At 42.6% G+C, this 1,153,433-nt stretch overlaps 13 protein-coding genes, 3 long non-coding RNA genes and 3 pseudogenes across 27 annotated transcripts in view; 8 read left to right on the top strand and 11 right to left on the bottom strand.

The window, feature by feature from the left end:
• Window positions 1-5,236, bottom strand: part of LOC143842642 (uncharacterized) — a 13,603-nt gene extending 8,367 nt beyond the window's left edge. Inside the window, exons 1-2 of the long non-coding RNA XR_013233246.1 lie at window positions 4,934-5,236; window positions 4,395-4,607 (exon numbers count right to left, since the gene is read on the bottom strand). This is a non-coding gene — a long non-coding RNA (uncharacterized LOC143842642). The remainder of the gene's footprint in view (window positions 1-4,394; window positions 4,608-4,933) is intronic.
• A 23,443-nt stretch (window positions 5,237-28,679) lies between these two features.
• LOC143843574 (uncharacterized) lies at window positions 28,680-44,316 on the bottom strand. Its single transcript, XR_013233600.1, has 3 exons — window positions 43,926-44,316; window positions 36,791-36,889; window positions 28,680-35,484 (listed from the first exon to the last, which is right to left on the bottom strand). It is a non-coding gene; the product is annotated as an uncharacterized LOC143843574 (long non-coding RNA).
• A 10,045-nt stretch (window positions 44,317-54,361) lies between these two features.
• On the bottom strand, window positions 54,362-64,320 carry EMX2 (empty spiracles homeobox 2). 2 transcript variants are annotated; one of them, XM_077349894.1, is made up of 3 exons: window positions 63,720-64,320; window positions 60,720-60,904; window positions 54,362-55,786 (listed from the first exon to the last, which is right to left on the bottom strand). In XM_077349894.1, exons 1-3 carry the CDS (start codon window positions 64,114-64,116, stop codon window positions 55,619-55,621), a joined length of 750 nt encoding a protein of 249 aa, XP_077206009.1. In that variant the 5' UTR covers window positions 64,117-64,320; the 3' UTR covers window positions 54,362-55,618. The 2 variants fall into 2 exon arrangements, with proteins under 2 accessions (XP_077206009.1, XP_077206010.1); XM_077349895.1 differs by lacking the exon at window positions 60,720-60,904.
• Window positions 64,321-64,705: 385 nt separating this feature from the next.
• Window positions 64,706-83,522, top strand: LOC143843573 (uncharacterized). Its single transcript, XR_013233599.1, has 2 exons — window positions 64,706-64,843; window positions 83,064-83,522. It is a non-coding gene; the product is annotated as an uncharacterized LOC143843573 (long non-coding RNA).
• A 99,459-nt stretch (window positions 83,523-182,981) lies between these two features.
• On the top strand, window positions 182,982-239,505 carry PDZD8 (PDZ domain containing 8). Of its 2 annotated transcripts, XM_077349889.1 has the most exons (6): window positions 182,982-184,181; window positions 200,287-200,409; window positions 206,064-206,166; window positions 228,947-229,109; window positions 233,223-235,436; window positions 239,131-239,505. In XM_077349889.1, the coding sequence occupies exons 1-5, from the start codon at window positions 183,328-183,330 to the stop codon at window positions 235,403-235,405; spliced, it is 3,426 nt and encodes a 1,141-aa protein (XP_077206004.1). In that variant the 5' UTR covers window positions 182,982-183,327; the 3' UTR covers window positions 235,406-235,436; window positions 239,131-239,505. The 2 variants fall into 2 exon arrangements, with proteins under 2 accessions (XP_077206004.1, XP_077206003.1); XM_077349888.1 differs by lacking the exon at window positions 239,131-239,505 and having other exon boundaries at window positions 233,223-237,459.
• LOC143844092 (U2 spliceosomal RNA) lies at window positions 238,742-238,913 on the top strand (annotated as a pseudogene).
• A 709-nt stretch (window positions 239,506-240,214) lies between the features above and the next one.
• SLC18A2 (solute carrier family 18 member A2) lies at window positions 240,215-280,604 on the bottom strand. 2 transcript variants are annotated; one of them, XM_077349893.1, is made up of 16 exons: window positions 280,276-280,604; window positions 277,394-277,544; window positions 273,029-273,380; window positions 263,290-263,348; window positions 261,429-261,512; window positions 260,540-260,632; window positions 259,526-259,615; window positions 259,395-259,438; window positions 259,251-259,311; window positions 252,801-252,896; window positions 250,783-250,861; window positions 250,533-250,584; window positions 248,082-248,145; window positions 247,514-247,633; window positions 246,999-247,132; window positions 240,215-242,009 (listed from the first exon to the last, which is right to left on the bottom strand). In XM_077349893.1, the coding sequence occupies exons 2-16, from the start codon at window positions 277,512-277,514 to the stop codon at window positions 241,899-241,901; spliced, it is 1,560 nt and encodes a 519-aa protein (XP_077206008.1). In that variant the 5' UTR covers window positions 277,515-277,544; window positions 280,276-280,604; the 3' UTR covers window positions 240,215-241,898. The 2 variants fall into 2 exon arrangements, with proteins under 2 accessions (XP_077206008.1, XP_077206007.1); XM_077349892.1 differs by lacking the exon at window positions 280,276-280,604 and adding an exon at window positions 280,161-280,267.
• A 31,179-nt stretch (window positions 280,605-311,783) lies between these two features.
• Window positions 311,784-342,711, bottom strand: KCNK18 (potassium two pore domain channel subfamily K member 18). 3 transcript variants are annotated; one of them, XM_077349885.1, is made up of 4 exons: window positions 341,996-342,711; window positions 341,721-341,845; window positions 321,002-321,145; window positions 311,784-315,346 (listed from the first exon to the last, which is right to left on the bottom strand). In XM_077349885.1, exons 2-4 carry the CDS (start codon window positions 341,812-341,814, stop codon window positions 314,541-314,543), a joined length of 1,044 nt encoding a protein of 347 aa, XP_077206000.1. In that variant the 5' UTR covers window positions 341,815-341,845; window positions 341,996-342,711; the 3' UTR covers window positions 311,784-314,540. The 3 variants fall into 3 exon arrangements, with proteins under 3 accessions (XP_077206000.1, XP_077206001.1, XP_077206002.1); XM_077349886.1 differs by lacking the exon at window positions 341,996-342,711 and adding an exon at window positions 321,726-321,849 and having other exon boundaries at window positions 341,721-341,838; XM_077349887.1 differs by lacking the exons at window positions 341,721-341,845; window positions 341,996-342,711 and adding exons at window positions 321,726-321,849; window positions 337,660-337,870.
• A 28,629-nt stretch (window positions 342,712-371,340) lies between these two features.
• On the top strand, window positions 371,341-380,794 carry VAX1 (ventral anterior homeobox 1). Its single transcript, XM_077349884.1, has 3 exons — window positions 371,341-371,683; window positions 373,171-373,358; window positions 376,612-380,794. The coding sequence occupies exons 1-3, from the start codon at window positions 371,446-371,448 to the stop codon at window positions 377,125-377,127; spliced, it is 942 nt and encodes a 313-aa protein (XP_077205999.1). The 5' UTR covers window positions 371,341-371,445; the 3' UTR covers window positions 377,128-380,794.
• Window positions 380,795-439,982: 59,188 nt separating this feature from the next.
• Window positions 439,983-544,122, top strand: SHTN1 (shootin 1). Of its 3 annotated transcripts, none has more exons than XR_013233598.1 (18): window positions 439,983-440,175; window positions 452,534-452,586; window positions 464,524-464,584; window positions 471,369-471,463; window positions 475,765-475,933; window positions 477,878-477,975; window positions 480,211-480,292; window positions 482,653-482,747; window positions 489,968-490,114; window positions 492,993-493,146; window positions 495,154-495,262; window positions 502,171-502,247; window positions 509,402-509,508; window positions 510,888-510,941; window positions 513,511-513,631; window positions 514,407-514,584; window positions 534,920-535,199; window positions 542,688-544,122. XR_013233598.1 is itself a non-coding variant. In XM_077349880.1 (18 exons), exons 1-17 carry the CDS (start codon window positions 440,118-440,120, stop codon window positions 535,122-535,124), a joined length of 1,863 nt encoding a protein of 620 aa, XP_077205995.1. In that variant the 5' UTR covers window positions 439,983-440,117; the 3' UTR covers window positions 535,125-535,165; window positions 542,688-544,122. The 3 variants fall into 3 exon arrangements, 2 of the variants coding, with proteins under 2 accessions (XP_077205995.1, XP_077205994.1); XM_077349880.1 differs by having other exon boundaries at window positions 534,920-535,165; XM_077349879.1 differs by having other exon boundaries at window positions 534,920-544,122.
• Window positions 544,123-545,517: 1,395 nt separating this feature from the next.
• ENO4 (enolase 4) lies at window positions 545,518-577,330 on the bottom strand. 2 transcript variants are annotated; one of them, XM_077349882.1, is made up of 14 exons: window positions 576,995-577,328; window positions 573,554-573,682; window positions 571,425-571,615; window positions 568,910-569,052; window positions 563,422-563,591; window positions 561,768-561,887; window positions 559,759-559,824; window positions 559,192-559,251; window positions 556,547-556,714; window positions 556,160-556,285; window positions 553,245-553,440; window positions 552,430-552,497; window positions 551,387-551,504; window positions 545,518-545,909 (listed from the first exon to the last, which is right to left on the bottom strand). In XM_077349882.1, the coding sequence occupies exons 1-14, from the start codon at window positions 577,166-577,168 to the stop codon at window positions 545,803-545,805; spliced, it is 1,836 nt and encodes a 611-aa protein (XP_077205997.1). In that variant the 5' UTR covers window positions 577,169-577,328; the 3' UTR covers window positions 545,518-545,802. The 2 variants fall into 2 exon arrangements, with proteins under 2 accessions (XP_077205997.1, XP_077205998.1); XM_077349883.1 differs by lacking the exon at window positions 545,518-545,909 and adding an exon at window positions 547,593-550,330 and having other exon boundaries at window positions 576,995-577,330.
• A 53,723-nt stretch (window positions 577,331-631,053) lies between these two features.
• On the top strand, window positions 631,054-689,873 carry HSPA12A (heat shock protein family A (Hsp70) member 12A). The gene is made up of 12 exons (XM_077349878.1): window positions 631,054-631,330; window positions 645,981-646,066; window positions 647,775-647,902; window positions 653,713-653,899; window positions 656,196-656,300; window positions 660,452-660,568; window positions 673,841-674,012; window positions 676,779-676,865; window positions 677,766-677,870; window positions 678,780-679,038; window positions 681,506-681,609; window positions 683,362-689,873. Exons 1-12 carry the CDS (start codon window positions 631,303-631,305, stop codon window positions 683,994-683,996), a joined length of 2,013 nt encoding a protein of 670 aa, XP_077205993.1. The 5' UTR covers window positions 631,054-631,302; the 3' UTR covers window positions 683,997-689,873.
• Window positions 689,874-691,323: 1,450 nt separating this feature from the next.
• SPMIP5 (sperm microtubule inner protein 5) lies at window positions 691,324-700,387 on the top strand. Of its 2 annotated transcripts, none has more exons than XM_077347854.1 (6): window positions 691,324-691,391; window positions 692,674-692,742; window positions 694,023-694,244; window positions 695,196-695,382; window positions 698,047-698,147; window positions 700,191-700,387. In XM_077347854.1, exons 2-6 carry the CDS (start codon window positions 692,685-692,687, stop codon window positions 700,334-700,336), a joined length of 714 nt encoding a protein of 237 aa, XP_077203969.1. In that variant the 5' UTR covers window positions 691,324-691,391; window positions 692,674-692,684; the 3' UTR covers window positions 700,337-700,387. The 2 variants fall into 2 exon arrangements, with proteins under 2 accessions (XP_077203969.1, XP_077203968.1); XM_077347853.1 differs by having other exon boundaries at window positions 691,363-691,496.
• Window positions 700,388-706,547: 6,160 nt separating this feature from the next.
• GFRA1 (GDNF family receptor alpha 1) lies at window positions 706,548-1,151,953 on the top strand. Of its 3 annotated transcripts, XM_077349873.1 has the most exons (12): window positions 706,548-706,613; window positions 706,855-706,952; window positions 785,074-785,112; window positions 842,895-842,935; window positions 913,658-913,960; window positions 915,671-915,754; window positions 1,074,038-1,074,377; window positions 1,106,292-1,106,401; window positions 1,114,542-1,114,676; window positions 1,117,256-1,117,431; window positions 1,148,152-1,148,205; window positions 1,150,502-1,151,953. In XM_077349873.1, the coding sequence occupies exons 2-12, from the start codon at window positions 706,900-706,902 to the stop codon at window positions 1,150,661-1,150,663; spliced, it is 1,497 nt and encodes a 498-aa protein (XP_077205988.1). In that variant the 5' UTR covers window positions 706,548-706,613; window positions 706,855-706,899; the 3' UTR covers window positions 1,150,664-1,151,953. The 3 variants fall into 3 exon arrangements, with proteins under 3 accessions (XP_077205988.1, XP_077205990.1, XP_077205991.1); XM_077349875.1 differs by lacking the exon at window positions 785,074-785,112 and having other exon boundaries at window positions 706,550-706,613; XM_077349876.1 differs by lacking the exons at window positions 706,548-706,613; window positions 706,855-706,952; window positions 785,074-785,112; window positions 842,895-842,935 and adding an exon at window positions 911,412-912,466.
• Window positions 707,743-727,568, bottom strand: LOC143842640 (inactive pancreatic lipase-related protein 1-like). The gene is made up of 12 exons (XM_077347852.1): window positions 727,520-727,568; window positions 725,977-726,131; window positions 725,537-725,662; window positions 724,295-724,429; window positions 722,393-722,501; window positions 719,399-719,518; window positions 718,268-718,387; window positions 715,360-715,478; window positions 713,686-713,815; window positions 712,338-712,449; window positions 709,498-709,665; window positions 707,743-707,829 (listed from the first exon to the last, which is right to left on the bottom strand). The coding sequence occupies exons 1-12, from the start codon at window positions 727,566-727,568 to the stop codon at window positions 707,766-707,768; spliced, it is 1,407 nt and encodes a 468-aa protein (XP_077203967.1). The 3' UTR covers window positions 707,743-707,765.
• LOC143842638 (pancreatic lipase-related protein 2-like) lies at window positions 733,425-760,836 on the bottom strand. Its single transcript, XM_077347850.1, has 11 exons — window positions 760,728-760,836; window positions 759,508-759,633; window positions 758,949-759,083; window positions 755,989-756,106; window positions 755,256-755,372; window positions 755,058-755,171; window positions 745,559-745,677; window positions 742,884-743,013; window positions 738,725-738,830; window positions 734,835-735,002; window positions 733,425-733,780 (listed from the first exon to the last, which is right to left on the bottom strand). Exons 1-11 carry the CDS (start codon window positions 760,776-760,778, stop codon window positions 733,717-733,719), a joined length of 1,248 nt encoding a protein of 415 aa, XP_077203965.1. The 5' UTR covers window positions 760,779-760,836; the 3' UTR covers window positions 733,425-733,716.
• CCDC172 (coiled-coil domain containing 172) lies at window positions 825,448-862,655 on the bottom strand. The gene is made up of 8 exons (XM_077349877.1): window positions 862,464-862,655; window positions 857,666-857,751; window positions 850,020-850,136; window positions 847,976-848,141; window positions 845,732-845,833; window positions 844,278-844,380; window positions 827,275-827,362; window positions 825,448-826,125 (listed from the first exon to the last, which is right to left on the bottom strand). The coding sequence occupies exons 1-8, from the start codon at window positions 862,540-862,542 to the stop codon at window positions 826,093-826,095; spliced, it is 774 nt and encodes a 257-aa protein (XP_077205992.1). The 5' UTR covers window positions 862,543-862,655; the 3' UTR covers window positions 825,448-826,092.
• Window positions 869,406-869,518, bottom strand: LOC143844102 (U6 spliceosomal RNA; annotated as a pseudogene).
• On the bottom strand, window positions 1,092,326-1,092,775 carry LOC143843564 (SUMO-conjugating enzyme UBC9 pseudogene; annotated as a pseudogene).
• Window positions 1,151,954-1,153,433: the final 1,480 nt, after the last annotated feature.

Below are 1,153,433 nucleotides of genomic sequence, written 5' to 3'. Positions count from 1 at the left end.
AGGACAGAGACTTGGCTAAGCCCCATTCTGGTATACATGACATCATCTACTTACACCTGTTGATTCCAAACCTGGCCAAATAAGCTTGCATTTATTTATTTAGTGAGTTGGGAGGGAGGGAGATTTATACTATGCCTTTCTACCAGTGGTCTCCAAGGTAATTTATATGCAAATGTAAAACAAGGCAAGAATAAATAGAATACAAGGATAGCAATGTAGTAGTTGAACATATGAGGTTGTCTTATACCATATCAGACCATTGATCAGTATGGGATAGTATTGTCTACTGCAGGAGTGGGCAAACTGTGGCCCTCCAGATATCCATGGACATCTGGAGGGCCATATTGCCCACCCTGGGTCTACTGTGACTGGCAGCAGTTTCTCAGGTCATCGGTCAAAAACTTCACCCATTTCTTTTAAGAGAGGGAAGAAGAGCTGTTTTTTGTACCCCACTTTTTACATCCCGAAAGAGTCTCAAAGCAGCTTACAATTGCCTACCCTTCATCTCCCCACAACAGACTCCCTGTGAGGTAGATGAGACTGAGAGAACTGTGACTGACCAAGGTCACTCAGCTGGCTACATGTGGAGGAGGAATGGGGAATCAAACCCAGCTCCCTAATCTGGACTCTCGCTGCTCTCTTGAGATCTAGTTTGGGCTAGTGCTTAAGAGCAGCGGTCCAAACCAACATGTGGAACAGTGCCAGAAAATGCACAAGATGCTTTGGAAGGCCAGCAAAATGTTATTGATATGACATTCCCAGTTGTCTGGCTGCTGCGTTCTGAGCCAGTTTGAACATTTCGTATAGATTACCCACAATATATGGTGATACTGTAATCTAACCTGGACACAGTGAAGGCATAGATAAATGGCAACATAAGAGCCCTAGTCACAAGCTACAGTGAATGCAATACAACCTCTGTACAGCAGGAGCTTGATTTTTCCTTATAAAAATGTTTAGTAATTTTCACATTACTTTCAGTTTAAAACGCAGCCAGGAATTACCCCAGCCAATCATTGACGCAGTAGAGGGCTAGCTGGAAGGAAGACAGGACTGGTCCAGAAGCCCACTACATGTGCAGGCTGCAGGAACACAGCATGCACAGCATTAGAGGCAAAGCAGGACCCGTAGCGCTTAGATAAGACGCCACATGCATGGGTTCCACCCTCTTCACTGTGGGAGCAGCTTCCCTCCCACCCTCCCTATGTTGATGTGTATACAGCTTTGTTCAAAGTTGAGGTGGATGTTTTTCAGCAATATTTTGTCACAGCTGCAGGTTTGCAGCCTGTTGACTGGGTGTCTGGTATGAGACTAGACTCCCTGGGGTTCGGGGCCTCCCTAAGGGGTGGCGTGTATACGAGCATGGCCTATCCAGCTGAGAGGCCAGGGGCTTGTTTTGCCAAGCAGCCTGGGAACAGTCAAATGAGGTTGGTGCCCATTGGCTCCCCTGCAGGGGTCTCTTCGTTTAGTGGCAGACTTCAGTAGGCAAGGGGACCTGCACTATTCCCAGCTGGGCACCTCTGGACTCTGTGGGATTGTGGTGCAGCCCGCTGACTGCTAGGTCAGGCTCCCTCTCCCATTCTGCACCAGCCCTCCCATGGGGAGGTAATGAACCTGTGGCCTTGTTTATACACAACATTGGTGTGTCACATCTTGTTCCAGCACAGAATGTCCTCCTGCTAATCAAATGCACAGCTGAATGTGTTAATTGAAAATGCACTTAGATGGCTCCCTGTTTTCATTTGTATATTAAAGGAACCTTGGCAAGATATACCTGTATTGACTATGCCATGAGAACAGGAATAATGCTAAGGAGACAGAGTTCTATAAGAAGCCACAGTTGGCTCCAACTGAAGTTCATACACTGAATTGGACCATTGAATCCAGCTCGATGTCATCCATTGTGACTGGCAAAGTCTCTCCTGCCTTGAGCTGCTTTCTTTCCTGCAGCCTGCTGAGACCCTTCTAACAAGAGAAGCCAGGGATTGAGCCTGGTATTTTCTGCACACTTAGCATGTGCTGTAGCACTGCTGTTGATTGGTCATACTGGTGCAAAGTTTCCCTCTGACCCTGGCTGATGCAGGAAATCAACTACTGCTTAAGCCTGTTACATTTATTTTGTGTCTGCTGTTATGTTTATGGATGCCGTGGGAGAGAGTAAATGTGGACTGAATCACGTATTTATTTTGGAATTGGTATTGTCGGGCGCATAGTGACATTACCACCTCCACTTCACAAACACCTCCGTAGAAAAAGGAGGTGGCAAAATTGCTGTGTGCAAACTTTGCCACCTGAATGTCTAATTAGGTCTATGACAGGATTGCCATGGGCAAATGTATCACACTGTTATGGCCCCGTTTTTATTGTTCAGAGGGAACTACTGGGAAGCAAGAAGCAGAGCTGTGCTTCCAACTCCTTTTTTAAAGGAACAGAGTCACAAACTAGCTGCTGCTGTTTCCTTGGGATTTCCTAGTATTCTCTTCTCTGACAGTAGTTCAAATTGAGTCATCTATTTATGAATCAGCATAAAAATATTTGCATATGTCCAAAAACAAGACAATACTCTCCACAACAACCGGTTCCTGTTAAAGCACTCCACTGAGTATCTCATAAAGCATCCCATAAAGAGCCACTTAGCTTCCCTGCCCCATGTGCATATTAATTCCAAGTGTTCTTCCCAAAAACATGCTTTCAGTGTTTGCTGTACTGTAGAGTGTGCTTGAGATTCACTTGACTGGCAGGCAGGCAGAGAGGAGTAAGACTCTAAAGTACAATCAGCTTGATTCTTAACAGAATACTTAAGGGTTTTTTAGTTTGGAATTCAACTCTGTTTATGTTCGCTTTGCCATCAGGCAAAAAGCCAAATGCCCATGAACTTCTGCATTAATTTCAGGGGTATCATTGTGAATACAGAATTAATATTGAATTGGTTAATGCTCAAATAGCTTTGTTTTTTGGGGGAAATGGCAATCCACTTCCAGAACTTTGTCAAGTTCATAAATGAGCTTTTGAATTAAGAAATTGCTACGGAGCTTGAATCCTACCCAAATATTGCATGCTTAAATACTTAGATGTTTTAAGCACAGAAATCAAAGGCATCATGTTCATTCTAGCTTTTAAGGACTTCTCCATGGCTGATCATTATATCTTTTACATTATTATTGTGGATTTTCCTGTGTTAGGAACTGGGACTTTGCCTAACATAACAAGTACAAAGCCAGTCTAAACACTATACCTTTTCTGTTCAATGCTCCACCCAGGCTGTCTTGTCCAGTGCACCCCCAGAGAGACTGCTCCAGGGGCAGAAGGGAATAATTCATTTTCAATGGCCATCAAAATCCTCAGCCTCTCTGGCTAGTAGGAGCTGCCAATAGGGGTACCAATTAATGTCAGCTTGGGTGATGGCTTGGGTGTTTTGGAGGCTGTGATTTGTGGGTGCAAAATAGAACCCATAAATTTACTGTATGCCAAGAATGCTTGCAGTATTGCAAAAGAACTGCACCTGAAACACCAACACTAATCCAGAAATTACTTGCAGGAGAAGAAGCCACAAAGCCTATGTTGAATTTTTTTTCTTTACTCTAATGCCCTTCCCATTCATTTCAATGGAAGAAACAGTTCTGTGTGAGCTTTCCTGTATGGATGCAGGGAATGAACAGTGCAGCCTCAGGCACAGAAGCTCGGTGTGCATAGTCGAGTGCTTGCAGATTGGGCTGACTTTGTCCATTATGCGGCAACAAACTATTTTAAGTGCTCCAAGATGACAGGGACTTCATCACAAGTTTTCCTTCTTATGCATTGCCCAGCTTCTTTAACCTTCCTTTACAGGAGAGCTAAGAGTTTTATTCTTTAAAAGAATGCTACAGCTGTACCTGTGCCGTATTTCATTTTGTGGGTCAGTAGGCACCAGCTACAATCCGTGGGACAACCCAAGAAAGAATCCAAGTTCTTGACCAGTTTGCCAAAAAAATGTTTGGCTATTTGCCTTGAATATATGAGTACTCTGTGGTGTCAGAGGGCAGTTTGTTCAGGTGGGAATTCCTTTAAGTACAGCCAAATGCCAAAAAGGCTGTCTCATTAATTTTTTTTTGAAACACATACTTACATACAATGACCAATTACCTGCCCTGGGCTATGCAGATTTTCTGAGCCAAGATCTACATGTGGATAATGGCTGCAAAAGACTATGAGAGGGCTGAGATACTAGGGAAAAGTCCGATCATCTTTAGATGAAACATCCTAGAAATCAGAATAGAGGCTCAGATAAGAGGAACAGGACATTGGTGATGGGATGCTCAGTGCCTTTTTCCTAAAGTCTTCCTTACCTTAAGACTGTCGGCAGTGACCACAGAGTAAACAAAATATCTATACAACATTAACAAAATTTCACTTACCTTCAGGGCATTCACAGCAAATATCACTTTGCCATGTGTCCTTCAGGTTCTTGGTCATCATTGACAGAATACTATGGTAGATGACAAACTTTGTTTACTTTTTAGACTTCCAAAATAATTGTTTAGAAGTAGACAGAACCTTTAGCTATTTTCAGTACTTCCTTTGTGATCCCACTGAAATATTTGGTATACCCTGGGATATCATCAAAGAATCTACATGGTGACAGAAATACACATGAAAGCAAAACTTTACAAAATCAATTTAGGAAAAAGGAAAATCTGAATGCATGCATAAATAAATCCCATAACTGGATTAAATGTGATCTTTGAAAGCCCCTGAATCAGGGTATTCAAGATCAAGACAAAAAAAATTAACTTAATTTTTCATTTAATCGATTTTACTTCACCTTCAGACAGACTCTCAAGGCAGTTAATTAACACAGCCCTCTTCCCAGTATTCTTCATGGCAGACTCTCTTACCTGCAAACAAATATCGACAGCCACAGGAATTCATTTCAGATTTGCTGAGGCTTTCTTACCTGACCAGCACTAAGTGCAAAAATGTTTCCTTTCTGTTGTTCTAGCTAGTAGATAGCAGTATTCATGGAACAATGAGAGAAAAGTGAAACCCCTTCCATCCAAGCCCAGAGGGCATAGTCGCTTCCGTGCTATCAGCATCTCTAGCTGCTGTTACCATCCATCAGAAAGCAAGATGCAAATCTCATCTGCTTCAATAAATCAGGGACTGGAGCACAAATCAACTGTGAGTCTAGCTAGAAACTTCTACCAGTTTCACTCCAATTTAACACCCCAGAATCCTGATCTTTCATTTGTTGGGGTAATGAGAATTCTGTCTTAGAATTTAGCCCTCTCCACCCCCTCTCTGAAACAACGGATCCCTCTGGCAAGGGAAGGACTCTTAAATCAGTCAAAGTCCACAGTACAGACAAATCCTATGAGTTTTGTGTAGACAAGCCGAGCAATGTCTCTTGGTTCTTGCAGGAATGTCCACTTACAGACCTTTTTGCTTGTCAGCTTTATTTGCCTTGGCATCTGACACAAGGAGCTTTGACTCTTGAAAGTTCATCCCCCCCAAAAGTGTTGATTTCTAAGGTGCTTACCGGACTTGAATCTAGCTAAACTTATTCGCATAGACGATGTAAAAGTGTTTGAATGTATTTGCAAATGAGGACACTTGAAATTAGATTCTAATCTGTCTACTTTTACTCCATCCAGGCAATTAGCCTCTAGTTCCGAGGCTTTAGCAGGATGGCACCTGATCATCTGCCGTGCATCTGTCTGTTTATTTGTCTGCCATGTAAGAATATTACCAAACAGCAGTACAAATATGTCATGGAGTGTGTGGTGTAATTATTGCATTTCCTACACTCTGAGTAATGACTTTATGCCACTCTGCTAAGATAATTATAAAGGTGCTGATGAGTTGGGCATCTGTGGGAATGAGATTGTGTTTGGCAAGAAGCTTCAGTGAAACATCAAAGACTTTCAAGGTTGAAATGGGGGGTGGGAAAGACCCTCATTTAAAATGAAGGTTAGTTAATACACAGACCCAAACACACCTACATACAAGGGACTGGAGTGAAAAACAAGTAAGATTTGTGTCTCTTTTGGATTGTAAGCACCTCAGGGCCATGACCCTGTCTTCTTAAAGAGGCATATGTTGCTGTGCTGCGACACTGAAGAGCATAAATAACAATGAAATTGGCTTAATGATGTGCTGGACTCCCAGACAGAACCACTCCAAATGATAAGGCAACTGCTTTTCACTTTTAAAGATGAGCCGATATGTTGATCGAATGCTACCATGTAGATTTCACAAATAAAAAAAACAAACAGGTATAGTGTTTAAAGAGACAACAAAATAAGGAGCTAAGATATTTCTTGGAATCCCCTCACTCTCCCCTAAGCATCCCAAATGCTTAAAAAATACAAGGACTAGTATCCTACTATGACATGGAATTGTACAGAATGTTGTAAAAGACAACAAAATAATGTTCTAATGCTCACTGTATTGTGGTAAAAGGCAGAAATATTGGACAAAATGTAGGCTTCCTTCTGTATTCTTAATTGCATATCTGCATTTTCTCCTCATTGCATTGTTTAAGCAATTCCCTGTAGTTTGGTGTAGTGGTTAGGCCAGTTTGGTGTAGTGGTTAGGAGTGCGGACTTCTAATCTGGCATGCCAGGTTCGATTCTGCGCTCCCCCACATGCAACCGGCTGGGTGACCTTGGGCTCACCACGGCACTGATAAAACTGTTCTGACCAGGCAGTGATATCAGCGCTCTCTCAGCCTCACCCACCCCACAGGGTGTCTGTTGTGGGGAGAGGAATGGGAAGGCGACTGTAAGCCGCTTTGAGCCTCCTTCGGGTAGGGAAAAGCGGCATATAAGAACCAACTCTTCTTCTTCTTCTAGTCTTGTGGTGGGTGCCTTATTTCCTGGCAACCAGCATGGGATGGGGTATCAAGAGCAAGAGGGGGGCCCAGGCAACATAGCAGACAATGTATCTACATCACTTCTGGCATACACTGAAAATGATGTCACCATGGTGACCCATTATGCACGGGGGTTTTAGCGCACATTCGGGGTGGAATGGCGGCGACTAAAATCACGGATAACGCATGGAGCCGGCTGCAACCGGCTGCAGCTTCGGTGCATGCCGCCGAAAAAGCCGCGTCAGTGAAACGCGGAAGAAAGCGCAGCTTCCGGGTGAGCGGGGCGCAACCAGAAGCGGCGCCCGGATCGGCGCGTGCATAATCGGTTACTCTGGGTTTTGCCGCCGTCGCGCCCCGCCCCGTGCATAACCGGTATGCGTCGCGTCTTCCCCCTCCGCGTTTTCCACGTGACCCGAAATCGCCGTTTCGGCGGCCGTGCATAATGGGCCGGTGTGCTGTCCTGGTGACACTCTGGTATTTGGGCAAAATGGTGAAAATGGCTTCTACAAAGGAGAAGCCTTTGCACACATGCCAGAACATTGCCTGGATATTACTGACATGATGCCATCAGTTCCTATGTGCCCTGGAAGGGCACATATCATGTTGCTGGCAATGAAGTGTTGCTGGCTTCCTTCTCCCTGTTAAGTCCTCTTGCCAACCAGCTGATTGGTGGAGAGGTGTGGGACCTGGCAGCAGAGAACCTCTGCCTCCACTGAAAGGGTCTGGCAACCCTACCTTAAACTGCATTTCAGACAGAAAAGCAATTTGCAAGAGGAACACAAAGTCATCCAGGGTCTGTCTGATAAATGACTGGATCAAGCTTGGGGGATTGAGCTTGTTTGAAACAGATTCTGGCCTCAATGAACCATCAGCCTGATCCAGCATGGTTGCTCTTATGTTGAGAGTTTCACTATAATCATGTGCTTTTTGCTAATCTCCAAAATCTGGAACTCCATACTTCAGTTTCAGGAGCATTATTCACCAAGACAAGAATGGAGGGGGGGGGGAGCTAGCTGTGTAAACAACGATCATATCTCAGCCATTAGGTCAAATCAATAGTCAACTGCAAGTTTTTAAAGTCCTTGCTAAAATAAATTCTATATCATAGAATTCCGTTTCCAGTGACACATAATGGCCAGTCTTTCCCTTGCACTATTCATTCTGAGCCATCATACATAAATCTTTTGTCTGTGCTGTCTTAACTCAAATGCTATCATAAACATCACCGCCACTGGGAAACTCTTGCCACTTAGCAAGTGTTTTAATGTTTCTGTTGCTTAGACATTTGCTGATCATTCCTAGGAAGAATTATGCTGAAGGCAAAACATTGACTTTATTGCTGTCTGTAATAGCCAGATATTTCTTGCAAGGGATTTCCTGCAATAAATACCTGTGTCATTCTGACTATAAAAAGTTGTTGCCTTGAAACACCTTGCAGTTGAAATACAGTCTTTGTACAAGTAATGATTGAGTAAGTACTACCACTCTTGAACTGGCAGTGCAGAAAAGATAATGAAGAGGGATGTTTGTTGTTTTACATCACAGTGAAAGGAAAATAGCTCCTGGCTGCAATACAGCTAACTGGATGTAACTGCTGGGCACCTGTCAGGGGGAAAGAAAGAATACTCAACATTTTGACTGATCCATATTATATTATATTGTTTTCATTAAAAAAGGAAACAGTGTAGAAAATATCAGACGAGTTGGAATAGGTAGGCCTAGTATTATATTTTCAGGCTTCCGAAAATGAACAACTATATTGCTGCAGATGCTAGCTGATTGTTCCTCTATTTGGTCAATAGTTTAGATAGTGTTTCATCCGTGGTTGCTACCTGCTGCGAGTCAGCACCCTCATCCCTCTGCTAAGTATCCATGAGAGCTTGGAGGAAGTAGGCATGTCTGTGGGAAAGACAGAGAGAGAAGAGCAACATAAAACAGTTCTTTTCAGAGATGCCAAGCAAGAATCAAGTCACTATTATCTACCATGTTTTTCTGGCAGTAGAAAGTACTTCTTCAAAAAGAAAATGGGAAGATTTCTCTATCCTTTAGTTAATCCCCACAGACATCACCTGTCCATATTGTTCATATAGGTCCACTAGCATCTGTGGATATTTTCAGGGGACTGCAGAAGGCTGGAGAAGCAGAAAAGTGGGCTTCTGTTATAGCTGCTCTGCAGTGCCAGGTAGGGTCTAAATCAATGGCATCTGGGACTTGTTTATAATGATGCAACATTTTATAAGAAATACTCCTGGCAATTAATTGCTTCTCTGAATTAGCAGTTAGTGACTGGACCACTAAGTGCAAAACTTGGGTGAAGCATCTTAGGGTGTACGATCTTTCTCTCTCTCCCTTTCTGTTTGATATATTGCCTTGTAAGTATTGCCCCTTTATTTCCACCTGAGACCTATCTGCATGTTTGTAAATAAATATGTCATGGATATCATGCGTCTCCAGTGCTTCATTACCCAGGTCATAGTATCCTGATGTTTCTTGCTATACTTCCTAGTGGCTCAAAGGGCAAAGTCATATTTTGTACACAGCTCCTCATAGATGTCAAGATGGAAGGAAGTCAATGCTGCCTACTAGTCAGTCTCACAGAATAATAAATTGTCCAAATGAAGCCGATTAGAAAACTGCTAAAGCAGTCTTTTGCCTTTCCAGTACATACATAATATTGCACTATAATAACATTTAGTGGGAATTTCACCTGATATTTCATTGCTTCTTGGAGTAAACAAGCAATTAGGACATATAAAAGAGATTAATAGATGTTTTATCTCTAACACTTGAAACTTTTGAAAGCAATTTTTGTTCCTCTGTAAATAAAACTGTGAGGCAGAATTGTTCAGTGTTAACACACTTTGATTGAAATTCGATATGGTCAGTGGGGTAGTCCTATTAAAGTCAGTGGGATGCTTCTAAAGTAAATAAGCTTTGAACTGTATAATAATTAAAGTCACAATTTTAATGACTGTTTCCCCTTGATTTGTATAAAATGATGATATAATAATCCTGGCTATTTATTTCCCAGACTGATTAATCTCTCACTGTTTTCTCTATTTATGCCCTCTTAATATCTAAAGGTTATACAACACATCTGATATGGAGATGCTATTGAAAAGCTCCTCTCATAACCTGTATGTTAAATTCCCCTTTTCTGGTGCCATGGTCAAACCCCAGATTAAGTGTTCTTTCCCACTGTTTTGGGGAGATGGACACATCTAGAGCAAATCACAAAACTCCAGCCCTACATATTGAGAAAGGCTGGCATATGCAGGGCCGGATTTTCGAATAGGCTAACTAGGCTTCAGCCTAGGGCCTCAAGATCAAGAGGGGCCTATATTCCATATTTTTTATAAAGATTAGTACTAATCACAACATGTTTCATTTAACATGTTGATATATATCACAGTAATGATGTATTTTATTATCTCTCATGTAATTTACAAACTTAAAAATGGGAGGTGAAAGGGCAACATAAGTGGAATAGCCTAGGGCCTCTTTTCATGTAAATCTGGCCCTGGATATATTTGAATAATCATTCAATTGCTATGCGATGTGTATCTTCACACTGGGGGGTGTCCACTGTAGGGGTTTGTTCATTAGCAGTTACTGACATTACTATTTAAGGAATTAAGTAATAGAATCATAGAATCATGGAGTTGGAAGGGACCTCTTGGGCTATCTAGTTCAGCCCTCTGCACTATGCAGGACACTCACAACTGTATTGCTCATCCACTCTAACCTGCCACCCCCTTGAACCTTCACAGAATCAGCCTCTCCATCAGATGGCTATCCAGCCTCTGTTTAAAAATGTCCAAAGATGGAGAACCCACCACTTCCTGAGGAAGCCTGTTCCACTGAGAAACAACTCTGTCAGGAGCTTCTTCCGGATGCTGATGATAATGACAGTAAAAGCCTGAACACAAAAAACAACACAAGTTTTTCAGATGGTGTTTTTGGTAATCCACAGGATTTGTGCTACTGTTTCAAAAATCATGATAACAACCTGAAACAGAGATTTTTATATATATGGCTTCAGAATTACAGAATGTGCATGGCTACCAGTGCATGTTATGGGGAAGAGGGAATGAGTGTGTCCTGGGGATGCTATTTTTTGCTAGCAATTTTGACTACAGTAATTAGTGGTTTTGCCTTACACTTGTATTTTCCAGGCTCCTAATCAGTTATGGCAGGCATACTCTTTCTTAAATTAAAATTAGAGGTCTACTTTACTCTTGTGGCCAAAGATGTTTACTAATTATGCATATTAGAACACCTTCAGAAATAGCACACTATCTGTAATTATTGGAAGGAGTCATACCCAAATTCATACAGAGATGCAAAAAGCAATCCCTGAAATAAGAAAAATAGTCACATCTGTGCATTAGCAAAGTCTGAATACATGCCTGAATGGAAAGGTAGAAGAGTGATCCTGGCTCAGCAGATGCTAGATCGAAATCCAAATTCAAAGCAATATTTATATTGAGTATCAAGGAGACACTCTCCTTTTTTGGTGTGTATTTTGATTTCACAAGAGCCATTTATTAATTAACTTCTCATGGCACACTGGCCCTTTTTTCATAACCCAATGGAATGCTGAAGCAAAAATTAGTTAGAGATGGGTCAGTATTTCAGGCCAACTCTGATGCAGTTGGATAGTTCAAGAGTTATTGTTTGTTTGTTTGTTTGTTTGTTTGTAGTTCCTCCCTTTTCTTGCTGAAATTGTGGCCATCCCTTTTCCCAGACTGTGTTCATGAAATTCAACAGAAACATTGCTGTTAATTTTTTTTCTGTTTTAACCTAAACTGCATATAAATAGCATTAAACAAAAGCAGCACATAGTGTATAAATGGTATAAAGTAACCAAACAAAAGGGGGAAAATGGGAAATGGACAAAGAAACCAGGCAGAATAAAAGTTATCTTCCCAACCATGCATGGAAATGAAGAAAAATGAAAGTGTACATCCATATATCCCTAAACAATAATATTAGTAAAAGCTGAGGAAGAAACCATGCCTCTGGGCTATGATGGACATTGAGTTTTGGCCCTCAGTATTGAACACATTCTCTTTGACAGATCTAATGCTATGGATTGAAATAAGATGTTGATGACATGACATAAATATTAGCATGTTCTCTGTTTTGAAAAACAGCTTCATTTTTACTTCTGGCTAGCAAGTTAGATCCCAAATAGACAAAACAGCTCATGAAACATCCCAAACAAAAGATACCGGGTTGCTCCTATTCTCAGAACATTTCCATACCCTTTAAATGTAATGAAATGCTTACCTTAGGCAGTTATTATATTCTGGCCCCTCCATACGTCGCCAACATGCAGCATATGGGCAGTAACCAGCCAGCTACATCCTCCATTTTAAAGTGCTAGTTGGTGAATCCCAAAAAGTAGATTCACCAACCTATGTAGCACTATCTAATGGAGAGCAACCAGCAGGGAACCAGCAGAGGGAAGTTATGGAGGCTAAAACACACTAAAGGCACCTGCCTCATCCTGCCCTCACACCAGCCTCCCTCTCCCTTGTTCCCAGGGATGGGAATGTCTTTTTAAAATGCCTAATATCCTGGAGCAACTAATAGGCAGACAAGAGCAGGCAATGCCAGAAATACTTTTCCCCCAATGTTATAGCACATAGCATGCCTCTCTAAAGCTCTCCCCACCCCAAAATTGAGAACAAGATTATTTTTTTTAATTATCAAGACTCGTGATTCCATAAGGGGTCACATTCAAAAAGCGCTATGAATCTATGATTAGATGCATAAGCATAGCAACAGAGAAGTATGCATTTTTTAAAAAATTAGGGGGCATTGTGGGACTTTTAAAGCATGAAGAAAGGGGATTGGCTGCCTAGCTTGATTGCCAGGCAGAAGATAGTCACGTATAAATCACGTTGCTCTTTTCCACCATTTCCAGCAGTTCTTGTGGAGGGTGAGAAGCGTGAAAAGGCAGCGGAGAAGAGCAAGACCTCACACACACTGATTCCTCAGTTCCAACTATCCCTCTTTGCAAATGAAATCTTTAATTTGCTTGGTTAGTAAAATTGTCTCAGTGCTGTTTGAAGTGTTCTTAAAAGAGAGATGGCTGTACACCTTCTCAAAGGATTCCAGGGCACAATAAAACAACAAAGCTCTAACAGAGAAAGGATGGGACGCTCTACCAGGCTAGCTCAATCTCTGAGGGAAATATCACTTTTTTTTTAGGGAAAATTTACCTCACAGTGAAGTGTGTAGAGGCAATCGCCATACCACATGATAAACTGATACCCCTCTACTAATTTACAACATCAAAAGTGTGAATTGCACACTAATTGAAGAATATTTCCTTTCAAACAAAGCCCTTAACGCACACACAATCCTGCTATATTTAGATCTTAAAGTTAATGTCTAAGCATCTGAAAAAGTAAAAAGTTGTATTCATTTCTGCTGTCCTAATTTTGACACTTGTTCATATTTGTTCAATAAAAATCAAATTTTGTTTTCCATGTAAGTTCTCTGCCTTGTTCACTACACCAGACGGAGCCACAAGAAGTCAGTATTAAAACTGTACAAGAGCCATAAATTAAGTATTTGCAAACATTTGAGGAACAGGCTTTAATAATGTTCTTTTCACATAGCTTTTCTGCATGTAATATATATTTCGCACCCAGGCTATTTCAGTGATTTATACGCCTAAATCCACATATAAAGCTTCGGCTTTATCTTTGATTTGGAAACAGTGTAAAGTAACTCTTTACACCAAAGTTGCACAGTTAGGCTAATTTAGCTTTGCATGTTCGAAGGCTCTTTTACTTGCAGTCATAACATGTATGTTTCTCACACACAGCAGAGCACAGGAGCCACTTTTGGGCTCTCCAGGCCAAACTATATATCTTTAAACAGCCCCGTGGCGCGGAGCGCCACGGACTGAATAAAGGAGTAAGGGCACTGTGGGAGGAGTTAGGGCGGGCCCTGTCCATCTCTGGGTATGAATTTACTGGTTGTCCTGGGCCACCGGGATGTTCTCCTGGCCTCAATCCAGGCCAGGGCCTTTTTGGTCCTGGCCCCAACCTAGTGGAATGAGCTCCTGGAAGAGCTGAGGGCCCTGCCGGAGTTGTCAGCTTTCCACAGGGCCTGCAAGACGGAGCTCTTTCACCAGGCATATGGTTGAGGCCAGGGCAGAGTCCCAGTATTCTAACTAAGGATCCCCCCCCAAGGTCCATCGGACCTGCACCCAGTGTACAGTGGAAAATGACTTGGCTGAACAAGGTGAGATAAGATTGATCAGTTAGAAGAATATCTGGCCGCTTGCTGCCTTTGCTGTAAATTGGGGTTTTTACAGGGTTTTTATTGTATTTTAATATTTTATTCCTGTGAACTGCCATGAGTCCATTGGAAGAGCGGCGGTATACAAATTGAAAAATAACTTAAAATAAAAAAATCCAACTTTGTGTGATAGGAGGAAGGGAGAAGAATGTTGTGCACAGGAATGCCAATCAGGAATGGCATTAGCCATCTTCCCATTACATACCTGGATAGAGGCCAGTAAGTATAGAGCTTATTGCCCCCTCTCCCTAGCCTGGAGAAATGGAACCTTAAGGGCAGTGTGGGAAATAGAAGGCAAAAGCAGTGTAGCCTCAGAAAATGCATCACAATAAAAGCTGGAGAATGTTTCATTTGACTTAGTCCCCCTTTTGAGGGCAATGGACAACGTGTCCTCTGACTCTGCTCCACTGAAGTGTGCAGGGATGCAAGGCAGAATATATCTTACTGTAGTTATTTGGATATTGGTTTATTATTGTTGTATTTTATTGAACTCTTTGTGTAGTGGCATTTGGCACTGGGAAAAGTTAGATCATAAATATTATAAAAATATTTTGAAGACAAGAAAAAATTTCTCTTCTGAAACTGCTAATGTTGAAACCTCTCACACTGTAGAACTGTTGAATATTTAGTCATAGAAAAAATATCTTGTCTATGGGAACAAATTCAGATATTGCAGCGAATAGACACCTCACCTACAAATGATTTCTGTTAAAAACAGCATCTTGGGGAAAGAACTGTTCGAAATAACACACTGCTAATTTTCGGAGGCTAGCTTAACATAGAGTTCCCAGACGAACACAGAATATAGACTCAGTTTATCCAGGCAACTTTTAGCCTGCCTGGTAATGGCAATGACATTTATCAGTGGTGGATTGCCAGTGGAACAAGAGCATTACACAGAATGGCGTTGGCTGCTGGACTCATCATGTCAAACTAACCTGGTGTTCATAATTATTCTAATAAATTTAAAATTCTCATTTCCCCCCATTAAAATGAGGTAGGGGCTGATATGGAAATCTGGAAGAAAAATGCACACATTTTAATCCTTCCTCTTCATTAGCTTCTGATAAATCACCTTGTATAATCTACAAACTCTTTCTGCACCATCAGTATTCTACCACCTAGTGATCTGGGGGCATTTTTTAAAAACCTAATTTCATAGTGGTCCACTTCTCCTCTCTGATGCTGATGTCTGTTTGTAGTCCTGCAAAAGGAAACTATCTTCCATCTTTGAACAAGGGAAATTTGTTGGTATTCTCTAACTGGAACACAGTCAGTAGGTCCCAGGAACAGCAATCATTAGCCGGGAAAATCTGAGACCACAGGAATATAGTTGGTGGCATGGATTATCAAGGTCTTCCTTCAACTGCGCTTGTGCTCAAAACATCGGAACTGGTCTACAGAAGTCTCTGAGTATATACATCCTACAGTTGGTATATGTGTGTTCATGAACATAGCTTGGGTTTGCACCTTCTTTGCACAACATGTAGCCTGAACTGGGGCTAATCCATGAGGAAGTAAGCTCTTATCAATGTTTATTTATTCCCCTTCCCTCTCAGTGGCTTTCCAGTTCCATCCACGAGGCCAAAGGAACAGAGTCCTCACATCCTTTTCCACATGGGGAGAAAGCACCCTGGAGGGCAATGGAAAAGCTGAGCAGAAAAACAACAGGCAAAAAAAGAGTTAAACTTCCTCTTCACTGCACCCCCTTCTGGTTGTCATTTCCACCACCAGCTGCTTTGCATTAAACAAAAGCATCTTATAGGAGGAAAAAAACTGATCATGGAATTATATATTATATATATACTAGTAAAAAAGCCCATTGTATCCTAAATACAATGGGCGCTAGGAGGCAGTGGGAGAGTAAAAGAGGGCTTACCCGTTGCGGCATCTTCTGGCTGAGGGCCATTTTCTGCATAGACGCGGGCGGGCAGGGAGCCCCCGGCAGCCGCGCTTTGCGAAGGGCGAGAAAAGGGCGGCTCCTGCCCCCCCTCCCCAAATGGCGAACAGCGTTCTCTCGCCCTCCGGAGCGCATTCGCTGCAGCGAGGGCGCTCCGGAGGGCGAGAAAAGGCCGGCTCCAGCCCCAACCACCCTCCCCAAATGGCGAACGGCGTTCTCTCGCCCTCCAGAGCGCCTTCACTGCAGCGAGGCCGCTCCAGAGGGCGAGAGAACGCCGTTCGCCATTTGGGGAGGGGGGGGCGGGAGCCGGCCTTTTCTCGGCCAAGAAGGCTTCCAGGCCCACCCGCCCCCCGAGGCTCTCTCGAGCCTTCTCCCAGCTGGCGGAGCGGCCTCGCTGCGTCTACGACGCAGCGAGGCCGCTCCGCCAGCCGGGAGAAGGCAGCGCGGCTCACCACTCACCCGTGGCTGTCTGTGCAGGTGAAGAAGCAGGGAATGGGGAGCCGCACTTCGCGCGGCTCCCCATTGCCTGCTTGGGCCGGGATGGACACTTGGACACTTGTTTTGGTCCCTTATGATTTTGTTGATATAACTTGGTCTGATGATGTTGATGTCATCTGTTCAGTCGTGTCTGACCCTCTGCGATTCTATAGGAAAGTCTTTGCCATGCGCCCGTCTCTGACTGCTTCTTTCAGTTGGTTCATGGACATCCCTGTATCAGCTTTGATCGTGGCAAGCCAGCGGATCCTTTGGCGACCATGTTTCCTTTTGCTGCTGACCATGCCGAGCATTAATGATTTTTCTAGCAAGTTTAATCCCATGATGTATCCAAACTAAGTGAGCTTTAGCAGTAATATCTTCCCTTCTAATGACATAATTGGTTTGCTCCTCTCTAAAACTATCTTGTTGGTAACTTTGGCTGTCCATGGTATTCACAGCATTCGTCTTCATAATTTGAAAACATCTGTTCTCCTCCTGTCTTCCTTCTTCAGGGTCCAGCTTTCACATGCATAGGTTGTTATGGGGAAGACAGAACAACTGTAATAATAAACTTTGACTTTGACCTTTTCCGTGGTGAAGAAGCCACAGGTCTTATACCCACTCAAAAGCAAGAAGAAGAAAAATGAAAAAAACATGCTCAGGTGCAAGATGCAAGAAGAGAAGGATCAGGTTTCTATTTGCCTAAAAGCAGCCCTGTGGGACCGATGCAAGACCCTATAGATTGGTGCTCCATGGGGTTGCCACCTTCCAAATGGGGCCAGGAAATCTGGAATTAGAACTGATCTCTAGACTACAAAGATCTTGCTCCCTGTGTGCTACATGCCAACAGAGGTAAGGTAGGAGGCCTTACCATCAAAGCCAGAACTTTGGGGATGGTGACCCATGACCTTTGGAATTCACCTGGCATCTACTTTCCTTTCCTGTAGGGGGCAGACCAAACATTTCTATTTACCCAGGCTATTACAAGGTTCCATTATTTTATCTCAATATCATTTTAGATAGCTTTATTTCTTAAATGTCTTTTACACTTTTATTGGTATGTTTGCAGTGCCTTTCTCTTAATTTTTTTAATTGACATTGACATGATTTGTTTTTATTGACTTTTATTCCTTGCTGGATTTTGCACTAGTGCTTTTGTTGTGAGCTGGTTTGAACAAGTCTAAACAATGGAGGAAAGAAAGGAGCAATGCCATGTTTTGCCCCACTCTTCAAGAAATAACTTTAATGGCTTGTAAAACTAAACCTGCTTTTCTGATACCTGCCTAAATTGTGGGAAAGATGTTACTGCAGATGAGGGTTACTACCCTAGGGAATTCACCTTAATCCCCCAAGGGAAAGCCACAGATCAGAATGGATTAGTTGCTGAAACTTGTATAAATGTCATCTGCAAACAATAATAATCCTGAGCATGTGACATAAAGATATAAAAATATCAAACAGGCTTTTAATGAGCTGAACCTGAATAAAAAACACAACAAGAATAAATGAAAAGGCCAAGAACTTTTTCATAGAATCACTATGTTACACAGCATGTGGGTTGCAGTCAAAAAGTTCTTTTGAAGAAGGAATTCTCTAAATCAGAGTTCTCTCATAACAGACCCTCACACATTTTTCTTGTACTCAGGTCTGTGTAAGAATTCAAAGTCAGATCCCAGAGATCAGATCATATAAATCAGGGATGATTATCGGTGAGTGGTGAAATGAATATTTTTGTGTAATGAAATAGACACATTTGGCTTTTGGAGTTTTTGTAGTTACACTCATTTCAAGCTGTTAAACTCAAAACAGATGCCAAAACCAAGCAGTAAAGTTTACTAAGACAGATTTTCACATTTCTTTGGTGAGTGTTTTTAACGATAATACACATGAAAAGGATCTGAGAATCTTTATTGTATTAATTTTACTGCCATAAATCAACAGACAATGAAAGTTCATTAAAATTAACCACATTTTGAAATAACACAAAAACAATAGAATTGTATACATCCTTTCAATGCAATGGATGAGATTCCATTTGTGTTTGAGATTTAATATAATGCTCATAAAACATCAGAACTGGATTCTACTAAGATATTATTGCTTGCTTTATTTATGGAACTGCATATTAAATCAGACAGCTATAGCCCAGTGGAGAACAAAATTATGTCTGATCTAGTACAAAATAATATTGAGACCGCTTCTTGAATGTTTTACTTTTGCAGATGTATACCCAAAACATCTCTACAGAAAGCAAATGTAATAGTAGACAAAATGTCAGCAGGGTTATGGATTCCAATGCCTATGTGACCAAAAAGCCTCATACAAGTCACTGTATCTCAGCCAAACCTCCATTGCATCATTCTTGTGAAGACAAAATGGTGCACTTCCTTCAGCTCTTTCAAGGGCAGTATACAAAAATGGTCAATGAATGCAGAGGTACAGGAGAAACTCATGCCAGTTCAGAAATATATCAGGCACTATGGCAAAATGGCTAGAATTTTTAGTTTGGGCTATGTTAATCCTGATTCGAATCCTTGCCCATCCAGTTCTATATCTGACCTTGCCAAAGTATTGCCTCTTACACATCCCAGAGGGCTGTTATGAGACTAAAATCTTTTTCTTTGGGAGAAGTGGGAGGACACAGGGATTGGTATGCATAGGTCTACTACTATACACAAAGGTCGTGTGAGTTTCTTTTACTATGCAAAGCTAGCTCAATGTTTTTTTTGCATTCTAAAGGCAAAATGTGCAGTGGAGTCCCAACCTTGTGACCCATGAAGTTCAACCTCATGGGTTTTTCAAAGCAACAGATTTGAATAGGTGGGTTGCTATTGCCTTTCTCTATATAGCAACCCCAGTCTTCCTAGGTGGTCATTCATCCAAGTATTCACCATGGTTCAACCTTCGTAGCTTCTGAACTCTGACAAGATCACATTCATCTGGGCTATTGGACCAGCTAATTTCGTGTTCAAGGTGAATTATATTCGTAGCCTCTTCCATATAGAAAATAATAAGGGAACACATTAATGTTGTTAATAGAGAAATAAATTCAGTTTGGTATCCCTGGAAGGATTTCCTGAATGGGTGGGAAGTAATTAATTTTTAGTGTGTGTGTGTGTGTGTGTATACACATACTAGTAAATAAGCCTGCTGCAGGCTTAATGCAGTGGGCGCTAGTGGGGCTGGGGAGGTGCAGTGGGGCAGCTTGGGCTGTGGGGCGTGTCCCGGCAGCACAGCCTACCTTGCGTTCCACGGAGCTGTTCTGTGTGCGGGTGGGTCGGTGGATCCCCGAAGGCGACTAATCCAATGGGCGGGGAATGAAGAGGAGACGCGGCCGCGACGCAGCGGGCGGTAGGCATGGGAGCCCCCGGCAGTCGTGCAGAGCGCGGCTGCCGGGGGCTCCCTTGGGGGGTGGCCTGACGCGGCGAGAGGCGCTTTGCGCCTCTCACCACGTCAGGCCGCCGGCAAAGGAGCAACTGTGATTGGAGGGACCAATCGGCAGGCGCAAAGCGCCTGCCGATTTGTCCCTCCAAGAGTCTGTCTGGAGGAAGGGGCCAATCAGCACCCTTCCTCATCACGGACACATCCCGCCTTCCAAGGCCTTACCCTTTTATTTATTCCGTGGCGCCCTTGGCGCCGCGGGCTGTGTTAAGATATATATATATAAAACTAAACATGTATTGGGTGATATATGTTGTCATGTCAACCCCCCCCCAAAAAAAAGCCCACCAATGATGGTCCTGGAGGGAGTGGGAAGGGAAGTGGCTTCAGGTGGGCTTGTATGCAGCTATGCTTCATGCCACTTCTGGGGTTTCTCAAAGTCTGAAGAATATTTCAGGGGGTTCTTAATGTTAAAAATGTGATAAAAGCTTCCCTAAAGCCCAGATGCCCTAGATGACCACCTAGTTTGCCTATATAGTCAAGCCAGTTCTGGTACCATGTGATTAGATGTTAGGAACTTAACTGCCTTTGCAGTTGAATAGACAAGCACATGGTTTTTAAATGTCATTTCACTGTGTGCTATTTATCAGTAAAGTATCCTAATCAAAACAGCCATTTGAACAGGACTAGTCTTTTCTGTATTGGTCGGAACAGATGTAATTCTAAGGGGGCTAAAAAGGAACTGGGAATCCAACATGGTGCCTCACCCTTCATATACTTTTTCCTGTCTCTCCAATGGTCAGACTTGCACTACTTCCTGCCCTTGTACTGATGAACAAAGAAGACCTCAAACAGTATAATAGGGCTAGCTGGCTATCCCCAGGAGAGGTCCATTAAAAGTCCATGGAAAATTAATTTGCCAACTTACCACTCCAAAATAATGTTTAAAATATACTGTGCTGGATTCAGGCTCCTTGGGGTAGTAAAAAGTGGCTTACGAAAAACCCAGCTCTTCTTCTTCTTACCAGTTCTTTGGGTCTCTTCACTTTCCATTCTCTGAGCTGTTACTAGCAAATGCTTTCTAGTCATCTAGACAAACCTGCCAAACTAAAGTATTATTATTATTATTATTATTATTATTATTATTATTATTATTATTATTATTAGATTTATTTCCCGCCTCTCCCAATAGGCTCGAGGCGGGTCACAACAACTAATCCCATTAAAATTCCCATTAAAACATCAATCTACTAACATGGCGGCTAAAAATCCCATCCCTCCCCCAATTATTAAGAGGTGAAGAGGAAAGGATAAGGGAGTAGCGTACACTCCAACTCCTAGGGGGGGAGCGATGTCCCTGAAGTAGGTCATACCAGCAGCACCACAATAAGCAAGCATATAAAAAGAGAGAATAAGAAAAACAGAATGACAGGAGACATTGTTCCTTGACACTGAACAGCTATGCAGGAGTGAATTTCAGCATGTGCACCTTTGCTAGGTTCTGCTGTACCTGATGTAGTGACATGACACCTCTCACCACAAATAACTTGCACAATAGTCACCTTTTTGGCAAAGAATATTTAATTTACACTCAGAGAAGAGATTTGCCTAAATCTGCTTCTTCAGGCAGAATAAGAAGCTGTGAAGTTTGATTCAGCTAGAATCTAGTTGCATGAAAAGAAAATGTCTCAAGATGTAGATTGCTGTCCTAGGTGACTGTTGGAATACACAGGTCATGAACTGCTGAACTGGCCAATAAAAAAAAATCAGCCCCCTGGTTATAAACAGCAAGAATTTTAACCAAATCATCAGGTGCTCCCTGCTCCAGAGATCCCTGCTCCAGAGACTTCAGGAAACAGAGGCCATTGGAATCTCTTTGAAAATTCTACAAGGGAGGAGGTCTGGGAATAAAATGAGGTAGAATCTGGCAGTAAGAGGAGAAGCAATTTTTTTAACAAAAAAAGCTATGAGGGGCTGTATGATGAAAGAAGGTTAGAGACTATGAGAAAGAGAAGCGCCTTCTACCTTAAAAACCAATGGAACTTCAAGTTTGGATGCATACTTTTGATTTTTCCAACTGTATGAATCAGTTAAAATTTAGGGAAGGAAGATGTTTTTTCATGGTCAATATGTCTCCCTTTGAGCAGTTGTAAACAAACATTATTTGGAGGGACAGGCTTCTAGCCCAGGCTTGGAACAGACACTGCTTTGGTTGCCTTGGCTGATGACCTCTACCAAAATCTGTACAGGGGGGGTATGGCCCTGCTTATCCTGCTGCATCTATCAACAGCCTTTCATATAACAGCATTTGTCTCCTCTGTAAACTGTACTCATTGTGGCCAGAGAGATGCAGCAGGCAGGAGATCATCAAATCCTTCTTTAATGTGCAGAACAGCAAAGCAGGGAACAACTTAGAACAGCTGAAATTCTAACTTGGGATATGCACAAGCCAGAAAATCCTAATTCAGTTTGGAGTTTGGTATGTTCCTGAACCAAAATCCCAAACCAAAAGCCCAGAAATGAACTAAATGTTCAGGTCAGTTGAATTTCACACCTTTCTGGGGAGCCTTCTTCAGGACTTGTTCAAGGATCCGATAACATTTTGCTTCCATAGAGGTCGTAATGGTTACATCATCTGTGATGATGTGCATACCTATCCCAGAAGCATTCATGATCCTTTTGCTGGAAACTTCACTGGCTTACTTGATGCTGAAAGGTATCCTATTGAAATGGTAGCTACCTCATGAAATGTTGAAAGTACATAGTTCAGCAGGTTCCTGTTGAGGTCCATTCTGCACAGCGTTAATGTGGCTGAAGTGTTACCATTGTGTAACGCTATTTATTCTTCATTATTCACGACGTCGTACACAATCTGCAACACTCCCACAAAAATCGCTTTGTTGTAGCGATTTTCGGGGGATCCACAAAAGTCCACAAAAGTGGATTCCCTGAAAATCGCTACAATGAAGCGATTTTTGTTGGAGTGTTGAAGGAGTGTTGCAGATTGTGTACGACGTCGTGAATAATGAAGAATAAATAGTCGTGAATAACGAAGAATAAATAAAGAAGAATCCACAAAAGTGGATTCCCCCTTAAAAAAACACTAGACTCTTGAGAACAACCTACAACACATCCGAAAAAGACATGTGCGTTCTCAGTATAGCGGTAGCAAGCATGTCCCTCCCTAATCTCTCGCACCCAAACTTTCGGCGTCGCGATCGCCATTTTTCCCTTTTAAACTGGCCAAAGCAACGAATAAGCGATGCTTCTTTGCCTGAAATCCCTCCACAAGCAATTGTCCGTAAAGTTTCCAAGCAAAATACAGCCCCCTGTTCGACACTGCCCGTAATTTCAGCCAGAAGTAGCATGGGGGGGATTTTTTTTACTTTCAGAGCATGTAAACGAGTACGCGCCAGCTCCTAAGCCAGTGAAAAAGGACTTTCTGATACATCGAATGAACTAATATGCGTTGCTACTGGTGTTTTTGTGTTTTTAAAAAACAGTTTTTAAAGGGAAACATGAACACAACAGTTAATTGGCTGCTCTCTTTGGTTGACGGCCAGGGGAGGGAGGAAGAACGGAAAAATATCGCCTCCTTTGTTTCAATTTCGGTGAGATCGGAAACTTGTGCGTTACGAGAGCAGCGCTAGTGGGAGAGCCTTTTCTTTGATTGAACCGGCTGTGTGCGTTACCAAGACCTGCCGCTTTTGCTTCCAGCGCTTTTCAATAGTGCTCAGACTTAGCGGAATTGCCTGTTGTGCGGAATTGCCCTGAGTCTGACCTGCCATTTTTTTTCTTCCAAGATTGTGAAGAAATTTTGGGCAGCCAGGCTTTGTTGCACATCCTCAATTGCAAGGATAGAAAAGTGCTCCCTCTGAATGGCCTTGATTAGGGTTCAGGGGGTCTGAGTAATGACAAGGCAGCACCAGTCTTCTTCTGGGTAATGAGAAGACAAGCCAAGCAGTTGGCTTCATCGCCCTAAGGATGACTTTGGTCTTTTCCAGATGGTCAAGGGTTTCTTTGAGTGCAGGTGGTGTAGCATAGGGAATTTTGCAACAACCACATGTCACATGTGGTATCTCACTGTCTACATGGAATGTGTCAAGGAACTGTCCAAGTCCTTGAAAGATGACTATGTACATTTGCAAAATATATTTAGAAGTCAAGGTTGACAGTGATATACTATGGATTTTCCAAAGAAGACCAATGGCCATGCATTCTACTTTTCCAAACAAAGATGCTTCATCATCTTCTGTGACATCTGAGGTCAACATGGCTATTTGTAAGTCAACCATGCAGGGTGCTGTGATTGTTGCTTTAGGTCTGACTGTGGACCCTACAAAAGTGATCAGAATGGCATTTATATCCTCCATGGTCACTGGCAAAGTGTTGAGCATTATTCAACTTGCAAGATACAGGAACACCAGTTGTACTATGGACAGAAGACCATGGCTCAGAACTGGTAGGTTTTCCCCTAGGCTGAGGTGCTGTAATCTCTCCCGCAAACAAGAACTCTCTCTGCATAAGGACATATTTGCACCTTTGCAAAATAATTCTGTGCCCCACATTTATAGCAAGAAGTTCCAAAAGCAGGGCAGGCTTGGAGCTTGTGACTGTAGCCACACCTCTTTCAATAAGATCACTTTGAGGATGAGCTATCTCTTGAGGCTGGAGTATTATCAGTAATGCTAAAGAAGGGTTCCCATATGTCCTCTTTAAAGGAACATGTCCTATTTTCAGGTGTCCGTTCTCTTTGGGGCTCTTTTTGGAAAGAAAAAAAAACTAATGAAAATGTCTTCTTTGGGGGTTGGGAGAGTAAGGCTCTTTTGCCCCATAGACCCCCGGTGGAGGCAAGCTTCATCTTAAACTAGGAGGTCTATTTAAAAAGAGATTTACCATAGTGATCATTTGTTTGAAGTAGTCAGTGGGGAAATATGTACATCCTCTACTTTGCTTTTCAAAATATGTTAACCCTAGCTAAAGACAATTTTGTCTCTAATCATGATATCCTCTGCTTCTCCAAATTCACAATCCTGCGCTTTGCACTTCACTTGTGCAGCTAAACTCTCCATGCCCTCTGCATCATTGAACCTGAGTGCAGTAGGACTGCAGTCTTATTCGCTCTGATTTCTTTATTGCGCTGGGTCCTGTGAGGTAAAGATCAAGCTTCTGCTCCCATCTCCTGAAATTTTTCTCCAAATTGCCAGTCAAGACCAAATCAAATGGAGGCTTGAAAGGCTGCCACATATGAATTTGAACTAGGGGTGTACAAAAAAAAAAGTATTTTTCCCACTTGGGTATATATAACCAAGAATATTGGTATTTCCCAATATCCCCAAATCCCTATACTAGTATGGTATTCAGATGCAATAAATATTCTGGTTTGCCAGATTTTTTCCCACCTCCATGTGTCTGAGGCAATTAAAGGAACAGGATCCCTTTAAATGCATCAGAGCTGGGACTTCACGCCTTTCAGTGAAGAAGGCATTTAAAAGGATCTCCAAATTGTGCAGTTGAAGCTTAGAGTGAACTTTGGTATTTAAAGAGATCTCAGTCTTTTTAAATGTCTTAACTCCAGCTATCTGGTAGACGTGAAAAATCCAGAATATTTTCAGGATTTTCTGGGCTTGGCCATTTTGGTAGTCAGAAAAATAACCACCAAAGAAAGAAAGAAAGAAAGAAAGAAAGAAAGAAAGAAAGAAAGAAAGAAAGAAAGAAAGAAAGAAAGAAAGAAAGAAAGAAAGAAAGAAAGAAAGAAAGAAAGAAAGAAAGAAAGAAAGAAAGAAAGAAAGAAAGAAAGAAAGAAAGAAAGAAAGAAAGAAAGAAAGAAAGAAAGAAAGAAAGAAAGAAATTCAGCTGAATTAATACCCAAATTGTGGGGGTGGGGGGTTGTTGGATTAGCTGCATGCACCCGCCTAGTTCAGACAGAAGCTATAGGCCCAGGGAGAGCTGCATTAGGCTTCATGCAGCAGCAGAGTCATCATGTGGTATTTGGCTTCTCTGGAAAGTACACTCACTGTGGAGGTGAGTAATTGGCCTTCCCTAAGGCCAGAAACACACAGAAGAAGAAAAGAACAGCTGATTTTTTTTATAGCCCCCACTTTTCACTACCCAAAGCAGTGCCAAACTGTTTTACAAATACCTTTCCCTTCCTCTCCCCACAGCAGACACCTGGTGAGATAGGTGGGGCTGAGATGGCTCCCACTCTCCTGGTTTTCTGCAAGCTATGTAAAACTGAATTATTCAAGACAGTTTTTTTACACAGTTTATTAGGGCTGTATTGTAACAAAATGTTTTAGAGAGATGCTTTGATAAAAGGATAAGGACTGTAGACTATACTACTATAAATAATATGTACTATCTATTAGTGGAAGTATGATCTTACAATGTAATTTCTCCATCATTTATTTATTAATATTTATTAAAACATTTCTTCTTGGAACAAGGAGGCTTACAATAACAATTAAAACATCCCTGACTAAAACCAAAGATAAAATAGGTAAAGGTAAAGGTATCCCCTGTGCAAGCACCGGGTCATGTCTGACCCTTGGGGTGACGCCCTCTAGCGTTTTCATGGCAGACTCAATACGGGGTGGTTTGCCAGTGCCTTCCCCAGTCATGACCGTTTACCCCCCAGCAAGCTGGGTACTCATTTTACCGACCTCGAAAGGATGGAAGGCTGAGTCAACCTTGAGCCGGCTGCTGGGATTGAACTCCCAGCCTCATGGGCAAAGCTTTCAGACAGCTGCCTTACCACTCTGCGCCACAAGAGGCTCTAAAGATAAAATAGCAAACCCCAAATCTTTCCCCTCTCTACCTTTTAAAAGGTGCTGGCTATTTATGCCACCTCCGAAACCCTGGCAAACAGTTCCTGAAGATCTCTGGGTGGGGGGAAATGGCTTCACCTCTTCAGGGAGCCCATTTCCCAGAGCCCAAGCCACAATAGATAAAGCCTGGGCTCTGGTTGATGCCAGAAGGGCCACCCAACACGGTGGGATAGCCAGCAGATGACTGCCTGATGGCCACTGTTGGCACACAACATCCATTTGCCATGTCCTGCCAGCTCCTTTTTCAGCTCCGTGGTCAGTTTTCAGCTTGGTTTCCAGTCTCCGCAATCTAGACTTTATTGCTTTGCTTCTTGGGTGTCCCATTCTGTTGATTATGTGGACCATAAATGAAGTACATAAGCAAATAAATTTACAACATTTCTTAGAAAACAATTTCTTATTGGGTGAGGGTGTTAATTTCTGCCTCACTGGTGGTGAGGTAAACAGGTGTAGTGCTAGCTGACATCGTACGAGTGCACCTGCTACTCCTCTCTCTGGGGCCAAGTCTAAACGCAATCGCTTTCCTTACTCCCAGTTGGGTGGGCACAACTACTTGCTATGGATGTTGATTGCTGCAGATGTCAACCAGCACTGTGCTCTTAAGGTTTAAATAAAAAACCCTTTGCCACAAGGATGCACCACCACATTTGTAAGTTACAGTGAGATTTTTAAAGGAAGCTGAAGATGGCCCTGAATTAAAGAGGAAATCACAGACACAGATAACTAGATAGTCTCCATTCTCTCAGGCAGATTAGAATCAGAACTCTGTAGTGGGAGAGACCAAAAAGATAATTCAATGCCCTGTGAGCATTATGCAAACATTCCAAATGCTACAAGCTAAAAATATCACAGAATTCTTTCGGTGGGCTACTGAGGTGACAAACTACCAACTCGACATCCTGAACATGCATGAGAACTCTTCTAAACAAACAAGTGTGTCATGCTGAAAATAGAAATCTCCCATGTATATATTATATCATTATGTAGCAGTGGTGCTAACTCTGGATTACTGCATTCTCTCCATCCGTAATACGTAATTCAGTATATGACTTGGACTAACCCACGAGCACAGCTTTTCAAGGACCAAGAACCCAGCAGTAATAAAAAGACTGGTAATCCCATCTTCCATGAAGCGGTTACACCTTATTTCACAACTGATCCTGTTCAATAAAAGTTGTGACTGCTTCAGCTGCCTGTGTCCCTAGCAGACGCAGGACTAGCATTGCCTTTTCTACAATAGTTGCCTCTAGGATGCAGCAGACGCACTGAAAAAAGGGACCAGTGAGTTTTTCATAACACTGAAATGGTGAAGGAATGAAGAGGAAGCAACCCAAGGTTCTTCTGATTCTCTCCATCCATAATGGCTTCTAGCTTGATGACAGAGCCAGCAATTGGGCTACCTGAAGTGGAAGAAGAAGACGAGTTGGTTTTTATATGCCACTTTTCACTACCCAAAGACCTCTCAAAGTCCTAACAGCAGCCTGCTCTTTTTTTTCCTCCTTCAGGGAGCAAAGGTATGGAACAGGGGGTGGATCCATGGGACCTGGGGCAGCTGCCCTTGTTGTTCATGTGCTAAGACTTCCCCGGCAGTAACCTCAGCTATAACATGGAATAAACTCTGAGTCCGATAGCACCTTTAAGACCAACAAAGATTTATTCAAGGCATAAGCTTTCAAGTGCCTGAGGAAGAGTGCATGCACTCAAAAGCTCATGCCTTGAATAAAACTTTGCTGGTCCTTTGAGGTGCCATTGGACTCAAATTTTGTTCCGCTACTTTAGACCAACACAGCTACTCACTTGAATCTTTCTTTATGGAATAAACTCACCAGCCTATCTGTTTGGAAAAGTTTTCCCTATAACGGTCATGATTAAGAAATGCTGTGTTGAATCCAGGGATGCACGAGCAGAAAGGAAAATTGACGCAGCACAGTTCAGCTTGCCCAAGCAATAGTGCAATGGCTGCATCAAGTTGCAACATAGAGCATTGCATTTCAATATAATTTTTAATGAAATAACATGCCAGGGTTAGTGCTGAAATTCAGAAACCAAAATTCTGGGCTCAGAGTTTACAAACTACGTTTTGCTGACTGGCTGGGCCCATAGATGAGCTGACTTCCAAGCAGAGGGCCATTCAGTGCTAAGAAACACCAGAAGAAGGATGAGAGGCAGCCAAGATTCCACTTACAGTTATAGTCACACCTGTGTGACAGAGCTTCAGGAGGACAAGGGGCAGAGAAGAGATAAACGAAAGCAGGAGAAGATAGATGGACTACTAGTGTACAGCCCCTGATCACACCAAGGAAGCTCTTTTCACTCTTGCGCTCTTAGCTTTGGGATTTCTTGGAAACCCTTAGCCATTCTTACACTTGGGCTACATCTTAATTCCAAAAAGTAACTATGAGCACATGATACCAAACTCACGAGGAGATGACATCTAAATACTCAAACCAAGGTAATAAATGATTTTTAATTGCTGGTATCCTCAAGAATTATATTTTAATTACTATCTGAAAGGATAGGTTAAGTATTAGAGTGAGAGGATCCCATTTCCATTGTTTTTTTCTTTTCATCCTTGCTCAGTCCGTTGTGTTTCCATAAACTTTTCATAAAGAAAGAACACTTTCTTATTCAGTGTCTTCATGTTTTAACACAGCTAGATTGTTCTCCGTGACCCAGCTCAAAGCCCCTGTTCAGCCCACAAGTACCAACAGCAGAAGAGGGAGGGGCAGTGATTAGCCCTGCCCACCTAGAGTGTTCCACTAAGCAGGAATCTCCTCAGCAGAAAGGGCAAAAAGAGAAGGAGACCAAACGCAGAGTGAAGGCTTTGACAGCAAAGTGTCCTGAGTTCAAGCACACAGGAGGCAGAGACCCTAATAATTAGCTTGATTGTTGCCATGATATCCAGAGTGACACAGAGAGAGAAAATATCAGGGGCTAAAGAAAGTGAAGACCCACTGAACAGACAACCTGAGATGGCTGCGTGATTTTCTCATGCCCACATGGGAAGGATGTATTAATTTATTATTTAACAAATGGTGTGTGTAGTCAGGAGACCCGAAGACTGCCTGGCAGCCAGGCAAGGGACAATCAGATGTGGTTTTACCATTGCCTGCCTCTGTGTCATGATCCCTAGTGTTTCATAGAGGAAACTCCATCCAAATTCTTGAAGGCCTCCCATCCAAATACTAGAAAGGGTCAGCCCTGCTAGTTATCAAAGTGCCAGGCAGGGCAGGAGTAAGCATTTGTGAGACTATTTCCCCATGTTGATTTCATTTACTTTTGCCATTGTATCAAAGGGGTATCTTGTGCCATATCTTATGTATGCAGAAAAGATAAGGGAGATGCAATTGCTTTTTCATGGCACAAACTATCAGTAAGGAGCAACTGTAGTGCCTCTTTTTGCACAAGGATTGTTACACATGCAGAAATCTTCCATGCGATCCAACCCACTGAGAGCCTGGGGTGAACACATTTTAGTCCTTTTTTCAGAAGAAAGTTGATTGCCTTCAGATTCCAGGGACCAAGATATAGAAATCAAAACGCTGATTTGCATCCCAGCTGGAAAGTGAATTATTGGTTTTTATTTATTTATTTATTTGATGTACAATTACATGTCTGTCGAATGCATAAAGGGGACTGAATTGTCATTGCTGAGAATCTTGGAGACATATTCTCAAGTCTGGCTACATTCCACAGAGGAAGGAAAAGCTGGCTTCAAAGTTCTAACAGCCCTAAACAACAACATCTTAAAGATGATGACTCAGTGTTTTGACAAGGTTTTTAAAATATTTTACACATGAGCATATGAACAAATTTCAATCTGGGCTTCATACGGAAATAAGCTTGTTCTTCTCAGACATACGTCTGCCATTCTTTGCCTTCTGGGGCCTATTAATATAATGTTTATGCATTTCATAGCAAAGCAAAAGAAAATACTTTTGAGCCTGGCCTGAAAATTTGGGTGTAACTTCAAATAAACACAAACAAGAGTGCAATGAGACTGGGAATAAATCATAGAAGAATGGCTTAATGAAATGATGAGAGTATGACATTATCTTCCCTCCATCATCCTATTACCTCTTTCTCCTTCTTCAGCTCCACTTTAATGACATCTTTATAGTACTTGTTGGAATTCAAAAAATCTAGAATAAATGATTTTTAGACGAATGCAAGCTGGGGAGATAGCCTTTTCTGTTAGGCTTTCGCTTAGTTAACCAATGAAGATGCTTCCTCAGTGGTCATTGTGGAAGCATGGATGGCTGGTGACTGCCAGAATCCAGAAAGATTGTAGCCAGAGAAAGAGGCCCAAATACGGTTTTGTATAGCTGGCAGCCAGGGAGGAGCCATGGGTCCTAGGGGAATGCTGACAAAGAATGCTGTTTTTAGAGACAGTCTCTCCACTGTTGTATCGGTGTTAATCAGTAGATATGAAAACATCATTGGCCTCTAGTGGTCTCCTCACAAGAGAGCCCAGGCAAGCCCAATCCTGTCAAATCACAGGAGCTAAGCAGGACTCACCCAGGCTAGTATTTGAAAGGAAGACCTCCAAGGATTTAGGTCGTAGTTCCTCCAAGGTCATGGCACAAAGTCAGGCAATGGCAAATTACCTCCAAACATCCCCTTCCAGGCTGCCAGACAATCCTCGGATCTCCTATGCTACACACATCATATGATGATTAAATAAATTCATCCTCAAAAGAAAACTCAGTGTAAAAGACTTCAAAAAATTTCCCACAGTTTGAAGGAAATGAAGAGTATGAAACTATAGGAATGCAATGAAATTAGATTAAATGTTACTAATTCAGTTATCCAACAAGCACCTATTTTATTGACAACTTCCACAATAGATTAGGAAATAAGGACCTACATCTAAGAACCATGAATCAAGGGGACGGGGTGTCTTAGAGCAATGGAGCACATTTTCTATCATTTGGATACCTTTTTCCACACTAATTTGCCTGGTCAAAAACTCTGCAGCATTAGCTCCAATATCCCTACCTCCTGTAGAGGATTCTGGGATAAGATCTAAAGTGCAGCCCCAGTTTGTGTTGAACCGAGCTGTCTTTTAGGCAGCTTGTCCACCATTAGTGGTTCCTTATCAAGTAACCCTAGGATATTTAGGAATACAGTCTGAAAACCACCACTATACAGTACCATACTCTGCAAACTGAATAGTTGATCTACTCCCTTTAAGACAAACGGCAGTCAATTCTTCCTCGGAATCTCAACGGGAACCTAATCCCTGACAGCCCCTATTGTTGCCCTGGGCCCTATAACCTTTCCATTAGGAGCAGGAGTGTTCCAGGTTCTCTCTTTTCAGAAACTCATTCTTTTCTGAATGCACAACAGCTAGAGTGCTTTTAATACAGATATCTAGCCAACAAAAAGGTCAGATGCGTAGGTGATAGGTAAAGCGGTATGAGTTACATATTAACTCCAAGGGAGTTTGCCTGGGTGTAATTTATACTCACAAAACAACCAAAGTGTGATCAGCGCAGAGTGTTCTATCTAGCCGCCATCGCCAGGACTCACGTTGTGTGTTGTGTTATTCCCTCGGATTGTTCTGTTGTGTAATACTATCCCACAAACATCTGCACATTGGCAACAATGATCTGTGTTAGAGCTAGAGGGGAGGTTGTAATTCGTGGTGCTTCACCATCTGTCCTTGCAGTCTTGACTTGCCCGATCTGCTTGGGAATCATTACACACAAGCAAAACACATTCTAGTTTAACCACAGCTAGAATCCAGCTTCATGGCCACTTCTTTGGAAGAGTTTCCAGGAAATAGAGACTATATTAATGTCCATACAGGTAACAGCTCCAGGTAGAAATTAACAAGTACAATTTAAAAGAAAAAAATCAAGGTAATTATGAAACCCTTGGTTTTAGAAGTAGAAGGTTTGTGGGCATGGACCAGGCCTGTAGCCAGAAATTTTTCATTGGAGAGGATTTTTTGGTTAAGGAGACACACTATAATACACTGGAGAGCAGTCTATTACACGTGCATACAGAACGGTTCTGCACCTGAAATCTAGAGCTTGTTTTTGTCCACTTCGAATTATGAACCTATCCGTTTTCTGACAAGAAAATATAGACATTGCTGAACTGTTGCCAAATGAGAACCCAATGATGCAAACCAGAGTTATACATTTTAAAAACACATTTCACATATTTACAGAAAGAAAGGAGAATCCATGGAAATTACACACATGCACAATTCTAATGTATTTCCTTTAATGTTGTGGTCCCCACTTTTTAAAAGCCTCTTTAGCAATCTGTTTTAACCTCTCGCTCTGATGGAGGGCTGCCAAAATAGGGGAAAGAGAGTCCAGTCCTCTTTTCTATATTTAACAGCAGCCTGATCTGAAGACATCACAAACCAAGAAGAAAAGACCTATCCTTATGGCATTAAACAATAATGAAGAATGATTTTAAACAATGCCCTTACTTGTGTTAACTTTCAGTTTATTTCATTCCAAGGACATCAGCCAGAATGGTTTTTCTAGATAAACTCTGTTGGTGGCAGGGCAATACAAATGTATTGCCCATACATCCTAAACATCAAGTTGCTGCTACACAGAAGCAAGGCCAAGAACTAGAGGTATGCACCTCCGGAAAAACCCCTGTAGAAGTAAAGCAATCCCAGCCTGAATACACATGAAATACCAGATGATATTATTTTCAGGAATACCATGAAAAACTTCCATTGTCCCTTTTAATTAGTTAAACCTCTGTTACAAGGCGGGACTTACTTACTTACTTACTTACTTACTTACTTACTTACTTACTTACTTATGCTGGCCAGCTAACAACCTCAGGCATATTCAAGGCAAACCAAAAGCACCCTAACTCCCATGGATGACAGGAAAGGAGACACTTGCCTCCGAAACTCAATAGGAAGGTGGTGTGCATAACTCTGCAGCTGGGTCAGTCTCACTGAGGCCATGATCTAACAAGAGTTTCTGGAGAGGAAGCCCCATTGAATAAAATGGCTTACTGCCCAGTAGACCTCCAAGTAGGCATATTTGGCACAGCATTGTTTATCTTTATGTCTCATAAGAGAAGAAGGGCAAGTCTTCTTCTTTAAAAGTTACAGGTAATTAAGATATAAGAGGGGAGAAAATGAGCTGACATCAGCTGCCGGCACCAACAAGCAGGCTGCATTCCATAGCCTTGCTAGGTTGCATGCAGAATTCCTTCCTCAAGTGGAAGAAGGCAGGTCATTCAGGGATTGCTGGAATGTCCCATTTGAATCAGAGCCTGAGACAATGCCACGTTGCCACCCCCGGGATGAGTGAAGACAATGGTAGGAGTTGCAGTAAGTTACTGTTCTCTTCATAGCTGTGACGTCTTCATGCAGCAGCTGCTGGAGGCCAAATGTAGTGAGTGAGTGTTTCCAGCTGGGAGAGTTTGGTGTCTGTTAGGCAGCACCCAGGGTAGGCTGGACTTGAGGCACTAAAACATCTCGAACAGTGCACGTGAGTGCCAGGCTCATTTGCTCATGCGAGCATCTTGGCTCAGTTGTGTGTGTTTGTGTTCCTCTGCAGCTGGCCAGCCAGCACCTGTCTGTTGTTTTGCAGCCACCATTGCTTTTCCCAGCACAGGGTGCTCCTGGATCCCAGCCCAACTGTTCTAATTATTTCAATCTGCCGTTGGTATCATGGATAAGGGGACCACTTTCAGTGTTTGGTGAGGGGGCAAGACCCATTTGAGATGGGGCGTTGTCCTTGTGAGCCACCTCTCCCATGGCCATGGGTCTGTTATGAACACAACTGTTTACTTTCTTGTCTGCTGAAAAAATACTAATTAAATTGAGCACCCTGGCAAACTGAACCCTTCTTCCTGCAAATCTATAAATCAGACATTCCCGTTTGCTTAGTACAAGACTTTGCTATTCTGGTTGCTCTGGTGTATCGTCTATCTGTGTTGACAAAAACATCAATGATGGTCACAGAGGTACTATTAATGGATGATTGTTCTACCAAAACCGCTGGATGATTGCCCCCTGTTTTTATTCTATTATTTTAATTGCTAAACATAGGCTGTCATCTGGACCAATTCCAACAGCTAAATGTGTGGGGAGGAGTTTTAATTGTGCACCACCATTTTATTATAGAGTTGGGGATTTTTTTTTAGGATCATTATTAAGCATTATGTGGTTTTAGATTGGATATCTGTTTTGTGTTATTTCTTGTGAACCTCCACAAGCCAACTCGCTGGGAGTGGAGGTCTACAAATCCTAACATAAACAAACAAATAAATAAATAAAATCCTAGAAACTTGGAGGATCGTGATTAATTGGATATTTATTTATTTATTTATTTATTTATTTATTTATTTATTTATGTATTTATGTATTTATGTATTTATGTATTTATGTATTTTATATTTATAAATAAATGTATTTATTTATATTTCTATACCGCCCATTTCTTTGCAGCTCTGGGCAGTTTACTTTGAACATTCTATAACTTACAAGGAACCTTATACAGACTGTAACATCAAAGCAACTTTCAGTAAAACATCAAAAGATTACAATACCACATTTATAATATAAATAACAATTAACAGTAACATTGGAAGATTAATTATTTCATTATTATAATTATTATTTGTGGTGACAAAGTGAAAATTCAGGGGACTGACATACTTGGTGGGCAATGTAACTTGTGAATGGGTCTGTTTCTGATATTCTTCAGGATTTCAGGCTTGCCATTTCTTGGTTCCATCTACAATCAAAAATGTTCCAGAAGCTGCATAAATGTTGGAAATGTCTTTGAAAATTCACAAGCCTGGTCTGTCACACAAAGACTCTAAACTTACTATGGTTCCCCATTCTCATCAAATTGTCAGAGTTCTCTTATTAGAATCATAGAATAATAGAGTTGGAAGGGACCTCATAGGTCATCTAATCCAACCCACTGCACTATGCAGGATACTCACATCCCAATCGCTCATCTACTGTAACCTGCCACCTCCTTGAACCTTCTCAGAATCCGTCAGATGGCTATCCAGCCTCTGTTTAAAAATCTCCAAAGATGGAGAACTCACCACCTCCCAAGGAAGCCTGCTCTACTGAGAAACCACTCTAACTGTCGGGAACTTCTTCCTGATGTTTAGACAGAATTTCTTTTGAATTAATTCCATTCCATTGGTTCTGGTCCGTCCCTCTGGGGCAAGAGAGAACAACTGTGCTCCATCCTCTATATCAGGGGTAGTCAACCTGTGGTCCTCCAGATGTTCATGGATTACAATCCCCATGAGCCCCTGCCAGCAAATGCTCATGGGAATTGTAGTCCATGAACATCTGGAGGACCACAGATTGACTATCCCTGCTCTAAGTGAGGCCGAACCACAGCAGAGCAGACAAAAAGCAATCACTTTCTCTAGCACAAACATTCAGAGTGAATAAGTGCCACCCAAGGCTCATCAAATGAAACAGGAAATAAAAGAAGAAGAAAAGTTGATTCTTATATGCCTACAGGAAATACTCTGAAGTCCAACAGTTCCAAAGAATGTTTTACAGTTCCTATATGGGGAAATCCTGTACAGGATAAATAAATCCTGTAAAAAATAAATACCCCCCCCCCAAATAAAGATCCTGTATGGGATGCAGCAAAAGTGCTCATTTTCCCACCCTGGTTTCCTATGCATTGACTACCTGACCCCTGTACTTGCTGCAACAGTCATAGCATACTTTGTAAATGATAGTTGTTTCCTACTTGGAGATTGTTTCTGTTCAATACAAAGGTCATCAGTGAGTATAAAGTAGTCTAAAGGGATCCAGATTGAAATTCAAGGACAGGCAAAGAAACAGGTATAAAACTAGTAGACTCAACAAAATTGTGAATAGAAACAAAACTCTATACAAATCAGTAGCCTATTCATGGAAAAAAGACCAGTGCAGTATAATTTCTTGGAATGAGAACAGTCCTCTATGATCCCAAGGGTGGGGTAACCAACGAGATATGTTTTAGAATGTTCTGTGGGGAAAACCTTGATCCAAAATCCACCAGGCCTCAACAGGCCTCTTACCTTCTTTCTTTGTATCCTTGGCCTGTAATTGTTTTCTTAACTCCATTTCACAACACCTTTGGCTTCACCTCTGTGAAGTGCCATTTCCTAAGGTTCTGCCTATGTAAAAATGGGAGAGGCTGGTTTGTCAGTATGTCAGTTATTTCATGACCAGATTTAGACTGTTTAGAAGTCTACTATGGCACATAGTGTAGAAAGCTGTGTTGTACTGCAAATCTGTCAGAATCATCAGAATGTTACCTTTTAATTATTTTAATGCCCTTTTTAGCTTCTTGCAGTTTGCGGGGAAAAAAAGCCTTGAAAGCCTTCAAGAAATAATTACTAAGGGTTCTGAAAACAGTCTGGAGGGCAGAGTTTTCAGTTGTAGGGTATCCTCATTTTTAGGTATGGGATTTATTAGCCTACCCTAACAGTGCATCCTGAACAGAGTTATACCATTCTAAATCCATTGACATCAGTGGGCTTAGAAGGGTGCAACTCTGCTTCTAACTGCTTCTAGCTGCTCCAAACCCACAGCTAGAGCAATATGTATTTAAGATTCCACCATCACAACCGACAAGACAGTAATGAGCACATCTCACTTACAACCTCATTATTTTAACTGTGGCTGTCATGGATTGGGCCTGGGATCTTCTGCAGGCAAACATATTCTCTAACACTGAGGCATAACCCATGGACCTGAGTGAAGAATCTATGCTGAGAATCTCCGTTTCCTTTTTCTTTTTTAAGTTTCTAGTCCTGATAATGTATACATGTTTAGGCAGTGTTTAGTGCAATCTCAGTTACAGAGTGGTGTCTGAGAACAACTTACAATGATCTGGAGGAGGTATTTTCAATGCCGTGGATGGACCATGCCTAAAACTAGCAGAATTAAAAAGGGTAAAATCAGTAAGTGACTTGATGCTGTGGGGTTGTGGTATAGAAGCCAATTTGAGCACATTTTGGTCCTGTGTCACATTTTAAAGACATGGCCACTCTCTTAGGAGCCACTGCAATATCTTGAAACTGAAAGTGAAAGGTCAAGATCATAGCATAATGTTATAGTGTTATAACATTACTACATTTGCTAAGAAAAGGAGTTCTGTTGCTGACAAAGTAGCCAATAACACCTTTATTGTGCTTCATAATTATTGAATAACAGTTTGATGAATTGATGTATCCTGTTCAACAACCATCAGCTGTTTTCTCAGCCGCCAACTAAGGAGGAGTGGGAGATCTTAGAAAGGGCAGTAACCATGTTGTACCTTATGATACATTCAGGCTTTTTTACAATGTTATGATGTTACTGCATATGCGCAAAAACAAAGGAGGTTTGAAATGCCAAAGGACATGACATAACACAGTTGCATAAGCCCCTTTAAAAGGAAGTGTGGAACACATGGGGAAGGCTGAAGCCAATTTTTTTTAAACCTCCCAGAATTAAACGCCTTTTTGCAGAATCAGTGCTGCAAAGTCGAAGTATCAGCTAGCAATTCAACTTGCTTTTAAAAATATGTACAGCCCGTCATAGTGATAACATTTTAACAGTAGTGTGTCAGATTTCCAAAGGACAAAGCTGGCATTCAAGGTTGCCTAACTGATTCCCATTAATGTTATGGAATGGCTCTATTCTCCATTTGTTTCCTGCATGTTGTACTTTCCCCATGACATTACTAAAGGCAATTTTCAAGGCTCATTGCTGTTAGGCCCAAGATCATTCATTTGGGGGGAGGAACTTCTGACCTGTTCTTCCCGGAGTGACACTGACTCCTCCCCTTTCCATCTTAAAGAACACAATCTAGTTATTCTTCAGTTGTATGCAACAAGTATGGAAACAATGAAACCCATATGTGCAATTTGTTCATGAATTTGGCCTTTAATTCAAAGAAGCCTGCTGAGAACCATTTCCTATGAGCAAGAGAAACAGAGAAAGAACTCTTTGGGGGAAAGAAAGGAGTTTTTTTTTAAGCCATGAGAGCACTTACAAAATCATTAGACCCCCACATAAAGTCACAAGAAAGAGCAGAAGAGGTTCATTATGATGATAGATTATTAGAAATTCATAAATTAAATGCCTGAAACTTCTCACAATGCAGAGTATGTTCGTCTTGAGTCACACACCCTACACAGCTGCACTGATTATTTGTTTGCAATTTCAAATGAGCCGTATGAGGAGTAGTTTTGCATTCAGCCGTGTGGCTGGTTGGGTACCCACTGCCGATGCATCGATCAGTTTGCTGATTTTCTTTGATTATATGCCATTCTGGACATACAACAACACCAGCTTTAATATCCCTCTGTGCCTATGTGGAGCTGCTGTCCCTACACAGCTGGTCATATTAGTCAGTCCACATTGTTCATTTCGTTGGCATATGCTCCAGACTTACTGGATGAAATTTCAGTTCCCAGGCAGCAGCATGAGAACACACAAAGTATTTGTGGTCCAGTCTAGAACACTTGGTTAACATGCACACTTTTGGCTTTGTACGTCAGGCAAACAATAAGAAGACATCTGGAATACTGTCAAGAAGCCCTGAAGCTTCTCCACCACCATCACAGTGTAGGGGAGGAGGGAGAGCCAAGCACTTCTAATCTAATATATATATATATTAGTTCAGTTCAGTTTAGTTTAGTTTGCTGAGCAGAATTTGCAGATCATACAGGATGATGAAGATAATCATGGGGAAGCACAACGTGAACAGCATGCACAAAATATGTTGTAATAGTGTTTAGAATAATTTTTAGAGTGAACTTTTTTAAAGACAAAGAGTTGGGTTTTATACCCCACTTTTATTTACCTTAAATAGTCTCCAAGTGGCCCACAATCATCTTCCCTTCCTCTCCCCCAACAGGCACTGTGTGAAGTAAGTGGGGCTGAGAGAGTTCTGAGAAAACTGTGACTGGCCCAGGGTCACCCAGCTGGCTGCATGTGGGAGAGCAGAGAATCACACGCAGTTCTCCAGCCTAGAGTTCACCATTCTTAATGACTATACTATGCTAGCTCTCATTATATATTTTTATTATTATTATTATTATTATTATTGTTATTATTATTATTATTATTATTATTATTATTATTATTATTATTCAATTTATTCCCGCCACTCCCTAAGCGGCTCGTGGTGGGTCACAATGTCTTAAAACCCCATTAAAAACTCCCATTAAAAGACTTAAAATCCATCACAACATGGCGGAAACAAAAAGATCCCTTTCCTACCCCCATTGCTGGGGGGGGGGGTGGAGAAGAAGGAGGTCAACAATGTTCAAAAAGCCCATCAGTGTACCTCGCTGACCCCAGCCTCAACCATGGACCTGGCGGAAGAGATCAGTTTTGCAGGCCCTGTGGAATACCGAAAGATCCCGCAGGGCCCGCAGCTCACCCGGGAGCTCATTCCACTAGGTGAGGGCCAGGACTGAAAAGGCCCTGGCCCTGGTAGAGGCTAGGTACGCTTCCCTAGGGCCAGGAACGACCAGTAGATTTTCACCCGCAGAGCACAGGGCCCTGAGGGGGGCATAGGGCAATAGGCGGTCCCTCAGGTATGTGGGTCCCAGCCCGCATAAAGCCTTAAAGGTTAAGACCAAAATCTTGAACCTGGTTTTAATTATGACCAGTCTCAAATATGAGGAATTTTAACAGTAATCATCAGTAGGTTTTGGTTCAGTGATGCATAGTTGTCGATACTTCCTCATATGCTGCAAATCAATGCACTGATTTGATAACGGGGTTATCCCCACTCCCAGCTATATAGGCGCCTAAGGATCCTGGGTTTAGTGGTTATGAGTACTGACTTCTAATCTGGTGAGCTGGGTTTGATTCTGCACTCCCCCACATGCAGCCAGCTGGGTGACCTTAGGCTCACCACAGCACTGAGAAAGCTGTTCCGACCGAGCAGTAATATCAGGGCTCTCTCAGCCTCACCCACCTCACAGGGTGTCTGTTGTGAGGAGAAGAAAGGGAAGGCAATGGTAAGCCTCTCTGAGATGCCTTTGGGTAGAGAAAAGCAGCATATAAGTACCAACCCTTTTTTTCTTGCTGGATGATTTTTCTTTGGTGTATGATGCAGAATAACTTGAACATCCATCTTGGGGAGAGTTCCGGACCACTCGGAGGTTTGTATGCCATTTCTCTTGCTTTAGAACCTGTTTGTGTCAACTCTTCAGAGACCTCCTGAAGTTGGCTCACAACTAAAACAATTCAATAAAACCATACAGCCAAACCAGCCAGAATGTTTAAAACATCTGTTCAGTCTTAGACCGAGGTATTACCTTGCCTTGACTGGGAGTGGGACACAGACTGGCACAGCTACCTCTGCCACACTTGGAAGAGAGCTAGCTTGTACCAGCAGCAACCTATCTCACCATGGAAGCATTTTACATGTCTCAGTTTCTCCATTCAATTCAATGGAGAAGCAACTTGGTGAATGCAAAGGAATGATGGCCATGGAGATGCTCCCTCTATTGGAATGAACAGAGAGCTCCGGTAAGAAAATACAGACTCCCTGGTGCTCGTTAGAGCAGTGGTAGTCAACCTGTGGTCCTCCAGATGTCTATGGACTACAGTTCCCATGAGAACTGTACAATTCATGGGAATTGTAGTCCATGGACATCTGGAGGACCACAGGTTGACTACCCCTGCGTTAGAGAGCAGTGAACTGGGATGTGATGTTGAAATGACATAAGTTTTCATGGGCATTTTTCTCCTTGTTCATCAAAAGCATGATGTGGATGAAAGAAGCGGAGGCAATGTGTATGCACATGGTTAGTATAAGCAAGAAGCTGGCTTCAGAACACTTGTGCCCTAAGAAATCTGAAATTCTTCTGAGTATTTCTATGTATTTCTGTTATTGCTGTCTGTAAAATTTCTTGGATATGGTCTTTACACTAAAATAAACCAGAATATTGAGACTCATGTTTCGAACTATTGACTTTGAATAAAAACTAGATGGCAGTAATGGTCTTTTAGGCTTCACTTGACCTTTTAACCTTAAAAGAAAAGTTTCCAAATACGTTGTGGTGCGATCTTCCAAATGCATCATTGAGATTGCCTCCATCGTGGTGTGCTTAAGGGGCTGTTTTCCCTTTCAAACAAAAAGTAATCCTATGAAGTTATTTTTAAAAACAAAGAAGGTGATGGCCATTTTTCCATTTACACCTTGCAGACTTTACAACAAGAAGCCTTGTGACACCCTGAAGACTAACCAATTGATTGTGGACATCACACCATTGTGCAGGCTTTTTTTTTACCCAGTCCATCTTTTCCCTTGTGTAACTGTAACCCCAGGCACTTGTTAGCAGAGTAAATAAGTCAAAGATATGCACACACTGTATTTTAGGATAAGGGAGGTGAAGGATTTATTTATGGGATGAAATCTGTGTTAGTGCAGGGAGAGATGGGGACAGCCCTATGAAGATAGGTTGAGGGACTTGGGAATGTTCAGCCTGGAGAAAAGGAGGTTGAGAGGGGACATGATAGCCCTCTTTAAGTATTTGAAAGGTTGTCACTTGGAGGAGGGCAGGATGCTGTATTAAAGGCTCCTGTGTGGTAGCGGAAAACATAGCAGCCACCAGGCACAGATCAAATACCAGGCGGCAGCATGGCTTAACAACCCTCGTGTGGAAAAGGTCCTAGCAATCCAGAAATTCAGCATAGTATTTCTAAGCATAGCGGTTCCCTTTAGCCATCATGATGGACATCTGTTGGCAGATCTGTCGTCCATGAATGAGCTTAATTTCCTGTTCAAGCCATCTAAGCCAATAGCCATTATCAGACCTCTTGGCAGTGAATTCCCTCAGTTAAGTACATTTCAGATGCAGTACCTCTCTACTGCCAATCCGTGTCATTATGTAATCACAATACAATGACAGAATGAGGAAAGAGACTGCATCATTTTGCCTGATGGTTTCTCTCCATACATTTTTTGATTGAAAAGAGGGGTGAATGTGCATGTTACTGTAGCATACATATCATGGTGTCATGGGGGTGTCCTTTCTCCCCAGGCCCAGAATAGTGTTGTGATCAGGCTTGTAGGAAGACTATTTGTTCAGGATTCACCAGAACTTCATCATCAGACTTTCAACCTGTTCAAACAGTGAATTGAGTCAGATCAGTTTGGAACCAGTGGTACAGAACTGCTTTTCTCTCTCTCTCTCTCCTCCTCTCTCTCTTTATCCCATCCCCACTTTTTGGCACAGGTCCCCTCTATTGCCTAAGCCCAGTTGAAATGAAATGTGCCTCCTCCTCTCCCTCATCTTCACCCTGTTCCAATAAATCAACCCCAAATCACCATCTCCTCCTAAGCCTCCGGGACTGGCTGGGGTATAGCCTGCAAGTTTTCCCTCCAGACAACAATTATGGGGAGAAACATCTGAATAAACACAGGATCATTTACTTAAGGAATTGACAGACCTTCCACTTGAGCTGCTTTAAATTATTTGATGCCACTTCTCTCCCCCCCCCTCGCTCGCTCTTTTCATAAAACGCATAATTATAGTCATTTAGCAAACCAAAGCAAGAATGACTGAGCAAGAGGAAGGAAAGTGGTGGTAATCAGATGCTGGGAGCCATACTCACAAACACAGAGAGCCCCCTCCCCCCTCCCATCTTGCTTGCCCTGGCATTACTGGGAATGCAGAAGGATAAGCTTTTGGCTGCTGTGAGCTGTTTCACTGACAACGGAGCAAGATTTGTGAGAAGGAACAAGCACCTGTCCAGGACTGGTAGGAGGTGGTCTTTGGGATGGCGCTGAGTCCCGGTTTACAGCCCAGGCCTACCCATGCTTGTCAGAAGAGAGTCCACCCAGGCCTCATTTGAAATGACTTTGAATTTCTGTGTCGCTTTTCCCAGGGTCAGCATATATAAGCGGGGGGGGGGGGGGGTCGCAACTTTTCCGAGCCATGAGCAGCAGAATCACAACCCCAAGAAATCCAAGTGCAGGAAGAGGAGCGGGACAGAGGAGAGAGAGAGAGAGAATAAAACCAATACTGCGGTGGCAGCTGCCGCCAAAGCAATGTTACTTTGATCTGCACAGCCACTCTGATCTCCAGTGGCCAATCAGAAGCTGTTCCAGACAAGAAGCTCTTCCCGCCCACTTTTTGCAAGCTCTTAGCAGCGGCAGGTAAGGAGCGGGCCACCCCCGCGGCGCCCACAGGAACTCACCTCACAGCAACAGGCTGGGAGCGAATACAGTGGGACAGGGGTACCATTTCTCGGTGCAAATGGCCGGCATGAGACGCTTCATACCCCAAGTCTTTAGGAAGAATCGGGCAGAGGCAGGACATCAGAGACATCCATTTTTGAACGCCCCCAAATCTGCGTCTCTCTCTCACACATGCACACATGCACAAACACGGTGTGATTGGACCACAGATTGTTTTGTCTTTGGCACCTGGAAAGCAGCGCTGCGCAAGCACCGTCCGGATCCCCGCCCAGGGCTCTTCGCCAGCCTTCCTCCTCCTCGGCCCGCATGTCAGCCGCAGCAGCTTCCTTGCATTTGCCTGAGGGTCGAGGCTAGCAAGACGGAGAGGCGGCCCTTCCGCTCCACTCTGCAAATTCACCCCCCCCCCCCCGCTTTTCAAAGTGCTTCCCCCCCCCCAAGATTCGGGAGGCGGGAGGCGGGAGATAAGAAGGCAAACTGCTGTGCCCGAATCACCCGGTGGAGCCTCCAGGCTGCCCCAGGGAACAGGGAGCCGTCTGAACAGGCTTGGTATAATTCGTGCAGCCAAATTCTGTGGCTGTTGACGCGAGATCAATTCACTGGTGTAAACGGCTGCCCTGCCCAAAGCACAGCCCCGAGCCTATTTAGCTGGGAGTCAGTCCACTGAGACTCATCAGACTTCTCCCCCCCACCACCACCACCACCCCCACCCCCACCCCCGGCCATGAGATCATCGACGCCCCACCCCCCAGCACCAAGGCAAAGAACTTGCAGTCTGATTCCACTCCGCGCCCCCCCCCCTACAAAAACAAAAGAAAAGAAAGCCTGACCAAAGATTTCCTCTTCTGTAAACGAGTGTTGCAGCCGGGTGGGACCACCTCAACCTGATCACGAGCATTATTCAGAAGTAAATACAAGATGAACGCTTCCCGCGCAAGCACGCTTTTTCGGCTACATGCTTGCCCAGGCCAGCATCCATCTTACAGAACACTTTGTTGGTCTCCCGGGCTCAGACTTTATCCTGCGGTTTCAGACCAACCCGGCCATCCACCTGACTCTATCAGAAGTAAATACAACAGCAATCCTGCGAGGTAGGCCGCCAGGTTGAGAGAGTGGCTTGCCAAGGTGGCCTGCCCAGTTTCTTTAAGAGGTCTCCCAGACACTAGCGAGATATTCTCTCCACGATCCTCCGCTCTCCACCTAAATCTATCTTGAAATATATCTCACTTTATTCCATTAAGGATCCCGCTTGCTTTTTCCCCGTTGCATTAAGCAAGATCTGTTGTCACGATTCCTGGGAAGACCCGCTGCCTTGCGCTGGATTCCTCCCCAAATGAGAAATGCGGTTACTCTTGGGGAAAGATCCCCGCCTTTCTAAAAACAAACCAAAAACACTCCAGAGGTTAGTATTCACATTTACTGGCAGAAGCCCCATTGATCGAGGCAGGGCTCACTTCTGAGGAAACCCTCACAGGATCGCCCCTACGAGAAAGGGATGGATCTTTTAGACATATTCCTGAGGGAGAAAAAGGTGTGTGGGATTTGGAGGGTCAGCCCAAACCACCTTTGTGGGGATGCCTTCCTCCACAAGACTCAAAGTGGCAAGCGAGGCTAGGAACCCAGGATCCTTGATCAGATCACCTCTCGCTCTCCTGGAGTCCACCGCCTTCCCTCTGGCGCGCTTGGATCCCAAATGCCCCGAAGCCCCAGCAGAGCCATCTCCTAGGATGAGAGCCCGGCCTTCTGGGGGCCACGTCCTGCTTAGAACCCCCTCCCCAGACAACACGGGAGGGGGAGAGGGAGAGTTTCCACAAATAGTGATCAAGCTAGGAAGGAAATGGCGATACCCGGGACTACATACCGAATCCTGGGTCCAGAGATGCAGGCACCTCCCCTACACACACCGTCTGCTCTCGAGGCTGGGGGTAGGGCAGCACCTGTTGGAAAGTTAGCCCGAAGTGGGTGACGCTTCCGAGGGCGCCTCCTCTGCCATTCGCTGGGTTAGGCGAGCTCGACCCACGCACGGATTCCAACCACGAGCTTCGTTGATTTTGGAGGGGGGGTGTGGGGGGGTCGCTTGGCATCTCCTCAGCAGTGTGTGTGTGGGGGGGGGGGGGTCACTTTCACAGATTTCCAGGGAAGGGACTTTCACAAGAGGCTGGGATTTCCCCCGGGAGCCAGCCCCATCGACCTTCAGTGGGATTGGCCGTTGAGCGAAGGATGGCATTTTCGGGAATAAAAGCAAGGGCTGCCTGACTTTCCGACCCAACCGCCGGGAAATGGCCGGATGCGGAGTCACCCCAGAGGTGGCCTCGGGGTCACTTCCCAGTAGGTTTGATCCCAGACTTCAAAAGAAGTCTGGCTCAAGGGATGCCAAGACCAAGTTGGCCAGCCAGTGCACAGGGCCAGGCCACCCTCGGTCCTTTTGCCTCCTGCCGGCGCCTGCTGTGGCTGCTTGCAGGTTTTCAGGCTGGGCTGCAGAAGCCACCTTTTGGAGGCGTTTGCCAGCCCTCCTTCGGACTGGTGCAGCAAGGGCGTTGGTCAGGTTCTGGGCTCCCTGTTAGGCAAGGACCCCGCGGGAACGATTTGTTAGCAAGTCTGAATTCCTCGCGCGCCAACTAATGGAAACCGCCCAACAGTTGTCTGGATCGTTTGACAGCCAGGCGGTCAACTCTTGACGAGGGGAGAGGCTTCTTTGGCCCTCCACTGACAAACTGGGACCACGTGAAGGGCTGGTCCGAGCAAACCATTTAGGGCTCGCCTGGTCCCTGGCAGAGAGACCCTCAACACCTGGAAAGAAAGCTCCACCCGACCGAAGCCAAGCTCCTCCTACTCCAGCGGGAGCCCGTGGAACCTCTCTCACGGAAATACACTGGACCTTAAGCGTGATTCACTTTCGCTGGATCGGGCCCATTTCTTTCCCTAGGAAAGAGTGTAGAGTGCCCGATCCTATGCCTGTTGAGCAGGCCCTACTGTAGTCACTGAGACTTACTCCCAGGTAAACTCGCACAAGGCTGTTCTGCCTGCCGGTCCCAGCCCAGCCTTTCCTAGTGCCCTCCTCCAGAGAACCCCTTCCTGAAGGGAGCCCCACTGAACAGACCAGAGCCAGATTCGAGGAAGACCTGCCTAGGATTGCACGGTCAGAGTCTTCGCTCTGGCTCAGACCCTGGGACTAAAACTGTTCTCTAAGAACTTCGGGGCCCTAGAGATTTCATCCCGGGGGGGGGGGGTTAAAACAACGACATGGAGCGTGCAAGACTCCCACAACAACTCCCCAAATGGCGTCGGTGTCCGGTTCTGTTTGGCTCCTAGATCTCAGCCTAGAGAAACTGGTTAGGACCTATATAAGTATTCCCAGAGAGAGAGAGCCCAGCCTGGCCTCCTGCCTCCCTTCTACTAAAGGCTGTGTTGGAGAGGAGACTGTTCTGCGTGAGTGCAAGAGACAGAGCGAAGGGAGGTGGAACAGAAGAGCCCCTAATCCTTTCTCTTTCCCAGGTTTCCGAGCGGATTAATGGCTGGCCACTAGACTCTTGCCACCTGACTCCCCGTGCTTCGGCAGAGGGGCAACTGGCCCCGCAGAACAAGCCATTCACGCTTCCCCGGCAGTCCTTGAGAAGTTCTTTCTTCCTTCCCGTTTCAAAGCAACTCGGCCGATCCTTCATTGTGCTGATGGAAAACACACACTCTCTCTCTCACACACACACACACACACACACACACATTCCAAGGGGAAGGTCCCTGTACCTCCGGACTTTGATGTGGAGTAATGCTTTTCAGCAAAATAAATAATAGTGTCTGGGCGGGGGTGGGATGGGCAAGAGATAGTTGGCTCTCCACTCATTCGCAATTTCTTTTCCCCATTACAGTGAATGGAAAGCTTCTGGTGGGTTATGCCTGACGGCATGGAAGACTCCCTGGGTTTTGTTTGCTTTTCTTTAAATGAAAGCATCCAAAGCTACAGCCGGAAGGATGGACGGCCAATACCTTCTCATGGACTTCCCTGGGCTAGTCATAAGGACATCCAGCAAATAATTATTTTTTAAAACCCCAATAAGGACCTGGTATGAATGTATAATCACTAAAATGGGGGACTAGGGGGGGGCTATCTCATGTGATATTTGGTGCTAGGCAGAAGCTAGCCGTCGTAAATAATATACAAAGTAAGAAACCTAATCCAGCCGGCTAGAATGTTTAATTCATCATTATGCGAACTAATTGGAAGGTGATTATATGGTAATTGCTCATTAGTGGTGTATATTTATCGCTGTACCTTATGTCAAGGCCATGGGAATTGTGTAGAGTCTGTTCTCTCATTTCAAGATCAGTTTCAGAAGCCGGCTGGATCAAGTGGTTCTTTCTTGACGTCAGGTCCAGCCGAGTGCAATGGAGAGCGCAGCTATAAATATTAGCTGGCTTCCCCCTTCATGGAGGCAGGCAGGCAGGGAGGGGCAAGGAGACAGGCGGGTGGGGGTCCACTTCAAACGGGTTTCTAAGAGTTACCGCCTGCTCCGAACGGCATTGCGATGGAGCCCAATGCAGGAGCTGTTCATGGGGATATTTTCTGGGGGAGGGGGCACAGAAGGAAAAGCTGGAGAGTGGGGTGGCAACTCCGGGTGGCAGTGAGGGGGAATTGTCCTTCCCGGACAGGCAAAGTGCAGGAAAAAGGACCCCGATGGCGAAATCCTAAACTAAACTTTTTTGTTTGCGTTTGCATGAATGAAAGTCCCATTGATATTAACGAGGCTTCTAATGGACAGGTGAGAAAGGGGAGCAGAGGGCAGAGAACAAGATCCGGGGGAAGATCTTGACTTTGCAAGGGAACAGCCCTCTCTGGCAGGGTCTTCCTGACTGTGCTTCAAGTTGGAAGGATGCGGGAGGATCAGATGCGTGAGTGGGTGCGACAGATCCTATAAGATGTAGTCCACCTGCGTCCTCGAGATCCCGGTGAATGCCCATATGCTTCCCAGATTGCCTTTCCAACCTGCCACCAGGGCTTTAAGGCGGCCTGAGCCCTTTGGATGGTGGACCTAGAGGCCAAGGCCAGGTGGGAGCCCCGCCTGGACGAGAGTATTGTCTGAGCCGTGTTGATTTGGAACAGAGAAGGCTTTTGAGAGCTCGCCGGTCGCCCCGGCACCTGCCAGCCGGGGCGGATTGAATTCAGGCAAGGCGTCAAGTAACAGCTGCCTCTCTGACACTCTCTCCTCCATGCCGAAGGTTAGAATTTTCCAGGGTGGATGCAGCACCCAGGTAAGGCGACAAGCTTCGATGTGAGACTTGGCGACCCCGAACACACCTGTTCAGATAGCAGTCTGCAGGGCTTCGCTGCCACGCACTTCCCCATCACACGTGCAGGAAGACCCTTGCCTATACCTCAAGCCTAAACATGCTTAGGGGGAAGTCAAAAGGACGCTCTTGTCCACTACGAGCCTATGCAGAAATCTGCTTGGAAGGAAGTCGTGAGGAAATCAAAATGTCCTCACTGCCGCTGCACTTCGTGGCTCAAGAGGAACTTCCACGCTCCTTCCAACACCTCCATGCAAATTAAAAACAGTGAGAGCTGGAATCAAGCTGTGGGTCTACTATAAGAGTAGCAAGCCAGCCACAACCGATGGGTTGATCCAACTTGAAGCGTCTGACCTGAGGCCTTTTGGGAATAATGTCTTTCGTGAGCAAACACTGCTGTGGGTTTCACCGAAGAAGTATATATTCTTTGAACTGTGGGGAGGGGAGATGTCTGCAATTTCCACGATGTGGATCAAAGGCGCCCCAATCCGAAATGCTCAGGGTTCGGGGAACTGGGAAAGGCAGAAGGGTGTCGAGCGAATCCCAAACCAGAGAAAAACAGAATTAGTTGATCCGTGCACTCTGTACCGAGGGATGCTGTTCACAGCCTGACTTCCAAAGTTCTGGTCTGGCGCGAACTGCAAAAAGGCGCATCAAAAGCCAAGCGGCTCTGATTCCTACACCCGGACGCTCTCGAGGGCTGCTCTCTCTCCCCTCCCTCCCCCCCCCCCCATGATGGCTAGCACCCTCCCAGGACAAGGCCAGGCAAGGAGCAAGGTGACTGCGAAGGGTCAGGAGGTTCCCTAAACTGCCGCTCCCATGGCGCAGCGGGGGCTATTTGGAGAAGTAAATCAATTGTTATATTAGGAGCTCTAAGTAGTCCTCTCCCCCCACCTAGGTGGTTCCTCGCCTAATCGGGGTCACTCCTTTCCGGAGGGCTCCAGACAGAGGGAGCAAGTGCTAGGGGTATTCCGGAGCAAGCCCTTCCTATACCTCGAGTAGGATAACGGAAGAAACGCAGCTCTTCCACCGCCAGGAGTGACAATCCCGAGTCAGGCCACTTTCAAACGCTTCCCCACCCCCCAACCCCCCGCGCGCGCACACACACACACACAGAGGGAAGCTGAAAACCCATCATGTACCCTTGATCTGAGTGCAGACAAGCTTTTTACACCGGAACCCAAACACGTTTTCCCAGGAGTTTCAAGACACACTGCGCGTCCTCGGAAGTAAGTGCCATTCAATCTAATAAGGCTTGCTCAGAGGTAAGTGTGCACAGGATTGTAGTCCTTGTATCAAACAAAAGGGCTTGGGGCGCCAGATCCGGGCACCGGCAGGCACCCCTCAGGAATCTGAATCTCTCCTCCTTCCGGCATGGGTGGGGGTGGGGAGCGGGTGCGTTGCCGCAAAACTTCTCTCTCAGATTTACAATTCAACTTCAAAGAAGGCAATGACAGCGATCGCCTGAGAGCGAGGGCAAACCTACACAACAACCCTTGGTCGGAAACAGTGAGCCATGTGCGACTAGATGCTGTGCAAGTTGCCTGGAAAGTCAGTGGGGATGAATTCATTCAGAAGATCGCAGCATCCCTGTTTACAACCGCAGCCGGCCCAGAGGAGAGCAACGCGAGGCACCTGGATGACCCACCTGAGCGACCCTCGAGTCTGGGCACCAGCAAATGCCTGCCGGAGCTCTGCGTAGGCGCGCATCCCGGGAGGGGGCTGCTGCCTGGGCTTCCTAGTCTTTGTTGGAGGCAGTCTCTTCAGACATCAGCAGTCCCAGCAAATAGCGGGGCAATAACTGGAGAAGAGGAAGTGACGGTCAGGTGCAGGGATCCAGTTAGCGTCAGGGGGCTGGGAAAGGTCCCGTTACAGCTCCTCGCTCCCGACTGCTAAATCTATGCCTGTAGTACAGGTGAGACTAAGGTCTCTGGACAGAAGGCTCTGACTCTCAAAAAGAGCTCCAGAGGACAGAAAACTAGACCAGAGGGAGAAGGTTACCTTCGCCCTGAGGTGCTAGTTTTCTACATGAAGCGTGCTGCTTCCTTTTTTGTTTGTGGCCCCTACTCTCGCGTCAGGTGAACGCCCATAAACATATCTAGCCTGGTTATGCCTGACACAAGCCCCTTCCTTGGAGGACAGGAGGAAGGCAAGCCTGTCTGGGCGACCTGACCCATCAAGCCCAGCTTGCCTTCTGAGCAGAAGTCCCCCTCGGGAGAGCGATCTGGTCCTGTTCGACCGGAGAAGGAAAGCCCCTCGGGAGCAAGCCGCAGGCGCAAGAGGTTCCCAGCCGCTTGCTCCTTTCGGACGAGTCCTGCTAGCCCTGGCAGGCACTCAGAAGGGCCGGGCCACACAAAACCAGCGCTGAGCGTGTCTTGCCCGGCAGCCAGGCGATCTTAGGATCGCCTGGCTCCATTGCACACATGCACCACACGATATCCAAACCAATGCTCCTTCCAGAGACGAAGTTAACGGCAAGGCAGCGAGGGAAGGAGCAGGCTGTCTGCGGAAGTGACGGCGCGTCTTCCTGCCCCCGCAAGCCTGCCCGCCTCAGGCTCCGCCGCCTCCGTGCACGGTAGAAGCTCCGCAGAAGGACAAGGCGGGGAGAGGCGCGCCCGGGGCGGTTTCTCCAGAGGAGCCAGGCCTCCAACTGGGGCAGGGGCAGGGGCCGGGGGAGCAAAGCCACTCCGAAATGCCAACTCCCCTGCCACGGCTTCCTCCCAGCCCCGGGACAAGCCCCCCCCCCTTTCCCTTGTCCCTTTCAAGTCTTCCCACCGGTCTTGGACCAAACTGTGGCCCGGATGCGGAGGCGGGGGGGGGGGGAAGCAAAGTTCGCTGCTGTCCCGCCTGCCAGTGCCAGCAGCCTCGGTAATCCGGGGCCACTTTAAAGAGATGAATTAATAAAGCAAATGAGGACTTAATAATTCCGAACGTCCTGCCTATGGTGAGGGGGGGGGGGGGGAGCGAGCGAGAGGAGAAAGTGCGCCCAAATTGTTTGCAGTGGATCAAGGCAAGCCGCCTTTTGCTTCACTTTCTTTATCTTAATTCCGACTTGAAAAGATATAATTATCTAGTTTGAACAGAGCTGCTATCAAATCCTTCTTTCGGCAGGGAAGGGGGAAGCTGGAGTGGGCTGCGGTGTTCTGAGCCGCTTGGTGGAGCCGGAGATAGCGAGTAATGAAGTTGTGGAGTCCTCAGATACAAAGGGCATTAACCTCATTAGCATGAAACCTTTTCTTCTCGCCATTGTGGGACTCTTTCAGACTCCTAATCCCCCCTATTTTCAAAGCTGGGTTTGTAATAAAGCTTTTAGGGCCTCCCCCCCCCCCCCAAAGCTAATAGCATTCTCTGAAGATTTTATTGCTGTTACGCTACATAGGACGCTTAATTCCCCCCCCCTTCCGTCTCCTTTTTTCCATCCTTTGCGGTTTAAAGGGGGGGGGGGTAATAATAATAAGAGAGAGAGAGAGCGCTGCTGCATCCTGCAAGGGAAAGAAAAAGCTTAAAATCAAGATGGGGAAGAATTTCTTGTAAAGAAGCCCCAGCCTAGGAACTGGATAATGTGGGACTTTTTTTTTTTTTAAGTGAGACTGGGAGGAGATTCTAAGGTGCCCAAACAAATCCTCTGCTTGATTTATTTCCAGCAACATTTTCAGAGGGAAGGAGGGGCAAGATGAAGGAACAAGGGGGGGAGAGGAGAGAAAGTTTACCTAAGGAGAAAGACTGGTAGATCTGAAGTGGAAAGAGGCGGAGAGGGGAGGGGGGAGGCGCGGTTCGGGCAACCGGCGCCTCCATGCCGTTTCTACACTGAGTAGAAAGTCATTCATTAGGATCGAAAGGAGAGGAGAGGGATAAAAATAAAAAATAATAAAAAGAAAGGATCCGATCGGACCTTTTAAACCGAATTTCCATAGAGCCCTATAGCGGCAGCACGTGCGTGGAATGCTTAAGATGAACTTTTCAACTACGGATGTTTAACAAAGCTGGTATTTTCGCGACGGCATTGTAACTTCGCCTTATCACAGTGTAAAGGGTAGTCAGATTGTCCTAAATTATGTCCAACGAGCCCCCCTGGATCCACGGATTAAGAGATTAAAGGAGACCACTGGGCAATGGCTCCTCTTTCCCCTTCATATTCCTGGTATGATAATTGCCTAAACTGATTTGCACTTCCACAAAAAGTCTTTGTAGCTGGAACACTGCAGACGAGGCTTGTGCTGTCAATGGGAAGAAAACTGATTAATGCAGCCTATCAGGCTAAGGAGCAAATGAAGCATGAGTTTAGGGGGGAGCGGGGGAACCCGACCTGGGGTACCCCCAGAAAGCCAGCTAGGGTTCTCGAGGATTAGAGACAACTCCCCCCCCCCCCCCCCCGCTTAGCTATTAAAGCCGGAGCCCCTCCCTTCGCCTAAGGAAGGCTCCCCTCTTGCAAAGCATAAGCCAGGATGCTGGGGAAATGCAACCCTGGATGCTGTTTCTGTTATCCCGCCCCAAAGCAACGAGTTCGTCAGCTGCTGTCCGTCTTGCACCCCGAACCAAAGTCCTTTCCCCACCAGTGGGGCTTGACTTCCAAGTCAAGACATTATAGGAGATGCCCGACTAAAAAGAGCACCGGATATGTTTAAACCATTTGACTTGGAAGCCAAGGCTTGAGGGTTCCTCTTGGGCTTAATTTCGAGATTGGCAGCCTTACTTCGATTTCAACCGGAAATGTCTACCGCACTCAACGGGACTTGGATTGGAAAGGTGCTTGTCCTTCAACTGGTCCCCAAGGGCCAAACGCACAGGACCAGGTGGCATGACTTCTGTCGTTTCATTCTCATTTAGATCTCCCACAGATCGAAGCCACCGCTTCTGCCAAGGCCCAGCCGCAAACCCACGTTTGCCACCCTCTGCAAGGAAGGGCAGCCACGCTCCTGTCTCCAAAGAGCAGAACTTGTATCATAAAACACACCTGCTTGCCAAACCCTGTTTAGGCCTACACTTTAAAAGTGCATGCTTCGATGGCAGGATGGCAGGAAGGCGCCGATTAGGCCTGGGGAAAATGACAGGTGATCCTCCCGGGCTAAAATTTCACCCCCCCCCCATCAGAGGTCATGCCAGCCCCATGCCAGAGGGACAGGGGATGGGATGGGTGGAACGTTGCTTAAAATCCTTAGGCCATAATGATAAATCTTTATTGACAAAATATTGACATTGAGATACTTCTTGGAAGTATATAGTGTGTTAGAATTCTAACAAATTAAAACACAAAACACAAAAATATTTACATTCTGGTAAAGAAGACATTAAGGAAACCTTTGTCAAATTTTTTTAGTAGCTCTATTATCTGGAATATCACAATCAGTGCTTGAAATTTGTTGTCCCCCCCCCCCCATGAGAACGGCCGGGATTGCGGTCCTTGCCAAAAAAGAGATCTTCAAGATCCCTGATCCTTCTGAGATCCTGCCTGGGAAGAGCAGGGGGGAGGGGGGAAGCAAGTCCCGAAACGTTAGGATGAGGACTAGTCTCTTTCAATGCCTCTCTCTCTTTGCAGCAAAGTGATCAGGGTTCCCGCCCCCACCCTAACCCAGTCCCTTCCCCTCAAAGGCTCTCCATTTGGGGAAGCAACAAATATCTGGATATAGACTTTTGTCACCGCTACTTCATTGAATGTTCACAACCACGTTGACGCCAGAAGTTATCATTAAAAGGTTTACAGACTGCACAGTTTCTCATCAAATAAATTTAAAAAGCACACCGAACCTGTCTCAGAGAAGAAACTCGGGGGTGAGGTGGAGAGGGAGGAATTCGACTTATCCCTGCCTGCCTTTAGCAATCTGGGTGTTCTTTTAAATTTTTTTTAAACCTCCCCCCTTCTTCCCCCTTCCACAAGTTCTTTCAAAAAGCATGCAGTTCAAGTTTCTGAAACAGGTGTGTAGATTTTGGCTGGGGGTGGGACTTTCTCTCCTAACGAGGAGAGAAAATGAGAACAAATCTGAGTCGGAATAAATCCCCTTTATGAGATACAAAATGTCCTGTTCAGGTAGTCTGTGTGAATGCGGGTGTGTGCCTGCCAGTGTCCTTTCTCTCCCCCCCCCTTCCTTTTAAAATTCGGAGTGAATTGATTTTGAGCCTGTCAGTCATCTCCTCCCTGTGGCTTGGCCTTGATTGACAGATCCCCCTCCCTCCCCCCTTCCCTCCCCCCTCATGTACCAGCGCTGGACCCGCAAGGCTGCCTTCGGGCTGGCCCTCTCGCCAGGAGAGCCGAGCCGGGTCTGTCCCTCGCCCTGCCACGCCACTCACTTTCCGGGGGGAGGGGCGCCAGGAGCCCGGGGACTCTTGTGGTCGTCGGCGGGGAAAGTCTCGAAGCGCCACCCGCTTGCGGGTCGGCCTGCTGCTGCTGCTGCTCGCGGGTCGCCAAGGACAGGGCTTAATCGTCGGACGTGACGTCGATCTCTTCCGGGCTGGCCTGCTTGGTGGCAATTCTCCACCGGTTAATGTGATGAGTCCCCTTTTTCTTCTGTTGCGAGTCCGAGCCTTCTTCTTCCAGCTTCTGCCGCTTGAACTTTGTCCGTCGGTTCTGAAACCAAACTTTTACCTGGAAGGGTGGGGAGAGGCTGCTGTTAGCCCCACGCAGGCATGCCCAGGATAGGTCCCGGCCCCGCATCCCACCCCCAACAGACAGCTTGAGCGTTTGTAAGGGGGCCCTTTGTGGGGGAGGCGGTGATCTATAAGCGGCCTCAGCCCAGAGGTCGCTTCCTGAGGTGGGATTGGGTCATCCCCCCCCCCCATAGGATGTGTTCTGCAAGGCATCTGGATTGCAGGGAGAAAGAGAGGCGCAAAGAAACCTCACGAAGAAGTGCCTATGCTGGGCATCTACCCAGGCCTCCTGTTTTTACCGTGGCTGCAATCCTTAAAAAGCTGACGTGATGAAAGTCAGCAGAGCCCAATCTTATGCCTACTTAATGCGGAGAGTAAATCACAATGGAGGCTTCAGAACCTTTAAAAGTGAAAGTACAGGATATCAGCACGTGGAAATAAATGGGATACTTTTTTGCGCAGGGTTGCGGGGGGGGGGGTGTCCGAGATATTTAGAGGTGGTTATTGATCATGAACTTCCCTTCTTTCCAATCTATACCTTTGCATACATTCACTTGGAAGCTTACTGTCAAGTTTCCCTTCTTCCCAGTCTATTCCTTTGCACACATTCACTTTGGTTACTTTCAAGTAGCCCGACCATGCTTACTCAAGAGTTGCCCCAGAGTTCAATACTTTCACGTGCAACATAGAACAGAAGTCTTAGAATCACATTCTTTGAGCGGTGTGTGTGTGAGAGAGAGAGAGGAGGGCGGGAGAGAGAAAGAGAATGAGAGGGAGGGAGGACAAACTTGAGTTCATGGTAATTAGGTTTAGGATGGCCTGCACGCTCATGTGGAAGCAAATTCTATAAAAATCAATGAGATTTCCAGTTCTCTGGGGAAACAATACCAAGATCAAAGACTGCCTCATTGACTTTAGGGGGGGGGGTCCTAACTGCCTGGCTAGTCTCCGGCTCAGTTAAATCACAGTTAACTTGGCGTTTAAGGCTAATTCTCAATTTTAAGCACGGTCCTTGAAAACATGCCCCCATTGATTTCCGCTTATGATCTACGGCAAACGCTCGGCTCTAATCAGTGGCCCGAGATTCCATATGAAATCAATGCAGTCCAATGTAAATGCAAGCACCTAGTTCTGGATCCATGTGTTTAAACACAAGCATCTAGCCTCAGAGCCACTGTGAACTGGGGGGGGGGGGAGCAGATTTTAAAATTTCAAACACGTGAAAACTGGTGGGGATTTTACTCTGCAACCTGGCAGCCATGCCCCCATATAGAAGTGACAGACACATCCCGTTTACTCTAGAGTAGTCCTATTAACGTCGGCACCTGTGTCTGAGAGGAAATGGCTGTGCCTCTAGCCAGTTTTGGAAAGTACCCAGTCCTAAACACCCAAGTCCTGTTGAATCCCATTGAACTCACTCCCAGGGAAGTCCGCTTAGCATCGCGGCTTTTCCTCCTGATCTTGGACGCCTTTTCTTGAGACTCCTTCTCCATTATACCCCATCGGGATATAGGACTATTCTCCTACAGGGACGCAAGGTATCACCGTTTCAGGATGTCCATGTACACCTTGGGATGTCTTTTGAAAGAAAGAGGCTGAAACCCACCCCCACCCCCACCCCCTCCAAAAGCCCAGGCATATTGTATGTGTGGTTTGTCTATGTCTCACACAGGATTATTCTGGGGCAAACATGTCCACACAATTAATATGTATAATCAGGCGTGACAACATGTACTGCCTGTATTCCACCATGAAAGTGAATAGGCACAAGTGCCTGGAGGTTCTATAGGCTCCGTGGTCATGCTGTCGCCCTGCATCTCATGCACGTCTCAAGCGTTTGTGCCACTCTGTTCCTTCACAGCTGTAGCAGTCTGTTCACTAGCGTTGAATCCCATGTAGTGTCTTGTGCCAGCAGGCGTACATAGCTATCTTTCCCTACCTCTCTGACTTTTGTGCTAATTATAACCTATGAGGGGAGGGGGGTGGGGGGGAAACCACTGGCTTCCGCATATATATGAGGAGCCCTGTTATGTATTCTAGACATCCATTTCACTTTTCCCTATCTGTCCCATATCGGTCATGCTTATTCTTTAAAATAAAAGCAACCACCCCAGAATCCAAACATTGCATATTTAATTCCGATTCATTTCCACAGGACCGATGCAATGTAATTTGGCGTCTGGATTGTTGGTATTCCAGCTACAAAATGGTTAGTCCACACTCAAGCCTTCTGAATCGATTTTTTAAAGATGCTTAAACAATTCAGAAGGGTGAGGGGGAGTCCGAAACTTCCCTAAAGAGCTCTTCTGAGTCCAGTTTAACTTAAAAAAATGTTTTTCAGGGTGCAGGAAGGAGCCATTCATACTTAATTAAAATAATCAAAGACTAAAAAGCGCTCTAAAATGGTCCGTGTGTGTTTGGGGGGGGGGGGAGTTCATTCCGTTAATTAAGTAGCAGGTTCGAATTCTGCCTGCTGTCAACTTTTCTGTACCCCGCACCTCTTTCTTACCAAAGGAATCCGAAAGGACATTTTCCCAGTGAAGGTTTGGGGACGGTGGCCCGACAATTCCAAACCGGGAAAATCTTCAAGTGCTTTCCGCCAGTGAAAGGGAGAAGTAGTAGTCCCGGTGGATTTGCTTTAGGTCGCCTAAATCTGAATTAAACATCACCAGCTGACCCTGTCAGTCATTTAATTACAGATCTTATTGATCCCGAAATTATCTCCAAAGAGAGACCCCCGCGCACACACTCCTTGTTGTGACCAAAGGAAAATACGATTTTTTTAAAAAGCAGGTTCTGCTCTGATTCGGCCTGAAAATGCCTGATAAAGGCCTTGCACCGAAAAGGGGAGGGGAGGGGGTTGCAAATCCGAAAACGGGACTGGTTTAATCAGCTCCTTTAACCCGCTTCGCTGCCTCTTCAGAAGCCGTTCGCTGCCAAACGCCCCTTTCCCCCCATCTCCACGGCATTTTCATATTCACCCCCAGTCGCCCATTTAAAGCGCTGAGCAGGGAACAAGGGGGGAGTTTAATTCGCTTTTCAGCTTGCTAATTGAGGGGGAGGATGGTTCACTTCTCCCCGCCGATCTCCAAAGGGGAGCCAGGGGCCTGACACCGCCACAATAGACCCCGACCAGCTTCGGAATCAAAACGGCACAAAGACCACCTTAAATAGTGCTTTTGCCGGTGGAAATCGGCCTGTGACCAGCCCCTTGTTCCGCCAACCTCATCAAAGCAGCGATCCATTGACTGGGTTTTTGTTCGGGGAGACATTTAAAACAAAAGGCCCAACCTCTTTCATGCGCCCCCCTCCCCCCACCCCAAAGAAGGGCAGGGAATGAGGGGGGCTTGGGGGGAAAGTGTTACAACTTAATCCGGCCGAGGAACGTTACTGTTTACTGGGAACTTTGAACTAAGCCGTGCCTACCGCCCCACCCCACCCCCCAAAAGACAGAGCCGCGTCCTGAAGCGGCCCATCCCTAAGTCCTCTGCAGCTTCCTGGAAACAGACCCGTGCGTTTACAGACATTTGAAAATCGGGAGATGCGAGCAAGAAGCCCCAAGAAGAACAACAATCTTAAAATCTACAGCCAAACCAACCATCTGGTTCTAAACTGGCGGGGCCCGCAGACAGCAGCTGGACAACCGAGTATACGTCGCTTGAAGACAAATTTGATTCATCCCGCTCTCTCTCTCTCGCTCTCTCTCTCATACACACGCAGGCACACTCTTCAAGAGTAGACACCAGGCACACTCTCTCCCCTCTGGACAATCGTCAAGCGAGGCCATTCTCCCCCCCCCCCCCTTTGCCTTCCTCACCATGTTTTTTGATGCAGCCCCTCCCTTCTCCACTTCCTCATCCTTATCATTGTATCCCACCAGCGCGATTTGCTGGGGGTCAGTGGGACACACGGCGTTTGCCATCCACAGAACTTCCCAGAGAGCAAGAGTTTGCGCTCTTCTCGGAAGTAATACAAGCAAACTGATTCCCCCAGTCAAACCGGATTAAAGGCGGTTTCTAGTCTGATGCCATACTTCTCGAGCAGTCGGGGACTCCGCGTTCAGAGAGGCACATTTAGACTACCCCCCCCCCCCGCACGAAACTTGACTGCAGCTTTGGAAAGGCTTTTGCTGAGGAAGCCTCGGAGCTCCCGCCCAAGCAAGTACAGCGCTGAGCAGGCTGTGGGAAAAGACTTCAGGCCAGCCACTTGGTCTATGGATGGGGCGAGGGATGGACCTGTGTGTAGACTGAGAGGGAGAGGATACAAATCTCTCTCTAAAAAAAAAAAGGGGGGGGGGACCTCCCGGCTTTCCTGCTTGGATTCCGGCCGCCGTCCCTTTCCCTTTCCCCGCCTGCGGTGCGGGTGCCCAGCAAAAGCCGTCCCAGCGGCCCCTTCCTTTGCCAGGCGGGATTGGGCCTCATGTAAAAGCAAAGAGCTCTTTTCCTCGTCCCCTTTCGAAACGGGCGGCCGACACAGTTCAGAAACAGACCGAAATCACTTCATGGCTAAAAAGCAGCCTTTTCTTTTGGAACACATCAAATAAAAACAGAGCTTGTCGTTAGCACCCAAAATGAAAACAAAATTCAAATCCGGCTGGTTTTCCTTGCCTCTGTCTTTGGCCCGCGCGAAAGCAGCCCTCTGCAGGGGGCGGGGGGGGAGATGCCGCACTTTGAGGTGCCCTGACTGGAGGGACAGAGATCGCCCAGATTGGAGGGCAGACTCTTGGGGGAGGAAGGGCATGGGGGGAGGGAGGGATCTTTTTAAATCGACTGGCAGGGCTGTGGCTCAGATACTTTGGGGCCTTTCCTTCGAGAGGCCAGCCTTTGGGGCGAGGGGCTTTGGGAAATGAAGCCACCTGAGGGAGGTCCCCACTTGGAGTTCCTCCACACAGAGGGCCCGCGGAGCCCCACACCCTCCCCGGCTGGCCTTACCTGAGTTTCGGTGAGGCTGAGGCTGTGCGCCAGCTGCTTCCTCTCGGCCCCGACGACGTAGTGATTCTTCTCGAAGGCGTGCTCCAGCCGCAGCAGCTGCGACGGGGAGAAGGCGGTGCGGATCCGCTTCGGTTTCCTGGCCAGTGCATTGTGCAAGAGGAAGCTCTCCGGACTGGTTTCGTTGCCTGGATGGCGGGACGGAAGACATAGACACGAGCGTCAGGGCCTCTGCCAAGGGGGGGTGGAGGGTAAAGGGACTTCCCCGCTGGACCTGACCACTGCTTAGGCACCTTAAACTGGGGGATCAGACCCAGAGAGTTCGACGGGGGACTTTGTTTCTCCCGAGAGGCAGGGGGGAAAGCAAGTACAAAAACAAAACCAATAAGGTTTATTTCGCATAAAGTCGTCCCGGTAAAAGAAAGAGCCACATTCCTTTTCAATTGCTACCAGTGTGTGTAAATACGGTTGTGTAAGGGTGTAAAATTAAGTTTAGGGGTGCACTGAATGAAGCTGGCCCCAGATTACTTGAAGGGGGGGCACCTTTCAATAACGAAAGCAATGCATTAATTCACCAGGAACCCGGGCAGCTTAATCCCCTCCCTATTGAGCCGGGCACACCGGGGAATCGGCCCCAGTTGCGGAGAGGAGGGCTGAGGCCCGTGGCTTTGGCACAAGACAACCCTCCCGATCTACTGCTAGCTTCCCTCCCTCCCCCCCCCCCTCCCGCCATGCCATGCACTACCCGGGCCCTACTCTTGCGAGGAGACCAAAACGAACCAGCTAGAATACGGAAAAAATAATAACACCACCAACGCAAGACTGTGGCTACTTTGCAATTGAAGCTATGCTTGGAGTGGCAGCAATGTCGAAAGAAAGAAAGAAAGAAAGAAAGAAAGAAAGAAAGAAAGAAAGAAAGAAAGAAAGAAAGAAAGAAAGAAAGAAAGAAAGAAAGAAAGAAAGAAAGAAAGAAAGAAAGAAAGAGTTTGTGGACCAGAAGGAAGCCTTCTCCAATAAATTGGAGTTTGAACTTGAGAGAGAGACTCTCCAAGTCATGCACACACCAACAGCGAGAGAGAGCCCTCCGCGGCTCTGATCATTCCTCAATGACGGAGACGTTGCAGTCAGGAGGACCTTCCAAACGTGCCTCTTCTCCACCACTAGTCCCCTCCCCCCCTCCCAATTCCCCAGAATCGCTCTGCCTATTTTCGTGCTCTAGTTCTTCCTCCGGGAAGCTGCTATTTCGATCCTGCATGGCTAAGTGCAGCACACAGAGCCCTTCTTCGCTGCCGGTGCCCTCCAACAAGCGGCGCTTGGCAGGGAGCAACCGAGAGAACGAAACCCGTCATTTCCCACCGAGAGCCCGATTAGGATCATAACAACGCCGACAATCGCCAGTCACCCGCCGCCCCTGCCTCCTTTCTTGGAAAGCTTTCCCAGGGTCCGAAGGGAAAGAAACGAAGAGGAGCGACAGTGCGGGTGAGGGGCACAGGGCATGTGGTTCTTGAAACGTTTAATAATAATAAAAATAGGAGGAGAAGAAGAAGGAAGGCTCCCCTCGACTTTTAAATGCTGGCGACCGAAACATCCAGGCGTTTCTCTCTCGGTCGCTCTAGTACACACACGGAAGGACAAATGTTCTCCGATTGATTGGCAGGGAGGAGATCCCCTGGATGGATCGCCGCTGCCGGCCGGCCGTATTTTTCTCTCATCCTTCAAACGGCTGCGTAGCCTTTGGCCTCCCAAAGGCAGTGAGTGAGTGAGTAAAGGCGCCTTCGCCAAATTGCTTCCTGTCCCACCTGTGCTGGAAGAGGGCGAGCGGTCAACGCGCCGGCGCCACCGCGGTTAGTTCCTCTCTTCCTGGGCTCTTTCGCCCGTTTCATGGACGGAGAAAGTGAAACGGAGAAAGTGTTTCTTTTTGGGGGGAGGGATCCTCGTTCCCCTTAAGAAATTGTTTCCAAAATATTTCCAATGTTTTTCTGGAGATCTTCCAGACCTGGGGGTGGGTGGGGAGGAAGAACATGAGGAGGGATCGCACCTCGGACCATCATCTGCCTAGCGATCCCAGCAGCCAATTCCGTCCTCTCCAATGCGATTGCTCCGCAGTCACTCCCACTGATCCGAAAGAGGACCTCCACTTTCGAATCTTACATCAAACGAATGCCCAAGTTTCCCCCCTCCGTAGCAGAGCGTGCCAAAAATGTAATATTTTTTTAAACGGAAAATGTTAGCGTGCCCTTCAGTCTCCTGGCCTGAGCTAATTCATATCTGCCCTGGGAGTGTAGGGATCTTGGCTTGTACATTTCTCCCAGTCTAGAAAAAATTAAACTCCAAACGGTTGTGGAGATTTTAAAGACGAAACTCACCCGAGAGACTTAATGTTGTTTTAATTAGGGCAAAAAAAATTGCAGCAAAACCAAGCCATCCGTACCTCTGCCCTCCCCGAGGGGGGCAGCGCTTTAAAAATTATTTGTTTGTTTGAACTGTCCCCAGCAAGAGATTTGGCTGCCAGTTGCCTGAAGTGGGCTGGCGCTGACATCCCGGTGAACCCGCCGTCGGGACAGAGGACTTGGCTTCCTCGCAAGGGAAGACCTGGAATTCAGCGGCTCCGAATGCCAGTTAGTGGCCGGAGGAGCAGGGGGATGACAACGCGAATGATCCAAAACCTTTCAAACAAGAACTTTGTCCACGCACACCCTTCCTCCTACTGAGAGGAGTGAACACATGGGGAACCCTCCCCCCCACACACACACACATAAGACAAGCTAAGATTCCCTTACTCAGGAGTAGCTCTGTCGATTGAGACCAGGGCGGACTCTGTGGAGGTAAGAGGCTTGGCCAGCGTGTGAAGACAGCTGCCCCCTCCCTCCACGCCCTGTCTCACTGCCATTTCCGACCCCCCCTCCCTCCCTCCACAAAATGGCTTTTCTGGGGTTGGGTCCCCAAAGGGGGGAGGGGAGTTCGGCTGCCCAAACGTGAAGCTTCCCGCCGCCGCGGCCTTACCTTGGAAGCGGTGGCCCAGGTAGCGGTAGCGGTGGATGAGCCAGGGGTAGAAGGTGGAGGGGTCCCTTTGTTGCGAGGCGAAGAGCGGGTGTGGGGAGTGGGCGGCGGGCAGCGGGTGGGCGGCCAGGGCATGGGGCGGGGGCACGGGGTGGACGGGCACGGCGGCCGGGTTGGGCGGGTGCGAGACAGCCTCAGCGAAGACCAAGTCCGGGTTGGAGTAGACCCCGCGGCCGCCGGCGTGGAAGCCGTTGAGGAAGGGGTTCATGGGGTTGGAGTTGGCGTAGCTGAGCGCCGCCGGCCGGATGGGCTCCTCGGCACGGGAGGCGGGCAAGGCAGGGCTGTCCTTGGCCACCAGCGACTCGATGGTGAAGCAGCGCTTCGGGGCGGGCTGGAACATCCTGGCGGTCGGCGCCCGCCCGGCCCGGCCGCTGCAACTTGTCCGCTGCCTTCTCCTCGGGGTCCGCCGGCAGGCACAGCCGAGGCGCTCCGCCCGCCACGATCCGCGGGGCAGAGCCGGGCCGGGGGGTGAGCGGCGGCAGCAGGCGAGCTGGCCGGCCACATAAAGGGCCCCGCGCCTGAGAAGGAGGCACGCTCCGCAGCAGCAGCAGCCCCGCACGGCGCCTTGGCCGCCGCTTCTGCTGCCTGCCTGCCTGCCTGCCTGCGAAGTTGTGCCGCAAAGTTGCGCCTGGGCCGCCTCTCTCCTGGCCGGCTAAGTCTTGCGGCAATCCATGGCGGCGGCGGCGGCGGCGGCGGCGGCTGGCTGCACCCCGAGTGCGGCGACCGACTCGTTAGTTCCTGCGCCTAATTAGTGCGAGGATCCCATCGACAGCTTCCTCCGGAGCCTGGCAAATGGCTCGATGATTGGCCGCTATTACGCGCCCGGAGCGGGAAGGGGGGGACTCTTTAAAGTGCGTCAGAGGGGAGAGGCAAACTTCTGGCCGGCGCGATCCTGGAGGGATGGATCCAGGCCCGCCCTGGAATGGACTCTCCCGCCGCCGCCGCTGCCGCCCACGCGCCCAGGCACAGGCTGGCAACTCCGAGGCAGACAGAGAAAGTCACAACAGCCGCCACAGCAGCCGCCACAGTTGCCGAGAGCCGCCGCAACGAGTCCCTCCAGGAGTCAGGTAGGAGGGGGAGGAGCTGCGAAGGGGAGACTCGGGTTGGGGCTGGCGGGGGAGAGAGAGAGAAACACACACACACACAGCCCCTTGCTCGCCCGGGTTGCAGAGGAAATCTGGCTCTGCGCGTAAAGTTGTCGTGATGGATTCCCCCTTGCAAGGGGGCCGTGCGAGTTCATGCCGCCCCCACCAGACGCCTCTCTCAACCCCCCCCCCCCCCACGGGCGCTGCCATCGCCCGAAACGATCCCCAGTCATGCGGCAGAGTCCTTGGTTTGTCCCGAAGACTTTTCTCAGCAGGACGGCCGTGGTGGTGGTGGTGGAGGTGGAGGTGGAGGTGGAGGTGGAGGTGGGGGGGGGGTTGGGTTTTCAATGCCTTCTCGCGCTGTTCTGAGGAGCACAAATGGGGGGGGGGGGCTCGCAGCAGTGATACAATTTGCGCACCGCTCAGGCTCTTGCGAGGGGACGGGCGACTCGTCCGCGGATCCGGACTTGTCCGCGTTTTCGAGATTGCAATGGAGTTTGGGGACGAGTTTTCGGGACGAGTTCTTCAGCTCCCATTGGCTGCCGCTGTCGAATAATTATGATCACATCCTAATACTCCTGGCTGCTGCTTACTGTTTATTGGTAGTTAAGGATCTATTATCTATTCATCAGCCTCCTATTTTTACCAATTACACGCTTCTAAAGTGAAGTACCAGCAGGTATTTTTCACGTTTACAATTAATGATTTAAAAAAAAAACACAACCTGGTGTATTTTAAATCTATTACGCTGCGGTGTGATTTATTCTGAAAGAACTGCTCCTGTCAATGTAGATGAACTTGATACAATGGAGAATGGTGGACTTTAATTCAAAATATTTTAACTTTCCCCCTTCTTGGTCTGTCCCCCTGTCTCCTTTTTTCTCTTTTACAAAACGTAAAGAATTCCAGTCTAATGGGGCACATGCCTATAAAACATAACTATTTTCTGTAGCAGCAAATAGGGCCTCTACTGTTTACTTGAAATTATCGAGCCGGCCAAAAGAGGAAGGTGAAAACTCGGGCTTTACCGGGCTCACTGAAAACTATCATTTTCCCCCTCCTATGCTGAAAATCTAACTGTTGTGCTTTTGAACTCTTAATCATATTACACATACATGCTGCAACTAGATGCCTGCTCACACTTACTCACAAGCCTAGAATGTGCATCGCAGTTAAATTTGAATTAGGCTTGATATTAATGCTGATTTCCCCCTGAAATCTATAAAGAGGTAAGTACAGGGACAGATAAGGAAAGCTTTCCGATCTCTCGAGGGATGTGTGTGTGCTTGGAAAGACAGGTGTGAGCGTGTGTGCCCCTTTGCACAATTGTCTTCTTAACCCTGTCTCGATTCCTGCCTTCTGTCGTCCCAGATTGCCATTATTCTTACTATCACAATCTCGTGCAAGAAAAAAAACGGCCCCTCCCTCCCGCACTAAGCTACAAGGTTCAGCGCTGTTGGCCATAAGGAAGCTTTAGTTTTGCTTTGAACTGAATATTTAATTTAATTGAGTATTAGAAAGAAAAAAACTGTCCCCTTCTCTGCAGCCCAATAATATTTTTTTTGGTTCACTAACTGAATTCCTCCCCACCAAAGAATCTTTACGCCCCTCTTAACTGGGACATAAAACAGTGGATTTGTTCAGTCTGCCCTCCTAAGTCTTCTGGAAAATGAATGGAAATTGTCAGCAAGGGGGGAGAGCGATGCTTCGGAGTATAAAATGGTTGGGCAATAGGAATAGCTCAGTTAAAGCGGGGTCACGGCTGGGCCCTCCAGGCCGGCTCATTGGGTTTCTTCACACTGTGGATTCCCTCTTGCCCGGCATCCTCAACAGGCATGTGGCCGAGGCTGCTGGTGCGCGAGAGTCCCATTGAGAATCGGGGGCTTTCCAGCCACGGCGGCGGCCAGCGAGCGAAGCAGGCTGCCCTTGGGTACAGGTCTCGAGCGGAAGCAAGGGCGGATGAATGCGGTGCTCTCGGGCGCGGGGTTAGACCCGGCGAACTCTTCGTGGCCGGTACAGGTTCCCCCCTGGCAGGGACCTTCGGGAAGTACGTGGGCAGGCCAGCCTCATTTGCGGAAGGCCACCTTCTTCGCCGGCCTCCTTCAACTCGCTCTCAAGGCCGGGGCAACCGGGGAGAAACAAAGGGGTGGGAGTCTGGACTCTCCCCCAGCTGAACCGTTTCTCATTCTGTCCCCAGCCCCACCCCGCAAACCTGTTTGGTAGGCTCCCAATGGTCGGTCATTTTTTAAAGCAAGGGTCTGGGTGGGGGGAGCCACTCTGGATTGATTCCCCCCCCCCCCGCGCATTGAGTGGCTCCAGATTGTTGGCTGGGTGGAACCTGCTTGGGGGGGGGGGGATAATGAAGCGGCTGGAATGCGCAGGCGAACGCCCGCAATCTCGCCAAATAGATTTAGGCGTGCTCCAAGCCCCTTTCCAAACAGCTTTGGCGGCCTAAGCGAGAGGGGTTGGTGCAGCCGGGCCGGGCCTTTCCACGGGGCCCCGAAGGCAGATCCGACGCCAGCCAAGCCTAGGCCGTGTCGGCGAATACAAGGGACGGGTTACTGATTAGGGGAAGGCTGAAAAGCCGGGTGGCCTGCTTCAAAGCAAGTCACTTTCTCCAGCCACGCAGCACCGATGGAGTTATGCCCCCAGTCCCTGCTCAAGTGCCTTGGGAGCACGCGCCCGGACTTCCCCAACCCGATCCGCAGCACTTTAGGCAAGAAGGAAGGCCCTTGCCTCCCACGGAAAGGACTCCTTCTCTCAGTGTTAGGAAGAGGAGCGCCGGCATTAACATTCCAGAGTCACCGGGGTTTTGCACCTCATTAACTGACCAGTGTAAATGAACCCCACCCAGTCTAGATCCAACGGTTCAGGGATTCCCTGCTCTCGATCCAGGGCACATCACAAAGCTCCTCTCCGCCCCCCCCCCCCAGGATGCAGGCCGTCAGACATCCCCAGTCAGGCCCCTGTTTAGGCTTGGGGGGGGGGGTTACCTCCCCCAATGCTTGGAGGGCAGCATAGCTGGTAGGCAGCCAGTCCTGCAGCGCGGAGAAGGGGGCCCCCTCCCGAATAAAAAAGAGAAAATCTCCGGGATTCCCTTGTGAGTGTGTGTTTGGGGGGGGGGTGTAGGGTTGAGGGAGAAGGTGACAGACTAAATATTTTGTCTGAGGAAGAGTGCCTGCACTGGAAAGCTCACTCCTTGAATGAAACTTTGTTGGTCTTAAAGGTGCCGCTGGACTCTTATTTTTGTTTTGCAACTTCAGACCAACACAGCTACCCACTGGAGACCAAACTCTGGGCTTTGTGCACATCCTGGTTGCCGCCCTTGCCGAGTAATTTAGAAGAGCCTCACTCTACTTAGAGGTGCCCCCTATTGAAGCCAAGAACTAGGGGTTCACCCAAATTTGGCTCCTATTACCATCCATGAGATGTGAAAGGGCCCAGGAAATGACCGACATACTCGCTTCAGACAAGGGCATTAAAGGGGGGGGGTGTCAATCCTGGACATATCCTGGCTGCGGATTTCGACCAGGTCTGAGGGCTCTTCCACTCTCTGGGAGTCCAGCCACAAGCACTAGAATCGGCTTGGGCACCCTGTCTTCCGCAGGTCTGCCCACCCCGTCTTTCCACCGTTTGGAAGCAGGTTATTTCAGTCCTCGTGTGGACCGTCGCCCAAACAGGGCCGTCAATTGCACCAAACCGCAGGGCTCATAGGCCGGAGGGCTCATGGGGCAGCTTGGATTCCTCTGCCTTGTGCTTTCCCCTCTCACAACCACATCCTCGACAGGGAAATTCAGACAGAGGCTGAACAGTAGACTGGCCGAACCCCAAACTCGGCAAGGCTTTAATCAGCCCTTTGCTGAAACTCCAACTGGGCTTGGCTCTACAATGAGGATCGTTTGGGCCTATCTGCTCAGGGCATTTCAGATGGTTCAACCTACCTTCCGAATTTAGCTGGGGCCTCAGTATTGTTTTGATCCAGAATCACAAATGTGGCTTAAACCTCCTTGAGAACAGAGGCCTCTACTTATAAATCATCTCCCTCAAATTTTGTACAGAAAATCTTCATTCACATCATTTTGAGAGAGAGAAAAAACACCCTAAATATTAATATATCCCGTTTTGACAGATTGGAGAAAAGATCCCTTTTGTGGAGTTCATTATATTTAAAAAAACCTTATACCATCGCTCATTCGTATGCGTTTATCGATGAACTTGGACGTTCCATATTTCCAACACGTGTGTTCATTAGGAAATGTTTTATTTTTAATGGTGCAACGCTAAGTAGGAGGCTGTTAAAAAAGTGTTTTCTGACCAGTTACGTCTTTCAGCCTGGAACAAAATGCATGTGTATGCAGTGCCGCCTAGTGGAAAACGTCTGGAAAACTGACCATAAATCTCTTTAATTGCCGTAGACAGGAGATTTAGAAAAAACAAAACAGCCAATTTTTTTCCTGTGTATTTGGTTCCTTGCATCGACTTTCCCCTCCTAACATGTACACCAATCTAAAGCCTTCCATTATATATTTTTGAGATGTTATTAATAGACCCGAGATGTCGAAATAGAGAATCCTGAGGGAAATTACAAACTTCATTTGACAAAGATGCCATTTTGGAAAAATCACCTTAGTCCTTATTATATGTGTTCGGTCCATAGGTCTCAGCGCAGAGTCCTCAGTTTTTGAATAGCGGACAGATATTTAATACCCCTATTCCAAAAGGCAACCGTGACTGATTTCCAATGGAAACTATTTCCAAATAACTGTGAGGGATGTCATGGGCACAACTAAAAATAAGCACCAGAAGTAGAAAATCCAGCCAGCTCCCACAAGGATTACCAAAATCGTCGCCAGTATGAATTCGTACTCCTTGTTCTCGATTTTATTTATAAATTAGGGTTATTTAAAATAACAGAGTTATGTTTTAAAATGCATAGGAGAGGGGGAGGGGAGAAATACTTTCAGTATCTTTCCATTTCCTGGATTCAAGAGATGATGCAAAAGACTCTGGCCTTTTAAACTGTGCCTGAAAACTTTCCCCTGACAACAAGGTCAAAATCCCACCCGGGATGTTTTCTTCGAATTAAGGCCTTGCAAAGGGCGCCAGCCCACGAAGTTGCCACCAGTCCCTGGGCAAAGCAAGGCATCCCGAGGAAGCCTTATCCAGATGAAGTATCTGCTTCCCCGGTCAGGGTAATAGCGTGATCCACAGCCCTTCCCCTGGGAATAAAACCTGCGCAGGGTCAGGTCCATGAGGAAGTGCTGCCGCAGGCGTCGGGGCGAATCAGACGGCCATGACTGCCACCTGCTGCAGGCTGGGGGTCACATCCTCCTGCCCCTCGCCTCCTCCGAGAAGCCGCCCTGTCGACCCTTCGAAAAGCAGCCGCGGCTCAAGGACCTTACGTCTCTAACGCAGTCCCGCAGGCAACGGTCCGGTCTTGCCCGAAATCCTGTGGCCACCCCGACGCCAGACGATGCCCCAGACGGGCCCGGGACGAACTCCATGAACTCCTGTCTCTGGAGGGGCAGTCCGAGCCTGAGGAACGGCTTTCGGGGTGCAGAAGGACGGCCGCTGCCCAGGCCCCAATCCTTGCGTGCCGCTAAGCCCTCCCAGCCCCCGTTCCCGCGTCTCCGTCTCAAGTCTTCCTGCCGCCTGCCGGTTCTTGCTGGGCCTCGCGCGGCCCGAATGCTTTCGGGACTGACTCCCCCCTCCGCTTTTGTTCCTTTTCACTTTGCCTTTGGAAGCCAGCCCCTTCGCTTCCGTCCCGGTTTCCAGCCTTCCAGGAACTTTCCGAGGCTCGCTTGTGGGCGGCTGGTTCTTTGCTGTGGAAATGCGCTAGGAAGCGGGTGCCTAGCGGCGGGGTGGGCGCCTGCTACAATCGCATTTCGGAATCTTATGATAATTAGAAGCTTCGTAATGGATTCAAAGAGAATTTAGTCCTTGTATCTATTCTGTTGAGATTCTTCATCCTGGAGATTGCCGTTTAAATTCTCATTTAAAGTTTCCAGTCCTCATGGTTTGAGAAGAACTTCCGGAAGATGTGGTAGCCCAGAATAACTGGGGTCAGCCTGGTTTATGATGTGACATTATCTCGCAGTGGGACATGGATCGAACCCATTTGTCACATGGAAAACTCATCGGCCTCCTAAATGCTACCAGAGTTTTCTAGCTTCAAGACCACCATATTGCCAAATTATATTTCATCCCTGCCCCTGAAAGGGGGGGGGGGATCTCAGTATTATCTGGAGGGCTGGCATTTCATAATTATACTAGACCAGGCATGTGAGGATGTCTCCTTTCTAAAACGTATCCCCCTTGCAGAATGTGGAGTCTGCTTGCTTGTGGTTTTGTTATGTGTCTGCTTTTATATGTCTTGTCTATTTCTCCTCTCAGCCCCTACCCCCCCCCCCGACGTGCAGTTCGAAAGTACCATTTGCCCACCTTGCCGGGTTGTTGTGATAATCCCCGAGCGAGTGGCTGGGAGGCTTTGTATGCGGGATGTCTGTCTCCTTGGAACCTGTAGAGCCCTGGTCGGAGTCAGTGGCACAAATCCCTTTGATTTAAGGAATCCTCCTGGCTGCCGTCCTGGCTTATTCCTGACAGTTCTGCCTGCAAAGGACTTGAAAAGCTCTCCCAGCGTCCAGGCCTATTGAGACAAGGGCGGAAGCTGAGGCCAAGACCCCTCTGCAGGTATGCCAGTCCGGTATACCCTAAACCTGTGGGACTGTTCCCAGCCCAGCCCAGGGGGGAATCTGAAGACCTGCAAAGGGGCAAGGGATGGCCAGCAATAACAGTGCTTTTTTAAAAATTAAGTGTTCCCTGAGGAAAGCCATGGAAATCAAACTAGCTTTAAATTGTTAGTGGGTAAATTTGTGTTCATCCAGGACAGAGCAGGGAGGGGAAGTCTCTTGCGCAGCTGGGCAAATCCCTGTACTGTTTTCTGATATTTGAGTAGGTCAGAGTAAAAAGATATTACACAACTTAAAAACAACAACAACAACTATGCACCAACAAGACTGCCTGCTACCGCTCTTACAGGCAGACAGATCATGGGTGGCAGAATTTCCAGCATTTTTTTAAATTCCTCATTTCATAAATGCAATGAAGTAACCTGAGGAGACTCAACAGCACAATCCTAAACAGAGGGACACTCTTCGCAACCCATTGACTTTGGTGGATTTAGAGGAAAAGGAACTCTGTTTCGAATTGTACTGCAAACCCCAGTTGTTTTGGACACGGTCTCCCTCCTTCCAAATCCGATTCAGGATTCTGAAAGAGCAGCGCCATCCTGCAGGCCGCCCTAAAGCCACTGAAGTCAAAGCACCCTGCCGTTCCCCATATGCAGTCTAGTGGGGTGCCTCGATTTGGCTCGGGCTGTGGTCTGGAAATCGCTCCCGCAGGGGTCCAAGTTGGCCAAGCGCGCGGCCTCCAGGATGGGCCTGCCTTTCCCCTCTTTCATTGTGGGGCTGCCCCCCCCCCCGCCCCCTCCAGTGCCTGGAACACAGGAGACGAGGGGGGCCGTGCAGCCAAGGAGGAAGAACGCCGTGGAAGTAGAAGTCAACCCGCTTCTAAAGCAGAGATTCAATATTAGCACATTAAAGTGTCATTTAGGAGACTAATTAATATGTATTTCGTTTTAAATCGTGCATTTTTCAAGGACTTCAAGTGCGTAATTGCTTGCAGTGGCGTCTCCCGCCTCGACGCAGGAGTCCGCAGGTCTGAAGAGGGACGCTTCGCGGACGGCCTGCTGCTCGCCCCAGTCCCGCGCCCGACTGCGCTGCCCCGGCTGAGGAGCCGCCCAGCCCTCGGGAGCCTCGCAGGGCTTCTGGCTGCCTGGCTGGTGGTGGGGCTGTGGGCCGGGCCCTGGCCGACCCGGGAGCCCTGGAGTTTCCCAGCCTTCTTCGAGTGCAGAAGGGGCCGAGGAGGAAGGTGGGGAAAGAAAAGGGCACACGAACTTTGCAGACCCTTCCCTCCGCTTTTCAATACTACTACTCACAAGTAAATGGTCTTGGTCTGCGAGCTTGGGGTCCACTAAGACCTTCGAGGCCAGGTGTGCTGCCGTTCTAGCCTACAAAACTGACCTCGGTCTCCCCAAAATGCCCTTGGTCCAGTGCATGCTAGGAAAGACATTTTTAGAACCGTGGCCCTATGTTCGCCCCAGGGATCTTCCAGCCCACTTATCTGGGGGCAAGTCCCATGAAGAAGCCGCTCTTGTGTCCCGCTTCCCGATGTGGCGTGGGGCATTGAAATGACAGCCCCTGGGTCTGGATGGCAGCGGCTCGGAGCGCTGATCGCCTCGACGGAGCCCCTTCCTTTCAGGGGAGTTGGCATCCCAGGAGCAGATGATGTTTTGAAGCTGGTTCTAGTAGGGATTGACCCAACAGGGCAGGGCAGTTGTGAGCAGCTGGAGCCCCTCCCCCCTCCCCCTGTTATGGCAGCTTGTCCAGGCAATATCCTGATGCTAAATATGCCGGGAAATATTTGTGAGGAGTGCTAAAGCGGGCCCGATGCTGTGGGCTGCCCTTCGCGTTTATGGACCCTTTCCCGGTAAACATCCTTTTTTTCTTTTTAAGTGGAAGGCAGCAATGCCGCAGGCAGCAATTTTAAACTTTGGGGGAGGGGATCACGAAAAACAAGGCAGGAAAGTTTGGAAATGAAAAGTATGATCCCGATGATATTGCTTCCTTCTATTTTCTTGGTTGCCCACGGGTTTTATTTATGGGCTTCTTTGCGCTTTGGCCGGCACACTCGGCACTCCCCATGCTGGATTCCAGGAAGCCTGTTTCGTGGGTCTCAGACGCCGCATCCCCCCCCCCCCAGCATCAAAGTATGCTCAGGCTCCCCGCGAATGGGAGCAACCCCGGAACCCTCTCCCTGGCTCCACAGTTGGGCTCTGAAGAGCTCCGAGCCCGAAAATGTGGTTTCTCTCTCTCTCTCTCTCTCTCTTCCGCCGCAGACCAGCCCGGTAGATGTCGGTGGGTCGCCGGGTGGGTCGGAAGCAGCAGGACCGAGCGTGAGCCCAGCGGGCTGGAAAGGCTGGTTCCCCTCCCCGGCAGGAGCCTCAGCAGGGCGGTGGCATCGCCCAGCTATTGCCCCCTTCCCCACGCTCAGAATAACGCAGCATTTTGCCCTTCCCCTCCCAGCGCAGTTACTCAGCCGAGTTCAAGCTCCCTTCCCCCGAGGAGTCAGTCCATCTGAGCTCAGTTCGCCACGTCTGCTCAGTCCCCTGGCCGCCTCTGCAAGAAAAGGGGCTGGTTTGGCTGATACAGAGAACACCCGCGGGCCTGGGTGGTGGGCCGAGTTCACTGTAGTTTTCCCTAGTCCTCTTGTCATTGGAAGACGGTCGGAAAGCTTGACCTTTCCACGCATTGGCCAAGCGCACCGACGGGGCAATCCTAAACAGAGTCCAATCCCTCCTAACTCCATTCCAGCCTGTTTAGGATTGCCCTCATTTAGGGTGCAGAAAAAAACACAGTTTTAAAACTGAACCCGGTGGATGTAAGGCCCGGGTGGATGCCAGAGATGCGGCCGACACGACGGGTGCGTCCTCTGCGGCTCCCTCCCCGGCGCCCATTCACGCGCAGCTGAAGACGAGGGAGCGCTCGCTCATCGGCGGGGACCACATCCTCCCCTTCTCCGTCCCCAGCCGCACTCTGTCGGCCCTGCCAGGAGTCCCGGGGAAAGCTGAGCCCTCCGCCTGGCCGTGCCGTCGATTGGCAGCCCGACATGTCGGGACTCCAAGGGGAGAGACAAGCAGCGCACCCGGGATCATCATGTCGATACCGCTTATCGGTACGTGAAAGCCGGGCGGGGGCGGGGGAGCATTCCGTGCCACTCCAGGCAGACACTTTGGGGTCCGAGGCTTGGGAAACTGCACGAGAGGCCTTTTTTGTTCTTGCCCTTTTCTTCTTTGTGCTTAGAAAGGAAAAGGGCGCTGGGGGCGGCTATTGCGCGGCTGCGGTCCCGGGACGGGGGACGGGGGGCGGGGGGGGGGAAGAGGCCCGTCGTTCTCCCGAATTGTCTCCGGGGTTCTCTGCTGAGCGCCTCCGCCCCACCCTGCTTGTAAACCGAAAATGAGTCAATCTCGGCTGGAACGATAGATTCCAGCCCCAGGCGGGGTGCCCAGCAAAGGCGGGAAATGCTTGGGGGTTTGGGCGAGGCGAGATTGCGGGCAGACTCCAGATCCCAGCTACTCTGGGAGGAGGTCTCAGACTCACTCCCCAGCAAGCGCCCAAGCAGCAGGCGAGAGCTAAACCGGTGGAGCGACCTCCAGCACAAAAAGTCTCCCCCGCCCCCCACCCCCCACCCCCCACCCCCCACCCCCGCCCCCCGGCCGTGGAACTGCCTGGAAGAGGGAGCGAAGAGGAGGCTGATGCTTCGGTTCATGGGGTGTGGAGTGGGAGTGGGAAACCAACCTAGAGGGAGAAAGAAAACACCCCCCCCCACACACACACACACACAGTACCCGGGTTCCCTTGCGGAGGGTGACTTGCAGGAGTCTTTGATCCTGAATGTAGAGCAACAGGTTCTGTGCAGTAGTAAGAGCCAAAGGAGAACTGAGCAGCTTGTTTATCCTGGTGCCACAGAGGTGTGTGTGCCTCCCTGTGCCTGCCTGCCTTAAACTACCAGAAACTGATTCAGCTTGTCTGCAGCTATAAAGCATGTGTGTGTGTTTGTGTTTGTGTGTGTGTGGGGGGGGGGTCGAGTCCCACAAATTCCCCTGGCCATTGCTGAGCCTTGAGCATTTCTCCTGTTTTTCAGGGCTGCTTCTTGAATCCAAACACGTTGTTGTTGTTGTTTTAAACCTCTCTTGCTCTTTCTGGTTCTTCTTTGTGGGTATCCCCTCTCCTTTTCTTCTTTTCCTTTGTATTTCCCTAGCAGATCCAAAGGGCACCCGTGTGTTCAGAGGACATAATGAAGGTGGACTTTTGATGAAGAAGAGCTGAGGGCTGGAAGTTATCTGGAAGCCCAGGCTTTTCAGAATGCAGGGATGTGCTAGAGAAATATTACTGTTTGGTATGCTCTGTGACCTATGCTTGACCATTCTCCTTGAGAACTCTGAATCCACAGTGCAATACTGAACTAACTGCCTGTTAGACTCACCTTGGAAGAACTGAAATGAACCCAGCTCCACTGGCTACAGGGTTGTGGTTACACGGAACTATCCAAAATAAACATTTCATGGCCCCCTTGCATCAAGAGCCAGGGAAAATGATCTCCTCGATTGTTTACATGACACACTGGCTTCATTTCAGGCAGGGCAAATAGACAGTGGTCATGAAAAAGGGAGTGACATTCTATAGTTTTCACTGGCTTGAATGATGGGTTATTCCCATTAAAAATGCATTAAAATCAGGACAGATGATCAGGAGATGTTCAATAAAGGTTTCTTGACATCATCAGTGACTGTACACAGGAACCGTTGGTCACAGAGCCAACCAGAGGGGTAGGGGTCTTGGTTCTGAGCAAGTCTCAAGCCCTGGCAAGAGATGTAGTGGTTGTCACTCCAGTGACGGAAATGCAATTAAGTTTCTCATTTGCTTTCAGACATGCACAGAAGCTCCTGACGCACACCAGTCCTTCTGAGCAGCTTTGGAGAAGGAGAGTTACATGATAGATGGATCTCTTCTGTCAGTCCCATTGTGACTGATCTTGTTATTCATAGATAATAAATTGAAATTAAAAAAAATCTTACTGGCTGCTATCTGCATTCTCTACTGTATCACATGTGTGTTCAAGATTAGGCCTTGAAGATGAACCATTTTGAGGTTGAGACATGTTAGAACTTCGTATGGTACATATTATGTGATTTCAATGATTAACCTATGGGCTTGGTCTGTGTTTTTAACTTTATAAGTTGTACACAATAAATGTTCATATAATTTAACTATTTATATTTTGTCGACTCCTAACCTTTTGGGCGCTAACTGCTTGTTGGCTAGGTTTGTTGGCTTTTGTTTTGTAACACTATCCCCTTTTGGGTTTTCTTTTTTGATGTGGGACACATCTTGTGTGGCCCCTGGGACATAAATGGTTATGGATGTGACATCCATAGCCCTGCCCCAGGGAGTGCTCCAGAAGAAGCTGGGGCATCTATGGGGCATTGTGGCAGGCAGCTGGCTGGGGCAGTGCAGGTTGTTGCTGGAGGAAGCTGGACCACCACTGCACTGCCCGGGGAGGTGTGGGCAGTCATGGGGTAGGGCAATGCCACCCTACCCAAGGCCAGGGAACACAATGAGAGGAAGCAAGGAGTCTGGATGGTAGGGAGGCTTTCAGGGGCTGGGGCAGAGGCTGCACAGTTTGGGGGGGGCAGCTGCCTTCCAGGCTGGAGGAGGCCAGGGCCTTCCTGGAAGAAGAGGTAAAGAGGGAGGGGGAGAATTCTTTGTGTGCGTGTTTGTTTGTGTATGTTTTGTGGGGAAAGAACGGGGGAGTAGGTTGGGAAAGGAACAGGGAGGGAGAGAAAGGTGAGGGGTAAGTGGGAAGGAAAGGGGTTTGTGTGTGTGTATGTGTTTGTGAGAGAGCGTGGAGGGAGGGTGATGGATTAAAGAGCTCTGGATCAGCTGTGTGTCCCACATACCAATGAGAGCCTTGATGTCACTGCTTTTATTTCCAATGGGAAGTTATCCCTAAAGTACAAAACTGTAACATTTTATTTCAAAAGAGGACACTTTACAAAAATGAGGGGAATAGTAAAAGAAGCTGAAGGGGAAACCCAAGGGGGTCAAATCCCTAAAGGGTGATATTTAAAACCACATTAATTGAAGCCCAGATAGAATGCATTCCACAGGTTAGGAAAGGCACTGCCATGTCTAAAAGAAAGCCTGTGTGCTTAATAAAGCTAGTTAAGGAAGCTGTAAAAAGTAAAGAGGTTTCTTTTTAAATGGGGAAGGTCTATTCCAATGATTTGAACAAGAGGGGATGCAGGATCTAGCAAAAAAAAATAGTCAAGTCAATAATTAGCCATGTAAAAGAAATTTTGAGGAGTGGTTTGTTAAAAGCATTGAGGCAAAACCTGAACATATTAAAAATATATTCAGAGCACTATTCCTACACCAGTCAGAAGAGCAGTGGGGCTTTGGGATGAGAAAAAGAATAAAGGGATTGCTAAAGGAAGATGGGGGAAGATGGCAGGGAAACTCAATTACAGTTTTGCTTCTGTGTTCACTGTGGAAAGTGGGGGGCAAATGCCCATGCTACCAGCCCTCTTTTCAGCAAAGGGGGCTAAAGAACTGAGCCAAATAGAGATGATCAGAGATGAAGTTCTAGACCTACTGGGAAAGTTTAAAATTGTTAAGTCTCCAGGTTTCATTGCACACATTTGAGAATTCTTAAGGATCTCAGACCTAAGATTGTTGATTTACTAACCCGTATATGTAATCTACTACTAAATTCAGCCACTGGACCAGATAACCGAAGAGTACCATTTTAAAAAAAAGCAATACAGAAGGAAACAAGGAAATTATAGTCAGCCTAAAGTCAGGAAAATTAATCAAAATTATGATCAAAGATAGAAATGTTAGGCACATAGAGGGACAAAACCTGATAAGGGAAAATCAGCATGGCTTCTGTAAAGGGAAGCACTGCCTCACCAACCTTTCACAGTTCTTCAATAAAGTGATCAGGCATGGCCTGGTAGATATTATATACCTGGGGATTCAAAAGACTTTTGATGAGATATCTCACCAAAGACTCCTGAGTAAATTCAGCAGTCATGAAATAAGAGATGGGTTCTCTTATGAATTAAAAATTGGTTAAAATACAGGAAGCAAAGGAATCAATGGAAAGTTTTCACAATGCAAAACTTAAAACTGTTCTACTTGCAGAACTCAATGGATTAAATTTGTGTCTAAGTTTGTCTACATTTGTTTAGGAGTGCCCCATAAAAACAATCATTCTAAGAGAGAACACAGTTGTCATATGTGATTTTATGGTACAAGCCCCCTCTCCCCTTGCTGGTTGCTAAGAGCACTGTTCTCCTAGCAACACCCTCACAACTTCAGATCAGAATTGAGCTGCATGGAGTTTCTCCACAGCTGCTGTCTTCCACCCCACTCACCCTTTCTCCTGGGGCTGACGCTGAATAGGTTTTATAGCTAAAGTCTGCTTTGAAGATGTTATCAAATTCCTGTGCAGCAGGTACTTCCATCTAGAAATTATCCTGCAGCCCACAGGATAGCTAGCTAAGATGTTCAGGGGAAAGGGCCATGATTAAATTGATGTTCTCTTTGGAGTCTCTCATTTAGAATACAAAACAGAAATGACATGTCTGAATGCTTTCCTACGTCCAAAACTCTCTGCAAGTGGAAAGAGACGGTCCCTTATATGTAAGATTTCTGTTTGGGGGGGTGGGGGGGCAAGATGTCTGGTAAAGGCTACCGATGAAAGACAAAGGGCTTTGCAGCAGGAAGGGTGAATCAGTGGAAATTGCCAGTTTAATCTGGATCTAACCCTGAATCATGTACTTGTGCTGAAAACTTGCAACAGGGCTGTATAATTGGCTGAGGATAAGGGAATGTGTGCCTGTTCTCATCCTGAGTTGTGTGAGATGACTGTGATGAATGACAGTCTGCACGCTGTCTTCATTCCAGGATGGAATTGTCTTCTGCGTAGGAACTTTTTAACGAGAGCTTCAGGATCTTCCAGAGTTCTCTAGCTGTAGCAACTCCCTTCAAACTCTTTGGCGGAATTATCATGCAGCTGCAAAGCGCCAAGGCATTTGTAACTCCCCTTTCTCCTATCTGCTTTCAGTAGGAAAACAGAAAACAGGACAGTGCATGTTGACTGATCAACAAAACTTGCCTACAAGAACCAGCCCTTGGTTAAATATTTTGAGATGTGTTAAATAAAATGCCTTTGAAATTAAGTTTATAGTAAAAGTCAAGACAACAGCAGTACCACTTATGAACTCAAGCACATACTGAAAGGTTACTTGAGCTACTAGGCCTATCAATTCTCTTCATGAATGTAGGAGGCTGCCTTATGCTGCATGACCCTTTGGGCCCTCAAGATGACTGCCGTCTCCTTAGACTGGCAGTGGCTCCCCAGGATTTCAGGCAGAATCTTTCATCTCACCACTGGACTGGAGTTGTTGGGGATGGAACCTGGACCAGGCAGATGCCTGGCACCCAGCCCCGGCCTCCCCTCAAGTCCTCTGGAAGTGCCAGTGCAATAATCTCTCTCTCTCCTCCCCCCCCCCCCCCAGTATCCAGAAGCTCAGAATCAACTCTGCCTATATCTATGAAACCCAACTGGTATTGTCTCGAAAGGGGCAAAATAAAAATTGAACTTCTACCTCCTGTTTTTATGGTTTGTTTAAAACAATGAAATCTGATTGTTCTAGTTGTTTATTTTGATGTGGGAGCAGGGGATTTATCCTAAGCTTTAGCTGTCATAATGGATTTTCTTCTCTATCGAGGCCTAAAAGATTTTCTAAAACTTTTATAAAGGCCTCATCTTTCACTGTCTATACTGAATGTTGTTGAATTCCTGGAAAGGAAGCTGCTTTTAATAATGCTGGATTCCCCCCTGACACTTGGGCTCACATAGCAGACAAAGATTGCTCTAACACACCACTAGCAACACCCCCTTTTTGCGCAGGTTTAATGTTCTGGCTTTTGGTGAACTGACTTCTGATTTATACACCCCTAGTACCCAAGGAAAATGAATATATTTGGTGGAGTTATTTTCAAATGTGCGGTTCACTGAGAAGGCACGATGTCAGGGGCCTTGATCACCTTGGGGGCCCAGGGGGGCTGTAATTTGTTTTCCTATGATGCTTATGTTGGATGGGGGCACAGAGAATCTTAGTCTGCTGGGCTATAGTATCTTTTGGTAGTGCTGTACAGAGCAATACAGGATAGGTGAATGGTTCATTTATGCTTGTATACCAACGCACATGAATATAGACCTTGAAAAAAAATTCTTTAGGCCCTGAAAAAAAAAACAAATTGATTAAAATGAACATATATTGTGGAACACATTGCTAAGAGTACAAGATTATCCCTGACATTTGTCTTTTGCCCTCTTAAATTCCTCTTAAATTGGCCATCTAGGTGGCAACCGACTTTGTTCAACAGAAGAGACAAACGGAGTAAGCCGCCGTCACCATCATCATTAGGAATGGCAAATGATTACCAGATTTTACACACACTCCAGTGCCATTACAGTCACTGGCAGCTTGTGAGACATGAATAGAAACCTGCATTCGGCATAAGGAGCTTCTCATACTAAAGTTGCATGTAGAAACTCAGCAGAAAGAGCCTGAGGGCTTCCTATCATTGCTTTGAGACTCCTTAGGGCAGTGAAAAGCTGGGTATAAAAACTGACTCTTCTTCTGCTCCTGCTTTTTTTTTAATTATTATTATTTGGAAGTAGCTGATGAGAGGCAGAAGGAAACTCATCTCTGTGACTAATTCTTGATAACTGATAATTAAAATACCAGACAAGCCTCAATTCTATGCTGGAAAAGGCTAAAATCAAACTTGCCACTTCTCTAGGAAATATGCTGTCAATTTTCAAATCAGAGGATGATATATGTGCATTTATATCCCAAATGACACAGAATAACAGGGACTCCCTCAAATGCCTCATTCTTATTGGTTTGTCCCCCAAGAATCCAGCCTTGACCTTGCTTCTCCATTGTGCAAATTGAAATTATGCTTTGAGGTTATCTTCTTTATCCTCATACCAAAATTTCTCCATAAAAGGCATGCTTTTCCCAACACAACTATGCATCCATGAGTCAGAATAATTGCTGTATAAATGAGGTACATTATGTATCTGAAAATGTACAGTATGCATATAAGATACAAATACATTGATAAAACCTCAGCAAAAAGCAGAGGGCCTAAAGCTATTGGTAAAACCTAAATGAATAGAAGGCAAAAGAAAATAAGGAACATTTGGCCTTCCCTTGGGAAGAAAGCAAAGACAAAAATTTCCAGCACATGTTTTGTAGACATTCTTCACAACCAGAACAATATTGTAAAACATTCACTATGTTTCAAGACTTTTCATTGGAATTATTATTTTTTAAAATCAATACTGGTGCAAAATAGCACTGTTCACTTGTATTTTTTTTGAAAAAGAGATTATATACATTTGTATAAAAACTCCCCCAATAAAAAACCCCAAGACACATCAGGAATTTTATAATGCACATCTTTCTGCAAGCAGAAACTTTCACGTTAAACTTTTTACTGCTCCTCATGCCTTCTTTCCTATCTGTTCAAAAGTGAACCCTGGGAACTTGATAACAGAAGCAGTTGTCTTTTTCTTTATGAGCAAAATTGTTTAATTAATTATTATTTATATATTATTATATTTTAGGTCACCCCTCTTTAGCAGCAGTCTTGGGGGGGGTTGACAATAGTTAAAGCTCCATAAAATATCATATAAATCATAATCCCACACATATTTACTCATGCCCTGCTGAAATTTAATCCCCCCCCCATTCTATTAGCATTTGCGAACTTCCATGATTTGAAATATCAAATGGTAAAATTACTTTCAGGGAGCAGGACGTTCCCTTTCAAGGGAACTATTTCAGCTTGTATCAAGAGAGTATAAAGTGTATGCGGTTTTGAATGTAAGCAATGCAAAGAGGCGGAGACAACGTAGGTTCAAAACAGCAGTGCAAAAGCAGTGGTGGATATGTAGAAAACAAGAACTCTACAACATCTCTTTGTCCAAAGAAGGTCCACAATGATTGGACAACCAGCATTCATGAAACCTGGAAAGTTTGTAAAAGATTAGAGTGACGCAGACTTACACAAAAAGGTACCACCGATTGGCTTATTCTTCTGCCCAAACACCGTGGAAAGGAACGGAAGCTGTGCAAAGAGACCGTGTCCTAAATGGTGAAGCTGTCTGTTTGTCTAAGAGCTGATTTTCAGGATGAGAGTTTATTTTCACCATTGCTAATCAATCCAACTTGCCAAAGTAATCTAGGAGCATGCATACAAATACAAAACAAGAGACACTTTGGGCAGGGTTGCGTGCAGGGAATCTGCTTTGTTTCCTGACAGCTTTCTCTTTACGTCAAACATCTGAGGCAATAATCAGTGAAAGCTACAGAAAGAAATAATGAAAGCCCATAAGAAAATTCAGATTTAATTTTCAGAGAAATATTTTCAGAGAGAAATATTAGCGTTTCAGAGAGAGACATTAACACTTCTTCTCTTCCTTTCCCCCACTTTTTCAGGCATGCTGCTGATAAAACTGATATGAAGCTAAACATCAAGAGTCAGCTTCCAGTCATTACACGAGAGCTGCAAAATCTCTTCATCCTCATGAGCAATGTTATAGATTATGCCTGGTTGTTTCCTTTGTCCACCCAAACCTAAAGTTACGTTGAGCAACTGTAGTTTAGAACAGAACTGGGACCAAGCACCATGACCAGCATACCGAGGCTTCTGCCCATGTAAGGGCACCTACTTGGGCTCCCGTGTGAACCATCCACTAAGCATATGGCTGAACAGGCTTGAAACTGAATACTATCTAGTAGTCCACGCTGTTACTGCTTTTTTTCTTTTCGCATACTGTAATTGTCGGTGGGCATAACATTAGAAGTTCTTCCTAAGCATTTTCTTTTTAAAACTGAAATAATCCAATAAAAATGCAATATTGGTAGGCTGCATTGTTACCAAACTACAACAAGAAATGGCTATGGTCTCCAAAATACTTTTTGTGAGTTTGGAGCATAAAATGTGTGTTACTCTTGTGTGTGTGTGTGTGTGTGTGTGTGTGTGTGTGTGTGTGTGTGGAATGTGCAGGCCAACTCATGAAGGTCCTGATCCAGCAAAAACAAAAACAAAAACAAAAAAACAAAACCCAGAGACTGGTGAGAAAGTAGGCTGCATTGATGCAAAATGATGAGTTAAAGTTCTGTTGAGAAAACTTGTCTCAGTAAAAAGGAATAGATTCAAATAAAGGGATTAACAGACACTGTTGGTGCAATCCATCCTTAAAAAAAAAAAACACCTAGACATTTAGGCATAATTTGCTACTATCAAACATCAATTCTTGTAGCAGATGTCAGTGCTAGAATGGCCCAAAATTTTGCCCATTTCTCACTGATAAAGGAGCAACGTAGAAGGAAGTAGCCTCTCTTGTCATGAGCCACTATCCTGTTGGTTTCAGGGCAGTGCCATCCACACAATCCCATTTCACACAACAGCTTCAGCAGCAACAGAAGTGCCCGATGGGGGGAAGCATCACATTGGACAAATACCAAACTGTGATTTGAATGCTGGGTTTCTTGCAACCAAGGTGACTGTTCAACATTTGCCTGCTACAAACAAGGGATTAGGGAAGAACTTTTAATTTAAAACAAAATATTGTACAGATTGCACCAGATTTTAATATAATTTGCTCTGACATGCAGTTGCTATTTAAAATCTTAAGTGGAGGATGGTCTAGCCCTTCAAGGGAATCTCCAAAGACTGGATTTTGTATTGTCTGTAATTGAAATATATCCCCTACCACCATATTAATGGCAGGGGCCATGGCTTAGGGATAGAGCATCTGCTTTGGATGCAGAAGCTCTCAAGTTCAATCTCTGACATTTCCAACCCTTGTTTTTAAAAGGATCTGGTAAGAAGTGATCTAAAATGGGATGCCCTGAGATCCTGAAGAACTGCTACCAGGCAGAGCAGATAATACCGATTGTGGCAGACCAGTGGTTGAGGATAAGGCAGCTTCATGTCTTCATGAACTACTTGAAAGCCAGCTTTGTATTGCAGTTAAGAGCGGCAGTATCTCATTTGGAGAATACCCCACTCCTTCACCTGAAGCCAGCTGGATGACTTTGAGCCAGTTACAGTTCTCTCAGAGCTCTCTCAGGCTCATTTACCCCACAAGGTATCTATTATAGTAAGGTGACCAGATTGTCCCACTTTTGGAGGGACATCTGGGGGTACCTGGCAAATTGTATTTATGTTGAAAATTAAAAATGTATATTACAATACTATTTTTGCGTTCTATGCATTCTATGATTATAGACCAAATTTTTAATCAAGAACCCCCCCAGTCAATGGTGTCCCGCTTTACCAATGTTAAAATCTGGTCACCTTATATTATAGGGAGAGGAAAGGAAGGCAATTGTAAACTGCTTTGAGAGTCCTTAAAGTAGAGGAAAGTGGGGTATGAAAAACAACTCTTCTAGGTTATCTTGAATCCTTCTCAGGTCTCCATGTGCTTAATCTGAACAATATTGTCTAGATAGTCACTTGTCCCCAAACAATATGGAAATAGGCAGAAGCCTTTCATTGTACAGGGACTTTTTTCAAAGCATGTAGCATTCTTCCAGCTACAAGGAATCTTTTGACTGTGTGAACAGAGACTGGAGTAAGATAAAGAGTTGCCAGAGCAGAATTTGCTTAGTTGGATCAAAAGTACTGTCCTCTTTCATATATATGTTTGATTTGGCTTTACAAACATCTGTGTTTTTGGAAAACTTTAAAAGAACACCCATGCCTTTTATCGTTGCAAAAGTGTTAACTTGCACAAAACCCACGATTTGTCAATTTCCTTTTAGCTTCCTGTGAACTGAGAAGGCAACATTGTTTCTCCTTCTTCCTCCCTGTTTGGGTGAGGGAAAGAGAAACTTCCAACAGACAAGTGATCCATACTGGCCCATGCAAGGCAAGGGAGACAGCAGGGCCTGTCCTAGCTGAGTCAGGTGGCATCACTTGTCCCAGCCCTGTGCGAAGAGAGGCAGCCTCATGTGGGAGGACAGAGGGCAGCACCTGGCCCAGCAGAGCCCCTCCCGAGGCAAGGAAGGTGGCAGTGCTCGTCCTGGCTGAGCCCTGTGCCCAGCCCAGTTGAGCCCCCTGTGAGGTGAGGCAGCTGACCCAGCCAAGCTCCCTCTTGGGCCACACAGAGATCCCCCACAAGGTCTGGCAGATGGTAGCTTGGTCTAGCTGAGCCCTGAGTGACGTAACGGAGGGACCCGATCAGTGCCTGACCCAATCAAGATGAGGGATTCAGCCCCTGGCCCACCTGAGACCTACCTGAGGTGAAGGAAGCAGCAACTGACCAACTGGTTAGACAAGCTGCCTCTACCTCCTTCTTTCCATCCCCCTTTGGAAGGGAGGGTCAGGTCAGACAGACTGCTTCTTCCTCTCTCCCTCCCTCCCTCCCTCCTTGGGGAAGGGCCAGGGCAGGCTAGGAGAGGACATCCTCCCGGGGGGTGGGTTTGTTCCCAGCTTGCCCCTGGTCACACAGTTGTTCTGAGGATAAAGTGAAGGAGAGGAGAATGATGTAAGGCACACTGTGTTTCTGTTGTGAAGAAAGGTGGGCTGTAAAAGAAGTAAATAAATAATGAATATAGCCGAAGATAAAAGGTTGATGCACGGGTAGGAAGGAAGGAAGGTATCTTGAGGATGTGGGGGTGGCCAGGTGGAGAGGCATGAGATATATGAGAAATAATGTGGGGGGAAAGTGATGCAGGTGAAATGGCTGCCCTTTATAAGTCCTTGCAGGTTCCTTGCTGTGCAGCTGGGCCTGCCCCAGATCCCAGCACTGCACAGCTGAGTCATAGTTTTCTTGAGCAGCGGTGCCAGGGCAGAACGGGGCAAAACGCTAAAGATGGAGAGGAGATAAAAGCAGGGTGGCTAGTGGTTTTGGCAGGTGAGCAGGCAGGAGGGAGAAAGCTATGGGGGCTTTCTAGGAAGGGGAAGACAAAAACAGCGTGTGAGAGAGGAATTCACCCCACGAGTCCTTGCAGGTTCCTGTCTGTATTTGGTATGTTTGTACCTCCACCCTGTTCTTCAAAGGAACTCAGAGTGGCAGACATAATTTCCCTTTCCTCCAGTTTACCTTCACAAACAGTCCTGTGCTGAAGCTGAGAGAGAATGGCTGGCCCAAAGGCACCCAACATCTTCCAGGGCAAAATGAACCTCAGGTCCTCGTCTGACATTCTAATAATCCCAGTCGGCTGGTAGCAATAACTATATTACAAGCACATTGGCTGTCCCTGTAATATAGTCATTGCTACCAGCTGACTGCATATGGATCTCACGCCACTAGAGAGGACAATACAGACAGGCTTTTGCGCACAATGTCTCCGCCAGTCACAGTACTATGAGAGACCTGCTGGTGTTTACATCTCCACTGGTGCTATTGCTTTGCATTGCTATCCAAATCTGTTCCCACTGCATGTAGAAGAAGAGGAGTTGGTTTTTATACCCCACTTTTCATCACCCTGCCTCAAAGTGGCTTACAATCGCCTTCCCTTCCTCTCCCCAAAACAGAAAACCTGAGGGCTAGGTGGGGCTTTGAGAGTTCTGGCAGAACTACTATGTGAGAACAGCTCTAAAGGACTGTGACTAGCCAAAGGTCACCCAGCTGACTGCATGTGGAGGAGCAGGGAATCAAATCTGGCTCTCGAGACTAGAGGCTGCCCTTCTTAATTGCTACATTGAACTGGCTCTCTTCTTGAGGTGCTGCATGACTCTGCACATAAAAATGTGCTTTCTCTGCACATAAAAATCTTACCTATGTATAAAATTAGGCACTATCTGCCTGAAATCTGACAGTGAAGATTTTGTGGATGATGAGAGGCAAAATTCCAGTTTAGTCCTCCAAATCCTGTGTCTAAGGAAGACGGATTTGTTTCATCTGGGTACTTTGAAGTCGCTTCTTGCTGGCACAGGGGGATTTTAGAAGGCTTCCTCTGAGATCAGCTGCCCTTGCTAGTCACCCTATCCCTGCTGAATTTAGGTGTGGGGAGTGGAGCTCCGAGAATGTATGACATAGTGATCCAGCAGGAGAGGACAAGTGTTACATACATTGTTTCAGTGGTGACAACCTTCATTCATTGACTTTGCGCAGGGGGGGGGGGGAGATCTGGAAAGTAGCATCGCATAGGGATTTTCCAGTCCCACTATTCTTCTGCAAGGGTTTCCTGAGTGTTTACAGGCCAACCCCATGACCTGGATAGCCAAGGCACACCTGATCTCAGAAGCAAAGCAAAGTTGGCCTTAGTTAGTATTTGGATGGGAGACCTCCAAGAAAAATGACAGGCATGGTGCAGAGGCAGGCAATGGCCAACCACCACTGAACATCTCTGGCCTGCTGGCTGCCAGACAATCCTACAATCAAAGGATCTCCTGGCTGTACTACACACGGGCCACATGACAGATAAATAAATACACACCAAAATCCTTTAGAAATAGACATATAGGCTAGTAAATATAGGCTGTGAGGACACTATGGACTCCATTTGTTTATTCTGTGGTTACAGCAGCTGCATTTTATTGACAACAATGCCCCAGGGTTTGATAGAGGAATATAGACAATTAATCCAGATGTCTAGCGGCCAATGTCTGGGTAATGTCTCTGCTTTTTAGGTCTCTAGGTAAAAACAGTTTTAAAGAAATAACTGATAAATATCCATAAATTGTGCTACATCCATTCCATGCCTCTCATTTCCTGCCAGGAGAGGTACCTGGTTGGGAAGAAATAGTCTCCTGCCCATTCAGGAGAGAGCTTATGAACATTACAGTGGTGGATACATGTACTCTACAGCAGGGTGGTCAACCTGTGGTCCTCCAGATGTCCATGGACTACCATTCCCATGAGCCCCTGCCAGCGTTTGCCAGTGTTCGCTGGCAGGGGCTCATGGGAATTATAGTCCATGAACATCTGGAGGACCACAGGTTGACTACCACTGGTCTACAGGATACCAGTTGCCCATCCCTGGTTTAGAGAGAGACCAGTGGCTGGAGAACCTGAGACCAGTGGCACCTTTAAGACCAACAAAGATTTATTCAAGGCATGAGCTTTCATGTGCATGCCCACTTCCTCAGACAATGGAACAGGGCTGGAGAATTTGTATCTGTTTACTGAAATGCAAGCCTGCATGAGAAAAACAGCAAGAGGTGTAACACAAAAGAGCCATTGAGTATGACTGGACATTATCAGACTCTACGTACAATGTTGAGTAGAAGACTACTCAAACTACCCCAGTTTGGACACACCTTACTGATGCTTGTATAGTCTGATGTATTGTAAGGGTGTTTATACTGTGCTAGTCTTCTACTATACCAGCTCAGGACCTTAGGAAATTCCACACAAAAACTACACTGGTAAATCTGAAGACTGAAACTGGAAACAACAAAGTTAAGATTACTGTCTAGTACAGTATCTAATTACGAGATCACATATGTCTGATGAAAGAACGGCACTGTGCAGTCAGGATGAATGAATTATAGTGAACTGAAGAGCTCTGCCTGATTAACTGCAGAGGATGGATGGTATGTAATGTATGGGGTACGTGGCCATACGTCTAGCAAAGAGGATAAAAATAAATACTGAACAGCTGCCGCTTTCATCAAGCTAGGACTGTCTTGCACCCACCATGAGCGTGGGATCTTACTGGAGAATGTAGTATATGGTCAAGTTGGGCAGATACATGCAAAACACATTAATGAATCAATGGGAATTGATTTATATGGGAAGGACACATTTTGGATTCCAGAACAGATTTTACACACATGCACAAAGTTGCATTTCCAGCCAGATACATTAGCTAGCAAGAAATCTTCATGGTGAAAACAACATGAATGGTTTAAATATTTTAAAGGAACTGCAGCACCTGTGGAATAACAACAAATTCTCTACTGCATGTTTTAAGGTTTTATAGATGAGTAACTTACAGTGACAGGAGGTTTTCACAAGATCAGGACAGCAGAACACCTGTTCACTTTCTAGTTTACATTTGAACCCACAAGATTTTGATGACAATCTCAGTTTCATTGATTCCCCTTACCCCTTGCTGTGTGCCAACCTAGGACAACATTTCAGAATTCGTTACACTTGAAACACAAGGGGGTCCTTGAATACTTAAGCAGGGCTATTAAGGTAGAGATGTGCCATATTATCATTTCTGCCATTTTAAAGAGTCAAAATCTTCTGGAAAATAACTTAATGGTCCAGAATATCAACACTCTAAATTTCATTAAGGATTTTTGTTGTTGTTGAGAATCACTTTGGAATAAATCTCAGCACATTCCTAGCAAGATAATAATTATTCTAAACTCTTGTGCCGCAACCTCCCTTGAGTAATATGATTTAGAATAAATTGCCACAAATTCGGGATTGCTAAAGAATTTCAGTTATCCTGCTAGTAATGGGAATTGTAGCAGCGTAAGCTAGAGAATGCTATTTCAAGCCAAAGGATGCTGGTTTTATTATTACAGCAACAATTAAGGACACTTCAGGCACCAATATGCCAGAATACCACATGAAAGCACATGGACGGTTTAAAATATGATCACATTTGTTCTGGCTAGCAATACACAAGAGGGATAAAAAAAGAACCATTCCAAGTTGGATGTTCCAGCGAACTTAGACAGATGAAGGAGCTCTTCTGGCTTCTTGCCACACAGATGTTTATGAATGAATCTTCCAAAATGTGGGATTTGGCTTTAAATGGCAAGTCTGTAAAATGAAATAACCCCAAATCAGTCTGTGCTGGAGAGATACCATGGAAAATAAAAAAGGTTTTCCCACTGTCTAGTATTTGCAACAGCACATGTGATGTTGTGATCATTTGCTCTTCTGGAGTCAAAACACTGGCCTTGTGCTCTTATCTTGATGCTTTCCTGACCTGCTTGTTGCCTCCTGCAGCTTTTGCTGGAAGAGGATCCATGTTGCCTAATGGGTGGGGTATAAAGTGCGGCAGAATATCTCCCTAATCCCACACAATGCAAAAATTCACCAGCTGTATCAAATCTGATGCCCCATAGGATGGTCTTCATATCCTTTTGAATCTTGCACACTACAGATCCAGCAAAAAGTCCAAGTAAAGAGGTTTCTGGAGGTGCAGTCCTAATTACCTCATTAAACTGGGAGTTTCAGAGGAAATTCCAACTAATAAGTATCGGGTCAGTGTGAATGGAGAAACCTTTAATCAAGGATACTAGGTGTTAGTTAGAAAACTGTCAATGTAGTGGGATCATTTGGGTCTTGATTAATTACTGAGATGTTCTGGTTAGCATCTGAAGTGAGGCAAAGGAAGAGGCTAGTTTCTCTCTTTTCCTGGCACTCAGCCTCCATGGGCTTCATGTGACTGGCAGAGAAGAGGCCACCCAATATAGGACTGATAGCAACAGGGTGCGATTTGGCTATCCTATAGAGCAGTGGGCCCCAACCTCCGGTCCGGGGACCGGTACCAGTTCACGGATCAGTCGGTACCGGTCCGCGGCTCTATTCCAGCTGCTGCCTCAGGGGCTGCCCTGCCACTCTGCCGCCAGCTCACCTTTCGTGTTCTCCAGCGGCCGCCATGGCTGGGGCTCCCCCTCGGCATGGCACTGCGCAGCTGCTGCTGGCAGCGCCCCCCAATGGGCAACAGGAAGTCAGGGGCACCGGTGAGAAAGCAAGTGGAGCAGAGGCTCAGGTGGCAGCGGCAACGTCCCTCGGCAAAAGACTATCTCCCCCCCCCCCCCCCCGGGCCTCAGTAAAATTGTCAAGCATTGACCGGTCCCTGGTGATAAAAAGATTGGGGACCACTGCTATAGAGTACCAATCCAGTCAAAAACCCTGCAAGAATTTCTAGCCTGGCAAGTTCTCAGCGTGAATGACACCTGGAACTAGAACAAACCATCTGTTCCTGAGTTGGGTCAGCTGATGCCACCAAGGGTCTTCTATCTCATTAGGCAGACACAGTCCTTTTTAAACTGTAGCAGATGCATCTTGTTCCTGCTTCTGGTAATTTCTGAAGAGGGATGAGAGCTGACTCTTGTTGTTTCCTTTCCTGGTCGCTTTGGGCTCGAATGACTCCAGTTTCAATTGCTTCCCCTTTTTTGCCCTCCTGATCTTGAGTATGTTCGCTCGAATGAATCTTCTCCTTCACATGGTGCATAGGAGTATTTAACACAAATTAATTTCACACTTTATTTTCATAATTAAAGTAAGATAAAACACTGTGACCTTAATTAGGGCAACTTCCTCCTGACAAACAAGAAACATCTGGAAGAATGCTGAAGGTTGTGGTGGCGATCTGGTTGAGATACAGATGGCTAGAACCAAAAAAAGAATTCCCCTCCCTCCTGGGCACATTTTTTCTCTCTCAAGGTGAACTAGAAAGAAAATCATAGATAGGATTTTTGCTGCAGAGTTCAAACAGGTTTATTTCCTGTGTTAGAACACCCAAAACCTTGCAAATTGTGCTTATATTTCATTAAGCAGCAGACACATTTGTTTTGCTTTGTTTTTTGCCCTGCCTGACTTTGCATGGAGTGAAATTAATTTTGTATAGCAGGATAATGTTTTCAAAATAAATAAGCTATTGAGATAGCATTGATTATAACACTTGGATGAAACAGGCTAGCTTAATACATTTCTGGGTATGTGTTTTGATTGAACAAGTCTATGAGGCCCTTCTAGAAAACAACACAAATCAGATTTTTTAAAATTTTGTGCTGCAGTAGTTCAAGGCCAAATATCTCTCTATACATGTAATATAGGCCTATTCGCCTTTTAAAAAAGAATATAGCTTTTATTGGTTGCCACCAGACATTCCCACCTTCCCAGTTTTAAAAACCTCGATGAGCACTTTCACAGTGATAGTTTATTGAAATGCGAAGTCATTGGGTCAGTATGTAGAGGTCTATGAGTGGACATAGTTGCTGGGAATGGGACTGGTGCATTTGAACATGATGGAGCAGTCTGGAAGGAGCTGTGAAGGGGGAAGTAGGTCAGAAGTTAGAGCTTCCTAAGTGAAGCCAGGATGAAGCCTGGGGGACTGATAGGTAACACTGGGTAGAATCCAAAGGGCCATGAGAGGAGCTTTGGGCAGTCGAAGAGTGGCTCTTTAATTCCCAATACAGATTACCTGACAGAGTATTTATTGGTTGCCTGAACCTAAAAAGCAGGTTAAGTATTCAGTTTTACTGCCTAAAACTTAAAACTACAGTTGTTTGGATCTGTCTGCTAGCTGCGTATGAGGTCTTTGAAAATCCAAAGAGTGTGCCTCATGGTTAAAATAAAAGTTTATTCTTGTTCAGAAACTCTGAGCCTGTCTCCTCACTGACAAGATTCTTCAGCTGTATTTGGGAGAGATTTTGAAATTCATATGTAAGAACAAACTACCATTAATACAGACCACAGCTAACAAACCAAGTAAAAATGGTGGTTTACAGTGCTATCCTAAGCAGCATTATACCTTCTAAGTGCATTGAAGTCCACTGATTCGGCTTAGGCTGGCAGGTTTAGAATCCCAATATAGTCCCTACCTGCAAGTCATATTTGGATGGCCTTTTGTCAGCAATCCTGATAAAAAATAAGTCTGATCAAACCACGGCTTTGACTGATCATGATGTCTAAATCAAATCATTATCTGGTGCCTCACTACCACTTTGTATTTCCTCTTTATGCTTTGACCTGAAAGCTGGGTTCAGAAATGGAAGTAGGGGAATACAAAATGGCTTTTCAGATTCTAGTAGTAGAATAATGCATTTTCCAAGTATCTCACTCATGTCACACCTTAGCTAGCATACAACGTTGGTTCCAGTATTGCCTGATTCAAATATATACCAAAGCAGCCGATCTTCACATTGTGGAGGAGCTGACACATCTCCCTCTATCATGTATATAATGTATGCTATGTATAATGTATGCGTTCCACACAGATGCCCAATCACATGGACATTCTAGGGCAGAGTCTGCACTTACTTTGTTTATTCCATTGTCAATCCTCTTGAATTCAGATTGCTTTGAACTCGGATCTTCCTCTTCCTCCCCCCTCCCCATTGAAACAGGAAAGTCTTCTGCACATGGATAGGGTAGTTCAGAAGGGGGAGGGGAGCCAAGCCCCTTTCTTTCTTTTCTTGAATGGGGGGGAGCCAAGTAGGGAGCCTCTTTCTTTTCTTGGAGGGGGGTGGGTGGGAGAGGATCAAAAAAGGCAGAGAAGGGAGAAAAAATCCAGGACCGACAGAAGTTGAGAGAAATTAGGGGCTTCTCCTTTAAGGCAAGTTTGTCACATGACCACCTGTGGCCAATCATGGATCCTCTACCACAGAAGAGAGCCCAGATTCAAAACAGCCTTTAAATATTGAGGGTTAAAAGCACTCTACGATATCGCACAATAAAGGTAGGGTCACTCCGGATCAATCCTTCTTGCTGCAGAAGGAAATTTTAAATCGCCCCAAATCCAAACGGAAATCGCATTCTGTGTAGAGGGCAGGGACTGAATCGATCTGGGGTTGGAATAAAAGCTCCGTGCAGTTTACACCCTGGTGAACAACTGAGGGAAAAGAATCACATTTTTCAGATACTCACACCTTTAGGACTTTGTATAAAATACATACATGATACCTGATGCTATCTGCATGGTAGAGGAGACAGGTTTGGGTTCCCCAGTGGTTTTCCAAGAGTGGAAGGATTTCAGGCTAGAGCATGACATTCTTTCATTCCTCTTCTGTTGTAGCCCAATATGTCTTCTGAAATGCTGCTCCTGTGTGTAAGGGACCCTCAAGAACAGCACTTTGATGGTGGTATTTGGTTTGCAGGGGAAGCTGAGAAAGCTACACTTCATGGGTGGAAATCCTTCTACCCATGGAAAACCTCCTGTGGATCCAGGCCAGAGTTTGCTCTCATTCCTCCATCTCATAAGGTTCTCATTGCATGGGACTATGAATTGGATTATATATGGCAATATCTGATAGGGCAAAAGTGGGAGCTTATTAACTTTTCTCACTATGTGGTGACTCATGAAGGACAGATAAAATATATCTAAGGATCAGGATGGAGGGATGTATTTTGAAGACTCATCAAGATAGCTGGTGTGGTGGTAAGATGGTTGTGCCAGGACTGTGGTAACCAAGGCTCAAAACCCCACTTTCTTTAAAAGAAAGATTCACCCAAGGGACAATCATCCACTGAGGTCAGTGGAGTTTGCCTTGGAACCAGAGAAACTCAGCAACATTTTTAATGTCTGCACATTTCTTAATGATTTTTCCACATCTGTAGAAGACACATTTGCATAGATGCACAAATTACCTCTGTATGCAAACCAAGCAATACCAACATCACCATTAAATGCACCTTCTTTGTCACGCCAGACAATCAAGCTTTCCCCCTACAGCACAGCTGAATATTATGGAGATTAAGATTTGTTTTTTTCTTTTAAACCTACATATGTGTTACTTCCCATTTCAAGGAATCTCCTGGAATTTCAAAATGGGCAACCAAAAGGCAGGAGGAGCAAACATCTGAACTGCTCAAGCCACTTCCTTTGGTTTTATCTATTTTCTTCCAAAGAGAAATCTTGTCCAGCTGCAAAGTATGTGGAGTTAGAGTGACAGCCTGTGGCAAAACAGAAGAATTTCAATACCTTAATCCAATTGATTTTCATTTGCTTTTGATCTCCATTCTTCTTGCTTGTCAAGGCAAGATAAAGGCAGTGGAGTTTGGAACTAACGCCACTCATTGCTGCACAGAAAGCTCTTCTTAAGCAGTGGAAAATATTACTTCCATTCCCCTCATACCATTCCTCCAGGAAACATAATGTATCTCAGATTCCAGCTTGACAATGGGGACCTGAGCCTGGGGTCTGTCAAGCAGAGATTCAGAGTCCTAGTAAAAGAGAAGTAAAATGCCCAGTTGGACCTCTAAGAAATCTGAGGCCCTGATTTTTAATGAAATGGTCACTGTGAAATTGATTAAGGAGTGAATCTGGTTGCTAATGGTGAAGTCTGTGGGGCTATTTGCCATGGGAATAAAGGGCTGCCCCACCTACATCCACATTACTGCACTTGTCCAAAGGTGGTTGTGAGCTCAGTACCAGAAATGCATACCATAAGTTATTTTAGTTCTTTTTAAGTTAGGCCAGAAAGGGTCTTGTGACAAAACCACCACTATTGTTTCCTCTTATAAATGGTTCCAGAATCCAGATCAGGTCTTCAATGCCATCTGTCTTAGACCTATTCACAGTCTCAGTTTACTCCACTCTGACCTTTTCCACACGAAGATTAAAGGCTGGGCTGGTGGTCTTCTGGTAGCAGATGTTAAGTTGCACCCCAGCCAGTGTGGGTAGACGTGCTTCCTGATCAGTTGCCTTCTTCTTGGAGGGGTTGAGTTTCATGTGACTCTGCTCTAACCATCTAGTGATGGCTTCCAAACATCTGACAAATATATCCAGGAGGGAGTCTGGACAGCCATCCATGAGGAGATAGAGCTAAGTGTTATCTGTACCTTGGTTACAAGCCAGTCCATAGCTCCAGACCAGCTGGGCCAGGTGCATAATGATGTTAAAAAGTGTATGGGAGAGCACCGCTCTCTGTGGAACCCCACAAGGAAGTTGGTAGGGATGTGACAGCTCCTCCTCCACTGCCACCCTCTGTGCCTGGTTCTAGAGAAAGGCATGCAGCCACTGAAGGGCTGTCCCCTGAATCCCAGGCCCAGCGAAATGGCAGGCTTGCATCTCATGGTTGACCATGTCGAGTGCGGCTGACAGATCAAGCATCACGAGGATAGCTGAACTGCTCTGATCCAACTGGTGCCAGAGATCATCCATCAAGGTGACCAACACTGTCTCCACCCCAGAAGCCTGACTGTTATGGGTTGAGCACTGAAGCGTCCACCAAGAATATCAGAAGTTGTTCTGTGATGGCCACCTTACCCAGAAATGTAAGGTGCGAGACTGGGCAGTAGTTGGCCAGGTCCCACAGGTCCAGCAATGGTTTCTTCAGCAAGGGTCAGGCCACCCCCCCTTCATCAACTATGGGAACTCCCCAGTAGGCAGGAAGAGGTTGACAATATCCCCCAGAGGTTCTCCTATCTACCTGTCACTTGTCTTGAGCAGCCGAGAGGAACAGGGATCAAGGGGGCAAGTGGTTGCCCTCACTGATCCCAGCAATTTGTCCACTTCAGTTTCCAAGAGTTATCTGAAGCCATCAAACATATTCCCCAAGTTGGACAAGGAGCCTTCAGTTCCCTTTCTATTTCAAACACAGCACAAAGTTCCCAGAGGTACAACAAGACTTTATCCGCAAAAAAGCTCACTAATGCCTCACAGCTTAATTCCAATTGACTTAAGTGCTCTTTCTCAAGGGTAGTAAGAGATCAAACTACCCTAAATAATTGGGCTGAGAGCTCATGGAAGCAATAGAGGTGGCATAAAAATCTTCTTTATCTGCTTTCACTGCCATCTCATATGCCTTCATAAGTGTACAATAAGATGTTCTTGCCACCTCATTGTGAGTCCTCCTCCACACTTACTCTAGCCATCTCACTTTTTTCTTCCTCCCCTGCAGCTTCACCGTATACCATGGAGACAGTTTGAAGTGAGGGTGGAGAGTGCATCTAGGAGCAATTTCATGATTGCCAGTCCTCTACCAATGAGTAATCGGGAGGCATTGGGCCCTGCAGAGCATTCAGAAATCCAATCAGATCCATAAGTCTCTGGTTGGGCTATATCCGCCACCCAAGCAGGGAAGGGGTGGGTCTTCAGGGCATAGTGGTCTGACCTTGGGATGATGATAATGGTCGCCACCAGGTCCATTTCTACCAATGGACCAATAACAAACAGGGAGAACCCCAGTGTCACCATGGCCAACACCAGGTCCAAAACAGACCAAAAAGTCAGTGAATTAGCATGGATGTTGAAATCACCCAAGATAATAATTGTCTGTAAACCACCGTGAGCCCAGTTGGGAATGGCAGTATATAAATTTAAGAAATAAATAATAAATAAATAAGTCTCAGGTACTGCAATGCTCAGGCAGTCACTGCCTCCAGGAGGCTTTACTAGACCACTGGTGATGTGATAGGCACCAACCAGATGACCATGCTCTCTACTGAACCCAACTCAATGCTGACACACTCCACTCCTGAGATTGATGGCACTGGAAGAGCCCTGTAGGAGAAAGCCTCCTGAATAAGCATCACCACCCTCCCCTTTCCCCTCCCCCTTACCATGGAGCTGACACTGGTGAAGTACCAAAAACCCAAACTTCTCGCACCCAGGTTTCGGTGATGCACACCAGGACTACCTCCTGCCCTGAAAAGTAGTCTTGCAGGGTGGAGGACTTGTTGTTAATCAACTTGAGGTTGCACAACATCAGTGTCAGTTCTTCCCTAGCCTCCATCCTCATATGTCTATGGATAGGACAGAGATTAGAAAGGCAGCAAGTATGTCTAGGGATCCCGATGCCTAGGGCCTTAATGGACCTTCATAGCTTCCTGCCCTTCTGTTGTCAAATCTTCTCCCCAAGTGATATCTGCCTTGGCCTAGAATGGTTGGAATCCCCAATCCAGATAGAGCCCCTTCACTGGCTCTTCCCATCCCCAGCATGCACTCCAAGAAGCTCGAACTACTCCAACTAACTAATTAACTAGCACCAGATACTACCTGTACTAACCGAAAACTCACCCACCTCCCTAACCACTCCACCCACAGCCCACCCAACCCTCTCCCACCCACTCCCTTACCACTCTAACCACAGCCTAATCCCTAATCCCTAGGTGGTTGTCCTCCAGATTCCCCTTGGCTGCCAGTAGCAGTCACCATGCTTGCCCTTATTTGTTCTAGAGACAATATGGAAATAGAATATTATTTTTCACCATATCTATATAATTCTCAAGTAACCCAGTCTATGGATACTTAAATCTTGAAACTGTGATCATGAACAGACAATGCAGATATATTTAAAACCTGAGAAAACCCCAACTTTGAAAGAAAAAAATGAAATAAAAAATTATTGGGGAAGGTTAAACCCCCTCTATTTATAGGAGCAGTACTTGTAGTTTTAAGAAAATAAATATCTCAATGGCTGTTGTGTGGATTGTTAGGCAAAACACATCAATATTTCCAGCCCTCAAGCCATGGTTGCTGTCAGTAAAAGGCAAGGGGAGGGGATAAGGCCCTTTCCAAGGCAGTTTTGAACTCTGGGAGAGGACTTGTTGGGCCCATCACCACCACCCACCAACTTGTTACCATGCATCTTGTGGGATCTGCTGCTTGCTATTGTTCAGCAACCACCCCATGAAAGCAAGTATAATATACTGGTAAAATTTTCAGATTACATTCTGGGAGACCCACTTTGCTATGGTGCTCATTAAGTTACCATGGCTCAGTTACACACTCACAGCCTAATGTAACTCATAAGGTTGTCATGAAGGTAGAATGGAGGAGAAGAGAATGCAGTAAGCCACTGTTGGAGAGAAATGCAGGGCCTGTTAGAATCATAGAATCGTAGAGTTGGAAGGGGCCATACGGGCCATCTCGTACAACCCCCTGCTCAACGCAAGATCAGCCCTAAGCATCCTAAAGCATCCAAGAAAAGTGTGTATCCAACCTTTTCTTGAAGACTGCCAGTGAGGGGGAGCTCACCACCTCCTTAGGCAGCCTATTCCACTGCTTGAACTACTGTTACTGTGAAATTCCTGATATCTAGCCTATATCGTTGTACTTATAGTTTAAACCCATTACTGCGCATCCTTTTCTCTGCAGCCAACAGGAACAGCATCCTGCCCTCCTCCAAGTCACAACCTTTCAAATACTTAAAGAGGGCTATCATGTCCCCTCTCAACCTCCTTTTCTCCAGGTTGAACATTCCCAAGTCCCTCAACCTATCTTCATAGGGCTTGGTCCCTTGGCCCTAGATCATCCTAGTCGCTCTCCTCTGTACCCTTTCAATATTATCTACGTTCTTCTTGAAGTGAGGCCTCCAAAACTGCACACAGTACTCCAGGTGTGGTCTGACCAGTGCCGTATACAATGGGACTATGACATCTTGTGATTTTGATGTGATGCCCCTGTTGATACAGCCCAACATGGCATTTGCCTTTTTTACCGCTGCATCACACTGCATGCTCATGTTTAGCTTACAATCCACAAGTACCCCAAGGTCTCATTCACACACAGTGTTGAAATAAATAAATATTAAATATAGCTGAAGATGGGGGTGCAGATAAAAGGCCAGTTAGTTGACAGGTGGGAAGGAGAAAAGGAAACAAGGAAAGGTGAGGATATAGGGTTGCCAGGAGGAGGAACATGGGAAATCGTGTGGGATGTGGCATACACTGGAAAGTGAGATGCCTCTACAGGTCTGTTGGTCTTGCACTGAACACATAGGGGGAGGAGGACAAAACCCTTTAACATGCTTTAACCATCCCAGTCCTGTGACTAAAAGGAAATTAAAGTTAGTGTGAAACATATCTTACTTGTATTCAATAAATACATAAAATGGGGAGGCAGATCATTTTGTAATCCTCATTAGTGCTTCTGAAAACAGAACAGGGCATGCTATTTATTTCAGAAGATTTAATCTAAGGTAAAGAGTTGTGATTTTCAAAATGCCCCTTCCTCCATTTGCTCCTTTACAACATAGGGTCATTGCCCAGCTGTTGCAGCCCATTTTTGTGGTTCTCATGTGCCTTCTGTGCTTTCTAGTGGCGCAGGGCCTGTAGGATATTAAAGCCATTCCTGAGTGGAATTCTTCCAGTTGGCCGGGCAACAATCCACTATCTCACCATCAAGGCAGGAAAAAAATCTCTGCTCTTATAGCAAATATGCTGGCAATTTTTCATTCTTGAAATGTCTGCTAGGTTGTATTTTCTTTTTTTGTCCACTCCTGGGCAGTAGGACTAAAAAGAAGGGGGGGAGGGGTTGCACCTATACTCTCTCGATATTCTGCCTGAATTAATCAAATAAATCTTCTTTAAAGCAATGCTAAATGAGTCACAGATGGGCTTGCCCTTTTGCAGGTTGCAGAAATCACCCTTTACAGTTCTTTTAATTTATCAGAGGCACAGGAGAAAAATAAGATGCCCTCTTGCTCCTTTGCGGTAATAATCAGAACCAGTCCATTTGGCAGTCTAATTTACTCCAAATACGTAATGATAGTTGTAGTGAAGAATATGTGACCTATCTGAGAGTCACTAGCAGAGAGTGGTGGATAGCTTTTATAAAACCAGGTTTAATAAAAAAGAGTGTTATATTAAGTATGGTTGTCTGGTGCATTTAAGCATATGGTTTCCATATCAGGAGCCAAGATGGCAAACACATGGCTTGCCTTTGGACTAACCTTTCTTATAATCTCTGCTCCTTGCTATGGGGGGTTACTCTTTTCTGGTTATATTTTTCAAAAGTGATGAAGAAGCTTCCCAAAGGATGTCAAGCCTACAAAATTCTTCTACATGAAAAGAGAAAAGCTCACACCACAGTTTACTCTGCATTATTTTCTACTTATTCAAAAAGGCGATTCAGGTTATGCCTCATTTCAGTCCTCACTGAATGATTTTACCCTAAAGCAGAAGCAGGAGCCAGTCACATTATGTAAAGAAAGGCACACAGATGGCAAGATTTATGCCATAGGATGTTTCACAACAGTGTGTTATACCCACGTTGTCATTATTTGTCTCTGCAACACAACACGTGGACAACGTGATCAACACTCTACCTATGTGTGAGAAGGGGGCTCTGTTCTAGTGCTTTCACATCCACAAGGGCTCCTTGGAAAACATGGATCCTGAGCATGCGAACGAGGCCAAAGAGAAGCATGAAGGCAGCAATGTCACGTTACCTGAGCCTTTCCATGTTTTTACTGTGGCAAATATGAGATACGTACACTAAAGCCGCTGTTTTCAGGAAGGGTATCTGCAGAACTGGGCCAAACTGAGGTGACAAATGATGTCGTTCTAGGCCTACTAGAAGCTATCAAAAAATAATAAGTCTCCAGGTCCAGATGGAATGCATCTAAATGTGAAAATTTTATTTATTTACCAATATATGTAACTTGCCACTAAAACTGATCTCCTTGCACATTGTACCAGTTTAGAAAAGGTATCCTTTCTAGACCAGAGGAGGTCTAAGGAATTATACATCATTCAATCATATATCTGCTCCAAGTAAATTGGTAGACACTATTATTTAAGAATTATTAAGCACATCAAGGCACAAAACCTGCTGAGGAAAAATCAGCATGGCTTCTGCAAAGAAAAGTCATGCTTCACCAAACTGTTTGAGTTCTTTGAGCAGATTAACAAGCATGTGGATAAATGTGATCCAGTTGGTATTACAATACTTGGACTTCCTAAAGGCTGGGGACAAGGGGCCTCACCACAGGCTTCCAAGTATTATTTGGGATGTTGAAAACCAAGGTGGATTGTGAAGAGCTCCAGGATGATTTATCTAAGCTGGGTGTGTGGGCAACTATGCAGCAAATGAATTTCAGTGTTGGTAAGTGTAATCTGATGCATAAAGAGTACAAAAAAACCCCTACCTTTAAATATATACTGATCAGGTTTAAACTTTCTGAGACAAAGACTGACTGAAAGGCATCTCAGGATTGTAGTGGATAGCTCAATTACATTTTTAATTGGTAGCAGCAAACTCCATTTTGTGGATTATTAGTAAAACTAGAAAATAAGCCCGCTGTTGTTTAAATACAGCGGGCGCTAGGTGTTAGTCAGGGCCCCCCCCATGGCGCAGCCTACCTCACCTAGCGGAGTCTGAGGCAGGCGCTAGCGGCTCTGGCAGCAATCACAGCTGCGCCGCCGCCAATCGCGGCTCTTCCCCCACCGCCAATCACAGTTCCATCGGCGCCGGTGGTGCCGGTGGCTCCACCGGCGATCACAGCTGCGACTCCACCTCCGAGTGTGGCCCTGCCGCCTCCAATTGTGGCTCCATCGGCGCTGGCGGATCTGCTGCCGCTGGCGGCTCCGCTGCTACTGGCGGGTCAGTCGCTGGGCCTGGGCAGGCCGCCATGTCCCGCGTGCTGGTGGCCTTACGCGTCGGGAGGCTCTCAGTTGCTCCCTTGGCGGTGCGGCGGCCATCGGAGAGGCCAATCGGCAGGCACGAAGCACCTGCCGATTGGCCCCACCGATGGTCTGCCTGGAGGAAGGGGCCAATTGGCAACCTTCCTCATCCCGGACAGAGCCCGCCCTAACTCCTCCCCCCAAGCCCTTACGGCTTTATTTAGGGCGCCGCCGGCAGGGTTAATATAATCATATATAAAATGGCAAGTGTTGTGATGCCTTAAATAAAGCTGTAATAAGGCAGTGTGTACAGTTCTGACCATTGTATCTCAAAGAAGATATTGCAAAAAAAAGTACACAAGAAAGCAAACACAATGACGAATGGGTGGGGGCACCTTACCTGTGAAGAAAGGCTGATGGCTAAATAAGATGACAGAGACTTATAAAATTATGCAAATGGTGAATAGAAAGAGCTTTTTCTCCCTGTCTCATAATATAAGAACTTGGGGGCACCCAATTAAGTTGATGGGAAATAGGTTCAGTACTGACAAAAGGAGCAATCTTTAATCATTGAGTAATTAATTTTCTTAACTCAGTGACTAATCAAATTGTTGGGTTAACTGTCAGTGGTGATAGTGATGTATACAAGCAGAAATGACTTTAAAAGAGGACTAGACATTCATGGAAGATAGGTCCATCAATTGCTAATATCCACTGTGATCACAGGGTTCTCCAAGGATGGAGACTGGACACCCCTGAATATCAGTGCTAGGCAGCCGCAGCAGGGGAAGGCTCTGGCTTCTAAGCCCTCTTTGTTGGTCCTCCACGTTAACTGGCTGGTTGTTGTGAGAAGCAGGATGCTGGACTAAGTGGATCACTGTCTGACCCTGCAGTACTCTTCTTAAATCTTTGATACATAAATGCTATCAAGTTGTAACTGACCTATAGTAATCCCGGCAAGGGGCTTCCAAGGCAAATGAGAAGCACAGGTGGTTTGCTGTGACCTTCCTCTGAAGAGCTGTCCATGGTGGTCTCTCATCTGATGTGATTGTGCTGTGCCATACCCCCTTCCTTGCATGTCCTTTGTAGTAGCTATCAGTGCAGAAGGAACCTGGCCTTGATCTGCTCTTTGTTGTGGTATTGTGTGAGTGAGGTTATGCTTGTTTTTTTTGGGGGGGGGGGAGGGAGATTAACAATGGACTGAATTACATTATTGTGATTAGTTTTAAAAACCGGGAAATGTCGCTGGCATCTTGTGGACAAGCCAATTCCAAACCAATTTGGTAATGTGGTTATGTATACTGTGTGCATCAGAAAGCTGTTTTCATGCCCTGGAATTATAATTGAGTTCTTACCCTGACGTTCTCCACTGACCAACCTTTCCTTAGATGCATGAATGAAAGCCTTCATTATTAAGATTTTTTTTTAAAAAGCCCATGGTGCAGTATTACAGGCTTCCATAGCAGACATAACAGGCATCACTTGTATCAACAGTATGATTTTAAGAAGTTAAATTATACTACAAAACAGCCCAACTGCCGACGTTGGAAGATTAGTGGTGTCCACAATACTCACCAAAGATTAGGAGATGGGCCATTTGTGTCTATTGGGAAATGGAATACAGTAGGCTTTGTTTTGATAAATGATGGAATTCTTTCAACTTCATTGTATAATGTTCAGAGCATTTGGTTATTGGTTTGCAAGTTCGACATGGGAAGACCATGAGTGATGACACCCCTAGTGCGAACTTTACAGGAAGAAGAAGTAAATGCTGACACTTGTTACACTCGCCTTGGTCGTTGCTGGTCTGCAGCAGTGAGTTATAAATCTATTGGTCCCATTGCTTTTTCGTCACTTGCCTGATCTGGTGCCCTCCTTTTCATGTGTTGTAATTACTAACATCTGCTTTCTGATCCCAGGCCGTGTGGAATTTGCAAAGGCACTTTCTATCCAGAACAATGGCAACAGCTGTTTCATTTAGCCTTGGGCCAGCACTTCCTGTTCAGTCTACAGCTGTCCTCCTGTGTCCAATTTATGTTGCAGGGGTTTCTTTCTTTCTTTTATTACTACATTACACTGGCCGCACTCTGCATTTGAAACATGGCCGAAAACAAAAATACGCAGGGACATGCTGGTGTGACTGACTTTTGCAGGGCATCACAACAGATGTGGAATAGCAGCCTCAGTACTATGGATAGGAATGGTCTAAAAGTTAGCATGTCTGGCCTTTTAAGAACATATTCCCCAGCACCGACTACTTAACCAGCAGTTTGCCTTCCGTTCTTATGTCAGGCTGTTGGGAACTTGATAAAAGGAGGTGGCTTCCACTCATTTAAACACAGATGGGTGAAGGCGAGGGATTCCTGCTAACACTGCAAGTTAAACTAAATAATTCTCAAGGTGTTTTCCTATCAATGCCATTATACCATGCAAGACTCTGCAGGTTCGTTAATCAGGATTAAAACACACAGGTTGGTGGGGGGAGTCTGAAAACATTCCAGAGTGCAGATGACACCCCCCCCACACACACACACAAACACACTTTATATTTACTTCCCAATAAAATCAGAGTCCAGTAGCACCTTTAAGACCAACAAAGATTTATTCAAGGCATGAGCTTTCGAGTGCAAGCTACTTCAGACCAACACAGCTACTCATTTGAATCTATTTACATCCCAGAGAGTGAATTTTTTTTAAAGGTGTTAAAACATGTTACAGGTTAATTAATCCTTGCTAAATGGGATTGAAGACGTGCCCCAGAGAATTGGCACAGGCGTATGGGCCTGAGTTTTTGATTGTGAGAACAGTCAGAAGATTTCCTATTCAGACGCTGCATTCAGATGAAAAGAGTGATTTTGAAGGTATAATTTAGAGCATTTCAATGATAGCCTTGTAATAGAAGATTAATGTAAGGTAGGGGATAAATGCGTCTTTCCTATGGCCTGGAAAACCTCAGGGATCAAAGCCGCAACTTCAACATGTGTTGTGAATCGTAGACTTTGGGCAGGTAGCACATTACCAAGTGGAAGGTTGACTGGTGCGATGCCCCAATGCATTTGCAATTACACAGGATAATTCTAGTTGCGTGAACGTGGCAACGGCTAGGCTTAAATGAGATCACGTATTCAACACTATGAAAAAGGTAACTTTCCCAGGAAAGTAGGACCGAGGGGTTGTATGTCTTTTGGTTTTTATAAAAGATGAAAACTGAGGACCCAGAGTTATTCAGCAAAAAATAAAGACAAGCTATTTATGGGGAAACTCCTGACAAGGCCAGTTTTGCTGATTCCTTCCAGCAGGAGAGACAAAAAAGGCAACTGGAGTACAGACAAATGGAGGCTGTTGGCTTTGCTCAGCTTGCGCTGATTGGAGGGAGCAGCTGGGAGCTTTTCATAGCACATGGAATTCTCGTGGTTAATGACAGAAATTAGTCCCACTTCTTTAATGTTTCAGTGTGTATTGAACTGAGAAATTGAGGCTTATTCCTAAACTAATTCCTACTGGTGATGGATCAGATCTTCCTTTACCACTTTAAAAGGTTTGCTCCCTTCTTAAGCCTTTGCTCTGGCTTTCCTTCATTAAGATGAGGAACAAGGTTTCTAAGGTCTGGGGGTACACTTGAATTATTGGGAGGGGACAGGAGAGGGAGGCCGATTACCAACCTCAAAGTGTCCTTCCTTCTGCTTCCCACCCCCAACTCTCATCCATTCTGCTACATTAAGTTTTCAGACCAATGGCTACAATGTAGAGAAGTGAAATGGTCAGAGATCTGCTCTGTGGAGTAAAGTGCAGTGTTTGTTAGCTATGTGGGACTCAGACGGAAATTCCTAACCAATGAGAATAAAGATGGTAGCTACTTTCAGCCTCTCCCACAGGGCTGTTATAAGTGCCATAAATGCAAATGCTAATATTAACAACATTTCTAAAAATCTGTGCATATGTACTTGGATAGTAGCTGATGAAGATTTCATTCATTATTGTAACTAACCATAATCACAGCAATAATTAAAACATAGGAGAACATAAAAGCAGCATGCATTTTGATCTGCTTTTGGTCAAAGCCATTGAGCTTCCAACTCTGACATGGGTAGCTCAGGCTAGGCCAGTCTTGTCAGATCTCAGGGGATAAACAAGCTTGGCCCTGGCTAGCATTTGGATGCAAAAGTTGGCTTGAAACTCAACATCAAGAAAACAAAGATCATGGCATCCGGCCCTCTCAATTCCTGGCAAATAGATGGGGAAGAAATGGAGATAGTGACAGATTTTATTTTCCTGGGCTCCAAGATCACTGTAGATGGGGACTGCAGCAAAGAAATTAAAAGACGCTTGCTCCTGGGGAGGAAAGCTATGGCAAATCTAGACAGCATCCTAAAAAGCAGAGGCATCACCCTGCCAACAAAAGTGTGTTTAGTCAAGGCTATGGTCTTCCCAGTTGCAATGTATGGCTGTGAAAGTTGGACCATAAGGAAGGCCGAGCGTCAAAGAATTGAGGCTTTTGAACTCTGGTGCTGGAGAAGACTCTTGCGAGTCCCTTGGACTGCAAGGCGAACAAACCGGTCAGTCCTAGAGGAGATCAGCCCTGACTGCTCCTTAGAAGGCCAGATCCTGAAGATTAAACTCAAATACTTTGGCCACCTCATGAGAAGGAAGGACTCCCTGGAGAAGAGCCTAATGCTGGGAGCGATCGAGGGCAAAAGAAGAAGGGGACAACAGAGAATGAGGTGGCTGGATGGAGTCACTGAAGCAGTAGGTGCAAATTTAAATGGACTCCGGGGAATGGTAGAGGACAGGAAGGCCTGGAGGATCATTGTCCATGGGGTTGCGATGGATCGGACACCTAACAACAATAACAAGCATTTGGATGGAAGACCTCCAAGGAATACCAGGGCCATGGCACCTAGGCAGGCAATGGCATGCCTCCTCTAAGTTTCTCTTGCCTTTAAAACCTTACAGGGCCACCATCAGTTGCCTGTGACTCCCCCACGACAAACAGCAGCCATAACACCAAGCCTCAGGCACATCACCAGCTTTGGGTGTTCATGGAGCAGTGTTGATTGCCAAAAACAGTGAAGCCATCTCAGCATGGCAAGAGAAATATATGTCCGCATAACTGCTCAGTCTTCAGGGACTGATGAGAACAGGTCACAGAAGCACAAAGTTGGAAGAGGCCACACAGGCCATCTAGTCCAACCCCCTGCTCAATGCAGGTTACCCTCAATACTAATAGCGGTATGGGAAAGTAGGAAGGTAAGATCCTTTGAATCACACCTACAGGAACAGACCAAATTCCACCTGAGGGGTAAATAAATAGTACCACTTCATAATCTTCCTTATCTTCCTTATGGCTTTGAGTCTTAATATCTTAATTTATTGTTTTTTGCCTCTGGAAACTTGTCCTTCTGGAATAGTTACATTTTTATTCAACCTTATTTTTAAAAGCAGCAGCAATCCCTCCCCTCAACTTTATCCTAACACTACCTCTCAACACAGGTGAAGTTGGGAGCAAGTGATTGCCCAAGGTCACCCAGAGGAAACTGGAGTTCTCAACTCAGGAGCAACATGGATTGAAGACATGCTGATAGACCCCAATGCCCCCATAGCCATTCAAAAGCTTCATTTTGAACATCACTAGCTTATCAAGTGCTGCAATGTCTGAGCTGCAGCACAGGGCCATGCCTGCCTCCCTCCCTTCCTTCCATTTTTATACTGCCCTCCCATGTGACTCAGGGCAGTCAACAGCATAGTATATTAAATCAAGGGATTAAGATCAAGCAAATACTGCTGCAAAAAGAAATAGGAAGGGTCCTGTGGGAGCCCTAAATTGCACTGTTCAATGGGCCCATTCTGTGCCCTTCTGAGGATTACTAATTTTTAGCAATAAGTAATGATTGAGGATGTGCAAGATAACAACATATCCTTTTGGGCTACTCAGGAATCTCTCTTATTATTATGAAGCTTCCTCCAGAAACTCATCTCCTGGCTCATTAGCACCTCCCTGCTTCCCTTACAATGCAGATTCCTCCATAAATCTATTTCTTACCCATCCTATAGCTCATTATCTAGAAATTAAGTCAAGTGCTTAATTTGGATCATCTACCCATCTCTAGGCTTATTAGCAGCTATCAGATGACTGGATTAATTCCACTAGACCTCTCATTAACATCTTGCAAAGCAAAAAGTTCAATTATTTGTATGAGACTCTTATGCTGATGTTTCTTCCAATGGGAAAATGGATTCTAATACTGCTGCAGTCACAGAGCAACCCCAAATTTACCAACAGCAACAAGGATCCTAAAATTTAGCCCAATAGCAAAGATAATCCAAAACTATTTACTTTTGACCTCATTAGTAATTATTAGCCCCAGAATAAAACTGTAAAATGGCCAAAAGTTGATTCAGTTTAATTCCCAAGTTTGCTTCTCCACTGCCAGTACTTGAGGAAACCAGTTGTCTGCATTCCTCTTTTTGTTCTATATACTTCAGAAAAAACAATCCATTCCCCAGTATGAATTCTTCTCTTGCTGCTTTGGATATTTCTGCAACAGATAATGCATACAGGTAATGTATAATGTTTTCTGCTTTGTTTCTTTAGCCTGCTCTCCTTTCCTGATTCTAGACCTCCTTGCTTCCTGAACTTCTCCCTTCCCCTAGCCCACTGTTAGTGCTTGTCAGAGAGAAACCTTAGCGATCCATCATCTCAGCCTCCCCTCCTCTCCCTCTCTGGGGACACTGTACAACTAACAAAACAAAGGGTGAGTTCCAACTTTAGACTAGACTCAAAGATCTCTCATCCATGGACTCAGAAATAGGACTCAGAGGACTCCAAGGACTCAGAGAGAGGATCTCTCATCCAAGGACTCAGAAAGGCCAAAATGGGGGCAGCCCCCCTGCTTTCCAGGTACACCTCTGCACCATCAAATATGCCTCTCTGGGTTGCTTTAAACCTCATTAAAGAAGAAAGATAGGACTCCATATTATGCAAATCTTTTCCTCTACCACATGTTATCCAGTTAACATTTTAGTGAGAGGCCATGAAGAGGGCTCTCCCTCCCCAGCCCTGTTTCATATTAGGTTCCCCTTTGGCAGATTTTTAGGTCCAAATAACATGTTTGTAGGTCCATGGAGCTCCACTAACAGATACAGATTGTCCCTAAGACCGTTTATGCACTGGAGGTTTCATGCTGGGCTGCAGGCTGGCATTTTAGTCATGGCAGGTTGCCCTACCTCTTTCTGCACCCACATGGGGGAGCATTTGGTCCAGAGCACCTCATCCACCCCTGATTTGTGTTCCTGCACAGGAGCTGGGGCAGTGAAGTTCCCAGTGTGTAAATGGTCTATGTGAGGATTTGAATCCAGATCTTCCCAGTCCTAGACTGACATCCTGGCCTTTATATCATGATGCCTGTCTGAAGGCTGTCCTTCCTCTGGCTGAGGCAGGATGTCGGCATGGGCTGTTCCCTTCCTTCATTGCTGTTTTCAGTTGAAAGTATTTATTACTGTTCCTAATGACCGTTAAAACCATGCAGGCCGCTGGCTTTACATCCCCAAGATGATTTCCTTTAGCAGATTCATGTCCATTCCAACACTGTGAGAAGCATCTGTTGAAAGCAAGTTTCTATTTCCCAATGAAAAGAAAAATAGCAGAGCCTTTGCAGGAGGAATGCTTCTTTCTGTTGTCTCCAGTTTTCTTGGGAATTTTCATAGAATGTGCAATGGGACTGGAAGAAAGGTGTTTTCAGTTCAAAAAGATGTGACCATTACAATTAAAGGTAAAGGTATCCCCTGTGCAAGCACCGAGTCATGTCTGACCCTTGGGGTGACGCCCTCTAGCGTTTTCATGGCAGACTCAATACGGGGTGGTTTGCCAGTGCCTTCCCCAGTCATTACCGTTTACCCCCCAGCAAGCTGGGTACTCATTTTTCCGACCTCGGAAGGATGGAAGGCTGAGTCAACCTTGAGCCGGCTGCTGGGATCGAACTCCCAGCCTCATGGGCAGAGCTTCAGACTGCATTTCTGCTGCTTTACCACTCTGCGCCGCAAGAGGTTCTTCATTACAATTAAGAATGGCAAATAGAAGATACATTTCACTGAGACTGTCAGGCACTAATCTGACCTTGACTTTTGCTACCCCCCCTCTAGTTAATGAGACACCAGCATGAAAAAAGGACATCTCTACATATTTTTGTTATGACTGTTATATTCCTGTGAGTGTCTCTCAGGCTTTGATTTCTTTACTGGGACTCAAAAAAGTGGAAAAGAAATTAAGTGGTTAAAAAAAGGTAAAAACTAAAATCTCCAATGATTTCCTTCCAAACAGGTATAGAAGTTTTGACTTTTCAGACTACACTGACCTGAGCTTCTTATCTGAAGAAGTATGCATGTACACACAAGCTTGTACTCAGAATAAAACTTTCCTGGTCTTAAAGGTTTCATTGGACTCCAACTTTGTTCAGTTTCTTAAGCATAATACATCTTTCTGATGAGCAATCCTTGCTCAGATCAGGCTGCATGATATTTATTGACAAGGCTCGCATGCAAAGGCTCATATCCATCAGAATAACTAGGTACCAAGTGCATTTCCAAGGAGGTACATCTGTCCAAGGGGATTTTTAAAGCTGGCCACTTATGAACCCATGTACAACATTGTGGAGAAATTGGCAATTCATTCTCTGCAAAGTCCACAAATATAAACTGTTTACTTGGTAGAAAGAAAAAAGATTGTGGCAGACTCTGCAAGACAAAATGGGGGGGGGGGGGGGAGAGGGAGGGAATTTGAATCGAAAGCAAATGAGGACTGTAGTAATCTAAAGAAGATGACCACAGGACCTGCATCAAATTATAGCAACCTTCTTTCTTTCCTTAGCTAAAAATAATCATATCCAGCAAAATCAGAATAAGGACATCACCAAGATGGCTGTCTCTGAACAGATGACCAACCAGATAACCAAACAGAGGGAGGAATGTAAGGAGATTAAAGATGGGGGAAAGACAAAAAGCAGTCACTGATACTGTCATCTAAGAAATGTGTGTCATTAATATCATGCATTTCAATACTTAATTGCACAAAAGCCAGGGTTTTAAAAAGGATATCCCAAGACCCAAATTTATGTTCCATGCTCTTGGCTTATACCAATCTTGACACTCAAAAGTCTTCTCTAGTTTTTCTTTCTTCTGAAACAATTATGGACTAATGAAATTTAGTAGGAATTGTGGCCTGTATAGAAGATCATTAAGGGTCCCCAGTGGGCTATCCAACTGGTGCAGCTGGCTGGGAAAAAACTCTCCAGGGCACCATTTTCCATATTCTCAAATTATCTGAAACCTTTCCCATCATTCAACCATTTTCAGGTTTTAATCAAGGATTAATCAGTTAAATTGCCATTTAAAATTAATACTAACATCATAATGCTTAACGATATTTCAATAATATATAATTACGATCAACATTATCTTCACTGGAAACAAAAATGGTATGTGTTGCTGGGGAGGGAAGAATCACTCTAAAATGTATTTTCTGTCTTACATGTGGACAACTTTTGGTATGATTATGGATGCAATTAAAAACACTGAGTGGAATCCAACAGAAATCAATGGGATTTACCTCTGAATAAACATGTTTTGCATGGTATGTTAGATTTCATCTTTGCAATCAGTGGATTAACTGATTCATAGTAAGAAATAAGTGTTCAGGAGCAGAAGACCGTTTAACAAAGTTCCATTGACTCTCATAGGATTTGTGTGTGAGGTTCAGAATTGCATCCTTAATTCTTCCAATCTCATGACCTGTCGTGTTTCTTCTCTGAAACAGTCTACAGTGTCTAAAACAAATGAACTTCTTAATCCCTGTATCATAAACATATTTCATATATCTGGTTTCTTATAGGCTATCAATATATCTAATCCTCTTTATGGGCAAATCCATGGATATTTAATTCTGGAGACTGGAGCCATGAATAGAAAAGACAGATCTTTCCACAAGCACAAAAAAAGCTTAGGTTTACAGAAAATCTGGAATCTAAAGCAAAAACAAGAAACCAAGGAGAGGTTAATTCACCTCAAATAATAGAAAAACTACCTGTAGTTTAAAGAAAAATGTCATCTGTGGCTGTTTCTGGGCAACTACTTCTACTAAGATTTTATTTACAGCCCACCCTTTCCCTGGGGGCTCATGGCGTGTAACAGAATTTTAAAAACAATAAAATAATTCATTATAACATTAAAACCCTTAGTAGATCCCTTAATTAATTCCATAACTGCCTCCTTCTTATGGCAGGCGGGTTGATATAGGTCTAACTTTCAAACTCTGATGGAAATTTGGCTACCACAGTGCTGCCAGCTGAAGCCTTCATTTCTGTCAGTGAAGGCAGATGAGGGCACTTTCCAGAGCTGTTCTAACACTTCAGGGAAAACACATCAGAGTAAGGCCCAGCGGCAACCACCAGGTAACTTGCTACCACTGGGCTTGCATAGCTCACCCAGACCTTCCTGCTTGCTATAGTTCAAGAGTAGCCACCCTAAAAAAGCCAGCTTGGCATAGTGGTTCGAGTGTCATACTAGAACCTGAGAGACTTGGGTTCAAATCTCTATTCTGCCATGGAAGCTTGTTGGGTAATATTGGACTCATCACACACAGACTAATCTACCTCATGGGGTTATTGTGATGGTAATGGTTCCCCATTGTGTAGAAATGACAAACATAAAGATTGCTACAGGGGGGCAAAAAAGCTGGAGGAAGAAGCAGTGAAAGCTGAGGATATGCTGGGAGGTGGGAAAGAGGAGTGGGAAGCAAGATATTGGGGAATATCATGTGCAGTACAGAAATGCTTGTGGGCCTGGCCTGGTGGCTAGCATGTTACAACTCAGTCAGACTCTTCCCTGGGAAATGATGCTGGTGCCGGGAAGGAGGGGAACCTGAAACAGAGGTGAGTCAAAGGCAGGTTGGATGGTGTCTGGGAAGGAAAGAAAGAGGCAGACAAAAGAGAGTAAGTGAATGATAACTGACGCCTGGGATGGATAAGAGGTAGGTGAGAAAAAGAGAAGGAAGGCCGAGGAGATGGGGGCTGCCAGAAGGAGGGAAGCAGCAGCAGTGCAGGGAGGCAGTTCAGGGGAAAAGTTCTTGCAGATGGGCCTTGCCTTGCCACCACCACACCGCTGGACCTAGCTCAGCTATCATCATACAACTGACCTTGGTGTAGTGACCGGCACCACAGAACTCAGCCAGAGTTTTCCTGGGGGGGGGGGAGGAAAGGAGGGAAAGCTGAAGACAGAGGGAGAAAGGAGAGTAGGAAGAAAGTATAAGGGAGAATCTGTGAGGAAAGAAAAAGAGAAAACAGTGGAGGAGAGGAAATGATATGCTCACTGCAAGTCCTTTCAGGTCCCCCACTTGTTCTAAACGGGTCCTGCTCCCAGTTCCGCTTCAGTTTCTTTTCTAGTTGCTTATGGGTAGTTAGATATGCATTGAATACAATATTCCCACAGAGCAAAGTGTAGCAGCCATGAAATAAAATATCATTATCAAAATACTGGTGTGGTTATAACAGAAAGGCATTTTGTATGTGCGACTCTGGTGTGTCTATTCAACATGTCCACATTCCAAATTTCCACATACTGATCATATTCAGCACTTCTTTCAGCTGCTGTTTAAAAAGCCTCTACTTTAGCATATTAAAAGTGATCAATCTCAGGCTCTCTGGTTAGAGACAATCTTTCATTATAATCACTCTGTGATCCATAAAAAGGTCAAGGGTTTTGTCATATGCAGAAAAACACTCTCTGCACAAAATTATCAAACCATTAGTGGTAGGCACTGAAGAAATAGTTACACCAGACTAGAATTTTCTAGGAACACAAGTAGTTTGTAAAAATTGACTAGGTTTCTCTTTCATTGAATGGCTCTATTGCAATTCCCTCCCCCTTGACAACCCCCATTATTACTCTCGCATTCCGTAGCAAGCAACTTTCCCCCATTCTAGTGTTAGCTGATGGAGCTAATGATTTAACATTTGCTAAGAAGGCCAAACATATCACCGTATCATAACTTTAAGCATTTGGGGAATGGATTAGGAAGCAGCACAAATTTGTGAACCCCAAAAGACCTCTAAAAGGCAGATAAAATGAGGCACTTAAGTATGAATACCATCTGCTTTCCATGAAACATTGAGCTGTGCCCCCCTCCCTCAAAGTACCCTGCCAGTTCTATTCCCTATGTGGCACTGTCCTAGTCAAAAAAAAAGCTTCCTTAAGTGGCCCTGCAGCTTACTGTATGGCCATGGCTTCCCTGTCATATGAAAAATCCTTTTTGCTAGTCTCAGTTCAGATGCATTTAGAAATGTGCACCTAAAAATTAAAAATATCAGTAATTCTTGGTTTCTGGGAGGGTATTAATAATGGTATTCCTGCTTACTCAGTTCCCCAAAACTGGGATCCCCAACCTTTTTGAGCCTTCATTCATCTTTGGTGTTTTGAAAGAAGGTGGGTGTACCACCACGAAATGGCTGTTGAAAAAGGCAGAGCCAAAACTGAAGAAGAACATAACAAAAACAGGCCCAGGCACCTTAAAATGGCAGCCTCAGATATACCTGGATATACTCAGATATTTCTGGGACTTGACTGATCGGTATCCTGAAAAATCCTGGATATCTTACAGATACTTGAAGATTTCCCCAAAATATTGGTAAGGGGTTTTTCGGGTATATATTTGGATATATCCAAGAGTACATCCCTAGAGTCATGATAGTTTTCCAACCACCAGGATGGAAAAACCCATACGCTCAAGCCACTATGTCCTTCCCTTCAAGATCATCCTCAATTTCTCTCTCTGCATTGTCATAGCTTGTTGGGCTAGTGGTGAGATAACTCTTCCCACCCTGTGCATCTTCATGTATCACCAGGGAACAGATTGGACACTATGCCCAGGATCTTGCCTGGGAGAATTCCAAGTTCACGACAAGATTCTTCCCTGAAGTAAGGTCACTCTCTTTGGGGGAACTTTGGTGCAATCAAGACTTCATTTCATGCCTTTGTAAAGCAAATTCTTCCCTTCCTGATGAAACTATCTTTTTTTTCAAAGCTAATTGTATCTTTTCTGTGCCCTGAGTCAGATAAGCCATATCTCATTAGAGAAGGAAAGAGAAAGATTTAACATAAATTCAAAGCCTTCTTCTGAGCATTAAAGAAAAAGAATCCCTAATCAGCACAGTATATATTTTGTATAATTGCACCTTGGCAAGCCTTTTCTTGCTCATTAAACTGAAATATACAAATGGTGTGTTTTTATAAGGCAAGAAAACTCTGAGTCTGTTATTGTTTATACATATAAAGTCTGTCTGGGCTGTGTAGAATCATCTAGTTTCAGCAATATAACAGCTAAAATATTACCATTATAGTATCATCTATCTGGAAGTGACTGGGAGGAACCCGGTTTTCAGCCAATGTAAACTGACCCAGCTTTCCCAAAGTCAATAAGTTCAAAGCACTTTCTTTTTGCAGCAGCCAAAATCTATGAAGCTACAGTGAGTTTGCCAACTGACAACATAGTCCCAGGACACAAAGGCAATCAGGACTTGAGCTTTCTGACTCTATTAAGGGTGAATTATTCAGTAAGATTCTTAAAGATGAATTTATGAGAAATTATGGACAGGCAACCAATCTGCAAAGAACACCTTCTACCCTGGGGTGAGCTTGTTCACTTAGCATTAGGATTTCTCTACACATCAGGCTCAGGCAGGTGATACAACATGTTATATAATCAATAGTCAAATGGTTCTCAGGATTGACTCTGTTAAATAACATCTCTCAGTTTATAATGCTTCCACTGAAAATAAAATGTTGGTTTTCTGTGGCTGACTTCAGATCTCATTTTAAAAGCTGCTTTTATGCCAAGTTCCTTCCAGGACTTTTCCTGACAATTGCCGCCTGAGACCCTTCAGCTGGAGATGCAGGGGGTTGAACCTGGATGCATGGCAGTCGTGTGATCTGTCACTCAGCCACAGGTCCTTCCTAAAATCCCCTGAACACTAAGGGGCTTTTTGCACGCCTTCAAAATAGCACAATGGTTGCCAATTGAAAACGCTACTGATTTGCTGTTATGCACAACGTCGTCGACAATCTGCCACACACCTGAAACCAATCTGCAAAAAGCGCTTCCTTGTAGCGCTTTCAGGGAAATCCCCAAAAGTGGATTCACCCTCCGGAAAGCGATACACTCCTGCAACCAATCTGCAACACTAGCGAAAAAGACCTGTGCATTAACATTGTTGCGGTTTCTACAAAGTCCCTCCCCCTGGCTCTCTTCTCTGATCTTCCGGCGAAGCGATCGCCATTTTTTTTTCTCCGAGCGAGCGGGGATAAACGCACCAGCGAGCCTCTTTCAGTTTAGAGGCTTCCCCGGCTTCAGTCCCTCCCCTTCAGTCACTAAGCACAAAGAACAGAGAAGCCCGTTTGCTGATGTATTTTCCCTTTATTTTTTACACATTCATTCAGCCGAAAATCGGGCCCGTGAGAGGGGGGGGGGATTTTTTTTTTTCACTCGGAGGGAGCATGGCAACGATCAAACGACAGCTCAAACACACTAGGCAGCTGGATGGGTCTCTCCGTTGCAACGAATTAACACAGATTCGTTGCAATGGGTCTGTTTTTTTTTTTTAAAAACCCTTTCTTAAAGGGAAAGGGGCTGTTTGGGAGCATGCTAACGGCTGCCCATTGGCTGCTTGACGGCCAGGGGTGGGACGAGCTTGGCAATAGCGCTTCCTTTCTAGCGATTTCTGCCGAGACTGGAAGCCTGTGGGAAACGCTACAAAACGCAACTGGATTCCACTACAAAGGCAGGTATGCATAACGATGAATTCCACTATTTTAAATGGCGATTTTTCATTCAGTGACCAATTTGCTACAAAGATCCCGGTGCGTAAAGCCCCTAATTCATGGAGGATGTATGAGGCCCTGCCACCCTGGGACTGTTTGCACCCTACCATCTTGCCAACCACTCTGTGGAAAGTTGCCCAAGCCTCAGAATGGGAGGGGACTGCATCACCTTGTTCCTCTTCCTCCCAACTGGACATGACCCCCTCACAGTCTTGGGTTGCTTGTCCTTCCCTGGCCTGTTTCATAGGATCTCCTTTAAAACTCCAGCTGGTCCCACCCGCTCCCTTTCCTTCCATTCCCAGTCCCTTCCTCCCTGGATTACTGGCCATCTTCCTTGCCATTCCCCACAGCTCCTTTCCTATCGGCTCTCTGTTCGACAAGCTTTTCTCTTCCAGTCTCCCTTCACTTTAGTCACCCTCGCCCTGCAGCCTCGGACTGAGGTAGAAGGTTGTTCTTGACGAGGGGGCTGAAATTGCTGGATGCACACACTCATCTAGGCCGTGTTTTTATCCCAGACCTCATGTGTACAGAGATGTTGGGGGTTGTGGCTTCCCAGGGCCTCAGTTGCTTGGGCGTCTGGCTCTCTGCACATGTTCCCACTCCAGGGTGACTTGTGCCTTTTCCACAATGACTTGTGTAACCTTGGCCCCGTCCTCTGGTTTCACAGAAGCCTAGGCAATAGCTGCCACACTCTCTGGATTTCCTCCTGGCTCTTCTCCCCTCATCACTGCCTGGAATGCTGTTTCTATGGCCACTGGACCTCTTACCACTCCTGAGTAAGTTCTGGGTGGCCAGTGGCAGCTTGGAAAACTGGAAGGTGTGTGTGAGAAGCCCCAGTAGCTCCCTGGACACTCCAGGCCCATGCTGGCTGCTGCTTCGGAGTTAGATGTTGCCCCCAACCCCAGACAACATACTTACCAGAGATGGGTGATACTATATACTAATAGTGATGTTGGATCAATTTAGTGACTGGAGCTGTGAACAGGCAAGACAGATATTTTTACAAATCTGAAAAGAATTCTAGATTTGCAGGAAATATGCAGAATCTTTTTTTTTCTTTTTAAGTTGGAGGATTTAAAGCCCCCAAAAGTTAAAAGGGGCATCTGTAGCTTTAAGCAATGGATTCTTTTGGTGGCTGTTGCAAGGCAATGGCAGATTCCATGGCTTTTATTGGCAGAACCAAAAGGCAGAGGGAGGGGGCTGGGTCCCTTCAGGCCTATTTGGGTTGTGAGGGAAAACTCATTAGGGCCAGGCCAGGCTGCTGGGAGGTTAATGGAGATTTTGTGGGAGAGGGCAGGGTTGGGGAGGGGAGAGGCTTCAGCCAAATAGAATGCCATTGAGTACACCCCTCAAAGCAGCCATTTTCTCCAGGGAGACAAATCTGTTGTCTCGATTTCAGTGGTAATTCTGGGCGATATCTAGGTCCAGCCTGGAGGGGGCAACTCCAGGTTTGGCAGAAATCTTCAGGTTACTCAATGGCACCTGACTTTCAGGACTCATGTATGTCCTGGCTGCTTGCTATTGTTCAACAGCCATCACCCTATGAAAGCCAGTGTGGTATTGTGGTTAGACCTTCAGAGTAGGGCCTAGAAGACTGAGGTTCAAATTTCCATTCTGCTGCAAAAGCTATGGGGTGATTTGGAACCAGTCATATACTTTCAGACTGGCTTACCTCACACAGTTGTCATGCAGATAAAAAGGAGAGAAGAACAGTGTAAGCTGCTTTGGTCCCCACTGTGAAGAAAGATGGGGTATAAATGTGTATGGAAGCAGAGACAGAAGAAAGTGAGGCTCCTTCTCACAAGTCCTGGAGGATTCCCTACCATGAATTGGTCCTGGCCCAGCAGCTAGCACTGCACAACTGGGGCATAGTTTTTCTAGGCAGAGGCTCCTGGGGTGGGAGGAAGCTGAAGACTGACAGGCAGCTAGGTAGGGCGTTTGTTGAGGAGGAAGGAGAAGAGGAAATGGGAAGAGAGGCTATGGGGCATTCAGGGAAAGAAAGGCAAAAACAGCAGGGAATGAGGGAGTGAGATGCCCCCCCCCCCACACACACACACCCTTGCAGGTTTATGCTTGTTCAATAAATTTACAAAAAATGGGTGATATTACTTGGGATAATCCCATGGAATAGTTTGTACCCAAGTTCTGAAGTCGGGGAAGCTGAGTAATTACAAAAAAGGGTATGTTTTATCAGATGTTGTGGGACTCTACAGAACCCCTGGGTCCACAAGGCCTACCTGGCAGTTTCTAGACACATCAATATTGGTGCACACCAGATCCACAAAGCTGCAAAGCTGCTATGTAGGTTTTATGCCTTCTGGGAGGATTGTGAGGGGATTCCAGAAATAACTCAGAGGGAGTCCTTTGCATTCCTGGGGAAATGCTGCCCCCCCCCCTCTGCATCTGCAACTGAATTCTAGACCCCCCCCCGCCAAAATTTGTCAGAAACTGTTATCGCAATATAAACTTTTAACTAAACTACTGAGTAAGTTCCAGTAAATTGACAATGATTTCAATTCTACTCCATCCCCAATCCTTGATACTGGTAACTGTAAACACCTTATTGTTTATTGTTCTCTTTCTCTGTAATCTGAAATAATGATCATATAGATACATGATACAGTATTTGTATTTAATAATAAGATGGGGATGGGGAAGGACTATTAAAACTATTTAATTACAATTAAAATACAGTTGCTGCATACTTTCCCTTCAATTGCTTTGCCAATGACCTTGGTCTTGACCTTGAAGAATGCCTGATTCCGGTGGAGAGAGAGCCCTTTATTTGTTCACACCAGCCAAGTGTCTTTTTTCTTCAACTGGAGTGTTTACAAACAGTATCTGAACAAACCAGTTCCATTTCATTGTTGTCAGATCTTGAGCACTTGTGTACAAAGTCAAATAACACATGCAAATCTACAGGCCTCCTAAGGGAATTAAGATAAGATTTTTCTGTTTTCAGATTTAGACTGAGATGTGCCCAAGCACTTCTATATTTTTCAGGGCTTGGCTCATAAACATGCAACTAAAGCAGGGATTCTTTTAGAATCAAAAAATACATAATAAGAAATTAATCAAGAACTAGACATCTGACTCTTCTGGAAAGAAGGTTCTTCCAGAACCCAGAACTTTCGCCTTTCTTCAGTTTCAAATCTTGAATGCTGGAGATCTTTGCATACCAGGAGCCCAGCCATTTCCTTTGACATCTCTGTTTGGGGTGGTGATGGGGAAATGCCTGCACTCCTAAATACAGAATCTTCTGGGGCTGGAAGAGGCAGATCACTAAGTATGAGCCACAGGCTGGATGAAGCCGACAGCAGAGGGGGAAAAGAGTGGTTTAACAATGGCTGCAGGGGCTGGTGATGTGTTGCTACCAGGCACCCCATCTCCTTCACTCGAGGATGGTCAGTGGGCCAACCAAGCCTCATTTCAGAGCAAGCCACTGATCTTAAAATACAAATACCCAGACTTCGTAGTAGTCACAGATGGAGCATTTAAACATGAAAAAAATCCTTTCATTTCTGCTGGTCCATTCCCCATTTTTCCTTTATTTTCTTAAAAACCCTAATTTTTCTATCAAGTTTTAAGATTTTCATACATTTGCCGATTTTTGTGTCACACAGAAGCTGTCAAATTGTCTACAGTTGAAATTTCTCTCTGCAGCATTTCTCTCTGCAGCATTCTGAAATGTCAGGACAGACAGGCTGACATGGCCTTCTCAAAGAGCCTTTTGCTTATCTATGTCATTGATACCCTGCTATTTTTCCCACTGGGAACCCAAAGCAACACAACATCACTCTTCTCCAGTTTATCCCCACAACAACCTGTGAGGAGTGTGAGGCTGAGATGATGTAACTAGCTCAATGTCACCCAGCAAGCTTCCATTGCATCTTGGGGGTCTGAATCATCATCTCCCAGATCCTACGCTAACACTCCCCACTAATAACCTTAAATAGGACATTCTCTGGCAACTGCCGGACAGTTAAACACTGAGCACATAAAGCTTTCCCAATCCCTTGATACGCATACCAGGAAAAAAATTCACCTCCTACATTTCTTTTTAGCGTCCAAAAAGCAAAAGTACAGAAGCCCTGGTCAATACCCGAGCAATAATAAGCTTTGCCAACCCTTCTTGCAGGCTCCTGGGATGAATCCTAGCTAAAATAATGCTGAGCATTCAGACCTAACTGAAGTCCCATGAAAAAAGTAAGGCTGTTTCCGTCTATGCAGCTTGCCACAAGATAAGCTTCCCCAAAGGCTGTCTCCATATAAAGTGAATTAAAGCAGAAGTGGAAAACACAACAGAGCAAGTCTCCAGGTTTTTGGTGTCTGCTAGAATTTGTTGGCAGTATTCACCGACGGCCTGTGTGCGTAAAGCATTCCTAGTCACTGTGAGGTTTCCAGATTTGATGTTTAGTTGCATGATCTATAATAACTCAGCCATACTCAGATCACTCTGGTGCAGCAGCTAACTGGGCCTGACTCCCCCACAAGTTGCTACTTTATCACTGGCTCCATTCAAGAGCAGCCATTTTATAGTTGGCTCCAGCTGATAGACTCTGGGGCTCTTGTTTTTAAAAAGGCAGATGCCACAGACTTGATATTGGTCCACCCCTGCTCTAGAAGAATAAGAGAGGCTTCCAACCTATTATTCCTTGTGGTTGTGATCATCAGTCTGAAAGCACACTTAGTTTATTTGTTCATATGGCTATTGCTGTGTAGTTTGGTAATTTCATATGTTTTATCAGACTATCTATTCATCCTCCCTTTATCCTGTCAGACCCAAGTATGCTCACTCCAAATGCGTTCCATATTCCAACCCGTGGCTTTTTCAATTGGCAGCTCCCTTCTAGCCTACAGTTTTTCCTGTTTGCATACTGCCATCTTCTGGGAGCCAAAGAAGTTGCAAGCACATTAATCGCAAGGGAAAGGCTGCAGATAAACGCTACTGCTGAAGATAAGCATGGAAGCTGCCTGTGTGGGAGACCACCTGGGAACCAAGGCTAAGCTGTTCAAAGGCCCTTAGAGAAAGACTGGGGAGGTAACATGAGTATGATAAATAAATAATAAAATAAAATAATCCCATCTCTCAAGAACAGGGTTTTTTCCCTCACAAATTCCCCCTGATTTAGGTATTCCTCCTAGACCCTGTAAACACAGCTTTCCCTTCAGGGAAGGACTGTTTAAATCTTCACTGCTCAAGACATCTGAAGGCCAAGGCATGTTGATCTTGGACAGGATTCCAAATGCCAAAGAAACTCAAAAGCAGTCAGCATATTTGAAATGAAAATACGTCAAATAATAGTCCAAACTGGGGTTTTTTTGCAGGCCTTATCCATATAGTTCTCAAAACCTATTTTGGATACCTTCAAATATAATTTTGTAAGTCAATTGCAAATCTGAAAATCTCCCTGTAATTTGGTGCATGAATAATTGAGAGATGTAACGTTCCAGAAAATGTTCATTCAATCCAGTTAGATAGCAAATACAAATTTCCAGTTTTACTATGTTTATAACTAAGTAAGTGAAATGTACAGTTTCTCCCCCTTTTTCAATGAACATCAGGCATCAATCTACAGGCTGTCTGACTATTCAAATAATTCAAATAGAACAGTGAGGATAAAACTCCCTTACCAAGGCATCCAAGAGGAAATGGTGGGATCAGATAACAAAATCAGGAAGCAGAGAAAAGGAGCAAACCAGTAAATGACAATGAAAGTAATCAAAGATGCAAGTTCCCAGAAAGGTTCCCACTTTGAAATCAGTGAAGCAGTTGGTGATACAGAAGGTTAAGCAGCCTCCGTTCAATTCTAGTGTGGGTATCTCTTGAAACACTGAAATCTCAAAACACTCCAAAACTTTTTGCTTGCTTGTTTCTTTCTGATACATTTTATTTGAACGGTTTAATTTTTCTTGTTGTCTTGTTGTTTCTTGTTGTCTTCAATTCCCATATTCGGGCAAGTGATCATTGGGTGAGAATTAATTCTAAAAAACTGAATTGACATTTTATTTTCATTGTTTATAATTCCAAGTTCTGTCACCACTCATGTTCAAGAAGTACATTTTCATTTCTTTCAGGAGGTGCTCTTTCAGACTCCTCCCATTTAATTATTTCCAGTAATTAAAATATGCCCCCCTGTACCTCTATCAGAATTACAACAGAGGGAGGCCAGAAGCTGGAACAAGGGGCAAAATGGAGCCATTAATCTAGTACATGTCAGCTTCTATCCCAAATCAACGGGAGCCACACTCGGTCTGCCCCCCCCCCCCAATTTTCATTTCCAAACATTGTATTAAAGTATTTATACAAATGCTTACAGGCTAACCGAAAAGATAATATATTTAATCTAGAAAACAGAAAGAATAATTCATATTAGAAATAATGGAGAAGCCTTCTACTCAAAACGGCTCTCTGCTGTGCTCAAGATACCTTCCAGGACTATGTTCTAGTGAGTGCCATGCAGGGCTTGATCAGAGGGGTTTCATACATGTGAGCTTATGCCATCTCTCCTGCTTGGTATATATGACTGGTTTTAACACTGGGTTCATTGTGTCTTTCCCCTGTGTTGGCTGTGGGGCTAGAGGAATTTGCTGCACTGTGTGAAAATTCCTCCTCCTTCTGTTTTGCTGCTGGCCAAAAGTTGTGCTTTGCCTTCGTTTTCTGTTTGGTGAGATTTGAGCTCCTCTCCCTCTTGTTTCCCACCTTATTGCTTTTCTCCCTTCCCTTGCCTAAAGTAACTTATTTATTTACTTATTGGCTTTTGTACTTCTATTCCACCCATTCCCCAGAGGCTCAGGGCAGATTGCAACATTTTAAAAACATACAAATGTAAAACTAATTCCCCCAGCATCACGTAATTGACAAGCAGGCACCATGATAAACTCAAGAGACATAAATTGGGTTAAATGAAGTCCAGTAGGGTTTGATCGGGTAGCCAGTAAATTTTATAGATGTTATTCAGAGACCTTAATTGTAGGCCCTGCTTTGCATGCCCTGCAGAATCATTTGAGTTCCCACAGGGTCCTGATCTCACTAGGCGGAGTGTTCGACCAGGCCAGGACTGGAGCTGGAAAAGCCCTGGCTGTGGTAGGCCAATTAAATTTTCTTGAGGCTGGTGACCCTGAGCAAGCTTTGCTCACTTGATGTTAAACTTCTTTGCAGGACATACTGGAAGACGCCGTCCCACAGATAAGATGATCCCAGACTGTTTAGTGCTTTGAAGGTCAAAATCAAGTCTTTGAACCTGATTTGGTCCTCAATCTAGAGTCAGTGCAGCTGGTCATAAATGTGCTGTCCATTGTGTTCCAGTAAGGACCCATGCTGCTGAATTCTGGACCAGTCAAAGTGCCAGGAAAACTTTAAGGGCAGCCCTGTGTAGAACAAGTTACAGAAGTCCAACCTGGAGGTGACAGTTGCATGGATCACCGGGAGCTGACAGATAGGGTGCTAGCCTGGTGAAGATGGTAAAAATCCTGGTGAGCAACATTACTGACCTAGAGCTCCATAGATGAGGCATCCAGAGTCACATCTAGTTTCCTGATAACTATCAATGTTGTTAATTGGACTCCATCAAGAGTTGGGAGCTTCACTGTTCCACCTGGGACACACCGACCAACCCAGAGGACTTCCATCTTGGCTGGATTTAACTTTGGCTGACTCTGTTTGAGCCAGTCCACCACAGCCTCCAGACACCTGGCCAAGGAATCTGGGGGTTCAGATGGCTGGCCATCCATCAATGATACAGATGAGTGTCATCAGCACGTTGCTCATATCCCAAACTCCAAATCAGTTGGGAGAGGGGTGCATATTAAACAGCATCAGAGAGAAAGTAGCTTCACATACTAGGGCATGGTGTTGAGAGATTCTCTTCCCTGATGCCTCCCTCTGCCCCTGACCTTGGGAAAAGGATAGCAACCGTATAAGGGCTGTACCTTGAATCCCCACATCAGCTAAGTAGTGGACTAATAGCCCATGATCAATGATGTTGAACACTGCTGTTAAATCCAACAAAATGACATGGATAGGTGGGAGAGGTTCATAGACTGTTTTTTTTTACCACCATTTATATTTTGCATTTCATTGTCTTCATTGTGTAGGGATTTAAAGATTTTTCTCTGTAAACCGCCACGAGCCGGCTGTGTCCAAGAGTGGCAATATATAAATGTGAATATAAATAGATAAATAGAAGCAGTGCCTGCCTGCCTAGGTCCAGCTGTCTCTGAGGGTGACCAGCCCACCCCATGACGGGAATGGATCAGCCAACAATGTTTCATCCAAGAAACTCTGTAGCTGCTCTGTGATCATATGCTCAACCCCTTACCCAGAAACAACAAATGTGAGACTGGGGAGTAATTGGCTGAGTCAAAACTAGCCTGACCACAGTCTCCTTCAGTCTCTCCAGGAAAGTCCCTGAAGCTAAGAACAAGTTAATACTCTCCCCGAGAGTGGCCTGGATCTGCCCATTGCCATCTTTCACTAGTCATGAGGGACATGGGTCAAGGGGGGGGGGGAAAGGTAGGTTGCACAGCTGTCAGAGTCCTGTCCATATCGGCTAAAGAAAGCAGACTGTAGTAGTCCAAAATAGGGCCTAGGGACCTCCAGTTCCCTAATTGTATGAAAATCAGCAGATGTCATGGTGAAGCAACAAGATTTTCTCCATAGAAAAGCTCACAAAAGCCTTACATCCAATCATTTAGTTTCAGATGGTTCTGTAACTAAGGCTGTCAGAAACTGAATTGTTTTAAATAATTGTGCTGGGCATGAGCTAGTGCCGGCAATGGAGGTCACCAAGTATTCCCTCTTTGTGTCCTTCACTGCCATCTCATAAACCTTTTATAAAACAATCATTGTAAAGTATATAAAGTTTATTTGAATAATTTTCAGAAATAGTTTCAGCTCAAGGCAATACGCCACTCTAACTTCATACAGCGAAGGAAAGAAGAAAATCTAGCTTAACTATCCAACATCTTTAAAAGTCTGCATTAGATGACACAACTGACAGGCAGAAGAGAGTCACATATAAAGCATGTTGCTCTCTTCCACAATTTCCAGCAGCATGTGTGGAGGGGGAGAGTGCGAAATGGTGGCAGAGAAGAGCAAGACAGCAAAAAGGTGAGGAGGGGACAAGAGGCACAATTATTTAGTGTTACACCATTCAGCTGGCGTAACGCTATTTTTAACGATGTGCAGAAATGCCCTGGTGTTCAGCAGAGGGGGGAAGCATGGCCTCCAGGTGTCCCATGATTAAGTGTTGGAAGCACCCAGCAGATAATCCCTGTCAAAGTATCCTAAGGTTTATGGGTTTGTTGAATTAAGCCAATGGAGGAAATGTATTCCTGTTTAGTTGTCACTGTGGAAAGGCTGGGTTATATCAGCAAGGAATTTGTGGAAATAGTCATGGAACTAATCCAATGAATGAATGATCACCACTTTATTTTGTTTACAAGCAACAGGTAAAACAGGAGTGAGTTACTGTGGAATTTGCAAGGAATTCACTCACACCAGTATTATTTATATTTCAGAAAATGATGCTGATTACTATTATTGATGTCAACATTAACAAAAACAGTGTGTTTATTGTGCAAGCCTCCCCCCCACACACACACAAAATCCAAATCACTATAATCTGTAGTACAACAGGGGGAAGGTTATAGGGAGAGGAGGGGTGGAAAAAGCACAACGCATAACAAGAGTGTAACAATCTTAACAAATGCCACCAAACATACTTAGTCTTATTATTGTGGCTAGAGATACAGCACTATCAGATGTACCTCTATGACATCTGCTTGCTGTCTATATCGCAACCTTTAAGAAGCATTATTACTTTTTGACAGATGATATGAACCAACAGACAGCTTCTATCCCAGCCAAAACCTCAACTAAAGGCAACTGCCTTCTGGATTTTCACTGGAATTGTATATAGGAGTTACTGCCAAAAATGGAAGGCAAACCAACTGATGGTGTTTTCAATCCATCATCCCTGGAAGGGGATGCTGCTTGACTGCTACTTTACATACAAGTATCTGTTCCACATAATATATTTCTGGTAAGGGCTTGGAGAAGGAGCGTGTCTCATGGCTTAAGTGCCACTCAGTGCTTAACCTTAACACCCAACACAGGGAAGCTGTTCCGCCCCTGAGTGCCTTCTCCTCCAACTGGCTTGCCTGTCTGTCCAGCGGTCAGCCAACTGCCTTCCGTCCCCCACCTCTAACCACCCCCTCTTCCTTCCACTTCCCTATGAGGTTTGGAGGCTGCAGATTCCTGCCATGTGAGAGTTGTACCTGCCTGTGAGTTCCCTATCAGCCTTTCCAGGTCCTGGGGGGAGGGGGAGGACATCCGCAGAGTTCTTCCACTCCACCCCCCTAATCTAGTGCCCATTGTATTCCTTGGCCCCTAGTGATTATATAAAATTCTGCTTCACTCCAGAAAACAGTTTGATTTTAGTGTCATCTTTAAGAGCAACAAAGTTTAATTCTGGGCCCAAACGTTCAGGTGCAGCCACACTTTCTCAGATACCGTGTTTAACTCCAGGCATTGTTAGTACAAAATCCAGCTACAGAACCCATATGAAGGACATCATTCAAATTGAAGTGCAGATGGCACCATCTGTTCCCAGTGGCCTATATCCAACTATCCATTCACGGGATGCAGAGTTTTCTCATAGCTTTTCCCATTCCCAGAAATATTATTCTCATGTCAAAGATCAGCAGAGGCTAGATCTTCAGATAGGAGGGCAAGTGTGAGGATGGACAAGGGGAGAGGAAAAAATTCAATCCTCCTCCCTCTTCCACAGGTGCCACAAAGGAGAATGTGAGCCAAAGAGAATGACGGCCACTGCACTAGAGATGCCCATCCATCAACCAGCATGAGACATGCCTTAAGAGACCAGAAAAGAAGAGTCACAGGGTCCTTCATTTGGTAGACAGATGGCAACCTGAATTGATCTTGACTTTATCAGTTCATCCAGGGTCACCCCCCCCCCAAGCCAAAAATAAAGGTGAATGGAAGCAACAAAACTGCCAGGTGGGCTGAGTTTGTGGGACAGATCACACATCACCACCACTCTCCCAGTGGCCCAGGTGGAACCACTTGACTTAGTGTAATGTAGCTGTCTCTGTTCATATGACCTGCTGACTGAAGCCAAGCCTGCCCCTTTTGTGCATGGGTCCAATGGTGTGCATATACACTTCCTTGGAGTCCAAGGGGGAGGGACCATCTCCTCATAGGCTGCATGTGTGCTTCGGGCTTCTGTTCACAAAAGAAAAACATAAACTCTTCCTGTTCCTTTCTGTGGTAAAGTAATCCCTCATTTGGCAACTGGCCAGAAGAGGGGGGGGGAGTCAAATAATTTTAAGTGATTTGAACATTTGAAATGGGCTATTTTATATATATGTTATTTTTAGTCATCTGAAATACAATTTGGAATGAATGCATAATAATTGTATAGGGAATGTTTGGAAGATCTGCCTTATTGATATATTTACTTAGATGTGTTGCATTTCTAAAATGATATTCTTTTTAATGGACAAAAGTTCAAAAATGTAGGACTGCAGTCACTGAACTGGACATGAGATGCTGCAGTCTTAATTACATTTCCTGTTATTTATTGATTCGAAGCTGGCCTCAAAGCCTGGGATGATGTGGGAGGAATCAAAATAAGTAACTGATCAGTAAACAGTGTATATGTACATATGCATTCAAGGGGAACACGGTGGGTAGGTATCGTTCACTGCTGAGACTTCTGCAATATGAGGGTGCAGATGATGGGGGAACTGGCCATGTACTAAAGACACAAACCTGCACTCTCCTGTATTTTGTTGATGCCAGGACAGAAGAGACCCCAGGTGTCAGAAGCTACCAGATGCTTTCCCTTAATGATACACTATTGCTCTTTAATACAGTCCCAGAAGACACCTCTAACAGCATGATGAAGTATTATGCATTAGGCCAAACACAAGGTCTCTACCCTAAGGAGCTTCCAGTCCAAATTACACAGATAATCTAATGAGACCTTGCACAACATCACCATGAAAGAGTATAAGAGGCAGAACGAAGAATATACCATAAAATGAGGAACGGACTCTTGAGGATACATGAATTACAGAGAACAGAGACTGGGTAATTAGGTCTGTTCTGTTTCTTAAGTATGAGAGAGTGAAAAAGAAAGGGAGAGAGAGAGATTCTGAACAGAGCCCTTACCCTTGCTGCCAAAAGGAAACTGGAACCTCACGTGTTGCTCATGGGCTAAGAAGGCTACAGAATCCTGCCACGGCAATACACAGGTGTATATCAATCCCACTAATATAATAAAATGTTAAGAGAAACGTTTGACTTAAATTATGAACACTCCTATTTTTTCTCCATCCATGCATAAAACTAGATTGCTTTCTACTGAGAACAGCTTCATTGCAAAGAAAAACAACTTCCTTTTAAAATAACCTTGTAACCAATACCTGTGATCAGCTTGGCCCATGATAAATACATGCATGGTGGCGTCTTCTGCAAATATGCATTAAGAGTGGTAGCTGGAGAACTCCTTGGGTAACAACTGATTGCCAGGCAACAGGGATCAGTTCACCTGAAGAACATGGCTGCTTTGGAAGGTGGTATTTGTGGCATTATAGACCCTCTCCTGCCCAAATCTCACCCTCCTCAGGCTCTACTCTCCAAATCTCCAGGAATTTCCGAACCTGAAGCTGGCAACCCTGACTCAAATGTTGTACTACGGGTGGCTGCGGCTGGCATCCCCCCCCCTGCCGCCTTGTATATGCCTGTTGTTGCACTGACCTTAATTATTGATCTATGTGGCACAGGGTGGTAAGACAGCCGACATGCTGTCTGAAGCTCTGACCATGAGGATGGGAGTTCGATCCCAGCAGCCAGCTCAAGTTTGACTCAGCCTTCCATCCTTCCGAGGTCGGTAAAATGAGTACCCAGCTCGCTGGGGGGTAAAACGGTAATGACTGGGGAAGGCACTTGCAAACCACCCCGTATTGAGTCTGCCAAGAAAATGGCAGAGGGCGTCACCCCAAGGGTCAGATATGACTCGGTGCTTGCACAAGGGATACCTTTACCTTTATGTTACTGCACAGGGAATTTGTTTGCTCTGTATATCCCACAATACATTGCTTCAATGATTTGCCTCTATTTACTGGTATTTTATTTACAGAAGTGAATTGTTCAGCATGTTGCTGTAACATAAAAGACAGCTTTTGGTGCTTATAAAACAATATATGCATTGGTTTCAAAATAGATATTTCATGTTTCTAATAAAGCTTTTTTGTATTTTGCTTTTCTGGAGACTGTGATTTGATGTAGCTTTTTCATTATTCCAGCTAATTTGTCATTTTGGTTAATAATTCCTGGTTTTATATGCATAAATACACATTGTTATCATGCTTTTTCTCTCAAATGTCCTTTAAATTAGTGAAGACATTTGGTAAATTGTACTGTAGGAAGACAGCTGGATGTATACCACAGGGCATCAGCTTCTTACATTAACCACACTCTAGTTTTATTTTTAACTGTTGGTTAGGTATTTATGTGTACTTCTATGGCATTTTAAAATAAGGGGCTATAACTATGACCACTAAAAATCGCTACATGACATTCCACACACCTCCATCAAACAATTTTGGCCATACATCTTTGCCATTGCCCAAAATAACCACAGGTACAGAAATCTTTTCAAAGAATGCTAATATTAGAAAATATAAAAACTGACAGCCAGACTAATAAGAGATGCAGAAAAGACCATTTATACTTGAGGAATGTCTGTACACACACATCTCCAGCCGCTGGGCTGTAATTTGGAGTAATCCCATTATTACTTGCTATCACTAACTGTGGTTTATTAACACATACCAACCATTCCACATTATGGCACATGTGGGAAACCCTTACTACTTCCTTTCTGGGAAGTTTGGAAAGAACATTATGACCTCACTAAAGAACATTATGACCTCACTATTTATTTTAGGAAACACCATAGTAACTTTCAGTGCAATCCTACATAGACTTACTTCAGTCTGTATAGTCTATATAGCTTTCTTTCACTGGGCCCATGAATCCAGCAGAAGTGCAGCACAAGGATGGAAGCTACCTTTGTGGGAGCGTCCCAACTGACTGCTTCCTTGTTTGAATGCAGTATGATTTACATTTTTGGAACTGCATGGAATAGCTGTAATCTATTTCAGATTGTGAAAGAGACACAAACAGACTTTGTGGTGAATTGGCTAAGGTACTTGGGGAATGCAGGATCTCCCTGGGGATCTGGTGTGGGTAGCATATCTGATACCCTGTAGGAGTACCTCTTTGTCTCAAATTATGCTCTACTTATATTTTATATATTTGTAAATTAAGCAAAAGCTACAAAAATATCATGTCTACTATGGTCTCCCCCTCCCCCAAGAGAACCAACCCAAGTAAGCATTATCCTTGGAAATTTTCACCAGTCATGGAAATGTGGTATATGAGACAATATTTTATTGGTACGTATTATCATTTTGAATTGATTGAAGGCAATAATACAAAAAGTGCTGGCTGAGAAGCATGGATTTGCTTGGTTCATTCAATTATGCTCATTAGGTAGATCATTTGCTATATTTTACAGGGATTTCTGCTTTCTTTTTGAGAAGTAATTAAAAGTACACAAATTTGGTTCCACCAGATAGTTTGGCATTTTATCTTTATTCATTTCCTTTAATATCTGGTAGGTAGGTGAGAAGTAAAAGTAACTCAGATTCCTTGCAGGTACTGTCTTTGTAAGGGAGCTTTGAGTAGAAAATGGGAGGGACCTCTCCAGCCACTGTCTTACTAGTACTTCATACTGATCCAAATTAGCTTACCCCTGACAAGCTAATGCAGAGTCAAAGCATTCAACAAGAAAATATTCCTGATGGAATTAGACTGCCAGCAGTCTGAACTATTTTTTAAAAAAATCATGAACTTTATGGTCATCTTCACCACATTGAAATATAGGGAGTGGAGGCGATCACAGGGAGTCAGGGCGGTATATAAATGTGAATAAATAAAATATTCTTTTCTTATTTTGGTATATCTGGTGTTGCATATTACAATCTCTTTTATTCTTCCACTTCCTCTCTACTTTGCTTTTTCTTCTGTGCTATTACTTCCAACTTTGAACTTTTCTTTTGGATGTTTTCGCCTATATTCAGCTGCAAATAGCAGGCAGGATTTTTGTTTAACTAAAAACATGCTTCTTTGGCCTTTCTCTCAGTAGGTTTCACTTGCCTTCTGGTTTTGCTCTGTAGATGTTTCTTTCTGATCTAAATTCAATATGCTGTTTTGTCTTAAGTTTTTGTTTCACTGTAGTGTGGATTCTCCAACTTTTTCTAGAGTCGTTATTAAGGCAGTTTGGAGGGGGTCATAAACAAAGAGGGAAATCTGAAGAATTTAATTTTTTTCTACTTATTTCTGTGAAGATAGTTCCAGATTTTATCAATGTGGCTGGTTTCCATTACGTTTTACAGCATAAAGACATTAAAGAATAGTTAAAGCTATGTCTTCCAAACTGAGAGTTTTCACTTATTTTTCATATTTTTACTACATAAATAGCAGTCTGTATTTCTTCCTCAACTATAGGCAGTACCACACCTTTTCTATGCTGCAAAAAAGCTGTGACATTAGGTTACTAAGAGGCTGAAGCTTCAGTCTATCAATCACTGGGGGACAAAAATAATGAATGAAAAATAAAATATTAATTACTGACTTTCCCTCTAGTGATTATTGGACAATTACAAAATAACTACATTATTTTACACATCAGTTAATATTGAGGGTTTAATCATCTGAAACATATACTTATAAACTTAAGGGAATGACTGGTTAAAATGTAGACGATTGATGAATTAATGGCTTTATCAGTTGACAGTCATGCTGTTTGGCAACAAAAGACTGTTTCTTAGCAGCTGACATCTCGAGCCTTTTGCTAAGGATCTGAAAAGTATTTGGCCTTTTCATGAGCTTATGATAGTTTGGTGGTGCTGCTGTAATTCCAGTTTGGGGCATCAGGTACATGAACGGAGAACTGCCGAGTTCTTCGTAACAAACTATACTTTCTTTACAATTTTCAAATGGCTGTATGTTATTTTAGTATATGTGCTAAACATGGACACTAAGGAGAGTGCATGATAAATAATTCCTACCCCCTTTTCAAGAGAATAATCTTGAAAAATCTAATCTGAGCCGGGGGGAATCTTGGCTGGATAGATCTGGAGGTATCAGGATAGCAAATGGAAGAAGTACCACTGGGGGGGGGGGTGTTAGGGCACCCCCTACATAGGTTTGTTTGTTGAATATTTGTTTCTGTTCTGAAAATAAGCTTTCTTGCTTTTCTTAAAATGAAAGCTATCATCACAACCATAGCAGCAAACCCTAACAAATTGCCCTTCCCCCCCCCCAAAAAAAATATAGGTGCAACAGATTGATGCTTCAGGTGGGGCAGTACACTCGCTTGTATGCCATACCCCCATCTCTAGCACAGAAATGGTTTATTTTTTTAAGCTATTAGATTACTATTTCCAATATGGTGATAGGCTGATGCTGTCTCTAGGGTGTGTGTATTTGAATTCTTTCCCAAGGGTATACAACAGTGAGGACACACACAAGAGCTGCCTTATACTGAGTCAGACCATCAGTCTATCAAAGTTAACTTTGTCTGCTTTGATTGACAGCATCTCTCCAAGGTCTCAAGTAGAGGTCTTTGTCTTTCACATCACAAACTACATGATCCTTTTAATTGGAGAAGCTGGGACTGAACCGGGACATTCTGCATGCAAAGTTTATTGTTCACCTCAGATCCCTGGTACATTCTTCAAATAATCAAGACATGCAAGAAGTATACATTTCTATAGAGACTTTCCATGCCAGCTCCTAAATATATTTAAGGCAATAGCACACCAGTCCCAAAATTCTACTTCTGCATTATAATCTGAGGGAACATCCTAGAGGGACTCAGTGGCAGAACACATGCTTTTTCTGAAGAAGGTCCCAAGTTCAGTCCTTGACACCTCCAGTTGGAGTATTTCCATATTGTAGGTGTTTGGAAAGCTACTTAATAGTTTTATGATTAAGAGAAACAAACTTTGTATAGAAAGAACAGGGAGAGGGACCTAACTAACTGTTCTGTTGTCTTCATTCAGTCTATTCTGGAGGCAAGCAGTGAGGAAGTGTGCTCAAAAGAGCAGGAAGTCTCCACTGAACTAATAAGAACATAGGAGAAGACTATTAGAAAAAATATCAAGCACATTTTATTCAAACTAGACAGATCTCCTCCAATGCCTCCTGTTGGAGAATCTTCACATCCTTTTAGATCATGCACGCTACAGATCTTGCATAGTCAACACCTCTGACCTTGGGAAGTTTCTGCCCCAGGATAGACTACACAGAGTCAGTTGAGTCTGTTATGAGACAGCTTCATATGTTCAGACACCTTGGTGCATGAATGCTTTTGCTTTTGATCAGAATTATCAGCAGACTCAATACCCCCATTTGTTTTCCTGCAGAGTCCTGTCAGCCAGCCTCTGACAAGCTGTAAAACAGCAGTTTTTCTTCCTTCCATTCCTCTGCACCAGGATTTTCTGGAGGCAGAGGTTCATTGCCGTGAGCATGTACTGCTTTTAGCTGCTCCAGCACATGGAAGAGAAATCATGGGCAACCCAGCCTCAGTTTCCACGTGAAACATTTACCTCTGGAATGTACAGCCCAAACATATGAACAGCCCAAACATCCATAGGGAGTGAGGTGGGCCCTGCAGTAGGAGAGCAGAGGCTGGCTGTGAATCTGAAGCTTGGAAAGTAGAAGTGGGTTCTATTCTTCTGGTGGAAACCAAAGTAATTGCTTTCTCTGGAATCAGGATGAGGGCCACTGCCTTACATGGCTTTTTTAATGAATCAGAGAAGTAGATTTATCGACCAACTATTAGTCAGGGTAGGTACAGTAAATAAAACCCTGGGATTTAAGAGGCTCTATATGTCTGAACAGGAATAGGAAAAGCCCATTTCCTTCCTGCCTTCTCTACAAGCTTCCAATCTTTAGTTAAAAGCAATGAATGACACCATTCAGGATGATCTCAGCATCACGTTGGCGGCATCCTGCAAACTGGCACAGCCATGCTCTTAACAAGGCCTGATGCCAGTCTTTGGAGATAAATCAGATGGGGGGAGCAACAGGGTGCTCTCTGTGAATATTCCAATTTAATCCATTACTTGTAGTAAAAATAAAAGTAGTCCCCATCAACTATCAATTATATGTTCAGTGGAGATTTCTTAAAGTCAAGTACCTTTGAGGAAATGAAGGTGATTGTCCTGAACAATGAGCAGGATTCCCTGGCTTCCTCCTCCCTCCTCTTACCTTCCTAAGTGCTTTCGTAGCACACGAAGGAAGGTTTCACACTTGACCAACAAAGACACATCAGACAGTTTTTGTACTACATGTCTAAATATATTTGGCAACATAGATCAGCTCCAGTAGGAATGAAAGTGAAGCTTTACAGTTGGTTCAACTGGTCCCATTGATATCAATGGAATCCTCTCTTTGTAAAAGAAAAATATTAATTCCCTTCCCCATCAATCTTCTACCCACGGTTACACAGTGGGTATACCAGAGTCAGTCTAAGAAAAACTCTGCCCTTAACAACAAGCTATTTATTAATAACGAGTTTAAGGATTCAGATCAGACTGATTCAATCAGATAAACAGCCTCACATATTCCACTTCATTTTTTTGGACTTTAAGCCCCCTTTACAGGAAAGCAGTATGTATCTTGCTGTATCAGAAAGCTGAAAAATGATTTTAAAGGTGCTTGAAGTCAGTGGAGCGGGCAGGAAGCAGTCGACTATCAGGCACAACTTACTCCTGCAAACTGAAGAAGACAACAGGAAGCTGTCCCAACATTTTGCTCATTAGAACAACATTAACCTGTTTAAAGTTGTTCAGCTTTAAGTCACCCCAGTGAGCAACTTCCTAGCAGACTGCATTTGAATATATACGTTGCAAACATTAACTTCATGCAGCCAAGATTCAAAGAGAACCCCTAAGGTAAAGTTTTTCATTAAGTTACTAACAGAAACTTATCCAAGGAGGGTAAGCGTTCAAACCCACTAAAGGAGATGAGCGGTGTTTTCAGACGGCCAGTGATGTTCTTAAGAAGAAAAGCTGGGGGAGTAAGAGGGGGGTGTACCCCCCTTTGCTACTACCTGAAGGAGTCTCAAAGCAACTTACTTGCTTTGTGGCCTTCCCTTCCTCTCTCGGTAATCATCTGTCCTTCGCAAGTCATGCATTTTCATGGATAAGTTCAAAGTTTTTTGTCATATGTATAGAGAGGTCTCACGAAAGATGAGTGAGAGAAATAAGAAGGGGCAGAGAGATGAGTTAAGGGAAGTTGAATTCTGAAATCCTCTATGGATCATGAATGGTGAATTTGAATTAGGGTTAATAGTAAGTAAGAAGTGAAAAGAGAGAGTTATGTTTATTATTCTGTAAATACACCCCGAAACAGGAAGGGAAGAATGGCAAAAGTAATGCCTCACCACATTGCTATTGACTGTGTATCCTCGCCAGTTCCCCCAAACATGGCACTTCTGAAGTCTTTCCCTAGATGGAAGGATTTTCTGTTAGATCAATGTGGAATTTACATTCTCTGGTACTATCCCCTCCCTGAAAAGCCGTTCAGAGATGAAAATACGCCAGAAGCAGCCCAGGGGCCAAGAAAAGGTCCACAAAACATTTGCCCTGGAGGCTTCATTGATGGCATTTGGAAGGTGGAGGTGTCAGGGATGCTCCATTGCAACTGGATACAGAATTGAAGAAAAGAGGTTATGCCTGCGTTTTTTCAGTGTCTGCATCCAGCTGCAGCCCAGGGGCCAAGAAAAGGCCCACAAAACATTTGCCCTGGAGGCTTCATTGATGGCATTTGGAAGGTGGAGGTGACAGGGATGCTCCATTGCAACTGGATACAGAATTGAAGAAAAGAGGTTATGCCTGCGTTTTTTCAGTGTCTGCATCCAGCTGCGACACAGTATCCCTGTCACCTCCTGCTTCTGGGTGCCATCAATGAAATCTCCAAAGGAAGGGCAGAAAAAGTAACCCCTCTGCCATCATACCTGAAACCAGCTGAAGTGGGAATCAGAGATATTCACAGAAATTTGATTTGGCTCAACTTGTTTGGTAAAAACTGTATTTGCATTCTTTCCTCTTGCTATGTCACACAGTTGAAGTTTAAAAAAAAAACAATTTGGCAGTCATTTGAATGGGAAAACCTGTAACACCCCTCCCTCAATGAAATGCTCAGGGATTGGCTCTCACCCAAAGCAGTCTCCAGCCAAATTTCAGTTAGTGAGAGAAAGCCATTCTGTCCCAGAAGCAATAAGATACATGATATATTTCCAGCACCAAATTCCCCACCTCATGCAATGGAAATTTATCCATCAATAATACCAGCAGGTAGATTTGCTGAGGGGGGTGAGGAATAAAATAGCCTTACACAACAAAATTTGGTGCATGCGGTGTAAAATAAGGATATCAAATTCACCTTCCTCCTTCTGCATGTTCCATTTTTGTAAAAATTATTCATCATCCCAGTCACTGTTTTGCATGTGGACAAGTCGGTGTGCATGTGTATTCTCTCTCCACCACCACCACCACCACTATTGTTTTTGAAAAGGAGATCGGATCCTCTCTCATCTCATATTGCCCATGGGATTTGTCCTTTCCCTCTAATGTTTGAGTGTGGAAATAGCTTGCAAAGAAGGAAGGCTGCCTTCCTTCAATGCATTTCACAGGGCGAGACACAGCACAGGATAACTGGCCTCTGGCTCGTTGGTTGCCTTCTGCAAGCATCATTGTAGTCCTTCCTACAGAGCAAACAAGCAAAGTATCTCAATCTTGTTCCATAAAAGCTTCCTGAAAAGGAATTAGCTTTGAGCAAAGCACAGCAAAAGAGAAGCCTCCCTTTCTTCTCCTCCTCCCCCCTCTGCCACGCTGCCATTGGCTGCCATCAAAGCATTAGCCCCTCCTACCATCAGTGCTTAGACGGAAAAGAGTCCTCTTCAGGTCAACAATGTCACCCACCAATATGATTGAGGCGTCAGTGAGCATAAAATAGGCCAATAAGAATAACATCATGCAGCCTGAACATACGTTAAGGGTCCTGATCGGACCCCATATCTGTCAGGCATGTATCTGCTGAGTCTCTGTCTCTTATCACTGTCCCCTCCCTTTTCCTCATCACCCCAAGGAACAGCAAATCAAAAACGTGTTAGTGAATGGGAAGCAGCCACTGAAAGCACTGCCACTGATGTTACAGCACTGCCATAAAAAAATGGCCAGGATCGGTCTAGTTGGTACATCTTTTTAATGCAGATCATTTTTTTTCTCCTAGTTACATTGCTATACATGGTTCATGTGTTTCCAGTTGTGTAGTGGTTAGCACTGACTTCTAATCTGGTGAGCCAGGTTTGATTCCTCACTCCTCCCCCACATGCAGCCAGCTGGGTGACCTTGGGCTCACCACAGCACTGATAAAACTGTTCTGACCGAGCAGTGATATCAGGGCTCTCTCAGCCTCACCCACCTCACAGGGTGTCTGTTGTGGGGAGAGGAAAGGGAAGGCGACTATAAGTCGCTTTGAGACTCCTTCAGGTAGAGAAAAGCAGCATATAAGAACCAACTCTTCTTTTTCTATTCTGAGTTTATATCTTTGCTGAAAAAGCTGTCCTCTTATCTGTTTCCTTTTTGATTGGGATCAACCAAAATATCCTAAAATGGGGTATGCAAGTTTTCTAGTTCTCCAAGGAAAGATTCCAGGATAAAGAAAAACATGCAAGTGGAGAGAAAAAGATTATTTAGGGCATGACAAGGAAGTCTTAAATGTGGAGCACATGAAGCATTGCAGACTTACAGGTACAGAAAAGGTCTCACGATGGACCTTGCATCACAGCAGCGCAAAATGGCCACGCTCACTTTGAAAATCAGTGAATCAGAGTTTGATCCTGGTCTACTTCAGGGAAAGAAACATCAATTTGTCTTGTCAGAAAAAAAACCTAATTTCTTTTTTTCTGCCTTGAAGACTTAATGCCAATCATCAGAGCACATAATGCACCAATGGCCTGAATTTGTATACCCTGCTTGTAGTCTGAGACACTGATGACTATGACAGAATGCATGAGAAGTTTGATATGGTGATAACAATGCCATCTATTTCTGGCATAAATTCAAGTGGGTAGCCATGTTGGTCTGAAGCAGCTCAATAAAACAAAATTGGAGTCCAGTGGCACCTTTAAGACCATCAGTCATGATGCTTGGTTCATTGTCTGAGGAAGAGTGCTTGCACTCAAAAGCTCACGTCTTGTTGGTCTTAAAGGTCCCACTGACTTTGTTTTATTTCTGGCATGTTAACTGATGGCCTCTTCTGTTTCTTTCTCTCTTTTTAACATGGGGGGGGGGCAGCCTGAATGGATGCATGAGAAGAGCAATATTAATACCTGATAGATATGAAACTCTTGATGGCACTGCCATAAGATTATTTTTAGTTGTTCATCAGAATCCACCTTAAAACTGCTGCTTTCTCAGGTCAGTAGTGGAGGATACCAGAAACATCTTACTTAAAGTCAAAATGGAGTTTATGCACCCTGTTTTAAAGTACATGAAAATATGTTTTTGTTAGTCTTGAGGGCAAACAGTTCAACAGATGTGCCCATGCAGTTTACTTACATTTGCACATATTTCTTGACTATTTATGCTTGATTGACTTATTGTATGGCATGTTTAGTGTAGCTGGAGAACTGAGGATTGTCTGGTAACCCTTGCCTGGGATGTTCAGAGGTGGTTGGCAATTGCCTGCTTCTGCACCTTGAGCCCTAATGTTCCTTGGAGAAACTCCATCCAAATCCTTGGAGGCCTCCCATCCAAATACTAGCTAGTGTCAGCCTCTGTTCTGGAGAACTGGGTTGGATTCCCAGCTCCTCCTCCACATGCAGCCAGCTGGATGTTCTTGGGTTAGTCACAGTTCTCTCAGAGCTCTCTCAGCCCCAGCTACTTCACAGGATGCCTATTGTGGGGAGAAGAAAGGAAGGCAATTGTAAGCTGCTTTGAGACTCCTTCGGATACTGAAAAGCAGAGTAGAAAAACCAACTCTAAGTGGCAAGAAAAGGGGGCGTGAAATGAGAACAGAAGTGTGAACAACAAAAGCACTGTTTCCACTGAAAAAAAATTAATTAGGATGTTATGCCTGTAAGGGGGGAACGGTGTCTTTCCTTGCACAAAAACTCCCTTAGGCCAAGGGTTCCATGGAAAGCACTCTGGAAGCCAGTCACCATCACTTAGTACCTCCTGAGAAAATCTAGACCGACCCACTAAGAAAGTATTCTGAAAAGGAAAATACCCTATAACAGGAGTTCCTTGAAGTAACAAAAAGTTGGAGGAGCCACTAACCCCTATCTAATCTCCTAGAGACTCAATTTTTACTGCAAACTGAAAGAAGCGAGAATCCCCAATCTCAAATTTCTAAGACTGACAAGCTGCTTTAGCAAATCCCATGCAAAATGCCATATAGGGAGGGGCACGAACCAGGAAAATGTGGTTTTAGGCATCAAACAAACTGGTTCCATTAATTATGTTCATGACCTGGTAAAACTCCCCTCTCCCAGCATTCTAGAGATTCCAACCTTGTAGGGGAGCTCAAGCTTATTCTCTTCTACCTGCCCTCCAAGTTTGATGAGGATTAGATTTATAGGATCAATTATGCCCCCCCCCCAAGAAGGTGCTTCCAGGAAAGTGCCCCTCTAGCTTTGATTTTCTGTGAAAGTGTGCTTTGAGATTGGCCAATCCTTTTAGGCTTGCATTACCTCAGTGGTACTGGATCCTGCTGAGCATTATGTCTGCACACTGGACTTGGTTGAACTGGGCTTGAAACAAGAATGTTCTGAAGACCCTTTCCAAGGACAGGTCAATGTGGACATGAAACTCAAACACTGATTGTTCGAGGAATTATTTTGCTGGATTCCAACACGTCTGTGTTAGCGAACACATATGATGGCAATTATGCCTTTGGCACATTTGAAGTCAGCTGCTTGCTGATCTAGAACTTTGATAGGAGCAGAGATCTTTGGTCCGAGTTGAGAGAGAACATCTTGAATCGGTTTCTGAGCATATGAAAAATTAATTGAATCTCTATGGGCCGAAATCTTCTCAAATGCTAAAGTATCCGATGGTTTATGGTGCCCTGCATGAAAAGGGATAACCTGCTCAGCCTTTCAAGTCAGAATAATTTTGTCTGCAGGGTTATTGGGAGACGTGTAATGAAAAGTTGCCACAGTAAAGGAGCCTGGAGCTGAAGGGTTTATGGATTATATATTAACAGCACTGTGAGAGGGACTAAATACCTCAGGGTTTCTTTCATCTATTTGGTGCTGAAATGCAGTTGCATCAAATTACTGAAGCAGAGTGTACAGAAAATCCTATTACAGGGCTCATTTGATGTTCCTAAAGCCCTGATTTCAAGCTTAACCAAAGAGGTCCAGCTGATATTGGGATGTACATCTCAGATATGTTCTGTGACTTCCAGGTCAAAGCATGAGGTTAGAAAGAAGACCAAGCAGGGCTTGCAAGGAAGGTCATGTTTACATTTGTCTACTGGCAAGGAACTGGGGACCTCATCCTTCTTTTATTTTGTGCTATACGAGGGGGTTTATTTATAATACCAGTAAGAACCTTCCCACACACAAATCATGAGCCACAATTAGATCCCAAAATCTAACAACTCAAGAAATTGTAAGGAAAAATTCAATTTATAATATCTCATCAGAAATGTCTAGGCCTCCAGCAAAGCCCATTTCCTGCTCAGGCAGTAGAAGCACCATGCTGTGCCATCTGCAAGTTGTAGTATTACAGATAAGAGGCTGTTACAGCATAATCTTTAGGTAAGCTGTCCCTGGTCTTGCCTTCTCCCTGCCCATTGTCAAGTTATATGGTAGATGAACATTTCTCTGGTATCCCTTCTAAAGGGAAGACCCATGCCTTAATTTCCCTTGGTAGTAAGTACCTACAACCACCCAAAGACCTCAGTATGGTGGGCTTGCATCATCAGAGTTAGCTAGGAGCAGCCATCCAATCCATCCTTATGACACCCTTCATCAGCATAGGTGGCTGTCTCCATTTCCCTTTTACCCACCCAAACAACATTTTGAGGCAGGTCAGGCTGAGAGAGAGCTATTTCATTACTTTCTTCAGCAGCATTAACTGGAAGAATAAGAATAACAACATAAAGGATATGAGGCATATCATACAACTTTATTATGCATAAAGTATACACATACATGAAACTCACCCAATCAGGACACAAGTTTACAAGGGGACCTGGCTCACAAGCCATTTTGAGCCAGGTGCAATTGTGAGCTTATGGATGACCTATTATTTCATTTTTGTGTACTCCTGATGTTTGAAGCCAATAAGAAGAGAGCATTCTGCCAATGAGGGCAAATCAGTTCAAATTGCATGCAGACAACTCATTCCTACCTGATTGGCCCTTCCTGGGGTTGTGCTGCCAATAGGGAGAGAGCAGTCTTCAAATGAGAGTCAATTATGGGACTTATCTGCCCTCTTCTTCCTCTTTCTGCTGTTTGCTGGGTGGACTGGCCTCTCTGAAAGGCCATACTACTGGTAAGTTGCTCCATCCTCAGCCTCTTCCCATCCTCCATCTCCCCAAGGCAAGGGAGAGAAACCAGCTGCTTCCTTTGCCTCCTGTGTTGGTCTCAGGTTTCAGCTCTTTGTTGGAAGGAAGCACAGGAAAACTACCAAGCAGGCAGAGAGAATCAATATTTCAAAAACAGAATGCCAGGGGACAGACATAATGTCTCGGCAGCCTCTCAATCCTCACTCTGTTATGATTCACAATCTTCTGCAGTCAGCAACTGTCTTGCTAACATCATGTGGTGCCTTTTGGACTAGAGCTGTCTTGATCATAGCTGACATTGTTTAATTGGCTCAGGTGAGCCAGGTGGGCTGACAAGGCAGGGAACTGCAGCTGGAGGCTGGGCAGAGGAATAAAGCACTCCTGCAACAACTTTGGGATCAAAGCCATTTGGAGTTCTGTTGATTTAGATTCACTGTTGGATTGTTGTTGATGAGTTATTTTATATGTTATATGTTCATACTATATATGTATTACTCTTGCAATGTTGTATGTGAATTGCCCTGAGCTGTATGGGAAGGTGGTATAAAATCTAATAATAAATAAATAAATTAGCCCTGGTTTGTCTGCAGCTTTATTCTATCCTGCTGGTCAGAGCTTCCTGCCAGTTGAACATCTGGCTAGGCTAAACTCTCAGGACCTGTGCTCATAACACTTCCTCCATGGCCCTGCAGCTGGCTATTGGAGCACTTTTTGCTTTCCCTCACCCTCCTCCTCAGAGAGATTAGGGGGCTCCAGCAGCATTCCCCACCCAGCCTAGCCCTTGGGAGATGTGGGGGGTGGGAAAGAGCCAGCCCCTCTGTGGCCTTCCCAGCCTATGGGAAATGAGGGGCAGGAAGGTGACATCTCACCCTCTCTCCCAGCAGCCTTCCTGGCCCAGCCTAAGATGCGAACTGCTTAGAACATTTGAATGGAATCACAATTTTTGCTTTTGTCCTGGAAAACACAGAAAGGTGTTACTGAAGATTCTGAGTCATCCTCCTGGGATTTGTTACATGGTATATTGGGGGTGGGGGCTGCTAGTGCCAAGGTTATTTGACATTTATGTGAAACCACTGAGTGAGATCCTCTTTGTGTTGGATGTCATCAATCTGCTCCAGCTCCATAACCTTAACTAAGCACCTGATAGTGACTGTGTGTCCTGGACTGATTACTAGAAGCTGTAATAAACCAGATAAGAGAAAACAGACACTTGAAGCACTGCACAGCCCTCTGTCCAGTTTTTGTTCCCTTCATAACCTCATTATCTTTGTATGTGCCTTCCTAGTAAGGAGCCAAAAAAGGCAAAGATCCTTGATTCTCAAAAGTACATTACCAAACATTCCCATGCAAGTTGCTGCCATCATTGGAATGATCTGATTGATAAACAAGAAGAATGTAATGCTGGCAGACTATTTCCTATTTATCATATGGTGTGTGTGTAGCATAGCCCAGAAATTCTATAATAGGATTGTCTGGCAGCCAGGCAAAAAATGTTTGGAAGTGTTTTGCCCTTGCTTGTCCCTGTGTCATGACCTGGTGTTCCTTGGTGGTCTCCATCCAAATACTAACAAAGGCTAACCCTGCTTAGCTTTCAAGATCTGATGAGATCCAGTGTACCTGGGCCTTTGATGACAGGGCTGGTAGTCTACCAGTGATTAATATGAAAAGATAAAAATGTGACTCTTTCCTAATTCTAACCCACTTTTCTCAAGTCAATGTGGACTCAAAGCATCTTACAATATAAAAACAACAGTGGGCTATAAAAAATTAAGTTGCTGTTATTGTTGTTATTACTATTACTACCAGTAGTAAGACCAGGTTATTTAACTCTGAATAAGCTACCTATTACTGCTATCACTATCTGAATATGGTGGTCAAGTGGCTGAGGGGAGAGCAAAGTAAGCTGACCCCATATCCCATAGAAGTGATGATGGTTGGAGGGGGCTGCTTCTTTAAAGGGTATTTCACATCCATGGTTTTTTCTGAGAGCCTCTTTTAAGTACCTGGAATCTTGCTGGTTCCTGATCTTCTGTTGGAGGAACTGATATCCATGACAATTGTTTTCCAGCTTCATCTACAGATGCCTAGGCTGGCCCCACTGATCCATGCATTGGAAAACTTGAGGCTAGATTACTGTAGCACACTCTTGTGAGGCTGCTCTTGGTGTACAGCTTGGCATAGTAGTTAGGAGTGCTGACTTCTGATCTGGTGAGCCAGGTTTGATTCCCCGCTCCTCCACATGCAACCAGCTGGGTGACCTTGGGCTTGCCACAGCACTGACAAAGCTGTTCTGACTGAGCAGTATTGTCAGGGCTCTCTCAGCCTCACCCAACTCACAGGGTGTCTGTTGTGGGGAGATGAAAGGGAAGGCAATTGTAAACTGCTTTGAGACTCATGCAGGTAGAGAAAAGCAGCATATAAGAACCAACACTACTTCTCCTCTCGAAGGCAATCTGGAAACTGCATTTGGTATGCAATACTGCAGTCTGGTTAGTTATCTCAGGTTAGCTGGTAGGACCAGGTTACTTCTGTTCTGAGGTCCCTTCATTGGCTGTTGATTCATTTCCAGGTCCCAACCAAGGTGCAAGTGCTAATCTTAAGCCATCCAAGATCTGGGGCCCAGGTACTTGAAGGGCCACCTCATCCTGCCTGTTCCCATGCCACAACTTCATTCTTCCCATCAGGGTTTACTAGCAGGACCTACCCTGTCCAAGGCACAGTTGGCAACTTCCCAAGCTCAGTCATTTTCTCTGGACAGCTCATACCTGTGGAATAGCCTTCCAAAGGATGTTATGGGGCACCTGCCCTCCTGGCTTTCCACAGAGGCTGCAGAAGAGAGCTGTTCTGGAGAGATCTGAGCAGGGTCTGAGCCTCAGCAGAGTTGAGAAGGCCAGCGGCTGGTTTGAATGTCGCTGAATCTCTTACTGTTAATGCTTTTTGTAAATTTGTTATTGCATCATTGTTAGCAGACTTGGTTCCTAGAAATGATCAGGAGAAAGATAGGCACACAAATACTTTTAATTAGTCAATTAAATTAAATTACCAGTCTATCTCCTGTCAGCAAGCCACAGGGGCAGAGCAGAGAGTGAGGAGAGTGAGAGCCTCTCCTCAGACAGACATTTACGATTTTAATTCCAGGAGCCAACCTCCATTTATGCTTCCAGGGGCTGAAGGGAAGGGGAACCCTGTCTCCTAGATAGCCGGGCAGCCTGGCCCCTGACAAGGCTGTGGACAGAACAAGAAGAAATCATAATCAGCCATTCACAGAACTGTGACTTCTGCGTGGATTTGCTGGAAGCACAGCAAGTGAAGTTTTGTTGAGTGTTAAATCAAAATTCTGGCTTCCTGTCCACCTACTTTGTGTTATGTATCTTGTATTCTGACCTCATGTACTGATGGCTCTATATGCCAATAAAATTTACTATCTGACTGACTGGAAATACAGCATTTATGGGATATCTGAAACACCAATTGGATTCTACAGAAGTTTCAGAACTGTGTTGTAAGGAAACCTATTGCAAAATACTAGCTGTGGGTGAACTGGCTGTTAAACTTGCTGGGAAACTTCCCAGCTGGCCACTAACCCGGAAACCAGGAGCAAGCGAACTCTGCCAGGACTGTGCAGGTTACTGTACAGACCCATCAGTGGCAGCAATGGCCTATGAGAGGCAGCTTGGTGGAGGAGTTAACAGCAGGCGAGCTGGGTTTAATTCCCCACTCTTCCACATGTAGCTAGCTGGGTGACCTTGGGCTCCTCACAGCCCTGATAGTGCTCACAAAGCAGTCCTGTCAGAAGCTCTCTCAGCTTCACCTGCCTCACAGGGTGCCTGTTGTGGGGAGAGGAGGAAAGACGATTGTAAGCCACTTTGAGAGTCCTTGAGGCTGGTAGCTGAGTTGTTGAGATAGATTGTTATTACTTCTGCCATATGGATATGTGTTTTTTGGAATTTTTATGATGCTTTAATAGGGGTTTTAATTGGGGATTGTGTCTTATAGTATTGTGCAACCTGCCACAAGTCTAAATTTAATATAATAATGATGATGATAATTATTCTGATAATAATAATAATCATAAAAGAAGAAGAATTGGTTCTTATATGCCGCTTTTCTCGACCCAAAGGAGTCTCAAAGCGGCTTACAGTCGCCTTCCCATTCCTCTCCCCACAACAGACACCCTGTGGAGTGGGTGAGGCTGAGAGAGCCCTAATATTACTGCTCAGTCAGAACAGCTTTATCAGTGCCATGGTGAGCCCAAGGTTACCCAGCTGGCTGCATGTGGGGGAGTGCAGAATCGAACCTGGCTCTCCAGATTAGAAGTCCGTGCTCCTAAGCACTATACCAATAGGTAGAGAAAAGTTGAGTATAAAAACCAATTATTATTCTTCCTCCTCCTCCTCTTCTTCTTCTTCTTCTTCATCATCATCCATTCTCCAGCGGTCTCTTCTTGAAGCCCTGCTGACTGGCTGCACTGGGGGGAGGAGGAGGAGGCAATGGGGAAGCCTCCGTCTTTATCAGAGCTTCCTGCTGGATCGGAGCAGAGTGGTTCCTGCAGTCCTGTTTTTTCGGCCTGCCCTCTAATTGGCTTGCTCCTGGGCTGTTTTAACTTCCCTGGTTGTTTAAACTTGGATCCCTGTTGCAGCCCATCACTGCTCATCTTCTCAGCAGACAACTTTCTTTTTATCAACATGACTTTTATCTGTAAGTGATGATCTCTCTCCCTGGCGAAATGAAATTTTGTCTAACACAAAACTGTTCCTGAGCATCAGTGACCTGACACCACTGATTAAATATTTGTCCATATAACTAAACAGAAATTTCCCATTATTAAAGAGGTGGAAGACAAGGGCTTGAAACAAGCACTGCCAATATCCTAGGAACAATGTCATTAATAGGCAACTTGACTGCAGTTCCCAACAACCCAGAAGAAAAACAACCCGGCTTAATGTGCAGGACTGTGCAGGTGATGTTTTCCATGCCTTGAAGATAAATAACATCACTTGGTAAATAACCTCCCATTAAGCCATTAAAAGGCTCCCATTAAAAGGCTAGCACATTTCCCCCAGGTTGATGACAACCTTAAGTCTGTCTGCATTACATGAGTCAACAGTGACACCTTGTGGTAATAAAGGTAACATGACTGTTGGTCCAGTTTAGCAAGACTAATGTGCTCCCTTCTACAATGGACTGTAATTTCTTTTATATTTATCTACTATTCTTATAACACCACTGGCTGCAATGTGTTCTTGAGAAAGAATTGAAATAATAATAATATCAACATTTTAAACCTTAAGGAAATCTAATCTTAATTTGTAGCAAATATTTTCATTCATGGGCCAGAGGAGTCTTGCTTCTGAAATACAAATGATTTGATCCAGAGTCCAGGTGTATATGGAGCTTTGTGCATAAGATTGCCAACTCCAGGTGGGGGCTGAAGATCCCCCAGGATGACAACTGCTTTCCAGGTGACAGAGATCAGTTCCCTGGAGAAAATGCTGTCTTGGGAGGGTGGGCTCTATAAGAGTCTCCCTTGCAGAGGTCGTTTCCTTCCCCCCCACCCCCCCACCCCCAAAGGGAGAGGAGAGGGCCAGACTAGGAAGCACACCTGCCCTGCCTGGACGGAGTGCAATGGACACCTGCACATAGAGCCAGGAACCTGGCAATATTTGCAATGCCTCCTTATCAATGGAGATTCAAATTACAAGAGTAGCAAAGCTGACTTTCTTCCATCTTCACCATCCTAAGCTACCAGCCTCCTATCTGGCCCCTAAACACCTGGCCATAGTGATCCATGTGGCAGTTACCTCTAGGCTGGATTACTGTAACTCACTTTATGTGGGCCTACCTTTGACCCTAATCCAGAAATTACAACTGGTCCAAAATGTTGTGTTGTGGGTCATCAACAGAATACTATGGAGGGCCCACATTAGACCAGTACTGCGGCTGCTACATTGACTTTCAGTACAGTTTTGGGTTCACCTCAACATTTTGCTTTTAACATTTCAGGCCATACACAGTCTGGGCCCAGCCTATTTAAGGAACTGTCGATCTGAATGCATCTTCTGGAAGGCACTTCACTCAGCAACTATGAATCATCTGGTAGATCCTTGTCCCCAGTGTGGTCTGACTGATCTTGACCAGGGCCAGGGCTTTCTCTGCCTTGGCCCCTGCCTGGAGGAATGAGCTCCCAGAGAACATCAGGGCCCTAATGAAACTAGCACAGGGCCTGCAAGATGGAGCTCTTCCGCCAGACTTATGGTTGAGGCCAGTTCAGACAAACAAATAAACCAAATCAGTGGGCCTCCCCTGCTGCAACAGAGCCAGCTCTCCACTCTCACTCGCCTTCCTTCATATGAGAAGGATAATAAACATCTAGAACCAAGTCCACCAAATGGTCTAGCCCAGTGGTCCCCAACCTTTTTATCACTCAGGACCGGTCAACGCTTGACAATTTTACTGAGGCCCGGGGGGGTAGTCTTTTGCCGAGGGCCTCTGCCTGAGCCCCTGCTCCACTTGCTTTCCCACCGGCGCCCCTGACTTTCTGCTGCCCATTTGGGGGCGCTGCCAGCAGCAGCTGTGCAGTGCCACACTGAGGGGGAGCTCCAGCCATGGCAGCCACTGGAGAGCACCAAAGGTGAGCCGGCGACAGAGTGGCAGGGCAGCCCCCAAGGCAGCAGCTGGGGAGGACGATGAGGAGGAGCCGCAGCCCAGTACCGACTGATCTACAGACCGGTACCGGTCCCCGGACCGGGGGTTGGGGACCACTGGTCTAGCCTATGAGACCTGGCATATAGTTTATGGTGCCATTAATAATGTGCAGTTGATTTTAATTGTTTTAACTGTGTTAATTGTATTTTATGAATGCCATAAACCACCTTGAGATGACAGGCTCAATAGGGGCAGTTTATAAGTGTAAACAATAACTAAAATGTCCACTGAAATGCTGCTTCTGGAACTGTTGAGAACAGCAGTAAGAGTGCAGAGATCACCCCATGTGTATGCAGAAATTCTCTGGTGGATCCAAGCCAAAGATTTAAGGCATGCCTCCTCTTCACTCCTCCTGGACTGCTGCATTGCCTTCGGACCACCACCAGCCTCAATGGTATATGTAGGATATGTAGGACACTTGTCAGACTGAGGCCTTGCTTTTAAAAAGAATTTAGAACCTCAGAGAATAGACATGGAATGTTGCCCTAGATAACCCACGAGAGCTCCAGCAGAATCTTTGGATTGCCATGGAAGTTTATAGAGGAAAATGCACCTGTACAAAATCCACAAAGCACATAAAGACCTCCTTAAACTGGACATACTGAAATAAGATCAGACTTGTAACTAAAATGTCATGAGAATGTAATTTTTTTTTACTGTCTGTGCTGAACAGAAGAAGGGTGGGGTGTGAAAATAAGAACCTTTGCCATAAAGAGAGGAAGAGCCCTTGGAGAAATAGGGAGGCAGAATAACCTATTGACCTGGTGCCTCTGACAGCCACCTGATGGGATAATGAGAACTCCAGTGACATGTTCTAGCAAATACTGCACATTGGGTAACTTTTCCTTCCTAAACATACATAAAGAGTTCATTTCCTCAAGGGTAGAGTGTTCAGCTGTCAGGATCCTTGAGCCATTATGAAGGTTGTGGAATGTGATACTACTGGAACCACAACAGTCACCTCAGCTGACTTAAGTTAAATAAAGAGAAAGCAAAACAGCCTAAGCCCCTACAAAAATATAGGTAGTCCTTCGCATGATTTAGGTCTGTAGGAAAAAATTTTCACTCACATGCTGAGGGCCACTTATTTGCCATTTACTATGGAGCAGTATCTTTAAGGGCGCTACCCTGCAGTAAATTAATTGAAAGTTAAAGTTCTATTACTTGCTTGTTCCGAAATAAATGTTTTCCTCTCTCATTCTGACTAATATATTTTTACTTCACCTCTCCACCAAAAAAGAACTAGAGTTGGTTTTTATCCTGTTTTTCCCTATCAGGGAATCATCTTCCCTTCCTCTCCACATGACATGCACCTTGCGAAGTAGGTGGGGCTGAGTTCTGGGAGAACTGCTCTGGGAGAATGGCTCTAACAGGGACCAAACCCTTTGAAGATAGGTTAAGGGACTTGGGAATGTTCAGCCTGGAGAAAAGGAGGTTGAGAGGGGACATGATAGCCCTCTTTAAGTATTTGAAAGGTTGTCACTTGGAGGAGGGCAGGATGCTGTTTCTGCTGGCTGCAGAGGAGAGGACACACAGTAATGGGTTTAAACTTCAAGTACAACGATATAGGCTAGATATCAGGAAAAAGTTTTTCACAGTCAGAGTAGTTCAGTAGTGGAATAGGCTGCCTAAGGAGGTGGTGAGCTCCCCCTCACTGGCAGTCTTCAAGCAAAGGTTGGATACACACTTTTCTTGGATGCTTTAGGATGCTTAGGGCTGATCCTGCGTTGAGCAGGGAGTTGGACTAGATGGCCTTTATGGCCCCTTCCAACTCTATGATTCTGTGATTCTATGATTCTATGACTGTGACTAGTCCATGATCACCGTGCATGTGGGAAAGTGGGAGATTAAACCCAGCTCTGCAGATTAGAGGCTTCCACTTCACTACACTGCAGCTCAGCATGTAGGGATGTCAGTGCCCAGGTGGGACCTGGGGATCTCCTGGAATTAGAACTCATCTCCAGGTGACATATCAGTTCCCTTGGATAAAATGGCTACTTTGGGGGGTGAACTCCATAGCAGTATACTCCACTGAGGTCTCCCCGACCCCAAATCCTGCCTACTCCTGCCTCCACCCCGAAGTCATCAAATATTTCCCAACCCACAGCTGGCAATCCTACCGGCATGACATGTGTGGTTCTCCCTTCCTTAGTTTTAACTTACAACAGTCCTTTTAAGCTCAGTGAATGCGACCAGCCCTGAATCACCTAAGCAATTTCATGGGAGAACTTGAATCCAGAACCAAACTGAACAGACTATCCCAAGCAACACTGTTTGTCATTACTCACCCCAGGACTGATAAATTAACTTCCTCTTTGTCACCATTGTTTTTTCTCATTGGTAAAAGAATTCTATTCAACATGCTTTGCAGCACTTACCTGTATGTACATTCCAGTGTTCAGGGCTCTCTTTCACATCCTTGCTTACAACATTTATATGGACCCTCAGACTGGATAGCTTCTTGTACATGCCATCCTAAAACCCATAGAGTTTGACCATTTCCACATGGAGGGGTAAAACGCAAGTGGCTTCCTGCATGCAAATGTGGAGTGGTAAACCTTGCCTTTGCAGCCTTCCTCAAGGGAGACCCCATCCCACATTTTCCCTCTGCCCCATTGAGGCTTTTTGCCTCCTGACCAGGCTGCAAGGGAAAGCAAAACAAACTTCTCCCCCCTCCCCCTCTACTTGGCTTGTCAATCACAGCAAGCCACCAATCACAGCACAGCAGTTCGGTTGTGGACTGAAACTTTCTCCCCTCCAGACCCAAAATGAATTTGTTTTTTAAAAAGGCACTTCAACATTGCTACGCGGTAATGCCACAACACAGATCCATTTTTTATAAAAATCAACACTGCCGTATTACTATGGAGAAATGCCAGAACAATACAACATTACTCCCTCCTCCCCCTCCATATTTGGGATTCCTGGTCTTTTAGGCTTTATTTCTGTCTGGGTGGATTTCTGAGACTGAACATAGTCCCTGGAGCTCAAAAAGTCATTTTGTATAAATGGTTGGCTTAAAAACAAGGTGCTCAGACCCCTGTATGATGGGGAGAAGGATGCTTGATCACCCTCCTCCCCCTTTTCCAGCTCATACACCACCTCCAGATAATAAAGCTTTTATTTTATATTTGACAATGTAGGTTTATGGTCACGCTCCAATGTGGACTATGCTATTTAAAAAAAAATTACTTGGAGCAGGAAATGGTGAGGGGAGAGTGGGTGCGAGGGTGGGACAATACTAGAGAGACTATTGTGCCTTTCCCCCTCCATACGGGCTTGCCCCTGGTTGTTCACCAATGGAATGTGCAATTGAGGATGGCAAATCCAGTTTTGGCGATTTCCCTCATTGCGAGTTAAAAATGGCCAAAACTTGACTCAGCTGTGACAGCCTTGGGATGCATGCAACATCATGTGGAGGGGGCTCTAAAAGCTGCCAATTTTCAAACGCTGTCCAGGGGCAGATTTCTAGTGCAGAAATGGTCTTTGTATTCACAGTGTGGTGACATATGAACAAACAAACTCATGTGAGATGTGTCAGTTTAATTAACCACAAAGCCCCCATACCTCCAAAAAGCAGCTAACTTGGTTTTAGTAGTATGACATGCATGAGACCTGCAAAGACTTGTGGGAGGACATTTCATTCCTCCTCACTATTTCTTCCTCCTTATCCCTACAAGCTCCCATAGCATCTTTCCTTCACTTGCTTCATCTTCTCTTTCCTCATCCATCAGCCTACCTTCTATTTACCTCATCTTCAGTTTTCCCTCCTCCTGGCAGCCTCAGCACAGAAAAAACTATGGCTAAGTTGCCCAGTCCTAGCTCTCAGGCCCAGTTGTATGGTGGGAAACCTACAAAGACTTGTGGGAGGCACCTCCCTTTCTTCTGTATTAACCTCTCAATACTCCATCCGGCACCAATATCTTTATCTTTACATCCTTAGGTCTCTTTCTTCCCACCTTTTATGTATCCCCATCATCAGCTACATGTATTAATTTTTTACCTTATTTATACCCCAATGTTCTACACAATGAGGATCTAAGCAGCCTATATAATTTGCCTCTGCTACATTCTGTTGTCAAAAGAATCCTGTGATGTAGGTCAAGCTGAGAACATGTGACTAGCACAAGGTTACCCAAAGAGCATTCAAGGTAGGATGGGAGTTCTGACCTAGGTCTCCTAGACTCCTGTTTGAAATGGTCATCATTATACCACGCTAACTTTCATAGGATGGTTGCTATTAAACAGTAGCAAGCAGACAGTCCTGGCAAAGACCCATTATGCACGGGGGTTTTAGCGCACATTCGGGGTGGAATGGCGGTGACTAAAATCACGGATAACGCACGGAGCCGGCTGCAACCGGCTGCAGCTTCGGTGCATGCCGCCGAAAAAGCCGCATCAGTGAAACGCGGAAGAAAGCGCAGCTTCCGGGTGAGCGGGGCGCAACCAGAAGCGGCGCCCGGATCGGCGCATGCATAATCGGTTACTCTGGGTTTTGCCGCCGTCGCGCCCTGCCCCGTACATAACCGGTATGCGTCGCGTCTTCCCCCTCCGCTTTTTCGATGTGACCCAAATTCGCCGTTTCGGCGGCCGTGCATAATGGGCCAAAGTGATACAGGTTGTGTCGTACCAAGAAGCCTGCTGCTTGCTGCCAAGCCTGGCCCAGATTAATCCTCTCTCAAAAGTCAAAATAGCCCTGGAAAGGGTCCTGCCCCCTTACCTTGCCTTTTACTAACAGAAACCAAGGTTTTAAATCTGGCAATACTGGTGTGGTTACCTAACAATAGCCACAACGGCTGCTCGCAAGGCATGTGTTTCTTAAAGGTGCTGCTTCTGTTACTGAGATAGGAGAGGGTTAACCCCCCTACACGTTAACAAAAGTTTTTTCTGCAAACTGGAGCCTTTTCCATTTTGGAGAAAAATCTGTCTCATCTGTTCATGGCTCCAGTCTCTACATATCAATATCCACAGATTTGGCCAAATTGAGAATTAGATATGTTGAGAGAATCATGTATGTTACTGGGGGGTCATCACATCCCACATATCTTAAAAATAAAATCAGACTTTGCCTTGATAGGGAGATGTTCAGATTTCTCAAAATTTTAGCACATTCAAAACTGCTTCTCCGCAGGTTAAAGCAAAGAATTTTGGGCCCAAGAACAAATATGATTTCACCTCACAGATTTGGAAACTGTATTGTTCTTTGCTTAATCAACACATCCCCTGATTATTGAGGCATTAACTGTTTTATTACTGGGCTTTGGAACTGGCACATTACAGGGCCTGTCTCTGCCCGAGGACAGTTGGCACAGCTTCTTCCCAGTTCCCCAGGCTCATGTCTAGTAGCCAGCCTTGTAATATTTCCAGCTTCAGATCTTTTGGCTGAGCTACATGGTTGGCCTGATGAAAGGTTCTCTCTTGGCTCTTGCTCACATGCTCCTTCATTCCACTCCTGGCTCAGCCTACAGTTTGTATTTAATTCTATGGAGGGAGTTTAACAGTCAAGGACTCTCGTTATGCTTGGCTCAGCTTCGTAATCTATAGACAAACATTTATAAAGTTTGATGGGCAATAAAAGCTGAGTTTTGTCTTTCTTGAATAGACTCATTTCCAAAGGGTTAAATTACAAGGTCAGGGAGCTTATCGTTAATGATAATCTATTTGTGGGTGATTACACAAAACAAAGGACGGCACTTATTTTGACATTCCTACATTGAGACACATTAATTGTCTGGTACCCAAAGAACCATGTAAACTAGCAAGACTTTGAAGTCCTCTCTTCTTGCAGCAACACACACACAGGCTACACAATCCAATCAACTTTGCCTGAAATTTGAGTCATCTCCATTTGTGACATCTATTATAGTGCACAATGCATAATTGTGGGGAAGGAAGAAAAAGGGAGAAGCCTTTTAGCATGCCTAAAATGAGTCATTAATACCCGTCTCATTCTGCAGATATAAATCCTAATTCCAATGGGTCCAACCCAGGACCCATTTGGATGTTGTATGGTTAGCAGGCATTGCTGACATGTGCTTAGACCTTTGCATTCCTGTGCCACCCAGATTCCAGCATGTGGATCTTACTCAGATTTCAGTAGGGGAACATCTCCACTACTGCACCATTCAGTAGCAACATCTCCAGAAACTTCTGTTTGCCACGAATTCTAATGGTAATTTTATGAGGGAAGATACACAGTTGTAAGTCAGTCTTGCATTCAGTCTCATCAGAGCTCAGATGTTAAACAGGGTGCTTGAAGGGGAAGAGGACCTTGCAGAGGAAAGCCATGGAAAGCTATCACAGCTTGAAAGCCCAAGGGGGTGCCATAAGTCAGTTGTGACTTGATAGCACTGTCCACACAGAGACACTAATAGTGTAGTACTAGGATTAGCATTCATTGAAAATGATGTGTTTAAAACCCAGTTTCAGTTTTGTGCTAGGTAGGTTCCAATGCCCAGCATCAACTTCAAGCTGGTTTCCCAGCTAGATTGTCAGCCTCTGAAAAAAATGAAGCTTGGATGTGTAATACATGGCAATGGTATATGAATGGCTGGACCTCAGCAAGGAGATAAAGTGTTCGCTTCAAGAGACGAGGGACAGACAACTATGCAGCATTTGCAAAACCTTAGAGAGCAACTGTAAAGCATTCCATCCTCTTCTGTTAGACTAATCCCAGCAAACTATGCTGAAGATTTTGAAAAATGCATGTCATGGCCCTTGGCTCCGTGCAATAAATGCTACTTGGCCTGGAAAATGGGTAATTATCTACTTGCATTGCTCAACAGGAGATGTATGTTTCCCCTCATGATTCTTTATTTTCCCAAGATACGTTTTTACCCCAGACTTCCCCAAGAAATCTGACATAATTGATTCTGAATTGATTCTGAATTGATAGATACTGAATAAAAGCTACGGGGAGTTGTCCTCAACTAGTCTCCTGCACCAGATTTGTGGAACTACTCAGTGTACTATTTAATTCATTGTTGTTGCTGCTGCTTTATTGTTAATATTATTATTATTAAGAGCCTTTTGTAGCGCAGAGTGGTAAGGCAGCAGACATGCAGTCTGAAAGCTATGCCCATGAGGCTGGGAGCTCAATCCAAGCAGCTGGCTCAAGGTTGACTCATCCTTACGAGGTTGATAAAATGAGTACCCAGCTTGCTGGGGGGTAAATGGTAATGACTGGGGAAGGCACTAGCAAACCACCCCATATGAGTCTGCCATGAAAACGCTAGAGGGCATCACCCCAAGGGTTAGGCATGACCCAGTGCTTGTACAGGGAATACCTTTACCTATTGTTGTTGTTGTTGTTGTTGTTGTTGTTGTTGTTGTTGTTATAGTTCACTGTATATGTATGTTTTTTTTTCACTTCAGGCCACCAAAATGTTTTTATGCCAGTCCTGCTATTTTACCCCTGAGTAGGGAGAGAAGACCTCTGTTTACCATGGCCGTCCTTTGGTTTTGCGGCATGTTCGTTTCAAAGTATTGTGCGCTGTAGGGGGGGAAAGGCAGCATACCACAAAGAGCACACTGATCATCATATCCCTCTGCAGCTTTGAAGACGTTGGTTCAAATTGAGTTTACAGTGACAACAAAAAATGCCATTGTTTGTGTCTCAGTTTCCCCATGGCTATCACATCACTGACTCTGGGCTGCCATTTCTAGCATAGTATATTGACTACAGAGATGCCTCAGTATCTAGCCAAAAGCTTATCACATGGTGTTTTCCATCTCATGCAGAAGACACCATCTCCTTTGACTTACTAAATATAGGCTGGAATCAACATTTCAGAAGCAAACCAAAACAGATATAGATAATTGGGGGAGGGTGGGCCTTCAGTACTCAAGATGCTGGGCCAGGGCCAATCTCAAGCTCCTCCAGAGTTTAAAAAGTAATTGGCTGGGAATTAAAATTATACGCACAGTAGTATAAGCTTTCATGAGCCAGAAGTCTGGCTCAATGAACTTAAAAGGGTATCACTGTGTTGAGGACTGCACTGTTATGGTATAATTCTAAGTAATTCTGCTCATAATGCTACTGGAACTTACTCCCAGGAATGTGGTCTCAGGACTGCACTGCACCTCAGCCAGCTCACTGAAATATGGTTGTTTTGACTCCTGTCACTTGTCTATCCCCTCTTTCTCCAAGGAGTCCAGGGCAGATTGTAAAAGCAAGGATCCCTATGGTAATCTGAGGCAGTTACATATATGTGTGTGTGTGGATTCTCATCAGCAATGAAGGGGTTTTGTCCTCCATTAGAAGGATCAGACTTAATACTATTTATTTAATTTAAACATTTTTATTTCACCTTAGGTTTGGGCCCCCAAGGTAACAAACCATCAAAAACCTTTTTAAAGCACAAATAGAAGAAGAAGAAGAAGAAGAAGAAGAAGAAGAAGAAGAAGAAGAAGAAGAAGAAGAAGAAGAAGAAGAAGAAGAAGAAGAAGAAGAAGAAGAAGAAGAAGAAGAAGAAGAAGAAGAAGAAGAAGAAGAGCAGCTGGTTCTTATAAGCAATGATTCAACAGAGCATGTATGCAATCTATAGTGAACCAACAAGGCAACTTGGAATAAGGCAGGGGAAGTAGCGTTTTTTCCAGATGCAACAAATTAGGTCTGAAATAGCCAGACTTGGCCATTTTGTTCCCTACCAATGAATCTTCCCAGCTGAGCTATTCAAGGAGAACCACAGCTTGCCAGTGAATTTTCATTCACCCCTCTCTTCTTAATCCTATTCCAGCAATGGTATCTTGCTTACCACAGATGAGGAACCTGGTGGGTGGCTTTGAAACAGTGATCTATATAGTTTATGTGCAAATGAGCTTACCATCCTTTGCAACATGCCTGATCTGGTTCTTCTTTAGTGGCAGGAAAAATCATGTAGAACACGAATAGAAAAATTGCTGAATAGATTAATACAATAATGAATTGGATGCAATAATGACCTTTAAGGTCCAACAGGAAACTGGGTTGCTAAGGATTGCTTGCTGTTATTGAAACTGTAAGGCACCCCCTCTCAACCTTTTTACTGTTAAGAATCCCCCAAAACATTCTTCAGTCTTTGAGAAACCCCAGAAGCAGCACAGTTGTGCAAAACGTGATTGGGAAGTGTAACTGTGTGCAAGCCCACCTGGGCCCCCCCCCTTTCTGCCCCCTCCAGACTCATTATTGGACATTTTGGGAGGGGGCAGGTTGATGACCATATATGGTCATATCACATGATAAATGTTTACCCAATTAAAAATATATACTAAAATTAATTAATTTCTACTCTTGGGAAACTCTTCCAGCGCTGTTAAGAAACTCCAGGGTTTCATGAAACCCTGGTTGAGAATCATAGAATCATAGCGTTGGAAGGGACTTCTAGGGTCGTCTAGTCCAGTGGTCCCCAACCTGCGGGCCATGGCGCCGGGCCGCGGCTCCCTCTCCTCGCCCCTCCCCCCCCTGCAGTAAAAAACTTCCCAGGCCGCAAGCTTGCGGCCCGGGAAGCTTCTTACTGCGGGAGGGCAGGGAGAGGGAATCGGGGCCGGGCCACGGCCCGATGTGCGGGCGCGGCTCGCGGGCGTGGCCCGATGTGCGGGCATGGCCCGCAGCTGCGGCCGATGAGTGGGCTTGGCCCACGCGGGCAGCGGGCCGCACCCCAATGCCCTGCCTCAGAAAGGTTGGGGACCACTGGTCTAGTCCAACCCCCTGGACAGTACAGGAACTCATAACTACATGTTCACCAACAGTGACCCGAATTTCATACCCAAGTGATCGCCCTACCAAAAAATCTCCAGAATCCAGCTTGGTCTGGAGGAAATTCACCTATCATCCCACTGGAGTAGTAGCCCATTCATTTATTTCCTATTAAAGATGCCTGCAAACCAAATACTGATTTGACCTGATTTAAGGACAGAGGATAAGGTGGTTCCTGTCATTCCATCTGTTTTTCCTCCCATTCTGCCTAGCTCATTAATACCTCATCTGAACAGTATGCTGAAGGCCTTTGCCCATCATAAATATCATCTAAGAAGACTTTTCCATCCAGGTAATGAGCAATGGAGCCAACTGGTCCAAAATTCTTTATATGAATCTGTAATTATACTGCTCATCTTCACATGTGTTTGCTATATTATGTGGCATATTAAATTAGTATTAAATTCACCCACTCTGGCACAGTCAATTTTTGGCTATGTTGAAATATTTTGATACTTCCACTGTGCCTGTAAAAAGAAAAAGTCAATTGGAGAATGCACTTTTTGTCAGAATTGTTAGTCTGTGGCTATTAATGTTATTGACACCATAATAACAGGAAGCTTTGTGCTGGAACTATAATATTCTGTGGTTAAATATGGAGGTACATTGAAATGACTTAGAGCATTTTTCCAGGCTTACTAGAAACCTGAAGACAAAGCAAACTAGCAGAATCAATATGACATTTATTTTAAGACCGGAGGGTGGGGTACTCTTCCATCTTCTGGAGTGAAATGCATTTCCTTTAATATTGTTCACCCTGATACCATTGCTTTCTGGTAATCAATGTAGGCATTTTGTATTTATTTTTGAACTCTGTGGCCCAGCCTTGCATTGGCAGATGAACTCATTAATATACTTGTGCAGAATTTGTAATGCATTGCCAAATCAAGAAAACAGCTTAGTATGTGAAGGTTTCTTCCCCTTCTGAACTTGATGCTTTAAATCCTGAGAACCTACTGACAAAATATATGTATATATTTTATTAATGGTTTTTGGATGATTGACATATTGGCAAGCAAACTCTTGAAAATAATGCCAGTTGGGCAGCATGAAAGAAGACATATTACCTATTCCACACCCGTGCTGCCGTGCCAGGCTGACACCAGGTATTTGGGATAGGTTGCTCTGCCTCTTCCCAAGCCCAGATTGGGGGAGCATTTTCCCTGCTGTACCTGGTCCACCCTGGATTTATGCCTCTGGATGAGGCAGCTGGAGTGGTGAGGTTCTGCTGCACTGTGGGGCAGTGAAGGGGCTTTTTTTGTTTGTTTGAAGAACATGGTATTGTGTAACAATGCCCACACGGCTCCACCATGCTGTGCAGTGGTTTGGGGTATTTTTTGTCCCTTCCAGAATTCCATGGTCATGGCCATGGGTGGAGAGGAGCCAGGCCATGATGGCCCAACTCTTCCCTTCCTGGTGGCCCAGGCCCATCATAGGTGTTTCCTGCTGGCAGGAGATGGTAACTGTGCCAAAAACTAATCTCTGTTTTTGTATGTAGCTGAGAACCCACAGTTATAGCTTGACAACTGCCTGAGTCCACCACCACCTTCTGTTGCAGCCTGCCACAACCATTCATCCCTTGCCTGTGACCATCAGGAGCCAAGGCACCCAATGTATCTTCTCTCCTCATTAGTCTGGCACTTTTAAATACAATGTGACAAACTGCGCATTCCCAATAAAGTTTTCACTCCCACAGGGGTGATGATGATGATGGTATTAGATTTTAGAGGGAGGGAAGAGGTAAGATGGATACTCATACCTGGATACTCGTACCTGGAGGGGGGGCGTGGATCCATTTTACAAGCCTTGTGGAACACAGGCCCTGTGTTACAATGCTGTTTCTAAGGGGTTTTTTTATAATAGTCTTACACAGCAGTGTTACGGTGTTAAAATTATAACAGGTTTTTTTAAATTACATTTGGGACATTTGGCGGGAAGTGGAAGAGGAGATCAAAAAAAACATATTTTTTATAAAGCAGGAAGGAACAAAGCGTGATGGAAAGCTGCCTCCATCGGACTCAGTGCGGAATTTCAGCCTGGGAAATAAGGGGAGGAAAGCCCAAATGCAGAAAGGCAAGAGTTGACTTCCAAAGGAAATCCAAAGCAAGGCTAAAACAAGATATGTCTCCTAATGTGGAAATGGCCTGGGAGTAACTACTGTTTATAAGGGATGTGCTTTTGGAAGTCAACCAGCATGCTTGAACCTCTTTCCCCAAATGTAAGAAGTCACAAGACTTGAGTAATGAACTGAGAACAAAGGACTAATTGTAAATAAACTTTCATACATAATTAGAGATATATCTGACCATGCAGAAATGTTTGAATTCCTGGGGGGGGGGGAGATTTTTAAAAATTATTTTCTTCAATCTTCTGCCTTTTTGAAATATCATTTTAAAAATTTCTTTTCTGTAATACCTGTTACTGTTTTGAGTATAAACATGTGACTTTTCTCTTGGCTGGCCTACTTGTGTGATACTTTGATTATGTCTGCCATGTAATTGATCTTTTCATGCTGGAGTTGGTCGATTCTTGGATAAAGATTGTAGCAGCTTCTCAAAATTAGAGACCTGAAGTCTTCAGTGTCCTCAGGTTGTTTAAAAATCTAGTCTCTTGACTGAGTGCAAAGGAATGGTCTAACTATGAGTGCAGGCACCAGTGGCTGAAAAACATTCAGCATGGCCCCAGAGCCTGGCTCTCTGAGATAGGAGAATTTTTCAATGTAGAGAGGCCACTGTTACAGAAGCCCTACTCCCAAGGCCCGGCTGCTTCTCTTCTGATAATGCAGTCTTATGACAAGACACCATCAACCAACCACAAGCTTCCTGCAACACTTTTGTTTAGAAGCATATATCCTGCGGCACTGAGAATCACACAGGCAAATCACATTGGTCTAAAGCAACACCCTAAGTCCTTAAATTCTGACACTGTGTTCAGGATCACTGAGATGAGAGGAGATAAAAGGTTGAAATACCTGTCCCAATGAGTTAGGTGGTGAACACATAGGCATTACTGAAAAGGACTCCTACAATGAATCTGCACAGAGCTTTTATTCCAATCCCAGGTTGATTCAGACCTTGCCATCTACACAGAATGCAATTTCCATATTGATTTTGGGTGATTTAAATTTTTCATCTGCAATAAGCATTATATCCTAGAGTGGATATAACCCTCGATATTTGAAAAATCGGCATGAATAAAGGTGCAACTCTCTGCTTTTCCCAAACTAACTTGCTACCAACCCTCCAATGCTGTATGAAAGCACTGATTGGCCAGGGCATCAGTTCAAAGGCTTCATCATTCCCAGGTTGCAAGGATTCCCTTAAAGGGGAAGCCCTAACTTCTCTCAGCAGAGGCTCCAGAAGCCCTAACTTCTCTAGGCAGAGATTTTCCTCTTGGATTTATTTCCCTTCCTCTGCTGTCTCCAATCCTCTTCCCCCCCCCACCCCCTTCAAGAAAAGAAAGAAAGAGGCTCCTGCTGCATTTGACTCCTCCCCCCTTCTGAGCTTCCCTAATCATGTACAGAACACTTTTCTATTTCAATGGGGGGGGGGAGATAGAGGAAGACCTGAGTTCAAATTGATCTGAAATCAGCAGGATCCACAATGGAATAAACAAAGTAAGTGCAGAATCAGCCCTACTAAGTCTTGGATCTGGCTGCCTAAACCACACAAGGGGAATCCCCTGGAATTACAGCTCATCCCCAGAATAAAGAGATCAGTTCCCCTGGAGAAAATGACTGCTTTGGAGGGTGGACTCCATAGTAGTATACCCTACTGAGGCACTTCCCCTCTCCAAATCCCACCCACTCTTGGCTCCACCCCATAGTCTCCAAGTAGAAGAAGAGCTGGGTTTTATACTCCCCTTTTCACTACCCAAAGTCTCAGAGCAGCTTCTAATCACCTTCCCTTCCTCTCCCCACAACAGACACTCTGTGAGGTATAGAACTGGAAGGTGCCTCCAGGGTCATCTAGACCAACCCCCTGCAGAATGCAAATAACTGGAAGAACGGTTCTGTGAGAACAGCTCTAACAGGACTTTGACTAGCCCACAGTCACCCAGCTGGCTACATGTGAAGAGGCGGGGAGTCAAACCCAGCTCCTCAGATTAGAAGCTGTCATTTTTAACCCTTATACCAAGTTGCTCTTTCCCAACCCAGAGCTGGTATATCACACACACACACACACTTCCCCCAAAGTTCCCCCTCTCGTGCACAGATAGCAGGCAGATGAACTTTAAAAAAATATACAAGATTTTAAACTCATTTTCCTTTTTCCCTCCCCCCCCCCCAGCTATCTTAACGATAAGAGCAAGGCATTGTAAATTCAGCCAAAAAACAGACATGTTTCCAGATAGGTACCCGGAATACTGAGGGGCTTTACGCACCGGGATCTTTGTTGCAAATTGGTCACTGAATGAAAAATCGCCATTTAAAATAGTGGAATTCGTCGTTATGCATACCTGCCTTTGTAGTGGAATCCAGTTGCGTTTTGTAGCGTTTCCCACAGCTTCCGGTCTCGGCAGAAATCGCTAGAAAGAAAGCGCTATTGCCAAGCTCGTCCCGCCCCTGGCCGTCAAGCAGCCAATGGGCAGCCGTTAGCATGCTCCCAAACAGCCCCTTTCCCTTTAAGAAAGGTGTTTTTTAAAAAAAAAACAGACCCATTGTAACGAATCTGTGTAGATTCGTTGCAACGGAGAGACCCATCCAGCTGCCTAATGTGTTTGAGCTGTCGTTTGATCGTATGATCGTTGCCACGCTGCCTCGAGTGAAACCCCCCCCCCCTCTCACGGGCCCGATTTTCGGCTGAATGAATGTGTAAAAATTAATGGGAAAATACATCTGCAAACGGGCTTTTCTGTGGTTTGTGCTTAGTGACTAAAGGTGAAGGACTGAAGCCAGGGAAGCCTCTAAACAGAAAGAGGCTCGCTGGTGCGTTTATCCCCACTCGCTCGGAGAAAAAAAAATGGCGATCGCTTCGCCGGAAGTTTGGAGGACAGGCTCAGGAGGAGGGACTTTGAAGAAACCGCAACAATGTTAACGCACAGGTCTTTTTCGCTAGTGTTGCAGATTGGTTGCAAGAGTGTAGCGCTTTCCGGAGGGTGAATCCACTTTTTGGGATTCCCCTGAAAGCGCTACAAGGAAGCGCTTTTTGCAGATTGGTTTCAGGTGTGTGGCAGATTGTCTACGACGTCGTGCGTTATGGCAAATCAATAGCGTTTCCAATTGGCAACCATTGTGCGATTTTGAAGGCGTGCAAAAAGCCCCTGATATTCACTGAGCAAAACAGAGTCTAGAAGTGGAGAGACCAGAAGGCACTGGAGATCAGCTATGGAGCTATCACTTGATGGGTCTATAACACTCATACACAGTGCCTGTCACAAAAGACATGAATGGGGGCCCTCATTCTTCAGGCAAGAAGTAGCCGGGCAGGCCGCACTCCTCTGCCTGGGTCCAAGAGCCCCATACCTGTGTCCACAAGGGGGAGCAAAGGCATCACCAGCCACCTCTCCATGGTACCTGAGCCCCTCATCTTCCGTTCCCAGCTGCCTTCAGTGGGGCTATGGGAGGGAAGGCTGGAGTCAGGCTCAGCAGAGAATTTCTACCCCAAGCTGCATCACTGTTAAATGCTGTCTGGATTACTGTGAGGTACTTCAGAAGCTAATTTGGGTTGAGAGGTAGCATAAAAGTGTAATAAATATATACTCTCCCAGTTTTAAAAAAATACTGCAGTCTGAAAAAATATCCTTCAAGAAACATGATATTCTCACAATGGAAATGTTCTGTCGAGGGGATTTATGTAGATTGAATCACCACAAATGCGCACTTGTATAAAAATGGATTGTGCCAAAAAGAAGAAAGAAAGAAAGAAAGAAAGAAAGAAAGAAAGAAAGAAAGAAAGAAAGCCCTCTAGTTGTGGAATGTGTCGCTCCTCCTCTTCTACCCAGGATTCCAAATGCTGTGGATATACAGTTTTGAAAGTGTTTTAGAAGAAGAGTTGGTTTTAATTCCTCATTTTTCACCTCCCCCCAAAAAAGACTATCAAAGAAACTTACAATCACCTCCCCTTCCTCTCCCTACAATAGACACACTATGAGGTAGGTGGGGCTGAGGGAGCTTTGAGAGAACTGTGACTAGCCCAAGGTCACCCAGCTGGCTGCATGTGGAGGAGGAGTGGGGAATCAAACCTGGTTGTCCAGATTAGAGACTGCTGCTCTTAACCACTACACCAAGCTGGTTCAAGAAAGCTGGAAATACAATCTAAGTAGAGTTTTTAATTATTTCTGGATGCAAAACTGGGAATTTAGTAACTAGGCTGGATACATTTCTAGCTGTTAGTCAGAAGAACAAAGCGAAGGAATTGTTGTGGTGAGCTGGATGCATGGTTCACTGAAGAGGGTAACCTTACCTCTCTAAATGGAGAGAGAATATTAGCAGAGGACTCCCGAGAGCACCCATCCCCCACTGGTGGATGGCATGACAGCAGCAAATAAAGATACATGTTCACCTTCCCTTGGCCTTGTAAAAAGATATACCCAGCAGGACAGATCAAGCAAATTCCCCTTAGGATGTGAGGATGCCCCTCCCTGCTGCCAGGCCTGGAGTACTCCTTACAATAGCTGGCTGTGCAAGCAGCTAATGTTGGGCAATTTTAGCACATCAGTAAAAATAGTGTTATACCAGCTGAATGGCAAAGTGCTAAATTTATTGCGCTTCCCAGCCCGTCCCCACCTTTTCTGCTATCTTGCCTTTTTGCATGCCTCACCCTCCACATCTGCTGTTGGAAATGGCAGAAGAGAACAACACACCTTATATGCATCAGTCTTCTACCTGTCAATCAATCCAGGCAACCAGTTCCCTTTCTCTATATTTTAAAGGTCCCACAATGCCTGCTAATTTTAAAAAATCATACTTCTCCATTGAAATGCCTATGCATAGATCATAGATGCATAGTACTCTTTGAACTTATGGAATCACGAGTCCCTTGATAGTTTTAAAAATTAATCTTGTTCCTGGTTTTTTGGAGTCAGGGGGGAGAAAAATTTAAAGAGGCACGCTTTGTGGTTACAACTTTGAAAAAATATTTTATTCCTGGCATTGCCTGCATGCTTGTCTGCCTATTCATTGCTCCAGGAAGTTAGCCATTTTTAAAAAGAAATTCCCATCCCCAGAAATAAGGGAGAGGCAGGCGGGTGCCTTTAGCGCATTTGAGCCTCCATAACTTCCCTCTGTTGGTGGCCTGCTGGTTGCTCTCTGGTAGCTAGCACTAAATAAGTTGGTGAATCCACTTTATGCAATTCCCAAACTCACATTTTAAAATGGAGGATGTAGCCAGCCGGTTATTGCCCAGATGCTGGATGTTGGCAATATCATATGGGGGGGCTGGACTATAGTGACTTTTTTTTGGCAACCATTACACTACATTTAATGGGTGCAGAAATGCCCTTAGTTTTCCAGGCTGTAGGACCATTTTAGTCCCTGGCATTTTGCTAGTAACTGTGGCTGGCATATTCTGAGGGAAGACACAATAAGATGAGAATCTCTCAATGGCAAAGTATGGAGTCCATGAACAGTTGCTGGGCATTTTTTGTTTGGGGGGGGGGTGGAGAGAGACTGGTTCCTGTACCACAAAATGCTTTGAAAAGTGTTGGAACTGGAAATGCCATGAAACCAAATGAGAAGTGATTCACCCTCCTGATTCTTTTTATAATCCTCTTTATTGAATGTGAACATATGAACCGCCATGTATAATACAGTCAGTACAATGGTCTATGTAACTCAGTATTTCCCACTCATACTGGCAGAGAAAGGTCTTTCCTAATGCCTTCTATGTAAGATTACTTTAACGGAGGTGCTAGAGACTGAACATGTGACTTGCTGTGTGAAAATGAGGTATGGTACCATGGGGTCTGTCGCTTTTGCAAATGAAATAACCAGGTTAACAGTTCAATCCCTCTTCTCACTGCCTAGTTTCACAGGGCAGTATGATATCTCATTTACAAAAGTAACTATTACTGGGCCAGTTTTGGGGAATATTTAAGTAAAAGTGGAGGTGTGACTGAGATATATAAGAGAATGAATTTAGGGAACAGGAAGTTTTTGCAACTTTAGGTTGGCCATGCTTATTATTATTATTATTATTATTATTATTATTATTATTATTATTATTATTATTATTATTATTAATTAGATTTATTTCCCGCCTCTCCCGATAGGCTCGAGGCGGGTCACAACAACTAATCCCATTAAAATATCAATCTACTAACTAACATGGCAGCTAAAAATCCCATCCCTCCCCCAATTATTAAGAGGTGAAGAGGAAAGGATAGGGGAGTAGCGTACACTCCAACTCCTAGGGGGGGAGTGATGTCCCTGATTTGCTGACCCCAGCCTCAACCATAGACCTGGTGGAAGAGCTCCGTTTTACAGGCCCTGCGGAAAGCTGACAAATCCCGCAGGGCCCGCAGATCACCCGGGAGCTCATTCCACCAGGTAGGGGCCAGGACTGAAAAAGCCCTGGCCCTGGTCGAAGCTAGGCGTGCTTCCTTCGGGCCGGGAATGACCAACAGGTTCTCACCCGCAGAGCGTAAGGCCCATTTTATTGGTGAGGGGAAGCAAATCTATTAAAATATTACTCTGTTATTTTGGAATGGTGAATCCAGGCTCTGGACTTGTATGGTTACAAGAAGCCCTGAAATTCTTCAAGGAAACCACAAAGACAGGAAATATGTCAGTAAACCATTTCCTCTGATCCTTCCACATTCATGCATTGCAAAACATTCTATTTCAAAACTACAGGCAGAAATACGTTATTTCACAATGTGTAGATAGACTTAAATGTTAAAATGATAGGTCTAATTTCTAAGTGTTCCAACATCTGTGATAAGTATTTTTTTTGCATTTGAATTTTGTCAGCTGAGAGCACACTTCAGCATCAGAGCACTCTGATACCATCTTTTAACCACAGGCTGACACCCCGTGGTATGTCACAAGGCACAGGCTTCTTAATTGTTTGGGAAGGATATAGAACAGATCATCCTTTCAAAGATAATCTTGCTGTGATGGCTCTCCAGCAGCCCCCGAGCTAGGCAATGCCCTGAAACTGGTACAAGGGAATCTCACGGCCTCTGTATCTGAGTCCAGTTCTTTGAAGCAGCAGGCAGATGTTCTTGATCCATCACCACTATGAAACACGTGGATCCATCGGCTAGTCAGTAATTTTTACATTACACAAACAAGGTTCTTAAATTACCAGCTTTTAAACAAATATCCCTTAGAAATCAGGTGATAACAAAACATGTGAATTTAGGAAAGAGGTTATAGCAGATATTGCTCCAAGGGAGTAAGCAAAAAGAGGGGCACCAAGACCAAAATTATAACAAGACATGTAGCCATGTTAGTCTGTCTATAGCAGTAAAAATGAGCAGGAGTCCTGTAGCACCTTAAAGAATAACAAAATTTGTGACTGTTTCAGAAACAGCAAGAATGTTAGTCCATCTGACCTCTATATTGGAAATTGGAGTTAATTCAGATGTCACATGATATTAGCAGGGGGATGGCAATAGCACTTGTGATTGGATTAGGTATGATATGCAGAGGAGGAGTAGGCATGGAGAAATGTTGAATGCTGATGAGGTTTGTGTTTAGCCCAGTAGTTTATCTTGAGAGTAGTTTATCATGGATGGAGATCTGGGAAGGTTGGCAGGAGGAGTGGGTAGACTAGTGAAAACCCGCATTCAGGCCAGAAAAGGGGATAGATCACCTAGTGAGAGAAGAAATTCTCTACCCAGTTAAAAAAGGGAGACAGCTCATAGAGTGGAGTGTTCCTGGTTTGGTATATTTGGAAACTGCCTTCTGAAAACAGAAAAGTCATATAATTCAATAAAGTATACTGGTGTGTTTAATGAAGGAATTTGGGAACTGGATAATGTATCTCTGCCTTCTGGAAACCGAAAGAGACAGTTCAGTTAAAGAAAGTATACTAGAACATTTAGGAAATATTGAAACAAAAGCCTGTCATCTTAAAGATTCTAAGACTTCATGAAAACCATAAGAAACTCTCAGTTGCTTCAAGCATACGAGCTGTAGTCTGTGTCTATACTGATTTACCTATACTTATTTACCTTTACTTATTTCACCTTACCTTTTTCCTTCAACATGAAACAAAACTTTTTGTTATTTTTGAACTTTTAAAAGCCTCTCATGTACTGTTCCAACAGCTTGACTTAAAGGAGTGATTTTGTCCCTTCCTGTCTGCATGTGTAGGATAATGCTCTTTCAATGTACTTTTGCAACTGGATTTTCCTGTGCAGGACAGGAAAATCTATATCTAAAGTGCATTGAAAGTTCATTAATTAATGTGTGAGGAATGGGCCCACTAGTCTGAGCCAGCAGCAAAATATCATGCTGTAACAGAGTAGGACAGCCGTAAATTTTCAGAGAAAAAGAAACAAGATTAAAAGGGCTGGTCAGAAAGGGAGAGAATAATGAAGGGAAAATTCTGCCCTGGGGAAGGGAAATAGGAGAGGTCATCATAGAGGGGAATGGAAGTTCTATGATGTAATTTTGTGTTTTCTTCTCCTAGGGTTGTAAGCTCGGAGTTGGGAAATACTTTAAGATTTTGGGGGTGGAGAGCCTTCAATGGGATATAATGCTACAGAGTCCATTTTTCCAGGTAAACAGAACTTTGTTGCTTGGGGATCTGTTGTAAGCCTAGGAGATCTCCAGCCACCACCTGGAGGTTGACAATCCTATTCTCAAATCTTTTCAAGTGACACTTCATACACAAAAGCAGAACTACAACTTCAGGCAAAAGAAACAATACCAGAATTTGATGAGATGCTGGCAAAGGGCAGAGTTCCTACATTTCCAAAAACGGTACAGAAGTCTGAGTTTGGGCCGTTGTCATGCATCAAAACCTCATAGTGGCATTTCTTTCCACTCATTCCAAACATGGGAAATGCTGTGGGAACTGTACAGGTTATTTCAGTTAATATGGCAGGATGGTTCATAGGAGTAATAACTTGGTATTATTGGGGCTTGCTTGTGTGGAAATAGCATAGATGCTGTTGTTGATGTGGTGACTCTGACTCCGGTACATAAGATGCCACAGACGTGGTGGTGGAAAGCCAAGTTATGGAGACCCCTTAGGGTGGTGGTCCCCAACCACCGGTCTGCAGCCTGGTGCTGGGCCGTGATGGCCCTGGCACCGGGCCGCAGCTCCCTCTCCTCACCCCACCCCCCGTAGTAAGAAACTTCCCAGGCCACAAGCAAATCGGCCGCAAAAGCGGCCAATTAGCTTGCAGCCCAGCAAGCTTCTTTTTTTGGGAGGGGGGGAGGCAATGCACATGCGTAAGAGAGCCCTGATATCACTGTTCAGTCAAAACAGTTTTACCAGTGCTGTGGCAAGGCCAAGGTCATGCAGCTGGCTGCATGTGGGGGAGGGCAGATTCAAACCCAGCATGCCAGATTAGAAGTCCACACTCCTAACCACTACACCAAACTGGCTCTCCTACCCCTTATTGCCTTAATCTCAGACCCCCAATCTGCAATTTGGGATTAGGAGTACTGTCCTACCTTACAAGACCATTTCAGGAATCTATAAGAAGTTGTCTGATTTCTCAACATGCACCAGTATTAGTGAAGCCAATTTTTTCAAGGGGGGGGGGGAGTATAAAGTTCACCTTGCTGATAGAATAGGATGAACTTCTGAGATTACTTCCTGTATTTCATGGAGGTCAGTCAGAAAGTTCACATTATTGTGTCAGATGCACTGAACAGCTGGTGAGGAGATGGTATTAAGGCTTTACGAATCCCTAGCATATTAAATTAAACAGACAATTATTATAAGATTAGCAACAACCTATAGCATATGGGGGAGGATGGAGAGACAGCTGTCTACCTTCTTAGTTGCCTCCCATGCTCTTTCCAGGATTCCAGATTTGCTGCAGAGGAGATTGAAATGATACTAAACTAAATGTGGCTCCTTTTATTTTGTTTTTCTCCATTTGGAAGCATCTGTACATTATCGCTGTGAAGCATTACACAGCAGCTTATGGCTGTCTTCTGAGCTGACGCAGAAATGGTTTTCAGCCAAACTGATGCTGACGGTGCGAGTGAGTCAGGGAACAAGCTTTAAAGGGAGGCATGTACACCGGCAGAAATGGATTAGCTTAGCTCATGACAACTCTGGTCCCCCTAAAGGATTTCCCTGTACACTGTGTAAGTAATAAACTGGGTGGAGGCAACTGGAGCAGGGAGAAAGTTAAGTGAAGCGAGGGGGGGGGGGATTGCAGCCATCAGGAAAGCAATGCTAGACTGCCTTCTCAGTAGCTACTCTACTGCAGAACTGTTCATGTGGTAATGCCAGCTGTTGTCCTCGGTGACCTTTGGGCTGGCTGGTGCATGTCCTCTGTTAGCTTTACAGTTAAGGAAAACTATTGTACTCCTCTGGCTGCTTCTTGTACACAGTGTAAGAAGACAGCTGGATTATCCTGGTATTCCTGAGCATAAAACAGCAACCATGTACATGTTATATCGGTTATGATGATTGCATGCATGTTTCCAGTGCAAGTTTCCCCTTTAAGGAAAACAGTTCCAAGGTAGGTATTTCTAAAGAGAACAAGCAAGTCTTAAACACATCACTGACCTTCACTGCAATATGTGTCATTTTATAGCCAGTCACACATCCATGATTCTATATATTTCATAAGTAGTGCTCCTAAATTACCATATATCTGTAGCAGGATGAATACTGTGAAGGCCACAGGAATGACTTTTAGACCATTTATGCACTGGGAACTTCACTGCCCCAGTTCCCATGCAGGAGCAAAAATCAGGAGTGGATAAGGTACACAGGGCCAAATGCTCCCCTGTGTGGGTGCAGGAATTGGCGGGGCAACCTGATACAACTAAAACTCCAGCCTACAGCCCGGCATGAAACCACTAGTGCATAAACGGTCTTAGTCAGGCCTTTTTTTATTTATCACATTAAGCACTAGAGTTTTAAACTGGAAGGTTGCAGCAACTCTAAGTTCATAAGCCCATGAGTAACATCCTCAGCCCTCTGACTTACTATTTGGAGATATAGTAATAACATTTAGTTACCCCACCCCGCCATTTTTTTTGTGCGTTCCAAGTTAAGAACATAAGAAGAGCCTCCCATCATGTCTCACAGTGGCCAACCAATTCCTTTAGATGGCCAACAATGGGGCATAAAAACCTCCTGGTTCTGGGTTCAGAAGATTAGTATCTCTGAATGCAGAATTTCCCCTCGGTCATCATGGTTAGTAACCATTGATAGACTGATCCTCTATAACCATCTAATTTATCCCCCATAAACATCTAATTATTAGATGTTAAACATATAATTATGTTTCTTTCAGAGACTTGCCTAATACTGAAGCCCCTTAACAATAATTACCCAGACTGCCCTCAAACAAAGTGAGGAAAGATTTCTGAAGTTGGATCAATCTGTAATTTACATTTTGTGGATGGCTTTTCTTCCCCACCCATCTGGTCATCTGAAACTGTTTTGTCTACTTGCTTTTTTACCCAAATGAGGAAGGGCAGTTCTTAGTCAATTGCTGTGGTCACCACTTCCTAACTGACGGTGATGCAAGTGAAGGTAATATTGATTGGGAGTAGACAAAGGGAAGAAACAGGTTTAGAGGTTGTTCGTTGGGAGGGATACCTACTGAAAAAGTGGAAAGTGTCTGATTAGAAGTGCAACAAACACAGCACAATATGAAAATAAAGAGGAAAAAGGACTTGTGAAGTTCTGCAATATACGAAAGGCCTAATTTTCACTGGACTGGTAAACCTGTGTCTGACCTTTATCTCCTCAGGACTATCCCAGGATACTGGAATTCTGAGATTCAAGATGTGTCATTTAATCTCTACCCCCAAAGTATCTCCAGGTCAGCCTAGTACAGCTCAATGCCTTAGTGCAGAAAAGGGAGGGGCTTAGCTTTTCCATCATCAAAATGCTCACCCCATGCTGCTTTTACACATGGTGGAAATGTGTAGATGGAAACTCACATGACTGAATACCTTCCAAACAGAAAAGGGCTTCCTGAATCTAGAAAAATAGTTTGTCTCAGAAGGGATCGGTTTGTATGTAGCAGCATTTTATGGTGTGATTCCTACTGCAGTCTGCAGTGAGGTCTGGGTCTTTGTACTCTAGAGGCTGCTTTTTTACTGTAGACACAGAATGGGCCTCGGGCATCAATTCCGCCTCTTTCCTTTGGTGCCAGCTCCCTTCCTCTCCAGCCTCTTGTTATGCATGTTTATCTACAAGGCTCTCTTCCTTTGCCTTTAATCACCCTGCTTCTCTAAACTCTCTGGAGAACAAATAAAGGGGTGTGTATATTTATAGAGTGAATAATGGATGAACACAGTGCTGCATTTACTGAGCTGTGAACCCAGCCAAAGTAAATTATTTTTACATGGCACAGCATTGCTAGACCTATGTTTAAAGCTATTGAGCCACAGATTAGCATCTCGGTAAGTCAAGTGATACCACTGTCTTTTCCTCCTCTCATTAACTTGTATTCATATATTATTAATACAGAGGGATACCCGGTTGCCTCGAGTAGTACATATGCCCATGCTTCTCCTGAGCACTGTACAAATGTGAATCATGTTAATGGCCTTGAACATTAATCTCATTCAACTGTAACATCTAAAGCTTGTATGTTTCTTCTAGTAAATCATCAAATTGTGGCTGCCACAGTAAACATGTCTGTTTACTTAGTTAACTTCTGTAAACTGCTGAGCTGGATTTTACATGTTGCCTTTCTTCATGGGGCCTTACCTTGTGTTGCGTGAGTACGATCAAAGGAACAGTAATGAAAAGAAAGTCCGTTTGCCTGGATATACATGACTAGCATCTCTCAGACAGGATGGTATGAAAAGGAGTTGCATATTTGGATAATAAGAGCTACCTAATTCATCAAGTATTGGGAATTAGATTTAGCAGCCAGTGTCTAGTATTCAGGAGAAGTCTGAATAGCCTGAGCTTTTAGGAGCCTGAAACCTAAGCAGAACTGGCCATTTTTAGGACTTGAATGGAATACCACCTAGGGAAGTGCCGGGTTGCTCTGCAGAGGAAAGCAATGGCATACGATCTCTGTTCACCTATTGCCCTGGAAACCCCAGGAGTGGTTGTCAAGTGTCACTGACAACTTCACGGCACTTAATTATCTTAACAGAACAAATTAGCACCAAAGATCCAGCTGCAGTATGCCTTGCCTATCTGGACAGCATGGATCCATTCATGTCTCTCAACCTCTATGTCTGTGCCATGTTTCATGATGGCCATTGTATCCAGTTGTTTCATGTGGTTCCAAAAAGATCAAATATTTGTACAAGTCAGCTCCTTACTTATAGTGATTGGCAAAAGTCTGTTTGCCAGTTCCCATTTTAATTTTCCCCCATCCCTTGCCCTTTGAAATAAAAAATAAACGCAATGTTACATTGGCATGTGATGCTGTGAATGTAGAGGCAATCTTTGCAAATGTGTGTATGTGTAAAGTGCCATCAAGTGGCAGCCAACCCATGGTGACCCCATCAAGGGGCTTTCAGTGCAAGTAAGAAGCAGTGGAAGTTTGCCATTCTCTGCAGAATCTTCCATTCCAAGTATTGACCCTGCTTAGCTTCTGAGATCTGATGAGAACGGGCTATACCATGTTGTCTTCTCTCCAATCCTTGCAAATAGAGAAGGTTATTTACAGGTTTTGGTAATTACATGAAAAGACATTCCTTAACATAGAGCACATCTGGCATTCCCAAACAAAATTAAAGATATGGATGGCTGCAGCCATCGGTTTAAGATAGTTCTGAAGGACCAGAGGTCTATTAGTAGTAATTAACATTGATAGCAAAACAGAACCATGAAGCTACTTTTTGACTAATATCTGGGAGACCCAGGCTCAAATCCCTGCACTGCCACGAAAGCTTGCTGGTGATCTTGGGTCAGTCACACACTTTCAATCTAACCTCTCTCACAAGATTGTTGTGAGAATAACCTGGAGGACAAGAGAATAATGTAAATCATTTTGGGTCCTCACTGTGGATAGAGATGGGAAATAAATAAAGTAAATAATAAAACCTGCCATATTCAGAAGTTGAATACCAGCTTCTGGGGATATTCAACAGAATAGGGTTAATTGCTTTCATGTCCTGCACATGACTTCCCATTAAGTTTTTGGATGGCGGGAAGTGAGATTGGATTCATAAATAAGCAACAAATACATTTATTTAATTTTTATACAATTATTATGCACTTGTAAAATTAGATCTAGAACTCAGCTTATGAAATAATTCTTCTTTTTTGATTATCATCAAATAATTCATGAGAAAGTCCAGGCACTGAACTACATACATAGTTACTATAAGTAATTACAGGTATGGCAAATAATTTACAAAGTATGTGCTGTGATTTCTACCAGTTTTTAAGAAGGGTGCTCTGATGTACATGGCATTTGGCAGACAACAGAAGCAATGCTGATTAAATCAGCAGGAACAAGGGGATTAGTAAGCGTTAACAGCACAAACAGATATGGATTTTTTTTATAACGGGGATGGCTGGTTCATGTAATAGCAAGGCAGAACAATAGAAATGAATTGTGTCTCCACTGGACTTCTGAACTCTTTATTCATATTGTCTGAGATCATTAAATGATTGAATTAATATCACTGGATTTTTTTCCCAGAAAAGTACCTTCAAAAAACTTTTATGGCCAGTATGAAAGGCATTGTATGAATTTCTCCTGGATGAGTGTGAGACAGCTTCATGGCAGACATCTTGACTTATACTAATACTTGCAGAACACCACCTTATGCTTGTCAATGTTGTAATCATCAAAGGGAATCACTCAAATGAGAAACTCCAAGCTATGCCTGTGGCTACATTTCAGCAACTGCTCTTGCACAAAAGTGGAATAGAGCATTGAGAAATTAATGTGATTATCTCAGAATGTAAAGATAAGCATGAAAGCCCAGGAACAATTCTTGATTAAATGTCAGATATTTTATAGTATGAATATTAATGATATGATAGAGGTTTCGAACAGATATAGACTTGCCCCTGTCAATTCTCCATTAGCATCTGCTATTAGAGATAGCAGAACTTAGGGATAGGGAACTTACTCAAAATATTGCCCCCCCCAAAAAAAAAAGATTCAAGAATTGGGGAAATGTCAACTTTGGAAGATACCTAGCCAGTTCCACAGGGCCCTGATCCCCCTGGGGAGCTCATTCCACCAGGCAGGGACCAGGGCTAAAAAGAACTTATATAAGACCCATGCTGTGGCAGCTGCATTGGCTTGTTGGTTGGCATTACTGGAACCAATCAAGTGCTCTCTGGGGAACGTATTCAGAGAGGCAGTCCCTCTCCCCTCCCCCTTTACTGGCTTCCAATATGTTTGTGCTCTAGGACAGACCTACCATACATGGTACCAAACTGTTACATTTTTTTGAAAAATGAAACCAGCATTCTTCAGAAAGCTCCAGGTAGCTCTTGCCACTGTGAGATGTGGGAAAGGCATGGTACAAATGTTTTAATAAATGCAATAAAATACATTTTGATTTACCCATTTTAATGAGCCCTGAAATGTTTTTCCTGGAGCTTATTTTAATTCTGTGTTAAATGCCATAATTTGCCCTTGTATGGAAAAAAAGATTTGTTTGAGGGAAATCTAGTGATGAAAAAGCAGTTTTCATTTACGTGTTTGTGTTTAGTTTACAGGACAACTTAAGTCAGAGGCTGTTCAACACCATGCCAGGAAGTAAGCCAAACATGGAAAACACATCTGAGGATATGAAACATCTAAGAAACATCTAATCACAGTATAATTACACTTTACAAGCATTACAGGAAAAACAATTTTGACTCAAAGAAAGGAGATCTAGGGAAATGCCCTTAGGGTAACTTACATTTAGTGTATCTATTCCAGAAAAGATTAGAAACCATCCAGGATAGAACTGAGTAGACTTTGATACCTTGTTTAATTTAGAATGAAGTGGCATTTTAAAAAGGAGGAAAATGCATTTTAAAAGAATTATAGGATATATATTTGCGTTGGAGATCAGTCTGTGAAACAAAGCCAGTGTGGTGTAGAAGCTAGAGTGCCAGATCAGGATCTGGGACACCCAAGTTTGGATCCCCACTTTGCCATGAAAACTCGCTAGGTAACTTTAGGCCAGTCACACAGCTTAACCTTCCTCCTTGTGTTATAAAGCAGAGAATGATGTCAGCTTCTTTGTGTGCCTATAGTCTTTTCATGCATTCATTACATACTCATTCAATTTATAGAACAACTAGTAAAAAAGCCCATTGTATAAAGAATGGATGGATGGCTACCTGAAAGAGACGGCGGACAGTGGCTCCTCGGCGGGTTGGGCTGCGGGTTGGGCGGGTTGGCCTCCTCGACGCGCTGGGCTGCGGCGTCTCCAGGGCGAATTGCTGCTTCAGCTGAGCGCGGCCTCAGCGACGCGGCAAAGCATGGCCCCTCTGCCGATCGCGGCCCGGGCACCGCCGTTCGCTGGGCGGGCACCGCCGACGATCGTGGCGCTGCTTCCTCAACTGATGGCGGCTCTTCCGCATCTCAGCTGGGTCAGCCGACTTGCCGGCGGTCTTTCGGCGGCCCCGGCAGTTGCTGGGGCTGGGAATCAGAGGGACCAATTGTCTGTCATGACATGTCCCGGACACATCCCGCCCCAGAACGCCTTACTCTTTTATTTAGTCCGTGGCGCCCATGGCGCCACGGGCGGTGTACAGATATTTGAGTCTAATGGCATCTTTAACACCAACAAAGTTTAATTCTGGGTATAAGCTTTTGAATGCACATATACATTTCTTCAGATATGCACATGAAAGCTTATATGTAGAATTAAACTTTCTAGATCTTAAACGTGCCATTGGATCCAAACTTTGTTCTGTTGCTTCAGATCAACACAGCCATGCACCTGAACATATTTTCATTCATTCAATCTATATTTGCAGTATATGTATAGACTGCATATGCACAGAATCATTCGTGTCACACTATGCATGTTTATTCAATATGCTGATATCAGTAAGCAGAGATAGACAAAATCAGAATTAATATTTCAGATATTCCCATAAACAACTGTACACATACACAACACGAATGTGCAGATGTCCAATGCAACATGTGAAAGCCTTGTTTGTTGGAGATATGTGTTGAGGAGGAAGAAGTTCAACAGCGATGGCTGCTACAAGCAGCATTTTGTCCTATCTAGTGTGTGCAGATTCTTAAAGATTCTATCCTGTACATGTAGATTCTAAAAACTGGAAATTGCCTTTCCCTCACCATGGTCTTGGATAAGCTATCCCTGGAGCACTAGGTAGGAGTTTTGTCATACCCAATGGGGTCACACAGAATATTATGAAATGGATATGTTCATATGAGCAAACTGTTGATCCCACAATTCCATGTAAGTGATGTTCCTGGATGTTTCTCATTAGGTACTGTGCATTTCCCTTAGCCTCTTCCCTTTTGGAGATGAGACATATTCTTACTTCTTATATGTTAAGATTAAAGAGTTTATAATTTAAATAGTATTGTAAGAAGAAGAAGAAGAAGAGTTGGTTCTTATATGTCGCTTTTCCCTACCCGAAGGAGGCTCAAAGCGGCTTACAGTCGCCTTCCCTTTCCTCTCCCCACAACATCCTGTGAGGTGGGTGAGGCTGAGAGAGCCCTGATATCACTGCTCGGTCAGAACAGTTTTATTAGAGCCGTGACGAGTCCAAGGTCACCCAGCTGGTTGCATGTGGGGGAGTGCAGAATTGAACCCGGCGTGCCAGATTAGAAGTCCGCACTCCTAACCACTACACCAAACAAATTATCTGTACCTCATCTATGTGGTTCAGGGCTATGAAGGAAAGTATATTACACAATATACATTAAGACGGTTTGGATCCTTTATAGCAGGGGTCATCAACCCCCGGTCCGTGGCCCGGTGGCGGGCTGTAAAGGCCATGGTACCGGGCCGCCGCCAGCCACGCCTGCCTTCCCCCGCCGGCAGCAAGAAGGAAGGGAAGAGTCAGGCGCAGCCGCCGGCATGGCGGTGACGCAAACGCGCATGTTGCTGCGCATGCGCATTAGTGCCCCCTAGTGGCGAAAATGCGTACGTGCAGTTGCTGCACATGCACGTTAGTGCACCTGGTGGCGAAAACACGCATGCACGGCAATTGTGCATGCGCGTTTTCGCAGCACCTGGGTCGTCGGCTCTTCCCTCACTCCGGAGGCGGTCCCTGACCTGAGAAAGGTTGGGGACCGCTACTTTATAGCAAGATTATATTGTTGAGGCCTTTTCAAAACTTCCATGGATTTATGTGTTTTTAATAAAATATTTTAAAAGAAAAACTGGAATTTAGCTAAATTGGGGGAAATACTTCCAAGTACATGAATGCAGTAGCAGGAGACAAGATTCAGGTCTCATACTCTTTTGTTTAAAAATTAACCCATCACACATTCTTTAGACATGGCTAGAAAACCTCCTGTCCTTCTTCCTGAGTGGTGGTAGTACTGTGTGAAGGTGAATTACATCATGGCGAAATGTAACTGCTTTTACGGAAATATATTGCACAGAAATAACTTCTATTAGACCTCCTTGTTCTATGTGTTTTGTTTTAATTATTTTTATATTTTTACATTTTAAATACTGCTCTTAATTTTTGAAATGCTTTGACATCTTTGTTTGCTGCCTTGGGGGCCATGAGTTGGGTCAAAACGTATAGGAAAATTCTCCTTCTTCCCTGATCTTTCAAGTGATTTGGGTTTTTTTGGGGGGGAGGGGATTTAATTTGGGGGGAAGATGCCTTGTTACTACTTCTAAATGTCCTCCCTAGAGTCTCCACAAGCTGTCTGCCAGCTATCCAAGTAAAGTGTTTGTCTCTGTTCTCCTTTTGCAAAGCAAGCACAGTATATATTGTGAGGAATCAGAAGCACAGCAAGGGCCTTTGTCATTGTTCTTCAATATTCTTGGTACCAGTAGCCTAACAAAAACTTTTGCACCCCCTTCCACTTAGATGTAACCTACAAATTATCTGAAAGGGCTGCCTAACACAGAGACTATTTCCAGAATTCTAGCTCCAGAGAAGCTCCATAAACATGGCTGGGCCTAGAGACTGTCAACCCCATAATTGTCCTGGATTCTATACCAAATCCTGAGTCCCATTCTGCAGGCGTACAGCTATGTTGGTTATACCCTGCGGCTTACCGCTGTAAGCTATATTTAGAAAGTGGAATCACACACACACAGACACAGCCTTTTCTCTACTGTTGCCATTCTTTATAACAGAAGTCATGCAATTAAAAAATATACAAATCCAATGCCCAAGCCCATGTTGTTACCTGTTTTTATAATTCAGTTCAAACTTTATTACAGTCGTCCAGACCAAGTTATATGAATTTAATACATAAAAGATCAAAATAATATGTTCATTTAATATAATACAATTTAAAACAGATCATAAAATAGAACTTAAAATTATGCTACTTTAGAGCATTGGATTTTTATGGCGGCGGAACAAAACTTAGCCAGCTGAGTTGTCATCTGGGGGGCCTCATCACTTAGCAGCCTCTTTGTTCAATCTACATCATGATGTTCTGGCAACTTTTTAAGGAGTGGTTCAATCATTGCTACGAATGTCTACATAAGCAGGGCAGTGGAACCATATATGCTCTCTTGTATGAACATATCATCCTATACATTATGCTTTTATAATTTATATGATGATATGTTGAATACTCTTTCACTGCTGTACTTTTGTTGAACTATTTCTTTTCCTGTTACAGCCAATGGCTAATGGGAATAAGCTGCAACTTCAGGTAAATGTAGCAAGTAGTCCATAACTTGGTTCCAGCTTCTCAGACTTGCATATTAGAAAATCTTATGGAACCTCTGAAAAATACTCTTATGTTCTCCCAAAGTATGTCCCACTGGTTTAAATGAGGCCTAAGTAGACGTTGATGTTTGCATCTTTAAACCATTAATTAATGAAAATATAATTGTTTTATACCAGCCAATAATTATTTTAAAGAAATATTGTACCTGTGACTTTGAATAATTTATATTCCCATTTAGCTTCAGAAGCCACTGTATAGTATTAATAGAATAACAAAATCCAACTATTTCCTGCTGTTTCTATCAGTAAAACATTTTTTCTTGCCAGTTCTGCATTTTGAACTACATGCCCCTTATGGTTTCAAAAGATATATGCCTATTTTTTTACATTCACAGAACTCCGATTAGGCATTTTCAGTTGCCCTCAATAGCCTACAGACATGCCCAATAAATCATTCCTTCTATTTTTTGAATTTGTTATCATTAAAAAAAGGTTGTCACTTTCAGTTTGCTGGGTCCTTGTATTAGACAGAAACCTTATCCCTTCTGTTGATTAGACACATGCCCTTCCAGGTCCAGCTATCATTTTGCTGGCAGTAACTACTTCCAGTGAAGTATTCTCCCACCCCCGCCCCCGCCTTTGTTCTTATTATAACACATCCAGTTCGACCAAGCCTTCTGGAGAACTCAAAAGCTTGCACGGAACTTTGTGGTGCTATCCTTGGTCCTGATAAAAGCTATCACGTGGCATTTCTTGTTGTTTTTGTGTCCATTTTTAATTATACGCATGCGTAAAACTTTTCAATTTATCTTCTTGGCAGTAACCACGGTCAGCCAACGGCGTAATCCATAATAGCTGAAAAGGCAATCTGACTACTGGGGGAAGGGCAATCGTCAATGCGGTGGGAGAGTAATGCAGGCAAGAAACCCAGAGCACAACGACCGATGGTTCTTGCAATTGGAGTGGTTTGCTATGGAGAATCTATGGCACAAAGAAACACGATGGTGTATTTTGGAATGCGCGCAGTTGTTTCTATGCGCCTTCTGCATTTCATGATGTTGAAGAAAAGTCTAAACCGACCCCAACCCCCAAAGAAGCGAGTACAACAGTGCAACCCATAAAAAAAAAATCACACAATTTACAGTTCCAAAGTTCTGGAAAGCTGTAACTGTTTAGGGATGCAGTGTAGACTGCGTACTTTGGTGAGGAAAAGGGACTCTCCTTGTTCTGCAGACGGAACGCAACAAAAGTTAGCTTTGCAAAACATGACGCGTTTGAAACCGGGATCCTCTCCATCCACCTTTGAGCCCGTCATTGCGTTCCAAATCCAGGCCAGCGTGTCCCCCGCTGAGCGCGAGTCGAACCCTCCTCCGCACAGTTTACGAGACGCGCACAAAACAAGGCAGGAAAAGCCCACAGACCGGCCGAGCGAGACGCGCACGCGCACCTCCGCCTCTCCTAACTCCCCCCCCCGCCCTTTCCCTCCGCAGTATTATGAGGTCAGCGCGCGGGAGGACGTGCTTTGTGACGTCACTCTCCGGGCCGCTCCGGTTTCCTCCAATCTAGGCGTGAGGGGAGGGGGGAGCGGCCAGGGAGAGAACTGGCAGTTGGTTTCTCCTGTCCGGAGGAGGAGAAAAAGGAAGGAGAAAGGAGGAAGGACCCGGATGCCGCTGCTGTGGGAGGCGGAGCGGGCCAAGGGGGGAAGGAGTTCTCTCGCCCCGCGGCGGCGGCGGAGGCTGACTGGGACGGTTTGAGACGGCGCCAGAGAGCTCCGGGTCCCCTCAGGTCGCCGCCCGCAAGAGAAAGCTGGAGGGGTTGTCGGGGGCGGCGGCGGCAGCGGCAGGAGCCGGCGTGTCTGCCTGAGGCGGCGGGAAGCACTGAGGCGAGGCGAGGCGCGATGATGTCGGTGTACGGGGTGCTGCTGTCGGCTCTGCTGGGCTCCTGCCTCACGCTGCTGCTCCAGCTCCTGTTGCTGTATCGGAAGAAGCCCGAACCTCCCGAGGGGCCGTCGCAGCCGCCCGCCTCCAGCCCCTTCACCACCAGGGTGCTCCCCGACTCCAGCCTCAAGGAGTATTTCGCCGGCAGTCCCGGGCACGGGCCCGAGGGCCCCTCGACGGGGAGCTCGACTCCCAACCAGTCCCCGTCCCGGACCGAGCAGGGTCCCCGGCAGGAGCCCTTGGTGGAATCCACGGAGGAGACCCTCTACTGGCTCAACGCCGTCTGCCTCTTTCTCTTCCGAGAGCTCAGGGACACCTCCCTGGTTAGGCACTGGGTCACCAGGAAGATCAAGGTGGAATTTGAAGAGCTGCTGCAGACCAAAATGACAGGCAAGGTGCTGGAAGGACTCAGCCTGCGGGATGTCTCTCTGGGTGATGTGGTGCCCCTCTTCAAGAACATCAAGCTCCTGCGGCCGGTGGTCTGTAATGAGGAAGGCTGCCCAGAGGAGCTGGACTTCGAGGTTGATATCGAGTACAGCGGTGGCTTCCACTTGGCCATTGATGCCGACCTGGTCTTTGGCAAGTCAGCCTATCTCTTTGTCAAGATCTCCAAAATAGTGGGTCGGTTAAGACTGGTCTTTACGCGTTTGCCTTTCACTCACTGGTCCTTCACCTTTGTGGATGAACCTGTCATCGGCTTCGATGTCAAGTCCCAATTTGAAGGGCGGCCCCTGCCTCAGCTTACTTCCATCATTGTCAATCAGTTCAAGAAGGTTATTAGGCGTAAGCATACTTTGCCGCACTATAAAATCAGGTGAGGTGTTTGGGGCTTAAGCTGCAAATGCGCTTATTTTACTTAAGAAGTATTGTAGGGACATTTGAAGTAGGCACCAAAAATTCCTCTGGGAAGTGTTAAGATAGAAAGGCCATCAGGATTTTGCTTGCCTGGCTAATTTGGTTTCAGTCACTACTGACCCTTCCCCCATGTAGCATGTGCAAAGAAGGAGAGAGATTTTTCCCCCTGTTGTTAGGGTGGGCTTTGAAAGAAAGTAGAAGCAGCACACTCCTGTTTTCCTGTGAATGCCAAGTGAAAAACAGAAAAAACACTTATTTTTTTCTCCTGTAAATTCTCTGCAGAAAAAAAGAAGTGGAATTTTCTTGGGTTTTGCCAGACATACCAAGAGCATCTCACTGCTATTGCTGCCTCTTGGAAAAACTGATGGGAAGAGAAGCTTTCTGTTATCTCAAGTTCATTGTGAACTGCAGATGCATGTGTGGGTGCCCCTCTCCCCTGGTATTGGTGGTGAGCACTGTCTTTGCCTTTGTGAGGGCTTCCCTGAGATCTCTTTTTTGTGGAGAACTCTGAAGAGATTGGATGGTCTCTTTATTTGTGTGGACTAGGAGTGCCAGCTGCAGGAATGCAAGCAATCTTCAAGTACAAACTGTCAGGATCTAATATTCTTTGTAAATCTTAGGAGCTAACTAGAATTTCCAGCAGAAAAGATTGTGATACTGTTTTGATACTGCCTTTATACAGTGCTTTTTGATGTATTTAGTTCTTTATAGGAGTGGTGTTCTATCTTTTGGGGCCTGGGTGTCAGGACAGAAAATCGGAACACTCACTTGTGAGGATGGAGGGGGGGGGAGGTCTGAGAGGACAATATTTCACGCAATGCATATACTGTATATTAATTTGTGAGAATGGTATGGGAGTAAGGGACTAACATACGAATGTTTTAGAAATGTCAGTATATCCCAACTTGACTATATCACTGCTTTGGGGCTTAGGTAAGGATGCTGCTATGACAAAGAATTGTCTTTGCTGTTTTTGACACCTGCTGCAGGTTGCCTATCCCTGCTTTATGATAGCTAAAGAAAAGCTCAAGTTCTTGGACATACAGTATTCAGAATTACTGGTGCCTTTTCATAGTACAATCTGTTAAACTGGAGGCAGACACTATTCTTTGGTGAGATGAAGACATTCTGAACAAGATATTGTTCTTAGTAGGATGTACACTAATCCTACTGTTGCCTCTGATAAAGCCGAGGCAACAGTAGGATTGTAGCAAGTATTTATATTGTTTCTGTGCAGATTATTGTGCAGATTAATTTATAAATTTCAAAATATAACATGTCTTAATTATGAAATCAAACAATGCAATTCTGTATTTGTACATTATGAATTTGTGTTCTTAAGATACATTTTAGTCGTTTTCCTAAAGTTTGTTTTGTCTTCCCACCTCTGGGGGGAAAACCTGTTGTACTCAAATATGGGAGAAATGCTATGTCTTGGGCTTCATCATATTTTCCAAAATCTAGCATTCTCTAGTTGTTAAGCTATTTTTTTAAATGTACATTCTTGTACTCTGCATTAGTATTCAGTTTTGATCACCTGTCTTGCTCCTGTTTTGTATTCAGAATTTCTAGCACAGGCTACCATGCTGTGTAATCTTGTGTTGAAAAGGCTTAATGTTTCTTCTAGCTCTGATCCCCAAGACATTTAGTAGTATAGGTCTTTTTGCATCAACATATTTGTTTGACTTTTAAGTATGCAGCTGTAAGTTTTTTAAGTATGCAGCTGTAAGTTTGGATTTTTTTGAAGTGTTAATGTATTAACACAAAACAAAGTTTGAGTTCACTAGCAACTTTAAGACCAACAATTTTTTATTCAAGGTATAAGCTTTTGTGTGCATGCATACATGCTCAGATTCATCAGACTAACATGGCCACCCACCTGATTCTTATCTTAATGCAAGACAGCAAGTGATCTTCAATAGTTGATTCAATTTCTGTGTATAATAGGGATCATACAGAGAGCTGCAAGGAGAAATCTTCTTTCCATAGCTTTGGTCAGTTGTAATTGGCTTGAAGTGAAGAGTTGCTTGTCTTGTAGTGTGTGGTCCTGAGCCCTGGAAGAATTGGCTTTCAGTAGCCTGAGCCTCTGAAGAGGAAACTAAGAATAGCAGACTCCTCAGGTCAATTAATATTCCTATTCTGGCAGTCAACGCAAACTCTTGCTCAGTGGGGAGAATGCCTTATACTGTATAACTAGGCACAGAAGAGATTATGCTGTGCTTAAAGTGTGCTTTCTTTGCATTTTGACTGTGTACTTAATGGCTGAATCTGTACATCTTTGGCATAAACAGTGTCATCTCCTAGGAGGTCCCTGGAAAATTTGCTATTCTCAAGAGGAGAGAATGAGGATAGTAATCTGTTCCCAAGCTTACAAGCATGCTGAAAAAAAGAACAGAGTGGCTTGGTTATATGAGGAGAACTGTACCTCCTCCTTTTGGTGACTTTGGGTTTAGTTGTTTTTTAAAATCCCCTCCTAGCTTTCTGTGCTGGCTCAGGAAAGCTGAGACGAGAAAGAGATTAGAGAGCATGTGAAATAATGTTTTCTTTTTGTTCAGGTTGATTTAGTCTCAGATTTAAACCTTTCCAGTTTCTTCCCTGTGACTAGAATGAGTAGACATTCTCCGTCTCATTGATTACTCCAGTTTCTTCACTTCCTTTATTAAACATATATGGCAAAGGTGCAGTATCACAAGGAGTAGGGGGTGATTGCTAGACTCAGTTGAGCCTGCAGTGAAATGTGGAGTAGCCTGAATTATAAAAGTTAATGTCTTCAGGCAGTATGGGTGAAAATGAGGAGATAAAAACCAATTACCTTTCTAATGCCTTGTTTTAAAAAAACTTTCTCTGCAAGGCCAGATTCATGCCATAGAATTGTTGAGATCCCACTAAAATCATGGTATACTTATTTTTCTGGAGAATTTTAGAATAAACATATTCTGATATCCTCAGAGTGTATTTAGCTTGATTAATTTGGTGAATCCTATTCAAATTTAGAAGATATTCACATTACTGTTCTAAACCAGATGTTATTAATTGTTGGCCCGATTTTAAGTAAAGCAATAAAGGGATGGCTTTTTTAATGGTAAATTTCATTCTGTTAATGAGCTGTCTCTGAAGCACTATGGTAATTTCAAATAATGACACTTCGCCCCATCTTTGTTGCTGCACAATCTTTCTTAGAGGTTTTTTTTTAATGTGCTAGGTTGAGCGCTATGATGCTAAATCAGTATAGCACTGAAACACTCCATTGAGTCACTGGAGCTAAGTAGTGCTGCTATAGCGCTGAAACGTGATATTGGTTTAGTGCTATAGCACTGCACTTAGAATGTTAAAAAAAAACCTCCAACGAAAATTGCACATTGAAAATGGGTAGAGGGAAAAGTAGCATTGTAGAAAGCACTAGGGGCATTTTAAAAAGCATACCACAGAGATTCAGAAGCACAATGGCAGAAAACAGAAGAACGCAGTTTCCCTCAGAAGAGTATCAACCACACTTTGGTAACCTAATGCAAATGAGCTTGTTGGAACAAGTGAATAGATTCTGTTGGCAACTGTTAACTAAAACAGATCTGTCTGAAATAACAAAAATCTGTTGTTGATGATGATGATGTTAGCCATTCAGCTGAGTCTGACTCTTGCCAATCCAAAAATCTATTAGCAACCAATTACTAAAAGTAAATTAATCAGTCAAGACGGTGATTATTTTATTCTGCGTAAATTCCTATTGATATTGGTTGGGAATCCAAAGTTCATACAAGCTTTTCAGGTTTCCTTCCTGGTGGCAGCTCCTTGCTTCCCCCAAAATGGTTCCTGTAGGTTAGGAACCCTGTGGAAAGTCCTATGGGATTTGTTAGAAGTAAAAAAAAAAATCATTTTCCCATATGCATGTATGAAAATACTTGGCGCACACAAGCCTATTTATGTTCTTAATACCGTAAGCACGTACTGTGGATGTGAAAAGGACTTTCGAATTCTAAGCATCATTTAAAATATTTTGCATATTCTTGGGAGCCTGCCAGTGTTGTGCTAGCACTTATTACTCTGTCTATTAGAGACGTAAAATTTTCAGAAGTTTTAAAACTGGGGGGGGAGACTTTTTGGGGGGAAATATAACAATTACAAATACTTACTGTCCTATCAAACCTAAACTAATTTTACTATTTTAACAACATAAAACATATTATTTATAACTTAGTGTAAAAACTTGCAATATTTGACTTATTATTATTATTATTATTAAAGTTATAAATGCTTAGTTTTCTACAATCAAAATTTCAAATACACTCACTGCAAGCAGATGCACCCTGTGCTATAAATTAGAGCACATGTAGTTTAGTTCCATCTAGATGTTACTTTCTTCCTTCTGTGGCTACTGGTTAGAAAGAGCTCAGTTCTCAATGGAACATGCAAATATTTCTTCTGGAGTTTTTGCTTTACTTCCTGATTTTTTTTCGTTCCAGCAAGGTAGGGCAATAAGCTACTTGTTACCCAATTTGCTGGTATATGTGTCATAATTGTTTCAGGGAGTTGAAAAGGTCAGCTACAAGGAAGAGTCAGGAGAAAAGGAAGCATGCAGCTGCTGATAAACAATGAAAGCTGTTTCCCTATGATGAGTAGGTGTCCTTCTGGCTGCATGAATGCATCATATACAAGAATTATATATGTCTACATAATGCTTACCTTTTTATTAAAAGCACTTCACTCACTGTAAAACAGAAAATATGTCTAAGAGCAGGGTTCTTTGGTGCTCTGTTGGGAAAATAGAAAAAATGCCAAAAAAGAAAGTGTCTGTGTGTGTGTGTGTGGGGGAACTCCCCCCAAACAAGTTTTCTGAGTGCCCCCACACAAACACTGCCACTGATTCCAAGGGTGTGGTAGAAAATGCAGCTAGATGGCCCTGGCCTGGCCACAGCAGCATTGGTTCCCTGGCCTCTAACAAATGCTGACATGGAATCTATTCGGTTCCCATCTGTAGGGGACCAAATGGAGTTCCTCTCTCCTCCAGTCCTAGAGATGGCTTACATCTGTCTCCTTGGTGGATACACTAGAGCAGTGGTCCCAAACCTTTTTATCACTGGGGATCAGTCAACGTTTGATAATTTTACTGAGGCCCGGGGGGGGGGGTAGTCTTTTGCTGAGGGACGTCGCCACCACTGCCGGAGCCCCTGCTCCACTTGCTTTCCCGTCTGTGCCCCTGACTTCCTGCCACCTGCTGGGGGGCATCACCAGCAGCAGCTGCGCAGTGTCACGCTGAGGGGGATCCCCAGCCATGGTGGCCACTGGAGAGCACCAAAAGTGAGCCAGCGGCAGAGTGGCAGGGCAGCACCCGCGACAGCAGCTAGGGAGAAGGACGAGGAGGAGCCGCAGCCCGGTACAGATTGATTCACAGACCGGTCCCGGTCCCCGGACTGAGGGTTGGGGACCACTGCACTAGAGGATTTGTCTCTCTCTTCTGGGGTTAAAGAGATTTTACTCCAGTTCAGGAAGCCCTCAACATGTTATGCCTATGGCTTAAAATGGTCATAATTCTAGAGATGTGCCATTGACAGGGATCTTTTCCCCTTCTCATGTCTTCTCTCTGACTATCTGTTTTTGCTTGCTAGGTCAGGCCTCTCAGTGGCTTTTATTTTAATCCACCTGGCAGCTGTGGCTGCACTCTATAGGGAGGTCCAAGGAATATCTATTTCTGCACACAAGTTATCACAATTTCCTTAAAGGTTTGACCAACAGATTTCCCTCTAGACTCAGGATGTTACTTCCATGGTCCTGGTCGTTAGTGTTGTCTGCCATGATGGCCCTGCCCTTGAGCCATTGGCCTCAGTGACTCTGGGCCTTTATCTATGAAAGTTGCCTTCCTGGTATCTGGTATGTCAGCCAGGCATGTTGGCGAATTGGCATCCTTTAGGATAAGTTCATATTTGCAATTTTTCCCCTGGGAGTGTGGTTCCAAGGTCAGATATGGCTTTCTTACTCAAGATAGTTTCTACCTTTCACTTAGCCTTGACATGTTATGCCTATACTCCCTTTGTTGTTCTCATCTGATTTGGCGAAGCGCTTACATTCTCTAGATGTGAAGAGGGCATTATATTGCTAGAGGCAAAGTCTGTTGTACCCAGGAATACAATGGGCACTAGCACATGCACCTGCATTGTTATCTTCCTGGCTTCAGGCCCTCCCACTCAATCTTGAGTTCCAGTGTAGTGAAGTGGTTAAAGAGTACCTTATAATCTCAAGACCTGGGTTTGATTCCTGACTTCTCCATATGCAGCCAGCTTCTCCATATGCAGCCAGCTTGGGGGGGGGGGGAGGAGGGGAGAGAGAATCAGTTCTCCTCAGGCTTATGATATTTGCTCAGATCCTCCTTCTAAGACTTCATGCATAGTGCCCACTAAGTGCCAGATGTTTTCCAGATATTTAAAAATAGTACTTGATACAAATGTGCGGTCTAAAAGCAGATGTCCACCAGTATAGATGTCAGTAGGACTGAAGAGGAGCCATGTGACCATGCTTCAAAATTTATGGGGTTTTATATTGCAATTTAATGTAAACCGCCATGAGATGACCGGTCATGGGTGTTGGTGGTCATGGTATTTATTTATTTATTTGGATTTATATAACCGCTGCTCTCAGCGAACTGGCTCATGCAGTTTGTTGTTAGGTATGAAGTCGTGTTTGACTCATCGTGACCCCATGAACAATGATCCTCCAGGACTTCCTGTACTCTACCATTCCTCGAAGTCCATTTAAGCTTGCACTGATAGGTATGTAAAATACAGATCCAATCCATAAAGCAACAATGTCAACAGTATAAAACAATCCCCCCATTAAAATATCTCTAAAACTTTACAATATTACAGGTGGCAGTAAATTAACAACCAAACTCATTCCCCTTACGGAACGATTGGGCCAGTCTGAAATCAGGCAGATCACAAAAAATGGAGGTATCAGAAGGGGTTGATCACCTCATGGCTCAGGCATACCAGCCCAAAACCCCTAAGGGGAGGGGGGAACCCTATCTTAGCCCCAGGATCACCACCCAGCCTTAACCAAATGGAAGAGCTTGTGGAAGAGCTCTGTCTTACAGGCCCTGTGGAACTCAGAGAGCTCTGTCAAGGCCCGCAGCTCTTCAGGGAGCTCATTCCACCAGGCAGGGGCCAGGACAGAAAAGGCCCTGGTCCAGGCTAGATCTGGGGTCCAAGAACTGTCAGCAGATTCCTACCCACAGAGCGAAATGCCCTGCAGGGGCCATTGGGAGGTAAGTGGTCCCTTAAGTATGTAGGGCCCAATCCACGTATAGCCTTGAAGGTTAAAACCAAAACCTTAAATTTAATCTAGAAACAGGTTGCAGTTGCCTCAGCAGACACTGGAAACTCATCCTCCAAGATGACCTGGTGAGAACCCGTGCAGCCGCATTTTGTACCAGGTGTAACTTCCGGATTAAGGACAAGGGTAGGCTCATATAGAGCAAGTTACTGAAGTCTAACTTAGAAGTGACCATTGCATGGATCACAGTGGCCAGGTGCTTTGAGGACAGGTAGGGCGCTATTAGCCATGCTTGGCACAGATGGAAAAATACCGTCTGGGCTACTTTAGTGATCTGAGCCTCCATAGAGAGTGAGGCATCCAGGTAATATCTGTTTTCAGTGAGATTCCTTCATCAGTGAGAAGTCCTGAACATTAAATAAGAATTATTATTACAATATCAAAAGAAATTATAACAATAAATACAATAAGTAAAGAAAGCTCCCTACCTCTTAATCTTCAGTATATTTATCAATAAGTATTGAGAATTTAAACATGCAAGTATACTACAAGTAGTATATTAATCATTATTAACCTTAAGTTTAAAATATATTGTACTGTTGATTCATATCATACTTTGTTGTTGTTGTTGTTGTTGTTGTTGTTGTTATGTGCGAAGTCATGTCCGACCCATTGCGACCCCATGGACAATGATCCTCCAGGCCTTCCTGTCCTTTACCATTCCCTGGAGTCCTTTTAAGTTTGCACCTACTGCTTCAGTGACTCCATCCATCCACCTCATTCTCTGTCGTCCCCTTCTTCTTTTGCCCTCGATCACTCCCAGCATTAGGCTCTTCTCCAGGGAGTCCTTCCTTCTCATGAGGTGGCCAAAGTATTTGAGTTTCATCTTCAGGATCTGGCCTTCTAAAGAGCAGTCAGGGCTGATCTCCTCTAGGACTGACCGGTTTGTTCGCCTTGCAGTCCAAGGGACTCGCAAGAGTCTTCTCCAGCACCAGAGTTCAAAAGCCTCAATTCTCGGCCTTCCTTATGGTCCAACTTTCACAGCCATACATTGCAACTGGGAATACCATAGCCTTGACTAAACGCACTTTTGTTGGCAGGGTGATGTCTCTGCTTTTTAGGATGCTGTCTAGATTTGCCATAGCTTTCCTCCCTAGGAGCAAGCGTCTTTTAATTTCTTTGCTGCAGTCCCCATCTACAGTGATCTTGGAGCCGAGGAAAATAAAATCTGTCACTATCTCCATTTCTTCCCCATCTATTTGCCAGGAATTGAGAGGGCCGGCTGCCATGATCTTTGTTTTCTTGATGCTGAATTTCAAGCCAACTTTTGCACTCTCCTCCTTCACCCACATCAACAGGTTCTTTAGGTCCTCTTCACTTTCTGCCCTTAGAGTGGTATCATTTGCATATCTGAGGTTGTTGATATTTCTCCCTGCAATCTTGATCCCAGTTTGTGACTCCTCTAATCCCGCCTTTCTCATGATGTGCTCCACATACAAGTTAAATAGGCAAGGCGACAGTATACAGCCTTGCCGAACTCCTTTCTCAATTTTGAACCAATCCGTAATTCCATGTTCAGTTCTCACTGTTGCTTCTTGACCTGCATATAAATTTCTCAAGAGACAAATAAGATGCTCTGGTATTCCCATCTCTTTAAGAACTTGCCACAGTCTGTTGTGCTCCACACAATCAAAGGCTTTAGCATAGTCAATGAAGCAGAAGTAGATGTTCTTCTGGAACTCCCTAGCTTTTTCCATGATCCAGCGTATGTTGGCAATTTGATCTCTAGTTCCTCTGCCTCTTCGAAATCCTGCCTGTACTTCTGGAAGTTCTCGGTCCACATATTGCTGGAACCTAGCTTGTAGGATTTTGAGCATAACTTTGCTAGCAGGAGAAATGAGTGCAATGGTGCGGTAGTTTGAACATTCTTTGGCATTGCCCTTTTTTTGGATTGGAATGTAAACTGACCTTTTCCAATCCTGTGGCCATTGCTGAGTTTTCCAAATTTGCTGGCATATTGAATGTAGCACTTTTACTGCATCGTCCTTTAAGATTTTGAATAGTTCAACTGGAATGCTGTCACCACCACTAGCTTTATTGTTGCTCAGACTTCCTAAGGCCCATTTGACTTCACATTCCAGGATGTCTGGCTCCAAGTCAGTAACTACCCCATTGTGGTCATCAGGGATGTTAAGCTCGCTCTTGTATAGTTCTTCTGTATAATTTTGCCACCTTTGCTTAATCTCTTCTGCTTCTGTGAGGTCCCTACCATTTTGGTCCCTTATCATACCCATCTTTGCATGAAACGTTCTCTTCATATCTCCAATTTTCTTGAAAAGATCTCTGGTCCTCCCCATTCTATTGTTTTCTTCTATTTGTTTGCACTGTTCATTTAAGAAGGCATTCTTATCTCTTCTAGCTTTTCTCTGGAATTCTGCATTCAATTGGGTGTATCTTTCTCTTTCTCCCTTGTCTTTCACTTCCCTTCTCTCCTTAGCTATTTGTAAAGCTTCCTCAGACAGCCATTTTGATTTCTTGCATTTGTTTTTCTTTGGGATGGTTTGCTACCTCTTGTACAATGTCGCGAACCTCCGTCCATAGTTCTTCAGGCACTCTGTCTATCAGATCTAATTCCTTAAATCTATTTGTCACCTCTACTGTGTATTCGTCGGGGATATGATTTAGTTCGTACCTGAGTGGCCTAGTGCTTTTCCCTACTTTCTTCAATTTAAGCCTAAATTTTGCAACAAGAAGCTCATGATCTGAACCACAATCAGCTCCTGGTCTTGTTTTTATTGCCTGTATAGAACTTTTCCATCTTTGGCTGCAGAGCACATAGTCAATCTGATTTCAGTGTTGACCGTCTGGTGATGTCCATGTGTAGAGTCGTCTCTTGGGTTGTTGGAAGAGAGTGTTTGCTATGACCATTGTTATCCTGTTATCCCGGTTATCTTTTGGCTTCCTACTTTAGCATTCCAATCCCCCATGATGATAAGCACATCATTTTTGGGTGTTGCTTCTAGAAGGTGTTGTAGGGCTTCATAGAACTGATCAATTTCATCCTCTTCAGCAGCAGTGGTTGGGGCATAGACCTGGATCACTGTGATGTTGAATGGTTTGCCTTGGATTCGAACTGAGATCATTCTGTCATTTTGGGGATTGTATCCCAAGACCGCTTTTCCTACTCTCTTATGGATTATGAAGGCTACTCCATTTCTTCTGTGAGATTCTTGTCCACAGTAGTATACCTGATGGTAATCTGAATTAAATTCACCCATTCCTGTCCATTTTAGTTCACTGATTCCTAAAATGTCGATGTTCAGTCTTGTCATTTCTTGTTTAACCACGTCCAGCTTGCCTTGATTCATGGATCTGACGTTCCAGGTTCCTATGGAATAAAAATCTTTACAGCATCGGACTGTCTTTTCGCCACCAGTTACTTCCACAACTGAGTGTCCTTTCGGCTTTGGCCCAGCCGCTTCATTCATTCTGGCGCTACTCGTACTAGCCGTCTGCTCATCCCCAGTAGCATATTGGACACCTTCCGACCTGAGGGGCTCATCTTCCGGTGTCATATCGTTTTGCCTTTTGGAACTGTCCATAGAGTTTTCATGGCAAAGATACTGGAGTGGTTTGCCATTTCCTTCTCCAGTGGATCACCTTTTGTCAGAGCTCTCAGCTATGACCTGTCCGTCTTGGGTGGCCCTGCACGGCATAGCTCATAGCTTCACTGAGCTACGCAAGCCCCCTTGCCACAACAAGGCAGCGATCCTTGAAGGGGGTATCATACTTTACCTTATATATATTAATAGTATAATACTAGTTTAAACACAGCACTAGAACTGGCATGCTTCTTATAGTAGTTTCAGGATGATTATCCAAGAAACTTGTTAACAAGATCCACACCTGGAATAATTTAGTTTGTATAAATTTTGGTAGCAATTTAGTCAGTTGTGAACGTGTCAATACAGCCCGGTATCCCCATACCTATGTGAGCCTGTAGCCAGTATTATGGACCAAGAACCCAGGCGGACTGATGTAGGACCGAGAACCCAGGTGGCGCCAGATCTTTCTCAGTCAGGCATGCCAGGTCTACCCTGTGCACTAGGAAGTAGTCCCGCAGGCTCAAGCATTTGTTCTTTATTGACCTGACATTGCAAAGCATCAACACTGGCTCCGCCCTAGCGCTCTCAGCTACAAACTTAGGGATAGGATGGAAGTTTGAATGGCAGTGAGTTTATCGACTAGCCTGATGACCATGCTTCCACAGTCGGGGCCTTTCTGGGCCTACTGCCCCCCTATTATCGAACCTTCTCCCACCGCTATACCTTGTGTGGCCCAGAGGTGCTGCAATTATCATCCCGGGTAGGGCCTTAACCCCATCCCCCCTCACTGCTGTTACCCCTGCATGGCAGTCATTGCCATGTACATGAATAGAAACATAAATAAATAAACTAAGACAGTGAAAGGAAGCTGTGGAGAGAATAGTTAACAGTCATTGATAAAGCAAAACAAGCAAACATGAATTTAAGAGGTCAGAGTTTAGTAATTTCTGAGTTGGAAGTTCTGAAAAGGGGGGTCTGAATGTGAAACTAGCAGAAAGGTATTTGTACATTTGCCTTTCCTGAAGAGGAAAAATGAGGGGGAATTAACAGACATTAGAGGATAAGTAAGATAAATTGTTTCAGTGTAAAATGAATGTAAAGGTTGAGGGAAATATTGCAGGCAAATGATGATTTCCTAAAAAAAAAAGAAATCCAAGATAAAGGTTAGAATTGCATAAACCACAATGCTCGAAGGAAGTCAACTTTGTTCTAACTGAAGTCAACAAGTTGCAAAATAGTGAATGTGGAACCATACGTTTTTTATTGTGTGTTTAATTCTGCATTTTGCTTCTTTGAACTGATAAGTACATTTTTTCAATGCTGCTCTTACATGTATAACATGTAGTCTCCTAAAGTTTGTACCCTGCTACCAGATGTTCTGCTAAAAGTTACTGGATTAATATGGGTTATATTTAAGTATGTGTTCAATTAATGTCTAATGCCCTAAATATAAATTAAATGATCCTTATAACTACTGATTGGAATAGACAATAGTTTTCCATACTGAAGATGAGGAGAGCTGAGAATGAAAGAAGTGGCCACAGTTTGGGCAAGATTAAACAAATGTCTTCTTAGTTTGTTTTATTTTACATAATTTACACCCTGCCTTTCTTACCACATAAGGACCAGCATTGTGGCTAGCAAATTACAAACATAATAAAATCACAACTTTACTATTCAAACAAAACAACCAAAAAAGACATTAAAACCAGAGCTAAAATCAACATATAAAAATAACAATTAAAACTTTAGACAGGAAGAAGGGATCGTGGTGAGAATGCCAAAGGAAACAAAAAAGTCTGCTCCTGTTTATGGAAGATGGCAACAGAAGAGGACAGATAGTTTCAGAGTTTTGTTGCCATGACCAAGAAGTCCCTCTCCTCCTAGGGTTGCCACCTGCATAATCTTAGAGCTCAGGAGTGCACAAAGTAGGGCCTTGGCAGATAACAGAATTGGTTGGGTAAATTCATCAGGGAGTAGGCAGTGCTTCATGTATGTTGGTCCAAGCCATAGGTTAATGCCAGCGTGGTGTAGTGGTTAAGAGCAGCAACTTCTAATCTGGCAAGCTGGGTTTGATTCCCCACTCTTCCACATGCAGCAGGTGGGTGACCTTGGGCCACCCACACCCCTAATAGAGTTCTTCTCACAGACCAGTTCTGTCAGAACTCTCTCAGCCCCCACAGGGTGTCTGTTGTGGAGAGAGGATGGGAAGGCGATTGTGAGATTCCTTTGGGTAGTGAAAAGTGGGTATAAAAACCAACCCTTCTTCTTCTCTAGTACCTTGAATTGTATCAAAAAACAAATTGGGAGTCAGCCTACATGGAGCAGAACTGGAGTGATATCTTCCCTACAACTCACTCATTCTGGTTGATGCACACTGCACCACAATAAGTTTCTTTGTTGTCTCTGCTATACTAAACTACATTACATGATTTTAATCATGCATTTTTGATAAAACTAAAGATTACATGTAGTCCTAGATTTTTGTGTCAATTATCACAAATTCTTCTTTTTATAATATGGGAGGTGTATATAGACATCTCCCATTATGATAAGAGGCAAGGTCTACTTGCAACTTTCTGTCTCTGTTGCTTTGAGCACTTTCCTTCAGTTTTCTGCCTGAGACAGGGGAATATAATAATTATAAACTGTTATTTAAAATTGAAGAGGAATTGATTCACTGCAGATGCATGCCTTCATAGGTTAGTGTCTAATGCTCAGGAATCCATAAAAAGTTGGCTTGTGGCATAAGGAATCTACTTAATTAGGCCTTTGGTGTCAGAATAAGTTTTCAGCCTTCAGGATTCTGTATATTAGTGACCATACCTTCAAAGTATTGCTGCTATAAATCCTAACATTTTTACAGTTTATTGTAACTTAAAGCTTTCATAAGAAAAGTGTTGAAGTATATAAATAAACATATGGGGGAAGTCTCACAAGGGGAAATCTCATATTCCCACTCCACTTTGCTTTTCCTCTTTAGCCCCCCCCCCCAGCAGTTCTTGCAGCCTCTGTCCCTATTCACTGATAGCTAGCAGGCCAGCTTCTCCCCCCCCCCTCCCTGACTGGGACCTCTTTTCCCGGGGGTCTGGGTCGTGACCTGGGGAGTTCTCCCGGTCGTGGGCTGGCCTGCCGTGGCCGGGAGAAGGCGGGGAGGTCCCACCCCACCCCTAGGTCTTCTCCCAGCCACAAGAACGGGCTCGCCGCGTCAAGGACGCAGCGAGGCTGCTCCTGCGGCCGGGAGAAGGCGGCGACCCACCTGCCCACCCCGGAGCATGGCTGTGTCTTCTCCCGGCCGCAGGAGTGGCCTCGCCATGTCAACAGCCTCGCTGCCCTTCAAAAATGGCCAATAGGCCTGGAGGGGGTGGGAAGGGGAGTGCCCACAAGTGGGTGTGTACACAGCTATGCTTACCAACCATATTCTGCATGATCATGTAACTTCTGGGGCTTCTTGAAGCCTGAAGAATGTTTCAGAGGTTTCTCAATGGTAAAAAAGTTGAGAAAGGCTGCTTTAGAATCAGGATACTATATTCTCCTGCTTTTATTGTCAATGATACCCCAGCTAGACTTACTGCTAGCCAGTCCCCTTTCCTGCAGTATATGGCCATTGCTGGATTTCTGACAGTCAGGGCTGCCAATTGCTCCCATCCTGAGGTAGCCTCTTCCTCCTCAGCCTTGCCTCAAGCTGTCAGGAGCCATCTTGGCTGGAGCATTCCCAGACAGCTGCCTATTTTTTTGCCTGTTGTGTTGAATGTCACCATGTCTTTGACTGAGTGCAAGGGGGGGGGGAGATCCTGCTTGCCATTGGGGCTTTTGTCATAGCATTCCCAACAGGGCAGAGTTTGGTCTTCTGGGTGAGCAGGGGAAGAAGGAAAGGGGACAGAGCAATAAGCTTGAATATCTGGCCCATTTGATTAACCAGCAACCCCCATGCTGTACAATAACAAAGCCTATAGTGAATTTAAAATAGGGGGAAATCATTTGCTAATATTGTCTAAGTTAGAAGTTTCATATGAATTGCATGAATTATTTCAGAGTGGAAGATTAATTTTCACAATACTGAAACATATTTTTACATTTGATATTAATAACACAGTTTTACACTTTGAAAACAATATTTCTTGGATGAAGGATAGTGATAATGAGATCCAGTAAATCTAATTGTTGATTTAGTCAGTGGGATTCCTAATTAAATGCTGGCATGAAATTGTTATATGAGTTTTATGTAACAAAAAGTCAGTGACCCACACAGCCAAAATAGATTGAAATCCAGACTGTTGATGCTTGTTACTGAATGTTAAATGTGACAGAAATTCTTAATTTTGAGTTGGGTGGAGATTGGGGCTGGGTAAGGTGGCATGTGCGTGGGCCAGTGGCTTTGGGTGACAGGAGCTTTGAAGGTGGTGAGCCAAGACAGGTGGTGGAGCGGGTGGTGTCAAGGTAGGCCATAGCCATGTGCAGGCAGGCAGCCACACACACAACAGGGATGGGTGGCCTCACAGCTGTTGCAGACACCCCCCGAAGGATGCGAGGGTGGCTGGCAGTGCAGATGCGGGGTCTCCTTGGCCAGCAACTCCCTACACGGCCCCCCTCTCCCCCCAGGACCTTGAAAGGTGGCTGGTAGGATGGCAAGGTTAGCCATGTCCTATTCCCAAGACCACGGCTAGCTGGCTCTGCCATCTTGAAGCCAAGCGCCGTCCTGCGGAGCCCCAACCCCTAGGGGCTGCAGCCTCCTGGTCAGGAAACTCACAGGCAGGCACAACTCTCACAAGGCAGGAACCTGGAACCTCAGAGCCTCTGTGGGAAGTGCAAGGAGGAGGCAGTGGTCGGGGTGGTGGAAAGACAGGCAGTCCAGTTGGAGGAGAGGGTATGCATGGGCAGGACAGCCACCTTGAGTGGCAGTTAAGTGATGAGACAAAACTCCTCCCACCACCATGAGACAAAACCACCTCCCATTTACCAGAAATATTAATGGTACAGATATTCCTTAGACTCATTTTACAACCAGTTATAGGACAAAAAGGAACAAAAGTTGGAAAAGCATCCTTATTTTTCTCTCTCTCTGCCCTGCTCACTACTGTGAATTATTATATGTCTTTACTTGAATTTTTAATTGTTCCCCCTCAACTGCAGCTGCATATTGAATACTAACAGAAATACAGTTCTAACAAAGTGATTTGTACTTCTTTTGACTAGGTTCAAGCCATTCTTTCCATTTCAAGTTGTGCCACCGGAAGAGTATAGAGACCGTAATCTCAATATACAAAATTTCTCACTAACGGAAGGCCGGCTGAAAGTTTCCTTAATAGAATGTTCAAGGTATGTCTGCACTTCTGGTTTTGTTTGAATGTCCTAACTTCAGGTACTTGGATTCAACAGGATTAAAAACTGGGGCTATTGTCTTTTTCTCCAGTAAACATTTTGCATGTTTCTCTCTCTCTTCCTTAATTGCTGTGGCTTCCTACTTTCCTTCCTGGTTAGCTGAACACGTTTGCCATTTCATTGGAATTTGTGCACCAAGGCTTGGACTTGACTTCCAATCCATAATTGCACATTTCTGATTGATCTTGGTTACCTCACAGGAGACTGTTACCTGGATGTAGTTGGCACATGTCATGTCCATTTTCATTAAATAAGATACAATATTGTGGTCGAGAGGAAAAAGATTTTAGTCCAGGGTCTTTTATTACAAAGAATTGCTGTTACATCTGGTAAAGATTTAGGACCTCTGTTGGTCTCATTTTTGTCTTAATCTCAACGGAACCTTTTTATTTATTTATTATTTATTTTTAGATTTATATATACCGCCCTCCCCTGAGGCTCAGGGCGGTTTACATCAAACAGGGAATAATACAGATAATTCACCTCTAGATTGGACTTCTGCAACTCGCTGTATGAGGGCTTACACTTATCCTTGATCCAGAAACTACAGCTGGTCCAGAATGCAGCATCCATGGTTCTTACGGGAACACCTTGGAGGGCCCACATCTGGCCTGTGCTTCGACAGCTGCAATGGTTACCAGCTGAATACCAAATCAAACTTAAGGTTCTAGTAATCACCTTTAAGGCCATACATAGTTTTGGTCCAGTGTATCTGAGAAACCACTTCTCTGCCCATGTGCTCCAAAGAGCACTACGGTCAGCTAACACCAATGGGCTAATGGCCCCAAAAAAGCATGTTTGGACTCAACTGGCCTAGGTCGTTCTATGTCCTGGCCCCCACCTGGTGGAATGAGCTCCCAGAAGAGACCCGGGCCCCATTGAAGCTACCATAGTTCTGCAAGGACTGTAAAATGGAGCTCTTCCGGTAAGGCATTTGGTTGAGGTTAATAACAACAGTTATTGGGCCTCCAGAACCCCCTCTCATCACTTTACGGGATTGTTGCTGTAACGTTACTGTGATTAAACATTCTGTGAAATAAATGTTATCCATGTTATGTTATGATTATGTTGACGATACCGCATTAATGACACTATTATTGTACTGTGTTGCACTGTATCACGCAATTTGTTATTTGTGTACACACACACACACACACAAACCCGTTCACTGCTGTAAGAAAAGGCATTCCAGTAATTTCATTTCTGAAGAATGTGGCAAGTTTATATATTTCCCCCCAGAGGAGTAACTAGGAAGACCCTTCCTCTGGACAAAATGTAATGACCTTCAAGATCCCAAGTAGTGAATAAGAGCAAAGGGAGAAGTATGCCCGATGCAAAAGCAAAGCATTGTCATCATGTCCAGCCACAGAAGAATTTTGAGAGAGAACCCTGCGATAGTTGCTTGGGCTTGGAAGCTGCTTTGGACTGGTCCATTAAGGACCCCAAGGTGCCATAGGCACACATAGGCTTGACCCAACAACTCCATGGCATTGTGCCTAAGTTCTGCTTGAAGTACCCACACAATTGAAAAGTACAGTGGCTGAAGAATGTATACTTTTGCAAGATAACAGCTTTTTCCAGCCACCAAGGAAAGTGATTATATGAGAATTGCTCATCTGTTGTTCATGCTACATCCAGGCCCTCAGTACAATTCAGATGGGAAACCCCAGTGCCACCCCCCCCTCAAGAGAAGTGTCAGGAACAAAAATGGGCCAGCTCATATAAGATAGTGCTGCAAGTGCAACAAGAGAGGGGAACAGCTACCAACAAGACAGCTTCTGAAACTGGAGACCTTTCATCCCCATCAAATAAAGAAAATAAGGAAATTTCTGAGGAGGAAACTCTGAAACCTGAATATAAAAAATGGAAAATAAAGTGATAAATAACAAGCAAGAATCCAGGCAAACATATTTATTAAACAAGTAGTAAAATTATTTATATTGGATGAGCCAATCCATATGGGATTAGATCAGGGAACCCCAACCTTTTTGAGCCTGTGGGCAACTTTGGGATTGCAACATGGGGTGGTAGGCACAAGCACAGAATAGCTGCCAGAAGAAGCGGAGTGAACCCCAAGCTACTTAGTCTCTTTTCCTATCAGGCACTGCTGCTCAGAAGGAAAAGAAGCTGACTGACTAGAAGTGCTTCCCTCCCTCCTTCCAAGATCGTTAGACTCCTTTTCTCCTGGGCCCTGCTGTTTGAGAGAAAAGGAACTCTACCCCGCCACACACAGGTGGGAAGGAGGATAATGGCCAGGATAGATTACATGCATCAGAGAAGATACTTGTGTTATGGTTGCCTCAGCCATTGATAAAACAAGCTTCAGCTAGACCTGCCTACTTCTGAAAATGCTCAGCAGGCACCAGAAAAGGCATCGGTGGGCATTTTAGCATCCATGAGCTATGTATTGGAGACCCTTGGATTAGATAATCTAAACTGCCCTGCTTTAGAATATAGCACTTTATACAGAAAGATTAAAATTAAAATGTGGAATTCACTGCCAGAGGATGTAGTGATGGCCACAGGAATAAACAGCCGCAAACGAGGATTAGATAGATTCTTGGAGGGGGTAAGTCTATCAGTGGCTACTACTAGGGATAGGCATGAATTCAAAAACTCGATGAAATAGCCCTGGCTCGAGCAAAAAAATCAACGAAATTGCCCTGGTTTGTGTGCCACACACAAGCCTTTCATGCACTTTTTTCCGGTCGTTTGGGGTTTGCCTGGCAGCCAATTTAAGCTAACCAGAGATGGGCATGAATGCCCTTTTGTCAACCTAAAATGGCTGCCAGGGGGCAGCTCAGCAGACCCCAAGCCACTTGTGTACGTAGCTCATTCTCTTCATGATCAGCTACTTGTTGGGGTGTGCCTTGCTGCCAGGCCTGCTCTGGGTAGCCCAGCACACGCAGAGCCACTTGTGTAGGGAGCTTACTCTCTACATGATCAGCTGTTTGACTATAAGCCATTTTAACCTGCTCATTTAAAGTGATATTAAGTGAGGAGAAGCGAAATGTACAGGCACAAACTGGATTGGTTCATTCTGTATCGGTTCATTTTCTGGTCCATGCCCACTCCTAGCCGTGGTAACTGAGGGGAACCTCCGTATTCAGGGGCACTGAGCCTCTGAATCCCAGAGCTAGGAGGTGTCATGAGGGCCTCTATGCCTTATTGTTGGCAATCCAGAGGAACTGGTTGGCCACTATGTGAAACTGGATGCTGAACTAGATGGACCATTGTTCTGTTCCAGCAGGGCTTTTATAATATTATATATTTGTATGTGGCTTTATACGTATGTATGTTATGTATACAAAGTGGCTTTGTATGTATGCATGTTATGTGAATATGTATATGTGAACCTCAATATCCTGCTTCCAATTATGTAATCTATATGGGCTGTCTGGTGAGGTTCATGTATACAATTTCTGTTTGCCTGAAATGTGTTTCAATGAGCAGCTTATTGTTTTCACAAAAATCTGCCACTCCCCTGCTTCAAATTTTCCAGAAATATTTGATTTTACTTTGTTTTTCATTTTTGCGTTCCAGTCCGCTGTGATTATCAGCATATCCGGTTTAGGTGTGTGATCAATTTCTTCCTGGACCCGGGCATAAAAGCTTTACATTCCTTCGCCTTCAGTATCAGGCTTCAGGATATAAACATGAATGATGGTTATGCTGTCTGTCAGTCTTTGTGTTGCTTTTGCTACAATATTGGGTCAACTTTGTATTTGTCATTTCCTGAGTAAAAAACCCACAATTTTCTGATTGAAAATGTCCTAAACCTCACTTCAGTTCACTTGCTTCCAGGAGTGCAATGCTTAAATGTTCCATTTCTCAATTTACAATTTTGAGCATATCTTGACTCATACTTCTCTCATTATATGTTCCTATTATGTGTCAAACTTTTATATCTATTAGCATCAACTGGGAAAGTGCTGTCTGGGACTCCTATCTGTGGATTTTGTTTGTTTCATTTTGGATTGTGTCAAAGGGTTTTCAAGGTAAGGGGTAATCCAAAGTGGTTTACCGTAACTATGTTCTGCACAGTACTAACAAGAATTAGCTGAACTTCCACTGCCATTGTCTATGATAGATCCTCCACCAGTATCACCTTCTACTGCTGCTGCTGCCTATTCTGCAAGGATTCCTCTGACCCCATCATCATTGAAACTGGCTATTCTCTTCTGCTCATGTGGTTATTGATTCCAAATGCAATAAATAAACAACAAAGAAATGGAAGCGGGGTGCATCTTAGTCTGGTGTCTCTACTGTGACTATTCTGCCTTCAGTGACTTTGGTAGGAGTTTAGCCTAGACTCCTTGGTATTACTCTCAGCTTCATTGACAAATAGAAGAAGAGTTGATTCTTATATGCCGCTTTTCTCTACCCGAAGGAGGCGCAAAGCAGCTTACAGTGGCCTTCCCTTTCCTCTCTCCACAACAGACACCCTGTGAGGTAGGTGAGGCTGAGAGACCCCTGATATCACTGCTTGGTCAGAACAGTTTTATCAGAGTTGTGGCGAGCCCAAGGTCACCCAGCTGGCTGCATGTGAGGGAGTGCAAAATTGAACCCGGCATGCCAGATTAGAAGTCCGCACTCCTAACCACTACACCAAACTGGCTACAGACCCCCCCCCCCCACATTAAGGTGTGTGTCCAATTAAAACTGCTATCCAGTTATATATACTATGTTATTCACACCCTGCTGTTTTTTCACCATTTTCAGTATGGGAAGGGGAAGGATATATGAAGATGATCTGGGGCCAAGGGACCAAGCCCTATGAAGATAGGTTGAGCGACTTGGGAATGTTCAGCCTGGAGAAAAGGAGGTTGAGAGGGGACATGATAGCCCTCTTTAAGTATTTGAAAGGTTGTCACTTGGAGGAGGGCAGGATGCTGTTTCTGTTGGCTGCAGAGAAGAGGACATGCAGTAATGGGTTTAAACTACAAGTACAACAATACAGGCTAGATAGATATCAGGAAAAAAATTTTCACAGTCAGAGTAGTTCAGCAATGGAATAGGCTGCCTAAGGAGGTGTTTAACTCCCCTCACTAGCAGTCTTCAAGCAAAGGTTGGATACACACTTTTCTTGGATGCTTTAGGATAGCGGTCTCCAACCTTCTTGTAGTCGGGGACTGCCTCCAAGGGTGGGAGAGAGCCGGCGGCCCGGCCACAGCAGCTGCACGTAAATGCGCACACACAGTTGCCGCGCATGCGCATTTTCGCCACTAGGTGGCGCTAATGCACATTGCAGAACAGCCGCACGTGTGCGTTTGTGTCGCTGGCGTGCCAGCGGCCACGCTGCCTCTTCCCCCCCTCTCGCTGCGGGGGCGGGAAGGCAGGCGCGGCCGCTGGCGGCCCGGTACCATGGCCTTAACGGCCCGGTACCAGGCTGCGGAACGGGGGTTGAAGACCCCTGCTTTAGGATGCTTAGGGCTGATCCTGCATTGAGCAGGGGGTTGGACTACATGGCCTGTATGGCCCCTTCCAACTCTATGATTTTATGATTCTATGATTCTATGTAATAATGATGGTAATTTTATATTCAGTATGCCTTATTTTATCTTAATGCTAGCCATATTTCTGTGTTTCAGATTGCTTATTTTTGGATCTTATGAAAGGGAAACAACAGTTCATTGCACACTTGAACTGAGCAGCAATGTCTGGGAAGAAAAACAAAGAACTTCCATCAAGATGGTAAATTGCATGTACTATTTGAATCACTCTTATTTGCTGGACTTGTTTTCTTTTTCTCTACAGCTTAACCTCCTCTGCATATTTACTTTTTTAAAAAGGTACACAATTTGGATTGTAGGGTATATTTTCATCCAAAGTCAAATTTCACTGTCCCACAATTCTTTTTGTGGTAGCAGTAGCTTCACAGAATCCAAACACCCAGAGCCTGAAATCATGCTTTCAGATGTGCTAGAATTTGTCTGTTGAGTAGATTCACTGTTCCCCCCTTGAATTATATGAGTTCATATTCAAGGTACCTGTGCAGTTCTACATGGGTTCTGCAAGTGTACTGGCCAACTATACACAGACCTTACAAACTGTTAGAGGGTACTCCTCAACCATGCTGAGAGGATAGCACTAGGAGGACAACTTCTGGGGGACTTTGGTTGTTCTTCACAAGGCACTGTTAGTAGGTTGTTTAGTACCCCTTTATGAGGGAGAAAAACTCCAAGAGTGTCACCTCCAAGAGTGTCACTATTCAGTAGTGTCTTTTTCTATGCTTCCCACCCCTCTGCTTTCCAAAAGCTGCTGATCAGGGTGAGGTAGCGTAGCGATCCCCACCCAACCTGTGGGCCGCGGACCATATGTGGTCCTTCAACTAATTGGAGGTGGGCCCCGAAGGATGCCTTCTTCCCCCCCCCCCCGTCATGAGTTAAACTGTCAGTTTAACTGTCATGAGTTAAAATTTCCATGAAAATAAAATGTTCCTTATGTTCATTGTTGTGGCGTGTCTGTATCTTATTTTGAAGGGATGTTTAAACATTACCATAGCGATCAGAGAGCGTTAGGGCAGTGTTAGGTTGAGAGTAGAGGAGTAAACTACCCCCCCACCGGGCCTCAGTAAAAGGCGTTGAGTGGTCCCTGGCGTTGAGTGGTCCCCGGTGATAAAAAGGTTGGGGACCGTATGTACAGATACTTCCTCTACTTATTATCAATATGTAAATGACCTGGTGATCATGGGAAAATGGAACTGGAGTACTCGCACATGCTTTTCTTATTTCTGGTGTGAGTATGCAAGGCTACTGTGCTTAAGTAACAGATTGAATCCAACAAATATTTCTGCTGGTTTTTTTAAGGGGGATGGGCTAGCCTTGACCACCCAAAGCAGCTGTGCTGAGAATCATGGGACATACATATACAAAATCCACATATGATGGGGGCTGTAGTAAGTGGGAAATTGGGCAACCTTGTACAATAAACCTGGTTGATTCAGTCCATAGACTGTAGTCTCTTGACTGAGGGAGAGCAACTAGTGAAGGGTGATCTTGGGCCTGTCAGTATCTTTCAGTCTCACTTATCTTGCACATCTTGTTGTGAGGGTGAAATGGTAAAATGAGGGTAAAATGAGGGTAAAAAGTGGTGCCGCATGTATAAAATTCTGAGTTTCTTGGAAGAAGGGTAGGCTATAATGTGAGGAATGGAATAGGAAAGATGCATGATACACAAAGACACAATCAATGATCTTGTTCAGACTAATGGCAAGTGATCTGTCGTCATGTATTGTTTGGTTTGCATCAGAGTGATATACCTTAGGGGCCCATGATGGCACTTGGCAGCCCTAGTAGATTCTAGTGTACTTTATATGGATGTCTGTTCATATGTGTGTTTTTTTTCTCAAGCCCAGTTTGGTGTAGTGGTTAGGAGTGCGGACTTCTAATCTGGCATGCCAGGTTCGATTCTGCGCTCCTCCACATGCAGCCAGCTGGGTGACCTTGGACTTGCCACGGCACTGATAAAACTGTTCTGACCAGGCAGTGATATCAGGGCTCTCTCAGCCTCACCCACCCCACAGGGTGTCTGTTGTGGGGAGAGGAATGGGAAGGCGACTGTAAGCCGCTTTGAGCCTCCTCTGGGTAGGGAAAAGCGGCATATAAGAACCAACTCTTCTTCTTCTTCTTCTTCTTCTTCTTCTTCTTCTTCTCTGAACTGACAATAGGCAGAATTATGTTCTTTTACAGAAATTTTGGTGAAATTTCAGTCACTTTTTGACATTTGACATAATAAAGTGTTACTTTATTAGTTAGCTCTTGTTTGAAAGAATAATCCAATGAAATTTAACAGTTTGAACATGGGAAGCCAATGTGCTATAATGGTTAAGAGCAGTGGACTCTAATCTAGAGAACCAGATTTAATTTCCAACTCCTCTACGTGAAGCCTGCTGATAACCTTGGGCTAGTCACCATTCTCTCAGAACTCTGTCAGGCCCACCTTAGTTTACAAGATGACTATTGTGGGGAGATGAAGGGACGGTGATTGTAAGCTGATTTGAGACTCCTTGGGTAGAGAAAAGCAGGGTATAAAATCAACTTTTCTGCTTTGTTTTCCCATTCTGGATAGTTACATATTTTAACAGCAGGTGGCAGTATTGCTGTTCATGTACATTGATTTGGTGATTTACTAACATCAGTGTGTTAGTAGTGGACTGCAGAAAATAAATGAATCTGCTTTTAAACAAGTTAGTTTTTATTCAGAATCTTTTTCTTTGATCACTGTACTGGTGCATCTACTATTTTCTCCAGTCTTGAATGAACAGAATACTTAATATAGAAAACAATTCTAGTTTCTTTTTCACAGCAGGATGACAGAGTAGCCTATTTGCTCCCTCTGGATTAACAAAAGGTAGGATTAAGACTGATTTCTGCTGTTTCTTGTCTCTAAGAGGAAAGCATGAGCTAAAAGAAAGACACAAGATAATTGCATTTTTTACTCCATTTGACTCCTCCTTAACATATATAGATGTGACAGATGGAGCTGAATAGCTCCTCTGTGAGGAGTGATGGGCTGACATGAGGAGATCATTAATGGGTTGCTCCTCTCCTCTATAGGAGGAAGGAAATAAAACTTCCAGAGGACCTCATCATTTTGCCCCACCCACCTAACCACACCTTCCGGTGGTACCTAGACTCAGAATATAAAGATGCTATGTTAGGGCCAACATCGTGATGTCTAGTAGTTAGACTAGGATCTAGGAGATCCATGTTTGAATTCACACTCTTGTTATAGAATCTCAAGGAATGACTTTACCTTATCCTAACATACCTCATTGTTGTGAGGATGAAAGGAACAGAGGGTGATGTAAACCACTGTGGGTTCCCAATGGGAAGAAAACTGGGGTATAAGAAAGCATTAATGAAGTAACTAAGTCCTGCCGAATTCCTAACTGTTGCACTTTCCTGAAATGACCCATAGCCCCTTGGCCAAGAGGCTGGATGACTGCAGTTATAAGTATCACTGTGTTATGTAAAAAAACAGATTTACCTCAGCAGTAATGTTCATGTAATTAAGTCTGTTCAGCAGTTCTCTAATAGTCATTTCTTCTACTTGGAATTTAAGTCCTTTCCAAAGGTATACATTAGGCCTTCTTTGAAACATATTATTCAGAGATGCCAGAAGTGGCTGGTACAAGACATGGAGATATCTGAATACTGGAAAGGAAGTAGCGGAGCTGTACTGGTTTCTGGTAAAGGCTTCCTGCCCGCTTCCAGCAAGATCTTCTTACTATTGAGCAGTCCTGCCCAGAAGCTAAGACAGAAATTCATCTTTATGGACTTCTTAGTTCCTCTGTTAGGCAGGATTTGGGATTCTCTTTTGGTAGCCATCATAGTAATGTTTGACGAGCAGTCTAGGTCATGGCTGAGGAACCTAGGCAGTGCTTCTTTAACTAAAACAATTTTATTGCCTAAAGTCATGAACTCAGTAGTAAATACAGTACAGTTCTATCATGCAAACTAAGAAGGTAAAAGAATATGAGGAAAGTTACTAAACTGGATGAGATTTATAGTTCTTAAGCAAGTGCCTTCCCCCAATTTCTAGAGGTTGACTGATAGGTACATACATATGCCAGGCATGAAGCATACAAAGGGACAGCTTCTTGACAACCTCCCGAAACTTGACATCAGGACTTGAACCCTAAAACCCATAAGAATCTGCTTGCTTAGTAATGAACAAGTCAAAGAGATATTTTCCTTCCCAGTTGTAAAATCAAGTATGGCCAAATGAAGCTGTTCCCTGGCTGTGTGGCTCTATCCCGCTAGTCTGTCTTCATAAACTGAAGCTCTGTCTGCCTGCCTGTATTTGTAACAGGAACAATTTAGGTCTGAAAGAAAAACCTGAACAGGGATTACAAGCTAGACATTTTCTCCTTGTCCTTTTAGTAGACTTCTAAGAGAAAGGGCAAGTGGCTGTTTCTCAGGTCAAGGAGCTGGACCTATTTCAGTGTGCCTTTAGATCAGGATTTGGAACAGAGACTGCTTTGGTCACCTTGGTTGATTAACTTTACCAAGAACTTGATTGGTAATGAGATCCTGCTATTCCTGCCAGATCTCTCATCAGCCTTTGATACTATCAACCTTAATATTGTACTAAGTAGCCTCTTGGCACTAGACTGGGGGGCACCATGTTATGGTGATTTTTGAGTCCTAACTTGGGGGGGGGGGATCTCAGAAGATGCTACTGCTCTGTTCCATGGCTGTTGATCTGTAAAGTTCCATTTTATCCCCATGTTGTTTAATATCTTCATGAAGCCACTGGGATAGGTCAGGGAGTTTGAGCTGTGTGGTCACTAATATGCAAATGACATCCAACACTACCTCTCTTTTACACTTAATTCCAAGTATGCTGCTGATGTTCTAAAATGGTGGTTGGAGTAAGTAATGGGCTAGACAAGACTGAATAAGCAGAAATTCCTGACAAGGCAGAGGTTCTCTAGGTTTTCCTGACAAGGCAGAGGTTCTCTCTCTTGGTAAGACAGACCAAGGACTCCTGCCTTGGATGGGGCTATACTCCTCTTGATGAGCCCGATTCTCAACTTGGGTGATACTTGAACTAGCAGTCACCTTAGAAAACCGTGGCTGTGGTGGAGTGCTTTTGTCGGCTTTTACTGATGCATCAGTGTCCTTTCCTGGGTTAGCTAGACCTAGTTACAAAGATCTATGCTTTAGTTACATCTAGACTGGATTATTGTAATGCACTGTACTTGAGGCTATCCTTGAAGAGTGTTTGGAAGCATAAGCTAGTGCTAATCACTGCAGTTAAACCGCTGGTGGAGGCCAGTTATTGGGAATATGTGGCCCTGATATTACTGCAATTACATTCATTGGCTACTGATCTGCTTCTGAGTCTCATGCAAGGTATTAGTTTTTACCTTAAAAACCCTGCATGGCTTGAGACTCTGAAGGACCATCTTCTCCCATATGTTCCTGCCTGGGAATTAAAATCATAGGGAAAGGCCCTCCCAACTGCCCCATCCTTGTTTGGTGGGTAGACGAGAGAGGGCCTTTTCAGTGGTATCTCCACTGACAAACTCCCAGGGGGGTCACTTTGGCCTCCTTATTTTAGATCTTTAGCTCTCTGGACTTAAAAGCTGATGTTTCAGTTAGTCTTACCATATTGTTTTCAGGACTCGAGAACATCTAATACTGGGTGCTTTATCCAACTGGAAATCTACATTAACATGACGACTGTGGAAAAAACTGTTGGCTGCAGTATGTTGTTGTTTGAGTTACATTTTTTTCACCTCCAGATAACATTGATCTTAAAGAGAAACTGGATTATGTGAGCCAATAGAAATTTTTGAATTTGTCATAACTAAGAATTCAGCCCATTATGTTGTACATTAAATAAAATGTTGCACTTGAGAACAGTATTGGCATTTGGAGCAAGATTCGTTCCCCATCTTTAACTTTGCAGAAATTAGAAGTGATTGGACCTAACCCTGACCTAACTAGCTTTCCTAGTGTTCCAGTGCAATCTTAAAAAAAAAAAAACTTTTTCTGGGAATTAGCCTTTTTGAATAGGCCTGTGTAGGTCTTAAACTTGCTTAGGATTGCTCTTGTGGAATTCTCCCCCCCCACACACACACACCCTATGGAAGAGTATGCAACATGAGCTTTCCTCGGGATTTAGTACAGTCAAGACATAACATTGCCATATCATTTGCTGTTTCCAAGAACTAGACCATTGTCATAGCAATTTGAGTTCAGCAACTTGTCAACACATAAATGTGTGCATCGTTTTCCTGGGCAGCTCTCCACATAAAAAGTCAAGGTCATTAGTTTTTTTAAGGCTAGCACGATTCTCCTGCATATACTGAATATTAGCATAAGAAAAAGAAATATCTTCTAATGCATAAATAATATTTTTGTTTTTTTACTGAAGCTACCCATGTTTAGAAATCACTGTGTTAGTAGTTCCTTGATAAATAGTAATTATGTACTTGAACTTCCAAAAGACTTTTGATTAAGTCCCCCTCACCAGAAGCTCCTAACAATCCTGGGATAAAAGGATTGGATCTGTCACAGATGTGTAACTGGTTAAATAACAGGAATCGGAGTGTACATGGGTTGTCACAAAGAAAGTGTTTTGAAGTAATGTTTGAAGACTAGTGATGCCATTTAAGTTGTTCAAAGGAGTCTGGTGTTAGCAGTAAAATAATGAGTCCTGCAAATTATTTGTGATGGTGAAAACCCAAGTGAATAGGGAAAAACTCCAGAAGCCTTATATCCCTTCTTCTGCCCAGCCATTCATTTGAAATAGGAGGATGTCCACTATCTGTTCCACATAATATATTTCTGGTAAGGCCTTGGAGGAGGAGCATGTCTCATAGCTTAAATGCCACACCCACTCAAAGCGGCTGTCCTGCCCCTGAGAACCTCCTCCTCCAACCAGCTTTCCTGTCCGTCCAGCAGCCAGCCAATCACCTTCCGTCCCCCACCCCTGATCACCCCCTCCACCTTCCACTTCCCTCGAAGGCTCAGAGGCTGCAGATCCGTGCTGTGTGAGAGCTGCCCATGCCAGTCAGTTCCCTGCCCAAGGGTCTCCAACCTACAGCCTTTCCAGGTCCTGGCAGAAGGGAGAGGCCATCTACAGAGTTCTTCCATCCCCCCCCCCCCAATCTAGCGCCTGTTGTATTCCTGTGCAACGGACTTGGCCCCTAGTATTCCTAATATTACACATACTCTATAACTTGTGCTTGGTATCATGACAGGATCTTGGGTGCTGTAAAGAAGGTGGCTCATTGATCTGTTTTGCTAATGGCAAAGATTTCTGGCACAAAAAGTCTTTACTCTGAGAGAGGAGTTATTTCTGCCAACAGAAGAATGTGTCAGCAGAAGGCTCCTTGTATTAAAGAAAGCACCTTTGTTAGTAGAAGAGATTCCTAAATTCAAACCATTAATTTTGCTATGAATTAAAATGGCTTGGCTTGTATGTTTTTATTTATGATTTTAAATTAAATTTCAAAGCCTTTTGTTCTTTTTCGTGTGTAGTCAAAGGAAAAAACCATGCCCTATCATATTAGCTAATACTGTTTTTGTTTTGATAAACAATGACATTTTCAAAAAGGCTTTTTGCTGTAATCTTCCTTCTCTTCTTTAACAGGATTAAAAGCTGAAATGGCAGACTTCAGTAAGTCCATTATAATGCTAAATGTGAGATATTTGACTGAATATATGTAAAATTTATTTCACCATTACTTCAGATTTGTTATCTTTTCAGTCATGATGGTTATTTTCGTTATTGACTGGACAGAACAGGTTGCTTACCTACAACTGTTGTTCTCTGAGTGGCCATCTATGTAGTCACAATGATAGAACTCAAGCATGTATAGAGTACAGCTTGAGAAACTTAGAGGTTAGCAGGAAAAAAACCTCTTTAGTGTTCTCAAGTACCCGGTAGCAACATACATGCTCACAAAGGACAGAGCTGTGCTTTGCTCTCGGTTCTTCTTTCCAAGATGCAGAAGAAGAAAAAAACACGTTGCAGGGAGGATGGGCAGGTTGTGTTATTGCACACATTACCAAAGTACATCAGTTATAGGCAAACAAGCTATTCATCTGCTTTGTCTCTGTGGATCATACTAATGGGATAAGACTAACAAGTTGACCTACCTGGCAATGGAATCAGGTGTGGAACAAGCCCAACTATACATCCTTCCTAGCTTGAAGAGCTAAGGCATAATATCATAAGACAGTAAAGGTTTGTTACCAGGTTGTTGCTCTGCAAACACCTGGAATGAGTTTGCCATGAGCAAAGGCTGTGGAGCTCGACTGTGGACAACTACATTAAAAAAGCAAGTTAGGGGAGGATATCCATTTGCTTTATCGTTGAGGAGATCCTTTGAGCCCATGGCATAAAAACAGATGAGGAAAACATCTAGAGTGGGAAGCACTCCCTCTATTTTCAAGGAATGATTTTTGACGGCCAAAAAGATTGTCTTGATTAAAGTGGAAGGAGGTTAGCTTCTTTGGAAGAAAGGTGGGATACTGAAGGGTCGTCCCCCGTCCCCCCGCCTCACTGACATGTCCTTCGTTCAAGAGGTTATGAGTTTATCATCCAAGCAACAGGTCCATTCTGGAGATCCCTGGTTGACTTGACACCATCATTCATTGCAGCAGAAAAATTGCCATGAGTGTAGAATGCTCATAGCTTGCAGGTCTCTGAATATCTTATCCATACACATCATATATTTTTTGTGCTAAATACATCATTGCCTCTTTTCCCTAGATCAACAAAAATGTACTTCATTATAGTATATTATTAAGATGTCTTATGAGGTATTTCTAAGGCCGATTCCGCACAGGCAGAAAAAGCGAAGAGGGCACTCATATGGAAGTGGGGCTAATCCCCTCTTTCACATGACACAGCTGCTGTCCTGCCCCCCCCCCTGGGCTTGGTGCATGTTAGGCCACCGTTGCCCTGCTTTAAGGGAACATGGATATTTTCCACGTTCCCTTAGCGTTCTGGTGGCCAACAGCCTGGCAGAGACCAATGTGGATGGGAAAAGCCAGGCCGAGGAGGGGGGCACAAAATGCCCCACTTGGCTTTGCAGCACTTTGCAGAACTGCAAGGCCAAATGGGACATTTTGGGGGTTTTATGCAGGAAGGTGGGATTGTGTTCTCGCGCAATCCCACCTCCCTACACAAAAGAAATCCCCATTGCCCCCCCCCCCGCCTGCACAGCAGAACCATTCCACTGCGGCTGTGTTCCTCTTGGGGGCACATTTCAATGGCAGACCGGGTGTCCTGTTGAAATTAGCTCCCTGTAGGGACACATAAAGCAACAGACCAGCTCTGCTGCTGAAAGGTGTACCCCATTGGGATGCAAAAAATGGCGGAGTATGCTTCCCCACTGCAACACACCGGCAGTGCCCTAGAGCAGTGGTCCCCAACCTTTCTGAGGCTGGGGACCGGCAGGGCATCGGGCCGCGCCCGCGCAGACCGTGCCCGCTCATCGGGCCCTGCCCGCGGGCCGCACCCCCGCGGGCCATGCCCGCGCATCGGGCCGCGGGCCGCGCCCACACGGCTGCGCGGCCTGGCCCTGATTCCCTCTCCCCGCCCTCCCGCAGTAAGAAGCTTCCCGGGCCGCAAGCTTGCGGCCTGGGAAGTTTTTTACTGCGGGGGGGCGGGAAGAGGGAGCCGCGGCCCGGCGCCATGGCCTTCACAGCCCGCCAGCGGGCCGTGGCCCGCAGGTTGGGGACCACTGCCCTAGAGCAGTGCTGCTGGTGCAGAATCTACCTGATTGTTCAACATATTTTAAGGAGTGTTCTGTAACAAAATAAGGTGCCTTAGGAGATAAATTGTGTTTGGTTTCTTCTAGTAAAACAGTTGTAAATCCTTTAAAAACCAGAAGTAGTATTTATTTTTCACAGATGTACTATACTGACAATTTTGTTTTATTCTCATGGTAATAATTATCTGTTGCTTGTATAAATATTGGAAAGAAGATAGCTTTAAACATTATTTGCAGACAGCTGTGTTTCCCATTTTCAAAGAAGTTGATTTAGAGTGACAACTGCTTTTGAATATATAGGTGGCCTCAGCATGAAAGCTAATTATTTATGTAAACAACATGCCTTGTTTGGAAGAGAGATAACTGTTTTTCCTGATCCAAGTAAACATGGTGGTTTCTAGGTTATGAATGAGTTACTAAAACATGCATGGTGGCTGTAAAGTGTTGCAGCCTAGTTACAACGTTCTAATCATAGGCTGATTCTAATCATGTTGAAGGTAAATAGGAGGATGGGTATTAATTACATACTCTTCTTTATTGTACTAGAGAGTCATGCTTGTATTGAAATAATGTTATAGTGTGAAATATAGTAGGTTATAGTGTGAAATATAGTAGGTAGGTATTATGGAAGATATTATGCTTGCTGGAGTAAACTTGTCTTTTCCAGACTCCATGAAAAATTTAGGTGTTGTATTAGACCCTTCTCTGACACAAGTTCACATGGTTTCAGAAGTGTCTTTTTAAAGCTTCATGTGGCACATAGGACCACAACAGTGATGGTGAATCTAGACATACGTTTCCATAAACAATTTCCAGATACTCAAAAATAAGGCCTTATCTATAATTGCTCTATATGTACCATGTGTTCAAATGCTTGCATTCTAAAGTTCTCAAATTTCAAAGGGTATTTTTCTGTGGCCTCAGAATTTCTTACCGTATAACAGTTGACTTTAAGACTGGTCTGTTATAATGCACTGTTCCACAGGGTAGGTGCCCTTTTGTCCTCACTGGTGGTTTACAGATTTCGGGCTTATAATTTTTATTTAGTTCTCCAGGCTTTCATCAAACCTACTTTGAAACCACTAAATTCAGTATTCTATTACTTTCTGAACTTACAAGATTATCTAGTAGCCATCAGCTGGAAGTATCTATAAATACCCTGTTTTGTCGATTAAAGTTTTTTTTTTAATTATGCAACTGGAGTACTTTCCTTCACTGTCTCATGCAAGTAGTGGGTGGTCAAAACAGGGAGTAGTTCAGCATGGCATCTGGCAGTCTCTGTGACTGGAAACCTAGTAGCAGGTGTCATGCCTATACCGCCAGAGACCGTGACTGCACCAGGAGCTCTGCCGCCGCTGCTTTCAGAGCCCGAGGATGAGGGAGAGGTGGGGCAGAGCAGTGAGATGCTGCTGGATGATCAAAGTCTTGACAGGGACGCACAGTGAGGTCCCAGCCAGGTGGGCATGATGCCCTCTGCCCCAGCATCACACCAGTCAGTTTGAATTGGCAGCATCTTTGTGTGTGTACATTTTTGGAAAAATCTGCATATTGGTTCAGTGGTCATTCCTGGCTGCTCAGCACAAATTGAACAGGCAAGATCAATTCACATCTTTATTTTTTATTTAATTTATTTAGATTTTTATTTCATACTCCCGGAACTCCCAGAACCATCTCATGGTGGGCTACAAGTTACAAGATGATGGCATCTTTGAACATGTTAAGTTTGACAGTTAAAATTAATTACAATTTCTATTTTTTGTGAACCACAGAGAAGCCTGAGTGACTTACTATTACACAGCATTGCAACTTGTACAAACATTTCATAAGGACAGGTTACCAAGAGGATGCATAGGGGGAAAACATGCCGTATTGGTTAGAGTATCAGTCTAGGAGCTAAGAGACCCAGATTTAGTTCCCTGTCGTTCCCTGAAGCTTGCTAGGTAACCTTGGGCCACTCGGTCTCAGCATTGTCTACCTTACAGGTTAATTATTATGAGAATAAAATGGAGAAGAGGGAAATTATATGCTGCTGGGAAATAGTTAAAATTTGGTGGCTGGGTGGGAAGGAAAGAGAAAAATGGGGAAAGGGAAAGGCTGGATTTGGTCAGGAAAAGGGAAAGAGGAAACAGTGTATGGAGGAGTATATAGGAGAAATGAGGCAGTCCTTTGTGCATCCCCCCACTTTTCAACATCTACTGTCATTGTCATCAGACTGGTTTCTACCAAGAGCAAGATTTTGTTGAGTGTTGCTCCCCATTTATGGAATAGCTAGCTTGAAGGTGGCATCTGAAGCCTTTCTCTTCTGGTCTATTGAAGGATTGTAAGACGTACCTGATCCAGAAAGTTTTTTGTTAATTCTGAAATTCGTCTGGTCATTACTTTGCATGACCATTTTCTATATGCATGGACTGGCAATATAACACAGCAGATACCTTGTCTTTTGTAAGAGGATGGAGTAGCATTTTTAATTTTAAGGAATATATTTTCAGTTTAATATTACTTTAATGTTTTGTTAGTCATTCTGAGACTCTAGAAAGACATAAATATATACTTTGAAATAAATATATACTTTTATTTAAAACTAGATATTAAGCCCGCTATGGGCAAAATACAGCGGGCCCTAGCATGATGGGTGGGTGGAGGGATGGGGCGAAGGAAGGAGGAAAAGGAGAGAGACAGAAAGACAGAAGAAGAGGGAGAGAAACAGGTAGCCAGAAAGAGGCAGATGGAAGAGAGGGAGGAAGGGAGAAAGGGAAAAACAAAGGGAATGCTGGGAGGAAGGGAAGGAAAGGACAAAGGGAATGCTGGGAGGAAGGAAAGGGCAAAGGGAATGCTGGGAGGAAGGGAGGAACAGAGGAAGGTAGGTGGCCTTGGGACCTTCTGCTGCCCCAGGGACCGGCAGAAGGCTCGGGACGGGGGCGGTGGGCTCCGCGGCCTACTGCCAGGACTAGGAGCAGGCTCGGCTGCCCCAGGGCCTGGCAGAAGGCTCGGGACGGGGGCGGTGGGCTCCGCGGCCTACTGCCAGGACTAGGAGCAGGCTCGGCTGCCCCAGGGCCTGGCAGAAGGCTCGGGACGGGGGCGGTGGGCTCCGCGGCCTACTGCCAGGACTAGGAGCAGGCTCGGCTGCCCCAGGGCCCGGCAGAAGGCTCCCTGGGCGAGGGGAAGCCGGCCGGAGGACTTACCGCTGGGGAAGGCTTCTTCCTCTGAGCGGCAACTCCCCGGCCGGCCCAGGCAAGGCTGGGCCAACCAGCCAATGGGGAACCGCGCTTTGCGCGGCTCCCCATTAGCTGCTTGGCCCTCGAGTGACACTCGGAGGGCCCAATCAGGAGCCGCTTCGCGGCTCCTGATTGGGCCCTCCAAGTTTTTATCCTGGACAGGGCCCGCCCTAACTCCTCCCCACTTGCCCTTACTCCTTTATTCCTCCCGCTCCTCCGGAGCGGGGGGGAGGGTTAAAGATATTGTAGGCAACCTTTTCTTAGATCACTGAAGGTTGCTTACAACCCACTAGACCAATATTAAAAGGCCTATTAACTACACGCTAAATAATATACTGGCATATTATCACAACTTCAAGTAGCAAAAGTTAAAATACCAGCTGAGTAAAATTTCTTTACTGTTAAAAGGTCTTTGAAATCAGACAGACAATCCAAAAAGAACTGTGCTTCAGGGTTTTTTCTTTTTGTGAAAAACAGAAACAGGAAATCCTGTTTAGTTCTATGTGGAGTCTCTTCCATAATGTTGGAATATGATGAAACACTCACAAGAGTGAGTAGCAATACTCTCCACCACTCATACAACTGGATTTACTGAAAGGAGCATAATTGGCACCCATGTTCTTACAGGGACAGGTCTTCAAGTATGTGGTCCCCAAGTTGTGAAGGACTTTTGAAGTGAGAGTCAGCACTTTGAATTGAATTTGAAATCATAAAAGCAACTGTTTTAAAATCCGTAAAAGGCCTACATAAGAAAGTAGGTAAACTGACATTTTATAACTGCTGAAGTAGAGAATGTGACAATAAGCTAACCTAAAGGTTACAGAAGAGTAGTGATCCCCAACCTGTGGGCAACGGACCACATGTGGTCCTTCAACTAATTGGAGGTGGGCCCCGAAGGACGCCTTCTCTCCCCCCCGGCCCTTTATTTCATCCCCCCCCCAGCCCTTTACAACACACTTCATTGTTGTGGCGTGTCTGTATGTTATTTTGAAGGGATGTTTAAACATTACCATAGCGATCAGAGAGTGCTAGGGCAGTGGTTGAGAGTAGAGGAGCAAACTACCCCCCCACCGGTCCTCAGTAAAAGGCGTTGAGTGGTCCCCAGTGAGTGGTCCCCAGCGTTGAGTGGTCCCCGGTGATAAAAAGGTTGGGGACCACTGCAGAAGAGCCTTGCAGCAGAAGCAGAGGGGAGGTGGAAGTGTCTGGAGGGGACAGTGTGCCAGCAGCAACAACAAGCTGCACAGTAGCCAAGGCATGTGGTGGGCTGAGGGCAGCTGCTGCAAGCAAAGGAAAGGATTGCCCAAGCAGTCAGGAAAGGGAGCAGCTGTGAGCATGTGAGGCAGAACTGGTCAGCACTGAGGCTGACAATAAGGACCCTCGGGCTGCTGAGGAATCTCTACTGGAGGAGGAAGGGGAGGATAAGGAGGCTTGCTACTCTTAACCACTAAACCATGCTGATTCTCACCAAGTTACCTCACCAAATCTCCACCATTAGATGGAATGGGTTCACACTTCTATCATTATTGATGCTGCAGTCTTTTTGAAAAACATAATAGAAAAACAGTGCTTATAACATGTATATTACCATCCTTTCCAAAGTTGTTCTTCCTTTCCCCTCTCCAATTTGTTGTTGTTGTTATGTGCGAAGTCGTGTCCGACCCATCGCGACCCCATGGACAATGATCCTCCAGGCCTTCCTGTCCTCTACCATTCCCCGGAGTCCATTTAAGTTTGCACCTACTGCTTCAGTGACTCCATCCATCCACCTCATTCTCTGTCGTCCCCTTCTTCTTTTGCCCTCGATCTCTCCCAGCATTAGGCTCTTCTCCAGGGAGTCCTTCCTTCTCATGAGGTGGCCAAAATATTTGAGTTTCATCTTCAGGATCTGGCCTTCTAAAGAGCAGTCAGGGCTGATCTCCTCTAGGACTGACTGGTTTGTTCGCCTTGCAGTCCAAGGGACTCGCAAGAGTCTTCTCCAGCACCAGAGTTCAAAAGCCTCAATTCTTTGACGCTCGGCCTTCCTTATGGTCCAACTTTCGCAGCCATACATTGCAACTGGGAAGACCATAGCCTTGACTAAACGCACTTTTGTTGGCAGGGTGATGTCTCTGCTTTTTAGGATGCTGTCTAGATTTGCCATAGCTTTCCTCCCCAGGAGCAAGCGTCTTTTAATTTCTTTGCTGCAGTCCCCATCTGCAGTGATCTTGGAGCCCAGGAAAATAAAATCTGTCACTATCTCCATTTCTTCCCCTTCTATTTGCCAGGAATTGAGAGGGCCGGATGCCATGATCTTTGTTTTCTTGATGTTGAGTTTCAAGCCAACTTTGGCACTCTCCTCCTTCACCCGCATCAACAGGCTCTTTAGTTCCTCTTCACTTTCTGCCATTAGAGTGGTATCATCTGCATATCTGAGGTTGTTGATATTTCTCCCTGCAATCTTGATCCCAATTTGTGACTCCTCTAATCCCGCATTTCTCATGATGTGCTCTGCATACAAGTTAAATAGGCAAGGTGACAGTATACAGCCTTGCCGAACTCCTTTCTCAATTTTGAACCAGTCAGTGATTCCATGTTCAGTTCTCACTGTTGCTTCTTGACCTGCATATAAATTTCTCAAGAGACAAATAAGATGCTCTGGTATTCCCATCTCTTTAAGAACTTGCCACAATTTGTTGTGCTCCACACAATCAAAGGCTTTAGCATAGTCAATGAAGCAGAAGTAGACGTTCTTCTGGTACTCCCTAGCTTTCTCCATGATCCAGCGTATGTTGGCAATTTGATCTCTAGTTCCTCTGCCTCTTCGAAATCCTGCCTGTACTTCTGGAAGTTCTCGGTCCACATATTGCTGGAGCCTAGCTTGTAGGATTTTGAGCATAACTTTGCTAGCATGAGAAATTAGTGCGATGGTGCGGTAGTTTGAACATTCTTTGGCATTGCCCTTCTTTGGGATTGGAATGTAAACTGACCTTTTCCAATCCTGTGGCCATTGTTGAGTTTTCCAAATTTGCTGGCATATTGAGTGTAGCACTTTTACTGCATCGTCCTTTAAGATTTTGAATAGTTCAACTGGAATGCTGTCACTACCACTAGCTTTATTGTTGCTCAGACTTCCTAAGGCCCATTTGACTTCACATTCCAGGATGTCTGGCTCCAGGTCAGTAACTACCCCATTGTGGTCATCAGGGATGTTAAGCTCGCTCTTGTATAGTTCTTCTGTATAATTTTGCCACCTTTGTTTGATCTCTTCTGCTTCTGTGAGGTCCCTACCATTTTGGTCCCTTATCATACCCATCTTTGCATGAAACGTTCTCTTCATATCTCCAATTTTCTTGAAAAGATCTCTGGTCCTCCCCATTCTATTGTTTTCTTCTATTTGTTTGCACTGTTCATTTAAGAAGGCATTCTTATCTCTTCTAGCTTTTCTCTGGAATTCTGCATTCAATTGGGTGTATCTTTCTCTTTCTCCCTTGCCTTTCACTTCCCTTCTCTCCTTAGCTATTTGTAAAGCTTCCTCAGACAGCCATTTTGATTTCTTGCATTTCTTTTTCTTTGGGATGGTTTTAGTTGCTACCTCTTGTACAATGTTGCGAACCTCCGTCCATAGTTCTTCAGGCACTCTGTCTATCAGATCTAATTCCTTAAATCTATTTGTCACCTCCACTGTGTATTCGTCAGGGATATGATTTAGTTCATACCTGAGTGGCCTAGTGCTTTTCCCTACTTTCTTCAATTTAAGCCTAAATTTTGCAACAAAAAGCTCATGATCTGAACCACAATCAGCTCCTGGTCTTGTTTTTATTGACTGGATAGAACTTTTCCATCTTTGGCTGCAGAGCACATAGTCAATCTGATTTCTGTGTTGACCGTCTGGTGATGTCCATGTGTAGAGTCGTCTCTTGGGTTGCTGGAAAAGAGTGTTTGCTATGACCATTGTATTCTCTTGACAAAATTCTACCAGCCTGTGCCCTGCTTCATTTTGTACTCCAAGGCCAAACTTGCCTGTTATCCCGGTTATCTTTTGGCTTCCTACTTTAGCATTCCAATCCCCCATGATGATAAGCACATCATTTTTGGGCGTTGCTTCTAGAAGGTGTTGTAGGGCTTCATAGAACTGATCAACTTCATCCTCTTCAGCAGCAGTGGTTGGGGTGTAGACCTGGATCACTGTGATGTTGAATGGTTTGCCTTGGATTCGAACTGAGATCATTCTGTCATTTTGGGGATTGTATCCCAAGACTGCTTTTCCTACTCTCTTATTGATTATGAATGCTACTCCATTTCTTCTGCGAGATTCTTGTCCACAGTAGTATACCTGATGGTCATCTGAATTAAATTCACCCATTCCTGTCCATTTTAGTTCGCTGATTCCTAAAATGTCGATGTTCAGTCTTGTCATTTCTTGTTTAACCACGTCCAGCTTGCCTTGATTCATGGATCTGACGTTCCAGGTTCCTATGGAATAAAAATCTTTACAGCATCGGACTGTCTTTTCGCCACCAGTTACTTCCACAACTGAGCGTCCTTTCGGCTTTGGCCCAGCCGCTTCATTCATTCTGGCGCTACTCGTACTAGCCGTCTGCTCATCCCCAGTAGCATATTGGACACCTTCCGACCTGAGGGGCTCATCTTCCGGCGTCATATCGTTTTGCCTTTTGGAACTGTCCATAGAGTTTTCATGGCAAAGATACTGGAGTGGTTTGCCATTTCCTTCTCCAGTGGATCACCTTTTGTCAGAGCTCTCAGCTATGACCTGTCCGTCTTGGGTGGCCCTGCACGGCATAGCTCATAGCTTCACTGAGCTACGCAAGCCCCCTTGCCACAACAAGGCAGCGATCCTTGAAGGGGGTATCATACTTTACCTTATATATATTAATAGTATAATACTAGTTTAAACACAGCACTAGAACTGGCATGCTTCTTATAGTAGTTTCAGGATGATTATCCAAGAAACTTGTTAACAAGATCCACACCTGGAATAATTTAGTTTGTATAAATTTTGGTAGCAATTTAGTCAGTTGTGAACGTGTCAATACAGCCCGGTATCCCCATACCTATGTGAGCCTGTAGCCAGTATTATGGACCAAGAACCCAGGCGGACTGATGTAGGACCGAGAACCCAGGTGGCGCCAGATCTTTCTCAGTCAGGCATGCCAGGTCTACCCTGTGCACTAGGAAGTAGTCCCGCAGGCTCAAGCATTTGTTCTTTATTGACCTGACATTGCAAAGCATCAACACTGGCTCCGCCCTAGCGCTCTCAGCTACAAACTTAGGGATAGGATGGAAGTTTGAATGGCAGTGAGTTTATCGACTAGCCTGATGACCATGCTTCCACAGTCGGGGCCTTTCTGGGCCTACTGCCCCCCTATTATCGAACCTTCTCCCACCGCTATACCTTGTGTGGCCCAGAGGTGCTGCAATTATCATCCCGGGTAGGGCCTTAACCCCATCCCCCCTCACTGCTGTTACCCCTGCATGGCAGTCATTGCCATGTACATGAATAGAAACATAAATAAATAAACTAAGACAGTGAAAGGAAGCTGTGGAGAGAATAGTTAACAGTCATTGATAAAGCAAAACAAGCAAACATGAATTTAAGAGGTCAGAGTTTAGTAATTTCTGAGTTGGAAGTTCTGAAAAGGGGGGTCTGAATGTGAAACTAGCAGAAAGCTATTTGTACATTTGCCTTTCCTGAAGAGGAAAAATGAGGGGGAATTAACAGACATTAGAGGATAAGTAAGATAAATTGTTTCAGTGTAAAATGAATGTAAAGGTTGAGGGAAATATTGCAGGCAAATGATGATTTCCTAAAAAAAAAGAAATCCAAGATAAAGGTTAGAATTGCATAAACCACAATGCTCGAAGGAAGTCAACTTTGTTCTAACTGAAGTCAACAAGTTGCAAAATAGTGAATGTGGAACCATACGTTTTTTATTGTGTGTTTAATTCTGCATTTTGCTTCTTTGAACTGATAAGTACATTTTTTCAATGCTGCTCTTACATGTATAACATGTAGTCTCCTAAAGTTTGTACCCTGCTACCAGATGTTCTGCTAAAAGTTACTGGATTAATATGTAACCTTTTGTCAGAGCTCTCAGCTATGACCTGTCCGTCTTGGGTGGCCCTGCACGGCATAGCTCATAGCTTCACTGAACTACGCAAGCCCCCTTGCCACAACAAGGCAGCGATCCTTGAAGGGGGCCCCTCTCCAATAACAGAATCTAATTAATGTCTTATGTGAGATTTGGTATGTATTTATTGTTTGGCGTGTGTGTGTGTGTGTGGTGTAGCCAGGAGATCCTATGTAGGGTTGTCTGCCAAGAGATGTTTGGAAATGGGTTACCATTGCCTGCCTCCATGTCATGATCCTAGTTTTCCTTGGAAGTCTTGCATCCAAATGCTAACCAAGGCCAACCATGTTTAGCTTCAGATTGGGCATTTTTGATGCTATGAAACTTCCAATTATTGGTCCATGTTCAAGTCCCATATTAAAGGAATATTTTCTATCAAGTACTCACCAGAATTGAAAGGTACAAATCAATATTTTTCATTTTTTCAGAGCTGAGAGAACATCACATAAGAACTAATAAGAACTAAAATTGAGTGAATAGCAAGAATTCAAAGAGCCACACTGGTGTTTCTGCTAAATAGTTTTCTTTGGAAGAGTCACATATAAACCTAATGGCCTCTTTTAGTGTGATGTAAACATTCTACTAAATGCTGACTGCCTTGTGTTGCAGTTGTTTGTATCTTCTGTGTTCTGCTCTTTTAATTGCCATTTACTTGGAATACCTGGGCAATTTGCTTTAATTGCTGAAGAGTTTCCTTCTTGCATGTCACAGAAACTGGTTATTTCTTTGTGTTCCAAAAAACTACTGCTTTTTAGTCTTAACATAAGTAAAGTTAATTAAACATGTTCAAAATAGTGACAAAATAAAAGGATGCTTCTTGCTTAATTAAGTTCTGTCATTATATTAGCTTGAATTGTTGCTTGTATGTACCATCATGGAAATACTGAATCTGCTTCAGAGTGGGATTTTTTTCCTTATATAAATGACATTTGTTTAGTTGAAAAGCCTGCCCCCGTTCCAAGCAGTCAGTACACAGTTTTAATGTTTTTCAGGAATGCCTTTAACTGGAATGCTGGGCAGATCACAAAAAGATGTTCCACAAGGAAAGTGAAAAATGGACAGGAAATTGCTTTCCATTTTGGATCAACACAAAAGTTTAAAAGATTTCAGAAGCCTGTATCAGGAGTATGTGTATGTTAGAACAGAAATTATGTGAAGAACACAAAATCAGTAAAATAACCTATTCTTGAATATTTGCCAAACATTTCAGCCTTCTGAGCTATATATCATGATGTAGCTAGCAGCCAATATCTGATAAAAGAAAAACGGAAAAATCTAATATCTTCTGCCCTTGAGGGGAGGCCATCCTGCTGGGACATCTTGCAGGAAGAACTTTGCTTGCCGAAGTCACCACCTTACACACTTGCTCCACTAAAGTCCTCTTTGAGAAGGCTGCATTGGCTGAAGCACTCCACACAGATTGTGCAGTAATCCCTTGTGGAATGGTCTTTCCCTGATGTCTATATGCCTTGTTTATACAAACTTGAAGGCACTTGGCTATTGTTGTTTTAGATAGGACCCTTCCTATTTTGGGTTGTGCACAAGACCCAAATAGAACATCTGACTTTCTAAATGGCTCTATTCTAACTATATAGGCCTTCAGTGCCCGCCTCACATCCAAATTGTGTCACAACCTCTCACTTGGGTGTTTTTTTAGTAAGTTAAATTCAGTAGCTGAACCACTCCGTGAAATACCGTGTTCCACAGACACAGTGAATGTTGCTGGAATCTCACGGTGCTTTAAAAATAATTGAGTTCAGTGGTACCTTTAAGACCAACAAGAACCCTGTCATCTGCCAGGCTCCTTTGTACTCTGCCTCCCTGAACAGTTTGTGTTTATTTTCTTGCACCTCTCTTGTTTTCATTATGAAGTAATGCCTGAGTGTCTATGTTTGGCTCCTATGTTTGATGCAGGTTCACCATTTCTTGTTAACTTCATCTGGCTATGTGTGTGTTTTCTGTATTCTTCTACATGTAAAAAGGATAGTAAATTCTGTGTGAAAGTGGGGTGTGCAGTTAAAGCAAGTATTATGGAGATATGCAGTTCTGCTTTCTCATCATGTGTTAACAAAGGTGACAACTATGACAGATGGCTTCTAGTTCCACCCTCCATGTGTCACAACCAATCACTGATTCCCTGTTATATATGCAAATCTCTAGAGTTTCCAACCAATGGGACTCAGTGGATTATCAGAGTGAGAAGGGAGAAGTGAGTGAACAACAGCAGAAAAAATTCTCAGAGTTCAAGCATTGATAAAACTTGGTAGAGAGGCAAGATTTGGTTTTCTGTAATTAGGCAAGTTAGGGTAACTCAGAGAAACAGCATATTAGTGGCTTGTAAGAGGGCGGAGGGGAAAAACCTGGAAAAAATGCTGTGTCTAGTGAACCACTGCAAGTAAAAAAAACATTAATCTCTTTCTCCAACAAAAACAGTCCGTCATAACCTTGAGAGTGTGATATTGTAACCCTTCTAAAGCAGAGTTATAAATAGCAACTATATTGGTGCATCCCTTTAGTTACCCACTACGCTTGCCAGCATCAGTGCTGCCAGCAGTGGATGGGAGGGGTTCTCCAACATACAGTCCTTACCTGGAAGTGATGTTGGCATGTTGGAGACATTGGGAGGTGTCACTCTGCCTTTGAGGCAAAACTCCATGGTAGAATTTGCTTCAAGCTATAGAATTTTCCTCCCAAACCAGATCCTAACCCCCCTCTTAATTACCCCCCCCCGTTTGTTCTCCATCTGTAGCTGTCGCATAGTATCCAGCAGTTATTTATGTATTTAGCCCTAATGACCACTTACAGACAGTCCGAAACCAAAACTGCTTGGTCATTGCTTCTAGGAGTATGAGAGATGGGGGGGCTGATAAAGAACCCTGCCATCACAACATAAGATGGTATTTTGCAACTGAGAATCTTTGCAGATCCTTGATAATTTAATGTTGTTTTCAGTGATGCTTTAAACATCTTATTGATTAAAATATCTTGTTTTTACAGACTGTTAGCCACCTTGATTATTTTATGAACAGAATGGTGGCATACAAATGTGATAAATCAATGAATAAGCAGCAAATACATGTATTTTCTTCCTACCTCAGTCTCTGGTCAACCTAATCTTATTGGGGTTTTCAATAAAGGTTAATTTGTACTTGGAAAAACCCAACCCTTACTCTATTGCCTATCATGTAATTACAACAAGCAGTACATTTTTCTTCTCACTGCACTCAGCCTCAGAAGTACTTCAGTTTTTTTATAAGATAAAAGATTGAATGCATTCAACAAGTACATAAGGGGTTCTTTGAAAAGAAATAGGGAGATATAGTGTAAGCTTGCTCATACTGCAGTTTTTAGTAGTTGTATATAGTTCTTAGCATGTCCTTCAGTTTGAGATACTCCCTCTAGTTGAGCCGTATTGCCAGTCAAGGCTGAGAATTGGAGTAGAAAAGAAGAGGAAGAGTTGGTTTTTATACCCGGCTTTTCGCTGCCTTGAGGAAGTCTCAAAGTGGTTTACAATCACCTTCCCTTCCTCTCCCCACAACAGACACCCTGTGAGGTAGGTGGGACATGACAGAACTGCTCTGTGAGAACAGCTCTAATAGCACTGTGACTAGGCCCAGGTCACCCAGCTGGCTATATGTGGAGGAGCGAGGAATCAAACCCAGCTTGCCAGATTAGAGGCCACCGCTCTTAATTATTACACCAAACTGGCTCTTTTAGAATATCACATGAAATCTATAGAAATAATTTCAGTTTGTTAAAGACATGGATTACCTAGTCTTGTACAAAGTTGGTACATTTTATGTGATGTGCTTACTTGTGTAAACTATATAAACATATGTTATAATTATATTCTAATACATCATATATAAGTATATTACTTATCTTCTCAGGCAGAACTCATGAAAGGAAATATGCCAAGTGTTGGACTTACTCTCCGCCAAGTACATGCTAAGGAAGGAGAAGCAGGACATGTTGTTATTGAGAGTGTAACTCCAAACTCACCTGCAGCAGCTGCTGATCTACAAAGAGGAGATAGGCTTATATCTATAGGAGGTAAGCAGCAAAACTATTTACATTTCCTGATGTGACCCACCAGCCTACCTCTACCTGCCCATTTCCCTATTGCATGTCTTCAGTACATTTTCCTGTTTTCCCCTTTTCTTCAGTTCTCTGCTTCTGCCACCTACTTCCATTTCCTGCCTATTTTGCTCCATAACTTTTAGCTGTCCTATGTCAACCTACCTGCTTAGTAGTCATCTGTCCTCCAACTTAAGTGCTGTCAGATGTCCTCAGAGCCCCCTTTTCCAGCCTTTTATTGTCTTTATTTCCTTTGTTTTGTTGCCCTTTACCTCATGCCTCATTTATCATTCACTGTTCCTTCAGACTAGTGTTTTTTATATGAAAATTCATTAGTAGCACCGTAGGGATGGGAATGCAACGGAGGCCCAGCATGGAAATGATGTGGTGCAGCAAGGAGAGAAATGAAGGACGGAGCATCTCCACCTCTTCTTGCAATCGCCATCGCTTCAGGGTACTAACCAACTACTGCCACCTCCCCCATTGCAGGAGCCTCCTTGCTCTGGGGTCTGGTTGAGTGCCTGGCAAGGCAGATGGCTTTCTTGGCCACCATTTTAATTCCTGATAGTAGGGATATAGACTGTCCTGCCAGGCAGCAGCAAGCAGCCTGGTGGAGCCTCTACAGCTGATACCTGGGCAGCCAGGAAAAGGAGTGTACAGCTGTTTGGCAATAATCTCTCTTCCTTTATTTCCCATCCCCCCGCCTTGCTCCACCACATCCCCTTTTGCTCTGTCATAGCAACTCTTCTTTGCAGCACCACTGTTCCTACCACTGCCACCTCCTCTGCTGCTCACTTGCTGCATCAGTGGGTCTCTGTGCATCCTCTTGCCACTGCAGCTGCTGCCCTCACAGGCCATGACAGGGCACATAGACAACCACCACAGCAGCAACCTGCAATCCGTGGTGGCCAGCCCAACTTGGATTTGGCAACCCTTCCCTGTTCTATCCTCCTAAAGGAGCTTTCATGGCACAAGTGGAGATTCAAACTTGAGTTTTCCATATACTAGCCTGACCATGGCACCACACTGGCTGTCCAGAACTCAGCTCAAATTCTGGGAGATCTCCAGGCCCTACTTAGAGGTTGGCAGCCCTACAGACCCCACCTTCCCCAATTCTCAGGCTAAGGTGCTGTAAGGCAGCTGGAGAAGCTTGGCAGAAAATTCTGACTGCATCTGGCCAGGTGCCCTAGAGCTCGTGGGAGCCGTTTGAAAATGGGGAAGAGGGAGACCCTGGGGCATTTGTATTCACCACCACTACCCCCAGCCATAGGGGGTTTTTGTCTTTACTCTGCATCCTTCCTTTAATCTTCTTGTGTCTGGATTCCTGCCTCTTCACTTTGCCACTTTCCCTCTCGTCAAAGAAATTATAGTGCAGCCACTTACATTCCTGAGTAACAGTCTGTGATAACACCTCAGCTCAGGTGGCCTAAGTGTAATACAGCATGTCTTTCTAAAGATGTATGTAATCTTCTCCCTTTCTCCCTTCCTCCCCTGTCCTCCCCTTTCCCTTTCCTTTCCTTTCCTTTCCTTTCCTTTGGACACCAAGTTGCAGCTGACATAGCAATCTTGTAGTTTTCAAGGCAAGAGACATTCAGAGGTGGTTTGACATTACCTACCTCTGTATTTATTTATTGTCTCCCATCCAAATACCAACTAGGGATAGCTCTACTTAGCTTTCAGAACTGACAAGATCATGCTAACTTGGGAGGGGTTTTTTTATTACTGCCACTTTAAAGTAGTATTATTTTCCTGTTATTTTATTTGGGCTCTTTAGCCTTTTTTACATTTTAAGTCTTATGTACATACTAGGAATAAAGCCCGCTGCAGCCAAAATGCAGCGGGCGCTAGCGGGGTGGGTGGCTATAGGGGCAGAAGGAAGGGAGGAAGATGGGCAGAAAGAAAGATAGGAAGGAAGGAAGAAAGGGAGGCACAGAGAAAGAGATGAAGGAAGAGGGATAGAAATGCAGAAAGGAAGGCAGAAAGGAAGGAGGAAGGGATGGAGGACGAAGGGAGCGTTGGGAGGAAGGAAGCGGCGTGGGGAGGTAGAATGCGGGGCGTGGAAGCGGCAGCAGAAGGGGTGGGTGGGGGTGTGGGAGAGGTGGCAGAGGGTCGTGCAGGCAGGGCGGAGAAGTGTTAGTGGAGGTGGGTGCAGATGGGGAGGGTGTGGGAGTAGGGGGGAGTATGCGAAAGTGCGCGGGGACGCGGAGGGATTGGGAGGGGGAGTACGCATTGTGGGAAACGGCGGTGGAGGTGTGTGTAGGTGGGTCGTTAGTGGGCCGGCTGGGAACGAGCTCTACGGGCAGGATGTGAAGTCAGCGCGTGTCAGGGCCGTCGCTCCCCGGGCGGCAGTGGAGGTTAGGGTGGACGGGGACGTGGCTGGCCGGCGTGAAGGCTGTAAAGTGTCAGCGGAAGGCGAAGGCAGGCTCGGCTGGAGGGTGTGTGTGTGTGTGGGGAGGTGTGGGCCGGGTAGGCGTGCTGTCGGGTCGGAGGCGAAGTCAGGCAGCGGCGTGTTAGGGCGGGCGGCGACGTGCCTCACCGGCTGCCAGGCTTGAAATGGCGACCGGCAGGCGAAGGCAGGCTCCGGTGGAGGGTGGGTGGTCTGGGAGGCGAGCTGTCAAGCGGAGGGCCAGAGCCCAATCGGTGGGCTTATACATCACGGACGGACTCCTCCCACAGAGGGCTTACTCTTTCATTAATACCGCGGAGCAGTTACAGATGCTTTAAGACTATAAGAAGAGATCAAACTGACAATTCATCTAGTCCAACATCCCGTTTCCTACAGGTTCCTCTAGAAATTCCACAAGTAATGTCCTTCCCTGCCATTGTACCCTAGCAACAGTTGTACAGAGCTGTACAGTTCTTGAATATAGGTTCCATTTAGATATAACTAATAGACATTGCTAACCTACCCTCCAGAGAATTTCTGTAGTTTTCGTTTAAAGGAGCTTTAATCATATCTTCAGAAAATAAATTCCATGAAACAATAAAGCATTGTGTGAAGAATTTTCTGCTGTTTGTCCCCTTTCTAAAGCTATGGCCTTGTTTTCACTCATCAGCACTGATTTAAACTTCCAGTACATCCCATGACCCCAAGTTCCTTTTTCCTGTTTGCTTGCTGACAGTACAGACCTCATCAAGTGTATGTATGGTTAGGATTTTTTGCCCTGATGTGCATAACTTGATAGTTATATTAAATATCATTTCCCATGTGTTGCCCATACACACAGAAAAAATTCCATCAAACAATTTTGTGTTGATTTCTACTTTCATAAATAATATTTTATTTATACCTTGTCCTTTCCCATGGACTCGGAACATGTAATAACATATTTAAAACAATAAAATAATACATTATAACATGAAAATCCATAAGAGATCCCTTTAAAAATTCCAAACCACATCTGCCTCAATACTGGGAGGGTTGATATGGGTCTAGGTTTCTGGTGTAAATTTGTCTGGTGTTTTTTATAGGGAGGCCAGGATTTCAACACCGTTTTAGGCCTCAACCATAAGCCTGGTGGAATAGCTGTTGTCTTGTGGAACTATCCAAGGTCCTGCAGGGCCCTTATCTCACCAGGGAGAGCATTCCACCAGGCCAGAGCTAGGGCTTAAAATGCCCTGGCCCTGGTTGATGCCAGTTTGATATCTTTGGGTCTGGGGTTCTTTTGTATTAATAGTTGAGGTTTATTTCAAGAAGAATAATCCATTGACTAAGCATAATAGCATTGAACCTGAGATGCATGCCCCAATATAGTTCTTGAAGAAGCAGTCTGCACTAGCCACTTGCTTTGAGGGTTAAGGAATTGTATTCAGGCTTTTCTTACAGTGAAAGGGGCTTCAATTCAGTCTCCCACATCTTTCAAAATAAGTTCTGTCAAAGATGATTGTCATCATTTTGTTCTGAATTGGTCCAGTTTCCAGAGGTAAAAGCTGTAAGCAGAGAACTGTTACTAGGATCCTGACATGTGGCAGTCTTCTATGCTCTGTTTTGCTGACATAGGATATGAATTTAGATGCTTACATTACTTTTTACAATTTTTGGAGTTATTTCATGATTGTTGATTCTTGGTTTGTTTGCTTTTTTAACAGGAGTTAAAATTGCATCATCGATTCAAGTGCTAAAACTTATCAAACAAGCTGGTGAGAAAGTAGTAATATGTTATGAAAGGCCTGTTGGCTATAGTCAGCAGAATTCATTAGGACAAGATAATTTTGTACAGTTGGAAGATACAACATTTGCAGATGAAGACCAAAGTTGTGCGTCAACAGAATCTGAGATTGCAGAGTTGGATTTACAGTATGAGGAGCTGGCAATTGTGCTAAGATCTCACGAATCCAAAGATGATTCTTCAACAAGCCCCAAACATACATCAGTATCAGCTACTGCTAAATCTTCTGGAACTGTATCTCCAATACTAAATCGAAAGTTATGTTCCGGAAACCAATCTTCTGCAAAAGCAGTTTTCAAAGATGGAACCAAACAAGTGGCATCCAAGAATGTTGACGATGTAAGCCCGCAAACAAGTAGAAATACTCAGTCAGGAACAGCAAAACCACCTGTACCACCAAGACCACAGATGAAAACAATACTTCCAACTGAAAATCAAAGTACACTAGAAACTGGTGATTTATCTTCTGAAAAACCTGAGAGGCCACCACCTCCTGCAAATAATGGAGACAAATTCTCAGAAAAGCTAACAAAAAATACTGATGTAGCAGAGGAAGCTACAGGAGCCAAACTAGCTACAAGCAAACAAGATGTAGTACGGGACCCCTCAGATGAGTTACAGAGTCCTAAGGAAAACACAGAAAACCATAATTCTTGGGAATCATCAGAAATTCCTTATCGCAATCGATTAGGTAAATGGGCAAGGACAAAGGCCTCTTCTTGCATATTTGAAGTTGAAAAACATCATAAATATCTAAATGTTGCCATTTGGTGTAGAGACCCCTTCAAATTAGGCGGACTTCTCTGTCTAGGACATGAAAGCCTAAAACTTGAAGAAATAGCTTTGGATTGTATAGCTACATCCTCTATGGAATTCATTAGGACAATTAGATTTAATCCTCCTGCACCTAAAGCCACAGTGAGTAGAACTGCATTGCGTAATTTGACCTCGCACAAAGGTTTTAATGAGAAGTTTTGTTATGGTGATATTACTGTGCATTTTAAATATTTAAGAGAGGGTGAACCAGAAGACTCAAGTTTTCTAATGGAGAAAGAAAGGGAATATATTTCAGAAATAGCAGCTGCTCCTGTTCTCCCAAAAGAGGATCCTTATTTGGGGCACATAATGTACATTGAAAACAGGCATCAGTTTCAAGATACGCAGTTTCAGAATCCAACTTGGTGCGACTACTGTAAAAAGAAAGTTTGGACAAAAGCAGCATCGCAATGCAGAATTTGTGCATATGTATGCCACAAAAAATGTCAAGAAAAATGTCTAACTGACACACCAAATTGTTTAGGACCTTCTAGACGACTTGAAGGACGTTCGTATAAACCTGAAAGTTTAGATTCTCAGTCCACACCATCATCATCACGTACTGATACAGAACTGAAATCTGCAAACAAACCAACAGGCTTAACAAGACACATCATCAATACGAGCACACGTTTGTTAAATCTTCGTCAGGTTCCTAAAACACGAGTTACAGAGCCAGGTTTAGATACAATTGAACCTTCACCAAAACACACACCACATACTTCTGATAATGAAGGTAGTGACACAGAAACTGGTGGTCCAAGTAGCCCTTCCAAACAAGCATCTGGTACCGGGATAAAGTTAGCAAGAAAAGAAGGAGGATTAGATGATAGTGTTTTCATTGCTGTTAAAGAAATTGGCCGAGACCTCTATAGAAGTTTACCCACTGAAGAAAGAATTCAAAAACTAGAAGTTATGTTGGAAAAACTGCAAAATGAAATAGACCAGGAACTGGAGAACAATAATTCTCTCATTAGAGAAGAGAAAGAAACAACAGATGCAAGGAAAAAAATGCTGTTTTCTGCTGCATTGGCTAAGTCTGGTGAACGACTACAAGCCCTAACTCTCCTTATGATTCACTACAGAGCTGGCATTGAAGATATAGAAGCTTTGGAAAATACCAGTTTAGATCTGGAATCAAGCAAAGCTGACAAGTATGAAAATGACAATATTTTAACAGAAGAAATAGATCAAGAAGATGATAACAGTGAAGTGATGTCACCAATACTTGAAACCATGTTAGAAGTCCAAGAAACAGTTGATGCACCTCATGAATCTGTAGACTGAAAATTGCACATTTGACATTGGAAATGATAAGGTGGGAAAATACTTTGCACTTAATCAAAATCACATCAAATTCATCAAAATATAATTAAAATCTTGGTATAATGTATACAGACTATTTCTCCACCATTTTTTTAACCTGTGTAAGAGTATGGTCAAGAGTGTTATTTTGAACTGCAGAACCACTGTTACTTTTGGTCTATTAGTTGGTTCAAATTGTGTTAAGCAAACATAGAAATTTATACTGGGAGATTATTTTTAACTTACTTGAACTTTTTCTAGTTACTATTCCTAACATTTCATGCTGTCATGGAACTGGGTTTTTTTTTTTTTTTGTTATTTTTGGTCCTGTTATGTCATCATAAAGTAAAAGAATTTGAACATTTGCTGTCTGCCTAAATGAATCCCCCCTCCCAAAAAAAGCAGCAACTGAGTAACCAAGTTCTACTTTGACAGCATTTTATTATTTGGCTGTTAGGGGTAGTGGTAAAAGTTTTGTTTGTTCTTTTGCCAATCACACAATATGGAAACAATACACCTTCATTTTCCATTGTTTAGTAGAGTTATTATCACATCATGATGCTTGCTTTCTATCCTTTTATTTTCAGTCACACATTTTGAAAACTTAAGAACAATGCTCAAACAACTTTCCCTTTTTATGGGTAGTAGGGTAATGATGCAGGATGGACTAATGCAATCTAGTTCAACATTCTTGAAATAGCCCTTTGGTTTTTTCTTACAGTCCATGGATTTTTGTTTTTCCTAAGTGTAATTTATACCAATGTTGCTCAGCAGTTTATTCGGAATATGCCAGCAAAAGATTTCTCTAGATGTAAAACAGATGGAAGCCTTACACTAGAACATATCAAACTTGTTAATGCTTATATATCATTTATAGAAATTGCAACTGAGTTGCACTTAAGCATTGAGTTTGCCACATAATCTATGATTTTCAAAAGTATAATATTTTAAACACAATTGTTTAATTAAACACGTTCCAACAGCTGTGATGCCATCATGCACAGGAAAAACTGTGGTGAAGTGCTCAGTATTTTTATACAGCATGCTGAACAGAAATTAAAAATTTTGCCAGCTTAATTTGAATAAGACCCAGCTTGAGGATGCAAAATAGTTTTGGGTTTGCAATCTATGTCTTAAGTCTTCATCTTCAAGTGCATATTTGCTGTTTTAAGTACTATACAATATTACTGAATGAAGCAGAAATGCCCATGTAAAAATGGGTAATGCTAGCACAATTAAATCAGTCTTCAATTTGGCAAGCCCATTTTATTGTATTAAATCTGGTTTTCATTTAAAATAGGATACAAAAAATTGTTTTTAAACTTAGAAATAACCTCCTCTCACTTTTTACATAATCTAGCAGAATAATAGCTAAATGTGGAATATAATCCATGCTAAAAATGTTAATAGGTCTACACCTTTTAAAATTCCTGCTTTGTGACTTAATATTTTCCAACATCGTGGTAAATCAATGCAATGCTTAGTTATTCTGCATCTCAGAATTTATTTTCTAAGTTGCTTACCAGCAGAAGTGATCTGGGATAAATCTCCATCAGTGTTTACCCCTGTTCCCAGACCTTCAAACACTTCTTGATGTGAAGAAGCAACTGCAAAAATAATGTAGGTATTAGGCTTTCCAAAATCACATCTTATAGCTTATAAATTAATGAAATGGGCAAGAAAGGTTGAGTATGGAGCTCTATTATGATTGTATAATAAATAAATGTAGTGCAATATTCTAAATGTTGCGTGGGAATGGGGGCAAAATAATTGTATGGTAGCATTAAGGTAAATACATACAAATAATAACACTGATCTTGAGAGGCAAGCTATATTAACACATTCCTAGTATATTCTTTGCTTCTGTGCTTTACTGTACATAGCTAAAAATAAGAATACCACTGAGAGCAAGAATATCTTGATCTGGTGTATAACTATTTGACAGTTGCACATATTTATGGGAAGCCTGCTGAGATGATTGTCAGATATGATTTTATCATGAAAACAAGCTTTAATAAAAACATTTTTATAAATTCTCAGTTTCTCTGTTGCAAGGTATTAATACAGCATATTCCCCCTACATACCTGGAGATGTGATCTTGTCATTCTGTACAATCAAAGAAGTACCTAGAACATGCTCTAAAGAACTGCTTTTCAAACTTTTCGGGGAACACTTTCCATTCATCAATCTGTTGAGAAATCTCTGTATGTTTTTTTCAGAGTAATTGTGTATTACAAAAGATTTGGGAAATAGTTCTAGGGAGCACCCTAATTTCATTGATTTAGAACAGTGGTTCTCAACCTGGGGGTCGAGACCCCTTTGGGGATAGAATGACCCTTTCACAGGGGTTGCGGCAGGACGAGCAGCTTGGCCAGGGGAGTGCTACCACTGTTGCCGCTCCTCCTCCAGGCCCCTACCAATTTATATACAATTTATAACCAATTTATATATAATCATGAACAATGGATCTTCATGCCATTGGTAAGTTTCACCTTAATTTCTTGAAAGGACTTGCATAAATTTATGGTTGGGGGAACTGTATTAAAGGGTTGCAGCATTAGGAAGGTTGAGAACCACTGATCTAGAATTATGTCTCTTAGTTAATATCAGGATTGTCTTGCCCAGTAGTACCAATGGGTTAATTCTAGTATGAATTCTAGTATGAAGATACATGTATTTTCTAATGTGAGAATGACCAAGCAAGTGTCATTCTATTAGCAGAAACCAAGCTTTTGTACATAATTGTACAGATACACACATAGAGACAAAATACTTATATGTAGTCCTCAGTATAGAAAATAAATGGCAATCGGTATGTAAGATTCAAACACTGAACTTACAAGTTTATCTTCCAGTTGAAGGTAAGCATTGAATCAAGAGTCTGACCTACCTTCTTGTCTCTTCCCATAGAAGGACACTGTCGTTCAGTTCAAGATTTCAAAAGTTGAGGAATTCCACATTTTCTGCCTCATTTTTATATCACTATTCTTCTAGGTCACCCTTTCTCATTTTTTTTACTGTTGAGAAACCCCTGAAACATTCTTCAGATTTCAAGAAACCCCAGAAGTGGCATGATCATCCAGAATATGGTCGGGAAGCATAGCTGTGTACATGCCCACATGGAGCCCTATCCAACCTAGCATTGGCCATTTTTTAGGAGGGTTGACATGACCACATATGGTCATATCACTCAATAAATGTTTAACAAATTTTTAAAAATATTAAAATATATTTAAAAACTCCCACCCATTCTGAAAATTATTCCAGTGACATCAAGAAACCCCAGGGTTTCACAAAACCCTGGTTGAGAAAGCCTGTTCTCAAGGCTAAGATCAAGTGTAGTATCTGTTCTTATCAGTTTAATATCTGATACGTCCTCTATCTGAGGACTATATATTAAATGGATTTTTGGAAGGAGAGCCAGTTTGGTGTAGTGGTTAGGAGTGCGGACTTCTAATCTGGCATGCCAGGTTCGATTCTGCACTCCCCCACATGCAGCCAGCTGGGTGACCTTGGGCTCGCCACAGCACTGATAAAACTGTTCTGACCGGGCAGTGATATCAGCGCTCTCTCAGCCTCACCCACCCCACAGGGTGTCTGTTGTGGGGAGAGGAATGGGAAGGCGACTGTAAGCAAGCTTGGAGTCTCCTTCGGGTAGGGAAAAGCCAACTCTTCTAAGAACCAACTCTTCTTCTTCTTCTTCTAGGACGTTCCAGGTGTTGTACATCTTGCTTCCTCAGTTTAAAAACCCTAAGAGAAAGATTGCATTGTGAGTGAGTAATCAGCCCACTGAGTTGATGACTTGCCTGGAGATTTGAACCTTGTGTGCTGGCTTGTGTGAAAGTGATCCAACATATCAAAGAACAAGTCAGTTCTGATCGCTTTTAAGTGTGAAGGGTATGGCTCCAACTCTCAAGCCTCAGGAAGGCAGCAAGCATACATTTATAGGAGCTTCTCCTCATGTAGTGGTACCAACAGCTGCTGCTTGGCACCACTTCAAGACAATTATTATCATCTTCCCCACCAGAAAATATTCCTACTAACAAAAACTGCATCAAAGCATTAAATTATTACCTTTTTATTTTTTTCAGGAAATGACATTTTAGTTCTTATCTTTCTATATATTGAGTGCATAATTATCAACAAAACACAATTGATCTACATCATTTTAGACTTTTGACCAAAATATATATGTATATATGTACACACTTTACAAAACTATGTATTAACGGCATCTGCTGTAAGACACAAACCATCTAATGATACATATGAGAGAAGGCACAGAGATTATGTTTTACATACGTGGAATGTATACAGACACCAAATGCAGATTTGATATTTATAAAGGGGTTGGCATTTGTTGAATGTTTGTGGTCTTAACTAGGGCCATAATCCAGCTGACTTTGAGCTCAACTCCACATGTGGTTAGAGGATTGCCATAGCAGTAAATGGATTGACATTTGCTGGCCATTATTCACATGGAAGGGGGAATATGCACCTACTATACAGCATTCTGTCTCCTCAGATATTTAACGTGCAAGTTACTCCTTTTTGGAGAAGAAGAAAGGAAGGCAGATGCATTTGATCTCTCTAGGTATCTTCTCCCTGCTTGGAGCTGTGCTCATGCAAGAATCAGGAATGAATGGCATCTTACATTGCAGAGTGAAAAAATACTTAGTTCTACAAGTGATATTAAACATTACAAGACTGTACAGCAGGGGTAGTCAACCTGTGGTCCTCCAGATGTTCATGGACTACAATTCCCATGAGCCCCTGACAGCAAAGGCTGGCAAGGGCTCATGGAAATTGTAGTCCATGGACATCTGGAGGACCACAGGTTGACTACCCCTGCTGTACAGTCTTGTAATTAAAAATATGTTTTAGCTATTTCAAAAATCTAAATGTAAAATGTACAAATATCAGACCTGCTTCCTTCCAATTCTGCCTGAAATGTAGCATTTGTTAGATGGGGTTCATTTGTTCAGATGGGGTTCATTTGTTAGAACCCTCAGGCAACCTTAAATGCACTTGCAAAGAAAGGAGGCAATATTGTAATGAAAATGGTCAATCTTCAGGTGTAGATAAGAACACATTTGTCTGAATTGTCTCAACTCTGAACAGGTAAAGTCCATCTCCCAAAAACATCCATCTATTCCTTTATAATCTGAATGTGCTTCCCACTGGTAAACAGGATGATGGACCATTTACTATATCCTAAGATTGTTCGGCAGCCAGACGAGATATTCAGAGGTGACTGCTCCCATGTCACAACCCTGGTATTCTGTGAAGGTCATCCTTCCATTTTCAAGTCAGGACTGAAACCTGCTTAGCTTCTGAGGTTGGATTGTATAAGCCTTACCTGGGCTAACTAAGGTGGGTGATGCTGGACTAGAAGGACCTGAACCAGTAAAGTTTATATGATTCTCCCTATATAATGTGGAGTTTAATGTATGACATGCAGCCATTTTAACGTGCTTAAAACTATCATTCCATGATGTACTGTGCTTAAGTGTAAAAAACACTGAAGTATAAATGAGAGCCAGTGTGGTGTAGTGGTTAGGAGTGTGGACTTCTAATCTGGTGAACCGGGTTTGATTCCACGCTCCCCCACATGCAGCCTGCTGGGTGACTTTGGGCTTGTCACAGCACTGATAAAGCTGTTCTGACCGAGCAGTAATATCAAGGCTCTCTCAGCCTCACCCACCCCACAGGGTGTCTGTTGTGGGGAGAGGAAAGGGAAGGGGATTGTAAGCCACTTTGAGGCTCCTTTGGGTAGTGAAAAGCAGGGTATATAACCAGCTCTTGAATTATTATGGATTAATAAATATGGTAATAGCAACTTATGTGAATAATGCTGTTATCCTTCTATAAGCAGGACTACTACCAATTACAAATGAACTAGTAAGTTTTGGTCATCTTTCAAATACCATGTTCAGTTATACAATGTGGTTTTCTCTCTACAAACCTCAGGCAGCTGTTTTTCACTGCAAGGTGCTTCTAAATTTAGGAAGAGGACTCATGTTAAAGTTTATATTGCCAAGCAATACAGTCTAACCACAAATACCGGATCTTATTTTAACATGCAATCAGTTTATAGCTGCTAGTTTCAGGCACTCATAGCTGCTTTGCAAGTCAAATACAAATGTGGAACAAGGGAATCGTTCATGAATGAACATTTTTAAAGGCATGGATTTTGATTTAAGTATTTAGAGATTTCCACAAGTCATTTAATCAAAAATATAGCATATATTAAAAGTAAATGAACAATTTTGAACTCTATACAAAGTCCTTAAAAAGCTTATTTTCCTTTATAAGGCAGTGGGCATTCTGCTTCATAATCATGGACAACAGATACGCTACCTTTGGTTTAGTTTTGTTACTATTTCACAATTCTACAGTACAACTAAAATTTGATGAGATGTTCCACAGAAAACACTGTTGTATACACCAAAGTAGTTGTATGGCTTTTGGATATTACTCATCACTTTCTGATTCTTCATCATCATCACCTATTGGATACGACTGAATATTGTTCTGTGTATACATTTTGGTTTTAAAGTGACAGTTGTGGTCCATGAGTATTGCCTGTAAAAAAAACCCAGAATGGCCCATTAATTTATCTTCTATTTTATTACTATCTGCAACAACAGAAGACACTTCCAGGTTTCTGCCAGGATCACAGAGCTTCTGTTTCTGTGAAGCTCCCCATACAACATCAGGTGCCTCTTCAGTAATTACCTCACGTTTTGGAAGCATGTACTAAGTAGCATGGGGGAGCATTTTTTGATGAAGAGATTTATAATTTTTTGGATCTGCCCCTTTAAATAATGGTAAAATGCCCATGAACCAAAAGAAAATTAGGATGACAAACATGTATTTGAAACACACCCAAAACATGGTCAAAATAATTTGTGCTGGACTTAAAGGTTAATTCATCCTTCTTCATATTCTTTCCTTAGTTAAAAAATTCTGATCCCAATTTAGGTACAGTATTTGGATCTTTTTTTATTTTTTGGAAATCATAAAGGTTCTTGGGTCCAACAGCCCCCCCCCCCCCAAAAATAACGGTTCTTTAAAAGCTGGTCCAAAGGTAGTCTTGGCTTCTCCTGCAGCACAGTGTGGTGTAGTGGTTAGGAGTGTGGACTTCTAATCTGGTTAGCCGGGTTTGATTCTCCACTCCCCCACATGCAACCAGCTGGGTGACTTTGGGCTTGTCACAGCACTGATAAAGCTGTTCTGACCCAACAGTAATATCAGCGCTCTCTCAGCCTCAGCCACCCCATAGGGTGTCTGTTGTGGGGAGAGGAATGGGAAGGCGACTGTAAGCCGCTTTGAGCCTCCGGGTAGGGAAAAGCGGCATATAAGAACCAACTCTTCTTCTTCTAAACTGATCTAACCATTGTGATCCATGCAACAGTCACCCCCCCCCCAGACTAGACTACTACAACTAGCTCAACACAGGGCTACCCTTGAAACTGATTTGGAAGCTTCAACTGGTCCAGGATGTGGCAACCCAGGTCCTCACAGGACCCAGCAGGAAACACATATTTGCCCAGTAGTCACTGGCTCCAGACTGAAGACCAAATTCACAGTTTGGGCTCTCACTTTTGAGGCCCTAAATGTTCTGGGACCTCCACTTTTGTGGGACAACTCCTCCACTAGTCCCACTAAGAAACTCAAGATCCAGCACACAGAATTTGCTCAAGATCCTCAGCCCCAGAGATGTTAAGGTGGCTTCAACCAGAGCCAGGGCTTTTTCAGCCCTGACCTGGCCTGGTGAGATGTGCCTCCAAGCAAGATCAGGGCCCTGTTGGAACTTAACAGTTCCACAGGTCTTGTGAAAGACAGCCATTCACCATGCCTGTGACTGAAGCCTAAAATTATCTCTGACAATATCTGGCTTTCCTACCTACTATTATTAAAATGTCTGCCAATTTAATACTGAGAGTGCACTTTCTGTTACCCTCCCACCAGAGCAAAGGTGGCAACGATACAGCACCTAACTTAATTAAGTGTACTGGTCTGAAAATGTTTTAATGTATTTATATTCACACATTTAATATTATGTATTTTATATAATGTGGTAAGCTGTACTGAGCCTTCAGGGAAGGGTGACATAAAAATCTGCATATAAATAAATAAAGCTAGCACAAAGCTGAGCTGGTGGAGAACAATCTGCTCCCTGTGGGCACAGCCAGTCCTGGCTGGACTCGCTTCTCCTGCTGTCTGGCTTAAACCAGGTCACAGGAGAAACCAAGGCAAAGCCCAGCCTGCCATCTGCTCACAACAGCACAACGAATTCTGGGGTTGGTTTAAACTGGGCTGCATGAGAGGCTAGCACCAAGCAATGCCTGCAGGAATGATCTCCCCACACAGCTGGTCCTCAGGCTATTCTGCCCTCTTTTAAAAGAGACTAGAGCAAAAGCTCAACGAACAGCTGAAAGATGGGAACAATTGTTACACGATTTTCCATTTCCATTCAAAACAGGTATTCCATTCATATTTTATGAAACATTTCTCAAAGAATTTTCTAACTCAAGTTTCCCAAAAATAATTCTACAAATCATTTGTTCTTAGGAGGTAACAAACCATATAAGCCATATTAATACTAAGTGCATGTATACTCTCACATTGTGATCCTACAGTTTTTCTGCAGGAAAACTTGGGAATAATTTCCCTATATACTGAACATACAATGACCAATATCAAGATGCATGGGTGCTGGTTGTTTTGCTTTGTTTTGTTTTAATTGCATGTGTTCTCTTGTTACAGTTATCAGTAGTACAATCCTAAACAGAGTTAATGGGTTTAGAAAGCTGTAACTCCGATTCGGGTTGTACTGTGTGGTCCTTACTAGGATTTCACAGATCTCTTGATAGGGATGGGCTGCTGGAAGAATAAGAAGTACTGAAACATCAAGACAATTCAGCACACATTCTGGTGGACTTTAGGCCATTGTCATGCAATACCCTTCTCAGCATTAGTTATGGCTGGGGAAGAGAGTGCAGCTGAAAAGGGCAACGATTGGCTTGTCTTCCCTGAAGTCCCAGACATGGTTTCTGAGGTTAGTACAACTTACATGTTGGAATTTGGTTTATTAATCCCTTGTATTTTACTGGCAACATTTACTACTGATGGCAAAAGACTTCTTAAACCCTAACAGTTTGGTATTTGTTAGACACTAGCTAGTAAGAAGCAATGGGATAACATGAATCAAATATTACACGTTTATTAATTAATTGTGGAAAGTATATGGATCGTGTGGTTATTTAAAAGGCAACCTCTGTGATAATCCATTCCTCAAATTCAGATAGCCAATTTCCCTCCATCTAGTTCCCACCCCATGCTAGCACAAAGAGCTTTTTTTCTGTTCAGCCTCTTTTTTGGCCATCCTTGATGCTGATGCCCACTACCCCTTCTGAATCCAGTGATTTCCTCCCCATCAGGACTGCCCTCTGAAGACACCAGGCCTCCAAAGCACAGCTCCTGCAAGTCTCCACAGCTTTCTCTACAGATCTTGAGGTTCCTGTCCCCGCCAGTTTTGTCTTTAAGTCAGTTCTTCATGCACAACCCTTTTCTGCATTCTTTGACTCTTTTTGCTACTCATTCACATCCCAAACTATCATCCACATACCCCTGTAAGCAACCTGCTATCAACCCTGGTTCCACTCCTTCAGAAATTAAAGTTCCAAAATTAAAGTTCTCCACATCTCAGCCCACCAGTTAATTGACTCTAAGTTACATACCAGTGAGATGGAACATTTACTAACTGGCTAACAACTTATGACCAATTTGGATTTCTATGTAACCTGCATATAAGAGATGGACTGCCATTAACCACACATAAGTTCCCATTGTTAAAGTAACCATAAAATAACCTTAGTACTTGATCCAAGTCCTATATATGCATAGCCTTGAAAATTGCTTCTGGAAGTAACATCACACTATCTTTACTGCACAATTATTCTTAAGCTTTACTATCCCTGGACAGAAACACTATTTATGCATTTCATGTACATTTAGTAAATTTTACACAAGGTATTTATTTTTCTCTACACTCATCAATCTAGTTCAGCTATTTGAAAAACTGCAGTTTTCTCACAATGGAAGAACATGCTAGCATGCCACCTGGATCAGGGATACCTGCACAGTTTCTAGGTGGGGGGGGAACCATGACATCCAGTCAGGTTATTAGTTTAAACACATATAATAGTGAAAATCTAATACATAGATGGTTGCAGGGCATGTGCTGGAGTCCTGGACATCTAGGAGTGATCAACTACTGCCAGAAGACCTACTGCAATGGAGACCCCCTCTCTCCTGAAAATGTTGTTTTCAAGGAATCGGGTACTTTATAAGCCAGAACCAAGGGAGAAGTTGTTCATTTACTATTTTTTTTCCAATGCCTAGAGCAGCAAGATAAACTGTTATCAGAGAAGACAGTGGGGATGAGGGATGTGTGGGAGCAAGGCAATTTGCCCTGATTCAGATTCCTGCTGGAGATGCAGGACTCAGATATGTATGAGAAGGGTAGAGTATATTTAGTATGGAACATGCAATGTTTTTGCTCTTCTGAGTTAATAATTAGGAAGGGAAGGCACTATCTTCCTCCACTCCAATACCACAGTTTCAATCCAGATCTCTCTCATACAGCCAGAAGGCTGTTTTTAAACAAATAAAATTATTAGGAAATTTGATTACAGCTCTTGCAGTTCATCTAGTTGAACCACAAGATGGCATTTTATATGGTTTCCAAATGCTACCATTGCCTGGCTTCAATGGTATTGATCATTTTACCTTCCACAAAAAAAAATCTCCTAAAGAAAAACAAATAGTAGAATGGGCACAAATGTTTAACGGGGAAGGCCAAACCATAGCTTTCCCTAATTGATAATTTTTCTGGGGTTAATTAGGATGATGGCTCCAATACTTCAAGGGCTTTCTTCCACAATGCTGCTTTAAATTTTGACACTCTATCCTCCTGAGATTTTGGAGTGAAGCATTGGAAGGCCTTACTATGGGGACATTGTCCCCCTCACCCAAACAAAGCAGACGCAGGTCATATTCATTGGTTTGGGTCATCTTCACCCCACAACAGGTACATTTTTTGAAAAGAGCTTTCTGAGCCCCCATACAAACTCAGATGTCAGAACAACCCCAGTGAATCAGGGAAGCAATTCGTCACCAATGTGAAAGACTGGATACTCCAAAAAGATAACCTCCTTTGGCAGCAGCAGCAGAACTGAGGGTGGGGGTGCAGTGCCCCCTGGAAGCTTTTAAGCTTTAAGAACCTCTCTGATTGCTTCTGTGCAGTTCCCATGAGGGACTGCACAGAAACACCATGATGAATGTTTGTAGGAATGCCATGACAGCTGAACATTCTTTCTGTGCTGCTTATGTATAATAGAAATGGGGTGATACTCGACAACAGAACACTAGAAGGAGATAATGGAGGAGGAGAATGTAAACTATAAAAAAGAGGGTAGAGAACCAATTTTCTAGAAGTTTTGCTATATGAAAAACAAATGGAAGGCGCCTTAGCTGAGATATCCAGAAGAAATAACTTGTGCTTACCATTTTTTCTTCTCTGGCAGGTGGACTACGTAGGAAGAAACATAAAGGAGCAAAGAGGATGTCAATAATTCCTATTATGGTCATGAGCCATGGGAACCCAATTGCTTTTACAACAGCACCACCAACAGAAGGACCTTTGGGAAACAGAGGTTATTCTTAAAAGAGCAGAAAGCACCCACAAAACAAAGTGCTTTCCCCAAACTCTGTATGATCAGAAATAATACACACTTGGAAAAATGCATATTGTCATAAATTATGGATGAAAATAATGCCTTAAGTCATGCATGCAAAATGGTTGTATGATTTTAGGCTTGGTGTAGGACAGCCCATTCAGGAAGTAGAGTCGAATTACTGTAAGTATTTCTTCCTTTCTTCTCCCATCTTATTGCTTAGCTAGTGTTGTTTACTGCATTTACTCAGAGGTCTACTAGATTATATTGTAAATGCTTTTGACCTAACTTTCCTTTTGAGTAGGGTTACAAGTATTTAGTCTAAGAACAAAATGATTCAATTACCTAACGCAAACCCCATGCAAAATGCAACATCTGCTATTGCATAAACACTCCCATATACTGATACGTGCCGCAGATCAACGAGGTAACCCATAATAGGCATCATTGAAGAATCCACCATCCCTAATAGCAAGAAAAAAAGAAAAAAATAATTAAAAATAATCCCCGCCTTTCCACTCCTTAGTCTTCACCTCTACAGAGTGATTCCCAGCTCCAACTGGTGGCAAAAGGTGATAAGGATGGAGCCAGGCCATGGGTTTAGCTAGTCCAGTGTGTCTGGGTCTGGGAAGACATCCAGTGAGACAGCCCTTGTCAATTTAGATAGTTGCCGTAGTATTTTGGTTTGGCCAAAATCAGTAACCTCCATACGAGCAAAACCACTGACTTGACATCTCAATGAAGCAGTTCTTTAAAAAAAACACACACCATATACCATACACATATCCCCCCCCCCCCGCAGCTTTACCACTCATGAATTGAAGTGGTGGTTCTGAATAGCCCAATCAATAAAACTATTGAAGGCAATTTGCGATTATACTTTCCCCAGCTAAACAGAATGCACTTTCCTTACCAATAGCAAAACCAACTCCAAAATTTGGTGCGATGAGTCCATATATGTTTTTTGCAAGTGGTACCTAGTAAAAAATTAAATACCAAAATTATTAAAATTATTACTCTACATACTAATATTTAGCTTAACTAATACACTGACTGACTTCCTACATGAGGCAAAATGAGTCAGAAAGTACATAAATAGTTTTACTAGCACATATTATACAACTCAAAGCTAACATTTTATGCCTTAATCTTGCTTTATTTCTTAACAATCACATCTAAGAAGTCTTCAAATACAGATAAGGATTTTAATTTCATAAGCCAATGTTTTTTTTTATTATTTAAGAAATGTTCTTGTTGCTTCATCAGTTTTGCTCATGGTGCCTTACAATCAAATTACATTACATGAGTCTATGAAAATGAGTTCAAACATGAGTCCAATATTGATTTACAAGCCTGTTATTGAAAGCATTACTGTACTGTCGTACTCCATGAAATCATGGGTGTCAAAAAAGGAGATAATCCAAGGCCCATTAAATTTGCCTTACAGAGTTATATGAAGCAGTTTTGAAATTACAGGTATCATGATCTCTCCTGTTCTATAACAGATTATTTTCACATAAGGCTTAAATCACTCTTGCATTGGTTGGATTGTACATTTGTAACTTCTTTGAATGCATCTGAATTTTGCATGAACATTTATTCATATCTAGCATAATTATGGAGGACAACCTGCATGCTACAGTGATCAGGATTTTGAACTAAGATATGTGCAACTCAGGTTCAAATCCCCACTATGCCATAAAGCTTGCTGGGTGATGTTGGGACAGCATTTATATCCCACTTCTCTCCCTGATCAGGGACCTCAAACAGGTCTCTGCTTTCTCCTCTCATCCACAGTCCTCACAATTACAACCTTGTAAGAGTAGATTAAACTGAGAACCTGTGATGGGCACAAGGTAATCTGGCTTCCATGGTTGAATCAGAGATTCTGACCCACTTATCCCAGATTGTAGTCCTACATTCTAACCACAACTCCATGCCAGCCATTTGTGTAACAGAGAGAGAGATTCAAAGATCACTGATAAGCTCAAAGGTGCTTTGGAAGCCTGATCTCAAACATAATGGATTGGAACCAGCCAGATTTTTGGTCACACTTATTTCCTTACTAGGGTCCCCATTCCACATGGCTTTTGTTCATGAACATACCATGATCCTCAGTTCAGCATTTATGGTGATCTGAAGGTACCGCTTCCTCCCTTTTTTTTCACCAGTGGAAAGACTGGTTGGATCCAATGCATTTATTTGGAAGTGATTTCCAATTTCTTACTCCCTTGCAGAAGTTAATGGACTTAGAATGCTGGAGATGCACTTTCAATGCCCGATAAGAAAAAGTTAATGATCCGTTAAAAGTTGATTTGTAGAATTCCAATGGACAGATGGAGAAACATTAATGCTTAGTATAAGGGAAGTACAGTGGTTCTGTGACATACTTTTGTGTATAAAATCCAGATAATACACTTTCAGAGTTATATCTAGATGAAGACATTTCTGGTTCAAGGCCAAGACTAGGCAGAGACTTTATCTCTCCTCAGATAAATGTTGTGAGGACTGCCCTGGAAACTCCCAGCATGGCATGGGAAATACCAGCCTCTTACTTGGACCCAACAGAAGCCCTCCAACAGCAAACAAAGACAGGGGGAGCTGGACAGGCAGAGGAAATGCCACGGGACATCCCCAATTGAGAAGGGAAGACATGCCACCCATGGCCTTGCTAATGACAGCATTGGTGGCAGGCAGCAGCTGGGGGAAGATTCCAGCAACAAGAAACAGGCCTCAGCTCTCCACGTGGCTATCAGAGAGGCTGACACTATCCTGGGAGATCCACACAATCTCTCCCTCACAGCCCCAACACAGCAGGAGTGAAAGGCATGGACAGATCAGGCCACCTTGCCATCAGCCAGGAAGATGAGGGAAAAGAACCAGGGTGGGAGGCATAGTTAGGACAGGGGCATGCCAATTAGCCAGTGGGTGGCCACTTTGACCAGGCATCTGGTTCCAGGGCAGAGGAATTGGTTCCAGGGCAGAGGGAGGCTGACCAGGTCCTTACAAGAAAGGCTTCTCAGCCAGGCTGGGAAAGAAGCAGGTAAAAGTCACTTCCTGAAGGAATGGCTATCCCAGGAATGGGAGAGATTGGACAGAGTACCTCCTACCCTTTCTCTTTCTGAGGCCTGGAGAAGTCTGTCCCACTTGAAGACTAGACCATTGATGGTGAAGTTGCAGGAACTATGGGGGAGAAATGTCATGTTTCTCTTCTATCTTAAAATGTGTGGCCTGACTTAACTCCAAATACGATATCATTTGATCACTACATGAGAACAGTCAGCAGAAACACACATATATATATAATGAAGAAGGAAGACATAACTTGCTTTTCAAATCAGAGAAGTGTCATTTTTTTACTCACACACAGAATGCTTATTCCCACTACTACCATCCCAATTAGAGCAGAAAGCCACCTGTCAAAGATTAGACAACAAACAGTAGGCATTAGACATGGGCTTGTAATTAATCACTAGAGTAATAATATGACTCATTTTATAGTAGCTTAATTTCTGTTTTCATGAAAGTATTTTTTCATTAACTCACTTAAAGAGTATTGAAAAACTAGGAAATACAAAACTGTGTCAAATTAGATGTGCTTAAATTCATCATACCGTCCCATTTTGTGCGCAAGGACCCCAAAAATATTAGTTCCAATCAGATAAGAGACGCTGGCTGGAATGAAAGCAACGCCTGAAAAATATGAATGGGAGATTTTATCAATAAAGGTTTCAGTAAAGCATCAGAAAAACTAATAATTTCAGACACAGCAGTTTTCATTAGAACATGCCTAATAGACATTTGCAGCCTGAACCAGAAATGTAATATCCGGTTTGTTCTGTGGGATCTAACGAGATTATCCATCAAATTTAAACCACTGTTATGTTTGAAAGAGAATGTTTACTATCAGATACAAGAATGTGAGAGTGTGAAGAAGTCAGAATGTATGTCTGTATGAAACAAAGAGAAAAATATTACAGATTAAATATAATAATCATCATGGCACAGTAGACAAAATTAAGTCGGAAACTAGACAATAATTTAATGACTAAAAGTACTCATGATTTTGTAATGTGGTCATGTTTTCATATCCCTGAAAAATCCAATTAATCATTCACAGTGATTCACAGTGTAATTCTCCAAGTTAACACTGACCATCAAAAAATGTTGCTAGGGAATGGGGGCATCCAAGCCAAACTTGTCTATATGGTTGATTTGAACTTTGTGACATGATTACATCAGAACAAGTACACGGACACCCTAACTGAAAAATAGTCAACCTTCACATTGCCGTCATTCTATGTGCAGGGCCAGTTAGACAGGCACAGATCAGAGGCATCAACACATGGATTTTAAAACAGAATGCAGTGTTTGGGGTGTTTTTAAAGCATGTTATCAATTTCTAGCTGTATTTCTATTATTCCTGTTGGGAGGAATGGAAGGAGGATTTTTTTAAAGAGTGCTGCTTCCTGAAATATTTATTTATTTTGCAATTTATATACCACCCCCCTCAGTGGCCCACCTCAGCATGGCTTACATAGTCTAAAAACTTAAACAATGATTGACATAGATGAAACCAGGTTAAGAGTGATATTTAAAAGCCCACAATTTAACACTCTCTTAATTACTGAGATCAGTTTGTAGCCAGCAAGATGTTAGCTTGTTGGGATAATAATTGAATTCTTTGAACAGCCTTTCCCCGTCATTATGCAAGAACTAACATGGATATTCTGCAGTTCAGAAGACAGAGAGCAAGTTTGATTGGCTCGGAAACCCTCTGCATACACATGGAAGTCAGTGGACTGATATGCAAACTGCTCCAATTTGCCTCATAGAAGAATATGCCTCATATGAAGGATATATTGTTTTATTGTTTATCGTGTACTGTTTTTGAAATGTTAATTCTCCTGAGCTAACAAGGATAGCATGGTATAGAAAGAAACTATTTATTATTTAGAACCAAGAAATGGCTACTGCGGACAGAAACATGTTTTCTCCCATATATCTAGAATTTATCACATCCATTTTTTGAGCAAGAAGAGGGAAAGGGAGAAGACCAGGAAAGTAAAAAGGAGTCTACTCCATCTCTTGCTGTAAAGCCCCCTGCTGAGCCCTGCTCTTATACAGGTGCAATAGGAAGGTGTGCACATGCTGGTCTTGATTATGCATCATTAAAAGAGCATGAAGGCATGCCAGCAGGTTAAACTAACATGTGTATAAACTGGGTTGGATCCAATCAGTTTTTCTGCTGGTGCAAAGGAAAGGAAGATCCCCTTTTGCCTACCCAGAAAAGCTGTGCTGAGAATCTGGAGTCCTGCAGGTACAAAAGTCATGTGGAGCAGGCACGGTAAAGGAGGAGAATTGGCAAGACAGAATGAAACAGAGCCAAATTTTATTCACGACTAGCAAAAGTAATAGAACGAAGTTTGACTCCTATGGCATCGCTAAGACCAACGAAGTCTGATTCTACATGCAAGCATCCGTGTGCATGCACGCTTCTTAAGAGGCAGCCAGAAACCAAGTTTTGGAAACAAACTGTTACAAGCAGCACTAAAAGTTCCTACTTAAGCATTAAAAAATTCTCCATATCAAAAATACAAGAATCAAACAAAAACAATTTGTTTCTCCTTACCAAGTTGCCATTTTCTTGAGCACATTGTCTCCATCATCCAGATGGGTAATGCCGGTTCCAGCATAGCAATAGCCATATTTGAAAAACATATTGATCCTTGAGGAGAGATGGAAAATAGATTGCTGGAATTATTTCACTTAACTTCTAATCAACAGGTGGAAAGGACAGCATTGACAGAAATAATATGCGCTTCAAAGACTTGCTTGTCAAATATATATCGATTATTTTTAAGACTAGGAGAAAAGGAAAGTCATTTAATCCTTATAACCCAATTGTCCAAGCATGCAGCACAAGTCAGTGGAAACAAGACAGTTTCATTGCGATGATATTCAAAAAGCATACTAAAATCTAATGCGGACAAGACACAGCTTTTCCTGAACAAAAAGAGCCACAGAAGGGGCCATATTTGTCCCTCATGACTGTTTCAGATTTCAAAATTGGTGGGGAGGAACAGTAGCCCTCCTCCCCCCGGTGTCATGCTCCTGAGTCAAATTGGGCCTCGGTATGCTTGGGGATGCTTGTTCCATGATGTCACATCTGTCTGCAAAAGTGGTGTTACACACTGTCAATCAGCAGTTTTATTCCACGTCAGAACCTCCAATGTAGAAGGGAGACGCTGAAGAACCCATGACAGTACAATATTCATTTTTTTTGATCCCACTTTCTTTTTGCTGCTCCTGTAGAACATATACCTATTCTAGGTTTTTTTCAGGCTGTCATCCAACAAGGAGAGAAGTCATTATGAACTCCTTCTGCATCACAGTACTAGCCTTCTGCCAAGTTTACAATATGACCAAGGGCTACAGTGACTAGTATGCTTCTGTGCTGTGGAGTTATCAAATGTTCAAGGATCATCTCCTGCACCATTGCATGGTTTCTAACAATTATAATCAATGCCTTGTCCTGGAAGATGCCAGGCACAGGGCAGGGCAGCCAGGTTGGACTTTGAGTGAGATAAAGTGTGGGCACAGCTGGTGCAGCATGACCAGAGACTAGCTCCCAGATTGAATGCAGGATAGGTAATCTGGCAGCAGTAATAGGCTCATGGACAAACCCAGAAATCAGAGTCAAACCATAGTCCAAAGGTTCAGGGTCCTGAGTCAGCAGCAGGGGCAGTGGCAGCAAGATTGGGAGTAAAGCGAAGCATTGTTTCTACAGCCCGTCTCCCCCTTCCTCCACCCTTCATAACAGATACGTCACAGCTGGACTGTATCGTGGCAGTGCCCATGCAGTCATCCTCACAGTCTGGATCCAGGTGTCACAGAGCTGCTAATGACACACTCTGACATCTTTCCAGCTTCTGATGTAGAGCCCTGCTTTGTGTGTGCTCTGGTGGTTCTGGAGCCAGGGGTGGGGTAGGGTGGGAGTTCAGGTGAATGATGGAATCCTCCCTGATACTGAACCATGGGCCTGTGCTGCTAGGATACTGCTGCCAGGCTGCAAATCACTGGGTGGCAGTGCAGAAATAGCCTTTTCTAGTAGACTTTCTGCAACCAGCTGCAGGTTGGGACCTTCTTCACACTCTTCTGAAGAGCCCTCTGCCCCTTCCGGGCTCACCTTGCCCTGCTGACCTATGACAGGCATGCAGTTATAGGAGCAGCGGTACCTGTTGCCCCAGGGTTTGACAGTGCAGCTTGCAAAGGTACAGGTATCTCACTGAGACAAGGAAGTTAGCAGCCCCATTCATTGGGACTGCTGCCAGCATGCCTGATGCTCAAAACCTGTGTGGGCTGCTTTATAGCTGTATCTGTGTGACAGTTTCAGGACCCAACTCAGGGTATGGGTGCTATCCTTTAAAAGCTCTGTACCCTCTGCAGACAGCTTACTTTAAAGCTCACCCCTTCTCATAGAAACGTATCCAACTATTACAGTCATTTAGTGAGGCCATGCTCTGGCCACCCCTACATTTTGAGAATGACCCAAAATCAGATATTTTTGTCATGGCACCAAAATTATGGGGTCCCCCACCACCAGTACCTCCAGAAATATTAGTCTGTTCCCTTCTATCACTGTATTCCACCAGCGGATGAAATATTTTTTGTTCTGTATGGCATTCCCTCAATCACTCCTCTCTGTCCTATGTTTTTAACCAATATCTAGGTTTCCATTCAATGTCTGTATTTTAGTTCTGGTTTTTAATTTGTTTTATGATATGTTTAATAAGAAGATGAAGAAGATGAAGATGGAGGAAGAGGAGGAGTTGGTTTTTATATCCCGCTTTTCTCTACCCAAAGGAGTCTCAAAGTGGCTTCCCTTTCCTCTCACTACAACAGACACCCTGAGAGGCAGGTGAGGCTGAGAGAGCCCTGATATCACTTCTCAGTCAGAACAGCCTTATCAGTGCTGTGGCCAGCCCAAGGTCACCCAGCTGGCTGCATGTGGGGGAGCGCAGAATCAAACCTGGCTCACTGGATTAGAAGCCCGCACTCCTAACCACTACACCAAGCTGGCTCTCTGTTTTTACTTGGTGGCCTTGATTGGGCTGAAAGACAAACACAAATCTACATCAATAAATATGGTCATATAGATCAGAAGTGCATGGATGTATACACCACGGGAATCTTGTATGATGGTCTGTACACTGTATAGGTGTAGGTTTCTAGTATGGAATGTGTTTTTGTATGAATTTTGTTGTACTTGAAGAAGCCCTAAGTCTGTAACTGCTGCTATAATTAGTCTTCTAACATAAGGCTGAATGTGCTTTAAAAGTGTTTTTATATCCATGCAACAGAACAGAACCAGGCTGCAGCTGTTTACAGCTTAAGGATCGTTTTATTAAAAAAAATCAAATATATTTTGCCTGAATTCCAAGACAAAATATTTACCAAGGAAAAATCTTCTCATCTTCATACACTTCATCACAAAATGAGCACTGCTGTCATTCTTTGTCCAAACATGCCAAGACATATTAGACTCAGTTATGTAGGATCCCTAGAACAATCTTGTGGTCTTGTTAACACTGTGGTCTTGGGGGCAAATACCAGGGGGCAAAAGATCCAACAAAGGCAAAAATGAAATGAAAATTTTCCACTATGGCCTGCACATAAAGTACTCATACGTCTATAAGAACAATGCATTAGATAATAAAGCCCTGTCCAAAGCTTACAAGAAACTGAAGCACACACACACACACAAAAGAAAACCCAAACCCTGAAAAAGAAACACTGTTCTAAATTAGCTATAGATATGAGGATACAACCTGGAGCTTCACATTTTATTTAATTAACAACAAAGGACGCAGAAGTGTCAGAAAGCATTGTTTTGACACCACGTGCTCAATGCCAGCTGTGAGTCACGCAATTACATGGCTTCATTATGGTCCATTATGCAGAAAGAGGAAGGTCCGCATCCTGGGTGGAATGGCATCGCCTAAAATAACCAATAATACACAGCGTCGGCTACAACCAACCGCAGTTTCGGTGCATACTGCTGAAAAAGCCGCATTAGCAAAATGTGGAAGAAAGCGCAGCTTCCGGGCGACCGGAGCACAACCAGAAGCAGCACCAGGGTGCATAATCGGTTACTCTGGGTTTTGCCGCCATTGTGTCCTGTCCCGTGCATAAGCGGTTTGCTTCGTGTCTTCCCCCTCCACGTTTTCCATGTGACCCAAAATCGCCATTTCTGCGGCCGTGCATGGCCTATATGGTTTTAATGCACAAATTGGGATTCCTCATACGATAGGCTTTTAACTTGTTACTTTGTTAACTCATTTCTAGACTAACTAACTCAGGCCAGTGAGTTCCACAATTTTAAATGGAAAAAAGGCATTGTATAAACACATTGTAAAAATCAGAACTAGTGAAATCCTTTTGCCAGTGGCAGACTTCAATAGGACTAACATCTTCTTATGAGTTACAAGAAGGAATGCCATAGGTGAAACTGTTCCCAGCAAGGAGATACACAGTTGGGAAAAGGTGCACTTGTATCGTTTCTGCATGTCTTTGGAAGCACAGAACCCCCATGTATTTAAATGTTGTCTAGTGCCATGCAAAGAGCCTCTTGTGGCGCAGAGTGGTAAGGCAGCCGTCTGAAAGATTTGCCCATAAGGCTGGGAGTTCAATCCCAGCAGCCAGCTCAAGGTTGACTCAGCCTTCCATCCTCCCGAGGTCGGTAAAATGAGTACCCAGCTTGCTGGGGGGTAAACGGTCATGACTGGGGAAGGCACTGGCAAACCACCCCGTATTGAGTCTGCCATGAAAACGCTAGAGGGCGTCACCCCAAGGGTCAGACATGACTCGGTGCTTGCACAGGGGATACCTTTACCTTTACCTTTAGTGCCATGCAAAGCAGAATACTAATATTTATCGATTTGTTAAAAGCCAAGGTAACTATGAAAAATATATTGGCCCCAGGGCTGCAGCTGCTGCCCTCTGTGGGAACGGTGCTACTGAATGGATAGCAGAATGCCTCCTAGGTGGTGACCACTCTCCATTCAGTCAGTGTGTGCCTGCATGTTGCTGCAGCCCCACACTGCCACTGCCACCGCGCCACCTGATGCCCTCCACTAAGGGAACCACACCCCCTTCCTCCTTTAGCAGCACTTAGTGGTGACTGCAGCCCACCATGTAAACCAACTGCTGCTACTGGTCCCATAACACAGTGGTCCCCAACCTTTCCGAGGCTGGGGACCGGCAGGGCATCGGGCCGCGCCCCCGCGGACCGCGCCCGTGCGGGCCACGCCCGCGGATCGGGCCGCACCCGAGCCGCGCCCGCGAGCCGCGCCCGGGCCGCGCCCACGGATCGGGCCGCGCCCGCGGATCGGGCCGAGCGGGCGTGGCCCGCACAGGCGCGGCCCGGCCCTGATTCCCTCTCCCCGCCTCCCGCAGTAAGAAGCTTCCCGGGCCGCAAGCTTGCGGCCTGGGAAGTTTTTTACTGCGGGGGCGGGGCGGGGAGAGGGAGCCGCGGCCCGGTGCCATGGCCTTTGCGGCCCGGCACCGGGCCGCGGCCCGCAGGTTGGGGACCACTGCCATAACAGATACAATAGAATATCATAGTAATAAATTATATCTTGACCTTTCTTCTCATATTCAATTTCACTACAAACAACAATAAAGGTTTACCAGACACCAGGCAAACCTACCCTGCTCCCCACTGTGACAGCCCCTGCAGACAAAGATGTGGCTTCAATTAATCTGGTGAAGATCCACCTGCAGCCTGGACCATTCATATTGAACAATGCAGAATGACTACAGGAAGTAGTCTGATGAGGGGCCAAAATTGATGCTGTTTTTATTTCTACTTCAATCAGCTCTATAGATGTTTCTTAAGAACTGTTATTTTATCTTCAAAGTATCTTACATCTCCTAAAGTGGGTGCAATGATTCAGGTTTGTGACACAATAAATGTGTTAGTGTTTAAGACGTCAAAAGACTAATTAATTTCAATGGCACTTTAAAGTGAATATATTCCTTTAAATTGGACATTCTTTTCAGAGTATGACAGTTTCCACTCTCGGAATTGTTCATTTCAATGTTCCTCCAGTCTCAAACAATCAGTACCTGTGAATCAATATTTGGTGTTAGTCATTTAAATTCTCCAAGGGATCTGGCAAATGCCAAAAGGCATCTCTACTTCCAACACATCTCTTTATTACTATCCACATTACTACACTATGAAAAGATAATCTATTTTGTATTGTGTTTGTAGCAGTGAAGCCTTTCACACTGATTAACTGAGCTAGTGTGATCACTTGGAACACTCAGATGCTCAAGGAACAAGGCAGTGTAGTGTCCATCTATTGTGAGGGAATGGGACATAGTTTAGCTGGAAATAAAACTCTGCATAGTTTCCCAGGCTGAGAATGAGGAATAAACTTGAAGACACAAAGAACCTAGTAAACAGAAAGCTCAGACATAAGGAGACTGCAGTGCAGGCAACAGAATGAGAAAGAGGAATCTGACAAAAGGTTAAACAATATTTATCTTGTGCCATGTGTAGTATTAGCCAGGAGATCTGAGGATTGTCTGGCATCCAGGCAAGGGACATTTGGAGGAGGTTTGCCATTGCATGCCTCCATGATATGACCCCTAGTGTTCCTAGGAGAAACTCCAAATCTTGGTGGACTTCCATACAAATACTAGCCAGGGTCAGCCCTTCTTGGCTTCCAATATCAGATGAGATTGGGCTTGGCTGGGTTATCCAGGTAAGGTTAGTTATGTGACAGTGAAGCCTGAAAGAAAGGGACATCCTGTACCTGAGAGGGCAAGGAATCACAGTGGAGACTTTGAAGAGATCTCTACTGCACTTAAGATTTGTACAACGTACTTCAGAATTCATGCAAGACTGAACATTGCACAGTCTTTCAGGGAATTATGCATGAATTCATGAACTGTGCTATACAGCTTCTCTTTTAACTTCCTACTATGCATGCCTGACAAATACTTACTCCTAACCAAATACAGAACAAAAATGGCCACTGTTAAAAATAATAAGCTATATAATTGCTGTTACCTGCAGCAATAATGATGTACGGATCCCTCAAGAGTGTCAGTAGTGATGCTCCTTTTTGGCTCTACCAACAGACAAAGGAGGTACAGAGTCAGGGGGAAAAAGATGATATAAGCAATTTTGGAAATGTTTTGTAGAAGTTCTTACTTCTGGCTGTATCCTGGATGGTTGTAGAATTAACAACTGTATCGCTGAAAGAGAAGAAATTAAAATGATACAGTTTCTAATTTTAGAATTCAAATTATTTGTACACTCATGAATACAGTTACTCTCCTTACCTCCATCAAGAAGAGCTAATGCTGCTAACACCAGGAAAGGTGCTGCTTTCCCAACAAATTCGTACATCACACTCCCAAAAGGTGGGCCCACTATGAGTGGAAATAATTCAGAATCAGTTGGATGCCCAACTAATATTAGGAGCACAAGAACTTTTTAAACTGTAACTTTCCATCAAATTCTAACCTTGTAAGGCTACACATCTCTACACACTCACTGGACAGTCACTGATCTCAGTGGGACTTTCCTCTTAGTAAAAACACATAGGTTGGCCTTACGTTTGCCCGGCAGGTAACAGGCACCTCGTATGCTGTCCAGGAAAAATGTTAGTGTTAAAGTGAAAAAGATCTTGAAGTTGCTGCAAAAATTATTGAGATGGATATTTGCTGCAATTAATAATAAGATTTGTTTAAATAAAGATATGGGTATGTTTAAATCTAGAGAAGCCTCGTTTTATTTCTTAATTTTACAGAGAAAAAGCTGATCCACTTCGGGAATGATAACAAGGTGGAAATATGAACAGGAAAAAGAAAACCTTGTGTGGCTCCATAAATCCTGTCTTCCTATTAGAGGTAAACATTAAGCACGAAGAGAAGTTCTTGTCTTCCGAAACTGTAATATCCTCAGACTAGAGTCCCAGGTCTATTCTGTCTATTCAGACCTTGCACTCCGTTTGCATTTTTGGTCACATACAATTATTACAAAGCTGAAGTAGTTTCACAACAAAAACAGAGATTGCTTGGTAATCTAATCTGATGATAATAAAGATTCTGCCACTCCACATACCTTGTCCAAAATATATCTAAAAACATAATTTGTCTTTACTAAAAACTTGAATTAAAATTATTTTTATGCCCACATTTCTCCTGAGCACCTTAGAACCAAATATGCATTAGGATCTTTAAACCAGACATTAATGAAATTGAACACACTTGAAGCTTATCTTCATATGAAAAAGGCATCCAGAACATTTTGTAAAACTGTCCATTTTGTCCTAGTAAATTTACCATACTGACCTAATACTCCCAAAGCCATTCCTCCTAAGGCGATTCCCATTGCATTGCCCCTTTCTTCATCGTCAGTATACACACTGGCCAGCATACCCATCCCTGGATGAAAAATCATAACACAGAAGGCTGATAGTATCACCCTTTCAAGGTAGAAGTGACAAAGACCAAAGAGGCAGGAAATTATAGAAATGTCAACAGTTAGGCACATATTAATGTGCTTCATGACTGCACAGTGCCAATACACTGAGCTTTACAAAAGTCTTGAACTTGGAACTCACAATGGATATGAGAGGGATCCCATGTATTTGGATAGATAATAAGATTCTGTACACCTACCACTGCATAGCAGTTCCACCTACCTACACAATTGATCAAATAACTTTTAAAAGCAAAAATAAAATAATGTGCTAGTTTTCAAAAAGGGGTGGAGAGGGATTATTTTACAGAAGTTTTAAAATTGTTTAAATATGAAGGAATACATAAGAGCTACCCGTATTTGCCGGCGTATAAGACGACTGGGCGTATAAGACGACCCCCCAACATTTCCACTTAAAATATAGAGTTTGTTACATTACATTATAGTACTATGGGCCACTATGGGCAGCTATGTCTATCCCAACTGAAGTGCACCTGGCGTATAGGACGACCCCCCCACTTGGAGGCATGTTTTTCAGGGGGGGAAAGTAGTCTTATACGCCAGCAAATACTGTAGTTAGTTATCTAGCTAGCTATCTGACAATAAAGAACATGTTGATAAAAAAATCATATTGATTCTAAATGAATGATTCATGATGAAAAATGACAGTGAAAATAAAGTTAGGAATATGATTGCTGAAAATAGGTTTTGATAATTCGTATTAGTAATATATATGAAAATGTACTTTTTAATACTTGCCAGCAACTGAAGAACAAGAGGAACCTACTCCTTGAAGGGATCTTGCTATGAACAGTAATTTGTAGCTTTCTGAAAAGGCAAACACTGTGGAAAAACCAAAATGTTTTTTAAAAGTCCAGATAAAATCTAACTAGATTCAAAGATTGAAGGCATTTTCAATAATATCAGAATTAACTAAATTTAAACAAGATTATTCTGTCAGAGCCACGGCACTTTCAGTGCTGACTAGAAATGTAGAGTCCTGGAATAACTGGAAATATTCAGCAGTGGGGAGGGACATCATTTTTATTTCCTGAGGACTGTTTTTTAGTTCCTTCTAATGGAAAAACTGGAATTTTGGCAACATTTAAAATAACCTAATGAAATGTTTTCTTTTAGGAATGAGTGAAAGCTTAATACAAGGTTTCACTCAATCAACACATTCAATATGAAGGCTTTTATATGATAATGTATATCTTTCATGAATTTCTGTGTATATTGCAAACAAAATATTTCCCAAAGTTTGCATTATTTTTCCAAAATACAGGAAAGAATACCCCCACATGGCTTCAGAATTGTTTTGCCCTTGTCATATTCCTGCTAATGCAACTATACAGAAAATAAAGTATTAGATGACCTCTTTATTGAGGTTGCATCTGTGCAGACATATTACAACACATTTATCATGAAAAATCAAGACAATTCAAATTCCACAAAGGAAACTGTTGAAAATAAAAAGGAAAAGCCGAGCTAGTTTGAAGGGCTTCTCCCACCCGCCAGAGACTCTATACGCAATATGCATGTCACAATCCAAGAAGACATTCCGAGGGATGACAAGGGGTGCCAGTCTCCAGGTGGTGGCTGGAAATCTCCTGGGATTACAACTGATCTCCAGGCGACAGTATCAGTTTACCTGGAGAAAATGGCAGCTTTGGATGGTGGACTCTATGACATTATATTTCACTGCAGTCCCAACCCTCCCCAAATCCCACCCCCCAAATGTCCAGTTATTTTCCAACTTGGAGTTGGCAATCCTAGGAATGACAGAGAAGCACGCCATTTGTATCCCTCCTTGCCATTTTACATATGTATCAAATTATTAAATAGAAGGAAATGCCCCCCCCCACACACACACACACACACACTTATCCTACTTATAGTGCTGCAAGTCCAACGTTTGGAACTAGATGAAAAGAGAAAACATTTCAAGCTCCAAGCATGCCAAAAGGTGCATGGGTGAATCCTACAATCCATGGGTGCAAGGACACAGGATTTTCTCCAACTCTGCCTCCCAAAGCCCTTTCCAGTCCAGGATTGTTCCCAAGGTGGAGGGGCTTTCTAGTAACTGTGCAGGTCTGGCATCTACCATGAGGAGGGAGGAAGCCAAAGTTGCTCCTTTCTTTGTCTTCTGTGAGCACGGCTTTGCCCTTGCACAATGCAAAAATGGCAGCCTTGTTTTGTCCCCCTCCCTACTGCGGCAGCCCATAAGCACATGCAGCTTTCTAGAACTCAGGAATAAATTTTCCAGTAACTGGGAAGGGCTCGGGGGGGGGGGGAGGGGAGGGCATGGAAGTTCTTGGATCATCAGCATCTCCCACTGGCTGTTTACAGGACTCTAACCATTAAGTATCTAGTTCTATACATTTATATGGACCAGTTGGATCTTACCCAATGGAACCTATTTCTAAACTAATTGACTTTTTTTTCTTGCTAAAGGTCTTTTTTTTCTTGCTAAAGGTCTATGAAAGTTTGAAGTATCCATACAGCAAAGGAATATCCAATATATTTAAAACTGCAAATGGAAGGAAACTTTCTATTTTCTTTCTATTTTTCTCTTCTTCTGCAGTATTTGGGATAGAGAAAGCAGAAAAACAGTACTTACTAATTGTTGAGACAAACATGATGCAGAAGCCAGCAAATATGGGAATCTGATAGCCTATTCTGGAAAACAAAACAGAGCCAATATTTACTTTTACTGTTGGCTTTTAGATATACAAATATTAAAAATAAATTGTGTCTTCATTCAGCAAATTCAGACCAGTTTACTTGGACCTCTTAGTGGCTTTCCCTCCAAGCCTGAAGAACTTCATTATCTAACTTTGAACACATGAGGTTGCCTTGTTCAGATTCAGAGATTCATACTGGGGGTTTACACACAGTGTTATGTGGGTTTAGGCGCCATACCGCTTCAACTTCTCCCCTGCTTCCACATGTCCTTTTGAGCCGTGTTAGTGTGTGAAATGTCTCCTGGGATTTTATTGATCCCAGCCATGCCCTGGCCTGCCCGTTCTCTACTGACTGTGGGAGAATCCCACCTTGTGTGTTCCCCCCCCCTACCTTGGTAATAAGGAATTTGTATCTCTTGTTTGGGCAAACTTTCAAGTTGGTTTTTTTTTAATCCTCACCTGACTAGATAGATCACTGTAAGTAGGTACAGGAGCAATCACAGCAGCAACTGGTACTTGTTTTATTTCTTTGTCAAGGCCATTTGCTTCCTTGCCCTTTCAGGAGCACAGAAGGGCTCATTGCTTCCTCCAGCCATTCAGCCTTTGCACTTGAGCCTGGCTCTCCTCATATTCCCCCATGGAAAGAAGGGCTCTTTTCTTTGTCTAGGCAAGTCTTTGATCTTTCTATTTCTTTTTTAAAATCCTCTGTATTCAGCTTTCACTCTTTGCCTTTGAGCCTCGCTTCCTGATATTCCCAGATGGAAAGGATTAGTTTCCTTGCAAAGACAAGTGTTGTTTTTTTTTAAACCACTCCCTGGTAGCAATGTATCTCTATAGCACACGTCCATGTCTTGATATTCAACAACCCCCAATGTGTTTATTTTTCATGGTAACTCAATATTTTTATGAATTGAGAGGTATTTGTTATCACTCTTCATTCTGAAAAGGACTATCACAGAGACGTCACATTGGCCTGCTTCATTATTCAGGGCCTGCTAGAGACATCTATATAGCTAAACATTTAAGTTCCAGCCAATTAAAAGCAAGTGATTAGATTAGGCTTTCTCAAGCAGGGTTTTGTGAAACCCTGGGGTTTCTTGACAGCCCTGGAAGGTTTCCTCATATATTTTTAAAATTTGGTAAACATTTATTGGGCGATATGACCATGTTGAGAAAGGCTGGATTAGATAAGTGAGCAATTGATTCCTCTACAATCTAATGTACCAGCTGGGGAGGCAGTCATGTACAGCAGTCCTGTCATGTCCACAATGTCTAATGTTATGTATGCAGACAGGCACGCCATATTGCCCATGCATGTTGTACTACAGAACAGCCAGACCCCCATAAATGACCAACACATGCAGATGGCTCCCTGTGGTACCCACTGCTGAACACCATCCATGGGAAAGCAGCTCCATCCACAATGACAATCCAAAGTGTGCAATATTCTATCCAAAAGAAAATCAAGGTCACTGTGACCTATTAGGTTGCATATCAGTACAGACATTCCTTCCATTGGCAGCACTGACCTGACACAACCGCTACTTCACCAGCTCTCACTGTCAACCTGGCATCAAAGCCACCATCAACAGAGGCGGCTAATGCATGGAACAGTGCAACTGCTCTGCTGCCAACAGTCGAGGAGCAACCCCTCCCCCCCCATAGAACTCTATATGTCGGTTGATATGTTCATACTAAAGGGGGATGTTGTATCTGTGGACTCCAAGAAACTATGACTCCAAGGAACTATGTGAATTGATTTGGAGTTTGGACCTCAGGCTGAGATCCTGAGCCCCTGCTTGGGATTTATTGGTCCTGGGCTCTTAGCCAATCATGAAACAAACTTATGGACCAATCACGAGCTTCCATTAACAGTCAATGGCGTGTCTTAGTGGGAGGTTTGAAAATGTCTACAAATTCAACAGTTTTTCTTATCTGTATTCAGTTCAGTGTTTTCTAGTTCAAGTGAATTTATTGGTTGATGGAGCCGAGTATTAACTCAGAAATTTCAAGGTAAATACAAGTTTTGCTCTCTCTGCAATAGGAGAATGAAAGGATGAACTATACAATTGGTTTCATGATTAGAGTCCTGGTGAAGATATGAAGGTTTCATATGTCACAGGCAAGAATTCAGGGAAATAAAGAGGCAGAATAACTGATCAGACTCTCCTTCAGTAACTCAAAAGCTGCCTAATGCTCTGGCCCCAAGTAATGTTCCAGCTAACAAAGAACAGAGGTGTGCTCCACTCTGACCGTTTGCGCACTGGAGGTTTCATGTTGGGCTGCAGGCTGGAGTTTTAGTTGTGGCAGGTTGCCCCACCTCTTCCTGCACCCACACGGGGGAGTATTTGGCCTGGTGAACCTCAACCACCCCTGATTTGTGTTCCTGGATGGGAGCTGGGGCAGTGAAGTCTCTGAGACACAAATCTTCTGTAGAAACCAGAGAACATGAGGAATCTTTGTAACTCATCCACAGTTAGTAGCATCTTCCAGTTTTTCTGTTTGTTAATTACATCTAGTTTTGGAGGCTATGGCTCCAGACCATTCTAACTGACAATATTTCCAGGAATGTGATGAAATTACTTGCAAACTGACACATTCCCTGCCAGTTTACACCCAGACTCTCATAATAGTCCCAAAATCCTGTCCAGGCAAAACAAAAGGTTTCCTTCCATGTTGTATGATAACAGCTGAAGTCATCTGCCTGGGTGAGGAAGTCTTCAGTCTTCAACACCCTAATACTATCATCATGAAAGGTACTGGAACCATTCAAAATCTGAAAGGGCATTCTGCCATACTGAAAAATTCCACAGAGTATCACAAAGGCAATTTGTTCCTGTCTCTTGGAATGCCTAAATTTGATTATATACATATACCAAATCAAAACTACTTTTTAAAAACCTTTGCTACAGGATTTTTATCCAGTGTATCTGCCATGTTTAGAAATGGGTAACAATTTTGAACAGGTACATTTGATTCCAGGTGCACCTTAAAGACACAAGATTTTTTAAGTATGAGCTTTCAAGAATTAAAATGCCCTTCATAAGATTTCTTTCTGTATTTCAAAAGGGCATGGCCACCCTCACAATGACCTTTCAAGTGCTTGCAGAGCTGTCTGTAGGAACCATGATATGCAACAGGAAGCTGAAATTAAATGTGGGAGAGAAAGAAGAAACAGTGGTGGGAGGGAGAAGAAATAATACCCCCACATGCAATTCTTTCCAGAAAATTATTTAAAACTCAGAAAGCTCAAAGTAGGTGAAGGATTATTTACTTTAAATCCCACTTTTCTCCCAAATTGGGACTCAAAGCCTCTTACACCTTCTCCATTTTATCCTCACAACAACCTTGTAAAACATACATGAAACAGTCTATTACAAAAGGCAGTAGGTAACAAATGAAACTTTTAAATAATATTAAAATGAACACAGATTAGATAATTTTTTTATCTGCATATACTAAAATTGTGACCTTACACCCCAATGACATGCCAGCCCTCTGATTGGTCCTGAGGGGGAGGGCCTGCTCTCTGACTGGCCTTAGGAGGAGGACCCTCCCCCCAGGGGCCACTCAGAGGAGTTGGCACACTGTCAGGAAGTACCAGGGTGCCTCCAATTGGCCTTCACTGGGAGGGTATTCCCCCACTGAGGGTCGATCAGAGGCTCTTCGCCACCCCTCTCTCTGACTCTTTTAGTTTCCAGAAAGCTGGTACACTCTTTTCAATACCTAACCCCCTTTTCTTGAAACACCAGTACACAAGTTTAACTGACTCTTAAGTTCCCTACAGGCAGTTTCTAACCAGACCAGGGATTTCTTCAGAGCTAACTCCCTGTTTGACTGGATATGGAAATTCTCCTCTCATTAGAAGATCTATTCCCTTCTTTCCCCTGAATGGGGGTCACCTCCTAACTTGCCAAACTTTCTTGCCAATATCCCCCCAGTTCTTGATCTGTCTCAGACTGCTGTCAACTACAGGCTGAAATTAAACTCACCTCAGTCAGGGCAGAAATCTGTCTCCTCAGCAAGCATCTCTCAAATCTTTCTCTGCTCCAATTAGATTTCTTAAAGCAGCCACAAGGCTCTCTATTTCTGTGAAGAATTAACCCTTCACAGTCCTTTACTCTGTACAGGACTCCTAAGCTTTTATAAAGTGCAGCAGGGAAGAAAGGTGGAGAAATGGGGTGGGGGGGGAGGCAGTCATGTGTCAGCAAAAGAAAGTGGGAGTCAGCCAAGATGGGGATGCTGTCAGGCAGGTTGTGGCAATGCTGCAGCAGAGAGGGTGGCTGCTGAGCAAGACAGTGAATGGGCAACTGGGGCCATAGAGAAGAGGAGAAATGAAATGGTCAGGTAAGCCCCAAAAGAGAAGGAGGCATCAGTGGCTACAGCTGGGGTGGAGAAAGGGAATGGGGAGGGACTGAAAGAGGGAGGGAAAGGGTTGGCAAGGAAGGGCAAGGGAGGCTGGGGGCAAAAGGAGAAGTCCCAGGGAGAAAAGCAAGAGATAGTGGAGGATAAAAAATGGAGGACGACAGCTGCTTGATGGAAAGAGGATCGAGATTAAAGGATGGAATCTTATTTACTTCACCCTGACCATTTCCTCACTAGCAATATTGTTCAGATATGCATTTTAAAGGCAAACTTTTCTGTACATTTCTGCATTAAAATCTACTCTTCCGGGTACAGACCTGGATTGCCATTGTCGTTAAGGAATTCCCAGTTACAGGAATTTCATTTGTTAAGGAGGAATCTAATTTGGAGCTGCCCAATGCTTGCATTTGGGTTTTTTCCCCATGGCCACCATTTTGAGTCATTTGTGCATGCCCCTTTCTTCATCAACATCCTTCCTCACCCTCCTATCCTCCCTCTCCCACCCCCCAAATCTGACTTTTTTTAAAGGGGTGATTGCATTATAACATTGTTTCTAACTATTAAAAAATATCAGCAGTCTTGCTTGTTATACAGTGCTGCAAGGTGATACTTAAAAAAAAATCACATCCAGCATAACTGGGGAGGGGGGGAATAAAAGGCGATTGAGGACACAGATTGATGGAATTACGGAGCACAATGAAAAGAAAGTTCACAAGTCAGCCATGACTCGACAGCACTTTTCCACCAACACTATGCAAAACTACTCTATAAATCTAAGCAACAATAAACAGGTGTGGTCTGGAGATTTTCTAGAATTACAACTAATCAGACTACAGAGATCAGTAGAAATTAGCCACTTTGGATGGTAAACTCTATGCAGGGCTGCCTTAACAGATGGACCCGACAGGCACTTGCCCAGGGGCCCCACAAGCATGGGGCCCCATGCTAATCTGGGTATGTTAAGTGACTTGCCATAAATAAATACAACTACGCAGTAGTCTAGACTATATTAAACTATAAAATAATATTTGCCGCAATGTTATTGTGTTACAAATGGGCATTGTGGCTTCCTGAGTATTATTTTCAAGCTTTCTGTATTGTTCAGATGTTTTCATCTTGATTAGTTGCTGCTGAATAGCATGTTTTAAATGTCTGAACACCACTTTTGTTGAAGTGCCAATAAAATAAACATATGTTTAATATTATCGACCATTTACTTTTTATTCCTGTGAGTGGTTGCCATGGGGGCCCCAGCACACCAGTTTGCCCAGGGGCCCATAATGCTGTTTAGACAGCCCTGCCCCTGCTGTAATTCCTCCCTTCCCCCAAATCCACATTCCACAGACTCCATCCCCAAATCTCCAGGAATTTCCCAGTCAGGAAGTGGCAGCCCTAAGGGGGAGAAGATGCCAGTGAGAAAGTACAATTATTTATGAATATTCTCCATCTCCCCCCTCTCCCAAGTGCCAAGAGTACACTATATTGTTGTTTGCTTGATAAATTCAAATTTTGGTGAGCTCCCTACACTAAGAAAAGGAATGGGGAGCTCAACCACTGTCCTTAGTGAATACTATGCATTCCAATCTAATTATGCTAACCAAATATTTCCTTGCAAAACCTGAACCAAATCAGACTCATTACATATGATCAGAATAAACAGTAAGCAGTAAACTGCAGACAATTCGAATTAAATTCCCTAAAGTAGGACAGTTGAATGCCCAGAACCTGCAATATTGAAAGTCAAGTCATTTTTGTTTTGCTTTGTGGATTGTGTAAGAATTGATATGGGTATTGCTATGCCTTTGTTTTCACTGATATCCTCCACATGCAGCCAGCCAACTGGGTGACCTTGGACCAGACACAGTTCTCAGAGCTCACTCAGCCCCACCTACCTCACATGGTGTCTGTTGTTTGGAGAGGAAGGGAAGAATCCTTCAAGTGGTGAACGAGATATAAAAGCCCTCTTGTTTGCTTAGCTTTGTTGATTTAGGGTAGCCAACTTGCCTGGAGAAAAAGATCCTACCTTCTTAATAAAGGCTTAATGGGATGTTATCTGCTCGGTAAAGTTATTTACTTCCATACTATTAATAGCTTCCGCTGCCCATTTCCCACACAATAAGTCTTTATTAAATGACAGGACACTCCCCCCCCCCAGGCCAGTTAGCAACCCTGCATATTAAAAAAAAAATGCAATGACAGCTCATGTAGCCATATAGGCGTTTCCTGCCAGCTTTGATGGAATTTTTCCAAATGGAGTCAATTGCATTTTCATAGACACCCAGTGTGAACGAAGCCTGTGATGGACACATCACCTGTACACTGCCAACAGACACTTCCCCTGTTTGGATCAACTCATGAAGCAAATTCCATGCTCTGGCCCAAAGTCAATACTGCCAATCCTATCACAGAGGCTTCCTTCATCAAAGATTAAATCATCACCACTACACAAGCCTCTTAACATATCTCAGCAGCATTCAATTAGACAATTGTGATGTGAATGTCCTGCATAGTGCAGGGGGTTGGACTAGATGACCCATGAGGTCCCTTCCAACTCTATTATTCTATGGGTCTATGATTCTATGAATTGTCCAGTTAATGGATCGGCACTCGATCCATACCAGTCTGGCTTCCGCCCTGGTCATGGGGTGGAGACTGTGTTGGTCTCCTTGTTGGATGACCTCCGTCGCCAGCTTGACCGAGGTGGCTCTGCTGTGCTAGTTCTTTTAGATCTGTCGGCCGCGTTTGACGTGGTTGATCACGAGCTGCTAGTGAGCCGCCTCGCCGGTACGGGGATAAGGGGTACAGCGTTACGCTGGATACGTTCCTTCCTCCAAAACCGGACTCAGAGGGTAGCCATGGGAGAGGAAGTATCGGGCCCTTACCGGCTCCCTTGTGGGGTCCCACAGGGCTCGGTGCTCTCTCCTACATTATTTAACATCTTTATGCGCCCTCTGGCTCAACTGGTACGGAGCTATGGGCTGGGTTGCCACCAGTACGCTGATGACACCCAGCTCTTTCTCCTCATGGATGGCCACCCGGACTCCCCCCCAGATCCATTTGCCAGATGTTTGGAAGCCGTAGCTGGATGGCTCGAGCAGAGTTGCCTGAAACTCAACCCCTCCAAGACGGAGGTTCTGTGGTTGGGCCATAGGGGGGCAGATCAGGAAGCACACTTACCCCTTCTGGCCAGGACGCAACTTAATATCGCATCTCAGGCCAGGAATTTAGGGGTGACCATTGATGCCTCACTAACACTCGAGGCACAGGTTAAACAGGTAGCTAGCCAGGCATTTTTCCATCTTCGCCAGGCTCGGCTACTAGCGCCCTAGCTGTCCTCCGAACACCTGGCCACAGTGATCCATGCGACGATCACCTCTAGACTAGATTTCTGTAACTCGCTCTACACCGGCCTGCCTCTGGGCTTGATCTGGAAACTGCAACTCGTCCAAAATGCAGCTGCTAGAGTCCTCACAGCTACACCATGGAGGGCTCACATCCAGCCAGTTCTGAAGCAGCTGCATTGGTTACCGGTCGCCTTCCGGATCAGGTTCAAGTTTTTGGTTTTGACCTTCAAGGCCATCCGTGGTCTAGGCCCAGCATATATGAGGGACCGCCTTTTGCCCTATATCCCCCACAGGGCTTTACGCTCTGCGGGGGCTAACCTACTGGTCGTTCCCGGCCCCAAGGAAGCCCGCCTGGCCTCGACTAGGGCCAGGGCCTTTTCGGTCCTGGCCCCAACCTGGTGGAATGAGCTCCCGGAAGAGCTGAGGGCCCTGCGGGAATTAACAGCATTCCGCAGGGCCTGTAATACGGAGCTCTTCTGCCAGGCTTATAACTGAGGCCGGGCGGAAAGAAGATCAGCCCCCCCCTCACAAACTGGCGGTAGAGAGCGACACCCCCCTCCTGTAGTTGAGGATGCGGAGAGCAATGAGTAGATTACGCCATTGCTGTTGCCATTACTGTAAATTATCGGATTTTATTGTCATTTTATGGGTTATGTAAGCCGCCTCGAGCCTTCGGGGGGAGGCGGGGTATAAATATAATAATAATAATAATAATAATAATAATAATAATAATAATAATAATAATAATAATAATAATAATAATACGTTTGTTCCTAATTCATAGCAAGACTCAGATTTGTTTGAATACAAGAAAGGCAGATGCCCCTAGTGTCTGATGTCACATCCAGAGACTCTACAATACTATGATGATATATTAATATATACATTTCACCAGTATTTCATTTTTATATATTTCATTTCTTGTTTGCAACTTTTCATGTTATCAGTTCTCAAAAGGTGGTCATATTTTTTTGACAAATAGATCAATTCACGTAGAGAAGGAATCAAGCTGGACATTTAAAAAGGAAAGGAAAGCTACTTCTTCAAAGCTTTAGAAAAGAGCACATGATATTAGAGATGTCATACATGGGTTACCATGTTTTGAAAACCCAGACAGATGACATATTTCCCAACTGACTACTTCAAATAAGTTATCACTATGACAAATCTCATTTTAAATACCCTTACTATCTAAACCAACCTTTCTCAACTTTTTGACCATTGAGAAACCACTGAAACATGCCTCAGGCTTCAAGAAATCCCAGAAGTGGCATGATCATGCAGAATATGGTTGGGAAGCATAGCTGTGTATACACCCACCTGGGGCCCTTCCCCTTCCCACCCCCTCCAGGCCCATCATTGGCCATTTATATTTTGGGGGGGGGGGTTGACATGTCCGTATATAGTCATGTTGTTGTTGTTAGTTGCAAAGTCATGTCCAACCCATTGCGACCCTATGGACAATGATCCTCCAGGCCTTCCTGTTCTCTACCATTCCCCGGAGTCCATTTAAGCTCACACTGACACTGATATACTCATATCAACTGATAAAACTTTAGATTTTTTTAAAGGAAAAATAACCCCACCCATTCAGGAAACCCTTCAGGGTCATCAAGAAAGCACAGGGTTTCATGAAACCCTAGTTGAGAAAGCCTGATCTAAACTGTGATAATTGCTATTAACTAGGAATATTCCTAATCTTCCAACCCAAAAACAGAACATGTTCATCAGTATTTTTAAAACAGTCAAAAAGAGGGCAGACACCATAAAAAGAAGGGGCATCTGGTATACCGAGTTCAATATGCAATACAGTGAAAGCTGTCTGCTAAGTCCATGGGGAACATACATGCAATGAGAATTGCAGAATAATTAGAGGAAGACGACAAACCTATGGTTGGAAATGCAGATATATTAAACGCCACAGCAGAATTAAGTGCAACGTTTCTTTGCAACACAAGAAGCATACCTATTTGTCATGGGCCCTATGAAAGGGTTCGTGAAGAGCTGCACTGTCGCTTTAGAGGCAAACAACAAGCCGACTTGAACGTTTTCATTCAGCAAGTCTTTGTCTTCCTTGGGGCAGTCAGAGGATGTCTTAGTCATATTTATTGCCATCTGCTGTGTCTGAGCATGATAAAAATCTCCCAGCCTTGTGCCTTCGGAATGATTTCCGGTAACCATTGTCGAGTTGTCATAATAGGAGAAGATACTCTGAAAACTGTCCAACCTCAATGAAGCTGTCTCCGGTCTAATGGTTTGGACTTCTGTTGCATTTTCCTGGTGTTCAATGCTATACAAATAACTGGGAATAATTGGCACTGGGGGAAAAAATCAACCAAACAAACATGTGACTATCATTGACAGGGGACATACCAATGGCATTTTCTGTTACCAATGTAAATACAATGTGATATTTTACTGTATCAGACAAAATACATTCAACATTATGGAGACTTTCCAATAACTGTGAGGAACGGTAGCTAAACTACAACTATTTCATAAACTGGCCTGCTTATATTTTATGTGTCATCTAAATAGGGTTCAATTTGTGCCAGGAGTTTCCAGATTTCAGCCACCATCTTTCAGTGCAAAGGTGCTGAAGCCAACAAAACATTAAAAATAACCTTACATGTCCATTGCCATTGAGGAAACAGGGAGAGTCCTCCCATCAGGAATTATGAGAAGTGCTTCCAAAGCAGTAAGCCTAGCTGCAAACAAGCATGAGCCCTTTTGTAAAAATAAGTAGTCAGCAGGGGATACAATCAGGGTTGCCAGCTCTGGGTTGGGAAATACCTGGAGACTTTGGGGGTGGAGCCAGTGAAGTATAATGCTATGGAGGCTACTCTTCAAAGCAGCTATTTTCTCTAAGCGAACAGAACTCTTTAGCCTAGAGATGAGCTATAATTCCAGGAGATCCCCATATCCCACCTGGGGACTGGTATCCCTCCATACAATTAGAACTATCCTGCCACATATTCAGAGGATAGTCAGGGACTAAGTAGATTTATATCAGAACTTTGCATGTTAAACAGTTGTGCATGCAAAGAACAAGATTTCAGTAACACCTCAAGAACTAACAAAATTTGTGGCAGCTTTCACGAGTCACTGCTCACTTCTTCAAATATACCTTGATAGGACTTGCAAAAATTACTTTTCCCCCTAAATCATCTGATTCATCATGTTGGGCTGTCTGTAGCCATAGAAAAGAGCAAGACTTCAGTAGCACCTTAGACTAACAGAATCTGTGACAGGGTCTGAGTTTTCCTGAGTCACCACTAACTTCTTCAAAAAGCTCACAGAAGCTCATACTCAGCCACAGATTTTGATAACCTTTAAGATGCTACTGGATTCTTGCTCTTATCAGCTTTCTGTTCATTTTCATAGCCTATGAAATGTTCTACATAGTATTTTAAAGGAAAAATACATTAAATGTTTACATAATTTTACTACACTGGTTATAGTACATTTATTGCTTATAAATACAAAAGTTATAAGTGCAAAGGAAGGTGTGTTAACAAATTCTGTTTTATGAAATAAATTAGTGAGCAAAGCCTAACTATTGATTTCATTTCAATTATCATGAGAGCAAAGACTGATGCTCAAGCTATTCATAATGTTAAGAGTCAACTGAGCATGTGTTTGGCACTGCAATCCTAAACAAGGGGACAACCTTGGCCTAGAAATGGTGTAAATCTTTTTGCCTGGTTAAAATGTTAAATGCATCCTAAGTATTAGAGTACATAAAGAAGAAAGTAATAATGTCTAAAATACTAAAAACAACTGAGGTAACAGTTTATCATCAAGGAATATAAGATGAACAGCCATTCTTGCATGTCATATCCTGGGAAAGATGTCTGTTTACCAAGGTTAAAGTTCTATTTAGTCAGAAAACTGATATATATTGATAAAACATGATGTAGTGATACATTAACCAAGAAATACTAGTTGCTAACTTTTGGAACAATAATTCAGAAACTCTTGTTAAGAAACCACTCCTATTCCATATTAATTTAAAGTTTTACTTTGAAATATGTTATATTCTAGATTTCCCTAAATGGCAGATTGCATGATTTGTTTCAATAAAGTTTTGCAATAATATAAAGTGACCAGATTTTAACATTGGTAAAGCACCATTGACCGGGGTGGTGGTTCTTGATTAAAAATTTGGTCTATATGGAGCAACAAATATTTTCATAGAACGCATAGAATGCAAAACTAGCATTGCAATATATATATTTTTAATTTCAACATAAGTACAATTGGCCAGGTACTCCCAGATGTCCCTCCAAAAGTGGGACAATCTTGTCACCTTACAATAATATTAATTATAAATATGACATGATAGGAAAATGCATCCTGAATTGTCATTCACATTTGCGTGAGTGTATGTGAAGTATAGCCTTATAACAGCCACAATTTAATGGACTTCAATTTCACACTAAAAACTGTATGCTGCATTGGGAATCAGCAATTAATCCACAGCATTTTGAAACCCGGAATAAATAGAATTTAGAGCACAACAGGCCAATTTAAATTGCCAAGGTAAACATTTCCGTTTTTTCATTCTTATATTTTTTGGATAAGCAAACATACTAATTAAATAGGCACAACAATATAGGTGTACTGCTAAGTAGAAGGTTTATACTCCTAAGGGAAATAATTGAAGACCCCTGGGCACACAGCCCACATGCCCTTTGTACCACAAGAAGATTAGGGAGTAATTAAGGATTTTAGATAGTGATGCCTTGCAAATCTATTTCAAACCATGGTTTTAGATTCAGGTGTACTTGTCATGGTTTTGCCAATCTCAAGTCACAACAAACCAGTCAAGCTTTCCTAACTACGGCTTGGCTACAGTTCTAAACTGAGACAATGTCTTCAATTTAATGCTCAGGATTTTTCACACAGCACTGAGTTTTTCCATGAGCTGGAAAGAAAATGCTCGTGCTCTTTTCTTGTTTGTTTACTTATAATGTTTCTAGTTTTCCTTTATCTGAGAGAGATGTAAAGTAGATAATAAATCACTTAAACACCCACTAAGTTATATACAATGGTCATAAAAATGACAATATTAATAGCTGAAATATTCATCATTCTCACAATAATAATACAAGAACAGACTAACTGAGCGCTGTTTAGAATGTTAGACCTCATACTTTCTGCAATCACGCTTTATTTTACAGAGACTGTGTCTGATATTGAATCACAGCTTCAGTTTTAAAATAAGTATGTAGAAGAAATCTTAATGTAATACAAATCACAATTTAATACAATACTTAATTAAGCATCTTGCTTAACTATTTCAGCCACTATTTAAACATATATACATATGTGGGAGGGGGCACGTAAGCTTAATAGTTTGTTTGATCAACATGTAATTTGCTATTTATTGAATATTGTAGTTTTATTGTATGGGGATTTCATTGTTAGGATTGTGTTGTTTTATCTGTTATCGTAAACCACTGTGAGCCAGCTTGCTGGGCGCAACAGTATATAAGTTTAATCAATAAATAATAATAAATAAATATAGCAGACCTGAGGATATCAAGTTCAGCAATGCTACATGTTAACAGTTTCCTTTTTCTTACATGTCTTCATGGTTACTCATTTATTATACTGTGTAAGCATCCTCATTTTTGCATCCTCAAGAAGTAGTAATGGCTTCATGAGCAACTACTTAAAGCAGTTAATTAGCCTCAGCTCAGTTAGAGCAGGACTGTCATTATCCCAAATTGTTAACACATGTTTCAACCATACTTTTATGACTACTAATCAAATACAGAGGAATATTGATTTAAGGTGGTATCACCAAGGATAACAGCATGGAACGGCAAGCCCTAAATGTTTATATTTTGATACTGATCATACTGCTCTAAAGTCAATGTCTCCCATTCTGTATTAGCAGAATTTATTTCACTTACTGAGAGAGGATGAAAAAATGAGCACTTGTACAAGTTAATGAAACGTCGACGGAATACTACAGCTTTGCAAACTCATGTTCATAAAACCAAAAAAAAGAAAGAGAACTATCAAGAGGAAGCATACATTTCACATTTTATCTTCCCTGTCATTTTGGTTTGTAAGACTAAAAAGGAAATAAAATGTGGTAGAGATAAAAATGGGGCCAGTATTATTTTGGGCTTATAAATAACTTTAACCAAAAAAAACCCAGTAACGTTTGCAAACAGAAATAAAAGCAAAATAGCACAAGTGTTGCAGAAAACAGTTTATACCTTTTAGGAATATGGCTTTCAATACTAGAGCAATTCAATTTAATGTAATATGAATGTTAAATAAATAGGACATAAAATTTAAAAAAGATTCTACATACCAACTACAGTAAGCAACATGTTGTCCAAGAGCAATGCAATGAACACAATCAACAAGATTAGTTTCCGAGATTGCCGACTCTCTCTGAGCCAGCTGAGGACACTGAATTCTCTCCAAGCCATGCTTTATCTTCCCTTGAGTAATGGCTTAGACTGCAAACAGAAAAGGATATTTAATGCAAATGCAAAACTAAAAAAGCATAATCTCTTGCTGCTTTGATAGCATTTTCAAGGGGAAACATAATTCCTGATCTAACGCCACAAAAGTTACCGCGTCTACTCCATTCAAGCATAATAAGACATCAGGCTGCTTTCACGTTTGAGAGCTGCTCATAAATCTCTGACAAGAGTAGTCTTTTTCTGTGATCAGCAATGAAAATCAAATGTTTAAGCTCTCAGTGATACTCCTCCGTATAACCCTCCCAGTTTACCTCACAAAAGCAGCCATTTGCCCTCCTCGTGAAAGCAGTAAGTCTAATTCTGTAGGATTTAAAAACAAAAAATAGAACTAGAAGGGACAGGAGTCTGCTACTTATCTAAACGTACTAAAATAGAGGAAGAATAGATACACAGATAAATGTTCCTTGAACTGATGCAAGTGCCAGATACCTCTTGCTTGTACAGTTTGCCATTTCCCTTCTGTGTTAATTAATCACTCGGTATATATTCCCCTGGGCAAAGAACACTGAGCACTCAGCACCAAATTTTTAAAACGTCTCCAGTATGGACTGTGGTCAGTAGATATCAAACTTAAATGGATTGTTTCCGCTTTCTCAAAACCAAATCCCTTTTCATTCCTCATCACAAATATTCAGCATCCCAAATTCTACAAATTAATTTTACAGCATGCAGGAAGTTCCTCTTGATTAGGGATGAGTACACCCAATACTCCCCCAAACCTCTTGCTGTAATTTCTTACAGATCAATCTTTCTAGCAATTGTTCACGACAACAGACAGCTAAGGAAGGTCAGATTATTAAGACATTTCTCATCAGAACCCCTTACCTAAAGAACCCCAGGAACAAATAATCCAGCCCAAGAATTGTAATTCCACTGCTGGAAGTTGAGCAGCTAAGAAAGGCACGGCATGGGGGGGGGGCAGGAAGACCATACCTCAAAGCAGGAGCAACCATGACCTCCATAGAAGATGCTCCAAGGACATACTAAGCCAAGGACTACAGTGGATTCCTCCTGTTATACTAAGAATAGGATAAGCTGTGTCCTGGTTTAATAACCCTTTCCTACTCAAGATGTAGGATACAAAGGACACAGTTAGTATGCTGTTGGCCACATATTCCCAAATGCAGGTCAGCATGGTTGATTTTCCCACATATATTAATTTTTCTGCAATTGCTTCATGGCAGAGATATAAGTTTGCCTTGATACCAAGTTAGCTAGCACTGTGAGCTTATCCAGAATATGGCAGAGGAACAGCAGGCAAGTGGTGCTCCCTTTCATAAGAAATGGCCCTGCCAGGGACTAAAATGCATCACATTTCATAATGGAAGATGAGGCCCCCACATGTAAACTAACTCATACCATTCCTTGCTTGTAGCTCAGTAGCCTTTTTGGTTTTGATTTCCTCCTGCTGCTGCCCCTGTCTGTTGGTTACAGGAGGGGGACTGAAAATCAGGCTTCCTTAAAAGCCATGTACTCTGCCCTGCAAGTTCTATCTCCTAAATCCTATTTATGTTGTTTGATCAACAGTCAACTAAAAGCACTCTGCATATGTTCACAGCAACTCTTGTCTTATTCCACACATCTCCAGTCTCAAGCTCGGCACCTAAAACAGACCCCAAATTTGTACCCTTGCTCAAATTGAATCAAACACTACTTTGGCTCCACAAGCATGTTTCCATGAATGGACAGTTTCCTGCCCATGGCGTGCTACTTTCCCACCTCCCTCCCTCCTTCAACTGCAGACCACAAGGCCCCTGAAATGCTGCCCTTATCTCCCTTTTGCACTACAGGGGAACTGCACAGCCATGGGAGTCCACCTGCCCACACAAATGCTGCAGAGCATCCAAGGTATTCATTTGCACTCATACTTTTCTTTCACATCCATCATCCTACATTCAATCATTGCCATTCATGATAACCCCCTCTTCAGGAAAATATTTTCAATTTTATGCAGGGACAAAAATCTGTATCCCCTCCCCAGGGGTCAAAGGTTAAAGGCCAGTGTCTGGCCCAAGGTCATCCATCTGCTGAGCTCCATGACTGGGGAGGGGGGGGGCATCTCAGGCTTCTCCCTCTCTTGGTGGGGCACTCTTCACTACTCCGGCTCTTGGCTTTATGACTCTTCACTTGCTTCTTACTCTGGCCAGTCTCCGGCAATATTCCCATCCGAGGCTCCCCAGCCCTCTTTCTGCGGCTTCTCCCTCCCCAACGCACCAACCTCTGCTGCCCTGTAATGCTTTGGGCTCCCGCTCAAGCCTTGGAGTCCTCCGGATTCCTTCTTCAGCCGAAATCCCCCCTCGCCCATCTTCAGGGTGGGGATGAAAAGTGGCACCAGAACTCACAAGGTGGCACCACTCTGGAGGTGCTTCCCCTCGGTCCTAAGAAAAGGGAGCCCCTGACTGGAGGTTTGGGACACTGCCTCGCACCCCGGCGGCCCCTTGAAGGCTCTGGCCCCTTGAATGCTCATGCCCTTGCCCCCTGCCGCCCGTTCGCCCCTCGCCCTCCACTTTTCCCGCGCCGCCTCCCACCGACGGGGCGCCCCGCTGGCTGGCCGGCCAACCCCCGCCCGCCGCCCCAGTCGCCACTCGCCTTCCTGGCTTCGGCCCCGGCGCTGCTCCTGCGCACGTCCGCCGCTGCCTGGCTGCCAGCCTCCCCGAGCGAGCCGGACTCGAGCGCGGGCAGCGCTCTGGGCGCCTCCACTTACCAGACTCCTCCTTGACGTCACGCCTGATCCTTATCGCTCCCCGCGACTCCGGCAGGACACGCTTTGCCCCAGGCCAGCCGGCCGGCCAGCCCACCGGGGCGCTCTCTCCGGGCTCCTGCCCAGCCCTCGCCGCCTCCGGACCCAGCGCAACCCCCCCGCCCCCTGCGCAACAAGTCCAGCCAAGTGGCCGCGAAGGCTCCGCGCGGGATGCGAAGTCGCTGGGCAGAGCGCCGGCTGGGGAGGGCAGATGGCGTCGCCGCTGCAGCTGTGCGAGGGATAAGTGCCAGGCGGGCGACATGTGAAGAGCTCGTCGAAGCCAGCTGCCCGTTGCCGCCGCGTCCATCTGCGGCTCACGCTGACCCTCGCCGCCTCCGTCACTCGGCGGTGAAGAGCGGCGCCCCCTCTACGATCCCCGCCGGGCGCAGCTTGTGCAAATACTTCGCGGCGGCGTCAAGGCACAAGTTCGTTGGCGTGCAAGAGCAAGCGTTGGTCTTTATGCAAAGTTAACATCTGCTCCCCCCCCCCCCCAATCCAGGTGGTGTGCTTAGATATCACCCTTTTACCTCCAGTATGAGCTGAACTTCTTTGCATGGTTTGGGCGAGGGTCCCAAATATTTTTGACCAAAAACGAAGCCACATATATCGGTGAGATGATCCATGCCATCCTAAACAGCTCTGCCAGAACCTGACTCAGTAGTGCATTTAGGATTGTTTAGGGACAGGTACCAAACTAACCAGGAAGAACAGTGGTAAAACACGACTTATTTGAAAGGCAATACATTCACCTTGAGAATAATTTGGGGAGAGAAGGCAGAAAGTGAGAAAATAAAATTCTGAGTTCAATTCACAGTTATCTTCACAGTTATCTTTTCACAGTCAGAGTAGTTCAGTAGTGGAATAGGCTGCCTAAGGAGGTGGTGAGCTCCCCCTCACTGGCAGTCTTCAAGCAAAGGTTGGATACACACTTTTCTTGGATGCTTTAGGATGCTTTGGGCTGATCCTGCGTTGAGCAGGGGGTTGGACTAGATGGCCTGAATGGCCCCTTCCAACTCTATGATTCTATGATTAACCTACTTCCTGAAACTATTCTATTGCTGAGTTAATTTACTTTCATAATTTCTACATGAAACAGGGATTTTTGGAAACTTCCACAGAGGAAGATAGCCTTTTCTGTTTTGTGTTCTTTCATGATCTCTGAAAGCAACTGGTTGAGGCTCTGGGCTTCCATGCCCCTGCTTGTGTGGACCTTCCTGAGCCTCTGGTGGGGCACAGGAGTAATGAAAAACAGAAGAGCAAAGGCCCATCGAGTCCAGTATTCTGCTCACACAGAGGCCAACCAGCTGCCTCTGCAAAGTTCACAAAGCAGGATGGATGCAACAGCATCTTTCTGCTCATGTTTTCCACCACTTGATACAAAGAGGTCTCCTGCCTTTGTCCTGAAGGGAGAGGACAGCCATCATGAATCATAGCCATTGATAGCCCTGTCCTACATGGATTTGTCCATAGTGGATAGTAGTCTAGATGGTCCCAAATTCAGTCCCAGAGTCTCTGGTGAAAAGATGATATGAAAGACCTTTGGCCAAGACCTACTTCCAGTCTGAGTAGACAATACTGACTTTGATGGATCAAGGCGCCAGTTAAGTATAAGGCAGCTCCATGCGTTCATGTGGGAGATGGTTCTGTAACCATGGGGTTGGCATAAAAAATGCTGTCTCTCATCATCCTTTGATCAGGGCTCTCTTATGCCCTTGATTGGTGGAACAGTCAGGAGGGCCCTTTATAATACGTTATCGAAAAAATTGGCTATCCAAAGAACTAAACTCTTCTACAAATCTTAGCCATGAAGTACAAAGATTTAAAAGTTCATTTTGCATGGGAATTCAATAAATGAAATCTGTTGACAATATACAACTGATGTGATAAGGAGTACAAGGGAGCAGTTGCTGGTTTTAACTAAAAAGAACACGGAGGATGCTTTTGCAGTCCAGAATCAGGGCTGGCTATGTCTCTTAACTAAAAACTAGTAAAACAAAAACCCCAGAGTAGAAGAATATTAGGGATGGACAAAAGAGCTGCAAGAAAATATGGCTTGTTGTTAATTAGAATCAGTCTTCATTCATATTAAGTCATAGATATGAGAGCTCAGGTGCAAGAAGTACCCTGAAGGGGCACAAAACCCAAGGTAAGATCAGAAGTGAAGATACAGTTCAAAGATGAGGTATATTGGCTGTGGCCAATCGTTAATCATATGTACAAATGGGGAACTGTGAGAAGACATGGGGTAGGGGTGCAAGTCTCTAGGTGGAGCCTGGGGATCCCCCAGAATTACAGGTCATCTCCAAACTACAGTTCTTCTCCGACCTGGTGGAATGAGCTTTTGGAGGAGCTGCAGGCCCTGCAGGAGCTTCTGGCATTCCACAGGGCTTGCAAGATGGAGTTCTTCTGCCAGGTCTATGGTTGAGGCCAGCATGGTGAGGAAGATCTGTTGCCCCCCCCCCCCATGCTAAGAGGGCAAGCGATAGAATCATCTTCTATGCTCCCTCTTCCCACACCTCTATATAGATTATTTTGGGGGCGGGGGGTAGGGGATTGAAGACTGCCATGGTTTTCAGGAATCTGATTTTATTGTATGTTATGTCTGAATGGTTTTATTAGGTTTTAATAGGGTTTATTGGGTTTTTATACAGGCAAATTGTTACCTGCTATGAGCTAGTTTGGGAGTGGCACATAATAAGCATAATAAATAAATAAATAATACAGAGATCAGTTATCCTGGAGAAAATGGCAGCTTTACACTCCACTGAGGTCCTGCCCAGCCTCAAATCCCACCCACTCCCAGCTCCAGCCCCAAAGTCTCCAGGTATTTCCTGACCAAGAGCTGGCAACCCTACATGGGGTCTCATATCCCCACTCTTTCTCTCCCTCTTGTTGTCCTCTTTTTCTCTCCTGTCAGTGCCAGCAGTCTTTCCTCTCGCCCCCACATTCAGATCCCCATCAGTGCCTCCCCTTTCCTTTTCTCCCCATCCACCTATCTAAATCCTTTGGTCAGTCTCTCCCACACCGTGCACACACCCATACACAGCTATTTGAATACATGGGACTTATTTATACTGTCATACTGTTGGTTTATCACCTGTCTAATCTGACAGCAGCCCTTTGGAGTCTTGGGGGAGATGTGTTTCTCATCGCCTACTACCTGATCCTTTTAATTGATTAGTTGGAGATGCCAGGGATTGAACATGGGACCTTCTGCATGTAGAGCAGATGTTGTTCCCCAAGCCATAAACACACCTTTTCCCTCAGGATTTGTAGAAATCTTTAGTTCAACTCTAACATTTTGGAAGTTAATCTACTAATTCCTAGCATATTCCTAGTAATTTTCTTGTTCCACTCCTTGTCTTCAGTGTTCCCTTTCCCTAATTACTATTCTGCCATGGAAGCTCACGGGGGGGGGGGGGATCTTTGGCCAGTTACACCTTCTCAGTCTTGGTTATCTCAGAGGGTTGCGGTGATGACGAAATGGAAGGTAGGAGAATTCCATAGGCTGCCTTGGGTCCCATTGTGGAGAAAGGTGGAATATACCTGAAGGAAGTAAATAATCAATATACCTGAAGATAAGTGGCAGGTAAAAGAATGGAAGGAGAAAAGAAAGTAGGGAAAGGTGAGGACACAGGTTGTCAGCAAAAGGAAACAGGAAACAGTGCCAGGAGGGGGACAGGGAGGAAAGTGAAGTGCTACACAGATCTTTCAGGGCTCCCCAGCTTGCAACTGGGCCACAGGCAGCATCACACAACTCCCCACCCCCACAGCCAAGCACCTGGAACCACACAGCATCTTCCTTCAAGAAGCTGCCAGGAGTAGGGGGGAGGGGCAGGTAAAGATAGGCTGAACAGTCAGTGGGCTGGAGGAAAGGAAACAGGAAAAGGGACTTTCAAAGGAGGCAACCATGCCTCCCTGCAAGTTCCCCACTTGTTATACATGTAAATATCTCATGAAACTCTCTTATGCATACAATAGACTAGAAGGAATACTCACATATATTTCAGAATAAAAAATGGAAAGTGTATATTTTATAGACATGTAAGTATTTTATACACATGTAAGTACATTTATCTTTGAAGTTCTACTCTGCAAGGGGGGAAAAGTTATTTAAGTAATGCTTCAACAACAGAAAATAATATTACCGATAAATAGTGCATTAATGAAACATCAATAGGCATTCTGCATCAGAAAAAATTATTGTGTCTTTATGAAACATCAAAGGAGAAATAGCCTTTAGTTATATTGCAACCTATTTCCATTAAAAAATACTACATGCTTCGTGCACAGAATGGAGAGGTACAGGGAATACTGTATAGTAAACATCTTGGCATGAAAGACCTTTTTTTGTTCAGTGAGTTATTCTTTCCTCTGACCCTTCTCCTGTCTTTTCCTCAACTCGCTTCATGTTGACAATGGCTATTTAGAAGCGCTCAAGTTTAAATCATTGTTTTTTTTTAGTCTTTTAGGCTCCTTCTGCCTCCTAGGAGCTGACATTTTCACTGCCAGATACAAAAAGCCAATATATATTAAAAGGGATCTTGTCAGCACCTTTGGTATAAATGGTTGTAATTGTTTCTGAGAGTACTTATTTGTGCACAGATATATTATTAATAATAGTTGCCATGTGGTAGTTTCTAAAGGTCAGTGTGGTCAGGTTTCTACTAGATACAGCAGTCCATGGAAGTACATTCAATGTCCTGTGTTTTTTAAATAAGTGTCCATATGTATTAAGAGCAGTTAAAATATCAGTACAAAATCAAACAAAAGAAGGATAGCGTCAATGAAATATCATTACTAGTGGAAATTACAAGGCTGTGTTCTAAACAGCTGTTTTCATGACCTCACCAACCCCGATGTTAATAATAAGATAATTATCTTGGGGAACAAGGGAGAAATACAGTGTTACAAAATTCTTCAGACTGAAGTGAAAAAGTAACACACAAAAACATAACTTATTAACGTTGATTATTATAGAACTATCCAGTTGTGTCAAGAGATGCTGAGTTGCAGCCGATTTATAAAGGCCCCACAGGGTTCTAGAGGTAGTTTGTGATGGCCATCCTTTGTATAGCTAGCCTGGAATTTCTTAGTGGCCTCCCATCCAAACACTAGCCAGGGCCGATCCTAATTGGCTTCCAACATCTGACAAGATCAGGCTACTGAGAAAAGACTACTGAGAAAAAAGATACTCAGGCAGAGCACAAAGTTCCACACCCTTTTTCAGCACCAGCATTTGATGCAAGGAAATGTACCAATACACACATTTATTTATTTGTCTTCCGTTCTCCAAGTACAGCATCACAAGAAATCTCTACATCAGAAGGTAACTGAAACGAACTATGGTTTGGATTTTGAAACAATGTTCTAAAAAGATGTGCAGGCTTGTAATGCAATGTGGTTGCCTAGCAATGGCCACAGAGGGCATTCATTTCTTAAAGCTACAGGTGCTGTTTCTATGATTTTTAGGGGGGATAACCCCCAGGGTTGTTGGTGTTGTTTTTAAGATTTCATATTTTTCTTCAAACTTGAGGCCTCTTTCAGGTTTGTAGAAAGATCTGTCTTATTGTTCATGGCTTCAGACTCTGGATTTAAATATAAACAGATCTGGCCAATTTGAATATTAGATATAATGATTATAGTTAATCCTGTTTATCTGAGAAATCAACAATATAGGCATGGATAAATCTGGACATGGAAAGACATTATTTTGTTGAAACTTGTTGCTTGGGAATAGAGCTGGGAACAAACCTCTTCCTAGGTGGTTCAAATATTCCTAGCATGTCTAATGCTTTACTAGAATTCAGTGAAGTTAATAGTGGAATCCTAAACAGAGTTATGGTCTAAGTTAAACTCATGGACACAGGTGCTCTTAGAAAGTTGTAACTCTTTTTAAGATTGTACTGCTCAAGTAGAATAGTTCAGTGATAACAAATCGCATAGGAGTGCACAAACTATTGTATATGCTATGATGAACTGGCTATTATATGGCCCTATTAAAATGGCATAGATAAAACAAAAATTTCACATACACATGAGACCTCTGAGGGACAGCATTTAAAAAAAAAATGTTTTCCAACAAAATATACACCTGAACCAATGCTAATTTTCCTTTCCAGGAAGTCACACAACATATTAGAGAGAATGATTGAGCACAGCATTTTCACAGAGGCATTGGCTTACTGCAAGGATATAAATTTGTACACATGGAAACGTAACAAAGATATGACCCACAACTGCCTTGCAAAGTAGGACAGCCAAAGATGTGACTCATTCTATGTTATAGGTTAGATCCAGCACAGCATTTCTGCAAGCACAAGGACAGTAGAATATGCTATTCTTGTCCCACTTCCTAAAGCAGCCAGAGATCCCCCCCCCCCACACACACACCAATTCTGTTCCAGATAGGATTGCCAGGTCTCCTGTGGCCACCAGCAGGAGATTGGGGGGGGGGGGTGGAGTGGCCAGATCCAAATTCCCCACAGTAGCCTGATATAGCGCTGCCACTGTGGAATAGGTCCAGACATAGTCTTCCATCTATACCATGTGGCTAGTAGCCATTGATGAACCTCCATATGCTATCCAGTCACAATTTCCTGTGGCAGTGGGGAAACATTTTAACCTTCTAGGACATTCAATTGGTGATCTAAGAGTAGCAGTTCTCTCACAAAGGAATTTCAAAGGGAGATTAGAAAGAGAGGCTGCTGAATTGCAATTAATTATGAAGTCCAAGACAAAGCATCTTCCTGGACTGAACTGAGACCTAGGTTTCCTGTCCCATTACCAGTGCTTCATGCCTACTACCCTTCTACATATCACATCTAATCCAATCACACTTACTATTGTCATTTGCCTGCTGATGTCATTTGGTATCTGGAATCACTCCACTTTCCAATATAGATCAGTAGTTCTCAACCTTCCTAATGTCGTGAACCTTTAATGCAGTTCTTCATGTTGTGGTGACCCCCAACCATAAAATTATGCAAGTGTTCTTTCACAGAAATTAAACCAAAACTGACAAATGGCATGAAGATCCATTGTTCATGATTGTATATAAATTGTTTTCCCCCCCGGGATTTCTCAGTTCAGTTCTGTCTCTTGTCTTACCATGCTGATCTTACTCTTTTCCGCTGCTCCAGACAGACCAACGTTCCATCTCGATCTACCCCGCAAGGCTGTTGTGTGGATGGCAACCCCCGGCTAAGCTGCTTGCCCTGCTGCAACCCCTGTGAAAGTGTCATTCGACCCCCAAAGGAGTCCTGACCTCTAGGTTAAGAACCACTGAATATAGATGGACTGACATTCTAGCTGTGTCTGAAGAAATAAGTCATGACTTACAAAAGCTCATATCCTGCCACATATTTAGTTAGTCTCTAAGGTGCTTCTGGACTACTGCTCTTACTCTGTGCAGAGTTCCACTAAACCAGTTGGTTTGTTTTCCATGCTGTGTCTGAATTCCCCTTCCTGCTTTTTTCTTAAATTCTTCCTTACCCAACTTACCTTCAGATTTTCCATTATATTCTCATGATACCCTAAACTGTTTATCCTGCGGAGTGAGAGTATCAAGCACTAGCAGCAGGGCCCATGGTTTTAAACATAGATAACATGTCATCTTTGTCAGATGAAATTAGAAGGCCAGATAAAGAAAGGAAGAGAGCCACTCTGTGGGCTCAAAAGGGAAAAAGGAATATCGACATGGTGTGTTACTCTAACCAGACGAGAGGTTCTGTCAAGCACAATAAAAGCTGGCTAATGACCAGGCTAAATCACACATTGTTTTATCTGTCTTTTCAAACCCGGTATTCTTTTAGCACTTGACACAGCCTTGAGGGTAACTTGGCTTTAGCTCCCTGATCAATAAGGAGACACACTGACTGCAGTGTTATAAACCTAATTATTTTTTTTCTAGAAATTTGTCCCCAACTAAAAGGCATCTGACAAATTATCTTCCTCATCCCTTGAGGTTAGAGGAATCCAGTCATTACATGCAAATTGTATTTATATTGACTATTTGCACTGCTCTTTGCAACATTTTTGGCATTTAACCGACTAAGCACCAAGCAGTAAATGCCACCTTGTAGGCATAGTGGAAGTTCAGGTGGATGCAACCAAAGCCCTATGTTTCAAATATGATTACAATCAGGTCTGCCTGATGACCTGTGTTTGAACATACACATTAAGAAAGATAATGATAAAAGCTGCATCAGAGTTAGGTATCAGCTGTATCCGTGAGCACCCCTTTAGATACCTTTATGATGCATGTGGCTCAACTGTGTATTGGGCAAGACTAGGAAGGGAAAACCGTCATCTGTACTCCTCTGGGGGATGAACTTTGAAAGGAAAATGTCATCTCCTGCCTTTAGCCAATAAATGTTTCTCAAAAGGAGACAGAAACGTACAAAGTAAACTTTCCCTGAGCATAAAAAAAGGCAGAATGTGCTGTGGCAACTTTAAAATGAACTGATTTATCTTGGCGTGAGTTTCTGCGGGCAAGAGAGTAGTTGATCAGAGGCATTAAACACACTGAGAAGGCAGTGCTCGTACATAGAGTGAGGAACTGTAAAAGAGTGACCACATAAGAACATAGGAAGGCACCCATCATGCCCCCTCTCTTGCTTCCACCGCATTAGTTGGGAAAGATACTACCCTTTGTGATAATACCACACACACCTGTAGCCCCCACCGCGAAGTGCGGCAGAACCTCTCCAGCTGCCTCATGTGGAGGCAATAATCTGGAGTGGATATAGGGTCCAGTGGGAAAAATCTTCCCACATGAGGACCCAGGAAGTGGCAGGACAAAGTGCCCCATTGCAAACACCTGGCACCAGCTTGGCCCAAGCACCACCATGCAGAACAGGTCAGAGAGAATGTTCTTTTGAGACCTAGAAGGGGAGAATAAATATATGTAAAGGCGAGTCTTTAATGAAGAACTGTCACCACCGTAAAGAAACTATAGGTCCCTATAGCCTTTATAGGAACTATATTGCTTAAAATGTATAAAAGAAATCTATTATGCCTGTTAGAAATAACATTGATTTGTTGGGGGAAGGGCAGTAGTTTTGCAACACCCTAAACAAAGATGTACTTAGAAACTCAGGAAAAGGTTAGTTACTCATTCAGCTCCCTACCTTTGAAGAACTGTGGATTAGGCCAGTCATGAAAATACTTGCATATATGCCGTATTAAAGGCAAGTCTTGTACTTTCTCATTTATGGTAATTTCTGCACATTAAGAGAGGTACTAGCAGAATGGGATCTTTTTCTCCCTTCCAGGGGTTCTGTGAATTCTAAACAGACTTCAGAAATGTAAGGATCTCTCCAGGAATAAAAGGAACAATCTGATGCTGATTCATGATGAGCAAATGCAAGGTGATCTGACAACTGACTGGAAATGTCTGTGTTTTGTTGTATCAATAAAAGTTCCTATGAAGCTCTTAAGGACAATAAATTACTGCAAATGGAACACTGTCCCCAGCACGTACAAGTCATTTTCCTCTTCCAGACATTCTCAGATTAGGTTTGAATTGCTATCAGAAAATCCTAAATGTTTATTTGGAATGGGTAAAGTTTCTAAGCCAGTTGTTTAGGACGCGTATATAGTACTCCTGTAGTTTACACAGGTACACGCCAAGAGCACAAACACATTCCACATGGTGTAATTTTTGAAAAGATGATAGAGCTTTTTACTGCCAGGAATATTAACTGGACCTATATCATGTACATCCTTAACCGCTGTTGCTCTTAAATAAAACAGAAAGGCCAGAACAGGCGGCACCTGTCCAGACGTGTCCGGATTTCACTTCCAGTCTGCAGCCCAATCAGGACGTCCGCAGTAGTTCAGAGATGAGTTGTCATTCAGGGAGCTGTCTCCAGGTCCATATTGGAGTTTAACAACCCGGACATTTAGCTGGGAAATTATACCTAATTATTTATTTTCAGCCTGATTCCTGTACAATTTAGGACCAAACAAGATGGGAACTGTGAAATACATGACTGGGTCTCCTGAGCAGTCATATTGGTAAATAGCGATGGGGTGAAATTTCAGACTAGAGTTACAATACAGAGGAAGTACTTTCTCTTATGTTATTTTTTCCAGTGCAAAATGGCCCTCGGGATTTCTATCTATATCCCTGGGCTGGCATGTCTATAGAGAATGATTTGATTAAGCAATTAATAGCTGAAAGTCTATGTACACACATGTCTTGGTGGAAACTGATTGAATCTGTTTCAGAAACAACACCCAACCTGGACAGCCCAGGCAAGCCTGATCCCGTCAGATCTCAGAAGCTAGTCAGAGTCAGTCCCGGCTAACACTTAGAAAAGCGAACTCCAAGATATAGCAGGGATGTGACACAGGGGCAGACAATGGCAAACCACTTCCAAACATCTCTTGCCTGGTCTGGCTGCCAGACAATTTGAGGATCTCCCGACTCTTATTACACACATGCCATATAATAAATACATATTTCAAAACCATATAGATCCCAGATAAAATAATCATTCTTTAATAGATTTAAAACATACTATCAACAAGAAAGCAGTCTCATGAAAATTCATAAAAGATCAAATGTGTTTTGATTGAACTTTTCCATTGTCTCTAATACATAAATACTCTATTACTTCATATGAATACCCATAAAGATACAATAAGAATACAAAGGGAAATATCCTTATCCATTGTTCCTCTTAATATTTGTGAAACAGCCTGGAGGGTGGAATGTGTCTGGGGTGTCCGAGTTGGAATAGGGCCAATCAGGGTGCAGCCAGCAAAGCTGGCCACTCCCCAATTGGCCCTGCACCTACACCTCCCACCCTCCCTCTCTGGACGCTAGCCACTTTTCTCTCAGACGCTGCCGGACCCAGCACAAGAGAGAGACACAGAGAGCCCTGCCAAACTGCTAATTAGCCTTGATTCCCTGCTAGGGCTCCTGCGAGGGAGAGAGAGAGAGAGTCAGAGAAAGCTGCCACAAATGAGCCCTGCTTACCTCCTATGGCTCCTGCTGCGAGGAGGGGAGAGATCTGCTCCTGTCGGTGTCCCCTGGGTCCTAATGCCCACTGTATTCCTGGTTGCAATGGGCTTTCTTGCTAGTCATACCATAAACCAAGCGTCAGTATCGCACTGAATTCTACCCTTTCAATTATTTTTACAGGCCTTTCTGGAGACCATCACATATTGTTTCCACTGAGAAAAAAAACAGCTGACTTGTTAAGAGGCTTGTACCAATGGATTCCAGTGGGTTGACAAAAAGTTACGGATAATACATCTAATTCTTTTTAAGCATTGAAATTAATAGGAGTGGGGGGAAATAATTCCATGAGCACTTGAACTTCATGTATATACTTTAAGAGCTACAAATCCAAAAAGGCCTGCATCCAAAAAGAAAATGAAGCCAATCTAAATGGATATAATCCCTGAAAGATCTTCATGCTGAAGAAGAATTTTTTCAGTGGGGGTTCAATTTAGAGAACTTTCTTGCTGCAGAGCACTGAAAGAGACAACACATCACTTGTTTGTTACCTTTTGGAGTCTGTGATTCAACCTTTTTCGAAGCAGGCACTTACGCCTGGAGAACAATTGCATTTTCCAGCTACTCAGTATGAATAATCCAGCTCCAGGCATCTGTTTTGTACTTACAAAGGACAATTCCCTTTTACTTACATGGGTCTCTCAAAAGGGCATCCTACGTGATAGTTCATTGATTGTGACATGCTGATCTGCTAGTCTGATGATGTCACTTATCATGACTCCATACTTTTGAAGCATTTTTTCCGATACAAAATCAAAATCATAGAATAATCTAAACCAAACACCTTGTCCTGGTGCAATCTATCCCCAATAGAAACAGGAGAATCCGCTTCTATGAATGGGCACGTAGATGACTAATTGGGAACTCAATTTAGGATGGAGAAGATATTCAAAATATAAAAATAGGCATGCAGAGCAGGAGGTGGGCAAAGTGCAATGGGGGAAAATGTACAATGTTTTGAAATATCAAATAGATTTATTTGGTGTTCTCACATTACTTTAGTTTTTAAAGCGATGGATAAGAAAGGATTAAAAACCAACCACAAACAATGTTTTGTCTAAGAGCTGCTCAGCACCTCTTAACATGCCTGTATACCTAAGAAGTCCAGTGCTGTGTAGTGGCTAGGGTGATGCAAGGACTCTAGCAGGGGTGTCTAACTCATTTGTCATGAGGGCAGGATCTGACTGAAGTGTTACTTTATTGGGCTGGGCCACACGTGCCATAAAATGCAATGCCAGGTATCTCAGATATAAACTTTATAAATGATATGGGCAAGCCCAATATTATTTTTACTCAAAATACAAACCAAATTAATTACTATGATTTCTAGGAGTGAAAGCTATTGATTTACTCGGGGACCCACAAAATCCCTAATAAATATATTGAATCGTATGCAAGATTAGTTTTTCCCCAAGGAATACCATAAAAGTGGGGTGTATCTTACAGTTTCATACAATTAGTTACATTTTGTACATATAGCACCTTTAGAAGAAAAGTTATCTTTCACCACTGCTCCATATACCCAGCCTTAGCAGGCAAGCATGGCTATGATCCATCTCCCACTCCTTGTTCCCTCTCTTCCCTCATCCTACCTCTGAGAATCTTGAGGAGGTACATCAGACTTCCCTCTCCAACACCCCTTTCCCAGCAACAACAACACCCCTGTATGTTGGTCCAGGCTGAGCGACCACCCCTAGGTGACCCAAATGGTAGTGTCGTGGGGTCTGAATGTGGTTCTGTATGATCCCCCCATTCCCAGTTCTAATCCCTCCTGCACTTTCTAAAGAATTGGTGAGGCTGAGGAGAAGGCCTGACAGAGAGGCTGTTTCCCAAACCTACTCAGGAGTGTTTTTTGAGTCCTCCTGCAACATCTTTTCCTTCATGGGAGGTGGAGGGGGGAAGGTTGCCATCCCCACTCACCCTGACATTCAATCTGCCTCCCAGCTCACCACAGTGGTGCCCCCTTTCTCCTTCACTCCACTTGCTTCAGAGGCTGGGATGTCTTTCCCCTCAGAGTGGCATGCACAAGACAACCCCATTGTCTTCCAATCTATGCACCCTCCTTTTCCTCTCCCCTCTGCTGGACTGGTCACTTTATCAGCAACTCTGTTGCCTTTATGATATCTGGCTCATTACATTCATATGTATTACAAATATGTTTCCTGCATTCTGCAGCGGGTTGGACTAGATGACACTTGATATCCCTTCCAACTCTATGATACTATGATTCTACATTGATGCTTTCTGTGCTGATAAGTAGTGATAATTTTAAATATTCTGCTCCTAGGATCCCTGAACTGGGTTAAAGACTTGCTATATATTTTTAAAATAAAGAAGTAACCCTCAAAAGTCCTCTTGAACACATAATATCAGTATGAATCCCCTCCTTGTAAATGAAAAGGAGAAAGGGTAGATAATAAAAGGCAAATTAGAGATAAAAGATGACTTTGCAAGCAGTGCATACTCACTTTGCTCATGGTCCACTTTGTTCTCTTGGCAGGCAGCAAGCTTCAAAGAGTGAACCTGAACAGTGGATCATTTCAACATCCATAGCAACTAAATCAAATAACCTAGAGCTCTTCAAAAGCCAAAGAGGATCCAGATGAAATCACACTCACAGGCCCAGGTTTATTTCATGCTAACATCACTGACAGGAGCTCTGCCATGACCAGATGGAATCCCAATTCAGGTAAAATCACTGGTGCATGTTGGTAGAATTTTACAAATACAACATAATACAAATCACTGCGCATATTAAAAAATGTGGGCAGATTCCCGCCTGTGAATAATCCTTCCCTATCCTAATTATTTAAGGATTAATTTTGAGGAACTGGCAATCAGAGAATAGTGGATCAGATAGTTCAGAAGTCTGTAACATACAACTCTAAGGCCAGATGTGGCTACTATGAAACAAAATAAATTTCTTCAAAAGAAAACCAAATATAAATTAAGCTGCATTGGAAGGATAGGTGAAAAGCTAAAATAAGCAGTACATGAAGGGAACGGCAGGCATATATATATGAAATATATTTTTGAATATAGAAGACGAAGAAGAAGAGTTGGTTCTTATATGCTGCTTTTCTCTACCCGAAAGAGGCTCAAAGCGGCTTACAGTTCCCATTCCTCTCCCCACAACAGACACCCTGTGGGGTGGGTGAGGCTGAGAGAGCACTGAGATCACTGCTCAGTCAGAACAGTTTTATCAGTGCCGTGGCGAGCCCAAGGTCACCCAGCTGGTTGCATGTGGGGGAGCGCAGAATCGAACCTGGCATGCCAGATTAGAAGTCCGCACTCCTAACCACTACACCAAACTGGCTCTACATTGAATAAATATATGAAATATATTTTTGTAAATATATTTTAATATATTTATATATATTTGGAATATATATTTTTTAATTATATATATTTGGATTAAAGGTCTTCTTGCCCGGACCTGGATGGTCAGGTCAATCTTGGTTGCCAAGCAGAGTTAGCCCTGGTTAGAATTTGTAAGGCCACTAAGAAAGTCCAGGGTTGTTATGAAGAATAGGGATGAGCATGAACTAAAGCTCATCATGAATTTCAACCAGTTTGTTGTACACAAGGAAAAGTTTGAAAACTGAAGAACCACCATGAACTTCCACAAATTTTGGCACAGTTCTTGGTTGTTCTTCATGAAAAACAGCTGTTGGATTTCAATGACTCTGAACCATTTAAACCCTATTTTCCACTCCCAGCCATTTAAACCCCTGCTTTCTGCTCTCTGTGATTTAGATTTAGATTTATTTTGATAAATACAAGCCAGCTACAAAACCCAAACAACTTTCAAAATCATAAACTAGCAAAACATGACAATGTACAAATGTCCACCAATAAAAACAATAAATATATCAGGATTATCCAAGGCAAATTTCCAATAACACATTTTTTGTACTTTGCATGCTGTGGCACAGTATTTGGCTATTTGTTTGGTAACCTCAGTATTGCTCTTAATTTTCCCTTCCTCGAGTCACTGGGAATCTGGCACAGGAGGGGGGTGCTATGTTTAGGAATGTCTGCAAGACACTTCCATTCCAAATAGCATTTGGTGGAGAGTAAATTGTTTCAGCAGATTTGGCTGTGTTTGTTCTTATTCTATGTGTTGTTCTTTATTTAATTTGTGCATTCTAATCTCGCTAAGTGGACTGGTATATTTTGTGTCCTCATAACTTTTAATAAAGGGTTTTTTCTCACCAGCTTTGTGATGGTGTGCCCCTGTTTTATACATTCAGATTGCCAACCTACAAGTGGGGCCTGGAGGTCTCCTGCTATTACAATAGGTCTCCAGACACTGCCAATAAGTTCCCCTGGAGAAAATGGCTGCTTTGGAGGGCCAAGGCACCTTCCCTAAAATCTGCTGTCTCCAGGCTCCACCACACTCAGATCTGGCAGCCTTATTTATGAATAGTTCTTATGCTGTTTACACCCAGTGGCTTGTTTTTAACAGCCAATGACCTTTTTTTTTACGTTGTTATGTGGTTTAAATGTGAGCTACCTCAAGCCAGACTCTGGGGAGGAGACATAGAAACAACCTAAGTAAATAATGCGGTTGTTGCACTGTTAGCTATCTTCAGTCTGAAGAGGCAGATAGAAATTTTTGATTAAATAAAAATTATATACCTGTTCTGGCTGGCAAGAGATTCATAAAAGAATCAGACTGCAAATGTTTCATGCCTTAAATATTGTTCTCAAGCGTCTCTATCATATCTCAGTGCTTCTGCAGCTGCTTTATTTATTTACTAGCCGCTGAACAGCTGCAGCACAGGACAGGCCATCAGCCTCGTGGATGAGAAAAAATGAAGCAACAACTCAGCCTGGCTGTACTGTGACTGTCAGGAGGTGGCAGCTGAACTCTCTCTCCCTCAAAGAGAAACTCCTCCTGGGACCAAGCTCCAATTTGACCAATGAATGAATGGGTGTAGAAATGAGAAGCTGTTCACAAGTCGTGTGTGATTGCTGAGACTGACCTGCTGTTGTTCAATAAAGGGGTGCTGGTAGAAGGAAGCAGGCAGCCCCCGATCCAAGTTGCTTTCCCACAGATACTCCACTGTGCATTCATTGGCCTTTGCCCTTGCAACAGAGCATCCACACGGGAGGCCCTTTTGTTTTAGGGTTTTTGCATATTGTCCTCCATCCCTTTTTATTTCCCCTGAATTGTCCCCCACCATGCTCACTGGAAGGCATTTTCTCTCAATCACTACTTGCTATAGCATTATGGCGTTACAGCATTTACTGGTGTTATAAAGAAGCCTTCTGGTGGTGCAGCAGGGGTAATGGTGACCACAAGAGACTGGTGGAAAGAAAACGATGCTGATGTTCCTTCCAAAAGGTAATGCACTTTGACTTTGTTCTTTCAGAAAAGACCATGGTAAAGCAGGTTTGATGAAGCATGCCAAGGTTAGGGCCATACTGGAAAGTGAACAATTAAAGGCTGATAAGGTGCTCGTGCTCCGAAAGATGGCACTCTGGTTTGAAAGCAAAGATGGAGAAAAGCATCCCTGTGGAAGAGAGAGTGAGAGATCTGTGTTGCCCATGTAACCAGATACCAACCACATAGAAAGGCACATTTAATATCTGGCCCCCAAAGACACAAGAAAGCTTAGCTGGAGTTCTGCTCTTCAAAACCCAATTCTTCTAGTTAAGTTATGAGCAATGCAAACTGGTTTATCATAGTTAAGAGTATGTCCACAGAAACATTTATTTCCCCAGTTAAATGATTTCCACAGAAAGTGCTTCGTTTTCCCCCGCAGGGGAATGATGACTAGGATGTGCTCGTAACAGGTGCAAAATAGCTGCTGCTTAGATTTTCTTGGAGAATTCAGGGCAGGAAGAGTTCCATGGTCACAGTACTACTTAAGGGGGAGGGAAGGCAATTGTCACTCAGCAATTAGACCTTTGTGCAACAGCTGACATTTTACATGTGCAGTCTAAAAATGCCTGGTGCAGTTAAAATCAGCAGTCCTGCCAGGACAATAGAACATATTACCGAAAGAGACAAAACATGGACCAATTCAAGCCAGTGTGGAGCTTAAACCCCAGGAAACTAGCCCCAAATGCATTCAGAGACTCATTGCTGCAAGGAAATGTAAATCCTTTATTGCCTGTTCAGTGCAGATGAGAGATACAGTGAAAAACCTGAAAAGAATCTCTGTTTAGTCCAGCACAGCTGGATAATAATATATATTAAGAGATGGCAATTTTAGTATTGGAAAGACTTCTCACGTGAAAAGCACATTCTCTTCTTTTTGTGCCATGTATGAACGTTGCAATGCAGGCTGGAATAAAAAATGAGGGAGAGCCATTTTCAAAATGGCATGGGTTTGTTTCAAAATATTTATACCCTGCCTCGCCTCCTAAAGGTCCAAGGCAGATAATAATACAACATTAAAATGTTTTACATAAGCCCATCAGGTCACAAAATGCACAAAAACCAAATGGTATTCACAGGCTCTACAGAAATATGCACTGACATGACCTCCCTTAGCCGCCCTTCCAAACACCAATGACAGTGATCTCCAACAGCTCTACAGAGGTCTTCTACAGCAGGGGTAGTCAACCTGTGGTCCTCCAGATGTTCATGGACTACAATTCTCATGAGCCTCTGCCAGCGTTAGTGACCAAATGTGCCACTCTCAGGGAAGATAGAAAGGAACAACCAGGACTGCAGGTAAGATGCAGGCTGATCCTTCAGGTCATGAGGGCCTTCAAAGGAAGCAAATGGTAAGTTAATAAAGATGCTTTAAAAGTTGTGATGTGATAGAAACAGTTCTTACCTGTTAACAAATGAAGCTTCCAGATGGTCTTCAAAGGCAGCCCAACACAGAGTGCCTTGTACAAGTCCAGTTCAGAGATTACAGCAGGGCTTCCCAACCACAGAATTACAGTACCAAATGGTACCACAAGGGAACCTGAGTGTTTTCAAACTGGCGATTGGGAAGGGCTCTCCCGCCCTATGCCTGCTGTTTCCAGTCTTAGGAAAGGAATTTTTTTTTAAATCTCTTAAAATTCCTTCCCTTATTTGGACAAATCAAGCCACCCCCTCCCAAAGTGCCCAATGTTGAGCCTGGAAGTGGTGGGAAGGGGAGAGGCCTGGCCATTCAAACCTTTGCTGCTGCCTGAGACTCCTCTCTTCCCAGTTGTTCCTGTGTCATTTGCCTACTCCATCCTCAGACTCCTGGCTCTCCATCAAGGCTTGTTCTTGGGTTGCCAGCTCTAAGTTGAGAAATTCCTGGGGATTTGGAAGAATAGCCTTGGAAGGTGAAGGGAATTCTTAAAGGGAAAGTCTTCAGGGCCTAGGGGAGAGTACCAGGCTTATTAGCATCTGTGGAAAGGAAGGGCAACAAGTGCTGCAAGTGACTGGAGATCCAAAGAGCAGTTGCAGGTCAGAGGTCGGTCTGGACAGGTCCATCTGTTATGGGAACAGTTCAATTGATTACAATGTAGTTTGCTTTCAAGTAAATACACTTAGGATATCACCTTGTTCAGAGGCCCTTAGAAACAATATTTCTTCCATATTTAGCATCAAGAGAAGAGCCTATTTAGCATACTGCCCACACAAATGAAACTAACTTTTCATGTATTTTAGTTTATTAGAGATGCCATACACACTGTGAATGTGACAGTTCTTTTTTTACAGAGTAAACTCTGTAAAAGTCCATATAAGTCCACCAGTATCCTGGTATCTCGAAGTCTGAAAAATATTTCAGTGGTACCTCAACAGTCAAAAGGTTTTAAAAGACTACAGAAATATGGATTTGCAATGCTAAGCCAGCTGGGTCTATGTCGATTGGCAACTTATAGATTTAATCATTTAGAAAATTTCCCTGCCCCCTCTTCAGAACTGCTTTAGGTAGCTTAAGAATAAAACAAAATCAGACGTACAATAAATACTCTATAAACAAATCTTAATGGTAAAAACATGAAGAAACAATCCATGTCAATAACAAAACCAATAAAAAACACAAGCAAAGGTATATAGCAGATCAAAAAACATATGTGACTTTACATTTACAATAGAGAACCTAAAAGTGTAAAGAGAATTTCACTTTCAAAAAGGACTATCCCCAAACATTTCAACCGAGCAGCATGATTCATGGATATTACAGTAATTTTCCTCATAAAGTAAGGAAGATGCAGAATTGAACCACATAAGCTGTACTGAAAATATGCTTAACTGCTGTGTGCTTATGATTGCCATTTGATGAAGTTGTTGCATTATGCTTCCTTTAATACATGCACTATAGTTTATCATCTAAAGATAACTTACCAAAATATAACACACATTACATTGGGTCAGATGTTCACATGCAACCCAAAGCAAGGCTTGAGGAAAGGAGCACTTTCTTATAACTCTCTTGCTAAATTTCATGGAACTTTCAACCTGCAGTCCTCAAATGCAAGAAGAAAATCCCACTGATTCAGTGGACTTCACTTCTGAGTCAATGATACGGGGGATTGCACCGCAGAAATAGTTAATTTCCCCTGGAGGTTGTGCACTCAAAAAAATTCAGCTTGACTGAATTCTCATATTTTGACCCCGACCCTCTGTCCTTAATGTCAATTTATATTGCAGGCTGTTTGGGACTGTTCTAACACATGGGCATGCTGGGTAATTGCCCACGGGTCCCACAAGTATAGGGGGGGCATGCTAATCTATGTATGTATTGATAGTGATATGTGGGTGGACAAGCTGTTTATATAAGATGTGCAAATTGTAGAATGTAGATCTTTTGCCAACACTGATTTTGTTGGAGGTACCGATAAAAATAAGTTTAATTTTAACAATAATTTACAGTTTTATTTCTGTGAGGGGTTGTGTAGGTAGGTGCTCTGCTTTGGCCAGGGCCCTGCAATGCTGTGAAGACAGCCCTGTGGCTGTTATTGTGGAACGTGCATTTTGCATGTGTTTGGAAGCACTGCCTCATTATGTATTTCAAAAAAGCAGTACATCAATGTGTGACTAATCATTTTGCTTATGAGATGCAAAAAGGTAAATCAGTACTTCATTTACTACAGGAAATAAGCCTCATATCTTAATTGCTTGGTGTTTACATATGTCAGTAAAGAGATTCCACTTCTTTTTTGGAGGGGGGACCATTTTGCACATTTTTTTAAATTTGCATTCACATAATCTTATGTCCTTAATGATGTCCCAGACTCTCTAAACACATATTCTTGACCTGGCATCTTTTTGGCTTCTCCATGATTTAGTAATGACAACAGATTCCACAATTTAATAATATTGATTGGTATAGCAAACTAATGCAGCAGTGGATTACAATTCCTGAAACTGGAGGATTGTGTTATCATTTGGGGGTGGAGGGGGGAAACTTCTCTAAACAAAGGACAGAGTTTTCCTTTAGATCCTGTTATATCCCTTTCATCCTACGTGATGAGAAATTGCCGTCCTCTAGAAGGATCCCCAAGAGCCAAACCTGCACAATATGCTTTTTGGCAAGTAGAGTGAAGGGGTCCTGAGCCTGTTCAGGCTCCTGTGGATTTACAAAATTGCTTTCCCCACTGCTGCTATGTGACTGCTTGGAAAGCAAGTTGGGTCCCAGACCGAACTCATCAAAAAACATAATGTATCATTCGTCAGTGAGACTTCAGTGATTAGTGGTGCTACAGGGGGGAAAGTTCCTTTGTTCTGCCGACTCTCTCTTGTCCTCCAATGAACTGGCATCCAGATAATCTGACTGATTGAAGGCTAGCTAGAAAAACTATGTACAATCTTTTGGGTACCTCATACCACATTAGCACAGTGACAGACATTTACACATTTATCATCAAAAGTTGTAATTTTTACACAGATACTTCTGCGTGACTTTAACCACACCAGCTCATGCACAATACAAATCTTTGCATGACCTTCTATGCCTAGTAAAAAAAAAAAAAAGCAAACAAAGCTAATGTCCAAGAATTGTCATGATTTGTGTTTGCAAGCACAGGGTTCCTTGTTGCCATCTGGTGGCAGCTGCTGTTGCAAACAAACTAAGTCCAACCTTGCCATCTGGTGGTTGCATTGGGGAATTCTTACAGAACTGTACATAGCAGCTGTTCTTCTAATACACAGCAGCCATGAAGAACCCAACAATATAACTTTAACAGCAGAAACAGTAGGATTCAGCAAATGCACACTATGTAAACATTAAATGTAGGATGCAAATGAAATTCGGCGGGGTCATTTTGAAGTCCCATCTTTGTTTCAGCATGTTCTTTATATATATATATATATATATATATATATATATATATAAGTTTTTTTATTTTCATAAAGATAGAAATATAGAATGCAATACAAGTTATTAATACAAAGAACAGTAAAATATAGAATATAATCATCATTTGAAAATGTATGACCCCACATTAACTACACAATGATATAAACTTTTGCCCAAAACTGAGTCTAAGAGCCATCCACATTTCCACTACATTTAAAAAAGAAGGCCTATTTAGATATACAAAAGAGAAGTTGTTAATAATCAACCTACTTGAGAGATCGTAGGCCTCACGTTAACTGCTTGATGCAATCTAAGAGCTATCCTGACAGATATTTCTAGGTTTAAGTTAGATGCTTAACATTAAACATTTCTTGTAGAACAGTATGAGTTTTGGCCCTGTATCAATACTCTAATGAAAGGAAAAGAAAGTAGGGCTTTGCCTTAAAGATGTACAAAAAAGAAAAAAATTACAAGAGGATTTCATAGCTTCTCCTTATCCTTAATACAGATACATCTACAAAACAATTTATACTTGACCCATTCTGAGAGCCATCCTGACAGGTCTATTTTCAGATTTAAGTTGAGAGCTTAACATTAAACGTTTTCTACAGATCAGTGTGAGCTTTGGCCCTATAACTATACACTAATAAAGAAAAAAGAAAAAAATAAGGGGGGAAAACCCCGTTTTATATTTCCAACACTAACGATTATATTACCTATATGCCTACAAAAGAAAAGAAACAAGAGAGAAAAGAAACACTGCTTCCCCTTTTTCATAAAAATAGAATATAGAATACAGTATATGTTATTAATACAGAGAATAGTAAATTTCCAGGTTTATATTAAATGCTTAACATTAAACATGGAACAATAAGAGCTTTCGGTCTTCTTAAGGGGGTCTCATCTCGAGGCTTGCTACATCTTGTCGTTCCCGTAAACTTATATTCTGTCCCATTGGCCTTTGGAGAAAGTGCAGTTGTACTCTTTCCCGCAGAGTATGCATCGATAAATCTTGAGGCTGTTGCACCTCCTGGACTCCAGTATCAATACAATTTTTTTCCCAAAGAGCTCCTTTAAATCGATTACTTTCAGCATGTTTCAGCATGTTCTTGATGGGAAGGAGCATCTAATCCCAAATAAATCAAGGGAGCGCAAAGTAAATGGAAACAAAGCATTCAGATTATAGACTTAAACTTGAGGTATGTCATTATTATCAAGGCTATATTATGTATGAGAATGGAACAGCATATAAATGCATCTATAATTCTACCTCTGTTTAAGGTGTTGCTTATCTCACACAAAGCCCCTCATGGTCTTGGACTTCCCTAAGAGCATGGATGCCTTTCTCCCCATGCTCTGCCACAACAGCTGCATGCATTGGAGCAGTGGTCCCCAACCCCCGGGCCGTGGCCCGTTGCCGGGCCGCGAAGGCCTTGGCGCTGGGCCGTGGCTCCCTCTTCCCGCCCCCCACCACAGCGAGAAGCTCGCCAGGCTGCAAGCAAATCGGCTGCCAAAGCGGCCGATCAGCTTGCGGCCCGGCAAGCTTCTTGCTTTGGGAGGGGGCGGGAAGAGAAGCTTGCCGGGCTGCAAGCTAATCGGCCACTTCGGCGGCTGATTTCCTTGCGGCCTGGAGGGGCGGGGAGAGGGAGCCACGGCCGCCGGCATGCCGGCGGCGCAAACGCGCATGTGCAGACTTGCCACGCATGCACGTTTGCGTCTGGCGGGGGCGCAAACACGCACGCATGGCAAGTCTGCACATGCGCGTTTGCGCTGGGGCTGCCGCGCATGCACGGGGCCACGGGTCGCCTTCTCCCCGCACCCCAGCGCAGCGGTCCACAGCCTGGCAAAGGTTGCGGACCACTGCTCCATTTGATAAAGCCCAAAATCCCATTTGCCTTTTTAGCCACCAAGTCACACTGCTGATTCACATTAAATGTATGGTCTACTAAGACTCCTAGATCCTTTTCACACATGCTACTGCCAAGACAAGTATCCCCCATCTTATATTGGTGTATTTGGTTTTCCCTATCTAAATGCAGAACTTTATCTTTGTCCCTATTGACTTTCATTTTATTTAGTTTAGCCCATTTCTCAAGCCTATCAAGATCATCCTGTATTCTGATTCTGTCTTCTGTTGTGTTTGCTACCCCTCCCAGTTTAGTATTGCCCTCCAAGCAGGCCCAGGGGAAGCCATCCCCAGCCCCCTTCCCCGGCAGCGAGGCTAGCGGCTGTACTGACTGCCTACTCACGGCAGTCGGTGCGGCTTCTGGCCAGAGCTCTGGCTTGTGCTCGTGGGGGCCCAATCGGAAGGCGCTTTGTGCCTTCCTATTGGACCCTCACCTGACTGGCTAGAACTCCGTCTGGGTGAGGGGCCAATCGGAAATCACTTCGTGCCTTCCGATTGGTCACTCACCCGGACCAGCCCCGCCCAATCTCCGCCCACTTACCCCTTAACGAAATATGATGCCGCTCACCAAGCGGTTCCAGATGCCCATGTACAATCAAAAATGTAGAATCTGTACAGTGGGGGGGAGAGCTTAAGTCTGATTTATTTTGAAAATTTTCTGGTTGATATCACAACTATCTAAAAAATGAAAGCTATCTGTGTGAATTCACCATGTTGAAAGTCCAGCAAAGATTCTCTGAAGTAAGTGCTGAACAAGCAGATTTGAGTCCAGTAACATCTTAAAGGCAACAAGATTTGAAGGGTGTAAAGTTCTGAGAGTCAAAGTTCACTTCAGGCCTTCTTATTCCAGTGAGAAGGGTGTGGGTGTTGTAAAGAATGTTTGCAAAAGAAGCACAGGTCCAATGCACGGTGTAATCAGCTTGACTAGAGAAAAGAGGAAACGTTTGGGAGCAGAGCAATCTAAATTGTGTGGGGCCAAGCCTTCTCTCAGTGCTGAGGCACCAAACAAAGTGTCCTTGTGGGCTGCTTTGGACTTTAAAACATCTGGCAAGCCCATCATAATTCTCAAAAGTATCACCTAGTTCAATCTGCAATGTCCCCTATTACTTTGACCTGGGAAAGGGAGAAATACATTTTTTTTATTTATTTATTTATTTATTTATTTATTTATTTATTTATTTATTTATTTATTTATTTATTTATTTATTTATTTATTTATTTATATCGCCCATTTCTTTGAAGCTCTGGGCGGTTTACACAGAACATTATAACTTACATGGAACATTACATAACATCAAAACAACTTTTAAAAACATCAAAAGATTACAAAACCACAATTATAATATAATAACAATTAACAGTAACTTCGGGAGAGTCATGGGCAGGCGTCTGGGGAGGGGGGGGGACCAGCTGATGTTCTGAGTCGGTCAGCCTCATGCAAATGCCTGGTGGAAGAGCTCCCTCTTGCAGGCCCTGCGGAACTGTGGAAGTTCAGGCAGGGCTCTGATCTCCTCAGGGAGCTCGTTCCACCAGGTGGGGGCCAGGACTGAGAATGCTGTGGCCCTTGTTGAGGTCCAACGTGCTTCCCTGGGGCCAGGGATCCGCAGCCAGTTGGAGGTGGCAGAGCGTAAGACTCTTTTGGGGGTATAGGCAGGAAGGCGGTCTCTCAGATACACTGGGCCCAAACCGCATATGGCCATAAAGGTGATTACCAGTACCTTAAGCTTAATCCGGAATTCAACTGGGAGCCAGCCAAGTTGTTGGAGTGCCAGCCGGATGTGGGATCTCCATGATGTTTTAGTGAGAATCCTGGCCGCAGAATTCTGTACCAGTTGTAGTTTCCGGATCTAGGATGAGGGTAGGCCTGCGTAGAGCGAGTTGCAGAAGTCCAGCCTAGAGGTGACCGTCACATGGATCACTGTGGCTAGGTGTTCTGGGTCCAAGTAGGGCGCTAGTAGCTTGGCTTGGCAGAGGTGGTAGAAGGCCAGCCGCGCTACCTTTGTGACCTGGGCTTCCATTGTAAGGGAAGCATCCAGGATCATGCCCAGGTTCCTGGCAGAGTGCGTTGGTAAGAGCTGCACACCATCCAGGGTGGGCAGATGCGCTTCCTCCCATGGTCCCTTCCTACCCAACCATAGGACCTCCGTCTTTGTGGGGTTGAGCTTCAGGCGACTCTGCTTGATCTATTTTATCACTGCTTCCAGACATCTGGCTAAGGATTCTGGGGGGGAGTCAGACATTCTGGGGGATGTTCCTACATAACATTTGTAGGAATGTCCAGCAGTTTTGACTACTTTTGGCTTCTCTTACCTCTGCTAATGTAATCTATAATTCACACAGGAAGAGATCAAAATGTGGCTCGTTATTATGAGTGAAGTCTGATCTATTACCTCCTTTCTCCTTGATGTTTTCAATCTTTATTGAGCCACTGGAACCTTAAGTGGTTTCTTAATGGATTGAATGCTTCTTATTTCTGTCATTCCGTAGGTACCGTGTAGGCACATTAATTTGATCCATTAACACATACCATCTAGGCACATCTGTTAAATGGGATTGTATGGCACATTTCAGTTCTTGTATGCAGTGTTGTTTTAGAAACATTTTAACTTCTTCCAGGCGGTATTAAGTTTTATCTTTATCTTCCCATTCATGTAGTGCTGAGGTTTTGTACAAGCAGCAACGCTTTCTGATAGCTTCTTTATAGGGCAGGTGAAGTACCGATAACTGGAGGTATGGATACTGGAAAAACCGATTCTTCTTCTCTTTCCCCAGAAAACTGTCCCAATAGGGGAGGAGAAAAAACATGGAAGTACTTAAGTTTTTTCCCCTTTCATGGTAAAAACAAGCTTGGAGGAAGCCAGTTTCAGTCAGGAAAATAATGAAATGATCTTTCCTGAGTATTATGGCCTGATTCATATATCCCCCAGCTGCTTTTGAGGTTATATTGTTCTTAAACTGAACAGGAATCTATCAATGTCAGGTATAGCTTGTTCCTGTTTTTCACTCCTTAAGTGTGAAAATGTAAGAATATCTGCTGTAAACTTGTAAAGGCTAGAATGTATGAAGCATGCATATCAAATCGTGTAGCAAAGGTTTTAAACTTCTTTAAAAGTATGCATTTGAAAATATCCTTACAAATCTAATTTGTATGCATATGCTATAAAGCATATTATATGGGAAATTAGATTCATTAGGGCCATTCAATCATTCCTTTCTGTATAAAACAAATACATATGTACCATAAACCAAGCCAGAGAGGGATGGTAGGAGGCGTTGGGACTCATCACCTAACTAATTGAGCCCCCAGGGAGTCATTTACCCCAGAGCAACAATCAGGCAGGAGATGGCCTACCCCAAACTGCCTCCACCCCCTGATGGGCCCTTGGGGACTGCCTACCCCTTCACCTTCCAGCCGCATGAAAAGGCAGCAGTCAGGTAAGGTGGCCCCAGCCTGAGCAGCCCCACTACAGCCTTGCCAGGCCTTGGCAGAAATGCCCAGGTGGGTGGGTTAGGTGGGTGAGGGAGGCAAGGAGCACCCACCTGAGCTCACCCCCACCCTGGCCAGTCTTGCTGCAGCCTTGTGAAGCCTCAGCAGGGCTGCCAGGGTGGGTGAGCGTGGGAGGCAGGGAGTGCCCACCACAGTTTGTCCCCACTCCAGCCAGCCTTGCCACAGCCTGGTAAGCCCCCCCCCCCGGCTGCTGGGGTGGGAAGGGGAACAATAGAGCCTGTTGTATTTTTATACAATGGGCTTTTTTTTGCAAGTAGTCCATAAAATGTAAGGATATTCTGAGTTCTTACACTTCTTAAATAACCCACCTGACTTCCTGGCAGTGACCAAGACAGCTGGTTCATAATGGAAATCTTTGCATTCTCTTCCATAGTGCTTACCAAAATGTTCCAGTATATTTGCACACATAAAGGTCACAATGTGTATTTATCAATGGATGGGCATCCAAATGTATGCTCTGATAAAACCTTGGCCTCTGCGTCAATCAGGTCAAATGGCTATGCTCCAAGATGTTATTTGAGGCACACAGGCAATACAGCAGAAACACTTTCCATTTGGACAACTGCAAGCTGGGCATCCTGTATTTGCAGTGCTTTACAATTGCATAGTTTGAGCCTGAACAGAAAGCCATGCCCATTTCACTTGACTCTTTCATCTAAGAACTGACACAGGCATGGCTGAAAAGCCAAAGTCCACAATATTTACGATATATTAGTTTAATATGATATAGATTTTACAAATAATGTAGTAGCAGCACTAGAAGACTTATGAATAGGCTAAATGATGCTTGCACAAGTTGTTAGGGAAAGATTGTTCTGCAATGGGGAGGGGGTGGAGGAGGACAAGGAAATTTTGGAATAGTACTAGCCCACCCTTGCCCTGTGTAATACCATCTAGATTGTGCTACCATTTATTAAATACAAATAAGGAACATTTTATAGGAGTCGCAAAGGCATAATGATGAAAGGTGAAAGGAGGGGGGATGCATTTCAAATACATAGTGTTGCCCATATGAACAAAACTCCATCAATTGTATGTTATACGTCTTTTGATTAATGTTATCTCTTTGATGCTGCATATCCTGTATTGTATCTTCAAGTTTTACAGCTGAAATTGGTGGGGGAAGAACTATGCTTTAGCTCATTGTTTGAGATTTGAAAAGACAACAATCTGTGTGTGTGAGAGAGAGATACTTTCACAAAGAGTTCTATTATCTTATTAAGCACATATTTTGTTTCCTTTCTGGTGATGGGGGAGGGGAACCTTCTCTATAAATGGTTTGGCAGGACCTCAGTCCCCCCCCCCCCTTGTGCAGCTTTGTTACTCTGAGTATTTATGCAATTGTACTGCTCATTCACAGACAGACAGCTATGCATGAAAACCAATCATGTGCTTCTTTTTAACTTAAGCACAATGAATACATTATTTAGAAAGGAAAAATAACTCACATTTGGCCATAATAATAATAAAATTCTGCGTGCCAGATTGGACATAAAAAGATGGTGGTACTTATCTACATTTTCCCAGCATGAGACATCACAAAATAAGTGTCACAACGATTGATTCAAAATATACGCTTGATATCGTAACCGGTAGAGACCAAATGAACTTTATATTCCACAAAACTGAATTTTGATGTAAGATTTTTAGTTTAATTCTTTTAATCACCAGGATCTCCTCCTGACCTCCATGCTTGGGCCATAAAGCAAATGTTATTCAAAGGACAGGGCTACTGATCCCAAGGTTGCAACTTTCAGTTCTTATTTTGGAATCCCAGTTACTTAATGGCATTTCTATCCTGCCTGTTTTTCATCACAGAACTCAAGGTGACCTGCATAGGATTCCCAGGGAGGTTCTTATCCTCAGGGGCTCTGATTAGATTCGACTGAGACCTCTGGAGTCTGGGCATGGGTATGCTGCATCCTTGTCCTCCCACCATCCCCTGGGATCAACAGAGACTCATGACTCAGAGTCTCCCAGGAAAGACCCCAGCTCCCATGAACAGACATTGCTGAGGGGGCAAGCAGCTGCTGCAACCCGGAGAGAATAGATTTCACATAATCAGGGGATTATTACAATTTTAGCCTCAGTTTATTAAATTTTGCAAAAGAAATCACACTCTTATTTATTGCTTAAGTAAATAGTTTAGTGGGGGAGGGGGGCTTATGTTTGCTTACATACAGTTTATTGAAGTAATGTGGTGATCTTGTCCCAAATGGAGTCCTCATTTGGGAAGATGTTTCGCATGAAAGCAAATACAATGTATACAGCAAATCAAGATATTTTGCGATATCGGGAAGGCTCTGCAGTACTGAAATGTCCCCATGACCTTTTTTAACTGCAGAAAACAAACTGTGTAAGTGTGAAAGCCTCCAGCTGAAGGAACATGATGCCTTGCTTATGCTTTAGTTCCAGAGTTCTTGACCCATCGTTAAAAATGAAGAGTACCATGTGCTGCCTGTAAGTGCAGCCCTCCAAAACTGCAATTGTTTCTTAAGTCTTTGCATTGCATGTTACAAGAAGCAGCAGTATCAACACTCACTCACTTATGTCAGTCAATGGGTTGCTCCTTCAGAGCACTCAACATGGAGCCTGCAAGCACCCAGTATTGTATAAAAGCCCAAGTATTTCAAGCATCGAATAGAATCAAGTGCACTGGCTTTTAGAGGGTGGCTTGTGCTACTGCTTTCTGAGTTGTCTTGTTTCCATGGGATTGTGAAGGAATTCAAATGACCCCCACAGCACACAATTTGTTCAGTGCATTATGCTCTTACTATACAGTGACTTTTATGGCAAACCTTGGTCATTCCCTTCCTACTTAGGGTTTCCAATTCTGGGTTGGGAAATACCTGGAGGTTAGAAGGGGTAGAGCCTGTGGGGGGGGGGGGGAGAGAAGGGACTTCATCAGGGTACAATGCCAGAGAGCTCACACTCCAAAGTAGCCATTTTCTTCAGGGGAACTGATCTTCTGGAGATCAAGTGTTACTAACAGGAGACCTACAGGTGCCTCCTGGAGGTTGACAACCCTTCTCCTACTAGACAACTGGATGGCTTCTTTCTCCAGTCACCCTTCGTCTTGCTTCCCCCTGCCTAATGCTTATGCCAGGGACTTAGCTGTCAGCCCTCAAACCCTGCCCCTACTTTCTCCTAGACCGAGAACTTTGAACTTAAGCTGCTATTGAGCCTTTCCAGCCCTGCCATGGCTTCTGCTGTAGAAGCAGAGATGACTGTCAGCCGAAGATGAGTAGACAAGAAAAGATAATTTTCAAGCTGAAAATGGCAAAAACTTTATTCAAACAACAGAATGAGTTCCTAGGTACAATTAGCCTCATTTTCATTTTACTACATGAGTGAACTTATTATAGTGTAGTATTTCTTAATATTGCTACACTCCATATGCCAGGAAATTTAGAAAACTCAACAATGGCCACAGGATTGGAAAAGGTCAGTTTACATTCCAATCCCAAAGAAGGGCAGTGCCAAAGAATGTTCAAACTACCGCACCATTGCACTCATTTCTCATGCTAGCAAAGTTATGCTCAAAATCCTACAAGCTAGGCTCCAGCAATATGTGGACCAAGAACTTCCAGAAGTACAGGCAGGATTTCAAAGAGGCAGAGGAACTAGAGATCAAATTGCCAACATACTCTGGATCATGGAGAAAGCTAGGGAGTTCCAGAAGAACATCTACTTCTGCTTCATTGACTATGCTAAAGCTGATTGTGTGGACCACAACAAATTGTGGCAAGTTCTTAAAGAGATAGGAATACCAGAGCATCTCATTTGTCTCTTGAGAAACTAATATGCAGGTCAAGAAGCAACAGTGAGAACTGAGCATGGAATCACTGATTGGTTCAAAATTGAGAAAGGAGTTCGGCAAGGCTGTATACTGTCCCCTTGCCTATTTAACTTGTATGCGGAGCACATCATGAGAAAGGCGGGGTTAGAGGAGTCACAAATTGGGATCAAGATTGCAGGGAGAAATATCAACAACCTCAGATATGCAGATGATACCACTCTAATGGCAGAAAGTGAAGAGGAACTAAAGAGCCAATTAAGAACTAAAGAGCCAATTAAGAACAAATTTCTTAATTGGTTTTTCCAAGGATACTAACAAAGTTAGTCTTCAACACACTACCTTATATTTTATACAATATATTTAAAGACATATATCTGGGGTCTACTAATATTAAAGGTCCACCAAGGTAACCATCCTCTAGGGGTCACTTATATGATTCATCTGTTCTACAATCAGTGCATTTTCCAATCCTGAGCCTTTTTTCCATGGATTACTCTGCAGGGCCATCAGCTATTTAATGCTGTTCTTTTGTAATGTTTCTGGCAAGTGCAGAGCCACTATGGCTGCTTTTATTGTCACTCACAACTAGAACTTCCATGCATGACAATGTGCATGTGTGAAACACTGCCAATTGTGCAACACTGTACTACTCATGAAAAATAACAGAGTAAGCAGGGACGAACCCTACATGAACCTCTATGTTAATGACCAGCAAGTTAGCTGAACTTCTAGCATGCCTAGGGGGTTGATGAACATCTTTAAGTACTAGCCAGTCTGAAAGGACTTCATCACTTATACTGAAGAATACTATGTGTACTATGTCTTTCGTACAATACATAAGAATAACAACTGTTGTCCGAGACTAAAAACTAAATAGCCAGAATGCCATGATGTGGAAATATACTTTATTAGTATTATTAAGTGTCATGCATAATACATCATCAATGTTTAATTCATTCATTGCAACTAATCATAACTGTTGGAATGACTGAATGTCCACTGTCCATGAACAATATCCACAGAGGCACTGTTTCTTCCTCATGATTCTTTGTTCAGTACCTGAATTATGGACACCATCTGTCTTCACTGAATATCATGTTCTTCTCTTATAGTGTATAAGATTACAAAACCATCAAAGGTGAGCAACAGATAGTAAGTGCAGTCCAAACCAGAGTCACTCTTCTAAGTTGTCTAAGATTCCAGTGGACATATTGATGTATAACTCTGCCTTTGATGGTACTGTACACACACTTGGCACATGTCCCACAGCAGAATAAAAGACTATATATCACTGTTTCCCCTCATAACAGTTCTTCAAAGTATATCCAATGGTTTAAAAGTTGTTAATAGCAGATATAACAATAACTAATAATTGGTTTTACTCTCCCATCTCAATCCACACAGGTTAGGTAATGCACATTCAATGCACTTGAAAAGTCGATTTTCCTGTTTTGCACAAGAAAATCCAGCTGCAAAAGCACAATGTAAGTGCATTTTCCTACCAGGTGTGAGGGGATAAGCTCACACCAATGCAGCCAGTATTCAGAGGCATTCAGAGCAATTAATGCAGCCAGTGTCTAATGCTGAGGTTAGGGTCTCTAAAAACAAACCAACAGCAAATTGGCTTTAAAATAGGGAATTGACCTGGCCTGAAATACCTCAATGGACCTGAGATGTATTTTGGTTTTGCAGAAGTGAATGAAAATATCCTTTTTATACAGGATTTGTATAAATAACGAATAAAATACGTTTGAAAACCAAAGAAAAATGACAGACATTATTATTTGAAGGATATGAATGCATTGCATTACAATGATTTCGTGTTCAAAGGTACACAGGTACTAAATCTTCTAACATCTTGGTGAGAGAGGTGGCATTTCCTATAAAATAAGCAACAGAGGTATGTGGCAAGAGGCCAGACCATTCAACTAAGACATTACTGGTAAAAGGCAGAGATTTTTTAATACTCTGAATTCTGGTTTGCATGCAAACATGGACTGAGTGTGGGTGAAATACTGTCTCCAAAGCTATTCTAGCAATTGCAGTGATTGCATACCCAGCTGTAGCTGCCTATCTAGACAAAAATAGAAATTTACTTGTTTGCAAATACATGATTAGGCATTATTATGTAACATATAGCTAGCTATATCACTAAGAAACAAACTTTCTAATGAGAGCTGCACACCATTCAATGGTACTGCAGATAACAAAAGAAATGCATTTATTGTCATTAGTAAATAAACTTAAAACAGTCCTTATTCAAAAATCATAGAAAGAAGAATTGTTTTGGGCTCCCAGCCTTGCTTCATTTCATTTTTTCAGTTCTGTGGAAGATGAGAACTTTATTTTCCATGGCATAAAATGTGCTAGTCACACAAAAAGCACTCAACCCATCTCTTAGCCGCAGCATCATATAATGTGCAGGGAGGCCAAGCCCACTATACCAGCATCTAGACAGAATCAGAGCACTAAGAGCATGATTATCCTCTGTCCAGGTTTTCCCTTCACAAAAAACAACCCCACTGTCCCATTGGTTTGGGATAACCAATCAGACTCATGAATAGTTCACAAATGTGGTGCAAGAATTGACATCTTTCTGCATGCCCAAACCAGGATAATTGCAGAATATAATAGCAAAGTTCAGAGAGTTTAAAGAACAGTGTTGGTGTTCTTGTTTTACATCAAACTGCTCAAAGGCAGTTCTAAATGGGGGGAAACCCTATTTCACTGTTCCTTTTTGCTTTTATTTTACTCTATTATCTGCAAGAACAACATCTATATGCACCAGTTGTTTTCACTTGCACTTTTCTCAGTGGCAAAGAGTGAAGGAAAATAAATGACAAACCACTTCAAACTTTTACACTTGTAATCCTAATTCTTTTAAATGTCTACAACTCAACACTTCCTCTTAAGACTTTGTTTCCAAACACTTCACTTTTCACTTATATACAATCAGAACTATAAAAAACTATATAAAAATTAAACGTCTAACAGTAGGAGTATCTCCAAACAACTTCGAAATGCACAAACAGTATCATACATTGAAAAACATCCTCAGCATAAAACGCAAATAGTTTAGCTACATATATCCACTGTGCCCTTGGGGGACCAAGTCTTCATGATGGCAACACCTATTTTGATGTAGAAGGTCCTCCAAAAGAGACTCACACTCTAGTCTTGTTATGGGAGATTGCTTCCCATCAGTTACTAAATCTTTAAAAGTATGAGGATGTTTCTGAATTTTTAGGAGGGGGGGGTTGGATATTATCCCTTCGTCAAAAGTTAATTTTTTTCAGTTGTAGAGTTTCCATTACCTGAAAGGGGAAGTGATTAGAAACAAAGTCCTAAAAGGGAGTGTCTGAGTTATGAACACCTCCTGGAGGTTGGCAAGCTTCCATGAAAAGATTAGGTTGTAAGTCCCTCATGGGCTCTTTAAAATCTAGCAACTTCTGATAAGCAACCTTCTATACAGATTTTAGAGTGTGAGTCCCTTTTGGAGGACCTTATGCATCAAAATATGTGTTCCCCCGAAGAAATAGGAGATATATCTAACTAAACTATTTTATTCTGTGTTTCTTAAGGGAGTCTCAGCATAGGCATTCTGTTAGTTTACAAAATCCCCCCCCCATCCCATTAGTATTTTGCTTTGTCAGAAAAGCAAGATGCAGTTCAAACAGATGAAGATAACCATGACGCTGACTCTGAAACTGATGTGCCCTTCAGCCCTTTGGTAAGATGGATTTTCTTCACACAACTTTGTATGCAACTTTTTTCCATCCAAAGTAGAAGATCATCTTTTTATACAAACTAATGAGCCTGTCTTGGCCCAGCTTGAAAGCAATGATAACAATTTCAATGCCAATCACAATATAAAGCGAAAAAAACAAGAAGAAGTTGGGATGCTCCAGTGCGATGTCACCAAAGCCAATGGTTGTTAAAGTGATGAAGCAGAAGTAGAAAGCTTCCTCAAAATTCAAGTGCCGTTCCCAGTGTGGAAGAATAGCAGCCGCACAGGAAATGTACGCAAAGACAATGAGAGTCATCAACAGAAAGGGCACATCCAGCTTCTCTACTTCCTTCCCAATGTTGTCAATATTGTCGATAATCTCATCCATTGTTTTTCCGGTGTCTAGTTGAGGACATGAACTACATCGTTCCATCGGTTTAGGTGGGGCAAGAAACTGGTTTTCCCAGGCAATTATTTTTTCAAATATTTCAGTGTTCCGATATTGCCCAGGCTTACTTTTCAGGGAAGACTGGCTTCTTAACACTTGCGCAATATTTAAAGGTTCGTGAAGGACAATTTTGCTTTGCTTAAGTGATAATGTCGCTGGTTTTGATTCTTTGTTGGTCTTACAAAAGGATGCAAGGCATTGTCTGGGTACTAGTTTTGATGGTAGTTGTCTAATTTTATTGTAAGATGCAGATAATATAGCTGCCAGAATGTCACCCATGTCAGTAAGAACCAAGAACATCAGAGGTATGCCAAATAAAGCATACAGCATGCACAGGTATTTCCCAAGCCTTGTCACAGGGTATGTGTGACCATAACCTGCAATCAAATAAAACCAGAGAATTAAAAATTAAGTTTAATTTGACCTATTTGCCTTCCAGGGCATTCTACTCAAAGTTATGCAGGTGAAATATATGCAACATTCCTTGCCTTAAGCTATCTTGATGCTTTTTTCATGCTGTAAAGTCTAAGCCAGGGATAGATAACCTTTGGGTCCCAATCCCCTTCCCCTGAAAAACCTCTCAGCCTGTGACGATGTTAGCCTGTCAGCAAAGAAGAGGGAGGAGAGTGTTGGAACATGTGAGATCTGTAGTGTGCATGATTCAAAAGGATATGAAGGGGGCATCAAAAGTGATGTATAGTTAGCAGAGCTATTAGGAACTTCCTGATTTTTCAAATAATCTCCTCCAACATCCTGATTGGCTCGGTTGGAGACTTCCTGCTCCTTTGAGCATACTTCCTCCCTGCTTGCCTCCAGGTCCCGCAGACAGAATGCTAGGTAGTGACAGTTAGACTGTTGGACTCCGTCTCTTCTTCCTTTCTATACAGAGTTGTTTCTCTTCATGAAAAAAAACCTTTTAATCCTTTTAAGCAGCCTGATGCTCTCCTCCTCTTTGCATATCAAAACACTGCCAACAGAGAGGAACTTGCCCAAACATTTCATATGATGCATAGAAATCTAATTTTAATTTCATTACGTGAGTAACATACAATAAGAATGCTTTAGAAATAGTATAACACGATCAGTGGCAGAAAACAATACCTGCCTGGTGTTTGGTCCTCAAAGGTGATCTCTGAACAGAGGCCAACTGGCACATGAGGTCTCCGGGTGGGGTGGAGGGCTACATTCAAACTTCCATTCTCAGAACCACTATACTCCCAACTCTAATGGTAAAGAATTATGGGTATACAAGAAGGAAGCCCTCTCTGGGATCCTGCTGCCTTCCAGCAGGAATTTCCCCTCTTCCTCCCAGCCATGACTTGAGCCTGTCACTGCTCAACTTCATCCTTGTGCTTTTTGTCACAGAAAAGTGGCATGGTTCTTAGCAAAATAGTCTCAAAGGGTGCCCCTAGGGCAAGTGTCCTGAAAACTGCCTACCTGAACTGATATCGCTACATTCACACAAGGCAAGTAAGTGGCCAGATTTATGTGACACATTTATGTTCTCTTTTTATGCGAAAATACTTTATCTTTTTGGAAATGTTAGATATCTTTGAAATTTATCTTTAGTCTCTCTTGCATCCAAAGTTGACATTCTTTTATGACATTCTTACCATATCCCAAAACAAAAGCAGTGCAATACCACTACTAGGAGCAACCAAAATGACACCAAACAATGTGCCACCTGGTCAGTTTTCCAGTCCTCTTCATCAGGCTAGATGCTAAAAAGAAGAGTGTGGTGGGAAGAGTAGAGACTCTGAGCAGGATCTTGATGTCTTGTCAGCCAGCACCCTTTGAACAATGCTGAGCACAAGGGCAAATTTAAAACAGTGCTAATGTTAGGTTGTATATTGGTCTTCTAGGAAGAAGTAGGCATAGAATGTAGGAAGTGTTTTATACCATTTAATTGGATCTAGCAAAAAAAAGTATTACATGGCTTGTTATTTTGTTTTATGATTTTACTTTGCAGCAATATGATTGCCCTCACATTTCTTATTCCTACCACTGTTCATTCCCTGGTCATTTTTTGATTTTTCCGTACCAGTGGGTGATTTAACTCTCATTAGAGGCAAGCATACTTTCCCTCTTGAGGTGGTTAAGCAAATGATACATCGCCTGACAGCCACTTCACTAATTGCACTGTCTACCCATCACACAATGCTCTGTTTCTTCTTCCCTCAGATGCTGCTCGTTGCATTAGAAAATTGGTTTGAGGAAAGAGTTTCACTCTACAGTGTGTACAAAGCATGATGTGAGGACAAGAGTTTGATGTGAGATTTGCCATGAGGCATGTCAGTCATCTGGTCAAGCAGAGTGATTGCCCAGCCATTGCACATTGTTTCCTCCAGCCCAAAGGATGTGTGCAGTCTTGCCATGAAGTTTATCTAAAGTCTTTAGATTCCATTCCCAACCTCAACTTGGTGTGTGGCTCTTAAGCTCCTAATTCTTTCCCTTGCTCTTCTTTTCACACCTGGAAGAAGAGCCCGATAATGCCGGCTTCAGAGATAAAGAAAAGGGAGAAGTTAATTGCGATAATTTGAAATGTATGGAATCCAAAGGACTCTGCATCCATGTAAAAGACCTTAGTAATGAAGTCCACCCAAATACGAGCAATTCTGCCCGAGGCCATAGACATCAATAAAAATAGGACACATCTTCCTTTTCTCTTTCATATACTTTTGTTTCTCCCAAGAACCCTAAACAAACAGTCTTCCAGATGGATATAAACCAGATATGTCAGCCAGAAAAAATGAACAAAAATGTTTAACATAAACCAAATTAAAAACACAAAGATCTATGAGACAATGCAATTTTTTTCTGAAAACATAGTATTCAGAAAAGGAAGAAGGGAAGAGACAGTGCATTTATGAACAAAGATATCCCCTTCTAAGCCCAATGACTACAATAAACTTAGAGGGGTGCATCTCTGGTCAAGCTTGTACAGTTAGACTTAGTGTTGAAGTCAAGGTGGCAAAAATGTTACTTTTCTGCTACTACTGTGTCAGCTAGTTCACAATCACCCCAGTTGTTTAAGGTAGCTCAGCCCCTGCTGGCATCAGTCTGAACCTGTATTGTCCCAGGCACAGACAAAATTTTTCCCAAATTTTCTGGTGATAAAATATTGTGTATACATCTTGCTCTGGATGTCATAGAATCATAGACTCATAGAGTTGGAAGGGGCCACACAGGCCATCTAGTCCAACCCCCTGTTCAACGCAGGATTAGCCCTAAGCATCCTAAAGCATCCTAAAGCATATAACAGGCCCACTGAAAGAAAGGCCTAATACACCTCCTGGTTTGTTTATAACCATTTTGGCCTGGTTTCTGTGATGGGTGTTGACACAATCTTCATTGTCCCCTGGGTCCTTACCCACTCTGGCTGCTAAAACCATGTAAGAACCACATCAACAAACCCCTCAGTATTTATTATAAATCAATCATTGAATCAGGACACCTTCCTTCTGCCACTCAAAGAAGTGGTTAGCCATTCCCTACTTTAAAAACATCTCTACCAAAAAATGATGTCATCAGTTATCGCCCAGTCACTAATCTGCCCTCTCTGGGCAGTGACTGAGAGAACAGGAGCAAACCAACCCCAGCACTTCTTGGCTAGCTCATTGGCTCTAAACCCTTTTCAGTCTGGCTTCAAGCCAGGCTAGGGGACAGAGACAGCTCTGCTAGTTTTAACTGATGACCTATCTCAGTCAAGACAAGCCCATGCCTCAGTGTTGCACTTACTAGAGTTATGTGCGGCCTTCAATACAGTAGGATCGAGCCATCTGGTTGAGGCCTTGGGACGCAGACGTAGGTATTAGAGGATGTACATTGAACTGGTTCAAATCATTCCTCATGGATCAAGCTGCTATTGGAAACCAGGAATCAGCAGCATGGGACTTGTGCTGTGGACAGGGTACAACTCTATCCCCCGTGCTTTTCAATCCCTAATTAAAGCCTGTAGCATAAATCATGTGTAGTTTTGAGGTTGGTTGTCATCAATATGCTGATGATACCTGGCTGTCTAGAGCCTTATCCAAATCTGGTGACACAGTAAAAGTCCTAATAATTGCCTGACTGCTGTGATGAAGTGGCTAAGGGTGAATGACTTGAAACTAAACCCTGAAAAAACAGAGGTAATTCCACAGTCTGCCAATCAGTTAGCAGGCTCAATTTAAAATACAGTACAAAGCCCTTCATGGTCTTGGATCCTCATATCTGCAAGACTCCACCATGACCATTTCACTCATCTGAGCAGGGCCTTCTGCAGGTACCAACCTGCAAGAGAGCAAAATCAACAACTGTCCATATGTGTGCTTTCTCTGTTGTGCCCCCCACCCTGTGGAACAGCCTGCCTGAGGAGATCAGGAAGGTTCCCACTCTTCTGGCTTTCTGCAGACTCTGCAAAACTGAATTATTCACATGAATCTACACAGGCAGGGTTACGCTACACAGAATGACTCAGAGTTAATTGGATAACTGATTAGGGACTATACTACAGAGTTTGCGGTAAGTAAGATCCTGTTCTGTAATTCTGCATCATTTAACATGTCATGTTAATACTTATGCTTTGCTTCAACGCTCTTTTTGGACATCTGGATGGTTCTACAATCCTAATCATGTGGCATTTTTATTGAACGTCTTATTGTATTGACTCATATGCCTTGAGTCCCAATGAAAAAGGACTATAAATAATGTAAAATCTATGTAGTTGTGAATCTCACTCCTAATTTTAAAAGCCTCCTTACACATTTTAACAATAATCAGCTTAATTTTTCCAAATGTACTGCAATGTCCACTTTAGTTCATTAGTTCTTCTAGTTGCATTTCCCATTCATTTGTGACCTTAAAGAAATTTAGGCTGTAATTTTAAAAAATGTAACCTAGAATCCATATTTAACAAAGCCAATGCAAAGTGACTGGGGGCATATACAAAAACCAACACTTTCTGAATTGATTTGGCCCCTGCTTCACATTCTAATGTGTTAAGTGAAATACTGCTAGGTCTCATGCTGTGTTTGCTGCCCAACTGATTATCTGCTGTTCTGATTGTTTCAATTTTCCATATAAAGTTTAATTTGTAAGTGATAAGCAATGAAGTTCAAATCCCTCTAAAAGATCTCACATCTAATCCCAAATGTGTGAGTAAGTATTACCAGTGCCGAAGACAAGACAATACGCACATGCACATGCATACTCTGTATGATTTCTTCATGTTCAAGGACTGATATTTGGCATTGCAAACTGGTTACCTGGCCAAACTAGATAAATTGTCATTCAGACTGAGCTTTCCATTCATCCACTTCCAAAAGAGTGAATGAGAAGTAATGAAAGAGGATGCCAATCATTATTTGGCGGGTGTGGGTTCCCTCTAAGGTCACTCCTTGGTTGAAGTACAGTATCATACACACTTACATGGGAGTAAGTCCTGTTGAACTCAGTGGGATTTGCTTCTTAGTAGACCCGCTTAGTCTCTTCCAAAAAGGAGCTTTTTCAACCAACTATTATTGGAAGAAAAGCTCATTCTTTACAGTAGGGCTTACTCTCAAGGAAATATTTTTAGGATTGTAGTGTAAGTTTAATCAGTCTAGAAGAAACAGAGGTGTGCTGTGCAATCCCCACCTCACACAGAAGAACACTTTGAGTTCATGGGCTGGAACCACCAGCTCTGAACCAGTGTGATTCTGTTTTCCTAGCTGTCCACTGTCAAATAGAAACTGTACATTCTTAAACGTTAACATTCTTAAATGTTCTCTGAGAAGTCCTTGGTGTTTACTCAGAAGTAAATCCTGCTGAGTTCCATTGGGTTTACTCACAAGGAAATGTACATAGATACATGGAATTGCAGCCAGATCCCATATATATTTACACCGCAGTAATGCTCACTAAAGTTCAGCATGAGAGTGCTAAATCCACACAAATATGTGAATAACTTGGAGGGTTTGCAAGTCTTTAATGTACCAGAGAGCCTTTGGGGTTTGTTTTCAAATCCAAATGAGATCGAGCATCTAATCTAAGCAAATAATAATCATACTTACCAACAGTTGTGAATACTGTGCAGCAGAAAAACAGAGAACCCAAAAAGGACCATTTATCTGTGGAGTCAGGAAACCACTCTAGTTTAACTTCACGGATCAGCTTTCGTACATTTTTCTCAAATGTCTCATATGAGATCTCATTTTCTGTTCATAAAAAAAGGAGTAATAATTTAAATATTTGCCTTAGTGTAATTCTACATTCCCTTGCAGGAGATTTCAGTGAAGCTCTTCCAGGTTAAGGCAACTGTAAATGTGCACTTTATTTTACTTAATTAAAACAAACCACATTTGCAAACACCTTTGAGTGCTTCATTTCAAGGTGGAACAATGAGGCTGGCAAATTGGAGTGTAAAACTCATCTGTGACAGGCATTCCTTCACCCTAGCCACCCTGTTAATGTTTGTAGAAACTGAGAAAAACAGTGTATCCTGGCTCAGGGACACTTTCATATATTCTTATATTGTTAGGTTGATCCCTAGCACTGAAGCTATATACTGGGGCTGACACTATCACCGCATCCTTTCCAAAACACCACATGAAAACATATTGGTTGAACAAATACAATAGAATACAGGATGTTTTCAATTAAAAGAGAAAATCTTGTTTAAAATATGAGAAGTAAATCTGTCTGTTTAACAACAGGTTTCTGAAGATGGTGTCTTTCTGTTTAAGAAACCACAATTGCATTATTAACACAAAGGCAGATAATCCTAAAATATCACACCTTGGAATAATCCCATTTCCTCAGCAGGTGGACTGTAGGTTGGTACTTTTCTGCTTTCAGCTTTGCAGTGTTATGTTAAGCAGCACTTTGACGGCTGTGATTCATCCCCAGTGGGTGGAAAGCCCTGTTTAAAGGAAGCCTCAGAATCAAGGACTTACCAGAAGCATGGAGAATCCCTCCACAAGTCAGCATTTTCATTCATGACAACGTTCCACACTACCGTGACAAAAATCAAAAGATCTGAAGGACCAGTGCTCACCTTTCTCTTTCTAAATCAAGCCAAGACCTGTTCAGGAATCTAGGAGCAGAGATTCCTCCAAGTAGAAGAAATGTCATTGTGGTAAAGAACAGCTAAAGCAGAAAGATGGCAGCCTCCTACAGCGCGGGAAGGGGGGGGGGGAGGAAAGGAAAAAATGGCAACCCTTCTATGAAAATAACATGATACCAAACGTACCTGAGAAGCTCTTTGCAAGGTCTGAAAGATTCCACAGAAAAGTCCTGTATTCCTCACTTTGGTTCCTGTTATTGTTGCCTTCCACATGAGAGAACATCAGAGCCCCCAATAAAGCATAGATCACTAAGGTGCAGATGAAGCAGGCATGAGGAAAGACAGTCCAGAAGACCTGGGCAAAAGTCCTTTTCTGTTGTCGGGGAGTAGCTGACTTGGGTGGCATTTGGGCTTGAAACTTTGTCATCCACAGTGCCAGAAAAAGCCTTCAGGAGTTAAAAGATTCCAATATAGGATGGGGGGGGGAAACCTTCAGTCTGAAAGAGCGCTTGATTTTATAACTAAAGGCTTTCTTGCAGACCCAATGGAGTTTAGATGCAGCTTGCAACTAATTGTGGCTTACGATATGTCTATCTGATGGTAATCATGCTGAGTATTGATCCCCTCCAATGCTGTAAGGCTTGCCGAGGACCAGCCGCTGTATGCATCTCGGGGAGGACGGGGCTCTTTGGGTGCCGTTTCAGCCTTCTATGCCCCACCCTTTGGCAACAGTGAAAACAAATTTTCCAGTAACGGAAAGCAAACAACGAAGTATAGATAATGGAACTTTTAAAAACTATAATGGATTGGCATATAATAAAGGGTCATTCCCCAAGGAGTGAAGTAGTAATTTCTAAGTTCTGCAAGCAAGCTACTGTGCCTCTGCCACTGTATGGATTCATAACTGTTCCAGTTGATTGATTGATTGATTGATTGATTGATTGATTGATTGATTGATTGATTGATATACCACACTCTCCTAAGACTCAGAGTGGTTCACATGGAACGAAAACAAGAACAATACAACAATTCCTCAGGAGTTTCAAAACACCTCACACACACACACTATCCCTCTGGACTTTATCTGGACATTTATATTATGAACATCCTTTGAGAACTTATGTGGAGCCCAGTGTGAGTAAAACACAGCCCCACTTCACTCCTAGGCATTGTTGTGAGTTGCTGCTTAGTCATTTTGAATGGCCTTGGCTTGAGGGAACTGGAGCTGGGGCCAAGTAATCATCAGACTACTTTTCAGGGGCAAACAATCCTTCTAGCTCAGTGGTTCTCAACCTTCCTAATGCCATGACTCTTTAATACAGCTCCTCATATTGTGGTGACCCCCAACCATAAGTGGGTGACAGGTGGGTGGAGGCGCTGCTGGAGTGGCTGGCAGCCAAGCGCAGACACCTATAGGAGGAGTGCCAAAAGTGGCAACACCCCCCCCCCCCGGCCAAGCTGCTTGCTCTGCTGCAACCCCAGTGAAAGGCTCATTTGGCCCCCAAAGGGTTCCCGACCCTCCAGGTTGAGAACCACTGTTCCAGCTGAAGGGAGAGGACAGGTGAGTGTTTGTGTGGGGGGTGAAGACAGTTAAATGTGGAAATATCCGTGTTATGTACTTATTTGCTTAAAAATGTTAATAGGTATGTTTCTAATTTCTAAAGTTGTAGAATTTGATAAAATTCAACACCCCCTCAAGTATCCTAGGATAGGAAGTCTAATAATAAACTAACATATAAAAGATGGTGTGGGAGTTCTGCACGTTAGCTATACAGAACTCTGAATGTATAATCCTCCAAAGAATGTGAACTTCTACCAGACAGGGGTAAAACAGAGGTCCCTGGAGCTACTGATCACTTTGTCCTACAGGACACTTTCCTGCTGCTGCTGCTGCTGCTGCTGTCCATACAGCCTTCTTCAGACCCATTGTTCATAAGGCATGAAGCTGATGCAGGCTGGCAATGAAAGCAGCCTGCCTCTCCTCCACATCAAGGCAGTGAAGTTTTGCACTTGGCTGAAAATTATGGCCAGCCTACCTTCTGGCCCTGCAGGGTAAGTGTATGGAATTCTCTGTTCCTCCAAATTCAAATTCAAACATTCCATCACAAAAGTCAGCAAGGTGCAGTGCTTAAAATGTTGGACTAGGTTTGAGGAAATCTACATTTGAATTCCCACTCGTCTAATGGAAGCTTGCTCTGTGACCATGGGCCAGTCGCATTAGCCAAGCCCCAGGATAACCTGATCTCATTTGATCTCAGAAGCTAAAAAGGGCTGATGTGCAGGCAGGCAATGGCAAACCACCTCCAAATTTCTCTTGCCCTGAAAACGCTACAAGCTTGCTATAAATCAGCCATGACTTGACAGGAAAAAAAATCCATCATAGCACACATTTTCTGAGAAGGGAGTTGGGGGGAGGGCTTCTGTGCTCCATTTTGAAGCCCAAGAGTTGACCATCCCAAACATCTACAAGGTATTTTTGGGAGCTAGGAATCTGCCTTTGTACTAATGTTTTACTAATTAACACTAGCCAAAGCATCAAAAAAATAGTGATTGCAAGTTTCACCTGACTAACTGTTAATAAACATAATATCTCCCAAAGAAATTGCCCCCCCCTTCCTCCATTGTTTCCAAAGGACTAAAGTCAAATCAGAGAATCTCTGCAATGGAAACTGAAGGAGGGCATTTTTGCAAGCCCAGAAGAACTAACACAATGTACAGAGTGCCTGGCTGTACCTGTGCAATCACAGAGTGCCCAGCAAAACCCAGTGTCATTGTAGCAATGCCAGCTGTTGTCAAATACTGAGTCATAGTCTAAGCAAGGGTGGATGGAAGCCCAACAGAACCAGTGTAATGTACAGTGCCCAGCAAACCCAGTGCCTTTTGTTTAGAATATCAACAATGGTTTGCTACTATGTTGTTAGGGGTGAATTTGTGTCTGACCCATCACAACCCCATGGACAATGATCCTCCAGGCCTTCCTGTCCTGCTACTATACTTCTTTTAAATTCATTTGATAACCTTGCAGGATAGGGATGAGAAGGCCTTGAGCCCAAGAAGTGAAAATAAGGGAGGGACATGGAAAAGTTAGGTGAAAGTAGACAGAAATGAATCAGAAACCTGTAGAAAAAGAGAGAGAAATTGAGAGAGGTGCTACAACACCTTATCTACTGCTTTGCAAGATCTAGCTGAGCTGGTTGCCAGGAAAGGGAGAGAAAGTCTAAATTATTGGAGAAAATGACCCACAGGCAGTGGCAATCGCTATCAACACAATCTGTTAAGCAAGGTTGCTTTCATCTTGGAGAAAAGGAAGTACGGCCAATCCTAGAATGCCTTTTGCTATGTTCCGACTTCCCTGCACCTCTAGTGGCTGTAAGGAGAACTGCATTTTTTTTAAAGGAAAGATATTCATCTGGGTGTATCAAGTCACTGAGTTTGAGAGGCCCCTTCAAGGGCCTTCCTCAAATTGTACCTGGGGTGGACTGTACACCCCTGCCCCACCTTTAGCACACTACTGGTTCTGATAATATAATTTGAAACTGTGAAAATATTGCAGACTAAGTAAATCAATTAATTCTGCAAGCAGGGCCCTTATCTGAATTACTTAAGAAAATAATCTAAAAGGGAACTGAAATGGGGAATTAAGTGTATCAAATGAAGAGTATAACCTATTTTTTCTGTATTAATAATGTAGATTATTTGTACTGTATCATCTTTAATTTTGGAAAATAAAATAATAATTATGCGGGGGGGGAAATTAATTCTGCAAGCAGGCGCAGACTAGAATGTGTGCACTTCTAATTTTCTTGACTCTCACAAGATCAAATTATAAAGCACTTTCTTTGTAGGCTGAAGCATTTTTATGTAATCAATAGTAACTCTCCTTGAATTATTTTATCAGTGGTCTGCTGTTTGGGGGCTCTTATGCCAGTGTCCATTATAGTCAGCTGCTGCTCAAATTTCAAGGCTATTTGGTTCCATGCATAACCATTTATTTTATTTTCTCTTTCCAGTCAGCACCATACAACATTGAGAAGGACTGTTCTGACTACAGCCTTCACAGCAAACAGGCTCTAAGCTGAGCAGACTATGTCATAATCATGATTGCTCATAAACTAAGCAACAGATCTTTTTGCTTCAAAGTTGTCTGCCTCGAGCAGTTGAAAGAATGACATTGCAACTGCACAACAAATAGTCTTTTGCCGTTTTGCCTGCAAATTAAGTGGTAAATTGAACACAGGGCCTTTGTGTGGTCAGAGTCTAAATGGCCAGATTTGAATTCATTAATGGCTAATGGACTAGGTTTGAGGAAGATACAGCAGCCCAAAACATCAGTTGTATTGGTGGGTTTTCATTTCCTTCTGTTTTGCAAGCCTCTATTCTGCCTTGTGACATCAGTTTTACCCAAGAATCATGGATGGTCATATCAAGTCATAAATGGTGCTTTTCCTCACTTCAATTTGTTAATAAATTGTTATAAAAGGCTCTTCAAACAAAGCAATATTTAACAGAAAGCAATAGAAAAGTCAGTGGAATACCTGAGTCTGGCAGAAAACAGATGAAGCATTTATAATAACTAGCCGACACCTGTGCAGGATGGGGAAAAGATTGCCAAACATACTATAGTCGAGCACAGTTCAGATTTGAAGGAAGAAGAGACAGCTGGCATATGATGAAGACGACCTTTCAGATCACTGCTAAAAATGAATTTGATTATGAATCATTTGCGCTTTCTTCAGCAGAAAGATAATTTTCCTACTGCAAACAGTGATATTCCCTATAGGGGCGCATTTTAAAACATTAACTTTGATCATTCAGGTAAATCTGGAAGTGAAGCAAAATTAGTTCATAGATAAAAGACCTAGAAATAATGGAAGAGCTCATTGTTTTTATATTGTCATGCAAATGTTTATGGCAGGCCTATGTATGTAGATATGATGTTTTTGGTGCTCCGATATAGTCTTTGTCACACATACTGGAATCGCCCATTCTTACCAATTCATGGAGGATATTGATATTAAAAATTAGAACTATTAAAGAAAGAAAAGTCTGTATGAAGGTTCCTCAAGTGTATCTTGCCAGAGCATTAAGACAAAGTGTAAGCTTTCCCTTCCCTCCATTGCCAACTATTCACTAAGCAAAGGAGTGAGTAGGAAGGCAGAATGATTCCTGCATGTCGTATTGTGTACCAAATTATACATTTGGGTGGAACTTCAGGAGTTCTGCTTCCTCTAATGTTCTCTTCAGTACAGTTCCAGGTTTTGGTGTGTGTGTGGATTTTTCTGACTAACGTTTACTTCTAACATACAGTCTAAATTGAATGTTTTATTGGGATCACCTGAGAAGATCAATTGCTTCCCCCATTGAAGCCCTCACTGTATGGGGCTGCCACTGTTCGGAAAACGGTTCAGAAGTACAGTGCACAAAGCGATGTCAAGAATTCTGATGGACATTAATTACATCTCTCAAATTCTGAAAGGACTACACTGGCTGATTCTGGGCACAAAGGGCAGATTACAACTTTTAAAGCCATGAATGGGCTGAGACAAAAGTATTTAAGTATCCATAGCTTGTGTATGAGCATGTCAATAAAGATCTTCCCTGAAAGCTTTCATCTGGTCCTTGGCTACCAAAGAGAGGACCTCTGAGAGGTGAATTACCTCACCATGGCTACCTACTATACGTCTAATCTTTTTATTTTGTTTTAGGTGCTTGGTTAAGACCTTTTCACCTATTCAGGCTTTTTTGGAAAAATTGGGTTGTGCTTCTGAGTGTTTTTGCTATGTGCTGGCTTTGGCAGTTTGATGTGTACACTGCTGTTTATTGGTTTTGTTACTGGTTATTTACTGATTTTTTAAAAGTTGTTGAGTTTATGAGGAAACTGCATTGGGAACCTTTGGTTGAGAGGCCAATTACAAAATCAAACAAATTTGGAATGCATTCCAGATGCAAGGATTCAGTGTCCAGACAATTATAATTGTAAATAGTGCGGGGATTTCAGCATGGCACCAATGCACAGAGTCCCACATTTCAGAATGTCATATAATAACTATTAACTTGATTATTGTTGTTCTTACCCGTGTGCACAGTGCTTACTGTGATTGTATGGCCGGATATGACAGGAAAAGCCAATATAACAGCATTTCATCTATATATGGACATTGATTTCCATCTCATAATTTGGTCTTCCTTGTTTGCTCTGCTCCTGAAATATTAATAGGTGGGCTATTGTTTCTTCCATTAGTCATTTCAAGACCAAGATAATAGCTCTTTAAGGTATTCCGGAGACCACAATCCATCACGCAGTTCTGCCTGCTTAAGTCCCATTGAAATCGGTGGCATTTGAACAGATACAATTCTGTGCTGAGTTATGGCAACACAGTTTATTCTTTCATACTTCTACTTGCATCCTTTATTTATTTATATTTTAATTTATATACCGCCATTCATGGTGACAGCTGTCTCATGGTGGTTTACAATATAAAAGTAATAAAAATCAATCCCCCAATAAAAATTACAGAAAAAACAGAGCAATAAATGGCAGCATAACTAAAAAAGAGAATCCCTCAGTCCCAGCTCTACTATTCCAGCCTTGGGGAACTAGGCAATAACCTAGAAGGTATAAGCCCAGGGGTTGATCTCAACACATAGCCAGGGAGGACCCACAGCTAACAATCTCAACCAGCCTCAACCAAACACCTGGCAGAAGAGCTCCATTTTGCAGGCCGTGCAGAACCTAGCTAGTTCTGTCAGGGCCCTCAGCTCTTCTGGGCACTCATTCCACCAGGCTGATATGTGAAAGTTTTCCTCTGCTTATAATATAAGAACATGTCTTAAGCACGGTGCTCTATGTGAACTATTATAGGGTTAGTAGTACATGGATGGTCACAGAGAAGAAACCAATCAAGCAACTGCCTGCTGCAGCTTCATATTGCGAAGCATGTGGATAAGGCAAAGTGGTCACATGAAAAGTCTTTCTTTAGGAAGAAAAGTGTGATATCAGTGAAGCATATAAATAAACTGATCTGTCCAGACTCCCATGCCATAACTACACTTTCCTTCAAAGCCTTTTAATTGAGTAGCAGGACCACAAATTCTTCAGGCTGTGCCAATGAGATGTCAGCTTCCAGAGCTCATCTTTCTTGCATCAGGGAAAATGCCTCTACTTTTCTATCTCCCTGGCTTCGGGGAGATCTTTGCATTCCCTATAGTACCTTTGATTAATTTAATTCCTCCACAAAGATTATCCTTAGGTTAATTATTGATGCCTCTTATCAACAAATGCTATTCAAATGCATTGCTCACTCTGAAAAAAGTAAAGCTAGATAGTCTAGGCTGGGTTTGGTAAAGGGCAGGGAGGAATTGGGGGTTGTATACGCTTACAACACAGGGAACTGCTCTGACTTCTTGAGAATGTCCCCAGTCCCCTCTAAGACAAGTACCAAAACAAATGACTTCATATTATCACAAACATTTGAAGCACAGAAGCATAGAGCTGAAAGGGATCTCAAGGGTTATCTAGTCCAACCCTCTGCACAGTGCAGGAAATTTCCAACCCTCTCACACACACCCAAGTGACTGTTGCTCTATGTCTAGCAGAAGGCAAAAAAGCCTCCAGGATCCCTGGGCCAATGTAGCCTGAAGAAAATTCGTTCTTGACCCCAAAGTGGCAGTTGGTATTATAATGAAGGGCCACAAGAGCCAAGCACTGGCTCATGCCTTCCTGCCCTTCCTCTCACGATCTGTCTAAATTCACAGAATCAGCATTACTGTCAGATGAGCCTCTGCTTAAAATCCTCTGAAGAGGAGAGTCAGCCAACCTCCTCCTGAGGAAGTCTGTTCCACTGAGGAACACCACTTTCCACCACTTTGTTGCCCTCCTCTGGACATGCTTCACCTTGACAACATCCTTCCTCAACTGCAGTGCCCAACACTGAACTCAATGCTCCTAGTGAGGTCTAGCCAGAGCAGGGTAAATTGATACCATCAATTATCTTTCTGTTGATGCAGCCCAAAATCATATTGTCTTTTTAGCTGCTGACTGAGGCTCAGTGTAAGGTCTACTAAGGCCCTTAGATCCCTTCTTCATGCACTACTATCAAGAGAAGTCTCTCCATTCCTATAATTTATGCATTTCTTCTATCTAACTGCAGAATTTAACATTTATCTCTGTTGAAATTCATTTTGTCAGTTTTAGCCCAGTTTTCCAGCCTGTCAAGATGATCCTGTACTTTTCTACTGTGTTTGGTGTCCCTCCCAATTTAGTGTCATCTGCACATTTAATGAGCATGCCCTCTGCTCCATCAACTCAAGCATTGGTAAAGATGTGGAGCAACAAAGGGCCCAGGACAGATCCCAGGGACACTCCACTTGTCACTCCTCTCCAAGAGGATGAGGAACCTCCAACAAGCAGTCTCTGGGTGAGATCTGTCAACCATTTACAGTAGCAGGATCCAAGCCACATTTTGCTAACTTATCAACAAGAATAATTATACAGAACCTTATTGAAAGCCTTACTGAGATCAAATCGAATGAGTAGTTCTACTGCATGAACCACTATTGCATGCATGAAGCCCTCAAATTGCAGTTTGACATAACCATAAACTCAGAGTTCATTCATTCCATCTGTAAACATTTTAACTCTGAAGCCAAAAGACAAAATTAAGTTTATCTTTGCTCTGACCTCCAGCTTGTGTGTAAAACCAGATGGGATTCTGTTGCAGGAAACTGGTGCCATCTTTGCACAGGACTGGCAGAAACTCAGAAGGGGAAAAAATGTCTTGCCTATTTAACAGGGCTGAAGTTAAGCAAGGGCTACACTTCCACAGGGCTGCAGGCAGGGGCTCATGGGAATTGTAGTCTATGGACATCTGGAAGGCCGCAGTTTGACTACCCCTGCTGTAGAGGATGCTTTAGGGAGAGTCACAAGAAGTTGTGGAGGCTCCTGCCCATCTGCTTCATATGTAATTATGATCCATACGAGGTTCTGCATTGTTTGCCCCCTGGGAGGACAATCAGCCTTGTTTGCAGTTTCATCCGAAGCATTTCTTTGCTCCGCTAAAATACATCTCTCAGTATCATCAAATGTTTATATGAATGCAAGTGATTAGCTCAGCAGGCCCTTCCATTAGAGAACTCTTCTGTCCACCTGATTGCTTCATCATCCTTCTGGTCAATATTTTGAGACTAAGAAGTTTCTCTGTAGCAGACCACCAAGGCGAGGGACCCAGGAGCCCTTTGAAGGCCAGTTTTCCTACTGGACATCTCCTTCTGGAGAATTAGGGCCAGCTTCTGCTCTTGTTTGCATCCAGGCAGCCTTTGTCCCAAGGAAAACAAGGATGACTTATGGGTAATATATCGTTCCAAGTATGATTCAGCATTTTTCTCTCATTGACAGTTTTCTTCTAAGCTATTATGTGCAGAAATGATGGTAGTCAAATAATATTATAAGGATTTTTATCAGGGCTGAATAATTGATCATGCTAAACACTCTGAAGAACAAGGAAGCATTCCTTTTGAGAATCCTGAGGTACTATAATTACTTTGAGTTGTGTGATGTGAAAAACAACATCCTTTCCGCTTCCTACACAGAGATGCCTTTTAAAAATTCCTTGTTCTGAGCATCATAACAGCCTGCTGCCCTGATACAACAGATAGTGAATCTTCTTAGATAACAGTTTGCTAAGAAGGATGTTCCCCACTCATCTTCTTACATGGTCCTGCCAAGTTGCTCTATCAGTGGGGGGGGGGGGGGATGACATTATTATAAATCAACCCCCAGATACAAAAGTTAATTAAAAATGGCCACAAGAGGGCACTCACAGAACACAATTTATTAAAACGGGCGAGGGAAACTTAAAATTCTCTCTGCACAAAAGTTGTGGATTGTGGCAGGAATTGGATATGTTCCTCTACATCCACCTCTACTGGATGGGCCCAGACAGACAGACAGCAGCAAGCCTCTCCCTGCCCTGCCCTTATCACTGTAAGGCAGAGCAGGTTGCACGAGCTTGCCTCAGGTCCTGTCAGGCCACTGGTCCCTCGACTCTGCATTTTGTGCCTTGACTAGTCACAGCTCCTGGGTGGAGAAGAGCCTTTCCTGATGCTCTGTGTCCTCAATCCCTTTAGTTGGAGATGCCAGGGACAAACTTCCAACGTACACACATTCCAGCATAGATGCTTTTTGCAATCAGCATAAGCCTCCTCTGCTTTGGTTGGATGGCACTCCAAAGGTAATGGGCTCATTTCTGTCCAGATGCAGATATTGTGCATCTTGCTCATTGATCCTCTAACTGAGATCCCTTCTGTAGTACACTTACCCAGCAGTGCCTTGTGAGTATGTATCTGCATCTCCTTTTGTTTCCAGTTTGGTGTAGTGGTTAGGAGTGCGGACTTCTAATCTGGCATGCCGGGTTCGATTCTGCACTCCCCTACATGCAGCCAGCTGGGTGACCTTGGGCTCACCATGGCACTGATAAAGCTGTTCAGACCAAGCAGTGATATCAGGGCTCTCTCAGCCTCACCTCCCTCACAGGGTGTCTGTCTGTTGTGGGGACGGGAAAGGGAAGGCAACTGTAAGCCGCTTTGAGGCTCCTTCTGGTAGGGGAAAGCAGCATATAAAAAACAAGTTTCCTTCTAATACAAATGTGACGTAGATGATCATTTTGCAAAAAGAAGGGATCCAATGGGATCAACCTTGCCTGTGCTATCCAGGTCAGATCTCTGAAAGCAGCAGAAAGTAATGCAAGGCCACCTCTGTCAACCTTCCAGGATGGTGAAGCTCATGCATGACAAAGTGCTTCCACAGATATCTGCTATTTACTGCTTTAAAGGTAATAATCAGCACATTGAATTGGACTTGGAAAATAACTGGCAGCCAGTGCAGGTGAGAAAGGGGAGGCTCTTATTTTCCCTTTGGCTTGTCCTAAACAATAGTCAGGGTACAGGCACAGGTCTGTACCTATAGTGCTGGCATGCCACCTTCAAGGGCAGTCCCCTGGAGGCCACATTAACATAGTCAAAACTGGGGGAGGGTGCCTAAGCATGGATGGCAGTCTCTGGATCCGAGCCTGAGACAAGAGGCTGCCAGCTGCTCATCAGGAGAGTGATGACCCCCCCCCCCACTGGGCCCCTGCTGCCACTTGAGAATCTTACCCCAAAGCAAGGCTCAGAAGAGCACTAGGCCATAAACGGGATCTTCTGAGGGGAGTCCCCTTGGATTTGGGCTGACTTCACTGTCACTTGAGCACCCAGCAGCACTTTTGCACTTTCATTGCTTCCAATTCCTCTTTCGGCTGAGTAAATCCATTTGTGTGCTGAGAGGCTGCCCAAAAGCATTCATGTCTATCGTGAGATAATGGTTGGTACCATAAATCAACCAGGCCAGGGGAAAGAGCTAGCCAAACCACTTGGCAAATGTTCTCCGTTAGGCTGGAAGGAAAATTATCAGCATCCATCCCCTCCCTCCTGCCTTGATGGAGGTACTCTGCCCCTGTAATCTGCACCCTGATCAGATAATCAGATGTTTCTCTGGGACCAGTGACAAGCAGGATACAAAACCGGTAGTTCCAAATATTTTGCAGACCGCAGTGGCCCTCCCCCACCAGCTAACACTGAGTATCCTCCTGGAACCAGTTGGACTGAGAGAGTCCTCCCCAACTCATTCAGAAAACAAGCCAGGTCAGTCAGCATTTTGTTACCAAAGACCTGTTTAGCCATACTAAATGAATGACAGAAAAATAACAGATGAGGGGCATTGGACTATGACATAGGAGTTTACACAACACAGTGCTGTCAGACTTCCATTTGTTTCCCTCTCTTTCATAGACCCAAGTCTTGTGTTATTCAAGGCCCTCTCTCCCCCATCTAAGTCAAGCAGCCTAGTCCATGAAAATCCACATGCACAGCCATTGCAGCCCAGTGCAGCAACCTCAGTTGAACTTACCTCACAGGGCAAAGTTTGAGTCCAGGGGCTGCTTTGAGACAAACAACATTTAATCTCCATAGAAGCTTTCGTGAGCATGCAGAATAAAACTCTGTTGATCTTAAAGGTGCCCCTTGTTCTCTTGCTTCAGGCCAACATGACTACTCACCTGAATTTACCTCACAGAGTTGTTGCGAGGGTAAAATGGAGGAGCGGAGCTGTTTAGGATCACCGTCAGGAAGAAAGGTGGGATATAAGTGAACATAAATAAAGACATGACATTCTGCCACACTGCAATTCCCATCCCTAGCCCCTGCATCAGCTAAGGTCCATATTTTCACGGGAATGGAGATTAGGAGGCCCAGCCCTATCCGGGCCACGGATCTTTGTGTACAACTGGAGATTCATGCATGTGGTCACAATGTATGGAAAAACTGGGCATACTGCCAACTTCCATAAATTGCAAGGCAGACAAGATAGACAGACCAGACAGACAGACAGACAGACAGACAGACAAGATGGACAGACGGACAGATAGATAGATGGATAGATATCCTTGTCTTCTCTCAGCTGACCAAGCAATAAGTTGCAAGCATAGAAAACACAACTTAATAGTTGATTGAAACGATAAAAGCAACACAGCCTGATTTCCCAGGTGACAATTTACCCTCCACCAAATGCCTTTACAATGGGAGGAAAAGCATTCTTAGCACCCACTCTGGGACATCTTTCTAAAGGAAAAAGCCTGCCACAGGGCGGGGAAAAGCCACACCCTGACTATTGCCAAAGTCTGTCTGGATAGTACAGTTGGCGAGGGACAGCTGGATGAGGTTAGATCATTAACAAGACCTGGGAGAGCCAGCTCTGAATCTTCACTCTGCCCTGGAAATCTGCCAGGTGACTTTGGACCAGTCATGGTTCTCTCAGAGCTGTCTCGCAGAGCAGTTTTCTTAGAGCCTACCTTGCAGGGTTTCTGTTGTGGGGAGCGGAAATGGAAAGGTGTATGTCAGCTGCTCTGGGACTCCTTCAGGTAGTGAAAAGTGGCGGATTTAAAAAGCAGCTCTTCTCCTTCCATGGGTAGCCACCCCCAAAACAGGTGGCATCAACAGGAGCAATTTGTACGCTTGAAGACTGAAGGACATCACATTTCAGAAGCGGCACAAGTTAGGAAGTTCATATAAGGGTCCTTGCAAAGATAGGGCTGCTGTTGAACAAAGATCAGTTGTGGCAAGGGGAAAGCATGGTCCCAGCACTCCCTCCCCTCTGAACTTTGATGACGACACCACTCTTCCAAAGCTGCCTTCCTTCTTAAACTGGAAAAACCATAACAATAATCTGTGGGGTACTGCAGTGGCTCCTACCCAGACTGATTAGCAGGAAAGCACCCATAAGAGAATATCATTTAATAGCTGAATTACACTAACAAATTATGGATCATTATGAAGAGTCTGGTTGCAGTGATGAGTAAACTCATGTAGATTGAAATAGGCATGTGTTGATTACTAAGTCAGAGCAACTTAATGAAGCAAAGGCAAGTCTTCTAATGGTGCCTTGTTCACCACGTTCCTCATTCCAGGTGTCTCTTTGCTTGCTTAGGTGACTATTGTCCATAGTTTTAGACAGAAGCCAGCGTGTGCTGCCTCAAGAAAGGGCTAGAATGTACCAAGGAGGGGATCATCATATCTTTTCCCAGAGTCTGGGGGACAGGGAGTTCGCTCGCTCCTTCATGAGGTGCACCAGTTGTGCAGATTCCATTGGGGCTGGAGTCCCTTTGCTTACGGTATTAAAGCGAGGTTATGGCTGATCTCATTGTTCTTGTTTGTATCACGTTTGTCTCAGCTGAACAGTCATTGTGCGAAACAAGTTGGAGTCCAATCTAAGAAGCAGAATGTTCAGAAGTGCTGGGAAAAAGCTCCAATTTCCCGAGCAGCATGCAGATCACTCCTCCACTCGTATTATTAAATTCTAATTATAGCCTGTTGATCCCTGAGACGGTGGTTGTTGGTAAATCTATACATGCAGTTTTCCCAAGCTTGCGTGTTTTATTGCTTAACCTGTTGATGCTTAGTAAGAAAAAAAGGGAGGGGGGCATGTTTATACATGAAGGCAGGTTCAGGTTAGATTTGTCAATATGTTTAGAGATGTATTGAATCAGGGGGAGCCTCATTTGCTTGGTGATTCTGGGACTGGAATATATAGAGCATCACAGACATGCACGAAAGATTCCCCACTACCCGGTGGGGCTGGAAATCCCTCTTCCATGGCCTTCCTCTTCGATGCTTGCTTAGAACAGGGCATGATGCAAGGGTGGAAAAGGAATCTGAAAAACGTCTGCCCTGGTGGGAAAGGAGGGCCTTCACTTTGTCCACCATCTCCTGGTGAGGCAAGGGCAATAGCTGGGGCCCCAAAAGACCACATTGCAGGCCAAATGCCTAAGGAGCCAGTTGGCCATCTCTGGTGGGATTGGATGTCTGTTGTGTAGGATTAGCAGGACCCTACAAATGTCTGGAGGTGGGATATTGAGTCCGGAACAAATCCCTAGCTATTAAAAGCAGTGATCACGTAAATCCCCCCCCTAACAATTCAAACAATTCTTTTAATACCCAAATGTCATTGCATTAGGTTTTAGCTTCTCAAGTGTTTTTGTTCATGCTTATTATATTTTAATGACTCTGGCTTGCTGTGATGAATGGTCAAAAGCTCTTTGTGCCCAGTGAAGGAAGTTAACCGGAATGGTTTTGTGACGTGTGCCACTGTCGACACAAGAGGGCGCCTGATCTCTTTCAGGATGCTGGGGGGAAATCATCATTTCTGCTCTGTGCCTACACATACTCCACATCTGATTTCTACCTGAGAAAAGTGGGAAATTCTGGTGCCCAGGTGCCTTCTGAATGCCAGACGGATATATCCACGTCTCCCAAGTGGCCATGTACCTCTTCATGGGAAGATACTCTCATCACAGCAGAGTGGAGGGATCAGTTTTGCCAGGGCCGCGGTGTTTAATGCCAGATGTAGGATGAAGTAGGAGGGGAAACTAAAGGGAGTCCCCTTTTATTTCCTTTTGAAAGGGCTCTTAAAACTTAAATACGCCAAACCATGTACAGAAATCAACAGAGAGGGCTGGAGTATCCTTACTCCACATTTTCCCCAAAACCCAGGCTTTAAAATCAAATATGCCAGATTAATGGAACAGCTAAAAGACGGCATTTCACACAGTTCCCATTTATGCACTATTATAAGCCCCACGATGCAGAAGGAGTGGTAATCATAGAGTAAATCATAGAGTGAATCACAGAGGGGGGAAATCGGTGTCGTTACTATGAGTGAGAAACGAGGCCTACTTAAGAGCAGAGGAAATTGCTACATCTCCTTCCTCAGCCTGACTTAATGAGATTTCGATTCTGCATTCAAGTTTGCTCAAGTTCTACGTATGCAAAGCTGCCTTACACCAAGTCAAACTATTGATCCCCCTGGGTCGGTTTGACTCTGGTGGGCCTGTGGCAGAGAAAGATTGATTCCCAGCACCTGTTCTTGAGCTGCCCTAGTGGAAGGTGCTTGGGACCGAACTGGGGGGGCTTGGCATGCAGCACAAGTGCTCTGCCACTGAGCCATGGCCCCTCCCCAAGGAACACTTTACTTGTCGTAGTGCATATAAAACCATCCAGCTCAGGATGTTTTCCGTTTATTTACCCAGTCAAGGGCTATTGAGTCAGACACAAGCTTTAGAGCGCTTGACTTCCACTTACCTGTACATAGCCACATGGATGACAGTCAGTCAGGAAATCACAGAAAAAGCCATCTTGAGGGCTGCCTGCACTCATTGCATGTTTTCCTGAATCTGAATTTGGTTGGGGGAAATGGCCTAGCCTAAGAAAGGACCTGGGTGGCCTTGGGCAAAGTCTTTCTACCTCAGATCCTCCTCCTCAGCAACTTATTTATTGTATTTATTTATGAGATTCAACCTGGCTTATCTTAGAGAACAGTTGTAAAGGTGTGCAGCCTTTTGGATACCCCAAATGTGCAGTTGTCACTGTTGTTAACAGAGATTGCTATTACTATGTATTTCCAAAGGCAAGTTGAAAATGCTAGATGTACTTCTGAGGAAGTAAGTTCCATCAATATGAGCTTCAGACTGTAGAGCCTCAATCGACACAGAGCGATGAGCTTCATTTCAGTGTCCGCTTAGATGGTGCCTTAATATCTTTTATCAGAGAAGAGGAAAAGAGTATTATGGGGGGAGGGTCTAAATGGCAACATTGTACAACCTTTCTGCATGCAGACAAGTATGTTTTGCTATTTTATGATCAAGAAAGTGTGAGGGACTATAAAGTTTCAAAAGGGATTTTTATAGTTCAGGTCTGTTATATCCCAGATATTAGTTTATTCCCATGTAGAGAATACTTTTTAGAAAGTTATGAAGTATTGGGAAGAGAAAGGGAGAAAGGGGGTTCTGTGGTAAATGTCAGATGTATAGAGGGACCGTACCCCATATGTGAGAACATGACAAGTTTCCTAACTTCACAGGAGAAAAGATGAACAACATCAGCTTCATGTGCTCACATCATCGAAGTTCTTATTTACAGTCAGTTGCCTCATCCCTTACAAATAGAGCTGTCCCACTTCTTAAAAGTGGGCTAATTCATTTAATTTCTCTACTTCCACGAGAATGCGAATGCTCCCCAAAATTCACAGATTATATGCTTGATGAAATCTGCAGAAGATGGTCAAGCCCACCACATGAAATGAATCGTCCCTAGAATTTAGTTAAACCTCTTAAACTAGAATGTAAAGAGCAACAATAAAAACATTTTCAAATGCATTAGTAGCAGAAAATCAGCCAGGGAGGTAGTAGATAACCAAGGGGTAAAAGGAAATGGCAGGGGAGCTGAATGCAGTCTTTGCCTCCATCTTCACTGTAGAAAATGGGAAATGCTTGCCCACTATAGTAGTTCCAATTTCAGAAGGTGTATTGAAAGACACAAGTGGGATTAAGGTGATGAGAGAGGGGGTCCTATGATTGAAAGGAGAAATTAAAAACTGACAAATCACCAGGCCCAGATGGCACCCACCCAAGAGCTCTGAAAGAACTCAAATGTGGATCTCCTGACAAACATATGCAATCTATCACTACGATCTGCTTCCATTCCCGAGGACTGGAAGGTAGCCATGTAACCCCAACTTCAAAAAGGGTTCCAGAGGGGATCTGGTCTGGCTGGTCCATCTAATGTTGATACCCAGTAAATTGGTGGAATCCATTATTAAAAACAGAATTTTTAGGCACATTGATGAATCAGTGTGGATGCTACAAGGGAAGATTTTTAGAGTTCTTTGGGGGGTGAACAAACATGTGGACAAGGATGACCCAATAGATGTTGTTTACCTAGACTTCCAGAAAGTTCATCAAAGGCTCATAAGTAAACTCAGCAGTCATGAGATAAGAGGATAATCCCCTTGTGGATTAGAAACTGGTTAATTATCAGGGAACAGAAAATAAGCATAAATGAGCAGTTTTCACCATGGAACATGGTAAGCATGGGGTACCACAAGGCTCGGTTCTAGGTCTGACACTTTTTAACTTATTAACGATTTGGAGTTGGGTAAGCAGTGAAGCGGCTATGTTTGTGGGTAGCCCTAAGTTGTTCAGGGTGTTGAGAACCAGGGAGGACTGTGTGAGGGGCTCCAGCGGGATCTGTCAAATTTGGGCAAGTGGAAGTCAATGCGTTAAGTGAAGAATAATGCAGCCAGCAATCCTAAGTGGACATACATTTTGATGGTGTCCAAACTGGCCATTACTGACCAGGAGAGAGATCTTGGCATTCTGGAAGATAACTCACTGAAAATGTTGCCTCAGTGTGTAACTGTAATAAAAAATGCAAATGCCATGCTGTGGGGTTATTAGGAAAGGGAGTGTGGTAACAACCAAACAACCCCCCCCCCCCACACACACACACACCCCACACACACACACCTCGCTGCATAGGATGTCAGCGCTGCATCCGAGATGCACATCGCCCTTCCCCGGCCTCCCACCCCGTAAGCGGCCCTGGGCATCTCTAGAGGCAGCTGGCGCTCCAGCTCCGGCGCTCTTCATGTCGATGGCCAGAGGTTTAGGTAAAGAGATCCCCTGTCCGAGAGGATGGCCCGTGTCCCTCGTGCGAGGGGTGGGGCAGGAAGCTTCGCGGAAAGGTTTTGCCGCTTTCTGCATTTCCGACGCCATTTTAACACCGCCTGTGGTTGTGTAAACATATCCAGGAACATCCCCCTTCAAAAAATAGCGACAACCACAATGGAGGGGGGGGGGGGGTCGGAAGGGGCGTCGACCCCAGTGCCCCGGGCCCGCTGCTGTCCCTGGCCTGGCCTGGCCTGGCCTGGCCTGTGGGGCAGCCGTCCTTTGACGGGGAGCCAAGCCCTGAGGGCCGCCGAGCCGACGGATGCGGAAAAGCCTGCTGCGGTCAGGGGAGCGGGCTTGGCGGGCGGGGGCGGAGGGCGCCCCTAGCAAGAAAGGCCAGGCTGTCCGGAGGGGGGAGGGGGCGCTGCCTCCCGGACCAGTTCGGGCCTCGGCTTGGGGAAGGAGGTGAGGCTGAGAGCCGGGAAGCGGCTACTCGAAGGGACGGGACGGGGCGGGCCAGGGCAGGACGCCGAAGGCTGGCTCGAGGTGAGTTAGCGACACTGCCCGGGAGGCCGCGGATCCAAAGGTGGCGCCGGGGGGGGGGGGTACGGGATGCTTCCTCTCGCACGCAGCTCTCGTCCAGGTAGCGCCCCCTCTGCGCTTCCGCCTTCGGCTGGGGAAAAGGCGCAGGCAGCGCAAGGAGCTGGTCCGACGGGACGGCGGCGGAGCCTTTGGTTGCCTGCCCGGCGCGCTTCCCGAGGGTATCTCGCTGCTCCTGCCCCGTCCCCACAAGTGCTCCGCTCCCTTCTACTTCCGCAGAAAAAACCTGGATCGAGGCCCGGAAAAGCTCGGGGTGGGGGCGCATAAAGGCATTTTCGGATTAGAGCCGCCCTTCTCACTGCTGGGGGGGGGGCGGGCGCGGAGGGACTCTCCGGCCGATGGGCGGAAGCAGGCGAGCCCTCAGCCCAGGGGCTGCAGCAGCCTCGGGGCTCCCGGTCCACGGCCTCCAAACCGGCCATCCGCAGGACGCGGGCTTGGGCGGGAGGGAAGCAGATCTGCCGGAGACGGCCGCCAGCTGGAAGGGATTGCTCGGCGCTTGGCCCAGGCGGGACACAACTTCAGATTGGGAGGGGGGGTCGTTAACTCCGAGGAAACCTGTGATTGACAGGCTGGCTTGGCAGCCCCGGCTCTTGGCAACTTCCTCCAAAGGCTCCTTAGCTTAGGTTATATATATCGCCTCGCCATGTCTACCCGCAGGCAAGTCTCATTGATTCCAATAGGCTGCCCCATTTTCCAGTACGTTTAAGTGGGCGGCCGCGCTGGTCTGGACTAGCAGGATGAGGTTGGAGTCCAGCGGCCCCTTGAAGACTCACGCCGTTTTATTCACGGTGTTGGCCTTACAGGACCACATCTACGAGCAGAGGGTCCTGCTGCCCCGGGACTCTGCCGTTCCACACTGGGGGATGCATCCAGCCATTAATCTGGCCATTTTTATTCCCTCGACTAACCCCAAGAAAGCTGAATAAGGTGGGAGCGGGAGCGACAGCTGCCTATAGAAATGTGTGCCCAGGGCCGCTTACAGACACGGGTACAGGTATGAGGCCAGGGAAGTGCCATGCAGATCTCGGGTGCGGAGCCGACATCCTATGCAGGGAGCCAGGGCATGGGGGGGTGGGGTGGGGGTTGTCATGTTGTTACCTGATAAACTTAACTCGTCGTTTTTGTAAGGCCCTTGGATCTGGTGAGCATCTTCATTCTGCTGGGCGCTAATCCATGCCCGCTCTCTACGCATAGACGTGGCTGCGTAACTCCCATTTCATCGTCTGACGAGAAGAAGAAGATATGCCGCTTATTCTCTACCCGAAGGAGTCTCAAAGCGGCTTCCAGTCGCCTCGCCTTTCCTCAGCTGGCCAGATGAGAAGTCCACATTCCTAACCTCTACCCCAAACTGGCTCCACTACACCAAAGCTTACCCCTGGAATAAAGCCCGGCTGCCCTTGGAGGTGCCGCCGCTGGATGGGCCATCCTTCTTCCTCGGAAAGAGCTTTCGAAGGGAACCTGGAGAGGTGCGGCGTCAGCCCTGCTCAAGCCTCCCAGCAGAGCTCGCGGAATCCCAGCCCGCAAGGCGTCCACTCAGCCAGGCAGCCTCTGTGTCCTTCGTGCCACTTGTCCCGCCGGCATCGCGGGGATCCCGAAAGAGCCGGGCAGCTGCTCTTCTTCTAGGCGGCCCGACGACAGAGGGCTGGAATCGTCATCCCATCTCCCAGTGGCTCATATTGGCCACAGGGCGGCCGACTTCACTTGGGTCAAAGGAGCCCGGCTAGAGCAGGGGTAGCCACAACAGGGAGCCCAGCTTCGTTGGCACTCCTGCCCTCCTGTCCGATTGAGCATTCCAGCAGGCAGCCCGCTGGACGGCGCTGTGCCAACTTCTGGGGCTGCCGCGTTGCCCAGAGGCCGGCGCTTGGGACACCCAGAGGGGCGCCCCGTGGCTAACTGCGACCCCCTCAATGGGATGACTGCTCTCCTGGTTTAAAAGGGTGGTGGGTTTGTTAAGGATTGCCCCCTCCTTGAGGCTGCCATCCTACCGACCCTTTCCTGGAAGCAAAGCCACCTGGGGCTTCCTTTCGAGTAGATCCGCGTAGGGGCCTTTCCTTAGAATGCTGCAAAGTGGGAGTGCATCCCACAGAATTTAGCGGATTGCTGCGTTTCTTCCTTTTTATAACGCCTTTCACCCATAATGGGCTCCTGGCGGCGTACAACATGGTTAAAAGGCATACAACAATCCATTTAAAATTAAAGATTTCAAAATTAAAGAGTTAACCATAAAATGCACTAATGAACAATTGAAGTAGCTAGCTCCCCCCTCCCAGCCCAGCCTCTGCGATGTTCAGAAAGCGCATGAGGAGCTGCACTGCCTGAGTGCCTTTGGAGTGCTGTGGGTTTTCTCTTAGGTTGGGCCTGCCCTGAGCAAACTGGCTTAACAGGGTAAGGGGAGAAAGGGTACAAAAGGGACACGTGCCGGATCCACAATGATTAAATACTATGACAAGGATATAATGTTTTCTTTTCTTAATGGAGTAATTGGGCATATAACCGTTGATATAATTAGGCCTAGTACCAAGCCACTAAGATCACATTGTAATGGCTGCACTACATATTCAGATTTCCTATTTTAAACATACTTTTTTTTCTCTTGCAAATTTGGCTGCCAGTATTGTTTTATCCAGGAGCAATATCACATGTGGGGATACTTTAACCCTTTCCTCCTCTGCTGTTTTCTCACTGAGGGGGGATTAACCCTGAGCTGCTTGTACACCCAGTAGGGAAAGGATTGCATTGCTTTGTGAAGCAGAATTGTGTTCTTATGCATTCCTTGAAGTCAAGGTTCTCAGAAGGAGGACATTGGCAGGCCTGCATCAAAATGCCCTGACCCTTTTACAGGGAATATAAGAGAAGCCATGTTGGATCAGGCCAAAGGCCCATCCAGTGGCCAAACCCCAGGTGCCATCAGGAGGTCCACCAGCAGGGCCAGAACTCCAGAAGCCCTCCCACAGTTCCCCCCCCCCCAAGCATACAGAGCAGCACTGCCCCAGGGATAGTGTTCCATCTATCCCTTGTGGCTGACAGCCACTGATGGACCTCTGCTCCAGATGTTTATGCAGTCCCCTCTTGAAGCTGTCTATGCTTACAGCTGCCACCACTTCCTATTACAGTGAATTCCTCGTGTTAATGACTCTTGGGGGTGAAGAAGTACTTCCTTTTATCTGATCTAAGACCACTGCTCATGGATTTCATTGAGTGCCCACAAGTTCTTGTATTGTGAGAAAGGGAGAAAAGTACTTCTTTCTCTGCCTTCTCCATTTTATGCATAACTTTGCAAATCTGTCATGTCATCCCTAAAACTTTTCTCCAAACTAAAAAATTCTAACCTCCATAACCTTTCTTCCTAGGAAATGTGTTCCATCTCTTTAATAAATATAGTTGCCCCTTTCTGCGCTTTTTCCAATGCTACAGTATCTTTTTTGAGGTGTACACAATATTTCAGAACTGCATACAATATTCCAAATGAAGCCACACTACAGGTTTATATAGGGGCATTATGATACTAGTTTGTTTTCAGTCCCTTTACAAATAGCCCCCAGAATAGCATTTGCCTTTTTCATTGTGGTCCCATGCTGAGTTGACGTATTCAGTGAGTTAATTACCCTGACTTCCACATCTCTCTCCTGGTAAGTTACCTATATATTTGTGGTTAGGAATCTTTGCTTCAATATGCATTACTTTACACTTGCCCACATTGAACCTTTTAATCATGTTGACAAACATGACAAACCTCACCAGCTCCTCCTGGAGCACCTCTTAGTGCTCCGAGGTTCTCACTGCCCTAAACAACTTTGTGTCATTCTCAAAGTTAGCCACTGCTTACTCTGGACTCCAAATCATTAATGAACAAGTTCAAGATACCAGACCAAGTAGAGAGCTCTGTGGTATGCCTTTGCTCCCCACCTTCCACTGTAAAAATATTTCTTGTTAATAAACCAGTTTTAATCCACCAGAGGACTTTACCCTCTTATCCCATGACTTTTAGTTTTCTTAGGAGTCTTTGATGAGCTTTCAGGAAGTCTAGGTAAACAACATCTATTGGTTCACCTTTGTCCATATGTTTCTTCACCCCCCCCCAAAGAAAGAATTCTATACGGTCAGTGAGAACATCTTCCCTTACTGAATCATGCTGATTCTTCTTCAATAGATTTTATTCATCACTGTGCCTAAAAAAATCTATCTTTAATAATGGATTCCAGCAATATTCCTGGTATTGACATTCTATGGACTAATCTGTAATTTCCCAGATCCTCTCTGAAACCATTTTTTTTTGGGGGGGGAGGGGGGTTACCTTGCAGTCCCTAGGAATGGAAGCAGGCTGTAGTAACTGGATGTGTGGAAACAGCTGAAACTTTTCATGGCATGTAGATAAATGACACCTATGGAAAAGGCAGGACATTCTTATCTTCAGACAGTGGGAAACTCTGCTAAGAAATGAAGCCCATTCAACCACTGTATAGTTGCTGTTAGGGAGGAGGTAAATACAAATAATTTTCTTTGCCAAGAAGGTTGTATGTTCAAATGGCTGGGCCAGCCATTCATCACCCAGAATAACTTCATCAGTGGTACTGTGAAAACAACATGGCAGGGGAGGAGTTAGGCCATTTCATCACTGCTACAAGACCATTTCTGCAATTCAGACATACCTTGATTTAGCCTCATTTGGGACTTCCATTTCATGTTGTGAGTCAATATGAGGCTTTCCACATTTAGGCATCCTCTACCTCACTTCCCAGGCTGAAATCCACCATATGTTTTCTTCTGCATTTCCTTCAAAAGGAGGCAGCCTCCCATCATGCTTTGCTCCCATTCCCTTTTTCCAAGTTTTTAAAATCTGCACATACTCTGCAAAATGGTGCCTGGTTGTGCCTTTCTTTCCAATGCCATTCTTTCTTTTCAGTTCATTCCACCATTCTTTGCCCACCCTCAGACAATTTCATTACTGACCACCTTCACCACCTTCCCCCTCCAAGTATATGGGGTGTGATTTGTTTAAAACAGTTTCTAATTACAACACTGTGTTAAAATCAAAACTGTCACTTTTTTCATAAAGGCAGCAAAAATTAATGCTTCAGAAGGGAGGGAGGATAGTGACAGAAGTGACACTGGAGTGGGGGGGGGAGACACTAATTGTGGCCACAGTAACAAAACCCCCAAATGCGAGACTTTCCCCACTGTACAGTCCCAAATTAGAACCCACCACAAAAATGAAATCAATGTATCTGGGGATCCATTTGTTGCAGGGTAAGCGGGCAATTTGGGTCTGTGCCTAAAAAGGCAGATTTCTTTTTAATATAAATTTTATTTGATTTTCTAGTTATTTACAGAGTAGAGATAGAAACAATAGAATGTTAGCATTTACAGACATGTTAGAAAAATGTCTCAGTGTCTTTGGAATTCCTCCGCTGGTTTACAATAGCCGTTAATTTAGCCATCATTGCCAGCTCCCTGATCTTTTCACACCAAGAGGCCATCCGTGGTTCTAAAAAAGCAGATTTAAGTGTGGAATTGGGTGCAAACTTCAGCCCTTTACAAAGACAAAACTGATGGACATCGCAAGTGCAGAAACAATCCAGGACAAGTTGTTTTTAACAGACCTTTTCCCCTAGCTTTCTGGCAATGAGGCAGAACTTGACTTGGCTTCTTTGTTGGACTTTTTAACAGCTGTACTTTTGCAAACAAAAATATTATGTTTTTTCTGTCTCAAAGAGGAGGCAAATCAGTGGTCCATCTGCCTGACAAGAAGGAAGAAGAGGAAGGATCAGAAAACATGTTTGATCCTTAATTAATCTGAGAAGGTGAAAAGAAATGGCAGTTATTCAGGGATATACACAATGATGTGACCACCATTTTCTCCAGTGGCATTTCTCCTCTTGTTTCTGATGAAGAGTGTCATCATCCACTATTCTGCATGCCCTAGTGAGTATATTAAAGGTAAAGGTATCCCCTGTGCAAGCACCGGGTCATGTCTGACCCTTGGGGTGATGCCCTGTAGCGTTTTCATGGCAGACTCAATACGGGGTGGTATGCCAGTGCCTTCCCCAGTCATTACCGTTTACCCCCCAGCAAGCTGGGTACTCATTTTACCAACCTCGGAAGGATGGAAGGCTGAGTCAACCTTGAGCCGGCTGCTGAGATTGAGTATATTAGCATGGCTGAATTTAGGCAAATGCTTGCTCCATCACAAGTCGTGATAGATGGCCTTGGGCACTGTCTCAATATACCCTGTCTTTCAAGATCATGGAGAGTATAAATTACAGAAGAATTATGAAGAACATGTAATAGAAATGTAAAAATGATGTGCTATAATAGCCTGCATGAAGGCAGATTATAGTTTTTTGGACTGAGCGACAAAATAGTTGTTAGCGACTGTGTTACCTATTATTGTTCTCCTCTTTCTTTATTCTTGTTCAGTATAGTTAGGTTTGTATATAAAGCAAAAAAACAACAATCATCCTACATTAGAAACACTGATTGTTTATATGTTCATTACGTACTAAAATGCAATCCCTGGAATAGATGGTTATCAAAGGTTTCCTGTTTACTCCTTTAAAAATATATCATTGTTTGATCTTTGATCTGATATTGTTTCATTGCATTGACTAAGCCCCCTGAGATCATTATGTGATGACAACTATGAAAGACTGAACTTTTAAAAGCTTAGAAGTGCTGGGTGAATGGATAAAGTACTATGAAGAGTTAATTCTTCAAAGAGCCTTGAAGAACAGACTGTTCCAAGATATCTGATTGGTTAGCATAAGCTGAGGAGAGAAAGACTTCTGAACTGGATGCTAAGGAAAGATGCAGTCTGATTTCAACCCTACTGACAGTTTAAGAACCGCTCTGTCTGACAACAGTTTAACAGACAGGAAAATTGGGGAAAGTTGGCAAGGATGAGTGGATAGTTAGACAGAGACTTCCTTTCAAGCTAAAAAACAGGATAGATCTTCTAGTGAAAGGAGAATTTCCCTAATCAGTCAAACATGGAGTTGGTTATAAAAAGTGTAGAGATCCCTGGTATGGTGTGGTTAGAAACTGCCTTTAGAAATCTTTAGAGTCAGTTAAAAACTCAAGACAAGTACTCAAGAGAGGGGGATTGGGTACTGGAAAGAGTGTACCAGTTTTCTTGAAACCAAAAGAGTCAGAAAATGCTCAAAGAAAGTATACAGGAGTATTTGAGGAAAATACCAAAAACAAAAACAACAACCTCTCAACAAAAAGATTTCAGTCACTGTAAAAAGGTTAAGAAACTCTCATGAGCTGGAAACATAATAATTAGAGTCTGCATGTATACTGATTTCCCTAACCTTTCCCCTCAATGTTAAATAAAATGTTGTTATTTTTGAATTTCAAAATGCCTTGAGTGCCATTTAAGTTGAAGCGGGTTTTGGATCCTTCCCTCAGGTTTCTGGGCTGAGCCAAAATATTGTACTGTAACAGGTGGGACAGTCAGAGATTTGTGATGGCCTATGGCCAAGTGCAATAAAGTTTGACTTAACTTGACAGAGATCTTCAGAAAAGAAGAAAATACATTACTAGGAAGGAAAATCTTGCCTCTGAGGGAGGAAAGTAGATGGGACTGTCATTATGTGATGGTGTTACCCTCTGCTTTTGTTCAATGGCATCTATGGGGGGAGGGGACATTGACTGCTGAGGGTTTCTGTTCTCTTTGACACCGCATGCAACCATCATGGTACAACAGTTTGTTTTGTACAAAAAATATTTAGTAATGTCTCACTCATGCTACTTTCACCATATTGTCTTTCTTCAAAATGCGAATAGAAAAAAATATTGTAAACTACTCTGAGATCATAGATGGAAAGGCATATATATCTGTATACATCTTTCTGTCTCATAGTCTTAGAGTAGCTTACTGTACTTTTTCCCCTATTTCCATGCATATATCTACCAGCTAAGCAATCAAGCAAACAAAATGAACATGTAATGTCTCTAATGACCACAACGATAATATTAAGTCAGATTTTCTGAACTATGGTTCATAAAAACTGTGGTTTCTTGATGGTCTTGGTTTCCCAACAGTATGGGAGTTAATTAATTTTTAATATATTTTTTAAATGTGTTAAATATTTATCAGGTGATATGACAATATATGGTCAATGTCAACTCACCTACCCCTCCCCAAATGGCCATTGATGGGCCTGGTGGGGGTGGGAAGGGGAAGAGAACTGGGTGGGTATATAAACAGCTCTGCTTCCCAACCATATTCTTCATGATCATGCCATGTCTGGGGTTTCACGAAGCCTGAAAAATATTTCAGGGGTTGCACTAAGATCTTCTCCCAAACACTAGTAAGTTTAATAACAAGATGAACAAGAGAAGCAGCAGCAGAATGCAAGAAGCAAGGGCAGCCAAAAAGTGAGATTACTTAATTGTATTCCAGTTGTGATAGGAGAATGATCTTCCTTAAAGAAATATACATCACAGATGAATTGGATTTAGAGTTGCTAGTTTTGTTCTTCTGGTTCCCACAGCAAGTTCAGACCCTTGGTATAAATGGATAAAGTGAGAAGATGGACTCTCCACAAAGGACAGAGCCACATAATGACAGATTATATACGGATGTCCCATTCCCTAGCCAAGCTCCACCTTTTCAACATTGCCATAATAGGTGGGTGCTTCTGTACTAGCTGTGAGTAAGGACCCAGCCTTGATCTCTGGAAGAACCATCAGTTTAGTGTTTTTTTTTATACTGATACAATTGCTCTATTGATTGGTTTTGTTTGTTTTTTTGCCACTGTGCAACTTTCTGATCACCCGTTAGATGAATATTAACGACTATTCATTTAGAGCTCAGCCAGTTTAATAGTTCAGGCGCATTACACAGCCTCGATCACTGTACAGATTCTAACATGGCTTCATTTTAATGTGTTCAACAATATTACTTCACTTTGGTATCAAGGCCTTCATGCACTTCTAATTCATTTTTCTTTTAAAATAATTGAGCCATTATTTTCACTGAGGACTAAATTCTTTCAGTAAGTAATTTTCAGGCGTATGTCAAGCTTATTACAAAGGAGATCTGCTGCATCCCAGGGGAGTGTTAGATGTTTGCATTCAGTCAGTCAGAAAACTACTTTGCCATTGGAGTATCATCAGAGGTCCCAAGCTAGCAGGGCACTGACGAATACGCTTAACATTTAAGCACAAGGGTAACTCTATTGAATTCTGAAGGATATCCAATTGCCATTAGAGTGAGGCATAAATTTAAGAGGCTGATTAGATAATCTCTATTTCCTGTAGCTTGTTCTCTTTGTGTAGAAGAAAGAAGTGGAGCCTTCTGGATATTTCAGAAAAACAGTGTTTCCAGAATTAAGGGCATAGCCCAGAATATATTAGTCACGACTAGAAATCATTGAAACATGAGTAAACCATAATTAGCTTTTGCTGGATGGTGACCTAAGTGTACCTTGTTATTAGTAAAATCATGAGCTAGTGTGATTAAACAATCATCACTTCAGGTCTGTGTGTGGGATGGTTATTAGGCTGTGTTTGAATTTCTGTCATGGAAAGAAATGTTTTGCGCAGATGGTATTTTTAAGACAATCTCTGCATGTCTCTTGATTTTGACGAAGATGATCCATCATCGATGATATAGCAACAGAGTGTCTGGATGTCTTGATCACTAACAGGGCCAGTCAGAGACACGGTCATTTGGCCAGGGCTTCAAGCTCAAAGGGGGACCACATGAGGGGTGCCAACCTCCAGGGAGGAACTAGAGATTTCCTGAACTGACAACAGATTTCCAGATGACAGAAATTGCTCCCCTAGGGCAGTGGTCCCCAACCTTTTTATCATGGGGGACTGGTCAGCACTTGACAATTTTACTGAGGCCCGGGGGGGGGAGTCTTTTGCCGAGGGACGTTGCCGCCGCCTGAGCCCCTGCTCCACTTGCTTTTCTGCTGGCACCCCTGTGATCCCGCCATCCGCTGGGAGTCCCTGCCAGCAGCAGCTGTGCAGTGCCACACCGAGGGGGAGCCCCAGCCATGGCAGCCGCTGGAGAGCACCAAAGGTGAGCCAGCGCCAGAGTAGCAGGGTAGCCCCTGAGGCAGCAGCCAGGGAGGAGGACGAGCTGCGGCCCGGTACCAACTCATCCACAGACCGGCTGCTTAGGAGGGTGGACTCTATGGCCTTATACTTGCTGCTGAGGGTCCTTCCCAGTCTCAACTCTCAAATCTCCAGAAATGTCCCAACCCAGAAGTGGGAACCCTTCCACAATTGTAGACAATGTTTGTCATTTGGCATTCCATGACTTGTGCATCCTTCCCGTGCCAAATTTTCTCTCACTGTCTTTTGATGCCTTTGTTTATAATGTGTTTATTTGGCTGATGACCTCAAAAGGTGGAAAGAACCTGGGTCTGTCTAGACCTCTTAAAGGGCCTCATTACTAACTAGCTTCAAAGCCCATTCCTAAGAACGGGCCCTGAAAGGGTCCCCTCCCCTGGCCCCTGGCCAGGCAGCTTAAGGTGGCTTTGGGCCGCAGCTCACAGCCAAATGAAGTGGGGTGGACGGGAGCTGGGCTGCTCGTTAGTAGGGCCGAGACAGAGCTCCTTAGCAGGCAATCAGCAGGCCGGGAGGCCCTTATGAGCAGGCCCAGCCTAGCAGGCCAGGAGGCCCTTGTTAGCAAGGCCTCCACCACGACCCTTTACCCAGGGCTTCTCCCCTTACCTGCTGCTGGCAGGTAAATTATTATCTTTAAATAGGACAGGGTCCTATTAAATAAAAGAGTAAGGCCACCTGGGGAGGAGTTAGGGTGGGCCCTGTCCAGGATAAAAACTCAGAGGGTCCAATCAGGAGCCGCAAAGCGGCTCCTAATTGGGCCCTCTGAGTGTCCATCCAGGGCCAAGCAGCCAATCGGGAGGCACGCAAAGTGCCTTCCTATTGGCCCCTCACCAGGACAGACCAAAATTCCATTCACCCAGCCCAGTCTGGCTGCCAGTCAGCTCCTGACCACCAAAGGGAGAGGAGGTCAGTAGGGCTGCCAAGGGGGATGAGAACAGAGGCTGCGCCAGCCCTTTTCGCCCCAAGGCTGTCCTAACTGCCATGTCCAACTGCAAATGGCCTCTGAACCCTGACAGAGCTGGCAGGAGGCTGCAGAGTGCGCTCCCTCCGCCCCCCCCCCCTTCAGGCCTGCTGCGAAGGAGCCTCTGACAGGCCCTGACTGAGGGAAGGAGGCCTTTCCAAGAGCAATGCAGGGGAGCCTGAGGGCCTTCCTTTTGAGGGGGGAGGGACTATCCTCTTCTGCCAAACAGTTGCCTGACAGGGAGGCCACAGAAAAGCCCCTTCTCACTTAAAATACTGCTCTGGCCAGGGGTTAGACACAGCCAAGCCATGTGTCTTTCTTCTTTGCAACTCTCTGCAGATTTGAGGCCACTGCACAGCGTTATTCTGCAGAGGAAGCTGGCTCTTTTGTCTCCTGTTTCATCTGCACAACAACCCTGTGCAGTAGGCCTCAAGTCTTTCAATTCAACAACAACCTGTGTGGGAAGCCTTAAATGTTTCTTCTCTACCACAACCCTGTCCAAAGTAGCCCTTTCTGCCTGGGGAGCTGATCTTTATACTCTGTAAGTGAGCTGTAATTCCAGGAGCTCTCCAGGCCACACCTGTAGGTTGGCTACCCCTGGGTTGGAAATATTCCTGGAGGTTTGGAGGTGGGACTTCAAAATTGTACAATGCCTCAGAGTCCAGCCTTCAAAGGAGCCATTTTTGCCTGAAGTTGCTAGGGAGTGGTGCAGGAGTGTCCCTCCTGGCCTATGGGTTATGGCCAGCCCTTATCAGCAACCGTTTGTATTCTGGGGCGCAGACAGGCAGACCAGCATCAGTCCTGTGAGTCTGGAAAGTGCTGGAAGATCTAAATAAATATTTACAGCCTGAAACTAAATAGAAAACAAGTAAATGTCTGGAGACACATCGTAACTGAAATAATAACTAGCAAATAACCTTGGCCGGGCAAATAAAAAAACAGTATTAAAAACCTTACTAAGGTCAAGACTGCTGTGCACAGACAGTCTTCCTCTTAGGGTTGCCAGCTTCCCTGTGAGGCTCGCTACCCCATCTCCCTCATGGGGAGTCTGCTATGGGGAGAGAAGGGGAAGACGATTGGAAAATGCTTTGAGACACCTAAGGCCTGCTGGGTCATTGCGGCCCATTCCCAGTTCTCTCAGATCTCTCACAACCCTACATACCTCACAGGTTGACTATTGTGGAGAGACAAATGGAAAAGGTGTTTGTAAACCGCTTTGAGACTCCTTTGGGTAGTAAGCAATAGGGTACAAAAATCCACTCTTCTAAGGAGCAACCATGAAAGAAGCATGTGGGCACATAACATTTTACCAACAGTGAAAATATGGGAGACAGAAGGAACAGGGTGGACACCTGTGTACTGTGACTACCCCATGTGTATTAGGGCAGAGGGACATTTCGGTGAATGTAGCCTAATTCACACAAGAAGGGAAATGACGCAGAACCGGGGGGAATTGGTTGCCATGTAATCTTCCCCAAGAACAGTCTCCAGTCTGATTTTCCCTTCATATATCTGAGGACATGGCTCTGGAAAGCTCATCTGTAACCACTATGCCACAATTCCCAAAGGTCAGTCCTCTCCCACACTCAACGAACATTCCACACCACAGGTTCTTGACACCCATATCTCCACACCCATGCCCTCATTTGCCACCATGCCTCCACAACCTCCCACACAACACACACATTCAACCCCATGCCCTTACAGACTGGACAACCCCTTCCTCTTCCCACTGCCAAGCTCTAGCGCCTGTTGTATTCTTGGAGACAACGGGCTTTGTCCCTAGTATATATATAATTTGCTAAACATCAATCAGGTGATATGACCATATATTGTCAATTCAACCCCCCCTCCCAAAATGGCCAATGATGGGCCTGGTGGGGGTGGGAAGAGGATGGACCCTAGGTGGGCATGTACACAGCTCTGCTTCTCAACCATATTCTGCCTATTTGTGCCATTTCTTGGATTTCTTGATGTCTGAAGAATGTTTCAGGGGTTTCTCAAAGGTAAACTAATTGAAAAAGGCAAATGTGCTTATCCATTAAGGGCTTGCTGACTTTGCCTTCATGTAAGCCAATGAGATCTGCCTCTGAACATTCACAAGTCTTTTCCGTAGTGGCTTCTGCCTTGTGGAAAAGCCATCCAGACCATATGAGGAAGATGTCCACTCTGGTATAGATCCAGAAGCAGTGCCAGGCCAAGCTTTCGAAAATGGCTTTTTGTACAAGGAGCTTAATGGAAGCCCGTCTTCATTATTTATATTTGATGATGATGTGGAATTGCATGGGTTTTAATTATTATAAAGGCAGGATATAAACAACCAAATGCTAAAATTATGACACAAACTATATAATCACAGATAGATTCAGGTGGGTCACCATGTTGGTCGGAAGTAGCAAAACAAAAATTTGAATAAAACTTTGTTAGTCTTAAAGATGCCTTTGGACATAAATTGTATAATCACACATAAATCATATGACATGAAAACTTTAAGATGTTTTGTCTATCCAAATGATGAAAACTACAAAATCTTACCTGCATTGAGGCACTATAATTTTTATTTTAAGGTTTTTGGTAATCAATAGTTTTAAAGCATCTGAAAGGTATCTGAGGGAGGCTTCATTTCCTGTGGTACACACACATTTTTTGGCTTCCACTCTCAGTTCTAGTCACAGATATACTAGGAGGCCCTGCAACAATGCAGAAGCAAGCCTTTGGCAGAGCTTGGAAGGATCCAGGTGGGAGGCAGCAACTGACAATGGATAACCCTGGGAATGGGACTTCTGGTTGAGTTCTGAATACACACAACAATTGTGTCTATGGATCTCATATTTAAACATGTAACCACTATAGCTGAGCAATGAATTATGCAGCTTAGCCAGAGAAGTATTTTTCCTGTCCTGTGCCCATGATGGCATGATCATTTCTAATGTCTGACTAATGTCCAATGTCTTACTCAATGAAGTAGCCATGACACATTCTAAAGCTAATTTTTTGTAAATTCTGCCAGCCTAATGGTTGCAGCAGAATCTCATAAGAAGCCAATCCTATAATAGATTCTAGGGAAATGCACCCTCTCTTCAATATATATTTTACTCCCTTTTAATTTAACCTGGAATTTATTCCCATATTATATTAAGAAGGGAAAAGGAAGGGTTCGTTGTCCAATGCACACTTTACAGGCATGATTGCCACCATTAGGGCTCCTCTAATTCACCCATGCTAAGCAAAATAATTCTAGACTTCACAATCTTTCTTTGTACATACATCTTATCACACCTACAATCAGTCATTTTCATTACTGTTTCCAGGAGCTTTTCAGACTGCCAATAAATATACCTTACAAGGGCAAGTGACCCAAATGGAACACAGCATTAATGGGGAATCTCTTGCTGTAATTCTGTTTCAGGGACATGTTTTACATTCCTTTAGAGCCTCCCTTTTCAAGTATCCAAATGATTCCTTTCATGGCTGCTTTAAAACACATGCTCACTCTTTCCAAAGAAAGAAACACTGATCATATCGGCAGTAGTTGCGCTTACCTTGGAGAGCTCTGAACGTTCAAAGACCATCAGATTATTTCACAAATGTAACATGGTGTGGCTACTGTGCATTACCTTGCATTTATCCATGATCAATGTCACTTGTTGTCGTGCTGCCCAGTTTCCCAATGTGCTTATGTCCCTCTGTCATGAGGTGGGATAACCCCAAACTGCCCTGAAATCCTCCAAAGATTTTAATAGCCAGTGCCAGGGGCAATTCTCTAGCTAACCCTGACTTCACAGCCTCGTACAAGTCATTAGGAAGTATATTGAACGATATGAAGTGCCCATTTGAAAGATGAGTCAATTAAGGGTAATGAAATGCTCAGAGTTTCCAGAGCCATAGGTCAAAGCCAAGAATTTATTTCGAATGTGGACTTCTGACTCTTTCCTGTGTCGCAGGAGCAAATAAAGTGTTCTTGTTTTATGTCCTATACTTCAACAAATCCAAGGAGATTATAAGTAAAACTTGCTATGTTACAGGTGTCCAAATACTGATCTTAAACTTTCTGAATTTTTAATATACTACCCACAAATTAAGGCTGTAAATTGCACTCCTACTTATTCAATGGTGTTTATTGGAACAATAATCTTGTTGAACACTACACTCAGCCAACTCCAACTAGCTGGTGACCCTTGGCCCCAAGCATATTTAGCCTCAACCAGGACCAGGTCATTCCTGGCCCCCATCTGGTGAAATGAGCTCCTAGAGGAGATCTGGGCCCTGCCAGAGCTAGTACAGTTCCACAGGGCCTGCAAATGGAGCTCTTCCGCCAGGCATTTGGTTGAGGCCAGTGAATTGACAACATCTATTGGGCCCTCCACAATCCTCTTCCTACCACATATGCCCACAGGTCACAATTCCGATCCAACCACTCTACTGGGTTATGGTCAGAATGTTAGTAGTTGAACAGCAAATAATTAATGTTTCAATGGTGTTGATCTTGTTATTGTTAATACTGTTGCAGTTACTGAGTTCATATATAGTTATCCTATTGGCTTTCATGTTCCCTGTGAACTTCCCTGAGCCACAAGGGAAGGCGGTATAAAAATGTGAAAAACAAAAAATAGTATTATTTAATAACATGGCAGTGAGACTCACTTGTATAAGGCCACTGGGGTTCAAGTGGGCATTGGGTGTACTTCTGTTTCCATTAAAAACTGCCCAGCAAGGGAGAGTTGTGAAGAAATGATGATGAAATGTTGCTATCCAAAGATAAATCTGGGTGTTCATACTATAAAGATTAAGTATCAGTAATTCCTAATCCAACAAGACACCTTCCAAAACCAAGTGAAATTGTGTGGGCTCCTCGGATTAGGAAAAGGCCACGCGTGACACAAAGCACAGGCAACTCAGCAAGATCAGTGTCTTGTAATAATGCAATCTCTACTCTTGATTGATGGGGGGAAATGTACAACAGAACTGAGCAAAAGCGTTTGGAGGGGATGCTGTCCCTTTCTTTTAATATTTTTATTGAAAGTTTTACACAACCACAAAAAAGACACAAAACTTTTGTAAATTATCTTAAAAGTAATAAGGTAAATGAGAGTATTATTATTGGTTATGTTGAATAAATTAGTTAAGACAAGGATGAAGTGTACTCTAAAGTAGATATTTATTAGATGTAAAGATGTATTTCATCATATTATTATTTTAACTAAGGATATATATTATAATTATGAATGGTTAATGAAAGATTTAATTGTGAAATTTGGATTTCCAATAATATTTTTTGTGCATGTGGGATTTGAAAACTAAAGAACCTGATTTGTAGATCGTCAGATGGTTCTAAATGGGGTTTTTTGTTGTTGTTGTTATTGTATGTTTTTGGTTTATGGGGGAGGTGTCTTTATGATTATTTGTTATTGGGGGTTAAGTGGTGTTGATGGTAATGTTTTATAGGTTTTGTGTCTTTTTTTGTGGTTGTGGAGGGGATGCTGTACCTTTCCAAGAATAAGGGAGGCCATAAGCTAGATCAGGGAAGAGAATGTTTCGCACACAACCAACTGATGAGCTATACTAGTTTGCCAAATGGAAAAGATCTTTTTATCACATGATGGAACACATGATATATGACAGCATGTCTAGTTACATGGTCATCTGTATCCAGTCTACGTGTCATTGCACTTTCGTTGTTAGGTTGTTGTTGTTAGGTGCGAAGTCATGTTCGACCCATCGCGACCCCATGGACAATGATCCTCCAGGCATTCCTGTCCTCTACCATTCCCCGGAGTCCATTTATGTTTGCACCTACTGCTTCAGTGACTCCATCCAGCCACCTCATTCTCTGTCATTCCCTTCTTCTTTTGCCCTCGATCGCTCCCAGCATTAGGCTCTTCTCCAGGGAGTCCTTCCTTCTCATGAGGTGGCCAAAGTATTTGAGTTTCATCTTCGGGATCTGGCCTTCTAAGGAGCAGTCAAAGCTGATCTCCTCTAGGACTGACCGGTTTGTTCACCTTGCAGTCCAAGGGACTCGCAAGAGTCTTCTCCAGCACCAGAGTTCAAAAGCATCAATTCTTTGACGCTCGGCCTTCCTTATGGTCCAGCTTTCGCAGCCATACATTGCAACTGGGAATACCATAGCCTTGACCAAACGCACTTTTGTTGGCAGGGCAATGTCGCTGCTTTTTAGGATGCTGTCTAGATTTGCCATAGCTTTCCTCCCCAGGAGCAAGCGCCTTTTAATTTCTTTGCTGCATTCCCCATCTACAGTGATCTTGGAGCTCAGGAAAATAAAATCTGTCACTATCTCCATTTCTTCTCCATCTATTTGCCAGGAATTGAGAGGGCCGGATGCCATGATCTTTCTTTTCTTGATGTTGAGTTTTAAGCCAACTTTTGCACTCTCCTCCTTCACCCGCATCAACAGGCTCTTTAGTTCCTCTTCACTTTCTGCCATTAGAGTGGAATCATCTGCATATCTGAGGTTGTTGATATTTATCCCTGCAATCTTGATCCCAATTTGTGACTCCTCTAATCCTGCCTTTCTCATGATGTGCTCCACATACAAGTTAAATAGGCAAGGCGACAGTATACAGCCTTGCCAAACTCCTTTCTCAATTTTGAACCAATCAGTGATTCCATGTTCAGTTCTCACTGTTGCTTCTTGACCTGCATATAAGTTTCTCAAGAGACAAATGCTCTGGTATTCCCATCTCTTCAAGAACTTGCCACAATTTGTTGTGCTCCACACGATCAAAGGCTTTAGCATAATCAATGAAGCAGAAGTAAATGTTCTTCTGGAACTCCCTAGCTTTGTCCATGATCCAGCGTCTGTTGGCAATTTGATCTCTAGTTCCTCGGCCTCTTCGAGTCCCTCTGCACTTTCACACATGCTAAATAATGCACTTTTAATCCAGCAGTGGTTTGCAAGTAGATTTTGCCATTTCACACAGTAAAATCCAGTTGCAAAGTGCATTGAAACTGGATTGAAAGTGCGTTATTTAGTGTGTGAAAGCATCCAATGTCAATGGATAGCTTTAAAAAAAAAGAAATTATAAAAATATACCAAATATGGTTTGGATAAATGATCCCCAAATTCTGCATCCAGGCCCAGTTGTGCCTTGCTGGAGCCTCAGTAGGAGCAAATGAAGTTTTTTAAAGGGCTGAGGATCTTGGATCAGGTGCTGCAATGCATGAGTGGGTCCCAAGCAAAGAACACTTTCTATAGCGGGTTCTTCTCAGGGATGATTCAAACACACACAAACTTCCTTACACAATGTATCCAGATGCCCCCTGGGGCTACATTCATATGGGGAACCAAATGAAGATGAGTGACCCAGACTGCCCAGGGAGAGAGCATCAGCTGTGTTATTATTAGATAACTGTGTTATGTGTGCTTTTTGGCTTGTGATGCTATTCGAGCAAAAGCAGTGTGGGGTTGTATATTTCTGTGTAGTCACATGTGTAAGAGTGTTGTGGCCTGTTGGTTATTGCGACAAATAAACCTTCTTAAATATTAAAAAGAATATTCCTCCTTTAATTGCACCATTAAGCATGATTTTGTCCATTTGGAGGGCATGATACCTCTAACAACCTGTGCTAATTCCAAGAACGCTTTCTCATGCAATAAACCACTATGATCTGGAAAAAGGCCAGTCTTAATCAACTTCATTAACACTGAAGATGTTGAACACATGTCCATTATGGTTACACCATATCTAAAGACTGAAGTAGAAAGGTTGTTTTGGATCATGATATAGGATTAGCTGCTATGAGATTCTGGTGCAGCCATAAGGCTGGAAAGATTTACAAAAAAAAAAAAAGCGGCACAATGTCATGCCCATTTCATCAAATAAGACATTAATACCCAGCAACATCAGTCATCCACTGTCAGATTCATCCTCTAAAGTTATTTAGGCTATCATGTGTCAGTGATGTGCTTCCACCTTATACATTGGACAAACAGGCCAGTCCCTTCAACAAAGAATTAATGGATTTAAGTCTGATGTTAGAAACCACAGTATTAAAAAACCAGGGGGTACATTTTAATCTTCCAGGATATTTAGTTGCTGACCTGTGTAGCAGCTCTCTTACAAAGGAATGTCAAAGGGAGGTAGAAAGACTGCTGAATTGCAACTGATTATCAAGTTCAAGACAATGTATCCTCCTGGACAGAATCAAGACCTAGGTTTCCTGTCTCAATACCGGTGCAGATTTCTCCATGCCTACTATCCCTCTGCATATCACACCTAATCCAATCATACTTAAAATTGTCATTCAGCTGCTATTGTGACTTAGCATCTGAAATCACTCTACTGTCTAGTTATAAAGCTAGGTGGTCTCACATTATAGTTGCATCTGAAGAAATGTGCAGTGTCTCATGAAAGCTCATCTGCTGCGACAAATGTTGTTTATTTTTAAGGTGCTAGTGGACTCTTGCACTTTTCTGCTACTATTAAATCTGCTTGAATATGCTTTTAAAAAATCTCCTCCCACACAGAAAAACAGTGTACAGGAATATTAGAAGTTACCCTATAGCATGCTGCTACTTAGAATAATAGAATCATACATTTGGAAGGGGCCATACAGGCCATCTAGTCCAACCCGCTGCTCAACGCAGGATTAGCCCTCAGCATCCTAAAGCATCCAAGAAAAGTGTGTATCCAACCTTTGCTTGAAGACTGCCAGTGAGGGGGACTGCCACCTCCTTAGGCAGCCTATTCCACTGCTGAACTACTCTGACTGTGAAAATTTTTTTCCTGATATCTAGCCTATATCGTTGTACTTGAAGTTTAAACCCATTACTGTGTGTCCTCTCCTCTGCAGCCAACGGAAACAGCATCCTGCCCTCCTCCAAGTGACAACCTTTCAAATACTTAGAGGGCTATCATGTCCCCTCTCAACATCCTTTTCTCCAGGCTGAACATTCCCAAGTCCCTCAACCTATATTGGTCCCTTGGCCCCAGATCATCTTCGTCGCTCTCCTCTGTACCCTTTCAATTTTATCCACGTCCTTCTTGAAGTGAGGCCTCCAGAACTGCACACAGTACTCCAGGTGTGGTCTGACCAGTGCCATATACAATGGGACTATGACATCTTGTGATTTTGATGTGATGCCTCTGTTGATACAGCCCAAAATGGCATTTGCCTTTTTTACTGCTGCATCACACTGCCTGCTCATGTTTAGTTTACAATCCACAGGTACCCCAAGGTCTCGTTCACACACAGTGTTACCTAGAAGCGTATCCCCCATCCAGTAGGCATGCTTTTCATTTTTCTGACCCAGATGCAGAACTTTACACTTATCTTTATTAAATTGCATCTTGTTCTCATTTGCCCATTTTTCCATTGTGTTCAGATCTCGTTGAACTCTGTCTCTATCTTCCGGAGTATTTGCCAGTCCTCCCAATTTGGTGTCATCTGCAAACTTGATGAGTAGTCCCTCCACCCCCTCATCTAGATCATTAATAAATATGTTAAAAAGTACCATGCCGAGCACCGAGCCCTGAGGTACCCCGCTACTCACCTCTCTCCAGTCTGATGAAACACCATTGACAACAACTCTTTGAGTGCGGTTCTCTAACCAATTCCCTATCCACCTAACTATCTGAAAATCCAGATTGCAGTCCTTCAACTTATCCATCAGAACATCATGGGGAACCTTGTCAAAAGCTTTACTAAAATCCAAGTAAATGACAACAACCGAATTTCCCCGATCCAGCAAACCTGTTACTTGGTCAAAAAAGGAAACCAGGTTGGTCTGGCAGGACCTGTTGGAGACAAATCCATGCTGACTTCCTTGGATCACCAAATTGTCCTCCAGATGTTTGCAGATCGCTCCCTTTAATATCTGCTCCATTATCTTCCCCACAACAGAGGTCAGACTCACTGGTCTGTAGTTTCCCGGGTCATCCTTCCTCCCTTTTTTGAAGATCGGAATAACGTTTGCTCTCTTCCAGTCCTCCGGGACATCTCCAGTCCTTAAAGAGGTTCCGAAGATGATGGACAAGGGCTGTGCAAGTTCTCTGGAAAGTTCTTTGAGTACTCTCGGGTGCATTTCATCCGGACCAGGGGATTTGAACTCATCCAGTGCAGCTAAATGCCTCTCGACAACCTCTCTATCCATGTTAACCTGCCACCCAGATACTATCCTTTGGCTACGGCCATCTCTAGATGTTCCTAAACACTTTGACCTGTGGGGAAAACACTAAGCCTATCTGCTTTCTCTGCATCTTCTGTTAGAGTTTGTCCATCTGCACCCAACAGTGGGTCTATTGCCCCCTTTACTTTATGTTTGCTCCTCACATAACTGAAAAATCTTTTCTTGTTACAATGGGCTTCCCTGGCCAATCTTAGCTCACTCTCAGCTCTGGCCTTTCTGATGATTGATCTACAGTGCCTAGTAACCTGTAGGTACTCTTCTTTAGAGCTCTGTCCTTCCCTCCATTTCCTGAACATTTTCCTTTTCTTTCTTAGTTCCTCTTGAAGTTCTCTGTTCATCCAAATAGGCTTCTTAGAGCTCCTGCAGTGTTTTTGTCTTTCTGGGATAGTCATTGATTGAGCATGCAATAGCTCTTGTTTGAGTAGCGCCCACACATCACATGCTCCCTTCCCTTCCAGCATTCTTGTCCATGGTATGATACTCATCATGTCTCTGAGTTTATTAAAGTTTGCCCTACGAAAATCCAACATCCATACTTGGTTGCAATGAACTTGTCTTACAGCCTTTGGGAGAAACCAATTGAAGCTTTGGAACTAGATGTCATCAGAATGCTTGTGCCACTGAGCTCTGTGTCTTTTGAAGCCACAGAGGTCCTGAGCCCCCCAAGTGACATAGAAAGTGAACAAACTGGCAATGATCCCAGTCAAGATAGAAGTGATGCTGACTAGACAAGTGGAGAATTGGAAGGACACTGGGCTCCTCACTTTTTCACATGGTGGTCATACTGCATGGACTGTACAGTGACCCTATTGATAGTGTAGATTAGAAACTAAGGAAGAACTCATGAATTCTGAGCAATGACCATGCCATTTCTGTGGACTGTGCAGCATGTAGCACATAGCTAGGAAGAGGAGGATGTTGCTAATACATGAGTCTATACATTCACAATGTTTCTATTTTAAAGAAGTTCATAAAGTAAATTGGTTTGTTTGTTTGTTTCATTAGATTTTTATACTGCCCTTCCATATGGCTCAAGGTGGTTTACATATAACATCACGGGAGGATACATGGAATGGCCTAACATATAACATAATCGACTACAACAACAATAATCTAACAGTGTTTCTGAATAACACCATTTCAGTGATTTTAAACAACAAAAATATAACACGAACGGTAATTTAGCTAAGGCCCCCAGAGAGGTCAGACTGGTTCAGGCCATGGAGGGGATGTCTGAAGGGGACCTTTGGATGTTATTTGGGTTTGGTCGGTCAGGCAAATGTCTAGTGGAGGAGCTCCCTTTTGCAGGCCCTGCAAAATTGTGGGAGTTCAGGTAGGGCCCTGACCTCTTCAGGGAGCTTGTTCCACCAGGTGGGGACCAGGACAGAAAAGGCTCTGGCCCTTGTTGAAGACCAGCATGCTTGTTGGGGGCCAGGGATCACAAGCTAGTTGGCAATGGCAGAGTGTAATGCTCTTTTGGAGTATATGCAGAGAGACGGTCTCTAAGGTACACTGGGACACACATCTTCAGATTGAGACAAAGGAGATGAATGGAAAGTCACCCTTTCTGTTTGATTGGGGTTAGGATTAAGCCCCTAATACTGGAGAATAATGACTCAATTCAAAATATTTTGATTTAAATGGCATAAGTGAGCCAAACAACCACACATTTATTGTTATGCCATATAAGCGGATAGTAACATAAACGAAGCATGGGGAAAATGTCATACAGACACCCACACACTTTTTATAAATATAATTATAATTTCTCCATCAGGCTTATAATAGAGCTGTGTTGCATGTTTTATTTTAAAACACTTGCTATGTTTTTTTTACTGTGTAAAACACAATTTTCTCTTGTTTTCTATTTTTAAGCATTTTGCTTCCCTACAGGTTACTGATACTGCCACAGATTCTAATCTTACGTGTGTGTGTTTAGAACAGATTAGTAATCACCAAGAATAAATTACTAGAGCACATACTGATACAAGAATCATATTTGTGCATGGTCATTCCATATTACCAAGGTATATAATTTATTTAGAAATGCTCATTATCCTTTTTCTTAGCTCCTTCCTCCTGCACAGAAGATATAGCCTCACATCAGTTATTTCATTCTGTTTGAGGATTACTTTGAGTGTAATATTTTCTTGTTCATACCTTAATGCCTTTGGTCATTAAGGTATGACAGTAGGCAGATGACACATATATCCTTGTGGAGATGTATGAGGACAGGATAACTGGCTTGTGCCCATGTGGGGGTACATGGCGTGCCCATCAAATGTAATGTCATCTCCATGCACTTATATATGCAGTAGACAGTAGGCATGTGCACTTCAGATCATTTGGACCGAAAATAGCCCAGATCAGGCTTGATTCAAGAACAAAATGGGCCAATGTACCAACCACCATAGATCTGTATGGCTGAAACATAGCCTGCTGACTCAGCTGAAACATGATTCAGATGTCTCCAAAATGTTTCAGCCCATTAAAGTCAATGTGAATTTTCCTGTTTCTGTCTTCTCTGAGGCCTGGGGAAGTGGGGGTTTGAGTGAGAGGCTCCAAACTTTCATTGTAGCTTGAGGACCCTCTTCTCTAAAGACACCTCCCCCCAAGTTTCAGGGGATCCAATTCTAGAGGCACCCAAAGAGGCTGTCCCCATCTGGCCCTTTTTTCCCTTAAGATTTACTGTTGGATACAATGGGGCCAGGTGGGGGCAGCCTCTTTGGGTGCCCCTAGAATTGGGTAGCTTGATAAAGGATCACAAAGCCGACACTTGCCCTACATGTGCCCCGTAAGGACCCCACAGACATTCCCATTTATAGTCATTCATTCTATTATTCATATATGGAACCATTCAAATAAACACAAAATATGCAAACTTACCAACAACACTTTTTGGGAAAAGATGAGGATCTTCAATTTGGATAACTGGTTTGGAAAGAAAATTTCACATGCCCTTATCTGTTGTCCCAAGGTAAGGTAAAGCACATACCCATCTAACTTTTATTTCTAATATTTTTAATATTTTAGTATATTTTATCTCAACTGTCCTTGTTTTGCTGAAAATCTGTCACTCCATCGACTTCCATGAAAGAATGGGATCCAGTCAGGAAAAACATGTGCATACAGCAGGTAGAGTTCACACATGCCACTTCTATTAGAACTTGTTTCCTCTAAATTAGAGTAAAACAAGCATTCTCAATACTCTTAGAATCATAGAATCATAGAGTTGGAAAGGACCATACAGGCCATCTAGTCCAACCCCCTGCTCAACGCAGGATCAGCCCTAAGCAGCCTAAAGCAGCCAAGAAAAGTGTGTATCCAACCTTTGCTTGTGGTTGGACACTGGTAAGACTGCCAGTGAGGGGGAGCTCACCACCTCCTTAGGCAGCCTATTCATTGCTGAACTACTCTGACTGTGAATTTTTTCCCCTATCTAGCCTATATCATTGTACTTGTAGTTTAAACCCATTACTGTGCATCCTTCCTCTGCAGCCAACAGAAACAGCATCCTGCCCTCCTCCGACAACCCTTCAAATACTTAAAGAGGGCTATCATGTCCCCTCTCAACCTCCTTTTCTCCAGGCTGAACATTCCCAAGTCCCTCAACCTATCTTCATAGGGCTTGGTCCCTTGGCCCCAGATCATCCTCGTCACTCTCCTCTATACCCTTTCAATTTTATCTATATCCTTCTTGAAGTGAAGCCTCCAGAACTGCACACAGTACTCCAGGTGTGGTCTGACCAGTGTTCTTCTCTCATGGACTACTATACGCCTTGTAAGCAAGCACATAAAAAAGAAAGCAAATATCTAGGGCCTGTATATCAGCATTAAATCAAAATAATGTTATCTGAGGATAATGGTGTATTATATTATATTAATCATGATAATTTATCCAGGACATGGAATCATGCTATAATGGGGAGGGGGGATTGAATTTCATACCATGCCCAGAGAAAGTAGGTTTTTTGTGTTAGGCCCCTAATCTGTAAGACTATCAATCAGTTCATTATGAAGATTAATATCAATAGTTACATCTGCTTGCTGGGGAAGGCACTGGCAAACCACCCCGTATTGAGTCTGCCATGAAAACGCTTGAGGGCGTCACCCCAAGGGTCAGACATGACTCGGTACTTGCACAGGGGATACCTTTACCTTTACATCTGCTTGAGGAGGCATGTATGCTAGTCTCTCCATATGGGAATCTCCCCACTGTTTACAGTTCCAAAATATTTGTTCAGACTTAAAGGTTCCAAGATAAAGGAGAGCAATTATGCTTGCAAGATTAAATGTGCTATTGTCTGTGATCTCTGAAGGCCATATATTAGCTATACAGGTCCCAGACGGACATTGTGGTTGTAGCTTATGGATCATAGGAACTGCGAAGCATGTTTTATTTGAATGTCTGTGATAAAGCCTCTTATGAGAAGAATTGTTTTCATACCCCATTTTTCCCTACCTTAAGGAGTCTCAAAGCAGTTTACAATGTCTTTCCTTTCCTCTTCCTATAGCAGACGTCTTGCGAGGTCAGTGGGGCTGAGAGAGTTCTGAGAGAACTATGGCTATCACAAAAGGTCACCCAGCTGGCCTCATGAGGAGGAATGGGGAATCAAACCAGGTTCCCAAGATCAGAAGTCTGCTGCACTTAACCACTATAGCATGCTGGCTTAGCTGTACAAGCAAAACAAGACCCCTCTAGGTATCTTTGTCATTAAAATGTTAATGGATCCTAGGCCAGCAAATGCCCTCTTGTTAAAACTAAATTCCTTGTTCAGGCCTTGAGAGAGTGGGCAGGTTGTGACAAGACATTTTTTCTAATATAGTATAGCCTGTCCTCTCTGGCTGGAATTCTTCCTTTCTTCCTTTTATTCTTAGTCGTGCTAGACGGATACTACTCAAGACCTGTAGGTCAGAGGAACAGAGAAAGAAAGAACATCCTCAAAGCTCTTGTCTCGCTCACTCACCCACTCACACACAAACACACACCAACAACAACAGTATCGTTTTCCAGTTCTCCCATTCCTCAGCATGCTTTTCCTCCAACCTGGTTTACTACAATCTTTTCTGAACGAATGCAGTCCAAGTGGACAGGAAGTTGCCCATTTTCAAAAGTCCTGCCCACATAAGAACCATTTTCCTTCCACCAGCCCATGGCCACCACCATTCTACCACCGTGTCACCGGTGGGCTTTTGAAAAAGAACTGGTAAATGCTATAAGGCTATGATGCATTTAACTATGATGCAATTAGGTAAAGGTAAAGGTATCCCTTGTGCAAGTATCGAGTCATGTCTGACCCTTGGGGTGACGCCCTCTAGCGTTTTCATGGCAGACTCAATACGGGGTGGTTTGCCAGTGCTTTCCCCAGTCATTACCATTTACCCCCCAGCAAGCTGGGTACTCATTTTACCGACCCTGGAAGGATGGAAGGCTGAGTCAACCTTGAGCCGGCTGCTGGGATTGAACTCCCAGCCTCATGGGCAGAGCTTTCAGATGGCTGCCTTACCACTCTGCGCCACAAGAGGCTCTTGATGATGCAATTAACATGATGCAATTAACATTTGTTAAGTCTTCAGAAGCCCTATCATGGCACAGTGGGAGGAAATGCCAGAAAAAGGAGGAAAGGGTGGAAACTGTGAGGATACCCCATTGCCAGTATGAACGTCTCTACGTTTTTAGTGGCAATGCATGCCAAATGAAGAATTCTCACTGTGTGAACATGATCCTAAACTGCTACCTGCAAACCAGATCATTGCTATTTCAGTTACATCTGATTCCTCTTGGCCCAAATCTAAGCTTTGGAAGGGTCCTGCTAATTCCTTGCCAATGCAAAGAGGGGAGTGGAATGGGACGGAGTTCTGTGACAAAGGGACTTGCAGTAGGCTTCCCTATAGGCAGTTGGCCACTGGTCCTTCACTTCCTATTTTTCCAAGACATTTTGGAACAAAACTAATTATCTCCTTGGTATCTAAGACTGTGTGATTGATCAGATATTTCTACCTTTTAGCAGTTTCACTCTATGATACTGACAAAAGTGTACAAAATGCATGCACTAGGCACAGTTTCTCTTGCCTCATCGACAGCCTCAGAACATTCAAAGACTGGAGTGGTATGACTGCTTCCCTGGCTGTGGGGTATGGTATCACTGCACATGCAAATCTATTCAGCCAAGTCAGCCCACATACTCAAGGGGTCCTCAACCTTGTTGAACCCATGGGACACCATCAAAAAATGGATGGTGGGACCAATCCCAAAATGAGAGCTGGGGCCAACGATAATATATTGGGATTATATTGGGATAATATATTGGGAAGCATTACGGGCTTCCAAGCATCTTCCTACTGCTTCCAGTTGGATGCTCCCTGCAGACACAAGAGTGATATCTCCTAGGTTTTTCTTTCTACTCCAATGAAATAGAGGAAAGCTGGAATTGGCCTTCTGCTTTAGAAAAGAAACAGAAGACAGAACTGAACACCAAGAAGCACACTGAGGGCTACCATGTTATCCACAGGGGTGCTTCTATATTGCACTGGGCCTGCAAGATGGAGCTTTTCCACCAAGCTTTTAATAGCATCTGTGGCCCTCTCCTACAAAACACCCCCACTGAGTGACACCTAGTCTGGAGACTCATGGGCAGTGAATATCTGGAAACTGGGAGGGCAGTATAGAAATTTAATAAATAATAATAATCTGTCAGCTGGGTAATTAAGGAATGATAAATCAAATGATGTATATGCATGCATGAACCAGTTCTAAATGGCCTTAGGACTGTGGTGTTAATTGTTTCCTATAGGGAAATATTAGCAGAATATGTGTTGATAGTGTCCATGAGAACTGTATATGTCCTTGATTTGAATAACCAGGAAAAATCTAAAGGTCATAGTCTAGTATACTAATATGCAATGCACATAATGGATGATATGAATTTGGTTAATGAGGAGACTAAAAGCTATGGTTCATGTAACTGATGTTCAACTATGCATAAAAGTAGAATATATCTAGATGAGAAAACCTAGTTCATAGAAGCAAGACGTTTTGCAATCCTTGCGCAGAAATCTTTTCCCACACCTGAATCATATGACAGAATGAACAGATGCATCATATATTAAGGAATAACCATTAATACACCTCCCAATCTCCCCAGTAAGACCACAAATCTCTATAGAATTATTGGTATGGTGTTATGATTTCAGATTATGTATGAATATGAAATTTACATCATTGTCTAACAAATTTTATCCAGATGCCTTGAGTGGGTAGCAATAAAAAAATAATGACTGGATAAAAACAACACAAATATATTTTGCTTGTTCTAAAGGTGATGAAAATCGTTTTATATCAGTTTGAGTCTGAACAAGAAAGTGCCTGCTCTAAGTACATGACCATCTGAAAGCATTTGCTTGAAAAACCAGGCACAAAATAGCCCATAACCAAGGCGAACAGAATAGATATTCTGTTCATCAGGCTATCACACACATATTGGAAACCAAGTCCTTCATGTGGCGATAGGCGCATAGGGCCAAGTTGCTAGTCAGGCCGGGACCAGAATGTACAGGGTTTCCCATTGGCATCCACGTGCCCAAATGATCATGTGAAGAGGCTCTCAGGCCTTGTCTTTTCAGAAAAACTACAATAACAACAACAAAAAAGCCCACCGTTGTCAGGCAGCTAGTTACTGAAAGATCTTCTCTCTCCACCTTTGCTGTTCAGACAAAGTGCATGGATTGCTCAGTCAAGAGGTCCTCAGCTAGTTTCAAAAAATAAGATTCCATTTTGCTTCCTATACTTTGCCTCTTACTTTGCCTATTTTCATCTGGAAATCTTAAATATGTGAACAACATCATAAACCAAGGCACTATCCCCCCTCCCTCCGCCCTGCCTCTGGGGCTGAGGAATAATTTCTTCCTTAGAGAAAGTTAACAGCCTCCCCCCCCCCGGCCCCCGGCCCCCGGCCCCCTTTCAACCCACAAGGCCAGAGTCTGAGAGGCTTGGGAAGGATGTCTAACTCAGATGCCTGGATTTTGTGTGAAAAGTTCCCTCGCTTTCTTTCTCTCACCTGGCCCCTAAAACTCTTTTGTGAATGGGGCCAGTGCAACATGTGGCCTTTCACCCCGCCCAAGAACTAATGCCAGACAGCCACACTCGGAGAATTGTTTGTTAATAGTCCAATTAGATAATTGCCATCTTTCACTCCTTTCGCTCTACATTTCCCATAAAGGAATGAATAAGGAGAGCAGCATGAAGAGGGCTTCTGCCCTGCAAGGTGACAAGAAAGGCTGGAGCATGCTCTTTGCACAAAGCCATGCGCTTGAATTGAATCATTGTAGCCTAATCAATGGTCTTATTGGATTACTGGCTGTTGCGGTTCTCAAAGATATTGTAGCAGACACAATGAAATAGCCCGGGGGAAACTCTCCCCCCCCCCTTTAGTAGATCACGCAGTCGAGATCTCCCCGCTCACTCGCTGGCTTGCTCTCTCTCCCTACTCTCTCTCCTGGATCCAGCTGAATACAAAGCAAGAGCCCTTAAAAACATGCACACACACACCATACCCTGCAAATGCGCTCAAGGTGTAGAGGCGTGGGGGGGGGGGTGACCACGCAAGTATCTGAAATGAATTAAAGAGAGGTCGGAGTTTAAGATGGCTGGCTGTGGAGATAAGTGTTAAGAAGGAGCCCCGCTACTTGGCCAAACAAACCCACTTTCTCACCAAGCCACGCCAAGGAAAACTTTATTTAAAATTGTTGCTGGCGTTTCTTTGGTGGTGTTTTGGTTGGTTGGGGATCCAAGATTCCTTTCTCCAGCTTCATGGCTTATGTGTATTTGTGTTCCAACCCCCCCCCCCCAAATACACACACAAACACAAACCACACGTTCCTTGATAGCTTTGTTCACATGTATTAGGCGTGTCTTGGATAAAACCACCCTGTAATCTGCAAGGGTCAAAGGCAAACTGAAGGAAGTTAATAATGGCTGCTAATGGCTCCTAACAATTCAGGCTGAATCTTGTCAAAAGTTTTTTCCCCCTTCTCCTGAAAGTCTCGGTCTTTTGATTGTGTGTTTCCTGAAAGCAAGACCAATCATTTCAGTTTATTCACTGGCTAAACTCGACTTGATTGGGGACAAGCATACAAACCACCCATTACGATGTGATATATTATCCAAACAATTTAGTGTATTCATGAGGTAACCTAAATGTGGAGGCTGCAAAATTACCCGTAATCAATTGAAACAGCCAGTGCGCGTCCCTCTGGGTGTCTAACCACTACATCCCTCTCCGTAATAAGGCAGGCATTAAATCATTTTAGAGTTGCACTGTGGAGTACCTGATCATTGGGGCTCAGGGAAGCTGGACACTAGCACTAGGACGCTGGGATTGAGGAAGCGGCTGGTTTCCTGCCTGGGTGTATCAGAACCGACCTCTCGCCTTCGAGGGACTCGGCTGCCGCTCGCCGAGCTGACCATAAACTGTGCAATACACAACACGGGCTTCTCCCCCACCCCCACCCCCACCCCCACCCACCCCTCTCTCTCTCCCTCTCTCTCTCTCTCTTTCTCTCTTTCTCTCTCTCTCCCCCTCTCTCTCCCTCTCTCTCCCTCTTTACTTAAAAAAAAACCCATATTGCACTATATGTTTGGGAAACAAGACAAAATGGACGTTAGATGCAATCCCGAGATTGAAGGCTCCCGGGTCTCCAAGAACGGACATAAAGAGGGCAAGGAAAGCAAAGGATGCGAAGGAAATATTTCGGCTTCTTTTTTGAAGGATCAACAGGGGACTTTTTCCGCCTCCGGCGTCTCCGAAGACTGCAGTAAAAGTAAATCGAGTCCCGCTGATCCGGATTATTGCCGAAGAATCCTCGTCCGAGGTAGGGGGATCGTGTCTGGGGTGTGTGTTTGCGTGAGTGTGCCCACGTGAGAGGGGGCTCTTGCCTTTTTGTTGAACAAAATATTCTTGGGATTTCTCCGCGGCAAAGGGGTCTTTAGGACGCTTTTGCAATCCGAGAGAGATTATTTTCTGCCCCTCGTCTTGGCTGCTCGGACTGTTTCAGGCAGGGTTTGTTTCTCGCGCCTCGAGCTGCCCAATGTTCCGCTTTTGGGGCGGGGGCGGGAGGGGGGTCGTGGTTTCTTTTCCTCCGTTCCCTTGGGCATGGGGGGGGGGATCCACACGATCTTTCCCGGAGGGGGTTGCCTCTAAACCCCTGGGGCTCGCCAAGCCCCCTTCCTCTCCCGCTGGATTCACGGGGCCCTCGGAAGAGGCCGGCAGCTCGGCGGGCGCGAAGAGCGAGGCATGAGTCGCTTCTGGGTTGGCGGCCCTGGCGGGGACTTCCGCGGGAGCGGCGCGATGGAGCGCGGAGGGGCAAGCGGGGCTTCCCTGGCAGCCGCCCCGAAGGCTGGGCCGGGTCTTTGAAAGGGGCCGAAGTCTTCCCTGGGCTTCATGCCGCGTTTCGAAGGGGTGTCCGTTCTTTCCCTTTGGGCAAGGTGTTCGCCTGCCTCAGCGACTACACAGAGAGGGCGCCTGTTGCCATGATGCGCCCCCCGGCCGCCTCGTTCCCCGCCGCCACCCCCTCGGCTGGACGCGTTTTGACCGGGCCGCCGCAGGGCTGCGGGTGCCAAGCGCCCAGTCGGGGGACGGGGGGACGGGGAGAGGGGGCTCCAGAGAGGCTTCCCACCCGCGCCCCGGGGACTCCGGGCCTTGTCAACAATCGAGGGCGGCGGCGCCGGCGGCTGACCCCGGCCGAGGTCAGCGGCGCCTTTCTGGACTTCTCTCGCCTCCCGAGCTGTATGAGGAAGGTCCATGACCGGCCGTCATCCGGATCGAGATCGAGGCTGAGGAGGTGCTAATGAGATTTGGGACGCTTTCCTGGAGCCCGGGCGGGGGGGGGGAGGGCGTGTGTGCTTCCCCCCTCCGTGTTTTACGGGCAAGAGAAAACAGCGTCGCCAGACAGCTTCCCCCGCCGCTTCTAGAGGTGGGAACCGGCCCAGGAAAGGCATTTTGGGCCCGCTTTCCCCGCCAGCCTTCATGAGGGGGCTCCCATCGTGGCGAAGACAATACGAGAGGGTGGGGGGAGGCTGCCAGGCCAGGCCAGGCCTCTGCGGTGGACAGGGGGGGGCAGCCAACCAGTGGTGCTGTTTCTATTTGGGGGGGAGGTCATATTGGGAGCTCTGGAGAGGTACTGGGCGGGGGGGGGTCCTGCTTGGGCCGCCGACGGGGAGTGCCCGGGGCCTCGCCATGGGCCAGCCTGAAGCAGTGCTCCGCCGACGCCAGTCCCGGGAAGTTCTCGGGGCAAGGGTGTTGCGCCGGCTCGGCTCTGGTCCGCCCGGGCTTAAGCGCTCCTCCGTCTCCTCCTGCCAGATGCCAAAGGCTCGATCCGGGAGATTATCCTTCCGAAAGGGCTCGATCTGGACCGGCCCAAGAGGACCCGCACGTCCTTCACGGCGGAGCAGCTCTACCGGCTGGAGATGGAGTTCCAGCGGTGCCAGTACGTGGTCGGGCGGGAAAGGACGGAACTGGCCCGCCAGCTCAACCTCTCCGAAACTCAGGTATGCCCGAGAGAGAGCCGGACCTCGCCCGCTGCCGGCTCCGGCCGCGCTGGCCCAAACCCCGGCCCGCTCCAAGCGGGGGAGGTCGGCGGCTGACCCCCGAGGCGAGCAGGGCGCCGAGGGGCTTCTCCTGGCTCAAGCGCCGAGGGGCGATCCTGAATATCCTGGCGCTCTTCGAAGTCCCTGCTGGTCAGTGGGCCTCGGAGGGCCTCGCCCACCTTGGAATCCACTGCGCTCCGTGGCGCCGACTCTCCGGGAAACAGGGCCGGGGTCCCGCTGCAATCCACGGGCCGGACTCCCAAATGTGCTTGTGGACATTTGTTTTCCGGAAGACTCTGTCCAGACTTGCCAGGCACGCTCCTCCTAAATACTCTGCATAAAAATAACTTCGATTGGGATGAATGAGATTTATTTCCTTGCCTTGTGAGCGTGGGTTGTAAGTCTTGCTGGGTGTTTTTTTTAAGCACGCATTGGTTTTCACCTAAATAACGTAAGAGCGTTAGGTGCCAAAAGTGTTATTATGTGAACCGCCCCAAGTCCATACCGGGAGGGTCGGTATAGAAATAATAATTATAATAATTATTAAATGTACTGGCAAAGAGAAATTAAATTTCGGCGTTCCACCTCTTTCAAGAGGGGCTCCGAAAGGTGGGGAGGAAAGATCTGTCGGAGGGGACCCTCCGGAAAGAGTGTTTGAGCCCCGAGCAGCGTCTGGCCCTGATCCACAGGCAGGCCTTCACTGGGGGGGGGGGGGGTTGGTGGAATCCAAGCCATCCTCGAAGAAGAATCCGGCGCCTTGAGCCTCACTGCCTTAAGGGGCAGGTTGGGTGCCTCGCTGGTGTTCAGGGAGCTGCCGGCCACAGGTGTCGACTTGGGTCTGCTGGAGACTAGAGGACTCCCAGCCTGGCCTCCTTCCTTTGAAATTCCGGGAGGGGGGGAGGCCAGTGACTGCTCCCCCCACCTCTTGTGAGGCCTTAGAAGCTAAGAGGCTTATTACAGTAAAAGCTTTCGGGGACCTGCTCCTTCTAAAGATGCCCCGCACTCCTTTTTTCCTGCCTGCCGGGCAGTCACTTCCTTCTTTCAGGAACAGTTGACTTCCAAACACGTTTCAAAAGTGGAAGGAAACTTGTCATGGAAACAGATGCCTGCATAAATGCTACACCTCCCCCCCCCTCCACTTTTGTTTTGACTGTGTTTGTAATATTGTAGGTTGTGGTTTTGAAAAAGATTTGATTGGAAAACTGTGTGCCTCTTCTGGCCATAGGTCTCTTGAAACTGACTACATTTTGACAAACAATTGGTCTTGAATGGGGCAATGGGGCAATTGGCAATGGGGGGTGGATATCAACCAATAAAGGCAAAGGGGGAGCTATATGGTTTTTGCAGCATTATCCTATGCGTATCTTGTGAATCTTACAAATACCGAGTTCGACATGGAGGGCCTGTTCTAACTTCTTTTGAGATAGTTTTCTTTCTTTTCATCCTAGAATTGTTCTTTCAAAACAGCAATAATTGTGGGGGGGGGGGGGGGTAGAATAGGGCGGTCCCATTTTCCAGGCGGTGTATAGAATCATGTGTATAGCACAGGAGGCAAGAAGGCGTTGACCATTCCACACAGGAAGGAAATACTGTATGAGAGATTTGCTGAATGAGGGAGCCAAAGGAACAAATAATAGGATTGGAGGGATGGGGGTGGGAATCATTGCATGTTTATAATGAAATGCTCAGGGAAGCTTTAAAATATCCCTCCCCCATTCTTGTACAGAAGGAGTGGAAGATATCCTTGTTTTTGCATTCACCTGAAACTGTGGTTGGAATTGTGGTTAACGCTTGTTGCCTTATAAAATCAGAGTCCAGTGGCACCTTTAAGACCAACAAAGATTTGTTCAAGGCCTGAGCTTTCGAGTGCGAGCACTCTTCCTCAGACTTGTTGCCTTATTTTAGCTAATAATAAAATAGATGGGGTCAGCAGGTTGGGAAGAAATCCCATTTTCTGTTAAGGTTTGCCAGTTCCCTTTTAGAGCAGAATGAAAAGGGAGAAAGTGGCAAATGTGTGGATGTCGTTTGTTTAAAATTTTCTTTGTGAAAAAGTCCAATCCAAGTATTATTTCAAAGAAAGAAAGAAAGAAAGAAAGAAAGAAAGAAAGAAAGAAAGAAAGAAAGAAAGAAAGAAAGAAAGAAAGAAAGAAAGAAAGAAAGAAAGAAAGAAAGAAAGACTAAGGGCGTGAGGAGTGGTTTCTTATTTCTTGAAAAGATCCTGTACTGTAATGAATCCCTCTGACAAGCTAATTAGCATTTCTTTGGCTGTCAGATTTAGCCAAGTAGGTATGACAAACAGAACAGCCTCAGTGGCTAGAGAGTGGCATGTGATATTGATTTGAGTGAAATAATATTTGAAATAATGGAAAAGAGATCTAAAGATGCTTGAGGGGCGAATGCAGGTGTCTTTAGAGTGCTGGAGCCAGGGAGGGGAAACACACACACAGACACCGTAAGCAGAGTAGAGCTTGCCATCTTGAATAGACACGATCAATGAGAGCACTCCAGAAGACATGGGCTTGGCAAGGCACAGGACTGTAATGGAACAGGCCAGCTTAACTGTAACCTACCTCTGCTTCTACAGGCCTTTGAGAAATCTCCAGAGACATCCGGAGATAAGGCAGGTGGAAGGGGAAGAGAGATTCAGAAGGCTCAAGGCCTTATTCTTAAGGTCTTCAGGGAAATACTCACAAGAGATGGGAAGGTTTAGGGCCTACTACACACTTTTTGGAGTGTAGGATCTCCCATATCGGGAATCCTTCAGCCAGGCAAACCTGAAAAGAATTTCGCTAAGGGGATTTAAAGGTGTTCAAGACCCGCACTTGCAGTGCACCTTTAAAAAGGGCACAAGGTATAAGGGCTTTCCCATCACATGCAAGCACGTGTATTCTGGTTCCTCCCGTGTACACCTCCTGGGAGTCCTGGGCCGCCCACGCCAGATCTAAGAACATGGGCTGTTGTCTGGAGAAGCAGTAAGGGTGGCGTGTCCCTGTTGTCCCCGCACTGGGCAGCCACTTCGAGACCTGTCGACCTTCTCTCCGTGTTTCAGCTGACCCACCTTCTCCCCGGGGGCAGCGCAGTGTCCGGTCGCGTGGGGAGGGGTCGGGGGGTGGCCTCTGGGTGCAGGGAGCCCTTTCCGTCCTTCCTTCCTCCCTCGCCCTCCCCGCCGGCTGACCTTGTGCTTTTGCCTCCCCGGCCCCGCCCCTCGCTGCAGGTCAAAGTCTGGTTCCAGAACCGGCGCACCAAGCAGAAGAAGGACCAGGGCAAGGACTCGGAGCTGAAGTCGGTGGTGTCGGAGACGGCGGCCACGTGCAGCGTGCTGCGGCTGCTGGAGCAAGGCCGCCTGCTCTCCCCGCCCGGCCTGCCGGGCCTCCTGCCGCCCTGCGCCACCAGCGCCCTGGGCTCGGCCTTGCGGGCGCCCAGCCTGGCCAGCGGCACGGGCGGCTCGGGATCCGCGTCCGCCGGCGCCTCCGCGCACCCGCCGCCCGTCAGCAGCGCCGCCGGGCCAGCCCACCCCTCCCCGCCCGGCGGGCACAACCTCTTCAGCCTGCCCGTGCCCACCCTGCTGGGCTCCGTGGCCAGCCGCCTCTCCGCCAACCCCCTCGCCATGGCCGGCTCCCTGGCGGGCAACCTGCAGGAACTCTCGGCCAGATACCTGAGCTCCTCCGCCTTCGAGCCCTACTCCCGGACGGCCAGCAAAGACGGCGCGGACAAGAAGACCTTGGACTGACCTGCCGCCGCCGCCGCCGCCTCCCCCCCCCCCCGTGCTTGTCTCGCTCGTCTCCGCTGGCCACCGGGATTCCCGGGCTCGCCTCCCCTTCGGCGCCCTCCGCCTCCCTCCCGTGTGCTCTTCTCTCTCCTCCCCCTGCGCCCCATCCCTCCCGGCTCTCCCGCCCGGGAGCCCCGTCCCATTGGGCCTGGGCCTTCTCTGCCCCTGCCGGCCAGCGCTTCCTCGGGGCCCAGCGCCAGAGGCCTGGCAAATCGGACTGGAGGAGCCGGATCAGCCACGACGCAGCCCACCCGAGCCAGACAATGGCCGCCCAAACAGACGGAAAGGCCAGACAAAACAACCGAGAGGGAGGGAGCGAGGGAGGGGGCAGAGGGCCTTGTAATAGGGGTGACCCACGTTGGGTTTTCCACCTGACCCGATAGAGGAGAGGGGGGGACTGAAGTGATCGCGGAATGAGGGCGCAGCAGACTGGCGCAACAGAAACCTTCCCTCGCAAGTTTTGACTGCCAATCATGTGAAAAGGATCCACTTGGTGCAAGCGGGGTTTGGAAGAGGGTGCCGGGGAGGGAGGAGTGGTTGAAAGGGGTTTGGCTGGTCGGCCTTTCCATGTTCAGTCTCTGGGGTTCTGGGTAGAGTCTACCGGCATCTCTCTCCCACTTCCGAGGATGGTCGAGGTCCTCCTTCAAAGAGACTGGTCCTTTGAAAGCGGAGCCTCCTTCCTCCCTTCCTTCCCCCTCCCCTCCCTGCGATTGCAAGAGCCACCCTACAACGGGGCTGCTGGTCGCTCTGAAGATTAGCAGCTCCCCTCCCGCCATTCGTAGCACGATTTCCTCCAAAAGCTTTGACAGCAGTCCTGGCCCATGGGAGTGGGTGGGCGGAGGCGCGTTGGGAGACCCTAAGCGCGCTGATTCCGGCGCTTTGCTGCTCTGGGGGAAACGTGCGTAGGGATGGCGCTCGCTCGTCGTCGCCAGAGGACGGGCCCGCAGCTCTCAAATGACATGTTTGAAATAACAGCCCAGCAGCCCTAAAGAAAAACGTCGCGGTCTGATGGATTCAAACCAAACGTCCCGGAGACCAAAACGAAATCCCAGACGAAGCTGGGGGCCTTACAGACTGTGCTCACCTCTGTGCTCACCCCTGTATTCCACCACGCGAAGCGGAAGCGGGGCCATTTGAGCACGCCTTTCAGTCCTGGGTATGCGTATCCCACCGCCCGGTTCGATTGTAGTAATAGGCCCACTGATCGTATTCATGTGCACCCAGAAAACGGAGTCCTTCAAAGCGGTGCCAGCTTTCGAGTGTTACTCCCCTCCTTGCCACCGCCCCGAATCCAGTTCTAGATTGAAATAAAATCAGAAGTGCAGATGATGGTGAATATGGGAAATAGCGGAGGAAAAACGGCAGCCATGGATTCTCCGAACGCGCCAAAAACCCGCCTTAACGTCCGTTGTGGTTGTTTCCCCATATTGATCAATCCAAAATGGCTCGAGTTTATTCTCCATTTTGGAACTATCTTCTCGTAAAACAAACTCCTTCGCAAGATTCAATGCATCCATCCCACCCACCCATCCCGCGCCCCCAAATCCTGTTTGATTTTCTGTTTTAAAACTCTCCTTGTTATGCCCTAATTATCTCTTCCAACCCTCCTTGATGTATGTATGACAAGATTTTTTCCACTTTAAATTCCAGGACTTGAAAATTGACAGGGTGAAAAAAAAAAAGTCTCACTCCGTGTACTTAGGTAGTTGCTTTAATTTTGATATATCTATATCTCTATATAGATATATATTGCGTTTACAGACTGTATACATATGTGCCACCAAACTTTTTAACCAAAAAGAGGCAAAAAAGTGGAATGGTTGATGTAGTGGATAGAATTAATTTTAGAACAGAAAGAATTAGGGAAGGGAGGAAAGTGTGTGTGTGTGTATGTGAGAGAGAAAGAGAGAGAGAGCGCAAAAAAATGCCCCTCATAGTAATTTTATTGTAAATTATTTACGTCTAAAGTTTCTAGGCAACTAGTGAAGAAAATAAATGAATGACTTGATGGCTGAAGGCGAAACTCTTGGTACTAACCCGTGTTCTGAATGTTTTGGATATTTGACTGTTTTGTATTTATGTGGTGAGAGTGAAATATATTATATCTATATGATTGGCGGAGTTATTTGGGTCTTCTGTGTGGAGCTCCCGAAGGTATCAGCACACCTGATGGGTAGAACACTCGCCCCCCCCTTTTTTTTCTGCCGTCATCAAATGATTTATTTGCGAAGTACCTGAGTCCAAAATACAGTTTTCGCCTCCATAGTTAAACAAGAAGTAGCTAGGAGCAGGGGGCATTAAACAAAGCAAAACAAACCCCACACATTCTCAATATTGCGGTTCCTTCTAATAGTAGATACGCCTTAATTTCTCTTCCCCCTCCTCCCAGTTCTCCAGTGGCCAGTAAGGGGTGTTGAATGCTGGCTAGTTATTGAGGCCGGTGACCGTCTCCCAAGGAACATGGTCAGAATATGTTTTCTTCCCATTCATGAGAAAGGAATTCAATGGTTGCCATTTAAGAGAGAGATGCTTCAATGGAACGTTTCCCCGGGGAAAGCTGCTTTGGTCCTTTTGTGATTTGGAGACCATAAAACGTCCACAGATCCGCACCCATGCACTTTTCAGTTTTCCTTCAGGAGCACCCCGGCGAACTAGCCCGGAGCGGATCTAATCTCTGCCTTTCCGCATTGCACCGCTCTCGGCCGTGGTTCAGAACTCCGATCCACCAGCCCGCAAATCCACACCTGATTAGAAGAAAGGCAATCTTTTCAATTAATAAACAGTAGTCAGTCTCTCACTGAACCACGGCTTTTCAATAGAGGAAATCATACTTCCTCCCCCTCCCCCTTTCCTCCTCCTGTTGAGTAAGACTAGCAGTGAAGAGCGTGATTTCAATTTCATAAGGACGTCAGACTCGGTCTCATCCATTTAGGAATTCATTTAATTACTATTTATTCACGAATTCAAGAACAACAATTTAGCGTCATCAGGCGATACAAAAACTCACTTTCTTACTGTCGGATCCGTGGCTCTGATTTTAGCCCCATTCAGACAGTTCCTCAAGATCAAGCGGGAAAACTTCCTTCCACCGCCTCAGAGCCCTAAGGGCAAAGGGACTAGAACGAAGTCTGCAGTGCTGGGGACGGCTGCTTGAGAGTAAACCCCATTGAAATCAGTGGCATTTGGTTCCGAGTAAGCACGCATAGGAGCTGTCCAGATGTGGAACTAACATTTTGTCAGTAAGTCACTTTTATGCTGTAGCTTTAAAGGGGAGAGCGGTTTGCTAGATCTTAAAGGGGAGGGGTGCTTGAAAAAGGAGAGGTCATCAAATATGGTAGACTTCTACCAACAGGAATCAGATTAAAGCTGTGATCCTCTCCTTGCTTAACTAAAAGGAAGTTCCTAGAAAATGAATGGGGCTACCTGACACCAGATGATCTCTTTAGAAATGGAAAATTATCTCAATAATTAAAAGGAATCCTGCTGTGAACAGAATTAGAACTGTCCCGGTTTTTAGCAGTTCCTTCTCTGAAATGTTGGAATTGATAGGCTGATCAGTATTGAAAGTTTGTTTAATGTTTGCCTTGCCAGCCCATCTCATTTTTTAAAATTACAGACGTTTTAAGTATTTTTTAGTAAATTATGTTTGCCTTACCAAACCAACTCTTCTATTATAAAGAACTAGATACAGACACACACAAATATGGACAGAAGCACAATTTAAATATTACATCTATGTAAATGCAGGGGGGGGGATCCTTTGAAATTCAGGTGCCCATATCACATCATCAGCATTTCAATTTGTGCAGTATGTGGTCTTCTATGGTGCTTACTGCCCACATGGCCTAGACAAATGCAGAATTCTTACAAATGAGTCGCCACATGATTGTATGCCACAATAAATGTGTTCAGATTTTAAGGTTCCACACGATTTTTTGTTGTTTTGGCTGCAACTGATTTGCACAGTAACCACTCTGGGCAGTCTGTCTGTCACATCACATCACCTGTGTAAGCTATGTTGTTAGGGTTTTTTTTACATTACCAATATAATCTGGGAAACCATCCATGGTGTTTTCCAGCAGCTACAATGCTGCAGATATAATATGGGAATTGAGCTACAATAACCTCATGTTGAGAAACTTTATGGAAATACGCTATCCAAAATGGTCTGATCATAAAGTGGTAGGTAATGGGGGGGGGAGCAAAGCGAATCAAAACTCCTTACCTTGCAGGGAAGTTCTGATGCTGTGTGAGGTGCTGATTGCACATCTCAACCTAGGTGATTTATGGGAATTTTCTTTTCACACAAATTATTCCATGTTAATTAAAACTATGGCATGATCAACATACTAGCTAGATGCCCATTAAATTCTCCCCTCCACACAGAGTGAATAAAAGTGAAAACCTGGAAGGGAGTGACTCATAGGACCATCAAACACATGGCAGGCTGCTGTTCTTCAGTGCAATCCTGAACATGTGTTCTTAGAAGTACATGCCATTGATTTCATTGAGTTCCTTTAAGAATGTATCCTGTGAGGGCATTTTCATGGGCAGCTAGCTGTACCATAGCAGACTCTTCAAAGGAGAAAAGGTGGTGATAGTATTCCTGCTTGTGATCTTGGCCTGTGTATATGTCACTAACAAGATCCAAATATTATAAACAACCTACTATTCCCATAAGACAGGAAAAATATTCCAACAAAATATATATGTTCTGTAGTCAGAACAACCTTTCCTGTTCAACAGAATCCACCCATACTTTTTATTATTTATAAATTTCTCTTTTTTCCTGAATGAACAAGTTGCAAAGTTAAAGTTATTTTGGTATTGTGCAATAGTCCCTGCTAGCTGTAGCTTTTCATTGCATGTACACAAGGCGCACATCAATTTTTGATTCATTCAGGTGCAATTACTGTGGAAAACAATCCTATGAAGAATGGCCCTAACACACTGGTAGGGAAATCCTTTGCAAATTACCACTGTGAAGGAGTTTGGTGTGAGTATAATCCCACACTCAGAAACACACTCTTTTTAAAGCCCTGCTAAAGCTGACCTCTGTATTCTATATCGGTCTCCTCTCCTGTTAGCTGACTGTTTATTGCTCTGTGATAATCCCATTTTTCATGAGGATGTGGCCAACACTTATGATGAATGGACTTTCTTTCTACATGGTTAGTTTGCCCTGGGTTTGAGGCTGCAAGAGAGTGAAGGCCCTTTGCTGTTCCCTACAGCAGTGGTCCCCAACCCCTGGTTCAGGGATCGGTACTGGTCCGTGGGTCAGTCAGTACCGGGCCGCGGCTCCTCCTTGTCCCACTCCCTGGCTGCTGCCTCAGGGACTGCCCCACTTCTCTGCTGCTGGCTCTCCAGTGGCCGCCATGGCTGGGGCGCCCCTCGGTGTGGCACTGCGCAGGTGCTGCTGTCAGTGCCCCCCAGTGGGTGATGGGAATTCAGGGGCACCAGCGGGAAAGCAAGTGGAGCAGGGGCTCAGGCGGCAGCCACGTCCCTTGACAAAAGACTACCCCTCCCCGGGCCTCAGTAAAATTGTCAAGCTTTGACCGGTCCCCGGTGATAAAAAGATTGGGGACCATTGCCCTACAACACTGTAGTGCCTCCTTGCAACATTCAGATTCTCTTTGTCTTTGTTGTGATTTTCCCCCAAATTTGCCTTGCTATAATATTTTAGAAAGCATTGCAGCAAAACCAGGCTAGCACCTGTGCATGTGGGAAGTCTGGATTTTTCCAGTCCCAGCCACACAGGAGCCCAGACAGTGATACATGTAGTATAACTTCTTTAGTATACACTACAGTGATACATGTAGTATAGCATTTGGCTTACTTTTAAGCAATATCTGGATTTTTTAAAAGGGCAACACTTTCTAAGGGACAAACCACACATAGCAATTACAAATTAGGTCTGAGTTCCCCTACCTGACTTCGAATGCATTATATGTCAGTTGGGTCCCCAGTTCAGGCTGGGCCTATGGAACATGTGGAGAAGGGGCTTTTACTTTCTCTTCTGCACTGTTTTCTGGACTCAAAATGGCCCCAGGTGTGCTATTTACTTGCTTGGGGGCTACGTGCATACAAGTATATCAGTACATTATACATTATGCTAATTGTACATTTTCTTCTGTAGAGAGACTTTCCATGCAGAAAACAGGCCATTAGCTACACAGTAAGAAAATGGCAGTTTCACAGGCATGCCTTGGTATGTGCACTTCTGTTCACAACTGGAGTGAAGAGCTAAAAAAAAAGCATAATAACATAAGGAATATAGAGTAGGGCCAGTTGATGGGTAAAGTTGGCAGGAAAACTGATGTGTTTGGTGGATTTAGGGCCCAGTATGGCTGGCTGTAGATCCATAGCCTGTCAAAACCTAGGAAAGGAAGCTCATTCTACTGGGTTTTTCTAGGCAGAAGGGAATTTGTAATGCTCAACCAGGATGCCTGACACTCTCAAGCCACATTGGACTGCGCTAGTCTCCACATCAATGCCTTATGGTTGCAACCCCTTATCAACAATGAGCAGGAAAAGGCACTGTCAAAAAGGAACCCACTATTGACTGACACCACCATTTTCTCTCCCCACGTCCCAATCAATACCTAGTTCAGAGAAGCAACTCAAAAACAGCCACCTGCTATAAGGACACTTATCGAGGAATCATGGACAGGATCAGATAAACCACAGCCAGAGGAAGTTGCCTATAATATCTGAAGCACAAGGGATGAAGCAGATGCTGAGATTCTGGTGCTGGGACTCAGAAAGCCTGTAAGGCAGGTTCAGAAGTTAAATTTTATTTATTTATTTATTTATTTATTTATTTATTTATTTATTTATTTATTTATTTATTTATTTATTTATTTTTCACCTCGTATAGAAGTGGATACCACTTCCCATATCTGCTTTGATTAAAAATATATATTATCTATTTATTTAGAATTATTTGGGTACTTATATCCTACTTTTCTGTAGCAGACTGTGAAGTGCCTTGCCAGGCCCTCAACCTTCTCCAGGAGCTTTAATGCCCAATCGACTTCCGCTGCTTTCCTCCCCGATGAGGACCCAAAGTAACTTGCGATATTGTTCACCCTTCTCCATTTTATCCTCATAACAGGGACTCAGTGAAGTAAGTTAAAGAGCAACTGGCCATCCAGCAAGCTCCTGTGGCAGAGTGGGGATCTCAACCTAGTGTGACATGCTAACCATCCCGCCACAAAGACCGAACAATGCTAAGAATGGCCCAGAAAATACGGCCAACATTCTGCCATGCTTTCACTGACATAATGTAGTTAGGATCCTCTGTTTCACAAGCTAGAAGGCAATAAAGCACCAGCATTCCTCTTCAATTTTTAGCGATCTATTTGTTCATTTAAAATCTGGTCAGCTGCCTTTCCTCACAGTGTGGGTTCAAAAGCATACATTGCAGCCACCAGGTTGTTCCAATGGAGTCCCTAGCAAATACGTCACCACCCAGAAATTGTAGAGTCACTTATGGATAACATCTTCACATTAAGTGTGCATGGATGACACTGATCAAAATGTGGCAATGGCATGAGCTTCCGTATGACCGTTCTATTTCACCGTTCTATATCACCGTGGGTTCTATATCACCATTCTATTTCACCTTTCACACACAATGCAAATGCTAGTTATCACAAAGAACCCACTTTCCTTCTCCAACCATAGGCTGATTGTAGAGTTTAGAAGGCCTGGGTGTACAACCACAGGCTTCTCAGGAAAAAAGTGCTCATCCTAGTGTGGCATCATGTCTTCCTCACGCTGTTACACATGGACTCTGCAAGACCGAAGCCTCATGGACTAAGAAGACTGGACCCTGTGACAGCAAGACTACAATAGACAACCCTGTGAAGTGGCTGGTAGTTCTGTGAGAAAGGGAGCCACAGTGAGAAATGGCAGAGGTGTGTTCAGTTCTCATGTCCTTGTTTTCATCTGTGTTTCCATCCAGAGCCATATCTACAACGGTCAGGTCTACAGCAACAGTGGTGACCAAAGGAACGCCAGCTGTTTCTACGTAGGTCTTTTCTTCCTAGGGCTATCCCTCACAAGTGATTTTCAGACAGATTGAAATATAGGTGTAGGTGGAAGAAAATGGCTCGCGTATTCTACTGTGTGCTACTTACCTTGTAAGATTGTTGTGAGGTTAAAATGGAGAAATAGAGAACAATATATGTTTTTGTAAGCTCCTTGGACAGAGGGGGTGGGATAAAAATGTACTAAAATAGAAAGGTTTCAATGGCCCAGGTGCTCAGAAGAACAAAAATAGTTGGCAACTCCATTTCTATCTGATGGTGCCTGAATTCATTCCATCCCTACCCACCTGAATCTACCGTTCAAATAAAACTGTGAGAGATTTGAAAATTAATGTTTCCCTGAATGGGGTGGCTATCTGCTCAGATGGCCACCCCTTGTGTACCACATTCTTCATGATAGAACATATAATGGGAGAGACAGTAGGTCCCCACAACATTGTGCCAGGCTTTCTTGTTCCTAAAGTTGCCTCCATGAAGTATGGTGAGGCTGTGCCAGTGAACTACAATTCCACAGAGAGCTGTCTCAGCACCAGATTATATAGTTTGGAGCCCTCTGAGGGGAAGGAAGGAGGGGAGACAAGAGAGATTGTCATGTGTCATGTCTCTGATCAATATAACCAAATACACTAAATAAATAAATAAATAAATAAATAAATAAATAAATAAATAAATAAATAAATAAATAAAATGCATTTATTACAAATTAGATCAAAGTAAATGTAGGCCCAATTGTAGCCTCAAATCAGAATAAAACCATACAGTTACCTCAGCCATGTTTGACCCTGACCACACATTTCAGCCACTTGCCTTTCTTCAGTGATCAAACAATATGGTTATACAGTGGCTCCAGGTATTACAATAATAATACAATTATGTCTGAAATTATTATATCTAATTGGCTCCAGACAGTATCCAAAAAGGTTTTTGGGACCAGGAAAAGGCAGCACAGAACTGAATTACCATTAAAGACACATGTACCTGACCAGGGAATCAGATTACTTCATAGAATCATAGAATAATAGAGTTGGAAGGGACTTCATGGGTCATCTAGTCCAACCCCCTGCACTATTCAGGACACAACCCTATCGCTCATCCACTGTAACCTGCCACCCCCTTAAGCCTTCACAGAATCAGCCTCTCTGTCAGATGGCTATTCAGCCTCTGTTTAAAAATTTCCAAAGATGGAGAACCCACCACCTCCCGAGGAAGCCTGTTCCACTGAGAAACCACTCTGTCTGGAACTTCTTCCTGATGTTTAGACAGAATTTCTTTTGAATTAATTTCATCCCACTGGTTCCAGTCCATCCCTCTGGGGCAAGAGAGAACAATTCTGCTCCATCCTCTATATGTCAGCCTTTTAAATACTTGAAGATGGTTATCAGATCCCCTCTCAATCGTCTCCTCTCCAAGTTAAACAGACCAAGCTCCCCCACGTTGGAGAACGTTGGAGAACGTCTTGTTCTCCAAACCCCTCACCATCTTTGTTGCCCTCCTCGGGACATGCTCCAGTTTTCAACATCCCTCTTCAACTGGGGTGCTCAAAACTGAACACAGTACTCCAAGTGAGGCCGAACCAGAGCACAGTAAAGCTGTACCATAACCTCCCGTGATCTGGACATGATACTCCTTTTGATACAGCCCAACATCCCATTGTTTTTATCTAATTTGTAATAAATACATACTTTTAAATATTTGATATATTTATGTCTGATATTCTCCTTTTTGAAGAGATCTGAGTTCAAGACGTTCTGGTGCTTGAAGGCTTTACTTCCAACTACCTCAAAGCAGCTTCAAGTACAAAAAGGGGTGGTGTGAGCATCCTGATATCCACCCCATCCAAGTTTAAGGTAACCCTTCTTTCCCTATGTCTGGTTGCATATAGAGGAATATATTTACAATATGATCAATAACTGATAACCATATGTTATCTGTATCTTTTTCCTGTTTCCTGTAAACTGCCCTGAGCCTTCGGGGAGGGTGGCATCTTAACACCGCCCGTGGCGCCGCGGGCGCCGCGGACTAAATAAAGCGGTAAGGGGTTCTGGGGCGGGATGTGTCCGGGATGAGGAAGGGTCCGGATTGGACCCTTCCTCCAGACAGACAACCGTGACAATCGGACAGACAACTGCAAAGCGCCTGCCGATTGGTCCCTCCGATTCCCAGCCCCGAGCAACTGCGAGCCACGCACAGTGTGGCTCGCAGTTGCTCCTTTGTCAGCGGCCTGGTCAGACCGCTGCCTGCCGCTGCCGCCAACACTTCACCCCCCGCCTTAGTCTTAATACTTTGCCCCCCCTTTGCCCCCCTTAGTCTTAACACTTCGCCCCCCCTCTGCCGCCAACATTTGCCCCCCCCGCCTTAGTCTTAACACTTTGCCCTCCTTGGCCCCCCCTTAGTCTTAACACTTCGCCCCCCCTCGCCACCGCCCTCACTACTCGGAGGCACCCACGCCACCGCTAGCGCCCGCTGTATCCAAGGTACAGCGGGCTATATTACTAGTATAAATATAAATAAATAAATAAATACCATCGAGAGGTGGCCCTAATCATTGCTAGAAATTTCAATGCCAGGTAAGGAGAAAGTGATGAAACTATTGATGCTTCTTCAGACAATCCAAGGATACTGGTTGCACCTTTGCTGGATTCTGCCTTATGCAAATGAATAACAATCTTGATTTAAGGCCACTAAATGGAATAACTTATTGGGAGAATACTGGTAATTTCACCTTTATATCAGGTGCAGGGCCATTTACTATTGATAACATTTTGACATCACGTAAGCTTGTGAGATGAATATAGGACTTTTATGTAGATATTGTGAAGTCATCAAACTACCTCTTGATTTAACCTTGAAACATATAGCTCAAAATGTGTATGTGTCACAACGCTCAGTGCTTTAGCCTTCGTTGGAACAAAGAGCATGTCGAATTAAATTGTCTGCCAAATTATCCAACTCAATTAAAGGGCTGCTTAACTTGGATACTTTCCGCCACTACAAGTCTATGATTACAACTGCAGAAAATGCGACAATTGCAATATACTCCAAGCAGATACGTTACTTGTTTTATATTACTCCAAACAGAGATGAGACAGTGAAAGGGTCATTTCCATTCTGATGTTAGCCTTTATTTAATCAAACCCCAACATTTTAATTCAAAATAGGTATTTTCATAGGAACTTGAAAGTGAGAATTTTGGCTTTCTTGACAGACAAGCCACTGTGGACAATTTCCTGGAAGGTTCCCTGAGATTATGGAAGCGATCCTAAAAAAACTGGGACTTTTTTTTTCCTTTGGAGGACATTTTTTGCTTTGGGAAGATGAAGGTCACAGAGGTGAAGAGCAGAAATCAGTGTGGTATCTTGCCACACTGCAGTATCTGCATAGTTAAAGGTAAAGGTATCCCCTGTGCAAGCACTGAGTCATGTCTGACCCTTGAGGTGATGCCCTCTGCATAGTTAGAGGTGAGCAATTGAGTCTGGTTTGGGACCCAGTGTCTGCTCTTGCCTTATATTCACTTTGTTACCTTGAACAAGTCAATTACCTTCATCTAATCTCACATGGTTCCCCACCCCCAACAGATGTAGCTTTGGACAAGCCACTTGCATCTCAGCTATTCTAATGTTCTTTGTGTGAAATATATATTACAGCAGCAAATATGGATCTTTTTCAATCTGGTTTTAGGCCTGGTTATGAGACAGTCACCCTGGTGAATAACCTGCACAGGAAGATGGACCAAGAATATCTGTTGATTCTCCTGGACCTTTCAGCAGCTTTTGATACCATTGATCATGGTATCCTTCTGGATTGCCTTGCCAGGCTGAGTTTGGAAGTCATCATTTTGCAGTGGTTTGGCCCTACGTGGAGGGTAGGTTTCAGAAGGTGGTGCTGGGGGACTACCGCTTAGCCCTTCGGCCTTTGGCCTGCAGGAGCTTGCAAGGTACCATCTTGTCCTCTGTGCTTTTTAACATGAACTGCTGGGTGAAGTCAAACAGGGATTTCAGCTTGGTTGTCACCAATAGGCAGATGACACTCAGCTCTATCTCACACTTCTGGAAAACCCTAAATTGGTTCCTGTGGAGTCAGTTCTGGGTGGATGCAGGCTGATGAAGCTTAATCCCAAATCCTACTATTGGGCATTTACCTGGGATTTAATGAGTCATTCAAGGGGTTGCACTCCCCTTGAAGGAACAGGATCTTACTCTGAGGGTGTTCTAGGCCTCAGGCCTACTGCTGGGTAAGCAGGTGGCTTCTGCGGCCAGGAGTGGATTCTAGCAGCATCAATTTATTAGCTGGCTGGGGCCTTTCCTAGGCAGAAAATATTTGACTACTATGGTACAGACCTGATTATATCTAGAAGAGATTACTACAGTATGCTGTACATAGGACTGCACTTGAAAAGTATTCAGATGGTTCAGTTGGTGAAGTATGCTACAGTCAAAATGTAGACTGGAGTGGGTCATAGGGACTATATCATCCCAGTCTGGGCTCATCTATACTAGCTCCCAAATCAGTTTTGGGGCATAATTCTAGGTGCTACTATTGACCTTCAAAGCTCTATATGGTTTGAGACCATACCCCAAAGACCACCTAATATTTTATGAACCTGCCTGTCCACTGCAGTCATCTCTAGAGGCCACACTTTGGGTGCTACCATCTTCTGAGAGTAAGTGGGTAGCAACCAGGAAGACAGCCTTCTCAATCAAGGTACCAAAACTTTGAAACTCTACTCACTCTTTCAAACCTTGTCCTATCTGTCTAAATTAGACTGTGCTTTTGATGGTAAAAGACTAGGTCATTTCTGCAATTTATATGTTTATTTTTAGTAGAGGATCAATACTATGTAAATATGAAAGAGAAGCAACAACCTTTAAAACTGCTTGGTTTTGACGCAACAGCATTTGACATTCAGGATGGACTGCCAAGGGTTAATGCCTCACAGTGACCAAGAACCTCTGAGTGGCATGCTGCTCTAATGGGGAGTGTCAGTTCAGAAATTACAGTTGGGAACTGACAGTTAAAGAAGAGACATTTTAGCACCAACTGAGGACTGGGAAGGAGGCAAAGAAGGAGTGAGAAGATCAACGATGATCCCCATTCAAGACAAAAAGGGAAATTGCTTCTAGTGAAGAGAAGTAATCTCTGCCCAGTGAAAAGGGAGATAACTCTAAAGAGAGGAGTGATCTCTGGTCTGTATATGAAGGATGTGGGGACTTGGGTTGTATGTTCTGTCATCTAAACTGGAAATATCAGTGAAAATCTGTGCTTGAAAATAAATAATCTCTCATCAAAATTTTGAAGATCTTATTGGAAAGCAAAAACACTTCTCGTTGGCAACAAATTATCTGAAGTTAGTGTGATTGCAAAATTACTTAAGTTTTATTATCAGTTTACCTCATACAAACTACCTGATTCCACCTCTAATAAAACATTTTATTTTAAACTTCCAAAAAGCTAATTTTGTGTCATTTCAGAAAAAGAAGGAAGGAAGGTGATTTTGTCTCTTCCTTGAAGTTCTTGGATTGGGCCAGCATCAAAATATATACATTATAAAATGATAGGGTAGGGCAACTATAAACCAACAAATAAGGAGAAAATAAGTATAGAGGTTGCTCAACAAGAAAGAAAGAAGAAACAAAGGGGAAATCCTGTGTGTGGGAGGGAAGACCGTGAGATCACCATAACATCTTAAAACATGATTGCAGATCATCGCACAAATGCAACATGTATATGGGGATATGATTGTATTTATAGTAATAATCTTTTATGGTCCATTCTTACACATGGCACAATTCACACACACCTCCAAGAAAACCTACCACCACCTTCTAAGATATTCACTGAAATTAGAAAGGTGTATCTAGAGTCAGGATTGCATTAGAGGAAAACACAGTATTACATAGAAGACAGCTTGGGCTCTATAAAATAATAAAAGTATTCTTCCTCCACATCTTGGCACTGGCTCTCCCCATAGAGCTAAGGTAATCCAAGATGATTTCCACAGAGCTTTGTTGTTTTAACAGCTGAGTCTGTAGTATAAAGTTTCAAAAAATGTAAGGCTTAACACATAATTAACATCCTGTCTGCCACCTGATCAAATAGGTTTTTATGTACTAATACTCCCAAGATCACAAAGGTTATCTTGGAGATGTCATGCCTTACCATTTTGTTCATTCTGTATTCTTCATGGCAATATCCTTCTTCCCTTTCTGTGTTCTGTGACTGAATCATAATTATGATTAGTGTTACTCTTGGTACTTTTTCTTTAACATCCCACCATTGCTGTATTTTATAATATAATAGCTATTTCAGTTCCACTTTTGATACTAATACCCAAAAGCACAAGTGATGGCGAAAAATGATAGAGAAACATGCTATCTCAAAAATGAAGGCATTAATAATTTGTGGCAAATGAATAATCTGGAATTAAATCTCAATACATTAATTGCTGCCTGTCTCTGTGATTATGTAGACATTGATTGCAACAGAAAATCTAAATCTACTAACACTTATTCACTGATTGGGAAAGAAACATGTAATTCCACTTCTCTCCAGTCTATGTCAATATGCTTGTATACAGGAATTACAGTGGGCTTCAATTTCACACCCTAAAAAGTTCCTTTAAAATGGTTTAATAATTGCAGCTTTTGAGACAGCTTAGTCTTCTGGTCCTCAGTGAGGTCAATGCCAGGTTTCAGAGTGCCACATGGCACTCTCTTGACTGTAGATCTGAAGGAACCACATCAACCCTAGTTGATGAAAACAACTAAGGGGCTTTTTGCACGCCTTCAAAATAGCACAATGGTTGCCAATTGAAAACGCTACTGATTTGCTGTTATGCACAATGTCGTCGACAATCTGCCACACACCTGAAACCAATCTGCAAAAAGCGCTTCCTTGTAGCGCTTTCAGGGAAATCCCCAAAAGTGGATTCACCCTCCGGAAAGCGATACACTCCTACAACCAATCTGCAACACTAGCGAAAAAGACCTGTGTGTTAACATTGTTGCAGTTTCTACAAAGTCCCTCCCCCTGGCTCATTTCTCTGATCTTCCGGCGAAGCGATCGCCATTTTTTTTTCTCCGAGCGAGCGGGGATAAACGCACCAGCGAGCCTCTTTCAGTTTAGAGGCTTCCCCGGCTTCAGTCCCTCCCCTTCAGTCACTAAGCACAAAGAACAGAGAAGCCCGTTTGCTGATGTATTTTCCCTTTATTTTTTACACATTCATTCAGCCGAAAATCGGGCCCGTGAGAGGGGGGGGGATTTTTTTTTTTCACTCGGAGGGAGCGTGGCAACGATCAAACGACAGCTCAAACACACTAGGCAGCTGGATAGGTCTCTCCGTTGCAACGAATTAACACAGATTCGTTGCAATGGGTCTGTTTTTTTAAAAAAAACCTTTCTTAAAGGGAAAGGGGCTGTTTGGCAGCATGCTAACGGCTGCCCATTGGCTGCTTGACGGCCAGGGGCGGGACGAGCTTGGCAATAGCGCTTCCTTTCTAGCGATTTCTGCCGAGACCGGAAGCCTGTGGGAAACGCTACAAAACGCAGCTGGATTCCACTACAAAGGCAGGTATGCATAACGACGAATTCCACTATTTTAAATGGCGATTTTTCATTCAGTGACCAATTTGCTACAAAGATCCCGGTGCGTAAAGCCCCTAAGAATCGGTTTGTTTCATTGATATGTGTTGCTGGAATGTTTAGATATTTTCATACTAAATAATGCAGTTTCAATGTTATTTTGCAATTGGATTTTTGTGTGAAATGGCAAAATCCACGAGCAAACCAGTGTCGAAGTGGACTGAAGCTATGTTATTTAGCTTGTGTGAAAGTTTATTTTCTTTAGCCCTCTTAGCATTATAATAATACAGTTACTGAAGAGGAGGGACTAAGAAAATATAAACTTTACAAAAGGTTTATAACATAGAAAAATAGATGTTTCACTGTTTTTGGCAGTAACAACACCTAGACTCTATCTATCTTCAAAATACCCAGCACCCTTGTGGACTCCCTTCCTAATTAGCTGTTTAGACCTCTGACCTAACCCTTCTCCCCACCAAAATCCAACATCCAAATCCAAAATGTTATCATAGAGTAAAAATGAATATTATAAAGTACTGCTACCAGTCTCCTGTGGAATTATGTGAAATGTTTAAAAAGCATCCTGTGGCCAAAAATTCATAGACTTCATTTGCACTGGCAGTTTGCATTTCTTTCTATAACAGAGTGTGTTTGGCTACTAGCATGGAATGGGGATAGATATCTGAGGAGAACATTCACTGGATCTAAAGCTAGACTTATTACAGCATCATTTCCTTACATTTCTTATAAATGAAGTTACATTCTTTGCTGTTTGATCTAACATTAGTTGGCTCATACTTTATTTAGAATATTTAATACAGTATTTACTCAAATGCAAGAATAGGTTTTTTAAAGGTATGCCATATAAAAGTACAGTATTTGCTGGCGTATAAGACTACTTTCCCCCCCTGAAAAACATGCCTCCAAGTGGGGGGGTCATTCTATACGCCGGGTGCACTTCAGTTGGAATAGACATAGCTGCCCATAGTACTGTATTTTGAGTGGATTTGTTGGGGGGTCGTCTTATATGCCCAGTCGTCTTATACGCTGGCAAATACGGTAAGTCATCTTAAATTTGAACACATCAGTTATGTCCAAGAGGAAAAATATTACCTCTGGCACAGTAATGGAGGCTGGAGCTCCAGGATTCCCTTCTTCCCTGAAAGGGCTTTAGTAGGGCCTAAAATGGGCCTAGAAGTAGAGGGTTCACTTTCACCTAGTGCCCCCCTCCTCAAACCTGATGGTGGCTGGAGAGCTCCTGGGATTACAAGTTATCTCCAGGTGATAGGGATCAGTTGACCTGGAGAAAACAGTTGTTTTGGCAGGTGGATTCTATAGCATTATATTCCACTGAAGTCCCTCCTCTCCCCAAACCTCGCTGTTCTCAGGCTCCACCCTCAAAATCTCCCAGTATTTCCCAAGCCAGAGCTGCTAACCAAGAGAGGCTGACAGTCAGCAGTTGGAAGGGTGAAGAAAATAGTTGAGAGATTGAGTCTGGGAGTGAAAGAGACCGAGCTGAAAGCTAACTGGGGAAAAGGTAGTTTGTAACTGAGAAGACTGACAGGATAAGAAGAGTTAATGAACGAGAGTTCAGGTACTGAGAAACTTGTATTTATCACTCAATGCTGTTTTAAGTTTTTAATAAAATATGTTTCTTCTCTTTTCAACCATGCTGACTGCAAGCAAAATGTATCAATGAAGAAACCTGTGCACACACAAAGCAGACAGGCCTTGCCTATAACTAGCTATATGGTGGCAGGATGACATGTGTTGTTGGGCCACAGTTTTATGGACACTATGGGCCACCAAAAGGACAAATAAGTGGGTTCTTAATCAAATCAAGCTCTCTAGAAGCTAACATTACTAAACTGAGGCTCCTTTCTTGCAATCAAGTCATCGCAAGCCCATGGTATTTTCAGAGCAAGAGATGTTTTGAGGTGGTTTGCCATTGTTTGACTCTGTGCCATGACCATGGTATTCCTTGGAGGTCTGCCATCCAAATACTAATCAAGATCAACCCTGCTTAGCTTCTGAGATCTGACGAGATTGGACTAGCGTGGGCTATCTAGGTCATGGCTTAGGCTATTTCACTTTGGTCACATTATGAGAAGACAACTGGAAAAGACAATAATGCTGGGAAACATTGAAGGCAGCAGGAAACAAGGAAGACCTGATATGAGATGGATTGACTCAATCAAGGAAGCCATAGCCCTCAGTTTGCAAGACCTGGTGTTTAAAAGGGTCAGGGCTCTTGTAAAAACAAATAGTGACAATATGGGTGGTGAACCTGTGTCTGCCTAACCTGTTTAGGTTCTGAATGGGAAGAGAAGTGGAGCCTTAGTGGTAAAGTCAAAGGAAAATTATATAAGTGAAATTACCCAGTGAACAGCCTATCTGAGTAAATAAAATGGGTTTTATTTGGCACCCAAAACTTAAAAGGCTAAATATTGGGTGAACTGCAGTGGGGAGGACTTCATGTTATTTATGGTGTGACTGGTCACCTTATCACAGAAGCTGGGGACACACAAAGCAGTGCTGCAGATGGCAAGTTTAACTAGTGATCAGGTTAACGTGGGGTCGTGTATCCCAGTCCCTGTACACCTAGGACTCCAAAGGCAAGCCCCATACTTTCCTTTGTGCCCCAGAGGTATTTATTATTAATACCTCAAACAGAGGTATTTATTATTATGTTTACTTATTCACTTCTATATTTCCTTTCTCATGCAATTCTTCATTGAGATCTGGCTACTGCCCAGGTTAATAAGTTGCCAACATCTTCCAAAGATATTCACTGCTGAATAATTTTTAATTAGAAGAAAGTCTACTATATCAGAGGTAAGTCTTATATTAGTTTAATGGGAAAATGTGTGTTTTATGTCCTTCCTGTCATGTTCTAATCTTTTTTCAGAAACCATGATCAGAACCTGGGACAGCATTTTCACTGGTTATCTAATGATACTGTATATACTCGCATATAAGGCAACCCGCATATAAGCCGAGGCATCTAATTTTAACACAAAATCTGGGCAAACGTATTGACTCACATATAAGCCAAGGGTGGGAAATGCAGCAGTTACTGGTAAATTTACATTAATTGAGGCACCAGCAGGTTAAATGTTTTTGAATACTTATTTCAAAGAAAAAACTGTAAACTAGCTCTGTCAGTGCAAAAGAGGGCCAGCAAACCAGAGCAGAACAACAGTACCCAAAGTTGGCAACCTATTACAACAAGTACAACAGCTACCAAACTGGGAGAATGGGCAACTCTAACTACAACTACAGTGCCCCCCCCCAGAACAAAACACTGAAATAAAGAACTATAAAACTCAACACTGAAATAAAGAACTATAAAAACCAACTTTTAAAAGAAACACAACCCCAAGAAGAAAAGGCAAACAAGAAATGGGGCCTCATGAGCAAGACAATGGGCTGGCAATCGTTGTGGATTCCAAGACTGTCAGGGCCCACCTCAATGTCCAGTCAGCTGCCAGAGAGTAGGCCATGGTGACTGGAGACTGGAAATCCCCACACACTTTACAGCTGAAGAGCAGAGCAGGGAAAGTAAAAAGCAAGAATGCCCAGGCTACTGGTTTGCTTTACCATTCTAGCATCAAAAAGGAGCAACCTGTCCAGAGAAAGGAGAATCAAATTGTTTCTCAGGGGCTATTTTCCTTATTTTAGAGCCAGCTTTTACTTTAAAAATATAAGTCATCTATCCATCATATTTCCCTTATTAAATACTTTGTTTTCTGTTAAATAAACTTTTGTTTTTGTCTCCATCTGCATATATTCTGTCAGGTCAACAATCTACATCACATATAAGTAAATTCTCAGGCTAGCAGGTTTCCAGATAAGAGACCTTTAGGGAACACATAGCTTACATACTACCAATCATTAGCTTGTATTCCCCTTTTTGAGTGTGGATGACTGGGGTATAAAGAACCTTGAAGAGAGGCCAGAGTGAGGAACTGACTACTCTTGGGTCCAAAAGGCAATTGCTTCAGGGCTTTCTCCACTCCCTCTTTCATTTTGTAGCCACCACCTACCTGCAGGAAACTTTCATCTTTCATGGTAGGCTGCATTTTAAAAGCCGAAAGTATATGGCCAGTGAGGAGACTCCAGTCTTTCTCTCCTGGCGATGAAGGAGAGAGGCCTGGGTGGGAAAGGAAGATCCAGTTGCTAGCCAAACCACATCCCCTATCAAGGGTCTAAGAGAATGTTGTAATAGGTTGGTAAGAGGGCAGGGCCAGGCTCTGGCTCTGGTACAAGACAGGTCAAAAAGGTGGTGAAAACATCATAAGAATCCAGATTATTATGGTTTGTGAAAGTATGAGAATGTTTCCAATTATAAATACTATACTAGATGAGTTTGGAAAGGCATAGGGAAACTGCACAAGCCATTGAGTGTGACAGAGGTTTGCCTGTTCCAAATTGTGGTGCTACAACCAACAAAGCCCTTTCTTGGGTCAACACCCATCTAGCCTCAGATGGTAGAGACCACTGAAGCAGGGCCTCTGAAGATGATCATAGAATCATAGAATTCTTATGATGATGAAAGTAAATAAATGGGTTCATATATCTGTAGCTGCTATATGCCAAATTTTGTACCTCAGTAAGGTAATTTTTCCCCTTCCTGATGTCACAACAATTACACAGGGTCCTCTTAGTAAAATGAATATTCAAACCTTTTGCTGCACACTACTTTTTATAAACATATATTCAAGTTGGTTCAGTGAGAACCTAGGTTTCCAATGATGCCAAAATATTTTAGAAAGAGGTATATTTTAGAATGAAACTGACCTAATTCACATATTTTTAATCATCTTGGGTAATATCCCTAGACCAAATTGTGCTTTTGTTCAGCTAAGCAGTCAAGTGCTTGACATGCAGTTGACACATGTGCAAAGAATCTCAGCCTTGGCTGAGAAGTAGCTGTAAAACTGACACACAGGCATAATAGTTATTCTGTTTTTATCACTCCCTTCCAAGCAACTACATTACTCTGCTTATACAATAAACAGGATGGTGGTGTTAGTAAAAGTAGCATTTCTTTGAATGGATCATGGCACCTGTGTGGCACAGGGGTAAGTCTATCAAACTCGAATAGGAAGGCCCATGTTCCAATCAGCACTCAGCCATGAAGCAAACTGGTTGACCTTGGGCTGGTCCCTCTCTCTCTCAGCCTAGTTTGCCTCATGAGTTTATTTTGAAGATGAAATGTATGTGGAAAGAACTATGCATATTGCCTTGAGCTCCATGGAGGAAGAGCTGAATAAAATGTAGCAATGATCAAAATAAATGATGATGATATCATTTATAGATCTCATAGACACAAGCACCTACATTTTGGTCAGCACAGAAAACCACAGCCCAGGACCCTGCTTACAATGGCACAGTCACTAATTTTAACAGGACTACTCAGAGTAAATGAACTGTGATTTACACCACCTGCCTTGTTTCACCTGCTAGTTTGTCTCCAGGAAACAGCACCATCTGGTGACTCCCTCTCACACAGTATTAAAGCAGGCAGATATGTTGTCTTGGACTGAGAGCTCTTCAGCAGTAATATGCCAGCTAATGGAAAGGTTTCCAGATGGTGCATTGTTGAGCCTTCTAGAGGAAATTTTAAAGGGAAAAAAAGAGCAGGATCTAATTTCTAGTAAGGAGTCAGTGGAAATCAGGTACCTTTATGTCATTCTCACCTTTGAAAATCAACACTTTCCAAATCAGTTCATATGATTATACAATATCTGAAGCATTGTTACAAAGCCAAGTCAAAATAGCACATTCACTACTATAGTTGTGAGTGATAGGAAGTAAGTCAAGTTCCCAGATTGATTGTCTGATTAATGGCATTTGATTTCCTGGGAGAAAATGTGCAAGAGGAGCAGATGTGTTTCATGGCCTAGGGAATGAAAGAAACAGAGGGATTCTGAGGTCAAGGATATAAATATGTGCATTTGGAATCACATTTCTCCAATGAAACTTAATGCTGATCTGACGCTAAACTTAAAGTCCAGAATGCTAGTGGATAAGGCTATTGAGGGACATCACGCCTACGGAGACCAAAATTTTCGTAGTTATTTGCCACTAGCTTGGTGGCATCCTCTCCTACATAAACACCTAAATATTTAAGTAGCTCTGGGCTTACTTCGCAACCAAAGCTGTCTCTAATGCGCTGTAGCTTTGGATCCAATGCTCCAATCAGAATAATATTTCTCTGCTCTCCCCTCCATCAGTGGCCCTCGCTGGGGGCCGGAGGGGGGGGGGCGGCACATGCCCTGGTCCCTTCAAAGTCTGAGTTCCCTGCCCCATAAATGCCTGCTGAGCCTTGGAGATTCCGCTCCAGGACTTTTTGGGGTAGGGGAGAGGACTGGCAGGAGGGCTGCCCGGGGGCCGGGGGAAGGAAAGGGGATGCTAGCGCCAATTGTATTTTTGGTTACAATGGGCTTTAAATCTAGTTTTTTTTTAAAATAAGTCAAACAGCAAATCCTTTGGATTAGCCAACACACATACCACATCATCTGCATAACTTTTAAGCTTAAATTCTTCTCCTTCAACTTTTAATTCAATAATTATTAATTCAATAATCTTGTCATCTGTTCGTATCCTGGCTGTTAGCATTTCCAACACCAAATTGAACAGCAATGGTGACAAAGGACAGCTTTGCCTAGTTCCATTCCTGATTTGGATAATACCTTTAGTCAGCATCCCATTGATCAGGATTCTCGCTTCCTGGGCAGGATAGATATGCTGAATTAGACTCAAAAACGTGTCTCCACAGACCAAGGATTCTAAAGTTGTTTGCAGGAATTTCCACCGAACATTGTCAAAAGCTTTTTCTGCATCTAAAAAAAGAAATGCTGTCTGTACTCAGGTTTTATGTGCAAAATCCATGGTGTTTAGTACAAAAGGAATGTTATTTTTCATGAATCTCTTTGGCATAAAGCCAGTCTGATCTGTATGTACCACATCGCGAATGCATCTTTTCAGTCTTTCAGCTAAAACCTTGGCAAAAAGCTTCTAGCCACAGTTCCATGGGCCTCTGAAATGTTGTCCTCAGGTGCTCCCGTTCAGTGGCTCTGGAAGAAGTGCACCAATAATTGCTGAATAACTTTCACCCAGTGATCAGATCCCAAGCGGCCTAAGTAAGCCCTACTGCCTTAATCATTGGATGTCTTATGCTCTCTGACTGAATTGTTTGTTTGTTTTTATCTTCATGGAGTCTCACTGAGAAAGATGAGCTGTAAATAAAGTAAGCAACCAAAAAGGATGGGGCATCAGATCTCATGGGATGAGCATGAGCAGCTAGATGATGGAAAACTAGTGTAGGATGCAAGTAGCTAGCTATCCATTTATGCATGTATTTAATTTCCTTTATACTCCATCTTTTCCACAATGGGATTCAAAGTCACTTACATCGTGCTCCTTTCCTCTATTTTATTCTCATAACTATGTGAGGTAGGTTAGGCTGAATGTGCGTGACTGATCTAAGGTCCCCAGTAAGCTTTCATGGTAGAGTGATATTTGGACTCTGGAGTCTCCCAGACTGTAGTTCAACACTCCAACTACTTCACCACTACACCACACTGGAAAGTGCCCCAAGCTGAAGACTCAAATGCAGTGAACAATTGTGTTTATAGAACAGGAATAACTGTGGTTGATGTTCATTAGGAACTGCACTCTTCAGGAAACATCTCAGATCAGGCCTCAGAGAGGACTGGGTGGAGAACTGAACACTGGAATATCCAGGATCTGTTCTAGAGCAGCTGATAACATTTCCTGCTTTAACTTTAAAATGACAAGAAAAGAGGTTTTGTTTGTTTGAAGAGCTGGGCAATAAATAAAATACCATTTCACTTTTAACCTTGATGCTTGAGCTGTATAGTCAAAGGCAAATGTTCATTTCAAGGTGTGCAAATGGTAAATTATTCTACTAAATTGTTCAGAACACTTGATCCAAAGATTCTGCAATTGGAAAAAGAAGAGCTGAATTCTCTGAAGTGTTTTATCTATGACTGCGGGAAACCTTTCTGCCTTTGTTTACATACACACTATTTTTCTCAGATGAATTAAACATCACAACCAGAAGAAATAAAACATTTAAAAGCTTTGCCTTACTGTGCCCAGAGATATGTCAAGGAAGGCATTCATCTGACTAGACTTTTACCCAAAGCTGACTAGACTTTTACATACCAACCACAACCATTTCCCCTACAAAGGGGGATCCGTTAAGGTGTGGCAGGGCCCCCTGCCTCACTGACAGGCACACTGTCTTCTATAACACAATAGTCTAGGTTTAAGCTAAAGCCAAGACGACACTGCTAGGGTCGGCCAAGCCAGGCCAGACTCCATCTCTGCCTTAGGTTTGGAATGACAGCCTTTGCCTGACCCAGAGGTGCCTCTGGACTCAAGCTCACATCAGCTCACCCCCCCCCATTGAATTTCTAAGCAAGTGGACTGGCTTCTTCCTGTTTGCCTAAGGGCTCCTAGGAAAATCCTTTGTCTTGCAACATTTTTCACACTTGGCCCCTCTGCCAGGGAAAATCTCCTCCCAACATCCTGCCAGCTAGACCTGATGGATCTCTTCCTCAGAGCCATTAATACCTTTATCCAATTCCATTTACGGCCGCCACCACCCCACTTAGCCAGGCATTGTCCTAATCTCCGGGGACCCTGGAAACTTCCAGCACATGCTTACCTGAGCCTTGTCATGCAGCCCCCTTCCCAAAATCCTATAAAAACTGTGGCTTCACACAGCCACTCTGAGTGTCTTCCAACCCGGGACCTCCCACGCTGGTTCGTGCTTCTTCCTCTGACCCTCCGTTCCTTGGACAGGTAACTATCAAGCCTTCTACTCTTCCTCCCCCTTCTCTATATGACTGCATGTAAGTGTGTTAGCTATTTGTGTTGCTGGCAGGGGCTCATGGGAATTGTAGTCCATGACATCTGGAGGACCACAGGTTGACTACCCCTGCCATAGAGGATTCACCCGGGCATTATGCCATGCTGCTTTGCCTTGGGATAGTTGTCCTGATTTTTGCTCTGGATCTGCTCCCACATGAGGTAGCCGATGGACAGGAAGTGGAAACTACCTGATGGTGTATTGTTGGTCTTTTTTGGCTTGTCAATCATTTTTGGCTTGTCAATCATTGTCAGGTGGCACAAACTCCCTATCACCTTCCAGTGCCATTTTGTCACATTTGAGTGCCTCCACCTCCAGGCCCAAAATCTTTTTAAAATAAAAAAAAATGTTACTGCGATATATTAAAAAAAGAATTTTGGATGCTCCCAGCAGCTCCACCACACTGTGGAGCCACAGGAAGCATTTCTCCCATATTTTTTAGAAAGACTCCTAAAAATGGGGGGGATGCTTCGTGTAGGTATGCATTTTTCATGTTTTAGAAGGAATTATTGAGGGGAAAGAGGCAACATAGTGAGCTGGCAGAAGTGAAGCTTGGGGGTGGTGGGGTAGTTGCAAGGGCATGGTAGGCACATGGCCCAAGTTTTCACTTATACATGGCCCAGTGCTGATTTACATCTTGTTGTGTCCCACAGCAAAAAAGGGAATGTGGATTTTTCTGAGTTCCCTTGCTGCAGGGCAACTGAGGACATGAATCATGCCATGCCTGGGACCACCTTGGACAGGGCCCAATTCTGTGTGAAAGTGGGAATTAGCCTTCCACTCGAAGAAGAAGAAGAAGAAGAAGAAGAAGAAGAAGAAGAAGAAGAAGAAGAAGAAGAAGAAGAAGAAGAAGAAGAAGAAGAGTTGGTTCTTATATGCTGCATTTCTCTACCCGAAGGAGGCTCAAAGTGGCTTACAGTCGCCTTCTCATTCCTCTCCCCACAACAGACACCCTGTGAGGTGGGTGAGGCTGAGAGAGCCCTGATATCACTGCTCGGTCAGAACAGCTTTATCAGTGCGTGGCAAAACCAAAGTCACCCAGCTGGCTGCATGTGGGGAAGTGCAGAATCGATCCCAGCATGCCAGATTAGAAGTCCGCACTCCTAACCACTACACCAAGCTGGCTCTCAAGTGGTCATTGCAGCCTAATAATTGGACAGAAGACATCCTTGAGGCTTGCCTGGTACTCCTTTTTAAGCGTCTAGTCAAAACCTTTTTACCAAGGTTTTAAATTAAGGATCAGTCTTTTAAAGCTGTTTTTATAATCTGCATCTAGTCTGATAGCTGTTTCGTGAGAATCGTTTTAGGTTGCTAATTGTTTTGTGCTGTTTTTATGTTCTGGCTAGGTTTTTAATGATCTGTGAATTTTAATTATTTAACTGCTTAATGGTTATATTATTTTCTTACTTTGTAAGACAATGATCAGGCTCTCTGGCTAGGCAGCATATTTTCTAAATAACTAATACATACATAAAGTGGCCACCCCTTGAGTTCTTTGCATCAATCCACCTTTGCTGCCAAAATACAGAGTATATACCTCTCCCAGAAGTACCACATAAGTGCTCTCTCAATGTTTCATTGTATTATGGTATAAGAGAGCCAGCTTGGTGTAGTAGTTAAGAGTGGTGGCTTCTAATCTGGTGATCTGAGTTTGATTCCACATATAGCCTGCTGGGTGACCTTGGACTCACCACAGCACCACAGTAATATCAGGGCTCTCTCAGCCTCACCTGCCTCACCTGTTGTGGGGAAAGGGAAGGTGACTGTAAGCCGCTTTAAGACTCCTTGGGGTACAGAAAAGCAGCATATAAGAACCAATTCTTCTTCCAAGTACAAAATTGACCATATTAGACTAATCTAGCTCTGATGAGGGCTGCTTGTTTACTTATTTATTAGTAAAATAAGATCTTATGAGAGCTGTTTATTTATTTATTATTAATATAAGATTATAAACATGTTTTTATTCCACTCCTATATGTCCATGAGCATTTTGTTTTTAAAACAAAGTCCCAACAACATGTTGTAACCCTTCATACTTTGACTTCAGCTTTCTAAATTTCAGTCAGCATGCAAGTTTTTAACATTAATTTTAATAAATACTAGACATTCATGTTTTACATATATCTGTTTCAATTAAATTATTTCCAGAGACCATTATATTTATTATTTACTAAATAGCCTACCTCTGTGGCTACAGTCCTTTGAAAATGTATCTGAAGGTAAACCCACTGGTCAACTGCACTTAATTCCAAGTAAATATGTTGTTCACTCTTTCCTTTGATGTCAGTTTTGGATGATCCAAAAAAACTGAGCTGCCAGTTTAACTATTTCGAGTAAATGACTAGTCTTTTATCCTAACAACTTTCTGTACAAGTTTGCCTAATCCTTGGTATGCATATAAAAATAGCAAATCTATTTCAAAAGACAGTGAAATTCTGACTTCTGTACAGGACCTCACTATGGAAGCTGGATTCAATTACCACTCTAGAGTCACTCAGATGAGGCATTATCTTTGGGCCCAAGTTTCCTAAATTGTGGGATAATAGCAATATGACAGAGCATATTAAGAGCCAGTGGTTAGAGCTGCTGCATTGACTCTGTGGCGTGTTCTAGTCACTGAGCAAATGCTTAGCAGCATGGATGCTCTTTTTTTTGCCAATTTTAAATTAGAATCATAGAGTTGGAAGGGGCCATACAGGCCATCTTGTCCAATCCCCTGCTCAACGCAGGATCAGTGTTGAGGTTCTTCCCTACTCATTTGGGACAGATGCATCCTGTGCAAAGGTATCTAGATCACTCTGGTGACCTGGGAGAGGGAATGAAGGTGACCAACAGAATCTCTACAACTATGATAATCTTGTGCTATGATGATGAAGAAGAAGAAGTAGAAGAAGAAGAAGTTGCTTGGAGCAAAGATGACACAACTATGATGACCATCTATATTAGTCATGTTTAGGAAGCCACAAACAACCATGCCACTGAACCTCATCACTACTTATGGCATTGCTAAGGACTAGACTGACCATGAGATAAGAATTCAAAGCATTTTATGCTATTTAAGTGCTGGTTAAATGATAGGTTAGAGGGCAATCAACTTTTAATAGAAATCAATTTCTCAACCTGGAATTTGACTTCTCTTGGTATTATGGAATGCCTTCTTGTTCTTTGTTACACTAATACTGTTATAAAGTGAGTCACAAATGCTGGAAAGTTTGATGGTAGCTAATTCCTCCTATCTCCTGCAGAGATGTCTAAGACTCATCTCCAGCTGCTCAGCCTAGGTAGTGGAAATAAAATGTGAGACTTACTGTGCCCTGTAAAGAAAAAGATCAGAGGCTTTGTTATATTGCTTTATTAACAGCTTTCCCACTAATTCTCTATTCATTGATGTCCATTATGAGATTATCCTGCTAAAATTAGGTTAGTACATATAGTATGTCTATAATGAATTAGGTAATTGTGTGCTTCTAAAAAAATGGTTCCATAATTATATTTAAGACTACAACAGGCTGTTGACTCAGGGGTGTTAGTTAAGGCTATGTTGCCTTGTCTATGCAAGTTCCAAGTATCAGGAGAAAATATACACAGCATTTTTACTTGCAAGCAATATTGATACCACAGTGGAACATGGAATACTTTCCGTTCAGCAGGATCCAAACTACCCATTATGAAACATGCCGGAGAAATACATTCATGAAGCAGGCGCCAGGCAGATTTTTCACCACATTCCCTCCGTTTTATTTATTTTGTTATTGTTTGGTTTATATTGAAACAATAAGACTACAAATGGAAAAGAAAATAATGGTAAATCTTTGGAAACCTGTGAACCACTCTGAACAAAAGTAGAGCATACCTGCTTAAAGCTTTATCAAAGATCAGATAAACTCACTGAGTGCCATGAGGGCATACATCTATATCTATATCTATATCTATATCTATATCTATATCTATATCTATATCTATATCTATATCTATATCTATATCTATATCTATATCTATATCTATATCTATATCTATATCTATATCTATATCTATATCTATATCTATATCATCTATATAGCTATAGCTATAGCTAGAGAAAGGGAGAGATTAAAATGCATACAATCACTGCTTGTTATCCCCAGCAGCATTATGTAGTGGTTAAGAGAAGCAGACTCTAATCTGGAGAACAGGGTTTAATTTCCCACTCCTCCACATGAAGCCTGCTGAGTGACCTTGGGCTAGTCACAGTTCTGTCAGGGCCATCTTACCTACTTCACAAGGTAGCAGTTGTGGAGAGAGGAAGGAAAAAGTAGCCAGTGTCTAAACAAACCTGTGACTTTGGATTCTGAACTTTCCCTGAACTTTATGGATTTCAGCAAAGGTAAGGTTGGTATATGCCCCACTCAGCTTCTCATCAACCATGTCCATTTGCTTTGTGATTATGTGTCTTTTCAAACACTGGTCGGCTTATTTTGCTTGTTGCACAAAACAGAAGCTTCGAAGAGCCAGAGGCTTGGATGTAAAAAGTTTGGGAAGTGGGAAGTGGCAACCACTATTCATTCTAAAAACAAAAGAATTCAATTCCCACGAGGGCCAAGAAGGCCATAACTTCCTTCATGACTTCAGTTCTCTGTAGGAAGGCTGAGCTATGTGTTCCACTCAAAGAAGAAGAAGAAGAAGAAGAAGAAGAAGAAGAAGAAGAAGAAGAAGAAGAAGAAGAAGAAGAAGAAGAAGAAGAAGAAGAAGAAGAGTTGGTTCTTATATGCCGCTTTTCCCTACCCGAAGGAGGCTCAAAGCGGCTTACAGTTGCCTTCCCATTCCTCTCCCCATATGACTCCCCAAAGTCATATGAGCTTTCTTACATTTCATTGTTAACACCTATGCTGTGGGATTCCTTCTGGGTGTCTGATTTGAATAAGTCACAAAAACAAGAGCAGGCTTTACTTGACACACAGACCCAGCACCATTGGATTTTAGGGGCTGAGGAGGGGCAGGGAACATCATCTGTAAAATATAAGGAGTTGTTTTTTAGCAGGTAGACAACTAGTCACCTGCCGTCTGACTGGCAAACATTCTGAGCCTTTAAACAGCCATGTGGCAGACAGGATACCAACAGGTGGGAAAACTGACTCCTGTTGCATTTCTGCATGTCAGGAAATTATTTGATGACCCAGATCATGACAAATTTCCCAGATTAATGTATTTAGAGAGCACCTGAGAAGACAGGCCCACAAGAGTCTATTTAGCCTGATGAGCAGAGTAAATTCTGGGGGGGGGGGGAGGAGGAAGAATTGGAACAATGATTAAGTATATGTTATAGATAAATGGAAACCAGTATTGTTCTTGACAAGACTGAACAGGTAGAGACCAATTTGCATGCCCAGACTTATCCAAAGTCTTTGGGTAAGAGGATCAGCTTCGTAAAAGGATTTGGGACCCCTTGGCAACTGCTTGTCAGGAAGTGTCACAATCAATACATTGGTAAAAATGGAAATGGATGATATTATTAAATTATGTCCCCCTTCAAGGATCGCTGCCTTGTTGTGGCAAGGGGGTTTGCGTAGCTCAGTGAAGCTATGAGCTATGCCGTGCAGGGCCACCCAAGACGGACAGGTCATAGCTGAGAGCTCTGACAAAAGGTGATCCACTGGAGAAGGAAATGGCAAACCACTCCAGTATCTTTGCCATGAAAACTCTATGGACAGTTCCAAAAGGAAAAACGATATGATGCCGGAAGATGAGCCCCTCAGGTCGGAAGGTGTCCAATATGCTACTGGGGATGAGCAGATGGCTAGTACGAGTAGCGCCAGAATGAATGAAGCGGCTGGGCCAAAGCCGAAAGGACGCTCAGTTGTGGAAGTAACTGGTGGCGAAAAGACAGTCCGATGCTGTAAAGATTTTTATTCCATAGGAACCTGGAACGTCAGATCCATGAATCAAGGCAAGCTGGACGTGGTTAAACAAGAAATGACAAGACTGAACATCGACATTTTAGGAATCAGTGAACTAAAATGGACAGGAATGGGTGAATTTAATTCAGATGACCATCAGGTATACTACTGTGGACAAGAATCTCACAGAAGAAATGGAGTAGCCTTCATAATCAATAAGAGAGTAGGAAAAGCAGTCTTGGGATACAATCCCCAAAATGACAGAATGATCTCAGTTCGAATCCAAGGCAAGCCATTCAACATCACAGTGATCCAGGTCTATGCCCCAACCACTGCTGCTGAAGAGGATGAAGTTGATCAGTTCTATGAAGCCCTACAACACCTTCTAGAAGCAACGCCAAAAAATGATGTGCTTATCATCATGGGGGATTGGAATGCTAAAGTAGGGAGCCAAAAGATAACCGGGATAACAGGCAAGTTTGGCCTTGGAGTACAAAATGAAGCAGGGCACAGGCTGGTAGAATTTTGTCAAGAGAATACAATGGTCATAGCAAACACTCTTTTCCAACAACCCAAGAGACGACTCTACACATGGACATCACCAGACGGTCAACACAGAAATCAGATTGACTATGTGCTCTGCAGCCAATGATGGAAAAGTTCTATCCAGTCAATAAAAACAAGACCAGGAGCTGATTGTGGTTCAGATCATGAGCTTCTTGTTGCAAAATTTAGGCTTAAATTGAAGAAAGTAGGGAAAAGCACTAGGCCACTCAGGTATGAACTAAATCATATCCCCGACGAATACACAGTAGAGGTGACAAATAGATTTAAGGAATTAGATCTGATAGACAGAGTGCCTGAAGAACTATGGACGGAGGTTCGCAACATTGTACAAGAGGTAGCAACTAAAACCATCCCAAAGAAAAAGAAATGCAAGAAATCAAAATGGCTGTCTGAGGAAGCTTTACAAATAGCTAAGGAGAGAAGAGAAGTGAAAGGCAAAGGAGAAAGACAAAGATACACCCAATTGAATGCAGAATTCCAGAGAAAAGCTAGAAGAGATAAGAATGCCTTCTTAAATGAACAGTGCAAACAAATAGAAGAAAACAATAGAATGGGGAGGGCCAGAGATCTTTTCAAGAAAATTGGAGATATGAAGAGAACGTTTCATGCAAAGATGGGTATGATAAGGGACCAAAATGGTAGGGACCTCACAGAAGCAGAAGAGATTAAACAAAGGTGGCAAAATTATACAGAAGAACTATACAAGAGCGAGCTTAACATCCCTGATGACCACAATGGGGTAGTTACTGACCTGGAGCCAGACATCCTGGAATGTGAAGTCAAATGGGCCTTCGGAAGTCTGAGCAACAATAAAGGTAGTGGTGGTGACAGCATTCCAGTTGAACTATTCAAAATCTTAAAGGACGATGCAGTAAAAGTGCTACACTCAATATGCCAGCAAATTTGGAAAACTCAACAATGGCCACAGGATTGGAAAAGGTCAGTTTACATTCCAATCCCAAAGAAGGGCAATGCCAAAGAATGTTCAAACTACCGCACCATTGCACTAATTTCTCATGCTAGCAAAGTTATGCTCAAAATCCTACAAGCTAGGCTCCAGCAATATGTGGACTGAGAACATCCAGAAGTACAGTCAGGATTTCGAAGAGGCAGAGGAACTAGAGATCAAATTGCCAACATACGCTGGATCATGGAGAAAGCTAGGGAGTACCAGAAGATCGTCTACTTCTGCTTCATCGACTATGCTAAAGCCTTTGATTGTGTGGAGCACAACAAATTGTGGCAAGTTCTTAAAGAGATGGGAATACCAGAGCATCTTATTTGTCTCTTGAGAAATTTATATGCAGATCAAGAAGCAACAGTGAGAACTGAACATGGAATCACTAACTGGTTCAAAATTGAGAAAGGAGTTCGGCAAGGCTGTATACTGTCGCCTTGCCTATTTAACTTGTATGCAGAGCACATCATGAGAAATGCGGGATTAGAGGAGTCACAAATTGGGATCAAGATTGCAGGGAAAAATATCAACAACCTCAGATATGCAGATGATACCACTCTAATGGCAGAAAGTGAAGAGGAACTAAAGAGCTTGTTGATGCGGGTGAAGGAGGAGAGTGCAAAAGTTGGCTTGAAACTCAACATCAAGAAAATGAAGATCATGGCATCCGGCCCTCTCAATTCCTGGCAAATAGATGGGGAAGAAATGGAGATAGTGACAGATTTTATTTTCCTGGGCTCCAAGATCACTGCAGATGGGGACTGCAGCAAAGAAATTAAAAGACGCTTGCTCCTGTGGAGGAAAGCTATGGCAAATCTAGACAGCATCCTAAAAAGCAGAGACATCACCCTGCCAACAAAAGTGCGTTTAGTCAAGGCTATGGTATTCCCAGTTACAATGTATGGCTGTGAAAGTTGGACCATAAGGAAGGCTGAGCGTCAAAGAATTGAGGTTTTTGAACTCTGGTGCTGGAGAAGACTCTTGCGAGTCCCTTGGACTGCAAGGCGAACAAACCGGTCAGTCCTGGATGAGATCAGCCCTGACTGCTCTTTAAAAGGCCAGATCCTGAAGATGAAACTCAGATACTTTGGCCATCTCATGAGAAGGAAGGACTACCTGGAGAAGAGCCTAATGCTGGGAGCGATCGAGGGCAAAAGAAGAAGGGGGCGACAGAGAATGAGGTGGCTGGATGGAATCACTGAAGCAGTAGGTGCAAACTTAAATGGACTCCGGGGAATGGTAGAGGACAGGAAGGCCTGGAGGATCATTGTCCATGGGGTCGCGATGGGTCGGACACGACTTCGCACGTAACAACAACAACAACAACAAATTAAATTATGTAACAATCCAAACTGAGCATGTAAGATTACAGCCCACTGCTGTTCATAAAGATACCCAAATGCCTGGATATCCATGTATAGATCCCACTTATGACACTGGGATTTAATGATATCAGCATTACAAATGAATTAGTATATTTTTCTGTGCATTTGAAAAGTTCTTGGCTTGAAAGAAATAGTAGCACTATAATTAAAAATACACCATGAAAATATTTTATATCCTATCAGCTTCTTCTTTTGTCAGAAAATAAGTAGACAGCAGAAGAGCATGATATCAAGATGTTACTCCCTGATAATTTCTTGAAAATTGCTTTCACTCACTCATTCCTAATTTAGAGTGTATACTAAGGCACATGCATCCTTTATAAACAGAGAAATATTCCATACCAATAGTTACACAAGGTCCATTCTCCCTTTGATGTGCCATGAGGTTTTATGTAGGTGAGACCCATTAATGCTAATGGAAGTTATGTGTGTAATTCTCCTGTTTCATCAAGGAGAGAATAGACCTTTATGTTTCTAAAGAAATTACACAGGCCTGGCATTAAGAGCTTGAGAGAGAGAGAGGGAGAGAAAGAGAGCTTGTCTTTTCATTTCTCAGCTTTGACTCTAGACAAAAAGGATACTGAGGAGCAGAATGACTTCTGCCATTCCAAATACAGACGTGACCAAATTAGCATGTTGAGAATACAGATCTGCAGAGAGTTTTACATGTGGTAAAAAAGTAATGTTCTGTTCCACATTCCCAACTCAATCTGTATGAATATAACAGCATTCAGCCCACTTTGGCTACGTTCTAAACCTCTGTCAACTCATCTGATTTGAACCATTACGTATTTTAGAAAAGAGATCTGTGAATGTCTATTCCTACTCTTTGGGTGACTGCCATTCTACTTAATGACCTGCTACTTTTCAGTTATCTATAAACCATTGGCCTTTGTTAACTTTAAATAAACAGAGAGTTATTCCTGGCCCATTATCGTGCCATAGGATCCTATATAATAGAACTGTTAATGCCCAAATAATTATACTGAAATTCTGCTTTACCAGGGAGAGACTTTCAGTTGTGATATCCCACTGGAGTTCAGGAGTCTTTCTGCCTTAGGAAGGTACCTAATTCAGTTGTTGTATTTTTTAAAAATTATGTGTGATTATGAATCCCATTCATAGCAGTTTTAATCCCCCCACCCCCATTTTTATATTGTGGCTTTTACTACACTTGATCTTAGCCAAAAGGCCGAAAAGCAATTTATTTATATTGTGGCTTTTAATGGTATTTCAAAAGATGCCTTGGGCCCCTTTTGGAAGGGAGAGAAATGCAGGAGGTAAATGCATGGACCAGTAAACAAGTACCTAATATTCTTGAGATATTATTTCAGACTAGTGGCAGAGCCTGTTGTATCCAGGAATACAACGGGCGCTAGAGCTTGGCGACGGGAAGAGGAAGGGGAGGAGTTGTCCCATATGTAAGGGCATGGGGTTGAATGTGTATGTGTTGTGTGGGAAGTTGTGATGGTGTGGTGACAAATGCGTGGTGTAGAAAGATGGGTGTCAAGAACCTGTGGTTTAGAATATCCGTTGAGTGTGGGAAAGGACTGACCTTTGGGAATTGTGGCATAGTGGTTACAGATGAGCTTTCAAGAGCCATGTCTTCAAATATGTGAAGGGAAAATCAGACTGGAGACTCTTCTTAGGGGGAGATTACATGGCAACCAATTCCTCCCAGTTCTGCATTCAATGTCATTTCCCTTCTTGTGTGAATTAGGCCACAGACACTGAAATGTCCCCCTACCCTTATACACATGGGGTAGTCACAGTACACAGGTGTCCACCATGCACCTTCTGTCTCTATTTTTTTACGGTTGATAAAATGTTCAGACTAGGGACAGCAAACCTCCAGGTGGGACCTGGAGATCTCTTGGAATTGCTGCTCATCTCCAGACTATAAAGATCAGGTACCCAGGCAAAAATGGCTGCTTTGTTGGGGTGACTGTGTAGCATTGTATCCCACTGAGGTTTAGGGATTCCAGTCTCTGGGGGGGGGGGGTGAGAATTCCCTGGAAGTACAGCTCATCTCCAGGAAGTTAGGCTGAAGGGAAAGCTCTATCCTCTCACATGCATCCTTTCAAAAGGAATGCATGTGGCCTCAGACACCTCTTGGTTGCTTGGCTGGTGATGTCTGCTCTTCTAAAGCCTGAGGCCTACTGCTTGCAACTGCAGTCCCTGTTGTTGTCTGCAAAGCCAAGTCATTCCCTAATAAAAGTGGATCACCTAGTTTCCCCCAAAGTCTCACTGTCTACTTTCCTGTAAAGCTAACTCCACTTGAAATTCTTGGCCACTTATGCCTTTGAGTTCATAGGACCTTCCTGGCAAATACTGTTTTTTTTAATTTACGAGGCCAAGTTTGAAAAAAGTCACTTCAGTTCCCACATCTCTACAGCCATTTACTTCTTCACTATTTACAGTTTCAGGCCATAAATATTCTTTACTTAGATCTTCCTGCACTTTCCAGACTCACAGGACTGATGCTGGTCTGTCTGTCCCCCAAAATACAAACAGTTGCCAAAACCCATAGCCCAGGAGGGACACACCCGCACCACTCCACTCCACCCACAGTCTGCGAACCTCTACCATCGTCTCTAGATTGCTGCTCATCTTTAGATTATAATGATCAGCTCTGCAGACAAAACTGGCTACTTTGAAGGCTGGACTCTGAGGCATTGTACGATTTTGAAGTCTCACCTCCAAACCTCCAGGAATATTACCAAACCCTGGGTTAACCAACCTCCAAGTGGGGCCTGGAGAGCTCCTGGAATTACAGCTTACCTGGAGACTATAAAGATAAGCTCCCCAGGCAGAAAGGGCTGCTTTGGAGTTTGGACAGGGTTGTTGTGGAGAAGAAACATTTAAGGCCACCCATGCAGGTTGTCGTTAAGTTGAAACACTTGAGGCGTACTGCACAGGACTACTGTCATGTCCAACAACATCCCTCACTTTGCCTTAGACCACTGACAGAACTGGCAGGTGGCTGATGAATGAACTCCTCACCCCTTTTTGGGCCTGCTGTGAAGAAGCATCTAACAGTCCCTGATTGAGGCAAGGGAGGCATTTCTGAGAGCAATGCAGACGAGTGTGGGCATGGGTATGCTTTCCTTTGGGCTGACAGAAAAGCCCCATCTCACTTTAAATACTGCTCTGACCGGCCTCATTGCTGGAGAGAAAAAACAGCCAAGACGTGTATTTCATCTGTACGACTCTCTGCAGATTTGAGGCCTACTGCACAGGGTTGTTGTGCAGATGAAACAGGAGGCAAAATAACCTCCACAACAGCATCAATTTGGCCAGGAGTTGGGCAGGAAGCCCTCACGCTGCTTCTGCAAGGTGGCGTAAGGGCTTCTCAGCATAAGGGGGAAAGAAGGCCAAACACATCCCACCCAAACCCACTTACTGCAAGCTTGTCAGATTGCTCCCGGCCAGGCTTGGGGGCTGGCTGTGTCGCCTCCCTATTGGTCCAAATATTGGACTGGCCCTGCTCCCTCTCCACCCACCTAGGCTTTAGCTTTTCATATTATACAGTGAAGTGAAGCTGTTCCAGATGATTTACATAGAATTGACTCACATCTGGGAATCCCTAACTTTTTCTGGACTGATATGTGATGCAAATAATTTAACAAGTTTATATATGTTCCTTTTACAGGTTTGTCAGATATCGTTTGTTTATCATTTCCTTGACTTTCCTATTTAATCATGTTCCTGCTTACATTAGGAGGGGGACTGATTGATGGGCTTAAATGTGTAGCCTAATCCTTCTACTGAAACAACAGTCTCTCTCAAGAAACTTCCTTACTTTATCATATTCTCTCAACCACAATGTTAATATGTCCATTTCTTCATGCTGGTTGATCAATCCTGAGTATGTTACATTTGTCTCGGTTAATATATTCTAACTCGTTCTGGATAAAATCTATTCTAAAAGGCAGACCAATTAAATGCACAACTGAAAGGCTGTGTAGCTATGAATCAAATAAACAGTCTCTAGTTCAACAAAGCCCCGATTTTTTTTGCATGATAACTCCCTTTCCTATGTTAACCCCTCTTATCTGTTGGAATTAATAATTTTACCTTTATATAGGACAACAAGTGGGCAGTACCAAATCAATGAAATTCAAGTTGAATACATTAAAAACATTTCTACAGGTTTTGCCACACACTCACATGACCAAGAAAGAAAATGTGATTATTTAAAAAGCTAATGAGTGATTTGGGGCAGATACCAGAAAAGTTTGTTCTGAACTGTTCACATTACTTTACATGTGGTAAAACCAATATATTCTGGGACTGAAAATAAAGTCTGGTCTAGGACCATAGTATAATCTAGGACTAAACCTGCCTCTCACAGCTGATATTGGAGTCACCAAGCAATGGGCTTGCTTTAGCCATATTCCAGAAGTTTTCTAAGCACACACCTTTCTCTTTCTCCTGACTAAGATGTATTTTTAGTGCATTTTGATCCCCAAACTTTCATCTAGAGAAAATAGACCTTGCTATTTCAGTCATCATTATTAACTTTTTCTTAGCAGAATAAGCAGAAGGAGTTGTGGGGATAAGCTTTTCCTCTACCTTCTTCCACCACTAAAATCCTGAAATAGTCAGCAGAGAAGGCTATTTTTCACTGAAACCATGAAGGGGGAACAGTCGCTCTGTCATGCCCAATCCTTGTGATAACTTCATCCATTTCTACTTTTTCCTTTCTACTTTTGTTTGACTCAACTTACATCGCAGCATTCATTCAGAAATCAGCAGTATTGTATTAGGTTCTACAACAGCAGAGCATGATAAGACGAGAGCTAAAAGAGAATTATCTTTACCTTCCTCCACCCATGTTCCATTCTGGTCGGTCAGTCGACCGATTGATCCCACTTTGTCAAGATTAGGTAGAGTTGTTTATAATAAGATTCCCCACCACACAGACTGTTTTTGGCTCTCAGATCCTCATTCAGGGATTTCTTTTGATATTGAAAAATCCAATCTTTTATCCGAAATTTCTTCCTGTTTGTGCATACGGGTGTGTTTCTCTTTTTTAAATTTTTCAGTGAGTGGAAAACTTTGTCCCCACTCTGCAAACTAGGCAAGCTACCTATTGTGATAGTGGGCAGAGTAGACCACATAAGGACCAGCCTCTGCCTCTGGCGGAAAGGCCCTTCCTCCCTTGCAGTATATAAAAACCCCATTTTTGGCACTTTCTCAGAAGTCCTAGGCATGCAATTGAACTTCTGAGAAGTGAAAGGGAGTACGTAAGTTTAGGATGAAGTGTTCATTAGGGCTGAAATTCTGTACCTACGTTTTTTTTAAAACTTCTATTTAGATTATCATATACCCTCACAGTTGTTTTGATAGACAACCTTAGCTGGTTCATGCACTTGCCATCAGTATAGAATCATTTAAAAATATATATTGTTGGATAGCTGTATTTTTATTTAATTTCATAATAACATTTATACTTTATTTTATGAAAATACCCTATTATTTGAGGAATTCGAGCCCACATATTGTCAATAGAGTACTCCTGATCTATGCTTTTGTGTTCAATTACATATATTAGTCTGATTTTACAGTTATTTATGTTTTATGATTTAATATTCCATTGTGTAATGGCTTGTGGTTAATCACTTAATAGATTTTGAGTGAGTGATTGAATGTAGCTTTCTGTAAACAGACTTTTCATCAACTCAAGATCTTATTAATTGAAGATTTTAAATGCTATTTAAGGTATTTAGGAGGGAAACCCCACAATGCTCTGCTACTACTAGAACACCAAGACCGCTTTTTACCAGAATATTAATATTTACAGAACCATATTCTAATGCTTCTCTAGTACTCCAATACCAAATATAAGTTCTCAGGAGAAAGTTTTGGTGAAATGGGACTTATAGCACAATCCCAGGCATGTTTACTGAGAAGTAAGATGCATTTCTACTGTTTCAGTGGTGTTGATGAGGCCTTGTTACATGGGAGATCTATCACTGGCAACTGGGAATGCAGCTGGTATATTCAGATTTAGGTCATGGTGCTAGACAAGGGATGGCTTACCTCTTTTCCAGGTACTGTTATCCTAAGGGAAACCGGGCCCCTGGGATGAGGTTAGCTCAAGTTTATATAGAGATAGTTACAGACAGGGTGACTTTGTTCTTTCCATACTGAGGCTAATTGTGGACAAATAGTTAGTCCCACATTTGTCCAGCAGTGGACATAAAACAACAACATATATCTCCAACATAATGTGTAATTTGTCACTGAGTCACTCTTGTGTTTCTTAAAGATCAGCAAATTAATTGTGGCACAAAACATTCTGGACGGTCAGTGTAGAATGATATCATAATGGTGCAATATGTCTGATACTGTTTTTTAATTTTAGTTCCTTGTTAGCCCTATTTTGTGGAGCTGTTTTTGGTATCACTCTCAATAATGCATAAGAATTAAACAATAGTCTCCTAATAGTACATAATGTGCAAGATGTAGGATTGCATTTTCCATCATTGACAAGGGAGGAAAGGGGCAATATTACTGACGGAAGCCCCCTCGGTTTATTCTTCTTGTCTGTCCAGGTTGCAAAATTCCATTAAAAAGGACAATGAAGTAGTTGGTGTTCGTATATAAATTGTTACTGCTAGAACTTAGAAGTTATTTTGATTTGCTGCTGCTGCTTCTAAGCATTATTTTGTGCCTAACATCTTCAGCCTCTGTTTACACACATGAAAAGATTCTGCAAAATGTTTTTCTGCCATCTAGGGTAGTGTTTAATGAAAAGTACAGTATTTGCTATGAATAAATATAGATGAAAGTATATGAGATACAATCTAGCTGAGTGCTTGGCATTTGCCATGATTGCAATAATGACACCCATGCATGTATCTTCCTTTTTATTGTGCAGTGGGAGGAAAACTTCTTTGACCTATGAAGCTGATCTGTGAACTTTGTCAAAAATTCAAAACCACACAGTTGAGGTTTGTGCATCCTATTAGCATAATTTGCCACCCAAGATGTAAATGTATGCTGCGCACTGGCACATTTGGGGAGGGAGAGCACACACTGCAACTTGTAAGAATAAGGTTTTTATGTTAGTATTGTGGCATTTATCCTTATAATATTTGAGTCTAAGTTTTCCATACGACTCTATTAAATAGAACAGCTCCTGGCTGATTTGAAGATATTTATCCTGAACTTCCTTTTGGGCAGCCCCAAAACCCTCGAATGAAATAAACATCCATTCCTACTTCATTTTGCAAAGGAAAAAGACAGACTATAAGGGTCAGGGTGTTTACTACTTTCAAACCTCTTGTCAAACCTGTCAATTGTAGCGAAGAAAATGACTTATGGTATATGTATGCTTGAAGCTATTTGAGAATCGAATTCTAAAACTGGTAGAACTGTGTGCAGATCTCTTTGATTCTCTTTCTTCTGAGGAGGGAATATTTGTAGGACTTGACATGTTTTGAGGTGGGGCTTTTTTTTTTTTTTTACAATTTATTCAAAATCGGAATGATGATTTTTCTCCCTCATTCAGCCCTTCCCTTTTTAATTCCTGAAATGAAAATGTGTTGGAATGCTCAGTACTGCTTTTCACTCCCTCTTGAATGGGCCCTTTAGTTTTTCACACCAAGGTGTCCTTCGGGGTGCCAGGTCAGGCTACCAAAACAGCTTCCAGGAGGGGATTAGGACCAATTAACATCTCTGTACACAAAAGCCACTGGCAGCTGAACAGGCGGCCTGGTGGCCTGTTCGGGAGCTGCATTTTAAATAAGGGCCTTCTGTACTTGAGCTCAAGTGGGAAGAGGCGGAGAAAGTTTTTATTTATAATTGAAAACGCTGCTCCTGGATAATGCGCAATGAAAGGCAGAGTGGTGTTCAAAAGTATCTAACAAATATCATTTGAATATTGGCCTTTATTGTATTACTTCCCATCAAGAATAGCAAAACAATACAGTAATCCCTCACTACATATTGAGAAGTATTTTTTTTACCCCCTTTGGAAGAAAAAAAAATCATCCACTTATTACATCAGACCATTTGTATATTTGTATGTGTCTGTTTCAGTTTAAAGGGATACGGGAGGGAGCTGGTGATCAAAGGCATGCTTTTATTTTTAAGAACCCATGTCAGTTCTTACAGTCCAGGAGACTGCAACTTCATGGGGGGGGGGGGGGAGAGAAAAATAAGATATATTTGTAGGGGAAAGGAAATAGCACTGAATGACCCGTATCTTTTCCTTCATAGGTGTTTAGCCGTTTTGAGTGGAACTTGCTCGGGAAGGAGAATGTTGAAGTAGCCCTTACCCTTTCCAGCTCCTCTTCCTCTCATAGTTGCCATCTCCCATGATTCATCTTTTCAGTGTCAGCATATAGTTGGGCATCTGCTGTGTGCCGTCTAGTTTGACTTTACATTGCCATACAGTTAACTTTTTAAAAAGAATCAATTGATTAAAATATTAAGTTATGTCCATTATAGATACAGTAAACTCCCCTTATATTGTTAGTTTTAATTAGGTAAAGGTAAAGGTATCCCCTGTGCAAGCACCGAGTCATGTCTGACCCTTGGGGTGACGCCCTCTAGCGTTTTCATGGCAGACTCAATACGGGGTGGTTTGCCAGTGCCTTCCCCAGTCATTACCGTTTACCCCCCAGCAAGCAAGCTGGGTACTCATTTTACCGACCTCGGAAGGATGGAAGGCTGAGTCAACCTTGAGCCGGCTGCTGGGATTGAACTCCCAGCCTCATGAGCAAAGTTTTCAGACGGCTGCCTTACCACTCTGCGCCACAAGAGGCTCTTTAGTTTTAATTAATGCCTGCCAATTCATGTAATTAAAAGGCCCACCTTTACAGTATTCATGTTTTTTTTATTTTGTGTCTTTTAAATCAAAACTTCCAATAAACTAATCAGATATATTTGTATATCTGTATCATTACTTTCAGAAACCTAGTAATTTACTAAGGTCTGTAGTTTGTACCATATTATAAAAGCCATGTTAAAAAAATCCATGTGTAAATGTGTGTAGTAAACCATTTTCAGTCCAATAATTTAAAGAATTTTTATTCAAGTTAAGAATAATAATGATAATAATAACATTTTATACAAGCGCTATAGGAAATTGAATTTCTAGCTCATCCTTTAACCAGGGGTTTGGTTTTTCATTATAAATAGGTTATTTAATAATTCCATCAGAAAAACTGAAGTGACATTCCAATGTGTATGAGCTTTTTCTTAAAAAAAAATAAGGAAGTAAGAATTGTACTAAAAAGTGTGATAACATAAAGTTTTAAAGACACGAGGAATCAATGAAGTAGAAAGGAATAAAAGAATGAGAATAGGCAGTGATTTCAATGGGTGACAGTTAGCCTGGCTTCATTGATGCCATGGAACCTGGACAGTTTATATCAGCTGAGGAGCTGGCCCAATGTAAGTACACACGGGATCAAAACATGCCTAGTGCTATTTAGTCATTTGTTTTAAGGAAATACAAATTTCTAACTGTTGAGGCAAATGGAAAACCCTATAATTATGACCGTTTTCAACCTCAGTGTTTTATAAATAACTACAAACTCTACATTCCCAATGCGTGGCTCCCTTCTGCACAACCACACACAAATCTTTCACTCTATTTCCCCTTTTCCTTGTCTTTAGCTTCAGATACTGTATTGTGTTTCTTCCGACACGTTGATTCTACCTCATGTTTAACGGTAATTGGCAGTGGTCTAGGTGGGGATGGAAACATTGTTATGTTTTGTTCATTTTTCACACTTCAGCAGTTATCCTTTTCTTTCCCTGGATGTATGCTTATTAGTGTATGAAATGCAGGTGTGTGGGAAATAGCAAGCACACATTGACAGGTTACTTTGTTGGCCACTGCCTAATTAGTAGCATAGTGGATGCACCCTGCTAAGCTTTAGTGTGATGCAGTAGAGCTGGTCTGTTCTAATTTCCTCACAGCTTTGATATTCGCCAAGAGATTGACGGTTAGCACAAAAAGCCAAAGCGCGACAGAGGCCTGCAGAAACAATGGCCGTTCTTGCTTGTAGACACCACAGATGTGAGAGAAAGCTGACTAAAAACAATTGGCTGACACTGTCTAATTGTCTCCAATGTCAGCATCATTAATGTTTTCCCATGTAAAAAGTAAAAGGCCAAGGTTGTATCCTCCCTTTATTTTGAGTCACATGATTATGTAACTTACCAAGATTCAGATTAAGTGTTAATTGTATTTGTGCAATAAAAGAAACTGAAGCTACCTTGAGTTTAATGAATATGTACTTAATTAATTTGACAGCCTTTACCCTTATTACCTATTCAGATAATCACAATCAGAATTAATAACATTTATAAGCAATTAAAATTACAGCCCATTGAATGATAATATATGTTTACATCTCTCTCTTTTTGCTGAGATGCAAATTATGAATACTTATTAGCTGAGATGTTGTTTGCCTGCCAGGATGGTTCTTGCCTGTGTTAACAGCAACAAACAACAGTAATCACTTCAATGTGTAATAGTACCTTTCACAATCAGACTGTTTCCTAAAGCCCAACACATGACAATGTCAAGAAAGGATTTGAGGAATTTATAGATAATTTCTAAACTGAAAGGATAACAATCTACCTGGGAAAAACAAAATACCCTTCAAATCTTTCAAATCACACAGAAGGCAGATCAAGGAAAAGATCACTCTTTTAAAACAGTTTAACCTACTTCCGCATGTTACTTCTGCAGGGTAAAAGTTATTTTAAAATAACTATGGGCATATCCATTCATTCTCCTGCCTGAATTCCAACTGCATTTCACATTGGATCACTTCTAACAGTTGAGTCTGTTGGATCGAGTTTGTAACTGGGTAAAGAGCATAGCATTTGTCTAGAGACCATAATTTTCTGTAGTGTGATGTATTATTACAGTAAACTACTTAAATTACATAACAAGAAAGTATAACTGTGTATAACACAAGTTATTTCAAGGCATGTTAATTAACAATGCCATTTCCCCCAAGATGACCATTTTCTTGTTCTTGTTGTAAATTACAACTGATCATGGTACAATATCAAAACAGCCACTTATGAAGAGCATCTTGTGTTAGTGATATCTGAGTTTTTTCAAGGAAATCTGTGGCCATTTTTAAAATAAGACAAGTCATTGCTAATAAAGTCAATGATAGTTTGCATTTTCAGAGAATGTAGATTCTGATCTATTAATGTCGTTTTATTTATTATTTATTATATATGGCATAAATACTAATATATATAAACTGCCCACTGAATATATCTACAAGGAGCCCATGACAGAGATTGTCAATAGCAGAAAAAGATACATTACAAAATATTGCTCACTTTCAAATTGTTATTTGACAACCACTGTCTGTATAAATCCTTATGGACCAAAATTCTCTTCAATTCTGATATTTCTTCTTTCTTTCCCTTGCCGTATGTGCCGTTCTAAAATGCAGTTTCCTTCTGCATAATGTGAGTTGCATAAGTTAGTTTAAGAGAATAATTATCTATAGATACAGGAATTTCCACAGTTAGGAAAACAACATGTCTGAGAAATCCAAAAACAGGCTTCTAGTTATCATAGCTTGAAAGAGCCATCAATAATGAATACATGCAGCCAGTAATAACAGTAAGCACTACAAATACCAGGTATATCAGTAGTCATGTGCATCATATATAGTTACCCTGAAGTAAGGGCATAATCACTTATGGCAACTGGAACAGGTCAGGCAGTGGAAGCTTTTGCCACACCTGGATAAGAACAAATTAGTTAGTGGATTACTATAACTAAGTTCCATAGCTGTCTGTTGCTCCAGCAGTACTCTCCAGCTAACTGACTGCAAAGAAAACTATGGTAGAACAAGCCTAGATATTTATTATAAATATTAGAATAATATAGCCTCATACACTCCTAGCAAATCTTTGTGTGCTGGTTCCAGAAATTGGATATGTGCACTAGAAGCCAAGGATCCTTGGTTCTTCCTTGCATTCCTAATCAGAATTACAGCCTCCTGTGCCCATTGACTTTGATCAGTTTTAGAGTATAACTCTGCTTGATTAATGTCATAATAAATACAGGTAATGAATGAATATTCTCCTGTTTCTGAGTGTCATCTCTCTTTGTTGTCTCCCCTTGGGACGTGGATTCTTGTATATTGAAAAACATCATGTACACGGATGGTGTTATTGATAGCCAAGCAGCCTAATCAGGGGTTTTTCGCCCAGTGTAACACTCCCAATTTGATCGCACTGAAAAGAAAGCCTTTTTAATATCTATTTACTGCAGCAAAGGAATAGACACAGGGGAGTTCCCAAATCTGCACAGAGAACAATAGGATTACACAATGTTAAATACCCGTTCCTTGGAGGCTGGGAAATATGATGACCCTTGCAGAATGAGCCAATCGCCTGGGGTCTCTACCTCCCCACTCCATCTCCTGGAAACGCCCTACAGCCTTTACACCAGCCTACCAAGAACTGCTGACAGGGATCTGGGTCTTTGCCTGGCATCAATCCCAGCCCCCAAGGTTTACATATTATAATAGCTTACTCATGCCTTCTGGCCTTGGCTCACAAGACCAGCTTAACCCTGCTCAAAACATTGCCTCCTATGACTCATGGGGAAGCTACATTCTAGAGAGGAATATACCGCTCTCTTTACAAGAACCAAGGGTCAAAAATAGTCAAACCAATATGCAGAACTATAGTCAATTTCTAATAACTGAATGATCAATCAGAAGGTTGCAATAATTTTCTTTACCACCATGCCATCATTATTATTAATACATTGACACTGTTAACTCTGCCCATTTTGTATTTCAAATTAATCAATTTTTTTTAATGGACATTCTGGAGATTGTGAACCTCTGTATAATAACTGGAGATTTACACGGTTCTAACCCATTTTAGTCCAAAGTCAGGGTTCCAGATGTCAGTCAAAGCCTGTCGGTTCAGTCCAAGGGTCACGGTTCTTTGGAATCAGGATATCAGCATCTACTGCTTTCGTTACATCCACACTCCTAGGGCATTTCTCAAGAGGTTCTATAGCTCAATGCCATCTTGTCTATTCAAGCATGCAACATCATTGTATTTTGTTATTTTTGCTTTGTGCATTTGTGCTGTGACAGCAACTCTTTGAGGTAGCCAGCATCTAGCCAGGCTTGCACATCTTCTTTTAGCTTGGAACTCTGCCTCTAACCTCCTTTTGAACTTCTCTAATGGTAAAGGGGATCTCAGAGGGCTGGAAACAGGAAACTGACTTTCACTTGCTGGGCCAGAATTGGGAAGTGGAGGTGATTCTGCACCAGCTTTCAACTGTAAATCCTGGCATGTCTGCTCTTGTTGGTAGACTTCTGCAGCCTCTAGGTTGGCTATGCTAGGCCCTTCCTCCTCTGAGGAGTCTTCAGCCTTGCCAAGCCATGGCTGAACCACAACACTTCAGCTCTTAGATGTAGCATTGTTGTTGTTATCTATGAGATTATTATGGTATTGTTATTATCCATGAAGAGTCAGTATAGCATAGCAAGTAGAGTCTTAGACTAGGAACTGCGGGACTCATGTGTGAATCTCCACTCTGTCACGGAAGGCTGTTGGGTGACTTTCAGCATGACCTCCCAGAGTTGTGGTGAGAATAAAACAGAGGAATTGAGAAAAATGTTAGCAGCTTTGGGTTCCCATTGGAGAGAATGACAGGGTAAAAATAAAGTTGAACCACAGGCTTTAGAAAGTCCTTTTACATATGCCACTAGCACTAAACTATAAGTTAGTCATATCAGGAAATACAGCCAACATAGTTCCTTGACTTTTCACAATGGTTTAAAAGAATTTGTACACTACCTTGTTAATATCTATTCAAGCATGCAACAGCATTGTATTTTGTTATTTTTGCTTTGTGCATTTGTGCTGTGGAAACAGGAGAATTTACATTTAATCAAAACTTCAATCACTCAAAACATCTGTGCAGAATAATCTTCATGATGCTTCTTCAGAATGATTGGTATCCTTCCCAGCTGAGAAAAGTGCTGGGAGGAAGGAACATGCTACAGAAAAGTCAGAAACAGCAGGAAGGTTTAATGGCCTACTTTGTTGAGGTTTCATTGAGGTTTCCTTTCTGTGTTGTAGTGGCTTGTATTGTATTTTAATATGATGAATTAAAAATTGCTGTACCATCCTAAGAACTGTTATACCCAAATTTGACTTCAGTGGGTTCAAAAGTGTGCAAACCTGCTTAGAACAGCACTGCTGGCATTTAGCTGCTTTAAGTCCAATTTTTGGAGAAAAGTAGCATATATATATATGTAACCAGGGCATTGGAAATAAAGCAAGTTTAAGGCTTAGGGTTTCCTTTCTTAAAATCTCCTCCCACAGCAAAGTAGCTGTTTATTACAATAGGGAAAATACAGTTTTGCATACAATGATACTCCCCACTCCCAGATTCCTTTCCCTTCCCAAGCCAAAGGGCCAGTCATCCGTATCCCAGAAGTACTGTTTTCTTGTTGAAGATGGCCCAATCACACTCCCTCAGAAGCAGGGTGAAGGAAAATTCCCAGGGCCTCTCTCCTCAATGTCCAAGAGAAGAAATTCACTTCAGCTCAGATATAGTTCAAATTACAGTACAAATACCCTTGATGTAGAAGAAGAAGAAGAAGAAGAAGAAGAAGAGTTGGTTCTTATATGCCACTTTTCTCTGCCTGAAGTAGTGAGGTGAGGCTGAGAGAACCCTGATATTACTGTTCAGTTAGAACAGCTTTTTCAGTGCTGTGGTGAGCCCAAGGTCACCCAGCTGGCTGCATGTGGAAGAGCAGAGAATCAAATCCAGCTTGCCAGCTTAGAAGCTGCTGCTCTTAATCACTGCACTACACTGGCCAGCATGCTGGCCAGCACTTTGCACTGACCCAAAGCTTCAATGGAGCATACATCTGTTTTGCCATCCCAATATCACATCCTTCAGCAATCTGAGTAATGGTTCAAGGGTTTGGATATTGATCCTCAGAAAACAATATCCAAACCCTTGAACCATCCTTCCAGAATTTATATGGCCATGTTACAGGGCACAATACATGCAGTATATAATCTGAGATGTGTGAAAATGAATTTCTTGCCTAGATTATGATATTGGAGATTCAGATTATATTCTTGTAAGAAAGTACTTCTTTACTCAATAAAGAATTAAACTGGCGATGGATGCAGTGATGACCACTAGCTAGTGGGATTTAAGGGGATTGGATGGATATGTAAAGGAGAGATCCAACAACAGTTCGGAGCCATGAAGCTAGGACCACTTAACGCCCTATGTCCCTCACAGGGCCATGCATGTTGTGAGTACTAATAGATTGGTGATCCCCAGCCCATGCAAAATCCACCTGGCCTTGATGAGGGCCATGCCCTTCTTGGCCTGGTGGCATGAGCTTACAGAACAGCTGCAGGTCTTGCCAAAGTTAATGCAGATTAGCAGGGCCTGTAAGATGGAGTTCTTCTGCCAGGCTTTTGGTTGAGGCCAGATCAATGATTAAGGAAGACCATGGGTCCCCCCCTCTGTTACTCTCTAATGCTGCATAGTTAACCCAGTTTTTTTGTGGCAGCAAAGAATATTATAAAGTAACTACATCAATTTTGTTAGCTGAATTGATAGCATGTTAGGGTGATACATTTATTGCATTTGAGAAATGATGCTTTGCCTGATATTGTATTGGTGTCCTTAGATTCTACAATGTCAACGCATGAAAATAGAAATGTTTCTGACTATACTATTCATTTTTAAATAAGAAAAACCATTTACAGTCTGCCCATTTTACTAAGCCATCCTTGCCTTTTGTGAGATCTTTTACTGTTCTGAAGAATGAATAGTAAATATATTAAATCTGATTGGTAGCTCACCTTGGGAGAGATGAATAAATATAACATGTACTTCGCACATCCCTCCCCCGTTAAAAACCATTTGGTCATAACAATATTATATATATATATATATATATATATATATATATATATATATATATATATATATATAAATTACAATTCAGTCAACTGGGAAAGTCAATTCTACCCAACACATCACTATAAATGTCAGTAATAAAACCTTCAGAAAGTATTAAAATATGACCAAAGCAACTCCGTACATAGCTTTCCATGAAACATTTTCTCCTCCAAAATCCTAATGCATAAAGGACAGAAGAACAAACCAAAGCTATATGTTGAATGCTCCAGTTGCATTTAGATGTCATTCCATTCTTTTTGATTACTTGGTTCTTCAGTCAATGGAAGGTTTGCCACTGGCTTTGGTGGACTCTACAGTTATTTATTTTAAAAAATTCTGTGCTTTCCACCCAAATAGGCTCCCTAAAGCAGTGGACTTCAAATCATTCAAATATTTCAATGTTAAAATAAAGTATTATAAAAGGAAACTACTCAATTAAAACAACACAATGTTGTAGAAGGGCCAATAACAGATAGAAAGAATATGTAGAACAAAACAAAGCCTTTAATTCACCGTTGAAAGGCAATGATAAAGGAAGACAGAGAAATCTCTGTGGGGAGGAAGTTCCAAAGTTCTGGCTCTATACTCTTTCTTGGTTTGTCATCCATCTAGCCTCATGTGATTGGACCACCCAAAGCAGGGACTCAGAAGATGAAGGGAGTGGATGGGTAAGTTCATATGTGAGTAGGCAGTGAAGGTATGTTGATACCAAGATGCTTTGAAGGTCAATGTCAGCATCTTGAATTGGGTCTGGAAGCAAACTGAGAGCCAGTGCAGGTGGAACAAGACTGTAGTGATAATGTTCCTATGATCCACTAGAGTCAACATTCTGGTCATTCTTTACCAACTCTAGTTTGCAGACAGTCTGCAAGGGCAGCTCCATGTAGAGCTCATTGCAGTAATCTAATCTTAATCAAGCTCTTACATATTGGACAAGCTGAAAGGTCTCCCAAACAAATCCATTCTATGGACCACCCAGTTCTCTCCCTCCTAGCATAGAGTTGGATATGAAAGATTTTATCTGCCAAGTGTTTAGCAGAATTATTTTAGTAGACTGCAAAGCAATACGCCTCCTCCTCTTTGTCAGAAACAAATAGGCCCCTGACCAGTTGGAAGAGTCCAACAGGTCTACACTGAGGTGCAAGAGTGCTGAAGAAATATTGTTTCTTTGTTGTCATCACTCAACACCACTCAGTAAGGTGTAAAATTAGCTCTAACTCACCGCAGCCTATGCGTTACTACTGCGTTGTGCTCCTCAGTCATGCAGAAGTCCTTGTAAGGCTTTTTCCTAACCATGAGCATGTCGAACTTATCCCATATTTTTACTTTGTAACAATCATTAATATTACTTTCAACTTTGGAATATGTATTACAAGGACACTGGGAATGAAAGCTACTGACCTCACTTAACCCTGACCCCAAGGAAGATTGATCTCCATTTGGTCACTGCTCCTCTAATGAGGCTGTCACCAGGGTGCCATTCAGCATTTAATGGAATGTAGACATCACAGCAATCACAATGAACCATCACTACTAATATCATGTTTATTTAATAAACACTATCCCTGTTATTCAGCCATGATCTATGTAAATATATTGTTATAACATGCTGATTATGTTCTATTGCTACAGGTATCAGCTGATGCCTTTATCCAGCTTGGAACTTACTGCTTAAAAAAATGTGCCTATATGTTGTACATTTCAATTGCTGTAACAGCAGTACTTATAAATAAAAAACAAACCGCAAATTTGTTTGCGAGAAGTTGAAATTTGCAACTACAGGAGCAGGTTGCATGAAACTGACCAGCATAAACAACCTCTATCAAACCTATACTGACTGATTAATATAGTAATTAAAGGTATTGAAGTTGCTTGTATTATTCTTCTCTGTAGCTGGTTAGGAATAAAGCTGGTACTTCCTTTGTGCTGTCAATTATAATGAAGTGTCATAATCCAGGGGATGCTGATTGTAAGCCACTTTGAGACTCTTAAGGTAGAGAAAAGCAGGGTATAAAAACCAACCGTTCTTCTGGAGTTGCCATTTTTTCTGGACAAGCTACCTGTAACTGTCATGGATGTATAAAGATACTGCAAGTACATCTTTTTCCACCATGACCACCTCGGGCTGTTACCATAAACGTAGCCAATAATGGAAGGGTGCCTCACACAGAGACACCTTCATGCATAGAAGCCCATGACTGGAGTCTGATCAGATTGGTACTTGCAGAAACCAGCCTGGCAGAGACTGACTATGGAGTCAGTAGGGCCTCTTAACAAACCTAGGAAGCAAGGCCAGCAATCTTGCTTTGGCTTCACTAGATTTCTTTCTCTTGTCTAGAAAAGCCAGGGCAGATTGCCTTGGTCCGTGGATCAGTCAGTACAGGGCCACAACTCCTCCTCGTCCTCCTCCCCGGCTGCTGCCCTGCCATTCTTCTGCCAGAACATGTCTCATTGAAAGTACTCTTTTTGAACAAAATATCTCATTGTCAAATACAACATAATTCTCCCTCTCACTGTCTCACAACAAGCATGGGGGGGGGGGTAGAAGGCATTCTATTGGTGCAGCCAGAAAAAAGGCAAGGACAAAACTTCTAACCTGAGGAAGCAAAGAGAAGGTGAAGGAAAGCAAAGGGGTGGGTGGGGGAGTGTAAACAGCCTTCAGAGGTAAGGAAAGAAACCAGTTCATACAGCAAATTGTACCCCAGAGGACAGAGTGGAAAACACTAAAATCTCCACAGCTATTCTTATATGTCTGTAAAGAAATAGGTGGAAAGACTGTGAGAGAGGGGAAGAAAGGAGGGAAATTCTGCTGTAGCAATGTGCAGAGCACTAGCTGATCTGTGGATCTGTTCCACCAGCAGCCAAACCTCAAGTGAAGGTCACATGACATAGGTTGAGATACTGTACCCTCTCTATGGCACATGCTATGACTGCCTAGGTTCATTCCCAAGCACCAGGTTCAACCTTAAGCCCAACTGTTTCCTGGTCTTGCTTGGCTTGGATTAAGTGGGTTTGTGCTACCTACAGTTCAGAATACTGATCTTAGATTTATTTGGGAAATATAGCAATTTTTCTAGGAAGCTATAGCTGATTTTTTAAAAATGACCACCTGGAGCTCAGTTCTGCAAATGAAAGGCAGAAAGAACTAAGCAAAGCAAGAGGAAATACATCTGTATACAGAAAGCAATCGAAACTACCCTGAGGAAGCTGGGCGTGGTGCTCCTACTACAAATGATATAAATTCTAAGGCAAAAGTTTCACAATTTGGAGATGTTTCAGTAAAACCCAGAAAGGGAAAAAAGAGGGTTTCAAGGAAAGTGTGAGATCTGCAAAGATGGCAGAAGAAGATTTTATTGTGCCTGGCTTGAATCACAGTGACCCTGCTAACTGGCCTAACTATTGCAGTGATTATTTGTGCCAGCTTATAATACAACTGGGACCTCAACAGGTTGATTTCCCCAGAGACACAAGAAACAGAATATTTTCTCCTACACACTTCAAGAAGAGACTAGCAAATGGTGAAGAAATATTCCATCAATGGCTGTTATATACCACCACAGAAGATGTGGTTTTCTGTTTTTGCTGTAAGTTGTATAGCAACAGTAATGATGAATAAACTCTACAAGAACCAGGTTCAAAAGTTTGGAAGAACATTGGAGCAATTCTGTCTTTACATGAGGGGAATAGTCTCCATTTAGAAACCTATCAGACTTGGAAAGAATTTGAACTGCGTTTATCTAAAGGAAAAACAATTGATTGTATTAAGCAGGAGAAGGTCAGGCAACAAGCACAATGTTGTCAACAAATTTTGGAACACTTGATTGCCTTGGTCAAAGTTCTTGGCATGCAAAACTTGGCATTCCATGGTACAAGGGAATAGTTGTACAGTGCAAACAATAGAAGTTTTTTGAATTTTGTAAAATATTTAGTCCTTTTTGATCCTGTCATGAATGAACATTTGTGCAGAGTTAAAGACGAAAAAACAATGGTTTTCTACTTAGATTTTTTAAAACAGAAAATTTTATCATGTGCAAATTCAGCTAAATACTACTCAGCTATTCTGGACTGTACACCTGATGTTATTCAAACTGAACAAATTGCAATGATTGTACATATATCCCATCAGATAATGAGATGTCTGAGCCTGAGGTTATGATAAAAGAACATTTCTGGGGATTTGTTCCACTAAAGGAGAGTACAGGTACCTTTATTTCAGAAACTTCTTGGACAGCTTGAGCAAATGGGATTACTGCTTGAGAATCTGCATGGCCAAGGTTATGATAATGGGAGTAACATAAAAGGCAAAGAAAACAGCTACAGAAGAGAGTCCTGGCATAAATCCATGTGCCTTTGTTGTGCCCTTCAATGCATACTCTTTAAACTGATGCTGCTAAGTGTTGTCTGGGAGGAACTCGTTTCTTCAATTTGGTTCAATAGATCTATAGTTATTTCTCCACATCAACAGCATTTGCAAATTCTAACCAGCCAGGTATCAGGCATAACTGTTAAGTCACTGAGTCAAACAAGATGGGGCAGTCAAATCAATGCGTTGAAAGCACTGCAGTATCATCTTGGTAGTAAATATGATGCTTTAATAGAGATGCAATGGTGGAAGCCTAAAAGGTTTATTTCGAAATACTTCCCAGATGGAAGCTAAGGCCCTTGCTGATGCAATTTGTAAGTTCAAATTTGTGGTTTCCCTTGTTACATGGTACCACCTCCTTTTTGAAATGAATCCTGCAAGCAAGCTACTACAAAATAAGGAAACTGATTTAAATTCTGCTAGAAACCAACTGCAGCTGATCAAGAAGCACCTCAAGTCTGTCAAATTTCACTTAAGAGGTGGACTGCAGGTATGATGAGGGTTTTCAACAAGTTTTGAAATATTCTTCTGAGATTGCAAAGGAGCTAGAATTGCTACCAAACTTTGAGACAGAACAAGTTAGAAAAAGGAGACAGAAACAGCAATTTGAGTATGAGGCACAAGAAGAGGGTCTGCAAGATCCAAAGCAAAAATCCAAAGTAGCTTTGTATTATACTGTCTCAGACATGGCCATACAAACTGTTGAAGAGCGATTCCAGCCACAACATAATTCCCTATTTATTTATTATATTAATAATATACTGCCCTCGCCCTCAGGGCTTCCATTATGGTATATACAATATTGACAAAAAACCTTCTGAAGATGTACTTATGACCTGCAAGAATTTGGAAAATTCATTGATGCACAAACAAAGATATTGATGCTGAAGATCCATGCTGTGAACTTACAGCAATAGCTCGAAGACTTCCAAAGTCTATGCTACTATAAGGCGTACTTCTCTTCATACTGCAACAAAAACTCCTGGATAGTGTGCCTAATGTTTCTGTTGTGCTAAAGATCTTTCTCATGCTTCCAGTGTCAGTGACAAGTGCTGAATGCAGTTTCTCAAAGCTCAAACTTATTAAAACATACTTATGCTCAAGAATGCTGCAAAAGACACTAGCTGGTCTGGCAACTACATCAACTGAACATGTCCAAACATCGGGTGACAAACATTGTAAAGAAAAAAGCACACAAATGAAATTTTGATATGCCTGAAACATTCAAGATATGTACATTTTAACACCACAGTTCACAAGATTATTCAAAATTATTTATGATTTGTGTGCTAAAACTGTTTTGCATTGGGGAAAGAAGCTCAGAGATTGTTGTATTACTTATTTTCAATTTTTTTAAAAAAATTAGCGATTTAAAAATTTGTGCTTTTCACTTTTTCCCCCCAAGCTATCTATTTTTTAAAACTGGTAAGAAATTGACGGGGTGGGGGTGGGGGTGACGTAGTTAGCCTTGCCTAGGGCGCAAAAATGCCAGGCACTGGCCCTGCACGTGACCCTACTTTTATGTTAAAAATAGCAATATAAATTAACTTAGCAGCCTCTCTGAAACAAAAGGCCTGGAGTAAACATTATCAGACTCTGTGCAGAGTTCAATTCAGAACAATAAACAATTAGAAGAAAGCTCTGCAGTTGCAGAATACCTATTATGCTATTGTGCCAACAACTTACTTTGGATTTTAACATATTTTCATGTCATGCAATGACATGACATTCCTTTGGAAACTGCATTGTGATAGGAAGCAAGTGTCAACTTGCGATGCAACAAGGATGAAGACAAAGAAGAAGAAGCCGTGACTTCAATATGCAGAGTTGGAGGTCTATATGGCAATACAGTGATGAAAACTAGCAGACCTTGACCAACGTGTAGATCAGGATCTACTTTGGGTTTGAATAGTTAGTTTAGTCCAACTTTACAATGCAAGGTGTGCATCCCAGTTCTATGCATGTTTACTATGAGGTAAATACCACTGAATTTAGTGGGACTTTCTCCCAGTGAAATACATTTAAAACTGTAGCATTCTTGTGGTATTTTCATGGTCTCCACAGAGGAGAAGATTTGGATAACGGGGAGTTCCCCTATGCTTTGCACCCCAGCCAGCCCTCCTGACAAGATGGGGTTACAATAAATGAAGGGATTACTTCAGAAACAATCCTGTTACCGGATCCAAATGTCAGAACCATATAAGTTCAATAGATGGTATTTTAAAGTCAAAAGGCCTTTTTCTATTCTTAAACAATGACCCAAACTCAATAATCTTGAAAACAATCCAAACTGAGCTAGAAAAATCTTGTGTGAGCAGAGCAGGGAACACCTTAGGACATTTCCACCTGTAAGAAACCCCAGCTGCTCCAAAGCTTGTGTCTTTCGCCAGAATCATTTTTACATTATTTTTAATTTTAAGTCCATTTAAAATTTAGGGATTTTCTCCACACATTTGTGCCCACAGCTATGACATTTAATTTTCAAAAACAATTTCAATCTCCTGTCCCCGTTTCTGTTCATGATATACAAAATTCAACTTCGAAAGGAATTGCTTGGTAGCTTAATTATAATTGGTTTTGTTTTTCTGACAAACTCCCCCCGCCCCAGACACAGGAATTTTGTGCCATCTAAATATCTGGATAATTCCCAAACATAGGAAAGTTTTTATTTGACCCAATTCAATAGTCTACCCTCTGCACTTTTGAAAGGGGAATACCATAAACAAAAATGCCAGGAACAAAAATGCCCTTGCACAAGGGAAGTTGAAACCATTGGGCATGTTTCACTGCAACAATCTTTTTATTGTGATCTTAGATATGTTTTCACTACTCCTGTCCTTCAAAAACCTCAATAGATCAGAAGTTCTGTATGTTTCTCTTCTCTCAGACAATGTACTTTGGATTACATATATAATAACCAGTTTTTGTGCAGCAGATAAAGTTTATCATAGTTTTATATATTTGCTTTTTTAAATATTACCTAACAGTTTTTTTAAAGAGCCTCTTGTGGTGCAGAGTGGTAAGGCAGCTGTCTGAAAGACTGGGAGTTCAATCCCAGCAGCCGGCTCAAGGTTGACTCAGCCTTCCATCCTTCCGAGGTCGGTAAAATTAGTACCCAGCTTGCTGGGGGGTAAACGGTAATGACTGGGGAAGGCACTGGCAAACCACCCTGTATTGAGTCTGCCATGAAAACGCTAGAGGGCGTCACCTCAAGGGTCAGACATGACTCGGTGCTTGCACAGGGGATACCTTTACCTTTACCTAACAGTTTTTAAATGTAAATATTTCTGATATATCTATTTTTGTGCTGGTCTTTGCCATAAAAAATTCAGATTCAGTTTTTTGTCATCCTGGAAGGTCTAATTACCAAAACCTTAAGCCTGATCCGGAATTCAACTGGTAACCAGTGCAGTTGTTGGAGAATAGGCTGGATGTGGGACCTCCATGGTATTGTTGTGAAATCCCTGGCTGCTGCATTCTGGCCTGTAGCTGTAGTTTCTGGATCAAAGTTAAGGGTAGCCCTGCATAGAGTGGGTTGCAGAAGTCCAGTCTAGAGGTGGCTAGGAGTTCGAGTGCCAAGTAGGGTGCTAGTGGTTTGGCTTGGCAAAGATGGCAGAATGCCAGCCACACTACTTTTGTGGCCTGAGCCTCCATTGAGAGGGCTAGGATCACAGCTAAGTTCCTGGTACACGGTCCAGATTGAGCAAACACACTTCCTCATTTAGACCCTTCCACCTCAGCCATAGGGCCTCCACCTTTGAAGGATTGAGCTTCTGATGACTCTGCTTGAACCACCTTGTCACTGCTTCCAGGCAGCCAACTAATGTTCCTGGGGAAGAATCAGGGTGGGCCTGGTGGCTATCAGATTCTAGGGTGGATGTAGAAATTGGTGAACAGGTGCCTAGAAGCAATTTTGGGATAGATGAGGACTAACTAACAAAAAGAGCCTCTTGTGGCGCAGAGTGATAAGGCAGCCGTCTGAAAGCTTTGCCCATGAGGCTGGGAGTTCAATCCCAGCAGCCGGCTCAAGGTTGACTCAGCCTTCCATCCTTCCGAGGTCGGTAAAATGAGTACCCAGCTTGCTGGGGGGTAAACGGTAATGACTGGGGAAGGCACTGGCAAACCACCCCGTATTGAGTCTGCCATGAAAACGCTGGAGGGCGTCACCCCAAGGGTCAGACATGACTCGGTGCTTGCACAGGGGATACCTTTACCTTTACCTTTAACTAACAAACTGAACCTTGATTTTGACAAAATGGAAGTGAAACTGGTTGGGGAAAGGTTTGACCCATGAAAGATCTCATGTTCTGGATGCGGTTGTACTCCCCATAAACGAGCAGGTTCTTGGCATGGGAGTGCTGTTGGATCCAGGCCTCCCATTGGTAACAGTGGTCAGCAGGTGGTAGCAATGGTCAGAAGCGCCATTTACCAGCTTCAACAGGTGAGCCAGTTGTGGCCCTCCTGGATGCAGAACATCTTCCCACTGTGGTGCATATCCTGTCCTGATTATATATAATATCCAGATGACTTTACTGTAATGCATTCTGTGTGAGGCTGCCCTTGGAGAATGTCTAGAAGCTACAGTTTGTGTAAAATGCTACAGCAGACTGCTGACTGGATTGAACTGCAGATATTATATCACTCCAGTACCCTGGTTCCCAATTTGCTCAATTCAAAGTGCTGGTATTGACCTCTAAATCTCTATTAGGCCAACATACCTTAAATACCGCCTTCTCCTGTATGAACCTAGCTGATTACTCCAGTCACCTTCAGAGGCCTTGCTTTGGGTGTCCCTGCCCTCTAAGGCTGGATGGTTGGCAAGCCAAGAAAAGGCCTTCTCAGACATAGTCTGAAAAGTTTGGAGTTCCCTCCATGGTCTGTCTCCCTCACTCATTTTCTTCTGCCAGCAGGGGAAGACTTTTCTGTTTCTTCTGGCAGACCCCTAACCCCAGTACACTTTCATTGCCTAGAGTTGTTGTTTAGAGTTGTTGTTGTTTAGAGTTGTTGTTGTCACACATTTCTATGTTTTAGCATTCTTGTTAAATATTTGTATATATATTTTAAACACTTTCAGCCTTGTTGTTTGCCACCTTGGATGCTCTGTTTAAGTGGGAAAGGAGCATACAAATGTTTTTCATAATATTGTTCAGAGGGCTTATACAATTGATAGACTTCTTAACAAGGTTGTAGGCAAATTGATTCCCCGCTGACTCCAGCTTCACTGCAGATTTATCCAGGAAGTTATTCAGATGAAGCTGAGTGCAGTTGTTAGGCTCATCTCATAAGCTCCGAAAGGACTTCTGCTCACAAGGAGTAGAGCCCCTAGTTGCTGCATTGACGTCTTCTGGTGGGATTGACAGGGGTATGCTCCTTGCCTTGCTCTTAGATCTCTGCCTTTTCTTATACTGGGGGAGACTGAAGCAGGCTTGACATTGGGCAGATCCATACATATAGAAGATATAAAAGTGTCAATTTCAGAAGAGACCAACATGTTGCAACATCCAACATTCATAGTTACACAATTCTCATAGGATCAACTGTGCTGGAGTTATGTTTTAAAACACTGGAGTCTCTGTTTATTCTAAGTTTTGTGGGTTTCTTTAACCTAATGTAACCCCCCAATCATGGTTGTCATTTCACAGCCTAGGCTGGTGGAATCCACAACAAGGGGAGTGGTTGACTTGTGGAAATCATGTTAACTTCACTAATCAAAGAATAAAGTTTAAAAAAAGATTTGGTATTATTAGATTCTGCTACTTTAATCATAGATGTCCTTTGATTATGAATGCACTTTGATTAGCTGGTTTCCAGCGAAGACAGACATAGAGCCTATACTTACTCTTGTATGTTATACTAGAGCTATTATTTGGTACTGATTGACTCGATGCAAAATTTGCATCTGTTCAGCAGATATATTCTTTAAAAAACGTATTCATGATGTTAATTATACAGTCAAAGAGATATTGCCATTTTATTCTTTAAGGTATTTTCTATGGAGCATATTTTTGTCAGTGTACAATTGTATCTCACTACACCCACATGCATCTGCTTGCTCGGCAAATGATAACATTTGGTCTGTTGTGTCACATTGCAAACACTGCACTTGTGCTTTTTCAATGGCTGTCTTCAAAAATATGCTTTTGCAGTTATTCGGACTACAACATTTCAGCTTTGTAATGGGAATTTAGGTTAACTATTTTGTGATATAATTCTTGACCCTCATTTGGGAGGAGAAATGTAGAAATGTTCCATTTTTAGACTACTAGTGATCAGGGCAGTTTAACTGTGTTTTCTGCATAGTATTGGAACAGGTTTACTAGTTACAGGTACATTTCTTGTCCCAGAAAATTTCAAGAGGAGATATGCATTTGGATGGGAGCCCACCAAAGAAGTCTAAGGTCACTATGAAGTGGCAGGCAATGGTTCAGATATGAATCTCTCACCTAAGTGATCCTTACAATTCAACAATCACCATGGACAAAGATCCAGAACACCAGTGGTAGCCTTCACAAATTCTCCTGAGCATCCATCATGGTAACTGGGTCAAAATGATCCATAAACAAAGCAGGCAATGATCTGTGTTACAACTGTCATTCAAGAGTATATTCAAGAGCTTTTATCAGAAGCAACAACATAAAACCCTTTGCAAAAACATCACAATTTCTGTTCCAGAGACAATAAAACTCAGATTTAGGAGTCTGTAGAATAGATGAGTACCCAGCTTGCTGGGGGGTAAACGGTAATGACTGGGGAAGGCACTGGCAAACCATCCCGTATTGAGTCTGCCATGAATACGCTAGAGGACGTCATCCCAAAGGCCAGACATAACTCAGTGCTTGCACAGGGGATACCTTTACCTTTTAGAATAGATGCTAAAATACCTTATCAACTAGGAAGGCCATGAACTGGCTGATACAATGACAGTAAAGAAATAACATTTCTTTGCTGTTGTCTCCACTGCTTCCTAGGTCTTCCAGTAAGCTCTGTAACATGGATCAAAGTCAGTAACAATTTTCTGCCAGAACAAAATTTGAGTTCAGTGGCACCTTTAAGATCAAAAAAGTGTTATTCAAGGTATAAGATTTCATGTGCATGCACACTTTATCTGATAAAGTTTACTCTTCTTCAGATTCTTTGAGTGCTACACATAAAAGCCTATACCTTGAATAAAATTTATTTGGTCTTAAAGATGCCACTGAATTCAAACTTTGTTCTGCTGATTCATACCAACAAGGCCACCCACCTAAATCAATTTTCTGCCTCTTTTGTTCTAGACATCTCCTGGCTCTTTTTAGGGCATCTTTAGATCATCAAGCTGCGTAGATTATTTTGGTCATTTGGCTTTTTATCATTTGACAAAGGAGAGATGGGGAAGCATGACAACATTAATTCAGCATGGGGGGGTGGTGCATGTGAGAGAGATTTAACTGTGAAAACACCTAAGAAGTCAGTGGCCAAGACATTTTTTAATGTGTTACAGTGTTTATGTCATGAGAGAAAAGCATATATGAAAACCTTTTGTGTTTATGCTGTGTAGGAGTAGACATCTGAACAGCAAATCAGAATTCATTTCTGAAACAAACCGTTCCCCCTAAATTGGACAAGGCATAACTTTCTCCTAGCACTTCTGAATTCTTAACTTATCGCTGTTTTTTTTAATTATTATTATTGCTATTAAGAAGTAACACAGTCATTAAAAAGTTACCTATTTGAGGGGAAAATACGTGAGGGTTGGTCAGCTCCAGACTGGAATATTTGTAGATTGAATCACAGACCTCTAATACTTATGAATGAAGAGTGATAGGCATCATGCTGCTATGCATTGATTCTTCAGTAGACCGTGTTGCTTAAACATTATCAATCCACTTTCTCTCCAGTGCTCAAGATCAATAAATCACATAACATGGTAAAATGTGTACAAATGACGTTAACTATTGAATTCATATGAAGCCTGCCTTTTATGGCTCTCTTATCCTGCATGTGTATGTATGTTTATATATGTGTGTGTGTGTGTATAGACATAGTGGCAGGATTATAGAGTACAACTTCCATACGTGCCATTTAATTGGGATACAACCTCAGAAAAAACATTGCGGCATCCTTTACTGATGTTGTTTGTAACCATTTCCTGTGGCATTTAATTGGGCTGGCCACAGGGATGAATGGAGAACTTGATTTGGGTCTCTGTCTAGTTTCCATTGCCCCCCCCCCCACCGTGGGCTCATTACATGCACCTTATCTGTTAGGCAAGTCTCTCTTTTATATATATGTTTGTACACACATTTGTGCTATGTGTGCACATTATGTTAATATATAGAGGTTTACTGTGAATTCAATGTTATAAAAAACACATCTAAAATTACTGCTATATGAATTATTAGCAGGTAGGAATAGGGATTTCTCTCCAGAAAATTCAGCTTTGACCAGTCCTGAGAAAATAATGTCATAAGCAGAGATGGAAAAACGAATGTAACGACTGGATGACCATGTCCAATAGCTTGAACTATTTATTTCTCAGTCTACAGTGACCTGTACTTTGACATCCACCATTATGCCGTTTTTTTAAAGACTTGCGTCCCTTCCGTAGCAAGTGTTAATGCCCCACATCTTAAACCCTGTCAGAAAACTCCCCCCTTCCAGTCCACAGAAGCAAGCGCACTTCTTTGGGAATGAGCCTCAGAGGGTCATCCTTCTAAGCCCATTGACGCCACTGCACCGTTAGAGAGTTTTTGGGAGACTTCCTTTCGGATGAATATACACAGGACCCGCCTGCACATCCTAAACGTGTCATGAAGAACCTGCTTCCCACGACGGAATGCGGAGAGAGGGAGCATCTGTGCTCGGGACCAGGATGCCCCGCCTGGGCAAGCACAGCGTTATCACCCCTTCAACTGAGAAGGCAAATGGGTCAGGGCGGCCCTGGCACGGTGGCTCCAGCCCCTTTTGGGCCGCAACGCCTCCCGCGGAATTCTCATGGCCTGTTGCCCGCAGCCCCCCCCCTCCCCCCTGGGGGCATTTTCTCCCGGCCGCCAAGCGTGCCTGCCCTTGTCCGGGGCTCGTGGCTTTCGCACATGCTCACTCGACGCGGCCCAGGAAGGCCGGGCATGTGCGGCCGGCAACGGAGCGGCTGCTGGGGGGGGGGGGGGGGGAGAGAGTCTGCCCTGGCGGACGCCTCGCCTCGCCTCGCCTCGCCTTCCTTCCCCCGCCGCCAGGTGCAGCGGGCGCCTGCCTGACGCCATCAGGCCCAGGAGCGCTCCTGCTTCCGGGTGCCGGTCCTGCGGCCGAGGCGCTGTTGTCTGCCGGCATCATGAGCAGCGCCCAAGAGCAGGAGCAGCTGGAGCTCCTCGGCAGCCTGAAAGACCAAGGTAAGAAAGCACAAGGGCGCTTGCCTGACTTGCACTGCTGCAGGGCGGCGGCGGCGGCGGCGGCGGCGGAGGAGGGGAAGAGAATCCACGCGCACGGCTGGGGGCGGCGGCCGGGCTGCTGTGGCCGTCGCTGCCCTTCTCGGGAAGCCATTCAGTCACAAGCAGACAGACAAAAGCGCCGACCCAACTTCGAAACTCCAGTTTCCTGCGTGGGGCAAAGGATCCCCCCCCCGGGGGGGGGTGCGAGAAGCCGAAGGAGGGAGTGAGCGGGAAGAGTCAAGATGTAGCCAGACGCCGGTACCACAATGCTGGGGGGAGAGAGAGCGGGGCATACGCCCAAGAGCTTGTGTACTGGGCGTGGCCGGCTATGGAGCTAATGAAGAAGGGCCCCTGAGGGAACGGTTTGAGAAAGCCAGTGGTTGTTGGTTGTTGAAGCCTGGATCTTCTCCAGGGGTTTTTCGTTGTTGCCTTAAGATCCCTTTCTTCTTTGCCTCCGCTCCACGCATACTGCAGGGATATGTATGTGGAATTCCCCCTCCTTTGACCCACAAACCAGGAAATCAAACAGTTTTAATGATTTAATCAACTTTCACAAGCCCTCCCATCAGCTACAATAGGTTCAGTTGCTGGCACCAGAATGACAGAAGCCAGCCAAGTTGTGGATTTCAGTGGCTGGGAGGGTGAAATAAGGTCGCATGTACATGGGTATGCTTCCTGTTTCCTCTGCTTGCCTACAAAGGAGGCCTGTCTCTGGTCTGTGAAAAAATATGCTTTCCAAGTGGATCCCAAGTAAATGTTTCCCAAAAAGTGATTGAAGGAAAACACCCCTTGGACTTCAGCACTTTGTCCAAAAGGGCAAAATTGAAAAAGAAATGTGCAGCTTCTTGAGGAGCCAATCAGTTCCCAAATGTGGAGCCAGCTTGGTGTAGTGGTTAAGAGTGGCAGCTTCTGGCATGCCGGGTTGGATTCTGCACCCCCCCCCCCCATGCAGCCAGCGGAGTGACCTTCAGCTTGTGACAGCACCTCTTGTGCTAGGCCTGTTGGGACAACCAGCTGACCATCTAGTACAGTGGTTCTCAACCTTCCTAATGCCAAGACCCTTTAATACAGTTCCTAATTTGTGGTGACCCCCAACCATAAAATTACGCAAGTGTTCTTTCACAGAAATTAAACCGAAAGTGACCAATGGCGTGAAGATCCATTGTTCATGATTGTATATAAATTGTTTTTCCCCCAGGGTTTCTCAGTTCAGTTGTGCTTCTTGTCCCACTATGCCTTTCTCACTCTTTTCCACTGCTCCTAACAGACATCGGCAGGAGGAGCAGCAACAGTGGTGCCCCCCCAGCCAAGCTGCTTGCCCTGCCGCAACCCCTGTGAAAGGGTCATTTGAGCCCCAAAGGCAGGGGCTCATGGGAATTGTAGTCCATTGACATCTGGAGGGCCGCAGTTTGACTACCCCCAGGTTGAGAACCACTGATCTAGTAGCTGCATCTTTTTACTTTATTTCAGCTTGCTCAGCTGATTGTGTTTATGCCGGCTTTGGGGCTTCCATGAACCTTTCTTTGTGGCAAGATGCTTAAAAAATAGTGTCTTCAATCACATGGTTCATCAAGATTAATCGTAGGATTAAACAAAGGTTTCTCTGTGGTGGCTAATTATTACTCTCATTCACTCAAGTAGACATTTTCAGCTGGAAGTGTGAGTTGTGTCTCCAAATTCAACTGGTGAGAAACCATGAACATATATGTCTGTGGACCAGATTATGATATATGCAATATATATGAAATGGTCCTAAGGGCTGGATTTACAAAATGCATGTCACACCTGTTAATCATAATTTAAACTGATAGATTATTTACAAGATCTATACCCCAACTTCTTTGTCCAGTTGGGGCCACCAAAGTGGCTAACAAAAGAAAACAGAGGAGTATAAAAACAAATAATAAAACCAGGTAAAATGAAAACTGAAATATAAGCACAGCCAGCAATTAAAACATAAGGCACAGAGGAAGGATCATTGGGAAAACACCATTTCAAACAACCAAGTGTTTATTTTATTTATTAAACTTTTATACCCCTGTTCCCTTAGGCTCATGGTGGTTTACAAGGTAAAAATATTACCCTAAAACCCATAGTTAAAACCCATTAAAACCAATCAATCCACAATATCAGCATTATTAGGCAACAGGCGAACACTAACTAACCCACTAACCCCGCCTCCCACCTTAGACGAGGGACATCAGGTTGCTGGTAATATGTGAGGCAATCAGATCATTCAGCTGGACCCAGGGAGCCCAGATCTATCAGTCCAGATCTAATATCGGGACCACCCTCCCTGGCCTCAACCGTATGCTCACCCTCTGGCAGAAGACAGTGATGAATGTGGACAGACAAATCTCCATGAGGACAGTCTTCTCTACTTTTGATACCATGCCTGGGAAGGTCCTGCTTCAAGTTGTCACAAAAAGCAGAGCCATCTGAAACAAGTCCTCAAAAGATGACATTTTTGGCTGGGCAGGCTTGTCTAGGAGTAGGCAGTCTTGAAGATATTGCTGGCCATATAGATCTGGCCATATTTTTTTAATGATCTGTGCTAGCACCTTAAATTGATTATGGCAACAGATATGACCAGTGTAAATGGGCCAAGACTGGGTGACATGATCTCTGCAACCAACTCCAGTCAGCATCCTGACTGCAGCATTCTGTATCAACTGAGGTGTCCAAACACTGTGCAAGGGCAGCTCAGCATAGGGTGCACTGTAGTAATTAATTTGCACGTTACCAGGGCATGCATCATGGTGACCAGATATCTTCTACCAGGAAACACTGCTTCTGGCTAAGTCAAATATTGTCAAAAGGTTCTCATTGACCGTTTATGCACTGGAGGTTTCATGCCTGGCTGCAGGCTGGATTTTTAATCGTGGCAGGTGGCCCCACCTCTTCCTGTACCCATGCGGGGGAGCATTTGTCCTGGTGCACCTCATCCGCCCCCGATTTGTGCTCCTGCACAGGAGCTGGGGCAAGGAAGTTCCCAGTGCGTAAACAGTCATTGTCACTACTGCCATATGCTTATCCAGCAGTAGGGCTGGTTCAGCAGCACCCCCCCACCCCCCACGCACAAACCAGTCTGCTCACCAGTAGCAATTCTGGCTTGGGGGTAGGTTTGATCTATTTATTATAATCAGTAACAGACATACTGTCATTTTGGGCCTGTAGTGATAATACATTGAAGAAGATCTTATCATTGACACCTTGTATGAGAACTGGGCTTCTGTCCTTCAGTGAAACAGGCAGAAACGGGAAGGTTCAGAAAAAATAAACTGAGGGGGAAGTACAAAAACAAAAAAGCTTTAATGTTTTTGTTTTCTTTCCTCAAGGTCTGAAATGGATAAATTGACATTTTGGGTTCAGGGATTCTCACATACATATTTTCTCTTTTAGAAGAATGTGGGATATATTTCTAAGCAGTATTTTAAAATAATTTTGGAGCCAGTTTACATTGCTGCAAATATCTTAGATCCACTTGTTTCTGGGCATAATTCAAAGCGCAGGTTCTTGACCAAATTTTCTGGTGATGGGGGAATGGGTCCTAAACTGCTGCTGTGGTTCAGTGGCTAAGAGTGAACAATTGAGATGAAACTTGGAAAGACAGAAGTAATGCTGGTTTGGAAGGTGGAAATCTTGAAGGACATTAGGCTCCCCACTTTCTATTGGGTTGAGCTGACCTTTGCTGGCTCAGATAAGAGTCTCAGCATTGTACTGGACCCAATATTATGGCCAGAGAAATAATACACTTGCAAAAAAGCTTTTCTTCCAATTCAGCCTCAAAAAATGGCCTCTTACCTTGAGAAGGCTGATTTGGCAACCAGGATACATGCCATTAGGCTAGAGTACTGTAATACACTGTACAGTGGTCTTCCCTCAAAATCAGTTTGGAAACATTAGTTGTACAGAAGGATGCAGTTCAGCTATACAGAGCCCTTCATGGTCTTGGATGGTCATATCAGCAAGACCTCCTCTCCTCTATGCTCTGCCAAGACAGTTTTGCACATTTGAGCAGGGTCTTCTGCATGTGCCAACCAGCATATGGGCAAATTAACAACTGCCCATTCACATGCTTTCTCTGTTGGGCTCCCATCTTGTGAAATGGCCTGGCTGAGGACATTGGGGAGGCTCCCACCTTTCTGGCTTTCTGCAAACTGCAAAATTCAAGAGGGCTTTTCTGTGCAGACAATAGGGTAAAACTGTACAAAAGACATCATGAAGTTACTTGGACAAATTATAAGGGACTATGGTATGTACAGATGTATAGTTTGCTGTGAGTTGGGTATAATTATACATCAACACTTATGCCTCACTTCAGTTCTGTTTTTAGACTGCTGGTTGGTTCTACAACCCAAATCCTGTTTGTTTATTGGATGGCCCATCTTGTTGATTGTATTGACTCTTGTGTAATCTACCTCGAGTGCAAGCCAGAAAGGCCAACTATAAATAAATAAATAATATCTTTGTGACTCTAAACATCTTGGGTTCAGGGAAGGACTGCCTCCTCCCATACTGTCCAGCCCACCAGTTCATATTCGCTTCTCAATGTGATAATAATTTTAAAAAATTATTTAGATCCTGCCTTTCTAATGCTTAAGGTGGCTGACAGCCCCTGCCTTCAGAGATGAGGTGGACTTTTCAGTGATGGTACCTCACCTTTGGAACACTCTCCTTGAGGCTTGCCTGGTACCTCCCTTTCTTTCCTTTAGGTGTGGAACTCAAACATGCAGCTTTTCACATAGAGGCACCATCTCTTTTAGGGGTTCTTATGGTCTCCTTCTAGCTCAAGGATTGTTTAATGATTATCATTTAAGGCTGCTCCAAGTTTTTCACTGAGATTCGACAAAGTAATGATAGTGGCAGTAGTGTTGGTAATTTGGGTTAGACTGGGGTAACTGGACATAAAAATGCATTGTACAACTTGACAGTATTTTCAAAGGTGGTAGAAAATGGCAAATCTTCAGCAGTTTGGTCCCGTCTTAATGTTCTTTAATTCTGCATTAAGCAAAAGAAACTGATGAAAATATATATTGTACAAGAAGGAACACTTAAGACTTTGGGGGGGGGGTCATTCATTCCCCCTGTTATCCCCTTTCCTAAATTTCTGCTTCTTTCTGTCTTCCTGGCAGCCCCTGTATCCTCTCCCCTTCACCAACCAACCAAACTTTCTTTTATGTGTCCTCCAGTTTTCACCTTTACTTGTATGCTTCATTTATACCCAATTTTCTCCCTAGTGGGGACCCACAGCAACAAGTTTGTGTATGTTGCCTTTAATTTACAAGAGGCCCACAAAGGATTTAAACTAGATAGAAAGGTGCTTAAGCAGTCATGAATTACAACAGTTGGTAAAATGTTTTGTCTCTTCAAAAGTTAACAGTACATGTATATTTACAACTGTCCTGGTCTGCAACTTGTTTAAAGAATATCTCTTCAACTTCTCTAGATCAAATTTCTGTTGTTTCAGCAACAGTTTTGTTCAGGTCAGTTGTACAGTTAAAAACAACAACAAAACCCAAAAGCAGTGGTCCCCAACCCCTGGTCCGGGGACCGGGATCGGTCCATGAATCAGTTGGTATCGGTCTGCGGCTCCTCCCCGGCTGCTGCCTCGGGGACTGCTCTGCCACCGGCTCACCTTTAGTGCTCTCCAGTTGCCGCCGTGGCTAGGGCTCCCCCTCTGCGTGGCATGGCGTGGCACTGTGCAGCTGCTACAGGAAGTGCCCCCCAGTGAGCGGCGGGAAGTCAGGGGCGCTGGCGGGAAAGCAAGTGGTGCAGGGGCTTAGGCGTCGGCGACGTCCCTCAGCAAAAGACTACCCCCCCGGGCCTCAGTAAAATTATCGAGCATTGACCGGTCCCCAGTGATAAAAAGGTTGGGGACCACTGCCCTAAAGGACAGCAGTCTGAAGTCACTTGGATAGAAGCAAAGTTCAATTAAATGAATGGAATTTTAAGTTGTATGTATTTCAGATAAGAGTATAATTTTCAGTTTAGTTGTAATGGTTTTAGATAGTACAGACCTGAAAACAATGGAATTGTTTCTTGAATATTTCTGCCTCATGTTAAATGTGTCCTTCTTTGCCGACATGGGAGGCTACAGTCCTGCAAAATGTGAGAGTGGATCCCTCCTCATAATACTTTGTGGCTTCATGGCATCATCACATAAAATTGGCTACAATTGGCTATCATTATCACATTCACAACATTAATCCTCCCTTGGCTGGGATGAGTTCCAGCTATAATTAAAGGAGATAAATGATGCCGAAGAAGCAGCTGGTAAGAAGGTGTAGGTACTAGTAAATGGGTTCCCAAAGAATGATATATGGGATTTTTGCTACTTTTTACTCCTTTCACCCCTTTATTTTGTCCCAAAAGCATCTGCTATAGAATGCTTAGTGGAGCAGTAGCTTTGTAGATTATAACAAATTACTGCCAACTATGCGATTTCAACAGAACAAAGTTTGAGTCCAGCGGCATCCTTGAGACCAAGGTAAAAGTTTTCATATGCAAGTCAGTAAATTGCTAGGAGCCATTCAGAAGAAGAAATGTATTTCAAGTCAGCAAAGGGTCTAAGGCCATATGGTCTTAAGCAAAAGAATAAACTCTGATTGCATCATACAAATTATTTATGCCTCATTTGCTTAAAAAATCCTGAGCAGCACACCCAAGTTTTTGATAAACCAGAGTGATTCTAGCTACAAAGGCACTAGCTACAAAGGCACTTGGAGGCACTTTTAAGATGGATGCAGTCTCTAATAGATTAGTCCCAGAATGTTGAAAGTGCTTCTGGTGAGTGGAAGGACTGATGCAGAGTTTAAGATATCTCCTGTTTGGATGGGGTTGCATTCTTGAAGAAACAGATCCTTAGCTTGGATGTGCTCCTGGACCAAGGCCTACTGCTGGATAGGCAGGTAGCAGTAGTGACTGAGACAGCTTTTGGCCAACTGGTTAGCCAGTTGTAGCCCTTCCTGTACAGATAAGATCCTGTCACTATGGTGCATGACTTGGTGACATCTCGATTTGATTACTGCAGTATGCTTTATGTGGGGGCAGACCTTGAAAAGTGCTTGGAAACTTCAATTGGTATTGAATGCTGCAAACAGGATGTTGCGTAGAGTGGGTGTAAGGGACCATATCACTCCAGTCTTGTTCTAACTACACTGGCTCCCAAGGGATGTCTGTCTATCACTATCTTCTGTGAGCAGGTGAAGAGCCTTTTTTCATTTCATCTGGCATTCTCTCAATGATCCATTCTCCTGTCTTGTTCTAATTGCTGTCTCTATGTTTTATATATGCATTTTACTTAAGGTTTAATTGAGTCTGTAGTGTTGTTTTTATAATGTTTGTTTTAATTGTTAACTGCCTTAACAGCCCTGATATGGCAGAAAGGTAGGATATGCAATTTGTAATAATAAAAGAAACAGCGGAGCATGCAAGGCTGAAGTTAGCTCGCTCTTGCTTGAATTCAAAACCAAGAGATATTATAGGTTCTCTGAAAGGAAGCACAATAGTTGCTTGGTTAGTGATGTGCACATAAATAGCCCTTTCCCCCAACTTGCATTTTATACTAAGGTTACACTTATAAATACTTTATAAAGTATGTAAATAATTAACAAGTGCTGTAATCATGTGGTGGATTAGACTGAGAAAAAGTTTGAAGCTTGTCAAAAAAGCATCAGTAGAAGCATTCTTGTCAATCTAGTGAACTGCTATAACCATACTTAGGAAATATCTCTATCATTCATTAACAAACAGTATAGCTAATACAAAAAGTGCATATTATTTGTAACAGAGTATTATGCCACACACGAGGGAAACATTTATTTTAAAACAACCATGTGGAAATGAAGTGTCTCTTTGTCTGTTCCAAAGCAGCACATTAGGCACAGGACTCTATTGATATCTATTCTCTCTGATAGCTAATACCATACAGGTGAGCAGTTGTCAGAGAAACCATATTCTAAGAAAAGTTTCATTAAACTGCTTTTCCTCCCTGCTCTGGCCAGTTAGCAAGAGGTGTCAACTGCAACCCCCCCCCCTCCCCAGTATTAGATCATCAAGGCTGGTTTTCATGTGTGCTGTTTACCAGTTTCAGCTGCGTGAGGAGGGGGAGAACCTTCCCCAGAGACAGGCCAATGATTGATTGGAGGGGCCAAGAGGTCTATGGCCTGCACTTCTATCTATAATGTATAGTCAACATTGTTAGGTGTGTTCTTACCATATCTCAATTCCCTTTTCCCATCTGTGTTACCTGCTTGGCCTTCTGCTGCTTCTATATGGAGCTGTGCTGAAGTGAATCCACCAAAGCTATGAGAAGTTAAGACCGACACTACTAAGGCTTTGTAAGTGTATCTATAGAACTAGTTTTCGTATTTCCGGTGCACATGGAGCTGCAACTGGAATGGTATTGCCTTTAAAATCTTTTCCTGCATGTTTCTTCAATAAAGCTTTGTTTTGCTTTATTGTGTGTTACTGTGAGTTGCTGCACTAACCGAGGGTAAACTTGCCTATATTGTTATAGAGGGCTTTGTTCCAGAGTCTTAGGTTGGAGTCAGGGGAACAAATCTCTCAGCCAAAGCCTTGACAACAGCCCACTGGTCGAAGAGAAGTTCATTCCAGGTGACAAGGAAAAACCTTGTATCCCAGTCTGGGATCAATATTCACTTTTTACCATTTTTATTTTAGAAGTAATCATTCTCAAAATGATTAAGTAGAGAAGAATCAGTGTTACAAAAGCACTAGAGTACGTCACTGACATTTGAAATAAGCATACATGACATCTCTTATTATAACTAGCTTAAATTTAAAAGATAATTTATGATTTCTAAAGCACTTTCAGAAAATATAAAGTCTGAGAGATTTGGTGTTTTTATGGCATGACTACTTTATATCGGCCTAATTGTTAACCTCACAGGACTGTATCAAAATTAACTCATTTCCTCTTAAGGTGTGATGCAGACATCTCTGAGCATTGGGTGAAACATATTCAATAAAATGCTTGTTTCAAAAATGTCTTCCGCTTGTTTTGCTCATTCTAAGATTTCGTCTCAGCATAACACCATTTATACATCAACTATCTGTTTCTCAAGGATGGAACATTGAGAACATTACTGCAGTGGTAAAAAGCATGTACATTTTCAGTTTTAAAAACTAAAGGCAAAATCTCAGGTCTGCTGTTTGAGAATCTATATCATTAGCAACCAGGGGCCATGACAATTGTTTCTGAATTTTTTCAAGTGTACAAGGAAGGTTTCATACATTCATTTAATCATTTGATTTCTCTACATGATGGCTCATAGCTAAAGATGTGAACTGAGTCAGTGGTGGGTGGGAAGGTTAGATCCTACCACTGTGTTCGTGAAAGGAAAGTCTACAACAGGATCTCTCCTGCCTCCTCTGCCCTCCAGCAGTTACTTGTGCTTCCTGAAGCCGTCTTTTGAGAACTGGGATCCTCACAGACAGTGACATGTATGACGCTGGAAGTCATAGCAAGGAGGGATAATCGGGAGTACCACTTTCTGTTCTTGTGTGAGCACAGAAAAAGTCTATGAACTCACTGCTTAACTTGAGCAAAAGAAAGCATTTTTATGCCATTTTCTCTTCTTCACTGCAAATTCTAGTGTTGCATAGCATATTTTAAAGCCCTATATGGCTTGGGACCAGTATACCTTAAGAATTGTCATCTCTTATACAAATCTACCTGTTCACTCATCTTCAGAGGCCCTACCTTGTGTGTCCCCATCATCTGATCCAAGATGGGTGGCAACCTGAGAAAGGGCCTTCTTGCATGTAGTGCCAAAACTTTGGAACACCCCACAGAAATTTGTCTTCTCCCTCTGTCAAAATCTTTGGCCAGTAGGTAGAGACTTTTTTATTTTCTTTGTCCACCCTTCTTGGTTTTGTTGTTTAAGTATGCTTATGTTTTTATTGAATTAATTAAACAGTTTATATATACCCTATTTTAAACGTTGCTTTAATGCAGTGGTCCCCAACCCGCGGGCCACGGCCCGGTGTCGGGCCGCGAAGGCCTTGGCGCCGGGCCGCAGCTCCCTCTTCCCGCCCCCCCGAAGCGAGAAGCTCGCCAGGCCACGAGCAAATTGGCCGCCGAAGTGACCAATTAGCTCGCGGCCTGGCAAGCTTCTTGTTTCGGGAGGGGGGGGGGGAAGAGAAGCTTGCCGAGCCGCAAGCTAATCGGCTGCTTTGGCGGCCGATTTGCTGGTGGCCTGGAGGGGCCGGGAGAGGGAGCCGTGGCGGCCGGCATGGCAGTGGCGCAAACGCGCATGCGCGGACTGCCGCACACGTGCATTTGTGCACCTGCCGGGCGCAAACGCACATGCGCGGCAGTCTGCACATGCGCGTTTGCACTAGGGCTGCTGCACGTGCGCGGGGCCCCGGGCCACCCTCTCCCGCCACTCCGGAGCAGCGGACCGCGGCAACCAGAAGGTTGCAGACCACTGCTTTAATGTATTGATGTTTTAATGCTGAGATGTCTTAATAATCACTGCTTTTGATGAGGGGAAATGCAGCGGGCCTGTCAGCAGAGACAGGGAGCTGTGTCGGGATCAGGCAGTGGGAGCAGGGGAGAACTGAAGTTGTTCCAGAATTGCCTTCAATAGACATGATGAGAAGTGGGAGCTATGGTAGGCTGTCTGAGAACAGTAGCAATGGAGGGAAGGAGCCACAGCTAAGGGGAAGAAGGGATCTCCCCCGCTCCTCCCTGCCCAAGTATCATGGGTTCCCACTTATAATAGTACGATAGTAAAATGTGTACATAGTCTACTAAAAAAATAGCATATTTAAAAACATGCACAGGATTCATAATGACCCTGTCTGTGTGCCCTTTGAAGTTCAGAAATAAGTCCCTAGTGGGAAAATATATATATATTGTTCATTATTTATTCATTCTTTTATTAATGTAATTTGGCCTTGAGCACACATTTTTAAAACAGTATAAAGAAATAGCAATATTGAAAAAAGCACCGCCAGTCCCCTCCCCCCAAATAAAAATAAACGAACAATTCCAGTCAGTAGCAACTGGGGCCTATCCTGCTTAAAAGTCCAATTTTCCAACATCATAAACGATTTTCAACAGCAGCCAGGTCCTTAAATTAATTACAAGCCAAAAGTCATCTGAAGGAAGGTTGACCTCAGCATTCAGTACATTTCATGAGTGGTGGAGTCAGGCCAAGATCCCTTAGGAGGGCATTCCGGAAGTGGCAGGCAGGGGTTTTCCATTTATCCCCTGGAAAAGACAAGCAGCAGTACAGACAGGAACCAAAAAGACATTCTTGATAGTGCAGTGACTGGTAGTAACAGCGCATAGGAAACCTCTTGGTGCAATCCTCTTTGGTGGTAATACTGATATAGTGTGCTGGTCAACATACCCATCACTTACGTTATTTGCTGATGTGGTTTCTTTCCCCACTGTTCTCATTAACCTGGAACAGAATCAGTGAGTTTTCCAGAACATTGAGGACTAAAGACCTCCTGATTTGTTTATAAATGAAAAATGCGGTATATTTTTTCATGTTCTAAGTAGTGACTATCCAACTTCATTTCTTATTATTGATTCATAAGACCTTTTTAAAAAAAATATGTGGATCTCATTTGCTCAGAGACTGTAATTAACCCTTGAACAAAAAGCTACATTAGATCTTTGGGTTCCCCTTTAACTGTCATGGATTCTCACAGAATGCTACTGGGAGTTGTAGATTGTTGTGGCACAAAGATACCACACATAAAGATCCCAACCCCTTCTCCCCACCCACGCACACTCCTGCATTTCTTGAACATAGAAAAGGAGTGTTAAATGTGAAGTTCTTTGTTATGAATGCTACAAGAATAAAGTTATAAAACTCTTCCCCTTTCTATGGTATTTGTTTTCTTTCTTGTTAAATATCTTTTTATTATCGGTTCGTTTGCATTTTGATCGGCTGCTTGTACAGTTTTTTTTTCCCTTTAGAAGGAAATTCTAATGAATTACTTCTACTGGAATTATTTTTAGCATTTTGAATTTTAAAAAATCTTTAAAATCACTGAAATAATATATTTGACATTCTTTTGAACACATCAACATTTGATATATATGCTAAATATTAACATACCAACTGTGTCATGCATACGGGGTGGGGGGAATCAGGTTAACTTCAGTATGGTTTGTTAGGTCTCATTATGTTACCAGTTGACTTCTATGATGATAATTATAGCTGATGTATAGCATCTTGCGGATGATCTTTGTGGGTGTAGAATTTACAAGGTGTGAAAATTAGTAGGATTTCTGCAAAGGGCACTACTAAGTTAATTTTTAATTCTTTTGTAGTGATTGGTGAATATGAAGATTTAAGAACAGAAAATAAGAAAACAAAAGAACAGGTTTGTATTCACATGTTGACATTACATATATATCACATGATGTTGTATAGCCTATAGTTCTTACATGCCCTGTTGCAGTTGGTACTTTGTTTCATTATACTACTGACTGCAGTTCACAAAGGATTCTGCCACTGGATTTTCTCCATAACACTTTTCAACAGCTTTCATGAGAGTAGTGAGGATGATTGTAGAAATTACTGATGTGTATTTCCATACATACACTTTGTTTCCAACAAGAAACGCAGGGTGGCAAACAGAGATCTCCCTTGTCTTCCGTCTTGTCTCCTCACAACAGTCCTGTGGTGCAGATTAGCCTGAGAGTGTCTCATCCATGGTCAGCCAGTGAGCTTCCTGGTGGAATGAATATTTGGAGCAGACCACCAGGTTACACCACACTTACTTTCTGTTGTCCCAATTCATTGAATACTTTCTTTATACAATTATATACCTGGAAGCAGAAAACAGTGAGAAAATATATCCCTGAGGGTAGTACATACACATTCCATAGATCCAGTGCACAGAGGAAGTGGCCTGATATGCTGCACTATGCCTTTGCTCTTAAAAGGTATAGGCTCAGCTACGTGGAACAGCCTAGCTGGGCACTGACTTGATTCTCCCTCCCTGAATTCTATGGAACCAACACTGCTTCTAAAATCTTAATTTGAAAGGTGAATTAGAAGGTGGGCAAGTTCATTCTCTGCCACCAATATTACCTGTGAGCTTTCTCTGCTGCTGCAAGCATCTTCTTCTGCGCCCATGATTTAACTTGAGATTGGCAGGACCCTTCATGGAGCGATGAATTGCTATCCAGTATGAAAATTGCTTCTGAACAGGTTTTACTCTTTCTGGTGTTATGAACCTCGAAATGACTAATGGTTTAAAAATTGGATAATGAATACCTATTTTTATTTACTAAGTTCAGAGAATGTCTTTCTGCCATAATGGCTTCTGAGATGGTTTACAATAAAAGCAAAACAAATAAATTTCAGTTAAAGCAATCTGTGACTACAGAACTCTGAAAGCCAGCTGGCGACAAGCATATACAAATAACAGCAACAGCAGAGCAATCAACATAAGCAAAACAGCAGCAAAATAGCTTGCTTAAGCTTATTACTGAAGGTACAGTGGGAAAAGGATATGTTCTTTCTCAGCAGAGAGGAGAGCCTACCTTTTGAGAACAATTCTGGAAGGGTAGCCATATAATAATAGTAATAAAAGTAATAAAAATAGTAGTAATAAAAATAAACTGGGGCCTTGTGGGAATTCAAAGTTTAGGAAGATTTTATTTCAGTGTAAGTGAACACTAAAGAACCACAGAACTGGTGGTACCTAATGTATGGCTTTACTGGTGGATCTTAAGGCCAACATGCCATAAATCGCTAAGCAAAAGATCACTTTCAGTCAAACGTGCCATTTGTAGGGTGCTCATGTCCATAATGTATACTCGTGGGTTGCTATAACAATGAAAATATACTGGATTGTTATGAAAGGAAACTTTTATGCTCCTTTGTGTAAGAAGCAATAAAGCCCACATGCCTTTTCTATAGAAAAGTTCTATTTGCTTAGTAATCAGGGAGGCACTTGCAACATGAATAGAGTCCTGTTTGGCTTAGCAGTATTGCATGTGAAAACAAAAGTGAGATCAGTTATTTAAACCCAGAGATGATCTGGGGGCCCATATCTGAAATGGTTTCTCCTGGTATGTACCTGTGTAGCACCTCCCATACTCTTGGAGCTCTCTTCAGATAAATTTAGGGTTCCATAGGTCTGATTAGCTACAGCACACATGTTGCCATTTTTGGCTGTAATGCCTGGGGGCGTGCATTTGGGTATATCTGAGCCGAAAAGATACTCGAAAACTATCTTACCGGTATTTTCGGATATTCTTATAGCAGAATAATGAATAGAGAATCTGACCAGCTACTGGTGTGGTTGATTCTGAATAGAGCCAACTTGGAAGTTTGTTGGCTTCAAATGTGAAGTCCAACTAAGTAGCTGCCTTGCTTTCCTCACTCATTTCCCAGGGAACAGGAGGGGGAGGATTAGGGAACTAGGATTTCAGGTTAGGGGGAACACTGCTCCTTAGGCAATCACAGAAGTTTGTTCTTTTTTGAAATTCTTCTGTGCATAACATAGAGTTACAGCTTGTATATTGTTCCATGTAAGATATAATGTTCAGTGTAAACCGCCCAGCTTGCTGGGGAGTAAACGGTAATGACTGGGGAAGGCACTGGCAAACCACCCCGTATTGAGTCTGCCATGAAAACGCTAGAGGGCATCACCCCAAGGGTCAGACATGACCCGGTGTTTGCACAGGGAATACCTTTACCTTTAAACTGCCCTGAGCCGCAAAGAATGGGCAGTATAGAAATACAAATAAATAAAATAAAAATAAAATAAATATAGAAGCAAGTATCTGGCTGAGCTGGACTCTATTGCTGAGAGAGATTTGGTGAGTATGTGCTGGCTTTGCCTTCAGCTGATTTTCTGTGCTTGACTTCTGCTGCCTGAGACTCTCTGCTGTGGACTTCAAATCAGACCCCGTCTGGATAAGAGTGAAGGCAGCAACTGGTTTGACTGAACAACATTTTTATTTTTTCTCCCTTATTTTACTGGTAGTTGTTCTTTGGGTTATAGGTGGCTGGTAAGTTTTGTGTGTGTGTGTGTGGGGGGGGGGGGGTGAGTCCAAGAGTTGTTAGTCTTCCCCTTTGGTTTTATTCTTTAGTTTTAGTTCCTTCTGGTTTTGTGACTTAGAGTTATTTTTGTATAGTTTTGCTGCTGTTGGAGCCTGGTGGTAGGTGGGGAGGCCAAAGTTTCTTTCCTTCTGCTTTATTTTTTTGGCTTTGGTTCTTTTCAATGGTTTAAAACTTGGTTAACTTATTCATTTTTTTTCTTGGGCTTGTGCAAAACTGTTTCTCTGTGAGAGACATTGTTTAAGCATGGTTTGGTTGATTGACAAATATTTCTTACTTGTCACAATCTGTTCCACATAATATATTTCTGGTAAGGCCTTGGAGGAGGAGCATGTCTCATGGCTTAAGTGCGCCTCAGCACTTAACACCCACTCGGGCGGTTGTCCCGCCCCTGAGCTCCTCCTCCTCCAACTGGCTTTCCTGTCTATCCAGCAGCCAGCCAATCACTTTCCGTTCCCCCAGCCCTGATCAACCCCTCCTCCTTCTACTTCCCTCGAAGGCTCAGAGTCTATAGATCCCTGCCACGTGAGAGCTGCCCCTGCCGGTGAATTCTCTGCCTGGGGGGTTCCAGCCTGCAGCCTTTCCAGGTCCTGGGAGGAGGGAAAGGCCACCACCACCAATCTAGCCCATTGTAATCCTAAATGCAACAAGCTTGGTCCCTCGTACTAGGTATAATATGTGATCCAGTTTGCTTACTTTAGAAATAAAATATTTTTCCCCATGGGTTTTCCCCCTTTTGCCTAAGCAGTCAGGCTTGTTCTAATTTGCGTGTGTTACGTGTTTTGACTAGTTTGCTTTTACATTCATGTTCGACTTTAATCAAAATCACTTTTAAATTCAATATGACTGAAATTTGGTATCTTTTACCACCCTACAGCTAATGGCATGTAGGTAATATCACTATATAACCTGCAGTCCCTTTAAGACCAACAGAGTTTTATTCAAGGTGTGAATAAATGTTACCATTTTGGGCTGTAATGCCTTGGGGTGTGCATTTGGGTATATCTGAGCTGAAAAGATACTCAAAAACTGTCTTATCGGTATAGCAAGCATAACTTGCTGTTAACCATATTGCTTGTTAGACCTCAATAAGTAGGTATTTGGTGATCTGTATATTATTATGTTAACTGTTCTGCATGAATAAGGGGCAGCCATGATAACTATAAGGAGAAAATAGGCCTTTGCATGTATGCTAGCCAGGTTAAGATAATAAAACACAATAAAAGGAGTTATCATCTAAGAGGCACATTGTATTACTGCTGATTGTTTGAAATTATTGCGTAAATAATGAAGTGCTGGTACTCCTAGTCATTCCCATAGTTTGTTTGAGCAGATAAGTTTCTTATCTGAACTAAATAGTGACAGGATCAACTATCATTACAGGGGAACTAGTAGAAGTTCTTCGTCTTACCTTTATAAGCAGTCCAAGAGGAAAAGTACAAGTATTCTCTTGGCCTGGAGGAAAAAACTGCATCCCCCTTCCTATTGTGCTTTCCCTGTAGCTTCAGTAATGGATGTGGTAAGCCACTTGCCTGAAAGAGACTTCTGCTAGTAGCAAAATGTGTTCACACATTAGGAATGTTTTGCTACTCAGCCCAGAATACGGTAAATACCAAAGTAGTTGACTTATTGTATAAGTTAAATAATTATTTCCTGAGGGGTGTCCACGTTAGTCTTCTATAGGCAATCTGAAAAGGAATGATGTACCAATTTAAAGACTAACAGTTTCTAAGTAGTGAGAGCTTTCATAGCTTGGGCCTATTTAATCAGAAGCATATCTATGCTTCTGATTATCTACCAAAGGGGGGATATGATAAACAGTGGGGTGCAATGATGAACAGTAGCCTTAAGTGGCACAGTTTGTAACTTCCTTGTGCAAATGTCAAAAGAACAAGGTAAGTATGTGGACCTTTCATAGTGTGAGGATTATTATCTTCTGCTTTTCTGCCCGGTTTCTATTTGTACAATGAAAAATGGTTGTCCAGCAATGTTAGTAGGTGGGGCACAGTAGCTGGCATTCTCTCACTTTCTCCTCATTTGGCTGATGCTTTCCTTTATTGGCTGTCTGAGGCTGGACCTTCTCCCTTTCTGTAAAGGGCATAATTACCCTCAGTCTTTGTGCGGGATACCCTACTGCTTCTTGTTAAGTAACAGTGCATCTATTGTTTAACCAGGAAATAGTTCCTTATATTTGAAAGGGGAACATAGAAGACACGTTGGGGCCATAGGTATCTCATTGCTTGTGGGGGATGGATGAGAAAACTGACAGAGCTCTTCCACCAGGTCTTTGGTTGAGCCTTAGGGGAAGGCAGTATACAACCAATCAATCAATCAATCAATCAATCAATCAATCAATCAATCAATCAATCAATCAATCAATCAATCAATCAATCAATCAATCAATCAATCAATCAATCAATCAATCAAAAATATTTAAGATTAGGGTGCCATACTTTGCCGATAAAATGGTTAAAGAAATCTGTTTGAGATCTTGCTTTCTGCTTAAAAGAGTTACAAAAGCTGAGATGCAGTTTCTTTACTTAAAGGTTGTCTCTTCATAAAATGTCCCCTCTCAGATGCACAGAAACTTATAAAGGTGTTCTGTATGAATCTTGGTAACATACATAGCTTTCAAATAAAGGAGTGCTTACTACTGATTATTATAGCAAAGCTACTTTTGTGGATCATTGTGGCACTTCATGAAAAGAAAATCAACTATAATAACTTTTTTTGGGCGGGGGGGAGGAGGCCTTTGTATATTAAAAAAATGGTTCAGTAAATCCAGTTTTGCATTGTAAATGTCCTTTATTTAATGACTTTACACAGTGAAGCATTTTAATGACCTGTTTCCCCAGTCTCAAAATAAAGATACACACACAGCCCAATCGGCAGTACAGACTATCAGATTTAAAGTGATTGGGCTGTGATGCACTTAAATGGCACAAAATGGCTTTGAAATCAGTGACTCTCATTTCTATGTTTTAGGACCAGTGTGCTAATTCCATCACAAGTACTAATAAGCAGGCTGCAGTGAATCCTAATATTTTTATTATAAATTAGTTGTAGGCCAAGTGCAGCTGTAATTCTGGGGGAAGTATACATACACATTTTAAACAATTAAATTGGTATGGTAGTATTCCCTTTCATATTTTAAATCTAAATGCAGCCTCATCATAGCCCTAAACCTAATCCCGGACAGGGCCCGCCCTAACTCCTCCCACAGTGCCCTTACTGCTTTATTCAGTCCGTGGCGCTCCGCGCCACGGGGCTGTTTAAAGATGTTTTCTAGCTTCAGCTCTCTTCATCATTCACCAGACTCCCTGCTTTTCCCTTGTGCTTTATCCCCTTCATGTTGACTCGTTCCATGTATCCCCCTATGATGTCATATGTAAACCGCCCTGAACCATATGGAAGGGCGGTATAGAAATCAAATCAAATATGAATGAATGAATGAATGAATGAATGAATGAATGAATGAATGAATGAATGAATGAATGAATAAATAAATGCCTAAGCGTCTAGTGTGTTGGTCTATTCTATCTTCTGGACTTTCCTAATCCTACCTGTTGCAGTTTAGTGTTTAAAACAGGACAGAGGAGACCTCAGTCCTGAACTCTGGACCAGCTATTATAGCTTAGTCTAACCTGTTTATGTTGCAGTGAAGGTAAAATAAGTGAGAAGAGAACCAATTAAGCTTTCACGAACTCTAGAGAAAGGATAGAATCAAATGTAATGAATAGCAGTCAAACCCTCAGGCCCTAGCACATGATTGGCATGACTATCTGTCATTACTATTGATGGACACACAAACTCACTCCAACCTCCCCCCCCTAAAAAACCCCTCTACTACATGGCTTGGAAAACAGATTTGGGAGTGGTGCCTAGATAAAGTGAAGTTTGGAGAGGGAGCTCAGTAGGGATGTAAAATGCCACAGGATCCTTTCTCTGAATTTGCCAACTGGTCCAGGGGGACTTATTTCTGCAGTCTGAAGATTGGTTGTACTTTTGGGTGAACTCTGGGCTTGATGTTGGTAGCCCTAGTACCGAAACAAAATTCACTGACCTCTCTTTTCTGGTCTAAACATGCTCTGAGTTGACCAGGCCTGCCAGGTACCATTGCCTGATGTGATGCAGAGCAGCAAAACAAGAAAAACTAAGACAAGTAAAAGTGTCATGTACTTACCCAAAGTTGATACAAGAAGGTTAGCTCTAAGAGCTGCTGGAGTTTTTATCGTACAGTTTCTGTTGACTCCTTGAGCTGCCTACGGCACTTCCTGTCCAATATACATATGAAGCCGTAATTTAAAAAAGAGATATTTCTTGTGATGCTGTGTCCTGCCAACCCTCTAAGTAGCTGCCAGCCATGCAGCCTTAGGGCTGAAGAAGAAGAGTTGGGTTTTATAATCCACCTTAAGGAGTCTCGTAAGGAGCTTGTAATCACCTTCCTGTCTTCTCCCCACAACAGGTAGTTTGCAAGGGTGGTGAAGCTGAGGGAGTTCTGAGAAAACTGTGACTGGCCCAAGGTCACCTAGCAGGCTTCAGGAGGAATGGGGAATCAAACCCAGTTCTCCAGAGTCTACTATTCATAATCGCTACACCATGCTGACTCAGAGTTAAGCCACAGAAGTCTGTTTTGTGTTATATCTGTAAAATTTTGAATATTACTGTCAGCTTTCCTAACCAATCTGTCCTATTGTGCGTCAACATAAAAGCTGGCTGTGAGGTTGGGAACAGACCCCAAGTTCTATGCTCCCTCCCTTCTTTCCTCCTTCTCTTCGCTTGGTGGCCATGGTTCAGTAGTACATAGTCACTGCTGATAACTCCAATTAATTCTTTCCAGGGTTCCTGTTTTCACCAGTATTTGAGGCCAAGGTTTGAAATGGAATTGCAACACAGTTAAGGTCAAAAAGAGGGGGAGGTAGGCCTTGCAGGTAGGTGGGATGTATGAATCTGCCACCATTCCCCAGTCTCCTAACTGTGGTGATGCTGTGCCAGGCTCTTAGAATGATCATTGATTTGTTATTTCTAATCAAGGTGTTATTTTAACTACACTTTTTTTGCTTGTTATCAATTTGTATTATACAATTGGCTGTTAATAAGAGCCATTAATTTGTATTGATGGTGGAAGAAAGCTGTGAAGGCAGTACTTCACTCTTCTAAAAAAAAATCATTTAGTTTACTTAATGGGAAAAGCATACTATTGATTTCCAGCAAAACTACACTTGAGCATTCATACCTGTGAGGCTAATCAATGTGAGCTGCTGACATTAATATGCAGGATATCGTCTGGCTTGCTTTATGTGTGGGCGGAAGACAGAGATGATTCTGGCTAGCAGATGGGGCTGCTGGCAGCTCTAGATTTGATGCCTTCGATCACTCACTCTTTAGAAAACATCTAGGTGTGACAAAAATATGGTCAGCAACTCCATTGTCATTCAGTCAACACTTGTTATGTTAGTCTGATCTCTTCTTTGAATTAAACATTTTAACTCAAAATACGGGATGCAATTTAACTATTCTTTCATTTGGTTGAAAGTATAGTTAAAGAGTCTTTCCTGTTAAGTGGTTGCATGATAGCTGTCTCATGGTAACAGTGCCTTGAAATGCTTCATTCTTTTTTACCTACAAACAGTCAAAGACTGAAAAACTGGATCAGAGCCTCTGGGATAGTCAGTAGTTCTTAACTGGGTTTATCACTGGATAAAACAGTAATGATACGTAAACAATAGTTGAGTGATGCATGCAGTGGGTCTGTAAACCAGAGTTTCCAATGACTCGGTTAGTCTGCAGCATTAAAACAAAATGGTGGGAGTCTTCTGATACCTAACAGATTTATTGTAGCATAAATGCTTATGAGCTGAAACGCACTTTATAAAATGCACGAAGTGTAACTTTATTACACTGTGTCTGAGGAGGTGTGCATGCACATGAAAACTTACACCTTGAATAAAGTTTGGTTGGTCTTAAAGGAGCCACTGGACTCACACCTGAATTATAATAAAGTAATCTGAGAAAAGGAAAGATTGATTCACAGGAATTTGCCTGTAAGTATCCTAGAGATCATCTGGTTTTGAAGAAGTCCTGAGTATCCCTGGTAGTATAAAAGCCAGTAGCTGTGTAAGCTTGTATCATTAGATTCATGGCCACAGTGTTCAAAACAGTGGGAAAATTGCAGTAAACTAATTTTGCCTCCGCAGTTCATTCAGTGAACTCAAGCAGAGATAGCAAGCAATACTTCGCAGCTATGGACATAATTACCATATCATGCATGTTTACTTGGGCCTGAAACACTTTGCATGAATAGTGATGTTGCATCTGGAGGCACAAACAGACTGGCTTCTAATACATATAAGAATATATAACCAACAGGCAAGAGTTGGTGTATGAGGTGAAGGAGGTGGGGACCCTAGGGGGAAGTGACCATGTCCTCATAGATTTCCTTTTGAGATGGGGAGGCAAGGAAGCTTGTAGCCAGACATGGATGTTGGATTTTCACAGGGCAAACTTTAATAAACTCAGAGACATGATGAGTGTCATACCATGGACAAGAATGCTGGAAGGGAAGGGAACATGTGAAGATTGGGCGCTACTCAAACAAGAGCTATTGCATGCTCAATCAATGACTATCCCAGAAAGACTAAAACACTGCAGGAGCTCTAAGAAGCCTATTTGGATGAACAGAGAACTTCAAGAGGAACTAAGAAAGAAAAGGGAAATTTTCAGGAAATGGAGGGAAGGACAGAGCTCTAAAGAAGAGTACCTACAGGTTACTAGGCACTGTAGATCAATCATCAGAAAGGCCAAAGCTGAGAGTGAGCTAAGATTGGCCAGGGAAACCCATTGTAACAAGAAAAGATTTTTCAGGAGCAAACGTATGTGAAGAGCAAATGTAAAGTAAAGGAGGCAATAGGCCCACTGTTGGGTGTGGATGGGCAAACTCTAACGGAGGATGCAGAGAAAGCAGAAAGGCTCAGCGCCTATTTTACATCTGTTTTTTCCCACGGGTCAAAGGGTTTAGGCACATCTAGAGATGGCAGTAGCCAAGAGATAGTGTCTGGGTGGCAGGTTGACATGGACAGACAGATTGTCGAGAGGCATTTAGCTGCACTGGATGAGTTCAAATCCCCTGGGCCAGATGAAATGCACCCGAGAGTGCTCAAAGAACTTTCCGGAGAACTTGCACAACCCTTGTCCATCATCTTCAGGACCTCTTTAAGGACTGGAGATGTCCCGGAGGACTGGAAGAGAGCAAATGTTATTCTGATTTTCAAAAAAGGGAGGAAGGATGACCCGGGAAACTACAGACCAGTGAGTCTGACCTCTGTTGTGGGTAAGATAATGGAGCAGATATTAAAGGGAGCGATGTGCAAACATCTGGAGGACAGTTTGGTGATCTAAGGAAGTCAGCATGGATTTGTCTTCAACAGGTCCTGCCAGACCAACCTGGTTTCCTTTTTTGACCAAGTAACAGGTTTGCTGGATCGTGGAAATTCGGTTGATGTCATTTACTTGGATTTTAGTAAAGCTTTTGATAAGGTTCCTCATGATGTTCTGATGGATAAATTGAAGGACTACAATCTGGATTTTCAGATAGTTAGGTGGATAGGAAATTGGTTAGAGAACTGCACTCAAAGAGTTGTTGTCAATGGTGTTTCATCAGACTGGAGGGAGGTGAGTAGCAGGGTACCTCAGGGCTCAGGGCTCGGTCCGGTACTTTTTAACATATTTATTAATGATCTAGATGAGGGGGTGGAGGGACTACTCATCAAGTTTGCAGATGACACCAAATTGGGAGGACTGGCAAATACTCAGAGTAGTTCAGCAGTGGAATAGGCTACCTAAGCAGGTGGTGAGCTCCCCCTCACTGGCAGTCTTCAAGCATATATATAATTCTATTCTATCTGAATACAATGGAAAAATGGGCAAATGAGAGCAAGATGCAATTTAATAAAGATAAGTGTAAAGTTCTGCATCTGGGTCAGAAAAAAGCATACCTACTGGATGGGGGATACGCTTCTAGGTAACACTGTGTGTGAATGAGACCTTGGGGTACTTGTGAATTGTAAACTAAACATGAGCAGGCAGTGTGATGCAGCGGTAAAAAAGGTGAATGCCATTTTGGGCTGTATCAACAGGGGCATTACATCAAAATCACAAGATGTCATAGTCCCATTGTACACGGCACTGGTCAGACCACACCTGGAGTACTGTGTGCAGTTCTGGAGGCCTCACTTCAAGAAGGACGTAGATAAAATTGTATGGCCCCTTCCAACTCTATGATTCTACATGTTTCTAAAATGGCACCAGATACTCTAGATTCAGATTGGTCTGACCTCTGTATAAAACAGGGTTGAAGGCCCTACAGGAGCTTTTCCAGTTCCGCAGGGCCTGTAAGACGGAGACTTTCTGCCAGGTCTTTGGTTGAGGCCAGGGCATGGAAGATCTGAGTCGTCAGCATAAATTGCAAGATGACATTTGAAAGTTTTTGAAATTAAACCTGAGGATCTGGCTTTAGGAATGATTTGTGAGCCCATATTATGAGGTTGGCCCCTAATGATAAAAGTTCGGGCTAACCATACAAGAAACCCCAAGACAGATTAATGCCCAAGAATATGCATTGAATACTTTAAGTCTTTTTTGTGAATTAATTAAAACATTTTTCTGAATATTAATACACTTAAAGGACATTCTTAATTAGCCAGCAATCTTTTGCAAAACTTGCACTTTTCTCAGCCTTGAAATTGTACAGATGGTAATACAAAAGACATGCAATATGCCTGCTCCCAGTAGTCATGCAGAATTTGCTAACCATATTAATTGGACATGTTGTTTTCTTGCTCTGAGTTTTCAGCCCCAGAACTATTAACACTTGAGTAGAAAGACTACCCAAATCAAAAGGGCAAAATATGTTGGGGAATGACCTCGGGCAGGTTTTCCTTATTAGTCATAAAGGCAGGCAATGGGAAAATATTTAATATTTTTGTAAGCCTTTTCATCCTGCTGTGAGCTGTTCAGAATTTATGGCCCTGGTTAGGTATTTTGCCAGTGTAACTTGGGTATATCTTGGAGTTGAAAAAGTATGAGTAGGCTGATTTATCCATTGCGGGCTTGTGAGATTCATATTTAAGTTCATCTGCTCTTGTAGCAATATTTGAATTACTAATCAGTGTTCTACTGACTGATGTTAATAGATTCTATGAAGACATTTATGATTTTTCATAGTGTGTGTTTTATCTGTTTTCAGTGTGACAAAATCAAACAGGAGAGAGATGAAGCAGTCAAAAAACTGGAAGAATTTCAAAAAAGTAAGTAGCCTTTTGCAAAATAATCGACTATATGCTGGCATGTCAAATGAACAAAAATCAACGGACTGCATTATTAATTCTCTAAAAAGTGCTCAGGATTGTACATAGCTTTGGGTCATTTGTGCAAATTGATGTAATGACTCCAGAGTCATATAAATGAAAGTTAGCTTTGGGGGGAGGGGACAAAGGAGTGTACACATCCCATTACTGTTGCTTCTCATGACCACCGCTGCCTGATTTTCTCTCTACATGTTCCATCACAGGATTGTTGAGAACTTGGGGGGAAAAATGATGTGATTTTTGAAAGACCAGCAATAGAAAAGAGCTTAGGGGATAAGCAGTGTTGGCTTGACTCTTGCATTTTAGTCCTAGATACATAAATTGGTAGCTTTTTGATCAGATCCAAGCTGCAAAGCTATTGATCCTCTACCAGGTTGCTTTGGAGGGGTGGAAGAGAAAAGCACCTGTTGGGCCTTTTAAACTCTTTGTGACTTAAAGTTTCTGGTGGAACATTTTTGATTGGTGAAACAGTGCTGGGCTGAAGAATTAAGCAACAAGTTCTCCAGTTCCATGAGTTTCCTTCATACTGGGAGCTCTCCCATAGTTGCATTTTGCAGATTAAAGGCATGTCTGGGGAGCCGAAGACTAATCCCCAGTGTCATATATAGTTTGGCCATTAGTAATAAGCAGAAGCAGACAACAAAATGTGTGCCAGTTCTGTCTTCTCTAAAACCCAGTGTAAATTAAGGCAGGACCACTCTTCCCCCCTAGGTCAGAGGACTTGCAGGAGGATTTTCCCTCACGTTTTTCTCCAAGATATGGCATGAAGCATGGAGTTTCAGTTGTGATGGTTCAAAAGAAGTGGAAATGCATAGGAATTAATTCAGGCAGGGGTAAAGGTACCAATTTGTTGCTGTGGTTTGAAATAATCATGTCCTCTACCCCCAAAAGTAGAAATGACAGTAGAAATAGATGACATACAATTTTCAAGCATAGTTCACACCTTTTTCTGACATGGCTTTTGTGTTTTATAAATGCCTCATGGCAAGCAGAAATACAACTGGCGGAGATGTACTGACGAGAGAGGTTTCTCTTGCTCAATACCTTTCTGTCTTCTAGGCTTTAAGGCTTAGGCTAGACCCCCACCCCCAAATAGTTTTTTGGTATATTTTTTAAAGTATCATGTCCTCTTTCTAAAAACAAAACAGAAAAGGCACATATGGCTTAAAAATAAGAAGGGGAATGGGGGCTCCAGAGTCTTCAAATGTGGTGGATTATAGCCCTTACATATAAAGCTTCCTCAGTGGAGAAGGCCCAGTGTATTGAACTTCTCTGATATATGATGCCTTCTAAAGGTGTAGACCGTTTTCTCACCCGAATCCCAACACAGTATATGTCATGTCAAAATCATATTCCAAGCAACATGTTCTAAGCCATGGGTGGCCCATCACAGCTTCATGCATAGCATAGGTACAGACATCATTCAGTTTCCTAAGATGTTATTCAGTTCTAAGTTTGTGATTCTCTCACCTTATTTTATACATGCTTCTTCTTCTTAGTCGTCTTCTTGGTTCTTTCTGATTTCCCAGTTGCAACCCCTCAACACTGTATCTCTGGAAAATAGCTTAATTGGAGTGATTGCCAATTGGATAACATTACTTGAGGACTGTAAATAAGCAGGACCATTCCTTCTCCAAAGCCCTTATTCTTGTCACTATCATTTATTAATATAGTTATGGAATTATAACTTCTCACTTCTCTTTTTCCTTCCCAGTAGTTCAGTTGCATTTTTCTTTCTAATATCCCCAAAGATTTATTCCAGCAACCCATCAGGGGGCAGGTGCATCCAGTAAGCAGAACAGAAAGGGAAGGAAGTGAAAGCTGTGTGGGGGAAGGTTTTATATCTCTTCATTGTCACCAGAAGCAGAACAGAACATGGGATTTAACCTTATTATATACTGCAGTGTAACCCAGCACACTGCATGAGTTAATAAAGGAAAGTAAATGGGAAAGTAAATAGGAAAGGAGTTAATAAAGGCCAGGAGAAGGTCTTATTTGGAAGCATGCTAATACCTTGCTGTAGATTTCTTGAGAAGGCATCAAAAATACCCTTCGACGAACCCCTTGATAAATTCTAATTAAAATTAGCTCCTGATAAGATTATACCTGGCTGTTTTGAGTTTTTGTTTCCCTTTTGGTGAGGTAACCAAGTTTTGTCCAATGAAAAGAAATTGCATGCTGCCTTTTAATTGCAAGTTGTGTTCCATTGCAACCACTAGGGATATAAATCAGTAATTTAAAAGTAGGTATGGTGATGTCTTTTATTGGAGCCAGGGATAAATATGTGAAGACTCCTCTACCAAATACCCAGTTTTTCACTTGTGTGATAATGGTTCTATTGATTCTGTGTGGTGTCTGGAGATAACAAAGCACAGCTAATGGGGCTGGAAAGCCTCCCATGAATAGCTTCTCAAGAGAGGGGATGACAACAGTGTTGTTGCCTGTTATGTTAGGTCTCTGTCACTACAGTGTGTTTTGTTGGGAGTATTAGTGAGATTTAAAAAACAACAACACTGAACCCAAAACCTTGTTGAGGAATGGATTTACACAGCTGTTGTTTATATTGGCTTCAAAGACGCAAATAAAAGGACCTGCCTATAAAATAGTCCAAATTTTACATCACCTTGAAATGATCATGGCATCGGAAATGTTCTTAATAGGTCAAATTCCTGTGAAAGAGAAGAGGAAAGAAAAACAACATATACAAACACACGTACACCTTGTGGCCTGTTGGTGCTTGTTACGATACTATGAACTGAAGCGAGTCGTGGAAAATGTCAAGTAGTTAAGATTTAAAATTCAAAAGTAATATTTGCTCTTGTAAAATGTCGTAGGCTTCCCTTATCTTCCTTTTCATGATTTTTTTTAAGGACATACCTTGTAAACATAGCGATAAAATGCCAGGAATATTAGGATTTTACAGCGACAATGGAGTCCATTATTTAAACGACAATATAAAAGGCAATTATATTGATGAAGAGCTACACGGGCTTTGTGTCTGTGAATAAACTTGGCCTGTGCTCAGCTTCTATTTGTTCTCCTGGCATAAACACATATTGTGCGTGATTCCTGTTTAATGGGGGCCCAGTTTGTATGCCAAGCAGCTGCATTTTAGGCCCTATAGTGTGATTTCATAGCTCTCTGAAAATTGGTTCTATTCAGCACAAGAGATAGAAGGTGGTGGTAGGGGGGGAAGCTTCAACACACAATCATTTCTTTTCAATTGGAGCCAGAAAGGTTGATGACAACATGACCATTGTGTGATAATGATAAGACCACTAAGGATCTGTACTTCTCATCAAGGCTTTCACACAACAGCAGATACAATTTAATTCACTGCTCTGTCAGCAGTGCTGATACCATTATGCCGTCTGTCTCCACAGTTATAATCACTGTCCTCCGAGAAATGCAGTTGAAATGATCTTGAGCAGTCAAAGAAACTCTCAATTAAGGCTGCCACTTCCAATGTGTCAGATTGTGTCTTATGCACTTGGTACAATTTTCACTTCCAATCCTGTTTATTTACAATGTCGGCCAGTAATTACGCTTAACGTGTCATTTAGTGAGGGTGCCCCTGCCAAGGAGATTGTTGGGTGCTGCCGTACCATTGAGTGGGAGTTTCTTGCAGTCAATGCCATCAGCGGCTTTTAGTCCCTGATGGGATGTGGTAGTAATGTTGATAATGCAAGTATCACGCTCATCAAGTCATAATTAGATGCCACTCAAATGTGCCACTTGTAATAACAGTGTTGATTCATGTTTTCTCAGTGACTGCAACTACTAATTAGTTAAGTGGTTTTTGGTTGGCCTGCATTTGCTGCATATTATTATTACCCCTGAAAAAATGTCGAGGTTGGAGAGGTTTCTGGCCACTTAGTGCTGCTTTATGAATTTTAATATCAACATAATAAGAACTTTTAGCAGTCTTAGGATTTTTTTTTTATATTTCATTTTTCATAACTCACCCCCCCCCCTTTTCTGGAATGTAGTCATAATTGCAGGTTAACTAATCTTCAATGAATCATGAGTTATCTCTTGTAAGACAGGCCTCTTTTTTTTTATTTGACTAGTTTATGGGAAATGTAAATTTTCTTCTATTATTTAATGTAAAGGGAGTACATTTAATGGTTTCTTGGCTGACCTTGTGACATCACAAAGCATTTTTAAATGAGGAAAATGCAGTCCCTCTTCTTCCCCAATCCTCCATTTTTGGCAGTAAATAAGAACCTCGTGTTACATCCGTGATAGATTCTTTTTTCTATCTATTGTACTTATTATAACGGTCCACTAGAGGTATGCCTTTTGGATTTGGGGTTTGGAATATTCAAAATTTCTAATATTTCCAAATCTTGGAATCCCAGTTATTCTGAAATATATAGTGATTCTTATGGGAAGCAAATTGGGCTTCTTGAGATAGGAAAGTGAAACATATCCTGGAGACCAACCAGGCTGGGCTGCTTGAGAAATGAAAGTGAAACCTCAACTGATGGGGCATCAAGGGAGGCAGAGGCAGGGAGTCAAGTGTCAGCTGGTTTGTGCTACTGTGGTTTTGCCAGGGGGACTAGAATGAGAGCAAATCCTGTGGCTAATGCCTGGCCACACATATGGAACCCTGAATCAGGAAAAGACAGCTGTAAGTACTTTCACGTTGGTCAATTCCAAGTGAAGGTGGAGCTAGCTGCTTCATAATCCCTCTGCAGCCCTTGGACCATTTGTTGTCAATTAATGCTCTGCCTGCTGAACCAGTCTTCACTTTGTCAGTTTCCATGCACCTCATCCTGCACTTGCTTTCAACTCTACCCATTAGTCTATATACTATACACTTATTCATATTTAAGAAGAAATTTTAGGATTCCTATATGGTAGGTTAATTAGATTGTACATTAATTGGAACATTTTATATTGGGCATGAGAGTAAATTTTATTATATTAAGATAGAATTAGATAATTTATAAATTCAGTGTAGTGAGAGAAATAAAATTTGGAGCATTTCATTTATGTGTGTGTGTGAGTGTTCCATTTTTAGCAGAGTGTGTGTTTGGGTCTTGAGGAAGTCGGTGCCTGGGAATGGCTTGAGGAATGCTATTGTCACTCGTCGCAAGCAGAATTCTGATGATCTTGGCTTGCCAAGCTGTCCAAGGTGATTGTGGGAATGAGTTCCGCTTATAAGTGAGTGTGCTGCAGCAAGCTGGCACCACATTCCGGCTATACTACGACTCCTTGCCTAGATGGGCAGTAGTTGATGGGAAAGGCCTGCAAGTAAAGGTTCCTCTGGGCTGGATGGGGTCACCAGCATGAGGCTAGCACAGTGTGTGTGTGTTTGTTTAGGGGGAGAGTGTTAACTGTTTTTCTTAATCAGCCATTGAATATTGTTACAGATATATAACACTGTGTCAATTGGGTTCTCTGAATTCCTAGTTTCTGGTGATGGTGGTTTTTAAATCTTGAGCTATTTATTTCTTCATGTATCTTGACAATGAAAGGTCCTAGAGACTGAAAAAGAGCAAACTGGAATTTAAAAAATTAATTAGCACATTTATATGACACTTTTCTACCCAAATAGGGTGGCAAATATAAAAACATTAAAACCCCTTAATATTAAAGTAATATTTAAAAATCTGTAAACATTAATAAAGCAATAAAATAGAGAGCTTTGACAGAACTGCTCTGCAAGAACAGTTCAAACAGGACTGTGACTAGTCCAAGGTTACCCAGCTGGCTGCATGTGGAAGGCTTTACTTGCTGGCAGAAGATAGAGGGAGACAGAATCTCCCTGAGGCGATAGTATCAACATTCATTGCAATGAAGGTCCTCTCTTGGGTTGCCACTTGTCTAGCCTTATATGGTGGAGGCACTTGAAGCAGGGTCTCTAAAGATGAGTGGAGTAGACAGGTAGGTATGTATGGAAGATGGTAGAACTTAAGAGGAAATAATTCAATAAGTGATGGTGATAATAGTCACTCACTGTGCCGAATGATCAAACGAGCTAGAAACAAAAGTATTCTGTAGAACAGGGGTAGTCAAACTGCGGCCCTCCAGATGTCCATGGACTACAATTCCCAGGAGCCCCTGCCAGCAAACGCTGGCAGGGGCTCCTGGGAATTGTAGTCCCTGGACATCTGGAGGGCCGCAGTTTGACTACCCCTGCTGTAGAATATTCACAAATAGTCTGAAGCCAATTGCAGAAGCCCTCTCCCCTCCCCCCGCTTCCCAACATGTCACTCCTCAGACTAAGCCTTGCAATACCTTGCTGTTTGGCTTTATTTAAGCTCTTTGCTATTGAGTTGTTTTTATGATCTAAATTTTTAGAACGTTAAGCATTTATGGGAAACAACATGTTTGGGCCTTATTATAACCTTCCTGTTCTTTGTTAGTTTGAATTATTTTTGTGTTTCGTAGAGTATAGAAAACTGGGAAAGGCAATTAAGGTTGGGAATCTTGTGATGGTATGAAAATGGGTCATATGAGCTTTTTCTAGAAGTGGAGAAGGAAAAGTTTGGAAATACAAGAGGCAGCGCTGGGATGCATCTGTAAAACATGGGAAATAGATTCAAATTTTTATTAATCTTCCTGTAGTACTACTTTTTAATACATAGTTGATGTGGAAAATTTATGGAAATACTCATAATCACAGGATAAATAAACTGACTGAAAAGGGGAGTAGAGGAAGGTCTGACTCAGATTAAACTTCATATGAATCAATTTTTTTCCTCTAATGCTCTAGTTTCTCACATGGTCATTGAGGAAGTCAGTTGCATACAGAGCCACCTTGAAATTGAAAAGACATGCCGTGAAAGTGCAGAAGCTCTGGCTACAAAGGTAAGAAGCCACTGATTTTTCTTGGAGGACATAATTAAAACATATATTCTTGAAGGACAGATAGTCTTGGAGGTCAGAATTCAAAGGTGTACACTGCTCCAGGTTATTCAGGGTTCTGGAAGTCTGATTCAACATTTCCAGTTTTCTGAAATCCTCTGACAAGTGGACAGCTCTCTGGCAGCTCTTCAGAATTTCAGGCAAAGAAAGTCCCCCCCCCCCCCAAAAAAAAACCCTGCTCTCTAAAGTCCTTGAGCTGGAGGGTTGAAATGAACCATATGTTCATTGACTCATTTCTCCTGTTTTCTTCTGGTCTGTTTGGCAGGCTGGAGGAACCTCATACTCAGCATTGGTGACTGGCAGTGCAGTCCTATGCAAAGTTACTCCAGCCTTATCTACACACAAGGAGGTTAAGCAAAATCCTGCAAAACCTGATGCTTCTTTCCTGTATGTTGATACAATCAACTCATGCTTCCCATGTGGTTTGTGCAGCATCAGATGTGACAGAATTCCTCCACTGGAAGCTCTACTGTGTAGCAAATCATGAGCAGATTGTGTGTAACTTGTTATAAGATAATTGGACATGCAGATATTTTGCAGCAGTAATCTGCTAAATGCACAGACCTGGTATGTGGCATTCTTCATATTGGTTGCATGCTATTTTCTATGTGAAATAGCTTTTTATGTTGAAATATTTCTGAAGCAGACCTAAGTTTTGATGTGATGCTTTGGCCTGGGGGAGGAAGTAGGATGGGATGGTGGCTGTGTACTTTTGGATATCACAGCAATAATTTATTTGTTAATATGTTGAATATCCAAAGAGAAAGATCTGATTTAATTTAAACACCTTTGAAAGAAAGAAAGAAAGAAAGAAAGAAAGAAAGAAAGAAAGAAAGAAAGAAAGAAAGAAAGAAAGAAAGAAAGAAAGAAAGAAAGAAAGAAAGAAAGAAAGAAAGAAAGAAAGAAAGAAAGAAAGAAATGTAACTTAGGAAATGTTTAGTTTTTGAGTTTCCCATTTTATGCATTTGGGTTAACTGATGAACAAATTAAGAAATGTCTAGTGAATCTGTGGTATGAAAGAATAATAAGCATTTCATGCTTGAATCAAATGGAAAAGTCAGCCAGAATATTACATTTCAGGTGATTGTTTGTGAAAGCAAATCAAGGGGCAGGCGAAAGGTGACCTGTGCTGTTCTGTTGATTGCAGCCAGGCTGATGAGTTTACCAAGTGTATAATTTTCTATGTTCCATCTCATCAGAAGTACATTATTATTATTATTATTATTAAAGAATGTTTTATCTCTTTGTGATACATATATGGTTGGGGAAAAACATATTTGAGTCACTTCATCATCAGAAAATGGATTGCAGCAATTTTTAGCAAAATTTCATTAGTAACATTGGCTGGTCTGTGTGCATTTGTGCATTTTCCCTGCCCAAAGTATATCTTCGGATGTGACTGAAATCCCACTAGAAGAAAATGTCTTTTAATTTAGATGCATTAGCGATGTACTTTCTGAAGGTATTTACGTAATAGTTCTCATAATGATACTACATTAGAATTTGTAAGATAGTCAATCAAAATATAACTAAGAGAATGTATGTAACTATCCTTTCTTTCCATTCTTTGCACATAGTGACACACTCTGACGGTAAAGAGACTAGTACATTTCTATCAGAGATTACTCATTGGCTTAATACATGGGTCTAAGCTATGCTGAGTTCCTCAGATTTTCTGCTGAGACCTTTAAGTGAGTAAAGCAGTGTGGTTCTTGAAAAGAATTGTGGAAGGCTTCCTGAAAACATCTGCCACTTTGATAAACCTGGATTGAAAGAGGCAAATGGGCATCAAGATCCATTTCTAGTTACTTGAAAATAGAGAAGAATTTAATGTCTTAAGAGTGACTTGGGCTGTTATGAAATGCAGTGAGAAGAGGAAGCACAAGTGCCCTGCATTCCCTTGATGGTTTTTGATAGAATCCCAAACCTGTGCACTTTTGTTCTCTTGCATCTTGACCTCTCTTCATCATGACAAATCGAAAGGAACACTCACACATATTCCATAACTTCAGAAGCTTATGGCTGCTTTCAACCAATCCACTAAAAAACCCTGATTTAATGGTCTTGCTTTAATAAATGTTATGGTGCATGTCTTTGCACTATGCCAGTTTGTCTGATATACAGACAGCTCCACGTGCTCAATCCCCTGTCCTGCTAATATACTATTCCTAATTCGAAAGAAATGAGTCAGCAGTTCTTCCATGGAAGTAAATATGAACTGAGAGTTCTCTGGACATGCAAATTGTAGTGGTATAATGGTTCCATTCCTCCCAAATGGCTTGTAATTTTTCACAGATTTCTGTGGAGATGGGGAGCAGCCATTTTTAACCACCAGCCTATTCACTGAACCATTGTGATCTCTAGGTTATTAGGCCTTTGGCAGCTGTTAAGATAGCTTATCTGTGCACCTTAGAAACAAAATAATTCAGAAGAAATACCAGAGGTTTTACTATGAGGAAATGCATTCCAGTTGTTATCTGCCCCTTGTTTTACACATGCCTATTTAAATAATCCTCATCCTCAATAAATAAAACCATGAATCAGTGAGGTATATATTTTATATTATTGCCCTGAACAATTATGATGGCTTCAAATAACAGTGAATAGATTATTAGGAAGAGAGTGTTGATTTCTGCTTTGTCATTTTTAATATGCATTTGAATTTAAACCTGTATTTTAAAACCTCTCCAATATCTCCCACTTTGGGTAATCACATTTGCCTTAAAAACCAGGATAAAAGCTGAACCATCATAAAGAGTGTACAGTGTTAAAAATAAATGTTATAGTTGTCTCATATTGCCTTGCTGTTCTGACCCATTTTGTGCTGACCTGTTTTCAAAATAGATTCTGTCTGGTTCCTTATAGCAGCCTTTTAATCTTTTTCTTTGAAAAGCAGAGAATCAATTTAGCTTTTCTAGGTATAAGTAATGGACAATATAATGCTTAAACAAAAGGCTTATCAGTTAAGTATGTTTAATATATTCTGAGAGTTCTTTGAATCTAGTTCCTTTCTGTGATCTCAACACAGTTCTCAGAAAAGACATTGCTTGCTTTCTCAAGTGTATCTCAAAAAAAGTTTTCAATACAAATCCCAAAAAAACTGTTTTAATGGAGAGATGCAGATCTTGGTAGCCATGTTACCCTGTGTGAATATTTTTCCAATGTTGCTTTTTCTTGGCAATATTAGAAAGAAAGAAACACATTTTCATCAATGCCTTCAGCCCAGTTCATTTTACTTTATGGTACTCATCATTGGACTCCATATTTCAGTAGACTAAGCTACAGCTCTCTAAGTCTTATTCATGTAGTCATAGCATTGGAGTCCTGCCAAAGATGTAGAGCTCTGTGGACATTGATCCCACCAGTGTTCATAGCAGTTAATGGAATTTCAGTAATCTTGTAAGAATAGGGCAGTGTTATGTTAGACTAGAGGCAAAGCCCGTTGTATCCCGGAAAACAATGGGCGCTAGAGTTTGGCAGTGGGAAGAGGAAGGGGAGGAGTTGTCCAGTCTGTAAGGGCATGGGGTTGAATGTGTGTGTTGTGTGGTAGGTTGTGGTAGCTTAGTGACAAATGGGGAGCATGGGTGTGGTGAGATGGGTGTCAAGAACCTGTGGTTTGGAATGTTTATTGAGTGTGGAAGAGGATTGACCTTTGGAAATTGTGGCATAGTGGTTACAGATGAGTTTTCAAGAGCTATGTCTTCATATATGTCAAGGGAAAATCAGACTGGAGACTCTTCTTAGGGGGAGATTGAGGCCCGGGGGGGTAGTCTTTTGCCAAGGGATATTGCCACCGCCTGAGCTCCTGCTCCATTTGCTTTCCCGCTGGCGCCCCTGACTTCCCATCGCCCACTGGAGGCACTGCCAGCAGGAGCTGCGCAGTGCCATGCCGAGGGTGAGCCCCAGCCATGACGGCCGCTGGAGACCACCAAAGGTGAGCAGGCGGCAGAGTAGCAGGGCAGGCCCCGAGGCAGCAGCCAGGGAAGAGGACGAGGAGGAGCCGTGGCCTGGTGCCAACTGATCCACGAACCGTTACCAGTCTCCGGACCGGGGGTTGGGGACCACTGCCCTAATACACATGGGTTAGTCACAGTACACAGGTGTCTGCCCTGATCCTTCTGTCACCATTTTTTATGGTTGGTAAATGTTCAGCCCAGGGAAAGCCAACCTCGTGTATGTTTTTAAGGACTTTGTGTATGTTTTTAAGGACATTTTAGAAACAGTGTGGTATTTTACATTTGCAGTTGAACAAAGAAAACAAGACCTTGAAAAGAATCAGTATGCTGTATATGGCAAAACTGGGGCCGGATATCATTACTGAAGAAATCAACATAGACGATGAGGAGTCATCCACAGATATGGAAGTTAGTCCTGTTGCGTGTGATTCAGTGCAGTGCCAGCAGCTAATGAAAGGTATGTGTTCTCGAGAATGCATTGGTTAGCCTTTTTTTCTTTCAATGACCATGAATAATGTAGAACAAGTTGTTTTGGAAGAAGGAAGCGGCTCTCCAAGAGAGGTTATTGTTTTTGTTAAGCCATCAAAGTGAGCAATTTCCCTCCCCCAGAGCATAATATGCCCATACTTGCCTATTCTTTAATGATATGGCAAGTTTCAAGGTTGCTACTTCTGTGTATAAAATACTATATGCCCTATGAGTACATTTCAGCTTGTGACTAATGTCTAATGCACATGTGATTTATTTTAGAATGTATACCAATTGCAGTCAAGTCCTGATGGATAGCAAATTACTGATGTTTGTGTGTTGTGGAGCAAGCAACAAACACCTAGTTTCGTTGGGCTGAAGGCCTTTTTATTATTAGGGACTGTACTATAGGTAACTTTGCATTTGGAATAAGGAATAGCAATACTTAACTAAGCTGTTTCTGGAGTTCTAGGCCAGAGTTGTCCCGGTTTTGTTCTGCAGATTCTTAGTAGGCTCTTCTGATTGTTCTGAGGCCTCTGGGATAGTTTCTTAAAGAGGCAGTATACAATGGATATATGTGCACCAGGCTTTCTCAACCAGAGTTTTATGACAGCCCTGGAAGGGTTTCCTGAATGTGTTGGAGTTAATTAATATATTTGTAACTCTTTTAAACATTTATTGGGTGATATGACCATATATGGTCATGTTGACCTGTAATCCCCTCCCCAAATGCCCAATGCTTGGCTTGGAGGGGATGGGAAGAGGAGAGGCCCTGGGTGGCCATGTACACAGCTGTGCTTCCCGACCATATTCTGCAGGACTGCACTGTTTATGGGGCTTCTTGAAGCCTGAAGAATGTTTCAGAGGTTTTTCAATGGTAAAAAGTTGAGACAGGCTGGTGTACGTATATGTCTCCATTCAAAAGCACATAACAATCCTTTTGCACTTGAGTGTTGCAAGAATTTTGTGCATTAAAAGTATATTTGAAAAACTTACATAAATAAAATTCTTTGTACTCAAGTTACCTGTATGCATATACAAAACATTTTGTGGGAAGAGCCCCAGTCTGCATCATGGGTGTTTTTTTAACTACAGATTGGCACTGAAGGAGAATTCTGTAGACAGATCAAACCATATTCAGACCTTTTAAATCAAACTATTAATTAATTAAATTATGCCACCAATGCAGCCCAAAATAGGTGTGATTTATTAAACAAGTTAAGTCAGGTGTCCCCAAGACTGCAAACCCTTGGGGCAGGGCGGTGAAACATGCAAGGGAAGCCCCTTCTATTCCCATAACACGGTACCTGATACAAATGGAATCCCAGCACTGGAGGACAGTTCCCTGCATCATCTATATGAAGGGATGAGGATACCCTAACCCAAGTGGTTAAAAAAGTCACATCTGGTTTGGCCCTATGTTTACATTTTGCTTATCACATGGTTTAACACTTTGAATCTCCCTATAGGATGGAGGTCAATGTGTTTTGTGACAGGAGAAAGGACAGCATAATACATGAATAAGTCTACCAAACAAAGTTTTGAAACCAACAAATAGGTCTTGAACAAATATAACATTTCCATTTTTCATGGGCAGAAGTAGATGTAGTGGTGGTCTTTAATATAGACTGAGAGACACCTAGCTTCTTGCACAATAGTACTGAGCTGTTAAGCCTATGAATTTGCTAGGGCAGGGTGGGAGAGAGAAAGGACTAGACAAGGGAATAAGTGATAAACCAACCTGTAATGGTATCTGTCTCTGAGGCCAGTTAGATGACACCTCACAAATGCTCCTGCACTTTAAATAATTTAAGAGCCTATTGATGAGCGATACCTCGGCTTTTCCACCAGTGTTTTTTAATCTATGCTTACTGTGTTCATTTTGTCCCCAATGTAAAATGAACTCTGATCACCACCACTTTTGAAAATGTAGATCTGCGAGATCAAATTATATCCCTTCAGGAGGAAAAGAAAAACATAATTATCGAGCTGGAAAACCTAAGAAGTAAATGTGCAGAAGATGCTGTAGAAGTAAGTATCCTGACACAAGTCAGAGAGGAAGTCTAGATTTTCTTTACCTGTTTATTGGACTACAGTGATCTATGGGTGTCTTTAATTGCTATCCGACAGAATAGATTTCCTAGCCCTGTGAACAAGTTTTATCCGGCTGTTTTTTTAAAAAAAGAGACCCTTTCTGTAGGACCAGAATTTACCAAATTTCTGTCCTCATCTGCAGCTGTCTAGAGAAAGTTTATTATGGTAAACAGTAATTGGTCATAAAGTTGGGGAATTCAGGTGGATTGTCCTGATTTGTAACTAGCAAACATCTAGTGAAGTTGTAATCATATCCCAGGGCATGGGGCTTCTTTAAAAGTTGTGGGAAAATGCCACCCAACAAGACTCTCTCCAGGCCTTCCTCACTGATTTTGGGAGCCTGAGTGACCGTTGACTATTTAACCAACAAGGGGAGTGGAGGATGGAGGCCATGAACCCAGAGAACACTCCTACTTTTTCTGCATGATGCCGCTGTACCATGCTGAGAGAAGTTATAGCCATGACTTTAGATTTGTATTTATTTGAGATGTGAAAAAAAAGTCAGAGGCGCATTTTTGGAAGTTGAAAAATTTGATTCTGAGCCAAATTAGTTGGAAAATCTCTTATAACAATTATTTGTTTGTTTAGATAATTTGGGAGCTGCTTCTTCAAAATCTGACATCACATATGTTTCAGTGCAAATTAAGACTGGAATAATGTGCAGACTCATTGCAAAATAAGACTCACTGAAATAAATGGAACAGAGTAAACCTGTTTAGGAGTGTAATGTTGGATGGGCAAAAACCTTTTCCAGGAACTTGATATACATTAGGAGGACCTCAACAAGAACCTACTGTTGCTGCTTTGGGGATTTTGGACCAAATGGTACATTACATCTACCATGTGATCACTATGAGGTTTTGCAGCACAAAGCCAGCTGCATGTTCCCCAAAGTGCCACAGAGACTTGATTCTGATCTTATTGTGGGATGGGAGAATTGGTCCCATTATGGATAAAAAAATTGGTTAAATGACAGGAAGCAAAGAGTAGGAATAAAAGGATAGTTCTCACTACAGAGGGATGTCATCAGGGAGTCCAGCAAGGATTGGTATTGGGGCTGGCACTATTTAATTTGATCATAAATGATCTGGAACTGGGGGTGAGCAGTGCAGCAGTCAGGTTTGAAGATGGTACAGAATTATTCAGGATGGTTAAAACCAAGGCTTACTGTGAAGAAGAGGAGAATTGATGCAAATTGGGCGAGTGGGCAACAGAGTGGCAAATGAAGTTCAGTGTTAGTAAGTGTAAGGTGATGAACACTGAAATAAAAAGATCCCATATTTACATATATGCTAATAACTTCTGTACTTGCTGAGACTGAGCAGGAAAGAGACCTTGGAATCACAATGATAGCTTAATGGAAACATCAACCCAGTATGCTGGAAAAGGCAAACTCTATAGTGTCACTGTATAGATCTATAGTGAGGCCTTATTTAGAATACTGTGTTCAGTTCTCATCACTGTATCTGAAAAAATACATTTCAGAACTGGAAAAAGTACAGAAAAGGGTACCCAAGATGATTTGGTTCAGTGGTCCCCAACCTTTTTTAGGCTGGGGACCGGCAGGGCCCGCGGGCCACGCCCACGCTTTAGGCCGCGCCCGCGAGCTGCACCCGGCCGCACCCACGGGCCGCACCCGCGGATCGGGCCGCGCCCGCGAGCCGCGCCCGCGAGCCGCGCCCGGCCGCGCCCGCGGGCCGCACCCGTGGATCGGGCCGCACCTGCGGGCCGCGCGGGCGCGGCCCGGCCCTGATTGCCTCTCCCCGCCCTCCCGCAGTAAGTAGCTTCCCGGGCCGCAAGTTTGCGGCCTGGGAAGTTTTTTACTGCGGGGGGGGAGGGAGCCACGGCCCGGCGCCTTGGCCTTTGCGGCCCGGCGCCGGGCCGCGGCCCACAGGTTGGGGACCACTGATTTGGTTCACACACCCCTGTGCTGCAGTCCCAATCAAAATCATACCCGTGTTGTGCTTTTGAGTAGAGTTTCCACAGAAAACTCATAGTGGGTATCCTGCTGCAAGTCCCCATCATGGACCTAACTTCTACCGAAAAGTCGATTTTTGTATATCAGACTGGAAACTTGATAAAACTAATTTTTCCACCTGTTTCATTAAGTGCTTTTATTTTTCCCTGATTATCTCTATGTTGCTGGACTCGTGTTGTTTCCTTTTTTCCTAGGTAAATAAAGTAAAGGAAGAAAATGCAGTTCTGAAAGCTGAAGTTCGTGAACAACAGAAAGTGTTGGAAAAATGTAATCGAGGTTTGTATATGTGCATTATATTTTCCTTCTCTTGTCTTGTTTTCTTGTTATCAGTTAGTAAGTGGATTCCCCCAACTATGTAGTGTGAGTGAGAGGAGAGCAACCAGCAACCACACGCTAAGGAAATGTGTGGAGGAGAAGTAGCACTATTTCCACCTTCAGCTCCTGCCCTCGCACCTGTTTCCCTCTCCCTTCTCCCGAGGACCGGGCTTTTTTTTTTTTTTGAAGCAAACTGCCTGGAGCAACAAATATGCATTAAATCATCCAGGCAGAGCAAACAAAAATTTTCCCCAGCAGTTAACACACAAAGCATGCCTCTACCCCCACCCCCCAAAATCAGGAACAAGGTTACTTTTTTAAAGCTTCAAGGCTCATAATTCCAAAAGGGATGGTAGTAAAATAAGCACTATGCATCTATGATTAGATGTATAGGCATAGCAACAGAGAAGTTTTACTTAAAAAAAAATACTTTGCATTGCGGGCCCTTTAAAGCATGGAGATGATTGGCTGCCTGGCTTGATTGATAGGCGGAGGAAAGTTGCGTGTATAGTGCGTTCCTTTCTTCCGCCATTTCAAATAGTCATGCAGAGTGCTGAGAAGTGCAAGAAGGCGGCAAAGGAGAGCGAGAGAGCCAGGAGGTGAGGAATGGTTGGAGGCGTGATTTTTTATAGCATTACATCATTGTGCTGGCATAATGCTATTTTTTTTGATGTGCAGAATAGCTCCAACTCTTCTTCTTCATCTTCTTCTTCATGTCTAAAATCAAACAGAAACTTAAAGCTAGGCATAAATAAAATTGTCCACTTTTACTTTTCCCACTTTATTGTGAAAGCTTTAATTCAATAGTAAAAAGACTGCTGGTTCTTTAGTATGATTTAAAGGTAGAGTAAATACAAATCTAAAAGTTATAACCTTTTAAGCCGACTTCAGTAGATTTAGAAGGGTTTAACCCTCCTTAGAATTGCATTGTTAATCAACTAGCAGTGAATCTTTCAAGAAAGATTCTTGAAAGCCTTTTATTTTGGGTCAATAGGAGAAGTATTTGGAGGGAGTCCTGCCATCAATCATTTGGAGTTAGAGGTACAATCAGAAATTCTTACACATCTCAGTTAACACTTCAGTGGCTTTCCGTATAAAGTGCAAATCAAAAACTGACTTGCTCTTTACAGTGCAGAAAACTGCTTGTAGTGCTTATACAAAGTATAGATTTTTATATCCTACAGCATTACCATAAAAACTTACTGCTAGAGCTGAATATTGACAATATTTGCCCCCCCTCCCAGTTTAATTGCATGGACTGTACAAGAGTGTGTGCTGAATGTCAGTTAACATTCATGGTCATGGCCCACACAGACACAATATTATTGGAGGCGTATTTGGAAAACTACTATACAGTTTCTTGGACTGGTATTTACTATTCATTCTATTCATTCTTATTCAGTATCACTTACTCAGTGTCGCTTCACAGATTACACGGTGGCAAATTTGTACATGTTGTCTTGGGTAAACATTGTTGCAGCCCATCCTGGCTCCTTTGTGCACATACCAATATTAGAAACATGTATTTTTCCTCATGAAGTTAGAGGCATGCATATGAAAGCAAGGCTCCAAGCATGCATTTATCTTCATTGCTAAGGAATCCCAGGAGCAAATGTCATCTCTGGAGTTCCTAGCCATATCCAGTAGCTGGAGCCCCTACCAGATCATGAGTTTAAATGCCAGAAATCTATTTGGAAGGATGCTGTGAGGGTCAGTACCCCACCACTTGTAGACAAATGATTGGCAGTGTCACCACTTGTATGCCAAGAACTGTGTAAGAGCATCCCTGTGCAAGTGCGCTGTTGAATCAGAGTTGTTAGGTTTTTAAATGAACAAATAATACATTGTAGGTTGCTATTTATGTTACTTGTATTGCATAATGGCCTGAAGGGGGATAAGGACGACCCAACTCTTACAGCGTACCACAAGCTTTCCTGTCTGATCCTCAGGAGACTGTTGTTCCTTACTTTAAGAAGGCATGGAAAGCAAGTCTTGCTGGCATTCAAGGAGACAGTCCTGCCTTAGAATTATCGTTGTGTGGCTATCGCTGCTGAAGGAAGCCTCCATTTGTCTCCTTTATTACATTGGCATAAGTTGTTTAACTACAGAGCAGGATTGGCATTACAGTCACCATAGAAGTACAAGTAGAGGGGAAATGACTCTGAATATATTATGGCCCTACCTAGTTTGCAGAAACAATGGCCTAGTAAAAGCCAAAATCCTTTTTTAAATGTTCCTTCCTAATCCATTAGCATTCATCTTTGTTTCTTGCTATGTGTGTCGTGGTGTGTTTGGGTGTTTGTTTGTTTTGCTTTAAATAGTGTCTGTACTGGCAGTAGAAGAATATGAAGAACTACAAGTTAACTTTGAATTGGAGAAAAATCTGCGGAAGAGAGCAGAATCCTTTGCACAAGAGGTATGTAAATTGACAGGTTTTATTGTCTATATTAACCATTTTAATATGGTCTGAAGGCAAAGTGATGAATGGTTTCCATAAAGGCAGTATTAGCAGTTCCCCTAGTTCAGTGGTTCTCAACCTTCCTAATGCTGCAACCCTTTAATACAGTTCCTCATGCATAAAATTATGCAAGTGTTCTTTCACAGAAATTAAAGCAAAACTGACCAATGGTGTGAAGATCCATTGGTCATGATTGTATATAAATTAGTTTTTTTCTGGGGTTATTCAGTTCTGCCTCTTGTCCCACCAAGTCGATCTCGCTCATTTCCTCTGCTCCAGACAGACGAACGCTCTATCTTGACCTACCCCACAAGGCAACCCCCCCCCAGCCAAGCTGCTTGCCCTGCCACAACCCCTGTGAAAGGGTTGTTCAACCCCCAAAGGGGTCCTGGCCCCCAGGTTGAGAACCACTGCCCTAGTTGCATTATAACTTGAAGTGGTCAGTCCCAGACTTACCTGGGGCCATTTTTACAGTGATGTTTGTGTGTGTGTGTGTGTGTGTGTGTGGAGGGGGTGGAGTATTAGAAAGGGAAGGGATTCCTCTATGGCTCTTTGCTGACAGCAGAGAGCCACCATGTTTGGCCCTGCAAGGAAGAGGCAGGGCTTGCAGGATGAGTGGAAGCCAGAGCTTCTTGCTGGCCCACTCCTCCTTTGTTCAGGGAGCTGTGTCCAGGGCAACCACAGCAGTTGGCACCTGCTTCCTAGTCACATTTGTTCTTCCTTGCTGGTTTTTATGGCTATGACCAAGGAATACGTATTAAACCAATAGCAGTGCAATTCTATGCACAGTTTCTCCAGTCTGAGCCCATTAATTTCACTGGGTTTAGATTGGAGTGGTTTTGCATAGGATTGCACTGTAAGTATCTTGTGCTCTTGAAGGGACAAATTTGAATTCTCATTAATTAAATGAGAATAATAAACTGGGAAATAGTTTATAGCCAGCCAAAGCTGCCTCAGTGGTTCATACTTGATAGCTTTATGGTGGGTGTCTGATCTTAGGAATACTAATTAAGTTCACTTGTTTCCTTCTTTTGAACAGTGCAGTTTCTTCATGACTAAATCATATGCATTCAGGGATATTCAGCTGTATCAAAATTGCTGTGCATTGTACAGGAGCTAATCCTAACAGGGTGAATGTTTTTGTGTACTGAAGTGTGTCAGGGACAGAAAAGTCAAGAGTGTCGACACAATCAGGAACGTGCTTTCACTCCAGGGCCTGGTTGAAGACCACTGGAAAAGCCTCTTCACTTGGTTTTGAACATTAACAACTCTTAGTGTTTCAAGATTACTGTCTACAAAGTCAAATTTATTGGAAAAGGACATCCTGTGTAGGAAATAGGTATGCATCTTTATGCTGCAGGAGATGAAAAGATCTGCCCTTGTTTTTTTTAGGGGGGGGGAACCCATCATGAAAGCAGCATGTCTTTATGCTTTGAAACATGACTCTCTTGCTTAAATAGATATGGCTTGGTTTTTCAGAAGTGATGAACTTCTGTATTGCCAGTAATCTCTGTACAACTCTGGCAGGTAAAGTACAAGGCCACAGACATCTAATCCCTATTGGATTTGACATTTTATGCCCTTGAGAAAGCAGATGCAATGATACTTTGTTGAATTGACAAGTTTTATTTCCATGTTGCCAAGGCATAGTGTTCCATTTACTTTGAGATGCTGTCGTTTTCATACTTGTGGCACTGGAAGAATAAATGTTTCAGGACCTGTTGGATGCATCTGAAGCAGCCTTTTGGTGATTCAGATTATTGGGCAGATTCAAGTGAGTAGCCGTGATGGTCCGAAGCAGCAGAACAAATGTGAATCCAGTAGCACCTTTAAGACCACACAAAATTTATTGAAGGTGTGAGGTTTCATGTGCATGCACACTTCCTCAAAATGGACAAAATGGAACAAGGATCGTAACAGTACATATATAAAGCAAAGTTAAATTAGTGGCAAAATAGTAAACTGTGTCATAATATCCAAATTATGCCATGTGATAATTCTTTACTAGAACAGCTAATCAGTCCTTTTGAGGTCAGTTGTAGTTCACAAAAACACTGGAGAAATAAAACTGCCTATGTTAGTAATTCTTGGCAGATTCTAGGTCTCATGTAGCTCCCCCCCCACACACACACACACACACTGTTCATTCTCAGGTCCATTAGCTGGATCAGGGTGATAGCAGCAGACAAGCAGGTTGGAGAGCTGCACAGAAAGAGGTCAGGAGCTGCATTGGTCTGCAGGCCTCAGGTTGGGGACCCCTGCTGTAGGGCAACATCCAGTAATGTAGTGATGTACCCCTGTATTGAATTGTCCTTAGAAAAGAAGAAAGTTGGAGATAATAGAGCATCCTGAGAACATCAGTGATATTTTTCTTTAAAAGGAAAGTTTCCACACTGCAAGGCTACGACAATGTGCTTGGTGGAATGTGGGCAACTCCTATTGAAACCTTAGAGGCAGATGGGGAGACGGGAGGCTTCATTGTCCTGCCCACAAATTTGCTCAGTTTTTATTTATATAAGTGTGGCAACAATGGCTGTATCCACAGTCCAGTGTGTATATAATACACTTACATTTAAAGTGCACTGTCTATATTTAACTTGGTTACTTAGCTTGCCCTTCTCATTATGGGTCCTCAGGCAAATACTTGGCAGGCATTCTGTTTAAAATCCTGTATTGAACATTCACATGCGAAAAAAGGTCAAATGCTGTTAGCACGTTTTGTATTACTAGATAAAAATGCTCATAATTCCAGACAGCCATGACCTCCTTGTATAGGAATTTTGCTCCTCTCATAAGATTGCATGCTATTGATTCAGAGATATCAATGGGCTTTATTAATGATGAGCTCCAAAATACCTCTCATTTAGATGCATTAATGGCCTTTGGGTTATTTTGTAATAACTGTTCCATTAACATGTGACGTATCTCTAAATGGATTGAAAAACCTGCACTTATGAAAAGATTCTTATGAGTAGCCAAGGTTGTGCTTCAAAAAGCAGCTGTATAATTATAATTAATATAACACCCCACAGCTCCAGCTGTCATCCTTAGGAACTGGGTGAGGTCAGGGGAGAGGCGTCTTAGTCCTTAGAATCTTAAACCTGTCACCTGCAAGGTATAACTGAAGATTCATGTTATTACAGATTAAAGGACAAGGTAGACCTTTGTTGTAAGGCTATCTAATATTTCTGAAAGTATATTCAGAAGGTCAAGTTTGTCTTTAATTTTAAAAAGCACCATCAATTTATGTTTTCAGAATAAGCTACTCCAAAATGAAATTATCATTGAGTGGTTTAGGCAGGCAGAAGTTCTTTTAAATTATGAATAAATCTAAATTATAATAATTCCCACCCATTTTCATCATGTGGAAGGAAAGACGGTTAATAGGTAGCCTGACCTTCCTCTTTAATAAACTGTTTAGGAAAAGCAGTTAATATTTTACAGACTTTAGCCAAGTCTCTAGAAGTCAAACATTGAATCCTAGCTTATGTATATGTGACTATTCTTCTCTGATTTGCTTTTTTAAGACTAGAAGGCTGTTTTTAAATACTGTATAAGTAATGTGTTCAGTTTTACATGTTGCCAGTAGAGCAATTTCAATGGATGAAGGCACAAAACTATGTATCAAGCATGCAGGCAGCACAAACATTCATTGATTGTGTGTGTGTATATATATATATACAGAAATGGAATATAGGAAAAATAATCTGCAAAGATACATCTTCATATAGCACTCCTTGGATGATCTACTTCACTTAATTCTTTGTTTCGTATGCAGTTCTGTTCTGTAGTTATGCTGGCTATGCTATGTTTTTTAAAAATCTCTACATTTGGTCCCATTTCAGCATGCACCCTAATCCAAGCATCTGTGCATCCAAAACAAAGTTGTGCACTTGATTCTTGATGTATGCACTGTTTCTATAAGATATGATTGACACTGTGTTGGAAACACTGATGCCCTGTTAGGTAGAAGACTGTATAGGCTTAATGGTGTGATTTTTAACAGAGCTACACCCTTCTAAGCTCATTGTTTTAGACGGGAATAACTCTGTGCTCGGAGTGGGGACCAGTCCTTTGCAGAGAGAAGGGAGACACAGACACACCAAGCTGGGAGGAATTTGCTGAATGTGAAGCACCTCTTCATCCTGCTCCTTTCAATCTGAGCTGTGTGCCAGCACAAGCCTGCAGGTCTGCATGACCCGGCCATTACATGATGGACCGAGCTCTGGGGTGGGTTGCAGGAAGCTGCTTGAGAGCTGACTGGCTGAGAGACAGAGCTGGGCCTGGTTGCCCCAAATTATTCTTGCTTTCTCTCTTCCACCCCATGTCTGGGAGCTTGTTTTAGCAGTGCACTATAAGCCTGCTATTGATGTTTGTCTTTCCCCATTCGCAAATCAGTAGCGAGTAATGTGAGAATTGGCAGCTCTGATGAACTCTTAATAAATACAGAACTACAGACTGAACTGTTGAATGGGTTGTTTGTATAAATAAATAAATGCTCCAATATCTGATTTCATTTTTTATTTAATGATATACTATTAAGCTATATAAGGGATAGTGAGCATCTGTTAGCCAACCTGCTGTTCCTGTAATTATGACAGGTAAATACACAGTATGCGAGTGAGGCAAGAAAGAATGGGCCACTCAATTTCTAATACAATAATCCTAAAATACATTGCTACTTTTGTTGTACTGAGAATCAATTTCTTAGTGATTTCAGAACAATTACTGTACCTTTTCCCTCTAAATACAATAGACCCTGGCTGCTGTACAGCTATCTAGCATATTGATCAGAAATTCCCTTATCTACTGATTATTTTTATGATGATGCCGTTTTAAGCTCAATATCATATCCTATGTTTATTTTAAATATATGTTTTAAATAAACACAGGATATGATTGTATCGGGCTTAAAATGGCATCGTAAAGCCTTTGACCAAAATATTTATCATTTGTTAACCAAAATGCTTATTAAATATTAATGTTGTGTGGGGGGGTATTAGCTTGAGTGAACGGGGGGGGGGTAACCAAGATATTTTCTTTTGTACATACAGGATTCCAATTCTAATTAATTGGGGGTTTGATTCCCTGCTCCCCTACATGCAGCCAGCTGGGTGACTCAGCACTGGACTCGCCACAGCACTGATAAAGCTGTTCTGACCGAGCAGTAATATCAGGGCCCTCTCAACCTCACTTACCTCACAGGGTGTCTGTTGTGGGGAGAGGAAAGGGAAGGCGACTGTAAGCCACTTTGAGACTTCTTCGGGAAGAGAAAAGTGACATATAAGAACTAACTCCTCTTCTTCATATTGAAGCCACAGAGTAGAAGAAAGTTGGACTGGTATATTGCTACATGAGAAAACATAGTTTGATTATAATGCAAATTAAATTGAAACTGTATTACGCTATGCCATTTATCAGTTTCCAATTATCTGGATACATTGTCTCTTTCCATGCGTATTCTAAAATACCCTGTGAATAATGTTTTAGAAGCTCTGGCTATTCCCTTTGGGTAAATTAGACGGCTTCATGTCTAGTGAACACTAGGCATTAAGGTTGGGCGCTTCGGCGGCTGCCACTGCACTGACGATCGTACCTCCCCTCCCCCTCCGCGGCGCGGTGCTGGCTGCGTCAGGAGCAAATGGCCGCTTTGGACACCGAAGTGCCCAACCCTTCTAGGCATGGTGACTAAAGAACCTCCACATTTGAATCTCAGTGCTAGATTTCATCCTCCATGCTCTGTTGTGGCCTTCCAGGGCAAATGGTTAGCCACTGTGGGAAACAGGAGTGTACAGCAGATGGACTGCTAGCCTGCTTCTATAGGATTCTTTTTACAGTAAATGAAATTCTGGTTTGTTTCCTTGACTTAAAAGTTTGCATATCTGAAAAACTGAATGCATGAGAAATATTTTAATAGGTACAAAAATGATAATATCTAGGGACCTGCATAGGAAAGAACTGATCCTCTTTCAGTATTTGTTTTGAATCTTCAGGACTATGTCACATATTCCACTTTATGTACTATTTTTATACAGGCAATTTTTGATTAATTCTTTAATTGGCAAATTATGATTGCATTAAAGTTTTCACTGCAATGAATCTATGAGCATTTGTGCATATTGAAAGTTTGATTTTTGCATATAATGTCATTTATGAGCATATATTAACATCAATCACAAGATGTCATAGTCCCATTGTATACGGCACTGGTCAGACCACACTTGGAGTACTGTGTGCAGTTCTGGAGGCCTCACTTCAAGAAGGACGTAGATAAAATTGAAAGGGTACAGAGGAGAGCGACGAAGATGATCTGGGGCCAAGGGACCAAGCCCTATGAAGATAGGTTGAGGGACTTGGGAATGTTCAGCCTGGAGAAAAGGAGGTTTAAAGGGGACATGATAGCCCTCTTTAAGTATTTGAAAGGTTGTCACTTGGAGGAGGGCAGGATGCTGTTTCTGTTGGCTGCAGAGGAGAGGACACGCAGTAATGGGTTTAAACTTGAAGTACAACGATATAGGCTAGATATCAGGAAAAAAATTTTCACAGTCAGAGTAGTTCAGCAGTGGAATAGGCTGCCTAAGGAGGTGGTGAGCTCCCCCTCACTGGCAGTCTTCAAGCAAAGGTTGGATACACAGTTTTCTTGGCTGCTTTAGGATGCTTAGGGCTGATCCTGCGTTGAGCAGGGGGTTGGACTAGATGGCCTGTATGGCCCCTTCCAACTCTATGATTCTATGATTCAATTAAAAATCAGGTTAGAGATGGGATATGTATCAAATAAGATCCAACGATACATTTTGATGCAGTCCGTGATGTGCATTTGTATTTATAGCTATCCTCCCAGACAGCAGAGGAAAAGCAGTCTTCACAAAATCCTGAAATTTTATAAGGGGAAAAAATTCATAAGCAACCCGCACAACCATTAAGAAAATCAGTTTTGTCTTTGGAGCAATCTTAACGGCCCATCCATCCACTCGTGGCATTACACAGAGAGCTCTGTTGGCTGCATTTGGGCATCTTTGGCAGGCAGAAGAAGTAGAAAGATGCTAGCATCTTATGATGTTTCCTGTTGCACCTGGCCATCTAGCTGCTCCAGAAAAAGACGAGTTGACCATCTATTCAGTATATTCATATCAAATAAATATTGGAGTCTTTAATTATGTAAATAATTGTTTTGGTAGATGTTTATTGAACAAAATAAGCTGAAAAGGCAAAGCCAGCTTCTGCTGCAAAGCTCAGCCCCTGATGAACAACTTCTGAAAGCGCTGGATGAAAATGCAAAACTGAATGTAATGTTAGAGGAAGAAAGGTTACAACACAGGCAAAAGGTAAGAGTTGTACTTCTCAGGGGCCTTTTATACCAAACATGGCTTGTTACCATGCTTTTATCCTTCTTCACCTCCCTGTTCCATTTACATGTGGAGAGTCATTGAATAGTTTCTGGTTTTGAAAGTCTGCAGTCAAAATCCAACATTTGTTATGGCGTCTGAATAAAATTATGTGGGCAAATGAGAGTTTGTTTCCTCCCCAAGAAAGGGATTCTAAACCAGGACAATTGAACTCAGATGCTTTTGCAACTGTGGTTTAGAATCCTGATAGCTCAAGTATCTGCAATTGGATGTCACACCAAATTCAAGTCGGAATAAACCCTTCCTTCATAATAACATGATGCTGAATCCTAGGCCAAGTTTTTACAGTCTTAAGTCTGATTCGCCCAACAGGAGACTCTTACAGGTGAATTTTGGCCTGTGCAAAGCTGTTAACAAAAGGACATTTTGAAGAAGAGTTGGTTTTTATACCCCACTTTTCACTGCCCAATGGAGCCTCCAAGTGGCTTACAATCGCCTTCCCTTCCTCTCCCCACAACGGACACCCTTTGGAGTAGGTGAGACTGAGAGAGCCCTGATATTACTGTTCGGCCAGAACTGCACTATCAGGGCTATGACGGGACCAGAATTATCCAGCTGGCTGCATATGGAGGAGTGGGGAATCAAACCCGGCTCGCCAGATTAGAAGCCACCGCTCTTAACCATTACGCCATGCTGGCTTCATGACACAATACAAAACATATATCCCCCCCACCTGCTCTCCTCCCTGGAACCAGTGATAGAGGAGACATGGTGGGAATGACAGGGGGCTCTCCTCTAGACAAGCCACCTCAGCAGCAGGTAGGGGAGGAGGAAGCTCCCTGGAGACAGTCAGCGACACAAACAACTGTGTTTTCAGGGTTTGGTGAACCAACTGGAGTCAACTGGTTGTTGTGGGTTCCACATGCATGACTCCCCCTTCCCCAAGAAGTAAATAAAGTGCACAGCAACTGTTCACATACTCCACACTTTGATACAGCAAGATTCCCATCTTGCCACATCCTACCTCTGAAGATTCTAGCCCCAGTTGCTGGTGAAATGTCGGGGCCTAAAACTACCAGACCATGGTCACACAGCCTGGTTTTATGCTGCTTATATCTAATGGCTTTTTTATACTGTTGTTTTAAAATTGTAAGTCACCTCAGGCAAGACTCTGAAGAGGCGGTATAGAATATTCTAAATTGTAAATAAATAAATAATGCTTGTATGTATGTACATCCTGGAAGTAATTGCCAGCTTGTGAGAAAGGACGGTTTTCTACATTTGACCAAATTGTGTATATTAAAGGGTATGGAATTCTTTATTTTATTGTTTCTTAGCAATTCATCTCAAGTGTTCTTTGCAAGCAGCAGGGGTTAGGGAAAAGAGTGTGAATAATAACCTTTAACAGATGCAAGCATTGAATAACTTACATTAGCATTTCATTGCTTGAGGTTTTTTTCAATGTAAAAATGTATGTTTTTTTTTTTAATCTCCTTTAATATATTTAGGCACTTCAGTTTTGGAAATGTTTTATAAAACTGAAAACATCGTAATTTTCAGTACAAACTAAATTATGAAAGCTCCATGGCTCCTAATGGGGAATGTTTTTTTTCTAATTGTTTTTCCTATACTATAATTTATCATTTATGCTCAACCTCTGACTGTATTCTAAAAACAAGTGGAACTTGAATTAGAAGATACCTCTGGAACTTAACATGTTACTGTTTTCAGCAGTAGAGGTGACCAGGTAACCACAGAGTTGGATTTTAAAGAACTGCAAACAAAACGAGGTCACAGAAGTGATCTTTGTCAGCTTTCCCTTCTTGCTGCCATCTCTTGTGTATCCCCAAAAGCTATTCATTATGCTCTGAGGACCTTGGAATTAGTGTGGGATGAAGCTGTGAAAAGTGGCTGCAGCTAGATAGAGGAATTAGTAGACATCTCCTCCACCTCTTGCATGAGTCCTGACAGAGAAATGGATTTCTGTCAGTATTCTCTTCTGCCCACAGCCCCTTGTGCATCCCCGTTCCTGATGTCCACACACACACACACACACACACACACACACACACACACACACACACACACACACACACACCTCTTTCCAAGTCTCACAAGTGGCTTTTTGAGGACAGTGGTAAAAATCCTTTCCATGAATTCTCTCTTTTCACAGTTCATTTGGAAATGCTTTAGCACAGAAAATGGTAACTTGCACAGAATCCCAAGAATGTGACCTTTCGTTTAAAGAAGATGACATTTTTAGTCCAGAATGAATGGGCAGTTTCTACAGGCTGAAAGTGAATGAGGTTCTCTTCTGCAAAGGCTCCCATGGTCCCCAGTTTTTTTTTCTAATTACCATTGCTGCATCCATGCTGTTAATAAAAGAGCATTTTTTCCATTATATAAAAAACAAAGCCCAGATCATACACCCTGAGTAAAATAGAATACAGGTACTACTCTATTTAAGCAAATATTCAAATTTGCAACATACACAAATGGTGTTATAATATGTAGAGATTCTAAACTTCTTGAGAGAAACTGAGATTGTATAAAGTGCCTGATGTTTGCATGAGTGGGAATATTGACAACTATTAAACAGAATGGCTTAGTCAATGCGGCTTTGTGCTTAGCATGTCCATTAACCTTGAACTGCAAGGCGCAAGAATTGAATAACAGCAGAGTACTCTATTACTGTAACATACACATTCTTAAGGATTCAGACCTTGCTATTATCAGAGACCCAGATACTGGGTTTTGAGAAGCCCTTGGTTTACTAGTATGGTTGTTCTTTTGTTACATTTGTGAATAGGACAGAAAATGATGTATTTCATTGTAAATTTATATTTGTCAATGACAGGTTAAAGAATTAGAGGAGCAACTAGAAAATGAAGGCTTGCACAAGGAAATCAAATCCCTTAAACAACAGGTAGAACTTCTAGAAGATGATAAAAAGGAACTGGAGGGAAAATATCAGAATGCTGAAGAAAAAGTTAAAACCCTAAAACATTCAGGTAAAGTTCTTGTTGGCAGTTTCATTTTTATTCTTGATATAATGGATGCAGACTTGATAGTGATAATGGATACAGATGCAAATCATGTATCTTTAAAAAGCCAGGAACATTCAATCATTGTATTACCTTTACCAGACTTTCACATTATTTTATAATATGGAATTCTGGGATGCCACAGGAATATCCAGGTTCCCTCTGCAATCTTTTTTTTTTCTTCTTAAAGAGATTTCTTTGATAATTCCAAATTTCTTGTTCCGGTATCTAAAATGTATTTCTAGGCCCAGTTAAATAATGTATAGTCAAAATTCATAGAATATTATGCTGCAGGAAATGTTTTGACATACAATGGAGATTTATCATGCTACAATGACCAGTTAAAGGGGAAAATATTTTGTACTTTGCTAAATGGGAATGCTTCCAAATGTAGAAGTTGGGAAGGGATTAAAAGGATCCACACAGACATTCTAGATATAGCATTTATTAGTATATTCAAAGAAACGATTTAGCCCTTCACAGCAAGTCAGGAGGCAACAACTCCCACCATGTGAAGTTTTTTCTGTCTTGTGTTATTGGCCCTTATGTGATTGACATTTAAAAACTAAATGCTGTGTTGACGGCTATGCAGAAGGAATTAACGTTGCAACTCCCATGGGTGTTAATGGCTAAAATCCATGGGAACTGTGTGGTTAATTCTCTGCACATCAGGCTAAACATTTACCCCTCACTATCTGACTGTAGAAACCGTCTGACTTGCTGGCTATTATTTGTCCAGTTTATAGGCTAAAGCAAGACATCAGGAACACTGACAAAATCACTTAGAGTACATACAGTATGGAGTAACTACTGTAATTTAGTTGTTACCAAAGACTTATTTGCCAGAATGGTGCCTGACCAGCTTACAGCATCGTACCTATTAAATGCTAAAAACTGTAATTTACCACTCTTTATCTAAGATTGCCATTTCTTAATAAATTCAAAATACAGTTACCAGCAGGGGAAGTACTGTTTAACTATCCTAAAGCAGCTGGATTATGTGGATGGAAAATGTCAAAAGAAAAACATACTAATGCCTTTGTGCAAGGTCCTAAAACATTTTTATAGTGTTGTGTGTTAATTTAATCACAGGCTTGTAAAGTAACTGGAAAACCTATGGAACTTACCAAAGGGACTTGCTCAGGACCACTGTAGGATCTGAAAGGAATTACCTGTGTATGTGTTGACTGAATTTGAGCTTGATAGCATCCTTTAATGTCTGGTTATTCAGCTGCTGCCTGAGTGCTAACAAATAATGATTGTTTATGAAAAAGTGTTAAAATTCCATTAACCATTTAGGAGTTTAGAAGTAATAATATCTTAACTGAAGCAGAAAATAAACAAGAGCCTACTGGCTCTTTAAAGACTAAAGGGAAACATTTCCAACGTTTTACAGGGTGGATTCCACTTTTTCAGATGCAACGATACATCTAAAGAAATGGACTCAAATTCACAAAAGCATATGCTGGGATCAAAATTGTGTAGGTCCATTGTTAACTGTATCATGCTTTCTTTGCACAAAAGAAAAGGTCACATACTATCCCTAGGTGTTTTTACTCATGATTTCTGCTACAAAATGTAAACAGATAATTCTTAGTTCCAAAACCTGCTTTAGGTGCATATTGCCAGATATATCAACTGCAAAACTGACAAATTTTATTTTCGATTTCCCCTTCCTACCACGGGTGCATGGGGTGGTGTTCCTGGAGGAACCTTTTTCTGGGACTGTAGGGTGTTCTGTCCATGGCACTTTGGATCAACCCCTTTTAAATTAAAAGTTGTTTTCCTGTGTAATAATTAGAAACTTTTCCCCATAAACTATGAAGTCATAGAAGCAACTGAAAAAAGGAAGCTAGCTTTAGAGCCTGTCAATGCACAACAATTTTCAGTTAAAGGAATTGCTTAAACTTTTGTCTACAAGGAAGCAAGAGTATTTTAACCAGAAACTGACAGTATTTTGGCTTCTTTTCACAGTTGATGGACTTCAAAAAAGGATACACCAGTCAGAAAATCTAGTCCCACCCCCTCCTCCTCCTCCTCCACTGCCACCTCCACTTCCTCCTCCTCCTCCAAATCCAATAAAGTAAGTAAGTATACATTGAAAAACTTCAGGTTCTTTGCTTCGGCAAAATATGTGCTCTTTAGATTCAAGCTAGTTAAAGCCAGTGAATTCTAGCATTCAGTAAACTTGTGTCAAGTTAGAGAAATTATGAGAGCCAGGTCCAAGTTTTGGCTTATCACAAAATCAGCCTGGAATAATAGTGATGCTAGACTCACTAGTCTGTACTCCAAAGTGCTTTTAAAAAATTCTGTTCAATAATAAGGCTCATGCTTTAATTTGACAGTTAAAATTACAGTTGTCATTACAGCTACAGTTTAATATGTGAAGTGTTCGTTCATTTTATAACTATGTAGTCAGGATAACAGTTGCAATAAAATTGTGTTCAGACAGGTAACCATATTGATCTGAAGCAGCAAAACAACAAAGTTTTATTCAAGATATCAGCTTTCATGTTCTTGTATCTAAAGTGTGCTTCCATACAAAAGCTTGTATCTTGAATAAAACTTTGTTAGTAAAGCTGTGTGTTCAACGAGGTAGGTCAACTAGGACAGTTAGGTAATAAGAAACTGGCAGATCCTATCTCAAGGTGGCAGAGAAAATGGCTGCTTGGAGGAGTGGACTCCATGGCATCATACTCCACTGAGGTCCCTCCCTGCCCCCAAATCCTGCCCACTCCCAGCTCCATCCCCAAAGTCTCCAGGTATTTCCAAACTCAGAACCCTACGTACAATTTAGACCCATTTGAGAAACAGTTAATTCTTCTTATTCCATCCACCAACGTGCTTAATACTAGGCCTCTTAAAAACTTTTCTGTCATATTGTAAAGCTGGATAAATGTATGATCCGTTTAAAACTTGATAAAATCTTAATGCAGATAATTAATATCTACACATCATCAGAAGGCTTTAAAGTTATGCCATATGTTTGCTCTTTCAACAGCTGATTTTACATGTTATATTACCTCAAATAATCAATTTGCTTTAAGTTGACAGGACTTTTATGAAAATGTCCAAATAATGACAGATCAATAACTAGTGATGGAAGATTCCCCCCCCCCCAGAATTTTCTTGCATTAAGAAGCATGGTTTCTCAACAATGATGACTATTGCTAATTCCAAAATGTCAGTACTTCAGATTATCCTAATTGAGTTTGCCACTTCAAGGTTAGGATGGTTGCCCTTGTGCAGTGTGCCAAGAAAACACCAAAATACTTGCCAGCTTTCTTTTATAGAAGTCTTATCAAATTATTTTTTATCCAGTTAAAGGAATTGCTTAAACATTTGTCTATAAGGAAGCAAAAGTATTTTAACCAGAAACTGACAGTATCTGGAAGCCCATGAGTCATCTTCAGGATGAACACAACATGGTATGGATGTTCCCATTTAATTCAGGGCCTTCCAGCAGTCCGTGTACGTGTGCGTGTGCAAGGGGCACCCTTATGTGGAAACATCCTTTTTATATGTCAGTGATTGCTGGATCTGTGGCTTGTAAAAAACCAGGCTCAGCATTTTATATTAGCACCATGGCCCTGGTGTAAAAATACGTGATCCTTCTCACTTCATGAGATTAGCAGCTTGAGAAATGTAAATATTTTTATTTACATTTTAGGATTTTGAAGTTTAAAAGAAAAATGCAGTTTTCTGGCTTAAAATGATGCACCTTCTTATCAAGTATTTATTATCAAAGACTGTATCAAAGTCTTCCAATTTAAATACAACACTCCACACAGTAGACCACAATAATAATGCCGTCAGTAACCAAAACATAACAGTGAACCTGAAAATACAGTGGGGAAAAGTATGAAAAGCTTTAGTCAGTATAAAAATAAACATATGTAAGGTGTTGATCAAATGGCACTTCTGAAGAGTATGAAGCTGCCTTAGACCATGCAACATCTACCTTGGTACTGTCGATGTTGAAGGGCAGCAGGTCTCCAGGATCCTAGCCAGGGAAAGCTTTCCCAATATCTACTAACTGAGATTCCTTTAAATTGGTAATGCCAGGAATTGCTTTTGGAACCTTCTGCATATCAAGTGTGACATCTTTTCACTTGAGGCACAGTTGACGTCTACACCTTTTCACTTGAGGCACAGTTGACGTCTTTCTTTTATTGTATAAGATGAGGGCAGGGAAAAGGAGCACATGTATGTGCCTGATGGTCTTACCCGGTTGAGACTTCTAACCAGGGCTCATTCTGCACATGGAGGATAATGTACTTCCAGTGTGCTTTTGCAGCTGGGTTTTCCCGCGCAGAACAGGAAAATCTACTTCTAAGGCGCATTGAAGGTGCATTAACCCTTGGGTGCAGAATGGGCCGAGAAAGTATTATTTGAATAAGTCTTTGTCACACTCATTTTCTTCAGCTGCTCTGTAAATAATTTTTCTTCATAATTTAAATATATATATTCTATACTATTGGGGAGGGGGAGGAGTATTTAAGATATGGTCCTATTTCTTGCTGTAAAATTATTGTTAGATGTTTACCATCTTTCTCTTAATATTTCCACAGAATGATCCAACGTTACCCATGTTAGTGACTGATCATAATGATCAGGTTTCTGCCAGATGGTCTATTGGCCTGACTCATTTAAACAGTTACCCTGTGGCTTAATTAAGATATCACTTAGTCTCTGGCCTGGTTCCTGGTAATGAGATTGAAATCAGAAGGGGATCATCATTCAGTTTCAATGAAGACCATATCCAGAACTCCATAAAGTTATTTCTTGTCTAAGCTTTGTTACTAGCCTTGTTTTCTCCAGCTATTTAATAACAGATTTTTTAACCTAAGTCTTTCTTCTTTTGGGACTTTCCCTCTCTACTAATGATGGTATGGTAAACAACAGACTTGATATATAACAACTGAGATAATTAATAACATGTATTAATTGACAATAACATTTAGTTGGGGACATTGGAAGTTATTGCTTTTATTAAATTAGCAGGCCATATTAATTAGACTTATATTGGCAGAACAGTACTCTGAAAAAGGAAAGCTGTAACATCATTATATATAGACCTCACATCATAGCATTTGTGATTGCTCTTTTTAAAATGCATGTCTAGTAAAGAATCAGTATTTTTCTTCTTAATTACCGTTTCCACAACAAAAGTGATAAACTGTGAGCCATCACACGCTAAAATGGAAGCCTAAGATTTTTTTACCAGAATTACAGTGTGATTTTACTACAGCCACTAAAATTTTAGCCACATACAAAATTACTTGTTTGTCTTCATTTTAGTAACCAAAAAGCTTCCTAAAGAGAGTCTTCCTTAAGCAAAGGGAAAATCAATTTAGTTCTCAAATCTGAAAATTCAGTATGTAATAACATTAAATCTTCTGAATAACACTGCTGATGGCAAGGTATTCAAATGCACAAGCATAATGCCCTTCTATACTTTGGAAGAAACAGGTAATTTGTCAGTTTGGAAGACTGATACGGTCAAATCAGCTGCCAGGCAGCTGATCCTGCTAGGGAGAGAAGCCTCTCCAGGTAACAGCTGTTCAGTGGAGGTTCAGGGAGACTTAACATAGGGCTCTCTGCAGCCTCAAAGGGGTCTACAAGAGGAGAAAAACCCCACTTTCGATGTCTCCCCAGCAGACCTTCTCTGAGGTTGTGGACAATGGACCTCAGAGGGTATAGCCTCAGAGGGTTCTGCAGGGGAGAAAATTCTCCAAAGCTTCAGACATGTCTGCTGTGGAGCCATTTAAAGCCCCTGCCAAACAGCTGAACTTCAAGATCAGCTGTTTAGAGTGTCCTTTCTCAATTGGTAGAATCATGCCCAAATCACTTCGGGTTTTTCTGATTTGGCTTGGTTAAATTGATGGGATGGGCAGTTTTGATAGGATAAGTCCAAAAAGTACTCAAATCCCTATTGATTCAAGTATTTTTGCCCTTATTTGAGCCGAATCGCCCATTCCTGCTCATGGCTGCTCATAGAGTTCAAATAAATCTTCCAAGACAGATTCACTTGAAATATATTTCCTAAGTATTTAAATTGCTCTACTTGCTCCATAAACTGATCTGCTACTGCTCTCTTATATTTTCTCATCTGTCATTTTTTACTAAAGAGAATCAGTATTCTGTGAAAATGATATTTGCATGGATGTTGGTGCAAGCCTTGTTTTAAAGTCCAGCCTTTTGGACAGTAGCTATTTGTGCCTCTCAGAGTCAGAACCAATTAAATTGTGTTTATCATTTGAGGGGTGTGGGGGTGTTCTTGGTAAGATGCCCTATGATAGGTCTTCGGGCTTTAAACCACTGGTGCCTGTGGCAGTGGCTCCTTTTCTTCTTTTCTTTTGTAAAGGGGATGTGTAATGGTGGTGTTGGTAGCTGCTGCTTTTTGCAGCTGATGCCAATTGCTTATTTACCCACCCACTATAAGGGAAGAGAGCAGGTGAGTAATGGACAGCAATTGCTCTCTGCCACCCACTTGCCTAGATCAGTGGTGATTCATTGTCATGAAGCAGCCATTTCCACCTGCTATATTTCCTCCTAAATGATGGACAGAAGTGAGTCACTGCCACCCACTGTGATGGAAGTTGGGTGCTTTAAAAGAAAGGAAAAATCAATTCTTATCACCACCTAGAGAAGTGTGAACACATGGTCATGAGTGTTGCTCCTGTTTCTCTGCAGCAGTAGATTAAGATCCAGTGGTGAACTCTTAGGGGTGCTGGATTTTGGGAAGATGCCTGAAGATGGCCATCCCAGTGCTGGGGCCTCCATTGCCTAGAATGTAGTTGTCTTGCTATGCAAACAGAATATTGTTAGTGATATGAGTAATATGAACCCAGTCCTTGCCTCAGCCTTTACTGTTTGGAGAACGTTTTGTTTGCTTGTTTAATTCTCAGTAATAGAGTTGCATTGTACTAAATACAACACAAAGTTTCTAGGAAAAATAATTAGGGACTGTGGTTTATGCTACTATGTATAGCTTGCGTAAACTGGGATTCCACTGTGGAATTTTGCATTGTTTAATTGTGTCATGTTAATACTTCTGCTTTGCTTCAGTTCTGTTTTTAAACTCTTGGTTGGTTCGAATCCTGATTCATAGTTTATGGAATGTCTCATTTGTTGTTTGTATTGACTCACTCTGTGTGACCTGCCTTATTTCTTTTTTATTTATTATATTTATATTTATATTCTGTCCTCCCCCTGTGGCTCAGGGCAGTTGAGTCCAAGTGAGAAAGATGGACCATAGATAACATAAATAAATGCTTTCTTTTGTGCAATTCCTACACTGAAGCATCCAGACTTGTCATTAAGCAAGAACAAGCTAGGGGACACTGAGGAAGTATGGGAAGATGGAAGCAATTTTGAAATCCTCCTTTCGAATTTCCAGGTCTTTGGGGCTTGTGAGATTGATTTCTCCCCTTTATTAGTGCGTAAAAGTAGCAAACCCACATGTTACCCACAAACAAGGCAAGGGTTTCTACTTAATAGGTCGTCCTAAGGTGTGCAATAAACGTGACTGTCAATTAAATTAAATAAAAAGGAAAAAAGCTTTAAAAAAATCCTGACAAGGACTGAATATGCTTCAGGAGGCATGGAATATTGAGAGCGGCAGAGAGGCCATTCCTGTTGCCAGCTGGACGAGAATTGGTGCTTGGGTATTTGTATAATTCATTCAGGCTACCCAAGTGCCACAGTTGATTAGTGTAAATACATATGGAGGTGTCCCAGTGAACTTGGTGAGCTAGTAACTTCTGTCAACCTATTGGCAAGGCTGGGAGAACATAATTGAAATGCAGGCAAATTATCACTGCCCTGCCACTTTCATACTATGTTTGTTTGTGGAAGAGGCGTTAAATCATTGGAAGCGATGTGCATATATAAACACATGAGACTGCATTGTGGCTGTTCCTCCATATCCATTATATGTGGCATGGATATTGTGCTATTGTCACTGCATCAGGGCTTGAATGAGCATTGCACAAAGGCTAAAGTATGGTTGGGGCGCACTTTGTGTGATTGTGCAGAAACAGCCTTTAATGCAGAGAACCAAAAATTGGTCAATTTCTATTTAATCAATGTGTAAGTTCATCCAGGCCAGCTTTTACACATTGGACGAGTTCTTGCCGTTCTAAAATATGCTTATCCTCTAACATTATAAGCAGTCAGGGTGGTTGCTTCAAGATCACTGAATTTATTTTTTCATTTGCCTCTTATTTTGCATTCTGAAAGGTGCTCATGGCATCTTAGTACAAATACATAATAATAACTTCTTTTTTCTTTTAGGCATTTTAAAAGCTTTTTAGCAAAGAAAGAAATGACAACAAACCTCTCATATTTGGTCAAATATTGACTTGGCAGTGCCTGTTTAAAATTAATATCATGCTTTGTAGATTTGTAGAAAGCATAGACACTGTGAGGGTTTTTTATTTTCCATTCTTGTTTTGTTTGTTTACCAGTAGCCCTGTTCTATCAAATATATACTGTAGAAACAGGGGGACGATATAGAGGCACCCTGCTGCGTAGCATTGTTCTCTGGAGAGTAATGCGTCATGTTAACATTTCGAACCCTTCAATTTTTTTATTGTGTGAGAAGGCTTTATTTTGTCACACATGTCACAGTGCTGCATTACCTTTTAATATTCAGATCTTGAGTGTTTTGCACTGTGCCTTGTCAACAGCAATAGAGAAACAAATAATGTGTTGGGCGGTTGTTGTTGTTGGTTTTTAAAAGGAGGTGTGCCTTTTCTGTCTCTGCCTGGAAATGTTTGAACACTCGGTTGTCAATAAGAGAATGAGGTGCTCATCTGCGAGATCTGGCTCCTTTTGCAACGAATGTCATAGGAACACTTCCGTAGCCTGGCTCCTCTCATATCAGTGGGCAACATGGCATCTAAGGGCCTGAAACAGAGTCTGAAAATGCAGTTGCAGCTCTCCACAGAAAAAGGTAGTGATTGCCTCTTCTGTTTTTTGTGACAGGTCCCTCATGTCAATGATTCGTAAGAAATCTCATTCAAACACGACCAAGAAAGAAAAGGCACCTCTGCAAGAATCAGGTACTCCAGTGAAATGACTCCTTTGCAAAGAGTATTATTTTTGAATAGGGTCTGTTCCTGTGTTTGGAAGCTGGGATGGGTTGGCTTAAGCAGAGTTGCCTGAAACTCAACCCATCCAAGACAGAGGCCCTGTGGCTGGATAGAAAAGGACCAGAAAAGGAGGCACGGTTGCCCTGCCTAGATGCTGCGCAGCTTACCTCTGCACGATCAGCTAGGAATCTGATGATGCATGATATTCAACGCCTCCTTGTCAATGGAGGCGCAGGTCACTAAGGTAGCTCAACTGGCATTTTAGAAGAAGAGTTGGTTCTTATATGTCGCCTTTCTCTACCCAAAGGAGGCTCAAAGCAGCTTACAGTCGCCTTCCCTTTCCTCTCCCCACAACAGACACCCTGTGAGGTGCGTAAGGCTGGGAGAGTCCTGATATCACTGCTCAGTCAGAACAGCTTTATCAGTGCCGTGGAGAGCCCAAGGTCACCCAGCTGGCTGCATGTGGGGGAGCACGGAATCGAACCCAGCTCGCCAAATGAGAAGTCCGTACTCTTAACCACTACACCAAACTGGCTCTTTTACCATCTTTTTACCCGTTACCATTTTACCACCAAGCTACTAGCAGCCTACCTGGCCCAGAACATCCAGCCATGGTGATCGATGTGACAGTCCCTTCTACATGATAATTCTGTACTGTGCTCTATGTGAGCCTTTCCTTGATACTGATCTGGAAACTGCAGCTGGTCCAGAATGTAGCCAGCCGAGTCCTCAGTCGAACATCATGGAGGGCTCACATATGGCCTGTTCTGAGGCAGCTGCACAGGCTCCCAGTTGAATCCTGGATCCATTTAAAAGTATTGGTCCTAACCTTCAAGGCCATATGTGTTCTGGGCCCAGTGTATCTGAGGGAATGCTGTAATGCCTGATGGCAAATCAGCCAGTATGTTCAATTTTAAAGGTTTTAATAGTACCTCATAGTTATCTATGTGATTTAAATAATGGAAGTTGCCCCGAGCCAGCTTGCTAGGAGGGGCGGGGTATAAATCCCAATATAAATAATAATTTTAAAAATAGTTTAAATTTTTAAAACTTCCATTTTTAGAGCCATCATATTAAGATCAGGTTAGAAGATCCTCTCCTCAACAGCAATTATTCTTATCTGTGACTGGTGGGTAGGAAGCTGAAAGGGAAATCAATAGTCACAGCTATCCGGGATTCCTGGAAACTTATTAGAATTACATACATATAATCCCAGAAAAAGTACACAAGCCATGTCTTTATGACATATGCCTATAAGTTCTTCAGGAATTCAAGTGTAAACTTGATATTCTGGCCAGCATATCTCACTTGTCACTGTGTGACATTGGCACAGGACTGAAAATTGCAAATGCTATATTGATTATTTGGACAGCTGATGGAGAATAGTTCTTGCCATGAAGAACAGAACAGAAGAAGAGTCTGTTTCTGTACCCCACTTATCACTTCTCAGAGGAGTTCTCAAAGCAGCTTACAATTGTCTTCCTCTCCTCTTCTCACAGCAGACACCCCGTGAGTTAGGTGGGGCTGAGAGAGCTCTAAACTATTCTGTGAAAACAGACAACAGAGAATTGTGACTAACCCAAGCTTACCCAGCTGGCTTCATGTGGAGGAGTGGGGAGTCGAACCCGGTTTCCCAGGTTAGATGCCGCTGCTCTTAACAAACTATATCATGCTGGCTTAGCATTTAGATGTAGTAAATCTCTAAATATCAGTACTAATGGGCAGCATCAGGGGAAGGCCTCAATGGCCTGTTTTTTTTAATGTCCAGCACACCTGTTTGGTTGCTGTGTGAAACAGTGCGGGACTAAATGGACAACTGGTCAGATCCAGCAGTGTGTTTCTTATATTCTGGGCATGAGTGCAGGAGGAGGCCACAAGTCAGTCCCTATTGCTGGCATTGCTGGCCAGATCAGAGTTGAATACTTCTTGCTGCTTTTCCTGGGCCATTTGGACTTTCCATCCCAGCCTGCATCTGCTGTCTGTAGATGTTTAAAAAGACAGGCGATCCAGTCATGGATCACCGGTGTTTCATTCATTATGCCCCTTAAGAAGAAGAAGAAGGGTTGGTTCTTATATGCCGCTTTTCTCTGCCCAAAGGAGTCTCAAAGCAGCTTACATTTGCCTTCCCTTTCCTCTCCCCACCACAGATGCCCTGTGAGGTGGGTGAGGCTGAGAGAGCCCTGATATTACTGCTTGGTCAGAACAGCATTATGTTTGGTTGGGGTTTTTCTGGTAGAATAATTGTGCAATGCCACCATCCTCTTGTTTCATGTTTATGAAATATAAATGGCATGAAACTGAGCAAAAATGGGTTGTCTAAAAGGACATTGCACCTCCAATCACTTGTTTTGCAAATGACTCATATACCTGAGTTTGATCCGGTCTCATGCGGAACATGCATATATGTACAGCTTCTGTGAAACCTAATTTCAAGTTTCACCTGCTTGGATAACTTTTCTGCATATCCTTTAAGGTCACCGATTTAATGTGCACCAATTTAACTGTATTTGAAAAGATAATGTTTAGCTAGGAGAATTGTGGTGCCATCCTGATAACTTCCTTTCTTGAGAGCAAGCCCAATTGAATAACCCTGAGTAAGATTTTATTGATTGACTAGTAGTAGAGCCCGCTGAAACCGAATTCAGCGGGCGCTAGGGGCCTGGGGAGCTTTTTTCTCCCCCCCCCCCGATCTTGAAAAAAGCTCCCCAGGCCCCGGGGAAGGTGCTAGACTGACCTTGTGGCGGCTCCGCGGGACGTCTTCGGGGCTTGTCCGGGCGAGGCGTCGGCAGGATGCGGGAGAAGGCTGCAGGGCCCCAACCCCGCGGCAAGGGTAGCCATCTTCTGCCGCCTCCCAGCGGTCGGAGCAGCCATCCAGTTTCCAAAGGTGAAGCCGGCAAGGGAGGCTTCTCTTGAAGAAGAGTAGCCGGCTCGCTGGGGCGGCGGCCATCTTCTGTCGCCTCCCGGCGGTCGGAGCAGCCATCCAGTTTGAGAAAGTGCAGCCGCCCAGGGAGGCTTCTCTTTAAAAAGAGAAGCCGGCTCGCTGGGGCGGCGGCCTGACGCGCCGAGAGGCACTTCGGCGCGTCAGGCCGCCACCCCAGCGAGCCGGCTTCTCTTTTTAAAGAGAAGCCTCCCTGGGAGGCTGCACTTTCTCAAACTGGATGGCTGCTCCGACCACCAGGAGGCGGCAGAAGATGGCCGCCGCCCCAGCGAGCCGGCTTCTCTTCTTAAAGCCTTCTCTTCTCCCTGGGGCGGCGGCCTGATGCGGCGAGAGGCGCTTTGTGCCTCTCGCCGCGTCAGGCCGCCGGGCAGGGAGCCCCCGGCAGCCGCGCTCCGCGTGACTGCCGGGGGCTCCCTTGGGTGGCAGCCTGATGCGGCGAAAGGCGCTTTGCGCCTCTCACCGCGTCAGGCCGGGAGCAACTGCGAGCCGCGCTGCGCGCGGCTCGCAGTTGCTTGGGCTGGGAATCAGAGGGACCAATCGGCAGGCGCAAAGCGCCTGCCATTTGGTCCCTCCAATTGTCTGTCATGAGGAAGGGTCCAATCCGGACCCTTCCTCATCCCGGACACATCCCGCCCCAGAACCCCTTACTCCTTTATTTAGTCCGTGGCACCCGCGGCGCCACGGGCGGTGTACAGATTGAATTTCTCTGCTGCACTTGCCTGTGGGCTCAGACCTTCTTGGCATTATTATTGTTACTGTTATTATTATTATTGTATTTATTGCCCACCTTTCTCAGGCTAGCTGGCTTGTGGCGGGTTACAGAATAAAACCCCACAGGAAAACACATCAATCCACCATTGCTAGAATACAAATGGTTCCCCCTTGCACTCTAGTCCCCAGCTTTTCTCCCTCTGTTCACCCTCCTAAAATCTGTGAGTACAGAGTAGGGTGATTTTGTTGTTGTTCTTTAATGCCACTGACTGTTCTTTAATGTTTAGTTTTTAACAGCTCTGACCTTCCATAACAGTCTCAGTAAAACTGCTTGTTGTTAAACGTTGTTAAAATTGCAACAGCTGTCTCTAACTCCTGTTATTGTATACAGCTTCTGGCTTGGCGTGGATGTTCATTAAGGGCTTAAAATCCATAGATTCTATTCTTCACAGACAAAATAGGAATTTATGTTTGAAACAGATTGTCTGTATTGCATACCTATTTAAAGCTTTAATTCCCCAGGCAAACACTTTTCTTTTGACCATCAATATTCTGAAAGAGATTGAGAGGGGGAGACAGGTTTTTCAGTCTGAATAACATGGCCCAGAATTTTCTGTGTCATATCATTAATTGCCATGCTATAATTAAATGGCTTTATTCCTCTTTCCTTGGACGTAAGCATATTCCTATTAATTTCTTTACCTTTATTTGAAAATGGGCTTTTTGATTTTACTTGTGTATAAAGAATTACTTCTTTTGGGGGGATGGGGGGGGATGAAAAATAACTCAAGTGGCTTCCTGTGTATCAGTACGATATTTCTGATGTGCTAGGCTCTCAATCATTCTTCATGTTTCTGCTCATAACGACGTCATTCAGGATGATGTTCTCATTTTAGTGCTGGACAATTAAACTTCAGAGGTGGCATTTATTCCACATGTAACTTGTACGCTCATTGTTAATAGCTAGGATTTGAATCCAGGTTTCCTAGGTTATAGGAACCAGGGCAGCACTCCCCTCATAGACTTACTTCATTTTTCCTCTTTCACAAATCAGTGTGATGTGCTTAATATTGTGACCATTTATATACCATGTACATGCAGTTGGGATCTTGTACTTTTTCGTAATTAAACTTGCAAAACTGCCACTCACTGGTTCTCAGGTGGATTTATCTCTCTGTTGCAACCATAGACCTACTCTGCAGTTCCATATTTTTTAAGCACCACGGCTGTGTGTGCCACAAATTGTTTAAAGACACCCATGAGGACCATGTTAAGCGATTGCTAGTGTGTTGCTCAACTGCAAATTGTACTTATTTCAGTGTTCTACCCAAATGTCCGCTGGAAGCATGGGTGGATCTTCCTACTGAAGTAGGCTTTCAGTTATGAAGGTTGTAGGAGCAGCAGGTTAAGCTGTTGGTTTCATTTCATTGCTTTGAAGGAGAATGTTAATATGTGGTGTAGAGTTTAAGAGCAGTAGCCTCTAATCTGGAGAACTCTGTTTGACTCCCCACTGCTCCACAGTCAGTCAACTGGGTGACCCTGGCCAGTCACGGTTCTCTTAGAGCTCTCTCAGTCCCCACTACCTCACAGAGGGTATCTGTTGTGAGGAGAGAAAGGGAAGGTGATTATAAGCCTCTTTGAGACCACTTCAGGTAGTGAAAAACAGGGTATAAAAAACAACTCTTCTTTCTTTTTTTCTTTGAAACCAGTTTTATCCTTTCCTTTGGAACTAGCAGTCTGTAGTAACTCCCTTTTTTGCAGCATTGTAACAAGGTGGGTCTGTTTACAGTCTTAAAGTTGCAAGTATTTTTATACGTGTTTAATACATTTTTTTCTCATCTTCATCTGTACAATAATAGATGTGAATGTAATAGGTAAGTCCAGATGGAGCTTGGCATTTGCTACTTTGGCACAAAAGTAAATGAAACATTTCATTAGCTCATTAGGGTAGTGCCAAATTAACAGGTCAAACTAGGGTTGCCAGGTGCATTGGCTCTGCTGGGGGGGTGATGGTGGGTGTTTCCCAGGAACTTTCTAACATCCTAATGTCACCCAGAAATGATGGAATGTTGGAGACATCAGAGGGCAATGCTCAGGCTTTGAGGCAAAACTGGCAGAATTTGCTTCTAACCATAGAGTTTTGCCCCCAAACCAGATTACCCCCCCCCCCACCCCGTTGACCCTGGTATGCCACCGTCACTTTCAGGTGATGTCAGCACATTGTGTTAAAAAGTGACATTATTCTTAGTTGGAGTGGATTTGAGACATTGAGGTACATCCAGAAACTAGTAAACTTGGCAACCCTAGGTCAAATTGAAATTATATTAGAGTGAATGAGAGATTCTAACATCCCACATGTATCATGTACAAAAAAGACGTGGGGAAACAATGCAGCTACACATGCCGAGTGCACTTGCTGGCTACAAAGATAAAAAGCCCCCAAGACTCATCTAAAGGGGGCCATTGCCGCTGTGGGGGAGGAATGCCGACAGGGACCTGGCTGGTGGGAGAGAACTCCCAGCCCTGAATTCTCTGGGCAATGTGTGTTTGGCATGGCAACAGGGGGCGTGGCTGAGCTAGGCGTCAGTTAAACGGATGGCCTGACATTGCTCGGTCTCTTTTCCCCATCAGGGCGCCCAAAGACACGTTGCTTGGTAGGAGGAGCTGTTTTTTCTGGCCCAACCGCCTCACGACGGCAGGGAAGCCCAGCAATTTTATTTTATTTTAGTTTTTTGAGGGAAAAGGGATGCTAGACACGCTGCGAGGACATTGTTTGTTTTTTTAAAAAAACAAACACTAAGCCTCTCACAGGCCATTTTGGGAAACAATGCAGCTACACATGCCGAGTGCACTTGCTGGCTACAAAGATAAAGCTTCATAGTACATCAAAGTACTTATTTAGTATTTAGCCTTCAATAATTTTACCTTGATGTAGCTAAACAGTAATGTAAACTACCAGGGACTTTTGCCCTTGTTTAAGAGGACCCATCTGTGGCCCCATTCTCTGGAAGTTATACTTGGTTTCATTTTTCCACCTTGCCTCCCATGTTCACAGCCAGCAGATAAGCACTTCAGTTGTACAGCACTTTACTTTGTAACGCTTCCTCCGCAGTGCAGGTTTTTTCTACTTATGACATCCTCAGTGATATTTGTCCCTGATGGATTGGAGGATGTCACCTTACAGCAAGAGTGGAGTGAAGCCGAATGAGTGTTTGATCCTTTTATATCTGAGATTTTGCAATCTAGCCTTCGTGTTCCTGTGACATATCTCAAAAATGAAAGCTCTGAGAAAAAGGGGTTAGTGCATCCAACATTAGAGGTTATGACATAAGTAAAATGTAGCATTCACCAATTCCATCCCATGTTCTTTGTATTCACTAGTTTTCTGGTGAAAGTCAAATTTAAAAAGTAGTATGTACTCTAAACAATAGGAAGCTTCAGTTTTTTAATTTGACTTGTATTTGTTTGGACACAGGAGAAGTAACAGACCTGAAGAGGCAAGCAGTGGAGGAAATGATGGATAGAATTAAAAAGGGGGTTCACCTTAGACCTGTTAATCAGGCCAGCCGTTCTAAGAGAAAGGTTTGTCATTAGCAGTTCCTGCAATTAAAATTTGTGTAGAGGAGGAGGGAGAAAGGGATTTTGTGGAAGAATTGTTGGACTGTGCATTTCTGGGACCTATCTGCCATATCCTTCTTAAGTAGAGAGGCCCTGAAGGTTCTCAGGAGTAATCGCTTGGTGGGCACAGAATCCTTTCTTTTTTAAAGCTATCAAGAACCATCATGGGAATCCAGGCAAAGATTCCCTCTAGGGGCCTCCTTGAACCACTCAGATCCAAGCAGGCAAATTGCAAGGCCTGCCCAGTTCCCAGGCCCCTGGAAATCTCCACCCTCACTCTCCAATGTGGTGAAGGGGAAACCAGGGAAAGCCTATACATAGGTCAGTGAGGGAAATGTCATCATACTAAAAGTGACCATGGCCATAATTTGATGGCCTGGTTAAGGCAACCTTTGTCCTCTGCCATTTCTAGCCATCTGGGCTTGCTGAAATAATCTTGCGCAAGTGTGGGAGAATTGCCTGCAATATCTCTTCAGATTGTCCCATTTGTAGCACCCATGAAGTAGCGTCAGCAGAAAGTAGCGTGTATGAATGAAAATCAGGCCACCTAGGGAGAAAAGAGTTACATTCCAGGAAGCAGCAAAGAAAAGAGGAAGGGGCCTGCTGTGCACTCTTGTCTCCCTGCCCTAATTGAAGTCTCTGGACAGATCATAAGGATTTCATACATTTACTTTACTTTCATACATTTACTTTACATACATTCTGCTGTCGTATATTACACCAAAATTCATGGTTGCACTCCTAACATTTCCACCCATTCAACCCTCTCCCCCAGTAGGTGAAGCCAGACTATATGGAGGGGACTAACTCCCTCCTTGCTCTTCCCTCCTTTCTTGCTCTACACATTTGTTTTTAGCACACACACTACACCTCCATAGCTTTGTACTGTTAAGATTCATTCCATTTGTATTCCTCCAATCCAGCCTGTCACTGAGTACTTTGAAACAAATTCATTTCCAAGATGTTGGCATGGTCTACAGAGGAATCAGAATGCAGTCCTGCTGATGAGTGCTGGGACAGGGGGGCAGTCAAATGGGCTGTGTCACTTTGAAATACACGTAAAAGATTGTATTTTTCAAAGCTCCCCGATAATGCTTATCGTGGGAAATGTGGGAAAAGTGGGAAATGAGCATGGTAGGCAAAAAATTAGAACCTTTTCCATAGTGGAAGCATTTAAAAAGTGCCCTTATTCTGCCCACATTGTAGACCAGAGCTTTGTAGTGGCATGCTGCTGCCTGCAATTTCCCATCAGAATGTGCTTCCCTGCTTCCCAAAACTTTGGTCAGTATCTGCAAAAAAACAACAGCAGGCAACCTAATTGAAAGTTTGTTTTATAATTACAGCCAGAAGTTCCCAAAGCCTCTGAGAGTGCAGTGAAAGAGCTAAAGGGGATTCTGGTAAGAAAAAGTTTATTTTTGCATATTTGGTGAAAAAGTTGCTTTATAGGAAAGTAGATTTAGGTAGTCATTCAGCATCACTGACTGAGATCTGGTGTGGTGTAGAGGGAGAGCGAGGTTCAAATCCCCAGTAATCCAGAACGTTTACAAGGTCACCTTAGGCCAGTCATGATCTCTTGACCCAGCCTACCTTACAGTGATGCTGGGAGGATGGTGTGGAAGAGAGACCAGTTTATGGCACCTTGAGTTCATTAAAGGCTTAAAGACATGCTTTTCTTATACCATCTCTGGTTTGGGAAATCCCAGGGTTTTGGGGGGGCATGCCTAAGGAGGGGGGGAGATTTAGAGGGAGAGAGGGAGCTCAGCAGGGATGTGATGCTGTAGAGTCTGCCCACGAAGGCTGACACTTCCTCTGTGGAACAGTCCGGAGATCTATTTTAATTCCTAGAGACCTGTTGGTTCCACCTGGAGGTTAGTACCCTACTGGACTTAGATTGAATAAGAATCAGAGCCAGTCCTAAATACCAACCATAATAAGAGCTAACTTGCTCTTGACAATCCTTCTGAGTATTAGAATTAAAAGAAGCACTTTATAAAACCAGCTCCTAATGCAGTTTCAAGACTAGTCATTAGCACAGTAAGACGGGAGAAATAGGATTGGGAGGCGTAAAACTGCGTGCTTATATGCATATGGTTACTGTGCTAATTATGCTTTTCTTGTAGGCTTCCATATAATTGTTGTAAACAAAGTGATATTAATTTGTTCCATTTCAAGCTTGATATAAAATAGCTTACTTTATTTGCTCTGCTAACAGATCTGTAGCATGAGTACAATGCCAAGGAGTTGCTTGTTAATAATATACACACTTGTTTAAATTCAGAATATTAACAAAATGCAGGATTTAACATAATTGAAGGAAACATCCAGAATTAAATGCTGTTTGGTTGGAGTCTCGAAAGATGTGCCAATTTTAAGAATTGCATGCTACATTTTCCGATGTGTGCCCACAGTGTTGATGTGTGCAATCCTAGGAAACACATTTTGCACTCACACTTTCTGTCCTTGTGCTTTGTCTGTGGCAACTAGGGTGGATTCTTCTGATAAGTGACAGGGCCTGAAGGATCTGCTGAACATTATGGAATTGCCATATCATGTGAAGGCCTTGAGAAGCCTGAGTTGGAATCAGAGAATAAGTTTGAACTGGGGCCATCTTGAGTTCTACAACCAGTGACTCTTGCAGGAACTGGGAAGGTCCCTTACACTGCTTGTCATTCTGACTCTATTACAACCTTACCAGAAGCTATGAGGCCAATGATGACCATTTTTTTCTTCCTAGTGATGCCATTCCTGCTGTTATGGTGGGAGGCCTCCTACTGGCAGAAGTAGGAGAAAAATATAAGAAACCAAAGTTATTGTCTTGTATGTACCAATGTCACTTCCAGGGCAAAGCCCAGCATTGACATGGAGTAGATTTAGGAGTTGCTGGAAACTGTATGATGTTACTACAGATTTTCTGGAATTCCTAGAACTACCTTATGTAGCTTCTGGGTTTCCCCCAGAAATGACAAAGTAGTGCACATGATATCTGCATCTCCAGATGCAAAAGCTCCCTTTGTCATATTTTGACTGTCAAATTCTTATACATCAAAAAGCTTCTTGGTCTCTAAGGGGCTGCTGGACTTTAATCATACTGTTCTACTACAGACAACTCAGCAACCCTCTGAAATTATCTTAATTTTGAAAAAAATATCACTAGTGAATCTGGTTTGAATTCCAAAATATACCTGAAATAAAATCTACTAAAGTTTGATGTTAAGAAAAAGTAGGTTAAACAGCATCTTTCCCACCAAAATAGATCATACAAATTTGGGTTGATATCAAAACTGTACAATAGGTTTAAGTTGAGGGTCAAATGACACATGAATGACATGAGTCATCAGATCTACAATGTGTAATTCAGGCACAGAAAACAAATGGAGGACAGGAATTATAAGACCTTTAGGAAAAGGGGAAGTTAGCTTTATCTTCCCCAATTGAAAATTCCCCTCATAGGCTGCTTTTACCTGGGGGGGAGGGGCAAGCCCATATGATGGCTACCTTTTTTCCCTACCAGGACTAAAAGGAACCTGGGAAATTATTTCCAACTGGGGGAATGTCATGAGAGTGAGTGTTATCCAGTGTTGTCACTAGATCACTATTGGGGTACTTTTTTGTAGCAAAATTATATCTGCAGAAATCCAGTCACTGATCTCTAGTCTCACTTCTGCATCCAGTGACCTTCATGGACTTCCTTCATTCAAACTCCATAGTCTAGCATGCTGGTTCTCCACTGTGGTGATTGCCAGGTTAATATAGCACATTTGTCCATATAATGTGTATCCAGAAAATGCTAGGAATAGCTGTATTTTCTGTGAATAATTCTTTAATACTGGAACTTCCTTATTTATCTCATCAATCTTCTGGAATATGAAATGCCTTATATGCAGTAGGGTAGATCTTGCATTCTGGATCATAACAGCTGTTATTTTTTGTTGCATTCTGACATTTTCTTAATATGTTTTGCTTTAGGAAACACTAAATACATCTGCAAGTTCAAGAAGCCTGAAATCGCTTGACACAGACAGCAGTGAAACAGAATTAGAAAGAATCTTGCGGCTTAGAAAAGTGACAACTGAGCAAGATAGCATCAGTAAGTTATAGTGATTATTTTAAGACCAATCAAATGACTTTTATTATATATGAAAATCTGCTTCAAAAGTCTAAAAGTCTTCTCTTTGAAATAACATTTCAGCCCTCATTAATTTTGATTGTTCTAACTACTAGATTAATAGCTTTTTATTTATTGCTCCTATAGCTATTCTGGATGCAAAATATGCAATTTTCATGCAGAGAATTTCTGCTAAGTTCAAGTAAGAACCACGAGCTAAATTTCACAATACTCTTATTAAAGCATGACAGAATATGAGAATGTACCTCCCACAAAATCCACATGGGGTGCCATCCCACTTTCATTACCACCTCAACATATATCTGTGCTTGGGTATAATGTTCAAAAAGGCTTAGGACCAAATTGTGTGTTGAACCCTTGGATAGAAACTATGGGTTAACCATGCAGGTAAATTAGGCAGTCTGGACCATGGGTCTTTTTTTTTTTTTAGTGTATGTAACTTTTCTGACATTATACCCACAAGTGGATGGCCACTAGAATCAGAAGCAGAACAGGTGAGCCAGCTTGGGTCATTCCTCATCATGCAAAGAGGAACAATCCGGGTAGGAGAATTGTCCTAACTGGCCTCTTGAAAGATGTGAAGGCAGGGATCTGAATGACATGTTCTTAAATTTAAAAAAATATTTTATATAGCAAAGTGATCACTCAAAGCTGCTTTGGAGTTAATGTGCATGACTTAGGATAATGCTACTCATCATATATAATTAATAGCAATACTCTACTCTTCTGGTTCAAGGCCCAACTGGAATCTTAGCTACTTGTGAATCTAAATCTATGCCAGTGTTGGGTTCTGTTGGAACACAGTCTGCATCAAACAAGGAAATTCTGGAGACAGAATTCAGACACAAATCTGCAGAGTCAGATGATGGATGTCATAAAATAGCTGAAGGCACTAGTACCAAAGATATAACTTGGTAAGTGTTTCTTGATATCTCCTCATACTAGGAGTGCTACAGTAGTTGAATTGCTTTATTTGTAACAGTCAAAAGACACTGAAGTCCTTGTTAGCTCCACCGCAGGTCTTAACTGTGACTGTAGTGATAGGAAACCACAACATTCATGCAAGTACTTACCATTACATAGTGACCATTTGGCATTTCTTGGAAGACAGATGACTTGCTGGTAAAAAAGCTGAAAAAGTTTGGCATGGTTGGCCTCTTCATAGATCTGCATGGTATGGAGCACTCTCCAGATCTGTTCACCTGAAAGGCCTGTAATACGTATTTCTCCATTATTCTCATGGGGTTTACTTTTATCCCATTATCATTTTATAACATATTTTCATTTGCTTGACAGATGTTTTTGTTGCATGAACACTAGGATTTATTTGCATAAGTTGTAAGGAGGCATGCTTTAGGAATTGTTACACTGCAAGAAAACCATGAAAATAAGAATTAGGACATGAATGTTTTTGGTGAGCCTCTAGGCCAGGGATTCCCAACCAGAGGCCCATGAACCCGTGGGGGGCCACAGGAGCTCCAGAGGCGGTCCATGACCTTTATCCTCCTGCCCTAATGGACTCGGCCACAAGCTAAGGAACTAGCCACTTCCATTGAGTTCTCTTGTGGTGTCTTCACCTGGTGGGAAGCGAAGCCTACACATCTACTCTTAACTTAAACCCCCTCCGGTCTCCCCCCCTTCGGTCCTCCTTGAGCCTGCCTGTTAACATGATTGGTGATATGTCACTTCCTGGGGATGTGGCAAGGAGATGTGGCCAGCTGACATCATTTCTTGAAAAAAAAATTCAGGGGTTCCTCCATGGTCAAAATGTTGAAAAAGGAGGCTCTAGGCACTTGTGCAGTAAGAAGTAGGAATGCTACTGGGGAAGCAGTAACAAGCAAAACTAAGGCTTTACCAGTTCCTCATTTGGATTTGAAATTTCCAGTGGCATTCCTACAGTTGCATAGCATTTTTGTAGAATTTCTGATAACTTTATGCTTTTAAGCTTTGGATAAACTTTTAAATTTTGATTTAGTTGTGTTCTCATTACAGAGTGTTTTTTCTTATTTTGTGCAGCTGCAATAAACTTTGTACCCCATTTTGTGTTTTTGGTTTTACCACCTGGAGGTTGGCAGCCCTTTGCTTTGTTTCTCTCCTTCTCCCATGCTTCTAGTTGACATATATTTTCTCCTCTTTCTCCTTATAGTATGGCACCACTTGGGTAGTTATAACAACCTAAAATGCCTACCAAACTTGATGTTTCTTAATTTGTGTTTCTTTTTTTACCTCCAGGTTTTTTTTAGTGATGTCGGTGGTTTCCTTGGATTTGTAGCTCAATAAAAGTGTATATGTGTGTATGTGTGTGTGACAGAGAGAGAGAGACAAAATTTGTTAGGTAACTGAGATATATGTGCTAGGAAGTGTGATCAACTCTAAAGGCTTAACTGGATATAATGTCAGGAGTTCCATGTACATATCTGTCTTTTTAAAATGCAAGCAGCTTCAGGAGGAATTCTGTATTTAAAAAGAGGGGAGTAACTCTTTCCTTGCAACTATGTTTGCAATTTCAAACATACACACATACACACACACAAACATTGTTTTTATTGAGTTGTTTTCATTTTTCCTACAAGGCAAATGTCAGCCACAGAGGAATTATTGAGAGCACAGAAATGACATCCGGGGGTGGAGTGGGGGTTCTTCATCTGATCCTTCTGCTGCTGCTAATTGCAGTTTTTTTTTTAAATGACAGACAGCCTATTCAGATTTCTCCCAAGGTCACATCTTGTCAAGCTCCACCTTTCCTCTGACAAGGGAGAAGATGCTCTGTCTGTGTATCCTTAGCCCTGAGAGGAAACAAGCAATGGGGGTAGGCAATTTTGATTGGGAAAATGGGCCCACAGGGAAAGGGTTAATTACCCCTCACCCTGCTTGCTCCTGTTAGATTTAAATGGCTACCCCCTCCGCACGTTTCCAGTGTGAATGGTTCTGTCATCACATCTAGTTTGGCCACTGTTCATTTAGCAACAAGTGGGCTGAAGTATTGATGTATCTGGACAGTGAATGTTGAAAATATGAGGGGAAATCCTTTGCTGTAAAGGATCATTTCTTCTAGATCTGTCCTGAATTTTCCACACTTCTGGGATGCTGTAAGCCCCCTGTTCTTACAATTATCAAAGATTTAAAATCAGAAGCATCCCTTATTAAACTAACAGATAAATAACACGTCCTGTTTAATTTGTCCATGTGGGAGAGATCAAAGCTGAGTTTAAAAGAAAAATGATAGCTGTTGCTCTTGGAATACTGGGATATTTTTGGAACAGCAACTTTAAAAGTACAAATAAAAGATTAAATGAAAATATATGTAATGAGTGTCAAAGCAATCATCAGGACAAATGTGCATCTACACCCCCCCTCCTCCTCTAACATGCTGCTGCAGGAAACAACTTTTAATGAGGAAAGAGAATTTTGAACGGGGTGGAGGTGTTGAGATGCAATCCTTTAAAATACTGGCCTGTTGGGCTGAATAAAGCCTCAGTACAGTGGACTGTACATTTTCTTTCACCATGCCTTTTAATCACCAGAGTTAATCCAGCTTAAGATGGATCCGGTTGAGGATCAGTTTGTTTTACAACAATTCTCAAAGCTTTTTAGAAACTACTCTAAACCTTTCGTTCAGTTCTCTTTCCAGGATGTCAGGCAGTTTATCACTTAAAGAAAAAGGGAAATAAGTGAGACAAATCAGATCAGCAAAATGTTATAATCATGGTTAATTAAACATCTGATTTCCTGTTCCATCAGGAAGAAAAAGGAACACCTATTCTCAGAGGTTTGTGTCTCATAGTTCAAAGGGGTAAATCTTAACAAATGAAGTGGAAATTCAATTCACATCTATTTTTTCAGGCTGTTTTATTTCCTTATGGGTGCTTTTATCATTTGTAGAAAAGGAATAGATTGATTTCCTCTCTTTCTCTCACCTTTATATTTTTATTTAATTCTGTTGCATGTTATTTTTAAAGAACAGATCCCTCTCTAATCGCACTTTGTTTGCTCCCTGGCACTTACTCATTCACACATCCTTGACAAAAGATTAGCTATACTTTTCTGTTTTCTAATTAAATTTCTTTTAATTACATCATTGTTGCAGCTTTGTCTTTTGATCCACTAGCAAGACAACAAAGGCAATTTAGTTCAGAGATGAGTTGTTTCCCATGAAATGTAGCATTGTTTCTGTGGATTTCCCCCCTTTTAATAGCTAATGTTAATCAGACAATTCTGCTACCCTTGCTACTTTTTTTCTCAGTCTACCTTTTATTCTACTAAACTAAGTGGAAATTTCATTTACAAGGAAGGAAATGGAATAATTGCAGGCCCAAGGTCTCCCAGAATGTGTGGCGAATTGACCGTGAAAAGGATCTTGTGTTGACAGTCACAGTTGTTACGGGCTATAAAAGCATATTTGAAGCTCCCTTTATTTTGCCGTTTGCTCATTCAGTGATGACCAAAAAAGCATTATATGATATTAAATTATCCGCTTATAAAATTAAAGCACATATTATCATCCATATTCTTAGAAGTAGGACTGAGCTGCTGTTGTATTTATTTGTTTGTTTGTTTGTTTATTGATTTAATATTTTAACATATACTGCCACTCTCAAAGACTCGTGGCTGTTTACAATAAAAGAATAAAAACAGCATAACCCATAACATTCCCCAACATATTAAAAGATGGCTATTCACTCCCCATCTCCCCCCCTCCAGCTGCAGTCAGGATCTCTTTCATTAGGAGTGAGGGTCCTGATCTTACAAGTTCTAGGGGATCCCCTGATGGTAACTCTGGGACCTCAGTCCGGCCTCAACCATATGCCTGGTGGAAGAGCTCTGTCTTGCAGGCCCTGCAGAAAGCTGGTAACTCCAGCAGGGCCCTTAGTTCTTCTGTGAGCCCATTCCATCAGGCTGGGGCCAGGACCGAAAAGGCCCTGGCCCTGGTTGAGGCCAGGCAAATGTCCTGGGGGTCCAGGACAACTAGCAGATTCGTACCCACAGAGCGGAGTGCCCTGTGGGGAGCATAGGCAGACAAACGGTCCCTCAGGTACTCAGGGCCCAAGCCACATATAGCCTTAATATATATATATAGCCACATATAACCAATATCGCCACATATAACCAATATCTTAAACTTATATCTTAAACTTGCTCTGGAAACAGACTGGTAACCAGTGCAGATGACATAACACCAGCTGGATGTGGGCTCTCCAAGATGTACCAGTGAGGACCCTAGCAGCTGTAATGTCTGGGTCAGAGCTAAGGGTAGGCCCGTGTAAAGTGAGTTACAGTAGTCTAACCTGGAAGTGACCGTTGCATGGAACACTGGCCAGATGTTCAAAGGACAGGTAGGGCGCTAGTAGCCATGCTTGGTGCAGATGAAAAAATGCAGTTCAGGCTACCTTTGTGACCTGATCCTCCATGGAAAGGGAGGCATTGAAGACCATCCACAAATTACTGGTGATTGGTGCAAGTCTCAATTGCACCCCACCCAGGCTTGGGAGGTGCACTTCCTGGTCCCACCCTCGTCTCTCCAGTTACAGGAGCTCCATCTTAGAGGGGTTGAGTTTCAGGTGGCTCTGTCTGAACCATACAGCCACTGCTTTCAAACATCTGGCAAATGTTTCAGGGGGGGTAGCCCCACAGGGTCCGATAACTCATCCCCCACAGCAACCCTCTGTGACCAGTTCCCGAGAAAGGAGACCAGGCAATGTAGCCCCCCCCTAATCCCAGCTCTGGTGAGGCCGTGGGCAGCAGCTCATGGTTGACCATGTCAAATGTGGTTGACAGGTCTAGAATTATGAGGTTGGCTGATATGGCCTGGTCTAGCTGGCGCCGGATGTCATCTGTCAAGGCAATGAGTGTGGAATCCAACCCATGGCCAGGATAGAAGCCCAACTGGTATAGCTCCAGGGCCAAAGTTTCCTGCAAGAATGCTAGGTGCTGGTCTGCCACAGCCCTCTCCACCACCTTACCCAGAATTGCAAGTTGCAAATCTGGTCAGTAGCTGGTGGGGTCTGGCGGATCCAGTGATGCCTTTTTCAGTAGGGAGCGAACCACTGCTTCCTTAAGTCCCTCTGGGAACTCTCCCAATATAAGGGAGAGGGTCACAATTTCCCTCAAGGGACCTCCTACTTGCTGGACAACCGACTTAAGCAGCCAGGACAGGCAAGGATCTAAGGAGCAAGGGCAAGTGGTCGCCCTCACTGAACCCAGAAAGTTGTCCACTTCAGTTATCGAGAGCTGTCTAAAGCCATCAAACATTAACACCCACAATGGCCACGGAGCTTCCAGTTCACTAACTGAATCAGCCACAGCAGGAAGGTCCCAGCGGAGCGACTGGACTTTGTCCACAAAATAGTTTGATAATGCCGCACAGCTCAGATCCAATTCCCTTAACTTTTGATGTCCCTCCTCAAGGGCAGTAAGTGACCTAAATACTCCACTTCTGTGGCATAGAAGAATTTTTTTGCCACTTTCACTTCATTCTTATATGTCTTCATAAGCTTGTGATGAGATGTCCTAGCTGCCTCGTCGCGAGTCTTCCTCCACACCCTCTCTAGCTGTCTCACTTCCCACTTCCTCTTAAGAATACCAGGGAGCCTGTTTGAAGTGAATGCAGAGAGGACGCTTAGGAGCAGTCTTGTCAATGGCGATCAACAGGCAGGACTGCCAGTCATCCACCAAGGCTGTCAACGAGATGCCAGAGGGCATTGGGTCTCACAGAGCACTCAGGAATCTCTCAGATTCCATAAGTGTCCATGGGTGGACTAAAATGCATCCAGTTCCCTACCCGGGCAGCAGCATCCTCAGCTTGGGCCTTCAGGGCATGGTGGTCTGACCATGGAATGATGTTATTCACCACCAGATCTCCCTCTGCACCTACGCCAAAGATCAAATCGAGGGTATGGCCAGCCTGGTGGGTGGGACCAGCAACAATTTGCAAGAACTCTAATGTCTCCATTGCAGACACCAGATCCAGACCACATCCTGGAGAAGGTGCAGCCGCATGGATGTTAAAGACTCCCAAATCCAAATGTTTGGGGTACCGCAACATCCAGGCAGCCACCATCTCCAGCAGGGCTGGCAGGGAATCCCAGTCTTTCCCACCAGATTTGGAGAGGTTGTTTCAGTGGCTTGGGAAATGACTTGTGGAATCTTAGACTGGTGCTTTCCTCTGTGCTATACATGAGATGAGCAAAATCTTGACCAGTAGGATGAGAAAACTTGGGGCAGGTTGTCTATTAAGGTTGCACAGCTGCATCCACACAAGATTCATTTCTAAATTAGTGTAACTTAAATGTACAAAGCCAATCAGAACCTGTCAGATTTATCTACTGCCTAGTGCTGATTTATGTGCACTTAAGCCCAATAAGAGTAGTGGGATCAGTGTATATCACAGCACTGAACTCTAGCATGAAGCTTATGAAAGAACAATATGATAACATTTTTTCAAATCCAGGAAGGCAGCCATAGAGTAAAATATGAGCAACTTATTACTAGATCCCTGGTGGGAAGGACAAGATGCCATGGTTAAATTTGAACCAGATTTAGTTTACGTTATAAGAAATAGTATAAAAGGAGTGATGCACTTGACCAGGTGGTGTTCTTCTGAGTGTTTTAAACAGATAACCCAGATATAGCTGTACATGGCTACCATCAGTTTCTTTAAAGGTCTTTTTAGTGTGGTGACATTTTGGAAAAGTACTGTCAAAAGTGATGTCATTTTTTATCAAACCAGAGCATGTTTCTGGAAGGTAATATAAGGGGGCCCCTACTTTGGGGCAGAACGGATAGCAGCATAAAAAGATAGTGTACCGAAATAGGCTTAGTGCTTGGTCATCGTCTATTACCAAACAGAAGCAAGGAGGAATTATGCTTGCTCAGCCCCAGGTGAAAACTGAACACAGCAATTAATTCAACTTCCTCCATAACGGAACTGATGGGACAGAAACCTTATGCTCCTTTGTCAGCAACAGGTGTGAACAAATGGTTTACTGTGTCTGCTCTCTGTTCTCTACAAGACCAATTGATTCATCTTCCCTTATTTATTTTTTTTTTTTTACTATATCTAAGCATCTGGCAAGGGTAATAGCCCTTTTCATTGTTTTGGTGGCCTGTGATTACTTTTGGTTCTGACAAATAAAACAATAAAAAAAGAATTCTCTTGCCACCTGATGATGTACTAATAGATCTAATCTCTCTCTCTCTCTCTCTCCCTCTCTCCCTGTGTGTGTGTGTGTTTAGGGGTTCTTTTGTCCATTATTCACATAGATTCTGCATAGTATGCTAGGTAGTTTATACTTTCCTGTTTTGAGCTACAATTTGAGGTAAATTAGGCCCACTTTATTTTTTACAGTGCAGCCATCATCAGAATATATAGTGCCACTTTCTACTTAATGCTCACTTTGTGTGAATGATTCCATATTGTGTGGGTATATAAGCCTACTGACACAGGCGGTCACTTTGTGAATATGTTAAAGCAGGCTTTATATATGAAGGTTTGTGATACTTAAATCTTGAGAATATCCTAGTCTTCTAGGAATAGTGTTTCCAAGTGGTGACACACTGTTGGTGGAGAGGGGGTGCTTTCCAGGAGTTCCCCCCACTCACCCAAACTTAGAAGAGCATCCAAACTTAGAAGTACATCACCCAAACATGGAGGAATCCCCACAACTTGTCACTTGTAGGGATTCCTCCATACTTGGGTGGAGATAAATGGGGCTAACAATAAATCACTTTTAATTACTTTTTTTCACAACTGGGAATGTGTCTGCCATTAATCACTAACTTTACATTTTTATTGCCCCAGTGTTTTTGTAAACGTCAATTGAAACTATAGGACTGATTGGCTTTTCTAGCAAAGAATTATCATACTGCATATGTGGAGTTATAATGCTGTTTACTAATTTGCTACTAATTTACTTTTTTCTTATATCTGTAATCTTATGATCCCTGTTCCATTGTCTGAGGAAGTATGCATGCACATGAAAGCTCACACCTTGAATAAATCTTTATAAATCTTCAAAGTACAATTGGACTCAAATTCTGTGGTAAAAATGTCAGTGTAGTGGCTGTTTTGGTGCCAGTTTGTTGTAGTGGTTAGCAGTGCGGACTTCTAATCTGGCATGCTGGGTTCGATTCTGCACTCCCCCCACATGCAACCAGCTGGGTGACCTTAGGCTCGCCACACAGCACTGATAAAGCTACTCTGACTGAGCAGTGATATCAGCCTCACCCACCTCACAGGGTATCTGTTGTGAGGAGAGGAAAGGGAAGGCAACTGTAAGTCACTTTGAGACTCCTTCAAGTAGAGAAAAGCAGCAAATAAGAACCAACTCTTCTTCTTGTTTGGGGGGGGGGAATTTCCCTCCACTTTCTGAAACCCCCAAAGTGGAGGGAGCAATGCCAAAGCACTGCCTCCAGTGGTGGTCTGGCATCCCTGTCTAGGTATCATAAAGATTATAGAGATGTTTACTGCAAACCTAGTACTGTAGGCATTTTGAAGAGACATGTAGAAAAATAGCTGGGAAAGGGCCAGAGATTAACTTTCACCAGTATTATCAGATTGACTTGCATCTTCCAAAGCTCTTAAAGATTCACCCTTAATGGACATTTCCTATATCTGTTCTAAAAAAATAACATGTAGGAAGATAATATCAAGAAGTAGTCCTTAATATGAATAGACACATGCAGATTTTAGAGTTCTTCTGAAACTTTTATTATTTGCTCCATTTATATCCCACCTTTCTCCCCAGTGGGGACCCAAAGCAGCTTACATTGTTTTTCACTCTTCCATTTTATACTTACAACAACCATGTGAGGTAGGTTAGGCTGTGATAGTGCATGACTGAACCAAGGTCACCAAGCAAACTTACATGGCAGAGTGGGGATTCGAATCTGTGTCTCCCAGATGCCAGTCTGCCACTTTAACCATTCAGAGTGTGGAGTGTTTTGTTTGACTGAGTTGACTTTTTTATTATCATCGAAGTTTTAGTTTTCTGAGCTAGAAATTTAGGAAGCTGAATTTAGGAGTTTAAGAAAAATACAAAACAGAAACTAGAACTTTTAACTTGGGTTCATGGAAGCCACTAATTCAGTTGTTTTTCTCCAAAATATTTAACACAGTATTAGTCTCATTTAGCAATTTATCTGAAGAAACAAGGTAATATTTTGTTCAGTATGAAACCAAAGAGTGTCCTCAAGGTTCCTGGGATCTGTTCACACTGAAGGGAAAGGTGTGTCTTCACTCTTCCTACCTTTTTGTCCTTAGTACACTAAGTACTTCGTAAACATTTGTTTTCAGATAGTAGAGGACTCAGTTAACAGAACAAGCCACATAGAGGGTAAGGCTTAATCTGATGATTTTATACAATTAAAGGATTTTCCCTCTTTCCTTCAGTTGTAATCCTAACACTACTGAATTGTCTACTGACACTGCAGGAAACAGCTCTGCCTCAGAGAGACACAACTACAAAGGTTTTCCATATGCAGCTTGTGCATGGACAATTAAGCTTTAACAACTATTTGGGAAGAGCAATAGGATGTTCTGAAAGCTGTTAAGAACATACTCCATAGATGGTAAAATGAGTTTGCAACTCTGGATGCATGTAGCTGCAGTAGACAAGTCCTTTAAATTTGATTTAGGTGATATGGTCACTTAAGGAAACTGTGCCTTAAAATTCAGACACGGCGCAAGGATGCTGGCACAATGGAGCACACAAGTAGCAACCTCTTGCCACTGATAAGGCTAGACCAACTTTCAGCATCCAGGAACCACTGGTGTTAATGCTCCATTGTTTTTCCTCTGTGCCAAACACCCTATACAAGTGCAATCCAAGGGTAGTTTGCTACTAGCAGGCCTGGAAGAAGTGATGACAAGTTCATAAGTAGCTTTCAGATATTCATTTGAGCTGTTCCTTCAAACAGTAATATTCGGGGGGAGTAGTTTAGGGTTTAGGGTTAGACCCAAGATTAGGGTCTAATGTCCTTTCAAAAAGGAATAGAGGCTCGCTTTCCAAGAAATCGATAGATTTAATAGCAGCTGGAGAAATCTGCAGCTAGAACCTGCTGCACATGCTGGCCACTAACTTTTCTCAGCTCCAGAAAAGACCAGATGAATAAATAATGTGTGAATCAGCCTTCAGAAATGAATATAAAAGCAAATGTCTGTTGTGGAATGCTAGCCAAGCCCATAGAGATATAATGAGAACAAAGCTAAAAAGCCTGTAAATATACGTAAATATGTGTCCTTGGGACAAAGGCTGCATTTTACCATGTACGCTAGGGCTGCTAACTGGCTCCCTATCTATCTTGGGAGGACCTTGACATAGTAATTCACTCAACAGTCACTTTGAGACTGGACTACTGAATGCATTTTATGCAGGACTACCTTTGGAAATGTTTGGAAGTTACAAGCAGTTCAGAACACAGTTGCCAGATTGCTGACAGGACTGTCCTGGGCGGAATCTGCACTTACTTTGTTTATTCCATTGTGGATCCTGCGGAATCTAGATCAATTTGAACTCGGGTCTTCCTCTATCTCTCCCCCTACCCCAATTAAAACAGAAAAGTGTTCTGCACGTAGTTAGGGAAGCTCAGAAGGTGGGGGGGGGGGCAAGCACAGCAGGAGCCTCTTTTCTTGAACAGAGGGGAGGAAAGAGGATTGGAGACAGCAGAGAAGGGAGAAAAAAAAACCCAAGAGACAACTCTCTACCGAAAGAAGTTAGGGCTTCTGGAGCTTCTGCCGAGAGAAGTTAGGGCTTCCCCTTTAAGGCAAGCTTGCAGCCTGGAAATGAGGAACTGAAGCCTTGGCCAATCAGGGCTTCTCTACCATGGAGGCTCAGCAGCAAGTTCGGAACCAGTAGAGCTCTCCATGGTTTCTCATGCCGATTTTTCAAATATTGAGGGATGTCCACTCTAGGATATCGCACGAAAAAGGTAGGGTCACTCTGGATCAATCCTGCTTGTTGCAGAGGGGAAATTTAAATCAGACAAAATCAAAATGGAAATTGCATTCATTGGAGACGGCAGGGACTGAATCGACCTGGGATTGAAATAAAAACTCTGTGTAGATTCAGCCCTGGTCAGCACATATAACACCTATCCTATGTCAGCTGCACTGGCTCCCATTTAGTTTCAAGTGCCAATTCAAAGTGTTGGTACCTATCTTTAAAGCCCTAAATGGCCTAGGACCCTCATACTTTCATTACCACCTCTCCTGGCATGAACCTTCCCATCTTCTCCAATCTCAGAATTTATTGAATGTCCCTGGTCCATGAAATGCTCACTATGTGTCAACAAGTGTGAGGGCCTTCTCAGTAGTGACGTCTGTCCTGTGAAACCAGCTGCCCAAATAGCTATGCACCTTGCAGGGCCTACCTAGATTCTACTGGGCATGCAAGGCTACTCTTTTTCATGCAGTCTTTGGGTGATTGTGATCCACCTGGGAGCTGGTATATTTTACCTGTGTCTTTACCTGTCCACACATCCTACCCTGATTGACAGTGAATAGATTTTACTAGGAAGATTGTTAACTCTTTTATATTGTAAAGATTATTTATTTTATCCCGGTATTTTTATTGGTGTATTTTAAAAGCTATTAGCCATCCTGGGTCCCATTCAAAGGAACGGGAGAGTTATAAATTTGATAAATAAATATGTCAGTTGCCAGATTGTGAGTCATATTTCAGAATATAGAATCAGGGTTAACGTAGTGTAACTTGCATTAGGGTTGCCGGGTCTGCCAGTCTGGGGTGAGGGGTCTGGACCAGTTTCTGGACGTACCTCATCCCTCAACGCCCCCCCCAACTGATCCCAATCTGGAACAATGCCACTTTTTAATGCAACATGTTGATGTCACCTGGAAGAGACATCGGCATGCTGGGGTTATTACGGGGTGATGCTCTGGTTTTGGGGCATACTCTGTGGTTTGCAGCAACTTTTACCATAGCCATTTGCACAAAAGCTAGAGCATCATCCCTCAAAGTTGCTGACATCACTTTTAGGTGATGTAAGCATATCTGAAAGCTCCCAGATACTGAAAGCTCCCCATCCCCCACTGGCAGCACAGATGGACCTCACAACCCTAACTTACATGTTAGATTCGAGTGCAGGTGGAGAGCAAGGTGAGTAGTCACCTGTAACTATCTGCATACATGTTACATACATGTGTTTTAAAGGCTGAAAATGCTGCCTCTGATGGCAGAACATTACCATATTCTACCCTGTTGTTTACAGAGAGATTTCTTTTTATTAAATATGTGACAATTAACATTAGGCATGTGTGATTCAGTTTGGATAATATTAAAAGTACCCAAATCAGTGTTGATTTGGAAACATTTTGGACTAATCCAATCCAAATCAACCTTCCCCTGAAGTTAAACTGTCTGACTCGGCCTTGGCTGAATTTCCTGAGTTGCGATTTGACCATGATTTGGCCTTGTGGAAATTGGGTAGTTTAAAGGGATCAAAATTTCCTTTTTCTATTTCTTCATGGCCTGGCAGGATAAGGGTTTGAGTTAGAGCCACCAAATTTGCAGCATAGTTTCAGGATCCACTCCTCAAAAAAAAAAAAACAACACCCAAGTTTAAAAATGATTGGACTAGTGTATCCCATTCTACCGGGAACCCAAAGAGGCCCCTATTTGGTCTCCATTGTTTCCAATGGCGAGACAAGAACAGAGAATCTTTTTTGCCTGGTCCAATCTTTTGAAATTTGGGGGTTCTTTTGAGGAGAGGCTCCCACGGTTACCCTGTATATTTAGTGCATCTACCTCAAACCTCTACCCCCCACAGACCACAGAATAGACAGAAAGGGAAAATGTCCGATTGACTTGAATGGCATTGAATCGATTTGTCCAAATCGGAAACAGGGAAGGGTGCTTCAGGTACTTCAGATTTGACTCAATTAAGACCGAATCTGAAATGGTCTGATTGATTTTTTGTACAAGCTGATACTATTCTGTGGTTCCATGTGTAGGAATCTGATTGAATAAAAATGCAGTACAGAGCCATTAAATAAACTGGAGAATATCCATGAATTTGTTAAGATACATTAATAGCTCATCTAGAATTTGGGTTTACTTATAAACTGTATTTTGCATTTTTGTTTGTACTGCTTCTATATAAAGGCTAGCCTTTCTTTAGCAAGACATACTGTAAAAAAATACTTCATTATTTTAACTTTTTAAAAAAGATTGTACTAAAGTAAATTTACACTAAAATTTAGAACACTTAATTATTGGTTGGATTCAGAGACATTATTCTACTTAAAAAAATGGTTTCATAATAAAAGGAATCTTCTATCTGCAGTAATTTTTTTCCATGACCAAAAGATTAATCTGTGGGTTGAAGTCTACTGTTGGATACAACTTTAAATACTAATATTTGAACATAGTCCCCACAATCCTTTCTGCCTCTTCAGTTTTTTTCTTGTTGGCTTAATGCTTTTTTTCACATGAGAATCCTTGGTAGACAAATAGTTGCATTAACTCACACTAGAGTATTTTATTGTTGCTTTCTTTTTTGTTTCTAATGTATATCAAGTGCCTATTTTTTAAATAGATAAGGGTATTTAAAATGTTTTGACTGCTAGCCATCATTGCTAAAATGTGTGAGCATATAATAATTTATGTTTATTTCTGTTTTATCTTGATAAAGATGCTTTTAGGTTTCAATATATAAGTTAATATCACTTAGATATTGTGAGTGCAGCACTATTATTATGTAAATGCAGGCTACAGATGACTCGTTCAGAATTATTTGCTTTGTTTTAAATGGGGATATGCACAACTATTTATTTGCATATTGACATCCAGAATAATGTTCTTAATGAGTAGTTAACACTCTCTTCACTTATATATCAATCACCCAAATAGTACTTAGCTATTCTATACAAACTGATTTATAGGTCTTGAATTCTAAAAAATCTTTTATAACTGATCATACAATGTGCAAGAATACAAGAGAATTGAGAATGTTTCTTCTCCAAATAAAAATGAGTTAGCTTATCTATTTTAATTTGGGCTGCAGTTTTCTGAAGTGAAACAAGCAGATTTCACTGATTTCACAGAGGCTCTTCCAATGTGAATTTAAAGGACTTGAATGCTGCCTACTCTGACCTGTCCCTTGTTCACCCCTGTTCATGGCAATAAAGCTCCAGTGGCAATTGCTTATGGTAGATGGTACCCATTCAAAACTCTGTTTTGCACTGTGGAAAATTTCAGCTCAGAGTACTATGTAGTAAATCAGCAATAATCCCCTGAGATAGATTTTATGTTTTTTTAAAGGCGCTGCTCTGTGAGTAGCACAAGTTGTGTAAAAAAGACTTTGGCAGGGGAGGGAAAAGCTGCAAAGGATGCATGAGCAGCAGTTTCTTGTTTAGAGCTGGAGTACTGGAACATGCAGCAACATCTATTGACAGATTTTAATCTTCCATCTTTCTGTCCTTGAAGGTGATAAATATAATTGCCGTATTATCCGTTTTTATTGTAAATGAAACAGGCTTCACACTATTTGGCTGTGCATCAGCCCTTGGATTGCTGCCATCCACTAATGCAGGCCCCCTGTGGAGAGCCCAGCGAAGAATTATACTTTTGATTCACCAGATTGTGTTAAATAGTCCAGCTGTTGAGATTTGAAAGATAGTTACCTCTAAAGTGAAATGAAAAGGACCTTGGCATTTATGGCTTTGACCATTTTTATAGTGTTGGGGCAATCAGCTTCTCAGAGGTAGCATTTTCTAAAATAACTCCCTTTTCGGTATGTCTCTTTCAAAATTTCATTCACCATCATGTTCGAGATATTTCATCTTCAGTTTTGCAGAAAATCCTTGAGTGGTAGATGGGATTTGCATAGAAGAACGCTTACTGAACTGAATCACTATCAGGAACAATTTCTAAACAAATTAACTGATTCTCAAGATCCAGAGTTAAAGGTTGTGTTAATGCACATAATTTGAACAATGACTATCACAGCAAACAAACAGTTATAAAATATCCATTTCTTGTTGAAGAAATCTGTTCCTAGAAGAGAAAATCCTGCCAGCATGACAGCTTGCCATTTCTGTGACTCAGCTTCCATTCACTAAAGCTGCAGGGTTTTATTGGTTTCCTGTCAATCAAATATAAGCCAATGAAATCGCACTATTTCTATTTTGCCTTGGCTTACTGAGTAACCTTTCTTCCTGAACAATGGACTGAGCAGGTCCCATAATAATTGGACCCATCACATCAATTTCCTTCTCCCCAAAAGATTCTGCTTACTTTTTCTAATGCTTATAACTTAGTGGCAGCTACACTGTGCCTTTGTATACCTACTGTAGGCAAGATTGCCAAATAATCTGTTCTTGACTCTGCCACCAAAGCATAGCTGCAAGTCCATTAGTGACTTAAAGATTTCTCTGCATATCAGCAGAGCCATATGGATATAGCCATAAGAGAGGATCTATACTAACATTGCAAGAAATCATTTTCAGTTCAGTTTAAGGTTAGGAATTAGTGCTTGGATATAAGTAAAATGATTAACTCTTTACACAATGTTCAGTAAAGTGTATGGACAATTTATCATTATTTTTTAAATCTGGAGAAAAATGTTCAGCAACTAGATTTTTTTAAAGCTGCTCATAGCCTAAAGGCCTTCCTAAAGAGGAATGTTTAGATCAGCAGAGTTGAACTCATTTGTTATGAGGCTGGATCTGACATGTGTCACTTTGTTGGGCCAGAACATGTGTGCCATAAAATGGGTTAACTTATCTATTTTAATTTGGGCTGCAAATTGGGTAGTATGGAGTTTCCCTTATGAGCAGATTTTATGGATGAAGAGATGCAAGCCCTCCAAGCTAGAAAATAAAAGTTTTTCTCAAGCCAGCAAAAAAAATAAACATTCATTGAGGAAGCACCTGCCTTTTCCTCAAATGGAGAGAAGTAGACAAGTTGCTGGGGTCAGTGAGGGCGACCTCCTGCCACCTGGATCCCTTTCCGTCTTGGCTGCTCAAATTGGGTGACCAACCAATAGGAGATCCCTGAGGGAGATTATAAATCTCTCCCTGCCATCTGGGGAGTTCCCTGAGGGGCTGAAGGAGACAGTGGTTCATTCCCTGCTGAAGAAACTATTGCTTGATCCATGGGACCCCACCAACTACCACCATGTCTTGCAGCTTGCATTTCTGGGGAAGGTAGTTGAAAGGACCACTGTGGATCAGCTCCTGACATTCTTGGATGAAACTTCCATGCTTGATCTATACCAGTTAGGCTTCCATCCTGGCCACAGGGTGGAGATTATGCCGGTCACCTTGATGGATGATCTCCAGTGCCAACTGGATCAGGGTGGGTTGGCTATCCCCATGTAATTAAATCTGTCACCGATGTTTGATGTGGTCATCCATGAGTTGTTATCCCACTGCCTCAGCAGGACGGAGATTTGGGGAACACCCTTACGGTATCCAGTCTCTTTCTTCAGAACTGGACACGGAGGGGGGGGAGCTGTATCGCTCCTACACACTCCCTTGTGGAGTGCCACAGGGGGCAGTTCTCTCCCCCATGCCTTTTAACATATATATGTGCCCACTGGCACAGTTGGCCTGGAGCTTTGAACTGGGCTGTTCCCAACATGTGGATGACATCCAGCTTATCTCCTGATGGATGGCCAGCTGGACTCACAGAAACATTTGCCAAATGTTTAGAAGCAGTGTCTGGGTGGCTGAAGCAGAGACACCTGAAACTCAGTACCTCCAAGTTGGAGATCTTGTATTTGGGTAGAAGGGAACGGGACCAGGAAGCATGCCTTCCCTTCCTTGATGGGGTGCAGCTTGAGGCTGTACCCACCATCAGGAATTTTAGGGTGGTTTTTGATGCCTCCCTATCTAAGAAGCTGCAGATCAGCAGAGTAGCCCAGGGTCCATCTATGCCAAGCCAGGGTACCAGCACCCTACCTGTCCCCAGAATACCTGGCTATAGTGATCCATGCAATGGTCACTTCCAGACTAGACTTCTTTAACTCGCTCTACGTGGACCTTCCTTGATTTAGTGGTTAGGAGTGTGGACTTGGAGTGTGGATCTGGCATGCCGGCTTCAATTCTGCACTCCCCCACATGCAGCCAGCTGGGTGACATTGGGCTCGCCACGGCACTGATAAAACTGTTCTGACTGAGCAGTGATATCAGGGCACTCTCAGCCTCACCCACCTCACAGGGTGTCTGTTGTGGGGAGAGGAAAGGGAAAGCGATTGTAAGCTGCTTTGAGACTCCTTTGGGTAGAGAAAAACGGCATATAAGAACCAACTCTTCTTCCTCTTCTTCACCTGGAAATGACAGTTGGTGCAAAATGCAGCTGCTAGGGTTCTCTCCAGATCATCTTGGAGAGCCTGTTCCCAGCCAGTGCTGAGGCAGCTGCATTTGTTGCCAATTATGTTCTGAATCAAGATCAAGGTTTTGGTATTAACCTTCAAGGCCATCCGTGGTCTGTGCCCCACTTATCTGAGGGACCGCCTGTCTCCTTATGCCCCCTGCAAGCCACAGGTGGTACACCTGGCCTTGGCCAGGGCCTTTTTGATCCTGACTCCAACCTTGTTGAATGGTTTCCTGGAAGAGCTGAAGGCCTATCATAGGGCCTGCAAGATGGAACTCTTCCATCAGACATTTCGTTTAGGCCAGGCTGATGAAGATTTGGGGTCCCTCCCCATCCTGGACTGGTTGGGAGGGAATAGAATGGAGTAGTGCTGCCAGGGGGATTTTATAATTGTCTTCTTACTTATGTTTATTGGGGTTTTATTGTAAACTGCTTGGCCCATGAGTGGAGGTCAATACATCTTAACCATAAGCTGGCTCTAATATTTGTGAAAAGCCAGCCTAGGAGGAACACTGTCTGGGATACCTCTGGGTGTCCAGCCTGCGCTTTCGCCTGCACGGGCAAATCTGGGTGGATTGGGCTGGCCCCTGGAGTGCCTGCCCCAGAACCTGGGTGCGACATGCCTGCCACCTCGTGCCTACACACGCACCACCAGCCGCTGAGGCAAGCACATGCTGCCGCTTCACCCACCCCGTGTGGCTGGCGGAGGCTACAAGGTGCTGCTGCCAGCTATGAGGAGCTGCCAGCATTGCCCCTAGGAGATGGGCACGCTCACGAAGAGCCCCTGGCGACATGCCCAAGCTGGCAGGAAACCAAAGAGATGGCGACAATCACGAGACCCACTGCCTCACAGACCTGTCCGCCACTCAACGCGGATACCACTAGGAGCTGCTGGTCCCTACAGGCCACCACCGGCCCTGGGGATAATCAGCCTCCCGTGCCTTGCAGCCCACACATTCCCCAGCCACCCACCCATTGGCCCGCACTCCCTGTGCTGCTGCCACCATCCTGCCCGAGGACCACCCACCCCGCGCTGCCATCCCCACCCCGCTTTACCTAGGTATGGTTCAGGAGGGCCTGGGAGACACATAAACACATACAGCTTGAAAAACCAGAGTTTCTGCCATGAATCCGAGTACTAACTAACATAATTCAGGGACACAGTAAAATGAAATGGGTTAACGATTCAGGGGAAGGGGTTGATCACTTGTGGAGGATATTATATATCTGTTGGTCTTGTTCGTTATATTTTGGCTGTGATGGAATTGAGCAGAAAGAGTCCATTACTAACTTGAGCTTGCTATTTAATTTGCATGCACACTGTCATGACAATTCATGGTCATTGGGAATTATCGGTATTGTTTGTGTTGCAATGGCATCTGCCCTTATGAACAGAGAATGATTAAACCACACAGCATCCTGGGAAGGTGTACTTCATGGTTCCTATTGATCAAAGGAGGTAATGATAATATCTACTGTGGAGGCAGAGGGACAGTGAGGAAAATATATGCAAAGAACGGGGAACAGTGTTCGTAAAATTAACAGCCATGCATTAGAAGAAGACATCCTACAGATAGGAGCAAAAGAGGAGAAATAAAATGCTAAGCGTACAAGTTAAGGTGATATTGCATGAAAATGAACAAGGGGCACTGGGTCTTCCTTGAAATCGATCTTGCTCTGTCTTTTGGCGATTAATATGTACTAGAATATATCAGGAGAAGCTCAGGAAATTCATGGCAACTCTAAAAGCCATTTGTGTATGCAAGTTCTCTACTGACACAGAATAGTGTAAAGTCTTGGATAGTCAGCTGCTGAAGCCTCATTACGCACATGTTGAATAATGCATTTTCAGTGTGTTTTTGCAGCTGGATTTTCCTGTGCAAAACAAGGAACTCTACTTCTAAAGTGCATTGGAAGTGCATGCTCCAATGTGTGCACAATGAGCCCAGGATACAAAGCTGATAGATGGGTTCTTTTGCATACAAGAAGGACCAGAGCACTGCCTTTTTTGTGGGCTGTTCTGGACAAATATTAAAATGTTCTCATAACTTTGAACAGATTGGTTGGATGGTAACCTTTTAAATGTCTGGGGCTATTTGTATAGTTAAGGCATAAGAGGTTGATCTCAATGACAGTTAAGCAGGCAGTTTCAGAAAACATCAACATATGCTAATTTCCTAATTTTTTAAACTTACAATTCATCTTACTAAAGGTAGGAAATTGAGGGGGAGGGGGAGGAGGAGGAGGAGAAGGAGAAGGAGAAGAAGAAGAGTTCTTATATGCTGCTTTTCCCTACCCGAAGGAGGCTCAAAGCGGCTTGCAGTCGCCTTCCCATTCATCTCCCCACAACAGACACCCTGTGGGATGGGTGAGGCTGAGAGAGCGCTGATATCACTGCCCAGTCAGAACAGCTTTATCAGTGCCGTGGCAAGCCCAAGGTCACTCAGCTGGTTGCATGTGGGGGAGCACAGAATCGAACCTGGCATGCCAGATTAGAAGTCCGCACTCCTAACCACTACACCAAACTGGCTCTCCATATGTACCATATGTGTACCATATGTCTTCAGTATGTAAAAGTATTTCTGGTGTGCTGTGTAGCAGGGTCATCCCAGAAAAGTGTGTACAGAACTGTAGTGCTAGTGCATCTCCCATTGCTTCACAGGTCTGTGGGGCTCCACTGCAATCCTGTATCCTTGTTCTTGTGAGCAGTGAGTAATACATAATGCAGATTCATCCATTTCAATCAAGAACCTGACAGTTGGTTGACAATGGAAAACATTAAACTGCAATGCGATGCAAGAAAGTTTCACCAGCCTTCACAGTTCTGGTTCCCAAGCATATTTGTTAATGTTGGGGTTTATTTCTGTTTGTTTTTTGGTATGACAATTCTGACTTGTATTTACTTTTTGCTTTTCAGGTTACCAAACAATGTGGGGCTTTCAAATAAAGTTGCTGATATGGAAAAGCAAGCAGAATCCATTGTTGTACTGAATCCTGAGAAAGTAAAAGAGCAGATGCCTGAAGATCTGAATCAAGGCAAGACGATAAAAGAAAAAGGTCAACAGTTTTGTAAAGATGCAAGTGTTGAGAAAACAAAAGAGACAGACAGCTCTCACTGCTAATTGATGTACTAAAAGGTGTTGACTTCTGGAAATCCTTTTCAGTGAGTGCAAGTTTCATTTGTATATTTTGGAAAGGTAATATTCTGTACTGTCTAATATACTTTATGGTAGTTTACTGAAATAGCCTTTTATATGCATTTTTTCATTATGTGCATGAGACTGTGTAATTATGAACAATCCAGACTCACAGTTCTGAACTCCAAAATGCAGTAATCAATGGAGTTTCTTCTAAATTATTGCATTTATTTCTTGAATTATGCAAATTACCAAAATTTATTTTGTAATGTTATTTTGTGTTAATATGGTCTTTAAGGCTATATTCTAAAATGGATAAAATTAATTGAAAGGATAAATCTAATTAGGTAATTGGAGAAATATATTTGTTCGATTATAGAATGATAAATATGACCACAAATAACATTCAGTAGATATGAGACTCGGTATCGGTGGACTTCTCTTCAAGACTCATGAAAATTGGGGTATCTGCTAATTAAAGAGATGTCTTGAGGTTTTTTTCATCAGTTAAATCTTTAATCCTTCGGAAGATAAAGCACACTTTTATGTTTTTTAGATGATCTATGCATATTTTGCAGCAAACACTGACTTAAAAGGAGCCTGTCTTCCTGTGTGAGAAAGGAGTTGATTACAAACAACTATATTAAAGCTAGGTCCATGTTTTTTTTAAATCTGCTGCACAGTTAATTGGGCCACCTTTTTATTGATCAAAGTGTTTTAATCAGTTAGTCGATTACAGCTCTAAAAGGAAAATTAAGAGCAGTCCCAAGAGCTGTTCTTTCTTCTGCAGACTTCTATTTCATTTTAAAGGCTCAAAAGTTTCCAATAGATTGCATTGGCAAGTTATTGACACTGTGGCAAAATTCTATCCAACATAATGATTTTTTTTTACTCATCTGTTATACTTTGAAAATTTAACAACACATTCACTTGTCTCATCTGAACAGGAGCACCAAATTTTCTACTCTTTTGGAGATATCACAAGAATATTAGGCTCTGGCACCAAAACCACAAAGAAAAAAGCCATTTGTTCCTCCTGAAATATACCCATTGCTTTCAATGACTTAAACTAATTCTCAAATATAATGCAGAGCAGTGGTCCCCCCCTCTCCCCGCCCCCCCCCGCAGTAAAAAACTTCCCAGGCTGCAAGCTGGCGGCCCGGGAAGCTTCTTACTGCGGGAGGCGGGGAGAGGGAATCAGAGCCGCACCGCGCATCGCGCATGTGCGGCCGAAATTGCGCATGCGTGGCACTTTTGCGCATGAGCGAAAGTGCAGCACACGCGCGATTTCAGTCGCACATGGCGCATTTGCACGTGCGCGGGCTGCGCATGCGCGATGCAGGGCGCGGCCCACGCATGCGCGATGAGCGGGCGGGGCAGTTGCCCTGCCGGTCCCCAGCCTCAGAAAGGTTGGGGACCACTGATGCAGAGGATAAATTAGTTAATGAGTTTTGCTTACTTAGAACATACTTATGCCCAGACATTGTAGAACCCAGTTAGGTTTTGCTCTGTTAATGTATTTGGTACAACCTCTGAGCTACTAGCATCCTTCAGTTGATAATTTTCATGGTCCTACTAGCTTGATACTTATTTTGACTATATTGCAGTGAGCTAAGAATGGTATAACTGTGCCTAAGATGGACCACAACTGCCTATATTGTTTTATTCAGTTTGAAACAAAAGGACAATTATATGGCTGCCACTGAGACTGCCTGTGCAGGATATCTTCTTCACACAGAAAGATCTTAGCATGTAACAGTTCACCACATGGGTCAGTTGGATCCAAAGTATTTTCTGCTGGAACTTAACCATCAGGAATATTGCTCTGAAGACTTAGGCATGCAAAAAGATCACCATATGAATGAGATTTCTAGGGATGGGCATGAACCAGGAAAATGTGGTTCAGTTCATGGTTTGTGCTGTGCTGTGCCAGTTTTATGAACTGTCAGAAACTTTTGGCCACCAAATGAACCAATTTGGTTTATGAGACTGTAAAACGGTCTCTCAGGACGCTGGGGACACCAGACTCACAGGGGATCTCCAGCTGACTGTCCTTTATCTGCCTTCCAAATTTATTGAGGACTGGATTTATGGTTCCTAGTTATGACCCCCTCCCCCAAAGAAGATGCCCCAGGAAAGTTCCTTCTGTGGAAATGGCAGGCTGTAATTTTGATATGTGCAAGTTCAGGAGTGTATAGAAAAGATCCTGCGCAAGCTAGAGTCATCAAAGTCACAAGGGACTTTGCCCCTCTATATGCCCTTCAAGTTCTATCCCCTTGTGGCTTTGAAGTTTGGTAAACATTTAGATTGTGGAGACTATCTGGAAGTGTATCCACTCACTGCTTGAAAGTTCATGAAAAGTAGCTGCTGGTTGGCCTGCCATGAACTTGAGTTTGTGAACCACAAACCAGCCAAAATTCCATGCTATTGTATTTTAGGAAGTGTGTGTGCACACAAAAGCTCATTGTTGTTGTTGTTGTTATGTGCGAAGTCGTGTCCGACCCATCGCGACCCCATGGACAATGATCCTCCAGGCCTTCCTGTCCTCTACCATTCCCCGGAGTCCATTTAAGTTTGCACCTACTGCTTCAGTGACTCCATCCAGCCACCTCATTCTCTGTCGTCCCCTTCTTCTTTTGCCCTCGATCGCTCCCAGCATTAGGCTCTTCTCCAGGGAGTCCTTCCTTCTCATGAGGTGGCCAAAGTATTTGAGTTTCGTCTTCAGGATCTGGCCTTCTAAAGAGCAGTCAGGGTTGATCTCCTCTAGGACTGACCGGTTTGTTCGCCTTGCAGTCCAAGGGACTTGCAAGAGTCTTCTCCAGCACCAGAGTTCAAAAGCCTCAATTCTTTGACGCTCGGCCTTCCTTATGGTCCAACTTTCGCAGCCATACATTGCAACTGGGAAAACCATAGCCTTGACTAAACGCACTTTTGTTGGCAGGGTGATGTCTCTGCTTTTTAGGATGCTGTCTAGATTTGCCATAGCTTTCCTCCCCAGGAGCAAGCGTCTTTTAATTTCTTTGCTGCAGTCCCCATCTGTAGTGATCTTGGAGCCCAGGAAAATAAAATCTGTCACTATCTCCATTTCTTCCCCATCTATTTGCCAGGAATTGAGAGGGCCGGATGCCATGATCTTTGTTTTCTTGATGTTGAGTTTCAAGCCAACCTTTGCACTCTCCTCCTTCACCCGCATCAACAGGCTCTTTAGTTCCTCTTCACTTTCTGCCATTAGAGTGGTATCATCTGCATATCTGAGGTTGTTGATATTTCTCCCTGCAATCTTGATCCCAATTTGTGACTCCTCTAATCCCGCATTTCTCATGATGTGCTCTGCATACAAGTTAAATAGGCAAGGCGACAGTATACAGCCTTGCCGAACTCCTTTCTCAATTTTGAACCAGTCAGTGATTCCATGTTCAGTTCTCACTGTTGCTTCTTGACCTGCATATAAATTTCTCAAGAGACAAATAAAATGCTCTGGTATTCCCATCTCTTTAAGAACTTGCCACAATTTGTTGTGCTCCACACAATCAAAGGCTTTAGCATAGTCAATGAAGCAGAAGTAGTCGTTCTTCTGGTACTCCCTAGCTTTCTCCATGATCCAGCGTATGTTGGCAATTTGATCTGTAGTTCCTCTGCCTCTTCGAAATCCTGCCTGTACTTCTGGAAGTTCTCAGTCCACATATTGCTGGAGCCTAGCTTGTAGGATTTTGAGCATAACTTTGCTAGCATGAGAAATTAGTGCAATGGTGCGGTAGTTTGAACATTCTTTGGCATTGCCCTTCTTTGGGATTGGAATGTAAACTGACCTTTTCCAATCCTGTGGCCATTGTTGGGTTTTCCAAATTTGCTGGCATATTGAGTGTAGCACTTTTACTGCATCGTCCTTTAAGATTTTGAATAGTTCAACTGGAATGCTGTCACCACCACTAGCTTTATTGTTGCTCAGACTTCCTAAGGCCCATTTGACTTCACATTCCAGGATGTCTGGCTCCAGGTCAGTAACTACCCCAGTGTGGTCATCAGGGATGTTAAGCTCGCTCTTGTATAGTTGTTCTGTATAATTTTGCCACCTTTGTTTAATCTCTTCTGCTTCTGTGAGGTCCCTACCATTTTGGTCCCTTATCATACCCAACTTTGCATGAAACGTTCTCTTCATATCTCCAATTTTCTTGAAAAGATCTCTGGTCCTCCCCATTCTATTGTTTTCTTCTATTTGTTTGCACTGTTCATTTAAAAAGGCATTCTTATCTCTTCTAGCTTTTCTCTGGAACTCTGCATTCAATTGGGTGTATCTTTCTCTTTCTCTCTTGCCTTTCACTTCCCTTCTCTCCTTAGCTATTTGTAAAGCTTCCTCAGACAGCCATTTTGATTTCTTGCATTTCTTTTTCTTTGGGATTGTTTTAGTTGCTACCTCTTGTACAATGTTGCGAACCTCCGTCCATAGTTCTTCAGGCACTCTGTCTATCAGATCTAATTCCTTAAATCTATTTGTCACTTCTACTGTGTATTCGTCGGGGATATGATTTAGTTCATACCTGAGTGGCCTAGTGCTTTTCCCTACTTTCTTCAATTTAAGCCTAAATTTTGCAACAAGAAGCTCATGATCTGAACCACAATCAGCTCCTGGTCTTGTTTTTATTGACTGGATAGAACTTTTCCATCTTTGGCTGCAGAGCACATAGTCAATCTGATTTCTGTGTTGACCGTCTGGTGATGTCCATGTGTAGAGTCGTCTCTTGGGTTGTTGGAAAAGAGTGTTTGCTATGACCATTGTATTCTCTTGACAAAATTCTACCAGCCTGTGCCCTGCTTCATTTTGTACTCCAAGGCCAAACTTGCCTGTTATCCCGGTTATCTTTTGGCTTCCTACTTTAGCATTCCAATCCCCCATGATGATAAGCACATCATTTTTTGGCGTTGCTTCTAGAAGGTGTTGTAGGGCTTCATAGAACTGATCAACTTCATCCTCTTCAGCAGCAGTGGTTGGGGCATAGACCTGGATCACTGTGATGTTGAATGGTTTGCCTTGGATTCGAACTGAGATCATTCTGTCATTTTGGGGATTGTATCCCAAGACTGCTTTTCCTACTCTCTTATTGATTATGAAGGCTACTCCATTTCTTCTGCGAGATTCTTGTCCACAGTAGTATACCTGATGGTCATCTGAATTAAATTCACCCATTCCTGTCCATTTTAGTTCACTGATTCCTAAAATGTCGATGTTCAGTCTTGTCATTTCTTGTTTGACCACGTCCAGCTTGCCTTGATTCATGGATCTGACGTTCCAGGTTCCTATGGAATAAAAATCTTTACAGCATCGGACTGTCTTTTCGCCACCAGTTACTTCCACAACTGAGCGTCCTTTCGGCTTTGGCCCAGTCGCTTCATTCATTCTGGCGCTACTCGTACTAGCCGTCTGCTCATCCCCAGTAGCATATTGGACACCTTCCGACCTGAGGGGCTCATCTTCCGGCGTCATATCGTTATGCCTATTGGAACTGTCCATAGAGTTTTCATGGCAAAGATACTGGAGTGGTTTGCCATTTCCTTCTCCAGTGGATCACCTTTTGTCAGAGCTCTCAGCTATGACCTGTCCGTCTTGGGTGACCCTGCACGGTATAGCTCATAGCTTCACTGAACTACGCAAGCCCCCTTGCCACAACAAGGCAGCGATCCTTGAAGGGGGACAAAAGCTCATACCTTGAATAAAATGTTGCAGGTCTTAAAGGTGCCACTGGACTCTAAATTTGTTCTGCTGCTTCAGACTACCCACTTGAATCAGCCAAAATTAGTCACCTTAGTTTATGAGCCAGTTCATGCCCATCCCTAGTGATTTTCTGCAGGCTCTGTATGGTTGTTATTTCTTGTTAAACAGGCTTCACCCAATTATTCCTTAAAGCAGAAGGACCTTGTACAGGATGGCAAAATAAAGTATCATACTTCCTGTAACTTAAGAACAGAGATACTTATTTCAAGTTTTAGCAGTGTGCAACATGTGGATGTGATTATACTTTTGTAACACTAACAGATACTAAAATCTTGAGAACTCCTACTTTCAAGGAAAGAAAACAAAATCATAATTAAAAAGAGAAACATTGAGAACAAAATATATTGAATTTAAAGGACCACTTTTCCATCACATGGAAAAGTCCATTATTGCCTCTCTCTGACTTCTGCAGCTAATTTTTAAAAGTGCCTTTTAAAAAGTATTCTTAATGATTACATGGCGCACCCTCAGCAGCAGAACATAATGGAGTGGTGTGGAAGGCGATACAACTCACAAAAATTGGTAGGAAGTGCAGACCCTTCTCTGACTCATGCCAATACGTTCAGAACTGCTAGTTCTTAAATTTAGATATCATGGTTATTAAGGTGCTAGGTGACTCCTAGCACAAGCATCTAAAATATATAACAATAGCAGAATTCTTCCAGGTCTTCCAAGATTTTAAAAACCTTAACCAAATATTATATTCCTGTAGTAACAAAAGTCTATCTAAATCCCACCTCTATTTCCCCCCTGCCTTGTTGAAGCCTGAAGGGAAGGCATTCTAAGAAATTATCTGTGCATTGCTAAACTAAACAAGCAGCAATAATATTCAAACCACTTGATTGAGCACAAGGAACCCAGTGGCCTTGCTGTATTCAGAGTGGTCTTTCAGTCATGTGACTCCCAAGAGATCAGCCTGGAGTTCCACCTGTACAAATAGAAAGATCTACAATTTATCCTAATCAATTCCTAACTCTGTGGTCATACAGAGCTGTATTGTTTGATAGCTATGGAAATTTCAAAATCATTAAGTGTATCAGAGCCATTAAGAGAGAAAGTGTTGATAGACTACATTCCAAGGGCCCTGGTCACTCTTGGGGGCATGAAATTCGGCAAGTAATGTGACGGGATTAAAGGAAATTTCTGTGCTGCAGCTACTAAAGGTTCTGGACATCCCTGTAGTTGAGAAATATTGTTCCACAAAAATGCTTGTGCTGCCAAGTGGGGAAAGGAACCTACAGTTTCCAGTAAATTTAGCCATATTTTAATTATGTGCCTCTAATGCTTACTTGCTTCAAATAAGGGCTCTCCCCTTGCCATTCTCCCCTTCATCAGAGATAATTTTGGGTAATATTCACAGGGAACTTCCTCCCCACCCATTTCACAGCATGCATCTCTGCTGCATAAATGCAAGGAATAGAGATGTCCAACTGCAACCATATTTATTGTCCATTTTCTGCTAGGCACAGCTACAATGCAGTACTTTCTCTCTCTGGTGGTTATGCATCTGTCAACCAATTCATTTCTTATATGCCTCCAGACACATCTAGAGCACTTCTCTCTGCACTCAGTCAGCCTGCATTCATAGAGCTTGGCTGTTAAATGTTGTAGTTTTCATGAGTGTTGTATAAACATGTATTTCTGGCAATAATAATTTAATATATTTTACCATTTTGATACAGTTCTATACCTCTATCCCCAGCTGTTTTCCCCAGAGTTAAGCTAGACATTCTGATTTGTTTCCCTACCAGAATTTAGCATCTTGCTTATTCTTTCAGACTGGGGCCAGCATACAACCAACACCCCACATCACACATAGTATGCTACTAGCTGGTGTTTGTACGGAATCCTTTTGCAAGACCAAACATTAAAAGTCGCTTCTTCAGGTGACGTTATCATGTGACTCTGTCCTCAGAATGAAGGTTATAGTGCCTGGATCAAATGCAGGAAGTACTGGCTGACTCAAGAATGTACTATTAAAATAGATATAATTTCAGACTTTGTCTCGAAAATAAACTTCATGTGGATGGAAGGTGTCATAGTATGGCCTGATCTCATCCAATCTCAAAACCTCAGTAGGGTCAGTACTTGGATGAGAAGACACTGCAGTGGAGGGCAATGTCATACCACCTTTTCTCACTTGCCCCAGAAGACCCTTGCTGGGGTTACCATCGGTCAGTTGTAACTTGATGGCACTTATGTACATAATGGAACTTTGGGTGGGGGGAATGTCATAACATTAGCAATACACAAACTGTTTTGAGCTGGCCATAGAATATCCACATATCTAGGAAGTACTAGGTATGTGCAGCACTGATCTATGGAGTTGGGCTAGTAGCACATGCTGGAAGAGGTATCCAAATATTGGACCACCTGCAAGGAATACCATCACACTGGTGCCATTTTCAACAGCCTCTCCTGCCTGACAGGTATAACATTAAATAGTTGTAGGTTGGGGTGCTTGCTTGTACTTGACGTGAGCCAGAAGGATTCACCTCTTTTAAATCCACTGGGGCTCTGAGAATTAACCTGTATGCTTATTCTGCAGAAGATCATCATCAGTCCCAGAATAGCAAGACTATCACTTGGCTGCTGCCATTATAATACAGCTCCTATAATATGAAGCAGCAGTCATAGCTTTTTAACCATGTAGTAAAATTTGGCATCACTAGTTCGCAAAGTCAGCATTCTGTATCTCAGTGTGTAATCAGAAAAAAACATTTTTTAAAACACTTTTGCAGCTGAATTGTTTGTATTTGGGTGATGATGTCCTTGAATGCACTATAAGATTTTTATGAACTGAGGCAATGATGTGTAGTTAGGATGAATGTATTCATATGGTTTGATTGGTTCTGCAAGTAGTTGTTTTGTGCTAGTCTCCTACAATGCAGATCATTACATGGTGTAGTTGGGTGTGAATGCCTTTTTATTTAGCATGTTTGTTAAGCCAGTCTTGGGCTGATTTAATCAGGACATTAATTAGATTTCATAAATGTGGGGAAATGTCCATTAAGAAGACATAGTTCACTAGGTTTCTTTTCATACTCATTTTTGCACTTAGATATTAGTTTGATTACACTGACTTTAATACAGTAGTTTATAAATGTATTTTTCCTTGAATTGTTCCTTCTTTCTAGCTAAATTATTTGTTACTCTGTGACACAATTGTCTTTTCAGTGCTGCTTATTAAAAGGTTTCCGACTTTTCCCCATACATTGTGGTGTTCTACTACTATACAGTATCTGAAACTGGAGTGTGCACCATTTGAAAATCATCAGTTTTTCTTTCTACACTTGGATATACTGCCATGCAACAAAGCTAGTTACTGACCTGAAGGTACACAAAGTTCCAGAGAAGTCTTGGGATAGGAATGAATAATGAAATGTCAGCCCAACCAATGTCATAGATACACATGAATCTCTGGTGTATGAAAGCTCTTCATTTTTGTGGAGACAGCCCATGAAAGGAGCCATTCACATGAAGAGAGTGCCTACATTAAGATGAATGGAAAGCTTATGCATGCATTTTCACCTCCATTCCTTAAACAACACTGAATCAAGGCAATTGACTTTAAGACTAAGTAATAGGCCTGTTTTTATATCTTGCACTATTCCTAATTAAATTGAAGTATTACAGGTTTTAAACAGTGTATATCCATTAAAATATTCACAGAATAGTGATGATTCAGAAACATGTAAAAATGTCTGAAATGCTAAGAAACTAGTTCAGAATGTTCTCATTCAGAATATGAATTTGTTCAGGTCCTAATGATCTGTTGTATTATGCCTCAAGCAGTTTCTCTCAGTTCTGGAATGTGTAAAATGAGCACTCAGCTCTCAGCAGTCCACAGGCCCAGGTGCCCCAAGCCAGCTGGTTAGTAGGCACTGAAGTTCTCTTGGATTGCAGTGAATAATATGTTCATATCCCCTGACTAAGGAGCCTTTTGTTTTACCTGCCCAGTTGGGATCAATCTCTCTCCCCCACTACACTTTTGTTTTTTGCAAACATTTTTTATGATTGTTGACCTCTATTTATTTATATTTTTATGATGCCCTTCCATATGGCTCTGGGCGGTTTACATAGAATGTTGTAAAGTAGTTACATAAAACATTATAACACTCTGTCAGATAACAATCATAATATAGCATGAACAACAACACTGGCATATCCCTCGGTAGGTCAAAATGTTCAGTCATGGAATGAGCGTCGGGGGGGGGGGGGGAGAACCAGCAGATGTTTTGAGTCAGTTGGCCTCAAAGAAATGCCTGGTGGAGGAGCTCCCTTTTGCAGACCCTGTGGAATTGTGGAACCCTTCTCTGGTATCGGGCCTTATATTTGGAAGAAGGGACATTTGAATTTCCATGCAGCTCTTCATCATGACTGCTCCTGTGAGTTACATTTGTCATGACAGAATACAAAAAGGGACATGGCATTATTCACATGCATGCAGCAACAGAGAACTTTCAGGAAGCAGGTGAGTTCTTTCCAATTGCAAGAGTTCAGTTACTGACCCGTTTCTGATTGGAGCAGATAGAAGTTTGCCCGACCCTATTGGAAACTAATGTGTCAAAGACCACAAAGCAAGAGTTTTAAAAGAAGAATTGTGATTATTTATTATGGTTATTATAATGAAGCATTGCATAAAAGTTCACTAGAGTTATGTCGAACTGCCATGTGCAGAAATAGATTTTCAGCCTTAACTGATTTATAGCTTTTGTGGTTAGTATAAATGATTCCATGTGACTATTCCTGTGTATTTTCAAGCTAAACTTATAAACAAAACTAAACTATTTCCATGGGTGATGAGGCAGATTGCATCTCAGTGGTTGTCCTATGCAATATGCTCCTAACCAAAGAACTGACCAACAAATTTCAAATGTGAAGCATAAGTTTCTACAGAGCAAGCTGTACAGCCAAATCACTGCAGTCATATTCTTCTTCTTCTTCTTCTTCTTGTTCATCTTCAGTAAAATCAATAAATTCATAGTCATCTCTTGCACCTGAAACACAAAATGTGTTCAAAATATCTAAGCAATAATTGTATTTTCAAGCCATGCTGATAATTGTTCTTTGATAAATTTTCAAGGAAAACAAAAAAATCTAGAGTTAGTTTAGGCTCTTTCCTGCGAAACATTCTAAAGTGTAATTAGCATAAACAGTGCAACTTTAGCTATAGGAACAAATAGCCCAAGAAACTATAAGGCAGTACTAGAATCCTGGAATTAATTATTATCCACTCTTGTAGGAGACTAGATTAAGTCCACAGATCCTACTTCCAACCTTTAAACACACATTACTCCTGTAGCAGAGTTCACAAACATGCATAGGCTACAGGGTACAAATTGCTCAGATCCTATGCACTTACAGTTTGTATATACATAGACTCTGGGAACAACATTTCTGTGATGCTTATAGGTTAGGCATGAGCCTGTTGCTCCAATCCCAGCTCCTTGTCTCACACTTGAATGGACCTAGTTTAACAACATTTACATTTGAATGGGATCACATCTAGTCCTGCTCACAAAATGCAGAAAAACAATCAGAAGACAAAATTGTGGAATGTAAAATTCCTTCAATTTTTCATGTACTGTCTCTGATTTTCTCCTTTAGCTACCTCTTCCTGTCACCACATTTCCTTGTCCCTGTCCCCCCATAAACACATGTGCCAAGAGTTGCTTAGCAACCAAAAATAGCAGCTGAGATCTCAGGCTGTAGTCTCATGAAATTTTAGTTACCATTACGGGTTTCCTGGACAACTCAAAATGGCTGCTGAGTTCCTATAAGACTACACTGCAAGATCTCAACTGTCATTTGGAATTGTTTGCCAACTCAGTACAACATTACTGAAGCCCCTGCTTGGGATCTATGGCTCTGGGGAATTTTTTCTGGTGCTTTGGAAAGGACTGTAACTACTTTAGAAAATTGCATGGAACAATCTACGTGAGGCAGGAGCTTCTGCAGGGTGAATTAGGGTTGTCCAGCATCCAAAAAATAGTGGTCAAGATCATGGTCATTCAGTTATATCCAGGCATGGTTTGTATAATCTGAGGGCTTTTTGTCCTCCCTCCCCCTTTTTTTTTTACTTATTTGATTCTGTTAGTTTCCCTGTATTTACCATTCCCTAGCTTAGCATAGCCCTGCCTTCTAGATTTTTTTATCCATATGCTGAGGCCACAGTTGGGAATTAAATTATACTATCTGCTACCCACCTTAATCACCATGATATTAAAGAACACAAGGAATAATTCAACCAACATTAAGCACTTTATCATCTCATTCACTTCCATGGCAGGGCTGAGCATTTGCTAAAATTTCTCATAAAATCAATGAAACTTTAAAGTGTGTCATTTGGTCTGGATTGTAGCTATAGAGATTAAGCAGCTAAATATAAAACTGCTAAATCATTCCACTGGAGTCTATAAGACTAGAGTTTTGTGATTCAGAATTCATACTTCTTGATATTTTTCTTCCAAAAATATCCTCAAGTCTTTCTTTTTTAATTCCCTCAACCATAGGTTAGTGGGATTGTGGATAAAATGAAAACAGACCAAACGATAAATACTAAAATAATTTTGTAAATGTATGCAAGAAATCTAGTAACAGATTCCAGCCATCACACATCATTTGAAAACAACAGCTTCAGAATAATATAACAGCTAGTGCACTGAATGCCAGAGTTGATATGAGATCCCAATATAACAGGGGTGGCAGTGGCTCATGGTAATTATGGTCCATGGACATCTGGGGAGCCACAGTTTGGCCACCCCTGTAATATATCATGTCTGTCTTCAATAAAGAAAGGACAGTATAACAGCAAATGTGAGATGGTTTTTATTGCTCCAGTCAAACAAGAACAATTTATTTCAAACCAGAGAATACCTTTAAGTTTTCCTGTGCATTTGGTGTTGGGAGCAAATTACATATTACAAAAAGAATTAAATAAAATAATTAATAACTGTAAAGGGAATTGTATGGATATACCTTACTGTATGAATCAGTAAGTAGCCCAGACCAATCGTGATAAAATTGCTTCTCTTGTTGTTTACAATAAGTGATCAGAGCAGTAATTAGATATTCATTTAATAAAAATACCAGTTCACATAATTTGTTAACAAAGGCATTAGCACCCGATGATAAAAATAAATCGTGCCTTATTAGCTATATTAGTTGACTGTGGGGTTCTAATAGGAATATTTTTAACCACACTTCAATGGCATATTCCCATGTGATTGATTGTAAGGAGCACAGGCAGTTTCTACTCTATGAGTTGGAGGCACAACTGGGAATTCCCACAATGTTTCAGAAGAAGCTAGTTTGCAGCCAGTCAAGATCTTTAGCAATTATATGCTGCCATAATGGTGTCCCATATAGCTGGCAGGGGCTCATGGGAATTGTAGTCCATGAACATCTGGAGGACCACAGGTTGACTACCCCTGCCATATAGGATTACAGGTAAGATCTTGGAATTATATAATTTCAGCAATGATGGAAAAGATTGTCAACCTTTTGTAAAATAAAATTTCTTCAAGGATATGTACAAAATGTTTTAAAAATGTATATTTTGGATGACTTTCCCATGTTATTAGGGTCAAAATGGATGCCCAGCTATTTGCAAGAATGAACCTCTTCAAACTCAATTCCTCACAACCTCCAAGGATGCCCTTTCTTCCTATGGTCTCCAAACAGCAGTATTTTAGATTGACTTATGCGAAGTTGCTATAGTTACAATCATTAATACATTGGTTTGATTTCTGGAACTATACCTCATCAATGGTAGTAGTAAGATTATGCTAATTGGATGCTTCCCTAACGATGGAACCATTACATTCACTTTTAATAAGAAGGAACCATTACGGGTAGAATGCAAAAAGTGTTGGAGCCAAAATGCAACTCTTTGAAACTCCTTTTACCACAGGTATGCTATCAAAAGATCTTCCCTTGACCATCTGACCTCTAGAGTTGTGCTAGTGTACAGTAATGGAATTAAATACAATAAATGTTTTGAAATTGCATACTTTTGTAGCTTAGCCCTCAACTGTTCTCTCAAATGCTGATTTTAAGTTTTATGCTCTGGAATAAATTGTGATTAATAAATTGTTCCAGGAAGTAGTTTAAAGATTCACAGAGCATTTTTTTTGTCTGCATCTTACTGGGGAATCTCCTGAGGACCAACAAGTGAGCTGTCTTGAGTTCACTGCCCACTTGCACAAAAAACATCTGCTGATTTCACTTCCCCTCTTTTTTTCTAGAGGTTAGGAAATTGAAGTTTTGATTCCTAAAAACCCTAGCAGGATAAATACCAAAGTCAGACAACATTAGAGTCCTGTGCATTAAAATATTTAGAGTCATAGAAGTTTCAAAATTAAGCAGAAGGCTGCCAAGTTTTCCTCAAAACTATATGATCTATCAAATTAATTCTGTACATAGGTATTTGGACAGATGAAATTTAATATACCTTCCCAGGCTGGAAGTAAAGGAGTGATTATTAAGTTGAATTTATATGGGCTAAGCAGAAATTAATATTTATAGCCCTTGATGGAATGAAATATCCATTTTATTCTGAGCCTGGAGAAGAAAGATTCTTTCTTTGGTATTGTGCCTCCAGCTACTCTCCATCTTGTGAGTTTTTAATTCCTGCTCTGAATAATTACTTTGAATTTCCTCCTAAATCTTCAATTTCACATAAATTTTGCTCACATTATGTGCAATTAGACTGAGAAGCTGAGATACTATCCTCTTGTCCATGACAAGTTTCATTTCTACTCTGATTATCCGGATTTTGCTCCTCTTGAGAGTCACTTAAAAGTCTTAACATCTCATATCTGTTCATAGGAGGAGTGTCATGCAATGGAGGACTGACTCTTGAGAAGTAACTATCCAGTCATAATTGTTTAAGGGAAGATAGATCATTAGTCAGAGTATTCCCTAATCTTTTCTTTGATGCCTGTACTGTATATATCCATAGAGACATAGCTGGTGTCATTGTTAACAAGCAACAGCTGAGCACTCAAAGACAGGAAATTCTTTGCTATTAAACCACACCAGTTCTGTACATCAAGAACTACTGCACAATTGCATTCCTATACAATTTGTGAGTGTATACTGCTCCAGGTCTATTACTACTTCTGTTTAACAAATACACTACATCAACAAAAGGCATGACTATTTCCTATGCAGCATTATTGCACCAAGACACTCATTCTGCATCCCAGGACATTACAAAAAGTAGAAGTCTGTGCATACCTCCTATATCAAGAGTCAATGTGGTATAGAGATTAGAATGTTGAATAAGGCTATGGGAGACTCGGGTCTGAATTCCCACTCTGCCATGGAAGCTAGCTGGTTGAAGCATTCTCTCTCAGGATTGTAGTAATGGTAAAATGGAGGAGAGTAGAATAATGTAAGCCACTTTGGGTCCCCACTGGGGAAAAAGAAAGAGTATAAATAGAGCAAATATCCCCTACTTTCCCCTTCAGCCAAGAAATGCATTTTCCAATGTTGCCATCCTTGACAGAGTGGAGGAGATGGGACTGATGAGGATATGAATGTTACATACGGGGACTTTAGTAAATTGTGTATGTAGCCATCAAGCTGGAGGAAGAAAATTTGGCCTGTGTGGAGAAGGGTTGTTTAGTGGTGAGTGTTTAGTGTACTCCAGCACTAAACAAAGTTACAAAAATTAAAATCCATTGACATTTCACAAAAAAGCTGCAAGATCAGCTAAGAAAAAGAAACTGCACAAAATATAAACACAGCATGTTTGGGCTACTTTTCCTTTTGATTAAACTCACTAGATTAACAATAATGTCAAATCGACTTGGGGTGTAGAAAACTGTGGTATGTATCCTACCATCTATGAACTTTGCAGAATGGGTTTCCCCTCTTACAACAGCCCACTGACACTCCCCTCCCCCCCAAATTGGACAAGCAGACCCTCAAGAACAGCATAGGAACAAAATGGAGAATCAGCAACAGGAAGAGAGGAAATCGAAAACCCCTCTTCCTGAGGCTTGTGCCATTAAGTCTTTAGGATTGTACAAATGATTACATGCATTTATATTTTTTATATTTAACATGATAATTCTTTCTAAATATTTTATACATTCTATAAAGCAATCAGTTACAGTGTCCCACATCACCTGTAACATGCCTGCTTCTGGTTAATATTCCATGTGAAGAATCCTTTTTTTACAAAAATGCTTTCTATCAGCCTTGAAGATTCAAACCAATTAATCCCACTGAAAAGTGCGGTAGCTTATTGCTAGAAAAATGCTGCACTTTTAACAATCAAGTAAACAGATAACTCATTAGAACAACAATATACTTTGTGGCAAATGACATCCTTGTTTTCTGCAAGTGCTTATTTATAGTCTTTTGATTCCCTTTCCCCCCTGCAGAGCAATTTCAATCACTCTTTTGCCAGTCTTTGATTCCATTCATTAAAACATTGAAAACAAAGTAAGAAAGAGGTTTTTACATAGTATTCCATTCTTGGCCAGTTCTTCCTCTATAGCAAGAAGGCGGTTGTATTTGGTCACCCTCTCGCCGCGTGAGAGACCTCCCAACTTGATAAACCTGGTTCCCAGTCCAACTGCCTGAGATAAAAAAATGAACATTTTAATCTTCAGCCATTGAAGAAATGCAGACACAATATTGCTAGGTAACTCATGTAGTATCTTAGAAGTCTACATCGTAAGTATACCTCAGCCTATCCATTTGTTTCCTATTGCAGCAAATGTTATGTTACAAGTTGTAGTTTAGTTTTTAATGCTACAATTGCAGTAAATTTTATTAATGATTGGCTAAAATGCGGTGTTCTGATGATCATTTACCTATGTATCTACATTCTACCAGTAACTTTGTGAACAGCCGTGAGAACTCTGAAAAGCAGCAAAATCATAGAATGTCAAACAGTTCAGTTGTTATAGGAGAAAGGAAAACTTGGAATGAGAAATACAGCTCACACAGGACCTAGAGAAAGGAACCACTATTATGGAAAAGGTAGGGAGAAAGAGAGTCATGGGATGAGACAGACAGAGTCAGGAAGGGCTGCATATTGTGAACTGAGGAGGAGGGGAAATCCATTAAGGGGGCTCAAGACAGGAAGCCAGCAAGGATCTGGGCAGAGTGATGTGGGGGGACAAAATGTAATATATTGATTCTAAATGTAACCATATTTTTGGAGACAAATCTGTATAACCTACTTCAGAACTAGACCAACCTGAGTCCATTAAGATTTGTTATATAAAAGATACTGTTACTGCTCAATGTTTTGAATAATGTACTTAACTTTTGCTTAAAATGTCATATAGAAACAATACATATTTTCAGTGTACTTCCCTTGCCTGCTCTGGTTTACCCTTAAAGTTCAAAGATTAACTCTCTTTAAAAAGTGACTGTCTTGCTCAAGCCAATTTCCTAAAAGGTTATATATTTCTCGGCTACAGATGACATCTTGACTATGGGTCAGTTTAAGGTAAAAAGCAGTATTTGAGCTATGTAATGGATTTCAGTACTTACAAGGTCCACAAGACTGTCATCGGGAGATTCTCCATCTGAGCTTCCAAATACAGCAATATGTTTCACACCTATGCAAGATGGACAAGGATGCTTGATTTGTTTTGTCTTTGTCTCTCTTTGATGCCCTGCTTTAGGACACTGTCTTTTCTGACAGTAAGCAACTATGATGGGGCAACTACTGTGTAACTATTTCTTCTTTCACTTTATTAAATGCACGAATCACAATCATGCACTCATCTTTAAACATATTTAGGATCCCTGTTAAGGATGGAGACATTCAGCTAACTACACTAGATGATTCCATTACAATAAAAGTAAATTTTGTCTTCCTGCAACTATAAGTTTTCTAGGCTCTTTTCTAATATATTTCAGAGAATGGATTAGGATATGAGATATATCATTCTAAACTTTCTTTCATAGAAGCTGGTTTTTCCCTGCAGTAAGTGAAATTCTGGTATAAGTGAAATTCTAAATCTTGCTATTCAATTATTTTAGCAGTTTTGTTACATGCTGAAGACTTCTAAAATGACCATGGAAATATATAACAGAAACTAATAGTACAAGAGACGCCCAATCACTTAGGCAGTACGCAGCACTAAGCTGAAATACTCTGTTAAGAATGCACTTCATATATTTGGAATTTGAACCTCTAACTCTATTGTCAAGCCATGATGAAAGTCAATTTTATCTAATAAGCACTTCTAACATTCTCAATTACTGTATTTAAATATAAAATGTTACATACTTTTACAGATTGCAAAGACAAATCTACAGCATGCTCTACATTTTAGAATTTAATTCTTTCCTCTACTTACCATCTAAAAGCTTGGTCATTTCGAAAAGGTCAGAAATTTTAGTTTCATTGATGTGTTTCACAACAAGACCACTGCATTTTGGTGCATTCTTCTTTTGGCTATCTAGAAGTTTAGACATATTTCTACATGCATGCTCTGCAATAAGGTAGCATTTTGAACCCAGATTACTACATAAATTCTCCCACTGTTGGGTATCCTATACAGATAACAAAAGCGATTATTCTTTTAAATGTTTATTTCAGCAACGAAAGGAAGATAGTGACATGCATTTTAAAAAGCCAATAAGATAGTTCTTCGCAGAAAATATTACATATATAACAGTGTATATAAAATATTACATAATAATGTATACCAATCTTTTAATGGGAGCATTGGGCTCTATGGTAGCAAACAGATTTGTTGGGATTAGTAGACTGGGTTTCTGGATTGTGCAAATCTATACATTTTTGAAAGATAAATGACCTGTGCATTACATTTGATGATTTATCCTTTGTTTTTTTAAATAAAACCAGTGCAGATCCATGCAATTAAATTAATGTAGATAGAATGAGGACAATTCATTCCTATTTACCAAAGCTGTTGGGCATCAATTATATTTAAATATATGTTGACTTTGATACAGAAAATTACAAGCATAATGAAGTTTGTGGGAAATAGTTTTGTCAATGTGCTTCCACTTTAGCTCCCTCCAGTCCTAATAGCTAGAATCACAAGGAATGTGATGAACACCAGCACAATGCTACTCCTTACCTCTGTTTCAGCCAAGAGAAAAGTTGTGGGGCCCGCTTGTAAGGTTGTGTGACCCATCTCTCTCTGTTACCATCAACTTGCACTAAATATTTTAATTAAATCATTTAGCACAGTACAGCCAATATATATGGCCATCTGTCTGATGTATCGACTGCCTAATGTACCAGCAGATGCTCTACTGAACTGGTGGCTGTGTGGGCCTTGCAGTTTCCCAGGCTGATAGTCTTGGGGAATTTCAGTGTCCATGCAGAGAAGTTCAGCTCTATGCATAATTTGGATTTGTGTCTGCCATGGCAACACTAGGATTTTCCCCATTTGTTACTGACTCCATACATCAAGCAGGCCACACCCTGGATTTGATGTTTGGGATGGGGATACAGATTGATCTAGTGCAATCTACTAGACTACCATAGTTGGGCCATTTTGCCCTGAAGGCTCAGATCAATACCCTGCTCCCTCCTTGTAGAGGCAGAGCAGATTGATGCTCACCCAAGGAGACTCAAGTCACAAATGTCACTTGTCAAGCATTTTGCCACCTTTGTCAGGTACAATAGTCAGCACCGTACCTGTCAACATCTGAGCTAGCCACTGTGATCCATGCAACTGTCACCACCAAGCTGGACTACTATAACTCGCTCTACACAGGCTACTCTTGAAATTACATTAGAAACTTCAGCTGGTACAGGATGAGGCAGCATGAACCCTCACCAGGACCCAATGGAGAGCACACATTGAACCTGTGCTCTCCCCGCTGCACTGGCTCCAGATTGAAGACAGGAATAGGTTCTGGTTCTCAGCTTCAAAAATCCCTAAATGGACTGGGACTGTAATATCTGTAGAACTGCCTCTTCCGCTATGTCCCCCAAAGAATGCTGAGACTGAGCTTGCAGAATCTGCTTGGGATCCCTAGCCTCAAAGAGGTTAAACTAGGACCGGGTGAAATATTTTATCTAATGTAATCAGGGTCCTGCAGAACCTTAAACAGTTCCGCAGGACCTGCAAGACAGAGCTGTTCTACCAGCCTACATTTCAGGCCTTGAAATAACATCAAGCCTGTTGATGCCCCTGCCCAAATCCCTCTGATTAACTACTAAGATATACATTATATGCCCCCCCCTTTATTCAGTGAGAAGGAGTTGGCTTTTAGGTAAACCAGTTTTAACTGTTATTAAAATGTTTAATTTTAATATATTTATTAAGTCTGTACTTTTGTTTTACGTGAGCCTTCAGAGAAAGGTAGAATTCAAATATATAAATTTTCCATTAATTTTTAATCTATAAGTGTTTAAGTTAAATATATTAATTAAAAGTAAAAAAATCAATTAAAATATTTAGCAGTCATTATTTGTACAGAAATGCTACTAAATTGTAATGTTTAGTAGAGCTACACAGATTTAAATATGTATATATAAAGTATTTGCAAATGAATATAGAGAGCATGGATTATCAAAATTTCAAATAATTCTCTCTGATAGTATTCTCAAAATTTACATTTCTGAAATTCGCGCATACTCTGAAAATAAGTCTCCTGTATATTGTAAATTGGGTTTAAACCTTATGCGTGCAGACCTCAATCCAAATAAAGTCAGTCATGTATAAGTGTCATTGAAAGCTAAGCAGCATAAATAAATAATTATCATTAGACTTGCATCCCAGCATTTGCTTTCATAATGGACCTCAAGACACCACACATAAGGCTTCCATGACTATCATCTAGGCACTGAACAGATCCTGCCTTCTTAAGTTCAGCAAGGTTGCTCCATCACAATTCATTTAAAACATGATTCTATAACGTCCATGATTCTATTTAAAACATTTACATCCCACCTTTCTCCTCCCAAAAGACGCCAAATGACTTCTTAAACACTATATGTTAAAATATAAAATATCTAAAATCCCATAACAACAAACATATTGAAAGCAATGCCATCCCATGCAAGCAAGTTAAACCATACCATCATGAATTTCCAACCAGTTTAGCCACAGATTGCAATGAAACTACAAAGTCTAATTGGATGAGCTGCACTGGTCAGGGATGAACTACAATGCGGTTTTAGCTGGCTTATTATTTTCGTTTACAAGCATTACTCCTAAAGTTTAAGCATCTTCCAAGAGTCTTTCATTTTAAGGACTTGTTTAAAAGGACTTTTTAAAAAGGCGCTTACCTCTTTCCTCAAAGGATCAATTAATGCTATAATGGAGGGGAATTTATGAATCAGGTTCACATACATATCCACCATTTCATCAGGGTTCTTCAATGTTCCAGACAATATTTCATATTTTCCCCTATTCTAGAATTAAAAAACCCTGCATTAGTAAGGTAAATACTATCACATTTTAGAATAATTCATCTTGTTTTTAAGAAATCAGGTTTAAGAAATCCACTGAGATCTTAATGGCATCATGAGCATTTGTGTGAATAAACTGATTTATCTTCCTTACTGTTCCTCCTGTTTACAGTGCACAGCCACCTGACATACTTAGAAATAGAAACAAGAAAGGCATCTGATCAGAAGAAAGTTCGATACCAACATACTGAAAATACGACTTACATAGTCCATTAGTTCGTGAGCAGCACAATTTATTCCCAAATGGAGATCTATTCCTAATTCCAAGCCCATGTTTGTGCAAGCCATTTGAATCAAGGTCAGCGGTTGTTCGAGAGTTTCACTCCCTGTCACTATGCAGCCCAAGTGAGACATTTTTTTAATAACAGGTGGCTGGAAATAAGTAAAAAAATATATTGCTAGAAATATACGTGCATTCATGTACAAGAGAATTGCCAACTTCAGTAATTCCAGCATTATTCTGACATCAGAATTCTCAGACATTGTTTGGGTACCTCATTGTAGTACAAAACTGTCAGGTGGAGATTTATTCCCCAAATAATTCTTTTGATCATTTCATGGTAACACATTACTTTTTCTGTTTATTGTTGCATATATCAAAGCACACATGAAGCTAGCCAGCTTCATTAAAGTTCCCAGCTGAGAGATGGATGTGGAAGAAGCCATCCCTGAGTAAGGTTTGAACCTACAAAGAAAGGCTTGTGACTACAAAGAAAGTCTGTGAAAGGATGTGTAGATTCTTTATGCTTTGCATAAAGAAAATCCCAGAATCAACACATAGTATTTCCAGTTTAAAAAAGGATCAGGAATTGAGTAATATGGAAGACCTCCACCTAAGATCCTAGAAAATCACTGGCAGAGTAGACAATAATGACTAGGGTTTTGCGATTCAGCCGCTTCTGTGGCCATTCCCTCCAGGCGCAGGCAGCGCCGTGCCGCCGGGGGGGGGAGGGCGGTGCCGGCAGCGCCGTGACAGCGGGCGCAACCACGCCGGCACCACCCTTCCCCCCTGTGGCGCAGCGCTGCCTGCGCCCGGAGGGAACGGCCGCCGAAGTGGCCGAATCGCACAATCCTAATACTGACCTATATAGATCTATGGTTTGAGTTAGTATAAGACAACTTCATGTGTGCCACCTCATATTCATAGCAGCTAAGATACAACTAATCTTTTATTAACTGACATATTTACTTTCCACCTTTCTCCCCAAATGTTTGCTCATACACATGTATATACACACAGAAGCACAATATTTTAATGCACTTCTTTGTTTTCCCACATTTCCATCTGTGCATTAACTTTTTTCTGTCAAATATGTCAGTGAAGTTCAGTCATGTTATCAAAAGCAGATGATCTATGATAATTTATGTACTGAGTTTCTAATTACTGATATTTACTATCAGTAATTAAAAACTCAGTACATAAATTATCATGGATCATCTGCTTTTGATGACATGACTGAATATCATTGATGTGCATCCAAGGCATCTCACATAGCATCAAGAGTCTCTAGAACAGGCTTTCTCAACCAGTTTTTTTTAAAACCCTGAGGTATCCTGATGGCCCTGGAAGGGATTCTTGAATGGGTGTGAGTTAATTTTTATATGTATTTTAAATTTGTTAAACATTGATCAGGTAATATGACCATATATGGTCATGTTGACTTGTCCCTCCCCCAAGTGACCAGTGATGGGCCTAAGGGGTGGGAAGGGGAGGGATCCCAGGTGGGTATGTACTCAACTATGATTCCCAACCATATTCTGCACAATCACACCACTTCTCGGGTTTCTCAAAGCCTGAAGAATGTTTCACGGGTTTCTCAATGTTAAGAAACGTGTGAAAGGCTGCTCTATAACATTACAGGCTATTTACACTAAACAACAGAATCTAAAGAGCAAGCCACAACAACCATTTTAATCAATATTTATTCACCTACGCAGATTTCCCTTACCAAAAGAGTTCTGGTTTCCGAACAACCCCATAAGAGTAGAATCAGTGACAAGTGCAGTTTGACGGTAATCAGACTGGCAAGACAACTTAACAGAGAGAAGTACTGTTAATGATGCCAAACAGGGACATAACGTTTGTCTGAAATCTGGTGGATCATGAACAATTGTGGTTTAGTTTCTCCTTCCCACCCAACAACCAACCTTTTATCTGCCCTCCAGTTATAGTTATTAATTTACCTTTCCATAATTGGGGCCCAAAGTGTCTTAAATAATTCTCCTCTCCTCCATTTTATCCTCACAACTATCCTCTGAAATAGATTAGGCTAAGTGTGTGTGACTGACCCAAAGTAACCAAGTGAGCTTCAAAAGCAGAAATCCTAATCTGAAGCTCTAATTATTACATCGGGGTGGCTGCTGTTGAACAGCAGCAAAGGGTTTGGCCTGCGTGGGTCATGCAAGTTGCATGGAAACAAGTTGCCTGGTGGTTGCTGCTGGGTATGGCCCCAGTGAGTTCTTTCTTAGAGGCCAAAACAGCTCTGGAAAGTGTTCTGCCCCGCTCCCTGCCTTGTACTGACAGAAATCAGTCTGAAGGCTGGCAGTATTGTTGTGGTTGCTGAGTAACAGCCACTAAAGGCATTCAATTCTTAAAGCCACAAGTTCTGCTTTTATTACGGGGGGGAAGGGTTCCCCATTTAAATTTCTGCAAATTCTGCAAATATGAGGGGTGTTTTTTCAGGTTGTAGTAAGATCTGTCTTGTCTATTCATGGCTCTATGCTCTGGATTTTAATATCTACATATTCGACCATGTTGAGAATTAGATACATTACTTGACCAATAAACCTATCAATTTATGATCCATTAACTGTCCTATGTGGTAAGGCAGCATTAGTTTCTTTCTTACAGGAGCTTTTTTCCCTCCATCTCGTGCAGAATGTTTAGTGTCCACTGAAGCACTAGGTTGCTGTAAAAGTTAAAAGAAATTGTTAGAAAAGCCATAAGTATTTTTAAAACAACTAACTATATTTTAAATGAAAAGCATTAATAATATTATTCAACAGAATATGGAGCAATAAACACATTTTTAATTGCTAATATACAACAGATCCAATATACAACAGATTTTCCCACTCTTAACATAAGAAATACTATCATTAATTTTGGAGACATTATTCCCTGCATGCGTAATGAAGTACACAGTATAATATCACAAAAGCCATCTCCAAATTCTCTTTAAAGAGAACATCTAACATCACTCCTGCTAGTAAATAATCTTTCTAACAGAAAGATTGCAAAACAAGGCTACTTGGGGGGCTTCCCAGATATGCAGAAAAATATTAGTTTGGAAATTAGAAGATTTTTTTAAAAACCCACAGCCATCACTGGATTGACTCCCAAACGCCATGGAGATGTCACCAACTGGGCCCTTTTATTAGGGATGTGTTAATCATTAATTTAAACATTATCTTACCCCTTTACCTACTGGTTCCAGCAACTTCATTATTTGTTTGTGAATATCCAGAGATCTTTCTACACCCTGTAAAATTAGAAGAATTCTTCAAGCTAGTGCACTGGTTTCATTAAAAAGTTAATTAAAAAAAAACTGACTATTTTTGCTAGTCACCACCATGCTTATTATTTTGCAAGTATTTACTATTAGAGGTATGGTCCATATTGCACAAGGAGTTGTTAAGAAGCAGTCGTTAAGTGCTGGTGAAAAATATGGAGAATACCTTAAGCTCTATAAGTAGGTTGATTCAGATATTGGCAGGCAGAAAACAAGAAGTGAACAAAGAGTTCTATTCAGCTCTCATGGATAGATGGCAGCCAGATAGGGCATCAGAACCATGGACAGAAGTGCAGGAAGCTTAACAGAAAGCTATACTAAGGTCAATTCCGCACCAGCAACACCACTCTGGGCTGCCATTGGTGCATTGCTGTGGAGCTGCATGCTCTGAAGCATACTGTGTCCCCATGGGAGACATATTTCAGTGCCGGCGCTGAAATGTGTCCCCCCCCGGGAAACAAAGTGATGGCAGAAAGGTTCTGCCGTGCGGGAGATGTTTTATTTTGCTGGAAGGTGGGATTGCTGCAAACCTGTCCAGGGCATATTTTGTCTCCTGCAGGCCTTCATAGGGTGGGATAGGCCCTGTTGGCCCCTACAGTGCCGAAAGAAAATGCAGAAGAATCCTCGTTCCCTTAGCGTGGTGCTTCTAGGGCCCTATCTGCACCAGACCCAGGAGGGTGGTGGCCTGGCAGTGTTGTCATGTGGACAAAGGGATTCACCCCTGGTCCATATAGATGCCACCCATGTGGAATTGGCCTAAGACCAGCAAGCTGAGAGTCGTAAGTACTGACCATATTTATAGATTCAAGTGGATAGCCATGTTGGTCTGAAGTAGCACAACAAAATTTGAGTTTATTCAAGGCATCAGAAGTCCAAATATACAGAATGATAATTCTTTGCCAGAAAAGCAAATCAGTCCTTTGGGTTCAACTGTCGATCACAAAAACATTGGGGCAATACATTTTTATTGCCCAAATGTTTGTGAATGACAATTGAACCCAAAGGACTGGTTATCATACTGCATATTTGGACTTATGATGCTGTTCACTAATTTGCCACTAATTTCTCCTTATATCTGTTCTCTTATGATCCCTGTTCCATTGAGCAATAGCACAACCATGGCACATGTGCACGCACACACACACACACACACACATATATTAAAAACACCCTGTTTAATCTGGCAAAGTGGCATGGAAAACTATGCATCTATAAACAATTCTATAAAAATTTTCAGGCATTATTACTTCTAGACTAGATAGATAGATTCTTGGATTCCACAGTTAATCTCTGCTAATGGAAAGCATTTTTACCAGCAGAACAGGATTCTTCTCTCCCTTCTCACTGCATTAAAAATGCTTCCTAAAATGCTGTTCCTGCAGGTTAAAGAACCCCAGGGTAACCCAGGAACAGCATGAGGTTCAAGCCAGAGATCTGCAATAGGAAAGTCACTGATGAAAGTCACTCCCTCTTTCATCAGCAAAAATGCACCATGAGATCTTTCCAGAGTTTCTTCAACATGATCAATATCATTCATCAATTATGAATATGAAATCCTAATTGGAGTAAATAAAATTTGTACTATGAGACAAATCTGGTAAATCTTTCCATTATTGTCAATATTTCCCCATTTCACTTGGAACTTCCATGTATCAACTCTGTTGAAATGGATAAAAATAGACTGTACAAAAGAGTGACCGCTTCTCTAATGTACTTGCAGATCAACAGTTTTGTTACAGAAACAGCATTGGCCCTATACCCACTTATTCATTCTTACGCTAGCTGAAGCCAACAGGTATGAGTTGACATAAAACTGCTGTCAGATTCTTGTTACTTCTTGCAAGATAGTTAAAATATGGATTAACGCTTTTTACTATTGTATTTATTGTGATGAAAACAGTAGCATGCAGTACCTGCTTAATTGTTAACCAGGCTGGTGGTATAAACATAAGTTCTTTCATTAGATTTAGTTTTCCAGGTGATGACTTTCCACAACTCAAAAGTGTTATCATTGGCGATGGCATGGGCAGCTCCTAAAATAAAAAAGGTAGCTTGTTTAATGTTAGTTTGTAAATTCATAAACTGATAATAATACCCCACTGAGGTTTCTATCTTGGACAGACAACAAAAGTGATTAAAGATTTAACAATATTGTGATAGGAGCCATAATCAAAATTTGTTACATACTTAAGAAATTAAACTCAAAGATAACTACATAGGTCTCCTTTTTGAATACATGCAAACATTTAACAGTGGGTAATTCCCCTACATGATACCAAGAGGTAACTACAGGAGGCAGGAAATCATACATTTTTAGAACTATTATCATTTCATTAGTATGAAAGAGAAAAAGAGACTAGAAAGTGGTCATGATCTTTTTTTGGTGAATATGACTCCAAGCACACAGATGCTGGAAACACTCCATACAGAAAATTAATGAAATAATGGATCGTAATTTGAGGCCCTTATAATTTCACTATGTTGTTTTAGGACCTAGACCAGTTCAACATCTGGAAATATTGATTTTTTCAAAAAACTGGTTATAAATCTGTTGTTAATATAGTTTTAGGGGAAAATAACTAAGATTCCATCAAATTATGTTGAAATGCTGGACACTGAGTTTCTTAAAGCTGGCATATATATGAAGATTCACAACTATGATGAAGAACAGTGGTAGGAATATTGATGGGACAGAGATTTCTACTCCACTGCTAAACTTGGACAAAATACCCCTTACTTGGACTAAAGTACTTCTTTATCCTGGTTTCTAATGTATTTAAAAGATTGCTAAATAGATTGCTTAAACCAACCTTTCTTCACTTTTTGAGTGTGAGAAGCCCTTGAAACAATTTTTCAGACTTTGAGGACTTCTAGAAGAGATGTCAGATGGCCATGCCCCCAGAAGTGACATGTCACCAGAAGTGACATTACCAACTGTAATCTTTGCCTTCCTTTCACTCCCTCTCCCCGCCTTTATTGCCACTATTGCAGCTCCACCCCACATAAGCCAGAAATAAGGGGAGGAGCTGAAAAGACAGTCTAGTTTCCCATTTGCCTAAGGAATAGCCTAAAAGGCTAGTGTTGAATCCTGTCTCCAGCATAAGACCCTGACTAATAGAGAGCCAACTTGGTGTAGTGGTTAAAAGTAAAGGCTTCTAATCTGGTAAGCCAGGTTTGATTCCCCACTCCTACATACAGCCAGCAGGGTGACCTTGGGCTAGTCACAGTTCTGATAGAGCTGTTCTCACAGAGCAGTCCTATCATTCAGTCCCACCTACCTCACAAAGTGTCTGTTGTGAGGAGAAGTAGGGAAGGCAATTGTAAGTTGCTCTGAGACTCCTTCGAGGAGTGAAAAGTAGGGTATAAAAAACAATTATTATTCTAGATCCTGGAAGGGGACATTCAAGGCCAAAACCGAACTGAGGTTGCTTAATACAGTCACTAAAAGATTATACTGATCTAAAACACACTAAGGATAACGATTCCTACAAGCTGTAAACCTGGCAGCCCATCTGGAGGATAGAATGTGTGACAATCTGAGCAAAAGACTAAAACCTTGTCACGTACCTGATTGTGCTTCATTAAACCAATCTGTAAGTACAAAGGCATGTCACCAGTTGTGGCAGCAGCCTTCGCAATAGCAAGAGAGATACACCCAATAGCCACACTACCCTTAATTACTGGCTCAGGAGGTTCTGCTGGTGGGATTGGATTTTCCACAACAGAAATCTTTTTTCCTGAGAATAAAAAGAGTATTTTACTTCAAAATTACCTTGTCACATTATCACAACAGGTACAAATAAAATGTTGGCACTTTATACTGTTAGTTAAAAGGACACTAAGAGATAATTCTGTTGGGGTCAAATAAACTGTCCAGAAATAGATATTTCAGGATTTCTTAATTTTGGTTGGGAAAACCCTTATATAATGATGCCACTTTTAATTAACTGCTTTTCTAACTGTAATGCCTTGCAATTTTAACTAACTTCTTATGTTCGTCGATGCAATAGCCTGATATTTCAAACTGTGCTGAATATATGTTCTAAGAACTGTTCCTTTTCTCTTCTTGATTTTTTGGTATTATGTCCCTTATCTTCTAACACCATTCTTAGATCTAGTATTTCCAGACGACTGTTTAATGTTGCAGAGGGAGAAGAGTTGTTGGCCCCTTTCGGGCTCCTGTGTGGAATACCTCAGGGGGAGATACTCTCCCCTACACTTTTTAAAATCTACATGCACCCTCTAGCCCAGCTGGTCTAGGGCTATGGGCTGGGCTGCCATCAGTACACTGATGACACCCAACTCTACTTCCTAATAGATAGCCGGCCGGACCCCCCCCCCCCGATACATTTGCCACTGGTACAGAATGCGAATGCAAGAATCCTCACTGGAACATTGTGGAGGGCCCATATTCAGCCGGTCCTACGCCATCTGCACTGGTTACCAGTCTGCTTCCAGATCAAGTTTAAGGTTCTGGTTTTAACCTTTAAGGCTTTACGTGGCCTGGGTCCTGCTGATCTGCTTATGCCCCCCTCAGGGCTCTTCGCTCTGCGGGTATGAATTTACTGGTGGTCCTTAGCCCCTGGGATATATGCCTGGCCTTGACTAGGGCCAGGGCTTTTACGGCCCTGGCCCGAACCTGGTGGAATGAGCTCCTGGAAGAGCTACGGGCCTTGTGGGATTTGTCAGCTTTCCGCAGGGCCTGCAAGATGGAGCTCATCCGCCAGGCATATGTTTGAGGCCAGAGTGGTTCTCGGTACTGTCAGCTGTGGATCTCTAGCTTAAACCAACTGAAACCAACTAAGTCCCTTGCTCCCAGATAGAGAGTGAAAGACCCTTGCTGAATGGGGGGAGAGGGGAGTGGGTTATATATTTATTATCTGCCATACTGATATTGTGTTTTAACTATGTTTTAATGGTTTTTTTAACAGGATTTTATTGTATGCATGGATTTTTGTAAACCGCCACGAGACATTTGAGAGCGGCCTCATATAAATAAATAAATGAATGAATAAACAAACAAACAAACAAACAAACAAACAAACAAATAGTGCACAGAACTCAAAATCCAAGGCAGGTTTTGAAAATTACTATTCCTGTTTAGCTACCTTTATAAGGGCTTGATTTTTACAGTAAAGAATTTAGCAATCATAACTTCCACGAAGACTTTATGTCCTCAAATCTTTATAATCCAATGGTTTACTTCGATTCCCAAATAGAACCTATTGAAAATCTGACACTAGTTGTGGGTGCTGAGCACCTTTGAAAATCTGACCTTTAATCCAAGCACTTAACAAGACTCTTGAACAGAGCATAAACGTTGACAAGTGCAGCTATGGAACACTATCTAGAGACCCAACTAAGAGGCTTTAATCTGAAGCACATCTGAGAGATAACCTTCCTTAGGCCCAGAAAAATGAATGAGGAATCAAGTATAGAGCGTAGGAGTATGAACAGGATGTATTCTCCAAAGACCCTCATAAATCAATTTAACTCTCCAACAAATGGAAACTTCTCCTCTTGATGGATCACTGACACTTCCTGCTTCAACTGAGCCTCTTCAACTGCAATAACCAGATATGCTCATTTTATATTTGGTTGCCATAAATTGGCTGGGATACAACAGCATTCTCCTCCTCCACCTCCACTACCAAGAAGTGAATGACTAAAATTCAGCTATTTGGTATAAAGGTATCAGTACAAGTTTCACTTTGGAAATGTTTCTTCCTTCACTCAGGACTCCACCAATCTGCTGCCTAGCTACTGGGAGAGCCTCTTGTGGCAGCAGACATGCAGTTTGAAGCTCTGCTTATGAGGCTGAGAGTTTGATCCAAGCAGCCGGCTCAAGGTTGACTCAGCCTTCCATCCTTCCAAGGTTGGTAAAATGAATACCCAGCTTGCTGGGAGGTAAATGGTAATGACTGGGGAAGGCACTGGCAAACCACCCTGTATTAAGTCTGCCATGAAAATGCTAGAGGGCATTACCCCAAGGGTCAGACATGACCTGGTGCTGGGGATGACCTGGGGATACCTTTACCTTTAGCTACTGGGAGCAACTACAATACATTATTATTATTGTTGTTGTTGTTATTATTATGTATATTGTTGGTGAAGCCAAAACATAACAATTATTCAAACAAACAAAATATCCCACAAAAACAAGCATTCACAATACAATTTGCCCATGATACAATATGAAAATAAAATCAGTAAGAAGTTATTAAACACAGTGAAAAATTATAAGCACAGAGTAAAGTAAATGAAATAGAACAAACTGAGGATTTCTCAGCCATACATGAAAATTTTCCTAATTATTATAGATGAGGAAATGAAATTAGCAACCATTAAAATGATAGGAGGGAAAACATCTAACAAAAGAAATATTTTTATCATCATCAGAACCAGAGACAGTATTATGTTCAACTTAATTTGAACATCATCATATAGAGCAGTGGTCCCCAACTGGTTCCGGTCCGTGGATCAGTCAGTACTGGGCCGTGGCTCCTCTTCGTCCTCCTCCCTGGCTGCTGCCTTGGGGGCTGCCCTGCCACTCTGCCGCCAGCTCACCTTTGGTGCTCTCCAGCGGCTGCCATGGCTGGGGCGCCCCCTCGGCATGGCAGTGCACAGCTGCAACTGGCAGCACCCCCCAGCAGGCAGCGGGAAGTCAGGGGCGTTGGCGGGAAAGCAAGTGGAACAGGGGCTCAGGCGGCAGAGACGTCCCTCGGCAAAAGTCTACCCCCCCCCCGGGCCTCAGTAAATTGTCAAGTGTTGACCGGTCCCCAGTGATAAAAAGGTTGGGGACCACTGATATAGAGGGCAATGAATAAAATCTTTAACTTGGTTAAGCTCACAAGGGCACAACCAGCAATCTGGTGTGACCCGATTAAATCTGCCATGCAAATATGCAGAAGGGAAGATCTGAAACCTTACCATAGTAAAGAATTTTGTTAGATGGGCATCCTGTCCCTTACCAGAGTTAGGCTGAGGAAAATGTTATCTAGACTGGCTACTTATTGCAATGAAGAGTACTTGGTAATTAATTACAATAATATGTAAACTTCCAAGAGCCAGTATCCCTGGGAGTGGTGGTAAACAAACAAACAAACAAACAATAAAAACAAAAATTGTCTCCTTTGTTAATTATAGATCCAAATTTTTCCGGTTTATTAACTCCAGTGAAAATGAACAATGGTCTTCTTCTTGACATTATATATCAATCTTCATTGTCATGGCAGGCAAAATGAAATACTAACATCTCACAGGTATGTTGCTCAATCGGAGCCATTATAAAATTCTTTAATGCCAATGGTGGGCAGTTGGTTGCTCCAGCACTCAAGGATTTTCAGGGTAAAATTATATTACAACTTATGTATGGTGCGGAGGTTTGGGCCTGGCAGGAAAAGGTTATGGATAAACATTATTAGGAAACTTTTGGATCTACCTAAAAGCACACCAGCTACCTTTCTCAGAACTGATAGTTTTTCATCTATAACCTCCAGAGTGCAGCTGAAACTCCTGAAAACATGAGGGGTCTTCAGAAAGTTCTGCACTTTTATATTTTCGTTGGAAACAGTGAAGGCAGGAGTAGTAGTAATTGGTCATGTCTGAGAGTTTCATGTGACTAGTCTGTCTGGCAGTTTAGTTCACAAACAATAAAATTTTCTTTAATACATTAAAAGTAGCAGAATTTGGTAATCTTTACTGTACAAGTAGGCATGGGTGGAAGAAGAATTATTTTTTTATATGCCACTTTTCTCTACCAGGAATCACAAAGCAGCTTATAATCATCTTCCCTTTCCTCTCCCCACAACAGACACCCTGTGAGGTAGAGTCCAGGGTCACCCAGCTGGCTCCAAGTGGGGGATAGGGACTCAAGCCCAGCTTACCAGATTAGAAGCTGCTGCTTTTAACCACTACATCAAGCTGGGAATCACAGGGCAAATACCCACATATTCCAGCTGCAACATAAGAACAGCAGAGGGTGTTTATGAGGTTGTTAAACCTCTGCGATCCCTTTACTTATTCTCCATAGGCTCTTCTATGATTAAAAACAAAAGAAGAATTTGTGGTATATTTAAGATTACTAGCTTTATTATGATGATGTTAGCCCAGCCTTTCTCAACTTTTTTACTGAAACATTTTTCAGGCTTTGAGAAACCCCAGATGTGATATCAGCAGGCCACACCTTCCTGTAATGCCCCCAGAAGTCATGTGACCAGAAGTGACATCACCCAGATACTCCCACCAGACATCACCAGGTCACCAAGGATTTGTTTGCCTGGGGCCCCTTCCTTTCCCACCCCCTCCAGGTCCATCATTGGCCATTTGGGGTGTGGGGGAGGGCAGGTCAACATGACCATATATGGTCATATCACCTGATAAATTTTATACATGTAAAATTAACTCCCTCCCAGTCAGAGAAACCCTTCCAGAGCCATCAGGAAACCCCAGAGTTTCATGAAACCCTGGTTGAGAAAGCCTGTGTTAGCCATTCAGATGTGTCCAACACTTGATGATCCCGTGGCTCAGCTTTATTATAGCAGCACCTGAAAAAGTCCACAAAACCTTACATTACAATGATTGTGTTATGCACCATCAATCTCTTATAGCAGATAAACAACTATAGGCATTTGTTTCCATGATTTAAGAATGCTACCCTAAGAACATTTTGCTGGGAATAAGTGCCACTATACAGACAAGAGTAGGCATCTAAGTAGACTAATCCTACATCAATTGGTCTGATTCCCAGAAAAGTACTCTTAGGACTTCCCTGCAAAATCCTTAAGTGCTACCAGCATAACCAGAGTGGTCAATACAAACTTGGGGAGGAGATGGGATCATCTTCCCGTCATACTGTTTCAACTTGAGAACATGAAGTCCAGCTTGCAAAATGTTGTAAGACACAATCATACAAGTAGAGGCAGTAGCAGGCTCTAAGTTACTCACATTTTTACCCTATACAAACATGTTTCCAAAAGAACAGATAAAATAGTGTGGTATCATTTTCACAAAATAGACACAGTTATCTTTAATAAAACAAATTTTAACATATAACCTAGCTTTGCTTGTTTCTTTTTTCCAGACGGTGCTATAACAGGTGGTGGAGGAGGACACATTTCCTGTGTTTCTTTCTCTTTTTCCTTTTCAGCTTCCCTTCTTTTTTCTTCTTCCTCCTCTGCTTTCTTTGTAAAGAATTCACTATGGTAAAAGGGAATGGCAGAATGACACTGGCTGCTTCATAACATTAGAAATGTCAGACTCTATAAAATCAGGGACAGAGGGGTTCCCGGCCCACTAAAGAATTACTGGGCAATAACATTAAAGTAACAGTGCAGTTGGTTTAACTTAATAGCTATATACATATATTTCCATTTCACGCTTGGCCCTATTTGAAAGTAATACGATGGTAGGAAAGATAGTGGTTCTGGGCCCGATGCCTGAAGAAAGGACAAATGAAAGTCCCCAGCACACTTCAAGCACTGTCACAGGTGCTGTTCTTGGTTTGACTGCTTTATGAGACCACTATGACCACTGCCAGACAAACACTCATTTTTCCAGGTCACTGCATGGCTTCCTTGGTTGACTGTACCATCAGAACTACAGCTGTATTGATTTTAAAGATTATAAGGGGATATCAGTCAGGGATAAATTTTAGCTAATTAATGACGTACTCAAGGCTCTTTAAGGAAACTCTTATGTTTGTACAACTGACACTGAAATTAATTGTGTGCAATATTTTCTGAATTGTGATGTTAACATCTTTAACCACTCCACAGGAGCAGATAAAATAAAACAGTAAGGGCCCCGAAGGCAGGCCCTGTCCAGGATGAGGAAGGGTGCCGATAGGCCCCTTCCCCTGGACTGACAATCAGAGGGTCCAATCGGCAGGCGTGAAGCGCCTGCCGATTGGCCCCTCCGAATTCGTCCCTTGCCGATGGACTGACAAATCGGGAGGCGCAAAGCGCCTCCCAATCCGCCCCCCTCTGACGTTGGTCGCATGCGGCCAACCACCGCAATTACCTGCCTCACCGTGGAGAGGGCAAGTCGCCGCCTGGCCATGGCTGTGGCCCCCAACAGGATGCCTCGCCGTGAGCCTGCTCAGCCAGGGGTGGCCGGCACCCACGGCCGGCGGCAGCAGATGCAGCAGCAGTTCCGGCACAAGTCACATGCCAGACCACGCGGTGACAGGCGGACATCGCCGGGAGCGGTGCAAGCAATCTGGTGCCGCACCCCACCACGACACGTCGCCCGCTGGCCCACGCAACCAGGAACGGCCAGCGGGGGAACCTCCGGGAGCGGCGGCCACAGTACATCGCTACCATCGCCTGTGTCCCAGCCTCCAGCACGCCCACCGCTGTCTGCTGCCTCGCACACACCAACTTAGGTAGGCGGCGGCATGGGGGTGGAAGGAGGTGGCAGCGGCGGCTCACAGCCCAGCCGATGGCCGGTCTCGGGTACAGGGATGGGGCCCGGGAAGCCGGAGAAGCGCCCTGCCTAACTCACGAGCCCCACTAGTGCCCGCTGTATTTACAGTAGAGCAGGCTTAGTTTCTAGTCATATTATAAAAGAATCTTGCAATGCTAAACTAGTAAGCAAATTGACTGGGGTTTAAGGCAGCCACTTCACACGATGTAAATGGATTTATTTATTTGCATTTATATACCACCCTTTTCTGTGGCTCAGGGCAGTTTACAGAGAATGTTAGATATGTAACTAAGTACAGGTTAATTTGGTGGCTGTCAACAGTTTTAACATCAATTTTAGCAACAATTCTAACCACAGACATAACATAATAAGGCAAGTTTAAGTAACTATTATCAACAATCATAGTGTCAACAACATGCTATGATATAACATTTTTCAGGTATGTTTAATCTTCTGCAGTCCCACTGAGTATGCTCATCTGGGTAAGAGCGGGGTGGGTGTAGTGTTTATTTTGGGGGGGTGTAGGCAGAGAAACATTCTCTCAGGCTATGAACCCAAACCATGTATGGAATTAAAGGTAATTACCAAGATATTAAGCCTGATTCAGTATTCAACTGGTAACCATTGTGGCTGTTGAAGTATGGGCTGGATGTGGGCCCTCTTGAGAACCCTGAATGCTGCATTCTGGATCTATGTGAGATGTAAGTTGTGCTCAAGACCTCACTATTAAGTAAACACCTATCGGGCTTAAACTACTACATGTAGCCACCAGACAAATACAATTATGCTCACAGATTGTTTCAGGTTGGGAAAACAATTGTGGGGAGAAGTAGGACCTCATCACCCTGTGCCATGGCCATGACCAGTATCAGGCCTCTACACCTCTTCTACCTTGAGTTCTCACAGGGAACTTGCAGCTGTCATGTGATAAATGTAATATGTGGTTTGGATCTCAGTTTCTTGAGATTATGGGGTTGTTTTGCCATTTCTCTTCCCTGAATGGCTACAGAATGGCAACTAGATCCCTTGATGCCATGGTGGTATCAGTGCCATGCTGGCATCTGAGGCATAGGATTGAAGTGGGAATTCTTGTACTTAAAAAACATGAAATCACTTGGCAATAAGCAGAATAAATAGAGACATACCCTAGCAGCTCATCAACTTTATACTGGTCAGTCGGTTGAAGGCCTTTGAGCAATTCATTCAATGATTCATCTATCCATTCAATTGCTGTATTTACTGATTCCTGCCTTTCCTTTTCATCAGCATCCACTGCTTCTGGAGAAGCGTTCTCGAGAATTTCAGCATGAGAAGAGATCATGCTGGAACAAATGCTCTGTAGAACATTATTTAAATATAGGCTCACCATTGAAATTTCACATAATAAATATGACATTGAAATTATTTTCTGCTAAAGGCTTCCTTAAGTTGTTATTGATGTACATTTTTTCTGTTTTCACTAAAAACGTAATAAACTCTTCACACAATTACTACCGTGAATCAAGCTACTTTATAATAATTTATTGTTTGAATTTTATTTTGTCTACATTCCTTTTTGTTGCCCTAAACACTTATGTTTTTGTAAACCTCCAAATAATGCAAATGTCCAAAGACTATACTGAATAATTTGTCTTTCTGTGTTTTTTCCCCCATAAGTTAACTTGTATACCTGTTTTTCAACAGGTGAAAGGCAGACACAAAGAGACTGAGCAGCCTTAATTCTTCCATTCAGTCTCTCATTGAAAGACATTTATTCTCAACAAGGCACAGGCTGTGCTGGCATATGTAATACAGGAAAAATTTATTAGGTAAAGTTACAGCAGGTAAAGGAGAACAGTTTTCCTAACTTCAAAAGGGAGATATAAAGACACAAAGTCATATTCTCTACTTCCTCTTTTTGAAGTTGTTAGATACAAGAAAATAATACTTTTGTTGTTAAATACTTGTTTCTCTTTTTTCTTGCATCAAACTTCAGGCAAAGCATGGAAAATAGAACAAAGGGTAAAGAAAGATGAGGGCAAGAGAAAGACGGAAGAAGAAAGAAGCAAAGTTGTGCTTGATGTTTTCATAAACTAGAGAAATGAGAATTGTAAAATATTATCACATTAGGCTCATTGCTGCATGCTTTTGCAAACAATGGTCACTTGAATGAAGGAAAGAGATGGCATTTAATGGATGCAAATGAAAGACACCTATTTTGGAAGACAGAATTAAAATTCATAGTGACCTTGATAAAATACAGTCTAATTATCAAGAAACTGAGATGTATTCAATAAAAGGACACATTGAATAGGAAAAAAATATACATGAATAGTGTGGGAGAGTGCCATCTAGTAGTAGCTGTCTTATGGCACCCTATAGGGCTTTCAAGGCAAGAAATGTTCAGAGGTGGTTTGCCATTGCCTGTCTCTGCATAGTTACCCTGGACTTCCTTAGTAGTCTCCCATCCCAGGACTAACCGAGGCTGATCTAGGTTAGCTTCTAAGATCTGACTCTCCTGTGCTATGCAAGACAGAATACATGTCTAGGCATAATCTTTTTTTAATGCATCTCAATTTGGAAGCAGATTGGGAATTGTGGGCACAGACATAGCAAATGAGAGATTCTAAATGAAGACATTTCATTAGTTGGCAACATAAAACCAACAACAGGCATTTTCCAATTCCGAAACAAAAATACAGCAGGAGATTTTGTAAAGTTTTCTAAATTGTTTAATCTCACAGGCAACTGATTCACAAGACAGACACAATACCAAAGGAGGTAGAGATAAAGGGCTCATAATCTGTGAACCTGAGTCAGGCCAATGCATCCAAAAGCAGCTCCAAATGTTGGAATGGAATTGTTTGCCAACAACATATATTTATGTTTCTTATAAGCCGCCACTGAGTATCAAGATGTTGAAGAAATACTTAATGATTAGATAAATGTGGCCCATAGCACATTGGATCATTGGGATCTGGATCATTAAAAATAATAGTATTGTGTAAAGCATTATTCATCATATTAACATCCAATGAAACGGTGTTTCAGTCTAGAAAAAACAAATAAATGTAAACCTTTATTTTAATACAGCCGAAAAAAAATAAACATTAAAAAATCAAAATGAAACTTTTTAATTGATTACATACATAATATTTTTAAAAATATTTTAAATGCCACTTTTCATAGATGGTCACAGCAATTACTAAATCATTTGTGAGACTACGCATTCCATACAGGTCAACAGCTAAACATCCCTGATTTAGACCATTATGAAGAATACTGTAACTCATACCTTCTCACAGTTCTTAACTTGGCAATACACTTCCACTTCTAATGTTGGATGACCAGTCCCATCTAGCACCTTCCTCCCAACTAATCTGCATATTTCTGGAGGCGTTGACAATTTGGAAAAGTAGTTTGCCTGAAATACAACAATCATTACAATTAATTTTTATATCTTTTAAAGCAGAGTCTTTCATGCCTAGGTAGTACCTAATCCTTTGCATACCTTTTTTGTGAAATTTACCCTGGCTTCATTATTTGGAAGCGTGACTTGAAATCATACCAATTAATGATGAAACCCTCAACCTACTTTTCCAGTTTAATCCTGATGCAATTCTATTGGCAGTGGTATACCAAGAGGGGTGCAGTCTGTGCCAGGCACAGCTTAAGAAAGTCCTCAAAGGGGGTTCTCAAAATCAGCCTTGTCCTGCTCTTATTTTTAAGATGTAGTTCTGATTGTAACCAATAGGGTTGCAGGGAAGTCTGAGCTGAGCACAGCAAAAAGATTTAGGATTGAAATAATTCTCATTGTTTTTTTTTTTTACTTCCTTCAGCTAATTTTTCTGTGTTGTCCCCTCCCCCCAGATCTCATAAGTTAAGTAGGGCTGATGTGGAGACAGACAATGGCAAACCATCTGCAAACATCACTTGCCTTGAAAACCCTATGGGTTCACCATACATGAGCTGATATAATGGCAAAAAGGAGGAGGGGGCGTGAAAAAAATTATTGAGCCCAGACACCGAACAAACTAGGGGTGCCTCTGCCTCTTGGATTCTATATAACACCAAAAAGACTGTTCAGGAGTATATGAATAGAAACTTATGATTGCATCTATTTAAATTTGTTCGATAAAGACAAATGTAATCATGGTCTCTTGAAAGGTGCCACCTACACCAGCCATCCTAGTTCCTAGCATGCCATTTGTTAATGTCACATTTTCATTTGGTGGTTGATGAGCAAATGAGAGACATCAGCAACAGAGTAGTACTTCCTTAGTACTAACACAGTCCACCAGCAGGGTATTCTGGAACAATTCAGGGCATTTAAATGCCATATAAGGTATATACTATTTATTTATTTATTTATTCATTCATTTTTTTTATATTTATATACCGCCCTCCCCGGGGGCTCAGACTATAAGACAGATATGTTGATCTATATTCTCTAGTCACCCTCTACCTTGCTAATTATTTTAATGGTATCTTCTAGCAATACTCTTAAAGGAATGTCAATAACATCAAATAAGAAATTAAGGCAGGTAATGAGCTCAGTAGAGTTTTTAGTGTCAAACTTTACAGTATCTCCAAGGCTTTGTCTTAGATCACCTTTAACATATATGCGAAACATACTACCAATGCTAGTCCAAGCACAAAACTTATATAAAGTATTATTTCATGCAATTCCCTTCAACAATGCACACATGAATCTGTATAGGATGGGAACCTTTCTAACAATTCCGTGTACATGGTCATGCCATTTAATAGACTGGCCACCTAAATCATACCTCTTTTCAATATTATTCCCTATTGCTAAGTATATGATTTTGTCCCACTTCCAAAGATGAGAGGTCTTTAATGTCCTGCGAGTCAAGCAGGAAGGACCTTCCTCCAGATAAGACCCTCTTGATTAGTCAGGTTCCCTTCTTTTTAGACTTAGTTGTTTTAATAGGCACCCCCTTTTAGGAGAAGAGCTGGTTTTTATAGTCTACTTTTCACCACCCAAAGAACTCTCAAAGCAGTTTACAATTGCCTTTCCTTACTCTCCCCACAACAGACATCCAGTAAGGTAGGTGAGGTTGAGAGAATTATGTCGGGACTGCTCTGTGAGAACTGTCAGGACTGTGACTAGCCCAAGGTTACCCAGTTGGCTCCATATGGAGGACTGGAGTAGCAAACCTGCCACTCCAGATTAGAAACGGCTGCGCTCAACCACTACACCAAACTGGCCTAAGTGCCAGGTGACCTGGAGGGTCTCATAAAGGAACCTAGATACTGTCATGAAAGACCAGGAAAGAGGTAGGATGTACTGGCATAGCAAATTAAATACAATCTCCCTCAGCTCAAGGTTCTCAATAACAAAAGACTTTTCAACACTGGAATATCCTAGCATACCCCAAAGATGTCTGCCCAGCCCAAATAAATTGATATTTCATTAATTAATAACCAATTCCTCTTCCCCCCTTTTTTTTATTCATTCAAGAAGGGCACTCAAGTAATTAATTTACACTCCACCCTGTTTCAGGAGCTATCTTGATTTACACAAATGTTTGTGTCAATGCTGATTTGTCTGCTCTCAACAGTCACTCACTTTTTACCACCAATTTGACAACAGTTAACTTTAAACCAGACAGTGAGATCCAAATTTATTATCTCGGCCAATAATGTTCATGGGAAAGTGGGTTCTCACATTTAGCTATGAGACTCGTCTCCATTAAAAAATCAACTCAGGTCAGTGAAAAGCTTCCCAGTCTCTGCCCTGCAACTGTGTTGCAAACTCCACTCTAGGCCTCAAGTCCGGAATTTCAGGTTGTATCTTCCCTTTTCCTTTTTATAAGTGCACCGTTTTGCAGTTGTGTGTTTGTGGTTAGTTAAGGAATTAATTCTTAGGTGCTTAGTGTAGGTTCTTTACATTTTTCTTTTATTTTGTATATGATAAACTTGTGTTTAAAATCACACACACCCTACCTCTCTCTCTAATCTTATTGTGGAGTACCCCTATCAAGACCCATCCGGGTATAAGGTCTCATGTTCTTTTCTGGAACCCTTTCAAAGTTAATTTCCCCTCCCCTGGGTCCAGGTTTTGTAAACAACCCAGCCTTAATTCCCAGGATACCAGTGTGTTAATGTTACCAAAGCAATGTCATTATCCACAGCACCTCATGTCTATGTCCTTGTCATAATAACTTTAAAAAAAAAGTACAGCCCATCATAGTTAAAATTGTGTGGAATTTGTTTTATCATTTGAGCACTTTCATTTGTATATATTCAACCTAATATAGGCTGACCTGGATAGGTTAGGCTAGCCTGATTTGTACATGTCTGGGAAGCTAAACAGGGTTGCTCCTAGTTAGGACTGGGATGAAAAGTTGCAGGCAACGGAAAGACAGGAAGATCCAACATCGAGATGGACTGACACAATCCACGAAGCCAGGGCGCTCAGTTTGCAAGCTCTAAGCAAGGCTCACATGCATAGAATTCCGCCGCCTGCTGAAATTCTGACAGAAAACCCTATCGCAGGTGGCTTTGATTCAAAACAACCGTGCAAGAAACTGACCAACACACTGTTTGGTTCACAGTTAAAAGAAACGGATTCGATGCTCCCACTCAAACAATCCCAACCCACCCCCTTTTGTCCCTCATTCCTCTGACGCCTGCGTACTAGAGAGCTTTGATTCGGGTATTTCCCTCCCCTGACGCATGCGCATTATGGTGCACTAGCCGCCGTACCTACCAGGTGCCCGTAGAAGTCTGGCGGACGGAGGTAGAACATGGTGTTAAGCACCTCCTCCAAGCGCTGCGGTACCTCGTTGCTCCGGTAATATTCTGCCGCCTGATGCTTAAGGTCGGTCAAGGTGCACCGCTGGCGCTGCGGGTCACTCTCGGGGCGGGTTTCCCTGAGATCCATAACCGACCGGGAAAGAGTAAATGCCCGTTGCTAGGAGACGGGGCCACGCGCTCTGCTCGGTGGCGCGAGCTCTGTGTTCTCGCGATATCTGGCCCTTCCTGGCTGAGCTTTGGATCGCTGCTCTACAGCCGGCTTTTCTCACCTCGGGGCATAGCTACGTGTCAGGCGCTTCACTAGTATCGGTACTTTTTCTGCACAAGCTGCGTGGAGGTGGCTTTATTGGTTCTTGCGATGCATGAGAGGAAACGGAAGATGGGTTAAGATCTGCGAGACCCTGTGAGGTCACTGACACTGTTGATCCCCCGCCCCAAATCTATCTTGAAGAATCACTGGTCTGAATTAGCTTGAATTTCCTTGAACACATAGTCTGGTCTGAATTATCTTGAACACATAGTTAAAGTCCTCGTACAGTGGGACTACCAAAAACAGCAGGCAGGAAAGAAATCCACTCCGGTTTCCAGACTAGTGTGTACCGGGAGTTGCTAATGGAATGTGCCACATGCGGAGATGATTCGAATGTAGAAAACTAAGTATCCCAGATTGCTATTTGGGGATACAAGTCTTTCATTAAAAGCAGAGAATGAATTGTCTGTTGTAAGGGCTTGCCGGGCAGTTATATTTCACAAGTGTTGTCATTGAGTTTATTTGCTTTGTTGTCTTGCCTGGGCCAAGAGGGAGCACTTTTGATACCTCAGACCTTCTGTGAATATTGGAATAACATTCTAAGCATCTTTGGCTATAGTATGCAAGAAAGGCTGTAGAAGAGCCCAATGGAAATATTAATGTGCTGTAAACTCCATTTTATATAAATGGTACAACACAGAAAGCTTTGGGCATGGTTTGGTTCGAGATGTGTAAGGCCTTTTTTAAATTTCTGAACCTAGAGTGTGTGCTGTTTCTCTCAACTTCTCAGAGGCTGGTTATGATCTTTATTGCCAGAAATTTTCTAGCAAGCACCCTTTAGGATCAAAAAAAGAGTCTTTGAACAACAAAATTGCTGAAGATTACCATCTTGAAAGAGACACAGATTACAGCTTGCAAAATGTCTAGCGAGGATAAAGCATCCAAAAGCCCTTCCTGACTTTACTTCTGTATTTTAAAAAAACCCTTTACTTTTGATGAAAAGAAACATTTCACAAACTAAATGATCACTTTTAGTCTGCAATTTACCACAAAAAAACTTTCACTTTGTTACTTTCTTCATTGGTAATTTTGTTGAACTAACTGAAAATGGATACACTTAAAATGCTGTTAGCTGTAGACTTCCTCAGATCTAAAATCAATGCACATGGACCTCCCTTATTGTACGTTCACTTCTATGGGCTGGGAAGTAATGAAGGGAACCCTTCACGGGAATCATTTTCTTTTCGTTTCACCTCCTTTCTGAAATATCACGACACCTCTCCAGGAAGCTAATCCTTCTTCAAGTCTCTGCATCCCCCCCCCCCCGAAGTTTAAGGGAAGACTGAACTGTATGTGATTGAGTTCTATGACTAGAGTTCCCAGTGTGTTATTTGGCCCCCAAAAAGCAGTTGTAGGGAGAGGGTGAGGAATTGGAGCTGTGGAATAAGCATTCCTCCCTCTCTATATCATTTCTAAGTTTCTTAATGTCTGCTTTAAATTATTGTAAAAAGGGAGGGGGGAGCAGCCCAGGAGAGGATTTTCAGTTGGGAAAACGCATAGAGGAGGTTGCAATTTTCCCTAGTACCACGGCCTTTTTGTGAGTACCAGCACCTTTGAGGGTGCTCTTCCAAGTCCTGAGGGGGGAATTAAGGCTGCCTTGTATTTGAGTACCAGCACTTTTTTTCCTTCTGCAAAAAGGCACTGCATGTTTATTTATTTGTTATATTTCTATATCGCCCTCCCTTGTGGCTTAGGGCAGTTTACAATAAAAATTTATAGCTCACAGTCCACTGAGATGCTTGTACAGTACAGAGGACACAATAACAGTTTCCGATTTATAACAGTGGAACACAACAGTATAGGGAATATATCAACAGTTTTGTGCTTATAACATTTTGAACACAGTATCATTTAAACAATCATAAACTGTGTAACTGTTACCCACTCACCCCTGAGTCCTGCTTTTGTTTAATGGATGTATGGGTCCAGAGTCACCTTTGTTGTTCTTTGTTGGGCACTACTGGTCATTGGGGGGGGGGCTCCTGTGGTGGTGTTGCTCCGTTGGCCTCAACCAAAGGCTTTGCATACCCTGTGGAACCGTTTCAGTTCTGGTAGGGCCCTGATCTCTTCTGGGAACTCATTCCACTAAGTGGAGGCCAGGACAGAGAAAGCTCTGGCTCTGGTTGGGCCAAAGAATTCTTTGGGGCCAGGGATCATCAGCTTGTTGGAATTAGTGGAGTGCACTGCTCTCCAGGGGGCATAAGCAGAGGGGCAGTCCATCGAGTACGCAGGGCCCATACCATTTGTGAACTTGAAGGTGATTACCAATCCCTTAAACCTGATCCAGAATTCAACTGGTAATCAGTGCAGTTGTTGGAACATGGGGTGGATGTGGACCCTCCAGGGTGTTCCTGTGAGGACCTTGGCTGCTGCATTCTGTGCCAGCTGGAGTTTCTGGTGCAGTGATAAAGGTAGGCCTGCATAAAGCAAGGTACAGAAATCTATTATAGAGGTGACCGTCACATGGATCACTGTGGCTAGGTGTTCTGGGGCCAAGTAGGGCACTAGTAGTTTAGCTTGATGTGGTTGGAAGAACTCCAGTTGTGCTACTCTTGTCAAAGATCACTGATAGTTTAATCCCATCCAGGCAGAGCAGTCACACTTCCTCGCTGGGACCCTTCCTATTGAACCATAGGACTTCCGTTTTTGAAGGATTGAGTTTCAGATGGGTCCCGTCAATGCTTCCAGGCATCTCGCTAATGATTCATGGATGAATAAGGGCAGCCATCCATCAGGAGGAAGAGTTGGGTGTCATCAGCGTATTGATGTCATCCCAGTCCGAACCTCCATACCAGCTGGGCAAGAAGGCACATGAAGATAATGAATAAATTTGGGGAGAGAACTGATCCCTATGGCACCCAGCATGGGAGGTGACAACGATGAGATTGGTGCTCTCCGATAACTACCCTCTGTCTATGACCCTGAAGAAAGGAGAACTGCCGTTGACGGGCTGTCCCGCATATCCTGGCATTGGTGAAGCAGTGAGGTAGCAGATCATGATCAACTGTCAAATGCGGCCATGAGATCCAGTAAAGTGAACAGTGCTAACCCACTTCAGTCCAGCTGGTGACGGATGTCATCCGTCAAGGCGACTAGTGCTGTCTGAACCCCATGGCCAGGCCAGAAGCCTGACTGGGCTGGGTCCAGCACTGAAGCTTCAGTCAGGAATGCCCTTTCCACTACCTGTTCTAGAATTGCTAGATGTGAGACAGACCAGTAGTTGGCAGGTTTCTGTGCATCCAGGGATGGTTTTTTCAGTAATGGCTGTACCTCTGCCCCTTTCAGCCCCTCTGGGAATTCTCCCATTGCATGTATTGCACCCATATACACATAGTGCCACAGCTTTATAGAGTTCTAGTCATGGAACTCCAGTGACAACATTTGGTTTGACCCCTGACAAAAAGCTCTTGAAGGGAAATAAGAAAAAAGCAGTTCTGTTGCATCTTTAAAATCAGCACAATTTTATTTAATTTTTCACTTTTATGGACCAGAGCCTATTTCTTCAGAATTTGTAATGGTCTATGGCTACATGCAATAAAATCTGACTTGACTATTTCTTCAGAATGTTTTCCCTGCTTGAAGGGATGCTATGATCCATTCATAGCATCAAAAGATGTGGGTACATGAAAATTTACATAGGAATGAAATGTTGCTAGCCTTTAAGGTTAGTACTGGGATCAGAGACCTCTAAGAAAGTCTGGGATTGCAATGCAGAGTTAGGCAAACTATTTCTTCTTCTCTTGCCTGGAACAGTCCTTGAGAGGTTGCCCTAAGTTGATTGTAACTAGATCAGGGATAGTCAACCTGTGGTCCTCCAGATGTCAATGGACTACAATTCCCACGAGCCCCTGCCAGTGTTTGCTGGCAGGGGCTCATGGGAATTGTAGTCCATGAACATCTGGAGGACCACAGGTTGACTACCCCTTAACTAGATGATCCATATTTTTTGGAATATTTATTATAATTTATATTGTTTTATTATAATTTTTATTATTGATATTGTAGATGCCTGTTTATTTTTTCTGCAGCAAATTAACATGTGAATCATTGTTCTATAGGAAGCATGATCTTGATTGCAGAGTACTGCTCCAGTCCCCAAATTTTGATTACATTGCAGAAAATTCTCTGCTAAATTCTCTCTTGTTTCCACACATATTCTGATATGCACAGTCCCATGTACATCCCATATATATTGTCATAATCTTGAGGTAAGCTCTTATTTAGTTATATGTCTTTCAGCTGCCTCAATTTGTAGGGAATTATTGATAATTGGTGAGTTCCTACCTGTTTCCTTGGAGCCAACATAAAATTTCAGTTTAAAGTATAGTTTTATGATAACTGCCCAATTAGTGTTTGGAGGTTTGCTAACTATGGAATTTTATTGGTTGTTTTGTTATTTTAATGGCGAGAAAACAACCACCAACTGGTGAGTATAAATGTGCATCCACGTTAGTTGCTTCATACACACATTCCTTGTAGCTTTGGGCTGAGTGTGTTGACCTTCTTTGGTTTCCTTGTTGCTGTATCTTAAATGGATATTCATTCCAATCTGTTTCATATCTTCATTAAAATACTGATATTGCAAATTTTCCCCTTAATTCTGTTTGCATTTTAGACTGAAATTAATATATTCTATTGTAGCTATAACTGTATTCTTAAAAATATTTATGTATATTCAGTTACTTGCAGTCTGTCATCTTACTAGAGATCATTGGCTTGTCCTTGTCGATTCCTCTGTGTGTTTATGCTAAGTAGGCACAAGTTTAACATTATATTGATTTGCCAATTAATTATGTATAATTTTGCTCCTAATGTTTGCCTTGCTAGATAATCAATATTTGTGCGATGCAAATTATGTGTATTGATTGATTATGATAGCATTATTACTTCTGTCATTATCTGTAATTTCAGTGCATATTTGCTATAATTATTTGTAGCTAACATCTGATATTGAAAGACAACATAAAATGTTTTGGCATTAAGCTTTCCATTTCACTGCCACATAGAAGATTTTTCATTGTTCATGTAATTATTATCTTCTCTTCCAGAATATTTGTGATGGTTTTTGTCTTTCGGTTTTGTGTCTTTAAATATGTTAAGAGGGAAAGAATTAAGGTTTCTTTAATCAGTGTGTTCATTTTCTGCTGTTGTTTGAATTACTGCATTTTTAGAAGTATTACCATGTTTGGGTAAGTTTAAAAATAGTTGATAAATGCTCAGTAGTAGCTTGTCTGTTTTGGACAGGTGAACATATGTTGTGGTTTCTAAATTAATATACTTGTATGATCAAATTATTCATATTTTAAATGACATGTTGGAAAGTGTAGAACAAAATAAGCCTGGCTTCAGTTCTACTTGTCCTGCAGTTTCTAATTTATATGATTTTTGTTGTGCTAAAGATATAGGAGACAGTTATATCCCTGCCCGAGGGCATGATGCAGATGTTCTGTGCCCACCCACAACCAGATCCAGGTCTGGATTAGTATTAGTTTAGCTGCTGGTGCTCTTCCATATTCTGGGCCCTCCCTTCTTCCAAACAAACACACAAAGACACTCACTGCCCCAGCTATATTAGATATCCATTGTCTGGATGTCCAAGTGGACATCCAAAACTCAATACTACAGTTTGCACCTTCTTGGAGAAGGTATATATTTCATAGTGCACCTACAGGAAGACTAGGTGGAAAACACAGCTGCTCAGATTCTCATGAGAACACCATGGAGGCCTATCCATATGTAGCTGTATTGTCTCCTGGTCAAATTCCAGATCAAATTCAAGGTTGTGATTCTAACCTTTAAGGCTATACACGGCCAGTGTCCCACATACCTGAGGGACCGCGTGACCAACTATACCCCCTGAAGAGCATTGCAATCAGGCAGTTCAAACAGGCTAGCGATCACTGATTCTCAAGAGGTATGTTTGGCTTCAACCTGGGCTTCAACCAGTAAGCCTTTTTGGTCCTGGCCCCTACCAGGTGGAATGAGCTCCTGGAAGAGCTGCAGACCCTTCAAGAGTTAGCTCAGTTTTGGAGGGCCTGTAAGGTGGAGTTCTTCTGCCAGGCATTTGGTTGAGTATTGTGTCAACAGAATCTTCAGGAATAACTGGTTTTAATTGTTTTAATTAATATTGTAACTGGTTAAATTTTTAATCTTATATAATTCTTAACATGTTAACTGCCCCAAGCTAGCTTGCCATAAGAGGCAGCATATAAATCCAAATAATAAATAAATAAACAAACAAATAAATAAATGCCAGACTCCTGTTGCAATGGAGGCTTGATGGTGATTTCAGACTGTGGGCACATAGATACAGGGACCACATCAGGCCAGCCTATCCCTTTCTGTATGCTTTTGAGACATATTGGCCTTCCACATCATCCGTTGGCCATCTGCTAACAGTCCTTCTGTAGCTCTTCACTCAATACTCAGTGCAAGCTTGGATTTAAACCTTGAGGTTTGAAGGTGGGGCTTCAAAACAATACAGTGTCTCAGATCCCAGCCTCCAAAGCAGCCATTTTGGCCTGCATGGCTGATCTTTATAGTCCAGAGAGGAGCAGCAACTATAGATACTATGTTAGTGGCTTCAGGCTGAGGTTGGGGTGGAGTGGTGTGGGAGTGTCCCACTCTGGCCAGCCCTTATCAGCAACAGTTTGTATTTTTGGGTACAAAAAGACAGACAGACCAGCATGGGTCCTGTGAGTCTGGAAAGTGCAGGAAGATCTAAATGAGGAATATTTAGACACTGTAACTGGCTGGAATGACTTTGCTCAAGCCTGGCCTGATAAATAAAATCAGTATTTGCTAGGAAGGTCCTGCCAAATCAAAGGCATAAGTGGGCCAGAATTTCAAGTGGGGTTAGCTTGGGAGTTCACATACAAAGGGTTTACAGGAAACTAGACAGCGAGACTTTGGGAGGAACTAGATTTTCCATTTTTATTAGGCAATGATTTGGCTTTGCAGACAACAACAGAAACTTGCAGTTGGCAGCAGTAGGCCTCAGACTTCAGAAGGGCAGACATCACCAGCCAAGCAACAGACTGGGCAAGCTGAACCCAGTGAAAGCTAGGTGGGGCTTCAAAAGGGTATTATTAGTCCTCAAAGTCTACTCTCCAAAGCAGCCATTTGTGCTTGGGGAGCTGATCTTTATAGTCTGGAGATGAACTGTCATCCCAGTAATTTCCTAGTTTTCTTCATTAACTTTAAAATGATTTACAGTTCTCCGCAGGGTTGGTTCTAGATTTTGGGGGTCTGGGGCAGAGACAGGTAAGGGGCCCTTTCATCTCTTCTACTCAGCCCCAGCCCCCTCATAACCACTTGCACTACTCACTGCCTGCACATGCTTTTCTTGAGTACACTTCAGTGGTGTATACAGCTGGGAATGAGACTGCCTCAACTGCCAAGGATACCAGCACTATGTTCTCTATCAATCTTCTCAATCTTCTTCTGAAAAACCACCTTTAGTAGTGCTGGGCAGCATGGGGCATGGGTGACCGAATGCTTGCAAGTGAATCGGTGAGGGCACAGAGTGCAGGTGGGCAGCAGGGGAGGTGCATGGACAGATGTCAGCTTCTGGGGGGCCTTGCCAGAAGCGCTGGACCCCAGCAGCTGCCCCACCTATGTGCATGCTGTTCCCATTTCTATTAGCTTCAGATTACGAAACAGCACTGATGTCTTCTTCTTTGATCCTGGCATGTGGCTGAGAAGATAAATGTTTGAAATGCATACCTAGCACCCAAGCATACTAACATTGTGTGTCTTAATTTAGATTCTTTTCTCAGTTGCCCTGAAGTTGTACTTAAAACTGCTCAAGAGCATCATGTGGCCCTCCAGCTGCTGTGTAGTCATATCTATGCTATGGCATTTGTGTTCTGCAAAGCCTTTTAAAAGCACCCTTTATGTAAAACATGTGAAAAGGAGGAGGCTTTTGACTTTGAGAGACTTTGACTTGTCATAGGGATTTCCCATAAAAGTGATCAGGAGTAAGGGGTGCTTTAAAATCCCTTTTCCAGCCAATTAGTGCAAGATGGTCTTTGACTTCCAGCTGCTCTAATGCTCTGGGATACAAAAAGAAACAACATAATTGCATAGTTCAACACACTTCCACCATGAACTTCTAAGCTTACGGAAAATGGGCATCAATTTTCTCTAATCCATTTGGAGATTGTAGTGTGCAAATTCTTACGCACCACACAACATAGATTATTTACATAGTAAAGAAAATGATTTCAAGGCTTGCTAAGAGTTTCCATTGTACTCACATTATGAAGGAGGTGTTATAAGCTATCATGTCAAGGCTTACTTAAAGACTTATTAGTTCAAGGATCATTGACACTATATACCATAATGACTCTCTTAGGAGTGTTGTCATTTGTTGTGTTAATGTGCTTTCAGACAATGAGCCCAAAGTTCTGTATCTTTTGCATGCTTGTATGTTTCAACATCAGTCAATTATCGCTAAGCTCTGATGCAAGCAAGCATTGTAACTATTTCAGAATGGCAAATCCAGTATCATCTTAATAGAAGGTAAAGTCTTGTTAAAGATATTATCAAAAATGAAAATAGTAAGAAATCAAGTAAATCCACTACCATGTGTGTAGTTCTATAAAACAAAATTATTAGATATACACATCGATTTGGGAGTAGTGTATGGGTATGTTGAGGTTTTTTATTATTATTTAAAATATTTAGAAATAGCTGATCAAATAGTTGGTCTTAAAGGTGTTACTGGATTAAAACTTTGTTCTATTGCTTCTGATCAACATGGCTACCTACCTGAATCATGCGGTTCTTTAACCCATTTCTCATAGTGTCCATTTTCCTTTCTCTGAACCTGTTCTAGGTTTGTCTACATCTTTCTTTGGGAGTGCATCCTATGTTGAGACCCTTAGTAATCACAATAGAAACTAATCTCATTTGGACCCCATGACTAATTGCAGTTTCATCTTCAATCTTGACATGCTGCATGAGAAAAGGAGGGAAACAGCTACTGTATAAGCCCAGAAATTAACGAGGTTTGTGTCCATCATAGAAAATCTCCAAATTGTTCATGGTACCAGCATGGATCTTATGTTTTACTAATCGAGTTTCCACAGAAAGGCTTGGCTAAGAAAGACTCATCTGTGTATGTTCTACTGGGATGTTCTTTGTAACTTAAAAAAAAATTATACCTTTGCAAGCAATACTGCTTACCCAAGCTTCCTTTGTGTTTTTTGTTTCTTGAATAGTGCATGCTCACACAGAGACATATACAGAAAATAATGCATGAAGAAAATGAAAGATCCCACTACTGAAAAGGCATTGTTACCTTCATTTAAGATAAGAAGCTCTATGAGAACCAATGATGACATAATTCTAAGGGCTCCTTTTTTGATAGAAAGAAGTATAAAACCTAATTCACAGTTAATACCCCTGCCACTAATGTCATTTCATCAGTCAAAGGGATAAGACACAGCCACCCCTAAGCATCTTCTCCCTCCAGGCAGAGCTAAGCAGTCTGAAATGGGATCATGTTTTTGAAGTAGGAGGCTAGAGTCCTGCTGATAGAAAAGTTGGAGTGAGACATTGAACACAGCATTCAGCCCATTTTAAGGCTTATTCCATGGTAGTGATGGTGGCAAAAAGGCAATATTTCTCTGCCACCATTGAATGTTCACAAAGTTGTCTAGTTGAGCTTTTTCTTGTGGTCTGGGGGATTTTCCATCAGAGTCCCAATAATTGGATTCTGACCATATGACAGCCCACTGTTATCAAGTTGCTACTTGTTTTGCAGACAAAATGACCCAGCTATGCTGTGAGTTAGATGTAAAAAGTTCCAGCCCTTCAAGAGATTTATACTAATACTACTACTAATAATAATAATTGTAGGTTAGATGCCTGTTCAGGTTGATGTACCTTTGGCACCAGCTTGCCCAATTTGTATGGTGCCTTTCAGCTTGTGTCGCCTGAGGATGTGAGCAAGAATCTTGGAGAGACTACACCTATCATCCATATTCTTAAACTTTGCCCTTCCTGGCTGGAAAAAACTGCCAGAAGGGGACTGGTAAATGCTTCCTTGAGGGCAGGAGTTGTACCATCCATGCTAAAGGAGCCTTACTATGTCTCCAATCTTCCATTCTTGGGCAAGTTGCCTGAATAGTTGTTTCTCAGCTCCAGAGACACGTGCAAGGGATTGATTTCCTGGACCCATTTCAGTATGCTTCAGGCCATGGTTTGCAACAGAGATGGTTTTGGTCACTTTGGTTGTTGACTTCTATCAAGAGCTAGACAAGGGAATATGACTGTGGTAGTCTGCTGGATCTCTCTGTTTCCTTTGATACTATTGGCCATATAATCCTACAAAACTGCCTTTTGGCACCTGGACAGGGAAACATTATTACAATGGTTTGAATCCTGTTTGGGGAGACACTCTGAGAGGGTGGTGTTGGGGGATTTCTCTCTTTTGTATGGCCATTAACCTGTGAGATTCTGCAGGGCTTGATCTTATTCCCTTTTTAATATCCATGTGAAGCTGCTGGAAGAGGTTATCCAGATGTTTGGGCTGTGGTTTCACCAATAATACCCAGCTGTACTTTTCTTTCCTACCTCATTCCAAAGATGCTGTTGATGTTCTGAATTGGTGTTTGAAGTCAGTAATGGCCTGGAAGAAGTTGAATGAGCTAAAACTCCTTCCTGACAAGAGAGAAATTCCCTAGTTAGTAGAAAGGCATACCTGGGACTTGAGAAATCTCCTGTCTTGGATAAGATTATGCTGCCCTTGAAAATACACTTTTACAGCTTGGGGGTGCTGCTTGTCCCACAGTCATCTTGGAAAACCAGGTGGTTATGGTGGTATAGAGGGCTTTTGCCTAGTTTTGGTTGATGTGTCAACTGAGTCTGTACCTGGGTCAGTCAGATCCATGCTTTAGTTATACCTAAACTGGACTGTTACAATGTGCTCTACTTTGAGCTAGCCTAAGACTACTGGTTGGGGGCAGCTTTTGGGAGGATATGACCCTATATTGCAGCAGTTACTTTGGCTACCGATCCAGTCCTAAGCCCAGTTAAGGATGTTGGTTTTGGAGGACTTTAAAGTCCTCCACGGCTTGGAACTGGGTGTTTGAAGGACCATCTTCTCCCTTATGTTTTGACCATGGAATTAAGATCGCAGGGAGAAGTCCTCTTGACTGTCCCCTCAATCGAAGAAGCTCATTTGTTGGGTACATGAGAGAGGGTCTTTTCTGTGGCAGCCCCATGTTTATGGAACAATGTCTGCAGGGAGGTGCACTTGGCCCCTTCAACTTTCAGTTGAAGATAGTTTTATTTAAGGCTGCACTTGGTTACATTTATTTGCTGTCTTGAATGGTGATTTTAAATCTTAATTCTTTTTTAAAAAAAATTCTTGTGTTTATTCTGTAAGTCCCACAAGGAAGAAAGACAGCTAATAAAGGTTTTAAATAAAAAGAGAAATAGTGTGATCTTTTTTAAAACCCAAAAGCTGTATAAGTAAAAAGCTATATGTCATTTATCTCGTCTAGGTTTTTAAATTGCCAGCCATTGGGCATGAAACTTGAGAAAAAGTTATGCCATTGTTCTAAAGAAATAACTACTTACAGATATCAGATACTGAAATATATGCTGGTTACATTTTTTAGCAAATAAGTTACCATAGTGCCATCAAAGGCACAAATAACTCATAGCAACTGGAAATTCTCTGCTCAAACCAAATATAATATGAACTTGAATGTTAAACAAGCAATAGTAAACTGTTTCCTCTTATTGCAGTTCTATAACCTCAAACACACTTCCTATAATAGAAAAGAATGGGTATGCACTTGAGTTTATAAAACTGAAATCAGAAGAAATAGTTTGCCATTATTTTCTTTTGGAAATTCAAGTTAATATTTTTGTGCTTTTTAAAAAATAGATGGGTGAGTGTGTATGTCCCTGTAAAGGATTTGTGCTGCGTTTTCTTTTCAAACGACCTTTCCCTCCTCCCATGGCACGGCCCCGATACTTACAGCTTTAATCACAGGGAGGCACACTTTGAGCTTTAAACTTCATTCTTGTTCCTGATGCTATGAAAAGTGGACTCTAATGCCAAATGGATAACCTAGCCACAGCATCGGCATGCATAAGAGAACACAAACTATCACACTGGAAAATCAACATTCATAGTTGATTAGATTTGGATAGTTAGCTTGGAAAGCTAGATCATTTCTTAAATGTTCTTATAATTTTATGCAATACATGAAAGTAATGGCACCATTATTTATTGACTACAAAACAATGTGAAACCAATTACTATTAGCACTCAGGCATCTGTAAAGCTGTAGGTGCCAAATTATCTTGATTTGTCTCTTTAGTTTTTCCTTTTGCCAGTTCTTTTTAGCTTTGTGAGTGTTTTACCAGTGTTTTATATAATAATCATTGAGTTTTTATAAGACTTGACTGAAAAAATTCACAATGCAATTTACAAAGTTAAAATAAAACCAAGTTAAAATAGGATATTAAATATTAAACAAAACATTAAATATTAAATATCAAACGATTAAATATTAAATGAAACAATTTACCTGACAGCAGCATAAACCTTACAACCATCGTCGTGCCTCTGCAACAGGCTTATTCGCCCCTTTGTCACATCGAGGAACCTTACAAAGGAAGTGATTCTTTTTTTTTAAAGCTGATAATCTAAAAGAAATTAAAATTAGATTTTTAAAACTGCCTTCAAAAGGATTACAGAGATGGAATTAAACAAACATATGGAGGCAAGATATTTAATAGCTCTGGAGCTGCATTTTTGGGGGGCTCTCATACTGATAAAGGAGAAATACTGTTGCAGTATAAACATATTCACTTCTGTAGCTTCAGGAAAATACAGAATATTTTTTAAAGGCGACATTTGAGTTAGCTAGAATGTAAATCTTAAGTGGTATAACTTTGGGAGGACATGGGATGCAATATATTTTATCTACATGAGTGCTTGACAGCGATTGTTAAGCACTTTATATAAGCATTACATTTCCAAATTAACTTGATATTGCCTAGAAATGTCACCCCTGGTCTCTGGATAAAACTTAAGCAAGTAAAATGAATTTGTACAGGAGAATTATTAGAGAACTGACAGGATTCCATTTATGGATAAACATTACTGCTAGAAACATTCTCTGGCTTTTTATATGAAAAACTATGATCCCAACTCTTCTAAATATGATGGGTTGTATTTATAGATAACTACAACTGTCTATACCATGTGTTAATTAAGGTAATATTTATGGCTGAGATGCTAAAAGTCTGTTAAACTGAAGTAAATGTGATAATTTGATTAGTGGCTAACCTTGATTTCTACAGCAAAAGTCCAAAGAAGCAGTATGTACATGTGGGTAGAATCATGTTTACTTTGTGTTTGGTTGTAGTTTTGTTCCATAGGCAATCTGAAAAGCACTTTTTATTTTTGGATGTGCCACCTACATGTACTATTGAATTTTTCTCTACAATCAAAACTAAGAAAGGATAAAATTGTAACTTTTTTAAGGCATCAAAAAACAATAGGTTGGGTCAAAAGGACAACAAGAAGACACTTTGGTATCAAACACATCTTTCCCACCCCTTTCTAGATGTTGTAATTCCTTGAAAAGTGACTCTTGAAAATCAGGGGATTCCACATAACTGCATCTGCAAAGAGAAGAGGAATCAGCAAAAATCACTTGTATATAAACAGATATATCTTTCTTTTTGCCAAAGCGGGTATAATATCCAACCCCGTATTTTTCTATTGTGAATTTTTTGACAAAGTTGCTTAAAATGCAATTATTTAAGGCCTTGGTAATGTGGGACTGACAAGAAGTATCATTTTAGTATTTGGTATTGTGACAGGAGTGGAAACTAGCAGGGCTCAAGGAAGAAATTTTACATGAAAGGTCAATAATATTTAAACAACATCTGGAAAGAAGAAGCTGATGGTAATACCTGTCACTGCTGCCTATCTTGAAACCTAGTGGCTTTTGCAGAACACTATATGAAAGGTTTAAGCAATATTTTCTACAATTTTGTAAAATGGTTACAAAAAAGAAAGAAGAATCATTGGGTAGGAAAACATATGAAGCCAACCACTTACTTGCGTTGAGCAGGGGGTTGGACTAGATGGCCTGTATGGCCCCTTCCAACTCTATGATTCTATGATTCTATACTGCACTTAAAATAAAATAAAAAAATTAAAAAAATTGAATTTGTCTTTGCGCTATTTTTCTTTGGATGCACAATAATTGACAGGGAATAATAACAGCAGAAAAGGATACATACAGTCTAGCCTTATTTACGATGCTTTTATGCTTTTATATTAATAAATACGAACCTTTGAGAATGTCTCCGATTCTGAGATTAGATAATTAGGGTTATGACAAGTATAATACAGATGCATAAATATCCATTAAGGAACAAATATAATAATATTTCTACACAACAATAGTACAAAGTATTTACTTGCAGTAGTTTTTCAGTAATTAGCCATGCTATTTTTTTTTTAATTTTTGGATTTTTTATGGATCTATCTTCAGTAATGATGAGTGTGTGAACAAACTGTTTGTATGTATGCTAATGTCAAATGGATAATATTTGAAAACTGGTAAACAAGACATAGTTAAATAGATATAGATTTAAGTCCTATGTATGTTCATCCCCTTTGCAGAGATAGTTTTGTATAGACCAGGAAGGCACATCCGAGCTGAAGAGGAGAGCACTTCCGAAATGTTGAGAAAGTATAATGGATACCCTCACAAACAACTGCCATGGCAGGGACTTCAGTATGTTTGGGGACATGGGGCTAATTAGCCCCAAACTGTGTGAGTTGCTCTGGGTAAATGATTTATTTATTTATTATTTATTTATATACCACCACTCCCAGAAATATTGGCTCATGGAGGTTTACATATAAAGATAAGAACCCCAATAATAAACATTTAATCCAATTTATAAAAAAAGAATTCAATTTCCAAGATGGTGATGCAAATACTATCTGATGATGTTAACTGAGCCCAGATCTCATAAGAGCGCTGCATGACAGTGCTACCGACATTGATCTCATAAATTAGCGGTCCGCAACCTTTGTCAGGCTGCGGACCGCTGCGCCGGGGTGCGGGGAGAGGGCGCAAATGCGCACGTGCGGCAAGTCTGCGCATGCGCATTTGCACTGCCGGCATGCCGGCGGCTGCAGCTCCCTCTCCCCGCCCCTCCAGGCCGCAAGGAAATCAGCCGCCGAAACGGCCAATTAGCTTGTGGCCCGGCAAGCTTCTCTTCCCGCCCCCTCCCAAAGCTGGGGGGGGCGGGAAGAGGGAGCCGCGGTCCGGCGCTGAGGCCTTCACGGCCCGACACCGGGCCATGCCCGGGGGTTGGGGACCACTGTCATAAATGACAGAGGAATGTTGTCAAGAGCACAGGGGGAACAGCAATTTGAGGGGGAGGAGCAGCCCGATCTTATCAACCCAGTTCATTCCATTCAACCAAATGTCTGGTGGAAGAGCTCCATTTTGCAGGCCCTGCAGAACCCAAAGAGTGAGGACCCGTGCAGCCACATTCTGCACCAGCTGCAATTTTCAGGTCAAATACAAGGATAGGCCCACGTAGAGTGAATTACAGAAGTTTAACCTGGAGGTGACTGTTGCACAGTGGCTAGGTGGACAGGTAGGGCACTAGTAGCCATGCTTGGCGTACTTCAGTAAATGAAAAGGCATGAACTGCCTGGGACCTAGGCATTAGATAACCAGTGCCTGGAAGCAGATGAGCTAGACTTGAGAGTAATATGGTTGCTTCAGTGCATTCTTATTAACAGATGATCCAGAGTACTCTGCACCAGTGGAAACCTCTTCCTTTCCAACCCCTGCCAAACTCATGACCACCATCACATCCTCTCCATCCACCCCTTACCTTTAGCTTACCTCAGGGGAAGGATTATGGGGGAGGGGTAAAGTACAGGGAGACTCAAGAGAGAAAAGGAACAGACAAAAGGGATATGAAAGGAGGTATGGAGGGCACAGCAAAAAAGGAAAGTTGAAGAATAATAAGGACTGTGGAAGGACTCAGGGTGCAAATGGACATACAAAGCCAGGCCAAATTATTGAGCCACCCTCTTATCTGCTGCTCTGACAAACTCCAAGACAGAGGGCAGATTCTGTATCCTGCAATGTATGGGTAATGTGTATATGAGGATCTATAAAAATTTGGGGCACAAAACCTGGATCCCATTAGTGTGGGAGGAGGTAACAGGTGTAGCTGGGAACTCTCATTGTCTCTTGCAACATGGGGCCCAAGGTGGGCTGCTGAAGGAGCACTGCCTTGGCTTCTTCTGCAGCCTTGCCAGGCAGCACAAAAGGTGTGCATTGGGGGCAGGGCACTAGGCTGAGCAGGCTCAGGTACGGAGTTTGCCGCACCAGGCTATGCCTCTAGTTTCAGGCTACTAATTACATGTAATAGCGGATATGTACAGGTAAGAATGCACATCCCCATGCAAATCATCAGATAATTTCAATCCATTTTGTGTACCCAGATAAGCCTTCCAATATAAATGGAATTTTTTCCACATCTCAGGGCAAATCTATCAGGCTTGAAGATGCCGAATAAATAATATAGGCAGAATTCATTTTTTAAATTAATCTTAACTTCTTAAATCCAAACAACACAAGGCTAGAAAACAAGTCCAGGCTTGAGTTCATATAAAGTAATTGAACATTAGCAATTGTATATGTCATAAATGAATCAACACTGAAGCCATTATTCTATCCAAGTATCAGTTCACAAATTCTCCTATTCACACTGAGTCAAAATAGCATTCTCTGGGTTAAGAAGTCAAAGCTTTTTAACAGGGACTTTCAAAGCATTAAATTACTTCCCCTAAGGAATCTGCTAATATTTTAAAATGTATTATTTCAGATACTTCCATAGATAGCTGATATTTGAGCATTTCTCAGCAATTCAGCTTTAAAACATCTTCATAGCACAAGCTTCATCACTCCCAACATTCTTCATTTTAGTCATCTGGATCTGGGAATCATCTCTGAAAAAGTGCAATAGCTAATATAATTTTGTAAAAAAACAAAACAACCCCCCCCCCAATCTCTAGTTTAGGGAAGGGTTTAAGGTTAAAACAGCTCTAACCATTTCTGTTCTTTCTCATGCTTTTAGTGTAATAATTAGCTATCAGCAGGGTGGAATTCGATTCAAATAACTTGTTGGCTCACATCATAGTCTTCCAGAAATGATTGTTGCCTGCAGCTACTCTAGGAAAGCTCTGAAAACTGGACACTTGCTGTGGGATTTGAGCATCTGATGTGTCACTGCTGCCGCCAAGTGACAGACAGGGAGGCCTTTGGAGAAGCCTGACCGTTCAGAGCAGCAGTAGCTTAACCCTCTTGTCAGGGCCCATCAGATTGTCAATATTCCTTTAATAACGCTTAGCTGTAGTGAGGATACGTTAAATGGTCTATGAATATATTTCTACCCCTCACTAATAATACCTGAGCACCTTTGACTATGAACTGTGACACTTCGCTTCTGCTCAGGTATTGTTAAGTGAGGGCTAGAAATGAATGGATAGACAGTTTAATGTTTAACTTACTGAAGCTTGATTCAGAATTTGTCTTTTATTAGCCTTCTTAGGCAGAATTTTTTCCCCAGACTGTTATTAATTAATTAATTAATTAATTAATTAATTTTATTTGTATAAGACCCATATGGCTCAGGGCAGTCATTGGGGGATATATGGAACAAATTAACATATAACAATAATCTAACAGTGGTTCTAAATAACACAATTTCAGTGATGTTGGTGTCTGCATACCAACAAGCCTACTCACCCAAATAGTAGGCTTCTTTTCACTTTTATTATTTTCCAAAAGCATCTACCGTACATCTTTTTCAATTATTCATTTCCTTAAACAGGTAATTATGATTTTTGGCTGTTTTACCATTTAACTAAGCCAGTTACCACCAGTGGTAACACTTCCCAAATATTACAATGCAGTTGTTGCATTTTGTATATACTAGCAGAAAAGCCATATATCTAAATACAACGGGTGCTAGGCCTCCACCCCCTGCCCCAGGCAGGCCAGGTAAGGCCTGGAGAGGCCTCAGTGGACCTTCTCGGGGCAGAGGGGGAATGCTGGGGGGGGGGGACTCTGGGAGGACAGTGCACCATTCACAGGTATTGGCCAGGCGGAGCTAAAGTAATTATCCAGCATCCAAGGCAGGCCTTCTAAAAAACAGAGGATTTCTGGATAGTTCCTTCTTAGTATGAGTGTTTGTTTGTGTGTGTGTGTGGGGGGGGGGGTTGTCTCCTGGCAACAGTGGGATATTCTTTTCTTGGTTTTGCTCCTAAGTCTGGTAATACAGACATTCAGTATTCATGCTACCTGCCACAGGGGGGGAAAATTCCCATTTATGAGTTTGTGTCTGCAGTTAACAAATTTCTGTTCCATTATGTCTTATTTGGAAAAAATACCCTCAGAAATCTAGAAGCAGCCTCACAGCCATTCTAAGCAAAAAGGAAACATCCATATGCGAAATCTGCTCATCTTTTCTTTTTTTTTTTTTTTTGCAAACTTGCCCTAAGAGCTTTTCAATTACTATGATATTTTCAGGCAAGGCTAGAATAGTTGTTGCAGAGCAATGTTTTACAAGCAGTTACTCTTATCTGGTCATTGGAGGAATTCTGTTCTCCATTCGCCTTTATCGCCACCAAAGAAAGGAACCCAAGTGATCAAGTTAAATCATTACACAACCACCAGGGATGTATGCAGTGCGAAAAGAGCTCATCTCTTTAGCAGGTGCCTAAGCTTAGGGCTTGGGGTCACCTATAACAAGACTGGCTTTCTAAGACAATTCTGTGTGCTTACCTCCTGCAGCTGTTGACAGAGGCTGTTGAGGCCACAGTGGGAGGCACCTGCAGAAAATGTGCCCAAGCAAGGCAAGGAATAAGAGCATTCAGTGAACACCACAGCTGGAGAGTAGCCCAACTAAATGGCTGGGCTGAACCAAGGCTGGACATGTAGTGGAGAATGGTTACACTGGTGCACATGATCACTGTTGATTTTCTGAGTGCTCTGTACTTGAGGTGTCTGGCATCTCTTAACCGCCTTCTTCTTTGCTTAAAATGTTGAAGTATTTAGCTTAAAAACTCTAGATGTCCTATTATGTTGGCTGTCTGTCCTCCCTCTTCAGCAATATCTTTACTACCAGGAAGTGTGTCTTGCAGAATCCATCTCAATTGACAGTTCTACCCTGGAAGAGCCAATGAGAGTTTTATCTGCTTCAGCCAGTTATTTGCACTAAAACTGATTAATCAAAATAAACTACCCCTTTGATTGCAGAGAACAGACAAGTCTGTCTGGGATTATTTTGAGAAAGGGGCTTGTTCACATTCACTGAAAACTTGAAAGGTTTGATATGTCATGATGTCGACACCAGCCGGGGACCACCCCACTGCCAGCCAAACCCAGACACCCAGAAGCCACAGAGCAAGGGAATGGGGATATCTCTGTCATTCCGGTGGGCAGCCAAGGCGCCAACAGGGCCACTGCCAACATACGGTTGTGTGTTGGCAGACAATCCGGGTTTCGTGGCAGGAACCATGATGGGCCCTCCCGATGTACTGCCACTCAGCACCCTCATGTGGCTATTATTGCTTCAGGCCACATGGGAGGGGGGAACGTCAGCAGGACGGTACCACATGTGGCACTACGAAACTCCAGACCATCTCTTCCTGGAGGAAACGCCAAGGGGCAGCCTGATGCTATGCCCTCCGTGTGGAATCGGCCAAGGTGGTTATCCAAACACCTGAAAGGATATAATAGGTGATGCTCTGACAAAGAACATGTGCAGGATTTGGAATGGCCTAAATTGGCTGTTCTTGAGACACGCCTTGCAATGGACGGATGGAGCGAAACACGGAACGAGCAGGTTTGCTGTCATATTCTCTAAGCTCATGTTTGTATACTCCCCACATTGTAAATATGCAAATCCAAGTCAATTTCCCACACCTACACACATTCTCATAACATACATTAAAAAAATACAGCATAACAAACAGCCTTCATTTAGACAGATAACTTTAATCTCAAGCATCCAAATGGGAGGAATTAAGAAACAAAGATTTATTCGTTTGTATTGTATTGTATTGTATTGTATTGTATTGTATTGTATTGTGTGAATTAAGAAACAGAATCCAACAAAAACCCGGTGCACCTATAGACAGTACCGTATACTTTAATGTATTACTGTATTCAAGCGTATTAGCTCAAGTGTCTATTGCTGAACTATGTACTTTGATAGCAAACATGTTGCATGTCTTTACAGCAACAGAGATCAATGGATTAAACACACACGTAGACCTACACAGACCGGATAGTGTACTTTCCTTTATGCAGCTTTCTGCCTATTGTGAAGGTAGCCCTCCACTGTGGAGCACATTCCTTTGGCGCTACCACTTTCTGCTGGTTGAAAGGCGCTGTCCTTGAGTGAGTGGAAAGCAGTGTTAAAGGAATGCACTCTCATCAGGAGGGCAGCACTAGGCAAATGGAAGCAATGTATAGGATCCAAGCCACTGCTGACGCTGCTGCTGCTCTTCAGGAGCAGGGTGGGGTTGGCTAGAACAGGGAGTCTTAAATAACAACTCCCTCATCACATCGTGATATTGAACTATTGCTGTTAGCCTAACATTCTACCAACTGGTGGGACTAATGCTAAGGACAGATGCACCAAACAGATTTTTAATATTAGGCTGACAATTTAGCGAGAAATTGTATGTACACACAAAAAAAATATAATCAGCTGATCAAAATAAACTATATTCTCCCTTTTATGAGGGTTTTTTTTTTTTTTTACAGATCTGTTCTTTTTGTGCTTAAGAAATCATTACAGGATAAAATTCCAGGAAGTGAGGCTTTTCTTTTTCATCTTGGAGGGTTGTATTTTTTTTTCCTACTGGTGTTGCCTAGAGAAAGTGAAATATCTAGACTCTCCTTCTCTTTGTTTCCACATTCAATGCGTGACAAGCAAAAAACTCTTTGGAAGATGCTGCTTTTGACTTATTGGAAACACAGTTAGACTTTGTGTTAGCTCTTTTGGAGCCTGACTCCTCGCCTGTTGTGTCAGAATGGCAGAGAGGTTATCATGCCTTCCTCACGCCTGGTCTCGTCCATGTTTTGAATCTGTCTGGCTCTGCTGGAGAGCCCGCCTCTGTGCCTCATGTATACCCCATCCCCCTTTTGCGGGTACAAGTGAGTTATTCATGCCAAAAAAAAAAACCATGCCTGTGTGAGGCGGGGGAATGATGCCACTAGCATCTTCTATTGAAATCCCCTGGCTGTTCATTTACATTCACAGGGTTTTTTTTAAGGTTAACTAATGATGTTAAATGCTTTGCCAAAGGTCCTAGCCGGTCAGTTGCAGAAGTACCATTTCTGCCTAATTAGAGCTCTTGGGGTAGCCTCGGGCCCCCTGAAACAGCGGATGACAAGCCGAGAGCTGACAGCTTCAATTGGCTGTGACTGGAAGGTTGGGCCTGTCGTGTTTTCTAACTTAGCCAGGTGTTAGTTGAATGGGGAGGAGGGAGGAGAGACTGGGCTGGTCTCAAGCTCTTGTTTGATCTCTCTTTTATTGGCTCTGTTTTGAGTCGTTCCTTTCGCCTGTCCCATCTTGTGTCAAGGTCAAGAATGGCCTTCACTAAATCGGCAGTTTCACTTAGTTCTGGGAGGTCATTAGCAGCAGTCCTCTTCCCCGCCAATAAACCCAGAGGCTTCGGTGCAGAAACAATGCCAGAGTTTCAGAAAGCCACCCACTTCACATTGTGAATCTAATGCCCCGAGAAGATGAATGAATGCAGAGGGGCACAGAATCCAGCCACCACATGAGCTCTTTTTAAGCGGCATTAGAAATTAGCAATACTGTTAGTCATACCTGCACTTAGCAAATGCCTTCAGCCATAGTAGTTGGGCATCCTCTCAGCACTGCACACAGCATTCTAGAAAATAAAAGAATTGTGTAAATACGAAGTTATAACAACAACGACAACGACAGAAACAGCAACTTTGTATTTGCACAATGCTTTTATTTTCTAGAATGCTGTATGCAGTGCTGAGAGGATGTTCTATAGCTGTAAGCTAGGCACTTGGTACATCTGTGTACCTGTTGACTGCATGGCCACACATAATCGCTGTGGATGGAGCAGCCCTTTCCCCTCTTGCACAGGGAGATGGTACCCTAGCTGTGTAGAACTGGGGGTCAGCCATTTACAACAATACCCTTTACCATGAAATAATTGGATATCTGAAGTAATTAACTGAGAGTGAGTGATACATGAACCTAATAGTACTATTAGCAAAATAGCCTGTTGTAATTTAAAATACCTTGGGTGTGAGCCTTCTTTCTTCCTGCCCTGGGCAGGCCTGTAGAGGCCGCGGCAGGCCTTCTCAGGGCAGGGGGTAGCATTGGTGGGGATTCGCCTCCTCCCCCCCCCCACCAGATGGCCAATCAGGTCCTCCCACCATCCCTGTCCAGCTTTATTTATGGTACAGATGCTATATACTGGAGAGAGAGCCAGCTTGGTGTAGTGGTTAAGAGCGGTGGCCTCTAATGTGGAGAACCAGATTTGATTCCCCATTCCTCCACATGCAGCCATCTGGGTGGCCTTAAGCTAGTCACAGTTCTCTTAGAGGAGTACTTGCAGAGCAGTTCTCTTAGGGCTCTCTCAGTCCCACCTACCTCACACCTACCTTACAGGCCTTGTCTGAGAAAAGGTATCTCTTCCTGTGTCCCTTCTGAGAAATGTTCTAAGAAGACACTGTCAGCCAAGAAGATGGAAATACTTATTAATATTATTTTTAAATGCTGTCCAGTTAACTGAGCCACCTTTTAAAATGATCAGCTTTTAAAAATCAATTCATCTAATCCGTTAATCAATTGTTTGCATTGTGCACACAGATCCTGTTCACAGGGTTTGCACATTTTTGTAATACTTCCAGATATTTCACAAGCCTTTTGACTGGGGGTGGCTGGGGGACAAAATAAATGAGTGTATCCATCAGAGTGAAGAGGCTTCTGTCATACACTAAAAGCCGAGGTGTGTCTTAACAGCCACAACATTGCTGTGTGATGGTTAATAGTGTCAGATTCTGTGTTGGCCATTTTCTTAAGATTATAAGAGCAGCCAAGCATTAATTCGCTCCTGTCCCGAATCTGCAAAAGCCAATCATCCTGACTCTGAAGTCCGATGGATGAAGCACTGTCTTCGGCACCAAAGATAGGCATTGCACAGAAACCGGAAGTCGGTGAATGCTGTGTTCTTGTTTGATTACTTTTTTAAAAGAGGAACCCAATTGTGTCATGTTCCCTAACCTTTAAAAAAAAAGATGGGAGGGAAAGGTGAGGGGAACGGGGATGAGGTCAGCCTCAGGCAGCATTTTTCAACCCCCCCCCCCCAGTGTGGTGTACATGTTGGGAGAGGGGAATAGGGCTGTATGCCAGAAAGACTCGTCTTTACTTAGAAACACTAACATAACACCCAGTTGTCATAAGAACCAAAGGCAGCTCTTAAAGAAAAATAAAGGTTGATTCTGTAATTCATGAAGGTGGGCAAACTTTCTACTAAAATGGCAACCAGAAGCGAAATCCTTTAAAAATCTCCCCTTGCAGTTTTAATTGGCCACACCAGCCTGAAACTGACCCATGACAATGACAAGTTTGGTGATGGAAGTACAGCAGGGAGGGGCAGAAAACCCAATAGACTGTGGAGAAGATTGTGTGATGGTTGCACATTTCTCAGAAGAAGTGGAGCGAATCCTCTCTTGGATACGCCAGGGGATAAATGGAGTGACTCTCTGGTGGATCCTGAACATTGGGCAACCATTGCAGATTGGGGGGGGGGGGGAGGAAACCAATAGAGTTGAAAGCAGCGTCAGATGCAGATTGGTTTATTTAAACCAAGCTGAATGAATTCCAAAAGCCCAGTGGGTAATCAACCAGGGCTAGAAAAATCTGGATTCATACCGTCACTCAGCCAGAAAGTAGGGTTGTCAACTTACAAGTGGGACATGGAGTTTTTCCAGTATTATAACTAATCTCCGGACTAGAAAGATCAGTTCTCTGTAAGAAATGGCAAACTCTTTGATATACCATAGATTCTAATGAATCCCTCCCAATTCCTCCCTCTGCCAAGACCTCTAGGAGTTTCCTAGGCCAGAGCTGGCAGATTGGGCCAATAACAGCCTAATTGACCGCACAGCATTGTTGCAAGGGTTAAGGGAAGAATCCATTGATTTGTTCAGGTCATTTATACCCTTCCATTCTGTTCAATAGCGGCCCAAAGCAGCTTTCATCATTTTCTTCTCCATGTTATCCTCACAACAAGGCAAGTTAGGCTAAGAGTGTGACTGGTCCAAGGTCACCCAGCAAACTCCCATGGCGTAAGTGGAGATTTCAACCTGGATCTTGCGGATTCTAGTCTGACACTCTTAACCATCACACCATCTGTACTGCCTTGACATCCTTGGGAGAAGCTGCCTAGAGAGATGCAAGCAGCCTCATGCAGCTATGGAGCAGTTCCCACTGAAATCTTCAGAGCTGACTTGAATTGTGGCTTAGGATTCAAGTAAGAAACTCAGATTTTCACTTGAAGCATTTTCCTGTCGATGTCATCCAGCTCCTTTCCCTGTGTCCTGTTCTTCGTCCCTCAAGAACACCATCCATACAACATTAACTGTTTTCCCCACTGTGATCCCCCCCGTGAGATTTACAGCATTTTGTGGTAATGCCTTTCTTTTCTGTTCTATTATTCCCACCTAAAGATGTACAATATCTCCAAACAGTTTGGAAAAATTGTGCAGAAAATAAAACGATTAAGAGCAAAGGGGGAAAAATCATTGAATGCTTTAAGGAAAATAAAATACCATATATATGTACGTGAGGACTAAAGCTGCCTTTAAACTCCCTACCGGTTTAATGAGAGTGGCCATTAAATTTTCTGGATATAGAAGGATAATTTGCTGCGTTTGCTTGTTGGATTTAAACACACACACAAACACACACAACTTGACAATAAATGAAAAATTGATCTGTATGACTACTAAGATATGAAATGGTCTTATCTGTCACTTGTTCAGCTGTGCTTCTTCGAAGGGAAAACAACAATCACAATCAAAGGTGCTTCACTGCCTGGAAGAAAATAGACGCTGTAAATGGGCGGATGAATTATGTGTTTCCGACAGGTTTCTCAAAGGAAGCATTTACTGAAGAAGAAAATTGTGTTTATCTTATAACAACGGAGGAATAGAGTTTTGTAAAAACATGGAACACCTACACAGACGCCTAATTTTTGGTTGCATAGTAACACAAACTAAATCGCTTTCAACAAATCTAGGTGGGGAGAGGGGATTTCCCCCCCCCCATCTCTGTCATTCATTCCCTTATATCTAGATCCTTAACAAATCTTAGTGAAATGCCTGGGAGATCTAAATGCACTGGAGTTTAGGCCATTACCGTAGCCAAAGAAAGCACAGTACTTGCTGAGTATCCTGCTAAAACAGGAAGAAAAAATCTAAATGGCAGATTGGTGGAGTTTAAATTTTGCTTCCTTGTTTTGGAAAGCTGTAGCCTGGAATTAGGCTTCAGCAAACTGCTGCATGCCATTTGTTCAGGAGCGCCTTGGGGCTTGTATACACAACAAGTAGATTCAGATTCAGAGTACCTTTATTGGCATAAAATTGCAAAGCATAAAATGAAAATTTCAAACAGTTCCAGATGTAAAATCCATCATAAAAAGATTTTCATTTAAAATTGCCAGCAAAAACTTTGCTACTTTTATAATAGTTGCTGAGTCCCTCACATTTAGTATCATTTTAATCCAATGTTTCTCATTAACACAGCTGAATTTCAATTTCTTCAGATAATTAGCTAAAAGGCGACGATATACTTCAAACTTAGGACACACCAGAAGTATATGGTACAATGTGTCAGGGACACAACAAGTATTGCCTTAGGCCAGAGGTAAGTTGAAAACGATCTGGCCAGAACCTGGCCTGAAATCTCTGTGCTGAAATATTAAGATGGTGTAGATGCCAGAGGGATTCCTGCTAATGCTGTCCAATGTTTACAGATTTGAAGAGAGGCAAATGTCCATGTTTTGACAGGGCACAGTGCATAAATGCAAGGCAATGACTTCTGGAGTATCACAGCTGCCAAGCAAGGGCCTGACTGGTCTATCCTTTGCCTGCATTTCTCCATCTCAAGTAACACAAATGGGGTCCCCCCTATTTTTCACAGCACTTCATTTATGTAGGCCATGCCTGTACAACTGGGCTGCCAAGGCATATTTAGGACATGCAATGGCATGTTTATTCATGAAACCTGAAAAGTTCTATCATACTGCATGTTGGTACATATGTCTTTCTTCAAAAGAGAAGGAAGCATTTTGGGCAAGAGGTTAATACCATGGGTTTGATGTACTAGTGAAAAACCCTTCCAAATTCCTCATTCAGGGATCCCTGGACCATTCTCCCATTTCTAGTGGGAGAAACCTTGACCCCTGGAGAGGAAATATAGCATGGCTTTTTCACTTTTATGCTTGTTAGTATCAAGGGGATTTGAATGAGTGTGAAAACGTTATGCTGTAGTGGCAACTCCCTTCAAAGCTTATGAGGATAGGAATCCTCCATTTACTTATGGGAGGGGAGCCTAGATGATGAGGCACAGGCTACAGAGAACAGCAGTGCTATCCCAGCCTGGGAGTAGTAGTAGTAGTAGTAATGGTGGTGGTGGTGGTGGTGGTAGGATTTTATATACTGCTTTGCATTACCCAAAGGAGTCCCAAAGCATTTATAAACACCTTTCCCTTCCTCTCCCCACAACAGGCACCCTATGAGCAGAGACATGTTGCTGAGACAGGTGGGACTGAGACAGCTCTAACAGAACTGCTCTGCGAGAGTAGTCCTCTGTGAGAGAGAATTGTGACTGGCCCAAAGTCATCCAGCTGCGTGCATGTAAAGGAGCGGGGAATCCAACCTGGTCTTCCAGATTTCAGTCTGCCGCTCTTTAACCATGACACCATGCTGGCTCTAGTGGTCCATTTCACCTGGCTCTTAATAGTGCACCAGCAGTACTGACCGGCCAGACAATATCAGCTAGGGGAATGATGGACCTAAGACTGTCAAGCGCCTCCACAGTCAAGTGCTCTTAAGAACAGCAGAGAGGGAAACATATGATCTCCACTCACTTTTGGGAGATCCAAGGTGGACTCTGGCTCTTGTGTTTTTCGATCTGGCAGAGGCCCAGAAATAGATCTCGGGCCCAGAAATACACCCACCCTGACTTAAAACCCAGTGAAAGTGACAGGTCTTTGCAGCATAGGCCAGAGGCTGTTTTAAAAAGCTGCCCAATATTTTTATAACAAAATTAATAATATTACTTATTTTAGGAACGAACTTGGCTGTCAGAGGCAAATTCAGTATGAATAAAGTACGTTGGCCTAGAAAATGGGCTGCTACTAATTTATTCTATTTGGGGGAAATGGTTAAGTGGTCTCCATTTCTGAGTCAGTATATAATGTTCTCAAAGGCTTCATGTTTTGACAGCTCATCACATCTGTGTCTGCATGTGGAAAAGATCTTCATGTGTCTGTATTGCAGAAGTGTAAATTGCATGGAGGAAATTATGAATCACGAAGTGCTCTTCTTAGATGACATGTCTCTGCTCAGACTACTGTGGGACAGCCTCCACTGGCACCCGCATATTTCCATACAAATTACAGTATACGGCAGCCAAAAAATCAATTAGAATGTCTGAGACCACAGCCTGTCATTCAAGTAATATATGCATTTGTAAAGAATTCTAATTCTTTCAAGCTCTTTGTAAAAACCAATGGACAGTGGTATTCCCTGCAGAGTGAGGCTTCAGAATCACTGAGACCCAGCAGAGCATTTTAAGGATTCTGCTACTTAGAACTTTGCTTCCAGCTGAGAGGGGGAAATTGCAGATGTTTCTGAATCTAATAGGAAGTCTGGTGCTGTAGTCAAATGGGGCACTTTGTGACTCCAAAGGTCTCCATCACTCACATAGATGGACAAGCACTAAACAGAATAAGTACAGGTACGAAAAACAAGCTACCTTAAACCAATCGTCAGGACCTGGTCAATCCCCCACTGCCATGAATGGAGAAAAACAACTGCTATGTTCTGAGTTGTGGGGCGTTTTGAAGAAGCTAACGCCATAAGAGCAGCCCCAGAAAACAGGAAGAGATGGAAATCCAGACAGTGATCATTGTAGGGTTGCTAATAGCTCCCTTTGGAATAAGTTGTCTATTTCACATGCAAGTTATTCCTCTTCATACTGCCTTCCTTTGCTAAAGAGCTAACTGCCCAAAATGTGTTGGAATCTGTATCCTGGAAACAATAAAGTTGGGTTTGTTGGAGTTCCATCATTTAAAAAAAAAATTAAAGAGCAAAGTAATATGGGCAGGAACATTGTAACTACGATGAAGATCAGGTTGTGCGATTTTATGAGGTTCCTGTTTGGCTAATTTTTTAGGGTGTAACATACATAGCTAATTCTGACTGTAGCAGTTACAGGATAAGAAACATATTCTGCCTGCTTTGTGTTATGAAATGCTAATCTTAAGTGTTGTACAAGACTGTAAGGCACAGGCTCTTTTCCAGAACAGGATAAGGTTTCTTCAGATTCTAACAATGTTAGTAGATGCCAAACAAGAATCCGATCCAAGTACTAACCTGGGCCAATCCCCCTTAGCTTTTGAGATCTGATGAGATCGGACTGTCCTGAGTCATCCTGGTCCAGGCACGAGGTACTTTCTAGATACTGTCTTCATATTTTCAAGTGCCTGAAAATACATCAAAATATTCTTCTATGTAGAACTTTCTCTTTCTACAGGTACAATTTCTATGATAAATGAATCAATTTATCAGTTGCATATTTGAATATTTTCCTCCTTCCTTTTCTGTGAAGTTGTACATCTTGCTTGTTTTTGAACAACATCTATGTTGACAAGGAGCTGTCCCAGGTCCTGAAGACCCCATTTCTGATTTAGATACCATGATATTTTTATTAGCTCTAATCATAGTAATTGTGAAGTTATGTGCTCTTTTAACAAAAATCAAAGGAAGAAAATTAAACAGTATTTAATATGAAGACCAATAACTTGGTTCTCCCTCTAAATCAGATATCTTTGCATCACAATCTATCATCTTCTTATCCCAGCATTCTTCCTAGGATCTCAAGATAGTATATATATAGTACCCTTCCTCTTTTTATTTTTAAAGCAATACTGTGCGGTAAGGAACGAGATTGTCCTAAGATCATCCAATAAGAGTCAAAAGTATTTGGAACTGGGCATCTTAGCTCTTAGTCTGTTATTCTAGCTGCTATGCTAGACTTCCTGTGAATTAGTAAAGTGAACAGAACAAAGCAATATGTAAATAAGTAAATGGGAAAAAAAATTACAAGCTTTCACAATTCGTTCTAATAAGTCTTATGGGGATATTAATACTGAAACACTGAAATTGTTCTCAGATGGCAGGAGTTCCCACTCATTGTGCTAGTAAACTCCAGTTAATGACTTTCAGTTCAATCTTCAGGTGAGCTACTGTACCTTCAGGAAAAACTAGCATAACTCTGCGATATGCCTGTGTAGCACTTAGTCAATCCTTTAAACAGTTTCACCTCAAGGCCAGAGATTGTCACTCTTGGAGACATTCATACTCACCCTCTTTTAGTTAACTATGAATGTAAACCATTACAGCTAGCCTGGCCAGTTTGCCTGTGGCACTTGCATTCACCAAAGATATTGCAACAAATACTGTCTTGGACCTATTATGCACACTGTGCATGTTCATTGGGTTTTCTTTTTTGTTCTGCATTGATTTTCTACCATTTGGGATTATCGCTAGCCATGGTTCTCTGGGGGAAAAGTAACAGCGAAAAATGTTTTTCTTTGGCTGCTTTCTGAGAATCCCCTTTGCAAGCTCCAGCCAGGTCCCCTTTGCCATCAGTTCAGGAGGGAGCTTTGTCTGTTGATGAAAGCTTCAATAACTGTGGCAACATCTGAACAAGGTTTATTTCTAAGTCTGATTCTCTGTTACCAGCCCCCTTCATTACCACACAACAGAGTTCAACGAGATCTGAACACAATGGAAAAATGGGCAAATGAGAACAAGATGCAATTTAATAAAGATAAGTGTAAAGTTCTGCATCTGGGTCAGAAAAATGAAAAGCATGCCTACTGGATGGGGGATACGCTTCTAGGTAACACTGTGTGTGAACGAGACCTTGGGGTACTTGTGGATTGTAAACTAAACATGAGCAGGCAGTGTGATGCAGCGGTAAAAAAGGCAAATGCCATTTTGGGCTGTATCAACAGAGGCATCACATCAAAATCACAAGATGTCATAGTCCCATTGTATACGGCACTGGTCAGACCACACCTGGAGTACTGTGTGCAGTTCTGGAGGCCTCACTTCAAGAAGGACGTAGATAAAATTGAATGGGTACAGAGGAGAGCGGCGAAGATGATCTGGGGCCAAGGGACCAAGCCCTATGAAGATAGGTTGAGGGACTTGGGAATGTTCAGCCTGGAGAAAAGGAGGTTGAGAGGGGACATGATAGCCCTCTTTAAGTATTTGAAAGGTTGTCACGTGGAGGAGGGCAGGATGCTGTTTCTGCTGGCTGCAGAGGAGAGGACACGCAGTAATGGGTTTAAACTTCAAGTACAACGATATAGGCTAGATATCAGGAAAAAGTTTTTCACAGTCAGAGTAGATCAGCAGTGGAATGGGCTGCCTAAGGAGGTGGTGAGCTCCCCCTCACTGGCAGTCTTCAAGCAAAGGTTGGATACATACTTTTCTTGGATGCTTTAGGATGCTAGGGCTAATCCTGCGTTGAGCAGGGGGTTGGAATAGATGGTCTGTATGGCCCCTTCCAACTCTATGATTCTATGATTCTATGATTCTATGCCACAATCTTCCCCTCATAATTTTGCATTTTATTGTTTTTACAAGTAGCATGATTCTAACAACGATCTGCCTCCCTCAGGTGGGGGGAATCTGTATGGTTTTGAATTATCTTTGGCTTGGAAGCAAAGTAAGGGGAAAAGCAGTGCAAACCACTCTCATAAAACATGGGAAAACCAGAAAACATGATGAAATAGTTAGCACGAAGCAAATTGAGCACAGAAATCTGAAGTCAAGCTTTGTAGTAAGCTGTGCATGCGTAACTTGGTTAGGCAGCCTCAAGATGTCATCTGTACTGTGACTGTAGCATGTTCTTTACTTGGTTAATTGCCCAAAAGTTTTCTAAAGATATTTTGAATTTACACTTTTGAATCTTTTAATTAAGCGTTTTTCATCATAACCAATGACATAGGATGAAAGTGATCACCAATACATTTTAAAGTCTTATACGGAAGAACCTGAGATCGGATAGAAATTTACAATCTGAGAAAGTATTTCTGCTTTGCTATCCAATACCAACTTTTGTTTTTTGTAATGGCACCCAATTTTTACTAATTGAAGCATGGGTAAAGATTTTGCAATAAAAAATTACCACATCAACAGTGATGTTAATCCAGTTTTGAGCCTCATTTGATCTAATGTCAGATTAAGGGGAAATATAGAATTACTGTCTTGAGAGATAGTGTTATGTTTCTGGGACTCCACTATGACATTTCCTCTGGGAGAGACTGCATGAAAGCTCTTTCTAGTGCTTGTGTTACATACTGTTATGAGGAATGGAGGGCTGCTTGGAGGAGCTTTGTATTTGTGTATATGTTAGAAAGTGGGTGGGGTTTTATAACATCAAGTGCAAGATGCTAAAGCTGGGCTGGTTAATATAAAGCTGCTTTCCAAGCATTTTGCAAATCCTATCCAAAATAGCCCACAGCTATACTTGTTAAATGTCTGGAATTTTAATGGGGCTTTCTTATTTTTGTCATATTGTCCTCCAGCAGAGGACAGCACAAGTCCTCTCTAGAACAGCACTCCTGAAATATTCTAAGCCATGTACACCAACTGGTCCAGTGAAGGTCTTGTAAATCCAGGTCTCCTGATTTTGTATTATTTATTCTAATTTAACCCTCTTTTCTCAGACCCACAACACTGTGTATTCAAATTTGACACACATACCCCAGACACACACTTAGAACTTGTTTGTCTTGTTTGTACACAGTTGGCAGTAAATATATAAATGTGTATTAAAGAGCTGTTTTCTTTACTGTTGATCAAGGACTTTTGAGCTGGAGACTTTTAGTGTTCCTTAGATGACTGAGAATTCCTTGGGCCTTGTGAATCTTGCCGCCTTCATTTCTCCAAGCCCATCTATGAGCACTCAAACTCTCACATTCATTCCCGCAGTGCTCCCTGTTGCTACCAAGGGCACCTGTTATTGCGGTCAGGTTCCTTACTTTTCTGACTCCTGCCTGTCTTACTTACCATTACCTGAAACTGCAGTGAGCCTGTTATTGCCTGCCCTTGTCCCAGCAAATAGAAGCTGCTGCTGCTGCTTCTCCTCCTCCTCCTCTTACACCATTACTGTTCTCTACATTCTCAACATCATCCACCCCTTCAGCCCACATTTTGGTTGGTCCTAGATTCTGCTTGACCTGGCTGGAGTCAGGAGTCATAGCCTATTTGGCTATGCGGGATTGCCTATAAAATGGTTGAAACACTGATAATGATGCTTCCTGCCTCTAAATGGGGTGGGGGGGGAGGCAGAGGGGGATTTCATTATCAGCATTTTAGCATCGACCAGTGTTGTTGTTTTTTTTACTCCAATTCAGTTTGCCCCATATTCAGCACATTTTAACAAGGAGATCTGGTTTTGTCCCATGCTAAAAATAGTATAAACATGATAGTCATGGCCAACTAGCATGCATGTTTATCTTCCACTTTCAATTTTTTGACACTTTTTTGCTTCTTTTTACATTACTATTTAAATACTGATATGTTCATCCAGGGACAGAACACGCATCTGTGGCTGTGGTGTGCATGGGTCATATATTAGGAACAGCTCTTATACCGAGTTATGAAAGTGGTCATTGCTACATTGAACCACACGATGGCAGTGCACTGTAAGCTAAAAATCAGCATCCTTACTGATGCGTTTGATATTTGCATTTATAATTCTGGAAAGCTACACATTTGCATAGAAGTGCAAATATATTTGCAGAAATTAGGAGCCTGTCACTTTCTAAAAAGACACTTTAGACAGGATGTTGATGATCTGAATAACCCATTGAGAGGGCAGACCCTGTTGCTAAAAGAGCATTCTGGTCCTTCACACCTTCCACCTTCTAAGCTGGGCATTTCCAAACAGGGTTTCATGAAACCCTGTGGTTTCTTGATGGCCCTGGAAGGGTCTCCTGACTGGGTGGAAATTAATAAATTTTTAATAATTTTTTAAAAATTGTTAAACTTTTATTGGGTGATATGAGCATATATGATCATGTCGACCCAGCTCTTCCCTCCCCAAATGACCAATGATGGGCCTGGAAGGCATGGGAAGTGAAGGGGCCCCCTGTGATTGCGTTCACAGCTATGCTTCCCAACCACATTCTGTATGGTGACACCACTTCTGGGGTTTCTTGAAGCCTGAAGAATATTGCAGTGGTTTCTCAATGGTAAAAAGTTGCGAAAGACTGTCTAAGCAGTGCTTAACCGAGAAATTTGAGAATATGAACATCATATTTTCTGACAATGAAGCTGCTTCTGCAGTGGTTGCAGGGTAACTGTTCAGGGCTAGGGACTGCATCCTTCACAATTCCAGATACTCTTCTTACTGCTGTTTCTAAAAAATAAATAATTGGTAACACCCTGTCCTAGATAGCCCAGGCTATTTAGAGGGCACCTTTTGCATGCACATGTACTTCTCAAACAACAGGAGACTTGTGTGATTTTCACAAAGTATCCACAGTGGCACAACCATGTGAACCAAGAATCCATCCAATAGCATGGAGTGATGTAATTTGGGTACACCTAAATATCCAAACAATCCTGTTAATGCTAGAAATAGTCATGATGTTAGCATTTTAAAAAAATCACCTCAACTAGAAAAAGAGGTAATTTGGGGCAACATTTCAGCATTCAAATGCATATTCAACTGCCCTGAGCCTCGGGGGAGGGCGGTATAGAAATATAATAATAAATAACTATGTTAATAGGATCCACATATCAAGCTGCTGTTCACATGAATACAGACAGTTGCCTTATACTGAATCAGACCATAGATCTATCACAGTCAGTATTGTCTACCCAGACTGGCAGTGGCTCTCCAGTGTCTCAGGCAGAGGTCTCTCACATTGCCTGCTACCTAATCATAGAATCATAGAACCACAGAGTTGGAAGAGGCCATACAGGCCATCTAGTCCAGCCCCCTGCTCAATGCAGGATCAGCCTAAGCATCCAGGATAAGTATCTCTCCAGCTGCTTCTTGAAGATTGCCAGTGAAGGGGAGCTCATCACTTCCTTAGGCAACCGATTCCACTGCTGAGGTACTCTGACGGTGAAAAACTTTTTCCTGATATCTAGCCAGTGCCGTCCTTTTAACTGGAGATGCTAGGGACTCGCTTCATTCAAAGCAGTGCTCTGCCACTGAATCATGGCCACCCCCCATTCTCCAGTATGCAATTGTATTATCTTTACTCCACAGTGCTGTGAAATAAGGCAGGGGTAGTCCATGGACATCTGGAGGACCACAGGTTGACTACCCCTGAAATAAGGGACACGCATTATACGCAACTCATTTCCTAGATTAATTCACCACCTCTGAAAGTAAGGCGCATCTAGCCCTCGGTGATGACATAAAGGCGGTGTCCTGATAGCACTTTGTTTTCAAGAGAAAATAAATTGCGGACAGAAGGAGAGTATTAGAAATGGAATGTGTGAGTGCTTGAAATTTTTTAAAAGCATTAATTAATAATATAACCCCGGGTGGAAGAGTTCATTTCCTGACTGTTAATGTCTAGAAGATGACCTTTTGTCCTCAGCAGCAGCTGCCAGGAAGTGCATTCCCTTCTAGTCACTAAACTGGAAGTGTAATGTAAATATTTGAAGAGGAAAAAGTGAAGCATACAAGTAAAAACATCATTCCTGTGTCCTGGAACATTGTTCATACAGTGAACAGAGCAGTTGAGTCAGACCTCTGGACAATCTATTCCCTCATACTCAAAATCTGTACAGATGCTTATGGGTATTGATTTTTAAATCTTCTTGCTCTTCGCTGAGAGCTGTATGGGAACGGATGCATATTGAACAGTTTAATATTTCTTCTCCAGTGACTGCCTTAGGGAATCTTAATATCTTTATGGTTTCTACTCTGCAGGCCCTAACATTTCCTGCTAGGGCTTGTTAACAGTGCTAAAAGTTAACAGCCAGGGTGTGCTACTTCTCTGTTATAAAAGACTGAAGTTGTTCTGATTCAGCAGAGCAATGAAGAAAGAGAATGTTGTAATGGGACATCACCTGAACTTGTGAAATATAAATGTGACATTCAGGCACTTCCCAGTTGTGCAATGTACATTGGGACCAACAAATTGTCATAAAATCACAAGGGCGTCTATATTTATGAAAGTGAATTCCCAACAATTCATTCTATATTGCCAATATTATGTCACACCCCAGAGTGACCAACTGATAAAATGGCTTGCAGAGAAGGGATTTCTAACTTGATTCTCAGCATCTAATTTGCAAAACATTAGGTAACTCTTCCCAGTGACTAATGCATGATTTGAATACGAGAGCTGTATTTGGCGTCAGCTTTACATTTTAAGTATTCAAGCATCTGAATCAAAACTGGCATGTCTGCTGCATAGGATAGCATATATAAGCTTAAATTAGACTGCAGAGCCAACTCACTGATCAATCCTGCAGGCAAATTTATCCCACATATTCCACTAAAACCTCACTCTGCCATATGCCTTTGATTATATAAGTAGGTTTTGGAAATATGTTTCTTTTCTTTTAAACAAACCTGTGCTAATCTAATGCCATTTATAAAACTAAGGCCATTTATGCAGTGGTATTTTCTTTTGCTTTTACCATGTATTCCTGTTGGGTGTATTTTTCCTTCTGCATGCCAACTCACATTCACTTTGCTGGTACATCGGGCTTTCTTTTTCTTTCTGCATAGATTTTGCTCCCTTCAGCATTCAGTTTGTTTTCCACTTGCTGTATTGCTGTAGTTTTTTTAAATGTCATTGTTGCAGTTTTCCCCTTTCCTCACTCTAAAGGCAAAAGTAATGCACAAGCATAACGATTCCATCAGATGTTCTCCCCCCCTTTTCACTGGTCCTGGGAGACCACTCCTCTGCTGCCCACATTGAGTGGGTTGGTTGGTCTCTCCTTATTGATCAATTTTGTCCTGGCCGTGGTTTTTAAAACTGTAAGAAGAGATTCTTCAAGCTGTGTTTAATGTCCAGTAGTCATGTTAGCAAAAGGTTCTCCCTCCTTCATTGCTTACTTTTTCCATCTTGTCAATTTTTTTTAAGAAAGGGGATCAGTTCTGCCTCACAAAACTTGGATCCCTTGTTTATATGGTGTGTGTGTACTGTTTAAAGAGATGAGTACCCTCTGTTGAGAATTAAGTTTTTTCCTGTTGCTTCATTGCTTACTTTTCCTATTTTGTTAATTTCATTTTAGAAAAGAAAGGGAATCAGCCTAGCAATGCATTGCTCCCTTCAAAGACCCAGGTTCCTAATTTAAAAAAAAAAATCAGGTAAAGCTTTGTATGGTGTTTTTCTGCTCTGATTTTCAGTACAGTCAGTAGTGCAACAACAACAACAACAACAACAACACAAGATCCCTAATTCAATCCAGGGTTTGACCACTGATATATTTTCCTAATTGGCATGAAGATACTTCATTGGGTTATAATGCCATTGAGTCCACCTTCCAAAGCAGCTATTTTCTCCAGGTGTTGCCCAGATGATCAGCTTTAATCCCAGGATATCTGCAGGCACCACCAGGAGGTTGACAATCTTAGTCCTGCTCTACTGCCCATTAACTTCCATTGGATGCCCTCAACCGCTAGTATATCTTGAATACAATTTTATAGGATTCTATCATGATCCCCCTTACTCATATCTTCTTTAAATTGAAACATCTTACTCTTCAGTCTTCCCACACAGAAGAGGAATTCTAGCCCCTTAATCTTCTTGGTTGCCATCTTCTGTACTTGTAAAGTCTGATGAAGAACTTCCAGAGTTCAGGATATCTTTTCTACGACGGTACTGTTTAGAACATAGATGATTAACTGAATTTGCTTTTGTAACTTTGAAGGTCATTTTAAATAGTAACATTCCCTACTCAACTATCTTATGCAAATTGTTACTCACGCAGGACTCATGTTAGCAAGCATAAAAACCCAAGCAACTTTCATTCCATGCCTTTCTATTTCATCAAAATAATGAAATACTGCCACGCTGAAGCTTTGACGGAGAAGCACTTTGGGTGTGGCAGAAAATAACAAGAGGAAATGTACTTTTGCCAGCTCTTGGGACAGCATGTCATGAATAGATATATACATAGGCTGGAATCTGAGACCTTCTGCAGTAGTGACCTTGTTTAAGCAAACTCTATTCTTATCTTCCTGGATTCATTCTTGTCTGTGCTATCACTCCTTGCTGTATAGTTCTCTGCATGTACATCTACTAAAAGAAAGCCAATACTTTCGTACTTAGCTTTGCTGGGTGTTTGCTTTCATGTCTTAAAGCAGGCTAAATACTTTATTGCACTAGCAGAAGAGTCATGCTTGCAAAATAAATTTTTAAATAACATGGGGAGGTATATGCGAAATATCAAAGGCAAACAGTCTGGTTTGCTCCTGTGGTTTTTAAGAACAGCTTGATTTTCATCAGGTGAAAATTTTCATGGAATAGAGATGAAAAATGGATTATGCTACTCTTAAAGGTGCAATGTCTGCTTTTTTAAAAAAAGAAAAAAGCTGAAGTCTACTTGTTGACTGACATGTGGCAACTATGAAAGCATCTATATCCAGGATGAACGTGTGGGAGACTTGTTAAAAACACGGAAGATTAGCAAAGACATTTCAGAGCAGGATTCTGAATTACCAGATCTGAATTCTAATTTGATGGCAAGTTTAATGAACACAGGATAAAATTGTTGGTTAATTTTTATGGCAGAAATGAGATATTACACATAATTGCTCCTCTTTTTAGTTAACTTGCTCCTCTTTTTAGTTTTCCACTTGGAAAAACTAGTGCAATCAGATATTAGATGCAAATCTGATTCTGCAATTTTCCCTTCAGTTTTTACATACTGAAGAAATAGAGCACTTTGGTACCTGGAAGTCATCAGTCGCCTGTATTTCCCTCCCATCCACACATTAATTAGATCTTTCTCTATTCTTTACACCACTTTTGGAAAAAGGGGTTGTGCTCATAATAAAAACAAGTATTTAGAAAACAGTGGGACACCAGTGTATCATTGGAGAAAGTTCAGGAAGCCCAAGTATAAAGTTCTGTGCATTCAAATTGTTTGGGTTTCTGAGCATCCTTGCTGACATCAGCTGGTGTCACAGACGTACAAAGTCAACCTTGTCTCGTTTTCAGCTTACACTTCCTTTTAAAAATACACTGAAACAGAATTCCATTTCAAAACAAGCAAGATAAAAATTGGGTGAATTAAATCCTACTGCACACTCTATTGATGATACAACCTGGTTATTACTCTGAGATACTGCATGCTAATGAATGGTAATAAAATTATGGAAAAATAGCCACTAAGGCTAAACTGGGTTCCTGAAAACAGATGAATGAATCTTTAACTGCCATTAAAAAAAAGCCTTCCACTTAGGGTCATCGACTTGCCACTTCTGCCTGTTTGCCTTGCTCCTGTGCATTTCACAACAGCAGATAATCAGATAAAACTCTTCCTGGGATTATCATATTTTCCAAATTTCTACATGACCAGTTGCTTTTGAAGACAAAGCCTATTTCATGGTGGCCTTTGCCCTTGTTTTCAAACTTAGGAGACCAAGCCTCCACTTTAAAATCAGGATCTAAGATCAGATTACTTTTGTGGTACACACAGAAGTGAAAATGTACACAATCTAGGGACACAAACAAATGTTCTATGCAATCAGGAGAGAGCGCCTCATCACCTTTCTCCTGATCAGCATCACATACAGACTGGCTGGCTGTTAGCCTTTTTCATACTATCCCTGATCTCCTAGACTCCTCCTACATGTCTCCTTCTTTTCTCTGAAGTTTCTCATTCAATCCCTTCCCAAGCCCCAGCCAATAATTCCTGACCATGATGTCCTTGGATTCAGAGTTGCCTGGTGGGGGCAGGGTGGGTGGGTGGAATCCTGTCATTTTAATAAAGGCTTAGGGGACTGTTATCTACCAGGTGATATTATTCACCTTCATACTATAAAAAAGCTTCACTTGTGCATTGCCACATATTAAATCTCTACTAAAGGGACAGGATATTTTTCTCCAAACCTGCTGGCAATCTTACTGGGCCTCTCAGCCAAGGAACTTGGTAGCACTCAAGACCCTTATTCTCTGTGGTAGCTTACCAGCGGAGGGAGCTGCTAGCCTTCCATCTGCTGTATGTCAGAGCCATTCCTGCATATTGTTACACCACGATGGGATGCTTCCACAGCAAGCAGCTCAGTGGGGAAAATATGACACAGAGGACCAAAGGGCTGCATTAGTCTGATTCTACCATGTCAATCTAAGCTTTTTACAGATGGCCTGTTCCACAAGCAAGGCTGTTTCCTGACCAGATGCTTTTCCTGATGAGACAATCCTTGTCTCAAGAATTCCAACCCTGACAGTGACCGCCAAAATGTCACCCTTCAGATTTCATTTTTGGCCATTTCCATACCCTACCCAGCCTTTGGGCACTTCTGTTGCTGTATATTCCCTCAGCACATGCACATGTGAATGCAGAGGTATCAATTTACCTCAAGTGGTCTCTTTCTTGATTAGAATGGAAGCCACATTGGCACAGCAAGCCAAAGATCATATATTTATATTCTCCATCGATAAATAAAAATAACAGCTCTTGGTCTGATATCCTCACAGTGTCATCCAAAGGACATTTTCCTGGAAGGAAGCCCCCATTTAATAGATCTGAGCAGGCTTCTGAGAAGACCAATTTAGGATGGCATTGTTGGCTGCTAATGGAAGCTAGAATCCAAAGTTTGCCCCTCATAATAAGGTGACCAGAATTTAGGGACCATACGGTGAGATGTGCCACCGCCGCCACTGCAGCGGCCTCCCTCTCTCCGACTGGGCTCACCTTGCCTACCACATGCAAGCCTGTCTTGTGCACCTGCGCAGCGTCAGCGTAGGTCAGGTGGGGGCCAAGGGCAGGTCTGTGCAGCTGCAGAAGCCACAGGAGCGCCACTGCTGGCCATCCAGCAGGTTGGGGGGCAGAGAGGGAGGGGGCTCCGGCTGGCGGGGCTTTTAAGGACCTGGCAGTCCTGGAAGAAGACCAGGAAGGATGGGCAGCTTACCTCATAAGCATGTTCAGAAAAGCTGCATGGGAACAAATTTTTCTACTTACATTTTCTACTATTTTAAAGCACCCTGATTGTGATTGTGAATCCGTCATAAGATGCTCCAGGGTAACTGATCAGGGAGAATGTGTTCAAAATGTTTAAGCTCAGCTCCCCCCCCCTCCTTACAAATCAGATTTCAAGTTTGGATGTGATGTTAGATCAAGATTTTATGTTGAATACCTAAGTAGAATTTGTGGCACAAAGCGCTTTTCACTTTTTCAGTGGGCTAGTGTAGCAGCTGTACCTGCTTCTGGACAGAGTATGCTTATCATAGTTACCCCTGTCTTTGCAGCATCCTGGCTGTAGTAGTGTTATTAGGAGTAGAGTTATTCTGCCTTATTAGAAACCTCAGTCAGTTCAGAGTACCACAATAAGATAGTGATTCAGAACATACCTTGACAATGAACCTGGAAGGTGAGTCCATCCCCATAGCTTCAATGAACATTAAACAAATAAATACAGTATTTGCTGGCGTATAAGACTACTTTTTGCCCCTGAAAAGCATGCCTCCAAGTGGGGGGGGGGGGTCGTCCTATACTCCAGGTGCACTTCAGTTGGGATAGACATAGCTGCCCATAGTGGCCCATAGTACTGTAATGTAACGTAACAAACTCTATATTTTGAGTGGAAATGTTGGGGGGTCGTCTTATACGCCCAGTCGTCTTATACGCCGGCAAATACGGTAAATAAAATTAGCAAAGCTTGATTTATTCCAAGTTCTAACCCTCTTTCTTCTACTCCCCATGAAACTTGTATAGGCTGTGGTAACTCCTGCAGCTGACAATAATGGGCAGTCAACTTAGGGTTGCCTGCACTGGGTTAGGAAATACCTGGAGACTTTGGGGTTGGAGTTGGGGCAGAATTTGGGGCAGAGAGGTACTTCAGTAGAGTATTATATAATGGAGTCCACCCTCCAAAGCAGCAATTTTCTGCAGGGGAACTGATCACTGTCACCTGGAGATGAGCCATAAAACCGGGGGATACACCGGACCCACCTGAGGACTGGCGTTCCTAGATGCATCAGCCATCAAGCTGACAATCAGGTGGGAAAGACTTCCTGTTTTTTCCCCCTTCAGCAGCTCACATACTGTTTTGATAGAATTCAATATGTACCTTGAGTATCTTGGGAAATATCATCATCAAAGTGTATAATTGTACAAAACAAAACTCTGCATGTTAGAAAACGCTAGAAAAGTATTCAAGTTGAGACGCAGAACTGGAAATGAAATTTCAGTAAATATAAATACTAAAATGTATATAAAAACAGACATTCTGTTAACTGAAAGCTTATTGGCATAAGTGGCTACATTGAGGAATTTATTTATTTATTTGCTTATTTCATTTGTAGTTCTCCTTTCTCACAGACACCCAAGTTAGATAACAATTAAAAATAGTACAGTAAGGATACTACAGTGCATAAAACCACCAAAGTTAGAGAACAAAGCACTAAAATACAGTATAATACAGGGAATAAGCTAGGATTACAAGACTGGGGAAAATGCATTTACAATAAGAATAAAATTGATTTACAAAATTAGAGAACAAGATTAGATGGCAATAAATATAATAAAAGATATAAAATAAAGACTGTCTTCAGTTCCATGGACATTGGTTTGGATGCAGTGATGGACACATGGGATCATAAATGATTCCACTTCTGCAACATGTGTAGCACCGATATTACAGTGTACAAGATCTTGACAATTGGGGATACAATAAGCCTGACTTAGGCTTCCTTGGTCTTGTTCCTGTATTTCCCTTTGCAAAAGAGCCCTAGCACAGAGAGAAATTGTCTGCTGCAACCAAGCCATTAATTACAATATTAGTCAAGTTTATTTATACAGTCACAGACTAGAAAGCAGCTAAACAATTACAATATTATTTACTTATTGAAAATGCCTTCCTGGGGTCCCCCGTTTTAAACAGAAGCATGGGAGTCTTCTTGACCCCATTAGGAAAGCCATTTCACCAGGTGGGAGCCACAACAAAACATGTTCAAATATAGGCAGCTTTAGATCTTATTCATCTGCAGGATGGCAACTTCAGAAGGTTTTGCTCAGATAAGCAGCACTGCTGCAATGGAGCATATTTGGAAATGCAGTTCTGTAAATATGTTGGTCCTAGGCCATGAAGGGTTTTGTAGGAGATAGCCAGTACCTTGAATTGAACCTAGAAATGAATCAGTAGACAACAGAGCATCTGCAGGAAAGCAGGAAAGTGTATATTCCACCTAGCTCCAAATAGTAATTGAGCTGCAGTATTCTGGACCAGCTACAGTTTCTGAGTTGTCTTCTTGGGCATTACACAAAGTGCAATGCAGAAGGCCAGCCTACTGCACTTGATCCATGTGGCCAGATTGGCCAGATAGGATCCGATACACGCTTGTTCCAGCTCCATACCTGTCAGACCTAGAACTTATCACCCATAGAAGGGCCTTCGCCCAAGCAAGATGCTCAGCTCTACCCACTGCCGTGCTGGAGGGGCGTTACCAAAAGAAACCCCTTGCTCAGAGACTCTGTCCTTGTGCCAGCGGATGGATAGAGTCAGATGAACATGTGCTTCTGTTCTGCCCCATTTATGACACTATCAGACGCACCTTTATCCAGCCAATTTTGAACACTTACCTGAGATCTTCCACAAAGGAGAAAATCAAGGTACTGCTTCAAGACGAAGATAAGCAAATAACTCTCTGCACAGCTAAATTTTGCACCGCCGCCATGAAATTGCGTACTCGGTATATGGATCAAAAAATTCTCTCTGATCCAACCTTATAAACTGGTAACTTAAAGTATGTTTTAAATACTGACTATGATGTCAGATTTTTAAGATTTTTATAGTATTGGCAGTTTTCCTGCTTTTTGTATTGTCTTAGTTTTAACTGCATGTATTTGGGTTTTGGTCTGAATGACCGTGAATAAAATATTGATTGATTGATCAAGGTAGGAAGCCATTGGCTAGGAAAAGTGAAGATGGCAGAAAGAATTTTTGGCAGCTGTATTCACTTGCTTCTTCAGCAGAAATTCTGGGTCCATTAGACTCTCAAGTGAAACAGCAACCATCAGTTAAACCTCATAACATGTGGGAAAACCTGCCCTCTCTCAGACTAAGCTTTCCCAGCCAGCATCACCTTTGTCTTGTCAGGATGCAATTTCAATTTACTTGCTCTAAGCCCCTTAATTGCAGCAGTAAACTACTGGCTCAGGATTGCTTCAACAGAACCAGGCATCTTTTACTATACACACAGTTGGGGGTTGATGGCATCTTTGTGATAGCCAGGTCCAAAAACATGAATTAATTCTCCTAAGGGTTTTACATAAAATTAAATATCATCATAGTGGATAAAACTGAGCCCTGTGGAATAAAGGTAAAGGTATCCCCTGTGCAAGCACCGGGTCATGTCTGACCCTTGGAGTGAGACCCTCTAGCGTTTTCATGGCAGACTCAATACAGGGTGGTTTGCCAGTGCCTTCCCCAGTCATTACCGTTTACCCTCCAGCAAGCTGGGTACTCATTTTACCGACCCTGGAAGGATGGAAGGCTGAGTCAACCTTGAGCTGGCTGCTGGGATTGAACTCTCAGCCTCATGGGCAGACAGCTTCAGACAGCATTTCTGCTGCTTACCACTCTGCGCCACAAGAGGCTCTTATGCCCTGTGGAATACCACAAGGCAAATCCCACACTGAAGACTAATTATCTCCAAAGCAACCCTCGGAGTCTAATCCATAAGGAAAGATTTAAATGAATCCAAAGCACTATCTTTGATATCTTCTCATACTGCCAAACATTTCGACAAGCTGGCAGATGGTGAATAGTACAAAAAGGCTGCTGATAAATCCATTAGGGAAAACCAAGAGGCACAACCCTTGTCTACATACAGAGGGAGATCATCCTCTTAAGCCACTCATGTAGCCTCTATCCAATAGCCTGGCTGAAGCAAGACTGAAACATCTAAAGCAGATGAGTCAACCAGAAAGACCTGAAATGACCAAGAAAAAGAACAGGTTGTAGTTCACAGGTTAAATTTGGAAGAAAAAAATGAATTGCATTAAAAAGTATTAAAGGGTATTGCATTCCCCCCCATAGTAATAGGAACCGGAATAAGGAAGCAAAATCAAATTCAAGTTAAAATAACATGCATTAAATCATAGTAACAAAAGGTGTATCAAAAATGTTTAAACCAGGTGGGGGTGTAATGAAGAGGAACATCTGTAAAATAACTATTTGGAAACCTTTTACAATGGTTTGAGAATAACCAAGAATGACTGATTATGCATGGTGGTGGCCATGCCGCTGCTGAAGCATTGTGGCAGAGCAGCATGCCCCGCCATTCCGGAGGATGCATGGGGGATGCTGGAAAGCTGCACAAGCTGACACGCCGCTTTCCGCGCCCCTGTGGGGTCACATTTCGGCAATGGACCGGCTACGCACCGAACTTCATCCCACCCCTCCAGAGAATGCTACTGTGGTGAGACGTTCTGCTGTGGGGGGACAGCGGGGGGGGGGAAGTGTCCAGTGGACAGGATGGTGGGATAGTGGGAGATCATGATCCTACCTTCCTGCACAATAGCACACACTGCCCTGGTCAACCCCACGGTGCCATGCAACGCTGTGGAGCTGGGTGAGGTTGATCTGGTCCACCCCTGGCCACCGTAGTATAGGTACACATGGGCCTGCCATGGCCTAGTCTCTGTGTTCCCTTGCTGTGGGACATTTGATGCCTTGATTTGGGCCAGGGCCAGGAGGAGGCTGGGATGACGGTGATGTTGTGCGCATATGGGGATTAGCCCCACTTCCCTGCCACCACCAGCCCAGCCTTTCCACCCCATGTGTAATTAGTCAATGACAAGCCATAAAGAATGGGCAGTATAAAAATCTAAATAAATAAATAAATAAATAACTCAGAAAGCAGAACTATCAAAATCAGGAAAATGCCAAAAGCAAAAGAAGAGAAGGACAACTATATTGTGTATGCATGTACACAATGACAAATAGAACAGGGAAAACTTTGTAAAGAAATTTATTGCAAAAAAAACCCACTAGGAAAATCTGAACAGATGTGTGTTCGTTGAGCAGAAATAAAGTAGAAGTGCAACAGAGTGTAATGGGTTACTGGAGCAGACAATAATATGCCTTTATATAAAAAAAGAGAAAGAAACCCCAGATCTCTTCCAAACACATCCATATAGGTTAGAGAGTCTGCAGTTCTGATTCAGCATTCACCCTTTGCACAATTCCATTCCACATTTGGGAGTTCAAACACAGAACCCCAGCATTTCATGTGGTTTGACCCTTAGCATCATCAGATTATCATAATATCTGAAAGAAGCTCTGCTTTTCATGCAGCAAGTGGTTTAGCCCAGCTCTTTTCTAATGTATTCTGTCCCCTCCTTCCTCCGAGACACTCCAGGTGGTATAGTTCGTTCCACTCACCTTTTTCCAGGCTCTCCCCACCAAGCCTGAGTTTGGTAAGATGGAGAATGCTTGGCCCAAGATCACCCAGTGATATTCGTGACAGAGAAGGGGTTTGAAGCTGGGTATTCCCACTCCCAGCTAGACACACAAACCACATCACCACACAGGTTCCCACATTACTTGTGGGCCACCTTTTCAAATAACTAAACTTGTTTTCAGGTCTCTGGAGCATTGTGATAATTCCTGCCGGGTCTTTGTGCATCCAGAGAAGGATCAACTCTTTGATCACGGAGACAAATGCCACAGGGATCAAATGAAAGCAGCCCCCACATGGGCCTCATGCTATGTGCATCTATGCTTGTGCCATTTCAACTTTTTCCTTTTGATAGGGCTCAACTAACGCTTGCTGAATTAGGGATTATATTGGGATTATACTGAATCCAGCATTAAATGGAAGAACCATTTAATATAACTGCAAAAATGGCTTTCTTCCCTCTCACTCTAAACTGGAAGATGGCCTCTCTCCTTTGACTAGGCCAAGCTGGCTTCCTGGATCCATTGCAAGGCTAGACTGCTGTAATGGATTCTACATAGGCCTTACCTCGAAGCCTCCTGTTTGGAGCCTCCAGTTGGTGCAGAATGCCACAACTTGGTTATTATCAGCAGCTATGGGGAGAATACATATGACTCCCATTCTGCAGTCACTCCATAAATTGCCCCTCAGTTACTGGGCTCAATTCAAGGTACTGGGGATGAGGGTAGTAATTGGAATACTGGATAATGGGTCATCATTGGAATACTGTGAATGAACAACTGCTTTTTCACTGGACCACTCAGACAGCCTCCCCACTTTCTAACTCAGTGTGCATTGCTTTAGTGTGTCTGTGTTGTCTGGATTCACCTACTGGGATTAATGAAGTTGATGTTAGTACAGTACCCCTTCTTTCCACTCTAGGAAGTAACACTGAAATTCTGTTGTGAAGCAAAGCCTTGTGCTTCTTCCACCGGGTTAATGTGTTAGAAGACCTATCCTGACTCTGCAGGTGCCTGTAATTAACATGTTTATTTTACAGGCTCTTATCTCTTCCAAGGCCAGCGCCAAGAAGTTGGCAATTAGCCTTTTTCCCCCATGGGGATCAGGTGTCCAGTAGATGGGAGGTAGGGAGCAGAAAAGATGATGTAACATTCCAGAGAGTTCTTGCGAGTTCCACTCCTGATTGGATTGAAGTGTCATCTGATGCTAAAGGGTCAAGGGTATAATTCAGTTAGAGACCAGGGAGAGGGGAGCCGGCTTGATTTGGAAAAGAACAGAGGTCTAGTCTATGCTGTGTTGTAGAGAAGGCTTGAACCTCTCGGCAATAACTCTGGAAGTTGGTTACTATAACTTCTGAAGTCAAGTATCAGTGTCTAGACAGGAAAGTCAGTTTTATTATGTTCTTAACCATTTCATTAAACATACTAGAATCATAGAATCATAGAATAACAGAGTTGGAAGGGACCTCATGGGTCATCTAGTCCAACCCCCTGCACGAGAGCCAGCTTGGTGTAGTGGTTAGGAGTGTGGACTTATAATCTGGCATGCCGGGTTCGATTCTGCACTCCCCCACATGCAACCAGCTGGGGGACCTTGGGCTCGCCACAGCACTGATAAAACTGTTCTGACCGAGCAGTGATATCAGGGCTCTCTCAGCCTCACCCACCCCACAGCGTGTCTGTTGTGGGGAGAGGAAAAGGAAGGCGACTGTAAGCCGCTTTGAGCCTCCTTCGGGTAGGGAAAAGCGACATATAAGAATCAACTCTTCTTCTTCTTCTTCTTCTATGCAGGACACTCACATCTCAATCGCTCATCCACTGTAACCTGCCACCCCTTTGCCTTCACAGAATGAGCCTCTCTGTCAGATGGCTATCTAGCCTCTGTTTAAAAATTTCCAAAGATGGAGAACCCACCACCTCCCGAGGAAGCCTGTTCCATTGAGAAACCACTCTAAGTGTCAGGAACTTCTTCTGGATGTTTAGACAGAATTTCTTTTGAATAAATTTCATCCCATTGGTTCTGGTCCGTCCTTCCGGGACAAGAGAAAACAACTCTGCTCCATCCTCTATGGCAGCCTTTTAAATATTTGAAGATGGCTATCAAATCTCCTCTCAGTCGTCTCCTCTCCAGGCTAAACAGACCAAGTTCCCCCAACCTTTCTTCATACATCTTGGTCTCCAAACCTCTCACTATCTTTGTTGCCCTCCTCTGGACACGCTCCAGTTTCTGTACATCCCTCTTCAACTGGGGTGCCCAAAACTGAACACAGTACTTCAAGTGAGGCCGAACCGGAGCAGAGTACTGTTGTCAATTAATAAACCTTCCTTTTGTTTTTTTATAAACTTTTTAACAACCTTTTCAAAGAAGATCTGGGTTTCACTGTGCACACAAAACCACAAGGAGCCATAGGTTTGAGTTCTGCTATCCTGCTAGAGAAGCAGAGGCTCAAAGGGACCCAGGCTTGGTTGTGACATCTGTCACATATGCAGGGAATCTTCATGAGTATTGGGGCAGCACAAACAGTAAGTGGAGCAGTGGTTGGTTGGTGTTCACAACCAAAGCGTCCGTGCTCTTTGCTACTTTCATATGAGCCAGGCTTATTTAAAGATTTTTAAAATGGGATTTATGAACCAACCTTCTCTATAAGACTTGGGGCGGTGCACAATGTTTTAAAATGGACATAAACAGATTCAATAAAACACAATAAAAAAAACATAATTCTGCCCTTGACCAAAGGGTATACTCCTTCTATCTGGGATGACCGTCCTCTTCCACCAAGCATGCAGTTTCAAGAGGGATGCACATGGAGCGGTGAGGGAGGCAGGGGACACTCAGCTAGCCAGCCAGATCAGCCGAATCAACCCTGGCAATCAGTGGGGTGACAGATAGCCAGATCACCCTCAAATCTAACCATCATTCTATAATTCTGCAATTTTCTCGGTTAACCTTATTCCCAACCTAAATTATTGGTCCGTTATGCAGGTATGTTTTTTGCAGGGGAGTTATGTTCTGAGCGGGGAGAACCTCATGGCCAGCAGTCTCTCAGCTTCATGCATGTTTCAGAATGCAGATCTGAGACAGCCAGCAGGGGTTAGAGCAGGGGTAGTCAAACTGCAACCCTCCAGATGTCCATGGACTACAATTCCCAGGAGCCCCTGCCAGCAAATGCTGGCAGGGTTTCCTGGGAATTGTAGTCCATGGACATCTGGAGGGCCGCAGTTTGACCACCCCTGCGTTAGAGTGTCAGACTAGGAGGTCTGAATCCCTGCCCTGCCCTCAAAGCTTGTTGGATGATCTTGGGCCTGTCACACACTCTCAGCCACAGCTACCTCACATAATTGTGGCTGTGAAGATAAAACAGAGGAGAAAATAATGGGTTCTATGTTCTCTGTCCTATTTACGGAAGGCACTATTAACTCCCATGAAATAAGGAAAGGCCAAGACATGTTTTCCCCATATGGCAAGGTAAAAACAAACAAGTTTCGGGACAAAGGGTATTTCTGTGGCCTGCATATGTCGAGGTGCTTGGAGAGAGGAGATGGAAGTTTTATCTTCTCTGGTGGTCCATCTGTCCCCTCCCCCTGCTCCCCATTTATATGTAAATACATTTTCCTCATAGCCCCAGTTGGCAGAACTGGAGTTAAGGTTTTGAGTAGATGTCCTGGAGCAAATTCCTTATAAAGGATCCAAGAACACACAAGTTGTATTCCTCTGAGGTTCCTATGTTCGTTGTTAGTGTCTCTATCAGCAAAGTTCCTAGTCCGGGGCCCAGAGCATGCCACATAAAATGGTGATTTGCATTATTATATGTTATTGGAATTTACATTCTGATATTCTGCAGTGATGGAGTCAGTTTCCTATTCTCTGATATGGATGGGGTACAAGGGGGAGTGGCCCTTCTTGGTACTTCCCATTTCCTCCAGTTGCGATCTCTCCTATCTAAGGGTAGAATGCTTGTATGCCACTACACTGTCTATGCTGCTTTGTTTTGCACCTTAATCTAGAGTTTTCTTCATGTTCCACACTAGCACAACATTATGCCTGCTCTACAGTGCTTGTGTCAGTTCAAATGGTGTTTTGTTCCCCTGGCACAAGGAGATTTTGTAGCAATCCTGTTGTCATCTAGCTAGTGTAAACCAAGAACAGAATAACGCTGCTCATTTCATAAAACTGTGTTTAAAACGTTTTCTTTTTATACCCTCTTGCGATTTACACTCAACCATATTCCTCCTGCATTATTTGCAACACCTACAACCAGACTGTAACTTAGGCAACCTGACGATACGGACTGATGTCATCACACACTTGACATTCACAAAGATGGCTCTCCTTGACAATGCCGTTTCTTATGTGGCTACTTAGGCATCTTTATGTTTCAAGAAAAACTGAGGGGAAAAGGGGTGCAAATGTATGGTATTCTGATTTCTTGTTACATTTTTGTTGGTGTCCTCACCTATTTTCAAAGCTCCAGAGCAACAATAATGTGATATGTATCTAGTGCTTTGCAAAAGTTTTTTTCTTGCTCAGAAACTGTAGCAGGAAACAAAACTTGTCCAGTTTCCTGTTCCCTATGTTGTGTGACTTTCCAACAGATTCTAAATATATAATTGTAGCGGGCCAAAGGCCAGATGTTGTTCCCTGTGATTATGGTGTGGAAGAGGGGGAGAAAGAAATATGGAATGGGGCGGCATGCTGTCCTTATCTCCCTGGGAATTTCTGTCCGAATGATGAATTAGTGGGGGGTTCTGTAGCTGAGGCAGCTGAGGCCTAATTTAAGTGCTGAGCCTGAAACCCTTTTTGGCTGCTGCTGTTCAACACAGAGGTATTTCCAAAGCTTGCTCTTCCTTCCTTTCTTTTACTGTAAAGCCAGCTCTGTCCCATAAATCCCCTTTTGTACAGTGGGCGTTCCCTTGGCTTGATCTGATCTGAAACCCTGTTTTCATTGCCAGGGCTCATCTCTGAAATATGTGAAGCAAAATGAGAGGAGAATTGCTGATATGCTTCATTTTTCTCTTCATCCGACAGCCGCTACAAAACTGGGATTTGAAGGCTTCAGTTTTCAAATGATGCAGCTTCCTAGGCAGGCAGCATAAGCTTGTTTTTACACTGATTGTCCCCCAGTGTTGACAGGGAAAAGAACTGGGATAAATGTGTGTTTAAAAATATGTTCCTTTGTTGTGTAAGAATAATTGACAAGATTACTACTGGAGCATTTGGGGGCACTCCTGAGAGTCCTTTCATGCATCACAAAATGAAACTTGGCCCAGAGAAGGAGCATTTGTGACTCCAACATTCAGATTTTCCCCCCCCAAAGTGACACTAACCACCCACTCACTATTTGTGCACTGTCATTACTGAGTACAAATACATGTGACTAGTGCACGTAAGGTACAGCTGAACAGGAAAAGCTACTATCATCTACTTTTCATTGGATTTCCAGAAATGCCCACATTTAATGAATAGATAGCACAAGCCAAGTCAACCAGCGCAACATCTATTGATAAAAAACTTTATACAACAAATGGACTTTATACAACAAATGCACATTTAAAGCAAAAAAAAGGACCTTTTTTGTTTGTTTTTGCTACTGCTGCTGCTGCTTCATATGGCTTGTGTTAGGATAACTGCCCTCACTCCTCCAACTTTGGCACTCAAGAGCAAAGGGGTAAAGCTCCAGTTTAAGGATCTGCAGGGCCCAAGGTACCAGAACCAATTTAAGGATTCGTGGGACCTTAGCAGAGCACAGCTGACACAATTACTTGTGCTGTAACAGAAATAGTGGGAACTTTGGAAGCAACTGACAGCTTCTTTTTTTTTTCTTACAGTCCACAAGCCACCTAAGAATGAAGACGGTCTAATAATCACAGTGTGAACTGTACAGCACTGCTGGGCCCCTGGAACCATGGGGCCCATAGCACGTGCTACATATGCCACTAGGACAAATTGCCTGGGGGTGTGTGGAGTGATGGCAGTGAAGACAATCCTGGACAGATGCCTTCTTCCTAAGTCCCCACCAGACCCTTTAGTCATATGGAATGGTAATTTGCCTCTCTCTTGTACAGAGACATTAATTCAAAGGCAAGCCTGATGTCCTTTGCTTTAGCACCAATGCATCTGGTGGATACCACAGGACTAGAAAAAGAGGTTAACATAAAATGCAGAAACAACTGCTTCTCCCCCCCCCCAAGTTTCTTGCTCATTTGTGTATTACTAACTACTAGCATCCTTTGTCCAATGCCCACCACCGCTGTTCAAAGTGTTATATGGTTTTAATTCCTTCAGCACTGTGTATTCCCATGATGTCTTTATGCACCATGATGTCTTTATGCATATCTTTATACATTCCCATGATGTCTTTATGCACACCTGCATATTGCCAGTTTCAAGAAACGCACCCCAATTTTTGTCTCTGACATGCCCACAACAAAGACAAATCTAGATTATTCTCATCCCAGATAGAATCATAGAGTTGGAAGGATCTCCTGGGTCATCTAGCCCAACCCCCTGCACTATGTAGGACATTCACAACGCTATCGCTCATCCACTGTAACCTGCCACCCCCTTGAGCCATCACAGAATCAACCTCTCAGTCAGATGTTTAAAAATTTCCAAAGATGGAGAACCCACCACCTCCTGAGGAAGCCTGTTCCACTGAGAAACTGTTTTGTCAGGAACTTCTTCCTGATGTTTAGACGGAATTTCTTTTGCATTAATTTCATTCCATTGGGTCTGGTCCATCCCTCTGGGGCAAGAGAGAACAACTCTGCTCCATCCTCTATATGGCACTCTTTTAAATACTTGAAGATGGTTATCAAATCCCTTCTCAATCACCTCCTCTCCAGGCTCAACAGATCAAGCTCCCCCAACCTTTCTTCATACATCTTGGTCTCCAAGCCCCTCACCATCTTTGTTGCCCTCCTCTGGACATGCTCCAGTTTGTCTACATCCCTCTTCAACTGGGGTGCCCGAAAATGAACACAGTACTCCAAGTGAGGCCAAACCAGAGCAGAGTAAAGCGGTGATCTGGACACGACACTCCGTTTGATACAGCCCCAAACCCCATTTGCCTTTTTAGCCACCGATAGAAAAGGCCTTGCCCACAAGAGAGCAGCAGCAAGGCAAGGCCTGAAACATCCATATTTCCCCCACTGCCCGCCCCAATCCATCCTGATGAAGAGTTCTGGTGAACTGGAAAGCCTGCATCCTGTTCTGTGTTATTTGGTTGGCAGTAATAAAAGAACTTCTGGTTTTGGGGTTTGCTTTCAACCAACCCATTTACCTGATGCCTGTCTTAGGGGAGTAGCCTACAATGGCTGGCATGTACCTGTGCTTTTGTGATTGTGTGGAGGGCATGATCCGGTTAATTTGCACATTTCCAGGCCACTGCTGGCCTTGCTGCTGCTTGACCGCAGCCCTCACGATGGGATGCCTGGTGGACAGGCTGCCTAAGTGAGAGCCTGTTCTGTGTTTGCTGTGGTTTTTCAAATGGGAAGAGGCGATTCTGGAAATGAAGAGTCATCTCTTTAAAAGGGTTGGGGAAAATGCGAAATTGTCGCCCCGCGGGGACGCAACCCTGCTCCTTGGAGGACTCGTTGTAAACGCGCCTTTGTCAACCGCAGCCTCGATTCCCGGGTGTCGCGGGGGGGGGGGGGGGCTGGAGTGGGGAGGCAGGCCGCCCACTTCCAAGGGGAGGGGCGTTGCAGAAATCTGAGCCGCCGGCGTCTTGCAGCAGGGAAGAAAGGCTCGCGAGCGGCCGGGTCAAGCGCCAAGCCTCCCCCTCGGCTGCCCGCACAGCCAGTCGCGGGTGGGGAGCGAGGAAGGAGCCGGCAAAAGAGCAGTTGCTGCAGGATTGGCGCACGCCCGATGGCTGAGGCTGCGGCGTGAGCGGAGCGCGCCTTCCCTGCCGGCTGCTCTCGCCTCCTGGAGCTGAAGGAGAGAACCGCTGACGCCTCCAGCCATGGCGGGGACCGAAGGCGTCACGGCAGGTAACGGTGCCGGCCGGGGGAGGGGAGCTGTCGGGGCGGGGGGCGGCCTCGCCTTCTGGGAAAGCGCCTCTGCAGGGCAGGAGCCCGGCCTGCCAACGCCGTGCCGAGGTCGCCTCTAGCCGGGGGGCGCGGGGGGGGGGGCGCTGCTTGTGAGCCAGGAGGTGCGGCTCAATTTGCCAGTGCTGCCGTTGCCCTGAGAGCGGAGCGAGATACCGCAGGGAGAAATCCCGTCCTTGCCGGCAGGGCGCCTGTGCAATGAGAAACGAAGGGATCCACGGACAAGGACAGACACGCAGGTGCAAGTGGGGTGTCCGTAAGCCATACCGAGCGTACCTGGGCGAAAGTAGGACTGGAACTCTTCCAGGCACTGGCACAGAAATGTGATGTTACACGGAGGGTGGACACCCAGTAGTGTTACATGGACGCTATTCAACGACATAGGCGTATAGAGATTGTAGTGCGCCCCCATGCATGCACCCGTGTATCCATATATAAAAACACGTATGCTCATATGGAGCGTAAATGGCGAGAGGAAATAACAGCACTGTGTATCCGACGGTGTAAAAATGTGCACGAGGGTACATGCATTATTGGAGGCAACCAGCCGTGGGCCTTGTTCCGGTGCACCCGCCCCCATGTGATGGGCAGCGCTTGTGCAACTTGCTTCAGCATGAGTTGAGACCCGACGGGCTTGTGCAAGGCCGGAGGTGCCTCTCTTTTGTTAATTGCCCCGGTGCGGCTCGCTTTTGGCTGCAGCGGCGGACGCACACGACAAGAGGACGGAGCCTCTGGGACTGGCGCGCTTGGCCAGCCGGGGATGGGTGGGCCTGAGGAGCCCGTGCCTGCACGAGTCGCCCCGATCCTCCGAGACCGGCTAGTTCGGCGGGTTTTGCCGTTGCTTTGCCCGGCTCGAAGCCCCCCTCCTTCAGCAGACGCAGACCGGTCATCTCAGGCTGTCTGCGAAGGGGAGGACTGCACCAGATCCGGGGGCGGAGACGCGGCAGGCGATAGGCTCCGGATGGAAAGGGCAATGCGGCGGAGTCCTAGACGCCCCTCCCCCGCGGCGCGTCTCTCCGGCAAGGCCGGGAGGAGGATGCTCCGCATGTGCTCTGCGGCTGGGCGGGGCTCTGGGCCACAGATCACTCGGGCTGGCAATGCGGTGGTTTCCCAGTAGCAGGAAAAAGCAGGGGCCACTCGGCTCAGAGTCCTCACCGCCGCCTCTCCTGCAAACCATTCCCGACAAGTGGAGGCTTTGGCGGCCAGATTGGGGAACCGGGTCCTTCATCAGTTAGGTTTCAGGGTGATATTCCCTAGACCAGGGGTAGTCAACCTGTGGTCCTCCAGATGTCTATGGACCACAATTCCCAGAAGCCCCTGTCAGCAAATGCCAGCAAACCCCTGCCCTAGACGCTTCTCCTCACGGCAAACTCAGAGAATGGTTCAGCATGTCAGAGTTAGAACAGACTGGACAGTTTAGCAGGCAAGGGAGCTGCGTGGACTTCAGAAACCAAGAAGTGCCAAGCAACCCTAATGTGACTTGAAAGAGAAGTCCTCCACTTCCCCTCCATTGTCTTTCTTGGCCAGTTCTTAGTGTACTTATTTTTTTTTCTACGTGGATGACTTTGGGCACAAACTCTGTCTTCCTATCTCTTCAGGGTTATATGGAGTGACTGTGAGGGAACACCACTTCTTGACTATGTAGATCTATGGATATATTTAATATTAAACGACTTCCTCCTACATCTTTAGCACTTAATGCAATGACTAATTATTTGAATTAGTTGTTGTGGTAGTCCTGTTGTTGGAATATTCATGTACAGGGCCAGCTCAAGCTGTTCTGTATACATACATGTTCTTGTACCCATCCTCATGGGTTAGCTATTGTCTCGGTTTACTTGGCTGTGCTTGTGAACAGATTGAGGGGAGGAAGTTAAAATTGGGAAATCGGGGGTGGGATATCCCCTGCCCCTGACCTGTTTTCCTAAGGTTCTCTGTGGGGCAGGTAACTGAAGTGTTCCCACGGTAACCCAGTGCCTTTGAAATTCTCATGTTCCCATGGTAACCCGGTGCCTTTGAAATTCTGGTGCCCTAGTCAATGTGCCTGGAATGGCCTCACAAGTGTGTGATCTGACTGACGTGATACTTCCTTCAGGGAACTCCTGTAACTTTGAGTCTGAGCTGCACAGTTTTACATGACTGTGTATGACAGGGAGAACTTAACTAGCTGAGGGCTACTTCATCAGTATGCAGTCTGAAAGTGAATGGTTCATAATAAAGTAATTTAAATGCAGGGCACCTCAAGCCAAAACAGAAAGCATGGGTTTTGAAATGTGGAGAGAAATAAATCTTAAAACAGAACAGGTTTTGATGTATGCATACACTGACAGATGCCTCCTGTTTTTCCAATTCTCCCCCCCCCCAAAAAAAAAAGATCTTTTAAATCTGTTTCCCAAGTAACAATTTGGGGTGGTCTTTTAAAAGAAATAGATACATAAAGCATTATAGAGATATCTTTCTAATTAACGAGAAGCGAAGAAAAACTATTTAACTTTTATGTTATAAATGCTGCATTTCCCAGCCAGCTCCGTATGATCAGTGATTCTTGCTAAAAATGCTAGACTAGTGCTAAAATGAAGCAAGGCAGGGTGGTTTATGTGGTACCCAGGCATGAAATTCAGTAGAATACCTGTTTGTCATACAAGAATTGCTGGCATCTGGTTCATCATATGATTTTCTGAGCAACATAGATTCTTTTCTTTTTTTTAAGGGATGTGGCTTTCTAAAATAACTGGAAAAGTTAATGGTGATGAAATCTGTTGCTTATTAAACTATGCTTCAGTGGTGAAACTGCCTCAATCAAAGGGAAGCAGCAAAACACTGCAGTCACCAAATATTAATTATCTTGATGGCTTCAGGTCTTACAGCACTGCTATGCTTCCAGTCTCAGCCAGACTGCAAAACCCCTGTGCTGGAGCTTCAGATGACTCTAGCCCAGAGAACTGCAACTCAGCTGCTTTAAGGAGTGGTGTCAGACTAGCAGTGTGCTTAGATGCTCAGCACATTCTACCAGCTATCATTTAGCTGAAATACGGTGTTTTTAAAAAACATGCAGCCTGTTTATAATAAGCAGGGGAACAGGGGAAACCAGTTCTACCTCACCTGTCCAGGCACAGTGGAAAGTGCTGTGAGGGTGTTAATGCTATCAGTCTCATCTTTGAGGAGTGAAATCCAACAGTACTTATGAAAGCGACAGGAGTCCCCAGGGCTAGCAGTATTTAGTGTAGCAGGTGAGAAGAACCAATTAATGCCCTGTAGGAACGTTGCTGCTATCAAGTGTTAAGAGTCCTGTGAAGGAGGAGAGCTGCTGATGGGGAAAGACTCACTCACGTGTATTTTATAGGCAAGTTGTGTGCTGCCCCATAACGTAGCTGCGCCAGTCGCCCCTGCATGTCTTGCGGCAAAGAGACACCTGGCAGAGTGGGCTCCTTTCACACTACCACAGCAACACTTACTGCCTTCGGCCGCAGTTATTCTGACGATCTTCTTGACTAGGAAATAAATTGGAACATGAAAGAAGACTAATAGCTTTATTCCGTCAATTATTTGAATTAAAAAAACCCATTATTTGGCCTTTTCTCCCCCCTCTCTTATTTATTTTATTTCATTTATTTATTTAGATTTTTATTTCCAGCCACTCCTGGAGCCAGCTAGTGGCAGGTTATAAACAGTCCATTGATAACCCCCCCCCATAAAACCCCATTAAAAATATCAAAAAGCAGGACATAAAAATTACAACATATGAATAAGGAACATGGTGGTATAAATCAATTACCCATCCTCCCCATGATAACATCTAATGGAGGAAGTGGCAAGAGAGAGCCATAACCCAACGCCAATAGATGACCCTGGTGTACTGCTGCATTAGTGCTGGCAGAGGGGACAATCAAATCTTCTACTTGGACTCCAGCCTCAACCATAAACCTGGCAGAAGAGCTCCGTCTTGCATACCCTGCATAATGCAGAAAGCTCCCACAGGGCCTGCAGCTCTTCTGGGAGCTCATTCCACCAGGTGGGGCCAAGACCAAAAAGGCCCTGGCCCTAGTTGAGGCCAGGTGAACTTCTTTAGGGCTGGGAAGAACCAACAAATTAGTACCCACAGAGTGCAAGGCCCTGCTGGGGGCATAGGGTGAAAGACGGTCAGTGGGTAGGAAAAGTGGGTCCCAGACTGCAAAGGGCTTTAAATGTCAAAACCAAAACCTTGAACCAGATCCAGGTTGCAACCGACAACCAATGTAGCTGCCTCAGCATAGGCTAGATGTGGGCCCTCCAAGGGGTTCCTATGAGGATCCTAGCAGCCACATTTTACACCAGCTGCAATTTCTGGGTCAAGGACAAGGACAGGCCCGCGTAGAGTATAGAGTGAGTTGCAGAAATCTATTCTGGAGGTGACCGTCACATGGATCACCATGACCAGGTGTTCAGAGGTCAGGTAGGGTGCTAGTAGCCGAGCCTGGTGAAGGTGGAAAATGCCTGGAAGGCTACCTTCTTGACCTGCAAAGTTAATAAGGCATCTATGGTCACTCCCAAATTCCTGGCCTGGGGCACCGTCGTAAGTTGCATCCCTGCCAGGATTTGTAAGCTTCCTTCCAAGTGATATAGATTCTCTTTCACAATTTGTTCAAAAGCAAAAAAATCCTATCATTCTGCTTTGGAAACTGGGTGAATTGCTGTTTTTGTATGTAAATGTGCACATTTCTGCCCGCAGTTAGTTGTACAGATTGTACTGAAAGCTGTACAGATTTGTACCATCCTATGTAACTGTATTAAAGAGGGAGAAATCAATTAGTGACATCCCTCCACCTGCCTTCCTGAAATCGTTTGTCTTGTGGCTTCTTCACATCCAGAACTGCTTCCATTATTGGACATTTTGCCTCCACCTCTGTTTGTCTGCTCCTCTCTTTACACCAGTGATCGTTTCACCTTGTGCTTCTCCAACCATTACATTATTTAGTGATAGCTTGCTTATTTTTCTCCTTGCCTTCATTCATTTTAACTTTGACATTGTGTTTATCATAGTGACCATTTTGAAAATGACAACTAGGGTTGTGACAGTCTATATTACAAGCTTGTTGAAGTGGTTAAGAGGGGCAGCCTCTAATCTGGAAAACCCGGTTTGATTCCCCAGTCCTCCATGTGCAGCCAGCTGAGTGACCTTGGGCCTGTCACAGTTCACTCAGAGCTCTCAGCCTCATTTGTCTCACAATGTCTGTTGTGTCTGTTGTGAGGAGTGGAAGGTCGGCTATTGTAAGCCACTTTGAGATCCCTTTGGGTAGGAAAAAAACAGGGTACAAAAAAACAGCTCTCCTTCTTCTCTATGTATTTTTTTTTGTAAATAAATAATGTGTTCATCAGGTGGTATAAAAATACTGAACAACCTGACCTTGGTTCGAGAAATCAATATAATATAAAAATGTCATAACACAAACATATTGCTTGTTCAGTGCATACTTTTGAAATTTCTACGAGTTAAAATTTTAGAAGCTGCCTCTGAATGACTCCCAACTTGTTATTTGAACTATCCAAAGTGGCTTGGAGAACTTTACAAGGAGGAAATCAAGAGAAAGTATCCTGTGCCCATCAGTAGCATTTCCTTTTCAAAAGCCATTGGAGAAGGCCCACCCCACAATGCTTTTTTAAGACTTGAAAATACAGTCTTTGTTGCCCAGCATATGCTTCCCAGGCCATTTGATGATGTGTGGGCATTGTGGCCCTCAGTCGATAGGCCCTTCTGCCTAGCAAAGTGGCAGGGGTCACCCTAGCAATGGACTTTTGCAAGTGTATTTTCATAAAGATAACTTTTCAATAAATGAGAAATATTTAATACCAAAAATGAGCAAGATTCCTATGCTGAAGTATTTTTCTCTATTATTTATGTTGGTTATACATATTTTGAGAAACAATAGTTTTGGAGACATACATAGAACTGGAATATTGTATTCTGAAGAGTCAGGGAGGTCCTGTGAAATAATTGATTCTTCTTACCAAGCATAAGAGCCTCTTGTGGCGCAGAGTGGTAAGGCAGCCATCTGAAAGCTTTGCCCATGAGGCTGGGAGTTCAATCCCAGCAGCCGGCTCAAGGTTGACTCAGCCTTCCATCCTTCCGAGGTCGGTAAAATGAGTACCCAGCTAGCTGGGGGTTAAACGGTAATGACTGGGGAAGGCACTGGCAAACCACCCCGCATTGAGTCTGCCATGAAAACGCTAGAGGGCGTCACCCCAAGGGTCAGACGTGACTCGGTGCTTGCACAGGGGATACCTTTACCTTTACCAAGCATAGTGTTGTGCCAAGTATTTGGACAGCCTAACAAAATACTTTTTTTTTAAAAGGAAGAGGAGGAGACCTGGGGTTTTGTGACCAAAAACTGGTATGATACTGAAAAGCTCCATATATAGAGACCCTGTTTTATATAATAGCAGAAAAAGATGTATAGGATCCCACTTGAGACCAGAAAGAGGGAATTAAGCCAGTTTCCCCTGTGCTGTTTTCTTGCCCTGAAAAACTGCACTGAGCTAGGAAAACAGGTTCATTAAGAGCAAACAAATGTCTGCTCTAAGAATCAAGGGGAACAGAAATCTATATCATGAGAGGTAAACCAGTTTTATGAGTTACAAGACACAAAAAAGAACAGTCTGCTTTCTGTGCAGTGTATGTTCAGTGCAGGTTCTGGCAGATATGAAACCTGGATCTTTCCTTATTGGTGCAAGGAAAGGCTTCATAAATGGATCAAGCAGACAAATCCTTGGACACAGCAGGGCCTTGGTGAAACCTCATACCATCATTATACATCTTCTGCATGCACTGGCTGGCCCTTGCAGAACTCCTTTCTTCTGTGGAAACTCCTGAGGTATCACTTGCTACCATGCGCATTCTTTTACATTCATTGTATAGTCTCTTAACTCATGTCTTACATGTGCATTTTGTCAGCCTTTGCTGAGCAGTGGAAATCTCCAGTACTGTGAAACAGTGTAATAAGTGTTAAGTGTTAAACTCACCATAGCTGGTGCTGATAACTTTCTGTAATATTCTGTTGCAGATCAGTTTCTTCACTGGTTGGGAAAAGTTTTGTAACTGCCCTGGTCCAGTACATCTGGCGTCAGCCATGTGCTCATGGAAATTAATTGCACAAGGATAATGACTCTTGTCAAGAATTCTCCAGCTTGAAGTTGCTTCCGAGTTCTTTATATAGAATTCTCACCACCACATCTATTCTGACCTTAGTTGCAGAGCACATACAATGTTTGCAGAAAGTCCTGGGTTCAGTTCCTGGTGTCTCCTGCTGAAGAACCTGAGGTTTCAAGTGCTAAGGGGGACCTCATTTCCCCTGATCATGGAAAGCCAGGCAATGCAGATAATACTGAGCTAGAATGGGCTATCTTGGTATAAGGCAGCATCACATTATATTCAGTGGGATAGATTCAAATGAGTAGCTGTGTTGGTCTGGAGTAGCACAACAAAATCAGAGTCCAGTAGCACCTTTAAGACCAACAAAGATTTATTCAAGGCGTGAGCTTTTGAATGCAAGCACTCCTCGTCAGACTCAGACTAAGAACTGACCATCATAACAGTAAGAATATATAAGCAAAAGTTAATCCTGTTACATTAGTAAACTGTGTGGGGTTTGTTTCTAGATGCATAGGATTTCAATCTTAACCCCACCTCACTGCTGCACTTTAAACTATTTTAGCACATGGGAATTCTATGGAGCATCTCATTCAAACTCAGTATGTCATGGTTGCGGATAAGATAATTAATGTGGTCTTTCTGGCAAAGTGCATTTATCCGCAGCATTCACTTTCCAAAACAATATCTAGGAGACTGTTTTATTGTGAAATGACCACAGGCAAATTGCTGCATCATGGTTCATGATGCAGCAGTTCTGGTGATGCGGAGATTGCAGTAACATTTGGAGGAAGATAGGCTTACAGGATTTAATGATACATGTAGAAGAACTTGAAAGCAAAGGAGTTAAAGTCAACAACAGTTTGTTCCCTGAAAGAAAAGATGGTTAGAAATTTCTTTTTCTGGATGTACTCTCACACAATCATCCAAGAATTTTGCCCCCTATAACAGTGGTCCCCAACCCGCGGGCCATGGCCCGGTGCCGGGCCGCGAAGGCCTTGGCGCCGGGCCGCGGCTCCTTCTTCCCTCCCCCCCTGAAGCGAGAAGCTCGCCAGGCCGCGAGCAAATCGGCTGCCAAAGCGGCCAATTAGCTCGCGGCCCGGCAAGCTTCTTGTTTCGGGAGGGGAGGGAAGAGAAGCTTGCCGAGCTGCAAGCTAATCGGCCGCTTTAGCGTCCGATTTGCTGGTGGCCCGGAGGGGCTGGGAGGGGAAGCCGCGGCCGCCGGCATGGCGGCAGCGCAAACGTGCATGCGCTGACTGCCGCGCACATGCATTTGCACCCCTGCCGTACGCGCATGTGCGGCAGTCACGCATGCACATTTGCGTTGGGGCTGCCGCGCGCGGGATCCCGGACTGCCCTCTCCCCCCACTCCGGAGCAGCGGTCCGCAGCGGCCGAAAGCTTGCGGACCGCTGCCCTATAACATTTGTTTTATTTTCTTCCTCCCTCCCCTGTTTTACAAGACAGCATGCTTGAAAGGTACATTGATTAGGGCAAAATCTTTACACCGCTCCAGCGGAGCGGTATAAATAAAAGGCTAAGGACTAAAGGGGAGGAGAGGGGGCAGGCGCTGTCCGTGATAAAAACTCCTGAATCGCCTCTCCAAGTGGCACTCCAGGGCCAAGTGGTCTATGGGGAGCTGTGCACAGTAGCTCCCCATTGGCTACTTGGCCCGTTTTCAGCTGAGCACTCCGGCGAGTCGGCTGTCCGCCCAGTCAACCATCCTGGCCTCTGCGCTCTCCCAACGGTGAGTCCTCGCCGCCGGGAAAGGAGCAGGACATGGCGGCCCTGCTCCTTTCCCGCTGCCCACCAAGGGACTTTGGCCGGGGAGAGGGGTGGCGCCACAGGCCTGCGCCCTGGGAAAGAAGCAGGGCTGCTGTGTCGAAATATTGGCGGCCCTGCTGCTTTCCCTCCACCCAGCGAGGGCCCTTGCCTGGGGAGGGACCTGTCCGCTATCCAGCAGGGCCGCAGAGGCAGCCATGGCCTGACCGGACATGCCTGACTTACCGCTGCCGACCGAGGGACCTTCCCTGCCAACGGCCCTGCCCCTAAAAGGCCAGGGCTGCTGCCTCCATGCACCTCCCATCCTCTCTGGCTGCCGCCGCCATGGCCTCCTCACCCGCACTGGCGGCTGCCTGTGCGGTCGCTGCTGCCCGCACCCTTCTCACACCGACCCCACCCGTCATTTTGGGGATTCTCCCACCCTTCTCCTCGGCCCGGAATATGCCCATTTTTATAAACGGTCCTTTCTCTTAGTAATTAAATAAAAGATTATATGGATTGAAGATGCTCTGCCTTTCCTTTAGGTCTACCCCATCCTCTCCTATCTGGATACAGTTCTACTGAGAAAAATGAGAGGCAAGCCTCCAGAGTCATTGTAATGATTCTCAAGGCTCAGCCCATTTTGTAATTTAATGTGCCCTGTGTCTTTTCCCCTCCCTTTCCGTTTACTAGCTTCCAAAGTACTTTACTCAGATCAGCATATTTTATCCCCAATCAGTGCATGGCCCATGGACTCTTCTGCTTTTCTCTCTTAAGATCTTCCCTACATTGCTCATAGCTTATTTGTCTCTACAAAACATGAGTTTCTGGGATGTCAGCTATATACATAAGTCTTTATGGTAACTTCATATCACCACAATCTGCTACTCGTTGCTTGTGGGGAAAATATGCATATGTCCATGTATACTAGTTACTTCCTTGCCATGCAGTGGTGACTAAACCGCTGCTATCTTCTGTTTTTCCTTCCTCTGCTTTATCTTGAAGCTCATTTGTCAAAAAGATTCATAAAGTGATCAGTAGCTCCTTCAGTAGTGATTAGTCCCCCTTTTCCCATAGTGTTAGTGAAAGCTTCACTCTTTTTCTGCTTAGCCAAGTTCTTCTCATCATCCTGAATCTGTGCCTCCTTTTGCCATTATTTGCAAGCACATTTCCCAAGAACATTAATATAACTCATGCTGTAACTCATGAGCAGATGTTCACAAATCTACTTCTACATTTTGAGGAAAATTCCTCTTCCAGCCCAGTAGCAATCAGGACTTCCAGCAACAAACAGATGCTTTCCTGGAAGCTCTATTTGTGTTGTGGGTTTCAGATGGTCAACAGCAAGAAAGTCTTTTTCTGAGCAGCAGGAGAGACCAAATCTCCCCCCTCCCTGCTGCCCTGTTGGAAATAACTGAAGCCTTCTGCTCTCTTTAAATCTGCCTGGCGGATTCCACAGGACTAGAAGAAGAGGTCTGCCCTTTTTGCGGTGCAGTGAGAGAACAGGAGGGCTCTCCTACTCTTCCTTTATTTTGTCCATACCTCTCTGTAAGTGAAAGAAAGATCTGCCTTTTCTCTTAACTCTACACAGGCAAGAGGAGAATAGTGGTGATGAATACAATAATATTGGGCTTGAATCAAGCCACTGTTGGTGAACACCTGTCAACTGGCCATGCAAGAATTTGTGAGAGCTGCAACTCTTCTTTAACCCAAAAGGTTTATTTCTTTTAAAATTTAAGAATGGTGTATTCCTGAAAATGATTACTGGGCATCTTTCTGGCATTTCTAGAGATGTATTGAATGCATACATGTAGGTCAGAGGAATGAAGGAAAACCAGCTAAATTCAGTAAATCGATAATACACATGCATCTTGACAATGTCTCAGTACTGTGTAACAGATAGTTTATTCATTGGTTAGAGGAGTTGAAAGAAAAATAGCAAGTGAAATCAGAAGCAGTGAACATCTACAAGGAAGCTATAAAATTTGTCAGAACTCATCATTACCAGAACAATCCATGATTCCTATATTTAGAACATGTTTCATGCGGGTCTCTTGTCAGACAGAAAGAATGTTTCTCTCATAGATAGCAGAGCTAATATGCCATTACAGAAGAAAAATTGAGTAGCATTAAGAGCATGATGCTATACTGCAGGATCTTATATCACAGCTAAATTTGGACAAGAATGTTTCCGCAGTGCTGTTGTGGTCCAGAAGACAGTATGGATCTTAAATCTATTATATGAATCTTGACAATTCAGGTTTATTAGTCTCCATTCCCATGAATAATACAGAGCCCATTTTGCAAACCAAGTCACTGGAGGGCCAATATAATAAAGGCTAGAAAGCTTTACAGTTGAAGAATGCTATATAAATATGTAGTAGTAATAGAGATCTATCTTACCATGATGGATGCTAGATAAGAACCACCAAGTGAACTTCGTTTCCTGTTTTACTGTAGTATGGATTAGGAAATAAAAATAGAGAAGGGAGAGAAACATCAGTTATGGAATGTTATTTCTTAAATCTAGCTGTTCCTTCGTGGCACTGCTGTGAGCTTTAAACTGTACCCCTACAGTTTTGATTATAGGATATGTCGGTGCTGTAATGTGGTGTCCATGGAAACCTAAGTGAAGGTGCGATATTAGCTAGATTGAGCTAAACTGGAATACATTCTCTTGAATTGTCTCTAGCAATCCCAAACCAGTTTCTTCTTTCACAGATGATGTCCTGGAAAGTAGTAATGGGCATACGAAAGCCATTTTTTAAAAGCTGAAATTGGTAATTTGTGAAAAGGTTATTATAATTAGAATGACATTCTAACTAAATCCAGACATTTTACCACATTTAACCTTTTATATCTTCTTAAACGGTGATAGCCAAGCATGGAGAAGAACATGAGCCCTAAAACCAGTGTAGCCATTACACTGTTGAACTGGTATTGAACAAGATTGCTGAAAGGCTTTCATGTCAACAGTAAAGAGTTAATCTGAAAGCTCACAATTCCGGTTGATAACCAGTTTGTTACTCTCTCTGAGCTGGGGAAGAGTGATAGACTTTTCACTGATGCCGTTGATATTTTGGATTTCGATTTGCTGTGGAGCAACCACAAGCAGTATGTATATATTGGACTTTTTTTTTAATTGACATTTTATCACCAGAAAATTCTGAATTTGTGCTCATAAGCCTTTAAACAATTTAGCAATTTATGGACATTATTAAGAACGTTCTATTTGTTTCTTTATAAGTCTTGAGAGGAGGCAGAGGTGTGCAAATGAAATTATCTGTTTCCTAGTAATTGTATTAAAGTACTGAACATAGCAAATTCTCACAGGATATAAGAGACAGTAATTTAGTGTAAGGTTTGTTATGCTGAATTTAGTATCTGAGTTGGGTTTCAATAAATTTGGGAGACATTTCAGTTAATGTAAATCTGTATGGTTACCAGCTAGTTGGAATTTAGATCAACTGGAAAATCTGTTGAAAGGATTGGTTATATATATTTATACACACAGTCCCACACATACAAAACTTCACTGTTCAAAAGTATCAAGGAGCCTTTGAGGCCCACCTCCCCTGAGTAAGAACTTGGGGAATCAAGAACTCCTCAGTCCCCAACGTCAGCGAACGGGACTCCAGTTCTGCATGACAGACAACCATACTAGAAGAGAAGAAGCTGTTCCCAGTGTCTTGCTGTCAGGACATCAGTCACTATTTGGGCTCAGGGCTTTTGCGACTGTCATGGCTGATTCAGTTCACCTTGTCCCTAAAAGCAATAAAACCTTTGCACACATTTCACATACTCTGCTTGAGAGAATCATAGTCTAACGGATATAAGCACCCCAAACCCTCCTTTTGCCTTCCACATGTGTTTGCTTAGAAACACTTAACCACATGTCCAAAGTTGGAACAAAGCAGATTTTTCAGCTCACTTTGGCAATGGCAAATTGAAAAAAATGTAAAATCGGGTTTGGCATTTCATAAGGAAATGCATTAAGAAAGAAACCTGCAGAAGATAAAAGATGTCCATATGCATGCACATCTGCATTTACACTATCACTTGGGCACATCTTTTCTTGGCATTGTATTGAGGAAGGGATATGGGTGTTCCCTGTATGTACCCAGTTGAGATTTGCAGTGGCAAGACTCAAGGGCTTGAATCTGTGCTGCCATTTGTCTTGAACTTTGTGACTTATTGGCATATACTATCTGCCTTTTAAGGCTGGTCAAATGGAATCTATTCCAGTTGGGATATATATCATAAGACAAATATTTTATCACCAAGTTTATATGTCATTTCTAAATTATAACTGACTTTAGTAGCAACTTCATTTCCTTATTGCAACCAAATATGGTTGTACAATGATCCTTTATTTGTAACCTGTTTTCTTCCCAGTGGAATATTTACATGACAAGCAGAGCAATCTTGCCACGGCAGCTGGTCACTGAGTACAGCAGTACTAGTCTTTTTCCAGCAGACAAATTTGGTGGATTCTGCAGGATCTGCAAGTTAGGCTGTTCCACCAGCCTATGGTTGAAGCTTCTAAAGACCGCCCATGAGTTGGCCTCCCTACAGAAGGTTCTGAGGGCATCAGACTCTAACCTGCTGATGATTCCAGACCCTAAAGAGGTGCACCTGGCATTGACTAGAGCCATGGCCTTTTCAACCCTGGCTTCTGCCTGGTGGAATGAGCTGCTGGCAGAAACACGGCCCTTATGGAGCTCTCGATGTTCCATAGGGTCTGCAAAACAGCACTCTTCTACCAGGCATTTATTATAATATTATTTGGTTGAGGTCAGGCAGCAACTTAACTATTCATCTGGGCCCCCTGACTACCTCCACTTTGGGGGAGGGGTTATCATCGAATGGGCACCCCCTCATTGGGGGAGGGGTTATCATCGAATGGGCACCTCTGATACCTCTTCCGACCTGTTTCCTGTTGGTATGTCCTACCTAGAATGAAGTGGAATAGTAAGAGCAAGTGATATCAATTTTTAGGCAAATGTTAGAATTTTATTCAGATTTCTTAGTAAATTATATGTAACTTGTACTCTATTGTTGTTCCCTATCCAAAGACCATTTGGAGAAGTGTGAGCTAGAAATCTCAAAAATAAATGAATAAAATAAACAAAGAATAACATCTGCATGCCTACTCAGTGTTACCATCAAAGCACCCCCATCCTGTCGGAGAGGAGGCAATGAGCTCTGATTGCTTTTAATGTAAATTCAACTATTTTAAATGGTTTAAATGTTTTAATTATTGTTTTATGATATGATATATGAATATATGATATGCTGTAAACTGCCCTGAGCCCTTGGGGAAGGGCATCTTTCTCTCCTGTGGAGGCCCCAAGGGGCTTATGTCATTTTCTATGTTTTATGCTCACAACCCTTTTTATTCTCACAACTTTATGCCTTCCAGTGGGACGTTCTCAGGCTGAAAAAGCTCAGGGAGCTAATGACTTCTGGCCATGCCTCCAAACCACCCACAACTATGCTGTTGCCTATGTCTTGGTTGCACCTACAGCTGTCTGCCATGAGCCTTTGCCAGCGCCTAAGAGTGCCGGAGTGACACAGAAGGCCTGCCGGATTGTAACTGGCCCTTACGCTGGCATATGTCAAACATATGCCGATTCAAAGGTCACTTGGCTCCATGAGTGCTTTCAGCCTTCCCAAGGATTATGCTGTTAAATACTTCCATTTTCTTTCAGATGGAGCTCCAACATCTGCCTATGCTTCTCCAGCCAGAAGTCTGGGAGACCCTGGAATAACACCATTGTCTCCATCACATATTGTGGTAAGTAAGTACATCCTACATGTGACTGGTATTATTTTCTCCCTGCCTATGGTGAAGAGTGAATTCTATACATGTTCAGATGACTTCCATGACTGTTTTATTTGGTTTGCTGTGTCTTTTGCTGAAGGACCATCTCTCCTGGTATGAGTGGCAACTTGGATCCTCTCAGGGCTCTCTCTTGGAAATGCTATTCTTGTTCTTGGTTGGGGAAGCTGTTCTTTAGAATAGTCTCCTAGAGTAGCGATCCCCAACCTGTGGTCCGTGGACCACATGTGGTCCATCGACTAATTGGAGGTGGGCCGCGAAGGACGCCTTCTCCCCCCCCCCAGCCCTTTACTTCATCCCCCCCGGCCCTTTACAACACACATTGGGTGTCATTGTCTCCCATCACTCCCAAATGGGACTATCTCGTTGCAGAGAAACAAGCTCAAGGTTCCCATTGATTTGTCATTGTCATGAGTTAAAATGTCCATGAAAATAAAATGTTCCCTATGTTCATTGTTGTGGCATGTCTGTGTCTTATTTTGAAGGGATGTTTAAACATTACCATAACGATCAGAGAGCGTTAGGGCAGTGATTAAGAGTAGAGGAGTGAACTACCCCCCCCCACCGGGCCTCAGTAAAATTGTCAAGCGTTGAGTGGTCCCTGGTGATAAAAAGGTTGGGGACCACTGTCCTAGAGGAATGCAGAAGGATTCCCAGTTTGGCACCATTTCAGACGCACTATAAATATTGTTAAAGGATAATATTCAATAACTGAATTGAAGCAGTGTGGAGTGCATGCAGTGGTGATTAACCAAGGGTAAAAATCCTGCTTTGGGTGAAGGGGTATAATTTAGTTTATCTGACTATATGGTGACATTTAAAATAGGCACTTCAACTGATTAAAAAAATGTTGATTTAAAAATTCTGTCTTATATAGAAGCTAAAGTTCACTATGTAATATAGTGGCAGACTCGAGGGATTAGAACTAGATTGGATTCCCCACTTTTCCACATGATGTGTGCTGGGTGACCTTGGGCCAGTCATAGTTCTTTCAGAATTCTCTCAGCCCCATGTACCTCACTAGATGACTATTGTGGGGAGAGGAAGGTAAAGGCAATTATAAACTGCTTTGAGACTCCTTAAGGCAGAGAAAAGTGGTATATTATACCCAGATCTTCTTCTTATACTACTGTTGCCTAATTTCACAGAGCTCAAGCTCATGCTAAGGAAACTAGGGTTACATGCTGATCACCTGTTGTAATTCAGTTGGTATTGGATACAAAGACATTTCAAAAACTGCCCACTTTTTCTGGAATATTAGTCCTTGCACAATGCAGATCACAGGAGTTACAAGACAAGAATATGGGTGGTGTTCTCACTCATCTGATTAGCAACAAAATTGTGAAGATTGAATATCAGTTTGAATTAAATGCCACTGTTTTCCCATCCCTATTAACATGCAAGTTCTGGTGACATTCAGGAATTGTGTGAAACAATTGTGTTCAAGGGAATGTAATTATACGTTAACAATTGTGATAACTGAATTAATTGATTTTGGGGGTGTAATTATAACAGCACTGAACTTCTTTCTGTCTAACAGGAATTGCTGATTTCATTATGCTGGTGCTGACTAATAGTGAAGTACTTTAATGTAAAATTATCAGTAAATGCTACATTTTCTGTATGACATCACATAAATGTTTTACTTCTATTATTTTAACAGAAGGACTCAGATGCAAATGATGCAGAGGAACAATCGTTTCTTGTTGTTGTGGCTATTGATTTTGGGACAACTTCCAGTGGCTACGCTTACAGCTTCACCAAAGAACCAGAATGCATTCATGTCATGAGGTACAGACCAGCAATGCAGCCTTATGTGCATGGTGATTGGGGTGTCTTTAGCATCACCATTTGTAGCACTGCAGTAATTTTCAGTCAGTTAGTCAGTGTTCAGTCAGTCAGTCAGTGTACAAAATTAATCAAGTTGTGAGCAGTGGTTACTGGAGACAGTGCAATATCATTGACTAGATCTGTGTGCAACTTAGCATGCCTTGAGGTGAGTGACAAAGAGAAGATTTTATTTATCTATTGAAACATATATATCTCACCTTTCCTTGTGGTTCAAGGCAGTTTACAGTAATGATTAAGAACATTTTCAGTTAATACCAAAAATAAAATAGCAAACTTCAAATCTCCCCCACCCCAAAATAAAAGATGTGTGACATTCTGACCCCAGCCATGCTTTTTGAGGATCTCTGAGGAGGCCCCTTTCTCCTCTTAAGAGAGCCCATCCCACAGAGCTAGAGCCATGATAGGAAAAGTTTAGAACATAAGAAGTGTCCTGTTGTATTCAAAGCAGTAGTCCATCTTGTCCATCATCTTGTGACCATCCAGTGGCCATCCAGTTCCTCTGGAGAGACAATAATGGGGAATAGAAGCAGAGGCCTTCCCCTGACACTGCTATTCAGAGGTTTACTGCCTCTGAATGTGGAGGTTCCCTTCAGTCACAATGGCTAGTAGACAATGATAAACCTCAAGAGTCCTTGGTGAGGTATTTTGTCATCCAACTTGGGGGACCTGGAGAGCTGTTGCCTCTCAAAACCAGGCAAAGTAGACCAGTAACACACAGTCGGATGTTCATGTGACAAACATATGTCACAGTTCAGTTATGAAGTGCTCTGGAAGAAGAATTTGAATACTATCATTTACACCAAACAAACACTAAAACCAACCATTACGGAGGTCGAATGTCCTTTGCCAACCAGGGCAGCAGCCTCTCATGGCACCACCACCAAGAAGGCGCTGGGAGAAAGAGCCCTCGGAAAACCTCGTAGCCCCATTCTTAAAAGAGCTGCCTGGTCTTTTCCACACGGACACTGACAGCAGTGAAGGGGGGGGGGCTCGACTACCTATGGATTGGTGCCCCTCCCCAAAAACACATAAAATACAATCTAGCTATCCTGTAGGGCTAATCCTCATGGGGGGTGTGTGTGTGGGGGACACCCTGGTTTCTGCTGCGTGGGAGCATCCAGTCTGTTGATATTGTGGGAGCATCACAATAGCATTTGCTGGCAGGGGCAAATGGGAATTGTAGTCCATGAACATCTGGAGGGCCGCAGTTTGACTACCCCTGATAAAGCCATTCAGGGTTTATATCCAGAATCACTAAAGCAATGGCAAATAGTTTATAGGGTACACTTATGAACTTGGAGTTTCAGGGGAATTTTCATATGCTGTTCAATCAACTAATGGTTATGTATCCAGGAAGTTTAGGAATGTATTCTTGGATGTTTACACATCTATTCACTTTCCTTCCACTTCTGTAGAAAGGAAGTTTGAAGATAATATGTTAATGAGCCTAGGCTTGCTATTTGCACACCTGCTATGGTTAAGTTCTTGCCCTCCACCCTAGTCTCTTGTTCACTAGAAATTGAGGGCCACAGGCTTCCACAGTAGGGATGTGTGCCGCAGTGTCCAAAGCAGCCGTTCCAGGCTGATGTAGACAGCACCACATCGTGGGGGGAGGGGAGGCATGGGCACCAGTGCCTCAGTTGGTGCACACATGCAGGCACAGAGCTCTGCGCCAGTGTGTGTGTGCCAACTGGCACGTCAACGTCCGTGCCTCTCCACACACACATGGTGTGCCGCTGGCTGTGTCAGCCTGGAACAGCTGCTTTGGATGCCACCGCACACAACCCTACTCTACAATGATTCTCTGTGGATTTCCTTATCTCTTTGTGATCTTTACCAGAAAAATATAGGGAAATTTCTAAAATGTCACTGGGCAGTGATGTCACGTCCTCCCCAAACTCCACCTTCCTCAGTCACTGTGCTCAAAATCATATATACACAAGAACCAGGAGGAGGGTCAATAATCGTTATGCCAAATGAAACAAAGTCCACCCCCTCGCCAAAGACACCAATAGAGGGAGACAGATGAATCTCCCTAGGGAAAATTGTAGTGCCATGACTGAGCAAGCCCTTTCTGTGGTTGCCACCCATCTATCCTCTGAGGTGGAGGCAATCAAAGCAGGGCTATAAAATACAATCTGTGATGATTAGTAATTCAGAGGGTATTTTAAAGACAACAGATACATAATTCGAGTTGGTTTTTATGATAAATTACAACTCTTAAAGCACAAGAAATGTCATTTCTATCTGTACTATTCTTGCGAATGTTTACATTAACATAAACATATCAGTGCTGTATCCTTGTTCTATTTAAATTTCAAAAACATCTGCTTCCTTGCCCCCCTTTATATTGATCCTTACCAGATGCTCAGTTTTCTGACAATCCTGTTTTTAAAAAGTTTGCTTTTCAGTAGTACTACATCCCCAGAAATATCAACAGATCAGCGAACTGGCTTAAACAGACAAATGTTCCGCTTATTCTGTCCTGATAATAGGCAAACAAGAAATTGTGGGGCAGCCAAAATCACAGTGCTAGAGGGGATTTCTCGGGTCATGTAATCCAGTCCATTGCACAAGCCCAATTTGCCAGAACTAAACAGTTCCTGACAGATGCACATTCAGTCTCCTAAAAAACATCCAGAGAAGATTTGTACGACTTCTCTGAACATTTTGTCCATTGCTTGGCTATTCTACTGTAGCAGCAGTTGGGAATGTGGGGCCCTGGGCAACAGGTATCCTGCAGTAAAAAAGGGGCAAGTGCTGTTTCTAATTTAGGTTGAAAGTCTCCCTTCAGCTTCTCCACCAGGAGTCAGTCCTGCAGACAGTGGAAAGAGATGAAGAATCAGAGTCCTTACAGCTGTGGCTTCTCTCTTGTTCAGCAATTTAAGGGGAACTAGACATATGCCAAGACTACTTGGGAGGGAATAATTCCTGTCCTGGAAAAGGATTTAATAGCTTGTGTCAGCTGCTGAAAGACAACACAATTTGATAGCAGATGGGGGTTCAGTGCTCACATTACTGTGGGGTACAGATGATAAGCTTGGTCTCTGAGGTCAATGTAGTTAGATAAGGAGAAATGGAATTGAGAATAATTGGGAGGTGAATTGAAACATAGAAAGCTGAAAGAGTACCCAAAGGTCACCTAATCCAACCCCCTGCCTAGTGCAGGAAATTCACAGCTGCCTCCTGCCCATTCCCCCAGTGACCTCTGCTCTATGCCCAGAGGAAGGCAAAACAACTTCAGATCTATGAGGCAAGCTGGCCTGGAGAAAATTCTTTCCTGACCCCAAAGTGGCAATTGGCACTACCCTAGTAAGAAGGGGCCACAAGAGGTGAGCTCTGGCTCATCCCTTCCTACCCTCCCTCCCACTTTCTGCCTAAATTCATAGTGAGTGATATAATCAGCATTGCTGCCAGATGGCCATCTAGCCTCTCCTTAAGAACCTCCAAAGGAGAAGAGCCTGTTCCACTGAAGACCTACTCTAACCATCAGGAGGTTCTTCTTAATGTTTAGTAGAAAACTTTTTTGTTTTCATTTCATCTCTTTAATTCTGGTCTGACCTTTTGAGTCACCCAAAAAAAACTCCATTCCATTAGGATGCAAAATTCTTATAGACATTAGAAAGGAATAGGAGATTAATTTATATTGTACTTTTAAAAATATGTTCTAGGACAGTCAATACTAGGCTGGGATGGTATAAGGGGTAAGTGCAGAGAGGACACACAAATAATATTTATTTATTTATTTATTTTATTTAAATAAAATATTTATTTATTTATTCTGTCCCTCCACTCCCGTTGACCAATTTGTGGGAGGCTAACAAATTACAAAGTAAAGTCACATTAAACCCCTCACACATAAAACAATACAAGTCAGCGGGCAGCTAGCCCTCCCCCCCAGTTCACACAGACATATAACAGCTCATGGGGGGAGGTTAAAGGGAGCCATGCAGATCTTAACCCTTTTGGGGGGGGCTGGATCTTAACAGTCTTGGCCACAACTTGCCAGTCCTTACCAGCCCCCCCCCCACTCCTGGGCAAAGAAGGAAAAAAATGAAGACTATGAAATTCCACCCCAAAATCCTGTTCAGCTGCCATGAGTACTTCATAACATTTAACGGGACATTCAGTGTATGCTTCCAAGGCTATCCTGGAAGCCTCAAGGACTAGAAACTTCTTTTGACAACGAACACTGAGCTTCTTTAGATGTTTATACTTTGCTGTGTCCCAGTCGCAAGGGTCTGGAACATCCTATTTGTTGTGTCCAAATCTTAGCCACACTATCAGTGAGACATTGTGTTGCTGGGAGATCTGCGGTTCACAGGCATTCATTCCAAAAAGAGGACTAATGTGATTTCTGTTTAGGAGAGAATAGACGGCTGTCACAGTTATTCAACTCTTAAGTGCACTTTCTGTTAGCATAACAGTCCATGAATGAGTCAAAATTACAGTAATTAAGGAACCCCAATCAAAACAATACCTTTCTTCTTTCCCTGATTGTGCAGCTGGTGCGTAGGATTTAACAAGCGATAGCTTCTGTTCGGTCTGAATAATCCCATGTAGAAGTGGTGACATGGTTACTAGTTTGTTTCCATGAGTACCAAAGAGTCACATGCCTAATTCTAAGTCTAATTAAAGGTTCCCCAAAACCTTCCATGATCCCCAGTAAGCTAATGCCACGAGTCAGGGAAAGGCTGCAGAAAAAATGATTAAAGGTGCAATATCTTTGGTGAAATGGGGCAAAATTGCAACTACTTCAATCTTTTGACAATCTTTCCAAATTCTCCCGCAGTCCCCCTATGCCCCATATCACTTTCTCCAAAAGGCTTGGTCAGAACAGCACTATCAGGGTTGTGTCTAGCCTAAGGTCACCCGGCTGGCTGCATGTGGAAGAGCAGGAAATCAAACCCTGCTATCCAGATTAGAAGCTGCCGCTCTTAACCACCAAACTGGCTCTCAGTGATACTGTTTTGCAGCTACAGCAGGAAGAACGAAGTCCTTCCGATACAGAAGCCGTTCTGTGCATGCTGCTTGGCTTCAAGTTCCTTGCCACCATTTCTAAAGTTTATTCACTATGAATGAAACACTTATAGCACTACTACCTCCTGCACTCATGTGCACTCAGATTCATCTCCTCAGTCAGAGAAACCTTGTTTTACATATGAACATCATTGCTTTGCAAAAGTCAGGTGACCAGATTTTAACATTGGTAAAGCGGGACACCATTGACCAGGGGGGTTCTTGATTAAAAATGTGTTCTATATGGAGCAAGAAACGTTTTCATAGAATGCAAAAAATAGTATTGTAATATATATATGTATATGTATAGGTATAGGTAAAGGTAAAGGTAAAGGGATCCCCTGTGCAAGCACCGAGTCGTGTCTGACCCTTGGGGTGACGCCCTCTAGCGTTTTCATGGCAGACTCAATACAGGGTGGTTTGCCAGTGCCTTCCCCAGTCATTACCGTTTACCCCCCAGCAAGCTGGGTACTCATTTTACCGACCTCGGAAGGATGGAAGGCTGAGTCAACCTAGATGTCCCTCCAAAAGTGGGACAATCTGGTCACCTTATGCAAAAGAGATGCCACAGTTCAGGGACAGTCCTGAGTTCTGAATCGTGGATTTGATCCCAGGCCCTCTAGGTCCAGATCTTCTGTTCACTTAACTACATGGGCAGAACATGTACATCTGTTAACATATGCCAAGGTCTGAGTTTCACTGATTCAGAATGACTTCCTTTGTATTTTTAGGCGATGGGAAGGAGGAGACCCTGGGGTGTCCAATCAGAAGACACCAACAACTATCCTCTTAACACCAGAAAGAAAGTTTCACAGTTTTGGTTATGCAGCCAGAGACTTCTACCATGACTTAGACCCTAATGAATCAAAGCACTGGTTATATTTTGAGAAGTTTAAGATGAAGCTGCACACAACTGGAGTAAGTCATGGATGACACTACATGTCTTCTTAAATATTTTAGCATCATAATGGTACTACAAGGTTTTTTTGCTAGCACTACAGTAAACTTAGGTTCAAAGTAAATGTGACATCAAGAAAGCTGTGAATTGCTTTTTAAAGAACAAGCAACAGTCATCCCACCTTCCTGTTTTCTACTGGCTGATTTAGATTTAGGCTGTGGAAGCCCAACTGTTTTCCCTTAGAGCTGTTTTCCTATACCTTAATTCCCCCACAATCCCCTGTTTGTCATGCCTTCATGCTTCTCCTCCCCCATGCTGTGGTCCCAAAAGTCATGGGACAGTTCTCTTTGTGGATCTCCCAAGCCCAAGTAGTGCAGGCAATCAGATCTTACAGTCATTTCAGTGGATCTGCAGTAGAAAGCTAGAGCTGAGTGGTGCTGCGGAGAAGGAATTCAAGATAGAGAGGTACCATGAGCATTGTAATCATCTTGGTTACAGCAGAGTGGAAATCCCTGGAGCAGAAAAGCAGCATTAGATGATGCTAATATTAGCAAATTAATATTAGTAAATTAGATATAAGATATGTTAGATATAGGATTTTATTTCACCACAGACACTAATTTGCTGCCTCCAAGCATATCCCCTCTGATCAATGTATTACTCCTGCAGTATTTTCTGTGAACCGCCCTGAGCCTTATTGGAGGGTGGTATAAAAATCTCATAAATACATAAATAAATCTAATCAAGCATTATACCTCTGCACTCTCTTTTCCTTCTTTTCAGCACACTTGACTAGGCTATAAGGATCCAGAGATTTCCATTCAAACTCCTATCTGACACAGGGAGCTTTAACTCTCGAAAGCTTATATCCTGAAAATCTTGCAGGTCTCTGAGGTGCTACTGGACTTGAATGTAGCTTTTGTGATAATTCAGTTTTATAAAAAACTTAAAATCAAAGTGAAAATGAGGTTGTGAGGCAAAGCAGTCCTGAGGGTTAATCCCAAGGGTTCATGTGTAGCATTCCTTCTGGCAGGTATTGCTAATTGGGCCTCTCTGCCTACATGGTCCTTATCCTCCTCAGTGCCAGAGGTAGGAATGGGATAATTGGCTCATTGTGAAAACCTGTGGCTCACAGGATGGGAGGGGAAGAATCAGGAGTGATTAAGTCATTTTCTAGAGCAGGGGCAGTCAATCTGTGGTCATGTTCATAGACTACAATTCCCCCTCCCATTCCATGAATTGTAGTCCATGGACATCTGGAGGACCACAGGTTGACTACCCCTGTTCTAGAGGGTTCCAGCAAGAATGGGATAGTCATCATCACCTGATGCTGGTTGCCCAAAAACTATAATTGAACTAACAGCTGGGAAAGGAAAGCTAGCTTGGATTCTAACAGGCTAAAGGCCTGGACTATGATATCCTTCTAGTGCAATGAACAGTGACATAGAGAACACAAGTTATGGCCTTTGATTTTTGGGACTTTGTGTCATCTAGTGCAGGTTTTGAATGCTTTAGATAGTTAAGCTAGATTTTCTTATTTTCTTTGCTGCATGATTTTAGAATGGTGTACTGCCTAGAGGTAAAACTATTTCTGAATACTATTTGAATAAACTTCACATTTTACATAGATTGTTTTCTTGTGTGCACTAACTCTGGGAATCCACAGGGTCAGGCTAGGAAACCTTGACTCTGAGGTCTTTGCTTTTCAACTAATGCAGAAATATTTGAAGGTTATAATAAGTTCCATTCCTGAGTGTGTCAATAAAGAACAGGCCTTCTCGATGTGGGAAATTCTGCCTTCATTCCAAAGATGCCATTTGGGCTTCCAACAGATTCTTTATCAAAATGATTGTCTCCATTTCTTTAGGTCATAGTAAATTCCTATAGATTTGTTGCCTGTTTTCTTCCCAAGATATTTTCTTGCTGCTATACAGTGATGAAAAGACTGAGCTTTATAAGCTCTGATTTCATGAGATTATACAGTGCGGCTTCCAAGCCATTGGTACGGCTGTTGTGATGGGGGTCTTTTTTTAACCAGTACTTCAGCAGGTGCATATAAACATCAAGGACTAGTGGGATAAACTTACATTTCTTTGTAACCACAACTAAGAAGTGTAAAAAGATTGGACCATAAACATGATAGAACTGAATGGGGAAATCCTCTGTCAAGGAGAAAATTAGGCAAAAGATGCAATTACTTGGAGTCATATTTCTCCAGCATGGTGCATCAGCAAAACAATTTTCTACTTTAAATGGAGCAGTAGATTTAGACATCCTGCTTCCTTCTAATACTTTGTGATTGTTTTCTTCCTCCAGAATCTCAGTCTGGAAACAGACCTGACAGCTGCAAATGGCAAGAAAGTCAAAGCACTTGAAATATTTGCTTATGCTCTGCAATACTTTAAGGAACAAGCACTAAAGGTAAAGCAGCTCTTCTGTCTCATGTTTTTTTTATATTTATAACCATGACAGATGCCGGACCAACTAACTTAACCTTGCCAGTCTTTAGCCTGCAGTGGTATTTGACGTAAACAAAGTTTAACAGCTGTAGGAAATGAAGGCAAACGGATGATGATGAAGTTTTCTAGATTCTTGTGCATGACCTCCTTCCTTACCATAAAAAAATCTTAGCAGAATTCTGTCATGTACATGGTACACCTTAGCTCTGTAGCAATCAACACAAGTAGATGTTACTAGTATATTTCATTTGTTTATTACCAGAATATTTTCACAGAGGAATGAAACCCTTTGGGCTAGTCCCCATTTTCTCAGTTCAGAATCAGTTTCCAGAAAGAGTTCTCCCCTTCAGCCTTTTCCCATGCAGAGAGACCCAGTCCTGATGTATTTGATCTGTTGAATTTGTCTTCTCAAGAAGGATAACTGTGCAATATTTAACTAGTAGCGCTGTCTAATCTGCAGCCATTATCTGTTCCACAACAGCCAGTCTACTTCTACGACTTCTTTTCTATACCACAGTGTGGATGGTTATATGGTGCTCAGTACCTAGCTGTGTAGAGAGTCAGGGAGCAAACTTTGTAATTACCCTTTGCACTCTTTCTCTAGCTTTGTCATAGAGCCTCAGATTGGGAGGGGAAAGAAAGTAGCTTTGAGGAAGTTTTGCCTGTTTCTAATATCTTTGGTATAGGCGGGTCCACTGACTAAAGTTCCACAACTGATTACAAGTAACATTCTAGTTATCTGCAAGCTTTTAGTATCATAGTCTTCAACTAAATTTCATAGCATTAGTATGCAGAGGTGTCATGTAGTGCCCCACTGCATGCCATAAAATGAAGCCAAAAGTGAGCCAGAGTCCTGAGTCTCCGCAGCTCGTCCTTTTGCTCTTTCATTCCCCCCTCCCTTGTTTGGTCAAATAAGCTGGTTGCACATGATTCAGATCCCAGTGCTGGTCAACAGCTCTGTATTCCAAATAATGTTGCAGTGAGTGCTCCAAGTGGCTTAAGCCACTAAGCCATCTTGCTGTGTAGGATCTCAGGTTGCCAGAATTCTCTCTGAGGCATTAGTAGATCCAGTGAGACTAGATAGATGGTCCTGAGCTAGATAGCCTTTATAGTCTGTATATTAATGCAGCTCCTTATTTCCATTCATAATCCCCTACATTTTCAAAGTGGTCTTTGAAAAAGAAAAAGAACTGACTTGATGTCTGACTGCATATAACTCCAGCTTCTGGAAAGGCTGGGGGCAAAGGTGTACAGTGAAAGGAAAGAGAAAAGTGACAAATATATGCTGTGGCATGTCTTCAATAGGCAGTAAACCACAAGAACAGATACAGTGTATTGGGAGTAGCAGATGAATGAGGAAAGGAATTCTGCTTTCTATGTAAGCTAAATTGCTTCAAAAAGCAGAAATCAAAACAGACATTGCTTTATTTGAATAAGAAAATATTGCATTTCTACCCGAGATTTTAAATAATGGCCATGTTCAGTAGCTATGAAAACCTTTAAGATGGCTTCTTTGCCATGCTCTCCTCAACTCTTGCACCTCCTCGTATGGATGGATTTTTTAAAAAGCTTCTTCCTTTGTTGTGACATCCAGATACAAGTGTCTGAGCAAACCAGAGTTCGCTTCCTGCACACAAACTGGGATTCTAAACTAGGATTAAATTGTAGTTCAGAATGTCAGTTTATGTGGTCATAAGCTCCAGTTAGAATATCATACCAGATTAGAGCTTGACTGAATATTTCCAATAGTATTGCCAACAGGCTTGTAGAAAGAAGTCCTGTCTTGTAATACCTGGAAATGGGCTGCTGAAACGTATCATGGAATGGCCAGGCAAATAACATCCCATTAATTCCTGTATTAAAAGTGCAGGTGATTTTCCTCCAGGTCTGTTGGCAACCCTGTTTCCCAAATCAGGAAATTTTCAGCTGTGTTTAGGGGTGAGTATGAACCAGGAAAATGCAGTTCATGGCATGTCCAGTTTATAAACAACTAATTGTCATGACCGTTTAGGTGTCAAACAAACAACTCTGGTGTGGTAGAGACACCAAAATCACAGAGAATCTCTGGCTTACTCTCCTCTTCCTGCCTTCCAAGTTTGGTGAGGATTGGATAGATGGGGTCTAAGTTACAACCCCCCCCCCTCCCCGATGATGCCCTCAGGAAAATACTTTTTTGAGAAATGACAGGTGCAAGTTCAAAAGGTTTGGGGTGTATAGATCAGACCTTGTGCAAGTTAGAGACAACAAACTCACAGGGGACCTTCCCCTGATGTTCTTCTACTAGCTCTCCAAATTATGTGCAGATTTGATCTAGGGGGTCCAAGTTATGGCCCCCAAAGAAAAAGGAATTTTCTTTGGTCAGGCACAGGTTCAAAAGTGTCTGGAATGAACCTCCTGCAAGCTACTCATACACAAACACAGAGAGAACCTTGCACTACTGCCTGATCCTCTACAATCTATCTAAGTCAGGGGCAAATTGTTTTGAAGTTTGGGAAATATTTTATAATAATAATAATAGTAATAATTTTATTTTTAAAGCCTGCCCTTTTCTGGTTGACCCAGGAGTAGTAACATCAGATAAAATAACAATACATATACCAATGATACATATATTGCAATTTAACAGTTAAATTAAGTAAATTTTAAAATTATTGAAATCATATTAAAACCACTAGTTTGAAACTAGTGAGGGATTAATAGATGTTTAATTGGTGAAAGTTTTGGTGGGTTCTCAAGCAGGGAGTTCAGCATTTTCATCGTGTTATTTCCTGGCCTCAACCATAGGCCTATGCAGAACAACTCTGATTTACAGACCCTCTGGAAATGTTTAGGCTTCCAAGGGACCCTGATTTCACTAGAGAGAGCATTCTACAAGGGCCAGAGCCCAAAAAGCCCTGCCCCTGGTTGACACCAGTTTTATTTCTTTTGTGCCGGGGACAGATTTTGGTTGCTTGATCTTAATGATCTTTTGGGGGCATAGCAGAAGAGGTAGTCCTTGCAGACATAGGGACTCCAGACCATTGAGGATTTCAAAAGTAAGTATCAAAACATTGAATTTGATTTGAGTGGAGGCAATCTGTCTTGGAAATTCACGAATTGCAACAAACAACTTGGAAGTTCATGGAAAGTCTATACCAGTTGACCTGTCACAAACCTCAGTTTGCAAACCACAATATGGCCCAAATTCATCATGAATGTGTTCATTTTTGAGCTGGTTTGTGCTCATCCCTCTCTGTGTTCTATACGTGAAGGAAAGGGAAACAAAGAGGCCTTCAAGCGGGTCCCTAGAGAGTCAGTATGTAAATATTCTAAATTTTATAAAGTTGTATTCATGCCTGCTATAAACAGGCATCTGAATATGGCTTGTATTATGGTAATCATGCCCCTACTGGCTTATTACAGTTAGAAGATTATTTACATTCCAAAAGAGGACATTGTTCACCTTTTTTGGATTCTTTTCTTGTTTGGATGACAAAGAAAGATATGCAAGGTCACTATACTTGGAATCATTGCTAAATCATCTTACCAGTGACACCACAAACTGAATGCAAGTTCTTAACATCTATTTACTGTTTGTTATTTGCTTAAAATACTTTTCCAAATTAAGTGCAAACTGAGATCTTTTCAGAGTTTCCTTTGGAGAAGCTGTTAACTCAGTTTTGAAACAAAAATAGTTTAAGGATGGTAATACAGTATGTAATAAATAAATAAAACATAGCCAATGTGATGTTTTTTAGTGACATAGTAAATGTTTTTCAGCCTAATTAATGTTTAGGAGAATCAATTTAGAGAAGCTTCAACTTTCACTGTGAAGACACATATAATATCGGCTAATATCTTTGCCACATTCTGGGCTTCTTGTTGGAAAGAAACTTAACCTCTCTAATGCTGCATTTTTCTATGATGATAAAGTGTAATAGAAACCCCAGTCTTTGACATTTCACACATATTTAACATATCGGTCAGGGATTTAAGGAATCTGACATAGACATAACATTAGAAACATGAAGAGTGCAACTTCCTTTCACTGGAGCCAGCAAAAAAGCCACAAGTTTTTTAAACACCTGGTGTCAATTTTATAACTAACTACTATGTCACTTTCATTTATTCCAGGAGCTGGGTGATCAGGAAGGTTCAGAGTTTGATAATTCTGATGTACGATGGGTCATCACTGTGCCAGCCATCTGGAAGCAGCCTGCAAAGCAGTTTATGAGGCAAGCTGCATATAAGGTAAGCTTAGTATTGTGGCTCAAAGGGTTGCTGTCACGCAGTATTGCATCTGTAGCTAGTTTGCCTTATTTTTTATTATTTATATTTACATTTTTAGACCTCTACTCCCAGACTCCACCAGCTCATGGCGGTTTACATTAAATCTAAAAAAAAAACATAAAACAATACCCATACAAAACAAGTTGGTGGTAAAACAACTACAGGGTAACCCACTTCGCTCCCACTCGCCCCAACCCCCATACACAACAGCCACCAATCCTCCAGGGGGCAGCCTCAAAAAATGTGTTCCGGCAGGCTTTTATAGGCCTGCACAGGGTGGGAGAAGATCTTCCTAGCCGGGACCTCAAGCAAATGCCTTGTGGAAAGGTCTTACAGGCCCTGCGGAATTATCATGCCCTCAACAATTGCTAGCCTGCCTGCAGGCTGCACAGAGGCATCAGTTTTGGCACCAGGCAAAGCAGAATACTGTACTAGGTAGACCTTCAGTGGGGCTCTCCTGGTGTTCTGGTGTTTCTTTGGGGTGTACACACACACACACACACTTTGGGGTGTACACACACAAAAAAGTAATAATGAGCTTTTACCACTATGGCATTCCTAGTCTTGTTAGAGTGTCTCTGATTCCCCTATTAACCCAAAATAATTGCCTACCAATAACCATCAGCATAACATAGACCATTTATGCACTGGGAACTTCACTGCCCCAGCTCTCATGCAGGAGTACAAATTGGGGGCAGATGAGGTGTGCTGGGCCAAATGCTCCCCTGTGTAGATGCAGGAAGAGGTGGGGCAACCTGCCACAACTAAAACTCCAGCCTGCAGCCCGGCATGAAACCTCCAGTGCATAAACGGTCATAGTGTTGAAGACTGCAGAAATCGCTGATAGTTTAAATCTATTGAAATATCAGTGCAATGGATACAAGTACGTTTATAGTTGAGGAACCAGCCCATTTGGAATTCTAAACATATTTATTTGTGTTACAGAGTTATAAGAATAAAAAGTACATAAATAAATCATACCCACGGTTTAGAAGCAGGCTGGTTACTATTACCCCAAAGCAAATCTTGTCCAGAAGACAAAAGAAGAGGAACCTTTATACCATAATAGCAAGACAATAGTAGGCAGGGCTATGAGAAACAGTGCTGAGTAAACATCATATAGAAAAGCTGGGCCCTACTTCCTAGCCCCAAGCTCAGTTAGTCCAGCAGGTAGGTAGGCAGATGGACTGAACACATTTGTAAAGAAGGCCTGGTCAAAGAAAAAGAGACACTAGGCTTCTTGCTGTGCTTGACAGGCAGAAGTGCATAAAGTCAAGTTGCCCATTCTAGTTAGGAGTGACTAGTTGGCAGACTTTACTGATCCCCTAAAATGAAGTTTAATCCTTTTAAAAATAGAGATTACTCATGTCAAACTGGTTTGTATAAACCTGGTTCATTAAAATTACAGTTGAAAAGAGGAGAACTATAGGTGATTACAGATGCAGAACACTCTAGTCTTGCTGGGAGAATTGAATTTGCATGATGGTAGCAATTAGTATGATGTACGAATTGAAGAAGGAGCTTCACATCGAGCGCCACAATACTAATTGTTAGGTGACTTTATAATTAAGGTGTGTACATTTCTTCAGGGAATCAGAAATTTGCAATCAGAAAAGTTTTACAATAATGTTCACCTACAGCTCCTTAATTATTCTCCTGTATTGAAGTAATATGAGCATGTTTAGAGTCTGAATTATTGGTGGGAATAGAAGGAATGCATTAAAGACAACACATCTATTAGGACAGGAAGAAAACTTTCTGGACTTTTTGGGAGCTGTGTGATACATATAACTGCTGCTCATGAACTGCAGGAAAGTTCACAAACATTTCTTTGGATTTGAGAACCCGCTAGCCTACATCTGCAAAGTTGGAATGTAGCCATCTATCCATAAAAAAGGCCAAATAAGTTGTCACGTGGCAGATGGGTGTAACAGTCTCTTGCCAGTTTGACCAGAGGAATGGTGGGAGGAGACAGAGGGGGTCTGCTTATCATCCATATTTTCTAGCCATTCTTCTCAAAATTCTGCCCATACAATCTGTTTTTTTCTACTCAAGCAGGAAAAATACAAGTTTCTTATATCTTTCTGCCTGTGGTCAGAAAAACAAGTCTGGGATCGATTCTGAATACACATGCAGAGAGGGAAAAGATTAAGCAAATTCCACTTTCCACTGTCCTTCAACCCAAATTGGCTGTCTCCCCCTGGCTCTTTAAGGATACTTAACATGCACCTGTATATAACATCTGGTTTGCACATCAGTGACTGAGCAATAAACTGGACATGCCAAAAACCATAAGGCTGCATACGCAAGAACCTTGAACAGCTGATCAGTTCACTGTGCTATTTGTACTGGCCCTGCTGATCTGCTCTGTTCTTTTGAACTGGTAGGTATCAACACAAGTTGCATAATCCTTTTGTGATTGGATGTGGACACTGGATTCAGCATCGCCACTCCAGTCATTAACGGAGAAGTCCGAGCTTCCAAGTGACTATGCTTAAAGTGCCATTTAAGTTATTTATGAAAAAAGTAGTCTTCCCCAGTGACACATCATCCATTTCCTCCCCCTGTCTTAGAAACAAAATACATATAATGAATTGGGAAGCTAGAGCTAAGATGAAATGGCAATATAGCTATCACCCTGAGTGTATATATTTTTAAGAAGAGAACAAATGTATTTAGAAGAAAGTTATGCCTCCTCTCCCCAGGGAACATAGCCTAGGTGGCTTACAAAATAAAAATAATGAAAATATTAAAAGCCCCAGTCTGACATGAAAAATAAATAATCAAAAGAGAACAAGGGTAGCTTAAGGCAACAATTTCCAGGCTAAAATAGTGTTTAAAATAATCCCCTTAATTTAAGCTTGGATCAATGGATGTGTTTTGGCCTGGCATCTAAAGGAAAGCAATGTAGGCACCAGGTGAGCCTCAAGGGGAAGGGCATTCCACAAGTGAGGTGCCACTACTGATAAAGCTCTGTCTCTGGTTGAAGGAGGGAGCACAGAGAACAGGGGTTGTGAGGCAGACCTCAGATGGAAGGCTGGACAATTTGGGAGGAGGTTATTTTTCAAACATCTTTGTCTTAAGCCATTTAGTGCTTTAAAGGTAAGAAGCAGCACAATGAATTTTACCCATAAATTGGCACCCACTGCAGTTCATTCATCACTGGGGCAATTTGATCTGCATGTCTCACCCTGTTGCAGTTTGGTTGCTGCAGTTCAGTTGAGCTGAAGTTTCCAGATCATTTTCAAAGGCAGTCCCATGTAAAGCACATTTCAGTAATGTAATATGGATGTAATCAAAGCATGGATCACCTAGGACAGATTACGCTTTTTGGGAAATCATATTAGCTGGCAAATCAGCCAAAGCTGATAAAAGGCACTATGTGCCATAAAGGAGATCTGGACCTTCAACTGTAGGCCAAGATCCAGCATTACTCTCAAGCTATGAATGTGTTCCTTCAGAGGAAATACAACCCTCTCAAGCTGACTTCTCTGTCCTGAAGAAGTTTGTCGTTAACCTGTCTTGTCAGGATTGAGTTTACATTTACTGACACTCATCCATCCCGTTACCATTTTCAGGCCATCTATTCAGAATTTGTATAGATCCACATAACCCAGATGTTAAAGTTATGATTCATATATTGGTGGCACCTTACTTCAGATTCATTGATGCTGTCTCTCAGAGGTTTCCTATAGATATTAAATAGTATGGAGGACAAGATGGAACCCTGCAGGATTCTTTAACATAAACATTATGGGGCCACGCAGCAGTGCCTAGTATCACCTTCTGCTATCAGTCAGTCAAGTAAGAATGGAAACATAGAAACAAAGTTCCTCCCACTCTCAACTCAGTTTGCCTCTCCTGAAGGTCAAGGGTATCAAATGCAACAAGCAGAACAGAATAGAATGATTCCAGAAGATTAAGATGGTGGTCACTAAAGGGGAACCAGAACCTACACTGCCATGTTAGAGATTGCCTATTCCGTTTGTTTGTTTGTTTGTTTATTTATTTATTTATTTATATGCTGCCCTCCCCGGAGGCTCAGGGCGGTTAACAGGAAACAGGAAAAAAGATACAGATAACATATGGTAACAGCATTTGATAACAATAACCTCAACATAACAACAATAACATTAGAGAGTGATGGAACTGTAAAAGAGCCTCAGCTCATTCTTACTGGGACCCAGTGGGTTAGGCAGATTGGTAGCAGTTGTAGTAGGAGGGGGGTTTGGGGGCCATTTGGAAGCGATGGTTTCGGTCGACCTCAACCAAATGCCTCCCACATTTCATTGTGGGAGAATGGGACGTTCTGCACACTCAAGGATCTGTTTCAGAGCAAGTTAGTTTTCATTGTTCATACCTCATAGCCTGGATCTTATTTTTAGTTGTAAACAAATGTCAGCTGTGTGATACGGGGAGGTAAGGATGGGAAGGTCCTAGTCACTTTGTATTTTTGAGAACCACACTTAACTCATCCCATGTGCATGAACATTAACACTTGCTCTGATTCCTCAATATTTGGTGAATCCCTACATCAAGAAAATGCTTATTGCCTCTTGTAGGGTCCAGTGTTCCTTCCCCTAGCATATCAGGAGTCCTTGATGTACATATGTCCTTAATTTTTGAACTTGTTTGTGTCTTTGCCATGTTAAGTTGCATATATTTCTTTACACCAAAATATCTCTGAGTATTAGACAAAATTTTCTGTTGCTAACATAATTCATGCAGCAACTATAAGTCACCTGTTTTCTGTGTCTTGGTATTTTGAGTGGCCCCAAATGTTTTTAGAGCTACCTTAACCATTTTGAATATCTTATGCATGTCTCTAATGTTGAGCAACATTTTTCTCAACAGTCTGTTTTGTGGGATTGCTAATGGTAGTGCCAGAAGCAAATCACTTAAAGGTTCTCATGGAACAACACAGTTATAGGTAAATCCAAAACCTGGGAGACCCATACGTTACTTTTTTCTATTGTTGCTTGCCTGCTGTTGTTTGCATGTGTACCTGTGGAATGGAAGCTAGCAGCGTAGGGAGAAAGGTAGGCTAATTCTTTCTCAACATTTCCCATCTGTGGCACAATGGAATGTTGTTGAACACTGTCTGCTATCTGTGGATTTTTTTGTTTTTGTCTGTGAACATGTGTTTACCAACCAGCTTCATAAACAATGAGGTCAGATCAAAGCTTTTAAGTGCAAGTTTGTGATCAACTCAGATCACAAGGAAGTGACAAGATAAAAGAATATGTCCTTGATTAAAGGCAGCAGTTGCTAAATTGTTTTATGTTATTAATTAACTGTCTTTTGGATGTTTGGGGTGTAAAAGAATGAAAATGGGGGGGGGAGTGTAGAAATACCTTGTAATATTGGGTGAACAACACTAAAAGCTCTCCTGATGACATTCCAGTAATATCTGTTGTATATTTCTAGATTCTTTTTGGCTATAAAGTCACATCTGACCTATTGTAATTCCATAGGATTCCCAAGGCAAGAGATATTGGGAGGTGGTTTTCCATTGCCTGCCTCCATGTCACTCCATGTCAATTTACTCACTTTGCCATTTGGGCATCATTGTTGAAAAGGCGTGACCGTTTAAATGTTCAGTTCTTCCACCTGAATCTCTTACCTCCTCTTTAGTCCATACTGCAAAGAAGTCAAGAAAGCAAGCAATGAAGACAGCATGAAGAATACAATTTCCTAGGTAGCATATTTGAAGAACGCTTGATAGATTGTAAACTAGATTGCAGTTAGGGGTTCCAATTTGCTATTTTGCATTGGATACTCCTGTTCTTTAAAGCCAAAGCTGATATTATTGCTGAAACTTGGTGGTAGTTCTGTCTTTGCTGACTTTCTGTTTATGTTTTAAATCAGAAACAGTTCAATCCTTATCCGGAGTAACTGGGATAAGGATCACTGAAATCAACCGATTTATACTGGAATAACTCTGGATAGGATTGTGTTGTAATTTTTGCAGAACTTGAATGTTATCCAGATTAGTATATATGTAGAAAAATATCTGCAGAAACCTGTAGTAGCCAGTTAGTGTCAAACCCTGTCTCTTTGGGATTTTTACAGATGTAGCTCTATTTAATTTTTAAGAAGGTTGAATGTTTTGGTAGCTGATTTTGAGGGAACCATCATAGTGTATCCGTTGTTGTTGCTTTTCTGTTAGAAGAAGCTAAAATTGCATTTTAGAGAGTATAGCTAATATGTATTTGCAACATTTTACAGTTGTTAATGCACAGATAATTTTTTCTTTGGTGTAAAAAGGCAGAAAGATCCTCTGGAACAAAGAGTAATAATATTTTAAAGGTACAATCCCTCTCTGCTATACTCCATTTTCTGCCAGACCTTCCAGAATAGCAAAAGCAGCGGGAATTAGGCACATTAGCAGTGTTAGGGGAAATGGAGAAATCCTCTTAATTGGCACTTGCTGATAGAGGCAGATTGTTGTCAGTGAATGGATTGGTGCTATTACAGCAAGTTCTTATGGATGCAATTCTTCCGGTGATACTTTCACGTATGAATTCTCTTTTCAGCATAAGCACTAATGTTTGTTATGAAGCTGTAATGTAGTACAAGATTGCAACATTTTAAAGGCATAATTAATTAAGGGTGCTTAATTTATCATGGTGTTAAAATGCATGGAAGAAGAAATATGTGCTAACAAATCTCAATTTACGCCTGCTAATTGCTGCGTTTAGGTTTGCACAAATGTACTGACTGTGACAGACTAATGGAACATACCTCAGAACTGGAGCTGTAGATATAGCTTTGCTAACTACTCTTAGGTATGCTCGTTATAAGCAACTAACAGCATTTTAGAATATGTTTGCAAAAATACAATGTCTGAAAGGTTTTTACAGATGCAATAAGCTGTTAAACAGTGCAGTCTATGGGGAAAACTGTAGCTGACTGAGGCTTGGAATCTCTTGAAAAACATTACCCCTGATTATATCTCTTAGTACTGTGACTTCATCCTACTGCACCCATGAATTCTTAAAGCAGTAGTAATCTGGAAGGAATCAAACTCACATTGCTGCAGTGGCAGAACGGATTTTGTGTTGATCACAGCAGTGTCTTTCCTGCTTGAAGAGGTGTGATGGAATGGCTGCCATGAGGAAACATGAGTAAAAAGTGTAAGGAGTCCAGTGTCAAATAGAGAGGATATGTACAGGAAAAGAACAGCACTCCTCTTTTGATATACACCATACTTGTGAGCACCATCTTGTTCCCTACTTGGAATTGTCATAAATCCCCACCGGTGGAGCAGTCTCTGGGTTATATAATTGAGGTCGTTCAGCACAATTTTCTGTGTGTTAGATACAAATAGGCGGTAGGTTGTTTGTAGCTTGCTGGTATTCAAGATAAATTAAAACAGTCATTTTTGTCAGGGAGAAGTTCTCCTAGTGATTTTCCTTGGCTCCCCAGCATGTGCTTATTTATCTGTCACTGCATGTTAAGCTATTTTCAAAATCAGAGCTGTTTGACAACTCACCGCAAGCCTGTTTTGTATCCAGAAATACTTTAAGAGTGCATTGCTCTATACATGTGGCTGATACGATGGTGGCAGTATGACAAAGGGAAATGTTAACTTCAGGAAATGTTAAGTGAAAAGCCACCCTATAGGAAGTTTCCCCAGCAAAACTGATGATTATAAATTTATCAACAAAGGCAAATGAGGGTAGGTAGAGTAGGTTTTGGCGAATGGAACACAGAAGGAAACAAAATATTTATTGGGGAAAATAGAAATATGAATTGTCAGATAAAGTAGCCATGGAGAAGGAACAGGTTCGTGCTAGAGTTGGTGAAGAAAGGACAAGTTATATGAGAAACAAAGTAGGTTCAAGTTGTACAATAACAGCACTTTGCCTCATTACTGGCTAGGGAATGAAAAACAAGTGCCCAGAAAAGATACCAAATATTGTTCTGTAGAGGTTTAATGAGGGTCCGAAAGCATATCCTTCAGGGATAATTGAATCCTGTTTTTGTGGAGCACTGGACAATATTACCCTTACATCAGCCTTTCAGATATGAATGGCTTTCAGTTCTGAACATCAGAAGTCTAGCTGTGAAGGCAAAACTCATACAGATATCATATATTCTAGTAAATTACTTTAAAGAACTCTAATATTAAATTACAAGTCATTATACCAAGGATCTTGTGTTCTATTTTCTAAAAACATAACTTGTACAAAAAGAAACTGCAGTAATCAACTGAGAAACAAAATTATTTCAGTGAGGCAATTCACCTCTTAAGAACTCTATGTCCACTGCTCATAAGAATCAAAATGTCATAGTAAGAGATCAGACTAGGGAAATCAATGACTGGATTTTTTTAAAAACATGGAAGTTGTCAAGTAAATCTGTGCCTATGTGTGTGCGTGAGAGAGGGGTAGGTGGGAATTGAACTGAGGCCATGGTGTGGGATTTGTTGCCTCTTTTATAGCTCCATTAAAACATATACACACTGAAATTGATGCTAGCTACGGGGAGGATAAGACAGGCACTAATCAGGAGAGCTAATTTGTTGTGTAATCTATATTGTAGACCAGTGGTCCCCAATCTTTTTTTGGCTGGGGACCGGCAGGGCAACTGCCCCGCCCGCGCATCGCGCATGCGGGGCCGTGCAAACGCACATGTGTGGCAGCTTTGCGCAGCCGTTCATGTGCAAAACTGCTGTGTGTGTGCGTTTGCGCTCCCACCGGACGCAAATGTATATGCGTGGCAGCTCCATGCATGCGCATTTGCGTCACTAGTGTGCCAGGGGCCGTGCTTCCCTCTCCCCCCCCCTCAGCAAGAAGCTTGCCGGGCCACAAGCTAATCAGCCGCTTTGGCAGCCAATTTGCTTGCAGCCTGCCGAGCTTCTTGCTGCAGGGGGGGCGGGGAGAGGGAGCCGTGGCCCACTGCCGAAGCTTTCGCGGCCTGGCACCAGGCTGGGGGTTAGGGATCACTGTTTTACATGATTTTAGAATGTAAAGATTCAAACAGTATAGTGAAGTGTGATATCTTCGTCTGAAAGAGTGCTCATCTGTAACCTAACAGGATATGTGAAAGTAGAAAAGTTGGCATCAAAAATTTTCATACTAGGTAAAAAGCTAACATGGCACTTTTACACACACATCCCAATAGGGATGCCAGCCTCTGGGAGCGCCCTGATGATCCCCTAGAATTACAGCTCATCTCCAGATTACAGAGCTCAGTTCTCCTGGAGAAAATGCTTTGAAAGGTGGACTCTATAACCCTCTCCCCCAATCACACATGGTTATTACCATGCAGCTGTTGAAATTGTATAAATGTTTTTCTGTTCATAATATTTTCGTAATAGCAAAGGGCCTGATGACAGGCAGTGCTTTGATCAGTAGTCTTATCAGTTAAATTACTCAATATGTCACGTGTGCTAAAATAGGAAGCAAAGGAAGGGAACTGTGAAATTATTATGCATGCTTGTGATTTTTATCCCAGTATAAAGTCATTGTTCTCCACATGTAACCATATATTTTCTTTAAATTTTGAATTTATTATTTGCAATTATGTTACAGGTTTTTTTTTTTTACTTTTGACATAAAATATCCTGATTCCTCTTCATAGAAGCTTATAAAATGAAGTATACAGAACAGCTACCTTGTCAGATAAATACTTTAGTGATCAAAGGGAGACCTATTTTACCAGTGTTTGTAACTGAAATTCCTTCAATGCTTAGAAAACATAAAATACACAATTTAGAATTATTAAAATTTGAACATTAAAACAGGAATTCCAAGCGTGTTTTTTTAAGTGTGATAAGCTAAAGACTTCAATGGGAACAGTTATTTTAGAATCACTATGCAAGCTAACAGAAATAAATGTTAGATAAAAGCGGAGCGCTACTTCTCCTTCCCTAGCAGTGTTTGTTTGCAGCTCTGCATTGATGAGTTTTCAAATCAGCATTCATATTGATATGAAAATAACGGCTAGCATAAGGGCTGAGAGTGACTGCCATCACTCGTCAGGCATAATTCAATGAACTAATGATGTGACTATTACCGTATTTGCCGGCATATAAGACGACTGGGCATATAAGACGACCCCCCAACATTTCTACTCAAAATATAGTGTGTTACATTACATTACAGTACTATGGGCAGCTATGTCTATCCCAGCTGAAGTACACCCGGCATATAGGACGACCCCCCCCCCCACTTGGAGGCATGTTTTTTACGGGGGGGAAATAGTCTTATACACCAGCAAATACTGTAAATGGTTTGTTCAACTGTACAATTTCTGTGGATACCACAAATCTTCAGTAGTTTCCCAGTATTTCCTCTGCATAGTGTTTCTTTCAGCTCAAGTATATTGCTTCATTGGATCACAGGGAGAGCTGGAGATCCAGACTGAAAAGACGATTGAACTCACTAATGCAGATTGTGAGAATAACTTCAGGCTTTATAACTTCAAGTCACTTGCCTTTCACTATGTCAGATGCAATCACTGATGTCAGCTCTTGATGCAGATGTGGGAAAGTAAGGACTGGATATGGTTTTGAATTCCAAAATTTGCTCTAACCTACATTCCCTGGAGTGGGATAAGGAATACACCAGTAGGCACTGACATGCTGATAAATGTTTTTCTTATACAAGTTCAGTTGTCAAGGCTTATTTTCATATGTAGAAATCCTTACTTTGCCTGTGGGTGACCTCATCTTGATAGTTTCATTATAAGGTAACCCATTGGATACTTTGCTATTAGATGCAGCAAGCTGAACAGTTTGGAAGTCTCCCCACTAGGATTCTGTAAGTTCTCAAGGGTCTGAATAGGCTAATGACTCCTTTAACTGACCCTCAGTTGGACCGTTTATGCACTGGAGGTTTCATGCTGGGCTGCAGACTGGAGTTTTAGTTGTGGCAGGGTGCCCCACCTCTTCCTGCACACACACTGGAGAGTATTTGGCCTGATGCACCTCATCCACCCCCGATTTGTGCTCCTGCATGAGAGCTGGGGCAGTGATGTTCCCAGTGCGTAAACGGTCTTGCTCTCAACAGTCTGCAGAATCCACTTGCAAACAGTCACTGAGGTGAATTGAAACTGCATTATTTAGCATGTATGTGACCGTTTATGCACTGGGAACTTCACCGCCCCAGCTCTTGCGCAGGAGCACAAATCGGGGGCAGATGAGGTGCAGCAGGCCAAATGCTCTCCCAGGTGGGTGCAGGAAGAGGTGGGGCAACCTGCCATGACTAAAACTCCAGCCTGCAGCACAGCATGAAACCTCCAGTGCATAAATGGTCTGTGTGAAACTGCCCTCTTCAGGAGCAGTTTCAGTGATCCTCAGTCATATTTTTCTCCATACCTAAGGTGTCCCCTGACGCCTTTACCTTGTGTATTTTTTGCCATCCACACTAGGGCTGGCCAATTTACAATGAGAAATAGTGGCAAGTATATGATCCACGATGGAAAGTGGGGGAGGGGAAACCCCACTTTTTCTTCATCCTTGCCCATGTGTTCCACTGCCTTTACAATTTTCTTTGTGCCTGACACCATGCTGACCATTAGAGATGTACTGGGGATGGAATGAAAGCTGGATTCATACACAAACTAAGTAAGCTAACGTTTAGGACCTTTAATTATAGGGTCTTCTAAAAAAATACTAATTTACAAGTGCTATGGGGGTCTCACATTTAGAAGAAGAGGAAGCATGACTTTATTGGGTTTGGGGGTAAATCCTACTTCTTCTTTTACTTCTCTGCGTTTCAGTATTGTGATGGAAAGTTCTGACCATTTTTCTTTGGGCCGGAGAAAGCACCAAGGAAAGCTAGAGAACTTCAGTTCTTCACCCTTACCCTTAGCCAAAGACAGGCATCCTGAAAGCTGGTCACTTCTGTTCAATTTAACAGCCACCCTCTGCTTTCAAGCTGCCATGATTGTGTGACTGAGAACAGGCCTATGTCTGCCATTTGGGGAAGATTCCTCCTACCTTTTGTGGGTTTTGTTTAAAATCCCATATCTTTCTGTGCTCCAGAAATTTCTCTGATTATGCCAAAATCTCATGGAGTACAGCCAGCCCCACAATGCAGAGTTCATTATCCACATTTCATTATTCACTTCACTCCAGTAGAAAGCATTCACAAGATGGAGCCTCTGAGGAAGGAAGGGAGGAGTCATTTTGGAAATGCCATCTCTCTCTCTGAAAATCTCTACTTCCAGAATCGTCTAAGCTTCCAGAGGTTTGAGCATACTGGTCTTTTTCTGCAGCAATCCATCCTTGGTGGAGCATTTTCAGTCATCAGCAGACAATTTGTTGGGGTGGTGGTGGTGGTTAGTTTACTTACTTCCTGCATACCAGACAAGTACATAGACACCCCTACTTTGTGTGTAGGTGGCCCTGTTGTGTGACTTTAATTGTATACAGGGAGCAACAAGTTTGCTGTTAAATACACCAGTGATTACTACTTGACCCAGTTTTTTAAAATAGTCTTCAGCTAGCATGTTGTGTAAAACCTATGTTTTGACTGTCTTGAACAAAATTGTGACAGGAATGTTAATCTTGCAAAAGACGTAATTGTGAAAAAACTCAGCCCATCATTATTGGAATCTTCCAAGTCTCAGGGTGTTTTTTTTAAGCAGCTAATGTTATGATGTTGTCAGAGTTAACATTTAAAACTGAAGTCAACTTAACTAACATGTATTTCATTTTAGAAGAGAATGTGTCCTACATTTCTAACCCTCATGGTTGTATTCTTGAGATTTTCTTGGTTTTCAGCATTTTCTTTAGCCTTAGAAAGCTAAAATATATGTGTGTGAATTTGAGCAGTACGTTAGCAGGACAGACAAATCTTTGTGTTGCCCACACAACCAGCAATCCAAGTCTGATTGGTTTGGTTAGCAAAGCATTTTCTTCCCTATATATTGAGCAAATATAGCGCGGGACGAATAAATTAGATGCCTAGAAACTATATAACTTTCATTTTATGATACTATTATTTCTTGATTTACCATGTGCATCAACCGTGTCTCCTGTTAGAAAACTGCATGCATCTTGATCCTAGTGAATACCTGTAAAATTAGTTAGACTTGCTTCCCTCTGTCCAATACTTAGCCTATGCTAATGGGTACTTAAAAGTGTATATATCAGTGCTGAGAAAATGACTTAATTGTGATGGCAGAAAGAGATTAAAGCCCTTTTATGGTCTGCGCATTCCATTTTCCTCCTGAATCCATCCTATGCATGTCCCCATGTCAATGATTCTCTATTCGCAGGCAGGAATGGCAACTTCCGAGAATCCTGAGCAGCTGATAATTGCCCTGGAGCCAGAGGCAGCATCAATTTATTGCAGGAAGCTCCGCCTTCATCAGATGATAGATCTAAGCCTCAAAGGGCCTGCCAATGGTTATAACCCCAGTGACACCATCAGCACTGGCTTTACTCCAGGTACTGCTCACTGGATCAGGCATTGCTGTAGCTGGTTATAGGGGTCCTGTCACCATCTCTTTTATAGCAAAGTATCTTTTTTCAAACACTCACTGACCACAGATTTACCTGATCTGTCACCCTGGGTTATTTATCATGCCGCATGTGATAACTATGTCATTCAATCAATTAATAATTTATTATGGTCATGGACCAGCAGACTAAAACATACTTTCACGGGTGGTTATAAGAATATATATACAGTTTTCAGCTGTATCTGGATAGACTCTGGTAGCTTGGCATCTCTGAGATTCCAGATTAAAGGGATTTTTTGGGAGCCTGGGTGTAATAAATATACATCTAAGATCATTATAGAAGAGGCAATGCAAAAGCACATGTCCAGCCATTTCCATTTTCCCAGTAGCACAAGTGTATAAATGTTCATGAAGTGGTGGACCATGCTATCTCCCTTCTAATAAAGTGGACTGAAGAACATTGAGAGTGATAGCTAGCCTGTGTTTGGAAATAAATAACTACCATATATTGGTAATAAGAGCAGGTTGGTTAAAAAGTGAATTCTGTTGTTCCACAGAATTTGTTAGTTTATTGAGCACTTCTAAACTCTATTAGCAAACTTTGTAATGTCTCTGCTTCAGATATAAATGTGAGAATTTCCCCCAAACTAAGTATTGAGAATGGAGGGGGAATTCAGCCTTAATTCAGAATTAATGCATGCTATACATATCCTAACTTTGGAATAATAGCTGTATTGATAAATATAAACACAGAACAGGGCAGTGTTACATAGCAGAGAGTGTTGGAATACAGTATAGAAACTAAATTCAAATCCCCACTTTGCCATGGAAGCATGCTGGGTGACCTTGGACCAGTCACTCACTCTCAGCCTAATCTTCGTACAACTGTAATGAGGATAATTGAGGGAAAGGAGGATCATATATACTGTCTTCAGGCTTTTGGGGAAATGGATGGGGTAAAGTGAGATAGAATTAGGATGCACTACTGTTTGTTCCATATTAACTGATCTGGACATGGGGAAAACATCCCTAAGAGAACAGTGCAGTTTTTAAGTAGTCATGTACAAGTGGCATTGACAGAATAAGGAGCTTTGCAAGTACATGGTAATGTGATTAGCATAGGAGAAGATATCAGAACCCCTATGAAATGAAGACAGGCCCCGGATGCAGTGGAGCAAGACATTCATTTACCGCTTCCCTCCTAGCAGAGGACAGGGCAGGACTTAAAGAGAAAATTGGCAGGAGGGAAGGGAATACAACCACTAATGGGTTGGCCCAGGTCTAGATAAACAAAACCAGGCCCCAGTGGTCCCAGTGTGTCATGGTTGCTAGAAAAAAACAATCCTCCCCAAAACATTTTACAAGTTTGATGAACCGAGACACAGAGATGATACTAAAATTCTCAGAGTTCCTGAATCAAAACAGAAAATGCAGAGCAGTATTAGGCACGACAACGGTGTTGCTGTTCACAGAAGAAAAGATGCAAATACACCCACAAAACTGACAATCAGCCTTCTGCAGTTGTCGTCACCTGCCTCTTCATGCCCTTCAAACTAGGGTTGGCCACTTTGGAGTCTGAAGTGGCCATTCCCACATGAAGCAGCCAGCATCGCGGGGGGGGGGGGGAAGAGGTGCTGAGCTCTGACAACTGGCGCGCCAGCGTCCATGCCCCCCCCCTGCAGCGCTGGCTGCTTCAGGCGGGAATGGCCACTTCGTATACCAAAGCGCCCAACCCGACTTCAAACTGTTATCTCTGTGGCGATACTATTGCATCTTGGTGGATTGTGCTCCGTGTTGTCCTATTCCACTGAATATGCCTTCATTTGTGATCAACGTGTCTCATATTTCTAGCTTGGGATCAGAATGAGAAGGGTGTTTGACATGATTTCATAACCCTTGGGTATGTAGTGACACATTATATATGTGGTCTTTATTATTCAAAGCTTTCTTAACAAAGCCCGCAGCATTTAAAAAACACTGTCATTTGCATTCCCTGGTTCAGGAAGCAGTTGTTCCTAGATTTGTGCTTTGATACCTATGTATAAGTTAGTTTGTGCAGTTTTCCTTCACAGACATCTCCCAAACAAACATAAGCACCATATATATAGGGAAATGATGAAAATAACAAATGCAAAAATAGGACAAAAATAGGATCTTTTCCAAGAAATGTCTGAGTGCCTTCCCTTTGAATGCTAGTCTCAATAGCTCTGAGGTTTTAAGAGCTATCTGGTCAAAAATTGCATTTCAAATATCACAATATAAGGACATGATAAGTATTTACAAGAGTATACAAATAAATTTAAACAAATGTCTGTATTAGATCCTGTGTTTAAGCTTAAACTTTGTTGATCTTAAAGATGCCCCTGGACTCAAGCTTTGTCCTATTCTATCAAACCAACACGGCTACCTGCCTGAATTAGTCTCTTCTATTCCCTGCCAGTTATGCCCTCTGCTGGCAGAAATGTAATTCAGAAGCAGAAATTATCTCAATGCAGTCTGGATTTTCCTAAAAGTAAAAGGCTTGAGCCACTAGCACTGCATGATTTGGAATCCGTCAGTTGTAAGCATTAAGAGTATGTTTGAGTTGGGTTGAATATTGGCAAAATATTAATGCAGTGACTGAATTGTTTGCGTAACGAAATGATGACTTGCTGCCCGTTCCCATTGTTCTTGCCTTTGCTTCTTGCAGCGTACACATTCCACTTTGTCCTGCTGTCTTGTACTTAGTCATTTTCTCTCTGTCATTTACTAGCTAAAGAACATATACGGCGTAACCGGCAGAGCCGCACCTTTTTGGTTGAAAATGTCATAGGAGAGATCTGGTCCGAGTTGGAGGAAGGTAGTGTCCTTTCCTGAACGATCTTTGCTCTGGCTGGTTTTCTGTTGCTGCCAGCAGCAGTATGTACCATACATACATAAGATACTCAGAGCAGTGAAGACCTAAAGGCAAATACATGTCCTGTTTTTGGTGGGACCTTAGGAAACTGAAATCTGTTCATATAGTACATGCTACTAAGGTGCCCAGTTCCAAGAAACCTAGATCTAGATTCTGCAAAAAATAGTCAACATAGTCCCTCCCACACACACACCATTTTCTTCCCTTGAGGTGCATTAAGGCAGCAGATGGCTGCCCAATTAAGGCTAAACGAGGGAGCAGGTGCAGATATCTAAATGGTGCATTTTGCTCAGCTTGCATGTTATGCTAGCTTCCTATCCCTTAGGTCAAAGCAACCTAGGCTATATCCATGGCTATGGCAGAGATACCAACAGTGGGGGAAAAGCAGAAGGGATGGGGGGGGGGGGTCAGCAGCCATTTGGCCTTTGCTACTTGCCCAGAAACAATTATGTGACTGTTTTAAGGTATGAATGCAAGCCAAACCATCTTCAGGATGTAAAATCCCATCAATCTTTTATATCTTGATTGAGCTCTTGTTAGCCTTCTGAAGAATAACTTTTAATTGTTTTAAAAGTTGTAATGTATGCAGGTAACATGCAACGTTCTGTTTATCACCTGGTTACATTCTCCAAACAGCTATGATTAAAGCTGATTAACATGCTGGATTCTGAATGTTATCTCTGTTATCAGCCTCTGCTTATTCTTCTTGGCACACTCTTCCCAGAATTAAAGATGTTCTTGGCTATCAAGCTATACAGGCTGATGGTAGTATCTGTGAGAACCTTAACTGTATGCCTTGACACTAACAAAAATTCTACCTTGTTATGACACTTGTATGCGCAGGTGACCGTTACATAGTGGTTGACAGTGGAGGAGGAACAGTTGATGTGACTGTCCACCAGATCAGATTACCAGAAGGACATCTGAAGGAACTCTACAAGGCAACTGGTAAAAATGCCTTCTTCATTTGAGAATGTTTGTAAGCAAGCCAGTGAAGATTCTTTTGCTAAAGTACATGGGTTAAAGTTGAAAGTTGGGTGAAAGTTGGCGTGGGGGACACATTTGTTTTGTTCAGTTTCTGGAAGCTTTTATTAGAGGAGCCTGGTTTGGATCTGGTTTCCTACACTCAGAACAGAGGGAGAAAGGAGATGGAAATGTTAACAGATGGTAGCTAGCTACATTAGGGATTGTAAATTATTTTGTCCCTTTTGTAACCTTACCGCCTTGAGTTGCATTATTAAGTTAAGTGCCTCGGTTCCCCCCAAATCCCTTGAGGATTTGCGTATGTTACTTCATCGTGGCTATTTTATCTCCTTATCCCTCAGTCAGTACCTGCTTTTTTCTAACTTCTGTGTGAAAAATAGTCATGAGAGTACTGTGGATTTATTTTGCCAGGGGCTGTTCCAGGTCTGCCAAGTAGACCCATAGACATAGCCCAAGCACTCTGGCATCCTCAGTGCCCCCACCTCAGGGAGAGGGAAAGGTCAAGGTGTTCCCCTCCTATAAATTAAAGCCTTGCTGGTGGCAGCTGTGATTATAATCCTTGGGGCCAGCAAATAGAAGTAAACAGGTGCCAGGAATACAGGGATTGTACTACATCAATGTTGAAACATCTAAACCCAATTTCAAAGCACAATTCAAAATGTTGTTCTTCCCTTCCCCCTAAGACCCACCTGCTTTCTATGCTGCTTTCTTTTAAGTGGCAGGAGTGTACCCACGCTTCTAATTTGAATAGTCTGTTTCTAGCTTGAGAATTCTTACGACCCATTTTAAATAGTTTCATGGTGTATCCCTGCTGTGTTTTGAATGGTGGGTTTGAATAAATGTTGTGATGTTTTTATTGTTTTTCTGATGCAGGTGGGCCCTATGGTTCCCTAGGTGTGGATTATGAATTTGAAAAACTCCTGTGTAAAATATTTGGAGAAGATTTCATTGAGCAATTTAAAATCAAACGTCCTGCAGCCTGGGTGGACCTGATGATAGCATTTGAATCTCGCAAGAGGGCAGCAGCCCCAGACCGGACTAACCCACTCAACATTACTTTGCCTTTCTCATTCATTGATTATTACAAGAAGTTTCGAGGCCACAGTGTGGAGCACGCCTTAAGGAAAAGCAAGTAAGTCGGAGGTTAAGAGAATCCAGATTAAATGTTCACTGTCACATGCAAGTAACAAGCAACTGATTTCCACGACCGGGAAAATTTAGTTCCCCACAGTAAGTAAGGAAGATATTTTCCATTTGTTTCATGAACTCCTTCTCAGCTCAGAAATTCACTTTCTACCTTTAAGCATCATGTGACCCAGCTGTGACTGCTAGCAACTCTGAGAGAAAGAAAAACAGCAAATGCTATTATTGTCCCATAGCACAGGTTGTTCCCTGGCGCTCTTCCTTCCCCTCCTCATCTCTGCTACGTATACTTTTTTGTATGGGCAGGTTTCTGCTTCCTCTGACTTCATAGTGTTGTTCATGGCCTTGGACAATATAAACGATCTCCAGGTCAAAAGTTAAGGTTGTAACTTGGATCTGTAACTCCCTCTTTCCTGCCTCTCACAACAACCTTGTCCATTAGTAGGCCATAGCTATAACATGTCTTTACATTTCTACTACAATAAGATTGAAAAGAACGATAGTAATGGATAGGTTAATGCCATCTTATCACTTGGGTTAATGGACTGTTCAAGAAGACTCCTTGATTCCTTGTCCCTGTAGTTAACTTCTTTGAGGTTTCTTCCCCCTTCTTCTTCACATGTTATAACCCTTTTTTCCCCTACCCACAATAACATTATATTTGTTCCCGACAATTAAACTTGGCTTTGATGTTTTAACATTGTTTTACTATCTTAATATTTTTATGTAGCAATACTCTTTTTTTCCATGACACCAAATTTGTTTAACTTCTATTATTAATTGTTAGAGTTTTCTGCAGATATATAATTTATATGGGTCAAATGACCGAATAAACATGCTACTAATATTACTACTGCTATAACTTGATGGAAGATAAACAACGGGTGTTTTATTAGCAGAATGAAAGTAGGACATTAGGTTAGTCCTTTAGATCAGCTGGAATGCACAAAAATCAAGCAAATTACCCAGGATAATCCGTTTCTACAAATGGAAGCTGTGATAAAATTCTGTGTCGTTTTTAGAGGCACTTCCTTCCTATTCTGAATTAATGGAATTAAAAGACGCGACTTACCGCGGCTGCCCCTTTGACGCCGCGGCGGCGCAGAGGAGGCAGGCGACTCCTGCTGGGCCTCATGGCCCTTGTCACGTGGAGAGGGCTGGGAGCAGGCCTTTATAAGGCCGAGCGCTCGGCTTCCCAGCCTCTCTGCGCCACAGCCTGCCAGACAGCAACCCTCCCTCCCGCCCAGTTTTGGTTAATTGCTTGTTATATTTGTGAATTTTGTTGCAGCTGCGGTTTTGGACCTGTAAGGAACCTGTTGGTAGGGAGTCCCATCTGCGTACGGGACTCCCGACTGAAGGGGGTCTCCTTACTGAGGCCGGCCGTCTAGAAGGCGCAGCCTACCCGGCTGGGAGGCTGGGCGCTTGTGGCCAGGCAGCTGGGGGGGCCAATGGAGGCGGACGCCCTTTGGTCCCCCAATAGCTGCTTCCCTGCGGAAAACCCTGTGGCGTGGTGTGACCTGCCCTCCCGGCTGGGAGTGAAGTGGGGGCCCCGAGCGCCACAGAGGCATGAAATGTTAATGCAGCCGGATGGCTGTGGGGGGATTCAGGTTTCCTTATCCAGTCTTGGGGTGCCAACCCTCCACTAAGGGGAGGTAGCAATAAAGGCTGCGGCCATTTTAACGCCAGCAGGAGTAGCGTCTTCCTTGATAGTCACCGCCTGATAGTCAATTACTTTTCATTCATGTTTGCATGTATTTTATTAGTTCCGTCAGAGCTTTCAACTCTGTTTATGTTTCTTGAGTATCTATGAATGGAACTAAACAACATGTGCATCTTCTTTTTTCAAACTCTCTCTGTCTCACCCACAAATTGTTTTTATTTTCACAAGAGAAAAGCTATGGGTACCCTTACTTTTCTTGAGTATGGGATAAAAAGCAGCTGTATTAGGGACACTTTTCAACAAAAATGGGAAAGGGATAAAATTCTCTTCACACACATGCACACACGTGCACATACATGCATCTCCAAATTACCGTTTCAGTGGCTGCATTGTGAGAGGGAAATAGTCCAGAACAAGAACCTCAGAAGGATATGTAACATGCAGTTCATTCCGGTGTCATGCCTGACACCTGCTGTTGTGATGAGAGTATTGTATCATAGCACCATAGAACTGCATGATTATTTTAACAGAGAAGAAAAGTAGCACATCAAATCTAAGTGCATTATAGGACATACAAGAAAAAGGTTTTATTGATAAATATCATTGGGGTCCCAGCATGTTTTGATCTTTGTCAGGATAACACTGACTAGCTTCAAAACATCCCTTTACTCTTTCCAGGAAAAGCTGCGTGACCTCTGTATCTGTTGGAAGCATCTAGCACAGCTCAAAGGAAATCATTTAAAACCAGACAGCATTGACTTTATGCCACCTTACCTTTATTCCTGTCTTGTTACAGTGTGGATTTTGTGAAATGGTCATCACAAGGAATGCTGAGGATGAGTCCAGATGCAATGAATGCCCTCTTCAAACCCACCATTGACCAAATCATAAAACACCTCTGTAGGTATCACAAGTGTGTGGAATTTCTAAGGGCTTTTTTTATCCAATGAAGATACAGCATTCAAGATTTAGCAACTGTACTTTAGGATAGTTACCCCAGGATAATTATCGTTAAATTATATATTTTCCCCACATAGAATCCCAGTGATCAAGCCCATACCACATTATCCCTGCTTTATTCTGTGGAGTCACTGAGATTTTCCTAAAAGAGGTTATAATGTTGCTATGTTCTGAAGTACCTCAGTGGCAAAGAAAGGAGTGTCACCCATCCTTAATTCTGCTGGAGTTCTTTACTTCAGTCTCAGACTAGGCTTACTATAGAAACTGAGGGCGAAGTTTACATTGATTTCAGAGTTAATGTGCTTCAGGTAAAATAGTCTGCTAAAAGGAGCAACTTTAGAATGGCTTCTTCATTCTTGCTCCCCCACTCTGGCCTGTGTGTCTCCTGTTCAGGCATTATAAAACGATTCCCAGGGAATCTGGGAAACTAGAAGATGGATGTCCAGGGGACATCACATCAGTACTTTCACCAAGGAGAATTGCCTGTAGTTGAGATTTGTCCTGTTTTAATTAGGGGGCTTTGATGTTGAGGTTTGGCTATCTCTCCATGCCATGTGCCCTGGCCATAGACATTTATGCTGCAACATTTGAAAACACCCAACTTGAAGGTACCTAAATAATAGAAATCAATCCATCCTTTTCCAAATAGAAAATGTTCTATTTTTTCTTAATTCTGATATGATGGAAATCAAAGCCTGAGATATAAAAATTATCATACTAAATAAACAGCTTTATCCCCTCCGTTGTCCAAACCAACTTTATATTTTCATGGCAGTAGTCATTAATACTAATTGAATAATATGATCTCTACTTATTTGGAATGCCACTGCTCTACGCAGAGTCAATATTTCAGTCTAATGCAAATATCTAGTTAACATACTTTGGAAATATTTTCCCCTCGCATAGCAGTTACTTGAATAAGTTTTAAAAAATTCTGTTAACTCCATCACAGTAACATGCATGATGTACAGAGCATGACTTGAAACCTTCAGAATCATGGAAATTGTTGTAACTGAGGTATGTGAAGTACCAAGGAGACATCCATGAACAAACAAAGAAAAGGAGTCCCAACTTCCAGAATGACATTGGAACTGGCAAAGTAACTTGTACAATCATGATTTTATCTGTCTCTATCAAGGATGATAGAGAAGTGCTGCATTGCCCTTTATTGGCATAATAATTTCTGTTTAGGGTTATCAGCCGATTAAAGTTTTTTTTTATTAACCATCTGCCTTTGAATCAGTTAAACTGACAAAAGTATAAATTGCATAAACCTCGGTACTGATATCATTTTCAGGATCTTGAAGAAAGCGTGAAATAATTTACAAATAAAATCTAATAGAATTATCATCTTTATTTTTCATACTTTATTATAGTAGTATATTTTAACCAAGATAACCTTTAAAAAGTCAAGTATTTCCAAACTAAAAGCCCCAGCAAAGAAAATTCGCCTCTACCAATTAATCAATGCTTTTGATGCTTAATCCTTTGAACAAAGTAAATATTGTCTTTTTTCATTGTGAAATAAGTGGAAGGGAATATTGAAATGTTTGATACTTTGGGCATTTAAGAGTCATGTGCCCCATTCTGGTTCTTGTATGTGTTTACAATCAATGTCATCATGCTTAGTGGTTGATCCTAATATGGATAATGTTTGTTGACCTTGTGAATTCCCTCACTTTCTCTGCTAAGGTGATCTGTTTGAAAAGCCAGAAGTTACTAATGTGAAATTCCTGTTCCTGGTGGGTGGATTTGCTGAAGCTCCACTGCTACAACAAGCTGTCCATGATGCTTTTGGCTCAAAATGTCGAATCATCATTCCCCAGGATGTGGGGCTTACTATCCTCAAGGGAGCAGTCTTGTTTGGGCTGGATCCTGCTGTCATCAAAGTGCGCCGGTCTCCCCTAACCTATGGTGTAGGGGTCCTGAATCGTTATGTGGAAGGGAAGCACCCTACAGAGAAGCTGCTGGTTAAAGATGGCACACGCTGGTGCACCGACGTCTTTGACAAATTCATCTCTGCTGACCAGTCGGTAGCTCTCGGTGAGACTGTGTCACGCAGCTATACTCCTGCCAAACCATCGCAGCTGGTCATTGTGATCAATATCTACAGCTCAGAACATGACAACGTCAGATTCATAACTGAGCCAGGAGTGAAAAAGTGCGGTACCCTCCGCCTAGATCTCACTGGAACAGATGTATCGGGGCCAACCCGGAGGGAGATCAAAACGCTCATGCAGTTTGGGGATACAGAGATTAAAGCCATGGCAGTTGATGTTGTTACTTCTAAAAGTGTCAAAGCTGGTATTGATTTCCTAAACTACTAATATCCCTTCCCTGCCCACTGCCTATTAGTTCAGTTTCCGATTCTGTCATTTTTCACGCGTCACCAAACAGACTTGAATTTTAATTAGACTGTAGGATAGCCATTAGAAAGGAATATGCCAGGCTTTTTTGTTGTTGCTCTTGTAACAATCTTTTAAGGAGTCTGAATACACAGTAATCAGGTGCTAAACACTTAAACTGAATAATCCTAAATAGCTGAGTACATAATAAAGATTAGCCGTTTAAATATAAATGCTCCTTTTATTGGGAAAACAAATTGTTGATGCATTCATGTGATCTCTGTTTTTGGCCACACATAACCAAGAGGAAGGTACATTCCTGGTCCCAAAGGCCTGATACAGCAAACATATACCCGGGCCTTTTACTTGCTAATTGCAAGTGGTCTCATAAATATCAGTGACACCTAGGACAGTAGAGTGTCATCTTTGCAGGATCATAATAATATCACGTGGCCTGCTCCCCCAAAATATTGATATGCTGTAGAATACGATTAACACCTCTTACTTAGTATCAACCACTCCTGCTATTTACATATTTAGATATGAATGCTAGATTCTAAATATCTGGCCTTCTATTTCAAAGTAAATTAAGACATAATTTATAATCGAAGTATACATATTGGCTTTCTGTATATGTGTACACTGGGGACATACGATGTTTTGGCTTGGTATCATTGATTTATTTTTGTTTCACCTTAAGATAAAAAAATTCCAGGCTAGAAAACATACTTGCATCTTTTTATCCAATGAATAGAAAAGCCTTGAATGGGGTTCTTGGAACCCTCTTTGCAAACCGGTAGGCTATCCACGTCATATCTTCCTTTTACCCAGCACTGGCTATCCTGTTGGTGGGCATACCTCATGTAAAAACAGATAATGGAACAGAGCAGCAGTAGACAGATCCTCAGGCTGGGGAAAGTAAAGAACAGTGGAATGATATTACTCTGTTGGTCCCACAGAATGTAAAGTAATAATAGTTATCGGACCAATACAGTATACTTGTTGATGAAAGAATTATATATGCTTTAAAGTTACTCAGAATTCTTCATCAAACACAATACAGAGATTATTAATTCTCAGTTGTACCACTCATTCACAATGTTTACCGTTCCTTGTCTTCCATTGATACAACTGTAAATTTAGTGTTGCATAAGCTGGGTGTTTTCCTTACGAAGTGTGCAGTTTCCAAGATTCCTCCTCACCAGCTTCTTCATTTCTGTGACAACATTGCATTAGGAAGATGATATAATTGGTGCCTGCCAAAGTCACCAGAAGATGGATGTCAATGGGACATCACAGCAAATAATCCCCCAGAGTCCAGTTGGGTAGCTGTGTCCGTCTGTCTATGACAGTAGAAAAGAGAAAGAATCCAGTAATACCTTAAAGACAAACAAAATTTGTGGCAGAGTATCAGTTTTTGTAAGTCAATGCTCACTTCTTCAAGTATCTGAAAACATGAACAGCAACTCACAAAAACTCACACTCTGCCACAAATGTCATTACATCTTTTTAAGGTGCTACTAGATTCTTGCTCTTTTCCCTAGTCAAGCAGTGTTGCCTGTGGCCAGTAGAGGGAGCACAAACACCACCTCTGTGTTGTTGAATGACTCGCAGAGTTGGGACAGATCTGAAAATGTTCACAGGTAGGATGAGCGCCGCCAGCTTGGAAAAATGACGACTAGGCGGCTGGACTAGAACAGCTGCACAAGAGCAGCCCCCACGCCAATGCTGCTTTAAACTGAAGCCAGGATAAGGCTGTCTTGTTGGCTGGTTTTGAATGTCCTGCCATCTAGAGAAAGAAACCAGGCTTCAGCTATACCATAGCAAGTCCAGGCATTGTGGCAAGGGGTGAATATCTGAAAATACACTTCTCCACTTTGGGATGGGTGATGGCAGCTTCCAGGTATTGTGGTTTAAATTCACCACACTGGGTTGTTTAGGCTGCTGCCCCCAGCCACCATGGTTTGGAGTGCGGGCCCCAACACTGAGCAAAAGGCTCAGATGAGCCTGCTGTTACCAACTGCAAAATATTGTATGTGTTTGCCAGATGTTTGGGAAACAAAAGATTTCTTATGTCATCTATAGTGGTCTGTTAAGCTTTCAAGATCCTAGAAGGTTAGCTGTTTTGTTAAACCCCACTGCTATTAGCTATGCATAAGTGAAAAGCCATAGAGTCCCTTTGTTTATTTTTCCTTCCAAAGAGTACTTTTTTGTCAGATGCGTAAGAAATATTTTGGGGCCAAGTCTGCATTGTACAAACAATATTTTAAATTTACAGTAAAGAATAAAAGGGAGCCTTTCATCAATATTTATTCCGTTATGTAGTTCCCTGCTATAATGTGAATAAGCTCTGCTGAATTAACTATTAGAATGGATAATTCTAGTCACAGCATCTGGTCTGCTGTTTCTTGAATAATTATTCTTCTGGAATAATAACAAAGTATGCATGCTGAAATTCTCTTTTATGCTACCCACTGTGTCTTTCAAAGGAAACTAATTTTTGTTGTCCTACGTGTGTGTGAACGTGTATCCTTTCCATGGTTGCCCATAAGTAACTTACGATGAGTTATAAACAAATTTTTTGATGTATATACAATATTTAAATACTGTACAGACGTTTTCTTTCTGTAATGCTATTTTCTTGTACAGAATGCTCTTACCCCTGTTGATTTGCATTCAGTGGTTAATTTTAAATAATGTAGTTTCTCAATCTGTTTCAGTAATTATAGGCTTTTAAAGATGGCGAGATATGAAATGCACAAAGCTGATCTCATAATAGGGGGAGAGGTATGTCAGCGTGTCAGACAATACCATGTTCTTCTTCTTGCTACGCAAATAATAGCATACAGACACTAGCTGCTGGATTTTAATTCTGGTGTGTGTGTTAGGTTTTTTCTGAGGTTTTTTGGCTTTAATGATCCCAATTTCACTTAAAGGGATCCATAGGAATGACAGTATATCTAAGGTTTCCTCTCCTTTCTAAAAACTAGGGACTGATTTAGAATGTAGGCCATTTATTGAAGTCCACTTTCTAACCACATATTCTTTTCAATGCTAGAGTCCTGCTAGACTAATTTGGTGTGGTAGTGCCAGATGGGCTGGGAAATATCCAAATTCAGATCTCCATTCTGCCATGAAACTCATAGTGTAACCTTAGGCCTCCCCCTCTCTCTGCATAGTCCATCTCAGATGGTTTTTGTGAGGAGAAATGGCAGAGTGAAGTACAGATATATGTCATCCCGTGCTGCTGAGAGGAAGACACTGCAACCCGCTGAACTGAGCACAGGCCCCACCAGCCACCTCGGGTAGTTGCATCAGAGACGCATTATAACTTATTTGATTGCCTGGGAGAGTGAATGGGTGGGGAAGATGTCAGGCATTGAGAGTTGGAAGGATGTTGGCAATTGTTCCCACCATTTGTTAGAAAACTTCAAAAATGGTGAGAAGCCAGATGAACTGAGAGGGCCAGTACTAAACCATGCAGCATTTAATGACTAAGCTCTGGGGTAGGCCACACAGCCATCCTCCAGCCTCTTTCGATACTGTTGTCTGTTTCTTAGTACCTGGAAACAGGATGGCTGTCCAAGAGCAATATGACCACCTGAGAACTTCCTGAAACAGGAAAGCATTGAAATGTTGAAGAGAGAACTTTCTTAAGGGATGTCTTTGACTTCTGACTTTTCACAACTTTCTGACGGTTTTGGGATTACAATATTCTACTTGTCATTCACCCACACTCTATTCTGTGCAGGAAGACAGCTCTAGACTTAGATAATATATCTAATGAGGCTGCCCTCTGTTTTCATCTATGTTAGGAAGAGGTTTCTTATAGGAATCCCTAAGGAATACACATCAATGGCTGTGGAATAAACATCATTGCTGGAACCTTTTTAAAAAGGCAATTAAGAGAAATCTTTTTGCAACTCTTTCCAACCCCATTTACTGTATGTGTGTGAGGACCATATACCGTCGTCTCTTTGTGCTTGCCTAACTCCAATTTTGTGTACTTGGAATCTTATATGATTCATGTAACTGCAACTTATGTCACACAAGCAAAGCGATTTGTAGATTAGTTGGCATGTCAAACTTCCCGTTGTCCACATCACCAGATAAGTGTAAAGTGTGTAAAAGGATGGATTTTTTCAACTTTCTAGAGTTTGAACATTCTCTTTGCTTTGTATTGATCCATTATTTCAATGTCCTTTAAGAAAAAAGGTAGAGCATTTCCTATATCTGTTAATGTTGATTCCAAGATTGAAGAGCACCGTCAGGTATCCTGCCAGTCAGCTCAAGCAATGCTGGATGGCATGAGCTAGCTTCCTATATTCAACTTCACTTTTTCAATCGCTATCCTTTTGCATACGCATACCAAGAATATGTGTAAAACCAATAGCTAATCTATCTTAATCCCTTTTTAACGAATGCCTGTCCAAATATCTATAATTCCAGGTGCAAAAAGCACTGAGGTTGTGGTGTGCTGATTATCTGTTGGAAATTCTCCAAGTCATTGAAAGTACAAGATGTTAATTCTTCCTTCCCATCTATAATGTCAGCCTTTTATATTTGTTTGTAAAATAGTTATATTCATCCTATAGGTAAGAGCTCAACTTTTGCCTCGCAATGCAATAATTTACACAGAATAACTTTTGGGAGACTGGAGAGGAATGGGGTGCCCCTGATGCGTTATGCTTCATAAACTTGCAGCCAATGAAGGGAGGTGACTTGCGGATGGCTGCAATACTTCAGGGACAATGCTTGCAGCTGACAAGCCACTCGAGCCTGTGCTTTTATAAGCTGCGTCCTGCTGGAGTACATAAAAGTAGGGCAATCTGCAGATACCCTGGCTAAAGCATTCTTGGAGCTATGCCATGGGAACAGTGACTGCAAAGTGATTCACTATCAGCTGCAGTTGCCAATTAAATAGAATCACACATCAGTAGCACACTAAAAGCAACGCTGCTATAGTACAATTGCTATTATTCAGATAAGTAAAATGTAAGAACTCTTCCCCCCCCCTTTCCCTGGTATTCTTCAGCCTTAAATCCAAGTATATAGTTTTTTCTGGGCATGCTCTCTGCCACCTACAGTCCATTCCCACCCACCCCAAATGATACAAAATCTGGTAATGTCTTATAAATAGATATAGGAAGTTATGATGTGATCCATAGGCTATAGAATGCAGCCCTCTGCTGTAAGTTTAAATTATCCCATGGATGTCCTTTTATAAGCATAACCCATGTGTTACATTGATAAAGGTAATCCAGATGTGATTAGGGAACAAAAGTAGATATTTAAGTGTCTTCTGCAGGATTTTTACAGAATTCTTGATAGACGCAGTTTCAAGAAAAAGATGGCACTCGTGTACTCTATTGACAGAACAGTAACTTTAAAACCGCAAAACTCTCCTTTGTCTTCAGTGAATATTTGTGTAAAATCATTGAAGACTTGCCCCATAAATTGTAAATCTGGAAATACATTAACCATGACTCATTTGGGTAAAAATACAATGATATTAAAATTTTCATCAATGTAACCAAAAATACTTCTAGATTGTTAAGAAATATAATTTTCAACCTGCAGTTATATGAATTGCTATGTTAGTTACATATTTACACTGGGGGAAAAAAGATGCACTGTGTACAGGTTGTTGGGCATAATGTCACAGTAATCATCTGCTTGGATAATGCATCAGATATTTGGGGCGGGGGGCAGAATATTGGTCATTGTGATATCCTTCACCTCTCTCTGTACAATAATAAAAACTCCATTGACTTCCGGAGTAAATCACAGCTTGCCACAATTGCATCTTCTGAAAAATACTCTACTCTTCAAACGTGTTAAATAAAACACATGGCAAGACGTGCTTGTTGATTATTTCTGGCTCTTGAGAAAAGTTATTTCTTCTGTAGAGTGCAGAGTTTCTGGTGGATTGTTCCTGAGGTTTGCAAAAACAGAACCACTCCAAGCATCTTGTTTAATAGAATTGATTTTAAGGAGCTTGGAACTACTTGTTCAAACAGTATGTAAATATTAGAAATTGATTGCCTAAGATTCAAAAATGGTATGCCAGTTTGGTGTAGTGGTTACGAGTTTGATTCTGCACTCCCACAGGTGACCTTGGGCTTGCCACAGTGCTGATAAAGCTGTTCTGACTGAGCAGTGATATCAGGGCTCTCTCAGCCTCACCCACCTCACAGGGTGTCTCTTGTGGGGAGAGGAAAGGGAAGGCGACTGTAAACAGCTTTGAGCCTCCTTCAGATAGAGAAAAGCGGCATATAAGAACCAACTCTTCTTCTATTAGAAATAGTTTTAAAACAAATGTCAGTGCATGTAGTTGAGTGTGAGAGTACTTCCTAAAAGCACAGTAGCCTATACTCAAGTTCCTCCTTGATATTCTTACAGTTCCAAGCTGCTAATCTGTTTTGATTCTGAAATCTGGCATCCTCGCATAAGGCTCACGATCTGCAACAGCTGAGATTGAGTGTTACAGTGCAGTGGTCTGCAAGAACATCATAAATGATCTTTGGACTCTGACCCACGTGAACTTAGCCCAACATCCTATTTTGTATAGTTGCCAGTGTGATGCCCCTGGAATCCCTGCAAGCTGAGCACCAAATCACCTCCCCCCCGTAGTTGCCCTTATCAGCATACTGCTCCGCTACAATGCATCTGAACATGGGGGCAATATTTTCCACCATGGATATGTCTAATTTACTTTCAGCCCCCTAAACTATTAGCCATCATTCTGCTTTGTGGTCCTGGGCTATAAACCTTAATTATATGTTGTAGGAAGAAGCACTTTATTTCATCTTTTATTAAACGACTTTCCATCAGCTACATTGGGGCCCACATCCAAGCATTCTGCTTTCTGTACACATTCTGTAATGTGCTTCCATCCACCCAGCTTCCTTTATTACCTGTAAACCCCGGCAGAAATTTATTGCAGTACCACAGGAGTCCAAACTGTGGCTTTCCAGCCGTCTATGGACTACAATTACCATGAGCCCCTGCCAGCGTTGAGTCTGTAGTCCACGGACAGCTGGAGAGCCACAGTTTGGTCACCCTTGCGCTAGACTGTCTTCCCAAACCCGATGAACCCCGTCTCGGAGAAGGCTTCCTCAGACTCCCGTGGCCATAGAGTGATGAACGAATAAGCTTCCCGGGGAAAACGACGATGAAATTAAAAATGACTGTTAGCGCGCGTGCCTCAGAAACGTGGCCATGGCCGCCGAGAATCCTTTTTCCCAGGAGCGAAGCTCTCCCAGCGCACTCCGGAGGGCGGCTGCGTGGCGGGAGTCTCCGCCCGGTGTCGCCAGGAGCGTCCGGCTGAGGTCACAATGCGCTCGGCCGGGGGATGGGAAGCAGCCCTGTCCGCCGGTGAGGATGGGGGCGGGACTGCTGCCCGCTCCACGCGTCGCTCCTTGAGCGGGAGACTCGCGGGAGACCGACCCGCAAGAGCCGCTGCTCCGCTTTCCCTCCAGGGTCAGAGCGGGCGAGCGTCCCTTGCACCCCCCCCCCCCGCCTGCTCTGTGGCCGGTTCTAAGAAGCGTCCCCGGCCGTCTCGATGCCACCTGCACCTAGAGGCTTCCTGGAATCACAGCGGTTTCCAGGCTACAGAGATCAGTTCGCTGGGATATCATAGTTGCTTTGGGAGGGGAAACGAGTCTATATGGCAGTACCTCCCCAGACCCCCTCTAGCCTCAAAGCTCCAGGAATTCCTGAACGGGGAGTTGGCAACCCTTTGCCTTCCTTCATTTCACTGGCCATGTTTTTGTATGCCAGGAGTCATACCTAGAATCCAAAACGGTTGGCCTCGTGATGGGGTTGACTTTTTAAAAAATTAGGCAAATTCAGTGATTGTATGTTTCCCAACAGCCATTAGCTAGGATACTCTCTGAGCACAGCCAATATAACACGGAATTCCAAAAGCTAGTAGGATGACCAGCCTCCAGGAGTTCTCCTGGAATTACAATTTATTTTGAAGCTACTTTGGTCAGTTCCCATGGAGGAAATGGCAGCGTTGAAGGTGGGACTAGGGGAAATTACATCTCATCAAGCTCCCACCTGCCTATAGATTCCACCTTCTCCAGGATCTACCTGCAAATTTCCCACACCAGAGTTGGAAACCCTAGGCTAGAGGGAAACTAGAAGAGTTGCTTGTTGTGTTGAGATGCTTATGAACATCTCAAATATTAACGGCTGGAGAGAACAATCCTGAATTAGATTGTCCCTTTTTGTTCCTTGAATGTTTTCAGGCTTTCCTGTTTGAAATTTGCAGAAAAGCAACTTAATCATAAATGGCACCTAGGAAAAGAGGGGTGCTTTAATTGTACAATTGAGTAGGTTTATCAGTAGTAGAGCCTCTTGTGGCGCAGAGTGGTAAGGCAGCTGTCTGAAAGCTTTGCCCATGAGGCTGGGGGTTGACTCAGCCTTCCATCCTTCCGAGGTCGGTAACATGAGTACCCAGCTTGCTGGGGGGTAAACGGTAATGACTGGGGAAGGCACTGGCAAACCACCCCGTATTGAGTCTGCCATGAAAACGCTGGATGGCGTCACCCCAAGGGTCAGACATGACTCGGTGCTTGCACAGGGGATACCTTTACCTTTACCTTATCAGTAGTAGGGATAGATTTTGAATATTGCCTTTCTTTCATCACAGTCTGAGAAGGCATGAAAGCATCCCTGTGTCAAGTAGATGAATACCATCCTCTGATACCAGGATATACAGGTAGTGATGGATGGGCTTGGGTTGAATTTGGATCCCACTTCACAGTCAGCACTGAATATCCTGCTTAAGGGGAGGGGGGGGAGGAATTGAATGGCTTCTAACTCCTGCTGTGGTCTCCTACTCCTACAATAGACTTTCATTAGAACACAGGTTGCAAGTTTTGTCTTGTTCAAGAGCTCTAGTTGCCACCAGTATATGCTGTGTAATGACCTTGTCTGGACCCCTCAGTTAGGGCTTATGGCAGGCTTTCTCAACTGGAGTTTTGTGAAACTCTGGTGTTTCTTGAAGGCCCTGGAAGGGTTTCCTGAAGGGGGGGGGGAGAGTTAATTAATTGTATATATTTTTTTTAATTGGTTAAACATATATTGGGCAATATAATCATATATAGTTATGTTGACCTTCCCTCCCTCATGTAGTCTGTAGTCGGCAGAGCATTTTGCTAGGTTGAGGCCAGAGCCGAGAAAGCCCTGGCCCTGGTTGAAGCCAGTCTTACCTCTCTGGCGCCAGGGTCCCTGAGCATGTTTTGGTCTGATGACCATAGTGCACTTTGGGGGGGGGGGTCATAAAGGGGGAGGTGGTCCCGCAGATATGCCAGTCCCAGACCATTTAGGGTTTTGAATGTCAGCACCATTAACAGAAAGAACTGGGTGTCATCCACATATTGGTGACAACCCAGCCCAGAACTCCAGATCAGCTGGGCAAGGGGGCACATATAGATGTTAAATAGTATTAGGGACAGTATGGCTCCCTGTGGGCCCTCACGGTTTAGGACCTGCTGCTTGGAGATGCTCCTCCCTATTGCCACCCTCTGTCCCCAGCTGTGGAGAAAGGATTGCAGTCATTAAAGGGCCATGCCTGAGATCCCCATGTCAGCTAGGTGGTGGACTGGAAGCCCATGGTTGACTCTGTTGAATGCTGCCATCAAATCGAATCAAAATAATAGCGCTGGACCGCTGTGCATGTCAGAGTTGAAGGATGTGTATATAATGTGCCCTAGTCATACCAAGTGGGAGGTTTGTGAGTAGTATGTTTTCCTGGCATGAAGAACTGCTCACAGCTAAAATTGGCTCACAGAGGTACTGTGAATACATGTGACCTGGCTCCTGTAATGTGCCATATAACATCAGTTTTGTCCATGTAAAGATAGGTGCATGCGAAGTAAGTCATGGGGTTTGCTGCGTGGTAATCTTGTGGCTGGCAGTACAGGAAATCCTGCTGTGTGGAGCACTGAACTATCCGGTTGAAGGCTTCTTAATTGTTCTTGTAAACTTCCCTCATAGGCTACATCCCTCTTAGGTTCTACCGGATTGGAACAAGTTTCGGAAATGATTCTGTGTGGTGTGTGAATACTTTCCGTGATGTAATCAGGAGGAAGAATGACCAAAAGGATGAACTGAGGACCATAGCAGCTACTACTCCACAGCTGCCACCCATTTGCCCCAATGAAGAGATGATAGGAGTACTTGATGATTATAATTATAAGCATCATCCTTACATGCTAGGTACAGTTCAATAACTTATAACAAATTTAAGCATAGCCATGCCTACAGGAAGGTTTGCCACTGACTGTGTTATCACATAGGCAAGTGAAACCCTCGACTTCTCCTTCAGCTACTGCAGGGTAAAAGAATCTGTGCTGCAGCATTTGGTTGGTGCAGAGGGGCACAAAGGGCTGGGGGGGGGGGCAACTGGGGTTCTGCCCAAGGAGTATTTGCTGGTCCTACCACCTTCTCCAGAAGCTTCTTCCCATGTCATATATTTAGCTCTACTGCCATATCGGGCAGTTGTGAATACTTCAGGCCAGACAGAGGGCTGGATTCCATCCTCATGTACATAAATGTGTGCCATTTTTGCCAGTCCCCTCCTTTCACACTGCCTCTCCACCTCTCCTGCTATAGCAGCATTTTGGGCTGCAAGAAGAAAGGGGAGATGGGTAAGTCACACTTCCATGCATAGGACTTAGACAGGATACAACCCAAACTGTTCTGAGAATTGTATGTTATATATTGTTTGAAACCGTCTACACTCTACAGCAGGGGTAGTCAACCTGTGGACCTCCAGATGTTCATGGACTACAATTACCATGAGCCCCCTGCCAGCATTTTCTGGCAGTGGCTCATGGGAATTGTAGTCCATGAACATCTGGAGGACTATAGGTTGACTACAGCTGCTCTACAGCATAAGCAGGAGATGGTAGGGTAGTTGTGAAAAACTCTAGTTGGTTTTGCTTTAACTTTAAAAACAATTCAGTTCCAGTGTAAGCTTTCAACCTGCTTCCCTAATGTTTTTTTTTAATTTAAATCTCTTAAGGAACCAACATCTTATTCAGGTAGAAAAGGTGAGGTGTCAACACATGGCCTCTGACAGTGGGTGAAGTTTGAGCCTTTGATCATTTCACAACATGGACAATTACAATTGGCCTCAATAAGCTTTCAACTGGTATTATTTTGCAGGGCCTGTGGAAACAAAAAGAAGTCTAACTGAGCCCCCCATTCCAGGCTGGACTGGATTTGTGCCCAGGTCTAAGGTCACAGAGTTTGGTCATGGAGTGCGCTACCACGTGATGGCAGAAAATTGCTATCAGGATTTTAAGGACATGTTAGAGAGAGTCCATCCTGGACCTGCAAGCAAGGAATCCAAGTATGTCGACACAGGGTTCTTTCAGTGGAGTGCACTGAGGCTCTTAGCAGTCTTTACAGGGTGTTATTCATATATATTCAAATAATGCAGTCAGGTAATGTGTATGTTTTTCTGCTGCAGCATGTATGTTGTTCCCAATGGTACAAAAGCAAATGTTAAATGGTGGGGCAGTAGAGGAAAAACAGGCAAGTTGCAGTTTAAAGATTCCAGCTGTTGCATTAGATGAAAGTTGGAGAAAATGGACACTTTTCTCTCTCTAAAACTTCTCAACTTTTTCTAAGCTTTCCCCTTTCGTAGTGGATGCTGGGTGACTATGGATTTGGTTCCCAAGTCAAGTCAAGTCTTTATTATTATGGTACTAGACCAGTAGTCAAATTACAAAATACATAAAAACATCTGGCATTAACAAGGTACATAAAAGAATAATTGATAACTAAAATAGTATAAAATTTAAAAACATCCCAGCTATAAGAATCATTCTAATTTTAAAACTCACAAGCATTATCTCAAGCAATTGAGACTATCTCTACCTAAGTTGCTCCGAATCCACCCAGCTCTTCCTTGTTTTGATTGCTCTCCAAGCAAATCTGGCCACAACATAAGTTATTTCTGTGCTTTTGTCTGACAACATGTCTTTGATCACCTCTGAGTTGGGCTTATTCTGTAGGGAAGGTATAAGTTCTCCCCTGAATTGATCGTATAGCCTACATTGTCTCAATGCTCCCATCCTGGCAGATGCATAAACGATCACAGATGGGTATTTTTTTGAATAAGCCTTCCCTAAAAGCGGATGGGAGCATGTTATATCGTAAGACAGTAAATGATCTCCCATGTTCTGGGAAAACAAGATTAGATAAATAAGGTAATGGCCTCAAATTATTAAGTGGAGGGAGGCATTGGAAAAAGTGGATTTTTTACTTGATTGAAATCCTGTTGCTGATGGATATCTAGGATTCGTTTCCTTTGCTCGGTTGAAACTCAGAGACAGTATTAACTGTTTGGATAGACCATATGAGCAAAGTTTTTTCTCAAGAGTGGATATCCACGGCACAACCAATGATTCAGACATCATTAGGTAAAGCAATCACTTTGTGGAAAAAAGTAATTTTAACCAGTACATGGATGTACATATCCATATTCTGGTCTGGACAGAATACATTCCTGTTTCCACCCAGATTGCAGCGTTGGAAATGCTGGTTGGTACTTGGAGCAGGGATCTTAAAAATTTAGCCTGTTTTTTTTCTAGGATGGAAATATTGGCATTTATACACAGTGGGGCCCCATACATCATCTGTGCTAGAGGTTTTAACTTGAACAGCTTAAGGGCTGCGGAATTTGCTTCCCAAAGATGTAGCCACAAACCAGCAGGGTTAGGAATTTAGAAGAAGAGTTGGTTCTTATATGCCGCTTTTCTCTTCCCAAAGGAGCCTCAAAGTGGCTTACAGTCGCCTTCTCTTTCCTCTCCCCACAACAGACACCCTGTGAGGTGGGTGAGGCTGAGAGAGCCCTGATATTACTGCTCGGTCAGAACAGCTTTATCAGTGCTGTGGCGGGCCCAGGGTCACCCAGCTGACTGCATGTGGAGGAGGAGCAGAGAAACAAACCCAGCTCGCCAGATTAGAAGTCAGCGCTCCTAACAGCTACACCAAGCTGGTATTTCTAAACAGAGAACTTAAATTTACAGGGAATCATTAGGCCCTCAATGGTTACTTGAATTTTATTTTGACAGCTAGTGGCCTCTGTTGCACTAGGAATTCTAGCTTTATTATAACTTTATTTTTCAAATGCTTGTGAGAGAGTACCAATTTCAGTGGCATATAAGTACCCAACATAGAAAAGGGATGCACTTACTCTGCAGACCAAATCAGGGAACCCCAGCTTCATTAAGAAGAAGAGTTTGTTCTTATATGCTGCTTTTCTCTACCCGAAGGAGGCTCAAAGCGGCTTACAGTCACCTTCCCTTTCCTCTCCCCACAACAGACACCCTGTGAGGTGGGTGAGGCCGAGAGTGCCCTGATATCACTGCTCAGTCAGAACAGTTTTATCAGTGCCATGGCAAGCCCAAGGTCACCCAGCTGGCTGCATGTGAGGGAGTGCAGAATCAAATCCGGCATGCCAGATTAGAAGTCCACCCCCCTAATCACTACACCAAACTGATGACAGGTCCAGTGGGGTAGCTCTTCCTCCCATCTTAGTATAGTTAATATCTTGGGAAGATGTACAGATGTGAGGCACAAGGACTGACAGGACAAAGAATGGCAACCCAAAGTGGATGGGACACGAACACTGAATTTTGCTAGTTCATGGGGGAAATTAAAAAGAAGGAAAAATATGACAAGGTTGATCTTACTATAGCTCTGGTTACTAAGGAACAAACTAACAGTCTACAAAACATTTTTGGAAGGGGAGCTATCAAGTCACAGTCAGCTGACACTGACTCTCTAGGGTTTTCAAGACAAGAGATGGTTGGAGGTAATCTGCCATTGCCTGCCTCTACCTGGTGCCCCTGATGTTCCTTGGTGGGCTTTCATCCAAAGACTGACCAGGGCAGAGACTGCTTAGTTTCTGAGATTTGATGAGCCTGAGCTATCCAGATCATATTAGTCAAGAACATTGGGAAAATGGGAAAGTATATATTCCTAAATACTTATGTTTTGCTTTTAGGGGAGAATTTCATGTTTCCAAAATCCGCAGAGACTCACACCGATTCCAGAGATGCTACAGGCCTGAGGGGATGTTGCCTAAGTACACGGGTCACATTCCACGTAAGGATTCTGGATTTTATTACACTAGTGTTGCCACTGATTATATGCCTGTTCAAGGGATTCTGTCTCTAGAATCACTAGACAGAGATTCCGAAGAGGTTCTTCAGCTGAGCAAAGCACTACCACTAGTAGGATGCCTCTACAGTAGTGGTTCTCAGCCTTCCTAATGCCGTGACCCTTTAATACAGTTCCTCATGTTGTGGTGACCCACAACCATAAAATTATGCAAGTGTTCTTTCACAGAAATTAAACCGAAACTGACCAATGGCATGAAGATCCATTGTTCATGATTGTATATCAATTGGTTTTTCCCTCCGGGGTTTCTTAGTTCAGTTCTGCATCTTGTCCCACCATGCTGATCTTGCTCTTTTCCGCTGCTCCAGACAGATGGACACTCTATCTCAATCTACCCCACAAGGCTGTTGTGTGGATGGCACCCACAGTCAAGTTGCTTGCCCTGCTGCAACCCCTGTGAAAGGGTCGTTCAACCCCCAAAGGGGTCCCGACCCCCAGGTTGAGAACCACTGCTCTACAGAATGCAACCCCCTCTATCTATGTACAGGATACAGCCCCTTCTTCCCCTTTTATCCCACCTTTCTTTCATAGAGCATAGGGCAGCATACATGGGTTCTCCCCTTTTTCTCCTCTGGCTCTATTTTATCCTCACAGCAACCCTAATTTTTTTACCATTGAGAAACCCCTGAAACATTTTTCAGTCTTTGAGAAACCCCAGAAGTGGTGCAATTGTGCAGAATATGGTTGAGAAACATAGCTCCTCCCCTTCAGGCCCATCAATGGCCATTTGGGGTGGAGGAGGCAGGTCAACATGACCATATATGGTCATACCACCTGATAAATGTTTACCAAACATTTTAAAAATATATAAAAATTAATTAACTCCCACCCATTCGAAAATCAATTCCAGGGCCATCAAGAAACTGCAGGATTTCACAAAACCCTGGTTGAGAAAGCCTGGCTTAATTATTTATTGGGAACTGTAGGGGAACTTGAAGGGAGACCAGGGTGTAAACTGCACGGAGCTTTTATTCCAACCCCAGGTCGATTCAGTCCCTGCCCTTTACACAGAATGCGATTTCCGTTTGGATTTGGGGCGATTTAAATTTTCCTTCTGCAGCAAGAAGGATTGATCCAGAGTGACCCTACCTTTATTGTGCGATATCTTAGAGTGTTTTTAATCCTGAATATATTATAAAATCGCATTGTTTTGAATCTGGGCTCTCCTCCATGGTAGAGGACCTGTGATTGGCTACAGGTGGTCATGTGACAAGGAGAAGCCCCTAATTTCTCTCAACTTCTGTCGGCCTTGGATTTTTTGTGTGCCTTCTTCGTTCTCCCCCCCCCTCTTCAAGAAAAGAAAGGATTTTTTCCTCCCTCCTCTGACTTCTTGGATCCTCTCCCCCCTTCAAGAAAACAAAGAAAGAGTCTCCATTTGCCCCCCCCCCTCTTCTGAGCCTCCCTAACCACGTGCAGAAGACTTTCCTGTTTCAATGGGGAGGGGGGGAAGAGGAAGACCCGAGTTCAAAGCGATCTGAATTCAACAGGATTGACAATGGAATAAACAAAGTAAGTGCAGACTCTGCCCAGGTCTTCCTAGTCCTGTGCTTCACGTTGCTCCATACAAGTTGTCTTCTCTGCATAGCCAGGATAACGATAGATTCAAGTGGGTAGCCCTGTTGGTCTGAAGCAGCAGAACAAATTGAGAGTCCTGTGGCATCTTTAGGACCAACAGAGTATTGTTTAAGGTATGGGCTTTTGTGGGTGCTCACACCTCAGATACAATGTCATAGAATGGAAGTAATCAGTTCATACATAGGCAAAGTGTGAGAGTAAATTATCATATAGCATCATGAAAATGATTACCATGGTATCCCTCTTCTGTGCTGTAGTGTTTGGAAATGCCATGTAGATGGGAGTTGGTTGCCTCTGTAGCCCACCCCTCTTAGCTACAGAGCGCATGGAGTGCTGATCTACCTATCATTGTCACATGGCTTTCATTCATAGGAAGAACTTTGTGTCTTGCAGATGAACGTTCTGGCATTGGAAAGACCTTTGGTAGTGTGTGTCGAAGTTGCTCTGCATGCAGCCATGATGACAAGAGCTACGGGGCTTATCTTGCTAAGAAACGCAAGGATGAAACAGTTCAAGAACAGCTGAAAAAGGAACAATAGTTTTCCTGGCGTAATCTTTGACACCACACAATTAAAGTTGTCTGAACCAGTCATGTTTAAAAGGTACTAATGTTTGATCCAGGGACCACAAGAATTTCAAATATGGTACATTACCCATCATTTTCATTTACAAAATGAAGGGAAGAAAAATGTCCATCTACATAATTTGGGTCTTTATGCATTTAAAGGGCAAAAACACCTAGCACTGGGTGTTTTCATTAGTATTGGAATGAAACACATTTAAACTTCAACTGGTCCAGAATGCAGCTGCTGGGTCCTCACCAGGACCTAATGGTGAGCCCGCATACAAGCTGTGCTCTCCCAGGCCCAGCTGCAGTGGCTCCAGATTGGAAACTAGATCCAATTCAAGCTGTTTAAGTACTGCTGGTTAACTGCATCGGGAAAAGCACAATTGTCTTAGTTTCATAACATTCTCTTCATATCTTGGGGACTGCAGAACATTATTGCTACAACCCAGTGAGCTTCTCAGAGACTTCCAAATCTCTAGTGGGGATTCTGACTTCTAGAAATGAACAGCTCTCTGTGTCATATAACAGGGCACTTTTCAAACTCAGGTCTTTTAAAAGTAATTGTGCCTTGGAGCAAGCAAAGCTGCAGTTGTGTTTTTGTTTTCTCTTTTCTGTTTCTGGATTTCTGCTGGTTAAAACAGAAGCAAAAACCTTTCATCATAGGCACACTTTTGGCACTCATACAGGAACTCTTTAGTATTTTTGGCACAGAGTATTTTATATAATAACATTTATTAATATTCAGTACAGAACTGAAGACTGTGACCTAGGCTGAAAGGCTAATGGTAAAAACAATACAGTATGAGAAAACAGAATAAGTCCTATGGACTCTGTGGTTAGACTTAATTAATGCATACTGGTAGAATAATTTCTTTCAGAGATTATCAGGTTAAATGACTGCATGATCACATTGCTCCATGGCTAGTATAATCCCATCAATTCTCAGAAGCCAAGAAGGGCTGACACTGGCTTGTGTTTGGATGGGAGACCTCCAAGAGTTTGGGTTGTAGTTCCTCCAAGGAACACTAGGGGTCATGAGATGGAAGCAGGAAATGGCAAACCACCTTTGAATGTCCCTTGCTTGGCTGCCAGACAATCCACGGATCTCTTGGCTATATACATGCATATACATGCTATATACCCATGCTATATACCCATATATATCTTTGGTGATAAAATGGTTTAAAATGGTGATAGCAAAATCTGTCTTTTGATTCGTATTTGATAGCTACACAGCTTCTCAAATTAAGTGCTTCTTATTCTATATGAAGCTACTCAAATCTTGAACCTTTCACCATTTAGTTCAAACAGAAAACTTTCATTCTGAATAACGCCATAAAGAGAAAAAAAGACCCATAACTCTGGCTCATTTTTTAACATGTTGTGTTGCAAACAGCATTCTAATAGATATGACTGATTATATGGTAAGGAGCATAATTTATATATCACCAGCAGCGGGCCTTTTGTCACTGACATCGCTGAAGAATTTGACACCTTTACAAGAGAACAATGTTTGTCAACCCAAATATATACCAATTAAGCCCCAATGAGACACTGAAATGAATGATGCAAGAACGTGCTGTATTTACAAATAATATATGGTTTATAGTCACTTGCATTTTACAACAACAAATCTTTTTATGTTGTCATTTTTTTTTATGTAAGCATTTGGAAAGGTCACACAAATATCTCCATTAGTACTGAAAGCCATGGAAATGGACAGTAATTTGGTATTCATTTAACTTCACATTTTATGCGAGAGCTTTGTAAAGTGTTGTTTATTTAAACAGTGCTCAATGAAGTGAATGCTGCTCCATTTCATTATCAGAAGAGGATGGGTTGGTAACCCATAGTTTACTATGAATACATTGGTGCCATAAGCAAAAGCACCGGCAGGACTCAGATGTGGAATGGGAAGGAACAGGAGGTTTTTTCATGGAAGATCTTAACACTGGGACTAAAGGGGAGCATAACCTTCTGCCTCCCTTGCACATGCCAGCACCAATGCCTCAATCTGTCAAATTATAAATATTCCAGAAGCGGCTGAAACAGGAGGCGATATAGAGGCTAGAAGACAACAAGAGACTGGCAAGCTTTTCTTCTGACCGAGCTTCTTTGCAAGATAACTATGCTTCAGTCAAGAATGCAGTTTTTTCCAAAGCATTACCCACTGAAATTCTTCTTGGTATAAAGTTATTAAAGAAATCAGAGCCATTTCAGGAAGACAGGTGTCAACATCACATTCTGGTGGATTTTGAACCATTAGTCAATTGACCAGTTCAATATGTGCTCATGTTTAAATGTATTAATTAAATGTTTTATCTCCTTTCTGTTGGAAAAGAAAAAGAAATCTAATAATGGGCACATAATATATAATAGAGGGAACATTATGTTCTGGTCTCAGTTACCATATAATGTCCCAAAGCAAGAACTTTAAGGACATTTCCACAAAACAGGCACCTTCTCTAGATTTCCCGTTAACCATACATAAACTGCCCATGCATTCCAACTCCCGTGGGACACTCACGCTTTCCTGGGCTTCATCCCGGGTCCCACCAGGGTCCTTTAAAGTCCCACCAGTCGGAGCCCCCTCCCTGCCTGTCTCCCTCCCTCCCTCCCGGCCAGCAGGATGGCTGGCAGCACCGCTGTGCCCTGGCTGGCCCTGTGGCTGTGCAGGCAGAGGCCCACCCGTGGCTCCCACCTAACCTGTGCCAACACTGTGCAGTTGCACAACACGGGCTTGCGGGAGAGGCGCGCAGGAGGCGGGGTGAGCCCAGTCAGAGGGAGGGAGGGAGGGAGGCCGCCACCATACATGCCAGCCAACATATAATTTGGATAAATATTGTACATGTCCAAAGTACAAACTGAACCAAATATTTGCATTTTTAACCACTTTTTCCCCTTAATGGAGAAAATGAAGAGTTGGTTCTTATATGCTGCTTTTCTCTACCCGAAGGAGTCTCAAAGCAGCTTACAGTTGCCTTCCCTTTCCTCTCCCCACAACAGACACCCTGTGGGGTGGGTGAGGCTGAGAGAGCCCTGGTATCACTGCTCAGTCAGAACACCTTTATCAGTGCCGTGGCAAGCTCAAGGTCACCTGGCTGGCTGAATGAGGGGGAAAGGGGAATCAAACCCAGCTTGCCAGATTAGAAGTCTGAACTAACCCTAGCCACTACACCAAGCTGGTTTATAGATATGAATGTCCAGTATTTATTGATTACATTTATATTCTACCCTCCCCAGAGGCTCAGGGTGGTTCACATGGAACATAGGAACCAGAACAGTACAGAGAAATTAAACATGAAACAATGGACTAATAAATAGTAAACAATCTGTACACAGCCCGTGGCGCCACGGGCGCCACGGACTGTATAAAGGAGTAAGGGGTAGTGGGGAGGAGTTAGGGCGGGACCGGTCCGGGATAAAAACTCGGAGGGGCCAATCAGGAGCCGCGAAGCGGCTCCTGATTGGCCCCTCCAAGTGTCCATCCCGCCCGAAGCAGGCAATGGGGAGCCGCGCGAAGCGCGGCTCCCCATTCCCTGCTTCACCCCCACAGCGACAGGTAAGCGCTTCGGGGGCCGTTCGCCGCTGGGGGAGGGTGGGGGTGGTGGGAGCCGGCCTTCTCTGGGCGTCCGGAGCGCCCTCGCGGTAGCGAGGGCGCTCCGGAGGCCCAGAGAACGCCGTTCGCCGCTGGGGGAGGGTGGGGGTGGTGGGAGCCGGCCTTCTCTGGGCGTCCGGAGCGCCCTCGCGGTAGCGAGGGCGCTCCGGAGGCCCAGAGAACGCCGTTCGCCGCTGGGGGAGGGTGGGGGTGGTGAGAGCCGGCCTTCTCTGGCCGTCCGGAGCGCCCTCGCGGTAGCGAGGGCGCTCCGGAGGCCCAGAGAACGCCGTTCCCGGCTGGGGGAGGGTGGGGGTGGTGAGAGCCGGCCTTCTCTGGGCGTCCGGAGCGCCCTCGCGGTAGCGAGGGCGCTCCGGAGGCCCAGAGAACGCCGTTCCCGGCTGGGGGAGGGTGGGGGTGGTGAGAGCCGGCCTTCTCTGGGCGTCCGGAGCGCCCTCGCGGTAGCGAGGGCGCTCCGGAGGCCCAGAGAACGCCGTTCCCGGCTGGGGGAGGGTGGGGGTGGTGAGAGCCGGCCTTCTCTGGGCGTCCGGAGCGCCCTCGCGGTAGCGAGGGCGCTCCGGAGGCCCAGAGAACGCCGTTCCCGGCTGGGGGAGGGTGGGGGTGGTGAGAGCCGGCCTTCTCTGGCCGTCCGGAGCGCCCTCGCGGTAGCGAGGGCGCTCCGGAGGCCCAGAGAACGCCGTTCCCGGCTGGGGGAGGGTGGGGGTGGTGAGAGCCGGCCTTCTCTGGGCGTCCGGAGCGCCCTCGCGGTAGCGAGGGCGCTCCGGAGGCCCAGAGAACGCCGTTCCCGGCTGGGGGAGGGTGGGGGTGGTGAGAGCCGGCCTTCTCTGGGCGTCCGGAGCGCCCTCGCGGTAGCGAGGGCGCTCCGGAGGCCCAGAGAACGCCGTTCCCGGCTGGGGGAGGGTGGGGGTGGTGAGAGCCGGCCTTCTCTGGGCGTCCGGAGCGCCCTCGCGGTAGCGAGGGCGCTCCGGAGGCCCAGAGAACGCCGTTCCCGGCTGGGGGAGGGTGGGGGTGGTGAGAGCCGGCCTTCTCTGGGCGTCCGGAGCGCCCTCGCGGTAGCGAGGGCGCTCCGGAGGCCCAGAGAACGCCGTTCGCCGCTGGGGGAGGGTGGGGGTGGTGGGAGCCGGCCTTGGGGGAGGGTGGGGGTGGTGGGAGCCGGCCTTCTGTCGGCCCCGGCTGCGGCCTCGCCCGGCGAGCCCGCTCCCGGGGCCGACAGGACGCCGTGGGAGCCTTTGGGGAGGGTGGGGGGGCGGGAGCCTCCCTTCCCAGCCCACCTTTTCCCTCCGGCTTCTGCCGGGGCTGAGCTCTCCCTCGCACCCGCGAGGGAGATCTCCGCCCCGACAGAAGCCCCCTTTCCCAGCCCCCCTTTTCCCTCCGGCTTCTGCCGGGGCTGAGCTCTCCCTCGCACCCGCGAGGGAGATCTCCGCCCCGACAGAAGCCCCCTTTCCCAGCCCCCCTTTTCCCTCCGGCTTCTGCCGGGGCTGAGCTCTCCCTCGCACCCGCGAGGGAGATCTCCGCCCCGACAGAAGCCCCCTTTCCCAGCCCCCCTTTTCCCTCCGGCTTCTGCCGGGGCTGAGCTCTCCCTCGCACCCGCGAGGGAGATCTCCGCCCTGACAGAAGCCTCCTTTCCCAGCCCCCCTTTTCCCTCCGGCTTCTGCGGGGGACGGGCTCTCCCCCCCAGCCCATCTAGCGCCCATTTTATTTAAATTTAAAATGGGCTTGAAATCTAGTAAGAACAATAAATTCATAACTGGGACATACTGATGGGCCCATGAATGGTTGGTACAGGCATTAGTTTCATGGGAAGGAGGCTCAGGGGCAGTGGAAGATGCTGGAGCATGGGGACCTCAATGGCCTGTACCAACAATTAATATTGCATAATTCAATAATTCATGCATTCTTGAGTTTGGGGGTATCAATGTATAAATAGAATGTATCATTCCTACAAAGCAACAGTTATTATGACGTTGTATAGTCAAGAGATTTTCCTCAGATAAGTTGCTTTCCTCTGTGCATCCTGAGATATAAAAAACCTGTTTCAAGGCAAACACAAATTAATGTGGACCACCTTCCAGAGCAGCCTTGCTCTCCAGGAAAAGTAGAATAAAGGTTTTAAATTATTAATAAGTAATTTATGTAGCCCAGAGATCAGTAGTAATTTCAGGTGATCTCCAGCCCTCACCTGGAGGTTGGTCATCTTAATTTGGATGTTTCCCCAATCAGTGGAGTCTCACTCCTGGCTGCTTCTTAAGTGTCTTCACCTGGGGGCAATCAGGAATAGCGGGTTCCAAATGAATTGCTCTGTGCTGTCCTTTAAGTTAAGCAAGGAGCCCTCAACTAAGCCCAGCTACATGAAGATTTGTGATTGACCATTGAATCGATTAGAATCCCCTGTCTAGATCTGCAGAGAGAGGGTTAAATGGATCAACGAGGAACTGTCCCAGCTGTTGCATCTCGAAATCTACACCCCCCCCCACGGAAGCAGTGCACTGCCTCTTTAATGCCTCCGTTCCCCTCCACCAAGGACTCAGGCTTCCCGCCCCCCGTTTGGGCTTCTGTGCTCCTTTGACCAAGGAAGAAGGCGGTCATTTGTTGCGACCGAGAGGACAGAGCCCGGAGAGAAAACTTTTCGGAGGTATGAGACTGGCGGGGGAATCTTGCTGCTGCAGCTGTAAAACGAAGCGAGAAGTTTCACTTTGAACGTGAGGGGGAAAGTACGGCTCTTCCAGCTCTGGGCAGTTAAGGAAAGGGTTATGGTTATGGGAAGTAACTTCAGTAGTTCAGGTGTTGAGCACAATATCTGCTTAAGAAGAAAGGCTCCCCCCCCCCCCCCGCCGCCTCTTTCAATATAAGCTTCATTGCTGCAACCTTTCCAGGTGGCGATCGTATCCACGCTTCTTGAGACTGAAGCATCGTGTTGCATGTACAAGGACTTGCTTCTGGTTGGGCATGCACCATTTCTGCTGTATGCAAGGTACTGTGAACGTGCTGTCTATCAGAACGTCTGAAAAAATGTTGCTTCCTGAAAGAGGGATCACTTGGTCATGAAACTGGGGTCACCATGAATGGGCAGGTAGTTGTGAGTTCCCGCATTGTGGCAGGGGTTGGACTGGATGACCCTGGAAGGTCCCTTCCAATTCCGTGATTCTAAGGGAAGGGGCTGGGGCTGGTGAAAGGTTGTCCTTTGGAACCAGCAGCCCTTAACCTGCTTTGGGATAATTGAATGCAGCGGTGACTTAGCCAAAAGCTTTCTTGCATTGTGCCACTTTAGAACATAGAAAATGAGTTGTTGAGCTAGGTTTTGAAGAGTTCTAGATTACATGGATACCTGTGGTGCCCATGTAGTGCTTTGTCTCATAAGCCTGGTTCTTCTGATGAATGAGTGTGTTGAGTGGTGGATTTCAGGAAAAGTCAGGGGCTTGTATTGGACACTTCTGCTGAGCTCTGAACATGCTTGCAAAAAAAGGGGTTGCACTAGGTCGGTATCTGTATGAGGGTCAACGTTCAGCTTTTGTACAGTGTCTTGAAAAGTGTTCCAGAATGTCAATTTCTGCAATATTTACAGCAAGGAGGGAGGATGGCTGCCCTGCCCTCCCAGCCAAAATGGGTACCAGGGCCTCATAATGCATAAACCTGTGGTGACCTGCATTGTGCAGGGGGCTGGACTAGATGACCCTGGAGGGTCCTTCCAACTCTATGATGCTATGACCACAAATGCCAGAGCCTTTGAAACAAACTAACGTAATATTATTTTTATTACGATTTGGATTGTAGTCCTTGAATTTTCTTAGCATGGTGTTAGTGTCTGCAGAACATCTTCTCTTACTGTTTCAGTGCCGCATAAATTGTACCTGCGATAAACAAACAGTAATGTTAGTTTAAATATTTTCTGGTTACTCTGATATTGCAGTTCTGTTTTTAAAGAAGAAGGCTAACTTGCATCATACAGTGTGAGCAAAATTAATTAAAAAGGCAGCTCATTTTCTTTAAGTTTCTTATTGCTCTGTTAATTTATTGTTTTTTCATCTGCATAGCTTTGTTGATTTTGCTTTCATTTGTTAAATGCCTTCAGTGCTAGAAGGATGCTGTTTGTTTAAAAAGCATTTTAAAGAACACACACACATGTGTATGTGTATGTGTATGTGTATGTGTATGTGTATGTGTATGTGTATGTGTATGTGTATGTGTATGTGTATGTGTATGTGTATGTGTATGTGTATGTGTATGTGTATGTGTATGTGTATGTGTATGTGTATGTGTATGTGTATGTGTATGTGTATGTGTATGTGTATGTGTATGTGTATGTGTATGTGTATGTGTATGTGTATGTGTATGTGTATGTGTATGTGTATGTGTATTTATCCTATCCCTTCTTCAAGGAGCTCAAGGAGGCATGTGGTTCTCTATTTTATCATGCAGAATAGGTTAGACTGAGAGGGAGTGACTGGACCAAGATCAGGGAATAAGATTTCTTCACACTGAATGTGGGATTTGAACTGGATCTCCCTGGAACTAATCCAACACATCAGTTTGGCTCTTTAAGGAATGTTCAATCTATTTAAAGGTAGTTTCATTGAAGTATAACAGACATCATTACCACATTTGTGCTCTGTGTCACATTTTTAAAATCTGGAGTTCTGTTTCCTATTCAGAATGTTCCCATATGCAAGGAAAAGATGTTTCCTTATAACTCTTCAATGAAAAGAGAACTTGTGTTTTATGCCCTGCTTTTCACTACCTGAAGGAGTCCCAGAGTAGCTAACAGACCTTTTCCCCTTCCTCTTCCAACATCAGACACTTTTTGAGGTAGTGGGGCTGAGAGAGCTCTAGCAGAACTGTGACTAACCAAGGTTACCAAACAAGCTGCACGTGGAGAATCAAATCTGGTTCTCCAGATTAGAGTCTGCTGTTCTTAACTACTCTACCATGCTAAGTCACAAACTTAAAAAAAAAGTTGGAGACAAGTAGAGACAATTTTGTTTTAACATTATTATGCAGCAGTGTTGATTGCTAAATAAAGCTGCCTTGTGGCATGGGGAAAGCCAGTGGTTGTAGGGATTGTCACAGTAGGATAACTGCTGGATAGATGCTTTTATTTCCAAAGAAAATGCCTCTATAAATTGGCAGTGGCAATGAAACCTACACGGAGAATAGTTTTCCTGTAAAGTCAGCCTATGTCTTAGACTGTTCTTGTTTGGAAGAATTCCTTGGAACCCTTAATATGCTGCCTTGTGTTCCATGGCAGAAGAAAAGTAAGTGGGATAAATAAAATAACTGTTCCTTAAACTGTAATTTTGCCCACTCAAACAAATCTTCACAACAGTCCTTGAAACCAGATTTTGCCTTATAAAGGAACATATTAATTATTTTAAGATGTTAAAGCATGAAGATAGCATCCTGTGGGTCAGTATGTTAGAGCCTTTGTAAACTATGCAGAACAGAGATTATTTAATATGTAACTAGGGTTGTGTTTTAAAAACAAACAAAATCAAAACAAAGCCCAGGAACTGTATACGTACACTTTCCCAGATTCTCCATCTTGTACTGCAACCTTTGCTGCTCCCAGTCTGGGTAGAGTTGGATTTATGATATTGTTATTCCAAAGAAACTTAACCTTTGTAACTGCTTCAACATTAATTTCTACATCAGTGAAGTTTGTATAAGTTTCACCAGGGTTGAGCTTCCCCCTTGAAGAAAAGAAGAAAAAATAAAGGAACAATGGTTTTTTTAAATACATCTGCATCCTCATTTTCTCTGTCTTGCACCAGCTTCAAAAAGGCTGGGCTTACTGTTGCAACACTGCATTCCTAATTGTTAAAAACCTGAAAATGATGTCACACCTCTCTAGGAATTTACCCATAGATGTGATGTTACTTGCCATGTTATGCCATCACTCATGGCTCCCCCACCTGGTCTCTGCTATATAATGAAGTCCACTGAATAATGAGGGAATACTATCCCTTGTGACGAGTATAATGAATGGGGTACCTTGGGGAAGACCTAGGTCTAAATGCATGACAAGAGTGCAAAGAACAATTGTGCAATGTACAAGGTGAATGTGTCAATTTACCTTCTACTGCATGTCAGGATACTTTTTTAAAAAGCATTGCTTATAAGAACCAGCCTTAATTAAGTCTAGATAAAAATAATTATCACACAAATGGTTTAAAACATCCCTGTTATTAAATCTGCTTTTCAGCATTGCGATATATTGCTGGCTGGACTAAACAAATAGCAGGCTGGAAGTGGCATGTTTTTGTAGCTGTAATGCAACAAGCCTTTTAACTGAGGCAATCACAGCAAACAAATATTAGAAACTTAAAATTAACAACAGTTTGAAAAATGAGAGATTTTTGTGTAGATGGTATTTGTAATAAACTTGATAGCTTAAGTTCTGGGTTTTGGGAAGATGGTTGAATTTTGGTGCAGAACTTAACTGTTGTGTAGATTCTGGTTCATTTAAAAAGACTTTTTGCTGATGATTAAGAGCAGTGAGTAGTTTTGTTCTCAGAGACTGGACCCTGAGAGATAGTTTTGTCCTCCTTAATCCCCCCTCCCTCCACAGCTGAAACTCAAATTAACAGTTTGGCTTCAATTGACTGGAGTTGCTGGGTAAAGTATTGTCTGCTAGAAAAGATGGCATTCAAAGCCCGTAGATTATTCATTTTTTTATTTCACCCTGCTTGTGCCATGCTACACCTGTCAAGTGCGGAGACATCCTATTTTGTACGTTGGGATGACTGAAGGATGCTATCCTGAGATGCTTGAAGACAGTAAATTCTAAATCTTAGGCAGATTTTTAAAAGAAAGCTGTAAGGTTTATTTGCTTTACATTTGTTGCCTATATTTGAACGACTTATGCTGTGTAGTACTCTTTAACCTAGTAAATTTGATTTATGTTTCAGCTGAGTGTCAGGACATCATAGGTTGTTAGGTACCTATATTTACACAATATGCTTAATAATCCTAGCTGTAGATTTTTCTTAAAAAAAAACACCACTGTGAAAGCCAAAAAGCATCTCAGTAGACTGGGCAGTAGAAACTGAATGGAAGTACAAAATGATGGATTCAGGAACTAAAACTCCTAACTACGTATGTGTAAAATTGTATACGACCGCTCAGGAAAGGGTTCTTAATGAAGCCATTGAAGAGAACGTCATCTGTGCGGTGGCAGGAAGAACAACAGTCTTGTTTAATTTTGTTTTTCTAATAATTAACACAGAAGTATCATAACGTTATTATATTAATGACTGCTCAATGATTCAGTAATAATGGCTACTGAGGAATGTCCCAGCATTAAGCCTGAAGAAAACTGAAAACTGAAATTATTAAAGACTTCCAGTTCTTCCATCATCAACCAAAAGGGAAGTTGCAACCAAAAAAAATCAAAGGATACTGAATGTGGGAAGGGCAACCATGAAGGAACTGGAAAAGATCATGAAATGTAAGGAAGTGTCATCGGAGACTAACATCAAGATAATTCATACTATGGTATTCCCCATTACAGTGCATGGGCGTAAAAATTGGACAGTGAAGAATGCTATCAAGGTGGATTCATTTGAAACGTGATTTTGGAGGAGAATTTTACAGATAGCATGGACCACTGAAAAACAAATAAGTGGATGGTACATCAAATCCAGGCTAGAAGGTAGAATGACCAAACTGAAGCTATCATACTTTGGTTACATTATGAGAAGACAAGACAGTAATGGCAGAAAAATTGAAGGCAGCAGGCAAAGAGGAAGAGCCAGCACTGAGATGGATCGAGTCCTTCTAAGCATTCACTTTACAAGACCTGAGCAAGGCTATTAACAATAGGACGTTTTGGAGGTCATGATTTATAGGATCATCGTAAGTCAGAAGTGACTTTATACATATACACACTATACATAAATCTGCTGAACAATAATTAGAATACACGCCTGGTCATCGTGCATTCAAAAAGTCTATCCATCAAGGAGTAGCTGGAAAAGACAGGCTCCCAGGGTAGGGGGAGCATTTGTGCCTGGTTGGAGGGTGGGGAGCAAGGATAATTTGGGCAGTTGGGCCCAGCCTTAGCCTTTGCCTTCAGCCTGTCAGCTCTCAAGCAGCTTCCTGCAGCCTGCCCCAGAGGTCAGCTCATCACAGAGTGGTTTGGGCACACAGACCTGTGGGCTGTCTCTGGCATGCAGCTCAGCTTGAAAGGAGCAGGCTGAAGAGGTGCTTGGCATTCAGCAACTCTCTCTCAGCAGAGAAAAGGTGTCATATGTATCCATCACTAAAACAGAGAAGAAAGGGGCAGTCATCATGGAGGTCAAAAACAGGAAACCCAGTATTAAGTATCTTTAACACTGTATAATTTTCCTCCGACTGAACTTACTTGAAAATCTGATATTGCCTTGTGTTCCCTCCAGTTCCGTATAGGGCAATATTTATGTATCCTCTGATACTGCTCTTCCCAGACAGTGTGACAGATATTTTGTACCTCCAACCTACATCAACACACATACAATAAGTTGGTTTTAATCAGTATTGAGAAGTTTTTGTTTTTACTTGTACTGTACTGTTTGTGTTTATTTCAAGCACTGCTTTTCTGTGAAGATATTTAGGACAGAGGATGGTTTACATAACCAGATACATTAAAATAATGCAAAAGCAATATTAAAAACATATGACATTCTGTTTCATATAAAATCTAAATCAGCTCTGAGTAAAGGTCTAATTCTGTGGCCCTCATCTCACTACAGCTATGCGCAAGGCAGTGTTGTGAGTAGCAGTGCAAAAGAGGGGTTGGGACATGCATTGGTTCAGCCCCATTGCAGTGCAAATTTCCAGCCATGAAGAAGAAGAGTTGGTTCTTATATGCCGCTTTTCCCTACCCGAAGGAGGCTCAAAGCAGCTTATAGTCACCTTCCTTTTCCTCTCCCCACAACAGACACGCTGTGAGGTGGGTGAGGCTTAGAGAGCCCTGATATCACTGCCCGGTCAGAACAATTTTATCAGTGCCGTGGTGAGCCCAAGATCACCCAGCTGGTTGCATGTGGGGGAGCGCAGAATCGAACCCAGCATACCAGATTAGAAGTCCGCACTCCTAACCACTACACCAAACTGGCTCTCTCCATGTTGCAATGCAGTTACATTGTGGGTATTACTTAGGATCTGGCTCGTGTCTGGATCCAGGCAGTCCATTAAAATGTAGACGTGCATGGATATTGAAAGCCTGCACGGTATAGTGATTAATGTTAGAGTAGGAAATGGGAGACCTGGATTGAAATATCTACCCAATTGTGGAAGCTTTGCTGAGTGGACCATGGGCCAGTCATAGACTGTCAACTTGACCTACTTCACTGGATAACTGGGATGATAAAATAGAGAAGAGGAGAATGTTGTAGCCTGCTTTGTGTTTCCATTGAGGAGAAAAGTAGGGCATAAATGGATTAAATATAAATAGATATGCAACTATTCCCAATTAATCTTTGTAGAATTCTGCTCTGTGGAATTTCCCCCCTGGCTGAATCAGCTTATTTGTGTATGCAGAATTAGAACTCACTGAAGTACCCTATTGGAAGGATGTTTCCTGGCACGGGGTCAATCTTGCTCCATATGCAAGGTGGAAATCAGCGATGTATTGTTTCACACAGTTCTTGGAGCTGTTAGTATGCATGAGAAGTCATCCTTCAGTGTTTGTTTATTACAACAGAGCAATTAAAAGATGTTATTGAACTTACGGGCAAAAATCTTGGCTTCTCCAGTATTCAGATAGAGCTTCTGAAATCCAGTATTGATTTTGTTTTTAAATTCATCAGCATAGTGACCCATTTTAGGGCATCCGCCTTGAGGACATGGGAAACAGGTTCCCTAATTTAAAAAGAAAGGAAGAATTCATACCTTTTGGTTATGCAGCCATTTCTCTTACATTTATTGTAACAATACAAAGTCCTAACTAACAATCTTGTACAGTCACACTTGTTTTGCCTGGCCTTGCCTTTGGGTAGGATACTTTACTTTGACCCAAGACCACATTGTTGGTCCATGTCACATTTCAAGATATTTGGTTTTCTCTAAGGTTGCCTTGAATACTCTTACTGTTTTCAGGTCCTATTATTCCCCAAACTCTTAGGAAAAGGTAGCTTTTTTATTTTAAAAAATTACATTTCACTGCTGCTTTATATGAAGTAATGTTTGCCATGCCTTTCTGTAAATGGTGCTTTCATTTTCTGTAATGGCCTGTGCAATCTGAATGTTTTGGGATCCCACAAACTGCAAGAATAAATGCCAGTTTTCAACTGCCCTGTAGAGTATATGATTAATTACTGTAATAGATCTGCAAAATACAGCTAAGGGATAGAGGGAATTCTCTACAAACCCCAAAGCAAGTTCCAGATTTGCAAAAAAAATCTGAAATCTAAATAATTGTATTGGTGGGTTAAAGCTCCCCATGTCAACAGAAACAATGCTGCCTGTAGATTTTATTTATAAAGCCTGCCAATCTACAGTGGCCACAGGTATGGTTGTGGTTGCTCATCAGCCACAATAATGTTTAATCTTCTAACCCTTTATTTTTCTTTTTATTTACCATATTTATACCCCATCTTTCTTTCCAATGAGGATGCAAAGTGACTTCTTTTCTCCTCTGTTTTACCCTTACATCAACCCTGTGAGGTAGGTTTGGCTGAGAGATGGGACTGGCGCAAGGCTACCCAACAAGCTTCCATGGCAAAGTGGGGATTTGAACTTGGACTTCCCAGATCCTAGTTTGATACTTTAGCCACTCAGTACACCATAATGTAAACCAATTTCTGTAATGGAGTCAAAAGCAGGCATAAAAAAAATTTCATGTTAGTTCCCTGTTGTGTCCCTTGATGCAAGAAGGCTCTCTGGAGGTCCTGTCAGTGGTGGTCCCTGCACAGATCAACTAGACATTTCCTGGGGAGAGGCTGCCAGGGGAAGGAAAGGAGTGAAAACAGAAGAAAGGTGTACAGATAAAAGTACGTTAGTTGGTAGGTGGGAAGTAAAGAAGAAAGCAGGAACATTGGTGAGGGTATGGGAGCTGGTAGGGGAAGAGAAAGAAGTGTGAGGGAAAGGGAATACAGGGGGAAATAAGATGGCTCCCAAAGGTCCCTCCAGGACCCTCTGCTTAAATGCTATAATAGTTATATAGCTCTTAATATTCGTTCAAAAGTTTGTGCAAGCCATTTCAGAGTCTCTAGTTCAGGCAGTTCTAGCGTGAGTTGTAAAACGATTCTTTTCTGAATGGGAAGCACCTTTGACAAGTAAAAGACCTTTGATCCAGGCTACACTGTTACAGGAACATATTGGCTTGGAATTCTGCAGTGTCCTGTGTGTGTCTCAAGCGACAGGAACCTGAGATAATATTTTAATGTGATACACAAATAACATACTGTTTCAAATAAGTTGAATCCTGCACAGGGGTAGCCTAGAAATCCATCTGGATATGTAATACTGTCAGAATAATACTTGTAGCTCCGCAAGTGATTACAGGCCACAAAATCACGAGTTCCTGTGAAAAAGAAGGTACTGTTATGTACTGCAAATTATTTTTGACTACTTCATAGCAAATGGTTTGACAGAGGCTATGGGTACACCCTGTAGATCAGTGGTCTGTAACCTTCCAGTTGCTGCGGACCGCTGCTCCGGAGTGGCGGGAGAGGGCGGCCCGGGGCCCTGCGCACTCACGGCAGCCTCAGCGCAAACACGCATGCGTGGACTGCCGCGCACATGCCTTTGTGCTGGCGGCGGCCGCAGCTCCCTCGCCCGGCCCCTCCGGGCTGCCAGCAAATCGGCAAGCTTCTCTCCCCCCCTCCCGAAACAAGAAGCTTGCGGGCCGCGAGCTAATCGGCTGCTTTGGTGGCTGATTTGCTCATAGCCCGGCGAGCTTCTTGCTTCGGGAGGGGGGCGGGAAGAGGGAGCTGTGGCCCGGCACCAAGGCCTTCGTGGCCCGGCACCGGGCCGCAGCCCGCAGGTTGGGGACCACTGCTGTAGATTACTCCCCATTCCAAGATTGCATGGTAGAATCATAGAGTTGGAAGGGGCCATACAGGCCATCTAGTCCAACCCCCTGCTCTACGCAGGATTAGCCCTAAGCATCCTAAAGCCATGTTGACAGTTATTCTGACAGTTCTTTCATCTTCATTTTGCAGGTTGTGCTAATGTTTAAACTAAATTCCCCTTGTGATTTTGTATGAGTGCTGTAGAGGTAAAAGTTGGGTCACATGTTCAGGAAATGTCGAGTTACAGGAGAAGTTGCTTTAAATCAGTACCAAAGGGAGTTTGATGACTGATCTGCATCTCATATATTGTGAAGTCAGTTGTTCTAACATATGGCTATCACCACTCTATCACTGAGGGTAGTAGGATGAACAAAACTTTTCTAAGGGTGTAACTCTAATCTTGGTAGATATGTTTTGAAGTGCAGCAGACAATGTAATATCAAACCATCCAACAGAGGGAGCAAAAGACATGCAGAAAAGACCCCCCCCCCAAAAAAAAGGACACTCAAGCAATGATAATGGGAAGAAGAGGAGTTAGTTCTTATATGCCGCTTTTCTCTACCCGAATGAGGCTCAAAGCGGCTTACATTCACCTTTCCTCTCCCCACAACAGATACCCTGTGAGGTGGGTGAGGCTGAGAGAGCCCTGATATTTCTGCTTGGTCAGAGCAGTTTTCTCAGTGCTGTGGCGAGGCCAAGGTCACTCAGCTAGCTGCATGTGGAAGAGTGCAGATTCAAACCCAGCTCGCCAGATTAGAAGTCCGTACTCCTAACCACTACACCAAGCTGGATCTCTGAGAATGTGGAAGAGCCTGTTATCTCCATTTTTCAGGTGTTCCCTTGCTTCATTTTAATCTCTCTCAAACTGGTTTGGTTTGACATTTATTGTAATAATGCAGCACACATTTCTGGTAAGAATGCAGGGATTTTTGGCGTATAAAATGATAGTTGCTGTATACCACCAAAATACTTCACAGATATAAAGGTAAAGGTAAAGGTATCCCCTGTGGAAGCACCGAGTCATGTCTGACCCTTGGGGTGACGCCCTCCAGCGTTTTCATGGCAGACTCAATACGGGGTGGTTTGCCAGTGCCTTCCCCAGTCATTACCGTTTATCCCACAGCAGCAAGGTGGGTACTCATTTTACCGACCTCGGAAGGATGGAAGGCTGAGTCAACCTTGAGCCGGCTGCTGGGATCGAACTCCCAGCCTCATGGGCAAAGCTTTCAGACGGATGCCTTACCACTCTGCGCCACAAGAGGCTCTTTTCACAGATATAGCAACTACCATTTAAAAAATTGCCAACAAATGTCCTCTAGTATAATTAGTGGTAGTAAATGGCAGGCAGAAGGGAATGACCAGAGGAAGTGTGTAGGGAACCCCCAGATGGACAAATGATTGCCTTTATGAATGTCTCTGCATTTGCAATGCATTGAATTCAGAACAGAGAATCACTACCATGTGGATGCAGCCTTTGACATTCAGTGTCTGAAACTAGCACTGGATAATACTTCATCATAGCAAAAGGTACACTGGAACTCATAAGACAGTATTATTTAGCAATACCCAGATATCAAGGTCATTTCCTCTTTGTTTCCCCCCACCCCAATAACAGATTTCAGTGATGGCCTTTTCTGCTGCCTCACTGTCCCGGAACAGTTTAAATAGTATTTACTTTGACTATTAATAAGCAGATTTTCTAGATGAGACAGGCAGTTATTTCCTGCTTTTTTTTGTTCTGTATGCTGGTTAAGGAACACTTAATATGCAGTGGAACAACTATAATTAACTGTGTCTTTTAAATGTGTGCCATCATGACATTATCATACGTTGATTCTTCCCCCCCCCCCATATTTTTCAGTGTGGATCTATTAGACTTTTTTCTTAGATTCCTGAAAATACAGATCCTAATACTGGCATATCTCAATAGCATTAAAATATTTGGATCTGGGATTTCTTGGAAAATCCAAGTTCTTCTGGGTCCAGTTGTCTCAGACCATAAAACACCAAAGGGGGGTGGGGAGCAGTGAAGCTGCTAAAAACAGCTCAGCTGAGGCTCTTTTGAGGAGTTCTTTGAAACTGGACTTCCCAAAGCAGCTGATCATGTGGGACCAGCCCAAGCAGCTGATCATGTGAGGAAAGCTCCATGTATGTCTAAGCTGGTTTAGGCTTGGAATCAAGTCCTTTGGGTTTCAGTGTATCTCTGGGAAGTGTTATTCCCTTTTCTGATGTTATAGCTCTGTTTCTATCAATGCCTATTAAAGTTCTTTACTCTTACAGAAATCTTTTTTACACTTACCTTCCCAGATTCCATCAATGTCCACTATTTGTGAAATAATATTCTTCTTGCATCCTGGCATGTATTCTCCTCCATTTGGGTAAAAATCAAGATGTCCCACAGCTTGACTCATTCCAAAGCCTGGAATGTTCATAATAGATAAACATGTTAAATTTTGAAGACTTATAAATATTATTGCTTGTTTTGTGTGATGTGAAGAAATGCTCCCTCCACTTCTTGGCTATTTCAAAAGATGCAGCTTTTCCCTCTGTGCTAAGGAGAGAAGGGAGGGGCAGCTAATCACTTGTTCATCTCCTTTCAAATGCTAAATGGCCTAGGTGGGAAGCAAGCACTTGGGGGGGAGGTGGACTTCCCAAAATTCCCTAGGAGGAAGAACTTCTTGTGGGAGGGTGCAGAAAACTATACTTGCAACTGACCATAGGAAAGGGACCATCAAAGCAGGAGCTTGTTCTGACTTAGGAGAAGAGGTGAGCAGTTGTCTTAGATCATGTGGCTGCCAGGTGAGCATACCATGCTATGAGATCTTGGAACTCCTTAAAGGCATCTACCCTTTATAAACATCAGATAAGGTATGTTTTAGCAAAAGGACAGAAGGATTGCACTTCATCCCATTTCTTTTGATTCTTGTTTAACTCTGTGCTGTGCTAAAACTTGTTTTCTTAATAAATCCTTTATAAATTTGAAGCTCGCCATGGCTGTCTGACCACATTGAACTCCGAAATGCTAGCTCAGATCAAAGGGAAGACCCAGGGTCGGAAGAAGCATGGTAAGCAGCTTCTTCCCTGGAGAGGTATAACCTGCATTAAATTGTCCCCAATGTGCTCATGTACTGGGGCTGTGGGAGGCACAGAGATGGGGCCTCAGGAATGAAAAGTGTGGCTACGAGTCCTGTTCCTCCCACCTAGCAGCCCTGTACTATAACCATGTTGTGGCAGTGTATTACCCAGTGAGACCCTTCTGCTCCCTTCCTGGGTTGGCAGCCAGCCAGAAAAAATGGTGGGCAAGGGGGAGTAGGGTTTGCAAAGCAAAAGCGGGCCTGTTCCATCACTTATTATTTATTCCTTCAATTTCTTACCCGCCACTCCCTAATGGCTCGTGGTGGGTTACAGAGTTGCATTATGGCCAACTTACCCAGATTTGGGATGGTTGGAGCTGAATCAGTATGAATAACATCAACAAAATCAGCATCTTCTTTATCCAGCCTGACTATGGTTGGTGTGCCTTGAAAATACGGTTGAGCAGGATCTAAGCCTATAAAAGTATACATGTGGATTTTTAAAGAAGCAGTTGTAGATTTATAGACTAACAATGCTGAACCACAGTTAAATAAGATAAGGCGGTGCTCTTTAAAATGCAGACAGAACCATCCATTTCTGATTACTTTGCCTTTAAGCACATATGATGTCCATGGTTTGAGAGATATCAGTGATGTTGTATAGTCTTTATGTTCAACAGATTCCATCTAGCTAAACTGAATTTTATTTATTTCATTTATCTTAACATTTTCCTAGTTCCTTTAATTTGCCCCCTCAAATTACTATTCCATTATTACCTTTTGAAAAAGCATCTCTGCCCTTAATTTTGATATGAATTCTTAATAAGCATTTGTGTTCAGTACTGCCCCATGTTCAGTGCTGCAGAGAAAGAAAACTGACTAAAACTTTGAAACTTCATAACTCTGAATGTACAACATATTTTTACCAAACCATGATTATTTATGCACTGGAGGTTTCATGCTGGGCTGCAGGCTGGAGTTTTTGTTGTGGCAAGTTGCCCCACCTTTTCCTGCACCCACATGAGGGAGCATTTGGCCCTGTGCGCCTCATCCACCCCCAATTTGTGCTCCTGCATGGGAGCTGGGACAGTGAAGTTCCCAGTGTGTAAATGGTCCAGGTCATGCAGGATACTTGGAACACTTCTGAAATCTTGGAAGAATGGAAGTTGGAAAAAGAAAAATTGAGGCAAGCTTTGGGGACCCAAAAACAAGTTACACTTTTATGAACCTTCAAGATCAAGGCATTTTTGTAACACTTGGCCATTTTCCATCCCTTAAAAAAAAAGTCTGATCACAGCACTTTGTTCTTCAAGTAGATTATTTGCACTAAATGTCAAACTGGACAAATGGTCTTGATTCCATGATAGATGGTAGAATGCTAGAAAAACTGTACAGTTGCCTGTGCAGCTTGTGACAGGATTACACAATCACATGTGATTTAATGCCCCTGAAATGTCTGTAGTCTGCCACTCTCCAGAACTCATCAGAATGTTGCTGTGCCACTACCACCCCACTCATTGCTAGGTGATCTTTTGGGGCTGCTGCCTCCTTGGCCCCCAGGCCACATCGCTAGTGCTCCCCCCCCACACACACACACCAGCACATGCTATATTGCCCGCACTTCTTTTTTTATTGCTGTACAGTCTGGAAAAAATATACAAGTTCTTTGCAAAAAGTTATTTGTAAAAGCCTCCTTGGGTCCTCACGGGAGAGGGAGCACTAAGCAGGGTTGTTCCTGTTTGGCACTGGGGTGGGAGATCACCAAGGAAGTCCAGGGTCACTACTACCCAAAGGCAAGCCACCTTGGAATGTCTCTCGCTAGGAAAACACAGCTGCAACAGGAAGAGTCAGACTGCTGCCCCCCTACCACCCCAAAATTCCTCCCTGGATCCTTCCACTGCCCTCAGGGCAGGCATACATTGGGAACCCCTACTCCAAGTAATCAATGCAGGTTTAAAGATACCCAGTTATATATCACTGGAAAATGTTTCTTTAAAAATATTTACATTTGCCTCTACTTTACTGATGCTAGCAAATATTTGTTATTGATATAAATGCTGCTAGTTATTTATATCAGGTGCAAGTGACTTTAATCTAGTTACTCAGGAACAAATGGGCTGCTGATTCCCAATAGTTCAGTTTTATTATGGCCTAGTATGTGAAACACAAACCTACATTGCCCAAATTATTTAACTTTACCAAAGTAAGTCTTTCTTTGGGTTATATTTTAATGACAGCCTCAGGAAGCTGTAGAGTTTCTGTTACTATGTCTATGTGGCTCCCCCTTCCAGCCCTTACAATATCTGTAAAGCTGGTATTAAATTAAATATTTCAGGCTTTTGGTTCAAGGGGTGTTAGGCCGAAGTCCTTGCAAGAAATTTTCTAATGGAAAACTGATGATCTAATAACCTTTGGAATTAATTAAGGTACATTAAATTGTTTGTGTGGTAAATGAGTCTAAAAAAGTAATTAGTACAATGTGAAGCCTCACTAAAAGTTTAATATTAATGTACTTGACATTTTAAAAAGGCCCAGTTTATCTATATTTAGCTTGAAGGTTCAGAAAACTGAGTGGAAAATATGAAGGCTGTGACTCTCAATCATTTGTTGAGGAGAAATCTTCAACTGATATAAAAAGATTTTCAGTAGGTCCAGGAGGAGAGAAATGAAGATGCTTTCTGATGAGCTTTAAACTTGCCTTATGGCAGCTCTAGCTGCAGAGTGAGGTAGGTGCTCAGGGACTTAGTTAAGCTGCCCAAAGTGCTTTCCTCCCATGCTGCCCCACAGGATGTAAGTCAGGTACAGAAGAAGTACATATTGGTATAGGTCATACAAGCTACACCCATCATGGCTACCCACTGGTTTAGTGTCTCAAGTGGCTGCTTGGGTTACTTGGAAGGCAAACCAGTCCTAGAGCTGCTCATCGTAGGCTATGGCCATTAAAAAGCCAAATATCACATTTCTTACTTAATTGACACATAGCAATTGTGCTATGCATGAATGGCATGATAGGTAATCTCTGCCTGTGCTAACATTCATCAGCCATCACTACGAAGTCAGTACTAATTTTTTTGTTCTTGCCCGAATCTTAAATTATCTGAGTCTAACTCTGTCACAATTTCAAGATAAGAGACTGTGGTACTGTTCAACTCTCAAATGCCATTTTACAAGAAACAGTTGTGTGTAGAACACATGTATAGAGAAGGTGTGTATCCACATTTGTGAGACGATTACCTTTTTAATTTCGCTTCACTCAGCACCTATAGTTGCATCCCTACAAAGTGCCAAGTGAGATTCAAGTTCAACAATACTTGGTTTTATATACTATTTTTGCACATTGCTTTGCCTACCAGTTATTCTTCCAATTCCTGGTATTCTGTTTCCCATCTCAGCAGCTGCATGTGCCCCAAGGCTGTGGCCAATGAAATGTACCATGGAAGGAGAGTAGTTGTACTTTTCCTAATGGTAAGATCAGTTGTAAAGAAAACAGAACATATACATTGGCAGGTGTTTGGCCAAGGAATATTAGATTTTGGCTCCCATTAAATGTTCTGAACAACACAAAGGCAGTTCATATCAGAACAGGTCTTAGGTGAATCCTAGTTGAGTTTAGCATGGATGGAAGTAATTTTGTGAATGTTTTACTATTTGCCTAGCTTTGCACTTGACCCATGTTTATTTTACCTTTGCAATTTATTCTGAGCTTGCTACATGGTGAAGCTATTGCTTCATCTCTTTGCCACATGTTCAGTTTGACATAGAATACTTGCCGTACAGATTAATTTGTTGACTTAGAAGAACTTGAGTCTATCTAGACCAGCATGGTGCCCCACATTGGTTTGATATTTGATCTTATTCAGTTTGGGACAAAGTGGTTCAAATTAAATCAAATGGTATTAAAATAAAGATACCATATAATCCAGAAAACATATTATTGAATTATTTTCCAGAAATACAATTAGAGCAACTCTCTATTATACTTCATATGCTAACATTAACAAGACTTAATTTTGCCAGATACTGGAAAGAAAAGAGATTTCCAGACTTAGTTACTTGGTGTAATAACATCAATGAGACTTTCTTATTAATCAAATTAACATATTCAGAACAATTAAGATATGGGAAAGTTAGATCAAATGTGGAACCAGGTACTTTCCAGAATGAGGGTTATAATTGAGAAGATAGATCTTGCTGAAGTTCTAGAATGGTTTGATGTAGAGGGAAGGAGGTCATAAATAATGTGTGGATTGTTGAGAGGTCATCATCATGGAGGGTTGAATGTTGTTGTTATTGCTGAAATAGTCTCCTTTTTAAAATGCTTATTGAATGTACATTGTGATGGAATGGGGATTTGGTGTATGCTTTAAAAAGGGCTTTTTTTTGGAGGGGGTATTTTTCCTGGACTTTGGGTGTTGGTTATTTATCTCCTTCTGAGATGAATGCATGAATTTTGGTATGCATGTTTAAATTTTAAATGTTTTCATTTTTAAAAAATCTCAGTTTGTTTTGTTTCAGTCTGCATCACCTTATATTTAGCACATGTTGAACTTCCTATGCCATGTTGTTGCCAACTCACTCAATTTATAGAGATCTTCCTGTAACTCTTTACAATCCAACTTGTTTTTTTACTACGTTCATTTGCAAATGTGGCTACTATATGGCTCATCGCCAGTTCCAAATTATTTATGAACAACTGAAATAGCATTAGTTCCAATATTGATCCTTGTGGCATCCCATTGCTCACTTTCCTCCATTGCAAGAGCATTGAGAACCCAACTTGGTGCTTGTTTATGAACAAAGCCATTGAGCGGGGCATTGAATAATGGTTGGAATGTAATTTGGGAGAACAGGGTTCAGATATCAGCCATGGAGAGAGTTGGTGAATCGGTATCTTTCCATTTGAGTTATCAGAGTATAAAGTTTGAATTATTTAGGCTTTGATTTGAATGCCCTGATCCACTGTTGTATTTTAGAAACCAGCTGGGTGTCTGCCAATGTGTTGACTGAAGGATAAGCCTAAATTATATGATCATCAGATACTAAATCACATGATCATTAAATGTTCTAAAAGCTGTATAGACAGCAAATGCTTGGTAGTGCGGCACTGTATCAACCTAAGGACAAACTAAATGTTTCTTGGGAAATTTTTTGTGAAGCAGGTTTTAGCAAGTTACTTACAATTATTGGAAGGCTTTTTGATCAGGACACAGTAAGATCCATAACTATGAATCAGTGTATTGAAGCATTCTTACCTTAAGGATATTTATAAAGTAAGCCACTTCGGCTCCCACCACACGGACATTGTTTGCTGCTTGGGTGTATGCACACCTGGATCCTTTACTCCAATCTATGCAGATGCAGTTGACATCTTCGACTTCAAACATCCTCTGATGCAAACAACATAAAATCGACTTCAGGGAAAGGTTCCTGGCCCCACTTATCCCAGACCTTTTCCTAGTTTGCCCAGTTTTCCACCATTGTGCCTTGATAGCAGCCAAACTGGCTGATGGCTATCTGGTGGTATAATCATCATATTTTATGATTAAATTGGTTATATTAATCCCTCCTTTTGAATGTTTTTGTGCACTGAAATGCTGAATGGGGCTAAAAGTTGTATCAGAGAATGCAAACTCTTATAGATCTTGGTATGTCTTCTTAGTGAACACTGGCTTCTACAGTTCTCTTTGAACCTGCCAGAGGTGAATGTAAAACAGGGAATAAAAGATGCTGCTTTGTACATGTGCCCAACTTTTTCTGAATATCTCTGTTTGACTCTTCCCAGTATTAATGCTTTCTAGGTTGTCTTTGTTCCTCAGGTAGAAACCCAGGCAAGTATATTCAAATGGGACATTATATTGGCTAATGATGTGTTTCCTTTCCTTGTGGGGAAATCCTTGATATGCAGAGGAACCCCTAAAAATTAAAAAGAAGCCTTATCGGCCTTTCCTTGGTACTCTCTACCCAAACAAGTTTGTTTCTGCAAAGCCATCTATGTTGCACTGATTGGGAAGGAATCGACAATGAATACTTTATGGCTCACTCAGTATACACAAGTGTGGCAGTAGGCACTAGTTGACAAATATAAGTGCCTGTCTTTTCAGAGGTGATCAGATCATATTTTTAAAATTAGTCAATGTTTGGTTGTTGCCTATCTGGCATTGTTGTAGGGCAACATGATCTTTAAGAAGAATTGGTTCTTATATGTCACTTTTCTCTACCCAAAGCAGCTTACAGTCGCCTTCCCATTCCTCTCCCCACAACAGACACCCTGTGAGGTGGGTGAGGCTGAGAGAGCCCTGATATCACTGCTCGGTCAGAACAGCTTTATTAGTTCTAGGTGAGCCCAAGGTCATCCAGCTGGCTGCAAGTGGGGCATCCTGGCCACAGCACAGTTCTATTATTCTTGGCAAACTTCATAACTAAAAGGCAGCTAATGGGGGTTATTGATCACCACATCTTCTTGGTAACAAAGTCTAGAAATTTAAGAACTGTACCTTGCACATGTCTGACAACCAGTTTTCCTCACCCTGGTCTATAAATCCATGAGTAATAAAGCGTGTTATCTTGCTGCCATTAAAGTTTGAGTAATCAATAGTTTCTGGTTCAATTGCAGTTATTTCCTGTGAAAAGACAAAAAAAGAATATAAGCTTTGGGCACTTTCCCTTCATCCTCCTAAAAATTAATCAAAACAGCCTTATGACTCTAAAATACTGAGCCTAAATCACAAATACCTCTTCAAGTCTATGCCTAATGCTGTCAGGGTTTAAAAATTGTGGTTTGGAAACTGGTGGTTGGGTTTACTGCTGAAGGTGAATTTTGTACATGTGCACACCAATAGTTTTCTTGGGATTATTAGAATCACCTTGATATTTCCCCCATTTATTCAGCATGTGGGAGAACCTTTCAAGGTTTAAGCTGTATAGAAGACCTTACCTGAAAGTTATTGGGGTTGTTTTTGGTATAGAGGAGAAAGCGAGTGTTGATCTTCTCTGGAGTCCAGGGTAATTTTCTAATGGGTCGTTCAATAGTTCCAGACCATGGTATGTCATCTGTAAAGCAACCTAATCGTTCAAAGCAGACTTCGCCTCCTATTTATGTGGACCAGATAATTGAAGGGTGAAAAAATAAGAATTATTTCCTAGCATAACAACTCTGCTCTGATTTCAACTAGCAGCATTATTCCCCAGGTGTATCAGAATGTCTAAAAAAAAAATGCTAGTATTTGTGACCAGAAGAGCCTTTTGGATCCACCCTTTTCCCGTAAAATCACCACCATGCCATAATAGTTTATGCCATAAGCCTCTGCTACTACTGCCCCATGCCTCCTTCAGATTGACTTTCAGCACTGATCCCTGCCAAGAAAGCATAAATCATATAGTACATCTAAACCAGGGGTAGTCAAACTGCAGATGTCTGAGTTTGTCAACTAAGTTTGAATAATGGCTTTTAAGTTTGAATAATGAAAACTAAGGAAAATGTTCAGTTTCTCAGATTTATTGGCATGTAACTTGGTGCAGAATTGTGGGATGGATCTTCATGGGAAACGAAACTCCCACGGGGAGAACACTCATGCTTTTTTCTTTCTTTCTGGGCATCAGAAGGATGCATTCAGGGCCTCAGTGGGGGAAAAGCAGCTGCTGGGATGTTGGAAGTAGAGATTTTGGGAAAATCCTGTATGCTGTTTTTCTTTTTCAAAATAAGAGAGAGGGAAGAGAAATGGCTACAGGATTCTGTAAAACACATTTGTTTGTGAGATGTAGTCATGTTCTCTGAATCCTAAATCAGATTGGCATTAGATATTCCAGAAGTTTGTGGACTGTAATAGCAACCAAAATGATCTGGGAAGTCTGTTCTTCCATCTCATTTCTGCTGAGGGTTGCCAAGGTCCCCATGGACACTCTCGGGATAGGAGGATTAGGATTGACAGATCCAGGTTGGGAAACTCCTGGAGATTTGTTGACGGAGCCTGGGAAAAACAGCGGGGTACAGTACCACAGAGTCCACCTTCCAAAGCATCCATTTTCTCCAGGGGAACTGTGTTCTTGAGTTGAGCTGTCCCAGCTTGAGGCTACCATCCCTACTTCTACCAATGTGGTCTAGGCTAGCCACCATTCCTCACCACAATCTCTCTCCCCTTCCTCCTTCTGCAATATAGGGGTAACAACACATTACAGGACTGTCTTTTGGATTACAATAAATTAATACGTGTGGAGCTCTTTGAAAGTACTGTATAAATGTCATTATTGTAAGTAAGAAAATCTTTCCTTGTGAGGTGATTCTGGGTTGAAGGATGAGATCTACCATTACTCTTACCTGCAACAATATTCCTATGAACACACCGTACGGTGTAATATTGCTCACGTCCCATCCTCTAACATCATACCACTACTCCACAGAATAACAATTCTACAAACCAAAATTAATTTGGTGCCATTATATTATTGTGGTAAAAACAACAGTCTGTTTATTCTCTCACCTTTAGCGGTATCAATCAGTAAAAGCGCAAAGCTCCAAAATGCCAACATCTAAAAGGGATTAAATAAAAAAGAAAATTCGTTGGCTCTCTGAATCTTGTTCATTTGTATTAATGTTATTCTTACCTCATCCTGTCACAGGAGTTGTATCAGATAAAGGAAATGCATCAACAGTGCATTATACCTGATGAAATAAGGCATGACTTACTGTGTGGCTTTGCTTGCCCCTTTGCCAAGTCTCAACAAACCATGTCTGGCCTTTTTATAAACTGACTTATCCTTGAAGCTTTAATGCAAAGTAAAAAGGGCATATAAAGATAGTAGTTGATGTGTGTACTTTAGATTAAGGTTATCGTTATTACGCAAACTTGGAATAGCACATTTTATATATAAAACAGAGTGGGAGTGAACAGATAACACTGAATTATACAGAACTGAGAGGTCATATAGTATGTTTGATTGGGAATGCAGTCCGTTAATGTGTCTCTTTGAGTCCTGTGGGTGTTTTGTTTTAAAAACCAATAATTCAGTAATGAAGCTGGCAGTTAATGGGATCACCTATGGAGAGTAGCCTTTGAAGTACATATGTAAGAAAGATGGAGGAATAATTTATTTTTTTTAAATAACAATTAAATGTTCTATTAGAATCACTGTTCCTGCCTACTTGTGCCACAGAAGCTTCCATAACTTGTGGTATCACAACACACATTAGTCCCTAAAAATAATTGTATTGTGTGTATTTTGAGTTAGGAAATACTGATGATTTCGTACCTGAATGAGTCTTCTCCTGTATGACTCTTCTTCCCTCTGTTTAAGTTCAGCTTTAGTTTAGAGGCTCTTCTTTGTATGCTTCTACTAGCAGAAGCATGATATGGGTGTTTTCTGTTGTGGACCCTAGTTTCCAGATTTTCCTCTTGACAAAGCCTTGTCTGGCATCAAATTTGTTACCCTTTTAGATGTTGAATGTAAGTTAATGTTTTTCTGCGCTATTTTATAATATCTCATCATGATCAGGGACTATCTTGTTTCTTACTAGTGATGGTTTTTATGGAAATGTCTGGGTTGGTTTTTATGGCTGTACTTCTGTAGTAGTTTAGATCAGAGATAGTCAACCTGTGGTCCTCCAGATGTTCATGGACTACAATTCCCATGAGCCCCTGCCAGAAAACACTGGCAGGGGCACATGATAATTGTAGTCCATGAACATCTGGAGGACCACAGGTTGACTACCCCAGGTTTAGATGTCCCTCTGTGTATTGTATTACAATTACTGTTTTTATGGTCTCTGCTGTTGATTATTATACTTTTACCTCCTGATGGTACTGCTGATTTTAGGCTTCACATTTTGATTATGTGTTCTTTTGTTTTACCTCAGTCTGTGTACACTTTATGTTCAAAGTTCTGGGACTAATTATGGCTGTACAGTTAGAATTAATGTTAAAGAATGCCTTATGAAGTAGTTAACAATGATATACTTCTGAATCCGAATTCTAGTTTAGTGTTGTCTTTTGATCCAGAGGGAAATAATTTCCTGAGGCAGGTAAGCTTACAATATGTTTAAATGTTAAGAGTATGCTTGAAACAAGGTGATTTGTGCCCTTGTGATGTTCTTCCTGAGGGGTTTATTTTCTACTTCTGAGGTTTAGCAAGTCATAGGTAACCATTAAAGCAGTATTTCTAAAACTGCATGTGATTGCAGCCTGTGTTATCTCTCAATGTCTAGTTGTGTGAAGGAATAAAGTTACACCATCTGTGCACACAAACATGAAGCTGCCAAATTATATAAGAATGTTTGCATTAAAATGAGCCAGCTGTACTTGGTCTTCATCAAGGACTTTATTCTACTTATCAGTATTATATTATTTGCATAGTATAGTACAAAGTAGGGTGGCCAGACACCACATAGTGGAGGCCAAAGTCTCCTGCTACCAGGACCTGCCCCAAGGTGCCAATCAGCTGGCTAACAGGGGAACTTACCAGGAGAAATAGGAAGGCTCAGGCCACGTCACTGGCATCGCCCAGGAAGTGATGTGCTGGTATTTTGGCAAAAACTAGATGGTAGAAGCTTTTTTTTACCATAGAGTTTTTGCCCTAATATCAGTGTTGCAATGTGATGACATCACTTCTTGTGCACCACTGGAGACATAGCCTGAGCCTTCCTCTTTCTCTTGTTAGGTTCCCCCACCCTTCCCCAATAGTTGCCTGAAGAGACCTGGAAACCCCAGTAGAACCTCAGAGATCTAAGTTGCAAAACAAATCTGTTGGCATTAATTAGCTTAATTAGAAGTGCCTATAACAAATCCATCCCTAGACAAGGACTTTTCCTGCATTATGCAGCAGCAAACTGGGGTTTGCCACCAGGGTTGCACTGTCAAAAGTTACAGGGAGTGTTGCTGGTCCGCAGAATTTCCCTCTTGTTTACTCCATGGACTTACTCCCAGAAAAGTGTTCTTATAATTGCAGCTGTAGTCTCCTAGCTTCAGATGTTACCATGTAAAACATACTCAGAAGTCAAGTAGCATCATAATTTGTGTGTGTAGAGCTAGATTGATGTATTTTATTTCTTTCTATTTATAGTCTACCTTTCTTTCTTGTACTCAAGGCAGAGTGTCAGTAAAATTGATGGACGAGACCTTCAATAAACAATGCAAGGAGATTAGGTTTGTAGAACCAACCAGAAATTTAAAAACAGAGCTGAAGCAAAGTGTAAATATTAACATAACACATTTAATTTAATTATGCATAATTCCATAGCAGGACTGTAGTTTCAACAAGCTATATACAAGAGTACAGACGACAGTCCCTAATGATTTTTCCAAGTAACTTTGTGATTCATTTAATTCAGTGTAACTCTATTACTTCCACAGAAAAGCCTTCTTGAATAATTCAGTTCTGAATAGATTCAAATGAGTAGCCATGTTGGTCTGAAGTAGCACAATAAGAGTCTAGTAGCACCTTTAAGACCAACAAAGATTTATTCAAGGCATGAGCTTTCGAGTGAAAGCACTCTTCGTCAGACTAAGAACTGACCATCATAACACTAGGAATGTATAAGCAAAAGTTAATCCTGTTACATTATTAAACTGAATAGCTTGCCAATAGTCACCTGTGAAGCACCTGAAGCACCTGTGAAGCACATTTCACAGAGAAAGTAAAATCATCACTTGGCTGTTGAATTCTGTTTATCTTGAGATACCCTTAGATGCGTCAAACTATATGATACATTTTTAACAAGCTGAGTTCCTTGGACCCAACTTGCGTTCACCTCAGTCGTGTAACAGCTGCAGGGAGCATCATTTTAAAGTTTGCAGAAGCAGACTTAGCTCAGGACAAATGTGGGGGGGGGGGGGGAAGAGCGGACTCCTACCTTTCCCCCCCATTTTTCCTGAGCCAAAACAGCTTTTGTGAGGAGTTGTCTGCATAATTTAGGAGCTGCAGATGGAGTATTCTGAACTTGTGCAGCTCCAAAGTTATGCAGATGAGTCTCCACAGTGGGGGCTGGCTCTGTGAAAAGGCATGTGGGGAAGGCAGGAGCCTCTTCCCCACACCATTGTCCTGAGTTGAGTTCATTCCTGCAAACTTTAAAAGCAACTCTCCCTGTATCTGCTGTGTAGCTGAGCTGAAAATGTGTCAGGTCTGGGGAACCCAAATCCATCTTGCTAAAAAACGTATTGTGTAGTTTGCCCCTCCAGATAATGAATAAAACCTTCTTGATTAGGAATTCTTCAGTCTAATTCCAGTTCAGTGTGATGTCAGAATTCGGACTTCATTTTCATTCTCTCTCTCCCCCCCCCCCCCACCCATTAGGTTTCTAAAACAGGATTTAACCCTGGATTCTGTCAAGGAAATATGGCAATGGAACTTGTGTTTTTTTCACAGACCCCCATACATGAAGAAAAGTTTTAAAGTAAAGGTTAGTCTTTATTAAATCAACTGTAGTAAAAGGAAAAAAAACTGAACTACACTGTATAAACCTTTCCAGAGTAGTTTCCCATGAACCTCTGAGTAGGTCCCTCCGTGGCCCTGGCTGTTGGACTTGTGCTGTGGGTTTTGTGCTCAGAATTCCGTGCATGGGAACCAGTCCAATACAGATTTGGATTGTGGCTCAGACAGAAAGGAGGGTTAAGCCTTTCTCACATGCCATTTTCCGAATCCCAAAATGGCACCAGGGTGTGCTATATGCCCCTATGGATAAAATATGTTTACTGATGTTTTATAGCACCATTTCAGGACAGAGAAAATGGCATGGGGGAAAAGTTTAAGCCCTTATGGGCTCAAGAACTGTATTCCAAGCATGGAACTTCTAGAATTTGTATGATCTCTGGGACACATGTAATTTCTGCAATTTCTGCCATATATAATTATTGATGCTTCTGAAATTATTCTGCTGTTTAGTTCTTGCCTACTGGGAAACTAATCATAACGTGGAAAGCTGGATGTTTTTTTTTTATTTATCAGAAATGCCTTTAACTTCCAAGAATGCCAGGTACTGCATGTCAGAGCAATGACATATGCTGTGTGTTTACTAGTGCTCTAGTGTAGTGGTCCCCAACCTTTTTATCACTGGGGACCGGTCAATGCTTGACAATTTTACTGAGGCCCGGGGAGTAGGTAGTCTTTTGCCGAGGGCCCCTGCTCCGCTTGCTTTCCCGCCAGCGCCCCTGACTTCCCGCCGCCCACTAGGGGGTGCTGCCAGCAGCAGCTGCAAAGTACCACGCTGAGGGGGAGCCCCAGCCATGACGGCCCCCAGAGAGCACCAAAGGTGAGCCGGCAGCAGAGTAGCAGGGCAGCCCCTGAGGCAGCAGCCAGGGAGGAAGACAAGGAGGAGCCACGGCCTGGTACCGACTGATCCACGGACCAATCCTGGTCTCCAGACCAGGGGTTGAGGACAGCTTTTCCTTATGGATGGTTGACATGCTGGTACAGTATGTTGATGGAATAATGACTTCTTCAGGTAGCTTCCAGTTTTCTGGAGTTCTTTACATTTGATGTGCATTGGAGAACAGATCACCTGTAGAGTATTTATTTTCCTAGGCCAATGCTTAATAACTCTGTTAAGTCTTTATTACTTAGATAGTATCTATATTGTCTTCATTATTGATCAGGGTTGTCAGATGATGGAAGCAAGCAAAATATTAACGTGTTTGGGAGATCTGTATGTAGAATCAACTGATCTTGTCTTTTTCTGTTCTTGAACTTGTAACATTTCAAATAAAAAAATTCATTTCCCCCCTGCAACGTTTAAAAATATGTGGTTCATTTAAAAAACATGAATTACCTATCAAATACTTGAAGTGTTTTCAATTTGCTAAAATCTTAATGTGGAAATGAATTTATGGCTTATTATATAATGAACTTCTTTTGAAGTCTAAAACCATATCTAGACTTTTGTACAGATATTCCAAAATCTAAAATATACTCTTAACAGGTAAAAGAAAGCGAGGAGTCACATTTTACTCCCTGTTGACATTCCTTTATTATCTTATAACCATTTTGTGCATATTGTTCTAATCCTATTAGGTTTTTCTCTGTGGAGTTGAAACTATTGTCTATGGGAACATAAATTATTAGCTCTTTGCCTTAATCAGTCTTAAGTTTGGTTATGTAGAACAATGGTGCTTCAAGACAATTCCATTCCCAGCTGTTTTCCTCATTTTTGGGGTCCTCTCTTTGGGTCAGTTTGTGAGTCTTTCGGTTGTGTCCTCCATTTCCTGTCTGAACTCTTTCCCGGACCAAGAATTAATCTTGGTATCTTATTTCCTACATAGCTGAAGAAGTTTTATAGACTAATGTGTTTTGAACTTGCTCAGACTCTGTGCCTTGTTGCTGGCCATTCAGAGGAACTGTTTGGCCACTGTGTGAGACAGGATGATCTAGCAGGGCTCTTCTTATGTTCTTATGTTCAGATAATGTGTTGCATAACATGAAGAGAGTCCCTGTTCAAGAATCCTTGTTCAGATATCTGAATGTATTTACAAAACATAAAGACATCAGTCTATTTAATACTGGTTTCTCACATTAAAATGGCTCCACTGATTTTGTGCAGAGTTGAAATAATGAGAAAAACAACATGAAGACTTGCTTTTAACAGCAATGTTTCAAAACTTGTAGCTGTTTCAGTAGCCAAGTGAAGAAAGCTGTTCTTTGTTACTATTACAGTTTATATATCATCATTCTTTTCTTTTGCAAGGCAGGGCAGTCAACAAGGTATGAGAGTTTGAGGAATTCCATATGTTACTCTCCCATATCCACAAAAGTAGGACCTGTAAGGGGAAAAAATGTCAATAAGTCCTCCATACCCATTGCTGTGCTATATGCCCCTCTCTCATGTTTGTTGAATCTTTAGAAAGAAGAGAGGCTGCAAAACATGATAATGAGATTAAGTAGTTTCTGTTTCAAAGCTGTTCTAAAACAGATTTCCACTTAAACCACCAAGTATTATTCAAAAGAAAGTAAGTATACATTAAAGAGATTATGGCATGCGCAAGCACTTCTGTATGCTGAGATTTCCTAACCTTTCTTTCCCAGACAGATGAATCAGAAGCTCCTCCCCTAGTTTCAGGAATGCTTAGTCAGGTTGTTTGGGGTCAGATCTCCACCCCCTCACACCTCTGTGGAGAGAGGGGCCTTCGCACCATGCCAAGGGAATCATCCAGGGAGGACCACAGAAGCCCAATGTGATGTTGCAGGAGCAGCTTTCCAGGTCTCCATGATGCCCAGAGAAAACAGGCAGGTCAGCGGCCAGCCCCCAAGACCCAGCAGGAGGGGGACAAGGCAACAATGATGGCAGAGGAGCAGCACAATCCTCTGTTGTGGGAGCCAGAAAGACTTCTTTGGAAGGATGATGACCTCCTAAGGCTGGCAAGGAGCAGAGGAGAAGCCTAATAAGGCTTCCCACGGGAAAGGGGTAGGAGATCCTGGGTAGGCAGCTGCCCACTGGGCCTAAGACTCACCACTCCCATAGGCCCATCTCTCAGGATAGAGTTAGACTAGAGTTGTCCCACCTCCAGGCAACCCTTTAAAAGGCACACCCTGGGAGAGTCAGGGGCGAAGGGCCAGATCTCACTTAATTGAACCCTGGAAATGGAAACAGCCCTGTACTCCATCCCAATGCCAGAGTCTGTCACAGGTATAACACAGGCCATATGTAGTAGAACTGGACAAGGTACCCCAATGCATTTGCAGAACTCTCATTGTTGCCCTTGGGATTCCATTCTTTGGATGTAGACTGACATTTAAGGGAATAGAAATTCCATCCCCCACCTCCAACCCATCAACTGGATTCTTGCATGTGTGTCTTAAAATAATTGTACTTACTCATGCCCATCCTGTCCGCGAATTAGGGTGATTCTTTCTGCTCCCAGTTTAGCCCAAAGTAAAGTTAAGAACCATTTATACCAAATAAATTCAACTCTTGTCACATTTGCAGGATTAATTTCAATGTCAATGAGCTTTGAATATATTTGTCCATGTTCAAGGCAGCCACTGTAAATGGATAAATGAGGAAAGCAATTACAGATTATCAATACAACTGTCTTTATGCCTCTGAGTAATTTCAATCAATGTGTTAAGCTGTTGTTCTTTCACATCTCATGTCATTTGCATTTCACCATAGAGGTTCACTGAGTGACTTGTTCAAGGTCACCTGCTAAATCTATGGTTGCATTATGCATTATTATTCTAAAACAAACCATCTAAACCACTAGAAAGTCTATTGTGAACTTCTACAGGATTGATTATTCTATTGCAATAATTTGTTGAACATTGTTCTTCTCTTATGTTGTTGTATATTATTGAACCTCTATATTGAACACTGTACAATCAATTTTGTCTTTGCAGAGCACACTCTTATTTTTGTTTTTGTTTAAAGTTGTATTAAGGAAGAGATTGGCAAGAGGAGGAGAAGGAAAAAAGGACAGAGAGAGAGAAAGGGGCACAAACATTCCATGTTGTAGAGAAGGGTTTAAAAGGGAATATTTAAACTGAAAGTGGTGGGCTACAATGTATTCTGATGTTTTCTCTTGTGTGTTGGCTGCAATTTAGGCCACTGAAGAATATTATTGTTTCTTGGCCATTTTGTGCATCTGATGAAATAGGGTACAGCTGCACAAGTTCATGACAATACATTTATTAGCTGTTAAAATTTTACAAGGCTTGCAGTGTATACAGTGTTAATATATAGGAAGGCAGTGATGCAGCACTGCCGCAGTCATACAGACCTATTTGTTGTATGTAGCTTATAGAATCTTTGCAATGATAGTGATGGAAAGATTAAGAAAATGTATGCCAAATTTAATACTTGCTGGTCAGACAGGGTTTGTACTGGGGAGGTGCATAGTATGTGATATATAATGCATGCAACTGAATTTGTGGGTGAGGGGGGAAAGGGAGGAGTGGTTTTGGTTTCGGATGCATGATAATCTAACATAGTCTTTTCTCTTAAATACTTCAGAATATGGACTGCAGCCCAAAGTTCTAGAGCTGGATACGGGGTGTGTGCTTGAGCCAACAGGAACAGATTCTGATGAGCGGAAAGCTAACGGAGGCAATATGGATTTGGGAAGGAGAATGTCAGGGCTGTCCACTGTAACTTTTGTTATTTTATTTATTTATTATTTATATTCATCCTAGCAATGGGGACTTTGGCTATGGAGCGTAGACAGGATTGGATGAGTGGGGGTGGAAGATATAGAGTTTCAAGTGAGGAGTTGTATGGACTTCAGGGGTTGGGCCATTTTTGATCCACAGAGGTTGTTCAGGTAGGTGGTGGAGCATTTTGATGAATTTGGACCCATATCAGGATCTGAAATTGCTGGTGGGAGGACAGAAATGGTGATGAGGTTATTGACACAACAAAGGGAAGAGGATATTATAAGGAGCATAGAACGCACAGTAGCAACTGATCTTATTGAGTGTCTGGGGATAGATGTGAATGGAAAAAACGGTAATCATTTCAAAAACAGTCACCAGTAGACCTGGAAACTGATACAAACAGATTTGTCTGGATGGAGGGAATTGAAGTTCTTGTGGTTGGGTGGAGTTTCAGCAGATGGAGTGAGTGTGTTGGCAGGACTCATTTTTTTGTTTCAAGTACTGCCTATGTATGGGTGGGGAGTGCTGACGGAGTGGCAGGAAACCAAGAATAAATTTTCAGATATTTTGAGATGACAAAAAGAGAGGAAGGTTATCAAAGTTTTGAAAGAGCTATCTGAATATATGATGATAGAATAATATGCACAGCAAAATGGAAACTGGATGTCTGTTCAAGCTGCTCAAGCGCAAGAATGGGAAAACCAATTTACTGACTATGCAGTAATGGTAAAATTAACAGCCTATTTAAGAAATAGAGCAATTTTGAAATTTGAGGAGAGATGGTGTGTCTATTGTTAAGCAGGAGACAAGCATAGGATAAGAAACAGTTTAAAAATGTATATAAGTGTGTATAAATGTGTTATGGATTCAGGTGTGTAGCCATATTGGTCTGAAGCAGGAGGACAAAGTTTGAGTCTGATGGCGTCTTTAAAATCAATAAAGTTTTATTTATAGTATAAGCATGCACAGTTGATCATAAATGTATTATGATGTATAAAACTTATCACAATGTTGATGTAGAATGAGAACAATTTTGAAATATCAAGGTATACGGAAGTGGATTCTGAACAAAAATATTTGTTTTTCTTTGCAAGATATATAATAGACTTTCTTTTGGACTTTGGCATTTTGCAAGCTACGGCTAGTATGTAGGAATGATGAAGTATGTAATGTGTTGTAGTGATGAAATTAATGAGATGGTTATAAAAAGCATCACTTGAGAAATTTACAATGTTTGACATCATGATTATGGTATTTTATAGAGAATGTCCTGAAAATTATAATGCAGAGGATGATAAGACATATTCTGTTTCATATACCCAGTAAGGTATAATGCTTTTATATGTGTAATCTCTTGTAAGGTTCCTCTTTTTCTTTTGTGTCCTTTTAATATTATTGTCCTGTTTTTTTTAATGTATTTAAAAAAACAAGACTCAAATCACTTTTGTTCTTATTTATGCTTTTCATCTGCAAGGAAAGTTAGAAGTTGCTTCTAGTACTTGCTGACATGGGTACAGTGCAACACTTCCTCTCGTCAAAGGGATTATTTGATGTTTCTGTATCCCAAGGAAGGAGTTAGTACTTTCGAAGAAAAGATAATTAAAGCCATCCTGATTTAAATAACTTTTAATCTAATTAAGAGTTTCTTCATTATCACTGTCTATAACAACACAAACTGGTTTATCCTGCAATGTATAGTCTGAGGAAGAGTGCTTGCACTCGAAAGCTCTCACCTTGAATACATCTTTGTTGGTCTTAAAGGTACTACTGGACTCCGATTTTATTGTCCTCCCATACTTGTGTGCATTACAGTACCAAGCCTTTCTGGGAGAAATGGTACAGACAGGGCTCAGTTTTATGACTGTACATTTTATAGTTTGAGATGGGGATTGGAATGCGGCAAATCCAACTTTGGAAAAATTCTGGTTTTTTGTTTGGCAGCTAATTTTTAGTAATAAAATTGATTTCATTAAAAATACAATTGCCTTTCTTCTTTTCTCATGCATTCTGTCCCGTGTGGCCTTCCTAATTGCAAAAGTTGCCAGATTCTTTCCAACAGAGGAAGCAAATCTTCATGCCTTCTGTGCAGGACCTGCCCCCTAACCAGTACCTTGGGGAGTGACTGCTCATTTTCTCCTCACATAGTATGGTGTGGTAAGAAATTGCTGCCTGCCTTCCTCCCCCCTCCCCCCACACACACCTTGCAGGGCCATGAGGGGAGGTAGGAAGCTGTTGCCCATCCTTCTTGCCTCTTGGAAAGGCAAACAAGTAAGGCAGAGGGAAGAGGGCCAAGTCCACGCCTGCCGTGCTGCCCCAAAAGGAGAAAGGGAAAGACAGGCTCCTTATGGCTATTCACTGGGTGATGCCTCGCAGCGTTGCTACTTCCTGCAGAAGATTCTGATACTTATGGGTGGACACAGGAGTAACCGAGCATGTCTAGTACTTAGAACACTCTGGCTTCTACACATAGATGAGCTCCCACCATTGAATGTGGGTTGGAAGCACATCTCTCGAATGTTTACAGGTTAATTTGCTCACTAACCATTCATTGACTGCAGTTATACTTAAACACTGTAAAACTCCTGAACCATTTTTTCACTTCATATAAAACATACCTTGCAATTGAGTATTCCCTTATGCCTCCATCTTTATCATAAAAAATTATGTTAATATCTCCTCTTGTTGTCCCAGATAGCTTGAGAGATATATTATACCTCCAACCTATGTCAAAAATACATGAGGAATTCAATTCAGTGGTTAGATAGAATACCAAATGCAAGGGCTCTAAGGAGATGGCAAAATATCAAGTTTATTTTGAAGAGTTACAGTTCTGACAGTTGTTTTTATTATTACTTTTAATTTAGAAAGATAGTAGGGATACAGGAAAGGGAAAGGGGGTAATACAACATACCGTATATACTCTCATATAAGCCGACCCGCATATAAGCTGAGGCACCTAATTTTATCACAAAATCTGGGCAAACGTATTGACTCTCATATAAGCCGTGGGTGGGAAATGTTCCATCATCACAGGCTCTCCCATCGAGCCTAATCCCCCCCAACAAATACAGAACAGTCAAGAGGATTAATAGCTGGTTTTCGTACCCCGCTTTTCACTAACCAAAGGAGTCTCAAAGCAGCTTACAATTGCCTTATCTTCCTCTCTTGATGCCAGAAACCCTGAGCGAGCTCTGACGGAACTGCTCTGTAAAAACAGCTCTCGCAGGAGAAGCAAACAGTGCCCCCGCCCAAGACAGCAAACCAGAGCAGAACAACAGTACCTGAAGTTGGCAACCAATTCAAGAAGTACAACAGCTACCAAACTGGGAGAATGGACAACTCTAACTACAACTGCAGTGCCCCCCCAGAACAAAACACTTAAGTAAAGAACCGTAAAACTGAACAATGCAAGAAAGAACGGTAAAAATCAACTTTTAAAAGAAGCACAACTCCAAGGCAAACAATGCTGCCCCTCAGATAAAAGAAGAAACACTAGGAGAAAGAAACAGTAAATCCCTAAGCACCCCCAAAACCCACCCAACCCCACCCACAGAAACCAAAAGAATAGTTTGGAAGAAGTGATTAAGAAGAGGAAGAAGTGAAGGCAAAAGGGGGAAAAAATATCAGAGTCCCTCAGTCAAACCATTGATGTCCTACAAGCTACCAGAGCAAGCTAAGCTTGCAGTACACATTTGCAAAAGGCAATGCAACGATTACCCGCATATTAGCCGAGGAGGGCTTTTTCAGTGTAAAAAAGGTGCTGATATGTATAAAACAGAAATATTTTCCCTTATATCCCCTTCATTAAGGTATTTATATAATCCAATAGTTATTTTTTCTGTTGAGGTATGATTGTATTAAACATTTAAGTTTCAAACTTGTCTATTTTGTCACATCATTAATACTATCCATTCAGTATTATATAGTTTCACCACTTCTACATATTCATTAGAACCTTTAAAAGATAAGTAATGTATGAAGGTGCAGAAATAAGTCTATTATACATGTCAAGGTCCCATTTGTATTTGAGATATTACATTTGAAACAGATTTTCATTCTACTTTTGTTTCACTACTAAAGATTTGTGTATGATATTTTCTTACTTTAAGTTTGGTTCTTGCTAGCATAATACATATAATAAATGCACACTTCATCTCTCCTCAAATTTTATAATAGACCTGCTTCTCAAATAGGTTATAATTTTGCCATTACTGCATATTCAGCAAGCTTATTTTCCTATTCTTGTAAATGTGGACAGGCATCTATTTTCCACTTTGCTGCATAAATACTGTAGTCATATATTCAAATATATCTTCTAAAATGTTTGGCAGTTTGTGAGGCAGAACTTCTAATAGCATACTTCCATTGGGAATTTAAACTTTAATATGTTCTGCATTTTTGATGTATTTATTTCCAATATCTTTTACATTTTACAAGCCCATCACATATAAAAGAAGGTTCTACCATGTCTTGATATTTTCAACATTTTCCTATATACTATTTAGCTGCTTTTTCAATGTTCTTTGGAGTTATATCTCATCTAAAAACATTTTGTACCAATTTTAGTGTCTGGCTGACTGAAAATTTGATTTATTTTCCCTATAGACATTCTCGCTGCTTCATAGATATCATACAGTTTTTCACTTGTTCATCTTCCATTTCTAGCTGGAGTAAAATCTTATATATCCATCATAATAAATACTCTTAGTTTTATACTCTGCTGTTTAAATTCAGTCACTTGTGCTAGAACTCCACTTTCAATACTCATGATCTCTTTTACTCTTCAGACTAATTGATAATATACTAGCCACTGGATGTTTACACCTTCATTTTATTTTTGGTTTTCTGCCATTTTGTAGTAATTAACTTTTTTTGCTACTCTTCCAGTATTCTTTCTCCTATGTATATAGAAAGTTTAGTTTTAACAGGACATTAATTTTGATTGCAAGAGATTCTTTTAATCCATGAGATTTTTAGTTTTCTCTTAGTAAATTTGCTTGTATCGATTTCCAAGTTTGCTGGTAGTTTTTTTTAAGATTAGTTTTGCCCAGTCACATATATTTCCAAATAATAGGAGCAGTGGTGGTTGAGATTATAGAGTATAATCTATTCTTCTGTTAATTTTTTAAACATTTTTTTAGTTATTTCCCTAGTTTGATAGGGATTCAAATTCTTCAATATGTTCTATTACATCTGTTGCTAGCATGAATAATACAGGGGATAAAGAACATTCATGATGGATTCCTTTTTCAATTGTAGTTGCTTCAGTTTTTTTCCTATTAATTAATTTTTTGTTAATTTGAGTATATTCTATGCATCCAGTTCTAGAATGCAGGGCTACAGTCCATATTTTATATAACAGCCATGTTAAATTGTCAAATGCTTTCTCTGCACCTGGAAATGGAAACACTGCTTTCTCTCTTTATTTATGAATTTGATTTAATCTATTATGAATTTTATATTAACTTTCCTGTACTTCATTGGTACAAAACCTGTTTTGATTGGAATGTATTAAACTTCATATGTATTTTCATAATATCTATGCCATTATTATGGGAAAATGTTGTAGTTATATTCAGCAGAGAATTAGATCTATAAGACAGTAGTAACAATTCATCTTTGTATCCTTTATGTATCAGCATTATCTATTCCTCTTGGAACCTCAAGGGTATTATCTTGTTTTCCCCAAGTGTCTGTACTTCTAAATGTGTTGCTTTGTGAGTCATAACCATCCAAAGGCTTTATCACACATTTTCTCTGGCATGTTCCGATATTAAGTCAATAAATACAACTGTGCTTCTCAAGCACAACCATAGGATGCAGGGAAAAGATGCTTAAATCTTTGCTCCTGTACCATTTCCCCAAATGAAACATCCCCTAGAAAGTATTGCTTGTATCATTTGGGGAAACATTTGCATACTCTCTTGATATATGGGGAATCTCAAATGAGGCACATAGACCCCCATGGGGCCATTTCAGGTTGGAAAAATGGCTTGGTGGAAGCTGAAGCACAATTTCTTCATGTGCCATAGCCCTGATCAATGTAAACAATAATGCAGTAGGACAGAAAAAATTATCACACAGGTCAAAAGCACATTAAAGTAACAATGTCTTGACCCTGCATCCAAAGATCGAGGAAAAGTGCTAACTGCTGGGACAGAGCTCAAAAGGCTAGGTGCTGCTACTCAGCACAACAATGTCACATATTAGCTAGAAGGCACAGTATTCTTGGTTATTCCCCCTGGATGGTTCAGCAATCATAGTCTGTGCCTCCCAGGTGTGTATGGGCCATATTTGGATCTAGACCATGTCACAAAAGGAGAAGAGATACTTAAGCCTTCCCATGTGTCATTTTTCCAATCTGAAACAACCACAGGAAACCCTATTTTCAGAAAACTATTTGCAGGAAGGGCATCTGAAGAACTGAGCGAAATAGATTCAAGGTTTCAGACTTGAAACATCATATTGGCTATAAATCTGAGTCATAGTCTTACATGATTCCAAGATCATTTGGCAACAGTTCAAAGTGTGAGTCAGGTACCCTAATACAGATATCTCTCCCCTCACTCAAGTTTACTCATTCCAAATCCCTTTCAGGTGAAAATGTATTCATTTCTCCACACAGAAAGTTGAGAGAGAATCATATAACAATTTTCATACTCATAACTGCAACCTTTGTATTGACTCCCTGAGAGAATGGTCTTTCATCAAGATATTGTACTACAGTCCTTTCCACACAGATGTTTATAAAATTAATTGTATTTCTGCACTCACTGCAAAATGGTGCCATAGCTCCTGTGTTTAAAAAGAACTTTGGATTTTCTTCCTTCAGTTTATTGTAGAACCGGTCAGCATAATAACCCATCATGGGGCAGCCTTCTTTGGGGCATGGAAAGCATTCTTCCTAGGGGAAAAGTAGTGTATTGGTTAATAGGGTTAATTTGTTTTATTTTTCCATTCCAACGTTACTTAAAGTTTGAAACCCTGGATGCTATCCTTCTCAAAGGCTTGAACTTCAAAGTCCAGACATAATTATAGTTATGTTGGCTGTCCATCTGGCAACTGATTAAAACAATATGTATTTAAGCTGCCTGACAGTTGCTTTCTGTCCTGAAAGTCCATGCATAGAATCCAAAACATGCGAGGAATGGTTATGCTCACTGATTGGGGGCAAGTATTCCATACACATTTTCTTTTTATAACTGTGAAAATAGACATAATAGACATGGTGTGGCTAAAGATGTCGTCCTGAGGGGATTGCAGTGCAAGCACTGGAGCCTGACAGGGGTCAATTGTGGAAGCAATTGGCAGAAAATAGGAGGGGTACACAAACCCCACCTCATTTTTTCTACCCAGGAAGTCCTAGTGAACTCTTGGGGCCATCTCCAATCCTTTAGGGAGTTCATCTCCCCGGATTGCAGGCTGTCAGCGTTTCAGGACAAGAGGACGACCTGCCATTTTCTCTTCCGGACTTCCTTTCTTTCTCAAAAGAAACTGCTTTAACTCTCTTCTACGATTTATTTACTGCAAGTGAACGCGGTGGACTTGGTGGAGGACAGCATCTGGAAGCCTCAACAAAAGCCATTAATCAATGCTTCTATAAACAACAGCAAGTAATAAATCTGAGCTGGGCTCTGCGCCGGGCTGCTTTTCACCTCTCTTTCCCTCTCCCTCTCTCTGCCTGAGCATTTAATAACGTACCGTAGTCACCTCGATGGGGCAGGCTAATTTTCTTAAGTAGAAGAGGACTTAGATTAACTAGCAAGAGCTTTTACAGCAGTTGTTTTGGTTTCCGGAGATAAGAGCTGTGATAGGGAAGATCTCATGAGAACTCTGCTCCAGGACGAGACTATTGGCTTCACTGACTTCAAAACAGCATTTAATGGTGCCAGGAAATTCTGACATGTGACCAGCTCTTAAAGGACACCTTTTTTTGACTCTACTAAATTCATCTGGCTGAAAAGTTCTGTTCAAGTGCTTTAGTTCTGAACTGCCCTGTTTTTAAACTTCATGCTATTTTTTGGTCTTCTGTTTTTTTTCCCATTCTACACTGAAGAACATCGGAGGACTAAAAATACTTTTGCTTTTGCCTAGGACTGTATAGGACCTCTCCTGGCTATTTGCAATATTGTCTGAGCTTGGCTGCTGACCTATAAGCCTAAAACATGTCTATGTTAAAAAGCATGGCCCATCTAATAGAGAAACAAACCCAAGATTTCAAAGCATTTACAGAAGGTTTGCTTAAGAATATTTTCAAGGAGATACAAGACGGCAAGGAAGAAGTTTTGAACAGGATTGATGGACCAATAACAGTGGTTGATGATAGCACCAAACAAGGTTGGAAATCATCAGAAGAAGAGAAATCTGAAATTTTGGAGATGGAAAAGGGGGTGTTGGAGCCTCGCCGAAAACATGACTTCCTAGATAAGGACACCCTTTTAAAAAAGGTATGCAGCTATTTCAAAGCAACAGTACACAAGAATCAACCAAAAGATACATGGATCTGTTTTGAAAGTAATCGATTTAAAGGAACTTCTCAGGAAAAAAATTGTACTGATACATTTTGGATTGGGGTCCAGGAGGTGCAACTACTTTAAGATCCATCAGTCAATATTCTGTGGAAAAGAGTACAACTGCAATTTCTATGCCGAAGTCTAACTGGACAGAATATAAGTCTACGGGAATAACAAGGTGCAGTAAGCCTCAATATGAGACCCCCTTAAGAAGATTGGGGAAGGGAAAGGAGAAGCAAAGGGAAGGGGGAACAAGGTGTTTGAAATCTTTTCTTTATTCTTTTGTACACTTTTAAGGCAATATAATTGTAAGTGCTGGAAATGTCATGATAAAGTGGGGGTTTTTCCCCTCTCTTTTTTCTTTATTAGTGTATTGTTATAGGGCCAAAATTCATACTGTTCTACAAGAAATGTTCAATGTTAAGTATTTAATTGAAACCTGAAAATATGGTGTTGAATACCTGTCAGATAGGCTCTTCGACTGTGTTAATAACAAATGTTGGAAATGTGGTGATAAAGTAGGTTTCTTTTTTCATATGTGGAAATGTGAAAAAGTTTATAAGTTTTGGGCAAAAGTTCATACCATTGTGCAGTAAATGTGGGGTCTTAGATTTCCTTTGTAAGCTGAGTCTATGTTCTTAAGTATATCTTCACAGTGCCTCCCAGCCCAAACTCAAAGCTTAACTAAAAGGGGACACTTAATGGAGGGGGTTTAAGTGTAACAAATGAAGACTATATTTTATTGTTCTTTGTATTAACAACTTATACTATCTGTCTTATTTCTATCTTTATGAAAATAAAAAATATATAAAAATGGACATAATAGTTTATTATTTGATTTGTAGCCTGCCAATACCCATACAACAGACATGCAGCATAAGCACCCAAATTAAACTTCTTAATTAAACTTTAGCCAAGTTGGAATGACATGCTTACCTCTGTGAAAGAGTCGTATGATTCACATGGATAGCCAATAAATCCATCAGGACAGAGAATACTATATTGAAAGTACTCATGGCTTCGTGAGTGGTCACAAGTTCCAATCCCACGACTACCTGCCAAAGAAAAGCTAGAACTTTCAGTGAAAACGAATGATTTCCTGAAAAGTTAGCCCTATAAATGCATAATACAACAAAAGGGCAGTCTGATACTTTTAAAAAATGAGAATTCAGACATTATATTACTGCAGAAACCTTCCTCCAGGTCTTGCAAAAATGAAGATTAGAAACTTGCACACCATAATGTGGTAAGGGGGTTGTGTGTGTAAGTGAAGCTGAGAACAAAGTCTAGGCTCTATGAAGAGCCTAAATTTCCAGCAGAGTCACTCAAGGCCACATCTGAGACACCAGACTAAGATGAATCAACCCTGTTCAAGGATCAATGGCTACATCAGCAGGAGAGAACATACAATTCTCTAGAAATAGAAGAATCATTGAAGGGGAACTACTGGGCAGGAGCAGTAGTAGGAGGTAATTTTGGCAGTGAGTCTTTTGTATATTATTATTATTAGATTTATTACTCGCCTCTCCCCGGAGGCTCGAGGTGAGTTACAGTGGATAACCCCCCCCCATTAAAAGACCCCATACAAGAACCCCCCACACACACAATATAGTCGGTTCTACATCTGTAGAACAAGATGTGGCAAAAACACACAAGCTTAGACTAACCCACCTCTGATACCCATCCTAGGGGGGGATGAAGATAAGGGTGCCAGTAGTTCTTCGATAGAGCCTCTTGTGGCACAGAGTGGAAAGGCAGCGACATGCTGTCTGAAGCTGTCTGCTCATGAGGTTGGGAGTTCAATCCCAGCAGCCGGCTCAAGGTTGACTCAGCCTTCCATCCTTCCGAGGTTGGTAAAATGAGTACCCAGCTTGCTGGGGGGTAAATGGTAATGACTGGGGAAGGCACTGGCAAACCATCCTGGATTGAGTCTGCCATGAAAACGCTAGAGGGCGTCACCCCACGGGTCAGACATGACCCGGTGCTTAGTTCTTAGATACTGCTGCTATAGGGGGGCAAGATCAATCTTGCAGCCCAGCCTTAACCAATGACCTGGCGGAAGAGCTCCATATTGCAAGCCGTGCGGAATGCTGAAAACTCCCACAGGGCCCGCAGCTCCTCCGGGAGCTCATTCCACCAGGTTGGGGTGAGGAAAGCTTCTCTGGTCAAGGCCAGGCATGTCCAATAAATTTGTATCTGCAGAGTGTAAAACCCTGCGGAAGGCATAGATTGACAGGCGGTCTCTCAAATACACCAGGCCCAGACTGCGTAAGTCCTTAAATGTCAAAACCAATACCTTGAACCAAATCCGGCAATGCTACTTTAGCTAATGCTAGATAAAAAATGAGAAAGGTATAGTGCTGGAAGATGGGACCCTCAGGCTAGATAGCGTGCAGTCACCTCCTGGCTAACAGCTAAGGACAACAACAACTAGCATTATTGATGCAATTGGGCTAAAGCCAAAAGAACATTCAGTTATTGCCATGATATTTCAGTCAGAAAATTGCAACATGTGGAAGTGACAAACACAGAATGAATAGAGTTGCTCTAATAGTGAGGTGAGTTGTAGCACAGTCAGGGACTGTGGTCTGACCAAATAGTATCAATCAGACTTCATGGAAACCGTATCAACATGACTATCATTACACCCCAGCTACAGATGCTGCTGAGAAAGAAATTGATAGCTTTTATGGAAGTTTCTAGGAAGAAACTGATCATACACCTAAACAATATGTTACTCATAGGTGACTGGTACCCCAAAGTATTATTCTTATTTATTAAATTTCTAGAATCCCTTTCTGAGATCAGCTCAAATCAAATATTGTTGTAAGGTTTAGACTAGCAGCAACAAATGAAGCAGGATAGTTACTCAAAGAATTATTTGAAGACAGCAATTTGTTCATTAAGAACACATATTTCAGGAAGCCAAACATGATTATTTACATGTGCAACAGTGGACTGCCAAATGAGAACTCAAACAGATTTCCTAATTGGAAGCAGATGGAGAAACTGGTTGCAGTACAAAAAAAACAAATGGTTAATATTGAGAATTAAAATAAGGCAGAAGAAAACCACCAAAACTTTAAGAGTGCCAGAATACAATCTAAGCAAGATTCCTGAAGAGTTTAAAGACCATGTAAAGAAGATTTGCATTATTAAATTCAAGTGAATGTGCACTAGAAGACCTATGGGAGAAACCAGTGATATTAATACCATATCATAATACTGTTATAATAGCCAATGCGATATAATACTACTATAATAAACAGTGCAAAGGAATAAAGCTCCAAAAAAGGAAGAACTTGTTGTTGTTGTTGTTATGTGCAAAGTCGTGTCCGACCCATCGCGACCCCGTGGACAATGATCCTCCAGGCCTTCCTGTCCTCTACCATTCCCTGGAGTCCTTTTAAGTTTGCACCTACTGCTTCAGTGACTCCATCCATCCACCTCATTCTCTGTCGTCCCCTTCTTCTTTTGCCCTCGATCACTCCCAGCATTAGGCTCTTCTCCAGGGAGTCCTTCCTTCTCATGAGGTGGCCAAAGTATTTGAGTTTCATCTTCAGGATCTGGCCTTCTAAAGAGCAGTCAGGGCTGATCTCCTCCAGGACTGACCGGTTTGTTCGCCTTGCAGTCCAAGGGACTCGCAAGAGTCTTCTCCAGCACCAGAGTTCAAAAGCCTCAATTCTTTGACGCTCGGCCTTCCTTATGGTCCAACTTTCGCAGCCATACATTGCAACTGGGAATACCATAGCCTTGACTAAACGCACTTTTGTTGGTAGGCTGATGTCTCTGCTTTTTAGGATGCTGTCTAGATTTGCCATAGCTTTCCTCCCTAGGAGCAAGCGTCTTTTAATTTCTTTGCTGCAGTCCCCATCTGCAGTGATCTTGGAGCCGAGGAAAATAAAATCTGTCACTATCTCCATTTCTTCCCCATCTATTTGCCAGGAATTGAGAGGGCCGGCTGCCATGATCTTTGTTTTCTTGATGTTGAGTTTCAAGCCAACTTTTGCACTCTCCTCCTTCACCCGCATCAACAGGCTCTTTAGTTCCTCTTCACTTTCTGCCATTAGAGTGGTATCATCTGCATATCTGAGGTTGTTGATATTTCTCCCTGCAATTTTGATCCCAATTGGTGACTCCTCTAATCCCGCCTTTCTCATGATGTGCTCCGCATACAAGTTAAATAGGCAAGGCGACAGTATACAGCCTTGCCGAACTCCTTTCTCAATTTTGAACCAATCCGTGATTCCATGTTCAGTTCTCACTGTTGCTTCTTGACCTGCATATAAATTTCTCAAGAGACAAATAAGATGCTCTGGTATTCCCATCTCTTTAAGAACTTGCCACAATTTGTTGTGCTCCACACAATCAAAGGCTTTAGCATAGTCAATGAAGCAGAAGTAGATGTTCTTCTGGAACTCCCTAGCTTTTTCCATGATCCAGCGTATGTTGGCAATTTGATCTCTAGTTCCTCTACCTCTTCGAAATCCTGCCTGTACTTCTGGAAGTTCTCGGTCCACATATTGCTGGAGCCTAGCTTGTAGGATTTTGAGCATAACTTTGCTAGCATGAGAAATGAGTGCAATGGTGCGGTAGTTTGAACATTCTTTGGCATTGCCCTTCTTTGGGATTGGAATGTAAACTGACCTTTTCCAATCCTGTGGCCATTGCTGAGTTTTCCAAATTTGCTGGCATATTGAGTGTAGCACTTTTACTGCATCGTCCTTTAAGATTTTGAATGCTGTCACCACCACTAGCTTTATTGTTGCTCAGACTTCCTAAGGCCCATTTGACTTCACATTCCAGTATGTCTGGCTCCAGGTCAGTAACTACCCCACTGTGGTCATCAGGGATGTTAAGCTCGCTCTTGTATAGTTCTTCTGTATAATTTTGCCACCTTTGCTTAATCTCTTCTGCTTCTGTGAGGTCCCTACCATTTTGGTCCCTTATCATACCCATCTTTGCATGAAACGTTCTCTTCATATCTCCAATTTTCTTGAAAAGATCTCTGGTCCTCCCCATTCTATTGTTTTCTTCTATTTGTTTGCACTGTTCATTTAAGAAGGCATTCTTATCTCTTCTAGCTTTTCTCTGGAATTCTGCATTCAATTGGGTGTATCTTTCTCTTTCTCCCTTGCCTTTCACTTCCCTTCTCTCCTTAGCTATTTGTAAAGCTTCCTCAGACAGCCATTTTGATTTCTTGCATTTCTTTTTCTTTGGGATGGTTTTAGTTGCTACCTCTTGTACAATGTCGCGAACCTCCGTCCATAGTTCTTCAGGCACTCTGTCTATCAGATCTAATTCCTTAAATCTATTTGTCACCTCTACTGTATATTCGTCGGGGATATGATTTAGTTCGTACCTGAATGGCCTAGTGCTTTTCCCTACTTTCTTCAATTTAAGCCTAAATTTTGCAACAAGAAGCTCATGATCTGAACCACAATCAGCTCCTGGTCTTGTTTTTATTGCCTGTATAGAACTTTTCCATCTTTGGCTGCAGAGTACATAGTCAATCTGATTTCTGTGTTGACCGTCTGGTGATGTCCATGTGTAGAGTCGTCTCTTGGGTTGTTGGAAAAGAGTGTTTGCTATGACCATTGTATTCTCTTGACAAAATTCTACCAGCCTGTGCCCTGCTTCATTTTGTACTCCAAGGCCAAACTTGCCTGTTATCCCAGTTATCTTTTGGCTTCCTACTTTAGCATTCCAATCCCCCATGATGATAAGCACATCATTTTTTGGCGTTGCTTCTATAAGGTGTTGTAGGGCTTCATAGAACTGATCAACTTCATCCTCTTCAGCAGCAGTGGTTGGGGCATAGACCTGGATCACTGTGATGTTGAATGGTTTGCCTTGGATTCGAACTGAGATCATTCTGTCATTTTGGGGATTGTATCCCAAGACTGCTTTTCCTACTCTCTTATTGATTATGAAGGCTACTCCATTTCTTCTGCGAGATTCTTGTCCACAGTAGTATACCTGATGGTCATCTGAATTAAATTCACCCATTCCTGTCCATTTTAGTTCACTGATTCCTAAAATGTCGATGTTCAGTCTTCTCATTTCTTGTTTAACCACGTCCAGCTTGCCTTGATTCATGGATCTGACGTTCCAGGTTCCTATGGAATAAAAATCTTTACAGCATCGGACTGTCTTTTCGCCACCAGTTACTTCCACAACTGAGCGTCCTTTCGGCTTTGGCCCAGCCGCTTCATTCATTCTGGCGCTACTCGTACTAGCCGTCTGCTCATCCCCAGTAGCATATTGGACACCTTCCGACCTGAGGGGCTCATCTTCCGGCGTCATATCGTTATGCCTATTGGAACTGTCCATAGAGTTTTCATGGCAAAGATACTGGAGTGGTTTGCCATTGCCTTCTCCAGTGGATCACCTTTTGTCAGAGCTCTCAGCTATGACCTGTCCGTCTTGGGTGGCCCTGCACGGCATAGCTCATAGCTTCACTGAGCTACGCAAGCCCCCTTGCCACAACAAGGCAGCGATCCTTGAAGGGGGAAGGAAGAACTAGATCCAAGAAATCAAGGGAAATTTAAAGCATGGTTAGGCATGCTAAAAGATCAATACAGAAATGGAACAGAACAAATTAAATAAAGGGGAACAATACCTTGAAGAGTGACACAAAAGAACTGAAAGGATGACAAGTTACATCCAAGAAGAATCTTTTGAAGTAGAACCTATTGTTTTAGAAAGTGAAGTGAAAGCTGAACTAAGAGTAATTGGGAGAAACAATCATCAGGAGTTGATGGGATATTAATAGAGTTATTCCAAGCCACAGATAGTCCATCAAAATCTAAAAAAAATCTTAACAAAAATATGCCAACAAATATAGAAAACAAAACAGTGGCCACAGACTGGAGATGGGAAATTTACAGCCCGATTCTGAAAAATGAGACTTCAGCACCTATTGGACACTGGCATTAATTTCTCATGCAAGTAAAGTAATGCCCAAAATCTTACACTAAAGACAGTCACCATATATGGAATGAGAAGTTCCAGATGTTCAAACTGGATTCAGAACACAAAGAGGCAATAGAGATCATTCTGCAAATTTATAGTGGTTACTGGAGGGTATGAGAGAATGCCCTAAGAAAATCAACAGGCGGTTCACAGATTAAAGCAAAGCTTTTGACTGTTGGATCATGAAAAACTATGGTTAGTTTTTTTTTTTAAATGGGCATGCCGTGGCTTTTGTTTGTTTTGATGGACAACCTGTACTCCAGACAAGAGGCTACTGTTAGGACAGAATATGGAGAAACAGAACGGTTTCCAATTGGCACAGGTGTCAGACAAGGATGTATTTTTTTCTCCCTATATTTTTCATATGCAGAATGTATCATGAAGAAAGCTGTAATTGATTTAGATGAAGGTGGAGTGAACATAGACAGAAAGAACATTAACAGTTTGAAATATGCAGGTGATACTGCACTACTGGCAGAAAATATTAAGGAGGTGAAACAACCCTTGATTATGGTTAAGGCAAAAAGTGCAAAGGCAGTATTACAGCTGAAGAACATCAAGACAAAAGTAATGACTACAGAGGAATTATACAGCTTTAAGAAATTGAAATTATTCAAGATTTTCTATTCCGTGGCTCAATCATCAGCCAAAAGTGAGGCTGCAATCAAGAAATCAGAATTAAGACTATGAAGGGAGCTATAAAATTATGGAGCTGTAAAATAGTATTCAATCTAATGGTGTGTGGTCAGCAATCAGCATCAAGATATTTCATACTATAGTGTGATTGTGAAAGTTAGACAATGAAGAAAGCTAACAGGAAGAAAGTTGATTCATTTGAAGTAGATTCAGATGGGTTGGTCTGAAGAAGCAGAACAAAATCTGAGTCCAAAGGCACCTTTAAGACCAACAAAGTTTTATTCAAGATGTGAGCTTTTGTGTGCATATACACTTCCTCAGGCAATAGAACAAGAATCATAAAAGTACAGATATAAGGACAGAGTAAATTAGTAGTAAATTAGTAAACAGTGTCACAACCAATATGATAGTGAAGACTGGATTGTTCCTTGCTTGAATAACAAAATAAATTCTTTGGATTTAGTTGTCGTTCACAAAAATACTTTGGGGAAATAAAAATGTTAAGGATTGGCATCTGCCATTAATCACTATCCTTAACATTTTTATTTCCCCTGGGTTTTTGTGAACAACAACTGGACCAAAAGACAGGCTTTGTTATTCTAGCAAGGAACTATCCAGTCTTCATTATCATGCTGCATATTTGTTGAGATGCTGTTTACTAATTTGCTACTTATCTGGCCTCTCGTTATACCTGTTCTCTTATGATATTTGTTCCATTGTCTGAAGAAGTGTGCATACATATAAAAGCTCGCACTTTGAATAAAACTTAATTTGAAGAATGCCATTCCGTAGAGGCTAAAATGATTAAATGAAGGCTATCTTACTTTGGTCACATTATGGGAAGTCAGCAGTCATTGGAAAGGACAATAATGCTAGAAAAGTTGAAGGCAGCAGGAAGGCTCAACATGGGATGGATTGACCCAATCAAGGAAGCCATGGCCTCAGTTTGCAAAACTTGAACAAGGCTGTTAATGATATGGCATCTGGAGGATATTAGTTCATAGGACTGCCATAAGTTGGAAGCAACTTAACGGCATTTCACACAAACACACAAGCAATAGAATAATGTTTCTTGTAATATTTCTACCACAACACTGCACATTTGTTAACCTGGATGTCTTCTGGTCTGACACACTTCTTTGCTTCTTTTTTCTGACATCGGTACATTGTTAACAGACTAGAATTAAAACCCATTGTAGCTGATACAATGGGCGCTAGCAGGGGGAGGGGGAAAATAGCAAAGAGAGAGGGAGGTAGAAAGGAAGAGAGTGATTAAGATAGAGAGAGTTTGGCATTAGGAAGAGTAAGGGGAGGGGTTGTCCAGTCTGTAAGGGCATGAGGTTGAATATGTGTAGTGGGTTGTGGTGGTGTGGTGACAAATGAGGATGAAGGTGTAGAGAGATGGGTATCAAAAACCTGTGGTTTGAAATGTTACTTGAATGTGGGAGAGGACTGACCTTTGGGAATTGTGGCATAGTGGTTACAGATGAGCTTTCCAGAACTGTGTCTTCAGATATGTGAAGGGAAAATCAGACTGGAGACTCTTCTTAGGGGGAGATTACATGGCAACCAATTCCTTCCAGTTCTACGTTTAACCTCATTTCCCTTCTTGTGTGAATGTCCCCCTGCCCCCCTACCCTAATCCACATGGGGTAGTCACAGTGCACAGGTGTCTACCCTGTTCCTTCTGTCTCCACTTTTTTATTGATATAATGTTATGTTTCCACATGCTTCTTTCACTGTTGCCCCTTAGAAGAAAAAGAGCTGAATATTGTACCCTGGTTTGTACTACCAAAAGGAGTCTCAAAGCAGCTTACAAACACCTTTTCCATCACCACACAATAGACAACCTGTGAGGGATGTGGGGCTGTCAGGTGTCTCAAATCAGTTTCCAATTGCCTTCCCTTTTTCTCCCCATAACAGACACCCCATGAGCAAGGTGGAGCTAAGAGAGCTCTGTGAGAACTGCGAATGGCCCACATTCAATCAGCAGGCCTCAGGTGCCTCTAAGCAGTTTAAAATCGCCTTCCCTTCCTCTCCCCATAGCAGACATCCTATGAGGGAGGTGGGGTAGAGAGAGCTCTGAGAGAACTGGAAGTGGGCCACGGTCACCCAGCCGGCCTCAGGTGTCCCGAAGCAACTTTAAATTGCCTTCCTTTCTTTTCACCATAACAGACACCCTGTGAGGAAGGTTGGGCTGAGAGCTCTAAGAGAACTGGGAATGGCCCACAGTTACTAAGCAGTTCAAAATCGCCTTCCCTTCCTCTCCCCATAATAGGCACCCTGTGAGGGAGGTGGGGCTAAGAGCTCTGAGAGAACTGGGAATGGCTCACAGTCACCCAGCAGGCCTCAGGTGTCTCTAAGCAGTTTAAAATCACCTTCCCTTCCTCTCCTCATAACAGACACCCTGTGAGAGAAGTGGGGCTCAGAGCTCTGAGAGAACTGGGAATAGTCCACAGTCACCCAGCAGGCCTCAGGTTTCTCTAAACAGTTAAAACTCACCTTCCCTTCCTCTCCCCGTAATAGGACCCCTGTGAGGGAGGTGAGCGTAGGGGCCGGCCCACTCAGGCTGCGCTGGCCGCATCCTGATTGGCCTGTATTCAGCTTGGACACCCTGGACATGCTCCTCCCACCGGGGCGTTTCACAAATATATAGAGGAACCATAGATAAGGATACTAAAACTATAGTTGCATTTCCTGCCAATTTTCCCTGTCCCATGAACTGGCCTTATTTAATAGGATTACAAAAGAGCTTGCCCTGTTCTCTATTTTATCCTTTCAACATCCATGTGTAAACACTGTAGTATGACACAAACAAGCTTACCTTGCAGATGTTCATCTTCTGTGCTTAGTGTGGTCAGATCATTACATCCAGGCATTGTAGTTCCACCATTGGGGTAAAAATCAATATGGCCAATAGCTTGGACTATTCCAAATCCTGAAAATATATTCATACTGTAGTAAATTACTCAGTCATCTCTCTCCACTCTTGATGCAAAATTCTTGAATATTTGGCAATTACCTATAGGGGGTGATGGGCCAGCATTGCTATGTATGACATCAACCAGTTTTGCATCAGATTGATCCAACCTGACCTTAGTGGGCATGTTTTCAAAACAGGGTGCTGCTGGGTCCATGCCTGAGTAGACATAAAATAATCCTGTAAGAAATGGGAGAAACCTGACATTTTTCAGGGTATGAAAATCCTGTGGACTCAGCTTGGTATAGTGGCGAGGCTGGTTTGATTCAATACTCCCCCACATGCAGCCAGGTGACCTTGGGCTTTCCACAGCACTGATAAAGCTGTTCTGACTGAGCAGTGATATCAGGGCTCTCTCAGCCTCACCTGTTGTAGGGAGAGAGGGTTTATCTGTTATGGGGAGAGAAAGGGAAGGCAAATGTAAGCCACTTTGAGTCTCCTTCGGGTAGTGAAAAGCGGCATATAAGAACCAACTCTTCATTCTGTCAAGGCCTACTTTGACACAATCATGACATAAATGCCTCCAAAGTATAGTTTAATATACATATTACTATGTCATAATAAACATACTACTTTGTAGTTTTCATAAATCATACCAATCATAAATTATTTTCAGAAAATACAAAATCACCCACACGTGCTGTTACCTAAAAAATAGGCAAAGCTAACCTGTCCAAGTTAGTTATTCCACATTTTCCCATACCAACTTCACATTTGACCAAGCCCTCTGAGCCATCTTTCAAAGATTGCAATGTTGTTTCATTGGGTGGCCTACCAGTTATTCTACTGATTCCTGGTTTGTCATGGTCTCGAACTCGTCGTCCTGTTTCTCCAGCAACGTGAGCACCAAGACTGTGACCAATCAGATGGACTTCACAGTGTTTGAATATTTTCTAATAATAAAAAAGAGAATTAAAAAAGCAAAAAAAAAACACATTATACTTAATTTTCTGCAACATATGCAGAGAGATTTTCATTTTTGTTCTGATGTCCTTAACCGCATTTAGAAGAGAAACTGTATGCAGGGAGTTGTAGCCTTTGCAGCATGGAGTACAATGGCTGCTTATGCAATGTGTCAACATATATGGAAACTGTTCCTTGAACTAGGATGTACTAAATTTTCTCTTCCAGTCTTCCTATAAGTGTATATGTGAGATTCTTTGTTGGCCTCAAATTTGCTTGCATTTCCTAGAATAACACCACATCCTTAACACGCCCACGGCGCCATGGACTAAATAATTCATTAAGGCCTCAGGCGGAGGGCTTTGCCTGTGATGAGGAAGGGGCCTAATTGGCCCCTTCCTCCTGACAGACCATTGGCCCGGCCGATTCCTAGGCTGCGGCTCGCAGTTGCTTCCTTGAGGGCGGCCTGACGTGTCAGGAGGTGCAAAGCGCCTCCGACGCATCAGGCCGCCGGCAAGGGAGCCCCCGGCAGCCGCGCTCTGCGCGGCTGCCGGGGGCTCCCTGCCCGGCGGGCTGAAGCGGCGAGAGGCGCGAAGCGGCGAGAGGCGCGAAGCGGCGAGAGGCGCGAAGCGGCGAGAGGCGCGAAGCGGCGAGAGGCGCGAAGCGCCTCTCACCGCTTCAGCCCGCCCGCAAAGGGAACCCCTGGCAGCCACGCAGAGCGCGGCTGCTGGGGGCTCCCTGCCCGGCAGGCTGAAGCGGCGAGAGGCGCGAAGCGGCGAGAGGCGCGAAGCGGCGAGAGGCGCGAAGCGGCGAGAGGCGCGAAGCGCCTCTCGCCGCTTCAGCCCGCCCGCAAAGGGAACCCCTGGCAGCCACGCAGAGCGCAGCTGCTGGGGGCTCCCTGCCCGGCGGGCTGATGTTGCGAGAGGCGCTTCGCGCCTCTCGCAGCATCAGCCCCCTGACACACGGAGCCCCGGCAGCCGCGCTCCGCACGGCTGCGGAGGCTCCGTGGTCTAGCGCCCGCTGCATTTAGCTGCAGCGGGCTTGATTACTAGTTATGTATATATGTTTATTGCTAATTATTCCATAATAAGTACTTTTTTATTGTAACTAATAAAGGAGTCATTTTCAATCTTTCTAGAGTTGGGACCTACCTCAACTCATAGGCAGCAGCACAGAAGCCGTTGAGCTCTGATGATGTGTCTAGAAGTCATATTATATAATCACATGACAACATGGTCATGTTATAGTACCCGGAAAATAAAGAGTTATAACTTATCTGGACCTTGGCTGGAGAGAAGAAGGCAATGAGGAATAAGCCATGGCTGAGTGATGTCACCATTCCATCTTACTTACTTATCTCAATGTATGTGCAGAAGAGGCAGAAGAGATGGCTTACTTACTGTATGCATGGATACTAGCAGCAGATCTACAAAAAAGCTCCAGCAAAAAGAAAAAGAAAAGAAAATAGCAACTCTGTGGGAACCCCAAGGGAACCATCAATTCCTTTTGGTAATTCCAGAGGGCTGCGGTGGGGGATGAGTTCTCGTGCTCCTACAGACTCCCTTGTGGGGTCCCTCAGGGCGCAGTTCTCTCCCTCACATTGTTTAACATTTTCATGCGCCCTCCGGCCCAGTTGGTACAGAGCTTTGGGTTGGGCTGCTATCAGTATGCTGATGACGCCCACCCCTATCTCCTTATGGACGACCACCCAGATTCTCCCCCAGAACCATTTGCTAGATGTTTGGAAACGGTGATGCAACGGTTCGAGCAGAGTCGCCTGAAACTCAACCCCTCCAAGACAGAGGTCCTGTGGCTGGGAGATAGGGGGCGGGATCAGGAAGTGTGCTTACCCACCCTGGCAGGGGCGCAAATTACCATCATGTCCCAGGCCAGGAACTTGGGTGTGACCATTGATGCCCCCTTGACTGTGGAATAGCCAGCAAGGCATTTTTCCATCTCCGCCAGGCTTGGCTACTAGTGCCCTACCTGTCCCCCGATCACTTGGCCACAGTGATCCATGCAACAGTCACCTCCAGAATAGATTTCTGTAACTCATGCTACGCTGGCCTACCCTTGTCCTTGGTCCAGAAACTTCAGCTAGTGCAAAATGCAGCTGCTAGTGTCCTCACTAATATACCTTGGAGGGCCCATATCCAGTCTGTGCTGAGACAGCTGCATTGGTTGCCAATTGCTGCCCAGATCCGGTTCAAGGTTTTGCTTTTAACCTTCAAGGCCTTACACGGGTTGGGACCACCTATTGCCCTACGCCCCCCCACAGGGCCTTACACTCTGCGGGGGGAAATTTATTGGTCGTTCCCAGCCCTAGGGAAATGTGCCTAGCCTCAACCAGGGCCAGGGCCTTCTCTGTCCTGGGCCCTACCTGATGGAATGAGCTATAGGCCCTGCGGGATCAGCCGGCATTCTGCAGGCCCTGTAAAACGGAGCTCTTCTGCCAGGTCTATGGTTGAGGTTGGTGTCGGTGAGACAGATCTTTCGCCCCCCACAGGGTTTGAAGTGTACATTGTTGGATCTCCTTCTTTATCGCCTTCAGTAGTAGGGGTGGGAATGGGATTTTTTCCACTATGTTGGGGGCATTTTAAGTCTTTTAATGGGGTTTTTAAGACATCGTTACTCGCCACGAGCCGGTTAGGGAGTGATGGGAAATAAATATAATAATAATAATAATAATAATAATAATAATAATAATAATAATAATAATAGCCCTGTTTTTTCCTCACATGCTCTTGATCACAAAGAAAGGTGGTTGTTGTGTAGCTTGTATGAAACCTGGAAGACTATATAGAGCCAGCAAAGTAACAAAATAATTCTTACCTTCAAAACTTCGAGAAGATAAGCTATCAGTGCTCCCAAAACACGAATGTTACTTGCTGCCACAAAGTATGTGGATTTTGCTCCATCTTCCCAATCTACAGCAATACAGTTTATATTTTCCATCTCCACAAGCAGCTACAATATGCATACAACAAAGAGAAATACTTAAGGAGCTGAACACAATTAGAAGTTCAAAGATCGTTTCCCATAAAATTCTAAGGAGCCATAAGACTACCTAGTCCTATCCACTGTCCAAATAAAGGCTATCCTTCTCACCACCTTCCCTCACAATAATATAAATTATCCAGATTACAGTATTCTAAAAACAAGGAGATGCTTTACATAGCAACAGCTCAGTGATTCATGGACATGAAAATACTCCATGTTGCAGAGCAAGGTACGAACTCTTGTATAGTCAGCTCATTGACCTCAGGGTATTAATGTAAACGAAGCATGTGGTTCCTATGAGTGAGAAGTCCTATGGTCTTTGAGTTTCACCTCTTCCTACTCAGACCTCTCCACACCTGAAGTAGTAATCTATACAATATAATCTCCATACCAAACACATCTCCACGACCCAGCCATATTTTCCTGTGCTGCCATATCCGTGGATAACAAAGGCAGTTTTCCTTGATGGAGAGAAGGAAGATGTCACTATACTTGATGTATTACTGGGTGAGATTTTCTGTTTCATATAGTAAAAAGAATAAGAAAACGAGATTATTTTTTTACCCTTCAAAGATCTTCAGTAAACAGAATGTTTTCTTCTCTTGTGCTTCTATCTTCCTGCACCTCCCCTAACTACCTCTGAGTGTCATTTTAAGAATAACAGATTGATTTATTTATGTTTACATCACATCAAAAACCAATAAAACAGTTAAACCATAAAGTGCATTTTGATTCCATTAAACACTGGTAGACAAGATTACTTGTGGAACTGCTCGTATTTTGGGCAGCGGGGGGGGGAGGATTTGTAGGCTCTTATAGGAGGGGGGCAGCTCAATATTGTTCTGTAGTTCGTGGGCTCCAACCAACTGCCTGGCAGAAGAGCTCTGTTCTGCAGGCCCTTCAGAGCTGTGTACGCTCCTGAAGGGTCCACAGCTCTTCCAAGAGTTCATTTCACCAGGCTGAGGCCAAGTGTATGTAATGCCATGGTCCATGCACTTGCAAGAACCAACAACTAAACATAATGTGAATCACTAAATACAACATTTATGGAATCTGGGGTGTTGTCTCAGGTGTTTAATATCCTGCCTTAACTATATACCACTTTACATCTACTCTACATGTAGGAGGCGAGAGCCACTGTCTGAAGGGATGGTGCTGTGACTCAGGGGTATGTGCTTTGCATATAGGAAACCTTAGCCTTTCCAATTAAACAGAATCACAGGTAGAAGGAACTTTTCAATACTCAAGATTGCATGAAATCACTGTCAGTCAAACACTAATGGTTATATTATATGATCGTAAAGGCTGGAAATTATCAGCCATTCCCCTAGGATAGGATTTGGCAACAAATTAATTTTAGCTAGTGTTGACACTTTATGTATCAAGAGTTTTTAATTAAAAAAATCGGAATACTATTAATACAAGTTCACAGTATTATTAATTATAATTCTGTACAGTTGTAATTCCCAATACATAAATAACATGCAAGTCAATGAAATGTTACTTGGTCTGTCTAATAAAATGGTTCTCAATGGTTCCAATCCACGTGAAAGGAGAACAGGAACAGAGGCACTTGGTTGCCCGTCCAAATACTAAGAAAACAAAACTCACTTGTGATTGGTTTCCAGTCTCTTTAGTGAAGAGAAAGAAGGTGACATTCATTTTTTCTGGCGACTGGGGTAAACCTAGCAGCTGTCTCCCGGGTATTCCTGACCACGGGGGATGATCAGAGAAACATCCAATCTCTTCATAGCAGATTTCATTGGCTAGAGCACACAATACACAGGGTTAATATCTGTTTTAATGGATGTTTTTGTATAATCTTGTGCTGGTCTATGACCGTAATAAAACTAACTTGAACTTGAATATCTGGCAGATCCAGGGCTTAAGGTAATAGGATGTGAGTCACATCTGATTTTGCTTGTGCAGAATCCTTTCAGCATTTGTACGAATATCCACCTTGCCTATGAACCATTTTGAGGATAATGCAGTCCGAGGCTTTTCTGTCCACAAGGGAAACTGTAGCAGAGATGTGTGTCAGTGCTGGGATGGCGGACTCCCAGATGAGGTGCACTTGCCAGGCAGCAGGCTGATTTCCACCCTTTCCCTCCTCTCTCCTGCTCCTGTGAACGCTCAGGCCAAGTGTTGTAGTGTGTTGCTACAGACCTGATTTTAGAGTTTTTCAGTTTCTTCCCGCCCCCTTGCCCCATTCCACCAGTAGAGCCTCTTTTCACAAGTGTCTCCTGGATGAGCAACTAAGCCTGAGACACAGAAAACCCTGGCAAAGTTTTAAAAGATTTCATAAAAGATTAAGAACAAACCAAGGAGTAAAAGGAGCCCTGAGTTGTTAATAACTTTCATGAAAGCAAAGCACCGGAAGATTTGTGGTGAGTACTCTGCTGCCCCCTGCAGGACCAAAAGGGAAAAATAATTAGGCCTGTAACAAGAGCGCTGGGGCATCTCAGCTGTGAAGGTGGAATTTAAATTGTTCTCTTGCTCAGCAAAAGTAGAAAGCATAAAGGGGGGGGGGAGCTGGTCAAAGAGAAGCACCACACTGGGCTTTAAAGGGAAGCCAGATAGGAAAAGCAACAACATTCCTTATAATACAGTTAAATTAGAACTGCTCCTTAGTTCACGTTTAGCCTTCCTGATTCAGGGACTTCACTGCATGACAGCACACACCCATATTCACAGCTGCCACCCTGCTAAATTAAGGTGATCAGATTTTAACATTGGTAAAGCGGGACACCATTGACTGGGGGGGGGGGTTCTTGATTAAAAATTTGGTCTATATGGAGCAAAACTTTTTTTCATAGAACGCAAAAATAGTATTGTGGGAACTCTTTGCCCCCTTGTGTGAGATTGGGCTGCTCTTTCCCACAAGGGCTTGAATTTCCCTGGGAGATGGAGGACAGGAAAGAAGGATTCACTTGTCCTCTGAGAGAAAGAAGTTCTCCACAAAGTACATCACCCTTGTCCAAGAGTCCAAATGCCAGAGAGGTTTTCTGAGTACCTAAGCAGGTCACTTTATGAAGGGAGGCTGCAGAACCTAGGAAGTTTGCAAAATGTAGGAAAAAATCTCAATGAATTCCTGGCATCCTTCCCCACAGTTCATTACAGGGACACTCTCTCTCTGATGATCTGATCAGAATGATGCCATGATCTTCCACTTCTGTATAGCAATAGGGCACTAGAGGATTTAAAATATATTAATATGCACATGAAAACAGGAACAAGCTACTGCAAGCAAGACTCTGAAGAGGCAGCATATAAATCATCCATGTTTGTTTGTTTCTTACATTTCTGTGGGGTAGAAAAATGCTGGATGCTCTAATGGATGACTTATGTCACCAGCTGGAAAGGTGGGTCAACGTTGTTCGTATTACTTGACCTCACGGCACTGTTCAACATATCATGAGCTCTTAGTTAACCACCTTGCCGACACCAGGACATGTGGGACAACCCTCCAGTGGCTAATCTCCATTTTCTGGAGAGAATTAGAGAGAAACGATTGAGCCACTGGAACTCACATGAAGAGCGCTGCAGAGAGTGGTTAACTCTCCAGTCTTATTTAATATCTTTATGTGCCCTCTTGCTCAGCTGGTATGGAGGTTTGGACTTAGGTGTCACCAGTAGGTAGGCAACACCCAAGCCTTCCTCCTGATGGAGGGCCGCCCAAATTCATCTCCAGAATCCTTAGCTAGATGTTTGCAAGCAGTGATGGGATGGCTCAAGCAGAATCATCTGAAGCTCAACCCTTCAAAGATGGAGGTCCTGTGCCTGGGCAAGAAGGGCCCTAGCGAGGAAGTGCAATTACCAAGCCTGGTTGGGATGCAGCTGTCAACAACTCACTCTGCCAGGAACCTGGGCATGATTATGGATGCCTCCCTCTATAAGTAGGCACAGGTCTTAAGAGTAGTGCAGCTGGCATTTTTCCTCTTGCACCAAGTCAACCTACTAGTACCCTACCTAGACCCGGAATACCTAGCCACAGTGATCTACATCAGTGGTCCCCAACTAGGGTTGTGTGATTCGGCCGCCGAAGTGGCCGTTCCGTCCGGGTGCAGCCAGCGCCGCGCCGCGGGGGGGGAGGGCGGTGCCGGCAGCGGCGTGACAGCGGGCGCAACCACGCAGCCGAATCGCACAACCCTATCCCCAACCTTTTTATCACTGGGGACCACTTAACACCGGGGACCACTCAATGCCTTTTACTGAGGCCCGGTGGGGGGGGGGTAGTTTACTCCTCTACTCTCAACCATTGCCCTAATGCTCTCTGATTGCTATGGTAATGTTTAAACATCCCTTCAAAATAAGATACAGAGACGCCACAACAATGAAATGTGTTGTAAAGGGCTGGGGGGGGGGAATGAAGTAAAGGGCCAGGGGGGGAGAAGGCGTCCTTCAGGGCCCACCTCCAATTAGTCGAAGGACCACATGTGGTCCGCGGCCCACAGGTTGGGGATCGCTAATCTACATGATTGTCACCTCTAGATTGGATTTCTGCAACTCGCTCTACGTAGGCCTACCCTTATCCCTGCTCTAGAAACTACAACTGGCCCAGAATGCAGCGACCAGAGTTCTCACGGGAACACCTTGGAAGGCCCATATCCAGCCCATGGTCCAACAGCTACTCAAGCCACCAGTTGAATTCTGGATCAAGCTTAAGGTCCTTGTAATTACCTTTAAGGCCATTCACAGTTTGGACCTGGTGTACCTGAAGGACCATCTCTCTGCCTACACCCCTGAAAGAGCATGACACTTGGCCAATTCCATCCAGTTTGTGATCCCTGGCCCCAAGCTTTGTGAGAGCTAGCTTGGTGTAGTGGTTAGGAGTGCGGACTCCTAATCTGGCGAGCTGGGTTTGATTCCACACTCCCCACATGCAACCATCTGGGTGGCTTTGGGCTCGCCATGGCACTGAGAAAACTGCTCTGACTGAGCAGGAATATCAGGGCTCTCTCAGCCTCATGTACTTCACAAGGTGTCTGTTGTGGTGAGAGGAAATGGAAGACGATTGCAAGCTGCTTTGAGCCTCCTTCGGGTAGAGAAAAGCGGCATATAAGAACCATCTTCTTCTTCTTCTTCTTCTTCTTCTTCTTCTTCTTCTTCTTCTTCTTCTTCTTCTTCTTCTTCTTCTTCTTCTTCTTCTTCTTCTTCTTCTTCTTCTTCTTCTTCTTCTTCTTCTTCTTCTTCTAGCATTAGTTGCGGGCCAGTGAAACTAACAACAACTATGGGACCCTCCAAAATTTGACCAGTCTGTAGGCTTATGGTAGAATTGATAAACAAACACTAAATTTTCTAAGTTATGGACATTCATGTTGCCTGATGGATGTAGTCGATGGGTGCAATTACCACGTTACCATGTTGATGCCATATATTATTGGTTTCATGTTCTTTGTGAACCACCCTGAGCCACAAGAGAGGGCGTTATAGAAATGTAAGAAATAAATAAATAAAATTTAAAAATGTGTTTGATGTTGCTCAAGTATAATAGAATTATAATCTAAAATGAAATGGTCATTGAATGGACAATGAGTACATCCAAATGTATGGTTTGGAATTATGGGCTTGGATGCAGTGACTCCTGAGTGAACAGAAAATAGCTGCTTGTGCTCCTCTGCAGACAGCTGTGCACCAGCTTGCCCAAGAGTCTTTGCAGTGCTGTACAAAGACCAATAGCATTACGTCTGCTTCCACTCGTGCAATGAGTCATTTGTGTCTTTTCCTAAGCTTTGGGTTTACTTCAGTGCTTTGGCATGATGTCTAAAATGGAACTCTGGTGAAAGGAAGATACCTTCAGCATGTGGAAGGGTGCCATTGGGTCTTGCCTGTGATCCATTGTTGCACATAACAGAATACATATATAATCCTTATTAGTGCTATTATCCTTGTGTGGCTTTAAACCATATATAATCCATATTTTTGGAAGAAACAAGAGATGCAAAGAAAAATTATGCTGAGTTTTTTCAAATTTGGGGGAAATGTCTCCTGATCAGACATTCTGGAAATGGTTAGGATTTTATGGCAGATATTATACATTCAGAAGTGATAATTAGAGGCTTTTACAATAAATCTTTTTAAAACTCAGTGTCATATTTTCTGGAGCCCTTTGGAAAGTTTTTATCCTTTTTCTTACCCCGTTACTCATTGGTAAAATGGATTAGAACAGGGGTAGTCAACCTGTGGTCCTCCAGCAAACGCTGGCAGGGGCTCATGGGAATTGTAGTCCATGGACAACTGGAGGACCACAGGTTGACTACCCCTGGATTAGAATCTGGGGCTACATTTCCTCAATTGCATCATCCTGAACTAACTGTACTGTATTCACCAGCGGGCTTACCGTGGAGTGGATATACTAAAAATAAGACAGGAATCAGCTTGCTGAAGCCTGTCCATGGGCATTGGATGGAGGGGGGCTTTTGATGGGATTTCCAAATTGTTTATTCCCCCCCACTTGTGATTCATAATGCTCTCCCAGTTTGTCTTGTAGGGAACAGTAAACTGGCTGCTGCCCATTATGACAACAGAAGCAGCAAAAGTGGCCATCTGCAGATCTGCTAGAAGTTTCTACATATTTAGACGAGTCCACAGATCTCCAGAAGCATATAATTTTGTACATTAATCAAAAGGAGAAAAATTGAGAGGGGGGAACCCTAGGCTTAAAGAGAACTAAATAAGTTTCAGAAGCACCTAATGTTGAAAGTAATTAAGAGTATAGTAAAGGGAGGACAGGAAAATTTGCTTGTTCAACCCCCTGAGGTTTCACAGACTACTGGCGGAGGAGATTTTACATGGTAGAAAGGGATTTCTAAACTATTTTCAGTTCTTTACAAGCACCCAGTTTGCTTATACTATAAGTTGTTCTATCCCTACCTACTGGAACATAAGGGCTGTCACATAAACATCAGGATTTGTTAACTTTGGCATGTAGATTAGTACAGACAACTAAATTAAGTCTGGCAATTTCCACATTCTAACTATACAAGTCTCCAAGGGGTGTTTCTTCAGTTTGATTCAAGTCATCTGTGGGGCCACCAGGATAGGGGGCAGGTTCCAGTCTGTAACGTCATTGAATGCATCCCTTTACTTTCTTCCATATAAGTATTTGTTACTTTTGTGTAGAAAAATAAAATGCTGCACTTGGGACAAAACCTGCCTTTGTTCTCCTGCCACCAGGTGGCGTGACTCTTCTTCAAGAATACAGCAGGGATGGAAAATATGCCTGCTGCACAGAGATATTGAACTCTTCAAAGAATCCTGAAATGTTCTTCAGTTCCATTGTTCTTCAGCCCATGGGCCAGGAATTTTAGTTCAGTTGCAGAGCCATACCTGAGGAACTATTTTTGTTACCTTTTGGAAGAAACTGCTGCAATTCATGTGTAAAAAGGGTATGTACCAGGCCTCCTGTTTGTCCACCTGCTGAGAGGGAGAGGCTACCGGTGTAGTTCGGGGGGGGGGGGGGAGACTTCTTCCATAGAGATGACTTTGGGTTAGTTCCTGACTATGACACGAATCTGTTCTCTGGATGTGTTCCCAGGTCTTGACCCTGCTGGGATCCTAACTCTGGCACTCCCTATCCCAACATATCAAAGGCTTTATTTTCTATTCCATCCTTTCCCAAACACTCAGGGTACGTTACAACATAGAAAGCATATCATTGAAAATTTTACAAAACTTAAACTATACAATCTTAAGCTTCAGAATTACTGAAAAACACATTACTTTAAAATACAATTTTCTAAAAATACAAACATTGCTATTGCCTGACGCCACCTCCTTATCAAGAAAAAAGAAGAAACTTCCTATCGCATGTGTGCGACTCAAGCATTCCTGGGATTGGAAATGCTGAAGACCACTGCTCATGCCAGGAGTTACAGCAAAACTGGCTGGCCGACCAACTGCTGACATACGGCTGGCTGTCATTTAATTTCATAATAATAACTATAATAACTATAATAATAACTATAATAATAATAATATAATGTATATAATTAGGTATATGATAAAGGGAGAAGAAGAAGAAGACGAACTGGGTTTTGTACCATGCTTTATACTACCAGAAGGAGTCTCAAAGCCACTTCCTACCTGTCCTCCCATGCAACAGACACCCAGTGTGGTAGGTGAAGCTGAGTCAGAGAACAGTGACTGGCCCAGGGTCACCCAGCTGGCTACATGTGGAGGGGAATCAAAGCTGCCACTATACCAAGCTGGCTTTCTGAGAAGGGCCACTAGCATTTGTGCCCATGACAACTAAGGAATATTTTCAAGCTGAGCAAATATCTGGAGAGGAACCAAATGGAACACTGTTTACTGTTCTTGGTAAGTAAGTCAAGGATGAATTCTGAGTAGGCTGGGGTCTCATGGAGAGCAAGAAGCTAAAAAATGAACATTAAGCCTGCAATCCTGAGCAAACTTGCCTGGAAGGCAGCAGGACTCACTTCTGAGTAAACCTCTGTAGGATTGCAATGTAAATTTGATAGAAAGGATAAAAAGAAAAAAAAGATCTAGCTGATGGAAATGAATGGATGGTAGTGATCCAGTATTTCCATTTCCAGGGCTGTACATTCTCTTACACAGGAGAGAAACATATTGTAATTAATTTGGTTTATAGTGTTCACATGCAGTTTCTCATCCATAACGGTTCTTGGAGTTGTTGCCATTGAGCAGCTCTCTTTCCATCTAAGAAACTGGGAAGTCCCTACATAATGTCCAGTATGTTCACTGGATTGTATAGGCATCATGCATCCATGTAAATATCCACTACCGAGATATGAAGATATCATCTGATTATATCTATATATTCTAATCCGTTCTTCCTGCAAGCTTGGAAGGCAAATTTTGCCAAATTTTGTCTTCAAGGTCAAAAACACCAAAATTGGCCATTATAATAAGAGCAAATGAACCTCCTGCCCTTGAACACTAGTGTTCTAAAAAGTATTCTAAAAAGGTTTCTCCAAGTGTCACATTTTGTGTGGGGAGTCCAACAGAGGTTAACACAAGTCTAGAAGAAGTCTAGATTTGGATTTTCTTGAAGAGTAAATATTATTCCTTTCTACATTTAGACTAACAGAACTTTTGTCCATAGCTGTAAGTGCATTGTGGTTAAACAGAATTATACATGGAATAAATAAAGGTAAAGGTAAAGGTATCCCCTGTGCAAGCACCGAGTCATGTCTGACCCTTGGGGTGACGCCCTCTAGCGTTTTCATGGCAGACTCAATACGGGGTGGTTTGCCAGTGCCTTCCCCAGTCATTACCGTTTACCCCCCAGCAGCAAGCTGGGAATAAATACACATCGGTAAACATCACGAGTGTTAATGTCGTGTTAATGCCACGAGTGGTATTTGTTTGCCAAAGCAACTTTTATAGAATTTGTTCAGTTTCCATTTTCTTAACATTAAATTGTTCAGCATCTCTAGAAAGACTAAAAGTATGAAATATTGTCTCACCTTCTGAACCAAGGAGAAAAATGACAGCAATCCAAATTCCATTAATCTAAAATAAATGTAAGTACACCAATTAAAACCTACCCAAGCAATATAAATATGTAATTATTCCAGATCATTTTGATTATCTGAAAGCATTTATTTCCCCAAATTTCTCCAGAATCTTCCTGAGGCAGTTAACTACATAAACAATAAGAAATGCAACCAGAATGATTAAAATAACCTATTTTCCTTCACATTAAGGGCAAAATCTGAGGGATGTTCATTGCTCTCATGTCCCATTGAGATGACTTAATAGGTCTCAAGTGAGTCATACAGTGAGGCAAGCCAGTGTGGTGGAAAGACTGATAATAAGCAGAGTCTTCCTCCTACTGTGTGGGGTCAGTCATTCTCAGCCTAACCTACTTTATGGGGGAGTAGTGACTATAGAATAGAGGAGAGGAGGACCATGTGTGCCAGACTTGACTAACTGGAACCGAAAACTGGGATAGCTGGATAGGCATTCTGACTGACTTTGGACTGGGAATTGGATGTCTTCAAGTAGCAGCTCCAATAATATCTAGTGATTCAGGATACTTATTTATTTATTAGATTTTTAGCCCACCACTCTCTAGGGACTCATGGCAGGGTACAATATAAAACCCCCAATAGAACATGATAAAAAAACCATCCCATAATAGAACATAACATAACAATAAGCTAAAATGAAGATAAAACAAGATTGGTGATATAGGCCCTCCCTCCATCCCCACAGCCATCCACCTCCCAGGATGGGGTATGCTAGATGTTACCATGTAACCTGAGGAGGGTCTCCCATTGTTTATGGCTCTGATCTCAACCAAAGACCTGGCGGAGGAGCTTCATTTTTCAGGCCAGAACTATGATAGTTCTGTCAGGGCCCTCAGCTCTCCCAGGAGCTCATTTTACCAGGTCAGGGCCAGGACCAAAAAGGCCCTGGTCCAGGTCAAGGCCAGACATGCTTCTTTAGGGCCAGGGACCTCCAGTAGATTTCAACCACAGAGCGGAGAGACCTGTAGGGGGCAACAAGGAGACAAGTGGTCCCTCAGGCAGGGCCCAAGCCAGGGATGGCCTTAAAGGTCAACACCAAAACCTTGAACTTGATCTGGGCCAGGACTGGCTACCAATGCAACTGCCTCAGCATAGGCTGGATATGGGTCCTCCAAGATTTATCAGTGGGGACCCTAGCAGCTGCATTCTGCACCAGCTGGAGCTTCCGGGTCAAGGACAAGGGTAGGCACACATGGAGCGAATTACAGAAATCCAGCCAAGAGGATGGATTAAAATGCCTGCATGTTGGAGTCATAACGCAAATTCAGTCTTATATATGGTGGGAGTTTACTCATCACTAGTCACTAGTAATATTCATATTTGTGTAACAATTCTTTTTAACTGTTTATTTTATCACTATGGATTATTTTACTAACATTGCGAACCACATCACAGCTCTTTTTGATATAAATCTTATTATTTTCTTCATTCATACCCTGCCTTTTCTTCCCAAAGCAGTTTACATCATTCTCTTATCCTCCATTGCAACAACCCTGTGAGGTAGGTTAGGCTGAGAAAGGATGGCTGGCCCAAGGTCACCATGCGAGCTTCCATGGCAGAGGGGGAACTCAAACATGGTCTCTCCAGTGCCAAGATGACCACTGTTCCATATAATATATACAACAATGGATATAATCCTTATCCATTGTTGTTCCTCTATATATTTCTGAAACAGCCTAGGGGTGGGACATGTCCAGCTGTCCAAGTTGGAATAGGGACAATCAGGGTGCAGCCAGCCTTGTCCTGATTGGCCCTGCCCCTGCAGCTCCCACCATCCGTCCTCCTGGACTCTAGCCTCTTTGCTCTCAGACACCTCAGTGCCTGGAGCCAGCAGCAGGTGAGAGGGCCCTGGACAAAGGGTCGCGGTGGAGGGCTAGCTAACGAGGGCCTCCTGGCCTGCTAGGCTGGGCCTGCTGACTGCCTGCCTGCTAAGGAGCTCTGTTTCGCCCTGCTAATGAGCTGCCCAGCCCCCGCCCGCCCCACTTGATTTGGCTGCGAGCTGCGGCCCAAAGCCAACTTACGCTGCCGTTCTTAGGAACAGGCTATGAAGCTAGTCTTAAATAATTGTTCTGTCCTTGTATTAAATATTAAATATTAAATATGTAAAATACAACTGAAAATGAAATGCAGCTGTATCACATGACAATGTTTTAAAATGAACAAAAGCAAACAAAGGATACCAGGCAATCACAAATCATTACATCACAATATGAAGGAGACACTATTATTAATCTTCATAAACCTTTCCCAAAAACAAACACACAGGTTAGTTGGTCTTGTTGACATGTTGGTAGACTTCTGAATGGAGCTAATTCACACATACTCATCTAGGAAGGAAACATGGCAATTTGGCGTCACCAAGGATACTGAAAATGCAATCCTAAATAGTTATGTCATTATAAACACATTAATTTCAATCCTATTTAGGATTGCAGTTTTATAAACATTGGAGTCAAAAGAACTACATGACAATACATGATGAAAAAATCATGGTATACAAGTCAGGAATCAAAGTGAAGAGGCAATTAAAAAAAATTATTTGTCATAATTGTACTATAAAATCCAAAATAGTATGATTGTATGCTTGGTCAGCTTTCATATAATGTCAGGTTTTCACCTTGGTGCCCCACCTGGTGATACCTTAAAATATTGATGTTGTATTCAGAGCAATTTGGGCAGAATAATTTTAGCTTATCTGATACATAGTTTGATTATCTGAGCAGGTAAGAGTGTTGAAGCAATACTAATTCTCCATATTACCGTTAACCATCTTGGCCAGTTCCATCCTTTCTCCAAGTGTACGTTCCAATACAGTAGTTATTATATTAACAAGATAATCAAAATCTGATATGGTAATGAATAAAAGATAACATTGGTTGATTAATTGATGCTTAATTTTCCTTGAGTCACTGGATCAGTGTCAGGCGTGTAGTTCTTTAAATTGGCCACAAAGACGTTAAAGTGATTTCATGGCTTGGGAAAAGATTTAGCATATTTTTGTGTATTATATGGAATGTACTTGGGAGGGAAGACAGCCTGGTATAGTAGCCAGATCTCATCCGATTTCAGGAGTTAAGCAGGGTGGGTACTTAGAAGGGAGACCACTACAGAAGAGGGCCGTGGCAAACCATCCCTGTGACTCACTTGCTTTGAAAGCCCCTTGCTGGGATTGCCGTTAGTTAGTTAGTTAGTTAGTTAGTTAGTTAGTTAGTTAGTTAGTTAGTTAGTTAGTTGTTAGTTAGTTGGTTGGTTGGTTTGTTTGTTAGATTTTTTGTCTGCCACTCCCAAAAGAGCTCGTGGTGGGCTGTGACTTGATGGTACTTTACACACTTTTGGAATACTTACAAATTCTGCTTTCGAGGCATGAAACATGTATAGTTTTGTTATATGCTAATGTATTGAAATTAAAACTGCTGGCAACTAGAGATCGGTCTTATTTCTGAAAATAATTATTTCAGTTTAAAGCTGCATTACTAGTTCTAGCATTGTCCAAAAATCAGAATTTGAGCATTTGGACTTCAGCCTCTAGACCTGTTTATTTTGGCAATGGAAAAGATACAGATCTCTGCACTGGCACCCTTAAAAGGACAACAAAATACTTATGGATTGAAAGCCTCATATGACCTGGCTTCCTGGACAATTAATTATTCATGTTTTGTGTAATTTGCTCCAAAAGTATTCTAGAACAGGGTTGCTCTAGAATGGGGCTGTAGTCAGCTGCCTGTAGTTTTGCACACTGAACTTTGGTCAATTTACTGACAATAAGAAATGTAAAAAAAGTTGATAAAGACAATTAACTTAATTCAAAGAAGACTTTATACAAAACTGCTCTTGATCCCAGTTAGTCATTTCTCTCTTTTTCCAGTCTGTAATACTGCAATAGTAGTGGTTGGTCTCTTAGCTGTCACAGGAAAACAGGCTAGACAAAATATTTATTCTATACTTGCAAAGGCTTTCTTTGAACTCATAACCCAGAAGAATGATAATTGATCAGACAATTTAAGCATTCACCAATTCTGCCCATCTAAATTATGAAACTACCCCTGGAACAGATTCTGGAACAGTAGATTAAGATAATAGGATGGGGTGGGTGTGTTCATTGTAAAATCCATGATTTGAATCTTAATCCTCATGAACCATAGAGACAGCTGTAATCCATTATCCACCCTCCACTAGAGGGCATGCTGTATTGCCAATGCATGCTGGGAGTTTTCTGTATTATGAGGATACGTCCTTTTGGAGCATTCAACACTATCTCCCCCCGCCCCCATGGCTGAATAATAGAACTCGTTTCCACATTTATGTTTCTGTCCTCAATGACTCTTCTTGTTTCCCCAAAGTAACTAAATTGCCTGAAGAACCTGCATCTTATCAGCCACTTACCATTATAAATCCAGTTCCCATTAATGCCATGAAATCCTCATTCAGATAGTTCTCCGGCTGTGCTTTCCCTTCTCCTCTTTACTATGCACACCATCGAGAAGTGCATATATAAGATGACAGAATCCCTAGGGACATGATTTGAGTGGCAACTAGAGTTTGATGGGTGTGGACTTTGTCTGCAAGTATCCTAATTATGTACATTTCCATGTGTGGGCTGTCGAGGCAGCTAGTAACTCATCTTATTCCTGCTGGTTGTATCCTCATTCCTCTGTTTTCTTTGTCTCATGCTTTCAGATTTGTTCATTTGGCTTACACCCACTGAAGTTACACCAGTTCAGATCTCATATTTTGCCTGCAACTTTCACAAGCCACACAAAACATGCAAAAGAGAATGTGGGACCTAATCTAAATATTCATTGTAGAAAATGACTAAGGAAACAAGAAGCTTGGAGATGCTTGTTTTTCTGTGAAAATCGAGTTCTCTAGCTAGGAACCTGTTCTACGCCTCCACATTTAGGGTTATGGTGGAACCTCAATGGGACAGAAATGGTTAATCTGGAATGTTGAGAATTTATTTAAAAACATTTTAATACCACTTTTCCACATAAATATGATCCCCTATATGGTGAAAATTGAATACTAGATCAGCATTTATAAAAATGTATAAAATAATTCGTCAGAATCGGAGCATACGTATGAAGCTGTCTCTCTGTGAGCCAGTATGGTGTAGTGGTTAAGAGCAATGGCCACTAATCTAGGGAAACAGAGTTGATTCCCCACTCCTCTACATGCAGCCAGCTGGGTGAACTTGGGCCAGTCACAGTTGTCTCAGAACTCTATCAGCCTCACCTACTTTCACAGGGTGTCTGTTGTGGTGAGATGTGGATGCTTGTGGGGAAATGTGGATGCAGCTCCCTTCCCCCCCCCCCCCCCGCAATTAGAAACTTCCCAGGCTGCAAGCAACTTGGTCGCCAAAGCGGCCTGGCAAGTTTCTTTTTGCGGGAGGGGGGAAGTGCGGCCGCCGGCGCAAACACGCATGTGCAGCAGGTCTGCGCATGTGCAACAGTTTCACGCATGTGTGCATACGTGGAAGTGCCGTGCATGCGTGGAAGTGCCGCACATGCACATTTGTGGCCACGCATGGCGCAAACACGCATTCGCAGACCTGCCACACATGCATGAATGCACAAAATGCCACACATGCGTGTTTGCAGCTGGATCGCCCTCTCCCCCAGTCCTCAGCCTAAAAAAGCTGGCGGACCACCGCTTTAGGATGCTTAGGGCTGATCCTGCGTTGAGCAGGGGGTTGGACTAGATGGCCTGTATGGCCCCTTCTAACTCTATGATTCTGTGATTCTGTGAGGAAGGGAAAGTGATTGCAAGTCACTTTGAGACTCCTTTGGTAGTGAGAAGCAGGGTATAAAATCAACTATTTCTTCTTCATATATTTTATATATTTTTGACCATCTATTTACATTGGTCTACTCTGGTAGCAGCTTTTCAGGGTCATGTGCAGAAGTCTTTCCCATCCTTGCTGCCTGGATATATGGGGACTGAAGCTGGGAGTGTGTGCCTATAAACATTTTTGTTGTTTCATTGAAAGGAGTGGAAATATCACCTCTGAATTGTAATTCTGTGGAGATCAGATCATACAAGCAGCATGCAAAATATTCAGGAAATAAATAAATGCTTTAACTCCTTTTTAAAAATAGTATTTTTTTCAAACAACCTTCATGCCTACATTTCCCCAGAAGTCACTACTGGTTTTTTTTTTTTTTTTTTTTGCATCATTGTTAACACACACATACACACAGAGTAAAATATATACAGGTTCTCCCATCTCTGATTTTATCTTCAGAAGCAACACTGTGAAACAGGTTATGCTGAGGGAGAGTGATGAAGGCCACCCAGTGAACCTCTTGGCTGAAAGGTGATTTGAATCTGGGTCTGGACTCGCATTCTGACTTCTATCACTCCCCTCATTCTCTGTTTCTCAGTTCCTGAAATATCTGAAAATATAGGAATGTGATTATCTGCTGGAATGTGATTATCTGCTGGAAATGGTTTCATCAGGAAACTAGAGCATCCCCTTTATATCTGGGGAGTTTCATTACAGCAGGAGTTGTTAGTCTGGGGGCTGTCAGCAAAATTCTTCCCTCCTGCAACCTCCCTGTATTTCCCTATGAAGTGGTTGTTTTGAGGTCTGTATCAGCTGTGTGAGTGGTTAAAGTAGTGCATTCCAAGGTATTGTAATTGTAAACAAAGATCATAAAATCATCCATTCTCCTTAGCCAAGTTAAGTATTTAAGGAGAGTCTCCATCTGGCTATCTTTACTCATGAGACCTTCCAACTTCAATACATAAGGGATATTAGCACACATCACAGAAAGCATTGCCAATAAAAATACGTTGCATTTTAACCCTATTGACTGTTAAATAGTTTATTGTATCACTCTTGTATTCTTGAGGCTCTTTGGGTGCATGCATTGCTAAATTGCCAACCTGCTAATTTACCTGAAACAGCCTTTAACTATGAAAGTGTAGCAAGGCACTTCTGACCTGGGCAACTTGCACAACTCTGTGATATTTTGGAGTGAGTAATGTATATGATTTTGCATATGTCTGCAGTCTGGATATTTTTCTGGCTAGAAGCCTACATGAGCGAATCTCTTACACTGGACAGATGAAACCGGACTGTCAAACTGAAGTTTGCTGAAAGATTTCTGGAAAGGGAAGATTGATAAGTAGGAGTTCCCAAGCAGGGACCTGCAAGGAACTTGTGGGGATGGGGCATCCCATTTCCCCTGCCTTTGCTTCCTTCCTTGTCCCCCCTTGTCTATCAGTGCCCCCCTGTCTGTCTTTCCTACCCATTCTCTGTCAGTCTTCCCTCACCTCCCCCCTCCCTTTCAATCTCCCAATTTTGCCCTTCCTCCACCTTTTCTGTTACAAACTCCCCTTTCCTTCTCCCACTGCCCCTTCCATGTCAATCTTCCCTCAGGCCTGTTTTTTCTTCCACCTCTTCTCAGCCTCATTTCTTTCTTCAGCAATTCTTCTTTCTCAGCCTTCCTTCATCGTCCTTTCCCCCACCACTCCTTCTCTGTAAACCACCTCCTCCCCTCTCTCCTCCCCCCCCATTGCAATAGCAGGGCCCCTGGCAACTTCTGCATCAGTAGCAGGGCCCCAGGGGAGCTGCCCGCCTGCCTAGTCAGGAGCTGCGAATGTGTGAAGACCCAGGAGGATGCTCACGTAAGCCATCTGAGCGTGTGCAGAAGCTATTGTTTGGGGGGGAAAGGATTTAACCAGGGTTTTAAAAAAAGTTTTCAGATTTTTCTCCTTTCTGCTAGTATTTAGATATCAGCAACTAGGAAGCCCAAATCCCACTATTAAAAATAATGTTTCTACCCATCAATGTTCCTGTTATGTTCCTGTTGCAAACTGAGAAAGAGGAGACTTGCATAATATAAAGATCTGTTGAGACAAAAGGGGGGTTTGAGGAGAATAATGAAGAAGCATTTATTTTTAAGGTGTTTCTAGGTCACTTTTCTCCTAAGGAACTCCAAGTGGCTTACAAAAATTAAAGAATCAAAGCAAACAAATAAATCACAAGCAAACAAATAAATCACATCCTGGGCAGGTCCTTTTGTCCTGTAGGCAGCAATTGCAGGCCCCAGGCTGCAAGCTGCAGGCTTGAATTGAAGGACTGGAATCCAGGGCCAAGAAGTCTTTGGCCCTTGTTCTTCCAGTTACCCCATGGATCTCCTCCAGCCCTTGTAACCTGCAGGCAGGAAGAAGGCAATAACACAGCTGAATACTCTGCAAGTTCTGTCAGGAATAACTATACTTCAATATATGCTTCTCTGGTCATTGTATTATTTGTTGTTGTTAGGTGCGAAGTCGTGTCCGACCCACCGCGACCCCATGGACAATGATCCTCCAAGGCCTTCCTGTCCTCTACCATTCCCCGGAGTCCATTTAAGCTCGCACCGACTGCTTCAGTGTATTATTACTATTACTATTATTTATTCAGTTTCTTACCCGATGCAGATCTGGCTCGTAGCAGGTTACAACAGTAAAAACTGCACAATGACAGCTGCCACTGACAGACCTACCCTTAGGGCCTGCTTGAAGAGCTGTCATTTTCTAGAACCATTAGCAATTACTTAGGGCTGATATAACTTTAGATAGCAGGTGTTTGTCCATCACATCTTCCTTAATGTTTGAAAAGAGTTAAACATAGAGGTAAACAAATGCCACATTGTAGGAAATTACCCAGTCACATCTAGATCACCAATTCAATTTTACACATGTGTCTTTTCTCTTTCAAACTTTTATAGCATTTACCTGAAGATTACAAAGGTATAGTTAAAATGACCAATCAAGATCTTCGGGTCCAAGCCACTAATTTAACAAATACCATAAATAGACTGAATTAAATCAGAATTTTTTCTGACATTTACTATTTGCCGGCGTATAAGATGACCCCCCAACATTTCCACTCAAAATATAGAGTTTGTTACATTACATTACAGTACTATGGGCCACTATCGGCACCTATGTTTACCCCAACTGAAGTGCACCCAGCGTATAGGACGCCCCCCCCCCACACACTTGGAGGCATGTTTTTCAGGGGGGAAAGTAGTCTTATACGCCAGCAAATACTGTAATAGTGGTTGGAAATCTTACAATAGGAGAGAAAAGTTGGTTCTTATATGCCACTTTTCTCTACTCAAAGGTGGCTCAAAACGGTTTACAGTCACCTTCCCTTTCTCCCCACAACAGACACAGAGGTGGGTGAGGCTGAGGGAGCCCTGATATCATTGCTCAGACAGAACAGCTTTATCAGTGCCGTGGTGAGCCAAGGTCACCCAGCTGGCTGCATGTGGGGGAGTGCAGAATTGAATTCGGCATGCCCGATTAGAAGTCTGCACTCCTGACCACTACACCAAACTTGCTCTCTCCCAGATAGGAGGGGACAGGAAGAGGAAGCAGTAATTTGAGTGATTACTTTGTTTGTGATAATCTAACTTGAGCAGTGAGTCTTCCTAAACACAACAAAATAATCTGGAATGATATTTCTGTGCATATTGTTTTCCATTTTCGGTTGGTCATTGAACTTCATGCAGACTTTGGAGGGTTTTACACTTAGGTCTTGTGTTTTCATCAGGTGTTTCATTCTTTGATGTTGGGCCTGGTAAACAGGAATAAATCTTTGCACTGCTAGCAGAAAGGCAGTGCATATTTTGGAGTTGCATGTAGAAGAAGAAGAAGAGTTGGTTCTTATATGCCACCTCTCTCTACCCGAAGGAGGCTCAAAGCGGTTTATAGTCACCTTCCCTTTCCTCTCCCTACAATAGACGCCCTGTGGGGTGGGTGAGGCTGAGAGACCCCTGATATCACTGCTTGGTCAGAACAGCTTTATCAGTGCTGAGGTGAGCCCAAGGTCACCCAGCTGGTTGCATGTGGGGGAGTGCAGAATCGAACCTGGCATGCCAGATTAGAAGTCACCGCTCTTAATCATTACACCAAACTGGCTCTCCAGTTTACAGTAGAAGGGCCTATTGTCCTGGCCCTGCAACAGACAGCTATCCTCCTGACTTCCTTACATGGGCAAGTGGCAGCAGTTGTGCATGCACATGCTGGCGGGTGGATAGGATTGTTGGTACTAGGGAGAGGTGAACAGGATAGAAACAGAGGCTCTGACTTTTCTCTCCATTATTTATTTATTTATTTATTTAGATTTATATACCGCCCTCCCCGAAGGCTCAGGGCGGTTTACATTAAAACTAATCAACGATACATGAAACAGTCTTCGTTAAAACATACAGTAATTAATAACAGTGGTTGTAACCATATAACAGAATAATGTAACAGTATAACAGTATAATAAAATAATATAACGATGGAACGGTGCAATACCACAACAGGTCCAGAGCGCTCTGGTGGAGTTCTGGGAGGAAGGGGGGAGGGGGGAGGGGGGAGGGGGGGAGCGGGGGCCCTTCATTCGCTGTTGGTTGTGCCTGGTCTCAACCAAATGCCTGGCGGAGGAGCTCCTTTTTGCAGGCCCTGCGGAACTGTTTAAGCTCCGTCAGGGCCCTGATCTCCTCCGGGAGCTCATTCCACCAGGTGGGGGCCAGTACAGAGAATGCTCTGGCCCTGGTCGAGACCAGGCGGACTTCTTTAGGGCCAGGGACCATTAGCCGGTTGGTGGCGGTGGAGCGCAGAGCTCTTTTAGGGGCATAGGCAGGGAGGCGGTCCCTCAGGTACACTGGGCCTGATCTGGAGACAGAGGCAGACAGTTAAGGTTTCTCCACCAAAATAAAGAGCAAGTATGTACTCTTGTTAGAATCAAATCATAGAGGTGGAAGGGGCAATACAGGTCATCTAATCCAGCCCTCTGTTCAATGCAGGATCAGCCTAATGCACCTGCTAATGGAAGACTGCCAGCTAGGGGGAGCTCTCCATCTCCTTAGGCCAATGGTTCCCAACCTTTTATCACCGGGGACCACTCAACGCTTAACAATTTTACTGAGGCCCAGTGGTAATGTTTAAACATCCCTTCATGAAAATAAAATGTTCCTTATGTTCATTGTTGTGGTGTGTCTGTATCTTATTTTGAAGGGATATTTAAACACTACCATAGCGATCAGAGAGCACTAGGGCAGTGGTTGAGAGTAGAGGAGTAAATTACCCCCCCCCCACCGGGCCTCAGTAAAAGGCGTTGAGTGGTCCCCAGTGAGTGGTCCCTGGTGTTGAGTGGTCCCCGGTGATAAAAAGGTTGGGAACCACTGTTCTATATGTTTGCAGATCGCTCCCTTTAATATCTGCTCCATTATCTTACCCACAACAGAGGTCAGACTCACTGGTCTATAGTTTCCCGGGTCATCCTTCCTCCCTTTTTTGAAGATCGGAATAACGTTTGCTCTCTTCCAGTCCTCCGGGACGTCTCCAGTCCTTAAAGAGGTCCCGAAGATGATGGACAAGGGTTCTGAAGTTCTCCGGAAAGTTCTTTGAGCACTCTCGGGTGCATTTCATCCGGCCCAGGGGATTTGAACTCATCCAGTGCAGCTAAATGTCTCTCAACAACCACTCTGTCCATGTCAACCTGCCACCCAGACACTATCTCTTGGCTACTGCAATATCTAGATGTGCCTAAACACTTTGACCTGTGGGAAAAAACAGATGTAAAATAGGCGCTGAGCCTTTCTGCTTTCTCTGCATCCTCCATTAGAGTTTGTCCATCCACACCCAACATTGGGCCTATTGCCTCCTTTACGTTTGCTCCTCACATAACTGAAAAATCTTTTCTTGTTACAGTGGGCTTCCCTGGACAATTTTAGCTCACTCTCAGCTTTGGCCTTTCTGATGATTGACACTTTCAAAAGGGAGAAAGTGTCCCCATTCCAGGGGAAATTAATTTTTGATTAATTGCTCAGGGATAGAATAAATCCCTGTTGGATGAGTAGAAGTTACACCTATAAATGTGTTTCCCACTGAACCCCATGAAAATCACCAATGTATTGATTTTGTAATATGAATAGCTTTATCAAAGAACTTTGTAAAAAGACCTAAGAACTCAATCTGAATCTTTACCCCCATCTGCCCAGTGTAAATAGAGATTCCTTCTCTATTTACACTGGGCAGATGGGGGTAAATTGGAAGCCTATTGTGAAAAGTCTGGATCAGCTCTTAAGCATAACTGATGTGCTAACTGAAAATGTGGAATCTCTCTAAGTTGTTCTTTGCAGTTGAGGTGTTGTGAGAATAATGATGCGTGGTGGATCATCAGACGCAGGGACAAGGCCTGTAATGCCCATGATGAGGGAACATCTCATGACATGTGTTGCTTGTTGAGAGCCAAGCCTGTCAATTCCGCATACTAAAGATTTGGTGTAGGAGCCCCCTTGTGGTGAAGCCTATCTTTTTCCCCGATGATAAAATGTTTGTGTATTACCAAGCTAACCAGTTTAATGTGGTATGTCTTTATTGACCCAAAGTCTGTCAGACACATGCTGATTTATTTATTTACTCATTAATTCATTCATTTATTACAATTATATACCACCCTCCCCTGAGGCTCAAGGTGGTTCACATGAAACCTAGGGGAACAGGAACAGTACAATAAAACTCAGTAACCATGAATAACAATAGCAATAAACAGTGAAAACTAAATTTATAACATCAGCATTCTGACAGTCGCATGGTTGGTTGGTTCATGACATTTGAATTCATGGGAAGGAGGCTCAGGGACCTAGTAGGTGTTGTTAGGTTTGGTCGACTTCAGCCAAATGCCTGGCAGAAGAGCTCCCTTTGGCAGGTCGTGCAGAATTATTCTAATTCCATCAGGCTCTTGATCTCCTCTGGGAGCTCATTCCACTAGGTGGGGACCAGGACAGAGAAAGATCTGGCCCTTGTTGAGGTCAAGTGGGCTTCCTTGGAGCCAGGGCAGTTGGAGGTGGAGGAGCATAAAGATCTTTGAGGGATATAGGTAGAGAGGCCCTCAGGTACACTGGGCCCAGACCATGTAATCATTTAAGGAGAAAAATATATATACTCCGCATACAGAGAGAAGAAAAATGATAATTTAAAGCCTTAATTTGCAGTCCCCCCCCCCAATCCTGGATTCAGAGTTTATGCCCTTATCAGGCCTGGGGGCCTGAGTGAAATGACTTGCAGTGATTTGTGATCCACTAAACCAGACAGCCCACTAGGATCTTCCTCACCCTGTTTTTTTCCTTTTCTTTTTTTTGCTGCCTGCTTGGGAATGCAAGTTGGTGCATGAAACACTTAGAGGGACGCCATACATAATATTTACCACCTCCTCCTGAACACTTCTTTTTACTGCAGTGATGCAAAGGCAATATTCAAACTCCATAAGAAGCTATAATTAAAATCCTGGTCAGGCACGCATTCAGTTTGTTGTTGAGCCAGCTCCTCCTGCTTCCTTTGAACCAGGCTGAACACTTCCTGACTTGATGATGCTCCAGCTCACTGGGGAATTGACCGCAGGTATCCCAGTAAATTGCTCATTCCACACAGAATCCTGGGACAATCAAGCTCCAATCCAACAATATGCCTGCAGTCAGACTTCAGAGTGAGTTGGAGTTGGATCAGGCTGGGAAGTGCTCAGCCAAGCTGATGGAAAAGAGCCATGGAGCAAGGGGGTGTGCACAAGTACACCACCAAATTTGGTGTTGCCTTCTGAGACTTATCTGCAGTTTGTCAAGATGTGACTTCCGCCTAGGGACAGAGGGATGCTGCCAAGCCCAGAGCTAGTACCACCTACTCTGTTTCTCCCCTCCAAGCCCTGGAAGCGGCCTCCTGCAAAGCAGGAAATGCCTGGGGACAGACAGTTGCTACCAAAGATCTCTGCTGCCTTCAGCCTGTTGTGAGCAGGTAGATTGGTTGGGTAATTCCAGTTTATGTGTTTGTAGAATTTCATGTTTTTCTGTTGTGTGTGCATGCATGTGTTTTTACACTGTAAGCCACTTTGACTCTGCACTGAGTAGACAGAAGCACCTAAATAAATAAATGATGTTATCTGGATACAAGCAAGGAGTGGCTTGCACATCTTCAGCCAAAGCAACATCTGGCAAGTGGAGCAGGGCTTGTCAGTTCTGCCCCTACAAGCACAGTCCTCACTCCCAAGTTATCTTGCGAAGTACTGTGCCATCCTTGCTTAGACAGAAAATCTACGATCAAATATAATGGGGACCTTTGGCAGCCCTGACCCATCTTTGGCAACTTTGTGCGAGGATAAGTAATGTAAGTTAAGTAATGGCACAGGAGTTCTTAAGGCTGGGCCAACTTACTGTAGCACGGTCAGAGGAAAGACATTTTCTCCTGAATATTCGGATCCCAGAGAGACAGCTTCAGAAGCAATCACCTTAATAACCCAGTTTTAGATGTGTTCATTACTGGTGCCAACAAAGAGAAATTACTATTTAAAATCCTAGATGACATTTATTCTTTATTCTCAGAGTTGGCCCAAATACTGTTACTTAAAACATGATTTTTAAAGATGTAAGTTTGGGCCAGATTTCAATCTGGCCAGGTGTACTAACACAAGATACAGATCAGGAACAAAATAATATATAGTATTAAACAGAAAATTTGTGTCCCCACCCCCGCTTTAGCATGCATCTCTTCCACATTGTTTGAATCCAGCAAACCTGTTACTCCCTCAGTTCTTATCCCTTTAATATCTGCTCCCTTTAATATCACTCCTTTTAATATCTGTTCCATTATCTTCACTCCCTTTAATATCTGCTCCATTATCTTCCCCACAACAGATGTCAGACTCACTGGTCTGTAGTTTCCCGGGTCATCCTTCCTCCCTGTTTTGAAGATCGGAATAATGTTTGCTCTCTTCCAGTCCTCCGGGACATCTCCAGTCCTTAAAGAGGTCCCGAAGATGATGGACAAGGGCTGTGCAAGTTCTCTGGAAAGTTCTTTGAGCACTCTCGGGTGCATTCCATCCAGCCCAGGGGATTTGAACTCATCCATTGCAGCTAAATGCCTCTCGACAATCTCTCTGTCCAAGTCAACCTGCCACCCAGACACTATCCCTTGGCTACTGCCATCTCTAGATGTGCCTAAACCCTTTGACCTGTGGGAAAAAACAGATGTAAAATAGGTACTTTCTCTGCATCTTCCATTACAGTTTGTGAGCAGGAGCTGCAATTCTGAACATGACACAATCCCCCTAAGTGTGTATTGTGAGTAGTATGTAAAATTGTATATTCTGCTTCTGACCAACAGAACAGATTAGCTGGTTTGCATCCATGAACAGGGACAAGCTACTGGTGGAAGAACTGAGGCTACTGCTCAAGAAATATATCTGAAGAAGCATACATGCACACAAAAGCTTATCCCCAGAATAAAATATTGTTGGTCTTAAAGGTGCCACTAGACTGGTACTTTGTACTGTAGCTTCAGACCAACATGGCTACCCATCTGCGGCTACCACTGATGACCATGCTGTGACTGTGTCTTGAGCTACATGATAATAGATTACTTTAAAAACTTCTTGCAAATGCATTGTTGTATGGGTCGAGCACAAGATGTAGGTTTGTCCAATCAATGGATTTTAAGAGAATGAAGTTTCTTGAGTGCTGTTATCCAAGACGCTCTTGTTCAAATCTCACTTCTGCTGCAAACTCACTTGGCAAATTCATTTAGGCAACCTCTTTTCTCTCAGCCTCCGTTCTCCCAATCCTTTCTTTGCAAAATGAAGATCATACTGAACTACTGCACAGACTGCTGGAAGGATAATAATACAAGACAGCATGCTGAAGTACTCTGCAAACTGAAGGTCCCATGTACCTGCTGATTTTATTATAAACAGGTCCAGCCATACACTGGAATGCAGGAGAAATCCTGCCGCAGCTTTTTCACCTGCTGGATTCAGGACCTGAGTGTAAAACTGTATGTGGGAAAACAGTGACAAAAAACAAACATATGTTGTTTGGTGCTTCATATGATGTTTCTCCATGAGACTTTTGCCACCCATGCTAATCTAAGTTACAAAAGGCATTTGCAGAAACCGTGGAAGCCAAAACCATATACATCAGGAAATGACAAGGATATTTTTCAAAGCAACATTGTTTACAACTGGCTTCAGAGTAATTGCCTTATAATACAAAACTAAGTAATAATTAAAGGTGCACCAGAAGGTGCAAAGAAGCAGGAATGCACTAGCAACCTTACTTGTCAGCTCGATATAGTTGGGAGCTTTGTTGGAGCCTTTTACAGACAGGTTGAGCTTCAACCTGGTTTGTACATCTCTAAATGTTTCTTGGAAGAAAGCTTTCAGCTGAAAACCAGCTTAAAAATGGTGGCTTATTTAATCATTACATAGTTTTGTATTATAAGCCAATCACTCTGAAACCAGTTGTATACAATGTTGTTTTGAAAAATATTCTTCTCATTTCCTGACATAAACAGTTTTGACTTTCATATTTTCTGCAAATGCTTTTTGTATCTTGATTATTCATTAACTGTGGCTCTGTGTTTACTTTGTATTAGTACCCATGTTAATCTGACAATTCCCTCTTCTCTAGAATGAAAAGTCATGGTTCCATGTTTTGCAATTATGGAAGGTATGGTTACACATTTACTTATAGCTATTTCCTCCAGAAATGGTGGTGACTTTTTGTGCTCCTGTGCAGCTGCTACTTGTCAAAACTGGATCTTTCTCCCACTGAAATTCAACTTGTGAAATGTTTCCATAAATATCTACAAGAGGACTTGTATACAAACTGCTTGGGTGAAAAAATTCCCACTTTGAAGGGAAAATTTAATGTTTTTGCACAGTGCAATCCAAAACATTTCTCCATTATTAATTAATTTAAGTATACCATTCTGAAAAAAGCAGTGAAATATAATTTTAGTAAACTCACTGAAATTTTCATGTATATCTCATTGATAGGCCCTGCTAGCTGACATCTAAAAAAGGCAGAAATTAGTAGTAATTTGCTTGAATAGTCCTGGATTTTTATACATGGAAATGCCAATGGCGGCTTTTGAAAACTGAGGGAAAAGGCAGCCTGCAGGAAATCCAAGGCATAATTTCTAGAGAAAAGCTTTAGTTGGTTATTAAAACAGGTTGTTCTGGAGGTACACACTTACTCCAATTAAGGCAGGACACATTCACATTCCATTAGGGATATTTAGTTGTACACTCATCATCAGGAGAAGGCTATAACATCTTTGCTGTGCTGCTGGCCCTCCAGAATCGAGCATTGTGTGAGACACGATCCTGGACTTGATGGACCACTGGTCTGTTCTAGCAGGACTTTACTTGTGTTTTGATGTTGGCATGTGCAGAGGGAAATAATTCAGACTGTTTTGGATGTGGCATGATTCGATTGAATCCAAAAGGTTCAAAGCATTGGTTAGATTTGTCTGAATCCAAAAAGGTTGGAAGTTTTTCCCATTTACGTGGGGAGGACACCTCTCACCAATAGTAACTGGCTCTTTAAACAAAGGGGAGGGCAGGCACAGAGTTCCCTGTGCCTCCCTTCCCTCATGTAAGCTCGCTCTCTGCTGGGAAGGCTGGGTGGTGGTGGAAAGAACAGTGCTACACAGTCAATCTTAACAGATCAGTTGACTGGTGGACCCTTTAAATGTTCCCCCAGCCTTCACTGGCACCAGACTGTGCTCTCTGCTGCCAGCAAAGGCTGGAAGAGAGGCATTTAAAGTTGATTGGTGCATCAGCTGCTTGGTTCTTTCCCTTCCTTCTCAGGTGCTGTCTGAAAAAGGCAGTGGAGGCAGACCCTTTAAATGCCTCCCCCCTTCCTGCCGTAGGTAAAAAATAATGGCAAAAGTGGAGCCCACCACCCTGTGTTGTTTCTCAGGAGCTCTAGAGGAATACAGTCTGCACCAGGAGCTTTTCCTCTTCTGAGTGGGCCGATAAGTGATTTAACCTCTTCCATGGATACAGGGGCTGCTTTTGTCCAGGGGGAGGGGGCTCCTAACAAGAGTCTTCATACATCTTCCGGAAATATGTTTCCCGGGTGTCTGGTGTGCTGAGGAAGTCCAAGTGGGATGGGTCCTTAAATGCATGGCTTGAGGTCATCATCCCAAAAAGTGCAGATTTATTTTCTTGAGCTGCCTGTATAAGACACCTCCATGTAACTCTTACAGTAGGGGCCAAGCCCATTGCACTCAGGAATACAATGGTCACTAGATTAGGGGGTGGATTGGAAGAACTCTGCGAACGGCCTCTTCCTCCCCACAGGACCTGGAAAGGCTGCAGGCAGCAGTTAGGGAACTCACCGGCAGGAGCCGCTCTTACGAGGTGGGGATCTGCAGCCTCCAAGCCTCAGAGGGAAGTGGAAGGAGGAGGGGGTGGTCAGGGGTGGGGGATGGAAGGCAGTTGGCTGGCTGCTGGACAGACAGGCAAGCCAGTTGGAGGAAGAGGCACTTGGGTGGGACAGCTGCCCTGAGTGTGTGTTAAGCACTGAGTAGCACTTAAGCCATGAGACATGCTCCTTGTCCAAATCCATCCCAGAAATATATAGCGGAACAGATTTCTTTTTGTGAGAAACCAGTTGCTTATAAGATTTCTTTTGAGCAAGAAGATATAAGTGGCTGCTTTACTGTCATTTCCAAATATATATGGAATGCAGAGATGAGAGCTTTTTTGGCTTCAGTACAGTCATTCAAATAACACTTTGAAAATCTTAGTGCTCTTTTAGCACATAAGCCGGCATCATAAGCAAAAAAAGACTTCAATCTCTGAACTAGTTTTTCATAAAAGAAATAAAGGGATCCCCTCCTGGTCACCATAAGGGTCAACTGGCACATCTGCAGGTACTCTTCTACCAAAACCTTTTTCAGTCTTTGATCTAACCTAGACTGTTACTGCATGGGAGGCGTTGCGCAATATTGCCACCTAGCTTCCAGCCCAGGGCAGGTCACCTTGATTCTTCCCAGTACTACACAGGGGAGCATTTGGCCTGCTTCCCTCCATCCATCTGCTCCTGCATGAGGCAGTTCCACCATGCTGTGGGGTGGCGTGAATATTGTGTTTTTTATATGTAAGAATGTGTGATTGTGTATACCGCGTTCTCGCAAATAAAAAGAAATGGCTCCCCCATGCTGCATAGCGTGGCAGAACCGCCTGGGGCTTTTCTTTTAATTTTTGAAGAATGTAGTATCGCGGGGAGGGATGAGGAGAAGCTGGACCAGGATGGCCTTCCGGACAGCCCAGGCCCGACATACGCCCCAATGAGGACTGCAGCCAATTGCTGTGGGCCAATTGAGGGCCTGTGTAGCTCTGGCCCCAGGACTGCCCCAGACCAAAACCAACATCATCAGGAAGTGGGAATTCAGCCCAGTCCTAGACAAGCAGTGAGTTGGGCCGAATGGCTGGTGCGGAAGCTGTCCAGGTAGACCATTCACTTAGCATCCAGCTTGTTCTGTTGATAAGATATAAGTAACAAGTTGGGTCTTGAGGTAGGTCTGTCAAGGCAGTGGAATCATTTGTAGCGAAAGAGGGAGATGATCACCTTCTAAATAAGGCAGTACTTTTCAGCTTTAGTTCTGATACCCCGGGAGTTGAAACTCTAATGTTTATTTAATACCCCACAAAGCCAGGATTTAAGCATATAAACTTTAATGCGAAGTTTCACTAAAGCAACCTGGATGGTTGAACTGTAAGCCACATTTGGGTTTGACACTTACTGATCTAAAGGAAGCATATGACTCAAAGGGCTATCCAAGAAATCCTCCTCTGGAATAAAAATATTGTCAGAATGATGCTGTATGCTTTGCTATGCAAGGACCCAGCAAACCTAACATCTGTAAGGAATACCCAAGAAGACTCTTATGATGTGCTGTAAATTAACTGTTTTAGTTAATTAATCAACTTAAATGTAAAGAAATTTTCATTTGACCATACCGTCAATACAGTGCCTTTGTTTGGATATCATTTCTCTTGTAGGACATCATTTCTCTTTGGACATCATTTCTGTTGTGGGAGGTAGCTTTCAGTTTAATAAACAAAAGATACCAAATTGTTATTAGCAAAGACCACATTTATTTTCTGTGTCAGGGTTAATAAAAAATTTCTCATTGCTGTTATAATGGAAATTTAAGATTAATGTTTTTTCCTAAACTCAAACAAAAAGGTTTTATGCTTTGCATTTAATTTCTTGTATGTATTGATCTCTATTTTTAATTTCAGAAAAACAATGTTTCTTGTAAAATGCAGAAGGCATATTCAATACAATCCCCATAACTAAGAAAATGAACTAAGAAAATGTTATATTCACCTGCCATAATTTGACTTGCACTCCATGATTGAGATTCTCTCTCTGTTTGTGCATAGGCTGCCGTTCTCCCCATGTGGATAAAAATCAGTATTGCCATATAGTTCAGATACCCAATTGGCTGAAATAAAGATGAAAAAAGGGTCAGGGGTGCTCACATTTCTGCTGCCATACTCTTCTGAATGACCCACCCAGTTCAAAGAACAATCAGCTTGTACTTGTGTAGCTGTCATCTGCAAACTTTGCAACAGATGGATCTAATCTGACTTCAGGAAGAGTATTATGAAATAAAGGCTTAGTTGGATTAAAACGTAAACAAAACAGAGATGGTTGTCCTAAGTATCTTAGCGATGTGATATATACCATATCTTTTCTCAGTAATATGAAATGGGACAGATTCAAATGGGTAGCCGTGTTGGTCTGAAGTAGCACAATAAAATCAGAATCCAGTAGCACCTTTAAGACCAACAAAGATTTATTCAAAGCATGAGCTTTTGAGTGCAAGCACTCTTTCTCAGACTGTCATGAAGGGAGTTCATAGTATGAGGAAAAGTGCTTGCACTCGGAAGCTCACACCTTGAATAAATCTTTGTTGGTCTTAAAGGTGCCACTGGACTCTGATTTTATTATGAAATGGGACAGAGAGCCCAAACCAAGCATGTTACCTGGGAGTTTTTCGCTAGTTATCCCTGATACATTAAATTTATTTATTTGTTTGTTTGTTTGTTTGTTTGTTTATTTATTTATTTATTATAGCATTTATTGCAATTGGGTGTGTCTTTCCAGATTCCTAAACTTTTGTTCATTTACTTCAAGGGTCCTCAGCCTTTTTGAGACCATGAGCTGAATTCTGACACAGGGTGGTGGGCCCAACTACAAAATGGCTGCTGTGGGAGGCAGAACCGACAACAAAATGGCTGGTTTGGGAGGAAACACCAACCGTACACTCAGACGAAGTCCCAAGTGTGTGTGTGGGGGGGGGGGAGAGAAAGAGTAATTTAAAAGATATATTGAGAAATAAGAGAGAATAAAACCAATGATGTAGCGGCAGCTGTCACTAAAACAACATTATTTTATTTTGCATAGCCAGTGAGGGCTTCAGTGACTTATCAGAAGCTATGCTGGTCAAGAATATGCCTGGCGCCACCCACTTACTGAAAACATTTGGTAAGCAAGAGGTAAGGTGCCAGTGGGTGCCACATACACCGTATTGGAGACTCCTGATATACTTGGCATCCACAAATTGAGGCTCACTACTGGAAAAGGACATTTGTTTTAGGTACTAACCAGTAAATTAACTTTATTTCTGTGTCTCTACTTCTTGTCAGCTTATATTTAAATATTAATAGCATGTGCCATTTTAAGGAGCAAGTTAACATATCAAGGGCATTTCTGCACATCGGTAAAAATAGCATTACACCAGCTGAATGACATAGCCCTAAATATTATTGTGCCTCCCAGCTCCCCCTCACCTTTTTCCTGTCTCACTCTTTCCTGTGTCACTCTTGTTTTAAATTCATACTTCTCCGTTTAATTGCCTATGCATCTAACCATGGATGCATAGTGCTTTTTGAAAGCCTCCCCCTATGGAATCATGAGTCTTAATACTTTTAACAATCTCGTTCCTGATTTTTTTTGGAGGGGGAAGAACACTTTAGAGAGGCATGCTTTGTGTTACAACTTTGAATCAAAATTCTTTTATTTCTAGCATCGCCTCCACGCTTGTCCGTTTATTTGTTGCTCCAGGATGTTAGCCATTTTAAAAAAGAAATTCCCGCCCCCTTTGCATGGTCTGCAGCTGCTGCAGTGCACAGCCCAAGTTGAGCTGCCAAGTGGGATGCGCTGCACCGCCAACACTCCCCAGCTTGGCCAGCAGGGCATCGGGTCCCCTCCGCCCACCCACCCATGCCTGCCTGCCCCAAGCAAGCAGCCTGTAGCCAGGCCCCCATGTCCCCTCCATGAGCAGTGCCAGCATAATGAGCAGCCAGCCTGGGGGAACCTCCTGCTACCACTGTCTGGGCTGCGGGGACTCCTGGCAGGTGCAATGAGTGGCTCTCCAGAGACGGAGGTGCCGGTCTCATGCAAGTAGCAGCTGATGGCTCCAAGCAGGCAGACTGCAGCTGGGGTTCCCCTTCCTGAAGTACCAGGAGCAGGCGCTCAGAGCGTGGAGGTCAATGCCGAGAGCTGCACCGTGGTGTGTGCTGTCTGCTGTCTGCTGTTGCTTCCTGGCCAAGCAGTGGGCCGCCCTCAAGTGGACGCACACACCACTTGACAAGAGCACGTACTGGCTCAACTCTGAAAAAAAATCATTTTATTTCTAGCCTCACCTGCACTCTTGTCTGCCTATCTGTTGCTCCAGAATGTCAGCCATTTTTAAAATGATATTCTCATGGGAGAGGGAGGCAGATGCGAGGGTGGGATGAGGCAGGAGCCTTTAGCACATTTGAGACTCCATACCTTCCCTCTGCTGGCTGCCTGCTGGTTGCTCTCCCATAACTAGTGCTAAAAAGGTTGGGGAATCCACTTTATGCAATTTCCCAACTAGCGCTTTAAATTGGTTGCTGCCCAGATGCTGGATGTTGGTGACATCATATGGAGGGGCCAGAGTATAACAAATATGTAAGATAATCATTTCACTATATTTAAGGGATGTGGAAATGCCCCAGAAATTCCATGTTAATAAGACTTCATTTTGTTTATAATGCACAGTAAGTTATGCCTTAAAGCCAAAGGTACTTGTTATTTAGCTGAGGCCCTGTTTTCTCCTTTCAGCTTCCCTCCAGCATGCACACCAAGGCTGTGTCCAGTGATATGGATATTAGAAAGGGAATATTTACAGTTTTCCTATGTGAAAAGAGGAAAATGTAGAAATACAGTAAATTCTCATCAGGGCAATAAATCACTCTGGAGAAAGTGAGAACATTAACAGGAAATGAGTCAGATCTTCAACTATTTTATACCATGCAGCTAATTTTAACTCAACAAGATTTACTTCAGAATAAAAATCCATAAGACTGTGCTGTAAGTAATTTATCACAGAAAAACAGTCAGAGTTCCTCCCATGGAGGAAATTCACTGAAATTATGAGCATGTGGGAGTTACAGTGCTGGGTTCAACTTTATGATGCAGGAAAATAAGAATCTTCACCTCTAATAATGTAATAATAATGTTCAACAAACGACTGAACCCTCCGCCCTTTTTACAGCATCAATTTTTATAGTTTCAGTAATGTTTCCTTGTATGCCAAGTGTAGTGAAGTTCTACCAGCATTTCCTCAGACTGATGAAATGAATACTCGGTTCTGGCAAAAACATGTAAAACATCCAACATCCATAATTCAATTATTTGACTGAAGAGAGAGACAAACAAACTTTTTACCTCAGCATGATCCAATAAATAAATCGTATGAACTCCTTTAGAACTGATATTTTGAACTGCTTCTAAGTGCAAGTTGATTGCTCCAAGTTTCCAGTTTACAATAATGTAGTTTATATCTTCATGTTGAAAACATGAAATGAAGAACACACAAAATAGTGGATAAACAAGATTAGTTGTTGGATATAAAGTGGTATAGAAAGGAGCCCCATAAAAACTGAAGAATGCATACACATAAAATCCAGATTATGACTTTATGATAGAGAGCAAACTGTATAGATGGCATCTATATGTATTATATTGTTCTATATGAGGGGTCTGTTTCAGTGGTATTTTGTCCAGTGTGCAGTAACAGAGGCACATGACTTTCAGTCAACAGAATAAGCATCTGTAACCATCACTGTCAAATGTTCCCCATTGCCACAATATGCCAAGCTGTCTGTGAATTGGTGAGAGTAAGCATGAATTTTATTGTACTCCCATTTGTTAAGAATCACTGTCATACACAAGGAATAAATGAAGAGTTCGGTCTTGAGCTATTGGTAATGAGTAAATAAGATATAACTGGAGCCTAATAATTAATGTGTTGTGACAAACACTGATAGTTTACTTTCTCAGTGCAATGAAATGGAAAGGGCAGTTAGCATTTCAGATCAAATAGAAAATGAGGATAAAATAGATTTATCTCTGTTATCCATAAATCCTCTTAACCTACAAAGTTTGATGGATGTATTGCTGATATACTGCAATGAAGGAAAATACATAGTTTAAGCCATCCTGATATTTTCTTTAGAAATAAAATAAGATTAGGCACTGGGAATGTTATTCACATTGGAATCTTTGGGAATCAATACTCCTTAACACTGGCTGATGTCCACCAAATTACCCATCAGATCTACTGATGTTTTCAATGTTGACCATAGGAGACCCTCTGGAAAGCTATGGTGGCAGCCAACTCATAGTTAAATATTTATGCAAACCTTTGCCACCACCTTTCATAATTTCAAAAGTCAAGTTTCCTCTGGAGTTGGATATCTGGAATGTCCATGCATATAATCAGTTTAAAAGGAGTGGTGAAAGAACCCTATTCTACATTATCACTGTGTGGGCCAAAATGTTCTGTTGTACTTCTGTGGAAAAGCAACAAAATAAGTTATTAGCTATGGGAGAAACAACCTTCCAAATCTCAAACTTTTTTTCTTGTGTGTAATTCATTATCAACTTCCCCAAATTTTCCTTCCCCCACTTAGAAGATAGCTGGAATACAATTCAAGTCATAATAAAACTGCATAATAATAATGGATTGGAATACAATGAATCAGCATACCCTTTAAAAATAGAGTACAGTTGTTTTCTATTATCAGTTGACATACCTCTATAACCACCACTGGTTTATTTGGTGTATTAAGTTGTGTGTTGGTTTTTGATATGAGAAACCCAAGTGGTAGTTTCTACTCTAAGTAATTGTTTGGTGGCTTTGGGCAAGTCATTGCCTATTAATCTGACATGTCACAGTGTTGTTGCCTGTGTCTGCCACTCTGTTTCTTAGAGAAGGAAAGGATATATGTGACAAATATAAAAAAGAAACATGTATTAAACCACTGATAGAAGTCATCCTGGATTTTAGAACTGGATGTCATTGCCTATATGGATGAGATCCAACAGTACTTTACTTTTGCATCAGTCCCAGTGGAGGTTGTTTTTGTTCTGAATAGATTGGTTGAATAAAATTATTTTGCCCCAATAAGGCATTGTGTATGTTAAGCTGATCTGTGTTTTCTGCATTAACTGCTTAATTTCATCTTGGAGGAACTGGTAACTTCTCAGGCCCTATGGACTGTCATCATGTTTCATAGAATCACAGAATCATAGAATAATAGAGTTGGAAGGGACCTCATGGGTCATCTATTCCAGGGGTAGTCAACCTGTGGTCCTCCAGATGTCCATAGACTACAATTCCCATGAGCCTCTGCCAGCATTTGTAGTACTATAAATAAAGGTAAAGGCATCCCCTGTGCAAGCACCGAGTCATGTCCTCTGTGCAAGCATCAAGTCACACCCTTGGGGTGACGTCCTCTAGCGTTTCCTTGGCAGACTCAATACAGGGTGGTTTGCCAGTGCCTTCCCCAGTCATTACCGTTTACCCCCCAGCAAGCTGGGTACTCATTTTACTGACCTCGGAAGGATGGAAGGCTGAGTCAACCTTGAGCCGGCTGCTGGGATTGAACTCCCAGCCTCATGGGCAGAGCTTCAGACAGCATGTCGGCTGCCTTACCACCCTGCGCCACATGAGGCTCTAGTACTATAAATATCAGATTACAAATATTAGACACAGTAGTAAAAGTATCAGATATATGTCTAATGCAGAAGTTGTAGCAGTGAAAGTAGAAAATATTGCAATTATCTGTTCCATGCAAACAAGACAACCCTGGGATCCTAATTAGCTTTCACATCAGATCATTTACTTCTTGGCTAGAAGTTTTCCTCAACAATTTGTTTGATTCAGTTGGCATATTTAGCTACAGACTAAGCCAGTTCTCTTTCTGATATGCAGAAACATCCTCTGTGATCTTTTTGGTTAAGACTAACTACTGTTTCCTTATATTTCTAGTCCTATTTCTGGTCTGGACACTATGCAAACATAATTTCTATATGCATGTGTATTATGTACAAGATAATATCAAATGTGTGGAAGTTTGCAGATGGGGCCTGTCATCATGATTCCCATTATTCTTCTGCACATTCACTATACCCAGAACATTCACTATACCCAGAAAGGCAGGTTTAGGCAGGCTAGCAGGAAAGGAAGTAATTATTTACATTCACATTTACTGTAGAATATAGAGTGATATGGAGGGTTGCCCAATCAGGTGCCAGCCACTGGCAGCTAGTGAGACAGGGATGGGATCAGAGATTAAAATTTAACACCATAGACTTTTGTCTGAATATCTTTATGTGTACTCTGGTGCAGCTGGTACAGCTTTGGGCTGGGTTGTCATCAGTATGCAGATGACACCTAGCTCTACCTCCTCATGGATGGCCACCTGGACTCCCACCCGGAACCGTTCTCCAGATCTTTGGAAGCTGTAGCTGGGTAGCTTGAGCAGACTCTCCTGAAACTCAACCCCTGCAAGATGGAGGTCCTTTGGCTGGGAAGGGTGGGCTGGGAAGCATGTTTGCCTGACCTGGCCAGGGTGCAACTTAACACTTTGCGCTGTGCCAGGAACTTGGGGGTAATCCTTGATGCATCAGTGTCTATGGAGGCACAGTTCTTGAGAGTAGTCTGTCAGGATTTTCCCACCAACGTCAGTTGAGACTACTAGCACTCTACTTGCCCTTGGAGCATCTGGCCACGGTGATCCATGTGAGAATAAATAATAAATAACCCCAGAGCACCATGGAAGTGACTTGGCATGGTGCCACTTTCACAGCTATTTTCCTTGTTGCCCTGCTGCCTGGTGGTGGCCAGTGAAGAGGGAGGTTGAAGCAGGAGAGCTAGAGGTATTCTGCACGGAGCCAAAAAAACAGTTTAAAAAACAACCAGTTTAGACCACTGTATTATACTACAATCGTTGTTCTGTATTGAATATAGTATGTTGAAAAACTACGCTGCAATGCTTTGTGCATGGAACAATTCATAGCCCTATCCCCTGTAGTTTTGCCAGTGACATGCTTTGCTCTCTAAAGCAGTCACTAGTCTGCATAACCAAGGAGCTTCTCTGCATGACTAATAGAGTGTCTGAGACAGGCAGGAGAGAAATGAATCAGTGAAAAGCTTCTTTCTGAAAAAAAACACTTAAAAGATGCTTAAAGCACAGAAGAAGCAGTTCACCATGGAGAGTAAAATCAGTTTTGCGGAGTAAATTCCTGTGCAGAGATCAGAAAAATCACGGTGTATTTAGTGAGTTTTCATCAGCTTTTCCATCATGCAGAAGAGGCCCTGATCTCCCCATGGCCTGAAAGAGAAAGACAGATACAGAAGCAATCAGTTTGCACTGTTAGTTCTATAGAAATGACTCTTACCTGGAAATGTGTAGCCTTTCTCAACTTTTCTACTATTTCTCTAGTGTAGCCTTTCTCAACTTTTCTACTATTGAGAAACCCCTGAAACATTCTTCAGGCTTCAAGAAATCCCAGAAGTGGTGTGATGATGCAGAATGTAGTTGGGAAGCAGCATTGTGTACATACCCACCAAGGGCCCCTCCCTTTCCCACCTCTTCCAGGCCCATCATTGGTCATTTTGGGAGTGATGGGTGGGTCAACATGATCATATATGATCATATCGCCTACTAAACGTTTAACAATTTTTAAAAAAAATATAAAATATAATCAACTCTAGTCTTCCAGGGCTGTCAAGAGACCCCAGGGTTTCATGAAACCCTGTTTGAGACAGCCTGCTCTAACTGTACAGGAGAAAAGTGAAATTAACAATTTCTGAAGCCTGTGGGATGTCTAACATTGGCCACTGTAGTGTTCTACTCCAAGGAGGGTCTTTTGAAAAGCATCCGTCTCTTTAATATCACATTTTTGCACCTGTGGAATTTGTAACACTGTTAATATTTGAAAATAAACTATGATGCAGTAGATGTTCTTATTACTTTCAAGCAGTATGATAGGAAAGAAAGAGCAATTTTGGAATGAGTCTCAGTCCATCCACACCATTGCCCCTCCTTACATCTGTCTGCACTCTTTGCTTAACTGCATTTTATTTGTTGTGCTGGAAGATAGCAGTGTACCATTGCAGAGTTACTCAGAGTAGATGTTGAATTCCATTAGGTTTAGAGATGGGGAATCAGAATATGCCTTTAATTTGGAGTTCATGAGTAAATTACAAGTTGAGTCCAAACTTCTCCAAAGTTCATGTAATAACTGGCTCCGCTCCAGCCTCAGCAAAAACTGTCCCCACAGCTGCATATTCTGCCTTCCCTTTGCCATTGAAACATCATGATGATGGTGATTAGAAGCCTTCATCAGGCAGTAGCAACAACACTTCCAGCAGTTTATAGAACACTTTGATCCAGTTTTCGTAGTGACAAGATTCTGGGATCTGTGAAGGCCGTTACTAATATCCTGAACTACTTGTGTTTTGGCTACTAAAATCATGTAAGGATCACATCAGCAAATCAGTATCCATTATAAATCAGTCACTAACTTATGGTAACTTCCCTTTACCACTCAAAAAGACAGTTATTCATGCACCACTAAACAAGGACAGGAACATCCCTATAGAAAGATTAAGTGGTCAATTATTTTCTAGTCTCTGATCTGTCTTTTCTTGGCAAAGTGATTGAGAGAGCAGTGGCAGACCAATTCCAGGTCTGCCTGGATAACTCATCTCCTCTGGATTCTTTTAAATCTGGCTTCAGGCCAGGCTGTGGGACAAAAATAGCTCTGCTAGTTTTAGTTGATGACCACTGACTGAGTGTAGACAAAGAACATGCCTCTTTGTTCCTGCTATCTGATTTATCTTCAGGCTTTGATATAGTGGACCACAAAGTGCTTGGATACCAAAGCAGCTATCAAGGGATAAATGTTGAACTGGTTTGCATCATTCCTCATGTACTGAACTCAAAGGGCTGTCATTGGAGACCTATCATATGGAGATACATAGGGCATAATCCTACCCCCCCATGTTTTCCATCTTTGGGTAAAGCTCTTGGGGTATGTTCTCATCATATTAACAACACACAACTCTGTATATCCTCATACAAATCTCCTGGTGATGCAAAGTCCTGACTCGCTGCCTGACTGCCATCATTAATTGACTAAAAGTGATAGTTTTAAGTTTTATTGTTGATGCATTTTTAACCTTTTAATGTATTACCTTCCCTTTTACAAACTGCTATTGTATAGTAGTGCTTCTAAAAATTTTGGTCTAAATAACCGTAAATAAATGACTAAAAGTGAACAAGTTAAATCCTGGGAAGACAAAGGTAATGCTGGTTGGGAAGGTGGAAACTTTGAAAGGCACTGTTCTCCCCAATGTAGATATTCCCCTGAACTTTGCTGATTCAGGTGACCCAAGAAGAAGAAGAAGAAAGAAGAAAGAAGAAGAGTTGGTTCTTATATGCCACTTTTCTCTACCCGAAGGAGTCTCAAAGCGGCTTACATTTGTCTTTCCTTTCTTCTCCTCACAACAAACACCCTGTGAGGTAGGTGAAGCTGAGAGAGCCCTGGTATCACTGCTCGGTCAGAACAGCTTTATCAGTGCTGTGGCGAGTCCAAGGTCACCCAGCTGGCTGCATGTGGGGGAGCGCAGATTCAAACCCATCTTGCCAGATTAGAAGTCTGCACTCCTAACCACTACACCAATCTGGTTTTCAATTATTCTGTTAAGTGCTTTGGAGTTATACAGAACAAAATACCACTGGAAAAGCATGTTATTGCAGCAGCAAAAATCCTCTTTTCCATCTCTTGATCTGACCCATCTGACCTTCCAGATTCTTGCCACTGTAACATCCAGACTTGACTAGTGTAATGCAGTTTACATTGGTCTTCTGTCAAAAGCTACACAGAGACTTCAGTTAGTGCAGAATGCTGTTGTTCGGCTATTGCTAGAGCTAGACAAAGTGTGCATACTACTCCCATTCTATAATCATTCCATTCGCAATATTAATGGCCAGACCCCATCTTGGTCCAAGAGAGAATTTGCTCGCAAACCTCCCTTCGAGAATATTGCCTGCACCTCACCATGATACTACGTCAATACCACATTGCTGAGCTAGAAATGTACAAATGCATGTCAGTTTCACTCCTGGAAACTTGACCAAGCTGTATTTGCACCCACATAGCAAACAGAAGATGTACTCTGTAGCTGGATTCCATGTGCTCTGGGAGATGCCTGGATGGCCTTTTCCACCTGTTTCTTGTGGATGTTAAACAGCATGAGGGAAAAGAAAACTGACTTACCTTTAGGCTTGAGGCCATGGGCGCAGCTGTAATTATTTTGAACCAGCTCCTATAAATTAGGGAGGAACAGAGCCACCATAAAGCCAAGGTTGTTCGTATTTCCAAGGCAATTTCCATCCCAACAATGTCTAGGCTGGAACGCAAACAGGAAAGACCTAGCTAATCACTTGAATCCAAAAAACCATTGAGTTAAGAAGCCATTGTTCTTTCAAATTTCTGATATCAAAATAGCAGATTTCAGACTGGTCTATAGTTATTTACATCACTAAAAGCTCATCTGTTTTTCTGTACTTGCCCCACCTTCATTTCTTTCAAAGCCAAAGATAAATGTTACTTGAAGAGGCATTACTAGCCTTCCCAGTCAAATGAATCGATCCCTTTTTGTAGACATCAATCATAATAAGCCAAGGAATCAACAAGCAATATTCTAAGTGCTTATAGAAACCTGATTCTACAGGTTCTTCTGACTGCAAGCATTTTGGCCACTTTCATTGAAGGTGAGCTAACAAATGTCTTTTCAACATTTTAAATGAATTTAAACTTTTTGAGCTACTGGCACAATTTTTAAAAGATCACACAGAATAAAATGTGGCCATAGATAAAAATCAGTTACAAGTCTAGAGCAAGAACCAAGATGGAAAGTGGACATAGAGATAATAGATGTTTCTAGGTGTAAGCAATACATACATACATACATACATACATACATACATACATACATACATACATACATACATACATACATACATATAGTTAAGTAACATCAAGCCTGTCCTTCTACTACAAACGATACTTCTGTAAACAATACAGAGTACTGTACATCAAAAACCAGAATTAAATACTATTAAGAGCCAGTTTGGTGTAGTGGTTAGGTGTGTGGACTTCTAATCTGGCATGCCAGGTTCGATTCTGCGCTCCTCCACATGCATCCAGCTGGGTGACCTTGGGCTTGACACGGCACTGATAAAATTGTTCTGACCGGGCAGTGATATCAGGGCTCTCTCAGCCTCACCCACCCCACAGGGTGTCTGTTGTGGGGAGAGGAAAAGGAAGGCGACTGTAAGCCACTTTGAGCCTCCTTTGGGTAGGGAAAAACGGCATATAAGAACCAACTCTTCTTCTTCTTCTTCTTCTTCTTCTTCTTCTTCTTCTTCTTCTTCTTCTTCTTAATTTATAAATAATATAAATAAAAGTAGCCACAACTTTGGTAATCCCACTCATTATAAGAGTGGGAAGAGAAAGCTGTTTGCAAATAAGGAAGAAAACGTTCTACAGAAAATTTAAGTACAGTTGCTGGCAACAGGAATGGATCATAGAATCATAAAATCATAGAGTTGGAGGGGACCTCCTGGGTCATCTAGTCCAACCCCCTGCACTATGCAGGACACTCACAACCCTATCACTCATCCACTGTAACCTGCCACCCCCTTGAGCCTTCACAGAATCAGCCTCTCTGTCAGATGGTTATCCAGCCTCTGTTTACAAATGTCCAAAGATGGAGAACCCACCACATCCTGAGGAAGCCTGTTCCACTGAGAAACCACTCTGTCAGGAACTTCTTCTGGATGTTTAGACAGAATTTCTTTTGCATTAATTTCATCCCATTTGTTCTGGTCCATCCCTCTGGGGCAAGAGAGAACTACTCTGCTCCATCTTTTATATGACACTCTTTTAAATACTTGGAAGATGGCTATCAGATCACTTTGCAATTGGCTAATTGCACTTATTTATTTGTTTGTTTATTTATTTATCGACTTTATATCCCGCCACCCTTGGCAAGCCATCTTGTGGTGGGTCACAGCATTAAAACCCACATAAAACAAAACTCACAGCATTCAATTACCCCCCCCTAACAATACAACAAAACATGGCAGTAAAGAACTCTTCTCTTTACCCCAAATGGAATGACGAGGTGAATATCCTGCTAATGAACAGTGTTCTAGTAATGTTCATATATCAGCTTCTCTGTATAAATCCATAAGGCTTTCAGAGAGAAAGGCTGTGCTAAATACCATTTTCTAATTGTGAATCATGCATTGACTTATGTGCACTTGTTACTTCTCTTCTGATCTTTCACTCATGAGTGTCTCACTGCTCATCCTAAATCAGACATTTTATAAATGCTCTGTGATTTATTAAGAGGAGATACAGATAACAGGTCCAAACTAGTTCTTATGGGATTCTGCCTACGCAAATGAATAAAACTTTAATTACTAGTGTTATGTGTAAATCATGCAGAAACATGCTTGGGAGATCCTCCCCCCTCCCCAGTTGCATGAACCCAAAAGATACGCTACTTCCTCCTCTTCCTCTTCTGAAGATTAAGCCGGGGGGGGGGGAGGCAAGTGCTGGATCCTGCTGCTTCATGTGGAAGTTCTCTCCTGGGAGCGAAGTCTCAGTGAATGGGAGCCTTTGAAATAGGCAAGGATCCTTGCCCAGACAAGATCCTTCCTGACAGGAGATCCACTTCAGTAAAAGTGCTGGTTCTCCTTGCATTTTCTCTTTTGCGCCATTGTTTTCAGACTCACTGATGACTTTATGCTTTACTGGAACTGGCCTATTGACACCACCATTAAATAAATGCTTGTATATCAGTTCTTGAGGGGGTGGGGAGGTGACATAGCTACTGGTTTTCTTCTTTGTATCAAGGCAAAGTCACAACATTATTGATTCATTATGAAATACAAATCCTTTAAAGATGTCAGAAAAAGGTCAGTGACTTGGCTTGCTGCAAAGTAAAAACAAACAAACAATAATCTTCCATCTCTGAACAGAAACAGTCAAGCAGATATTCAAGAGTGCAGAGAGAATCTGGGGAAACAAGAAATGATCAATTGACATCAAAGACAAAAGAAAGAAAGAAAGAAAGAAAGAAAGAAAGAAAGAAAGAAAGAAAGAAAGAAAGAAAGAAAGAAAGAAAGAAAGAAAGAAAGAAAAGAAAACAGGAATTCACTAGACTAGAGCTTGGAGAAAATGACACTTTCCAATGGAAAGGACAGAGAAGGGGGGTGTTTGAAAATAATAATAATAATAAATTAGTAAAAATGAGCTTAGGACCAACAGGGAGGAAATCAGACTGTCAGCTGTAAATTGACTGAAGGATCTCGGGTGCAGGATCTCTCAGACTGTGGGACGGCAGATCTATTGCTCTGTAGTAATGTTTCTGTCTCAGGGTTGTAAACCTCCAGATGATGGCTGGATATCTCCCACTGATTTCCAGGTGATAGAGATTAGTTCACTTTGTGTTGCCCTGGGAAGTGGAGTCTATGGCATTGTGCCCCAATAAAGTCCTCCCCTTCCCCAACCCTGCTGTTCTCAGCCCCCTCCTCCCAAATCTCCAGGGATTTCCCAACCCAGACCGGGCAACCCTACTCTCAATGCAGCTGTGCTCAGTTGGTACAGTTGCCAGCTGATGGCTGGCTCCCGACAGGAGATAGGAGGGCAGGGTCATGTTGGCTAGTATCACATGTGGCACGATGTCACTTCTGGGGAAAACTGGAAGCAATGCCATGTCACTCTAGGAATCTCCAGAAACACCGGGAACAATTTCTAGCACAATCTGGATTTTCTCCACAGGTGACATCACATTGTGCGCAACATCAGCAATTCATTTTTCCCTCCTGTTCCCCAAAAGCCGCGGTGGGAGAGTGGATTACCAGCAGGAGGCCTCTGACTATAGTGAGACACAGACTCTGTATTTGTAAATAAAGCAAACATAACTACAGCGACAGAAGTCTCTGGTACTCCCTCTTCCAATGCAAATCAGTCCAGCTAATGATGTTCCAGACGTCTCATAGCTTAGCCAAAGTGGCAAATACAGAATAATAGCCTATTTGTGGGTGTCCTCAGGCACAGCTGTGTTTGCATGGAAAATATAGTGTGCAAGCAGTTGCAGCAATCCTGGCACAGATGTTTGTGGAGCGACTGTAGTAATTACCTAATTATTAATTTCAATTATGAAGCTTTGTAAAACCATCTTATAGTTAGTATCCTCCTTTCATTTGAGTGTGGGAAGAACCGAGGCCCAGGGTGGCTATGCAAATATGATTTAGAGAGGCCTCTACTTGTCCCAAACAACCTGCGTTAAAAGGTAAGGGCCATATAAAGGATGAACAGGCAGTGACACAGCTTGTGCTTCTCTCCCCCTCTCTCTGTCCCTCTGCACATGTGTGCTTTGAGCTCACAGGCCAGAGGTCAGCCTTTCCTAGAGAAAGACCAGTCTAGGTTGGGGAGATTTCCCCAGCTTGTGGGTTGCAAGATTGCTGTGTGTTGCTTTAACAATTCAGACGTTCTCCGAGTAACACCCAACAGTTCACTGCCTAGGAAGATGAGAACACGTACAAAGGTACACAATGACTGCACAAAGAACAAGACTTATTTTTTATCGTAGCAATTGCATGAGAAAATTGTTACAGATACTTCCTGTATGGAATGCATGATCCTTTTGAAACTTTCCCAACATCAAGGGCTAAAGTTTAAGAAGGCATTTAAAATAACTTTTTCTTCAAATAACAAAATGTAACCCTACAGTGTTTTAGGACTTGGGGTTAATTAACATTTATGAGTATATTATTTATGAATATAAATGAGCCTCTTGTGGCGCAGAGTGGTAAGGCAGCCGTCTGAAAGCTTTGCCCATAAGGCTGGGAGTTCAATCCCAGCAGCCGGCTCAAGGTTGACTCAGCCTTCCATCCTTCCGAGGTCGGTAAAATGAGTACCCAGCTTGCTGGGGGGTAAACGGTAATGACTGGGGAAGGCACTGGCAAACCACCCCGTATTGAGTCTGCCATGAAAACGCTGGAGGGCGTCACCCCAAGGGTCAGACATGACTCGGTGCTTGCACAGGGGATAACTTTACCTTTACCTTTATGAAATGGAAATCTATGCATGTGTGTATGTGTGGGAAATCTACGCATGTGTGGAAGGGAACTTAATGGATGTGAATAGAGAAGGCTCAGTGAGCTGCTGAACTATGTTTTGTTTTTTAAACCCGACCACAACTTTTTATCACTCTTGTACATTTCATGTAATTGCTACAAGCGACTGGGTGCATATTTTAGTATGCTGTTCAGGGCACAGCCAAATCATTAATTTTGAGGAAAGTATCTCAGATGTAGTCAGCAGGTCTTTCAGCAGTTCTGTGCAAACAAAACAACTACCCCACTGTGTCCAAGTGTTGTTTTGAATGTCTTTTTACTGTCTACTTGCACAGGGGATACCTTTACCTTTACCTTTATTTATGAATATAGGCATCTCCCAAATGGAGAGAGAGAGAGCTGGTTTTGATCTTTAAGGCTATACGCAGCCTGGGTCCTACCTATCTGCCGGACCGTTTATCTCCTTATGCTCCCTGAAGGGCTTTACACTCTGCTGGTATGAATTTTCTGGTTGTACCGGGCTCCTGGAAAGTACGCCTGGCCTCAACCAGGGCCAGGGCCCCACCTGGTGAAATGAGCTCCCAGAAGAACTGAGGGCCGTGGAGTAACTCTGGTTTCCATAGGGCCTGCATCAGGCATTTAGTTGAGACCATGCTGGAGACCGGGATATAAAATCAGGTCCCCCCTTCCATTTTGTAATTTGTACTCCACTAGGCCAACCTCACCTAGGGACATCTATTTGGACATTCAACTGCAAACAGAAGAGTTGAAGTGCTGGGGGTGCTGAGTAGCATATCAATTGTACTAATTGTGTGTATTGTGTGAGTTTATTGGGTTTTTAACACTTCAGTGCTTTTTTATGTAAACTGCCACGAGCCGGCCAGGTCTATAAGTTTAAATAATAAATAAAATAAATACAGCACCATTCTTTTTTTCTCCTCTCACAACAGCAGCCCAGCATGAGAGAGGAGCCAGGTCCTTGAGAGAGCCTGTGGTCGGTGTGCCCTTGAACCTGGGTGTCTCCGAACCTGGTCCAACTTTCTAACCACTCTATCAAGCAGGCTGGGCTGTCTCTTTCTCCTTCTCCTTGGCTACTCTTTCTGCCTTTTCCTCACTATGCCACTTTCCATTGTTTGGGAAGCCATGCACAGGCTTCCATTGGAGCCGATCGGCTTTCCCATATGTCTGCAATTGCAAAGGAAATGTTTAATTTTTCCTCTGAGGAAGCTTTTAGTCACACCCATAGTGTTCTGCCGGGCTATCTGTTCCATGCAAACACTGGAACTGTTTTATGCAAGGGCAGCCCCCAATACAGTATCATCACCTCAGGTGCATGAGGGGAAGGGGAAGATTCCTTAATGTATATTCTGGGGCTTCAGAGGGGCCACATTCTTGGACCCCTGTTTTCTTAAATGTGTTCAGGATAGTATACTGCTCTCCACGTGACAGCCTTTCCAGTAGTTCTGCAGAAGTCTTCATGCTCAAACACAACTTCATTCCTTACACCTCCTTCTGTCTGTCACCTCAGCGCTTGCACAACTCGCTCACTCCTTGCTTTCTGCACCACTCTGCACCTCTGTGACAACTTATCAGAAAAATGGTTCCACCTGATATGAGGGCCATTTTTCTGCCACAGCCACCCAAACAACTGATGCATTGCAGGGGCTTGGCTTCCCAGGGGTGGCACAGGAGCTCATAGGCCCATGTTGCCAGGCAGAAAGACATTACTTGAGTCCCCACAGCAGCTCACCAAATAATCCTGGATTCTGCCTAAATATTCTCTCACAGAGGCCTAAAATCTGCAGTTGAGTATACCTGACCTAGAGAGCACAGGGACGGCCAATCCCTTCAGATCTCGGACACTAAACGGGATGGAGACCTCTAAGGCAGGGGTAGTCGACCTGTGGTCCTCCAGATACCCACTGACTACAATTCCCATGAGCCCCTGCCAGCATTTGCTGGCAGGGGCTCATGGGAATTGTAGTCCATGGACATTTGGAGGACCACAGGTTGACTAAAGGTAAAGGTACAGGTAACCCCTGTGCAAGCACCGAGTCATGTCTGACCCTTGGGGTGACGCCCTCCAGCGTTTTCATGGCAGACTCAATACGGGGTGGTTTGCCAGTGCCTTCCCCAGTCATTACCGTTTACCCCCCAGCAAGCTGGGTACTCATTTTACCGACCTCGGAAGGATGGAAGGCTGAGTCAACCTTGAGCCGGCTGCTGGGATTGAACTCCCAGCCTCATGGGCAGAGCTTTCAGACAACATTTCTGATGCCTTACCACTCTGCGCCACAAGAGGCCTCCAATTACAGGTTGACTACCCTTGCTCTAAGGGATGTAAGTGTCATGGTGTGAGGTATGTAATGGCCAATCACCTCCAAAAATCTCTTGCCTACCTGGCAGACAATCCTAAAAGCATAGGATCTCCTGGCTGCGCTATATACATGCCATACGATAAATAATGCCCTTGAATATTGGGCTCCCTTTCCCATATCTTTTTCAAATCTCCTAGCAATGTTTCTTCAAGCCAAGCATCCGAAGTCCTCTTTCAAGGGCTCATAAGGTCTGCTGCTCTTGGGTTGCAGCGTGAAGTGTCATTTGAGCACCGGGCTGCATCCAAGCTTGAGCCAAATAGTTTTCTTCCCTTCTTATGTCATTTAATTATGGCCTGTATGTAATTTATTGAGCATATTTTGCCAGTTCCCATTACCTTCCAGGGAAGGGCTGTATTAATTACTATGCCATGCACTCTATAGGCTGAGTATGTTTATGGGCAACGCAAAATATTTCTATAATTATCATCTGTGCCATCCCCCACGCACTGCTGCTCATTCCCTAAACTCTTGTGGACCAGTGAAGTCTCTCTTGCAGCCCCTCTCATGAGTAATCGGAGAGGGCATATCACTTCACCCCAGCCCCACTTGCTTGGTCCAATGAGTGCACAGCTACGCTTGGTGCTCTTAATGGTGGGTGCTCTTGATGGTGGGTGGAATGGTGGACTGCTGTGACCCGCCACGAGCCTACAGGGAGTGGCGGGATATAAATCCAATTAATAATAATAATAATAATAATAATAATAATAATAATAATAATAATAATAATAATAATAATAATAATAATAATAAAAGAGCATAAATCTAGGCAAAGCACAAGTTTTCCACAAGTGGAAGCAGAAATATGTGTAAAGATAGCACTGAATAGGGGCAGGACTTGGCAGCTTTGCTTCCCGTGAAGAACGCTTTCTCCTAACTGTTATTTATTTGGCAGGGGGATACAAGTGTTTGCACCCTCTAGCTCTATTATACAGATAGCAGAAGTGACCTGCCTGATGGTATCATTTACAAAACCAGCCTTTCTCCAGTATTATTAAACAGTAGTGGCTGCAGTAATACCACCCCCGTCTAGGGGCAGTGCTCTCTCCCAAAAGCTTCTTCACAGCCCTGATACGCTATTCTGTTGGCACCATGACCCCCCCCCCCCCCCCCCGCCCAAGAAAACCGATTTCCCCTGGGAACAGTGAAATCCTCTTGTAGCCAACAAGATTTGATTGTGTCTGATGCCACTGAGGATGCATGCCTCAGTACACGTTGTCTCCATGATCTTCATTTGTCTGGAATGACATTGCTATACAAAGCCAAACTAAATAGTGGTACAGCCTGAGAGAGAACTGCTACTATAAGGGACTAAATTTGGGGAAACTAGAGGGTGTCTAAAATATTAATATCTTAATCAAATGCCAAATCTCCTATCAATTAGATGCTCTCATAGTCGGGCCCTTTGTCCATTTAGAATTTGGCAAAGCATTTACAATTCCTAACTTCACATTTTAAAAGCCCAGAAATATGTTGACATTGCCACCTAGCGGGTCTTTTGATACATTGCAATCTATTGTCTCCAGTATATTTGTAACATTACAATATTAGCAAATCTCATTCTCTCACCTTTTGAATATTTAAGTGTTATTTTAATATTGCACTAATGTTATAATATTACAATTTTATATATATCCAGGAACCTGCATTTCCATCCTGGTTTAATCCATGAAAATCTTTTCAAAAGGGAAATATATACTACTTTCTTACTGAAGCTCTTCAAAACCGCAAGTGCTTAAGACTTTTCATATTTTTAGATTAGTTTACAAAACCCATGTATTCTAGGTCAGTAGCATTATTCTCATGTTTTTGGCACTGCATGGCTGTTTGGACATAATACTGTGAGTTTACTCACAAGGGGAAAATTTGAACAAGATACTTTCTGAATCAGGCCTCAGTCTTTTATCTGCTATCCAATATCATTAAGGATCCAGGAAGCACTCTTGTTCTATGCTATAATATTAGGCCTGTCTGGTTTCTAGGGGGTTATTCATTTATCCTTGCACTTCTAGTCTGCCTTTCCCCAGAATCTCAGTGTGGATTACAACAAAAAGAGCTTTTTTTTTTTTGCACCCTGTTTTTGCTACCCAAAGGAGTCTCAGGGTGGCTTCCAACCACTTACCCTTCTCCCCACAGCAGACACCCTGGAAGCTCTAAGAGAGACTGCGACTGCCCCCAGGTCACCCAGCTGGCTACATGTGGAGAAGTGGGAACTCAAATCTGGTTCTCCAAATCAGAGGCCATGGCTCTTAACCCCCCCCCCCCACCAGCTGGCTGTCTCCCAGTTAATTTATGAAGGCCACGTTAGAACAATAACAAAAGACTCCCACTGGTTGCCAGACCATGCCTGGCAACACTGCTTCCTGTAATTTGTTATTTAGGGAGAGGATCTTAAATTTGTTATTTAGGGAATGGAATGGGAAGGCGACTGTAAGCCACTTTGAGCCTCCTTTGGGTAGAGAAAAGCGGCACATAAGAACCAACTCTTCTTCTTCTAAATAATTGCTTTTTGAATGAGTATGCATTATTGGCTCTAATATTTTAAAACTTTAACATTGTCTAATCTTCCGCATTGTCTCAGGGCAGAGAGGTGACAAAATATAAGTCATGAAAGGCTGGTCATTATAAATTCAGCACAACAGTTGAACACATGAAGCTGCCAGATGGAATAAGGCAACTGATCCATCTAATTCAGTATTGTCTGCACTGACTGGCAGTGTCTTTCCAGAGTTTCAGGCAGAAGTTTCCTGGCACCAGCTGCTGAGATCCCAATTAACTGGAGGAGACTGTGATTCATCCTGGACTGTCTGCCTGCAGAGCATGGGCTTGGCTTAAAGCCTAGAAATACCCTGTCACGGAATCACTTACAATTTGACCTTGAATCCATCCAAGAGGAAACCTTTGAACCTTGAATCATTCTCTCTCACACAGAAAATCTTTTGAAACCTGAAACGGTGCTCATATAGTTGTGGCAAAGCTTCAGAACTGCATGGGCCTTCTACAGTTTTAAAAATATGTTCCTTTGAAGGCTGTGAACTCCCTTCACGTAACACTAGTGTCGCATGTGCTTTACAAAGTGTTTAACCAAGGCGCAGCTGTCCGCTGCATCAAGGCTCCTTCTCCCTAGAGCTTCCACGCCCCTCGTGGGCTTGGGGATTCATACTACCCCAGCCTCTATTTCCTGCTATTGATGCCAGCCTGCAGGCGGGATTGCAGGTCACCTCCAGACCAAATTCCCTGGAGAAAATGGATGCTTTGGCATTGTATCCCACTGAAATCTGTGTCCTCCCCAGGAGGATCATCTGAAAAGACATCAGGATAAGGAGTTACAGTTGTAGTCCCAAAAATGAAGCAAAAGCACCAAAATATGTAGTGGGCTAGTTAGTGTAGGTGAAGTAGTGTGTTGTTTTATATTATCCATGTACACATATTTCTGAAACATCCCCATTTACTTTGAGATAGCATTATTTCATACCAGTTGTTTAAAAGACCATCTTAATAGTAATGTGTGGAGACATCCCTTACATGGATGGAGCTGGTCAATAAAATTATATTTATGGAACAAACATTTCTGTGCATATGACCAAGGGAAAGATGGATTCAAGTGGAAAGATGGTTAAGGTATGATGCCTTCCCTGGGATGCATGTCAGTCCAGGCCCACATTTCAGAGGGAAGATGTTTTGGTCTGTAAATTGCAGCTTCAAATGTGTTGTCCTGCAAAGGCACCAGGTCCACCAATGTGAATGCATAGACAGCCACTCGAAGAACAACAGTTACAGGGAAACAAGCTTTACTTAGTTTATTGTTGACCATTTTATGCAGTAGGAGAAGCTGCAAGATGCTTCTCATACTCTGTTAGCAAAAATTTAAAATTGAACAGGAAAAACAATAAAATAACAATTAAAATGGAAAAGAAATTCTGCTTCTCATCCACTTCTCTTCCATTTGTGTATGTATTTATTTACAATTAAAGCATCTAAATCTAAAATTCATGTCCTTGGTGCACAAAGTCTAATTCCTGTGGAGCAGTACATGGGCGCATGTATGTACCTGCTGTGATGTGTGCTGAAGGAGTCGACACACATGATGCCCCTAACTGTAAATTATTAGGAAACAATAGTCTTCACTCAACAAGTTTGTGTCTGCCACACAACTGAAAATTGGCATCCTCCTTTGGGCTTGAGTCAGTGTTATTACGAACCTAATTAAAGGGTGCCATTATACTTTGAGACTCAGGGGTAGTCAAACTGCAGCCCTCCAGATGTCCATGGACTACAATTCCATGGATTGTAGTCCATGGACATCTGGAGGGCCACAGTTTGACTACCCCATCACATTAATCTTTTCTGAAACTTGCACTTAGAATTTTATTTCTAGTTGTGATTTCATATCCCCAAACAGTGAGTGTATGTGGAAAATCTGTCCGTAGATTGAGTTTTTGGCCACTTTTTATTGCAGTTCAAATCTGCAAATATTTTATCAATTGTTGGTTTTAATAGAAGTCCCAGAATATCTTAAGTCTCTTGCTGGGGCAAAGCACAATTAGCTTTGTATCTCAAGGCTTCATAAATAGTATCTAAGAGGTTTCATACATATTTCACTTCAGATGGTAACTGCATCATGGTTTCTTGGTTTCATGTGTGCATATTCCCATCTAGATTGGTTCAGAAAATTGGAATTATGTGGCATTGCAGAAGATGGTTTAGTGTCAAATGGTAAAAAATGCCAGTTAATATGTTGCGCACAAGTATAAAATCTACAGAGATTGTGGGTATATATCATGCTTGTTGATGTAAGTATCATAGCAATAAAAATATCCTCATTGAAGGTAAACAGCAAGTCTGCCCGAGTCTGACAGCAACAATTCCAAATTCCAAACAGCTGTGATTAAAGTGGCAGCTTTGGAGAGGCAAGACATATCAAATGTGTACAAAATGTTAAATGTCCACGATAAAACTTTCAAATGATGGTTCACAGGTTATTCAACACTTGCTGAGCATAATTATTCCATATTCTTCAGCATCACAGAAAAGCTCTGAAATTGTAACTGTGCTAAAACAAATTGCATCAGCTCACATTCTTGAAAAGATTACTCAAAGGTTTGATTTCCCATTTTGAAAGCCCTCATTCATTTCCTCTCTAGACCTCTTTCAGTGTGCTCTTTACTGCTTATCTTTTATTCTGTCCCATTTGAATATCAGTATGTATTTTCTCTCCAGGTCTTTCCCCTGGCCTTTGGATATTTGCTGCATCCTTTAACTTGACTATATTAGCTCTGATCACATTATACCTTTCTCTCCCCTTTGATATTTAAAATGCATTTACCTATCCACTTAATGCATTTGTTACTGAATTGTCCGTTTGTGGCAGTTTCTGCAATATTAATGACACTAGTAAGCAAGCCCGCTGCAGGGAAATGCAGCGGGTGCTAGGACTCACCGGCGGCGGGCTGGTCGGCGGCGGTGTCGGCGGCGGCGGCGGCAGCAGGCTTTTGTAGGCAGCAGGCAGGCAGGCTCCCTCGGGCGGCAGTCTGACTCGGTGAGAGGCGCTTTGCGCCTCTCGCCGCATCAGACCGCCAGGGAGGGAAGCCCCGGCAGCCGCGCTTCGCGCGACTGCTGGGGGTTCCCTCGGGCGGCGGGCTCTCCCCTTCTTTTCCTTGCTTCTTTCCCTCTTCATTCATCAACTAACCTTTCATTTATCTGCCCTCCTATCTTGAGCTCTATTTTTTTATTTCATTTATACTCCACCTTTCACTGTATTTGGGAAACAGTGCAGGTTAGACCATTCTCCTGCCATCCATTTTATCCTTACAAGAACTCTGTGAGGTTGATTAGGCTGAGAGTATGAGTGGGCCAGTGCTACCTGGCAAGGTTCCCCGACAGAGTGGGGATTTGAACCTTCGTCTCCAAGGTCTTAGTTTGACACTCCCAACACTACACTATACCATCTGCCAGTTTCCCCTCCTTCTCTCCTCCTAGCAATCTCTCCCGTGGAAAACCTTGGCCAAGTTGCAAAAGTCATGTAGTAGCAAGGAGCTCAGGTGTGTTGTATGCTAGGCTGAGTCAAGTCATATCTGTTATGTAGAAGCTACTGGTAAGCCCTGGTGAGTTGTGTAGCATCACATTGTCTGGTGGCCACTGCTACACCTGCCACTGCAACTGCTAGGCTGAGCCCAAAGAATCCTCCTTCCAGAATAGCAGTGAAGCAGTAGGGGTGGACTAAGATGCCAAAAAAGAAATCTGCACTCCACCTGCCTTTTAGTGACAGAAACCAAAATTGTAGGCTGCCAATATGTGGCTGTTGCCTAACAATGCTCACAGTGGCCAGTGAGATCTCAGCAGGCATCCATACAATACTGATATATATATAATACAATGCTGATATATTATTTTGGATAATAACAATCTGTAAGAGAGTTAAAAAACGGCACATGGTGGCCCCTTGTTGTTTCAGTTGTATATAAACAACATTGTTTAACTTGTATTATTTGGGCCGTTTCAACCCCCTAATTTTTTTTAAAGATTTAATTTTTTTCCTGGCTTTTCTCTGGTTTGCATAAAAATTCATCTGTTTTGGGCTTCTGTCTCTGGATATAAGTATTTACTCATGGAGCCATGTTGACAATTAGCTATATGTTGAAAATTATCTAAGGGGAGAGACTATGGCCCAGTGGCGGAGCCTCTGCTTTGCATGAAGAAGGTCCCAAGTTCAATCCCCAGCATCTCTACTTTAAAGGGTTCAAATGAAATGAAAGACCTCCACCTGAGACCCTACAGAACCACTGCTAGTCCGAGTAGACAATACTGACCTGGATGGACCAAGGGTCAGATTCAGAAGGCAGGTTCTTACATTGATGATGATATTACATTGTTGTAAGATGTTTCGAGGATGCGATATAAATCTTTTGAAATGGTACTATTCAAAACTTTTAAATAAATTAATAAGATACATCAAAGGAATTTAAGCAGCATAGGATTTCATGCTGTGCTACAGAACAGGAGGTCACCTGAGTCTAGATTTCACAATCCTGGTGAAGAACAAAGGTATATAGTCAGAGCAGACCTGCCAGTTTCATTTGAAATCTGGATGCTAGCCATGATCATGTCCAAGGCCACAGAATGAAAGCATCAGAGATGCTTGCTCTCATTTAATATGCTTGCTGGTGGGGTTTACTGCGATGATTTACAGCAACAGCAGCCTTAAATAATAGTCATGAAGCAGCTTTCTTCATCCCAAAGTAAGAATTACTTCAAGTGCAAAAGTTTGGACAATGCTTGGATCAAAGAAAGCACCGGATGAAGGTTACTGAACAAGTTTGACTAATAAGGAGCACAAGCAGGACAACAACAGCGTAGTCAATCCTTCTGTCAGAGCACATCCATTTCATTCTTAATAGCACTGTCAAGGTCCTTGTCAATTTCCATCAAATACCTGAAGCCGTACACCTACATCTATTTATTCTAAATGCAATCTGCCATTAGGGGAAGTGAGGCATTTCATTTGGGATGCAGAGAGTGCCAGAGTTGAGGTTCACTCAATATCATGAATGCTATGATAAATTTATATCCTTTTAGCTGGAGATTACGCTAACAGCATTGTGTTGTAGCTTATCTTGAAATATGTGACATCTATCTTGACTGATTACATGGCAGTACATTGATGACACTTTAAGATGGGAACGCTCTGCAATCTGACAGTAAAATGTTATCTCTTGGATTCTCTATCTTGTACTCCTAGTTCAGTTGGAGAAACATAGCACTGAACGTAGCACTGAATATGCTGCATGCAGAGTGATGTACGGTAAGGTCATGTGGACAAACTTACTTTTAAAAATGCAGTCTTGAGAGCCTTAGGGAAATGTTGACCATGGCTACCACTTACCAGTAAATGAAGGGCTCTCATTTTCTCTCTGAGATTCCCCCAGAAGTGGGGCACAGTCCACGATAATACTGTCTTCCAAACCCTATCACCCCCCCCCCCCCCCCGCCAAGCTAAACCTACTTATGTAGTCCAGTAACTAAGAGACAGGTTTGAGTCTGGAAGTTGCTGTTTCAGATCTTGCCTCTGTCATTATATGGTCTGAGATATGCTAACCCCAGAGGGATATCAGTTTTGATCTGATGGCAGCAAAAGTCCTCTGACATTTTAAAGACTAACACATTAGCATTGCATTCTCAAACAGAGTTTTGTCCTGTGTCTGTTGAAGTCAATATGTTTATAAGGGTGTTGCTGTTATTATAGCATAAGCTTTTGAGGGCTTGAATCCATTTTATCTGATTCAGCCACTATCTTTCAGCTTCATTCCACCTCCGTCCCTCAGCTATAATATGGAGCCATAATAACAGAGATCTCCTTTATGTATGTGAAGTGCACATGCACGCGTAAGAACAATTCTCTGAGAGAAATGATCAATTAATATACAGTAGGATTCTGAGTAGAACTAATTCTGCACATGCTGGATAATTCACTTTCAATATGCTTTTGCAGCTGGATTTTCCTGCTTCTAAAGTGCACGGAAAGTGTATTGTCCAATGTGTGCAGACTAGGATGGCATTGCTTAGTATTATTTAAATACTTTGTGTTGTGTCACCTTGGTTTTCCATTTGTATTGCCTGCCTACTGTATACTCTCAGCTACCATGGTGTTGATGCAAGAACATGGGATTGGAATACTGGGTGCTCTGAAGTGATTGGATGATCTTGCCAAGTGCACCACCTAACCTCTACCTAATTTGCCTCAGTCCCAGGGAAAAGCAAGGGCACATGAGTGCCTACCATAGGACTTTCCCCTTTGTCCAGTTGCCATACAGGACAGTTCCACAGGACCTCGGAAACAGGGCTCTTTTATAAAGCGTTTGGTAGGGGCCAATGAATTGATGACATCTACTGGGCCCCCAGAACTCCTCCACATCAGATATGCTCACTGGATACATCGTAAGTGGCAATAGTGACATTATGGTTTTATGGTTAATAGTTTGAATGTTTATAATGTTACAAGTTACTGAGTTCAATTTCTTAATTTCCAGAGGATGGTACCCCCCATTATAATGCAACTTATGAATCTATGCTGTAAATCGCCTGAGCCACAAGGAAGGGCAGGTATAAAAATGTAATAAATAAACACACAGAAGGAGTGTTAAAAGTCAGTGCTGTTCAGGAGTATTTAAAAATGGATCAAACGTAATGGCAGTGAAGCATCTGATAAAATTTGCAACCAAGAGGGTCTTGCTGGCAGAGGAGGAATGGCCACCTTTCTGATTCTGCATGAGAAGATATCACCAGAAAGGAAACAGCAGTGGATCCTCCACACTTTTGTAGAACAAGTGGGAACAAGAATCACTAAGCTGGAAAACAGGATGTCCAATGCAGAGGTTAGAGCTAGTGCTGTAGAGGTGAAATTGCTTGTCCTAGCTGAGGAAACAAAGCTTGTTGGGCAGTTTGGAAAACAGGGAGTGTGGAAATGATCAGCACTTGACTGCCATGTCATATATATTAATGTCTCTGCTTAAAGAAATCCTGAATCTTCCAGATAGATGAGACATATCACATACTTTGATTTTTGCACTTCAAATGAAGGGAGCCTTGTATCACTAGGAAAGAGAGAAAAGGAAGTTCACCTGGGGTCAGAAGAAAAGCCAAATTATGTGGTTCCCTAACCTGCTAACAAAAACATCAGCCAACAACAAGCCTTTGGGAATTGCTCAGACAAAGGAGAAGAATAATAATATCCCTTCCCAAACATCAGATATTAGGCTGGCTCTGCATATAGGTACTGTGGATCCAACTGATCCATCAAGGAGTCTGACAAGGTTGTATGTTTCATCAAAATCCATTGAGGGACATGTACCTGAAGGAGGAGGAAGTACTCTCCTGACAGCACCAACTCTACATCTGCCTGTCTGTTTAAATGCGGCTCAGATGAAAAATGACACTTCCTGTTGGCTTTTTGCCCAGGCTATTCTCTGATGGCAACTCACCTTTTTTATTCCCTTTCAAGTGATGCTAATGCACTTTATATTAGTAGCGGCTCAAGGATTTTTGTATAATGATGAGTTCTTCTTACTAAATTCACTCTGACTGTTATAGGCTGTACTGGTCACAACACTGAAGGTTATCCAAATTTGTTTTCAACTTGAATCACTGCATTGTTTGGCTTAATATTAATGTTCACAGATTTGCCTCATTGTTCCAAAACCAAATCAGAACAGACAAAATCGAAACAAAACTAAAACATATTTATGAGTGTATGCAGAGTAACTGAGAAGTATAATCTCCTACCTCACTGTGTAGATTTGTATTAGTACTCCCTATTAGAATTCCAAGGTTCTAATCCTTAAAAAATTAATGAGACATAATTTAATTCAGTTTGGTTTTTATTACAGCCCTTGGGTCATTCATAAGAAGGAAAACACTGCTTTTATAAAATGAATTTCTTACATAAAATCTGAGCATGCATCTTTATGTTACAATAATTAATAGTTTACAAGTTAGAATATAAGTGGATTATATTAAAACTAGATAAATTGGTAGTTTCATCTACAAAATTGTGTTTACAAAATGGTTAAATTGTTTACATAAATAGTGCTTCACAGTGCAATACTGAATACAACTTAAACTTTTTATTGTATAAGAGGTAAGGCTGGTTGCAACTGTCAATTTGCGAGGAGTTCTGGAGTTCCACTTTCTGCTGAATTTGTTCCTTTGTGTGTTGTCTTCTGTTATGGCATTAACCTTTCATGGATAAGTAGATTCATGAAGGGAGGGGTGTAAACAATGAGGCTTTGGCTCGCTTCCACCTCTTCAGGGATAGTTTATTCTACAATTTAGTCTCAGAACTACTGTGGGCCTGCTTTTAAGTTGATCTTTTATGTCAGTGGGAGTTGAAGTATCTCTGGAACCAGAGCCATTTATAAACTGTGTTATCAGTAGACCATAATAGATGAAGAAGCTACCACAAGTGTAATTGAATGCTGATCTTTTGCGGTCTTTGTATTCCAGTGCAAGTAGGAGAACCGAGCTCTGGTCCCTCAACTGAAGAGGAGCTAGATTAGAAACTGCCTCTAATTAGTTGCTTCATTTGCAGTGGCTGGCAAAGAAATGTCCCCATTCCCAGGTGTTTTCCTTTTCATCTACAGTGTGACTAGAGTTTGGCTGAAGGCGCAGAGAGAATATTGTTTGAGGCAGTACAAATGAACGCTTTTTATATACCCAGGGTACCTTATTAGGCTGTGAGAAGTAGCTCCCCAGCAGATAGCAATTATTTATTTTAGTTGTTTTTATTTACATAAACTGACTTTCTCCACAGTGAGACACCAAAGTGGCTTAAAATTATTCTTTCCTCCTCCACCTTGTCCTTGCATTACAACAACCATCCTGTGATGTAGGTTTGGCTGAGAGAGTGGGGTTTGCCCAAGGGCGTTTGTTAAGCTTCCCAGGGCAGAGAGGGGATTCAAACCCAGACTCATCCGACACTCAGGCCACTGTGCCACACTGACAGTTTTGCTTCCCACAAGAGTCGCCGAAGCCATTTATAAATAAAATTCCATTAAAAAATACAGCAAGTGAGCCATAAAATTTAGTTACAACAAATCTGTTCAAAACCACAGCTCAAACAATAGCCACAGGGATATATCACAGTCTCCTTAAATGTAAGATGCGTGTGCCATCTGAGAGCCTACTTGCAAGATCCATTCTCCTGGGATAACAGTTCTTGAGCTCCTCTCAGTCACTAATTTATTTACATGCCCAGATGAAGAATTGCAAAAAACAGATATCAAGATTGAGCCAGTGTGCTTTCAGTCAAATAAAAGGTGCAATTGCAAAATTGCTATACTTAAATGTTCATGGAGAGTCAAAGTGAACTGTGAGTAAAGATGGTTATTTATAGGCCACGGTTGGTGTTCTTTGTCTGTATACAAAGAGATTAATGCCAGGGTAATAGCCCTTAGTGAACTTCTGATCTTGGATTAAATAAAGAAGGTCTGATTATTTCTCCCCTAATTAATTCCTTCCTGTTAATGCTGGGGGTGGACTTTAGACAATGATGTCAGGAGAAGGGTTTGGTGATTAGTTTGATTAGAAGCTCTGCTGATCTTGTTGGCTCTTGACTTTCATGCTGGATGGAGCATCTCTGGAATTTTGTGCTTGCTCTGCACCACTAGATGGTGTAGAAGCACTCTCTTCTCTTTGACAAGATTCAGACTTGTTGCATTCTTTCTAAACCCAGATAGACATTTAGTGTTTAGTTCAATAAATGCACGGTTGGTAACCATTTGTTACATGCTGTCTAAATACTTTCCCTCAAGGTTGTGTTTCTGTTGCAGGCATATCACGCTTCCTCATCTTTAGATAGTTTTATATTTTGTACCTGGGAAAATACAATTCATGTTCAAATAGAGCATCTAATGTGCTTATGATCCCTATCTTACCTGGAAAATACTTGGCATGACACTTATGAGCATCTATTGAATACAGTCTGTGATGTCAAGGGTGGTATGACTTTTTCCCAAAAAAGCTTATATAATTTGTTCCATTTATTTACCATTTTATTTTTTAATTCTTTAGATTCTGAGGTCCCTGTATATTTTATCAGTTCTGCAACTGAGCAAAATTCTGGCCTTTTTAAGGGCACTGAATAGCAGCAAGCTTGCCTTCTACCCTCATATTTATGACTTTTTTGCATTTAATTAGTTCTTTGAGAGCTATGTTCTCATGCATAGGCAGAGGTTATCTCCCTATTCTATCTTCACTATGACTACCCATTGCAGCAATGTAATAGAGGAGAACAGAAGACTTAAGTATTATTTTAAAGCAAGGCATGTACGAAAAGGCTGTAATAAAGTTGGGGCATACAACTGCTGAGAACTAGGATTAACCCTTGGTAAGAAATTGGTAAACTACTCATTGGATATTTACAATTGTCGTAATTCATTCTTTGATTTTTCCTTTCTGAACAATATTACAATAGCATAATATCTAATGATATGTGGATCCAGTCTATCAGCCAAAATGTAACAAACCCGGAGGTTATAATATTAATCTGTGATACAGCAATATATTTTCCTGTGTTACCTAGACTGATGCTGAACTGAAACAGTATCTCAAGATTGGTTTACACATGTCCTTATCTTTGAACCCTCTGTATATGAAATGGTGTTAGACAATACATCTTTTCCCTGTACATACACTATAATGTGACACACAGAGATGACATACCCAGTTTGCCTGAATTCATGTGTTGGTGCCCATGAAAACATGGCCTTCATACTTCACCGGTTAGAATTTGAAGTGTATTAAGTGTCTAACTCTGATGCTTGCACAGAAAAAGAAAAGGTTACTTGGAGAGAAAGTCTGCTTAAATCAAGTTGTTTGAGGAGAGGCCATGGTTCATTGGAAGAACACATGCATTTCATGCAGAAGGGTCTTTGGATATGATTTCCAGTTCAGGTGAACAGATACTGTTGAAAGTGGGATATGCACTGAGGGATCAATATTTTTGGAGCTGGATTTCATGGAGGGTATAATTATTGATATCCAAGATCCCTTGGGTCTTAAATGGAGGTTCAGTATTAAAATTTGCAGTTTTCTTAGTATTCTGAAATTATTTGGCTCCATTATTTTCTTCGGTGATTTTTTAGGGGGGTTGGAGGGGCACTTTCTTGACCAAATGACACCACAACTGCAGCCATGCTGATGCTGCCTGCCCATTCAAGAACCCCTGTTTCAAGAGAATTGGACCAAGAGGTCCAATTATGTGGGCTCCTGCCCCACCATCTTCCATTGTTCCCTGTGGGGAAAAAATCCATGCTTTTCTCATGGCAAAGAATAGCCAAACACACAAGTTCAAGAAATCAATGCCTTGAAGCCTCCCAGTGAAAACAGAACCAACAAGCCTAATGGAACAACATCAAACCAAAGAAAATCAGCAGAAGCACAGACCAATGTGACAAGCCCACAACATCTAATGCTAATTGAGAGAATCCAAGCTAAACCAGCTGGAATAAGGGAAGGGATCCAGCACAATACAACCAATGACAAACCACAGAAACCAAGCAGCCAAGGGTCAATGTGGCACCACAAGCCCAACAAAACCAGTGTCAAACAATAGAACCCTAGCAGAAGCGACCTGGCAAGCTCCCCTTAACATAAAGTAATATATGTCTGTGAGAACTGCTTCCTTCCTCCTCCCTCCAGTTGCCTGGGAAAACTGTAGATATCTGCCCAGAGTCCCCAGAAAAACAAATGTAGTAGTAGTAGTAGTAGTAGTAGTAGTAGTAGTAGTAGTAGTAGTAGTAGTAGTAGTAGGGCAGAAACCAAATGTAGTAGCAGAAGTGATTTATTTACAAAGGTTAGATCCCATCTTTCTGCCCTCAGAAGGCCAGTGCTACAACTAACAATTTAAAACATACTAATAAAATCACATTTTAAAACTATTAAAACAACCCACAGCATGCATCATAAAATAAATTAGAAGCAGAGTTAAAATGCATACAGAGGCTTAAAAACAATTAAAACATTAGTCAGGAAGGTGGGATCACTGAGCAAATACAAGATGAAATAAAAAAGGCTCCAATTACTGGCAGAAACTGGCAGCTGAAGGAGACAGGTGAGTCTTGGGGTTCCAGAGTTTTGGAGCCATTACTCAGAAGACCCTCCCTCAGAGGGCAGGGGCACCTGAAGCAGAGCCACCAACAATGACCACTGTGGTAGGGTAGGGCCATAAGGGAGTAGGTGGTCATTCCGGTATGTTGGTCCAAAACCATATATGGCTTTAATGGTCAAGAATCAAGTTGCCTAGAAACAAACTGGGAGACAGTATCGATGGGTCCAAGCTCAAGTGATATGGTCCCTATGATCCATTCTAATCAACATCCTGCGGCAGCATTCTGTACTAGCTGAAGTTTCCAAACACTTCTCAAGGGTAGTCACACTTAGAACATGCTGCCATAATCCAATCTGGATGTAACCAGGACAGGCACCACAGTGGCCAGATCTTTTGTCCAGGAAAGCCTGCAACTGCTCAAAGGCATTTCTGGCCACAGCTATCATCCCACAGTAGGCCTGGTCCAAGACCACCCCCAAACTACATACCTGTTCAGTCAAAGGGACTGCAACCCCATCCAGAATGGAGTTAGACCCTGGGTCATACTTAGATCCTGGGTCATACTTTCCATCCACTATTAACATTTATATCTTGTTGGGATTAAGCTTCAGTTTATGAGCTTGCATCTACTCAAGAACTACCTCCAAGCACCAGCTTAGGGCTTCTGACCTCCAAGTTTGGTGCTTAAAACATTTGCCACAGATATTCCCAGGATTCTCTAAAATGCATCCAGATCCATAATATACCTGAAAAATACTGATAAGGTGCTTTTCAGATCAGATATATCTGACTATGCATCCCTAGCTGGAAGAGATTTTCCTGTGGACCTCTTCCAGTCACAGCAGATACTACATACTCCGATAGATTCAGTGTAAGGTAGATGCATGTGTGACATTTTCATTGCAATCCTAAATAAAGTCCTGTCCTTCTACACCCATGGAAACTTGGTTTAGGATTGCACTACCAGCAGCCAAGGTAGAATGGAGTAATGAACTCTTTTGGATTCTCTGATCATCTAATCTAACCCCCTAGTGTGTTTTGTCAACCCAGGCTCAAATTTCAAGGTGTTGCCATTATCCAGTAGAGTAAACTGAAAACCAAGGAAAGGACATTATGGAAAATTTATTTCTCAATTGCTAGAAATGGTAGCTTTGCTTTTTCTCTTTGCTTGCCAAAGTAAACTTTTTCAAAAAAGTTTCCTCTTTTGCAAAGATTCTTTTCAGATGATGGATGTTGTTAATCTTTTTCTGAAATCAAATCTACTGGGTTTTGGTTGTTTCATTTATAAACATTTTCAATTTGCTCTGAATATCTGGTGTATTGCTAATAATCCAATGTTTTCATAGCAATTTGGCAATGTTCTGTTGTCTGTCAGTCTAATTAAAAATGACACAAGATCCATCTATTCTTTCCTCATTATTTCAAGAATTACTCATCTTTGGTTTAGGAAGCAAACACATAAAAAGATAAAATCAGTCCCTGACTGTATCCCAGATATGATGATGGTGACTAATTTGAACATTTTCATATAGACCAAGTCAGTGTAAACTAAGCTCATCTTTCATAAATGTTTGCTTTAAATACAATTGGATTTTATTTCAGTGGTGCTGAGTGATTTGTTTGGGCCACTATATGATTTAAATTGATCACTGTTTCCATTTATTTGAGCAAGCTTTATTCCATTCCAATTCTATTCATTTTGAGGCGTATTATGTCACTAGCTCTCTTATACTGCATTCTTTACAAAATAAACAAGCTGTAAGATTTATGAAAATGTGTTTCAAGAGAATAGTGTTATCAGGAGGACTGGGGTAATCTACTGTCAGGATGCTGCTGGAAAAACATTTTTAAGGATGTACGTAACTGAACTAGGTGCCCCATCTATGCCTGTTCCAACAACTGGCCTCCAGCCTGCTTCAGTCTAATGTGGCTGGAGAATATATAGAAAAGGGATCCTGATTATTCTGTCTGTTTCATTGAACTTAGTTATGGACTTTCATCTTTCCTTACCTGGCAGTCTTCAAGCAAAGACACTTTTCTTGGGTGCTTTAGGATGCTTTGGGCTGATCCTGCGTTGAACAGGGGGTTGGACTAGATGACCTGTATGCCCCCTTCCAACTCTATGATTCTATGATTCTACCTTCTGATATACTTAACCCAAGTGGCTAATCACATAAACAGGAAGTTGGGGACCAAGAAATGTTCAGAATTCTTCTATTTCTAAATATCTAAAGCCGAAATCAGCAATGTGTGAGACTTTGTGCCTTCATGCACTGCTTTTGAACTTCTCAGGAGCATTTGGCTGGCCTCTATAGGAAACAAAGCACTGAGCTAAATGGATCCTTGGGGAATCTTCTTGAAAATGGATCTCATCACTCAACCAGAAATTTATCATGGTTTTGCAGCGTTTCCTCATTACATGTAGATGGGTCTATATTAGAAAGGATGAGTCTCTGTTAACACTATGAGGTATGCCCTCACAGGTGAAGTTTTTAATCATTTGTGGCAGCAGTATTCATTGTTGATCAGATAAATTTTATATACAGGGTGCAATAAAATAATTACTGTTTTTGTTAATTTATTTGAGTATAATAAATGCTCGATCTTGATAGCCTAGGCAAGCATGATCCTCTCAGATCTTGGAAGCTAAGCCAAGTCAGCCCTGGCTAGCACTTGGAAGGGTGACCAAGAAATATCAGGGTTATAACACAGGGACAGAGAAGCCCCTAATTTCTCTCAACTTCTGTCGGTCCTGGATTTTTCCTCCCTCCTCTGCCTTTTTCGATCCTCTCCCCCACCCCTCCAAGAAAAGAAAGAGGCTTCCTGCCTGGCTCCTCTCCCCCCCCCCCTTCAAGAAACGAAAGAAAGAAATAGGCTTGGCTCCCCCCCTTCTGAACTACCCTAACCACGTGCAGAAGACTTTCCTGTTTCAATGGGGAGGGGGGGGAGAGGAAGATCCGAGTTCAAAGCAATCTGAATTCAACAGGATTGACAATGGAATAAAGAAAGTAAGTGCAGACTCTGCCCTAGGATCTCTGGTTATACGACACACATGCCATACAATACCTAATAGTACAATAAGTATCAATCCAGAGTGAATTTACTTTGCAATACACAGAAACTAATTAAAGTTGAGAGTCAAACTGTAGGAGACACTAAAAGATGGAATGTTTGCAATATTTATAAAACTAAATTGCAGCTCTGTGTAGCCCCCATTTGGTTCAGTAGAGAAGGTTGGCTTTAACTCTTCTCCTTCCATATGAATTTTAATTCAAAGTAGTCAAAATAGAATAGAATGCAAAGCCTGCTATTAACGTTGGCTGGCAGGGAATAATATTGGCACCTCTCTTTTGCCAACCATTTTGCTTTTTGAAGTCTACTAATAATGCTCAAGGTAGGATGAACCTTGATGGGAGGTTAAATCTCCTCACTCCTTGCAGCCCTGATTCCATGTATATCAGGGTTTCCTCAGGGTTTTATTTTTTGTTTCTAGCAGCACCAGGAACTTGAATGTCTAGAACCTATTACTTGGATTCTGTCATGACCTTGTATATATACATTCTGTTCCATTTTGTCTCCATCCCTTCAAAATCTGTATTTTCCAATGTATAACATTCCTCTCCAATCGATGCATTTCTAGTTAACCAGTATTTTTTCTAGAATGTCAGCAACATTAACAATGAAAATTTGAGATACAGTTACCAAGAGCTGTACTTGTGTTCTGCTCAATGTCCCATTGTACCTCTAATTCCAACTCAAAATTTTGCAGTTTACTGGATATTAGAACTAAGCCTGTAGACCCAGCAAGCTAGAAAGAAATTTGACCCTTTGCTGTTTCTGCATCTGGTAATTCTATGCTGTATGCCAACCTTTCTCAACTTTTTTACTGTTGAGAAACCCTGAGATATTGTCCAGTCTTTGAAAAACCCCAGAAGCAGCACAATTATGCAGAATATGGTTGGGAAGCATAACTGTGTACAAGCCCACCTGGGCCCCCTCCCCTTCCCACCCCTTCCAGGCCCATCATTGGCCATTTTGGGAGGGGGTAATGGTCAGGGTTTCATGAAATCCTGGTTGAGAAAGGCTGCAGTATTCTGTGGTTGTGGCTTTCTGGCATAATTTTAACAAATTGTAGAAAAGCAGAATACTGCTCCTTAGTTCTTTCCTTAGTATTTATGAGTTTCCCCAACCCCAATGCCTAACAATCTTCTCTAATATTGGCACACCATGAAATCCAAACTGAATTGAGTCAATTCCAACTAAAACCTAAAATGGTCAGACTCAGAACTTCCCAAAATTATTTGGATAGTCTGTTAATGCTCACCAGCAGTAAATTCTTCCCCATCCACACTTCCCCATCTGCGCATGCATACTTCACCTCCGGAAAAGACATTGGGAGCATGACTTTGAAAGCTGATGAGGAAAGCTGACCGCACACTTTGGTGCAGAATTTGCATTTTAAAATAATATAACAGAATGGTTAGCACTCAGGTAAAGCAAGGCATTTTAATAACAGGTTCTTAGGAAGATAAATAGTACATACAGTATGAGACATGCTGGATCAAAGATGACATTTGAAGACCTTGTGAAAGCCAAGAAATGAAGGGAATAAATTTCCAGCCCTTGTCTGGAATTTATGAACAGTGGTAGGCTCACAACCCCATATTAAGCACTACAAAGCACTAAAGCAAATGTGTCTAGGTATTTGCAGGGAAATCCTTTTGTGAGTTTCAATGGGATTTGCCCCTTAAGGGATTCTATCAGTGACCTTTACCAGCTTTAAAAAAGTACCTGAGGAAACTTACAGTGCAAAAAAAATAAACATGCTTTGATTGTTGATTTTAATGGCAAGAATCCTGTGTTATGTGAAACTATGTACTTCTAACTGATGAAGGAAGAATGTAGGCAGGTTTTTACTGTCAAATATGGAAATGGGAATGGTGCCAAAAAATGCAAAAGGAAAATTACTTGTTTACAGCTGCTAGACACCCATGCTAATGAAGAGCCAAAAGAAAAGATACAATATGTGCTATGAAAAACAAACTTCTTGTTTTACTAGCAGGAAATACAGAAGACGATAAATTTTACAACAAAGGCTTACCAAAGCAACATTTCCCCAAATACAGCAATACTTGTTTCTATGACATTTGAATCAATCCACCATATGTTATTTGACTGAAGATTTTTTTTGTGACAGTTTCTGAGGAGGAAAAACAGGTGGGGAAAATATCTGGCTGTAAAGACCACAGCATACACTAACAATAAAGCTTTTAAACAATCTTTTCTTTGGAATTTGCTGACACAGGAATGGACCTTCACACAATTCTGTGTGGCCATAAGCATGGGAGGTGTTACAAAGGACCCTTTTTATTCCCTTGTCTCCTTCTCCACCCTAATGATGCATATTTTTCCACTGGGGGAATATTTTTCCTCTCCGCTGCAATTCCCAAATCCTTATAATTTGCAATAATTTTGAGTTCTCCCTTTAGACCCCTTTCTCCTCTTTACCTTCTATTGACCGCAAAGTGACTACTGGGCAGGAAGAACTGAGTCCAAGTCGGGATGAACTGTCTATGAGCCCAAATTTTGCTACCCAGCTAAGATAATTTCTAAGGGAAGAAATGGCCAGCTTGGTATTGTGGTTAAGGGTAGCAGGCTCTAATCTGTAAAACCAGGTTTGATTCCCCACTCCTCCATATGCATCCAGCTGGGTGACCTTGGGCCAGTCACAGTTCTCACAGCTCTCAACCGCACTTACTTCACAAAGTGTTCCAGGGAGAGGAAGGATAGGCAATTGTAAGCTGCTTAGAGACTCCTTCAGGTAGTAAAAAGCAGGGTACAAAATATCGTCTCTTCTTCTAACACCTCCCTTTGCCTCCCAGGCAACTCTAGAAGGGAGAGATTTGCAGTTGTATTCACTTGACCTTTAAGCTTAGTTGCTGTTTAAGGTTGCCCTTTGGCTTTGGACCAGAATGGCTACCTTCTCAACTTCAGATGTGGATGTGGCCTTCTCACTTTCTCATTCTGCCCTTGTTTATATTTGAACTTTCTTTGCTTCAGTTTATTTGCAGCTTTGGGTTCTCTGTTCCTCTGCCTTTAACCCCAAAGTTAACCAAGTCCCAGTTGTCTCCTCTTCTAATAGCAGCTCTTCCAAAGCTGTATGTGGCATGGAAGTCATGGAGCCAAATGGGAATTAACATTCTTAGCATTATTTCACTGTTGAATGGTGAAAATGATCTGTACAAAACCTAGTGCATTGTTTACATAGAAGGGTTCTATGTGCAGAATAATAGAATTGCCCCCCCCCCAAATGATCAAACATTATAAATGTTAAGTTAAAAGGGCATACCATCTGCAGAAATTCAATTTCCGTTTGAAGAGCTTCACAGACATTTTCCATTTTGTCTTCTTGGTAACTCTCCAATTCCTTTTTAAGCCTGTGACGATATTTAAAACAAAAACCTGCTATGGTGAGACTCTCAACTGCCTTCTCTTTTTCTTCACAGCAGCCCGAGTTAGTATTTACATTAGTAGTCCCCAGAGAATATCTCTAATGTCCACAGAACTGTCAGTAATGTATGGAACACATGTCAAGATCCACTTAAATATCAGAACCAATGTTTTCTAGATTGCCATTTGAAATATACATTACATTACCTGAGACTGCATAAATCATTGTATAGCACTAGCAATAGGTTAGTGATAGGAAAAAAACAGGCAGTCTTCAATGAAAATCTCTCTCTCTCTCTCTCTCTCTCTCTCTCTCTCTCTCTCTCTCTGGGTAAATTATCAGGTTAGGGTTAGCTTAGGTATGGTTCAGATTGGGGAATGTTTAGGTTTAATGGGAACTGGGAAAGTTCTCTGAGGGCCCTCTGCTCTCCCAGAAACTCATTCCACCAGGTTGGGGCCAGAACCGAAAATGCCCTGGCCCTGGCCCTGGCCCTGGCCCTGGCCCTGGCCCTGGCCCTGGCCCTGGCCCTGGCCCTGGCCCTGGCCCTGGCCCTGGCCCTGGCCCTGGCAGAGGTCAGGTGAACCTCCCTCGGGCCAGCAACCTCCAACACATTTGCACCCACAGAACAAAGAGCACTGCAGGGGGCTTAAGCAGACAGGTGGTCTCTCAGATATCTGGGGCCCAGACTGTGTATGGCCTTAAAGTTTAATACCAAAACCTTGAACCTGATCTGGGCAACAACTGGAAACCAATGCAGTGCCTCAGCACTGGCTGGATATAGGCCCTCCAAGATGTTACCATGAGAACCCTAGCAGCGACATTTTGCACCATTTGCAGTTTCTAGGTCAGAGACCTTACTGTAGGTGACCGTTGCATGGATGTCTGTAGCCAAGCAATCCAAAGGCAGGTAGGGCATTAGTAGACTTGCTTGATGCAGATGGAAAAACACTATGCAGGCTACTCCTGTGACCTGAGCCTTCATTGAAAAGGAGACATTCAGAATCACACCCAAATTTCTGGTCAAGGATGAGATGTTATGTTGCATCCCAGCCAGTGTGGGTAGATGTGCTTCCTGATCTGTCACCTTTCTGTCCAGCCACAGGACCTCCACCATGGAAAGGTTAAGTTTCAGGTGACTCTGCTATAATCGTGTTACCAAGTCTTCCACTGCCCTAACTCTCCCACTAACCCTAAAAACTTCTCAACCTCAATCATACATAAGCTAACCATAACCCTAACCTGAGAATTTGCCCTAAATTATGGGGAGTTTTTAGGGTTAGTGGGAGTTTTAGTTCTGGTGAAGACTTAGTGACATGATTAGGAGAGGCCATGGGATGGATAAATATTTTATAGATTATTTTACATGTAAAATATGTAATAAAATAGAAATTTATATTAGGGTACATTTTAGGGTTAGAGTCATCTTAGGTATGGGTCAGGTTGGGGAATTTTTAGCTTTAAGCGTATGGATTCATGTGGGTGGTCCTCCTGGGGGCGGTGAATTAATCCATGGGGTAGTGAGGAATTTGTGGGCAGTACGGAGGCAGCAGTCTGACTCTTCCTGCTGCAGCTGCATTTTCTTAGCCAAAGACATGCCAAAGAGGCTTGGTACTGCCTTGCTCTGGGTAGTAGTGACCCTGGACTTCCTTGGCGGTCAGCATCCCAGTGCTGACCTGGATTCTGCTTAGCTTCCTCAAAGAAATGAAGGTGAGCTAGAGATGATCATATTCCTGCTGAGCTTCTTCCCCTCCACAGATTCTGTCCTTCCCAGGCTTCACCCCAGAGCTCTAGGAATTTTTTAACCCAGGGTTGGCAACCTTTCCCCAAAAGTCTCCATCTTTGGGCAGCTGGAAAAGCCTTTTTCTGCTTGCTCCTAGCCATAGGATTTTCATAGAATCATAGAATCATAGAGTTGGAAGGGGCCATACAGGCCATCTAGTCCAACCCCCTGCTCAACGCAGGATTAGCCCAAAGCATCCTAAAGCATCCAAGAAAAGTGTGTATCCAACCTTTGCTTGAAGACTTCCAGTGAGGGGGAGCTCACCACCTCCTTAGGCAGCCTATTCCACTGCTGAACTACTCTGACTGTGAAAAACTTTTTCCTGATATCTAGCCTATATCGTTGTACTTGAAGTTTAAACCCATTACTGCGTGTCCTCTCCTCTGCAGCCAGCAGAAACAGCATCCTGCCCTCCTCCAAGTGACAACCTTTCAAATACTTAAAGATGGCTATCATGTCCCCTCTCAACCTCCTTTTCTCCAGGCTGAACCAAGTCCCTCAACCTATCTTTATAGGGCTTGGTCCCTTGGCCCCAGATCATCTTCGTCGCTCTCCTCTGTACCCTTTCAATTTTATCGACGTCCTTCTTGAAGTGAGGCCTCCAGAACTGCACCAGTACTCCAGGTGTGGTCTGACCAGTGCCGTATACAATGGGACTATGACATCTTGTGATTTTGATGTGATGCCCCCGTTGATACAGCCCAAAATGGCATTTGCCTTTTTTACCACTGCATCACACTGCCTGCTCATGTTTAGTTTACAGTCCACAAGTACCCCAAGGTCTCGTTCACACACAGTGCTACCTAGAAGCGTATCCCCCATCCAGTAGGCATGCTTTTCATTTTTCTGACCCAGATGCAGAACTTTACACTTATCTTTATTAAATTGCATCTTGTTCTCATTTGCCCATTTTTCCATTGTGTTCAGATCTCGTTGAACTCTGTCTCTATCTTCCGGAGTATTTGCCAGTCCTCCCAATTTGGTGTCATCTGCAAACTTGGTGAGTAGTCCCTCCACCTCCTCATCTAGATCATTAATAAATATGTTAAAAAGTACCGGGCCAAGCACCGAGCCCTGAGGTACCCCGCTACTCACCTCTCTCCAGTCTGATGAAACACCATTGACAACAACTCTTTGAGTGCGGTTCTCTAACCAATTCCCTATCCACCTAACTATCTGAAAATCCAGATTGCAGTCCTTCAACTTATCCATCAGAACATCATGGGGAACCTTGTCAAAAGCTTTACTAAAATCCAAGTAAATGACATCAACCGAATTACCCCGATCCAGCAAACCTGTTACTTGGTCAAAAAAGGAAACCAGGTTGGTCTGGCAGGACCTGTTGGAGACAAATCCATGCTGACTTCCTTGGATCACCAAATTGTCCTCCAGATGTTTGCAGATCGCTCCCTTTAATATCTGCTCCATTATCTTCCCCACAACAGAGGTCAGACTCACTGGTCTGTAGTTTCCCGGGTCATCCTTCCTCCCTTTTTTGAAGATCGGAATAACATTTGCTCTCTTCCAGTCCTCTGGGACATCTCCAGTCCTTAAAGAGGTTCTGAAGATGATGGACAAGGGCTGTGCAAGTTCTCTGGAAAGTTCTTTGAGTACTCTCGGGTGCATTTCATCCGGACCAGGGGATTTGAACTCATCCAGTGCAGCTAAATGCCTCTCGACAACCTCTCTATCCATGCTAACCTGCCACCCAGACACTGTCCTTTGGCTATGGCCATCTCTAGATGTGCCTAAACACTTTGACCTGTGGGAAAAAACAGATGTAAAAAAGGCACTAAGCCTTTCTGCTTTTTCTACATCTTCCGTTTGAGTTTGTCCATCCGCACCCAACAGTGGGCCTATTGCCTCCTTTACTTTACGTTTGCTCCTCACATAACTGAAAAATCTTTTCTTGTTACAATGGGCTTCCCTGGCCAATCTTAGCTCACTCTCAGCTTTGGCCTTTCTTATGATTGATGCCTAGTAACCTGTAGGTACTCTTCTTTAGAGTTCTGTCCTTCCCTCCATTTCCTGAACATTTTCCTTTTCTTTCTTAGTTCCTCTTGAAGTTCTCTGTTCATCCAAATAGGCTTCTTAGAGCTCCTGCAGTGTTTTCGTCTTTCTGGGATAGTCATTGATTGAGCATGCAATAGCTCCTGTTTGAGTAGCTCCCACCCTTCACATGCTCCCTTCCCTTCCAGCATTCTCGTCCATGGTATGACATTCATCATGTCTCTGAGTTTATTAAAGTTTGCCCTACGAAAATCCAACATCCGCGTCTGGCTACAAGCTTCCTTGGCTCCCCATCTCAAAAGGAATTCTATGAGGACATGGTCACTTCCCCCTAGGGTCCCCACTTCCTTCACCTCATCCACCAACTCTTGCCTGTTGGTCAGTATTAAGTCCAGTATGGCTGAACCTCTTGTGGGTTCATCTACCATTTGATAAATGAAATTGTCAGCCAGGCAGGTCCATTGCTTGCTTCTCTCTCTCTTTCTTTCCCACCTGTTTTTCTCCCCAATGAGGATCCAGAGTGGCTTTTACAAAAAGTGGGGGGTTTGCAGACTAAAATATGGCCACTGCACAACAAAAAAAGAAGTGTAGGTAATACATTGTGTTTTGAATTTTCAGTAGACCTAACACCAGGAAAGAGGTGTGTGTTCATATTACTGTATAGTGGAACACTAAGGATGTGGCCTGGGAGCCAAGGGGGCAGCAAACCCAAAAGATTTGGGGACCACTGCTCTAGTAAATTATCATGGCTGTAAAAGCAGAAGTTTTGTTCCACTGTTGACATAAGAGAAAGGAAGGAATGTTCATTGTGCCCCTAATTCTGGCAGACTATGATGATCAATTGACCAGTATCTGTTGGTCAATCCACATAATTTATCCAGATTGTTGGAAGAAAATGCTAAAAATGAAAGGTCCAGAAATAGTGCAGTGAATAGGCAGAGAGAGTATGAGTCAATCCTTCCATTACAGTGGGTTTCAAGTTGCTAGTCTTGTACATTTTCCTTGGAACATCAAGGCACTGCAGAGAATTCTGATACATATACAACTCTCCGTTCATGTTGAACACACTGTGTTTGGCCTCATTCATGTTATACTTGAACATATGACCAAGAATACACCTCACATTCTGCTGCAGTTGCAGGATTACAACAGGAGGTTGGTGTGAGTCAATAAACTGTATTTCAGGGAAACCAGCCAGCCATTGATAAACTCTTGATAAGGCCTTGGGTTCCCTGGAACACCATTTGAGAACACAGTTTCAGTCATACATGATCCACAAAATGTGGAAAGCAATGTTCTTTCATTTGCAAATGTAAATGAAAAGTTTAAAGCAACCCATTTAGTTAAGGCATAGCCATAGAAGAGATGTATTGCAATTATACTGAACAGGAACCCACATATATCTGGATCCACTCCCTTGTTGACCACCATAAAGTGTTCTCTAGAGATCATTAGTGAAGGTTACATGATCTAAAGTACATGGGAGATCCATGATTGGATATCCTTACATTTTCACAGGGACCTGCCCAATTTTATGGTAATCATGTTGCTGATCGATGGAGTGTTTTATGTTTTTTCTTCATGTCATTTTACAGATCAGATTTGCTCCTTCCTCCTACCCTGCAGCTTAAAATATGGATTTAAAATGTTAAAGGGATTTAAAATGTTTCAGTTTCATAGTAGATTCCACTGGCATGTTGTGGTTATGTTATTTGATACATGGATGAAGTGTTCTAAGAGCCAAACTAATAAGTATGTACTGTGTGGTTAATTTCAGCAGCAGTGGGAAAAGAAAGCATTTCCAATGAATAGGCTTTGTTTTCATGATAGCATGACAAAGGGAAATGTACTAATGTTTGGAGACTGTGTTCTTTTCTTCTGCCTTATTCAATACAGCCTCTGAACTTGTCTCAGAGTTCAGGATCGAAGAATAGCCAGACAGCTTATTAAAAAGTCTGGGCAGGAAATAGCTAAAGAGGAACAGAAATTGTGACTGATATGGGAGTAGCAGCTTCTTTATATGGGATGCATTCCACTAGGAAATAAAAGATCTTTGAAAAGTAGGAGTCCTCATACTGGAGACCACCCATTATATTTGCTTAAGCGGATACCTGCTGGACCAAGGAAAAGCTATTTCAGATCTTTTAATGGCCCACGGTATATGCAGCGATAAAATTATACTGCAATCCTTGTCATACTTGCCAGAAGATAGTAAAATGCAAGATAAGTGTAAAGTTGAGTTAAATCTATTCATGATAATAGAAGTGCAATTTCTAGGGTCACTATGAATATTTTGGGACAACTAAGATTGTATTGTGGTGGTAGTAAATCTATCTGAGTCTTGATTTAATGTTAATAGGATTCACATGTTTATATTTTATAAAAGCAACATATCACCCCTTGAATGTTACCTGGAAACTATTCATCTTCCTTACAGAAGGTTATGTTAATTAAAATGTCTGCATGAAGCCTTGAAATGAAAGCAGTAACTAGTTGGAGGAGAAGAATTAGAGTGAATTGGACTTGTCAGCAATACATATGGAAGACAGAAACACTTGCTTATCTCATAGGGCCACCTTGCACTGTGAGGAAAGGTGGGGTATAAATGTTTTTAATAAATAAATAAACGTGTTTTTAGGAAGACAGTAAGACAATGTCATTTGGCTGCTTTAGTTAGTTAATCTTTTTAAAATTTAAAATTTAACAGTAATTACTATAAGTGCCAGGCATATTATATGTACAAAACAGGGAATGGTTCTTATGTTCAGACTGAACAATCAGTAATGTGAGAATACCTAAGTTATTGAATAAATTATATATTTTTTATCATTTAGATAATAGCAGCAATACAAATATTTAAAATTATACTTAGCCTGAAATGAAACTGTAGCAGTTCTGTAATAATGAGAGTTTTGAGCACAGATCTTTGACTATCAGTTAGCATTCTGCTGACACAAGAGGGAGCCCCCCCCTTGGCACCTGCAAAGGTTATGCAGGGACATTTGGGATCTTCATGGATGAACAACCAATGTGCAATGGGGCTACTGCAATAACATGATTGGGGGAACAAGGCATGATCACCCTTCCCTCCTGCACCAGTGGAAAAGCTGGCAGCACGTAACTTTCTGAGAATTTTTATTTATCACAATAAAGTGGTATAAACTGCACAATATGCATTTCCACACAAACTTATGAAATATAGACCTACCAGTACATGTGTTCCAGCTCAATAAAATCAGAGTCTAGTAGCACCTTTAAGACCAACAAAGATTTATTTGTTGGTCTTAAAGGTGCTACTGGACTCTGGTTTTATTGTGCTACTTCAGACCAACTCAGCTACCCATCTGAATGTGTTCCAGCTATTTGTCAGATAGCAAAATTAGTATGAAATTATTTAAAAATAATGATATTCACACAAAATCCAAGGGGAAAGGACAGTATCTTGTCAGAATATAATTTAGAGTATCCCAGAATGAGTCTCCTGCTTCTAGGGATATATCAACCCTAGAATAGAAAAAGGTTTTGCCAACTCTTACGATTGTTTGTGAATGTCACAATATAGTTTCATTGAAAGTAACTTACAGTTGATACAGTGCACCTTCAAAGCCCCCATAGATTCTTCTTCCTCTCCACTTTCATCCTTCACTTTTTGGACAAGAGCCATAGTTTAGTCTCCTTCTCTGGCTACAGGAGCCATGGGACAGTGGGAGAGTATCTGCTTGGCATGCAGAAGGTGCCAGGTTCAATCTCCTACATCTCTAGAAACAGGACCTCTATCTAACATGTTGGAGTACCTCCACCAGTCTCAGTAGGCAATACTGACCTTGATGGATAAGCAGTCTGCTTCATAAGACAGCATCAAGGTTTCCTCAGGCTTCTTTTGTTAGAGGGCAGAGAGCCACACATGTGCCCAGTAGGCCTCCTGAATTCTCACAAGATTCCCATACCTCACCCTCATTGGAAGGTGAGACAGTAACTTCATGTTCCACTGCTTTGCTTTAGGAAAGCTGCCATGTCATAGAATCATAGACTCATAGAGTTGGGTCGAATGAATTTTGCCCTCCTGAGGCAAACAGAGGGGTACAGAGAGGGTAATTCATATTTTATTGGACAGCTGAGCTTCTTTCTCCAAAGGTATTAGCTATTCATGCTCTGGCCACCATAACAGGACTTATGGATCTCAAGTGATCCTCCAGCCAACTTCCCCCTTCCTACTTACCTACCCAAATACTATTTTCAATAGTTTGAACCCTTGCCTAAGAATTAAGTGCCAGTAACCTTCTACAAACAAGTGTTCCACATTATAATACTGTGGTTCTCAACCTGGTGGCAGAAACCATATCCAAAAGGTTATAATTCTCAGAAATTCTAAAAGTGTGTGTGGCTGCTTACACGCTATGCACTAATATATTAATCACATGTGGAGAATTCCCAGTAATTAATCTGGGAGGCAGAACAGGTGGCGCGCACACACACTCACAGAGAGAGAGAGAGAGAGAGAGAGAGAGAGAGAGAGAGAGAGAGAGAGAGAGAGAGAGAGAGAGAGAGAGAGAGAGATACTCAGATGCCCCCCCCCCCAATCCACTTATGTTTTTTTAGATGATATTTATATATTGTAAACTTGTTGAATCCTCATTGAGGGGGAAAGTTGAGCTAAATGTGAACAATACATTAGTAAATAGTAATTTGAGAATCAGCACGTAGTTGGTTTAATTTCTATAAGGGCTACAGTTTTATTGGACAGTAATACACTAACAAAAATTCAGTTTCACTATATGGGTATAATGCTTTCAAATAGTGTTGGTTGACTTGTTTTTGTAAGGAAGTGAACTTTATGGGAATGGTTAAAGATGCAAGCATTAGACTTCAAAGCTGAAATAGTTTAGCATCTGGGGAGTAATATCACTTCTGTTTATACTCACTAGCACATAAGGGAAATGATGGATAGCCCAATAGTTCTTCCAAACCAAGTTTCCTATGTTTGCATTTGCATATGGAATATTATTCCCAAGCAAATTTTCGATGTCAATCTTTACCCCCAGAGCAAATTTTTATTGTTGGATTGTAAACCTTGAAATTGGGGCTCATAATAGAAACCTTGACAAAGTTCTGACTATAACAGTCCTACTGAGAATTGATATAAGAAGTTTAGGAAATCAATGAGCAGATTGTCATTACAAAAACTCATTCTACGACCTATAGATTACTCCAGAGATGGATTTTTCTCCTGTTTATGAAATTTAACATAAAATTAAATTGAAAATATTTGCTCAAAACCAACAGCATCATAGGCTTAGGCAATCTGTTGTTAATAGAAAGGATTTGTTCAGCTCTACTGGACATATTTTCTGGAAGACCTGTGTGAATGCGTTGTCATTTTTTTTGTAGTTTCAATAATGAGCTTTATCTTGCTATAATAAAAAATAAGAACTTAGATTGTAAGCCGTGACTTCTTCGGGTAAAAATAAGAACTTATTCTAGTTCTTACAGATTAGTCAGATAAACAAAGCCCTCAAGTATTAAATAACAGAAACCAGTATTATGCTATTTTAATACTATTTCTAGGCTTCAAATCACAGTGCAGAAGTTCATGCTATTGAAAAATTCTTCATAACATTTCTTTCTGCAGTGGACTAGCAGAAGCAAAGGTGAGTGGAGCAAGGTAACAATCTCACAGTTTCAAAAAAGCCCTGAAAATAACTGCAGTCACATCATAACATTAACCTGTCCGTATTTTTATGCATTTGTTTATTTAAAGAGTTTCACCTCACTTTTCTACCAAAGTATTTCTAAGACCGTTTACGCACTGGAGGTTTCATGCCGGGCTGCAGGCTGGAGTTTTAGTCATGGCAGATTGCCCCACCTCTTCCTGCACCCACACGAGGGAGCATTTGGCCTGGTGCACCTTATCTGTCCCTGATTTGTGCTCCTGCGCAGGAGCTGGGGCAGTGAAGTTCCCAGTGCATAAATGGTCTAAGAGAGCTTCCTAAGGTCTTGAACATTTCACAACTTCAGGCAGTAGAAAAATGAGCAGAGAATGACTAACATGAATTAAAAGCTTATGTAAATGCATTCCACTAAAGGCCTCTCTTCAATAGTCACCTTCTTAGCCTTGAAAAATGGGGGTAATTGGATGGAGGGGGGCCTCTGATGCTACAAGGAGAGGCAGATCAGTTAGTTCCCTGATCCTCCCAAACCATGAAGCCACATGTATCCTGGGGTACAAAGGAAAATAAAACAAGAGGTTCTACTTCTTGGTGCTTTCTGTCTTTTGAGAAACATACTGTTATTAGTAAATTACTTTTGCATAGCCTGATTTCCCCTTGTTTCTCTATTTTGTTTGACTTAACAGTTATGAATACATATTTTCACATATTTTATCTTCTTCATAGGCAAAGTACTAATACTAAGAACACTTTCTTAGCAAGCAGTATTGAATACCCCTGAACAGATTCTGAGAAGAACTGCTCGGGATGGCACTCTAAAAATGTTAACAGCTGGAATAGAAGCTACAGACAACAAATAGCTTTTAAACTTTAAATATAACATGTTCCACATTTAGCATCAATATGAATATGGATGCCCCTGTATCATTCATGTGATATAACATCCAAGATTCCCAAAGGCTATCTTGGTTTGTTTATTAACTATGATGATGATGATGATGATGATTACTACAACTTTTAAGCATTTGGGAGGGATCCTGAATTGTTAAAAAAATCATTCTGCTGCCTCTGCTGTGTGTATTTGGTGGCCTTTAATCCTGGTTAGGTGTTACTTGGGATTTTATTACTGCTTCTTTTATTTTTATAGATGGTTTTAATTGTAAGCCACTGTGATCTAATGGAAAGTGTGGTTTGCATATACATTAAATACATTTAAAAACATTTTTTCGATGCTGATACTCAGTTTCTGGGAAGCTCTCACATGCAACTTGCCTTCCTTATTTTTGGGTAAGTGTGGCTTCTGGAAACTGGGGTGTTGGCTTGGGTACCCAAAATCATCTGTTACTTCCAGTTATCCATGTAGCTGCAGTAGTGGGACCACACTCCATGGGCAGGAATGTCCTCAGAGGGAGCAAGGGGATGTTTGCGACTCCCAGAATCTGAAAACTACTGGTATAAAGATGGCAAGTGAGCAGATTATATGAAATTACAGTTAACGTACCTCACAATTATGGCTGTTGGAGATTTTTTAAATATATGAGTCTAGGGCGTCAGTGCATTCAACATTTATGTGATATGAAGACAAACCAGCTGAGAGACAAAACAGTTTATGAAAAAATGATAATGGGTGATATACAACAGTGGTCCCCAACCTTTTTTAGGCTGGGGACCGGCAGGGCAACTGCCCCGCCCGCGCATTGAAAATGGAAGCCAAGAAAATGGAAGCCAATATTAGACTATATTGAACAGTAAAATTTAAGAAGAAAAGTGAATTTTTAACTGACTATGGTAACGATGAGGATAATGTAGTACATGGTTTTTAACTTTAAGGTGATGTATAAGAATAAAATATGTTTTTTATCTACATTTCTTTTCTAAATAGTAGTTTTGTAGTATATAATAATATATGGCATTTATTTTCTGTGATTCTTAAAAAAACAGAGAACTGTTAAAAATACAACATAAATCATAGTCCTATTATAGAGAAGACAAGCCATGTTACAATATGGGTGTCCCTAATCCTCAATGGCATATGGCAGATATCTAGAACACATCAGTGCAAAGTAGGATAAAATTTACTCTCCTGAGTTGGTATCTCTATAGTCCCAAAACCACGAGTAGCTGGTAACTAGGATGGCTGTTCAAAGTAGTCCTCTACACGATAAACCTTTTAAGATCCAGCAAATAAACTTTCTTGAGAAAAAAAAATCTCTATACTTTATGGAATGTTTTTCTTTGACTTTTATTTAACTCCTTGAAGCTGTGTGTGTTGCTAAAGCTGCTTTGAAGATGATGACTAGCATACTGGGACTACAGTGAGATTCTGCAATTGATTTTTCTGGCCAGGAAATAAGGCAATATTTTGTCCTGGCACATAATCATATAATCCGGTAGGATAATGGTGTCTCTTCAAAGAATGAAGCATTCTAGTTTTAAGGCTCTGTGGATCTTTGCTGTCAGTGGACTGCATTTTGTAGCTACAGTGTTGCCTTTAGATTTGCAGGACACTTCAAAGTCTATGAATCCTTGGTATGATAGTTTACCTGCCAAACTGAAATGAAATTTACAGTATTTTTAAATAAAATTTCTGCTACTGTTTTAGTCCTTTCATTCTATCGAAATTTTCTCAGCATTTTTTAAAGTATCCTTTTGCTGTTATCCTTAACAAACATTTGTTCTGTGCTTTTTCATATTGATATGAGACAGTAAGTCCAAATTTAACCTTAGAAGATTTGTTCTATAAAAATTCAGGTGTGGGCTACCTTGCTTTCTGTTATCCACTGGTAAAGGTAAAGGTATCCCCTGTTCAAACACTGGGTCATGTCTGACCCTTGGGGTGACGCCCTCTAGCGTTTTCATGGCAGACTCAATACGGGGTGGTTTGCTGGTAGGGGCCTACAAAAAGGAGCTCCTCTATCAGATATTCACTTGAGGCCGACTGACTTGGAACATCTACTGGCCCCCCCTCAGACGCCCTTCCATGACTGAGCAGTTTGATTTCCCCAGTTTGTTGTTATTCATGTTGTTTTGTGAATTGTTACTTGATAGATTCTTGTGATGTTCTATTGAAACTTGTATAATGTTATAGATTATTATAATGTTCTATGTAAAGTTATAATGTTCCATGTAAATCGCCCAGAGCTGTAAAGAATGGGTGGTATAAAAATCCAAATAAATCTTTAATTGCTCCTGCTGGGCGGATAAAATAAAGGAGTAAGGGCTAAACGGGAGGAGATAGGGCGGGCTCTGTCTGGGATAAAAATTCGGAGGGCCCAATCAGGAGCCGCAAAGCCCGGCCTCACCTGGGCTGGCCGGGGAGTTGCCGCTCAGAGGAAGAAGCCTTCCCCAGCGGTAAGTCCTCCGGCTGGCTTTCCCTCGCCCAGGGAGCCTTCTGCCGGGTCCTAGGGCAGGCTCGTCTGCCCCTGGGCCCGCAAGTAGGCCGCAAAGCCCACCGACGCCATCCGGAGCCTTCTGCCGGGCCCTGGGGCAGCCGAGCCTGCCCCTGGGGCAGCCGAGCCTGCCCCTGGGCCCAGCAGAAGGCCACAAAGTCCCCTTTATGCCACCTACCTGACTCCGTTCCTGCCTTTCTCCCAGCATTCCCTTTATCCTTCCCTTCTTCCCAGCATTCCCTTTGTCCTTTCCTCCCTCCCTCTCTCCTATCTGCCTCTTTCTTGCTACCTGTTTCTCTCTCTCTTCTTCTCTCTCTCTTCCTCCCTTTCTTTCTGTCTTTCTCTGTCTCTCTTTCTCCCTTTCCTCCTTCCTTCGCCCCATCCCTCCACCCACCCACCATGCTAGAGCCCACTGTATTTTGGCCACAGCAGGTTTAATATCTAGTAAATAAATAAACAGACAGACACCCTGTGAGGTAGGTGAGGCTGAGAGAGCCCTGATATTACTGCTTGGTCAGAACAGGTTTATCAGTGCTGTGGCAAGCCCAAGGTCACCCAGCAGGTTGCATGTGGGGGACCGCAGATTCAAACCCGGCTTACCAGATTAAAAGTCTGTACTCCTAACTGGTATATGAAGCTGGCCCCCTAGATTCACAAGGAAGAAAGGCAGCCGATAAATGCTGCATATAAAATAAATAGATACATACAATGTTAGTGAAACTTGCTCATAATACTGCTACTGAAGCGTGTCCATGAATGACTGGCATTTTTCATTGCGCCCCTCCTCCATCTAGCTTTAATGAGTAAGTCTATTTAAAAGTGCAGCTTGCATCTAAATTATAGAGAAAGTGGCTGGAGTGTGAAGCACACAGTCTGCACAGTGAGATCTTGGATGGACTCTTGAAGAGCATAGCTAAGTAAGCTGAGTCATTCTGAATTCAAAGACTCTTTAAATTGTCAAGTTCTTCAGTAAATATTTTTTCCTAATGATGATGTGACATTCATTTCTTTTCATTCCATTACAAAATAAATCTAGGAGGAACTCTAGTTCACATACATAGCATTTATGATGGCTCAGTTCAATGCCTGGTATTATATTTGCTCTAGACAACTGTTACCTGATTTGACATCCATTTCTTGAATGTTTTCACTGTCGAAAGGTTGATAGTATCCTTTGGGGGTTTCTTGCTTCTTGTCCCCCCCCCTTTTTTTTTGTTATTACAATTAACATATTCTTAGCCTATAGAGTAAGTGCTGGCTAGTGAATAGGGAACTGGTTAGAAAACTGCACCCAAAGAATGGTGTTTCAGTGGACTGAAGGGAGGTGAGCAATGGGGGAACCAGGGCTTGGTAGTGGGTCCAATACTTTTCAACATTTTTACCAATGATCTGGATGAGGGGGTACAGGGAAACTCATTAAATCTGCAGATGACACCAAATTGGGAGGAGTAGCAAACACCCTGGAAGACAGAGAGTTCAACAAGATCGGAACATGCTGAAAAAGTGGGCAAATGAGAATAAGGTGAAATTCAATATGGATATGTTTAGAGTTCTACATCTGGGTCACAAAAATGAGAAGCATGCATACTGAATGGGAGATACTTTTTGGTAGCAGTATGTGTAAATCAGATCTTGGGGTACTTGGGGACTGTAAGCTAAATATAAGCAGACAGTGTGATGTGGCAGTAAAGAATGCAAATGTAGTCTTAGGCTGTATCAAGAGAGGCATCACATTGAAATTGCAAGATATCATAATACCACTGCAGACCACATCTGCATTACTGTGTGCAGTTCTGGAGGCCTCACTTCCATAAGGATGTGGATTGAGAGGGTACAGAGGAGAGCAACAAGGATGATCTGGGGCCTAGGGCGCAAGCCCTATGAGGAAAAGCTAAGGGATTTGGGAATGTTCTGCCTAGAGAAGAGGAGGTTGAGAGAGGATATGATTGCTGTCTTTAAGTATTTGAAGGAGGGAGCGAATGGTTCCTGTTGGCAGATAGGACTCACATTAATGGGTTTAAACTACATCTAGAACAGTACTGGCTAGATATCAGGGTGGGGGGTGGGGACTCACAGTGAGAGCAGTGCAGCAGTGAAATAGGCTTCTTAAGGAGGTGCTGATCCCCCCCCCACACACACACACTGGTGGTCTTTAAGCATAGAAGAGAATGCATTTGGGTCAGAAAGAGGTTAACTGTCTCAGACCCAGCTATCTTGCAGTTTTCTGTCGCTCATTCTTTCCTAGGGAATCTGGACAAAAAACTGCTTGCACATTTCCGCTTAAATCTCTGCAATGGAATGAGCTAGAGACATAAATCGAAAACCAGGAATTGAAATGAAGGATGCCACATGGGCAGAAGGGTTGCCCTCATATGCCCTCCCATGGCAATGTACCTGCTCATTATAATTGCCCAGGAAAATAATTCATTCTTGACTGACTGGGAAGAAGAAAGAACAGCATGTTGGAAGGCTATACTAATTGGGATCTCATACTTGCAAATAGGATGCTTGACCAAATTAACCATCATCACCCAAAATGTATGGAAACATTGACATAGATTATCGAATTCAGTACAGTATAAATTACAGGAACCTCCAAAGCAATAAACTGAAATTAATTGTAACTTTCAAATTTGCTGTAACTTCTGACACCCCTTTTTCCTGTCCCCACAGCAGTGCATTCAAAGAACAGCAGACCTACCGAACTTTGCTAAGTGAGTACTCCAATAATTCAAGCAGTTGCCTCCTTAACTTTGCTTTTGTGTGTGTGTGTGTGTGTGGGGGGGGTGCATTTGTCATGGAAATCAATAGGGCTTAAATTAAACTCCTGCATAGACCTTTGAAGGTCTTAGGCTAAGGACTGCATACTGATGCTTTGGCTTTAGATTAGGAAAACTTTAGATACTATATCGTATTGAATGTTAGCATACTCTTCAAACTGTATCCCTGAACTGATCCAAAGTTTTAAAAGATAGGCTCTTATAAAAACCATAGTTGTAAGACTTTATTTTGAAACAATTATCACTCTATATACAAACTAAAATTCTACTTTTATTGCTCAGCAAATCTCACCAGTTATGCAACATTATTCTACACGATATTCAAAACTGAAATGAGTTAATTGCATTCATTCAGTGCTCACATTTACACCCTCCCCTCTCCCAAAATCTCAGGATGGTGTATATTTCCCCCCTCACAATGATCCTGAGAGGTAGGTTAATCTAAAGAGAAAGTAAGAAGTTTGGGTTCACCCAGGGAGTTTCATGTCCCAAATGGGGACTTGAATTCAGTCACTCTCCTGCACCCCAGTCCAGTTCCAGTGCTGTATCACACAAGTTCTGGCCCTTTCCCACTTTTTATATGAACATCTCAGAGCATTTTTTTCAAACAACCAACCGTTATTGTCTTTTGTTTCTGTTCAAATGACTTTTAATTTCTTATACCTGCTGATTCCAAGCACAGTAAATCAGTTGCAAGCCCATGGATTGTAACTAACCATGATCCTCAGCACTTTTATGCTTAAAGTAAACACCACTTCCCTAATTATGCTGTATTGAATGTTAAATGATAGTGCAATAGCAAGATACTTCAGAAGCAGTGTATTATTTAGAAGGAAGATGACAACCTCATACATCAGAAAAGCTAATGTACTATAATAGAATAAATAATGCAAAAGCAAGTGGTAGTTTGCTGTAGCACATCAGTTTACAGACCTGCAACTGGCACTATCATTTACAGTTGTTCTTTGATGTATGTGTCATCCATACACTTTTGCTTCTGTACACAAATTCTGCAGAGAAGTACACTTCATTTAGAGGATTTTGTTTACACTTCAGCTCCCAGTGAAGAGGGGAAATGAGACTTGGCAGACCTCTTTCAGTTTAGCCTGGCTTCTTGCATTTGATTTGGGACTCCTTCACTCTGCATGTGTAGAAGCTGGACAAATGAAAGGTCATTCTTGATCTGGCCAACTTAATGGGTTTATCGTTGGTGATAGACAATAGTTAAAACAAAAATGATTTTTAGGATCAGTGTATTAAAACTAATCATATTTACCTTACATATTCAGCATCAGTTTGAGGTTTTTCACTGATTTTTATTTTTTCTGCCTCTAAATATATTGTGGTGGTTTTAGCTTCCTGTATTTCTTCTTCGAAATCTGAGCAGAGAAGTAACACTTTTCTGTTATGTTTTTATCATTTCTCATCTTCTTAGTAAACACTATTAATATGATTACTTTTATTAAAAGAATGTTGGATTATAGCTGAAGGAATTAAATAATTTTCCAGTTGCATTGCCAGTCTTACTAGATTGTGGAATGCTCACAGGCCAAATATATATCAATATAAAGCCTAGAATCCAAAAAAGAGCTGTGAATCCCAGGGAGAACTGGATGCAAAGCCAAAACTTCATTTTTTGGTGCCAGGGGCCAGCCTCCCATGCCAGACCTGCCACTCCCATCCACCCTGTCATGTTGGCTAATTATTTATGTCTGATTGGCCACTGTAAAAATGCATTTGTCACAGCTGGCTGTTTTGGCATGGGATGGAGCCTGTTTGGGGGGAGTTTGTTCTGAGATTTGGATTCCGCAGGTCTGGGGCCTCCTTATGAGGTGGCAGATCTGTGAGTGGGGATGACCTGGCCCAGGAGTCATGGGGCTTGCAGTGCCATGCAACCCGGGGTGGGACCAAGGGATGTGGGAGCCTCACCTTGGCACCACAGGGTTTACAGTGGCAGATGGCCTGGGGTGGGGTCAAGGGAAATGTGCACTTTCTCTTGGCACCCCAGGTGGACACTTCCCTATGGTAGGAATACAGTGGCAAGGGGACCCGTGCTCCCAGCAGGGGAACCAGGTGTTCCCCAGGGTGCCGTTGGGGTCCATGTTTTTATGGTCATCAAACTGCAAGTTAGGCTTTCTCTCCCATGCTATGCCAACACTCCGGCAGAGTAATAATAAAGCTGTGGCCTTGTTTAAGCCAATAGAAATGTGTGCATGTCTTCCTTGAGCTCAAGCTGCCCTCCTTCAAGTCAAAAGATACAAGTTGATTTAAAAGGGGCTTGTTTCTTTGGCAGTGTGAATTGCTAGAAAAGTAAGGGGTGATATAGAAAATGTGTGAAATTGCCATGATTTTAATTATTTAGTTCATGTCCTGATTATTAAGTTATTTAAAAAAATTCTGGTATAAATGTATAATGTTTTCTGATATGTTTTCTCACCAAGAGAACTCATCAAATGTAATTTCCAGCTACACATAAAAACATGTTGTGTATGTGGACACTGAACCATGCTTGTGGTTGTTCTAATATAGGGAACCAATCAATAGCCACTTCTACTTGTCTGCTGTAACAAATGAAATGCATTGTTTATAGTCCAGTTGCAAGACTCCATGAAGAGCCAATCAAGATGGTTGGCAGGAAGCCTAGAGAGTATAGAAGTGTTACATTACTGATGATACTGCATTTGTGACTACTGAACCCACACACCTAATACATGGAATATGATAAAGTACCTTTGAGTTTCTTCTGGAGAATAGATAAATCCTGTTTTAATTCATTCTTCTTCAGATGAAGCATTTTTAATTGAACATTTTCATGTTCCATTGACTCAATTTCTAGGAATGTAATTTCAGTTTAAAGTCAGAGTTCATTATAGATTTATGAGATAATGCTAATAAACATTACCATTGTAAACCTTCTCTAGATACATTGCAAGGGAGAAACATATACAGAGCATGCAGTATCCTATATCCAATAATAATATGGAAATATCTTTCAGTAACATATTTGCATGTTTCAGTTATTACTCAGAAATATGGTCCAGAGAATTAAAGTGTTTAAAAGACTCTGAGATCTTTATAATAAAAAATAACAGTCTTGTTTAAGAGTTAATTTTCTTTCTTTTAAAAAATACACTCTACAAAAGCAAGGACATGCAAGCAAAGTCATCAAGTATTTGTGTAATAGACATCAATTGTGTAATAGACATCAATGAAGTTTCCCTGGAAGTATATTTTGTAGAGTTAATTAATTGTGTACAATCGTGGATTAATCACTGCTTTTGAATGCTACTGCTTCTCATTGTTCCATCTTAAAACTTCTTGTACTGCAAAGGCAACATAAGATCAGGACAAGTAAGTTCATTCAGTCAGAGGAAGCTATCACGTGCATGGAAAAAAATCTCTTTTTGCGGCTGGCAAATTGCAACGTATCACTCTGCATCGGCATAATCCGGGATGTAGGTGTCCAGAAAATAAGGGGGGGAAATGATGCTTTTCTTAAAGCAGAATACAAGTCAACAATTCACATTTTAGTATATGATTGCACAGCCAATGTTGAATGTGCTCAGGGAACAACAGCAGAATATTTGATTGAAGCAAAGAGAAAGTTTATATGTATATGTGCACACATATGTGCCCTGAGCAGTGACAAACCTGACATACTGACCATTGAATGCATGGAGATTGATACATGTGATCTGTGATCTAATAAGAACACTACTCCATGTAACTGTATATATCCTGGGGAGGGGGTGGGACTCTGGAGATTAGTCTATGGCCTGATTAATGTGGAATATCCATTATGACAATACAGTGATATGAAAATACAAAGCACCGTCTGTTTTGCATATGTGCCTTCTTTGCTTTTAGGAGTAAAACTGGGCTTTCATTGGCTATTGATAGGTTCGCTACTGTGGCTTGAGATATTTCTGGAGAAGGGATTCAATTCATAGAATCATAGAATCATAGAGTTGGAAAGGGTCATACAGGCCATCTAGTCCAACCCCCTGCTCAACGCAGGATCAGCCCTAAGCATCCTAAAGCATCCAAGAAAAGTGTGTATCCAACCTTTGCTTGAAGACTGCCAGTGAGGGGGAGCTCACCACCTCCTTAGGCAGCCTATTCCACTGCTGAACTACTCTGATTGTGAAATGTTTTTTCCTGATATCTTGCCTATATCGTTGTACTTGTAGTTTAAACCCATTACTGCGTGTCCTCTCCTCTGCAGCCAATGGGAACAGCATCCTGCCCTCCTCCAAGTGACAACCTTTCAAATACTTAAAGAGGGCTATCATGTCCCCTCTCAACCTCCTTTTCTCCAGGCTGAACATTCCCAAGTCCCTCAACCTATCTTCATAGGGCTTGGTCAGATAGATAGATAGATAGATAGATAGATAGATAGATAGATAGATAGATAGATAGATAGATAGATAGATAGATAGATAGATAGATAGATAGATATAGATAATTTCAAGATAAGTACAATTTGCCAGGTACCCCCAGATGTCCCTCCAAAAGTGGGACAATCTGGTCACCTTAGATTCAATGCCATTCTAGACTTACATTTCTCCTAAACTCTATATTTCATGGAATCTGCCCTCCAAACCTACCATATCTTCCAAGGAAGTGAGCTCCAATTTGAGCATAGTAACCTTAGCTGTTGACCATGCCCTGTGTTTATAGGGAAACAACACTGCACCATAGTCTCTTGAGTCCCTAGCACAGGCAGATAGATGAAATAGTGGATGGAGGAAGGATTGTTAATGCTCTTATACATAAGCCTCCGTCATGCTTTACATTACCTGCAACAACTACCTGGTGCTCAACAGCAGCATGCTGTTCTTCATTCAGGACAAATAATTATTTTACAATTTCCAGCTTGGAAGAAAGTGGTGAAATTGTAGTGCCATGAAGCTTCGGCATAGTCATTTATATTCTCAGATAATCCAAGATAAAATAATTACATTCAAGACATACCATTTCTCAAAACATTTTCTCTTTCTTCTAAGTCACACATTTCAGCTTTGGCTCGTTTTTTAATTAAAAGCTCCCGCTTGGATGTTAGGCCATACTCATTGTTGAAGTCTGTAATTTCCTTCAAAAATGTCTCTTCCTCAATGGCCATTTTTTCCTTTGAATCTGTCTAATGAGGTGATAAAATTAAAATGATTGTGTATGAGAAAAATAATAATCTTAAAATAAAATGGGAGTTTAAAAAAATCAATACAGAACTCATGTGTGTTTTAAGACCTGTGAAGTCTTATCTGCATTCTGCTATATGCTTGCCATACCACATTGATTTAAGCATGTATAATTTACATTTTTTACTCATTGGGATCTGTGGTAGAAACTCTTAAATTTGGACTTACATTCACATTCCAGCTATGAGTATATGACAAAATATTCTGTCTTACTGCATGTTTATCCAAAACAAAGTCCCACTGATTTCAGTAAATATGTTTCAGGGAAACCTGCTTCAAAGAAATATGTTTACTTATGATTGCAGGAATAATAGTAGCCTCTATTATCAGAACCATTTTGTCTGCATAGATGTTATAGATATTGCCCACTGGAAGTGCTATGGAAATGAAAAGGATCATCATCCATGTCATTAATTGTAAAAAGTTGTTGATAGAAGCTAAACAGTTAACAAACTCAAACAAACCCAAAGTTCATGAACATGAGGGGGTCCATGCAAGTTTGGACTTCCCCCCACCCTATGATTACCCACAAATCTAATGAACTTCCATTTTCCAGGTTCATGCCCACATCTAGTGTCTTCCTTAGAAATAATGGCTTGTTATCGTTATCTTAAAACCTTTTATTAAACTCATCAAGAACTTTCTGTTAAACTTCTAAAACATGAAAAAGAACATAGACATTTTCTCAGTTGCAGGGCCAGATTTAACATTTATTACCTAGTATTGCCTGCTCTGGGTTGGGAAATACATGGAGATTTGGGAGGTGGAAACTGAGGTGGGTGGGATTTTGGAAGAAGAGGGACTTCAATAGGGTATAATGCCACATATTCCTCCTTCCAGAGCAGCTATTTCCTCTTTGTGAACTGATGTCTGCCACCTGGAAATGAGATGTAATAGCAGGAGATCTCCAGCAACCACCTGGAGATTGGCAACTATACCTTTGCCACAGGTCTCAGTGACTTGAATAAGGGCTTCTTAGTCTCCAGCACTTCCTAGTCCTTGTTTGTGTCCTTTCTCGTTGGAACCTGTCAGCTCCTTTCTGTGCCTTTTGCTCTGTCAGATATACTGTATACTGTAAATGTAGCAGAAATACCTTTACTGCTCTGGAGTGAACTACTCTTCTTGGGACTCCAGCTCCCTTTAAGTCAGTCAGAACTATTGGAGATGGCATGGTCCAAGGAGCAAGTCACAGACCGTTTATGCACTGGGAACTTCACTGCCCCAGCTCCTGCGCAGGAGAACAAATTGGGGGCGGATGAGATGCACCAGGCCAAATGCTCCTCCATGTGGGGGCAAGAAGAGGTGGGGCCATAGCAAGTGAAATTCTTTTGTTTATTTGACCCAAAAATTATCAGGTCTGACCAGAAAACTCTAGTGGGTCAAGCCTGTCATATAAACTGCTGTGACACATTTGGTGTTCAGCAGAATAGTGGCCATTCTGCAGTGTACATCTTTGCTTGGACCAATGAAATATTCTTTTTGTCATGTCAGTAATTGCTAGAAAGTTTGACCTTTGTCAAGGGAAAGAAAAAGAAATCATGTAATGATTTGTGTGTGCTTGAATTAATGCCTGCAAGGAAAAAATGAATGCATATATTTCCCTGGGTTGAATGTTCTAGAAATCTGTCTTGCGTATGTATAAGGTAAAGTATGTTGAGTAAAGTTAGTTAGCTTTTAGCATAGGCCTTTTTTAGCCTAGCTCATTGCACAAGTGGCCAGCCTATTGCAGGGGGCCCTGCAACCTGAAAATAGCTCCTAAAAGGGCCATGGCCAAAAAGGTTGAGAATGGCTGGTCTATAGTATTTTCACTGGAAACATACCAAGGTTTTAAGTAGAATACAGTTTTGATTTAGAAGTTCAGCTTTCTGTTTTTCCAAGCTCTCTTCCCGTTTTTTCAAGAGTTCGAAATCAATGGTCTTTCCAGATAGCACCTGAACCTGCAAAATAATTTGAAAGAACATTGGTTACAAAACACGAACACAGCTGGTATTTAAATACATGTAGCTATAAACTGAAGCATTGCATATAAAGGGATCGCTGTGGTTTTGGAAAAGTCTGAGCTAAATATCTTCTTTTGTAATATCCTGCATTGTAACTCAGGCTTTATTTGGACTCAGCAAGTCTCCCTCTTCTATCATGAAGTTCTTATTTTAATCCAAATGAGACTCAAAGCCCTAGGATAAGATTGTGTACTTCATTTAATTAACTCTACGTATACTTTGCTTACATTTTTAAGGAAGAATATAGGGCTAACTAAGGCTAGACCAATCTCAACAGGCCTTGGAAGCTCAGCAGAATCAACCTTGATCAGTTCTTTAATGGGAGACCAGTAGGATTGCTAACCACCAGGTGGTGGCTGGAGATTTCTTGGAATCATAACTGATTTCTAAATGCAAGAGATCAGTTCACCTGGAGAAAATGACTGCTTTGAAAGGTGGACTCTATGGCATTTTGTTGTTGTTGTTGTTGTTAGGTGCAAAGTCATGTCCAACCCGAAGTCATGTCCAACCCCATGGACAATGATCCTCCAGGCCTTCCTGTCCTCTACCATTCCCCGGAGTCCATTTAAGCTCGCACCGACTGCTTCAGTGACTCCATCCAGCCACCTCATTCTCTGTCGTCCCCTTCTTCTTTTGCCCTCAATCGCTCCCAGCATTAGGCTCTTCTCCAGGGAGTCCTTCCTTCTCATGAGGTGGCCAAAGTATTTGAGTTTCATCTTCAGGATCTGGCCTTCTAAGGAGCAGTCAGGGCTGATCTCCTCTAGGACTGACCGGTTTGTTCGCCTTGCAGTCCAACTGACTCGCAAGAGTCTTCTCCAGTGCCAGAGTTCAAAAGCCTCAATTCTTTGACGCTCGGTCTTCCTTATGGTCCAACTTTCACAGCCATACATTGCAACTGGGAATACCATAGCCTTGACTAAACGCACTTTTGTTGGCAGGGTGATGTCTCTGCTTTTTAGGATGCTGTCTAGATTTTCCATAGCTTTCCTCCCCAGGAGCAAGCGTCTTTTAATTTCTTTGCTGCAGTCCCCATCTGCAGTGATCTTGGAGCCCAGGAAAATAAAATCTGTCACTATCTCCATTTCTTCCCCATCTAATTGCCAGGAATTGAGAGGGCCGGATGCCATGATTTTGTTTTCGTGATGTTGAGTTTCAAGCCAACTTTTGCACTCTCCTCCTTCACCTGCATCAACAGGCTCTTTAGTTCCACTTTCTGCCATTAGAGTGGTATCATCTGCATATCTGAGGTTGTTGATATTTCTCCCTGCAATCTTGATCCCAATTTGTGACTCCTCTAACCCCGCCTTTCTCATGATGTGCTCCGCATACAAGTTAAATAGGCAAGGGGACAGTATACAGCCTTGCCGAACTCCTTTCTCAATTTTGAATCAATCAGTGATTCCATGCTCAGTTCTCACTGTTGCTTCTTGACCTCCATATACCCCACCAAAACCCACACTCCTTGGACCCCAAAATCTCCATTATTTTTCACAAATTGGAACTGTCAACTCTAGAGACCACCAAACAATACCAGGTTCACTACACAGAGGCTGGCAAAGGCAAACCTCATCTGAATGCCTACTGCCATAAAAACCCTGCCGGGTCAGCATAAATTGACTGCAACTTGGAGATTAAAAAATGGGGGGATGCTTTAAATGGCACAAAGTAAAGTATCCAATTTCCTTTATTTTTTCCCTCCTATCTGCTGTCCTTTCCTATTTCAGTCCATTCCCATTACAACCCTGCCCACTATCCATGCAGACAAACTGAGAAGGAGGAATGATGCCCTTTCCCCTGCTGCTATAAAGTGATGCTACTGGGGTGCTAAAAGTTTGTTCCTAAAAAACTCATTCACAGCATGTTTTCCTGTTTATATTCTTGGCTGATACTTGTAGCCACACTGTGAATTACTGCCATCCTGCCCAAAATAATGATTCACTGAACAATATTTAATTCTTTAGATTTGTATCTTCAAAAGGAAGCTTTTTGGCACTCTGAATTAAAGATGTTTCTTGGCTTTGCATCTTAAAAACAAAACAAAATCCTAGCCACCAAAATGGTGTCCATTCTTCTTCTGGGGTATGAACTGATCAGTGTTTTACATGATGGCAAGAGTCAGGGCTCCTGAAAAGTTAATGGGGGAAGCAAGTATATGCTAATTAGAAGCCTCCCTTCCTCATGTCAATGAATGGAAATTTGAATCTAAATGTTTACTCATTAGCTGGACTATGATGGATAAAATTTGCTGTTTGATCTCTCCCAGGAAATCAGGGGTAATTTCTTGGAGCAATTCAGGACAATTAACAGGAATTAGCAATGGACAGAAACCATGGGAGTCATACATTGTACAGAGTAGCAGCCGAAGGAATTGATATAAAAATAAAACAGCACAAGCATTGCTGTTTCCCCCAAAGAGTGGTGCTTCTTTTAAAACGGAATCCAGTAATGTCAGTCTAACCAACATGAGAGTCAGGTCCTGGACCATGGCTATGATATATCAGGATCTGATCTGGATGAAGTGCTTTCCCTTTACCTTGGGGTGGGTGGGTGGGGAGGCTATACTCCATCCTATTCCACATCTTGTCACCTAGCTCTACATCCTTCTGAGCTGAGAGCAAGAAATTGCATATATCTCTCTTCCTCCTTCCAGAGGCCATTTAAGGATCTTCATCATATTTAGGGCATGCCCAGTGTCTTGCCTGTACTCAGAAGTCATATGGATATGTGGCTAAGCCCACTAGGGATCAGTGTCACTCTTGGAACAATTTCTCTCCTGCTGTTTCTCATTCCCAGCCCTAAGGTGGAGCTACTAGACAGCTGGTTGCAGATGACAGATTTTTAAAGGGCCAGCCATCACAGGCCATCTGCCTATTATATGATTCTTTCAAGGTTGTATCTGCAGCCAGATGGAGCATGATGGATGCTGAGTTTGGAGGTCTGATGTCATACTAGTAGTGTGATCCTCTGACTGGTTCATCATACAGAATTAATCCTTTGTATTTCATTCTTCCAAAAGGTTGATGAGTAAGAATGATTTTTAAAATAGGACTTTGTACTATCAAGCTTGGCTCAGATCTCTCCCACGGAGGAAATACTGAAATGCCTGACTGCTACCAATAGCCATGCTAAAGTACTTACATAATATATTCTTAAGAACAGTACTTTTAAACAGGATGCATTGAACCTTGAAAGGCAAAATGCTATAAGTCAGGTTCAAATTATATGCTACCTAGTTTTTCAGAACATCAAAATTTTATATTTCCTGGGAACATTTTCTTGACCCCAAGCACTTTCTGTGAAATAGATACCAAAACACCTTTGAACTCTAAGAGCACTTCCGCACATCTTTAAAAATAGCGTTACATCAGCTGAGTGGCGTAATGCTACATAAAATTGCGCCTCCCAGCCCCTCCTCACCTTTCCTGCTGTCTCGTTCTTCTCTGCTGCCATTACGCACTTCTCCCCCTCCACAAGTGCTGCTGGCAATGATGGAAGAGAGCAACGCAATTTATACGCGACTCTCTTCCACCTGTCAATCAAGCCAGGCAGCCGATTCCCTTTCCCCATGCTAAAGAACACCTCTCAGCTACCAGGGATTAGCTGGCTGTTAGGAAGGGCCTGGGTGATGACAGGGGTAGGAACTGTGCACTACCAGGAGGTGCAGGCATGGCTGGGCCACTTCATCTTTACCCATGAGGAGATGGCAACAGGTGGGGGTTTTGGGGACCAGATGGGCTAGGACCACAGCAGACAGAAGGCACCCCATAACCGCATGGCGGTTATGAAGGCTACCAATGCTAATTGAAGGATATGGCAGGAGTTCCTGGTACACTGTAAGGGTGTTGCTGCTAGGACACCTCTGCTAACTATATAGGTGCTTGGCAAGTGTGCACCAAAGCAGACAGGAACCCATGGCTAGAGGTGCCACAATAACTGTAGGTGGGGGTTCACCAGTGGCTGTGGCACTGTAACATAGAATGCTCAGGGGCATGATGTCAAGGTAAGGTTTCCTATCACATTGGCTGGGGTCCTTGGCAGGACTTTTGCCAATCAGGAGGTCTTGTCCTGGTGCATCAACCAGGCAGTTATCCATCTAGTCTATGAACAGACATCTGAAGGTGGCTGGTTCTTTAGCTGGTACTTTCATGCTTGGCAGCAAATATCATGTGGTGGAAGTAAGTTTAGTGGCATCCTGTGTGACATAGCTCTCAATCAGCACCAGTAACATGGGCAACACCAGACCTAGAACAAGCCAAAGATTAAGCACTGGTATGGCATGCAAAGCCCATATACCCCTGACTACCAATGCCCAGGCCTATGATATGTGCCCAGAACATCCCAACTTAAAATGCTATTATAGTCCCCCGATGCAAGCTGATTGATCCACATGCCTTCTGGCCTCCAGCCCCCACTGTGGAAGACAGGCCCATAAATAGTTGAAGCTGAAGTGGGGAAAAAGCATCCCCATTTCCAGGCAAAACAGGTTACCAAGCAAGGCCACTTAAAAGGCCAAGGCGGCGGTCTGGCACTATACAGAGTTGGGTGAAGATGCTCTGGAAGAAAGCCATCGAACCACACACCCCGTCCCATACAGTCAGACCAGAACCTCTCATGTTAATCCAAGCCTCATCTCTGGACCCGAAGATGCCATTCCAAGATAAGGAGGCATTCCCTGTTAAAGGCTGCCTCAGCCATTGCAACTTAGTAAGCATCCGGGCAAATTCTCTTTAAACCAGCCTTTTAAGTGGCCTTCTGATGGGATACCTGCTGTCCTCTCCACATAGGTCCATGTTCCCTATCCACTTGCTGCTCCATGTGCAAGGCAGGACAAGCTAGTGTCTCCCCCAGCCCAAAACCCATTATGGAAGGAGAGGCTGGCTTCATGCACCCTCACAACTCTGGGCAAAATGTTCTCTTTTTGGAGCTGGCCAGATGAGCTAAAACTGGGCCTTCCTCCCCTAGTGACCAAGCTGAGACATAGCCATAAGCTTAGGAGGATCCACACAGTTAATCCACAGCCCTGATGCTGGCCTGCAAGCAGAAAAAACCTTGGCTCACTATCTGCCCGGCTGAATGCTCAGCACTGAGATCGCATAGTTCTGTGTCTTTGGCTGCTATGCCACCATGCTGGTTAGGAGATCAACATAGTCTTGGGGACTGCATCACCAACATGTGGTATGGGCAGTGGAAGAAAGGATGATCAGGGCTCCTGGACACATGTCATCAGCGAGGCCTTTTGAGCCAGATGCCAGGATTGGATCATCATACCCGAGGAGAAGTTACCTGCCCGTGATCAGAGGGCACCTTATGAAGCTGATCTGAAAGGACTTGGAACTATGCTGCTAAAGCTACCTCAGCTGCAGTTATTCTGGGCCAGACTGGCTTACTGGTGGGTAAGGCTGGATGCATAGTTCTTGAGAAAAGCCAAAGTGATTGTGAGGAAGACCAACGGGCAGTGAGTGGCCGATTGAAGGCTGGGGCAGTCTGGTTGCCTATCATTCTGATATTGATTGGGGTTGGGGGCATGGGGACTCACCTCCTAGATGGTGGGCAGGGCATATGGCTCCTGGGGCACAAGGGTCATATGGAGTGAAAGGCGTTGGCTCTAAGAGTGTTGGCGGGAACAAGGCTAGGGGCCTCTTTCTAGTGAGAGCCAGTTTGGTGTAGTGGTTAGGAGTGTGGACTTCTAATCTGGAGAGCCAGATTCTGCACTCTTCCACATGCGGCCATCTGGGTGACCTTGGGCTCGCCACAGTACTGATAAAGCTGTTCTGACCGAGCAGTGCTATCAGGGCTCTCTCAGGCTCACCCACCTCACAGGGTGTCTATTGTGAGAGGACAGGGAAGGCTATTGTAAGCTGCTTTGAGACTCCTTCGGGTAAAGAAAAGCAGCATATAAGAACCAACTCTTCTTCTTCTCTTCTAGTGGCGGTTTTGGATTGGGATGGAGCCTTGGATGGGGCCCAGTGGAAAGGGGACCTGTTTTCCCAGAGGTGGAACCAGGTGGCTCCCAGGGAGCCACTGTGGTCAGGGTTCTCGTGGTCAGTTGATCACATAGGTTGATCACAGAGGTGGAACCAGGTGGCTCCCAGGGAGCCACTGTGGTCAGGGTTCTCGTGGTCAGTTGATCACATAGGTTGATCACATTGTCGGTTTTTGCTGCTATCTGTGAATTCTTGTTCTTGATAATTTTATTGTAGGGAACTGTATGTTAAATGTCTTTGCGGGTATTAATGGGGTATGTTTTTATTGCTGCAAGCCACATCGAGACAACTTAGTCAAGAGAGGCGGGATATAAATTAAATTATAAATAAATAAATAAACAAACAAACAAACAAAAACAAATAAATAAATAAATAAAATATGCAGGCTCTCTCTCCCATGCCAGGCCAACACTCTGATATGCCAATAAAGCTGTAGCCTTGTTTTAAGCCAACCGAAAAGCATCATACTTAGGCCAGCATGCCCACCTGCAAGTCAAAGTCCTATAGAGGAATCTGGAAAATCTGATATTGATAGCAGATTAATGTATGTCATTATACCGGAGATATTTAAAAAGGGATAGCATAGGCTTATGTTTCTATGCTCATCAAAATGGATGTGATAATTTTAATAGTGTTTCATATTTAATTGTGGCAATACACATTGTTTTTGTTTTACTTGTGAGGTTTGGTCTGTCCTGAAAAATAAACAGATACTAACAACACATGCAAGTTAATAAGCACTGACCTTCATGTAATTAATTCAGTGGATTTAATTGGTTTAGGAATGCTTTTCTAGCTTTCCTTATTAGTAATGCATAGTAATTGTTGTTCTACTTTAAAGTCCCCTCTGTATCTACCATGGAAACCATAACTGTAAATCATAATGAGTCAATGGCAAATTAGTGGAATACAAATATAATTATAATTGTCATAAATTAGTTTTACAAGCAGAGGCACAATGAGTGTCATTGTATCATCAGGCAACTAAAAGATAATGGGGCTCCTGTTCTGTGACCTGGGTTTATTCCTACATTGAGGTCATAAAAAATCTACCATGTGAAAATTGGTCCAAAACATTTTTAATAGCTCTGCAGATTCTGTATTTTCACAAGAGAGCTTTTCTAAGTGTTCATGGTGCTCAATAATAGGGAAGCTTTCAAACAGAAAGTCCCAAACTGAGACAATGAGGAGCTTCTGCACAGTACATTTTAGAAGTTGCAGGATTCATAAAATTAGATCCCTTGACAGCCTTAGACACCAAAAGGCAGCCAGAGGTTTTATAAGGGTATGAATGGCCCTCAAAATGCTGTTCACTGAAAGGAAGTGGCTGTGAGAGGCTGTAGCCTGATGCCAAGAAGCATGAAAGACATTCATACCGATAAAATACTGTGACACCTGACATAAACTGTGGAAGGTCTGAGTGTGAAGCATACAGCTTAATTACCTTAATCAATTGACACAATGTAATAATTACTTTACTACCTCAGTTTCTAATTTTCTTTTTGCTTCATCCAGTTGTTCTGTTGCTTGTTTGACTTTTTCATGACTTAAAGCTATTTCCTGTTTAACTGCAACACAAAACGAGTTATTTTTTAGACATGTGGAAGAAATTCTGAACAAGCATTTTCTTATAATTTACATTTCATGAGGAAGAAAACAGCATCGCAAACTATTAATACAGAAACATTTCATGGAACTCTTAGGCTGGGAAATTCATGAGTGTAAGGATTATAGCTTATCAGTCAGAGTTCATCTCATGTAGTATGCCCTGAACTGGAGTCTGTAGAGAAAGGGTGGATAACACATAACAATAACAACAACAACCTACCAGTGCCTAACACGTTGTGCTAGACCAGGGGTAGTCAAACTGCGGCCCTCCAGATGTCCATGGATTACAATTCCCAAGAGCCCCCTGCCAACGAATGCTGGCAGGGGGCTCTTGGGAATTGTAGTCCATGGACATCTGGAGGGCCGCAGTTTGACTACCCCTGTGCTAGACTGTGGATGAAGGGCCAGGATTCAGGGGACAGCCTTCAATGACTGGTCTCCTTTCTTTGGAACTGTACACAGAGGGTGGGAGAGGAGCAGTCACATTCATACTATCTTCCTTGTGGAGTACCACAAGATACACTACTCTCCCCCACATTATTTAATATCTTTATGTGCCCTCTGGCCCAACTAGTCCAGTGTTTTTGCCTGGGATCTCATCAGTATGCTGATGACACCCAGCTCTATCTCTTGATAGACAGCTGTTCCAGCCCCCTCCAGAAAGATTTTCTATTTGGAAGCAGTGCTGGTATGGGTCAGGCAAAGTCAACTGAAACTCAACCCCTCCAAGATGGAGGTCCTGTGGTTTGGTTGGAAGGGGGTGGATCAGGAAGCATGTTTCCCCATCCTGGGTGGAGTGCAATTGAAGACCTTGCACTCGGACAGGAATCTCGCTATGATCATTGTCAATGGAGGCACAAGTCATGAGAGTAGCCTAACTGGCATTTTTTCACATATGCCAGGTGCAGCTACTATCATCCTATGAAGAAGAAGAAGAAGAAGAGTTGGTTCTTATATGCCGCTTTTCCCTACCCGAAGGAGGCTCAAAGCGGCTTACAGTTGCCTTCCCATTCCTCTCCCCACAACAGACACCCTGTGGGGTGGGTGAGGCTGAGAGAGCCCTGATATCACTGCCCGGTCAGAACAGTTTTATCAGTGCCGTGGCGCAAGGTCACCCAGCTGGTTGCATGTGGGGGAGCGCAGAATTGAACCTGGCATGCCAGATTAGAAGTTCGCACTCCTAACCACTACACCAAACTGGCTCTCCAGTTTCTTTCTTTCCCAGGAACACCTGGCCACTATCTTTCCCAGGAACACCTGGCCACAGTGATCCAGACAATGGTCCATTTCCAGATAGGATTTCTGTAACTCGTTTTACATGGGCATCCCTTTCCCTGACCTAGAAACTACAGCTAGGGCAAAATGCAGTTGCTAGGGTTCTCACTGAAACTCCATGGAGAGCCTATATTCATCTTGTGCTGAGGTAGCTGCATTGGTTGCCAGTTGAGTACTGGATCATGTTCAAGGTTCTGATTTTGACCTTCAAGGCCATTTGCAGTCTGGATCCAGTGTATTTGAGGGACTGTCTAACTCCCTTTGCCTTTCACAGGATGTTACACTCTGCAGGATGTTACACTCTCTCAGTATATTTAATAGTCAGCATAGCCCTATTAGTAAATACTTAAATCCTTGGATCAGAGCCATATATACAGAATGGAGATTTTTAAACAAACTTTGCGAATTCCTTAAATTTGCTGAAAAAATTGAAAAGTTAAAAAGGAGGGAAGTTATCACCCCCACCACCATCCTGGTGCTTCCTGCAGAACCCTGGGAAGGAAGACAGGCTGGTGGAGGGGGGAAGGCAGGCAGGCAGACTTGGAGACAAGGGGGCAAGATTGCCTCTGCCATTGAATTTGCTTTGAGAGAGTTGCTAATGCTCTCTCCATCCCCTCTTTGGTTCTGTGGCAACGGTTCAACAGGATGACAAGCAAGAAGGAGGACAGGTGATATGAGTGAGGGCTACTGCTCCTCATCATGGCCACCTTAGTGGTGCCATAAGAGATAAGTGTGGAAGAGAAACAGGCAGAGGAGGAACCAGTGAAACCCTATAGTCCAGGTGATAGTCGAACAGAATGGGAGCTACTATTGTCTCCCAGTCTGTTTGGCTGCTGAGGCAGTGGCACAGGAGGCTTAGATAAGGGTAAAGCAGAAGAACATCAAAACTAGCCCCTACCACTTCTTCCTCCATAGCGTGAGCCAGTAGGGCAGGCACATGCCTGAGTGGCATGTAAACAAGAAGGGGAGGAAGAGAGGAAGGATGGGATTCTCCCCTCCCATGAGTCCCTTCCCCATTAATTACTTTCTTTTTGGAGTTGTTAAGTACCTGCCAGTTCTGCAGATGATCCTTTTAATTGCTTTTAAACAAGGGATGATTGATTTCTCTGATCTACAGTTTAATAGAGAGGAACCTTTAGATGCGGAGTGTGATCCCTATGAATGTTACCCCATTTGGATAGGGTCCCAGGGTCCAGCTAAAATTTTGCTATGTATCAAAATTGACAGTCCTAAAAGATATTTCTATTTGTGAAGTAGGAGGTGAAGCACTGACAGCTGGGATTATTCCAGTCAAGTAGTCACACTTAGATTAAGTAGGTTTTTGTGCAAAAAGAAAACTTGCTCGGGAATAGCTAAAGATATGAATTACATCTGACAGTAACTGCAGCTCCACTCAATGCATAAAGAAATCTTAAGTGGAAATCCTATTTGATGCTTCTAGGAGAAAATTGGTCTTTTTTTTCTTTACTCCAAATCCCAAGTGTCTAAAAATCTTCCACTCAAAAGAATCATGAGATTATCTTGGAATGGTTTCAGATAAATAAATAGGAGCACTCTTAACTTGATTTTGTTGCCTCAGAGATCTCAGTCAAATTTTCGAGCTTTTCCTTTTGCATTCAGGTTTAGAGAATAGTTTCATAATAAAAAAAAGTCATTTTCCTGACTATCATAAATCACTTGTAAAGGTAAAGGTAAAGGTATCCCCTGTGCAAGCACCGAGTCATGTCTGACCCTTGGGGTGACACCCTCTAGCGTTTTCATGGCAGACTCAATACGGGGTGGTTTGCCAGTGCCTTCCCCAGTCATTACCGTTTACCCCCCAGCAGCAAGCTGGGTACTCATTTTACCGACCTCGGAAGGATGGAAGGCTGAGTCAACCTTGAGCCGGCTGCTGGGATCGAACTCCCAACCTCATGGGCAAAGCTTTCAGGCGGCTGCCTTACCACTCTGCGCCACAAGAGGCTCTAAAATCTAAATCACTTGTAATTCCCCCCAAAATCTTAAACTACACAGTAACAGCCTGACACTATATAGTAATTCCTAGTCAGTCCTACTGAGTGTAATGGTGCTTATTCCTAATGTGGGTAAAATTTAAATTTCACATTTAAAATTACATGTTGTTGACCTAAATTAAGTCTTTAGGTTCGGGACTTCGGGAAAAAACTCCAGTTATCCAAGCACCAAGGATGAGAAGGAATTTTTTTTTATTTTTTCAGATGAATAATAGGCTTCTGCAATATAATCCAAAAGGCAGAGGTGTGCAGGCTCCATACTGCAAAGCATTTATACTTCCATGGATACAATATAATTGCATGTTCAGTCACCAGATAATATCCCATTCTGCACCCCAAAGTCTCCAGCCTTGATCTTCCAGTTATTCTCCTGTGTGTGTTTGTGAGAAAACCCAGGGCATTAGTAGGAGGAGGGAGGAAGGTCATGTTTCTGTCAGGAAGCATGGCATTCACACTAAAACCCTTTTATCTTATTAGGTCATAAGCTCAAGTTCAGCTGAGTACAATGGGCATCTATGGATTATGTAGGGCATAGTTAGTGCACACAGACCATGTTTCTGTCAGTGTCTCCCAGCAATGAGATAGAGAACACCCATGTCTCTGGCCTTGTGTACTCTTGTGATCAGCAGGACTTTAAAAATAGCTTTTCTATGAGAAATGGTAAGGAAGTAGCCATGTTGTATAATTTCTTTGGTCTCGTCTACACCATGAGTGACTCTGTATCAAGGAAGAAATTTAAAATCAGTTTCATTTGTGAGGGGAGGGGGTTATCATTTGCCAAGTCTCCCACTGTGGCGTGAGACCTCCTGCCAGCAACCTGCACATACCTCTGCAATTCTTTTGGGTTGGAGGAAAAAATGCTTTAAAATTACTGCCAGCATGATAACTTGGGGAAATTGGGAAATGATGTCATAGTGCTCTAGGAATTGCCAGAAAATCCATTTCTTGCTGGGTGTCAGCTGTTGGTGGGCAGCCAAAGCAAGTGACACCGACAGATTTGGCATTTTTATGGTGGCACCTTGCCTTTGGAATGTCCTCCTTTTTGAGGCTCACCTGGTGCCTACTTTACTTTCTTTTGGTGTCAAACCAACCTTTACTCAGGGTTTTTATTAACTTCCTGTGGTTGGGTTCAGATTTATGCTTGCTTATGTCTAATGGCTTCTTTTGAATGGCTGGCTTTTTTCCTGTTGTGGCGCTTTTAATTGTAAGTCACCTCAGGCAGGTTTCTGAAGAGGCAGCATAAAAATATCTTGAATAGACAGATAAAATAAGCCCAGCTACCTCAGCTACTTGTGAAATTTCAGGTTAAGTTTAATCTAACAGTCACAGGCCTAGGCGGTTCACAATCATACTTTCTTGTCTCAAGTAACTCAGTGGCCATTCACCTTGGTGCATGAGGCGCCTCTTCTCCTCTGACTTTTGCTCTGCCAGGAGAATGTGGTGAAACAGAGTGTCTAGGCTCATCTCTGCTGCACCTCTTCAGGGACCACTGAAGGAAATTGGAAAGTGGATTGCTACTACCTCTTTTAGGGAGAGAGCTGCAGAAATGTATCTGGGGCCTGCTTGAGGGAAAATGGTAGCCCTCTAGTATCTAAGCAACCTCTCTCTCTCTCTCTCTCTCTCTCTCTCTCTCACTCACTCACTCACTCTCTTAGAGCCTGATTGCTTCAGCTCCTTTCTTCGATGCTAACTACTGGTTATGTAGCAGGTAGCAGAAATCTGTGCAATACTAATTTAGATTTCAGAAGAAGGCTGCATTTTTTAAAATCTCTTACTAAAAACAAAACAGGCAAAAAACTATCCCTGCAGTTAGCACTCACTGTCTTTTTGTGAGGGGTGGGCGTTCAAACCTCTGACCCCCTACTTATCATTTGAAGTATTACTATTCAGAATTACGTCACCTCAGTTTACCATCTTATTCTACAGCTTCTGAGTCTACTGTAGAAAAGAAATAAGCATAAAGTGCTTCCTTCACCTTCATGCCAACGGCATTGTCCAAGAAGCCCTTCCTCCCTTTTCTGGCTCTCTTTGCTGGCAACTTATCTTCTTAGTCCTTTATTGTAATTGGGTTTTTATCTAGATATGGAAGGGAGGGAAAGACAAAGGGGGTTCCTGAGTTGTGTTTTGTCTGCCCTCTGCAGAGTGTTTCTTGCTATTGTTGTATATTTTTAATTGTACTTTTATCTGACATGTTAATAATAGATTGAACTGATAGAGACTTTTTCATGTGAAACACATCTATTGGCACATTCCCTGCAACGGAAATGATACTGAATGTGATATCTGTTGTCCCACCCCAGGGACTGTGCTGGTAGATGGTGGCTGGAGATACCCGGCGTTGAGCCCTGCTTGCTGTGCCACCATCCATCTCAGCTGTCAGGAGAGCAGAAATGGCCTCAGAATATGGGCAGCAGAGGCAGATGAGGTTGGAGAGGCTCAGTGCTTAACCCCACTTGCTGCACCGCTGCCCATCTTCTGAGTGGGCCTCAGGAGAGTGGGCACAGCCTTGTAGGATGGGTTGCTCTGGTGGGGGTGCAGTGAGCCAGGCTCAATGCAGGGCAGTCATATTCTGAGGCTGTCCCCACTTTCTTAATGGTGGGAGAAGCCATGAAAGATGGGTGGTAATGCAGCGAGCCCAGCTCAGCACTGAGCATCACCAGCTGCCGCCACCACCCACCTTCTGAGGCTGTCCCTGCTCTCCTGAGGGCTGGAGCAGCTATGGAAGATGGTGTGGGCAGGAGCACAGTGAACCAAACTCAGTGCCAGGCTTCACCAGCTGCTGCTGCTGCCTCCCATCTTCTGAGGCCATCCCTGCCTCAGAGTAGGATTGGCTGTGGAAGACTGATGGCGACAGCAGCTGGCAATGCCTGGTGCTGAGCCTGGCTTGTTGAACCACTTCCTGTCTTCCATGGTGGCTCTCTCCCTCAATTCATTGTGAGCAGCATGCCTCACCACTTCCTGTGACCGTTACATGGATAGGTCTGACCCTGAGAAATAAGGTGCAAGCTGCCTTTCCTGGCAGGTAGAAAAATGTCTGGAGGGCTACCTTTGTGATTTGGGCCTCTATTGAGAAGGAGGCATCCAAAATCATGTCCAGGCTCTTGACAGAAGGCCCCAGTGTTAAGTGGGGTCTATCAAATGCTGGGAGCTGAATCACCTCTCTCTCCACATACCAGCACAACCAGAGGACCTCCATCTTGGCTGGATTCAACTTCAACTGACTCCGCTTGAGCCAGTTTACCACTGCCTCCAGACACCTGGCCAGTCCATCTAGTGGTGTCAACAGATGGTCATTCTTTAACAGAAATAGCTGGATGTCATTTGCATAATGATTGCAACCTAGTCCAAAACTCTGGATAAGCTGGTGAGCAGGTGTATATAGATGTTAAAGTAGCACTGGGGAAAATATGACTACTTGCAGGATTCGGTAATTCAGGTCCCTACAGTGGGGCATACTTCCCCCCAATGCCACCCTCTGTCCCACTCTTTGCCCCAACTTTGGCAAAAAGACTCCAGCCGTTTCAAGGCTGTGCCTCCGATCCCTATGTTGGCTATGTGGTGGGTCAGAAGTTTGTGATCGACTGTGTTGAATGCTGCTGTTAGATCTAATAGTAACAGCAGCGTTAACTTTCCTAGATCTGCCTTTTGCCAGAGATCATCTGTCAAGGTGACTATCTTTGCAAACTCTTTATAGATCTGCTTCCAATCTGAAGGCCATTTCATGCCTTGTTTTAATACTGACATGTGTGTGCATTTTTACAATTTTAATGGGAAAAGTTATATTGTGAGCTGTCTTGGGTAAGTCTCTGAAGAGGCAGCATTTTTTTTTTGAAAATAAACAACAAATTTTGTTTATATCCTGCCTTTTGATCAGGTGATGGTCAAACTGGTTTATGGATTAAGGAGTGTGAAATCAAGCTCCTGCTACATTAGCACATTCAAAGTGATTTGAATATATCATGTTATCCTTGCAATGACCAGTAAGGGAGGCCAGTATTATTTCTCCCATATAGCTGATTGATCGAGAGGTAGAGTGTTTTGATTTTAAAATGATCTTAAGAACAATCTTAAACTACAAAATTTGAGAATCCTTCTCAAATCCTGCTCAATGGAGCATACTCCAGAAAGCATTCTTTGGCTTGCATTGCCAGTGAGTTCTTGATGGGTAAACATCAAACTTGGGACTTCCTGAATCAAAATCAGTCCATATGTTTATAATAATTCACATTCCCTATAGGTTTATTTGACTTCAGCAGACTGACCGCATTGTATATATGATATAAAATATGTGAATAATTGTTTGCAAATTTGTGGCTAAATAGACTTTGATAAGAAAAGACCTTGAATTATTAATATTCTTATGCCATTAAAGTAATTGACAGTAAGGCTTTTGATAAAGCTTCAGCTTGCCTGAAGAGTCATTTGGTTTTCCTTTGTAGGTCACTGAAGCATCCCCGTGTCTCAATCTGCATCTGCATCTTAATAAAAGTCCTGTAATCAGGTCATGTCTTGCTGGAGTACTTCAGAATTAGTCATTGACTTTTGTAGTCAGCTGCTTTAGGCTTAAGGCTTGATTTCATCTAATTGCAGATAAACCTTAAAACATTTATCAATGTACGGATTATGCAGAGATAGCCATAGATTATTTCAAGTGAACGTTTTGATGCCCACAGTGCGAATCCAGACAAGTCCTTATAGCACATCTAATTATGTTATGAAACTCTAATGAAAGATCTTGCCATATCGTTTCTGAGATAAATGTATTCTTTCCTGTTTTCCCTCATATACATTTACTTCTTTTTCATGTATAACACTGAACTCAAAATATTATGAGTATTAGACGTGGCTAAATCAATTTGATATTATGGTCTTTATGAAAAAATACTCCCAGATTAGGAGATGAAGATTAGAAACACTTTTTGTAGTAATGATTAAGTAAAGAGTCAAAAGTGTCAACTTGGTGTAGTGGTTAGGAGTGCGGACTTCTAATCTGGCATGCCAGGTTCAATTCTGTGCTCCCCCACATGCAGCCAGCTGGGTGACCTTGGGCTCACTGCAGCACTGATAAAGCTGTTCTGAGCAGTAATATCAGGGCTCTCTCAGTCCCACCTACCTCACAGGGTGTCTGTTGTAAACAGAGGAAAGGGAAGGAAATTGTAATCTGCTTTGAGATTCCTTCTGATAGAGAAAAGCGGCATATGAGAACCGCTTCTTCTTCTTCTTCTTCTTCTTCTTCTTCTTCTTCTTCTTCTTCTTCTTCTTCTTCTTCTTCTTCTTCTTCTTCATTATACAGTACTTAGTTTGTACAGCAATTTCAGAAATACTTCCAACAACCCTATCAGGTATTCCAGCATAGTGCTCAGTTTCTGATGAGGCTGAGATTAAAACAGAGTGGCTTGTCTAAAGCCACCAAATGAGTTTGTGCTTGAGGAGGGATTTTGAAAAGAGGACGTCACAGATCTCTTGCTCAGTTTTTTTGGTCACTATGGTAGATTAACAAATATTTTATAAATAATTTTACTTTTTCATTTATGCGATGTTAAAACTGGAAGTGTCTCCCCCCCCCCTTTTTCTGTGAAATTGAGTTAGCCTCTTGTGAGCCCATGTATGTTTGGAAGTATGCTTTTGAACCCACATCTCCTAATGGATTGCACAGAATCATGCTGTGTGCCTTGTTTCAATATTAAACCTTTGTAAGAGCCATCTCTAATAGTGCATAAGAATTGTTCCAAACACTGCCAGAAAGCTTTGACTTTGTCTTTCACTTGTTTAAAGACAGGGATCTGGCTCCCCTCCTTAAGTGCTTTGGAACCCCTAAACAGTTATTGTCTGACCACAGGAACTACATATATGCACAGCAACATGAAGACAACCTCTGCTTCATGACACATTTCTGAAATAGCACCTGTGTCAGAGCAGATATATTGAAATACTACATGTTAGAATCCTAAATTCTAGACCTTGTACACATTTGACTGTCTCTCAAAGAAATACAGAAGGGACCAAAATCTGGGCAAATGGAGAAGAGAAAGTAGCTGTCATGATTGATTTCTGGACTGAAATATATCCAGTTTATTATATGCTAGGAAATTCTTTAAGTCTTAAGTTGCTAGATCATTTTAGAGTTGCCATGGTTTTTTGTGGCAATGACATATTCACTGACATTGTACATGTCACTCTTAAAATTCTCCTATAATAATAGATCTCATTGGGGCCCAATGTAAGTGAAGGGCAGTAGATTCAAAAGGAAGTACATCTTAGACTAAGATCGGCTTATGAAACTCACTCTCATGGGTTGTAGTGGAGACCACTAGTTGAGTTTGCTTTAAAAGGAAATTAAGATGATTCTTGGAAGACTGGCCTATCAACAGCTGTTGGCCAAACAGAACTGTCATGTTCAGAAGCACTTATGAATCCTAGTACTGAAGGGGGGCAACAACTGGCCAAACTTTGGCTTCCATTCCCTGCTTCTGGGCCTTCTTGTTGATTACTGGGTGAAATATAACATAGGATTAGATTAGATGGACCATTTTTCCGATCCAGCTTGAGTGTTCTTATGATCTCAAGCAAACTCACCCCTTTTCCTTTACAAAGAAGAGAAATAAGGGTGAGTGGAATGTTTACTCATTTCCTCACACGTTTTACCCCTCTGACACTACTTACAATCTTTGGCCACTCAGGAGTTCCACGCTTCTACTTCATTCATTCATTCATTCATTCATTCATTCATTCATTCATTCATTCATTCATTCATTCATTCATTCATTCATTCATTCATTCATTCATTCATTCATTCATTCATAATTTGATTTTAAGGCCACCCCTCTCAGCCCAGACATCTCAGGACAGTGTATATCACATTAAAACAACATTGGATAAAAGTTAAAATATCTAAAACAACATTTGCGTCCTTACTGCCAAACCTCTCCCACACTATTCTCCTATGGTTTGCTGCCATAGATGTTATAGAGTAGAGTATTGGGGGAGGGGTTTCTAGATGTTACTGGTAACCCGGGCCTCAACCAAATGCCTGGTGGAAGACCGCCATCATGCAGGCCTTATGGAACTGGTTAACTTCCATCAGGGCCTGTGTCTCCTCCAGGAGTGCATTCCACCAGGTGGAGGCGAGGCCTGAAAATGTCCTGGCTCTGGTCGAGGCCAGGAACCCTTTTGTGGGCCACGGACCACCAGCCTGTTGGAATTAGATGCTCTTTGGGGGATATATTTGGAGAAGTCGTCCTTCATGTATGCTGGGCCCAAACCATTAATGGCCTTAAAGATCAAAACCAGCATCTTGAACCTAATCTGGTACTCTACTGAGAAGGGCCTAAGTGCAGCCCTTCATGGTGTTCCAGAGAAGACTCTGGCAGCTGGGTTTTGGACCAACTGTAGTTTCCAGAGTAGGGACAACAGAAGGCACACACAGAGTGAGTTACAGAAGTCCAATCTGGAGGTGACCATTGCATGGATGACTGTGGCTAGATGATCTCAAGACAGGTAGGGCACTAGTAGCCTAACCTGGCATAGATGGAAAAATGCCTGCTTAGTTACTTTGGTGACTTGTGTCTCCATGGGAAGGGAGGCATCTATTATCACCCCCAGATTCCTGGCAGTCTTTGCAGCAGTAAGTTGCTTGCCATCCAGGCTGGGTAGGCATGCTTTCTCAACTAGTCCCTTCCTACTCAGCCACAGGACCTACATATTTGAAGGGTTCAGCTTCAGGTGGCTCTGTTTTAACCAGTCAGCCCTGGCCTCTAGACATTGGCCAGTTGGTCGGTTGGTCACTCACCAGGAGGTAGAGCTGAGTGTCATCGGCATATTGATGACATCCAAGCCCAAATCTTTGAACCAGCTGGGCAAGAGGGAGCATGAAGATGTTAAATAACATTGGAGAGAGGACCACCCACTGAAGAACACCACATTGGAATATCCAGCTATTGGATTGGTCCTCCCTGACTGCAACCCTCCCTGACTGCAACCCTGGAGAAAAGAGAATGGCCATTTTAGTGCTGTCCACCCGAACCCTGGCATCAGTGATTAGATAGAGAGATAGATACATTTATTTGTATTTACCCATAGGCCTTTACAAAATATAAAATACAAATTTACAGTAAAATAGAATAAAAGGAACTGTGTAAAAATATAAAATTTACGACCAAAAAACTGAAAAAGCATACATGACTACAAAGTGCAAGAGTGTTAAGAGGCTGCCTTAGCGGTTGTAACGTTGGCCCTTATTTTCCTTGCAGCCAAGGCAAATAGAGCGGTTTTATATCAACCTGGTCAGATAAAAGATAGATTGTCTTTTCAGCTACGGAGGGAAGGTTAGAACCCTATAAGATCTCATTGAGGAATTTGGCCTCAATGGGTTGGCCCAGGGGCCATGCTAGTCTTCTCGGTATCGTTCCAATTTTGGTATATGTGCTGCTGAAGCGAGCACCAATGATTTAGTGAGCTAGCAGTTAGTGGTTGACAACACTGAGTGCTGCCATGAGAGCTAGCGTCACAAGCAGCACCGATCTGCCTCAGTTCAGCTGTCTATGAAGGTCATGGCAGTCTTATATGTTCTTACAATCACTGCCCTTTGGGAAGTACTCATCATTGAAATCAATGGGACTTTCTTCCAGGTGTTCTAGGTAATGGCAGAGCCAACAAAGAAACAAAACAATGTATCTATCGATCAGTACAAGTGAATATTTTCACAAGATAACGAAAAGGCAAAACTGTACTTATACTGCCAGGAGCTGTGATATGGCTTTTCAGTAATTGTGTCAGATGATGTGAAGATTTCTGTCCAGTGCAATCTTAGTGATTGATGTGAAGTGTCAGTGAAGAACTTGTCTCATTGTGCTTTTCCATGATATTAAATAATTGTTCAGTGTTTCAAGCTTCAGGGAAATTGAATGACATCATTTAGTAGTAAACTGCTATTTTTAGCATTTAAAAGACTATATTGCCTCCAAAGCATTTAATACTTGAAGAACTTGCCTAACATTGTTGAAAAGTACCAGGAAGCACATCTTCCATTTGAATTTTGCTTGAGAATGAGTTAGAGCCCTTAGGATTTAGCTAGGAAGTAAACAGTTTATCAGCAGATGTTCTTTATAAAAGAAAGCAGTATTTTGTATTGTGATATCTCAATTTCTGTCTTGCATCCAAAATTTTATATAATTCCATCTGGAAAACATTCTTTGGATATCTTCTCCATAGGTTATTCTTATAAAAGTGAAAAGTACATTTTTAAAAAGTGAGTTCTCTGCTGTGTTTTGTTCATAATTGTTCAAACACCTGTTTTATTTGTTGCTTGGTAATTTAAGGATGTGACATCCCTAGTGTGCATATATGAGAAAGATATGAGTGCTCTCTGTGTGTGATTTTTATGAGTGAAATGACAGGAGAGTGCACATGAGAGAAAATAAATTTATTCTACTACATTTTTCAGGTGTCCTGGTGTTTAAATTAATCATGTAACTTACCCGATATTGACCTTTCCAGTTTTCTTTGTTCCTGACTCTTTCAGATATCAGGCTTGTGTTGATGTGTGAAGCATTTATAAATCAAAGAGTGGAGGAGGTGGAATTGCTTCTGCTGGCTTCACCTTGACCTTCATACATGTGTGGTCCCGTGTGTACAGAGGCCTGTAAAACTGTGCTGAGCTTGTTCAGAGAGCAAAACTGTAGCTCTTTCCCCTTGCATTGCACTCAGTGAGTATGAGATTTAATCAAGACGATTTTTGATGGTGGGGGAGGGGAAGGGCCAAACTGATATTATCCTGCTGTTAGAATGTACTTCCAGTAGACAGACCTTGAGATCCTAAGTTCCAAAGCAAAACCACATATCAAGGCGGTGTAATGGCTGGAGAATCAAATTGGGATCTGGAAGTCCCAGGTTCCAAGATCCACTTTGGAAATTTAACGTGTTAAAACCCCAAATGCCAATAAAAGGTTTTATGCCAATAAAAGGTTACTGACTGACTGACTGACTGAAAACCCAAATGGCAAATTGTAATTTAGTGTTGAACCCTCCACATATCCCAATTTATGGAGAGTAACACACTATTTGTGTTGCAAACTTAATCTAGTGTCAAAAGAATATATTTTGTAGTAGCTATGGGAGATCAGGCAAATTCCTGTGCAAGGCTGACATTATGTGACCCAGAACAAGGATCTCTCATTGGAATAATACCTATTATTATTTTAAATTTATTATAAAAAAATTAAGTGCTGCCTTTCCACACAAATAGTGTTTCCAAAGTAGCAGACATCAAAATATTAAGATATTGCAACATTTTTTAAAAAATATATAATATTGTATGTATAAAATATTTCAGTAAAAACATATAAGCATACATAACACCAATAATTGGAGATATACCAATATACCAGAGCAAAGTGAAAACTTCGTACATGGCCAAAGTGAGTGAAAAACATCTCTCTAAATGAATACTGTCACAGCCAAAGGGCACTCCATGCATTCTCAGAGATACTGTTTCCATCCAGAAATGAAGGAAGAGAGATAATATCACTGTTTTGTAGTGTTGTGGTTGGTTCCTTTAAAAGTTTTGTTCCTTTTGTAGATAATATTTAGCTAGATTAATAGTTCAGTGTTAAACAGTGTTATGCCCTTGTAAGTTCATTGACTCTAGGATTGCATTGTGATTGAAAACTCAACCAAAAGACCCTCTGCATGTTTTCAAAGACATTGTTTCCTCGGGTTCTGGTGGTTAAACGTTTCTGCTAGAAACTGCAGCAACAGAAAAAAAACAAGTCTAAGAGTGGACAGTAAGTAAGTCATAAAGATGTAGAGGGGGAAAGAAGAGGTAGAAAGTTTAAGCCAGTAGGGCTAAGAGGCTGTATATTCCATTGCCCATAATAATGTTTGTGATGCTGGAAAACTATGTATCAAGGAAAAAAGAAGTAACTGGAGCTAAAGATAGGAGCAACAGTGTGGATATGGCTCTTGGGCAACCTTTACAATTTTGGGGGATCATTACCTCTAGATGTGATTAGTGATTATGTGATTAATTTGCTTACGACCCCTTTTGATCCCAGTTAGATAAATCTGAAGTCTTAATTCTAAATTGCTTTTGTAAAATTAAATCCTATTTCAAATGCAAATAAGACCAAACCAAGATATAGTTCAATATAGAGAGCCAGCTTGGTGTTATGGCTAAGAGTGGTGGCCCCTCTGGAGAAACAGGCTTGATTCCCCACTCCTTCACATGCAGCCAGCTGGGTGACCTTGGGCCAATCACTATTCTGAGAGCTTTCTTAGTTCCACCTACCTCACATGGTGTCTGTTGTTGGGAGAGGAAGCCATTTTGTAAGCCGCTTTGAGACTCCTCAGGGTAGAGAAAAGCAGGATACATAAAACAGCTCTTCTTCAATTGAAATACATATTATTGTAAAGGAATATACAGTTTGTGAACCATTGTGCCATAAATAATTGTATGTCTTAAAAAAGAAGAATTTGGATAGTTACTATTTACAGAAAAAATATTCTAAAATGAAAGTTTTAAAACTTTAAATATCATATATTCCTTGATCATAGTAATTCATTTTTGTTGAATGTTCTAATATGTGGGTATCTATTTTAATTTCCTTTTGCTGAAAGTACAACGTTTGAGAATGTTATTTTTAATGTAAGGTGCTCCATTATTTGCTTTGCCTAGCATGGATAGGAGGGTAGTATTGATTGACTATCAGGAAATAGGAAAGAAAAAATGTATTAAATGTGGATGTTAGAATTAAACAGAAATGTATTGTAATTCCTCATGCCAATATCTGAAGGGAAACCCATTCCATACCAAAGATATGAATTAACTCTACAAATTTGATACTTAAATATACCAGTAAGAATGGAAATAATGTACAGGAGTGGACTGGCCATTAATCTTGCTAGGTTGGTTCCTAGTGGGCCTGTGCCCTTGCTTCCTCTCTATCAGCCTAAACTAGCACTTGTGACAATCAAATTAGGAAATTAGGAAACTCAGGAATGTGTATGCTAACTTGAGCTCCTTGGAGACCATGAGGCAAAAACCCAACCATGGATTCTGCACAAGGGAAAATGTAGCCATCTCTGTGCCTTTCCTGCTCCCTCTGGGACTAGCACTTTTTAGCTCTGTGCTCTTTGACCTGCTAAACTCTGCCCTTAAACCTCACTGTAAGCATGCAAGAGGACTATTCAAGCTTTTTTGGAGGGACAGTTTTGCTTCCCAATCCTCACTTGAGAACACAATATGAAATTAAGACTTTTATCTGTGAAATAATTTCCTTAAATAAACAAAAGTACTGGAATATAAGAATGACCCATGGTGACAACACCTACAGTCTATTTTTTAAAAAAACCCTTCTCAGTACATCAAATTACAAATCTCTTCAGTTCCCACAATGGCTACAAAAAAGTAAAATGCATCTTGACTATAAACACTTTAAGATAGATTCAGGTGGGAGAGACAACTGAAGATGGCGCCATAAAAAAGCTGGACTTCTGTTCAGCTCTTAAGCTATGCCGAGGGTCAGGAGCTTCTGCACCTGGCTGACCTGAGCAGATACGCAAATCTGCTCACCGGTCGCCCCAGGAACCGGGAACGGCATCCTGAGGGTCCTACAGATCCGTGGGGAGGTAGGGGGACCGAACTCCCCGGATTAATAGCGGCCTGTGCTCAAGGTCACGATGGCGTCCTTGTCACAAACAACTTTACAAGCTTGAAACGACCAGCTGATCTTACATTCTTCCCAGACCATCTGTTACCAGATTGACAGGAGCGTTGACAGAAGCTTGGAATCTGCAACAGTAAGAATTGAAAGCTTTCTGGCTTTTCTCTTTCTTCCCCCACAAGCTCTTCCCTCCCCGCCCCTCAACCAATTTACAAGCGAATTCCCTCTTTCGTCGAGTGAGAGACTCCCAGCTAATTATACCCACTAACCAAACAAAGACAGAGCTTTGAAGATTTGTTGGTGAAAGTTCAGTGGGGGAATTTGACTTGATACGGAGATCGACAAACTGATAATTTGGGATCGCTCGTGCTCCCGCGAGACCTCACGAGACTTTCTGTTTATAGTTTGTGACTGCCTAGAACTATGGAAGAATTAACTAAGGCACAGCTTTTCCATTTGTTATGCAAAGGAAACTCAAAGATACTGAAAGCAGTCAATAAGCTGGAAAAGGAAATCCGTGGGACTAAGGGGGAGCTTTTGGATGGAGCCCATGGTCCGGAGAGACCAGCTGATGACGTAGCTCAGCTAACAATAAATCAATGTCTGGAAGTTAATCTACTGGAGGGAGAGAGTGCCAGAGATGTAAAAACCCAAAGTACCTTTGAAGAACCCGGGAAAACAGATTCAAGGAAGGAAAGTACCGAAAACCTGGAAGTCTATTCAGAGCAGGAAATGATTTGGATCAGCAAAATAAAAAGAGTCTATTCAAAAGCGACAGCAACCAGGAAGCTATCAGGAGATATTCCTGTGCGACCAGAGGAAGAGATCCAAATTGACAAAGGATTCAGAGCCTTCTCAAAGGCGACTGGAAGCAAGAATCAAGTAAGAGATTTCTTTGGCCCTGACAGAAGGACAATCAGAAACACTCTACTATGGAAAAAAACACAATTTCATTTTCTGCGACCACCTGAAGGATGAGTTGAACAATGGAGTATTCTCCTGGCTTCCTGTGGGAAAGACAGCAGTAGTAACTTTTAGGACAGGACCAATATATGAAGGGAACTGACTTTATATCATCTAAGACAATAATAGAATATATCCTTATAATAGATTATACCCTCATATGTATCAACAACTACTTTGCTAAGAAAGATGGTAATAACTCCTAGATCAGGATTAATATGCGATGGGAATTGAATATGTATGTCAATATGTATGCTAAAAGAGGATGACAAACCATACTTCATAGGCATTAACAAGACGGCAGTAGTAATTCTTGGGTCAGGGCCAATTTATGAAGGAGACTGACCTAATATCATTTAAGATAATAACAGAATGTATTCTTATAACAGATCATACTCTCATATGTATTAACAATCACCTGGCTAAGAAAAATGGTAAAAACTTCTAGATTAGGAATAATATGTGATGGGAACTGAATATCTATGTTAAAAGAGATGGCAAACCATATCAGCTGGTCGCTTTTTCTTCTCAATTTCTCTGTAAATGCTTTATATAATAATAAAAAATAAAATTACATTAAAAAAAAAAGATAGATTCAGGTGGGAAGCCATGTTGGTATGAAGCAGTGGAACAAAGTTTGATGCTTGAAGAAGTGTGCTTGCACACCAAAGCTTATATCTTGAATAAAAATTCATTGGTCTTAAAGTTGCCACTGGATGTAAACCATTTAAGTGCAGGTTGATCCACGAAAGATTTGCAGACACTGAAATAGTAGATGAGATGTCCCAACTGTACATCGAAAGCTACAAATGTTCTTTCCTGAGTCTTTGAATCCTGGCATTATTCCAAGTAAGCCTTGGAAAACTAAATGTATGCACTAGCCTTTCCCACTGATCTGGTGCTGGGGCTCCCTTCCCAGGCCAGAATGAATTGCAGTCAGCTCACATACAGAATGATACATAAACTGAACATGCAGGAAGGGGTATTGCCATACTTCCTGCAGGTAGATGTTCACATTTCTGATCTCTCTATGCTGCTGCTAATTAAACAAAAATACTAAAATGGGTGATTCATGATGAAAAGAGTCAATGAAAACAGCATTATTTTATTTCAAAAGTACAGGTAGCCTACTGTGAAGACAACCCATCTCCACACCTACAAACTAGGGACTTACCTTTAACACCCTACAAACTTATTTCTCCCCTATAATATTTTTATAAAGGATGCTTTGGGTACTTCTTAATCCAGGGATTCCCAACCATGGATTCATGGACCCCTGGGGGTCTGTGGAAGCTCCAGCGGTGGTTTGTGACATTTCCTTTCCTGCCTTAATGGACTTGGCCACCAGCTAGGGAATTGGCTGCCTTCATCCAGAGGGCTTGGTGGGTAGGCTGTGGGTGTAAAAATCAAAGGGGGGAGCTGATTGTGACATACTATGGGGGGGGGGAGCTGGGCTGTATTCTCAGCTCCTGCCCTTTTTCCTGGCTTCCATGAGGCAAAACCATCATAGTAGTAGTAATGATAGAGGGAGCAAGTGAAAGCAGGGTGAAGGGTACAGAAGGTTATGCCATTTTCAGGCTTTGAGGACCCTCAGGGGTGATGTCAGCTGGCCACACCTTCATGTTCTGCCATGCCCCCAGAAATTACATGTCACCGGAAATGACATCACCCTGACATTCCCACCAGATGTGACATCATCAGGCCATTCACACAGCACAGGAAATGATAGCACGGAAATATTTGCAGATGATTTGTGAACAGAATGACACCTGCTCTCTGGGCTGGCTACCAGTTTGCTATTCTTCACCAAAGGGAGCCTGCAGTGGGAGTCTGCAGAAACATGGCCAGGGGAGGCCTATGTTGCTCCATGACACCCCCCCCCCCTCCACATCAGAAGCAGGGCCAGAGCAGGCCTATGATGCTCCCACTGTTAAGTTAAAATTAGGGTACTTACCTCTCTGGACTCCAGTTGTTACCACATGCAACGAATCTTGTCCAGCAAGGATTTGCATGGCTGAGGCCCCTCCCCTTCCCACCTCCTTGAGGCCCATCATTGGGCATTTTGGGAGGAGGTCTACATGACTATATATGGTCATATCACCCAATATATTAATTTAAAACTATTAACATTAATTAATTCCCACCCAATCAGCAAAACCCTTCCTTAGCTATAACAAAACCCCAGGGTTTCACAATACTCTAAGAGTGGGAGGCAAGAAGATGAAGGTGCAGAGCCACAGCACAGATCTGTTTTAGCATTGTTGTTGAACTCTGGTTTGTGGATTGCAGGCTCAAATGAATCTCCTTGCTGGCTCATTTTGATTTAATTGTGTATGACATTCCAGTCAATTATAAAAAAGTGTCAAGAGAATGCTTAAGCTATATGTTTCCTAAGCTAAAATTCTGTCAACTTTCCAGAGGAAGAATGGGCTTGGCAAGCTTTTCTCATTCATTCAGTATGACGGCCAATTTACACTTCATGTGGCAAAGATGTTTTTCCTACAAATGTTTGTACATGCAAATGCTAAACTACATGTAATGGAAAGAGCCTCTTGTGGCACAGAGCGGTAAGGCAGACAACATGCTGTCTGAAGCTCTGCCCGTGAGGCTGGGAGTTCGATCCCAGCAGCCAGCTCAAGGTTGACTCAGCCTTCCATCCTTCCGAGGTCGGTAAAATGAGTACCCAGCTTGCTGGGGGGTAAACGGTAATGACTGGGGAAGGCACTGGCAAACCACCCCGTATTGAGTCTGCCATGAAAACGCTGGAGGACGTCACCCCAAGGGTCAGACATGACTCGGTGCTTGCACAGGGGATAACTTTATCTTTACCTTTATGAAATGGAAATCTATGCATGTGTGTATGTGTGGGAAATCTACGCATGTGTGGAAGGGAACTTAATGGATGTGAATAGAGAAGGCTCAGTGAGCTGCTGAACTATGTTTTGTTTTTTAAACCCGACCACAACTTTTTATCACTCTTGTACATTTCATGTAATTGCTACAAGCGACTGGGTGCATATTTTAGTATGCTTTTCAGGGCACAGCCAAATCATTAATTTTGAGGAAAGTATCTCAGATGTAGTCAGCAGGTCTTTCAGCAGTTCTGTGCAAACAAAACAACTACCCCACTGTGTCCAAGTGTTGTTTTGAATGTCTTTTTACTGTCTACTTTTATGACATATATATAGAAATAACTCTTGTTTGAGTTCTTTAAAAAATTTTCAATGAATAGTATGGGGGGGAGGGGAGGGAGATTATAGTGAACTTTACTTTATTGCCCACTCATAACAGTTCTCGAATCCAAAGTCCTGCACATTCCTGGTATATGACTGTCTCTTTAAGATGATAAGGTAAACTGCCCTGTTTCAAGCTGTAGATCTCCAGCATCTGCAGCCAACCAGCAAGGGCAAAGCCAGGGAGGGTAGATGCAGAGAAATCAGTGCCAGAAGTATGAATAACCAGGAAAACAGTTTCCAAAAGAACAAAGCCAGAAACAGAGGGTTCAGAAAGCAGGGTTGAGAAGCTCTCCAGGAGTTGAATTTCTTGGGAATTGTCCAGTCCAGTAGCAGCACTTCATTGTTTAGAAAGACATTGTGTTCATTCCCAGGAGTTCCCCTCACGAGTCTACATAGCACGTAGCTGGCTCCTGCAGTGACTCTTCATCACTGGCAGTTGGCAGTTGGCATTGGACTACAAGGTGTGCACTCTTATGCCTAGTCTGTAAATCCAGCCTAGACCTTTTCTTGTGATGTTGCAAGGGCTTTAATGATCCTGGAGAAGTGGGGACAGCTGGCTGGCTTTCCGCTTCCAGATTAAGGCTAGAGAACTGAGACAGCTCTGCATAGACTTTTGAGAACAGTTGGATCTCATCCCCACCCCTCCCAGTGCTCTACTGCTGTTTGCTGCATGGTAGCCACATTGGAACCCTTCTCATCCAAGGAGTTTTCGCTTTCACCAAACCACAACACAAATGAACTTTTGGCAATTAATACAAAAGTTTAAAATGTAAGTATTTATAATGTTTTTTTTAATGAGCTGTATGCAGTATTTTTAAAAAATGTATCAGATAGTATCTAATTATTGAACACTGAGTGGATGAGGGAAGCGGTGTGGGAACGAGGATCATGGTGGCTGCTGTGCCATGCGATCCCCAAGAGTTGGACTAGACTGAATGGCTGACAACAACATCAACAACTATCTTTATTAGTGCTTTACAATGGAATCTTCAGAAGGTATCCTCAAATGTAAATACATTCAATAGGACTTATTCCCAGGCAAGTGTCAATAGGATTACGGCCTTACAGTGCAACACTGTACAGCAGTTACACCCTTCTAAACTTATTATGGATTTAGACGAGTACAACTTTGTTTAGAAGAAGAAACGTTGGTTTTTATACCCTGCTTTTCACTACCCGAAGGAGTCTCAAAGCGGCTTACAACCACCTTCCTTTCCCACAACAGACTCCCCCTGAGATAACTGAGGCTGAGAGAGTGAAAACAGCTGTAACAGGACTGTGACTGGCCCAAGGTCAGCCTGCTGGCTGCATGTGAAGGGGGAGTGGGGAATCAAACGCAGTTCTCCCAATTAGAAGTCTGCTGCCTGTAACCACTACACCATGCTGTAGAATTGTACTGTTATCTTGCAGCAGCTCTCAGATGATTTCCTGAGATGGAGTTTTGGAGTGTTATGAATGATCAGAAAACAAACTGCATGCAAGCCTGTGCATCCATCTTTTCATATCATGGCATTTAATAAGTATCAATCACTAGTGTCTGTTCTTGCACAGCTCTCATTTATTTCAGTGATTTGAAAGGTAAGGAAACTGGATTTTTCACACTGTGTTTCAGTATAGATTTCTTCTCCCACAGTATATTAGGATTTCCCTAGCTGGGCAAGTGCAGAATAGAACAATTGCTTATTGAGATTCTTCTGACAGAAAACAGATTAGTAACTTCTCTGCATTCATTGCAATATTATTTGATATGCGTTTCCTAAGTATCGCTAAATTATTTCCTATATCTTGTGGTCATTATTTGATAGATCAACTTTTATATTCTCTTATGTATTACCTTATAAATATTTCACTGAAGATTACCCTGGGTTATGAAGAGTGCCTGAATGAAACCCACACAAACCTTAAACTATTTGATTTTAAATGTTAATTTTAAGGGGAATGGTGGAGAGAATGGTGCTAAATGATATAGGAATCCTTTGACTTCTCACACATCCTTTTTTATGTTATCCAGGGTTTTACCACATTTATGCCCACATTGGTAACAAAGTGGTAAGAGTAAATTGAGTGGGATGCCATTGGCAGATTGATTAGTATCATTCCGGGTGTGTTAGAATTGGGTTTGCCGTCCCTCCCAGACAATATCTCCCCTCTTCCACTTCAACTAGGAATCCCATAATTACATCCTTAATGGGGGTTGGCTAAATTATTATAAGCAAATATGTGTAAAGATTTTAAAGTCATGCTGCTTTGGCAATGGGGCATTTTGTTCAGAGAAGCAGTGGAAGAGGAGGAAGGGAGTGTCTCATCTTCTCCCTGCTTTCCATTTCCTCACACCAGTAACTTACCCAAAGTGGTTTCTCCCTTTCCTCCTCCCACCAGTTTAAACAGAGGGAGAAAGGTCACTTGGAGGTCCATTTAGAATATGAGGAAAAGGTTATGTGCCTCCTCCCTTGTAACTATTCCTCCCACTTTGGATTTATTATGCATTAGCCTGAAACTTGTGCTATGGAACTACTAGTATCTAGTTATTGCTTTGGTGGGTTGTCTGCACTTTACAGGTCTGATGCCCTTTGGAAACTCACATTGATGCCATGCTGGCAGGAGCCATTTCTACAACAGCTTTTCTTACCTTCATCATATTTGCATTGTTTAAATATTCGAACAAACACTCTCATGGCCAGATATTCTCCCCCATCTTCAGTCCCTGGCAGGTATTAATAGTTGTGAATGCACCTAATCAGTGACTTGCTTTTTCTTTAGCCACTAAGGGAGCTGGTCCTGCCTTCCTTCCTAAAGTGCAGATTATTATGGGCTACCTTGGGATATATCCTCTTACTTCCTGCTGTGTCAAATCACCAGCAGGAGGTACAGAATGCTTTACATGGCATAATACTGGATTCTCCTATAGAATACATCTAGCCTGTAGTTTTTTGAAGTTGCACTCAGAAAAATGAAACGGCAGATTCAGAAATCATGTCTTATCTGGTCTGTAACTGATTTCTTTAGCACCGTCTTGATACATTAAGATAAATGGCGTTGGAGTGAAGGGAAGAACACTATCACTCATACAGCAGATGTTTTCTGTCTCCAGACCTGGCAGTCCTGAAACAGAAATATGGCCTGGGACAGTGGGATTAACAATAAGAATGTTATAAAGAATGGACATTTTAAAAAGCTTCACTAGCACTACGCAATAATTTAAAGCAATTGTTGACATTTAGTTAGTCCATAAGAATGTGACTGTATACATCGCTACCTCTTACAGAGAGCAGATAATTTTGTGGCTCATCAAAGGGAAGGAATAGGAATCACTTGCTTGCAGAAGCCATAATTTATAGGACTGTTTACAGTGGTGCCCAATACTGAAAAAGCCTGCCAACTCATTAAATATAAGCATTGTATTTCTATTTATTTAAAGTTGATTATGGCCTGGGTAGTACTGATAGTAGCAATAGGGAAGAATCTCAGTAGGGCCTCTCACTATTCCTGGCACCCTGAATACAGCAGTGGCAGCATCACAGATGATAGGTACCAGGGAACTTTAGTTTTCCGAGGACAATTTAGTCCTTAATTGAGCCATTAGCCATCCTGTAAATTATATATCATTGGGTGTTCTGCCACCTCAAGAGTTACCAAACATTACAAGCATGCCATATATGGATGGAAGGATGGGTGGATGATGTATATGGAGAAAGTTTCTTGTCATTCCTCTATATTTTCAAGGAAGACGCAAATGCTGCTACAAACTAAATTTGATTTAGCACATTAAATATGGCAATAATACATATATGTTTACAGTGGGAGAGAAGAATATAAGAGCAACCATGGTGACTCAACCCAATGTCTATCTAGTACAGCTTCCTGAGTCACATATTGGTCAACTAAGCACAGCATAGAGGCCACCGTCCATTGTTACCTTCAGAGGGCTACTGCCTCTGTACTCACGTTCCATTTAGTCATTGTGGCTAAAAGCTGTTGGTGGACCTGTCCTCCATGAATTTAAAGCTCACAAACCAATAACCATCGCTATATCCCACTGCAATAACCTCCAGAAGCTTATTACTCTTTGAGTGAAGTGCTGTTGTGATTTTTTGTCATGCATACGTTCATTTAATAAATTACACGGCCTTTTTCACCTCAAGTATACTGGATTTTCTTAGCTTAGCCATACATTCATTGCTGGTGAAGTGTCAACCATTGGAGTTACACCAGTAATGAATTTGTCCATCCATGCCAAGGAATATATAAATTTCAATGATAACACACACACATACACTGCATATATATCAGGCACAGAGTATCTGTTTAGCATTCAACAGACTGATTTGTCTTCCAAGGTTCTGGCAAGCTTTCCCCTTTCAAATTAATTTGTGTGTTAATCCCTTGCAAGAAATCAATTCCAAACCAAGAGCTCATTAGTTTGAATATATATTTTTAATTAAAGTATGGTTAGCCTAATGTTGTAACTCTACTGCATTTCTTCAAAGTTAAACCATTTGAGCAACAGAAGAACAAATTGTAGGGTTTTGGTGCTTCCCCTTCTACTTTTCTACTAAAGAACATTGCATTGGATAACCAAAGAAGAGGTATCTTCTTTCCAAGGGGCAGCTCTATGATGCAAGCACTCCATCTAAATTGGTGTGATTGAATGGCAACTACAGTTATAGTGATCAACTGTGATGTTATATGGTCTCCCTCCCAAGACTCTTGTCCTTGGATAAACAAAGAAAAGGGTATCCTGTCCTAGAGGCAGTCCCATGATTTATATTCTTGTGTTTACTGGGTAAAAAGTCAGAGTGTTTGTGTGTCTATGAAGTTTCAACGAAACAAATGATGAGTCCAGCAGCACCTTTAAGACCAACAACATTTTATTCAAGGTATGAGCTTTTGTGTGCATGCACACTTCCTCAAATACAATGGCAAGTGTCATCAAGTTGCTGGAAACCTCAGCAAGGGGCTTTGAAGGCACATGAGAAGCACAGGTAATTTGCTATTGCCTTTCTCTGTCAAGTTTTCCTTGGGGCCTCCCATCCAAGTACTGCCTCTGCTTAATTTCTGAGAACTGATGAGATCAGACTATAGCATGCTGTCTTCCTTCGAAAAAGGAGGCCTAGAAATGTTTAAATAAATAATAATAAATAAAGACAAAAGCACTCTGTCTAAATGGTTGTGTTTGAATGGCAACTACAATCTAACTTGTGAACTGCAGTGACCAGGGGTACTGTTGGATTGGTGTCCATTGTGCTCCATGATGGTTTGGTTTTCAGATATCTTAAGTACAAGGAAAATGTACCCACTTTGATATTAATAATTCTGCTCAATGAAATAGCCAGCTGCCTGAATACGCCATAAGAGCATTAATCACCAATCCTTTATTTGAACTTCCACAATTTCTCAATCTTTTTGCCATAAAAAACAGCCCAAATTTTCAGGATAAAAATAAAACTCTTGAAATTTCCTTCATAAATACAATTCCTGAATGATGGAGACATAAAGCCAAGAAGGATCATTTGCCTATATATTGGCTGGTATTGGTAGATCTGTCAATAATGTCACATTATCTGAATAAATCATTTTTCATCAAATCAATCTTAAGTATGCTTTAAAATCCTGGCACCATGGCTGGCACCAAGGTGAGGCGGGAATATTCTCGAACTCCAGTGGGAGTCTGAGCAGGAAAGGGTTGGGGGAAATCTAACTTAAATGACCATCAAGAACCACACAAAAGAGGATGTATCCTGTCTTTTGGGCCTGGAAGAGCTAGGTCTCAAAAATTCTTCCAAGGCAGGTCTTGTTGCTTTGAGCATGTCCCCAGTGGGAATGAAAGTAATGAACAAATTCCTCAAAAATATTTATAGAATTAGGAGGTGGCCGGAGAATTGGTGCTAATGTAGAACAAGATGAGGCCCTTGAGAATGGTAAGTTTTAAGGCAGATTTTCATTGCTCAAATTTTCATTGCTCAAATTTTGACAGTCACCTTAAATATGCATTATAGTATTAAACAATGAAATGGCTAATGATCATTTGATAAAGTATTATTACTATTATTAGTATAATTATACCTATTTATTATATTTGTTCTCTGTCTTATCTCTGTGCACTCAGGGCCAATTACATTAAGATAAAATACATACAAAAATAAAATCTACAGATAAATAGTCAATAATCAAATAAGTTTTAAAATTATTAAAAACACATTTTAATAACTAACTGGCCAATTCTTCTGTTGACTGGAGAGGAGGTGGGAGGGTCATATGTACCATTGGTCAGTGGTCCCCAGTCTTTTTATCACCAGGGACCATTCAACGCCTGACAATTTTACTGAGGCCCAGCGGGGGGTAGTCTTTTGCCGAGAGATGTCGCCGCCGCCTGAGCCCCTACTCCACTTGCTTTCCCACCGGTGCTCCTGACTTCCCACTGCCTGCTGGGAGACACTGCCAGCAACAGCACTGCACCAATGATGAGCTGGCGGCATAGTGGCAGGGCAGCCCCCAAGGCAGCAGTGGAAGACGAGGTGGAAGACGAGGAGGTGGAAGACGAGGAGCCGCGGACTTGTACCGACTGATCCACAGACCGATACCGGTCCCTGGCCCAGGGGTTGGGGACCGCTGCCATAGGTGACATATCGGTAAGGAGGATTTTGATAGGCAGGCCTATACGGTTTAGATGTTGGATTAGGCTTGAACCATAGGCATGGCAGCTCAGCTCTGTCTTGCAAGCCCTGTGAAATTTTCCCATCTCTTACATAGTTAAAAGGTTTCATTCTTTGATAACTGTTTGGGCTTTTGGAACATCTATAAAATATTTTAATAATAAAAATTCAACTTGTAGTATATACATTTCTTATCTTTCAAAAAAAAAGCGTTTGCAGTTGTTCCATTTTCTGAAGAAGTGTGCATGCACTCAAAAGCTCACACCTTGAATAAATCTTTGCTGGTCTTAAAGGTGCCATTGGACTCAGATTTTGTTATGTTAGCAATCAGAATGCAGAGTTTGGTGATCTAACCTGCAGAATATTAAATATTTGGTTTTGAAAGTCCAAAGTAGTAGAAGAGGTAATGGCTCCAGATCTCTGCTTTGTGGCTCATGATACAGTACTTAAGGAATAGTTTTCTGATTGTTGGCAAAGCAAGATTCTACAACAGCAAAGTTTAAAAGGAAAAAAGAAAGCAGATGGTAAGTTTCAAATCCAATATGAAACATTTCTGTTTCCTTTACAATACAACACTTGCTGTTTGAACGACTGACAAATACAGATGCTCTTTAATTTCACTTTTATTATTGATTTGAACAGTGATAGGTCTCTTATTCTCTGAAGAGGAATATGAAATCAAAGGACCAGTGAGCATGACAGAAGAAAAACTGAACAGAGAACAATTGCATCCCCAGTTGCAAACTGAGTAACTGACGTGTGTATGGGGGGAGGGGTGTCAGCAGACATGTCTGAAAAGGCTACCAAAGCTAAACCAAGTGTGATTATTCATATTTAGTGTGTTACCTACTTAAACAATAGTACTATACTTCTTACGAAACGTATCTTTAAAAAGAGCTTTTCAAGAGAGCAGCAATGTTGCTTCAGGAGCAGCAGAGACAAGACTGGACAAGAGTTATTTTCAAGTGACATGTCAAGGGAGCCATGGGGAAAGGGGCTCTATGGAAGCGAGCCCTGCCCTGATTTGTGTATTTTCCTGTTCATAAAAATGATGCATAAGTGCAAATGCAGACACGTATGGCTCTCTCTGTGGAATCAGGAACCTTGCTTTGTCAGAACTCCCAATTATATAAAGAATTCCATGTTTGTACACATTTTGTACACACATGTTTGTACACACATACTTTGAAATCAGTGTGTCCCAGTTGGCCACAGTGTCCTTCCCCTTCCAACTGCATTCAGTCTTGTTGTGTGAAAAGCTTCTTGCCCTCAAACAATAAGAGCCAGCCTAAACATTACAAAAGATACCTGTAAGATCATGCCAGTGACCTTACTTCCCCCCTCAAAAAAAACAAACAAAAAAAAAACAGGATGCTTAACTCTTTCCCATTTGTTCACTCAGTGATTCCTCCTGACCTTCCACAGTTCCATGTCCATAAATGTGCTTAGTAGTTTTAGAATAGTAGTTTTAGAGGCAATTTACAGCAGTGCTTGAATTATGAGGAAAGGGGGACCTCTTAATGAAATTCTCAAGACCTACCCTTCAATTTTAGTCCTTCCCATTGGTTATCCTTATCCACATACCCAGATATGTTTTCACAAGGAGCTCTTATTTGAAGAAGGGAGCAAGTTAGAATCATAGAATCATAGAATTGGAAGGGGCCATACAGGTCATCTAGTCCAACCCCCTGCTCAACACAGGATCAGCCCTAAACATTCTAAAGCATCCAAGAAAAGTGTGTATCCAACCGTTGCTTGAAGACTGCCAGTGAGGGGGAGCTCACCACCTCCTTAGGCAGCCTATTCCACTGCTGAACTACTCTGACTGTGAAATTTTTTTTCCTGATATCTAGCCTATATCGTTGTACTTGTAGTTTAAACCCATTACTGCGTGTCCTTTCCTCTGCAGCCAAAGGGAACAGCATCCTGCCCTCCTCCAAGTGACAACCTTTCAAATACTTAAAGACGGCTATCATGTCCCCTCTCAACCTCCTTTTCTCCAGGCTTAACATTCCCAAGTCCCTCAACCTATCTTCATAGGGCTTGGTCCCTTGGCCCCAGATCATCCTCGTCGCTCTCCTCTGTACCCTTTCAATTTTATCTACGTTCTTCTTGAAGTGAGGCCTCCAGAACTGCACACAGTACTCCAGGTGTGGTCTGACCAGTGCCGTATACAATGGGACTATGACATCTTGTGATTTTGATGTGATGCCCCTGTTGATACAGCCCAAAATGGCATTCGCCTTTTTAACCGCTGCATCATACTGCCTGCTCATGTTTAGTTTACAATCCACAAGTACCCCAAGCTCTCGTTCACACACAGTGTTACCTAGAAGCGTATCCCCCATCCATTAGGCATGCTTTTCATTTTTCTGACCCAGATGCAGAACTTTACACTTATCTTTATTAAATTGCATCTTGTTCTCATTTGCCCATTTTTCTACTGTGTTCAGATCTCGTTGAACTCTGTCTCTATCTTCTGGAGTATTTGCCAGTCCTTCCAATTTGGTGTCATCTGCAAATTTGATGAGTAGTCCCTCCACCCCCTCATCTAGATCATTAATAAATATGTTAAAAAGTACCGGGCTGAGCACTGAGCCCTGAGGTACCCCGCTACTCACCTCTCTCCAGTCTGATGAAACACCATTGACAACAACTCTTTGAGTGCGGTTCTCTAACCAATTTCATATCCACCTAACTATCTAAAAATTCAAAATGCAGTCCTTCAATTTATCCATCAGAACATCATGGAGAACCTTATCAAAAGCTCTACTAAAATCCAAGTAAACGACATCAACCGAATTTCCCCGATCCAGCAAACCTATCACTTGGTCAAAAAGGAAACCCAGTTGGTCTGACAGGACCTGTTGGAGACAAATCCATGCTGACTTCCTTGGATCACCAAATTGTCCTCCAGATGTTTGCAGATCGCTCCCTTTAATATCTGCTCCATTATCTTACCCACAACAGAGGTCAGACTCACTGGTCTATAGTTTCCCGGGTCATCCTTCCTCCCTTTCTTGAATAAAAGTTGAATAAAACATTGTTAGTCTTAAAGATACCCCTTGGTGCAAACTTTGTTCTGCTGCTTCAAACCAACATGGCTACACACCTGCATCTATACAATACCCTATTAGAGAAAAAGGTAGGAAGGTATCTAGCTGCAGCAGGACCTCTCCTATTCTTTGCTCCTATTATGCTTGTGAGAGGTGGCCATCAGAAAACTACCTCCCACCAACTGAGGGAAAGGGTGTCGACCAAGATCCAATGTGCATAGTGCAGCATGGCTGATTATTCCATGGTATGTGAAATTCCTGCACTATCCTGTCTTCACAGCATGATAAAATTACATTTAATTAAACTCAGCCCTTCTAATTACTTAAATTGACATCGAAACATGTAATATCCCATAAACCGAACAAGATCTAATTAAATTTTTCAAAAGTGAATTATGATTCAGTATGACATTGACAATCCGGTAAATAGAAATAATCTAGAAAATACATGATATTTGCAACTATGAAGCTATTTGATTTTTAATTTTCTTTCACACAAAAATGATTGGACTAAGACTACCATATTCTACATAGTTAGGTTGCTTACAGTGCAGTTCTAAGATCTTTCTAAACCAGTTGACTTCCAATGGACATAGAAGTGTGTAATTGTCTTTAGGATGGTACTGTTAGGATGCAATCCTAATAATAGTTTACTGACTGTAATTCACAATGAAAAAGACTGAACTTAGTTGTGAGTAGATATGCTTTGGATTGCAGCCTAAAGTAATACAAACAACTTATATTAGACTTTTACTTTCATGTTCTTTAATTGCAACTTTATCCTGCCTTTCTGCCATTTTGGAACTCAAGACAGGGCTGATAGGGGGCCTCATCATCAGCTTCTCAAAAACAGGGATTTCAAAAGGCCACTGACTTCTCAGAGAGTCACCACATTTTCAACTTTCCTTTAACAGATTATGTCCACATTGGAGTGAGCTATTACAGCTGCCTGAGAAAAAGCACTGTTTGATGTCTGTAAGCATAGTCAGCAATCAATAATTTGAAATTTGTGCCATTTGTATCCTTAAGAACTGGCACATCATTTTTTATTTCATTTAATCTGCTTACCGTAGATGAAAGCAGGGGTTGAACTGGTGCCACAAAGAACATTTACTCATGAAATGGTGCTCATTTATCCAACAGTAAGTATATCATTTTGACATTTATTTGCAATATTAATTGTATTTATTGATTAAATTTTTGCACATATTGTAAATTGATTCAAAATACCACAGAAGGTGACATTATTTTGGTAGGTGCATGCAACTATGGTGAATAATCTCTTTCAAAAGGATATTGTCTGTTGTCCATAAACATTTTAAGTGAAAAGGTAAAATGGAGAGCTAATACATTAAAATTGACTTTTCCACACCTGACAAGTTGGACATGAAATAACAAAATGTTTTAAAATCAGGATTATAAAATGCACTAAAAGATACATTGTGGAAACTGAGAAAACACACAGCAAAACATAATTCACTCATCTTCTGTTATTCCCTCTCTACTGCTTCACTGACAAACCTAGAGGTTCCAGGTTGTCTTGTGAACCAAAGATGGGAATTCCTGATGATTTGTATGTGGGTCTCTGACCTAGTCACCAGTCAAACAAGACTATTGGTTTTGTCAGTATTGACAGCAGTTCTGGAGCAGGAGCACTTCCTGCAAGTACAAGATATTTTGTATTGACAGAAGTGAAGTGATGGAATCCCAGACTGCTACATCCATTTTGCCTCAAATCCTTATGAAAGTTTCCTTTAAGGCCCTAATATCTCTGGCTGCTGTCATTCATGCAATGTATGTGATAATCTCACCAGATGCCAGCTGGTGGGAGGGAGTGTGAGTTGGGGACACGTACATCACAGTTGCTTTGATGGCATGATGGCAAATCCAGAAGTGATGTCATTGAATCATAATGATGTTGGAGTCCAAAATCACAGGCTTTCTGTGAAATCCTGGAGTATCACCCCAACATGATGACATCATTTCTAGCTTCACACTATGTAATATTGTGCTGTCAGAATGACAGCAATTCCTATCCCTCCCTCCAGTTTTTCCTGCATTTCTGTATTGATTATTGGCCGTGGCAGACTGCCAGGTCTTCAGGCAACTCTAATGCAGAAGGGGTGACTGGAGGAGAGTCCTCCCTGCAGCTCAGTAACCCCACCCAAAGATGACTCGTAGCTCAGTCAGTTAAGAAAACAAGCCTTGATAAAGGGCTAAAGGGGAACTGAATGTCACCATTGTGAGTTTGGCTCTGCACCCCCCCCCCAATTGGTTTTAAGCAAAGCTTTGATAAGGAGGTTCTGCTTGGAGCTGGAGTGCTGTTTCCCCATTTAGTTGGACCTAAGGAGATTTTTCTTTGCCCCAAAAAATGTTCTGGCAAAGAGTATAGTGTTGTGTTGGAAGCTTCCAAATGAAAAAAAAAGAGTGCTAAAAGAAGTCTCCAGTGCTTCTGTGCCACACTTCAGGGATGCACAGGCATCAATGACACAATGAATATGCCCTTATTCATCTCAGACAAGACTCCCAGTACACCAGTTCCAGTATTGTGGGGTTTTATTATGAAATGCATCAACATCCATTCAGATCAGAAAGACTACAAAAATTGTAAATCAGTTCTATCTAGCTTGATTCAGAATATTGAGAATAACACCTTATACACCTTTCCATTTTATTACACTACTAGTAATCAAGCCCGCTGTATGAGTAATACAGTGGGCTCTAGGCACGTACCAAATCGTAGGAGGCCCGTCGGGCGGCGGGGCCTCTCCCGGGCGGCGGTCATTTGGTGGGCAGGGAGTCCCCGGCAGCCGTGCTCGGCGCAACTGCCGGGAGCTCCCTTCCTGGTGGCGTGACGCGGCGTGACGCGCCTGGCGGCCTGATGCGCCTGGCGGGCTGACGCGCCATAGAGGCGGAGGGCAGAGCGGCTCCGCGTCAAGGCGAGGGCGCAAGCGCGGCGGCCATTTTGGAAGCAGGCGGACGGCAGCACAGAGTCGCCTACAAGCAACATGTCCCGAAGAGATGATTCCAGAACGACGATCTTCTCCCCAGAACACCGCCTCTATCAGGTGGAGTATGCCATGGGGCACGCGGGCAGCTGCGTCGGGATAGTCTGCAACAACGGGGTACTGCCGGCTGCGTCAGGCCGCCAGGCAGGGAGCCCTCAGCAGCCACGCGGAGCGCGGCTGCCGGGGACTCCTTCGGTCGGCGGCCTGATGCGGCGAGAGGCGCTTCGCGCCTCTCGCCGTGTCAGGCCGCCGGGCAGGGAGCCCCCGGCACCCGCGCAGAGCACGGCTGCCGGGGACTCCCTTGCGGCCAGCCGGACGTGTTGGAGCAACTGCGAGCCGCGCTGTGCGCGGCTCGCGCGGCTCGCTGTGCGCGGCTGCGCGGCTCGCAGTTGCTGGGGCTGGGAATCGGAGGGACCAATTGGCAGGCGCTGCGCGCCTGCCAATTGGTCCCTCCGATTGTCTGTCCTGAGGAAGGGTCCTATCCGGACCCTTCCTCATCACGGACACATCCCGCCTTAGGACCCCTTAACGCTTTATTTAGTCCGTGGCGCCCGTGGCGCCACGGGCGGTTTAAAGATGTATTTGGAAGCCAGTTGGGTTGGGCCTATCCAAGAGTAGCATCATGTTATCACTGACAGGTTCTATCTGAAAGTTTTGTCTACTCTGACAAATGGAGAATCCCCTGAGCCACTTGCTATCTTCAGCCAGAGATACTGAATGCGATTAAACTCTTCTTCAGCTATATATCCCAACTGTATGATTTTGGTTTGTGGCTCTCCACCTTGATCCTGTGTTGAATAAGCTGTCCTGGGGAGAAGCCTCTTGCATCTAGTCTCTGGCCATCAGATTGTACACTCTTGACCAAAGAAAGGTACACTCTTTCTATCTGGGATGGTCATCCTCTTCCACCAAGGGCACAGTTTCAGGGGGGATGCACATGGAACAGTGAGGGAGGTAGGGGACACTCACCTAGCCAGCCAGATCAGCCAAATCAACCCTGGCAATCAATGGGGTGAGAGATGTTGCAGCCAGATAGCCCTCACTTCAGATCATTCTCCAGACCTCTTTGTGACTGGTCAGTCTGCCTTCAGCCACAGAAAGTATCTGCTATGTTAGCATTTCTCTAATAAAAGCTCTGTTGCCTCGTATCTAATTTCTACTTGTGGGAATTTCTACTTGTGCCCACCAAAGCTACACTCCTTTGCTTAGGATATGTTTGCCTTCAGATATGCTGCCTATCTTCTTGGTCATCTCCTTGCTTTTACCCAGAAAGTATCCCTAAGACTTCTATTTGGCATACTTAGACACTCACTTTCACCTGTCTCTTTTTCCAGTTGTGGAAATATAGATTTAAAAGAATCTTACTGCCTCTGTGTGTGTGTGTGTTTGTGTGTGTGTTTGTGTGTCAGATCTTCACTAAAGTGTGGGCTTCTACTGGCCTTTCCCCTTCTTTGCAAGCTACCAGTGATTTGGAAGCTAGCCATTGATCACATGGCCTTTCTTCTCTTCCGCTTCTGAATTACTGCATGTAGCATGATTTTTTCCAGTTCCAAAATACCTGTGACTATGCAGCTGCAGAGGTACCAAGTGATATATGAAAGATGTCCCTGCTTCTCTTTCACTGCGGACATTTCCGCACATCATTAAAAATACTGTTACGCCAGATGAATGGTGTAGTGCTAAATTTAATCATGCCTCCAGCCCCTCCTCACTGTTTTGCTGTGTCAATTTTGTCTGCCGCCTTTTCGCGCTACTTACCCTCCACATCGGCTGCTGAAATAATGGAAGACAGCAATGCACTTTATAGGTGACTCTCTTCTGCCTGTCAATCAGTCCAGGCAACCAATCCCCTTTCTCCATGCTTTAAAGGTCCCATGATGCCCACTAATTTTTTTTAATTCATATTTCTCTGTTTAAATGTCTATGAATATAATCATATATGCACAGCACTTTTTGAATGCTACCCCTTATGGAATCACGAGACTTTTGATACTTTTAAAAATTAATCTTGTTCTTGATTGGGGAGGGGGGATTTTAGAGAGACATGCTTTGTGTTACAACTTTGGGAAACTATTTTATTTCTAGTATCACCTGCACTCTTATCCGACTATTTGTTACTCCAGGGTGTTAGACATTTTAAAAAAGACATTCTCATGGGAGAGTGAGGCAGGTGTGAGGACAGGGCAAGGCAGGCGCCTTTAGCATGTTTGAGCCTCCGTACCTTCCCTCTGCTGGTGTCCTGCTGGTTGCTCTCCGGTAGCTAGCACTAAATTCATCTTTGTCAAACCAATAGCAAAGATTATCTTTCTTTCAAAGCAGTGTGATACACTCACAGGGGTATGACTATGATGGGTCTTTCTTTTCTCCCCCATATTCTGCCCTTCCAAGTACAATTCTGGCTCAACCACTTAAACTGTGAATAAGCACCACTTTCCCCAGACACATCATATTTCCTGCTGACTCCTCCTTTCCATTTTCATTTAATACAATGAAAGAGTTGCTGGAACTTGCATCTTATGCCTTATGCCTTATGTAAGATTTTCTCCAGTGTAATTTCACAGAATGTCCAGATGAAGGATAAAAATAGTGCTGTAATAAAAAGGGCTTTGATGGATGGGTTATGGGACTGCCCAATCATCAGATTGCTGTGCTAGATGTGAAAATTAAAATGGTTCTCCTTTCAGTAGCCAGGCCTGTGCTGAAAATTACATGGCAGGATATCCACTTGTCAGGCTGGTTTTGTCCACACTACAAGCACTTCAGTTATTGAAACCCTCTGTGGTTATAAGAGATCCATTTTTATGGAAATGGAAGTGTAAGCATGTACTCAAGTGTGAAGCCTGTATAGAGTGATTGGCTGAAACAATATCAAGTATACAGCCACAGACAATATGGAGATAATTTTATTCTGTATCTAAACACATATGGATAATTGTTTATCCCTCAGTGGAAAAAAATTCCCCAGCCTGTTTTCCTATTGATATTCTAAGACTGAGGGACTTTGGAATATTCAGTCTAGTGAAGAGGAGGCTGAGAAGAGACATGATTGTTCTCTTTGAGTATTTGAAAGAGAGGGCAGGGAATGGTTCTATTTGAAGGTGTACATCTCTTCAGGGAAGGGATGTTGCCTCAAGTGAGAGGGTATGCTAAACATCAATATATTTTTAGAAATTGGCCTATGCAAAGTGCCTTACAGTAATCTAGTCTCAAAGCTATTGTGGCATGGATCCAGGTGGCCAAAATGGCCACGTCAGAGTAGCACTAGACTGAGTTAGAAGAAAGCATTTTTGCAGTTGTATTAACTTCCTCCTCCAGCAGTAATGGGTTCTAGTATAGCCCCCACACTCTTCACTAAGTTAAAGATCAATATAAAGGTAGATTGAGAAAAGTAGACCTGATGTCCTTCAGATAACCTTGTCCACTGTTACCAGACTTCTTATCGACGAATCACCTCAGAGGAATGGCAGTGTTCTTAGGAACCCAGTATGAAAACATTTTACTGGAATTAACTTTCACTTGTGGTCTTCCCCTGAATTTTCCTTTTAAAAAGCATGAGATTATTTAAGTAACAGCTAGGGGGCTCCATCTGTCCATATTTGAGCTTATAAGACCCCAATGGATAAAAAGGAGTACAAATGTCCCAAGGTGTGTTGATGTCTTAGGCAACAAATATTTCATTTATATTAATCTCATCATTTTTCTAAAAGGGCTGGTGTCCCTATGCATAATTAATTTCTGCATATTTGTTGATTTCAACAAAAAAATCAGGAATTCTTTTATCATTACTAATGTTTAGTCAGCAATGAAAATGGAACTCTCAAAGGAATTTAGGAATAAAGCCATATCAAGTGCATATATTTACCAAAGGGGAAGGAATCTGTTTGTTAATAATATATTATTTCACTGGTTAGAAAAATAAGTTTCGGAAGAAAGTTTTTGGATACCTTTCATACTGGCCAAGGAAAATTTATTATCAGATTGGATCTTCACATTTCTATACAATGTGAAAACACATCAAGGGCAACACCCATTTTTTATCACCTTCAACTGCCTTCCAGCAAATTTTGTCTGAGACCAGCCTACGTACCACAAATGCGCTTTGAGCTCTCTTTTCAATGTGCATATAGCAGTAGCATATCGGCAAATCAAATGCTGGGATATATAAAGAAGAAGAGTTGGTTCTTATATGATGCTTTTCTCTACCCGAAGGAGTCTCAAAGTGGCTTACAGTCACTTTCCCTTTCCTCTCCCCACAACAGACACCCTATGAGGTGGGTGAGGCTGAGAGAGCGCTGATATCACTGCTCGGTCAGAACAACTTTATCAGTGCTGTGGCTAGCCCAAGGTCACCCAGCTGGCTGCATGTGGGGCAGAAAATAATCAAATCCAGCTCACCAGATTAGAAGTCCACACTCCTAATCACTACACCAAGCTGTCAGCCATTTGCTGGTTAATCCATGACTGTCTGCTCTGCTCTCTCTTGATGTTGGAAAATGAAAAGCCCCTCAGCCACCTGCCTGAAATGGGTCACCTCTAGGACATAGGCTGGTTTCTTTCCAAGGAGGCATTGGAAGCAGCAAGAGCACTAATGATTTGCTCTCCCCTCACTACTGGGAGAGAAAGCATCACACAGCTCAATTTCTGCATTTTAAATGGCCTGTCTTTGGCAACTGTTTATGGGGCAATTCATTCCTCAACGACAGTGAAGAGGAGGCGTCAGGCCAGTGGTTGCAGCATACAACAGTGTTCCATTTGCTGATATTAGACAATTCCACATTAAAAGGATGCAATGCAATCCAGACTGAAAACCTCTGTTTGATATCTGTCTTTACTCAATCACTGCATCCCCCCTCCCCATTTTTGGTAAGAGGAAAAAGAAGAGGGTAGGTTCCTTAACCCTTCATCCTTAGTCACTTGAGGGGAGTGGGAGAAATGAGATCAAGATGGAGTCAGCAACTCCAGTTGCACTGACTTAGTCGTATTCAGGGCAAATAGGCATTGGTGATTTGGAATTTTTGTTCTATCACTAAACGTTTTTGTAGCATCTTTCCCCACAGTTGGTATTGTTTCTACATCAGTTGTTCAATTTGGGATTTCATTTGTGCCTGCAATGCGCCCTGGAAAAAAATAGAAACTGGGACAATGATGCATTTGCATCTTCTACTGAAGGACAAACTCTCAGGCTCTGCCAGCAATAGCCAAGGAGCAGTTTCTCCAATAGTCAGGAGTGGGGCAGTCTCCACTTCTGGGAGAAGCTCCTCCTTATTGGCAGGCAGAGTCATCGATCTTTGTGTGATTCCTGGAAGGGATATGACCGACTTCATTTTCATACATTTTGTCCACAAAACAGCATCACGGTATTTGAGACAAATCTTTTGCTCTCAAAGTCCATGTGTGCTTCTGCCTCATCCCTCTATTTTGCTTGGTCTGCACTCATCTGGCTTCAGATAATCTGTTATATAAAATCTCGTCATCCTGCCTTTTCACAATGTTGAGGCAGCTTGCAGGAAAAACCATGAATGAACCCATGGTTAGCTCTTGCAAGTAGCCTACACAGGACACACAAATCCAAAACAGAAACTGAGTGAAATCCTTGCTCAAATCTCTAATTGCTGATGAATGGAGGACTGGGATGGAGCCATGCAGATCTCCAATGGGAAGGCACTGTACAGAAAAGAGAAACAGAAATGTCATGGCAACATTTCTCACTGCACTGGGAACTTTGCTGCCCCGGCTCGCATGTGAGAGCACAAATCTGGTGCAGATGAGATGCACCGTGTCAAATGCTTCCCCATGTGGGCGCAGGAAGAGGCTGGGCAACCTGCCCAGACTCAAACTCCAGCCTGCAACCCAGTGTGGAGCCTTTGATGCAGAAACGGTCTTCAGAGGAGAGACACAGAACAGAACTTGCAGTGATGATCTCAGTTGGAAAAACAAAAAAATAAGGAAATAGAGGCCCTTGACTATCCTCGACTGCATAGGGCTTTATAAGTCAAAATCCGCACTTGGAATTGGGTCTGGAAACAAAATGGCAATTGTGAAGATCTTTTAAAATTGGGATGATAGATTGACTTAGAGAAATTACTGTAGACAGTCAGATGGTGGGCCTTTGTTCATAAAGTCACAAGGCAGAAGCAACTTGAAAGAATCTAACAATATTGACAGTAGCTGACTCCAATAATAAATGAGTAGCTGCATTGCGAACCCATCAGAACTTTCCAACTGTTTTCAAATGAAGTCCCATGTAGAGTGTGTTGCTTTACTGTGATCTGGAGGGGATTCGCACACAGATTACTGTGGCTAGATCCTGCTTCTCAAAGAAGGACCATAGCTGGAAACAGACCAAAGCAAGAAAAAGGTGCTACACACTACAGGGGACATTTCCTTCTCCATCCGTAATTCTGGATCTAATTGCACTCTGGAGGTATGAAGCTGTTCCTTCATGGGGAGTACTATCCCCATTCTCTGTAGAAACATCTGTTCTGTTCTTCAGAGGGGAGGCTTATAACCTCCACACATTCTAGAACAATTTAGCTGGTTGGCAATCCATGGATGCTGTGGAGGCTGAGAAAGCACTGTACTGCCATCACCTCCTCAGAGAAGTGATAATATGCTCTTACTTGTGCATGGTTCTATTTATTTCAAGAATGACTCCACTTGTGCTCTAACTGTCTCCTTCTGTTTCATTACCCTCAGCTCTCCAGGCAAGTTCTGTAGAGAGGGAGTGGGCATCTCAGAAACACAATCTCAAAATCTGGGCTTTGATCCACAGTGTACCAAGAGAGGTAAAGAACCTTCTGAAAGACCACAACAATTCTACATCCCCAACCATCGAGTCTAGGTTGATGTACCACTGAGTAACAGACAAAACTGTTATCATCTGATGTGCCCTTCCTTCTGTAGTCAGGTCTCAGTGGGATTATATGATAGATGACATATATTTTGGCAGTAAGTGACCTGGCATTTAATACTGGCACTTTTACTATCTGATGGTAACACCATATGGTCAACAGCATGGCGTGAAGAAGGAAAACGCTTTAAATCAGGATACGTGTTAATTTTCTGACATTAATTCCTCTAAACTAGCTTGCTCTTCTTCCCAAGCCCTTCCTGCTCCCCATCCAAAGAAGCAGATAGCCAGGCAAACCCACACTCCAAGCAGGAGTGAAATCAGCACAACGCTTGCAGGCCAAGTGTTAAGGAGATCCAGGAAGGCTGCAGGCCTTTGGTTTTTGCACTTTGGCTCACAGCTCTAGCAAAGACCAGGCTTAAATGTCTGGGGGGAAGTGGGAGGCAGATCTTCCGCAAGGTTGTCCCTAAGATGATTCCTCTTCCAATTCGGCCCTTTGGCAAGCAGAAGGCATAAATATTTGAGACAAAGGAATGGACAGATGTTCAGCAGAGTGGTATCTCAGCTGACTCTGGTGTTCCCGCTTCCTCCCCTTGTGATTTAACTTCCCCTCTCTGCCCTTAGCATGTTTTCTACCATTGTTGGCCCTGCTAGCATATGAAAGAAAATAACCCTTCTTCTTCTCATTCTCATGGAGCTTAAATTTGTGAAGGAAATATCTAGAAGACATGGTAAATGTGTATCATGTATACTGGATACAGTCCAGTTCCTGTGATAATTTGGCTTCCCTGCCAGTACGATGTTAATATTGTTTTCCACAGTATGCAGCAGTAATGGACTTCTTAAGAGTCACTTCTGCACAGACAGGCAGCTTGCAAAGCACACCGTAGGTGAAGACTCAAAATACCATCCTTTTCACTCTCCATTTCTTTGGTTTTACTTCTGGGACTTATACCCTGCTTTGCAGCTGAATAGCCTTAGCACTAAGGTACTTTATAAAGAGTAAAAGCAATCAATCCCTGGCCCATATATAGTCGTTTAGTCACTTAACCAGATTGTACCAACAAAGTAAGATTTCAAAGCCCATTGTATGTAAGCACACAGCACATTGTGTTGTTAACACAAATTGCTCACAGCCTTTGAATTCAAATTCCTATATGCTATTGGCTGATCTGTTAAAATATTGCAGTGGGCTTGGGTAGGCACAGATGTCACTATCCCTTTGTGAAATCAGAGAAGTTACAGTGATGGCAGAAGTAACAGGGCAGGCCTACTGTGATATTATAGCAGATCATTATATTTAAAAAGACATTTAGTTAGACCCATCACAAGTGGAGCAGCTGCCTCTTCCTCTTTATCCTAAAACTAGATTTAAAGCCCATTTCACATTCAAATGAAATGGGCACTAGATGGCATAGGGGAACCCCCCTGCCAACCACCAAAGGCTCCCGCGTGGGCAGCGAGGCGTGGCGCGCCATCTGTGGGGCCGCAGCAGCTGTTATGCTGCTGGCCCCTGCGTGCTCGGTAAGGCTTCCACGCGGCCGGGGTTGTGAGTGTGAAAGGCGGCCTACCTTTTGTCTCACCACGCAGCTCCTGCACGGCCGGGAGCTGTGGGGACGGCGAATGTCGGCGTCTCCGAGTCGGGCGGCGATGTGCTGGAGCGCAGCAGCGGCGGGCCAGGCACGGCGGTGGTGGTGGCGTGCGAGGCGCGGCGCTGGGGCCTAGCGGCTTGCCGGGGAGAGGCTGCTCCGGCGGCCGGGAGAAGGCAGTGCGGCCCCCCAGAGGAGTCACTGCATCGGCTGGCAGTCCACTAATGCGGTGATTCCCTGGCCGGGCGAAGCAGCCAATGGGGAGCCGCGCGATTCGGCTGCTTGGCCCGGGATGGACACTCGGAGGCTACTTGACCTGGGATGGACACTCAGAGGGGCCAATCAGGAGCCGCAAAGCCCCTCTGAGTTTTTATCCCAGACAGGGCCCGCCCTAACTCCTCCCAGAGAGCCCTTACTACATTATTAAGTCCGTGGTGCGCTGCGCCGCGGGCGGTTTAAAGATAACGGTGAAAGGATGTGGTAGCTCCTGGGCCTGGGTGAGCACAACCTTCCTTGTAACAACCCACTCTTCACAATGAGGGCAGTCCCGGCATAGGTATAGTGGCAGCCACTGCCTCACCACCTCCTCACAAGGGGCTGACTGGGCCTGGTAGCACTGGAGGTCCTTCAGACCAGTGGCCCATTTGGAAATCTGCAGGCAATTTGAATAATCACACAGGGCCTGAAGCAGGGTCACAGATGCCACTTTGGGAAAATCAATTACTGCACTGCATTCTGCTTAAATTGCACCCAATTTAAGTAGGCACCCACTTATAGGAGGTGAAAAAGTAAGCAATTTCCTTCTTTTGTTATTGAGAATGATGAGATAGATGTAGTGATAATTATTCCTCTACCATTTATTTGCAACAGGTAGCAATTAAAAAGAGTCTTTCTACATTGCTTTTCTCTTCCTGGATCACCCAAGTTAGTACTGTTGCTGAGATGAGGGCAGAAGAATGGGGCTGCAAGAATTTGCAAATGGACCAAAACCTCCCAGGACATTGCTCTGAATGAAAATGTCTCTCTCATCTGTGTCACTTTAAGTCCCAATTAGACAAAAAAATAACCACAATATGAATACATGACTCCCCTACCCCTTAAAACAACCAGGAGTGGTGATCCTGGTGGTTCTTTTTCTTGGGGGAAATTGATCTGTGAACCTGATCCATTTTCCTCCTTCACAGCTAATTGTCAGGGCTGAATTATACTTCTAGAGTTCCACTAATATTTAGTTTTAGTCTAATGCAATCAAAATTTGTAAAAGGGAGACAAGTCCCCTGCCATATAAAGAGAATGCATATACTTATGTACATAGATTGGCTTGTTGCTAAAAACACAAGTCTGATGAGATGGACAGCTTTCTATAGAGTTGAATTTTGGTAGACCTCTGAGGCCCCTCTCTAAGGTACCTTATGTTCACTTAACTAACCATAGTGGACAGAAGATCTGGCTATTGGGCAAACCAGGATAGGCCACTGACTATATCAAATAATAAGTTGCTGCTGTGGGGCTTAGGCATTCCTGTAGTTACTTTTGCATGATGATATCTGTGTGCTTATTCTGATCCTGTTTATCTGTGAGAAGAAAGCAATGAAGGTAGGAGGATCAGCATCATTAGCTGCTCTGGTTAGACCTCAGAACACTGTGTTCAGTTTGGAGCCCCGCAATAGAAGAATGTAGACAAACTGGAACATGTCCAAAGGAGGGCAATGAAAATGGTGAAGGGTTTTAGATCAAGACGTAGGAGGAAAGGTTGAAGGAGCTTGGTCTATTTAGCCTGTAGAGAAGATGATGACGAGGTAATATGATAGCCATCTTTAAGTACTTGAAGGGCTGTGACATAGAGGATAGAGCAGGCTTGGGAGATGGTAGATTCTCCTTTGGAAGTTTTTAAGCAGAGCCTTGATAGCCATCTGACAAAAATGAACTTAGGCAGATTGTAAGTGGGTGGACAGAAGGGATTGTGTCAGTGTTTGGCTCTTGTGGCCATTTCATGCATTCTTCAGGGGTTGGATTAGCTTACCCTGGAGATCCTTTGCAACTCTATGATTCTATGATCATGAAAATACGAATTAAGAGTACTGATATGGTATTGTAGATTATTGTTTCAACTGCTAAACATAACTTCTATAAGCAAACACAAATTTATCAATACATTTCATATTTTTTCACGAGTCCTATGATCACTTAATAACTGTTAGCTGATCCTCAAATGCATATTCTGTAACAATAAAGCTCAAATTCTAGGTCTGGATTTTTTTTATTTAATTTAAATTTTTTATTTTTTTAAACTGTGTCTCTGCATTGCTTTTCTATCTCTGGGTCATACAAGGCACTCCTATTGCTGAGATGGGGCAGAAGAATGGAGTCTTGAGAATTCATAAATTTTTAAAAGTGGTCTTCCATCCAAGTAATAACCCAGGCTGAACCTACTTAACTTCAAAGATATGATGGGATCAGGTTAGCTGGGGTTATCCATGTTAGGGCACAAATAAAAGTGCAGGATTTTCAGTACGGCTGGGCATGAACCTCAAAATTCCAGTTGAGTTTAGGGTTTAGCCAATGAACCTGCCTGGTTAGTGCTTGGTTTAGTTGTTAGGAGCATGGATTTCTAATCTGGTGAGCCAGGTTTGATTCTGCACTCCCCCACATGCAGCCAGCTGGGTGACCTTGGGCTCACCACAGCACTGATAAAGCTGTTCTGACTGAGCAGTAATATCAGGGCTCTCTCAGCCTCACCCACCTCACAGGGAGTCTGTTGTGGGGAGAAGAAAGGGAAGGCAATTATAAGCCACTATGACCATTTATGCACTGGAGGTTTTATGCCGGGCTGCAGCCTGGAGATTTAGTCATGGCAGGTTGCCTTACCTCTTTCTGTACCCACATGGGGGAGCATTTGGCCTGGTGCGCCCCATCCGCTCCCAATTTGTGCTCCTGCACAGGAGCTGGGGCAGTGAAGTTCCCAATGTGTAGTCTTTGAGACTCCTTCAGGTAGAGAAAAGCAGCATATAAGAAACAACTCTTCTCCTGCTTCTGCTGTTACTTCTGCTGCTGCTATTTAGGGAGCTATTTATTCCTAATAGGTCAGCTGCAGACCTCTAGTGCTCAACTGAATGGCCCAAACAGCCACATTGAACAAAAATAGTAAATTTGGGTTCTGAACTGTGCCCAGTTCATGCTGAATTTCAGCTCATGAACTGGTTTGTGCCCATCTTTTCCAGTTCTAACTGGCCATTGATCTCTAGGTGTTTTCCTGAGATAATTTACTTGCCAAAGCCTGGAACTGAACTGGGGACTCTTCCAAATGCTCTGTAACTGAGCTAGAAGTGCTCCTTTATCTGGAATTAGTTATATAAATTAGGTGCTTTACATAGGTCCATATAATTGCTATGCTTTGTTCTGTTCATGATTTGGAACAGAAAGGGGTAATGATTCCCATTTGCTGAAAGGATTATTTTGAGAATGTGGAGAGAGTAGTGTATGATTAGCAGGTAGGAAATTTCTCATGAACAAAGCAGAATTCTTCACATCTGACAACATCAACACCGGAGGTCAGAGCCTTTGTTCAGGGCCATTAGCAAAAACTCACAGTACGTTTGCAATTGGTTCTTTATAACCATGAGGGCTAGAGAGGTAACCTTTCAATCAGGAATGTTTAGTATTTACATAAATTTTCAGTGAATATTTTGTGACTGCTGTTAATACTTAGGGCATTTCCACACCTGTTAAATGTAGTGAAATGCTTACCTTACATAGTTGTTATAGTCCAGCCTCTCCATATGACATCGCCAACATCCAGCATCTGGGCAGAAACCGTCTGGCTACATCCTCTATTTTAAAGCGCGAGTTCGGGAATCACATAAAGTGGATTCACCTATTTATTTAGTGCTAGGTGCCAGAGAGCAACCAGCAGAGGGAGCGTATGGAGGCTAAAACATGCTGAAGGCACCTGCCTTGTCCCACACTCGCATCTGCCTCCCTCTCCCTTGTTCCCCAGGACAGGAATCTCTTTTTTTTAATGGCTAACTTCCTGGAGCAATGAATAGGCAGAGAAGCATTAAGGCGATGCCATAAATAAAATAATTTTTTTCAAACTTGTGACACAAAGCATGCATCTCGAATGTTTTCTCTCCCCGCCCCAAAATCAGGAATGAGATTAATTTTTAAATGTCTCAAAGAACTCATGATCCCATAAGGGGTGGCATTCAAAAAGCACTATGCATCCATGCATAGCCATTTCAATAGAGAAGTATGCATTATAAAAAAAAATTAGCAGGCATTGTGGGACCTTTAAAATATGGAGAAAGGGAATTGGTTGCCTGTATTGATTGACAGGTGGAAGCGGAACACATATAAGGCATGTTGCTCTCTTCCACCATTTCCAGCAGCACTTGTGGAGGGTGAGATGCATGAAAAGGTGCAAAGGTGGGATAGCAGAAAAGGTGAGGAGGGACTCAGAAGTGCAAAAATAATTTAGCACTTTGCCATTCAGTTAGCATAACGCCTTTTTATGATGTGCGGAAATGCCCTTAGATTTCTTGCTTCTGATTGCCAATCATCCTTACAGTCTCATCAGATTGTTGAAGCTGCCTAATTGTCAAATTGTTAAAAGTTTAAATTCTTAAACTAAATTTTGTGTAAAAAGTATTGTCCAATATATGGACCATTGATTCAATGGCTTTTAGAAATGTCCATTCCATGTCAGCGCACTGGCAACTTGTCAATTATCAGATATATTGCATAGAACAGATTGTTATTCATTCTCTGCTTATTTTAAGCCTGCTCCATATTTAGTAAAAATGGGATAATATAACTTATTATGGAGTGCATTTAAATAATACTAAAAAGAAACGACATACTTTATTACAGGAAGTCTGCATACCTTGAGTGGATTCTGTGGCATGAGGCCAGCATGCAAAGAATTCTAAAAGAAATATAATAATTGTCTATAAATACAGTCTTGGACCTGAATAGTATCTAAGAAATAGACTGGCTAATCCATTGATCCTGTTCTGCTGGGAGCTACTGTACCAGTGTCTGCTACTCTGTTTTTTTGTCAACATAATCATTATTCTATGAAGTTCCAGTCAGAAGTCCAACCATGGTTCTGCAGAGACAAAAGCAACATAGGCAGAACTTCACATAATACCCCATTAACTCCTCTGCCACCCATAGTTGCAAAGAAAATGACAATGTTTTTTAGTCTTTCCAAGTGACAACTGAATGTCCGCATGATGGCATCTAACCCACTGCACTACAGACAGTCAGAATATGACAGCAGTTCCTTCCTTCCTTAACATAGACTGCTGTGAAGGTTCCTCAGCTAATGTGACTAACTACAAAACCCAGAGCTTTTGGCAACAGAAGAAGCCTTCAAACATTCAGGTCCAGTCATGGAAGAGTGCTATACCATTTGTACCCCTTACTTCCCCCACAGCTCAAAGGGTGGAAGAGGTACCTCAAGAACAGAAAGGCTCCCCAGGAGAAAGTTCAAATCCTGCTGGAATTCCACAACATTGGCTGTTTTTCAGTAGTCAAGGAATAGAGGAAGCCACTACAGGAAGTCCCGGCACTAACAATTGCTTGGCTTGGTAGCTCATTGGAGGAGGACACTACCATAGGACACAGGAAATGATGGTTTGGAACTTGCCACAGGAAATTACTAAAGTCATTTCAAAGGAAATCTTACTTTTGGGGTTATTTTGTGGCCAGCAACAAAGACATAAGAGGAGGAAACTAACACTGCAGCCCAGGTTTCACAGTACAGCTCTAAGCACACAGCTGTGCATGAGTCTACAGTAGGTTCCCTCAGGGTCAGCAGTCTTGCAACCTTCCCTCATGCATGGTAACGCACAACAGAAGTGAACAGGTCCAAGTGGAAACAGCACAGGGTCACCAGCTGCATGAGTCTACAGAGAGATAGGTAACATACATACTTCTGATGCAGCATAGTAATATTAATGTACAAGTTTATTTAGACAGTGACAGACCAGATGGCAGATAAAACTTTTAAAACAATATAAAAATTGAAAATGTTCAGTTAAATTAGCAAAAAGGACCTGATGATAATGGTTGTGTTTTATCGTTCTGAATCATGTGGGCACAGAACTTGGCTATATGGAAGTAGTATTGAAGTAATCAGGGAGTGACGCAAGAACCAAAGTCCTCATTAAGGTAACCCATGGTTGAGAAAGCGTGTCATAGAGCAATTGTCTTAGAGCTCTCTCAGCCTCACCTACTTCACAAGGTGTCTGTTGTGGGAAGAGAAAAAGAAATGTGTTAGTAAGCCACTTTGTGACTCTTTTGGGTAGACCAGCTCTCCTCCTTCCAAATATAAACTTCTTTAAAGAACAGCTATATGCAAAAGCAGTATATAAAAGTCTTCAATGGATACATCAATATATTAAATTAGAATGATTTTTCTTGCAGTTTGCTGAGACCTTGATGTTTTTAGTGTGCTGTGAAACTGAAGGGTAAATCATTTCTCACCTGCTCCTTAGCTCATTGTCTTAAAAGTCCAAACACACAATTGTCTTGTTAGGGTTGTTGCAGGATTTCTATATTAATCATTGGTTTTCTTTGTTAAGCAGTAGTCCAGTAGCATATATCTTATAATAGCAGGTTATTTAACATTTTTTGTAATTTTATTTTGGGCAAATGGTGATTTTTCATACATGGCTGGCTTCCCTCAGTGGACTCCTGACAGATTTATAGTTTCAAGAGGAAATTATATTTATACTGTGTCTATGAAACCTATTAAGCTTATGGAAGTAAACATATTATATTTGAAGCTTCAAAAAATAATCACATCATATCATCCAGATTCTACTTGAACACATTTGCAAGGTCAATTTGGGGCTACATTTAATTAGTATTTCAGAAGACACGAATACGCTTATCTGCTAGGAAGATGGCTTGAAAGGGCTTTGGCTTGGATACCCAGTACATGGGGGGTGGGGTTGGGGGGTGGCTGCTTCAGCTTGCAGAATGTGATTTTTGTGCTTCCCTCTCTCACAGGGGATCCTGAATCCCCCGTGAAATCCCATTCTTTGAATGCATCAATAAACATGTGGATAGGAATAAACCAGCAGACATTGTTTATTTGGATTTCCAGAAGGCTTTTCAGGACAAACTTTTGCAAGTCAAGGGATAAGAGGACTGGAAATTGACTAAAGAACAGGGAGTAGGAATAAATGGACAGTTCTTGCAATAGATGGATTTGTATTGAGAGCAATGTTTTTCAACTGATTTATAAATGACCTGGAGTTAGAGGTGATTAATTAGGTGGCCAGGTTTGCAGATGACACTAAATTGTTTAGGATGGTTAAGACAAAAACTGCCGGGATGAGTATTAAAATGGCAAATGAGATTCAATGTGAGGAAATGGAAAGTGATGCATATTGGGCCAAATAATCCCAGCTTCACACAGACTGATCTGAGCTGGCAGCAACAGACCAAGAAAGGGACCTTGAGGTGGCAGTAAATAGCTCAATGAAAATATTGACCCAGTGTGCAGCTTCTATGAAAAAGACAAATTATAACAGCAGTAGAGAATAAAACTGTGACTGTCATACTGCCCTTATGCAAATCTATAGTGAGAGTACAATGGGAATATTTTGTACCATTCTGGTCACTACAACTGAAAAATATATATTGAAGTGGTTCAGAAAACAACAACCAAAATGATCAAGGAGCTAGATCGGCTGCATCAGGACTGGTTAAAATGCTTCGGGCTATTTAGCCAAGAAAAAAGGTGAATTAGGAGAGACATGATAGTTACACATTTATGCATGGTATGGGGAGAAAGAACCAGAAGAAACTTTTCTCCCTCCCCCATACTAGAACCCGGGGACATCCACTGAAGCTGAATGATGGGAGATACAAGTATCTCTTCACACAACTAATAAGCTAATTGGTGGAACTTGCTGCCATAGGATGCAGTCATGGCTTTAAAAGGGGAATGGACAAATTCATGGAGGAGTGGGCTATCAATGGCTACTAATCATGATGGATAACTACTCTCTCCAGCACCAGAGGTAGTATGCCTCTTTACATCAGCCATTGGGGAGCACAGGCCAGGATGATCATTTTGCTGTTGTTCTGCTAGTGGGCTTCCTAAAGGTAGCTCATTGTGTGAACAGAATGCTGGACTAGATGGCCTTTAGTTTGTCTAGCATGGCTCTTCTTATGTTCAACATTACTTTCACGGTAGAGGAAAAATATTAGATGAATAAGAATTTTTTGTTTTTGTATTCTCTTGATCAGAATAGGTGAGAGAATTTGCTCCTCTGCTTCCTTGTGAATCCCAAAACATCTGTAAATATTGAGGAGGTGGTAAGGTTTTGCTGTATGTGCATTTGGGATAAAATCTGGAACTGAAGTCCATTTTTTTTTCAAGAGAGTTTTTATGGGGGGGGTCGCTATGCAAGTAGCAAGTGTGTGAAAACAACTAACAGCTCTGCTTGAACCATCTGTCATGAAGTTGTGACATATGTTTGCTTTGTTTATTCAGGAGCCAAGTGTAAATTGAGACACTGAACTCCTATTTGGCTGAAACGATGGCATATCCGAATGTGTATCAGAACTGCATGTCTGCGCATACATCTCTAAGCCTCATGAAATTTTCAAGAGATCTGCTACTCGGAAAATTCTGCACATTTTACATGCATACAAGTCTAGCACACAGCAAATACTTTGGTAGTATCTGGGCTTCTAGAAGCATTCAGTTATAAATTGGAAGCGAAATGCTCTGCTCCTCTACTGAGCCACTTGGTCAGGAACAATTAGGCTGCTCTTTTTCTCTACATCTTTCAAGTACATCTTTCGCTACTTCTTTGACTTTGCAATCTCTAGTCCCTTGTAGTATCACTCGGTCCTATTAGATAAAAGAGGACTCTGGCAGTTTTTGCATTGGGTGAGGCAAAAACACCAAAACAAGAATTGGTGTGTGGTTTGTGGTAATAAATCAGAGCAGGGGGCACTTCACACTTGAAAAGAACTAATGGGCCTGCTGCAAAGGGTCCATGATGCACAACTCATTTCCTAAGGGCTGCAGGGTGCAAGGAAGGTCTCATGATGCTTTGATACCTTCTGGGCTGCAAGACACCACCTGGTGCACAGGCCTGCCCTTGTTCGGTGGCTCTGAACCCCCACTTAGCAACCCTCCCCCTTAGACTGCGCTACTCTTCCCAATCAACAAGGCCTAGAAAGGAGGGGCGCCCCAAAGCGTTTTTGCCTGTGCCTAGGCACCTGGCAGGGAATTCTTCAGGAGGAGGTGCCTGGCAGCCACGCTTTCATTGGGAATATTGTGTAAATGGCCAGACTAACAATCCAGTGGAGGACCAAGCATGCAGTCTGAGGTAGGATCAGTCACCAATAGGTCCTAACCATCGAACTCGAATGATCCCCATTGAGGGATCCACTCAGTTTAAACCCATCAGTGGGATCCAGCCAATGGAGCATGGCCACAAGCAATCCCTTTGTATTGTTTTCCCAAACATTATAAAGTTGAAGTTGCATGCAAACAATCCCTACCTGATTGGCCCTCCCTGGGAGTGAGCTACCAATAGGGAGAGAGCACACTCCCATTGAGGGCCAATCAGTTCAAATTTCACTCTGCCAATGAGTTCTAATTACAGTATTTGCTGGCGTATAAGACTATTTCCCCCCCCTGAAAAACATGCCTCCAAATGGGGGGGTCATCCTATACGCCGGGTGCACTTCAGTTGGAATAGACATAGCTGCCCATAGTGGCCCACAGTACTGTAATGTAATGTAACAAACTCTATATTTTGAGTGGAAATGTTGGGAGGGGTCGTCTTATACGCCCAGTCGTCTTATACGCCGGCAAATACGGTAGTTCAAACTGCATGCAGACAACTCACTCCCTACCTGATTGGCCCTCCCTGGTGGTGTGCTGCCAATAGGGAGAGAGGTCTCTTTTCTAATGAAGGCCAATCTGCCCTCTTCTTCCTCTTCCTGCTGCTTGCTGGGTGGAAGAGCTGCTTGCCTCTTTGAAATGCTCTGCTGCTGGTAAGTTGTTCCACCCTTAACCTCTTCTCACCCTCCATCTCGCCAAGGAAAGGAGGGAAGCCAACTGCTTCCTTTACTTCCTGTGCTGGTCTCAGGTTTCAGTTCTGTGATGGAAGGAAGCACTGATGATCTGCCAGGGAGGCAGAGATATTCAGTATTTCAAAACCAAAATGTCAAGGGACAAACAGAATGCAATTAATGTCCTGAGTCCAGTGAGTCAAGGGTTCCTTCAAGTAGTCCAGCATCAGCAGAAGGAGCAGGTCACAGGTTGTGTCCACAACCCAGATCTCCCAGCCTCAAGTTAATATAGGTTGTCAGCAGCCTCTTAGTCCTCGCTCTGTGATAACTCACAGTCTTCTGCTGTCAGCAGCTGTCTTGCTAACATGGTGTGGTGCCTTTTAGACTGGAGCTGTCTTTCAGCACATAACTGGCATTACTTAATGGGCTCAGGTGAGCCAGGTGGGCTGACAAGGCAGGGAGCTTCAGCTGGAGGCTGGACAGAGGAATGAGGAGTTCCTACTACAATTTTGGAATCTAAACCCTGGTTTGCCTGCAGCCCCATTCCCTCCTGCTGGTCAGATCTCTCTGTCAATTGAACATCTGGCTAAGCTCTCATCCAGCTGAGGCTTGGATGAATCTGGGAGCTCCTGGCAAGGCTTTTCCTCTGAGAATTCCTCCCTAATGGAATCTGGGTTCACAAAACCTCCCCATGGCCCTGCAGCTGACCATCGGAGCACTCTGCTTTCCCTCACCCTACCTCTCCTTTGAGAGGCTGGGGGGGGGGATCCAGCAGCCTTCTCCACCCATTCGGGCCCTTGAGATGGGAGATGGGAAGGATGCAACACCCCCATAATGCCCCCTCCTTTAGGAGATGTGGGAGAGGAGGATGGGTCAGCCCATCCCCCATGGCCTTCTCTGTCCAACCTGGCTCAGCCATTAGAAGCAGGAATGCAGTGGCCCACCCCCATGGCCTTCTCTGCTTGGTCTGCCCTTTGGGAGAAGGGGGGGGTAGGAAGGAGGCAGCCATCCCCCGTGGCCTTTCCCACCCAGCCTGGCCTTTGGGAGATTTGGAGGAAGGGGCGGGAAGGAGGAAGTGCCCTGTAGTCTTCCCTGCCTGGCCCAGCCTTTAGGAAATGGCAGTAAGTTGACAGCCCTCCCTGCAGCCCTCCTGGCCCAGCCTTTGGAAGATGTGGGGGGTGGGGGCAGGAAGGTGGCATCCCACCTCTCTATGGCTTGCCCAGACTGGCCTTTGGAAGATGTGGGATTTCATGGGACGGTGGGGTCAGTGGAGACCTCTGTAGGTACTGTTGAATGGAGGTGGGGATAGGAGAACCAGTGCCCCTCCAAAGCAGTTGTTTCCTTCAGAAGAATTGATTCCTTCCTCCCCTCTCTTTCTTTCTCTGTCTCGTTCTCTTTCATACAGTCTTCATCTTCTCGAAGATTTCCAGGCCTCCACCTGGAATTTGGCAACCTAAATGGCTGCATATGGCGGAGGAGTTAGGAATCAAACCCAGCTCGTGAGGTTAGAGTCTGCTACACTTCACCACACTGGATCTCAAGATCGAGTAGGGAACGGGGGGGCACAAAATCCAGGAAGGTCACAGTGCAAGTGTGTGCTACTGCCCATTGTACTCCAGGGTGCAACAGGCTTTGCCTCTAGTGCAGTGGTTCTCAACCTTCCGAATGCCACAACCCTTTAATACAGTTCCTCATGTTGTGCTGACCCCAACCATAAAATTATGCAAGTGTTCTTTCACAGAAATTAAACCGCAACTGACCAATGGTGTGAAGATCCATTGTTCATGATTATTTATAAATTGGTTTTTCCACCCGGGGTTTCTCAGTTTAGTTCTGCCTCTTGTCCAACCACTCTGATCTTGCTCTTTTCCACTGCTCCAGACAGAGGAACACGGTATCTCGATCTACCCCGCAAGGCTGTTGTGTAGATGCCCCCTCCCTCGGCCAAGCTGTTTGCCCTGCTGCAACCCCTGTGAAATGGTCTTTCGCAACCCCCAGGTTGAGAACCACTGCTCTAGTGTGCATATATTGTGGGGTTTCAGGGGAATGTTTTTCAGTGCGGTTTTGAGACAAACTCATATCATGTTCTGGCACCAATAAAAAGCTGCAACAATTCCAGTTTCTGTGAGTCATTAACCCACAAGATCCATCTCGGACCTAACAGGGAGCTTCTCCTGTTCTGCGTCGGCAGTCAAGCGGGACAGACAATCAACTTTGCAGAGCGGAAATTTGCCTCAGCTGGTCTCCAACTCCACAGCCCCCGGGCTGCGGGTAGGAAATTGGTCCCTGTCGTTCCCAGGCCACATGGCTGGATCTCAGCGCCAGTCCCCAAAGCCTCCCTTTCCCCGTTCTAACCCGCAGCCGGCGTGTAGCTCTGGCGTGTAGAGAGCGCGGCTTGCCCTGTGCCGATCACTGGAACCCGACTGGGAGGAGCAGCGGCGGCCAGAGCCAAACTTTTGGCAGAGGCGCCGGGGGAGCGCGCGGCCCTTGGGTTCGCAGAGCTCCCGCTTGCAGAGCTCCCTGCACCTGCCGGAGCTGGCCCGGCCTCGCGATCGATAGCGCGCTCTGCTCGCTGCCTGCGCCTCCTTCTCCAACAGAGGGGGCAAGGCGAGCTCACCAGAGAGCCCGGCCGGCAGCCGCACAAAAGGCGTCGGGGGGGGGGGGGGGCTCAGCCTTTCTCCCCGCCCGCCCCACTGCACGAGGAGACACAAAGCTCAGCAGAAGCAAACCCGCCAGGCCCGCGGACTTGGGCAGAGGGAGCCAGAGCCGGAGAGACTCCGCGATGACTTGGAGGCGCCTGTAAGGGCGGAAGAGAGCGGGTTTTCCGGAGCGGTCTTGTGTGGCAGCGGGACGGAGAACGGGCGCCTGGAATTTTGTTCTTCTCTCTCCCCCCCCCCTCGTCTCCTCCTTCCTATTTCTTGGGAGTCCCTCCCTGGGGGGGAAAGTGCTGCCCGCCAAAGAGGCAGGCGAGTCTCCGGCTCCGTGTCGCACTCGCACGCTCCCATTGAGAAATCCACGCGTCTGCTTTCCGGGATGCTGGGATGTGAGCTCTAAGTGAGAAATCTTCGCCTTTTGGGGGGCTGGTTTGTTTGGCGGAGCGGTCGCTCTGGGTAGTCCCTGTGGACTGAAGCGCGAGGAGGGTGGGGTGGGCATTTTCGTGGCACTTCAATGGATATGAACTTGGGGGCTTTGGAATCTCTCCGCTTTGGAATATCTATATGCTGATTGCCATTTGGAGTGACAGGCGGAAGCTCGCTTAGGGGAACGAGCAGCGAAACGGCAAGATGTCTTTGGCCACCTTCTACTTCGTTTTGCCCCTAATGGGTAAGTGTCTGTACGTGGCTCCATAAAGCCTGGGGCTGGCGTGGTGCACCCCAATAGCCGCTGCTTGCCAGCTCTTGTTCTATTAGGAGAGAACAAGGAAGTTTTCGGTAGTCTTTTTTTTTTTTTAACCTCTCATCCCTTTGCATGAACTGTGCCCAGGTAAAGCTCACAAAAGGTACTGCCTGATGCTTTTAAACTAGATTTTAGCAAGTTGGAAGGGAAACTTTCTAATAATTGCTCATCTTTGCTAACTTAACAGGAGAGGAAGTGTGGATCTTCTTCCATAAGAGAAACAAATTATTTCTTTTCTAAGGTGTGACTCTCCCAAATGCTTTGGAGCTCGAGTCTGCACCTTTTGACAAAAAGCATGTTGTGTGTGTGTGTGTGTGTGGGAGGGGGGGACACATGCCTGCATGTTCTTGTCAGCAAGAAAGGAAATAAGGAAGCTCATGGACTGCAATTCCCCTTCCCTTCTGCAAGGAAATCCTGGTGGCTGGAGAGAAACCCAGGAACAAACAAAATGTCAGGTTTTGCCTTTCCAGTAGAAGATGTCATGAGCACAGCCATTCAAAGGGGGCTGGTGGAGTGTGAAGCCCTGGGGGGTGGGGAGATCACTCAATGGGGAGACGGCTCTCATCTGGTGGCTTGTGAACCTAGATTGAAAGCCTTTGTGGAAACTGAGGGCACACATGGAGCTTGCTGCTGGTGTTTTAAGCGTATGCAGGGGAAGTGTGTTTAATTGAGGCAAGAGAGGAACAAACCTTTCACTGTGCAAGTTCACCTCTGTGGTATTGTTCTAGCTCCCACTCGGCCAAGCAGGCTTCTCTTTAGCTAAAATAGTTACTTCTCTCTGAACTCCAAAGGAAGAGGCTCCCAAGAGCAAATGCTCAGTTCTCCTCCCAAACACTTTGGCTTGAACGGTGGGGAGTGGGACTGAGAGGGAGGGGGGGCTGGCTCTATCGTTGACTACTGAATTCGTTAGGAAGAGAGCTTGGAGCACTTGGTTATTCAGCTGCTTGAGGGATGATGCTCAGTGTTTCAGGGACTCCCTGAGCAAAGGGACTAGAATACCGCTTGTGTGCTTCCTTTGCTTCTGGAATGCCTCTTCCTAAGCCTCTCTGGATGGATGCCTCTATCCTCACAGCCTGTCGAGGAGTTCTGCTCATGTCTTTTGCTCTCTTTTCATGGCAGAAGTGCTCTTGTCCACAGAAGTGAGCGGGCTGCTCGGCGGGGAGCGTCTCGACTGTGTGAAAGCCAACGACCAGTGTCTCAAGGAGCAGAGCTGCAGCGCGAAATACAGGACACTGAGGCAATGCGTAGCTGGCAAAGAGAGCAACTTCAGTCGGGCGACAGGCCTGGAGGCGAAGGACGAGTGCAAAAGCGCCATGGAGGCTCTCAAGCAGAAATCACTCTACAACTGCCGCTGCAAGAGGGGCATGAAGAAGGAGAAAAACTGCCTGCGTATTTACTGGAGCATGTACCAGAGCCTACAGGGTACGTTGGAAAACGGTCCCCATTCCCCTCTGCTAAGAGGGGCTTTCCCCCTGGCTGGTGCCTCTCCCCTCAGGTGACTCCCTTGTTCCCCTTGTGTTCTTCAGCTGCAAATGATGGACCATTTTTGTGTCGCCCAGCGTGAGCGGCTGGTGCTGCTGTGTCCGCCTGTTGTTGGGAAATGCAGAATAAAAGATTTCCTCCAGGGGGACTCAGTTGACCTTTGTAAACTGAAGTCAAAAGATTAGGGTATTAACAAGTGCAAAATCTACAAGGCCCTCTGCTAGGGGCTGGGCTTCCCCCCCCCCCCCCCCCGCCTTAGCCCAAGAAGGGTCTTAAAATGTTTGTTAATGAGATCCAACTTCAGGGGTCACAATGCAGCCACCCTGTCAAACCAGAGTTAATCGTTTCCTAAGTGCCCTGCAGAGTCAGTATTTAAAAGTAGCTTCCTTTCCTTGCTTGTGAACATCCACACATCCTGGGAAGAAAGAGATCTTTTGAGAAAGAATGTTTTTTTTTGTACTTTAGGTAACTTATCCTAATAGCTCAGTCTTAGAGCAGTGAATTTGCCAGAACATCCATTGTTTCCTGCTACAATAGGACTGCTAATACAGTTTTGAACTCTGACCCTTGGTTGATAAAGAATTAAGGGCCCTGTATGATCTTAATGTGCCTTATGCATAGTCTGTCTGTCTATTTAATATTTGATGCTTCTATATCTGTGGGACTTAATTGAAACTGGTATTTTATTCAATACCGAATAATGTAATCACTTGGTATTTATTTGCTGTTGAAAAATTATGATTTTTGGGTAGTTTGGTTTCTTATCGCTCTTTACCATAAAATAGTTACTTTCAAAATATTCAGGCTTTGTTGATGGTTCTTTGGTCAAATAACAGATTATTGCAACTAAATGCAAAATAAATTATTATTGTGAGTATACAGGGGAATCCCCCCCCCCCAGACTCCCCTCCTATCTGGTGACTCCTCATGCAGGCAGGACAACCACAGGCTAATATTTCCCTTTTTTTCATGCTGGGAGATGTCACAGAAGAGTTACTGATAAGACATCTCTTAAAAAGCTCCCAAGGACTTGCAACAAGTGGACTTTTGAGAACAGCAAGTGTTAAGACTTGTAAAGAAATGAGATTTTGGCATCATCTGATATAGCATAGGTAGCAGATGAGAAAATCTCAGATCTTCTGCTGAGTAATAATTTGGAGGTGACCAAACTGCTGAGCATTTGGTGTGGTGGTTTGAGGGGCAAGAGGAGGCTTCTGGAAGAAGAAGAGTTGGTTCTTAAATGCCAGAAGGCGTCTCATAGCAGCTTACAATCACCTTCCCTTTCCTCTCCTCTCCCCACAACAGCCACCCTGTGAGGTGGGTGAGGCTGAGAGAGCCCTGATATTACTGCTCGGTCGGAACAGCTTTATCAGTGCTGTGGTAAGCTCAAGGTCACCCAGCTGGTTGCATGCGGGGAGCGTGGGATCAAACCCAGCTTGCCAGATTAGAAGTTAGCACTCCTAACCACTACACCAAGCTGGCGCAAGGAGGTAAGAACTGGTCCAGATCCTGGAGAGGTCAAACTAGGAGAAGAATCAGCAGCTGACTGTGTATGGTGCACAGTAATAGGCCAGAGCTTCTGTACATATTAAGGTTCCAAAACATAAAGAAGTGCTAAAGGAAGATCCTTCTGTTTTTAATTATTTTTAGGAAACGACTTGCTTGAAGAGTCACCTTATGAACCCGTTAACAGCAGACTATCAGACATAATGAGGCTAGCACCCGTCCTGTCAGGTAAACACTTTTATGATTGTTGTACTGCAATATGGGCTACAACTGTAGTTAATCATTTCTGATGGGCTAATGGAAGTTTTCTCAGAATAGGGAGTAATATTTCTTTTTTTAAATTTAGAAATCTGCTCAAGCTAGATTTTAAGCTTTAGAAAATATAAACTGTAGCAAGCCTGCAAAGGAAGTATTGACTGTTCTGTGAAATCTTATTGGCAGGAACTCATTTGGTCTTGTATAATGGTTAGACTTTGTAAGCCACAGACTGTGGGTGAGACCGCACTGCCTGTTCATCATTTGGTGATTGCAAAGTCAGCATGTGTGAAGCAGCATCACAGATCCAGCTCCACAGAGGGAGCATTCTTGTCAGCTGACATCATGCAGATGCAGTGCTCCTCTGGAGAAGTGGCTCATACACTTCTTTGTGAGTCAGGAGGTGCTGAGGCGTCCAGTGACGTGCGACTATGTGTGAATAAGCCACCGTGTCATTGGTCTTTGTGGGAAATGGCAATTTACATTTTTCCAGTTAATGTCACTGTCATCTGAGCCACTTATTGTTGTGTTCTGCACATGCAGAATGTAAAAAAAAATGTTGTAATTCTAATCCTGAAAAAAGTCCTGTCATTCCCACACACCCCCTGCTTCATTCTGTTCCAGGAATAGGAAAAGAAAAGAACAGCTAAATACACCTGTAGGTGGCAATCTGATTCTCTGCCTTCGGAATGTAAAAAGCCACGGTTATTTGTTAACGTAGTCTATGAAAGGCTGAGACAAAGGCAAATGTTATCATCCTTTTAACTGTTGAAGAGATAGGCAAAAATGTGTGCCTTGTTCATTTAAGATATTGAATGAAGACTTTCCTATTTTGTTTGAACTGTTAATTAATTAATTCTGCTTCCCAAAAGTCTCTTTTGTGCAGTTAACTGGGGGGGTCAGCCTCACAGTAATTATGTAGAAGGGAATGGGGCACACTGCTGATGCTTCAAGACTTAAATTGCGTTGCTCCTGGGTCAGTAATATTGGCTGGCACCGCATACTTTAAACCTCACTGTAATCTTGCAGGTTAAGTTAATATTCAATTCAGAATTCAGTACCTGTGTGGAATGCAGCATTTCTCTTCTAGATCGATGATATCATAACTAAGTCCAATAACCCATTGTCACCCTTACATACTTGCACTCCAGTGTTCACTCCCTTGGTGAAGATAGCAGCTTCTTTGGCCAGACTGTACTAGAGAAAGAAAGAAACTCTAAGACACTGGAGAAACAAAGTACCAGGATAAGTGGCATAGAGAGGAAATTGTTTCTTGAAGGCAATTCAAATAAGTGATACATGCCAGCTTCTATTTGAATAAGCCAATGCAAACCTTGCATTGTTCCCTTTTAATCACATTAAGATCAAATTTTGATCTGTCTTTTAAAAATTGATACAAATTGAGGTGCCTTTTCTGCCTCCAATCAGATCTATTTCTTTTTTAAAAACTTTTTTTTGGGGGGGGGTGTTAAGGAGTTGGATTCCATAGCTGCCTGTTGCAGCAATTACATAATAGGCACACAACTTTAACAGCTGTCATTATTCTGGAGCTGATTAGTATGATCTGTTCATTCAGATTGGATCTGTTTTATATTATTCTACCTGGTATTTCCACTCATTTAAGTGGAAGGCTCAGATCTGCGAGATTAGTTTGAGAGAGAGGGATAGACAGTTCACTGGCTTAGACTTTATGGTAAAAAAATTCTAACATTTTAAAGCTGTTGAAGTCTACAGTGGTAGATAGCTTTTAAGGATCCTTTGACTGCATAGCTGTATTAATTCCTTGAAGCTTTGCACACTTTACTCTTTCTGACTCACTGCCTATATAACAGGCAGTGCATATATACTGTTTAGATTTTTTGCTGATCTGATTAGCAAAACTTGCTTAAGGCAAGGTTTATATCTGCTCCTCTGCCAAACCTGGTCAGTGTTTAAGTATGATTTTTTTTTACATGCGGGGGGGGGGGGGAGGTGGGGGTGGTAGTACAAGTCTTTTAAGTCCCCAGTTTTGTGTGCTTTCTCTGTAGCTTTCCTTTCCTTTGATCAGAGCAAATTTCATTAATAATTTAGTAGAAGCAATTTGGGGAATCTCTGTAACTGTCTTTAATGATAATTACTGAATGCACAGTTGACTGAGGAGAGTGATTTGGTCATTCCTCATATTTAGCCTACGCTCCCTCAGCCGATAGGGGCTCTGCATGACCTCTGCAGTCCTGCATGCTACTGTGACGAAAATATATCTATGGAATAAGATGGTTCTGTCGCTTCAGATGCAATCATGGCGTGTTTATGAATCTTACGCTGGGCCCGTGGGCCTCAGTCCTGCAAGTTTTTAAACATGCTTTACCGCTCCATTGGGTAAATATTGTGTATGAGACCAAGGAGAGGCGGAATCATGCTAAGATGGTGGTTGTGCATGCGTAGTGCATCTGGACTATGGAGGGAATAGGGCTTAAGTGAGCATTCTTCACACAACAGGGTTGTGCCAGTTGAGATGCCTTCACAGCCATGGGAGGGCCACCTCCCAGGTAGGCCACACCCTTTTGCATAAATTAGCTCGGTGCAGCATGGTGGGTTAGTTAGAGCAGGGGTAGTCAACCTGCGGTCCTCCAGATGTCCATGGACTACAATTCCCATGAGCCCCTGCCAGCATTTGCCAGCATTACAATTCATGGGAATTGTACTCCATGAACATCTGGAGGACCACAGGTTGACTATCCCTGAGTTAGAGTATGCTGGGAGATTCAGGTTCAGATCTCCACTCCCCTGGGGAAGCTCACTGGGTGACCTTGGCAGTCCACTCTCATCCTAATCGCCTTCACAGAGTTGTTGTGGGGATAAACTGGAGGGGGGATGTTGTGAAGCCACTTTGGGTTTCATAGAGGAGAAAACTGGGCCATCAATACATTTTGAGCGTAAGTATATTTGAATAGTTTTGAGAAAGGCTAGTGCCAAATCAGATTCACATTGATGTGAAGGGAAACTTATAAATACAGACTGCTGTAATTTAGCATTTGAAGGAACACTGTACATTGTGGAAGGAAGCAGAAGGATATTAACAATACCCAAACAGTTGAGGTAAACAAGCTGCCTCACTTTATTTATGTTAGCAACACAGAACCTCTTTTTTCCATATAAATGTACTGCAATCAGGCCTGCTTACAGCCCATGTCTGGCAAAATAGTATATTTCACCATTGGTTGATTGGAGGCTGTTGTTCTGTCCTATAACTTGCATCATATTGCCTCACCTAGCCTTGTGGTCATGTCTTTAAGTCACCAGGTGCCAAATGGGCAAAGCAGGATATAAATATTTTAATTTAATAAATAAAATACCATTTTTGCCAAGAAAACCATGGATGGAATTCTCTCTTTGGTGATATTCAGCCATCCAAAGTAGCATGAAACCCTCTCAGGTATGAGCCCATGCTGCTGGGTATTATGTTTGACAGATGCAAACTTAGGGCCGTGTAAATGCTGGGAATTGTTACCAATTGACCTAGGAGGAGTTGCCCACTCACATGGCTGCTTCCCTCATACTCTCCAGCTGTGACGTGGTCACACAGCTGCATATGTGAGCATGCAGCTGTCTTTAAATTCACCCAGTCTTCCAGTTTCATTCAGATGCATTCAATTTGGGTTTTGCTGTCAACACTTAACTGCTCACAAGATTCTCCTAACTGCAAACCAATTATTTGAGTAAGCAATGTAAGTCAGTCAGTCAATAAGAGGTCTCCAGGTGAGTTTCCATACAGTAAGAGAGAGGAGGGGCGGAAACAGCTACTAAACACGCAGCAGAGACTGATCAGCTAAAGCTGCTCTGTGTTTAAATTCTAATGCTGCCAGATGTTGTTTTGGCCAGTTTTACTTAATCCCAATGACAAGGTATTATAAGCATGGGGAGGTATGCATATTTTATGATCCTATAGCTATGCCTGATTCAGTGCTGCTTAACTGAACTAACAATGCAAATTTAATCAGGGTCATTTAGGTGTAGTCCTGAGAATAATAGGCATTAAAAATAATATAGAAGTTGATGTTGACCCCCCCTTTTTCATAACTGTTGAATAATTTCAGTAGCTGTTGAAAGTTTTCTGATTCTTGATTTTCAGAAGGAGTTTCTATGCATGTGGCCAAGAGTCAGAAACAGCTTCTGGTGCCACCTGAAATGTAAAAGGCCCAGTGCATGGGCATGCTGTTCTGCATTGATCTCTAAACTGAAACCACTGTTCAGTGGATCCACTTGAGGCAGCAGTAGTGAAAGGAAATAATCCATCAAAGAAAGAACTGTATTGTAGGTCATTAAAAATGTGAATAAGATACAAAGGCTTTTATATTGGACTATATATATGTTGCTGCAATTGAATTGGGATATTACATGATATGTGCTGTTTGTGTGGGCCTGAGTTGGGGCAAGGTTAGTCAACATTTAAGAGGCCGGATACGGTTGGGAATGCATTCTCACAATGCAATATTGTTGAAGTGGCAGATAGAACAGGTTTTAATCGTGGCATTACTGTGCCTGTATATGTACTTGTAAAAATTAAATCAATTCAAGAGATATAGAACATAAGAATCTTTATTGAAGCATTAAAAATAATCACATGGTCCTTTCAGCAACAAAGCATTTAAAGCTTATATCTTTGGGTTGCATTTTGACTGAGTGGTAAGAACCAGAATCCTGTTGGTGATTTTGAATCAGTATATATTCATTAATATTGTAGAAAGCTACATATTGTTAAAGGATTGTAGAACTGCCAGATAAATTAGCTATGTACATCAGTGAGTGAAGTTATGCATTTACAGTCTACCTTGGTGCTATCCAGAAGTCTCATGTTTAACTATTGCTCTTATGAGGGCTGTGTTGACTTCTTTTGGACATATCGTATGATAGGCAATGGTGCAGAGCCCTCAACATCTATTAAACTCTTGCTATTACTGTACAAAAAGTGCTGGGCATCCAGAGAAGTTCTTTAAGACTCTTATAAGGGTGCTTGTAGGTACTGATTCTGTTTTCCAGGTACCTTTTCCAGATACTACTCAGGCAGGAGGCAGGTTCTGATTTTTGGTCATGGAGGCAGGTCTTGCAAAAGCACTTGGACCTGGCTATGCAAGTCTGTGAGTCTCACATTGGCAAAGTGGCTAGTAGGAATAAATCATGTACCACAGTGGTGTACTTGGCCTATTTGGTTTCTGGGGTGGATAGGTTTTTCATTCCCCCCCCCACCGCTTTGTTTTTTCCCTGCCACCCTGTAAGGGATTGGCATACCTAGCATATTCGGCATCAGAAGTAGACAAGTTGTTCATATCCCCCTCCTTTAGACAACAGATCATTTTCGGTAATTATTATTATTTTATTATTATTTAATTTTTAGACCACCCTTCTCCAAATAGGTCTCAGGGCGGTTTACAACATAAATAGTTAAAACACAATAAAATCCCCATAAAAACCCCAATTTACATCAACAACAAGTTACATATAACATATAGCGGCGGTGGTCACAATTCTGATCTTAGTTACCTGAGTTCCCCCCAAGTTCAGCCTGGTGGAGAGAATAATATTCAGAAGAGGGTGGCACCAATACAATAGATCTAACAATGATCTCGATGTTAGAGATCTCAATATTGGAGGGGATCCTCTGATGGATTAGTGGGAGAGCTGCCCTGGCCTCAACCATATGCCTGGTGGAAGAGCTCCGTCTTGCAGGCCCTTTCATAATCATGAAATAAATGCACCTTAGAGACCAAAAAGAGTTTCAGGGAATAAGCTTTCAAGAGTCAAACCAGAGAATCTCTGCAGTAAAAACTGAAAGGTTATGTGTATGTGCATGGGGTATTTTTTTCAAGACCAGCAGAACCAGTGTAATGTACAGAGTGCCTAGCAGTACCAGAGCAATCACAGAATGCCTAGCAGAACCCAGTGCCATTGTGGCAATGCCAGCATGGCAGGACAGATGTCAAGCACAGAATCACTGTTCAAGCAAGGAGGGGGTTGGAAGCCCAGCAGAACCAGTGCAAAGGACACTGCTCAGTAAAATCAGTGTCTTCTGTTCATAATATTAACAAAAGGTTGCTACTATGTTCCTCTTAAATACATTCTGTCACCAAGGAGGACAGGGATAAGAAGTCTTGAGACCAAGAAGTAAAAATAAGGGGGGAAGGGACAGAAAATTAGATGAAGGGAGACAAAAACAAATGAGAAAAAATGTGGAAAAGGAGAGAAATTAAGAGAGCTATAGTATGACAGTGGGTGGCAAACTGTAAAGCCCATGATTCTGCTTCTGCATCACTGAACAGTATCCTAACTATGATGTACCTGATGAAGGAGATTACTGTGTAAGAAAAGAATCCTATATGATTATAACTTTGCTCTTTTAATGAGCTCTCACAGTTACTCGGAGGGCACAAACAGATATAACCAAGATCATACATTTCTGTCTGTTTGTAGAAGGCAAATTGTGCTTGTATACAACCCCAGTTCAAACTAAGACCATGCAGCCTCTGTTCCAGTCTGCTGATCAAAATCATGCTAAAATGAAACAGATGTACCATTTAAAAACCCTGCACTTGCATGGTCAGCTGGGACAATGGTGCAAATTTAATTTTAAAAAAAGGATATTCAAAGCTTCACTCAAAGAAGGGGGAGAGGAAATGATTAAGCAAAGTAACAGCATGAGATTGGCCCAGAAAAAACGGTGTGTGTCAAAGTGTGTGTTTTAATGAGGTGCAAATTTTTGCATAGAAAGTAATGTTGATGCTAAAAGTCTAAATATTGATAGATCACAAATGGACTGGAGTTTGCACCGTCTTCTAGTGTGATTATTTTGTGAATGTTAGTGATAGCTCATAAGCTACCCTGACAGTCTAAGCAGTTCTACTCATCTTATTCAGTGCGGCTTTCTGCCAGGGAAGTGTTTTAGGAGACTGCAGTCTGAATGTAACTTATGCAATATCGCTTGTATGTCTTTTAATAATAAAATTAGAGTAGCAGAATGTGTTTGGCTGTATTTGTATCTTTTGGTCATCCAAACCTGTCATCCATTTCCCCATACTTTTATATAAGAATTCAATCTGATGAATATATGAAAAAAGTTTGTGCTCACTGACATTTCTGTCTGCAGATCTGCTGCAGAAGCAGTAGAATTTGCTTCAAGGCAGGCAACAATTATCAGCATTGTGCATATACACTGGTTTGCTTCTAATCAGGTTGAGCCCTGTACAGGAAGAAATGTCTTGGGCAACTGCTTCAGTATCTTCCAGTTTGCATTTTTTTGAATTTTCATAATTCTTCCTGGTTCCATATGGTGTGATATTAAGAGATCTTTGGCCTCTTGGCCTTTTAAAAAAAGGCTTGGGAGAACTGGGTGCTCTCAACTCGTTTTCTGAAGAAATGATTTGCAGTTTTTCATTTCTACCATTTCCTCTCTCCATGAGGCTAGAGAGGCCCTCCTGTCTTTGATGTGTGAAGTCTAAGGATTGTACTTAGATTATCCATAGATTGTGAGTTGTAGAAGACTTTTGGGTGGGTGGCTCCACTCCCTTTGTACAGCAAAAAAACAAAAACAAACAACAACAACAACTGGGAAAGGAGCTAGGTGCTATATGGGTTTCATTAGGCTCAGCATTGAAATCCAGAAAAAAGGCCACGCATCTGTTGCAAAAGTTTGCCAGTCTCAGGGTGTTACAATATTTCAGCATGTAGGTTTTATGCACTCAGTGATGAAAATTTAATTTTTTTTTGTTTTACTCTTTTATCTCTTTATGGTCTGAGTTCTCTCAGCATCACTGGCAGAATTGATACCATTAATCAATGGTTTAGTGTGGCCTATTACAAATTTACAGTTTACTGCAGGTAATCCAGACAGTCAAGCCTTTAAACTTGACTTTGGGTTCTGTGTCTGCTGGACACACCCATTTTTCCCTTTAGCTACAACAAAAAAAAATGCAGTTTTTTTAGTTGGGGTGGGAATATCACTTGTGATGTGTGGGGTCCTAGCGTCCAAAGTTTTTTTTTTTTTTTAGTTTAGTTATGCTACCACAGGTGTGTGGTAGCAGCAAGTAAATCATGGTTCAGTTCCTTGAATGACAGGGGACACAAAGGAACAAACACAGTTTTTAAAAAACAACCCTGAAATTGACCAAACTATTTCTGATACTGACTAGAGCAGCTGTGAAGCTCCCTTTTCTTATTGCCAGTCTCTAGTTGATTCTCTTATCAACTATAGTGAAAAATGGGGGCCTTTTCGCACAGGGATCTTTGTTGCAAATTGTTTGCGGAATGAAAAATCGCCATTTAAAATAGTGGAATTCGTCGTTATGCATACCTGCCTTTGTAGTGGAATCAGTTGCGTTTTTTAGCGTTTCCCACAGGCTTCCGGTCTCGGCAGAAATCGCTAGAATGGAAGCGCTATTGCCAAGCTCGTCCCGCCCCTGGCCGTCAAGCAGCCAATGGGCAGCCGTTAGCATGCTCCCAAACAGCCCCTTTCCCTTTAAGAAAGGTTTTTTTAAAAAAAAAAACGACCCATAGCAACGAATCTAGGTAGATTCGTTGCTACGGAGAGACCCATCCAGCTGCCTAATGTGACCTGTCGCTTGATTGTATGATCGTTTGCACGCTGCCTCGAGTGATAAAAAAAAAATCCCCCCCCCCTCTCACGAGCCCGATTTTCGGCTGAATTTATGTGTAAAAAATAAAGTGACTTTATTTCAGCAAACGGGCTTTTCAGTGGTTTGTGCTTAGTGACTAAAGGTGAAGGACTGAAGCCAGGGAAGCCTCTAAACAGAAAGAGGCTCGCCGGTGCGTTTATCCCCGCTCGCTCGGAGAAAAAAAAATGGCGATCGCTTCGCCGGAAGTTTGGAGGAGAGAGCCAGGGGGAGGGACTTTGAAGAACCAGCAACAATGGTAACGCACAGGTCTTTAGCGCTACTGTTGCAGATTGGTTGCAGGAGTGTATCGCTATCCGGAGGGTGAATCCACTTTTCTGGATTCCCCTGAAAGCGCCACAACGAAGCGCTTTTTGCTGATTGGTTTCAGGATTGTTGCAGATTGTCTACGACGTCGTGGGTTATGGCAAATTAGTAGCGTTTCCAAATGGCAACCATTCTGCTACTTTGAAGCCGTGCGAAATGGCCCTGGGAAACAATCACTGTCCTCTGCTTTCTGGATAGTTTTGGATACTTGGCTGGTGGAGCTAAAGCTTTCTTTCCATTTCATACCTGAGCACTGGCAGGAGCTGTGGTGCTTGCTGCTGGTCTTGATTGGGGGCACACGATCTGCTGGCATTTTCCCCTTTTCCCCTCCCTTTGAGAACTTGTGAAGAGGCTTCTCAGAGAGCAACTCGATAAGCATAATTTCCCCGTTATTTCTTTTTCTCCAGCAATCCAAGACTAGTGATTGTCTAATAATGCTAGATTCCTGCCACTTGTTAAAAAAATGTAAATATAAAACAATGAGGGGGAAATGAATCAATGGACACCGAGTGTCCATCAGAGGGTGCAGTTAGCAAAATGACCTTGATGTGGGCAGGGAAGTGACCATTGAGAGGCAGTAAAGAGATGTGTGTGGGAAATCTGAGGGAATATGTACACTTTTGGAGTACCGGCCACTCAGAAGTGTAATAAGCAGAAAATCAGCACAGAACCACATTCAGAAAACCAAGGTTAACAGCAACCAGAAAGCTAACTGAGCACTGAATGGAGGTAAATCAATGCAGAATGAAAAAGAAAATCTCACAGAAATGCATGGCAAAATGTGGAAAAATGTCCATGCATAATAGGCCTAAGTTTGAAATATAAGGCACAAATTGTATTTTAATAAAAACAAATCAGTATTCCCAAGGACTGTATAAATGGAGCGAGATCAACTGTAGGATTAATGTAGTTTAAGCTTTGTGAAGGAATCCTGTTATAGTATACACATGTTAGCAACATGATCTCATAGATAGCTTTTTGGTGTACTATAGGAGCAATTTTCCAAAGTAAACTTGGCAATTTCTTTTTTACATTAGCATTTGCTAACCTTTTAAAATAAGCAATGTGGCAGTTTTCTGTAGCTAAAACTCACACAATTTCTTGGAATCGTTGCTATTGAAATAAGTCATTAACACAATTTCCGTTATTTACTTGCTCAGAAACACTTTAATGTCAGAGTCTAGTGAATGAGAGGCAATTTTGACAAATGTCAAGTTATTGTCCTGTATAGACCACTCTCTTGCTACAAATGTAACATGAGAGAGATGGAATACAAAATGTGTAATGGCAGAAAAATAGGCTGTTTTGGACTTGAAAATGTACAGAATTGACAGGTTTTTAAGAGAGCTGATGATATCAGACAATTTGAGTAGTAGAGATGAATCTTTGCCCTCACCATCTACATAAATCTTATTACTACTTGATGTCCAAAAATAACATTTTTCCATTAAAGTTTTGACATGTAGCAGATGAGGCTCAGAAGACGCTCTTAGCTTTTAAGCATATCTGTAAGAAATACTTAGTGCCAAAAATTTAGGTCCACTATTTTCCCAGTCAGACACTTTTCTGTGATGGAAAATTGGCTATATTGCATTGTTCTTACAACTATTTTTCTTTCTATAATTTATTTATTACTGTTTTAATTTGAGACTGAGTAAAATCCTATCAGTTCTGTATAATTCTTCCCAGTCTAATTACTTCAGATCAATGGCTGTTAGTGCTTTCGAACAGCTGTGTCAAGAGTGGATAGATTTACCTACATTGTGTGGGGTCGAAGAATATGGATCTTCCCCATCTTCCGTTTTTCCTTCAGAGCTCTCTCTGAAAACTTTTATTTCTGCATGGGGTTGGGGCATCTGCATGCACTAATAGTCTTGCAGGTCAGGCAGTGGGGAAGAAAAAGAGGGTGAGATAGCTTTTTTCTTTCTCTTGAGCTGTGCTCATGCAACAGGCAGATAGGGCTAGCTTCCCATTACAGCCATTGAACCAGGGCAGCTCTTAGGATAAGTGAATCCTTCAATCCAGGCAATAAACTTTTCTGAGTTTCGGAAGGGCTGCTGGAGAAAGGGTATGCAGGATGATCCCAGACAAATAGCTGTTTCCACTGGTGGTTCACAGGATCCAAGCCATCTTGTGAACTGGGAAGTCATAGATAACTAGCTGTGTGATTTCTGTTTGTATTGTGTTATCTGCCTAGCCAAATAAAGTTGGGATTGCTCACAAGTCAAGGAAAATTACTTGTGAAAACTGGCTGTAAATAGTATCCCTTTACTTCCTGTTCTGCATAATTTCCAATTATGGTTTTTAAATTGGTACAGAATAACTTTCTTGCTATCTGAGCTTGAAACATTGAGGTGTGAAAGAGCACCTCTGCCATGGAAACAATAGCCAGTGGGACAGAGGTTGGTGGGAATGGCTTTTTTCTTTTTGGGCACCTCCTTGTAAGCCCTGGCCCTGCACTGCTTCCTGGTGTCCCCATGCCCATCCACCTTATGACTTGGTGAAGAAGCACCATGGTGATGACAATTGCATATGCCCCCCTTGCCCCCTTTGCACTTGACTGTAGTTAAAGGGTCACTGTGACTCATCTGTGAATCAACCATGTCCCCCAATGCCTGGCACATTAAAGGAGGAGGAGGAGAGAAAACGTGACTTCTGAAAGGAGGAGAGAAAACGTAACTTGGCTTCAGCCCCTTTTGAACAGACTGGGAGCAGAGCTTCTGCATGTAACCACCCAGCCATTCCCTCTTTGAACTAAAGCAAAGTTTTTCCTTTCCTCCATCTTGCCCCACAAGACATACTTGGACTGAAGATGAAAAAGAAGAGTTAGCTTTTATGTCTCCCATTTCTCTATCTCAAGGAGTCTCAAAGCAGCTTACAATCACCGCCCCTTCCTTTCCCCCCAATAATCACTTTGTGGGGAAGGTGGAGCCAAGAGAGTTCTGAGAGAACTTCTGGTCCAAGTTCACCCAGCAGGCTTTATGTGGAAGAGTGGGGAATCAAACCTAATGACAATGTTGTTGTATGAGGACTCCCCCTAAAAACAAGGACATCCCTCTGGACACACCAGGCAAAAGCCTTATGTGGAATCCCCCTTGTCAAGTGCATTTGTACCTAGTTCCAGCTTTATAACCCAGGACTGTCTGCAGCAGTAGAACAGTTGGAGTGTTTGGCACTACTGAGCCAGAGGGGAGGGATATCCACAACCATTGCTGGAGTAGTGTACAAAAATTGTTTGTGGCAAAGAAATGTGCCCTCTTTCCAGAGGTGCTGCAAGGCCATTTCATGTGCCAGGGCTTTTAATGAGATATAAACCACTGGTCGTTTTGACAAGGAAAGCAAGTAATTTGGGAGGTTATTTTATTGGTTTAAAATAGTGATTTTTTAAAATCATTATTTGTAAGCTTCCTTAAGTCACAAGAAAAGACCAGGTATAAATATTTGAATTAATTAATAATGGGTCCTACGGGCGATTTGCCAGCCTTTCTTGTGAAATGGTACACGTTTTCAAGGGGCAAGTGATGGAGAGAAGAGTATGTCTGTGTTGCTGAGACAGCCAAGCTAATGCTCACTCCACAATCTGCTCATCATTAATTGACTAATGGGATCTGAACGGAGCACAGTGCAGATTGATATCATCTGCAGCTCGGAGTACCTGCCAATGTGCCTCCTCCCTCACATTCTTTCCCTAGTAATTATGCATCTCTGTACGGCAGAAGTCTTGCTGGATTAGGCTGGCAAACTGTTAAGCCGCTAGCACACCATTGCACAAATGGGAGCATTGGCCAGTTGTTCAAAGGTTTTCAAAGTGGAATGGCACTGAAGCAAGACCATCTCTGGACTGTGAACAAATAGGGGGTGATAGCGCAAAAAGGCTATTTGGAGGGTTTTTTTTTTTCCTTTTCTTTTTTGGCACCTCCTTGTAAGCTACTTTTTGACTTAAAAGCTTGGCATAGCACTGATTACTGATTAATTCCTAAGGCAGTATCATGTAATGGTTAGAGTGTTGCACTATGATCTGGAAGAGCCAGGATGTCATGAGTTAGCCCATAGGGTCTGAGAATGGGACAGAGGGTGCTGAAGAGGAGCCAGACTGGCTGTCTGAAGTTAGGGCAAAACAACAAAGAACAACCGGGAAGTAGGAAGAACAGTTGATTCTTATATGCTGCTTTTCTCTACCAGAAGGAGTCTCAAAGCAACTTATAATTGCCTTCGCTTTCCTGTCTTTACAACAGACACCCTGTGAGGTAGGTGGGACTGAGAGATCCCTGATATTACTGCTCAGTCACAACAGCTTTATCAGTGCTGTGGCGAGCCCAGCTGGCTGCATGTGTAGGAGGAGCAGGGAAGCAAACCCAGCTCACCAGATTAGAAGCCACCATTCTTAGCCACTACACCAAGGTATCTCTCCATGGAAAGGATAAACAGGAAGGAAATCAGTGAGCCTTTTGAACAAAGCAGACAGAAGCAAAGACAAGACCTAAGTTACAGAAGGAGGAGTGGCCAGTTTGACACCTATAATGGCAAAACACTGGATGAAGCAGCTGAGTGCTCAGGATGAGGATTGAGGAGATAAGCCATTGCAGGATCACTTACCGCTCAGACATGCCTATTTTAATCTAAGGTAGTGAGCTCAGTATGGATGCAACAAGTGAGACTGCCATCACGCACACCTGAACCTCTGGATTCCTGCCCAGCTACCTTATCAAGCATTGGATGGGTTTGCTTTGACTCTTCTGGAATTCCGCCTGCCTTGACCCCCCCCCCCACATACACACAAACTGCTAACAACTGGGTTTGATCTCTGCCTGCCTGGACCACCACATGACTTTGTAGAAACTCTGCCTGCCATGACTGAAGAACGCTAATGTTGCTGCTTTGGAATACTGCCCCTAGACCAGGCTTTCTCAGCCAGAGTTTCATGAAACCCTGGAGTTTCTTGGCAGCCCTGGAAAGGTTTCCTGAGTGGGTGGGAATGAATTAATTTTGAATCTATTTTTTAAAATTTGTTAAACGTTTATTGGGTGACATGACCATACATAATCCTGTCGTCCTGCCGTGCTCTCCTGCCGTGCTCTCTCCTCCTGTGGAGCAGGCATGCATACAGGGGAGCAGGGGAGCAGGCATGCATACAGCTATGCTTCCCAACCATATTCTACACAATAGTGCCACTTCTGGGGTTTCTTGAAGCTTGAAGAATGTTTCTGGGGGTTCTCATTGGTAAGAAAGATGAGAAAGGCTGCCCTCGACTGATAACAACTTAGTCTCCATTGCTTAGGGACACCACAGCTACTGTCTGCCTTCTTCCCAAGGCTGGGTCAGGTACTATGCCAAGCCACTCAGGCATGACTCGGGGCAACCAGCACACAGGTTCGAATGCTGACTCTGCCATGGGAAGCTCTACAACCTTAGGCCATTACGTGTTGTCTGCCTAACTTACTTCACTGAGTTGTTTTGAGGATAAAATGGGGGGGGGGGAATGTTATGTCACTTTGAGAACTCATTGTGGAGCAAGGTGGTGCTCTGGTTGTGAATAATTGCTAGCACTATTATTATTATTATTCAATTTATTCCCCAGCACTTCCAAGTCAGCTTGTGGCGGGTTACAAAGTCTTACACAGAAGAAGAGTTGGTTCATATATGCCGCTTTTCTATACCTGAAGGAGGCTCAAAGCAGCTTACAGTCGCCTTCCCATTCCTCTCCTCACAACAGACACCCTGTGGGGTAGGTGAGGCTGAGAGAGCCCTGATATCACTGCTCAGTCAGAATAATTTTATCAGTGCTGTGGCGAGCAAAAGGTCACCCAGCTGGCTGCATGTGGGGGAGTGCAGAATCGAACCTGGCATGCCAGATTAGAAGTTTGCACTCCTAACAACTACACCAAACTGACTAGAAAGGTGCAATTACTAAAGAATACTTTGTTCATAGTTCAAAACAGCATGAAGAGGCAATATTTTTACATAAATGAATAAACAATTTTAAGGGACAACAAAGGTATTTCTGCTTATAAAACATCAGGAGAAACATGTATTATTACATGATTTTTTTGTAGACTGAGAAAATGTGGCATTTTTCTTCTTTTGTTGTTGTTTTGGCTGGGAGTCATTTAACTTAATGTTAGTTTACTTAAAAGTAAAATAGTGACTACAAAATGATCAGTGTTCAGATGGCTGATACAGTGAAGTGCTTTGATGCATTGAGAGGTCAAATAGTATGTGTCTCTAAGCAAGCCTTCCCCCAAGGCAGATGTGCAAATTGTCTCTTCTTGTTGTTAATGCCCCACCTTCACAGAAGAAAATTAAAGAGGATTTTGTGAAGAAAATGACTATGGATTTAATCTTCTCTGTAATTTTGGTGTTGAAATTACTAGCAGTTTGGCTACATTTGGAAGAGCAGAGTAGATTTGACAGCTTTGTAATGTCTACTGACACCTGGGGGGGGGGGAATTCAGTTCATTTTCAGTTAGGTTTTAGAAAAGAAGGAGGAGGAAACCATGATTTTAAAACGTTCACTGTGACTGAGAAGCTTTTGTAGTTACCTGGAACGTTGTGTCTCTGTAGGTCCCTTTTCCAGTGGAAAATAGAGCCTAATGTAGTTCCATTCCAACAGAGAGCCAAAGAAGAAAACTAGCATGAGTTTCCTTTTAGAACTGACAAACAGCTTATTCCATGTTGCTGACAACAATGCTGTCAGGGGTGCAGAACCAAGCATGCAGGTTTGTTTGTTTAACCATGATGGGGACATGGCCTCCAGAGATCAGGAAGGAGCAGGAGAAAAGGAGCATTTTGTGGGTTGCTGTGAGGTTAGTGATGTGGCACTGAACCCTAATTGCTCAAATATTGCAATGCATCATGACATTTTCTTGCACTAAAATTATTGGAGTGAAAAGAAACTTAAGATAAATCAGTCCAAGCACATTGTTACTATCAATAGTTAAAATTTGGTTTCAGTAGCTGGGCTCTTGAAAAGGGCAGACAGCAGGGGTTTGAGTGGTGGGGTGAGCTTTGCTGCATCTTCCTCGTAATGCCTTCATGCCAGTTGCTTATGGAAGAATGGCACCTGAATGAGAGGTTGTGATTTCAACAGGGTTCAACTTTGGCAGCCCTGTAAACACACTGCATTGGTATGCAGCAGGGGTCCTCAGCCTTTTTGAATCTATAGGCACCCTTGGAATTTTTGCACAGTGTGGCAGGCACAGCCCCAAGATGGCTGCCACAGGAGGCATAGCTAGTCACAGAATGACTGCCACAGCTTCATTTCAGTCACACAGTGAATGCAGGTCCTTGTGCTGTGGTGGCAGTTGCTGCCAAAATGAAGTTTTAAAAAATATGCATATTTAGTCTAATCTCCTAAAACCACTCAGAACCTTTCCAGGGCAAAAGTCTCACCTGGCCTCATCTGCTTTTTAAAAACACTTGGTGAGCACCAAGAAAAGTGTTAGCAGGTGCCATGTTGCCCTTGGACATCACATTGAGGACCTCTGGTATACAGGACCAGTTCACATAACAGTCAAATGAGAACAAGTGCGCTGGTTCTGCCTCCCATTCATAATCATGCATGAGTGCATCTAATTCTCTTGAGTACAAACTTTATGCACATAGGCACAGCCCCCATGATTGGGAACCAGTATTCTGGATCATACGGAGAGGGATCCTATTCATGTAGGCACTGCTCTACGTGTAGTGAACATGCATAGGATGGAACAGTGCTTGTGTTGCTTTCTTAACTGTGTCATGTCTGTTGGGCTGGTCTCTCAGAAATAAGCACTGCATGCAAGAAAGGCTAGGAGAGACCTGGCCTAAGAATCAAGAAGTGGAATTCATCTTTTACTGGTAGAAACATCTGTTTTATCTCCTTCTACGTTGCTTCAAAGTTTAAGAAATGTCGAGCATAATATTTTTTTTTCGGGGGGGGGGGGGTTATATCTTCTTCCAGAAAAGATGGGGACCTGCTGATCAGGGCTATATCAGATTAAGAAGGCGACTCCTGTTTTTCTTCTAGGCTGTTTACTAGCTGTCCTCATCTGCCAGTTCTGAAATTCTCAGTGGGACTTTCTATTGTCCTATTATTTTGTGCTTAATATGACATATGATATTTGGCCATGTTTGAACAATTTTGTGCATCTAACAGATTCTTACATTTTCATTTTCTTTGGCCACATCTCTGAAGGACTCTTTATACTTCTGTGTTGCTGATATCTGTTCTAAGATCCTACCAGATTCTTTTCTTTCTCTCTCTCTCCCTCTCTTTATTCATTTTTCACATGACTCATAAAGGGATCTCTCAGTGACTTCAGTCTGCTCCTGAAGAAATCTGCCTTCTGCCGCTTCTCACTCTTTCAAAGGCTGCTGGCTAGTTTTTACAGCCAGTTATACAACTAGTAACCAGGGGATCATTTGACAACTTGACAAGTCTCTCAGGCAGGTTTATTTATTTTTTATTTTAAAGCTCTGTGATCTGGGACACAGGGACATCAGAGAGAGCTTTACGGTTGAATAATAATATTTTCAGGCTCTTATAATAGCATGAGGCATTGAGAAATAGAAACAGATGCTAGAATACTGACATTAAGGTGCAATTTAACTGGGCACCTGGGTACTCTGTCCAACACGTATCACTCAAGGTCAGGAGGCAGGAATTAAAAAGGGAGACCAGAGAGGATTATTAGCTGTCTGTCAACAAAGGTTCCCTGTGTATGGGAGCCAGATCATCAGGAAATACCCCCAGCATTTGGGCAGTCAGCGCGGTGTAGTGGTTAAGAGCGGTGCCTTCTAATCTTGGGAGCTGGGTTTGATTCCCCACTTCTCCACTTGCAGCCAGCTGGGCAAGTCACAGTCCTGATAGAGCTGTTCACAGAGAGCAGTAATCATAGCTCTCTCAGCCCTACCTACCTCACAGGGTGTCTGCTGTGAGGAGAGGAAAGGGCAGGCGATTGTAAGCCAATTGGAGACTCCTGGTAGAGAAAAGCAGGTTATAAAACCCAACTTCCTTCTGATCCAGTGGTTCTCAACCTTCCTAATGCTATGACCCCCTTTGGATCATCCAGGCCACCGCTGTTGGCGCGGCAGCAGCCTCAGTGACCCCTGGGAAAAGGGTCAATCGACCCCCAGGTTGAGAACTGCTGTAATCCCAAAGGAAATCTTACCTCTCTTATGAGTGCCTGGAAGATTTGTTTACAGTTCAAATGGAGCGGTATTGTCAGCAGACACAGGCCTTGGCACGGTGGCTGGCTGGGTCGCTGCTGTTCATGCATGCTTGATTGCTGTGCATTGTGATATATCGCTCTTAAAAGCAGCCAGTTTTGTGGGCTGCTTTTGTGTGCAAGGAGTGTTATTGAAGCAGAAACTAACCAAGGTTTTCAGTACTCAGCTTCATAGTTATTGTATTGGGTGAACCTTCTGGCTGTATTCGTTTAGAGGGGTGAGTCTGTGAACCTAGGAATATGAAATCATCGAGGCTTTCTTAGCCACTTGGGTGCACCTAGAACCCCAGAAAGGCCAGGAAAGGTGGAAAGTTCACAGTGAGTTAAAGGATAATATGCCTTGCCAGTTGATTTTTTTTTCCAGGCAGGAAATGGTTTTGGAGAAGAGACAGCTCTGGCAAAACATTATGGGGCCGCACATGCTGATGCCATTCCAAGAATTTCTGAATGTCTGAGCAGGCAAAATTGCAATCTGAGTAGAGTTCTTAAACATCTTTATTTCGGAGTGGCTCAGTTGCAATAGAGATCTCATTGTACTACTATTACTATGTGCCCTTTCACAGTCAGATTCATTTGCAGTTGGCGTGACTCATGTTTTAAGTAATACGATGGTGTTTGTAAGATAACACTGATGACCTGACTGTATATACTAGGGATCCTGTGTCTTATATGTCTCTTGGAAAGTCTCAGCATTATTTTTCATGCATTGGTATTAAGCCATGATTCTTTAGCATGGATTCCCATGGCATATGGCCCTGGTGTTGTATCAGCTACATTTTAAACTGAGCTACCTCTATGGATTCCATGGTGTTCATCCTTGTAAAACTAATGCAGTAAGGATTTGGGGTGATACCATTTGTTCAGGATGTTCTTTCCCCAACAGGCTGAAGCTATCCCTTGTATACCCCTGTCAGGGTCCGCCGGGTCTTTGCCACGCTTCGGGTCCGCCACGTTGTTCGGTGAGGGAGACCCGGGACTAGAAGGCTTTATCTGTAGGAAACAGCATCTCAGAATGGAGTCGGTATTCTCTCTCCCGCTCCTGGGTTCAGGGTAGTTCTTTCACTACGCCTCCAACCCCATCTCCTCATTGACGCTTCCTTAAGTAGCCTCTCTAGCCCCTGTCTCCACCCTCTGGGCTTCTCAGGCGGACCTCGCCCTTCCGGGACTCCGCGTCTCTCCGCCACCGCCCCGCCCTGGGTTTCTCCCTTGCTCTCCCTGCTTGTACTGACTGCCCCTGTGCTACCGTTTCCCCCACCCCTGGCGAACTGATTCCCCACATCCCTTTATGTAAGTTTCGTATCCAAAGAGGGTCTGTCGGGATCTCTTCCTCTGTGTCTTCCTTTCTTAGGTTTCCGCTCCTGTCCGCACGCTCCTTCTCTGGACCCCCCGCGCTGCCCAAACTAGTCGTTCTCGACAACCCCTCTATAGGTTCCCCATCCTTATAGCTGTAAAGAATACAATGATTCTACTTATTAGGCTTATTCCAAATGATGTTGCCAGCCTATGTCCTAGAAGGTGATAGTATTGCAGATTTTAATTTTAAACCATGGTTTATGGCACATATACTTGAGGGTTTGGATTTATGTTTTTGTGCAAATCTACAAACATGCATTTTTCTCACAGTTCTAGCTAAATTCCAGTTTTCATCCTCGAGAAGGAGAACTTAGGAATCAATGTCTTTATGCACAGAATAAATCATAGAACCAATGGATCAGAGCTGCAACGTTTATTTTTTGGAATGCTCATAGGTATTTCACATCGCTCCTCTGGAGAAAACAAATTAAATGGTTTAAGAAAGTCATGAGAGGCTTGCGCAATTATAAGATAGGCACGCCCTAAAACCTCTGATTCCCTAAATCTTTCAAATCTTGGTTGCAGTGAGAATAGCTTATCTTTTCTGAAAAGGCTTAGTAAGAATTCTAGCAATTGCATTTTATCTTTAAATTCAGTCTAGGTAGGAACAGGTATACTTTTTATATATAATTTACATATGCTAGTGTGTTTGTATAATTGTGATTCTGGTTCATTTAGTCTGTTCAAGAGCAGCTAGATTTTAAATACAGTTCTTAAAACCCAACATTGGCTAGGTTTGACTAAGACCTGGAACAAAGAAACTTTTGACTTCTTTCCAGTCATGTACCTGTACTGAACAATTGGGGGGTTGTGGAAAGACTTGTCATTCTTCATGCAGCCTTGTGGATTAGTGATTAATGCATTGCTTTAAAACAGGCAAGTGAGACTTTTGGTTTCCATGTACCTTTTTGAAGTGATGCTTCTCCATGGGTGGGAGTAACTCTAACAATAGTTCAGTTCATATGTTTGCGCTGACTGAATACTCAGTCCATTTTAAAGCAATCTGTTGTTGCTCATGAATTTTCAATGGAGCCGAAACATTTTACACGATGATACGGCCATTTCCTTGGGTTTCTCCACTTCATGTTTATGCATGAAATGTTTGGGGGAGAAAAGAAATATGTCCTGTTTTCTAAGGTAGGCAAGCAGGGCGATAGTTGCAATCAATGCTTCCATAATAAGGAAAGATTCCCACAATTAATGGGACACAGGAGTTCAATTTGCTATCTCTGTAGATTGCTTATTATTTGCAAAATAGATCATAGTGCTCTGTACTACTGAACTATTTTTGGACAATTTTTAATATTCATTAAAAAGTAATATTCGGGACTGGCTGGTGTAATTCTGGCTGGTGGTGTGATCACCCCACCAAAGCAATGGGAGAACATTAAAGTTTAGCAGATTGAAGGTAGGGCCTTGAAAGCCAGCTTGGTGCCGTGGGAGAGAGAGCATCAATCTCTATTATGGGGATCCAGGTTTGATTCCCCATTCTTCCACATGCAGCCAGCTGGGTGGCCGTCAGCCAGTCACAGTTCTTAGAGCTTTCTCAGATTGTATTATTGCCAGGTACTGCTGTTGTAAATGGTCACTGTAACTACTTTGAGTGTTAGTGCTTTCACACACACTAAGTAACACACTTACAATCCAGGGCCCATGCACTTTGCAGCTGGATTTTACTGTGTGAAATGGAAAAATCCACTTTCATATGGTTGCTAGATTGAAATTGCATTATTTAGCATGTGTGGAAGTGCCATAGTGTGTTTGAGCTTTATGTCCAAGTGTCACTTCAGTTCATGAAGCTGCCTTATACTGAACCAGAAATAGAGGGAAATGAATGATGGTTCTATAGTCTAAATAAATATTGCAGAAGTCTCAAATAGAAAATGCCTCTCTTTATATACGTAATTCTGATGTTGGGGCTTCATCAGAACAAGGTCTGGTGTTTTTCTCTTGTTTTCTAGAATTGTTTTTCATCAGTGACAAAGCTCCTAAGTTGGGCTTCAAACAAGTACACATCCACTCTTTCAAAAAAATGAATCAGGTTCTTCAAATATCCAAGGGGCAAAAAGCTCAGCTTTAGAGTGGAGACTCAAAATTCTAGTAACACAGAACACAAAAACTTGTGACATAGTAACACTTTTAGATGAGCCTCTTGTGGCGCAGAGTGGTAAGGCAGCCGTCTGAAAGCTTTGCCCATGAGGCTGGGAGTTCAATCCCAGCAGCCGGCTCAAGGTTGACTCAGCCTTCCATCCTTCCGAGGTCGGTAAAATGAGTACCCAGCTTGCTGGGGGGTAAACGGTAATGACTGGGGAAGGCACTGGCAAACCACCCCGTATTGAGTCTGCCATGAAAACGCTAGAGGGCGTCACCCCAAGGGTCAGACATGACTCGGTGCTTGCACAGGGGATACCTTTACCTTTACCTTTAACACTTTTAGTCTTTATGGTATCATTAGACTCCTTCTACTTAAGTTGAATTGGTAATTGTGTGTGGTTGCATCCAAGAAGTTTTTTCTTAATTGGACATATTATAGTTAATTCATAACAGGTAAGGAACAGCCACAATTGGCTGGTTAACTCTGGGCGATGTCTTCCAGTGGTTCTATCACAGCTTTGTAATATGTAGGGAACTTTCATTAATGCTAATGGAGCTTAAGCTTGTAAATTCTTCAAGTTATCATGTTTTTATTTCATTTATAGGAAACTCTAAAAGTAATGGGCTGTGGATCATCTTTTATAAATCAATCCCTCTTTGAAGCCAACGAAACAGAAATAAGCTTGTTCTTTTTTGCTTTGTTCCAAAATGAAGGCTGCAGTCCCAAGCATGGTTAGTAGGAAACAAACCCCATGAGAATTGATGGACCTTCTGAGTAAACAGTCTTGGGATCAGGCTTCAAGTGTATCGCTCTGTGACACAAACTATGGTTCGCTATTCAAGGTTTTAAATTAACGAGATATTAAAATGTGTTCATGGAACTCCAGACAGAAGCAAACAAAGCAAAAGGCATATCAAAAAGCTAATCAATAAGTAACTATACCCAGGACAGTGACTTGAGGCAAAAGAAATTGATTTGGTAAATAGCAGTCTTTTCTCTAAAGCTAAACTCAGTGGGAGCTTTAGAAAACCACTGCAGAAGACTGTAATGTAGGCAGTAATCAGTGTCTTGGCCAAAGTACTGTAAACAGAAGGGAATTAAGATGCTGTCATTTTTCTTTAAGTCTGTGATTTACAAGTTGCTGAAGTTATTTTCTGCAGACCAAACAGGACAAATGCCCCCCCTCCTAAACAGAAAAGAGTATTAATTTAATGGCTTGGATTTCATTGTGGGAATTGGTATCAAGGTAAAGCACATCTAGGCATGCAATTGACTCTGAAATCAACACCAGAATCCAGGAGACTTGCTTAACTATGGCTAGTCTCAGAATGATGGTTTTATGGATTTATGCCAGCTGGAAATGCCATTACCATGGCCCAACAAACCCTGTTCTGTGGGATATAACTTTGGTGATGCTGTATTGCGTCTGGTGTGATTCTTAGTACGGTAGAGCTGACATGATGCTTTGACCAGCTTCCAGTAACAGCACAGTGCCATAGTTCACCTCATTGTGCCTCATCTTGTACACTTACTTTCTAGCAACTCCTACTACATGGGCTCTAGGATGATAATCTAACGATTTAACAGATGACTGTTTCCACCAGGATCACTGTGTCCAGCACAAAAGAGACTTTATCTTGGGTTTTGGAAAATAGCTACATTACTGTAATGTTCTCTATATGGGGCTTCCTTTGACTAGTCATAAAAGTGTTGTTCAGGTTACTATTGGATGTTGGTTTCAGGCATCATATCACCCCTGTCCTCAAAGATCTGCATTGGTCACCCCTCTTTTTCTGGGCACAGTTTGAAGTCTTTTAAGGCCCTCAACAGCTTGAGGTCAGGGTACCTGATGGACTGTTTCCTTCCATACTGTCTAGCCCAGTGGTCCCCAACCCCCGGTCCGAGGACCGGTGCCGGTCCGTTATATATTCACAATTATGTTTTTTTCTTGTATTGTATCACAAATGATATTAACTTGTATTGTATCACAAGTTCAAATGTAAACTGCCTTGAGCTGCAAGGGAGGGCAGGCCATAAAAATAAATCTGTAAACCGCTCCGTGGGAGTGGTAGAAATAAAAGGCTAAGGGTAATGTGGGAAGAGAAAGGGGCGGGTCGAGTCCAGGATAAAAATTTGAAGGGGCCAATCAGGAGCTGCAAAGCAGCTCCTGTTTGGCCCCTCCGAGTGTTAGTCTGGGAGGTGAAGGGGCCGGGGGGAAGCCTTCACTGCCGAGAAAGGAGCAGGGCTGCCAGAAGTCCGTGTTGCAGACACGGTGAGGCTGACCCTGGGCCTGCCAGAAGCCCAGAGCAAGCTGCGTGGGTGGTGGGGCTGTCCCTGGGGCTGCCAGAAGCTCTGAGGAACCTAACACCCACCTGTCCACGCCGCTGCTCTAGAAGAAACCAACTGAAGAAGCCCAGCACGCCTGGATCAGGTAAGCTGGGGTGGGGAGAAATCCCTACTCCGCCCCTTCCCCTTGCCCCTTCTCCCCTTTCAAAGCCCCATCTTCCAAGCCCCCCCATCCCCACTCACCACTGCCACCAGTTTCCCCCTTCTTCCCCGCCCGATCTTCCAAGTGCTCCCCCATTGTCACACCGCCGCCACTTTCCCACCCAGCCACCTACCCTTCTAAACCCTTCTAAAACCCCACTCTTATCCACCCATCGCTACTTGCCCCTCTCCCAACTGAACCTTCCCCCCTTCCTCCCACCCCTGCCATGTCCCCTTTCATGGGACCTTCCTGCCTGCCTTCCTTCCAGCATTTATTTCCTCCTTCCTTTCCTTTCCTTTCCCTTCCCTTCCCCTCTCTCTCCCCCTCCCCCCCTCTCTCCCTCCCTCCCTCCCACCCCACTAGCACCCGCTGTATTTTGGGTACAGCGGGCTTAATATCTAGTATATATACATAAAAGGTTTTTATTATTGTACGTATTTCAATTAAATAGTTGTGTCTCCTCCAGACCCGGAAGATTCCTTCCCTTTAGCACAGTTTAGTATTTGGTGATATTTCCAAATGGCCACTTGAAGGTTTTGACAGGTTTCCTAGTTTGGACTTTTAGTAAATTTTAGGTAGCTGACCATCCAATGGAACGTATTTAAATATACATTTGGAACTCTGGAAATATAGCTCAAAACATAGAAGTTTAAAATTTGGGAGAGGAGAACCTTTCCCGTATCGGTTTTCTTTGTGTTTGGTTATGTCAGTTGTGTGCCTGGTTTTTGAAAAGTGTGCAAAAGTAGATATGCTTTGTAAGCAGGGAATATTGCTGTTTCATTGCTTACAAAGCCTGCAGTTTTAAAGAGTACTACAAAATCCGTTCAAATCTCAAGTCACCCAGGATATACCGTACTAGGAACAACATAGACTTCAGTAGGTTACTCCTAATTATCAATTTAGCAAAACAGCCTAGCGCAGCAAAATCCCTGCACTGAACAAGGCAAAATTATCTCTGTCAGCAACCTTTACTTAAGTTTTCTAAGACATTTTATTAAAACAGTGCTATCTCTTGTTGCAGTTTTGAAAATCTATCCTAGAACGTCTGTCATGCTTCATTGAATTTTATACTGTACTTAAGATTTAGACAACCATATTTTCAGCATTTTTCCTCCTTTACTGGAGATTAGAAAATCTAGAGATCAATTCAAGTAAATATGAAAGGTGTCAGTTTTATGGTTTTGGATAGGTAAGTTGATAGAATGGAAGAAGGTGACATTTTACAGTTTACCTAGATGAGGAAAAAGGCAAACGTTGGAAAAAGAGTTTCATTACAGTCATCATTTTCAACTTGGGCAAAAAAATCCCAACCACAGCATTTAATACTGGAGCTTGCATTAGGTAAGGTTTCTCTTCTGTGAGGAGAATATGCAGTGTTTGAATCTGTTCCCAACATAAGTAAGGACTAAGCTTTTCCTATGCGGCCACACTTCAATTTGTCTGGTTTCTAGTCACTGGGGAGGAAATGTAGAAAATATCTGGAGGTGTAGGGATAATTATTATAGTTGTATTAAATTGTTAATGGTGCTTTTCAAACTATGAAATATACCAATGGTTGATTCAGAGCAAAGCAAAGTATACCTGGCCAATTTTGACTCTGTTGATGAGCTGTTCTTTAGGAGTTGGAGGAAGTGGCATTTGGACATTTCTTTGGATATGTCTACTATTGTAAGGTGGTTAGGGATTTAGGTTGACTAAAATCTTTTAATTGGGGAAGCCAAGAGTGTGTACTCCTACTGGTAGGTTGTAGGTTCATGATCTGGAATTCAATTTATTAGTTTACTCATGTGTGCAATATGACCCTATAATGTATCAAGGAAAGTACTTGGTTCTTATTGTAATTTCCTTTTAGATACAGTTTTTGATATTTACTAGTTTTATTGTTAACTTTGTTTTGCTTTGAAGTATTTAGATTTTACAAGCTGCCTCCAACAGTATATACAATAGTAAAAAGGTGATATAGAAATTCCTTGAATGATAAATAATATAAGAAAGGACCACTGTGGCTGAAATGACATGGGCTGAGATTACTCTTAGGTTCTTTTTTTCTATTAGGACCCTTAGTTGAGATTGATACTTCGTCTGTAAGGTTTGTCTGGTTCTTCCTGAGCCACAGCAAGTTCTACCAATTTTCATTTAGCTTTGCAAAGGCTTCGTAATTCTATACAATTCCTTTTTATTTTGATGAATATTGATAAATTATGAAGTTGCTTCTGGGAACCTGCCCTTTAGTTTTTATTACTCTCAGCTGTTGCATCCTGAAGAAGTCCAGGAATAAGGCTAAAGAGTCCAATCTAGGGGGTTCAGGCCACCAGGGGAGGCAGGGCAAGGTGAAGCAAAGTCTAGGGCTGACCTGGAGACAGAAACTAGAGAGCATTCTGAAGTCATACTATGGTAAATAGCTGGGGAAGGTCCAAAGCCAAGCCAGGGTTGGGAGCTGGAGGGAAGTCTGAAGAAGAAGAAGAGTTGGTTCTTATATGCCGCTTTTCCCTACCCGAAGGAGGCTCAAAGCGGCTTACATTCGCCTTCCCATTCCTCTCCCCACAACAGACACCCTGTGGGGTGGGTGAGGTTGAGAGAGCCCTGATATCACTGCTTGGTCAGAACAGTTTTATCAGTGCCGTGGCGAGCCCAAGGTCACCCAGCTGGTTGCATGTGGGGGGAGTGCAGAATCGAACTCGGCATGCCAGATGCCAGATTAGAAGTCCGCACTCCTAACCACTACACCAAACTGAAGTCAGGAACCAAAGAGAAGTCTGAAGCCAAGCCGAAGTCAGGAACCGGAGAGCAGACCAACAGAGTTTCACCAGGAAGAGTAGGAACCAGGCAGACAGGCAGAGAACATACACATTATACCCATAAAGAGACCTGGTGCAAGCCTCTCCTTAAATACACCTCTACAAATCCTGTAGGGGGCTGAGCCCAGAGTGCTTGCAGCTGGGCTCAGCCTTGGTCTAAGGAAGAACATTCAACTGTGTGCCCATCTGGCTTGACAGCATGCTGACAGCCTTACATTTTCCTGGAAAGCTGTCATACTAGATCACCTGCACTGTCTCTGCTACTCTGGGTGAGCCTTTGGGACTAGTCAGGACTCCCAAATCCTGATGCAGTAGCTCTGGTACAAAGAGCCGGGTGGGTTCTTGGCTGGAACTAGCCTGTTCTTCACTAACTGTGCCTGGATGGCCCCTATCCTCAGATGCTTGGTGGCTAGCTCTGCCCTGCCTCTGACAGCCCATATGAGGATGTACCCAGCCCTGGGACATCTTTAATGACTGGTGCCAGCATGCCCTCTCCTAGTGTGTCAGACATGCCAGTGGTGCAGGCATGACAGGTGCTTACCACTGCTTTTAAGCAGGTGGTTGCTATGCTACTTCTACGGAAATCACCCACTCTCAGATTTTAGACAAGATGCTAGAGCTAAATCATCAATACTTTTTGAAGGAGAGTTCTGTATCATTTTAGTCAACTTCCTGACTGCATTTGGCACAACAACTGCCTCAGGAGATGGGCAGCAGGGAAATGTGATCATGTGGATTCTCTTAGATTTCTCCTAGATCTTTTGATATCTTTGACCATGGGTATCCCATTGTTATTGTTGTTAGTTGCATAGTCGTGTCCAACCCATCGTGACCCCATGGACAATGATCCTCCAGGCCTTCCTGTCCTCTACCATTCCTCAAAGTCCATTTAAGCTCGCACCGACTGCTTCAGTGACTCCATCCAGCCACTTCATTCTCTGTCGTCCCCTTCTATTGCCCTCAGTCACTCCCAACATTAGGCTCTTCTCCAGGGAGTCCTTCCTTCTCATGAGGTGGCCAACGTATTTGAGTTTCTTCTTCAGGATCTGGCCTTCTAAAGAGCAGTCAGGGCTGATCTCCTCTAGGACTGAACGGTTTGTTCGCCTTGCAGTCCAAGGGACTCGCAAGAGTCTTCTCCAGCAGAGTTCAAAAGCCTCAATTCTTTGACGTTTGGCCTTCCTTATGGTCCAACTTTCACAGCCATACATTGCAACTGGGAAGACCATAGCCTTGACTAGACGCGCTTTTGTTGGCAAGGTGATGTCTGTGCTTTTCAGGATGCTGTCTACATTTGCCATAGTTTTCCTCCCTAGGAGCAAGCGTCTTTTAATTTCTTTGCTGCAGTCCCCATCTGCAGTGATCTTGGAGCCCAGGAAAATAAAATCTGTCACTACCTCCATTTCGTCCTCATCTGTTTGCCAGGAATTGAGAGGGCTGGATGCCATGATCTTAGTTTTCTTGATGTTGAGTTTCAAGCCAACTTTTGCACTCTCCTCCTTCACCCGCATCAAGAGGCTCTTTAGTTCCTCTTCGCTTTCTGCCATTAGAGTATCATCTGCATATCTGAGGTTCTTGATATTTCTCCCTGCAATCCCAATTTGTGACTCATCTAACCCCACCTTTCTCATGATGTGCTTCGTATACAAGTTAAATAGGCAAGGCGACAGTATACAGCCTTGCCAAACTCCTTTCTCAATTTTGAACTAATCAGTGATTCCATGCCCAGTTTTCACTGTTGATTCTTGACCTGCATATAGGTTTCTCAAGAGACAGATAAGATGCGCTGGTATTCCCATCTCTTTAAGAACTTGCCACTTTATGGGTATCTCATAAGGACTGCCGATCTAGATTGGGTTAGATTTAAATCTGCTGCTATATTGAAAGGATTGTCTTTAGGAGTCAAAGGAAATAGTACATATTTGTTACATACATTATTATGAGGAGGAAGGATATCCTGATGGTTTTTTTCCTTCTTTATAGCTAGCTAGGGCTATAAAGGAGGAGGAGGAGCATCATCAGCCTGGGAGTCTTCCCCACATTGTTTGTCATGATGGTGGAAGGCGGTATCTCTGAATGGTCAATCATGGATTGTGGCACCTCCCATATAGCAAACTGCTTTGATATAAATGTAGAAAAATAAACATGATTGTTAAGTTGCTATCACTACTAGGCATCTGTCTGAACTTTCAGCTACCCTCTAATTTGTTGCTCAATATTTGGATTATGTATTTTACTCTTCTTGGATTTAATCTTCTCAAATGTAACCTTTAGTGTGTTCTTTTAAAATAGTGGCTGTGAAGCTGTTATAATTTTCAAATATTTATATTAAATTATGTAATTCTCTAGGGTTTCCAAGCTAAGGTTATCTGGGGGAAAGTATGCATTCTACACATTGTGTGCAGCAGAATTCAAAGTCTGTGTATCTGGGAAGACTCCTGCAGAGTATCAGCTTCTCTAACCATAGGAATTAATAAGCACTGTACTGCAAACAAGGGACCTTTTGAACCTCTTCATGCAGAACAGCATGAGTTTTATAGCTGCTGAGTGTACTTCTGAGTTAATTAACATTTAAAGTCTAAACAAAATAATTCTCTTGGAAAAAAAAGAAATGAAGGAGATTCTAGTTACTGTCTTCTATTTTTTTTTAATATCAACACAGAACTAAAATTATTCAGTCACAGATTGTGGAAAATTTTAATCTAAAGTATTAAATTGGAAAAAAATTGTTTGACAGAGAAGAAATAATTTACTGGTGTAGACATTATGGTAAGCAAAGAGTCAATTGTGATGGTTCACCAATGAGGCAGTAGTATGTGTGAAAAGGATCTGGGGGCTTTAGTAGACTGTACACTGAACATGGGTCAGCAATGTGACTTGGTGGCTAAAAAGGCAAATGGCTGTATCAAAAGAAGTATAGTGTCCAGATTGTGTGAGGTGATGATACCACTTTACTCCACTCTGTTTAGACCTCACTTGGTGTACTGTGTTTAGTTTTGGACACCACAATTGAAGAAGGGTATAGACAAACTAGAGCACATTCAGTTGAGGGCAACAAAAATGGTGAGGGGTTTGGAGACCAAGTAATGAGGAAAGGATGGGCTAGCTTGGTCTGGAGAGGAGAAGACTGAGAGGGGATCTGATAACCATCTTCAAGTATTTAAAAGGGTGCCATATAGAGCAGTGGTCCACAACCTTTTTATCACCGGGGACCAGTCAACTCTTGACAATTTTACTGAGGCCCGGGGGGAGGGTAGTGTTTTGCCGAGGGACGTCGCCACCACAGCCTGAGCCCCTGTTCCACTTGCTTTCCTGCTGGCGCCCCTGACTTCCCACTGCCCACTGGGGGGCGCTGCCAGCAGCAGCTGTGCAGTGCCATGCCGAGGGGGAGCCCCAAGTATGGTAGCTACCGGAAAACACCAAAGATGAGCCGGCGGCAGAGTGGCAGGGCAGCCCCCGAGGCAGCAACTGGGGAGGAGGATGAGGAGGAGCCGCGGCGTGGTACCGGCTGATCTACGGACCGGTACCGGTCTCCAAACCGGGGGTTGGGGATCACTGATATAGAGGATGGAGCAGAGTTGTTTTTTCTTGCCCCAGAGAGTTTGACCGGAACCAGTGGGATGAAATAAATTCAAAAGAATTTTTGGCTAAACACCCAGAAGAAGTTCCTGATAGAGCAGATCCTCAGTAGAACAGGCTTACTTAGGAGGTAGTGAATTCTCCTGCTTTGGAAGTCTTTAAGCAGACTTTAACCATCTTACAAAAATGCTGATTCTGTGAACTTAGGCAGATTGTAAGTGGGTGGGCAGAAGCAATTGTGTCAGTGCTTGCCTCTTGTGGTCCTTTCAAATTCAGAGTACCTTTATTGGCCCTTGTGGCCCTTTCTTGCACACTCAGGGAAATGCTGATCGCCACTTTGGGGTTGGGAGGGATTCAACTTTTTTGGGGGGCATCATCTGGGCTTGGAATTGGGGTCACTGTGGGTGGGCAGGTAGTTATGAATTTCCTGCATTCTGCAGGGGGTTGGACTAGATGACCTTGGTATCTTCCAACTCTATGATTCTAGGAGCCAATATTTAGCTAGTACATCTTTGAATAGAATTGTACAAATTAATGTAGTGATACAGTGCTGGACTTTGACTGGCCAGACCCAGGTTCAAGGCCCAGTTCAACTATAATGGGAAAACCTCGGGTCATTAGCTTAACTCTCACCCTAACCTACCCCACCCAAGTATTATGTGATCCCATCATATGGTTAGAAGACAACTTTAATAAGGTTATGCAGGTCTGTTTCTAGTCAGTGCTTGAATGAGAAACTCCTTTGGAGCCTTATGCATGAGTTGCAGGAGAGAAAATGTGTAATAAAAATGAAATGTACCTAATAAGTAAAATGGAGGAGAAGAAGTATGTTTCCCTCAGCTTCTTGGGTAAAGAATGGGATAAAAATAGATTGTAGATTATAGTAAGTATAGAGCAGATTATTTTCTACTTGCCTATGTTTGTTGTGTGGCTCACTGAGGCAAACAGAATGCAGATTAACTACCCAGAGAATAAATACCTGTCTGGATTCTGCTGCAACCATTGTGTTCATTTTAGCCATGCATAGCTTCAGATCACAATGGTTAAATTTTTACTATCCATGAACTGAATTCTAGTGAGACTGATAGCAATAACATAATAGTTATGCATTCAGAACTAGTTGAATTACGAATGCCAGCCTACAGATGGGACCTAGGGATTCCCTGGAACTGCAGCTCATCTCAAGAATACAGACAACAATTCCCTGGGAGGAAATGGATGCTTTGAAGGATTGATTCTATGACACTGTATTCCTCTGAGGTCTGTGTCCTCCCCAGACACCACCCCCAAATCTCCAGGAGTAAACCCAACCTGGATCTAGCAACCTATCGCCTGCTACTGGCCAAGGGGATCCTGTCAACCCTAATCTGGATTGGTTTCCTTTAGAAGAGAGTCTTAGAATATCCTTAATATTTACTTGATTGACGAATGGGGTGGAAGCTAAGAGGCACTCCTACAGAGCAGCAGAACTGCTACTCCACTTCAGTGACAGACAGGCTGACAGAGGAATCCTGCACCTCAAAGTGCTTCAGCCAACTCACAAGTCTCCGATTCAAAATGCAAATTATTTTCACACACACACAATCACTTCCCCCTCCCCAAGCTCAGTTGGAATTTTTATTATACGAACAGATGGGGACCATCTTCCAATGATTAACTTCCCTTGAGGAAATTGAACATTCTTTTGTTATAGGTCTTTGCTCCCACTGGGTCTATTGCTTAAGGCCAAGCTCATATGGATAGTCCCATGCAAAGTTCTCAGACAGAAGTTTCCCAGCAATATATAACAGATAATTGCCACGTTCCAAAGCACAGACATCACACCAGAGTACAGCTTTGCTAACCACAGTACAATCCATACTATGATTCCAAATATACAATTCAAAACATGAGCTAGGCAAACCAAGATGTAGAAGTTACCAACCTCCATGTGTAGCCTGGAAATCTCCTGGAGTAAAGAGCTGCTCGGGAGGGGGAGGGGGAGGGGGAGGGGGAGGGGGAGGGGGGGCTTTATGGCACTCCCCTCTACACACAAACACAAAGACAGAGACAGAAAGAAAAAACACAGAGAAGACAAAGGCATTCCTCCCTTCCTAAATTATTAACCACAAAATCACCTCTCCATGTAGAAAATACCTGAGTGTTTCCCTCCTTAGATTGCTCTGAGAAGGTCCAAATTTAAAGGAAAAGAATCCCATAATAGTCAATGAGCAAATCAAAAAAGTCTTACACTATCCTCCTGCCGCAGCTTCTTCTGCCTGTGCTCTAGCTACATCTCTTTCAGGTAATGGTAATTTGTACAGCTTGGTGTAGTGGTTAAGAGCAGTGACTTCTAATGTGATGAGCTGGATTTGATTTTCTGACCCTCCACATGCTGGGTGATCTTGGGCTAGTCACAGTCCTGTTAGAAATTGTTCTCATTGAGCAGTTTCTCTCAGCCTCACAGGGTGTCTGTTGTGGAGAGAGGAAGGGAAGGCTATTATAAGCCACTCTTTTGGGCAGTGGAAAGCACGGTATAAAAACCAACTCTTCTACCAGGAAGATGCTACTGGGAAACAGTGTCTCCACTCTCCATGGCCTCGTGATGCTTCTGTGCCCCATTTACAGTTTCCCCATCTTCCATGCCACTGGTCTCAAATTTGCTTTGTTGTGATGGTCTTGGAAAGATTACAGCAAGACTAAGGTAGTATCCATATGGAAAGGAAAAGTACATCTTCCCAGTCCCACCCACAACAGCTTTTTTTATCCTGCTGGAATTGTCTGTGATGGTTACCTCCAAAGGATTTCTTCTATCTCAGATTCCAAATTGCAAACCTCAGATGACTTACTCATGAGTAAACATTACCAAGGCAGAGGCTTTTCCTGGGTTCCAGAGGTCCAGCAGGGGGCCATTTCTGAGCCCCCCACAATCTACTCTTCAGAAGGCTTGCAGAGTCCACACCAGGAGGTGGCTCACTCCCCACCATGTCCTCTACGTTGAAAGAGACCAGAGCAATCCCCTGAGGCCGGCTCTCCTTCCAGCGAACTTTGTAAAATGGCAGGAAGTTGGAGGTGACTCCTAATTAGCCTTTCCTGGCTGAGAGCTTCCTTCTGATTGGGGCTAAACTACCAGGGTGAGTCATTCCTGGCTGAGGCTTACTCATGAGTAAGCATTCCCAGGATAGGGGCCATGACCTACTCATAAATAAACATTCCCAGTGTAGAGGTTTTTCCTGGCTGCCCTGAATCCCAACAGTCTTCATCTCTAGAAGGCATGCAGATCCTGGCCCAGGAGGCAGCTCACTCCCCCCTCACACATCCTCAGCCATATTATAGTTGTTTCTTTAACTATGTATAAGTGTGGCTTTTGAAATATACCAGTGTGTGCTCCAAAGTGTGCACAAAGCTTGTGAGCATGCAGATTTCTACATTTATATTGATGGAGCATTGCACATGCAAGCTACTTTTCACTGCAGCAAATGAGGAACTTATGCGTCATGAATGCTTTGGGCACATCAGCGTCTGGACCAGAGAGCCAGCTTGTTGCAGTGATTAAGAATGGCATCTTGAGAACTGGGTTTGGTTCCCCACTGCTCCACACAGCCATCTGGATGTCCTTGGGTCAGCCACTATTCTCAGAGCTCTTTCAGCCTCACCTGCCTCACAAGGTATCTTTTATGGGGAGAAGAAGGGTAGTTGAGTGTAAGCTGCTTTGAGACTCCTTCAAGTAGCATGAAGTAATTTAAAATCCCAGCTCTTCTTTCTCTTTTTAAGGTAAATACAATTCTGGAGCAAATATGTTGGGCTAAAGTTAAAATCTGAATAGGTTGCAATGCTCATGCATTAGCATTCTATGCAGAGTAACACTCCTTAAGTACACAAAAAACTTAGAAGGGTGATTCAGTTGTAGAGCATCTGGCATCTGGTTCAGTGGAAGAGCATCTATCAAGCATGCAGAAGTTTCCAAGCTCAACACTGGCATCTCCAGTTGGAAGGATCAAATAGTAAATTATGTGAATGACCTCTGCCTGAGACCCTGAAGAGCTGCTGCCAGTCGGAGTTGGCTGTATCAGTATCAGTCAGCTTCATGTCTTCATGATTTTACTTAGGATGGCATGGTGCCTTTTGTTGATGAAGACTTGATTACTAGGCTTGGTTACCATTGGATTAATCTATGGGGGATCTATTTCTGTTCTCTTACTGGATGATAAGGCCAACAGACTTTCAAAATCTTGGGTCCCCCCCCCCCTTTAATTGGTAGGGTAAATAGGGCACTTTATAAAATTATTGCCCCTGAGGAGATGATGCTGGTAAATATATTTTAGTCCCCATATTTTCTTTAAAAAGTTGATAATGTACAACTATTTTATTATGAACTAGATTTAAAGCCCATTTTATGTTCAAATAAAATGGACGCTAGCGGGGGGAAAGGTACCTTTTAGTCGGCTGGGCAGTCCAGGAGGCTGGTCGGGCGTCGGGGTGATGGCGGCGATCCATGGTCGGTGCAGTGGCGGCAGGTCAGGCGCGGCGGGAGGCGGTGAGGCCGCTGCTATGGTGGGCTCTGCAGCCACCGGCAGCGATCTTTAGGCCGAGAGAGGGCGGCGGGGCCCCCCTCACTCTGAGGAACCTGAAGCCTTTTCCCAGCCGCTGGAGTGGCCTGGGTGCGTCTGGGATGCAGCAAGGCCGCCACAGCAGGCGGGAGAAGGCGGCGCCCCCCCCCGCCAGTGAGCGAGCGGAATTCTCCTGTCGGAGCGGCATCTTCTGCTGGAGTGGCGTCGGCGCGGCTGCGGCCAGCGAGTTGGCAGGCCGCCGGCAGGCGGGAAATGGTGGCCTGACAGGGCGGAGGCGCTTTGCGCCTCTCTTCGCTTTGCTTCTCTTTGCTTCGCACCTCTCGCCACATCAGGCCGCTGGCAAGGGAGCAACTGCAAGCCGCGGGGCGGCAATCGGCGAGGCCAATAGTCGGTCCGGAGGAAGGGGCCAATCGGCACCCTTCCTCATCCCGGACAGAGCCCGCCCTAACTCCTCCCCCTAAGCCCTTATGGCTTTATTTAGTCTGCGGTGCCCACAGCACCGCGGGCAGGGTTTAGATAATTTTTTTACCTCTATTTTGACAAAAACAGTGGTTTCCTAAAATGTGTGTGTGGAGAGATATATAATACAAACGCACAAACACAAGTGTACTATGGATTAAAAAATTATTTGACAGAATAAGGTTTTTGGAAAGTGGGGTTTGAGGGACTTCACTGTTAAGGCAGTTTCTATGCTCTTACAGTCCTCTTGTCTGAAATGTCAGCCAAGAATTTAGCAGGGGATAAAAATAATAATAAAATGACAAAAAAAAATGCACGAGGAATATGAGAACAGTAATTCTGGATCAAGAGAACTTTGTTCTCCATCTAAGTCTTTGTTTGGTCCAGCTTTAATGCATGTGGGGAAAGACAGCAGGTGCTTAAGGTGTTAATTTTGGAAACAATTTGAAGACAAATGCACACATTCACATATTCATACAGTTTTTATGGCATAGTTCCCCAAGCAACTAATCCTAATGTTCTGGCAAAAGTCCAGCATGGATTATGTATTCCCGTGCTTCAAAGGATTTATTTAGTTTTTAAAAATGTTTTAAGATGTATCTCTGTGTACACTGATGTACTCTTTACACCTGAGCTACTGTAGTTTGCATCAAAAGTGCTTATCCTTGAGTCAAGTGTAATTACTGGATATTAGTGTGATATAGGCATGGAACCAGAATCACAACCTAAGGAGAGAGGGTGTGGTAGGTGGCAGAACCCATACCATACATTGGGAAGGTTCAAGTTGCAATCTTGGGCATTGTTTGTCACTCAGTGGGTCTTCTGTAGCAGGTGGAGAAAAATACCTTTCTTTGTTTGAGACACAGGACTGCTCCTGCTGGTCAATACTGAGCAAGATGGAGCAATGATCTGATTCTGTATAAGGGAGCTTTGTGCATTCATGGCTGGAAAACGACAAGACAACAAAAGAGGAGAGTTTTTGGCAAAGGACTTTGGGTAAAAGGCATTATTATAAAGAGCAGTTTGAAGATGTAATTATCAATGGCTGTTCCTTTTTATATGCTAGTTTTGGAGACAGCTGAGAACTGAAGAATGCCCCAAAGAATAGGTTAGGAATAGGAATCAATCCAGTCAGCAAAAGGATCCGAAGAACCCTGTCTGAGGGTATAAGCTTTAATTGCTGCAGGCATGCCGAGGCTCTCTGGCTAGACACTGCTTTTGCATGAGGCTCTCTGTATAATGGCTATTGACATCCTTTTATATATTATTTTAAAACTGTATGTTGAAATAAAAGCCTATCCGGAGAGTTATATGCTGCATAGTCAGGCTCAGTAGATGTTTGCATTTCGTTTTACTAGCTGTTAGCATTCAATAAGATCTGTCATATTCCCCATGAGCTCTCCATCGGGAATATATATGTTTATGATTAAATTAGCCAGTGGACTCATAAATACAGATCAAAGAGCATTTATCTAGAAGTCTGAAAATATTGATTGTAAAGTAAGAGACGTGACTTTAAAAGCAGTTTGAGACACATCTGCTGGCATTAAGAGGGAGAAAATACTTTCAGAACTTCTGATTAAAAGTTTGGAGTGGATATTGATGCCCATCTTTAACTGCAATTAAAAAAATATCCACTGAATGTTGTCTTGCTTCCAAAGAAACAAAATATCCTTAATTTGTCATAAAATGTGGATTGCAGTGTTTCAGATGCCTGACATGCTATTTTTATTTATGTATTGGACTTTTATCCTTTTAACCTAGGACAGCATAAATCATTCTCCCCTTCTCCCTATCATCCTCAGAATGGGAATTTGAAAATGGATCTTTGAGATGGTAAACTGGTACAAAGAGTGTGCAAACTTTTTAAAAAACCTGTGTTTTTCCATTTGACCTCCCCCCCCCCTCCAAAAAAAGTTTGTTATTTCCAAAAAATCCTAGATCCCCATGCTGGTATGACATTTGGATATGGAATCTTGCTGAAATTCCGTGTTTTTTCCCCCCTCTCCAATTGATCCAAGTAGAAGAATACCAGGGGTGGGGGGTAAAGCCAGCCTGAACCTGGCTTCTCCTGCAGGACAGTTTATGTTATTCATTTTTATTTATTAATTAAACTTTTATCCCGCCATTTCCAAACAAGCTGGCTCATAGCAGCTCACAATGTATAAGATATAAAAACCCATAAAATACAATAACCAGATAAAAACAATTCAACTCAGATGGTGGACACATAATCCCATTTTAGTCCCCTAGTCTCCGATCTTCTATTCCCGGCTGTGTCAATTAGGTATAAACTGGGGTGATGGTAAGGTGTAACGGCTCAGGTGTAATGGATCTAGGGTGTCCAGATCATTTAAGGACGGGGAAGGACCTGCTCATCACCCAGTATTCGGTGGAAGAGCTCCATTTTGCAGGCCCTGCAGAACCCAGAGAGTTCAAGCAGGGCCCTCAGCTCTTCTAGGAGCTCATTCCACCAGGCCAGGCATGCTTCCTGGGGGTCCGGGACCTTCAACAGATTCATACCCGCAGAGTGGTGTGCCCTGTGGGGGGGGGATAAGGAGACAAGTGGTCTCCAGACTTCCTGTAGCCTTAAAGGTTAAGACCGGTACCTGGAACTTGATTCGGAAACAGACCGGTAAGCAGTACAGTTGTTTCAGCAGTGGCTGGACATGGGCCCTCCAAAATGACCCAGTGAGAAACCGTGCTGCTGTATTCTGTACCAGCTGTAATTTCCGAGTCAGGGAAAAAGGTAGGCCCGCATAGAGTGAGTTACAGAAGTCTAACCTGGAAGTGACCATTGCATGGATCACTGTGTCCAAGTGTTCCAAGAACAGGTAGGGCACTAGTAGCTGTTCTTGGCACAGATGGAAAAATTCCAACCGGGCTACTTTTGTAGCCTCCGTACATAGAGACATCAAAAATCATGCCCAAATTCTTGGCCATTGGTGCAGATGTAAGTTGCACCCCATCCAGGCATGGGAGATGCACTTCCTGACCCTGTTCCCTTCTATTCAGCCACAGGACCTAGGTCTTGGAGGGGTTCAGTTTCAGATGGCTCTGCCTGATCAATCCAGCCATGGCTTCCAAACAACTGGCAAATGTATCTGGGGGGAGACCTGGCCAGCCGGCCATCAGGAGATAGAGCTGGGTGTCAACCACATACTGGTGACACTCCAGCCCATAACTCCAGACCAGCTGAGCCAGAGGGTGCATATTGGTATTAAAAAGTGTGGGGGAGAGTATTACCCCTTGTGGTAACTCACAAGGAAGTACAAAGGGGTCTGATAGTTCTTCCCCTACTACAACCCTCTGTGACCAGTTTGTAATAAAGGTCAGCCATTTCAAGGCCGTTCCTCCGATCCCTGTGTCCTTTAGGTGGCTTGCCAATAGCTCGTGATCAACTACATCGAATGTGGTCGATAGATCTAATAAAATGAGTATGGCTGATCTGCCCCGGTCCAGCTGGCGTTGGAGATCGTCCATTAGAGCAACCAGCATAGTTTCCCATGGCAAGGATGGAAGCCAGACTGGTATGGATCTAGGGCTGAAGTTTCTTCCAACCACAATTTAAACTTCAGGAAAAGCTGGTAACAGGATCTGTGTACTGCAAGGAGTTGTCTCACCACTACATGCAGATCCTGGCGGGGTGGCTTCTCCTGCTGTACAATTTAAATCGTACTGTTCATTTCAGGCTGCTGGAGAAGCTGGTCCCAGGATCTGCTGTTCCATGGCTAGCATATTGTTTACTGTGTCACAGCAGATTCTGGATCTGGCTTCTCCTGCAGTCTGTTTTAAACTGGACTGTATGAGAAGCCAGGCACAAGCCGATCAGTGAGAAAGTCCCCCCCACCCAGTTGATCTTTCTTTAAAGGGACTGCAGGAGAGGCTAGACAAACAGCTGAGAGGTGGGAGTGATCTGCTCTTGCCTCTCAATTGTTTTGGATCAGATCTCCGTTAAGAGTTCCATCTGCTCTGATGGACCCAGCGCAAAAGATACCTCCTCCTTGCTTCTAGGAGATTGTATCATATAAGTTTCTCCACCTATTGACCAAGTCACACAGACTTTTCTTGCAGTCTCCAGAAATTTCCATCTTGGAGCCTTTCTAGTCTGAAGTTCCCCAGATCCTGCTTGGAAAAGGGGGAGGGCTTGTCCTTACCATTACCTTTCCTGGGAACTCTATTAGCATTTGTGTGAAAGTGAACTGAAGTACTTCTGGAAAGCAATTAGACTGACCCCCACCTCTGTCACTTGTTCTCTTCCCAGAAGGGGGAAACTTGAAAACTCACAATGGAGGTTTTGCTCATTTCAAACCTCCAAAGGGGAAAAAAAATACATTTCTTCACAGGCTGTACAAATTATATAAATAATTTAATTAAAATATTTCTATCCCACCTTCTCATACCCCAGGTAGTGACCACTCCTGCAACCAAGTTGCATGGACATTATAATAGTCCAGTTAACAAAATCAAAGCGTGGCTTAAAATACATATATTAGAAATTTAAAATCACTCAAATTTTAATGCACCCTGCATCAAAAAGACTCCTAGCACTCCTTGGACACTGATGTCTTGGATTTTGAGGTGGGAAAAGTTAAAAAGCTAGAATAGCTGAGCTGGGTTTTAGGAGGATTAAGGAATTTATTATACCACCATCTATTTGTATTGTCTGTATTGTAATTTTATTAGTTTTATACTCTGTAAACCACCATGAGATGGCCATTGTCAAGAGTGGTGGTTTGGAAATCGAAAATAAATAAAAATAAAATGAAATAAATAAAATAAGAGCAAGCTGCCCAATAAGGCATACAGTTATGAGCACAAAGTCATGCTAGCCATAATTTGTGTCCAGTTCAAATACTACCTTTTTGATGTGATTGCTTGATGTGACTTCCACAACATATGGGTAGTTCCTGAGCCTCCATGCCTTATGCATTTAGCCAGCTTTATCTCATTCATAGAATATAAAGGGGCCATCTAATCCAACCCCCTGCTCAGGGCAGGATCATGTACATCCACCTGTTAATTAAGCTATCTTAATAATGAGCAGGTTCAGGCATTGTTCAGGAAACACTGAAGCCAGCCTTGATGAGAAAATGCCAAATTGCAAAGGTGTTGATCTAACTGGGCATTTGGGGAATATGGAGGCTTCCTGGGAAGTGGACATAGGAGTCTTCCTGTTGTTACAGCTAAAGGTGTTTATGAGCCTGGCATGTCAGGCTGTAATCCATAACTTGTTTCTGCTAGATTAAGTGTAACATTAGCATTATATAAAGCAGTCCACATTAAATACATGTGGTAACAGTGCACTCTGCTGTCTGCCAAATCCGCCTCCTGTTGAGCCAGAGTGCTGTGGTTTAAGCCAGTTGAATCCTGTTTATGCTCCCTGAACATAAATCCAAATTTATGGATAGGGCTTTGTATCTTTCATAGTCAATTATTAATTGGCCAGCTTGCAGATAGGATATCTTAATCTGGTTTGGCAAAAGACTGGAGAAAAAAAAGGCGACATTCCTTTATTACAGATTTGCGTCATTTATTTTATGTTTTCTGTTATGTTCATTTGTGTCAAGCCTTTAATGGGAGGACTAATAACCTCAGCTGTCATGGGAACATTGCATTTTAAAGAGCACCTGAAGGAAGAAATCATTATTTCAGATTGTCCTACATTTTACATCACTCTAAATATGATGACTAGGACTGCTGTTTTGAAATGAACCAACTGGAAAGTAGCAATAAATGTATTCCTAATCGTGGCAAGTTTGATTATTGGAAAATATCTAAAATTGTATGTCATTCTCAAAGATAGACTACCAAATAAGATGGTAAGTAAGGACTTGTTCCGTAATCATAATAAGTGAAAGGCCAACAGCTGAAAGGATAGCAAAACAGTTCAAAGCCTATTTCAAAACATGATTCAAAGCCAGAAAAAAGAACAATACTGTCACAACTGGTTTCCATTAAGGCTGCAGGATCTGGAAAACTTGTGTTTTTCTGTCCATGGTTTTCAGTGTTACCACGTTACAGAAGGCAATCTTAACATTTTGCTTTGTTTATCTTGAAAAATATGGAACATTGCAAATATTGGGTTGAGACAAGTAAGAAGAAGTTATGGCTGAATCATATCCTTGGAAGTCAAGTCCTGTTCTTCCTGGGTGTAAACTGCACAGAGCTTTTATTCCAGCCCCAGATCGATTCAGTCCCTGCCCTCTACACAGAATGCAATTTCCGTTTGGATTTGGGGCGATTTAAATTTTCCTTCTGCAGCAAGAAGGATTGATCCGGAGTGACCCTACCTTTAGTGTGCAATATCTTGGAGTGCTGAAAATCCTGAATAAAGAAAGCTCTGTGGTAGAGAACCTCTGATAGGCCACACCTGATCATGTGATACGCTTGCCTTAAAGGAGAAGCCCCTAACTTCTCTCAACTTCTGTCGGTCCGGATTTTTCCTCCCTCCTCTGTCTTTTTCGATCCTCTCCCCCTCCCCTCCAAGAAAAGAAAGAGGCTCCTTGCTTGGCTTCTCCCACCTCCCTTCAAGAAAAGAAAGAGGCTTCAAGAAAAGAAAGAAAGAGCTCCCCCCCCCCACCTTCTGAGCCTCCCTAACCACGTGCAGAAGACTTTCCTGTTTCAATGGGGAGGAGGGGGGAGAGGAAGACCCAAGTTCAAAGCGATCTGAATTAGGGAACTCCGCGCCTGCGTGGTTGCGCCCGCTGTCACGCCGCTGCCGGCACCGCCCTCCCCCCCCACGGCGCGGCGCTGGCTGCGCCCGGACGGAACGGCCGCTTCGGCGGCCGAATCTCACAACCCTAATCTGAATTCAACAGGATTGACAATGGAATAAAGAATGTAAGTGCAGACTCTGCCCTAGTGTCTCTTTTGTTCTTATATTGCCTCTTGCTTCCTGAACACCTCACTGGGATATTGTAGTCAACAAAGCAGAGGTTGTAAATAAATTAACGTGACAAAATATTCTAGCATCATGTCTAGGTGCAGTTTCAGGAGATACCATATGGGAATTTAGTGATCCCTTCCTATATCTGACTCAGTCGCTGTTGTTCAACATATAAATGGCATTTGTTTTTATTTTTTAAAAATTATTTCTAACATTAGTTGTAGGCACTTCCAGTTAACCAGGCTAGCTAACTGTAGTGCTTGGCACAGAAATTAGTTTTCAGTTTTTCATTCATCTTCTGTATTAATAACAAGTGTTCAAAGATTTTACTTATTACTTACTGAAAATGCATTTTACTACCATTTTAATGTTTTCTTCAAATATAACTGATGTACTTTTAGAAATCAATTTCATTGATTTTATTGCCAATGTTGGGAATCAGGAAGAGTTTAATGGCTTGGGCAACACAGTCTGAAGGGCCAGTGTGGCAGGGGCTGCTGGCTGCAGGCACAACTGTTAATTTGTTCCTAGGCGAAACAGTAAAGGCAAGTATAAAGCAAATAGCCCTGCTGGAGGGGCTATGTGGGCCACTGCTGTGCTGACATCCTCAGCAATAGTGCCCAGAATATGTCATGAGTATGACAGCATGTCCATGTGATGGGAGTTTTCAGTTATGAAAGGAGGAACCAACCAACTATGGGTTGACAGTCACAAGGAGAGAGAAGGGATGGGCCTGTGTATCTCTGGTCCACTCTGGTGTTCCTCTGCTCCCAAAAGGCACAGTACTCTGCCAAACAGAAGGCAGACAGCAACACAAGGAGAGAATGTGACCGGACTGCCCTTTATACCATCACCAAAAGCATGCTTGTATACCATGTCCATCCAGTTTCATCTGACTGTGCTCCTCCCTGGAACACAGGACTGGCCATGTACCTGGTGATCAGCAGCAGGGGTGCCTCCAAGCAATATGGGCACATTGGCAAGGCTGTCCAGGGAGGTTGTCTCTAGGGACCCATCTACTGATGACTGTGGAACTTGAGGGAGGGGCACATAGTTGGAAGCTGGCATGAGTCCACAGAACACTGCTGATATTGCTCACATAAGCAACCCTTTAATACATGCCTGCTACTTGTCCATGTCTGTAATAACAGTCACAAGCTGCCCAAGGTGGCCAGCAGCCATCTTCTAAAGGCATCTAAGCACAGCTGATCCCAGGGCAAAGCATCCCTTCATTCACGCCCAGTCTCCAGCTGCTCTTTCTCAATAGCCATCCACATGGATGAAAGAGTGATGCGCTGTGCAGGGATTGGTCCTACACCAAGAGGCCAGGCAGTTGCCTCTGTCCAGTTGAGGGTGAGTGTGCTCCAAGGCTGCACTTACTCCAGGGGAGAATATCTGGTCTGTGGGCAGCAAGGACATACAGGGGGCACCTAGACCAGCATGCTGGGGCCAAGGGCAGGCTGTTTGACCTTTTGGGAACATTGCTGGGAGATTTGTCCTTCTAACCAAGTGGGTGTACCTGTGTGGCCTTTCCTCTCCCCTGCCTTACCAGTGAGTTATTCTAGTTTGTGAAATGAACCAACTGGTGCCTGTTCCCTAAGTGTGTGTTTGTGCTGCCACCATGATATAAGAAGCTGAGATCCCCAGTCATGGAACAGACCTATGTAGCACAGTGCTGTGTGACTTGTATTGACCAAGACTTAAATTGACTGCCAGGAGCCAGTATTGACTAAGCAGGGATTCAGCCAGGAGCCAATGGAACAGGCTGTGGTGCCCATCAGCCTTCTGCAGTCCTCAGAGCAATAGCAAATGTAGCTGATGGGCGGGTTGTTGTTTTTCTGGGCATAGTGCATGAATCAGAAGGAGTTGTTGTTTTACACCCCACTTTTCTCCCTTAAGGATTCTCAAAGTAGCCTTACATTCCTCTTCCTCAAGAACAGTCATCTTGTGAGGTAGGTGGGGCTGAGAGAATAATGACTAGCCCACGGCCACCGAGTAGGCTTCACAGGGAGGAATGGGGAATCAAATGTGGAGTCTGATGCTCTGAGCCATTACACCTGCTGACTCTTACTCTGTCATGCATGTATGAGCTATGTCCATATGCTGTGGACATAGCTCTGATGGAGCAGTTTAGGCAGCCAGCTCCTTCTTCCTTACTAGTGGGGATGTTGCAATGGTGGTGTTATGGCGTGAACGCTATTGCCCAAGGACACACTGGTGGTTGGCAACAATGCAGCTGAGCCTGGTTACCAAATTCTCTTTGGATTATCCTGGCAGATCTTGGAGATATGTTGCCATCAAAGCTGTTCCACTTCCTTTCTGCCCCATTTCTCAGGATCGTATTGTAAATAGACTTATTCCTGTCTGAAGAACTAAAGATTAAACATGAGTATCAGTAAAATCCATCTCTCCAAAACTGTTTGTGTATAAATTCATTTGGTATATATGACAGTTATATTTTATTATCTTTTTGCCAAGCTAGGGCATGTCCATGCACCCTCTTTTCATACTCTTGACTTGGCTGTTTTACATTAAAATGGGATGGAGGGTATTAGGGATATTTCAGAACTTGCACCTCTCTAGAAGGAAAATGATGACTTTATTAACAAGTATTTTCAGAACAAAGCAATTTTTCTTGTAATTACACAGAATATGGTTGTTCACTGGTTTCATTTATACGCCTAGGAAAGAGAGAAGGAGGGTGAAGATTCCTTGCGTATATTGGTTTTCATGTGTTTCGTGTAATATCAAGGAAGTCTGTTTTCAGTTTAAATCCTACCCAGTGTTCCCTTTAGATTCCATGCCTGAAGTGAGCTTTTTCAATCTTTTATTCAGCCACTGGAAACATTGGGTAGAAATATTTGAACTCACAGAACAAAGAATGGCAACAGTAAACACATGGTAGGTGAAAAACAATTTATCTGTGATGCCTGTTCTAAAACCATCTTAGAAAATAAGAGGAAGAATCACAGCAGAAAACCTCTAGCTTGAATGTGGTTGGGAGAAGGAATCATTGGCTATACCATAAAGAAACAGGAAGTTTTCATATTATCTAAGAGGTGATAGGTACCTTGGGGCACACAGTCATGCCAAGGACACTGAGCATTGAAGTCCAGAGCACAACATGAGGTAAATAGAAAAGCATCCCAAGTGACCATATATGTGTGACATCTCAGTCACTTATCACACAGCAGTTTTGTTTTCTGAGACTCCCCAGTGAGGCTGTGGAAAGGACAAAAGTGGTTGGGACCTGTCATCAAAGCTCAGGGCCACTTTCTCTAATTTTGCTGTATCTCTGCAAGGAAGCTAAGCTATTTCCCAGACTGACAAAACCTGTGAGGCGCCTCAGTGATTGACAGCCATTGTCAGTGAAATGTCATTTGCCTGTGTCAATAGGACTGGGATGGCTGTTCTTCCTTGTGAAGCACCAGATTGAAATATATGTCCCTAGACAATGTTTGTTGAAATTATATAAAACACATTGTACATTAGACATGGATCCTGATTAATTTCTACCCCACTTTGGACAAAAGAAGTAGAAAGTAATTTTTGGTCTCAAAACAAAATTGTTCAGGCTCTCATGATCCTGGTTGTAGCTGATTTTAAAAGGTTTTTTAAAAAGCTTACTGTCTAACATATCTTGAAGCATTGTTTCCCTGCTACTCAATTAATTTCAGAGCTGTGACCTCATAGTGATGTTTTAAAGCCATGCAGCATAACCTTTGCTAAATGACAAAAGAGGTTTTTTGCTTGCTTTATTTCCAGCAGGCTTGGGGCAAAAATTAAATCTAATCATCTTCCTTGTAAAACTGGCAATATGTTAATATAACAAATTTTTCATTTTATGTTTGCAAACTCTTGTTTTGATGTGATGCCATCTGCATCCACTCCTACGAGGAGCAGTTGATGTCATCCTAGTTTGTTTTTGTTACCCTGGGATAGGTAAACACCTGTTTAAATCTCTCCCACTGAAATGTAGAATTTTCAAAGGATTAACTTTGTCTGGGTTATACCCATCACTTACATTTCCTCTTAAAAATTAAGCTAGACAATCATTTGTTCCTCTTTTGATGACAACAAATTGTATTTTCTGTGTTCACTCTCCCCCTCCAATGGAAGAAATAATAAACATGGCATTTCCAAAGGTATAAATGCTCCTGTAAAACTCTGTACTTAGTTGGCAGCCTTTTACACAGGGACTTCTTTGCTTCTTTGTGAGAGTCCATTGAAGAAGTGAACTCATGGTCCAACTGTCAAGAAGCTACAGCTAAAGGAAACATTAACTGGAGGCAAGGTCAAACAAGCTAACCTTAAAAAGTCTTCTTCCATAGTATGGTGTCATCTTTTTGTTCATGCCTAATCCATTTATCTGGAGGCCATGCTAATTTGCCATGGTTATGTACAAAAATATCTGGATTCATATTAGTATATCTCTCAGTATTATTTATTTAGAGAATTGTATGCCACCTCTCCAAGAACCTGCTTAAGGTGGGTCACAACTAAAACAATGAAACAAAAAAATTACAAACCAATAAAACAAATCAGTAAAACTATACCAGGGCATAATCAATAGCATAAAAACACACCAGTCTATAATAATATCAATAAAACAGCTCTGGGACTCAGAGCAGATGAAGGAGGGGCTTAGTCAAAAGCTTGCTACCTGCCTGACCTCTGAAGGTTTGGGAGGCAGTTTTTAACTGGTGTGCTAGATAATGTGGATAAGGATGGGCACAAACTAAGTCACAAACTAGGACAAAATTGGACAAACTAAACTTTGTCCAATTGTAGATTCAATGAGTAGCCGTGTTGGTCTGAAGTAGTACAATGAAATCAGAGTCCAGTAGCACCTTTAAGACCCACAATGAAGGGTGCTTGCACTTGAAAGCTCACACCTTGAATAATCTTTGTTGGTCTTAAAGGTGCTACTGGACTCTGCTTTTAGTCTGCAGAAACTTTTCATGAACTTTCAAGCTGTTGATAGAGGTTTGTGTAGGTTTGTGAATTTCCAATCAGATTGTCTCTGCTCATTGAAAATGTTTACCAAACTTAAAGCAACAGGGGTGTGTGGAATTCTCAAGCCTTGGAAACACTCTAGTCAGTTCCAAAGTAGTCATGTCAGTTTTAAGAAGGTCTCCCCTTTCTGTATTCCTGTGTTGTCTTCCCATTTTCTTGCACAGAGCTTGCAAAATCCCCCCTTGCTTGTATTTGAAGTTGCCCTGTATTTTGAGAGCAGTCCTTTTAGTACACATTGTGATTGCAGGTATTCTCTGGTGTAACATTGATCCGTGGCACTGAGTTCTGCTGGACTTGCAGCCCTCCCCCCATCCCTGATTTAGAGTGTGATTCTGTGCTTCATGCCAGTCCTGTTGAGCTGGCATTGTCACAGTAGTGCTGGGTTCTACTGGGGGGGGGGGGGGGATATACTAAAAAGAATAACCGAATTGCTCAGAATTGTCATTCCAGCCCCAGAAAACTTCTACTACTCCCAGGGGCCATCATTTCATTCTGAGGGCTGTCATTTGAGCCCTGAGCACTTTGCTTTTCATTGCAACTATTTTGTGCTGGCATGTATTTCAACTGAATGCATACAATTGGCATTCTTGGCTCCTATTATCTCTTCAAGCTTCTCCCATTGTTTCCATTGGCCAATATTGTCATTCCTTTTAGTATAACCCTCTGCTGGACACTAATATATTGCACTATATATTGAGAGCCAGTTTGGTGTAGTGGTTAGGAGTGCAGACTTCTAATCTGGCATGCCAGGTTCGATTCTGCGCTCCCCCACATGCAGCCAGCTGGGTGACCTTGGGCTCACTGCAGCACTGATAAAGCTGTTCTGACTGGGCAGTGATATCAGGGCTCTCTCAGCCTCACTTACCCAACAGAGTGTCTGTTGTCGGGAGAGGAAAGGGAAGGCAACTGTAAGCCACTTTGAGCCTCCTTCGGGTAGGGAAAAGCGGCATATAAGAACCAACTCTTCTTCTTCTTGTTCACTGGTGCTGCTGGGCTTGCAAAAATGACCACAGATATTCTCTGACTTGATCTGTTGGATTTGCACTGCCACATTGGCAGTGGTTCTTCTAGGCACATTGCACTGGTATTGTTGGGTTTGGAAAAAATGCCCCCTATCTTCAGTTTCTGTGGTCCTCTTTGATTTTGATGTCTCTAGCATGTGGGGGAGGGGAGTTCTACTGCATCATGAATCTGATGAATCTCACTATTTCATTTGGCTCCCAAAAGTTCATGAGGGTTCATGGTTCACAAACCAGGCATGCCACAAGCCAAAATGAACCACATTTACCCAGTTTATGCCCATCCCTGAGTATGGGAGGAGATGGTCCCTATTCCCAAGCTATTTTGAGGTAAGAACTATCACTTTGAATTGTGCCCAGAAACAGATGGGTAGATCTTTCAGCACAATGGTGATGTAATAGGTGCTCGAATAAATTGCTTTGGACATGTCACCAAAATTATCTCAGTGAGTCATGACAGAATTTGCTCTACTAGTCCATGGTTCATTTCATCCATTCTAATTCTCCCCCACACACTTCTGTGTGTCATTTTGTTACATGATAAAACCCAGCAATATTAGACTTACCCCAGATACATAAAGAATGACAAGCTAGAATAGAAATTATTAATTCCAACTCAGTTGGGGGGGGGTTGTGGGTGATAAGTTTTAGTGGTTTTATAAGAGGGAGGACCAGAGAATCAGAAGCTTAAAGGAGCAGGAACTTGGGAGACACCAAAATCCTGGAAGGAAGAGTTTGGAAAGTATAGAAAGCAAGAAAATTAACCATGGCAGGGTTGCTGTTTTGCTGTAGACCAGTTGAAGCTTAACTCTGAACTAATAGACATCAAAGAGGAGTACAAGATCCCCCAAACAGGTGATTCTGTTTCATAAAAGCAGCTGATTTTGCGCAGCAGCCTATTTGTAAAGTGCCCAGCTCCCAATATATGCTACATTGACAAGAACTGAATATACTTTGATCAGTACTTACAAGGGACTGAATGTTAATGTTGAGCAAAGGGTCTGTGTGTAGTGAGAGGGGTAATCAAAATAAATATCAAGAATCATTTCTTAATCAACTGTCCTCATCATTATTAAGTGCAAACCATCAGGGGACATTTCAAGGAGAAAATTTAATGTGTGGCCTAGCATGTATGCTGAATGAAGAAATAATTCAAAAAGCTGCTGTGGAACCAATATGGTCACTAGTAATCCAAAACAGAATATGAATGATGTGTTTTATGACCCAACCTCTTTGCCTTGGTCTAATCTTTGCAGATCTAAAGAACTACCTTTTTAGTCTCCCATTCCCCATTGCTTCTTTAGTATAATTTGTATAAGAGCTTTTGCTAACTGTAACTGGATTATTGGCTTTTGGGACAAGCCAGTATGCTGAAGGAAAGTGCAAATGCTGTTTGTGACAGATTATTCTGCAGTGATTATTTTCGATGCAGTGTATGTATGAGCGTGCTTATCTGTTCTGGCTGGTAAAAGCTGGCCTATGTGCTTTTATGTGCTTCATATACCACCCTTTCCCAGCTGCTTTTGCCAACACAGTATCACCCCCTGGCCAGTGTGTGTAATGTGCAGCTTCTGTTGCTGCTAGTAATATCTGTCAGTTACTCAGCCAAGAGATAGGACGCTCACAGAGAGATGTTTGGCATTGTTGTTTGTATTCCCTGGCTACCAGGCACTTACCACCTGCTACCCATTGGCTCAAACCGTTTTGTCTAATCTTTGGTGTTCAGCAGTAAGTTCAAGAACTTCCACATGGGCCATATGTAATGGTGACACAGCAGCAATGACTGTAACACTATACAACACTGTTGCATTTCTTCTAGAAAAGCTTTACATTGAGAGCTTGGATTTTGCTTCTTCTTTTTGGTAAAATTTGCTTTTTGTACTTGTATAGAAAATCTGCAGTGTCATGAACTATAAGCCTTTTCAGCCAATGTCGGCATTTATGCAAGGGAGATGGCACCACAGGTTTCTCTGCTGCATGTCTTCTCTGGGGTATCTCTGATGTCATCCCAGATTGTATGAGCTGTGCTTAGGACAGACAGCTAAGTGTAGAAAACAAGCAAGAACATCTCTAGGATTCATCTTCTGCCTCTGCAGAAATAGAAAAATGTTTGATGTAGTGGATGAATAGTTTTGCTCTTTTAAAACCTCTTACATTTTGTTTTGTCCCTTTGCATCCTGACCACCTTTGCACATTCTGACTGAGATATAAAACTGTATATTCAGTGCATATTGGTAACGTATGGACTCTGTGTATTAATTAGAGTACAATCTGGGACAATATGTAGTGTTTCACTTTAAACAAAATTCATATGATCCCTATCAACTACAAAGAGCATGGATCACCATGATGCAGTAGGCTGGGACTCTTGGGCCATGCATGGCGGTCATCATATGGAAGATCTGGTTTCCGCACAGATACTTCTCTGTGACATTGCAGAGGTCCCTGTGATCTCCCAAAATGCTATTGTCCCTTCAGTAGTGGTTTCCATGCCTCTCTATGGAAATGGGTGCATGCAGGCTTCCCCATCCCTTCATGAGGAAGGTGAGTGATGATCATAGTGCCTCTCTGAACTACAGGTGACTTATGAGGTGGTCAGGCCCATGGCTGATACTTCATGATTTAGGGTGGTTAAGACCAAAATGGTTTGTGAAGAGCTCCCAAAAAAATGTCTCCAAAGTGGGGGAATGGGCATTAAAACGGTAAATGAGAGCAAGTGCAAAGTCATCCATATTGGAACAAATAATCCCAGCGTCACCTATACATTGATGAACAGCTAGATTCAAAGCCAGGAGCACCTTAAAGGCCAACAAGATATTCAGGGTAGAAGCTTTTGAGAGTCAAATCTTCCTTTTATCAGATTCTTCTGTCCTTTGTTCTGCAGCAGTCACGAGTAAAATCCAGAGATGTAGAAAGGAAACTCTTCCATTTCTAAATATTCATGTAGGTAGAAATGTTAATCTATAGTAGAAGCACAAATTTCAAAGTCCAGGAGTACCTTAAAGATCAACAAAATTTCCCAGGGTCCAAATAGGTCAGAGAATGCACAATCTGTTATAAAGAAGGGCCAATTGGAATCTGGATGTAGAGGTTCAATGCAAAATGTAATCATTAGAGTTGGGAAAAATAAATACACACAAAAAAGCATGTATATTGAGTTAAGTATCCTGCAACTCAACCCTGTGGGGTCCTTGCTGATAAGGCTAAGCAATCTCATGTTATAATCTCTTTTTGAAGCTTCTCTGTAGGAGAACTGTCATTATTAGGTAAGCAGTAGAATGTTCTGGAAGATTAAATGTTCTGCTTATTTCTGAGGATTGTGATTTTTAATGTCGGATTTATGTCCATTTATTCCTTTGTGTGGGAACTGTCTGATAGAGAGAACAGAAGAGCATTGTTGACACCTGATGCATATATCACATTGGAAAATGAACAGGTGAATGATCCAGAGGTAATATGGCTTCTGTTGTTAGGTCTGGTGATTGTGTTGTTAGAATATATATGGGGACTTCCCTCTTGGTTGCAGACAATGGATTGTTTGGTATGTTCGGGATGGTAACTGGGGGGATGGAGTTATATTTGGCAATCAGTTGCTGTCCGGTATAATAAGGTGGAGTTTATATGTCTGTCTTGTAATTGTGTAGTAGTGTCCACAAAACACAGTTTGTGTTTACTTTGATTCATAGGTTGATGGTGAAGTGAAAGCTACTGAAGGACTGGTGAAATTGCTTAAGCACTCCTTTCCCATATGAACATATGAAAAAAGGTCATCAGTAAATCTCAAGCACAAGAGAGATGCAATGGTTAGGAGCTCAGGAAGCACTGCTGCAAATCAGCTATGCAAGTGTAGGCATAGTGGGGGTGTCCTGCAGATGCCTAATCATTGTTTACAAAAATTCAATGACAATGGGTACCATTGCCAATACAATATTAGGTAAATATTAGGTAAATATATAAAGTGATTGATTCAGCCAGTAAGCTACGTAGGTCAAACCAAAACCACATGCTTCCTTTCACATGGTGGAAGGGATATTGTGCTTACCATCTGAGATGAAATTAACAAATAATACAAATGATGTCACAAAGAATGAGAGAGATATGGAGGTGCCCCATTACCAGTGTACAAGAGAGTTACCATTTGGTTAAAATAGATGAGTTGACAGCTGTGTTTATGGCATATCATGCACAGTTCTTTGGTTGTTCAAAGTGTGTGAACAACACCTTTGGTGATTTTTGGCATAAACGTAAGCAGTGAAGTACTTGTTTGTACATGTTATTTCAGTGTATTTCTTTACATAACACTTTGAATTTGTCTGAATATAATGTCTTAAAACCATTTTTTAAAATATGCCCTAATTAAATATTGCAGTTTTTGTTGTTGTTGGGACATGAATTAACATGTGGTACTTCTAAAACTTTATTTACAAAATATAAGTTAAATATATATTTGCTAAACCAGAATACCATCTTGGATAATTTTCCATAACATTTTCTTATTCATTTCCCACATAATTCTTAAGATCCAATTATTACATTAACAAACTAGAGTGAAGGCTGATCCTAGTGTTCTAATAAGATCATTTAACCTAAGTATAATTCACAGATTATCATGGAATCAGCTCTAGATGACTGGATCCCACCCTGTCCCAGTCATTTCTATAGGAAATGATTATGAGGATTGGATAATGAAATACTTCCCACATCTCCATGGCACCTTTCCCACAAGAAACAAGAGTGTCAGAAGTTTACATATCAATTGCCTGAGATGTGATTCCATTTTCACACATTTCTGAAGGGCAAATGTTTATCCATATAAAAATGCCTTCCTGTTGGCCATAAGATGAATAGCCTTTTGAACCCAACTCTGCATTCTTTGTCTTTCCCATCAGTGTCAGATTGTACTAAGTATTGACCTGTTCCTGTTTTTCACTATTCCTGGTTGTATTTGCTACCTGTTCATATATTAATATTTGGAGGAGCACGTTCAAGGATGAAGGAAATAACAGAGCAAGGCAATTTCCCTCCCAACTTTTCATAGAGATATGTATAAATGTTGATAAGTTAGGGGCACAGTTTCTGACCTTTGCGGTAACTATCCATGCACTTTAATATGTTTTGCTTTCTAATTAAGCTACCGAAAGCTTCAGGGGAAATAAAAAAAGATTGTACATAGGATACTTTGCAAGAGAGGGGCAGGCTATAAGTCCAATTAATACATTTAAAAAATAATCAATGCATGTTTAGGACAGCAAAACGGGTATTGCATATTCTGGCCCTACTCTTGTATATGTTCAGGATCATGTTTACTGTTGTTTATGCAAATGAAGGCTTGTGTTCCTGATAGGTCACACTGTCTTTAATATGTCCACTGGTATATGTATATGGTTTACAAACAAAGTAAACATTATGCCAAATGTCCATAGCAGCTCAACTAGCATGCAGAAGCGGGCATGATTCTTCTCCTTGTATATATCCTTTAATGTCTGCAATCTTATAGTCATGAATAAGCCATGCAAAGTAAATAGGAGAATGAAGTGTGTAGGTTCAGTTAAGGCAGTGATGGGTAATTTTGACATTTTAAGACTGGAGTCAATATTACATCTTCCATATGACTGTTTGGAGGCCCTGCTGATACTTTAATAGGAGTTTGTACTGGTCTTTTATCTCATTGTGGCAACAAAAAATAAAATTGATAGTATTTTAAGCCTCTATTACTACTGGAGTATTTAGCTTATTACAAACATGCATTCAGCCATGACCACACTTCACCCTGTGACTCTCTTAAAATGAGAGACAGCGTAGGGAACGTTGCCTGTCGGAAGAGTTAGCAGGGTTAATTTGGCTGGAATTAAAGTCAGAAATGCCGTCTTAAGAAATGCAAACACAGTCCCATCCAATATTCTATTTTAGTTGGTAGAAGTCACTTGGATAAAGTCTTTATATGAATTTTTCAGTTTTGCAAGAGCACATGCTGAATAAACGGAGGATAATGTCAAGAGCAAAAAGTACCGTGTTATTCTGAAGTAAGGAGGAATATGGTAACCTTCTGATTTTGGATCCCCCAAACTCAAATCTTCATGGAGGGCTCAACTGAATAATAGGCATGACCTAAGTAGGGACAGGACCCCTGAACAGAGTCATGCATATTGTCTAGCGGAGCCTTCAGAACTCCAGTAATGTGAAAGCTTGTTGCTTTGGAGAGACTGTTTATCCATTTTGTGAGCATCTGCACTGAGAGCCAGTTTGGCGTAGTGGTTAGGAGTGCGGTCTTCTAATCTGGCATGCCAGGTTCAATTCTGCGCTCCCCCACATGCAACCAGTTGGGTGACCTTGGGTTCGCCCCGGTACTGATAAAACTGTTATGAACGAGCAGGAATATCAGGGCTCTCTCAGCCTCACCCACCCCACAGGGTGTCTGTTGTGGGGAGAGGAAAGGGAAGGCGACTGTAAGCCGCTTCGAGCCTCCTTTGGGTAGGGAAAAGTGGCTTCTAAGAACCAACTCTTCCTCTTCCTCTTCTTCATGGCAATAATTGTAAAAGTTTAACTGAAAAAGTATAAAGTCAGAATGTTTGGGATAGGTATAAATGGATTTTGTCGATTAATATATGATGACAGATCAGCATTCTTATACAGCTTCCAAAGCTGTTACAGAAAATTGACTAAGTGACCTTCAATAATTTGAATGAGTGCCACAAGGTAACATTGATAAAGATGACATTAAAAATTGGCTGGCGAGCCCTTTATTCTTTTTATTTCTTACCAATTACTTTAAAATGTTTCCCTGTATTAGGGCACAGACATATATAATGCAGTTAAAACACTACAATTGGGTCCTTGTAATGCACGTTGCCATTTCCTGCAGCGCAAAAGGGCATAGTTAGAAATATGTTGGTTTATTTGATGTTGCCGGCTAGAAGGCTCTCCCCCATTCACATTGTAATCATTGAAAACTTTATTACCTGTTGTCAACAAATGTCATTTTAATTTAATTTTTAGAAACTAGAATTTAAATCTTAGGCACGTACTTCCTTTATAATTATATGTACTCATTGAGCAGCATATGGTGAAAATGTATAAAGCTTATCAGAGTTAAAGAATAAGAATAAGAAAATGAGGCTTTTATGGTGATTGCACCTGTATGGGGGCTTTAGAAGCTTATGATCTGAATCATTTATAGATGCACACTCAACACAGTTCGAACATAACTGGTACTGTGTGCTTTTATGCTGACTAAATGATAGGCAAAGCAGTTTTCAACAAATGTCTCCCAGTGGGCTGTCATCACAGAAGCCTTGTAATATTGCTTTTTAACCTTTGCACTGGCAGCTATCCAGAAATTATTACATTGATACCAAAGCGCTTTGAATCAGCCTTCTGCCCTTTGGGGCCATATGGGAACAAATGAATTTTTAAGTTTCTCTCTCCCTGCACATCTTGAGAACATCTTTCAACCTCTTTTGTATCCTAGGATATAAGAGACAGAATGCCATTTCTAGCAGGGTTACAAAAAAGAAAAGAGGGTGGCTCATATGGATTTAATTCCATAATCAGTTAGAATTTTGCTAACAAAGGATAAACACAGCTTGATAATATATTGATAATAAAAGGGAACAAGCTTGAATGTTGCTCATTGTAATTGATTTAATTGGTTTAAAATGTGTGGCTTAAATTGTACTTTGGTTAATTCAAATAGTGCTGCAGTGATTTCTGTGCTTTTTTGTTGTTGTTGCTACATGTTTATGATTATATTCAGAATACTCATTAAAGTATTATATCACTGGAGGTAAGAAATTTCTGATGCTGTCACACTGAAATGATACAAAGAGATAAGCGTTGGATCCAGTTTATGTATTTAAGCTTACAGGGTCAAAACGTTTCTACAGTCTTAATTTTAAGACAGGATAGGTGTCCTGTAGATCAATGGTCCCCAAGCTTTTTATCACCGGGGACCGGTCAATGCTTGACAACTTTACTGAGGCCCAGCTGGGGGGAAAGTCTTTTGCCAAGGGATGTCGCCGCCACCTGAGCCCCTGCTCCACTTGCTTTCCTGCCGGCGCCCCTGACTTCCCTCCACCTGCTGGGGGGTGCTGCCAGCAGCAGTTGCGCAGTGCCATGCTAAGGGGGAGCCCCAGCCATGGAGGCCGCTGGAGAGCACCAAAGGTAAGCTGGCAGCAGAGTGGCAGGGCAGCACCCGAGACAGCAGCCAGGGAGGAGGACGAGGAGGAGCTGCGGCCTGATACCAACTGATCCACGGACCGGTCCTACAACCGGGGGTTGGGGACCACTGCTGTAGATGGTCTTCTAATTTAGGAAGTACAGTTTCTGTTTCAGCTCTGATAATTTGTGCAGTGTTTTCCCACTGCATTAGAGGGCGATGCAAATCTGTGAAGCTTCCAGTCTTAGGAAAGGTTTTAGACTGTTCCAGACTATACTTCTTTTTAACTGCATACAAAAGTGGAAGAAGTTGTTGCTCCATGTCTTCATCCTTGTTAGCTTCAGAAATGTCGCCGCTGCCCCTAGACACCTTGCGGCCATTGCGGGGCAGAGGGATAGGGGGGCAAAAGAGCCCGTCGCAGCTTGATGCATCAGGGGTGAGGGACCCCTGGCGCTGCGAGCCACTCCCCTGAGAAGGGGTGTGGCCGGGAGGTGGCTTTAAAAGGGGGCAGCATGAGCCACGTGGCCTCTTTCTGCCACCAGCCTCGGACTCTGTGGTTCTCCCTCCCTCCCACCCTATCTGTTGTCTTCTATTCCATGTGGTCATTGGGATGGAGTGGATTTTTTCTGTCACAGTTGGCAATAGTTCAGGGGTGGATCCAGGGCCCAACCCACACCAGTGAACCGAGTTGAGGCACAGATGGGGAGTCTCCATAAGAGGCTGCCAGGGAACCAGGACAGCTTCCATGTGGGGGAGCTGGCCTTTACCCCATGGCAGAGCAACTGGGTAGGCTTCAATCAAGGTTGGCACCCATGGGGCCTGAACGGTATGGCTTTCCCTGGGCTTAGCGGCCCTGATGGTTAGGGGAGCTGGGCGAGCTGTTGCCCAGTTCCCGCGTTCAGGCCCGCTATGGGGGGCTTCCCCCCTTCACTTGGACCATTTATGCACTGGGAACTTCACTGCCCCAGCTCCTGTGCAGGAGAACAAATCGGGGGCAGATGAGGCGCATTGGGCCAAATGCTCCCTCGTGTGGGTACAGGAAGAGGTGGGGCAACCTGCCATGACTAAAACTCCAGCCTGCAGCATGGTATGAAACCTCCAGTGCATAAATGGTCTTGGGCTGCCGCATGCCGGCAGCAGCTGGAAGGGATAGTTAGGGATTCACCCTCATCATGGGTGTGTTGACGCTCATGGCTTGGTTGTAAATATGTGAATAAAAGACAAATATGGCTTCCCTCCTGAATCTACCTTCTGTCGGCGCAGCTCATGTGACTTCCAGCTTCTTTTTCTCCTGGCCTTGCCAGGAGCCTGCAGAGTTCCTCAGTAAGCTGTCTCACACAATAGTACTTGAAGCACTTTAGTTGGAGAGGTGAAAAGCGTGGAGGAAAAGTGAGGTAGTTATTCACTGCAAGAGGTGATAGATGTTTTCCAATCCACCAGCCCTGTTGAATATTGCTGGATGGAGTGGCTCATACTTTCATAATGGAACTCTCAATATTCCTGCAGAAAGTGGGAGAGTGGGAGGGAGGAAGAGTGAGAAGGTGTGAAGGGGAGCATGCTCTGCTCTCTTTTCTTTCATGCTCTGGGATTCTTGTCCACCAGCCAGACATAATCCACGGTATAAAGATGTCAGGCTGATTCCATTAATATATTTATTAGAGTCTCATGAAGCCAAATGCTCCCAACTCTCTTTGCACTTGCGGGAAGAACAATTCAGCTTATGAATAAGTAGGCTGTCAGAACAGAAAGTTTATTACCCAGCTTCTTTTTTTGAAGGAAAAAAAAGCCATCTGAGCTGCTGCTGAGCTTTTACAGGTCATGAGTGCCTATGCTGTTTCAGTCACTGAAGTCTGGCCAACACTTCTCCCGTTAATGTGTCACAGTGGAATCTTTTTGCCAAGTGCTGTGGGGGCAAGCTATTTTGAAGGCCATGGGCAGAAGGAATATCCAAGTGGCGCTCTCAGTCTATATACAAGAGGCAAAGTGTGCCAAGGCACAGAGGCTAACATGTGATGATGCAGGTAGCCTGCCAGGTACAGAGGACCAGCAAATGGTCTTTCCAGTATTGTACAAACTCTGTCCCTTTCTTTCCCCTTTATCTCCCCAAATTTGCATGTATCCACAGAGAGATGCGCTTTGCTCTTTAAATGGTTGCATGTGACAGTTTTGTTCCCTGGAAAAAGCAGTCATGCAGACTGATGTGTATGAATATATAAAGGTGCATTATGACAAATCAAACCAGTAGTCATCTTGTCCCATACTGACTGACAATGGCTGTGCAGGTGGGTCTTGGTCCGAGAAAGGTCTTTCTAATGCCTGTGTCTGGTTTGAACCCAATAAACTATGCAGGCAAGGCAATGTGCCGTAGCCCATCTCCCCATGCATATTATACTATGCAAGCAAGTGTTAACATTCTGTATACACAAATGAATGTGAAGTATTGTTTGCTGTGCCACTGTCACAGTTCATTTGTCTGCACTGCCTTAATGCCTGAGCACGTGCAACAGCTTGAGAAAGAAAGAGCAGCAACTGTGGCTTGCTAGCACATACACAGGATGGTACAAGCTCAAAAAATGTCTTGCTGGTTGATCAAGTAAAGTCACCTCTCTTTGAGGTTGATTAGGTACTGTCATCCAATGTGCGTTCCGATGCTTATTAGCCGGTTTTCCCCATTCTGTTCAGTGTTTGCACAAGACTTTGTGCTTTGATTCCCCCTCTCCAGATGGATAGAACTGACTAGAAAGAAGATTCAGGATAATTGTCTGTACCGATGAAATAACCATCTCTATCAGAAGCCAAACATGGTGGATTACTGCAGCATTCCTGTGCCTTCACTTGTCAGGGAGCTTGTTTAGAGGAGGAGGAGAAGACAAAGACAACTGTTTTTTTACTCCATTTTTACTACCTGAAGGTGCTTCAAAGCAAATTTGTTGTTGTTGTTGTTATTATTAATTTACTGCCACTTCCGAAGTTGGCTTGTGGTGGGTTACAAAGTCCGATAAAACCCATTAAAATCCCCATTAAAAGACATAAAAATCACGAACATGGCGGAAAACCTCCCCCACCCATCCACACAACTGTAGGGGTGAGGAAGGAGGTCAAAATAAGTCAATCTACTACTCACACCCAGGAGGGACGTCGATCTTCCTTGTCGACCCCAGCCTCAACCATAGACCTGGTGGAAGAGCTCCATTTTGCAGTCCCTGCAGCACACTGGAAACTTACCTTTCCTCTCCCCAAGTACAGCAGGATGCCTTGGAGATCTATAAGAAAGGGGAGATGGCTGATTCAATGTGGCCACTGATTGCTTGCATAGAGTAATTAATTATGTGGTGAGTCTGGCTAGCTGGTTGAAATTGCCTGCAGTTTAGCTGCCTTTTCACACATTGACCGTTTATGCACTGGGAACTTCTGTGGCCCAGCTCCCATGCAGGAGCACAAATCGGGGGCGGATGAGGCACACCAGGCCAATGCTCCCCTGTGTAGGTGCAGGAAGAATTGGGACAACCTGCCACGAATAAAGCTCCAGCCTGCAGCCCAGCATGTAACCTCCAGAGCATAAACGGACGTAATGGAGCAGCCAGATTGAATCTGTGTTTTCATTTTATGTCCAACATAACATAGTCACATGTGAGCTCTTCTGGGTTCTCCTGAATTCCTGAGCATATGATGCCTGATTAGGATTGTGTTGCCCACCTACCCCGGAAACTGGGTCAAGGTATCCAGGTTCTGGAAATTTAACTGAGCAGAAATGGAGGACTCACATAGACCTCCCATTCCCACTGATAGGCCTGTTATTACACGGAGGGGAGAAAATGGAAATCTGTCAGATCCTATTGGTATCTCTTCACCTACAGTGATGTGTGTGTCGGGAGAAGGTTCTTGCCCATGGTCTTTTAAATATTTTCATTGAGTTTATTTAATGTTTAATTAAACGTGTTTCATTGTAATCATCCACATTTTCATTTATGTTGGTTTTTGTATTTGTATACTGCTTTGAATGCTTTTAGAAGAAAGGCAATTTATTATTATTATGAATTATTTATTTTTTATTATTTTATTTGTTAACTGCACACTCTCAGCCAGCTGATTCGTGGTGGTGTACAACAGTAAAATGACAGTAAAACCATACATAAAAACAATATAAGAGTCCATCCGCAACCCCCAGTACCTAGGTAGATATGGAAGAAGAGGAAGAGGGTCTCCAGGATCTTCCTCGGTCTGGCATTAACCAAACACCTGGTGGAAGAACTCTGGCTTACAGGCCATGTGGAACTGGGACAGCTCCAAGAGGGCCCTTAATTCTTCTGGGAGCTCATTCCAACAGGTAGGATCAGGACCGAAAAGGCTCTGGCGCTGGCCGAGGCCAGGCATACTTCACGCGGGCCAGGAAGCACCAATCTGTTTGAACCCACAGAGCGAAGGGTCCTGAGAGGGACATAGGGAATTAAAAGGTCTCTCAGGTACACCAGGTCCAGGCTGCGAACGGCTTTAAAGGTTGTTGTGGATTTACTGGATTTATTAAGAAAATAAGTATTATTTTCTGATATATTAAGAAAATAAATAATGAGTTAGACTGAAACTGAGCAATATAAGCAGAGGTAACTTACGAGCTAACATATTATTTGGCCCAATAGATACTTATAATGCAATTTTTATGTCATGTAGTTTGTTAGCAGCATATTTCTTACAGCACTATACCTACACTAGTTAAAAATATTCTGCTTCCTTTATACTTGGCATGCCACCAAAGTACTAGTGGAAGTTTGCTTTCAATTAATTATTATTATGATAGATGGCATCTTAAAAAAAGCATTCAGCATATTTGCATTTGCATAGAAAACTCAAAGGATAATTGGCTAGGAAACAATCTTGCTCCCCCCCCTTTGAAGTGGCACATGCTTCTCCCCAAAATAGAGAGACAACAGTCTTCAAAAATTATATACTATGATAACATACAAGTAAAACTAATCAGATATGCCACATGCCCTCATTTTGTAAGTGCAATAACTCATTTGGCTGTTAGCAAAGCTTTGCTTAGTGATGCATCAATAATTAGAAACTGTCATCGTCTATATAAGAAATAACCCTTTCCCCCTTCCTTTGCTGTTACGTTCCTTATTAATGACCCTTTTATATTTTATCTGTAGTAAAGTACAAACATATTTCCGTGCATCAACAAAATGCAGAGACCATTTTTTAAATCCAGCTGGTGTTTTGGGATCTTTCAGCATTAATAACATCTTGATTTTTATATAGCAGACAAAAATAGGAAAGGTTGCTTTTCCCAATTTCTTGTTTAGATGCAAGTGGACGTCTGCCACAATGTTTCACAATGCGTGGTATGTAATTAAAATATATGCAAATTGAAGTTTACATTGTAGAAATCTCATAAATAAATTCATTATAAACCGCAATATAGCTGAAGTGTTTTGTCAGAAGAGCTGTGATTGCCTTTGTTTTCCGCAAGCCTACCTTACTTGACAGGTATTCTTCTAGTAATCTCTCAATTTCTGTTGTGATTAATGTATGTTCATCCTGGAATATCTCATGAGTGTCTGGAAATTCTAAACATCATGTTGACATCTGGGATGGGAGCAGGTTAAGTTGTCATGGGATGAGTGTTTTCAAGATTAGAGGCATTCGCTCCTAGCTACTACACCACTTTGGTTCCTATGACAGTAAGTTACACACAGCGGTTTAGAGACAGTCTCAATAATTTATCCAGGTGATTTTGTCAACCATTTTGTATAGTGCAACCTTATTACCTGTGCAAAAAAATCTCCCTTGAATAATTCAGTTGCACATAGTTTGCAGAAGGCAAGAGAATGGGAGCTTTTTTGACCTCTTTGGGCAGGCCATTCCAAAAGGCAGGAGCCCCAATGGAGGAAACACATGCATGGGCAGTTATTGATTTTGCCCATTTGCAGGTTGGCATCTGCAGAAGCTCCTGCTGGCACAAACGCAGCTGTGGTGATGGAGCATAAGGAGAGAGGCAGCCACACAAATTACAGGGTACTAGGCTATTAAAATGAGCCTGGTAACAAATGGGCAGCCTGAAGCATCTGAAAAAATAGGAGTAATATCTAGTTTCTGCTAAAAGCTAAGCCGTAGCATTCTGAAGCAGAGTTTCTGAGATGATTTTGAGGAGACTAATGTACAGTGCGCTACAGTAGACTTGATTTTACAGCAGCATAGATCATCAACTAAAGCTAACATTGTGGTCTGTGTCCCATAGTCTGGCCTGAAGTCAGACTTAAAATGGTCTGAAGGGGGTAAGTTATCCAAGAAGACTTGGGGTTGCTTTGTTACTGCCTTCTGAATCTCTTGGCCCAGAAAGGGGAAATAATTGTCCATATAATTTTTCTGTAGAGATGGCTTTTTAAAGCAGTGGATGAATAACTTCCTCTTTGAGTAGCCAACAGAAGAAGACCTGAGTTAGTGACTGATTTATAATAGATTCTTACTGATGTGGTCCTAGCATGCTTCTAGCAGCCATCACAGATAATGGTTACATGATTCTAGCAACCACTGTTCATCATTGGGGCTTCTGTGCAGGCACACATTGGGGATTGCATGGGCGCAGGCCAGCCATGGGAAAGATTTCCAAAGCTTTCTAGTAGACTAGGAGTGCCCCTCCTCCCTCTTGTACTTTTCTTCCAATCTGATAATATGACCCAGACAAGGGAACACTACTTTTACAGTTATTTTTGCCTCCAAGAAGAGATCTCCATTGCTCTTCTGTGGTTTTTCCTCACCTCATTCTTTTTTTATATATAGAAAATTTTTATTTTTATTTTCCAGAGTTAAAGACAGTGAAGTGCATGCAATCTACATTGTCAGTACAGAAAAAAGGAGGGTTATGCTCTTCATTTAATACACTTAGTTCCCCGTTTCAATCCCCTTTGTATTATTTTCTTAAATAGTTCAGGTAAGGGCCCCATTGTTCTTGAAAGGCCTCTTCTGTTCTTCCGTTAACTATTAGTGTCAGTTTAGCCATCTTGGCAAAGTCAGCTAGTTTATTCAGCCAGTCTTCTGTCGAGGGTAGTTCTTGCGTTTTCCATTTCTTGGCCAATTCTAGTCTTGCTGACGTCGTCGCGTAGAAGAAGAAACTCTGTGTGTGGGTTGGGAGGCACTCCTCACCTCATTCTTGAGGCTGAAGATACTTCTTTCTCTCAAAGGTTTTTTTGTTGATGTCATCAGCACTCATAAACTACATTTAAAAACAAACATCTCTTGGTTTCCACTGTAGCTTGATAGCTCAAAAGGAGCCTCCTCAAGATTCTGCCAACTGTGGCTTTAAAATGGTGTTGATAAATGCCCATTCTCTTTGCCTTCTATCTTTTTTACCATTGAGAAACCTCTGAAACATTCTTCAAGCTTCAAGAAACCTCAGAAGTGTTGCAGTAGTGCACAACGTGGCTGAGAAACATAGCTGTATACATGCCCACCTGGGACCACTCCCCTTCCCACCTTCTCCAGGCCCATCATTGGCCATTGGGGGTGGCAGGTAAACATAGCATCCAATACATGTTTAACAAATTTAAACTATATATAATTTAACTCTTACCCATTTGGGAAACCCTTCCAAGGCCATCAAGAAACCCTAGGGTTTCATGAAACCCTAGTTGAGAAAACCTGGCCTAGGGATTCACACAACAGAGCTATCTACTCTCTGTCACCAGTTTCCCCTGAAGGCATGATGACAGCACTGGACTCAAAACCTCTTTTTCAAAGGCTTTGGGTTCATGCCATCCTGAAAAAAGGCCCCTTCCCCCTCCCTGGCAAGATGTGGGGTGACAGAGCCTGGGGTTCACTGGCTCATTTCAAAACTTTTGACTGCACACCAGCCTGCATAAAGGCATATTCCAGCACCTTGGCTTAGTCTTTATTGATGGGAGAAACCTGGAGGTGTTGCCTGACAAAGCCTCCAATGTTGAAGATCTCTTTCATGAAGCTGTGGCCTGGCTGCCTGAAGGATTCCTTCCCACTCCCTGACTTCTCTCAGATCCAATGAGAAGCCTGGAGGTGTGGCCTGACAGTCGGGGTGTGCATGTAGCATAAACCAAGCCAAAATACCTTACAGGTATTGTTTAAGCCAAATACAGATCAGAGAATCTAGTCAGCTGCTGATATGGCTGAGCCCGAATAAGGCTGAGGGGTTTTTTTGCTTTTATTTGGTTATATTTTGCTATACCAAAGATCATCTGGGTGCCCAGAGCTGAGAGCTTTGCACCGCCCAGCTGGAGCTGGCTCCTGTTGCAGCTTAGTTTAAATCAAGTTGCAAGAGTGAATTGGTCGGAGTAGTGGGAGCTGAGAGTAAGAAGACCCAGCCTAGGTTCAGATAGGGCAGCAGATCTGTGTGAGGTGGACAGATAATTCCCTGCTGCACATAGATGCTGGTGCCAGCAATGCTGCAAGAGTAGCCAGACCATCCCTAGGGTCAAGCTGACTTTTAAAATAATGGATATTTTTCTCCACTGGTCTATTGGATTCCCCCCCCCCCAAAGAAAAAATTGGGCTTTCTGAAAAATCCTGGAGCCAAATACCATAGTGATATTGGGATCCAGGATTTTTCAGAAATTTGTTCAGGTCCAATAGACCAGAACTGAAAGATATCGATTGGGGGGGGGGCACACTTTTACCTCCTAGAGACTGCATGTCTCAAGGAAACCTTTGTCCTCTCTGCCATCTGTAAACCTGGATGAGAGCCTGTTTCAAAAGCTTAACTATGGCTGAAAGAACCCTTCCCTGGCTGCCCTCCGTTTTCAGATGAAATCTGTAGAGACTTTGGTTAACAGTTCTCAGTGCTCTTTGTGAAAGGTGTTATGTATCAGAAGGGTATTACCGTATGTCCTTTAGTTGAGGCTGTTTAGACCTCTTCAGCACATGTAGTTTTGGAGCGCTGCTAGGTGGGGGAGTTTCCTGTACTTATTGTTAGTTGTGTTGAAAGACAACAAAAGATTGATTGATTGATCAATCAATCGATATGTTGCTTTTCCCTGAGGGTTCAGGGCAGCTTACAACAGTTACATTTTACAATAAATTAACATTCCAACATTTAAAATTAATAATTTACATTTATAAACAGTCTCAAAATGCAAAAAAATCACTGCCGTCTCTCTGTTCAAAAAAAAAGGTGAACAAAATGCTTTGTTAGTACATTGAGTACATGCTTAAGGCCTGCTGAGTTTTATTTTACCACTAACTCTATTGGAACTGCCTTGGTTCCAAGGTCAGAGAACCCATTCTGTCTTGATCTCCGCTCCAAGCCCTCTTAGTAATGCCTTGTTCTAAGGCTGACATGGTGACATAGTAGCTTTGGTCCACTACCTTGCTGCAGTCTTTTAATCTTAAAGGGCTTTCAGCACAGGTGCTGTTTTAAGCAGAGGTAAGTTGCTTTTGCCATGTCCATAGGGAACTCAGAAGTGATCAGCAAGTGTACATTTAGGAGGCAAGCCTGAGCAACTGGACTCTCCTCTTGCTAAGAACATTGATAAACCTGTACCTGCTCAGGTTTTTTTTTTTTTTTTGGTGGGCAGTTCCCCCCACCCCCTGAGTTGTTTTTATGCCCACACTCCCTTCTTCCTACAAGGGAATGGCACTGGTTCTCCCCTGGGTTCTCAGACTCATTGCTGCTTCTGGGAGAGAGCTCTTATTTCAACAGGGTTCAAATTGTCTCTGGCCTCTCTCTTATGTGATACCATTTGTAGTGAAAGCCAGCAGGGTGTGATGTTTGGAGACAGGATCTGGGAGAGCCAGGTTCAGCTGCCATTCTGACTGAAAACTTGCTATCACATTCTCTCAACCTGCCTCTCAGGGTTCTGGTGACAATATAATGGAGAAGAATAAAATGTAATAAGACACCTTGAGGTCCTATTGGGCAGTAAGATCATATCATACCCATTTTTAAAGACAAAGGTGCTGGTCCTTACCTTTAACATTCTGGTCCATCTCCTGATATGAACCTATGTGCTGATGGTATTCCTAGCAGGACTTATTGCCTGTTGTTTACTCCATCGAGATGATGTATCCCTCTGCAGTGATTTTAGACCATGTGGAATGAACTGACTGAAGAGGTGCATAGGGCACATGGACTGCCAGCTTTTAGGCAAGCCTCTAGGGCAGTCCTTTTCCATGAAGCCTTTTGCAAACTGATTGAAGTTGACACTGGAGCAGTTCCTCTCTCTGGTCCTGTTAACTGAGGCCTCATCTGTCCAGACAAAACGCAGCAGGTGCCTGACTTCTGCTGTCAGTTAGAATATATAGTATTGGGTTGACTTGGTATAAGGCAGTTTAATGTTAAAACCATCTTGATATTTACTAAGATGGGGTTGGTTTGTTATTGATATTTTAAACTCTGTTTTTATATTGATGTAAACCACATTGACACGCTCCCAAAGAGGTTCAAAATAAGGAACAGCGATGGGGTGTAAAATTGCCCTTGAGCTGGCAAATTTGTTCATGAACAGGCTTGAGAATCAAATGATATTGGACCCAATAATAAAAATATCATTCTGTATAAGAGATTTCTTGATGATGTTTTCATTATTTGGAAAGGCCCAGAAGAACTTCTTTTGGAATTTGGTAAATACCTCAATACAATCCACGAGACTATTAAGTTTGAGATGTCATAATAACAACAAAATTAACTTGACTTGGGTCATGATATTTTCTCCTTTTTGTTGTAAGCCAGCTAGCCAGGAGGGAGGTAAACAAATGTATCATTCATTCATTCATTCATTCATTCATTCATTCATTCATTCATTCATTCAGTTCAAATTTAGCTATGTCAGCCTGAATTAAACTGCTCTGACCAGAGAAGACAGGATAAACAGAATAATGTGAGGAGGGGTATCAGGAACATCACAACCATGTAAGCAAAGTCTTCCTGATACTGAAATTTGACCGAACCTGCCATGGGTCACGCTCAAAGGGAAAACAACCAGGACTCAGTGACTGACAAATCATAAGAAAGTTAAACTAAATTGCATGAATGCATTTGCTGCCATATTGGGACGGTAAATGTATGTTACTTCTAGCCTTTAAATAAAAACATTCTCAAAGCTTTATTTGAAGTTCTCATGGCAACTTTTAAAAACCATCCACATCATTCTTTCCTGTTCGTAGCTTTTCTTCTCAATATATCCCATTTAGTCTGAGCCAAAAAATGAGCAGCTCTCAAGTGACACCATCAGTTGGAAAGATCACACCGGCTTGAAAATGTGTTACTAATGCTCCTTGTAACACCCGAGATGACTATAATTGAAAGTGATCTGAGGCAAAACAATTTCTATGCTTTATCCAGTTTGTTTGCTTTGTATGTTTTGAAGGCACTTAGTACACAGGAATTCTCACCATTTCCCAAGCCATTCAACCTTCCACCACAGCAATAGATAGAAACAAGGATTTTTGTGAAAAGAACGTATCATTCTAGAAAAAGAGCCAAATTCCATCCAGGTGCAAGAATAATACCTGAAAGTGCCGGAAGACATTTCAAATACTATTTTAGTGAACAAACAAATGTTTTTCTGTGTGGAAACTTGTAGTACAGTTTTACAGTGTGTTTTTTTTCTTGAAAATCTTTCTCCCAAGAGTTGAAATTCAAGGAATGCCAGATCCACAAGTGCTCGTCTCTCTCTTGGTATGTGTATCAAAATCTTTTTCCAGTAAATTGGCTATAACACCATTAGGAATGGTCAATACAGCAGCCATTCACACTGGAAATTAAAGGTAATTTTATGATGTTTAATGTACATATAACATATTAATAGATTTTTAAAAATCAGTATAAGTACATGTTCACCGATTATGTATGGGACGGGAAAGGCGGGCCAGTGCCTGACTGCCAGCAGGGCTAATCCTTGCTTATGCACGATGCAGGTGCCGTCCAGGCTCCCTCCCAGCCCAGATCTGCATTAGGGCCTCAGATGGCCCGCAGCAAGGGAATGTGGATTCTTCCATGTTCCCTGTCTTGCTGTGGCAGCCAGCAGAGGCCCAGTTCCTCCTACCCCCACTTAGGGTGTCCTTGCAGGGACACAAAACACCCCATTTGGCTGTGCTGTGGAGCTGAAAGGGGCATTTGTACACATTTTTACACATGTGTACACATGAAGCGGCGGGGCATGCTAGGAATCGGTGGTAGCCTGGGACATCCAGCCGCATGCATAAAATATGTGTCTCTCTGTAGGTATCTATCCCAGCAATACAGCTGCAAACCTATGAGTCAAAAAGACCTTGGCCATATTGTGTTTCGCAAAGTTACTGCCTATAAAAATAGATTCAGGTGGGTAGCCCTGTTGATCTGAAGCAATAGAACAAAGTTTGAGTTCAGTGGCACTTTATGATCATTAATTCTTGATATTTCATGTGTGTACTTATACCCAGAATTAAATTTTGTTGGTCTTAAGGGCGCCACTGGACTCAAACTTTATTATGTCACCTATAAAAATGATGGTGTTGAAGTGCATATGTTAGCCATTCTGTGCAAATCAACATTTGGCTCATGAGGAATACATTGTAGTCATGGATAGTCTTGAAATTTTCCATGTTCGAATATATAAAAAGCCACTCCCCCCCACCCTTGAAATATCCATCACTCCAGCTACAGCCCTCAAAGGCTATGTCATTCAGAAGTTTGTTGAGGGTTATATTTCTCATAAAATATATGCTCATGCTTGTTACCATAGAATTAGAAGTACATTGACTATGGAAACTAGCAAGGATTCATTTTGTACTTCTGACTCTTTCAAAATCTACAGTCTATTGTGTCATGGTTAGCAAAAATGCACAGGAAATTGATGACCAAACAATTAGGTCATTTCCAATGTTGGGGGAATTTCCATTGTGTCCTGTCTTGCAAGTAGTCCCAGTAATGGCTTTAGCTGAGAACTAGCTTGGTATAGTGGTTAAGAGTGGTAGCCTCTAACCTGGAGAAGTGGATTTGATTCCCCACTCCTCCACATGTGGCCAGCTGGGTAACCTTGGGCCAGTTTCAGTTCTCTCAGAGTTCTCTCAGCCTCACCTACATCATAAAGTATCTGTTGTGGGTAGAGGAAGGACATACACTTCCTCTTATTATAATAATAATAAACCTTTATTGGCATAAAACATTTCCTCTTATTCTTTTAGTTGTCAGTTTTCCCCAGAACATTTGTTGTGATGTTTTCATGCATGTGTACTGTTTTGGGATGCTGATTTTTTGAAGTTTAGAGTCCAGAAAACACCCTCTTGATATGATTGCTACACAATTACTTCTCAATCCAGGGAAAAGATCTTCAACAAAATTATATTCCCATATTCTACCACAAATTTCCAACTGAGTTTAAATTTCTTGACAGTTAATTCTCTGCTGTTTAGAAACTGCTGAGGATTAACCAAGATTTAATAATATATGTTTTGGAATTGTCACTTGCAATGCTACCTGTTTCCTTTAGATGAGGCTCCCTGGAACATAGAACTAACCACTAAACCAACTACTTTTTATGCCTAACTTGGTAATGCACATTTTAACTTGGGGAAACTTCAGAAACAAGCTGCCCTTTCAGGCAAAGGGCCATTGCTACAAACCATCCAGCTATAACAAAATCTGATTTATTCCCACTGATGAACTAACTAATTTACCCCAGGGATAATTGTGCTTAGAGTCTTTATCAACAATAAGGGCCATTTCGCACGGCTTCAAAATAGCACAATGGTTGCTAATTGGAAACGCTACTAATTTGCCATAACCCACGACGTCGTAGACAATCTGCAACAATCCTGAAACCGACCCACAAAAAGCGCTTCGTTGTAGCGCTTTCAGGGGAATCCAGAAAAGTGGATTCACCCTCCGGATAGCGATACACTCCTGCAACCAATCTGCAACAGTAGCGCTAAAGACCTGTGCGCTACCATTGTTGCTGGTTCTTCAAAGTCCCTCCCCCTGGCTCTCTCCTCCAAACTTCCGGCGAAGCGATCACCATTTTTTTTTCTCCGAGCGAGCGGGGATAAACGCACCAGCGAGCCTCTTTCTGTTTAGAGGCTTCCCTGGCTTCAGTCCTTCACCTTTAGTCACTAAGCACAAACCACATAAAAGCCCGTTTGCTGAAATAAAGTCCCTTTATTTTTTACACATAAATTCAGCCGAAAATCGGGCCCGTGAGAGGGGGGGGGGTTTATCACTCGAGGCAGCGTGCCAACGATCATACAATCAAACGACAGCTCACATTAGGCAGCTGGATGGGTCTCTCCGTAGCAACGAATCTACCTAGATTCGTTGCTATGGGTCTGTTTTTTTAAAAAAAAAAACCTTTCTTAAAGGGAAAGGGGCTGTTTGGGAGCATGCTAACGGCTGCCCATTGGCTGCTTGACGGCCAGGGGCGGGACGAGCTTGGCAATAGCGCTTCCTTTCTAGCGATTTCTGCCGAGACCGGAAGCCTGTGGGAAACGCTAAAAAACGCAACTGATTCCACTACAAAGGCAGGTATGCATAACGACGAATTCCACTATTTTAAATGGCGATTTTTCATTCCGCAAACAATTTGCAACAAAGATCCCCATGCGAAAAGGTCCTAAGTGTTACAACATTCATATTGGATCAGGACATCCTAGTGGTGCAGCTGCAATTAAGGATTCATTTGTTCAACAGTTCATCATGATCTGAGTTCAGACAGAAGAAATCCAGTAACTGTCATCCTTCTTTGGTATGAATCAACCAAGAAGACAAGACCTCTTTAAAACATGTTTTCCTTCTCATTGCTGAATACAACTAAACTTAGCAGAACATACATGTATGAGGAAGGAGTTGAAAGAATTTCAACATTTACCTAGTGTAGTAGTTAAGAGATTGAGAGTAGTTTGCGGGCTCCTGGCTCCATCTCAAATAGGCACCCCTCTTGGATTTAGCCCCAACCCAGCCTCAGCTCCTGGCATTCTTGACAGGTCTGGAGCCAGTTCCAGCAAGCTGAGCACTAAATTATGGCAAAGTCCAGCACACTTCCCCTACCTTCCCCTACCTCCAGGAAATGCCAAAGAAGGACGCCCAGCCTGCTGCTGGCTCCAGGAGCAACAAGTGAAGGACCAGACATGGGCAGGGCCAAAGACAGGCATTCTAGGGCAGGCAAGGACAGAGGGGAGATTGGCTCAGAACAGCCCAGCAAGGCAAGCTCCCTAGAATGGGCCGAGGAAAGAGTGGAAAAGGATGGTCTGAGCTAGTATCAGGCAACCAAAAGGGAGGCATACCAAACACTGATCAAGATGTGAAATGAGGCTCGGCAGGGCAGGTGGAAGATGATCAGCAGTCCAAGGAGGGGAGGAGACAGGGTGTTGATATGAACTGAGATGAACTGGGGAGAAGGTGGACCCAGGTTCTGTAACCCTCATCCCTCTCCCTTACCCGGATATGAGGCCTAGGGAGACCCCAGGGTAGCAGGACACAACATCTGAGGGGAAAGGGATGATGTCACCATGGGAGGAGCCTAGCAACTCCCTCAGTTTGTTTGTTAGAAATGTCATTGTGCAGTATTAGATCTGCACTATTTGAACAGTTTTCTTTGCAAGCCCTTCTTAAAGGGAACCATTATTTATTTTTATCTCAGTTCAAAAGTAACACTGTACCATAGTTGACACTGAAAAGGGAAGGGGAGATTTTCACTCTGTCTGCATCAGGCCACTGTGCGTATGGTCACTGAGATGAGAGTGATGGCTTTGGGATTATATGTCTTCTGGGTGAGCCATTTGTAGCACATTATCATTATTCTGGTGTCATAATTCTCTAGTATATATCATCAGAATCAGATGAGTATGTTCTCTTTGCTTGTCTGGACAACATCAGAGCATGAATGCTAAATACATTATTGCTATAGTAGACAGGGGTGATTGCTGCAAAGTGTATAGGAATGGATCAAAATCCTTCTCAGTGATTGGGAGAGATGCAGACAATTGCAGGAGGCTTTTAAGAATCATGATGATTGTGTCTGGATTTTTAAAAGGCAACCATTGCCCAAAACTCCTGTGTTTTTAAAATTTGCTCCAATTACATGGTCAGAACAATTTTCTTTTGATAGGGAATTTTCATGCCCATGTGACCGTGTTATTGTAGTCCATTTTGATGTCTGGTGGTTCTTAAATGGTACTTTGAAGCTATAGGTAGTAGGACAGAGTGTAGCTGCCAGCTTGTTTGATGAAATTAGCTTTAGGGAGCATATTATATCAATTATCCAGGGAGTACATTGCGTCTCTTACTCAGAATTGTCCCATTCAGGATGTTGCCTTCCTACTACCATGGAAGTTGAGTTTCCACCTGGCGCACTAACCTTGTCCTGAATGCAATGAAATATCTAGAGCCCATGCAGTTTACAGTTATTGAGAAATCAATGCTAAAAGATGAATTCTGTGTTTTTAATATGTCAATTAAGTGGCCTGCTCTGACTAACACGAATGAAAAGAACATGCTACTGCTGCCATGAAAGAGTAATGTCCACTAGGAAAATTGATATAGCACAGCAGAGAGCCCCAAGCAGGTAAAAACCCAAAGGGAGCAAGTTTTTGCTCAACGGGGAGAGCAAGTAAGAGGGAGGGGTAACCGATGGTGTTGTAACATTACATGTGCATGTTGGGTTCTGTTCACTGTAACGGCCTTGAGGAGGGTAATGGGATTTTGGAAATGCTGACTTGTAGCGCAATGATGTATGTGTGAAGAAATATCAGATAATTAGAGACACTCTGCTTGGGCCTTTTAGTGAAATGCTGCCTTTTCTGAGATCTCCTCAAGGGTACTGATGATGATGGAGAATTCCTAGTCACATGCTGTAGGACAGTGGGGCAATGTTGACGTGGTTTCTGTCTTTTCTGACTGGCTCCTCACAAAAATAATATATTAAAAAAAATTAAATCCCCCCCCAAATGAAATAACCCTGGTATTACCAGTGCGCTTGACTGCTGCAGCTGCTTCTGAAAGATTCTGTTAAGAGCTTGGGGGTCTTGCAGGAGCCTAAACATTTGATTACTGAAATGCTCATGTAGATGATGCAAAAGCAGCAACTCATGCAAAATGCGGCAGCTTGTCTATTATCTGGAACTAGTTTATGGGGGCATATTGCTGCTGTGTTGAGCCTCTTGTGGCGCAGGGTGGTAAGGCAGCAGACACACAGTCTGAAAGCTCTGCCCATGAGGCTGGGAGTTCGATCCCAGCAGCCGGCTCAAGGTTGACTTAGCCTTCCATCCTTCCGAGGTTGGTAAAATGAGTACCCAGCTTGCTGGGGGGTAAACGGTAATGACTGGAGAAGGCACTGGCAAACCACCCTGTATTGAGTCTGCCATGAAAACGCTAGAGGGCATCACCCCAAGGGTCAGACATGACTCGGTGCTTGCACAGGGGATACCTTTACTTTTACCTATTACTGCTGTTCTGTTAATTTCTGGGCCCGTGCAGATAGCTCCAGTCTTCCCAGCAACCTTCCTGTTATCTAAGAGACTTTGCACTATAGTCTAAGCTTGGGCTTTTCCAGTGCCTGCCCCATGCCTCTGGAACAATCTCTTAGACTTTGTGGCAAACATGCCAACCTGAGCTCCTTTGGAGTGATTTTGTGGTTGTCTGAGCTTGGACAAAGTGGGAATACCCAGTTGGTAGGGACATACGTTGTTTTAGTTTTTATTGTGTTGTTTTTAACATTTTGCGATGTAGTGGTTAAGAGAAGTGGACTCTAATCTGGAGAACAGGGTTTGATTCCCCATGCCTCCACAAGCACTCAGCTACTCTTGACCTTGAGCTAGTCACAGTTCTCTTAGGGCTGTTTTTGCAGAGCTTTCCAGCCAGATCTATCTCACAGGGTGACTTTTGTGGGGAGAGGAAGGGAAAGGTTTTGTAATCCTCTTTGGGATTCCTTCAGCTCTTCTTCTTTGTTTATATTGCTTGCATGCATGATGCCTATAAATGTTTGAAATGATAGTAAACTGGGACCACTGTATACATTTTTTCCTGAATATTCATTAAAGCAGCATAATGGTATTCGTCTGAATCAGCCAGCCCTGTAGAATGACTGACTGCCACCGACGCAGGACTTGGGGTATGACTAGTACCATCTCTCCATTGTGCTGCTTGGTTGTTTAACAAAGGTGTTTATTCCATTTGAGTGGTTGAAGGGTTTTTGACTTACAACAAAAATGTTTGGACCAAAACATTTCTAATACCTTTCTGAAAACATGGTGAGGAAGGGGGAAAGTTGAATGCCTTAGAAGGGCAATTGAAATATTGAGGTATTCATTTCCTTGCCTTTTTTTCACAAATAGGTTCCTGCCATGCACAGCAAAGTTATGGTGAAATGTGTCTTGATTACAAAAGAAGTAAATTGAACTGTGAGACTTTTCTTTAGAAAACCTGGTAGCTTTGCTGGAACGCTCACACCCCTCCTTCAGTAGTAAAAGTGTTGGGTCAAGATGTTCACTGCCTGAATAGATTAGATGTTTGATCAGAAAGAATTACTGAGTTGGATAAAATGGATTACAATAAATGAGCATGCATTGCCTCCTGACCAACAAAAGAAACTCTGGATGTTGCAGTACAGCAACTAATGGTTTATGAGAGACTAAGATTGTATCACTCTAAGAGATTGGCAGGGGAGGTATATCTCCATAGTTGCTTGGTTTCTGCTGCTATTTTTCCCCCTCGAGCACTTGGTTTGGTCAACACATGCAACAGAATGAGGCGGTGAGGTGGAAGAATGCTTATGTGGTAGACCGTACCATTTTGAAATACAGTGAGGAATTATATTTTTTTAGGTTCCCTTCTATTATAATTCCCTGTCAGTGGAAAACTAGTACTGTAGGCTAGGATATAACATTCCTTCCTATTCCATTTTTTAAAAAATTGTAAGGAGTATTTATGTGTGAGGAGTTCTAAAAATTCCAGTTGTCCTTTGTATTCTGAAATGGTACAGCCTATTCTACAACCTCACAAAGCCTTTGTACAACTGGCCTCTAATAGCTGCGAGATGATCTGATAGCTGATGCTATCTGGAGGATAAAGTTCTGAAAACAGTACTGCAGTGCTTTCAGGACATTATTCAAATATATCGGTCTGGAGCTCCAGTATGGAGCTCCCATTATCAGCCCTAGATGAGTTAGCAATTTGATTAATTCAGACATTAAGACCGAAATAACAAAGTTTGAGTCCAGTGACAACTTTAAGATCAGTGACATTATATTCGAGGTATAAACTTTTCTGTGCAGGTACATTTTGTCATATGCAGCAAAATGGAATATCTCCAGCCATTACATTTAAGTAGAGAGTGGAAAGGGGGGGGGGGTTAATTGCCAGGTTAGCTAGAGTCAAGATGCATAAGAAACTGGGCAATAACAGCTATGATTAGATTAAGGCTGTTATCAAGATCTGTGAATGGCCGTTAATAAGCATACATAACCATGTGGCGAAGTGTACATGTACATGAAACTTATACCTTGAATAAAACTTTGTCTTAAAGGTGCCACTTTGTTCTGCTGCTTCAGACCAACACAGCTACCCACCTGAAGCTAGATAGGCAGAATGTGAGAGATGGTACCACTAAGGAGAACTGTCATAATAGTAGATAAAATATAGCAGCATTGCTAGCTAGTGAAAACTCTGGGAGTATAAGATAGTTCAAAGTAAAACCATGTTTCTTAAGAATATATGGAAGCATACAGCTAAACTTAGTGATTGATGACCTTCAACCTAGAGACCTATGACTCTCACAACATTGTTTTCTCTCTCTCCGTCTGGCTTACCTGGATGCACTTTTCCCATCTCTGCCACCTGGATGCTGCAGCCTTTCTTGACTTATGCTGCTGGCCGGTTATAACAGCAGTTTGTGGACTCACAACCCTATTCTCATAGTCAATTTGTGACACACACATTCTAGTCCTACACCCTTGCCTCTGTAGCTGGTAGAAGCCTTTTGCATTATCTGCAGAGCATCATGAAAGGCACATCCTACCATCACAAAGGCTGCTTGCTTTGTAGAATCAAGAGTGAGATGGGAATGGTAACTGCAGCAGGAAATTGTGAGTGTCTTATTCAGGATTTCTCAATCAGAGTTTCGTCCCCCCTCCCATGGCCAGTGATGGGCCTGGAGAAGGTGGGAAGGGGAGGGCCCCCAAGTTGGCATGTATACGGCTATGCTTCCCAACCATGTTCTGCACAATCCCACTGCTTCTGGGGTTTCTCAAAGCCTGAAGAATGTTTCAGAGGGTTCTGAAAGTGTTCTCAGAAATGTTGAGAAAAGCTGGTCTAATTGAAAGACTGTCTCTTCCAGTTCATGTGCCTCATCTCCCTTGTTTTTATTTGCCTTTGGAAATTGGTGACTCCCTATAGGGTACTACAGTGAAACTCTGCTGCTTATGCCTATACTCTTATGTAGCCAAACTAGGGTTCTGAAAGGCAAAGGTGCCTGCATGTTTTTTGTTAATCATGGCACTGACTGGAATGGAGTGCCATGGTGCTCGCTTTAAGAGGTGGCCTATACCATTTTCATTAATTGCTGGATGCTTACCTGGCCACAGCCTTCCCACAGTGGATATTCTTAACCTTATGTGTGAGAGAAACCACTTGTAGCTGTTGAAAAGGAAAGGTTCGTAATGTCATCATGCAAAGGGTGGGAGAGATATGGGAGATATTGTGAAGAAGTCAAATTCTGAATGAGGGAAGCTCTTTTCATTGTATACCTCATTGAAGTACACTGTAATATTTTCTAATAGAGGTTCCTGTTGGTGTTTGTGCCTTGCAATGGAATACATGGGTTCTGAGGATTGGATGGAGCAAATCTATAGAAAGAGCCTATTGCTATTAATGTTGGCTATGCAAAGTACTGTTTTTTTGGGCCTAGAGACCTGTTTCTGTCTTCCGAGGAGCTCAGAGTGGCATACATAATAGTTCTGCTCTGCTTCATGTTATGCTCTCCACCACCCTTTGAGGTGGGCTGACTGAGAGTAACTAACTGGCCCAGAGTCATTTGTTGACTTTTATGGTAGAGGGGAGGTTAAGACCAGTTTGTCCTCTGACCATTTCAATACACCAGCATATAATAAAATATAATGTTGCAGCCTTGTGCTGCTTTTTCTGTGCTCCTAGAATGTTTGCCGCATGGACAACATTGGTATCCTACGGCTCTTCAGCCAGTATAACTGGGCCATAGAATTGAGGCTATTTTCCTTCCGCTATGACTCCTAGAGCCATTAAAACATCTTAGTCTAGTTGCCACAAGTGAATTCAAGTGTATTACATGGTATGTAGACTCCATTGCCAATAATCCATAAACTACACTAGCAATTGTTCCCCCCAGGAACATCTACAAACTGATGTACAAAGAAGTGACCATCCTTATCACATAGAATAATCTGGCTGTTCATTTACTGTATCCAACTAAGCAGTTCCTCTGATGGAATGGTGAGACCATTGCCATCAGTTTTCCCCCTTTCCATTACAGGCCTCCTTTTTTAGCCCCCCCCCCCCCCAAAAAAAAATTGTTCCTGTGCATCTGACTTCAAGGAACAACATTTTTGGAGACTCAGCAAACTTCAGTAAGAGGGGCAGGCAGGAAAGTTCTGCTTTGCAACATTTGTGGATAGTTAGATACCTGGCTGTATTTTTTTATTGCAGAAGTTGTAATGTTCATTCAAATACACACTTTTGTAAATCTGAACTGCAAAGGAGTCTAGCACTGACTATCCGTTTTGCTATCTGTTGTCCCGCTTTCATCCTTTGTTAGTGGAGAACAGAACATGAGCCCTGCTAGATCAGATTAGTGGTTCATTTAGTTCAATATCTGGTTTCAGACAGGGGCCTTCCAGTTTTCCAGGCGAGTCAATGAACTTGTCCCCTGATGGTGCCACCTAGCATTGGTATTCAGAGGTTTACTCCCTCTTAATATGGAAGTTCCTTTCCGTCACCATGGCTAGTAGCCATTGAGGGTCCCATCAATCACCTTTTAATGTGGTTTGTTCTCAACATCCACTGGCCATGGATTCCACACACTGAATAACTCATGAATTTAGTGATGGACATGGACTTCCAAATGAATCATACAATTGTATCTCCATTATAATCACATGCATTATGCATTCATTATAATATTTATACTGCATCTTTCCTTTCGCACAAATCAGCAATGTGGAGCAGAAAATTTCCAGAAATGTTTCTGATGCTTTATTTTTCCATGGAAAAATGTCCACCTTACATAAAGTAAATATAGCCTGTTTATCTATATTGTTGGGGCTGTTGTACTGCAGATCATGTTAGATGAGCTGGATGTGGGTTGTACTTTGTCCAGGCTTGTACATAGTGTATTTGCCTTTCTTTTCTGACGTTATTTCGTCTGTAGCCAGAAGATTTTCTGATTCATATTTCCCCAGAAAATCCACATCACTGACATGGCTGTATACATACAGGGTGTAATTATACTTTTAATTAAGAAGAAAATAAAATAAAACCCCACTTTGAAATTTCAGGAGAAACAACAGTCCATACTTGGGCAATGAACACTCCTTCTGTTGTCCTTCTTCTGTTTTTTTTCCATCTTGTTTTTGATTATGCTGTAAAGCCTGGAGGCAAGGACTTAAAAAAAGAACAGTGCCTAGTGTTATTGGGAGCTTCATAAATATATAATAGTAAATGAGCAAAGATTATATTGTGAAAGACTAAATTAAATTCAACGTAAAGGGACAAGGGTTAGTTTGGACATAATCTTGGAGGAGAACTAGTGGGGTATTCTTGAACAACAGATCATGTTTAATGATATACACCAAAGCAGCTGAAACAGCAAACCACATCCCATACTGTTTGTGATGCAGCCATCTGAATTACAAGGTGAAAGGAATAGGTTTTCCAAAAAGGTATAAGCAGTTATTGAATATGCATGAACAATGGCGGGTGTTGTGTCTATAGTAATGATATAAAGAAATTCACATATGCATCACTTTTATATGATTGACAAAATAATTAAATCTTGAGTCAACATGTTGGTGGTTAGGATTTTTCCAAGTTCTGAAATCAACTTAACACAAGATTTTGAAGATGTGAGGAAAATCCATAACTCTCCTAAATCCTAACAATATTATTTTTAGTTTTAAACATTTGAAAGATAAATCATTTTTAAAAGCTTATTAAAATGTTACATGGATATTTTTCAACTATAATTTATATTATCGCTGGTGCATAACCTTTCAAATGAATAATTTACTGCTCTGAGTAGTCACTTTTGATAATCTAATGTAGTATATTATGCTGGCATTCTGCTGAGAGATTAACACTTATGGTCTAAGTAATAGAACTGGGGGGAAAAGCTATTCCATTTGTTTGCCTGTTCTTAGCAATGACATTCCCTTAAATTAATACTTATTAGTCTGATTTCTGAATGTTAAAACTCAATCTGTTTCAACTAATTTTTGAGTCTTGTAACACATAAAATTGTCACAATGTGCTGAACATTCCAAACCCTCCGATTGACCATCAGTGGGGGATATGCACCCAGTAGGGAATGGGTACTGTTCCACCTAAGGCCAATCACTGTTTCCCCCCCCCCCCTGTCGGGAAGCAATGAGGAAGAATGACACGGAGAAGGATTTCCTGCGAAAGACCTCTCGAACAGAGGGGAATCCTTTATTTATACATACACGTAAATCATTTCAAATAATCCCGCAAGGTAGCGTGGAGCAAACTGATAGGCTTCAAGTAATCCTGCGAGGTAGCGTGGAGCAAACTGATAGGCTTCAAGTAATCCTTTTAACATATGAGGCAATTGCTGTGCTGTAGTATCCTGATTGGTCTAGGTTAGATGCAGAGGTGCAGCCACAGAGAGCGTGGTTTGCCAACGCCCTCAGGCCGAATCTCTACATCTCCCCCTTTTTTGTTTTAAGGCAATGATAAGCCCGATACATGTTTCGGCGCTGAAAAGTTTCATGGGATTGGCAACACATTACCCATATTTTATCACTGTGATTTTTGGGTGTCCAATTATGAAATGCCGAATTTTTTGCATGACAACAAAAACAGAGACCTGGCATTGTGCGCTGATATCGAAATTGTTGAAAGCGCTTAACTTGTGAAAAGTTCCCTGCAAATAACTTTGATTTGTCTACATTTTGTAATTCAGCCAGCACCATCTCAGGTGAATTAAAGGGAGTGGGGATAAATGACATAGAAGCTACCGACAGAGGGGTTTCATAGATTAAAGACACATTTTCCCCATGAAATTGAAACATATAAGCAGCATGGCGGACCCAGTGATTAGGCGCAGACATATAATGCGGAGTGGCAACCCCACTTGGTAAAAACCCACACATACAACATAACCAAATAACAACAGAATTAAAATGTAAGGCTGTTATAACAGCAGCAAGAAAGTTTTCCAGAGTTTCTGGAAGTCCTTGGTCCTTGAGTTGCTGCTCGGCTTGATCAGACAGGCCCCCCAAGTCACTGGGGGGTTTGGATGTCTTCCCTCCCCATTTTCTCTTGACCACGGGCTCCATCTCCTGCAGCTGCAGGTTGAACTGAGGAATTGGGTTGCTTAACCCCTGATGCCAACCATTAAGTGCAGGGCGGACACAACAAGCAGGAACCCACCCAGAGGGAAGGGCAACTGCTGCGTAGCCCCAGCCCCAGGTAATCAATGGGACTGGCCCATACCATCTCGGGTCTGGTAAACGACGGTATTGATCCTGGGGCCGAGGAAGAGGGACGTCGGTCTGGAAATGATGCTGAGTCCTAGCTAAAAATTGAGAATTAAAAGAAATAAGATTAAGATGATTTAGAGTAAACAAAGTACTTGAAAGCAGGGATTCCTTGTCTAAAAGGGAAATCCCAATTCCCCCTTTTTGTTTTAGTTTGTCGAGCATGCGTTTCAGGGTCCCATTGGCACGCTCTACAATAGCTTGACCCGTGGAATTATAGGGAATTCCAAGGACATGTTTGATGTTCCATTGCGTGCAAAACTGAGCAAAAGCTGTGGAGCAATATGAAGGCGCATTCTCTGTTTTTAGGGTGCCTAGAACACCCATGACTGAAAATGCTCGGAGTAAATGTGCATGGAAATGTTTTTCTTTTTCTCCTTTTTGCATGGTAGCAAAGATGTACCCAGAGTAGGTATCAATGACTACATGGAGATGCTTCCAAGGGGAAAAGGGTGGAAAAAGAGTGACATCCATCTGCCAAACTTGGTTAGCTCCAAATCCACGGAGGTTCACACCAATGGAGGGGTGAGACGCCTGATTAGCGCATAGTGGACATTGGCTTGTACTTCTGCCAAAGGAAGGTGGAATTCCTTGGCTAATGCCTTTGCATTTTGACGATGCAAGGTATGACTCTCAATTGGAGACTGAACAACAAATGAAACAAGAGAATCAGCTCAAGCATTTCCTTCAGTGAGAAAACCAGGAAAAGGCTTTTCACATGAGCTACATACATTGGAGCTGTTCACTGTTACAGCGATTTTTGTACAGCTAAAAACACACTTAATAGTTGTTCATCACATACTGGAGACAAATATGAATATTCGATTACAGATAAAAGATTACAGAGATACAAACCATCAGAATTCAAACTAATTCAAATGGTTGAGAGTCAGAAAGTCCAGGGCCAACACTGCTGCTGCCAGGCCCAACCGGTAGCTGATTATCTGCGGGCCTGTAAACTTACTGTACCATATACCATCTGGTTGTTGCCAGGTTAAGACTCCTGGTGAGGGAGATCCATCGGTAAACACCGTTAGGCCATCTACTGGGACATCAGTAATAACCCTTTTCAAAGAAAATGATAACTGAAAACATTAGAAACAAGATAGAGCAAATACTCCTTTGGAAGGAAACCTGGAGGCTTAGAGCTTTCAAAGCGCTCAAACATTTGACCAATCAAATTCAAAGAACAGAAAGGACTCCATGAGTCATCTGTTAAGGGCTGGAATGGCTAGAGCTCCAAGAGAGAGCTAATCTCCACACATTCCAGTGACCAAACAAACAATTGACCTGTGAAAGATTAGGCCTGTCTGATATAAATCAGGTAGCCTGAGTTAAAACAAAATTGTAGGTTCTCCTTTAAATAGACAACCCAAAAAAATTGACCAAAAGAAAAAATTCTCACTGCTAATTACACATTAAAAAATTGATGTAATAAAAACTGTGGACACATCCCCCAAAAAGGTTCTGTGCCTTGTCTGTACCCAAAAGGGTAGCAAAACATAAAATAAAGACAAAAGGATTTTGTCTTATATAAAAATTTCTATCTCCATCACAGCCAGGCACTTCCCTGACCTATAAATATTACGCAGCTAGACAGCTCTGACTGATAAAGCTCTATTGAGACACAGCAGCGTTTCAGTGAGCATACTTCCTAACTGCTGACCAAAAATTTTAAGACCGAACTCCTTCCCCCCCCCCTTCTTCCTTGAAGCGGGGGTGAGGAAACAAAAGCTAAAGTTCTTCCTGGGCTGTAAACAAAGGATCATTCCTGTGCTACTGAAAACCTTTTAGTTGTGTAGATTAGTGGGTGATAGGTAAGAAAGCAAGATAAGTTTCTAACTAAGCTCCTAGCGTAGGAACTGGAAAAAGAGAGCCTGATTCCAAATAGCTAAACAGCATTCCTGCTACTGCAGCTGGAGGCTCTATCAATTACAGCCAAATGTTAAATTTCCAAAGCACGTTGTAGAATAGAAGAAAAGTGAAAAACTAGAGAAAATGCATACTTTGTAAGAGGAACAGAAATTTTAATAAGGTCAGTGACTAAGAATTAGTGATCCCTGATAAAGATCGTTGCAAGCATCTGGAGAATGAACAATATTCCCGAGGGCTTTACCCTGAGTCAAAAGAAGCTTGGTAGTCACCTATGCCAAAATCCCAGCGAGATTTTATCATGCTTGCCATATCTGGATCACGGCCCAAACCCTGAATAATGCATCTATTTTCTGAAATACAGTTTTCTTTAGCTAATTTCTTGAGCAATTCAGCTTGGGCTTCCTGATTATTAATCTGTGCCTCTGTAAGGTGCTTGATGAAATCAAGAAAGAATTCAGAGACTTTCTGCCTAACATTAGTGATTCCCTCTATCATTCCTTGAAAATAAGAGGATTGTAAACCATTTTCCTTTATAGCCTTGTTCAATTCATGCAGAATTGAATAGGGAATGGCTTCCCACGTTAGCGGGATCTGACTGTTTTCCCCTTCCCCACGTGGTTCCCCCCGCGTGGTTTCTCCCTCCCAGTCCTCAGAGAGATCGAGCTGACCGGCCTGATGGGCAGCTTGAATCGCGTTAGCGATCTGGGAGTGGCCCCCAGTCCTTAATGGCTGCGAGGCGACAGGTTTGGGAGTGGTCGGTGTAACGGCCACTGGTAAGAGAGTGGGATAGGGAAGGGGTGAAGTTGCAATATCTTTCAATAGCAGATTTCCAGCTTCTGAATTCATGACTTCCAGCGCTTTGTGTACTTTCTGCCATGTCAATAAGATCAGCATGGGAGCATATGGCTCTGCCTTTAACTCCCTCCCTATTTTTTCCCAGTCTCCTAGTCTTCTGGTCCCCGCTAAAGGGTACCACGGGCACTGGCAAGATACTTCTTGTATCAGTTCCCGGAGGTCCTTCACCGAAATCGCCTCTCCTGTGCACTGTCTCACTGCCTGTTGCAATTTGTCAGCATGCTTTACCTGTTCCTTAGACAATGATTCCCCCATACTCACCAGGGAGCCGTAGCTGATCGTGCACGAAGACTCTTTTTCTGGTCGCGGTGAGCACAGGGCCTGGAATCACGTCGGGTTCAACCACTTGTCGGGAAGCAATGAGGAAGAATGACACGGAGAAGGATTTCCTGCGAAAGACCTCTCGAACAGAGGGGAATCCTTTATTTATACATACACGTAAATCATTTCAAATAATCCCGCAAGGTAGCGTGGAGCAAACTGATAGGCTTCAAGTAATCCTGCGAGGTAGCGTGGAGCAAACTGATAGGCTTCAAGTAATCCTTTTAACATATGAGGCAATTGCTGTGCTGTAGTATCCTGATTGGTCTAGGTTAGATGCAGAGGTGCAGCCACAGAGAGCGTGGTTTGCCAACGCCCTCAGGCCGAATCTCTACACCCCCCCTCATTCCTGCTGCTTCCAGCCATTTACCAGGGCAGGATGCTGAAGGTAAACTGGAACACTGGGTGGAGAGCCAGCCCCGATGACCCAGCATGCCTATCTGGGCTTCTCCAGTCTCTATGCATCCTCCTGCCTGCCAGGGAGTGGCAGGTAGAGGCCTGGCCATGTTCACTGCAGCCATGGGCAGAGGGCCAGCCATGGCACCCCTGCTTGCTGGCTGAGCCACTGCAGTCCTAACGCTACCTCCCACAGGCAGGGTAGCTGGGCCACTCTAGTTCCACACCCCCTGCCTGAAAGACCTCTGTCTGACATCCTGATGAACTCATGGGTTGAGCCTGGATGAAGGGCACCCAAGAAGGGCACAGTGCAGCCTCTGGATTAGTGCTCATTGTCTTCCTGGGTGCAACAAACCACTTCTCGTAAAATATTAAAATAATACACAGTATATTACAGAATTAAAAACAAGACACTGAAAAATGCATCTTAAAAAATAAATTGATGAATGTTTGAGGAGGTTGATTAGATAATGGAAGGAATCAACTAAACGTATGCATTTAGTAAGTTTGGTATTTCACTGGTTCTCAGAAGAATAGGGAGTAATACATTTGCAAGAAATGTCCGTGTGTCTTGGGTAAGAACCGGCAATGTCCTGTGTGAAACAAGGCAAATGTCTGAAGGCTTAGCAGCTGTTGTTTAAAAGAGACCCTGACAGTCATCTTGGCACACGTATGGTATGTAGATTCCATCTGGGAGAATGGCACCATCCAAAATAAAGTGACATGCTCTCTATCGGTGCTATTCTTATTGATTGCTTTGCCTTAGTGTGATTATCCAATTCACTCTTGGGCTCAGATGGCAATCACCTTCTATGCCAAACTTTACAAAGATCGACCTAATAAAATAAAATGTTATCAGCCAGTCTTTCTAAATGCTTCTAGAGCAATGTTCTTTCAGATATCATCCATCTCCTTCATTGCACTGATGCAGATTGATTTTGAATCACAGCCTATCTTTATAAGCTATCATAAGCACATGGCTTTATATCCACAACCTCCATTAATTCTTATTCTGCTTTTTCAGTGTTTCATGTATGCTGTACCTTTGATGTAGATGGGTTTTAAAAAATAAGCAAAGAGGCTTGCCTTTGTTTAAAAGAGCTTGCAGTCTAAGTACCAAATGCAATGGTGGGTGCTCAGGACTGGGGGAGAAATTGCTTTAGGTGTCTTGTAATGCAGTATTGTATTGATGACATGAGCAGCCGTATAGAATTATGTTTATTATATTCATTTAGAAAAAAAGTATACGTTACCTTTCCAAAGATCTGTTCAGGGCAGCTAACAAATTAAAAATCAACCTAAGAATCAAATCATAAAAACAGCCAACATAAAAACAAGCTATAAAGCACAAGTTCCTGCCAGGGGAGTAAAACAGCCTAAAATAATGTTCAGCCACATACAATGATATCTGTCAAAACCTCAAAGGAGAAGCAGGCCATGAACAAAGTAAGATGGAACCATTCAGTTAAAAGCCTAGGAAACAGATCAATGTTTTGGCCAACTGTCTGAAGGACAGTCAGGTAGGTGCCAGGTGAGCCTCAAGGGGGATAGCATGCCAAAGCAAGACTCTAATAGTTGTGCCCGAGAAACAATTAGTGTTTTCACTAACCATTGCTGGAAACACTATTGGAACCCTTTTCAAAAAAGTGGTGCCTTTCCCTTATGTCTTCTGTGATGCATGTGTGAATGGAGGGATCACTTGGGCATGAAATTGGGGTCACTGTGGGTGGGCAGGTAGTTGTGACTAGATGACCCTGGAGGTCCCTTCCAACTCTATGATTCTATGATCACAGCAGCACTGGGGCTCTGCCTGAGTTGCTAAGTTCAAGATGCTCCTTGCTATAGCTGAACTGGTGCAGGATCAGGCTGTAAGGCTTTCATCGGACTCCTGGTCTTTTAAAATTTACAATAAGGGTTATATAAATGGTTTGCAGAATGCAAATGAGTTTTATGTCACATAAAATGAAAAAACAGAACAAAATAAACCCTATATTTAAGATTTGGAGCCTGCTACTGTTCATAAATCATTCAAAGTGTGAGCGTGCCTTTTTCTTTAAAGCCACTGAGATCACTTTATTTAATTACTGTAATGTATTTAAGAAGAGAACAATGTTTTATTGTGAAAGTTATTACTTTAATAATAAGCAACCAAAGGAAAACCAATATCTAGGATCAGGGCTGGCAGTGCCACAAATATTGAAGCTATTGTTCTTGGAGAATGTAGAAGACAAAGTAGGTATTACTTCAAAGTTTATGTTAAAAACAAAAGCCACAAGACATTTAAATTGCATCAAACATTAAATTAAGATAATCGCTGTTACTTGTCGTTATTCAGTCTGTTTTCCCCCTATAGTGTTATTTCTTAGTAAATATTGTTTGATCAGATGATTAATGTGGATTCTTACAGCTTTCTTTGAAGAAATATATTCAGTGTTGTTTTGCAAAAGTAGGCTAATATGCCTGCATCAGAAATAAGTGTATAATTAACCCCTTTTCATGAGAAATTAACATTCATTTTCTTAGGATTAGAAGGAGACAGTAATAATACAGGGCAGGTTTAGCATTCTCTGTAACTGTCTCAGGGGACCTTTAACACTCTTACAGGATTAGTGCCGGCAGTGATTCATCTGGTTACCATGCATACAGAAAGAGTGCACAGCTTCTGACCATCAAAGAGGCTTTCCTAATTATCAGCTTTTACAAGTGAACACAGAAAGATTAGAATATAAATATTGTAGAAAAGATGGCTTTAGGGTCCTTGAGGGAGCAAGATAAAATATGCTCTTCCCAGGAGGGAATAGCGAGATCTTTGAATGAAACTTTACTGTATTGTTTGTGACATATCAGCGTTTGGAAGATAATTAAAAAGGGTCTATGGATGGTGCCCAGTATGGATATCATGTCCCTTTTTACAAGGGCATTGCAGCCATTTCTTTTGTAACTTTCCTACATCGATTCTTTAATATGAATTTGTGTTTCAATGCTGAAGACGTTCACTCGGCTCTGATGAATGTTAAAGAGAACATCTAAAAAGGCATGCATTTTTTTTAATGGTATTGTTTTGGATTCAGGTATATTGGACCTCCAAATGTTGGTATTCTTCCAGTCAGACAATCTCCTTCATGGCCCAGTAGCCCAGTGGACTGGTTGTCTACAATGCATAAGACTCAGCAAGATTCTGTCTTTCCATTGCAGCTGCCATATCTTGATTCTTGTGCCTCTCACTCCCAAGAACCCCACACACTACCTCAGTTTCAGAGCTCAAATTGTCAGGGCCCTGTTCTTTTCCACCAAACATGGTGTAAGTGGAATTCCAGTGATTGTTGATGCTGGAAATCAGGCAGTGCTCTGGCATACTTGTCAACAACAACTTCTCATGCAGCTGATGAGTAGCCTTCACACTGCATGAGAAGTGACCCATGAGATGTCAGCATTCCAAAGTCATGAGTCTCAGCATCCAGCCTGGGATTCTCTGCAGAACCTAGACCCAAGGCATCCTTACTCATGAGAAGGTGGGCTACATAGTAAATGCACCTGAAGCCTAAAGCTATGCAGCTGCTCTACCATCAGTCACCATGAAGTCCATGGAGACATACTTACCTACCCATCCTGCTGTTTCTCAATGGTGCCAGAGATGTTGTCTGCTGTGTGTGCTTGTTGAGAATCTCTGCATGGATCAGAGTTTGGAGGTAGTTGGCCTGGCAGCCCTCACCTTGCCTACAGCTGGTTTCCCCACCCCCCATGTGCAATCAATGAAAGATACTCATAATCAATCTGAGGGCAAGTCCAGATGTTGGACATGAAGAACACAGTTGTCCCATGAGTGTGGGACAATAGTGCCTTCACATACTGTCTTATAGCCGTATACAAGGAGGACACCACATTCCTACTCAGCATGGTGCAAGCTGGGATCATATGCCAGAGATGAGCATCTTGTAGTAGCCTGCAAAAACTGATAACTTTGACTCTGCAAAAGGAGTATCCATCTAGAGCAGGGGTAGTCAAACTGCGGCCCTCAAGATGTCCCTGGACTACAATTCCCAGAATGGAATTGTAGTCCATGGACATCTGGAGGGCCGCAGTTTGACTACCCCTGATCTAGAGAGATCATTTTGCAGTATGCAAGCCGGAGATTGTCTGTAACCTGGAAGTGCTTCCAGTCTATGGAGGTGTAGGGCAGCCATGTTTACTAGCAGCTGTGGACACCCACAGAGCCATCCCCTGTGAGGAGCTCAGGGCAGATGCACTATCTCAGGGTGACAGAAAGAGATGCTGGAAAGAGAAGGGGTTGGGATGGTGGTACCTTTGGGTGTACCTCTATATCTTATTTTTGCACCACATCTGGCCTCTCTTCGTCTCACTCCTCAAAATGCCTGCTGGTTTCTGGAGGAACTGGAGCAGGAGCACCCAGGCTCTCCTCTAGCTCCTCCAGCAGCCTCTGAGTCCCTAAAGTGAGGGCCAGAGCTGGAACATTCTTATCCCCAAAGCTCAATCTAAATGATAGCGCAGATTGCTCATCTTCCTGCTGCTGAACCTCAAAACAAGCTGAAGGAATAGTAGTCTGAGCTGCTGAGATCCTAATTCCACAGATTATGAAAGTTAAATGCTGTGGGTGGCAGAGCTGGATTTAACTCAGTAAGCATACATAACGAGTGACATGCTCATTATCAAATTTCTTCAAACAGGACAATGTCAATTGCAACCCATTTGATCATTATAGGGCATTTGAGAAAATGTGAGTGATGCATGAACACAGTGATAAATTGGTTAATGGCTTGAATTACCCCTCCCCAACCCCTTACTGAAATTATTTAATGTAATACTTAGACCTGCTGTTTTTCATTTCTCTTCTCAAGTTTCATCAATTAACTTATCTGACTGACTTTGGAATTTTCAAAGAGCTATCTTAGGAGTTATGTTTCCCTATTCACATTTTTTAAAGTAGGAAATTGACTATCAAATGGCTCCAAATATTTATTCTTTTAAAGTATGACTAGTAAAATGTTACAATCCCCTGACCTGGTCCACCTGATATGTAGATTCATTACACCATCCTAAGCGATTGATTTCACTTGCATAAAAAAGAAGAAAAGTCTGCTTAGGATGTGAACTGTTGGAAATGATGTAGCTGTTTCCATTTAATGGGAGTTAAGTAAACTAATGTAGAATGCAATCCAGATTCTATTCATTCTAGCCTCTCGTTACACAGTAGTGTTTCATGTGTGGGATGAGAGTAAGGAACCAATGCCTTTCCATTCATTGCCACCCCACTACAAGCTGAATCTAAATCTTCTCTGAAGTAGCTTTAAGCTCAGAAACAAGTCAGAGAATCAAATACTGCTGCTCCAATATCAAACTTGCACTTAAATTTCATAAATGACAATTAGCAACCAGGCTTACAAGAGTTCAAACAACAGTCCCAACACTCTGAGTCTTTCAGGAATGTACCTGGGAATGGGGGGGAGGAACATCAAGAGGGTTTCCCCAAGTACATTTAAACTCTTGTAAGCCAGTGCAAGTTTGATAGTAGAGCAGCAGTGTTTGATTCTTTGACTTCTGTTTTTGAGGAAGCTGACAATTTAAGCTACTTCATGTCCACTCATCTACTTTAAAGATTTATGGTCCTAGCTGCCTACATGGGATCCTTGTGACTTTGACTTTTGACGGTGATTTACCGTGTATTCCCCTTTTCCATGTGTCTGGATCCTAATAAGTTCCCTGCATTCAGCCAACCCTCACTGTTCCTGAAGCAAACCTGTACAGCAATGCTTGATAATAATAATCTTCACTTGACAGCAGCCTCACTGCAGAACTAATGGAGCTTCAGAAGAAGCTCGGGAAGACCCTGAGCTCAGAAAAACTGATCTGTTTATGAGGCAGGTCAGGGGGACAGCTCTCCCCTCACACTTGGTCATTAGCTGAAAATACACCAGAGGCTATAGGTTATATTAAAAATTTCTGAGCCAAACCCACAAATGTTGTCTGATTCTAACGGCAGGCATGCCAGAGGTTCCACATTCATCTTCACTGGAACACTGTCAACAAATGTTTATGACTGCAGCCCTAAGTCTGGTCATTTTAATAGCTCTATAAACAAAGATACTTTTCCCCAAGTGATCTTTTTATCTCTCTCTAATAATTACGTAATAACTATTCTATGTTACATGGGGAAAATCTTAATTTCCAATAATGAGTCATTATACTCTAGCAGGCAAGTGTGCTTTTGCTTGTGGAATGGTATGGTGGTTTCCCAACACAATCAAGACACTTATTTAAAAAGTGGCACTTACTATGCATAATACAGGACCTAGGAAATTGGTTAGCGATTAAGTACTTCTGTTTAATCATTGAACATGGAAAAGTAAAATATTGAGCAATTTGATGGTTAGAAAAGTTTGAAGTCGCTATCTCATTGCCTTTTTACTAAAGCGTTTTTTCTTTTACCTTCTGGACTGATAACATATCGTGACTTCTACTCACCTGGTCTGAGTTTTCCATGTTAATATTCATCAATATCTATTAGAAATTGTGTTATATTAGAGATAAGCACACAGTTCCTCAGTTGTAACTCAGGGCCATTATGTATTAAAAGTCACCCTCCTCCCCAAATGATTCCTATTGGCAATGGTAAATACCTTTATCTACATAGTCATTTTAGTTTCTTTTTCATCTTTTAATATTGTCCTGTCATTTTCAAAGATTCTGGAAAAGTCTATAAACTCTTAGAGGGGTTATTTGGCGTTTGCATACAGATCTCAGTTAAGAACCCCAAAAGGAAACAGGAGCTTAGCTACAGAACCAAAGCCTGAGGGCCTTTAAAATCAGTCCGTGTTATAAAGCCATAGGTGGTTATAATCTCCAGGGTCTTGAAGAAAGAAAGTCTGGTCAGAGGTGCCATTAGCTGGAGTAAATTCAGGCAACCTGTAGGTCCATGGAATGGGATGGGCACAGCAGGGTTTTAGGCTTTGATCTGTGTTTCTGCGTGGTACATCTTTATCCTGCCTTCGATCAAAGGATCTTAGGGTGGCATACATAGTTTCTAACTTCCTCATTTTATCCCCACAAGAACACTGGGATGTAGGCTATGAGAGTGAGTGACTGACACGGTCCTTCAACAGATTTCATTCCTAGCCCAACACTTTAACTTAAACAAACACGCTGACTCTCAAACATGGATTCTACCCATAAATTGAAGAAGTCATGTGGAAGGTTTAGGGGTTCTCACATGACTATACAGCCTTAGATTTCATGCACAGGGTTGATTGCTATCTCCTCCACATCAAAGTTATGCTGCATGTATAAAGGGCACCCTTTTAATGTAATATGTAAAGGACATTCGAAACAAGCATATCCTGATATATGGAAACCTAGAGGTCATGTGAGAAGACCTTAGTAACCAAATGTTTGAATTGGTCCTCAGACTCAAACTACATTTTCTCCACAGTTCTTCATGAAATTAGTTATATCATGCCTGCAAAGACAGCCAGTTTGGTGTAGTGGTTAGGAGTGTGGACTTCTAATCTGGCATGCTGGGTTTGATTCTGCACTCCCCCACATGCTGCCAGCTGGGTGACCTTGGGCTCGCCACAGCACTGATAAAACTGTTCTGACTGAGCAGTGATATCAGGGCTCTCTCAGGCTCACCCACCTCACAGGGTGCCTGTTCTGGGGAGAGGAAAGGGAAGGTGACTGTAAGCCGCTTTGAGCCTCCTTCGGGTAGAGAAAAGCGGCATATAAGAACCAACTCTTCTTCTTCTTCTTCTTCTTCTTCTTCTCCTCCTCCTTCTCCTTCTCCTTCTCCTTCTCCTTCTCCTTCTCCTTCTCCTTCTCCTTCTTCTTCCATCACTATCCAAATAATTTTGAGGCAGTCAGTCACCACATCATCTTCTGTTCTGTCCAAATTTTGCTATAGTTTTTCTCTAGGCTCTTAGCAAAACAACCTACAATTTTTCAGTGAAGCAGAACCAGCACTCCCAGTGTTTTGTCAGTTTCTAATTTACTTAACGATGGTCATTTCCACATGACTCATTCGAACTTCATACACTACACAGGCCATCTTGTTGGCATCAGCATAGCGAATTGCAATGACTGAGACCTGCTATTGTAATTAAAAATAGCCAAATTGTGCAATCTCATATTCACCACTATTATTTGTAGCAGTTGCTCCATGAAGTGAAAAATGAAAATCCATGTTGCTTGCTTGGTAAATATAGTAATAAATTTTCATAATTTGAGACCACCTGCAGAGCTAAAGTAGTTGAAAGACATAAAATAGAATGAATACAGATAATGCATATTAGCTCAGTGGATGTTCCTGGTGAGATACAGGATGAATTCTACTGGATCATGTTCCTGTGGCAACATGCTAGCCACTGGATACAACAGGAAAGCTCACAGTAATAAATGATTTATGGCCTGTGGTGTTTATAACACTCAATATAATAACAGAAACGAGATGTTCCCCTCTGTGATTCTCTTTTACATAAAAAGCAGCCTTTCCCTCAATATGTGCGATACATAGGCAGATTTCAGTTTAAACAGATTATGTAGGCTTCTACATGCTTAAATTTGTTTTCTTTTAAAGTCATGTTGTTACTTAAAGGGAGACATAACTAATCTGTACACCGCCCGTGGCGCCGCGGGCGCCACGGACTAAATAAAACAGTAAGGGGTTCTGGGGCGGGATGTGTCCGGGATGAGGAAGGGTCCGGATTGGACCCTTCCTCATGACAGACAACCGGAGGGACCAAACGGCAGGCGCGAAGCGCCTGCCGATTGGTCCCTCCGATTCCCAGCCCCAGCAACTGCGAGCCGCGCTCAGCGCGGCTCGCAGTTGTTCCCGGCCTGACGTGGTGAGAGGCGCGAAGCGTCTCTCACCGCGTCAGGCTGGCCCCAAGGAAGCCCCCGCCGCAAACACAACACAAGACTCCAGCCGCCGAGAAGCTGCAGAAAAAAAAGAAACACCCCCGGAGGAGCCTTTCGCCGCTAGCGCGACGAGAGGCAGCAGAAAAAAAAACCCCTGTAGGAGCTCCAAGCCGGCGCACCGACGAGAGGCAGCAGAAAAAAAAAAACCCTGTAGGAGCCTTTCGCAGATCCAAGCAGCAGAAAAAAAAACCCTGTAGGAACCTTTCGCAGATCCAAGCAGCAGAAAACAAAACCCTGAAGGAGCCTTTCCCAGCTCCAAGCAGCAGAAAAAAAAACCCCTGTAGGAGCTCCAAGCCGGCACGCCCACGAGAGCTAGCAGAAAAAAAAAACCCTGCAGGAGCCTTTCACAGCTCCAAGCAGCAGAAAAAAAAACCCTGTAGGAGCCTTTCGCAGATCCAAGCAGCAGAAAAAAAAAACCCTGTAGGAGCCTTTCGCAGATCCAAGCAGCAGAAAACAAAACCCTGAAGGAGCCTTTCCCAGCTCCAAGCAGCAGGAAAAAAAACCCCTGTAGGAGCTCCAAGCCGGCACGCCCACGAGAGCTAGCAGAAAAAAAAAACCCTGCAGGAGCCTTTCACAGCTCCAAGCAGCAGAAAAAAAAACCCTGTAGGAGCCTTTCGCAGATCCAAGCAGCAGAAAACAAAACCCTGTAGGAGCCTTTCCCAGCTCCAAGCAGCAGAAAAAAAAAAACCCTGTAGGAGCCTTTCACAGCTCCACGCAGCAGAAAAAAAAAGCACCTCCTGGTGTCCCCTGGGTCCTAGCGCCCATTGCATTCCTGGTTGCAATGGGCTTTCTTGCTAGTTAAAACATATGATCAATTATTTTGAAATAAAAATATATATTTTATCCATTCTTATAGTGAAGCTCATGCAGTATATGAAACATAGCTTAATATCTGAAAAAGTGCTGACTCTTCTCTCTATTTTTGATTCCATTTGGGTAATGAGTCAAAGGTTATACGTGGCAATATGAGAAGCTCCATCTCAGAGACACATTTGTGGAAACTGCTCATGAAGAATTGTATCCTGTTTCTGCCATGGATGACACAACTATTTAGGAAATAACTTTCTTTAGTTTACTTTTTATTTCTTAAATTCCTCCTTTATCCTTCCCTTTCTCAGAGAAGTTCTATATTGATTGGAATAAGAACTTGAAATCTGCAAAAGTATTTGGATGCATCACTCTATCAGTAGTTCCATTTATTCCAGTGATTCTTAACAGGCACGGAGGGCAATTTACAAAACTGGGTGGGAATGAATTTAGAACTGTGGAGGGCATTTGGGATTGTAAGATTTCAGACAGCTCCTTCTCTCCACTTGCAACAGCTTTTGATAGAAAGTGAAGGGGAATGTTTGTTGTTTTTTACATTATTCATCTCCAACTGAAGTTAAGTTAACCCAAATATCTCCCACTGGTCCTTTAAAAAGTGGCACACAGCAAATAGGAATCAAAGATAACCACTTAAAGGAATAGCAGATGGCCATCAGATACAAGAGTCCCATTTGGATTGTGGTCCTGAGTTATGTGTTGTGTGTATATAGCATATATTTTATATGCTGTTTTCTTTTCTGAATATGTGCCCATTCATTGCCTCAGGGCCTACTTTGGCTGAGCTTCTCTTCAAGTTGTCTGTTCAGCTATAGCGTGGGCCTTCTGTATTTCAATGTGAGTTCCAGCATTATGGAATGCCCACTCCTCAAAGGTACGGAGGACCATTATACTGTCTGTTCCATAAGAACTAAAAGTAGTTTGCAGTTAATTTCATGAAGAAGGTATTAGGGTGAGGGAAAGTTGTATAACTCTATTTTCTTGACTATTTATTTTAAATTATTCAAAACTAATTGAAATTATTGTGGCATTTAAATATATTTATTTTGCTTACTTCATTTATACCTTGACCTTCACTCCCCAAAAGAACCTAAAGTGATTTCTCTTCTGTTTTATTCTCATAAGAACCTTAAGGAATAGGTTAGGCTGAGAATGTGTGACTAGCCCAAGGTCACCCAGCAAGCTTCCATGACTGTGGGGATTGGAACCTGTGTGTGTATTATGGGAGATATGATGGTGGGACTCAATTAGAGGTAGAAAGCCTCTGATCTTTTGCATAGTGTCATAGTATAATGACTAACTTAAATATATGATTAATCTATAGAAATTTTGATACAAGATGCTTGATAGCCAGTTGTATAAATGGTTTTAAAACTGTTAGAAAAGTCCATTGACTCTCTAAGTTTACCAGCTTGGCCCCCAGTCACAGAGGCTGAAGTCAGAGGCCTTATTACATCCCTAGCTTCCAATAAATCACCTGGAGAAGATCTGATTCCACCTGATTTATTTAAAGCGTTCCCTAACTGGTGGGCCCCAGTCTTAGCTAGGGTCTTCACCCAGATAAATGAATCAGGCATTTTCCCCAATGGCTGGAAGATGAGCATAGTGGTTCCTATCCACAAAAAAGGCAACAAGACCGACCCACAAAACTACCGCCCCATTAGTTTACTAAATATCGCATCTAAACTCTATGGAAAATTCCTCTTACATAAACTAGAGGACTGGGCTGCTGACAACCATATCTTACACCCACACCAAGCAGGATTTAGAAGAGGCCATTCTACCACTGACCACTGCCAAACCCTCCATTACTTAGTCTACTCCAGTATAGAAGGCCCTACGAGAGCCTTATACGCAGCTTTCATTGATTTAGCCACAGCTTTTGACTCCATTGATAGGGACAGACTCTGGTCAAAGCTGAGGGAAACTAACATCGATAAACGCCTACTGTTTCTGATGCATGAACTGCACTCAGGCACCCACACAAAAATTAGGGTAGGTGCTTCAGGCTCTCTAATGAAATTGCAGTAAGGAAAGGGGTAAAGCAAGGGTGTGTACTAGCCCCTCTGCTTTTCAATATTTATATCAACGATATAGTTCAAAGACTATCGGGCCCAGAATTTGTACCCCCTTCTGTCGGTCAGCAAAAGGTCTCTATCCTGCTTTATGCAGATGACATGGTCCTGGTTTCCCTTACAAGAGTTGGTCTGAAAAAGCTACTTAACAACTTGGGTACTTATTGTAAGGAAGAGTCCCTTTCCATTAACTACACAAAAACAAAAGTTATGGTTTTTAGGAAAAGACCTAAAAAATTTATCTGGAGTATAAACAATATTCCTATAGAACAGTGTAGTACATTTAAATATCTTGGGATCACTTACAGTGAGACCCTAAACTGGAATGCCCACCTTGCAACTATAAAGGCCTCTGGTCTAAAAATCATTGGAGCCATTCTGAGATTTTATTATACCAGGGGAGGGTCTCTAGTTGACCCAGCTCTAAAGCTCTTTTCAGCCAAGGTCATTCCTCACCTACTATATGGCATTGACATCTGGGGCTGGAAAGAACAAACAATCAATAGCTTGGAGCCCATTCAGAACTTTTTCTTCAGACGTATCCTGGCTCTTCCAAAAGGGTCCCCTGCAGCCCTGATGAGGGCAGAGCTTGGTTTTCCCTCACTCAAAGCCCGTGCCCACTTAGCTATTCTGAAATCTTGGAAGAAAGACATCTCAACCAAATTAGATTCTTTAAACCATCAAAGTTTTAAGCTCTTATTGAGCAAGGACAGGACTCGGTCTGATTTTTTTAGCTCCATCCTTTCACGCTATACCATACCAGATGACTTACTGCATACATCAGCCAATATTTCTGATTTACGTGATTGGGTGTTCAAAGCTGACTCTCTGATCGACCACTCTTCAATACAGCTATCACAAGCAGCCCCATGGTATAAAACAATTAAAAAAGACCATTCCAGAGCATCATATTTAGTAAATATAACGACACGTAATCTTAGAATGGCCCTAACATCTTTGCGGTTTGAAATGATGCCATCAGCCATGCTCTCTGGGCGATATCTCCGAATACCCACAGCCCAACGCCTGTGCATATGTGGAAATCCATCTGTGGAGGACCTGCCCCACTATGTCTTGGCTTGTCCCCTGTACTCCGAACCCAGGGGCAAATTCCTTGCCAAGCTATTACCAAACTCTCACCCTATTTCTGATTTTAACAAAGTCACCTATCTGTTATCAGATGTCGACCCCTATATCTCTTATAGGGTGGCACTTTTTGCTCTGGCTGCCAGGAAGATTCGAGCTAATGCATTTTTACAGGAGCCTCCACCTTGATACACCATTTTATCTCTTTTATTGTAACTTAGTAGTCCATGTTTACATTTTTAGGTACACAATATTGGAGAAATATTGTTTTATTTGTTTATATTTGTGCCATATTGTTTTAATTGTGTTTTGTAATGGCCTTTGGCTACATACAATAAATGTTATCGTATCGTATCGCATTAGTTGTAGTTCTGTAGCCCATCCTTAGAGCCAGTGCAGTATACTGATTAAAGGGCTGGCCTGGGGCCAAGAAGGCCCAGGTGTATTTTATTTTCCTTATTTTTATTAAAATATGTGTATACCCTAGGGTTGCCAACTGTGGATTGAGAAATACTTGGAGACTTTGAGGGTGGAGCTGGGAGTGGGTGGGATTAGACCTTAATGCATTGTAACACTATGGGATCTACCCCCCAAACCAGCTTTTTTCTCCAAGGGAACTGATTTCTGTTGCCTGGAGATGAGCTGTAAAACTGAGGGATCTCATGGTCCTACCTGAGAACTGGAATCCCTAGTACAGGGGTAGTCGACTTGTGGTCCTCCAGATGTCCATGGACTACAATTCCCATGAGCCCCTGCCAGAATTTCCTCATGGACATCTGGAGGACCACAGGTTGACTATCCCTGCCCTAGCACCCCCATCTTTCCTCATGGTTCAAAGTGACCTGGTTGAAGGCATGGTTCATATTACTGGAGTTCACTGGCCCTGGTCCAACCATTCCCTTTCAGCCCAGCCTCCTTCACAAAATGGTTATAAGAATCAAATGTAGAAAAGAGAACTATGTGAGCTCCTTAGAAGACAGAAATGAAATAAATCTGCCTAACTGGAAGTAAACAAACCAGGTCAGAAGTGATTTGGCAGCAGTAGCATCCAGGTACATGGTGCAAAAGCATGTAAATTGTTCCCTAAAAGTTACTGTATAATCCCCAGTAAGAGCAGATTGGCGGAAAGAAAGGGCTGCTCTGCTTGCTATAGGTATCTTTGAATAGCCATAAACCCATCTAGGAAGTGAAGGCGATATTGGCAGCAGTCCCTGTATACTCCATCAATTCACCTGTGGGTGATGAGAAGAATCCTCTTCTCTCTGAACATTATAGAGTTAGACTAAGAGTTCTATTTAATTTTGGTCTGGATATCAGAGTGCACAAAGTTGACAGATAACATGAATAGTCTCACAAACCGTGAAAGGAAATTCTTCAGTGAAAACCAACATTTCCCTCTCCAACAAATTTTTTTGAGGGGATGATAAAAAAGAGATAGGAGGTAGATTACAGGGATTATATTGATTTTCTGAACACAGCAAATTGGTCACTGGCCCTGCAGAAGAGTATTTTTGCCTGTAAGTCCTTATGGGTTTGTTTCTGCAGAGCTCTTGGAAATAACAACAATGGTAGAAATGGTAGGCATCAGAAAACTATAATGAGGTTTATCAAAACTGGCATGAATAAATGGAATCCCAGGTTGATAGTGAATGGAAAAGAAATTGGAATAGTTAATATAAGACAAGGAATTCTCCCAGGAGACTCACTATAACTGCTGTTCTTTGTCATTGACCCATTATCACTCTCATTCATTCTCAACAGCACAGGCCTAGGATGCCAGCTTTCAAAGATAGGCTCAAAGATTTCACACTTCTTGTATAGGGGTGAATTGAAAACATGTGGAAAGTCATCATGAGAGATTGATTCTTTATTAACTACAGTTTGAAGTTGGCATTGACAATACAATTCAGTGCATTGTTGTTATGTGCGAAGTCGTGTCCGACCCATCGCGACCCCATGGACAATGATCCTCCAGGCCTTCCTGTCCTCTACCATTTCCCGGAGTCCATTTAAGTTTGAAAGGTAAAGGTATCCCCTGTGCAAGCACCGAGTCATGTCTGACCCTTGGGGTGACGCCCTCTAGCGTTTTCATGGCAGACTCAATACGGGGTGGTTTGCCAGTGCCTTCCCCAGTCATTACCGTTTACCCCCCAGCAAGTAAGCTGGATACTCATTTTACCGACCTCGGAAGGATGGAAGGCTGAGTCAACCTTGAGCCGGCTGCTGGGATTGAACTCCCGGCCTCATGGGCAAAGCTTCCAGACGGCTGCCTTACCACTCTGCACCACAAGAGGCGCATTGGATAAAGAGTGTTGAGAAAGAATAAATCAAGATACCAAATAACAACAATATCAAAATGTTGGGTTTTGAAGAAAACTACCAATATCTTGATATTTTGGAAGCTGACGGTATTAAAGATGCCCTTGTTAAGAAAAATACATCCAAGGACTACAGACAATATTAAATGAAGGCAACGTGATAAAGGCAATTAAGCAGTCCCTGTTCTAAGATACACAACTGGTATTATCAATTGGAAACAAGCAGAATTAGAAGTATAATAGATCATAAAACTTGCAAGGTAATAACAATGCATCACTTGCTACACCCTAGAAGTGACATTGATCATCTTTACTTACCAAGAAAATTAGGTGAAAGAGGTCTCAAGAAAGTTAGAAAGCAGCCGAAGAAGAACAAAGAGCCCTAAATGACTACATAAAGAAAAGCAAAGAGAAGCTTCTAGTTGAAATGAACAAGACAGACTTCTTAGGATTATGGAAGCCAAGGTAGATTACAAAAACATTGAAATCAAAACTCTCTTTGACAATTATAAACCAAAGCGCAAAAGCATGGGCAGTATTTGAAAGACATAGATAATAAAGTTCATAGTAAAAATACCTTGAAGTGGCTCCAAAATGCACACTTGAAGAGAGAAATGGAAGGACTCATTCCAGCTGCACGAGAGGAGACATTTGAAACTAATCGTATCTAGCTAAGATTCAGAAGACCAGTGATAACACCAAATATCAAGTTGGAAAGAAAGAGGATGCAACAGCTGATCACATGGTCAGTGTGTGCAGTAAAATTGCTCCAATATATATAAGGAACTTCACAACAGAGTTGCAGCTGTGTTGTGCTGGAATCTTTGCCAGTAGTATGACTTAACATTAGCAAGAAATTCATAGGAGCACAAACCAGATAAGATCATAGAGAATGATAAACCAAGATTATTTGGGACTTCTAATTGCAAACAGATAAACACCTGGAGGATAACATCCCTACTATCACAATTGTAGAAAAAAAAGAGAGTGTTTGGATAATTGACACAGCAATTCTAGGAGACAGTATCATAGAAAAGAAAGAACATGAAATAACAAAACCTATGAATAGAGTTAGAGTGCCTCTGGGAGAAGGAGGGGACCATTGTGCCAGTAGTCATTGGATCCCTTAGAGCAATGCCCAGGGGTCTCAAGAAACATCTGGGCATTGAGTAAATATCATCAGCTCAGCACCAGAAGACAGTGTTTCTTGGAACAGTACCTTGTATTGTGGTGACCATGTTACATTGAGTGAACATTTCCAAAGGGAACTCGATACTACACTCTAAACTTCAGATGGATGATGATGAATTGTCACAGTCAGATCTTTGACAGGTTGATGCAATTTGAGATCTAGCCAAGTTCATGGGAATGGCGAAGAAGATTCATCTGCAGTTCCCATATACTTGGCTAGATCTTGAATGGCAGAGCACCATCAACTAGTCAAAGATCTGACTGTGACAATTCATCATCCATCTGAGGTTTAAAATAGAGTATCTGCTGAGTTCCCTTTGGAAATGTTCACTCAACATAGTCACCAGAATGCCCCATTATGCACGGCTGCCGAAACGGTGATTTCGGGTCACGTGGAAAACGCGGAGGGGGAAGACACGAAACACACCAGTTATGCACGGGACGGGGCACGACGGCGGCAAAACCCAGAGTAACCGATTATGCACGCGGCGATCTTGGCGCCGCTTCTGGTTGTGCCCTGGTCACCCGGAAGCTGCGCTTTCTTCCACGTTTTGCTAACACAGCTTTTTCAGCGGCATGCACTGAAGCTGCGGCCGGTTGCAGCCGGCACCATGAGTTATCGGTGATTTTAGTCGCTGCCATTCCACCCCAAATGTGCGTTATTCCCCCTGTGCATAATGGGTCACTATGAGGCATTAGCTAAGTGAGACCCTTGGTGATCCATTTATTTTCAAGTCAAAGATATTTTTTAGCAGGGGGTAATTGGATTTAGGGATTGGGCCTCTAAACAGAAAATAGATCTTGACTACGGCCAATCTTTACTATTAATTACTCTTCCCAAACTTCCCCAGCATTCATTCCTTCCAAAATTGGTGGAAAATGACAATTGTTCTAACAGCAAACCATTGAATACTAAAGAGATGTTAAGCTTCTGTAATATATTTATTTGTAGTGCAGACCTTAGCAGAATTATTCCTTCTAGGTCCATTGACTTAAGTGAATTTATAACGGCTTAACTCTGCTTAAGATTTCACTTGTTACACTGCTAGTTTTATTCAAAACAACAGCATATGATATTTAAAGTGGGTTTTGATACACTCATTTTGCTTGACTAAGCATTCATGCTTTTTACTGTGCCTTATGCAGAGAGACATCAATTAAAAGGTTAATTTTCAAAGCCTGATTAAAGATGGTAAGACAGTTTAAAAGCCTTTTGAAATTCAAATTACTTTGAAAACACAGTTATGCCATCTGCCTTTTTTCTGTGGATAGAGAGAGGGCAGCGTGCGATTCTTTCCTAAAGGTATATATCCCAAATCATGGATGCTTCAGAAGTGTGTTTTCCTGAAAGAAAGAGAGCATGCATTTGTCTATTGTGTGTAACTATTTTAAATCATACCGGAATGTTGCTGTGTAAACATGGTAGCAAATATGTGTATGAACATGTGGGCATGGCACTCAGACGATCCTACCTTCCCAGCACAGGAACCCTTACAGTATATGCATTCAGACTCATATTTACTGTGTGCATACATTCCAGTTGTGCAGATATCCATCATGTATTTTATGTTTATGCTATCCCCAAGTGGCTCTTAAAATTCTGTATGTAGAGTGAGCTAGGAAGACAATGAACATAGGAACATCTGTATGATGTACATTCCCCTCCCCCCCAAAAAACTGGGCATTTGAGATACAAACCATACAGCTGTTTTTTGTTTGTTTGTTTATGTTTTTAATCCTGCAGTAACTGCAGTCTGTAAAACTTAGAATGTTATATTACTACTTACATTGATATAAACCATGAGAAGCCAATCTCAGAGCCCATCCTCAGGGAGGAACGGGTGTGTTTGCGCATGAAAATTCAGTGTGGTTTAATTGTCCTTCCTGTTGAGTGGAAACTGCTCCTGATTACTGCGCTGTTTGATGGATCATTAGTGCCCTGCTAGATTGGCATCTCACTTTGGACATGATGTACCTGATTATTCTAACAAACTGCAACAAGATTTATCAATGACTGTAATTATCATACCGTCACTGTTTTCTATAACATGTAAATATCTATAATTCAAGTTGACAAGTACAAAGATTTTATTGGAATGACCTATGATACCGCAACTTCTCATTAATCGATAACCAAATTCACAATATCAGTTAAGTATAAGATATTGGCCTCAGGGCTTCTTACTATTAGTAACAGTTAAAATTTAATTTTGCGACTTCAGCTTGTTCTTTTTGATTGCCCCCCTCCCACGCAATATTGAATTTTTATTTTTAAAAAGTTTTTATTTTAGGAAACTGTTTTAAGGACATAGCATATGTTTGTGTTCATGATTTAAATTATTATCTGCTTTTGTGGTTTTTGATTATACACTGGAATGGAGAAAAAAGTGAACAGCCTTCAAAATGGGGCTATTGTTTATTCACAAATCAAATAAGCTCCCGACAGCTGCCCTCATGGCTTCCTCATTCACTTAAATTAATGCTTAAGGCTGCCGGGCGAATAGTCTTCTGGGGAGAATGTGGGCATTTATTTTCAATTCCTGTTCAGCGTTGGGTCTTTTAATGCCATCTCCTATTTAATGTGCTCATGTTGTGTTGAACTGTGTGCAAATTTATACTATAAGGGCTACTTGACAGAATTCATGCTGTTAAAGTCACATACAATTTACGCTCGAAAAGCTCTTCTTTGCCGCAAAAAAGTACACCCTTTCATTTTTACTCTCTTTTGAGCTCTGGGGTGGGGGCAAAACAGTGTCAAATTTCTCTGACAGAACACGGTATACTTAAAGTCAAAGCAATTCTTCAGGAGTAACCAGATTTTTTTATATATATATATATATATATATATATATATATATATATATATATATATATATATATATATATATAGTTGTTGATACTCAGCTTTTCTCCCCATATGAGATCAAAGCAGCTTACAATACATTAGTTTTCCTCCTCCCTTTTATCCCCACAACAAGAACCCTGTGGGTTAGGCAGACAGAGACCGTTTATGCACTGGAGGTTTCATTCTGTGCTGCAGACTGGAGTTTTAGTCATGGCCAGTTGCCCCACCTATTCATGCCCCCACACAGGGGAGCATTTTGCCTGGTGCACCTCATCCACCTCCTATTTGTGCTCCTGCCCGGGAGCTGGGGCAGTGAAGTTCCCAGTGCATAAACGGTCAGAGAGAGTATCCCGTGAGCTCCCATGGCTGAATGGGGATTTGAATCTGTGTCTCCCAGTTCAGAGTCTGGCGCTGTAACCTCAGTGCTAACTCATCATGCATAACTGAGACAAAGTTTCTCTTATTCGTTTTATTTCTTTTGATAAAGTGTCTAGACACTATTTTGCAACAGTTCACTGTTTAAGGAGGATTCAGACTACTTTGTCTATCCATGTTCACTCTGAGCCAGCACACTCAGTTCTTAGTCTGACGAAGAGTGCTTGCACTCGAAAGCTCACGCCTTGAATAAGTCTTTGTTGGTCTTAAAGGTGCTACTGGACTCTGATTTTATTATCAAACATTTTACTGGTAGACATTGGGGAGGGGTGGGGGTGGCACTTGTGCCAAATAGGTGGTGCTATTGTGCTATATATTCATTCACAGTGCTGCGTTGTTCATTCACAGTGTTTCTTACAGTTCCTCGCAGCCCTCTCAAGACTGCTTTTATAGCTTTTAAGATTATTACATGGAAAGCATGAACCTGGCCCTTGCATAAATGTCAACATGCAGTGTTCCACGGGTTTGCTTCCAGCATATGGATAGGAAGCTTTAATCCAGGGGTTCCCATTATGGTGTCCACAGGCACCATAGCACCCTCTGACACCTTTTCTGGCACCTCCCGAGTGTTTTTAGGAAGTGGACGGGGCCAGGTAGGGTCTTTGGCCACTGAGGCTTCTGATTAACTATTGGAGATTTGATTGGTTGTGCAGATGTTTTAGATGCTGCTTTGGCAACAGTTGCCAGCACAGTACAAGGATCTATACTATATTGTTAAAGTTTGTTGTTGTTGTTATGTGCGAAGTCGTGTCCGACCCATCGCGACCCCATGGACAATGATCCTCCAGGCCTTCCTGTCCTCTACCATTCCCCGGAGTCCATTTAAGTTTGCACCTACTGCTTCAGTGACTCCATCCATCCACCTCATTCTCTGTCGTCCCCTTCTTCTTTTGCCCTCGATCTCTCCCAGCATTAGGCTCTTCTCCAGGGAGTCCTTCCTTCTCATGAGGTGGCCAAAATATTTGAGTTTCATCTTCAGGATCTGGCCTTCTAAAGAGCAGTCAGGGCTGATCTCCTCTAGGACTGACTGGTTTGTTCGCCTTGCAGTCCAAGGGACTCGCAAGAGTCTTCTCCAGCACCAGAGTTCAAAAGCCTCAATTCTTTGACGCTCGGCCTTCCTTATGGTCCAACTTTCGCAGCCATACATTGCAACTGGGAAGACCATAGCCTTGACTAAACGCACTTTTGTTGGCAGGTTGATGTCTCTGCTTTTTAGGATGCTGTCTAGATTTGCCATAGCTTTCCTCCCCAGGAGCAAGCGTCTTTTAATTTCTTTGCTGCAGTCCCCATCTGCAGTGATCTTGGAGCCCAGGAAAATAAAATCTGTCACTATCTCCATTTCTTCCCCTTCTATTTGCCAGGAATTGAGAGGGCCAGATGCCATTATCTTTGTTTTCTTGATGTTGAGTTTCAAGCCAACTTTTGCACTCTCCTCCTTCACCCGCATCAACAGGCTCTTTAGTTCCTCTTCACTTTCTGCCATTAGAGTGGTATCATCTGCATATCTGAGGTTGTTGATATTTCTCCCTGCAATCTTGATCCCAATTTGTGACTCCTCTAATCCCGCATTTCTCATGATGTGCTCTGCATACAAGTTAAATAGGCAAGGCGACAGTATACAGCCTTGCCGAACTCCTTTCTCAATTTTGAACCAGTCAGTCATTCCATGTTCAGTTCTCACTGTTGCTTCTTGACCTGCATATAAATTTCTCAAGAGACAAATAAGATGCTCTGGTATTCCCATCTCTTTAAGAACTTGCCACAATTTGTTGTGCTCCACACAATCAAAGGCTTTAGCATAGTCAATGAAGCAGAAGTAGACGTTCTTCTGGTACTCCCTAGCTTTCTCCATGATCCAGCGTATGTTGGCAATTTGATCTCTAGTTCCTCTGCCTCTTCGAAATCCTGCCTGTACTTCTGGAAGTTCTCGGTCCACATATTGCTGGAGCCTAGCTTGTAGGATTTTGAGCATAACTTTGCTAGCATGAGAAATTAGTGCAATGGTGCGGTAGTTTGAACATTCTTTGGCATTGCCCTTCTTTGGGATTGGAATGTAAACTGACCTTTTCCAATCCTGTGGCCATTGTTGAGTTTTCCAAATTTGCTGGCATATTGAGTGTAGCACTTTTACTGCATCGTCCTTTAAGATTTTGAATAGTTCAACTGGAATGCTGTCACTACCACTAGCTTTATTGTTGCTCAGACTTCCTAAGGCCCATTTGACTTCACATTTCAGGATGTCTGGCTCCAGGTCAGTAACTACCCCATTGTGGTCATCAGGGATGTTAAGCTCGCTCTTGTATAGTTCTTCTGTATAATTTTGCCACCTTTGTTTGATCTCTTCTGCTTCTGTGAGGTCCCTACCATTTTGGTCCCTTATCATACCCATCTTTGCATGAAACGTTCTCTTCATATCTCCAATTTTCTTGAAAAGATCTCTGGTCCTCCCCATTCTATTGTTTTCTTCTATTTGTTTGCACTGTTCATTTAAGAAGGCATTCTTATCTCTTCTAGCTTTTCTCTGGAATTCTGCATTCAATTGGGTGTATCTTTCTCTTTCTCCCTTGCCTTTCACTTCCCTTCTCTCCTTAGCTATTTGTAAAGCTTCCTCAGACAGCCATTTTGATTTCTTGCATTTCTTTTTCTTTGGGATGGTTTTAGTTGCTACCTCTTGTACAATGTTGCGAACCTCCGTCCATAGTTCTTCAGGCACTCTGTCTATCAGATCTAATTCCTTAAATCTATTTGTCACCTCCACTGTGTATTCGTCGGGGATATGATTTAGTTCATACCTGAGTGGCCTAGTGCTTTTCCCTACTTTCTTCAATTTAAGCCTAAATTTTGCAACAAGAAGCTCATGATCTGAACCACAATCAGCTCCTGGTCTTGTTTTTATTGACTGGATAGAACTTTTCCATCTTTGGCTGCAGAGCACATAGTCAATTTGATTTCTGTGTTGACCGTCTGGTGATGTCCATGTGTAGAGTCGTCTCTTGGGCTGCTGGAAAAGAGTGTTTGCTATGACCATTGTATTCTCTTGACAAAATTCTACCAGCCTGTGCCCTGCTTCATTTTGTACTCCAAGGCCAAACTTGCCTGTTATCCCGGTTATCTTTTGGCTTCCTACTTTAGCATTCCAATCCCCCATGATGATAAGCACATCATTTTTGGGCGTTGCTTCTAGAAGGTGTTGTAGGGCTTCATAGAACTGATCAACTTCATCCTCTTCAGCAGCAGTGGTTGGGGCGTAGACCTGGATCACTGTGATGTTGAATGGTTTGCCTTGGATTCGAACTGAGATCATTCTTTCATTTTGGGGATTGTATCCCAAGACTGCTTTTCCTACTCTCTTATTGATTATGAAGGCTACTCCATTTCTTCTGCGAGATTCTTGTCCACAATAGTATACCTGATGGTCATCTGAATTAAATTCACCCATTCCTGTCCATTTTAGTTCACTGATTCCTAAAATGTCGATGTTCAGTCTTCTCATTTCTTGTTTAACTACATCCAGCTTGCCTTGATTCATGGATCTGACGTTCCAGGTTCCTATGGAATAAAAATCTTTACAGCATCGGACTGTCTTTTCGCCACCAGTTACTTCCACAACTGAGCGTCCTTTCGGCTTTGGCCCAGCCGCTTCATTCATTCTGGCGCTACTCGTACTAGCCGTCTGCTCATCCCCAGTAGCATATTGGACACCTTCCGACCTGAGGGGCTCATCTTCCAGCGTCATATCGTTATGCCTATTGGAACTGTCCATAGAGTTTTCATGGCAAAGATACTGGAGTGGTTTGCCATTTCCTTCTCCAGTGGATCACCTTTTGTCAGAGCTCTCAGCTATGACCTGTCCGTCTTGGGTGGCCCTGCACGGCATAGCTCATAGCTTCACTGAACTACGCAAGCCCCCTTGCCACAACAAGGCAGCGATCCTTGAAGGGGGATTGTTAAAGTTAAGCTGTGGCAATTATATTGTGGCTGGCTTTACCTCCTGCAGCAGCCATTTTGTTGCTTCATCTCCCATGCTGTGTCAGAATTCCTAGTCTGTCCACAGGTTTGAAAGGGGATCCCTGTGTAATCCATATTGGCTTCCCAGAAAAACCTTAACATGACATGGTCACATGTTACAATTTACGCGAGACTTCCTTTTAAAGTTTTTTTAAAGTGCATTTTGTACACATTGTGTGAACAGTTTGTGAATTGTGAGCATCCCACCTCCATACTTCTTGTATATTTCAGACACTGTAGAGAAGGGGGAGGATACTTGTGTTGACAAGGGGTGTGCATTTGGTTAACCTGAGCCAAAAAAATACTCATGATGATGATTTGCTATTTTTCCAGTTATCTAAGTTGCAGAAAATGAAAACATCCTGAAAATGTTCAGGATTTTTTGGGACTGCCAAATAACCAGAGTTAAATGCTTTGGACTCAGACTTCACTCCAAGCTACAATACCACACTGCTATTGAGATTATCTATCTATCTATCTATCTATCTATCTATCTATCTATCTATCTATCTATCTATCTATCTATCTATCTATCTATCTATCTATCTATCTATCTATCTATCTATCTATCATCTTTTAGTTCAATATCCCCCAAGAATACTGTGGTATTTTTGCACACCCCTAGTGCTGACTTTGCAAAAGTCAAAGTAAGTGTGAGTGTTTTTTTACTGCATTGTGCAAAAGCCCTTTCAGGAATAAAGGCTGAGCCTCTTGTGACCATCCTCAGGAAAGTGCAAATTTTCTTTTAGTTCCCACAACTCTTCATAGAAGACAACAATCAGCTGAATTTATTCTTCTCCAAAGTCTACATCAGGGGTAGTCAAACTGTGGCCCTCCAGATGTCCATGGACTACAATTCCCAGAAGCCCCTGCCAGCATTCGCTGGTAGGGGGCTCCTGGGAATTGTAGTCCATGGGCATCTGGAGGGCCACAGTTTGACTACCCCTGGTCTACATAGACATAGAATGGAGAAGATGGACTCACACCTTGCCTTCCTGGAACATAAATGGGTGGTTGGGTGTATACCAGAAACCTCGGAGAAGAAGTGGTTCCGTTTTAATTTTACTGGAAGCAAGAAGAAAATAACTGACTGCACCATTCACTAGGAGATTAAAAATAAGGCCAAAGCTGATGGTGAAGGTAAAGTGAAAACATGTTTTATTAGTCAGATAAAATTCCCTTTGCAATTTGCGAAGAGGTAGATTTTTAGGGACTTTTTAGCGGAGTAATAATATAACATATTTGGATGGGAAACCTCCAAGAAATACCAGGGTTGGGATGTAGAGGCAGGCAATAGCAAGCTACCTCTGTCTGTCTTGAAAACCCTATGGCAGGGGTAGTCAAACTGCGGCCCTCCAGATGTACATGGACTACAATTCCCATGAGCCCCTGCCAGTCCATGGACATCTGGAGGGCTGCAGTTTGACTCCCCTGCCCTATGGGGTTGCCATGAGTCAGCTCTAGCTTGACAAAGCTTTCCAACATTCTGCAAAGGACTTTTTCAGAAGGTAGAAGAGGTATGGCTGGTGTTTGGGGTTGATGAACAACCCCAAAACTTGCTGAACATCTGACAAGAGTCCACTAGGAACGTGTCTCATGCGATTGTGTATCATTATTTACTTCCCTCTTTGAGTGAAATCACCAGTAGCTGTCTCCTTGGCCTCCTTTCCATCCTTGGTTTATCATCTTACTCTCTCTGCACCTGTGCGTCAGAGAGCAGGTACGGTGCCTTGCTGCCGTTGGACCATTTGCACAGGTGCAGGAACACATGATGCTGTCTCTCATTCTATCCCTGCTCACATTAATACTGAACACCCCTCCATCCTGCATGTGCCTGTTTACATCTGTGTGTAAGAAAGAGCCAGTTTGCAATTGAAACTAGGGGACAGTACGTGAATAAATGTGGGATTTGTCACATAAAAATTAATCAACAAATATATTTAAAACAATCCAGTGTAACTTTATGTGAATGGCACATGGTTCTCTGTAACTTGTGAACAGGGCTATTGAGTCAGACCACTGGTATATCACTGCAGAGTCATGGCTGCCTTGTTATCAATTATTTGCTCAAAGTTACTCCTATGAACTAAATTGTCTCACTCGTGGTGACTATAAGCAGCACAAAGCTCTGGTCCCCAAGGGATGAGCTCTGGACAGGTGAAGAGTGGTGGCAGCGGCTTGTTTATTGACTCAGTGGCAATATTAACTAGGGGGAATATGAAATCCTAGAATCATAGAGTTGGAAGAGCTCATACAGGCCTTTTAGTCCAACTCCCTACTCAATGGAAGATCAGCTGCTGCTCCCTCTTTTGCTTTTATCCCTTTGGGCAAGAACAACAGTGGGAGCAGCCCCTGCTTTGGAGGCAGGTTGGTATAGTGGTTAGGAGCACTAAGTTGTAATCTGGCAAATCAGGTTGGATTCCCCACTCCTCCACATGCAGCCAGCTGGATGATCTTGGGCTCGCCACAGCACTGATAAAGCTGTTCTGACTGAGCAGTGATATCAGGGCTCTCTCAGCCTCACCAACCTCACAGGGTGTCTGTTGTGGGGAGAGGAATGGGTGACTGTAAGCCACTTTGAAACTTCTTCAGGTAGAGAAAAGCAGCATATTAGAACCAACTCTTCTGCTCTTCTTTCCTTCCTCCTCCTACATTCACAAAGGGGAAGGCAGTGACTGCAGCCCCCCATCCTCTCTTTTCCTTGCTAGTTGACCTAAGTGAGCAGCTCTGGCTGCTAGACCCAGCCACCACTGCCACCCATAGGCTAAGTAAGCAACTTTTAGCTTCTCCTAATAGGTGCTATTGAACCCTAAAGCATGCCCATTCTCTCCTACTCTTCCTACAAAAAACATGGTATGAAATTGCAGTCCTCTGTCTGCAAGGGTTCTCAAGGGATGTGAGGGATGGTGAAGACTACCTATAATGGCCAGTTAGTAAGCCAAGTTGCAGTTTGCAAACTACTGCTCCTGTGTATTGACTTTGTCTCATGGGCTTCTGGTGACTGAGAATCAAGGAGCCATCTTGCAAAATCCTAGCTGTTCTAGTCTCCCTTTATTTTATTTTATTTATTTATTTATTTAGATTTATATACCGCCCTCCCCGAAGGCTCAGGGCGGTTTACATTAAAACTAATCAACGATACATGAAACAGTCTTCGTTAAAACATACAGTAAATAATAACAGTGGTTGTAACCATATAACAGAATAATGTAACAGTATAACAGTATAATAAAATAATATAACGATGGAACGGTGCAATACCACAACAGGTCCAGAGCGCTCTGGTGGAGTTCTGGGAGGAAGGGGAAGATTCCTGTTACAGTTTAAAAGGAAGATTCCTGTTACAGTTTGCCTCATTCCTGTTACATTTTCCTCACCTATTCCTTTGCTTGTCACTGATATCCACCTGCACATAAGTAAAAAATAAATCTCATATTTGTAATGTATCCCCTCTAGCAAGCAAGAACCAGAACACTTGCATTCATTTCCACTAACCAGGATTTTTTGTCATTGTCAAAAGATCTGATGAGCAATGCCTTTCTTGAGAACAAATTCAATTAGCATTTCAATCTTTGTTGCACTTGAATAATTCAGCCATGTGTTAAAAGCAGGACCATTCTGCTACTGTAGATAAATAGAGAATATAAAATTTCTTAACATGACTTAAACCATAATGAGTGAAATCGAAATTGAAAAAGATTAGCCATAGCTATCGTGTTTACATTAGTTTTTCCAGGGAGCCTCCAAGTGCTTCTTGTACTTCTTAGAGAGCGGAAATGAGATGCTTATGTAACCTCTGGAGCTGCACAGGAATGAACTTGAAACCGTTTACATGCATTGTTTTCTGCAAAAATAAGAAGTGTTCTGTGCATATGTGCATACGCATAGTGTTTTTGTAGCCACCAGAGATAAATCTCCCCTATGTTTTGAATGTCTCCATATGATAAGATGCTTAAGTATTTGGGTCCTGTGACGGTAAGTAATTTATACACAAAGGCCGTCTTTTGCTGGTTTAAATGTTTTTCACTCGTCATGGTATTCCTTTTCATTCCTTCTCTTTGCTGATGATATATTCCAGGGGCAGGAGTCACCATTCACCATTACAGTGGGACATGGTTAGCAGTCGAAGAAGTCTGTGAAAGGAAGACTTTGAAATGTTAACAAGCAACTCTTTGGCAATTGTTTTACTGACAGCTCTGGAACTGGGTGCTGAATCTTTCATTCACTTTGCCTGATGTGAGGAGGCTTTGTTCTTGTGAACATCCCTTCTGTTTGAGGCGAGGGATCCTCGAAGCCATCCAATATGCAGTTTATCTGCATACCAGATTTTCTTTCAAAGATAAAAACCTCCCCTACCTCTCTGCTGTATAAACAATCTTCTTCTGATTTCAGAGCACTTCAGTTTATATCCCCTCTTTGAAAACAAACCCTCTTAATGATATTTGAACATGCATTCCAGATGTGACAGTTAGGCATACTCCTCCCATGGGACTTTACCAGTAGTTTCATTTGCCCTGGACACTTTATTACAGCTAATCTTGAATTCCCTGTTAATTTATCCCTGTCACACTCTGTTCATTAGTAGCAGCCACAACGCGGGCATGTTTACATCCCAAAGAAGTAATATGAATAGCAGCATTAGACTAGCTGCAATCCTTAATTCTGATGCAAACAAAAAGAATTGCTCCAGAGCACTTCAGAGGATGTACTGTTGCTCCAAGGCATAACTAGGGGGAAAACAATAACTGCAAATTCATGAAAGAATAAGATTGTTAGTACCTTTGATGTAAGAGTTGCATCCTGAGGATTTGCTAAATATTAGAATACTGCAGACGGAAGTATTCCTTGGCCACATGTAACTCCTTAGCATTTGTACAGCATATATTATATGGGTAAATAGGTGCCCTATCAAGTAGGATATTGTTAGCAACTCATGTAAACTGCCCTGAACCTCAGGGGAGGGTGATATATAAATGTAATAAATAAATAATATTACAACAAGCAGTCCCTCAAATAAGCTGGGCCCAAGCCACAGAGGGCCTTAAAGGTCACATAGAGAACAAACTTGATCTGGGCCAGAACTGGTAACCAAGGCAGCTGCCTCAGCACTGGCTGGATATGGGTCCTCCAAGATGAACCAGTGAGGATCCTAGCAGCTACATTCTGCACCAGCTGGAGTTTCCAGGTCAAGCACAGGGGCAGGCCAGCATAGAGCGAGTTACAGAAGTCCAGTCTAGAGGTGACTGTCACATGGATCACTGTGGCCAGACAGTCTGGGGGCAGGTAGAGTTCTAGTAGCTTCACTTGGCATAGATGAATCCTGGCCCTAGCAAGGTGGTGGGTTGGTAACTTGTATTCAACCACATCAAGTGGCCAACAGATCAAGCAACACAAGTACCACCGACCTGCCCAAATCCAGCTGGCACTGGAGATCATCCACCAGAGTGACCAACACCATCTTCACTCCATGGCCAGGATGGAAGCCTGACTGGTATGGATCGAGTACCAGACTTTCCTCAAAGTATGCCAGGAACTGGTCCACCACAGCCCTTTCTACTACCTTTCCCAGAAACGCAAGATGTGAGACTGAGCGGTAGGTGGTCAGGTCCTATGGGTCCAGCGATGTTTTTTTTCCAGCAAGGGATGGACCATTGCCTGCTTCAGCGCCCTTGAGAACTCCCCTGTAGCCAAGGAGAACTTGACAATCTCTCCCAGGTGGCCTCCTATCCATTGGTCACTCATTTTGAATAGCCAATATGGACAGGAATCAAGGGGACAAGTGGTTGCCCTTACTGACCCCAGCAACTTGTCTATTTAAGTTCCTGAGAGCCATCTGAAGACATCAAACATATTCCCCCATCGCAGCCAACAGTCCTCTATTTCCCTCTCTGTATTAAGTGTGGTGGGAAGGTCCCAGTGAAGGAATAAGACTTTATCTGCAAAAAAGCTCACTAATGCTTCACAGTCCAGCTGAAAGAATAGCTGATAAATACTGGAAAGGTATTTTTTGTCTATTTTTTTCCAGATCAGAGCCAAATGTGGTGTAGATAAGTATAACATAGTAGCTAAGGGACTGTTACATGATCCAGGAAGCCCCTGGGATGAATACTGCCTCTACCATGGACTCATTTCATGGCCTCAAGCAAGCTACCTTTTCTCAGTGTTGATCACCTTCTGCAATATGGAAAATGATGTGACTCACCTTACCATATGGTTGTCATGATTACTGAGATAATGCATGTAGAGTGCTTTGAACTCTCTAAAGTTGTTATGTAGTTGTATTATAGGAAAGTAGCCAGGAAATGAAGAGAATGTGCTTTCCTATGTGGTACTAAAGACAGCCTTTTGTTTTCAACTTGTTACAGTGGCTAAATTGCAGCCAATTTAAACTGAAATGGAAATGTTTTACTGATGCGGTTAAGTAATATGAATTATCCTGAGAATGTATGTTGTATTCTAGACAGATACAGTCTTCAAACTGTTTTCTATTCATCCTCTATACATCTGCTGCACAGAATGTCTGGACTCTTTCATCCTTGGGTCTTCGTTTTCGAATACTAGACGATGGCATTTCTAACATGGAGGCAGCATTGACATTTGAACATAGCATGAAATGCAAGCACAGATTGAAATTTCTCTAGTATAGGGGGTCTGAGTGTTTTTTTTTTTGTCATTCACACACATTAGATTTGGACCTGTTCAGGCAGCTCAATCAACTGTCTGGAAGGCAGATTGTGTGTAGCAGGATCCTCTCAGTATACACGATTGCCATTGTGAGGAGAGCAACATGTGTATTTTCTTGCTGTAGGATGTGCGAGCAGCAGCCCCGTATTTTTAAGGGAAGCCTTTCACATGCTGAAGCTGGCAAATGCACAGATTGGTGCGTTTGGGTGCATTGGTGACCACACATACTGAGAAGATCATACTACGTGCCCTCTCCCGGTATCTGTGATTGATCATAACAACCAAAAAGAGCTTTTACTGTTGACATGTTACGAAATGTGTAGCTGTTTTGAGCTGCCTCCCCCTTCCCCTGTGTATTGAAAATGCAAATGGGAGAAAGAATGTATTAGAAATAGTTTCTGTTTGCATTCATTCTATAGTACCTCAGATAAATGTGCTCACTATCCGTTAAAAAAACTCATCTGCATCATTCCTCTCTCCCTTTGTTCTTCCCAGACATTTTATCCTGTTGTTCATCCTACCCCTCTTCCTGTGTGCCTTTTTCTGCATCTGGACAGGCTGCCTTGCCTCATCTGCCAGATGCCCTCTCTCTTCTCCTTCCGGCTTTTCCTTAAAACCCAATTTTTCCAGCAAATCATCTTTCCTTTGTCTTTTGAATAATCCATTTGGCTTTTCTGGTTTGAATTGTGTTGACCTGCACTTTGCTTGGTCTTTTTGTAACCAGTTATTTGAAGCTTAGACCTCTGTGTTCTAAATGTTGAGCAACTTGGAGAGTGGAAGAATTGCTGTTGAATAATAATATTGATTTTTAAACGATGAAAGCAGTAGTAATTATAACAGGTTTTATATAGATTCACATTTTCTTTCTGATGCTTCAAGACTGACAGAGCATGCCTCATTTATGTCAGCTGAAACATTATTCAACTCTGAAACGAGAGGAGCGCTTTGAACTGCAAAATAAAAGATTAGCGTACGTAGCAAACAAAACATGCAATATTTTGGCAAATGAAGAAAATAATTCAAACCCATAACATCATTTGAATTTACTCTTAATGACCTGTGATTTCCTTTTTGCTCAAATGTGTGCCTAGTACATTAATCACATTGACATTGCCAGGATATATTACTCTCATTTAGCGATTCCAAAGCCAAACAATCCTTACCAGTGATGATGCCATAAATTCAACATATTTTCATTGGTCAAGCTATGATTAATGTTCTTAATAGAATTTGGCCCTGCTAGGTAACTGTGGTGCATAAAGAGCCAGAGAGAATGTACTCATGAAAAAGATAAACTATAACCTCAATAAGGCCTGTTTTAGAAACTAGAGGGAATGCTGGAAGGACCCATTTGATTCATTTTCTGATGGTGTTTTTTTAGCTGTATAGCTGGAAAACAACCTGGAGAATAATTGGCTGTCTCGTTTCTGTTTTCCTAGTTCATAAACTAACGCCGACCTTGATGACCATTTGTTTTACCAGGTCAATAAAACTTGATTGAGCTGGCCTAGACTACAACTGAATTTTGTTTCCAGCATGCTTATTATGTCATTTCATGTTAGCAGTGGCATTTTATCAGGCTACCAAGCTTTAAATATTTCACAAGGCATTAGGCATTGTTGAAATATGGTGGTGATGGTGGTGGTGGGGGGAGAATCAAGCGTAGTGTTTGGAGCTTGGATTTGCTTGGAACTGCCCTTGATTTTTTAAAAATCAGAATAGTATTCTAATATTTATTTGTTTTTTATTCTTTATTTGATGTATTACCCGCCACTCGGCACACCAATAAAATCCCCAATAAAATCCCATTTAAAACCCCCTATCCTTAAAATACGGATGGCGGTAAAATAACTAAGCCCTCCGTATCACTGGGAGGCTGTCAGCCAGGGTGGCAAGTGAATATGACAACTAGTCATACCGACAATAGAGCCAGCATGTCATTGTATCTTCCAGGGGAGGGGGGGTTCAGATCTTCCTCTGGCACTGGCCTCAACCATACTAAGGATAATCTGTTAGTCTGTGGCAGCAAAATAGAATGAAAATCCAGTGGCAACTGAAAGATTAATATCATTTATTCCTGCAAAAGCTTTCAGAGGTCGCTTATCTAGACGCTTGCTTGTCACTAGATTTCTGCTTTATTTAAGTACTTCAGAATACAAAGATTGGGAGGCTAACTGGAAGTTAGCTATTTTCTGTGAGAAACAGTCTTAAGATGACTTTTATTTAGGGTTGATTTATGAAAAATGCATAATGTATAGTGTAAAGTAGCGATCCCCAACCTGTGAGCAGCGGACCACATGTGGTCCGTAGACTAATTGGAGGTGGGCCGCAAAGGACGCCTCCCCCCCCCCGGCCCTTTACTTCATCCCACCTGGCCCTTTACAACATACTTGTCATTGTCTCCCATCACTCCCAGATGGGACTATCTCGTTGCAGAGAAACAAGCTCAGGGTTCCCATTGATTTGTCATTGTCATGAGTTAAAATTTCCATGAAAATAAAATGTTCCTTATGTTCATTGTTGTGGCATGTCTGTATCTTATTTTGAAGGGATGTTTAAACATTACCACAGCGATCAGAGAGCGTTAGGGCAGTGGTTGAGAGTAGAGGAGTAAACTACCCCTCCCCCCCCACTGGGCCTCAGTAAAATTGTCAAGCATTGAGTGGTCCCCGGTGATAAAAAGGTTGGAGACCACTGGTGTAAAGAACTATAGAGCAAATTGCCAACATACGCTAGATCATTGAGAAAGCTAAGGAGTTCCAGAAAAACATATTTTTCTGCTTCATTGACTATGCTAAAGGGTACTAGTAGTGTGGCTTGGCACAGGCTTCCTTGGGAGGTGGTGGGTTCTCCATCTTTGGAAATTTTTAAACAGAGGCTAGATAGCCATCTAATGGAGAGGCTAATTCTGTGAAAGCTCAAGGGGGTGGCAGGTTACAGTGGATGAGCGATAGGTTTGTGAGTGTCCTGCATAGTGCAAGGGGTTGGACTAGATGATCCAGGAGATCCATTCCAATTCTATGATTCTAGGTGGAAAAACAGCAGTTGCACTACTCTTGTGATCTCCGCTTCCATAGAGACGGAGGCATCCAGGATTTTTTGTCCAGTTTTCACATTTAGTTCATAATAACTAGGGACTAGTCATTGTATCTGAAGAAGTGGGCATGTACACGAAAGCTCATACCCTGAATAAAACCTTGTTGGTCTTAAATGTGTCACTGGACTCTACTCTAGATTTGTTCTACAGCTTCAGGCCAACACAGCTATCCACATGAAACTAGGGGCTAGTCAATAATTCAGGGACTGACCACCTGACAATTCATGTTCATATATGCTAATTTAGTACATATACTGTAGGCATGGTATGGTTAAGTCCTGGTTTAAGTCCTGTTGAATTCAGTTGGAGAAAATTGAACCTATGCTGAACTCTTTCATTGAACTCAGAGGGTTTTATAATGCTGGATATGTGCTGTCTTTGCAATGCAGAAGTGAATGGCTGCTGGCAGGTCATTTTGAATGAAAAGAAAGTGTGTGTGGAGGGGGGGGGTTGAACAAAGTGGCATCCTTATGACCAACAAAGTTATATTCAAGGTGTAAGCTTTTATATGCATGCTCACTTAGACAGACAATGAAATGGGAATTACAAGACCACATAAGTGGGGCTGTTTGTTTTGCTGCTGCTAAGTTTAGGATTATGTTCCCCACCATAGTCAGCTATGCAGGTATCCAGCAGATAGAAGATTTGGTATTCTTGCTTGGGAAGCATCTTTCTCTGTTTCAGCTGCACTCCACGTGTTATTTTGAGGCTCTAATAGAATAGCTAGTGTTACAGCTGTGTATATTTTGGAGAATTCCATGTATAATCTGGGAAAACATCAAATCTGTAACTGCCAGAAATATAACTTTTATATGTACCTATAACCTCTTGTTATTCTGAAATAAGAATTATTGAACTAACTTAACTAACATCCAAGGAATGGTTGACATATTGAAGTATTAATCTCAAGTTTTAGAAAAACTAGTGGAGCTCAGTCTAATATGATCGTCAAGCTGTGGATCTTTTTCATCGTATAGACAGGGGTTGACATCTTGAGATAACAACCTTACTCTCTGTGTCCACTTTGCTTTCATATGTAAATAAATAAATTGTTGATCTTTCATTTGGAAATAAAATTTCTTGTGTTGTACATATAAGAATGTGGGCCTCTTTCTGCCCATGTAAGTGACTATACATTTCTGATGAGCATTCACTAGTCTCTGTTTATATTCAGACACCATATATGTATTGAACAGAAAAATAGTAGTAGATTCAAACATAACCTTTTGAAGTCATTCTGAAATAGGTCATTAATGTTAGCTACTAGAATTGCTGTGGAATGAATGTGGTGATCCAGTTAAGGTTCCCCTGATGTTTCTGATATCTCGACACAATAGAACGAAATCACTCCCTCCAATTTGTATTGAGAAAGTAGAATGGTCTATAGTAAAGAGCATCAAGGATGAAAGGATGCATTCTTTCCTGGAATCCTATTATTATAGGTGCTTAAGGCAGAATATATGACCTCTTCTTTGGTGGCTTTCTCATTCCTACTCCTCTTTGCTCCTGCCACAGCCACTTCCACAGGCCATGGAATCTTGTTGCTTCCTGCCTTTTTGCGCCTCTTCTCTTCTTCTGTCCTGTCTCATCTTCTGCTTGGATGGACGCTTTCTAATAACCATATTTATTTTGTATACTGGGCTGCAATCATTCTTTTCATACACAGAACAGCAAATATCTTTCACTTGCTGACTCTAAAACTGTGGGAACTGTGTGTTACACGTGTTGTAGAAGCCCATCAACAACTTTCCTACGGAAACTGGTATAGTAAGAGAGTAATACTCAGTAGAAGAAATGGTGTTTAACCCTTTCTGTTGCTTTTCTCCTTCATCTTGATCTTTTTCTTCCCCCCACATAAATAGTTCAGTCTACAGGAAGGAGAGCAGCTTGGAAAAATTAATTTGGAAACAGAGAAAGGAGTGACCACCCCCTCCAGGCATTTTTGAGCTCAAAGTTGATACTATTGAAGCATTTGTGTTACATGTAATGTAGTTACATCTCAGGTCTAATTATACATGGAGCCAGTGGCACCTTCATTCTATGACTTACAAGTTCTCCTACTTTTGAAATCAGGAAACAAGGTCTTATCCTTGACATGGTCAAGTGGAGTTGCCTGTAGAGGTGTAGGAAATTATGGACAAACTGGGGTGGCAGTGATGATCAGCAACCCTACTAATATTTTGCATTAACTTTTAATGCTGTAATCCAGATAGTTTCGCATAGTCTATGTTGTCTTCTGCTGTAACTAGATATCTTCCCACCTTTTCTTTGTACCTTGGCAGGCACTGATCAATTTCAGAATAGCCTTAGTTTTTCCTGTATTTCAATTCTTAGTTACAACACAGGAAAAGTATCGAATTCAATGCCAAGTGAAAGGATTTTGTAAAAAATACAGTTCTTTCTAAGTCTAAAATTTATACTCGGTGGTAGAGGATTAAGTAGACAGAAGTAGAAACGTTAGGCAGATCTGTGTGTGAGGTCCGGTAGAGCTCCTGGACATTAGAATATACAGGACTACATATGAAAGATCTCTGTATAGTCTCTATTCTCTTTAAAGAGAATCATAAGTGCCAGGTTTCCATCCTTGAAGTAAGCCTGCACAAGAGAGTTCCTTTAAATGAAGTCTAATACTGAACCCTAGATAGATAAGAGATAAAAATAGTTCACACATCAATGGTAATTTGGCTGTTCTGTTTAATATCTACAGTAAATATATTTAATCAAGAAAAATACATGTGGGGTGAGAAGACAAGCATGCTGATGTTGATAGATATCTTATTTGGGAAAATCATTTATGAACAGCTCATCCGTGAGAAAATAAGACCTTTGTAAGTCTGCCAAGGTCAGTGATGCCTGCAGTGATCTGATGAGTAAGTGCTGGTTATGCCTGGAGGTAGCATTCGCTTCTGAACCCAGTTCCTCTTGATATTTTTAAAAATATTTGCACAGAAATAAATATTTTGTCATCGCACTCATCTGATTGGAGATGATTGTGCTGAAAGCTTTCTGTACACTGTCTTTCTGCCAAGCACTGCCTTGCCTCACTGGCTTGGAGAAGGCAATTAAAAGCTAGGTATATTGCCCTCCAAAGACAAAGCAAGGGATAAAGCTGTGATTTGTCGATTCAAACCAAACCAGTATCTTTTTCTCCTTTAAAAACCACATATGCAGGTGTGTGTTTAGGGGGTGGGGAAGTCCCGTTTTGAGTGGCACTTCAGCCAAAAGGGAAAAGGGCTTAAGCTTTCCTCACCATGCTGCTTTCTTGATGTGAAATGGACACATGACACTGCCTTATACTGAACCAGACCATTGGCCAAATCCAGGTTAGTACTGTCTAAGTTCTGCCACTGAGCCACAACCCCACCCCCATGACCCTAGGAAACTGCTGTTTGGGATTAGCTTGGGTGGCAGACATTGGGTCCCTGAAACTGTTTCAGGTAGTTGGAATGATTGGGCGGAGGGAAGGCTTAATTAACCTCTCACCACACTGCAGTAGCTGTCAGAATTCCACCCCCCCCCAGACATGGTTTCTAAAGGGAACAATACGCTGGCAGCTCTGTTCACCAAACTTCCAGCATCACAGAGCAAGCCCATGGTTTGCAGACCCACTTCAGATCTTAATTTGTGATTCTGCTTATCAATTTGGACATCACACTAAACTGTAGCTAAAGAATGATGTGCTCCCATGTAAACTTGCCCATGAGTTCAGAGCCCACAGGCCGGGAACTGAAGCCCAAAAGTGCAATAACAAATAAAATAAATACGTTGCGCATATCCTTCAGTATATATGCTTTCTCAGAGATGCAGGAAAGGAGATGACACCAGTGACAGGGCCTTTTCTACTGTAGGGCTTAAATTTTGGAACTTCTTCCTCACAGTTGTTCATCTGATATCTCATCTGCCAGTTTTTGTCATAAGTTGAGAACAGTTGAAAGCCTGTGGTTAGGAGTGGCAGGCTCTAATATGGAGAACTGAGTTCAATTCTCCACTACTCTGCATGAAGTCTGTTGTGAGTGACCTGGGGCCAGTCACCATTCTCTCAGAACTCTTTCAGCCCTACCTGCCTCACAAGGTGACTGTTGTGGGGAAAGGAAGGGAAGGTGATTGTCAGCTGCTTTGCAACTCCGTAGGATAGATAAAAGCAGGATATAGAAACCAACTCTTCTGTTGCTTTGTTTCTCTCTGCCTTTGCAATCTTACTGGCTTACTCTATGTTATGGATATTGGTCATGCTGTTGGGTATTATGATTGTCTCTTTCAAGTGGTGATTATTGCTTGCAATGTTAGTGTTTGGTTTTAAGTTGCACATGAGCCGCCTTCGAAGCCCCTGGATAAGATTTATGCAGGTTATAAATCTTTTAAGAAATGGTTCTGGTTCCTTAATTCTGGTTCCTTAATTAATTATGGTATGGGGCGGTGTCAGAATTGATCATTACAGTAGCTCATGATACAGTTCCCAAGATTAATGGAGAATAAATTTGATAAGATTACCTGCCTTCTTTCTTACCCCATAGACAAATTCTGTTTATGATAGCTGGGGAAGTTTAGTTTGCATTTAAGCCAGTAACAATAATACACAATGGCTTGTAGTTGCAGATGTTCATGGCATATTATAAAGAAGTATTCAAATGAATGCACATTCTTACTCATAAAAGTTGATTCAATGAGAAACTAACTAGTGGAATTCACTGTCAACTGGGACATTTTTATAAAGGTAATAGGGCTATATTGTAATATAATTGTTCAAGAGAGTGCTTTTGTAAAGAGAACACAACTGTGGACTATAATCTTGCACATAGTATGAATTAGCTGTATTAGTTTGCTCTCATTATATATATTTCTACTTATGTAATCCTATTTTCTGTATTGTTTAATGGATCATGTCTTATACTTATGATTTGTTTCAATCTTTTGTGTCAGATATTTGTAGTCCTAGTCTTAATATGTTGCCTGTTAGATGTCTCATGATATTGACTGCATAGTTTTAGCCAAGTCTCAGTGAGATATGAAACAATGAAACAACAAACGATGAAAACAAACAAATGGCTGCTAACTTGAGTGACTTTAAAAGATTTGTGGAGAATAGGTTCATCACTGGCTATTAGCCAAGATGATTAAAAGGGACCTCTGTATTCTGAGGCGGTAACCCTCTGAATACGTGTGCATGAGACAGACAAGTATGGATGCCTTGACTTCCTTGCCCTGCTGTAAGCCTTCCTGGGTCACCTTAGTTGGCATGAAGTAAGATGTTGGTGGGCTAGAAGGACCATTGGAATTATGCAGAAAGAGTAGTGGGTTATATATTTATTATCCGCCATTGTGATATTGTGTTTTAATTACATTTTAATGGTTTTTTACAGGATTTTATTGTTCTTATGAATTTTGTAAACCGCCATGAGACATTTGAGAGAGGCAGTATATAAATAAATAAATAAAATAAAAATGTTCTCATGGCTATGCTGACTCTGAGTGGAGAACTATGTAAAAGTATTAATTTTGTGGTCCTTTAATCATATTCTTTTTTGCTGAAAATGAACATGGCTGAAACAGAAAAGGTAGCACAAAGGGCTGCAGAGAGATGTATGTGAAAAACTCCCCCCCCCTTTCCCTACCTTATTTCTCTTTGAGTCCTTACTCTCCCCTAGGGATGGGCAGAGACTGGAAAATTCTGGTTCGGTTTGGCGTGTCCCCAAACCAACCTTGTGAACCCAGATGATTAAACCCTTCTGAACCCTTCAAAATTTGGGCCGGTCCATTTCACTTTTCCCATTAAGAATTGGGGGGGGGGGGACCTAAATGGCACAATGAAATGGCCTGCAGCCACAGCAGAAAGGATAATACACGCTACTGTCAGCCCAAAATGGCTACAAGTCATTTCAGTCATCAATTTCCCCCCCTCCCACTTGGAAGAGATGGCTCACAGTAGCCATTTTGTACAGACAGCAGAAGGGAGCATGCACACTCATCTGTTGTCAACCTAAAATGGCTGCCAGCTGAACCCTCAACCTGAACTGGACAAAGATCCATGAAATGTCTGGCAGAGGTACCTCATAGGATCTTGGTTTGGAAGACACAAACCAGGACATTTTTGTTGAAAATTTAGTTCATGCCCCGGTTTGTGCCCATCCCTATTCCCCATTTTCTGTGTGATTGGGATTTGTAATTGGAGCCTTAGTAATAATATGCAAGTTAGCATGCTTTCAAATAATGTCAGTCTTATTTTAGTACAATAGTATCTTAATTCCCCACTATACTGTGAAGTTTGAATTTGCTTTACAGCATTGCACCCCTTCAGCGTTCCAGTTCTTTGATCCCCTTGCTTATTAAAAAATGCAAATCTAAATTGTATCTTATTAATGTGTTTCTTTGTGTTAAAGCTGTGGGGGGTTAAAATCCCAACTCTCCCAGTGCATTTGGATTTTTAATGTGCAAAGTGCAATGAGAGCTAGACTTTCTGCAGGCCGTATTTACTAATCAACTGTTATGAAAGGTTTTTATTATGCTTCCACTTCTAGTGCTCACAGAATGCCTGGATATTAAAAGAGTAATGAACCTCATTGTTATACAACAGCTACTCCTAGCCATAAGTAGGAATATTTATTCAGTTGCTGAAATTTTGCAAATTGATAATGAAAAAAATTAGATTAAATGTAATATATAACTTTTTTCATTATCAGTTTGCAAAATCTGTACACACACATACAAATATTTGATTACTGAGCGTGCTTGTGTGTGCATGTCCTTTTCCATACATCTAAGGAAGCTGTGAGGAATGAAAATGATGTGCAGAAGCTTTTTCTGTGTCCAGTTCACATGCAGCAGCTTTTAGATGGAGCCCAGTCCTCCTGGCTGTCTGGGGGAATCAGTGGGAGATGGAACTTTTTTCATATACTGATGCAGTTAAGGCCATTAAGCTGCTCTTGACATTCTTGTATTACTCAACATGACGGCTGTAACTCTACCTATCTCTCTGGTCAGTAAAAGCTTTCTCTGCATGCTTAATATCTCTTCTTATCTTTACTGATTTTTAATACACACACACTTATTTGTGGATCCATTTAAGCAGTTGAAAATTTAGGTGCATCATCCTGACTTAGATTTTTTGTTTGTTTTTGGTACAGTTCTTGTGAAGTCAGATTTTTTCCTTTCTTTTCCAGATCCTCCATGTAAACTTAGTCCAGATTGAGGTTTCTTTTTGAAGGAGGCCTATCTTTAAAGCTTCTAATGAGGCGTTTTGTCAAAATACTTTGCACAAGAACTCTGTTTCTAACTATTAATCTTCAGGGTTCTTTCACACACAAAAAGGGCGAATGCTGTCTACGCTTGTAGGATAATTGCCGCCTTAGTCCTAGAGCGTGCCAGAGAAAGTAGGGTAAGGGGATACCTATCGAATAGAAGGTAATCCAATAAACACATCCCCATACCTACTTTGTTTCTTTCTTAAGGCATGAGTAGAATCAAGGAAATGCCATTAAAACCAAAATCTATATTGTATTTACATTTGTGGCTGTCCCATTGGACTTCAACTGGCTTCAGTTCCAGGACTTTACAGACTTCTGGTTCAATTGCTGAAAGGCAGCTGCTGGTTCAGGACCCACACTCATAAATAAACCTCTTCATTAAAGACTCCTCTCTTCTAACTGAGGTAGGGCATTCCTCTAGAGTTGTTTGAGTCTCTGTTGGTATTCCAGAGGAGCTGCCAGCATGTTCTGCATTGAGAGTCAAATAAGAAGGCAAAGATATGCCATGTACGAAATAAGGGCTTGGAATTGTTCAGACAAAAGAACAAATCTGATCCACAAATCTTTGGGTAGTGAGATATCGTTTTCCCACCTTGCCGGATTATGTATTATGTATTTTCTGGTTTATTTTTCTCCAGTTAAATGTTATATTCTTTAAAACACTTTACTCATGATCCTGTGTACGTTTTACATACTAGTAATTAAAATGTTGAGGAAATAGTTACATTGAAGGTAAAACAAGGATAAAAATATGAGAAATGAATTTTAATCTAATTAAAATGCAATTAAGAGAGCAGAAAGGCAATAGCTGCAGAAATTTTGCAGTGCCACACTGAGGACAAACTTCAACTTATCAGTCTGCATATGTTGCAAGACATCACGGCCAATATTTCAAACTGTAGTTGTGTTTGGAGCAGGCTGTCTACTGCTCTGTGTTTACAAGACCCCACAAGACTCAGACCCACTGTTTGGCACTGTGTTATGTATTTTATTTGCAAGTAAGCTTGCATAATACTTGCATGGAAATGGCTGAAGTTCTGTCTCCGTGCCAGGTGCTCTTAACCAGGTGGGGTAGCATTTGCTAAGTCTAAAGGTTTAGCAGTCTGATCCTTTGTAGAGTTCTCATTTATCCCTGTTGAAATCAGAGATGGGATTAGAACAGGCTTTCTCAGCTAGGGTTTTGTGAAACCCTAGTTTCACTTGGGTTTGATGGGGTTGATGGCCCTAGAAGGGTTTCCCAAATGGTTGAGAGTTAATTAATTTTTATATATTTTTTAATTCGTTAAACTTGTATCAGGTAATATGACCATATATGGTCATGTTGACCCCCCAAAATAGCCAATGATGGGCCTGGTGAGGGGAGTGGAGAGGGGGGGGTCTCCGGGTGGAAATCCTCACAGCTGCGCTTCCCAATCATATTCTTCATGGTTGTGCCACTTCTGGGGTTTCTCAAAACCTGAATAATGTTTCATAGGGTTCTCAATGGTAAAAAAAGTTTGAGAAAGAATGACTTAGAGACTGAAGTAACACTGCATACAATGGCCATTCCCCTTTTTAAAATGTGAAGCTGCAGAACTGGACTGAGGTTTGAAAATATGATGCACTTCAAGTTACTAAACCTTCAGAATAACTTGCCACCATGCTTTAAAGGTAATCTTTGCACCAGCGAAGGTTAGAAGCCTCTCCCGCACATCTTTTTCTCTCTATGAAGGCTAATGTTTCCAGGATTATGACAGGCTTAAGCATGCAGTAAAAAATGCCTGTGGGCCTACATGGAGCCCTTGGGCTATATGTTGCTTATCTCTGCACTGTTGGGGAAAGTGACAAAAGGAAGAATGTCAGTCACCAAAAATAAAAGAAAATGCTTCATTCTGTAAGTCAAAGAGACCTGCCTCTAGTAGACAGATGTCATTGTGCCACAACAATAGCATTCTGTCATTCTTTTGTCAACAAGCACATTTGTTAAAAGTGGGAGAGCTTTAATCAATTTTTAAAGGGCTTGTCATTCCTGTAAATGAAATGAAAACCAGTTATTTCAAGGATAGAAGAGCCAAATAGGTCATCAGATGCAGAATTAAGACCCAGCAAAGACTGTATTGCTGAAACCTTGAACCAGATTAAGCACATTGCTCCAGCTGCCATGTGAATTAGCATTTACAAAATAAAGCCTAATTTAATAGCCCAATTAATCCGGTCCATTTGGTAGCTGTACTTCACCAGAGCTGGATTGAACAGCTACACTCTGCTCGCTAATAGGTCTCCTCATGACCTTTACAGTGGGCTTTTCTTTTAAAGGCACCAAAGGCTGCAGTGCACAGGCCTCATAGGCCTGCATCCTGCCAATCATTTCTGCTGACAAAGGTGGGGGCAGTTTTTGCTGATTCTCCTTCCCACGCCAGACCTCTTACTCTTTCCTCATAGTGTTTTCGGGGTCCCCGTCATCCCAGAACAGCATTTCAGGGGAGCATTTTGGACTCTAGTGGGAGAAGGGAAGCCCAAAAGTCCTCATGTTGCTGGCAGCAATCCTTTCCTCAGCAGAAATTTTCAATGAGATCCATGCCAATATTTGTAGCTAGTGTTCCTTACTACTCCCTCCTCTGAGAAAAAGGGAATTGGCCATTGCTTCTTCATATATGAGATGCATACAGCTTTAAAATCTGTAAATTTTGAAATGAGAATTACATGTTAGCAATCAGCACTACAGAGGTCTCCAAAGTAATAAAGCAAGCACTGCTTATCCCCTTCCTTGGAACAGAATGGCAGCATATCTGCCACACCTTTCTCCTTGCAAATAATCAATATGAAATAACATTTTTGTGTACTTGCTACAAATTTTGCCAGTTTATTGGAAAAAGGGAATCCAGGACTATGCCTACAATTAGTCCAAGTGGATCTCAAACACAGATCTATTTCCAGTTTACTTGAAGAGAGGAAATGGTGTTACTCAGACTGGACCCAGAGACGTCTGCGTATATCAGAGGGGGTACCCCACAATAAAATTATCAAGAGAGTGATTGTAAACACAAATAATGTAATTGTATACAAAAAGTAAAAAGTAGTAGAAATGTAAAGAACCCATGCTAATCACCTGAGAACTAATTCCCTAAGTAACTACACACACACATACCAGTAAGCGAGTGCATTCGATAAAAAGGAAAAGGTTGGAAATTGAGGAGTTTTAGGGAAGGGACATATGACCTGGAATCCTGGGCTTGTGGTCTGGAGAGGTTCAAGGCACAGAGTGAGGAGCAGAAAAAGGGGAGCCCATGACAGTGGGAGAAACCTGGCACACTTTCTGCTGAATTGGTGAAGATTGCAGTTAATGCCAGTATACCCTACCTGTTTCCTGAGATTTCATAGCTATACCCAGGTGCCTTTATGAGACTTTCTCGGTTTCAGGTCTCCTGGTCCTAAGGCTCTAAAAGGGTGTGCCTCTTAAAACAACCAAGTCCAAAATAAGATGGCAATCCCATCTTGGCTGTGGGCGGTCTTGGCTGGAGGAGGCTGCGGAGTCATTACAAAGGGAAGTGCAGAGAGAAGGTGCTACAGTGAAGGGTGAATGAGGACTGCTGGGAAGTATTAGGGAGAGAACAACTGGCCTGTTAAGTGGGGAAAGAAAGGAGGAAGGGCAGGCAAATGCAGACTAGGGTTTTGGAGCTCAGTTGAGTGAGGCCAGGAGGAGTAAAGGGAAGGGAGAGAAGCTTCAGGGTTGCTTGGGAGAGCAGGGAAGAAGGATAGAGAGGGATATGGAGCAGAGTTTTGAGAGTGAGGTAAGGACATGGAAGAAACAGGCTGAGCAGCTGGGGCAGGAGTGGGAGAGACAGTGTAAGGCAGAGAGAAGGAGAGGGATTAGGGCGATGAGAAAGTATGCTGCCTGATCCTCAAAAGGGAGTATTGTCAAGGGCCACAGTGGAGGAGCAGTTGGGGAGGCGGAATCTGAATTTCTACATTTCAATGGTTTGGAGTGGCTAGTGGGGTGCTGTGGAGCCTAAAGGGGTGGCTGTGATAAAGAAGGAGGTATGGCTCAGTGGCAGGACATCTGCTTGGCATGAGGAAGGCCTCAAGTTCAAGTCTTGGCATCCCTAGATAAAGATCAGGTAGGTCTGACTCAGTATAAGGCAGTCTCTTGTACTGGTGAGCAGAGGTTTCTAGAAATGTGAGTCACTCTGTGGGGCAGGAGAGGAAATAGTCTGGTTTATTAAGGAACTGGTTAGATTAGTCTGTATTGGGAGGGGAATCCTTGAGTGGAGAGGAATGTCAAGATATTGGGACAATATCTTGTCCTACATTTTGATCAGGTTTTGGGGAAATCCTGTGGAATCACAGGACAAACCCTTGATGAGCTTTATTGCATTTACTTCCTGATTCTCTGGTTTGATCCAAGACTCAGCCTCCCTGTCCTTCTGAATGAATAGCCCCAAGGAGAAGAGTGGCCTCTGGGCTCCTAGAGGAGGTCCTGATTCTCAGTGGTGCTCACCATTTGATGCAGTGGAGAGACATCATGTAGAAAGTCCTTTTCCAGTCCCCAAGTTGCTACTTATTCCTTGCCAGGTTCACGGTAGATGCCAGAGTCCATGTTTAGTCAAATGTCCAGATGCTGGTACACCTGTGTGCACATTGTTTACAGCACATGTCAGAAATGATTCATAGGAAATGATTTGCCTTTTTTGTTTTAAGCATTTGTTTTTGCCTCTGCTTGTGTCACAGCAATGTGTGAAAGATTCACAGATTCATTCAGTTAGATGAGGGGAATTGTGTTTGCCAACCAGAGCTTAGTGCAAAAACTTCTGGCTTCAAGTATTCATTAATGGCTGAGCAACCAACACCCCTGCCCTGTATTTAAGAGAAATTTCATTTCACTTTCATCAGCATCAGCAGCCAGTATAGCCATCAGGTAAAGCATTACAGTTATTAGTGTGTCAAAAGCATAAGCAAGGCACTGTGCATGCTTTATGTCATCTGTTCTTTGGCTCCACTAGGGCGAGAAGACATGAATTGCATACAGTCATTTTATGCAATTGACAAATAAGACACAGGTTTTGCTTTCATCTGCTTCACTATTAGTTGTCGAGTTTCTCTTGTAAAATAATGAATGGATGCACCCCATTTGGCTTAAAGCAGCAGATCTATACCCAGTTAATTTGTGGATAAATATGGGATTCTACTATTGATGATTCTCAGTTCCCCGCAAAGTGGTTATATTAATACAGAAACATTATTAATCAATAAGCAGCTCTTTAAAAATACATCAGTAAGACTAGCCAATTGGCTTTAAGTACATATCAAAGGCCACAGAGCAATTTGATGTACACTCATGGTCCATTAGAGAATATCAAGCATTTTAATTATAATTTTTTTTAAGCTGCAATGAACCTAACAAAGCCATTTAAAATTCCTTCGTTTGGCATCAGGAATTTGCAAGCCTGGTTGCCTCTCAAACACAAGACCCTTTTCTGAAAAGCATTTAGCCACATGATCAACCCTGTCTCATTTTCCTGAATCGAGGACATACAAATTTAGATTAGAGAGATGAAGGGCCAGACCCGAGCAATAAAGCTAGAACAGCTCCAGTGAAGCTTACAGAGAGCTGTGCTTTCATAGTCGTATAACTGACTCCCAACAGTTTCAGAAGAGTCATTCAATATTCGCACTGCTGCGACAAGAAGGTGGAACGTAGCCTATCATGTACATACAAAAGACAGTTTTAATTCTGACAAGTATTTGGCTGCAGTTGACAAACCACTTATTTTGAAAAAATCAAGTTCACTTGAATGACTTATTCTAGAGTTAGTGGTTTGTGGATTGCCACTTTTAAGCTATGGATTGCTATTTAGGAGTGTCTTTGTTCATATATGATATTGATGAAAATGAAACGGTGGTAGGTTCAGAAAGAACAGGTGTTCAGAAGAAATAAGAATTACTGGTCACAGAAGCATAGAGTAGCCCTTAAGTTACCCTTCTCGCATGTAGCCCCAGGGAGGGCTGGTGCTCTTCATGTACCCGGCCCCAGGGAGGCGCACTTGGCCTCAACCAGGGCCAGGGCCTTTCTGGTCCTGGCCCTGACTTGATGGAATGAGCTCCTGGAAGAGCTATGGGCCCTGCAGGAGCTTCTGGCATTCCTCAGGGCCTGCAAGACAGAGCTCTTCCACCAGGTCCATGGTTGAGGCCAGCACGTGCCAAGTAAGATCTGACCCCCCCCCCTTTGGAACCATCTTTGGCGGTTTATGACATTTCCCTATGTCTACCCCTGAGGTAGTGGGGGGGCGCCTTTACTGTTGCAGTACATCTTGGGTCTGTAGATTATGTGATTTTATAAATTTTGGGGGGGTTTTTTATTGGGGTTTTATGTATTATATACTCTGTAACCCACCACGAGCCTTCGGGGAGTGGCGGGATAAAATTCCAACAAATAAATACATAATAAATAGAAAGATGTAGCAAAGCCATTGTTTTTGAATAAAGAGTTTTCCTCCTATTTCAGTACTACAGCTCCCCAGGTTGGTAGACATGTAACAGTCACTTTTAGTGACTTGGATTTTATTTTACAATGTCAGGACTTGTGAAACAAGCAGAACAACATGCAATATCTGAGGTGAAGCCTTTGCTGGAAATCATATAATTTCTTTCAAGGATCCAGTCTTAACTAGGGGAATGACTTATGGTATATGGCAGGGAAGTTAGAGTCATATAGGACCATTCAGAGGGATTTCAGCCAGCTAAACACACAGCTAGCTGTTTATGAGGTGGCCTTAGTGCATTTGTGGATACTAGGTATCAAAATGAGCCATGTAGCAAGATAACAGATATGATCTTAAGTACCATGGCAGGTCAAAGGCAGATGATTTCTGGTTCAGGCCTTGAAGTCTGACCCAAAGCTCCATGCTCACATGGTTGAGCAGTGGGTTCCCTAAATGAGCCTCATTCTGACCTGGAATCCAGCATGATGTGGTTTATTTGCCTTCCTTGGGTATATTGGACTGTGTGGGCATGGGGCCCTTTACCGAGGGGATAGCTCCTCGGGTGGTAGGGTCTGGCTTCCCTGAGGTTTTCAGAGAGGAGCTAGTCCCTGGGTAAGTTTGGTTTTTCCCTTGTTTGCTGCTGTTTGGGTTGGGCTGTGGATGCAACAGGACTATGTGGAACCTATGCGTCTGCCTTGGTTACTGGAGTTGTGTAGGATGTTGGATATGATAAAGTGCCCTTCCCTGAAGATTGTCCAGCTTAATGTATGGTGATGTTTCATGCTCTGGCTATGCCAAGTATGAACAACTTTCCCATACATGCCAGTTTTTTTATTAAAAGGAACGCTGAATAAGTGATTAGGTGGCATACATTTTTCTACACATTTTTCTAAAGCATTGCATTTTCTTTACTGCTTGCCAGATTTTTCTAAGACTCATCTAGGTTGATATGTACCTTTATGGGTTCAGCTGCACCCCCCCTTCATCGATGTATATTTTGTTAACATTTTTCCAAAGCAGCTGAGTTTCTTCATTTTGAGTCTGAGTCAAAATAATCTGCTATTGACTTGCTCGAGATTGGAGGCTAAGGTCATACAAAGGTCTACAAATCATGCATAATTTTATAAACTTTCATCATGTCTTCAGTTAGCGGTTTTGTCCAAACTGGAAACCTCAAACTCTTTAGCTTTCTCTGTCCAGATTGCACCGTCTCCTTAATCATTGTGATTTCCCATTTCCACACAGCTTCTGGTTCTATGATACCTATTTGGGTTGGCCTACAATTATATTACCGAGGTCGGTAAAATGAGTACCCAGCTTGCTGGGGGGTAAACGGTAGTGACTGGGGAAGGCACTGGCAAACCACCCCGTATTGAGTCTGCCATGAAAACGCTGGAGGGCGTCACCCCAAGGATCAGACATGACTCGGTGCTTGCACAGGGGATACCTTTACCTTTACCTTTACAATTATATTTACTGGGTTTCCACTGGTGACCACATTATTTAGTGAAAGTTTAGCCCTTTCCCAGAGCCTGGAAATGAATGGATAGTTTCTCTGATGCCATGTTGAATTTTGGAGTCACATGGAATATAGCAAGGCTCTTCTTGCTATTGGGAGGACTGGCAAATACTCTATCTTCTGGATAGAGACAGAGTTCAACGAGATCTGAACACAATGGAAAAATGGGCAAATAAGAACAAGATGCAATTTAATAAAGATAAGTGTAAAGTTCTGCATCTGAGTCAGAAAAATGAAAAGCATGCCTACTGGATGAGGGATATGCTTCTAGGTAACACTGTGTGTGAACGAGACCTTGGGGTACTTGTGGATTGTAAACTAAACATGAGCAGGCAGTGTGATGCAGCAGTAAAAAAGGTGAATGCCATCAACATTTATCCATGTTCTATAGTACAGTGGTAATAGTGGTTAGAATGTCAGACTAGCATTTGGTGATCCAGAATCAAATTCCATTCTGCTATGAATAGTTCTGCATGACTTGGTCAGTTACTTACTTCACTGGGCTATTTTGAAGATGAAATAATAAAAGGTTAACCATTCACATTGCTCTGAGCATCTTGAAGGAAAGCTGCAGCAAAAATCTACTAGAACAATGATATTCACTGATTGACTCCTCTGATATTTGTTCTCAAGTGTAGCACGTATTTCATGTTCCTGGGAAGCATAGAAGGCCATTGCCCAGTAGAACTTGTTGGCAATTTCAGTTTGTACCCTGAAACAGCGGCCACTCGAGGACAGTTAAGCTGTGAGCCTCCCTGAGTTACACTCTTCTCTGTAGCGCTTGTGCTCTCATCCCAATGCCTGGATGGCTGCCAGGAGAAGTGCAGACTGGATGCAGAGAAGACAGCAAACCCACCATTACCATGGCAGCAACCCGGGAAGAGAGAAGGAGGGCCACAGTGGGGGTGGAGATAGTTTTACAGCTGCTTTCTACTGCCAGTGTTTGATGGCAGCGGGAGGGCAATGTACATGTACAGCCCCAGATTCCACAAAACTCTGATTTGGGGAGTGGAGATTTTAAAAAATGAATAGTTGACAGTTGTCCTGCATGCCTTGTATATGCAGGATCCCTCTCCAACCTGCTTCTTAGGTCTGATAATTCACCCAACACATCCACTTAAATAACAGGACAAATAACAATTATCCTGTGTAGACACCCCACTCCGCTTCCAACACGTTCAAACTCCACTGGTTTCCTTTATTTATTGGGATGTTTGTCCTTTCTTTTTGGCTTTCTTTCCTTTTGTTTATGTTTCTGAGGTGTTTGCAGAACAATAAAGTCATTTTTAGGGTATCCACTGACTGAGGCCTATTTTGTTTTCAGTTACAGCCAGATTGCCAGCCCTTTGTATTGTTCAAAAGAATGCACAGTACATTTTTAACTTTTATACTGTGTGCTGTATGGGTATCTGTGTTTAAATGGATTTCCCCCACTCTGTCTTCCTCCCATAGTCCATTAGCGTTCATGAGCAGTCTGCTGAGAGAATAGTGCAAGGTGTAACTGATTGTCATCTAGTGCGAGTGAAATCTTTAGGTGAACATTAGTCACTGTTTCAGACATGCTAGCTTGAAGTGGAAGTAGTCAATTATAGACTGGAGGCTTTATGGCTACATTATTACTATCATACTATTAGGTTTTCAGTAGCAGTGTTCTGTTTGATCGATCTGTGCTCAGGACACTGATGGATAGCTTTGTTCTTCAAATGTCAAATATGTGGGACTACTGCACTTTATATATTTACTGACCCACTAATCTACTCTGAATACCTTTCCTGTCTGCAGTGTTTTACTTTGGTCGGTAATCATTATTCATATTGTTTAAAATCTCTGCCGCATTTAATAGGATTCTTAATCATGCCATTTCTTTGTGGATCTTTGCCCAAATGGACTACATGTTATTGAAAACCCACCAGTTTATGCATCACATGGGGAGGGCAGAACTGCGAGCTGGTATGATCTTTACTATATGTACAACCTTGAGGTTTTTCTTTTTGTTTTCTTCCTGTTCCATTTTCCTACGGTGTATACTTCACTGCACCCCTTAGCTCACAATCAGCTCAGTAATTCAGATTGGTTTGACAACTGACCACCTCTGTGGTGTGTCCTAAAACTGATATTGTTTTGGCTCTCAGCCGTGATTCATTTGCAGACTTTTTGGCAGACAGAGTCTCTATGCTCTGCCTGGAGTTGGCTGCTGAATTAGATAACAGCAATGGGATAGGGGCTCTGCTTGCACCATCTGGTTCTTTTTTGGACTCTTTTGGCCTGCTCACTCTTGAAGATGTTGACAGGATCCCGGCAGTTGTGAAGCCAGCTACCTGTTCCTTAGATCCTGTATTCAGCCCAAGTCATGTCACAAAGTGGTAAGTGGCCCTTTGTGACAGACAGTGTCTCTTTCACAGGACTGTTTCCCCACCTTCCTTAAGTGGCAATTGTTTTCTGGGGAAGGTAATTGAGGTTTTCCTGGAGGAGACTTCTGCCCTGGACACTTTTCAATAGGGGTACAGACCTGGTTTTGGGATTGAGACAGTACTGGTCTCTTTGACTGATGATATCTGTTTACATCTGGATAAGGCATGCCGTCACTGTTCATCCTTCTGTCAGTGGCCTCCAATATAGTTAACAATTCGGTTCGGATCTTGCCCTTAGTTGGTTCTCCTCAGTCCTCTAGGGATGCTTCAGAGGGTTACTATCAGGAAGAAGAAGCCTTCTTTTGAAGTCCCACAGGGTTTGGTCTTGTCTCCAATATTATTAACCATATATACACACCTTCTTGTCAAGATCTTTAGGAGGTTTGGAGTTGGGTGCCATAATATACTGATGTCACTCAGCTCTTCTTGTTGCTGGATAAGCAGCCAATGGCAGGGCTCTTGGCACTATCCCAGTACCTGGATGTGATAGCCCAATAGTTAAGGGGGAACTGGCTGAAATTTAATCCACCCAAGTTGGAGGTCATATGGCTGGGAAAGACTGAGAAGCTAACTGGAGGGTCACTCCTGAAACTCAGTGGTGTCCAGCTGATAGCTGTGGACTCTGTAAAGAGCCTCAGAGTATGGTTGGATTCTGCACTAACATTGGGTGGCTTGGTTAACTATTGGTTAACTATTACTAGGCAGTTGTGCTCTCAACCCTGTGGAATGAAATCTTGGATAACACCAACCACATATTTTGACAGTTTAATATCTTAATGTTAATATAAAATATTCTTGTTTTTATTTTAATGTTATAAGTCACTGTAAGACTCTTTGGGTGAGCTGCAACTAAAATACCTAATTTTAAATAAAAATAGAAATGGGTGAATACCCCTAGTAACACGATAGAAGTCCTCTGTTAAAGGGTACTTTCCCAGCTGAAAATGTAACCAGAATCTGGATCAACTATTGCAGTTCTAGACAGACACAAAGGCAGCAAATGGTCAAAGGGCAATGCAAGGAGCCTTTAACATAATGCATTTGGAAAACATAATTTTAATGACAGCCTTTTACTGTCAGAAGCATTCTATTAATAGGGAAACATACATCTCATATGCTATTAATTTTGCAGCTGAGAATAACAAGAAGAAAGTTTAGCAGGACACAAGGAGAGAAGTAACTACTCCGTTTCTCATATCCTGCGGGTCCTAAGCCAATGATGTGTCACTCTTCCATAATATTAATCTGGTTTATTAAAATGCTTATAAAATGAGGAATGGATATAAAGGGGGAAAGGTGAATGCAAGACTGTTGTAGTAGTAGGCATGGAACGCACTGGCTATCTTTCCCAGGCTGTTAACTGATGAGCTTTGGAAATTCTCCTGCTTTATAAGCAATGGCATGCTGTGCTTGAAAATTTCAGCTAGTCTCACAGATTGGACAAACACTGATATTTTGAATGATAAGTAAGATTGTATGCTTGAGGGGGAAATGTGATGTTCATCAATGGAAAGTTGTGATTCTTCTAGCTGAGCATAGTAGCTGTATTCAGTTTTGAAAGTGGCTAAGTGCAGTAGAATGTGAACTGGATGGCTAAAAAACAGTAGCTTATAGTACAATCCTAAGAACACTTTATTGGGACTAAGCCTCACTGAATCATCCTGAGTTGGATTCTGAGTAGAGTTACGTAGGGTTGCTGTCCTAGATCCTAAACTCCTTTTCTACTCGCAGAAGTCACTTCTACATGCAGAAGAAGAGTAGGAATTCTTGGCAGTTCCTCCATCCCACTAGAGACTCCTACATTGCCTATTCTAGTGTCATTCCTAGAGGTGCCTCCTCCTCCCAGAAACATTTTAGGAGGTTTGATAGACTGCAGTGGGAAGGGGAGGTTAGGAAGCCTATACTTCTGTGACTGAGATTCATGGCTATAAATTGAAATAACTTGCTTATATTATTTGTGTTTTTTTTAAAGAATACAAGTCATTATTTTAGAGAATTCATCAGTGTAGCTTCTGTGCAGTCCTACATGAGATTGCACGATTGCAGACCTGCTATGGAAAAGAGCTTCCAAGCTTATAAAAAAGTTTCTAGTCTCTAGGAGTGCTCCCCTCTGAGTTCAGAGATCCATTTCCACCCCAAAGGGCAGAGGTAGAATAAGCATTCCTTCCTCAGTTCTCTTCTTGCCACTGTTTCAATACAGCTGCTTCCTGGGGGCCTCAAAGATGAGTTCCAGTGAGATTTTGCACTGTTTAAAAAAAAGTACAAGAATTGTGGAACAAAAATGGCTTAGAATGATAACCATGGAGAGGGCCACAACATACTACTTGTCCAGCATGCCATAGACACCATGAGGGCAGAACAGCTACTTTATGGGAGAAAGTCCTGGGTGCCCCAGACCCCTGCAGAGAAAAGTGACCCCAATTTGATAAGGGATCAAGGGCCCATTTGGTGACTTCAGATCAGCATTGTAACCACCTCTGAAATAAACTTAAGAAAAAGGCAAAAAGCTTCTACTGCATTCCAGCTGAGTTGCCATCATGTCAACACCTTTCAGTCTTGCCTTGAGACCAATGGTCTCAGTCTCCATAGGGCCAAGCCTTACCATCCTCCCAGAATCAACAGTCCATTTCAACACCAACAAGCTGACTTCTCTTGAAGTCAAACATCAACACTGGCAATTTTTAGGTTGAGGTCCTCTTGATATCAGAGCTCGCCATTGAGAGTTGAGATCAACCTATTTTCACATCCGAAGATACTCTCACTGTCTAGATGGGCTGTTCATTCTTCAGAGTTGTTGGAAGACAAAGTCTTCAAAGTATCACTATCGGCACCATGTATGTAAAAAGAGGGCAGCTTGATCAGCATTCCAAACCAGACTTGCCCTGGAGGACATTTGCAAAGTAACAACATGGCCCACTCTTTCAACATTCATCAAGTACTATTTGATGGATGTAGACTCCAGAAATAAAGCTGCAGTGGGAAGGCAATGTTACAAGTGATGTTTCACTGATAAGTCCACAATTTCTGCCTCTGGTAAGTGAGCTTGCTATTCTTCCATGAGGGACTGCACAGAAGCCATGATGATGAAAATGCGGGTGTACTTACCTATAACTGTTGTTCCTTGAGTGGTCTTCTGTGCATGCAGATATCCCTCTCTCCTTTCAACTCATTATGCACGGGGGGAATAACGCACATTAGGGGTGGAATGGCAGCGACTAAAATCACCGATATCGCACGGAGCTGGGGGCAATCGGCCACAGCTTCGGTGCATGCAATCGGCCGCCGAAAAAGCCGCGTCAATGAAACGTGGAAGAAACCACAGCTTCCGGGTGACCGGGGCGCAACCAGAAGCAGCGCCGGGATCGCCGCATGCATAATCAGTTACTCTGGGTTTTGCCGCTGTCGCGCCCCCTCCCGTGCATAACCTGCTTCGCGTCTTCCCCCTCCGCGTTTTCCATGTGACCCAAAATCGCCGTGTCGGCAGCCGTGCATAATGGGCCTTCCCCACTACAAGGAACCAAGCAAACCAAGCAAAGCTCTCCTCACATTGGTGAATGAAACTGAGGGAGGAGCGCTTGCCCCACCTTTTTCATGTGACCCTTTGGACAGGAAAAGGATCTCTGCAGACAGTGGGGAGTGGGAGCACTCCCAGAGCCTAGCACCTTCTTTAAAAGCTTGGAAGCTCTTCTTCATGGCAGGCCTACAATTCTGCAGTCCCACATGTACCTGCATTAGAATGCCACTGGATGAACAATGGTTACAGGTAAATTTTTTGTAATGGAGGCGGAGGTCTTAAAATCTAAGTAATAAGCACGGCTAGTATTCTGATGTGTGTCAGTATTTATGGATAAGAATGAGGATTGGAGAGTTTATAGTATAGAGCTTTGATCCAATATATGTTTTCAGTGAAACATGAGAGCTTGTTTAAGCCCTTTGTTGAATTTGGGCTATAGAGATTTATACAGCTTCACTGAAGTGAATCAGAAGAATCTCTGCTGTTCTTTAACAGGATTTAGACCAGGTTCTAAATGGACAGTTATGGCTCAGATGTGAAGGGAGGAATAAAACACCGAGTCAGATGCTGAACAGCAAAATAAACCTGTAGAAATTCCTTGGTGTTTCTCCCTTTGTTCCACACATAAGGATCTTCTGGTTTTCTTTGTATTGAAATGAAGACTGTCTTCCATCATTTGTTGGGTTTAATGTGGAGAGAGCTGTGCTTTAGTGAAGTCCTAATGGGATGAGTAAAAATACCTCAATCCAGAGAGTTATATATATGTTCATGTGGATATTCATCTCTGTATGCAGTGAGTGTTTTGCATTCTATACATTCTAAGATGCTGACTCAAGTTGTAGGCCTTTACAAAACCAACTTGAGATGTATTGGGATGTTCTGCTGTTAAGTGATTAAAATAAACACCACAGTTATGGGAATGGATCTCCCTCTCATACAGGTATGGGTCACCACTATGCCCGTGTGACAAGTTGTGAGGCAGAATCCCTCATGCCATGGAAAGCAAAATGCTGGAGCTGCCATGTTTGTGCCATTCTTCATTATATTCTCCAGGGAGCTGAACTTCTCTTGTTTTGGTGGGGGGAAATTAAAATATCTGCCAAGAAATACTAACATGTACAAATCCTACCCCAAAAGGTGACAATAATAACAATAATAAGGCATCTGGAATTAAATTCAGCTGAAAAGTACACAAATCAACCTTGATACAGGCACAAATTGACCAAATCCAATCCAAAATGACATTTTCCAATACGATTAAATTGCCAAATCAACCTTGCTCAAATTGCCAAATCATGATTTGGTGTGATTCAAGCAGGTGACCATTTAAACTTTAAAGGGAAAATAAAAGGGGGAAAGTCATCCTTTTTGTCTTTCCTGGAGTTTGAGGGAAGGGGATTTGAGGCTGAAGAACCCGGCTTACAGAACAACTGCAGGAACCACTCTTCAAAAGACCCCCAAAGTTGCAAACAGGTTGAGCCAGGGGGTCAGTTTCTAGCAGCACCCCATCCAACCTCCATTATTTCCTATGGTGAGAACAGACCAGAGAATCTGGTTTTTATCATAGGAAATAATGGAGATTGGATGGGTTGCTCCTAGAATTGGAATCCCTGGTCCAATCTTTTTGAAACTTGGTGGTTCTTCTGAGGAGAGGCTTCTATAGCAATTCTGCAAATTATTTGGTTCTATCTCTTACTGCCACCCCCCAAAGCCCAGAAAATACAGAAAGGGGAAAATCCCGTAGACTTGAATGGTGCCATTGTTCCAAGTTGATCCAACTGTATCCAAATCAATTTGGCCAAATCAAAACTACACAATAGGAGATTAGGACAAACTGATTGGTCTGAATCAATTTGAACAAAATTGTAAACAGTCTGAATCTTCTTCTTGCACATGCCTATCTCTGACACTTCCTTTTGCAAACAGATACTTGGAGCATAACACCAATATCACAATTGATCATTGACAGTAAGCTCAGGATACAGCACAACAGACTAGAAGATCACAATAGAATAGATGATTATGAAATACCAAGACCACCCAATGCCACTGGGAGAAGGTGACCATTGTGCCAGTTGTGCCTGGAGCCCTTAGAGCAGTGCTTATTAGTCTCAAGAAACACCTGGATATTGTAGGCATTGAGCAGAACTCCAAGACAAAATTGTTTCAAACAGCAAGAATCCTGTAAAGATGCACCTGCAATTCCTACAAACTTGCATAGATCAGAACACCATCTACCAGGGATTTGGTTGAACCCAGGATTGTACCTCTAATGGGGATATTGGGCCTCCTGGCTGCCTCATATTGTGTTTGGTCTACCAGAGTAAAGATAAAATATTCTTTTTAGTATATATATAGCTGTTACAGATGTTTTTGTATTAGCGTCTTTAATATTTTGATGTAAGCCGCCCTGAGACTATTTTGGAGAGGGGCAGCCTAAAAAATCCCATAAATAAATAATCAAATTAAAATAAATATATATCTCACTGTGACAGTCAACAATAATAATAGTGAAGCAAAAAGAAGCATACAAGGCAGACTTATTTAAGGTCACAGTAACCAAAGAAGATTACAAAAAGATGGAAATCAAAGCTCACATCATTATTATCATCATTTTAAAGCACTCCGGTATTCAAAATGTCTAAGTGCACTTTCACATTTTCATTTTAACCCCTTTCCCCCATTGATATCCCAGCTCTGTATAAAGTGAAACGGGAATGGAAGTTTTAAACAGAACTTACATCTCTTGGTGAATCATATGCAAATTGTTGTTTGCATTTCAAACTGTGCCGCTTTTTCCAGCACCACATTTTTGAAGCAACTTCGGCACTGTGGCAATATGGATCAAGGGAATGAGGGGGAAAGTCAAAAGGCTGCACTTTTGATCTCAGATATTACTCCCCAGCATTTCAGGAGCTCAGTGGAGGTAAAGAATGGGAGGAAAGGATTTTCATAAAAACTGGCTCAACCCTGCATTACAACCAGAACATAAATGGGACACAGATGATAGTGTCTGAAATGCTAACAAAAAAACCCCTCCAACTCCATAGCAACCAGAAGAGTTTACATGGGCAGTATGAAAGGGCCTTAAGAGAGAGCCGCTTATCTGAGACCACCCAGTGAGCTCATGACTGAGATGAGATTTGAACTGGAGACTTCCTGATCGTATTAATTACTTCTGAGCTACAAGCAGTCAGAAACTGAGATATAAAAGAAGACTGTATATGTGTAAGAAAAACTTCCAATTTCTAGGTTTGTATGTTTGTTTGTTTTACAATACCAAGTTAATCATTCCTTGGCCATATATATTCAACTATAGAAAAAATAAAAAGGAAAGATATGGTGCCTTCAGCAGCTACTGCAGTACCTGCTTTTAGTTCTTTCCTGGTCTTTTTTCACTCTCACAACTATACTCACATTAAGCATTGATCTATCCCTGCGGCTCTTGTCATAATTGTAGTGTTTGCCCCATATATATTAATCCTATTTAGGATGTATCAGTTTAAAAATCTAATCTTACCTTTTCATGATACTTCCCTAATGCATAGATGCATTAATCTTTTTGTTTTGTATACCTCTGTCTGCCGAAGAAATATTACGAAAGGGCAATTATTTGCTCGGGGCTGATCCTCCCATGTAATACTAGGCAGGATATTTTCCACATCTTGGAAGAGCTAGAAACACAGGACCCATCCAGTTACTTATCCTTTTCACACTTCTTCATAGTATATCCACCACTCCCTTCTTTGTGCTGCCCTCCCTTGATCTAGCAGAACATCTAGCCATGGCTAAAGCATGACCAGATCCCTAGGTACTAGTGAGGAAGGAAGGGGAACTATGGTCTCAAAAGCAAGGATGGTTGCAGTAACAAACCAAGGGGGCTGAAAGAGTTGTTCTTACAAGAATCACCCAGTAGGCAAGTATGAGCTTTCTGCTAAGCACTCGTTGCTCGGGCTCTAAAAACAGAGAGAAAGAGGATGATGCTTATGTAAAATGGATGATGTTAAGCTCATTTTGAATACCTGTTCATTTATATGACATACAGTTTTTTTACAGCCAACCAGACAACTCATCACTGTAATTGTCTTTTAACGTGGTGGGAAGGACTTTGGCAGAATCATAGGACTGAATGAGTTTTCAAAATCATCTAGACCATTCCCTATTTTAAGGTAGATTCTCCAATTTGTACCAGCTCACCGATTCTAGTATACCACAGGAAGACAGCAATAGCAACACAATTGCCTTCTGCTAGAGGTATATGCAGGATGCCAGTGAAACAGTCCAGATAATCCTAGCAAGTGCAACAAACTCCTGATGCTAACTTCTCCCTGTCCTCTGAGTGAGCAGCCAAACTGATCAATGAGGTAGGTCCTTCCAGACTTTTATGAGGACCCTCCTCCAATGCCAATGACTGCTGCAGCCCCTAGTTTAAGGGGACAAAGTCCTCTTGCAGCACTAGAGCTCAGGGATGACTGGTCATAAGAACGTGAGTAGAGCCAGCTGCATTTTTCACAAAGTAGCCACCCAGTTGCCCCAGCATCCAGGGAAGAGACACTTAACAGTAGACTCCTTCCCTGATACTGCCTCCTAGCACTGGTATTCAGAGGTGGAGGTTCCCTAGTAGCCATTGATGGAGCACCCCTCTGTTACAGAGTTTCTACCATTGATTAACACCTTCCCACAAGGACATGCAAACCAACAATCCCTTTGACTATTGTAAACCAATACATTAGCTACTAAAGTATAGGGCTATGTAAGGAATGATCAGTCTCTCCAGTGATCCTTCAGTATAAGTACCAGTCCTCTGACTGGAAAAGCGCTAGAAGTTTCTTCGACATCCTGGGGAAATCCCTGCATCCCAGCCAATGACCACTCAATATTGTCATGTTTGTTTGTTTGTTTGTTTGTTTGTTTATTTATATGCTGCCCTCCCCGAAGGCTCAGGGCGGTTTACATAGGAACAAAGAACAATACATTAAAAAGTCTATAACAAGTAAATACCTTACAATAATAAGGATATGTCTTTTCTTCTTGGTTTGAGTTATCTGTGATCGTCCTGTGTTTTTCTTATTATCACTGAATGTATGTCCTAACAATTTCCTGAATCCCCCCTCTAAATTCTAGTATTATGACAGAGAAAAGGATCTCTGTACACTTTTCCCATGGTTTTATACCAAAAATTGAGTCCAATAGCACATTTAAGACCAACAAAGATTTATTCAAGGTGTGAGCTTCCGAGTGCAATCACTCTTCCTCTTACTTTTTTTTTAAAGTCTGAGGAACAGTGCATGTGCACAAAAATTCATGTCTTGAATAAATCTTTGCTGGTCTTAAAGGTGCTATTGGACTCAATTTCTGTTGTGCTACTTCAGACTAACATAGCAACCCACTTGAATCCATCATTTTATAAGACATTATTATGGTCCCCCTTAGCCATCATTTTCCTAGGCTGGAAAGCCCCAGACTATACATACTTTCCTCATAGGAAAGGTGATCCAACCCCTTGATCATCTTGGCTGCCGTCGTCTATACTCTTTCCAGCTCTGCAGTATTCATTTTCAGACAGGACTACAATGGCACTGTATTCCAAATGAGGTTGTGCCATAGTTCTGCATCAGGACATTACCGTATTGACTGTTTCTTTTCCATCCTGTTAGTCATTCCTAGCATGAATTTTATCTTGTTTCATCACTGCCATGTTCTGAGCTGGATATTTTCATCAGCATATATTTAAAGTTGGCAGGTTTTCTTCCAATGTGTATCATGTTCAGTTTAGCAACGCTGAACTTATTTGCCGCATCACTGCCCACTCGTCTAGTTTAAAGAGATCTTCCTGTGGGTCTTCACAATCCACCTTGGTTTTTGCCATCCTGAATAATTTGGTATCATCTGCAAACTTATCTATTACTCTGCTTATCCCCAGGTCCAAATCCAAATCAGTCATATCCAATGTCATCCTAATTTAGGAGCTTGCGTCCTCTCCTATACCATTTTCCATTTTGGAGCTAAGTGGTTTAGAATTATGTTCAAGTATGTGGGTTTCTGAATATTTGAAAGAGTGCATCCAAGTCTATGCTGTTTTTAAGTTTCCAGACATGTATGGGAAATGTTTTATATACTCCTGTGGAATGAACAAGTTAATTTCTATATAGTAACACTGAATAATCATAGTGTATGACATTATAATCTACATCCTTAACATTACAAAATGCATCATGTGAATGCATGTAATGAAGTGTTTTGGGCTACATTTGATTTCCATGAAGTCATATCAGTTTTATGCTGTTTTCATTCAAGACAAATTTGGCCACCTACATTTTCATACTTGGCACTTCTATGTCCATAAAGCCCTTGTTATCATACAAAGAGAGAGGCTTTGGAATTTCCTGCGCCCCTGCTGGGTGGATTCAAATGCTAGGTTAAATAATGAATGAACCTAAGATTTGGATAATTGATCATTGTGTGATTTATATAGTGTAATTATAATTAGGTTGAGAGAGAAATTTTGAAAAGCCAGCTTCCTGGTAGCCAGAGCCATTAGCTAACAGTAAGCTGCCAAAACAAAAATTAGGTGGGAAGAAAGCCACAGAGTTCAAAATACCCATCCTGGATCTGATTTATAACAGTCATCCCTACAGAAACATGTACAATACTGTCTAATTTGTAAGTACCAAGGGTTATTTTACAAATTGGAGAGATAATTTTTCATTTGATTGTTTTAAGCTAATCAAATGCAAACAACTGCAAAACTGCAAAGAGCTAATGTATAACAAAAGAAGTAGGTGCAGAAGGTTGAAGAGGTTAATTAAAAATGTAATGATTGCATTTGCTGAGGCTGCACTATTAATCACTTTACACCAGTGATCGTATGACTTGCAAACCATTGATTATGCTCAACCATTTCATTTCTAATGGTACAAGGTTCCCTGTATTCAGTTCAAGTTAAAAAGAATGTAAATTGTAAAGTTTTCCAAGAAGGATGTCCAATTTCTATCAGTTCAGCATGAGAAGGATAAATTATAACAATCACACAAACCGTGGCACAGATGCTGCTAATGAGTGAGCCATTGATCTACTGATCACTTCCAGCATTTTGCACCATCTGCTAGATTGTGTAGGAATGTGGCACCCCCTAGCCTTCTGGTTCACAGGATCTAAGCCAAAATGTATTCCAAAAACTCAGGAGCTGAATACATCACAGAAAACACTGCATTTCCTTCTTACTCGCAGGATAATGTTAATGATACCTATACAATGAGGTTGGTCAGTCATTCTATCCCAGTCCCTACTGTCCTGTGAGCAGAGAAACCCAAATGTTATGTGAGTAATGGATATCTCTGGAAATTGAATGTGAATTGCTTAATTTTCTTAGACACTATAAAAGGACAAAGCCCACAGATGCTGTGGCTGGGACTTGGAAAAGTATAGGAAATGGGAAGGAGTGAGATGGCTAATAGGATTGTGAAGTGGTCAGATGTGCCAGGATTTCAACCTGGCCCTGTTTCTATAGCCTGGTTTCAGCCTTGAATATTGCTGTCAGACTAATCTGCTGTGTGCAAACACACTCCTCCTTCCTGCCATGTAGAACACTGTTCCGTTTCCTGTCTCACACATTTCGGGACAGTAGTTGGCATGCCTGTTTTTTAGATCAAATGATCTGAGCGCCCAACTATTTTGTTTGGTGAGGCTGAGGCTTAGAATCTTGTTCTCGTCTTCTGATTGGCTGAGAGCAATTCAGCCTTCCCACCAGATGTTACGTGGCATTCTGCAGGGAGAATGGAGTTGCAGCCACTGACTGTGAAATAAATAAAATAGCTACAATCCATCAGAGAGCTTCCAGATCTACCAGTTTCCAATAGTGTGAGTTTGCCTTTCTCCTAATCTGCTTTATCACGAACTCAGACGGGGAAAGAGAGGGAGACACTTTAAAATCTATAATAACTGGTAAAATTAATTCTCATTTTACTATATGACTCCTTTTGATTTCTTCTTGGTTGTATGGAATTGGAGCCAAAACCTGACTTTGTCTTTGAAGGTCAGAGAACTCTGACATTGCTTGACAATACACTACTGTATATACACTGCGAGAAGGTACCGTTCTGTCTAATTATATTTCACCCCACCATTTTATAATCCCTTGGATGTTGAAATGAATCCAGAGTGGGCTGGGGCTGAGCTGACCCTACCATTTGCCATCATCTAAGTGCTTAATATTTTTTTTAAAGGCCTGTATAAATGCTAGTAATGACTGGGTAAGGCACTGGGAAGGCTACCCTGTATTGAGTCTGCGATGAAAACGCTAGAGGGCATCACCCCAAGGGTCAGACATGACTTGGTGCTTGCACAGGGGATACCTTTGCCTTTTTATAAATGCCACAGTTCACATTTGCCTGGGCTGGTCATTTGACGTTTGTTATTTAGCCTTCACTCTTTTCATCATCATCATCATCATCATCATTATTTTGCTTCAGAGTCATGAGGGCTACAAATGATCATTTGACACTGAGGCCCTTTCATATGACATGCTAAGGTGACCAAATGTGAATTTAGAGAGCAGGATGGCACTCACTGATTGAATTCCTTCGTTAGAAGGCCAGTACCGAGCCTACACATGTAGGAACACAGCACACTCACACTGCAATCAGGAACCTTTTATAAACTGGTTGTGTGGAGAGTGGGGAGATCATGCATCATCCCTTTATCGTCTCTCTCTCTGTGCATTCACTTGCCCCAAGATGTTATCTGAAATGGGCTAATGTAAAGTAGCTTTGTGTGTTCAACAGATTCAGTGGTGCAACCCATATGCCACTCCTGATGGTACATTCACAGCCACACGGGACTCTACACCCCTATTTCAATCCACTCTTTTTGTATGCCCTACCTTATGTATATGCTGTAACAGGCTGGATATTTATTAAGGATTTAACCCAGTGCCCAGTACTTCCCACACAGCTCTTCCTTCAGCAAAATTCTCATTGAAGTGAAGGCAGCTTTGAGTAAAGATTACAGTGTTTGCCACTTGGTTATTACACTCTGAAAACATTGCCCAGAGGGGAGGCTTCCTTACAGATTAATGTGTAATGTGGTTTTGGACATGGGAAGGGAGAGACAACCAGGGAGTAGAAATTAATCACTAAGTAATGCAGTCTCTTTGAAACAGTATACATGATCAACAAATTGAGTTCTCAGATGTCAACAAGTACATTTAAATGCAATATTTGCCCAGACAATGGGGAGGGGGAGCAAAAAAAGAAAAGAACCCAGAAGGATCAGTTACAAGAGCCCACCCTCTTGTATATTATCTGATTTGCTGTAATATTCGCACAAGCTTTATTGGAATGGAACATAAATTTGAAAAATAGCAAAATTAAGCAAGATTGCAACACTAAAGCAAGAAACTGGAAGCTTTTTCCTGTTTTATTTTGCAGGGGCAGCACTTTAGAGAGAGGCCATTTATAAGAAAGAGAACAGTAGTTACGTTAACATGGTAATTAATCAAGTTGGAAGGAAAGAGGAAACAAGTTGTGAATTGACTTCTGCAGTAATAAAAAGGAATACTGAAAGATACTCTGTAAATTGGCAAGGGGTTGGTAAACAGTCCCTCACTGTGTCTTTTGAATTTTCTATGCACTAAATCAGCTCTCCGTTGGCATCCCAACCCAGCAAGGGAAAGCTGTAGGCGGAGGATGATTTTACACATGGAAACCTGTACTGGCTCAGGGGCCACACACAAAGGTCCGATGCAGATTTGCACTCTCATTTCAGTATGGACTTGGACAGAGTCTCTAAAATCTTTTCTCCTCCACCATCCAAACACCTATTTGTACTGGAATACCAATGGAAATGTGATTCCACGCATGTTCTTGCAGGCTATACATGTAATAGCAAAACTATTCCAGCATCAGACTGAATCTATAGATCCCAATGTTTTCATACCTTTTCTCTCTCAAATAACTGTGTTTTGCCTCAGCCTGCTTTAATACTCATCCTAACCTTTCTTAACTGGGAAAAAGTCTGATTTTTACAGGAAGTGCAACATAGTAAAGTACTTACATGTATGGATGATCTTCACATGACCTGTCATCTCTAAATTCACCTATCACATATTTAACCTATTGATGTATAATACTATCAGTTATTTACTAGTAGTGCACCCACCCAAGCCATGGACTGAAGACATCATAGCAGACCAATGCACCTTATAAGTGTATTTAAAAATGATAAACTGCATGTGGAACACTTGCTTGGGTTCCCTTCCTACATATACTATGTAAATCACACCTTAATCCTCGTGTTGATAGTGGAATTTACTTCCATGTGAATATTTTTAGGATTTCAGCCTTAATTCTTGGCTAGACTGAATATTCAGTAAGTGGTATAAATGGAAGGCATATGCTGGAACATGTGGCCATATTGTATTTTCTAAGTGAAATTAATTAATGTTCAGCTAAAACCTTGCAGTGCTAATAGCATCCAAATCACCAAACTGTTCTCTGATTCTACATAGTTTATGAATTCAATATATGGGGTAGCATTAGATCTCTCTACTGGGTGGATTTGTGGCATAAAGCATTCTTAAAATACACTATCCTTATCCATTGTTGTTCCTCTATATATTTACGAAACAGCCTAGGGGGTGGGATGTGTCCGGCTGTCCAAGTTGGAATAGGGCCAATCAAGGTGCAGCTAGCTTTGCCCTGATTGGCCCTGCCCCTGCAGCTCCCGCCCTCTGTCCCTGGACTCTAGCCTCTTTGCTCTCAGACGCCTCAGTGCCTGGAGCCAACAGCACGTAAGGGGAAAGGCCTTGGGCAAAGGGTCGTGGTAGAGGGCCTCCTAATGAGGGCCACTTGGCCTGCTAGGCTGGGCCTGCTGATGAGGGCCTCACGGCCTGCTGACTGCTTGTTAAGGACTGCTAAGGAGCTGACTGCTAAGTAGCTCTGTCCCGGCCCGCCTAACGAACTGTCCAGCCCTCGCCTGCCCCACTTGTTCTGGCCGCGAGCTGCTGCCCAAGGCCACCTTAAGCTGCCTAACAAGGGGAGGGGACCCTTTCAAGGCCTATTCTTAGGAAAGGGCTTTGAAGCTAGTTCACTCATAATTCTAGTATAGCATTTGACATTGGAAAGACCTTACAGCATCCCAATATACTTCTAGCTAGCATTGGAGTCACTGACGTGATTTAAAAAATAGCTATCCTACTCTGGATCAGTTCGCTGTGTGTGCTTTTTCTAAGCAGATTATTGTAGCTTTGAAACATTGCCTTCCCAATGAGACCATTGCAGTTCTTTTACGAGAAAGTGGGAAGGGTACTCCACTCCATTCCCTCAGAAATGGGCATGAGATCATCTCTCTCAGCCTCACCACCTTCACAGGTTGTCTGTTGTGGGGAGAGGAAAGGCAAATGTAAGCCGCTTTGAGACTCCTGGTAGAGAAATTGGCGTATAAGAACCAACTCCTCTTCCTCCTCCTCCTCCTCCTCCTCCAACCCTTCCCTATGGCAACATAGTGGAGAAAACAACTTCTTGTCATCAACTTTTTATCAGACTGTTCCTCAGGACTAATTCTTCCCACCAGGATCTGAAAGATGGATTTTTTTTTAAGTTAACTTTTCCTTCTCTGCAGGAGAAATGCCCTCAGAAGTTTTATTTGGATCATGCTCAGTTAATTTTGTTCCTGAATTTAAAAAGAAAACATTGTTTCACCAGTTTATATTGTATTCTTTGTTAATTCAGTTTCAGTGCATTTCTGTCAGTTTTGTACCACTCAGTTCTTAGCAACGGCATCCTCCATCAAAGAGATCTCCTTTGCTAGGAAGAAAGGCTAAAGTAGCCAGTTTGATAGACAATTACAATTCAGGCTTGCAAAATAGAAATAGGGGGGCATGAATTGGCACGTGAAGTTTCTGTTCTTGAACAAAAAACCTGCAGATCAGGGAGCTAAACTCTCTGCTGCATCTTACCTCACTGTGCCATGTTGCTGAAAACATTTGCTTCAACTAAACACTGGTACTAGAAATTAGTGAGGTGTGAGAGAGAAATGGATGACAAGAGTGCAATTCCTTTTCCTGCCTATTTGTGTAGAGGCAGATCCACACCACCCACCTCTTCCACCAATGGGGAAAAAACTAATTGTGCAATCCCAAGTACTCTTTCCTAGGAGTGAGTCCCATTGACTAGACTTTAGTAGGAGTCTGAGTAAGTCTGTTTAGGACTGCACTCTTAGAATTTGTATTGGAGCAATGATGAAGCTGCATTTACATGAAATTGGTGCGAGATTCAGGTGTTGGATCTTTATCAATTTTTCATCTATCTCAAGTCATTCCTCACCATAGAATTTTGATATCTGGTTTGATCCTGCCTTTCTTTGGAAGAGAGAGCATTTGCCCGTATCTTTTCTCAGTTTTCTTTGCAGTAGTCTGCCCACCTGTCTTTCAGAGTATATGGGCAACCCATTTACCTTTGTCTCATGCTACCTAGGGGGGGAAGTATTTGGCATAGTATAGAGTTGTGTCTCTACCCCCTGCAGGTGTGCTGTCTGTTCTAAAGAGAAATATTGTAGCATGGCTCACCTGTTCTGCCCTGCAGTGCCTATATTAAGGGCATTAACTGAAAACATTTGATTCGGTACAGGAAGGCAGATACTATCCCAGGGCAGAGAATGGAATAAGAAGCAAATAACATGTCAGTGCCTATGATATCAGAAGTCCCCTCAAATCAGTGGGATTCAGTGCAGTGATTGGCAAAACCTGGAAATGCTGCACAGAGATACCGGTGGGGGGGGTTATCTTTGGTGGGAAAATTACCTAGCTCCCCTGGTTGGATGATGCTTTTGTCAGTTAAATCACTTGCTGAGTTATGCTCTCCCTTGCTAGCTCTCATCCTCCATGCAACTTCAAAAAGCTGACAGTAAAAGACAAGAACAATGGTAATATCTGAAGATTAGTGAGTGCATTAATTAGTTTAGAGAGTAGAGGAAATGCAATTCAAATTGCGCTTAATGTAAAAATGCACACCACTGAGCCATCACACTACAAAGTATAGAAGATGCTTTTTTTATGTATCAGAGCACAATGATAATCTCAGAAATAAAAGTTCATTGACAGGAGTATCTGCATGATTGCAGTGTTTTATAGTGTCCCAGATGTACTGGATGGATATGGGTGGCAGTGAATGCAGTTAAGTCAGGTTCAGACCATGCTCCTGGAACTCCTGCTTCTGGATGTTAGTTGCCTTTCACAAATATCACTGGGGACTTGCAGGGGGTCTGCTGTAGGAGGGGAGTCTGTGGAAATGTCACGCAAGCTGAAGTGCCACATTTAGAAGCAAGATAAGAGAAAGGCTCCACCCCATTCATTATGGTTTTGCAATTTAAAAAGTTATTATAAGAACCATACAGGACCAGTTTTGTACTACTTCTAAACAGGATAACTTCTTTTACTAATTAGCATGCTTATATGTGAATCCTCATAAGGTTACTTTTATAGATAGATTATAACAGGTGTAACCAGGGAAAATGCCTAGATTTTCATAAACTTTTAGGGTGAACATCTGCTTCTTTAAAAAATACATCACATTTATGAAGGAAATGGGATATCAATCATCTAATAACTGTCAGCCAAGTCCTCAAAGAGTCCTCAGACAGGTTCTGTGCTCAAGTAAATGGGTGTTGCATATGTACACTCAGAATTAAAGGGTGTGACTCTTCTGAACATTAAATATTTGCATTTTTGTAATATTCCAGTTGCTGCTAATCATAAATTTAATGTCACAAAACAAAGGCTTGCTAAAGAGATCACAATATGGGCAGTAGTTCTTGTGCATACAGGTGGTATAAGTAATTATTCCAAGATATTTTTGCAAGGCTCATGACATAATGTTGGTTTCACTATAATACCTTATATTGTGGCGCATTGGTTTAAACGTTTAAAAAACCCTGACCTTTCATGTGCACCGTTAGATAGTTTGGTGGAGTTTTCCCATGCCAGTTCATAGCATCTTAGAACCAAACAGGGAGAGATTTTGTGTTGTAGGAGCAAACAAGATAGAGTTTGGTGTTGACCCGGAGTGGGGTGGGGTGGGGTGCTTTTCTACTTTTGAATGACAGCAGTTGGCATGAGGTTTGGTATGATGCCCTTGTGGGTACATTTATTCTTTTTTTTTTCTTTTTAAGAAAAACATCTTTCTTGAACATTCAGGTTATCACTTTCAAAATCTGTGTGATCACATATTGGGTACAATTTAGCCTTTACTCTTGTGGCAGAATTAGTGTAAGTGAAATAGTCCAAGATGCTCAGAATTCCACAGTTCTTGCTTGACTGCTATTTCCAGGATTCTAGACTGCTAGTTACAAATTGCTTCCCAGAGCCCCTAGCTCCACACATCCAGCTGCAGGATTTTCTATGTTGTCACATTACAGAGGCATCTGTGTGAATATATCCATGTTCTTCACTGGTTTGTTTTAAATATCTCTATTTTTTTTCCTTTTAGTATGTTTAAGCTCAGTATTTAACACAGAAGCTCTAGGAACCTTTTAAAAAATTAATACAATCTGAAAATGCAGTTGTTGCATTAGTCTAGAAATGAGTGGTGGTGTTCTTGAACACTGCATATTTCCAGACAGTACTGTGAACCCATAGCTTTGCCAAAACACAGTGTAATGCACAGTTGATGCTGACCTCACCGCAGTTTTTCATGCTTGAATTTGGCTCAGGTTCCAAATGGTATTCTAAGGTGACCCTTAAATATATGACCTAAGCTTTTTCCTTGCATATAAGTATGTTAATATGTACAGCTTTATTAACATCATCACAAAAATAAATACTATTTTGACATCTGTTAAAAGCATATAACTGGTCATTTTGTGGACTTACTGATGTGCTATGCACATTTCTCTCTCTTCTTCCCACTGGTGTGTGGGATCTAGCCTAAGAACGTTTTGTTGTTCCATAATGTTGAATAAGATATTCTTACAGAAGAGGATTTCTTAAGAGTGGTTAGGAGTGGTAAATCTGGAGAACCAGGTTTGATTCTGCAATCCTTAACATGCAGGTAGCTGGGTGACCCTGGGCTAGTCACAGTTCACTTAGGCCCATTCTGCACGATCGCGATTGCACCGGGCTACCAGTGGTGTGTTGTTGCGGAGCTGCATGCTCTGCAGCAGTCTGTATCCACATGTGGGATACATTTCAATGCTGGAAAATAAAAATAAATGCCCCAGTCCTCCCCACAGCACGGCAAAGCACCACAAAGCCTACTGGGGCATCCCCCCCCCCCTCTCTGGGCACTGTAGGACAGGGAGGAGCCACATGGGCCTGCCACAGGACAGGCCTTTTTGCCTTTGCAGTGGGCTAAGGGAACACAGAAGAAACCATGTTCCCTTATTCTGGGACTTCTGGGGTCTGATCTGCACCTGGCCCAGGAGGGCAGTGGCCTGGCGGCAATGTCATAGAGAAGCAGGGATTTGCCCTGCTTCCATATGACTGCCTTCTTGGCCTTTTCCACCCATGTGGAATCAGCCTTAGAGCAGCTTTCACAGAGCAGTTCTCTTAGAGCTCTCTCCGCCCCACCTACCTCACAGGGTGTCTGTTATCAGGAGAGAAAAAGAAAGGTATCTGTTAGCCACTTTAGGACTCCTTTTGGTAGTAAAAAGCAGGGTATAAAAATAGCACTTCTTCCTCTTAATATGGAAATTAGGCCTGCTCTGTTGTAACCTACAGTTGCTGTCTCTCTGCATGCAGAGTTCACATGCTTTTATGCAGGTCATTGTGAGATCATGTTATAGAGTGACACCATCAGAGTGAGCTAGTGTAGTTCTACTTGTAGAATGACACATAGAGTATCACGTTGGGTTTGGATACTGCAAGCTCTGGTTCATATCACTCCTGAGCCATGAAATTCCCTAAATGGCCTTAGTAAATATATCTTCTTTCAGTTTTCTTACCTCAGAGCCTGTTCAGAGGATAAGCTACCAGAACCTACTATTGATCTAAAATGCAGATAGAGAGGCTATCTTACTTAAGCCTATCATGAAGCCTGTATGAGACTAGAATTATGCCATGTAGTAGTAATACTAACTGCTGGAGTTTTAGATCTTTCTTCTATTGTAATAATTATATTCGTAATGTTACATTTAAGCTGCCTTGGAGGCGATTTTAATGACAGAAATGCAAATTGTAATTATCTTAAATAAATCGATGGAGAAACTCTTGGCACAGTTATCACAGAAACTTTTTGAGAATGGAGTAAAGCCAGACAAGTTGCAGTTCTGACAACTGACAAAGAAATTAAAGAAGAATTGCTGTGTCCCCCCCTCCCCCAGTAACAGATAGGAATCTGATTGAATCCCCCGTAGAGATAAGTAGCAAATATTTTAATTACTATATTCAGCTTTAAAATACTCAATATCCAAAAATGGATGATATAAATAGCTTTCTAAATGAATTACAGATAGCTAGGTTCTCAGCAGAGACTAATCATATAATCCAATCTCTTGCATAGGCAATAGAGCTCCCTTTTTGAGTGGCAGTTATAGTTTCCTAACTAGCTAGAGAGCCATCTTGGTGTAGTGGTTAAGAGCAGCGACTGTTAATCTGTTGAGCCAGGTTTTATTCCCTGCTCTTTCACATGCAACCAGCTGGGTGACCTTGAGCTAGCCACAGTCTTGTCAGAGCTGTTCTCACAGAGCAGTCCTGCCAGAACTCTCTGAGCCCCAGCTACTTGTGGGGAGAGGAAGGAAAGGCTGTGTAAACCACTTTGAGACTCCTGCGTGTAGGGGACTCTTCTTCTAGTTGTTGGTAACCTTACCTGAAACCTGGATAGAACATAGAGTTCGACGGGACTTCCAGGGTCATCTAGTACAAACCCCTTCAGAATGCAGGAAATTCACAACTACCTGCCTACCCACAGTGACCCCAGTTGCATGCCCAGATGTTGTGCAGTGGCCATGTTTTAGTCTGGGGGAAATATATATTTGTAGAAATCATTTGTAAAATCTATTTTGGGTCCTTATTGGGGGGAAATACCAATGGGGAGAGGGGGGAGGGAGAAAAGGAGGTGGGGAGAGGGAGAGGTGCAAGCAATGGAAAATCCCATGGCCAGGAGCAAGCAGGAGAAGGCTTTTCCAGCTTCCCAAAGATGGAGACTTGGGGAAGGGTTGCCAAACCTGGGTTAAGAAATTCCTGGAGATCTGGGGTGGAGTATGGGAAGGACAGAGTCTGAGTAGGGGACGGAGCTCAGCAGGAATTGATCCCCTCCAGGTCACCTTCTGAAGGTGTAATTTTCCTCAAGAAGCTAAGCAGGATTGGCCCCGGTCAGCACTGGAATGAGAGACTACCAAGGAAGTCCAGGTCACTCCTACTCAGAGGCAGGCAATAGCAAGCCACCTTAGAATGTCTCACTAGGAAAATGCAGCTGTAGCTGGAAGAGTCAGACTGCTGTCCCCCTACTGCCCCAAAATTCCTCACTGTCCCCCTGGATCCTTCCACTGCCCCCCAGGGGGTGTACCACCCACTTTAGGAACCCCTATTTTAGAATGTCCCAATGTATAACTCTGTTTTGATGTCTGACTGCTCAGAACCCATTCTGGAGATTCGTGGTAACTGCTTATTGAAGGCAGTCTAGTTTAAGCTGCTCTGCATAACATTTGCCTTCCAGAAACAAATAGGCATGTAATTATTCCGTAATCACATAGTAATTAGTGTCTACTATGCCTATATTGCATAATTATATGCCCTGCAAATTACATGGAAATTACACTTGGATTTAGCATGCAATTTTGAACACTGTGTTTTAGACAAAATAAACTTTGAGTTTAATACATAATTATAACTGCACTAATGCTGAAATTCTGTAGAATGTTAAAGCCAACTATTGGCAATTAGTTTTTTTCATGTGGGTTTGACATTCTATGTTGTGATCCACAAAGCACGTATAATGAAACAGTCCCATAGCAGAATGGGCAGTTATTGAGGCAAATGACACATGAGGGGGCCAAGCCAAGGAAACCCATGCTTCTGAAAATGAAGCTTAGGTGTGAACTTTGCCTGCTTCCACCTGCCTATTTAACTTTTACTGTGAACCCATATATGAAAAATTGCTTCCCCAAGTGTTTCATTTTTGCCATCTTCCCATTTTTTTAAAAAAATGCATAGATTGCATTTTTTTAAGATTGGAGATATGACAAAAATTACACACTTGGGTCAGCATGACTGCATGAACTGAGTGGACTCAAGTAGCAATTTACATACAAAGCACCCTGCTGGATCAGACCAGTAGTACATCTAGTCCGGCATCCTTTTTACACAGCAGCCAGCCAGTTGTCCTGGAGGGCCAACAAACAGGGCAGAACGACTATAGTCTTCCCCTTGTGTTGCCTGCCTCTGAACCTGAAGGCTCCCTTTAGTCATCATGGCCACTGTGGAAACTATCCTCCATGAATGTTTCTAATCCTCCATTTATACTAGCACCCATCAGTCTTTCCACTGGCTATGAATTCCAGAGTTTAATTATTAATTTAGTAAAGAACTTCCTTTTTATCCATCCTGAAGTTATTGCCAGTCAAGATCCTCATGAATCTGTTGCCCCCAAGTTCTAGTACTATGGGAGAGGGAGAAAAAGTATCCACTTTAGATTGTATTGAAACTCAGAAGGGAAAGGACATGTGAATACAAGGCTTATTTCTTGTATTATTTCTGTGCTCCAACTATATCCGTAACATGCATTTTGGGTCCACTAGTGGCTTGAGGAGCACAGCTGTTAAGTTGAATCTTGCCTTTAAATGTTTCTTCTTGTGTTTTATTTTGTGTTGTTATGGTGAGCTTTTGCTAGCAAGAACTTCTTGAATTGATATCTTCAGTACCTGAATAAGAACAAAGTGGATATGAATATTCCAGTATAATAATCATCCTATTTCTTTGTTCCTTTTATACACAGTGGAATATACGATTTCAAAGGGGAACAACTGTTTGGATGCAGCAAAAGCCTGCAACCTAAATGATACCTGCAAGAAACTACGATCGGCTTACATAACTCCCTGTACCAGCAGTGTGTCTAATGAAATCTGCAATAAGCGGAAGTGTCATAAAGCCCTAAGGCAATTTTTCGACAAAGTTCCCCCGAAGCACAGTTATGGGATGCTCTTCTGCTCCTGCCAAAACATTGCATGTACAGAAAGGAGACGCCAGACTATTGTTCCTGTGTGTTCATATGAGGACAAGGAGAAACCAAACTGCCTGAATTTACAAGATACTTGCAAGACGAATTACATCTGCAGGTAAGATAGCACATGGCAGTGGGGTGATTAATGAGGTAGCAGAGGGAACCTTTGGAGCTGCTGAAATTGCCAAGGCTGGGAAGTAGAATTTTCGCCAGGGAACCGGACTGTTGGGGGAAGAAAACCTGACATCTTTAACAGAATAATAAAAACATCTTGTTAAACCTGCATCTTGTTAAAATATGTCTTCCTTTTGGAAACCCTAGGAGATTATATGTGAGACAAACCTTTTCCAGAAGAACTCCAGAGGTAAACTTTTCTTTGCAAAGAGTCATAAAATAAAGATTTGCTGTTTCAGAAAGCTATTTTTTAAAAAGAAAAATTAACCAATTGTGTGTGTGTGTGGCATATTTGAAAATTATTTTAATACTGCCCAATCTCTTGGGTATTAGCAACTTAGTTTAGACTCCCATCATGCCCCTACATTTAACAGATATAACATGATAAATGTCAAATTGCTTGGTGAACTGCCTTTCTGAGAGAATCATTAAGAACAATCTTAACTAAACACCACGCAAGTACAGGTGAAGACTTAAGGAATTTTGCTGATGCAAGTAGATTTATCTCTAAAGGCCTACAGATTGCATTTTTCTTGTTAGTAGGGTTTTGTTACTGAAGTTTCAGAACTATGCTCACCTGTCTACACCTACTAGATAGTATTGTACTCTGTGTACACTGGGGTTGTCATCATAGCCCATCCCACTGGTTCTGGCTTACCTGTGTCTTGGCTAAATCTGAGGACTCCCAGTAACTGAACCCCTGAGGAAGGGCAGTATAGAAATTTACTTAATAAATAAACTCCCTTGAAATCTGTTAGGGTTGTGATTGCTCTATATTCCATGGTAATATTGTGAAGGGCCCCTTTATGCACACGTTGGATAATGCACTTTCACTGTGCTTTTGCAGCTGGATTCTCCCATTTGGAACAAGGTAATCTACTTTTAAAGTGCACTAAAAGTGTACTACCCAGTGTTTATATAATGGCCCTATGACACAACTTTGTTTACATTTGCCTAAACCCATGCATCCTCAAATAGTGGTGAATCAGGACTGCTGCCATCTGCATCCCCCTTTCACAATTTGTATATGCACATTGGATCTAATCAGTGTATCTGTGCATAGAGTTCACCATAGTGGGATCCACATGTACATCCCACCCAATCTCCAAGTTTGTGGCTTCATAGGTTGTTGACCCAAGATGCCTTGGATTGTCTATAACAATGCATACATGATGTATCTGTCACAGTATTGCATTTGAAGAAGTTTAGGACTTGGGGCAGGGTATGTAGAAGCAAGCTAGGGCAATGGGTTTGATGTGGAGATACATGATTCGCTAGCAGATATGAACAAATATGTACTAAAATCATAATATTATTATTGACCATAGGTCCATTAATGGCCTAGTGCTAAATTACACCACAGATATGGACAGAGGGTAGATTGTGAGCTATTGGTAGATCACTTGGTCTCAATGAAATGTTACAGATTATAAGGGAACTGCCTTTAAAAATCCCTCCAGGACTGGGACTGGCAACTTGGAATATCTGTGCCATGATTCTGGGATGAAGGATTTTCTCCATAGTGACAAAATGGTAAGGCTAATGATGGAACAGATTATTGTAAACACTAGGTCTTACATAAATTAGTTTGCATACATGATTTTATGTTGGGGAATATGTTCCAGTGCCCCCCTGACAACTATTTCCACAATCTATACTGTCCTTGGTTGCCTGATGCCGCTTGTCCAGATGTAGCTAGTGTTTCACTCACTACATGTAATTACTTGCAAGAGCTGCCTTGGCTGGTGTATGGTTTATCTGATTCACAGACTCCTGGGGGAAAAAGATTACCTCTCCTTGTCTGGCTTACAGTCCTTTCTTCATGTGACCGTCTCAATAATAACATGTTCACCAGAATATCTACTAGTGTCCAAGTGCATTCCTACTCACAGAAAATAGAAAAGGAGCTAATTAATTGACATTATCCCCATTTTAAAATCTGCACCATAAACTAGTTCCTTTAAGAGACATCCTTCTTGTTCTGCCTGCATTCATTTCAGCATCCATGTTACTTAATTCTGTTTCATTCCCTCACTTTCCCCTGACTTTATGCCTTTCGTTCTCCACCAGTGCACATTCCAGCTTTTGGGTTCAAAATGTTATTACTGTTTTTGAAAGTGACAGGAGTATGAAAATGGATTTCTTCACAGATTACCAGTTCCAGTTCTGTTTCCCGTTAAAACTGCAGTACAGCAGGCGGGGCCTCTGATGGCCTGGATCTTTGGGGTCATTTGTCTGAAGGTGGTTCATATCTCAGTGTTGATCCCTTGATTACTGTAGCATCAAGTGATGGCTTCCAGGTGTGAATGTGCCATTCCAGATTAAATACCACAGGAGGAACTTTTATATTGCTTCATAGTGCTTGAAATATGACACTTTACACTGGTGTCAGTTCACATGTTCAGCTGCCTGTCAGAATTTTAGACCTGTAGACAAGGAAACTTCAATTTTGGAAAGTTTCTTTATTCTCAAGCAAAAGCATCCAACATCAGAAATAGGCAGAACTGGGGTGACACGCAGGGAATCATCACATATATAAAACATAAGAACATCCCCTCCCTCCCATGGGAAGGTGATGGGTTTCAGGATGAGACAAAACATTCAGCTAATCAGGGTTCCAGGCACAGGACAAGCAAACTAAGGCAAAGGGAGATCATCCTCCCCACAGCATGTTGTGGGAAGCAGAGGCAATAACAAGGTACATGGCCTGGAGGAGTTAAAGGAACCAGCATAGCAGAGACGAGACAAAATGGACAGCTTCATACATCAATCACTGAAAACAATTAAACTCATGGCAGAATATAATTACATGTGAAGAATCAAGTGGTGTATGAATTGGTTCTTGATATCCAGTTTTATTGACTTTTAGACTGGATGACTTCTGTAGATTCTTGGGAACTGTTTCTAGAAGAACAGCATTTGATTCTGTTTTGTTTTCACAATGGAAGAACAATTCCTTTTCTTGTTCTGAAATAAGCCAACATTTAAAATCCAGATATTTATGATGCTGTTGTGATTATTACTTCCATTGCAAATAGATTTTATTTTCACTGTTTCCATGCCAGTTCTGTTTCAAACAACATTGACAATCCAGTGCTCTTAATGACTTGGTGAGATTAAAGAAAACTTTGTGGTAGAACCTGACAAAGAGTAAGTTGAATATGAGCCAGCAGTGTGGTATGGCAGCTAAGAAGTCTAATATGATATTAGACTGCATTGCTGGAGCATAGAATCTAGAGCAGCGGTTCTCAACCTTTTTACCGCCATGACCCCAATCTTGGGGGTGGCAGGGGTAGCATGCACATGTGTGTACATATGCGCACGCAGGTGCACAACTATTGAGGTGGTGTGGAGGCGGCCCCTTCATTTGCCTCTGCCCAAGGAGTTGCAGCTCCCACAAAGAACCTGGCGAGCCACCACTCCGTGGATCATTCCTTCCCCCCTGCTGTTGTGCAGAGGCACCGGGTGAATAAAGGGTGAGCAGGAGGGGAGGGGGAGAGTGAAGCGGGCAGGCAAGGAAAGTGTGCCACCTGCACCCAAGTTGCCTTCCCAAAATAAAAATTTTAAAACCCCAACTGCGGTTGAAATAAATAGATAAGAGCACACAGCCACGAGCACACACAAGGGCTCCTCCTTCCTTATCATGGAGGCAGCCCCGTGGCAAGCCGCAACAGCATTGGGAGCTCGCTCTCTCTGGCTGTAGCCCAAAAGTTTAGACTGCAAAAAGGGCTTTCATTTTGCATACTTCTCTGCTCCCCCCCTTTCCAAATCAGCGTGAGTGTCTAAAGGCGCTCGCCAGCAACCTGGTGACCCTGCGGAAGGGGCAAAGCAACCCCAAACGGGGTTGGGACCCCTAGGTTGAGAACCACTGATCTAGAGGAAGGGAAGTGCTGCATTGGCTAGACTTCATTTGGAATGTTGTGTCCAATTCTGGATGCTGTAGTTTGAGAAGGATATTGACAACCTGGAATGTGTTCAGGGAAAGGAGACTAGGATGGTTATGGGAATGCATACCTTATGGGGAGAGGTTGAGAGAGCTGGGCATGAGTAGCTTGGAGAAAGGGAGGGCAAGGGGTGATATGATAGCTGTGTTTAATTACATAAAAGACATTAAGACTTGTTTACTGTATCTTTAGAGACAAGGACTAGGAGCAGTAGGTTCAAATTATGGGAAACAAAGTTCTACCTAAATATTAGAAAGCATTATACAGTACATTCGTACCCACAAAGTGAAGGGCCTTGCGGGGGGTATAAGCAACCAAGTGATCCCGCAGGTAAGTAGGACCCAAGCCATGTATGGCCTTAAAAGTTAATACCAAAACCTTGAACTTTACCCAAAAACAGACTGGTAACCCGTGCAGATGGCAAAGCACCGGCTGAATATGGGCCTCTGAGCCTCAGAGGGAAGTGGAAGGAGGAGGGGGTGGTCAGGGGTGGGGAACAGAAGGCGATTGGCTGGCCACTGGACAGACAGGCAAGCTGGTTGAAGGGGGAGGCACTCAGGGGCAGGATAGCCGCCCTGAGTAGGTGTTAAGCACTGAGTGGCAAACACGGGGCTGTGTTGTGCTTGGGGATTTAGGGGAGCTTTAAAGCACTTCTGTGGAGGGACTGTAGCCAGAGAAGCCTCGCTGGGTGAATCAAGCCTCGCTGGTTCGTTGCTTTCCCCGCTCGCACCAAGGGGGAAAAAATGGCGATCGCTTCACCGGAAGTTCGGAGGAGAGAGCCAGGGGGAGGGACTTTGTGGAAACCACTACATTGAGAATGCACAGGTCTTTTTCACAAGTGTTGCAGATTGTTGGCAGGAGTGTAGCGATTTTCTGAGGGTGAATCCACTTTTCTGGAGTCCCCGGAAATCTCTACAACGAAGCGATTTTCGCGCTAGTGTTGCAGAAGTGTTGCAGATTGCTCCCGACATCATGCAGAACGTAGTTTTAGTGGTGAAAACAAAATATAAGACTAGTGCTATATTAAAGTCGTGCGGAATGGACCTCAGTTTTGAAATGTATAGTTCCTCCCTTAGCTGCTCTGCCAGTCGAACTAACATTTAAGGAAGCATTCATGTGTTTTCTAAATTTCCCTCTTTACCAGTTTTCAGTATGTCCTCAAGCTGATTCTCATAGTCGCATCAGACCTCATGAGATCTCTATGTTGGGTTTTCTTCCTGCACAAAATGTCTGAAAAGAAGCTTCCAAAGTGTCCCAGTGCTGTGATAGAAAAATGCTGTCCATTTAGTATTTAGTAGTATCCATTGTGTGTGTGTGTGTGTGTGTGTATTTGCAGTGGCTGCTAGCTATTTCCTTTGAACACTGAGAATTTTGTTTAAAATTAGAAGAAATAAATCAGTTGAACAACACTTAGGAACATGTTTGTTCACAACTGTGTTTCCCTGTCTTTTGGGAGGGAATCTGATTATGTACCACACATATTGATTCAATTAACAGAACATTTGCACTTGGGATACAGAAGAAGAGTTGTTTGTTTTACAACTTTGGTGTTATACACCACTTTTCTCAACCAGAAACAGTTTCAAAGCAGCTTACAATTGCCTTCCCTTTCCTCACCCTACAACAGACCCGCTGTGAGGCTGATTGTCCTTAACCACCACATCAAGCTGTCCCCCACAAAGGACTTACAGTTCCTTCCCAGTCTTTCTGTTCTCTTCCAGTATCCATTAAGAGAGAGGCCTTGCAAATGGTGACATGAGAATGGCCTTCTCCCTCGTCCTCTTACAGCTACCTGGTGATACCTTCCCCTTAAATGCATATTTCATTAACAGCACATTTAAAAGAGACAGAGAAAGGAGAGAAGATACTGGAACATCCATGATCAGGTCTTCAGGATGTTCATTGTCGCTAAACAATAGTCACTGAAGGCCACAGTTCAGTTTAGGACCATAGCACAGGAGAACGGGGACCTCCATCACACACACACATACATACAGATTGCCCAGCTGCTACTTGCCTTGTAGGGAGGAAATATACAGGCTGTCTACATGTTGCCCATATGTTTCCTCCAACAGAGAAGATAAGAGTCCAAAGGGCCATTTGAAGCTGGGAAAGTGATATCAGAGTTTGAGCAGGGGGTTGGAGAGATGGCATTTATTTTTTCTCAATAAATAACAAAAACTAGTGTTAACTTTTCTTTCTGCACTTTGCAGCCCTGAACTGAAATTGGACCCCACCCCCAAGATATGATATAGAAATCATAAAATGCATATTTGGTGATACTACACCATACAGATTGGTACAATCTTGTACCAGCCCCCTTTTGCATTGGACCTGTTGGCTCAAGGGGCTGTCAGATGCAGGCACTGACCTTGCTTTCTCAAGACTTGATCCCTCATGCTTTATTGCAAGGTTATTTCATTTTCATTTGACTTGTATGCATATATTCACAAATTATTAATGAGGCTGCAGAAAACTGTAGATGAAATGTTCACCTAATTATATAAAAGACAACCAAAAGCAGCTAAGAGCTCAGTATTAATCCATTTATGCTGCCTAATAATAAAGATTTGAAGAGAATGGGGAATACAGTAGAACAAAATGACTCTGTGATTTAAAATAAAAATGTAATTAAAGCTTATTCACGTATTGTCCTCTGTAGCTGCTGTACATATAATGGTCAGAGGAAACAGCTTGGCTGCTGTTTAGTATGAAGTGGCCAAAAAAGATTCCCCCCCCCAGCTTGTTTCAAAATCCAGATGTGTTTTTGTACTTAAATAAATAAAACATGGTTTTTGAAGATGAAACTCAGCAAGTACTGTCGTTAAGGACATTGTGTTGGCTCATTTTCTCACCCACTCACTCCAATTTTTTTAAAAAAATGAAGCAACTTTTACAGCATACAATTTAAATAGTTATTTTAAAAATACATGCACTGTGTTTTGCAGAGCTATTTCAAGGATCTTATGCAAATTTTCTTTCTAGATTCATGCATGGGTCTCCCTCAAACACAAAAGCGCAAGCAGGTGCACAATGTGCATTTGAAAACCTGTCATGAAAACCACAGAGGAGAGCTATGTGCAGAGTGAACAGTAGACAGTTTTCTTACATACGTATGCACATGTAAATGTTCCTTCACCATCGTCTGTGCAGCCCCACATTGGGACTGTGCCTGTGCAAGCAGGCTGTAGAACATTTTTTCTAAAAAGCTCCCAAGGGGATGCCCCGCCCTTGTGGAGTCAGCATGTGCACAGGATTTCCACGTAGGTTCTAAGTTCTTCCCGAGCTCGTATCCATCCAGTTCAGTTTTACCAACGATGTAAAAGACACACATCCCTCCCTCCTGCCCCACTATAGCCTTTTGTGTTTTTTTTTAAGTTATGATTGTATGGGAAGTCACAGCTGCTGTGCAGGAACTGAGGGAAGAGGTTGCTTGCTGCTGGGGCATAAGATTCTGGGGGGGGGGGCAAGGGGGGAGTGTCCCCTTTGCAGCTCTTAAGAAGAATGTTTCATAGTTGGCTTGCACAAGCACAGTCCCAATGCCTAGAAGTTGTTGATGAACAACATTCACACATAAGTGCAACATTCACACATTGATTAGAATACCTGTTCTGTCACATCTGAAAATATGTACATTTTCCAAATGACTGAGGTTGAAAGCCTCAGATTATCTATAAATATAGAAGTCTAGTCTTAAGGTGCATTAACTAGCTGTAGAAAATGTTATGTCTCCTGATAGAGTGGGGGCTTTCTGTAGAGCAACTTTTCCCATTGATTATGTTGTCAGGATAACATCATCCATAGACTGTGTCTATGATATAAACACAGAAACAGTTTTGCACACCATAGCTCCTTTGCACATAGGGTACCACCATGATTTAGAAAACCATGTGTGGATCTTGAAAAATCCTTGGAAAACATAGACTCCATAGTTCTAACAGAAAGAAATTAAGTACTTTATCTGACAATGAAAAAGAAAGGATAACAGACTAAAAGGAAGGGAGGAAATTGTAGCTGAGCATACTTCAGACAAACTCCTTGTTAGTGTCAACATTCAAGGCAAATACTGAAGGTCTTCATCCTGAGTACCCTAAGTAGTTTGACTAACAGTCTAAGTCAATTAACTTCATTGGATTTAGACTGGAGTAACTGAGCATAGGATTTCAGTGCAAACCATCTAAATCTCTGCTTTTTAGCCTGACTAGGGGTGTGAACTAGGGTGTGAACTCCTGCATTTGTCCTCCATTACCTGCGCTTGATTCAGTGAGCAGCAGGAGTAAAATGGAAATGTCACTGATGCAGTGATGTCATTTCCAGGCCCATCAAGGATGTTACAGCTTCAGCAATGCTTCCCCCTCACAGGTCCCCCTCCAACGACTCCTGGGGATTCAGGTATGGTCCTGGCAGCCCTGATGTGGACTGAGGTAGAAACATAATTTTAGTTTAACATCCAGTCTTTTTTCGCCAAGGAACAAATGTTCATGTTCTTACAAGATTCCTGGTGTTACCCCAAATATTATCTTCTGTCCTTCCTTTTTAAATGAATTAACAATACAATTTCTTTCTAATTCTACTAGACTTGGCTCCTCAAAATTTGAGTCCAATGGCACCTTTAAGACCAATACAGGTTTATTCAAGGTGTGAGCTTTCATGTGCATGCACTCTTCCTCAGTCAATGGAAGAGTACAGCTATAAGTAGAAAGTAAATTAGTAAAATATAAAATTTTGGATGTTGTGATACTGTTTACTAATTTGCTACTAATTTACTTTCTCCTTATATCTGTACTCTTATGATCCCTGTTCCATTGTTTGAGGAAGAGTGCATGCACTTGAAAGCTCACACCTTGGATAAATCTTTGTTGGCCTTAAAGGTGCTGTTGGACTCAAATTTTGTTGTGCTACTTCAGACCAGCATGGCTACCCACTTGAATCTCCTCAACATTATTATGTTTGTCTGACTTTTTAGCCTTGCAGGGTTGCTTGTGTCAACAAGGTTTTCTCGTGTCCTTATCCATCCTCGACTCCCCTGTTTAATCTGGGGCCTTCAGGTACCTGTTCCATGCAAAAGTCTTTGTTCTTTGATCCCTACAATTGTGTATTGTGTTTGGGTCATTCAGAAGTTACCTCCAATTCTGCTACAAGTGTCAGTGACTCTATAATGCTGAATGAGCTTCACTGGTCCCCTGAGTATTTAACAGTTCTGGAAAAGAAATATTGTTTTGCTAAAAAAAAAAAAACCCTTTTCATTCAGCAGGCAGAAAATCAAAGTATAACTGCAGGTTTTTAAAAAAATTTTCTTCAACCTCCAGACTTCCACCAAAGTCCATAACTTATATGTTTCAAAAACACACACTGGCAAGTTACTTATGATGGCTTCCTAAACAAGATCTCAGTCTTAAGTATCTCAGCCCAAATTAAGAACTGCTTTGATTGTAACATCATGTAGAATGCACTTGAACTAATTCATATTCTTTAATTCAGATATGTTAGATTTCTTCATCCCATAGTTACATGTACTGGACTGTCTTTTTCAGGATCCAGTAGAAATCAGTATTGATATAACAAAAGACCACTAACTTCCACACATAGACATTCCAGTTGCAGGTGATATTAACATTAGTGTCATTACCTTGTCTTCTATAAATCCAAACAATGTTTTTATTTATAGAACTAGTAGTGGTTTCCTAAGGCCAAACATTTCTAAAGGCTCGCTGATGATTTATGATGTTACCTAACAGTTTCATAAAAGATTGTTCACAAAGTCATGTTCTTCCATTAACCAGGATCCATCTTATTTTAGCTTGGATTCCATCTGTACCTAGACACTTCATTTCTCTGGAGGTATAATTGCCATTATGCCAGGGTATCATTAACAAATTTAGGTCTCAAAAGAGGCTTGCTGGTGGCAAGTAGCATCCCTGAGCAGTACCCTTGGCCACAGTGCTGCCCCCCAAGTCATCTTGCTTGGCTTCTTCCAGACCACCCATGTGAAGGAGACAGGAAGGAAGAGCAGACAGTCACTAGCTCTTAAATGCTGAGCTCTCCTCCCTCTTTCCAGTTACATGGTGGACATGGCATCTGGCCCCACCTCCCTTTCCTTGCCCCACCTCTATAAAAGAGGGATAAAGAACAAGAGGCCACCAGCAATGCTAGCTCTGCTCTCTCCATTGGGCTTGGAAAGCACACTGCAGACTGACTGGCAGTACACTGTTGCAGGCTGGCCAGTGGCTCAGACCATGCCCATGCAGACCAGTTGGTGAATGGGAGAATTCCAAACTGGCCAGCTGGAGGAGGGCACACCTGGGCTGGCCAGCAGCAGGCATGGTGGGCTGGCTGGCAACCTGGAGAGGCCATGAGCTGGCACATGCAATGCATATGCACTAACAAAACTAAAGAATATTTAAAATAATATATTTAATCAGTGTGACCTAGTAATTTGAATGTTAGTTTTAAATCTGAGTTCAGGTCCTCAAAGGACTTGTTAACCTAATCCTAAACAATTCACTTTAATCTAAACGGGATGTGAGTGACCTACCACATAACATGGAAGGACAAGCAATATAGAGTCTTTAAAGCACTTTGAACATTTCAAGTGCAATATGAATGATTAATAGCATATATCAAAGAAGAAATTGTTGAAGCATAATATGGTTTATGCCAGCTGTAATGTTCATGTATATTTTGAAACATTTTAAAAACATATATTATTTATTCAATACAGCCTATTACATTTTTATGCCACAGTTTATGAATAAATCTACAGATGTGTATTGCCAGTTCCTTATTGAAAATGTGAGCATTCATGTGTGAAACTCTTTCATTACCTATATTTCAGATCATCACATTTTCAAGTTACTGGAGCATTTTTAGTTTACAAAAATGCATGGTCAGGCCAAGAGGTTCTACTATAGAACATTCTCTTTCATGTACCACTATTCAATCTCAGTGATTTGTTATGTTCTCTGATTTTAATGTGTGGCACATGGGCGCAGATATTTAGTGACTGTTTCTTGTATTCCATTGCTGAACAGTCAGTGGAATCTAGCGGGGTAACCTGTGGGAAAAATTAGTTCTAGGGTAAAATGTAATCTGATGAAAGCATATAAATACTGGCAAATTTGGGGAAGTACAGATCATTCTCCAGGTATTTCCACAGAGTTATTTGACTGAGAGGTTAGTTCCTATTTATTTAAGTGAAGTTTGCACAGGAGAATTTTCCAGTTGATTGTGACCCATGGTTTACATGTAGGAAATAAAGTTCATGGTGTCCTTAGCCAGAGATGATTTTTTAAAATGGATGCTAACTGTGCGATGTCTACTACATTGTTAGCTCTTATTCCAAGGATCTTGGAATCAAGTACCTTATTTTCCTTTCCTCCGAGACTGTGTGATTGGTGCAATGTTACCTCCTGAGCTTCATGACTGGGTGGGAATTTGAATGTGGTTACATCAGGAAGACCTGTATTCAGCTCCTTGTTAACTCTCTAGTCTTTATACCATTCACTTAAATCTTTTGTTAAATATCTGTAATTTAAAAGCCATCAATAGAAAAATTAATTCTCACTTATTCTGAAGTGTTATGTCCAAAAGCCATAAATTTTCAAGATGTCTCCTCTTACTGCTGCAATCAGGTGCTGCTGGCAATCTGTTTATCTCTTGTCTTGGGGCTGTAGTCTCTGGTAAAATGTTAAAAGAGCCATAAACACATTTTTTTACAGATAAATAAAAAAGAGAAAATTTCCAAAATTGAGGAGATCGACTTTAAAGGCAGAAACTCCACTGCCTAAGCAGAATCTGACCAGAATCTGGCTCCTCCCTCTCCATGGTTCACCAGTCAGTTGGGTCTCCATTGAGGGGGAGAGGTAAGAATAGAGTAATAATAGATAATAAAGAGCCAGCTTGGTGTAGTAGTTAGGAGCATGAAATTTGAATCTGTCTAGCTGGGTTTGATTCCCAGGTTGTCTAAAGCAGCAGAACAAATTCTGAGTCCAATAGCACCTTTAAGACCTTAAAAGTGCCATTGAACTCAAAATCAGCATTGTCTTTTGTCATGCACTGACTATCCATCTTTCACCCCCCTTCCCCCACACACACACACACTGGATCGTGTAAGAATAGTCCCTGAAGCACAGTAAACACCACTTTGCGAAAGTGTATTAGGACCCAAAGTTGCCCACTCCTGCAGCTGATGGTAAACAAAAGAAAGATTAAGATAAAGAAAGTATATTAATGGTTCTAAAGTGCATGGGCAATCCAAACTGAGAATTATTACATTAATGCACATCCATCTTTGCTTTGGAAAATCACTAAAATGCAACCTTCATTAAGAAACTCCACAGTTTATATGAAGAATGCTTTTTAATGGTAAAAAACCCTTTTGCTGTCATTAGTAATGATCCATCTTTTAAACAGAACAACATCCAGGAGTCTCTGAAAAGGCAAGTCTAAAGCTTTCGAATTTAAATACCAAAATTTCAAAAAAGTCCTTCATGGTTTGTTCAGTTGCCTAACTTTGCTAGTGCGCTGTTAGAGAAGGTCATGAATATGAAAGCCTGGCAATATGGAGTGATGGAGCTGTTTCAAAGGCAGGGAAATATCAAGCAAGAAGGACAAAAAAATAAAATGTAACCATCAATAGTTTCCCCGTGTTCTCCCCTTTTAACAACTCCTCGCATGGCTCAGTTTCATGCTTTCGGACTCAGACAATAAGCTTTTTATCAAGCCATTCTGAAATTTTAATTGTAGCCTTTTTTCTCAGTCAAGAAGTTTCTTAAAGCCACATTGGCCAAAATATACAAAGACAGCTAAATGGTTTTTAAATAAATACATAAATCAAGTGCTAGCATTAATCTTTGGTCATGTTAACTTATTTCTAATTTATATCGTATAACTTGTCATGGCTATTGTATACCCAGCTCATCTTCCTTGGCCTCAGTAAAGTCCTGCTAAAATCAAATGATAGCCAAAGATAATCCTGAGGCCTATTTTGAGCAGCTTGCTGTTAAGTGGGTTGTTAAATGCTCTTCAGGAGAAATTGGTACAAAAGTATCCTTTAATGGCATTATTGGCTTATTGCAGTTTAACCCTTTCTGGAGAACACATGGCAGCCATGATAGAGCCTCTTGCAAATCAAAGGTGACCTCTGGGTTTATCTTGAGATCAACAGTTTAGCTCATTTCAGTCCCTTAATTTGTTTACACAAAGTGATTAAACAGAGGTTACAGAAACAACCTGAAAGCAAGATACAGATGCTGGGTAATTACATGCTACCTTTTCATTGTGAAATAATTGACCATAAGAATAGAACTCTGATCATTATCGTTGTGATGCAGAGTAGAATGGAGTTCAGCATTCACTCCAAGCACTCAGTAGCTTGGAGTTTCCTAAGGCTGTAACTTGAGCATTTGCCTCAGTGATGAGTAAATACGTCTGTCTTATCATAGTGGGGTCCCCATACCCGTGTCAACAAGTATAGGATCTGATTTTTGGTGTGGCTGCTACTTAAAAATTTCCAGCATGACTTCTCTAATTTCAGGGGTCTCTCATCTATAGATGCTTGCCATATGGTAGGCCAAGCACTATAGGGTAACACCACAATGGCTCACTTATCTCAACGCTAAAGTCTAGAGCCAACTGGCTCTCTGAAGCAGAGTTTGTATGGAGTCTGATTCCCCCCCCCCCTTAGTGTGGTTAATAAGGATAGGGATGCCACTCATAAAAATCCTTGTTCATGGACACATACCCTTCTTTGCTGCAGATTGTGACCTGGAAAGTGCTGAACTCTTGACTAATGTAAATTTTGTACGTGCTTTTGTCAGTGCCTCCCCATGTTACCTCCATCTGCTGAGCCCTCTAAGGCTTCTAGGCACCCAGTGACTATCTTGAGTCTGTGCCCAATGATGCCCCATCATCCCAGCTTTCCCAACCCCAGAGGAGATTTTTTTTTTTTGCTTTCCTCTTCCACCAAGTACTCATATTAAGAATTATGCACCAATAGAGCCAGTACTCTCTACTTCCCTGCCATGTTGCTATTCTAATGCTACCTGTCTACTTACCATGGGGATGGCTTGCCACACTTGTGAGTACTCCTGGGGAAAATAGTGATTTAGCAACTCCCTCCCTTCCCTTGGTGCCCATTTTACACAGTGTGTTCAAACAGTGGAGGTCTGTGTGATAAGGGGAACAATTACCGGTATTTTAAAAAGTGAAGAATCTATTGAAAGTAAAAATTCCCACAGACACTTTCTGCATAGCAACAGGTTGAACAAAGAATATATGCCCTTGCTGATCTTGATCGATCTAAGTTACCATTTGCTAAATGCTTCCCATTAGAAGAAGAGTTGGTTCTTATATGCTGCTTTTCTCTGCCAGAAGGAGTCTCAAAGCGGCTTACAATTGCCTTCCCATTCCTCTTTCCACAACAGACACCCTGTGGGTGGGTGAGGCTGAAAGAGCTCTGATATTACTGCTCGGTCAGAACAGTTGTGGCAATCCCAAGGTCACCCAGCTGGATCCATGTGGGGGAGCGTGGGATCAAGCCCAGCTTGCCAGATTCCAAGTTGGCAGTCCTAACCACTACACCAATCTGACTCTCAAGATATGTATAAGAGAATCCACCAAAATGCACCTGCAGAAAGGACCTGCTTTCCTCTGTGCCATGGGATTTTATTTCTTCTGTTCTCTCACCCACTTGTGGGTTAAGAATCTTGCCTGAAATCTCAGAAGATACATCCTAGCTTCTTACATTCACACATGTCAGGCCAGCTTTTAGGTGTCAGATTCCTGCTACGGTGGGTGGTAGCCTTTTAATTATCCCAGACCAGGTTGGCCATTAGCATTTTCAAATGTCCGATGGTTAGTACTTGAGTGATGATAGGAAGCAATTGACTTCCAGCTTCCAGTCTGCCTTCTGCTAGATATTTTCCCATAACTGGTAAGTCTCAAATGTGCAGTCCGTTTTTGACTAGGTGAAAATATTAATGGACATAATAGATATGTCTATTAGATAGATATGTCAAGTCTGGGTAGATATGCCTAGTCAGGACCAAATTTCCTGGTTCTGAATGATAATATGAATGCAAGTAGCCTGTCAAATTAATCTCTAATGTAACCCCTACTGGCTTTACTAACTGCCCTAAACTGATACCATGGTGGATTTGGCTCCTTGTTTATTGTGTTGCCCATCTGCAGGCAATGTTAAGGAAAGAATGTCAGCTAATTCTTCCATTACACTGTGCTGGGTTTTCTAAAGGTTATTTATATCAGGCTGCATTAGAACACCATGTGAGGATATTTCTTTTGGCAGTTTATATATCATAAGAGTGCACTGAAAATCCAAGCAGTGAAACTAAAAATAGATTGTGATGTTATGTTTCTCAGCAGAGGAATGAGATGCATGTTTATATAAGTGAGTCGCTTAATGGTAATTTGCATCCAGTTGTAAATACAACTATATTTCTGCTCCTGCTTAAAAAGGCTAGTTCATGTTTCCAGGTTTTGAAGTGAAAGGTCACAGAGTGTGGTGAGAATCTGCTAATCTTTGATTCTCCAGTGCTTTAAAAGAAGAGAGGTGAAAAAAGTTTCATGGCGTGAATTTTCCTGAATTAGTTGAGTCTGACCATCAAGAAGTTATCCTATGGTTATATAGATGTGCTTCACATCTGTCCTCTCTAAGGGCCTTAGCTAAGTTCTGTTCCTGTTATATTGTTCAAGATCACTGAAATTGTGTTATTTAAATTGTTGTTGTTGTTGTTGTATTTGTTTATATTATATATTAATTTGTTCCATGTATTCCCCCATGTTGTATGTAAACAGCCCTGAGCCATATGGAAGGGTGGTATAGAAAATAAATAAATAAATATTAAATTTTTATTTGTTATTATTATGCTCATGCTGCAGTCCATGAACCCTTAAGATGTACACAATTTCATAAAGCATACACACATGGCTTCCATCTTGTTTCTTACTGTGCTCAACATATCTGCTTTCTTGATTTTTAAAACCTTCCTTTGTTTAAAACCATCCCATTCATTATTCTGTTATTTTTAACCAGTCATGATGATATGTCAGCTTCTGTATTCAGTTCAGAGCACCAGATACACCGCATTGATGGCAGTAGCATTTCTGTGGTTGCCAGGGCGTTGCTATGCCAAGGTTCCTTTAAAAGTCTGGAGATGGCACACTGCTCTTCCCAGATGGTTCTCTGAAAATGTAGGCACCTTAGAAGCAGATACAATTTTTGAACATAAATTAACATCGGCTGGAAAGCAGATTGTGTTCAATCACAAAAACATGACAAACCTCTCACAACATTGTATCAACACTTTCTTTTTGGTATATGTTTTGAAACGGATCCCACAATGGTGCTTGAGGGCCTGCTGGCACAAGCATTTTTTTAAAAATATGCAGCATAGCCATTTACAAACTCTCGGCTGAAATCTCACATTGGACTTAGTTTATTTTTTGTAGGCATGGTTTATTTACTCTAAACAGCAACACAGAGAAAATGCCAAAGGAAGTGACGCAGAATCAAGACACTGGCTGACTTGGAGTCTGGGGCTTTTGAGCAACAGCCACCTAAATCTTTATTTGTAGAAAACAAATTAAGGGAAGGAACAGAGTGGAGAGCTTTTTTTCATACAGCCAGGTAGAAACATTAGAGAGCAAAGAAAATAGGGATACTTGTGAAGTTACAGAAGTATAAAAGTTTATAGTGTTACAGCAGTTAAAATACTGATATCATCAATATTTACAGCTTTACGCTCTGCGGGGGCTAACCTATTGGTCATTCCCGGCCCCAAGAAAGCCCGCCTGGCCTCGACCAGGGCCAGGGCCTTCTCGGTCCTGGCCCCAACCTGGTGGAATGAGCTCCTGGGAGAGCTGAGGGCCCTGCGAGAATTACATGCATTCCGCAGGGCCTGTAAGACGGAGCTCTTCCGCCACGCTTATAACTGAGGCCGGGCGGAAAGAAGATCAGCCCCCCCCTCACAAACTGGCGGTAGAGAGTGTCACCCCCCTCCTGTAGTTGAGGATGCGGAGACCAAATGAGTAAGATTAAGCCATCGTTGTTGCCACTATTGTAAATTTATTGGATCTTATTGTTATTTTATGGTTTTAGGGGACGGGGTTATGTAAGCCATCTCGAGCCTTCGGTGGGAGGCGGGGTATAAATACAACGACAACAACAACAATAATAATAAATTCAAGCTTTCCGTAACAATCAAAAATACAAAAGGCTGCAGGAAGACACCCTGTATGAAAAACTGGGGGCAATTCAGCAGTTTGGTGCAGTGGCTAAGAGCGGTGGCCTCTAATCTGGAGAACTGGGCTCTTTCACATACAGCCAGCTGGGTGACCTTGAGTCAACTCACAGTTCTCAGAACTCTCTCAGCCCACCTACCTCACATGGTGTGGGAAGAGGAAGGGTAGGTGATAGTAAGCCGACTCCTTTGGGTAGTGAAAAGCAGGTACAAAAACCCTGTTCTTTCTCTTCTTCAATTTTGGACCCATATACAAGTGGCAAGGCCACAAGAGACTCTTGTGGTGCAGAGTGGTAAGGCAGCAGAAATTCTGTCTGAAGCTGTCTGTCCATGAGGTTGGGAGTTTGATCCCAGCAGCTAGCTCAAGGTTGACTCAGCCTTCCATCCTTCCGAGGTCAGTAAAATGAGTACCCAGCTTGCTGGGGGGTAAACGGTAATGACTGGGGAAGGTACTGGCAAACCACCCCGTATTGAGTCTGCCGTGAATGCGCTAGAGGGCGTCACCCCAAGGGTCAGACATGACCCAGTGCTTGCACAAGGGATACCTTTAACTTTACCTTTACAAGTGGCAAATATGGGGAAATGGCACTCATACAACCCCCTTCAATTGCATTAGATTTGAAAAAGTTTGGCAAACAAGTTCTTTCAAATTAATCCCTTTCTTTATGATGTTGCATGACTAGAGCTTATGATTGTGCAAATTTTTTGGCTTGTGCTTGTATCCTTTTTTTTATATTTCACTCTGTTTTGACAATAAATTGTGTAGGTCTCTGTTTGAGCAGGGTTCATTTAGGAGTTTTTTGATTACTAACAAGATTGTTTAATTGTGATGGCAGGCAATCAATCTTTACCCTCTTGTAGGATGGACAGACACACCATACCTGAAGGGTATACTTTTGGGTAGAATGATCGTGGCTTGAACTTGCATTTTGGGGGCAAAGCGGGATAATCATCCTTGAACAGCATTCAGAAATAAAATAAACATTATTCCCACAGTGTCCCTTCCTTCCCTGGAATAGCACATTTCCAATTCATGAGATTCATTGTGCCAGCTCAAATTTTGTTGGTGCAGCTACAAAACCCAAAGGGCTGACCTTCCTCTCCTGGTCAAGCTGGCTAAGAGTGATGCCAGACATGATATTGGTCCTTCAATGTTTGCCGGTGGCGGAGCACCCTTGTCTGTCTGTCTGCTTCCCTTCCAGACTGAGGTGGCCTGACACTGAATTTAATGCAGTCAGTGAGATCTTTGTCTCTCAATGTAGTCAGGATTTTGTTCTGAAACCAAATGCTCATCTGGTGACCAGTGATGTCTTGAAACTCATGAGCTGGATCAGCAGAGAGCATCCAGTGCACATTATTGGCAATGGGCAGGAAAGAAAAAGCCTTAGAGCAGCTTCTGGTTTTAAAGTTCTCCAAGCTATTTGAATGCACAGGTATATCTCACATCTGATTGTTATACTGGTCCTGTAATGCTGAAAATTTTCACAGGGGAAATTTTTGAATATTTTATTTGTTTGTTTGTTTGTTTGTTTGTTTGTTTGTTTGTTTGTTTGTTTATTAAACTTTTATACCGACATTCCCTTAGGCTCAGTTTACAGGGTAAAAATATTACAATAAAACCCATAGTTAAAACCCATTAAAACCAATCAATCCATAATATCAACATTATTAGGCAACAGGTGAACACTAACTAACCCCACTAAACCCCCCCACACACACACACACACACACTGCCCCACATTCGCTGAGGGCACCAAGTTGCTGGTCTTCTAGAATCACTGTAAAATGTATTACTGTAATATGGGAATGAGGCAATCAGATCATTCAGATGGACCCAGGGAGCCCAGATCGAATATCGGGACCACCCGCCCTGGCCTCAACCATATGCCTGGTGGAAGAGCTCCTGTGGAAAGCTGTTAACTCCAACAGGGCCCTTAGCTCTTCCGGGAGCTCATTCCACCAGGTTGGGACCAGGGCTGAAAAAGCCCTGGCCTGGGTCGAGGCCAGGCGAACATCCCGAGGGCCCGGAACCACCAGTAGGTTTGCACCCACAGAGCAGGGGGCATAAGTAACCAAGCGGTCCCAAAGGTAGGCAGGAACCAGGCCACATGTAACCTTAAAAGTTAAAACCAAAACCTTGAACTTGATGCAGAAACAAATTGGCAACCAGTGCAGATGTTGAAGCACTAGCTGAATATGGGCCCTCCAAGGTGTCCTAGTGAGGACCCTGGCAGCCGCATTCTGTACCAATTGTAACTTCCGGGTCAAAGACAAGAGCAGACCTGCTTAGAGCGAGTTACAGTAGTCTAATCTGGAGGTGACTGTTGCATGGATCACTGTGGCTAAGTGATCTGAGGACAGGTAGGGTGCTAGTAGTCTAGCTTGGCGAAGATGGAAAAACGCCGTCTGGGCTACTTTGGTGACCTACTTTGGTGACCCATGGAAAGGGAAGCATCAAAGGTCACACCCTAATTCCTGGCTATTGGTGCAGGTGTTAATTGTACTCCGTCCAGGCATGGGAGACACGCTTCCTGATCCGGCCCTCTTCTACCCGGCCACAGGACCTCCATCTTGAAGGGGTTGAGTTTCAGGTAACTCTGCCTGAGCCATGCAGCCAGAATATGCTTCCAGCTTGATGGGAAATCCTAAAGGACTTTTGTGAGCTACTTCCTTTCCCTATTTCTTCTTTCCCTCCTTCCTTATACTCCACCTTTATGCCCAGTAGAGACCTCAGGCAGCATACATTGCTCTCCATCATTTTATTTTGACAACAACCCAATGAGGTAGGCTGAAAGGGAGTGAGTGGGGCTCAATATCACCAAGCTAGCAAGTGAGGGTTACAAAGCCCCAATTTTCTTTGGGAATATTTTTCTAAGCATGTGCAAAGCCTTTCACCCTATTATAAAGCAGCTGTATTCATATTGGAGACATCTGGAATTAATCTATTGGGTTTCCCCCCCAAGATTTTATTATTTTTAGTCAGTCCTAATCTTTAAATGGTTAAGATAAGAAAATATGTACTTTCTAAAGCCCAGCACTGAGGTACCTTTATATGCTGTTTTTAAAAAATTTTGTTTCTTAAAATTTCTAGGGGGCTTTCTAGTAATGCTCTCAGAACAGTTTACATCAACCGATTAAAGTCAGACAACAATAAAATTAGAGGCTTCTCAGATCCATGTTTTCATGTGCAAAAGCAGAATTACATTATGCACATTTAAAGTCAAAGCAAGGAAGCAGAGCCTTGCAAAACATATTTAATATAGGGTTATTTCCTGTGGAATGCTTTCCAGATGTTTTCACACGCCACCTTCTAGAAAATATGGTCTGAGGTAATTTTTTTGAAAGCAGAAAAGGAAATTCTGGGTTTTGTCACAGCACCAGAAAATCACCATTCTCATGCCTTATTAAATCATGCCATCTCTATTATTTGCACAATATTTTTCAAAATTGTTTTGTTTCACATAAAGGTCAGCACTTTGAAAATATTTTTTCATGCGGTTGACTGTAAATTATTTTGATTTAAACTTCCTTCTGAGGTTGAGGTTTCCCTTGGGTTCATTGCTGACATTGTAGACGAGTAGCTGGTCTTGCACTGTTTAGGATTCTAATGCTTGGCAGTCACTGAATTTCATCTTTGAAAAGTACTTTTGTCTCACTGTGCCAAATACACAAACTTCATGAGGTACCTGATACAATGAAGTTTAACTTCTTTCTTAAAAAGCAGTGTGCTAGAGGAATAGAGAAATATAGCAATCTGTGCTTCTTTTTAGAATCTTCTTCTAGTATTCAGACTTCTAGCTATGGAAAATTCATAATAGAGACACTCCAGGCAGCAGAACCAACAAATAAAAAGTATTTTCCAAAAGGACACCTTAAACGACAGTGTAAGTTGTAGCCACAATTTTGGTGCAAGTGAAATGGCTCTAGAAAATGCTCATCAAATAATATAAAATGCCTTCATACAGTTGTTAACTATATTTCTCTTTTCAAGACTCAAAAACATGGCTATCGTTCAGGAGATCATTTATCCCTTGTGATGAAACTCACTTGGAAAGACTCAGACAAAACTACAGGAGATTCTCAATTATTTAATTACTTAATTAAGATACCTGAAATGATTAACAGATTCTGAGTCATACGTGAATGAAGATTTGCAATGTAACAGCTAGTTTGGCGTGATATTTGTGCTGCTGAACCCTTCTGTCTGACAAAATTTCTTAAAGCTCAGTATGCCTATGCTACAATACTAGCCTTTCTTAATATAAGATTATAGTGAATAACTACACCAGTTCCACTCTAATTGGAACAAATCATTGGTCCCATTCTCCAGAATGTTCTGCATAATTCTAACCATGTCAGCTGTTTTTAGCAATCAAGATAGCTTGCCAACTGATTGCACAATGTTAGTGTCCTGTCTAGGGATGGGCATGACCCTGTGTTTTTGTTGTTGTTAGGTGCAAAGTCGTGTCCAACCCATCGCGACCCCATGGACAATGATCCTCCAGGCCTTCCTGTCCTCTACCATTCCCCTGAGTCCATTTAAGTTTGCACCGACTGTTTCAGTGTTCCATCCAGCCACCTCATTCTCTGTCATCCCCTTCTTCTTTTGCACTCAGTCGCTCCCAGCATTAGGCTCCAGGGAGTTTGCCTCTGGTTGCTCACCAATGGGATGCAAGATAAAAAGTGACAAATACACTTTTTGCGATTTCGCTTATCCCGAGGCAAATTCCTCATGCAGAAACGGTGCTTCTTTCTTTCTTTGCAGTTTAGATGTAACATTCCCCTCATGCAAATGTGCTCTCCTGGCTACCTGTATCTAGATGCTGCAACGTATTTGACTTAGTATTGCAGTCACCCCAATGGCTTGACTTCACACCTTTGACATTCTTGTAAGTGAATCAGAAATGGGGAATCTTGGCAAAATTTGCAATCATCTTTCATTACTCCAAAGAGGGAATATTTATTATTGTTTCTTTGCGTTTACCAGAAATTTTATTTTTTTACAGTTTTTATAGAGTTATTAACCTCAGCACTCTTCTTCATTCAGTCAAACACCTTTCAAAAATTAAGCCTCCTTATTTAATAGCCGAACTCTGGTGCTGGAGAAGACTCTTGCGAGTCCCTTGGACTGAAATCGAACAAACTGGTCAGTCCTAGAGGAGATCAGCCCTGGCTGCTCCTTAGAAGGCCAGATCCTGAAGATGAAACTCAAATACTTTGGCCACCTCATGAGAAGGAAGGACTCCCTGGAGAAGAGCCTAATGCTGGGAGCAATTGAGGGCAAAAGAAGGGGATGACAGAGAATGAGGAGGCTGGATGGAGTCACTGAAGCAGTCGGTGCAAATTAAAATGGACTCCGGGGAATGGTAGAGGACAGGAAGGCCTGGAGGATCATTGTCCATGGGATCGTGATGGGTGGGACACGACTTCGCACCTAAGAACAACATCATTTAATAGCCTGGATCACCAGAATTAGCTCAAAATATATTAGTGCACTAGACAAAGCTAACTGTCCGCTAATTCGATATGTGGCATAGTTGGTTTGTACAAAGTTTGTTATGTTTAAATGCAACACTTGTTCAATGTGCAAATGACTAATCATTCCTGGAAAAGGCAATGCAGCTACAATGGGTCACTTGGGTAACTAGTTTTGTCTGTGGGGGCAAGCTGTGTGTGTTTTAAATGCCATCAAGACATTTCAGACTCATGGGGACTCTATGAATAAATAACTTCCAAAACATAATGAATAGCCATCCAGCAAACTGATGTCCATGGCTTCCTTGATTGACTTAATCCATCTCATGTTGGATCTTCCTCTTTTCTGTCTGAGCATTTTTGTCTTTTCCATGACTCTTTTCTTATAATGTGATCAAAGTGCAATAGTCTTGTTTTAGTTATTTAGCTTTTGTTGAAAGTTCAGGATTTGATCTGGACCCCACTTATTTGTCCCTTTTAGCAGTCCATGGTGTCTGTAAAACTCTCCTCCAACACCAAATTTCAAAGGAATCTACTTTCTTCCTGTCAGCATTCTTCATTGTCCAACTTTCATATCCATACATAGTAATAAATAATGCTGTGGCGTTAATTAACTTGATCTCAGATAGCAGTGATCCATCCTTACACTTAATGATCTTTTCTATCTCCTTCATGGCTGAACAAAAACATGGATGTTAGGAAAGATGTTAGGATGTTAGGAAAGAAACAAAATGGTTTCCAGTTGGCAAAGCAGTCAGACAAGAATGTATTTTATCTCCCTTTCAATTCTACATGCATAATATATTGCACATCAAAACAGTCAGGTGCTGCAGCATCCCCATTTCTTTTAAAACCAACCTTAGGTTTTCATTCCCACAGTCAAAAATGTTGCTATAATTTATGAAACACATTCGCTTGTATGCTACAATATAATCTCTAGTGCCTCTTCCTTTTCTGCATCCGGCTTGAGCATCTGGCATTTCTTCTTCCAGATATGGTAACAGTCTTTGTTGTAAGATTTTGAGCATCACTGATAGTTACTGCAGTCTTTGATGTCCTCTTTATTTTTTTTAACTGGAAACTAAATTGAGAGTTTCCAGTCAGTGGGCCATGGTTTTGTTTTCCATATTTGTTGTCATAGTCATGTTAAGATTTTGATGGATTCTGTTTCTGTGGCTTGGAATAGCTCTATAGCTATCGCATCTGGGCCTAGTGATTTGTTTCTCCCAGTTGCTCTCAATGTAGCTTTCACTTCACTTTCTAAAACTGTAGGCTGTTCTTCAAAAGATTCTTTTTGGAAGCAATAAATCATCCTTTCATCACTTTATAGAGCGCATGGTTGTTTAATATATATTTTTATGTTGATCCTTCAGCATATCTAGCCATACTTTAAATTTCCCTTTGATTTCTTGTATTTTGTGAAATATATCTCGTCCTTCCTTTTGGGTCGATCAGTTTCTTTGCACTGGTCATTTTAATAGTTGCTAATTCTTTTGTGATAGTACAAATACAGGTTTACTGATGCACTTTCTGCCTTCTACATTTCCTTCTCTTCTCTGACTTACTAGGTTCCTTATTCTTCCTTGCATTTAAGTACAGCATTGCTGTATCAATATAGTGCTTCATGGCCCCGTGGATGTCCTGCAAGACCAATAAGTGAGGCATACATACCAGCTCCCCAGTGTTATCTCCTAGGACTTGTATTCAGAAGCCTACTGCTTTTGAATGTGGAGGTTCTATTAGCTACCATGGCCAATAGCTATTGGTAGACCTGTTTTCCATATTACTGTAAAAATCACCAAAAATTCTGTGGTGGTGATGATATATGCCTAGTTTCTCGGAGTACAAGGCTACTACATTATTATTATTTTGAGACTTTTTTCCTGCAAGCTTTCATTTTTTCACTGTTTCTTCTTTCATCTGACTTCTGATTTTAATTGCTTTCATTAATTTCTGTTCTGTTGCTTATGTTTGCTTTGGCTGTACCTGATTGTGTTTGGAATTTCTGTTTGTATTTCCTCTGCTTTGGAGAATTTCAAAGCAGCAACCCAGTTCATACGTAAAATAGTAATAAAATCAAAGACGCCTTCCTTGGCCAGATCCGTATCTCGGAAGAGTTTTTAAATCCTTGCTGACTTCCAAGAGTCTTTTCTTGCTGCACCACAAATAAGCTATGCACAGAACATCAGATTAAACTCCTCCAAATACTGTAATTACTTTTCCACATGGGTTTCTACTTGTTCATAAGTATGACTGTACCTACAAACTATGTTTCAAGTGAATTCAAAAAAATCTTCTTATTACTGTGAAATAACCAGTACTTCAAATAGGCCCTAAGCCCGTATCAAAAAGAGAAAACACTTACAGACATTTTACTCAATTCACCGAATACCGTCCTTACTCCTTTTATGTGTATAACCCTGCACTTTACAAACAACATACACAGTGATTGCCACAGTTCAATTATGCAGCAATAAAAAGGTCCAGAGTGATAATTGCTTTTTGATAATTTCCAAACACCAAAAAGCTTTTCAACAGTTCTGGGACGTTTTAAGCCTTGAATTGTTTTTCAGTTCAGTAGACACTCTTTTGCGTCCAGAAATATAATGGGAATTGTTTTTATTTAAAATGAATAGCACAAAATATTTTATTTTTCTGTAAAATATTTTATTTTTCTGTAAAATATTCTCAGAGTTGGAATCTTATATAAATAGATTCAAATCCCCCTTTTTTGTTATCATCAAGTTTTCATGAACTGTAGGAAACAAGGTTCAAGTTGTACTTTTTTGTTGTTTCAAAGACTGGTGTCTGTTGTAGAAAAATATTCTTAGTATTTTCAATAAGATTCTTCTTTTGCCGGTAAATGAAATACACAGTAAAAACAAACAGTTTTTGTAACATTAGAATAGGAATATAGTTTTATTCTCCTTCAAACAAGTATGATATAAAATCCAGAAAGGCCTAAGTCTTGCTGGCATATACATTACGATTTATGCCTTTTATAGATGGAAAAGAGAACCTCTTGGGACGCAGAGTGGTAAGGCGGCAGACATGCCTTTTTTGAAAGCTCTGCCCATGAGGCTGGGAGTTCAATCCCAGCAGCCGGCTCAAAGTTGACTCAGCCTTCCATCCTTCCGAGGCCGGTAAAATGAGGACCCAGCTTGCTGGGGGGGGGGGGTAAACGGTAATGGCTGGGGAAGGCACTGGCAAACCACCCCGTATTGAGTCTGCCATGAAAACGCTAGAGGGCGTCACCCCAAGGGTCAGACATGACCTGGTGCTGGCACAGGGGATAGATGGAAACAATTTGATTAATAATTTTGTACACTTTTTGCTAGGTTTACTCAGTGTTCAGTTCATCTTAATTTTTATGTCAATGGAAAAATGTTGTAGGTGAATAGAAATAGATAACACAAACATTTCCCTGTGGTCTACTGAACCTCTGCACCACCCCCACCCCCACAAGCACCTCCAAATTGCAATACCTTGAGCACATACTTTTTGAAATTGTGTTTTTTTAATAGAAGATGCACTCTGTATCCATGGAAAATTCATTTGAAGTGAGTTGCAAAAGCAGTTGTAATCTGGCATGAGTATTTATCATATTTATCATTATTTATCATATAAAATATGGCAGCTCTTTTGATATTGACCATTATATGATTCATGCATTATTTGATTATGTATGAGTATATAGTTTTGGATAGCTTGAATTTTATGCATGTCCCAAAAAAGAGAACAATGTATATGCTCTGCAGCTTTTAAGAGATCTGTTTCCAGCATATATTCTTGTTGAGATGAGGACATGGGTGTTATTATTTGTACTAAAACTCAGAGGCATACCTAACCAATTCGGCAACCAGAGTAGATAAATGTTTAACACCTTTCTCTTTATTTCTGCCATCAGAACTGATTTATAACAACCTTGTAGTTTGTACTAACATTTACTAACTAATTAACGATAGCCAGAGCTTCGCAAAATAGTGATTGTAAGCACTTGAATGGATGTTAAGAAACACACTACCCTCCAAAGAAGGGGCCCTCATGCACCATTGTTTCCAAAGAACTAAAGTGAAACCATAGAATCTCTGTAGTAGAAACTGACTGGGGAGCATTTTTACAAGCCTATCAGAACCAGTGCAATTTACAATTTACGGAATACCCAGCAGTACCAGTGTAATCACAAGGTGCCTAGAAGAACCCAGTGCCATTGTGGCAATGCCAGCTCAATAAGACTGATGTCAAACACAAAATAACTGTCCAAGCATGGGGTGGGGTGGAAGTCAAATAGAACATATCTGAGGGATTGCCTGTTGTCCTATGCCCTTTGCAGGGCCTTGCGCTCTGCAGGTACTAATTTGTTGGGGGTGCCCAGCCCCTGGAAGGTTTTCCTGGCTTCGACCAAAGCCAGGGCCTTTTTAGGTGGAATGAGCTCCCAGAAGAGCTGAGGGCACTGCAAGAGTTGTTGTGGTTTCACAGGGCCTGTAATATGGAGCTTTGCCACCAGGTCTTTGGTTGAGACCTGGGTGTGGAAGATCTGAGGGGCCCCTCCAGGTCAGATAGTCACTGGATTGATTGCCACTCCTGGACCCTCCCCAGAGTCACCAGGTGCGGGCTGCTGGGAAATAGGGTGAGGAGGTTGGGGCTCATTTTTTGTCACCAGATTCTATTTTTCGAATGGGTGTGTGTGGCTGTTTAACTTTTTATGTGTGGTTTTATCTTTTTATGTAACTCACCACAAGCCGACTTGTTGAGAGTAGTGCGGAATAAATATAACAAATAAATAACTTCTTGAGGGCATTTGGGCATTGGCTGGGGAACATAGTGTGGGTTGTGCAGAGCTGGCTCCTTGCATGAGTAAAAGAGTGTTCCCTTAAGGGGCTCCAAAGGGTCATTCTCTTGTCAGGCTGACACACTGATCACACTCCCAGGAGGATGGTGATGGGCAGGAATATTGGTTTCCAATGCTTCCAACCCTGATACCAGTCTTTACTCTCAGTTATCCCAACAGTTACTGTCAGTTACTCTCAGCACCTTATGGGAAGGTGCAGACAGGGAAAGGGTTGTCAACTGCACCCACTGTTCACAGCCTATGCTGTGTCAAGACCTGAGGAACCGGTAATCAATAAAATTATAGCCAGCTCTTCCCAGCACACATGTCTTTGGCTAGTTCCCATTCCAAACACAATAGAATACAGAATTTCCATGTATTTTGCCATCTCTACTTTGATTCATGCTATACTGCTTGATCTTTTCATATTTGGTGTCATACAGTCCCAAGGTAAAAAGGAAATTTGAAAAATTAATCTAATCTACATTGGTTGCCTAGGTGGGCTACCTTGGTACAGCGCCTTCTTGTTAAATAGCTATAGTTTCCAAGACTGATAATACAACAGTGACTGCATTATGATAAGCTAAGCCTTTACACTTTTGCAGGCTAGCCTATCCATCTCTACTTCCAATCCACTCAATAAAGCACATTAGTCCTCTCTACAAGGATAGATCAAATGATACCAACAGACAAAATTAATTAGCCTCCAGAGGTTTTTCCTTTTTAAAAAGTTGCAAGAATCTACAGATTTCTTTATTTGATTCTAACAGCAAAATATATAAACAGGAAAACTACATTAAAGTGATAGTAGAGACAAATCAGACTTGCAAAATTCTTTGCAATAGCCCATATATAGGGCAGATTTCATCTCTTACATCAGTTGAAGAAATGGGAAATGGGAAAGTTTAGACTCATATTGGTATCAAGAGAAAATAACCATGATCCCATATATGGATCAAGATCTAATAATTACAATAATAGTAAGTTGGGATACAAAGACCAATTCTGCACAGGGGGGAAAGGCTGGGCCAGCACAGTAGGGCTAATCTGGCCCTGGCCCACTTTAGGCCCTCAGGTACCCTATGACAAGAGAACACAGATATTTTCATGTTCCCTTTTTTGCCACAGGTGTCGTCAGCAGCTAGGCCAGGCCAGCCTGACTCCTACCCACCTACAGTGTCTGGGCAGGGGGGGAAATGCCCCATTCAGCTTTGCGGTGCTTTGCATTTAAAACATTTTCACAGAGATGGGATTCTGTAACAACTTCAGTGCAAATAAAGCAACAATATCTTGCATGGCAGAAACTTTCTGTCCTGGCTGTGTCATAGGGATGCAGAAATCCAGGGCAGATGGTGAATGCTACCATAAATAGTTCCCCGTGGGGACACAGGAAGTGGCAGTGCATGCCCCACTGTAATGAACCGCCAGCAGCTCAGAGTAGCACTGCCAGTGCGGAATTGGTCAAAGAATAACAAAGTAACAAGTTTATTATTTACTGCAGTGCTTAGGGAAGTTGGGTTGAAAGATTACATTTTATATAAGCCTTCTGGTAGAGCAGAAAGATAGCAGATAAGCGACCTTTATCTGCCCCCTTGTGTTCAGCTTTCTATCTTTCCCTCCCCCAGCAGCCTCTACTGGGAAAATTATGACCCAGATGCACTAGCTTGTTAAATTCAGCCCAGATGCATGGTGGGGAGACAGCAAGGATTTGCAGGGAGGCAATTAACTTTCTCCTGCAACCACCTTCCTATACAATTTCCCTTTTCCCTCCTCCTCCTAGCAACTCCCATATCCTCACCTATCACATTTTCTCCTTTCTCCATCTACCAACCACCCTACTTTTATCTACCCATCATTTTCAGCTACATTTAGTATTTATTTGCTTCACTTATACTTCATCTTTCATCCCAATGGAGACCCAAAGCAGCTTATTTCACTCTCCCCTTCTCCATTTTATCCTCATAATAGTCCTATGAGGTTGGCTAGGCTGAGAATGTGTGACTAGCCACTCAGTGAACACCACTTTTGAATTTTTTCAAAATTTTGAATTTGAACCTGTGTCTCCCAGATCCTCATCTGAAATACTACACCACAACAATTTCTGTGTGATGCTTGCTGTTGAAAAGTACTAAGCATCCAATCCTGGGTAAGTCATGGGACTCGTGCAGTATCAAGCTGCCACTCCTGGGTGCTGCCAGACTTGGCCATGATAAATCCTCCCTCCAAAGCTAAAAGGTCATTGGAAATGATCCTTCCCCTGCTTTTTACTGACAGAAACCAAGGCTTCAGCTGACAGTATTTTTCAGGTTGCCTAGCAATTGCCTCTAGGAGCATTTGATTCTTAAAGCTGCAGGTACTGTTTCTATTAGTTGGAGGGATTTACTCCCAGGTTGATTTTTTAAAAACATTTCAGGGTTTTTTTGGGGGGGCGGGGATATGTTTTTTTGTTTGTTTGTTTGTGTTTGCAAATCTGGGGCTTTTTAAGGACTGTAGAAAAACCTGTCTTGTCTGTCCTTGGCTCCAGTTTCTGAATTTAAGTATCCACAGGTCTGGTTTTGTTGAGAATTAGATATATTGACTCTTTCTAAGGGGAAATTATTGTCATCATTTCCAGTTAAGGAAAGGTCTAACAAAGCATTTGTGTCTTTCAGGAGACACTATGCTATCAAGCCTTCTTTGCCACTAGTGACTTCCCTTTTCTCAAAGATACATTTTGTTGAAATGAATGTAAATAGGAAAGCAGAACTGGTGAGAATGGCTGGCTGGCTGGCAGCAGGGGACAAGAGCAAACTCCATTGCAAAACACACCTGGTCTTAAAGGGGGTCTGAGTTTGATTAATGGAGCAGTTCAGGGATTTTCCTTATGAGATGTCCCAGACACCACCACTAACCATAAGTTCAACATCACAGCATAATCAGATGAAACTGGTTCATGTACTTGATTTCCCCACAGACTACGAACGTATTTGATTCTGCCCAGTGCTGCATCCTCCTTCAGCTTATCTCCTGTCAGTCAGTTGCTTCACTAAGAGCATCATCCTGTGAGCACATCATATCATAGGATTGGGCAGAACTATGGATGCATATCCTGTGTGCTAAAACCCACTCTAAACTCTGCACCGTGGGCCAAATTGAACATCGTAGCATCCTCACAACTGCCACAAGCCACCATTTTATGCTGCAAGGCTGCCATCACTGTTGTCCTGCCCCCAAAAGTCTTTTTAAGAGGCAAACCAGCCCCTGCAGCTGTTGCAGCTGAAAAGGCATGGGAGGGACAAGAGCGTAGTTATTTGCTGAGGACACTGAATGTTTTTGCTCTGTAGATTTTTCACATTATGCATTTTTGCATGTCTTTCATTACTTGTATTCTGTGTGTGCTGGCCATTGAGAGTGCAAGGGCTACAAATGACACACATGCACTATCCCTGGATAATCAGCAGTCCTCTCCATCTTCACAGCCCTTGAGAGCTAGAAACTTAATTTAAAATGATACAATTGATATTCCTGAGACTCAGTCGGAGGCATATTTTTACACAGTAAATCCCATATAGTTGAATGGCATCAACTCCCGAATGACAACTAGTACAGTATTACATTACTGAACCTGGTGCCCAGCAGGCCTGGACATGAACCTATAGGTCCCTCCCTAAGCCCTGAGGAAATGGCAGTCATTAAATGCCATTTAATGGCATTATTCAACATTGAACGAGGCTAGCAGGTGGCAACAGGCAGTTCTGTGCCATTGTGTGAACGGTTCTTGAAGCGCCAAGAACAGTGCAACTCTGCCTCTCGTGTAAGAAAGACAAATTGGGGGTTTTAAGTGGCAAGTGAGGCAGCACTACCTGGCCATTTATAGGATGCCAATGTAGCTATTAACTGCACAAACCACTTAGCGCTGAGGATGCCAGACGTTTGCTGCATGATCAATTAACCCACTTGGTTGAACAAGCGTTGTTTCTTGCCTACAGATTTGGAGCTCTGATGAACGACTCTCTTACAGAATGCTTTGTTGGGACTTACCTGTTGTCTTCCCTTAGCGGGAGCTGGCTGAGTGCACCATCATATATGAAAGATGCATTTTCCAGAGCACTGCTTTTTCTTTTCTTTTTTAAAAAAATTGCCTGTTTATACCATAACACTTTGCTGTGTACAATTGAGATAAATGCTGTGTTGTGGAGTTTTTTTTTAAACAAAAGAAGCACTTTAAACAGTCTGAATGTCTACAATGTCTATGTGTAAAAGAGAATTAAATATTGACAAGAAGGAAGAAGAGTGCAGGAGGTAGGACTGCCTGGAGGTCCGATTTTTATAGATAATGTTGTGGTTTTTTCCTTACCACATTGCAGATCTCGCCTTGCTGATTTTTTCACAAACTGCCAACCTGAGTCACGGTCTATTAGTAGCTGTCTGAAGGAAAACTATGCTGACTGCCTCCTCGCTTACTCGGGGCTGATTGGTAAGGGTTTTTCCCTTTTCTTTTTTTCTTGGTGTGTTTTGAGTGCTGCCTCAAAGTGAAACAAAAGAATAACAAGAAAGAGAGAGAGATTTCATTGGCAGTTTGAAATGAATACTTGTGGATCAAATGTTACCAGGCATTTGGAAGTCCTTTCCATTTATATGTTTCATAAAGCATGCGTGCGTGTTTTAAGCTTAATGTTTTGATTATTCACGACCTTTGGGTTCCCTTCGGAAAGATATCATAAAGACATTTAAAATAAAATAAATAAATAAGTGCAGGGCCTAGACACTGGGTATAGTTCAGCTCCAAGTTCTGTCCCCCCCCTTTTAAAGTTAAAGTCAATTGGACTCCTAAATCTAGAATTCTGCATATGAAGCTAGGATAGTGTAGGGCCAGTGCCTCAGTGCTAGAGCATCTGCTTTGCATGCAGAAGTTCCCAGGTCCAGCCATCAGCCTCTCCAGTGGGTGATGTGAAAGTCATCTCCCTCAGATCATAGAGGGCTCCTGCCAGTCAGAGCAGACACTACTGACTTTTCTAGATCAATAGGCTCACTCAGTATAAGGATCAGCATCATTCTGGACCATAAACTGATGTTGTACTTCATTGGGTGGACACCACTGGGTGGACATGCAGACTGCTAATTGGAATAATGAATCTGGTGAACATATGCCAGTGGAATAGATATCTCTGCTTCAGGAAGGTGCTGTGCTTTCCCCTTGCCCCCACACTAATTCTGTTTATTGTAAATGTATGACAATGGTGTGTTTGTTTATCTGAACACCTGTTTACACAAAGGTTTTGGATACCCTACAGATAATTCAGATAAATTTGTACTGTGGCATGAAAATAACTTCCTCTGATTCTAGGGAACGCACACAATTTATTTGATAAATTTAAGCAATGGTAATCTATTAATCTCCTAATTTAATTCCAGATACCCTGTTTCTGTTGATCCCCCTAGGTTATTATGTAATGTTTTCTAAGATGCCCATCATTACTAATGAAGCCAAAATTATCGTTTTAGATCGTCATTATTAATATTTTTCCTTATTTATTTTTTTGTCAAACGCTTGAAAGAATGAGACCATACTCTGGCTTTACACTGATATAACTGAATGGAAGAGCACTTTTTAGGAAAGTGAATATACTGTACTTGGCATCAAGCTGACAGAGTAAGAGAGAGGGAGACAGTAGTGAGAAATAGACAACACAAAGGATACCATGTTAGCGTTTCAGAAGCAGAATTTACACCTGTCATGAAACATTCTTCACTCTTTCTAGCAAGTGTGAAAACCACAGTTCAAGTTCAAAAGCTGTTAAACAAATCTTTTGTGATGAGATACACCTGGAGAGAAAAAGAACAAACCAGAAAGCTCTAGGTCACAACGGAAATGTGTTAAGTTGATAATGATTAATAGAGCAGGGTTGTTGTTTTTTAATGAGCAATTGTGCTATTTTTCGAGTTTGATGTTTCTAAATGGAGAATTTTGTTGTGTGAGGTGTACTGATATAGTACAGGTGACACACACAAGTTTAGTGTCCCCTGTCTGTATATAGATGGTGCCTTGTAACCCAAAAGCCTGTGTATTATTTCACCAGCAAAAGATTATCTATTCTAATTATTTTTAATTTCAATAGCCTGATTGGTAACACCTCTATATCAATGATGGGGCCAAACTACACATTATGTTTGGTAACAAGTTGGGTTTGGTTAAGCTTAACCCTAACCCTAATCAGAACCTGAGATGAAGTAGCCCTGTGGGAATGTTCAGTCCTAAGTCAAATTGAGCCCCTGTGGACATTCAAAATGCCATTCCCAGGAGCTACAGAAAAACTTAGGATTGGATCCATACTAAATTTTCCAGTGGCGAAATGGACTGGATCCACATTCCTTTTTGCCACCCACTGATCTCAAAATGCTGTTTTGGGGAGAGTAGGAGACCCTGAGAAAAAAATGAAGGGAAGGAAGTGAGAATTGGTGGAAATTGCAGATTTAGCCTGGATCCAACCCATAACATGTACTTTGTTAGCCAAATGCACTAACATGAGAGTAGCAAAAGGGTATGAGAAAGTATGATGACAAGGAAGAATGTCATGAATAATTTTATTTTAGGGGGGGATGTAAAAAGGAGGACTACACTGCAGATAAAAAGAAGTTGAATCTTGGACAAAGAACTGAGACATCAGATCCAATCAAGTGATATATGGATGCTAGCTGCTGGCAAGAAATAACTTTGGTACTAATGGATAACTCAAAATAACAGCTGCGGGCAAGTAGTTCCCAGACATAGTGACTTTTGCTGAGGATTTTATTGGAGCCATTATGCAATTTAACCTTAAGGATAACCCAGTTCCTGCAGAGAGGTACTTTTATGTTTCCACGGGCAAAGATACTGCACAAATGCTAGAAGAAAGACTGCAAAAACACTCTCTGGCATCAAGATCAAGGGAATGGGTCCCTAAGGAAGCAAAATCAAGTGGAGATCTGACTTTGGAGAGAAAATACGCATTCTTCTTCTTTTGCTAGCAGCCCCAAGACACAGACAAGAAGATGGAAACTGACGAGTATAACGAGTTCATGCCTCGCATATTGCAGTTACACCGCTAAACTCATGCAGTCTTCCGATGTCGGGCTTTCAGTTTTTGAAATACCAAAGTCTTGCTCATATTAGTATACACTGAGATTAACTTCAGGATTCATAGAGACAGATTATCATTCTCTATCTGAATTGTAATTTGGTAGGGTCTTTTCCTTATGCTGTTTTGGCACTGGTATCCAGCCTGTGTTGGAGGTGAATTCAAAATTATATTCCAGTGTAGAAACTGCCAAGAACTACATCTTCACGGTACTGCTCCACACAGTGAGTGCAGCCCTTTTGTGTCCATTTCCATAACTGCATGCAGCGTTTGTGTGCATTGCCCTCATCAGAAATGAGCACCATTGTTGTGGAGAATCCATGCAATTTAGTTAACATACACACGACAATTCACTTTTAGACTTGAAGACCAGTGTGTGTAGTATCACAGTGCAGGAATGTTTTTCAGGATTCCACATGGGTTCCACAATGTTTGAATTGTCTCTGAGAATGTAGAACATAGCTGTTTCGTCAGTCAGTCTGAGTACTGATTCTTATAACCCATTTTAATGTCGTAAAGTCACTTTACTGCCTGAAAAAATTAGCCTTTCTTGGAGTGGATTGGACTTCGGATGGAGTTTGCCTTTGGTATGCTGCTTTATTTTTATTTCAGGTTGGATGTTTCAGACTCCTAGTTGCCTATTGTGACTTACATCAGTTTTAGCTGTTACACTACTATTGCCCAACCAAAAAAACTGTCATCTTACTGCAGTGATCCATGTTCTGGTTACATCCAGGCAAAATTAATGTAATGTGCTTTCTATGCGGCTACCTTTTAAAACCGTCTCAAAATTTGTGTTCTAAATGTCTCAGCCAGGCTGTTATCTGGATTCAAAAGTTCTATACTGGCTACCTTTCTGTTTCTGGACACAATACCATTAAGACCTGAAATGCCTTGAATTTGGGGCACTTGGTCTGCCTCCACCCATATTGATCCCCCCCCCCCAGTTAAGCTCTTTTGGGCTTCTGCCGACATAGGTGAGGGAGGTTGTGACCAGAGACAGAGGTTTGTCAGTGGCATTGCCTCACCTCTGGAATGCCCTTCCCCATGAGTCTTAGATGGCACCTACCATAAATTTTACCCCAAGCTTTCTTCTATGGGTTTCCATTGTGGTTTACTTCTAATCTGGGGTCTGTTTAATGAATATATATATATATTATTTATGCTGATTCATACCCTGTATTGTTTTTAATGATTGATTTTATTGTTTGTTTTATGGTTTTTTATGATTGACATTTTTTCTACTTATTAACGATATTACTGTCTTTTAAATGTAAGTCACCTTGATTGACTTTCTGGAAGAGGTTCCACAAGAAGATTGGCAACCTTTGGGGCAGATTGCATAACAACTTGGAACAAATCAGAATATACACACAAGAAAAGTCTTAGGAAAAGTCATACTAAGATTAAGCACTGGAAAGAGTTATGAAAAGTGTCCTGTGAACTGTGTGAAATAAATGCCATGTTCACATTGCATGTATTAATATTTTGACTTAGTTATAGTTTTGTCTGTTTTATTGGTTAAATAATACAGTGTTTCAAATCTATGGGGTGCTTTTCCTGGCAACCTTTACTTTGCACTGAAGCCAAAGGCAAACAGACACAAAATCCACCCCAAAATCTATAAGAAACTATATTGAAAATACTAGGGAACAACTTGAACTAGACCCCGGTTGCTCAACAGCTTTGGAATTTCTCTGTGTGAGATGTTGTGAGATTCCAAGATGCTAGCTAGGAGAACAGGTCAAACGGAAGGGACTTTATCTAAACAGCTTTTCTTTATATATGCCCCCATTATTTTATGTTATGTTGTATTATATGTGATGCCGTATTGGTAAATCTATTTCATCTTTCCTTCCCCATCCTCAGTAACTCTAGCCATGTCTTGACAGCTTTTCCATATTTATACCCTGGCTTTGATGCATTGCTGTTCAGAAAATATAAAATGCCTTTTATCTGCTTTTATGTACAATCATATTCCCCGATTGCTTCACACTTTGTCCCTTCTTCCTCCCCCCCTTTTAAAAAAGTATGTCAGGTGAATAAAGTATATTCCACTACCCATCTAGGACAATAATCTACATGTCATTGAAGCCTGAAACAAAATTCCTTTTGATTTTATTAGATCTGGATTCCACCTGTAATGAATTACACCACTGCATGCATTCGAATAGTTTGAATCTGAATTGTCTAACATTTTGTTGAGAAGTAAATGAGAAGTAAATAATAAGAAACCCTTTTTCTCTTTGAGTAATTGCTCACATCTGCCATCTGTATCTTCTCTGTGGTGAGCTTATGTGTTATAGAAATCAAGATAGCTGGTGATGATTTTCTAGCTATGTGTGTGGTAAAGGGATCGCCTGTATATCATATGAAACAATTTGGCCAGTGAAACAAACATATTAGAGCAATGTTACTTTCACCCCATGCTCTCTCTTCAGTAATCATTGTCCTTACTAACTGTCTTGCAAGCAGCTGGAGACTTTGTTTTTATATCCTAGATTACACTTTGTATATGGTACATGAGCCATCTGAACCAGACCATTACAAGCACATCCTTCAGTTGAATGCATCAGTTCAAACCTTCCCCATGTCATTGAGCAGATCAGTGCTAAGTTGCATTTGAGCTTGCGAAGGACAATTCAGTCTTTGTCTTTGGGGGTACACATCCTAGGACTAGACTCATACCAGTGATTGCCCCATTTTCTCCCAATATCTTTTAGTTTCATTAACCCCTATAAAGATTTTCCTTTTAGTTACCAGCTCACCTATTTTGTTACCCTGCACCTAACATTAGCATTTCATTTACTTTTGCATTTGTTATATAAATATTACATGGTTGAAACATCAAATCTCCAGCAGAACAGATAGTTGGGTATCTTGTTTTAATTTAACAATTTTCTTGGGCACCTCTTCCTTTGTCCTAGATTGCACTGTTCCTGTGGCACATATCTAAATACTCCATCATAAATACATCAGTTCAATTTATCCTTTCAGATTTTGTCAAGCTTTGAGAAATACTTCTGGTTATCGTTGCTATTTGGTTGCATTTTTCACACCCGCATTTCATTAATTAATAACTCTTTTATTTAAGATTTACTTCTCTTCTAGTGACATTATCGCTGGATCTGTTACTCAGCATTTGAAAGTAGATCTACAGTGTGCTTGCCACCTAATTAAGTGACCTCTTGCTGCAAAACACAAACTTTTTGGGGTGCAGTTTTGCCTATTTGCAGCTAATCTCTCCATTTATGGCTAATCTTTTACAGTTGCCATTGATACGTGTGTTTCATTGAAAAAAGTTGAGAGGTTGATCTGTCAAGTTCCTTCCAGGGTGCTGGTGACAGAAATGATGCAAACTATTTATGTACAGCTGCATTTTCTGTCACTAGACATCGACTTCATTTTTGGCAGACCTTGAAGTCTACAATCAAGTATAGAACCATGGATTCCTCAATGTGGACTCAGAAGAAAAAAGGAAATCACGAGGCACAGTGATATAGTAGACTTCTCTATGTTTATAGGTTAAAAGGTTATAACATAAAGTCATAAAGAGTCAACCAAAACGGGATCCTAGGTTAAGTGACCCGCTTTCTGTTTTATCTTCGTCAGTGGTTGCTCTTCCAATATACTGTCATAGTAGTAGAGTATCACATTGGCAAAATGCTCATAATCATCTGGGGATTTCATAAAGTGCCCAAGATTGGCTTAGAAAGTTGATGAATTATACTGAGGTTGCTAAATTGTCAGTAGTATTAAAGCATCAAGAACTTGGAGAATACTATGAACAATGGTCATTATTTTGGAATTATATTAAAAAACAATTCTCTGACTTCGTGAAAATCTGTAAAAATCAGTAAGGTAGCAGTAGGTTCCTATAATAATGTAGTAAAATGTAACTGAGCTTTCTTTGTCCACTTGATTGGTTTAAGGGAGGGATCTAGTTTGATTCAAGTATGTATTCTCATTTATGTTTTGTTATTAAGTGAATTAATTTGTACTGACTTGGTTAATTCATAATAAAAATATAAGGTAAAGGTATCCCCTGTGCAAGCACCAAGTCATGTCTGACCCTTGGAGTGACGCCCTCTAGTGTTTTCATGGCAGACTGAATACGGGATGGTTTGCCAGTGCCTTCCCCAGTCATTACCGTTTACCCCCCATCAACCTGGGTACTCATTTTACCGACCTCGGAAGGATGGAAGGCTGAGTCAACCTTGAGCCGGTTGCTGGGATCGAACTCCCAACCTCATGGGCAGACAGCTTCAGACAGCATGTCACTGCCTTACCACTCTGCGCCACAAGAGGCTCATAATAAAAATATAGTTTGTTTAAAAAAAGAAATGTAGTGGTTTGTTAGTTGCTATAGTCTTTAACATCTCCTTTTTCAGATTTGGAATCCAGATTAAGCATTTCCATTATGACCATTGCTTCTCCTTTACATTTGTCAGCATAGTCTTGTTTAAATTTTGATGGACTTTATTCCTGTGACTTTAAATAACTCTATTACTATCCCATCTACTCCGGGTGATTTGTTTGTCCTAATTTCTTTAAGTGCAGCTTTCATTTAATTTTCTAAAATTGCTGGTTCATCTTCAAATGGTTCTTTGAATTAATCTGTCATCCTTTCATCTGTTCTGAAGAGTTCTTCAGTGTCTTGGCCCCTTCTTTTCTTTATTTGTGTACTGTTCAGTTTTGTCCTCTGGACACATAATCAAACACAATTGCCTTACAGAACTCTTGCAACCCATTCCATAACTAAAATCAACTTGGAAGGTGTGACAGGGTAGGTAGGTGGGAGTGAAAGCATCTGGCTGTCACAGAGCTACCTCTTAGTTATATACAGGGACAGATAGTTCTTTTAGTATGAGGTTTCCCATAGGCTTTAGAATAGTAAGAACTGGCACTCTGAAACTGGAAACAAATAGGCAGCCAATAAAGAGATGTTTTTAAGGTATTAACATTTCATATTTTTATATGCATTGGCTTTTCTCCAGGTTTAAAAAATAAATGAAGTTTATTCCACTACATTACTGTGTCAGAAGCAGTGCTGTTCCTTTTGATGTACACTGTTGTGTTTTTAAAAACATGTTTTGATCTTTGAATAATATTTGCAGTCTATTTAGGATCCTAGGTAGCTCTCCTTGTTTAATTTGCCCTGTTTCTGTATTATTCCTCATGCATAAAGGTAAAGGTAAAGGTATCCCCGGTGCAAGTACTGGGTAATGTCTGACCCTTGGGGTGACGCCCTCTAGCGTTTTCATGGCAGACTCAATATGGATTGGTTTGCCAGTGCCTTCCCCAGTCCTCATGCATATGATGACCAAATCTTCTGATGTCCTCACATGATTCTCTTAAATGGAGATTTGTATTGCTTATATCTTAAACTAGTTTCATTTATCTCATGCACAGGATGGAATTGAATTTTTTGCTTTTGGTTTTTGAGGGAATCGTAGGCTACTGAAAAAGATATGACAGTACTTTTGCCTTTGCTTGCAGGCACAGTGATGACACCAAATTATATAAACTCCAACAGTCTCAGTGTTGCTCCCTGGTGCAACTGCAACAACAGTGGCAATGACTTAGAAGAATGCATGAAATTTTTGAATTTCTTCCAGGACAATGCATGCCTTAGTAAGTACAATATTACATTACTTGACATAGCTTAAAGATGTGGCTGATAGGAGTAATTATCTCTAGAAATTGTAGTCAAGGAACTTCTTATGTTAATAAAGATTTAAAAGTTGGTTTCTCAGCTTGTAATTCTGAAATGGCAAGTTATATACACACACATAAAAATTGTATGGTGGCATTTCATGCACAACATAACCTCACTAGCTATCTTGAGTGATTCACAGGTTTCCAAGTTTCTCTTAGAACTTTCAGCTCCACAGGGCCTCAAAGACATTTCATCTGCCCTTCACATTTTATTTATTTGTTCTCAAATTTGTTACCCTTCTTTCAAGAAGCTCCAAGTTGCATACATGGAGAAGAGAGTTACCCCCATTTTGTTTACAGGATGAATTAGACTGGTAATGTATGGGAGGCCCAACCAAGGTAACCCAGTAAACTTCATGAGAAATGGGGATATGAATTCAGATATTTCTCCCGTAAGAATTTCAAACATTCAGCATAAATTCACCTTTAAATATAATTCTTAAAAAAATAACTGTACAGACTTTTTAGAAGGCTAATAATGCTAGTTTTGACCAGTTGATGCTTATCTACATTCTTAATTGTTTCAATAATTTTCTCATGTGCTAATTTCAAGATATGGTCATTATTGTTCCATGCTGTGTTTCAAGAGACACCCCAGTTTCATTGCCTTCTCTTTTGCTGTTAGAGAAAAAAATGTTAATGAAGATAAAGCAATGACATTAAAGGACACTGTGAGGAAAAATTATACTCACCCTGGCAGAGAGACCTTTTCCTCATGAAGAAATTAAAGGTGTCTCTGCTTTAATAGCATTTCACTGAAAAGGGATAAATGTTCCATTTTCTTTTCTTTTTTTATTAACAGATTGACTTTTGTAAACCTTTGTTTTAAATAAAAGCACTAACGGTTTACAATGCAGACAAAGTATTGCTAACCTGACAAGAGTTTGGATATTAGTGTAGACACATGTAAAAGGATTTAGATTTTGTTGAGGAGTCAGTACAACAAATGGCAATGTTTGTACAGCACTTCTTATAACAAACCCTTCAATCGTCTTGACTACCACAGTGGCTCTTGGGATTGGGTCATGCACTGATTTTATCCCATTGATTTAAAGTTATCTCGGCCTGTTACAGTGTAACTAAAAGCCAAGCTGTATATTCAGATTAATCTCATGATACTGGGGCTGTCTTGCTGCTCCCTATAGATTGTGAAGAGAGTTTGCATGATCAAGTGCTCATAAAGCCAAAAACTTCTTGCCAAAGATAATCAACATGAAGGGTTGTAGCTTAGCACTGTCCTTGACATGCTAGTTTTCTGTGTGACAGTAGTTGTTCTTCTATTGTTCCTTTTTAAATCCAGGTTTTATTCAGTCCTGCATTTTCCAACTATTTTTGCAAACAAGACTGTGCCTTGTGGTTCCTTTTAAATGCATGCCAATTTTTTTGCAGTTCATAAGTTTTGCTCCTAAAATGTGCCGGATAGTATTTTTAACAATGAGATGGCATTTTATTTTATTCAGGGTGATTCTCTTGTTGGCTGTGCCATCTTCCCCACCCCTCGCCCAAACCCCTCGCTGCAAACCATGAAAATCCATAAGGTTTTTCTTTACTTCTCACATCAGCTTACCCATTTGTGAATTCTATAAATCGTTTCCTACATGTGACAGAATTTAAAAAAAAATCAGACTAAGGTGTATCTTTCCCAGATAAGTAATTCTGAAATAATTTATATAGGTTGTAGATTCAATTGAAGGGATCTATTATTAACTTCCATGTTTAGATCCTCAACAAAATGGCTTGATTTCTTATACAATGAGTTTGAAATAAGAAATCCCTAAATCCATGCTGAGTCCCCAGAGACCTGATTAAAAACTGTTTTTCTATCCATTTGTTTTTTAAAACCAGCCAATTTATTCTTGTCATAAACACAGTATTTAATCCCATGAAAAACTGTGATAAGCCTTTCAACTTTTACATTCTAAACTTCTAAGTTAAGCAGGCATTTCCTACTTAATTATGTAGATTTTGTTTGAAAACTGGAAGGGGAAAGGGGGGAAAATCACACTTTAAAAAGACCTCATACTCACTAACTTTATTTTAAAATACATTTTAGGTTGCTTACAAGTAGGCTTATCAGACCCTCGGCTGTTAGTATACCTCAGAAAGATGAAGCTCTAAATAAAGGTATATATTCTTATGATATTGTGTCCCACCAGGATTATTCCTGCCTGAGGGTTGTCTTGGTAGCCTCACATTTCTTTAGACAGCAGTTCACAAGTTGGACATATGACTAGCTATGAATGAACAACTTTTTGAAACATCTGCAGCTTGTGCCCTGATCATCTGTTTTATATGGCTACAAGTCAGCATGGTAAGAAGGCAGCTGCAAGTTATGAGTTCAAACCCTTTAATGCTCATGAAAAGCATTAGAGATTTTGTGAAAATGGAGACTCAAAGTAGTCGGGTTGTCTTTTCCCTCCATAATTTTTTTATGTTTTTAAATTTTAAACTAGCCTTCGTTATTTGCTCATTTGGTCTGTAATCTTTTCCTATAGGAAATGCAATCCAGGCCTTTGGCAATGGGACAGATGTGAACGTGTGGCAGCCATTGCTACCTGTCCAAACCACCACAGCTGTGACCACGATAGCTTACAGAGCTAAGGTGCAGGGACCTGAGAACACCAACAATGAAATACCCACCAACGATTTACCAGCATGTGCCAATCTAAAGGTAAGAAACCATTGGTAAGAAACCACTGACTGACAGCTGTAAAAAGTGCAAAGAAAGGGAAAGGAACTGTCTGTCAAAGAAAGGATGTTCGCCTTCCAGTCATACAGATTAGCCAGACAGGCTTGTATCTGTTTGTGCTGTGGTATCCTCAATATATTGTTGAAATGATATATCTAAAGACTGTATTAAGCCTGCCATTCATAATTTTAAAATACATGAATCAATAAGTTGCACTACTATAATAATGGAGGAGGAACACACTGTTTTCTGTTCATTCCTGCAGTAAGTTCAGGTAAGGACTGAAACACCCCTGAAACTCTCCCTGGTAGCTTTTTTGTTTCATGTAGTAGTCCAATTAAGGGGTAACCTGAAAATAATTGGTGGTCCATTAGTTGAATATTGACCCATTTGGGGTGGACCCCCGGTCACTGGTGGTTGCTGAGAATCTTGCAAGAAATAAACTTGCCTGTAACCAGGCTTCATGTAGATAGAACGAGCAGGAAAGTCATTTGCTTTGGATCACCATATGGGATTCTTGCTAAAAAAAACAAAACAAAAACAAAAACAATGAATCTCAATTCTGATAAGGCAAAGAACTTGTCTTTTTTTAAAAGTGAATAGTCAAGACCATTTAATACAGATTAGCTGTTTTGTTATTAATACTATACCATATTCACTCACTCTCCATGTGTATTATTCACTGGTTATTCTATAATCTAGGTTCTCATGAACATTTGGGAATGCATCATTTACTGCCTAGTTAATGAAATTAAGTACGATACGATTAAGTACGATTAAGGCCATTACAAAACATAATTAAAAACAATATGGTACAAATACGAATAAAACAATATTTCTCCAAAATTGCGTACATAAAATTGTAAATGAGGGCTACTGAATAATATAGTGTATCGAGGTGGGGACTCATCTAAAAAAGCTTTGGCTCGGATCTTCCTGGCGGCCAGATCAAAAAGTGCCACCCAATATGAAATATAGGGATCAACATCTGATAACAGATAGGTGACTTTGTCAAAATCAGAAGTGGGGTATGAGTTCGGTAGTAACTTGGCAAGGAATTTGCCCCTGGGTTTGGAGTACAGGGGACAAGTTAAAACATAGTGGGGCAGATCCTCCACAGATGAATTTCCACATATACACAGGCGTTGGGCTGTGGGTATTTGGAGATATCGCCCAGAGAGCATGGCTGATGGCATCATTTCAAACCACAAAGATGTTAGGGCCATTCTAAGATTGCGTGTTGTTATGTTTACTAAATAAGATGCTCTAGAGTGGCCTTTTTTAATTGTTTTATACAATGAGGCTGATTGTGATAGCAGAATTGAAGAGTGATCAATCAATGAATCAGCTTTGAGTACCCAATCACGTACATCAGAGATATTGGCTGATGTATGCAGTAAGTCATCTGGTATGGTATAGCGTGAAAGAACGGAGCTAAAAAAATCAGGCTGAGTCCTGTCTTTGCTCAATAAGAGCTTAAAACTTTCATGGCTTAAAGAATCTGATTTGGTTGTTATGTCTTTCTTCCAAGATTTCAGAATAGCTAAGTGGGCATGGGCTTTGAGTGAGGGGAAACCAAGCTCTGCCCTCATCAGGGCCATAAAAGTAACTTTATAGCTAGTGGACTAAAATTTAGAGTTTTTTCAACATGTTCTACTTCCAACAGTGTACAAGCAGTGGGCCTGAATTCAGGCAATGGGCCTTAATTAAGCTGTTTTTACAGATATTTGTAAAACAACTTGTTTGTTTAATCAAATCCAGTCTGAATTGAGCTAAATAAATATTTTTACCCCTAGGCAATACACCACTCTAAAATCAAACAGAAAATAAACAAGAAAATCTAGTTTATCTAACACATTTTAAAATCTGCATTAGATGGCATAATTGTGCAGTCCAAAAGTCAAAGGACACAGCCCAGGAATGTTCTATCCTGCTGTCATTTGCAACAGAAGTATATCATAGTCCAGGCCTTTAGTCCATCAGAATCCAAGCTAGTTTGCTTTTCTTAGCTCAGTTATGGTTTGTTTGTTTTTGATCAGGTGATGATGCCGGTCCAATCAGACATGTTCTTGCTGAAATCCTCTAGAACAGTGGTCCCCAACCTGCGGGCCGCGGCCCGGCGCCAGGCTGCAAAGGCCATGGCGCCGGGCCGCGGCTCCCTCTCCCCGCCCCCCCCCCGCAGTAAAAAACTTCCCAGGCCGCAAGCTTGCGGCCCGGGAAGCTTCTTACTGCGGGGAGGGCGGGGAGAGGGAATCAGGGCCGGGCCGCGCCTGTGCAGGCCGCGCCCGCACGCCCCGATCCGCGGGCGTGGCCTGCGGGTGCGGCCCGATCCGCGGGCATGGCTCGCGGGCGCGGCTCGATCCGCGGGCGCGACCCGCGGGCGTGGCCCAATGTGTGGGCGTGGTCCCCGCGGGCGCGGCCCGATGCCCTGCCGGTCCCCAGCCTAATAAAGGTTGGGGACCACTGCTCTAGAAGATTACCTCATTATTCTTCATTCCTCCCTCCCATCCTGTGTCCACAGGTTCTTATGATAAGCCAGTTATCCCATTCCTAGCCTTGAAGATAAGGGCCATATATGCAGAGAAGCCCAATTAAGAACCTCTGCAAGATGGAATGAACCTGCCAGTAATACATATAAAACCTGGGAAGAAATCAGGGGTGTGTTGCCTCACAAAAGGGCATTAGGTAACCTGTCAAACTGCCATGTATGAATTAATTAACCATCATATTGCCAGCAAGAATACTACTGGCTAAACTGATGCAGATGCATTCATTTTTCTTGTATCTTGTGAAAAACAAAGCAATAGTAAGGAGTCTGCTAATTTAGGATGCTTTGGGCTGATCCTGCGTTGAGCAGGGGGTTGGACTAGATGGCCTGTATGGCCCCTTCCAACTCTATGATGATTCTATGATTCTGTGATTCTAATTTGTACAATTCATGCTCTTGTTTGTGGGAAGGCTGAGAAATTATAAGCATAATATAGCCCAGTGCAGTCATCATACTTAATCTTGTTTCATGCCAACCAGATTTGTTACCTTAACCCTGTCTAAGTTCACTGACATTTACTGTTCAGCTTGCTTAGTGCTTGTATAAGAAGACAGCAATGAGGTTTGCTTGTCACCTTTGCAAAGGCATTTCAAACATTTATTTCATATCCTTGTAGCCAATTCTGAAACAGATCTTATAGGTGAACATTTTGTACCTATCCAGGCTCTACAGATGATATGATTAATGCATGGAAGTTAAGAAGACACTGAGCATGATCCCATTCTCTCCCTCTTCTATACATTAATTGTATGCAGACATATTTTCTGAATAGTCCTGTAGAGATGCCTGTTAGGCATAGAAGCCTTAGAAATAATTTATTTTACTAATATAACTTGCCGACAAAACTTCACTACTGATGGTAATATTCTGTTATAGGGAATTCCACGTACTGGAATAATCTTACTGTTCTTGCAATTTAAAAAATCTCTGTGGAATTGAAATAATGAAATTTTGAATTGAGTTGTATGCTTCATTTTACCATCCAAAGAAGTCAAATAGTAGCTGGGCCAAACTGAGTCCTCCTTGCAGAACATCCAGCAGATCCTCAGCTCTACCACAGCAGTGTCTTGGCATCAGAATCCATGGGTCATTTAGTTCTGGAGGGATAGCCAGCATGCTATAGTGCTTGAGAGGGGCAGCCTCTGATCTGGAGAACCGTGTTTGATTCCCTACTCTTCCACATGCAACCAGTCACAGTTCTCTCTCAGAGCTTTCTCAGCCCTCACACAGTGTCTGTTGTGTGGAGAAGAAGGGAAAGGTGGGTTAACCAACTTTTCTTTTCTATGGATCCTTGATCTGGAATTTTGCCTCTGCACTGCCAGTAGTTTAATAGTAAGGCCCCTCTCTGCATACATTTTGGAGAAAGGGAGCGATTGGTGTATGAGAGGTTTTGCGGTCAGGGTAGAGAACCTGTGAGGGTAGGGGTCTTCTAGCCTTGAGTGTTGGAATAGAGAGGGGAGTAGATTTTGTTATGAGCTCAAAGTAATCACGTTACCCAAGTTTGTACCAAATCAAACTGAGAGCCAATTCTGCACTCCCCCACATGCAGCCAGCTGGGTGACCTTGGGCTCGCGACACTGATAAACTGTTCTAACTGAGCAGGGATATCAGGGCTCTCTCAGCCTCACTCACCTCAAAGAGTGTCTGTTGTGGGGAAAGGAAAGGGAAGGCGACTGTAAGCCACTTTGAGCCTCCTTCAGGTAGAGAAAAGCGGCATATAAGAACCAATTCTTTTTCCTCCTCCTCCTCCTCCTCAAAGGACAGGAAGGGTTGCTTTTCACTAAAATAAAATGGACAAGTTTTGAACTGAAAACAAGATAGAACATCTTTGTCATGTGAGACTTAATGTTTATTTTTTTAGCACAGAATTCATTTTGTGGCCATGTTCAAGAGAAAATATTAACACATTCATTCTGGTAATACAGAATATGTATCCCATTATATTTATTTGAAAATCCAAAAGTTGCAGATCTGGGCCCTTCCCTACTCCACATTTTTGTATCCAGGATACACAGACTTAGGGGTCATGCTGGATCCAAACTCATACCAGTCACTATTCCAGCCTTAATTAGCAACATCCATTTTTTCTTTTTCACCAGTCTGTTTCCTTGGTTTTGCAAGCTGCACTTCAGCATCGTTGTGCTTCAGTGAAAACAGCAGCAGATGTGCCTGAATAGCAGTGAAAACCAAGCTGTCCAAACCTCCTTCGGGAGGTCAAATGCCCAGATGTCTACATGAGCAGGTGTCCCTGCGGGCCCAGGAGCTTGGCAGAACTGTCTGAGAAGAGCATGAAGCCTTGGCTGTTTTCTTTACAAACAGAGGAAGCTGCAAAGCTAGCTGGTCTCCAAATCTTGCTGTCCACGTGCCCACGGAAAGCCCTGTGCCCAGCTGTTAGGGTTGATGAGCCAGAAGAGAGCAAGAGTCAGGCTCAGCAGCCTGATCTGCCTGGAGAAAATCCTGGCGGCCATGACACCCATTTAACACAGGAGACAGCTGGGCTGGGAAGGAGCTGAGCCTTCATTGTACAGCATTTTGCAACTGTGTCACCTAAGCCAGTACAGAACACAGTGACAGAATCTGTCTCCATTTCCTAGCAATGCTCATCTGAATCAAAACCTTGTGTAACCAAGAGTCATTTAACTGTGTTTGTATGCCAGATATAATGGTGGGAAATATTCAGTGTATATCACAATTAATTAAAGTGTGTAATTAATTGGAGCTGTACATAGTTGTTTTCTGGCATCAAGTGCTTGGCATATCCATTTAGTGCAGAGTTCAACTCAGCACATATCAAATTTACTTCCTTTGGAAGAGCACATGCTAAAAATGGAGGGCAGGGAAAGGATTAGTCTCAAAGATGAGCTTAAGCACCGTGCACAGCGTGCCGCAAAGCACTTAGCTCTGGGTTCCCATCATGAGCCTTAGTGAAAATTGCAGGTGTTCAGCACTGTGCCTAGTGTTTGGCGATCATAAGCAGCTATATTAAAGCAGAGTGTTTATTAGTATTGTTATTAGCAAGTGATGTGTAGGATTTAGTCAGAGGTTCAGCTTAAAAGCTTCAGCGCTGAACTCCAAGGTTCAGACCACAGCAGGTGTGATGTTTCATGGATTTGTAATTGGTTAGTGGGTGAGCGTAACTAGAAAATGCAGCAAAGGATGTGGGTGTTTTGTTGAAGAGGGAACAAGAAGACAAATCTTGTGTATGGGCTGAAATTAAAGTCAGAGTGAACTGTGTTCATTTGTACTGCTGTGCTTGTGATGTTCAAGGGAGACTAAGTCACTGAAAACCATGGATGAGCATTTCAATCTTTGGTCCATACAGCTGGGTCATTCAGATGCCATCTCGGCTTTGGGAGGAGATGCCTGTAGTTAAGCAATTATGTCTTGGCTGTGGTAATGTTAAAAGTTCTTGGCAGCTCATTTGGGTAGTGTAAGTGGGGTACAAAAACCCCCACTTGTCTTCTTTTGCTCGCTACCTTAAAGAAGAGCAACATAGCCCAAAATCCTCAGGAAAAATTTTTTTTGCTTGATTTATTCCTGACTTTGCTACCATTCAGAAAGCACTTGTCTCATTGCAGCAGATGTCTTGGGAATGCAAAGCAGCTATTACTCTTTTAGAATAAATTATATTAAAAACATTTAGAAAATTGGCTAAACGCTTAAACTAAAGAAGATTTACGCTTATCCCCTGAATTTCCAGGATTATATGACATAATGCGGTCAGCAGGCTGGCTGGCACTAGTTCTTTACAGAATGCTTATTGCTGATTTCCCTTAAAATGCAAGCCATCTTTTAACTTGGCTTAGCAGCACAATGGTGTCACCCGCAGAAGTACTTTTATCCTTTCCTTATTCCAAATGATACCTCACAGCACTAAAAAAAATGTCATATAATGGTATAAATTATTTTTTAGCAGACAGGTGGCAAAGTGCCTTCAAGGAGAGCCTGCCCAGGTACTTCCTGGGGGAAAACACAATCTCATTTCCAGCTGCTCATCACAGTGACAGCAGCACCATTCTTTGCTACTTACTGGGGCACCATTTCTAGAGGGGCTGCAGGTGAGGCTACTGCTGTGCAGTTTCATGAATATACTTTCCCCCCCTTATTTCTCATGTTTGCTGGTATTAACAGATGCTGCAGAAAATGGTATAAAAGCATTGAGCAAGAATGGTGGATTACATTCCATGTTATTCACATCTGTCCTGTCCCCATATGCCATAAGATCTGAGTGCATATGCCCTGACCTTGGCTAATAAGCACTGGTGTAGTAATAGCTTGGCTGATGGCCATGGGCTTCTCCTGGAGGTCACCTTCTGATCAAGTTGAAGAATTTAGGGGTCATTAAATGCAGTGGATTAGATTCTATGCTTTTCTTCCACTAGGTAAGGAATCTTCCTTCTTCAGAGCAAGGCTTCTGCTGGTGCAAGTTGCCTGACTAACAATGCATTCTATGTTTCTAAGCACCTCCAAGCTAAGTTGCAGAAATCTGATAGAATGAGGAACATCAAGGGGAGCAGTTATTACTAGATATAAACTATAAACAGGACAAGGATAGATGCATTGGGGGTAACATTGCTCTGTATATCAAAAAGAGCATAGAATCAAGTAAAGTAGAAAGCACTGGGGGAATAAACCTTCCCACAGATATGTTATGGATGGGCATAGCAGGTTCTAAAAGTTCCTTATAAGTAATGATGCACATGGAAAGAGAAATAAGGTAAATAAGACAAGTTGAAACTATTGTGATGCTGTCTGACTTGATCTACCCTCACATTGACTGAGCAAATATATGGTCAAGTTAGGCTGCAGAAATAAGGTTTCTTGGCATTACATGACTGTGTATTGCAGTAGCTGGTCATGAAGCCCAGTGTAGGCATAGAGAGAGAGCGAGTCTCAAGACCTGATGCAAGATGTGGATGGTGTTGCAGCAGCCAGAAACAGTAATCATAATGATAGTAAATTCAGCAGTCATGTCAATGGAAATTTGCCCCCAAAGTCAAAATTAGGTACTTTTGGTTTTGAAATGATGGGATTAGTCTGAAGTAAGCTGACAAGTAAGTAAGTTGACGAGGTTGCCATTTGGAGGAGGGCAGGATGCTGTTTCTGTTGACTGCAGAGGAAGGAACACGCAGTAATAGGTTTAAACTACAACTACAACGATATAGGCTAGATATCAGGAAAAACATTTTCACAGTCAGAGTAGTTCAGCAGTGGAATAGGCTGCCTAAGGAGGTGGTGAACTCCCCCTCACTAGCAATCTTCAAGCAAAGGTTGGATACACACTTTTCTTGGATGCTTTAGGATGCTTTGGGCTGATCCTGCATTCAGCAGCGGGTTGGACTAGATGGCCTGTATGGCCCCTTCCAACTCTATGATTCTATGATTCTAAGTATAATTGAGGGTCAAATCTCTCTGGAATGCTGGAAACTATTTAAAACTATACTAAATGAGACTCAGATAGAATGCAGGAAAGGTCAGGAAAGGTACATAATACCAGAATTCTGGCATGCCCTGTGAAGTTGATCTGAAATAGGTTCTAGAAAAGCAAAAGGAAATAACTTCTTGATGAATAATTATATTGTGGAATTCACTGCCAGTGGACACAATGGGGAGGCATAAATGTGGATGAGTTCAAAAGGAAGTTAGACAGATTTATTAAGAATAAGCCCATCAATGACTACTAACCATTGTAAATTTAACTACCTCCCTATACAGAGACAACAGACCTCTGAATACCAACACTAGTAGGGAGCATCAGGGAAAGGCTCTAATTTACCTTATTTGTTGTCCCTTTGGTGCAACACGCTGCCTGCTTTGTGGAACAGTATGCTGGACTAAAGGGATAACTGTTCTGATCCATCTGTTCTTACGTTCTTAGGTTTCTCCAGTCTAAACCTGTTGATATCAGTGGCTTTCGATTGCACTTTTAAGTAGAAAAGAATAATCATATTTATCCGAGTCCCTATGCCGCCACCACAAACTATCTAAAAAGTATTTCTGCGACTCATCTTCCATAAGAGATGAAGATAAAAATATCTGCCTGGTCTACATACTTTTAAAGAGAGAAGAAGAAACAATAATGATTTTTCCAGTCTTGGAACAAGTTGAAGGAGAGTGAGAACCAAGCTATTGTTGAGTTGGTGCTAAAAAATTTACATTTTGTGTACTTAGCCACAGTACCTGCTCAACCAATATATATTTATTTATAAATAAAATTTCCATGGATGGAAGGATTTCAGTCAGTGGAAGTGCAAGTCCCCTGCCTTCCTACCCACACACACACGCCTGATGCAGTCTGAAAAGCCTCTGAAATGCTTCTTGTCAGGAGAATAGCTTGGGGAAAGAGTGCTGTGGGAGGGAGGTGGGAAAAACTGCCCCCTGGCACTGCAGAAATTTCAGGAGGATCCAACCCATAATTACAGGTGCCATTGCTCTCTTCTTCAAATGAATCCATGTGTTTGCAATTGCTCAGAGAAGGAAAGTTCACAATAATTTGCATATACCTCATTAATTAAACTAGTAATTTTTTAAAAATCTAGTAAATGGTACCGTCACTTTTGCTCTCTGTTAATTAAGGTGTGACATGTGTTTAAAATGCATTCAGAGATGTGTAATGAACACCCCCTCCAGTTTAATAAACATTCCTCATTATATTCACTGGGGTTGTACTAAGTATAAACTGTCTTTGAATCAGCTGTTTTCATGGTGTCTATTACCTCATGTACATGAAAGGTGAATCTGGCCCTTTGAGGCCAGTAAATCAATTACTGTGTTTCCAGTGCATAACACAGCCTGGCTTTTACAATTAGTTCATTGCATCTATACCAATGTATGCCTGTAGCTCACTCTTCTTGACTGTATCATTATGTATATTTTAGTTGTAAACCCAAGAAAACAATTATAACCCTGAAAAACTGTCATAGAAAAACCACAGCTGTAATATAATTGCAGTTTGCCTCTTTTGCATACATCCTGCACTATCTACATTTAGGTGTTTTATAATAGCAGTGTTCATTCTCTCTCCCCGCCCCCCCTAAAGTCTGTCTTTGTGTGTTACTGACTGCAAAACACTAGAATTATTTCATCAATAATAAAGATTTTACCATTCTTTCTTTTTAAAGAGAGATTCTAATAGTCTGAGCATCTTCCTTATATTATAATAGTACACCATTTTATAGTTAACTGTAAAACCTGAGATTACGCCTTTAAGAATCATGCAGTTTTGTTTTATAGTTTAATAATTGTTCATTTGAAAATGAATGTGAGCTTCCTAGAAACCAGTGTAATGACTTATAAAAATAGCATTTGGCCAAAAGCTACTGAACGCTTCTAAAGAGCGCTGATATTTTACTGTTATAGTTGCTATTCTCAGGAAGTACTTTGCATATTATTCCTACTAAAAGGAGAAGTAGCATTTAAAGTTAAATCGCAGCTTTACTCCACTGTTATACTACAAAGGTTTCCTCCTATGGGAATAACATTGAATATCTAAGTGCATGACTGTGTGTACATAGAAACAATAGACCATGTTCATTTATGCCACATTTATAAGTTCCTTATGCATCAGGTTAAGAAGAATCCTGACACTTCTCGTTCCTAAGACTAACTCATGCCGAACAGTGGCTTTACTTTTCCGCTCTCATGGCACTGCTGTTCAGAGAGCCATTTGACATCTTGCCATTCAGAGTGCCACCACAAAGGTTTTTCACGCACACAAACACTGACACAAGGGATATCTCTGTAGCAGCATGGAGGCAACACTTTTGACGGTGGATTATCACAGGGTGAGCCACTTGCATGCTAATGTAAGCAGATTTATACCCCTGTATGTCCACTGAAGGGTATAACTCAGCATAGGATAGCAGTACAGATGTCTCATTGTATGTATCGGGTTCCACTCAGGTGCATTTCAGATATCCTTCATGCAGTGAGCATTTCATATAAGACATGCTTGAATACAATCCAATAATAATCTTCGTCCTTTATGGCAGATATAGTACAAATAGGCACCTAATTTAAATTTAGGACCCAGCCACAAGGAATAAAATTTTCTAGTCTATAATATTTATGCTCTTTGCCGTGTTTCCTTTTAACAAAATTGACAGCAGTTTTGAGGGTGCTTTTATCTCATTGTACATCAAGAGATACCCCACTGAAGTAAATTACTATTACACATTCAAATGAGACTATGTATATCTGTATTTATAATGGAACCAGAGTGTATCTTCTTTATAATTGCAAGTCCTCTAGCATATTTTGGGCAATGTAAATAATGAGCATAATTTACTACAGAAAATGAGTTAATAAGTACCCTTCACAAACAGATAATGTTTTAAAATAAAAATCCATGGACATGGTTCAAACCAAATAAGTTTGTAAAATAATAATATGCTGTATAACAGCCCTTAATTTTACTAATGTGGTTTGAATGTTGGGGAAATGATATGAGATGTCTAGGGAATTTTCAAGAATGGGAAATGAATGAAGGCTTTTTTCTGGTGGCTGTCCCGATATCTCTAAATCCTGATTGCTTTATTATAGCAATTGGTTTTGTTTTGTTTTATTGTTTTAGATACATATGAGCTGCCTTAAGCATATCGAGGAAGTGGCATGAAATCTGCTTAATTAATTAATTAATAATTGTTAGCTTCTAGGGACAGGGACCTCTTTGTTGTTGTTCTGTAGCTTATCATGCAAGTTGATATAAATCATAATAAGTTGGCAATATAGTCACAAGCATTGTCATGAGTGTATCTGCAAGTCAAAACCTTGTAATGCAAAAATACCATGGAATAATGGTTCAAGAGAGAGAATAAATAAATGTAATTACATGTTTTGTGGCATAGCAGTGATGTAGTGGTCACTAGGTCTGATCATTACAGGCAGGCAAATTTGTTCACGTTAAAAGACAGGGCTGAGAAAGCAAAAATGCAATTTTCTACACTGTTGCCTGCTTCTTAACAGAGACTAAAGTTGAATATCTCCTAACAGGTAACCCATAATGTTCTGATGCATATCAGAGAGGTAGTTTTATGTAATAGAATGGGAGTTATGAATAGTTATACTCTTACTTGAGTCTTCTCTTAAGTCTACATTAGAGAATATCTTATAGGAAGTAAGTTCCTTTAATTTCCATTAGGTATGTCTGCAAGTCTTTTCAGCTATATCACTCCTTGGATTTTGATGGCCTTGTTTCCAGAATAGAAGAAGAGTTAGTTTTTATATCCTGCTTTTCACTGCTCAAAGGAGTCTCAAAGTGGCTTACAGTTGCCTTCCCTTTCTTTCCCCACACCCTGAGAGGTAGGAAAGTGCTTTTGCATGAGGAATTTGCAGCAGCTCAGCACTTTTCTGGTTGTGGGGCTAATTCCCACTTACTGACATTATTGGGCACATCCCAGGGATAGTGTACAATGGTCACTTCCAGATTAGACTTCTGTAACTCAGTCTATGCTGGCCTTCCCTAGTCTCTGACCTGGAAATTACAGGTGGTGCAAAATGCAGTTGTCAGAGTCGTCATAGTCATCTTGGAAGGCTCTTGTCCAGCCTATGTTGAGGCATCTGAATTGGCTGCCAGTCAGCTTCCAGATCAGGTTCCAGGTTCTGGTTCTTACCTTTAAGGCTTTTTGTGGCTTGGGTCCCATTTATCTAAGGGACTGCTTGTATCCTTATGCCCCCACGGGGCCCTTTGCTACGTGGGCAGGAATTTGCTGGTTGTCCCTGGCCCCCGGTTGGCACATCTGGCCTCGATCAGGGCCAGGGCCTTTTCAGTCCTGGACCCAACCTTGTCAATAAGCTCCCAGAAGAGCTATGGTCCCTGATGGAATTGTCAGTGTTCTGCAGGGCCTGTAAAGTAGAACTCTTCTGCCAGGCGTTTGGTTGAGGCCGGGCCAGGAAGATCAGCTATCTCCCTACATGGGCCTATGGAAAAGCTGTTGACCTGGATGCTTTCGAAAGCTATCTCCTGGAGGGCCAACAGTTGTGAGGGGGAGGGAAAGAAGGAGTATCCTATAGATAGTGGTTTTCCGCCATCTGGGGTTTTTTAGACTTGGTTGAGTATTATTTTATGTGGGGTTTTAAATGTATGCAAACCGCCATGAGCTGGCTGTGCCGGGAGTAAATAAATATAAGTATAAATAAAATAAAAATAAAAAAGAAGTTACAACCTTCTAGCAGGCTTGGTTTCCGTACATAGGTTTGGTAATACATCCTAATTTCTTTTATTTTACATGACTGTAGTGGCAGCAGCTTATGAACTGATGTTATTTTAATCTGCATAGGCAATCAAAAGCCCCATTGAGCAAGATCTCCACATGGCCTCACCCACTTCCTAAAAATACTTGGGCACCAGAAAAAGTGTTGGATGACACCATGGTGCTCAAAGACCCCATGCTGGGGAGCCCCATGCTATATCAGTCATGCACCTCCTAGGTTGTCTTGGCCACACAGGAAATTCCAGTTGGAACACTTGTTATAGCACATTGATAGCATATTTTCCAGCCATGTGTTTATTCAGTCTATATCACCTTTCCAACAAGATTACCTGAGTTTCCAAAATACAGTAACCACTTAAAGCAACAACAAAAAACATTTTAAAAGCAGCAAAGTGTAACATTTGATACATACAGTGAGTTAAAAATACTTCAAGAACATCCGAGATGAAAGAAATTAATAGTGTGTTTACCTGAAGGAAAGGTGATCCTGAATGTAAGGCAACCCCTAAAAAGTTATGCATAAAAGCCTTTTTTTATTACTACATATAACTTGAATGCAGATTTATGAGGCATACAAAATCCTTTTTTCTTGTGGCATGTGAGAGGGCAAAGAAACATCTTATTTTCCAGTATACAGAATATCTATAAACCACCCTGAGCCTTATAGGAGTGCGGTATAGAAATACAATCAATCAATGAATCAATAAAAGAGAATGATAGAGAAATAATGAAACCAAAATTCATGGAACTAGTATATGGCTTGCATTTTTTTTAATCCCTCAAAGACTAAGGATCTATCATCAATTCATTTGCAGCTCATTGACTAGTGGATTCCAACAAACAAATAAAATACCACAATACATGTACAATAAAAGAATAGGGATGTTTTAATCTAGCACCAAAAAATTAAAAAAAATGTGGCACTGGGTCAAATGTCAGGAGGCTTCTTCGTATGTAAGACACATAAGAGAAGGTCCTATTATTCTCCGTCATCCATTTCACTTCTGAAATCAAAGTGGCATAAAAAACAGCTTGAAGGATGGTCTTGGGTGTGCTCATAGGCGAATAGGTGGTCAAGTTGCTTGATTTCAACTAGGGATATGCATTCAGATCTGCCCGAGCCAAACATATATCCACAAATACCTTATTGGTATTTTCCAGGTATACTTTGGCATCCCAAATGTGTATCCAGGGTTTCTTGGGAACTACCCAAAAAATTCCAGAAAAAATCCAGGGGGCTTTTTGCACGGCTTCAAAATCGCACAATGGTTGCTAATTGGAAACGCTATTGATTTGCCTTAACGCATGACGTCGTAGACAATCTGCAACACTCCTGAAACCGATCAGCAAAAAGCGCTTCGTTGTAGCGCTTTCAGGGGAATCCCAAAAAGTGGATTCACCCTCCGGAAAGCGCTACACTCTTGCAAACAATCTGTAACACTAGCGATAAAGACCTGCGCGTTACCATTGTTGCGGTTTCTTCAAAGTCCCTCCTCCTGAGCCTGTCCTCCAAACTTCCGGCGAAGCGATCGCCATTTTTTTTCTCCGAGTGAGCGGGGATAAACGCACCAGCGAGCCTCTTTCTGTTTAGAGGCTTCCCTGGCTTCAGTCCTTTACCTTTAGTCACTAAGCACAAACCACATAAAAGCCCGTTTGCTGAAATAAAGTCCCTTTATTTTTTACACATTAATTCAGCCGAAAATCGGGCCCGTGAGAGGGGGGGGGATTTTTTTTTTATCACTCGAGGCAGCGTGGCAACGATCATACGATCAAACGACAGCTCACATTAGGCAGCTGGATGGGTCTCTCCGTTGCAACGAATCTACCTAGATTCGTTGCTATGGGTCTGTTTTTTTTTAAAAAAAACCTTTCTTAAAGGGAAAGGGGCTGTTTGGGAGCATGCTAACGGCTGCCCATTGGCTGCTTGATGGCCAGGGGCGGGACGAGCTTGGCAATAGCGCTTCCTTTCTAGCGATTTCTGCCGAGACCGGAAGCCTGTGGGAAACGCTAAAAAACGCAACTGATTCCACTACAAAGGCAGGTATGCATAACGACGAATTCCACTATTTTAAATGGCGATTTTTCATTCCGCAAACAATTTGCAACAAAGATCCCCGTGCGTAAAGGCCCCTGATATATTTGGGAATTACCAGGTAGCTCTGAAAATATCAGGGAGGTAGTAGCAGATTGCTCCCAATATTCAGCAGTTTGTCAGTCCCGTCAGATATTGGGGGGGGGGGAGCAGACTTATTTCCCACAAGCTCATTATGAGCTGGCTTTTTGTGTACCTTGGTTTAAACTGGGCTACAGGAGAAGTCATCCCAGCTAGAATCTGAGTGCCACAAGGAACAATCTCACCACAGCACAGCAGATCCCTAGGCTGGCTTTTCCTGCAGCCCAGTTTAAATATCATTAATCTACTTAAACAATGCAAAAATGATAAAAGGTGTGCCTCTTGCTTTAAGCAACAAATTCTTCAGTGGTTGGTACTTGGCAGCCACAGTGTTCCAGCTTTCAGTTTCTGAAGGTAAAAGGCAGGGGGAGGCGACAGGGGTCTTTCCAGGCCTAATTTTGGCCTTGGGGTGAAGGCTGATGGGTTGCCTGCTCCATGGTAGGAAATTCCTGAAGATTCCATCTTCCTCAGATCATCTACCTTCCTTCATTGTCATTTGCCACTTTACATTCTCAGCTATCCTTGTTTACATGCCCATTCTACTCTAAGGTGACCAGATTGTCCCACTTTTGGAGGAACATCTGGGGCACCTGGCAAATTGTACTTACGTTGAAATTTTAAAAATATATATTACAATACTATGTTTGCGTTATATGTGTTCTATGAAAAATTTTGTTGCTCTATATAGACCAAATATTTAATCAAGAACCCTCCTGGTCAATGGTGTCCCGCTTTATCAATGTTAAAATCTGGTCACCTTACTATACTCCCATCCCTTTTATGTTGCACATCTTACTAATAGCCCAATACAGGGGAGAGCCCAAGACAGGGGAGAAGGGAAAGACACTCAATGTAACTACCATTTTAAAATTCATATGGCAGATGAGTTGTTTGAAAGGCTGCCATGTAAATGTCTTTCTGCCTTCATAACATCTGTATGTCAAGAAAAATGCTAGACTAGAATTTTACTTTTGCGTTGGGAGGGGACTGTACCATATGACAGCATTTTAAAAATTGCTCCTAGACTGCAATCCATCCAGGCAAGGGCCATGCAAATGTCTATATTCAGCACAACTTTATCATTCATGCTACTAAGATTCAACAGTGGCAGTTGTAATGAAAGCCAGTATGAAGATTGCCCTGCTGAATTTTTTTTTTTCTGCTAGCAAACACCTGCCTTTATAGCACTTAACTTTTCGGTGTTGTAGAGAAAAACTCCCTACTGAAGAACTCTTCTGCTTTCATTTTTTTCCATCACTCATCATGGAGAAAATTATACTCTCAAGAAACAATAACTTGTGGGAATTTTACTTCCCTCTGTATAAGAGGTGGTTCCTCACACCATTAATCTCTAGAAATGCTTAAATCATATCTCACCCATAAAGCTTCTGCCTTTCCTTAACCACACTTTTATTTTCTGATTTGCTCTTTCTTCTTTTCTTGGTTTGTTCTCATTCCCATTCTCTGTGTGTGTGTTTTAACTGTTCTGAAATTTAACAGAGTAATCTTTTATTTCATCTAAAATTTCACTTAGGAACTATACATTCACAGGATTGCAAAGAAGGCACAGAGATGCTGTGCTGTTTTATATGGTAGTAAAAGTATCACTCATCATCCTTGAAAACCACTGGCAGAAGGTGTGTGGCCAGAATCTGGCCTTTATGTGCACCCAGTAGGTCTGCTCAAGCAGTAATTGTTATCACTCTGGTATGGTGGTTTGCTCTCACATGTGCACATCTATTGCACCCTAGCATTTTTTGAGCACTAAAGGAGAACAAGCAAGCCAACTCCCCTCCCTTGTGCAAAATCTCATGAATTCCTGGAAGTCCAATTTCAAAGATCAAGCAGAAGTGGAGGAATGTCTTGCCTGGAAGGCACAACCAGACAGTATTCTCTTGCCAAGCAGACCATTCTGCTGATGATGCACAGAGAACTTGGGGATGATAGCAGCTAAGACCTTAGTGCTGACTTAGTACCACACTTTAAAATCTTTAACCGCTCCTGCGGAGCAGATAAAATAAAGCAGTAAGAGCTAGGGAGGAGAATGGGTGGGCCCTGTCCGTGATAAAAACTCGGAGGCCCAATCAGGAGCCACGTGGCTCCCCATTGGCTGCTTGGTCTGGCCTCACCTCAGCTAGCAGGGGACTCTCTGCGCAGAAAGAGAAGCAGCCTTCCACCAGGGTGAGTCCTTCTGCCGGCTTCCCCTCGCCCTAGGAATAGACTCTGTGTCCCTGCTCCTTTCCCGCCCGCCACCACAAACGCACCCACCCACTGCCAACTACCCCCCCTCGATCCCCAGACCCATTACCCCACTGCCGCCGCCGCTTCCCAGGCACCAAACACGCACACACACACACACACAAACACACACACACTGTGAACTACCCCCCTCGCTCCCCAGACCCCTTCCAGCGCCGCCGCTACTTCTCTCACACCAAACATGCACACACACATACATGCACCCATGCACCGCAAATGACCCCCTCGCTCTCCAGACCCCTTCCCGCGCCGCCACCCCATCATAACGGCCCGATGCCCACCGGCCGCCTCTTGTACCGCAGCCATCCCCGCCCTTCCCACCCCACCCGAATTGTCCCTTTCCCCGAATGCTTGCAGGTCGCCGTGACCCTACTTCCCTTTCCGCCCTTCTCTGCTTCGCCACTCCTTTCCTCGCCTTCTCCCAGCACCGCGGCTAGGCCACGTGGCCCGCGCAGTTGCCACCACGGTGCTGGATTGAACCAGGTATGCGCGGAGTCCCGCGCATGCCTGGTTGCCCTGCCCAACACACCAACGCAGGCCCACCCCCATGCTACACTACACATGCGCTGACTCCCGCGCATGCATTCCTGCTGTCCCCGTCGCCCACGCCGCCCCCCAGCCCAAGCCGTGCCACTTCCCGAGATTGCCCTGCTCGGCCCCCAGCCACCACGATACCGCCTACCCCTGCCTACGCACGGGGAGAGGACTGCGCCCAACGCCCCTACTCTGCCCATTTTTACAAATGGGCTTTATTCCTAGTCTTTTATAATGTCTGAAATGAGGAGTTTTGCTTCTTCCTCCATGAGAAGATGAATGTCATGTTGTCATGTATCTTCCCAATGTCAAACAAGTACAAAACCAGGACCAATAAAGCACCTAACTTTCTAGTTCTTTAGTCATATCTGAAAGTTTGAAGGTTCTCTTATCCTTGCTCAGAAGATAGATAATAGTATTTGCAGGACTTCATCATCTGGGTGAAAGACTGCAGTCGGTTATGCCAGAGTAAATTTACTGTCACTGCTGAAAAGCTCAAAACTTAATACATGTCTATCTAAAGGAGACATTCTTGCCCCACATATACACACAAAACAGCCTTACTGAATTTTTGCCTTTCATTCTTCTGGAGCAATTCACCAGTTGGTCTCTCTACAGTGCCTGTAAAATGGAAGGTTCGTTGTAGTTGTTCTGTGCACATGTGCACAGGCCAGCTGCTGTAAGATTTCTAGCTAGTCTAATAACAGAACAGGAGGGGCCCCACCCAGCCACAGTCATTTGGGACATTTTCTCACCTAACAGTCATGTGCTGCAGGGAGGGGCCGCACCCTCTCCCTCAGTTCTCTTTTTGCTGCCACCTTGAGAAGAACATTCCTAGTTAGCTTCTGTCTTTCTTTTCATCAAATCTTAGGCTCTTATGCCTAATGGTCTCCACCATCTCTGTGGTCCCCTTTGTTTGACTCAGGGTATGGCCACTACAGTTCATGCAGGTTTTTAAACACTCTACAGGGGCCCAAGCAATATCTGCTGCCTTTTGACAAAGCATTCCATTGGCTGACATTTTCAGGGTAACAACATGGTAATCTGAAGAAAAATTTATTAAGTGCTATTCTGTGGACATTAATACAAGAAGGAAAACCTTAGTGGGGACAGCAGTTCTACCTTCAATCTTCCAGGAAATTGCTCACCCTAAATCATCTTGCTAGTTTCCCATGTGGGACTGCACAGAATAGCAATGATGAAAATAGTGTTGCACTGACCTGTAACTGTTGTTCATCTAGTTGTCTCTGCGTAAGCACATAACCCTCCCTCCTATGCTGCTCCTGCATGACCATTAGGTGGGGAAATGGTCCAAACAACTCTGATTGGAAGGAACTCTTCCTGCTCTGTTACTAGGCTAGGTAAACCCAATCTCACCATATCTTGGAAGCTAAACAGGGTCAATTCTGGCTAGTAATTGGATGGAAGACCTCTAAGGAACACTAGGGTCATGGCATGGAGGCAGGCAATGGCAAACCACCTCTGGATGTCTCTTGCCTTGCTGCCAGACAATCCTTGGATCTCCTGGCTATACTATACAAATTGCATACAATAAATAAATGAATAATTCCATCAGCTGACCTGCACGCACGCATAGCCCCTGTGTGCCAGTTTAGAAAGAACTAGATGAACAACAGTTACAGGTAAGTGCAACACCGCTTTTACTTCTTGCATAATTATTGTATGCTCCAGGCTGTATCCTTAAAAGTAGATTTTTCTCTATAATAATATCTTGGGGGGGTGGGGTGTTCGAAAATATTTTTGAAAAGTTAAACACTTTAAGTATTAGGTATAAAATGAAATGTCTTTTGTTAAAAATGAATAAAAAAGAACAGCAAAGTGAGCATGGTTTCCTTGCCACAATAAGAAATGATAAAGATGTGGAGGAACCTGTGAGTGTTTAACGCATAATCATGAAAAACTCATAAGCATTCATTTCAAACCATATGTTGGAATTACTTCATCACAACCTGGGCAGATAGCATATGTAGAAGAGCAGCATCTTACCACTTCCCTCCACAGTATGCCTAAATCTTTACAGCAGTCGAATCTAGTTTGTAAGAAAATAAGTCAAACAGAGCCATTTAACTGAAGTGTTTAACATATGCTCTTAATAAAAGGCATTTGTACTACTAAAGCTCTGAACATAAATATGTTTTCATCCGGCTTTTAACCTGTCTTCTCATTTTGCTTGCAATATTCTTTGTGCATTTACAATCAAAGATGTGAAATAAATCAAATTTATTTTATCCCCCACTGACCTTTTATTCCTTTGTGTTCTAATCGGTTGCCTCACCTGAATAATAGATCTCAGCCTTACCTTTAGACTATCCTCCACATACACACACATCCCCAATCTATTATTTAGTTTCTAGAACAGAAGAAACTGTCACCCCCGTTTTAGTCCCTTAACTTCAAAATCAATGGGAATTTGCTGTGCTGTTTATTTCACTTCTCCCCTACACAATAAGATCCTATATATTTTGTTTCGTGTAGTAAACAGTGAATAGTTGCAAACTTTCCTACTCTTTTGGGGCTTCCTTTAAGACAGCAAATAAATTGCTCTCAAATTCATTAATTTCCATGAAAAGCATGTCACCCCACTTCATGTAAGGCCCTTCAATAGGACTGCAGAGTACTGTTCCATTGTAAAATACCTTGCACATTAAAAGTATTATAGAAATGAGTAATGATGTCACTGTCTCCTTTTAGGCAGTTTTTAAAAGGATACACAAATGGGTTCCAAATGAGATGACAAATTCTTTTCATGCTTAAAGTCCCAGGTTCATTCCCAACATGTCCGTGTTAGAACAATCACTGGCATTAGGACATTTGCTTGGAGATCTTGGAAGACTCATGCCCTTCACAGTGAAAGGCATCGGTGGTATTCTGGACCAGATGTGTAGAATCAGAAGAAGGCAGCTCTGTATTTATTACTCATTTTCATCTCAATGAGCTCATGGTGGCATACTTTGTTATTCAGCCCTCAATTTTGTCCTCATGATTGCTTTGTGAGATAAGTAGAGTAAGGCTGTAACATTTTCATATAATGTGCTCATTTCTCCTAGGTTGACTCAGCAGACAGGTTGTGTTCTCAGGCTCAGAATGTTCTATCAGTAGTTTTGTCTATCTGGCCTATTGGGGGTGGGCAGAAGAATTGTCATGTTAAATATGTGGGGAAAGCCCCATTTTGTCAAATAACTAAGAAGTATTGGCTTAAACAGATATTCAGGCTCAAGCCATTGTCCATAAATAGCTTGTTTTACCATACTGTTTTTACTGCAGCTAGTGATGAATTTGCATAAGTATGTTGTTAATGGAATTAAAACCCTTAAATCTTCATTTAGTTTGAGATAGTCAGGACTCTGCTCCACCATCCATAAAAACTACATAAGTCTTCTGAAGGGAATGAATACAGAACAGCCTCTTTCCCTGTTAAGTATGTTCAGAGAAGTGATGCTCAGAAATGGGAGGAAAGCATTTTGGGCATGAAATCATTCTTCTGGCATAAAATGTCAGGGAAATTGCTCAATATTTTTGCTTAGGTATGAAATATTAGAATTTTTTCAAGATAGTACATGGCCTTTGATCATAAATTTTCATTGATTTTTAAAGTAGGAAAATCACTATGTTTTGAAGTCTGAGGGGGATGTTCTTTGTAGCTCCAAAAGGTTGAGAAATACTGGTTTGGATTAAGAGAGGTAAACTTCTGAATTCATTTGTTATAGACCATCTTATCTAGATACACAGATTTAATCATTATGATCTCTAGATGTCTTAGACTGAGAATGAAGTCTTAAATATGCTGTGAACTTTCTTGAAATTTTCTACTAACTGATATGGCATGTTTTTTCAATGCACTTTAGATATTAAATTATTCCTCAGTAAATCCATCACTATTAACTAAAAGAAAAGACAGTCTGGCCTGATCAGAGATAAATAAACTCCAGGATGTCAAGATCAGCTCAGTGTTAGTCAAAGGAAAAATGTGGGTGGCTTTGGGGGATCCTGCTGGGGGGTTCCAAATTCTGGGGAGTGGGGTTTACAAATTGTTGCCCATCCTCCTGAGATCCCTCACACACAAATATACATCTCTTTGTTGATAAAGTAATAAAAGCTGTGGCCTTGTTTATCCCAACATTGGTGTGTCGCGTCTTATTCCAGCCCAAAATGCCCTCCTGCGAGTCAACATGTGTTAGTGAAACAGACCTCTAAAATGGTTGTCAGCCTGAAATGTCAGCCACTTTAGAAGGGGAGGAGTGAAATGGACCAGGGCTTTGGACTAGGTTTGGTTTGGGTGTTTGGTTTGAGAATACCCCAAACCAATCCTGAATTCTCCAGTTTGTACCCATCCTGAGCCAGGAATCTTACGTGCTTTCCTGCTTTGCACCTGCTTCAGTTCATTCTGTGTATCTGCAGAAACACTGTAAGGCCATAGTAAGAAACAAATTTTCTAAACATCTTCACTCCCTAGGGAGGAGGAAGCCACAATAATAAAATTCCATCCAACTCAATTTACAGCTGTGTAGCTGTTCAGTTTTATATTTGGAATAATAAAACCTCAGTCAGCCTAAGCAGTTGAGATATTAAGCTAGTAAAAGGAATTCCACCACTGTTTTTACTATTCTGTTTTCTTCTTTGTTCGCCTTTATGCAAAAATGTTAGCTGGAGGCAAATGCATTTTAAGAAAAGGTCATATTGTGGTAGGGCATAATAACCACCAAAAATAGGAGACATAAAGACTTCATTTGAATCAAGTGAATAAGTGGCTAAAGATGTCGTTAGCTCTTAACTGGCGAGTGTAAAAGATTATACTGGGACACATATTTTAAATGGATAAATCAATCTTTGACAAGTCCTGCTCAGTAATGCTCAGCTGCCAAGAGGGAAGAAAGCAGAGCATATTTTAGCACTGACCACAGCGTGCTCTAGAAAAAACAATGAATGACATGGAATTTGCCCTTTGCATCTGCCAGTTGCCAAGCAATAGAAAGACAAGAGAGGGATCATCCTGAATTGGTTTGAGACATTGTAGTCACCATAATCTGATTTTGTACAAAAAAATATGTTTACTTCACAGTATAAAGTGGAAATTTGGAAAATCAGTACAGAAGTTCCTTCCAGATTGGAAAATTACAAGTGGTGATTTGGGATTAGATGTAAACAGGAACTGCTGAAAGGAACAAGATTGCAAAGCAGAAATTTATGCAACAGAATACTAAGAATAGACAATCACAGGGATGCTAGGAAATACAGGACAAAGACAGGAAGGTAGATATGCATAGTATGTTTGGAAACTTGCCAGTTTCACTGGATATATAGAAGGGTAAAGTAAAACTGATATGTGTGGAATAATCTGGCAGCAGGAATGGTATAAGGACGGTCAGGATTTAACCTGGGCGCAATTTGCCACTGCGGGGAAGCAGTCGCCTAAAGCAGGGGTAGTCAACCTGTGGTTCTTCAGGTATCCATGGACTACAATTCCCATGAGCCCCTGCCAGCAAATGCCAGCAAACACTGGCAGGGGCTGATGGGAATTGTAGTCCATGGACATCTAGAGGATCATAGGTTGACTACCCCTGGCCTAAAGAGCACACAGGTAAGGGGACTACAAGTCCCATAAGCCCCTGGGGGCGGCAGCAGTGCTGATTGGTGGGCTGGGGGGGTAAGGGAGTGAATCAGCTCCTCCCAGTTTCTTTCTGACACCCCTATAGGGAGGAGTCAGAAGGGCATAGGCCTCTTTCCCTCTTCCCTGCTGAAGGAGTTGCCCACCCTCCCGCACTGTTCTTTATGGTTGCATGTTGTTAAAACATTGTTGTTAACAGGGTGATTTGTTAATTTTTTTAAAAAGGAAATATTGGTTTAAATAAATTTATCGTCACAACTTGCGGTTTTTGGGCATGAGGAAGAACCATTATTTGAGCAATCCCAGCCTGCATGCTGGCATGCTCTAGTGGGGGGCCCTCCATAAGAGACCGTGGGTAAGTGGAGCTGGGTGGCCATCACTCATGGAGGATGCCCCTGAATCTAGATCCGCATTTCCAGGTGATTCGGAACCCGGCAGAGGTTCACGCCTCAACGGGTTTCATAATCCCTGTAACATCCAGCAGATAATTGGGGGCACGGGGAGCCTGACGGGGCACTGGAGGGCCCCATGCATTCCTACAGTATTAATCTATGGCTGCCTTGTGGCTCGTGAGCCACAGAGGGCTGGTTCCTAATTCTCCATGCTATCCAACGCTCAGTTAAATGTTGAATAAAGTTGTGGCCTGTTTAAAGCCAAATAAAAGAAATGTGTGGCTCTGTGTCTCTGCGGCGAGAAAGTCTTCCCCTGTTAAGAAATGAATAAGGAGAGCATGCTTCTGGCTGGGGGGACCATGCTAGAATGAAGAAGATCCCCTTTAACAGTGGTAGTTACTTCTATGTGTTTATGATCGCAGCCAGGAACCTATTTCTATTCATTTTCAGTAAGAAATTATTTGCTCAGTGAGGCTTGCTTCAATACGTGTATCCGTGGGCCTAAGAAATCTGTTCATTTAGATTCTGCTGTTCCATACCAACATTGTTTATGCTGTTGGTTATGAACATCCAAGAAGTAAATTTAATAATGATTCAGTAATGCCGGGGATTAAATCTGAGAGATTGTGCATGCAGAGTATGTGCTCTGTCACTGCACCATGGGCACTCCACACAGGTTTACATCTCTGTAAACCTAGTTAAAGTTTCAAGAGTAAACATTCTTAGGACTGCTGTGACAGTAGAGAGGTTTTACAGACTGATTCTATAAACATTTATCTAGAAGAAATTGTTTCTAATTTTGATAGGATTTACTCCTGGGTAAATCTGCAAAGGATTACAGTTTAAAACAAAGTGACCACAGATACTTTTCATACTCCAGCTGTAGATTTTCCAAACAGCTGATTCAGCAAACAACTAAAGGTCAGGCTACTGTGTGTAGTGAAAGACTCTGATGCTGATTACTTTTACAGTTTAAATAGCATTGCACCTAAACTCAAGTGGTCCAGAATTCACAATTGTTTTATGCTGGACTGAATACTTCTTTTAGTGGCTTTTGCTTCTGAATGCACTCTGCTTGTTTTCCCATTTGAAAGTAATTTATATTGCAGCACATTGTTGGATCACTGGGCTAATAAGAAAGCACTATTGACAAGTGTGATAGATGCAGCTGGTGTTTAGGAAGAGCAAAAGAGTTAAACTGATTGCATTTTTACAGTCAAATGCATTTTGCTGTTTATTGTTTATGTCCTGCTGTTAAGAAAACCAGTTGGTTACATTGTGAACCTCTGTTATCAAGGCCGGAAACAAAAAAAGTATATGACATTATTAGTGATGAATATTTCAAGGGTTTGACTAGCCTGAGGATGACTGTGAAAGGTAGAAACCTGTTTTTGACTTTCTAGGGGAAGAGATCCAATAACAAAAGGGAAGGTCCTATCCCAAGACGGATATGCTCAGTTAGTACAAAAAACCCAACTCCAGTACAATGAAACAACTCCTGATATAAATCTTAATCTTCTGCCTTACCATCTGCCATGTCTTCTGGAAGAATGCATGGCTCCAGCCAGGCCCATGTAAGTCTGGACTTGTGCTGTTCTGCTCTTCCCAGGAACTGCATGTAGGAAGGACAGATGGGCAGAAGCCTATTCAAGTGGCAAGGAACAGGTAGTCATTTGAAGTAAGCAGTGCTGTCTTCTTTCAGGACAGGTTACAGGCAGGCCTTGTTGAGGTAGTGTTTTTCCTGAATGCTTTTTTGATTTATTCATTTAACTAGCTTCAAAGCCCGTTCCTAAGAAAGGGTCCCCTCCCCTGGCCCCTGGCCAGGCAGCTTAAGGTGGCTTTGGGCCGCAGCTCGCAGCCAGATCAAGTGGGGCGGGCGGGAGCTGGACAGCTTGTTAGCAGAGCTGGGACAGAGCTCCATAGCAGGTAGGCCCTTGTTAGCAAGCTCTCCACCACAGCCCTTTGCACAGAGCCCTCTCCCTTACCTGCTGCTGGCTCCAGGCACCGAGGCGTCTGAGAGCAAATTGGCTAGAGTCCAGGGACGGTAAGTGGGAGCTGCAGGGACAGGGCCAATCAGGGCAAAGCTGGCTGCACCCTGATTGACCTTATTCTAACTTGGACAGCCGGACACATCCCACCCACTAAGCTGTTTCATAAATATATGGAGAAACAACAATGGATATGGATGGCTGACTTGTTTGTTTATTCCCATGATTTTACTTTTGTTTATATTCAAAGTGCTATTTTTATCTTTACTGCCCTAAATGTCTTGTGGTAGAATAAGTGAAGCCCACCAGATCAGGTCGTCCTGACAATTTCTTTTGTGGGGTAGGGTGGCAATCAGAGACAAGGCCTTTTCAGCAGTGTCACATGGCCTGTGGAATGGCTCACCTGGCACCTACACTACTCTTTTAGGTGGCAGGCCAAAACATTACTTTTTCCCCAGACTTTTAACTAAGAGTTGATTTTTAACATCATTTTATAATCTGCCTTAGCCTGAGAACTGCACAAGATTCATTTTAAGCCTCTCAATGTTTTTACTTACATTAATAACTTACGGTGCTTTATGTTTTTATTATGTTTTATTTTGTAACCTGCCCCAGACAGTTCCTCTGCAGAGACAATACAGAAATTTTCTAAATAAATAAAATTTATAAACATTTTGCTTGAAATTGGAAACAGAGCAGTGGCATTAGAAGAGCTTGGCCGCCAAAGGTCTTGCTCAGGCAGCCTAATATGCAGACTGCAGTAAATGATGGCACATCACAGAAGGAGAAAGTAATGGGGAATTTGCTTTAAAAAGTCAGTCCATGTTTTTAAATGAAGACCTCATGACTTTAATGACTGCATGTCAGAAGAAATCCAGAGTTGACCTTTCCCCACTATGTCCGAAAAAGCCTTACATTTAAAAAGTGTGATAACCCAGTGGACTTTGGGCTGAAATATCTGCAGTGAGGGAAGGCCTCTGAACCAGCAAGATCTGGAGGCCTCTGAACCAGCAAGAAAACTCCTGGTTTCAGCTGAATTCTTCTTCCCTGAGTTCCTGCTGTGTTCAGAATGTTTTGTGTGTGTGTGTGCGCGCGCCAGGCTCTTTTTTCAAAATGCTTATATCAAAACACTAATCTCCATTGACTGAATTGTCTGTGAACACACAAGCTAACATGCAGAAAAAATTTCCCATGCAAAGCTGGACATTATTCAGTTGTATCAGTTGGCCTTTTATTCATGTACCAGGATTTAAAATTTGCTCCCTTTATTTTAAATTTCTTAAACAATTTCTTAAAATACACGTTCAAGCCCACTATGAAAATTATTGTAACTTTGTAGAAACAGACACCTGAAGATTCAAATTCAGTTTCAGGCTGTACCAAATATTCAACCATTTTGGTTTGGAAGATAAAGTTATCCTCCTTTTACAGTGCAATCCTAAATACAGCCTTCTAAATCCATTGAAGTTAATGGGCTTTAGAGGGTATAACTCTGCATTGTGAGCGTACCACATCCTGATAAGAGGCCATTTTCTCAAATCCTCCCATTCTTGTGAGGTCACTTCATTCTGCCAAAATAAAATTTAAATTTTGTACCTTGAATCATTTTTGAGAACTTTTACACACAGTGAAGGCCAGCTTGGTGTAAAGACCCATCTTAGTGTAGTGGTTAAGAGTGGTGGCCTCTTCTCTGGAGAACCAGTTTTGATTTCTCTCTCCTCCACATGCAGCCAGTTGGGTGACCTTGGGCCAGTCATAGTTCTTTCAGAGCTCTTTCACCCTCACCTACCTCACAGGGTGTGGGGAGGGGAAGAGTAAGCTATTGTAAGCCACTTTTGTCAAGGAAAAGCAGAATCTAAATGATTATTAGTGAGCTGAATTTTTCCCTGATTTTGTGTTATGTTTGAATCAAGCAACTAATTGATGGACCATTTCTACCTTAGGAGATGTATCTTGTTTTAGCCTCGCTTTGGATTTCCTTTGGATTCTGCAAGTTGACTTTAGCCTTTCTGCATTTGGGCTTTTCTCCCGTCATTTATGAGGCTAAAATTCTTGATATGTTTTCTACACAGAAGCAACCGCTCATCATGCTCTGCTCCCTTCCCCTTTTCAAAAAAGGTGGTGTTTTGCAAAATGGTACCTGCTTGCACCTTTGTTTTCATTGTGCCCCTTAATCCCACCATTCTGTGACTTTGATTGCCTCCCCCCTTTTTGCCCCAAAGTGTCCTGAATGTAATTTTAAAAACACACAAACAATCACCCCCTTTTTTTCAGAATTGAGGGAGGGAAAGGGAGGGAGGATGGTGACAAAGAAAGGGCCATGCCCAAACAACTCAAAATGACAGGGATGGGGGAAAACCCAAATGCATGCATTTCCTCATTGGGCAGCCTCAAATTAGGTTCTGCCTAGACTGATGAAATCACCATAACCAGGAATTTCCTTAACATGCGATAAGTCAGATAGCAATTTGGTACTGTACCTAGAAAGGTGGATTTTAATGTGGAAACAGATAGAAAAGTTGGCCCTTTAAAAATGCATATCTGAATGATATTGCTAGTGCGGAAACAATCTTGGTGAGTACACAAGCACCTGTATGAGGCTTTAGTTTTCCTTGCCCTAAAATTATAGTCAGTTTCTTTTTGTCTAGAAACCTGTATATATAGGGCAAAAATGTATTTGTCCTTTATGATACAATTACTGACTATCAAGCTTTTTCCACAATGTGTGTGTATATTCCATTACCTGTGATTTAGTGATCTGCAGCTATATTGGAGTACAATGGCCTATGCCAGCGTTTCCATTATATCCCCTTTTTACAGGTTTATAACTCAACAGTAAAATGTACTCTTCCAATTTGAAACTTGGCATGTCTTAATGCTGAGCCCCCCCCCCTAAAAAAAGAAAACTTTTTTTTACAGCAGTAAAGAAGTAAGAATGTATCTTCATTTCCAACTTCCTGTTGAAGTTACTGTTTTTAAAATTTTTTGCTGAGCTCACTATTGCCGTGTTCTTTGCATCTCAGGGTAAAAAACTAATGGAGGGGATTTTCCGTGTACTGATTCCCCCCTCCCCTGGCAGGCTAGAAGTATTTCTTTCCCTGTTCACGGAATATGTTTAGCCTTATAAAGATCCAATACGGAGACAGTAATTTAACTAAACTGGTGAAGGGAATCAAGGGCCATTTCTGCATGAGGAAAATGTTCCTGGACAGCCTTCACATGTTGGTGGCGTATAGAGCCCCCTCCACATGACATCGCTAACTTCCCAAGGCTGTCCAATAGCCGGGTTGCTATTTGGCCATTTTTAACTCACAATTTCAGGAATCTAGAAAACTGGATTTACCACCCTCAATCACATATCCCATCAGTGAGCAACTATGGATAAGACCATATGGAAAAGGAAACACAGGGTAGTCTAGGCAGGTTTATACTGCCCTCACACCCACCCTCCCCTCTCCATTTCCTGGTCTGAATAATTTTTAAAAAATGGCACAGTCCATGTTGCAGCACAATTGCAAACCTACATTGTCAGAGGTGAAATAAAATCTTCTTTAAAGTGTCCATGGTCTTTTTCAGATCAGGCATGCAAAGCACAATCCCTTTTCTGTTTTCTGGAGGTGGGGAATGAGCTGATAAAGAGGGGGGCAGGTGATTGAGCTGCCTTCTCCTGATCATACAGGGGTCTGAGCACCTTGTTTTAAACCCAACGATTAGCACAAAATGTCTTTTTTTGCTCCAATTATTATGTTCATGGTCTCAGAAATCCACCTGGACAAAAATAAAGTGAAAAAGAACATGAATTCCAAAAAAGGGGACGGAATGCTGTATCATTCTGGCATTTCTCCATAGCAATGGGGCAGTCTTGATTTCTATTTAAAATACATCTGTGTTGTGGAAGTACCATATATCAATGCAGAAGTGCCTTAAAAAAATTGTACTGCGGGGGAGAAAGTTTCAGTTCACAAGAGAACTGCTATGTTGTGATTGGTGGTTTGCTGTGATCGACAAGCCAAGGAGCAGAGGGAGAAGTTTGTGTTGCTTTTCCTTACAGCCTCGTCAGGGGGCAAAAAGCCACGACGGGGGCAAAGGGAACATGCAAGAGGAATCTCCCAATAAGGAGGGCTGCAAATGCAAGATTTAACCATCCCACATTTGTAAGCAGGAAGCCATTCACATTTTTACTGTCTGTGCAGAAATGGCCAAGGTGTTAGTTAAATCAATGGTAAATACTGCCTCAGTATCTATACTGTAGATCTGGAAAGGGCAGCAGGAGGCTGAGAAGATCCTGTTTACGAAGGTTGCGATGTACTTGACAGAAAGCCAGATGGCGACTTGAAATAGTGGCATTGTAAGTAGCACAGTGTTCTTTGGAGCAAGCCGCTATGCAGTGTGACTTGAAAATAGTATTCCTTGCCCAGAAAACATGGTTTTTAAAAAGTGTGCACATCTTGATGCTATCGGCTGCTAAAAGAGTTATTTGGTAGCATAACTGTGGGCTGGCACATAAAGGGTTCTGAGAGGGAAAGGTTGAATGAGATTACCTTCAGGCTAGAGAACTAGTAGAGGCCACAATGTTATCCATTTCCTGTCTGTCTCTGATTTCACATTCATACAGACTGGTCATACAGATCTTAAGCAATGAAATGGCACACATGTAGTAGTCCCTCACCCTTACTTGGATTTAGTGTTTTAAAGTCTGAAGTTGTGGCGAAAATATGAGTTGATATAGATCATGAGATTTTTTAAATCTTATGATAAGCTCAAGAATGGGGAGAAACTGCCAGTGGGTTCCATGATATAACTACCTACAATTTGTATGAACTAGGTAGAGCAGATATCTGTTGGACCCTTTTTTTTTTCAAAGACAGTTTGTTTATCATTGATCCAATTCCTAGTAAGTGGTGGGAAGATGCTACTTTAAATATTATGTAGAATATGCATGTATATACTAATGTGTTCATCTTTCCACAGTTACCAAACCAGAACTTCAATGAATCTGTAGCGCCAGAACTCTGTATGTCTGGGGTAAGAACTTCACCATCATTCTAATACTGTATATATTATTTTGAAGACCTTTTCAGAATTTTTTTTTCTCAGACTGACCAGAATCTGAGGAGTGTGGGTGCTGGCAAAAGAGAACAGATCTGACACTCTTGTCAGGCAAGGTTGTACAGCTGTGGAAAAACTGCAGACTTAGTCTCCATTAATTATATATCTGTCAATCTGCCTCAAGATACCCAGAGTTGAAGTGGAGACTCATGTAGCACATGGGATGTGCCCTGAGCTGCAATGCATTCTCCTGACTTTGTGCATTTCATTGTGCTAGGCTATAAGAGGAGCAAATTGGAGCAAGAGCGCTCTGATCAACGCCGTTTCCCTTGCCTCAGAGTTTCAGTGCAGTATTCTTCTTCCTTGTGAGGGGAATGGTGTGAGTGGCAGAAGGAAAAGTAATTGCAATAGATGAAGAAGGTGGGCGGGACTAGTGGATAAGGAAATTGTCTATGTGAAATGCCAGTTATTTGCATGAATTGGGCTGCTGTGTGTATGGACTCTGGTAGCATGTATGACTCACCAAAAGGAGTAGGTTTCCCTGTGTTGAATTGGACACCTTTGTATTTGGGGGGGGGGGGATGTCTAAATACCCCGCAGAGAAGTCTCCAGATAATGATTTATAGCAATACTGCTTCCTAGGAAAAAATGGTTTAATGCAAATATATTCATTCTATTTTGTGATGTTTCGTTAACTGTATATATTGTATATATTGTTGTATACAATTTGATCTAAGGGATCAAAACATGCCTAGAATATTCATTCACTTTCAATCATATAGCAACAAGATGATTTTGCAGGTCACATGATAATTACCCTTCCCCAATGTCGTGTAATTAGCTGGTAATCTGCAAAAACATGTAATCATATGGCTCTTAGTAGGACCCTTAGACATAGCAGATCAGATTTTATGGCTGACAGAATACAGATCTGGAATAAATGAAATGACAGGTGCTTAAACCATGCTAGAAATTGGACTGACTGTCTCTCACTCTCTTCCCTGGAACTTGTAGGCTTGGACCATTCCATAGCAGAGGCTAGACTGGCTACCCATATGCATCATATCATAGTTCTTGTTTTTGTCCCCTATTTGGGGGGTGGGAGTTCTCTAAGAGGTGGATTGACCTACTCCCCCTGGGCAACCCACGATGCAGATAGTACGCAAGTGTTCCAGAGTATCCTCTTTCCTCCTGCAGAGACAAAATGCTCCTTGCTTTACTGCAGACGGTTCAAGCACCAGTGGAGGAAAGCACAGTGTGAATGTGGCTAAACTCATGTGAGGGTACTTTATCGTACCTGGTCTGTGACAGTGATCATGGTAAAGTCCGCTTACTTCAGGCAGGATTGCAATGCCATCCAGCTGAGCTTTTCCAGGTTGGGAAGGGGCTCTTACTTCATGTCATTGAGAATCTAAACCCAGAAAAGATTGTCTGTGAAGCCTTGTGATGAGATCGTCACCAAAATTCAGGGTAGATTTTCATTTATAGAAGAACAGTACTTTTCATACCAAGCCTGTTAATGCATATCAGCAATTTTGTGGGCTCTACAGAGCTAATTTTCTAAGTAGTCTTACAATAATTGTGTTTTTTTAAATGAATTAGCACCATAATTTGTTTGGAACCTCTTTAGAACCCAATAATAAGGGCATTTTTCTGCCTAAAATGTTTGGGGTTTTTTCGTTTAAATTTCAGGACTATTTTGATGCTTTCTCTTAAAAATGATTATCCCAAAGGCTTCGTAGTAATGTCAAAACATTTTAACTGCTTCACTCTCTAGAGTTGACTGGGCTTGATTTGCACCTTGTAATTCAACTGAAACCAGTCACAAACCCAGCATGTTTCCATGTTCACTCATGCTCATACCACCTCCTTTATCTCTTTGCACATGGAATTTGATCCCAAGAATTCCTAGTTTGATCAAGCTCCAGCTTACCACAGTATATAAATATTTCAGCACATTAGATTTTGTCTTCCACTTACAAGCCATGATTGTAAACCTTGATGAATCCAAGGTGGGGGAGTTAAAGAAATGCCCGTTCATTGAAGTGTCTGCTTATAGACATCACAATGAACTGGAGCTTTTTTAAATGAGGAAATTTTGAAACAAGTGACACGTACAAGTGAAGTAGGAAGATAGGAGGAACCAAGGTACTACACAAGTTTAGCAATTTCAATTTGGTAACAGTTGTGATAGCTTGTTGTGCATCATATATACCCAGATGGGGTGATGACGGTGCTGATGGTGACCAAAAGAAGTGATTGTGTCTTGCAGAATGCAATGGGGAAAGAGAGCGTGGCCGGAGGCTCCACCAGTCATATTTCTTCGGAGAATTCATCGGCTCTTTGTATCAGCATCAGGTCAAGCACACTTCTCATGCTGTTGGTGACTGCACTCTCCATCTGCTTCTCCCCATGTTCAGCAGGAACCTTGTAGCTGCTTTAACAAAAGGACCTGTACAAAGAAAAAAGAAAAAAAAGTGATCTGTTCCCTGTCCTCTGTTGTTTCTCTAACGTTCCCATTCTAGAAGCTAAATGGAAGCACTGTGCTAAAAAAAAGTTCTGGATCATTATTGTCATGGTTTTATTCCTTTTAAAGAAAGCTTCTTATGATGTTTAGGGGCTTTGTTAAAAACTTGATGATGCAGTGCTACTTTCCAGTGCCAGACAACGTTTGGGTGCACAGTGTTTTAAAGAGATGGAATTCCAGTTTGCTTGTAGATGTCAGAAGCTTGGTTATTTTTTGGGTTATTTTAATTCTACCCCAGAAGAATGGTCACATTTCTTAGGATCTGGTTTCTCACGTTTGGGGATCAGTCAAACAGGAGACTCTCCTGGGCAGCCCCATTGAAGTGAAAGAAATGCAGGCAAGTACAATGGTACTGCTGCTTTTATATCCCTCTCCCACCCCACAAGTCCTTCTAATATAGAATTGAAACAGGTTTCCTCCCAAACCTGCTGTTTCCTGATGCATTTCAGACCTGTTTCAGAAATGCATGACTTGTATGTATGGCGAAGCCTTGGCCCTCCTGGTACCTCAGTGCAACCACCAATTCTCTCTGAATGCCTCCAGCCCACTGCAGATGCAGTGCTGTCTCTTCTCCTGGGCCATGCTAGAAGACCCGAAAAAGGAAAGGAGAAGATGAGCATGAGTAACTTCTTGGGGAATACTTTTTTCTCTTTTTTTGGGGGGGGGGGGTTATTTCCTTTTTCAAATTTAACACATTTTGAAAGAGCAATTAAGCAGGCTGTTGTAACTTGGTGAATGTCTTCCTGGAGAGTGGATTTTATGGAACTTATTCATGTTTCATAGATGGCTGGCTACCAGTGTTTTAGCATACTCTTCTATGTTTATATATGTACGGGGTTTTACAGCCCTTGCTGAGAAACCATTATAAATCATATACCAGTGTAATACACATATTTTCTTCAGAATCTCCGCAGACCTAGAGAGTGATATTAAACTTTCTAATGCTGCTTTTATTTTTCTGATCACAATAATATAGCCTTAACAAGAGGTTAAAAAAAATCCTATATTAACAAGAAACTATCATTACGACAGTTTCTGTAGTCTAAACTTCTTTTACCTTTCTGAGGATATATTTTAAAGAACACCAGAAAATTTGTTTTTGCTAAAGGGTTCTGCCTATACAATTATTGGTCTTTATTGTAATTATAGAGTTTAGTTATTTTATTGTTCGTTGAATAAAAATTACCTGAATCTTAATTATTCTAGAGAAACACCTGTATCTGATTATATTTACTTCTTTTAAAGAGGAAAGATATATGGCTTCATGTACTTTCAATTCTTGCTCCCAACACAGGGAACCCACAAGCACAGCAAGGGCCACAACTATGTTCACAGAAGTCCTAGTCTACATCCAGGGTTCCATATGGAGGTGTGTATTTTGTTCCAGTTAGAGATGTGCATGATGTACCAAAGGGGAAGTTCCCAATCTTGTAGATTTTTGCACATGCCATGAACATTTGACATACTTGCGGAAACCAGATCCTCCTATGAAATGACATTAGAGACTTAAAAGAGAGATGTTGAAGTAGACTTAAATCGATCTTGTGTCATCTGACGTTGGAAGACTTTGGCAGAAATCCCACAAGTTAGCATCCTTGTTTTTAAATTTTCTAGAATAATTTTCCTTAAAAAAACTATTCTGTTGCTTTCTTAGTCCCACACAAAATATCACAGTCTAGAGAACCTCAGACACTTCATGTGGAATGCACTTAATGAGCTAGGAATGCCAGCCTCCAGGTGAGACCTACAGATCCCCTGAAATTATAGCTCTTCTCCAGACAAAAAAGATCCGCTTTCCTGGAGAAAATGGCTGCTTTGGAGAATGAACTTCATTGCATTATACTCCACTGAGATCCCTCTCTGTCCCAAATCCCACCTACTCCTGGTTCCACCCACAAAGTCTTCAAGTATTTCCCAGCCCCTAGCTGCAGCTTTGTGGAGGAAAAGGCATCTGACCAGGAGTGACAGAACTGATGAAAGTCTTTTCCAAGTGAATACAATTTGTGAATACATGGAAGCCCATCATTTTTTTACCTACCAAGCTTATGGGAATTGCTGAGAAATGGCACTCTTCTCAGTTGTAGCGGCAGCCATTACTTCATCCACATGAGTGTTTTCATTGGATGCTACATGGCTTGCAGCCTTTGATTGATGTTTAGAGCAACAAGATGACTTGATGCAGTTGTGCTGGCAACTGCCACCTCCTACATGCAAAGTGTAGCGAAAAGCTATGTCATGGCCACACAATGCATAGGAAAGAAGAAGAAGAAGAATTGGTTCTTATATGCCGCTTTTCCCTACCCGAAGGAGGCTCAAAGCGGCTTACAGTCGCCTTCCCATTCCTCTCCCCACAACAGACACCCTGTGGGGTGGGGCTGAGAGAGCCCTGATATCACTGCTCAGTCAGAACAGTTTTATCAGTGCCGTGGCAAGCCCAAGGTCACCCAGCTGGCTGCATGTGGGGGAGTGCAGAATCGAACTTGGCATGCCAGATTAGAAGTCCGCACTCCTAACCACTACACCAAACTGGAACACAGTTAAGCAAGGGCTAATGGAGGGATTGGGGTGACTCATGTACCATTTTAAAAGAATACCATGACAGAACATTTATTTAAGTAGACTTGAATGTAACAGGTACATAGCATTAGTCATTTATAATGAACAAGCAACCAACAGC

The sequence above is a fragment of the Paroedura picta genome, chromosome 8, assembly GCF_049243985.1.
Source record: "Paroedura picta isolate Pp20150507F chromosome 8, Ppicta_v3.0, whole genome shotgun sequence".
Taxonomy (NCBI): Eukaryota; Metazoa; Chordata; class Lepidosauria; order Squamata; family Gekkonidae; genus Paroedura; species Paroedura picta.
Note: the sequence above shows the minus strand (reverse complement) of the source record. Positions and strands in the feature narration are given on the sequence as shown.

What these genes read in the sequence shown, in the direction of transcription:
- EMX2 (XM_077349894.1), bottom strand. Translation starts at nt 64,116, where the DNA reads ATGTTCCAGCCCGCCCCGAAGCGCTGCTTCACCATCGAGTCGCTGGTG. An exon ending in CCTGGGCCACCGCTTCCAAG is followed by an intron (nt 60,905 to 63,719) that starts GTAAGGCCGCGG and finishes CCCGCCATCCAG; the next exon opens with GCAACGAAACCAGTCCGGAG. An exon ending in TCAGCCTCACCGAAACTCAG is followed by an intron (nt 55,787 to 60,719) that starts GTAAGGCCAGCC and finishes CCACCCTTCCAG; the next exon opens with GTAAAAGTTTGGTTTCAGAA.
- PDZD8 (XM_077349889.1), top strand. Translation starts at nt 183,328, where the DNA reads ATGATGTCGGTGTACGGGGTGCTGCTGTCGGCTCTGCTGGGCTCCTGC. An exon ending in TTGCCGCACTATAAAATCAG is followed by an intron (nt 184,182 to 200,286) that starts GTGAGGTGTTTG and finishes TCTTTTGACTAG; the next exon opens with GTTCAAGCCATTCTTTCCAT. An exon ending in TAGGCTTATATCTATAGGAG is followed by an intron (nt 229,110 to 233,222) that starts GTAAGCAGCAAA and finishes CTTTTTTAACAG; the next exon opens with GAGTTAAAATTGCATCATCG.
- SLC18A2 (XM_077349893.1), bottom strand. Translation starts at nt 277,514, where the DNA reads ATGGCTTGGAGAGAATTCAGTGTCCTCAGCTGGCTCAGAGAGAGTCGG. An exon ending in CATCCAGGATACAGCCAGAA is followed by an intron (nt 259,312 to 259,394) that starts GTAAGAACTTCT and finishes GTCTGTTGGTAG; the next exon opens with AGCCAAAAAGGAGCATCACT. An exon ending in TGGGAATAAGCATTCTGTGT is followed by an intron (nt 248,146 to 250,532) that starts GTGAGTAAAAAA and finishes ATTTTTTACTAG; the next exon opens with GTACCACTTGCAAAAAACAT.
- KCNK18 (XM_077349885.1), bottom strand. Translation starts at nt 341,814, where the DNA reads ATGCGTAGAGAGCGGGCATGGATTAGCGCCCAGCAGAATGAAGATGCT. An exon ending in CGACGAGTTAAGTTTATCAG is followed by an intron (nt 321,146 to 341,720) that starts GTAACAACATGA and finishes TTTTATGAACAG; the next exon opens with AAAATGAGATCTCATATGAG. An exon ending in CACAGTATTCACAACTGTTG is followed by an intron (nt 315,347 to 321,001) that starts GTAAGTATGATT and finishes ATTTGATTGCAG; the next exon opens with GTTATGGTCACACATACCCT.
- VAX1 (XM_077349884.1), top strand. Translation starts at nt 371,446, where the DNA reads ATGTTTGGGAAACAAGACAAAATGGACGTTAGATGCAATCCCGAGATT. An exon ending in CCGAAGAATCCTCGTCCGAG is followed by an intron (nt 371,684 to 373,170) that starts GTAGGGGGATCG and finishes TCCTCCTGCCAG; the next exon opens with ATGCCAAAGGCTCGATCCGG. An exon ending in TCAACCTCTCCGAAACTCAG is followed by an intron (nt 373,359 to 376,611) that starts GTATGCCCGAGA and finishes CCCTCGCTGCAG; the next exon opens with GTCAAAGTCTGGTTCCAGAA.
- SHTN1 (XM_077349880.1), top strand. Translation starts at nt 440,118, where the DNA reads ATGAGCAGCGCCCAAGAGCAGGAGCAGCTGGAGCTCCTCGGCAGCCTG. An exon ending in CGGCAGCCTGAAAGACCAAG is followed by an intron (nt 440,176 to 452,533) that starts GTAAGAAAGCAC and finishes ATTCTTTTGTAG; the next exon opens with TGATTGGTGAATATGAAGAT. An exon ending in GGTTACAACACAGGCAAAAG is followed by an intron (nt 490,115 to 492,992) that starts GTAAGAGTTGTA and finishes TGTCAATGACAG; the next exon opens with GTTAAAGAATTAGAGGAGCA.
- ENO4 (XM_077349882.1), bottom strand. Translation starts at nt 577,168, where the DNA reads ATGGATCTCAGGGAAACCCGCCCCGAGAGTGACCCGCAGCGCCAGCGG. An exon ending in AAAGAAACAAGCAAAGCTAG is followed by an intron (nt 563,592 to 568,909) that starts GTTATATGTTAA and finishes TTTTATTCTCAG; the next exon opens with GAAAAAAGATTTCTGTTGTG. An exon ending in TGGAACCAGTAGGTAAAGGG is followed by an intron (nt 559,252 to 559,758) that starts GTAAGATAATGT and finishes TAACTTTTACAG; the next exon opens with CAACCTAGTGCTTCAGTGGA.
- HSPA12A (XM_077349878.1), top strand. Translation starts at nt 631,303, where the DNA reads ATGGCGGGGACCGAAGGCGTCACGGCAG. An exon ending in CAGCACTGGCTTTACTCCAG is followed by an intron (nt 674,013 to 676,778) that starts GTACTGCTCACT and finishes GTCATTTACTAG; the next exon opens with CTAAAGAACATATACGGCGT. An exon ending in CACGCCTTAAGGAAAAGCAA is followed by an intron (nt 679,039 to 681,505) that starts GTAAGTCGGAGG and finishes GTCTTGTTACAG; the next exon opens with TGTGGATTTTGTGAAATGGT.
- SPMIP5 (XM_077347854.1), top strand. Translation starts at nt 692,685, where the DNA reads ATGAAAGCATCCCTGTGTCAAGTAGATGAATACCATCCTCTGATACCA. An exon ending in CCTGCAAGCAAGGAATCCAA is followed by an intron (nt 695,383 to 698,046) that starts GTATGTCGACAC and finishes TTTTGCTTTTAG; the next exon opens with GGGAGAATTTCATGTTTCCA. An exon ending in GTACACGGGTCACATTCCAC is followed by an intron (nt 698,148 to 700,190) that starts GTAAGGATTCTG and finishes TGTGTCTTGCAG; the next exon opens with ATGAACGTTCTGGCATTGGA.
- GFRA1 (XM_077349873.1), top strand. Translation starts at nt 706,900, where the DNA reads ATGTACAAGGACTTGCTTCTGGTTGGGCATGCACCATTTCTGCTGTAT. An exon ending in CAGCATGTGCCAATCTAAAG is followed by an intron (nt 1,117,432 to 1,148,151) that starts GTAAGAAACCAT and finishes ATCTTTCCACAG; the next exon opens with TTACCAAACCAGAACTTCAA. An exon ending in CAGAACTCTGTATGTCTGGG is followed by an intron (nt 1,148,206 to 1,150,501) that starts GTAAGAACTTCA and finishes TGTGTCTTGCAG; the next exon opens with AATGCAATGGGGAAAGAGAG.
- LOC143842640 (XM_077347852.1), bottom strand. Translation starts at nt 727,568, where the DNA reads ATGTTGGCATTTTGGAGCTTTGCGCTTTTACTGATTGATACCGCTAAA. An exon ending in ACTTTATAAATATCCTTAAG is followed by an intron (nt 722,502 to 724,294) that starts GTAAGAATGCTT and finishes TCTTACCATTAG; the next exon opens with GAAAAGTACAACTACTCTCC. An exon ending in GATGGAGAATCTGGGAAAGT is followed by an intron (nt 707,830 to 709,497) that starts GTACGTATACAG and finishes TGTTTATCGCAG; the next exon opens with GTACAATTTATGCGGCACTG.
- LOC143842638 (XM_077347850.1), bottom strand. Translation starts at nt 760,778, where the DNA reads ATGAATGTCACCTTCTTTCTCTTCACTAAAGAGACTGGAAACCAATCA. An exon ending in AGGAATCAGTAGAATAACTG is followed by an intron (nt 755,373 to 755,988) that starts GTAGGCCACCCA and finishes ATGTCTACTCAG; the next exon opens with GCATGGACCCAGCAGCACCC. An exon ending in AGCTATGGCACCATTTTGCA is followed by an intron (nt 738,831 to 742,883) that starts GTGAGTGCAGAA and finishes TTTTTGACATAG; the next exon opens with GTTGGAGGTATAATATATCT.
- CCDC172 (XM_077349877.1), bottom strand. Translation starts at nt 862,542, where the DNA reads ATGAGCCTAGACACTCTGTTTCACCACATTCTCCTGGCAGAGCAAAAG. An exon ending in AAAGAAAATTAGAAACTGAG is followed by an intron (nt 850,137 to 857,665) that starts GTAGTAAAGTAA and finishes ATTATTTTGCAG; the next exon opens with GTTCAGGTGCTATCTGGAAA. An exon ending in AAATTGAATTTCTGCAGATG is followed by an intron (nt 826,126 to 827,274) that starts GTATGCCCTTTT and finishes TTTCCTCCTCAG; the next exon opens with AAACTGTCACAAAAAAAATC.